This window comes from Amblyraja radiata, chromosome 7 (assembly GCF_010909765.2).
Source record: "Amblyraja radiata isolate CabotCenter1 chromosome 7, sAmbRad1.1.pri, whole genome shotgun sequence".
NCBI lineage: Eukaryota > Metazoa > Chordata > Chondrichthyes > Rajiformes > Rajidae > Amblyraja > Amblyraja radiata.
Window position 1 is genome coordinate 77,386,038 of NC_045962.1, and position 1,153,433 is coordinate 78,539,470.

The window sequence follows — 1,153,433 nt, forward strand, 5'->3', positions numbered from 1 at the left end:
GACCCTTCTTCAAAACACAGCATTCGATCATGTTCTAACATCTGCCACTGGCTGTATACTTTGAATCTTCATCACCAGTACAATAGATAGAGTAATGGACTTTTGAAGAGTGGATTAGAGTTGAATTTGATTATTTAACTCTTTGAGGTGCAAAGTCAACCCATTATCAATTTCTGAAACCGAGCAATTTAGTTTAGTTTATTTTCGGGATACAGCACAGGAACAGGCCCTTTGGCCCATCTGGTTCGTGCCGATCAGGAATCCCTGTACACTAGCGCTATTCTATGCACTCAGGGCAATTTACAAGTATTACCAAAGCCAATTAACCTACAAACCTGTACTACTTCGGAGTGTGGGAGGGAACCGAAGCTCCCAGGTAAAACCTATGTGGTCACTGGGAGAACATAGAAACTCCGTACCGACAACACCCATAGTCAGGATCAACCCCAGGTCCCTGGCACTGGGGGCGCTGCACTGGCAGCAGCCTGTCGGCAGTGTGTCCGTTTTTTTCCAACTTTTTAAATTTTTTTAGTATGTTTAAAAGTGTGTTTTTAATGTTTCTTTGTGTGTTAAGTGTGGGGGGGGGTGGGGGGGGGTAAGGGGGAAACCGTTTCGGCCGCCTCTTCCATGGAGAGGCGATTTTTTCAGGTCGCCTCCCCCGTGGCCTAACAGCAAGGATCGGCGCGGACTTTCCCGGAGACGCGCCCGGAGCTTCAGCGGCGGGCGCAGCGTGGACTCTCGGCGTGGAGCGGGTGAGACCTCGCTGGAGGGGAGCGCTCCGTTACGCTGGCCCGGCAGCCGGCAGCCTGAAGCCGCAGTCTGCAGAACTCCAGCTGGTGCGGCGTCTACAGCCCTGGATCCCTCGTGGAGGACCCGGGGGGAAGAAGAAGCTTCCACCGCCGGCCGGCGGCCGTCTTCGTGCGGCATGGACTTACCATCTCCCCTGGAGGGGAGCTTCGACCGCCGGCCCTGCGGTCTGCGGTGCTTCCGGCTGCGGCACGGCAGGTACTTTAAAACTTTGACCGCCGGCCTGCGGCCTACACCAGCCTGAAGCCGCGGTTTCTGGTTGGGAAGAGCCGATCCTGGACTCACCTTGACTTTGACTTTGTCCTTTACCATCTGGACGCCCGCAGCAACGGCTGTGGAGGGTGGTGGTCCCGACCACGGGGGAAAATGGAGGAGGACTGGCCAAGCTCTGTGCCTTCCACCACAGTGATGAATGCTGTGGTGGATGTTTGTGTAAAATTTTTATTGTGGTTGTGTTCTTTATTACTGTTCCGCTGCTGGCAACCCAAATACCACCGACCTTGGTTGTGTGGCAATTAAATTATATCTATCTATCTATCTATCTAAAGCAGCAACGCTACCACTGCGCAACCATGCCGGCCTGGATGGATTGGATCCGTAATGGATCCTTGTAGATTTATATTCCATATTGCGCCATTTTAAATGCTGAACATATTCTCTCTTGTCATGTCGGGTTTTACAATTTAAAGCAACAACTTATTATAATTTATTATCTTGAACAAAATCAACCAGATTGATCGCAATCTTTAAGGGCCTGTCCCACGAGCATGCGGCAAGCGCAACCTTTCGTGGTCGCTTGAGCCGTACAGCCTCGCGGGGCCGGTCCCAGTTCGATCGCCGGAGCCGTATGGAGTTGTGCGGAGCTGATCCTGACATCGCGCAGGGCTCCAAAAAACTGACCGTGTTCAAAAATTCCGTGCGGCAACGGCCTGCCGGCCCGCAGTCACCTCGCCACCGTATGCACCACCTCGACGCTGTACGCAGTCTTGACGCCATACGTCACGCGCGAACTTCCCGCGGACTTCGCTCGAACTTCACGTCACTCACTCGACCTCCGCGCGGTTTGGTCGCGCTTGCCGCATGCAGGTCGCATGCTCGTGGGACAGGCCTTTTAGCTTTAGCTTTCGAGACACAGCAAGGAAACAGGCCCTTCAGCCCACCGAGTCCACACCAACCATCAATCACCCATTCACACTAGTTCTATGTTATCCCACTTTCTCATCCACCCCACACGAGAGGCAATTTACAGAGGCCATTTAACCCACAAATCCGCAATCTCTGGGATGTAGGAAGAAATCATAGGCTCTGCACAGGCAGCACCCGAGGTCAGGATCGAACCCGGGTCTCTGGCGCTATGAGGCAGCAAATTTAGCAGCTGCACCACTGTGCCACCCACAATCTCTATCTGAATATATACCGTAAAAATAAATATTATTCATAGTTTTGGTTTTAGAGATACAGCGCGGAAACAGGCCTTTCGGTCCACCGAGTCCGCACTGACCAACTATCCCCGGTACACTAACACTACCCTACACACTTGTTACCGAAGCCAATAAACCTACAAACCTGTACGTCTTTTGAGTCTGGCAGGAAATCGGAGCACCCGAGGAAAACCCACGCGGTCACAGAGAACGTACAAACTCTGTACAGACAGCACCCATAGTCAGGATCAAACCCGAGCCTCTGGCGCAGCAAGGTAGCAACTCTACCTCTGCGCCACCGTGCCGCCCGTAAATGTTTCAATTGTTTCAGATATTTATTGTTTGCGACTTTATTCAAAGGTGCATTGGAGGCCTCGATCTGGCAAACTAGTGGGTGCAAGCTTAAGGAAAGAATTTCAAGGGGTGGTCGGATTGCTGCGCACCGCTGATGCTGTTTAGGGAATGCTGTGAAAGTGGGAAAGGAAGGTGGCAGGTGAACAGAGTGAAGGATTTTACAGCAGGAGGAAGACAGAAGCCAGAGCAGATGAAGCACAACTGAAAGGTAGAACAAACACAAGGCGGAATAAACAATTAACAGCGACAGCACCGAGCTGTGTCAGTGACAGGAAGAATGAAGAACAAGCACTGCATACCACAGCTATGGAGCCGTGACAAATAAAAACCAAGCTAAAGACAGCAATGTCACCCACTTGCTAGTTAATGTCAGCAACTCTGCACAGATGTGTCGCTGTTATGCACATCATGTCTACTTCTATCATTGTCAGCCACAGAAATATTTGTCTGTGTCAGTAATTAATAATAAATAAAGTGGCACAGCAAACGGTAATACAGTAATGTAATAATAGTTTTGATTTGAGGAGCGGAGCGCAAGACTTTATTCAACAAATATTAATTGCGAGCTTGACTGAGTTTCTATGCCTGAGTTTTACTTTGGCTCTATTATATAGATTTTCAAAGAAAAATACAGCTCGCCTTCATGTAGCAGCATTCATCAACCACAGGGCATCTCACGATGTTATCTGTGCTTTTGATATCTAACCATTGTAATATCAGAAGCAGAAGAACAACATTCACAACAGCAAGCTATCAAAGCAAAAGTGAGATAAAGATCGGGTATTTAATGTAGTAATGTAGATTGAGGGATAAATGTTCATATTACCAAAGCTCCTTAAGGGCCTGTCCCACTTACGCGTCCTACCCACTCGCAAATTACGTGACCTCGGGGTCGCTTGAGGCGTACGCGCACCATATGGCCGCGCGGGGCCGGTTCCACTTAGAAGCACGGAGGGGTATGGAGTTGTGTGGGGCCAGTCCCGACATCGCGCGGGGCTCTGAAATTCTTGCAGTGAACAAAATCTTTGCCGCCAACGGCCTGTCGCGGAACTGACGGCCAAAGTGGGACAGGCCCAAGACCCTGGCGCGATGCAACGTCTCACCTTTAACAGCAGCAGAAACGATCGGCCTGAGGCTCACGGCCGTTGCGGTCTGGATCCGCTCCCACTTCTACTCCCAGAGCGGGGCCAAGAAAATTGAAGATAGACACAAAATGCAGGAGTAACTCAGCGGGACCGGCAGCATCTCTGGAGAGAAGCAATGGGTGACGTTTCGGGTCAAGACCCTTCTTTTCAGACTGAAGAAGAGCCTCGACACGAAACGTCACCCATTCCTTCTCTCCAGAGATGCTGACAGTCCCGCTGAGTTACTCCAGGTTTGTGTCCATCTCCAAATGATGTCACGGGCTCCAGACGACTGTGCGTACGCATGTAATCGCGCCCGACCTTCGCTCAACCATCTCAGCTCAACGCGAACACGAGGTCGCATAATTTGCATGCCAAGGAGTAAGTGGGACAGGCCCTTTAGTACTCCAGCGAGCACAGGCCCAATGCCATCAAACGCTCATCATAAGTTGATAAATTCATAATATAAAGGAACCTTTCGGCCCATTAAGCCTATGCTGGCGCTCGGAGCAAGACTTTTCTCTATTCATTTTCCCTGTAACCCATTCTCCACACTTACCTATCAACTACCACCACACTACACCATTTCCCTACACATTAGAACCACTTGCATGGACAAATGACCGATCAAACAAATACATGTCAAAACACAAGTTTCTTTGGCAAAAACTTCAACTATCCGGTTGACATTGTCCCATATAAGTTGATAAGTTATAGGAGCAGAATTTAGGCCATTCGGCCCATCAATTCTACTCTGCCATTCAATCATGGCTGATCTATCTTTCCCTCTCAATCCTATTCTCATGCCTTCTTCCCATAACTCCTGACACCCGTACTTATCAAGAATCTGTCAATCTGCGCCTTAAAAATATCCATTGACCGCCTCCACAGCCTTCTGTGGCAATGAATTCCACAGATTTTCCACACTCTGACTAAAGAAATTCCTTCTCATTTCTTTCTAAAGGTACATCCTTTTATCCTGAAGCTATGGCCTCTGGCCCTAGACTCTCCCACTAGTGGAAACATCCTCTCCACATCCATTCTATCCAGGTAAGTTTCAATGAGGTCCCCCTTATCCTTTTAAACTCCAGCGAGTACAGGCTCAATGCCATTAAATGCTCATCATATGTTAACCCAATCATTCCTGGGGTCATTCTCGTAATTCTCCTTGGGACCCTATAAAAGGTGAGTCCTAAAAGTTAGAGCCCAATGGTAACCAAAACAAAATGGCAATTTGAATCCAAAGTTGGATTGGTAACAGGAGATGGAGGGCAATGGTAGAGGGTTAGATTGGAAGCCTATGACCAACGATGTACCTCCATGATTGATTGATACATAACTCTAGAGCAAGGAGGAACTCTGCAGGTCAGGCAGCATCTGGGGAGGCAATGGACAGGCAACATTTTAAGTTGGGTCCCTTCCTCAGACCGATTCTGATCAGACTGAAGAAGAGTCCCGACTGAAACATCTCCTGTCCATTCCCTTCCCAGATGCTGCCAGTCCTACTGAGTTCCCCCTAAACCTTACGTAGGTTTTGCTCAGGATCCCAGTATCTTGTGTTGGTATGTGATCCTGATTGTTTATCATATTCATTAATAAACTAAAAACTGAACTGAACTAATTTGGAAATGTATATAGGGGGTAGAAGCATTAAGTTTGCATTTGGCATGAACATTGGGGGTTTTGTTGATAGTAAGGAGGTCAGTCTTAAGTCACAGGAATGTATTGATCAGTTGGTAGACAACAATGGTGGGTTGCAATTAATCCCATTAAATGTAAGCTGATGCATTTTATAGAAAAGTTTAAAGTGGACCAAGGGAGGCATAATAAGGTGGACTGCACAGCATGAATGGTAGGGCCCAAAGGAGTGTTGAGGATCAGAGGGAAATTGGCGTATCAGTCTTTAGATCTCTAGAGGTAACAACCCAGACAGATAAGTTGGTTAAAAAAATCGTATGGGATGCTTGCCATCTGTATAGGGACATGACATATAAGAGCATAAAAGTCATGGTGATAAATAACTTTGGATAGTATCATAGTACTGACAAACTACTGGTGGGATGTGATTGTACAGGGAAGAGTGCAGATGAGATTTACCAGGGTGATGTCCAGAATGGACCATTTCAATTATGAGGAGAAACTGAAGATAGACACAAAAGGCTGGAGTAACTCAGCAGGACAGACAGCATCTCTGGAGAGACGGAATGGGTGATGTTTCGGGTGGAGACCCTTCTTCAGACTAGTCAGGGGAGTGGGACTCTCTTTCCCTCTTTACCCTTTCCCCTGACTAGTCTGAAGAAGGGTCTCCACCCAAAACATCACCCATTCCGTCTCTCCAGAGATGCTGTCTGTCCCGCTGAGTCACTCCAGCATTTTGCGTCTATCTTCGGTGTAAACCAGCATCTGCAGTTCCTTCCTACGCATGAGGAGAAAACACATAAGATGTACACAGAATGCTGCAGTAACAACGGATCAGGCAGCATCTCGGAGAAAATAGATAGGTGATGTTTCGGGTCGGGGTCCTTCTTCAGACTGAGTTCTGGGCGACTAGGGGAAAAAAAGCTGGAACAGGGAAGATGTTGCCTGACCTCAGGCAGAGGGCGTTTACCTGATAGGCAGATTGTTAGCTGTAAAGCTGTCAATTCCCGAGATGGCGGGACTGATATATGCGGATCTTATAGAAACGTATAAAATTATAAAAGGACTGGTCAAGCTAGATGCAGGAAAAATGTTTGCAATGTTGGGGGAGTCCAGAACCAAGGGCCACAGTCTAAGAATGAAGGGGAGGCCATTTAAAACTGAGATGAGAAAAAACTTTTTCACCCAGAGAGTTGTGAATTTGTGGAATTCTCTGCCACAGAAGGCAGTAGAGACCAATTCACTGGATGAATTTAAAAGAGAGTTAGATAGAGCTCTAGGGGCTAGCGGAATCAAAGGATATGGGGAGAAGGAAGGCACTGGTTACTGATTGTGGTGATCAGCCATGATCATAGAAACATAGAAACATAGAAAATAGGTGCAGGAGTAGGCCATTCGGCCCTTCGAGCCTGCACCGCCATTCGATATGATCATGGCTGATCATCCAACTCAGTATCCCATCCCTGCCTTCTCTCCATACCCCCTGATCCCTTTAGCCACAAGGGCCACATCTAACTCCCTCTTAAATATAGCCAATTAACTGGCCTCAACTACCTTCTGTGGCAGAGAATTCCACAGATTCACCACTCTCTGTGTAAGAAATGATTTTCTCATCTCGGTCCTAAAAGACTTCCCTCTTATCCTTAAACTGTGACCCCTAGTTCTGGACTTCCCCAACATCGGGAATAATCTTCCTGCATCTAGCCTGTCCAACCTCTTAAGAATTTTGTAAGTTTCTATAAGATCCCCCCTCAATCTTCTGAATTCTAGCGTGTACAAGCCGAGTCTATCCAGTCTTTCTTCATATGAAAGTCCTGACATCCCAGGAATCAGTCTGGTGAACCTTCTCTGTACTCCCTCTATGGCAAGAATGTCTTTCCTCAGATTAGGAGACCAAAACTGTACGCAATACTCCAGGCGTGGTCTCACCAAGACCCTGTACAACTGCAGTAGAACCTCCCTGCTCTTATACTCAAATCCTTTTGCTATGAATGCTAACATACCATTTGCTTTCTTCACTGCCTGCTGCACCTGCATTCCTACTTTCAATGACTGGTGTACCATGACACCCAGGTCTCGTTGCATCTCCCCTTTTCCTAATACAATCACAATGAATGGCGGTGCAGGCTCGAAGGGCCAAATGGCCTACTCCTGCACCTATATTCTATGTTTTCTATGCAAAGCTTATTGAATGATTTTTGGTGGAAGGGGTAGGGGGGCAAGGTCAGTCAGGTTTCAGGGGAAGGGAGTGATTGGAAAAAGTTAAATGGGGGGGGGGGATGCTGTGTAGGGGGGTTGCTGTGAAGGAGGGGGGGGGGGGAAGTGGGAGAGAAAGAGGAGAGGGAAGGCTGGTGTTTGTAGAGGTTGCCTAAAATTGGACAACTCAATGTTCATACCATTGGGTTGCGGACTACAAAACATTGTGAAAGGATATAGTTAAAGTGGATAGTGAGAAAGGTGTCCCCATAATGGAGATGTTTGAAGCCAGTAGTACTTACAAAGACATTTTTATTAACCTCAGCAGCATTCTGTGAAATCTCTCGGTTTGTTCTTTTGCAGGTAAAGAAGAATTATTCCCATCAGATGATGATCTATTTTACCATTCACCACTCCCTGTCCAAAGATATAGCGTCCAATCTTTTCACAAACAAACACAATTGCCTAGAGTGCCTTCCCAATATGTTACTGTCATTTTTCTTCTACTGTTAATGTCAGGTAAGTCCTTACAAACATGATTTACAAAAACCTGCACTTATACATACACTGAAAAAACAATTGTATCAGTACTTTAACAGGAAGAAATTCCATCACGAGCTATTAGTACTGAATGAAATGGTTACACCTAAGTAAGTTTAAAATCTTTGTTTTTTTTTAGTTAAGTGTAGCAGAAGATGTAGGCTTTTGCTAGGTTTAGAAAACATAGAACATAAAAACCAGAAGAATAGGCGCAGCAGTAGGCCATACGGCCCTTTGAGACAGCCCGCCATTCAATATGATCATGGCTGATCATCTAAAATCAGTAACCCATTCCTGTGTTTTCCCCCATATTGCTTAATTACTTTAACCCTGAGAGCTATACCTAACTCTCTCTTGAATACATTTTGTATCTATCTTTGGTGTAAACCAGCATCTGCAGTTCCCTCTTACACAATAATTAGGGCTAACGGAATCAAGGGATATGGGGAGAAAGCAGGAAGAGAGTATGATTCTGGATGATCAGCCATGATCATATTGAATGGCAGAGCTGGCTCGAAGGGCCAAAAGGCCTACTCCTGCACCTATTTTCTATATTTCTATGTTTCTAAAATGATGGAGATTCTAAGCAGAACAGGCAGCATCTCTGGATGATGTCGCATGTTCTGAGGTACAGTGAAAAGCTTTGTATTGCATGCTGTCCAACCAGATTAGATAATACTACACATAAAATGCAATCAAGTCAAACAATAGGTAAAGCTAAGGAGAAGATGCAGAGAGCAGAAAATAGTTCTCTGCATTGTAACACGTCAGTTCCTCAGACAAATTCCAAAGTTCGCAGTGGGGTAGAGGTGAATCGGACACATATACACGCTTTTAAAAGGATCAGTCTGAAGAAAGGTTTCGGCCCGAAATGTTGCCTATCTCCTTCGCTCCATAGATGCTGCTGCACCCGCTGAGTTTCTCCAGCATTTTTGTGTACCTTTTAAAAGGATCGTTCAGAAGCCTGATAACAGAGTGGGATTACTTTACATAGGGCTTTCACAATATATTATGCTACACTGGCCTCCAAGTGTTGACACCACAAACACTGTATGAGTTTAATATCGTGGAGAAGGTCAGATCAATGGTTTCGTTTAGTTTAGTATAGAGATACAGCAGGGAAACAGGCCCTTCGGCCCACCGGGTCCTCTCCGACCAATGATCTCCACACATTAACACTATCCTACACCTACTAGGGACAATTTTTACATTTACCAAGCCAAATAACCTACAAACCTGTACGTCTTTGGAGTGTGGGAGGAAACTGATGATCTCGGAGAAAACCCACGCAGGTCATGGGGAGAAAGTACAAACTCCGTACAGACAGCACCCGTAGTCAGGATCGAACCCGGGTCTCCGGAGCTGCATTCGCTGTTAGGCAGCAACTCTGCCGCAGCCTGACCACAGGTTGATTATTCTGTGGTCAATTATTCTGCTCCGATGTACCACTACAATTCATGGCAAACTGAGTTTGCAATTACATGGATTCTAACGCAAACTGTGTTCCAGTCATCCAATGAACCTGCACATCTTCGGAATGTGGGAGCACCCTGAGAAAAACCCATGCAGTCGCAGTGAGAACATACAAACTCCGTACAGACAGCAACCATAGTCAGGATCGAAGCCAGGTCTTTGGCGCTGTCAGACAGCATCTCTACTGCTGCAACACTGTGCTGCCCTTTTGTGGGACACCATGAGCATAACATTTTGTGGGGCTCCTCCTGCCTTACAGCGTGGGCAAAGGTGCCTGTGAAAGTGTTCGAGCAGAGATGTTATCAGACATTTAATGGCTTCAAGTGAAAATCTATCTGACTGGGCAATTTCTCCTCTGCTAGGCGATCGATGGATTTGCTCAGCCATATTTTGTAATAGCTTAATGACAAGATTCCCAAAGACCAGAAGGCTTTTTATGACATTGATGGGCACATTAGTGGCAGAAATTATCTGCAGTACAGCACGGAGAAATGTTGTAACAACCACACCATTACTTTGTCTAGTCTAGGGCAGCACGGTGGCGCAGCGGTAGAGTTGCTGCTTACAGCGCCAGAGACCAGGGTTCAATCCTGACAACGGGTGCTTGTCTTTACGGAGTTTGTACGTTCTCCCCATGACTACTATGTTCTGGGTGCTGAAGCAAAGCAACAATTTCATTGTCCTATCAGGGACACACGACAATAAACTCACTTGAACTTGAACTTGAACTTGACCTGCGTGTGTTTCCTCCAGGATCTGCGGTTTCCTCCCACACTCCAAAGACATTCAGGTTTGTCGGTTAATTAGCTTGATATAACTGTAAATTGTCCCTATTGTGTGTCGGATAGCGCAAATGTGTTGGTCGACGCAGACACATGGTGGGCCGAAGGGCCTCTTTCCACGCTGTATCTCTAAACTAAACTAAATTAAACTGAAGCATTTCACCCTAGGTAACATCCTGGTGAATCTCCTCCCCAGTGTAATTGTGTGTTTTTCACAGTACGGATCACAAATGCACACATTTTCATAAGTATACTTTTCAAATAATATTTTAAAAAGGTTTGATCAAGACTTGTGTTCTGTCCCCTTGCTAATGAAGGCCACAGGTCATCTTCACTCTGTCCACCTGCGTCCAACTTTGGGTGGCTTTGATTACTTGTTCATCGAGGGCCTTTTGTTTGTCACTACTCCCTCAGGTCCTATCATTCATGGTGTGCCTGACCTATGTTTAACTCTCCGTTTTTCACACCTCGTCATAGTCATAGAATGATACAGTGTGGAACCAGGCCCTTCGGCCCAACTTGCCCACTCCGACCAACATGTCCCAGCTGCACTAATTTTACCAGCCCGCATTTGGTCCATATCACTCCAAACCTGTCCTATCCATGTACCTGTCGAACTGTTTCTTAAATGTTGGGATAGTCCCTGCCTCAACTACCTCCTCTGGCATCTTGGTCCATACACCCACCACCCTTTACCCCTCGCTTGTCCGCATCTACTGATATCTCAGTTAATGCAGATATTGGAAACACTGTCACACTCTTTCCAGGGTTACGGCAGGAGCATGGCTAAAAAAACTAAGCACAAAATAAAGCCATATGTAGAGACCTGTGTTGTTAACAGCCTACTGTACAACCACAAGGCCAGGATTCAATACTTCACTCAAAAGAGGAGGCAGAATGCAGTGCCTGAGAAGCATTCTGGAACTCTGGAGTTCGAGAGAGTTCGAGAGAGTTCAAGAGAGTTCGAGAGAGTTCGAGAGAGTTCGAGAGAGTTCGAGAGTGAGAGACTGAGAGAGTGATTCCCATGTCCCAGATTTTGCGCAAATCTCTAAAGGAGTTAGTTGTTGACTTCAGGAAGCATGGTAGAGCACATGCCCTGATCAGTATCAATGATCAATGGTGCGAAAGTGGAAATGGTGGAGAGTTCCAAGTTCCTTGGAGTTAATATTACGAATGATCTGCCTTAGACCAACCACATTAATATGACGATAAACACAAAAACTGGAGTAACTCAGCGGGACAGGCAGCGTCTCTGGAGAGAAGGAACCACATTAATATGACTGCTAAGAAGCCTTTTCTTCCTTGAGGAAATTCGGTAGGTCTCCAGTGGCTCTTACAAACTTCTACAGATGCACCATGGACACCATAATGTCAGGTTGCATCACAGCCTGCTTTGGCAACAGGTCTGGCCGAGATGCAAGAAATTGAAGATAATTGTAGATCAGCCCAGTGCAGACTTCCCACCGTTAAACCCATCCACATTTCACACTCCTTTGGAAGAGCAGCCAACATAATCAAAGACTTGTTCCACCCTGGTCATTCCTTCTTCTCCTTGTTGCCATCTAGCAGATGGTACAGAAGCTTGAAAGCGTGCGCCACCACTCAGGAACAGCTTCTTTCCCTCTGTTCTGAACAGTCCTTCCATAAGCTAAGGTACTGTCCGATTCTGCTCCACACCATTACTGACATTGGACTTTGTCTATGGAACTGTTGCGTTACAATGCTGAGACCTATATTCTGCGCTCTATTTCTTTGCCTTTGCTCTACCTACTGAACATTGGCTTTACCTGATTGTATTTATGTATAGTATCACCTGATCTGGTTTGATAGCATGCAAAACTTTCCAATCTACCTTGGTACACATGACAATAATAAAACCCCAACCTACACCTAAACCTAATTCATGCATAGTATTTGTGCAACAGCGCATTTGACCCACCAGATAAGCAAAGGAAGAATTGTGGAGAACCAGTGTAAAGGAAAGGCCAACTGAATATTTCAAAGATACCTGTTATTATTATTATTATAACCTTTATTTAACCAGGAGAAGTCTCATTGAGATTAAAAATCTCTTTTACAAGAGAGTCCTGGCCAAGACAGGCAGCAGCACAGTTCCACAGTTACAGACAATAATTTAAAAAAACCCAACAGAGAACATATAAATAGAGTCACAGTCAGAACATCATCAAACAAAGCATGTACAGACAGAAGAGCCCGCTTCAACATCATTAAGAAGGGATTTAAATCTGTTTATAGAAACCAGCTCCTTAAGTTTCAGTTTATTCTGCAGCTGGTTCTATGCGAAGGGAGCAGCATAACTAAATGCCCTTTTCCCCAGTTCAGTACGGACTTTAGGCACAGTTGGTAAGAACAAGTCCTCAGAGCGGAGCTGATAAGTTCCTGTGCTTTTTCGAATTACATACTTCTGCAGGTATGAAGGAAGAACACCGAGGATAGTCTTATAAATAAGGATATGCCAATGATGGAGTCTGCGGGTGGACAGGGCAAACCATCCAACTTGAGCATACAAAGTGCAGTGGTGCGTGAGGGTTTTAAAATTTAAAATCCTGTAAGATGGACCTTAATCAATGGACATTGATGTAGACTTCTGAGGAGTAGCGACTCGAGATTGCCATCACTTGATTACCATAACTCCTCAAAGGCCTCCAAAAGAATGATGAGATGTAAACACGACATGTCGAGGTGAATAGATCCTGCAGCAAGATCTATTCACCTCGACATGGTGCATCTGTAGAAGTGCAGGAAGGACACAAGTACGACTAAGTCCACCATGAAGTCCACCAGATACATCTCCCCCTGAGAGCCTGATCAATCTGAAGAAAGGTCCCGATCGAAGACGTTGTCTGTCCATTCCCTGCACAGATGCTGCCTGACCCACTGACTTCCTCCAGTACTTTGTGTTTTGCCCAAGATTCCAGCATCGTCGATTCCCTATGTCTCCATACAGAATATACATCCAGTCTGAAGGAGTCTATAATAATAACTCATCATAAGTTCATGACATTGGAGCAGAATTAGGCCATTCGGCCCATGAAGCCTACCCCGCCACTCAATCATGGCTGATCTATCTTTCCCTCTCAACCACATTCCCCTGCCTTCTTCCCATGACCTTAGGTACACTTAATAATCAAGAACCTGTTCAGTTCCACTTTATAAATACCCAAAGGCGGCCTCCGCAGCCATCTGTGGCAATGAATTCCTCCGATTCCCCACCGTCTGACTAAAGAATTTCAACCTCATCTCCTTTATATATTGAATGTTGGAGCTGGCTTGATGGGCCGAATGGCCTACACCTGCACCTATTTTCTATGTTCCTACATCCTTATATTCTCATCCAAGCCCAAACTTCTGACTTCAGTAACAACACTAGCGGTTGTTTCTGGTTTTTCATCAATAGTTCTGGTTGTCTATTTATGTGCAGATGACATTTTTCCACAGCACCTCTTTGCAAAATATTTCTTCTTTGATCACCCATCCATCCAGAAGCAGGATGAAATTCTCAGGTGAAAGTCATGTGTCCACCTACAGTCCCAACGCTCTCCTGTCCTTCGCACAAAGCCTTTCTTCCGTCACCTCCAGGTATTTCCATTCCTGTTCATTCCTGCTGACTCTCTGGTGGGGCTGAGTTGAGTCTCCTTGTTCTCAGCCCAGTGACAAATCTCATCTGTTTTCCCTAAGGTTAGCTTTGTTTCCTTTCTCACACCCTCAGACTAGTTTCCGTCACGGAGTACATCTTCCCCAGTTGCATGAGACACACCAGTGTTGGCAAGTTTTTACAGCGCCGCCCTGTGCCAACCATGATTCACCAGCTGTCTGCCATCGCCTGTTGAAATGACACTTCTCAGAGCGAATGTTATTTCGCAGTTGGCAATGCTGACAGAATTCCCTAAGCACATACGGTACCTTTTATTTGTTCCCGCTGTTGATTGATTGAAATATACAGCAAGGAAACAGGCTCTTCCGTCCACCAAGGCCATGCTGACGATCGATCACCTGTTCACACTTGTTCAGCAGTCGCGTGGTTGTGGAGAGGATGGCTCCACTCGTGAGGGAGTCTAGGACCAGAGGCCATAGTGTCAGAATTAAAGGATGTACCTTTGGAAAGGAGATGAGGGTGGTGAATCTGTGGAATTATTTGCCCCAGACAGCTGTGGAGGCCAAGTCAATGAATATTTTTAAGGCGGAGATTGACAGATTCTTGATTAGAAAAGGGCCTGTCCCACTTAGGCGACTCTTTATGGGCCTGTCTCACTTAGGAGGCACTTTAGGCGACTGCCAGGGACTAGTTTTAATGGAATTCACCTACAACACCTGGCGGCAACCTACGACAGCACCTACGACAGCAAAATTTGTCGCCACTATCGCTGAAAAATGTTCAACATGTTGCAAATTTTGCGGCAGTCGCCTGTAGGACAGGCCCATAAGGGTGTCAGTGGTTCGGGGGAGAAGGCAGGAGAATGGAGTTGAGAGGGAAAGATAGGTCAGCCATAATTGAATGGTGGTGTAGATTTGATGGGCCAAATGGCCCAATTCTGCTCCAAGAACCTACATTCTCACTCTACACAAACCAATTCACATCCTAGCATAGTTCAGTTAAAATATATAAATACGCAGATGACACAACCATCATAGGTCTCATCTCGAACAATAATGAAACAGAATACCGCACTCAAACACACAAAGCAGTCACTTGGTGCACAGATAATAACCTCTTACTCAACACATCAAAAACACACAAACTCATCATTGATCTCAGACGTAAGGCACAACCCAAGACCCCCCTACTCATCTCAGGCGAACCCATATCCACCACTGACTCATTCAAATTTCTTGGCACTCACATAAGCAATAAACTCAAATGGAAAATCAATTCAAATCACATCTACATAAAAGCCAACCAAAGACTCTTCTTCCTCCGCCAGCTCAAGAAGTTTAGAGTAAGGAAACACCTCCTAATCCGATTCTACACAGCCATCATCCAAAGCATGCTCACTTCATCAATTACAGTCTGGTTCAGCAGTTTAGACACTCACTCCCGTAATAAATTACAGCGCATAGTTAACAAAGCATCCAAAATCATCAGCACTCACCTTCCATTAATAGAATCACTCCACCACAAACGGTCCGTGTCAAGGGTGAAGAAAATCATCTCTGATCCCTCCCACCCAACTCACCACATCTTCCACCTGCTGCCATCAGGAAGGCGCTACAGCTCACTGCCCGCCAAGACATCTCGATTTAAAAACAGTTCTTACCCACACGCAATCCGAATTCTGAATACACTATGACAACAGCACATATCCTCCCCTTGCATGTACTGTATATTGTATGATGTTGTGTTTTATGTTATGTTTGACGGGAATCCGCCTACCTTGTAACATCCTGTACTGAACCTGAATTCCACCAGCTTGACTGTGTGGTCATTAAATAATCTAATCTAATCTAATTCCATTTTCATATTCATTCCCTAAACACCAGGGACAATTAATACAGGAGAATTAATCAAAAGAACCCCGGATAGACACGAAAGTGCTGGAGTAACTCAGCGGGTCAGGCAGCATCTCAGTAAAAAAGGAATAGGTGACTTGTCGGGTTGAGGCACCTCTTCTGAAACAAACGCATCTTTGGGATGTAGGAGGAAACCAGAGCATCTGGATGAAACCCACATAGTCACAGAGAGAACGTGCAAACTCCGCATAGAGTTTCTGGCCTGCTTGTCCAAATGACATAAACTTCTGCTCCTGCCACGGTGAGGAGTGTTCCCACTGGACTTGTTCCCTCTCCTGCTCCAACTTCATTTGACTACAGTGTGCCAAGCTAACAACTTAGTCATAGAGTCATAGAGTGATTCGGCATGGAAACAGGCCCTTCAGACCAACGTGCCCACACCGGCCAACTACTATGTCCCAGCTACTATGTCCCATTGTCCCATCTGCCCGCATTTGGTCCATATCCCTCCAAACTTGTCCTATCCATGTACCTGTCTGTTTCTTAAATGTTGGGATAGACAATTACCTCTTTTGGCTGCATGTTCCATACCCCATCACCCTTTGTGTGAAAAAGTTACCCCTCAGATTCCTATTAAATCTTTTCCCTTTCACTTTAAACCTATGTCTTCCAGTCCTCGATTTCTTCCTTCTTCAACTTCTTCCTAATACAATGGCTCAACCAGTTTTCTTCAATGACAAAAAGTGCTGGAGTAACTCAATGGGTCAGGTAGCATTTCTGGAGGACATGGATAGACAAAGTTTTAGATCGGGATCCTTCTTGAGACTCCATGCCTTCCAGAGATGCTGCTGACCTGCTGAGTTACTCCAGCACTTTGTGTTCAATGCACAACTCCAGCATCTGCAGTTCCATGCATCGCTTCATAACATTTTCATTTGCAGTTCTGATCTCAACCTTCACGTAGAACAAATCGTCACATTGAAGAACTCCTTCACATTCACCCACTCTCTACAGATTGAAAAAGTAGCAATGGGAAGTTGCATTGCTCCCAGTTACCCTTGGCGTTTCATGGAATATGTGGAATAGATTTGCTTCAGTCATATTTGAAATGCTTCCGTAATTATTTTTTCAGTATATCGACGACTGGAATGGTGTTGCTTCCAGCATTCATGCGAGACTTAAAAGTTTAATTAATGTAATGGTGCCAATTTTCACCCTCCTCTCAACTTCACATGGGCACCATGGATGTGTTGGGTGAAGGGCCTGTTTCAGCGCTGTATAACTCTAGGTCTCTATGATTCATCACCGACCCCTCCCTTCCTTTTCTGGATCTTCTCGATTTCAGGGGAGAAGCTTGGCACAAACATCCATTACATGGAAATATTCCATGGTGTATCCATAGTAATATTCCAACAGCCATCTCAATGCTGCTTCCTTCATCCTTGCTTCTCATTGGGATTCTTTTCGTTCTTCTGCTTCCTCCATCAAATTTTCTCTGATGAAAAAACATTTCACACAGTTGCATCTGAGGTGTCTTCCTTGTCTTTCCCTCCACACTAGGTGACAATGCTCTTGACTGCTTCGATCACCTCCTTTTCTTTTCAAACCAAGACTGAGGTCCCCTACCGTTCCACCACACTAACTTTCACATTCAACAGGTCAGGACTCACAATTTGTTACCCCTTCAGCAAAATGTCGCTGCCAGATCTTACACTCCCCCTCACTTTGCAGTGTCACAGTGGGATTTCTCCCTGGTCCACACTCTTGTCCCCATTAATCAGTTTCTGTCCTGAGGCACTTTCCCATGCAAACACAGGAGATGCAACACCTCTCCTTTTAACTTTTCTCTGAACTCCATCCAAGGACTGAAACAGTCCTTCAACATTGGTTCACTTTCACCACTTCCAATCCAACAAACTGTGTTTGCCGTTCACAGTCTGGCCTCCTCTATATTCAAAAAATCAAACATTGATTGACTGAATTGATTGAGGGAAAGATCCCTTTTTGTTTCTCAGTCTGGCATAACCTTAAGGTGAGAGGGCAAAATCTAAAGGAGCTATGTGGGGTAAGTTTTTTATTCAGAGGGTAGAAGATAGTGGGAATGCTCTGCCAGGGGTGATGGTGGAGACAGAAACAATAGTGGCAATTAAGAAGCTTTTGGATGCATATTAGACCGTTTGATGGCACTGGGCCTCTGCTCGCTGGAGTTTAAATGGATGAGGAGGAACCTCATTGAAACTTTCCGAATAGTGAAAGGCCTGGATCGAGTGGATGTGTGTGGCGAGTATATTTCTACTAGCGGGAGAGTCCAGTACCAGGGGTCACAGCCTCAGAATAAAATGACTTTCCTTTAGGAATGTGAGATATATTGTTTGTGCTCACAATCACTACTCAGAGACTAAATCGTGGAAACAAGAAATGCTTTATTTGCGAGTCTGCAGAACCGGGTGCCTCTCCAAGTTGAGACACACCGAGCAAAGGAAAAACGTCTATTTTTATACAATTCAGTATACAGTCTTTATTGATCGGACGCCTCCCCTTCTGACCCCTTCCAATCAGGGTACCGAGGTTCACAATCTTCCAACCCTCCCCTCCGTGCGTCATCAATCATTCCCTCTCCTCCCACATCATACATCGTATGTACATTTAAATTAGGTTCTTTGTCATGAGGGGCGTAAAGTTAATATTCATTTAACTTATTAAGCATGCGCACTATCTGTTGGCCTACCCTACTTAATTGCCTTTGACCTAAAGAATAGCTTCTGTGTTGTCAGCTACATTCCTTACCTCATCTTGTTATTCTACAATGTTATCAACAGCTCTGAAGGTCTGACTGTTTGTTCGAATCACAAGGTTGGTGATTCCAACAGCTCGGCCCATCACAAGGTCGGTGACTATAATTATTCGGCCCCTCGCAATGATGGTGGTTTAATCATCTTATCCCTCACAGGAAGTAGATGAGGAGGAGCTTCTTTAGTCAGAGGGAATTCATTGCCACAGAAGGCCGTGGAGGCCAAGTCAATGGATATTTTTAAGGCAGAGGTAGATGATTTTTGATTAGTATGGATGTCAGGTGTTACGGGGAGAATGGGGTTGAGAGTCAGAGATTGATCATCCGTGATTGAGTGGCGGAGTAAACTTGATGGGCAGAATGGGCTAATTTTGTTGCTAGCACAAGTTCACAAGTTATAGGAGTAGAATTAGTTCATTCGCCAACGAGTCTACTCAATCACGGCTGATCTCTGCCTCCTAATCCTATTTTCCTGCCTTCTCCCCATAACCCTTGTCATCCGTTTTAATCAAGAATTTGTCTATCTCTGCCTTAAAAAATATCCACTGACTTGGCCTCCACAGCCCTCTGTGGCAATGAATTCCACAGATGAACTACCCTTTGACTAAAGAAGTTCCTCCTCACCTCCCTTCTAAAAGAGCGCCCTTTAATTCTGAAGCTATGACCTCTGGTCCTAGACTCTCCCACCAGTGGAAATATCCTTTCCACATCCACTCTATCTATCCCTTTATTCTGTAAGTTTCAATGAGGTCCCCCCTCAACCTTCTAAACTCCAGCGAGTAGAGGCCCAGTGCTGTCAGGCGCTCATCATATGCTATCACTTAGAAACATGAACTAAAATGGGGGAGAATGGAGGGATATGGATCATGCGTCGGCAGATGAGATCAGGATTTCTTGGCATCATGTTTGGCACAGGCATTGCAGGCTGAAGGGCCTGATTCTGTGCCTTGCTGTTTCCAGCAGCTTTTGCTTTGTTAGTTTTATGCTGCTGGTGCAGGAATTCTAAATGCCACCATGCGGGCAGTTAAGGGTTTTGTGCAGTTTTTATAACAATGGTTGGCTGTAAGATGTTCACCAAACTAAATTGGGAGTCGCTTTGAACGATTGCAATCCAATTCCTGCTGTTGCCTATTGATTCTTTTTAATCAAAAAACATAGAGCTGAGGTTTCGTTGCAAAGAGATTCAACTTTTATTTCAAGTTAAATGTTGTAACAACATCGTTAGAGCCGGCCGCTGGCAGAGTGAGAGAAGGATGTCGGTGAGAGCGGTGGACCATAGGTGAGCGGGCAGGGCTGTTGGTGAGAGCGGAGGGCCGTCAGAGAGCTGTCGCCTGCAAGTTCTGTTGATCGGCAGAGAATGTCCCACGTGAGTCTCGACGGTCGGTGAAGGAAGTGCTGCCTCCCCACCACACACCACCAAGTCCCACTTTGTTATCAACAGCCCACCCCCCCTACCCCCCTCACGCTGAAAGGAGGGACCCGGGGAGGGGGGGGGCAGTCGAGAACAAAGCGGGACTTGGTGGGGGAGAGAGGGATAATAATAATAATAATAATGCATTTTATTTGCTGGCGCCTTTCTGGACACCCAAGGACACCTTACAGGACATAAAATCACAATACATTTATCAATATTACAATCAAGTTGATTAAAAACAAAAAACAAAACAAAAAAAAATACACAAAACATTTTAAGTCATTAAAATAGTAAGATTATACGAGAACTTACCAGTTTGAAGTTTGATCTGTATTTTATGAGGAGTTACGATGAGGGATTACGTGAAGAACCCGTTCATCACGCATGCGCGGCATACTTCAAAGCAGCGGTGTGGAATCACAGATAGACACAGTTATTGAAGTAAACATAGTAAAGAGAAGGAGACATCAGTTTATGAATTTGACCCATATTATTGAGGGTGGGAGCGGAGGGCACGTAATCCCTCATTGTAACTCCTCATAAAATACAGATCAAACTTCAAACTGGTAAGTTCTCGTTTAATCTTACTATTTTACTTCGGAGTCACGTGAGTGATTCCGTGAAGATTTCAAAGCTCTGTGATTTCAAACCGTGTAACAGTTATTACTACATCACTGCCGAAGTCTTTGAGGGAGGAAGTGTGTTATCGTAATCAACCAATGAATCTGTTTGTAGAAAAACACAATGGTTTTTTTTAACAATAACAACAAAGAAATTAAATTGCTCCCCTGGGCTTAAATTAAATATTTGCAGTCTGTAAAATCTTTCCTGCAAATAAAACAGGTTTTGCCAACGGCTTATTATAAAATTTCTGAACGGTCTTTCCCCCCACCATCCTGCTGTAGCCAGGATGTGGTTTATAGGCACGTCCATTCTTTTAGCCGTCGACGTGGATGCTGCCCTGGTGGAATGAAATTTGTACATGTTAGATTTTATCCCAGCAGCTTTTAGCACCTGCTTGAGCCATCTCGAAATGGCTCGTCACCCGACCATAAGGTTTTTTATGACTGACCCACAAGGCTTTTCATCTCCCTCGAATATTTTGGTTGTGTCTATGTAGGATAATAGGGTCATGGCACATAACCGTGTTTCTGGCGGGTAAGCCCGGAATTCCACGACTGGATTAGGTGTTCCTGGTCTGCTCTGTTTGATCATTCCCTGGATAATGACAGAGAACTGGTCTGGAGCTGTGAGCATGGTGTCCAGTCGCAATAGGTGTAGTGACTGGACCCTCTGTGCAGCTACAAGTGCCATCAACATGAGTGTTTTGAGCATAGATGGCTCCAGGTTGAGGGATCTGGCTGGTGGCCATCCCCTGAGGTATGTCAGGACCACACTGACATCCCATATATGGGTGTACCTTGGTCTAGGGGGTTAGAGTTGTAAATACCCTTCATTAGTTTGACCACCAGCTGGTGGGACCCCATGGCCTGTTGTCCTGGAGCTGGCTTTAAATAGACAGGCAGGGCAATTCTAGCTGTGTTGATGGCTCTGTAGCTGAGTCCTTCATCGTGGTGAAGGTTCGCCAGGAATTCCAGTACGTTGGTAACTGTAGCGGTTGAGTAGGTGGTCCCTGTATCCAAGCAGTACTTCTCCCATTTTTTTGATGCTGGACAAGTGCTGTTTTTTAGTGGATGTTCGGAGGGATGCTGACATGGTGTCGACGGTTTGTTATGATAATCCCAGTCCCAGAAGTGGTTTGTGCAGAATCTGCAACCCAGTAGTTTGATTTTTTCATGGCACGGATGGCTTGTGCTCGACACTGGGTGTTAATAACTCTGGGTCACTGGGGAATACCATCGGAGTTTCAAAAACCATGTCATGGAGTATTGGGAACCATGGCTGTGTAGGCCAGTCGGGTACTATCAAAATACCTGAAGCAGAGTCCATTTGTACTGTGCGTAGTCCCCGACTGATGAGGCAGAAGGGAGGAAATGCATAGAAGAAGAATTTCCCCAATCCAGCGCGAACGCATCTACCGCTGCTGCCTCAGGGTCTGGTTCCCAAGCGACATACATAGGTACCTGGTGATTTAGCCTTGACGCAAATAAGTCGATATCTGGCGTGCTATATTGCTTGATAACTTTTGTGAAAAATATTTTTGGGGTTTTAACATCCATTCGATGTTGTCATTAAATTTACGTGACCTGGTGTCTGCCACTGTATTTAGCTTACCTGGCAGATAAGTTACTGATAGCCAAATATGTCTTTGGACACACCATTGCCAAATTGTGTTGACCAACTTGTCGCATGATACCGATTTTATGCCGCCCATATGGTTAATGTAGGCCACCACCGTAGTATTATCTATTTATAACCGTACATGCAAGTGATGCATATTTATGCATATGCTTTTAAACCATAAAAGTCACCCAACATCTCTAGATAATTAATGCCCAGTGTAAGTGGTAACGATGATTCTGGGTTAGTCCATCTACTACTTGTGCTGGATATAGAGTTAGTTGCTCCCCAGGCTTGAGCACTGGCATCTGTTTGGATAACTGACGTAGGGTTAGTGATGATAATAGGCTGAAACTATGTCAAACGTTTTTTGCCCACCACTGTAGTTCTGATATTACTTCAGTGGGTAACTTCATGACACGATCATAATGACCTGTATGTCGTTTTTGGTACAAAGGTCCGAATTATGTAGCCAGAAATGCTGCTACCATTTTCCCAATTACTCTGTTACTTGTCGAGTAGTTGGTAGTTTGTTGACCATTAAATTGTTGCATGATTGTGCCAATTCAACTATGTTGTCTTTTGGCAATGTTACAGTCACGTAGACTGAATTAATTGTGAAGCCCAAGTAGTCCATGATAGAGGATGGCTTCAACTTAGATTTATCTGGATGTAAGACAACCCCAGGGTTTCGAATAACTGTTTGGTAGCTGAACAGCTAACATAGTCAAATTCATGGTCTTGCCTACCATTTAGGATATCATCAAGATATGCCATGACAATATGTTTTTGTCTTCTGAATATTGCCAGAGCTGGTTTTAGTGTCTTGGTGACACTCTTGGGCTGATGTGAACCCATTGGGTAACGCTTTAAACTGCTATAGCTGCCCCATCCAGGTAAATTTCAGGTATCTGCGATGATCCTTGTGAATGGTACTAAATAATAAACATCTTTAAGATGAATGCTTGCCATGAAGTATCCTTTGGAATTTAGTTGTTTGGCAGTACCAACCGGTTCCATTTTGAAATGTACATACTTAACAAACATATTTAGTGAAGTTAAGTCAATGATGATGCGACATCCACCATCTTTTTTGGGTTTAGCGAATATATTTGATACGAATTGCAAGGGTTCAGGTTTTCCCATGATACCCTTTGTAATTATTCTCACCAGTTCAGCTTGTCCCTCTTGTTTCTTTAACGGAGAGGGGAAAAAATACCCTCTGGGGTGAATGTTGACCTGGTGGCAATTTTTCTAGTATGAATTGTATTTGTATTCACTAATGCCATTGAGTATATACTGATCTCTCGTGATAGACTCCCATGTGTTAGTATTACTCTATATACTGGTAGGAACCAGACCCACCTACCTCCATGGTTATGGATATTCTTCTGTTTCCTGCCGGTCCAACGAGTGTTGCACGTCGTCTGACGTGGCGGTGACGTTGGGGGGTGGCACATTTTCCATGGGGTCCGCTCTGGGCCCTGGTCTAAAGAATACTTTCGGTGATAGAATGCGGACCCCGAGCTTTCATCAGTCCGATATGGTAGACTGATGGACGCGATGGGGTGCTGCTGCGTAGGAATTACTGTTTTTGGTTTGCTCGTCCCGGCCCTGCCCTCATGAGCCGAAAGTTTTGTAAAACCTCTTGCATGTCCTTCATATGCTTTGTGAGGTTTTTGCCAAAGAGCAGTGGGTCTGGCTCAGTGGCTGGGGTATGCACAACCCCGCAATATAGGATTTTATGGCAGGTCTTATGACTTGTTTACGAAGGTTGTGGTCATCTCCGTATTTGTCCATGGAACGAGGAAAAAAACGATGTGATGGCTGTCGTCAGGCTTCCTGCACGTGGGGTTTCCACGTAGCTGTCCACCACACCTAGCATCTCTTCCTGTTCCTGCACCCCTTGCATACTCCCGAGATCTTCAGCCATTGCCCCTGTTCTTGACCAGCCCAGTCCTGGTCACCAAAGCTATCCTCTGGAAAGGAGGAAGCAATGGACAGTGCACAAGGCACTGTGGAGGGAGTGCCTGACCCCCCTCTGCGAGAGCGCCCCTCCTGGGGTGCACCTCGCTGGAGCTCCTGCTCCAAGAGCCGCTCCAAGCGGCTCAGGCGGCTGTCTCTCCCCCGCCTGGGTGGAGAGACGTCCCCGTCCGACAAGTCGGAGCCACCGGCCGGACGCCTCTTCCATGGCTTTACATCCAGCCCGCTGCTCAGGCGCTAGCGGGCTGGGCTCGGCGCGGTGTCGGGGTAGCGGACCACCCGGTAAGCGGGCCTACCGCCTTGTTGCTGCCCCCACGAGATGGAACGCTCCTCCATGGAGTCGAGCGGGGGGCAGGTCTGTTCAGGCGGCTGTCTTTCCCCCCGGGCGGGTGGAAAAACGTCCCGTCCGATAAGTCAGAGCCACCGGCCGGACGCCTCTTCCGTGGCGGTACTTCCAGCCCGCTGCTTAGGCGCTAGCGCGGCTGGGCTCGGCACGGTGACGTGATAGCGGAGCACCGGGTAAGCGGTCCTACCGCCTTGATGCTGCCCCCCCAGATGGAACGCTCCTCCGTGGAGTCGAGCGGGGGACAGGTTTGTTCTGTTGCTGCCCCCCCCCCAGATGGACGCTCCTCCGTGGAGTCGAGTGGGGGACAGATTTGTTGCAGAGCCTTTCTTCTCTGCCGGACAGCAGAAGGCTCCCTGTGAAAGAAAAAGCCGACGTCAGTTTACCTGACGGTCCGTTCTTTCACCTCCATAGCGGGAGCGCCTGACTCCCGCTGTGCCGCTGTTGCTCTGCTGGACGTAATGCCGCGCATGCGTGCTGAACGGGTTCTTCACGGAATCACTCACGTGACTCCGAAGTAAAATCAGGGTGAACATGGTGGAAGTTATGTCGGGTATGCTAATCTAAACAGGTGTGTTTTGAGTTGTGATTTGAATTGATCGATAGTGTCCAGGTGACGGATGGGAGGTGGGAGAGTGTTCCAGAGACGTGGGGCAGAGCAGCTGAAGGCTCTGGCACCCATGGTGCTGAGTCTAAATGTGGGGACAGTTAAAATTTCAGCTGAGGAGGAACGAAGTGACCGGGAAGGAGTGTATGGTAGCAGCAGGTCAGAGAGGTATTGGGGAGCAAGGTGGTGTAGGGCTTTGAAGGTCAGCAGTAAAATCTTGTAGTTAATCCGGTGGTGTACAGGGAGCCAGTGGAGCTGAGTGAGGATGGGTGTGATGTGGTCCGATGATCTGGTGCGGGTGATGATCCGGGCTGCAGAGTTCTGAATGCATTGGAGGCGATGAAGAAGTTTATTGGAGGTGCAAGTGAGGAGGGCGTTGCAGTAATCGATGCGGGATGTGACCAGAGCGTGGATGAGGACTTGGGAGGGTGGGGTGGGGTGGGGAGGGAGTGGGACAAGGAAGAGGGAGAGGGACCATATTGAATACTTTTGTAACTTTTTCGGCGCCCTTTAGTTTAGAGATACAGAGCAGAAACAGGCCCTTCGGACCATTGGGTCCACACCGATCCAGCGATCCCCGCATATTAACACTATCCGACACATACAAGGCTAATTTTACATTTACCAAGCCAATTAACCTACAAACCTGTACGTCTTTGGTGTGTGGGAGGAAACCGAAGATCTCGGAGAAAACCCACGCAGGTCACGGGGAGAACGTACAAACTCCGTGCAGACAGCACCCGTAGTCGGGATCGAACCTGGGTCTCCGGCGCTGCAAGCGTTGTAAGGCAGCAACTCTACCGCTATGCCATCATGCCACCGGTACCATGCTGCCTGACCTGCTGAGTTACTCCAGCACTTTGTGTCTTACCTCTGAATGCTTCTACATTAACACTCACCATTCAGAACAACAGGCAATGGTTTGATATACACGCATAAAAAGTGGCGCTCGCTCCTATGAAAAACAAACTAGAATGGTGGAAGCAAAGAGGTACAGAGAATCGTGGACATTAGGATCCTTTGATGCTGCAGTGTCCACACGCCTTTGTCAACTATGTGAAAGAAATTTGCATGCCCAGATTTGTCTAATCAGACAACTCTGAACACATTCCAGCATTACAGATCAGATGCCATGATTTTTCTTAAGAATGAGTGATAAACAAGGACAAGTAATAGTAAAACACACAAGAGGTTAGTTAGCTTACCTCCCCATAGGGCATAACCAAGAGCACTCTGAATCAATATAAATACCAAACCTGACCCTGAGACCTGGCTGAATATTGTCACGTTGTTTTGTCATTGATTGCTTACCATTCTTTACAAGGTCCTTTAGTTGCAGGCAGCTGGCATATTTGCCCTCGCCAATGCCTACAAATTACTGTATTCTCTCAGCCACCTCACATGCATGGGGAATGGGAACCTCACATGCATGAACATCACATAACAAGGTAGAAATTAAGATCAGGAGTAGGCCATTTGACTCCTTTCAACAAGATTACGGTTGACCTTCAGAACTTTCATGCCCTATTCCCAAAGCTCTTGAGAGCACCTATTGAAAATTCCAGTTAATCTGGCATTTTATGCATCTGGATTTTTCAAGCAAATGGCAAAAAAATCTAAGAATATTATGCAATCTCATAAAAATGCTTACGCGGTGAATTTTACAATCAAGCATCATGCAAAATACGTCTGAAAATACATTTTTAAAATACAAATTAAGTTTAGTTTAGTTTAGTTTAGTTTAGTTTGGAGACACAGCGCTGAAACAGGCCCTTCGGCCCACTGAATTCTGCTCAAGCCGACTGACTGCCCCTGTTCTGGGCTTACGTCCTTGACCAAGAACACACTGTGTCCACGGGCACCATGAGGAGTTCCGGGAGTTCTGGGACTGCTGGACACTGCAGGGATCAATAATACCCTAGATCAGGATGGTAATATAGGAATTTGATGTTTAGTAATAAGGAATACTTGGCAATTTTGTATTATGGTGGTGGGTGTATTGTTATAGTTTATGTAAATAGTTTAGTTTAGTTTAGTTTAGTTCAGAAATACAGCACAGAAACAGGCCCTTCGGCCCACCTAGTCCACACCGACCAGTGATGCCCGCACACTAACACTATCCTACACACACACTAGGGGCAATTTACAATTTTACCTAAACCAATTAGCCTACAAACCTGTACGTCTATGGAGTTGTAAATAATGACCATTGTAAATAACTGAATAAATATAATTTAGTTAAAAAATAAGTTGCATGTGAATTGTTCCAAACATAGGAAAAATGTTCCCAATGTTGGGCGAGTCCAGAACCAAGAGCCACAGTCTTAGAATAAAGGGGAGGCCATTTAAGACTGAGGTGAGAAAAAACGTATTCACCCAGAGAGCTGTGAATTTGTGGAATTCCCTGCCGCAGAGGGCAGTGGAGGTCAAATCATTGGATTTAAGAGAGAGTTAGATAGGGCTCTAGGGGCTAGTGGAATCAAGGGATATGGGGAGAAGGCAGGCACGGGTTATTGGGGACGATCAGCATTGATCACAATGAATGGCGGTGCTGGCTCGAAGGGCCGAATGGCCTCCCCCTGCACCTATTTTCTATGTTTCTATGTTTCTATACATTACAGCACCACTATTCTACACATAAACTTTTAAATAAATTGGAAAACTACCTGTCATTTCCTTACCCTTCAAAAAACAATGTTTTACACTGCAATTCTATAAGGCTAAACAGTATTAATGTAAAATACAACAGAAATAAATCAAACAAATGACCGCACTCACCCTCAAATGAAGTGCCAATCCTTCAAAGAGGCTGCTACTAATCAACCTACACTGCACTGCCCTTGTATAGAAATGTAAATAAAGTAAACATGTATTTTCAGACATATTTTGCATGACACTTGATTGTAAAATTCACCGTGTAAGCATTTTATGAAATTGCCATTTGTTTAAGAAATCCAGATGCATAAAACACCAGATTAACTAGAATTTTCAATAGTTGCTCTCAAGTGATATGGAGATAGGGCATGAAAGTTTATAAAGTCAACGATAATCTTGCTGAAAGGAGTCAAATGTCCTACTCCTGCTCTTATTTTCTTTGTTATTATGTTTTCAATTATAGTATTCCTCAATAACATTTACCATTAACACATTTATAGACAATAGACAATAGACAATAGGTGCAGGAGTAGGCCATTCGGCCCTTCGAGCCAGCACCGCCATTCAATGTGATCATGGCTGATCATCCACAATCAATAACCCGTTCCTGCCTTCTCCCCATATCCCCTGACTCCACTATCTTTAAGAGCCCTATCTAGCTCTCTCTTGAAAGTATCCAGAGAACCAGCATCCACCGACCTCAGAGGCAGAGAATTCCACAGACTCACAACTCTCTGTGTGAAAAAGTGTTTCCTCATCTCTGTTCTAAATGGCTTACCCCTTATTCCTAAACTGTGACCCCTAATTCTGGACTCCCCCAACATCGGAAACATGTTTCCTGCCTCTTCCGTGTCCAAACCCTTAATAATCTTATATGTTTCAATAAGATCCCCTCTCATTTTTCTAAATTCCAGCCGCTCCATTCTCTCAGCATATGACAGTCCCGCCATTCCGGGTATTAACCTTGTGAACCTATGCTGCACTCCCTCAATAGTAAGAATGTCCTTCCTCAAATTTGGAGACCAAAACTGCACACAATTCTCCAGGTGTGATCTCATTAGGGCCTTGGACAACTTCAGAGGACCTCTTTGCTCCTATACTCAATTCCTCTTGTTATGGAGGCCAACATGCCATTCGATTTCTTCACTGTCTGCTGTACCTGCATGCTTACTTTAATTGACTGATGAACAAGGACCCCCCAGATCCTGTTGTACTTCCCATTTTCCCAACTTGACACCATTTAGATAATAATTTGCCATCATGTTTTTGCTACCAAAGTGGATAACCTCACATTTATCCACATTAAACTACATCTGCCATGCAACTGCCCACTCACCCAGCCTGTCCAAGTCACCCTGCATTCTCATAGCATCCTCCTCAAAGATCACACTGCCACCCAGCTTTGTGTCATCTGCAAATTTGCTAATGTTACTTTGAATCCCTTCATCCAAATCATTGATGTATATTGTAAATAGCTGCGGTCCCAGCGCTGAGCCTGGTGGTACCCCACTAGCCATTGCCTGCCATTATGAAAGGGACCCGTTAATCCCTACTCTTTGATTCCTTTCTGCCAACCAATTTTCAATCCATGTCAGCACTCTACCCCCAATACCATGTACCCTAATTTTGCCCACTAATCTCCTATTTGGGACCTTATCAAATGCTTACTGAAAGTCCAGGTACACTACATCCACTGGCTCTCCCTTGTCCATTTTCCTAGTTACATCCACAAAAAATTCCAGAAGATTAGTCAAGCATGATTTCACCTTCGTAAATCCATGCTGATTCAAACCGATCCTGTTACTGCTATCCAAATGTGCTGCTATTTCATCTTTTATGATTGACTCCAGCAACTTCCCCACCACCAATGTCAGGCTAACTGGTCTATAATTCCCTGTTTTCACTCTCCCGCCTTTCTTAAAAAGTGGGATAACATTATCTACCCTCCAATCGACAGGTACCAATCCTGAATCTATAGAACATTAAAAAATGATCACCAATGCGTCCATGATTTCTCGAGCCACTTCCTAAAGTACCCTGGGATGCCGACCATCAGACCCCTGGGGATTTATCAGCCTACAGTCCCTTCAGTTTACCCAACACCATTTGCTGCCTAATGTGGATTTCCTTCAGTCCCTCCGTCACCCCAGATCCTCTGGCCACTAGTATATCAGGAAGATTGCTTGTGTCCTCCTTAGTGAAGACAGATCCAAAGTACCTGTTCAATTCAATCTGCCATTTCCTTGTTCCCCATAATAAATTCACCTTTTTTAGTCTTCAAGAGTCCAACTTTGATCTTAACTGATTTTTTCCGCTTCACATACCTAAAGCTTTTACTATATATTCCTGGCTAGCTTACCTTCGTACCTCATCTTTTCTCCCCTTTTAGTTATCTTCTGTTGCTCTTTAAACATTACCCAATCCTCTTGCTTCCCACTCATCTTTGCTATGTTGTACTTCTTCACTTTTATTTTTACACTATCCCTGACTTCCCTTGTCAGCCACGGTCACCCCTTACTCCCCTTGGAATCTTTCTTCCTCTTTGGAATGAACTGATCCTGCACCTTCTGTATTATTCCCAGAAATACCTGCCATCGTTGCTCCACTGTCATCCCTGCTAGGGTATCTTTCCACTCAACTTTGGCCAGCTCCTCCCTCATGGCTCCATAGTACCCTTTGTTCAACTGTAATGCTGACACCTCCGATTTACCCTTCTTGTTCTCAAATTGTAGATTAAAGCTTAACATATTATGGTCACTACCTCCTAATGGCTCCTGAACCTCAAGTTCCCTTATCAAATCCGGTTCATTACACAATACTAAATCCAGAATTGCCTTCTCCCTGGTTGGTCATTTTTATGTCAACATTTGGACAGTTACATGGATAGGAATGGTTTAGAGGGATTTGGGTAAAGGGTACGAGCTTTGATGGGCATCGTGGTTGGCATGGATGAGTTGGGCTGAAGGGCCTGTCTCCGTACAGCATCACTCGATGACGTTGGGCATCTCTGGCAGAATGCAGAAGAATGGGGTTTAGCGGGAAAAATAGATCATCCACGAGTGAATAGACAATAGACAATAGGTGCTGGAGTGGGCCATCCGGCCCTTCGAGCCTGGACCGCCATTCAATGTGATCATGGCTGATCATCCACAATCCGTACCCCACTCATGTAGACTCAATGGGTCAAATGGCCTAATTCTGCTCCGCTGTCTTATGGCCTTATGGTTATCCCAACTTCGCAACTATTAGGGGTAGTTTCACAGAGGCCAATTAACCTACAAACCCACACGTCTTTGGGGTATGGAAGGAAACCATCAGAATTTCTCACCAAAAAGTTTAATATGAGAAAGTATGTTGCAAAAGAAAACCATGGTGATCAAGCATTCCTCCCGATACTGTGTCAGCCAAAATGAGCACACATTACACAACCATTCTTCTTTTCTTATGTCAGTAGACCTTTCTGTGAAAGAATGTCTTCAATGTGGGACAGCATTTAGTGATAGTGTGATACTGTACAATAACAACAATAATGCACAAATTCTCGATGTTGTATGGCGTAGCTATGTTAGAATGCATTAAGGGCAAAGAACAGAAGATTTGAAAAGGAAAAGCATGAAAACAATTGTCCTAGCATGACCGTTGTCTAGAGAGCCTGCATTGAAGCTGTTGTAAACCTCAATCTCCCAGGTGAAAGAGACCTGGCAGATTTACCAAACGAGATTTCATTCAAGGTTGCAAGCATGCTTTTCAGTGAGATCTGTTCTGGCTGGCTGGATACAATTCAAAAACTGCAAAATGTGAAGAGCCACAAACAGTAAGAATGGAAGATGCATCATGAAATAATATGGGCTGGGTTGAAAAGGGGGGAGGAAATGCTAAAAGTTAAATCTTCTATGCCGCGATTCCGCTTCAGATGCACTATGGTGGAATGACGGTACCCCTGGTGGAATTTCCTGCCTCATCAAGCCAGACCTGGGTTCGATCCTGACTTCAGGGAGATTTCTGTGTTTATTTTGTACGTTCTCCCTGCGATCGTTTGTGTGTCCTCCATGCGCGCCAGTATCCTCCCACATCCCAATGACGTGCGAGTTTGCAGGTCAATTGGCCTCTGTAATATTGCTCCTAATTTGCAGGGAGTGCATGTGAAAGTGGGAGAGTATGGAATTAATGTCAAGGGCTGATTGATGTTTGATGTGGACTCGGTGGTCCAAAGGTCCTGTATCCATGTGTATCTCTCAAGTACTACCTTGGCTATTTCTTCTTCTAAGGCCCCTTAGATCGAGAATGACTTACGGCCACAACTGTTTTGTCAGTTCTCAAGTGGCTGGTGAGTCCGGGGTAGAATCCAGAGACTCTTCCATTCGTTTGGCAAAGGGTTAATAGGTTGAGATGGTGGTGCAGATGATGCTGTACTCCTTCTACTGCTTTCATTAAACCATATAAAGAAACAAGATTTTCCATGCCTTCTCCCATTTTAATTCATCACAAACCAGGGTTCCTCATGAATTTCTAGTCAGAAGCTGGTGAACCCGTGGAATTCTTTGCCACAGAAGGCTGTGGAATCCAAGTCAATTGATATTTTTAAGGTAGAGATTGATTGATTCTTGATTGGTACAGGTGTCAGGGGTTATGGGGAGAAGGCAGGAGAATGGGATTGAGAGGTAGAGATAGACCAGCAAGGATTGAATGGTGGATTAGACTTGATGGGCTGAATAGCCTAATTCTCCTCCTATAACATAACTTAACATAAACTTAAGAATCAGTGATAATGTGAGGTATTTTTCGAGGAGAGTTTGACATCAACATTGAACTATATTCTTGTTCTGGTAATCAGTCATGTAATAAGACTTGTAATGTTCGTGATATAGGCCTGGGAGAGGACACTACTTTGGTTCTCATCCTGTCGATAGATTTGGATCTCAAGAAACAGCAGATGCTGGAAACGTGAGCAAAGATCAGTGCTCAGAGGTTCTGGCAGCATCTGTGGAGGGAAAAAGAGAGATGACGCTTCAGGTTGGGACCCTTCTTCAGACCCACTGAATTTATCAATAGATTTGCAATAGATTTGGACTATTTGCAATGTGCAGGAAGGAATTGCAGATGCTGATTCAAACTGAAGATAAACACAAAAAGCTGAAGATAGACACAAAAAACCCAGCAGGAGAAAAAGAATAGGTGACATTTTGGGTCGAGACTGAAGAAGGGTCTCAACCCAAAATGTTACCTATTCCTTTTCTCCAGAGGGGAGTGGGGAGAAGAGGGAGTGACCAGGGTGAGACTCGTCCTTGATTACTTTGCTGGCCTTGCCGAGGTAGCATGAATTGTAAATAAAGTGAATGGAAGGGTGGTTGGTTGCATGAAGGTTTAGCTTATGGAAGGACAATTCAGAAGTCTGATGGCAGAGGGGAATAGAAGGGATAGCCATTCCTGAGTGAAACACAATGTGGGTTAGAATCAAATGGAACTTCAGAGCCTTGAGATTTCCTCTGGTGTGCAACAACACAGAGAATGTTTACATAAAATACACAAAATTAAAAGGGAATGTCGGCATCTTGTTTTGGTGGAAAATGACGGTCATTTGGTTTTCCGTCTCAACCAGTATAAGTTATATTGACTGAAATGAAATAAACCTGTGTTGTGTCATGATCCCTGTTCAATACCAAATGTGCCAAGTGAAGATATTGCTGTCATTGTAAATTGATTGGATGCCCAATCCAGTTTACATCCTGTGATCAATAGAAAGCAGCAGCGACTCTGTGAGAAAAGAGCCATGTCCTTTCCTGGCTTGAAAGGAGAGGAATATCACGTGGATATATATGTTTTATTTGCTCTTAGCTGCTGCAGAATACAACGATCAGAATCCGTCACTCTGAATTACGTGGAGACAAGTTCGCTAACGCAGTTTAATGCCGCAGTCTGACTGATATCCGTGAGACTTGGGCTGGAATTGGAAAGCGTCAACGGCATAAGGGATGACCGATCCAGTCACCTTCGTTGCCTGGGACAAGTTGGTTGTCACTAAGAATTCTCCCTCAAAATCAGCCTCTGAAGCGTGACAAAGGCTTGTTATTGTCTGTTTACAGAGATGGTGGTGCTGAAGAAATTGCCTGTCCGGAAAGCAACAGAATTGATGCACGTTTGACACCTTCAGTGAAATGAATGTGGAATGCTTCTATTTGCTGTGTCATCTACCTTATCCTCCAAGACATCTATTTGATACCTTCATCCGAGAGCTTCAGACTGAAGGATATGTGGCATTGCTGTGTTTGTACGATGAACCAGACAGTTGTAAACCAGCCACGTAATTTGTCTTCATTATATCAACTGAGAATTGCAGGATTAGGTGTCTATAGCTTGATATTTTGCAGTTTAGTAGTGAAGCCACAACACTCACCACTAACCTCAAACAAAACTGCTCACAAAAATCCCTGTATCTTAGGTTTCTTCCTTGTCTACGTTAGTTCTTGCCAAGCGTCAGAATCTGTGCACCAAGCCAGATGGCAGGAAACAAATGTAAGGCCAGCAAACAAGGAAAATGTTTCACAACTTTCAATGAACGATTTAAAATTTTCGGCACAACATGGGCACCATAGTGGCGCAGCAGTAGAATGGCTGCCTTACAGCGCTTGCAACGCCGGAGACCTAATGTTCTCCCCGTGATCTGCGTGGGTTTTCTCCGAGATCTTTGGTTTCCTCCCACACCAAAGACGTACAGGTTTGTAGGTTTATTGGCTTGGTGTATGTGTAAATTGTTTCTAGTAGGATAGTGTTAATGTGTGGGGATCACTGGTCGGTGCAGACTCGGTGGGCCGAAGGGTCTGTTTCCGTGCTGTATCTCTAAACGACAAAAAAAAGAATTGGGACATGCATGTACAATTGATATGGAATAACATACATACACCACTTTATGTTAAAATCTATGATTTAGTTTAGTTTAGTATTAGAGATACAGCGCGGAAACAAGCCCTTCGTCCCATCGAATCCACACCAACCAGCTATCCCCGCACACTAACACTATACTGCATACACCAGGGTCAATTTTGCATTTTACAATTATACCAAATCAATTAACCTACAAACCTGTACGTCTTTGGAGTGTGGGAGGAAACCAAAGATCTTGGAGAAAACCCACGCAGGTCACGAGGAGAATGTACAAACTCCATATAGTCAGGATCGAACTCGGGTCCCTGCCGCTGTAAGGCAGTAGCTCTACTTCTACATTACCGTGCCACTCTTTTTACAATTAAAAATAATTTAAAATATTTATCCAACAGAATTGCTGTATCCTCAAGTAAAATTGGTACTCAGCACAGATTGTGAAATAATCAATAAATTGTCATTGGTACACAGAATTGCTGGAGAAACTCAGCGGGTGCAGCAGCATCTATGGAGCGAAGGAAATAGGCGACGTTTCAGCCCGAAACGTCGCCTATTTCCTTCGCTCCATAGATGCTGCTGCACCCGCTGAGTTTCTCCAGCAATTCTGTGTACCTTCGATATTCCAGCATCTGCAGTTCCTTTTTGAACAATAAATTGTCATTAGTGTGTTTGCAGATGACACAAAAAATGGTGGAGATGCGGAATGTAAAGAAGACTTTCAAAGGATACAACAGGAAATAAAGATAGTAATTTAAATGGCAGATGGAGCTTAATGAGGGCAAGTGTGAGGCATTAATTTATGGAATAATGAGGCCTGGATAGAGTGGATGCGGAGAGGATGTTTCCACTAGTGGGAGAGTCAAAGACCACAGCCTCAGAATAAATGGACGTACCTGTAGAAAGGAAATGAGGAGGAATTTTGTTCATCAGAATGTGATGAATCTGTGGAATTAATTGCCACAGAAGGCTGTGGAGACCGTGTCATTGGGTTATTTTTAAATCTCAAATTGACAAATTCTTGATTATTAAGTGTCAAGGGTTATGGGGAGAAGTCTGAAGAATGGGGTTGAGAGGGAAAGATAGATCAGCCATGATTGAATGACGAAGTAGACTTGATGGGCTGAATGTCCAAGTTCTGCTCTTATGACCTATGAACATCTGAACTTATTGCAATGTCAGGGGTCAAAAACCTAAGGGAAAAGTATACAGTTAATGACAGGGCCCTTTACAGCATTGATGTGCAAAGTGATAGCAAGTCAATAGCTCGCTAAAAGTTTCAACACAAGTAGATAAAGTGGTAAAGAAGGCGAATGCTATGCTTGCCTTTGTTGGTTGGGGCATGGAACATTAGAGCCAGGAGACATGTTGCAGCTTTATAAAATGTTGGTTGAGCTGCATTAGGAGTATTGTGTGCAGTTCTGGTCACCCCATTACAGGAAGATGGTTTGGAGTAGTAAGAAGAGGTAAGTACTTGGAATTTGCATCAATTCAGCAGTGTTGCTGATAAGGAGAGGAATTGAAATAGGCTACAGAATATTAATTGTAGAAAAGAACTGCAGATCGAAAATAGTCACGAAAATGCTGGAGTTACTCAGCGGGACAGGCAGCATCTCTGGAGATAAGGAATGGGCAATCTGAAGAAGGGTCTTGAACCAAAACGTCACCCATTCCTTCTCTGCTCTACAGCATTTTACAGAATATGATAAATCAGTTAATCGGCCTTTAACCGCGGCGCGGCGGGGACTTAGATCTTCGACCGCAGGCCTGCGGCCTACACCATCTTGAAGCTGCGGTCTCTGGTAGGGAAGCACCGATTCGGGACTTACCTTGCCTGAACATCTGGCCGCCCACAGCGGCAACTGCGGAGGTTTGTGCTCCCGACCGCGGGGGAAATGGACGAGGACTGACTGAACTTTGTGCCTTCCACCACAGTGATGAATTCTATGGTGGATGTTTGTGTTAAATTTTATTGCGTGTTTTTTTTAATTCTACCGTTCATTTCACTGCACTTTATTGTGTATGTGACGAATAAATCTGACTATTGACTATTGACTATTGATAGGAAACTATCATTAGAAATGGTGCTATACTTACAGGTAGAAAAGAGATTTTAAAGAGTGGAGTGATTCATAAGCATGTGATAGGAGAAGAATTAGGCCATTTGGTCCATCAAGTCTACTCTGCCATTCAATCATGGCTGATCTATCTCTCCCTTCTAACCCCATTCTCCTGCCTTCTCCACTTTGTTTTGTATCGATTGTATCGTGTGACTGTAGATCCTTCTCTGGGACGGACACACAAAGAGTCGCCACTCTCCAGTATCATCTTGCAAGAGTATTGATCAACCAAGTGATCTTCCTGTACAAGTCTAGTGATCTCAGCAGGTGACAGCATAGGTAAATAAGGAAGTTATAAAGGGGATTTATGATACTTGCCCTCATTAGCCAGGGCATTAGATATAAGAACGAGGAGGATATGGTCCAACTGCATAAAACCATGGTAAAGCTACGCGTCCTTTGTATAGTATGCGGTTCGGTCACCACACTAGGTGTGACAGTAGTGTAGCTGATAGAGCTGTTGCCTCACAGCGCCAGAGACCCGGGTTCAATCCTGACCTCGGCCGTTGTCTATATGGGATCATCACCTTCTCCCTGTGACCGCATGGGTTTTCTCCAGGTTCTTCCCACATCGTGCGGGTTCATAGGCCAATTGGCCTCTGTAAAATTGCTCCTAATGTGTAGAAAGTAGATGAGAAAGCATGACAACATATAATGGTGTGAACTGGTGACTGACGGTCGATGTGGGCTTGGTGGGCTGAAGGGGTTGTATCCATGCTGTGTCTCTAACCGATTCGGTACTCAACTGTAGGAAGCGCATAGTTGCTCGAACAGTCCAGGGCAGATTCACCAGGATGCTGCCAAGAATGTTATGAGGAAGGACGAGATAGTCTGGGTGTGTCTCTATGGAGAAGAGAAGGCCGGGATAAGGAAAGAGGGAGAGGAAGAGGGAGAGGGAGAAGGGGGAGGGGGGGAAGGGTGACAGTGGAGGAGGAGTGGCAGTGGAGGAGGAGGTGCATTGATAAATTTTATTCCTTTGACTATCGGAAACTAAAGAGCATCAGCTTAGGGAAAGCTGTAAAATTTTACAGGAGATCAGATGAAAAGATCTTTCCCTCTGAGGGTGATGCATACTGTCAGAGTGGGTGGTGAGAGCACAGACTCACACAACGTTTAAATAATATTGAGCAAGCAAAGGAATTGCTTAGGCTGAGAAGGCTGCGGATCAAATGCTGGCAAAAAATGGATAAGTGCAGGTAGGGGCAATGTTTCAATGGTTCTTTATTGTCACGTAACGTAGCACAGCAAAATCCGTTTTGCACTACCCACAAATGCACAATTGCCATATTTTGGCGAAGATAGATACAAAAAGCTAGAGTAACTCAGCGGGTCAGTCAGTATCAGACAAAAAAGTCCAAAGTTAAAGTCCCACGCGCTGGAAGTAGTGGTGTGCCCCTGATCCAGGTAAGCCCAGGTAAGCCCCAGGCAGCTACAGGTGTGTGGCCCGCCATCCTTCTCCTCTGCCAACCACCTCTGTGACACAGGGGGCACCTCCTGCAGCCCACCTTGACAGTGCTGGAGGTATTATCCTGGTCCCTCTCCTACCGGCCCACTCCTCACGTCCGTCACCACCAGCGGCTCCCTCCTCCACTCTCCGGCTTCAGGGCTTCTGATCTGAATGTTCTGGGCGGTCTGAAAAGCCTGCTTTGGGACTGTATGACAAAGGCATACTGATTTCATTCAATTGCATAAACGAGCACGGTGGCGCAGCGGTCGAGTTGTCGCCTTCCAGCGCCAGAGACGATGGTTCAATCCTGATTACAGGTGCTTGTCTGTATGGAGTTTGTACATTCTCCCCGTGACCTGCGTAGGTTTTCGATCCACACTCCAAAGACATACAGGTTTGCAAGCGAATTGGCTTGTTAAAATTGTAAATTATCCCTAGCGTGTGTACGATATTGTTAGTGTGCGGTGATCGCTGGTAACGGTACACAGCTGGACTCGGTTGTCCGAAGGGCCTGTTTCTGCACTGTATCTTTAAACTAAACTAAAATTGAACATCACAATTCAGGAAAAAGGGTTGATATACTGACAGCACCTTCTTAAATTAAACCTCATTCAAAAAATCTCTTCGACAAATTACTTCCTGAATAAATTATGCATATGCCAGAACCCCATTAATGTTGCTGTTTTCACCAAAGTAGCAGGGTCACCACTTCATTACTCCTGCAAAATCCAAGTGAATTCTAAATCCAAATCCAAATGTAAAAATCATGTACAATTTTCTACATAGACTTACAGATATTAACATTCTATGTTGAAAATTGGTTTTCTATGTTGAAAGTTGGTACACAGACAATGGTAATGAAGAACATTTACGGACCTAATTTAATTTGTAGAACATATCCAAATATTCTACACATGGTAAGAGAGAACTGATGAGGGGGTCATTTACCTGAAACTCTTACTGTGTTTCTTGAGTGTAAAACAAAGTGCTGGAGGAACTCAGCTGGTCAGGTAGCATCTATGGAGGGAAATGGTCAGGACATTTCTTCCCCTTCCCCACAGAGTCTTGGAGTAAGTCCAAGATTTTGTATTTAATAATACACAAGATCTATTTGAGGTTGTAATGGAAAAGCTCCTACAGCTAGAGAAAATGTCCTGATTCACTGAATGTTATCAAAGGTAATTGTTCAGTAGGAGAGACGGAATTAATGTTTAACGGCACTGGGCCTCGTCTCACTGGTGTTTGGAAGGATGAGGGGCGATCTCATGGAAACTTACCGTACGGAAACAAGCCCTTCGGCCCACTGGGTCGGCACCAACCAATGATCCCCAGACACGTGCAGTATCTTACACACAAGGGACAATTTACAATTTTTACTGAAGCCAAGTAACCTACAACCTGAACGTCATTATAGTGTAGGGGGAAACCAGAGCACCCGGAGGAAAACCACACGGTCGCGGTGAGAATGTACAGGGAGCACCCATAGTCAGGATCGAACCCGGGACTCTGGCGCTATAAGGCAGAAACTCTACCGCTGTGCCACCGTGCTGCCCCCGTGCCACCGTGCTGCCCCTGCAACACTGTGCCGCCCATATTACTCCAGAACTATTTGATACCAATTCTACTGTGAAGATTTCAACCTTTCCAGCAGCAATAAAGCAGCCCTACTCGTATTAGTCTCCTCAATGGAATTCACTGGCAGTAAGTGAACTACCCATCGCCAAAGTAATTGAATTGTCAACAGCAGCGTCAAGCAGTGATGTATAACCTACAGACAAAATTCATAAAGAAAATCTTCAGCATTTTCCATTTAGTTACAGAACTAGGAGTTGCTCCTCAATTTGAATGAGAAGCAGGGACGATGTTTGCTTGTGTGGCAGATCAGCTAACTAGAAAATGTGAACTAAAAAAATGAAACCAGCTTTAGGCGTGCATGGGTGATCCAATGGAGGCTGGCCCTCCTCTTCAAATATCATCATGCTACTGCAAGGAGAAAAGTCTTAGAAATTCAGCTGTGAATGTATATACAGAATATACTCTGCCTTCAAATTATGGAGCCTAATTTCAGCACCTAGTAACACTTCCATGTGTGTTCTTTTTTTTTTTTTTTTTTTAATTGATTTTATTAGGGACAGTGCATATTAATAAACATTTACATGTAATACGCAAGATTGTAGCCAGTAGCTAATTTCCATCTTTAGTCCCACACAAGGTAAACACATCCCAAACAAGGTAAAAACAAAAGACAAAAACAAAAACAAAACAAACAATATGGTTTAGCCTGCAGTCATAACATAGAATAAATAACAAACACTCAACACAGTTTAAAGTCCCAAAGTCATTGTCTCTTCCCTCCTTGCTCTCCCTCTGCGCTGAGGCAATCCAAGCCTCCGATGTTGTGACCCCGCCGGGTGATGGTAGGTAAGTCCCGCAGGCTGAATCCGAGCTCCGCAAACGGGCCGGTTCAAACTCCGCGGCCCGGGGCGGTCGAAGCTGCCGAAGCTGCCGTCCTCCAGTCCAGAGGACGCAGCTGTAGTTGCGGGAGTCCGGAAAACAGAACTCGAGCTCCCGATGATGTCGTCCACTGGCCCACTGGCCCGCGGCCGAGCCTCCGAGGCTCCAAAGTCGGGTCGGAAGTTGTGCCGCACCGCAACCGCAGCCCCGAAGTCGGCCAGGCTCGCGTTGGTAAGTCCTGGCTCTGCTCCACAGCCTCCACAGCCTCGAGGTCGGTCGCAGTTGGAGGCCGCCAGCTCCGCGATAGGCCTCAGCGCAGACGGACACGGAGACGGGGATACGGCAGGAAAAGTCGCATCCCCCCGAAGGAAGAGCCAAAAAACACACCACACCCACCCCCACACACACACACAGCCAAACAAACCGAAACAAACCGCAAAAACAGGACAAAAGAAAACAAAAAACAGAAAAGACAAACGGACTGCAGGCGAGCCGCAGCTGCAAGGCAGCGCAGCCACTCCCTTCTTTTAGTGCAACTGACAGCAAATGGCTTTCTGCTCCATCAAGGCTTCTATCTTTCAGTCCAGATAGAGAGATGGAGTCATACAGCATGGAAACAAGCTATTTGGCTCAACTTGGCCATGCTGAATGCGGTACCCCATCTAAGCTAGTCCCACCGTCCCGTGTTTGGCCGATAAGGAAGGATGTGCTGGCTCTGGAGAGGGTCCAGAGGAGGTTTACAAGAATGATCCCAGGAATGAGTAGGCTAACCTATGATCAGCATTTGTCGGTAACTGGGCCTGTACTCGCTGTAGTTTAGAAGAATGCGGGGGACCTCATTGAAACATACAGAATAGTGAAAGGATTGGATGGAGTGGATGTGGAGAGGATGTTTCCACGAGTGGGAGAGTCTATGACTAGAGGTCAGCCTCAGATTTAAAGGAGGTTTTTCTAGGAAGGAGATGAGGATAAATTTATTTTGTCAGAGGGTGGTGAATCTGAGGAATTCTTTGCCATAGAAGTCTGCGGAGGCTAAGTTAGTGGATATATTTAAGGCAGAGATAGATAGATTCTTTATTAGTACAGGTGTCAGAGGTTATGGGGAGAAGGCAGGAGAATGGGTTTAGGAGGCAGAGCTAGATCAGCCATGGTTGATTGGCGGAGTAGACTTGATGGACCAAATGGCCTAATTCTACTCCTATCACTTATGACTTTATGACCTTATGATATCTCTCCAAACCTTTGCTATCAATGTACCTGTCCAAATGTCTTTGAAATGTTGTTATAGTACCTGACTCAACTACCTCTCAAGCTGCTCACTCCATATATCCAGATCTGCCACACAAGCAAAAGATATATCCATATATCTTTGATCGGACTTTACTGGACTTTATTTGGCACTAAAAGTCATTCAGGTTATTCCCTTGATCATGTATCTGTACACTGGTGTTGGTTTGATTGCAATCATGTATTGTCTTTCCTCTGACTGGTTACATAGAAACATAGAAACATAGAAAATAGGTGCAGGAGTAGGCCATTCGGCCCTTCGAGCCTGCACCGCCATTCAATATGATCATGGCTGATCATCCAACTCAGTATCCCGTACCTGCCTTCTCTCCATACCCCCTAATCCCTTTAGCCACAAGGGCCACATCTAACTCCCTCCTAAATATAGCCTATGAACTGGCCTCAACTACCTTCTGTGGCAGAGAGTTCCAGAGATTCACCACTCTCTGTGTGAAAATGCAAAGAAAGCTTTTCACTGCATTTCAGTATATAAGACAATAAACTAAACTCAAACTCAATTGTCCATTTTGGCCAGGACAAAATAAACATGTATTATATAAATGGTTAGAAAGAGCTGCTGTAGAGAGGAATTGGGTATCCTAGCACAATTCGTTCAATAATGGGAAAAATGTTCAGTGCAGGATAATGTCCAGTAAAAGTCTGATCAAATATAGTGACTGATCTCTAGTTGTTGGTAGAATGGTTCATTTGCCTGATAACAGCTGGGAAGAAACTGCCCCTAAATCTGGAGGTGTGTGTTTTCACACTTCTGTATCTCTTGCCTGAAGGGAGAGGGGAGAAGAGGGAGTGGCCAGCGTGCAATAAGTTACTTCATTCTGAAGAAGGGTTTCGGCCCGAAACGTCGCCTATTTCCTTCGCTCCATAGATGCTGCTGCACCCGCTGAGTTTCCCCAGCAATTTTGTGTACCTTCTTACTTCATTATGCGGCTGGCTTTGCTGAGGTGGCAGGAGGTAGAAGTGGGATCAGTGGAAGGGAAGTTGGTTTGTGTGCTGGTCAGGGCCGCAATCACAAGTCGCTGCAATTTCTCCAACATTATACTCCACTTGCCAAATTTTTGACCATTCCATTCACCTCTTCACATCACTTTGAAACCTACAGATATTCTGTTGACATTTTATTTTTCTACCTATTTTTGTATCATGAGTCAAATGAACAGGCATGCTTTTGATCCCTTCATTCAAATCATGTATTACATTTGTAAGCATGTTTGGCTGCAGCATTGATTTCTCTGGCACTCCATTTCTTTCATCTTGCCAACCAAAAAAAGATGCATTTTAGCCATCCAAGCCTTCATCCACCGCAATATGTTATTTCCTCCACTGTGATAGTCACTTTAACACAATGAACTTTGGTGCAACATGTCATCCAAAGCTTTCTGGCAATAAGTTCATGTGATATGAGCAGAATTAGGCCATTCAGCCCATCATGTCTACTCCGCTATTCAATCATGGCTGATCTATCTCTCCCTCCTCACCCCATACTCCTGCCTCCTCCCCCCCCCCCCCCCCACCCCTCCCCCCCATAAACCATGACACCCATACTAATCAACAATCTTAGTACATTCATGGACTTTATCCACAGCACCAGTTACTTTTGTTTATCTTAGAGAAACAGTGTAGAATCAGGCCCTTCAGTCCACCGTCCAGGCCGGCAATGGATCACCCTAGCACTGTTCTACACACTAGGAATTGAATTTACAATTGAATTTATTGAAGCCAATTGACCAATTGTATGTATTTGGAGTGTGGGAGGAAACTGGAGCACCTGGAGAAAACCCATGTGGTCATGGGGTGAACATACAAAGTTCGTTCAGACAGCACCTGCAGTCAGGATCATACCCAGGTCTCTGGCGCTGTAAGGCAGCAACTCTACCGCTGTGCCACAGTGCCACACCTTAATTGGACATTAAAATGCAATTGTTCACCTTACTTCTTCAAATAACTTCAATAACAAACATTATTTCTGTTTCAGAATAGTATGTTGAGTTGCCTTGATTTTTTTGAGTGACTTAGTTTAGTTTACCGATACACTGTGGAAACAGGCCCTTCGGCCCACCGAGTCTGTACCAACCAGCGATCCCCGCACATTAACACTATACTATCCCCTACATACTAGGGACAATTTATACATACACCAAGCCAATTAACCTACATACCTGTATGTCTTTGGAATGTTGGAGGAAACCGAAGATCTCTGAGAAAAACTTACACGGTCACAGGTAGAACGTGCAAACTCCATACAGACAGCACCCGTGGTCGGGATCGAACCCAGGTCTCCGGAACTGCAAGCACCTTAAGGCAACAATTCTACCGCTGCGCCACCGTGCCGCCCTTTCTTACTACAACTTGCTTAATAAAAGCTTCTTACATATTCCTAATAACAGATGTCAGGTTAACAGCCCAGTAGGTTTCTGCTTTCTGATTCCCTCCCTATTCCCCATAACAGTGCCTTTTTCCAAGATTATTTTTCCCAGGATGGAAATGTCAAAGACAATAGAGCATATTTTTAAGGTGAAAAGGGCAAAGGATTTGCGTGTCACGTTTTTTCACACAGGTGGTGGGTGCCTGGAACACATTGCCAATGGGGATGGTGAAGGCAGACACGGTGTTGGCATTTAAAAGGCTTTTTAAAAAGGCATATGGATATGCAGGGAATGGAGGGATATGGAGCATATGCAAGCAGATGAGATTAGTTCATCTTGGTATCATGTTCGGCAGAGATATCGTGGGCAAAAGGGCCTGTTCCTGTGCTGTCCTTTTTTTCATGTTCATTAGGGCGGCATGGTGGCATAGCGGTAGAATTGCTGTCTTACAGCGGCAGAGACCCGGGTTCGATCCTGACTATAGGTGCTGTCTGTATGGAGTCTGTACGTTTTCCCTGCGTCCTGCGTGGATTTTCTCCGGGTGCTCCGGTTTCCTCCCAAACTCCAAAGACGTAAAATTAACCTACAAACTCCAAAGACTTTAGTAGGTTAATTGGCTTGGTATCATTATATAATTGTCCTTAGTGTGTGTAGGATAGTGTAAGTGTGCAGGGATCGCTGATCGGCCCGGACTCAGTGGGCCGAAGGGCCTGTTTCTGCGCTGTACACTAAACTAAGTTGTGGTAAAAACTATAGGGCATAGGTTTAGGGTAAGCAAGAAAGAGGTTTAAAGAGAATCTAAGAAAGGAATTTTTCACCCAGAGGGTGATTGGGATCTGGAACATACTGCCTGGGTGTGAGGTGGGGTAAATACTTGTTTTGCCAAGAGCTGGTAAAAGGGTTTCATATGGATGGGCTCTTTATCTGTTATTTATTATCTTTTATCTTAGTTTATCGTCACATGTACCGAGGTACAGTAAGAAATGCTGTAAAGTAAGAAATGCTGCTGTTGGAGCAGAGGCTTAAAAGAATGGAGCGAATGTAATGAGTGAACGCAGATTCGCTTCATGCTTGTCGGAGGTCCTTCACCGAACATCAACATACAGTTAACAAGCATCAGGTAAAATGGCAAAAATAGGTTGCCTCACTTCATGATGGTCACCATAGACATGGGAGGTCGAAGTGCCTCAGGGGTTATGAGGAGAAGGCGGAAGAAACGTACAGAATAGTGAAAGGCTTGGATAGAGTGGAAGTGGAGAGGATGCTTCCACTTCAGGTCATAGCCTCAGAATTAAAGAACGTTCTTTTAGGGATGAGATGAGGAAGAATGTCTTTAGTCAGAGGGTGGTGAATATGTGGAATTCATTACCACAGTATGCAGTGGAGACAAAGTCAGTGGCTATATTTAAGGCAGAGATAGATAAATTCTTGATACGTACAGGTGTCAGAGGTTATGGGGAGAAGGCAGCAGAATGGGGTTAAGAGGGAAAGATAGATCAGTCATGACGGAATAGACTTGATGGGCCGAATGGTCTAATTCTGCCCATATCATGTATGAACTTACGAATTTATGAGCCTGTTTCTATGCTGTATTTCTCTTTGATTCTCTGGGAATCGTTATCTCAACATTCTTACATCTTTATCAAACACCTAGTAACTGAAGAACACAGACAACATCATCTTGGCCCTTGGAAACAAACAACCCTGTTGTCCCATTAAAGATTTGATTTTCACTGCCTCAACAACCATGACATTAACTTTCATCAACTCTGATTTATTTTGAAGTAGTGAGTCAGCGTGATTAGAATTTATTTTAGATGGAATCAGCTCCACATATCCAGCTTTGCGTCAAGGTTAATAATTTTGCATTTTTTCCAGTCATGGACCAACTTAAATATTGTACATTTAAAACTTAAAGCATGCAAACCTCAATCTCCTTTCTTCTCTTCATGCTTTAATATATGTCTGAATCAAACTTCCCCTGACAAGAAATTGGATTTCACTCTCTTTTGCTGCATTAAACCATCATCATCTTTGGTGGTGTGGCCGATCATGTTATCAGGCCAAAAGACAATTGAAATCATGTTAGAACATAAGAGGTAAAGGCAGGAGTAGGTTATGGAGTCATCAAGAGTCAGAATCATAGAGTGATACAGCTAGGGTTGCCAACTGTCCTGAATTAGCCGGGACATCCCTTATATTGGGCTAAATTGGTTTGTCCCATACCGCCCTTGTCCCGTATTTGACTGCTACTACTCGGGTCGAGGGGACTGTTGGGTCGGAGTGCCACATCTGGCCCTGCCTCACCGTTCCGACATAGTGCAGCCCATGGAATGCAGCAGCAGCACCTCGCCTGTGGCCCCGTCGGTTGGCAGCCCGGCCTGCTGTCCGACCTTCGGACCTTTGCTTACCGCCGACACCACCGCCACTACTTCTCATGGCCGATCATCCGAGTTGGATGGGATGCCGGACTTTGCGCGTGACGTTGCGCGTGGGTCAAACTCCTCAGCTGGCCAGCTGGCTGGGCTTTGTGTGCAGTCCAGCACACTGGCCAACTCATCATTCACCCAGCCACGGCCGAGTCGCTCGACAAATTGCCATTGGGAATTTGTCCCTTATTTTGCCCTTTTGTCCCTTATTTGGGAGTGAGAGAGTTGGCAACACTAGATACAGCATGGAAACAGGCCCTTTGGCTCAACTTGCCCACACCTGCCAATGATGTTATAGCAACGCATTCGGAAAGCAGTGACAGGATCGGTCAACGTCAGCATGGATTTATGATGGGGAAATCATGCTTGACTGATCTTCTGGAATTTTTTGAGGATGTAACAAGTAGAATGGATAAGGTAGAGCCAGTGGATGTGGTGAATCTGGATTTTCAAAAATCCTTTGACAAGGTCCCACACAAAAGATTAGTGTGCAAAATTAGAGCACACGGTATTGAGGGGAGGGTATGGACATGGATAGAGAACTGGTTGGCAGACAGGAAGCAAAGAGTAGGAATTAACGGGTCATTTTCAGAATGGCAGGCAGAGTTCAAACCCTCGAGTCCTGGCAACATCCTCGTAATTGAGTTTCTTTCAATTTCTTCACCTCAGAATATGATGCTGACTCTTTACTTCACAACCACTTCCCTCTTCTATCAGCCTATCTTATTGATTCATGTATTTTCCATTACTGATCTCTATCTTGAATGCCCACAGCAACTGAGCTCACTTGGGTATAAAACCTAAAGGACTCATGATCCTCCAGTGAACAAACTGCACTTACAAACTGCTACAGATGCACCACATTGAAATAGTCCACCTATTCCTTTTCTTCAGATATACTGCCTGACCCGCTGAGTTAGTCCAGCATCTTGTGCCTATCTTCCCTCTAAACCTGTATTAGGTCGGCTGTTACACAATTATTTCCAGGGTTCCATAGTTATGTTACTAAAGATAATTTTGATAACACATGATAGTCATCTACATCAAGGATGATGGAAATGAGATCTCTTATGACTATTCCAAGCCTCTCCTGTAAAAGTATGGTGAAGCATTCTAGTGAAATATGGGCTAATAGGTATCTTGGAGTACGACTTTAGATAATACAAACAACTTGCTTCATATAATGGCACCAATTGAAAGATATGAACTTCTTACAAACTGCTGTGTTGAACTTCTTACAAACAGCTGCTATTGACACATCTGTCTCCTCATCCAGATGTTGAATTGCTGCCAGCATCATGGCAAACATCTTGCAATAAGAAGTATTCTGCCATTAACCTCCACTTTGTGGCAGAGAATTCCACAGATTCACAACTTCCTGTGTGAAAATGTTTTTCCTCATCTCAATCCTAAATGGCCTACCCCTTATTCTTAAACTGTGACCCCTGGTTCTGGACTCCCCCAACATCGGGAACATTTTTCCTGCATCTCGCCTGCCCAATCCCTTAAGAACGTTATATGTTTCTATAAGATCACATCTCATTTAAATTCCAGTGAATACAAGCCCAGTCGACCCATTATTTCATCATATGTCAGAATCACCATCCCAGGAATTAATATTGTAGTGAAGTGTTAAATTACTGAACTTTAGTTTATTTTAGTTTAGTTTAGTTTAGAGATGCAGCAAGGAAACAGATCCTTTGGGCCACCAAGTCCGCTCTGACCAGCGATCCCTGCACATTAACACTACCCTACACACTCCAGGGACATTTTTACATTTATACCATGCCAAATAACCTACAAACCTGTACGTCCTTGGAGTGTGGGAGGAAACCAAAGATCTTGGAGAAAACCCACGCAGGTCACGGGGAGAACGAGTAAACACCGTACAGGCAGCACCCATAGCTAGAATAAAGGGGAGGTTCTTAGAATAAAGGGGAGGTCTTAGAATAAAGGGGAGGACATTTAAGATTGTGGTTAAAAAAAGCTTTTTCGCCCAGAGAGTTGTGAATTTATGGAATTCCCTGCCACAGAAGGCAGTGGAGGCCAAGTCACTGGATGGATTTAAGAGAGAGTTAGATAGAGCTCTAGGGGCTAGTGGAGTCAAGGGATACGGGGAGAAGGCAGGCACGGGTTATTGATAGGGGACGATTAGCCATGATCACAATGAGTGGCAGTGCTGGCTCGAAGGGCCGAATGGCCTCCTCTTGCACCTATGTTCTATGTTTCTATGTTTCTATGTTAATAGAACCCGGGTTTCTGGCGCTGTAAGACAGCAACTCTACTGCTGCGCCATCGTGCCGCTGTACAGGTTTGTAGGCTAATTGGCTTGGTTTAAATGTATGAATGTAAAATTGTCCCTTGTGTGTGTGAGATAGTGTAAGTGTGTGGGGATCGCTGATCGGTGCAGACTCGGTGGGGCCGAAGGGCCTGTTTCCATGCTGCTTCTCTAAACTCGACTAAACTTGCTATGTCCTAAATACCTCACAGTTTACCCACAGTCACAGAATTCCACTGTAAAATGTTCCCAAACTCGGACCACTTTTGTGCCAGCCAATATTCCAGCACCATTGGAAGATGTTTAAATGTAATAAGACGAACATTTCCTAAAATAAATACTTCTTTGCAATTTCTAATCCACACTATTCAGTCAACTATAAAATGTTCCCTATTTTATACAGAGCAACAAAACTTACTGCATACCAATCAGATGGATCTTGAAAGTGTTCCCATCAGATTATTACAACGTTTCTCATTCAAATGATACATACCGTCTTTTATTATTGACACAAATTGCTTTACCCAAGCAGTTTTGAAGCTATTTCATCTCTCCAGACCTCATGCCGACTTCATGATTGAAAATAGTTGATGGGTACACACATATATTTGGAAATGACGTCAATATTGTGAGAACAAAGAAGCTCTGGTATTGCAAATCATTTACTATCTGCGCACACATAAAACTCCACAACAGAGGAATAAAATCAAAACACACAGAAACATTCAGCAGCTAGGGCTATTTTAATGGAGAGAGAGCATTAACATTTCAGCTCGATGTTCTTTCATCAGAATTTCTTCATCAATATTCTTCAAGGGAATAATCTTGGAAAGTAATTATTTATGAAAACAAAATCTAATCAGGAGTAGGGCTGATGTAATTGATGGATCATAAGCCTGTGGTGTTTGATTGCAAGGTACAACCTTCTGATTAAATTGTCATTCCATAATAAATATGAACTGCTCATACATTAGCAATGATAAAGGTACATAATATACATTTTGCCGGTAAACCCCGTCTTGATCATAACCACGCAGACATGAGTGAGGTAGACAGGTACATGGATAGTACAGGTTTGGAGGGATTTGGGCCAAATGCAGGCAGGTAGGACTAGTGTCGCTGGGACATGTTGGCCAGTATGGGCAAACTGGGCCAAATGGTCTGTTTCCACACTGTATGATTCGATGACATGATGTGGATCTCTCGGACTTTGGTTGTGCCACATTTGGAGTAATGTACGCAGTTCTAGCCACCCCATTATTGGAAAGATTTGGAGGCTTTGGAAAGGGTGCAGAGGTGGTTCACCAGAATGTTGCCTGGATTGGAGGATTTCAGCACCAGGATGAGGTTGGAAAGACTTGGATTGTTTTCTCTGGAACGTCGAAGGTTGAAGGGAGACTTGATAGATGTATGTAAAATTATGAGAGGCATCGATAGGGTACACAGTCAGAACCGTTTTCCCCATGGTGGAAATGACCAACACTCGAGGGCATAGCTATAATGTGAGAGGGGGTAAGTTTAATGGAGATAGGTGGGGCACGATTTTTACACAGAGTGTATCATTATCCCACTAACATTGTACGTTCTCCCTGTGACCAAGTGAGATTTCTCCTGGTGCTTTGGTTTCCTCCCACACTCCAAAGAAATACAGGTTTGTTGGTTAATTGGCTTTGATAAAAATCGTAAACTGTCCTACACAATTGTGGGAGGAAACAGGAGCACCCGGAGATAACCCACTAGGTCACAGGGAGAAACGTACAAACTCCGTACAGACAGCACCCGTAGTCAGGATCAAAGTCGGGTCTCTGGCGCAGTAAGGCAGCAACTCTACCACTGCGGCACCGTTTCGCCCCGCGGCAGAGAGAAGAATTTCGTCTCACAGAGGCCCGCTCGCTGGTCCAAAGTGCCTGTTTCCGTGCTGCATCTCTAAAGTAAAAATCTCTATACTAAACTAAACTCAACCCAAAACATCATTAATTCCTTCTCTACAGAGATGCTACCAGTCCTGCTGAGTTACTCCAGCGTTTTGTGTCTATCTTTGGTGTAAATCAGCATCTGCAGTTCCTTCTTACACAAGTCCTGTGAGTGGCTTAGTTTAAGTCCCTTGCCTTGATCTTAGCTACTGGCAACATAAAAGTAACAGTAAAGTTACAAATATCTGTGTCGCTGTTCCCCAGATATTTGTTTTTCCTCCCCAATGCTAACGATGCACTGGAATGGTCAGTTCATCTGTAAATTACTCGTGAACAGTGAGGAGAGAATTAAGATGTGAGAAAAATGGAAATCGGAAGTGAGTTATGTGATTTTATAGAGGCGTACAAAATAATGAGAGGAATAGATCGGGGTAGGTGCACAGAGTCTCTTGCCCAGAGTAGATGAATCGACAACCAGAGGACATAGCTTTCAGGTAAGTGGGAAAGATTTAATAGGAACCTGAAGGTTAAATTTTTCACACAAAGAGTGGTGGGTGTATGGAACTAGATGCCAGAGGAGGTACTTGAGGCAGATACTATCGCAACATTTAAGAAACATTTAGACAGGTACATGGATAGGACGGGTTTAAAAGGATATGGGCCAAACGTAGACAGGTGGTCCAGTGTAGATGGGACATGTGGCTGGTGTGGGCAAGTTGGGCTGAAGGGCCTGTTTTCATGCTGTAAGGCTCTATGACACTAGAACTCCAAGTGGGGGAATGGGATTTACAGGATTGCTCTAAGAGCCGGCATAGACTTTTAAAATTTTTATTTAAAATTTTAATTTTTTTAAATTAGAAGTACGGTAAGTTACAATAATACACAAGAGCCAGCATAGACTTGATGGGCAGAATACCCTCTTTCTATGTGATGGGGAAAAATAAAAATATGGTAAATATTAGTTCTGAAAAAGCTTGCTTTGCAAATGCAGTTTCTGTGATTGTGTATGTTTTTGTGTGGGAGTGAATGAAAAAGGAGGCAAGAAATAAGAATTGCATCCTTGTAGCCCTCGGCTCTTGGAGAAGAAATGGTTTAATTATTTCTTACTCGTCTAATATTTTTCTAGGAAATATCACCTAGGACGTTCTCCCCAAAGGCACACAAACGACTGTAGATTCAGAATGCTACTGCAGTTTTTTGTGACAGTGGAGAAGTATTCTTGAGAAGGTATGCTGAAATAGCACAATCCTAGAATAGCTGCAACATAGTAGGAATCCAATTTACACATCCATTTCATGTTGGAACTGGGTACAGCAATTCTAACAGTTCCATATCCTAACACAAAGTTTCCACACTGTATTTCAGAAGTAACTCAGCGAGTCAAATACCATCTCTGGTGAACATGGTTAATCGATGATTTGGGTCGGGACCCTTCTTCAGAATTTAAGGACACAAAGTTCTGGAATAACTCAGTGAGTCAGGCAGTAACTGTGGAGAACATGGAAGGTGACGTTTCGGGTCAGGACCCTTTTTCAGGTTCCGGCATCTTTTTAGTTTAATTTAGAGATACAGTGTGGAACTAGGCCCTATGGCCCACCGAGTCTGTGCCAGCCGATGATCACCCATACACTAGTGTCATCCCATACACCAGGGACAATTTACAGGAGTCAATTAACCTACAAACCTTTGGGATATGGAAGGAAACAGAGCAACCGGAAAAACCCCACTCAATCCTGGGTAGAACGTGCAAACTCTGTACAGACAGCACCCATAGTCAGTATCGAACCTGGGTCTCTGTATGGGGCATTAATGGTCGGTGTGGACTCAGTTGGGCCGAAAGGGCCTGTTTTTACGCTGTATTTCTAAACTAAACTAAACTAAACTAAACTAAACCACACTAAATTCAACTAAAGTGGCGGCGCTGTTGAACGGCTGCGGCTCGCCTGCAGTCCGTCTGTTTTTACTTTTTTGTGTTGTTTTTTTTGTCTTGTTTAGTTAAATTTTTGGTTATTAGGTTGTGTTATGTGTGGGGGGGGGGGGGGCTGAAACAGGGATTACTGTCTCTCCCTTCGGGGGAATGCGACTTTTTCTTGTCGTATCCCCCTTCTCTGCCTCCGTCTGCGCTGAGGCCTAATGGCGGCCTCCAACCTGCGACCGATCTCGAGGCTCCGGAGGTAGAGCCAGCCAGGACTCACCAACGCGAGGCTGGCCGTCTTCGAGCTGTGGCGGCATTCGGGCAGCGGCATGACTCGGCGCTCCGGTGAGGGCGGCCCGGCGCGGGGCTGGGACGGTGCTGGCTGAGACGCTCCGATGGCAGCGGCATGACACGGCGCTCCGGTGAGGGTGGCCCGGCGCGGGGCTGGGACGGTGCTGGCTGAGACGCTCCGGTGGCAGCGGCACGACTCGGCACTCCGGTGAGGGCGGCCCGGCGTGGGGCTGAGACGCTCCGGTGGCAGCGGCATGACTCGAGGCTGGGGCGGCGCTCCCGTGAGGGCGGCCCGGCTCGGGGCTGGGACGGCGCTCTGGTGGTGGAGGCGGCCCGGCGCGGGGCTGAGGCGGTGCTCCGGTAGCTGAGGCGGCGTTCTGGCGGCGGCGACCTGAATCCGGGGCTCGGCCGCGGGCCAGTGGACGACATCGTCGGGAGCTCGCAGGTCACAGACTGGTGCCTGTTTTCCGGAGCTCCCGCGGCAACAGCTGCGTCCGCTGGACTGCAGGGCGGCAGCTTTGACCACCCCGGGCCGCGGAGCTTGAACCGGCCCGTTTGCGGAGCTCGGTGAACCGCGGGACTGACTTACCATCGCCCGGTGGGGTATCGCCTCAGCGCAGAGGGAGAAGAGGAGGGAAGAGACAATAACCCTAAGATTTTTGCCTCCATCACAGTGAGGAGGTGCCTGGTGAATTCACTGTGGTGGATGTTAATTTGTGTTTATTGTGTGTTTTGTTGTTTATTATTACATGTATGGCTGCAGGCAACGACATTTCGTTCAGACCGAAAGGTCTGAATGACAAATAAAGGATCTAAGTCTAAGTCTAAGTCTAAGTCTAAACTAAATTAAACTAAACTAAACTGAAATAAAGTAAAGTGCTCGGGTCCCACTGGGCAGAAGATGCTTGCCGCCCTACAATGTTTTTGGAATGTGGGTGGAAACCCACACGGTCACGGGGAGGACGTACAAACTATGTACAGACGGCACCCGCAGTCTGGATCAAACCCGGGTCTCTGGCGCCGTAATGCAGCAACTCTACCACTGCGCCACCATGCCGCCGCTTGTTGGTCGTGGCAATCGGTGGCAAATCATAGAAACATAGAAACATAGAAAATAGGTGCAGGAGTAGGCCATTTGGACCTTCGAGCCTGCACCGCCATTCAATATGATCATGGCTGATCATCCAACTCAGTATCCTGTACCTGCCTTCTCTCCATACCCCCTGATCCCTTTAGCCACAAGGGCCACATCTAACTCCCTCTTAAATATAGCCAACGAACTGGCCTCAACTACCTTCTATGGCAGAGAATTCCAGATATCCTCACCAGCAGCCAGGTCAGGGCTGTGAGTGGAGGTCATGCGTGTCTCCAAAACAGCCTGCAACCTGAGCGTTTCTTAGTGTTTGCTCTGCAAATCTGATCTTTGAGACAGCTAAATGGTAAATTCTTATTCATTTGTGTACCTTTGTGTGCAGAACTGTTCATCAAATGTTATTTTAATATCACTGTGTTTGGCACCATGATAAAGGCCACATGATGCTTCCTAGAATTGGTTGAAAATAACCCGCATGCCCTTTAATTTGCAATCTGAAAGGTTTGCTCTTCAGTGCCATCATTTATATTTCTACTTAATACCAGTCGTAATTAAATCTAAGGGTAATGAGTTATTTCGCCAGCTATCTGGAGCGGTGATGTGATGCCTTTAACCTTTCAAAATGTTGCCAAGGTGGGTGGTGATAACAATATGACAATTTCAGTAGCAAACCTGTCCTCTCCACTGAAGGCGAGGATTAAACGACTCAATGATATCTATAATTATGTCAATGCATTAGGATGGTCATCTGCTTGACAGCAATTTAGGGAAAATGCCTTAACACTGTTCACAATGGAACCTGACAGGGGGTGACTCATTAACTGACTAATAGAGTTTGAGGGTTTGGTTTGCCAAGTGGATTCCTAATATAGGAACCTACATCACGAGCTGAACAATCAAACTTTCCCAATGCCCTGGAGAACCTCAGCACAACACTGCTTCAATGGAATAAAAACAGTAAATGCTGGAAACACTCCGAAAAACTTTTCACTGCATAATTGAGTCAAAGAGTAATACAGTGTGGAAACAGGCCCATCGGCCCAACTCACCCACACCGGCCGACAATGTCCCATCTACCCTAGTCCCACTTGCCTACGCTTGGTCCATAACCCTCCACACCTGTCCTATCCATTTACATGTCCAACTGTTTCTTAACAGATGGGATAGTCCCAGCTTCAACTTCCTCCTCTGGCAGCTTGTTCCATACACCCACTACCATCTGTGTGAAAAAGTTACCGCTCGGATTCCTATTAAATCTTTACCCCTTCACCTTGAGCCTATGTCCTCTGTTCCTCGATTCCCCTACTGGTTAAAAGACTCTGTGCATCAACCCAATATATTCCTCTCATGATTTCATATACCTCTATAAGGTGTCCCTTCATCCTCCTACGCTCCATAGAATAAAGACCCAGCCTAATCAACCTCTCGCTATAGCTCACACCCTCTAGTCCTGGCAACATCCTTGTAAATCTATTGTATTGTACACGTGACAATAATTGTCAACTAAGTTCTAAGACTAAAACTAAGTTCACCCACGGAAAGAGAAAGCAGAGTTCGCATTTCTGGTTGGAGACCATCAGAATAAGTGTGAAAGTAGGCATCACCAGACTCAGGAACAGCTTCTTCCCCTCTGTTATTAAGCAACTGAACCATCCTAACAACAACTAGAACTACTATCTACCTCATTGGAGACAATCTGCCTTTAATCGGACATTATCTTGCAGTAAACGTTATTCCGTTTATCATGCACTTGTACACTATGGATGGCCCGATTGTAATCATGTATTGTCTTTCCACTGACTGGTTGGCACACAACAAAAGATTTTCACTGAACCTCGGTACACATGACCATAAACTAAACTAAAACAAAAACCTATCAGGCTTCTGTTTGGCCCTTCCATAATAGACAGTGGACAATAGAAAATAGGTGCAGGAGTAAGCAATTCAGCCCTTCGAGCCAGCACCGCCATTCACTGCGATCATGGCTGATCATCCACAATCAGTACCCCGTTCCGGTTTTGACTCCGGTATCTTTAAGAGCTCTATCTCTCTCTTGAAAGCATCCAGATAATCGACCTCCACTGACTTCTGAGGCAGAGAATTCCACAGATTCACAACTCTCCGGTTGAAAAAGTTTGTCCTCATCCACATTCTAAATGGCTTACCCCTTATTCTTAAACTGTGGCCCCTGGTTCTGGACTCCCCCAACATCGGGAGCATGTTTCCTGCCTCTAGCGTGTCCAATCCCTTAATAATCTTGTATGTTTCAATAAGATGCCCTCTCATCCTTCTAAATTCCAATGTATACAAGCCCAGTCGCTCCATTCTTTCAACATATGACAATCCCGCCATCCCAGGAATTAACCTCGTGAACCTACGCTGCACTTCCCCAATAGCAAGAATGTCCTTCCTCAAATTTGGAGACCAAAACTGCACACAAAACTCCAGGTGTGGTCTCACTAGGGCCCTGTACAACTGCAGAAGGAATCCTGTCTGATTTACCTCTACCCCAATGTGGACATTGAACTTTGTCCATGGAACAGGTGAACCACAATGCTGAGAACTATATTCTGAATTCTGGATCTTCCCATTTGCTCTAAGTATTGTACTTGAGATTAACTTCATTGTATCTGTGTGTAGTATTTGCTGATCTGATTGGATGGCATGCAAAACAAAGCTTTTACTGTACCTTGGTACACATGACAATAATAAAGCTAAACATAAAACCTCAATCGAAACCAAAACCCGATGCAAAGTCCCAAACCTGAAAAGTTAACTGTTCACCCCTCCACCGATGCTGCCTGACCTAATGAATGTTTCCTGCAGCTTTTGTTTTTATTTCACATTTTGAATATCTGTCGATATTTTTAATTTATGATTGTGAGGTGCTTCAGTGCAAATTCCACCCTGTTTAAAAGATATTTATGGTATCGTCAGTCTCCTTCTCATCAATTTCTCTGATAGTTTGGTGACTTTTTGGATATTTTTATTCACCAGGGACTACCCTCGGCCATATACTTAACTTTAGACTTTAGAGATGCAGCGTGAAAACAGGCCGTTCGGCCCACCGAATCCATGCCAACCAGTGATCACCCCGTCCACTAGCACAAACCTACGCACTAGGGGATAATTTACAATTTATGGAAGCCAATTAACTTAGAAACCTGTATGTCGTTGGAGTGTGGGAAGATACTGGAGCACCTGGAGGAAAACCACGCAGTCACAGGGAGAATGTACAAACTCTGAACAGACAGTAACATATAGGCAGGATTGAATCCGTGTCTCTGTCGCTGTGAGGCAGCAACTCTACCAGCTGCGTCAATGTGCGACATATTTACTGCTCATCTGCTTTCTGGATATCAAATGTCACGTTAAATCATTTGCATTTGATTTAATATTTTCAATTATTTTATTAATGTTCTAAGTGGCATATTATAATTTTTTAAATAATTTATATCACTTTAGTTTGGTTTAGAGTTACAGCAGGGAACAGACACTTCGGCCCACCGTCTGCTCTGACCGGCAATCCCCACACATTAACACTATCCTATATAAGGGTCATTTTACACATACACCAAGCCAATTTACCTACATACCTGTATGTCTATGGCGTGTGGGAGGAAACCGAAGATCTCGGAGAAAACCCACGCGGTCACAGGGAGAAAGTACAAACTCCGTACAGACAGCACCCGTAGTCGGGGATCGAACCCGGGTCTCCGGCGCTGCAAGCGCTGTAAGGCTGCAACTCTACTGCTGGGCCACCGTGTCATTGTTATTTTTTGTTAAAGTTTGTGCAAGGCAAGGCACTAAAATCAGACTTCCATGTTTGAAAAAGGTAATTCCAAGAACCAGGGAGCACAAATAGCAGGTTCCATCAGGAACAAAAAAACAAAAATGTGATGAGGGCGCTGAGCGGAAATGGCAACACCTGTGACAAGTGTCGCAGTATCATGCAGCATAGAAACAAGTCCTTTGTTCTACCTCATCCATGCTGATGGGAACATAGAGTTAATGTTTCAGGTCAGAGAGCCTTCATTGGTTTAACTGGAAAGCTAACTTTGATTCTCTTTCCACAGATGCAGTCTGACCTGCAGAGTGCTTCCAACATTTTCTAATTTTGCTTCACATTCCCAACATCTGTTCAGTTAAGTTTCGTTTGGAGATACAGCGCGGAAACATGCCCTGCGGCCCACCGAGCTCGCGCCGACTAGCGATCCCCGTACACTAGCACTATCCTGCAGACTAGGAGCAATTTATAATTTTCACCGAAGCCAATGAACCGGAGCACCCGGAGAAAAACCCACGCAGTCACAGGGAGAATGTACAAACTCCATACAGACAGCACCCATAGTCAGGATCGAACCCTGGATTTTGGTGCTGCAGCAACTTTACCACTGCGCCACCGTGCCGCCCATTGTTTCACATTCCCAGCATCTGGTGTTTTTTCTCTTTTAATTTGGACTCAGGGACATTTGGGCATAACCTGTGGGTTTTTTTGCTTTCTCCACACACGTACTGAACATTTTCACATTTTTCACCCCCCTCTTCCACCTCGCTACAATCGGTCTAAAGAAGAATCTAAAATGTCACCTATCCATCTCCTCCATAAATGCTGCCTGGCCCGCTGAGTTACTCTGGCACTTTGTGATTTGCTCGAGATTCCAGCATCTGCAGTTCCCTGTTTCTTTGTTCTTCTTCTTCTTCTTCATATTTTTCAGCCTTAAATTCACCATGTTTGGCTCTTGTAAATGCAAACCTCTCCAGTGTACTGGTAGGGTATGATTAAAAATCAGCATATTGGAAAAGAATGTTCTTTAAATGATATACAATCTCGAATGCAGGCACCGTTCTCTGTCAAGACACTTCACGGTAAAATGTTTCCACATCGTTAGGCTGATCTACACTTTTCAAAGAAGCACACATTCGCTTCCAGGGACAATTCTCCACATGTGCACTCAAATCGTAGTGCCCTACCTGCTGGGAACATGCATTTGGAAAATTAGTCCTAATGAGCTAAATGGTATCTGACGTTAATATGACAAGCTTCAGAATTAGACAGCTTTCTGGCAATAGTCAGAAGGAATAGCTGGGAAAGAGGAATTAGATATTGCCCTCATGGAATTTTAGTTTAGTTTATTAGCTCAGTCCCATCTACACTTGTTTCAGTTCAGTTTCAGTGTCAGTTTCGTTTGTTGTCATGTGTATCGAGGTACAGTGAAAAGATTTTGTTGCGAGCTAACCAGTCAGCAGAAAGACAATAAATAATTACAATCGATCCATTTGTAGTGTATAGATACATGATATGGGAATAACGTTTAGTGCAAGGTAAAGACAGCATAGTCCGATCAAGAATAGTCCGAGGGACATCAAAGAGGTAGATAGTAGTTCAGCGCTGCTCTCTGGTTGTTGTAGGATGATTCAGTTGCCTGATAACAGCTGGGGAGAAACTGTCCCTGAATCTGGCGGTGTGCGTTTTCACACTTCTATACCTTTTGCCAGATGGGAGAGGGGAGAAGAGGGAGTGACCAGGGTGCGACAAGTAAGCATGAAAACTTAGACCTATTAATTTACATTATTCAATTAATATGTAAACATTTTTTAGTTTAGTTTAATTTAGTTTTGTTTATTGCCACATGTACCGATGTACAGTGAAAAGCATTTGTTGCGTGCTAACCAGTCAGCAGAAAGACTATACATGGAAACATTTTTTTTATTATAACATTCAGATCATGTCAGAATTCTGACTAATTTCCAATTTAGGGTTATAGATGCAGCGCGGAAAAAATGCCCTTCAGCCCACCAAGTCTGCACCGACCAGCGATCTCCACACAATAACACTATCCTACACACACTAGGGACAATTTTTTACATTTATCCCAACCAATTAACCAACAAACCTGTAAGTCTTTGAAGTTTGAGAGGAAACTGAAGATGTTGAAGAAAACCCACGCAGGTTATGGGGAGAACGTACAAATAAGCACCTGTAGTCAGGATCAAACCTGGGTCTCTGGCATCGTAAGACAGTAGCTCTATGCCATCGGACCTCCGACTTATCTATATTACTAAAAGTCTGATCTTGACCACTTCCTGTTGTTCTGTGTATTGTTTTTAGAAAAAACACTGAAAATAACGGCAGTGATTTTTGGCCATGTTACTCAGAGTCCCCCTCCACTGTGCAGGACAAGTGGATTTTTCCGATCGATTAAAAATAAAAGAGTTATTAGTGTTTAAAAAATATTGAGATTCTCTCTCCTGAAGGCCACGCCCCTTCCGGAGGGACTATTTAACGCGGAGTGCCTCAGTCAGTCTCTGCGAGATGGGGGAGTGAGAGGGTCACGTCTCTCAGTCTGATCTGTGAATAACACTGAACATATGTCTACTAAACTGTGAGTGGTTTTACTGACCTGTCAGTGCCCTTAATGTGGTTTGAAAATAAAGTTTGGAAATGCTAAAGCTGTGTTGCCTTTGGTTTGGCAATGCTAAAGCTGTGTTGCCTTTGGTTTGGAAATGCTAAAGCTGTGTTGCCTTTGGTTTGGAAATGCTAAAGCTGTGTTGCCTTTGGTTTGGAAATGCTAAAGCTGTGTTGCCTAATTAAAGTTGCCTTGCTTAATTAAAGTTGCCTTGCCCATTTAAAGCCGCCTTGCCTAATTAGAAACATAGAAACATAGAAAATAGGTGCAGGAGTAGGCCATTCGGCCCATCGAGCCTGCATCGCCATTCAATATGATCATGGCTGATCATCCAACGCAGTTAAAGCTGCCTTGCCTAATTAAAGCTGCCTTGCCTAATTAAAGTTGCCTTACATAATTAAAGTTGCCTTGCCTAATTGAAAAGTTGACTTGAGAATGCTAAAGTTGCCTTGCCTAATTGAAAAGTTGGTTTGAGAATGCTTTGCCTAATAGAAAAGTTGATTTGAGAATGTTAAAGTTGCCTTGCCTAATTGAAAAGGTGGTTTGAGAATGCTAAAGTTGCCTTGCCTAATTGAAAAGTTGGTTTGATAATGCTTTGCCCAATTGAAAAGTTGATTTGAGAATGCCTTGCCTAATTGAAAGATTGGTTTGAGAATGGTAAGGTTGCCTTGCCTAATTGAAAAGTTTGTTTGAGAATGCTAAAGTTGCCTTGCCTAATTGAAAAGCTGGTTTGAGAATGCTAAAGTTGCATTGCCTAATTGAAAAGTTGGTTTGAGAATGCTAAAGTTGCCTGCTCTAGATGTCTGCTTATCTACATTGGTGAGACCAAGCTTAGGCTTGGCGATCGTTTCGCCAAACACATCCGCTCGGTCCGCAATAACCTACCTGATCTCCCGATGACTCAGCACTTCAACTCCCCCTCCCATTCCGAATCCGACCTTTCTGTACTAGGCCTCATCCAAGCCAAAGTGAGCACGATCGGAAATTGGAGGAGCAGCACCTCATATTTCGCTTGGGCAGTTTATACCCCAGCGGCATGAAAATTAACCTCCAATTTCCGGTAGCCCTTATTGTCTCCTCCCCTTCTCAGCTCTCCCTGTGCCCTCTGACTCCTCCTCTTCCTTTCTTCTACCCCTTCCCCTCATCAGTCTGAAGAAGGGTTTTGGCCCGAAACGTTGCCTATTTCCTTCGCTCCATAAATGCTGCCGCACCCGCAGAGTCTCACCAGCAGTTTTGTCTACCTTGTCTAATTGAAAAGTTGGTTTGAGAATGCTAAAGTTGCCTTGCCTAATTGAAAAGTTGGTTTGAGAATGCCAAAGTTGCCTTGCCTAATTGAAAAGTTGGTTTGAGAATGCCAAAGTTGCCTTGCCTAATTGAAAAGTTGGTTTGTGAATGCTAAAGTTGCCTTGCCTAATTGAGAAGTTGGTTTGAGAATGCTAAAGTTGCCTTGCCGTCTATATAATTAAAAGTCTAATCTTGACCACTTCCTGTTTGCGCTGTATATTGATTTTAGGAAATACGCTACTACCACGTATGGCTGTGATTTTTGGCCACCTTACTCAGAGTCCCCATCTGCTCATCAGGTGCCGAAGAATTTCCCATCGATGAAAAATAAAAGAGTTATTAGTGTTTAAAATATGTTGAGATTCTCTCTCCTGTCAATCACGCCATGAAAGTCACACCTCTTCTCGTGGGGGGGGGGGGAACTATAAAATCCAGACGTGTGGGCGTGGCTCAGTCTCTGTAAAATGGAGGAGGGAGAGGTCATGACTCGCTGTCTTTAGTCATGCTTGAAATGGTATGACACTGTACTTGAATATGGTGGCCTTGCACCCTGCTTGAAGTGGTAAGAAACTGCACTTGAATTAGGTGGACCTGCACCCTGCTTGAAATGAAATTTCAAGGAATAGCCATGAGTCAACTGCTAGCCCACCAGCCGTGAGTGAGTGAGCTGCCAGCACAACAGGTTTGAGTGCCTGAGCCGCCAGTCCAAAAATCCATTCGGCCCACAATGTCCATACTAGCCCTCTGGAAATGAGTCCCTTCAGCCCACAACACCATACTAGTGCTCCAGAACGCCCCCACCCCACTGGCCACCAATATTAGAATTGGTGGAAAGGTGGAATATTGCGTTGGGGTACCAGCCCTCCCGTGTGATGCTGGGACCCAACGGGTCCCACTTAATCCCACTTAATCTAGTATCTTATATTTAGATACTTCAAGCCTCACTCCGCAGATTCATAGGTGCAGCAGGGAAACAAATCCTTAGGCCCCATCTCATCTGCATTGACCATCAAACAACAATGTTTTAATTCCCATTGACTTTCTCATAGATTCTCCCACTCTCATCTCCACACTAGGGACAATTCACAGTGCTCAATTAACCCACTAACCTGCATTACGTTTGGATGTGGGAGGAATCAAGAGCACCTTGTGGCAATAAGTGAAATGCTTTGACTTACATTTGTGGATTTTGGGGTAAATTTTCTATTGTCCTAAAATTATCCCAAGGCCTTTCCTGGACTTTGACTCCGCAGTCAACAAATCCCAGCAAGTTATGATGAAATTGGAGGAACGGCATCTCATATTTCCCTTGGGCGGCTTATAGCCCAGTGGTATGAATATTGACTTCCCTAACTTCAAGTAACCCTAGCATTCCCTCTCTCTCCATCCCTCCCCCACCCAAGTCACACCAGCTTCTCATTTCCACCCAACAAACAGCAATGCCTGTTTCCTTTATCATCGTTTCTATTTTGCATATCTTTCATTCATTGTTCTTTACCTCTTGACATTATCGTCTATATCTCTCGTTTCTTTTTCCCTAGCTAGTCTGAAGAAGGGTCTCGACCCGAAACGCCAACCATTCCTTCTCTCCAGAGATGCTGCCTGTCCCGCTGAGTTACTCCAGCTTTTTGTATCTACCTTTGGTGTGACACCCACAAACGCACTGTCAAAACTCAAGCGTGTTATATTGCCATATGTCCCGAAGCAGCACAATGGAATTCTTACTTTCACTGGCTATGAACGCTGTCAATGAAACTGAACATCTGTGAACGAATTTGACACCAGAGAACTGTTTAAGATATTGAAACACAATTCAGACAATTTTAGCGAATTTTGCCAGTTTAAATGCTAGATCGTCTCTTGCCAGTTGTCTAGCAAAGTTATTTTCCTTTGCTTTACTCAACCAACTACAATAGTGTGTCTGGAATCACATCGGCAAGGTCGAGTAAGGACATCTTCCTCTCATTGCCATCAGTGATGCAGAATAATTCCACTGGAGTTCAATAACGTCATGGTCATTCTTTCTTTTCATTCCAAATTGATATTATGCAAATATATTTCAATGTAATATGCAGAGAAGTATTCACTGTGCAATTCACTGAAGGACATCAAAGTAACTCCCCCAATAAGTGTGCAGAGAGGAAGTGCAGATGCTGTTTTTTATATGGAAGATAGTCACAAACTGCTGGACTAACTCAGCGGGTCAGGCAGCATCACTGGAGAAAAAGGATAGTGAAGAATTCTTCTTCAGACTGAAAGTAGAGGGGAGGGAACTGGAGGTAGGAAAAGGCCAATAAGTGAATTGACTGAAGGGCTATAGCCGATTTGTTATTTTAGATTTTTATTTTTAGTTATAGAATTACAGTGTGGAAACAGGCCCTTCTGCCCTCCGAGCAGGCACGTGCCATGAGTAATTACTCAGGGTAGGCAGGCAGTCAGTCGGCTTTTAAAAAAAAATCTCAAACCACGCATGCGCAGATTGTTCTCCTCTCCGTTAAAATAAAGAATAAAAATAAACAAAGTAACAATTCAATTTTCCCAAGGCTTGAAATCTCCTTCATTCTGAATTACTGAATGGGTGGGGAACGGAGGGTGATGGCTGGTTGAGAGATGGTGGGGGAAAACGGGAGCACACCAGGACGTTGAATCAGATGTGATCTTATTGAATGACAATACCTGTTCACGGGACCAATTGTGGGGAGAGTTCCTTTCACAGCGCATGGTGAGTCTGGCCAGTGGTTAAGTTGCGGGGAGGGCAGGAGCATTGGGTTCCTCTCAACCCACCTTTCCTGCTTCTACCTGTAACCATTGACACCCTTACTAATCAAGTACGTATCAATCTCCGCTTTAAAAATACCTAAGGACTTGACCTCCACTCTTGTCTGTGGCAATGAATTCCACAGAATCACCCTCTAGCTGAAGACATTTCTCCTCATCTCTATTCTAAATTATGTTGTATTATTCTGAGGCTTTGTCCTCTGGCCCTCGACTTTCTCACTACTGGAAACATCCTCTCCACATCCACCCAATTCAGACCTTTCATTATTCAGTAGGTTTCACTGTATTCTCCACAATATCCTGGTATTGGAATTGTACTCAATTTATGGTCAGTTTTTGGTTCATCATAACTTGCTGTAATTTGTTGACTGTGTCCAGGAACAGTCTCGGTACAACTTTAGTTTGGTTTATTATTTAGTTTAGTTTATTGTCACATGTACTGATGTACAGTGAAAAGCTTTTGTTGCATGCTAACCAGTCAGTGGGAAGACTATACATGGTTACAATCAAGCCATCCACAGTGTCCAGATGCATGATAACATGATAATCCGGTAAAGTCTGATGAAAAAATCTGATAGTACCCCTGATAGATAGTAGCTCAGGACCGCTCTCTAGTTGGTGATAAGATGGTTCAGTTGCCTGATAACAGCTGGGAAGAGACTGTCCCTCAATCTGGAGGTGTGCGTTTTCACACTTCTGTACCACTTGCCTGATGGGAGAGAGGAGAAGAGGGAGTGATCAGGGTGGGACTCATTCTTGAATATGCTGCTGGCCTTGCCGAGGCAGCGTGAGGTATAAATGGAGTCAACGGAAGTTGGTTTGTGTGATGGTCTGGGCTGCTTCCACAATTTCCTGCAATTTCATGCGGTCTTGGATGGAGTTGTTCCCAAAGCAAATTGTTAATGTGTCCCAATAAAATGCTTCCTAAGGTATACATGGGAGCAACATAAAGTCTGGCAAGTTATAGGTGGATACATTTCGATTAGTGCGGGTGTCAGAGGTTATGGGGAGAAGGCAGGAGAATGGGGTTTGGAGGGAGAGTATGTGTGGAGTATATGACTAAGGTTAGAGATGAAAAGGAGACAAAAAGGTATCAGTTAAGGAGAGCAAAGAAGAGGAGTGATAAGATAAAGCCAGAGTATAGATTGAGTATAGGAGCAGGAAGGTTCTACTGCAGTTGTACATGGTCTTGGTGAGACCACACCTGGAGTATTGCGTACAGTTTTGGTCTCCAAATCTGAGGAAGGACATTATAGCCATAGAGGGAGTGCAGAGAAGGTTCACCAGACTGATTCCTGGGATGTCAGGACTTTCATATGAAGAAAGACTGGATAGACTTGGCTTATACTCGCTAGAATTTAAGAGATTGAGAGGGGATCTTATAGAAACGTACAAAATTCTTATGGGGTTGGACAGGCTAGATGCAGGAATATTGTTCCCGATGTTGGGGAAGTCCAGGACAAGGGGTCACAGCTTAAGGATAAGGGGGAAATCCTTTAGGACCGAGATGAGAAGAAACGTTTTCACACAGAGAGTGGTGAATCTCTGGAACTCTCTGCCACAGAGGGTAGTTGAGGCCAGTTCATTGGCTATATTTAAGAAGGAGTTAGATGTGGCCCTTGTGGCTAAAGGGATCAGGGGGTATGGAGAGAAGGCAGGTACGGGATACTGAGTTGGATGATCAGCCATGATCATATTGAATGGCGGTGCAGGCTCGAAGGGCCGAATGGCCTACTCCTGCACCTATTTTCTATGTATCTATGTATCTATGAAAGTAAGAGGTGGCAGAGACCACAGCATGTACGTCTGCTGTGTACTGTGGAGAAAACCCTGTCATAATCATGGAATTTGAAAAATACTGAGCAAAACGACCTGAGGCTGCCAAATGCTGGGATCTGCTCATCGATAAAACAGAGGGGACCCTTTGAGTCACCTCCTAGTCGATCCACTGTGGGGGTTTTATGATGCTTTTTGTCAGTTATAAACACAAGTCACAGGTATAAATTTCAAAAGTCGATTCCTGCTGGTAGATGTCAAAATTGCCGCTGCTCAGCAGATGATGCCATTTGATATGAGCCTGATGTTAGTGAAACCTCAGCTACATTGGAGTGCTGGGGCAAATTTTAATGGCCAGAAAAAGATGATATGAGTCAAGAGTGTTTTATATATATATTTCTGGCCATTGGGAAATTGGCCTTTTGACTTTTGAAATGTATAACGTGTGACTTGTGACATATATATATGTGTGTGTGTGTGTGTGTGAGTATGTGTGTGTATGTATATAACATGCATAGGGTGCCTGGAACTACCTGATCTCCCAGTTCACAAACACTTTAATTCCCCTTCCCTTGCAAACACTGACCTTTCTGTCCTGGGCCTCCTCCATTGTCAGAGTGAGGCCAAACGCAAATTGGAGGAACAGCATCTCATAAATCGCAGCTTACAACCAAGTGGTATAATTTTGATTTCTCTAACTTCAAGTAACCCCTGTATTCCCTCCCTCTCCATCCCTCCCCCACCAAAGTCGTGCCAGCTTCAAAGTCGTCTTGTTGAGGCTCATTGTCTGTAACTTGTTCTCACCTAACAAACAGCTAACAATGACCTGAGTATCATCGTTACTTTTTTGCATATCTTTCATTCATTTGTCTCTATCTCTCCACATCACCGTCTTTCTCTCTGATTGTAATTTCGTGGGTCAGGCAGCATCACTGGACGATGTCGATGGATGACGTTTTGGATTGGGACCTTTCTTCAATGAGGATATGTTTTTGAAGTGAACGACTTGATCATGTACAGTCTTTTCACTAACTGGATAGCATGCAGCAAAAACATTCTTTCACTGTTGAAACACACAAAGTGCTGGAGTAACTCAAAGGGTCAGGCAGCATCTCTGGAGAAAACAGTTAAGCCCCTGTCCCACTTAGGAAACCTGTACAGAAACCTCTGGAGACTTTGTGCCCCACCCAAGGTTTCCGTGCGGTTCCTGGAGGTTCCCGGGGGTTTTTGTCAGTCTCCCTACCCGCTTCCACTACCTGCAACCTCCGGCAACCACCTGCAACCTCTGGGAACCGCATGGAAACCTTGGGTGGGGCGCAAAGTCTCCAGAGGTCTCCGTTCAGGTTTCCTAAGTGGGACAGGAGCATTAGGTGACGTTTCAGGTGAGGACCCTTCTTCAGCTGAGTTACTGCAGCACTTTGTATCTATCTTTGGTATAAACCAGCATCTGCAGTTCTTTGTTTCTACATTTAAGCTTTTCATTGTATCTTGGTATGCGTGACAATAATAAACTAACTAAAATGTTCACACATCAAAAGCCTGGATCAATGAAAACAGAACGCATATGTCATTTGGTGTTACGGTGTTATAATCATCGAATGTTGAAAAAGTGTTGAGTTTGTGAATCTGAGGCTTATTTGTGGTATAATTAACACATGGCTAATTATTTTAAAAAAAAACATATTTTCTGCTGCTATGTGAAAAGAAATTCCATGTTAATAGAACAAAGTACTTTAATTTCCCATGAATGTCGACACTGAGAAATATATTGTTTGACAAAATGGCTTTAAATTGGAGTTAGCTCAGGAAGTAATCTATTCCACATGACTTTCTCAGATTGATTTAAATTAGGACTTTACATACCAATCTAAATGGAAATACAACTTAATTGAAATCCATTTACTATTGTAGACATGCGTTTTATAACATAAATACTACCTTCATTGTGTTTTACAAATTACAATTTGATGATTTTTCATTCGAGGCGTATATATAATTCTTTGTCAATTGCATAATTACTACCATTTCTATAATTATTTTATCCATTTGTTATATCATGCATCATTTTGTTTATTTATCTTTACAGTTCATAGCAATCTGACTAGTTTTCTAACAGCCATGTTAATTCTGTCAACGCTAATTTGTGTTCTTGAAAATTAGCATTAAACTCTATTGCACATAGTCTGAAGAAGGGTCCTGACATGAAATGTCACCGATCCATTTTCTGCAGAGATGCTGCCTGACCTGCAGCGTTACTCCAGCATTTTGTGTATATCTTTCGCACGTAGATTTATTCTCGTTTGGTGACAGATACACAAAATTTTCATATGATGCAAAAAGAATTAGACAACATAATGAAGTACAAAGTAAATAAATGAAAGGCTAAAGATTGGGATCAAGGAAGTTAAATTCTATGATTCAAACTACCATCATTGCTTTAAACCAGTTTGTTCAATATCAAAAATACTTTTGTACGTTTCTCAGATAATAAATTATTGAATCATTGGGCACAGAAACAATGAATCATACGTTCATAAGGAGCAGATTTAGGCCATACGGCCCATCGTCTACTCCGCCATTTAATCATGGCTGATCTATCTTCATCCCATTCTCCTGCCTTCTCCCATAGCCCCCTACAACCATAGAAACATAGAAAATAGGTGCAGGAGTAGGCCATTCGACCCTTCGAGCCTGGACCGTCATTCAATATGATCATGGCATATTTATCAATAATCTATCTATCTCTGCCTAAAGAATATCAATTGATTTGGCATCCTTTGCCTTCCTCTCCAGCTATCAAGCGCCCATTTACATTAATCTTATACCAGCTCCATTTTATTATTTCTCATCCACCTGTCATCAACTACCTCCAAATTCTACCAGAAATTTACATTTTAGGGATAATTTACAATGGCCAGTTTATCTACTAACCAGCACATCTTTGGCATGTGGGAAGACCAGGAACACCTATGGAAAGCCCCTCAGGGTCACTGGGAGAATATTCAAACTCCGCACAGACAACATTGGAAATCTGGGTTGGACTTCTAGACCATTGTTGCAGAATGGGATTGGGGTGATGGGAGGGTGAGGAGGGAGTGGATGTGGAACCAAATACAATAACTGCACATAGGGATGGATTATTATCAGTATCACCTATTAGCCACATACAACTTCTTGGCCAAGTGCCTCCGCACTTCACAAGGAATGGAGGTTTGTGGAGGGCTTGATCTTTGGTAGAATAATTGAGTGAATGAAGTTTGGAGACTCAGGTGGGAGTCGACCATGGAGTTACTGCTTTACAGTGCCGGGCACCTGCATTCCATCCTGACTATGGGTGCTGTCTGTACGGAGTTTGAACGTTCTCCCTGTGACCGTGTGGATTTTCTCTGGGTGCTCCAGTTTCCTCCCGCACTCCAAAGACGTACAGATTTGTAGGTTAATTGGCTTCTATAAATTGTCCCTAGTGTGTAGGATAGTGCTAGTGTGCGGGGTGATTGCTGGTAGGCATGGATTCGCCAATGGGCCTGTTTCCGCACTGTATCTATAAAGTCTAAAAGTCTAATTGGAGGGGAGGTGATGGCATGGGAAGGTTCAGTGACAGGAACAGCAACAATGATGGTCTATCATGAGATAATTGACCTCGTTTTCCAAAGAATGAATTCATTCTAAGTGCAGCTGGTGCATAAATGACAGCCAGCGTACAAGAGTGAATCTCACAGGAGATGCTTGGTTGAATTTATATAATGGTGAGAAATGACCAAGTATAGTCATTATCACATTTCCCTCTAGGCAAAGTCAATTTTCAACAGCGTTTCCCAGTAAAAATATAATGGACTCACCGCATCTCCTTAAGCAAGACCTGCAGAGAGCCTCAAACCTCAGGAATAACATAGTGGGAGTTACTAACATCACCTTAGCACCTAATATTTATACGTGTGGCTATTTCAGGAATACATTGCCACTATTTACTATTCAGCAATGCAAAATACCGGTCGGAGCTATATTCAACAAGAATAACTCATTCACTTGCTTTCCCATTAACAGCAATGGCAACTTCCAATTTAGCAAAGCCTTCACCCTGTTAAATCACCTACCGAGACTTATCAAACAAAAACCTGATGATTCACACAGGACCTGACTCACAGCTTGGCAAGTAGACTTTGGGGGGATCTGAAAAGAGGGGGAGGTAAAGATGTAAGAAAGCTGAGAATGGGAAATTCTAGCACTTAGAGCCTGGGAAATAAAGTCAGGGCAGATCATGGGATTTACAGCCATCAAGCCTGAGCACAATTTCAATGTTAAACAATAACCGCTCAGCAAAATACAATCAGCAAATGGAAGGTGTACTATAAAGAAGAATTGGAGGAGTAGAGATTTCTCAAAGAGGTAGAAACATAGACAATAGGTGCAGGAGTAGGCCATTCGGCCATTCAACGCCATTCAATATTATCATGGCTGATCATCCAAAATCAGTACCTTGTTCCAGCTTTTTCCCATATCCCTTGATTCCGCTAGCCCTAAGTGTTGGGCTGGGGTAGTTTACATTGCTTGGTCATGACAGGTTCATGGCAAAATGATGAGTTCTCTGAATGCTATCTCCCTTCTGCAGTCAGTCCCAATCCAGAGCAGGTACTATCACAACTTTTAGCAAGTACTACCATAATGTTTAAGAAACATTTATACAGGTACATGGAAAGGACATGTTTAGAGGGATGTGGGCCAAACATAGTCAGGTGGGACTAGTACAGATGGGGCATGTTGGTCGGCATGGGGAAGTTGGGCCGAAGGGCCTGCTTCCACACTGTATGACTCTATTAGTCTTGACTGGAAACATTGACCAACCCTTTGGCTCCTTGGATGCTGAGTTCCTCCAGTTGTTTGTTGTTCGTTCCAGTTTTGAAAGTGGAAGGAGAGATGTCAAAACAGCAATCTCATCTCTCAAGTCGATAAAAATTCAGCTAAAGGTTACAGTTGCTGAAACAGAAACCTGGGGTGGCAAAGTGATGCAGTGGTAGAGTTGCTATGTGACAGCGCCATAGACTCATGGACTGGAGCTGTCTGCTCGAACTTTGTACGTTCTCCCTGTGACCGCGTGGGCTTTCTCCGGCTGCTCTGGTTTCCTACTACACTCCAAAAGCGTACAGGTGTGCAGGTTAATTGACATCAATAACAATTATAAATTGTCCTCTGTGTGTACGATAGTGCTAGTGTACGGGGTGATCGCTGACTGGCGCGGGCTCGGTGGGCCGAAGGGGCAGTTTCCACGCCGTATCCCTACAGTAAAGAAAACTAAAGATGTGGAGATGGACAATATCACGGAGATGGAAGTCGGAACTTGATGGGTTCATAAGGGAAGCTCAATGTCAAATCAAAGTCAGAAAATTGTAGGCTTGCGTCCAACTCCAGAGACTTGAGTACATAATCTAAGGCAGTATTTCAGTGTACTGAGAGAGGTTAAGTATTTCATGTGAAGTGTGAAGCTGCATACCTGTCTGCTCTATTATAGCCATACAAGATTGCATTTTATTATTGCAAAGATCACTAGGGGATTTAACCTTGATGTTTTGGCCAGATTTTGGCCCCCTAAAAATCTTCAGACTTGCTGCTCACAATATTTTACACTTGATGGATAAAACTAGATGGGCAAGGTATCTTGTCAGTGGAGCAGAGTACATAACATTACCCCACTGAGGTGCTTAACAAGTTCACCGAATGGCATAATCTGCAGCATGCAGTTTACGGCTGATTCCTGATGCGTTGGGCAGCATTACATTCCACAAATGGCCAGCATTACAGTTGTCACTATACTTCAACCAAAAGTACTTCATTGGGTGTAAAGTGCTTTGGGAACTTCAGGATTGTACTTAGGTTATGACAGGTCCCTGGCACAATTCTGATTTATCTGAGAGCTAGGGATGTAATGCTGAGGCTCTATAAGGCGCTGGTCAGGCTGCATTTGGAATATCGTGAGCAATTTTGCACACCATATCAGAGGAAGGATGTGCTGGCTCTGGAGAGGGTCCAGAGAAGGTTTACGAGAATGATCCCAGGAATGAGGAGGTTAACCTATGATGAGCGTTTGTCGGCGCTGGGCCTGTACTCGCTGGAGTTTGGAAGAATGAGGGAGGACCGCATTGTAACATATTGAGTCGTGAAATCCTTGGATAGCGTGGATGTGGAGAGGATGTTTCCACTAGTGGGAGAGTCTAGGACTGGAGGTCATAGCCTCAGAATTAAAGGATGTTCTTTTGGGAAGGAGATGAGGAGAAATGTCTTCAGTCAGAGGGTAGTGAATCTGTGGAATTTTTTACCACAGAAGGCTGTGGAGGCCACGTCAGTGGGTATTTTTAAGGCAGAGAATGATAGATTCTTGATTAGTTCACGTGTCAGAGGTTATGGGGAGAAGGCAGTAGAATGGGGTTAGGAGGGAGAGATAGATCAGCCATAATTGAATGGCGGAGTAGACTTGATGGGCTGAATGGCCTAATTCTACTATCACTTATGATCTCTCTTCTACACTCACTCCCAATCCAGTAACATTAGGTATAGAAGTGTGAAGACGCACACCTCCAGATTCAAGAACAGTTTCTTCCCAGCTGTTATCAAGAACGGAATCATCCTAACACAACTAGAGAGCTGCCCTGACCTACTATCCACCTTATTGGTGACCCTCAGACTAAACGTTATTCCCCTAGCATGTATCTGTACACTGTGAATGGTTCGATTGTAATCATGTATTGTAAATTCCGCTGACTGGTTAGCACGCAACAAAAGCTTAACACAGTACCTCGATGCATGTGGTAATGAACTAATACTGCAACTGAAACTAAACTGAAACTATGGGACATGTTTGGCTGAATGGCCTGTTTCCATGCTGCCTGACTCTATGGCTGTTAGCATTTTAACCATACTTAGTTCTGGTCAGCAGCTCAGAGCATCCCCAAGATCGTGGCCCATCAGCAGCGCATTAATAAAAAATCAAACTTACTGCTCAGAATATCTCCCATCGTTAAAATTAATGGGCAAGGCATCTTGTTGGTAGTGCTGAGTCATAAATTTACCTCAGTGATGCGCTTAACAAGATCACCGAATAACATTATCAGCAGCATGTTTCTTATGGTTGGCTCCTGACATCCGTCTCCAGGGCCTTGTTTCTATTGTGATTTCAAGCTCAGATTCACTAAACTAAAACAGAAAACTGCTGTTAAAATACTTAGCTGTTCAGAAGAGCATCTGCAGAGTGAGAAATAGTGTTCTCGTTTCCGGTTAATGGACCATCCAGTCCAACAATGTCTTTCAGGATAGAAAATTGGTTGTCAGACAGGAAACAAAGAGTAGGGATCAACGGGTCCCTTTCAGAATGGCAGGCAGTGACTAGTGGGTACCGCAAGGCTCGGTGCTGGGACCGCAGCTATTTACAATATACATCAATGATTTAGATGAAGGGATTCAAAGTAACATTAGCAAATTTACAGATGACACAAAGCTGGGTGGCAGTGCGAACTGTGAGGAGGATGCTATGAGAATGCAGGGTGACTTGGACAGGTTAGGTGAGTGGGCAGATGCATGGCAGATGCAGTTTAATGTGGATACATGTGAGGTTATCCACTTTGGTAGCAAAAACAGGAAGGCAGATTACTATCTAAATGGTGTCAAGTTGGGGAAAAGGGGATCTGGGGGTCCTTGTTCATTAGTCAATGAAAGTAAGCATGCAGGTACAGCAGGCAGTGAAGAAAGCGAATGGCATGTTGGTCTTCATAACAAGAGGAGTTGAGTATAGGAGCAAAGAGGTCCTTCTGCAGTTGTATAGGGCCCTAGTGAGACCACATCTGGAGTATTGTGTGCAGTTTTGGTCCCCTAATTTGAGGAAGGACATTATTGCTATTGAGGGAGTGCAGCGTAGGTTTACAAGGTTAATCCCCGGGATAGCGGGACTGTCATATGCTGAGAGAATGGAGTGGCTGGGCTTGTATACTCTGGAGTTTAGAAGAATACAATACAATACAATATACAATACAATACACATTTATTGTCATTTGAGCCCCAGTGAAACTCAAACGAAATTTTGTTTCCACAGCCATACAAAACAAAAACAATGTCCTACAGACATACACACAATTAAGTTCACACAAACATCCATCACAGTGAACCCACTGTGATGGAAGGCAAAGTCTTTTCTCTCCCCTGCTCTCAATTTCTCTCCCGATGTCCAAGCTCCAGGCGGGTGATGATAAGTCCCACGGCCATTTTAGGCCGCGCGGGGCGATTTATGGCCCCGCTCCCGGTCTGAAAGTACAAGGTCGGAGCCTCAGCGTGCGATGGTGAGTCCCACGGCCATGAAGCCGCGCCAGATGATGTACGGCCCCGGTCCGGGTCGTTCCAACCCCGCGACACGGGCTGGAGAAGTCGCGTTGCGGGAGCTCCGGGAAGCGGTCTCTCTCCCCACCCGGACCCGTGAGCTCCCGATGTCCCAGTCCACCGGACCTGCGGCTGCGTTGCTGGAGCCTCCGAGCCCCAGGAGTCGAGTCGCAGCAGCAGCGAGTCACCACCGCTCCCCACGCTCCGAGGCCGGCCAGCCCCACGATGGTGAGTAGTCCGCAGCTCCGCAGTCTCCCGAGCCCCCGGGTCGTTCAGGTTGGAGGCCGCTCCACGGTGCTAGGCCCCAACGACAACGGAGACCCGACAGGGAAAAGGTCGCGTCTCCCGAACAGGGAAGAGATTTAAAACGGTTTCCCCCTCCCCCTCCCCCCACCCCCCACATATACACATTTAAAACCAAGCTTAAAAAAACACAAACACTACATTTAACTAGACAAAAATAAAAAAAAGACAGACAGGCTGTAGGAGCCGCTGCAACGAGTCGCGCCGCCACCAAGATGAGAGGGTATTCTTATTGAAACATATAATGGTTTGGATACGCTAGAGGCAGGAAACATGATCCCGATGTTGGGGGAGTCCAGAACCAGGGGCCACTGTTTAAGAAGAAGGGATAAGCCTGTTAGAATAGCGATGGGGAAACACTTTTTCACACAGAGAGTTGTGAGTGTGGAATTCTCTGCCTCAGAGGGCGGTGGAGGCCGGTTCTCTGGATACTTTCAAGAGATAGCTAGATAGGGCTCTTAAAGATAGAGGAATCAGGGGATATGGGGAGAAGGCAGGAACGGGATCGTGATTGAGGTGAATGGCGGTGTTGGCTCGAGGGGCTGAATGACCTACTCCGGCACTCATTGTCTATTGTCAAAAAATCTGCCATTCTTACCTGTCTGGTTCACAATTGACTTCAAACCCAATGCAGTTGACCCCAATCTGCCTTCTGAAATGGGCTGGCAAGCCAGTTTATGGGCCAAATGGCAATGGGCAATAATTGTTGGTTTTGCCAGGCTTGACCACTTCCTGTCAACAATTTAAAACAGTCTGAAATGTTGACCCTGCATCATTAATTGAGTTTATTAGAGTCACGCGTACCGAGGTACCGTGAAGAGATTTTTTGTCTTGTTCTATCCACTCAGTGAAATGATTACAATCAAACCATTCACAGTGTACAGATACAGGATAAAGCGTGTAACATTTAGTGCAAGATAAAGTACAGTGGGACAGGGAAGAAGTGGGAGTGACCGGGGTGAGACTGGACCTTCACTATACTGGTAGCCTTGCTGAGGCAGCGTGAGATGTAGATGGAGTCAATGGAATGGAGGTTGGTATGAGTGATGGTCTGGACTGCATCCACAACTCTCTACAATTTAGTGCGGTTTTCGCAAAGATGCTGCCTGATCTGTTCACAGAAACCAGTAATATTTGATTTTGAAATATGTTTTTAAATAGCAGAGATCCAGTTTTCATTCATTGAAAGATACAGCATGGAAACAGGCTCTTCAGCCCTCCGAGTCCACGCCGATCATCAATCTGAAGAAGGCCCGAAACGTTGCCTATCTCCTTCGCTCCATAGATGCTGCTGCACCCGCTGAGTTTCTACAGCTTTTTTGTGTACCTTCGATTTTCCAGCATCTGCAGTTCCTTCTTAAACAATCACCCATTCACACTCGTTCAATGATATCCCACTTTCACATCCACTCCCAACACATCATGGGTTACTTACAAGGGCCAATTAACCTGCAAACCTTCCCGTCTTTGGGATGCAGCAGGAAATCAGAGCACCCAGAGGAAACCCATGTGGTCACAGGGAGAACGTACAAAGTCCACACAGACAGCACCCTAGGCCAGGATCAAACCCGGGTCTCTGGCACTGTGATGCAGCAGCTCTACCAGCAGTACCACTGTGTTGCCTTCTTCTCTCTTATTACTTTCTAACATTTCTTTTTTGTAGATTCCTTGTTTCACACAGTGATAGATGATGTCATTGAATTATTTATATTGATTTTGAATACCTCATCTGGCAAGTCCATTGAAAAGAGGCAAATAATTATTTCTTAACATGCACATTGCATTTGATTGAAACATTAGCCCTGTTCTACTTTTGCATTTCCTTTTGTTTTAAGAGCTTTGCAAAATGGTTGCAACTTTTCAAATACTGCGTGACATTGATACTTCACCATTCATGCATTCAAGGTCTGCCTTTCACCCACTGGCCACTGTCTGATCCCTCCTCTCCCCTCTCCTCTTTGTACTGGCTACCTTCCCTCTCCACTCTCAATCACAGAGACATAGAATTATACAGCTTGCCCACACCGATCAACATGCCCCATTCACGCCAGTCCCACTTGCTGGCGTTTGGCCAATATCCCTCTAAACCTGTCCTATCCATGTTCCTGTCTAAATGTTTCTGAAATGTTGCGATATCTACTGCCTCCACTCCCTCCTCCGGCAGCTCGTTCCATACACCCGCCACCCTTTGTGTGAAAATGTTACGCCCTCAGGTTGCTATTAAACCTTCCCTCCCTCACCTTATACCCAGGTCCTATGTCCACTACCTTAAACCTATGTCCTCTAGTTCTCGAGTCCTGAGGGAGGATTTTGACCCAAACGTTTGGCAATTCGTTGCCCCCCACAGATGCTGCTAGACTCCTTGAGTTCTACCTGCAGTTTGTTTTTTACATCCCTTCTCTTATTCAATTTTATGCTGCATTCAACTGAAATTAATTACATCCACCATGAATTGATAATTTGTGTTTGACTGAAATTATACCATTTGCGTTATTTAGATTTGAACAATAGCAACTACTGTTTCCCATCATCATTTGTTATGAAATGTGTTGAAGGACAAGGTCTGTGAATTATCCATTAGCTGTTCCTAATTCTTTCTTAATAGGCTTCACACAAAGCCATTGATACATGAAAACAGGAAAACAATCCAATAAACATTTTATTTCTTTGAGCAGATGGTACCAGCTGCAAGAATCAAGTACGAAGAGTTTGCATTTCAATAACCATCTACCGAAGTAAAGATAATATGGCACAAACACTATTATTAATAGCCACTTCACTTCTGCACAATTGGGGCATTATATGGGTTGTCAGGAGAGACTTTCAATGCTTTCAGAGATGTCTGAAATGTTCAGTTTCAGAGAGATTGTGCCCTTGGACATTTAATTGTGGACAAATGTGAGGTTATCCATTTTGTTGGCAAAAACAGGAAAGCAGACTATTATCTAAATGGTGGCCGACTAGGAAAAGGGGAGATGCAGCGAGACCTGGGTGTCATGGTACACCAGTCATTGAAAGTAGGCATGCAGGTGCAGCAGGCAGTGAAGAAAGCAAATGGTATGTTAGCTTCCATAGCAAAAGGATTTGAGTATTGCGTACAGTTTTGGTCTCCAAATCTGAGGAAGGACATTATTGCCATAGAGGGAGTGCAGAGAAGGTTCACCAGACTGATTCCTGGGATGTCAGGACTGTCTTATGAAGAAAGACTGGATAGACTTGGTTTATACTCTAGAATTTAGGAGATTGAGAGGGGATCTTATAGAAACTTATAACATTCTTAAGGGGTTGGACAGGCTAGATGCAGGAAGATTGCTCCCGATGTTGGGGAAGCCCAGGACAAGGGGTCACAGCTTAAGAATAAGGGGGAAATCCTTTAAAACCGAGATGAGAAGAACTTTTTTCACACAGAGAGTGGTGAATCTCTGGAACTCTCTGCCACAGAGGGTAGTCGAGGCCAGTTCATTGGCTATATTTAAGAGGGAGTTAGATGTGGCCCTTGTGGCTAAGGGGATCAGAGGGTATGGAGAGAAGGCAGGTACGGGATACTGAGTTGGATGATCAGCCATGATCATATTGAATGGCGGTGCAGGCTCGAAGGGCCGAATGGCCTACTCCTGCACCTAATTTCTATGTTTCTATGTTAATGTTGATTTGCAATGATCAGGTCGAAAGTCTAAAGTCATCGCCATCCTCGATCCTAGGAAATCTGCTGAAGATCCAGCTAGTTACCGACCCATCTCCCTCTAGATTACATCCTACAAGCTGTTTGAGCACCTCCTGCTTGCCAGGATTTCTCCATTGGTAGAACCATTGGAAGAAAATCGAAGAGAAGATGAAAGCACAAGCGAAATATATCAGCAGTCTGAAAAAGAAGCTGCAAAAGGAATCGGAGCAATGCTATGAGCGACAACAGCGGATAGAAATCTTGGAGAACTATCATGCAGACCTACCCACCTTGGATTACTTCCAGATACAGAGCCGGAAGCAAATAAAACATGGCATCATTGTTGGCACACTTTCAGAGTTTAGTTAAACAACTGTTTAACACAAATGACCACTAAATGACTTTTAGCAAATGTAACAGACTTGATTAATACGGGTGTCAGAGGTTATGGGGAGAAGGCAGGAGAATGGGGTTCGGAGGAAGAGATAGATCAGCCATGATTGAATGGCAGAGTAGACTTGATGGGCCAAATGGCCTAATTTTACTACTATTCCTTATGACCAGGGGTCACAGTTTAAGGATAAAGGGGGAAATCTTTTAGGACTGAGATGAGAAAAACATTTTTTACACAGAGAGTGGTGAATCTCTGGAATTCTCAGCCACATAATGTAGTTGAGGCCAGTTCATTGGCTATATTTAAGAGGGAGTTAGATGTGGCCCTTGTGGCTAAAGGGATCAGGGGGTATGGAGAGAAGGCAGGTACAGGATACTGAGTTGGATGATCAGCCATGATCATATTGAATGTTGGTGCAAATGGCCTACTCCTGCACCTATTTTCTATGTATCTATGTCTATGATTCTCTGACGATATGACATTCTAACCTGTTCTAACCAGAGAGCAAGCTGGCTTTAGACCTGGTAGAAGTTGCGCAGAACAAGTCCTTGCCCTCACTACCAATATAAAGGCTGGCTTACAACGTGCCCTGAAAACTGGTGTTGCTCTCATCGAACTGTCATCAGCTTATGACACCATGTGGAGACATGGCCTGTTGCTGAAGGCTTCCAGAATCTTGAAGTGCCAAACCACCATGCGTGCCCTCTCATCCATCCTCAGCAACTGTAGATTTAGAGTCTCGCTTGGGAACCAGACCAGCTCTGTCAGGACCCTGTATGATGATCTCCCCCAGGGCTCTGTCCTAGCTCCCCTACTCTTCAACATTTATGTGAGTGACATGCCAACTACCTCGGATGGAGGAGTACTGCACCTTCTGGTGACTTCGCCCCAACTCATCTAAGGCAGCTGTCGCTGCCGTTCACCTCAGCAATCGGCTCGCCAATGCAAAGCCCCGAGTGTCCTTTTGTGGTAAGCCGGTGAAGAATGAAGAATTCTCCAAGTACCTCGGAGTCACCCTGGATCGCACCCTCACCTGATCAGGAAGGCCGGCTCAGTGGTCGGGGCTGAGCAACGAACGGTCCAGCAGGTGGCAGAGGCCAGAACTCCGAACAAACTGGGTTCAATAATGACCAACCCCACTCACCCACTCCATGCCCTGAAGGTGATCAAGAGCAGCATCTTCAGTCAGAGACTGATTGCACCAATGTGCAAAACTGAGAGACATAGGAAGTCCTGTTTACCAGCTGCTATAAGGTTATATAATGCGCATAAATAACTGCACTTTTTTTAATTAATTGTATTTTAACTTGTATTTTAACTTGTTAAGTATGGAAGCTATTTGAGGAAATGTGTGGTGTTATGTCTGTCTTGAAGCTGTCGTGGCACTGTAATTTCCTGTAAAGGATTATTAAAGGTATAATCAATCAATCAATCAATCGTGAACACCTGAAGAGGGTGGTTGATAAACTGAAAGCAAGGGTCAACATCATTAGGAAAGTTGCAGGCAACAGCTGGGGACCCTCCGTACCACAAGCTTAGCCCTAGTCTACTCAACAGCTGAGTTTTGCTCAACAGCTTGGACTAATAGCTGTCCTTAACTCTGTCCTTAACTCTGCAATGCGGGTGATCACAGGGACGCTAAGTCAACACCTTGCAGTAGCTCCCTGTCCTTTCTCATATCGCCCTTCCCAGCATACGCAGGAGAGGATGTTGAAAGATAGGTGCATCATCGAGGCTAAACCTGACCTTCCCATCCATGCTGACTTGAACAATCTGCCCAACTTGCGCATGAAGTCCCGCAAACCTTTCTGGTCTTCAGTCAAATCCCTGGAAGACTTTGACTCCAAGACCGAGTGGCGCAGAGCCTGGAAATATACCAACACCAACAACGGAGAGGGCATCACGGACCCCACAGTCAAACCACCGGGATTTGACCTCCATCGCAAGCAATGGCTAACCCTGAACAGAATCTGCATCCTCCATGCGAGTGGGGGATGGCAGACAGCCCTGCTTGCGACTGTGGACATCTAGACCAGACCATCCCACACCTCGTGGATGACTGCTCACTGAGGCTTTTCCCTGGTGGCATCAAAACCATCCATCCAGTAACTGATGCTGTTCTGACCTGGATGTCTACCCTTGATCTACAACTTTAAGCTGTGCACGCCATACGCAAGAAGAAGAATGATCAGGTTGATCAGGCCAAGTTTGCCTTTTACCCTATTCCTTATCGGACCTTTTATCACCCTGTTGATCCAAACAAGTCCAAAGATTTGTAGGAAGGAACTGTAGATGCTGGTTTCTACCAAAGATAGACACTAAATGCTGGAGTAACTCGCCGGGTATCTCAACATATCTGGAGAAAAGGAATAGGTGACATTTTGGGTCTGAACCCTTCTTCAGGGGAACGCTTATTCAGTTGGTTTGATGCTGGTCTAACCTAAAGGTAGACACAAAGTACTGGAGTAACTCAGTGGGTCAGGCAGCATCTCTGGAGAAAAAGGATGGGTGCCATTTGGGATTTGAACACTTCGGAACCCAATGGAGGTTCTTGAGGCAGGAACAATAACAACATCTAGAGGACACTTGGACAGGGGCATGGATAGGAAAGGTTTAGAGGGATATGGACTGAATGCAGACAAATGTGACTAGCTTAGTTGGGGCACCTTAGTGGGCGTGGACAAGTTGGGCCTGTTTCCGTACTAGATGATCCAATGACGATGATCCTATAATGCACCAGCAAGTAAATGCACTACAACCAGCGATCTCTCCTTCGCTCACTGCCGACCATCCAATTAGCATGGATTTGATCTGACCCATAGCAGCTTCTCTGATTTTACTGCTGATTTCCGGTACGTGCACTATTTTCCCTTTGAAAGATGATGTTGTTCAGAACCAAGTGACAGTCCTTAAATCACCACCAAGTGCCTAACCAGCAGAATTCTCCCCTATTTCATCACTTTTATTAATGGCTGATTTGAAGACATTTTATTGATATATAATGTGAGTGTTTCTGAAATGCAATGTTGTAATGATAAACAAGAAGCATATCCGTGTTGAGGGTGGATTTGATTAACTTGTATGCCAGTGCTATTTAAAATTCTAAACGTGCGACTGCAGCTGTTTATTTTTCCCTTTTGATTCTATTTTCATGTCACATCTTGCGATCTCGATATATTTCCAAATGCTTTCTTTCGACTTTCGACTTCAGAGATGCGGCGCGGAAACAGTGGCCTTCGTCCCACCGAGTCCGCGCCAATCAGCGATCACCCCGTACACTAGCACTAGCCTACACACTGGGGACAATTTACAATTTTACCGAAGCCAATTAACCTACAAACCTGCAGGTCTTTGGAGCGTGGGAGGAAACTGGAGCACAAGCGGAAAAGCCATGCAGGTCACGGGGAGAAAGTACAAACACCAGCTGTAGTCAGGATCGAACCTGGGTCTCTGGCGCTGTAAGGCAACAACTCTAGTGCTGCGCCACCGTGCCGCCCCTATCACTTCTATCTACTGATTTCCTATCATTTTTTTTCATTGTTCTTGTTTTTCTCTCTGTGGTATTTTAGTATTGCAATTGTGTAGCTTGCAGGCTTCGGCTGTGCTAGACTTGTTACCTACCCGGTGAACCAAACACTAGGGAGGCCTCTATGTCAGACGAGTTGCAGTAATCTAAAGTGAAGGCTATGCACAGAAAGGCTGCTCATGTCTATAACAATGTTTATTTAAAATGACTCATTGGTTCGCGGAAAAGTCACCCTGCCGGCATCACCTTTGCTGGTGATCCGAAGGATCCTGGTACAAGAACCAAAGTAGCAAATACTGTGAATTCAGAGCAACTGTGAGTAAAGAATTAACAATTCAGTTTCAAGTTGATTTGAAGCATTAATACTGTTTTTTATACTGATACTGATTTTTCCTCCCCAGATGCAAGTTGATCTGCTGAGTATCTCCAGCATTTGCTGTTTTTATTTCAGGTTTTCGGCATCTGCAGTCATCTTTTTGTATTTTGGGGCCAAGTTCAGTCCCGATTACGGAGAGATGAGAACAAGAGTGTGGACTTGAGTTGCTGTAATGTCAGAGGTGCCATTTAAATCGTCTGCTCTTGCATCTGTTCATAAAAAAATTCACCAAACATTTTGAAAGAAAGGCTGGTGATTTATCCATCGTGGCTTGATAGACTGATTGATACAGCATGGGAGCAGGCCCTTTGGCCCACCGAGTCCGTGCCGACCACTAATAACCCACACACTAATTCTATGTTATCCCACTTTCTCATCCACGTCCTATAGATTAGGGGCCATTTACAGAGGCCAATTAACCTACAATCGCGCACATCTTTGGGGTCTGGGGGAAAACAAGAGCACCAGGAAGAAACCCATACGGTCTCAGGGAAGAATTGCGAACTCCACATAGACAGCACCCAAGGTCAAGATCGGAGATAAAGAAGCTTGAAGCACATACAAGCGGACACAGGAACAGTTTCCTCCCCTCTGTTATCAGGCTTCTGAACGATCCTTCCAGGAGCCAGAGTACTGTCCGATTCACTTGTAACTCAATGTGGACATTGGACTTTGTGTCGGAGCTGTTACTCCTATAATGCTCAGAATTTCATATTCTGCACTCTGTATATTTTCCTTCGCTCCACCTATTAGACTTGCGTTTGACTTAATTGTGTTGATATATTGTATTATCTGATTTGATTGCATAGCATGCCAACAATGCTTTCCACTCTAACTTGGAACATGTAACAATAATAAACCTCAACTTAAACCGAGTGGAGATTCATACCGATCACCAAGCTGCCAACCTTCTAAACTCCCCGAATGCTGGTCCTTTACTTTGCCTTTTCTTCACTGTTGCGCTGTTGAGTGGCCTTCAATATTGATCCAGGCAGTATCGATATCTTATAGGGAGGCCTCTGATGAAGTGAGATCCTATGAGGGAATGGGGTCTGTGGCTTAGTCTGATTGGCTTGGTGGTGCAGTTAAAAGAGGTGGCATCTTGCAGTTCCTGTGAAATGTGTTCAAACCCGATCTCTGGTGAAGCTTGTGCACATGTGGATTTGACTTTGCATTGGACTTTAGAGGTACAGCGCGGAAACAGGCCCTTCAGCCCACCAAGTCCGTGCCGACCAGCCATCACCCCACCCTGTACAGTAACACTATCTTATACACACTAGGGAAAATTTACAATTTTACCAAAGCCGTCAATTTTACCAACGCTCTACAAAGCTGTACATCTTTAGAATGTGGGCAGAAACCGGAGAATCCAAAGAAAACAGCACAGGAAAAATGGATGAACTCTGTACGGATAGAGCCCATAGGCAAGATCAAACCTGGGTCTCTGGCGCTGTAAGCCAGCAGCTCTACTGCTGCGCCACTGTGATGCCTTCATTTGCTCCAGTTTTGTTCCCATATCCCAAACACATGCACATGCAATGGTAGACCTCTGGGGACTGTTGTAGAGCAGAGGGATCTAGGCGTGCAGGTGAATGGTTCCCTGAAGGTCGAGTCGCAGGTAGATAGGGTGGTCAAAAAGGCTTTTGGCACATTGGCCTTCATCAGTCAGAGTATTGAGTCTAGAAGTTGGGAGGTCATGTTTCAGATGTATAGGACGTTGGTGAGACTGTATTTAGAGTATTGTGTTCAGTTCTGGGCAACATGTTTAGGAAATATATTGTCAAGCTTGAAAGGGTTCAGAGAACATTTACAAGGATGTTGCTCTCCAAATCTGAGGAAGGACATTATTGCCATAGAGGGAGTGCAGAGAAGGTTCACCAGACTGATTCCTGGGATGTCAGGACTGTCTTATGAAGAAAGACTGGATAGACTTGGTTTATACTCTCTAGAATTTAGGAGATTGAGAGGGGATCTTATAGAAACTTATAAAATTCTTAAGGGGTTGGACAGGCTAGATGCAGGAAGATTGCTCCCGATGTTGGGGAAGTCCAGGACAAGGGGTCACAGCTTAAGGATAAGGGGGAAATCCTTTAAAACCGAAATGAGAAGAACTTTTTTCACACAGAGAGTGGTGAATCTCTGGAACTCTCTGCCACAGAGGGTAGTCGAGGCCAGTTCATTGGCTATATTTAAGAGGGAGTTAGATGTGGCCCTTGTGGCTAAGGGGATCAGAGGGTATGGAGAGAAGGAAGGTACGGGATACTGAGTTGGATGATCAGCCATGATCATATTGAATGGCGGTGCAGGCTCGAAGGGCCGAATGGCCTACTCCTGCACCTAATTTCTATGTTTCTATGTTTCTATGTTTCTATGTTGCAGGACTAGATGGTCTGAGCTGCAGGGAGAGGTTGAGTAGACTGGGTCTCTATTCCTTGGAGCGCAGAAGGATGAGGGGTGATCTTATAAAGGTGTATAAAATCATGAGAGGAATAGATCGGGTAGATGCACAGAGTCTCTTGCCCAGAGTAGGGGAATCGAGGACCAGAGGACATAGGTTCAAGGTGAAGGGGAAAAGATTTAATAGGAATCTGAGGGGTAACTTTTTCACACAAAGGGTAGTGGATGCATGGAACAAGCTGCCAGTGGAAGTGGTTGAGGCTGGGACTATCCCAACGTTTAAGAAACAGTTAGACAGGTACATGGATAGGACAAGTTTGGAAAGATATGGACCAAACACAGGCAGGTGGGACTAGTAGATGGGACATTTTGGTAGTGTGGGAATGTTTGGCTGAAGGGCCTGTTTCCACACTGTATCACTCTATGACATACAGGAATTTACATACAAGGAATTTAGCTTGAGGAGGTGGTTGAGGCTGGGATAAGTTTGAAGCTGGCGTTAGTATACCCAGCTGCCTGCAGTGCTGTCAATGCTACCTTACCAGGGCTGTTGTACGCAGCCATCAGAGGTAAAAAGAAGAGGATGAGATGATGAATCCTTGGAATGTGTGACTGTTATTCTACATCATTTAAATGCAATGCAAGAAACAGATTCTTCCGCCCAATATTCTTATCATGGGCGACAGGGAGGTGCAGCGGTCCAGTTTCTGCCTTAATGGCCTGTCCTACTTTCACGACCTAATTCACAACCTTTTTTACTCGTGGACATTTTTCATCAGGCTAGAAAAACGCCCCGACCTACTTGATGCCACGAGTACCTACGACTAGCATCACGATCTACTTACGACCTACCTACGACCTACCTACGACCTCCTACGACTTTGTGACGTCCATGCTGCGAGTATGAGTCAAGGGCAAACTCGGCAGAGGTCGTGAATTCGGTCGTGAAAGTGGGACAGGCCCTTTACTGTGTCAGAGACCCGGGTTCAATCCTGACTATGAGTGCTTGTCTGCATGGAGTTTGTACCTTCTCCCCCTGACTTGCGTCGGTTTTCCCCGGTTTCCTCCCACACTCCAAAGACGTACAGGTTTGTAGGTTAATTGGCTTTGGTAAAATTGGAAATTGTCCCTCGTGTGTGCAGGATGTTCAGGCGCCTGCCAGTGCCTGTCAAGATGCCGGCAGTCGCTTGAAATACCGCCAACAGGAACGGCGACTGTCAGAGTGGAACACACACACAAACACACCGCTTCCTTCATCAGCCCATTATGCAGGCGGGGGACAGGGTTAGCGGGGGAAGCGCTGTCTGAGTGAAATTCACACGGTGCAAAGCCAATGTGCTAGAAACACACACCGCGATGAACAGGAAGGTTGGCGCTGTAATTAAGAAGCTAAAAAGCACAGTGTATGATAAGTCCTTTAAAAGGGGGGGGGGAGGAGGGGGGAGGGGGGGAAGGGAGGAGTGGGGGAAGGGGGGAGGAGGGGGTGAAGGGGGGAGAAGGGGGAGAGAGAGCGGGAGAAGGGGGGAAAAGGAGTGGAGACAGCTTTTAAGAAGCCAGAGATACACGGCTGTGAAACTCGGCAGACATTAACATGGTTATCCTTGGTTCTGAAAACGACTGCTTAAGACTTTTTTTCCCCAATGAGCCAATGAAATTCACCGATCAGCACCGGCTACAACCTACGAGAACCTTCGACCTCCTGGCAACCCACCAGGGCCTCATGGCAACCCACCTACGGCATGGGGATTCTCGCTACTCTCCATGGCGACTTCATTCTAGGTGCCCATAATTTTTCAGCATGTTGAAAAATTTGCGGCGACCATAACGAGGCTGCGACTAGTTCTCCGAATGCGGGAAATCCTCACGACCATGCAGGCAACTACCCGGCAACCACCCGTGAACATGTGGCGACTGCGTAGTCTCCTGCAGTCACCTAAAAAGCCGCCTAAGTGGGGCAGGCCCATTAGTATGGCTGAAATTTCACTGTACCTTAATTGGAACGTGACAACATACTGACCTTGAAACATTGAAATTCACTCACCCTATTCACTCTAAGGTGATAAGGTCATAAATGAGAGAGGCAGAATTAGGCCATTCAGCCCATCAAGTCTACTCCACCATTCAATCATGGCTGATCTATCTCTCCCTCCTAACCCCATTCCCCTGCCTTCTCCCCATAACCACCTATACCAAAACTAGGAACGGCATGCACTTACAGCAGCAATTATAGTCCCTGTTGTCATTTACTTTGGAATTCTTCTGCCTAAATTTTACTTTGCATTAATGATGGATATGTTTGGATGCAATTGACCTTTTCACTGTGCCTCTGTACACATGACAATAATAAACCTAAATCTACTGTATCCATTGTTCAAGATGTGGACTCTTATACACTGGTGAGACCAAACGTAGACAGGGCGATCGTTTCGCTTAACACCTTCGCTCAGTCCGCCTGGTCCTACCTAATCTTACGGTTGCTAAACACTTTAATTTCCTATTCCCACATTGATCTTTCTGTCCAAGGCCTCCTCCATTGTCAGAGTGAAACTAAAGGCAAATTAGAGGAACAGCATCGTATATTTCGCTTGGGCAGCTTACAACCCAGTGGTATGAACATTGATTTCTCTAACTTCAAGTAACCCCTGCTTTCCCTCTCTCTCCATCCCTCCCCTACCGAAGTCGCACCAGCTTCTAATTCTCACCTAGCAATCAGCTAACAATGGCCTTTATCATCGTTACTTTTTTTCACATCTTTCATTCATTTGTTTTATCTCTCCACATCACCGTCTACATCTCCCGTTTCCTTTTCCCCTGAATCTCCAGTCTGAAAAAGGGTCACAACACGAAACGTCACCCATTCCTTCCCTCCAGAGATACTGCCTGTCCCGCTGAGTTACCCCAGAATTCTGTGTCCATTTTCTGCCTAAATCTTCAACCACCACAAGTCCTTTCACCGTTGTTTTGAAGAGGTCCCTTGTTGCTGGTCCTCTTTTTCAGCTTTACTGTACCAAAGACAACATTTCAAATAAATCCAATCACAAAACAATTGACCCAACCTCCCATCCTCTGTATTTAATTATTCACTGAAAATTATGTAATCAGTGTGACTTGACTTAAATTTTTGATAAATGGTTATTAATATGATGCATTAATGCCAATGAGTGTTTCCAACACTTTTAATGTTTATTACTTCAAACATAAAACATTATATAATAATTATCACATTGTTCCATAAAGAGGACCTGTTGTGCAGAAATTGGCTGCAGTGTTGCCTCTAATAGCAATTACTCTTCAAAACCACTTCCATTAGTAGTAAAACACTTTGCATTTTAAAAGCACATTAGAAAGTATATAAATGCAACTATTTTGATTTTCAACGATGTTAAACTAACTGTAATAACACTAGTAGTTTGAGGAGAGAAACAAAACAACAATGCAGCTGTACGTCTTTTAACTGGCACACGTAAACATGAGCACATTTCGCACATTTTAGCCTCACTCCACTGGTTGCCTATTCAGTTTAGGATCCATTTTAAAATTATTTTATTTGCTTTTAAATCCCTGAATGGTCTTGCCCCGCCCTACCTATCTGAGCTTCTACACCCTTATACACCCGCCCGCTCTCTCAGGTCAGATAATCAGCTGCTCCTGAGTGGGCCTAAAACTAAGCTGAAGCTCAGAGGGATACCGTGCCTTTGCTGTGTCGGCACCCAAATTATGGAACGATCTGCCTCTCCACATTAAACAGGCCTCTTCTCTGTCTGTTTTTAAATCACTTCTTAAAACCCATCTCTTCTCCGTGGCCTTTGATACCCAGTAAGATGTCGACTTTATTTACTTGATTTAATTTCTTATTTTGATTGCTTTTATTGCGTGGCTATTATTTTTACTCATGTTTTATGTCTTTTAATTTATTGTTGTATTTCATATGTAATTTTTGCGCCTCATGTGAGCTGTTTATGATGTCTTGTTTATTCTTCTGTACAGCACTTTGGTCAACATTGGTTGTTTTAAAGTGCTTAACAAATAAAGTTGGATTGGATTGGATTGAATATGCGAATTGTCATCTGTGAAAGTGAATTGGTGATAATACAGACATTAAAATTAATTTGCCAATATTATTACATTTCCAACTTTCAGGATGAAGGCACCATTGCACAAATGCAATTTGTGGTTTATGAAACTTGGTTTAAGATTATTTTCCTCTATATAAAATATTATGAAGCCACGTCTGAAGACGGTTTTGACACTAATCTTGCACTTGGCCTGAGGTGTATTTGATACTTGCAACATGAATATTATTTTGCCTTCTTACATTTATATCTTCAAAAATTTGATCAGGGGGAAAGTTAGATTAAAATCTATTTTTGATAGATTGTGTAGGTAGGCACGTGCTCAAGTAGGCTCGCAATACATGGAGCATTATTTTGGTGTAAAGGCAGGTTATAGAGCTTTTGAGTCATACGGCATGTAAACTTGCATGGCCCTTCAGCCCAATTAGCCCATGCCAACCAATAATGAATGAATAAATGAATGAATACTCTATTGTCACATGTGAGAAGTCATAATGAAATTCTTTGCTTGCTTTCCGAAGGTATGCAAATAGACGCCACGTAAAGGGCATTGACAAAGTTACAAAGTATCCGTGCCAGCTCCCCCTTTGTTCTTCCCCCTCCCCATTTGATCTGTTCCCCTCCCCCTACTCACGGCAGTCCCCCCACACCGGGTCCTCCATTCTTCTTCCTCCTCCCTCACAGCAGTCCCCCCCAACCCCGAACGTCGGGGTCTCCATTGTTACTTTGCTCGGCGGTGTGCGCGTGGTCCGTCCTCGTCCATCGGTCAGCAACCCCACTGCACCCGCAAATTTATTTGTCTTCTGTAAATTGCCCCCAGTGTGTGGGATGCATAATTGGGATAACTAGCATATGGGTGAACATTGGTCAGCGCGGAATCGGTAGGCCAAAGAGACGATTTCCACACGTAACTAAACTAAACTAATCTAAACTAAAAGACTGGTGAGCACCCAATATTTCAGGTAATTCATTAAACAGCAGAGAAAAATGAAAAAGAAAATACTGCAGATGCTGGAGATTTTCAATAAAAACTGAAAACATTTTTTAATTGTGCATTGGAGTAAATGACCTCATATTTGCCATAAAATATTCTATCCTGCTAAACCTGTCGAATGAAACATTGAAGTAGGTGCAGGCCATTCGGCCCTTCGAGCCAGCACTGCCATTTAACATGATCATGGCTGATCATCCAAAATCATTACCCCATTCCTGCTTTCTCCCCATATGCCTTGATTCCAATAGCACTAAAAGCTATATCTAATGGCCCTGTCCCACCTAGGCTATTTTTAGGCGACTGCCAGCGACTGTCATAAGCATAGCAGGTCACCGAAAAACCGACGACTGGACCCCCCTTCGACATAAAATTTGAAATATAATCATAATTTAACAACAACAAAAAAAACGAAGTCAGCACCGGCAAAAACCTACGTTATCCTGGCAACAACCTATGACAGCACCTATGTCAGAAGAAGTTAAGCTACGCTCATTGGCGTCAAGCCAACTGTTGCCGACTGTCGCTGAAAGGTTTTGAACATTTCAAATTCCAGCGGCGACCAGAAAAACGCCATGATTCTTTAGGCCATGGAGGCAACCACTCACGACCATACAGGCGACATCCGGCGACCATGTGGCGCCTAAAAAATCGCCTAAGTGGGACGGGATTAACTCTCTCTTGAAAACATGCAGTGAATTAGCCTCCACTACCGTCTGTGGCAGAGAATTCCACAGGTTCACTCAATTTTTCCTCATCGCAGTCCTAAATGGCCTACCCCTGGTTCCCCTGTGACCCCTGGTTCTAGACTGCCCCAACATACGGGAACATTTTTTCTTGCATCTAACCTGTCCAATCCCTTAAGAATTGTATATGTTTCTATAAGATACCCTCTCATCCTTCTAATTTCCAGTGAATATCAGCCCAGTCGATCCATTCTTTCTATCCACTTGAAACCTCTATTGACCCTCATCATACTCACCATCCTAATTTTGTATCATCCACAAACCTGAACACCTTGGTATTTGGTCTACTTGGACAAACCATTGCTGATTAGTTAGGGCCCAATAACTGATCCTGTGGTATCACATTGTTTAAGAATTAACTGCAGATGCTGGAAAATCGAAGGTAGACAAAAATGCTGGAGAAACTCAGCGGGTGATGCGCCATAGATGCTGCCTCACCTGCTGAGTTTCTCCAGCATTTTTGTCTACCGTGGTATCATATTGATCATGACATGCCAGCTTGAGAAAGACCCTTTCATTCCCATTCTTTGTTCTCTGAATGTTAACCAAATCTCCACCCATATCAATGTCGTACTCCCAATTCTGGGAGCGTAGGACTTTATCGAGAATCTTCCCAATTTCAAAATAATTGAAATTATTTCTGTCCCCCCCCCGCGCACTTTTTTAATTTAGTACAGGTACTCACGCCTTTAGAGAACTCCAATGACTCATTAGACCATCTACATACAAACAAGCTCCCAGGAATGTTAGTTAATTCAAATGACAATCATTGTTCAAAATAAACCTGCTTACTAAAGCCTCCATGTACTGTCAGGTCAAGGTGTGGCCTTGCAACTGGTACCATGTAGTCCAGTTCAACCTGTGGGACATGCTCATCCTTCATGGAAAGTCTGCTTTGGTGGACCAGGCGGAAGAGATCTTTATGAACCAACGGCTGGATAATTTTATATGCCGATTGTTTTATTCTGGTACATTTGCTTCTAATAAATAAAAATTAAAATAGACAATAGACAATAAACAATAGGTGCAGGAGTAGGCCATTTCATCCTTTGAGCCAGCACCGCCATTCACTGTGATCATGGCTGATCATCCACAATTAGTACCCCATTCCCGTCTTCCCCCCATATCCCTTGATTCCCCTGTCTTTAAGAGCTCAATCTAACTACACTAGTCCCACCACTAGTCACTTAAGGAAATTGCTTTGGAAACTGACAAGGCAATTGAGACTTGATGCTGTGTAATGGTATGCTATTAAACAATGCAACATCCACAGTACTTCAAGGCCATCAGAATGGGACATTAAGCATGGGACATCCTAATTCAATACCATTATAACCAGGCAGGGAAAGACAATATCTAAATGTTTGGTTCTTGACCTAAATCATCACTTATCCATGTTCTCCATGGTTTGCTGCCTGGCCTGCTGAATTATTCAAGCATTTTGCATTAACCAGCATCTGCAGTTCTTTGCCACTACATCTTAATTGCTTGGTGCTAGCTTTGTGATTGAAAAAGAATACAACCTCACTGTTCAGCAGAGTGTCAGGAAAGGCAAAAGAGGGAAGAGTAAAATAGATTCTCCAAAAGACATTCTTGTGCTGTATAAATACACCGGCTTCAGTCTCTAGAGGCTTATTTGCAGTCATAACGTCCTTCACTGCAATACTGTGAAGATATGGGAACGGTATTGATTGATTTTCAGTATTTTCTGACTTTTGGAGGAAATTTAATTGAACCACTTGTAAAAATTGAACCAGTTTGTTACCCAGGGAGGGCCTGTATTTTTCCAAATACCTACGTTATTCGGAGGTAATAGCTACGTTAATCTAGATCTAGATCTGTTAGTTTCTCAGATACAGTAGATTTCCACTTTCCTCCTTTCTTAAGCAGTGAAGTCACATTTGATACCTTCCAATCTGTAGGAACATTTTCAAAATCTGCTTATCTACTATCTGCATTGTTTTAGAACGTGGGCATTGGGCTCGGTGTGTGTCAACTTTGTGATCAATGGGCTTCTCTTGTAATTATTACATTTTGTTCACAAATACTAATTTACTTCTGTGATTACCAGCAGACCTTTGAGTGTCCAAGGTATTTTCTATCCTCAGCATCAAGATAGAATGAAAGCATTTATTTAATTTCTCTGTCATTTTCCGTACTCAACTTTATAAATTTTACTTTCTCTGCCAACCTACAGTTGTCCTTGCTAGTTCCTTTTACTAGCCCATGGGAGTACTTAGCATCTGTTTTTATATTCTCTCCCCTGCCACTTTGCTCTCGTGTTACTGCATACGGTATCTTCCCTTGATCAATGTCTTGGACCTTCTTTGCTACACCCGATCCTCAGATGTAATGCTATTCCTGGCAACAATATAAAGCTCCTCCTTTGCTTTAATACTGCCTTTATTTTCTTTTGTCAACCTTTTCTTGTATTTTTGTGCCTTTTTGGAATGACATATTTGTCGCAAATCATGGATTATTTATTTAATTATTCTGAATGATTTATTGAGTCATGGAGTCATACAGCGTGTAAATAGGCCCTTTGGCCCAAATTGCCCGCACCGACCAGCATGTCCCATCTACACTAGTCCCACTTGCCTGCGTTTGGCCCATATCCGTCCAAACCTGTCCTATCCATGTACCTGTCTAATTGCGTCTTAAATATTGCAATAGACCCTTCCTCAATTAGTTGGAATGGATTAAAAAAAATAATTTTAACCTGAAACTGTAGGTTTGTTTCTTTGTTGTTGGATGTTGAAAATCACCAGCATATTTTATTTCAGAATTACACTACCTGCAGTATTTTGCAGTCCAGATTGAATAATTGAATACATTGTTTTGTAAGTAATTAATTAAATATGGATTACATTGAGGAGGGCAATATTTATTGTCCATCTTCAATTGCTTCTGAGATAATGGTGAGCTGCGTACTTGGACACAACATTTTAAAGGGATTTGTTGAGTACATGTATAACTAGGATTTACCCTGGCGAGAGAAATAGAAACATAGCAAATACAGTAGGTGCAGGAGTAGGTCATTCGGACCTTCGAGCCAACACCGCCATACAATATGATCATGGCTGATCATCCAAAATCAGTACCCCGTTCCTGCCTTCTCCCCATATCCCTTGATTCCATTAGCCCTAAGACCTATATCTAACTCTCTTTTGAAAACATCCAGTGAATTTGTCTCCACTGCCTGTGCAAGAGAATTCCACAGATTCACAACTATGGGTGAAAGTTTTTCCTCATCTCAGTCCTAAATGGCCTACCTCTTATTCTTAAACAGTGACCCCTCGTTCTGTACTCCCCCAACATGGGGAACATTTATCCTGCATCCAGCCTGTCCAATCCCTTAAGCATTTTATATGAGATTGCCTCTCATCCTTCTAAATTCCAGTGAATCTAGAATAAGAAGGCATAATCATAAAATTAAACAAGATTATTGATTTAATGGTTCCATGGTGCTTCATTATCACATATGCAAAAGACAGTGCCATTCTTTTTTCGAGATGCCAGATTTTGCGCCATTTCCAAAGTCCAGTCTTCGCACTGGGTTTTATGGAGTTTGTGCCTTGGTTGCATTCTGTGTCCCCATGGTACAGACAAAAAAGTCTTATCTCTTCCCTTTGTTCTTCTCCCGTGGTTCAGCAGTCCAACTGCAGCGTCGAGGCGACTAGGGTTCCCGATGTTAAAGCCCCCGGCGGGCGATGGTAAGTCCTGTGGCCGTTTAAGCCGTGCGGGGCGATGTTAGGCCCAGCCCCGAGTCAATTAAACCCCGCGATTCCGGCAGGAGAAGTTGCCGTTGCGGGAGCTCCGAAAAGCGGTCTCCCACCAGGGACCTGCGAGCTCCCGATGTACCTGTCCAACGGGCCTGCGGCCGGAGCCTCCGAAGCTCCGAAGTCGGGTTGCAGCCGCGCTCCACCACAGCTCATCCCGTTCCGAAGTCGGCCAGCTCTGCGATGGCGAGTCTGCAGGCTCCACGACTGGACCCATCAGGTTGGTTCCAGTTGGAGGCCGCCGCCGGCTCCACGATGTTAGGCCCGACAGGGAAAAAGTCGGGTCCCCGTACAGGGAAGATATTAAACAGTTTACCCCCCCCCCCACCCCCCACAGCTAAAAAATAATAAAAACTAGAATCAAAAACATCCAAAAATTAAAAAAAGACACGGACTGCAGTTCGAGCCGCTGCCGTTAGGCGCAGCCACACTCCATACTCCAGCATTTTATGTCTATCCTATCAATATTTGGACAGTTAAAGAAAAAATAATTATACATGAAATCAGAAAGATGCCCCTTTTCAATGAAGTGGGAACCTGGAGCTCTTGCTTCAGAAAGACTCATGTTGCAACTCTGCATCAATTCACATTTTATAGACTGGGATCGGCAACATTTTTATTGGTAAAACAATTAAAGAACATGCAAATAGAAGTGAAGAGAAGATCGGCCATTATCTAAATGAATGACGGAATGGTCTGAGGAATAAAATGACCTTCGCCTGTCCCTGAGGGACCCATATCTCACAAGCAATGGAGTCACTTGGTAACTTCCAGTAAAAAGTCTATTGATATTGTAATTAAGTACCACAGAGGCTTTACTCTTGGTAGAAGTCCAAGATTTTAGAGTTTTCTATCACACTATTGTTACATTTTTTTAAAAACACATTACACAAACACTTGGTAGGTTAAGTAAAAATAATGGCTTAATTCTTTTATCTCTTTACATCAGGACCTTGGTCAGGCTACATGCTTTAAATCACTTGGAAATATGAAGCTTTCCGTTATCAAATATGTACCATCATTGTAGTCTTATTATTTTATTTGAGGAATTGCATGCATGTTATTTCGCAATTGCTTTTCCTATAACATAGGATATGGATGGGACAGGTTTGGAGGGATATGGACAAAGCGCATGCAAGGGGGACTAGTGTAGCTGGGAGATTGTTGGCCGGTTGTGGGCAAGTTGGGCCGAAGGGCTTGTTTCCACACTGTATCACTATATGACTATGTGACTCTATAGACTAATACAAATTATAAAATTATAAAAGGATTGGACAAGCTAGATGCAGGAAAAATGTTCCCAATGTTGGGCGAGTCCAGAACCAGGGGGCCACATTCTTAGAATAAAGGGGAGGTCATTTAAGACTGAGGTGAGGAAAACTTTTTCACCCAGAGAGTTGTGAATTTATGGAATTCCCTGCCACAGAGGGCAGTGGAGGCCAAGATTTAAGAGAGAGTTAGATAGAGCTCTAGGGGCTGGTGGAGTCAAGGGATATGGGGAGAAGGCAGGCATGGGTTATCGATAGGGGACGATCAGCCATGGTCACAATGAATGGCGGTGCTGGCTGCAAATGGCCTCCTCCTGCACCTATTTTCTATGTTTCTAATGTGGTATATTTGTTTAAGAAGGAATTGCAAATGCTGAAAAATCAAAGGTAGACAAAAATGCTGGAGAAACTCAGCGGGTGAGGCACCATCTATGGAGCGAAGGAAATAGGCGACGTTTTAGGTTAGAATAAAGGTGAGGTTCTTAGAATAAAGGGGAGGTCTTAGAATAAAGGGGAGGACATTTAAGATTGTGGTGAAAAAAAACTTTTTCACCCAGAGAGTTGTGAATTTATGGAATTCCCTGCCACAGAAAGCAGTGGAGGCCAAGTCACTGGATGGATTTAAGAGAGAGTTAGAAAGAGCTCTAGGGGCTAGTGGAGTCAAGGGATACGGGGAGAAAGCAGGCACGGGTTATTGATAGGGGATGATCAGCCATGATCACAATGAATGGCGGTGCTGGCTCGAAGGACCGAATGGCTTCCTCCTGCACCTATTTTCTATGTTTCTATGTTTCTAAATACATGCGGCATTAATGAGAAATAAGGTTCACAACTGAGAAAAATTTTGATTACGTGACATTTATGCATTTACCACGTTACCAATATCTAGCAATTATAGACCTATTAGTTTGACGTCAGTGGTGGGCAAATTAATGGAAAGAATACTTAGAGATAATATATATAAGCATCTGGATAAACAGGGTCTGATTAGGAACAGTCAACATGGATTTGTGCCTGGAAGGTCATGTTTAACTAATCTTCTTGAATTTTTTGAAGATGTTACTCGGGAAATTGATGAGGGTAAAGCAGTGGATGTTGTGTATATGGACTTCAGTAAGGCCTTTGACAAGGTTCCTCATGGAAGGTTGGTTAAGAAGGTTCAATGGTTGGGTATTAATGGTGGAGTAGCAAGATGGATTCAACAGTGGCTGAATGGGAGATGCCAGAGAGTAATGGTGGATGGTTGTTTGTCAGGTTGGAGGCCAGTGACGAGTGGGGTGCCACAGGGATCTGTGTTGGGTCCACTGTTGTTTGTCATGTACATCAATGATCTGGACGATGGTGTGGTAAATTGGATTAGTAAGTATGCAGATGATACTAAGATAGGTGGGGTTGCGGGTAATGAAGAAGAGTTTCAAAGTCTACAGAGAGATTTATGCCAGTTGGAAGAGTGGGCTGAAAGATGGCAGATGGAGTTTAATGCTGATAAGTGTGAGGTGCTACATCTTGGCAGGACAAATCAAAATAGGACGTACATGGTAAATGGTAGGGAATTGAAGAATGTAGGTGAACAGAGGGATCTGGGAATAACTGTGCACAGTTCCATGAAAGTGGAATCTCATGTAGATAGGGTGGTAAAGAAAGCTTTTGGTGTGCTGGCCTTTATAAATCAGAGCATTGAGTATAGAAGTTGGGATGTAATGTTAAAATTGTACAAGGCATTGGTGAGGCCAATTCTGGAGTATGGTGTACAATTTTGGTCGCCTAATTATAGGAAGGATGTCAACAAAATAGAGAGAGTACAGAGGAGATTTACTAGAATGTTGCCTGGGTTTCAGCAACTAAGTTACAGAGAAAGGTTGAACAAGTTAGGGCTTTATTCTTTGGAGCGCAGAAGGTTAAGGGGGGACTTGATAGAGGTTTTTAAAATGATGAGAGGGATAGACAGAGTTGACGTGGAAAAGCTTTTCCCACTGAGAGTAGGGAAGATTCAAACAAGGGGACATGACTTGAGAATTAAGGGACTGAAGTTTAGGGGTAACATGAGGGGGAACTTCTTTACTCAGAGAGTGGTAGCTGTGTGGAATGAGCTTCCAGTGAAGGTGGTGGAGGCAGGTTCGTTTTTATCATTTAAAAATAAATTGGATAGTTATATGGATGGGAAAGGAATGGAGGGTTATGGTCTGAGCGCAGGTATATGGGACTAGGGGAGACTATGTGTTCGGCACGGACTAGAGGGGTCGAGATGGCCTGTTTCCGTGCTGTAATTGTTATATGTTATATGTTATATGTTACTCTTCAGCATTTAACATTGGGTTCTGGCAACATCACTAATAATTGAATTGGGACAATCATCACAGGTAAATGGCATTGAATCTAAACTCATGGTTTTGTGAACTTGGGTCGAACGGAACCCATGGTCGTGGCCCACGTCAAATGGAGACTGGGTTGACGAAGCCCATGGATGGACGCTGTGTCAAACAGAGCCGGGAGTTGCGGCACCAGGAACAAAGGAGGTCCCGGGGAGGGGTGACAGCTGTGAGGGGTGGGGGGGAAGAACAAAGGAGGACCCCGGCATGGGAGAACTGCCATGAGGGGGCGGAACAAAGGACGACCCGGCGAGGGGGAACCACTGTTAGAGGTGGCGGGGGGAGAATAAAGGAGGACCCGCCATGGGGGGACTGCTGTGTGGGGGATGAACAAAGGAGGACCCCGGTTTGGGGGAATGGCCATGAGGGAGGGGGAGGGGGATGGGGAAGGGGTGGAGAACAATGGAGGACCTGGTGCGGGGTACTTTGTAACTTTGTAAGCGCCCTTTACGTGGCAACTATTTGCATACCTTAGGTTTGCAAGCAAAGAATTTCACTGTGATGGATCACATGTGACAATAAAATATTCATTCATTCATTCATTCATTCATTTTCATCTTGGTCAGTTCAACAAAGACAAACAATTGAGTTTCTTTGGATTGAATATGCCGCAGCTTACATAATTTCTCAACGTGATTTGTGTCGCAATTTTAAACAAACAAAGTGCTTGAGAGAGACATTTTAATACAATACGTTAAGTCACGAAACACTTCATGCAAAGCTTGGCAATAATTTACGGAATAAAAACAACCGCACTCCAAAATTATATTTGCAACATATTCCGGGCAATAAAAGGTGGGGTGTGCGGAAGGGGGATGTGGGGAGTGGGGGGGAGGGGAAGGGGGGGATGTGGGGGGGGGATGTGGGGAAGGGGGTTGTGGGGAAGGGGTGGTGGGGAAGGGGGGGTGGGGAGGGGGGTGTGGGGAAGGGGGGTTGTGGGGAAGAGGGGGGGTGGGGGAAGGGGTGGGGAAGGGGGTGAGGGAAGTGGGGTGGAGGTAGAGGGGTGGTGGATGGGGCGTGTGGGTGCAGGGGGATGTGAGGGTAGGGGGAAGGGGGTGGGGGAAGGGGGGGTGGTGTGTGTGGGGGAAAGGGGGATGGGGGAATGGAGGCATGGGGGAAGGGGGGTGTGGCTGAAGGTGGTGGGGGAAGGGGGATGTGGGCCGAGTGGGAGGGAGAAGGAGGGGTGTGGGGGGGAAGGGGGAAGAGGGGTGTGGGAAGGGGGGTGGTCGCAGCAGGCACAGCTCACACTCTGCTCACCCCATACCTTTAGCTTTCGGCCTCACGCAGTAGCTCCCGGTCCCACTCCGACATCACTCAGAGGCTTCCGGTTCAACTTAACAGCTCCCGGTTCATCATGCTGGTCACCGCAGAAGCAGCCCGCACTCTGCTCACTCTCGGCATGCTGCTTATTCTCCGCACGCTGCTCTCTGCCCGTACGGCTTGTTTACTCAATCAGCACGGCTCACGGACTCAGCCCCGCCTCCGGGGTTTTATTCTCCTCACCCCGGCGATTGACAGTGGGTGTCGGAAGGGGCGTTACCTTCATGGTGACTGACAGGTGAGAAGACCAATCTGCTGATCTCACAATTTTTTTCACTTTTACAACTTTTGTAATATTCCACCGATTGGAAGAAAGCTTGATGCACTTGGAGCAGAGGGGAACGGTGAGTAAGGTGGCCAAAAAATCCTCGCGACATAGGGTACCGTTTTTGTGCAAATTTAAAAACAACACAAGCTGGAAGCGGACAAGATGAGAGTATTGTTCGGCTTGTACTCGCTAGAATTTAGAAGATTGAGGGGGGATCTTATAGAAACTTACAAAATTCTTAAGGGGTTGGACAGGCTAGATGCAGAAAGATTATTCCCGATGTTGGGGAAGTCCCAAACAAGCGGTCACAGTTTAAGGATAAGAGGGAAGTCTTTTAGGACCGAGATGAGAAAATCATTTTTTACACAGAGAGTGGTGAGTCTGTGGAATTCTCTGCCACAGAAGGTAGTTGAGGCCAGTTAATTGGCTATATTTAAGACGGAGTTAGATGTGGCCCTTGTGGCTAAAGGGATCAGGGGGTATGGAGAGAAGGCAGGTACGGGATACTGAGTTGAATGATCAGCCATGATCATATTGAATGGCGGTGCAGGCTCGAAGGGCCGAATGGCCTACTCCTGCACCTATTTTCTATGTTTCTATGTTTTAGTAATAGTATAGATAGATATAGATGGAAGGAATACCATTCAAGAAACATTTTAAGCTGCTCGATATTTTCTCTTTAGTCAAACCCTTGGGATTGAGGATATAAGGAACTACAGATGCTAGTTTACAGAAAAAGACTCAGAGTGCTGGAATAACTCAGCTATTCAGGTAGCATTTCTGGAGAACATGGATAGGAGACTTTCTGGGCCGGGATCCAGGTGGTGTCGATTCAGCATGGAATAAAGTCAAGTTGAGGTCCATTTTCAGTTGTGGGTGAGTGAGGCCCAGAGCTGCGGGAGAGTCAGAGCGAGGACCTGCTGGTGCTGGCGTATGACGTCGAGTGCAGAATGCAACGCATCAATGTAGTACACTTGCGAGAAGCGGTTGATTGTGTGTAGACACCTGGTCTGAAGAAGGGTCGTGACCCGAAATGTCATCTCTCCGTGATCTCCAGAGATGTTGCCTGATCCGCTGAGTTACTCTAGCACTCTGTGTCCTTCCTTGAGATTGAGGATGTTTTGTGGGTCCTCAGAGTGGTGAAGAGGTAAATAAACATCAAACTGAACCATGTTTGGAGCAGGAGGTGAGTGGATGGGAAGTGAGACATTCCTTCTGTTTCTTATTGTATTTTTCAGGTGTGTTAAGTGCAGGCACTATCACAATATTTAAGGACAAATTGGACAGGTACACAGATATGATAGATTCGGAGGGATATGGGCCAAACACAGGCAGGTGGGACTAGTGTAGATGGGGCATATGGGTAGTTATGGGCACGTTTGGCCGAAGGGCCTGTTTCCATGATGTATGACTCCATGCCTCTATGCCTCTAAGTGCATGAATATGTGATTCTGTTCCATTCTGTTTGTAGTTTGTTTGTTTGTCTTTTTGCACAAAGTCCGCGAGCATTGCCACTTTTCATTTCACTGCACATCTCGTATGTGTATGTGACGAATAAACTTGACTTGAGTTGACTTGACTTGACTTGAACCAAAAGTTCTCAATACCATCCCAAATGTTCCTTTCCCATTCTCAGTGATCATGGCTCGAGATTCCCATAGGTCAGTAAGTACGCTGCATTTCTTGCAAGAGGCTTTTCAGGTGGCACTATAGTGCAGCTGGTGGAGCTGCTGCTTCACAGCGCCAGAGACCAGGGTTCAATCCTGATCGCGAATGCTGTTTGTGTGGAGTTTGCACGTTCTCCCTGTGACCAAAGTCAAAGTCAAAGTCAAAGTAGCCTTTATTGTCATTCAGGCCTTGCGGTCTGAACGAAATGTTGTTGCCTTGCAGTCCTACATATAGTAAAAATGACAAAAACACACAATAAAAACAAATTAACATCCACCACAGTGAGTTCACCAGGCACCTCCTCACTGTGATGGAAGGCAAAAGTCTTAAGTCTTTGTCTCTTCCCTTCTTATTCTCCCTCTGCGCCGAGGCGATCCAGGCTTCAGATGTTGTGACCCCGCCGGGCGATGGTAAGTAAAGTCAGTCCCGCGGCTGAATCCGAGCTCCGCGAACGGGCCGGTTCAACTCCACGGCCCGGGGTGGTCGAAGCTGCCGAAGCCATGAGGGTTTCCTACAAATGCTCCAGTTTCTTCCCACATCCCAAAGATGGGAATAGATATGAAAAATGGATACCCAGAACTAACATGAATGGATGATCAAAGATCGGCATGAACTCGGTGGGCTTAAGGGCCTATTTCTTGTATCCTTAAATCAATGAAAAGTACTGCATTGAATCTCCCTCTCTGTCAGCCTAGTAATCTCTTCCCATTACAGAGCTCAGAATAGTTGGTCTGTTTCATGAGTCTGACACCGGGCACGGCAACTATGTCGCTCGTCCAATGTGTCATGTGACTGTTTGTGGCACTGATGTTATTCTACTTTTTCTTTCAGTGAATTTCGAGGAGCTGGCAGAGCAGGTGCCTCCCGTAGGTAGTCCTTGTCTTAGAAACATATAAGAAAGCAAGGAGATGACTGTGAAGTAAAGATCATGACTTGTGTGAAACGTCTGAGATCTTTATCTCCAAATATCCTTTTTCTTCAATCGACCACAATTTCTAAATGCTCCCATCAATCTTGCCCCAGAACTCAACATCGTCCGATGGGCCGCAAGGAGATCAATAAAAAAGTTCTCATGAACACCACAAAGATAGCATCTCAAGCACAACACCTCGCAGGTGACTTGTTATATTCAAGTTTTCCAGGTCTCTAAAGTGTTCTTAACTAAAGAGGTGCCCTGAAGTCTACCGTAAGCAAACCCCAGAAAGAAACCACTGGTTCCTCTACCAAAAAAATACAGACCTGGTTTCAATAATATTGACAGAAGATCTAGGTTAATTGATAGAGACATAACGTGTCCCTCGATTGGAAACTCCGTATTTTCCAAATGGAAAAGAAACACCTCGACCATTGATTAGTACAGGTGTCAGGGGTTATGGGGAGAAGGCAGGAGAATGGGGTTGAGCGGAAAAGGTAGATTAGCCATGATTGAATGGCAGAGTAGACGATGGGCTGAATGGCCTTATTCTGCTCCTCGTGCTTATGAACCAAGAATCTGAAGGAGGTCCAGTAGAAAAGCTCAGTACTTTTAGGCAGTCCAATAGAAAAACTAAGCATGTTCCTTTAGGAAGGAGATGAAGAGGAATCTCTTGAGTCAGACGGTGGTTAATCTGTGGAATTGTTTGCCACAGAAGGCTGTGGAGGCCATCAAATAATATTTCTAAGGCGGAGATAGATTCTTGATTAGTACAGGTGTCAGAGGTTATGGGGAGCAGGCAAGAGAATGGGGTTAGAAGGTAGAGATAGACCAACCATGATTGAATGGCGGAGTAGACTTAATGGGCCAAAGGCCTCATTCTGCACCTGCCCCTTATGACCACCTAAAAGAAGATAGTGGATGGGGAGTCCTCAAGAGGCTCAACAATGCACCAACAGAAAGGCATGGTGGATTGTTCAGTGCCTTCAATGTTGGCAGAGGAGGGACAGGTGAAGGAGCGAGTGTGGGGATTGGCTGCAGAAGTTTAAGCCTTGGTGAGTTTTTCAAGAGCGGGTCATTTAAAAAATGGCAACTAAATTTGAAATTAGCTAATTAGTTAATTGAACAGCAAATAAAAGTAGGGGGTACACAAAAATGCTGGAGAAACTCAGCGGGTGCAGCAGCATCTATGGAGTGAAGGAAATAGGCACGTTTCGGGCCGAAACGTTGCCTATTTCCTTCGCCCCATAGATGCTGCTGCACCCGCTGAGTTTCTCCAGCATTTTTGTGTACCTTCGATTTTCCAGCACCGCAGTTCCTTCTTAAACAAATAAAAGTAGGGATTGCTCTAGGGGGAGCAGTCTTGTTGAGGTGAAGTGTCTTGGTGAGTAAAGTGTGAGTTTTTGGCTTCTTCTTCTTGCATATGGCGTGCACAGCCTAAAGTTGTAGGACACCTTATTCTATTTGATCTTATTTGATTGTGCACGCCATGTTGATTGCATTCGTCGGAACAGGGCGGATCACGTGAAGGATGCAATCTCCCACCCCAGATTTTGGATCAAGAGTTTGATGAGTAAAGTGAGAGTCTTTGGCTTGAGAATCTTTGGCGAGAAAGCTGAGGCATGGAGGTTACACTTGATTTGAAATTTGTGATTTTTTTTGTCCACTGAAGAAATGGCAGGCAAGTTGGTACAGTGTGTTTCCTGCAGGATGCGGGAAGTCAGGGACACTGCTGGTGCTTCTGACAACTACACCTCCAGAAATTGTGTCCAGGTGCGGCTCCTGAATGAATGTGTTGGGCAACTGGAGCAGCAGCTGGATGACCTCAGGGTCATCCTGGAAAACAAGGGATTCCTGGACTGGACCTGCAGTGAGGTTGCCACCAAGGGTACCGGAAGAGCGAAGGTGGGTGACTGTAAGAAAGAGGAGTAAATGTGGAGTGCAGGAGACCCTGGTGGCTGTACCTAATACAAACAGGTACACCCTCTTAGGAGCTGTCGGGGCAGACGACGCTTCCAGCCCAAGCGGTGGACAGGTCGGTGACTCCAATCCTAGCCATGAGACTCGACCGGCGGGACCAACGTCGGGCAGAGCCATAGTGGTGGGTGACTCCATTGTCTGAGGAGCAAACAGGAGATTATGTGGTGGCAGGCGAGACTCGAGGATGGTCTGTTGCCTCACTGGTGCCAGGGTTCAAGATGTCTTGGACTGACTTCAGAACATCCTCGAGAGGGAAGGTGAGCAGCCGGATATGGTTGTGCATGTGGCTGTGGGCAGCCGGGTGTGATTGTACAAATGACGTCGGGAAGAAGAGGAAGGAGGCTCTGTAACGTCAGTTTAGAGAGTTAGGAAGAAGGCTGAAAAGCATGACTTGTAGGGTGGTTATCTCTGGATTGCTTCCAGTACCTCGTGCTGGTGAGGGCAGGAAGAGGGAGATAGGGGATCTGAATGTGTGGCTGAGGGGCTGGTGCAGGGAGCAAGGATTTAGATTTATAGACCACTGGGATCTCTTCTGGGATAGGGATGACCTGTACAATAGGGATGGGTTACACCTTAACTTGAGGGGAACCAACATTCTAGCAGGCAGGTTTGCTAGGGCTACACGGGTGGATTTAAACTAAATAGCAGGGCGGGGAGGGGGGGAAGGGTTGACAAATTGAGAGTGGAAGGATGGAGTTAAAGGGGAAGAGAGCACAGCAAAAGTTAGGAAAGACACACAAATTAACGGATAGTTCAGAAGGGACAAGAGAGTAAGGTCAGGTGAAATAGGAACTGGTGTGAGAGGGGAGGTGAATACTGAATTAAAAGTGTAATATATGAATGTGTGAATAATAAAAAACAAAGTGGATAAGTGTGAGACTCAGATAGAAATTGGTAGGTATAATGTTGAGGAAATTACAGAGACATGACTGCAAGAGGCTCGGAGCTGGAAACTGAATATTCATGGGTAAACGTCCTATCGATAAGACAGGCAGGTGGGCAAAGGGGGTGGGTTGGCTCTGTTGGTGAGGAATGAAATTCAGTCCCTTGCGAGGGGTGACATAGAATCAGGATGTAGAGTTATTGTGGAAGAACTGAGAAATTGTAAGGGTGAAAAGATCCTAATGGGAGTTACTGTATCTACAGGTCCCCAAACAGTAGCCTGGAGATAGGGTGCAAGTTGCATCAGGAGTTAAAATTAGCATGTAACAAAGCAAATGCAATCTGAGTCTGAAGTCTGAAGAAGGGTTTCGGCCCGAAACGTCGCCTATTTCCTTCGCTCCATAGATGCTGCTGCACCCGCTGAGTTTCCCCAGCAATTTTGTGTAAAGCAAATGCAATGGTGGTTCTGGGAGATTTCAACATGCAGGGTAGACTGGGAAAATCAGGTTGGTACTGGACCCCAAGAAAGGGAGTTAGTAGAGTGCCTCTGAGATGGATTGTTGGAGCAGCTTGTACTGGAGCCCACCAGGGAGAAGGCAATTCTGGATTTAGTGTAGTGTAATGAACTGGCTTTAATAATGAAACTCAAGTTTAGGGAACCATTAGGAGGCAGTGACCATAATATGGTAAATTTAATCTGCAATTTGAGAGGGAGAAGGTAAAATAGGAAGTGTCAGTATTGCAGTTGAACAAAGGGGACTATGGAGGCAAAGTTGACTGGAAAGAGACCCTAGCAGGGATGACAGTGGAACAGCAATGGCAGGCATTTCTGGAAAATCCAGAAGATGCAGGATCGTTTCATTCCAAAGAGGAAGAAAGATTCTAAGGGGAGTAAGGGGTGTCCATGCCTGGCAAGGGAAGTCAAGGACAGTATAAAAATAAAAGAGAAGTGGTATAACATAGCAAAGATGAACGAGAAGCCAGAGGATTGGGAAACTTTTAAAGAACAACAGAAGGTAACTAAAAAGGCAATACAGGGAGAAAAGATGAAGTACGGAGGTTAGCTAGCCAAGAATATAAAGGAGGATAGTAAAAGCTTCTTTAGGTATGTGAAGAGGAAAAAAATAGTTAAGACAAATGTGGGTCCCTTGAAGACAGAAACGGGTGCATTTATTATGGGGGACAAAGGAAATGGCAAATTAGTTGACCAGGTACTTTGGTTTTGTCTTCACTAAGGAATACACAATCTCCAAGATGTACTAGGGGACAGAGGATCTAGGGTGATGGAGGAACTCAAGGAAATTCACAATAGTCAGGAAATGGTGTTGGGTGGACAGATGGGACTGAAGGCTGGTAAATCCCCAGGGCCTGATTGTTTGCATCCCAGGGTACTCAATGAGGTGGCTCTAGAGATAGATCAGCCATGATTGAATGGCGGAGTAGACTCGATGGGTCGAATGGTCTAATTCTACTCCTATCAATTATGGCATTATGACCTTTTTTATTTTGATCTTTGGCCTTTGTCCAACCATCTGACTATCAAAAAACTATCACCTGTATCCACCTATCACTTGCCAGGCTTTGTCCTGCCCTTCTTCTCTTCCAGCTTTCCTCCCCCCACCAAAATCTCATCAGTCTGGAGAAGGATCCTGACCTGAAATGTCATCTCTCCATGTTCTTCGGAGAGGTTGCATGACCGGCTGCGTTACTCCAGCACTTTGTGTGTTTTTTTGTAAACTAACATCTGCTGTTCCTTGCTTCTCCAAGGTTTTTAAAAAAATAATAAATTAGTAATTCCGTTGGAAATTCCATGTACAGCAGTGTAAACAGGACTGTGGATGTTAAGGCCCGCTGAAACAATGAGGTTTGCTGGGCAGTCTGTTCATTTTCTTTACAATTCGCCTAGAGAACCTGAGAAGTAAGTAAACTCATCAGAAAGGTGGTTATTTTCTTTGCAATGGCCTCAAGAAAATCATAGTTTAATGCAATCATACCCACTCTCTGGTGAGATGGAGCGTTAATTGTGTTTTTTTGTTGTTGTTTAAAGCAAATAAGTGGAACATGGAATGCACCAAGCCTTAAAGACATTTTAGCCGTAAATTGTTGATGCCAATTACTGTGGTAATTATTCTCTCTTTCTCCAAGAAGCCCTGCCTGGGGTTTCACTCGTGTACCAGGAACTAACTCTGTTGCCAGTTGAGAGAACGCCACTAGTGTGTTAGTGTCTGAAGAAGGGTCTCGACCAAAAAAGTCCAGTCTGAAGCAGGGTTTTGACCCGAAACTTCACCCATTCCTTCTCTCTCCGGAGATGCTGCCTGTCCCGCTGAGTTTCTCCTGCTTTTTGTGTCTATCTTTGGTTTAAACCAGCATCTTCAAGTTCAAGTTCAAGTTCAAGTTCAAGTTCAAGTTCAAGTGAGTTTATTGTCATGTGTCCCTGATAGGGCAATGAAATTCTTGCTTTGCTACAGCACACAGAACATAGTAGGCATTTACTACAAAACAGATCAATGTGTCCATATACTATTATATAAATATATACACATAAATAAATAAAATGATAAAGTGCAAATAACAGATAATTGGTTATTAATAATCCAATGTTTTGTCCGAGCCAGATTTAATAGCCTGATGGCTGTGGGGAAGTAGCTATTCCTGAACCTGGTCGTTGCAGTCTTCAGGCTCCTGTACCTTCTACCTGAAGGTAGCAGGGAGATGAGTGTGTGGCCAGGATGTTGTGGGTCTTTGATGGCATAAATCCCCTCGATGGAAGGAAGGTCCCAGGGTGAACATCAGGAACATCGAGGAAGATGACTGACTTTGGTGCATTCCCTCACGGTGGGAACCTTTGGATTCTGCTGTGTGGGGATGTTTTATGTTGGACTCTATTGTGTGTTGTGTTCTTTATTTTAATGTATGGCTGTATATGCAAAAACAAATTTCAGACCTTGGTCTGACAGGAAAGTGCCATCGTATCGTATCGTATCTGCGTTTCCTTCCCACACAACTGTGTTAGTGGGGAACAAGTGGTAGAAATGGGTCTTGGGATCAACCATATTCATGAAGCAATAAAGAGACAATACGTTGTTATAAAGAAGACAGGCACAAAAAGCTGGAGTAACTCAGCGGGTCAGGCAGCATCTCTGGAGAAAAGGAATGGGTGACGTTTTGGGTCGAGACCCTTCTTCAGACTGAGAGTCAGGGGAGAGGGGAACGAGAGCTGTAGACAAATGTACTTGGGACAAATTAATGAAATATGCAAAAAGCAACAATAATCAAGGGGAGGTGGAGCGTCACAATGGTCCATTGGTGGCCATGGGCTAGGTGGCAACTATTTATATAGACTGTGGAACTCAAAAGAATGACAGTAAAACTAGTAGAATGACTAGGGTGGGGGAGGGCTGGAGAGAGAGAGGGGAAACTAGAGAAATCTATATTCCTACTGTTGGGTTGTAAGCTACTCAAGCAAAATGTGAGGTGCTGCTCCTCCAATTTAAGTTTGGCCTCACTCTGATAGTATCAGGAGGTCCAGGCCAGAAAGGTCAGTGAGGGAATGGGAAGATCACATAAGCCAAGGCGGACTGAGTAGAGGTGTTCATCGAAACGATCGTCCAGGGAAGGTTATCCTACGCCAGGGGGCCACATGAGTGGCACGGGTAGGGGACAGACTTGAGAAATGTATAGACTGTATTGAACAATTTGTACAGCCTCCGAAAATGTCGGATGAATTTTTTCGCATGGTTCACGTATTGTATATATTTATTATTTGAATAAAGTCTATTTTGACATTTAAAAAAAAAGAAAAAAGAAAGGATCTCCAAGTCTGCACTTGGTCTAATGATATATAGGAACAGCGGATACAGTAGATGAGGTTGGAGAAGGTGCAAGTGAACCCCTGCCTCACCTGAAACTGCCGGGGTCCCTGGACAGAGTCGAGGAAGGAGGTATAGTAGGGGCAAGTGTTATCGGGGGTCACTGGACAGAACTCTTGCTGTTCTGCAAGGGAGGGGAGCACATGGGGTGAACGGGGCGAGATGTCACACGAGAAGGCTCGGGTGCACAAACGGTTAACTTGGTTTTGGTTGCGGTACGGGAAGGAATTAATGGCCACCACAACGCGCTACTCTGAATATTAATAGCTTTATTTTAGTGCCCACTTGAACAAACGATTACATTCTCGATTTAGGACAACATCGATGGATACCAATGCCGAGTTGCCAACAGTCTGTTGTGAGATTGATGAGCTGAGAGATAGAGAGATAGAGAGAGAGAGAGGGGAGAAAAAAGAGAATGAAACTCCGAACGTATTGAAAGAGCGTTTTGTTTTGGTACACAATCCTCAAGACGGAAGCCACCGCTGTTAACCCAGTCCACGTGAGATTTAACCCTTGCTAGACCCAAACAATGGCTGGCGTTAATCAATTTCTTCAAACAGATCAATAAATATGCAGGGATCCCCAATCTTTACCATATGGACCATAGAAGTTGTTTTTTTTCTAATCAAAACGTGTAAGAAATAACTAGCTTTCAAATAAAATGAAATTATTTTTGACAGTAATCCAATTTCAATTGGACAATATTCATGAAATATTTACTGTAAAAGCAATCTTCCTGAAACTTTTCGTGGTCTAAGTATGCAAGGTTTCTTCCCGATATTCAGTCTGGTGAATGTAATTGCAATGCTGTCTGCTGGATTAGCTCGGTAATGTTAAAGTTTTAAGGGTGCGTTTTTGAATGATGTTACTTAGAGGTAATTCCGGGGAAAAAAAACCCCCAGAGCAAATGCGCAGTGAACTATTAACTCCAGCAGAATTTGTAGTAAAATATTTTTAATCACAGTTCGAGGGATTTTGGAGAAACAATATTAAAAATTGAGATCTAGATTTTTTTTGCAGACGGGGTTTGGAAGTAAATCTTATTTTAAGGAGTCGCATTCAAACTAATTTTGACTTTCATGGGATCGTTTAGCAACGAAACTGAGTTCTAGAAGGTCACAGAGTGGACTTAGGACATCCACTCTCATCCACAATACGGTTGTGCGGGGCTATGAGATGGGCTGTAAATTCTCCCGTGATGTGTGTGTATATAAGGTGCAAATGCACGGTGCTAACTTACTCGTCAGTGGGGCGCCTCTTTGGAGCAGCTCTACGTGAAAAGTGTGAAGCGAAGGACTTTATTTATTTATTTTCCCTTCTCTTTAACTTCCCGATACCAAAGTGTTGGCGCAGGGAAACGTGTTGTCTGCAAGGCAGCGCGAGTGTAGGAAACAGCTGGTTGCAACAGTGGGAGGAGGAGGAGGAGAAGCACAGAGAGGGAGAGAGTGAGCACGGGAGCCACGCTCGGCAGAATGTGCCCTGACATGGTCAGGTGCGGAGTGGCGGAGCGCTAGCACTGAACCAGCCACACTTTCACATATTTATCTCGGGGGTCGAGGGGGGGAAGAGAGAGAGAGAGAAATGGACTCGTACACAGGCAGCTACCGCTTCCTCGCCCTTTCTCTCTCCGTTGTCAGTCTATGGAGCTTGTTGTCAACTGCCCATTCCCGTAAGTACACGGTTTTTGGGTTGTTATTGGGAACTGAGAAAGTGTATTACAACAAAAATCAGTAGAAAGATTGGCTCTTACTCTTTTTAAATAAAAACATCCTAAAAAGGACAGTTTGAGTTGAAATTTCTATAAATATTTTAGTCTTATTGCAGAATGATGTGGTTATTTTTTATATAGAGTAAAGTAATGTAACTGAAAGAGGTGCCTGCTTGAACACACAGTCCAGGCATCTTAGTGCACAATGGGCGTGTGGTGTTTGTGTTTATAATACGTTCTATCATCTAGCTGGAAAAATGTGTATATACGACGCTGCAAGTAATAACTTTAGACTCAGGAAGTTTTTTATTGAGTAAATCTTGCCATCTGCTATAACTGTTCAATTTGCCCCCTGATTTAATGTGCGCAGTGTGAATAATTCTTTCGGCGCTGTCTTCGGTCCTGAAAACTCTAGCTCTGCATATGAAATAGAGCGAGCATTTGGAGTACTTGTAGCAGCAGTCAATGCTCCATGTCGGAGTTGCTTCGGAGACTAAAGCTAGTTAGTTAACAGCCAATGTGTGGGTGTGGGTGTGGGTGGGGTTGGGGGGGGGAACGAAACACACAAAAAGCCTGACAGCTACTTTGAGTTCGATCCAACGCATCAAACACGGACTGGATAGCTGCAAATGAAGGTGTTTTGGGGTTAGTGGTTAAATGCTCTTTTAAAATATATCGGCTTCGCCTAACCTAGTTACTTATTCAGTTGGTAGCATGTCGCCAATATATACTGAGCAGTCACACTAGCATTTTTTAACTTGACTTAAATAATCTTCAAGAGGACATTGAAATCTCTGTCTTTATTTTTTAAAAAACGAACTTGGAAAATCTGAAGTGGTAAATTAACCTGAGCTCATGTTAAATTACTTGTACCTGCTGGTGCTTGGGGGGTTTGCGGAAAAAAGAGAGATGATAGAAATAATTGTACTACAAATTACTTTTTCTTTAGCCTGTTGCGACTATCCAGGGGAAAATCTCAAAACCTTTTCCTTTATTATTAAACCTCGGGGCCAATGCTGGATAACAATAACTTACTTCATTCAGCAAATGGTGACTGAAATATTATGTACTGTGGAGTACAAAGAAGTGTATGGTTGCGAACCAAATGTTTGAAATCACATCTAAGTATTACCATGTGATTCACTGAATAGAGTCAGATTGATATTATCTGTAGCTATCAACCTTTGACACATTGTACAGATTAATTTACTTCTGGATCATCACTTGTGGAACTTTGTGGCCAACTAACACCTTCAAATTAATTTTCCATCATGTCTTACTCGTATGCCTTAACAATGTTCTATGTGGCTTCATCTTTGCTGCCTGTAATGAGTGGGTTCATTCAAAGAACCCACAAAGTCCTGGAGTAACTCAGCGGGTCAGGCAGCATCTCTGGAGGACATGGATTGATGATGTTTCTGGTCACGATCCTTCTTCAGAACCGATCTGCAGAAGGGTCCCAGGTCCCAATCGGAAGCATCACCTATCCATGTAATCCAGAGATGCTGACTGACCAGCTAAGTTCCTCCAGTACTTTATGTTTATTTTTGTTATATATAGCCAGCATCTGCACTTCCTTGTGTGCCCATTGTCACTCATCATATGCATTCTGTTTCCCCAAATCCTGCTTCAATTTGTTGCACCCAAGCCCATTGGGATCCAGCTCTCTGTGTCTCTAATATTAACATGAAGGTTGCTGTTATACTGTCAAATTGTCAAATCCATTTCAATGACTCCTCCAGCTTAACGCAAGCACCACTGATGCTATCCTATTTAGTTTTGTCAATACTTCCATACCTTAATTCCATCGGCAACCAGTAGGCATTTTAAACTGGTTTGAAAGGCATGGGAGTGAAGCATATCGTTCAACATAAAATCAGCTGGCTCACCCAGATTCTGCTCATTGCACAGTGTCCACTCCATTCCCACCACTTTGTGAACTATTATTTTTGCTTCTTTAGCCATTTCGGGCTTCAGTACCATCTGTAGCTTCTCTGTCTCAACCTGCCATATGTGTTCATCTAAAATGGTAACGTTTAGATCAGATGTGTTTGATGTTGCATGCTCTCACCAAGTCTCATTCTGGTCCTTTTGCCCACTCCCATCCAGGTTCTGCCCTCGCCTATCCTAATTTGTCCCCCAATTCCGATTCATACGATACCAACTCTGAAGTCTCTAACTGTGTTGCATCCGAGTGCTCACGCCCAGTTCCTCTGAGTCTCCCTGCTCATCCTTCTTTATCCTCTTGTCCACTACTAGAGACAAGAGCGGATGTGGCCATGATGTTTCCAGTAGTGGGAGAGTCTAGGATCCAAATCCATAGCCTCAGAATAAAAGCTCGTACCTTTAGAGAGGAGACGAGGAGGAATTTCATTGGTGGCGAATCTGTGGTATTCAATGCCACAGACAACTGTGGAGGCCGAGTCAATGGATATCTGTAAGGCAGAGGTAGACAGATTCTTGATTGACGGATGTCAGTGGTTATGGGGAGAAGTCAGGAGAATGTGGTTGAGAGGGAAACGTAGATCAGCCATGAATGGTGGAGTAGACTTTTTGGGCCGAATGGCCTAATTCTGCTCATATAATCTATGAACAATAATGCCCCATCCTCTAGATATCTCTCTTCATAATCATCATTTCTGTTATCAATGATCTCTTCAGCCATTCTATCATGTTATCCTGCCATCTCCATTGATTCCTCTACTCTCTGCGCTCTTAGCTCACAGCATCCTTTTACTGACCTTATTGTAAATTACCCCATGATACCTTGTAAAATCCAATGTATTACATCTATTCATCTAGAAAATGTCATAGATTAATTTTAATGGAAACAAACAAACCATTATTGATGACAAACATCTTATTGTTGTATTAATGCATTTTAATGTCATTAAGCCACTTTTTTTTCTGGAATGCAATATTAAAAAATTATATTGCAGCAGTCATTCCTCGATATCAAAATGAGATACGTTAGGAGCTGACTCATGTGGACACCAAACACTAATATAACAACACAACATAGTCGAAGCAGGAATAAGCTATTTGACCCCTCATGCGTGATCCATCGTTCAATAATATCAGTAATTTTTCTTTCACCCTACTAAGCTCATTCTGGGTGATTCCTTTGCAAAAAATCTGTTGATCTCTGCCTTAAATACATTGCATGACTGAGATTTTACAGCCCTATTTGGTGGTGAATTCATCTCTGGACGTAAAAGGTGGGCACAGCGGTAGAATTGCTGCTTTACAGCGCCAGAGAACCGGGTTCTATCATGACCATGGGTGCTGTCTGTACGGAGTTTGTCCATTCTCCCTGTGACCACGTGAGTTTTCTCCGGGTGCTCTGGTTTCCTCCCACACTCCAAAGATGTACATGTTTGTAGGTTAACTGGCTTTTGTAAATTGTCTCTAATGCATAAGATAGTGCTGTATACGATAGTGCCACTGTACGGGGTGATCGCAGGCCGTTGCGGACTAGGTGGATCGAAGCAGGGGCGGAAAACCCGGGGGGACACGTCCCCTCCCTGTTTTGAGAGGTGGGGGACATCCCCCCCCCCCCCCCCCCCCCCAAGTTTTTGTAATCCGAGATATTGGGGGTGGGACTGATGATTGAGGGCGGCGATTGGAGGAGAGAGATGTCGGTCAGCAGGTAATGGGGGCGGGACATGATTCAGCGCGATGATTGAAGGAGGGAGGAGTGAAGGGTGGGGCTGAGGATAGAGCGTGGTGTTTGGAGGAGGGAGACATGGCACAGACCTGCGCTTCATCCGCAGCCAGGATGATCCCGGCCGGCTCTCCCCGCGGGTGGACAGAGAGGTCGGCAGCAAAGATCCTCCGCTATAGCATCTTTGGTCGGCAGTCAGACGGGCCAGCGCAGAGAAACAGCGCTAAACCCAGCTAACTCTGCCTGTCCCGCCAGGTGAGCTTACAACCCTCCCTGGACTTGCGGGAAATATGGCCAGCGTGGAGAAGCAGCGCTGGTGTCCTGTCAGTCCAGACAGGGCTGTAGTTAACCCGGTGAGACAGGCAGAGTTAAGATGCATTTAGCGCTGGATTGAGCCTCCGAAGCCTCGTGTGTGTGTGTGAGTGTGTGCATGCGCGCGTGGCCGCCAAGAAATTCTGTCCCCCCTGTCCCCTCCATGTTTTGACAGCGGTTTCCATCTCTGGACCGAAGGGCTTATTTCTGCGCTGTATCTCTAAAGATACTTTAATTTTTAATGCTGTTCTCAATGGCTGATGCCTTCGTTTCATTCCTGACACTGGATTCCCAACCGTGGGAAACAACAACTCTGTAACTAACCTGTGAAGCCCCTTAAAACTAGTGTACGTCGAGCATGAATGTGATGTGTTGGTTGAGACATGTTTGCGGTATATTTCTGGATCATACATGACATGAAACTGGTTCTACAACAGCAACCTGTTGCTGTTAGAAACAAGAAGGGTGAATAGTTCATTTACTTGGTTGGGTGAGCCCAAGAACTGTGAATGTCATTCACCCTCCAGTATCAGAGTATACGTGTAAGCTATAAAACAGTGCTGCACAGGAACATGTCCTTTGTTCATGATGTCTGCGTCAAACACGATGCCGAATTATATTAATCTCTTCTGCCTGTATGTGCTCCATATCCCTCCATGTCCATGTTCCCATCCAAAACCCTCTTAAACGCCACTATTGTATCTATTCCCATAACCAACCCCGGTAGCGAGTTCCAGCATCTACTGTTCAGTTCAGTTTAGTTTATTGCCACGTGTACCAAGGTACAGTGAAATGCTTTTGTTGCGTGCTAACCAGTCAGTAGAACGATAATACATGATTACAATGTATCCATTTACAGTGTATAGATATACAATAAGGGAATAACATTTAGTGCAAGGTAAAGCCAGCAGAGTCCAATCAAGGATAATCCGAGTCACCAAAAAGGTCAATAGTGGTTCAGCATTGCACTCTGGTCTCTTGTTTCTGGTTTGGATTTTTTTTTTAAACTTTCTTCACTCATTTCCTTTAAACTTTTACCCATCTGAACTTAAATGTTATGTCCTCTACTATTGCATATATCCACCCAGCAAGAAAAAACAAAACGTTTTGACTGTCGTACCTATATATACCTCTCATCGTTTTATTTAAATTTCCATTAGGTCTCAGCTTAATCTCAAGAGACAATAGACAATAGGTGCAGGAGTAGGCCATTTGGCCCTTCGAGCCAGCACCGCCATTCAATGTGATCATGGCTGATCATCCCCAATCAGTACCCCGTTCCTACCTTCTCCCCATATCCCCTGACTCCGCTATATTTAAGAGCATCTCCGATGCTCTAAAGAAACAATCAAAATTTGTCCATTCACTCCTTGGAGGTAAAAAATCCTATAATCCAAGCAGTTTCCTGGTAAACCTCAGGTTGCACCTTCGTGGGGTCCACATCCTTCCTGCAATGGTGCAACCTGAACTCCACAAAATACTCCAAGCTGCATTAAGTTGTACCGTGGAATCATATCTTTTGATAAATTTAAAAAAAGAGATGAGGAGGAATTTCTTTAGTTAGAGGGTGGTGAATCTGTGGAATTCATTGCCACAGATGGCTGCAGAGGCCAAGTCATTGGGTATTTTTAAGGCAGAGATTGACAGATTATTGATTAGTAAGGGGGTCAGGCGTTATGGGGAGAAGGCAGGAAAATGGGGTTGAGAGAAAGGCAGATTAGTCGTGATTGACTTGATGGGCTGAATTGCCTACTACTGCTCCTTGAACCGGAGCACGGTGGCGTCACAGTAGAGCTGCTGTTTTACAGCGTTGGAGACCCGGGTTCAATCCTGACTACGGGTGCTTGTCTGTGCAACGTTTGTACATTCTCCCCGTGACCTGCATGGGTTTTCTCCGGGATCTGTGGTTTTTCCTCCCACACTCCAAAGACGTACAGGCTTGTAGGTTAATTGGCATGGTATAATTGTAAATTGTCCTTAGTATGTGTAGGATAGTGTTAATGGGCAGTGGTCGCTGGTCAGCGTGGACTAGGTGGGCCGTATGGCCTGTTTCCATGCTGTATCTCTAAACCAAACTAAACTTATGAACATGAATATGTCACAGTAGAGATGTCTGCTCAGCCCTTTGTCACTGTGCTGCCAATGCAGCCTTTGAGAACAAGCTCATTTTCCAACTGAGTTAACAGCTTTTCAAGTCACGTTGTGTCACTGCTCAACCAAACACATCTAAATCTGATCAAGTTTCTGCTTTCACCACCCTGCAGGGCAGAGTATTGTTAGGTCTGTACTAGTCATACAGCAAGGAAACATGCCCTTCGGTCCAACTCATTCATGCCCATCCAAGCTAATCCCTTTTGCCTATGTTTGGCCATATCCCTCAAAACCTTCCCTATCCATGTACCTGTACAAGTGTCCTTTAAATGTTGTTACAGGACCTGTTATAATGCTGTTATAGTAATGTGATGTAGGGGATTGCAGCTGGAGTTGGAAACATCGACTTTCTGGCGAGTGGTGAAAATAGTTGTAAGCCTGGAGGATGTTATAGAGATGGAGAGGGCTGAAGCAATGAAGATATTTCAACGCAATTAGAATTTTAATCTTGACTTATTGGAGAATATAAAACCAATGAGATGAAGAAATGATTGAACAGGAGTTGGTGCAGAGAGGATTAAAGATAACAGAGTTTTGTAGGAGCTGAGGTACTTTGCATTATAGTCTACTTATTCAAAGCATACACTTACAGTCTAATAATTTGCACAATTACATAATGGTGTGACTTTTGATTATGAAACCAAAAATATTTTAATATGCAGCAGTTTTTTTTCAGTTGATATTTTCTAGATTAGTCGGATGATTCAGCAACAAAGGCAATGTATAATTGAAAAGAGGACCATTAAAATGCACAGAAAAAATAAATCGGCATGTATTGATCCGGTAATGATAAGCATTGAAACCATATATGGCAATATTATTTATAAAAAGAGACAAAACAGGTATTGGTTTAATGTCCTATCAGTAAGATGGCACCTCCAATAGTGCAGTTATTGATCACTACCAGACTTGAACCGTTCTACATTTCCTTGATAATCATCTGCTTTGATCTGTCATTTTCACACCTGACCCTTCCATATCTCGTCTCCCTCGCCCCTGACTCTCAGTCTGAAGCTCCACATTTTCTTGATCATCATTGCTGGCTTTGATTTGTCCCTTGGCACACCTTTGATTCATTTGTGTTGTGTACCTTTTCATATCTCTCGTTTCCCTCTCCCCTGACTCTGCCTGAAGAAGAGTCTCATCCCGAAATGTCACCCATTCCTTCACTCCAGAGATGCTGCCTGTCCCGCTGAGTTACTCCAGCATTTTGTGTCTATCTTTAAGATGGTCAACGTGGACTTGGTGCGCCAAAGACATAATATGTCTAATATTAGACTCTGATTAAGTCTGTAGATTGGGACTTGAATGAGGCACTTTCTACGGTTGGCGCTTTTAAGAATACACGTACACCATCGATTTTCTGGCACCCTTGGTTCCAGAGCCTTGCCGAATTATCCATCTTGCCGACCAACAGAGGTCATGTAATAATAAATCAACAATAAAGCCTCTCACTCACTAATTATACTCCTCCACATGTCTGTAAAGCACCATGGACTGCTAGAAACCTCAATAAAAAAAATAGCGATTAACAAAGAAGTAAATAATTAACTCTTTCAGGATGGAAGCACATGTCCCGAAAGAACATGCGCCACACGCCATGCTCTCGTAATTTTGACGGGATTAAAGGAGGTGCCGGACCATTAGTTGCTGGAAAATCGGTGGTGGACCTGTACTACAAACATATTGGGCCATCATTGTAACTTAATGTAAAAACGAGAAACACATAGACATATAATATACATAATTGCTTAGTTGTAATGTTGAGAAATATGTGTGAAAGCCACTTTAGTAACTTGTCAGTTTCTTTGTTGAACTAAATTAAGGCGCATGTTGCAATCAAAAGCGCTTGAACAATTGGTTGGGAAGAATGCCAAACTGTAGGAAAGAGGAATGCGCCTCCTTTTCAAGAGCAGCCAGCTCTTGCATGGTCGGTGCCAAAGCATCAACATGACCCTTAAACGTGCCACCTCCCGTTGCTCTTTTCTGTCCATAAACTACTTTACCATCAAATTCATCCACTGGAATGTTTAGGTCAGGCTCAACTTGAGAGATTATGACATTCAAGTACTCTTCAAGTTTTCAGCCATGCCAATTTCTTTGGTGCAGTCTTTAGAGCCTTGACTATCACAGAGGCTTGAGTTCGATCCTGACCTCGGGTGCTATCTATGAAGCTTGCATATTCTTGCTGTGACTGCATGGTGTTTCCTCCAGATGCCCTAGTTTCCTCCCACATCCCATAACTGAGTGGTTTGGTAGTTGATTGTCACTATAAATTGTGCCTAGTTAGTACACGTGTGAGAAGCTTGGCTAGGTTGGATGTGGAGATGATGTTTCCATTAGTGACAGCAGCAAGGCCCAGAGGCCACAGCCTCAGAATAAAAGGACATGCCTTTTAGAAAGGTGACGAGGAGGAATTTCTTTACTCGGAGGGTAGTGAATCTGTGGAATTCATTGCAGCAGACAGCTGTGCGGACCAAGACAATGGATATTTGTAAGGCGGGGATCGACAGATTCTTGATTAGAATGAGTGTCAGGGGTTATGGGGTGAAGGCAGGAGAATGTGGTTGAGAGGGAAAGATAGATCAGTCATTATTGAATGGCTGAGTAGATTTGATGGGCAGAATGGCCTAATTCTGCTCCTGTAACTTATGAATTTATGACCTTACTAGACTAAGTAGGACCCGTTGGGTCCCATGTTAACACGGGAAGGCTGGTCCCCCAATGCAATATTCCACCTCTCCACCATTTCCAATTTTGGTGGCCAGTGTGGGGGTGGGGGGGCTTTCTGGAGCGCTAGTATGGGTGTTGTGGGCCGAAGGGACTGATTTCCAGAGGGCTAGTATGGACATTGTGGGCCGAATGGATTATTGGGCTGGCAGCTCAGTCACTCAGAGCTGGTGGGCTGGCAGCTCACTCACTCAGGGCTGGTGGGCTGTTAGTTCAGTCACTCGGGGCTGGTGGGCTGGCAGTTGATTGACTCATAGCTGGTGGGCTGGCAATTGATTGACTCATGGCTGGTGGACTGGCAGTTGATTGACTCGCGGCTTGTGGGCTGGCAGTTGATTAACTCATGGCTGGTAGGCTGGCAGTGCACTCACGGCTATTCCTTGAAATTCCATTTCAAGCTGAGTGCAGGCCACCAAATTCAAATGCAATTTCATACCATTTCAAGCAGAGTGCAGGCCACCAAATTCAAATGCAATTTCATACCATTTCAAGCAGAGTGCAGGCCAGCAAATTCAAATTCAATTTCATACAATTTCAAGCAGAGTGCAGGCCACCAAATTCAAATGCAATTTCATACCATTTGAGCTTTTACTACTGGCCCACTGGAAGGGGCATTATCTTCATCATGGCGAACAGACCAATCAGCTGATCTCAAGATTTAAAAAATATTCATAACATTTTTATTTTTCATCGATCGGAAAATCCTTGGGGCTGCCTCAGCGGAGGAGGACTGAGTAAGATGGCCAAAAATCATAGCGATATATGGTAGCGTTTTTAAAAAAAATCAATGTACAGCGCAGACAGGAAGTGGTCAAGATGAGACTTTTAGTTATATAGATGTGTGAGGGAACCTGAGGGGATTTGAGAGGAATGCGAGTAGACGCGCAGGACCCCGCGACGGAACGTAGGACCCGGTGGACCTACAGTGTGGAAGCCACCAAGCCAGCTCCTGCTCGACCCCCCCACCCCCCCCCCCCCGAAGCCCAGAGACTGGGAGGATTGAGCCATTGACACGACGGGCAAGAAACAAGGCTAGTAGGAGAGGGAACCGGGGTCTGGCCCACCGCACCCTCAAGGTTGGCTGCGGGAGGCGTGCCCAGGCGGGGAGAGGGACGTTGTTCCATACATCCAAGGAAGGCGATGGCTGGAGGCCCGCAGCAGCCTAGGGCTTTCCTGGATTTGGCACCGCCCATAACACCTGGAGTGCGAGCTGGACTTTGAAAATAGCGCCAAAACGGTGCCTCTTATATGCGGGCTAAGTAGACTATTTCTAAAGGTAGACTTTGCTAATCGGGGATATGCTGGGACTGGACTGGACTAGTGTATGTAATAAAATAATTTCACTGTGCGTTTGTACAAATGACAATAAAACACTTTTGAACTTTTGAGAGTAAAAGATGATATAATGAAGGATTAGTGTAAATGGGTGGTTCATCGTCATCACGGACCTAGTGTGCCAAAGACATATGTTTAATATTAGCTATGGTTTCATAAATGTTTAATATTAGTTATGGTTTCATAAAGTCATAGAGTGATACAGCATGGAAAGAGGTCCTAGAAACATAGAAACATAGAAATTAGGTGCAGGAGTAGGCCATTCGGCCCTTCGAGCCTGCACCGCCATTCAATATGATCATGGCTGATCATCCAACTCAGTATCCCGTACCTGCCTTCTCTCCATACCCTCTGATCCCCTTAGCCACAAGGGCCACAACTAACTCCCTCTTAAATATAGCCAATGAAAGGTCCTCTGTACTACCTTCTCTTTCATCTACCCTCCTCCCGCTACCCCCTTGTCCCCCACTCCATGAACCCAACATCCCCACTGACCTTCAAGTACCTGACTTTACTTTCCATACTAATCTGTTTCAAGCACTCAGTGGGTTACATTCAGGGCTCTGGTGACTCAAGTCTTCATATAAATATTCTTGCTCAGACTTTACTGGCTTTATCTTGCACTAAGCATTATTCACGTTATTTCCTTTGTCATGTATAGTGAATGGCTCTATTGGGGTCAAGGAAAGAGCGTTCATGTCGCGGGCCTGTTTCCACAAATATTTCCACCACCGCTCACAAGAAGTTACAAGACAGACAACATTGTAGGCAGATGCTGAGATGTATGTTCAGCTCTGGCTGAACAACTTCTAATCTTGTGTGTGGACTCGATAAGAAGAAGAAAAATGGCGCTAATGTAATAGAAACATAGAAAATAGGCGCAGGAGTAGGCCATTTGGCCCTTCGAGCCAGCACCACCATTCAATATGATCATGGCTGATCATCCACAATCGGTACCCCGTTCCTGTTTTCTCCCCATATCTCTTGATTCCATTAGCCCTAAGAGCTCTCTCTTGAATACATCCAGTGAATTGGCCTCCACCAACTGTGGCAGAAAATTTCACAGTTTCACAGCTCTCTGGGTGAAAATGTTTTTCTTTATCTCAGTCCTAAATGGCCTTCCCCTTCTTCTTAAACTTTGACCCCTGGTTCTCGCTCCCCCAACATGGGGAACATTTTTCCTGCCTCTAGCCTGTCCAATCCCTTAATAATTTTATATGTTTCTCTAAGATCACCTCTCATCCTTCTAAATTCCAGTAAATCTAGAATAAGAAGGCATAGTCATACAATTAGACAAGATTCTCCTCATTCTCTAATGTGTTGTCTTTCCGCTGACTGATTACAAAAGCTTTTCACTGTACCTCGATAAATGTGACAATAAACTAAACTAAAATATTTCTTAGATGTTGTGAGAACATCTGCCTTCATCAGCCTTCGTGGACTGTGGTCCACTCTCTTGATAGAGTGGATCTGAAGAATTCTTCTCTCTCGTATTGTTTAGCTTGAGCTATACTTTCTGGTTGTATACATTTCTGGTTATCTTAATGGGGAAAACATCTCACTATCTATACTTTCCCCTCAAACAGGTCACACCACCCTTCCCTCTTCAGCTTTCTCCACTTCAAGTGTAACAAATCTAGCCTATATCCTCATAGCTGAAACACTCCATCCCAGATAATATTTCATGAATGTTCTCTGCACCCACTCCGGTGCAATTATGACCTTCCAGAATAAAATGAAGTTGTGGCCTAACTCATGTTTTATATAGAAGATAGACGCAAAAAGCTATAACTCAGTAACTGGAGTAACTCAGAGGATCAGGCAGCATCTCTGGAGAAAAGGAATCGGTGACGTTTCGGGTCGAGGCTCTTCTTCAGACAGAGTCGGGAAAGGGAAACGAGAGATATGAAAAGGTACATTGAACAAATGAGTCAAAGGTATGCAAAAGGACAATGATGATCAAGGAAAGGTGGAGCTTCTGACTGATATTCAGGGGTGAGGGTAAGGTGTGAAAATGACAGACCCAAGCAGACAATGATCAAAGAAATGCAGAATGGTTCAAGTCTGATAGAAACATACATAGAAACATAGAAAATAGGTGCAGGAGTAGGCCATTCGGCCCTTCGAGCCTGCGCCGCCATTCGATATGATCATGGCTGATCATCCAACTCGGTATCCCATCCCTGCCTTGTCTCCATACCCCCTGATCCCTTTAGCCACAAGGGCCACATCTAACTCCCTCTTAAATATAGCCAATGAACTGGCCTCAACTACCTTCTGTGGCAGAGAATTCCACAGATTCACCACTCTCTGTGTAAAAAATGATTTTCTCATCTCGGTCCTAAAAGACTTCCCTCTTATCCTTAAACTGTGACCCCTAGTTCTGGACTTCCCCAACATCGGGAATAATCTTCCTGCATCTAGCCTGTCCAACCCCTTAAGAATTTTGTAAGTTTCTATAAGATCCCCCCTCAATCTTCTGAATTCTAGCGTGTACAAGCCGAGTCTATCCAGTCTTTCTTCATATGAAAGTCCTGCCATCCCAGGAATTAGTCTGGTGAACCTTCTCTGTACTCCCTCTATGGCAAGAATGTCTTTCCTCAGATTAGGAGACCAAAACTGTATGCATCAAAACTGTTCTCACCAAGACCCTGTACAACTGCAGTAGAACCTACCTGCTCTTACACTCAAATCCTTTTGCTATGAATGCTAACATACCATTTGCTTTCTTCACTGACTGCTGCACCTGCATTCCTACTTTCAATGACTGGTGTACCATGACACCCAGGTCTCGTTGCATCTCCCCTTTTCCTAATCGGCCACCATTCAGATAATAGTCTACTTTCCTGTTTTTGCCACCAAAGTGGATAACCTCACATTTATCCACATTATACTGCATCTGCCATGCATTTGCCCACTCACCAAACCTATCCAAGTCACCTTGCAGCCTCCTAGCATCCTCCTCACAGCTAACACTGCCCCCCAGCGTTGTGTCATCTGCAAATCCCTCATCCAGATCATTAATATATATTGTAAATAGCTGGGGTCCCAGCACTGAGCCTTGCGGTACCCCACTAGTCACTGCCTGCCATTCTGAAAAGGACCCGTTTACTCCTACTCTTTGCTTCCTGTCTGCCAGCCAGTTCTCTATCCACATCAATACTGAACCCCCAATACCATGTGCTTTAAGTTTGTATACTAATCTCTTATGTGGGACCTTGTCGAAAGCCTTCTGAAAGTCCAGATATAACACATCCACTGGTTCTCCCTTATCCACTCTACTAGTTACATCCTCGAAAAATTCTATAAGATTCGTCAGACATGATTTACCGTTCATAAATCCATGCTGATTTTGTCCAATGAATTCACCACTTTCCAAATGCACTGCTATCCCATCTTTAATAACCGACTCCAGAATTTTCCCTACCACCGATGTTAGACTAACTGGTCTGTAATTCCCCGTTTTCTCTCTCCCTCCCTTTTTATAGTGATCAATAACTGCACTATTGGAGGTGCCATATTACTGATATGACATTAAGCCAATACCTATTTTCTCTTTCCTGTTGATAATGCCAAATGTAGTTTCAATGCTTATCATTACTGAATCAATACAAGGCGATATTTATTTTCAGTCATTTTTGCTGTGCATTTTAAAGGTCCTCATATACATTGTCTTCTTTGCCAGCAAAGCCCTCATAGCCAGCAACAATGATCAAGGAAAAGTGGAGTCTAAAATGGTCCATTGTTGGCTGTGGTGAAAGTGATAAAGAGTGATACCATCAGTGAAACTAGTACGACGAGGATGAGAGGATATCTTATTGAAACATGCAAGGTTATTAAGGGTTTGGACATGCTGGAGGCAGGAAACATGTTCCCGATGTTGGGGGAGTCCAGAACCAGGGGCCACAGTTTAAGAATAAGGGGTAAGCCATTTAGAATGGAGATGAGGAAATACTTTTTGACACAGAGGGTTGTGAGTCTGTGGAATTCTCTGCCACAGAGGTCAATTCTCTGGATGCTTTCAAGAGAGAGTTAGATAAAGCTCTTAAAGATAGCAGAATCATGGGGATATAGGGAGAAGGCAGGAATGGGGTACTGATTGTGGATGATCAGTCTTGATCACATTGAATGGCGGTGCTGGTTCATCGGGCCAAATGGCCTACTCCTGCATCTATTGTCTATTGACAAGGGTGTGGACAGAGGGTGGGTGTTATGGACCTGCACAGGAAGGTAGACGCTCCCACCCCCACGAGCCTTGGGTATATGGTGCTCATCAGCCTAGGAAGGAAGTCTATCTAGGAAAGCGAAAACTCAGATTTAAAACCTCCATTGCCTTGTGGCCATATCCAGTCATGGAAAAGGCTCCTGGAGTAAACCTCAAGAAAATCCTGAGTCCGAGACCCTAAGTCGTTGTCTACAACCTCGCTCTGGCAGCTCCTGCGATGTCGCTGGTGCCAAACTGTAATGGCCATGCTCTTCCTTTGGATCGATCAGCGATGTGGAGAGGGGGGACGTGCTGCATGGGCCACAGCCTGTCCTCCATATAACATCGCCCAGGCTTGCATCCGACCACACATCATCGTAAGCGACGCTGCTCCCGAGGTTTGGAGCAAGCAGCCAACAACTAGGACACATCCCCCATGATCAGTCATGACCGAATTGACACGGGTGTGAGGGGGATGGAAAGAGGGGATGCACGGGTTACTTGAAATTGGATAAAACACTATTCATACCGCTGGGTTGTAAGCTATAATTGTACCACAACATCCCAGCTCGTGTTCTATGTCCCAGTTAATGAAAACATTAATGAGACTGAAGATCTTCGAGAAAATCCGCGCAGGTCACGGGGAGAAAGTACAACCTCCGTACAGACAGCACCCGTTGTCAGGATCGAACCCGTGTCTCTGGAGACAGTAGCTCCACCACTGTGCCACCGTGCTGTCCTAGGATTAAGGGAAAGAGTTGGATTACTGTAAGCGAAACAGAGCTGGGGCGGGGAAAGTACTGAGGAAAGGGGAAATAGTGGGAGCTTTATAGGGTCAGTGAGCGTGGGAGAGAGGAGAAGGCTCAGGAATGTTCAGTCAAGTACCAGATTCTCAGCAGGGTAGGGGGAGGGAGGAATTATGTTTGTGGATGTTTAGTGAAATTGTAAAGGGGTGTTAGTGAGGAACATAAGTGGTAGCTTGTCACAGTACTTGGTGGGATTGCGTGATGTTGGGGAGAGTTGATGACTGTATTGGTGTAGTAAATGATCTGGATTATCAGATAGGGGGAGGAACAGGTCAGTGAGTGGAAAATAGACACAAAACTCAGCGGGTCAGAGAGCTTCTCTGGAGAAAAGGTTTAGGTGAACTCAGTTTGGAGAAGGGTCGTCACCCGAAACGTCACCTATTCCATTTTCTCCAGTGATGCCTTCTGACCCGATGAGTTACTCCAGCTTTTTCTGTGTTTATCTTTGGTTTACACCGGCATCTGTAGTTCCTTCCTACATATGTCAGTAAGTGGGATGAAACTTACTCAACTTCTTGGCTTGAACAGAATAGAAGTTTGCTGCTGAGGTGGTCTTATAATAATTTGAGTGAAATATTTTTAATTCAGCTTTTGGACGAAGGGTTTAGATTAGTTTAGTTTAGTTTCGATATACAGCACGGAAACAGGCTCTTCAGCCCACCGGGTCCACACCGACCAGCGATCCCTGAACATTAACACTACCCTACACCCACTAGGGCCAATTTTTACATTGACCAAGCCAATTAACCTAAGAACCTGTACGTCTTTGAAGTGTGGGAGGAAACCGAAAATCTCAGAGCAAATCCATGCGGGTACGGGGAGAACAAACAAACTCCGTACAGACAGCACCCGTAGTCGGGATCGAACCCAGGTCTCCGGCGCTGCATTCGCTGTAATGTAGCAACTCTACCGCTGTGCCAATGTTCATGGTATTTCTTGTTAGAATTAAGTTGGAAAAGTTTTACACACAAGAATATAGTAAAATAGAATTAGGAGTAAAATCATAATAACTTCATTAATCATGGGAGAAGAATTAGGCCATTTGGCCCATCAGGTGTATTCTGCCATTCAATTGTGGCTGATCTATCTTTCTTGTTCAACCCTGTTCTCTTGCCTTCTCCCCGTAACTTTTGACAACCAAAAGGCCTCCTCCTGCACCTATTTTCAATGTTCCTTACTAATCAAGAACCTGGCCACTTATCCAGCTGATCAAGATCCCACTATAATTGTTGACAACATTCTTCACTCTCTATGATCCACCTATTTTAGTGTCATCTCGAAACCTACTGACCGTGCCTTGTATATTCTCATTCAACTTATTTCCATAAATGATGAACAACATTGGGCCCAGCATCAATCTCTGTGGCACATCATTAGTCACAGGCCTCCAATTTGAAAAACAACCTTCTGTCATTCCCCCCCACCCCCACCCCCACCCCCACCCCCACCCCCACCCCCACCCCCCTGCTTCCTACCTTCAAGCCAATTATGTATCAATTAGCTAGTTCTCTTTGGATAGCAAATAAGCCAATCTTCTAGACCAGTATACCAGAACTTGTCAAAGGCCATGCGAAAGTCCATATACACAATGTTCACCATCCTGTCCTCATTAATCCAATAATCAAATGTTGAAAGGCCTGGATAGATAGAATGTGGAGAGGATGTTTCCACTCGTGGGAGAGTCTAGGACCAGGGGTAATAGCCTCAGAATAATAGAAAGGAAATGAGGAGGAATTTCTGTAATTAGAGGGTGGTGAATCTGTGCAATTCATTGCCACAGGTGGCTATGGAGGCCAGGTCAATGGATATTTTTAAGTTGGAGATGACATATTCTTGATTAATCAGGGTATCGTGGGTTATGGGGAGAAGACTGGAGAATGGGGTTGAGAGGGAAAGATAGATCAGCCATGATTGAATGGCAGAGTAGACTAGATGGGCCGAGTGACCTAATTCTGCTCCTAGAATTTATGAGCTTATCTATTAACAGTGGTCCTGAAATTTAATAAGTACCAGAAGTCATGGACAAATAGAAAAAACACTGATCTTAGCAGAATAATTGTGATTTTGTATACCTGTGCACAAAAATTACTTAGGAAAGAACTGCTGTGGTTCATCCTAGGAGAAGATGCGGCGCAGATGGAGGAATTGGGAGTAGGGGATAGAGTCCTTACAGGAAGCGGGGTGGGAAATAATGTAGTCCAGATAGCCATGGGAGTCAGTGGGTTTGTAGTAGATAATTACTTGCTAATTACTTGCTAATTATTGTTGAAGGATGCTGTAGAAATATTTCAGAGGTTCCACATTTACTTCGTAACTTTTACTTAATATATGTGTTAATGGCATAGCTTGCATTATTTGCCTATTGTTAATAAATAGGAATAGTGTAATCTAAACTTTAGATCGTCCTATTGTTTAGTGTTCCCTAAGTCAGCAAATACCTTATTCACCCCAGAGCAAAATCAAGGTCATTGTAGTGACATTGTGGACAAAGCTTCAGCTGAAGGAACACAAGATCAAAACTCCAATACTTCAAAGCTTTCTGCAATCTCAGCAAGACTTTCCTGCCTTTGTACTCTATCCCCATGAAATAAAAAGAAGCCTAACATTTGCCTCCCCTGACTATCAGTCTGAAGAAGAGGTCTCGACCTGAATCGTTACATATTCCTTGTCTCCAGAAATGCTGCCTGACCCGCTGAGTTACGCCAGCATTTTGTGTCTATCATCAGTGTAAACCAGCATCTGCAGTTCTCTCTACATAATTTGGCTTTGGTCAGTTTAACAGTGTATACATGCCTGTCACCTAGTTATCAAGGCGTTCATTGCACCAATCCTTTTAGAGAGCTGATTCATAGAATATACGTAGAACAGTACAGCACAAGAACAGGCCTTTCAGCCAACAATGTCCGTGCTGATCACGATGGCAAGACCATCTCTTATCTATCTGTGCACAATCCATAACCCTCCATTCCCTGTATATCCATAGGTCTATCCAGAAGACCTAAATGCCATGATTGTATCTGCCTCAACCACCAACACTGGCAGTGCATTCTCGACATACCGACCGTATTAGAATAAAGGGCCAAGTCTTAGAATAAAGGGGAGGTCATTTAAGACTGAGGTGAGAAAAAACGTTTTCACCCAGAGAGTTGTGCATTTATGGAATTCCCTGCCACAGAGGGCAGTGGAGGCCAAGTCACTGGATGGATTTAAGAGAGAGTTAGATAGAGCTCTAGGGGCTAGTGGGGTCAAGGGATATGGGGAGAAGGCAGGCACGGGTTATTGATAGGGGACGATCAGCCATGATCACAATGAATGGCAGTGCTGGCTCGAAGGGCCGACTGGCCTCCTCCTGCACCTATTTTCTATGTTTCTATGTATCTATGCCTCTCAGAATGTTATAGATTTCTAGTGGGTCTCCCTGTGACTTTTAGCATTCCAGAGAACTCAATCTTAAGTCTGTCCAACCTCTCCCTGTTGCTAATAAGCCCTAATCTTGGCAACATTCTGGTGAACCTCCAATGCACACTTTCCAAAGCCACATCTTGTAATGGGGCGACCAGAACTGCAGGCAATATTTCAAATGTTGCTGAACAAAATTGCTATTATGGTGCATCATTTCATCCTGATTCTTATACTCAATGCCCTGACCTATCAAACTAAGCATACCATATGTCTTCTTTATCACTCCAGCTACGTTCAGGGTACTATAGACTTGGACACCAAGATCCCTCCGCACATAAAATGCTGTTGAGGTGCATGCTAGAAATTGTATATATTTCCCCCTGCATTTATCCTCCAAATGTTAGCCTTCAGCCCAATTTGTACATTCACTTTAAAAAGAAATGGAAATCCATGTTGCAAAAGACTTGCAAAACTAAATATTTACAGAAGGTTGAACCTTGAAATAGTTTTTTTTAATCACGATTGGCTTATCAAAAGAGTTGCTTTAATCTGCATGTTTTTCATTCAGAACAGAAATACTCACAGATTCAATGCAGCATTGCATATATTAACATATTTTGTACATTATTTTGAAGAGTTCTCATTTCAAACATTTTGCTGCAGAGATAATGGACTCAACTCTGTGCTAAAAACTAGGATCTTTTACTTTAGCTCACAAATAGGCAAAAACAATGGATAATTTTGCTTTTCTTATAAATCGACTATCCCTGTTGTATTCTCACCACTTTATTGAACTTGATGCAGTTTAGTTTAGAGATATGGCATGGAAACTGTCCCTTCAGCCCAACGAATCCGCGCCGACCAGCGATCCCTGCACATTAACACTATCCTACACACTAGGGACAATTTTACATTTATATCAAGCCAATTAACCTACAAACCTGTAGGGGTGTAGAAGGAAACTGAAGATCTCGGAAAATACCCATGCAGGTCATGGGGAGAGCGTTAAAAACTCCATACAGACAGCACCCATAGTCAGGATCGAACCCGGGTCGAACAGGCTCTTCGGCCTTCCATGCCGACCAAGATGCCCCATCTAATCTGCTCCCATTTGCCAACATTTAGCCCATATCCCTCTAAACCTTTCCGATCTGTGTACCTGTCCAAATGTCTTTTAAAGGTTGCCACTGCCTCAACTACTTCTGTGAAATGTCTAAGATACCAAGTGGAAAGGTCAACATTTACATAAAACCTTTCACAATCGGTAGAGATACAAAAGTTAAAGTTTTTAAAGTACAAATCCAGTTTCATAGCATATTGCTTCTACAGCATGCATTACTCAAGATTTCGGTGAGAGGGTGATCAGAAACTAGTTTAGTATTGATCTGATATAGAGTCACACAGCTTCTGCCCAACTCAAGTCGGCATTTGGGAAAAAACAAAATATTAGGGTAGGGCAGTCACGGTGGCGCTGTGGTAGAGTTGATGCCTTACAGCAAATGCAGCGTCGGAGTCCTGGGTTCGATCCAGACTATGGGTGCTGTCTGTATGGAGTTTGTATGTTCAGCCCATGACCTGTGTGGGTTTTCTCCGAGATCTTCGGTTTCCTCCCACACTTCAAAGACTTTTCACACACAGAGTGGTGAATCTGTGGAATTCTCTGCCACATAAGGTGGTTGAGGCCAGTTCATTGGCTATATTTAAGAGGGAGTTAGATGTGGCCCTTGTGGCTAAAGGGATCAGGTGGTATGGAGAGAAGGCTGGTACAGGATACTGAGTTGGATGATCAGCCATGATCATATTGAATGGCGGTGCAGGCTCGAAGGGCCGAATGGCCTACTCTTGCACCTATTTTCTATGTTTCTATGTACAGGTATGAAGGTGAATTGGCTTGGTAAATGTAAAAATTGTCCCTAATGGGTATAGGATAATGTTAATGTGCGGGGATTGGTGGTCGGCGCTGACCTGGTGGGCCGATAGGGCCTGTTTCCACATTGTATCTCTAAACTAAACTAAACTAAACAGACTAACACGCCCCATCTACACAAGTTCCACCTTCCTGCATTTGGCCCATCTATCTATCTGTATATTACTAAAACTCTCATCTTGACCATTTCCTGTCTGCATTGTAATTCAATTTGCATAAAAAGGATCCCCGATAGCACTACGATTTTTCGCCACCTTACTCACCATTCTCCTCCGCTGCAAGTCAAATAGGTTTTGTTCTGATCGGTGAAATAGTACAAAAGTTATGAAGGTTTTGAAAGTGCCCCCCCCTCCCCCACAGTCCCCCTCCCCCACAACCACTCTCCCCCACCCCCACATCTCCTCCCCCCACCCCACATCCTCCTCCCCCACACCCCCCACACACCCCCGCCCCCACACCCCCTCCCCAGAGTAGTGGAACATTGCTTTGGGGGAACGGGTTGCATTGGGGGAACAGGTGAGTGGTGGAATATTGCGTTGGCGGATTGGTTGCGTTTGGGGGTACCAGGCCTTCCATGTGACTGGTACCCAATGGGTCCCACTTAGTCTAGTATCCCTCTAAAACTTTCCTATCCCCGTACCTGTCCAACTGTTTCTTAAACAGTGTGATAGTCCCTGCCTCAACTACCTCCTCCAGCAGCTTGTTCACCCACCACCCTTTGTGTGCAAAAAAAAGAAAGTTGCCCCTGAGATTCCTATTAAATTGTTCCCCTTTCACCTTGTATTATACTTCTCCAAGTTCTATAATTTTGGTAAGATGTATTTATTTATTGCATTTATTATGAAACTTTACTTTGACTTTAATTCATCCTTTCTTTCACGTTATTCGGAGAGCGTAGTGCCACAGCTCCTGCGGCCTAGGTTCAGGCCCGATATCCAGTCCTATCTGTGGAGTGTACACATTATTTGTACATCTTTGGAGAGTGGGAGAAAACCAAATGTCTTGGAGAAAACCCCATGCAGGTCGTGGGGAGACTCTGTAGAGACATCATCCGTGGTGAGGATTTGCACCTCTGACGCTGTATGGCAGCAACTCTCCCGCTGAGCCACTGTGTTGGCTTACTGATGTATGAAACGGGTGTTTTTATACATCTACACGTGGTGTGTGCCTGGAACGTGCTGCAAGGGGAGGTGCTGGACATCTGCTCTAGTCAGTACTGATGGGGAGAGTGTTCCACCATGGAGTACAGCCTGAACCAAACCCATGATACCATGGCAGCTGCACAGTACAGGGCTGCAAGGGAAAGATCAAAGGCCTTATAGATACAGGGGATTCGGCAGAACTAGCATGTTTTCTGTTTTAAGTTGATACCTCGGGAATAAATGAGTGATGGAATCCAGGGAAAATTATTTCCCTCTCTTTGAAGATCATGCTGAGGGGGCTTTCTATATCAGTTCAGTTTAGCTTATTATCATGTGTTTGCCGAGGTACAGTGAAATTTTTTGTTGCGTGCTAACCAGTCAGTGGAAAGACAATACATAATTACAATGGTGCCATTTACAGTGTAAGGTGAAGCCAATATCCTCCTAAACACTGGTCAACCTGAGGAGCACCTTCAGCAACAGACTGGTACCACCAAGATGCGGGGCAGAACACAACAGGAGATCCTTCTTCCCTGTGGCTATCAAAGTGTACAACTCCTTCCTCTTCTGTTGTGGGGTAGACTGAGACTGACCCCCCCCTCCCCCCTCTCCTCCTCAATCTTTGCACATCCCCAATCCTTTCCACTCGGCACTTTAATTTCATGTTTCATGTATTTCATGTTTCATGTTCATATGGTGCCAGCGCAATAACCTGGCCCTCAACAACAGCAAAACCAAGGAACTGATTGTGGACTTTGGAAGGAGTAGGAGGGGGACCCACAGCCCCATTTATATCAACGGGTCGATGGTTGAAAGGGTCAAGATTCCTGGGCGTGCACATTCCTGAAACTTCAAATTCCAGGGCGTGCACATCTCTGAAGATCTTTCCTGGTCCGAGAACACTAACACAATTATCGAAAAAGCTCATCAGCGCATCTACTTCCTGAGAAGATTATGGAGAGTCTGTTTGTCAAGGAAGACTCTCTCTAACTTCTACAGGTGCACAGTAGAGAGCATGCTGACCGGTTGCATCGTGGCTTGGTTCGGCAATTTAAGCGTCCTGGAGAGGAAAAGACTACAAAAAGTAGTAAACACTGCCCAGTCCATCATCGGCTCTGACCTTCCTTCCATCGAGGGGATTTATCGCAGTCGCTGCCTCAAAAAGGCTGGCAGTATCATCAGACCCACACCATCCTGGCCACACACTCATCTCCCTGCTACCTTCAGGTAGAAGGCACAGGAGCCTGAAGACTGCAACAACCAGGTTCAGGAATAGCTACTTCCCCACAGCCATCAGGCTATTAAACCTGGCTCGGACAAAACTCTGATTATTAATAACCACTTTCTGCTATTTGCACTTTATCAGTTTATTTATTCATGTGTGTATATATTTATATCATGGTATATGGACACATTTATCTGTTTTGTAGTAAATGCCTAATTTTTTCTGTGTGCTTAAGCAAAGCAAGAATTTCATTGTCCTATACAGGGACACATGACAATAAACTCACTTGACTTGACTTGACTTGACTTTTGTGTTTTTACAAGTTGGCAGATTAATTTCCCTCCTGGGATAAATAAAGTTCTATCGTATCATATCATAAAGTGACAGGCTGAGTCACAGGTTAATAACTTCAGCGCCTTTGATAATATGGCATTTAGAAACATAGAAACATAGAAAATAGGTGCAGGAGTAGGCCATTCGGCCCTTCGAGCCTGCACCGCCATTCAATATGATCATGGCTGATCATCCAACTCAGTATCCTGTACCTGCCTTCTCTCCATACTTCCTGATCCCTTTAGCCACAAGGGCCACATCTAACTCCCTCTTAAATATAGCCAATGAACTGGCCTCAACTACATTTCTCCAGTTCGAGTCTCTGGAGTGGGATGCGAACACACAACTCCTCCGTCAGTGGCAAAAGTACTGACACTGGAGTCAACGTTGTCGGGGATTAAGGATCCACTCGGATGAAGAGTTGGGAAAGAATACCGGATAGTGCAGTGCTAAAGAGGTTGGGTATGATATGTTCATTCCAAATGCTTTGCCACGCTGCAAAAGGCATTCAAACGGAATACAACTTTTGTAGGCAGAGGTTATTATTGTGAATAAAAGGAGGTTTTATCTGAAGCGTTAATACGTTGAGCACTGCAGGAGTACTTGAATGAGATCAGCAACCCCCGTGATGTTCATTCCTATTAGATGAATTATTGCCATGCAGATTACATAAGGGTGGAACAGGAGGTGGCATTTCACATAATGCTCTTAATGACTGAACCTAGACTTGTATTAATCCACAGAAAATGATATGATGTTTCCTCTGAAGTGCTGAGTGCCTGCTCACTCTTAGTTTCCTGTTAATACATTCGCTAAATCTGCTGAAAATTAGTATTGATTACCATGATAATCGTAGGGGCAAATCCAAGTACTTGCTGAAGGTGTTCGGAGAGCAAGTGCAGACTTTACACTGTAGAGACACAGCGAGAAAATAGGTACGTCGGCCCACTGAGTCCGTGCTGTCCTGCAATCACCTCAGACACTAGCACCACCCTTCACACTAGGATTAGTTTAGTTTAGAGATACAGCATAGAAACAGGCCCTTCATCCCACCGAGTCCTTTTCGACCAGATATCACCCGTACATTAGTTCTATCCTACACTCGAGGGACAATTTACAGAAGCCAATTAACCTACAAACCTGCAAGTCTTTAGACTGTGGGAGGAAACCGGAGCACCCTTGTGGTCACAGGGAGAACATACAAACTCCGTACAGAAAGCACCTGTGGGCAGGATCAAACCCGGGTCTCTGGCGCTGTGAGGCAGCAAATCTACCACTGTGCTGCTCCTATTCTTGCAGCAGATCAAGAAAGTTACAGGTAGCAATCTTGAATTTAGTCCAGTTCATTCTTGAAATTGAACTGGAATGAATGTGTGATGCAGACACCTATGATCAATAAATCAATACGTTTTTTGCTCAGTATTTCAGTGGTCCACCAGTCCAAAAATTAATGCCTGTTCAATGCTGAAGTTTAGTTTTAGTTATGATTGTCCAATTGTCCAACTAACTGCTATTTTAACTGGTTATAGAGTCATTGAGCCATAACATCATACTGCATAGAATCTTCAACCAACAGTCCATATTGACCACCATGTAACCATTTACAATGATACCACAATGAGCCAATTTTGTTTTTCCCATATTCCCATCAACTCCACTAGAATCTATTACACATGAAGAGCAACTCACAATGGTTGAATAACTTACCGTTCCACAAGTTTTTAATGTAATCTGATGTTGAGATTCAAATGAGTATATTGTCATATCCACGAAATCAGCTGGGTAGCAAGGTGGCACAATGGGAGAGTTGGGAAACATTTTTTCACCCAGGGAGTTGTGAATCTAGAATTCTCTGCCACAGAAGGCAGTGGAGGCCAATTCACTGGATGTTTTCAAGAGAGGGTTAGATATAGGTCTTGGGGCTAACTGAATCGAGGGATATGGGGGGAAAACGCAGAAACGAGTTACTGATTTTGGATGATCAGCCATGATCATATTGAATGGTGGTATTAGCTCGAAGAGCCAAATGGCCTACTGCTGCACCTATTTTTTTTATGTGTCTGTTTCTATGTACATCTCAGGAGTGTGGGAGAAAACTGGAGCACCTGTAGAAAACCCACGTGGTCACGGGGAGAATGTACAAAATCTGAAGAGACAACATTCGTAGTCAGGATCAAACCCGGGTCTCTGTCATTGTGAGGCAGCAACTCAACTGCTACACCACCGTGCCACCCTCTGTCATCACTCAGATGTAGCTGATGGAGCTTCTGCCTCACAGCAGCAGAGACCCGGGTTCGGTCCTGACCTCCAATGCTGGCTGTGTGGAGTTTGCACGTTTCCCCCAGTGACCATGTGGATTTCGTCAGGGCGCTCTGCTTTCCTTCCACCATCCCAAAGACATGTGGCTTTGTAGTTAGTTGGCCTCCGTCAATTGCCGCTAGTGTGTAAGGAGTGGATGAGAAAGTGAGATAACCCAGAACTAGGCTGAGCAGGTGACAGACGCTCAGCATAAACTCTGTGGATCAAAGCTCCTGTTTCCACACTGAATCCAATCAAAGATAAATGTGTCTTTTCCCTGTTACGAAACCTGAAATGTTGAGAAATTGAACTTGATGTGTTAACAGATTGATGTAATAATAATAATAATAATAATATATTTTATTGTTATTGCACATAAGCGCAACGAGATTTGGTATGCAGCTTCCATCTGATGTCATAACATAAATAACTAATAAAATTTAGATTTAGATATCCCGAGAACATGGATTGTAAAAAGAACAGTAAAACAGTCAAAACAGTTCAACAGACTAAAGTGCAGATGTGTCTGTGCGACGTGACCATCCGAGGGAGACAGTCCATGGGGGGTGGGGGGCACTCAGCAGGGCTGGTTCAGAGCCGCTATAGCTTTGGGAATGAAGCTGTTCCTGAGCCTGGAGGTTCGGGCGTAGAAGGTCTTGTAACGTCTGCTGGAGGGAAGTAGTTCGAACAGTACATGTAACATATACATGTACTGTAACTCATGCTGATAAATTAAAAATAGTTGCCTTCTGCTTTGTGTGATCCCTCATTCAGTAGCATGACTGGAATCTTCCCAAGAGAAGCAGCCTTGCTAGAGGTCCTTGTCAGAAGGATGAGGGAGGTCCTTGTTGAAACTTACCGAATAATGAAAAGCCTGGATAGAGTGAATGTTTCCACTAGTGGGAGAGTCTAGGACCAGAGGGCACAGCGTCAGAATAGAAGAACATACCATTAGAAAGGAGATGAGGAAAATTTTCTTTAGTCAGAGGGTGGTGAATCTGTGGAATTCATTGCCACAGACAGCTGTGGAGGCCAAATCGATGGATTTTTTTTTTTAGGCAGAGGTTGATAGATTCTTGATTAATAAGGGTGTCAGGGGTTATGTGGAGGAAGCTGGAGATTGGGGTTGAGAGGGAAAGATAGATCAGCCATGATTGCATGGCAGAGTAGACGATGGGCCGAATGGCCTAATTCTGCTCCTGGAACCTATGAACTTGTGAAGGCACAGACGTGTGCAACATTGGATGCCTAGTGCAATGGTTCATATCCTCTACTGCTGTTTCATTAACAGCATTGTCTCAAGATATCACGCTATTTTGTTCTGAAGTATTATTTATTGTAATATAAAAAGAAATTTCATTGGAACCTTATATAATTGCTTTTAACTTTCTGCTCACAGATGACTGCTTGTAATTTCTGTCTGTTGGTGGTGATCGACATAATAAATGTTTCAATATTCGCGTTGATGTTCCTGACCGTGGAAGTAATAGATTGGATTGGGAATTATATTTTTAAAGACTAAATGTATTACGATATTGCCTGTGCGATGTCGAGCAAAGTAATTGCCCATTTGGAAGTGCTATATAATGACAGACAAAACGATGATCTCTGCAGTGAACATATGTGATGATGGATGTACTATTGCAAGAGTGCGTGGAATCAGTGCTGTGAGTTTCTAATTATCCAGAGAGGATTAAGCGTTAATGTGTTGTGAATTGCCTCTTTTCAAGGACTTTGGATGTATTAGTATGATATTAAATGTATAGTCTGCATTGGTTATTTTTCCACTGGGTAAAGGGCCTGACCCACTTAGGCGGTTTTTTTTGGCGACTGTCACAGTCATAGCTTGTCGCCAAAAATGTGGCGACTGGACCCCCTACGACAATGTCTACGACAAACTATGACAACCTACCACCTAGTTGATGCCAAGCTACCGACAACCGGTGACCCATTAGGACATCCTCCTACGAACACGCCTATGACAACCTACGACCACCTACGACCTACGACAACCAAAGTCAACCTACGTCCACCCGCGACAAGCTATGACCTGTCGGCGACAACTGAAGACAATTCAGTCGCCGGTGCCTGTCGCCGGTTGACGTAGGTAGTCGCCAATGGAATTCACCTAAGTCAGCACCCGGCGACAACCAACGTCAGCACCTACGACAGGAGAAGCCAAGTTACGTCAAGCCCACAGTCGCCGAAAGGTTTTGAACATTTCAAAATACAGCGGAGACCAGAAAAACGTTATGACTCTTTAGGCAACTTGGGGAGTCTACTCACGACCATACAGGCGTCACCGCGGCGACCATGTGGCGACAGCCTAGTCGCCTGTAGTCACCGAAAAATCGTCTAAGTGGGACAGGGGCTTTATTCTTTCGGTCACGCCAGTGATGAACCTTTTTTGAACCTGACCTTACCATTTAATGTGGTTGATTTCTCCCCCTCATCGGTATAATCCAAATCTTTGTCCAAATTCCACCTTTTTGTTTAAGGTGTTTAGTTTAGAGATAAACAGGCCCTTCAGCCCTTCACACCGACCATCAATCTCCAGTTCAGAGAGACACAAATTGATGGAGTAAATACTTCAGAAGAAGGGTCTTGACCCGAAACGTCACCCATTCCTTCTCTCCAGAGATGCTGCCTGTCCCGTTGAGTTACTCCAGCAGTTTGTGCCTATGATTTAAACCAGCATCTGCAGTTCCTTCCTCCACAAATCTCCCTTTTGCACTCGTTCCATGCTATCCCACCTTCTCATCCGCTCCCTACACATTAGGGGCAATTTGCAGAGGCCAATTAGCCTATAGGTCTTTAGGATATGGGAGGAAACCCAGGTCTTTAGGATATGGGAGGAAACCCAGGTCTTTAGGATGTGGGAGGAAAGCAGAGGGAGGACATCAGTCATCGGGAGAATATGCAAATACCCCACAGAGGTACCCGAGGTCAGGATCGAATCCAGCGTTGGGCTTTATTCAATAATAGTAATGATCATACTGTCCCTTATGGGCCTGTCCCACTTAGGCAATTTTTTTCGGCGACTGTCATAGTCGTAGCAGGTCGCCGAAAACCCGTCGACTGGACCCCCTACAATAATGTCTACAACTACCTAGTCGACATCAAGCTATGGCAAGCTACCGACAACCGGCGACCATCAGGACGTCTACCTACGACCACATCTACGACACCCTACGTCCACCTGAGACAAGCAATGACAAGGTAAGACAATTCAGTCGCCGGTACCTGTCGCCAGGTGGTCACCAATGGAATCCACTGAAGCCAGCAACGGCGACAACCCACGTCATCCTGGCGACAATCTATGTTAACCTGGCGACAACCTACCATCGCACCTACGTCAAGATACGCTCATATGCGTCAAACCCACTGCCGCCGAAACATTTTCAACATGTTGAAAATTTTGCCATGACCAGAAAAAAGCTATGACTGCGCGACTGAGGAGACTGTGCACGATCATACAGGCAACACCTTGGCGACCACCAATGTAGCAACAGCCAAGATGCCTAAAAAATCGCATAAGTGGGACAGGCCCATTAACCTCGCCTCCATTTCCCTCTCCAGATGCAGCCTGTCCCGCTGAGTTCCTCCAGCAGTTTGCTTTAGACTTTACACTTTCTGAGAAGTTTCTCCACATGCAAGGATGAGTTAACCACACTATAATCTTAAGGGCATGAACAGAGGTGTTTTATATGACTTGTAAAGTCAATAGTTTGACAGGATGTTTACCCTTGCCCATAAATGCTCGCTCAGGAGTTTGTCTCCTGTGGATCTATGCTTTGGTAACCTTTTACTCTGCATTCCTTTTTTTTTTTAAATTTTATTTTTATTAGAAGTACGGTAAGTTACAATAATACACAGCACATATGTCTTAATACATTTTTTGTACCGCTTCATTTTTTGAGCTTTAAAAAAAAGATAGAAGTAAAGGAAGTAAGGAAAGTGCGCAAGAGTCGTGAAGGTGCAGGAGAGTGTTGAGTAAAGAAAGCCCCTTAGAAAAGAAGTTAGAGAAGGAAGTAAAGAAAGAAAGTAGACCCTAGAAAAGAAGGAAAAAGAAAGGAGAAACAAACGCTCTATTATAACATTAAACTCTGCAGAAAGGGGACTACCAACCAAGTCTGTTTTTGTTGGGGGGTTTTTTACCCCACGTTGCCAGATCCTGGTACCTTTTATTTATTTATTTAAAAAAAAAAAAATTTTAGATTACTATTGCACCTTATGCTTGTAATAGTTCCAAAAACGTAGACCACATCTTTTGGAAGTGGTCTGCTTTGCCTGCTAAGAGGAATCTCATCTCTTCCAAATGTAGTGTTTCAAACATATTTGATATCCACATTTTTATTGTTGGTGTAGGCGCATTTTTCCATTACTCTGCATTCCTACATGTACTTATTTTTTTGTTAGTTCTTGGTTCCTCTGGCATAGATAAATAGAAGCTCATATTTCGCTTGGGCAACTCACAAAGTAGCGGTATGAATAATGATTTCTCCAGCTTCAAGGCTCTCTCGCTCTCTCTCGCTCTCTCTCGCTCTCCGTCGCGCTCATTCACCCAAGTTGTTGTACGAGCTTCAAAGCCGTCTTGTTGAGTCTCATTGTCTGTAACTTGTTTTCACCGAGCCCTCAGCTAACAATTGGCCTGTTTCCTTTTTTTTTTCTTTTTTTTAATATTTTTTATTAGAAGTAGACATATTATAAAGTATAGTTGCATATTATAGTAAAAAAACTTTTCATATACATCAGTCATACATTATTAAAATTTTCAATTGTCAATTACTTCTACTTCTAGTGGGTTTTTTTATATAGAAAAAGAGAGAAAGAGAGGGAAAAGTTACAAATATCAAAAAAACAAAAAAGGTGGAATGGATTACTTATAATACGTCATTGGAGATAGGTTCGTAGATTATAAAGTATTACTTTTCATCTAATCCTGAGTTCAAGTTTCAGTTGGGTTTTCGTGCCGGGCCTATCTATCCCGTCAGATAATTAATGAATGGAGCCCATATTTTATCAAAAAGTTCTTGTTTGTCCATTAAGACAAGTCTAATTCTTTCTAGATATAGGGTCTCCGACATTTCCACAATCCACATTTTAATTGTGGGGGTCGTAGGGCCTTTCCAAAATTTTAATATTAATTTTTTCCCGGTTATTATACTGTAGTCGAGGAAATTTCTTTGGCTTGTTGTGAGTGTTAAACTTTGCTCTGATATTCCAAGTATTATTAATTTTGAGTTTGGATCCAGTTTTGTAAGAGGAATCTCATCTCTTCCAAATGTAGTGTTTCAAACATATTTGATATCCACATTTTTATTGTTGGTGTAGGCGCATTTTTCCATTACTCTGCATTCCTACATGTACTTATTGTTTTTGTTAGTTCTTGGTTCCTCTGGCATAGATAAATAGAAGCTCATATTTCGCTTGGGCAACTTACAAAGTAGCGGTATGAATAATGATTTCTCCAGCTTCAAGGCTCTCTCGCTCTCTCTCGCTCTCTCTCACTCTCTCTCGCTCTCTCTCGCGCTCACTCACCCAAGTCGTTGTACGAGCTTCAAAGCCGTCTTGTTGAGTCTCATTGTCTGTAACTTATTTTCACCGAGCCCTCAGCTAACAATGGCCTGTTTCCATGATCATCGTTACATTTTTGCATATCTTTCGTTCATTTGTTCTACGTATCTCACTCTATCACCATCTATATCTATCGTTTCCCTCTTCCCTGACTCTCAGTCTGAAGAAGGGTCTCGACCAGAAACGTCACCTGTTCCTTTTTTCCAGAGATGCTGTCTGACCTGCTGAGTTACTCCAGCTTTTTGTTCCTATCTTCAGAGAATTGTAATGGTAGGGGAGGCCACTTTGTTCAAAGTCTCCCTCTCCTTCTGCTGCCTATCTCCCATATAACCCCATCACTGAGCTTTGGGGTCCTAGGCTCCTGATCACCAGTAATAGTGTGGAAACGGGCCCATCAGCCCAACTTAACCACATTGACCAACATGTCCCATCTGCACTTGTCCCACCTGCCTGCCTTTGGCCCATATCCCTCTGAATATATCCCATCCATGCACCTATCTAAATGTTTCTTAAACGTTGCGATAGTACCTGCCTCAAATACCTCCTCCAGCAGATTGGTCCGTACAGCCATTATCCTTTATGTAAAATAAAAATGTTACCCCTCACATTCCTTTCAAATCTTTCCCCCTCATCTTAAACCTATGGCATCTGGTTCTCAATTTCCCCTACTCTAGGGAAGAGACTCTGTGTGTTAGCCCGATCTATTCCTCTCATGATTTTGTACACCTCTATAAGATCACCCCTCATCCTCCAGTGCTCCAAGGAGTAGAGTCCTAGCCTGCTCAACCTCTCCCTGTAGCTCAGACCCTCGGGTCCTGGCAACATCCTCGTAAATCTTCTCAGCACCCTTTCCAGCATGGCAACATCTTCCCTCTAACACGGTGCCCAAAACTGAACATGATACTCTAAATGCGGCCTTCCCAACGCCTTATATAGCTGCGACATGACCTCCCAATATCTATACCCAATATGTTTAAGAAGGAACTGCAGATGCTGGAAAATCGAAGGTACACAAAAATGCTGGAGAAACTCAGCGGGTGCAGCAGCATCTATGGAGCGAAGGAAATAGGTAACGTTTCGGGCCGAAACCCTTCTTCAGACCCTGAAGTCTTCTTCAGACATCTTCAGTCTGAAGAAGGGTTTCGGCCCGAAACGTTGCCTATTTCCTTCGCTCCATAGATGCTGCTGCACCCGCTGAGTTTCTCCAGCATTTTTGTGTACCTTCTATATCCAATACTCTGACTGATGAAGGCCATTGTGCCAAGTGCCTTTTTGACCACCTTATCTACTTGCGATGCCACTTTCAAGGAACAAGTGATGTATTGGAAAAAATGGTTTCTTCCTTATCTTTGCGTCCACATTGCAAATTGGGAAGCATATCTCCAGCCATAGGGAGAAGATGGATGAGGAGAATTGCGTTTATGACAATCCTTGCGACAGACAGGAGGGAGAGCCTTCAGTTCTCACTGCAACTAGACATCTTCATTCTTGATAAAGATCACAATTTCAGCAGCATTGAGGGGCTCTGATCTATCTTGCTCTTCCCAGAGCTGGATGATAAGATTTTAGTGACTGATGCTCTTCAATCTGAAGAAGGTTTCTGACTCGAAACGTTGTCTGTCCATTCCCTCCACTGCCTGACTCATTGAGTTCTCCCAGCACTTGGTGTTCACTCGAGATTCCAGCATTTGCAGTTCATCGTGTCTCTGAAGATCTTCACTGTGGATTCTCTGAGCCTAGAGACAAATGTAGAGTTGCTGCCTTACACTGCCAGAGACCCGGGTTTGGTCCTGACCACGGGTGCTTGTCTGCGCGGAGTTTGCACATTCTCCCTGTGACCTGCGTAGGTTTTCTCCGAGAACTCATGTTTTCTCCCACACTCCAAATATTCGTACAGGTTTGTAGATTCATTGGCTTGGTATAGTTGTAAATTGTCCCTAGTGTGTGTAGGAGAGCGTTAGTGTGTGGGGATCGCTGGTCGGCGCAGGCATAGTGGGCCGAAGGGTCTAGTTCCGTGCTGAATCACTATACTAATTTATGACTTGCCATTGTAACTTGCACATCATATGTAGGTAGATTGGGGAGGGATAGATGAGAATATGAGGAGTATAAAGTAGGTCCAGTTAGGATTAAAGTGGGGACTTGGTTGGCATGTGACTCTCTATAACTCTTGCCCTACCTGTGGATGTGTCTACTGTTCCCACATTGGCCTCATCATTTACTTTAGAATTCTCAACACTGGAGCTGAAACAAGTCGTCATCAAACCAGATGGATTGCGTGAAGCAGAGAGAAAAAGAGTATATGCAAATGTGTTTCATGTGCAGTAGGATGTTGGGGAGGCACAGTGGCGCAGAGGTAGATTTTCTGCCTTATGCCCCTTGTCCCACTTAGGGAACCTGTACGGAAACCTCTGGAGACTTTGCGCCCCATCCAAGGTTTCCGTCCGGTTCCCGGAGGTTCCCGGAGGTTTTTGTCGGTCTCCCTACCTGCTTCCACTACCTGCAACCTCCGGCAACCACCTGCAGCCTCCGGGAACCGCACGGAAACCTTGGGTGGGGCGCAAAGTCTCCAGAGTTTTCCGTTCAGGTTTCCTAAGTGGGAGAGGGGCATTACAGCGCCAAAGGCCCGGGTTCGATCCTGACTACGGGTGCTGTCTGTATGGAGTTTGTACGTTCTCCCCATCACCTGCATGGGTTTGTCTGAGGTCTTCGGTTTCGTCCCACACTCCAAGACTTGCAGGTTAATTGGCTTGGATTAAAATGTAAATTGTCCCTAGTGTGTGTAGGATAGTGTAAGTGTGCGGGGATCGCTGGTTGGTGCGGACCCGGTGGGCTGTACCTCTAAACTAAAGGATGAGAATCACGAGCTGCACTGTGTACTCGGGATGCAGGAAATTTCCAGCACAGTCTTCGATTAACTATTTTAATGATTTGCTTTAAATTGAGTGCATCCGTGTGGATAAGTGGTTTGCTGAATTCCTTGCGAATAACTTGGGCCAAGTCAATGGGTATTTTTAAGGCATAGATAAATAGATTCTTGATTAGTATGGTTGTCAGGGTTATGGGGAGAATGGGGTTAGGAGGGAAAAATAGATCAGCCATGATTGAATGGCGGAGTAGACTTTGGTTTAGTATTGAGATACAGTGTAGAAACAGGCCCTTTGGCCCATTGAGTCCACACTGACCAGCGATCCCCGCACATTAACGCTACCCTACACACACTAGGAACAATTTACACTTGCACTATGCCAATTGACCTACAAACCCATACGTCTTTGGAGACTGGGAGTAAACCGAAGATCTCGGAGAAAACCCACGCGGTCTCAGGGAGAACATACAAACTCCACACAGAGAGCACCTGTGGTCGGGATCGAACCTGGGTCTCCGGCGCCGCAAGCACTGTAAGGCAGCAATTCTACTGCTGTGCCACCCAATGGGCCACTTGATGGGTTGAATGGCCTAATTCTGCTTCTATCACTTGTGACCACACTGGCCTTTGTAGTAAGGTGCTCACGTTTATTCCCAATATCAAACAACAAAGATAAGAACAAGATGGTCCAGGTCCACACAGGGGCATAGACAAATACTTCCAAACTAATTTACTTCAGTTTCGAGATACAGCAGTGGAACAGAACCTTCGGCCCACCGTGTCCGCGCCGACCAGTGATCACCCCATACACACCAGGGTCAAATTACTGAAGCCAAAGCTACACATCTTTGGAGTGTGCAAGGACACCAGAGCACCCGGAGATAGTCCATGCAGGTCACAGGAAGAACGTACAAACTCCGTATAGGCAGCAGCCATAGTCAGGATTGAACCTGGGTCTCTCGCTTTGTAAGGCAACAATTCTACCGCTACGCCAACGTGCTGCCCAATGTGAGAAAAAAATACTAAACAGGATCATTTGTTTATTCAGTGGCATCAGCAACTTATGTATATCCACTGAGATGATTCAAAAATCAATAATACCTAAATGTTTCACCATCTTTGTATAGCCATAGACTTTCAATTATTAGCTCTATTTCCTAGCCTGCCATGGAGAAAATCTATATTGTCTTCGTCTTACTCAAACCATCTGTTTGGAGTCTGAACGAGTTATTTCATGGTTACATGTCACCAATCAATAATGATATTGACTATGTTGCAATTGAAGTCTTCAACCTTCTTTCTTCCACTCTGGGTCTTTGATGTTTACCTCTCTCTGATCAATAACTGGAGCGTCATGACATTGGAAAGTGGCACTTTGTGCTGTAAATAATGTTGGTTTACAGTTACATATCAGACCTTTTGCCTGATTAACAAGTGATTGCAACAAACAATTTTCAAGTGGCTCTTCTGCATCAGTAAAGTTTTGCAATGGACCAATTTTATTTTTAGTGTAAGTGCAGAGGCAAGGATGATGAAAGGAAGATTTTAAGACTTTGAAGGTTCAGTGAGAAAACAGGCCCTTCGGCCCACCGGGTCTGCGCAGACCAGCATCATCCAGTACACTAATACCATGCTACACACACTAGGGACAATTTATAATTTTACCAAAGCCAATTCACCAACATGCCTGGACGTCTTTGGAGTGTGGGAGGAAACCGCAGCACCCGGGGAAATCCCACACGGTCACAAGGAGAACTTACAAACTCCGTACAGCCAGCGCCCTTAGTCGGATTTGAAATCGGGTCCCTGGCACTGGAAAGCAGCAACTCTACCACTGTGCTGCCCAGAGTGTGGATAGTGAAGGAGGATAGGGAAATTAATGACCTTTACAGCACAGAAGTAAGTCTTTCGGCCCAATTTGACCATGCTGACCAAAATTGGCATGTTCTATGATTAGGCTGGAAGTGGGGAGAAGGCTTTTGTCATTGCATGGAAAAGAGAGATTGAGAATGGAAACAAAAGTAATTACCTTCACCTGCTGTTTGAGAAAATAGAGATGGTGGTTATGATTTGAACTTAAAGTTTATAGTTATAATTTGAGAGTGGTGAATCCGTGGAATTCATTGTCACAGATAGTTATGGAGGACGGCATTGGGTATCATTAAAACGGAGATTGACAGGTTCTTGATTAATAAGGACATCAAAGGTATCGGAGAGGAAAATGGGGTTGAGAGGGAAAAATAGATCAGCCGTGATTGAATGGTGGAGCAGACTCGATGGGCCGAATGGTCTAATTTCTGCTCCTATGTCTTATGGTCTTATGATATGTTCAGTCTTCCCTTAACTTCCATTGGGACAACAAAGGATTCCTAAGCCAGAATCTGTAAGAGACAATTTTCTGTAAAGTATCATTGAATTCTCCAGAGATGCCCTGCTCAGTTCCTCCAGCACTTTGTGTCCTTTTGTGTGCTAACCAGCATCTGCAGTTCTCTGTCCCTACATGGGAAGGTATGGGTGGTCGATTATCAACCTGGACTTGATGCATCTAAGGGCGTGCTTCTAAACGGTGGCCGTGAAACTAGGGTGATAACTCCTTTAAACTACCATGAAATAAAGTTGTGGGATCTTAGCAAAGCAGGGTCTTGTTTTAACATCTCATCCTAAATACAGCATCCCCAGCAGCACAGTCCCTTGGTACTGTACGGAAGACACGGCATGTGGGTTTTTGAATGATTTTATTGACATTGTGTTAACAGCAATGTGGGTAGTTAGTAAATTGATGCCAGAACTGAATTTCTCTGATACAGGAGTGAGCAATGCCAGTAATAGATTAGACGTGAATGTAATCCACTATGTATCAGCTATAACTCGTATTTTTAGAAAAAGCAAATGACTTACAAGAATATTAATCTTGCATTGTTGGTATTAATAACAAGCCAGCACTGTGCAGGGAAAGTTATTTGCAATTGTACTTTATGCCTGATTCTTTTTAGTGTTGTCATTGATTAAATCATCCTCATAGTGACCTCTTTTTAAAAAAAAAACTTTGTTTAAAAAGCACGGGTACAATCTGTGATTGTAAAAGATGCTTCTTACAATTTTTCTCTCTTCAATCACAAATTTATTCTCCATCTTCTTAAATGAGGAACCCATTATTTCTCATGATTTTTTGTGCCTGCTGTTCTGTTCCTGAATATTAGTGATGTTTCTGGTCGAGACCCTTCATCCTTAAATCAATTGCCTTTGCCTGTTAATGTCAGAATGCCTATGACCTCGTCCAAATCAGGGGGAAGTTAGATGTGGCCCTTGTGGCTAAAGGGATCAGGGGGTATGGAGAGAAGGCAGGTACGGGATACTGAGTTGGATGATCAGCCATGATCATATTGAATGGCGGTGCAGGCTCGAAGGGCCGAATGGCCTACTCCTGCACCTATTTTCTATGTTTCTATGAAAGGAGCACGTTTAATGGCTGTGACATGGAAGACTATAGTGCAAGCACAGCAGGCCCAAGGTTCCACACCCAAGTATCTACTATCTGGCTGAAGATGATAATGATTGTCAATAGCTTAGCCTAGTTTAGTTTAGTTTAGAGATCCAGCACGGAAACAAGCCCTTCAGCCCACCGAGTCCGCACCGACCAGCGATCTGTGTACATATACACTATCCTACACACACCAGGGACAATCTACACTTATACCAAGCCAATTAACCTGCAAACCTATACATCTTTGGAATGTGGGAGGAAACTGAAGATCTCGGCAAAATGGGTCACGGGGAGAACATACACACCCGGAGTCAGGATCAAACTTAGAGTGCTGCAAGCGCTGCAAGGCATCAACTCTACCACTGGGCCACCATGCCATCCAATAACTATCAATGTTGCATGGACCTCTGGGGTAAACACAAAATGCTGGAGAAGCTCAGCAGGTGAGGCAGCATCTATGGAGAGAAGGAATTGGCGATATTTCGGGTCGAGACGCTTCTTCAGACTGATGTCAGGGGAGGGGGGGGGGTTGGACAAAGAAAGAATGTAGGCGAAGACAGTGGGACTAGTAGGAGAACTGGGAAAGGGGGGGAGGGGGAATGAAGAGGGAGAGCAAGGGCTACATGAAGTTAGAGAAGTCAATGTTCATACCGCTGGGGTGTAAACGACCAAAGCAAAATATGAAGGTGGATAAAAATGCTGGAGAAACTCAGCGGGTGAGGCTGCATCTATGGAGTGAAGGAATAGGTGACGTTTCGGGTTGAGACCCTTCTTCAGGCTGCTTAAACAAACAAGATTTCTTAAACAAGCAAAATATGAGGTGCTGTTCCTCCAATTTGCGCTGGGCCTCACTCTGACAATGGAGGAGGCCCAGGACAGAAAGGTCAGATTGGGAATGGGAGGGGGAGTTGAAGTGCTGTGCCACCGGGAGATCAGCTTGGTTAAGACGGAGGTGTTCAGCGAAATGATCGCCGAGCCTGCGCTTGGTCTCGCCGATGTAGAGAAGTTGACACCTGGAACAGCGGATGCAGTAGATGAGAAGTCTGAAATAGAACGAAGAGAGAGACCCACTCGTCGCTTAATAAAATGTCTGTAAAAGAAATTAAGGGAAGTTTGTGTTTCAGAAAGTCAATTAGCAGCATCAATAACAAATGTTTTACAAGAGAGCATCAATAGAAAGGAGAGACTACCAAGGGAAATGTATGAATTAGGCTTTCTTTTCCCATCGGTCAAACATGTGTTTTGCTGTGCTGTCTATCGTGTGATACATTAATAATATATTTGCAAAGAGCTGGAATATAATTATGAATACCTGTCCATTTTCTGCAAGTTCTTAAAATAATAACATATGATTATGGTTGATGCTCTGGCATTTATTTTTATTTTTTGTTGCTTTGCTTTTTAATAGCTATCCAAAGATAGAGTTGCTCTTAAAATAGCTCTGGATGTTAATGTGCCATCAAACATAGAAACATAGAAAATAGGTGCAGGAGGAGGCCATTCGGCCCTTCGAGCCAGCACCGCCATCAATGTCATCATGGCCCATCGTCCTCAATCAATAACCCATGCCTGCCTTCTCCCCATATCCCTCATTCCACTAGCCCCTAGAGCTCTATCTAATTCTCTCTTAAATCCATCCAGTGACTTGGCCTCCACTGCCCTCTGTGGCAGGGAATTCCATAAATTCACAACTCTCTGGGTGAAAAAGTTTTTTCTCACCTCAGTCTTAAATGGCCTCCCCTTTATTCTAAGACTGTGGCCCCTGGTTCTGGACTCGCCCAACATTGGGAACATTTTTCCTGCATCTGGCTTGTCCAGTCCTTTTATAATTTTATATGTTTCTATAAGATACCCCCTCATCCTTCTAAACGCCAGTGAATACAAGCCTAGTCTTTTCAATCTTTCCTCATATGACAGTCCCGCCATCCCAGGGATCAATCTCGTGAACCTACGCTGCACTGCCTCAAGGATGCCCTTCCTCAAATTAGGAGACCAAAACAGACACAATACTCCAGATGTGGTCACACCAGAGCCCAATACAACTGCAGAAGAACCTCTTTACTCCTATACTGAAATCTTCTTGTTATGAAGGACAACATTCCATTAGCTTTCTTCACTGCCTGCTGCACCTGCACGCCAACTTTCAGGATGCCCAGGTCTCGCTGCACCACCCCATTACCTAACCTAACCTCATTGAGATCATAATCTGCCCCCTTGTGTTTGCCGCCAAAGTGGATAACCTCACATTTATCTATATTATACTGCATCTGCCACGCATCTGCCCACTCACTCAACCTATCCAGGTCACCCTGCAACATCCTAACATTCTCTTCACAGTTCACACTGCCACCCAGCTTTGTGTCATCCGCAAACTTGCTAGTGTTCCTACTAATTCCCTCTTTCAAATCATTAATATATATGGTAAACAGTTGCGGCCCCAACACCGAGCCTTGCGACACTCCACTCGCCACTGCCTGCCATTCTGAAAAGGACCCGTTCACTCCTACTCTTCGCTTCCTGTCTGCCAACCAATTTTCTATCCATGTCAACACCCTACCCCCAATACGATGTGCTCTAATTTTAGTCACCAGTCTCCCGTGCGAGACCTTATCAAAGGCTTTGTGAAATTCTAGATACACTAAATCCACTGGCACCCCTTCATCCATTTTACTTGTCACATCCTCAAAAAATTCCAGAGATTAGTCAAGCATGATTTCCCTTTCATAAATCCATGTTGACTTGGACTCATCATTTTACTGCTATCCAAATGCCACATTATTACCTCTTTAATAATTGACTCCAGCATCTCTCCCACCACCAAAGTCAGGCTAACTGGTCTGTAATTCCCTGTTTTCTCTCTCGCTCCTTTCTTTAAAAGTGGGATAACATGTCAAGTACTTCTGTGGTGGAATCCAAAAGCTCATTAAAATGGTGGTGAGAATGTTTTATTGTGAGTCTTTTTGCTTTAGATCCCTACGAAGCCTGCAAACAAAGGCTTTGTATTTCTGAAGCATCTTTCACAGGCTCGTGTTATTCTTTAGCCTTTTGTAGTTCAACAAGGAACTGTGGTCATGGTATTAGTATAGCAGGTATAGTAACAATCTCCTCATATCAATCTGCCTCATACAATATGACAATGTCTTATTCCAGGCGGCATGGTGGCGCAGTGGTAGAGTCACTGCCTTGCAGCAGTGGAGACCCGGGTTCAAACCCGACTATGGGTGCTTGTCTGTACGGAGTTTGTACAATCTCCCCGTCACCTGCGTGGGTTTTCTCCAAGATCTTCCGTTTCCTCCCACACTCCAAACACGTACAGATCTATACATGGTATAAGTGTAAATTGTCCCTTGTGTGTGTAGAATAGTGTAAATGTGCAGGGATCACTGGTCGGTGTGGACTCTGTGGCCGAAGGGCCTGTTTCCGCACTGTATCTCGAAACTAAATGACCAAATAATTTTTTTCTGATGTTGATAGTGATATGTTTTGAATTGTAAGATGAAGCATAGAAACGGACCCTCTTAATCCAATCAGCCCATTGATTTCCCGCTTTGTGTTATCCCTCTTTCTCATCCACTCCCTGCACATTGAGGCCCAACACCAATTGATTCAGCTCAGTGTTAATTGTACCAATTCACCATTATTAAATGCCTTGAGAAAGCCTTCACCAACTGATACCAAATCTAATTTTTGAGTCTATCTTTTCCCTTTTATCCTCTTTCTTTCATCTCCCCCATGTCCCTGTGTCCTTTCCACAAACACCCTTTCCTCCGGCTTTACATAGAAACATAGAAAATATGTGCATGAGGAGGCCATTTGGCCTTTGAGCCAGCACCACCATTCAATATGATCATGGCTGATCATCCAAAATCAGGACACTGTTCCTGCTTTTTCCCCCATATCCCTTGATTTGGTAACCATTAAAACCTAATCTAACTCTCATGAATACATCCAGTGAATTGGCCTCCACTGCCTTCTGTGGTAGAGAATTCCACCGATTCATAACTCTCGGGGTGAAAAGGTTCTTCCTCATCTCAGTCCTAAATGGCCTACCCCTTATTCTTCAACTGTGACCCCTGGTTCTGGACTCCCCCCAACATCGGGAACATTTTTCCTGCATCTATCCTGTTCAATCCTCTAAGAATTTTATATGTTTCTATAAGATGCCCTCTCATCCTTCTAAATTCCAGCGAATACAAGCCCAGTCGACCCATTCTTTCATCACATGTCAGTCCCGCCATCCCGGGAATTAACCTGGTAAACCTACGCTGCTCTCCCTCAATAGCAATAATGTCCTTCCCCAAATTAGGAGACCAAAATTGCACACAATACTCCAGGTGCAGTCTCTCCAGGGCCCTGTACAACTGCAGTAGGACCTCATTGCTCCTAAACTCAAATCCTCTCGCAATGAAGGCCAACATGCCATTGGCTTTCTTCACTGCCTGCTGTACCTGTATGCTTACTTTTAGTGACTGATGTACAAGCACACCCAGGTCTCGTTGCACCTCCCCTTCTCCTAATCTGACATCATTCAGATAATAATCTGCCTTCCTCTTTTTGGCACCAAAGTGGATAACTTCACATTTATCCACATTACACTGCATCTGCCCAATTGACCAATTTATCCAGTTTAGCATTGCCTTATCAGGCAACTGAATCATCCTACCACAACCAGAGAGCAGTGCTGAAGTACTATCTATCTCTTTGGTAACCCTTGGACTATCCATGATCAGACTTTACTGGCTTTACCTTGCAGTAAACGTTATTCTCATATCATATCATATATCTATTCACTGTTAATGGCTCGATTGTAATAATGTATTGCCTTTCTGCTGACTGGTTAGCACGCAACAAAAGCTTTTCACTGTACCTCTGTACGCGTGACACTTCACTGAATTAAACTAGCATTGATGTAGTGGGCTGAAGGGCCTATTTCTGTTTTGTTTGGTTCTATGACTCCTTGAAAACTATGTCAGGCATTTTACACTGAAGGACTTGCAATATAGAAAGGCAGCATTTGCACCATTATGATTCAGCTTAATCCATGCAAAAGACCCTCATTTTGTGTGTGACCCTGTATATTACCTGTTCTCATCTCTGCAGATGAATAGGATAAAAATTGTCCCTTGGGTCTCCAGCAGTGATAGGAACCAAAGTAAGGCTGTGTGTGAATCTGACTCCTGATGAGCGGTAATATAAAAATTTACATTTAGAAAGCAAGTTGCCCCATTGTGCTACACAAGATTTTTTATCAGTTCCAGTTTGATGCTGAGCAAACCCACGGAATTATTAAAACTCATCGATAAAGCACCAAGTTCGCCTTGGAACAAAACCAAAATTCAACAAGTCTGTCAGTATCAGAAGCCCGTCAGCATCTGCAAAGAGAACCAAGGAACTCTGTGTGGATAACTTCTTTGAAACAGGAAGATATGTGACCAGTATTTCTGGATACATGAAACAAAAGTGACTGGGCGTGAGAAAACTCTGTGACAGGTGACAGGAGTGAACATTTGTGCATAAATGAGATAATTGAATGATAGTGCATGATAATATCAGCTTTGCTGTAAAGGCATTGCTTTTGTTCCACTGAAGCGATTTACAATTGTGAAACAGCACGGAAACATGCTCTTTGATTAAAAACACAGAGAGAAAAGGTTTAGAGGATCTGGGTTAAATGTGGGTAAACTCAGATTGGAATTAATTGTTGGCATGGACAGAGGGTCTGTTTCTGTGCTGTATGACTCTATGATCCAGCTTGTACTAAGGTGTCCAGCTGAGCTAGTCCCCAGTTGCTTGCAAAACGTTGGAAACAAGGAGCTACAGATGCTAGATATAAACTGCAGGAGTAACTCAGCTGGATGCTGCCAATCCCGTTGAGTTGCTCCAGAAATTTGTGTCTATCTTTGGTATAAACCAGCATCTGTGGTTCTTTTATATTTTATCTGCAGTCACAAAAGGATACATAGTGCTGGAGTAACTCAACGGGTGAGGCAGCATCTCTGGAGAATGTAGATAGGTGACATCCCCTATCCATATTCTTCGGGGGTGGCACAGTGGCGCAGTGGTAGAGTTGGTGCTTTACAGCGCCAGAGACCTGGGTTCGAGCCTGACGACAGGTGCTTGTCTGTATGCAGTTTGTACGTTCTCCCCGTGACCTGCGTGGGTTTTCTCCGGGATCACCGGTTTCCTCCCACACTCTAGTGATGTACAGGTTTGTAGGTATAATTGTAAATTGTCCCTAATGCGTTTAGGATAGCATTAGTGCGGGGATTGCTGGTCAGCGCAGACTCGGTGGGCTGAAGGGGGGTGTTTCCGCGCTGTATCTCTGAAACCAAACTAAGAGATGCTGTCTGACCCGCTGAGATACTCCATCACCTTGTGGTCACTTGCTTGCATTTGATCCATATCTCTCTATGTCTTTCCTGAACATTGTAATTCCTCTTAAAGCTTTGTTTGGCAATCATTTCATATACCAACCACACTGTATTGAAAAAGTTGCTCCCCTTGTTATTTTTAAACCTTTCCCCTCTCATTTTAAATCCAATGCCCCCTGGTTACAGATTACTCTGTTTCTGTGTTAGTGAGATTTGCCTCCCCTTCCAATTTTGCTCAAATCTGTTAGGATTTTGAAATGACACCTAACACAACAATGACCCAAATTGTCATCTGTCCATGTTCCTCCATAGATGCTGCCTAGCCTGCTGAGTTTAGTTTATTACCGAGATACAATGAGGAAACAGACCCTTTGGTCCATGCCGACCAGTGATCCCCATACACTAACACAAAACTCTTTAGATTCTGGAGTAGTTCCTGAGGATTGGCGGGTAGCAAACGTAACCCCACTTTTTAAGAAGGGAGGGAGAGAGAAAACGGGGAATTACAGACCAGTTAGTCTAACATCGGTAGTGGGGAAACTGCTAGAGTCAGTTATTAAAGATGGGATAGCAGCACATTTGGAAAGTGGTGAAATCATTGGACAAAGTCAGCATGGATTTACAAAAGGTAAATCATGTCTGACGAATCTTATAGAATTTTTCGAGGATGTAACTAGTAGCGTGGATAGGGGAGAACCAGTGGATGTGGTGTATCTGGACTTCCAGAAGGCTTTCGACAAGGTCCCACATAAGAGATTAGTTTACAAACTTAAAGCACACGGTATTGGGGGTTCAGTATTGATGTGGATAGAGAACTGGCTGGCAAACAGGAAGCAAAGAGTAGGAGTAAACGGGTCCTTTTCACAATGGCAGGCAGTGACTAGTGGGGTACCGCAAGGCTCAGTGCTGGGACCCCAGCTATTTACAATATATATTAATGATCTGGATGAGGGAATTGAAGGCAATATCTCCAAGTTTGCGGATGACACTAAGCTGGGGGGCAGTGTTAGCTGTGAGGAGGATGCTAGGAGACTGCAAGGTGACTTGGATAGGCTGGGTGAGTGGGCAAATGTTTGGCAGATGCAGTATAATGTGGATAAATGTGAGGTTCTCCATTTTGGTGGCAAAAACAGGAAAGCAGACTATTATCTAAATGGTGGCCGACTAGGAAAAGGGGAGATGCAGCGAGACCTGGGTGTCATGGTACACCAGTCATTGAAAGTGGGCATGCAGGTGCAGCAGGCAGTGAAGAAAGCGAATGGTATGTTAGCTTTCATAGCAAAAGGATTTGAGTATAGGAGCAGGGAGGTTCTACTGCAGTTGTACAGGGTCTTGGTGAGACCACACCTGGAGTATTGCGTACAATTTTGGTCTCCAAATCTGAGGAAGGACATTATTGCCATAGAGGGAGTGCAGAGAAGGTTCACCAGACTGATTCCTGGGATGTCAGGACTGTCTTATGAAGAAAGACTGGATAGACTTGGTTTATACTCTCTAGAATTTAGGAGATTGAGAGGGGATCTTATAGAAACTTACAAAATTCTTAAGGGGTTGGACAGGCTAGATGCAGGAAGATTGCTCCCGATGTTGGGGAAGTCCAGGACAAGGGGTCACAGCTTAAGGATAAGGGGGAAATCCTTTAAAACCGAGATGAGAAGAACTTTTTTCACACAGAGAGTGGTGAATCTCTGGAACTTCCTGCCACAGAGGGTAGTCGATGCCAGTTCATTGGCTATATTTAAGAGGGAGTTAGATGTGGCCCTTGTGGCTAAGGGGATCAGAGGGTATGGAGAGAAGGCAGGTACGGGATACTGAGTTGGATGATCAGCCATGATCATATTGAATGGCGGTGCAGGCTCGAAGGGCCGAATGGCCTACTCCTGCACCTAATTTCTATGTTTCTATGTTTCTATGTTTCTATCCAACACACTAGGGATCATTTTTTTTTTTTTACAAAAGCCAATTAACCTTCAAATCTGTACATCTTTGGAGTGTGGGAGGAAACCGGAGCACCTGGGGGAAACCGATGCGGTCACGAATAGAACGTACAAACTCTGTACAGACAGCACCAGTAGCCAGGATTGAACCTGGGTCTCTGGTGCTGTAAGGCAGCAACTTCCAGCAGTTTTATTTTTATGCTCAAGATTCCAGCACCTGCAGTCTTTTGGGTCTCCACTAGTGAAATATTCTCCTCATTCATTTTTAGTGGCCAAACAAATTTGCTACATGGGTATCAAAGGGACTTTATTTAGGTAACACATTTCACCTGATCTTGTCGTAGTTAATTGCCAATTATATGCTCCTAAACCAACAGGCACTGTTGTAAGTGCAAAACATGCAAGCAGCAACTAGCTATTGATCAGCTTGTCCTGTTGATTCAACATTGACTCAGGCACCCTGCCCCAAAGTGCAATGAGCCAGAGCTGGCGGATGCAAGATTTTGTTGGAGTGATCTTTTTTCCTTCATCTGCAGGCTCGTCAAATGTGGCTTGGGTAGGTAATAGTTTTGTTGAAACTGAAATGAAAATGTGAGGAGAATATTGTTATGGTGTGGAACACTAAAGGAATAATGTTAAATCATTAATTCATTATTCAAATCAATTAATGGGAAGTGATTGTGGGATGAGGGGCAAGTGTGATAAAATTATGAGATTTAGCTGTGAGAACATGTTTATAAGTGATGGGAGCAGAATTAGGCCTTTTGGCCCCTCAAAATTACTCTCCCATTCATTTGTGGCTGATCTATCTTTCCCTCTCAACCCTATTCTCCTGCCTTCTCCCCATAAACCCTGACACATGTACTAATCAAGAGTCTATCTATCTCTGCCTTAAAAATATCAATTGAGATGGCCTCCACAGCCTTCTATGGCAATGTCAACATCTTTTTTTCAATAGACAATAGGTACAGGTGTAGGCCTTTCGGCCCAGCGAGCCAGCACCATCATTTAATGTGATAATAGACAATAGGTGCAGGAGTAGGCCATTTGGCCCTTTGAGCCAGCACTGCCATTCACTGTGATCATGGCTGATCATCCACAATCAGTACCCGGTTCCTGCCTTTTCTCCACATCCCTTGACACCCCTATCTTTAAAAGCTCTATCTAACTCTCTCTTGCAAGTGTCCAGAGAATCGGCCTCCACTGCCTTCTGAGGCAGAGAATTCCACAGATTCACAACTCTCGGGGTGAATTTTTTTTTCTTTCTCATCTCTGTTCAAAATGGCCTACCCCTTATTGACCTAACCTGACACCATTCAGTTAATAATCTGACTTCCCGTTCTTGCCACCAAAGTGGATAACCTCACATTTATCCACATTATACTGCATCTGCCCACTCACCGAACCTATCCAAGTCACCCTGCATCCTCATAGCATCCTCCTTGCACCTTACACTGCCACCCAACTTTGTGTCACCTGCAAATTTGCTAATGTTACTTTGAATTCCTTTATCTAAATCATTAATGCATATTGCAAATAGCTGCGGTCCCAGCACTGAGCCTTGCGGCACCCCTCCAGTCACTGCACTGTTATCAACACAGAACTTTTGGTCTATGTCAGCTTAGTTTGTGATCAACACTTTAAGGCAGCAGGTAATGGTTCTGCTATGGTATTCTGCTGCTGTAATAAATGGGACAAGGCCCTTTGGCCCACCTTGCCCACACTGGCCAACATGTCCCAGCTAAACTAGTCTCACCTGTCTGTGTTTGGTCCATATCCCACCAAACTTGTCCTGTCCAAATACCTGTCTGACTGTTTCTTAAACGTTGGGATAGCCCCAGCCTCAACTACCTCCTCTGACAGCTTGTCCCATATGTCCACCACCCTTTGTGTGAAAAAGATGATCTGTCTTTCTGTAGGAGTGAAGTACATTATGCTGTGCATCCCTGTGTGTGGTGTTTCTGTGGTGTTTGAAGAGCTGTAGTGTGTGTGTGTACGCTAGTGTGAGGTGTGGGCGGGAGGGTTGGAGTAGTTTTGTGAATTTTGTTGTGCAGACTCGTAGATGCATTACAATGGAGAATCATAAAACGTAAAATATTCTGACCATGTTGTCTACAAAGTAGGAGGAAAAAGCCAATCAGCCTAATAAAATCATATCTTGCTCCCACATGGAAAATGGCCCTTAAGCTCACTGAGAGATTAGTTTTGGATTTTGTAACGGGTACAGAGGTACGGTGAAAAGCTTTTGTTTGCGTGCTTTCCAGTCAAAGAAAAAACTATACATGATTACAATCAAGCTGTCCACAGAGTTCAGGTAAAGATAAAGGGTCCAACATTTAGTGTAAGATAAAATCAGATTAAATATAGATCAAAGATCTCCAATGAGGTAGATGAAAGGTTCGGACTAACTATCAACCACCCATTTATAATTTATATTTGACATACATCTTTTATGTCGAGATACATGTCAAATATGTTTTATAATTTATCATGTCTAGAAATAACTACAAAGGGGCTAGAGGGATATGGGCCAAATGCTGACAGCTGTAACTGGAGTAGATGGGGCATCTTTGTCAGCATGGGCAAGTTGGGCTGAAGGGCCTGTTTCCCTGATGTATGACTCTATGCCTATCCAAAAGCCCAGTTAATGCCACTCTCATGTCTGTCCTGGCAGTATGTTTCAGACGACTCTCAGTGTACAAAGAGCACTTGCCATGCACATCTCCATTAAAGTTCCCCCTCTCATCTAAAGCCAATGTAACTCCACTTTTTTAAGAAAGGAGGGAGAGAGAAAATGGGAGATTATAGAACAGTTAGCCTTGCATTGGTAGTGGGGAAGATGCTTGAGTCGATTATTAAAGATGTTATAGCAGCGCATTTGGAAAGCAGTCACAGGATCGGTCAAAGTCAGTATGGATTTATGATGGGGGAAATCATGCTTGACTAATCTTTTGGAATTTTTTGAGGATGTAACAAGTCGAATGGATAAGGGAGAGCCAGTGGATGTGGTGTATCTGGACTTTCAAAAAACCTTTGACAAGGTCCCACACAAGAGATTAGTGTGCAAAATTAGAGCACTTGTTATGGGGAGTATGGTATTGACGTGGATAGAGAACTGGTTGGCATGCAGGAAGCAAAGAGTAGGAATTAACGGGCCTGTTTCGGAATGGCAGGCAGTGACTAGTGGGGTGCTGCAAAGCTCGGTGTTAGGACCCCAGTTGTTTGCAATATGTATTAATGATTTAGACGAGGGAATTAAATGTATCCTCTCCAAGTTTGCGGATGACACAAAGCTGGGTGGCAGTGTGAGCTGCAAGGAGGATGCTATGAGGCTGCTGGATGACTTGGATAGATTGGGTGAGTGAACAGAAGCATGGCAGATGCAGTGTAATGTGGATAAATGTGAGGTTATCCACTTTGGTGGCAAGAACAGGACGGCAGATTATTATCTGATTGGTGTCCGATTAGGAGAAGGGGAGGTGCAATGATACCTGGGTGTGCTTGTACACCAGTCACTGAAAGTAAGTATTCAGGTACAGCAAACAGGTGAGACCGTCCCTGGAGTATTGATTGTGAATGATCAGCCATGATCATATTGAATGGCGGTGCTGGCTCGAAGGGCCGAATAGCCTACTACTGCACCTTTTTTTTAATGTTTCTAAATGCTATTAATGTATTCACTTCTGCCACTGTCCCCAGCAGTGCATTCTGGGCATTCACGTGTGTGTGTGTGTGTTCGTCCTGCTTAGTTACTCCAGCTTTTTGTGTCTACCTTGATGCTTTGCCCTTTTTCTCTCTCTTTGCTCCACATTCCCTTTATTCTTACCACACCTCCCCTCTTCTCTGCAACTTAAAACTTTTCCTAGTTCTGTTGAAAGATCAACACGAAACGTTAGTTCAGTCTCTCCATAGCAATGGCCTTGTCACCCGAGATTTCCTGCTTTTAAAACCTCTTCTTCGCATGAGGTTACCTGTCGGGGCCACAGCTGATGTCACATTATGCCCTGAACACTACTGACTTCAGCGAGCGTATCTGATTCGTGCTCTGTTTTTATCACGGGTAGCATTGAACATAATTACTGGGTCCACTGATTTGCAATGACTGACTGAGGCAAATTACACTTTTATTACACAGCGTTAACAGTTAGTAGGTTTTCCTGTACTGGTAAAATTGCCTCTGGATATAAGCTATTACGGAGGGAACATATTCATTCCAATCTTGCGTGGTCAATGGGAGACATCAGAGCAGTTTGGTGTCGGTGAATTCAGCTGAGAATTCCTTGATGTTATGCTGAACTCGCTCATGCAGTGTAAGTGCTGCCATTTTAACAATGTAGGCCAAGACATTCTGAAAGCAATGTCATTATATCAACTCGTAATATGTTTGTACTTTTACAACTTTTTAAATAATGGGTTTATCTCATTAAAGACAAAGTAATTTGGCACCGATATATAAATGTCTCATTATCAAATCCTCATGACAAGAAGGACAGTCAGTGGTGGGATAGGGGATAGCGTGGGCTTTAGGAATTATGCACAGTAAGGTTTAGGTCTGGGTTTAGTTTTATTATTGTCACGAGTGACGAAGTACAGTGGAAAGCATTGATGTGCTACCCAAACTGATCATATACACCATACATGAATAAAGTCAAGTCAAACTAGAGTACAATAGATAGAGCAAAGGGGAAGATATAGAGTGCAGCGTTGTAGTAAATCTTCTTCTTGCATATGGCGTGCACAGCCTAAAGTTGTAGGACAACTTGTTCTATTTGATTGTGCACGCCAGGTTGATTGCATTTGTTGAAACAGACCATGCAATCTTCCACCCCGTAGTACATCAGTTTCATAGACAAAGTCCGATGTCTGCAATGGGGCAGAGGTGAATTGGACAGTCCCTAACTTGTAAAAGGACCGTTTACAAGTCTGATAACAGAGAGGAAGAAGCTGTTCTAGATCTGGTGGTGCATCCTTTCAAGTTTCTGTACCTTCTGCTGGATATGAGCAGGGAGAAGAAGGAATGACCGAGGTAGGACGTCTTTGACTGTATTGGCTGCCTTTTCAAGGCAGCGTGTAGTGTAGATGGAGTCAATGGTGGAAAGTCTGCTCTGGGTGACGGATTGGGCTATATCAATAACTCTCTGCAATTTCTTGTGGTTGTGGGCTGAGTTCCAAAACCAAACTATATATAGATAAACAAACAATAATAGTGCAAAGTCAAAAATAAAGTTGCTGCTTCACAGCACTTACAGTGCCAGTGAACCGGGTTCGATCATGATTACGGGTGCTGTCTGCATGGAGTTTGCATGTTCTCCCTGTAAACTGTGTTGCTTTTCTCTGGGTGCTCCAGTTTCCTCCCACATTCTAAAGACTTGCACGTTTTTAGGTTAATTGGCTTCTGTAATTGGCTTCTCTCCTCGCGTGTAGGATAGAATTAGTGTATAGGTGATTGCCTATCGACACAGACTCAATGGACTGGAGGGCCCGTTTCCACACTATCTCTTAACTAAACTAAGATGCTGCCTGACCTATTGAATTTCTCTGGTAGTTTTATTTTTGCTCTGGATTCCAGCATTTGCAATCTCTTGTAACTCCATTAATCATTGCTAATTGTTGCTGAATAATTAAGAACCAAGCATTTTGAAGTTTGAAATTAACCAAACCAACTAACGAAGGCAGATTTTTAATTAGTGAGGGCATCAAAAGTTATAGGGAGAAGGCAGGGGAATGGGGTTGAGAGGGAAAATGGATCAGCCGGGATTGAATGGTGGAGTGGTCTCGATGGGTTGAATGGCCAAACTTTTCTCTTGTGTCTAATAGCCTTATTTCTTTCCCTGAAAGACATAAGTAAACTAGGTGGGGTTTAATGGCTATTTAGTCTCTTCATGATCATCAAATTCTGTATACCAGATTTGGTCATTGCCATCAATTCTCTTGATGGAATCTGAATTGTGTCTTGGGATGTCAGTGGCACACCGGTAGAGTTGCTACTTTAGTGTCAGTGACCCAGGTTCGATCCTGACCATGGGTGTCGTCTGTGCAGAGTTCATACTGTATGTTCTCCCTGTGACTGCGTGGACATTCTCTGGGTGATCTGGTTTCCCCTCGGGTTCCGAAGATCTGCAAGTTAGTAGATTAATTATCTTCTGTAAATTGTCCCTGGTGTGTTGGGTACAACCAGTGTACGGGTGATTGCTGGTCGGTGTGGGCTCGCTGGGCCGAAGGACCTGTTTCCACACTATCTCTAAACTATTCAACGAGTAAAACTGTGAGCTCAGGAACATTGCCATGATAACACATCACTTGCAGCGATGAAAGGCTAAAGACCATGGCAAATGGGACAAGTAAAGAAGCAAAATGTTCGATTTCGACAAAGTGCAAATGAAATTTGGTTTCATTATTGGAAACCATTGCACTGGAGTGCTTATTTCAGGAGACTGAAGTTGGGAGATTTTTTTGCAGTGATTCATTGTGAAAACCTAATAACATTTCCAGATCAGCATTTTTATTTTACCGGGATGAGGGCTGTTTTAAGTGTCAACCCCATATTTTGAAGGTTCATCACATTGAATTTAGTATGATGAGCATTCGGTGGCACTGGGCCTGTGTTTAGAAGAATGAGGAGGGGACCTCATTGAAATGTACAGAATAATGAAAGGCTTGTAGGGAGGGGATGTGGAGAGAATGTTTCCACTCATGGGAGAGTCTGGGATCAGAGGTCATAGCCTCAGAATTAAAGGATGTTCATTTAGGGAGGAGTTGAGGAGACATTTCTTCAGTCAGAGGGTGGTGAATCTGTGGAATTATTTGCCACAGAAGGCTGTGGAGGCCAAGTCAGTGGATATTTTTAAGGCAGGGATAGATAGATTCTTGATTAATACAGGTGTCAGAGTTTATGGGGAGAAGGCAGGAGAATGGGGTTAGGCGGGAGGGGTTAGGAGGGAGGAATAGATCAGCCATGGAGTAGACTTGATGGGCCAAATGGCCTAATTCTACTCCTATCACTAATTACCTTATGATTGCATCCATGGAAGGCAGAAACCCGAGATATGCTGGAGGTCAGCTGCTGTTCACCCGACTCTCTGCTCGCTATTGAGCCCAGGGGCTGAGTAGTGGCTCCTTGTAGTAAACAGCTGGGTGGTGTTCAAATTTGTCTTTCGGCTTAACACACGGGAGGTCTGGTCTATACACTGCAGTCCCATTCATTTCAATGGTATTTCCCATTCTCTGGAAATTGCTGATAAGTGCTTGCCAGATTTTAGTTAATTTTAATGATTCTATTGTTTTAAACCATTTCTAAGTGGCAAATGTATTCAAATTCATTAAAAAATAAAAAAAGACAGTTCAAAGATCTTTACCAAGGTGTGATCATAAAGGTCTTGAGTGATTGGAGTAGAATTAGGCCATTTGGCCCATCAAATCTACTCAATCATGGCTGACCTATCTCTCCCTCCTCACCCCATTCTCCTGCCTTCTCCCCAATGATCTCTGACACCTGTGCTGATCAAGGTTCTATTTATCTCTGCCTTAATATCCACTGACTTGGCCTCCACAGGCTTCTGTGGCAAAGAATGCCACAGATTCACCACCGTCTGACTAAAGAGTGTAAAAGGCCACCAGGAGTCCTTGGAGCCAGAATGAGGGCTCTCCGTTGTATTTCATGTCTCCTATAACAATGGCCAATTTTCCTTTTGTGCTTATATGTACACACCAAAGGAGTTGCAATGGAATTTTGTTGCACAGTTGTTTGTGCAATGACAATAAACGTATTCTATTCTATTCCATTACTTGTTATGCATGCATATTAACTAAGAGCTGGTGAATGAGTTATAAATCAAGGCACATTTCAGAAACCAACCAGCAAAACAAGATGAAGCAGGATTCTGAATGGTTGCAAGGCAGGCTTACTGCCTTTGTTTAAAATAAAATTGATGTTTGGCTGTTGATAAATTTCCGATGTAATGTAGAGATGGCGTGGATACCATCATACTTTATAGGCAAAATAATTTTTAACACAAAGGGTGGTGGGTGTATGGAACAAGCTGCAAGAGGAGGTAGTTGAGGCTGGGACTATCCCGACATGTAAGAAACAGTTAAAAAGGTACATGGATAGGACAAGTTTGTGGGGATATGGACCAAATGCAGGCAGGTGGGACTAGTGTAGCTGGGGCATGTTGGCCGGTGTGGGCATGTTGGGTCGAAGGGCCTGTTTTCACATTGTATCACTCTCTCTAAATTAACACAACCCAATAGAGAACTAAATGGTCTCTGTAAAATTTAGTTTCGAGATACAGTGCGGAAACAGGCCCTTTGCCCACCGAGTCCGCACCGTCTGGCGATCCTCGCGCTCTAACGCTATCCTACACACACTAGGGATAATTTATCATTTTACCAAGCCAATTAACCTACAAATCTTGGAGTGTGCGAGGAAACCGGAGCACCCAGAGAAAACCCACGTGGTCACAAGGAGAACGTGCAAACTCCATCCAGGCAGCAGCCATAATCAGGAACGAACCCGGGTCTCTGGCACTGTAAGGCAGCAACTCTTCCGCTGCACCACCGTGACGCCCTTCTGTAAAACCTTTGGAAAGTTTCCCTTCATTTTCTTTCATAATAGTGAATCAGGGATCCTGTTTTTTTCAATAGATTTCCCACCAAATTGTGTTTTAAATTTATTTCTAGCTATTTAAGTTGATGAAGAGGATCATTAACCCCTTTGATTTAAAAAAAAAAATATGTAGTTACCTCTTTATCTCGGCTATTTCCATTCCAAAACAAGCCTAACTTTCCATCTTCGATGCTATACATATTCCTTCCAACATCCGTTCTATTTGGATGATTTGGTGCAGCACAGAGGTAAAGTAGTTGCCTTGCAGCGTCAGAGACCTGGGTTCGATCCTGACTACGGATGCTGTCTGTAAGATGTTTGTACACATTCTCCCAGTGACCACCTCGTTTTTCTCTGGGTGCTTCTGGTTCCCCCCCACACTCCAAAGATTTGTAGGTTATTTGGCTTCTGTAAATTGCAACTTGTCCTTGGTGTGTAGGATAGTGCTCGTATAAGGAGTGATTGATAGTCAGCGTGGAGTCTGTGGGCCGAAGGGCCTGTTTGCACTATGTATCTCTAAAGTATCAAGAAAATGTATGGAAGGTTACTTAAACTAAAGCAAATTAAAAATGGGTGCAATAATATCTTGGCTGATTTAATTGTTGGGTTGAACTCCACTTTTACCTGTTCCCCATAAATTGTGATTTTGTAGCGGCGCCTGCTAGCGCATGCAGATATCAAACCCGGCGTTCGAAAGCCACGGTCACGTGACTCGCGAGGGGCTGTTGTTTTTGCGCGTTTTTTCCCTTGCGCGCGTTAGTTCAGCGCTGACCACCGATGTGGCCAGACGTGTCTGTTAAACCTGCATGCTGCAACTTGAACTTTCGAATAAAGTCTTTTTGAAAATTCCAGGAGTCGTTTATCGGACCACTAAAATTTATTCTTATCTGAAAATAAATTAATCATAATTTTTTTTTTTAAAGCGATCCTTCATCAGAACTGGGCGGCGCAGAGGTAGAGTTGATGCCAGTGAGTTTTCTTTGAATGCTCCAGTTTTCACCCACATTCCAAAGATGAGCAGGTTTGTAGCATTATTGGCCTCTCTAAATTGCCCCAGTGTATGTAGGGTAGTTCTAGTGTACAGGGATCGCTGGTCAGCGCAGACTCGGCGGGCTGAAGGGCCAGTTTCCGCGTCGCATCTCCAAACTAAACTAGGAAAGAGTTCAGGTTTGCAGGTTAATTGGCTTGATATAATGTAAAACTGTCCCCAGTATATGTTTAGGATAATGCTCGTGTGCCGGGATCTATCTCTCCTTCCTAACCCCATTCTCCTGCCTTCTCCCCATAACCTCTGAAGGTAGAGCTGCCGCCTTACAGCATCCGAAGCCTGGGTGCAATCCTGACTACGTGTGTTGTCTGTACGGAGTTTGTAGGTTCTCCTTGTGACCGACGTAGGTTTTCCCCGGGTGCTCTAATCCCCCCCCCCCCCCCGCATACCATAGATGGAACCTGTTTGTAGGTTAATTGCCTTCTGTAAATTGGCCTTGGTGCATAGGATAGAACGAGTGTACGGATGATCGCTGGTCACCACTGACTCGGTGGGCCAAAGGACCTGGTTCTGCTCTGTATCTCTAAACTTAAAAAACTAAACTGAGGGAAGAGAATGATGGATAGAACAGAGGGAATTTCTCCAGTGGTGTGAATCCAGGGTTGTCATGGTGATCTGTTGATGAAGTCCTCAACAGAACACAGTACTGCCCATTGTAGATTAGTATGTCTAGATACATAGATATAGAGACATAGACATATAGAAATAGAGACATATGTATGTGTGTGTGTGTGTATATGTATGTGTGTGTATATATACTGAGTTCTAACCTCTATGTGTGAGTCTGATCATTTCAACATGGTGTCAGAGATCACAGACCCCTTACTCGCCTAGTTGGTTTCAGTTTATTAAAAAAAAAAATGTGTTCAGTTTGTTATTTTACTATGGCTGGCATACTTCGTAAACCTGAACCTTTAGTGTTCGATGGTGACTTCGCCGAGCGTTGGTGCATCTTTGAAGAGGACTTTACTGTGCATATCTGTGCAGCTTCGTGCCTCCATTCTCCTTGATCTGGCCGGTACAGAAGCCACTTGACGTGCTCGCAGATTCCACTATGCCCCAGCTCGGGTGGACGCTGCGGGTGTTCAAATAGTCCTGGCAGAATCTATGGATGACCCCGTCTGCCTGCTGAACAAGTTTAGAAAGCTGTTGGAGCTACGCACTAACCTCGTAATGGAGCGCCACAGATTCTTTTCGCGCAGCCAAAGGCAAGGTGAGCCTGTTGAAGCCTATATCAGTTCTTTAAAGCATATCGCCAGCCGATGCTAGTTTGAAAATCTATTTGATAGTCTTATACGTGACAGACTGGTTTATGGTATTCCTAATGACAAGGTGCGTGATGAACTTGTATGCGATACAGATCTCACTGAAAGGGCTGAAATTCGCTGTTGTGTGCAGAGATGACTGAATCTCACACTAAATCTCTGGGGCTGGATGCCCACTCTGCCTATGATGCAAATGTTGCCAGCACGTTTTATCAGGCCCAGCGCCAGCCTTCACAATTGCCCGATAGATCCGGTGACTGATTCATTAATAATTGTGTGAACTGTGGAGATTCGCATGTAGGCATTTGTGAACAATGCCCGGCTTATGGAAAACGTTGCCACTACTGTAAACGCAGAAACCATTCTGGCTCACGTGGGAGTAGAGTGCAGACAAAGCAATCGGTGCACCTGCTACAGCAAGACCGCTTACAGCCAGAACCTTCCCACGTAACACCCACATCAACCTCTCTGACTAACGAGAACATGCTGCCTGCTAACGAGGGATGGAGTCTAAACATACATTCCTTGTCAGACTTGTCTCATAAACACCAAGATCCCATGGTCACTCTCCTTATTAATGGGACGAGTGTTACTGGACACTGGAGCTCATTGCAATGTTATGTCCTTATCTGAGCTCAACAGAATTCGAAAAAATGAGATTTTCAATAAAACATAGAAACATAAAAAATGATTGCAGGAGGAGGCCCTTCGAGCCAGCACCGCCATTCATTGTGATCATGGCTGATCATCCCCTATCAATAACCTGTGCCTGCCTTCTCCTCTGCCGCCACTTTACTTCCATTTGGAGGAGGTGCAGTGCTCCCTGTTGGAAGAGTCGAGTTACAGTGCCATCTGGAGTCGTGTGTCTACAATCTGAGCTTCTTTATTGTCCGAGAAAAAATGACTCCTCTGCTAGGCATTGACTCCTGTAACGACCTAGGTCTGGTCATCTTCGGTATGGTAGTTCATCAACTGTCTGCAACATGGCTTTACTCAACAGATCCTGGCATAATACGGAAATGTTTTTGACAACGAGCTGGGCAAACTTCCCATCAAGTGCACAATCATGACCGACCCCGAGGTCCCACCAGTTGTCTGTCCTGCAAACCGGATTCCCCAATGCTTTGGGACCTTGTATAAAATGTACTCGACAGAATGGTAACTCTGGGTGTGATTGCCCCTGTGTTGACCCATCGGATTGGGTCTCAACCACGGCAGTAGCGACCGCTCCTAAATTGTCCCCAAATCTATACTGCCATTGTATTCCATGTCTCAAGTCACATGCAAGAATACAACCACCAAAACAACATGAAGCAAGACTCTGAATGATTACAATGCAGGCTGCCAGCCTATGTTTGAATAAAACGACTATTTGGCTCTTAATAGATTACCAATACAACATTTAGTTTAGAGATACAGTGTGGAAACGGGTCCTTCGGCCCACCGAGTCTTCCCCGACCAGCGATCACCTGTACGCTAGTTCTATCCTATGCACCAAGGACAATTTACAGAAGAAAATTAACCTACAAACATGTTCCATCTACGGTATGTGGGAGGAAACTAGAGCACCTAGAGAAAACCTATGTGGTCATAAGGAGAACCCACAAACTCAGTACAGACAGTGCACGTAGTCAGGATCGAACCCAGACCTCTGATGCTGCTGGGCAGTTGCTCTACCACTACACCTCTAAGCTGCCCTTATAGATTTGCTCCACGCTGAGAGTCCAGTTTAGTTGTTGCTGTTTCACTGACTTCTGCCAGGGTTTCAGATTCGATAGTTTTGAATCTAGATCAATAGTACTCAAAATAGGGCAGCAATGCCTATTGAGCTTTATCTCAAGGAGGTGCTCAGTATTTCCATTCAGAGGTGCAGGATTTCAAGTTATTCTGTAAGTCGAATCGGTAGTAAAGAAAGCAAACTCAATGCTAGCATTTATTCAAGAGGGCAACAGGGATGTAATGTTGAGGCACTATAAGGCGCTGGTCAGGCCGTATTTGGAATATTGTGGGTACCCTATCTGAGGAAGAATGTGCTGGCTCTGCAGAGGGACCAGAGGCGGTTTACAAGAATGATCCCAGGAATGAGTAGGTTAACCTATAGAGAGGGAGAGATTTTTTTTTTTCTTATGAGGCCTCTCCGCATTTTGTCTTTGTGACACAGGGCAGCACAGCCGTGAGGCTGGGGCAGCACAATGGCATATCTGGCAGAGCTGTTGCCTCAGTGCTTGAGACGAGGGTTTGATCCTGACCTCGAGTGCTGCTTTTGTGGTGTTTGCGTGGTTGGGGGGAGAAAAGAGGGGGATTATGGGTGGGAAAAGACAAAGCGGAGGAGGATGAGTTACCCATCATTTGTTCTACAATAATGAATTTGTTGGCAAATTTGAAGATTGAATTGGAATAGTGGCTTGCCACATAGTCATGGGTATAGAGTGAGTTGGGCAGAGGACCAAGCACATAGCCTTGACCGTGCCCCTGTGTTCTTTGTTCTCGAGGGGGACGAATCATTGCCAATTGTACTGATTGTGTTCTGTTAATGAAGAAATTGCTGATTAATTTGCAAAATGGATGCGCAGAGACCCAGTTCCCTGAGCTAGGTACTGGGTTTGGAGGAGATGGTTGTGTTGAATGAGGAGCTGTAGTTGGTAAACAACAGATTGATGTATGTGTTTTCATTATCCAAGTTGTTAGCAAGATTGTATCTTCCATTGATCCATTGTGGCGGTAGGCAAATTGCAGTGCACCCAGATTCGCTGCTAAGATAGGAGTTGATATTCGATAGAACTTTATCCCAGGAGGGAAATTGGTCTCTCTGAGAGAGAGATTGGTGTCCCCCCTAGATTTTACAACAGTGTCAGACTCAGGGCAATTTATAGTGTTCAATTAATCACTATGTCGCACATCTTTGGGATCAGAGAGGAAACCAGAGTACCAAGGGGAAACGCATGCAACACACGGACAACGTGCAAACTCTACACGGGCAACATGGCTTTCTGTCTCTCCCTTCGGGGGAATGCAACTTTTTCTTGTCGTATCCCCCTTCTCTGCCTCCGTCTGCGCTGAGGCCTAATGGCGGAACTGGCGGCCTCCAACCTGCGACCGACCTCGAGACTCCGGAGGTAGAGCCAGCCAGGACTCACCAAAGCGAGGCTGGCCGCCTTCGAGCTGTGGCGGCGTTCGGGCGCTCCAGTGGCAGCGGCGGACTCGGCGCTTCGGTGAGGGCAGCCCGGTGCGGGGCTGAGACGATGCTCCAGTAGCTGAGACGGCGCTCCGGTGAGGGCGGCCTGGTGCGGGGCTGAGACGGTGCTCCAGTAGCTGAGACGGCGCTCCGGTGAGGGCGGCCTGGCGCGGGGCTGAGACGGTGCTCCAGTAGCTGAGACGGCGCTCCGGTGAAGGCGGCCTGGCGCGAGGCTGAGACGGTGCTCCAGTAGCTGAGATGGCGCTCCGGTGAAGGCGGCCCGGCGCGGGGCTGAGACGGTGCTCCAGTAGCTGAGATGGCGCTCCGGTGAGGGCGGCCCGACGCGGGGCTGAGACGGTGCTCCAGTAGCTGAGATGGTGCTTTGGTGAGGGCGGCCCGACGCGGGGCTGAGACGGTGCTCCAGTAGCTGAGATGGCGCTCCGGTGAAGGCGGCCCGGCGCGGGGCTGAGACGGTGCTCCGGTAGCTGAGACGGCGTTCTGGCGGCGGCGACCTGAATCCGGGGCTCGGCCGCGGGCCAGTGGACGACAACGTCGGGAGCTCGCAGGTCACAGGCTGGTGCCTGTTTTCCGGAGCTCCCGCGGCAACAGCTGCGTCCGCTGGACTGGAGGGCGGCAGCTTCGACCACCCCCGGGCCGCGGAGCTTGAACCGGCCCGTTCGCGGAGCTCGGTGAGCCGCGGGACTGACTTACCATCGCCCGGTGGGGTATCGCCTCAGCGCAGAGGGAGAAGAGGAGGGAAGAGACAGTAACCCTAAGATTTTTTCCTCCATCGCAGTGAGGAGGTGCCTGGTGAACTCACTGTGGTGGATGTTAATTTGTGTTTATTGTGTGTTTTGTTGTTTATTATTACATGTATGGCTGCAGGCAATGTCATTTAGTTCAGACCGAAAGGTCTGAATGACAAATAAAGGATCTATCTAAGTCTAAGTCTAAGTCTGTAAATACCAGAGGTCAGATTTGAACCTGGCTCACTCAAGCTTTGTGGCAGCAGCTGGCTACACCACGGAGTTTAAATGGAGTTATACAGCATGGAAACGGGCCCTTTTGCCCAACACTGGCCAACATATCCCAGCTACACTAGTTCCACCTGCCTGTATTTGGCCCATATCCCTCTAAACCTATCCTATCCATGTACCTGTCCAAATGTTTATTAAATATAGTGATAGTACCTGCCTTGGCTACCACCTCGGGCAGCTCCTTCCAAACACCCACCACCCTTTGTGTGTTTTTAAAAAAAAATGATAATTACCCCTTGGGTTCCATTAAATATTTTCCCCCTCACTTAAAACGTATGTCCTCGAGTTTTTGCTTCCTCTACTCAGGCCAAAAGACTTGTTCCATACACCCACCACGCCTTGTGCAACTAAAAAGGTTACCCCTCGGGTCCCTATTAAATCTTTCCCGCCTACATCCTCTAATTTAGAGTAGAATATATTTATATTTATGCTTTCTGCAATGCAAAGGTGCTATGGTGATAGTTATCATAGTTTTACAATATATATATTTCCTGTTTAGCATTGCAAGGTAAGATGAAATTCAACACTAATCTGTGCCAGCTTGTTCATTGTGTGCTACATAGCTCTTTCCCCATGTCCATACATTAATTCTCCTTCGAGCTTTTTGATTCAATTCCATCTTGCAGACCACAATTACATTTATTTTTACTATCTTGTCAGGGATTGCAGTACAAAACCAAATAATCCTTTGGGTAAAAGACTTTCTCTGAGTGTCTCCATTAGTATTTGTTTTCCAATCACCTTAAATCTGGGCTTTCATGCTATCATCCTATCAATAAATGAAAAACAATTTCCCTTTAATTACATGAACCATTCATGGTTTTAAACACTTTTAACAATATTCCTTTTAGCCGCCACCGCTGCAAGGGAAACATGCTCGACCTTATCTAGCACATCCATACAATGGTAATCCCCTATTCCTGGAAGCATGTTTGTAAATCTCCTTTGTACCCTCTCCAATCCTTCACGTATTTAATTCACATTAAATACTAAGCATGGTTCGGGGGGGCGGGGGGGGGGGGGGGGGGGGGGCGGTGGGCGGTGAAGCAAAACAAAAATCCACAGATGCTGGGAGTCTGACATAAAAGTAGGAAATACTGAGTAGAAATACTCAGCAAGTTTGAGGGCGGCAGGGTGGCGCAGTGGTAGAGTTGCTGCCTTACAGCGCCAGGTTTGACCCTGACTATGGGTGCTGTCTATACGGAGTTTATACGTTCTCCCCGTGATCTGTGTGGGTTTCCTTCCACGCTCCAAAGGCAAACATGTTTGTAGGATAATTGACTTGGTATAAATGTAAATTGTCCCTCGTGTGTGTGTGTGTGTGTGTGTGTGTGTAGGGTAGTGTTGGTGTGCGGGGATCGCTGGTTGGTGCGGGACTCGGTGGGCCCAAGGGCCTGTTTCTGCGCTGTATCTCTAAACTAAACTAAATACTTTTATTTTCAATTGCAGAGATGACTAGGTGAGGGGTGGAGAGAGACTGCGGACAAAACTGTGGGAGTTTCTGTTATCTGGCGGCAGTGACCCAGAGAACATTAATAACATACTGTAAATACTGTCGGTGATGTATGAGGGAAGGTTTATTAATCATCGGGTTTTTTTTTCTGCCTGGAGATGTAATTAGGTTGAGGTGAATGAAAACAGAAGAGGGAGGGGCAATAAAGGAAGAAAACGGAAGGTACAGGAAAAGGAAAATGTAGAAAAAAAACTAGACTAAGTGGGACCCATTGGGTCCCATGTTCACACAGGAGGGCTGGTCCCCCAATACAATATTCCACCTCTCCACCTCTCCACCAATTCCAATATTGCTGGCCAGTTGGGGGGGGGGGGGCTTTTTGGAGCTTTAGTATGGGTGTTGTCGGCTGAAGGGACTGGTTTCCAGAGGGCTAGTATGGACATTGTGGGCCGAATGGTTCTTGGGCTGGCAGCTCAGTCACTCAGGCCTGTTGGGCTGGCAGCTCAGAACCTCAGGCCTGGTGGGCTGGCAGCTCAGAAACTGCCAGAAATTTTGTCTCTCTGTGTGTGCGTGTGCGTGCGCGTGCGCGTGCGTGCGTGTGCGTGTGTGTGTGTGTGTGTGTGTGTAGAAATTTTTCATCTTTTTCTGCAGATCACAGCAATGAAGGAAGAAAGTCTATCGTGGCTTGGATCTCACAGGGAGCAAATGAAGGGAGGGAGAAAAATACTGGGTGAGGTTTAATACTTCACAGGGGGAATACTTACTGATGGGCCGAAGGGACTCCTGGGCTATTGCAGGCCTGATGGGCCAAAGGGGCTCTTTATTTATTTATTTATTTATAAGTGAAATCTCAGTGAGAGGCATTTTTTCTGTACTTTCCTGGCCTGGCACGGGCCTTTTGGGCCAAAATGCTTCTCTTGGGCTAATACAGGCATTTGGGGTAAAAGGGACTGGTTTCTCGGCTAATAGGGGCCTTGTGGGACGAAATTAGTGGTTTCAGGCAGGCCAAACAACTCATTTCATTTCCAATTGCATTGCAGGTTCAAGCACAGGGCAGGCCGAATAGCTCATTGCATTTTCATTTTACTTCCATTGCCATTGCAGTTTCAAGCACAGGGCAGGCCAAACAACTCATTTCATTTTCATTAAGGGCTAACAAATCATTTATTCAAGTACTCACAGTGTTCTGTGATTTCCCAGCTCAGACAGAGTTGTGAACTCTCCCTCGCCATCTTGCAGACAGAGCCACACCTACACTTCTGGGTTTTATAGTCCCTCCCCCTCCCACTGGAAGGGACGTGGCCTTCATGGTGGTGATTGACAGGAGAGAAAATCTCAAGATTTTTAAAATACTGATAAGTGTTATTTTTCATCGATGGGAAAAATCCTCAGGGCCTGCGCAGTGGATGAGGACTGAGTTAGATGGCCAAAGAATCACAGCCATATGTGGTAGCGTTTTTTCTAAAATCAAAGCGCAGTGCAAACAGGAAGTGATTAAGATGAGACTTTTAATTATATAGATAAACAAGAAAATGTAAATGACACAAGTGGTGGTAGTGTTGGCTGAGGGATGGAGTGATACACTGCGGTTACTGGCTCTTCGGTCCAACTTGCCCGCACCGGCCAGTATATCCCATCTATACTAGTCCTGCCTGCTTGCATTTAGCCCATATCCCTCTAAATCTGTCCTATCCATTTACCTGTCTAAAAGTTTATTAAAAGTTGAGATCGAACCTTCCTCTGGCAACTCGTTCTATACACCCACCAGCTATTGTGTGTAAAAGAAAGCAACCCTCCAGGTTCCTATCAAATATTTCTCCCCTCACTTAAACCCTATGTCCGCTGCTTTTTTTGATTCCCCTCTCGGCAAAAGAATGGTTATGTGAAATCATTGAATATAATGTTGAGTCCTGAGGATGATAAAATGGTGCACCATGGAATTCTATTTGGCTTCCTTGGTTGGAGGCTAAAGACAGGGAGGTCTATGTGATGGTGAAACGGAAATACAAAATGTTACGTAGACTCAGTAGGACACGTAGGGTCCATGGAGAGAAAAACATGTTTCGGGTCAATTGTACTGGGAAAGAAATGAGTCGAGTTAGTTTCAAGTCACAGGTTGGATGTGGAGGCTTGGAGAAGCAGCTGAAGAGGTTTACCAACATGCTGCATGGATTAGAGGGGTTTCCCTATGAGGAGAGGTCAGACAAACTTGGATTGCTTCCTCTGGAATGTCGGAGGTTGAAGGGAGACCTGGCAGACGTATATAATATCCTGAGACAGCACGGTGGCGCAGCGGTAGAGTTACTGCCTTACAGCGCCAGAGACGCGTGTTCAATCCTGAACAAGGGTGCTGTCTGTACGGAGTGTGTACATTCTCAAGTCAGAACCTTTTTCTCATGGGTGGAGATGTCACTTTGACTTTGTCAATGCCACTTTGACTTTGTCAATGTTCTTGTCTCCCCCCCCCCCCTCCTGCAATCAGTCAGAAGTGTCCTGACCAAAAATGTCACCTATCCATGCCCTCTAGAAATTGAAACATAGAAAATTTGAAAATGTACCTCATTCCTGCTTTTTTCCCCATGTCCCTTGAATCCTTTAGCCCTAAGAGCTAAATCTAGCGCTCTCTCGTGACTTATCCTCCACTGCCTTCAGAAAGATTCCCCACCGGCCCATTTGACTTGAGAATTAAGGGACTGAAGTTTAAGGGTAACATGAGGGGGAACTTCTTTACTCAGAGAGTGGTAGCTGTGTGGAATGAGCTTCCAGTGAAGGTGGTGGAGGCAGGTTCGTTTTTATCATTTAAAAATAAATTGGATAGTTATATGGATGGGAAAGGAATGGAGGGTTATGGTCTGAGCGCAGGTATATGGGACTAGGGGAGATTATGTGTTCGGCACGGACTAGAAGGGTCGAGATGGCCTGTTTCCGTGCTGTAATTGTTATATGGTTATATGGTACGACTTTTTGCGTGACTGAGGAGACTACTCCCAGTTACCACGGGCGAACATGTGACGACAAACTAGTTGCCCAAAAAAATCACCTAAGTGAGACAGGCCAGCAATGTCCACTGTAAGACCCTGTTGTGACTAGCACAATGAATACACGTCCGACATCTTGTAAGAAGAGTTTATTCTACAACTAACTGAAACTTCTAGAAGGTCACTTGACCTCCGTCATGAGGCACCGGCCCATTTGCCAGCTTCTGCTCTTGGCCTCAAGGGGCGCTGGCATTTACATTACATATACACTACAAGGCCCATTACAGCGCCAGATATTCGGATTTGATCCTGACTATGGGCGCTGTCCGTATGTAGTTTGTACATTCTCCCTTTGACCGTGTGCTTTTTCTCCAGGTGCACCAGTTTCTTCCCACCCCCCACTCCAAAGACATACAGGTTTGTCGGTTAATTGGTTGTGGTAAGATGTAAAATTGTCCCTGGTGTGTGTAGGTTAGTTGATGGTGTGATTGCTGGTTGCCGTGGACTCGGTGGGCTGAAGGGCCTGTTTCCACATTGTATCTCTGAAGTCTTATCTTGCTGTTTGCACCAGGATATTTAAGAATTTCTCCATTTCTCAACCACTATGTTGAAAGGCAGAGGATCTGGCAGATTAGTTAATGACGTTTTAATGACCAAAGGAAAGACTGCCATCACTGCATCCATATATTATCACTGAGAGGTTACCACAATTTTATTTTCAGCAGTTTCTGTTTTCCTTTCAGATTTTCAGCAAGCCATCTGCTTTGCTTTTGTTTTGGGCTTCAGTTTGTTTTGGGTGAGTGAGTCAGCCTAATTTATAAGAGCCTTTTGATACCCAGCCATGGATTTTTAGATATCTCATCATCCAATATGTTGTTTATTCTCCTCTCGTGAGGAATGGGACGTAACCAAACCTTTCCCAAATGATTAGCACTGTATATCATTGACATTTGACTTTGAGATGGATTACGTCCTTACACATTTCTATCACAAATATCATACTGAGTTACACAAACCCTCGCTCTATGTTACAAAGACAGCTGAGTTGGTAAAAATAATACCAAATCATTCGAAGACCAAGGGATAATAAATGTATCACTTCAAAAGATAGAATATTGGTTCTGACTTTGAAGAAATAAATACTTTCTCTGCAAGGCTTGGGTATTGATGGTGTATGCATTTTACTTGGTATCCTTTATTGCGCTAAGGGAAGGTTAATGTAACCCCCACTAGGTCGTGATGAAGTTTTATGCTGGCAAAAATGGATCAGGGCAACTTTTTTAACTTCCTGAAGGTCACAGACTTGTATGATTATTTTCAGTTGTTTACTTACTAAATTGTGAAATTCATTAGTTAAAATATGTGGATTTTGACATACTAATGCCCCTGTCCCACTTGATTGATTGATTGATAGAATTTATTGCCACACAACCAGGGTCGGTGGAATTTTGGGTTGTCAGCAGCGGTACAATAATAAAGAACACACAACCACAATAAAAAAAATAACACAAACATCCACCACAGCATTCATCACTGTGGTGGAAGGCACAGAACTTGGCCAGACCTCCTCCATTTTCCCCCGTGGTCGGGACCTCCACCCTCCGCAGCCGTTGCTGCGGGCGTCCAGATGGTAAGGGACAAAGTCAAAGGCAAGGTAAGTCCAGGATCGGCTCTTCCCCACCGGAGACCGCGGCTTCAGGCTGGTGTAGGCCGCAGGCCGCTGGTCGAAGATTTAAGGTTCCCGCCGCGCCGCAGCCAGAAGCACCGCAGACCGCAGGGCCGGTGGTCGAAGCTCCCCTCCAGGGGTGATGGTAAGTCCATGCCGGACCCGCGGTAGAAGTTGGCCGCGGGCCGGCTAGTGATGGCTTCTTCTTCCCCCGGGTCCCCCACGAGGGATACCGGGCTGTAGACGCAGCGCCAGTTGGAGCTGTGCAGACCGCGGCTTCAGGCTGCCGGCTGCCCCGGGCCAGCGAAACGGAGCGCTCCCCTCCAGCGAGCCCCAGCGAGGGCTCACGCGCTCCATGCCGAGAGTCCACGCTGCGCCCGCCGCTGAAGCCCCGGGCGTGTCTCCGGGAAAGGCCGCGCCGATCCTTGCTGTTAGGCCACGGTGGAGGCGACCTGGAAAAAGTCGCCTCTCCGTGGAGGAGGCGGCCAAAACGGTTTCCCCCTTACCCCCCACACCACCCCCCACACAAAACACACCGAGAAACATCAAAAACATACTTTAAAACATACTAAAAAAATTAAAAAAGCTGAAAAAACTAACGCGCTGCTGACAGGCTGCTGCCACTGCAGCGCCCCCTATCTGAAGGAAACCTGAACGAAAACCTCTGGAGACTTTGTGCCCCACCCAAGGTTTCCGTGCGGTTCCCAGAGGTTCCCGGAGGTTATTGTCAGTCTCCCTACCTGCTTCCACTACCTGCAACCACCTGCAACCTCCGGGACCCGCACGGAAACCTTGGGTGGGGCGCAAAGTCTCCAGAGGTTTCCGTTCAGGTTTCCTAAGTGGGACAGGGGCATTACACATTTGTTTAAAATAGACCCAAGGTGTTGGAGTAACTCAGTGGGTCAAGTAGCATCTCTGGAGAAGAGGCGTAGGTGATGTTTCGTGTTAAGACCCTTCGTGTTGTTAGTAAGGGAGTAGGAGGGAAGGGGGGGGGAGAAAACTGGAAGCAAGAAAATACATGGTGATGCAGCGGTAGAGTTGCTGCCATACAGCGCCAGAGATATGGGTTCGATCCTGACTACGGGTAATGTATGTACGGAATTTGTATATTCTCCCCCTTGACCTGCGTGGGTTTTCTCTGTGTACTCTGGTTTCCTCCGACACACAAGACCTACAGGTTTGTAGGTTAAGGGCCTGTCCCATTAACGCGACTTTTCAGCAACTGCCTTCAAGCTCGAGAGCACTCGCCTGAAAAACCTCGAGCTGGATCGACCGTCAGCGATGAAACCGCGAGCCAGATTGACCATCCACACAGGCACACACATCGCAAAGACGGGGGCCAGGGAAAGCGGGGGAGCGCTGTCTGAAATGCACATGCGCGATGATCAGGAAGGTAAATGTCCTGTCCCACTGCGGTGACCTAATTTGCGAGTTTAGAAGAGTTTAGAAGAGTTTGTGCTCGGCTCAAACTCGCAGCATGGTCGACACGTGGTCCTAGGAGGTGCTAGGAAGTCACTGGTACTCTCCTTCATGCTCAATGGAAGTTCTTACCTAAACACAGCCTCAGTTTGGTTGAGGAAAAATTTTCAGCATGTGGAAAGAATTTCCGCGAGCAAAAATTGGTCGGCATGGTTCTTTTGAACTAATTGTGCAGTGGAGTGAGATCGCTAGGCAGTCGAGGTAGAAGTAGGCAATCTCCTTTGCTGACTGGGCATTTTAATTGGTTCATTTGAGTTTTCAGAACCAAGGAAAACCGACCGGTAATGTTAAATGACTGCTAAACTTTATTATAAGTTGTCTGGCTCCACACCTTCTTCCCCTTCCCCAATTGCCCATCCCCAATTGCCCCTTCGGCAGGAGGGGGAGGCTGTCGTCTTGATACTCTGAATGTTTGCTGAGTATTTCCATTTTTTTCAATACAGTGTCTTTTTTTTAATGATTTCATTATCTGGTTTGTATACATAATTTTTTTCCTCTAATTAGTTTGATGTTCACTATTTAGCAGTTGAGACATTTAAATTCAGTTAATTAATTGAGCAAACCTAGATTAAAAGAGTGCTGGAAGTACAGGATTGTCATGAAAACCTATGTGGTTCAGTTAGGCAAAAAACAGAGCTGGAGGAACTCAGCAGGTCAGGCAGCATCTGTGGAGGGAATGTACAGATGATGTTTCAGGTCGGGTCTGAAGAAGAATCCCGACCTGAAATACCGTCTGTCCATTCCCTCCGCAGATGTTTCCTGAATTTCCTCCACAAAACAAAATTTGTTTGTTTTTTTGCTGGGATCTTGAGCTTGAATCTTGAATTTGTCTTTTTTGGTCAAGATTCCAGCATTTGCTGTCTCTTGTGCCTCTTTGGTTCATTAATGTTCCTTTGGGGAAGGCAATGCTGTGACCTCCTGTACTTGGTTTATTCTCAGTTCAACAGAAATGTAGTTGACCTTTCATGCATCGCTGGAATCATCAAGTTGGACTTCAGCTGTACAGAAGACTCCCAGGTCACTGCTGAAGTACCACTTAGACTGCAGTGGATCAGGCTGAGCCTAAGTGCAGTGCACTTAGACCCACTATCGCCTTCTCTGCAGCAATTATGGCTGAGTTATGACCACGGAACCTTAGTTGCTAGATTGCTGCCCACTGATATGTCAGCTTTATATTCTCCACATTCATGCTCCATTCTGCCACCTGTTTGCTTCTCAAAAACAATTCCCTTATAAGAAATCAAAAAAAGAAATCTTAATTGTATTCCTTGAGTGATTTGCTTCATCCCACCTGCTCATGTTGAACATATGCCTCCTTTCCTGATCAAAGCCCCAATGTCCCCATCAGTCAGTGTTCCCCTATCCTGGCAACATTGTCCTTCACTCTAACAGGAACATGCTGACCTTGAATATCCACGTTTTCACTTTCTCACCAACGTGAGAGCAGTCCCATCTACGTCATTGTAGACCTTCAAACTATTTTTAATCGGACTTTACTAGAATTTAGCTTGCACTGAACCTTCTAACCCACTGGTATGAATATTGATTTCACTTACTTCAAGTAACCCCTGCATTCCCTCTTTCTCCATCCCTTCCCCCACCCAAGTCGCACCAACTTCTCGTTCTCACCTAGCAAACAGCTAACATTGGCCTGTTTCCTTTATCATTGTTTCTTTTTTGCATATCTTTCATTCATTTGTTCTATATCTCGTTACATCACTTTGTACATCTCTCGTTTCCCTTTCCCCTGACTCTAGTCTGAAGAAGGGTCTCGACTCGATACGTCACCATTCCTTCTCTCCAGTGATGCTGCCTGGCCCGCTGAGTTACTCCAGCATTTTGTGTCTATCTTTGGTTTAAACTAGCATCTGCAGTTCCTTCCTACACTACCCATCATCCTATATCTGTACACTTGATTGAAATCACGCATATTTTTTTCGCTGACTGGACAGCATGTAACAAAAAGCTTTTTACTGTAATTAAACTAATCAAATGGGATAGTAGTGTGAAAACGCATATTCGTAGACAATTCCTTCCCAGCTGTTATCAGGTAGCTGAACAATCCTACCAACAACTAGAGAGCAGTTCTGAACTACTATCTACCTCATTGGAGACCCTCAGACTATCTTTGATTGGACTTTACTGGACTTTATCTTGCACTAAATGGTATTGCGTTATTACCTTTATCATGTATCAATACACTGTGGAAGGCTTGATTGTAATCGTATGTAGTCTTTATGCTGACTGGTTAGCTTGTAACAAAAGCTTTTCACTGTACCTCGGCACATGTGATACCAAACTAAACTATAACTAAATCGCCTCTCATTTGCCTGAAAATAGTAAGATTAAACGAGAACTTACCAGTTTGAAGTTTGATCTGTATTTTATGAGGAGGAACGTTGAGGGAATACGTGAAGAACCCCGCTTACGACGCATGCGTGTCATCCTTCAAAGCAGCGGTGTGAGGTCACAGAAACACTATAATGACCTAATATAGTAAGATTATCAAAGAGATACCAGTTTAAGATATGACCAATCGAGGGTGGGAGCGGAGGGCACATATTCCCTCAACGTTCCTCCTCATAAATACAGATCGTTTAATCTTACTATTTTACTTCGGAGTCACGTGAGTGACTACGTGAAGACTTCAAAGCTCTGTGACCTCATGCCGTGGAACGAGTCCATGCTTCACAACTGCCTTGGTTGTGGGGAGAATGATGTTAACATCATTAAACATAATACGATATTGAAACCCAACTGTAAAATATTAATTCCAATTATTGCCCCTATTTATGCGGTGAATTATATGCAAAACTTAAAATTGTTTCTGCAATTCTTCCAGGTTCAATAACTGGTTTGTTATAAAGTCGTTGGATAGTTTCCTCCGTTGACCATTCTACTGTCTTGAGGGTTTTGTCCATTGGTACGTCCAGCTTCATAGCTGCCAATGTAGCTGCAGCCCTGATGGAGTAAGATTTAATTTCTCCTTAGAGTCCACTCCAGCCTTTGTCAGGACTAGCTTAGCCATTTAGAGATGATCTGGACTGTCACTGTTTTGAGTGGCTATTAGTAGCTGATAAACGTGACATTTCTTCCCTCTGATGATCTAGCATACTTCATGTATGATAGTAAATGAGTTATAATACAGCAACGACCATCTGTCGTATAGGCTCTGTACTTTGTTTTTAGGCCTGCTGACCCCTGTCTGTTCGGTTTGACCTTTTGATTGATGTGACAGGTTTAATTCCCTGATGAAATCATCATGTTGTCCAGCCTTAGTTTCTGTAGTGACTGGACTCTTTGCGCCGTGACCAAGGCCATCAGCATGACTGTTTACATAGTCAGTTTCTGTAATGACAGAGCTGTAGCTGGAGACCAGTTTCTTAACTTGGTCAGTACAAAACTCACATCCCATATATGAATGTACCTAGTTCTTGGGGATTAATTTTAACATGCCCTTAATGAGTTTTGTTACCAGTGTGTGTGTCCCCACAGAATGTCGCTCTGTACCTTCGACAGGTATGTAGACAGAGCACTCCTGGCGCAATTGTGATACTATGACTAAGCCTCTCATCGTAATGGAGGCTTGCCAGGAATTCCAGAACAGATGGCTGTTTATAGATCTGTGGGTGATAATAGTTATGAACGTACTTCCTATTTCTAGAGAATACCAAGTACTGTTGAATGAGTGGACTGTCTGCGACCCGCTGAAAAGATTCCGCCTATGGTCCGTCAGTCCTAGGTGTACAGGAGGTGCTTTCAATTGTACAATAAATAGGTTAATATAGATAGTAACATGGGTAACTCTCCATGTTGCTAGAAAGAACCAGTAAGTTAGGTCTATGATGGATGGTGATGAATGGTTCTGCCTTCTACCACCGTTGTTTATAATATGTTGTTTATTCTTATATGGCTGCAGGCAATATCATTTCGTTCAGACCTAAATGTCTGAATAAAATAAGAATTCAATTCAATTTACAAATAGAGTTGGCCAGATAGTCACGTGGTGTCGGTAAGTTTCTACCCATAGTTGACATACTACTCCCGGTGTCCATAAAACTGGTCACTGTTAATGTTAGGTTATGACCATGCCTAACAAATGTACCCACATCTAGCGCCATAGTGGCGTCAGTCGGTTACTTCATTAGCCTAAGATGAAGTGGCAACCACCTCTGATTATGATAAGGATATTTAGTACACAAATTTCTGTGATTCTTATTGGATGTCTCCATAACATCTATAATGTGTGTACGTAGTTCAATAATGCTTCAATTTGTTGCTTCCTTGTCTGAATGACGTTCAGTTCAGTACATGCTGAACTAAGGAGCAAGTAATGAATACCTCCACATTCTATATCAGTGGTTTGGGAGGTTCCAGGTTTGCATACAAGGCCAGTGCATCCTGGTGAACTAGTGTCATGTTTATTTCTAATAGTGCGGCCGTTAATACCCCGCTGATAGGACTTTAGAACTTTCTTTCGGTTCAATACCTTGTCCTGTTATGTTTTTGGTTACTGCTAAGACTAAAAGATCCAGCAGTCCAATACAATTCCTGATAGATAGCATTCCCATCTCAGGATTACACAGTAATGTCTGTTCCAGTAATGTCTGTTTCAGGGGAACAAAAGCACACCTGTGAGTAAGGCTAACTGGTCAGATTTGAAGCCAGCATCCTGACCAACGTGTCTCCAAATACTTCAGTTAACACTGGCCACATTCAGAGCCCCACAATTTCCCGGAGGTAAATGTCTTGCCAACACCTCAGCAAAGGTATTGGCTTGCAGGTGATGTGTAGACATGTACTTTTATCCAACCGCTCCTGCCAACCTTCGTGCTCTCGGGCACTAGTCGCACGCGGTTTGTGCCGCATCCGGTCCCCATGCCTATGGTCACTGGTCGCTCCCGGCCGCCCCATATAATTGTGCCGTTGCTCGCAGTCCCGGTACTCCCCGGCACCTGTCGCTGACGGCCGAACATGCTGCAGCCACTCGTACCGGTTTCCCAACTCCGCGAAAGTGGCCGCTGCTGGCTGCGCTATATCCTGCAGCTGCTCATCCTTACTTCGGTATCGGTAAGTATTATCCGGAGGCTGTTTCTCCACATCACTTTCGCAGTGATGTACTTTGCGCTTTGCCTTCCCGCCCGGTCTAGGATTTGATTTTCCCGGCGCGGGGTTTAAATCCGGCACAGCTGATGTCTCCATACAAGTTGCCTGTGCCGGCGGCTGCTGCTGCAGGTCCCCGGCACCTTCGCCACTGACGTCCTGCAGCTTCTTTACAGCCTTTCTACGCGTTGCTCTGTCCATTTCCTACACAGGGTGAAATGCAGAGTCCACTTTCTCCCCTCCTTCAGGGTTATGTAAACCTGTGCCTTGGTCAGGGTCTGACCAAATTTGGTCCTGCCCACTCTCCTCCGAGGAGTAAGAGATATCTTGCGGCCCCACACGGGGTACCGCTGTGGGACTTACCTTTTGCCCACTGTGGCTAGCCTCCATATTTCTGGGACTGCCACCATGGAGGAGCTCCTCCACCCGTTTTGGTGTGATTTGCACTCACTCCCTTTTCGGAGATGGTGATGCTGATTCTTTCTTTCTTCCACCCGTTTTGGTGTGATTTGCACTCGCTCCCTTATTGGGAGATGGTGGTGCTGATTCTTTCTTTCTTCCACCCGTTTTGGTGTGATTTGCACTCGCTCCCTTATTGGGAGACTGTGCCTCTCGCTCCCTGCTGCTCTGTCCGCTCGTGGCTGCTCCTAAAACCCCTCCAACCGACTCCCAGTGCGCACGGGCGCTGGTCGCTCGCGGCTATTCAGAGTCGGACTCCTCGAAGTCAACGACTCTGATTATGCCTACGTCTCCCGACCAGCCGGGGCCGGCGCGGGAGCAAAGTTGGGAGCAAAAATCGGGAGGGAAAGTCGGGAGCAAAAGTCGGGCGCGAAAAAACGGGAGCAAAAGTCAGCGGGGGGGGGGGGGGGGGGGTAAGTCTGGCACAGCTATTCCCATTACGGGAGTTCAGCCTGTTGCTGCTGTCTGTTTCCCCCCCCCCCCCCGCACCCCGGCCTCCCTGCCTCTGCGGTGCTCCAGCGCGGTCCAGCGGGTCCAACGTGTACTCAGTGCCCTCGGGCACTGACCGCTCGCCGCTATTTTTAGACCTGCGGAACCCCTGTTAACGCGCCAGTTCCGCACCTTCCAGCCCCTCGGACCCACGAATTATTAAATCCACTAAACGACTTGTGGGGCTGTTTCCGGGTTGTCGGGAAAACTGCTCCAGCGACCGTTGTCCTAGCGCTAAAGTCGACTCCGTTCCTGGTTAAAAGCAATTAACGGGCCCCGGCCGCTGCTGGCTGCCTGCAAATCTGCAGACTCTCCCCAGCCAGCTTCATCAGCCTTCTAGATTAAAAAAAAGGGTAAGTAAAGAAAACGAAGTTCCCTTACGTTCCTGTTGCAGGTTCAACCCCTGCCGATTTGGAGGAACGTCCTTCCTCCAGCGATGACGAGTTCGAATGCGTGTAGCGATATGACACGCATGCGTCGTAAGCGGGGTTCTTCACGTAGTCACTCACGTGACTCCGAAGTAAAAGAGACTGGAGTAACCCAGCAGGACAGGCAGCATCTCTGGAGAGAAGGAATGGGTGACTCTTCGGGTCGAGACCCTTCTTCAGACTGATATAAACTTTATTTTGTTAGTTGCCTGATGTCATTTTACCTGCTGAAAGCCTTTCCCAATCAACTATTGCAAGTTCCTGGCAAACATTACCAAAATTAGCTTTGTCCAAGTTTACTTACTGTAAACTTACCCTATCTTATTCCGTAACTATTTAAACGTAATTGGATTATGGTCCCAAAGAGTTCCCACTTTGAGGAGGGAGAACACTTAATGATAGCTGATAGACACAAAATGCTGAAGTAACACAGCGGGACTGGCAGCATCTCTGGAGAAAAGGATTGTGTGAAGTTTTGGGTCGAGATCCTTCTTCAGACTGATGTCAGGGGAGTGGGTGGTACAGAGATAGAATGTAGTCGGAGACAGTAAGACTGGTGGGAGAACTGGGAAGGGGGAGGGGATGGAGAGAGAGGGAAGGGCTACTTGAAGTTTGAGAAGTCGATGTTGAGGAGTAAGCTGATCTGAATATTATGACTGGTGACAGGTGAAGCAAATTCACTTGAGCATGAGACACATTGATTTCATTTTGGAATCAATTTTCACTGCTATGCCGATGATACACAACTTTACCTCTCCACAAAACCAAACACCTCCCTTCCCCCAACTGCCCTCACCATCTGTCTTCAAGCTATCAGCAACTGGATGTCACTCAACCTGCTAAAACTCAATGGAAATAAAATAGAAATCATGCTAATTGGCTCAAAGTCCACACTATCCAAAATCCACCCGTTCACCATTTCAGTTGATGGCTCACCCATACCCACCTCCCATGTCAAAAGTCTCGGCGTCATTCTGGACAGTACACTTTCCCTTGGCCCCCACATCAGCAATATCACACGCTCTGCATACTTTCATCTCCGCAACATCTCCAGACTCCGCCCCTCCCTCTCCAAAGACAATACAAAAGTCCTCATCCACGCTCTGGTCACATCCCACATCGATTACTGCAACGCCCTCCTCACTTGCACCTCCAATAAACTTCTTCATTGCCTCCAATACATTCAGAACTCTGCAGCCCGGATCATCACCCGCACCAGATCATCGGACCACATCACACCCATCCTCACTCAGCTCCACTGGCTCCCTGTGCACCACCGGATGAACTACAAGATTTTACTGCTGACCTTCAAAGCCCTACACCACCTTGCTCCCCAATACCTCTCTGACCTGCTGCTACCATACACTCCTTTCCGGTCACTTCGTTCCTCCTCAGCTGCAATTTTAACTGTCCCCACATTTAGACTCAGCACCATGGGTGCCAGAGCCTTCAGCTGCTCTGCCCCACGTCTCTGGAACACTCTCCCACCTCCCATCCGTCACCTGGACACTATCGATCAATTCAAATCACAACTCAAAACACACCTGTTTAGATTAGCATACCCGACATAACTTCCACCATGTTCACCCTGATTTTAATGACTTAAAATGTTTTGTGTATTTTTTGGGGTTTTTTTGTTTTTTGTTTTTAATCAACTTGATTTTAATATTGATAAATGCATTGTGATATTATGTCCTGTAAGGTGTCTTTGGGTGTCCAGAAAGGCGCCAGCAAATAAAATGCATTATTATTATTGATGGTTATTTACACACTGATGATACACCTTCTCCAGATAAGATGGCAGAACATAGGTCTTATTTTAAATTTTTAAATAAAGTTTAACATTTATTTTGAACATAAAATAAATTTAATATCTTATAAATATATATAAAGGCATATAATAAAACTGTATAATATAGTTATATCTATAGTTATATAGTGTCCTTGTTATATCTATATTACTAAAAGTAAGATCTTGACCACTTTCTTTTTCTGTTTCATGATTTTTGAAAAAACGCTGCCACTTATGGCTGTGATTTTTTTTGCCATCTTACTCAGAGTCCACCTCCACTGCGCAGGACAAGAGGATTTTTCCCATCGATGAAAAATAAGAGTTATTAATGTTTAAAAAATGTTGACATTCTCTCTGCTGCCCCTGCTGGGGGGAGGGACTATAAAACCCGAAAGTGTTGTGCCTCACTCAGTGTCTGCAAGGTGGAGGAAGCAAGAGGGTCATGTCTCTCTGAGCTGTGAATAACACTGAACACATGTCTACTCAACTGTGAGTGCCCTTAATGTGGTTTGAAAATGAAAATGTGGTTGCTTTGAAATGCTGCACTGCAAATGGTTGTTGGTGGTGGTAACTGCTTTGAAATGCTGCACTGCAAAAATATATATATTTGGGTCCCAGCTTCACACGGGAGGGCTGGTCCCTCAACGCAATATTCCACCTTTCCACCAATTCCAATATACGCGCACGTGCACACACACAGACTCTCACACTCTCCACATATATATATATGACAGTAAACTTTCTTAAATCTACTCACAAGGCTGAACGTGGCCTCTCTACTGAGGGGCTTCCGCAGTCAGCGGAACTTCCGCAATCAGCGCGACCTCTGCACTCACTGCAAATTACGCAATTAGCGCGACCTGTCCACTAAATGGAAGCCACAAAATGAGCAGGACTTTTGAACTAAACACAGTCAGACCTAATAACGCATTTATTCCTTCCAAACACAATCGGACCCCAATCTAGCATTTATTCCTTTGAAAAACATTTGGATCTAATAAAGCATTTATTCCTTCCAAACACAGTCAGACCTAATAAAGCATTTATTCCTTCCAAACAAAGTCGGACCGAATAAAGCATTGCAGCTTCAAGCAGAGGCAGGGCAGCAGGCCAAACAACTCATGGCACTGTCAATAAGGGCTAACAAATCATTTATTGCAAGTACATTGCAGACTCACAGTTCAGTTGATTCACAACTTAGAATGACGGTCGTGGCCTCTCCCACGCGATCTTGCAGAGTGACTGTCTCGTGCCCAGGCATCTGGGGTTTTATAGTTCTGTCGTCGTCCCCCGGAAAGGACGTCACCTTCATTGCGGTGATTGACAGGCGGCGAGAGGACCAGTCAGCTGATCTCAAGTTTTTTTAAACTCTCATAACTTTGTTATTTTTCATCAATGGGAAAAATCCTCAGGGCTGCCTCAGCGGGGGAGGACTGAGTAAGACGGGAAGTGATCAAGATGAGAGTTTTAGTAATAGGATAGATAGATAGATAGATATTTTGTAGTGGGTGGTGCAGCTGGTAGAGCTGCTAACTCTCAATGCCTCACAATAGTACCTTCCCAAAGAAACCCGTGTTCAATCCTGTCGTTGTGGAGGTTCTGCATTCTCCCTGGGTTTCCCTCAGATGCTCTGGTTTCCTCCCACATCCTAAAGAGAAGCAGTTTCTAGGTTGATTAACCTCTGTAAATTGCCTCTAATGTGTGGTTAATCTCGAACTAGTGTGAACGAGTGATTGATGATCTGAGTAACTCAGGGGGTCAGGCAGCATGTCTGGAGAAAAAGGCTGGGTGACTTTTCCGGTCAGGCCACGTCGTCAGACTGATGGTTAGTGTGGACTGAGTGGGGCCCAATGGCCTGTTTCCATGCAATATCTTTCAATCAATAAATCAAAAGAAAGGGAGAGAGAAAACAGTAAAATGGCTTGGGTTCCTGCAACTGAAAACACAAATAGCAATTCTGGGAGTGATTGAAAACGCTTGAATCTGTGGAATTTGAACATCTGGAAAAAAGGTATTATGATGGGTGAGGAAGTACAAAGTGTCCCCATGAAAAGTGTATTCACTTTAGTTCATTGTCACGAGTACTGAGGTACAGTGAAAAGCTTCAGTCAGCAGAAATACAATACCTGATTGCAATCTAGCCATTTACAGTGTATAGATACATGATAAGAGAATAATGTTTCGTGCAAGCCAAAACGAGCAACATCCAATCAAAGATAGTCCGAGGGTCACCGATGAGGTAGATAATAGTTCAGGACTGCGCAAGGCATCAAATGTCCTCCCCTTATCCAAAGCGACAGCACCAATGTGTGGGATATCAGTCTTTCATTTGTTGGAAATCTTTGGATGGAATGTAAGCTGATATACATTTGGAGGTGAAATGCCAACAAATGTACACAATAGACAGTAGGTGCAGGAGGAGGCCATTTGGCCCTTCGAGCCAGCATCGCCATTCAATGTGATCATTGCTGATCATCCCCAATCAGTACCCCGTTCCTGCTTTCTACCCATATCCCCTGACTGCTATTTTTAAGAGCCCTATCTAGTTCTCTCTTGAAAGCATCCAGATAACCTGCCTCCACCGCCCTCTGAGGCAGAGAATTCCACAGACTCACCACTTTCTGTGAGAAAAAGTGTCTCCTCGTCTCCGTTCTAAATGGCTCTTAAACTCTGGCCCCTGGTTCTGGACTCCCCCAACATCAGGGAACATGTTTCATGCCTCTAGCGTGTCCAAACCCTTAACAATCTTATATGTTTCAATGAAATACCCTCTCATCCTTCTAAACTCCAGAGTGTACACGCCCAACTGCTCCATTCTCTCAGCATATGACAGTCCTGCCATCCCGGGAATTAACCTTGTAAACCTACGCTGCACTCCCTCAATAGCAAGAATGTCCTTCCTCAGATTAGGGGACCAAAACTGTACACAATACTCCAGGTGTGGTCTCACTAGGGCCCTATACAACTGCAGAAGGACCTCTTTCCTCCTATATTTGATTCCTTGCTATAAAGGCCAACATGCCATTCGCTTTCTTCACTGCCTGCTGTACTGCATGCTTACTTTCATAGACTGATGTACCCCCAGATCCCGTTGTACTCCCCTTTTCCCAACTTGACACCATTTAGATAGTACACCTACATAGACAGCCAAAATTTGTGACTATCCATATACACTTCAATGAAGGAGGTATTTGAAATTGACAAAGGACAGCTTTTATTTAGCGATATAGGTTAAAAAAAGGACAAAGCTATTTGGAAGGATTATCCTTTTTGGTAAAATTGCATATTGTATGTAAACCTTTAGACTTTCCTTTCCTTTAACCTCTAGACATACAGCAATTCGGCCTACTGAGACCACACCGGCCAGTGAACACTATCCTACACGCTCCAGACCATTTAGAATTTTGCTGGAGCCAAGTTACCTGCGAACCTGTATGTCTTTAGGATTTGTAAGGAAACTGGAGCACCTGGAGGAAACCCACACGATCACAAAGGAGAACGTACACAGTCTGTATAGGCAGCACCCATAGTCGGGATCGAAGCTGGGTTTCTGGCATTAAGACAGCAATTCTACTGCCGAACCACTTTGGCACCTTTCCATTATTGCCACTGTTGACTGTTCACATTTATTTATCATTTATTAATCTATAGATTTATTGAATTGGCTTCTCGGCTTGAACTACTGAATGGAAGGTAACTAAAACGTGAGGGTAAAAAAAACTGGCACAGTTTATGAGTTGGGATTGACATTTTACCACGTCTTCATTTTAATGTCAACAAGTGTGGTTCTGATGCAAATAAGATTAGCTTTGGGTTTCGTCAGAAGTAATAATGGAAGGAAGATAAGCCGTATTTATTGGGCGGACATAAGAAGAATTTATTTTCAGCACTGTTGTGGGATATGTTGTTTTATTGCTATTCTTTCTTATTTAATCGTCTCCTAATAGATGTGCCAAGTGTACTTTGTTGACTGAGAAATATTTATCGAGCAGAAAAAAAATACAAATGGGTTCAGTTTATTGTGGATGTAATTAATGTTCTTCTTTATTCTATGTTGGTGTAAGGGCCATAACCTGCTGGTACCTTTACAATAATCCTCTCTTTAAATTGTCATAAATGCCAAGGGCCAATTTGCAAATACAATAATGCATTTTTTCATTATACCCAACAATAATGGGCGGCATGCTGGCGTAGCGTAGAGTTTAGTTTAGAGATACAGCGCGGAAGCAGGCCCTTCGGCCCACCGAGTCCGCACTGAACAATGATCCACGCACAATAACACTATCCTACACACACCAGGGACAATTTACATGTATACCAAGCCAATTAACCCACAAACCTGTACGTCTTTGGAGTGTGGGAGGAAACCGAAGATCTCGGAGAAAACCCATGCGGTCACGGGGAGTACGTATAAATTCCGTGCAGACAGCACCCATAGTCAGGATCGAACCTGTGCCTCCGGTCCTGAAAGCAACTCTGCTGCTGCGCCACTGTGCTGCCTGGCACCGAGCTGCTGCCTTGCAGCACCAGCGACCCGGGTTCAATCCTGGCCACGGGTGCTGTCTGTGCGGAGTCTGTACGTTATCTCTGTGACCTCCGTGAGTTTTCTCCAAGATCTTCGATTTCCTCCCCCATTCCAAAGATGTACAGGTTTGTAGATTAATTGCCTTGGAATAAAAGTATAAATATTAAATTCTCCCAAGTGCGTGTCGGGTGGATTTACAGTGATGTGCGGAGATCGCTGGTCGGCTATATCTCTAAGCTAAACTAAAAAAAATGTGGGAACCTCTACAGCACAACGACTGCTATGGCTCAAGAAGGCAGCTCACATCCACTTTCCTGTAGAAAATATAGAAGAAAAATAAATGCTAGGCTTACCAATAATCACCTCGCATCTTGTTAATTAATTTTAAAACATCTAATATTCTCCTTTTAAGTTGCAATTTAATTCCATAGCCATGTTGAATAAGAAGCCCATTGAAGCTTGTCCCATTTGAATCACTAAACCTTTCTATATTCTGTACATGTCCAAATACTGGTATTTGACCTATCTCAACCACTTCCTTTGGCATCTTGTTCCATATACAGTATGCCCCACCCTCCGTGTGGAAAAGTTGCCCTTTTGGTTCCTATTAAAACTTTCTCTTCTCACCTTAAAGCTATAAAACTTAGCTATTCATTTTCCAACTCCAAAGAAGAACTCCAAATACTCTGGAGAACTGATGGAATCGGGGATATGGGAGAAAGCGGGAATGGGGTACTGATTTTGGATGATCAGCCATGATCATATTGAATGGTGGTGTTGGCTTGAAGGGCTAAATGGCCTACTCCTGCACCCATTTTCTATGTTTTCTAGGAAGGGTCTTGACCTGAAACGACACCCATTCCTTTTATCCAGAGATGCTGCCTGTCCCACTGAGTTATTCCATCATTTTGTGTCTATCTTTGGTGTAAACCAGCATCTGCAGTTCCTCCCTATCAAAACTAAAACCTGTTAATTTCCCCATATTTTTCATAGATCTTTTCTAGTTAAGTATTTAATGAAGAAAAACAGATAATTTCATATCAAGTAATATCTTAACATTGATCTTTAATTTACTGAACATAGCATGGTTCACTGCTGAGACAATATATTCTATTAATGTATTTAAAGTTGCTGAACTTGTCAAAATTATAAATTAACTATTGAAGAACCAGGTTTTTTAGTTTAGGGATGCGGCGCAGAAATGGACCACAGAGTCCGCACCGACCCGCGTTCCCCGCACATTAACACTATCCTACACATACCAGACACGTTTATACCAAGTCAATTAACTTACAAACCTGTATGTCTTTGGAGTGTGGGAGGAAACCGAAGATCTTGGAGAAAACCCACATGATCATGGGGAGAACCTACAAACTCCGCACAGACAGCACCCGTAGTCGGGATTGAACCCGGGTCTCTGGCGCTCTAAGGCAGCAACACTACCGCTGTGCCACCGTGCATTAACGTTGATTGAACTTTATTTCCATTTTTACCAGGTATAAGACAGTTGAACAGTGTACAGCAAGTCCTTTAGAGAAGGGGGAGAGAGAGGGGGGGGAGAGAGGGGGCGGGAGGGAAGGTGGGGGAGTGAAGGTGGGGGGGAAGAATCCTGACGAAACGCTGACGATCGATCCAGCTCGAGGCTTTTCAGGCGAGTGCCCTTGAGCTTGAAGGTCGAAGACAGTCGCTGAACAGTCGGGTCAGTTGGACAGGCCCTTAATTCTGCTCCTACAACTTATGAACTTAGGAATTTATGAAACTCCAGCCAGAATTACACCCTTCTACCGGAAGATTTTGTCTTTTTTGCTTAATCCAGTTTGAAAATGTATAGCTCCAGATTCAACTGTTATCAGGCAACTAAATCATCCTCTCACCAACTGGAGAGAGGTTTTGACCTCCCTTCTACCTCATTGGAAACCTGTGAATAATCTTTAATTGGACTTTATCTTGTACTAAGCATTGTACCTTTTATCCTGTTTCTGTAGACTATGGATGACTTGATTGTAATCATATATAGTCTTTTCACTGAATGGAATGCACACAACAAAACACTTTTCACTGAACCTCGGTACACATCACATGAATAAACTAAACAAAACAGTCATCTGGCGAGGTCTATTTTCCAATACAACATCCAGTATGGTCTCTCCTCTGGTTGGAATGTCCACACACTGTTTCAAAGGATCCCCTTGGATGCATCTAACAAATTTGTCCCCATCTTAGCCTCTTCGTTAGTAATAGTATCAGAATTAGGCCATTCGGACCATCACGTCAACGCTGCCATTCAATCATGGCTAACTCTCCCCTTCAACCTCATTCTCCCGCCTTCTCCCCATAACCCCCAACACCCACTCTAATCAAGAATCTATCTATCTTTGCCTTAAAAATATCCATTGACTTGCTCCCCACAGCCTTCTGTGGCAATGAATCCCGCAGATTCACCACCCTCTGACTAAAGAAGGGTCCTCTTGCACTGAGGGACGTCACAGACAATATTGGGGAAATTAAAATCCCCCACCATGACACTCTGTTGCTTTCATATCTTTCCATAATCTGTCTACATATTTGTGACCCTGTGTCATAGAGTCATAGAATTATACAGTGTGGGGAAAAAAGCCCTTTGGCCCAATTCACCCACACCGGCCAACATGTACCAGCTACCCTAGTCCCACTTGCCTGTGCTTGGTCCATATCCTCCAAATCTGTCCGATCCAAGTACCCGTCCGATTGTTTCTTAAACAATGGGATAGTCCCAGCCTCATCTACCTCCTCTGGCAGCTTGTTCCATACACCCACTACACTCTGTGTGAAAAAGTTACACCTCGGATTCCTATTAAATCTTTTACCCTTCACCTTGAAACTATGTCCTCTGGTCCTCGATTCCACCTCTCTGGGTAAAAGACGCTGTGCATCTACCCGATCTATTACTCTCATGATTTTGTATACCTCTATAAGATCTCCCCTTATCCTCCTGCGCTACATGGAATAAAGACCCAGCCTACTCAACCTCTCCCTATAGCTCACACCCCCGAGTCCTGGCAACATCCTTGTGATTATTTTCGGAACCCTTTCAAGCTTGACAATATCTTTCCTATAACACGGTGACCTGAACTGAACACAATAGTCTAAATGTGGTCTCACCAATGTCTTATACAACAGCAACATGACCTCCCAACTTCTATACAATACTCTGACTGATGAAGGCCACAGTGCCAAGAGTATTTTTGACCACCACATCTACCTGCGACTCGACCTTCAAGGAATCGTGCACTTGTACTCCTAGATCCCTCTGTCGACAACACTACCCAGAGGCCTACCATTTACTGTGCAGGTCCAGCCCTTGTCCGATGTGCCAAAATTCAACAGCTCACACTTCTCTATATTAAATGCCATCAACCATTCCTCCGCCCACCTGGCCAATCGATCCAGATCCCGCTGACTGTTGAGGGAGCTTGCTGTGTGCCAAGTGGTTGTGATATTTCTGACATTGCAACAGTGGATGTGTTTTAAAATGCTTTAATTGGCAGTGAAGTGTTGTTGGAAGCCGTGATGTGCTCCACATGAGTGAAATCCTTATTATTCTTTGAATCGATTATGTTGCACAACCACATGAATTGCTTTCTTGCTGTGATACTTCACATGGAACAAACACCGAGTAACAGCCACATAGCACCAATCCTTCAATTATATAAAGCTGTGATTTCTATAATTTTCAATTCTTTTCACAAACCACCTGTTCATCCCATTTTTTTATTCAACAATTCAGTTGATACTGTATCAGTCAAACTTAAATTCCACGTTTAGTTTAGAGATACAGCGTGGAAGCAGGCCCTTCGGCCCACAGAGTCCGTTACAGCCAGGAGGACACAGAATCAACAGATATGGGGGGAAAAAGCAGGAACGGGGTACTGATTTTGGATGATCAGCCATGATCAAATTGAATGGTGGTGCTGGCTTGAAGGGCCCACTCCTGCACCTATTTTCTATGTTTACACTAGCTCCATCCTGCACGCTTTGGATAATTTACAGAAGCCAAATTAGCTTACAAATCTGCACGTCTTTGGAGTGTGGGAGGGATTCGGAGCACTTGGTGAAAACCCACGCAGACACGTGGAGAACATAGAAACATAGAAAATAGGTGCAGGAGTAGGCCATTCAGCCCTTCGAGCCTGCATCGCCATTCAATATGATCATGGCTGATCATCCAACTCAGTATCCTGTACCTGCCTTCTCTCCATACCTTTAGCCACAAGGGCCACATCTAACTCCCTCTTAAATATAGCCAACGAACTGGCCTCAACTACCTTCTGAGGCAGAGAATTCCAGAGATTCACCACCCTGTGTGAAAAATGTTTTCCTCATCTCGGTCCTAAAAGATTTCCCCCTTATCCTTAAACTGTGACCCCTTGTTGTGGCCTTCCCCAACATCGGGAACAATCTTCCTGCATCTAGCCTGTCCAACCCCTTAAGAATTTTGTAAGTTTCTATAAGATCCCCCCTCAATCTTCTAAATTCTAGCGAGTACAAACCGAGTCTATCCAGTCTTTCTTCATATGAAAGTCCTGACATCCCAGGAATCAGTCTGGTGAACCTTCTCTGTACTCCCTCTATGGCAAGAATGTCTTTCCTCAGATTAGGAGACCAAAACTGTACGCAATACTCCAGGTGTGGTCTCACCAAGACCCTGTACAACTGCAGTAGAACCTCCCTGCTCCTATACTCAAATCCTTTTGCTATGAATGCTAACATACCATTCGCCTTCTTCACTGCCTGCTGCACCTGCATGCCTACTTTTAATGACTGGTGTACCATGACACCCAGGTCTCGTTGCATCTCCCCCTTTCCTAATCGGCCACCATTCAGATAATAGTCTACTTTCCTGTTTTTGCCACCAAAGTGGATAACCTCACATTTATCCACATTATACTGCATCTGCCATGCATTTGCCCACTCACCCAGCCTATCCAAGTCACCTTGCAGCCTCCTAGCATCCTCCTCACAGCTAACACTGCCCCCCAGCTTCGTGTCATCCGCAAACTTGGAGATGTTGCATTCAATTCCCTCGTCCAAATCATTAATATATATCGTAAATAGCTGGGGTCCCAGCACTGAGCCTTGCGGTACCCCACTAGTCACTGCCTGCCATTGTGAAAAGGACCCGTTTACTCCTACTCTTTGCTTCCTGTCTGCCAGCCAGTTCTCTATCCACATCAATACTGAACCCCCAATGCCGTGTGCTTTAAGTTTGTATACTAATCTCTTATGTGGGACCTTGTCGAAAGCCTTCTGAAAGTCCAGATATAACACATCCACTGGTTCTCCCTTATCCACTCTACTAGTTACATCCTCGAAAAATTCTATAAGATTCGTCAGACATGATTTACCTTTCATAAATCCATGCTGACTTTGTCCAATGATTTCACCACTTTCCAAATGTGCTGCTATCCCATCTTTAATAACTGATTCTAGCAGTTTCCCCACTACCGACGTTAGACTAACTGGTCTGTAATTCCCCGTTTTCTCTCTCCCTCCCTTTTTAAAAAGTGGGGTTACATTAGTTACCCTCCAATCCTCAGGAACTACTCCAGAATCTAAAGAGTTTTGAAAAATTATCTCTAATGCATCCACTATTTCTGGGGCTACTTCCTTAAGTAGTCTGGGATGCAGCCTATCTGGCCCTGAGGATTTATCGGCCTTTAATCCATTCAATTTACCTAACACCACTTCCCGGCTAACCTGGATTTCACTCAGTTCCTCCATCTCATTTGACCCCCGGTCCCCTGCTATTTCCGGCAAATTATTTATGTCTTCCTTAGTGACGACAGAACCAAAGTAGCTATTCAATTGGTCTGCTATGTCCTTGTTCCCCATGATCAATTCACCTGTTTCTGACTGCAACGGACCTACATTTGTTTTAACTAATCTTTTTCTCTTCACATATCTATAAAAGCTTTTGCAGTCAGTTTTTATGTTCCCTGCCAGTTTTCTTTCATAATCTATTTTCCCTTTCCTAATTAAGCCCTTTGTCCTCCTCTGCTGGACTGAATTTCTCCCAGTCCTCTGGTTGGCTGCTTTTTCTGGCTAATTTGTACGCTTCATCTTTTGTTTTGATACTATCCCTGATTTCCTTTGTTATCCACGGATGCACTACCTTCCCTGATTTATTTTTTTGCCAAACTGGGATGAACAATTGTTATAGTTCATCCATGCAGTCTTTAAATGCCTTCCATTGCATATCCACCGTCAACCCATTAAGAATCAATTGCCAGTCTATCTTGGCCAATTCACGTCTCATACCCTCAAAGTTACCTTTCTTTAAGTTCAGGACCCTTGTTTCTGACTTAACAATGTCACTCTCCATCCTAATGGAGAACTCAACCATATTATGGTCACTCTTGCCCAAGGGGCCACGCACAACAAGACTGCTAACTAACCCTTCCTCATTACTCAATACACAATCTAGAATAGCCTGCTCTCTCGTTGGTTCCTCTACATGTTGGTTTAGAAACCTATCCCGCATACATTCCAAGAAATCCTCTTCTTCAGCACCCTTGCAAATTTGATTCACCCAATCTATATGTAGATTGAAGTCACCCATTATAACTGTTTTACCTTTGTTACACTCATTTCTAATTTCCTGTTTGATGCCATCCCCAACTCCACTACTACTGTTAGGTGGCCTGTACACAACTCCCACTAGAGTTTTGTGCCCCTTAGTGTTTCGCACCTCTACCCATATCGATTCCACATCCTCCAAGCTAATGTCCTTCCTTTCTATTGCGTTAATCTGCTCTCTAACCAGCAACGCTACCCCACCACCTTTCCCTTTCTGTCTATCCCTCCTGAATATTGAATATCCCTGGATGTTCAGCTCCCAGTCTTGGTCACCCTGGAGCCATGTCTCCGTGATCCCAACTATATCATAGTCATTAATAGCTATCTGCACATTCAACTCATCCACCTTATTACGAATGCTCCTTGCATTGAGACACAAAGCCTTCAGGCTTGTTTTTACAACACTCTTACCCCTTATACTATTATGTTGAAAAGTGGCCTTTTTGATTTTTGCCCTGGATTTGTCTGCCTGCCACATTTCACCTTGCTACCTATTGCTTCTACCCTCATTTTACACCCCTCTGTCTCTACGCTCACACGTTTAAGAAACCCTTTCCCTTTAACTCCATCCTCAAACTATCCCATTCGACACCCCACCCCCCTTATTCAGTTTAAAACCACCCGTGTAGCAGTGGCAAACCTGCCTGCCAGAATGCTGGTCCCCCACCTGTTAAGATGCAATCCGTCCCTTTTGTACAGTTCCCCCTTACCCCAAAACAGATCCCAGTGATCTAAGAATCTAAATCCCTGCCCCATGCACCAGTTCCTCAGCCACACGTTCAGGTCCCGTATCTCCCTGTTCCTGCTCTCGCCAGCACGAGGAACTGGAAGCAAACCGGAGATAACAACCCTGGAGGTCCTGCTTTTCAGCATTTTTCCGAGCTCTCTAAAGTCACGCTGCAGAATATTCATCCCTTTCTTTCCGACATCGTTTGTGCCGACATGCACTACCACTTCCGGCTGTTCACCTTCGTCCTTGAGGATTTTCTGCACTCTGTCCGTGACATCCTGGATCCTGGCACCAGGAAGGCAGCACACCATCCTCGAATCCCGTCTGTTGCCGCAGAAACCCCTGTCCGTACCTCTCTCAATGGAGTTTCCCACTACAATGCGTTGCCTGACTTAGGCCTTTTTGGTTTTGGCTCAACAGCCCTATCCACATCGCAAGCCAGTCCGCCACTCAGCGTAAAAACGTCTTCTGTCCCGACAGCTTCTAAGTGGGTGAACCTGTTCACAAGAGGTACAACACCCGGGGACGTAGGCATTCCATGCTTCCCTCCCTTTCTCACTGTCTCCCACCTTCTCTCTTCCAGTACCTTAGGTGTAACAATCTTACTGTAGGACTTGTCGAGGAACGACTCAGTTTCTCGGACGAACCTGAGGTCATCCACTTGCTTCTCCAGTTCCCCAACACGGTCCTTCAGGAGCTCTACCTGGATGCACTTCTCGAATTTGTAGCAGCCAGAGGCACCAGCGGTGTCCTTGACCTCCCACATACTGCAAGCATCGCACTGAATCTGCTTGCCTGACATCTCCTTCTTTCGCTCCTCACTCATACAAACTCCGCTTCGAGAGCACCCGTAGTCAAGGTCAAACCCGGGTCTCTGGCGTCGTAAGGCAGCAACTCTACTGCTCTGCCAATGTGTAGTCCTCGCCCATCCACTTTATTACAGAATTAACCTTTCACTCCTTCATCCAGTAATTTTACATTCACCTTGTACTTTGGTGATCATGAGGAGGAATAACTTTAACCATAGGGTGGCGAATCTGTGGAATTTGTGGCCACAGGCTGCTGTGGAGGCCAAGATATTGGATACCTTTAAAGCAGGCACAGATAGGTTCTTGATTAGTAAGAAAGTCAAAGGGAGAAACAGGAGAATGGGGTTGTGAGGGAAAAATAGATCAGCCTCGATTAAATGGCGGAGTAGATCGATGGGCCGAATGGGCTTATTCTGCTGCTATCTCTTATGGTATTATAATCAAAATTTAAGCAAATTAAATATCTCAATTCAGCATTAAAGTTGTGTAGAGTAAACAGAATTGAATAGTAACAGATTGGATGTATACAATGAAGGATAGGAAAGGGTTAGAGAAACATGGGCCAGCACTGGGGAAGATAGGACTAGTTTGGATGGACCATCATGGTTAGCATGGATGAGTAGGAATGAAGTGCCTGTTTCTGTGCTGAATGACTCTATAACTCAATAACTCTGGCAGCATAGGAAATTGGCTGATGTTTCCTTGAAGCAGGTGTTGCCATTGATGGATCTTGAAATAACAGAGAAAGCAGAGTTGGATATTCTGAGTTGGGTGTTCCACAGATAGAATTGAGTTAGCTCTGCTACCATTGACGGAGTGCAACGATGAGGGGTGGGGTTGTGGTATTGCGGGAGTGGGGATCAAAGCACTGAACCCCATGCATGTGAAGTCCATGCTTGCAACAGCAACATTACAATAAAATTATTTTGATGTCCATTTCGAATTGTCTTCACTTGATTCCCAATTCCACTATAATGTCCCACCTGGGCGCACACACATCTCCCCCTTTCCTCTTGCCTTCTTCCACCTATATTCCGCCACATCTCACATCTCTTCTATCTGTATCTCACACCTTTTATCTTTTCATCTCTGGCCATCCCCTGTCAACTAAACCCCCCCCCCATCCTCATCTGTATCCACCCATCACTTGCCAGAAGATAAACGCAAACTGCTGGAGTAACTCAGCGGGACAGGCAGCGGTGTGATTTGTACATTCTCCTGGATTCTGTGATTAAAGTGTTATTATTATAAAAATTATTATTTTTCAGTCAATGAGCAAGGAACTGAAGAACCAACAGCAACTGTGCACACAACCTCTTTCTTATGTTGTGTAGGTTGCTATCCTTGCTTTATATCCATTCTGCACTAGCGACCTATAGTAAGAAATAAAATGACGCAATCTGTTGAAGTAATTTAATAGGTCAGGCTGCATCTCAGGAGAACAAGAATAGGCGACGTTTCAGGTCAAGACCCTTCATCAGACTGAGGGTCAGGGAGGGGGGCGCTAGAGGTATGGGAAGGTACAGAACAAACAGAGCCTGCATCACTTGCCAGACTTTGTCCCACCCCTATCTTTCTTCTCGGTGGCCGATTAAGAAAAGGGGGGGATGCAACGAGACCTGGGTGTCATGGTACACCAGTCATTGAAAGTAGGCATGCACGTGCAGCAGGCAATGAAGAAAGCGAATGGTATGTTAGCACTCATAGCAAAAGGATTTGAGTATAGGAGCAGGGAGGTTCTACTGCAGTTGTACAGGGTCTTGGTGAGACCACACCTGGAGTATTGCGTACAGTTTTGGTCTCTTAATCTGAGGAAAGACATTCTTGCCATAGAGGGAGTACAGAGAAGGTTCACCAGACTGATTCCTGGGATGTCAGGACTTTCATATGAAGAAAGACTGGATAGACTCGGTTTGTACTCGCTAGAATTTAGAAGATTGAGGAGGGATCTTATAGAAACTTACAAAATTCTGAAGGGGTTGGACAGGCTAGATGCAGGAAGATTGTTTCCGATGCTGGGGAAGGCCACAACAAGGGGTCACAGTTTAAGGATAAGGGGGAAATCTTTTAGGACCGAGATGAGGAAAACATTTTTCACACAGAGAGGTGAATCTCTGGAATTCTCTGCCACAGAAGGTAGTTGAGGCCAGTTCGTTGGCTATATTTAAGAGGGAGTTAGATGTGGCCCTTGTGGCTAAAGGTATGGAGAGAAGGCAGGTACAGGATACTGAGTTGGATGATCAGCCATGATCATATTGAATGGCGGTGCAGGCTCGAAGGGCCGAATGGCCTACTCCTGCACCTATTTTCTATGTTTCTATGTTTCTATGTTCTCCACGTGTCTGCGTGGGTTTTCACCAAGTGCTCCGATTCCCTCCCACACTCCAAAGACATGCAGATTTGTAAGCTAATTTGGCTTCTGTAAATTATCCAAAGCGTGCAGGATGGAGCTAGTGTTAACATAGAAAATAGGTGCAGGAGTGGGCCCTTCAAGCCAGCACCACCATTCAATTTGATCATGGCTGATCATCCAAAATCAGTACCCCGTTCCTGCTTTTTCCCCCCATATCTGTTGATTCTGTGTACCGGGACAGCTGGCTGTAACGGACTCTGTGGGCCGAAGGGCCTGCTTCCACGCTGTATCTCTAAACTAAACGTGGAATTTAAATTTGACTGATACAGTATCAACTGAATTGTTGAATTAAAAAATGGGATGAACAGGTGGTTTGTACAGGGTCTTGGTGAGACCACACCTGGAGTATTGCGTACAGTTTTGGTCTCTTAATCTGAGGAAAGACATTCTTGCCATAGAGGGAGTACAGAGAAGGTTCACCAGACTGATTCCTGGGATTTCAGGACTTTCATATGAAGAAAGACTGGGTAGACTCGGTTTGTACTCGCTAGAATTTAGAAGATTGAGGGGGGATCTTATAGAAACTTACAAAATTCTTAAGGGGTTGGACAGGCTAGATGCAGGAAGATTGTTCCCGATGTTGGGGAAGTCCAGAACAAGGGGTCATAGTTTAAGGATAAGGGGGAAGTCTTTTAGGACCGAGATGAGAAAAACATTTTTCACACAGAGAGTGGTGAATCTCTGGAATTCTCTGCCACAGAAGGTAGTTGAGGCCAGTTCATTGGCTATATTTAAGAGGGAGTTAGATGTGGCCCTTGTGGCGAAAGGGATCAGGGGGTATGGAAAGAAGGCAGGTACAGGATACTGAGTTGGATGATCAGCCATGATCATATTGAATGGCGGTGCAGGCTCGAAGGGCCGAATGGCCTACTCCTGCACCTATTTTTTATGTTTCTATGTTTCTAGTTTTCTCTCCCCGTCCAACAATCAGTCTGAAGAAGGGTCCCCACCTGAAAGGTCGCCTATCCATGTTCTCCTGACCCATTGAGTTACTTCAACACATTTTAATTCTTGCTATAGGTTGTTAGAAAGCAGTTGTGTGCACAGTTGCTGTTGGTTCTTTAGTTCCTTGCTCATTGACTGAAAAATAATATTTTTTACAACTCTTTCATCACAGAATCCAGGAGAATGTACAAGTCACACAAGAACCTGAGACCATAGCCTCAGAATAAAAGGACGTACCTTTAGAAAGGAGATGAGAAATGTCTTTATGTCAGAAGGTGGAGAATCTGTGGAATTCATTGCCACAGACGACTTTCTTCTCGGTGGCCGATTAGGAAAAGGGGGGGATGCAACGAGACCTGGGTGTCATGGTACACTAGTCATTGAAACTAGGCATGCAGGTGCAGCAGGCAATGAAGAAAGCGAATGGTATGTTAGCACTCATAGCAAAAGGGAGAAGGCAGGAGAATGGGGTTGAGAAGGAAAGATAGATCAGCCATGATTGAATGGCGGAGCAGACTAGATGGGCTGAATGGTCTAATTCTGCCCCGAGAACTTATGAACACTGTTTTGCAACATTAAAAAGGCCGTATGCATGCAAATGATGTTACTTATACACTGTGTGAGGATTTAACCAAACAAGTCATTTTCTGTGTGTGCGAATTTACATTCATGAGTTTTTCAACCGTGTCAGTAACAAGTAATTGTTAATGTGTTTCTTGTTTGTTTGAAAAAAAATGTGATCATTTAATTGGTGATTTGTGTTTAATTATCATGGGGTGCAAGGAAACAGGCAGGAAAATATATGGAGTCAACTTGCAGAGCGTAACCTACAGTTATGTAGGAACTTTGTGTGGAAAATATTAATCTGTCCAGAGGATTCCAGTCTAAACGGTACAGTAAAACATGAGATAGAACAGCTAGATTCAGAAAATGTTGAAGGTAAATGGAGCAATATATTCTTGCGAAGTAATTAGTCTGGGTAATAAGGTATCACAAGACAGCATTTGAACTGAATGAAGAGTTTCTTTTGTTGAAGCATCTATTAAAACCTCCGTCAAATGGTTAGCTATGTTAAAAGCTAAATAGGATGATGTGTTACATTACCAATGGATTGCAATATACATTGTAGAAATATTGCTGCATATTCAAGATGTATTCAAGAGAGAGTGAGATATAGCTCTTTGGGCTAACGGAATCAAGGGATGTGGGGAAAAAGTGGGAGCGGGGTGCTAATTCTGGACGATCAGCCATGACATTGAATGGCGGTGCTGGCTTGAAGGGCCAAATGGCCTACTTCTGCACCTGCTTTGTTTGTTTCTATAAGACTATGCACAATTTTCTGATTTTGAAACCTAAGCAAGTTGCTGTCAAGATGTTCAAAACTACATTTCTACCGCCTCCTGCAGCCGCCCTTGAGGGCGCAGATAGTAAGACCCCCTCCGGTTCTCCTTCGTGGGCCTTTTCCTTCCTCCTCCTCTCCGATTGCCAGTCTTCAGGAGCCAGACTCTCCGGGTGGATATCCTAGTTTTTTGAGGATTGGTGGACCTCTTTCTGGATCAAGACATTTAGAGTTGGTATAAGAACATGAGAAATAGAAGCCGGGTGAATAGTGTGTAGGCTAGTGTACGGGGATCACTAGGCGGTGCGGTCTAGGTGGGCCGAAAGGCCTGTTTGCACGCTGTATCTTTAACCTATACTGAACTGAACTAAACCACCAATGTAGATGAAAAGGCACGATCATTTTAAATGGCCGAGCAGCTTAAATATGGCCTACTCCTATTTTTAATTTCCGTGTTTCAATTCTTTTGCTGTAAAGTTAAACATGTTATTCACCTTCCTGTCACGTTCGTCACATATTGGCAATCAATGTACTGCAGAATTGTGCGATTGCCTGATCTGTTTCTTTCTGCTGTTACACACGCCACACTGTTAAATATAAAATACAACTTAATTTGCAATATCCTCTCAGACATAACATCAATTGGCGTGGATAATATCCCAGGCATCGTGTGTGCATTTAAAAAGCCAAGAATGAAACATCCAATTGGTATTTATTGAGGGGAAAAAACCCCAATTTATTTGAAGATGTGGATCTTTAAAGATCATTCATTTTGTACGTGGATTTTAGTGACCGACCCATAATTCAATATGAAGCTGATGGTTTATGCTGTGGTTCCAATAATTTGGTGGTTCCACAGTGTGATTTTTGGTATCAAACTTCTGAATATTAACTCGCAATGAAATAACACTGACCTGGGCTCCACAGATTCACCACCCCCTGACTAAAGACATTTCTCCTCATCTCCTTCCTAAAAGAACATCCTTTAATTCTGAGGCTATGACCTCCAGTCTTAGACACTCCCATGAGTGAAAATATTCTCCCTATTCAAGCCTTTCTTGATTAGTAAAGGTGTCCGAGGTTATGGGGAGAAGGCAGGAGAATGGGGTTAGGAGGGAGGGATAGATCAGCCATGATTGAATGGAGGAGTAGACTTGATGGGCCGAATGGCCTAATACTACTCTTATTCCTTTTCTCCTTATGACCTTATACATAGGGTACGTATTTAGCAGGAAATTATCTATGAGTGAATGGCAATCGCCGGTCATGTGTGGCACAGAGGCACAGCTGGTAGAGTTGCTGCCTCACAGCACCAGAGACCTGGGTTCAATACTGACCTTGGGTGCCCTCTACGTGGAATTTGAATGTTCTCCCTGTGATCTGCCAAGTGCTTTGTTTTCCTCCCACATCCCACAGATGTGCGAGTTTGTAGGTTAATTGGCCTCTGCAAAATTTGCCCTCTAGTGTGTAGGGCGTGGATGAGAAAATGGGATAACACAGAACTACTGTGAACGGGCGATCGATTGTCGGCATGGACTCGGCAGGCCGAGGGGCATGTTTTAATGCTGCATCTTTAAACTCTAATCATTCTAAACTCTAAATAAGAGATGGTCAATAACATTAAAGCATATTGGATACATATTACCAGAGGACATCAAATATGAGAGGGCAATAGCTTTATGAGCAGCAAATTTTAAAGGGGATGTGCTGGGCAACTTTTTTTTACACAGAGGGTGGTGAGTGCCTGGAACACGCCGTCAGGGGTGGTGGTTGAGGCAGATACAATAGCGGCATTCAAGAAACTTGTGGATGTGCAGGTAATGGAGAGATGTGGGTTATGTGCAGGTAGTTAAGAGATGGTCTTGAATCATAGGTACACAAAAATGCTGGAGAAACTCAGCGGGTGCAGCAACATCTATGGAGCGAAGGAAATAGGTAACGTTTCGAGCCAAAACCCTTCTTCAGACTGATAGGGGGTGGCGGGGAGAAGGAAGGAAAAAGGAGGAGGAGGAACCCGAGGGCTGGGGGACGGGAGGAGACAGCCCGAGGGCTGAGGAAGGGGAGGAGACATCATGTCTTGAATCATGTTGGGCACAAACATTGTGGGTCAAAGGTACTGTTCTTGTGCTGTATTACATGTCCACACCTAGATGTAGATTTACACCTGTACCTGCATCCAAGCACACTTGTATGGCATATTGTAGGACTCTGGTATTTAGTTTAGTTTAGTGATACAACAAGGAAACAGGCCCTTCAGCCTAACGAGTCCGTGCTGACCAACAATTATCTGTACACTAATTCTACCCTATGTTATCGGGATAATCTACAGAAACCATATTACAAACCTACAAATCTTTGGAATGTGGGTGGTCACCGGGAGAACGTGCAAACTCCGTACAGACAGTGCTAGTATCATTGGGATAATGTCATGAGACTCTAGCCTGAAGGCAGAATCAATAATCCAGAAACAAGAGTTTAAAGAGACGTCGAACAGCATAATAGACACAGAATTTAAACTCGGCTAATTAAATAAAAGACTTCATTCCATTCCAGTTGTCACAAACACTCATTTCCTTTTCTGATGCCCTAAAGGAAGGGAGATGTGCTGATTTGTACGTGAGCCAATTTGTGACAAGAACTTTAGGCTCATATCAGCTCCCTAGAATAGCAAGCAATGCAGTCAGTTTGGGACCAGTACAGAGTGGACAATGAATGGTGGATTTGCCTGCCAAGGAATCAAATCAAAACATGAAACTTGGAGCCCATTAAAACGTTGACATTTGGGTATTATGGCTTCAAAGTGCTATTCAAAGAATAAAACCCAAACAAAATAATAATAATAATAATAATAATAATAATATATCTTTTATTGTCATTGCACGTCAGTGCAACGAGATTTAGTGTGCAGCTCCACTGATGTACAAAATTGTATAATACAAAATTGTGTTACTCCCAGAATAATTTAGTGATGCAAAACATGATCTGAGTTTTGCAACATCACTTATCAAAGTGGGATGAGACAAATTTTCCATCGAGCCCTCTTAATCTATTTTAGTTGGAGGATGAGACAATTAGTTATCGTTTTGCATATGCATTAAATGAGCACAATTTGTTTTGAAACTGTTAGCCATTTTGAATGAGTGTGTTCACTGTAAGCCATCTGTCTTGACAGAAGCTGTGCCTGTGAATATTTATGATCTGCTAAACGTTAGAATCTTCAAGTACTGTAGCTGTTGAATTTCTCACCTGTATATTAGAGTCTTGGAAGTTTATGATTTTCCCCGTGTCCAGTTCAGGTTGCCCGAGTCATTCCAGGTACCCTGGAAGCTACCTGTGTGATTATTTCGTTCAGTTTAGTTTTTGTGTTTTATGTTTAGTGAAGCAGTGTGGAAGCAGGCCCTTCAGCATCCCGTGTTCACACTGACCCGTTCACACTAGTTCTATGTTCTCGCACTTTCTCATCCGCTCCCTGCACACCAGGAGGAATTTACAGTAGATCATTAATCGTACAATTTACAGTAGATAAACAAACCCACACATCTCTGCGATGTGGGAGGAAACCAGAGCACCCAGAGGAAACCCATGCGGTCACATGGAGAACGCAGTCACAAGAGATTAGCGGGTCCCTTTCAGAATGGCAGGATGTGACTAGTGGGGTACCGCAAGGCTCAGTGCTGGGACTGCAGCTTTTTACAATATACATTAATGATTTAGATGAAGGGATTAAAAGTAACATGAGCAAATTTGCAGATGACACAAAGCTGAGCGGCAGTGTGAACTGTGAGGAGGATGCTATGAGGATGCAGGATGACTTGGACAGGTTGGGTGAGTGGGCAGATGCATGGCAGATGCAGTTTAATGTGGATAAATGTGAGGTTATCCACTTTGGTGGCAAAAATAGGAAGGCAGATTATTATCTAAATGGTGTCAAGTTGGGATAAGGGGAAGTACAACGAGATCTTGGGGGTCCTTGTTCATCAGTCACTGAAAGAAAGCATGCAGGTGCAGCAGGCAGTGAAGAAATCAAATAGCATGTTGGCCTTCATGACAAGAGGAGTTGAGTATAGGAGCAAAGAGGTCCTTCTGCAGTTGTACAGGGCCCTAGTGAGACCACACCTGGGGTACTGGGTACAGTTTTGGTCTCCAAATTTGAGGAAGGACATTCTTGCTATTGTGTGAGTGCAGCATAGGTTTACAAGGTTAATTCCTGAGATGGTGAGACGGTCATATATTGACAGAATGGAGAAGCTGGGCTTGTATACTCTGGAATTTAGAAGGATGAGAGGGGTTCTTATTGAAACATGTAAGGTTCTTAAGGGTTTAGACATGCTAGAGGCAGGAAACGTGTTCCTGATATGGGGGGAGTCTAGAACCAGGGGCCACAGTTTAAGAATAAGGGGTAGGTCATTTAGAACGGAGATGAGGAAAAACGTTTTCACACAGAGGGTTGTGAATCTGGGGAATTCTCCGCCTCAGAAGGCAGTGGAGGCCAATACTCTGGATGCTTTCAAGAGAGAGTTATATAGAGCTCTTAAAGATAGCAGGGTCAAGGGATATGGGGAGAAGGCAGGAACGGGGAACTGATTGTGGATGATCAGCCATGATTACAGTGAATGACGGTGCTGGCTCGAAGGGCCGAATGGCCTACTCCTGCACCTATTGTCTATTGTCTATTGTTCTGCTTTACAAAACCTGAAGTGTTCCCAAGCGAAGATTGCCGAGAGTTTTAAGTCTCAGTAAAAATCACTGATAATTTATCCTGGTTAGGCAGCATCTCAGGAGAAAAGGAATAGGTGACGTTTTGGGTCAAGATCCTTTTAACTGTATATTGGTACATATGATGATGATAAACCAACACAAGTTCAATACCAAAACCTGTTTATCTAATATTTTTCCTGGTTCTGATAAAAGATTATCTGAATGAGGTCTGAGGAATCCAGGAGGAGGTGTAGATTTGAGGTGAGTTAAGATGTCTTGCCTCAGATGATGGCAAACCAGTGGCATTCTCTCCCACTTAAAGCAGTTGAAGCCAAATCATTAAATATATTTAAGGTGTGTAGGAAGGGATTTGCAGATGCTGTTTTACACTGAAGATAGACACAAAATGCTGGGGTAATTCAACGGGTCAGGCAACATCTCTGGAAACAAGGAATAGGTGATGTTTCAAGTCGAGACCCTTCAGACTGAGAGTCAGGGAAGAGGGAAACTAGAGATATGAATATATTCAAGATATTGTTGTGGGATAGGAATCGAGGGATACGAAAAGAAGGCTGGATCAGAAAACTGAACGAATGATTGCCCAAAACCATGTTCCAGACCTGTACTGCTGGTGGCCAAAATGGTATTGACTGGGAAGCAGGCCAGAAGGACAGAATGGCCTCCTACTGTGTCCATTTTCTGTTACAATGAAGTGGTAACTATTTCTATTCACTCAGCTACCTGGTGCGTTGAGTATTTCCAGCCTTTTATGCTTGTATTTCAATGTTGCAGCATATGGATTGCCCTAGATTGTTAAGGATTCTTTTATATGCTCTTAGTTCAACAAATTGCGTAGATTTGTGTTTGCAGAATGTCAGCGATTTCTGCTTGGTGATCTTCTTGGTCTCCAGAGACTTAATTAAAATTCTGTGCTGCACTTGTAAACAGCAGAAGCATATTGTGCAGTTAATTGATTTAAATGTAATGCTTTTCTTCATCTGGCAGATGACTGTGATGATCACTTGGTGTCTGATTTGCCTCAGTTGGTGTTCGATTCCGCCTCCGTGCTGTCAAGCAGTCACAGGCCTGGCTTTGCAAAGCTGAACAGGCGAGATGGTAAGATATGGATCAGCGATCAACGACTGTTCATGAAAATGCCGGCTGTCTTAAATAATTGTCTTTCCACTGACTGGATAGCCTGCAACAGGAGCTTTTCACTGTACCTCGGTACACGTGACGCTGAATGAAACTGAAACTGATCACAATGAGGGAATAAAAGACATATATTCAGTTTAATGATCTTACAGAGGTGTATAAAGTCATGATCGGGTCTCTTTCCCAGAGAAGGTGAGTCGAGGATCAGCGGAGATAGGTTTAAGGTGAAACATAGAAAAATAGAAAATAGGTGCTGGAGGAGGCCATTCGGCCCTTCGAGCCAGCACTGCCATTCATTGTGATCATGGCTGATCGTCCCCTATCAATAACCCATGCCTGCCTTCTCATTATATCCCTTGACTCCTCTAGCCCCAAGAGCTCTATCTAACTCTCTCTTAAATCCATCCGGTGACTTGACCGCCACTGCCCTCTGTGGCAGGGAATTCCATAAATCCACAACTCTTTGGGTGAAAACGTTTTTTCTCACCTCAGTCTTAAATGACCTCCCCTTTATTTTCCTTTGAAGGGGAAAAGATTTAATCTGAACCTGAGAGGTAACTTTAGCACTCAAAGGGTGGTGAATGTTTGGAACAACTGCCAGAGGAGGTGGTTAAGGTAGGGACTATCACAACATTTATGAAACAGATACATGGATAGGACAGGTTTGGAGGGATATGGGCCAAAGGCAGGCAGGTGGGACTAGTGTAGCTGGGACATGTTGGCAAGTTTGGACAAGTTGGGCCGAAGGGCCTGTTTTAACATTGTATGACTCCAAGTATAAAAGTTTCAGTGCTACGACCTTTCCTTCAAGCAATGCATAGAATGAAGTTAGACTTTTTGCCCCTTTCCTCTGTAGACCTTTTCTCCATATGACATTGGAGGTCATTGTCCATCATGTCTATGGCTGCTTACAGATTAATCCGCTATACCCATGCATTTGAGTACAGAGGTTGGGAGGTCATGTTATGGTTATAAGACGTTGGTGAGGCCACATTCAGTTTTGGACACTTTGTTACAGGAACAATGTTGTAAATCTTGGAAGAGTTCAGAGAAGATTTACCAGCACGCTGCCAGGACTTGAGGGACTGCGCTATAGCGGGAGGTTGAGCATGGGGGCTTTATTACTTGGAGCTCAGGAGGATGAGGGGTGATCTTACAGAGATGTGCAAAATCATGAGAGGAAGATCTCGGGTAAACACACAGAATCTTTTGCCCAGAGTAAGGGAGTCGAGAACCAGAGGGCATGAGTTTACGATGAATGGGGAAAGATTTAATGGGACCTGAAGCGTGACTTTTTTACACAGAAGCTGCCGGAGGAAGTATTCGATGTAGGTACTATCGCCATGTTTAAGATGCTGGGGACTAGTGAAGAGGGGGCATGTTGGTCGGCGTGGGGACGTTTGGCTGTTTCCACACTGTATCATTCTATGACTGTCTATGCATTGCTAATCATCCATTGTAATCGTGTATAGATGATTTACCTGGATAATAATTAAATCAAAGTTTTTCACTGCATCTTAGTGCGCATGACAATGAAAATCCAATAACCCAATTTTCCCTTTCATTTATAACCATATAACCATATAACCATATAACAATTACAGCACGGAAACAGGCCATCTCGGCCCTACAAGTCCGTGCCGAACAACTTTTTTCCCTTAGTCCCACCTGCCTGCACTCATACCATAACCCTCCATTCCCTTCTCATCCATATGCCTATCCAATTTATTCTCGTCATATTCACCCAGATACTCTACCGACATTTATAATGGCCAATGTATCTGTTAACTCACTTGACTTTGGTTAGGCTACATTACAGGGAGAAGGTGGTGGCTTTGGAGGGGGTCCAGAGGAGATTCAGCAGAATGATGCAGGTATTTGGGGGTATTAGGTATTACAGGGAGAGGTTGGACAGACTTGGTTTGTTTTCTCTGGACTAGACAAGGAGGAATGTAGGTTGAGGGAAGACCTAATAGAACCTTCCCAGAATGGAATAGTCAAATACTAGAGGGTTTAGTTTTAAGGTTTTAAGGAGATGTGAGGGGAAAGCATTTTGAACAGAGGGTGTGTAATAGGCAGGAATGCACTGCTGGGGTTGGAGATTCAGATGCGATAGTGGGATTTAAGATACTTTTGGAAAGGCATATAGATATGCAGGAAAAGGTCATCGGGGTAGGAGCAGAATTAGGACATTCGGCCCATCAAGTCTACTCCGCCATTCGATCATGGCTCATCTATTGCTCCCTCCTAACCGCATTCTCTTGCCTTCTCCCCATAACCCCTGAAACCCGTACTAATCAAGAATCTATCTATCTCTGCCTTAAAAATATCTATTGCCTTCTGTGGCTAAGAATTCCACAGATTCACCACACTCACACTAAAGAAATTCCTCCTCATCTCCTTCTGAAAGGAATGTCCATTAATTCTATGGCTAGGACCTCTAGTCCTAGACTCTACCACTAGTGAAAACACCCTCTCTGCATCTACTCTATCCAAGCCTTTCACTGTTCGGCAAGTTTCAATGAGGACCCCCTCATTCTTCTAAACTCCAGCGAGTACAGTCCCAGTGCCGACAAACGCTCAGCATATGTTAAGGGAGAGATATGGATTATGTGCAGGTAGATCAAAGAAGGCATCATGTTCAACGCAGACCTTGTGGGCCCAAGAGCCTGTTCTTGTGCTGTACTGTTCTATGTTCTGGTACAGCACAGGAAGTGGCCCATCTCCTACCGGGCGGCAAAGTGGCGCAGTGGTAGAGTTGCTGCGTTACAGCGCTTGCAGTGGCGAAGACCCGGGTTCGATCCCGACTACGGGTGCTGTCTGTATGCAGTATGTACGTTCTCCCCGTGACCTGCGCGGGTTTTCTCCGAGATCTTCGGTTTCCTCCCACGCTCTAAATACGTACAGGTTTGTAGTTAATTGGCTTGGCAAATGTAAAAATTGTCCCTAGTGTGTGTAGGATAGTGTTAATGTGCAGGGATCGCTGGTCAGCGCGGACCCCGTGGGCCCAAGGGCCTGTTCTCGTGCTGTATCTCTAAACTAAACAAAAACATCTCCCCCCTCCCCCCACTCTGTTATGATAAGGGTTTAGTTTTATCAAAGGTTCCCTGTCCTACTGTTTGTGTTACAGATATTTAAAACATTTTAATTGTGATTACTAATGACGCCTCTGAGGAAGAATTCGTGAGCTTAATGTCTTTTGGTTCATTAAAGAATATCCCCAGATACCCTAATCTCCTATCATAATATCAAACAGCTTTTTAAATCTGCCCAGCGTATTAGTGTGCACTAATCTATTTCAAGTCATTACCATTTCTCGAGTAAATACATGCTTCACAATATTTATTTGGAAGAGATTTAAAAACTTGATCTCACCTGCCAAATGGCTCTGAGGGATGTTAAAAGTGCACATTTGACTATAGAAATACCCATTGGGAATCTTCCTCATGACTTGGTCAATATTCCTCCCTTGGATTGTACTACAGACAGATGAATTGGCTATTCTTTATAAGAATTGTAAGAAAGGGCAGCACAGCAGTGGAGCTACTGCCTTATAGCGCCAGAGACCCGGGTTCGATCCTGACTATGGGTGTTGTCTGTACGGAGTTTGTACGCTCTTTTGTTTCCTCCCACACTCCAAAGACGTACAGGTATGTAGGCTAATTGACTTGGTACAAATGTATAAATGTAAAATTGTCCCTAGTGTGTGTGTAGGGTAGTGTGTGTAGGGTAGGGTAGTGCCACTTGGCGATTTTTTCCGGCGACTGCCGGCATCATTGACTGACGTATCAGGTCACCAAAAAATATGCGGCGTGATGGCGCATGTGATGGCGTATGACCCGCTGTGTTTTTTCAAGTGTCGCAAAAAAAATTTTTGTCGGCGCTGGGTTTTGAAATGTTCAAAATCTTTTGCCGACCCTGATATGACGCCGGCAGTCGCTGAAAAAAATTGGGACAGGCCCTTTAATGTGCGGGGATCGCTGGCCGGTGCAGAATGGGTGGGCCGATGGGCCTGCTTCCATGCTGTATCTCTAAACTAAGCTGAAACAAATTGCTGCAGCATTTATACTTATAATAACACATTACAGCAGGGACACAGGTACCGCAATATGCATCTCTGAAATTATTCTAGTAGGCTGTAATATTAGAACACAGAACATTAAACACAACAACAGACCATTCGGCCCACAATGTCTGTGCCAAAAATGATGCCGAGACCAACTCTGATCTACCAGCACATACAGCAATCCATTCCCCTCCATTCCCTGCATATCTATGTGCCTAACCAAAAGTCCCTTGAATGCCACTATTGTATCCGTCTTCACCAGCAACCCGGTGGTGAGTTCCAGGCACTCACCACCCTCTGTGTTTAAAAAAAGAACTTGCCCCGCGCATATCCTTTGAATTTTGCCCGTCTCACCTTAAAGCGGACATGAATGATACTGTATTATCACATGTGACATGTCACAGTGAAATTCTTTGTCTTGCATACCATGCACAAGATATGCAAAGAGTTGCCGAATAGAGAGCGATGACAAAGTTGCAAAGAGTTCAATGCAGTCCCAATGTTCCATCTTCGTCTCGGGCACCCTCCCACGGCGAGCCCCTCTTTGTTCTATGCAGCCCCCCCTCCCCACACCATGACCCTCTTTGTTCTCTTGATTCCTCCCTCGACAGACCTCCGGCACCCACTGCTAGCCCGCCCGACCTCCGACACCCACGCGACCCCTTTTTTTGTTCTGTTTTATGTTCTTCCCCTTTGATGCTCCAGCTATTGATTGCCCTTTGTGGCAGGTCGAACATTGCGATTCCAAGGGATAAATACAGGTATTTCCTTTCATTAGTATGAATGAACATCACCCGATCCTATAATGGCTGTGCAGAAAGATTCACACAAACAGGGCAAGGTTAACTAGACTAGGACAGTGTTCAAATCCCCAGGGTCCATCCGTTTCTCCTTAACTATCTGGTGTGTCATGAATATTAACAGATATTCACAGAAAACTTGCACCATAGAGGCATCCTGTCAGATCTGTGTTGGTATTCTAACCCTAAGAGACTTCTCAATGCCACGTTTAGTTTAAAGATACGACGAGGAAACAGGCCTTTCAGCCCACTGAGTCCACACTGACAAGCGATCATCCATACTGTTGTTCTACCCTACACACCAGGGACAATTTACAGCAACCGAATAACCTACAAACCTACACATCATTGGAATATGGGCCGGTACTGTTCTAGATTTATGTACACATTTTAAAATATAATTTACTCTTGCTAAATGATTGTTGCAAAATTAGGCCATTCGGCCCATCTAGTCTACCCCGCCATTCAATCGTGGCTGATCTAACTTTTCCCACTCAACCCCTTTCTCCATCCTTCCCCCCCCCATAACCTCTGACACCCAAACTAATCAATAATCTGACAATCTCTGCCTCAAGAATATCCATTGTCTTGGCCTCCACAGTTGAATTCCACAGTTTCACCACCCTCTGGCAGAAGAAATTCCTCCTCATCTTATTTCTAATGGTACGTCCTTTAATTCCGAGGCTGTGGCCTCTGGTCCTGTACACTCCCACGAGTGGAAACATCCTCTCCACATCCATTCTATATGAAAGGAAAAATAATCTTCAGCTCGTTCAAGTTTGGATCAGAGCTGTAATCTGACCTCAAACACTGGTAATTGAAATCACTTTTTCTCTTTCTCCCTGTGTCCACACTGATTTCCTCGCCAGCGGTTCCCTCTGGACCAGCCAGCAAAAAGTTAGCTTTTGCCCAATTAATTTGGCGACCTAGATTCAGTCATCCTGCACAGAAATATGCCCAGAAATATACAATCCCCTCTCCCAGCATTCTTCCCTCCCCGTCCACTATCAGTCTGAAGAAGGGTCTTGACCCGCAACATCACCTATCCATGGTCTTCAGAGGTGCTGCCTGACCCACTGAGATACTCCAGCACTTTGTGCCTTCTTTTGTGAACCAGCGTCTGTAGTTCCTTGTTTCTACAGAAATGTACCCCTTGGTCCCTATGTCCCAACTCATCTACACTAATCCAATTTACAGTGCTTAGTACGCATTTTGCTGTGCCTTGACAGTTGAAATAATTGTCTAGATGCAAATTCTGGTATCTAGACTTACCCCCTTAGTCTGGTTTAGTCAAACACTAAGTCAAACTCTGGTTCCAATACCTTACTTTATTGAAGAACAAACTGCAGGGACGGTTGCCGATCCACCCACGCAAGACAACAATGTCTCATGCAAACAGAACAGAAGTCACAATCAACCGTAAGACCCCAAAGAATTACACACCCTCTTATACCCCTCCAAACTACGGGCGTGACATTACTTGGGGGAGGCAACCCCAACAAACCAATCATACATATTAATTATAACAGTACATAATAGACAGTTCCCTAACCCAATAATACAGTGGCTAATACATTGTATTCAAACAGTGGTTCTCAAAGGAAACGAACATCACAACATGTGCCTTGATATGCAAGAAAACCAGACAAGGCTCAATGCTTAATCTAATCAGCATCCAGCAAAGTAAAGCTTTGCAACATTATTTACAATGTGTATGTCTGGTTTGCATTCATCCAATCCATTGTACGCATTTTGCACCTAATTGTCAGGGTATGCAGATGTTCCCATTCTCTTCCTGCAGCTCTGATCTAGGCTCTCGACAAACTGGTACCATTCTGCAGCTTGTCCCATTTCTACAGAAGGCACTTTTAAATTGACCAAATGGCCTAGCAGCTCAGAAGCCTTTACTCAATTTTGGGGTCCTAGCCTCTCCAATTTGGCCATGATTAACATGTTGTGAAGATACTGCCCCCACCAACCACCCCACTGTTTAGCTTTAGTTTGGAGACACAGTGTAGATACCTTTGGCCCACCAAATTCGCACAGACCAACGATCACTCGTAGGCTAGTTCGCTCCGACACAATAAGGACAGTTTACAGATGACAATTAATCTGACCATTAACCCACAAACCTGCACATCTTTGGAATGTGGGAGGAAACCGGAGCACCCAGAGAAAATCTACATGGTCACAGGGAGAACGCACAATCTCAGTACAGATAGCGCTTGAGGTCACGATCGAATCCAGGTCTCTGGCGCTGTTCTGGTTAGCTTTCATAGCAAAAGGATTTGAGTATAGGAGCAGGGAGGTTCTACTGCAGTTGTACAGGGTCTTGGTGAGACCATACCTGGAGTATTGCGTACAGTTTTGGTCTCCAAATCTGAGGAAGGACATTATTGCCATAGAGGGAGTGCAGAGAAGGTTCACCAGACTGATTCCTGGGATGTCAGGACTGTCTTATGAAGAAAGACTGGATAGACTTGGTTTATACTCTCTAGAATTTTGGAGATTGAGAGGGGATCTTATAGAAACTTACAAAATTCTTAAGGGGTTGGACAGGCTAGATGCAGGAAGATTGCTCCCGATGTTGAGGAAGTCCAGGACAAGGGGTCACAGCTTAAGGATAAGGGGGAAATCCTTTAAAACCGAGATGAGAAGAACTTTTTTCACACAGAGAGTGGTGAATCTCTGGAACGCCCTGCCACAGAGGGTAGTCGAGGCCAGTTCATTGGCTATATTTAAGAGGGAGTTAGATGTGGCCCTTGTGGCTAAGGGGATCAGAGGGTATGGAGAGAAGGCAGGTACGGGATACTGAGTTGGATGATCAGCCATGATCATATTGAATGGCGGTGCAGGCTCGAAGGGCCGAATGGCCTACTCCTGCACCTAATTTCTATGTTTCTATGTTTCTATGTAATCATTTATCCTTCTGCATTATCAATCTCATTTCCCCCTCATTTGTTTTCTTCCACAAATATCTTGCAATGGTATTTGAAATCGACCATTTCAGATTTCTTCTCTTTAAAACACCCTTTGTTGTCTCCTTTAAAAGTGAACTCCTTTAAACGCAGGAAGGTTCACATTGTCCACTTTTTCCATTATGCAGAACTCCACATAGTTTAAATATTTCCCTTAACATGATAAATACAATGCAGTGCTCATGAATTGCTACACAATGAGTTGGCGAGGGTGAGGAGGCAAGTTCCCAACAAGGCTCAATTACTCTGTGATTTAGTTTAGTTGGAACATTTGGCCCTTCTGCCCAACGATCCCATGCTAACCAGAGATCCCTGCACACTAACACTATCCTACACACAGTCGGGACAGTCTACAATTCTACCGAAGCCAATTAACCTACAAACCTCTATGTCTTTGGTGTGGGAGGAAACCGGAGCACCCGGAGAAACCCCATGCGGTGATGGGAAGAAAGTACAAACTCCGTTCGGACAGCCTCTGTAGTCGGGATCGAACCCGGGTCTCTGGTGCTGTAAGGCAGCAACTGTACCACTGCGCCACTGTGCCATTGTATGCTATACACTGTAATGTTTTGAAGACTGTGCAAATATTTATTCCTGCATTTTATTCCAAGAGGATTATATTGCATATAGTACCGGGGGGCTGCACAGTGATAGAGCCAGTGCATTAGCTGCTAGTGTGGAATTTACACTTTCTCCCTGTGTCCATACGGGTTTCCTCCTGCATCTGAATACTCTCAACTTGGCAGGTTAATTGGCCACTAGAAATTGTCCCTGGAGGGTTGGTGAGCTGTAGAATCTGGGATTTGGAGAGAATAAAATGGGAATGGATAGGACAGGTTGGGAGAGATGTGGCCCAAGGGCAGGCAGGTGGGACTAGTGTAGCTAGGACATGTTGGCCTGTGTGGGCAAGTTGGGCCAGAGGGCCTGTTTCCACACTGTATCACTGTGACTCTAATCAGACGCCACAGGCATTTGAAATCTGAAATTGAATTGATCACGGGGAACAAGGACATGGCAGACCAATTGAATAACTACTTTGGTTCTGTCTTCACTAAGGAAGACATAAATAATCTGCCGGAAATAGCAGGGGACAGGGGGTCAAATAAGATGGAGGAACTGAGTGAAATCCAGGTTAGCCGGGAAGTGGTGTTGGGTAAATTGAATGGATTAAAGGCCGATAAATCCCCAGGGCCGGATAGGCTGCATCCCAGAATACTTAAGGAAGTAGCACTAGAAATAGTGGATGCATTAGTGATAATTTTTCAAAACTCTTTAGATTCTGGAGTAGTTCCTGAGGATTGGAGGGTAGCTAACGTAACCCCACTTTTAAAAAAAGGAGGGAGAGAGAAAATGGGGAATTACAGACCAGTTAGTCTAACATCGGTAGTGGGGAAACCGCTAGAGTCAGTTATTAAAGATGGGATAGCAACACATTTGGAAAGTGGTGAACTCATTGGACAAAGTCAGCAGGGATTTACAAAAGATAAATCATGTCTGACGAATCTTATGGAATTTTTCGAGGGTGTAACTAGTAGAGTGGATAAGGGAGAACCAGTGGATGTGTTATATCTGGACTTTCAGAAGGCTTTCGACAAGGTCTCACATAAGAGATTAGTATACAAACTTAAAGCACACGGTATTGGGGGTTCAGTAATGAAGTGGATAGAGAACTGGCTGGCAGACAGGAAGCAAAGGGTAGGAGTAAACGGGTCCTTTTCAGAATGGCAGGCAGTGACTAGTGGGGTACCGTAAGGCTCAGTGCTGGGACCCCAGCTATTTACGATATATATTAATGATTTGGACGAGGGAATTGAATGCAACATTTCCAAGTTTGCGGATGACACGAAGCTGGGGGGCAGTGTTAGGTGTGAGGGGGATGCTAGGAGGCTGCAAGGTGACTTGGATAGGCTGGGTGAGTGGGCAAATGCAAGGCAGATGCAGTATAATGTGGATAAATGTGAGGTTATTCACTTTGGTGGCAAAAACAGAAGAGTAGACTATTATCTGAATGGTGGCCAATTAGGAAAGGGGGAGATGCAATGAGACCTGGGTGTCATGGTACACCAGTCATTGAAAGTAGGCATGCAGGTGCAGCAGGCAGTGAAGAAAGCGAATGGTATGTTAGCATTCATAGCAAAAGGATTTGAGTATAGGAGCAGGGAGGTTCTACTGCAGTTGTACAGGGTTTTGGTGCGACCACAACTGGAGTATTGCGTACAGTTTTGGTCTCCAAATCTGAGGAAAGACATAGAGGGAGTACAGAGAAGGTGCGGCCAGAAGGCCAAAATCTACGAATAGGAAAAAAAACTGATTAAAAACTGATGACAGGCATAAATAAAGTTACTGAAAGGTGAACAATTCAGTGTTGACGCCGGAAGCCTTCAATGACTCCAGATGAGAGATGAATTTTAAGGGCAGCACGGTGGTGCAGCGGTAGAGTTGCTGACGTACAGGTCCAGAGGCCTAGGTTCGATCCTGACCATGGGTGTTGTCTGTATGGAGTTTGTGCACTCTCCCCGTGACCTGCGTGGGTTTTCACCGGTTTCCTACCACACCACAAAGATGTCCAGGTTTGTAGAATAATTGGCTTGATATAATTGTAAAATGTCCCTAGTGTGTGTAGGATAGTGTTAGTGTGCGGGGATTGCTGGTCGGCGCAGACTCAGTGGGCCGAAGGGCCTGTTTCCGCGCTATATCTCTGAAGTAAACTAAACTAAATTGTATTGGGCCTTGTGATAAGATCAAAGGAGGCTACAGACAGAAAGGTCAGAACGGGAGAAGGATGGTGAATTAAAGTGATGGATATAGAGCAGGCCATTCTGTCCACAATGTCTATGCTGACCATGATGCCAAGACCATCTCCTTTCTGCCTTCACATAATCCACATCCTTGCATTCCCTGCAAATCCATATGTCTATCCTAATGTCTCTTAAATATGCCACAGTCATATAGGTCTTAACCTCCACCTATGGCCCTCTGTTCCAGGCACTCACCACTCTCTGTGGAAACAGCAGGCAGTGAAGAAAGTAAATGCCATGTTGGCCTTTATAACAAGAGGAATCAGATATAGGAGCAAAGAGGTCCTTCTGCAGTTGTACAGAGCCCTAGTGAGACCACACCTGGAGTATTGTGTGCAGTTTTGGTCCCCTAATTTGAGGAAGGACATTCTTGTTATTGAGGGAGTGCAGCGTAGGTTTACAAGGTTAATTCCCGGGATGGCGGGACTGTCATATGCTGAGAGTATGGAGCAGCTGGGCTTGTACACTCTGGTGTTTAGAAGGATGAGAGGGTTTCTCATTGAAACATATAAGATTGTTAAGGGCTTGGACACGCTAGAGGCAGGAAACATGTTCCCGATGTTGGGGGAGTCCAGAACTAGGGGCCACAGTTTAAGAATAAGGAGTAAGCCATTTAGAACGGAGATGAGGAAACACTTTTTCTCACAGAGAGTGGTTAGTCTGTGGAATACTCTGCCTCAGAGGGCAGTGGAAGCAGGTTCTCTGGATGCTTTCAAGAGAGAGCTAGATAGGGCTCTTAAAAATAGCGGAGTCAGGGGATATGGGGAGAAGGCAGGAACGGGGTATTGATTGGAGATGATCAGCCATGATCACATTGAATGGCGGGCTGGCTCGAAGGGCCAAATGGCCTACTCCTGCACCTAGTGTCTATTGTCTATTGAAACAGGCTTACGCCACTCATCTCCTTTAAACTTTACTCCTCTCGCCTTCAGGCTGCCCACTAGTATTTGATGTTCTCCATCCAGGGACAATGGGTCTGACTGACTACACTATCTATGCCTCTTATAATTTCATATTCTAATATCAGGTCAATCCGCAAACTCTGGTGTTTTGGAGAACACAGTCCACGTCTGTCCATCCTCCCCCTGTATCTAATGCTCCCTAATCCAGGCATCATGTTGGTAAACCATCTCTGCGCATTTTCCAAAGCCGCCACATCCTTCCTGGATTGGGGTGACTAGAACTGCACGCAATAATTAGGCAACTGAACCTTCCAATCTACAACAATGACCTATCAGGACGAGGAAAGTTACTTTGGGGACCCTCAGACTGTCTATAATTGAGCTTTACTGCACATTACCTTGCACTAAACTTTATTCCCATTATCGTGTATCTGTACACTGTGGACGGCTTGATTGTACTGATGTATAATCTACCGCTGACTGGTTAGACAATAGACAATAGGTGCAGGAGTAGGCCATTCAGCCCTTCGAGCCAGCACCGCCATTCACTGTGATCATGGCTGATCATCCACATTCAGTACCCCGTTCCTGCCTTCTCACCATATACCCTAGCTCCGCTATCTTTAAGGGCTCTATCTAACTCTCTCTCTTGAAAGCATCCTGAGAATTGGCCTCCACTGCCTTCTGTGGCAGAGAATTCCACAGATTCACAACTCTCTGGGTGAAAATGTTTTTCCTCATCTCCGTTCTAAATAGCCTACCCCTTATTCTTAAACCGTGGCCCCTGGTTCTGGACTCTCCCAACATTCTCTTCACTGTACCTCAGTACACGTGACAATAAACCAAACTAAACTATTCCAAATGTGTCCTCAAAAGTCCTATAAATCTGCAACACGTCTTCCTGACGAGTTCTAGTATCCAGCGTCTGCAGCAGTTGCTTTCGCTGAAATTGCAAAGGCAAGATAAACGCAGGAACTAACTATTTTTTTCTAACATCTATCGCTCCCTGTCAATTCAATCTCTCCATAATTGCTGAGGACAGCGGATGTTACAGATGACATTTATATTGCCAGTGTTATATTTAATCTGCAAAGGTTCCCAACATTTCTATGCTTGTCATCTGATCTCTTTGCAGGTCCCTTTAGGTTCAAACAAAATGTCCACCTCTTTCATTTTTTCGGTATCTGCAAATTTGACTGCTTTGCCCATCTGATTCAAAGGAACTTGTGCAAAATTTAAAAGCATCAGCTACCAAGATGAGTCAATGCACTTCAAACAGCAATTAATTGCATGAATCATTTTTGAGAGATTTTGATGTGAAAGGGACTGAATTAATAATAGTAAACTCATTCCACTCATTTTTATTTACTGTATGTTCAGAAGTTTTGTTTCATAACGATTTGACGTAATTTGTCTTCAATCTTGTCGTTATATTTTAAATATTGTATATTTTGTTTGGCACTCTGAATGACCAGATTTACAATCCACATTGCCCACCTATCCACAGCAACCACTCCACATACAGAGGGCCAATTTCGTTGAACGTAAATGCAAGGAGCACAGTGGTAGAGAGTTTAAGAAGGACTCTCGGCCTGAAGAAGGGTCTCGACCCGAAATGCCGCCTATTCCTTCTCCCTAGATGCTGCCTGATCCGCTGAGTCACTCCAGCATTTTGTGTTTAAGAAGGAACTGCAGATGCTGGAAAATCGAAGGTACACAAAAATGCTGGAGAAACTCAGCGGGTGCAGCAGCATCTATGGAGCAAAGGAAATAGGCAACGTTTCGGGCCGAAACCCTTCTTCAGACTGAGATGCTGCCTTACAGCACCAGGGATCCGGGTTCGATCCTGACTAAGGGTGTTGTCCGTACGGAGTTTGTACATTCGCCCCATGACCTGCATGGGTTTTCGCCGAGATCTTCGGTGTCCTCCCACACTCCAAAGACGTTCGGATTGTTTAGTTTGTTTGGCTTGATAAAACATGTAAATTGTCCCTATAGTGTTAGTGTGCAGGAATCGCTGGGCCATTTTCCTCGTTGCAGCTCTGAACTAAACGAAACAGTTTCAAGTCAAGGCATTTATAAGCAAATAGAGAAAAATAATTTAAAGAAAAGAACAATCACTCGAAGGTGCATGTTCATGATTGAAAATGTTGAAATATGCAAATGAACCATTTAGCTCTTCAAGTCTGAAGAAGGTTCTCGACCTGAAACGTCACCCATTCCTTCTCTCCAGAGATGCTGCCTGTCCCGCTGAGTTACTCCAGCTTTATGTGCCTCTCTTCAGCTCTTTAAGCAAGACCAATAAGCCTTTTCAAATGAATGGGCATCAGGATGTTTACACTGGTGGGAGAGTCTAGGACTTGAGGTCATTACCTCAGAATTAAAGGATGTCCGTTTAGTAAGGAGATGAGGAGGGATTTCGTCAGTCAGAGGGCGGTGAATCTGTGGAATTATTTTGCCACATATTGCTGTGGAGACAAAGTCAGTGGATAATTTAAGTAGAGATGGGTAGATTATTGATTAGTATGGGTGTCTGAGGTTATGGGGAAATCCATTAGGCTTGGGATCTGGCTATTCATACTTAATCAAAAACAAAAACAAATGTTATTGCATCTGGATTTATTAATGTCATTATATCTCAGGGGCAGGTGGATGGTCCCCGCTGGAATCTAATAAATACCAATGGCTGCAGATAGATCTTGGTGAGAGGACGGAAATCACAGGCATTGCAACTCAAGGTCGATATGGTAGTTCCGACTGGGTAATAAGCTACCTGCTCATGTTCAGTGATACTGGAAGGAACTGGAAGCAGTATCGTCAAGAAGACAGCATTTGGGTAAGTCTTTCTAAAATTCAATTTTTAAACTGCGTGTAGAATTAAATTGTCAACTTAAAAATGTAATTAACAAAAATGTTCAGATGAATTATTGTGCAAAATGATTGATGTATTGACAGATTCTTGATTAATATGGGTGTCAGGGTTTATGGGGAGAAGGCAGGAGATTGGGGTTTGGAGGGAGAGATAGATCATCCATGATAGAATGGTGGAGTGGACTTGATGGGCCGAATGGCTGACTTCTCCTACAACTTATGAAAATATGAAATAAATAATCCTACTTTACTCCATGATATTCAAAGATACAAGCATACTTGTTCATTTCCTTAAACAATGGATACCTTATCATGAGTTGTAAGGATTTGTAAATAATCTCTGACCATCAATTTATGTTTGATGCTGGAATTTCTTAAAATTCTTTCAGTTAGTTTCACAAACTTTCCCTTTTGTACTGAAGCCAACAAACTATGTGGATCTTTGTGTGTTACTGTGAACAATACCAGCCTAATCAGTACTGGGGTTCAGACAAAGTTATATACTGGAAGGATATCCTTCCATCGAGGGGATTTATCGCAGTCGCTGTCTCAAAAAGGCTGGCAGTATCATCAAAGACCCACACCATCCTGGCCACACACTCGTCTCCCTGCTACCTTCAGGTAGAAGGTACAGGAGCCTGAAGTCTGCAACAACCAGGTTCAGGAATAGCTACTTCCCCACAGCCATCAGGCTATTAAACCTGGCTCGGACAAAACTCTGATTATTAATAACCCATTTTCTGTTATTTGCACTTTATCAGTTTATTTATTCATGTGTGTATACATTCATATTATGGTATATGGACACACTTACCTGTTTTGTAGTAAATGCCTACTATGTTCTGTGTGCTGTAGCAAAGCAAGAATTTCATTGCCCTATACAGGGACACATGACAATAAATTCACTTGAACTTGAGAACCCTCTTTAGTCAGAGGGTGGTGGAATTCTTTGCCACAGAAGTCTGTGGAGGCCAAGTCAGAGGATATGTTTAAGTCAGAGATAGATAGATTCTTGATAAGTACAGGTGTCAGATGTTATGGGGAGAAGGCAGAAGTATGGGGTTAGGAGGGAGAGATAGATCAGCCATGATTGGATGGCAGAGTAGACTTGATGGGCCAAATGTCCTAATTCCACTCCTATTCCTGATGACCTTATAACATGTACAAAGAATGTTTTTAAAAATTAATATTCTTCACAAAAACATTCTTAAATTTGCCATGCTTGATCAATTTATTTTATCGACATTTATTAAATAAGAATTGAGTTTGTACTATATAATAAAAGCAGGAAGCAATGGAAAAGCTGACCGCATGTGCGGAAAGAGAAACAAGAGTTTTCGTTTCTGGGGCCTAAAGATAGGTTTTGGCCCGAAACGTCAACTATTCCTTTGCTCCGAAGATAATGCCTGACCCGCTGAGTTACACCTGCTTTTTGTGTCGACCTTACTTCAGGTTGAAAATAATTCATAACAATTGAAATATTATTTTTTTTCATTTTAGCGATTTAAGATTTCCTTGCAATTTATAACAAGCCTGCTTCTGGGTCTTGGTTTTATCATCTTAAATTGAATCAAATTTCAGAAGCCAAGAGCAAGCTGCTGCCATACAGTTCATTTTGCTCAAGTGACTGCAATTGAATCAGCTTCTCCCGGAAGAGTAGAATCCCCTTTTTTTCGACTTCAGCAAAATACAATGTAAAGTCTTATTGATACAAAATACACCAGCATGGCCTGTCTTTTATCTTGGTTCTGCTTTTCTTTGTGAGCCCTCTTTAAATATCTAAAGAAAATAATCTAAAAATCTATTATTCTTGAGGTTAGTTTCAGACCAGCCATTGAACCTGTCAGCAGAGGTTTGAAGAGAATTCTCTTGCCATTTCTCTCATAGCCTCCAAGCATTTTAAATAAACATTCTCACTGCAAATCGCCAAGTCCTAGTGAAAAGTCTCTGTTCCTCCTTTCACTGATGCTGCCTCTCCTGCTAAGCACTTTCAGCACTTTAGTTTTGGACAGCAGGCTTGTGGCTGATGCAGGGATCAGATGCAGGTCCAGTGCTGTTTGTGGTTCATAGAACCATTGAAAATAGGTGAAGGAGTAGGACATTCAGCCCTTCGAGCCAGCACCGCCGTTCAATATGATCATGGCTGATCATCCAAAATCAGTACCTCCATCCTGCTTTCTCCCCTCATCGCTTGATTCTGTTAGCCCTAAAAGCTATATCTAGATTAGATTAGATTAAACTTTATTAATCCCCTTATTCAGGGGAATTTCTGATGTCCTTGCAGCACACTAATAAAAATACAACATAGCATTCAAAGAGAAGTTCAACACAAAAACATCCCCCCACAGTGATTCCCACTGTGGGGGAAGGCACAAAGTCCAGTCCCCATCCTCTTGTCCACCCAAAGTCGGGCCTATTGAGGCCTCCACAGTCGCCGCCACGGCGCCCGATGTTCACGCCGGGTGATGGTGCTCCGGCGTCGGGAGAACCCCCAGCGGCTTGGGGTGCCAGGAACGGCCGCCTTCCCACCGGAGGCCGCGGCTTCCAAGCCAACAGACCGCGCCGGATGGAGCTCCGCACACTGGCGATCTCAGCAAGAGATCCCAGGCTCCGGGATGTAAAGTCCAGCGTCGCAGCTGGCCGCTCCACAGAACCGCGGCTCCACAATGTTCTTATCGGCGGTCCCGGCATACTGGAGTTCCAGCGCGGCGACCCAGGAAAGGCATCGCCCGCTCCGCAATAGCGCTCCAGCGCTGCGCCGCCGCCAAAGCCGATGTTCTGCGCCGCCGCCAAAGCCGATGTTCTGCGCCGCCGCCAAAGCCGATGTTCTGGCCAGGTCCCCTCAGGGAAACGTCGCTCCAGGACCCGCTGGTAGGCCGCAAGGACAGGTCGAAGTCGCTGCTCGGAGGAAGGCAACCCCTCCAACCAGGTAGGGACTCGAAAAGCAGTTTCCCCCTTCCCCCCCACCACCCCCCACACATAAAAAGATTAGGCCCCCTGACTACACACTCAACGTACTAAAAATAATAAAAAAGAAGGGAAAAAAAAACGGACAGCTGCAGGACAGGCAGCCGTTCAGGACAGCGCCTCCTCCGGATAACTCTCTTGAAAACATCCAGTGAATTGGCGTCCATTGCCTTCTGTGGCAGAGAATTCCACAGATTCACAACTCTGGGTGAAAACGTTTTTCCTCATCTCAGTCCTAAATGGCCTACCCCTTATTCTTAGAAACATAGAAACATAGAAATTAGGTGCAGGAGTAGGCCATTCGGCCCTTCGAGCCTGCACCGCCATTCAATATGATCATGGCTGATCATCCAACTCAGTATCCCGTGCCTGCCTTCTCTCCATACCCTCTGATCCCCTTAGCCACAAGGGCCACATCTAACTCCCTCTTAAATATAGCCAATGAACTGGCCTCGACTACCCTCTGTGGCAGAGAGTTCCAGAGATTCACCACTCTCTGTGTGAAAAAAGTTCTTCTCATCTCGGTTTTAAAGGATTCCCCCCTTATCCTTAAGCTGTGACCCCTTGTCCTGGACTTCCCCAACATCGGGAGCAATCTTCCTGCATCTAGCCTGTCCAACCCCTTAAGAATTTTGTAAGTTTCTATAAGATCCCCTCTCAATCTCCTAAATTCTAGAGAGTATAAACCAAGTCTATCCAGTCTTTCTTCATAAGACAGTCCTGACATCCCAGGAATCAGTCTGGTGAACTTTCTCTGCACTCCCTCTATGGCAATAATGTCCTTCCTCAGATTTGGAGACCAAAACTGTACGCAATACTCCAGGTGTGGTCTCACCAAGACCCTGTACAACTGCAGTAGAACCTCCCTGCTCCTATACTCAAATCCTTTTGCTATGAAAGCTAACATACCATTCGCTTTCTTCACTGCCTGCTGCACCTGCATGCCTACTTTCAATGACTGATGTACCATGACACCCAGGTCTCGCTGCATCTCCCCTTTTCCTAGTCGGCCACCATTTAGATAATAGTCTGCTTTCCTGTTTTTGCCACCAAAATAGATAACCTCACATTTATCCACATTATACTGCATCTGCCAAACATTTGCCCACTCACCCAGCCTATCCAAGTCACCTTGCAGTCTCCTAGCATCCTCCTCACAGCTAACACTGCCCCCCAGCTTAGTGTCATCCGCAAACTTGAAGATATTGCCTTCAATTCCCTCATCCAGATCATTAATATATATTGTAAATAGCTGGGGTCCCAGCACTGAGCCTTGCGGTACCCCACTAGTCACTGCCTGCCATTGTGAAAAGGACCCGTTTACTCCTACTCTTTGCTTCCTGTTTGCCAGCCAGTTCTCTATCCACATCAATACTGAACCCCCAATGCCGTGTGCTTTAAGTTTGTATACTAATCTCTTATGTGGGACCTTGTCGAAAGCCTTCTGGAAGTCCAGATACACCACATCCACTGGTTCTCCCCTATCCACGCTACTAGTTACATCCTCGAAAAATTCTATAAGATTCGTCAGACATGATTTACCTTTTGTAAATCCATGCTGACTTTGTCCAATGATTTCACCACTTTCCAAATGTGCTGCTATCCCATCTTTAATAACTGACTCTAGCAGTTTCCCCACTTAAACTGTGACCCCTGGTTCTGGACTCCCCCAACATGGGGAACATTTTTCCTGCATCAAGCCTGTCCAATCCCGTAAGAATTTTATGTTTCTATAAGATCACCTCTCATCTACTGAATATAAGCCCAGTCAATATCAATGATTTGGTTGAGAATGCACAAGGAATGATTAGTAAGTTTGCAGAGGACTCTGGGTGGCACAGTGGATCAGCGGTAGAGCTACAGGGGTTACAGTGCCAGAGACATGGGTTCGATCCTGACCACGGGTGCTTGTCTGTACGGAATTTGTACTTTCTCCACGTGACCTGCGTGGGTTTTCTCAGAGAACCTTAGTTTCCTCCCAAACTCCAAAGATGCACAGATTTGAAGGTTAATTGGCTTGGTATAAGTGGAAAATTGTTCCTAGTGTGCGTAGGGTAATGTTCGGGGATCGCTGGTTGGTGCTGACACGGTGAGCCGAAGGACCTGTTTCCACACTCTAAACTAACTAAACTAAACTAAATTATAGCACCAGCGACTCGGGTTTGACCCTGACTATGGGTGCTGTCTGTACGGAGTTTGTAGAGCAGAGGGATCTAGGAGTATAGGTATATAGTTCCTCAAAGGTGCCAGCATGGGTAGGTGGGGTGGTAAAGAAGGTGTATGAAAGAACTGCAGATGCTGGTTTAAATCGAAGGTAGACACAAAATGCTGGAGTAACTCAGCGGGTGAGGCAGCATCTCTGGATAGACGGAATGGGTGACATTTCAAGTCGAGACCCTTCTTCAGACTGATGTCAGGGGAGGGGACGGGACAAATATAGAATGTAGGCGGAGACAGTAAGACTGGTGGGAGAACTGGGAATGGGAAGGGGATGGATGGAGAAAGCAAGGGGTATCTAAAGCTAGAGAAGTCAATGTTCTTACTGCTGGGGTGTAAACTACCCAAACGAAATATGAGGTGCTGTTCCTCCAATTTGCGCTGGGCCTCACTCTGACAATGGAGGAGGTCCGGGACAGAAATGTCAGATTGGGAATGTTTTTGCTGCAATGGTCAAGGTATTGAGTACAGAAGTTGGAATGTTATGTTACAGTTCTACAACTGGTGGGGTCGCATTTGGGCAATTGTGTTCAGTTTGGTTATCCTGCTGTAGGAAATGTGTTATTAAGCTGGGAAGAGTGCAGAGAAGACTTACTAGGATTTTTCCAGGACTCGAGGGCCTGAGCTATAGGGAAAGGTTGCGCAGTCTAGGACTGTATTTCTTGGAGCGTGGGAGGCTGAGGGGTGACCTTTAGAGATGTAGGAAATTGTGTGGGGGAATAGACAGGGTGGGGGGAATCAAGGACCAGCAGACATAGGTTTAAGGTGAGAGGGGCAAGATTTAATAGGAACCTAATGGGCAGCATTTTCAATCAGAGGGTGCTGAGTATATGGAATGGTAGTTGAGGCAAGTAATATAACAGTGTTTAAAAGACACTTGGACAGGTACATGGATAGGAAAGGTTTAGAGGTATATGGGCCAAATGCAGCAAAACTGGAACAGCTTAGATGGGTCATCTTGGTTGCCATGCATGAAGGGGCAGTTACCGTGCTGTGTGACTCACAGTGGCAGAGACTCAAGATCGATCCTGACCTCGGGTGCTGTCTGTGTGGAGTTTGCATGTTCTCACTTACGTGCGAGTTTGTGGCCGTCCGTAAATAGCCCCTAGTATGTCAGTTGTGGACATGAAGGTGGGGTGACATGGAACCAGTGTGCACTGGTGATCAATGGTCAATGGGGATTCGGTGGGCTGAAGGCTCTATTTCCATGCTGTAACTAAAAAACAGACTTTATGACACGATTTCAGATTTCCAGCATCCGCAGTTCTTTTTTAAAAAAAACATTCTTTTGTAGAAGATAGACACAAAAAGCTGGAGTAAATCAGTGTGACAGGCAACATCTCTAGAGAGAACGAATGGGTGACGTTTCTGGTCAAGACCTTTCTTCAGACCTGTCTCGACCCAAAACATCACCCATTCCTTCTCTCCAGAGACGCTGCCTGTCTCTCTGAGTTACTCCAGCTTTTTGTGTCTATCTTCAGTTTAAATCAGCACCGGCAGTTCCTTCTTACACATTCTTTTCAAAAAACTGGTTATTCATTTTGCCTCGGGTGCTTGTTTGTGATCATATCAGGATGGTAGATTGCTATGAATTATATAGGATTGTAATTGACAATGAAGACCCCGAGAGTTACAATATGTAGTTAAAATTTGGAAGCAGTGCCTGTGTACTTTTATATAAATTCCAATTCTTATTCTGCTGCGCTATTTGCCAGAAAACACTTGAAGCTAGTTAGCAAAACGCATGTATACATAAACAGCTGCAGTTCTCTCTCTAACCATTTCTTAAAGAAGTGCGGGACAATGGTGCAGCGGTAGAGCTGCTGCCTCACAGTGCCAGAGATGCAGGTTCGATCCTGACTACAGGTGCTGTCTGTACGGAGTTTGTACGTTCTCCCTGTCGGTTCTCCGGGTACTCCGTTTTGGCCTCAGAATAAAAGGACATACCTTTGGAAAGGAGGTGAGGGGAGTTTCTTTAGTCAGAGGGTGGTGAATCTATGGAATCCATTGCCACAGACGGCAGTGAGGGCCAAGTCCATGGTTATTTTTAAGGCGGAGGTTGACAGATTCTTGATTAGTATGGGTGTCCGTGTTTATGGGGAGAAGGCAGGAGAATGTGGTTGAGAGGGAAAGATAGATCAGTCGTGATTGAATGGATGAGTAGTCTTGATGGGCTGAATGGCCTCATTCTGCTTGTAGAACCTATGGAGTTATGAAGTCATGTTGCAACTGTACAAAACTTTGGTTGGGCCACATTTGGAATCGACGTGCATTCACAGTCTCCAGGCTATGGGAACAACATGGAGGCTTTGCAGAAGAGGTTCACCGGGATATTGAATGCAATGGAGTGTACTATTTATAAGGAGAGTCGTTTCCACTGGAGTGTTGGATACCTGATAGAAGAAATATATAAAATTATGAGAGGCGTAGATCGGCAGTCTTTTACCCAGGTGGAAATATCAAATACTAAAGGGCAGAGATTTAGGAGGAGAGGGTGAAAGTTTAACAGAGATTTATGAGGAAGAATAGTAAGATTAAACGAGAACTTACCAGTTCGAAGTTTGATCGTTATTTTATGAGGAGTACGTTGAGGGAATACGTGAAGAACCCCGCCAGGACGCATGCGTGTCATTCTTCAAAGCAGCGGTGTGAAATCACAGATAACTGTAATGACTGAACATAGTAAGATTAGAGAAGAAAATACCAGTTGAGTATATGATCAAGGGTGGGAGCGGAGGGCACGTATTCCTTCAACGTACTCCTCATAAAATAACGATCAAACTTCAAACTGGTAAGTTCTCGTTTAATCTTACTATTTTATTTCGGACTCACGTGAGTGACTACGTGAAGATTTCAAAGCTCTGTGATTTCATGCCGTGGAAACGAGTCCATGCATCACATCTGCCTTAATTGACTGTGGGAGGAATTGTGTTAACATGTTTAGACATGAATCCAACATTGAAATCCATGATAAATTGTTAACAACAAATTATAGCCCCTATTTATGGGGTGAAATTATATTACAGAACTTAAAATTGGCTCTGCAAAGTTCCAGTTTAACTACTGGTTTGTGGTAGAATAGTTGGAACATTTTCCCCTGATCCATCCTGCTGTCTCGAGGATTTGGTTCATTGGTACATCCAACTCCATAGCTGCCGATGTAGTTGCAGCCCTGGTGGAATAAGATTTGAATATGTTAGTATCCACCCCAGCTGTTGTTAAAACCTGTTTCAGCCATCTGGAAATAGTTTGAACCGACACTTTTTTGTGGGTTTGTTTGTAGCTGATTAGTAGTGCCATCTCATAGCCTCAGATGTTTTTGGTGTTCTCCATATAGAACAATAATTGTCTTATTATACAGAGACGATATCTGTAGGGTAATCCCTAAATTCTATTTTGAGGCCTGATGATCCCGGTCTGTTCTGTTTGACTAATTCGTAATATGAAACGTTATATTCCTGTTGAAGAAGTCATATAGTCCAGCCTTAACTTATGTACAACTGTACCCTTAGTGCCGTGACCAAAGCCATCAGCATGACTGTTTTGTGCGTCAGTCTTTGCAGGGACAGAGCTGTTGCTGGAGACCAATTCCTTAGCAATGTTAGGGCAATACTCATATCCCATTTAGAGAGTACCTGGTTCTTGGGGGATAGATATTAAAAATTCCCCTCATAAGTTTGGTTACCAGGGGTGAGTCCCAACAGAATGACGCTCTGATCCTCGCCATAGATATGTTGATAGGGCACTTCTGGCGCAGTTAATGGCACTGTAACTGAGCCCCTCTTCATAATGGTGGCCTGCCAGGAATTCGAGAACAGACGTTATGTTCATCAAACTGTAGGTGATGTGTTTCTGTGACAATATATCTCCCATTTCCTGATGTATACCAGATATAGTTTTTGGTGGACTGTCTGCGGCCCGCTGAGATAATGTTCAATGTTCGGTCCGCCAGTCCCAGTTGCAGTAGAGGTTTCTTTAGACTCTACAAATTGATAGGTTTGTTGTTTTTGACATGGATGGGTTCCCCTGTTACGGGATGAACCAATAATCTGGTTGTTTCAGGATGGTGATGCATGGTTAAACCCCATGTTGAGTATCACAGGGAACCATGGTTAAGTAGGCCAATCGGCACTACCAATTAACAGACGCTGAGTCTTGTTGTATTTTTCGTAATACCCGACTGATGATGCAGAAAAGGAGAGAATGCATAGATAAACAATTGCCCCCTCAATGCAGTGAAAAGCATCTGTCCCTGCTGTCCCAGGGTCTGGTTCCCAAGAAACACAGTTTGGTAACTGGTGATTAAGTCTTATTTTATTGAATTTGCGTGACGTGATGTCTGTCACTGAATTTTGGGTTACCTGGTAGGTAAGTAGCTGATATTCCAATATTTCTTTGGTTACACCATTACCAAATTGTATTAGTCAGATTGTCACTCTGTAGTCTAACACGCTGGTGATTTATCCCAGAGCAGTATGACTTTAGGCCATAGAACGCACCCCACATTTCCAGGTAGTTTATGCCCAGTGTCTGTGACAATGATGCCTCCTGTGCCTTTCATCTACCTCCACAGATGGAGATGGAAATTGGTAGTACCCCAACCAAGCGCACTGGCATCAGTTTGTAGCACCACTAAGGGTTTGCTGATAACGATAGGGTTGGAACAATGCCGAATGTTATCCCTCCACCATTTTAATTCCATAAGCTTTGATTGGTGGCTTATTGGTCTGTCGAAATGACCAGTATTAACTTTGAGTGTTTGTATTTTGCCCTTTGTAGATTTTTGGTAATACAAAGGTCCAAATTGTGTGGCTGGAAAGGCAGACACTATATGCCAATTATACTTGCTACCAATCTGATAGACGGTTCACTGATGTCAGTGGGGTTGTTGCAGGCCTCAGTTAAGACTGTAGCCTTGTCCTTTGGTAAAGTCACCGACATGTGAGCTGTCAATAGTGAACCCCAAATAATCCATTATGTTGGTAGGCGTTAGTTTAGATTTAACTGGATGGATGATAACCCCAGTTTTCACCCAATTGTATGGTGGCTGTTACAGCTAGTTAGGCCAACTCCAAAGTTATGCCCACAATTAGTATGATCATATGATTATGTATTTGGTAGAGCTCTATACTGCCAGAGCTGCCCCATCCAGTTGAATTTTTTTTAAATAACATTTGTGATCAGTCCGTGTAGGCACTGAATAGTAAGCATCTTTTAGGTTGATGCTAGCCATGGAGTAGCCTTTGGAAATCAGTCCTTTAGCAGTTACCAGTTCCCATTGTGTACTGAATATATAGTACAATGTATTCCAGCCAATCGTGTTGGGTTTACCCATTACCCCTTTTGCACAATTCAATGGTATATCCCTGGATACTGCTTAGGATATAAGTGTTTGTAGTTAATATACACCATATCCAAAAGAGTGTAATCTCCCACCAATGTGTGTATTATCCACTCTTCCTATAATTTGTAAGGGACCAGACCCACCTACCTCCATTGTTACCAGTGGAAGTTTGCTTCTTCTGTGTGGACTTCGTGGAGGTTGAGGCGCCGGTGTCTGGGTTTGTTTTTGGGTTGGGGGTTTGCACATCTTCCAGAAAGGCCGGTCTGGGCTATGGTCTAAAAGACCGCTGTCATGTATGCCCGTCCTTTGAGCTTTCACCAGCTTCTCTTGTTCTGCTGGTGGGTGCATAAGGGTGCTGTCTTTGGCTGTAGGAGATCCTTAATGTTGTCGCCTTTATGAGCCCCAGGGCTTTCCTAGGTCCTGCTCCGACATGTTTCCAGATGCTATTTCCACAACTGGAACATTCAGGGATGCGCAGTTTCCTGGTCCCAAGTATTTTTGCAGTGGTGTCCATCGTGTATGTATTTGGACACCATGACCAGTAGATTTTGCCTTCCTGCACCACCTGCACACTTGTAGTTTTGTTTGTCAAAACCCCTCTTCAGGGTCCGCCCAGAATTGACCCCCAGTACTCCCCTCTGACGAGGGAGATGCACTGTGCAGCCCTTCAAGAGGTGCTGCTGTGGGTTTTACATAGTGCCCACAGTGACTAGACTCCATCTCCCGGAGCCTGTCATGTTGGAGCTCGGCTCCATAAGCCGCTCCAACTTTCTTTTCCATGTTGGAGCTCGGCTCCATAAGCCGCTCCAACCGGCTCCAGCACTCACGGTCGCTGGCCGCCCAAAGTCAGACTCATCAGTCAACGACTCTTTTGGTTTTCTTCTTGCCTTCCCGCCCAGACGCAGTGTTTAATCTGGCCGGTGCGGGGGCATAGTCGGGCACAGCTGTTCCCTTACGGGTGATTCCTGTGCCGCAGGCCGCTGCTGGCGTCCGCAACTCCGCGGTCTTCTCCCGCCAGCTTTGTCGCAGAGCCAATTTTAAGTTTTGTCGCAGTGCATGTTTCCCCCACTAGTAGAACAGTATGGAAACAATAAAGACCGCAGTATCACTTACCTGCAGGTCCAGGCTTAAAAACTTGCCGTTGTTTGCACAGCTCTCCATTTTTCCCCACCTGTGAAACAGTATGGGGAGAATAAAGACCGCAGTTTCACTTACCTGCAGGTCCAGGTTTAAACTGTCGCTACGGGGGAACGTCGTTCCACCCCGCCACCTGCCGTTTCGACTTGTCAAAGTCGACGGCCCCATTCTGAATAGTCTCCCGCCCGGCCGTGGTGTTCTGGCCGGCGCGGGACCAAAAGTCGGCACAGCTGATCCCACTTACGGGGCTTGTGCCTTCAGCTGCTGCTGACTCCCGCAACTTCGCGGTCCTCCCCGGCCAGCTTCACTCGCAGCACCTGTGGACACTATTTTGTCCAGCTTCCCCCCCCCTGTGTAAAAACAGCGCGGGGACAAACACTACCGCAGAGTAAATCACTTACCTGCAGGTCGCGGTTTCAAACTTACCGCTGCGGGGGAGCGTTCCACCCTGCCTGTCGTTTCGCAAGCGTGAAAGCGATATGACACGCATGCGTCCTGGCGGGGTTCTTCACGTAGTCACTCACGTGACTCCGAAGTAAAATTTGTTGGCAATGGTAGTTGCCTCAATCATGCTGCATGGGGAAGCAGCAGAAGTAGACATGGCTGAAATGTTTGAATAACTCAGCGGGGCAGGCAGCATCTCTGGAGAGAAGGAATGGGAGACGTTTCGGATTGAGACCCTTCTTCAGACTCGACCCGAAAAGTTACCCCTTCCTTCTCTCCAGAGATGCTGCCTGTCCCGCTGAGTTACTCCAGCATTTTGTTTCTATCTTCGATTTAAACCAGCATCTGCAATTCTTTCCTACACGGCAGAAATGTTTGGCAGATATTTATTCAAATGCATGAACAGGCAAGTAAATAGTGGGATATGAATGCTGTGCAGGAAGACGAGATTAATTTAGATTGGTATCATGATCAGTGCAGCATCAGTAGGCTTGTTTTTTATTTTTATTTTTTTTATTTTATTTTTTATTTGTTTATTTTATTAGAAGTTAATACAGTACAAAACAGTACAGTGGAACCTAATTTTAGGTGCCAACTATGTCATACCGTAATCCATTCTATGTACAACCTCTAGTTTTATGTTATGAGAAGGAAGTAAGCAAGACAAGAAAAAGAAAACAATAGAAAGGGGAAAAAGTGGATAAATAGATGGTAGAGAGTAGAAAAACGTGAAGTGTGTATATAAAAAATAAAAAATAAAAAAATAAAAAATAAAAAGTGGAAAGTAGAAATAGAAGAGAAGGCCCCTTAAAAGAGAATTTTTCAAATCTGTATTCGGAGATGTAGATCTATCCACGTCATGAACTGAAATCAGCAATCCTTATGGTACCGCTGCATCACATGATTCCAAAAAGTCGATGAAAGGAGACCAACTCCTTAAGAATTGGTCATATTTATCTATTAGTCGGAGTCTCATTTCTTCAAGGCGTGCTATGTCCATCATATTCCTAATCCACATTTTAACAGTTGGTATGGTTGTATTTTTCCAAAATTTAAGTATCAATTTCTTTCCAATTATTAACCCATAATTAAAAAAAACATTTTGGTCTTTATTTAAATTGGTATCTTCTCCTATTATTCCAAATATAATCCATTCCATTTTGGGTTCTATTCTTGACTTGAAGAGCTTTGTAAATATATCAAATATATCACTCCAAATTTATTCAACTTTGTACATCCTACAAATGAATGTGTTATATTAGCGTTTTGAAACAAACATTTATCGCATCTGGGAGAGACGTTTGGATAAAATTTATTCAACCTCGTTTTTGAATAATATAGTCTATGTAATAATTTGAATTGAATTAAATTATGTCTTGCATTAATAGAACAGTTATGTGTATTCATCAAATACTTTTCCCATCTATCCTTCGTGATCTTTATCATTAGCTCATGTTCCCAATCTTCCCTTAGTGCTTCTGTTGAGGGTGATTCTCTATTTAATATATTATTATAAAAGTATGATATTAATTTTTGTGAATCAGCCATAATATTCATTGCTTCTTCTAAAGGGTCTAAAAATATAGTTTGAAATCTATGTGTATATTTCTTCATAAAGTCACATACCTGTATATATTTAAAATATTGATTATCCTTCAATTTAAATTTTAATTTTAATTGTTGAAATGATAACAGTTTTCCCAATTCATACATATCCCCTACTTTCCTAATCCCCAGTCTATCCCATTGTTGATATGTGTTGTCGATGAGAGAAGGTTTGAATGCGGGGTTGTTCAATAGTGGGGTTAGTACTGATTAATTATTTAATTTCAAGGATACTTTTATTTGTTTCCAAATTCTTATTATATTGTGAATAATTGGGTTTTTCTTATATATTATACTATTCAATTTTATCGGTGAGAGCAGGATCGTTCCTATATCGTGCGGATAGCACTCCTCTTTCTCCATTCTTATCCACTCCAACTGCTGAGTGGAACTATCAGTAGGCTTGTTCTATGCTCCAAGATCTATTTCTGATGTTAAGCAAGGATATTTCTCAGTGTATATGCCACCTTAATTATTGAACATGCATGTCCCATATTACCAGCTTAGCTGTTCTGGTCGCCCCATAACAGGAAGGATGTGGTGGGTTTGGAAAGGGCGCAGAAAAGCTTTACTAGAATGCTGTCTGGGTTTTAATGTATAAATATAGGGAGAGATGCAGATGCTGGATAATCGGTGGTGGACCTGTGGTAGACAAGTAGTGAGCACACATGGTAATATGGGACGGAGGTAGTGACCACACTTCATTGAACATACAAGTTCCACTTCACCAGCTTAGCACTGCTGTTTACTTCCTGGAAGCATCCCATAGAAACATAGAAACATAGAAAATAGGTGCAGGAGTAGGCCATTCGGCCCTTCGAGCCTGCACCGCCATTCGATATGATCATGGCTGATCATCCAACTCAGTATCCCATCCCTGCCTTCTCTCCATACCCCATGATCCCTTTAGCCACAAGGGCCACATTTAACTCCCTCTTAAATATAGCCAATGAACTGGCCTCAACTACCTTCTGTGGCAGAGAATTCCACAGATTCACCACTCTCTGTGTAAAAAAATCCCACCACTGGGCCTTCCATCATGGTAAGATTCCCCAGTCTGTAAAGTGAGTAAAATTGCATCTCGGATTCTGGATCAGGTTAGACCTGACGAAGGACTTCAATGGGAATTATACAGAGAAAGATCCGTTTTCATTATTTCCAGTTTGCCTAAAGTTTTATTCAATTACTTGAGTATTTGATGTTTATTTTCTAGTTGATCTTTCAAATAATTTTCCATTTTCTATTATTTCTTATTGTTTGAATGGTTAAATATTTATTTTAAAAAACAATTAGGGTGGGGCTTGTTCTGTCCTTCCATCAACTCTGCGACACAGTGGCGCAGCGGTTGAGTTGCTGCCTCACAACGCCAGAGACCAGGTTCGACCCTGACTATGGGTGCTGTATGTATGGAGTTTGTACTTTCTCCCAGTGACTGCGAGTGTTTTCTCCAGGTGCTCTGGTTTCCTCCCGCACTCCGAAGTGGAATTCTCAGCCTCAGATGGCAGTGGAGGCCTATTCTCTGGATGCTTTCAAGAGAGAGTTAGATAGAGCTCTTAAAGATAGCTGAGTCAAGGGATATGGTGAGAAACCAGGAACGGGGTACTGATTGTGGATGATTAGCCATGACCACAGTGAATGGCGATGCGGGCTCGAAGGCCCGAATGGCCTACTCCTGCAACTATTGTCTATAGTCTAATTTCTATAAGGTATACAGGTTTGTAGGTTAATTGGCTTTGGTAATGTTTTAAATTGTTTTGGATCCTGCTAGTGTATGGGGTCATTGATGGTTGGCCTATTCCCTGCATATCCATGTGACTATTTAAAAGCCTCTTGAATGCCACACTGTCGTAACTGCCTCCACCACACTTTGCAGCACATTCCAGGCACACGCCACACTCAGTGTTAAAAAACCTGCACCACACATCTCCTTTAAACTTTCTCCAGTAATCTTAAAGCACTCGAAGCCCTCATATTTCCACCCTGATCAAAAGCTTCTGACAGTCTACCCTAAAAATACCTCTCATAATTTTATGTACTATTTTTGCATCTCCGCTAAGCCTCTGACATTCCAGGGAAAACTGTCCAAGATGGTCCAACCTTGGGTAGTTTACACCCCAGCGGTATGAACATTGACTTCTCTAACTTCAGATAGCCCTTGCTTTCTCTCTCCATCCCCTTCCCCTTCCCAGTTCTCTCACTAGTCTTACTCTCTCCGACTACATTCTATTTTCGTCCCGCCCCCTCCCCTGACATCAGCCTGAGGAAGGATCTCGACCCGAAACGCCACCGATTCCTTCTCTACAGAGATGCTGTCTGTCCCGCTGAGTTACTCCAGCTTTTTTTTGTCTCTCCCTACATTTATACAATCAAACCCAGACAGCATTCTAGTAAACCTCTTCTTCCCTCTTCTCCAAAGCCACCACATCCTTTCTGTAATGGGGCGATCAGAACTGCACGCAATACTTCAAACAGAGGTTAACCAATATTTTCTGAAGTAGAAATGAGGAACAGCAGATGTTAGTTTTCACACAAGGACACAAATTGCTGGAGTAACTCAGTGGATCAGGTAGCATCTCTGGGGAACATGGGTAAGTAATGTTTCGGGTCGGGACCCTTCTTCATCAGATACTGCATAAATAGTAGACAAGTGGTGACATCACATGGTGAGGCAGTAGAGCTGTTGCCGCAAAGCGCCAGAGACCCAGGTTCGATCCTGACTACAGGTGCTGCTTGGACGGAGTTTGTACATTCTCTATGTGACTACATGGGTTTTCTCTGGCTGCTCCGGTTTCCCCCCCCACACTCCACAGACATGCAGGTTTGTTTCTTAACCAGTTGGTCTCCATTTATTGACTTCTTGGATACATGTGGTGCAACAGAATCGTAAAAACCACCTGTGTCAGGTCTGGGTGAAAGATGGTCAAGAATACAAATACTCATCTCCTATCTCCTATTTGCTACTCTCTCTCTTGCTCTTTTTTCTTTTGTACTTTTCTTCCTCACTCTCTTTCTATTTTTACACACACTACACGTTTTTCTACTTTCTATTATCTCTCTCTCTCTCTCTCATTTCTTTAAAAAAAAAATAAAAAAATGAAGTTGTACATAGAATGTAACATGTCAACATATATGTGGCACCTGAAAAAAGGTGCCACTGTATTGTACTTCTAATAAATAAAATTTAAAAAAAAATAAAAAAAGACTTGCAGGATTGTAGATTAATTGGCTTCTGTAAATTGCCCCTAAATCACGTGTAGGAAGCGAAAGTGGGATAACATAGAACTCGTGTGAACGGGCGATCAATGGTCGGCATGGACTCAATGGGCCAAAGGGCCTGTTTTCATGCTGTATCTCTAAAAATTACAAAAAAAACGAAAAGCATAGGCGGTGGGTTGATGTGATAACATCTGAGCCAATGAATTAAATCCATGAGAATTAAACAATAAGCGTCAATGTTACCTCATCATAGCTGATAAATTGTTCAAAAAAATTTGACAATAAGCTTATTTATTTAGCATACTTAAGAAAGAACTGGAGATGCTGGAAAAATCGAAGATAGACAGAAATACTGGAGAAATCAGCGGGCTATTTACTTAGCACCTATCATAATCAATGGGTTTAACCCAAGAGCTTCACAATGAATGAAGCTCTCATAACGTTTATACGCTGCCTTAATGCGAGAAACACTGGCAGCAACATGATAATCAATATCACAAATGGACAAGGTAGTCATGAGGGATACATATTTTTGATAAGGACATATGGAAGTGCAATGGATTCTTTAATACCAATCAAGAGATCAAACTGCCCTGTTTTAGCATCTGTTTCAAACAGAAACATTGCTCGCAAGGCTTGAGTGAGTCACAGTCATACAGCATGAAAAACAGGCCTTTATCACAATTTGCCCGTGCTTACTAACGCGCCCCTTCTACACAGGTCCCACCTGCCTATGTTTGGCCCATATCCCTCTGAAACTATCCTATCCATGTACCTGCCTAAATGTTTCCTAAATGTTGTGAACATACCTGCCTTGACTAGCTCCTCCAGCAGCTTGTTCCATACAATAACTCCCTTTGTGTAAAAAGTTACCACTCAGGTTCCTATTAAATCCCCCTCCCCCTCACCTTAAACTTAAGTCCTCTGGTTCTCGATTCTCCTACCCTGGGCAAAAGACTATGCGTTTGCCCGATCTATTCTTCTCATGATTATGTACACCTCTACAAGATCAGCCCTCGTCCTCCTGTGTTCCAAGCAACAAATTCCAAGTCTGCTTAACTTCTCCCTATAGCTCAGCTCCTTGAGTCCCGGCAACATCATTGTAATTCTTCCCTGCACCCTTTCCAGTTAATGTAATAACAACAAACTGCAGATGCCGGTTTATACCAAAGAAAGGCACAAAAGGCTGGAGTAACTCAGCATTAAATTCTTGATTAGTATTGGTGTCAGGGGTTATGGGGAGAAGGCAGGAGAATGGGGGTTGGAGGGAGAGATAGATCAGCCATGATTGAATGGCAGAGTAGACTTGATGGGCCTCATGGCCTCATTCTGCTCCAATCAGATGACCTTCTCTGCATATCTACAGTATATGCCTTTCCAAAATTGTCTTGAATCCCACTATCGTATCTGACTTTTGAGGTTAGGCAACATCCCTGGAGAACATGTATAGGCGACTTTTCAGATCTGAATAAAGGTTCCCACACAAAATGTCGCCCATCCATATTCTCAAGAGATGCTGCCTGACCCGCTGAGTTACTCCAGCAATTTGTGTTTTTTCTTGGAGTGAGACTTGATCCATCAATGTTCTGATTTCAAGGTAAAAGTGTGATCCAATGATCCGTTGCGGACTCTATTGCGAAACATTGTGAAATGTGTTATCAAAGAGTACTATTCTAAGAAAATACTGATAATGAGGCTGGTTAAAGTAACACTGGTTAAAGTAAGACTCAAATTGCTGGAGTAACTCAGCGGGACAGGTAGCATCTCGAGAGGGAAGGAATGGGTGACGTTTTGTGCCGAAACCTTTCTTGAGTCGGGGGGGGAGATGCACCAGAGAAAGTCCAAACCATCACATCTTGGTTTGGGAACAGCTCCATCCAAGACCGCAAGAATTTGCAGCGAATTGTAGATGCAGGCCAGACCATCACACAAACCAACCTCCCTTCTTTTGGCTCCATTTATACCTCAGCAAGGCCAGCAACATGATCAAGTTTGAGCCGCACCCTGGCCATTCCCTCTTCTCCCCTCTCCCATCAGACAAAAGGTAAAGAAGTGTGAAAACACACACCTTCAAATTCAGGGACAGTTTCTTCCCAGCCATTATCAGACAACTGAATCATCCTACCACAACCAGAGAGCAGTGCTGAACTACTATCTACCTCTTTGATGACCCTCGGACTATCCTTGATCAGATTCTGCTGGCTTTACCTTGCACAAAACGTTATTCCATTGTCATGTAAATGACTCGATTGTAATCAAGAAATGTCTTTCTGCTCTCTGGTTAGCATGCAACAAAAGCTTTTCACTCTTCCTCGGTACACGTGACAATAAACTAAATTAAACTAAACTAAACTGAACTCAGAGGGCTCAGACCCTTCTCCCCCAACTCTCAGTTAGAAGAAGAGCCTCAACCCGATACATCACCCATTCCTTCTCTCCAAAGCTACTGCCTGTCCCACTGAGTTACTCCAGCATTTTGTGTCTATCTTCAGTGTAAATCAGCATCTGCAGTTCCTTCCTACACTGGTTAAAGTAGCTTATAATGTCAGAATGTTAGGGTTTTTTTCTGTTTCCCTACTCCAATGGTGAGTTGGTGTTTTGCAGTTGTCTTGTTAGGCATGCATCAGACGTCCACACACAGTATATGTAGAAACAAGGAGCTGCAGACATTGGTTTACCAAGGAAAAACTCAAAGTGCAGGAATAACTCAGCAGGTAGACACAAAATGCTGGAGTAACTTAGCGGGACAGCGTCCCCGGAGAGCATGGATTTCAACTCAAACGTTGCATATCCACATTCTCCACTGATGCTGCTGCCTCAGAGGGCAGGGGAGGCAGGTTCTCTGGATGCTTTCAAGAGAGAGCTAGATGGGGCTCTTAAAAATAGCGGAGTCAGGGGATATGGGGAGAAGGCAGGAACGGGGTACTGATTGGGGACGATCAACCATGATCACATTGAATGGAGGTGCTGGCTCGAAGGGCCAAATGGCCTACTCCTGCACCTATTGTCTATTGTCTATTGACCCGCTGAGTTACTCCAGCTTTTTGTGTCCGCCTCAATTAATGCAGTCTATTCAAGGACCCAGTGAATGTATTGGCCTCTTTGAGAACAGTACTGTGATAATCCCAAAGATAGACACAAAATGCTGGAGTAACTCAGCAAGTTACTCTGCGATTATCCCAGTTTACCTTCAGGATCATCTGAAGACAGCGTTGCTGTCATCATTTAGATTGTGATCACTTTGTAAACTAAACGTTGCATGTACATTATGATAGGATGACTGTTGAATAATAGGGTAGGTACAATCATCATAATAATCAGCATAATCATACATTATTAGCCAAGTATGTTTTGCAACATACGAGGTATTTGATTTGCCATACAGTCATACTAATAAAAAGCAACAGAACACACAAAATACATTTTAACATAAACATCCACCACAGTGACTCCTTCACATACCTCACTGTGATGGAAGGAGAAAAAAATTTCAATCTCTCCCTCTTTGTCCTCCAGCGATCGGGGGTCTCTAACCTTCCGTTGATGGGACAATCTTACTCCTGGAGCTGACGTCGTGCCTCCTTGTCAGGGCGTTCAAGCTCCTGCATATGTGGGGAATCTCGGTCCCCCCGCGCCGTGCAATCTACCCCGGGTCGGGGCTAATCGAACATCGTGCGGTTTTGGAGCTTCCCCACGTCGGTCTCTTACCCGAGACAGCGAGCTCCTTGATGTTAAAGTCCGCAGGCCGTGGTTGGAGCGTGGATCCCAGGCAAGGAATGGTCTCCGATGGAATGTCCACTCCCCGCAGTGGGGCTCAAAGTCAGTCCCGAGCAAGGCCTCCAGCTCCACGATGTTAGGCCACAGAGCGACCGGAGATACGATCCGGAAAACAATCGCATCTCCGGCAAGGTAAGAGATAGAAAATAAGTTTTCCCTGACCCCCCACATAAAACAAACTAGAGAACATTACCACAAACTTTTTAAACACATTAAAAATAACAACAAAAATGACGAAAAGGACAGACAGACTGTACGCGAGACTGCCATCATATATGCCACATATATATATATATATATGTGTATTATATATGTGTGTATATGTGAGTATGTGTATCTTTGCACACAGACCTCCTTCTCATTTATTATATTGTTTACAGAGTACTATGTTTATATACTCTGGCTGCTAGAAGTAAGAATTTCATTGTTCAATCTGGGACATATGACAATAAAACACTCTTGACTCTTGAACGAATGAACTTATGAAGTGGTTAACAGATATTTGACAACCTTCATTTCAGTATGCAGCACTGCTGTCTGTGTTTGATTATAATCACTGATGTTATTAGGATTTTAGTATGGATACAGAAGATGGAGGGGTGCCGTCATTCTGAACACCCTTTGGCAGACAGGTCTGAATTAATGTTTTTGTATCTGTGTGAAAAATGATGTACGCAGGTGTGTTTTATACCAGTGTGGATGGGAAAGGGCTCCGAGGCATATTCACTATGCAGGTTGGAGGCTGTCATGCAATTATTGAGGAATCGTAAGACTGAAGCAAATTTATTTGTGCAGCTAAATGTTGACATGATATTCCACAGAGCCACAAGGTTGTTCAAGCTCTCCTGAGCTGCAGCAGTCACAGGCGGCATGGTAGCACAGGAGTAGGGTTGCTGCCTAACAATGCCAGAGACCCGGGTTCGATCCTGACCATCGGTGCCATCTGTACATTCTCCCCGTGACCTGCATGGGTTTTGTTCGGGCGCTCTGGATTTCACCGACACTCCAAAGATGTACAGGTTTGTAGGTTAATTGGCTTTGGTAAATTTGAAAATTGTCCCTCGTGTGTGTAGGATAGAGTAGTGTACGGGGATCACTGGTTGGTGCGGACTCGGTGGGGAAAAGGGCCTGTTTCTGTGCTGTATCTTTAAACTAAATGCTCCTCAGACTGAGCAAAGAGCAGTAGAGGTACACCACCAATTTTCCGACAACTAATGATCCAGCACCTTTAATCCAGACAAAATTACGAGAGGATTTCCTGAGGCGCTGGTCTTTCGTGGCGTATGCCCACGTGCTGAAAGATTTAATTGCTTATTTTAGTTTAGTTTAGAGATACAGAGCGGAAACAGGCCCTTCGGCCCATCGAGTCCGCACCGACAAGCAATCATCGCACATTAACACTATCCTACACACACTAGGGACAATTTACACATACACCAAGCCAATTAACCTACATACCTGTACGTCTTCTGAGTGTGGGAGGAAACCGAAGATCTCAGAGAGAACCGACACGGTCATGTGGACAACATACAAACTCTGCACAGACAGCTCCTGTAGTCTGGATCGAACCCAGTCACCGGCGCTGTAAGGCAGCAACTCTACCACTGTCCACCGTGGCCTCTCTTTGTTAATTGTTAATTATTTATTTAAGTTTCAAGCAATCCCTGGTGCTTTAAAGATACGAGAGGGGTATAATCAGTGGGTCAGAGGTGTATCGTTGAATTATTTATACTTGATCTTTTTTTAATTAGTATAGATTAGATATACAATGTGGAAACAGGCCCTTCAGGCCCACCGGGTCAGCACCGACCAGTAATCCCCGCACATTAACACTATCCTGCACACACTAGGAACAATTTACATTTATACCAAGCCAAATAACTGACAAACATGTACATTTTTGGAGTGTGGGAGGAAACTGATCTTGGAGAAAACCCACGTAGGTCACGGGGAGAACGTACAAACTCTGTACAGACAGCACCCCGTAGTTGGGATCAAACCAGGGTCTCTTGTGCTGTAAAGCTCTACTGCAGCACCACCTTGCCACCCTGTTGGTCTGACAAAATTGATAATCCAGCAAGGCACAGGAACCAAAGGTGCCGGAAAATCATTGCTGTACCTGTAGAAGATTAATGCAATCTCTTGCATTCTTCAAACGGAAAAAAGAAAGTGGTAGGACATTTTGTAAAAGGAATCACAAGAAAATGAAGTATAAAGATATGCAAACAATTGACTGAACTGCTCTCATCTCATCTCTGCTGAAGGAGAAGTGACACAGTTTGAAATCCTTGCAAGGCCAGTTGTCTTAAATGTCACGGCGCTCATCAATCTACTCCACAGCATCCTTGCAAAGAGGTGGAGGCAGGTTTAAAGCCACAGCAGACAGATTAACTAGGAAGAGGTCATGGGCACTGACAAATGTGCAAACAACAGTTTTAAAATGTTAATATGCTGGGATGTACATACCAAGGTTGAAATTACTCATTTTGAGCTGGTTTATGTAGCGGATGTTTAAAATTGTCCGTAGGATAGTGTTAATGTGCGGGGATCGCTGGTCGGTGCGGACACGGTGGGTCGAAGCACTAAACTCAAAACTACCTGCCTGAACTATATTGTCTAGATTTGTCAGGAAAATAGGAAATTGTCAAAGGCATAAACTTCTGGTTAATGGTGATCCTCCAGGAGGTGGGCAGTGAGGAGTCATAGAGTCACACAGCATAGAAACAGGTCCTTTGGTCCAACTTGCCCATGCTGACCAAGAGCCCCCATCCACACTGACCACTCTGGCCTTCTCTATCATTTCGTCTGAAGAAAGGTTCCGACCCAAAATGTCACCTATTCCTTTTCTCCAAAGATGCTGCCTGGCCCGCTGAGTTACTCCAGCTTTTTGTGTCTATCTTCGGTACAAATCAGCATCCGCAGTTCCTTCCTGCACATCTTTCTTCTCAGTCTGTCAGTCGCTGAGATTCAGCTAATTTCCACAACGATCTTATTCCCTCATCAATAATTTCGAGCGCAGATGGATATTTTCAAACAACTTATCAACATCAGAGGCACTTTCAGGCTTGATTAATAGGTGGGATTTCAGTTGAACCAATCATGCGAGCTCTAATCTATCGAACTAATCAAGAGATAGACACAAATTGCTGGAGTAACTCAACAGGCCAGGCAGCATCTCTGGAGAAAACGAATAGGTGACATTTTGGGTCGGAACCCTTCTTCTAAACAGGACTCCTGCTTCTCCTTGGGTATTGGGGTTATCTGAACGCAACGTGGAGTCATGCTGAGTGTTATGGATGGAAATTTGCAGTTGTGCATTGGAGTGAGACAATCTTTAATTGCAAGCCTTATTTATATTGCTACCTTGTTGTGTTGTTGCATTTGATGTTCCTGTAAAGATGCAGCAGGTAAGAATTAAAGAGTGGCGGCACGGTGGCGCAGCGGTAGAGTGTTGCTGCTTGATAGCGCCAGAGTTCGATCCTGACTACGGAGTTTGTACTTTCTCCCCGTGACCTGCGTGAGTTTTTTTTCTGAGATCTTCGGTTTCCTCCAACACTCCAAGAACATACAGGTTTGTAGATTAATTGGCTTGGTATCAATGTAAATTGTTCCTAGTGTGTGTAGGATGGTGTTAATGTGTGCGGATCATTGGTCGGTGCGGACTCAATGGGCCAAATGGCCCGATTCCGCACTGTATCTCTTAATTTTTTTTTAAAGACTCTTAAAGGCTTTGATACTGTGACCGTCTTTTTAGTTTACAAATTTTAAAATACACTGATCTCACCCAGTTAGACTATTCCAAAGCCATATTCCAAGAGACAGGCTGTATGTTTCCATAAAGGTCACACCACCACCACCCTGATTTGGATGTTTATCATTATTCCATCACTATTAGTTTTAGCCATATTTTAGTTGTTCAAGATGCAGCATGGAAACAGGACCTTAGGCCTACCAAGTCCAAGCTAACCATCACAATCACAATAATATTTTATTAGCCAATTTTGTTTTACAACATACGAGGAATTTCATTCGCCAAGTCAGTCATACAAATAAAAAGGAACGGAAAACACAAAACACATTTTAACATAAACATCCATCACAGAGATTCCTCCACATTCCTCACTATGATGTAAGGTGGAAAAAAGTTCAATCTCTTCCCTTTGCTCTCCCGTGGTCGGGGGCTTTGAGCCCTCCTTTGATAGGATGATTTTGATTCCCGTAGCCGGCGGCGGGCCCTCCGCGACGAGTCTATCTGCTCCTGCATCGGGGGGATGTCAGCTCCCCCGCGCCGGACGATTGAACCCCGCGTCGGGGCTGGTCGAACCTGCCGCGACATTGGAGCTCCCGACATCCACGGCCTCTCCCAAGACTGCGAGCTCCCGACGTAAAGTCCTCAGGCCGCGGTTGGAGCGATCCCAGGCAAGGGATCGATTCCGATGCAGGTCCACGCCCCACGGTGGGCACAAGATCAGTCCGAGTTGGCCTCCAGCTCCATTGATGGCAGGCCGCAGAACGACCGGAGAATGCGATTTGAAAATTAATCACATCTCTGGCAAGGTAAATAACTGGGAAAAAAACAATTCCCCCTCCCCCTCTCCCTCTCCCCCTCTCCCCACATAAAACAAACCGGAGAACATTTACACAAACTTTTAACACATGCTAAAAAAAATTTAAAAAGAGTAAAAACAGACTGTTGGCGGGGCTGCCAATCGTGCGGCTCCCCTGGTGATCACCCATTCACGCTAGTTCTATGTTATCCCATCACTTTCTCATCCACTCCCTATAAACTAGGAGCAATTTACAGTGGCCAGTGAACTTACAAACCCTCACGTCTTTAGGATGTGGGAGGAAACTGGAGCATCCAGAGGGAAACTCATGCTGTCACAGGGAGAACTTGCAAACTGCACACAGACAGCACGCAAAGTCAGGATCGAACCCAAGTCTCTGGCTCTGTGACGCAGCAGCTCTGTCAACTGCACCACAGAGCCTCTCTTAAAATGGCCCTGCTGGTTCCTAAATCCAGGAAACGCTGTCCCCAGCAACGTCTTTACCTCTCCAAACAATGTTGTTCATTAGGAGGTTTTACTATCAGGGCGGCACGGTGGCCCAGAGGTAGAGCTACTGCCTTACAGCGCCAGAGACCCAGGTTCGATCCTGACTACGGGAGCTGTCTGCATGGAGTTTGTATTTTCTCCCTGAGACCTGCATAGGCTTTCTCCAGGATCTTTGGTTTCCTCCCACACTCCAAAGACGTACAGGCTTGTAAGTTAATTGACTCGGTATAAATGTAAATTGTCCCTCGTGTGCGTAAGATCGTGTAAATGTGCAGGGATCGTTGGTCGGTGCGGACTCGGTAGGCCGAAGGGCCTGTTTTCGTGCAGTGTCTCTAAACTAAACTATCTTGTAATATCTTGCGTTTAAAACAGTATGGATCAAAGGGCAGTAGATTTCTCGACCTCGACGAAGCAGGTTGAATCAGGGTGAGTGTGGATTGAAGTCAAGATGGAGGATAACTGGTGCAATGGATTTGGGTTTCCATATCGCCTTTTCTTGCTGCTATTTCCTCTGGGTCAGTTTGCTTTGTTCATATTTTTGCATCATTTTCATTGAAATTGTGCTTCTCATCTTGAAAGGAATTCTGATCAGATTTATGGTGCTTAAAAATGGTCTAAATCAGCCTGTTTTCTGAATGTTATAATGTCTGTCTTGGCAGACTGGACAAAATTGCCAGGGCTGCACAGTGGCGTGGTGGGAAAGTTGCTGCCTTACAGCGCCAAAGACCCAGGTTCCATCCCGACCACGGGTGCTGTCTGTACGGAGTTTGTACGCTCTCCCCATGACCACATGGGTTTTCTCCGAGATCTTCAGTTTCCTCTCACACTCCAAAGACATACAAGTTTATAGGCTAATTGGCTTGGTATAAATGTAGTATTGCCCACAGTATGTGTAGGGTAGTGTTAATGTGTCGGGATCGCTGTTCAGCGCGGACTCGGTGGGCTGAAGGGCCTGTTTCCCCATTGTATCTCTAACCTAAACTACAAAAAAAATTGCATTCTAAATACCATTTATGCTTCAGATGAATCGGAAAGAAGAAATGGCTTTTCGTGGACTTTTGATATACTCGGTGTTTGTACTATTGGGAAATATAAATGATATGTTATCATTTATTAATGTGATCCACTGACATTAATATAAAATAACAAGATATATGTCGATCAACCGGGGATATGACTTAAAAATGATGAAATTTATCTCTTTCATTGAAAATGAAACTTATCCCATGATTAATACCATATATTGTGTCAGTAAATCACATTGGTCTTGGTTAGGATTCTCTGTTGTCAAGGATACACATTAAAAACATTATACTCAATTATCACAATATTGTATAATTGTCTCACTCCACAGTTGTCCACTTATATCTACATTATATAACATCTAATTTCTTCCATCGTATTAATACGTACAAAAAAATGCTTCTCCTGCAGCCCTGTGGCTTGCGGGTCAACTCCTGGTTGACAGTCGAAGATACGGCATGGAAACGGGCCATTCGGCCCACCAAGTCAACACCAGCCATCGATCACCCATTCACATTAGTTCTACCACTTTCGAATCTAGCCCCTACTACATGAGGTGCAATTTACAAAGGCCAATTAACCGACAAACCTACATGTCTTCAGGATGTGGATGGAATCTGGTGCCCATGTGGTCAGAGGGGAGAACGTGCAAATGTAAATGTACAAAAATGAATTGGCGGCATGGTGGTGCATCGGTAGAGTTGCTGCCTTACAGCGCTTGCAGCGCCAGAGATCTGGGTTGGATCACGAGTATGGGTGCATGTCTGTACGGAGTCTGTACATTCTCCCCGTGACCTGCGTGGGTTTTCTCCAAAACCTTTGGTTTCTTCCCACACTCCAAAGACGTACAGGTTTTGTAGGCAAATTGGCTTGGTAATTGTAAAAAAATGTCCCTAGTGTGTGCAGGATAGTGTTAATGGGCAGGGTTGGAGTGGACCCAGTGGGCCAAAGGGTATGTTTCCGTGCTGTATCTCTAAACTAAACAAAACTAAAGAGAAACGTACATGTCCATACCAAAGTGATCTCTGTACTGAGTATCAGACATAGCATATTGCTGCTCCTGCCTTCTCCTCCCCAATCCCCTTCTTTTCAAATCCCTCTTTGCATTCATTAAGACCATGGGCTGACTGAATTCTAAAGAGATTCTGGCATTTCCACTTGAACCACATGAATTTAATCTAAATTGGTTCTTATTAGACATTCTTCATCAATAATATATATCCATGTCTTTTCAATAAGACTGCATGTAATTTGTCTGAGCTCCGGGCTCTGCCATCCATTTATATGAAGTGCAATGGAAAACACTTTATCTCTTTGAATGAAAATGTTATTAGCCTCATAGATGCTGTCAGCTTTGTTTATTTGGTGGAATCAAGCTCTGCAGGCAGAACGAAGGGAGGAGTACATGCACTGATGGCAGTGTTCACTTTAGTTGGGAATAGGAATACTTTATTGTCACATGTGACTAGGCACAGTGAGATTCTTAGCCTGTGTGCACAATGTATGCAAATAGTGACCACCTACGGTTCTGACAAAGTTACATAGCACGCATGCTCTTCCTTTTGTCCACCTCCCCCCTCAACAGTTCCCCATGCTGGATCCCCATTGTCCTTTGTCCCGTCCCCCCCTTATTGTCCATTGTTCTTTCCCTCCCCCTTCACGGCGGTCCCCTCCACGCTCTCATCAACCGCCGACCTTGGGTTGAGCCGCGAGGCATCGCCGCTCCCATGAGGCTTCACCGCCGCTGAGGCCCCACCGCTGTCGACGAGCCATTTCACGCCTCCGTGGTGCCGACCCGTAGTTTAGAGAGAAGCGCAGAAACAGGCCCTTCGGCCCACCGAGCCCTCGCCGACCTGCGATCCCCGCGCACTAACGCTACCCTAAGCACACTAGGGACAATTTACACTTACACCAAGCCAATTAACCTGCAAACCAAGTCAAGTCAAGTAAACGTTATTTGTCACATACATATACAAGATGTACTGAGAAATGAAAGTGGCAATGCTTGTGCGATTGTGCAAAATCACAGAACAGAACCAGTACATTAAAAAAAAGACAACAGTATTTACTCCCTGGTGAGATCACAGTTTACAGTCCTGATGGCCTGTGGGAAGAAACTCCGTCTCACCCTCTCTGTTTTCGCAGCGTGACAGCTGAGGTGTTTGCCTGACCGTAGCAGCTGGAACAGTCCGTTGCTGGGGTGGTAGGGGTCCCCCATAATGTTGCTGGCTCTGGATCTGCACCTCCTGGTGTATAGGTCCTGCAGGGTGGGGAGTGTAGTGTCCATGGTGCGTTCAGCCAAACGCACTACTCTCTGCAGAGCCTTCCTGTCCTGGGCAGAGCTGTTGCCAAACCAGATCCTGGGGGAGGCAAAAAAAACGGATAAAAACCCAGGTCCAATTCGGGAAAAAAATCCGGGAAATTCCTCTCCGACCCCAATCCAGGCGATCGACACTTGTCCAGGAGATCACTCAGGTCTTACTATACTAACCATACCTAGGTCCATATCCCTGCCCTCTCCCCGTAGCCCCTTATCCCCTTGGCAGCTAAAAAACCATCTATTTTAGTCTTAAATATATTTAAAGTTTCTGCTTCCACTGCTCCCTGGGGCAGTGAATTCCATAAATTAACCACCCTCTGGGTGAAGAAGTTCTTCCTCATCTCAGTTTTAAAAGAGCCCCCCCTTATTCTGCAACTATGTCCCCTAGTTCTAGTTTCCCCGATCATTGGGAACATCCTCGGTTCATCCACCCGATCAAGGCCCCTCACGATCTTATATGTTTCAATGAGATCGCCTCTCATTCTTCTAAACTCCAAAGAGTAGAGTTCCAGCCTACTTAACCTTTCTCGAGATGTTTCCAGACAGGATACTTTCTACAGCACCAGAGTAGAAGGATTGAAGGATCCTCAGAGAGACTCTGAATTTCCTCAGCTGCCTGAGGTGGTAAAGGCACTGCCTTGCCTTTCTCACCAGTGCTGCAGTGTGTGTTGTCCATGTCAGATCCTCTGTGATATAGGCTCCCAGGTATTTAAAGCTGCTCATCCTATCCACAGTAGTCCCATTTATCCCCAGTGGTGTGTACGTCCTCGGTTGTTGTGCCCTTCTAAAGTCCACAATCAGCTCCTTAGTTTTACGTACGTCTTTAACCTTGTACATCTTTTGAGTGTGGGAGGAAACTGAAGATCTCGGTGAAAACCCATGCGGTCACAGGGAGAACGTACAAACTCAGTACAGACAGCACCCAGGGTTGGGATCGAACCCGGGTCTCTGGTGCCGCAAGCGCTATAAGGCAGTAACTCTACCGCTGTGCAACCGTGCCCCCCTTAGTGGCAGAATGATATAACTTTTTCCACTGTAGTAACACTCGGTTATTAATTTATTCTATGAGAAACTCGTTTAGCCCATAATACCTTAATATAAACTCACTAGGCATTAAACAAGTGGAAGGGACATTTCAGATGGCAGACAGCTCATAAGTTCAAGGAGCAGAATTAGGCCATTCGGCCCATCAAGTCTACTCCGCCATTTAAACGTGACTGATCTATCTTTCCCACTCAACCTCATTCTCCCGTCTCCTCCGCATAACCCCGACACCCTTACTAATCAAGAATCTGTCAATTTCCACCTTAAAAACATCCATTGACTTGGCCTCCACGTCCTTTTATTCTGAGGCTATGGCCTCGGGTCCTAGACTCTCCCACTAGTGGAAACCTCCTCACTACATCCACTCTATCCAGGCCTATATAACCTCCTCCAGTGGCTACCATGGAAGCCAGTATGTTTAGGAAGCCAGCTTGAACATTTCAGCTGCACCAGACAGCCAACATACCCATTATTTTTTAAAAGCCACAAAGTGCTGGAGGAACTCAGCGGGTCAGGCAGCATCTCTGGAGAACATGAATAGCTGACGTTTCAGGTCGGGATCCTTCTTCAGATGGATTGTAATGGGCCTGTCCCACTTAGCCGGCTTTTTAGGCGACCTCAGGAGACTATGCGGTCACCACATGTTCGCGGGTAGTTGCCGGGGAGTCGCCTTCATGGTTGTGAGTAGTTCCCGCATTCTCGGAACTAGTCGCGGCTTCATTCTGGTTGCCGCTACTTTTTCAACATGTTGAAAAATTAGCGGCGACCAGAATTCTGACTCCATGGAGAGTAGCGAGAACTCTCGTGCCGTAGGTGCAGTGGTAGTGGGTCGCCAGGAGGTCGTAGGTTCTCGTAGGTTGTCACCAGCGCTGACTGGTGAATTTCATTGGCTCATTGGGAAAAAAAAAGGAAACAGTAGATTTTTGAGAACCAAGAATAGCCGACCGGTAATGTTAATGTCCGCCGAGCTTCACAGCCGTGTCTGTCTGACCTCTTCAAACTCATCTCCACTCCTTCTCTCCCCCCCTTCTCCCCCCCTTCTCCCCCCCTTCTTCCCCCCTTCTCCTCTCTTTTAAAGGACTTAAATGACCGTTCCCGTACACTGTGCTTTCACCGTCTTAATTAGAGCGCCAACCTTCCTGTTCATCGCGGTGTGTGTCTGTATCACATTGAATTTGCACCATGTGAATTTCACTCAGACAGCCCTCCCCCAGCTTACCCTGTCCCCCGCCTGCATCACTGGCTGGTGAAGGAAGCGATGTGTGTATGTGTGTGTGTGCGTATGTGTGTGTGTGTGTGTGTGTTGTGTGATTGTGTGTGTGTGTGTGTGTGTGTGTGATTGAGTGTGTGTATGTGTGCGTGTGTGTGTATGTGTGTGTGTTTGTGTGTTGAGTGTGTGTGTGTGTGTGCGCGCGCTCCACTCTCACAGTCGCCGTTCCAGTGGCCGGTTTTTTTGCGACCTGCTACGACTTAACAGTCGCCGGCAGTCGCCTGAAAAATTGCCTAAGTAGGACAGGCCCATGAAGAAGGGGTTGGGGTGGAACGAAAGCTGGAAGAGAGGAGGGGCAGGACAAAACGTGGCGTAAATCAGTCTGAAGAAGTGTCCCAACCCAAGACATCACCTACAGGTATCTGTGTTCTCCAGAGATGCTGCCTGGTTCGCTGAGTTACTCCAACACGTTGTATTTATTTTTTAAAGTAGCATCTGCACTTCTTTGTGTCAATTATCAATTAGGCATATCAATTAGGCAATAATCAATAAAGCACCGTTAAATTATTTTCCCTCCTTTCATCCTGCCCATAACAATGGCCCATGCTAGAGTTCACCTGCTAACAGTGAGAGAAAAGCTCATACACAGCCTGGCAAATGGTTTGCATTTAAACTGGGAATAGTTGAAAGAATAAGAAAAATCTCTCTGCTGCCAGTTGTCAGATATTACAATACAGATCTCTGTCACGTTATCTGAAGGTCATTCTGCATTCAATTCACCTACAGTAGGGCTGAGATGAATCAGGATAGATAGCGCGACATGGAATAGGATAGAGTCTGGGTTAAATCCTTGGAGGCTTGAATGCTCCCAAAGTTCAACAGCTTACATGCTATCAATCTGCATGCTGAACCAAGGACTAAAGCATGTGCATTTATTGCTCTTGCCCTGACTGCTCTATTTCAGCACAACATGATTCATTGCTGATGGATTTTTACTTTATTGTACTGAAGAGGTTGTGTTGAAAATGTTAATGTAGAAAGAAATATTCCTTCTGCAAATCTTGGAATCGGATGAATATAATCACATTAATATTTATAGATGGGGCTGCGTCTTATGAGCATTTGAAGAATAAGAAGGGATATCTCATAAAGTCGAATAAAATTTATGCAGGTGCTGTAGAATTTGAGAGGCTGATTCCACTGGGCGGAGAGCTCGCTACTGATTTTCTATACGTGTTTATGTTCAAAGTTGCTATGGAATCAAAAATATGATGTTAGCGAAGGACAATGTCTTATTGGATGACAGAGCAGGTTCAAGGCCCTTACGGCCAACAACACCAACTTCCGATGTTTTAATGAGCAAAAATGGATATTGATAAACCTACATTTTCAGTTCTTTGTTATCCCACTTTCACATCTAGTCCCTACACACTGGGGACAATTTACAGAGGCCAATTAGCCTACACGTTTTTGGGATGTGGTAGCAAAACCGGGTATCAGGGTGAAACTGGGCGAACATGCAAACTCCACACAGAAAACACACAAGGTCAGGATTGAACCTGGGTCTCTTGCGCTGTGATGAAGCAGCCCCCCCCCCCCCCCCCCCCCGCTAAACCACTGTTCCATACTCAAATTGGAGGAACAGCACCTCGTGTTTCGCTTGGGCAGCTTACAAACCAGCAGTTAGATTATTGATATCTCTAATTTCAGGTAACCCTTGCATTCCCTCTCTCTCCGTCCTTCCCCCACCCAAGTCGTCTTGCTAGTTTCACTGTTTGTATCTCTTCATTATCATGCCATTTTCATACCTCTAGTTTCATACCTCTGTCTCTCCCCCGACTCTCAGTCTGAAGAAGGGTCTCAACCCGAAACATCGCCTGTTCCTTTTCTACAGAGATTGTGCCTGGCCCGCTGAGTTACATCAGCATTTTGTGTCTATCCCCGGAAATTCAGACCCAAATTGGGTTGATTTAGTATATCGGTTGGAAAATCGGGATGAAGATTAATGGAGAGAAGAGGGGATTCTGGAGATAGGCAAAGATTAATCATGATCTAATTTACTGGCAAATCATCATGCCTAACACGCTAAACTGTCCATATCTTTTCTTGGGCATCCATTTATTGGTGACATGAGACTTTGTGGAAGCACTTTACACTCTTCTTGAAATTAAACAAGCACAAATCCCAAGCAATAGACATTTGATAATAGGTGCAGGAGTAGGCCATTCGGCCCCTCGAGCCAGCACCGTCATTCAATGTGATTATGGCCGATCATCCCCAATCAGTATCCCGTTCCTGCCTTCTCCCCATATCCCCCGACTCCGCTATTTTTAAGAGTCCTATCCAGCTCTCTCTTGAAAGCATCCAGAGAACCTGCCTCCACCGCCCTCTGAGGCAGAGAATTCCATAGACTCACCACTCACTGTGAGGAAAAAGTGGATCCTCGTCTCCGTTCTAAATGGCTTACTCCTTATTCTTAAACTGTGGCCCCTGGTTCTGGACGCCCCCAACATCAGGAACATGTTTCCTGCCTCTAGCGTGTCCAAACCCTTAACAATCATATATGTTTTAATGAGATTCCCTCTCATCATTCTAAACTCCAGAGTGTACAAACCCAGCTGCTCCATTCTCTCAGCATATGACAGTCCTGCCATCCCGGGAATTAATCTTGTAAACCTACGCTGCACTCCCTCAATAGCAAGAATATCCTTCCTCAAATTAGGGGACCAAAACTGCACACAATACTCCAGGTGCAGTCTCACTGGGGAAAATACTACAAAAAGTAGTAAACACTGCCCAGTCCATCATCGGCTCTGACCTCCCTTCCATCAAGGGGATCTATCGCAGTCACTGCCTCAAAAAGGCTGGTAGTGTCATCAAGGACCCACACCATCCTGGCCACACACTTACCTCCCTGCTACCTTCAGGTAGAAGGTACAGGAGCCTGAAGACTGCAACAACCAGGTTCAGGAATAGCTACTTCTCCACAGCCATCAGACTATTAAACTTGGTCCGGACAAAACTCTGACCATTAATAGCCCATTATCTGTTTTTTGCACTTAATCAGTTTATTTATTCATGTGTGTATATATTTATATAATGGTATATGGACACACTGAGAGGTTTTGTAGTCATGCCTACTATGTTCTGTTGTGCTGAAGCAAAGCAAGAATTTCATTGTCCTATCAGGGACACAAGACAATGAGCTCTCTTGAATCTTTGCTCCTCTAGGGGGGTGCACGTAAGGTCACTTGGTCATAGGGCTTGACGCACGGAGCCGCTCAATCCATCTGGAGGACATCTGTAACTTCTGGTATATGTTATTAATGCAAGAAACGCGTACTTTCCTACCTGTTAAAAACTGCCAAAATGTTGAATTTTTGCGCTGAAAATATTGTGGAAGTCGGGGTAAGTGTGAGAGACACGTACCCAACTTTAGAATTCCAAAAGTCAAGCGAAATGAAGGTAAAGAGAAGCGAGAGCTGAAGGGAGAACAGCAGCTAAAGTGCTTGGCGAACATATCGGAATTGAAAATATTGGGAATTATTTTTTCTTGATTCCTTTGGTATCTAAAAAGTCTCAGAAATGATAAATCTGGCTGTAAATTTTTCTTCAGATGCGTTTTCATTTTGTATGTAAAAACCCACTTGAGAACCATGGGCGATTAAAAAAATTTACAGCCAGATTTATCACTTCTGAAAATTTTTAGATGCCAAAGGAATCAAGAAAAAACACAAATAATGACTTAGTTGATGAAATGCAGTGAGCAAACGGCCAATGTTCACGAAGCACCGTGTCTGTTGTTGTCCCTTCAGCTCTCACTTCTATCTACCGTCATTTCCCCTCACTTTTGGAATTCTGAAGTAGGCTAAATGTCTCACACGCTTATCCCGATTTCCATAATTATTTACAGCGCAAAAATTGACAATTTCAGCGGGTTTTAACGGGCCCGCTACGCTGGAAACAATGGTAAGTGCCCACCTGCAGTTCAACTCATGCACTCCATTTAGAGTAGCGTAGCAACCGTTACGGGTCATGGGTCGTGACCCGACTGCCGTGAAACCTCCCTATATTCGATTCCTCTTGTTATAAAGGCCAACATGCCATTCGCTTTCTTCACTGTGTGCTGTACCTGCATGCTTACTTTCATAGACTGATGAACAAGGACCCCCAGATCCTGTTGTACTTCCCCTTTTCCCAACTTGACGCCATTTAGATAGTAATCTGCCTTCCTGTTTTTGCTACCAAAGTGGATAACCTCACATTTATTCGCATTAAACTTCATCTGCCGTGCATCTGTCCACTCTCCCAAACTGTCCAAGTCACCCTGCATTCCCATAGCATCCTCCTCACAGTTCACACTGCCACCCTGCTTTGTGTCATCTGCAAATTTGCTAATGTTACTTTGAATCCCTTCATCCAATTCATTGATGTATATTGTAAATAGCTGTCAAGCAATCACTGGTTAAATCATTGCTTCTCGGCCTTTTAGCTTAGATCAGGTGTAGTTTCTGTTCTTATCAGTTTAATATCTGATATGTATTTTGGGTGGCACAGTGGTGTCGCAGAAGAGGTGCTGTCTTACAATGGCAGAGACCCGAGTTTGATCTTGACTACGATTGCTATCTGTATAGAGTTGGTATCTTCTCCCTGTGACCACGTGGGTTTTTTTCTCCTAGTGCTCGGGTTTCCTCGCACATTGTAAAGACGTACAGATTTGTAGGTTAATTAGCTTTGGTTAAAATTGTAAATTGTCCAAGGGTGTAGGAAGTGCTAGTGTACGGGGATCGCTGGTCAGCGCGGGCTTGGTGGCGCCGAAGGGCTTGTTTCTATGTTGTATCACAAAATGTAAAAAAAATATAAAAATCTAAATACACCCTACTCTTCATGTGCATGTGGATCGTTCTGACAATGGGTTTGTACGTCAAGGTTAAAGCTCATTCCATTGGTAACAGATACTTGAGTAGCTTAACCAGTGACTGCTTGGGGTTTAATTGCAAGAAGGGAGTATAAAGTGCTTTCCACAATCTCAGGCAGTCTCAAATCACAAATAAATGGAGTAACAAAAGAAAATACATGGACAGTTTCGTCGCTTGAGTACGATCTGCCATTTAATTAGATCATGATTAATCTAAACCCAACTCCAGAAACCTCTCTTCTCTCCATTTATCTTCATATCGTTTTTCCAAACGATACACCAAGTTATCAACTGATCCAATATCAACTTCTAATATTGAGAGAGAGAGCATTGAATTCCATCATGTTGGCAAAAATAACCATTTCTGCAACGTTCCTGAAAGACCAATCTCTATCCTTCTCCCCCCAAGGCTTTAGAGTAGGAAGGAACTGCAGATGCTGATTTGTACCGAAGTTAGACACAAAATGCTGGAGTAGCTCAGCGGGTCCGGCAGCATCTCTGGAGAGAAGGAATAGGTGACGTTTCAGGTCGGAACCCTTCTTCAGTAGACTGTTCAATCAAATCACCGCCTAATTTTCGAAAATTCAGTGAGTGCAACCAATGATTTGTATGTTCTCTCCTGAGAAATGTATAGCTCAGAAATTGGCCCCTCAGCCCCACTGTCACATTTACACTTACATCAAACACACATTTACACTAACACTATAAAGATCCCGTTTTATTCTCCCCTTACCCCCGTCACTAACTCACACACAGTGGACAATTTACTGTGGCCAATCCACCTACCAACCTGTTGATCTTTAAAATATGTGAGGGAACTGAAACACATGAGAGAAACTCACGCAGTCACAAGGATAATGTGCAAACACTGCGGACAGTAGCATGGTAAGGACCAAACCCTTGTCGGTAGAGATGTGAGACAGCATCTCTGCATCCCAAAAATGTGCAGGTTCATTGGCTTCTGTAAATCCTCCTTGATGGAGGATGGAACGAGCATACGGGTGGGTGATTGTTGGTCAGCGCAGATTCGATGGGCGAAACCAAGCTAAAATTAATTATCTAAACTTATTGAATAGCGAAAGGCCCGGATGGTGGATGTGGAAACGTTTGCATTAGTGTGAGAGTCTAGTTCCAGAGGCCATAGCCTCAGAATAAAAGGACGGTCCTTTAGGAAGGAGATGAGGAGGAATTTCTTTAGTCAGCGGGTGGTGAATCTGTGGGAGTCATCGCCACAGAAGGCGAAGATAGATTATTGATTAGTGCGGGTGTGGGTGCCGGGGGTTATGGCGAGAAGGCAGGAGAATGGGATTAGGAGCGAAAGATAGATCAGTCATGATTGAATGGTGGAGTAGACTTGATGGGCTGAATGGCTTAATTCTGCTCCTAGAACTTACTAACTCACAGAAGAATCTAAGATGACACCTTGGTGCTGTAATGAAGGATTGCAGCATCTTATAGAGTAGACATTAAATTGCGACACCATCTCCTCTCATGTTTGCCAGTGCACAAAAAGATCGGATGGCACCCTTACAAAGAGGAGAAAGGGAGTTAATGCAAGTGTTCTAGACCATAGAACAGGAAAGCACAATAATATTCCCTTTGGCCCACAATGTCTGTGCCGAACACGATGCCACAACCATCACATATCTACCTGCACATAACCTATATCTCTGCATTCACTGCATTTCCAAGCACCTATCCAAAGGTCTTTTAAATGCCACTAACATATCCGCCTCAACCATGCACCTCCTGCAGCTCATTCCAGGCATTCGCCACCCTCTGTGTAAAAGAACCGCACACATCGCAGTTAAGGGTCTGTCCCACTTAGGCGACTTTTCAGCGGACTGCGTGCAACCTTCAAGCTCGAGGCACCCGCCTGAAAAACCACAAACTGGAACGGCGACCGTCAGAGCGGAACACACACACACACACACACACACACAGACACACACACACACACACACACACACACACACACACACACACACACACACACACACACACACACACACACACACACACACACACACACAAAAAGTCGGGGGCCAGGGAAAGTGGGGGAGCGCTGTCTAAAATCCACATGGTGCAAAGCCAAGGTGATAAAGACACACACAGTGATGAACAGGAGAGTTAAAGGCGGCTAGCACAGTGTACGGTAAGTCCTTTAAAAGAGCGGGGAGGGGGGAGAATACACTTTTAAGAAGCCAGACAACTTTTAATAAGCCAGAGATACACGGGCCAGCGGGCATTTAACATTACCGGTAGGTTTACCTTGATTCTAGAAATATGTGCTTATGTTTTTTTTCCCCAATGAGCCAATGAAAATGCCCGGTCAGCAAAGGAAATTAAATAAAACTACCTACGGCTACCTCGACTACCTATAACTACATGGCGACCCTCTACCACTGCACCTAAGAATACAAAAGCATCGATTTTCATCATGGAGACCAATTTCTGGTCACAGAAATTTTTCAACACGTTGAAAAATTTGCTGCGTCCATACTGAGGCCGCAACTAGTTCCCAGAATGCGGGAACTCCTCTCGTCCATGAAGGAGACACACCAGAGACCATCAGCGAACATGTGGCGACCATGTGGCGATCATGAGGCGAGCACAGAGTTGCCTAAAAACTCGCCTAAGTGGGACAGGCCCTTTAAACGTTTTTCCCTCTCACCTACAGTATTTGATTTTTCCATCTTTGGGAACAAAGCTTCTGACTGTCTACCCAATCTCTGCCTCTCATAATTTTAAATACTTGCCAGGCTTTGTGCTAACCCCAACTCTCAGCTTTCTCCCTATTATTAATCTGAAGAAGGGTCCCAGCCCAAAACGTCGCCTATCCATGTTCTCCAGAGATGCTGCCTGACTTGATGAGTTGTTCCAGCTCTTTGTGTTTTTTTTGTAAACCATTATCTGCAGTTCCTTACGTCTGACAGAAGCCAACGTCTGGACCATCTTGATGAATGGCTTCCTTCCATTGGTTGCTGAAAGACTCATCCATGCCTTCATCTCCTCCCGCTGGACTACTGCAACTCACTTCTCCTTGGCATCAGCTCCACCTACATCAACCGACTCCAACTGGTCCAGAACGCAGCCGCCCGACTCATCACCCACACCAAATCCTGGCATCACATCACTCCAGTCCTCAAACAACTTCACTGGCTTCCCATCTCCCACCGGATCACCTACAAAATCCTGGTCCTCACCTACAAAGCCCTCCACCATCTGGCCCCCCCATATCTCACTGACCTCCTCTCCCCCTACCAACCCTCACGGTCCCTCAGATCCACTTCAGCCGGTCTCCTCTCCATCCACAAGTCCAACCTCCGCAGTTTTGGGGACAGAGCCTTCTCCAGGGCAGCTCCCAGGCTCTGGAACTCCCTCCCCCAACTGATCCGCAATTCCGTGTCCTTCACCATCTTCCAGTCCCGCCTCAAGACCCATCTCTTCACCTCTGCCTATCCTTAGCCCCACGTCCCCCTCCCTTTTCATCTGTGCTTGAATTGCCTCATATTGTGTTTCGAATTGAATTCTGTCTTTAATTTGTGTACTAGTCATGTCTCTACCATTTATTTCATTCCCCTTACATGTTTTTCCTCTACTTGCTAAATGTTTGTAAGGTGTCCTTGAGACCCTTGAAAGGCGCCCATAAATAAAATGTATTATTATTATTATTTTGTGACATTAAAATTGGGTTAAATAACTACAAATATTATGTAAAAAATAACAAAATTAGAAGCTTGTGAATAATTAAAGACATGAAAAGAGAGCAAATCATTTTAATAACATCTTCCCCTTCACCTCCTGAATGGAAGCCTTAGAATTCCCACCAAACCAGTTAGGTGCAATGATAAGTTCATAGGTGATAGGAGCAGAATTTGGCCCATCAAGTCCACTCTGCCATTCAATCATGGCTGATCTATCTTTCCCTCTCAACCCCATTCTCCTGCATTCTCCCCATAACCCCTGACACCCATCCCTGCCTTAAAAATATCCATTAACTTGGCCTCCACAGCCTTCTGATGGTATGATGTCAGTAACTCTGGAAAGATCATGGCCAACAGTACAAGTATGGATGTCCCTCAGTTTGATAGGGTGATAATTCCACTTGAAACCATCTGCATTAGCCAGCAACGTCTGACCTTTTCCTTCTTTGGACTCTGTCCTCTGCACAACAAACCTTTGATATTGATGTTGTTTTCCTTGCACTAACACATGCTCCATCTGTTACCATAGACTTCCTCTGGGACGCTTATAAAGTCAGTGATGGGTAAAGTAAAACTGGTAGAAAAAAATTGCTACACAGAAAATGCACCAAGTCATGAGTAAAAACAGGGACATGAATGGGGCGGCACAGTGGCTCAGCGGTAGTGTTGCTGCTTCACAGCGCCAGAGACCCGGGCTCGATCCTGACTATGGGTGCTGTCTGTATGGGGATTTGTGCATTCTCCCCATGAACGCGTTTTTTTTCACAGAAAACGTGCTCCGGTTTCCTCCCACATTCCAAAGACGTACAAGTCTGTAGGTTAAGTGGCATCAGTAAAGATTGTAAATTATCCCTGTGGTATAGGACAGTGCTCGAGTACAGCGATCGCTGGTCGGCAAGGACTCGGTGGGCCGAAGGGCCTGTTTCCACGCTGTATCTCTAAACTAAACCATAAACTGTGCAGGGTGAATGCTACAGATATCGGGGAATAGTTCATGTTGCTTCAAGAACATGAGGAATTCGCAATCAAAATTTCAGTGATGAGAATCAATCACTATAATATGGTTGCGACAAACAGCTTTCAATTTCCTTACATTATATTCCCTCCACACCACTGGGCGTAAGCCATCTATTTCATAAGTGGGACTGCCTAGTGATCATATCCAAGGTCAAGTGTGGCGTTTTTGTTGGTAATTTCAAGGTTGATATTTACGTGTGTGCATTGGGATATTGATGTCTGAGCAATCAATAGTTTCCATGGGTGACGGAGAGCATTTTAATAATTACCTTCCTAGCAATCTGTTGCGTTATTGTTGATAGACACGAAATGCTGGAGTAACTCAGCGGGACAGGCAGCATCTCTGGAGAGATGGGATGGGTGACCCTTCTTCAGGCCAGTCAAGAATCTTGACACGAAACGTCACCCATTCCTTTTCTCCAGAGATGCTGCCTGTCCGCTGAGTGACTCCAGCATTTTGTGTCTATCTACGATTTAAACCAGCATCTGCATTTCTTTCCTACACGCGTTATTGTTGATGTTGTTTGATAGCAGAATCCAGTGTAGTTACTTGCACATTACAAATACAGTGACATTTGGATTCTGTTCTTTGTGTACCAGCACTTTCCCTGTCACTCGGATAGCAAGATACTGACTTTTATAATTCTGTGGGGTTTGAGATATTTTTGGTAGCATTGAATGATTTATTGCAGCCATTAAACGCAACCTAGTCTCAGTCAGGCTGGGCACTAAACTGCTAGATTATTATAAGAGCCCATCTGGTTCACTTATGTCCTATAGTGAAGGACATCTGCTATCCTTACCTCGTCTGATGTTTATGTAACTCCAGATTCATCGATGAATTTGACTCTTCAGGGACAATTAAGGATCGATTAAAAAGAAAGTTTAAAAATAAGCTGCACAAGTTGGGAATGTAAAATAAAGATATTATATGCTGGGGATTCTGCAGAGTTAGATCTGAGGTAAGACCATTCACCAGCAATATTAATTCAGTTAACCACGCTCCACAGACGCTATCTGTCCTGCAGGGTATTCCTGGCTTTTTTTTTCCTGTAACTGTGTGTTCTGCATCTCTAACCGAGCCTGTTTTAGATTATTTTTGTTCAGTTTAGAGATTCAGCACGGAAGCAGGCCATTCGGCCCAGCAAGTCCGCACCGACCAGTGATCCCTGCATATTAACAGTATCCTACACACAATAGGGACATTTTTAAAAACATTTTTATATCAATCAATTATATAGAAACATAGAAAATAGGTGCAGGAGTAGGCCATTCGGCCCTTCGAGCCTGCATCGCCATTCAATAGTATCATGGCTGATCATCCAACTCAGTATCCTGTACCTGCCTTCTCTCCATACCCCCTGATCCCTTTAGCCACAAGGGCCACATCTAACTCCCTCTTAAATATAGCCAATGAACTGGCCTCAACTACCTTCTGTGGCAGAGAATTAACCTACAAACCTGTACATCTTTGTAATGTGGGAGGAAACCGAAGATCACAAAGAAAACCCACGTGGTCTCGGGGAGAACGTACAAACGCGGTATAGACAGCGCCCATAATCAGGTTCGAATCAATGTCTCTGGCGCTGTAAGGCAGCAACTCTACCACTGCGCCACCGTGACACTCCTTTCTTTTTCTTTCCTCATTCTCTTTCCTCTTTCATTCATCATCCTCTCTTTACGCTTCTTTGGAGAAACATTCATTTCCCTTTCACAGACTGCACTGAAATAAATCGTGCCCTTGCAAAGCTGCCTTCTCCACCCCATCACAGAAATTCCTTCTGGTATTTTTCCCACCCCTCTCCCACCTTGAAAATTAAAATATGTTGAATAAATAATCAGTTAAAAAAAAATATCTGGCTGTAACTTGTTCTCCAAAATCAAGGAACAATTAAAGGGCCTGTCCCACTTACGCAATTTTTTTGCCGACTGCCAGTACCCGTTAGAGCCGTAGCAGGTTGCTGAAAAATTTCAACATGTTGAAAATCCAGCGGCGACCAGAAAAAGGTACGACTCTTTGGGCGACTACTCACGACCAAGTGATGACAGCCTAGTCGCCGAAAAAACACGTAAGTGGGACAGGCCCTTAAGGTCATCACAGTGGCGCAGCGGTACAGAAGCTGTCTTACAATGCCAGAAACCCGGGTTTGATCCTGACTAGCTCTGCCTAACTGCCCATTAATCCAACACAGGTCTGCTTGCAAGATGCAGGCTCAATCACACTGAACGACATTGTGTTATATTTCCAAGTTAGGTGATTGTAATAGCCCCATGTTCAGGCTCACCATCACATTCTAGCTGGTGGATGTCTTACATTTGGCAAGTACTGTTGAAGGAGATGTTTTATTACAATTCTTGTACACACTGTGTAATGACACATATTCACACTGCACCGTGTGTAGGAAGGAACTGCTGGCTTACACTGAAGGTAGACACAAAATGCAGCGGGTGTGAATGAGTAACTCAGCGGGTCAAGCAGCATCTCTGGAGAAAAAGAATAGGGGACGTTTCGGGTCGAGACCCTACTTCAGACTGATGGACTGACTCTCAGAATGAAGGTCACATGTGACAATAGCAGAGTTAGGCCATTCAGCCCATCAAGTCTACTCCGCCATTTAATCCTGGCTGATCTATATCTCCCTACTCACCACATTCTCCTGTCTTCTCCCGATAACCCCTGATACCCCTAGAAAGGTCTCAGCCCAAAACGTCACCTATTCCTTATCTCCAGAGATGCTTCCTGTCCCATTGAGTTACTCCAGCTTTTTGTGTCTACACACAACGCTGTGTGGGAACACTCCTGCATTCTCCCCATATCCTCTAACATATGTACTGATCAAGAATCTATCTATCTCTGCCTTAAAAATATCCACTGACTTGGCCTCCACAGTCTTCTGTGACAAAGAATTCCACAGATTCACCACCCTCTGATTAAAGAAATTTCTCCTCACCTCCTTCCTAAAAGAACATCCTTTAATTCTGAGGGTATGACCTCTCGTCCTAGACTTTCCCACCAGCGGAAACATTCACTAAAATGGTTAATACCTATTTAGACCTCAATACAGCCTGCTTAAAATTAATATCTCTGCAAATTTGTGTAGGAATGAACTGCTGATGCTGGTTTACACCGAAGACAAACACAAAATGCTGTCAGTCGGAAGAAGGGTCTCAACCTGAAACGCCACCTATTCATTTTCTCCAGAGATGCTGCATGACCCGCTGAGTTATTCCACTATTTTTGCATCTGTCCCAACAATTTAATAGTCATGTGTGTTTATTTATAAATAAGTCGTCAAGCATCCCTTCATTAAATCGGTACGTTTGTTTCACTCTTGAAAAAACATGGCAAATTCTCCAGTGCATCCTTCAGAGAAATGAAAAATAAAAATCATCAGATTCCGAAATTGTTTTCAGAAAAATAAAATTCACAGTTTGGAATTATACATAATTATGCACTGGGTAGAATACCCTTGTCAGCCACACTAACTTTGGTATTGGGGCGTTCAAAAGATTCAGATCGTGATCAGCTTAACAAGGTTTCAAAAACAATTGGCCAGGAAGCATGCCAATTGAATGTTCCATTGGGCATGATAATGTAAGATGAATATTTGATTTTTTTCGAGTCTTTTCATCCTTCTCAATGTTAATAAGTTTTAAGAGCAGAATTAAGCTATTCAAAGGAAGCTCTGGTTCAGGAAGCAAGGAGTCACTTCATCAATGCATATGTTGATAAGTGATAAGAGCCATTCGGCCCACCAAATCAATTGCATCATTCAATCATGGCTGATCTATCTTTCCCTCTTAGCCCCATTATAGAAACATAGAAAATAGGTGCAGGAGTAGGCCATTCGGCTCTTCGAGTCTGCACCGCCATTCAATATGATCATGGCTGATCATCCAACTCAGTATCCTGTACCTGCCTTCTCTCCATACCCCCTGATCCCTTTAGCCACAAGGGCCACATCTCACTCCCTCTTAAATATAACCAATGAACTGGCCTCTACTACCTTCTGTGGCAGAGAATTCCAGAGATTCACCCTTATCTTGCCTTCTCCCCATGATACCCTTAACAATCCTTTTATCACATCCTTTTACCCATAAAGAATGAAGTATTCAACTTTATACATTGGGATCTATGTGGCTTGATTGAGATTTAAGAAGTTTTAGTAGTTGCAAGTGAGAATTGAATTGTTCCGTTTCAGTCCATATGACAATTAAACACTCTTGACTCTTGCTGAAACAACAATAATTTGAACAAAGCTTCCCAAGTCTGATGCTTTTGGTTATTGAGAACTTAAAGGTTATGGAAGAACTTGAGCTGAGTTTAGTTTAGTTTATTGTCACGTGTACCGAGGTACAGTGAAAATATTTTGTTCTTCTTCTTGCATGTGGCGTGCACAGCTTAAAGTTGTAAGACAACTTGTTCTGTTTGATCTTCTGTTTGTGCATGCCAGGTTGCAATCTCACACCCCAAAGCTTTTGTTGCATGCCTGCCAGTCAGTGGAAAGACTATACATGATTACAATCGAGCCATCCACAGTGTACAGATAAAGGGAATAGCGTTTAGCGCAAGATAATGTCCAGTGAAGTCCGATCCAGTGAAGGTAGTCCGAAGGTCTTGAATGAGGTAGATAGCAACTCAGACCTGCTCTCTAGTTGTTGGTAGGATGGTTTAGTTGCCTTCCCATTCTCCAATTCCCATAATATCTCGCTAGAATACTCGCTAGAATTTAGAAGATTGAGGAGGGATCTTATAGAAACTTACAAAATTCTTAAGTGGTTGGAAAGGCTAGATGCAGGAAGATTGTTCCCGATGTTGGGGAAGTCCAGAACAAGGGGTCACAGTTTAAGGATTATGGGGAAGTCTTTTATGACCGAGATGAGAAAAACATTTTTCGCACAGAGAGTGGTGAATCTGTGGAATTCTCCGCCACAGAAGGTAGTTGAGGCCAGTTCATTGGCTATATTTAAAAGGGAGTTTGGAGGGGCCCTTGTGGCTAAAGGGATTGGGGGGTATGGAGAGAAGGCAGGTACAGGATACTGTGTTGGATGATCAGCCATGATCATATTGAATGGCGGAGCAGGCTCGAAGGGCCTTACAGCACCAAGGACCAGGGTTCGATCCTGACACCAGGTGCTGTTTGTACGGAGTTTGTACGTTCTCCCCATGACCTGCGTGGCTTTTCGCCGGGATCTTCAGTTTTTCTCCCACATTCCAAAGAAGTTTAGGTCTGTGGGTTAATTGGCTTGGTATAAAAGAGAGTTGTGAGTCTGTGGAATTCTCTGCTTCAGAAGGTGGTGGAGGCCGGTTCTCTGGATACGTTCAAGAGAGCACTAGATAGGGTCCTTAAAGATAGTGGAGTCAGGGGATATGGGGAAAAGGCAGAAACGGGGTACTGATTGGGGATGATCAGCCATGATCACATTGAATGGCGGTGCTGGCTCGAAGGGCCGAATGGCCTACTCCTGCACCTATTGTTTATTGTCTATTGTCTATAATCCCCAATGTGTGTAGCATAGTGTTAGTGTGCAGCGATAGCTGGTCGGCACGGACTCGGTGGGCCAAAGGACCTGTTTCTGAGCTGTATCTTTAAACTAAACTAAATCGAGTCCAGTGTGATATTCATTTATTGCTATGAACTAAAGTGAAGTGAAGCTCACACTCCCAAGGCCATATTATTGAATTTCAGAAAGTCCTGACTGATCCTGAATCAAATAAAATTATGGAAGCCATTAATAATTGAGGTCTCACTGCCCGAAACTGAATTTACTGCCACTGTACTGATTTTATGACGCTTGATTCTTTCACAATTTGCTTTACTTTAGTTTAGTTTAGTTTAGTTTAGTTTAGTTTAGTTTAGTTTAGTTTAGTTTAGAGACACAGCACTGAAAGAGGCCCTTCGGCCCACTGAGTCCACACCTCCCAGCGATCCCTGCACATTAACACCATCGGGACAATTTACACACTCGGGACAATTTACATTTATACCAAGCCAATGAACCTACAAACTTGTTCGTCTTTGGAGTGTGGGAGGAAACCGGAGCACCCGGAGATGGTCACGGGGAGAACGTACAAACTCCGTACAGACAGAACCCGTAGTCAGGATCAATCCGGGGACTCTGGCGCTGTGAGGCAGCAACTATACCGCTGCACCACCATTTTACACAATCTACTATTTTTAATGTCACGGTTTGAAAATCTGCCGTCTTGAAATAGAATGATTTTGAAGGCTTTTCAGAGCGGAATCTCAATTATATCAATTATACACTGTCATGAAACTAATGGCTGATATGCCCAACTCCCATAAAAATTATAGACTGCATTCAGCCACTGGCACTGTGCATAGATTTTACAATCCTTGTGCTTACTTCTTCAGTTAGTTAGATAATGAGTGATCAATAATCTTAACGTGGAGTTTTGCATGGAAAATAGATACAAAATGCTGGACTAACTCAGCGGGGCAGGCAGCATCTCCGGAAAAAAGGAATTGGTGATGTTTCCGGAGGAGACCCTTCTTCAGTCTGAGGGAAACTAAAGGTACAAAAAGGTTTCCTCCCACATGTCAAAGACATACAGGTTTGTAGTTTAATTGTAAATTGTCCCTAGTGTGTGTGTAGGATAGCGTGGGTGTGCGGGCATCACTGGTCGGCGTGGACTCTGTGGGCCAAATGTTAAAAGTTAATAATTACAACTACTAAGCAATAATATTTTAGACACACAATGCTGGAGTAACTCAGCGGGACAGGCAGTATCTCCGGAGAGAAGGAATGGGTGATGTTTCAGGTCAAGACCCTTCTTCAGTCTCGATCCGAAACATCCAGAGATGCTGCCTGTCCCGCTGAGCTACTCCAGCATTTTGTGTCTATCCTCAGGAACAAGAATGTGATGGTGTTCCTCTTACAAGAATATATCATGCATACCGGAATTGCAAAACCTGCATCTTCTGGCATAATCAGAGAGTCCCTCAGGTTTGACCATTAATAGACAATAGACAATAGGTGCAGGAGTAGGCCATTTTGCCCCTCGAGCCAGCACCGCCATTCACTGTGATCATGGGTGATCATCCACATTCAATACCCCGTTCCTGCCTTCTCACCATATCCCCTGACTCCGCTATCTTTAAAGCCCTGTCCCACGGTACGAGTTCATTCCAAGAGCTCTCCCGAGTATGCCCTGATTCGAACTCGGAGATTTACGTTAATGGCCACTCTTCAGTACTTGGGGCTCCCATGGACATTTTTCAACATGTCGAAAAATCATCACGTGTCTTCCCGTGTTTACCTGCCATTAGAGAGTCTTCCCGAGTACCTGCCGTTAGCATTACGAGCCGCTAAGAGACGTCCCCGCTACGTTCATTCTCCGTGCTTACCACGAGTTTGATTTTTTTTAAACTCGGGAGAGCTCTTGCAATGAACTCGTACCGTGGGACAGGGCTAATAAGGTAGGATTTTAATCATTGTAGCATGATCGCACTCTGGTAAATTCACATCAAAGGGAATCTAAGAGAAAGCAGTAGCTAGTCTCACCACCTATAAAAGAAGATGGTTGTGATGATCATAGAAACATAGAAACATAGAAAATAGGTGCAGGAGTAGGCCATTCGGCCCTTCGAGCCTGCACCGCCATTCAATATGATCATGGCTGATCATCCAACTCAGTATCCCGTACCTGCCTTCTCTCCATACCCCCTGATCCCTTTAGCCACAAGGGCCACATCTAACTCCCTCTTAAATATAGCCAATGAACTGGCCTCAACTACCTTCTGTGGCAGAGAGTTCCAGAGACTCACCACTCCCTGTGAGAAAAATGTTTTTCTCATCTCGGTCCTAAAGGATTTCCCCTCTATCCTTAAGCTGTGACCCTTTGTCCTGGACTTCCCCAACATCGGGAACAATCTTCCTGCATCTAGTCTGTCCAACCCCTTAAGAACTTTGTAAGTTTCTATACGATCCCCCCTCAATCTTCTAAATTCTAGTGAGTACAAGCCGAGTCCATCCAGTCTTTCTTCATATGAAAGTCCTGACATCCCAGGAATCAGTCTGGTGAATCTTCCCTGTACTCCCTTTATGGCAAGAATGTATTTCCTCAGATTTGGAGACCAAAACTGTACACAATACTCCAGGTGTGGTCTCACCAAGACCCTGTACAACTGCAGTAGAACCTCCCTGCTCCTATACTCAAATCCTTTTGCTATGAATGCTGACATACCATTCGCTTTCTTCATTGCCTGCTGCACCTGCATGCCTACTTTCAATGACTGGTGTACCATGACACCCATAGGCTGTGGGCCGAGCATCAAAAATGTGTCTAGAAATAGGATTTTGTGACCCGAGTCACCAAACTACATGAAATTTTCCACAGATTTGGATGAAATATAATTGAGAATGACGTCATAACTCGTCATTGCCGAAAGTTGCACATTCATTAATTAAACTAATTAGAAAATGAGATCGGGAAAATAAGCGCCATCCAGTGACCAATATCCGTATTACACCATGGGCAGCCTATTCCCGTGTTGCAGTCCATTTAAACTATATATTATTATACCAATATATATATATGTAACCTGTAAATATGAATGTAATCATATATAATTAAGTATAATTATATTATATAAAAATAATATGATGAATATAATTTTGAGTGTGTTTTTTTAATGACACTGTCGCAGAGGTCCTGCTCCTGAACCAGCCTAATTAATGGGTTAGGGCAGTTCCTGTGGGTTCCTTCCTTTACTGAACCCCACTGACTGCCAGTGTGCAGAGTGGGGGTGATGGCCATAGTGGGACTGGAGCAGTGCCAGGCAGACATGTTCCAGTCGCTTTAATAGGAAATTAAATGAGACTGCAGCAGATGTCCCAGGTATTAAGGGCTCATGAACCTGCCTAATTAAAGGGTCAGGACAAATCCTCTAGGTTTTCCCATTTACTGAACCCCGCTGCCTGCCAAAGTGGGGAGAGTGGGGGTAACGGCCATAGTGGGACTGGGGCAGTGCCAGACCTGTAAGAGACCTGTCTTATTTCTGATGTAAATGTCATATCCTGGCCAAGAATCGAATGCTCTGATGTTTACTTGATGAATATTCATTTTAAGCTACAATGAGCTTATATTTATGTTATAACCCCCCCCCCCCCGATGGTGCCTTTGCAAATGAGGGCTATTACCTTTAACCTAAAAGAACCCTAAAAGTGTTGCATTGTTTATCTCTAGTTTGTGTGTGTGTCTGTGTGTGCCTTTCAAACATGTATCTGTGGCTGTGTGTATGTACGTGTGGATGGATGTATGTGTGCATGTTTGTGTGGATGGATGTATGTGTGCATGTTTGTTTGAATGTGTACATGTATGTCTGTGTGTGAATGGATGTGTGGATGTGTTTGTGTGCGGATTTATGTGTGTGCGGATTTATGTGTGCATGTAAGTGTGTGTTTGCATGCATGGAAGTGTGCGTATGTATGTATGTATGTGTGGATCGGTGGGTGGCTTGTCGCAGTCATTCACCGGCACATCATTATCATAAGTAATTCACTCATTGTTTAAATAATTTGACCAAGTAAACAGTGAAACGATCCACATTAAAATAAAACTTTATATAATCATTTTTTTCCACAATTTATTTATTTTGTGTACTTTGAACATTTACAAATGATGCAATGCGCTGGTAGGACATGCCTGCGGTCAGTGTGCTCGACAGTTGCTGTTTGTTGACTATGACTTGTCATGGATTGAAGCAGTCTCTTTGGGGCCGGCTCATCTGCTTCACCATCAGGAACTGCCTCTTGAGGTGATTCACCTGCTTCAGGCTTTTCAGCGTCTTGAACTCAATTGAAAGAGGAAAAAGAAAACAGAAAAGGAATGAAAAGTAAAATAAATCAACATCCTCAAATATATCTTTTCATTTTTCAAAGTAACATCATATGACCATAAGTAAAAATATTTGTTGTTTGAGTCCTATCATTACCTTTCTTCCTTCTAGACTTTGCTATCGCTCGATTTATTGTTGTTATGTTGCAGAAGCACTCTGCATGATAGCCCGGGATACACTGCTGCCTCCTAATAATAGAAGATAATATGTGTCAGGGTGTATTTTACATCTTTTCATGGTTTATACTATGTAAGACAATATCGACATATCAATGAGGAAATTAAACATGTATGCATGTCCAGGTAGATGGGATGGCAAGTCTGCAAATGATCAAATTAGTGTTCATTAAAGCACAGTGAATGTCCACACAAAACACTTTTGTGTGGACAGGCTCTGAAGAGTGGAGGGGCAGAAGCTGCAGAAAAAAAAAAATCTCATATTACTTAGGTCTGCATGGACTTCGATTCATAAAATGTCAATCTCTTCTTAATGTCAATGAGTCTGACACTGTAATTTACAGCCATAGATAAGACTTCAAGTTCAAGTGCAGGAGCAGAGGGTGCAGAATAGCTAGAGAAAGAAACATCTCATAGTACTTGGGTCTGCATGGACTTCAATCATAAAGTGTCAACCTCTATTTAATGTCAATGAGACTTACACTGTAATTTACTACAATTGCTAAGTTATTTCAAGTTTCAGTAGAGGCTACAGAAAATAAAAATCTCATAGTCATTAAGTCTGCATGGACTTCAATTCATAACATTTAAACCTCTTCTTAATGTTAATGAGAATAACACTGTTACCATAGAAAAAACTAGTTCAAGTTCACATATTACCAATTCATTTCTACAGAAAAATCAACCATTTCTGACCATTTCTCACTGCAATGGAAGCCTATAAATAGCGATCGATATCCCTCCGTTTTTCTCCCGTTGTCCGGATCTGAAAACGGCCGCTACAGATGGCACTATGTACAGCCTTCCCCCCCCCCCCTCCCCCCGCCCACCCGCCCGCGGAGATGGTCCGCGGCTCCGCATTCGCGAATCGGCCGCTTCTTAATTGAGACCGCGGCTTCACTTTACCGCGAGTACCTAGGTCCCGCGATTGGAGCACTTTTTCCTGATAAGTTATCGCAGGCAGCTCCGAGATTAGCTGTTAAAGACTTATTACTCTACAACAAGCTGGCATTAGTGACAATGTTTAATTGACTGTGTTATGGAAACATATAGTTTAGGCCCTCAACTTCATGAATGAATGAGTGAATGAATAAGGAATGAATGAATGTATGAATGAATGAATGAATGAATGAATGAATGAATGAATGAATGAATTAATTGATTAATGAATTAATGAACTAATGAATTAATTATTGAATGAATGAAGTGAATGAATTAATTTATTCACATTATAAATGGGTGCAATTAAATTAATTAAACTCCATACAGATAGATTTTCATAAATTCAGACTTTAGATCTTACCTTTCAGTTAGAGTTGATTCCTGGCTGCCTTCTTTGTGTTCCAGCACCTCTGCAGTGACTTTGCTTTCAAGGCTTTCTTCTACTTCAATCCACTTAGCAGCATTTTCTTCAGCCTTCTTAATGCTTTTCTCACTAAATACAATTACCTTGCTGCAACTTTCCACGACATGTATTCCACAGAACAACACATCGGAATCTCCAGTAAAACAGGCATCTGTGAAGCCCCCTCAGCCATTTTGTGTGCTAGCCTGAAGCAAAGCGCGTGATTGGCCAACTGGCAGAAAAATCAATGTTAAACGTGCTTTGATTGGACTAAAAATTACCCGAAATTTTTCCGGTTATTCTCTAATTTAATAAAAATGTGCAAGTCTTCTTCAGGACGAGTTTCAGGGGTGATTTATATAATTTATTTTACACAATATGTGAAAATTTCATGTAGTTTGGTGACTTGGGTCACCAAACTGCAGAATAAAGCTCCTCGGCCCACAGCCTACCAGGTCTCGTTGCATCTCCCCTTTTCCTAATCGGCCACCATTTAGATAATAGTATGCCTTCCGGTTTTTGCCACCAAAGTGGATAACCTCACATTTATCCACATTATACTGCATCTGCCATGCATTTGCCCAGAAGTCCTCGGGCAATGACTGAGATCCAACTACTTCATCAACAGCACTCCTTTCATCAGAAGGTTAAACATGGGGATATTTGCTGGTGATTCCACAATGCTCTATTTCAGGGACAACTCTTCAACAATAGTTCAGTGCAGCACAGGAATAGGCACTTTGACCCATAATGTTTGTTCCGGCCATCATGTTATTTTAAAGTGCACGCCTGTCTTCCTTCGGTCTCTGTTCCTCCATTCCTTGCTGCACTTGCTCCTGTCTAAATGAGTCTTAAACATTGCTGTTGTATTTGCTTCCATTACTTTCCCTGGTATTGCGATCCAGGCACTCGGTGTAAAATAAATTGCCTTGTAATTCTACTTGTAAACATTCCCCCTCTCACCTTGAAGCCTTGCCATATAGTGCTTGACATTTTCACCCAGGAAAAATATTCTGTCTACTCTTTGACAGCTATTCCTGTCTTTTGTGTTTAAATCATGTTTACATGTAGCTGCTAAACACTCCACTCATTCAGAACTGATTCCAATATATTTACATTTATAAAATTAATGTTTTCGAAAACGGCAAATTAATCATTTTTAAAATTAATTTAAATGCTTTGAATCACTAAAAATTAAATTAAAACTGCAATGGAGAAAGATAAATAATGAAGAAAAATTAAGCTAAGGATCTGAGTCCACAGTGCATTTGCGTCAGTGCATAAGAACATAAGTAGAATCACAGTCATGGGTCATACAGCACAGAAACAGGCCATTTGGCCCAAATCGTCCATGATGCCCCATCTAAGCTTGTCCAATTTGCCCGTATATGGACGTTCCCTCTAAACCTTTCCTATCCATGTACCTCTCCAAGTGTCTTTTAAATGTTGTTACAGTACCTGCTTCAACTGTATCCCTGTGAAGCTTTTTCCATATATTCACCAACTTCTGAGTGAAAAAGTTGGTCCTCGGGTTCCTATTAAATCTTTTCCCTCTCACCTCATCCCTACGTCCTCTCGTTCATGATCCCCCTATCCTGGGTAAAAGACTGAGTATTCACCATATCTATTCCCCTCATGAATAGTACGAGTAGGACATTCGACCTCTTGACCCTGTTTCACCCTACATGGAAATCATAATTGCACTTTTACCTCAGCACTACATTCCCTTACTAAACCATTTGTGCTAGCAGAGTGGTGCAGTTGGTCAAGCTGTTGTTTCTCGGCGCCAGTGACCCAGGTTTGATTCTGACCTCGCGTGCTGTCTGTGTGGAGATCGCACATTCTCCCTTATTCCCCTGTCCCACTTAGGAAACCTGAACTGAAACGTCTGGAGAATTTGCGCCCCACCCAAGGTTTCCGTGCAGTTCCCGGAGGTTGCAGGTGGTTGCCGGAGGTTGCAGGTAGTGGAAGCAGGTAGGGAGACTGACAAAAACCTCCAGGAACTGCACGGAAACCTTGGGTGGGGCGTAAAGTCTCCAGAGATTTCCGTTCAGGTTTCCTAAGTGGGACAGGGGCATAAGGCCGTGTGGGTTACCTCCCACATCCCAAAAGACGTGCAGGTTTGTAAGTTATTCGGCCTCTATAGATTGCCTATGGTGTATTGGGAGTGGATGCAAAAGTGGGAGCACATTGAAGTGTGAAGGGGTGATCGATAGTTGGCGTAGGTTTGGTGGGCCTGTTTTTATGCTGTATCTCTAAAAACCAAACTTTAATTCCAATGAGATATCATTGCCTGACTTGACTATACTCAGCAAAAACTTTACCGAAATTCCCAAAAATTTCTTCTCATGTCTGGAAGCATCACAGCTTGGTTTGGGAACAGCTCCATCCAAGACCGCAAGAAATTGCAGCGAATTGTGGACGCAGCCCAGACCATCACACAAACCAACCTCCCTTCTTTTGACTCCATTTATACCTCACGCTGCCTCGGCAAGGCCAGCAGCATAATCAAGGATGAGTCGCACCCTGGCCACTCCCTCTTCTGCCCTCTCCCATCAGGCAGAAGTTATAGAAGTGTGAAAACGCACACCTCCAGATTCAGGGACAGTTTCTTTCCAGCTGTTATCAGGCAACTGAATCATCTCACCACAACCAGAGAGCAGTGCTGAACTACTATCTACCTCTTTGGTGACCCTCGGACTATCCTTGTCCGGACATTTTTGGCTTTATCTTGCACTAAACGTTATTCCCTCATCATGTGTATATATACACTGTAAATGGCTTGATTGTAATCATGTATTATCTTTCTACTGACTGGATAACACGCAACAAAAGCTGTTCACTGTACCTCGGTACACGTGACAATAAACTAAACTGAACTGAAGTGAAATGGCTGATCATGTCTTTTAACACAGTTTTAGAAACCCAGCCAAAGGATTAATCATTCTTACATCTACTTTGTCAAGCTCCACAGGATGTTATATTTCACTGAGATTACCTCATAACCCTGCCATCCACAGTAATCAATCTGGTGAATCTTTGATGCACTCTCTGCATTGCAAATGTACCTTCAGGTTTGCAGACCAGATCTGTACATAATATTCCATACACAGCCTCACCAGGACAGAGTACAATTTCATTAAAATGTCTTTATCCTTGTACCCTTGCAGTAAGATGCAACATACCAGTTGTTTTTCTAATACTTACTGTATCAGAATGTTAATTTTCAGTGATTCGTACATAATCCCTGACAAACATTAGAGACCCTTGGACATTCTTTAAATAATTGGAGACCCTCAGACTCTCTTTTGAATCATTGGAGACCCTCACTACGTTTAATCGGACTTTACTGGACTTTATCTTGCACTAAATCTTATTCTCTTAATCATGTGTCTGTACATTGTGCTTTGCTTGATTGTAATCATGTAATCATTGTAAATCGCTCTTTCCACTAATTGTGAGGTCATGTTGCAGATGCAGAAGACATTGGTGAGGCCACATTTAGTATTGTGTTCAGTTCTGGGCACCATGTTATAGGAAAGATGTTGTCAAGCTGGAAAGGGTATGGAGAGGATTTACAAGGATGTTGCCAGGATGAGAGGGTCTGAGCTATAGGCAGAGGTTGAGTAGTCTGGGACTATTCCTTGGAGTGCAGGAGGATGAGGGGAGATCATATTGTACTTCCGGTGGCGCTGGTGTCAGCTGCCTCCACCTACAGCCCGGTATCTTTTTGTTTTTTTGTTTTTGTTAAAGTGTGTTTTTGATGTTTTTTTTAATGCCTTTATGTGGGGGAAGCGGGCACGGTAAGGGGGATACCGTCCTTCAGTCGCTTCCTGGAGAGGACGCAACTATTATTCGAGTCGCGTCCTCGCCCCCCCCCCCCCCCAAGTGGCCTACCTACCTGGATTGGCGCGGCCTTTCCTGCCGGGATTGACCAGAGCTCCAGCAGCGGCGGGACAGCGCAGTAACATCGCGGGGCTGACGATGCCTTACCGGGGGTCGCCGTCTGGAGCCCGGAGTGCTGGACCTGCTGCACCGACATCATGGAGCTGCGGTTTGCGGGCTCCCAACGCGGGCGGCGCTGATCAACAACGCAGAGTCCTGCGACTCTGCCCGGCTCGGCCTGCGGACACGGGAGCTGCGGACTCGGGAGCTGCGGACTCGGGAGCTGCGGACTCGGGAGCTGCGGACTCAAGCTGCGGGAGGCGGCTGATCAGGAGGTCCGGGCCGCTGAGGAGGAGGATGTTCACCGTCGGGGTTCGGCGTCGGCGTTCCACCAGCCCGGCGTGAGGGCCTGGGCATCGGGCCACCCGGGGCGGCGACTACGGGTGCTCGGAAGGCCTCGACCACGAGTGAACAACTGGGAAGATTGGAGGGGAGGCTGGCTGGACTATGGTGCCTTCCTCACCTTGGTGCCACTGTGTTATGTTGTGTCGTGGACTTTCAGTGTTTGTGCTTTTTTTTAAATTCTATTTTATTTTTAATATGTTTTATTATTTATTATTATTTATTTATTTTTATGACACTGCCTGTAAGGGAAATTCATTTCGTTGTCTCTAACTGAGACAATGACAATAAATTTGAATACAATACAATACAATACAATATAGAGGAATACAAAATCATGAGAGGAATAGATGTTGGAAGTGTGAAATTGAAACGGAAAATGCTGGGGTTCCAACACACACATTACGCACACACATTTACTTAGTCTTTCTGTTTCCCCCAGTGCCTCTCTGCATTCTCCTCACATCTCATATTGGTACCCAACTCTGTATCAATATCAAGCTTTGATCTATCATACACGGTCCTCTCATCTTAGTCATTATAATAGATTATGAACAGTTCGATCCCCAACATTTTCTGTTTATATTTCACACTTCCAGTATCTAAAATTTACCAGATTTAAAATTATTTGTTTCCTACCTTCTTGCTTTGAGTATAATCAATTCATCCTCTCTAAAATGATGGCTATTTTAAGTTCTCACAATCTATGTCAAGATAATTGTACCCCTGATTATTGTGTTTCCTTTATAACATGTCATTGATGCTTGAAGACTCGATGGTGAATCAATAGACAATAGATCATAGACAATAGGTGCAGGAGTAGGCCATTCGGCCCTTCGAGCCAGCACCGCCATTCAATGTGATCATGGCTGATCATCCCCAGAATCCAGTGGCAGAATCAAACCTGCAGATCGGCTCTGCGTCCTGTCCCAATTACTGGTGCAGTGGTCCTGAGACACATTGAAGTGCAGCACCGTGGCGCAGCTCCTGACTGCAGGTGCTGCCTTTATGGAGTTTGCACGTTCTTCTTGTGACCATGCGGTTTTCTCCGGGTGCTCCGTTTTCCTCCCACACTCCAAAGATATACAGGTTTGCAGGTTAGTTGGCTTCGGTAAAAATTGTAAATTGTCCCTAGTGTGTAGGATAGTGTCATTTGTACAGGTGATCACTGGTCGGCATGGTCTCACTGGGCCGAAGGGCCTGCTTCCATGCTGTATCTCTAAAGTCTAAAGGGTCACGTTCGAACCCTGGTTGTTGGAGTTTTGAAGCTCTGAGTGCCATGCGTTCAACGAGCTGTGTCTTTGTGGTACCCTGTGCCATTTCCGTTTCATCTGTGGTGGGCATTTCAAGAGAGTGACTATACCAGTTTGAGCTCCCAGCAATAAAAAAAGGATTAAGCTAGCACTAGTAAATTGCCCCATGTACATAGGATGTGGATACGAAAGTGGGATAATATAGAACTAGTGTGAACGGGTGATCGATGGTCGGCGTGAATTCGGTTGACCATAGAGCCTTTTTCCATTCTGTATCTTTCCACCAATCAATAAGCAACAATTATTATCTAATAAACTATCTAACAAGGGAGATGTGCAGGGCAAGGGTTTTACGCAGAGGGTGGTGGTTGCCGGGAACGCATTAACAGGGGTGGTGGAGGTAGATACCATCGTGGCTTTCCAGAGGTTTTTAGATAGGCAAACTGGGCAAAAAGGCCTGTTTCCATGCTGTATGACTATGACTTGTGAGCAACATAGTGATGCAGTGGTAGAGTTGCTCCCTTACAGCACCAGAGACGTGGGTTCAATCCAGACTGCGGGTGCTGTCTGCACAAAGGTTGTACGTTCTCCCTGTGACTGCATGGACTTTCTTCGGATGCTCCTGTTTGGGTGTGTATGTTAATTGGCTTCTGTAAATTGATTGTCCCTCATGTATAGGGTAGAACTTGTGTGCAGGTCAAAATCCAGCGGCGACCAGAACTGGTCGGCACAGACTCGATGGGCAAAGGGCGTATTTCTGCACTACCTCTCAAAACTAAAATAAACTAATGGACCTATCCCACTGGGCGATGTTTTTAGGCGAATGCCAGCAACTCTCATAGTCGTAGCAGGTCGCCGAAAAACCAGCGACTGGACTAATGGGCCTGTCCCACTTAGGCGACTGCTGGTGAATACGACAATGGATTTCACCGAAGTCAACCTACGCCATCCTGGCGACAATCTACGACAGCACCTATGTCGGGAGAAGACAAGCTACGACATGCCCACGGTCGCCAAAAAATTGAGGTGACTACTCACGACCATACAGGCGGCACCCCTGTGACCGTGTGGCGACAGCCTAGTTGCCTGTTGTCGCCTAAAGAATCGCCTAAGTGGGACAAGACCTTAAGACTCTATGAGACTTTATTGAGAGTAGGGAAGATTCAAACAAGAAGGCATGACTTGAGAATTAAGGGACAGAAGTTTAGGGGTAACATGAGGGGGAACTTCTTTACTCAGAGAGTGTAGCTGTGTGGAATGAGCTTCCAGTGGAAGTGGTGGAGGCAGGTTCGATTTTATCATTTAAAAATAAATTGGATAGGTATATGGACGGGAAAGGAATGGAGGGTTATGGTCTGAGTGCAGGTAGATGGGACTAGGGGAAAATAAGTGTTCGGACTTGAAGGGCTGAGATGGCCTGTTTCCGTGCTGTAATATGGTTATATGGTTATATGGTTATATGGACACATGGATATTCAGGGAATGGAGGGATATGGATCCACATGGATCAAGCAGATGAGAGTAGTTTTTCTTGGGATCATGTTCGACAGACATGATAGGCTGAAGGGCCTGTGCCTGTGGTGAACTGTTCTATTATATCAATATAATATCAGTGCTGCACACCAGTGATATCCATGCTTAAATAAAGTGTTCTCAAAGAATTCAATATATGCAGTTACTGATTGCAATTAACAGCCACCTCATAGAGCTCATAAAATATTACACAACACATACAATATTAAGCTCTTAATCTGTTAATATAAGAAGCCAACAATTTGCCCAGGGACATCCCTCTATGTTACCACTCGATTCAAATGTTCTCATCATTTTCATTTACACTTTCAATTGCTCACATCTTTTGGTTCTTGCCTCTCTAAAAATGGACAGAGATATGGATAAGAAAGGTTTGCAGAGGGATATGGGCCATACATGGGCAGGTGGGGCTAGCAGAGTTGGGACATCCAGGTCGGCATGGACAAGTTTGGCTGAAGTCACCGTTACAGTGATGTATGACTCTACGATGTAAAAATTAGTATTATTGCATCTAACAATGCAAAGCAAGTTTCAATTTATTTAAGAAAGAACTGCAGATGCTGGCTTAAATCAAACGCAGACACAAACTGCTGGAGTAACTTTCAGCAGGACAGGCAGCATCTCTGGAGAGAAGGAACGGATGACGTTTCGTGTCATGACCCGTCTTCAGACTGGCCTGAAGAAGGGTCTCGACCCAAAACGTCACCCATTCCTTCTCTCCAGCAGTTTGCGTCTACCCAAGGTTTCAATTTAGTTCAATTTAGTTTAGTGATGCAGCGTGGAAACAGGCCCGTCGGGCCACCGAGTCCACGCACGACAAGTGATCCCCGCAAACTTGAGTATTATTGAGAATTAAGGGTCAGAAGTTTGGGGGTAACATGAGGGGGAACTTCTTTACTCAGAGAGTGGTAGCTGTGTGGAATGAGCTTCCAGTGGAAGTGGTGGAGGCAGGTTCGATTTTTTCATTTAAAAATAAATTGGATAGGTATATGGACGGGAAAGGAATGGAAGGTTATGGTCTGAGCGCAGGTAGATGGGACTAGGGGAAAATAAGTGTTCGGCACGGACTTGAAGGGCCGAGATGGCCTGTTTTCCGTGCTGTAATTGTTATATGGTTATATATTATATGGTTAAACTTACACTATTATACACACAAGGGACAATTTACAATTATACCAAGCCAATTAACCTACAAACCAGTGCAGGTCACGGGAAGAATGTACAAACTCCGTACAGACAGCACCTGTGGTCAGGATTGAACCCGGGTCTCTGGCGCTGTAAGGCAGCAATTTCACCAATCCGCCACCATGCCGCCCCTTTATTTTCCTGACCAAGTTTCTGGTCAGTTTGTAACTATTTGGTCAACTCTGGATAAGTTTCCAGTTGAGGTCAGAGTTTATCCCACAGGATCATCTTGATCTAATTGAATCGAATTGAAAACTACAGCATGGAAACAGACCCTTCGGACAACGAGTCCACGCCGATCATAGATTGAACCAGCTCACACTCGTTTCACGTTATCCAACTTCTTCCATCCACTTACTACACTCTGGGGGCAATTTACAGAAGCCAATTAACCTACAAGCCTGCACGACTTTAGGATGTGGGAAGAAGTCAGAGCACCCAGAGGAAACCCACTCGGTCACAGAGAGAACGTGTAAACTCAATACACATAGTACCCAAGGTTAGGATCGAACCCACCTCTCTGCCGCTTTGAACTGCCAGATGAAGAGTGAGGTTCAACTAATTCACTGTCCAACATGATGTTTTGGTAAAATGATAATGGAGTGGACTGCTCACTATAACAATCCATCTTCATTAATTAATCCTTATCAGACTCGGGGATGGTCGGTGATAGTGACCTTTATGAACCAAAAGTCATCTTCCACCACCAAACATCTTCCATTCAACATAAGTCGTGTCTCAAATTTTACTATGACCTCCTGTCATATCAACAAGGATAAATGAATAATTCCAGGAGATGCAAGGAACTGCAGATGCTGGAATCTTGAGCAAAACACAAAGTGCTGGAGGATCACAACAGGTCATAAGGTCACAGGTGATAGGAGCAGAATTAGGACATTCGGCCCATCAAGTCTACTCCGTCATCCAATCATGGCTGATCTATCTCTCCCTCCTAACCCCATTCTCCTGCCATAACCCTTGACACCATCTACCTATCTCTGCCTTAAAAATATCCATTGACTTGGCCTCCACAGCCTTTTGTGTCAAAGAATTCCACAGATTCACCACCCTCTGACTAAACAAAATTAGGTCATGCAGCACCTGTGGAGGGAATAGACAGGCAACATTTTGGGTTAGGACCCTTCTTCAGGCTGAATAAGTGGTCAGTTGCCATTCTCTCTACAGATGATGCTCTAACCCGCTGCGTTCCTCCGGCACTTTGTACACTGAATAACTCCAGGTCTCGTGTAAAATCATGGCTTTAAATAATTTCTGTTATAAATAATAATAAAAATGACAAGGGCATAACTGTAAAAATTATTTCTGTAGGCACAAAATGCTGGAGTGACTCAGCGAGTCAGGCGGTATCTCTGGAGAATATGGATAGGTGACGTTTCGGGTCGAGACGTTCTTCAGACTGTACGGACAGGAAATGTCACGTATATATGTTCCCCAAAGATGCTGCCTGATCACAGCTGAGTTATCCAATACTTTGTGCCCACATGTATAAACCAGCATACTTCCTAGTTTCTACAAACTAATTTTTATATCAATTATTGTGTTTTATTAATTTTGTTCCTCCTTGCTATATTTATTTAGCTTTGACGGGCCTAATTGTTACTATAACAATGCAGTGCTTAGTTTTAGTTTTGTTTAGAGATACAGCGTGCAAACAGGCCCTTCGTCCCACCGATACCACACCAATCAACCATCACCCCGTACACTAGCACTATCCTACACACACTTGGGACAATTTACAATTTTACCAAAGCCAGTTAACCTACAAACCCGTACGTCTTTAGATTGTGGGAGGAAACTGGAGCAGCTGGCAAAAACCCACATGGTCAGTGGAAGAACATACAAACTCCGTAGAGAGAGCACCCGTTATCAAGATCGAACCCGGATCTCTGGCGTCGTAAGGCAACAACTCCACAGCTGCGCCACCGTGCCGACTCGCTACTCCTGCGCTTTCTGCCCATTCGTGTAAACCGGCATCTGCAGTATCTTGTTTCCACAAAGTTATTTTTGTATCATTTACTATGTTTTATAGGTGGAAGTAAGTTGTGCTCCTTCTTGCTAAATTTCATGTGGGTTGTATGTGGGTTTGAAGGGTCAAATTGTTAATATAATGATGCAGTGTTTAATGATGTTGATAATTTGCCACTTACTTGTCTCCTGTATCAGTTGAACATCGACTCTTCATGGGAGAACATGAGTTGTGTTTGATATTCATATTCAATTGTTCGGAAATGTCAGTGATTTCACCTGTTTAGAAATAATTTCATTCTCGCAACGGTGTTGAGTGAAACGTGACGTTGCGGTGTTGAATGAAGCACGACATATCGATGGAGGGATATGGACCAAACACGAGCAGGTGGGATTAGTGTAACTGGGACATGTTGGCCGGTGTGGGCAAGTTGGGCCGAAGGGCCTGTTTCCACACTGCATCACTCTATAACTCTATGACTATGGAATGGTAAATGGCTGATTACAGTGGGAGGCTCCTGCAAAATACTCCTGATCCAGTGTGTGCATTTGTTCGTGACGTGCTGACAGCTGGCTGATTACTTTGCAGAGAGCTGCCAGGTTGCTGCAACAGTGCGAGCAGAGGTGTGCTCTTGCATTTCCATTTCGGTGCGCTGCGTGTCAGAAGTCGGGGTATGCTCCTGAGGTCAAATGGGCACATCTGTGACTTATCATGCGGCCCATGGACACACCAACGGCTGAACAAATGTTGTGTCAGTTGTTGTTTTGCAACCAATCCCTCAGCTTTACATCAGTCAGAGATGGCGTATCATTCATATGAATGACGTAGCAGACTATATTTAGGTCAGTTTGGATGAAAATTAAGGACACAGGAACATAATGTGGGAGAAGAAAAAGGCGATTTGGTCCCTTGAGCAATTGAGATGAGGAAAAACGTTTTCACCCAGAGAGTTGTGAATCTGTGGAATTCTCTGCCACAGAAGGCAGTGAAGGCCAATTCACTGGATGTTTTCAAGAGAGAGATATAGCTCTCAGGGCTAAAGGAATCAAGGGATATGGGAAGAAAGCAGGAAGGGGTACTGATTTTGGATGATCAATCATGATCATATTGAATGGCGGTGCTGGCTCGAAGGGCCTAATAGCCTACTCCTGCACCTATTGTCGATGTTTCTATGTTTCTATGAGCCTGTTAGTTTAGTTATTAGTTTATTTCTTAGTTTAGTTCTTAGTTTAATTCTTAGTTTTGATCTTAGTTGAGTTTAGTCTATTGTCATGTGTACCGAGGTATGCACAAAAGCTTATTTGTTGCATGCTATCCAGTCAGCGGAAAGATTTTTCATGATTACAATTAGTCTGTCCACAGTGTACAGATGCAGGATGAAAGGAATAATTTTTAGTGTGAGGTATAATCCAGTAAAGTCCAATTAAAGATAGTCCTGTCTAATCCTCTATCACATTATCATTTCCTTAATCAAATAGATTACTCTAATATCCAGAATCCAGTATTTTAAAAGATACCTGGACAAGTAAATGAATAGGAATGGTTTAGAGGGATGTGGGCCAAACATGAGCAAATGGGACTGGTTTAGATGGGTCATCTTAGTCGGTAAAGACATGTTGGGCCAAAGGGCCTGTTTCCATGCTGTGTGACTCTAATGCCCCTATCCCACTTAGGAAACCTGAATGGAAACCTCTGGAGACGTTGCGCCCCACCCAAGGTTTCCGTGTGGTTCCCGGAGGTTGCAGGTGGTTGCCGGAGGTTGCAGGTAGTGGAAGCAGGTAGGGAGACTGACAAAAACCTCCGGGAATCTCCGGGAACCGCACGGAAACCTTAGGTTGGGCGCAAAGTCTCCAGAGGTTTCCGTTCAGGTTTCCTAAGTGGGACAGGGGCATAAGACTCTAATCCAGGAATATATTAATCTCTGTTGTATATACAATCTATGACTGAGCCACAACAGACCTCTCAGGGTTAAGAATTCCAAAGATTCTCCATCCTTTGAATGAAGGAAAGTATCTTCATTTGAACCCTGAGTAATTTATTCCTTATTTTGTGACGGTCATTAATAGTTCTAATTTCCTGTGCTTTAGGAAACATTCTCACTTGAACTACCGAGCTGAGCCCTCTAACGATTTTGTAAATTTTAATTAGTTCTTCTCTCGTTCTTCTAAGCTCAAAGAACACAAGCTTAACCTACCTGCAGGTTAGTTGCTCTTTGTTGCATTCTCTCCACAGCAAGTACATTCATTTTTGACACAAATAAACTTCTGGAGAAACTCAGTAGGTTGAGTAGAATTTGTGGTGGGAGATCGTGGTGTAAGGAATTGCCGATGATCCGGGTAGTGACCCTGCATCAGGACTGAGAGTGGAGAGGGCAGTTAGACTTTACTCTAGACCTTAGAGATACAGCGGGGAAACAGGCCCATCCGCCCACCAAGTGCACGTGGACTGTAGAAACCATTTATGCTTAAGTCAGTATATTATAGCCATGTCTAATATCTCTAGTTCTTATGTGCGCTGGTAGAAACATAGACATAGAAACATAGAAAATAGGTGCAGGAGTAGGCCATTCGTCCCTTCGAGCCTGCACCGCCATTCAATATGATCATGGCTGATCATCCAACTCAGTATCCTGTACCTGCCTTCTCTCCACACACCCTGATCCCTTTAGCCACAAGGGCCACATCTAACTCCCTCTTAAATATAGCCAATTAACTGGCCTCAACTACCTTCTGTGGCAGAGAGTTCCAGAGATTCACCACTCTCTGTGTGAAAGTTCCAGAGATTCTCCACTCTATATGTGGGATTTGATATGTAGAGGGGTGTGTCTACATCTGGGGAGGTTAGTGCAGACTCAGAGATTTAGAGTTTAGTTTGTCTCGAGGGATGGTGAGGACAACAGTTTTTACCACGATCACGTTCACGTTCATGTTCACGACACGCCACACGGAAGAAACAGTTAGTACAGTGGCGGACTGGGTCTAAAAATATTGGTTGCCAGGAGACAAAGGGGCCCCACTACATCAGGGGCCCACTTGATATAGGGGGCCCACTTCATCAGGGGCCCACTTGCCATCGGGCAAGCTGACACCCTGGCCAGTCCGCCACTGAGTTAGTAAGGACAAAAAGTTATGAATTATTTCTTTGTTTTGTATTACTGATTCGATTTTGCTATCGACAAGTGTGTAAACTATTTCTCTACCACATCCCCGAGTAGTAATGGCTATCAAAGTTGGACATCGAGAATGTTAAAGAATCTGGCATTATATGGACCAAGGATCATCCTGTATACTAACACTGTGCTACCCACGAGGGACAATGTTACAATTCTTACCAAAGTCAATTAACATACAAGCCTGTACTTTCAACTTTGAACTTTGAATTTTGAACACCCAGAGAAAATCCAGGCGGCCACAGGGAGAATGTACAAATTCCATACAGACAGCATCGATAGTCAGGATCGAACTCGAGTCTCTGGCAATGTATGGCAACATCTCACCTGCTGCGCCACTGTGCCACCCTACTTTATACCAGTTAACTTGTAACAAGTCCTTTGGCCCACCATGTCCGCGCCAACTATCGATCGCCTATTCACACTGCTATTTTATTCCACTTTTGCATCCACTCCCTACACACTAGGGGCAATTTACAGAGGCCAATTTAACCTATAAACCCGCTCATCGTTGAAATGTGGGAGGAAACCGAGGCACCTGGAGGAAGTCCATGCGGTCACAGAGAGAAAGTGAAAACTCCACACAAACAGCACCGGAGGCCAGGAATGAACCCAAATCCCTGGGGCTATGAGGCAGCTACGCTACCAGCTGCACCACTGTACAGTTATCTTTTTGTTTGTTTGCAGATATTTGGTCAGAAGGCCATCAGAGTGGTTTACGAGCCGAACATTTCATCCAGCCCTCTGTGACCCATTCTACTATATTGAGAGCGGTGCGGCCACAAAGGTTTAGTGAAACTGCGAATAGCTCATTCTAAGCTTTCCCCCAGTCCAGTTTCAGTCAATAAAATACTGAGTCAAGCACTTGCGCATCTAAACTTTATTTTGGAAAAACACAATAACAGTTCCCCACTACTATACCTAACCACCGCGGGTTCGATCCTTGTATCTGCCTGGCCAAGACCTCCTAGCCTCGTGCAAGCAGAGACACTCCAGAAGGTCACGCAGTCCTAAGCTTTCTCCCAGAAGTTCGACACAGGACGTCGTGGAAGCTACCTTTTATAGGTCCCCGAGCCTTGAGGGGCCGAACCACATGGGGGTGGTCTCTATTCAGTCCGATAACAGATATTGATTAACACAGTACATGATAGACATTTCCCTAACCCAATAATACAGTGACTAATACAATGTATTCAAACGGAGCTTCTGGAAGGAAGCAAACGTAGCAACATTTGCCCAGATATTCAAGAAACCCAGACAAGGCTCAACATTTAACCCAATCAACATCTAGCAAAGTAAAGCTTTGCAACAATATTTACAATGTGTATGTCTGGTTTGCATTCACCCAATCTGTTCCATGCAATTTACACCTAATTGTAAGAATGTGCAGATGCCCCATTCTTTCCCTGCAACACTTATCTAGGCTCCAGACAAGCTGGCACCATTCTGCAGCTTGTCCCATTTCTGCAGACGGCACATTTAAATTGTCCAAATGGCCTAACAGCACAGAAGCCTTTACTCAATTTTGGTGTCCTGGCATCTCTAATTTGGCCAGAGTTAACAAAACCGCAAGACTAGTGACAGCAAGACATGGGCCAAGGTCAGCACAATCCAGCCCATTTTGTGACTTATTTGCTTGTATGCGTAATGCCTGATAGCCTTGAGAATGGTAATGCGACACTCTTAATGAGAATCACGAAGGTAAAAAATAGTAGACGCTGCAAATCTGTACTGCAGTAGAATCCCAGAAATAGTCAGAATAGTTTGCATTTAAAGGACACAAAATGCTGCAGTAACTCAACGGTTCGGGCAGCACCCCCGGAGAATGAAATAGGTGACCTTGTGTTAGTTCCCTTCTTCAGATGCTGACATGATACATCACCTCTCCATACTCAAGTTAGTTCTTCAGACCTGAAGAAGGGTCCCGATCTGAAACGTAACTTATCCATATGCTCCAGGGATGCTGCCTGACCTGCTGAGTTACTCCAGCATTTTTTTGTCTTTCCTTGGTAATCCAGCATCTGCAGTTCCTGTTTCTAATTTGCCTTTAACTTGCACTGAAATAGACCTCACTGGCAAGGGAGTGTTTAGTTTATTTTAGGTTTAGAGATACAGCATGGAAACAGGCCCTTCCAAGTCCACACTGCCAGCGATCTTTGCACACTTATATTATCCTACATTTCCAAGGGACAATTTACAATTTTATCAAGGCAATTAACCAACAAACCTGTACATCTTTGAAGTTCGGAAGGAAATTCAATTCAACTTTAATGTCATTGCACAAATACTGAGTATGGGTACAACGAAATGCAGTTTTGCGTCAGTCCGTAGTAGTGCAATATAGAAATTAAAAAAAAAAAAAAAAAAAGAGGATACAGAATAATAAAAAATACAGAATAATTAAACAATGGGGACGGAGGGACCGGAGGAATCTATCGGCGGGACTCCGAGTTCAGCAATGCGACGGTATGATTGTAGAAGCTGTTCCTCATCCTACTGGTACGAGACCTGAGGCTCCTGTACCGCCTCCCTGATGGGAGGAGGGCAAACAGTCCATGGTTGGGGTGGGAGGGGTCTTTAATGATCTTCCCAGCTCGTTTCAGACACCGTTTTCGGTGGAGGGCATCCATGGCAGGGAGCGGGGCACCGATGATGTGCTGCGCGGTTTTCACCACCCGTTGTAGTGCCTTCCTGTCCGCAACAGTGCAGCTGCTGTACCATACCGTGAAGCAGGCGGTCAGGATGCTCTCGATGGTACACCTGTAGAAGTTGGTCAGGATCTGGGGGGACAGGTGGGCTTTCTTGAGCCTCCTCAGGAAGTAAAGGCGCTGCTGTGCCTTTTTGATCAGCTTGGAGGTGTTGAGGGACCAGGACAAATCCTCCGAGATGTGTACCCCGAGGAATTTGTAGCTGGAGATGCGCTCCACCTCAGTCCCGTTTATGTGGATGGGGGTATGTCTGCCCCCTCTGACCTTCCTGAAGTCGACAATAAGTTCCTTCGTCTTCTTGGAGTTGAGGACGAGGTTATTATTGGCACACCAGGTTGTCAGGTGCTGGACCTCCTCTCGGTAGGCTGACTCATCGTTGTCACTGATCAGCTGATCAAACCGGAGCACCCGGAGAAAACCCACGTCAAAGGGAGAACGTGCAAATTCTGTACTAACAGCACCCATAGACAGGATCAAACCCAGGCCTCTGGCGTTGTAAGTCGGCAAATCTACCGCTGTTCCACTGTGCCCAGTGGGGGGGATATGAATTATGTGCAGGCTGATGAGATTAGTTCATCTTGGCATCATGTTCGGTGCAGACGTCATGTTAGCTGAAGTTCATGTTCCTGTTCCATTTTGTTCTCTGTTCTGTGTTCTATGTCAAAAGTCGATCTTTAGACTAAGAGACATAGAAAATAGGTGCAGGAGTAGGTCATTCGGCCCTTCGAGCCTGCACCGCCATTCAATATGATCATGGCTGATCATCCAACTCAGTATCCCGTACCTGCCTTCTCTCCATACCCCCTGATCCCTTTAGCCACAAGGGCCACATCTTAAATATAGCCAATGAACTGGCCTCAACTACCTTCTGTGGCAGTGAGAGTTTCACCACTCTCTGTGTGAAAAATGTTTTTCTCATCTTGGTCCTAAAAGATTTCCCCCTTATCCTTAAACTGTGACCCCTTGTTCTGTTACATTGGAGCCACAGCATGGAAATGGGCCCTTCGGCCCACCGAGTCCTCGCCAATCAGCGATCACCCCGCACACTAATACTATCCTACATACAAGGGACAATTTACAATTGTACCGAAGCCAATTAACCTACAAACCTGTACGTCTTCAGAGTGTGGGAAGAAACCGGAGCACACAGAGTAAACCAACGTGGTCAGAGGGAGAACGTACAAACTCCATACAGTGGTGAAGATCGAACCCGGGTCTCTGGCGCTGTAAAGCAGCAAATCTACCGCTATACCAATGTGCTGCCTTATCTCTGACTTACAAAATGCGTGATCCACATTGGAGCCTCCTTTACAGTGCGGATACAGGCCCTTCGGCCCACGGGGTCTGCGCCGACCAGCGATCCCCGCACAATAACACTATCCAACACACAGTAGGTACAACTTTACACATACACCAAGCCAATTTACCTACATACCTGTACGTCTTTGGAGCGTGGGAGGAAACCAAAGATCTTGGAGAAAACCCATGCGGTCATGAGGAGAACGTGCAAACTCCATACAGACAGCACCCGTAATCAGGATTGAAGCCGGTTATCCGGTGCTGTGAGCGCTGTAAGGCAGCAACTCTATCACTGCGCCACCGTGCCACCTTTATCCATGCAACAGTACAAATGCAGACACATCATCTGTTGATGCCCCTGAATACCACAGTCTACCCGCCTCATATTACATCCTCAATATTCAATGACATTTGCTATCTCACTGGAATTGGGTTGCACAACCAGCAAAATGTGGTGCACGAAATCCAATCATCTTTCTTGCATTCTCAATAGTCACCGTGATCTCTATCTCTTCTCATGTATCAGCTTCGTGTCACATCCATCCAGTTCGAAGTCAGAAATCTTAATCCACAAGTACATTCGCAGTAGCACATTGACGAAATATTGTGACAATTGAACTTGAGTTGGGATGGATCTGTGTACATACTTTACCCTGGTTTTGACTGCAGCAAAATAAAAGTGACACACCATAGAGTTCAGTTTGGGCTGAATTTAGTTTATTGACAAGCGTACTGAGATATAGTGAAAAGCTTTTGCTGCCTGCCAACCAGTCAGCGGAAAGACCACTATTACCACCGAGCCATCCACAGTGTACAGATACATGATAAAGGGAATAACATGAATAACGTTTAGTGCCAGATAAAGTCCATTAAAGTCCGATCAAAGATAGTCTGAGGGTCTCCAATAAGGTAGATAATAGCTCTGGACTGCTCTCTAGTTGTTGGTATTATGGTTCAGTTGCCTGATAAGAGTTGGGAAGAAACTGTCCCTGAATCTGGACATGTGCGTTTCACACTTCTGTACCTCTTGCCTGATGGGAGAGGGGAGAAGAGGGAGTGGCCAGGGTGCGACGTGTCCTTGATTATGCTGCTGGCCTTGCCGAGGCAGCATGAGTTATAAATGGAGTCAATGGAAGGGAGGTTGGTTTGCGTGATGATCTGTGCTGCGGCAACAATTCACTACAATTTCTTGTGGGCTTGGATGGAGCTGTTCCCAAACCAAGCTGTAATGCTTCCTGATACAATGCTTTCTATGGTGCATCTGTAAAAGTTGGTGTAGGGGACATGCCAAACTTCGGCAAAGTAAGTAATGGAAGTAGACAACTATACAGCAGTTCCTGCTCTGCCAATTAAACTTATAATATACACAGTGAAACACTTTGATTTAATTTTATTCCGTCATTACTGTCCCAAAAAAGAGCTATGGTCATTAGGTCAGCAACTTCACAAACAAATTGAATCTTGAAAATATTACCCGATTATTAACCAAACCAGCACGGACATTGTGAATCCCAGCTGCCATTACTGCCATTAATTGCATTCATACTCTGAATAAAAATTTGAAGAGTATTCTGAATTTGCATACAAATTTACTTAGAGCCTAACTCATTTTATTTTAACTTATCTGATATCCTGCGCTGACTGATCACTGTTCTGTTTAAACTGCAGCAATTCAGCCTGTGGAGGTGTAAATGTATTTGGATGATGTAACATGTGGCTAAGATCAACTTTACAATAACAATTAATTGCCAAATATTTTACTTTTTTAATAAAACTTATATGCATACTTCACTAGCCTATTTAACCATATAACCATATAACAATTACAGCACAGAAACAGGCTATCTCGACCCTTCTAGTCCGTGCCGAACACGTATTCTCCCCTAGTCCCATATACCTGCGCTCAGACCATAACCCTCCATTCCTTTCCCGTCCATATAACTATCCAATTTGGACGGGAAAGGAATGGATAAGAAAGGTATATTAGATAAGAAGGGCCATGGATAGGAAAGGGTTAGGTGGATATGGACTGAATGCAGGAAAATGGGACTAGTTTAGATGGAGCAAGATAGACACAAAATGCTGAAGTAACTCAATGGGTCAGGCAGCATAGAAACATAGAAAATAGTTGCAGGAGTAGGCCATTCGGCCCTTCGAGCCTGCACCGCCATTCAATATGATCATGGCTGATTATCCAACTCAGTATCCCGTACCTGCCTTCTCTCCATAACCCCTGATCCCTTTAGCCACAAGGGCCACATCTAACTCCCTCTTAAATATAGCCAATGAACTGGCCTCAACTACCTTCAGTGGCAGAGAGTTCCAGAGATTCACCACTCTGTGTGAAAAATGTTTTTCTAATCTCGGTCCTAAAGGATTTCCCCTCTATCCTTACGCTGTGACCCCTTGTCCTGGACTTCCCCAACATCGGGAACAATCTTCCTGCATCTAGCCTGTCCAATACCTTAAGAATTTTGTAAGTTTCTATAAGATCCCCCCTCAATCTCCTAAATTCAAGCGAGTACAAACCGAGTCTATCCAGCCTTTCCTCATATGAAAGTCCTGGCATCCCAGGAATCAGTCTGGTGAACCTTCTCTGCACTCCCTCTATGGCAATAATGTCCTTCCTCAGATTTGGAGACCAAAACTGTACGCAATACTCCAGGTGTGGTCTCACCAAGACCCTGTACAACTGCAGTAGAATGTCCTTTCTCCATCTCTGGAGAAAACGAATAGGTGACGTTTCAGGTCGGAACCCTTCTTCAATAGACCATTCAATCAACCACCTAATTTTCTAAATTCTAGACAGTACAACCAATGATTCATGTGTTTAGTTTAGTTTAGTTTAGAGATACAGCGCGGAAACAGGCCCTTCTGCCCACCGAGTCCACACCGACCATTGATCCCCCAGTGATCCCTGCACATTGACACTATCCTACAAACACTAGGAACAATTTACACATAGACCGAGCCAATTCACCTACATACATGTGTTTAAGAAGGAACTGCAGATGCTGGAAAATCGAAGGTAGACAAAAGTGCTGGTGACTGCTGCACCCGCTGAGTTTCTCCAGCACTTTTGTCAACCTACATACATGTAAGTCTTTAGAGTGTGGGAGGAAACCGAAGATCTCGGAGAAAACCCAAGCGGTCACGGGGAGAACGTACAAACTCCGTTGCAGACAGCAGTTCCCATAGTTGGGATTGAACCCAGGTCTCCGGTGCTGAAAGCGCTGTAAGGCAGGAACTCTACCACAGCACTGTTCTCCCCTAAGAAATTATATAGGATAGAAGTGGGCCCTTCAGCCCAACAAGTCTGTTTCAACCATTGAACACACATTCACACTAACCTTATAGATATTCCATCTTATTCTCTCCTCAACTCCATTTTGGGTTGGAACCCTTTTTCAGACCTGAAGTGCCACCTTTTTTTTAACTCCAGAGTTACTCCAGCATTTTGTGTCTATCTTTGGTATAAACCAGCATCTGCAGTTCCTTACTGAACGTAAGCATGCAGGTACAGCAGGCAGTGAAGAAAGCAAATGGCATTTTGGCCTTCATAGCGAGAGGATTTGAGTTTAGGAGGAAGGAGGTCCTACTGCAGTTATAATGGGCCCTGGTGAGACTGCACATGGAGTATTGTGTGCAGTTTTGGTCTCCTTGTTTGTGGAAGGACATTGTTGCCATTGAGGGAGTGCAGATTAATTCCCGGGATGACTGGACTGAAATATGATGAAAGAATTGATTGACTGGGTTTGTATTCACTGGAAGGATGAGAGGATATCTTATAGAAACATATAAATACTTAGAGGATTGGGCAGGCTTGATGGAGGAAAAATGTTCCCGACGTTGGGGGGAGTCCAGAACCAGGGGTCCCAGTTTACAAATAAAGGCCATTTAGGATCACCATCGTTGAAAATATGTTATCTTCATTAATGCTAACTTTCACGATTGGCATCCTAGCTCTCAGAAAGTGGCAACACAAATAAATAAGGTGATAAAGAAAGCATATTGTATATAAAATTCGGGACGTTTTTTGCAGCTACATTAAAACTTTAGCTAGACTTTAAGTTACAGATACAGCACGGAAACAGCTCCTTTGGCACAGTTATAATCCTATTCACTAGCACACTACGAACAATTTACAATTTTACTAAAGCTAACTAACCTACAAACCTGTACTTCTTTGGAGTGTGGGAGAAAACCGGAGCACCCGGAGAAAACCCACAAAGTCACAGGGAGAACGTACAAACTGCGTACAGACAGGACCCATAGTCAGGATCGAACCCGGGTCTCTGGCATTGTATGGCCGGAACTCTAATCCCCGCCACTGTGCCATCCCCGGTCAGGCCACATTTGGAGTATTGTGTGTACTTCTGGTCACCATATTACAGGAAATAGGTCATAAGATCATGATCATTAGTGATAGGAGCAGAATTAGGCCATTCAGCCCATCAAGTCCACTCTGCAATTCAATCATGGCTGATCTATCTCTTCCTCCTAACCCCATTCTCCTGCCTTCTCCCCATAATTAGAATTAGATCCTTTATTTGTCATTCAGACCTTATGGTCTGAACGAAATGTCGTTGCCTGCAGCCATACATACAATAATAAACAACAGAACAGACAGTAAACACAAATTAACATCCACCACAGTGAGTCCACCAAGCACCTCCTCACTGTGATGGAGGCAAAAATCTTAGGGCTGCTGTCTCTTCCCTTCTCTTCTCCCTCTGCGCTGAGGCGATACCCCACCGGGCGATGGTAAGTCAGTCCCGCGGCTCAACGAGCTCCGCGAACGGGCCGGTTCAAAATCCGCGGCCCGGGGGTGGTCGAAGCTGCCGCCCTCCAGTCCAGCGGACGCAGCTGTTGACGATGTCGTCCACTGGCCCGTGGCCGAACCCCGGACTCAGGCCGCCGCCGCCAGAATGCCGTCTCAGCCACCGGAGCACCGTTCCAGCCCCGAGCCGGGTCGCCCTCACGTGAGCGCCGTTCCACCCTCGAGCCAGGCCGCCCTCACGGCGCGTCTCAGCCCCACGCCAGGCCGCCCTCACGGGAGCGCCGTTACCCTCGAGCTGGGCCGCCCTCACGGGAGCGCCGTTCCCCTCGAGCCAGGCCACCCTCACGGGTGCGTCTCAGCCCCTCACGGGAGCGCCGTTACCCTCGAGCCAGGCCGCCCTCACGGGAGCGTCTCAGCCCCTCAGGGGAGCGCCGTTCCCCTCGAGCCAGGCCGCCCTCACGGGAGTGCCATTACCCTCAAGCCAGGCCGCCCTCACGGGAGCGTCTCAGCCCCTCAGGGGAGCGCCGTTCCCCTCGAGCCAGGCCGCCCTCACGGGAGTGCCGTTACCCTCGAGCCAGGCCGCCCTCACGGGAGCACCGTTACCCTCGAGCCGGGCCGCCCTCACGGGAGCGTCTCAGCCCCTCACGGGAGCGCCGTTCCAGCCTCGAGCCGGGCCGCCCTCACGGGAGCGAGCCCAGGGCGAGTCCTGACAGGCTCTGCCACCGGAGCCTCAAGGTCGCCAGCTCCGCCAACAGAAAGCTCTGTTTCAACCCCCCACCCCCCCCCCCCCCCCCCCCCCCCACACATATCACAAACCTAAAAACCAAAAACTTAACTAAACAAGACGAAAAAAACAACACAAAAAAGTGAAAACAAACGGACTGCAGGCGAGCCGCAGCCGTTTACCAGCGCCGCCACTTCCGGAACTGGAAGTAATCTCTGACACCTGTACTAATCAAGAATCTATCTATCTCTGCCTTAAAAATATCCACTGACTCTGCCTCCGCAGACTTCTGTGGCAAATAATTCCACAGGTTCATTACACTCTGACAAAAGAAATTCCTCCTCATCTCCTTCCCAAAAGAACATCCTTTAATTCTGAGTCATAGACTTTCCCACTAATGAAAACATAATTCTGTACATTTCCATGTGGTCCCCCCTCAATCGTCTAAGCTCTAGCGAGTACAGGCCCAGTGCAGTCAAACACTCATCTGATATGGTGCCCAAAATTGCTCATAATATTCTAAATGCAACCTGACCAGCGGCTTATAGAGCCTCAGCATTACATCCCTGGAGGCTTTGGAGGCTGTAAGCTACCTAAACAGAATAAGAGGTTGTGTTCCTCCAGTTTGCAAGTCGCCTCGCTCAGGCAATGGAGGAGGCCCGGGACTGATAGGTCACTATGGGAATAGCACGAGGTGTTAAAATGGTTTATAACTGATAGATCCAGCAGGCCTTGGCGGACAGAGCACAAGTATTTGGCGAAACGGCCAGTGAATCTACAGGAGCCCACTCAAGATGCAGTAGATGAGTGTTATTTCAGTGAATTAAATCGCAGAAAAACATTCCATGCATTATTTGTGTGCCTCTCATGTCAGTGATCTTTGCCAATAGATTTTTTCTCAGCAACTCATCCATGGTGGGGAGTGTTAAACTTACTATACAGTCCCACTAGCACCCCGATACTCTTACGCTGAGATGCATCCATTGATTTCAGCAAGGCTCTTGCTTGGTGTTGCTCGGCAGGGAGTTCAAAAGGCACTTGAAGATGATTATTTGTACAGTGTAGCTAGGTGTTGAATAAAGTTGGAGAAAACATTGGAAGGGCTGATGCAGCATAATGAGCTGAAAGACCTTGCTTGTGTGTTGCACAAATGCTTTGATTCTGTGGATCTATATGCAAAATCTGCATGATTGAGTAGGTTAGCATTTTTACTGTTTTAATCAAATTGCAACAAAGAGCGTTGATGCAGGAGAGATTTAGGAAAGCTTAGATTGTACTACGTCTGCCAATTAGTCCTTCCTTGCAGAAATAATGACCCTGTCAATACCACATATATTGTTGTGCGTGTTCCATTGCATTTTGGAAGGGAGATACACAGCTGGTGGCATTGTCGGAAACAAAAGCTCAATGTAGAAAGACCTGTCAACTGTGGCCATTTACTCTATGGTTATGAGGCTTCATAAATAAGTTTAACTTTCTTCAATGTTGTGTTTGCTATTTCAAGAGTAACTATTAGCTAAATGACACAAAGCTCCAGAATGCCATTATCTCTCTCGTCACTGGGCCTCATTGAATAAGGAGCCCTTAGCTGTCCACTGAATCAGTAGAAGAGGAATGGTGGCTATTGTGTATGAAATGAAGCTCCTTCATTCATTGTAGTCGCAATTATGGTGTGGTGGGTAACACATGCACTCCGAGTCAAGTGGCTGTGGATTTAAGAACTGTTGTAGGGAACCGGGCACAGTATCAGTCGAGCACGACGGAAGGATTGCGCCCTAGAAAAGTGGGATTTGTGAATTCTGGAGAATTTCTAGCACCTAAACTGCTGCAGCATGGGAGTACACTGTATAATTTAGTTTAGTTTAGTTTAGAGATACAGCGCAGAAACAGGCCCTTCAGCCAACTGAGTCCGCGCCGACCAGCGATCCCCGCACAATGACACGATCCTATATACATGAGGGACAATTTATAGTTATGCCAAGCCAATGAACCTACAAACCTGCACGTCTTTGGAGTGTAGGAGGAAACCGAAGATCTTGGAGAAAACCCATGTGGTCACGGGGAGAATGTAAAAACGCCGTACAGACGGCACCCGTAGTCAGGATTCAACTCAGGTCTCTGGCGCTGTAAGACAGTAGTTCTACCGCTATGCCGTCTTAAATAAATATGATGGCAAGTCCAGTAAAATGTGTACACTGTCCAAATATTCGCAAGTTCACAAGTTATAGGAGTAGAATTAGGCAAATCGGCCCATCGCGTCTACTCTGCCATGGCTGATTTAATCCCATTTTCCTGCCTTCTCCCCATAACCATTGACTCGCATTCTAATCGAGAATTTGTCTACCTCTGCCTTAAAAATATCCACTGACTTGGCCTCCATCGCCCTCCATGGCAATGAGTTCCGCAGATTAACTGCCCTCTGACGAAAGAAGTTCCTCCTCACCTCCTTTCTAAAAGAGCGCACTTTAATTCTGAGGCTATTAGAAACATAGAAACATAGAAACATAGAAATTAGGTGCAGGAGTAGGCCATTCGGCCCTTCGAGCCTGCACCGCCATTCAATATGATCAAGGCTGATCATCCAACTCAGTATCCCGTACCTGCCTTCTCTCCATACCCTCTGATTCCCTTAGCCACAAGGGCCACATCTAACTCCCTCTTAAATATTACCTCTGGTCCTAGACTCTACCACCAGTGGAAACATCCTTTCCACATACACTCTATCTATGCCTTTCATTGTCTGTAAGTTTCAATGAGGACCCCCGACTCAACCTTCTAAACTCCAGCGAGTAGAGACCCTGTGCAGTCAGGTGCTTATCACATGCTAACCCACTCATTCCTATTAAAGCATATTCAATATCACAAGGTGCATATGGTCAGTCCAATAATACAGTATAAATAATATGGCAGGTCCAGTTCTCAGTTTCTCAGATTCAGTTTACTTTATTGTCACATGTACCGAGGTACAGTGAAACACTTTCGTTACATGCTGACCAGTCGGCAGAAAGACAAAATAAGATTACAGTCAGTATCAGTATTCAGTATCAGTATTTACTTTAATGTCATTTTAACTGAGTACATACATACATAGATGAAACGAAAAATTGGTTCTCAATCAGTTCCCGTCAGTGCAATTAATAAAAACAGAATAAATAAATATAGCTTTAAAAATTTAAATTACCATATCTAAAATAGGCCTAATAATTGAAATAAAAATAGACATTCAGACCATACAGTGGCTTTGCTTTGACAGGTGTCTAGCTGTCAAAGTATGGGCGAGGTTAGATGTGTTGGTGTATGATATATGGGGAGGGGACACAGTCCGTTAACCAGTCTTATTGCCTGTGGGAAGAAATGCCTGTCGAGCCATTTATAGTGTGCAGATACATGAGAAGGGGAAGATTTAAGAGTATGGAGCAAATGTAATATGTGATTGCAGATCTGCTTCTGTGGCTGGCATGCAAATAATTGCCTGGGTTGGGTGCCATCTTGCACAGGGATGATGTCCAATATGACAGGGAACACTGTATAAGTATCATGACAAGTCCAGTAATATGGGATATAGAAATTCTGTAAGAATTAATTTTTATTTTGTAACTTTTGCCTTCCATCCCAGTGAGGAGGTGCCTGGTGAACTCACTGTGGTGGATGTTAAATTCGTGTTTATTGTGTGTTTTTGTTATTTTTATTATATGTATGACTGCAGGCACGAAATTTCATTCAGACCAAAAGGTCTGAATGAAAATAAAAGATACTTTGACTTGTGAGGAAGGAGGCATAGTGGCACAGAGGCATAGCGGTAAAGTTGCTGCCTAACAGCGCCAGAGACCCAGGTTCGACCTTGACCACGGGTGCTATTGTACGGAGTTTGCACGTTCTCCTTCTGACCACGTGGGATCTCTCTGGGATCTCCAGTTTCATCCCACACTCCATAGACGTACAGGTTTGTAGGTGAATTGTAAATTGGCCCTAGTGTGTCGGATAGTGCCAAGTGTACAAGGTGAACGCTGGTCAGCACGGACATAGTGGGCCGAATGGCCTGTTTCTGCGTCGTATCTCTAAAGTCTAAAGTAAAATTGTTTCCCTTAGGTTCAGGAAAGTTAGAGGAAATTGATTCAGATTGTGAAGAACATTTTGATTGAGTGAAACTGATCAGTGAGTCACAGCTATAAGATGGTTTTGCACAGTGATTTGTCATGACCTAGAGAATACTGCTTGAAAGCGTGTGAAAGTAGATTCAATCGTAACTTTCCAGAGGTTTTCAGATATCCTCACACCAAATTAAGTTATAGCACACTGTGAATGTTCTGGGGAAGTCAAATACATTCTGCTGAGGTTGCTTGTTTGTATGAGTTCAGACATTCCCTGGTTGCTGATTTAGTTCACACTTAAAACAGCATCTACTTGGTCTTCTCAGGTGTAGGTCTCATAGACACCTCATAACACCATGAACCACCTCTACCCTGTGGGATACTTTGATACAATGGACATCCATCGACTTTCTTCCCTTGATTTGAGAAGCCGCAGACTCAACCATTCCATTTGTAGATTGAGGCTAAACGTAAATTGGAGGAACAGCATTTCATAGTTCGCTTGGGCAGCTTACAACACAGTGGGATGAATATTGACTTATCTAACTTCAAGTAACCCCTGCATTCCCTCTTTCTCCATCCTTCCCTGCCCAGGTTGTACCAGCTTCTCGTTCTCACCTAACAAACAGTAAACACCGCCCTGTTTTCTTTATCATTGTGACTTTTTTTGCATATCTTTCATTAATTGTTCTATATCTCTTGACAACATCATCTATATCTCTCGTTTCCCTTTCCCATGACTTTAAGGGTCTTGACCCGAAACGTCACCCTTTCCTTCTCTCCAGAGATGCTGCCTGTCCCGCTGAGATACTCCAGCTTTTTGTGTCTATCTTCCATTTGTGGATCTGTTCAGCAGCTGTGGAGAAAAGAGGTGGCTGCTGCAACAGATCGTACTTGGCAGATCGTGTGATAACTTCCATGGTTTAGTTTTTAGTTTTAGTGCAGTTTAGTTTAGAGATACAGCAGGGAAACAGGCCCTTCGGCCCACCGAGTCCATTCCGACCAGTGATCCCCGCACACTAACGCTACCATACACAATTTTACATTTATACAATGTCAATTAACCTACAAACCCTTACATCTTTGGAGTGTGGGAGGAAAACGAACATCATGGAGAAATCCCATGCAGGTGATGGGGAGAACATACAAACACCATACAGACAGCACACATAGTCTGGATCGAACCTGCGTATCTGCCGCTGTTATGCCCCTGTCCCACTTAGGAAACATGAACGGAAACCTCTGGAGATGTTGCGCCCCACCCAAGGTTTCCGTGCAGTTCCCGGAGGTTTTTGTCAGTCTCCCTACCTGCTTCCACTACCTGCAACCTCCGGCAACCACCTGCAACCTCCGGGAACCGCACGGAAACCTTGGGTGGGGCGCAAAGTCCCCAGAGGTTTCCGTTCAGGTTTCCAAAGTGGGACAGGGGCATAAGGTAGTAGCTCTACTGCTATGCTACCTTGCCACCACGTTTAGTTTAGTTTATTTTATTATTGTCACATTTACTGAGGTACAGTGAAAAGCTTTTACTTTCATGCCAACCAGTCAAAGAAAAGACTATACACCAATACAATCAACCGAGCCATCCATAATGCACAGATAATGGATTGAGATACCGTATTTAGTGCAAGATATTGGTTATTCAGCAATCCCTATTAATGAGGCAGGTATTCCCATTATCTGTTACTTGTGTAGAGGTTGTTGAGGGCTCATGGCCCATAGTTTGCGTTGGATGTTTGATGACATTTTTCTTCTTTGTGATAAGTTCACAAGTTCTCAGAGCAAATGCAACTCTACCATTCAATCGTGGGTGATCTATCTTTCCCTCTCAACCCCATTCTCCTGCCTTCGCCCCACAACCATGGATGCCCGTACTAATCGAGAATCTGTCAAACTCCACCTTAAAACTATCCATTGGCTTGGCTTCCACAGCCGTCTGTGGCAATGAATTCCACAGATTCACCACCCTCTGACTGAAGAAATTCCTCCTCATCTCCTTTCTGACGGCATGTTGTTTTGTTCTGGGGCTATGACATCTGGTCCAAGACTCCCATTAGTGGAAACTTCCTATCCACATGCACTCTATCCAGGTCTTTCACTGCAATAGATACCAGTATATCTCAGAATTTGACTGCTCGTTCCATTTATGCACCGACCTCTGTGTGAAAAATTGGCCCCTGAGGTTCCTATAAAATCTTAGCCCTCTCACCTTAAGCATATGTTCGCTGGATCTTGATTCCTTAATTCTGGGGAAAAAACTATGTAGACTCACCATATATTTGCCCCGCATGATTTTATACATCACTAAATAGAAACATAGAAACATAGAAAATAGGTGCAGGAGTAGCCATTCGGCCCTTCGAGCCTGCACCGTCATTCAATATGATCATGGCTGATCATCCAACTCAGTATCCTGTACCTGCCTTCGCTCCATTCACCCTGATCCCTTTAGCCACAAGGGCCACATCTAACTCCCTCTTAAATATAGCCAATGAACTGGCCTCAACTACCTTCTGTGGCAGAGAATTCCAGAGATTCACCACTCTCTGTGTGAAAAATGTTTTTCTCGTCTCGGTCCTAAAAGATTTCCCCCTTGTCCTTAAACTGTGACCCCTTGTTCTGGCCTTCCCCAACATCGGGAACAATCTTCCTGCATCTAGCCTGTCCAACCCCTTAAGAATTTTGTAAGTTTCTATAAGATCCCCCCTCAATCTTCTAAATTCTAGCGAGTACAAGCCGAGTCTATCCAGTCTTTTTTCATATGAAAGTCCTGACATCCCAGGAATCAGTCTGGTGAACCTTCTCTGTACTCCCTCTACGGCAAGAATGTCATATGATCATCATGTCTGTAGTCTAAGATGATTCAGTGATTACTAAAGAATTGTTCAGTGAGGCTATATGGGTGTTTAGTTTAATTTGGAGATACAGTGTGGAAACAGGCCCTCCGGCCCACTGAGTTTGCGGCAACCAGAAATTGCCCTGTACACTTGCACTATCTCACACACAAGGGACAATACACAATTTACAGAAGACAATTATCCCACAGACCAGTACATCATTGGAGTGTAGGAGGAAACCGGAGTTCCCAGGGAAAACCCACGCAGGTCACGGAGAGAACGTACAAACTCCGTATAGACAGCACACGTAGTCAGGATCGAACCCCTGGGTCTCTGTCGCTGTAAGGCAGCAACTCTACAGCTGCGTCACCATGCTGGCCTTGAAATGAGAAATAATAAAAGGGGAAAATCACCTTGTCGGGATCGTACTACTGGTCCCCAAATAGACCACGGAAATTAGAGAAACAAACATGCCGGCTGATTGCTGTAGGAATAATATGGCTGTCTTGGTTGGAGATTATAACCTTCCCCAGAGAGACTGGGACTGCCATGGACCAAGGTTTTAGATGGGGTGGAATTTGTCAAGTGTGTTCAGGAAAGTTTCCTCAGGACCCTAAAAAGGGAGATGGCAAAGCATGACATACTCAAAAGACTATATTATTATTTGTTATTTGCACTATATTTGTTATTTATTGAACTTTTTCTTTTTTTTCTCTTCCCCCTTTATGTACTATGTTTACATATTCACATATTCTGTTGTGCTGCAGCAATTATTTATCTATTCTTTACAAACATATAACTGGCTTGCTTAGAATTTCCGTCACAATCTCATTCAATTGCAACAATCAGCCAAGATGTTTCTTTACACAAGATGCAAATTGACATTGATTCCCACTTTTATAAGTGATTTATCCTGCAAATACATGTGAATATACTCTATTCAAACATATGGATATTTTACTGAAAGAACAACACCATTAATACTTGCAGCAAAGACTGATCAATTGCTCAATCTCACCCAGTCTTTGGTTTTGAAAGGTTGTCGATGCATCTGCAAGGCATAAATGCAAGGTTAATTTTTTGTTTGCAAATTATTACATTTAAGACTGAACAAATATTGCCCTTGAAAATGACGGGCAGTTACTTGGAAAGGAGTCAGCTTCTTGATTTCATAAAGCATTCGTGAAGCGAACTGTCTGGAACCATTTATTGATCAATTGAAAGACAGACACAACATGCTGGAGTAGCTCAGCGGGTCAGGCAACATGTTGTTCAAGAAGGAACTGCAGATGCTGGAAAATCGAAGGTACACAAAAATGCTGGAGAAACTCAGCGGGTGCAGCAGCATCTATGGAGCGAAGGAAATAGGTAACGTTTCGGGCCAAAACCCTTCTTTCAGGCCGGATAGAGTGTGGCCTGATTAATCCATTCAATTGATTGAGTAATTCAAACTGCACTGCTCTCTAATGCACTTGCATATATTATTGGCAGGGAATGATCGCAGAATAAAGCTACTTCCCACTTTGTGCTGGTGTACTGGTTATGAAAATAGATCATGTTCTGCTCAGCATAATAACGTTGCATGTTATTCGACAGAGACAACTGCCTATTTGACTGCAGTATACAGATGTACTGAAATACAATAAAGCAAACGTTATTGTTTTATCACAAGAATGTCGCTAATTGAAAAATGGATGACAAGTTGCCACATTAAATTAGATTACAGTCCTTCCAGCTCTTGAAGATGAGTTTGAAACTGGCCTAATGTGATGTAGTGATAGTCTGCTTTCTTTATTAGCTGGCTGCACAAAGCATAAATGAAATATATTTGTGTTGGTTTGCAGAGCACAGAAATGCCAACTATCCATTAATATTTGCATCTGTGACTCGTTTTAGATAATAACTTATATGGTGCTCTGTGATTATACCAAGAGACATAAAGATTTCAGTCAGAGTGTGGTGGGGAAAATGGAACGAGAGGGGGTCGTTGAGGCAGATACCCCAACAACATATCACAATCAATCACAATCACAATAATGTTTTATTGGCCAAGTATGTTTTGCAACATACAACGGATTTCATTTGCCAAGTCAGTCATACAAATAAAAGGCAACAGAACACACAAAACACATTTTAACATAAATATCCACCACAGAGACTCCACATTTCTCACTGTGATGGAAGACGAAGAAAGGTTCAATCTCTTCACAATAGTTCTCCCGCGGCCTGGGGCCTCGAGCCCTCTGTTGACGGGACGACCTTGACTCCCGTAGCCGGCGGCGTTTTTGGGCCCTCCACATCGGGGCGATCCAGCTCCTGCATCGGGGGATGTCAGCTCCCCTGCACCAGACGATCGAACCCCACGTCTGGGCTGGTCGAGCCTCTGCGTTCGTCGGAGCCTCTCCCGAGACTGCGAGCCCTTGATGGTAAGTCCACGAGCCATAGTTGGAGCGATCCCAGGGAAAGGATCGGCTCCGATATTAAGTCTGCGCCCCACGGTGGGGCCCAAGATTAGTCCGAGAAGGCCGAGAAGCTTTTCTCTATTTATGGTACTAACTTGAAAACATTGTACGATAAAAGTAATGGTGATCATAAACCAGCGAAATAATGTAAGAGGGGGGACCTGAAACATTACCTATCCATGTTCTCCAGAAATGCTGCCTGACTCGTTGAGTTTAGTTTAGTTTGGTTTGGAGATACAGAGCGGAAACAGGCCCTTCAGCAAACCAAGTTCGCATTGACCAGTAATCCCTGGACATTAACTCTAACCTACACACACTCGGGTCAATTTTACATTCATACCAAACCAATTAACCTACAAACCTTCACATCTTTGGAGTGTGTGAGGAAGCCGAAGATCTCAGAGAAAACCCACGCGGGTCACGGGGAGAACATACAAACTCCATACAAACAGTAGCCATATTCAGAATCGAATCCGGGACCCGGGTCTCCAGCGCCGTAAGGCAGCAACACAACCACTGTGTCAGTGTGCCGTTAATCCAGGACTTGTGCCTTTTATTGTTGTAAGAACCCATTTGATTGAGCAATGTCCTTCTGAGAAGAAAATCTTCGATCTCTATCCCCCTCGAAGCCTACATATGATTCCAAGCTCACTACAATGCAGTTGACCCGAAATGGCCCTCTGAAGTGGGGCAAGAGGAATGTACAATAAATGTTGGTCTTGTAAGCTAACAAAGAAAATTGATCTCCTGGTGAAATGCAAGGCAAGAAAATCAATGTTATAGCACAAATATCGTCAATATTTTATGCATGCAATGGGTGTTCACAAAACTGAACCATAGAGGCAGTGTTATTCCTGAGTGAGTTTTTCGTATGCAAGGATTGAAATAAATTAGAGATCCAACTTCAAACGCCATTGTGACATCTTTGGAATTTAAATTTTAGTTTAGTTTAGTGTAGTGTAGAGATACAGCGTGGAAACAGGCCCTTGAGCATAACCGCGTCCGCGCCGACCAGCGACCTCCGCACGTGAACACTATCCGACACGCACGAGGGACAATTTTTACATTTACCATGCCAATTAACCTAGAAACCTGTACCATATAACCATATGACCATATAACAATTACAGCACGGAAACAGGCCATCTCGGCCCTACAAGTCCGCGCCGAACGTCTTTGGAGTGTGGGAGGAAACCAAAGATCTCGAAGAAAACCCACGCAGATCACGGGGAGAAGGTACAAACTCCGTACAGCACCTGTAGTCAGGATCGAACCCGGGTCTCCGGCGCTGCATTCGCTGTAAGGCAGCAACTCTACCGCTGTGCCACCGTGACCATTAATTAAACATAGAACATAGAACAGCACATCAGAGGAATAAGCTTTTTAGCCACAATGTCTGTGCCAAACATGATGCTAAGACCAATTTTTATTTGCGTGCACATAATCCATATCCGTCTATTCCCTGCCTATCTATGTGCCCATGCAAAAGACTTTTAAACACCACCACCATCGTATCTTCCTACATTACCACCCCCTGCAGCCTGTTCTAGGCAAAAAAGTCCCGCCCACCTTTGAACTTTACCCCATCTCACTTTAAAACTATGCCCTCTGATATTTGCTATTTCTATTCTGGGAAAAAAGATTCTGGCTACCCAAGCCATGCCCCTCATATTTTTTTACGCACTTGTTTCAGGTCTCCCCACAACCTCTCCTTGTAGCTAATGCACTCTAATTCAGATATAATTTTGGTAAATAGGCACAAAATGCTGGAGTAACTCAACGGGACAGGCAGCATCTTGGGAGAAAAGGAATGGGTGATCCATCTTCAGGCCATTCTTCAGATCATTTTGGTAAACCTCCTCTGCAGTCTTTCCAAAGCATCCACATTTTCCTGAGATGGATCGACCAGAGTGTTTTTTAAAAAAAAAGTCGCAGATCCTAGTTTCAGCTTCAGGACAGAAGCATTGAAGCCCGTGTAAATTTAGGAATCAGGAGCAGGAGTAGGCCACCTGACCCTTAGAACATGCTTTACCCTTCAACAAGATCATGGCTGATGAGCATTTACAGAGTCATGAAGTCATTCAGCACGAAACTGCTAACCAAGATGCCCCACCTAAATTCTAGCGAGTATAAGATAGACTTGGCTTATACTCGCTAGAATTTAGGAGATTGAGAGGGGATCTTATAGAAACGTACAAAATTCTTATGGGGTTGGACAGGCTAGATGCAGGAAGATTGTTCCCGATGTTGGGGAAGTCCAGGACAAGAGGTCACAGCTTAAGGATAAGGGGGAAATCCTTTAGGACCGAGATGCGAAGAAACTTTTTCACACAGAGAGTGGTGAATCTCTGGAACTCTCTGCCACAGAGGGTAGTTGAGGCCAGTTCATTGGCTATATTTAAGAGGGAGTTAGATGTGGCCCTTGTGGCTAAAGGGATCAGGGGGTATGGAGAGAAGGCAGGTACGGGATACTGAGTTGGATGATCAGCCATGATCATATTGAATGGCGGTGCAGGCTCGAAGGGCCGAATGGCCTACTCCTGCACCTATTTTCTATGTATCTATGTATCTAAGCTAACTCCACTTGCCTGCTTTTGGCCCATATATCACTCTAAACCTTTCCAATCCAGATAAATGTCCTAGTTTTTAACTTATTTGGTTTAGTTTAGTTCAGAGATACAGCGCAAAAACAGGCCCTTAGGCCCACCGAGTCTGCCGATCAGCGACCCCCGCACATTAACACTGTCCTACACATACTGAGGCAAATTTGTTTTTTACACGATTATACCAACCCAATTAGCCTACATCTTTGGAGTGTGGGAGGAAACCGTAGATCTCGGAGAAAACACACGTGGAGCTCGCAGTTTCTGGTTGACTTCAGGAACTCCAAGCTGCAGGAGCTTCAGAATAGAATAGAATAGAATAGAATAGTTTCTTTATTGTCATTGCAACATGAACCATGTACAACGAAATTGTAAAATGTCAGCCAGTCAGTGCACCATTCAAACATTTCTAAAAGCTAACGATACATACAAGGTAAAATATTTAAAAAGATAAACAACTAAAATAAATATCATAAAAATAGCACGCATAAACACCCAGCCCTACATCCTTCTGTCGATTTCACATTCTCTTAGTATGTATCGCCCCTGCGTTCCTTGGCGGCTACATTTAGTGCCTTTATAGCAGTGGGGTAAAAACTGTTTTTAAGTCTGTTTGTCCTTGTCCTTGTAGATCTGTACCGTCTGCCTGACGGTAACAGTTCAAACAGGGAGTGTCCGGGGTGGGAAATGTCCTTTATAATACTCTGGGATTTTTTGATGCAGCGGGAACTGTGTAAGTCCTCCAAGGTAAGGAGAGGGCAGCCGACAATCCTCTGGGCGTTGTCAATGGCCCTCTGGAGCGCTTTCCTCTGAGCCTCTGTGCAGCTGGTGTACCATACGCATACACAATATGTTAGGAGGCTCTCAATGGAGCACCGATAAAAGGACAGCAGCAGTCTCTGAGTGATGTTATTCTTCCTGAGCACCCTCAGGAAGTGCAGTCTCTGCTGGACCTTTTTCAGCAGCGCAGAGGTGTTCACGCTCCACGTCAGGTCCTCCTCAATATGGATTCCCAGGAAGCGGAAATCCGCCACCCTCTCCACACAGTCCCCTCTGATAATTAATGGTACCATGTCCGTTTTATTCTTCCTGAAGTCTATTATTATCTCCTTGGTCTTTAAGGTGTTGAGGAGCAGGTTATTTTCTCCACACCACACTGTCAGCTGCTCCACCTCATCCCGGTAGGCGTACTCGTCCCCCCCGGAGATGAGTCCCACCACCGTAGTGTCATCCGCAAATTTGACAATGGTGTTGCTGTGGTGGGCGGGGGTGCAGTCATGTGTGTAGATGGTGTAGAGCAGGGGGCTCAGCACGCAGCCCTGTGGAGAGCCGGTACTGAGGCTGAGGGCCGTGGATGTGTGATGGCCCACTCTGACTCTCTGGCTGCGACCCGACAGGAAGCTATTTATCCACATGCAGGTGGAGTGTGGAAGTCCCAAGTCCCCCAGTTTGTCCACCAGAGCGGGCTCTGTGATGTTAAGCCCACTGGCACTCGCGGTGCAGCTCACGAAGTCAGTCTCCAGCAAAGGCCGCCAACTCCTCGATGTTAGGCCGCAGTGCAGAAAGAGATAAGATACGGAGAAAAATTGCATCTCTGTCGAGGTAAGAGATTAGAAAAAGTTTTCCCCCACCCACATAAAACAAGCTAAATAACACTAAAAGCATACATTTAACACATACATACAAACAACAAAAGAAGGAAGGGACAGGCAGATTGTTGGCAAGGCAGCCATTGCTGGCACCACCTGGTGGAAGTTGTACATCATATCTGAGGGAGGATGTGCTGTCTCTGTAGAGGGTCCAGATGAGGTTTACAAGAATGATCCCAGGAATGAGTAGGTTAATCCATGATGAGCGTTTGTCGGCACTGGGCCTGTGCTCGCTGGAATTTAGAAGGATGAGGGGGTGCCCCATTGAAACATAAAGAATAGTGAAATAGAATAGTGAAAGGCTTGGATAGAGTGAATGTGGAGAGGATGTTTCCACTAGTGGGAGAGTCTAATATTAGAGGCCAGAGTCCCAGAATTAACGGAGGTAGACGAAAATGCTGGAGAAACTCGACGGGTGAAGCAGCATCTATGGAGCGAAGGAAATAGGTGACATTTCGGGTCGAGACCCTTCTTCAGACTGGTGGGGTGGAGGGGGAAGAAGAAAGGAAGAGGCAGAGACAGTGGGATGTGGGAGAGCTGGGAAGGGGAGGGGAAAGAAGGAGGAAGCAGGGACTACCTGAAATTGGAGGTCAATGTTCATAGCGCTGGAGTGTAAACTACCCAAGTGAAATATGAGGTGCTGCTCCTCCAATTTATCATGGGCCTCACTCTGGCCATGGAGGAGGCCCAGGACAGAATGGTCCGATTTGGAATGGGAGGGGGAGTTGAAGTGCTGAGCCACCGGGAGATCAGGTTGGCTATTGCAAACAGAGCAGAGGTGTTGGGCAAAACGATCGCCAAGCCTACGCTCGGTCTCACCGATGTAGGGCAGCTGACACCTAGAGCAGCGGATGCAATAGATGAGGTTGGAGGAGGTGCAGGTGAACCTCTGCCACACCTGGAAAGACTGTGTGGGTCCTTGTATGGAGTCAAGTGGGGAGGTAAAGTGACAAGTGTAGCATTTCCTGTGGTTGCAAGGGAAAGTGCCAGGAGAGGGGGTGGTTTGGGTGGGAAGGGACGATTTGACCAGGGAGCGGTTTCTGTGGAAATCCGAAAGGGGAGCAGATGGAAGATGTAGCCAGTGGTGGGATCCCATTGGAGGTGGCAGAAATGAGGGAGGATTATTTGTTGTATGTGATGGCTGGTAGGGTGGAAGGTGAGGACAAGGGGGACTCTGCCCTTGTTCGAGTGGGGGGATGGGGAGTGAGAGCAGAGTTACGGGGTATAGAAGAGACCCTGGTGAGAGCCTCATCTATAGTAGAAGAGGGGAACCCCCATTCCCTGGTTTGGAATTAAAGAATGTTCTTCTAGGAAGGAGATGCAGATAAATTTATTTTGTCAGTGGGTAGTGAATCTGTGGAATTCTTTACCACAAAAGGCTGTGGAGGCCAAGTCAGTGGATATTTTTAACGCAGAGATAGAAAGATTCTAGATTCGTACAGGTGCCAGAGGTTATGGGGGAAAGGCAGGAAAATTGGGTTGGGAGGGAGAGAGACCAGCCATGATTGTATGGCGGAGTAGACTTGATGGACTGAATGGCCTAATTTTACTCCTATACCTTAGGACCTTATGACCATCTATCATCTCAAGCCTGGCAAAAATGTATTTTCAAATTGCAATGAGGTCACTTCTCGATAGAAACAGAAACATAGAAAATAGGTGCAGGAGGAGGCCACTCGGCCATTCGAGCCAGCCCCGCCATTCATTGTGATCATGGCTGATCGTCCCCAATCAATAACCCATGCCTGCCTTTCCCCCATATCCCTTGATTCCATTAGCCCCTAGAGCTCTATCTAACTCTCTTAAATCCATCCAGTGATTTGGCCTCCACTGCGCTCTGTGGCAGGGAATTCCACAAATTCACAACTCTCTGGGTGAAAAGGTTTTTCCTCACCTCAGTCTTAAATGGCCTCCCCTTTATTCTAAGACTGTGGCCCCTGGTTCTGGATTCGCCCAACATTGGGAACATTTTTCCTGCATCTAGCTTGTCCAGTCCTTTTATAATTTTATATGTTTCTATAAGATACCGCCTCATCCTTCTAAACTCCAGTGAATGCAAGCCTAGTCTTTTCAATCTCTCCTCATATGGCAGTCCCGCCATCCCAGGGATCAATCTCGTGAACCTACGCTGCACTGCCTCAATCTTGTAAATGCTCGAGAAAAGCAAACTTGCTCTACTCAATTTCCCCTATCATGGCAAGCTGCCATCTCAGAAACCAATCTAGTTTCATTGTTGCCATAAATTGTTACCTGTGATGAAGCATACAGAAATCCAGCCAATTTAGATCATACAATGTTATTTTGTAATCCATATTGTGATGTTTTAGTTGGATATTGAGTTGTAAAATAACAATCTCCCTTATGGTGCAACAATAATGTAACTAGGACTCAAATTATTCTCCAGACTCATGAGTTATACTTTTACTTTTCTCTTTACAAGCGTCGGGGAATGTACGTTACATTGAAAGTACAGATGTAATGGCATATCATCTTTTTAAGTCATGGATCTTCATCGAGTGAAAGTGCCAAGTAGACAATAAGATTGAATCATTGCATTATTGAACATGGTATTTGCAAATACATGATTTTTTTTCTATTGTAAATCAATGGGAAATACTTTATTCTAAATCAAAGTGATGTGCCAGACTATAAGTGTCTAACTTGTATTAAATATTTTGCGAATACAGTGCCCTCCATAAAGTTTGGGACAAATACCTATTATTTATTTATTTGCTCACTCCACAATTCGAGATTTGTAATAGAAAAAAATCAACATGTGGTTAAAGTGCACATTGTCAGATTTTAATAAAAGCCATTTCTATACATTTTGGCTTCACCATGTAGAAATTACAGAAATTCCATTTCCCCAAAAAATTATGGAGGGCGCTGTACCTTCATATCCCATAGAGTAATTCAGGATGAAACAAGCCCTTTAGTCTGACTCACCGATGCTGACCAAGATTCCCTATTTATCCGTCAAAAGTGTTTTATTTTCATATGTCCCAGATAGAACAATGAAATTCTTACTTGCAGCAGCACAACAGAATATGTAAACATAGTACACATGTAAACCATATAATAAATGAGAAAAAAGGTCAGTGTGTGTATACTCTCACTTGCGTACACAGAATAAAATAAACAAGTTCAAGTCCAAGTGAGTTTATTGTCATGTGTCCCTGATAGGACAATGACATTCTTGCTTTGCTTCAGCACACAGAACATAGTAGGCATTTACTACAAAACAGATCAGTGTGTCCATATACCATTATATAAATATGTACACACATGAATAAATAAACTGATAAAGTGCAAATAACAGATAATGGGTTATTAATGATCAGAGTTTTGTCCGAGCCAGGTTTAATAGCTTGATGGCTGTGGGGAAGTAGTTATTCCTGAACCTGGGCGTTGCAGTCTTCAGGCTCCTGTACCTTCTACCTGAAGGTAGCAGGGAGATGAGTGTGTGGCCAGGATGGTGTGGGTCTTTGATGATACTGCCAGCCTTTTTGAGGCAGCGACTACGATAAATCCCCTCAATGGAAGGAAGGTCAGAGCCGATGATGGACTGGGCAGTGTTTACTACTTTTTGTAGTCTTTTCCTCTCCAGGGCGCTCAAGGTGCCGAACCAAGCCATGATGGAACCGGTCAGCATGCTCTCTACTGTGCACCTGTAGAAGTTAGAGAGAGTCCTCCTTGACAAACCGACTCTCCGTAATCTTCTCAGGAAGTAGAGGAGCTGATGTGCTTTCCTGATAATTGCATTAGTGTTCTCGGACCAGGAAAGATCTTCAGAGATGTGCACTCCCAGGAATTTGAAGCTCTTGACCATTTCAACCATCGACCCGTTGATATAAATGGGACTGTGGGTCCCCATCCAACAAACAATAATAGTACAATAGTAACAATGATAGTCTATGTAGGTCAGAGCTTATTTGAGGTGGTAGTGTTTAATAGCCTAATGGCTGAAGGGGGTGTCCCATTTGCCTGCACTGGGTCCATATCCTTCTAAACCTATACTATCCATGTACCTACCCGAGTGTCTTTTAAATGTTGTACCTGTCTAAACCATCTTCTCTAGCAGCTTGGTCCATATACCTCAAGTCCCTCAGAGTGAAAAAGTTGCCCCTCAGGTTCCTATTAAATCTTTCCCCTTTTTGCCTTAAACCTATGTCCTCTGGTTCTCGATTCCCCTCTGTTCAATCCCCCTATCAATTCTCCTCATGATTTTATGCAACTCTACTTTCCATTGCATGCCAGAACAGAAATCTTTCCCCAAATTTATGAAGCAATATCTGGCGTATTCTTTTACTTTAATCAATTTTCATATTAATGTGAAACATGAGGGAGAGTAAATTGTAAAATCTGTCATTTTCAAAGCAGCAAAGTACACTGTGTTATCTTTAGGTTTGGAAGCACATCATTAGGCTCATCGTAAGTTGCTGGTGAAATTCTATCAATAAGCATGAGAACTCTTTGCAATTGCAAATAAACATCACCGGGTGATTTGATGATCCATTGCTTTACCTCCCCGAAGATAATGCAGAAAGCAACAGCAGAGAAGAGAGTAAACAACAGGCTTGAGGGAAAAAAATGAGCAGAATGCAGTCGGCTATTTCAAATGAAAAATTGTCACCACAGAAATAGGGCCGTTAGATTCATATTTTGCTCATCATCACAGAGTATAATGTAGCTGAATTATTAAAGTTGTATTTTTCACTTTAGGTTTTACGATGGATAAAGAACTAAAATAATGGTTCTTGCACTGGCAGCAACTCTGGAGATTAGTTTAGTTTAGTTCAGAGATACACCGCGGAAACAGGCCCGTTGGCCCACTGAGTCCACGCCGACCAGCCATCTCCACACGCCAACACTATCCTACACACACTACGGAAATTGACAAGCCAATTAACCTACAAACTTTCAGGTGTTTGGAGTGTGGGAGGAAACCGGAGCACCCGAAGAGAACCCACGCAACAGACAAGGGAGAATATGCAAACTGTACACTCAGCACCCGTAGTCAAGATCGTACCTGGGTCTCTGGTGCTAAGGCAGCAGCTCTACCGCTGTGCAGGGATAAAACATGTAGGGATTAATACAGGTCCACCACTGATTTTCCAGCACCCTTTGTTCCAGAGCCTTGCCGTATTTGTCCATTTCGCTGGACCAAAAGAGGTCCTGACCTTGAGGTGCCAAGATACAATCTCGTAAAGTTGGCCTCGAAAATCGGCTATGGGAATTTCCAGAGTTCCGGCCACAGGCGGAAAATTCGACCCGCCGATCAGCGGTGGAAGTTGGCTATGAGAATGGATATGCCGGCTCCAGACCGGCCAGAGTTCCAGCGCACTGGCTACAGGGGGCAAATTCGACCCGCCGATCTGCCATGGAAGCCCCATCTCACCTCGCCTTTGTGCCACATTTTCAGGGGGGGGGACTTCTGGAGGGATTTCAAGTGAACTCTTCTAATTTTATCGGGATTAAAGGAGACGCCAGATCACCAGTTGCCGGAAAATCAGTGTCGGACCTGTATAGGCAGAAAATGGTTAGAGGTGGAACTCAGACATATTTCAGGTCTTGATGGTTTATACCTAACTTTAACACATTCATTAGCAATGTGTTTTATGGCATTGCCTTAAAGCACATTATAACCAATTAATCACTTCCTTCTAAGTGTAACAATATAGTTTAGTTTAGTTTAGCTTCGCGAAAACAGGCCCTTCGACCCACCGAGTCTGTGCTGACCACCGAACCCCGCACATTAACACTGTCCTACACACTAGGAAAATGTTGAAGCCAATTAACCTACAAACTTCTACGTCTCTGGGGTGTGGGAGGAAAACAGAGCACCCGGAGAAAACCCACGCAGGTCATGGGGAGAACAAACCCTGTACAGACAGCACCCATAGTCAGGATCGAACCCGTGTCTCTGCTGTTGTAAGGCAGCAACTCTACAGCTCTGCCACTGCGCCAAATCCTAATCCGCCAAATCCTAGTTTATTTTTGAGTTACAGCACGGTAACAGGCCCTCTGGGCAACCGAGTCCCCGCCAATCATCGATCAACCGTTCACACTGTTTCTATGTTAACACACATTCGCACCCACTCACTACCGACTAGGGGCAATTTACAGTGGTCAATTAACTCACAAATCCACATTTGTCACTGTCACTTATCTTTGTCATTGAAATTCTTCACCCCAGCAAACATCCTACCAAGAAACTTCTCCACAGTCGCTCTTAGAGTCTTTCCGTTGGCTGGATGGCACGCAACATAAAACCTTTTCGCTGTACCATGGGATATGTGACAATCAACAAAACTAAACTAAACTAAACTCAACTTAACTAAACACATCCTTCGTAAAGAGACTACCGACGGGATTTGGGCATAATTCACTACAGTTGTAAACTAACAAGTGTTTTGTATTGGTTCAATGTAACTTCATTCCTTTTGTACTCAATGCTTCTACTTGTGAATTCCATGATCCACTATGCTTTTGCTAGCTAAAGTCATTATGTCTAATGCCTGTGTAACCTTATGGAATGAATACAAATTGAAAGGAATGAACAAGAGCACTGAAGCTAATCCGTTTACTAACTTGTTAAATAACCTACTTGCAAACATAGTTGTAGCCCCCCTTGTCCTAATAGTTTGCTCAAGGAATCTGAAACTTTGAAATGAAGCTCCAGCCCGTAAATTAAGTCAGCTACTAAACAGAATATGAATATTGTCATAAATAAATGAACATTATTTCAGCTGAATTTTTACTCCATTTTTACAAACCAAGATGCTATCAGTTGGTTAATTGTACTTTGGTTTAGTTTAGTTCAGGGATACAGCACAGGAACAAGCCTTTCACTCTACCGAGTCCACATCGACCAACGATCCCCACACATTAACACTATCCTACACACACTAGGGATAATTGTACAATCATACCAAGCCAATTAACCTACAAACCTGTACGTCTTTGGAGAGTGGGAGGAAAATGAAGATCTCGGAGAAAAGCCACGCAGGTCGCAGGGAGAATGTACAAACTCCGTACAGGCAGCACCCGTAATCGGGATTGATCCAGGTCCCTGGCGATGTAAGGGAGTCATTCTACCGCTACGCCATCTTGCCGCCGTAATTCTCTACAATTAGATTATTCACCCCATTTGCCTTTTCTTACATTTGCAGAAATCTAAGATATACAAGAAACATTGCTTAAAAGGACACAAAATTCTGGAGTAACTCAGCGGATCAGGCAGCATCTCTGGAGAACACGGATAGGTGGCATTTTAGGTCGGAACCTTTCTTCAGACGAAAAGATAGAGAAGGCCAGAATGGTCAGTGTAGATGGGGTCTCTTGGTCAGCATGGGCAAGTTGGACCAAAGGGCCTGTTTCTATGCTGTGTGACTATGACTCCTCACTGCCCACTTCCTGGAGGATCACCATTGCCCAGAAGTTTATGCCTTTGACAATTTCCTATTTTCCTGACATATCTAGACCATATAGTTCAGGCAGGTAGTTTTTAGTTTTTAGTTTTAGAGATACAGCACGGAATCAGGCCCTTTGGCCCACCATGTCCACACCGACCAGCGATTCCCGCACAATAACACTATCCTACACACACTAGGGAACAATTTTAAACATCTGCAACATAAACCAGCTGAAAATGAGTAATTTCAACCTTGGTATGTACATCCCAGCGTATTAACATTTTAAAACTGCTGTTTGCACATTTGTCAGTGCCCATGACCTCTTCCTAGTTATCTATCTCTGCTCTGGCATCAAACCTGCCTCCACATGTTTACAAAGATGTTGTGGAGTAAATTGATGAGCATTGTAGCGTGCCATGTCATTTAAGACAACTGGCCTTGCAAAGATTTCAAACTGTGTCACTTCCCCTTCAGCAGAGATGAGAGGAGAGCAGTTCAGTCAACTGTTTGCATATCCGTCCGATACACGCGAGGGACAATATTACTTTTATACCAAGCCAATTTGTCTAAAAAACAGGGAGAATTTACAAACACCATAAAGAATTCTCCTGTAGTCAATATCCAACCTGGGAGAACATGGACAGGTGATGATTTGAGTAAATTTTACATTTATACCAAGCCAATTCATCTAAAAACAGGGAGTACATACAAACTCCGTACATAATTCACCCATAGTCAGGATCCAACCCGGTAGAACATGGGCAGGTGACGTCTTGGGTCAAGACCCTTCTTCAGACTGATTGGGGGAGGGGGCGGGGGTGAAGGGGTGGGGGGTGGAGGTGTGGGGGGGAACTGGAAAAGGGGAGAGGCAGGTCAAATCATGGCAGGTAATGGATGGACGTAGCTGAGCGGGGAGGGAGGATTTTTATAGGCAGATGGTTAAAGGGCACGGTTAAACAAACAAACTCCATACAGACAGCACCCGTAAACAGGATGGAACCCAGGTCTCAGGCACTGCAAGCGCTGTAAAACAGCAACTCTACCGCTGCGCCACCATGCCACCCACTTCCATGCAGCATTAAATTGCCATAGACAAGTTTGGCCATGAGATTTTTTTTGTGCTCTTATTCTGTGCTAATTCTATGTTTGTGATCATAGTTTGCCTTATGCATCTTCTGTTGGCAAAGAGTTCAATGGCACACTGAATGGCAGGATTAAGGGAATATTGTGGGACCTTGATGAACAAGTTCAAGGATCTCAGAAGTCAGTAACATGGATAGATGAAGTGGCTTAAGAGAGTGTACCTTCATGCATGTCTTCATTACGCCGTTTTCTTTTGATGACACATTGGCATAGCGGTAGAGTTGCTGCCTTAAGGGCCTGTCCCACGAGCATGCGACCTGCATGCGGCAAGCACGACCAAATCGGAAGCGGGGGCCGCGCGAAGGTCGAGTGATCCCCGTACAGGGCCGGTCCCACGAGCATGTGACCTGCATGCAGCAAGTGCGACCAAACCAGAAGCAGCGGCCGCGCGGAGGTCGAGTGAGTGACGTGAAGTTCGAGCGAAGTCCGTGGGAAGTTCGCACGTGACGTACGGCGTCAAGACGTGCATACGGCGTCGAGCCGGCTGCGGGCCGGCAGGCCGTTGCCGCGCAGAATTTTTGACCACGATCAATATTTCGGAGCCCCGCGCAATGTCGGTACCAGTTCCGCACAACTCCATAGGGCTCTGGCGATCGAAGTGGGACTGGCCCCGCGAGGCCGTATGGCTCAAGCGACCACGTTAGGACGCGCTTGCCGCCTGGAGTCGCATGCTCGTGGGACAGCAGAGACCCTGACTGCGTGTGCTGTCTGTACGGAGTTTGTAACAAATTCAGACGGTCATGCAGCATTTGTGAAAGGAATTAGGCAAATGTCATTTCGAGTTTGGATTCTTCGGCTTGCAATGGTGTATTTTATTTATAAGCGATTAGACTGATTTTCTTTTCCTTTGAGTGGAGAAAGTTGGGAGAAGTCCTGATACACCCATACAAAACTAGTGTGTCCAAATATAGGGTTGATGGTAGGAAACGTGATTTTGCCATAGGCAAGGGTGTCTAAAACCCAGAGAGGTGTGAATATGTGGAATTCTCTGCCACAGAAGGCAATGGAGGCCAATACATTGGATGATTTCAAGAGAGAGTTCTATATAGCTCTTAGGCTAGAGGGTATAGGTTTGGGGTGACGGGTAAGAGGTTTAGAGGGCGTCTGAGGAAGATTTTTTTCACCCAGAGGGTGAACACATTGCCTGCATTGGTGGTGAGGCCAGGTACTCTCCCAGCATTCAACAAGCAGCTAGATAAGCACTTGAATCTGGTAATTGGGATTAGGATAAACATAAAAACATAGAAAATAGGTGCAGGAGTAGGCCATTCGGCCCTCCTAGCCAGCACCGCCATTCAATATGATCATGCCTGATCATCCAAAATCAGTAGCCCGTTCCTGCTTTCTCCCCATATCCATTGATTCTGTTAGCCATAAGAGCTACATCTAACTCACTACTGAATACATCCAGTGAATTGGCTTCCACTGCCTTCTGTGGCAGAGATTTCCACAGATTCACAACTCTCTGGGTGAAAATGTTTTTTCTCATCTCAATCCTAAATGGCCTACCGCATATTTTTAAACTGTGACCCAGGTTCTGGATTCTGCAACTGTGACCCCCGGTTCTGGATAGGTAGGTGCTTAATGGTTGGCATGGACATGATGGGATGAAAGGCCTGTTCTTGTGCTGAATAACTCTTGTGACTAAATACACAAAAGGTCAGTCTGTTTTTCGCCACAGATTCTACACCTGTGGAGAAACTATGGATGGTCAAACTTGGATTGTTTTCTCTAGAACACCAGAAATTAAGGAGAGAACCGATAGAAGTTTACAGAATTATTAGAAGCATAGATAGGGTCGACAATCTGAACCTTATACCCAGGATGGAAATGTCAAAAACAAGAATTTTCTGCCACAGAAGATAGTTGAGGCCAGTTCATTGGCTATATTTAAGAGGGAGTTAGATGTGGCCCTTGTGGCTAAAGGGATCAGGGGGTATGGAGAGAAGACAGGTACAGGATACTGAGTTGGATGATCAGGCATGATCACATTGAATGGCGGTGCAGGCCCGAAGGTATGTTAGCTTTCATAGCAAATGGTATGTTAGCGAATGGTATGTTAGCTTTCATAGCAAAAGGATTTGAGTATAGGAGCAGGGAGGTTCTACTGCAATTGTACAGGATCTTGGTGAGACCACACCTGGAGTATTGCATACAGTTTTGGTCTCCAAATCTGAGGAAGGACATTATTGCCATAGAGGGAGTGCAGAGAAAGGTTCACCAGACTGATTCCTGGGATGTCAGGACTGTCTTATGAAGAAAGACTGGATAGACTTGGTTTATACTCTCTAGAATTTAGGAGATTGAGAGGGGATCTTATAGAAACTTACAAAATTCTTAAGGGGTTGGACAGGCTAGATGCAGGAAGATTGCTCCCGATGTTGGGGAAGTCCAGGACAAGGGGTCACAGCTTAAGGATAAGGGGGAAATCCTTTAAAACCGAGATGAGAAGAAATTTTTTCACACAGAGAGTGGTGAATCTCTGGAACTCTCTGCCACAGAGGGTAGTCGAGGCCAGTTCATTGGCTATATTTAAGAGGGAGTTAGATGTGGCCCTTGTGGCTAAGGGGATCAGAGGGTATGGAGAGAAGGCAGGTACGGGATACTGAGTTGGATGATCAGCAATGATCATATTGAATGGCGGTGCAGGCTCGAAGGGCCGAATGGCCTACTCCTGCACCTAATTTCTATGTTTCTATGTTTCTATGAAGGGCCGAATGTCCTACTCCTGCACCTATGTTCTATGTTTCTATGTTTCTAAGAGTACATGGCTTTGAGGTAAGAAAGACAAAGTTTAAAGGAGATGTGCATGGCAAATTTGTTACGCAAAGGGTGATGCTTGCCTGGGGGGATGGTGGAGGCAAATTCAATAGTGGTGTTTAAGAGGTTTTAAGAGGCACACAAATGTGCAGGAAATTGAGGAATATGGATCACATGCAGACAGATGGGATCGTTAATCGATGCATTATGTTCAACACAGACATTGTGGGCTGAAGTGCCTGTTCCTCTGCTGTACTTTTTAATGTTTTAGTTTTAGGTTTTAGATGAAAACAGGCCCTTTGGCCCACCGAGTCCATGCTAACCGTCGTATGTTCTAGATAGAAAACATGTATTAATGAGGTAAACTCGTCTTGCTATTAAACGTCCACGGAGCCTCTGCTTTCTGCCATTCTTATCTATCGTACTGCATTGAAAATGTTATATGGGCTTGTTTTTCCATTAAAAAAAATGATAGAAAGATCATTGATAATAAAGCTTGAATGTAATGTTCTGAATCTGAATCCTGTAAATCCAAGGGTAAAAAAACTGTAGACGTTGGAAAATAAAAGCAGAAAATGCAAGAAATATTTAATCATTTTGTAAACTGAAACCGAGCAAATGATCCAGGTTTGATGACCTTTCAACAAAATGGAAAAGAAAGTTAGATATGTAATGGCTTTTCGGATATTCGCTAGAGAGAAAAGAGCAAAATGGAAGGGAAGTGATTGTCTGAGAAACAAGATGGATTAACTGAGATAATGAAAGTGGCGCAGCGGTAGAGTTGCTGCCTTACAGCACCAGAGATCCAGGTTCGATCCTGACTACAGGTGCAGAGTTTGACATTCTCCCCGTGACCTGCGTGGGTTTTCTCTGAGATCTTTGGTCTCCTCCCACACTCCAAAGACGTATAGGTTTTTAGGCTAACTGGCTTGGTGTATACATAAAATTGTTCCTAGTGCGTGTAGGGGAGTGTTAGCCTGCGGAGATCTCTGGTAGGTGCGGACTCGGTGGGACGGAAGGCCTGTTTCCGTGCTGTATCTCTAAACTAAAACTTGGTGAAGGAGATGTACAGGGAAAGCCTTTTTTTTTTTACACACACAGAGGGTTGTGAGTGCCTGGAAACTAAATTAAACTAAGAAGATGAGAGTGCAATTGAAAAGGTGCACAACAAAACCATTAATAAAGAAACCAAAAATGAACTACAGCACAGAACATTGACAGTAGCTGGGCAGTGAACCATAGAATGAGGGAAATGAATGGCTTGGAAGAAGCCCTTTGACCCATCATGTCCTTACTGGATACAAATTTAACTTAGATTAATTTTATTTCACAATTATTTGCAGCTGGCCCCTATAACTCATTGAGCAATATATTTGTTGTTTAAGAAAGAACTGCAGATGCTGGAAAAATCAAAGGTAGACAAAAATGCTGGAGAAACCCAGCGGGTGAGGCAGCATCTTTGGAGCGAAGGAATAGGCAAGTTTCGGGTCGAAACACTTCTTCAGACTTCCAATATATAGTACATATATATTTTCTTCTCACTTTGTTTAAGAAGGAACTGCAGATGCTGGAAAATCGAAGGTACACAAAAATGCTGGAGAAACTCAGCGGGTGCAGCAGCATCTATGGAGCGAAGGAGATAGGCAACGTTTCGGCCCGAAATGTTGCCTATCTCCTTCGCTCCATAGATGCTGCTGCACCCGTTGAGTTTCTCCAGCATTTTTGTATACCCTCTTCTCCCTTTCCCTTCTCCAGATAAATTGAGATTTATCTCATTGCTACTGAATTCTTAGCTAAGCTAGTTTTCCTATTCTGGGCCTTCCATCATTTTATACACCTCATTACCATCTCTTATTCGCCTTTTTTCCCCCCAAAGTATGCAAGCTAGCCAAGCCAATCTTCCTTCATAAATATAATTCTTCATCATGCATCATCTTTATTGCTACACATTCTTGTGATCCAATCTACTCAAAAGATGATGAGTTGTATTTCAAAATTCTATTCACCTGCATTGCAAGTGTGGGAATCTGAGACTGCAGAAATAGAAACATAGAAACATAGAAAATAGGTGCATGAGTAGGCCATTCGGCTCTTCGAGCCTGCACCGCCATTCAATATGATCATGGCTGATCATGATCTGATTGGGAATCGAATAAAGAATTACAATGATTTCCTGACGAGAAACCTCACCCATCCTTTATCTCCAGAGATGCTGCTTGACCCGCTGAGTTGCACTGGCACTCAGTGCCTATCCTTGAATCTTTCTCTTTCTACATCTGGTAACCACTTCTCCGAAGAGAATCACAGAGTTTTACAGTATGCAAGCAGGCCCTTCAGCCCAACCTGCCTACACTGGCCAAAATGTCCCAGCTATACTAGTCCTACCTGCTTACGTATCCCTCCAAACCTGTCCTATCCATGTATCTGTCTAACTGTTTCCTAAACGTTGGGTATAGTCCCAGCCTCAGCCACCTCCTCTGGCAGCTTGTTCCGTACACCCACCACTCTTTGTGTGAAAAATGTACCCCTCAGATTCCTATTAAATCTTTTCCCCTTCACTTTAAACATATGCCCTCTGGTCCTCGAATTTCAGATCATTTCCAAATAGGGGTTTTGATTGAGGAGAAAGGAAGATATCTCAGAGGCATTGGACGATAAAGTCACATCACCAGAAATGAAACAGGAATAGAGGGGTGGAACAGGAGTCAAGGGGCTTCCTATAGGTATCAAGATAATAGACAATAGGTGCAGGAGTAGGCCTTTCGGCCCTTCGAGCCAGCACCGCCATTCAATGTGATCATGGCTGATCATCAATATCTGGCATCAAACCTGGTCTTCACTCACTCGCTTGCTTAATGTCATACAATTTCACTAAGTATACAACACAAACCTAATTTTTGGCAAGATGGCATCTCCCTACTTGACTAAACAACAAGTCTGTTGCCAAGTTGCAATCAGCAATGGTCAATACTTATTTTGACTGCAGCAGAAGTTGGATTTGAGATTACTCCATCTAAAGAAATTTATTGAGGTGTTTCAGGAAAACTTTTAAATCAAATTTTTTTTTTTTTAACGGGCGGCAATGTGGCGCAGTGGTAAAGCTGCTGTCTTACAGTGCCAGAGACCCAGACTCAATCCTCACGACTGGTGTTGTCTGTATGGAGTTTGCACATTCTCCTTGTGACCTGCGTGGGTTTTCTCCGGGTTCTCCAGTTTCCTCCCACACTCCAAAGATGTAGGGGTTTGTAGATTAATTGGCTTAATACAATTGTAAATTGTCCCTGGCGTGTGCAGGATAGTGTTAGTGTGCGGGGATCGCTGGTCGACGCGGACTCTGTGCGCCAAAGGGCCTGTATCCGCGTTTTATCTGTGACCTAAACTAAAAAATAACTGCAGGCAAAGGCTCTTCAACCTGAAATGTTAGCTCTCTTTCTCTTGCCACTGATGTGACCTGACATGTTGAATATTTCCAACTTTTTTTGCTTGTATCCCAGTTTTGATGTACTTACCGCAGTTTGTTTGTGCTTTCAAAATTAGACAGAATTTAAATACTTGAAATTCTTCACAGATTTCTACCCTCTGCCGATCAGACTGTGATGGAATTAGGCATAAAACATGAACTGTTCTTACGATATTTCCCAGATGATTTAAGCTGTTCATGGAGACAGCTCAGCATCTAATGATGAATGCAAAAATTCCTGTAATGTCCACAATCAAACAAACAAAAGCAAAAAAATCTGAATCATGCATGAATATGAAAAAGAACATAAACAAACGTTAGCATATTTAAGAACATCCCAGGCATGTTAAACCATTTGAACTATATGATCACTAATATAATTTTTTTAAAGTTTAGTTTAGAGATACAGCATGGAATCATGCCTTCGGTCCACCGACTCCGTGCCAACTGGCGATCCCCACACATTAACGCTATCCTACACACACTAGGGACAATTTACAATGATACCATGCCAATTAACCTACAAACCTGTATGTCTTTGAAATGTGGAAGGAAACCGGAGATCCCGGAGGAAACCTACGCAGATCATGATCATGGAGTACAAACTCCATACAGACAGCAGCCTTAGTCTGGACCAAACCCTGGTCTCTGGCGCTGTAAGATAGCAACTCTTCCGCTGCGCCACCATGCATAATGCATAATGTATGAAATGCTTCAACCATTTTATATCCAGCAAGCTCACATGAACCTCAACATGGCAATGACCCGGTAAACATCTCCCATCAGCCAAGAGGTACAGAAGTATGAATGGGAAGGCACAGTGGCGCAGAGGTAAAGTTTGGTGCCTTACAGCGCCAGAGACCCAGGTTCGATTCTGACTACCGATGCTATCTGTACAGAGTTTGTATGTTCTCCCTCTGACCGCATGGGTTTGCTCTAAATGCTCCGATTTCTTCCTTCACTCCAAAGACATATATGTTTATAGGTTTAAGAAGGAACTGCAGATGCTGGAAAATCGAAGTTACACAAAAAAGCTGGAGAAACTCAGCAGATGCAGCAGCATCTATGGAGCAAAGGAAGTAGGCAATGTTTCGGGCCGAAAAATGGTTTTGCCTATTTCCTTCGCTCCATAGATGGTGCTGCACCTGCTGAGTTTCTCCAGCTTTTTTGTGTACCTTAGGTTTATAGGTTAATTGGCTTTGGTGAAAATTGTAAATTGCCGTTAGCTTGATGGATAATAAGTGATAGGAGTAGAATTAGGCCATTCTGCTCATCAAGTCTACTCCTTCCTCACCCCCATTCTCCTGCCTTCTCCCCTTAACCTCTGACATCCCAGTGTGCAGGGTGATCATTGGCGGTCGCGGACTCAGTGGGCAGAAGGGCCTTCTTCCACTCTGTATCTCCAAATTCTAAAATGCATACCACCAAATTTATCCCAACTGTATCAGGCTGAACTGAACTGTTCCACGTCAGCCAGAGAGCGATCCTGGCCTTCCATCTACCTCATCGAAGATCTTCGAAATAACTTTTATTGGACTTCATCGGACATCAGTGTGGTATCTTTGCACTAAATGTTGTGTCCTACATCTGTGCTTAATTGCATTCTCGTATAGTCTTTTCTTCGACAAGATAACATGCAAACAAGAGCTTTTCACTGTGCCTCGGTACACGCGACAATAATAAACAAAACTATAATCTAGAAGTCTATTTTCTGGTAATATTGAAGCGTGGTGGGGGAAGGTGGGACAATAAATAATACCCTGGGAAATCTATGACTCGATGACTCGATGACTCTTAAGGGCCTGTTCCACTGTACGAGGTAACTCAAGAGTTCTCCCGAGTTTTCCCCGGATTCGAACTCGGAGAATATCCGTAGCGGGTCCGTAGGAGTTCGTGGATGTCTCGTAGCGGCTCGTACGAGTAAAAAGTAACAATTGTTTTCATCACAAGTATTTTTTTACTAGTGGACATTTTTCACAGTGTTGAAAAATCGTCACGAATTTACCGGATTTCCCGAGTACCTACCGTTAACGTTACGAACCGCTGCGAGACATCCACGAACTCCTACGGACCGGTTACGGACATTCTCCGAGTTCGAATCAGGGGAAAACTCGGGAGAACTCTTGAATTACCTCGTACAATGGGACAGGCACTTAACTCTCTATAAGTGCCCCATGCAAGATTTATCTGTGTTTCTTACTGTCATCAAATATTTGCTTTGGGGTTATTCATCAGCCATATCACACCAGCAAAACCAAGGAACTGATTGTGGACTTTGGAAGGAGTAGGAGGGGGACCCACAGCCCCATTTATATCAATGGGTCGATGGTTGAAAGGGTCAAGAACTTCAAATTCCTGGGGGTGCACATCTCTGAAGATCTTTCCTGGTCCGACAACACGAACGCAATTATCAAAAAAGCTCATCAGCGCCTCTACTTCCTGAGAAGATTACGGAGAGTCGGATTGTCAAGGAAGACTCTCTCTAACTTCTACAGGTGCACAGTCGAGAGCACGCTGACCGGTTGCATCGTGGCTTGGTTCGGAAATTTGAGCGCCCTGGAGAGGAAAAGACTACAAAAAGTAGTAAACACTGCCCAGTCCATCATCGGCTCTGACCTTCCTTCCATCGAGGGGATTTATCGCAGTTGCTGCCTCAAAAAGGCTGGCAGTATCATCAAAGACCCACACCATCCTGGCCACACACTGATCTCCCTGCTACCTTCAGGTAGAAGGTACAGGAGCCTGAAGACTGCAACAACCAGGTTCAGGAATAGCTACTTCCCCTCAGCCATCAGGCTATTAAACCTGGCTCGGACAAAACTCTGATTATTAGCAACCACTTTCTGTTATTTGCACTACCAGTTTATTTATTCATGTGTGTATATATTTATATCATGGTATATGGACACATTTATCTGTTTTGTAGTAAATGCCTACTATTTTCTGTGTGCTTAAGCAAAGCAAGAATTTCATTGTCCTATACAGGGACACATGACAATAAACTCACTTGAACTTGAACTTGAAATTGAAAGTCCCTCAGTTTTACCCTTTGCCAACCCTGGCTTCGCGGTATTGTATACATGCTTCTGGATGACCATGCATCTTCAGCGAACCTGGTGCAGAATTTGTACAGCAGATCAAAGACATTTGGCTGCAAGTTAAGGTTTTAAAATACCATTTAACATAAGGTCATAAGGAATAGGAGTAGAATTGGGTCAATTGGCCCATCATGTCTACCATTCAATCATGTAGTGGGAACGTCTCAGACCAGAGGGCACAGTCTCAGAATAAAAGGACGTACCTTTAGAAAGGAGAAGTGGATGAATTTCTTTGGACAGAGGGTAGTGAATCTGTGGAATTTGTTGCCACAAACCGCTGTGGAGGCTAGGTCATAGGGTATTATTAAAATTGGAGATTGACACCTTTTTGATTAGTAAGGGTGTCAGGGGTTACAGGAAGAAGGCAGGAGAATGGGGTTGAGAGGGAAAGATAGACCAGCCATGATTAAATGGTGACATTATTCCAGCATGTGGAATTACTCCAGCATCTATGGGAAATTCCTTACTCTTTCCACTCCCAAGTTGACTCAAATGGAATCCAGTGTTGGAGTACAGTTAGTGATATCCTCCAAATGCACTTCACAGTAGGAGATCTGCCTTCCTTACTGTCTGGACCTGTGTAACTTGTTAACTTGTTTGACTTTTAACTTGTTCCTCAATTCAAAGGCCAGTCAAGGATGAACAAAATTGCTGGTCACATTCACAATCATGTCCCTCATGAAAAGGGTGGCATAGCAGAAGATCTATTGCCTGACAGAGCCAGAGACCCGGGTTCCATCGTGACTACAGGTGCTGTCTGTATAGAGTTTGTGCGTTCTCCCCGTGACCTGTGTGGATTTTTCTCTGAGATCTTTGGTTTCCTTCCACGCTCGAAAGACGCACGGGTTTGTAGGTTAATTGGCTTGGTATAAAATGTAAAATTGTCCCTAGTGTGTGTAGGGTAGTGTTAATGTGCGGGGATCACTGATCAGTGCGGACTCGGTGAGCCGGAGGGCCTGTTTCCGCGTTGTATCTCTAAACTAAGCTAAACTAAATGGAAAGGTCTGACGAAATGTGAATCCCTCATGCCTAAGAAATTAAAAAAGCTGAAACGATTAGTCTTTGCCATTTTGTTAACAATTCCCTTTAAACGCTCCGATATGCCAGTCACCGACTAATCAGCCTGTTGTGATATAGGTTTTGTCCTATGTTTCTCAACTTAGCAAGTTTAACATTTGCATTACACAAATCAACCCAAGCCAAGTGTCTATTACTCAGAGGCATTGAGAGAAACGCAGGGTGCAATGCAGGATGCACTTGAATTAAAATGAATATTTTGTTTCAAGTTATCGATTGAATGGATCTGCAGCTCCACCTGACAGAGAATCAACGCTACCCAAGTACAGTCCAATCTGCTTCTGATTGTGTTATCAGCTGGGAGCAGATGACCAAGCACTTAATTCCTTCCTCTATTTAACAAAGCATTAGCAATAGGAATAGGAATACTTTAGCCCAGTAAAGTTCTTTGCTTGCATACACTATGTACACATATAGCAGTCACCTACAGTGCTGACAAAGTTACATAGCATGCCCGCTCCCCCTTTTGTCTCCCCCATCACCCCTCCCCCCCCCCCCCCTCCCCCCCACCACAACAACAGTTCCCCATTGTCCTTTGTCCCCCCTCCATTGTCCATTGTTCTTCCCCTCTCCCCTCACGGCGGTCACCCCCCCCCCCGCCCGGGTCCTCCATTGTTCTTCCCCTCCACCCTCACGGTGGTTCTCCATGCTCTCATCGACCATCGACCGTGGGTCGACCCGCCAGGCATCGCCGCCGCCGCCGCCGCGAGGCTTTATAAATGACTGATACCAAATTTGTGTTGATGTTGAGTGAAATGTTCAGAGTTTAGAGATACAGCGCGGAAACAGGCCCTTTGGATCACCGCTTCCACCCTGACCAGCGAGCCCCACACTATCCCAAACACAACAGGGACTATTTACATTTATACCAACTGCTGCACCACCATTCCGCCTTTGTTGTTCCAGCACTATTCAAGCAGTTGCTCAATGTCTCCTATATGCTGAGTCATCACCACCATTACTCATAGAGTCATGGAGACATACAGCATGGAAATAAGGTCATAAGTGATAGGAGTAAAATTAGGCCATTCGGCCCTTTAAGCCCACTCTACCATTCAATCATGGCTGATCTATTTCTCCCTCCTAACCCCATTCTCCTTCCTTCTCCCCATAACCTCTGACACCTGTACTAATAAAAAAAATATCTATCTCTGCCGTAAAACCTATCCACTGACTTGGCCTCTACAGCCTTTTGTGGCAAAGAATTCCACAGATTCACCACCCTCTGACTAAATAAAATGTTCCTCATCTCCTTCCTAAAAGAACGTCTTTTAATTCCAAGGTTATGACCTCTAGTCCTAGACTCTCCCAATAGAGGAAACATCCTCTCCATATCCGCTCTATCTAATGCCCCTGTCCCACTTCGGAAACCTGAACGGAAACCTCTGGAGGCTTTGCGCCCCACCCAAGGTTTCCGTGTGGTTCCCGGAGGTTCCCGGAGGTTTTTGTCAGTCTCCCTAATGCTAGTTGAAGGTGGTTGCTGGAGGTTGCAGGTGGAAGATAAGACCTCCCTGATGGAATAAAACTGGGTGAAAAAAAGGTCTTACCTTCCACTACCTGCAACCTCCGACAACCGCCTTCAACTAGCATCGCAACCGGCTTCGACTAAAAAATTACCGATTTTTAAAACGGCAACCTATTTCTAGTCGCGGCAGGTTTTGAATTTTTGAAATAATCGCCGGAACATAGAAGAAGCGGAAACCACTTTCGACCATTAGGGAAACTGACAAAAACCTCCGGGAACCTCTGGGAACCTCATGGAAACCTTGGGTGGGGCGCAAAGTCTCCAGATGTTTCCGTTCAGGTTTCCTAAGTGGGACAGGGGCATAAGCCTTTCATTATTCGGTATGTTTCAATGAGGTCCATCCTCTTTCTTCTAAACTCCAGCAAGTACAGGCCCAATGCCGTCAAATGCTCCCCATAGGTTAACCTACCTACGGAAATAGACCTGTCTAGCCCACCTCTTGCATTACCATGGACTTGATTTACAAATGTGTTCCTTGAATTTCTTTTCTTTTTCACTGTCTGGCATAATTTGATTGTAACTTATACTTTGTGTGTTTGTTTGTGTCTAATGAGCCAATGATGATGCTGCTGCAAGCAAGATTCTCATTCTACCTGTTTCTCCCCATGTGGGTGCATTTGACAATAAACTCGTCTTGAGTTTAATTTTTTAATAATGCTAAGACATTGTTCTTGATGCAGTCAATGATTTGATCATTTTGCAATAATTTTGGCCCAGATTCTGTGGTGAAATGTCAGTGAAGCAGTCAATATGTTCGAACTTAGCTGCCAGCGATGTTGGAATTTTCACACATGCAGAGTTCAGAGTTCCAGAGGATCATATTAGTTGGTTTATAGTCACATATTGGCCAGACTGAGTGAAAGCAGCTGATTTTCTTCGCTGAAGGGCATTAATAAACTAGGTCAGACACAAATGGCTGTGGAGTGCTTTTAAAGCGGAGACTGACAGGTTCTTGATTAGTAAGGTGTCAAAGGTTGCGGGGAGAAGGCAGGAGAATGTGGTTGAGAGGGGAAGATAGATCAGCCATAATAGTAAGATTAAACGAGAACTTACCAGTTTGAAGTTTGATCTGTATTTTATGAGGAGTTACGATGAGGGATTACGTGAAGAACCCGCTCAGTGCGCAGGCGCGGCATACTTCCAAGCAGCGGTGTGGAATCACAGATAGACACAGTTATTTGAAGTAAACATAGTAAAGCTAAGGAGACATCAATTTATTAGTTTGATCCATATAATGAGGGTGGGAGCGGAGGGCACATAATCCCTCATCGTAACTCCTCATAAAATACAGATCAAACTTCAAACTGGTAAGTTCTCGTTTAATCTTACTATTTTACTTCGGAGTCACGTGAGTGACTACGTGAAGATTTCAAAGCTCTGTGATTTCAAACCGTGTAACAGTTTCATTTCACTCACTGCCGAAGTTCTTGAGGGAGGAAGTGTTATCGTAATCAACCAATGAGTCTATTTGTAGAAAAACACAATGGTATTTTTTAAAACAATAACAACAAAGAATTAAGTTGCTCCCCTGGGCTTAAATTAAATATTTGCAGTTCGTAAATCTTTACTGCAAATAAACCAGGTTTTGCCAACGGCTTATTATAAAATTTCTGAACGGTCTTTTCCCCCCCACCATCCTGCTGTAGCCAGGATGTGGTCTATAGACATGTCCATTCTTTAGCCGTCGACATGGATGCTGTCCTGGTGGAATAAAATTTGTACATGTTAGTGTTTATCCCAGCAGTTTCTAGCACCTGCTTGAGCCATCTCGCAATGGTTTGGCTCGTCACCCGACCATAAGGTTTTTGTGATTGACCCACAAGGCTTTTCATCTCCCTCGTATATTTTGGTTGTGTGTATGTAGGATAGTAGGTGAGTCATGGCACATAACCGTGGTTCTGGTGGGTAAGCCACGACTGAATTAGGTGTTCCCGGTCTGCTCTGTTTGATCAGTCGCTGGATAACGACAGATCTGGTCTGGAGCTGTGATCATGTTGTCCAGTCGCAATAGGTGTAGTGACTGGACCCTCTGAGCGGATACAAGTGCCATCAACATGAGCGTCTTTAGTGTAGCTTGCTCGAGGCCGGGGGATCTGGCTGGTGGCCATTCCCTGAGATATGTCAGGACCACACTGATATCCCAAATATGGGTATACCTGGGCTTAGGGCTTGATATTGTAAATGCCCTTCATCAGTTTTACCACCAGTGGATGGGATCCCATCGCCTGTTGTCCTGACGCTGGTTGTTGATGGCACTGTAGCTGATCCCTACATCGTGGTGTAGATAGGCCAGGAACTCCAGTATGTTGGTGGCTGTAGCTGTTGCGTATGTCGTCCCTGTTTCCTGGCAGTACTTCTCCCTTTTTTGATGCTGGTTAAGTACTGCCTCTGGTGGATGTTCGAAGGGATGCCGACATGGTGATGGTTTGTTTGGACAATCCCAGTTCCAGGTAAGGTCTGTTCAAACTTGCAACCCAGGCGTTTAATTTTCTCATGGCATGGGTGTTTAGCTTACCTGGTAGGTAAGTAGCTGATAGCCAAATATGTCTTTCGACACACCATTGCCAAATCATGTTGACCAATTTGTCGCATGACAATGATTTTATGCCACCCATATGGTTAATATAAGCCATCACCGTAGTATTTATCAATTTGTAACCGAACATGCAAGTGCTGCATATTAGATACATATGCTTTTAAACCATAAAAGGCGCCCAACATCTCTAGATAGTTAATGCCCAGTGTAAGTAGTAATGATGACTCTAGGTTAGTCCATCTACCACCTGTGCTGGATATGGAGTTAGTCGCTCCCCAGCCTTGAGCACTGGCATCTGTTTTAGTAACTAAAGTAGGGTTAGTGATAAAGATAGGGCTGAAACTATGCTAAACGTTTTCTGCCCACCACTGTAGCTCTGATATTGCTTCAGTGGGTAAGTTCATGACACGATCATAGTGACCTGTATGTCGTTTTATTGCCTGTACCTTTGCTCTCTGTAAATTTTTTGATAGTGCAAAGGTCCGAATTGAGTAGCCGGAAATGCTGCTACCATTTTCCCAATTACTCTTGCTACTTGTCGAATATCCTTTGGAATTCAGTTGTTTGGCAGTAACATATGTCTCCATTTTGAAATGTATATACTTAACAAATTTGTTTAGTGATGTTAAGTCAATGATGATGCGACAGCCACCATCTTTTTTGGTTTTAGTGAATATATTCGATACAAATTCCAAAGGTTCATGTTTGGTCTTTTCGATGACCCCCTTTGTGATAAGTCTCACCAGTTCAGCTTGTCCCTCACGTTTCTCTTTGACGGAGGGAGAAATACCCTTTGGGGCCATTGTTGAACTGGCGGCGTTTTTTCTGACATGAATTGTATTTTATATCCACTATGCTTCAAACCGGTGCAATCTACCTCCTGTTATTATTAAGCCTCCACCTCCCAAAAGGTGATAGGAACCAGACCCACCTACCTCCATGGTTACGGGTATTTCCTCTGATTCCCTTTGGTCGGCTTGCGAGGTGTCTGATGTGGCGTGTTTGTTGGGGGTTGGCGCATTTTCCATGGGGTCCGCTCTGGGCCCTGGTCTAAAAAAGACTTACGGTGAAAGTAAGCGGACCCCGAGCTTTCACCAGTGTTGAATGGTGGATGTTTACTGGTGGATGCGGCGGGGTGCTGCCACTTGGTGGTGTGTGTTTTCAGTTTGCTCGTTTTATACCCTGCCTTCCCGAAGAGCAGCCTGTCTGGCTTATCGGCTGGTGTTTTACACAGCCCGGCAAATCGAGGACTGATGGCAGGTTTGTGGATTTCTTTCCGCAGATTATTAATTTCAAATTGCGTGTTACACAACAACGCGAGTGTATCCTGTTGATTGGTGGTCATCTCGGTGTTGTTTATAGAACGAGCAAACGAAGTGATGCCTGCAGTCAATAGTCGGAGTATCCGCTGCAGCTTTAGCTCGTGGTGCCGGATGGTTGCCCCAATGTGACCCCAGATTTGGCTGTTCACCGCTGGTACTTTTTAGAGGTTCACAGTTCTCCGGCGCCGTATAGTATCTAAAGCTTCATTAATCACCTGCCCCTGCAGAGCTCTGTTGGAAAGGTGATTGATACTTGCCGCTAGTTTGGCCTCTAGCGGTTCCCCTGCACGGGGTTTTGACACGTAGCGGCCCACTGCACCAAGCAGCTGTTCCTGCTCCTGCACCCCCTGCATACTCCCGAAATCTTCAGCCATAACCCCTTGTTCTGGACCAGCCCAGTCCTGGTCCCCAAAGCTATCCTCTGGAAAGGAGGATGCAATGGACAGTGCAGGAGGCACTGTAGAGGGAGTGCCTGACCTCCCTCTGCAAGAGCTCCCCTCCCGGGGTGCACCTTGCTGGAGCACCTGCTCCAAGAGCCGCTCCATGCGGCTCAGGCGGCTGTCCCTCCCCCTCCTGGGTGGAGAGACGTCCCCGTCCGACGAGTCGGATGCCACCGGCCGGTTGCTCTTCCGTTTGGCTTTGCCTCCAGCCCGCTGTTCAGACATTAGCGGAGCTGGACTCGGCTCGGTGTCGGGGATAGCGGAACGCCCGGATAGCGCTCCTACCGCCTGTTGCTTCCCCCCCTTCTCCTCTTGCGGAGTTGGACGGGGGCAGATTTCGAAAGTCTTGTTTTTTCTTTTCGCGAGAGCGCTCTTTCTGCGCATCTCGCTGGAGCTGCTCCAATAGCTGTTGGATGCAGCTCAGGCGGCTGTCTCTCCTCCATTTTAGGTAGAGACATGTCCCCGTCCGACGAATCGGACGCCACCGGCCGGATGCCTGTTCGGATGGCTAGATATCCAGCCCGCAGTTCAGGCACTAGCGGGACTGGGCTCGGCGCGGTGATGGGGATAGCGGAGCGCCCGGTTCCTACCGCCTTCTTCTGGAGCTTTTGCCTTGTAGATGCGAGAGCGCCCCTCAAGCAGCGCGTCTCGCAGGCACCTGCTCCGTGAGCCGCTCCAGCGGCTCAGGCGGCTCTCTCTCCCCCCGTGCGGGTGGAGAGACGTCCCGTCCCAATCGGGAACACCTGCCGGATGCCTCTCGAGTGGCTATGCATCCAGCCCGCTGCTCAGCTACTAGCGGGCTGGCCTCGGCACGGTGTCGGGGAATTACGGAACACCGGGTCGCTCCTACCGCCTGTTGCTGCCCCCCTTCCCCCCGACGGGAAACCGTTCCTCTTTGAACGGGGGACAGTTTTGTTCCAGAGCCTAACTCCCGTTGCGGCCGCTGTTGCACTGCTGGCGTAATGCCGCGCCTGCGCACTGAGCGGGTTCTTCACGTAGTCACTCACGTGACTCCGAAGTAAAATTGAATGGCAGAGTAGACTTGATGGGCCAAATGGCCTAATTCTGCTGATATGACCTATGATCTTAAGAGCTTATGAAATTATGAACTGGGCGGCACAGTGCTGCAGTGGTAAAGTTGCTCTTTACAGCACCAGACACCCGGGTTCGATCCTGACTACAGGTACTGTTCTGTGTGGTTTTTGTACGCTTGCCCCATGACCAGCGTGGGTTTTCCCCAGGAGCTCCAGTTTCCTCCCATAGTCCAAAGACGTACAGGTTTGTAAACAAACTAATTTAAGATCATAAGTGATGTCATAAGTGATGGGAGTAGATTAGGCCATTTAGCCCACAAAGTCTACTCCACCATTCCATCATGGCTGATCTATCTCTCCCTCCTAATCCCATTCTCCTGCCTTCTCCCATAACCTCTGACACGTGTACTAATCAAAGAATTCCACAGATTCACCACCTTTTGACTAAAGACATTTCTCCCCATCTCATTCCCAAAAGGACTCCTGAGCGTTTTACCAGAGCAGTGATCACTGCTTCTGGATGTCAAGGGAAGCATATCGTTGGGGTTTGGAGAAGCATATCTGTGTTTGTATAAGCACGTTCTTCAGAATTACCTCTCCGATCATCTGCCTGTGGGGTTATCATTCCACATCATTTTAATGGGAATGTACAGACTGTCAGAACACTTTACAGATTGTTCCACTTGCCACAAATAATATCAGAATGAAGTATGTAGGAAGGAACTGGAAATGCTGGTTTAAACTGAAGATAGACACAAAAATCTGGAGTAACTGAACGGGACAGGCAGCATCTCTGGAGAGAAGGATGGGTGACGTTTCGGGTTGAGACTCGATTCTTCAGACCGAAACGTTGCCCATTCCTTCTCACCAGAGACGCTGCCTGTCCCGCTGAGTTTCTCCAGCTTTTTGTGTCTAATATTGTGTCTGAGGCCAGTTCATTGGCTATATTTAAGAGGGAGTTAGATGTGGCCCTTGTGGCTAAAGGGATCAGGAGGTGTAGAGAGAAGGCAGGTACAGGATACTGAGTTGGATGATCAGCCATGATCATATTGAATGGCGGTGCAGGCTCGAAGGGCCGAATGACCTACTCCTGCACCTATTTTCTATGTTTCTATATCAGAATGAAGCTACCTTCTTGAACTGTGATATCAACACAGCGGTGAAAGGAAGCGGTGGATTGAGAGTTATTTCAAGGTTGCAATCTCAAGTCTGGCATTCAGGTGACAGTTAACAAGTAAGCAACCCTCAGGCTCTCTTGTTTGGATATTTCATGTATTCAAAGTATTCAAAGGTTTTTATTAGTCACATTCACATACACCGAGGTGTAATGAAGTGAAATGCTTTTTGCCATTTTGCAGCACACAAAAGAATACAGACATAACACCAATGAGAGTCTTAAACACAAAGAACATCCCCCCACAATGGCTCCCACCATGAGGGAAGGCACAAAGTCCAGTCCCCAACCCCAGTTCACCCATAGTCAGGCCTAATGAGGCCTCCACAGTTGCCTCTACGGAGGCCCGATATTCCTGGCCATTCTCGCCGGGCGGTGGTGCTCCGGCGTCGGGAGAGTCCTCACAGCAGCCTGGGAACCCTGGAACGGCCGCCTCCGTACTGGAGGCCGCGGCTTCCGAAGCTGACAAGGCCGCGCCGGATGGAGCTCCACAACTGGCGATCTCGTTGCGAGATCCCAGGCTCCCGGTGTAAAGTTCGGCGCTGCCACCCGCAGCTGGCCGCTCCACAGTCCCGCAGCTCCGCGATGTTGTTCCCGGCGGTCTCAGCTCACCGGAGCTCCAGCGCGGCGACCCAGGCAAGGCATCGCCCGCTCCACGATAGCGCTCCAGTGCTGTGCCGCTGCCGAAGCTGAGGTTCTGGCGGTCCGCGACAGGAAACGCCGCTAAAGGCCCGCTGGTAGGCCGCGAGGACGGGTCGAAGCTGCAGCCCGGAGAAAAGCTGCCTCCGACCAGGTAGGAACCCTGAAAGGCAGTTTCCCCCTTTCCCTCCATGTGTGGCAAGAGATGAGATTATTGCCATTCATTCCAATCTGATGGGAAAGTGGTCTTTAATCAGACTTTGCTGGCTTTACCTTGCACTAAAAGTTATTCCCTTACCATGTATCTATACATTGCAATGGGTCGATTGTAATCATGTGTTGTCTTTCTACTGATTAGATAGAACGCAACAAAAGCTTTTCACTGTACCTCGGTACACGTGACAATAAACCAAACTTAAATCAGTCTTTACTCTTTACCAAGGAGGGTCGATGCATCAATATTTATTCAGGGTTATTAAGTTACATGGTCATGGAGTAATAGAGTCTTAAACAGTCCCTTCGGCCCAACTTGCCCACACCGGCCATCACGTCCCAGCTACACTAGTCCCACCTGCCTGCGTTTGACCCATATTCCTTCAAACCTGTCCCATACCTGTGTCTGTCAAACTGTTTCTTAAACATTGTGATAATCCCTGCCTCAACTACCACCTCTGGCAGGTCGTTCCATACACCCACCACCCTTTGTGTGAAAAGGTTATCCCTCTGATTCCTATTAAATCTTTTCCTCGTTACCATGAACCTATGTCCTCTGGTTCTTGATTCCCCTACGCTGGGCAAGAGACTCTGTGCATCTACTCGATCTATTCCTCTCGTGATTTTATACATCTCTATAAGAACACCCCTCATCCTTCCGTGCTCCAAGGAATAGAGTCCCAGCCTGCTCCACCTCTCTCTATAGCTCAGACCCTCGAGTCCTGGCAACATCCTCATAGTCCTGCAAAATCCGATGAATGATTGCAAATGGAAGTGAAATTATTTAGTGATTCCAGTGACAAATGTTCCAGGCAGACTCAATGAACTGCAGATGCTGATGTGCAAAGAAAAGACACTAAGTACTGGAGTAACTCAACAGGCCATGCATTGTCTCTGGAGAATGTGCACTACAGTCGGAATGGTTGCATGTGGATACAAAGAACAGCAGATGCTGATTTACAAAAAATTGATACCAAGTGCTGGAGTAACTCAGTGGGTCAGGCAACTTCTCCGGACAACGTACGCAGGTGATGTTTGTGAACGATGAATCCAACCCGAAAAGTCACCTATCCAATTTCTCCAAAGATGCTGCCTGATCCATTTGATGTCAATTGAGTGTTTGATGGTACTGGGCATGTACTCACAGGAGTTTAGAAGTATGAGGGGAGACCTCATTGAAACTTACCGAATAGTGAACGGCCTTGATGCAGAGAGGATGCTTCCACTAGTGGGAGAGTTTAGGACTAGAGGGCGAAGCCTCGGAATAAAAGGACGGAGATGAGGAGGAATTTCTTTAGTCAAAGGGTTGTGAAATCTGTGGAATTCAGTGCCACTGAAGGCTGTGGAGGCCAAGTCATTGTGAATTTTTAAGGCAGAGATTGACAGCTTCTTAATTAGTAAAGTGTTACGGTTTATGGGGAGAAGGCAGGAGAATGGGGTTGAGAGGGAAAGATAGACCAGCCTTAATTAAATGGTGGAGTAGATTTGATGGGCCGAATGGCCTACTTCTGTTCCTATAATTTATGAACGGCAGCAGTTTGTGTTTTTGCAAATGTTGCATGTTTGGTTCCAATTCTACAATACCCCTTTCCCATTTAAATCAGAATGAACGTCTAAAATCTGTTTCCACAATAACAGTACATTGGATTTACTAGTACAAGATGCGTAATGAGGGGAGTTTCAATAAGTTGTGATGTATCATATAAATGCATAGATAAGCTGAATAACAATATCTAATTATAATATCAGTGATAAATTTTGGCAAACTTAATTTTTTGTTTAGTTTAGAGATACAGCGCGGAAACAGGCCGTTCGGCCCACCGGGTCCACGCCGACCAGTGATCCCCGCACACTAACACTATCCGACACACACTAGGGACAATTATTACATTTACCAAGCCAATTAACCGACAAACCTGTGCGTCTTTGGAGAGTGGGAAGAAACCGACGATCTCGGAGAAAGCCCACACAGGTCACGGGGAGAACGTACAAACTCCGTACAGACAGCACCCGTAGTAGGGATTAAACCCGGGCCTCCGGTGCTGCATTCGCCGGAAGGCTGCAACTCTACCGCTGCGCCACCATAACCGCCCTAATGATTAACTTTGGTTGTTAACTCGATGTGGATTCCAAATAAAAGCAGCAAAACATTAAGCAATTAAGCAACGTTAAACATTTGCAACATTAAGTTGCTAAGTATTAAAATAAAGTAACAGGGCGGCCCGGTGGCGCAGCGGTAGAGTTGCTGCCTTACAGCGCCAGAGACCCGGATTCAATCCTGACTATGGGTGCTGTCTGTACGGAGTTTGTACGTTCTCCCCTGCGTGGGTTTTCTCTGGGAGCTCTGGTTTCCTCCCACACTCCTAAGACATACATGTTTGTAGGTTAATTGGCTTCTGTAAATTGCCCGTAGTGTGCCGGATAGGGTTAGAGTGCGGGGATCGCTGGTCGGCGCGGACCCGGTGGGCCAAAGGGCCTGTTTCCGCACTGTATCCCTAAATTAAAAAAATTAAACTAAATTGCTATTGTAATGTAGTTTTATAATCTGATCTAACACCAGAAATTACGTTTCGAGCAACACCAGTTCTGTTATGTAAAGTGTAGACTAAACTCTTCAATGTGTAGACAAAACCGGGATTAACACCAACATGAACTGCATGGATTAAATTGAACAACGGACTGCCATGGATAATCCTATCAACCTATCACTCACTCAGCCAAGAAACCCAGCACATTTATCATTCACATGCTTAAAATAGCATTTTCCACAGATTCTAAAAGCAGATAAGAGAGAATCTACACAAATCCCTTCGAGCTGTACGTGATGTTAATCTTGGGGGCATTATATATGTTGCAATTTAATATCAAGGTTTGATTAAAAAAACGTGTACCTGTGGGATTGCAAATTATTTACTTCATCTCAAATTTAATGTGAGTGGGCAATTATTTATATCAACTTATTCGGTTTCAGCCTTGATCCTGTGGTGCAGAATGTAGGCGGGCGCAGAATACTTTCTATTTTACCCTGTGATTAATAGGTTTACTTTCCAGTGGAGAGTAAATCAAAATAATTACCGATGCATTTTTGATCGATTCACAATTCCGAAACTTGCATATTCTCTCTCTTCCCTCTCCACCTATCCAGTTGTCTGCCTATGTATCTCACCCTGAAACACGTCCAATATTTATTCTTGCAGCAATTAAAGTTTGCGTTAAGAAGTTCTTCGGTTTTGAAGGCAGGATGGGCAGGAACACCAGACCTAAGAAGCTAAAAATAAATTAATGGCAGGCAAATGCAGGTCTGCATACAGAGGTCTTTATCTGTTTGAATACTGTCTTCTATACAACGATCTGGAGACGAGCTATGGATATCGATTTGGTTTCATGAATTTAAATGTCCTCACACTGTCAGGCGATTTACATTTAAGTACCTAAGTAAATCTGAACTAAAAAGTGAATGTTGCTTATATTGACTGTGAAACTGCTGGATTGTCATAATCATCATTCAGTGGCCCCCTCGTCTCCTTCCCCACCATCGTATTTAGTTTAGCTTAGTTTAGTTTAGAGATGCAGCGTGGAAACAGGCCCTTCGGCCCACCGAGTCCGCACCAACCAGCGATGCCCGCAGATTAACACATGCCATACCTAAACCCACGCGGTCACGGGGAGAACGTACAAACTCCGTACCGACAAGCACGCGTAGCCAGGATCAAACCCGGGTCTCTGGTGTTGTAAGCGCTATGAGGCAGCAATTCTACTGCTGTGTCACTGCCACCCAAGAAACAGGCCCTTCAGCCCACCGATTCCGCACCGACCAACGATCCCCATTACACTAGCGCACACTACACACCAGGGACAATCTACAATTTTTACCAAAGACGATTAACCTGCCAACCTGTACGTCTTTGGAGTGTCGCAGGAAACCAGAACACCTGGCCAAAACCCACGCGGTCACGTGGATAACGTACAAACTCTGCGTAGACAACACCCGTATTCAGGATCGAACCCAGGGCTCAGGCGCTGTAAAGCAGCAACTCTACCGCTGCTCCACCGTGCTGCCCTGGCTACCAGCTAATTTAGTTCATTGATTTCAAATAGGGAAATAAATCTACTATCCAGCCTATATGTGATCCCAGACCCTCAGAAAAAGTCACATAGTGTTGTGGAGTCATATAGCGTGGAAACAGGCCCTTCGGCCCAACTGGCCCATGCCTGCCAACATGTTCCAGCTACACTAGTCCCACCTGCCTGCGTTTAGCCCATTTCCCTCCAAACCTGTCCGATTCATAGACCTGTCTAACTGTTTCTTAAATGTTGTGATACTCCCTGCCAAAACCACCTCCTCTGGCAGCTTGTTCCATACACCCAACACCCTTGGTGTGAAAAAGTTACTGCACAAATTCCTATTATAATCTTTTCCCCTTCACCTTAAACCTATGTCCTCTGGTCCTCAATTCCCCTACTCTGGGCAAGAGACTCTGTGCATCCTCCCGATCTATACCTCTCATGATTTTATGGATGACTGGAGTAACTCAGCGGGTCAGGCAGCATCTCTGGCTATCATGAACAGGTATCGTTTTGGGTCAGGACTCGAAACATTGCTATATCGTCCAACGTGCGTACGAAGTTACTGTTTGCTTTTTCTTGGACAAATACATTTTCATGTGCTATTTATCTGAAGTCATTATAATTTCCAAACCCTGCAATGGTGAAAGAAATTTCAGCCACAGAATTACAATCCCATTATCGACATTATAACATCTCATAACTCTGCAGCTTAAGCAGCTTACTACGAGAGAGATAATGTGACAGATACGTACTGCAAATACTCAGACGTGTCAAGAGAAATACGAGATAACATTTCCTTTGCAACCTTTCATTAGCACTGGATTTATTGGGAGGTCACAGGTGAACGGTGAACCTCCGTATCTTTTTATTTCAGATGCATCGCCAGTCCTTTTGTCCCCTTATCTCTTTCCCCTGCTTTATATGTAACAGAGATTTGTTTTGTTTCTCTTCCACTCCATCAAATGGAAGTTTGTAAATTGCTGAGCTGATGATCAATGACATTGAGTGGTTCTTAAATTTAACAGGTTAAAATTGAACATCTTTAAACAGACAGTGGTATAAGACGTTGGTGAGACTGCATTTAGAATTTTGTGTTCAGTTCTGGGCACCATGTTATAGGAAAGATGTTGTCAAGCTTGAAAGGGTTCAGAAAAGGTTTACGAGGATGTTGCCAGGACTAGAGGGTGTGAGCTATCGGTAAAGGTTGAGTAGGCTGGGTCTATATTCCATGGAGCGTAGGAGGATGAGGGGAGATCTTATAGAGGTATACAAAATCATGAGAGGAATAGATCGGGTAGATGCACAGAGTCTTTTACCCAGAGTAGGGGAATCGAGGGCCAGAGGACATAGGTTCAAGTTGAAGGGGAAAAGATTTAATAGGAATCCGAGGGGTAACTTTTTCCACACAGAGAGTGTTGGGTGTATGGAACAAGCTGCCAGAGGAGGTAGTTGAGGCTGGGACTATCCCATTGTTTAAGAAACAGTTGGACAGGTGTATGGATAGGACAGGTTTGGAGGGTTATGGACCAAGTGCAGGAAAGTGGGACTAGGGTAGCTGGGACATTGTTGGCCAGTGTGGGCGATTTGGGCTCAAGGGCTTGTTTCCACACTGTATCACTCTATGACGTGAGGTCAATTTCAAAGGTATTGCTGGGATTTTTCATCAATTCACTTACATTTAAAATGCCGGTAGAGTTTCTTTAAATAAAGCATAAAATTACAGATTTTGAAGAAATAAAAAGCACTGACATTACCTGGTAGAAACTGTTGGTGCCTTTTATTCAAAAATAAAAATACATTATTGAAGTCATAGAGCCATACAGCGTGGAAACAGGCACCATCGGCCCAACTTGCCCACAACAACCAACATGTCCCATCTACACTCTTCTCACCTGCCTGCATTGGGCCTATATCCCTTTAAACCTGTCCTACCCATGTACCTGTCTAAATGTTGCGATACTACCTGCCTCATCTACCTCCTCTTCCATATACCTACAACCCTTTATGTAAAGATGTTATCCTTCAGGTTCCTATTAAATCTTTCCTCCTTCACATTAAATCTATTCACTCACTTGTGATTTTTATTTTTATTTAGAGATACAGAGCAGAAATAGGTCTTTCGTCCACCAAGTCCACACCGACCCATACACTGACACTATCCTACACATACTAGGGACAATTAACCTACAAAACATCAGTCTGAAGAATGGTCTCGACCCGAATCGTCAACCATTCCTTCTCTCCAGAGATGTTGCCTGACCCTCTGGAATTCTGCCTGCCAAATCTCTGGAATTCTCTGGCACAGAAGATAGTTGAGGCCAGTTAATTGGCTATATTTAAGAGGGAGTTAGATGTGGCCCTTGTGGCTAAGGGGATCAGGGGGTATGGAGAGAAGGCAGGTACGGGATACTGAGTTGGATGATCAGCCATGATCATATTGAATGGCGGTGCAGGCTCGAAGGGCCGAATGGTCTACTCCTGCACCTGTTTTCTATGTTTCTATGTTTCTATGACCCGCTGAGTTACTCCAGCATTTTGTGTCAGCCTACAAACCTGTACGTCTTTGGGGTGTGGGAGGAAACCGAAGATCCCGGAGAAAACCCACGCGGTCACGGGGAGAACGTGCAAACTCCCTATAGACGGCACCCATAGTCGGGATCGAATCCGGGTTTCCGACCCTGCAAGCGCTGTAAGGCACCACCGTACCACCATGATGAAAAGGTGTAATATTAAAAACCTCCATATATCATGACTAAACTGATTGAACATCGCTAATGCTTTATTATTAATTGAACGCAATTTTGATTTTAGCTTGCAAATACTTTCTTGATTACAGTTGCACATCACCATAATTGATGCAGCATACCATCATTTGATGTAATATTAAGGTACTCAAAGTGGAAGCTTTTGCACAATATTCCAGTTTAGTTATATTTTCGGCAGTGTAGCAGCCCCTTGTAGATGCCATGTCATTTTCCTTACATCAGCATGAAAAGTTTGAAATTAAATACAGCCTCATTGTTCAATATGAACATGAAAAGACAAAGTGAAACAAATCTAAAGGAGAAAACCGTGGAAGCTAGAATTCTGCAGTTAGGGTATAAAGAACTGGAACATTTTAGCAGGTCACTTCTGAGAGAAACAGAGGTTGATAATCTGTTATCTTGTAGAATCTTATGCCCCTGTCCCACTTAGGAAACCTGAACGGAAACCTCTGGAGACTTTGCTTCCCACCCAAGGTTTCTGTGAGGGTCCCGGAGGTTGCAGGTGTTTGCAGGTGGTTGCAGGTGGTTGCAGGTGGTTGCAGGTAGAGGAAGCAGGTAGGGAGACTGGCAAAAACCTCCGGGAACCGCACGGAAACCTTGGGTGGGGAGCAAAGTCTCCAGAGGTTTCCGTTCAGGTTTCCTAAGTGGGACAGGGGCATTAGAGTCATACGGCATGGAAATAGACCCTTCAGTCCAACTTGCACTCGCCGACCAACATGCCCCATCTGCATTAGTCCCACTTGCCTGCATTTACCCCATATCCTATCCTATCCATGAACCTGTCCAAATGCCTCAACTTGGCAGCATGGTGGCACAGCGGTAGAGTTGCAGCCTTTCAACGCCAAGCATCCGGGTTCGATCCTGACTATGGGTCCCTGTCTATACGGAATTTGTATGTTGTCCCCGTGACCTCATGCGTTTTCTCCGGGATCTCCGGTTTCGTCCCACACTCCGAAGTTTGTAGGTTATTTGGCTTCTGTAAATTATAAATTGTCCCTCGTGTGCAGATTATTGCTAGTGTATGGGGGTGATCGCTTGTCGGCACAGACGCGGTGGGTCGAAGGGCCTGTTTCCAGGCTGAATCTCTGAACTGAACTAAACTAACTCCTCCAGTAGCTCGTTCTATATAACTCTCAGCCTTTGTGTAAAAACAATTGCCCCTCAGGTTCCTACTAATCACCTTTAACCTATTGTGCATTCAGAAAGTATTCAGACCCCTTCACTTTTTGTTACGTTACAGTCTTAACAAGTGTTTAGAATTCAAAACAAATAACTGAAATATCAAATCAGAAAGTATTCAGACCCTTTACTCAGTACTTTGTTGAGACACCTTTGGCAGCGGTTACAGCCTCAAGTCCTCTTGGGTATGATGCTACAAGCTTGGCACATCTGTATTTGGGTAATTTTTCCCAGTCTTCTCTGCTGATCCTCTCAAGCTCTGTCAGGTTGGATGGGGAGCATCGATGCACAGCTATTTTCAGGTCCCTCCAGAGATATTCGATCGGGTTCAAGTCCAGGCTCTGGCTGGGCCACTCAAGGACATTCACAGACTTGCACGAAGCCACTCCTGCATTGTCTTGGCTGTGCATTTAGGGTAAATTGTCCTGTTGGAAGGTGAACCTCTGCCCCAGTCTGAGGTCCTGAACGCTCTGGAGCAGGTTTTCATCAAGGATCTCTCTGTACTTTGCTCCATTCATCTTTCCCTCGATCCTGACTAGTCTCCCAGTTCCTGCCGCTGAAAAACATCCCCAAAGCATAATGTTGCCACCACCATGCTTCACCGTAGACATAGTATTGGCCATGACGCTTGGCATTCAGGCCAAAGAGTTAAATCTTGGTTTCATCAGACCAGAGAATCTTGTTTAGGTGCCTTTTGGCAAATTCCAAGCGGGCTGTCATGTGCCTTTTACTTAGGAGTGGCTTCCGTCTGGCCACTCTACCATAAAGGCCTGATTGATGGAGTGCTGCAGATATAGTTGTCCTTCTGGAAGGTTCTCCCATCTCCATAGAGGAACTCTGGAGCTCTGTCAGAGTGGCCATTGGGTTCTTGGTCACCTCCCTGACCAAGGCCCTTCTCCTCCGATTGTTCAGTTTGGCCAGACGGCCGGCTCTATGAAGATTTCTGATTGTTCCAAAGTACTTCCCTTTAAGAATGACAGAGGCCACTGTGCAATGCTGCAGAAATCGTTTTATACCCTTCCCCAGATTTACTAGAATGTTGCCTAGGTTTCAGCAACTAAGTTACAGAGAAAGGTTGAACAAGTTAGGGCTTTATTCTTTGGAGCGCAAAAGGTTAAGGGGGGACTTGATAGAGGTTTTTAAAATGATGAGAGGGATAGACAGAGTTGACGTGGAAAAGCTTTTCCCACTGAGAGTAGGGAAGATTCAAACAAGGGGACATGACTTGAGAATTAAGGGTCTGAAGTTTAGGGATAACATGAGGGGGAACTTCTTTACTCAGAGAGTGGTGGCTGTGTGGAATGAGCTTCCAGTGAAGGTGGTGGAGGCAGGTTCGTTTTTATCATTTAAAAATAAATTGGATAGTTATATGGATGGTAAAGAATGGAGGGTTATGGTCTGAGCGCAGGTATATGGGACTAGGGGAGATTATGTGTTCGGCACGGACTAGAAGGGTCGAGATGGCCTGTTTCTGTGCTGTAATTGTTATATGGTTATATGGTTATGTCTCGGCACAATCCTGTCTCGGAGGACTACTGACAATTCTTTTGTTTTCATGGCTTGGTTTTTGCTCTGACATGCACTGTCAACAGCGGGACCTTATCTGGACAGGTGTGTGCCTTTCAAAATCATGTACAATCAATTTAATTGACCACTGGTGGATTCCAATCAAGTTGTTGAAACATCTTAAGGATAATCAATGGAAACAGGATGCACCAAAGCTCAATTTTGAGTTAGCAAAGGGTCTGAATACTTATGTAAATGTGATATTTCAGTTATTTATTTTTAATTACTTGGCAAAAATTTCGAAACACCTGTTTTCGCTTTTATATTATGAGGTATTGTGTGTAGATTGGATAAAAAAATAATAATTTAATCCATTTTAGAATATGACTAACGTAACAAAATGTTAAAAAAGTGAAGGTGTCTGAATACTTTCTGAATACAATGCATGTCCTCTGGTCCAATGTCCTCTTATCTGACCTGGAGAACATCACAGATAAAATAGGTTTTAATATGCAGAGGAATTTAAAAACACAAAAATGAAAGTATGTGATAGAATGGAAACATAGAAACATAGAAAATAGGTGCAGGAGTAGGCCATTTAGCCCTTTGAGCCAGCACCGCCATTCAATATGATCATGGGTGATCAACCAAAATCAGTACCCTGCTTTTTCCCCATATCCCTTAATTCCTTTAGCCCAAGTGCTAAATCTAACTCCCTCTTGAAAACATCTAGTGAATTGGCCTTCACTGCCTTCTGTGGCAGAGAATCCCACAGATTCAGATGGGAAGACAAGAGATACAAATTGATAGTATCCTGTGAGGGCGGCCCAGCTCGGGGCTGGAACTGCGCTCTCGTGAGGACGGCCTGGCGAGGGGCTGAGACTCTCCCGTGAGGGGCTGTGGCACTCCCGTTGGAGTGGCCCAGCCCGAGGGAGGAACGGCACTCCCGTTGGAGTGGCCCAGCCCGAGGGAGGAACGGCACTCCCGTCGGAGTGGCCCAGCCCGAGGGAGGAACGGCACTCCCGTCGGAGTGGCCCAGCCGAGGGAGGAATGGTACTCACGTGAGAGCGATCCGGCTCGGGGCTGGAACGGTGCTCCGGTGGCTGGGACGGCGTTCTGGCGGCGGTGACCGGAGTCCGGGGTTCAGCCGCGGGCCAGCGGCTGCGTATGCTGGACTGGAGGGCGGCAGCTTCGACCATCCCGGGCCGCGGTGTCTGAGCCGGCCCGTTCGCGGGGTTCGGTGAGCCGCGGGACTGTTTGCGCCATCGCCCGGTGGGGTATCGCCTCAGCGCAGAGGGAGAAGAGGAGGGAAGAGACAGTAACCCTAAGATTTTTGCCTCCACCACAGTGAGGAGGTGCTTGGAGGATACACTGTGGTGGATGTTAATTTGTGTTTATTGTTGTTTTTTATGTATGATTGTATGTATGACTGCAGGCATGAAATTTCGTTCAGACCGTAAGGTCTGAATGACAATAAAGGTATTCAATCAATTCAATAGAAGGGATGAGAACAGACAACAAAGCGGGTTAGTAAATGGCATATTTAGAAGCGTTAGTGTTTAGATAAACATGAAAATTGGCATCAATAAATGGAAATCAATATAAGCCGTCCAGCCTCAAAGAAAACTCTGAAATCGTACCGACTGTGGCAGGTGGAGTTTTAATCTGTGCTCATCTGTGGAATTCACTGCCAACAGAATCAAGTGATATGGGGAGAAAGCAGGAACAGTGTACTGATTTTAGATGATCAGCCATGATCATATTGAATGGCTCGAAGGGCTGAACGGACTACTCCTGCACCTATTTTCTATGTTTCCTATGTTAAACCATCAAACAATTGTTCATGCACATTAAGCAAATAAGGTTGAGGAAACACAAGAACTACTTGCCTAGAAAATCATATCCACTTGACTGCACCCGGGAGAGAAGGAGAACTAATAGTAATAACATTAAAATAAATTATTAACATCCGCTAGAGATTGTGTTTACTCGCCAGAAATCGTTTCCTGATGCGTTCAGCACTTTTTATTAAATGCTTAGTTTTGATCGAATAGTCACAGATGCACTGTTTACATCTGCATTTCTATTGTAATACAAATAAATTGGATGTTCTCATCATCTTACATGCGCTCTACGAGACCGGAAAATTATTCTGCCTGCAGATAATTCAATCTTGATCCACCTGTGAGCTTTAAATGCAAGAGTACAAAAGTAATCCTGAGCTGTTAAATATTTTTATCAAAAGGGAAAGGATTGTGGTTGCAAAATGGTTGTGTTAATAGACGAACAGTATAATGCATGGATTATTGATTCAGGGACATAAATGCAAATCCCGTTGTGACAGCTGGGATTAACTATTTGGATTGCCCTGCTTTTTATCATTGATAGTCATATACAATACAATACGATATGATACGATAGAACTTTAATTATCCCAGGAGGGAAATTAATCTGCCAACAATCATAAAAACACAAAATGCATGAAACATGAAATTAAAGTGAAGAGTGGAAAGGATTGGCGATGTGCAAAGATTGGATGGGGGGGGGGGGGGGGGAGTCAGTCTCAGTCTACCCCGCGACTGAAGGGGGAGGAGTTGTACTGTTTGATAGCCACAGGGAAGAAGGATCTCCTGTGGTGTTCTGTCCTGCATCTTGTTGGAGCCAAGCTGTCGCTGAAAGTGCTCCTCAGGTTGACCAATGTGTCATGGAGGGGGTGAGCTGTACTGTCCAGGATGCTCCAAGCCCACCTCACATGAATCCAACTCTGCCCCCAGGATGGAGCCAGCCTTCCTGATGAGCTTGTTGATCCTATTGGTGTCCGCGGCCTTTGCCCTGTTGCCCCAGCACACGGCAGCGAAGAAGATGGCACTGGCTACCACCGTCGTCATAATCATCAAGCACAGAAACATGCCTTTCGGCCCAACACGTCCATGCTGACCGAGATGCTATCTAAGCCAGACCCATTTGGCCAATATCCCTCTAACCCTTTCCCATCCATGTACGCATCCTAGTATGCTTCCAAATATTGCTATTGTACCTGCTTCTACTACCTCATCTGGTAGCTCGTTCCATATCTCCACCATGCTCTGAGTGAAAAAGTTGCCCCACAGGCTAATTTTCCCTCTCACCTTAAACCTACATCTTCTAATGTCTGATTCTCCTATCCTGGGTCAAAGACTGTGCATGCACCCTATCAATTCCCCTCATGATATGATACACCTCAAGAAGATCACCCCTTAGCCTCCTGTGCTCAGACGAATTAAGTCCTCTTCTGCTCAACCTCTCCCTATAGCTCAGAGCCTCAATAGACAATAGACAAGAGAAGGGAGAAGAATGGAGAGCAGGGGAGAGACAAGACTTTGCCTTCCATCACAGTGAGGAGGAGATTCACTGTGATGGATGTTTGTGTAAATTGTGTTGGAGTGTGTCTTGGTTCTTTTCTTGTATGGCTGCAGAAACCAAATTTCGTTTGAACCTCATGTGAGGTTCAAATGACAAATAAATGGTATTGTATTGTACAATAGGTGCAGCAGTAGGCCATTCAGCCCTTCGAGCCAGCACCGCCATTCACTGTGATCATGGCTGATCATCCACAATCAGTATCCCGTTCCTACCTTCTCACCATATCCCCTGACTCCACTATCTTTAAGAGTTCTATCTTACTCTCTCTTGAAAGCATCCAGAGTATTGGCCTCCACTGCCTTCTGAGGCAGAGAATTCCACATATTCCACAGAGGTCCTGACAACATCCTGGCCATAGCCTCAGAATAAAAGGGTTCACCTTTAGAAAGGAGATGAGGAGGAATTTGTTTAGTCAAAGCGTGGTGAATCTGTGAAATTAATTACCACAGACAGCAGTGCAGACCAAGTCAATGGATAATTTTAAGGCGTAGATTGACAAGTTCTTAATTAATACGGGTGTCGGGTTATGTGGAGAAGGCAGGAGAATGGGGTTGAGAGGAAAAGATTGATCAGCCATGATTGAATGGCGGAGTAGTCTTGATGGGCCGAATGGCCTAATTCTGCTCCTTGAACTTATGAACATCCTTGTAAATCTTCTCTGCACTCTTTACAACTTTAACACCACCCTTCCCATCGGCGGGTGAGCAAAACTGAACACAATACTCCAAATGCGGCCTCACATACGTCATGTTAAAACTGTAACTCAATGGTGGCCATGATACCTCCAGAATATGATTAAAATTGAAACTTCTCTGCCTTCTTCACCCATCTGCCTTCATTTTGCCAAGATCCAGCCTGACCTGATAAACAAATCCAGCATTTTCTGTTTTAATTTGGATTTTCAGCATCTGCAATTTTTTTTTATCCTTTTCGATTTTCTCTCTTCACCGAGACTGGCCTCGATGTGACCCCGGATACCCATTGGACTGCAATTGATTATAAATGTTCTGGAGAATTAGGGATAAACTTGCCAGTGAAAACGTATACAAAAACAATGTTGTCTTCCCATCGGCAGTGATTACTGTCAAATAACAAGTAAATTAAGCTTTAAAGAAAATGAATCAAATGCAAAAGGGTTTGAGACAAATAATTTGCCTGAGGTATTGTATATGATGTAAATTCTTGCTCAAATTAACCTCGTATTTTTAGTCTCAATCCTTTCCTCTCTTTTGTCGCTAGCATTCAATAGGTGGTGACACAAAGAAACTATAGATATTGGAATATTGAGATAAACACAATGTGTTGGAGGTACTCAGCAGGTCAGGCAGCATCTGGGTGGCATGGTGGTGCTGCGGTAGAGTTGCTGCCTTATAGCGCCAGAGACCCGGGCTCGATCCTGACTATGGGTGCTGTCTCTGTGGAGTTTGTACGTTCTCCTTGTGACTGCATTGGTTTTCTCTTGGTGCTCCGGCTTCCCCCCACAGACTATCCGAAGAAGAGTTCCAACCAGAAATATCACCTTTTCCTTTTCTCCAGAGATGCTAGCCTGGCCCGCTGAGTTACTCTAGCACTTTGTGTTTTGCTCAATATCTTCGGCAAAATATAGACCTGTATTTTGAAGGGGCATAAACACAAAAAGCTGGAGTAACTCAGCGGGACAGGCAGCATCTCTGTAGAGAAGGAATGGGTGACATTTCGGGTCGAGGCTATGGTGGTATTATAATTTTATTTCATGTAACTTTCAACGGCTGGTGTGTTCCATCATGCGTACAGAAAAGTGTTAATCCCACTGTTCTGGGCAGTAGTTCATTGCTGTTTACTGACTGCGATCTGACACCTGTATTTCAGCATGGGACTGCAATGCTGAATACATTCTCCACTGTCTACTGCAAAAATCTATACAAACATCCTGTGGCAAAATTATCTCTCTGAGAATGCTTCTTATTCACTTCAGTGGAGGGGCTATGCTCCGAGGGACTCTGTCAGGCATTAGTAAATTTAGATTTGTTAAATGTTAGTGGTGGCACGGTGGCACAGCTGCCTAAGAGCGCTAAAGACGATATTGATCCTGACTACGGGTGCAAGAATGAACTGCAGATGCTGCTTTAAATCAAAGGTAGACACACAATGCTGGAGTAACTCAGCGAGTGAGGCACTCTCCAAAGATATACAGATTTGTAGGTTAATTGGCTTCGGTAAAGATTATAAACTGTTCATAGTGTGTAGGATAATGCTAGGATTGCTGGTCGGTGTGGAATTGGTGCTTCTAAAACTGAAACAAAAACCAAAAAACTGAAAGTAAATTGATTGTTTTTATGTGTTTAGGATTATTGGTTTAATGTTAATTTTTGAACAGATTTTATATTATTTAATTGTCTTAAAGTGACAGAAACATCCTGAACACAACTAAAACTAAAGAGATGGTGGTTAACTTTGGCAGGTCCAAGCTCCCCCTTCAGCCGGTCAACGCTGCAGGGGCTGACATTGAGGTGGTGCAGACATATACATACCTTGGAGTGCACCTTGATAACAAACTGGACTGGTCTGTCAACTCTGACTCCCTCTACAAAAAAGGCCAGAGCAGACTCTTTTTCCTCAGAAGGCTCAAATACTTCAATGTGTGTAAGGATATGCTGCACATGTTTTACAACACTGTGGTTGCAAGTGTTATTTTCTACGCTGTTGTCTGCTGGGGCAACAGCATTAGTGCAAAAAACAACAAGAAGCTGGTCAAACTGGTTAAATGAGCTAGCTCAGTGCTGGAGGGGAGAGTAGACTCTGGGATGGATGTGCTTGAGAGGCGTATGAGGCACAAGGTGCAGGCCATCCTGAAAAACCCCGGGCATCCCCTCCATTTAATTCTGGAGAGCCAAAAGAGCACTCGGAACAACAACCGGCTCCTCTCCCTGCCCTGTAGAACGGAGCGGTTCAGGAGATCCTTCACCCCTGCAGCCATTAGATTTTATAATTCGGACCGCTAGGGAGTAGGGGGATGCATTTTGCAATTTTTAATTATTAATTGTTAATTATTGGTCTTTTTAAGTATTTATTGCTCTCAGGTAGTGTCCACATTGTATCCTATGTATTTTCTGTCTGCGTTCGTTTTGAATCTGTGGGTTTGTTGGTTGGGGGCTTCTGGACATCTGAATTTCCCTGAGGGGATCAATAAAGTATTTATTATTATTATTATTATTATTTTTTTTTATTTAGAAACTCTCATATTTTACAACGTTAATCTAAAAATAAAAAAAAACTGCAGATGCCGGAAATCTGAAGTAAATGTCAGAAATGGTGAACTAGCCGAGGATGAGAGTTAGCAACTTCCATCAGAACAGTGGCACAGCTGGCAGAGCTGCTATCTCACAGAGCCAGAGACCCAGGTTCGATCCTGACCGCAGATGCTATCTTTGTGGAGTTAGCACGTTCTTCCTGTGACTGTGAGCATTTATCTGGGTGCTCCACTGTCTTTGAACTTTAGACTTTAGAGATGCAGCACGGAATCAGCCCACCAAGTCCGTGTCGATCAGCGATCACCCCGTGCACAACCACAGTCCTACACACCAGGCGATAATTTACAATTTTACCAACGCCAATTAACCTACAAACTTGTCCGTCTTTGGAGGAAACTGGAGCACCCAGAGAAAACCCACATGGTCACAGGGCGAACATGCAAACTCCATACGGACAGCACCCGTAGTTGAACCCGGGTCTCTGGCTTTGTACGGCAGCAAATCTACCGCTGCGCCACTGTGCTGCCCTCACCTCCTACATCCTAAAGACGTGCGAGGTTGTTGGTTATATGGCTTCTGTAAATTGTCCCGCTGAGTTACTCCAGCTTTTTGTGTTTATGCCCCTTCAGAATACATGTAGTGAGTGGATGTGAAAGTGGGATAACATAAAACTTGAGTATTTGTGGGTCGAAGGGCTTGTTTCCATGCTGTATCTTTCATTCAATTAATTCAGTCATGCAGTCATATAGCTTAGAAACAAGCCCCTTGGCCCAATTTTCCCATGTTGACCAAGATGCCCCATCTACACTGTTCCCACCTGCCTGCGTTTGGCCCACTTGCCCATTTCCTATGTATCTGTCCAAATTATTTTTAAATTTTGTGATGGTGTCTATCTCAAATACCTCCTCTGACAACTCATTCCAGAAATCCACCACTCTCTGTTTGAAAACATTGCCCCTCAAGTCCAGATCAAATTATTTCCCTCTCAATCAATTCTAATCAATAGTTCTGATGAATGGTCTTCGATCTGAAATGTTAGGGTTTAGTGTTTAGAGACACAGTGTGGAAACAAGCCCTTCAGCCCACCGAGTCCATGCCGACCAGCGATCCCCGCGCACCCACACTATCCTACTACACACATTTATACCAAGCCAATTAACCTATAAACCTGTACGTCTTTGGAGTGTGGGAGGAAACCGAAGATCTCAGAGGAAACCCACACAGGTCATGGGAGAATGTTTAAATTCCGTACAGACAAGCACCCGTAGTCAGGATCGAACCCGGGGTCTCTGGCACTGCAAACAGCAACTCTACTGCTACGCCACCATGCTGCCCTCTGGTTATCTGGTTATCTCCACAATTCCTGCTCATTTTCATAATTGCCCCAAAGGAAATTTGCTGCTTACCAGAGAGGACATTTGAGACCAAGCTTCAATGGAAGGAATGCATCCTATTTCAACAACATGTAGCTGTATCGTGCTGAAAATCATATGTTTGCTTGTGTCTGAGGTCCTGACAACATCCTGGCCATAGCCTCAGAATAAAAGGGTTCACCTTTAGAAAGGAGATGAGGAGGAATTTGTTTTAGTCAAAGCGTGGTGAATCTGTGAAATTAATTACCACAGACAGCAGTGCAGACCAAGTCAATGGATAATTTTAAGGCGTAGATTGACAAGTTCTTAATTAATATGGGTGTCGGGTTATGTGGAGAAGGCAGGAGAATGGGGTTGAGAGGAAAAGATTGATCAGCCATGATTGAATGGCGGAGTAGTCTTGATGGGCCGAATGGCCTAATTCTGCTCCTTGAACTTATGAACATCCTTGTAAATCTTCTCTGCACTCTTTACAACTTTAACACCACCCTTCCCATCGGCGGGTGAGCAAAACTGAACACAATACTCCAAATGCGGCCTCACATACGTCATGTTAAAACTGTAACTCAATGGTGGCCATGATACCTCCAGAATATGATTAAAATTGAAACTTCTCTGCCTTCTTCACCCATCTGCCTTCATTTTGCCAAGATCCAGCCTGACCTGATAAACAAATCCAGCATTTTCTGTTTTAATTTGGATTTTCAGCATCTGCAATTTTTTTTTATCCTTTTCGATTTTCTCTCTTCACCGAGACTGGCCTCGATGTGACCCCGGATACCCATTGGACTGCAATTGATTATAAATGTTCTGGAGAATTAGGGATAAACTTGCCAGTGAAAACGTATACAAAAACAATGTTGTCTTCCCATCGGCAGTGATTACTGTCAAATAACAAGTAAATTAAGCTTTAAAGAAAATGAATCAAATGCAAAAGGGTTTGAGACAAATAATTTGCCTGAGGTATTGTATATGATGTAAATTCTTGCTCAAATTAACCTCGTATTTTTAGTCTCAATCCTTTCCTCTCTTTTGTCGCTAGCATTCAATAGGTGGTGACACAAAGAAACTATAGATATTGGAATATTGAGATAAACACAATGTGTTGGAGGTACTCAGCAGGTCAGGCAGCATCTGGGTGGCATGGTGGTGCTGCGGTAGAGTTGCTGCCTTATAGCGCCAGAGACCCGGGCTCGATCCTGACTATGGGTGCTGTCTCTGTGGAGTTTGTACGTTCTCCTTGTGACTGCATTGGTTTTCTCTTGGTGCTCCGGCTTCCCCCCACAGACTATCCGAAGAAGAGTTCCAACCAGAAATATCACCTTTTCCTTTTCTCCAGAGATGCTGCCTGGCCCGCTGAGTTACTCTAGCACTTTGTATTTTGCTCAATATCTTCGGCAAAATATAGACCTGTATTTTGAAGGGGCATAAACACAAAAAGCTGGAGTAACTCAGCGGGACAGGCAGCATCTCTGTAGAGAAGGAATGGGTGACATTTCGGGTCGAGGCTATGGTGGTATTATAATTTTATTTCATGTAACTTTCAACGGCTGGTGTGTTCCATCATGCGTACAGAAAAGTGTAAATCCCACTGTTCTGGGCAGCAGTTCATTGCTGTTTACTGACTGTGATCTGACACCGGTATTTCAGCATGGGTCTGCAATGCTGAATACATTCTCCACTGTCTACTGCAAAAATCCATACAAACATCCTGTGGCAAAATTATCTCTCTGAGAATGCTTCTTATTCACTTCAGTGGAGGGGCTATGCTCCGAGGGACTCTGTCAGGCATTAGTAAATTTAGATTTGTTAAATGTTAGTGGTGGCACGGTGGTACAGCTGCCTAAGAGCGCTAAAGACGATATTGATCCTGACTACGGGTGCAAGAATGAACTGCAGATGCTGCTTTAAATCAAAGGTAGACACACAATGCTGGAGTAACTCAGCGAGTGAGGCACTCTCCAAAGATATACAGATTTGTAGGTTAATTGGCTTCGGTAAAGATTATAAACTGTTCATAGTGTGTAGGATAATGCTAGGATTGCTGGTCGGTGTGGAATTGGTGCTTCTAAAACTGAAACAAAATCAAAAAAACTGAAAGTAAATTGATTGTTTTTATGTGTTTAGGATTATTGGTTCAATGTTAATTTTTGAACAGATTTTATATTAATTAATTGTCTTAAAGTGACAGAAACATCCTGAACACAACTAAAACTAAAGAGATGGTGGTTAACTTTGGCAGGTCCAAGCTCCCCCTTCAGCCGGTCAACGCTGCAGGGGCTGACATTGAGGTGGTGCAGACATATAAATACCTTGGAGTGCACCTTGATAACAAACTGGACTGGTCTGTCAACTCTGACTCCCTCTACAAAAAAGGCCAGAGCAGACACTTTTTCCTCAGAAGGCTCAAATCCTTCAATGTGTGTAATGATATGCTGCACATGTTTTACAACACTGTGGTTGCAAGTGTTATTTTCTACGCTGTTGTCTGCTGGGGCAACAGCATTAGTGCAAAAAACAACAAGAAGCTGGTCAAACTGGTTAAACGAGCTAGCTCAGTGCTGGAGGGGAGAGTAGACTCTGGGATGGATGTGCTTGAGAGGCGTATGAGGCACAAGGTGCAGGCCATCCTGAAAAACCCCGGGCATCCCCTCCATGTAATTCTGGAGAGTCAAAAGAGCACTCGGAACAACAACCGGCTCCTCTCCCTGCCCTGTAGAACGGAGCGGTTCAGGAGATCCTTCACCCCTGCAGCCATTAGATTTTATAATTCGGTGTAGGCTGTAGGGGGATGCATTTTGCAATTTTTAATTATTAATTGTTAATTATTGGTCTTTTTAAGTATTTATTGCTCTCAGGTAGTGTCCACATTGTATTCTATGTATTTTCTGTCTGCGTTCGTTTTGAATCTGTGGGTTTGTTGGTTGGGGGCTTCTGGACATCTGAATTTCCCTGAGGGGATCAATAAAGTATTTATTATTATTATTATTATTATTATTATTATTATTATTATTATTATTTTTTTTAATTTAGAAACTCTCATATTTTACAACGTTAATCTAAAAATTAAAAAAAACTGCAGATGCTGGAAATCTGAAGTAAATGTCAGAAATGGTGAACTAGCCGAGGATGAGAGTTAGCAACTTCCATCAGAACAGTGGCACAGCTGGCAGAGCTGCTATCTCACAGAGCCAGAGACCCAAGTTCGATCCTGACCTCAGATGCTATCTTTGTGGAGTTAGCACGTTCTTCCTGTGACTGTGAGCATTTATCTGGGTGCTCCACTGTCTTTGAACTTTAGACTTTAGAGATGCAGCACGGAATCAGCCCACCAGGTCCGTGTCGATCAGCGATCACCCCGTGCACAAGCACAGTCCTACACACCAGGCGATGATTTACAATTTTACCAACGCCAATTAACCTACAAACTTGTCCGTCTTTGGAGGAAACTGGAGCACCCAGAGAAAACCCACATGGTCACAGGGCGAACATACAAACTCCATATGGACAGCACCCGTAGTTGAACCCGGGTCTCTGGCTTTGTACGGCAGCAAATCTACCGCTGCGCCACTGTGCTGCCCTCACCTCCCACATCCTAAAGACGTGCGAGGTTGTTGGTTATATGGCTTCTGTAAATTGTCCCGCTGAGTTACTCCAGCTTTTTGTGTTTATGCCCCTTCAGAATACATGTAGTGAGTGGATGTGAAAGTGGGATAACATAAAACTTGAGTATTTGTGGGTCGAAGGGCTTGTTTCCATGCTGTATCTTTCATTCAATTAATTCAGTCTTGCAGTCATATAGCTTAGAAACAAGCCCCTTGGCCCAATTTTCCCATGTTGACCAAGATGCCCCATCTACACTGTTCCCACCTGCCTGCGTTTGGTCCACTTGCCCATTTCCTATGTATCTGTCCAAATTATTTTTAAATTTTGTGATGGTGCCTATCTCAAATACCTCCTCTGACAGCTCATTCCAGAAATCCACCACCTTCTGTTTGAAAACATTGCCCCTCAAGTCCAGATCAAATTATTTCCCTCTCAATCAATTCTAATCAATAGTTCTGATGAATGGTCTTCGATCTGAAATGTTAGGGTTTAGTGTTTAGAGACACAGTGTGGAAACAAGCCCTTCAGCCCACCGAGTCCATGCCGACCAGCGATCCCCGTGCACCCACACTATCCTACTACACACATTTATACCAAGCCAATTAACCTATAAACCTGTACGTCTTTGGAGTGTGGGAGGAAACTGAAGATCTCAGAGGAAACCCACACAGGTCATGGGAGAATGTTTAAATTCCATACAGACAAGCACCTGTAGTCAGGATCGAACCCGGGGTCTCTGGCACTGCAAACAGCAACTCTACTGCTACGCCACCATGCTGCCCTCTGGTTATCTGGTTATCTCCACAATTCCTGCTCATTTTCATAATTGCCCCAAAGGAAATTTGCTGCTTAAATGGAAGGAATGCATCCTATTTCAACAACATGTAGCTGTATCGTGCTGAAAATCATATGTTTGCTTGTGTCTGTGGAGTTGGTCAGAGAGTTATACAGCATGGAAACTGTGCCTTTGGGCCAACTTGCCCAAGTCATGTCCATAAGTTTTAAAGTGATAAAAGCACAATTAGGACATTTGGCCCATCAAGTCTACTCCGCCATTCAATCGTGGTTGATCTATCTCTCCCTCCAACATACAGGTAGTCCCACCTGCCCGTATTTGGCCCATTTCCCTCTAAAGCAATCCCATCTGTGTACATGTCCAAATGTTTCTTAAACATTGGACCTGAAAAGAGAAGGCTGAACTCGCATTGATGCATAATTTTTCACTAAAACTTCATAATAACTGTCGTATTTATTTAACCACATAGCTGAAATAGGGTCTCGACCCAAAACGTCACCTATTCCTTCGCACCACAGATGCTGCCTCACCCGCTGAGTTTCTACAGCATTTTTGTCTACCTTAGCTTTCAACGACTCAGGTATTCCATCATGTGTATGGAAAAGCATAAATCCCAATATAGGCCACAAAAAGCTGGAGTAACTCAGCGGGTCTGGCAGCATCTTTGGGGAAAAGGAATAGGTTATGGTTCGGGTCGAAACTCTTCTTCAGACTCCCAATATTCCAGGCAGCATTCATAACGTCAATACGTTGCAGAGTACTTCACAATCTGATAAAATGCTCTTGAAGTGAAGCCACTGATGATATGCAAGACAAAGCTACAGGCAATTTGACACAACTAGCTCCTACAAAGAACACTGTGATAATTAGTGCATAATCCGTTTTTTAATAGGATCCACAACCCCTTGACTCAGAGATGGAAGTGCCGCTCAATGGGCCATTGCTGGCTATAGATCCAGTTTAAATAGAAATGGGCGCAGCAGTATAATTGCTGCCTTACAGCGCCGGAGACCTGGGTTTGATCCTGACTACAGGCGCTGTCTGTACGGAGTTTAGAAACATAGAAACATAGAAAATAGGTGCAGGAGGAGGCCATTCGGGCCTTCGAGCCAACACCGCCATTCATTGTGATCATGGCTGATCGTCCCCAATCAATAACCCGTGCCTGCCTTCTCCCCAAATCCCTTGATTCCACTAGCCCCTAGAGCTCTATCTAACTCTCTCTTAAATCCATCCAGTGACTTGGCCTCTAGTGCCCTCTGTGGCAGGGAATTCCACAAATTCACAACTCTCTGTGTGAAGAAGTTTTTTTCTCACCTCAGTCTTAAATGGCTTCAACTTTATTCTAAGAATGCGGCCCCTGGTTCTGGACTCGCCCAACATTGGGAACATTTTTCCTGCATCTAGCATGTTCAGTCCTTTTATAATTTTATATGTTTCTATAAGAACCCCCTCATCCTTCTAAACTCCAGTGAATACAAGCCTAGTCATTTCAATCTTTCCTCATATGACAGTCCCGCCATTCCAGGGATCAATCTCGTGAACCTACACTGCACTGCCTCAATCACAAGGATGTCCTTCCTCAAATTCGGAGACCAAAACTGGACACAATATTCCAGATGTGGTCTCACCAGATTCTATACAACTGCAGAAGAACCTCTTCACTCCTATACTGAAATCCTCTTGTTATGAAGGCCAACTTTCCATTAGCTTTCTTCACTGCCTGCTGTACCTGCACGCCAACTTTCAGTGTCTGGTGTACAAGGACGCCCATGTCTCACTGCACCTCCCCCTTACCTAACCTAACCCCATTGAGATGATAATCTGCCCCCTTGTTTTTGCCGCCAAAGTGTATAACCTCACATTTATCTACATTATGCTGCATCTGCCACGCATCTGCCCACTCACTTAACTTGTCCAGGTCACCCAGAAACCTCCTAACATCCTTGTATGTTCTTCCCGTGACCTGCATGGGTTTTCTCCGAGATCTTCGGTTTCCTCCCTCACTCCAAAGACGTACAAGTTTGTAGGTTAATTGGCTTGGTATAAAATGTAAAATTGTCTCTAGTGGGTGTAGGATCGTGTTAATGCGCGGTGATCGCTGGTCGGCGTGGACTTGAAGGGGGCGAAGGGCCTGTTTCTGCACTGCACCTCTAAACTAAACTACAAATCTGGTCTCTCTTCAGTTAGTTGCTGGGCATTGACGCTGCCAGTCTGATTTCTTTTCTCTTTTTCTCTCCTTCAATAGGCTTTTGTTGGAAACTCCAACGCTGACGGCGTTGTGCGGCACAAATTGGAGCATTCTATTAAAGCCAGACTCCTGCGTTTCGTTCCCCTTGAATGGAATCCGCACGGAAGAATAGGAATGAGAGTTGAAGTTTACGGATGTTCATATAGTAAGTACCAGTCACCAAGGTAAAGGTCTTTATTTTTTAAATTGTCCTTTCAGGGCGGTGCAGCGGTAGATTTGCTGCCTTCGAGTGTCAGAGACCCGGGTTCGATCCTGTCCACGGGTGCTGTCTGTATGGAGTTTGTACGTTCTCCCTGTGAATTGCGCAGGTTTTCTCCAGGATCTCCGGTTTCCTTCCAGACTCCAAAGACGTACGGGTTTGTAGGTTAATTCAGATTCAGATTTCAGATTCAAACTTTATTGTCAGTGTGTAGTGTACAGTACAGAGACAACGAAATGCAGTTAGCATCTCCCTAGAAGAGCGACATAGAATATGAGCAATAAATAAATATATTTATGTGCATACAGTCATGGTAGTGCTCTTCTTTATTTTCCTGGTGGAAGGAGTGTCCAGGGGGGGGGGGGGGGGGTTTGGGAGTCACCGAGGTACAGTGTTGAGTAATGTAACAGCCGCAGGGAAGAAGCTGTTCCTGGACCTGCTGGTCCGGCTACGGAGAGACCTGTAGCGCCTCCCGGATGGTAGGAGGGTAAACAGTCTGTGGTTGGGGTGAGAGCAGTCCTTGACGATGCTGAGCGTCCTTCGCAGACAACGCTTGCTTTGGACAGACTCAATGGAGGGGAGCGAGGAACCGGTGATGCGTTGGGCAATTTTCACCACCCTCTGCAGTGCTTTCCGGTCGGAGACAGAGCAGTTGCCATACCATACTGTGATACAGTTGGTAAGGATGCTCTCGATGGTGCAGCGGTAGAAGTTCACCAGAATCTGAGGAGACAGATGGACCTTCTTTAGTCTCCTCAGGAAGAAGAGACGCTGGTGAGCCTTCTTGACCAGAGTTGAGGTATTGTGGGTCCAAGAGAGGTCATCGGAGATGTTGACCCCCAGGAACCTGAAGCTGGAAACACGTTTCACCTCCGTCCCGTTAATGTGGATGGGGGGGTGCGTGCTGCCCCTAGACTTTCTGAAGTCTACAATGAGCTCCTTGGTCTTCTTGGAGTTAAGGGTCAGGTTGTTGTCAGTGCACCATGCTGCTAGGACCTGAACCTCCTCCCTATAGGCCGACTCATTGTTGTTGCTGATGAGGCCAATAACCGTTGTATCATCTGCATACTTGGTGATGGCGTTAGTACCATGTACAGGTGTGCAGTCATGGGTGAAGAGGGAGTAGAGGAGGGGGCTCAGCACACAGCCCTGTGGAACGTCGGTGTTCAGGGTGAGGGTTGAAGAGGTGTGCTTGTCTAACCTAACAGACTGGGGTCTGTTGGTTAGAAAGTCCAATATCCAGTTGCAGAGGGAGCGTTCGATGCCCAGGTCGCTGAGTTTGGTGATCAGTTTAGAGGGTTAATTGGCTTGGTATAATTGTAAATTGTCCCTAATGTGTGTACGATAGTGTTTATGTGCGGGGATCGCTGGATGGTGCAGACTAGGTGGGCCGAAGGGCCTGTTACAGTGCTGTATCACTAAACTGAAGTATGGGCATCATATGACACACAAGAGTTACTACAAAAATGAGAAGTTATATTTTTGCGCTAACTGCTGCACTCTTTATCCTTCACCTCTGCATTGTGTATGGCTTGAGTGCATTTATATATATATTTATTTTTGACTGGATAGCATGCAAACTAACGCATTTTCACTGTATCTTGGGTCACGTGACAATATTAACCTAAACTAAACCAAATGCTTAAGCATAACAGCTCACTATTGCAAAGATTTTGATATAGAGTCCTGGTGACAATTTTATAGTATTTTCAATGAATGACTGAGTGCAATGCAATTTGCCAGTGAAAATTAAGCACAAATCTTTATCAGCATTCGTTATAAAACCCAATTTATGTGAATTCACCCTGAAAGCAATTTGTTAATGAAATAACTAATAATTCAAAACCTTACTGATTTGCAGCTGCAACAACTGAAAGGAATTTGCATCCAATTACAAATTATTTCACAAAAAGAAGCATTCTGACCTATTCTGTAAGGTTTGTTGTTGCGAACAAGTCAATTCCAGGAGGATAAAGTGTGTGTGGCATCATCAGTTTAGTTTAGTTTAGAGGTACAGCATGGAAACAGGCCCTTCGGCTCACCGAGTCTGCGCTAAACAGCGATCCCCGTACAATAGCACTGCCCTACACACTGGGAACAATTTACTATCTTTACTGAAGCCAATTAAGCTAAAAACCTGCACGTCTTTGGAGTGTGGGATGAAATCGGAGCACCCGGAGAAAATCCATGCGGTCACGGGGAGAATGTACAAGCTCCTCACAGACAGCACCCCCAATAGTCGGTATCGAACCCGGGTCTCAGGCGCTGTAAGGCAGCAACTCTACCGCTGCGCCACTGTGCCACCTATCAGTGTCAGATCATTTACCTCCACCCAGCTGATTTCCAGAAATGGACAAAAACGATCTTTAGTTTTTGAGATAGGGCTTGGAATGTTTGGCCCACCGAGTCCACACCAACCATCGATCATCCTTTCACACAAGTTCTAAGTTACCCCACTTTCTCACTACACACTCGGCACAATTATACAGCAGCCAATTAAACTACCAAACTGCACATCTTTGGGATGTGGGAAGATATTGGGATCACCCAAAGGAAAGCCATGCAGTCGCAGGGAGATGTGCAAATTCCACACCGCAGGATCCATGGTCAGGATTGAATCCAATCTCTGGCACTGTGAGACAGCAGCTCTACCAGCTATACATTAGTGCCGCCCGTATCCATGGGCATGTTGAAGCTGTGCTTTGGGGGTATGGTTTAGTGATGTCTTGATTAGTACAGGTGTTGGGGAATGGGGAGAGATAGAACAGCCATGATTGAGTGGCGGAGTGGACTTGATGGCCTGAATGGCCTAATTCTGCCCCTATCACTGTTTGAAAACTGTTTTATGAATTAATCCGGGCCCGAACGGCTCGCCCGCATATGGGACACAGTTGGGTGGGTGCTGCAGTAGAAGTTGAAGTGGCTCGAGCCATGCGCGCGGCACGTCTCCTCTGAGCTTCTAGGTGCGCTTCTTCTCAGCTGCACGCGCACTTGTGGTGTTCTTGTTTCACCCAGTCGGGCGGTACGGGTCCTGAAGTCATGACTTGCGCTTGACTTGGAATAAAGTGAGGGATAATTGCACAAATTGTCAGCCTCACTCTCTCGTCCCGGCCTATCTGGATCCAGTGGCAAGACACAGTCAAGATGGCTGGCGATAGGTCAGGATGCAGTGGATGGCCACCAGTCTTCTACGTGAACATTGTGCCATAATTACGCTCCACGACGCTTTGCTGGGTCCACCTTCCTACACGTTGGACCGCCAAATGGTGGTCTCCTCCGCGTAGTCCGCCGGATCCAGTCTTCACCTTTCCTGAATAAGGTAATAGCCACAAGGCAGTGGAGGTTTGCATTTGGTGTTTTCCTTCACCCCTCCAGGGTGCCGTATGGAGGACACCTGTGGGTGACTTTGTTTAACGTGGGGAGACTGGTGCACAGGCAGCCACCCCGTGGTCCTTGACAGATCTAGGCCAGGATCCAGTGGCATGGAGTCCAAGACGACCAGAGACCCTTTTCCGCTGCAGCCTTCATCCGCCTTCCCATCCGTTGTGACGCTCCACTACAGTCAGCCATCGTCCTCCGCCTGTTCCACCATTGAGGTCTTAGTTGGAATGCTCTTTGTCAGAGACCTCCCCCTCGAACTTACCACCATAAATGGCCCTACCAGGAGCATAGCTCCAGACAGCATCGCTCTCAGGATCTCAGGTCCACACAAGCTTCTCCACCACAATAAGGTGACAATCCACGGAGATGAGCGTTTGACAGCACTGGGCCTCTACTCGCTGGAGTTTAGAAGATTGAGGGGAGATCTGATTGAAACTTACAGAAAAATGAAAGGCATGGATAAAGTGCATGTAGAAAGGATGTTTCCACTGGCGGGAGAGTCTAGGACCAGAGGTCATAGCATCAGAATTAAAGGGCGCTCTTTTAGAAAGGAGGTGAGAAGTCACAGGGTAGTTAATCTGTGGAACTAATTGTCACAGAGGGCTGTGGAGGCTGTCATTTGATATTTTTAAGGCAGAGATAGACAAATACTTGATTAGAACTGGTGTCAAGGGTTATGGCGAGAAGTCAGGAAAATTGGAGTAGGAGGCAGATATCAACCATGCAATTGCGGAGTAGCATCAATTGGTTGAATGGCCTAATTCTACTCCGAAAACTTGTGAACGTGAAGTTTATAGGTTTATTGGTTTCAGTAAAAACTGTAAAGTCCCTAGTGCGTCGGATAGAACTGGAGTACAGGGTGATTGCTGGTCGGCGCAACTCAATGGGGCAAAGGGCCTATTTTCATGCTGTATCTCTCTAACATCTCAAAACTCTCTCTCTAATGAAATAAAAAGACAAAAAAAAAATGATTGATCAGTAATAAATCCAGTTGAGTTTCTGGTCAAAGCTGAAGCCTCAGATGTTGAGACAGGGGACATACTGAAGGCTATGCCATTGAAGACCAAAGTGTAGATAGTAAGGTTTTCCATTGTTGGAGAATGTCATTATCTGGCCCTTTCACAGTGTGAATGTTACTTGGCACTTATGAACTAATGCCTGAATTTTGATGAGGTATGTCTGCATCACCTGCAGAGGAGTTTCAATTAGAATTGGTCATTGTCTGACCAGCAGTAAAAGTCCCAACTACTTGTCTTATGCCTGCATGAAGATCATTCCTTATCAGAAACCCTAATGTCATCTAGCCTTTGACAGTTGCTCCAGGCATCTTCCAATCTAACCTCCCTCACCTATATCCACCCGGAGACCCGGGTGCTGTCTGTACGGAGTTTGTACATTCTCCCCGTGGGTTTTCTCCGAGATGTGGCCCTTGTGGCTAAGGGGATCAGAGGGTATGGAGAGAAGGCAGGTACGGGATACTGAGTTGGATGATCAGCCATGATCATATTGAATGGCGGTGCAAGCTCGAAGGGCCGAATGGCCTACTCCTGCACCTAATTTCTATGTTTCTATGTTTCTATCATCAGTTTCCTCCCAGACTCCAAAGACGTACAGGTTTGTAGGACAATTGGCTTGGTATAATTGCAAATTGTCCCTAGTGTGTGGAGGGTAGTGTTAATGTGCGGCAATCGCTGGACGTGTGGACTGGGTGGGCCATAGACATAGGCATAGACATAGAAAATAGATTCAGTCGCAGGCCATTTGGCCCTTCGAGCCTGCACCGCCATTCATTGTGATCATGGTTGATCATCCACATAAGGATGTAACCGTGCTGTATCACTAAACTAAACTAAAGTAAAGTATGGGCATCATACGAGACACGAGAGTTACTGCAAAAAATGTGAAGTTATATCTTTGCACTAACTGCTGCACTCTTTATCCTTTACCTCTGCACTGTGTATGGTCTGATTGCATTCATGTAGAGTCTTTATTTTTGACTGGATAGCATGCGAACATGCATAGCATGTGAAAGCTTTTCAATGTATCTTGATTCACGTGACAATATTAACCAAAACTAAACCAAATGCTTAAGTGTAATAGCTCACTATTGCAAAGATTTCGATGTAGAGTCCTGGTGACAATTTTATAGTATTTTAAATGAATGACTGAGTGCAATGCAATTTGCCAGTGAAAATTAAGCACAAATCTTTATCCAGCATTAGTTATAAAACCCAATTTATGTGAATTCACCCTGAAAGCAAATTGTTAATGAAATAACTAATAATTCAAAACCTTACTGATTTGCAGCTGCAACAACTGAAAGGAATTTACATCTAATTACAAATTATTTTACAAAAAGAAGCATTCTGGAGGATAAAGTGTGTGTGGCATCATCAGTTTAGTTTAGTTTAGAGGCACAGCGTGGAAACAGGCCCTTCGGCTCACCGAGTCTGCGCTAAACAGCACTATCCTACACACTTCACACAACATCGGGAACATGTTTACTGCCTCTAGAGTGTCCAAACCCTTAATAATCTTATATGTTTCAATAAGATATCCTCTCATCCTTCTAAATTCCAGAGTATACAAGCTCAGCCGCTCCATTCTCTCAGCATATGACAGTCCCGCCATCCCGGGATTAACCTTGTAAACCTACACTGCACTCCCTCAACAGCAAGAATGTCCTTCCGCAGGTTTGGAGGCAAAAATTGCACACAATGCTCCAGGTGTGGTCTCATTAGGGCCATGTACAACTACAGAACTCTTTGCTCCTATACTCAACTCCTCTTGTTATGAAGGCCAACATGCCATTCGCTTTCTTCACTGCCTGCTGTACCTGCATGCTTACCTTCATTGACTGATGAACAAGGATGCCCTTATCTCGTTGTACTTCCCCTTTTCCCAACTTGATACAATTTAGATAATAATCTTCCTTCCTGGTTTTGCTACCAAATGGATAACCTCACATTTATCCATATTAAACTGCATCTGCCATGCATCTGCCCACTCACCCAACCTGTCCAAGTCACCCTGCATTCTCCTAGCATTCTCCTCCCAGTTCACACTGCCACACAGCTTTGTGTCATCTTCAAATTTGCTAATGTTATTTGTAATCCCTTCATCTAAATCATTAATATATAGTGTAAGTAGCTGCAGTCCCATCACCGAGCCTTGCAGTACCCCACTAGTCACCTTCCATTCTGAAAGGGACCCATTAATCCCTACTCTTTGTTTCTTGTCTGACAACCAATTTTCTATCCATGTTAGCACTCTACCCCCAATACCATGTGCCCTAATTTTGCACACTAATCTCTTGTGTGGAACCTTGTCAAAGGCTTTTTGAAAGTCCAGATACACCACGTCCACTGGCTCTCCCTTATCCATTCTACTTGTTACATCCTCAAGAAATTTCAAAAGATTAGTCAAGCATGATTTCCCCTTCATAAATCAATGCTTACTTTGACTGATCATGTCACTGTTTTACAAATGCACTGCTGTAACATCTTTAATAATCGACTCCAGCACCGTCCCCACTACCTATGTAAGGCTAACTGGTCTATAATTCCCCGCTTTCATATAACCATATAACAATTACAGCACGGAAACAGGCCATCTCGGCCCTACAAGTCCGTGCCGAACACTTATTTTCCCCTAGTCCCATCTACCTGAACTCAGACCATAACCCTCCATTCTTTTCCCATCCATATACCTATCCAATTTATTTTTAAATGATAAAATCGATCCTGCCTCCACCACTTCCACTAGCAGCTCATTCCACACCGCTACCACTCTCTGAGTAAAGAAGTTCCCCTTCATGTTACCCCTAAACTTCTCTCCCTTAATTCTGAAGTCATGTCCTCTTGTTTGAATCTTCCCTATTCTCAGTGGGAAAAGCTTATCCACGTCAACTCTGTCTTTCCCTCTCATCATTTTAAAGACCTCTATCAAGTCCCCCCTTAACCTTCTGCGCTCCAAAGAATAAAGACCTAACTTATTCAACCTTTCTCTGTAACTTAGTTGCTGAAACCCAGGCAACATTCTAGTAAATCTCCTCTGTACTCTCTCTATTTTGTTGACATCCTTCCTATAATTGGGCGACCAAAATTGTACACCATACTCCAGAATTGGTCTCACCAATGCCTTGTACAATTTTAACATTACATCTCAACTTCTATACGCAATGCTCTGATTTATAAAGACTAGCACACCAAAAGCTTTCTTTACCACCCTATTCTTTCTCCCTCCTTTCTTAAAAACTGCATTGGCTGCCATCCGGTCCACAGGAACTGATCCAGTGTCGAGAGAACATTGGAAAATGATCACCAATCTTCACAATAATAAACTAAACTATCCTAAAAGGATCGAAAGTAAAGAATATCTGAAAAGAGCAGAAGCTTTTTTTTAATTTAAATTTCACTGAACCGCTAATAATGAGGAAGAAAATTCCTGAATCATGCTTAGTTCTGCCAGGTATTAACTCTAATACTTTGATAGCATTAAAGGCTTATATTCTCTGGGAATTTAGAATGACAGGTGACTAGATTGAATCAAAATACACAGTTAAGCTTTGACAGGGTATATATTATGAGATAGTCACAAAATGCTGGAGTAACTCAGCGGGACTGAGTATAGGAGCAAAGAGGTCCTTCTGCAGTTGTACAGGGCCCTAGTGAGACCACACTTGGTGTATTGTGTGCAGTTTTGGTCCCCTAATTTGAGGAACGACATTCTTGCTATTGAGGGAGTGATCCGTATGCTGAGAGAATGGAGCGGCTGGGCTTGTATACTCTGGAGTTTAGAAGGATGAGAGGTGATCTTAGTGAAACATATAAGATTATTGAGGGTTTGGACACGCTAGAGGCAAGAAACATGCTCCTGATATTGGGGATATTGAGTCCAGAACCAGGGGCCACAGTTTAAGAATAAGGGGTAAGCCATTTAGAACTGAGATGAGGAAACACTTTTTCACACAGAGAGTTGTGAGTGTGGAATTCTCTGCCTCAGAGGGCGGTGGAGGCCGGTTCTCTGGATATTGTCAAGAGAGAGCTACAGGGTTACAGGGTTTCCTTTATTGTCATTCAGACCGAAGTCTGAACGAAATTTCGTGCCTGCAGTCATACATACATACAATACAATAAAAAAACAACAATAAACACATATTAACATCCACCACAGTGAGTCCACATAGCACCTTCTCACTGTGATGGAGGCAAAAGTCTTAGGGCTGCAGCTAGATAGGGCTCTTAAAGATAGCGGAGTGAGGGGATATGGGGAGAAGGCAGGAACGGGGTACTGATTAGGGATGATCAGCTATGATCACATTGAATGGCGGTGCTGGCTCGAAGGGCCGAATGGCCTACTCCTGCACCTATTGTCTATTGTCTATTGTCTATTGACAAACAGCATATCTGGAGATAAGGGATGGGTGACGTTTCGGTCTGAAGAAAGGTCTCAACCTGAAACGCCACCTATTCCTTCTCTCCAGAGATGCTGCCTCTCCCGCTGAGTTACTCCAGCATTTTGTGCTCAGCTTTGGTGTAATTGAGCGTCTGCAGTTCCTTCCTACACATATATGCTATGAGAATGATTTCCATGGGGGCATCTAAAACTAAGATTAATGGTCAGCCACTCAGAAAAGAAAAACAATAAGTTCTCTCCATCCCCTCCCCTTTCCTGTTCTCCCACCAGTCTTACTGTCTCCGACTACATTCTATTTCTGTCCCATCCACTCCCCTGACATCAGTCTTTGAAGTTCGCCTCCTCTCTCCGACAAGACTTCAGCAACATCTTCTCTCACTGCTCTCCCTCTGTGATTCCTCCTTCCCTCTGAAAATATCTTCAAATAGCCCTTGCTTTTCCCCCTCTTCATCCCCTCCCCTTTCCCAATTCTCCCACCAGTCTTACTTTCTTTCACTACATTCTATCTCTGTACCGCCCACTCCCCTGACATCAGTCTGAAGAAGGGTCTCGACCAGAAATGTCACCCATTCCTTCTCTCCAGAGATGCTGCCTGTCCCGCTGAGTTACTCCAGGATTTTGTGTCTGCCTTCCAGTTCTTCACTCACTGTTTTGGATCTTGTGAATATTCTGGTGCAGAAAGATTGTGGAGACTGAGTCATTGAATGTCAGTGGTATTTGTGGGAGCGATCAGGCATGCAGAATGGTGGGCAGCTAATTACATTATCTCTCGCCATGGCCATCGTCAGTGCTTTCGGGTGTTAAAGTTTTATCTTGTATGAGAATGAAGCGCACACATTTAATTAAAAGTTGTCAGGCAGACTTCAGAGGGAAAGTGATTTGGGAAGACAGACACAAAATGGTGGAGTAACTCAGTGGGTCAGGCGGTATGGCTGGAGAATAAGGAATAGCTTAATTGAGTCATTATGGACTTAGAGCGTGAAAATAATATATTCCCATGACCAGCAACATAATGACCGCGTACTTTGTTTTAATAAAAGCAAAAAATACTGGTGATACTCAGCTGATGAGGTTGCTGTAGAGACTCATACAGTGCAGAAACAGACCGTTCGCCCCAACTTGCCCATTCCTCTTCACCTTTAACTCCACGTGGGGGAACATTTAGTCCTTCATGTCATTTAGTTTAGGATAGCTCAGTTTAGATACAGCGCAGAAACAGGCCCTTCGGCCCACCAAATCTGCACTGGCCGGCGATCACCCATATCTATCCTACACACCAGCAGGAGGGTCTAGGGCCAGAGGGCACAGCCACCGAATTGAAGGACCAGCGATCTCCACTCATTAACACTTCCCTACACACACTGGGGACAATTTTACATTTTTACCAAAGCCAATTAACAGACAAACGTGTACGTCTTTGGAGTGTGGAAGGAAACCGGAGAAAACACGCAGGTCACGGGGAGAACGCACCAGTAGTCAGGATCAAACCCGGGTCTCTGGCGCCGTAAGGCAGCATCTCTACAGCTGCGCCACATGGCTGCCCTATTGTTGAAAAACAGCACCAGGGACAGCTGTGCTGGGAGATATCTAAGACTTTTGCAATGAGTCTAATTTGAACCTGCAGTCTATTGATTTTGGGTTGAGATCACAGTTCACTGAAGCTAAAACTGACACCCAACATCCCTTGGGTAAAGAAGTACCTTCTCCATAGTGTTTTTTCTCAACATACATTAGTTCTCTCATATTCTCTCTCCTACCATTCAGCTCGTTTTGCAAACAAAGAATCACATATATTATTGAAATACTGATTGAAAATGAGACCGTTTATATATTTCATAATGAAATAAAGATATAGAGTTTATCTTTATTGTATCTTCGCTGTAACCTCAGACAGGAATTCAATTCTGAGAGAAGATATTGAAGTACTGCAATTGCTTCCTTCCTTTGAAATCTAAGCAACTTTGACGCTCGACAATTGCAAGCTAAAAGCTATTTCATTTTCACACTAACAATCCGACAGTGAAATTCTATTTGTGTACATGGACAAAAGAGTCCCGATTCCCCTTGCTTTGTGGCCACAATAACCTTTAAGTTGAATGGTAAGTTTTGTGAATATGAGAAAGAGTTTATTTCCTTTTATTGGATTTTATTTTTACATATGTATCTGAAACCTCTCAATATTTATCAGGCATTTCAATAGGCATGTGGATATTCAGGGAATGGAGGGTTATGCATTATGTGCAGGCAAGTAAGAGTTGGTCTTGGTAACATGTTCAGTACAGATTATATGACTCGAAGGGCTTATTCTTGTGCTGTACAGTACAGGTTTATGTTCTATAATTTTTCTTTTAAAATTCAAACTATTGTCGTATTTTACAAAGGAGGATATATTGGACCTTTCTGCTGGACCCTGTTGGTGGTTCTGTGGGTAGCACGGTGGCGCAGCGGTAGATTTGCGTCCTTACTCGTTCCGATACTCGAGATACTAGAGACTCGGTTTCGATACTCACTACGGGTGCTGTCTGTACGGAGTTTGTGTGTTCTTCCCGTGACCCGCGTGGGTTTTCTCCGAGATCTTTGGTTTCCTCCCTACACGAAGGCTTGTAGGTTAATTAGCTTCAGTAAAATTGTAAATTGTCCCTTGATTGGGTGTAGGATAGTGCTAGTGTGCGGGGTTCGCTGGTCGAGGCTGACTTGATGGGCTGAATAGCCTGTTCTGCATTGTATCTCCAAACAAAACTAAACTAAACTAAACTAAACTAAACTAAACTAAACGGAACCATGGGTTTTATTTCCGATGCCAAACTCGACAGAATTTACGATAAAATCTTGTTCGTTGTTTGTTCTCAGTAGCAGTAGCTGAGAGAGAGGGTAAATCATGAGTATTGATCACTGGCCAGTGAACATTCTGCCAAATGAGAAAATGATTGAACTATGTTGAGATGCCGCTCTGAGTAATTTAAAGAACTGACAGAGGTGAGTATGATCAACATTTAAAAATGATGTGGAATGAGAAGCGATGAGTATCTGTGGAGCTGAACTCCAGCAGTGGGATAAATCTCGTACAGTCAGAGCGACAATGAGAACATTCAAAAACAATTGCTTCAGCAAACAAATTACTGGGTATCAAAGACTGGAATATTCTTGATGTTCATTTAAAACTAAGAAGCATTTTTTTTTTTGGCACTTAATTATATAAAGAAATAGTAAGGTAGTGGCCGAAACCTGGGTAAAATAAGTACATTTAAAACGAACCTTAAAGGAGTGAAGGTAGACAAAAAATGCTGGAGAAACTCAGCGGGTGAGGCAGCATCTATGGAGCGAAGGAATAGGCGACATTTCAGGTCGAGACCCTTCTCCACAATGAAGATATGTGTTTAATTGGGAAGGGGTGAAGAAAATTTGTTGAGGAAGTTCCGCTGCTATAATTGCAAACCTCTGCAAGTTCATAAGTGATAGGAGCAGAATTAGGCCATTTGGCCCATCAAGTATACTCCGCCATTCAATTATGGCTGATCTATCTCTCCCTCTCAACCCCATTCTCCTGCCTTCTTCCCATAACCCCTGATATCTGTACTAATCAAGAATCTATCAATCTTTGCCATAATAATATCAATTGACTTGGCCTCCACAGCCTTCTGTGGCAATAATTTCCACAGATTCACCATCCTCTAACTAAAGGAATTCCTCCTTATCTCCTTCCCAAAGTTATGTCCTTTTATTCTGAGGCTATGCCTCTGGTCCTAGACTTTCCCACTAGTGGAAACATCCTCTCCACATCCACACTATCCAAGCCTTTCACTATTCGGTAAGGTTCAATGAAGCCCCCCCCTGCACCATGACGCTTTAGAATTGTAAGTGAAAAGTTGTATTGTTGTGGAACTGTAATGTTGTCTTACTTTCCTCAACTATTAAAACATCCAAAATGTTACATTGACTAAGCCCAAAACATTTCTCTGATCTGTTATCCCTGTATTTTCTTGTCAGTGTTGAAACCTTTGATTTCTTACACTCTGCACATCTGGAGATAATCTTGATGTACATTTCGTTCTGCTGACACTTCCTTAATTTTAGAAGTCTGCAGATGTAGTCAAAAACCGGAATGGAAAAAGGCCGTAAATCAGAATTGATTTTACATAGAAACATAGAAAATAGGTGCAGGAGTAGGCCATTCGGCCCTTCGAGCCTGCACCACCATTCAATATGATCATGGCTGATCATCCAACTCGGTATTCTGTACCTGCATTCTCTTCATACCCCCTGATCCCTTTAGCTACATGAGCCACATCTAACTCCCTCTTAAATATAGCCAATGAACTGGACTCAACTACCTACTGTGGCAGAGAATTCCAGAGATTCACCGCTCTCTGTGTGAAAAATGTTTATCTCATCTCGGTCCTAAAAGATTTCCCCCTTATCCTTTTGATTTGTGTGTAATCTATGTGGGGATCGCTGGTCGGAGAGGACTCGGTAGGCGAAGGGCCTGTTTCCACGCTGTACCTGTAAACTAAACTAAACTAAACCTTCCTTCTCCCCACCACCTCCTATCAGTCTGAAGAAGGGTTTTGGCCCGAAACGCTGCCTATTTCCTTCGCTCCATAGATGCTGCTGCACCCGCTGAGTTTCTCCAGCATTTTTGTGTACCTTCGATTTTCCAGCATTTGCAGTTCCTTCTTGAACTAAATCAAGACTTTGTGTCAATTATTTTTCTTCAGAACTAGGAGAAGTTGGAGCGTTGCAGTAAAGGGGAAGGGGGTAGAGATCAAAAGGTAGTGGCATCTGCCAGTTGCGACAGGGCCTATTTAATGGCCCTGATTTGCCTGGGGCAGATTTACAGTAGATAGAAGGTGTTGGGTGATGAACAAGGAAAGAAAACAAAGCTTTGGAACTGTGAGATACAAAGCATGACAGATGCTGGAAATATGAAGTAAACAACGATGCTTGTAATACCCAGTAAGTCGGACGAAAATCAGTGGGCATAGAAAATTTGTGTTTAGTTTAGTTTAGAGAAGCAAACCATTCAGCCCACCGAGTCCGCACTGACCAGTGATGCTCGCAAATTAACACTGCCCTACACATACTAGGGACAACTTTACATTCATACCAAGCCAATTAACCTACAAACCTGTACATTGTTGGACGTTGGGAGGAAAACCAAAATCCACACAGGTCACGGGGAAAACGTACAAACTCCGTACAGACAAGCACCCGTAGTCGGGATTGTAGCCGGGTCTCTGGAGCCGTAAGGCAGTAGCTCTACCGTGCCGCCCTTAAGTCAGGCTAGTCAGACAAAACTCAGTGGGAAGAAAAAATGTATATTAATTTTATGGATTGACGAACCTTCATCAGAATTGTTCCGTCTCTTTACAAACTAGAAAGACGTGTTTCTAGAGGTTGTTGACTTCAGTTTTGAATGTCAAGTGTTGGGACCAGTCTTGTCTTCTTCGACAGGTGACAACCTGAAACGTCACCTATTCTTTTCCTCTGCTGGCCCGCTGAGCTACTCCAGCTTTTTTGTGTCTATTTTCGTGGTCAATGTCGGAGTGGCAGGGAGAATTTAAGCGACAGACAATGGGAAATTCAAATGTTAGCCTTGCAGGTTAAATGGATCGGTTTTAGAACGTGTGGGAAGGAACTGCAGATGCTGGTTTCAACCGAAGATAGACACAAAAAGCTGGAGTAACTCCGCGGGACAGGCAGCATCTCAGGAGAGAAAGAATGGGAGACTGAGGAAGGGTCTCGAACCCGAAACGTCACCCGTTTTCCTTCTCTCCAGAGATGCTGCCTATCCCGCTGAGTTACTCCAGCTTTTTGTGTCTATCTTTTGCTTTACAATGCGTGTTTGGACTCTTCAGAAGAACACATTGTTATGAGTTGTATGCAGTACACTAAATTGAAAGAAGTACATGTGAATGTCTGCTTCATCTGGAAACTGCCCACATTAAACCCTCTTTGGTTCCATCAAGCTGTCATGCAGGAATTATGTATCTTGACTCAGTGTTGGCTGCATCCGAATAAATTCTGAGTTGTCATGTTAGGTTAAATTTAGCAAAGAGTGGTTCAGGTGGTGATGATAGTAAATCACGACCTTTAGCGTAACATGCGGGAATGCATGTTTATCCTAAGTGCTGAGTATAGGTGGATGTTTTCTGCTTTAAAATGCAGTAGCAGCAGTTGGCTGGTTATGATTTATGGCTGTCTTTAATGATTGCATCTCTCGAGAACAGCCTTTGAAAACCCATGCACGCATTTCTGTCCATTTCCTCTCTGTTACAATGTTGAAATTTAAGATTTTCCTTTAACCTTAAATACAATTCTGCTAAATCAGCAAAAGTCATTCAACTCCCCTTACAAAATGAACACAATGGGAAAAAAATAACAGTGGAAGAAAGGGTTTCTTACACAAACGCCTTTCACTGAATTAAACTGTATTTCCAAATAACTATTTGTGGTTTAATTCACTTGATATGAAATCACTGATTGCCCACGCACACCATTAGACAAGATGCTGAACAGAATAATGTTTTTACCTTCGATGGATACAAAAAGGTGGAGTCGTTTTGGAGTTGGGGTCTCGACCCGAAATGTCACGCATTCCTTCTCTCCAGATGCTGCCTGTCCCGCCGAGCTCCTCCAGCTTTTTGTGTCTGACTTCGGTTTAAACCAACATCTGCAGTTCCTTTCTACACAAATGCGTTACCTTACCTGGAAGAAGGGTCCCAACCCTTCTCTCCACAGATGCAGCCTAATCCATGGAGATCCTCCAGCACCTTGTGCCTTGCTCAAGATTCCAGCATCTGCAGGTTCTTGAGTCTCCATGGATGATGAGATTATACTTCTGGATAATGCGACTCGACTTCTTCAAAATGCAAACTTTAGAATGGGAGTGGGGATGGACGGACGGACAGACCAAACAAAAAAACAATGTACAAAATGTAATCAAATAGACTTGCATGAGGGCGGTTAGATTTTCAAAAGCAAGCATGTAATATTGCATCCGCTGCTCTCGATGTCAGCTGATCTATATCGGTGAGACCAAGCGTAGGCTTGGCGATCGTTTCGCCGAACACCTCCGCTCGGTCCGCATTAACCAACCTGACCTCCCGGTGGCTCAGCACTTCAACTCCCCCTCCCATTCTGTATCCGACCTCTCTGTCCTGGGCCTCCTCCATGGCCAGAGTGAGCACCACCGGAAATTGGAGGAACAGCAACTCATATTCCGCTTGGGCAGTCTGCACCCAAGTGGTATAAACATTGAATTCTCCCAATTCCTTGCTGTCTCCTCCCCTTCCTAACTCTCCCACAGCCCTCGGGCTCTTCCTCCTTTATCCTTTCTTCTCCCCCCCCCCCCCCCCCCCCCCCCCCCCCCCTCCATCAGTCTGAAGAAGGGTTTTGGCCCGAAACATTGCCTATTTCCTTTGCTCCATAGATGCTGCTGCACCCGCTGAGTTTCTCCAGCATTTTTGTCTACCTTCGATTTTACAGCATCTGCAGTTCCTTCTTAAACGACATGTAATAGTTTACATGGGTAACGTAATGTTTAGGCGTATTTTATACTGTTCCATAAGAATGATATATTGGCCCAGAAAGGATCACAATTTAAAGTTTTCACTCAAGATGAATGAATCTGTGAAAGTTTGTTGCTTAAATTAGCTTATTCTTCTGTTAAAGATAATTGGCCTGGAAATAGAATTTGGGTTGGTATTGCTGAACATGCTTTGTGGTAGGGACTGTGTTGCCATGTGTGGTTGTTGGACGATGCTGGAATTGTTTTTTGCCTCCCCTTTGCCACAACATGAAGACCTTGCTCTGTGAAGCCTTTGTAGTAATTCATGTACAGAAATGTTCCCAGCATGGAAACAGGATTGTTGAGGCATGAATTCAACTGTTTGTTAAAGAGAATGCAATTACAAGACCTTCTCATCCTTTAGCCAGAGGGTGGTGAATCTGTGGTATTCTTCGCGACAGAAGGCTGTGGGGACCAAGTCTGGATATTTTTAAGGCAGAGATTGATAGATTATTGATTAGTATGGATGTCAGGGGCTATGGGGAGAAGGCAGAAGAATGGGTTTAGGAGGGAGAGATAGATCAACTGTAAGAAGTCTGAAGAAGGGTTTCGGCCTGAAACGTTACCTATTTCCTTCGCTCCATAGATGCTGCTGCACCCGCTGAGTTTCTCCAGCATTTTTGTGTACCTTCGATTTTCCAGCATCTGCAGTTCCTTCTTAAACACGATCAACTGTAATTGATTGGTGGAGTATTGATTGATGGGCTGAATGGCCTAATTCTGCTCCTATTCCTAATGACCTTATCCCCTAAGTACACCTACCAAATTAGAATGGCTTAGATGAGGGATTGGAGAATCAGCAACTGCACTCTTTCAGTTGACTGCTTATGTGAGGGTGTCTGAGTAAAAGCAAGGAAACAATGCTTTGCATGGGCAATGTGTTGGTTAAATGTTCTCTCTACCGTTTGAAGTCTCATATGCATAATATATAGGATAGGAGAGAAAATACTACTTAATAGTCCATTTGAAGTTTGCTACATTTATGCAAAAACAAGTGAATACATAACCTGTGTAGGAAGGAACTGCAGATGCTGGTTTATCCCGAAGGTAGATACAAAATGTTGGAGTAACTCAACGGGTCAGGCAGCAACTCTGGAGAAGAAGGATGGGTGACGTTTTGGGTCGGTACCCTTCTTCAGATTCATACCCCATTGGACTATTTTTCAGGAAACTTCCAGCTGAAACCATGAGCTTAGTCAAGAGTGTTTTATTGCCATATGTCCCAGACAGAACGATGAAATTCTTTCTTGCAGCAGAACAACAGAATATTTAAACATGATAGAAAGATAGAAACATAGAAAATAGGTGCAGGCGTAGGCCATTCAGCCCTTCACGCCAGCACCGCCATACAATATGATCTTGGTTGATCAGCCAAAATCAGTAGCCCGTTCCTGTTTTCTCCCCATATCCATTGATTCCGTAGAGCTAAATCTAACAGTCTTTTGAAAACATCCAGTGAATTGGCCTCCGCTGCCTTCCATGCCAGAGAATTCCACAGATTCGCAACTCTCTGGGTCAAAAGGATTTTCCTCATCTCATTCCAAAATGGCCTACCCTTATTCTTAAACTGTGACCCCTGGTTCTGGACTCCCCCAACATGTGGAACATTTGTTTCTGCGTCTAGCCTGTCCAATCCCTGAAGAATTGCATATGTTCCTGTAAGATCGCCTCTCATCCTTCTATATTCCAGTGAATATAAGCTCAGGTGACTCATTCTTTCATCATAGGTCAGCCCTGCCATCCCAGGAATTAACCTGGTGAACCTTGTGATGCCACAGGTGAAAGGTGTTCAGCTGAGCCGAGCTATGAAGCTTGACTTTTAGTAATTTTCAGCACTTCAGCAGAAAATTGCAATGTCACTGTTGCCTCTGTCAATATTTTTCATTTAGTTGAAAATCAATGGCTTCTGTAAACTTTTGATAAAACTGCATTTTATTGCAGAAATCGATGAATACATTTCTGCCTTCCAAAGTAAATGATCTTGCTACAACAACTTAAGACTTCAAATATGTGAACGATGCAAGCTGAATATTTGTCAACAAATGATAATGTTTGTGTGAAGCGTGTTTTGCCAATGAAAATAAATCCGAATAGCAAAGATTAAATTGCCTGGAGGCAGATAGTAATTAATGACAGGATCATTCAACAGAAAGTAGCCTGTTTGAAAGTCACAAGATTAATAACCCTTCCTATTTGTACATGGTTTAGTTAAGTTTAACATAGAGCATAGTACAGTACAGATTGGAATAGGCCCATCAACCCACAATATCTGTGCCAAACATGATGCTAAGACCATAGAAACATAGAAACATAAAAAATAGGTGCAGGAGTAGGCCATTCGGCCCTTCGAGCCTGCACCGCCATTCAATATGATCATGGCTGATCATCCAACTCAGTATCCCGTACCTGCTTTCTCTCCATATCCCCTGATCCCTTTAGCCACAAGGGCCACATCTAACTCCCTCTTAAATATAGCCAATGAACTGGCCTCAACTACATTCAGTGGCAGAGAATTCCAGAGATTCACCACTCTCTGTGTAAAAAATGTTTTTTCTCATCTCAGTCCTAAAAGATTTCCCATTTATCCTTAAACTGTGACCCCTTGTTCTGGACTTCCCCAACATCGGGCACAATCTTCCTGCATCTAGCCTGTCCAACCACTTAAGAATTTTGTAAGTTACTATAAGATCCCCCCTCAATCTTCTAAATTCTAGCGAGTACAAGCCGAGTCTATCCAGTCTTTCTTCATATGAAAGTCCTGACATCCCAGGCATCAGTCTGGTGAACCTTCTCTGTACTCCCTCTATAGCAAGAATGTCCTTCCTCAGATTAGGAGACCAAAACTGTACGCAATACTCCAAGTGTGGTCTCACCAAGACCCTGTACAACTGCAGTAGAACCTCCCTGCTCCTATACTCAAACCGTGATTCCATCCGTTTGACGGCATTGGGCCTGACACTCGCTGGAGTTTAGAAGGATGATGGGCCGACCTCAGTGAAACATACAGTTTAGTGAAAGGCTTGGATAGTGTTTATGTGGAGAGGATGTTTCCACTAGTGGGAGTGTCTAGGACCAGAGGTCATATCCTCAGAATTAAAGAACGTCCCTTCAGGATCGAGATGAAGAGGATTTTTTTTTTTAGTCAGAGGGTGGTGAATCATCAGGACCTGGCATTGGGAGATAAAACAACAAAAACAGACTTGGTTGGTAGTCTTTCTGCGGAGTTTAATGTTATAATAGAGCGATTGTCCTTACTTTCTTTTTCTTTCTTTTCTAGGGTCTACTTTCTTACTTTACTTCCTTCTCTAACTTCTTTTCTAAGGGGCTTTCTTTTCCCAACACTCTCCTGCACTTCACAACTCTTGCGCACCTTCTTTACTTTCCTTACTTCTATCTTTTTCTTAAAGCTTTAAAAAAAAAAAAAAAATGAAGCGGTACAAAAAATGTATTAAGATATATGTGTTGTGTGTTATTGTAATTTACCGTACTTCTAATAAAAAAAAATAAATAAAAAAAAAAAAAAAGAGGGTGGTGAATCTATGGAAGTCTTTGCCACAGACATCTGTGGAGGCCAAGTCAACTGATATTTTAAAGTCAAAGATAGATAGATTCTTGATTAGTACAGTGGTCAAGGGTTATGTGGAGAACGCAGCAGAATGGGCTTCGGAGTGAGAGATAGATCAACCATGATTGAATCGCAGAATAGACTTGATGGGCCGAATGGCCTAATTCTGCTCCTATCACTTATGACCATCTCTTATCTACCTGTGCTTAATCCTTATTATTCCATTCCCTGCACATCCAGATGCCCATCCAAAAGCCTCTTAAGTAACAATGTCATATTTACCAAAAGCACCAATCTGGCAGTATGTTCCAGGCATTTATCACCCTCTGTCTATTGAAGGTTGGGCCACACATTTCTTTTCAAACTTTGCCCGTCTCACCTTAAAGCTACGGCCTCCGATTTTTGGGGGTTCTGACTGTCTACCCTATCTATCCCTCTCGTAATTTAATTTTTTAATTTATTCTTGACACCTGTACCAGGAGTGAATTCCAGAGAGGGCTTTGGCGGTAAAATGCACAGCCAGCAATGATGGGGTAAATAAGACGATCAATAGTTCAGGAGATCGCAGAAGGTTTCGATATAAGAGTGGATCACAGATGTGGGGAGAGGCGAGGCTATGGAGAGAATTGTAAACCATCCTGGGGTTGTGGGTTGCAACGCAGCCACCATTGCCCAAGAATAACCCAGTCACATGGAATTCATTGCCACAGACGGCTGTGGAGGCCGTTATTGGGTATTTTTAAGGCGCAGATTGACAGATTTATGATTAGTACGGGTGTCAGGGGTTATGGGGAGAAGGCAGGAGAATGGACTAGAGAGGGAAAGATAGATTAGCCAGGGTTGAATGTAGGAGTAGACTTGATGGGCCAAATGGCCTAATTCTGCTCCTATCACCAGTTGCACTATCACTAAGAATAAGGGGTAAGCTTAAGAATAAGGGGTAAGCCATTTAGAACTGAGACGAGGAAACACTTTTTCTCACAGAGAGTTGTGAGTCTGTGGAATTCTTTGCCTCAGAGGACGGTGGAGGCCGGGTCTCCAGATATTTTCAAGAGAGAGCTAGATAGGGGTCTTGAAGATAGCGGAATCAGGGGATATGGGGCGAAGGCAGCAACGGGGTACTGATTGGGGATGATCAGCCATGATCACATTGAATGGCAGTGCTGGCTTGAAGGGCCGAATGGCCTACTCCTGCACCTGCAGCTACTCCTGCACCTATTGTCTATTGTCCACTTATGGCCTTATGACCTGTTGTGATCCTCCAGCACTTTGTGTTTTGCTCATGTTTCCAGCAGCTGCAGTTCCTGGAATTACCTGGAATTATTCATTTCTCCTTGTTGATATGACAGGAGGTCATAGTGAGATTAGAGACACGACTTATGTTGGATGGAAGATGTTTAGTGGTGGAAGATGACTTTTGGTTCATAAAGGTCACTATCACTGATCGGGGTATGGGGAGGAGAATGGGGTAGAGAGGGAAAGGTGAATGGTGGTGTATACTCGATGGGTCGAATGACCAATCTCTGCTCCTATAACTTCTGAACCTCTGAACATGCTGAGCTCTGGTGGTCCATGAAGATCACAGTTCAACAGTCAATGGTTTCTTTATTGTCACGTGTAGCAGGTACAGTGAAATACATTTTTTGGATACAGATCTGCAAGACTATCCCTGTGCATAAACTCAATTGCCCCAGTTAGTGTAGTATGCACAGAGCAGCCCAGCAAGTCCATACGCAAGAGGTGCCATTTTGGAGTAAATTTTACAGTCTCAGTTGCAGCTGACCACGTAGGTCCTTTGCAGCCGTCTCTTCCTCCATTTCGGCCATCCAGCGAACCATCGTTCACCAGTTCACAAGTTATAGGAGTAGAATTAGGCCATTTGGCCCATCGAGTCTACACCACCATTCAACCATGGCTGATCTCTGCCTCCTAATCCCATTTTCCTGCCTTCTCCCCATAAACCCTTGACACCCATTCTAATCAAGAACTTGTCTATCTCTGCTTTGAAAATGTCCACTGACTTGGCCTCCACGGGCCTCTGTGGCAATGTTCCACAGATTAACTGCCTTCTGACTAAGGAAGTTCCTCCTCACCTCCTTCCTGAAAGAGCGCCCTTTAATTCAGAGGCTATGACCTCGGGTCCTAGACTCTCCCACCAGCGGACACATCCTTTCCACTTCCACTCTATCTATGCCTTTCATTATTCAGTAAGTTTCAATGAGATCCCCCCTCAACCATCTAAACTCCAGCGAGTAGAGGCCCAATGCTGTCAAACACTCAGCATATGCTAACCCACTCATTCCTGGAATCATTCTTGTAAACCTCCTCTCCACGGGGAACATTGCTCCTTATTGATCCATTGACGTAACTGTTTGCAGCACAAAGCTAAATATCGTGTCTTCGAGTCATAGAGTGATACAGTATAGACAGAGGCCCTTCGGCCCAACTCGCCCATACAGGCCAACAATGTCCCAGCTACACTAGTCCCACTTGCCCGCACTTGGTTCATATCCCTCCAAACCTGTGCTATCCTTGTATCCAAGTTTAACTGTTCCTTAAACTTTGCAGTCATCTGCAAAACCAATTAGGGCAGATTTGGGAAAATTACTACACTTTGTGGGAAAGACGACAGTTTTCAGTTGACTACTGTTCCTATTTAGCACAGAGCATTGAAGTAAAGCACTCTAAAAATAGGCAGTGTGGAGTGCAGATTCCCTGGTTTGTGATGCTGGTTTAATTGTTCAAAGCATCGCAAGTTTCAAGGAGACTTAATCACGATTCATCCACGGCAGGGCAAGTTTCCACGATCTTTTGCACAGTTTTTTGAAGACTCCTTTGGAAGTGGGTGTGATGTAAAAATGTCTGAATTTACAGTGCAATTATTCACCATAGCAACCCTTTGTCCTTTTGTAGGTGTTTGAAGAGATTCTTAGAATTAAGGGCAGTTTCAGTTCTAGGATATTCTAAGGCATTTATTTTAAAGCTTGTAAATATTAATGATATGTTTAATATGCTGAGCAACTAACATTAGTGAAGGTAGTAATTTGTTCCATTTGTTTTGAATGTTGTATTTGGGGTTACATTTTACTGGAAAAGGGCATGTAGCAGATGAGATTTTCACACATAACATACATAGAAACATAGAAACATAGAAAATAGGTGCAGGAGTAGGCCATTCGGCCCTTCGAGCCTGCACCTCCATTCAATATGATCATGGCTGATATCCAACTCAGTATCCTGTACCTGCCTTCTCTCCATACCCCCTGATACCTTTAGCCACAAGAGCCACATCTAACACCCTCGTAAATATAGCCAATGAACTGGCCTCAACTACCTTCTGTGGCAGAGAATTCCACAGATTCACCACTCTCTGTATGAAAAATGTTTTTCTCATCTCGGTCCTAAAAGATTTCCCCCTTATCCTTAAACTGTGACCCCTTGTTCTGGACTTCCCCAACATCGGGAACAATCTTCCTGCATCTAGCCTGTCCAACCCCTTCAGAATTTTGTAAGTTTCTATAAGATCCCCCCTCAATCTTCTAAATTCTAGCGAGTACAAGCCGAGTCTATCCAGTCTTTCTTCATATGAAAGTCCTGACATCCCAGGAATCAGTCTGGTGAACCTTCTCTGTACTCCCTCTATGGCAAGAATGTCTTTCCTCAGATTAGGAGACCAAAACTGTACGCAATACTCCAGGTGTGGTCTCACCAAGACATTGTACAACTGCAGTAGAACCTCCCTGCTCCTATACCAATTTGAGGCAACTACATGAACATTGAACCCATCAATATTTGATAATCTCGACAAAATACCACCCCCCCTCCCTTTCTTCCTCAAACTCCTCTCCCTCTTTCTACCTCTGCCCCCCCCACCCCCAACCCCCCTCCGCCCCGGCTCACCTTTCTCTCCCCTTCCCCTCCTCCTCTGCCCAAACAATCTGCAACACATCAATCCTCCAGCTTTGCAATTCACAGCTCTCTAATCCTTTTGTCTCACACCTTGTGTGTATTCATCTCAGGCCGTTGCCCAACTATTTGCCTATCAAAACCCCTGTGTTCACCTATGACCTGTGGTGCATTGTCCTGACCTTCCACCCCCAAGCATTTTACCCCCCCCCCCCCCCCCCCATCCCAGCAGTCGGTCTGAAGAATGGTCCCGACTTGAAATGTCACCTATCCATGTTCTGCCTGACCCGCTGAGTTACTCTGACTGTGTGTGCCTTTCCATGGTAAACCAGCATCTGCAGTTCCTTGCTTCTACTTCATAAGGTCATAAGTCATGGGAGCAGAAGTAAGCCCATCAAGTCTATTCTGCCATTCAATCATGGTTGATCAATATTTCCCTTTCAAACTCCAGGCTCTCTGCTTTTATTTAACTTCCTGAACCTCTCCTTGTCTGGAATTCACGACATATTTTAATAGAAGATTGATATATTTCAGGGAATGGAGTCAAAGAGCGTGGAAACAGACCCTGCTGTAAACTTGCCCAGGCAGACCAACATGTTGCAACTACATTAGTCCCACCTTCCTGCGTTTGGCTTATGTCCCTCTAAACTTATCCTATCCATGTACCTGCCCAAATGATTTTTAAATGTTGCGATAGTACATGTCTCAACGACATCCTCCAGCAGCTTGTTCCACGTACCTACCTTTGTGTAAACATAGAAACATAGAAAATAGGGTCAGGAGTAGGCCATTTGGCCCTTCCAGCCTGCACCGCCATTCAATATGATCATGGCTGATCATCCAACTCAGTATCCTGTACCTGCCTTCTCTCCATACCCCACTCCAAAAAAAGTTGTTCCACAGGTTCCTAATGAATCTTCCCCCCCCCCCTCACTTTAAAACTATGTCCTCTGGTTTTTGATTCCTCTGCTTTGGGTAAAAGACTTTGTGCCTTTACCTGTCTATTCCCCTCATGATCTTTAAACCACCTTATCTTGATCTTAAGATCACCCCTGATCCTCCTGTGCTCCAAGGAATAAAGTCTTCGCCTGCTCAATCTCTCCCGAGAGCTCAGGCCCTCGAGTCCTGGAAGATGACTGTCACTCTAAGATAACGTATCTAGTATATCCAAGAAAATACTTTTGGTTGAATTTCACTTTGCTGGTAAAATCTTTGTCTGTAATTGCTTCCAGTAATATTTTAAAAAATGATTACTTCATAGAGATTTCTGGAGGACTTTTGATGTCCAGAACTGTATAAAAGATGGAAATCGTCATTCATCCCAATTATTAAACTTCTTTGTTTATTTAATTCAGGAGACCATTTATTTATGAATAAATTACCGCACCATTTCATAGCAAACAATTTCAGGGCAGTAAGGGTTGGCCATTTTTGCCAATGTTCAATTTTCAATCCCTTGCAAAATCATTCTTTATCGATACAGTCTAGGTTTCCCATTCTCTCTTTAAATGAAGGCACATTTCTATTTTCCAACTAGGTAAATGTTCCCTTCTTGAAAGCTTGAAACCGCAACTCCTATTAATTTATCATTTCTATTTCAGAAACATGAAATGCACATTAACAGTGGTTTCATTGGAGGCAAAACTGCCTACAATTTGTTTGAAGGTAACTTCAGGGAATTTTTGTAACTCTCCTTTTCAATCACCCTGTCTCAGAAGATTGACAAACAACTAGCAATGTGTGAAGGGCATTCCTTGCAAAGGCAGAATAGAAACTAAGTTTGCGGATATTTGCTGAGGGCTAACAAAAACATATATTTCTTAAAACTGCTTGGTTCCTTTCAATTTCGTTGTTAATTCGCCAAAAATTAATCGGTAGTTTTGCACATTTCGTATAAAATTACTTGTCTTTATTTTATGTCTGGAAATAAAATTCATAATTTCTTTAAATCATATGTAGAATTTCATGGTGGCCACAAATGGATGTGGACTTTGAACAATTTGAAAAGGTATTTAACCTCTCTAATCAAAATGGCACATGCATATCCGTGAGATCATCGAGTAACGTGGCAGGGTAACAGGCCCTTCGGCCAAACTCATTCATACTGACGAAGATACCTCATGTAAGCTAGTCCCATTTACCTTTGTTTGGCCATTATCCTTCAAAACCATCCCTATCCATGTACCTAAACCAGTGTCTTTTAAATGTTATTATTGTATGTCCCATACTGCCTCATGGTGGCGTGGCAGTACCATTGCTGCCTTAAGGGCCTGTCCCACTTACGTGTCCTTGGCACGCAAATTATGCGACCTTGTGGTCGCGTTGAGGCGTACGAGCATCGTATGGCCACACGGGGCCGGCCCCACTGAGAAGCGTGGAGGGGTATGTAGTTGTGCGCGACATCGCGCGGGGCTCAGAAATGTTTGTAGCGAACAAAATCTTTGCGCGCCAACGGCCTGTCGTGGAACTGACGGCCAAAGTGGGACAGGCCCAAGACCCTGGCGCGACGCAACCTCTCACCTCTAACAGCAGCAGAAGCAGGCAAACGATCGCCGCTTGGCCTGGGGCTCACGGCCGTTGCGGTCCGGATCCGCCCCCACTTCTACTCTCAGTGCAGGGCCAAGAAAATTAAAGATAGACACAAGTAACTCAGCGGGACCAGCAGCAGCTTTGGAGAGAAGGAATGGTTGACGTTTCGGGTCAAGACCCTTCTTTCAGACTGAAGATGGGTCTCGACCCAAAACATCACCCATTGCTTCTCTCCAGAGATGCTGCCGGTCCCGCTGAGATACTCCGGCATTTTGCGTCCATCTTCAAATGACGTCACGCGCTCCAGACGGCTGTGCGGTCGAATGAAGTCGCCATCGCGGCTCAACGCGACCACGAGGACGCGTAATTTGCGTGCCAAGGACACGTAAGTGGGACAGGTCCTTTACAGTGCCAGAGACCTGGGTTCGATCCTAACTGTATGTATGGGTGCTGTCTGTGGTGCGTTCTCCCCGTGACCGCGTAGGTTTTCCCCTGGTGTTCCGGATTCCTCCCACACTCCAAAGAAGTACAAGTTTGTAGGTTAAAATTGGCTTCGGTAAAAATTGTAAATTGTTCCTTGTCTTTCGGATAATGGTAGTGAAGGGGGATCGCTGGTCGGCACAGTCTCACTGGGCTAAAGGTCCTGTTTCCACGCTGTATCTCTAAACTAAACTAACCAAAACACCTCCTCTGGCAGCTCATTCAATACACCCATCACCCTCTTAGTGATAAAAACATTTTACCTATTATTTTCCTTTGTTGCTTTTTCAATTCACTCTAGATTTCGAAGGAGATAAATTATGTTTCAGCAAAATCTTTAACAATGTTTCAGAAATGAATGAAGAAAATAGCAAAGCTTCAAACAACTTGAGCATGATGTTCCTATATCATCTTTTGATTGAAAGTAAAGGAAGGCCTTTAAATTTTGATTGTGCAAAAGGGCCTTTTACCCTTTTTATTCTCTCATAAATTAGTTTTGTGCTCTTTCAATCCCATAGCTCATTAAAAAAAAATACATGTGTTCTGAGATTCTATTTCTCGGCCATAGTTTTGAAAATTTCCAATGATCTTGAACCATTTTATGAGGCAGAGACTTCCATTATCCTTTTTGAAGCCAGAACATTTTGAATAATAGGATTCTGTCTCTGGAAAGGGAAATTATTTTGATAAATTTAATACAACCAGTGAAGGAATGAGAAACTAAAAAGTTATTAAGGATGGAGAAAATCAATTATGAGAGAAAATTGGTGAGTAGCTTCTCAACAAACGGCAAATTATTCTATACATATATGGAAAGTGAATGTGTAGCGTGGGACTCTTAGAGGACTTCAGTTCACAGATACTGCGCAAAAACAGGTCCTTCGGTCCATTGAGTCCACATCGACCAGCGATCACCCTGTATACTAACACTATTTACACATTATAGACAATTTTACAGTTTTACCAAAGTAAATTAACCTACAAACATGTCCATCTGTGGAGTGTGGGAGGAAACCGGAGCACCTGGTGAAAACCCATGCAGTCATGGGACAATGTACAAACTCCATAAAGACAGCACCCATGGTCAGGATCGAACCCTGGTCTCTGGTGTTGTAAGGCAGCGATGCTTCCTCGGCAACACCATGCTGCCACTGTTCGACCTTTCTGTGATCAGACTATAACCATATAACCATATAACATATAACAATTACAGCACGGAAACAGGCCATCTCGGCCCTACAAGTCCGTGCCGAACAACTTTTTTCCCTTAGTCCCACCTGCCTGCACTCATACCATAACCCTCCATTCCCTTCTCATCCATATGCCTATCCAATTTATTTTTAAATTATACCAACTAACCTGCCGCCACCACTTCCACTGGAAGCTCATTCCACACCGCTACCACTCTCTGAGTAAAGAAGTTCCCCCTCATGTTACCCCTAAACTTCTGTCCCTTAATTCTGAAGTCATGTCCTCTTGTTTGAATCTTCCCTATTCTCAAAGGGAAAAGCTTGATCACATCAACTCTGTCTATCCCTCTCATCATTTTAAAGACCTCTATCAAGTCCCCCCTTAACCTTCTGCGCTCCAGAGAATAAAGATCTAACTTATTCAACCTATCTCTGTAACTTAGTTGTTGAAACCCAGGCAACATTCTAGTAAATCTCCTCTGTACTCTCTCTATTTTGTTGACATCCTTCCTATAATTGGGCGACCAAAATTGTACACCATACTCCAGATTTGTCTCACCAATGCCTTGTACAATTTTAACATTACATCCCAGCTTATAAAGGCTAGCATACCAAAAGCTTTCTTTACCACCCTATCTATATGAGATTCCACCTTCAAGGAACTATGCACGGTTATTCCCAGATCCCTCTGTTCAACTGTATTCTTCAATTCCCTACCATTTATCATGTACTGTTGTAGGAACTATTGAATGTTCCTCCCATAAGTCAGCGTGTAGACCTTATCTCCAATCGACCACATTGTGGACATTTAATATTTTATCTAAAGCTGTAGCACTACAATGCTGCAAAATTATTTTCTGCATTCTGATATTTTTCTCTTTGCTCTACCTATTGTACGTGTATGACCTGATTGTATTTATGCTTGGTATATCAACAAAACAAAGAATCGCGGATGCTGGTTTATACCAAAGATAGACACAAAGTGCTGGAGTAACTCGACGGTTCAGACAGCATCTCTGGAGAAAAAGGATGGGTGACGTTTCGTGTCCTGATCCGAAACATTACCCATCCTTATTCTCCAGAACAGGTGTCAGAGGTTATGGGGAGAAGGCAGGAGAATGGGGTTAGGAGGGAGAAATAGACCAGCCATGATTGAATGGCGGAGTTGACTTGATGGGCTGATTAGCCTAATTATACTCCTATTCCTTATGAGAAATGCTGCCTAACCGGCTGAGCTGTTCACTGAGATTTGTCCCATGGCTCAAAAGTCAAGAGTCAACTGTGTTTAATTGTCATATGTACCGAAAACAGAACAAAGAAATTCTTACTTACAGCAACATAGCAGCAGTTTTCTCTATCACACCCTCTAGGAAAATATATTATTGTTATTGGCAATGGGAGAGGGGAGAGGGGAGAAGAGGGAGTGACCAGGGTGCGACTCATCCTTGATTATGCTGGTGTCTTTGCAACGTGAGGTTTAATTAAAGTCAATGGAAGGGAGGTTGGTTTGTGGGATAGTCTTTAAGGAAGATATTTTGGCATTTAAGCCTTGATCATTTAGGGTGGTCAAGGTGGCGCAGCGGTAGAGTTGCTGCCTTACATGCGAATGCAGTGCCAGAGACCCTGGTTTAATCCTGACTACAGGTGCTCCCTGTACGGAGTTTGTTCGTTCCCCCCGTGATTTGAGTGGGTTTTTTCCGTGATCTTCGGTTTCCTCCCACACTTCAAAGACGTACAGGTTTGTAGGTAAATTGGCTTAGTACGAATGTAAAATTGTCCCTAGTGTGTGTAGGATGGTGTTATGCCCCTGTCCCACTTGGGAAACCTGAACGGAAACCTCTGGTGACCTTGCACCCCACCCAAGGTTTCCATGAGTTGCCAGAGGTTTTGGTCACTTGCCTGGAAAGCCTCGACCGAAGCGTGAGCTGCATCTACTGGCCAAAGATCCTACAGGATCTTTGCTACCAACCGCACACAAAAACACAAACACATTGCAAAGGTGGGGGCCAGGGACAGCGGAGGAGCGCTGTCTGCGCGATGAAGAGGAAGGTAAACGGCTGCCACAGAGCACGGTAAGTCCTTTAGAGAGCGCGGGAGGGAGGGAGAGAAGGACAGAGAAGGGGAGAGAGAAGGGGGAGAATGGGAGAGAGAAGGAGAAAGAAGGAGGGAGAAGGGGAGAGAAGGTGCGAGGGGGGGGGGGGGAGAAGCAGTGGAGACAGTTTTAAGAAGTTTAATAAAGTTAGTGGGCATTTTACCTTCCGGCGGCTCTTCTAGGTCCTGAAAACCAAAGATCCTACAGGATCTTTGCTGAAAACTCCAATGAGCCAATCAAAATGGGCGGTCAGCGAAGGAGATTGCCTTCGACTGCCGGTAAGTAAATAGCAACCCCACTCCACTGGCTTCGACCAAACGGTAACCTATTTTTAGTCGAGGCCGGTTTTGGTTTTATTGAAATAATCGCAGGAACATAGAAGAAGCCTCTACTAGGCGGAAACCACTTTCCACCATTTGGGAGAGGGACCAAAAACCTCCGGGAACCTCACGGAAACCTTGGGTGGGGCGCAAGGTCTCCAGAGGTTTCCGTTCAGGTTTCCTAAGTGGGACAGGGGGCTTTAGTGTGCGGGGATCGCCGGTTGGCGAGGACTCGGTGGGCCGAAGTGCCTGTTTCCGTGTTGTATCCCTAAAACTAAAGTACCTTCCAAAAGAAATTGGAAGCACTATACAAGTCTACTTCACTTCATCAAAAATTGTGTTTAACAGAATAAATTTACGGGCAAAAAACTACGGGAAAAAATTGTAATCGGTATTAAAATCTTTCATGTGCTACCACAAGTCTGACATCGGGGGGGGGAGAGTGCAGTGGAGAGATAAGTTTTTTTGGCCTTCCATCACAGCAATGTGATGGATGTTTATGTAAATTATGTTGTGTCTTGGGTCTATTTATTTGTAATGTATGGCTGCAGAAACGTCATTTCGTTTGGACCTCAAGGGGTCCAAATGACAAATAAATTGTATCGTATCGTATCGTATCGTAAGTAATCATACAGAAGGAAGGCAAAAAGTATAATGAGCTTCATACAAGTAGCTATGTTTATGTAAGTGCAGTAGAAAGTGCCTATTGATTACTTTGAGGGTGAAAAAAAAACACATTATTTTTTGGTGAGCTATCTTTACATTTTCTTTGAGTCGCCAACCCTGGAATAATTGCTTATTTGTCTTGTTAGTGTCGTGGCATCACCAGAAATTTTTTTTGAATTATCAGTACGTTACGCGACTTCAGCAGACGGCATAGCACCACGTCAGATTTTGTCTTTTGTCTGTTGCTGGCTCCTGTCTGCGTTGTCACACGTCAAACCATTAGCTCTCTGAAGAGCTGAGACTTGGTGATTAGGCGGGCAGAAGGTCATCGCAGACTTGGATATGATTCACAGAATCGCCCGTTTATTTCCCTTTTGAATCTTAGCAGCTGTCAGCAGAAGGAGACATTCATCCCCTCTTTTCAAATGGACTTAAATCCGAGATTCAAACGTGAAGGGCAGCCACGGAGTTCAGGATCTGAGCCGGGTAATTTACAATTTAAACCATCTGTGCAGTGGAAGCAGTTTTAATGAAGAAAGTAGGCTTGCAGGTAGACACAAACAGCTGGAGTAACTCAGCGGGACAGGCAGCATCTCTAGAGAGAAGGAATGGGTGACATTTCGGGTCGAGACACTTCTTGAGACATGTCAGGGAAAAGGGAAATGAGAGATATGGACGATGATGGAGAGAGGCAAAGAACATTGAATGAAAGATATGCAAAAAAGTAACGCTGATGCAGGAAACAGGCCATTGTTGGCTGTTTGTTTTGTGAAAACGAGAAGCTGGTATGACTTGGGTGGGGGAGGGATGGAGAGAGAGGGAATGCCGGGGTTGCTTGAAGATAGAGAAATCAATATTCATACCACTGGGCTGTAAGCTGCCCAAGCGAAATATGAGATGCGGTTCCTCTAATTTAGATTTAGCCTCACTCTGACAATGGAGGAGGCCTAGGACAGAAAGGTCAGTGTGGGAATAGGAAGGAGAATTAAAGTGTTTAGCAACCGGGAGATCAGGTAGGTTCAGGCGAACTGAGCGCTGATGTTCAACGAAATATTCACCCAGTCTACGTTTGATCTCGCTGGTGCATAAGAGTCCACATCTTGAACAACCGATACAGTAGATGATGTTGGAGGAGGTGCGAATGAATCTCTGCTTAACCTGAAAGGACTGTCGGGGCAACCAATGAAAGCAGTTTTAATGAAGGAAGTAAGCTTGCATTTATATTGATCCTCTCTTGGCTTCATGATGTGTTGAAATAATTCACAACTCTAAGGTATAGTCATGAAATAATCATAAGGAAACAATACATCTATTTGCATGCATTAAAGCATTACAAGCTGCCAGGAGTTCTGTTGCTGCTGTCAGTGGAGGTACAATAATACAGTGATTAGGTTCTGAACTAAGATCGGTGGCGCAGCATTAGTGTTGCTGCCTTACAGCCCTTGCAGCGTCTGAGACCCGGGTTCGATCTCGACTATAGATGCTGTCTGTACGGAGGTTGTATGTTGTATTTTCCCCGAGATCTTCAGTTTCCTCCACGCTCCAAAGATGTACAGGTTTTGTAGGTTGATAGGCTTGGTATATGTAAATTGTCTCCAGTATGTGTAGGCTATTGTGTGTTAATGTGCTGGGATCGCTGGTCGGCACAGACTCGGTGGGCCGAAGGGCCTGTTTTTCCGCGCTGTACCTCTAAACTAAACTAATGTACAGAGCTGCTGACTATTGATGAGTGGGCACAAGGTTGAATCCCATACCGCAGTGATGGGATTTTAGAGTCGTACAGCGTGAAAACAACCCACTAGGCTCAACTTGCGCATGCCGACCAACATGCCCCATCTACACTTGTCCCACCAGCCTGCTTTTTGGCCCATATGCCTTTAAACCTATCCGTTCCATGTACCCGTCTAAATGTTTCTAAAGCATTGCGATAGTACATGCCTCTACTACCTCCTTCCGCAGCTCGGAGGGTTATGGTGACCAGATCATGGTGAATGTTTAAAGAGAAGGTAGATAAGTATTTGAAAGATTGAGGAGTTGAGACCGAGGGAAGATCAGCCAGAAAACTATTAAAGAGCGGGGCAGGCTGCCGCTTGCTGGACCAGGTCATTTATTCCTGATCTTATTTTCTTGTGTTTTTCAAAAGTCAAGTGTTTTATTGTCATATTTCCCAGATAGAACAATGACATTCTTACTTGCAGCAGCACAACAGAATATGTAAACATAGTGCACTGTAACCAATATAATAAACGAGAGAAAAAAAAGGTCAGTGTGTGTATATATACACATACTCACAAATACATATATATATACAGACCCATGCTCGCACACATACATACACATAAAAAAGCAAACAATAATAGTGCAATAATAGTCCATGTAGTTTAGAGCTTATTTGAGATTGTAGTGTTTAATAGCCGGATGGCTGTAGGGAAGACACTGTTCCTGAACCTGGATGTTACAGTTTTCAGGCTCCTGTACCTTCCCGATGGCAGGGGTGAAATGAGCATGTGGCCAGGGTGGTGATGGTCCCTGATGATGCTGGCTGCCTTTTTGAGGCAGCGATTCCGGTAAATCCCTTCGATGGTGGGGAGGTCAGAGTCGGTGCTGGACGGGCAGCGTTCACAACTTTTTGCTGTCTTCTTCGCTCCTGGGCATTCAAGTTGCCGAACCAGGCCACGATGCAACCTGTCAATGTGCTCCCGACTCCGCACCTGTAGACGTTCATGAGAATCCTCTCTGACGTTTATGACTTTTGTCAAGTATTATGTTTAAAGTTGCAAGTGGAGGGAGGCAAGTTTGAAAAAGAAGGGTAAACCATAAAAATAAGACTAATCACAAGGGAATGTATTCATGGGATTTTCTATCCTATCTATCCGATCTTATAGAAACTTACAAAATTCTTAAGGGGTTGGACAGGCTAGATGCAGGAAGATTGTTCCCGATGTTGGGGAAGTCCAGAACAAGGGGTCACAGTTTAAGGATCAGGGGGAAATCTTTTAGGACCGAGATGAGAAAAACATTTTTCACACAGAAAGTGGTGAATCTGTGGAATTCTCTGCCACAGAAGGTAGTTGAGGCCAGTTCATTGGCTATATTTAAGAGGGAGTTAGATGTGGCCCTTGTGGCTAAAGGGATCAGGGGGTATGGAGAGAAGGCAGGTACAGGATACTGAGTTGGATGATCAGCCATGATCATATTGAATGGCGGTGCAGGCTCGAAGGGCCGAATGGCCTACTCCTGCAACTAATTTCTATGTTTCTATGTTTCTATCATATAACATCACATATCTTTTTTCTTTCATGGCCCCTGGTGTTTAGTAATCAGCACCATTTTTAAAGTTGAGTAAAACACAAAGTTTTGTGTAGGAACTCATTAGGTCAGGCAGCATCTGTGGGAGAGTTGTATAGGTGACATTTTAGGTGTCCATTTCCTAGGTGCTGCCTGACCTGATAGGTTCCTCCAGAAATCGTTGTGTTTCGCTCAAGATTGCAGCATCTGCAGTTTGTTGTGTCTCCATCTTTAAAGTTCTTCAGGCATTGAACTTTGTCCAACAGTGGCACAGCGGTAGGGTTGCTGCCTTACAGCGCCAGAGACCCGGGTTCGATCCTGACTACAGATGCGGTTAGTACGTTCTCCCCGTGATCGCGTGGGTTTCGTCCCGCACTCCAAAGACGTAGTATACATGTTTGTAGGTTAATTGGTTTCGGTAAAGGATGTAAATTGTGCGTCGGATTGTGCTAGCGTACGTGAATTGCTGGTCGGCGCAGACTCGGTGGGCCGAAAGGTCTGTTTCCACATTGTATCTCGAAAGTAAACTAAACTAATCTTGTATGCCCACAACAAATATAAACCAGAGTAGAAACAATGCTCATTTGATGCTGGATAGTGTAATGTAGAATCAGTCCTTCAATAAATGTCATGTACAGTGAAAAAAACATTTGCAATCAGATCATATTACATTCCTGGTTTTTTTATGTTTCTGAAAGTGTGAAAAGATCAAGAAATAACAGTGAAAGGTTAATGCTATTTAAAGTGATGCAGCTTGTATAAAACATAATGCAGTTTCACTAGGAAGAAAATAATTGCTCCTGCATTTTCTTGGGACTAGGTATTTCCAAGTGGTTTGGTCTTTTGCAGAAGTGTGGTTGCCATGGAGATTTTCATCATCTGGTGCATAATTTTCCCCACAATGTAAATAAAGGAGTTCATTGTTTGGACATATTCAATTTGTGTATTGAATCCATGTCATAAATGTCAGATTATGAGAAGCATTTTGCTGTTTTCTGTCTTATATTTTGGTGACCTTTGCGTTGTTAGCAATAACATTATGGTAAATATTTATTTGCAATCTGAAAGACAGAGGGAGATTTGCAAGGGGCAATTATGAAATATAAACCAAGTTTTTGTTGTAAATGAGGACAGTCTGAGCTGACAGTTGAACTGGTCCACAAAGTGATTAGAATATTTTCCCCTTGTTGTCCAAACTCCGATCTATAATATTCTCCACCTCTATATACCTCTGGGTGGAGTTGGATACACTGGAGATGGTCTTGGAGGGGAGAATGCTCCTCAAACTGCGGAGCATCTTGGACAATACAGATCACCCGCTCCATGACACACTAGTCAACCTGAGGAGCACCTTCAGCAACAGGCTGGTCCCACCAAGATGCAGCACAGAACGCCACAGGAGATCCTTTTTCCCTGTGGCTATCAAACTGTATAACTCCTCCCCATTTCTGACATGGGGTAGACTGACACCACCCCTCCCGGATCTATGCACATCCCAAATCCTGGACTTTACGCTCATTACTTTAATTTCATGTTTCACGTATCCTGGCTTTCGTAAATTGTCCCCAGTTTACAGGGAGTGGATGAGAAAGGGAGATAATACTAGAACTAGTGTGAGCAGTTGCTTAATGGTTGATGTGGACTCAGTGGGCCAAAGAGCCTGTTTCCATGTTGTACCCCTGTGAACTAAACTAGTGCAAAAGAAACAAAACGTCCATGGTAGTGTTAGAGGCTGATTTTGGCTGCAAAAGCAATCCTCAAAGACTAGTAATCCAAGAGAGCACTGAACACTTTCAGAAGGTTTATCAGGTAAGATTTATTTTCATCGTTTAAGGCACCTGTGTTAGCAAGGAGGCTGGTTGCAATGATTAGGGATTACATCTATGTGAGCAGACTGGAGAAACTGGGCTTGTTCTCAATGGAGCGGAGAAGGCTAATGGAAGATTTGAAAGAGCTGTCTTGAACTTGTGAAAGGCTCAGATAGAGCAAATGAAGAGGAACTGTTTCTAGTGACTAAAGGATCAATAAACAGGGAAGAGAATTAAGGTGATTGCTAAGTGAAATGAACATTATGAACATTTTTTCCGTGTGGCTTGGGTCTTGAATGCATTGCCTGATGTGGTAACGGACACAGAATCAATAAACATCTTCTAAAAAAGAATTGCGTCAGTACTCAAAGGTGAAAGGAATAATAAAAGGAGACAAAGGAAGAGCAGGAGTGTGCTCTCTTTAAACTGGACTCCCCATATGAGCTGGCATGGGTTTTACAGACTAAATATACACTTCTATGCAGTACTGCTCATGATAAAGATTCGTCTGTTATAATGGGATGTTGACCAAGTTGAACAAATAAGAATGACAAAAAAGATGAAAGAACCTTCTCCACATCACCATACCTGTGCACAAGGGCAGCACAATAGCGCAACAGGTGGACCTGCTGCCTCACAATGCCAGATGCCTGGGTTCGATCCTGAGCTGGGGTGCTGTCTGCGTGGAGTTTGCATGTTCTCCCTGTGAGGGTTTGAGTTTCTCCCAGATACTTTGGTTTCCTCTCATGATGACATGTGGGTTTGTAGGTTAATTGGCCTCAGTAAAATACTGTCCCTAATGTGAAGGGAATAGATGAGAAAGTTGGATAATATAGAAGGGTGGTTGATGGTCAGCATGAACTAAACTTGGTGGGCCAAAGGCCTTGTTTCCATGCTGGATCAATAAAACTAAAACTATAATGGTTTTAGTTTGTCAAAAAAACATATGTAATGTTGTAATGTTAAAATTGTACAAGGCATTGGTGAGACCAAATCTGGAGTATGGTGTACAATTTTGGTCGCCCAATTATAGGAAGGATGTCAACAAAATAGAGAGAGTACAGAGGAGATTTACTAGAATGTTGCCTGGGTTTCAACAACTAAGTTACAGAGATAGGTTGAATAAGTTAGGTCTTTATTCTCTGGAGCGCAGAAGGTTAAGGGGGGACTTGATAGAGGTCTTTAAAATGATGAGAGGGATAGACAGAGTTGACGTGATCAAGCTTTTCTCTTTGAGAATAGGGAAGATTCAAACAAGAGGACATGACTTCAGAATTAAGGGACAGAAGTTTAGGGGTAACATGAGGGGGAACTTCTTTACTCAGAGAGTGGTAGCGGTGTGGAATGAGCTTCCAGTGGAAGTGGTGGCGGCAGGTTCGTTGGTATCATTTAAAATAAATTGGATAGGCATATGGATGAGAAGGGAATGGAGGGTTATGGTATGAGTGCAGGCAGGTGGGACTAAGGGAAAATAGTTGTTCGGCACGGACTTGTAGGGCCGAGATGGCCTGTTTCCGTGCCGTAATTGTTATATGGTTATATGGTTATATAAAAATAATTCCTGAAATCAATTGTTTTGCAAAGAGAGTCTCATTCTCCCAGTTATCATTTGGATTTCATCAATGTTTTTGTTCCATAACGCTGGAAATTATTTAGGACCCAGTCACACAAACTCATGGATCAATGAGGGAAAATAGTTTATTTTGCAAATTAAAATAAAATGAAAAAACATTGGTTTCCACTGCATAAATTCATTTATAGTGATTGTATTTAGATATATAATCTATAGAAAGTAGGGCAGTGAATATTGTCTACATTGATTTTGGTAAGACATTTGACAAGGTTGCTCATGGTAGGCTGAATTGGAAAGTTGAGACGCATACGATGCACAACTGCATAATTTGGAAGGTACACAAAAAAGCTGGAGAAACTCAGCGGGTGCAGCAGCATCTATGGAGCGAAGGAAAAAGGCAACGTTTCGGGCCGAAACCCTTCTTCAGACGTCATCTTGATCCTAGATGCTGCTGCACCCGCTGAGTTTCTCCAGCTTTTTTGTGTACCTTTGATTTTCCAGCATCTGCAGTTCCTTCTTAAACACTGCATAATTTGGAATCTGGATTCAGAAGTCTTACAAATAGAAACATAGAAACATAGGAAATAGGTGCAGGAGTAGGCCATTCGGCCCTTTGAGCCAGCACCCCCATTCAATATGATCAAGGCTGATCATCCACAATCAGTACCCCATTCCTGCTTTATCCCCATAATCCCTTAACTCCGTTACCCCCAAGAGCTAAATCTCTCTTGAAAATATCCAGTGAATTGGCCTCCACTGCCTTCTGTGGCAGATAATTCCACAGATTCACAACTCTCTAAGTGAAAATGTTTTTCCTCATCTCAGTACTAAATGGCCTACCCCTTATTCTTAAACTGTGACCCCTGGTTCTGGACTCCCCCAACATGGGGAACATTTTTCCTGCATCTAGCCTGTCCAATCCCTTAAAAATTATATATGTTTCTATAAGATCCCTTCTCATCCTTCTAAATTCCAGTGAATACAAGCCCAGTCGACCCATTCTTTCATCATATGTCAGTCCCCATGTTACTAGAAGACTGATGAGAGTGGTGGAAGGTATATAGGCCTCTCTATCTGGGGGGGGGGGGGGGTTTATATATATATATCTGTGCTGCTCTGCTCTATATTCTGTGTTCTGAAAGAGGGGAGAGGGACACCAAATACATACTGTTTATTCGAAGCCTTCCATTCTATACATGATCTAAGATTTGTCAAATTTAATTTTCATTTCTCTGACAATAAAGTCAGCACCTGTTGGAGGCTATTAGTACTTTCCTTTATGTCTGTTGCCACATTCAATCAGAACTTCGCTGATCTAATGCTACAAACCCATCTTTTCCCTTAAATCCCTTAATCCCTTTAGTAACAACATTTGGTCAATCTCGGAAAAAGCATTAAGAACACAGAATATAACATAAGAAATAAATGCAGGAGTAGGTGGTAAGGTCATTCAAGCCTGCTCTGTCACTCCTCAAGATCAAGGCCAATCTCCTACCTCAAATTTGAGATGGCACGGTGGTGCAACAGAAGATTTGATGCTTTCCACCACCAGAGATACGGGTTCGATCCAGACTATGGGTGTTGCCTGCAAGGCGTCTGTACGTTCTCCCCGTGACCTGCGTTGGTTTCTCTGGGTGCTCCAGTTTCCTCTCAAACTCCAAAGACATACAGGTGTGAAGGTTAATGGGCTTCGATAAAATTGTAAATTGTCCCTAGTGTGTGTAGGATAGTGTTAGTGTGCGGGAGCATGCTGGTTGGCGTGGACTCAGTGAGCCGAACCGCCTGTTTCCGTGCTGTATCTCTAAACTAAACTAAACTTGTCATGAATTAACACAACCACTGAGTCCCGTCTACCACCATCCAGGAGAGAGAATTCAAAACACTCACTTCCCTCTGAATGAAGACATTTCATGTTTTAGTCCTTAATGCCTACCACTTATTCTCAAGCCATGACCTTCTCATCCTTGGCTCTCAAGTCATAGAAAACATCTTCTATCCATTAAGCCTGTCAAGCCCTTTTCAGAAGTTTTGTTTAAGTTTCAATAAGTTCACTCATTCTACTAAATTCTGAAGAATACAGAACTCGTCCACATTACCTTTCCTTGCACAGCAAGCCTGCCATCACTGACACCAGTCTAGTGAATATTCTCGATAGTCTCTTTATCGTCAGTGCATCAATTGTAGAACCCCAATCATTGTACGCACTCTGTAATCATCTCAACTATGGCCCCTTACTTTCCTAACCAACCTTGCACAGTCGTTACAGACTTCATAAAGAAATGTGTGGAGGACTGCATCCCTACAAAAACCTTCCGAGTGTTTCCCAATCAGAAACCTTGGATGAACTTTGATATCCGCACTCTCCTGAAGACCAGACACAGGGCATTCACTTCCAACGATACAGTGGCCTACATGAAGACCAGATACGACCTTGGTAAGGCCATCAAAAAGGCCAAAAGGGACTTCTGCTCCAAACTGGAGGACGAGACAGATGTTCGGCAGCTGTGGCAGGGTCTGAATGCAATCACCTCCTACAAGGCAAAACCAGGAGGCAGCTCGAATGCCGGTGTAACATCACTCCTTGACGAGCTCAATGCGTCTTACGCACGCTTTGACAGGGAGAATACTGATGTGCCTTCCCGATCCCCCATTCGCTGTGATGGCATTTCAGTCTCAGTCACAGAGGCCGATGTCAGGAAATCCTTCAGAGGGGTGAACCCCCGAAAAGCACCTGGACCTGATGGTATACCCGGCCGTGTTCTAAAAACCTGTGCGGACCAACTGGCGGGAGTTTTTACGGACATTTTCAACCTCTCACTTCTGAGGTCTGAGGTCCCCACCTGCTTTAAAAGGGCATCAATTATACCGGTGCCCAAGAAGAGTAAGGTGACCTGCCTCAATGACTATCGACCAGTGGCACTAACGCCGGTGGTGATGAAGTGCTTTGAGAGGTTGATCATGGAGCAAATCAACTCCTACATCGACAAAAACCTGGATCCACTGCAGTTCGCATACCGCCACAACAGATCAACGGTGGATGCGATCTCGCTGGCCCTCCACTCCGCACTGGACCACTTGGACAACAAAAACTCATATGTCAGGCTGTTATTCATTGATTACAGCTCGGCATTTAACACAATCATCCCCTCCAAACTGGTTACCAAACTCGCAGAACTGGGTCTCTGCGCATCCCTCTGCAACTGGATCCTCGACTTCCTCGTCCACAGACCACAGTCTGTTCGTATTGGTGGAAATGTGTCAGCCTCAATAACAATCAGCATGGGAGCGCCTCAAGGCTGCGTGCTCAGCCCCCTGCTGTACTCACTCTATACCCATGACTGCGTAGCGAACCACAGTGCGAACTCCATCATCAAGTTCGCTGACGATACCACTATTGTGGGGCGTATCACTGATGGGGATGAGTCAGAGTACAGAAGAGAGATCGAGCAACTGTCCATATGGTGCCAGCGCAATAACCTGGCCCTGAACACCAGCAAAACCAAGGAACTGATTGTGGACTTTGGAAGGAGTAGGAGGGGGACCCACAGCTCCATTTATATCAACGGGTCGATGGTTGAAAGGGTCAAGAACTTCAAATTCCTGGGGGTGCACATCTCTGAAGATCTTTCCTGGTCTGAGAACACTAACGCAATTATCAAAAAAGCTCATCAGCGCCTCTACTTCCTGAGAAGATTACGGAGAGTCGGATTGTCAAGGAAGACTCTCTCTAACTTCTACAGGTGCACAGTCGAGAGCATGCTGACCGGTTGCATCGTGGCTTGGTTTGGAAATTTGAGCGCCCTGGAGAGGAAAACACTACAAAAAGTAGTAAACACTGCCCAGTCCATCATCGGCTCTGACCTTCCTTCCATCGAGGGGATTTATCGCAGTCACTGCCTCAAAAAGGCTGGCAGTATCATCAAAGACCCACACCATCCTGGCCACACACTCATCTCCCTGCTACCTTCAGGTAGAAGGTACAGGAGCCTGAAGACTGCAACAACCAGGTTCAGGAATACCTACTTCCCCTAAGCCATCAGGCTATTAAACCTGGCTCGGACAAAACTCTGATTATTAGCAACCACTTTCTGTTATTTGCACTACCAGTTTATTTATTCATGTGTGTATATATTTATATCATGGTATATGGACACATTTATCTGTTTTGTAGTAAATGCCTACTATTTTCTGTGTGCTTAAGCAAAGCAAGAATTTCATTGTCCTATACAGGGACACATGACAATAAACTCACTTGACTTGACTTGAACCTCACAATGCAAGTGTTGTTCTTCTTCCCTGAGCATTGTCCTACCCTCTTTAGGAATTCCCCTTATTATGAATCCCACACGGAAGGTCGAACTCACCCCTTGTGTGATTGTAAACTGCAAACTCATTTTTAACCACTATTGCAAATGTTCTTAACATGATTCTTGATCCTAATCTTACCTGTGTTTCTTTTCTCCTATCACTCTATTTCTGTGTTTTAGTTTAGTTTAGAGATACAGTGCGGAAACAGGCCACCGAGTCTGCACCAACCAGCGATCCCAGCACATGAACACACTCGGGACAATTTGGCATTTATACCAAGCCAATTAACCTACAAACCTGTACTTCTCTGGAGTGTAGGAGGAAACATGAGGTCTTGGAGGAAACCCATGCAGGTCACGGGGAGAACGTACAAACTCTGTACAGACAAGCAGCCGTAGTCACGATCGAACCCGGGCCATTGGCGCTGTGAGGTGGTTACTCTACTGCTGAACCACCGTGCCACCCTCTCATGATGAGCATCAAATGGCTGACTTTATCTTGTGCTAAATGTTACTCACGTTATTCCCTTTATCTGTGGATGGCTTGATTGCAATCATGTATTGTCTTTCCACTGACTGATTAGCATGCAACAAAAGCTTTTTACTGTACTTCGATACACATGACAATAAACTAAACTAACTAAATGTGAGCTCATTCCATAATTTTATCATAGAAACATAGAAACATAGAAAATTGGTGCAGGAGTAGGCCATTCGGCCCTTCGAGCCTGCACCGCCATTCAATATGATCATGGCTGATCATCCAACTCAGTATCCCATACCTGCCTTCTCTCCATACCCCCTGATCCCTTTAGCCACAAGGGCCACATCTAACTCCCTCTTAAATGTAGCCAATGAAGTGGCCTCAACTACCTTCTGTGGCAGAGAAGGGTAATTGCCATGTTATTACTTAATTATTACATGTTATCCTTCTATGTTGCACATTATTTCCAAGGATAATTCTTTATTGTTATTGTCAACCATGTTATCATTCAACAATACTGTTCAATATATCAGGAGAGCTTTCTAGATCAGTTGTGTGATCTTTAATTCCCAAAATCAATAGGCAAATGGTTTAGCTTTTCACCAAAGGCTCACCACCTTGCACTTTATGAGTTTACTCCACTTGCGTTGAACTTTAAATCAAGATGGCAAAGTACTAGGTTCAAACCCAAAATAGTCTTTTAAATTTAAATAAAGCTAAATCAAGAAGACATGTGCTGCAGCTTGGCAGTAGTAGATTGGGAAATTATTATATAAAAAGGTATGGAAGTAGAAAAGCAACTTGTGAATCAGTACATAGTTCACAACTAGGGTCTAGTCTTTCAAGGCATAAAAACACTTAACAGGAGAAATGGTTCAGCAGTGGGTAATAAAATAACGTAAGGTGGAATTAATGGATCAGGCAGCATCTGTGGAGGGAATGAACAGATGAAGTTTTGGGTTGGGAACCTTCTTTGGACTTGAGTGTGCCTCAAATTACATTGTATCTCTGTTTGCTTCGTTGTCAACTTCTCCTAGCAAACAATGGTCTATTCTACATGATAGACAAAAGTGCTGGAGAAACTCAGCGGGTGCAGCAGCATCTATGGAGCGAAGGAAATAGGCAACGTTTCGGGCCGAAACCCTTCTTCAGACAGATGGGGGGTGGGGGGGGGGGGGGGGGGGGGGGACGGGGAGAAGAAAGGAAAAAGGAGGAGGAGGAGCCCGAGGGCCAAGGGAGAGTTAAGAAGGGGAGGAGACGGCAAAGGCTAACGGAATTGGGAGAATTCAATGTTTATGCCACTAGGATGCAGACTACCCAAGTGGAATATGAGGTGCTGTTCCTCCAATTTCCGGTGTTGCTCACTCTGGCCATGGAGGAGGCCCAGGACAGAGAGGTCGGATATGGAATGGGAGGGGGAGTTGAAGTGCTGAGTCACCGGGAGGTCAGGTTGGTTAATGCGGACCTCCATAGATGCTGCTGCACCCGCTGAGTTTCTCCAGCACTTTTGTCTACCTTCGATTTTCCAGCATCTGCAGTTCCTTCTTAAACACTTGGTCTATTCTACATTTTCCTTGAGCATCTCTTTTGATCTCTTACACTTCCTTATCTATCCCCTGACGCTCAGTCTGAAGAAGGGTCTTGGCCAGAAACGTCACCCGTCCTTCTATCCAGAGATGCTGCATGTCTCAGATGCTGAGTTACTCCAGCATTTTGTGTCTATTCCCTCCTCAGATTCCCTCCTCAGGACTTTACTGGCTTTATCTTGCACGAAACGTTATTCCCTTGTCATGTATCAGTACACTGTGAATGGCTCGATTGTAATCATGTATTGTCTTTCTGCTGACTGGTTAGCACGCAACAAAAGGCATTTCACTGTACCTCGGTACACATGGCAATAAACTAAACTAAACTAAACTAAACAGATGCTGCCTGACCTGCTGAGTTATGTCGGCCTTTTGTTTTTTTTTACTGGAGTTCAACAGTTCAGAATGGAATGAATAACTGAACAAAAGTTATTTTGTTAATAATTAAACAATAACTTTGGAGGAACTAATGGGACTTGAAGCTGATCAATTTGCAGTAACTGGAACGTGACAAATGTAATTCCATCACTTAGGAATGCAGGGACAGAGAAAACTGTGAACCGTGGAACAATTAGCCTGGCACCAGTAGCAAAAGAAAATGCTCAAAACTACAATTAAGTAATAACATGGCAATTAGAAAGTATGATTGGTTATATACCGTTAATATAAATTTAAGAAGCTATCATTCATTTAAGAAAAGGAAATCAACTTTGACAAATCTGTTATGATTTTTTTCGGAACCAGTGTAATGTGGTATTAATGAAAATCAAAATAACATGAAACAAAAAATGAAAGTGGCAGAAAAACTCAGTAAGGCAGGCAGCATCCGTGGAAAAAGAAAAACACACCGTTTCAGGTCTGTGACCCTTTGTCTGAAATGTTTCATATTGTGTCGTAACTTCTTTGTGACGCTTTGTCAGAGATGTTGTATTTCTTTTCATCTCAATCCTGAATGGCCAACCTCGTATTTTGTGACCGTTCTCCAACATCTAACTCATTGGAAACCCTCAGACTTTACTGGGCTTCATCTTGCACTAAATGTTCTCCCCTTCATCACGTCAATGAACTCAATGACCTCCTGGGATGCCAAGTAGAGAACTGGGGTGATCTCGCCTTGACCTGCCTGTTGTCCTAAATCTGCAGATCAGACCCTACTTCAATAACATGAAGAGAGTGGAATTAAGTTTGCACTTTGTGGTGAGTGAGATAGATTCAGTTGAAGATTCTCCTATCACAAGAGAGAGTGAGATTTAGCACTTGGGGCTAACGGAATCAAGGAATATGGGAACAGGGGTACTGATTTTGGATGATCAGCCATGATCATATTGAATGGCGGTGCTGGCATAAAGGGCAGAATGGCCTACTCCTGCACCTATTTTCTATGTTTAAGGTTAAAGTGCAAGATGTTTAGCATTTCTGATGGATTACTCTTGAGTCTCCACAGATCTTCAGCTGAAGATCACAGTGACCAGGTACATTGAAAGTTCAACCCCGATGGTCCACCGTTGTCATGAGGCACATAAAACACCCGAACTTCACAGGTTTTTATTTTATTCCCCCCCATCTGTAGAATCTGACGTGGCTGACTTTGATGGCAGAAGCACCCTGCTTTACAGATTCAATCAAAAGAGCATGAGCACGATCAAAGACATTGTCTCTTTGAAGTTCAAGACGATGCAGGGTGATGGCGTGATGCTGCACGGAGAGGGGCTGCGTGGAGACTACATCACACTGGAGCTGAAGAAAGGCAAGCTCTTGCTGCACATCAACCTAGGCAAGTACTGAAAAGCCTGACTCGACTTCAACAATTCCCTGTAAACCACTGTGACGTTCCGGGCCACTTTTGCCAAACGTTCAATGGCTCAATGGAGCGTTATTTGTCACACATGCAACTGCACGGTAGAATTATTTTTGCATATATTTACACATGCTGGCGCCACCATTTTGGGCGTCATTATTCAAAGTCCAAAGTCCGATCTACCCGCATGTTCAGAGTACTGGAACAGTTTGCGCGAACCAGGGTGGTCATGGTGGCAGAGCAGTAGAGTTGCTGCCTTACAGCGAATGCAGCGCCGGAGACCCAGGTTCGATCCCGACTATGGGTGCTGTCTGTACAGAGTTGGTACGTTCTCCCCATGACCTGCGTGAGTTTTCTCTGAGATCTTCAGTTTCCTCCCACACTCCAAAGACGCACAGGTTTGAAGGTTAATTGGCTTGGTAAATGTAAAACAATTTCCCTAGTGGGTGTAGGATAGTGTTAATGTGCGAGGATCGTTGGTCGGCGTGGACCCCGTGGGCCGAAGGGCCTGTTTCCGCGCTGTTACCTCTAAACTCTAAACCAACCTCCCTCTCCTTTCCATCGCCCGGCCATCTTTGTGTCCCGGGGGTGCCTTCGATGTACCTCCAGCACCCACCGTATTACCCCGATTCCTCGCACCTTGCCCCTCGTGTCTGACGTCCACGGTTAACACCGGTTATGTCGTCCAACAAGCCTTCGGGCGGGTTCCTGCTAACAGCGACCAACGAGCCTTTGTGTGGTTTTCCGGCCTCGCCGACTGACAAGACTTTGCTTTGGTCGTAAAGCAGCAGAGGAGGGTGAGGGAAGACCTTGGAGAGATCCTTGAAGAATGGTGGGTGGGCAAGACAACCACTAATAAAATGCTCCAGATCAGGTGGATTAAAGCAGAACCAAAAATAGGTCACATCTTTTTTTTAATCAAAAAATGTTAATTCAACAATTAATTCAACAATTAACAATACAATAAAACAAACCAGAACTCACCACCATAATACAAGACAAATAAATATACCAAATAAACTACTATACAACTATGTTACAATCTTTGTCCATGATGCATTCAACCCCCCGCGGTGCCCAGCAGTCCCGGAAATCCCCCATGGTGCCCATGGACAGCGCGTAGTCCATCTAACGCCACCCAGGCGCGGACGTAAACCCCAGAAAAGGGGCGGGCAGCTGACGCGGGGAAACTCCTCTTCCGCCTGGCGCCATGACTCGCGGATGGCCAGCTTGGCCAGGCCCAGGAGCAACCCAACCAGTACATCTTCGGCCCTACCCTCTCCCCTACGCACAGGGTGTCCAGAGATGAGGATGGTGGGTGAGAAATGCAGCCAGAAGGCAAGGAGCAGCCCTTTTAGATAGTGAAACAGGGGCTGCAGCCTCACACACTCCATATACACGAGGCACACAGACTCTTCCAGCCCGCAATGGTGGCAGGAGACTGGCGCGTCTGTGAACCACGAGAGAAACAGGTTGCAGGGGACTCCTCCGTGCAGTACCCTCCACCCCAGGTCCCCGATAAAAATAGGTCACATCAGTGAGTTGACATGAATGACGAGAGGATGATTAACAATACCAAATAATCCTGATTATGATAGAATGCACCAATGATATACTTTAAGAGGATTGTACTTAATAATGTCTTCAGTAAATTTAGTGCCATTAGTAAAGCATAATCAGAGACATTTGACCTCATAGTTTATTTTACTTTTGATTCATTTAAGGGATGTGGGCATTATAATTTCAATGACAAGACATTCATTCATTGAAGTTGCTTTGAGAAGTGCTTTTTAAGGCAATGCAGTTCTATTGAAGGTATTCGGACAGAGCTGCTAGGGAGGATTTAGGGATTTAAATACAATTCTGATGAGGGAACAGAAAATTATTTTGAAGTAAGGATGGTGTGTGATTTGGAAAAAAATCCTTGTGCTCCGGAAGCTCCTTCTAGGTGGTGGAGTTGTGGGTTGGAAGGTTGCAGTTGGAGTATCCTAGGCGAGTAAATGCAACGCATCCTTGAAATGGTAAAGACTGTAGTAATTGACACTTTATCTGGAGAGAATAACAATTTGGGAAAGTGAATTGAAGGAAGAGTAGGCATGTCAAGTGACAAAATATTCAACAATCTTAGATAGGTGATGGCTAGGACTCGAGGGTGTGAGCTATAGGGAGATGTTGAACAGGCTGGGACTCTATTGCTTGGAGCACAGAAGGATATAGAGGATATAGAGGTGTATAAAATCATGAGAGGAATAGATCGGGTAGAAGCATAGAGTCTCTTGCGCAGAGTAGGGGAATCGAGGAACAGAGGACTTAATCTTAAGGTGAAGGGGAAAAGATTTAATAGGAATCTGTGGGGTGACTTTTTCACACAAAGGGTGGTGGGTGTATGGAAACATAGAAACATAGAAACATAGAAAATAGATGCAGGAGTAGGCCATTCAGCCCTTCGAGCCTGCACTGCCATTCAATATGATCATGGCTGATCATCCAACTCAGTATCCTGCACCTGCCTTCTCTCCATACCCACTGATACCTTTAGCCACAAGGGCCACATCTAACTTAAATATAGCCAATGAACTGGCCTCAACTACCTTCTGTGGCAGAGAATTCCAGAGATTCACCACTCTCTGTGTGAAAGAAGAAGCTGCCAGAGGTGGAAGTTGAGGCAGGGACTATTGCAATGTTTAAGAAACAAGTACAAGGTACTTGGATAGGACAGGAGTAGAAGGATATGGGCCAAACGCAGGCATGTGGGACTGCAGTAGCTGGGACATATTGGCAGGTGTGAGCAAGTTGGGCTGAAGGTCCTGTTTCCATGCTGGATGACTTTATGCCTCTATGAGTTTATGATAGTGTTTTCAAAGATCTAAAGGAACAAGTGTGGAATTTTATTGGGGAAGACCACACTATCCATGAACAAAAATGCTCAAACTTGTACCTTTTGCACCAGAGAAAGCAGGCATGAGCACCATGTTGTGGGAAATTACTGTAACGCATGTGGCTCATGTAATATTAGATCTCTTTTAAGAATTGCAGCATGTTACTATATTTATGGGATCCTGGGAGGGTTCAAAGATTTCTGAGAGTTTTTGATCATGCAAATAAAGAGACATTTTGTACTGGGAATGCTTTCCATTGCCAGATGACTGACTTGAGATAAACAGCAAAATGACATACAGCAGAGAGAAAAGGTAGAGGTGCTTTTTTAATGTAGTGGGTCACCATGATCTGGAATGCTATGCCTCAAAGGGCGATACAAGCCTAATCAATAATAAATACAAAAGGGAATTGAATATAAACATGAAAAGTCATCAGTAGTAAGTCTATGGGGAAAGCGCAGATCAATCAAACTAAATAAAATGCTCTTCAAAGGTCTACAGAGACAGAATGATCCAGTTGGCATCTCATGTGTTACAAGACTTGTTGATTTTGCTCAGTTACTGCTGTCAAATTCAATGTTTCGTGGGGATAACCCACCATCTGAATTTTTTTTTCATTTTAGTTTTCTCAATTGATTTCACAATTGCAGTTTTCCAATTTTTTTTGGATTGCATTGCTCAGCTGGTTATCTATTACTTAGGCCATGACTTTCATGAAAAATTCCTTTCAAAGGAACAGATGGACAGACTCACTTGCCCAGAGTAGGTTAATCAGGGACCAGAGGACATAGAAACATAGAAAATAGGTGCAGGAGTAGGCCATCCGGCCCTTCGAGCCAGCACCGCCATTCAATGTGATCATCCACATTCTGATCATCCAGAATCAGTACCCTGTTCCTGCTTTCTCCCCATATCCCTTGATTCCATTAGACCTAAGAGCTATATCTAACTCTCTCTGGAAAACATCCAGTGAATTGGCCTCCACTGCCTTCTGTGGCAGAGAATTCCACAGATTCACAACTCACTGGCTGAAAAAGGTTTTCCCCATCTCAGTCCTAAATTCCCTACCCCTTATTCTTAAACTGTGACCCCTGGTTCTGGACTCCCAAAACAACGGGACATTTTTTCCTGCATCTAGCCTGTCTAATCCTTTAAGAATTTTATATGTTTCTATAAGATGCCCTTTCATCCTTTCTAAATTCCAATGAATTTAAGCCCAGTCGATCCATTCTTTTGGTTTAATGTGAAGGGGATAAGATTGAATAGGAATCTGAGGAGTAACTTTTTCACACAAAGGGTGGTGGGTGTATGGAACAAGCAGCCAGAGGAGGTAGTTGAGGCAGGGACTATCCCAACATTTTAGAAGCAGTTAGACAGGTATATGGATAGGACAGGTTTGGAGGGATATGGGCCAAACGCGGGGCAGATGGGACTAGTATAATTTGGACGTGTTGGCCAGTGTGGGCAAGTTGGGACGATGGGCCTGTTTCCACACTGTACCACTCTATGACTCGATGTAATGGTTGTTTGAGTGTTTCATCGAGACAGTGCAGCTTTAAAGTGAACCTTGTGTGTTTCAGGAGAGACCAAGTTACACTCTGTCAATGGCCATACATCGGTCACCCTGGGGAGCTTGTTGGACGACCAGCACTGGCACTCCATCACCATCGAACGGTACAACAAGCAGGTGAACTTCACCGTGGATAAGCACACGCAGCACTTCCGAACCAAGGGAGAGTTCGACTACCTGGACATCGATTATGAGGTGAGACTTGTGAGGAAGAATGCAAATGCAAAACTGCACAGGCTGAAAATCTGAAAAAAAAACAAAAGCAGAACTGTCGGAACAATTCACACGAGGCACAAATGACTATCAAAGTGTAATTACTTTATTTGCAATAAGCAAACAATACTCGTCAGACGAGGACAGCAGTCAATCAAGAATTTTTGATGGCATAAAAGCAAGGTCAGTCATGCGAACTTCATAAGTGCTTAAATTCTCAGAGATGAATGAGGCCATTCAGCCCAGCAAGTCTACAAAACATATTTTCACCCAGAAAGATGTGAATCTGTGGAATTCTCTGGATGTTTTCAAGAGAGAGTTTGATATTGCTCTTAGAGCTAACAAAATCAAGGGATATGGGGAGACAGCAGGAACGGGGTACCGATTTAGAATGATCAGCCAATATTATATTGAATGGCGGTGCTGGCTTGAAGGGCCGAATTGCTTGCACCTGCCCCTATTTTCTATGTTTCTACGTTGACTGTTTTGCAGAGCCTAAGCCTCAGGTGGGGACCTTTCAGGCCTTGACATTTTCTCCTGTGACTGAATGATAAAGGACTGGGTAAAAGAAGAATACACAGTGAATTCAGCCATGAGCCAGGACTTGGAAAGATTCTTTTAAGATATTACCTAAGATATCATGCCAAAAATGCCTTCTGGGCACATTCTTAGGTAGTAATTCTTTGACTAAAGACAGAGTACCACATGACATTGGTTGTGGAGATCATCGGACATAACCTGAATTCCATTCCTGGAAGATATACAAACAATATACCATGCAGCAATGATGGTTATAGTGAAGAAGTGGTTATTGGACCAACTGCAGCTTTAAAACCAATAGGCGGACTAAAATGCACAGTTTATAATTTACATTATTTTACTGTTCATGTTCACAAGTTATAGTACTATTAGGCCATTTGGCCCATTGAATCAACTCCACAGCCCTCTGCATTCCACAGATTAACTACCTTCTGACTAAAGAAGTTCCTCCTCACCTCCTTTCTAAAATGGCGGCTTTTAATTCTGAGGCTATGACCTCTGCTCCTAGACTCTCCCACCTTTCCACATCCACTCTATCCATGCATTTCACTATTCTGTAAGTTTCAATGAGGTCCCCCTTCAACCTTCTAAACTCCAGCGAGTAGAGGCCCAATGCTGTCAAATGCACATCATATGCTAACCCACTCATTCCTGGAATCATTCTTGTAAACCTCCTCTGGATTTGGGTGGGATTAAACATCCTGTGAGAACTTCATTCCGTGGGCTAAATAACATAGTTGGGTATCACTTCCAACTGCGTTATCAGATGAACACAAATACTCTTGACCTTATGATAATATGATAGAAATAAGTACTGAATTAAATTGCTTTTCATAAATTCATGTGATAGAAGCAGAATTAGGCCATTCGGCCCATCAAGTGTATTCCACCCTTCAGTCCTGGCTGATCTATCTTTCCCTCCTAACCCCATTCTCCTGCCTTCTCCCCATAACCCCTGACACTTTTTAGCAGTCAGACGGAAATGTGTCTCAGCTACCTCGATACAATTGAAAAAATGATGCATTTGCGATCACAAAGAAGTTGCTCAAACTAATTCACATTATTATGGGTGTTCTTTGGCATTTTAGTTGATGAAGAAATACCATTATAATCATTCTCCATTCATTTCTCCTTTTCTATCAAAGCTCAGTTTTGGAGGGATTCCAGTTCCAGGAAAATCAGTGACTTATCAGATGAAAAACTTCCATGGCTGCATTGAAAACCTTTATTACAATGGAGTAAATATCATCGATCTGGCCAAGAGACGCAAACCGCAGATACACATTATGGTAAGTTTTTCAAAAGATTGAGGTTACCAATAATATGTCTATGTGATTAAGAAAACCTATAATGGAGTCTATAGTTTCAGAAATAGAAAAAAAAACAAATATTCTGAAAGACTTGAAACTCAATGCAGGCAGAAATTTGTTGGAATGTATTATCATGGAATCTAACATCAATTAGTTTAGATTAGACATACAGGGCCCACCGGTTCCGCCCGGACCAGCAATCCCCGCATATTAACACTATCCTACACCCACTAGGGACAATTTTTACATTTACCAAGCCAATTAACCTACAAACCGGTTCATCTTTGGAGTGTGGGAGGAATCCGAAGATCTCGGACAAAATCCACGCATGTCATGGGGTGAATGTACAAACTTCGTACAGACAGCACCCGTAGTTGGGATCGAACCCGGGTCTCCAGCGCTGCATTTGCTGTAAGGTAGCAGCTTTACCGCTGCACCACCGTGACCGCCCTAATCAATATTATTAAAAGTCTGATCTTGACCACTTCCTGTTGTTCTGTATATATATTGATTTTAGAAAAAATGCTGCCACTTACGACTGTGATTTTTGAACATCTTACTCAGAGTCCCTCTCAGCTGCGCAGGACAAGAGGATTTTTCCCATCAATGAAAAAATAAAAGAGTTATTAGTGTTTAAAAAATGTTGAGATTCTCTCTCCTGAAGGCCACGCTGCTTCCCGAGGGAATACAAAACCCGGAGGTGTTGAGTGCCTCAGTCAGTCTCTGCAAGATGGGGGAGCGAGAGGGTCACGTCTCTCAGTCTGAGCAGTGAATAACACTGAACACATGTCTACTAAACTGTGAGTGGTTTTACTGACCTGTCAGTGCCCTTAATGTGGTTTGAAAATATAGTTTGGAAATGCTAAAGCTGTGTTGCCTTTGGTTTAGAAATGGTAAAGCTGTGTTGCCTTTGCTGGGACCCAACGGGTCCCATTTAGTCTAGTATTTTATGGGGGTTTTTCCAAATACCAACTTTACTTTAGTTTAGTTCAGAGATACAGCGTGGAAACATGAGCTTAGGTCCACTGTGTCTGCGGCGACCAGCAATCCCCATACAGTAACACGTTCTTTGGAGCGTGGAAGGAAACCAGAGATCTCAGACAAAAACCCACGCTAAATATTGTGTTAACTACAACTTATTGAAGATTAAATCAAGGAAAGCAAATCTGCAGATCATCTGGAGAAACATTACAACTTTCAATGCAAAAAAAAAACCAAGGAGATATTACAGGAATGGAGGGAGACAGGGATTGGAGGGAAATGGATGATGTGCAAGCAGAGGAGATTAGTTCAATTTTGCATAATTTCTGGCGTGGATAGTGAGAGTCGAAGAGCTTTTTCCTGTGCTGTACTGTTCTATGTTCATTGTTCTATGTAACTTAATAACAAAAAAGTTAAAGAAATAATGGAAGGCAGCGGGAATGAAATGGCAACATAGGGCTAGAGTTGAATGGTTCCAGAAAAGACTCATTTGTGGCAACTCATTAACCATTCCATTTCTGATTCCACTGTAAAATTAAGTCACTCACAAGGTCTACGATATCATGTTTTAAGATTATGCTGCTGAGGCGGCCCAATAAGATGAGACGGAGCAAGATTGATCCCAAAGGTGATAATGGCATAAATTGGAAATGCAGGAAGAGTAGGGGACTGAGCACACAGCCTTGAGGTGCTGATGGTTATTTAGGAGGAAGTGGTATTGCCAATTTGTACAGATCATGTTCTGTTGATGAGGAAGTCACGGATCCAGTTGCAAAGGGATGCACAGAGACCCAGTTCCCTGAGCTTGGTAACACGTTTGGAGTGGAGGCTGGTGTTGAATGCAGAGCTGTAGACTATGAACCACAGCCCAAGTATGTGTTTTTATTGTCCAAGTGGTCCAGTGCAGAGTGGAGAGCCAATGAGATCACATCCCCATTAATCTATTGTGGTGGTAGAGGGTCCAGGTTCTTGCTGAGGTAGGAATTGATATGCGCCATATCCAACCTCTCAAAGTACTTGTGTAGGAAAGAACTGCAGATGCTGTTTTAAATCGAAGATAGATACAAAATATTGGAGTAACTCAGCGGGACAGGCGAGAAAGAATGGGTGATGTTTCGGGTGGAGACCCTTCTTCAGACTCGGTCTCGACCCGAAGTGTCGCCCATTCCTTCTCTCCAGAGATGCTGTCTATCCCGCTGAGTTACTCCAGCATTTTGTGTCTATCTTCTCTCAAAGCACTTTATCAGTAGAGGGAAGCTGAAATAAGTTAGGAAATAACCACAGACGTTTGGAAAAACTTATGTATATGAAACTTCTGGCAGCAAATAGATTAGTCATTGTCATGTGTACCAAGGTACATTGAAAAGCTTTTGTTGCATGCTATCCTGTCAACAGAAAGACAGTACATGATTACAATCAAGCAATCTACAGTTTATAGATACAGGATAAGGGAATAACATTTAGTGTGAGGTAAAGCCAGCAAAGTCCGATTAAGAATAGTTCGAGGGTCACCAAAGAGGTAGATAATAGTTCAGCACTGGCAGTATTTCTGACATTGTACAGTGTACAGGAGCTTCAGGAGAGACAGGGGTGAGGGAAAAAGAGGGGGGTTGCATTGTTGGTTAAGGAAGATGTCACAGCAGTGGTCAGAGGTGACATTACGGACGGTTCGTCTAGTAAGGCTATATGGGTGGACCTGAGGAACAAGACAGGGATGATCACCTTGTTGGGGGTGTACTACAGAGGGCTAGTATGGACATTGTGGGCTGAATGGATTCTTTGGCTGGCAGCTCAGTCACTCAAGCCTGATGTGCTGGCAGTTCACTCACGGTTATTGACAGGAGAGAGAATCCCAACATTTTTGAAACACTAATAACTCTTTTATTTTTCATCGATGGGAAAAATCCTCTTGTCCTGCCTAGCGGAGGGGAACTCCGAGTAAGATGGCCAAAAATACAGCCGTAAGTGGTAGAGGTTTTTTCTAAAATCAATATACAGTGCAAACAGGAAATGGTCAAGATGAGACTTTTAATTATATAGATAAGGAGGAAAAGGGTAACTAGAGAGAGAGTGGGACCTCTCAGGAATCAAAGCGGTCACCTCTGTGTGGAGCCACAGGTATTGGGCAAAGTCCTTAATAAGTATTTCTCCTCTGTATTTACTGTGGAGAAAGAGAGCAGGAGTGATCTTATAGAGGTGTACAAAATCATGAGAGGAATAGATCAGGTAGATGCACAGTATATTGCCCAGAGAATGGGAATCGAGGACCAGAGGACATAGGCGCAAAGTGAAGGGGAAAAGATTTAGTCGGAATCATACGGGTAAAGGGCCTGTCCCACGAGTATGCAACTGCATGAAGCAAACACGACCTAATGTGGTCGCTTGAGCCGTACGGCCTCATGGGGCCGGTTCCACTTCGATCACCGGAGCCGTATGGAGTTGTGCGGAGCTGGTCCCGACATCGCACGGGGCTCCGAAAAAATGACACTGTTCAAAAATTCCGCTCGGCAACGGCCTGCCGGCCCGCAGCCGCATTGAGGCCGTACGCACCGCCTCGACGGGGGTACGCACCGTCCTCAACGGGGGTATGCACCGTCCTTGACGCCTTACGAACCGTCTCGACGACGTACGCAGCGTCTTGATGGCTTATGCCTAGCGCGAACTTTGCTCAAACTTCACGTCAACTCGTACGGGATCATTCGACCTCCGCGCGGCCCCCGCGCGGCCCTGCTTCCGGTTTGGTCGCGCTTGCCGCATGCAGTCGCATGCCCGTGGGACAGGCCCTTAACTTTTTCACACAGAGGGTAGTGGGTGGATGGAAAAAGTTGCCAGAGGAGGTAGTTGAGGCAAGGACTATCCCATCACTTAAGAAACAGTTAGACAAGTACATGAATAGGACAGGTTTGGAAGGATATGGACCAAGCGCAGACAAGTGGGACTAGTGCAGCTGGGACATTGCTGGCCAATGTGGGCAAGTTGGGCCGAAGGGCCTGTTTCCACACTGTATCACTCTATGACTCTATGACCTGTAGGATATCTGCCTAATTTAATTCAATTCTATTTAATCTATTTAATAGATTTCACCGATTTAATTTAATTAATGAAAGGCTTGCCCTGTATTCTATGAATGCCAATTCATGATGCTCAATGATGGTTGGTCTCTGTTCTTATCAAGTGCTAAAATAAATTGATAATATCTTCAAGTATAACAAATTCCTCTTACAAGAGCAAACTTATGAGCATTCACTGTACTATTGAAAAGCCATTTTTTTAAATTAGCCACTACTAAAACCAAGTGGTATGAATTATTTTTTAATAATCTAACAATAAAGTAATGTCACAATAGCATTAGAGCACTTAAGAAATATAAAATGGAGACATCTGTCTGATGAATAAAATCATTCTTGCTTTGATTTCCAGTCTATTGAACTGTGGTGCAGTTCAGATGTTTCAGATCTGTTCGTAAAAAACAAATACGTCTCAGTTTCCCGAAAACTCAAATTAATTATAGTGTTGCTCAGGAAGCACTGACATTAAATTGCCGGTAAAATATGGCACCATAGAAACTAAGTAAAAAAGAGTTCTGTTAATTAGATCATATTGTCTGACAATTGCATTAATGTCAAAAGCACTTCATATTTCACTTGAGCATTTTACAACCTAATGGCATGAATATTGATTTCTATTACTTTAAGTAATCCTTGTATTCCCTCTCTCTACATCCATTCCCCACCCTAGTCCTCTTGCTAATTTAATCATTTGTATCCCTCCTTATCACCTCATCCCCAGCCAACAATGGACCATCGTGGGCTCCGCCTTTCCTGAGTCGTCGAAGCCAGCTCTGTTTTATTCGGCACCTCTTAATACCTTTAGTTTCCCTATCCCGGATTCTCAGTTTGATGGTCTTGACCTGAAACGTCACCTATTCCTGTTCTCCAGAGATACTGCCTGACCTGCTGAGTTACTCAAGCATTTTGTGTCTATCTACAGGCAAATATACCTCTGTGTTTGATGTATTCAATCTCTATCACAACAGTGTGAAATAAAATCATGAGAGGAATAGATTGGAAATAATGTGGTAATCAGAACTGCATGGGGTAGTCCAAATGCAGCCTAGCCAAAGTTTTCTAAAGTTGCAGGTACACAAAAATGCTGGAGAAACTCAGCGGGTGCAGCAGCATCTATGGAGCGAAGGAAATAGGCAACGTTTCGGGACGAAACCCTCTGTAACAAGACTTCCTGACTCTTACACTCAATGGCCCGATCGGCGAAGGTAAGCATAACCTTGCTGAAAGGTTGCTTATCAAAACTGTCAAAGTCATATCGTTTGGGTAGAGTTGAGAAGGTGCTTATAGGTCTAATCTTTGTCCAATTGGACTGAAATGGGAAGATTTCATTGACTTCACTAGCTGACAAAGTCATTAAAGGATCAACTAATGCTATTCCATGTTCTTGAGGCATCGTCCATTTCTAAATCCACTTTCTTATTCTCTACCATTCCACTGTCCCTGGAAGAGCTTCACCACTACAAATCAAAAGGATTAATAAAGCATCTTCTGAAGTGGAGTAGGAATTATGCCTTGTTAATTGTGTTGAACAAAAGAATGTAAATATCATGACTATAGCTTTAGAGTGCTCAGGATATTAATCTGCAGGATTCATTTGATAGGCATTTTATGTGAACGGATAATATCTGAATGAATGAATAATGAATGAATAAATAAGTTTATTGGCCAAGTATTCACATACAAGGAATTTGCCTTGGTGCTCCACCCACAAGTGACAACATGACACACAGTGACAGTTAGGAATGACACATAAAACATTAAACATTAACAATAAAACATTATTGATTAAACATGTGAATTAAATAAAATACCAGAGCTAAAGGAGGCAACAGATTTTTGGTTATTGAGTAGAGCTACAACTCGTGGAAAAAAGCTGTTTTTATGTCTGGCTGTGGCAGCTTTGACAGTCTGTTGTCGCCTTCCAGAGGAATGTGATTCAAAGAGTTTGTGGCCAGGGTGAGAGGGGTCAGAGATTATCTTACCCGCTCACTTCCTGGCCCTTGCAGTGTACAGTTCGTCAATGGAGGGAAGGTTACAGCCAATAACCTTCTCAGCTGATTGGACGATTTGCTGCAGCCTCCGGATGTCGTGCTTGGTGGCTGAGCCAAACCAGACCATGATGGAGAAGGTGAGGACAGAGTCTACGATGGCCGTATAGAATTGGACCATCATTGCCTGTGGCAGATTGTGCTTCCTCAGCTGCCACAGGAAGTACATCCTCTGTTGTGCTTTTATGACTGTGGAGTCGATGGAAGCCCCCCACTTAAGGTATTTGGAGATGATGCTTCCCAGGAACTTAAAAGACTACACAGATGTGACTGTGGCGTTGTTGATGGAGAGTGGGGTGAGAGGAGGGGTGCTCTCCTAAAGTCTACTGTCAATTCCACTATCTTAAGAGCATTGATGTCCAGGTTGTTGCGATGGCACCAGGACATCAGCTTTGCCACTTCCTGTCTGTAGGCAGATTCTTCCCCATCCTGGATCAGCCCAATCAGGGTTGTGTCGTCCGCAAACTTGAGAAGCTTGACAGAGGAGTCAGTGGAGGTGCAGAGGGGAGAGTAAAAAAAGGTCAAAGGTCAAAGGTCAAAAACTTTATTTGCCATTTGTGCTTACACACATAGGAACTCTTGTGCGGTTGTTCAGAGAGTCAAGTCAAGTCAAATTAAAAAGACACACAAAAAGACACATAATCTATAAAAACATATACTTCTCTAAAAATAAAAAAGAAAGTGCCTAAAACCCTATATAAAGGGGAAAGTGAGAACATTGTAAATTACACAAACCCTATATAAAAGTGTTGATTGCATTGTAAATTGCACAGGCCCAGGAGACAATATAATATGATATAATATGATATGCTATGAGGTAGGTCAGGACATCAGTTCATTTTGTTTTGGCCAAGAGTCTCACTGTGGCAGGGAAGAAGCTCTTAAAAAAGCATGTTCTGTTTGTGGCGATGCTGTCCGCTTGTCTGTGCCTGAGGTTGTATGTGCAGTTTTTGTGTTTGAGCAGGGAGTGAGCTGGATGTAGTGTGTCTCTGATGATTCTCTCTGCCCTTTTTTGACAGCGCTGTGTGTAGATTGTGTCCATGGAGGGGAGTTCCGTTCTGATAATCCTCTCTGCAGTCTTTATGACTCTTTGCAGAGCCTTCCTCTCTGTCTGTGTGGTGTTTCCATACCACACCGTGATGCCTGTGGTGAGGATGCTCTCTATCAGTCCTTTGTAGACCTGGGTGAGAGGGCAACAGTGCAGACCAGCTTTTCTGAGCAGCTTGATGAAGTACAGTCTCTGCTGGGCTTTTTTCACTGTGGCTGCAGTGTTCAAAGTCCAGTTCAGATCTGATGTTACTTGTAATCCCAGGTATCTGTAACTGTCAGCCCTCTCCACCACAGTCCCCTTGATGATAAGGGGCTGCAGGGGGGGTGGATTTTTTCTGAAGTCCATTATTATTTCTCTTGTCTTGTCTGTGTTGAGGCTTAGGTCGTTCACCTCACCATAGGCAAGAATGTCGTTCACCAGACTCCTGTAGCCCGACTCGTCCCCCCCCCTGATGAGGCCCAGGATGGTGGTATCATCCGCATACTTAATAATGATGGTATTTTCCTGGGTGGAGACACAGTCGTGTGTGTACAGGGTGAAAAGTTTGGGACTGAGACAGCAGCCTTGTGGTGATCCTGTGCTGACGGTGAGCTCTGCAGACACCCTCCTCCCCATCCTCACCACCTGTGGCCTTTCAGTCAGGAAATCCAAGATCCAGTTGCAGGTGGGAGTCGGGACGCCGAGGTCTGTCAGCTTCTCAGTCAGCCTGCCCGGGCGAATGGTGTTAAAAGCCGAGCTGTAATCCAGGAACAGCGTTCTGACGTATGTTCCTCTGCTGTCCAGGTGTTGCAGGATGTGGTGTAGAGCAATGGCCACTGCGTCGTCCACTGAGCGGTTGGGGCGGTAGGCGAGCTGGAGGGGGTCGATCGTGCCCGGGACCATGTGATTGATGTGTGTGAGAACCAGTTTTTCTAGACACTTCATGGCAACTGGCGTGAGTGCCACTGGCCTGAAGTCATTCAGGGTGGATGTGTTTGTTTTTTTGGAACTGGTACAATGGTGGAAAATTTAAAAATACGGGGGACCACTGCTTGGTTTAAAGACAGATTGAAGATGTCTACATACACTCCAGTGAGTTGTTCTGCACAGGCCTTCAGAACTTTAGGAGGGACGCCATCTGGTCCCACAGCCTTGTGGGGGTTCACCTGCCTCAGAGCTTTCAGGACCTGTATGGGTGTCACCTGAAAGACAGTGTCCGTGGGGTTGCAGGGGGCTTTTGAGGGGGTGTCTGTGTTCAGTCTGTCAAACCTGGTGTAGAAGGCATTAAGGCTGTCTGGGAGGGTGACATCCTGGGGGTCTGTGGTTGGTACTGTTTTCTTGTAGTTTGTGACTGCTTGGATTCCCTGCCACATACTGCGTGTGTTGTTACTTAGGTAAAAGCTTTCAAGTTTTTGGGAATAAGCCCTCTTTGCAGCTCTGATGGACCTGTAGCTCGTACCAGGCTTTCTTGTACTCCCTTTGATCTCCTGACTTAAAAGCTTCCTGCCTTTTCCTGATCTTCTGTTTTATGTTTCCATTGAACCAAGGTTTCTGGTTTGGAAACACACGCACAGTTCTGGGAGGGGCACATATAGATGTGCACCAGCTGATGTAGTCACTCACAGCCTCTGTGTATTCATGAATGTCATCTGTGGCCACCTTAAAGATGTTCCAGTCTGTTGCCTCTAAACATCCCTGCAGGCTAGCCTGTGCACTGTCCGTCCAGGTGTTAACAGTTCTGACTGTGACTGGCTGTGCCTTAAGCCTCTTGGTGTAGGTGGGCTTGAGCCGAATTGCCAAGTGGTCAGACTTGCCGAAGTGGGGTATTGGTTCAGCTATAGAAGCATTTCTGATATTACTGTAGCAGTGGTCCAGTATCTTATTTCCTCTATTGTATTGTATTGTATTCAAATTTATTGTCATTGTCTCAGTTAGAGACAACAAAATGAATTTCCCTTACAGGCAGTATCATAAAAATAAAAATAAATAAATAATAATAAATAATAAAACATATTAAAAATAAAATAGAATAAAAAAAAAAGCTACAAACACTGAAAGTCCACGACACAACATAACACAGTGACACCAAGGTGAGGAAGGCACCATAGTCCAGCCAGCCTCCCCTCCGTTCTTCCCAGATGTTCACTCGTGGTCGAGGCCTTCCTAGCACCCGCAGTCGCCGCCCCGGGTGGCCCGATGTTCAGGCCCTCACGCCGGGCTGGTGAAACTCCGACGCCGAACCCCGACGTTGAACATCCTCCTCCTCAGCGGCCCGGACCTCCTGATCAGCCGCCTCCCGCAGCTCCCGAGTCCGCAGCTCCCGAGTCCCGAGTCCGCAGCTCCCGAGTCCGCAGCTGGGGGGGGGGGGGGGCGAGGACGCGACTCGAATAATAGTCGCGTCTTCACCAGGAAGCGGCTGAAGGACGGTATCCCCCGCACCGTACCCTCTTCCCCCACATCAAAACACAAAAAAAACACACTTTTACATAACTAAATAAACAAAAAAACAAAAAGATACCGGGCTGTAGGTGGAGGCTGCTGGCACCAGCGCAGCGGAAGTTGGGAAAGTCACAAACTGATACAGTTTTGGTATGTTTTTCTTGAGGTTGCAATGATTAAAGTCTCCCAGAATAATAAAAGCAGCATCAGGATATTTGTTTTCATGCTCATTGATCATGTCGTGTAGCTCCCTGAGTGCAGCCTCTTCTTTGGCGGAAGGGGGAATATACACGACACTCACAATAATACATTGCAGTTCTCTGGGTAGATAAAACGGCCGTAGCTTCACAGTTAGATACTCCACATTCTCAGAGCAAGATTTAGAAATAAGCTTACAGTCGGTACACCAGGTTTGTTTGACGAGGACGGCCGTTCCTCCGCCGCGGGTCTTGCCGCTGTCCGCTGCGCTCCGGTCCTCCCTGAAGGCCGTGTAGCCGTCTGGTGTTATCGCCTCGTCGGGTGTCCTTTCCCCCAGCCATGTTTCACAGAAGCACAGCATGGAGCAGTCCTGTAAGTCCCTCTGCGTGGAGATCCGAGCATGGAGCTCATCCATCTTATTTACCAGAGACTGGACGTTAGCAAACAGTATGACCGGGAGGGCTAACCTTCCACTGCTAACCAAGCGCCGGAGTCGTCGTTCGGCCCCTCCCCATCTGCCGCGTCTCCGCCTGGGCCTGTCGTTGTCTGGGTGTCGGCCTAGCGTCGAGTCGCCGTAGCGTATTAGCTCAGGGTAGGGGTTAGACGTGCTCGGGTCTAAATGTCCAAAAGGACTGCACTCTCTCAGCCGTAGTAGGGTCGCCGTTTGCTGACCATGCTGTTACCGTAGTTTGGCACAAAATAACAAGAGACAGACAAAAAAGCAGGTTGACTCTGAGAGCTCCGCAACGTCGCCCTCTCAGGAGCGCCATCTTTGTTGGCAGCCTTGTACGCAGCCTTGTGGTGCTCCTAGGCTGAGGGTTTGCGGGTCCAAGATGTGCTTTCCGAGCCTCGCATGCTGCTTCCTGTCTGTCAGCTTCTTCTGTCGTTAGCTTCTTCAAAGGTGCGGTCCAAATTTAATTCTGCTTTCAAGTTTTAATCCAATACAGTAAACCTTCGAGTTATAATAGAGCAAATGGAGGCGGGGGGGGGGGGGAGGGGGGGGAGAAGCTCTCTGTTTAAAGTGAATCATGGAAATAACAGAGAGATACAGCACAGAAACAGGACCTTTGGCCCATCAAGTCCATGCTGACCATCAACCACCCATTTTTCTAATCCTACATTCATTTGATTTTTTTTTAAATTCCCCCCCATATTCTCATCAACTCCCCCCTGGAATCTACCGCACATATTCGCACAGGATATGCGAATATGTGCGGTGCGAATATGAGCGGTGGATGTTGATGAGAACATGGGGGGAACTAATCTGGCCAATTAATCTGTTGACGGGCACATCTTTGGGAAGTTGGAGGAGCCTGGAGGAAGTCCACATGGTCACAGGGAGAAGGTGCAAACCCCACAGAGATAGCACCCGAGGTCAGGATCGAACCCATCCCCTGACACACTGAGGCAGTGACTCTTCCAGCTGAGCCACCATGGCGCAGCGGTAGAGTGGCTGCCTTACAGCGCTTGCAGCGGCGAAGACGCGGGTTCGATCCCGACTACAGGTGCTGTCTGTGTGGAGTTTGTACGTTCTCCCCGTGACTGCGTGGGTTTTCTCTGAGATCTTTGGTTTCCTCCCACACTCCAAAGATGTACAGGTATGTAGGTTAATTGGCTTGGTGTAGGTGTAAATTGTTTCTTAAACATTGCAATAGTCCCTGCCTCAACTACGTCCTCTGGCAGCTCATTCCATACACCCACCACCCTTTGTATGAAAAAGTTACACCTCAGATTCCTATTAAATGTTTCCACTTCACCTTAAACCGATGCTCTCTTGTTTTAGCTTCCCCTATTCTGGGCAAGGGACTGAGCATCTACTCGATCTATTCCTCTCCTGGTTTTATACATCTCTATAAGATCATCCGTTATCCTTCTGCACTCCTAGGAATAGAGTCCCAGCCTGGTCAACCTCCCCCAATAACTCAGATCCTCATGTCCTGGCACCATCCTTGTAAATCTTCTCTGTACCCTTTCCAACTTGGCTGAATAGAGTGGATGTGGAGAGGATGTTGCCACTAGTTGGAGGGTCTACTACCAGAGGGCATAGCCGCTGAATCCAAGGACATACCTTTAGGAAGGAGATGAGGAGGCATGTCTTTAGTCAGAGGGTGGTGAATCTCAATCAATCAATCAATCAGTTTTTTTCATCACATGCACAATAAAGTGCAGTGAAATGAACTTGCCAGCAGCGGTACATTCAAAATAGAACACACATACACAGTGAACTTTCACAAACATCCACCACAGCATTCTTCACTGTGGTAGAAGGCACAAAGTACAGTCGGTCCTCCTCCATTGTTCCCCCGTGTTCGGGGCCATGAACCTCCGCAGTCGCCGCCGCGGGCGGCTGGATGTACAGGCTGCCCACAGCGTGTCTGTGGAATTCACTGTCACAGACAGCTTTGAAGGCCGTCAATGAATATTTTTAAGGCAGGGAGAGATTATCGATTGGTAGAGGTTGCAATGGGGAGAAGGCAGGAGAATGGGGTTGAGAGGGCAAGGCAGATTAGCCATGATTGAATGGCATAGTAGACTTGATGGGCCGAATGGCCTAATTCTGCTCCTATCACTTATGAACTTATGAATGTCTTTCCTGTAACACGGTGCGCAGAACTGAACACAATACTCTAAATGCGGCCTCACCAATGTCTTTTATAACTTCACTGGTCTTCATTGCTAATTGTGTGTTGTGACAGATTAGTTTATGAACTAAATTTACATTCCCCAGTTATCTTGATAGAATTTTTATGTATCAATGGATCAGTGGGCCTGCCTCTGGATTATTCACTCACTCATATAATCGCTATAATATTCTTGTTAATGCCAGCAGTCATTAACCTGGAAGATCTAATTGTTAGAACGTATAAAAGGCCACAAAAATAGCCATGTAGACCCCAGTTACAAAGGTTCTCTCTACATTTATTGGCACCAAGGGAAGTCCTATTGACATACGTCTAGAACCAGTGCTGTTTGATAATTTGCTTTGTAATTGTAGCCCAAATATCTTTTCTGGAGTCTGACAGCTGTATCGATTAACAATAGGTGTCCGGGGCTGTTTGCAAATTAGGGAAATGCGTTTTCTCTGAAATAAAATAGCCAATATTTCTATTTTGTGGTGACTAATTGATTGGATTCAGTGGGAAATTATTTTCCCATTTATGGTACACATTGTTAACAGACCTGATGTTTACTCCCCATCTTTAATTGCCTGTAAGTGGGTCATGATTAAGCTGCGATTTTATGGCACCAATGGGCTGGGAAGGCTGTCCATCAGAAAGGCAATTACCATGGGGCTACCAGTGTTGACATTGCGAAAGAATTAAGCACATATTCTTTTGGCAATGTCAATAAACATTTCGCAAAAATGTTTTGTTCAATTCATTAATGGGATGTAAGTATTAGAATAGAATAGAATAGAATAGAATGCCTTTTATTGTCATTCAAACAGACATGGTTTGAACAATATTTCATTCCTGCAGTCATGACATTACAAAAAAAACCCAGGACACACACTTAACACAATTTACAGGCAACATCAGGGTATATGGCACCGTCTCTTGCCCAGAGTTGGTGAATCGAGGACCAGAGGACATAGGTTTAAGGTGAAGGGGAAAAGATTTAATAGGAATCTGAAGGGGTAACATTTTCACACAGTGGATAGTGGGTGTATGGAACAAACTGCCAGAGGAGGTAGTTGAGGCAGGGACTATCCCAATTTTTAAGGAACAGTTGGACAGGTACATGGATAGGGCAGGTTAGGAGGGATATGGACCAAACGTGGGCAGGTGAGACTAGTGTAGCTGAGACATGTTGGCCAATGCGGGCAAGTTGGGCTGAAGGGCCTGTTTATTGAGATATTTATTGAGGATAAGTGCCGGATAACTCAGTGGGTAAGGAGAAAAAAGGTGGGTGATGTTTTGGGTGGGGTCCCTTCTTCAGACTGAAAGTATAGGTAAGGGAACTGGAGGTTAGAAAAGGCCAGAACAAACCAGGGCTGGCATCAGATGACCTCACGAAGGGTGGAGCCATAATGGCCCATTGTTGGCTGGGGAAGAGTTGATAACTAAGTGCCCTGTCCCACTGTATGAGTTAATTCAAGTGATCTCCCGAGTTAAAAAAAAAAATCAAACTAGTGGTAAGCACGTAGAATGAATGTAGCGGGTACGTCGGAGCTCGGGGACGTTTCTTAGCGGCTCGTAAGATTTACTCGTGAAGATTTTTCAACATGGCAGCAACAACGAGAGTCCCGAGTACTTACGAGCGGCCATTACCGTAAATCTCCAAGTTCGAATCAGGGCAAACTCTGGGAGAACTCTGGAGTGAACTCGTACAGTGGGACAGGGTTTTTAAGGATACAAGGATGCAAGCAGTGGAACTAGTAGAATGTTGAGGGTGGGGGACGGGGAACTTGGGGGGGGGGGAGGAAGGAATGCAAGGGTTACTTGAAATTAAATCATAAGATCATAAGTGATAGGTGCAGAAATGGTTAGCAGCAACCCACGCAGGTCACGGGGAGGGTGTACAAACTCCGTACAGACAGCACCCATGGTCAGGATCGAACCCAGGTCTCTAGCGCCATACGTGCCGCATAATTTATACGTGATGCTTCTTTTTTTTACTTCTTGTTCCTTCAGGGCAACGTTAGCTTCTCATGCTCAGAGGCACACATCATCCCAGTCACATTCATGGGTCCAAGAAGCTACTTGCTGCTGCCCAGCCCAGCACAAATGGAAGGATTCACTGTTGGTTTCCAGTTCCGCACCTGGAACACAGACGGGCTGCTACTGTACAATGAATTGCACGGAGCACTCACAGCACTGCACATTCACCTCGCTGATGGAAGGCTGAAAATAACCATTCTGAAGATGTCAAGGACCCAAACTGGCTTTGCCACAGGTAATTGCAGCAGTTGATTACTTCAATTTCAGTTGAGAGCAGAAGTATTAAAACTGAAAGCCAGACAAATCTCTTCGGTTTTTCGGAAGGATTTCTGCCAGTCAATTTATTTTGCTTCCTCGGGACTGAGAAAAATGTCAGTGGGTTCATGTTAATTCTTCGATACCTCAAAGAAAAATGAGTTTTGTGAAGGTTTGAGATCTATTTATCACCATTGCTCCAATATCGAGAGTCTGCAATGTCAATTTGAGAGGCTTAGACTGTCAATCTCAGACTCTGTGCAATGACTGTGCGTACTGCTAATTGCCATATGGGGTTAACTGAGAGGACAGCTGTGAGCAATGAATGAATCAATAAGTTTATTGGCCAAGGTTATGGTATGAGTGCAGGCAGGTGGGACTAAGGGAAAATAATTGTTCGGCACGGACTTGTAGGGCCGAGATGGCCTGTTTCCGTGCTGTAATTGTTATATGTTATATGGTTATATGGTTTAAGTATTCACATACAAGGAATTTGCCTTGGTGCTCTGCCCGCAAGTGACAACATGACATACAGTAACAGTTAAGAATGATACATAAAACATTAAACATTAATAATAAAACATTATTGATTAAAAACATTAATAATAAAACATTATTGCTTAATGCTGCCGAATTCACCTGCAGAGACCAAAGCCAGTTTAACTGATTTGGCACATGGAAAATATCCATTTGAGAAGTAATAGAAAAAGAAATAAAAAGCATACATTTCATATAGGAACTCTCTGATTTTGATCAGATTTTGACTCTCTTCTGATCTTCTTCAAGTATATAAACTCACGAGAGGAATAGATCGGGTAGATGCACAGTCTCATGCCCAGAGTAGGTGAATCGAGGACCAGAGGGCATAGATTTAAGGTGAAGGGGAAAAGATTTAATAGGAATCTGAGGGGTAACCTTTTGCACACAAAAGGTGGTGGGTGTATGGAACAAGCTGCCAGAAGAGATAGTTGAGGCAGGGACTGTCCCAACATTTATGAAACAGTTATACAGGTACATGGATAGGACAGATTTGATATGGACCAAACAAGAGCAGGTGGGACTAGTGTAGCTGGGACATGTTGGCCGGTGTGGGCGAGTTGGGCCGAGGGACCTGTTTCCACACTGTCTATGACTCTGGACGGTGTAACATTGGACTGGTGCCACTTTCAGAAGTGCTCTACTCTTTGTATTCACCACCGTAAAGTGTAAGAATAATGCAATATAATGTCTGATCATACACTTTAGTGGCAAAAACTGGAAGGTAGGTTAGTATACTTGAATGGTGAGATGTTTGGAAAGGGGGAGATGCAAAGAGAATGGATGTCCTCGTGCACCAGCTGCTGAAAGTAAGCTTGCAAGTTCAGAATGCGGTTCAGAAGGTGAAGAAGAGTCTCGGCCTGAAACGTCATCGATTCCTTTTCTCCAGAGCTGTTGCCGGATGGGAGAGGGGAGAAGAGGGGGTGTCCAGGGTGAGACTCATCCTTGATTATGCTGGTGGTCTTGCTGAGGCAGCCCGAAGTGTAAATGGAGTCAATGGAAGGGAGGTTGGTTTGTGTGATGGGCTGGGCTGCATCCACTATTCTCTGCAATTACTTGCGGTCTTGGAGGGAGCTGTTCCAAAACCAACGCTGTGATGAACTCGATTTGCTTACTCTGATTTGCTTACACTAACGTTCCACAATCAACAAAGGAGACACTCCACCAGTTAATTAGCTTTGAGTTGACGATGAATGTTGGCCAGGATATCTGATGAACATTGGGTCCTTTTACCAGTTGCCCCATGACGTCTTTTGCATTCGTCTGCTCAGCTGGCTCTGGGTTTGCCATCTCTGCTGAGTGCTTAGTTTAGAGATACAACGTGGAAACAGGCCCTTCGGCCCATCGAGTCCATGCCAACCAGCGATCCCCACACACTAACACAATCCTGCACACACTTGGACCAATTTTACAATCATACCAAGCCGATTAACCTGTAATCCAGTATGTCTTTGAAGTGTGGGACGAAACCGGAGTTCCCGGAGTAAACCCACACAGGTCATGGGGAGTACATCCAAACTCCGTACAGACGGTACCCGTAGTCAGGATTACGGGTGGCTGCCTTACAGCGCCAGAGACCCAGGACAGAACCCAGGTCTCTGGCCCTGTACTAGAGCAGCTCTACCGCTGCACCAACTTGTCACTCTAAATATTTGCATTCACACAATGTCTTACACATATCAAAGTAATTTTCCAAAGAGTAATTACTGTATTATTATAAAAGAAAATGTGGCAGGCAATTTACATGCAACAAACTCCGTCAAAGAACAATGATAATGGTCATATGATAATAATCAATATGATTTTATATTGTTAAGTGAGGGGTAAATTTTGTTTAACGTAACAGAATGATTTGGCATTCCATATCAGCACCCTCACTGTATTGGAAGGAAATACAGATGCTGTTTTAAGCCGAAGATAGACAAAATGTTCTATAGATTCAGGCTCAGTTCCTGTGGATTGGAGGGTAGCTAATGTTATCCCACTTTTTAAGAAAGGCGGGAGTGAAAACAGGGAATTACAGACCAGTTAGCCTGACATCGGTGGTGGGGAAAATGCTGGAGTCAATTATAAAAGATGAGATAGCCGCACATTTGGATAGCAGTAACAGGATCGGTCCGAGTCAGCATGGATTTACGAAGGGGAAATTATGCTTGACTAATCTTTTGTAATTTTTTGAGGATGTAAATAGGAAAATGGACAAGGGAGAGCCAGTGGATGTAGTGTACCTGTACTTTCAGAAAGCATTCGATAAGATCCCACATAGGAGATTAGTGGGCAAAATTAGGGCACATGGTATTAGGGTAGAGTGCTGACATGGATGGTTGTCAGACAGGAAACAAAGAGTTTGGATTAACGGGTCCCTTTCAGAACGGCAGGCAGTGACTAGTGGGGTACCGCAAGGTTCGGTGCTGGGTCTGCAGCTATTTACAATATATATATTAATGATTTAGATGAAGGGATTTGAAGTAACATTAGCAAATTTGCAGATGACGCAAAGCTGGGTGGCAGTGTGAACTGTGAGGAGGATGCTATGGGAATGCAGGGTGACTTGGACAGGTTGGGGGAGTGGGCAGATCCATGGCAGATGAAGTTTAATGTGGATAAATGTGAGGTTTCCACTTTGCTAGCAAAAACAGAAAGGCAGATTATTGTCTAAATGGTGTCAAGTTGGGGAAAAGGGGAAGTACAACGGGATCTGGGGGTCCTTGTTCATCAGTCAATGAAAGTAAGCATGCAGGTACAGCAGGCAGTGAAGAAAGCGAATGGCATGTTGGCCTTCATAACAAGAGGAGTTGAATATAGGAGCACAGAGGTCTTTCTGCAGTTGTACAGGGCCCTAATGAGTATTGGCTGCAGTTTTGGTCTCAAAAATTTGCGGGACATTTTTGCTATTGAGGGAGTGCAGCATAGGTTCACAAGGTTAATTCCCGGGATGGCAGGACTGTCATAGGCTGTGAGAATGGAGTGGCTGGGTTGTATACTCTGGAATTTAGAAGGATGAGATGGGATCTTATTGAAACATATAAGATTATTAACGCTCGAGGCAGGAAACATGTCCCCGATGTTGGGGGAGTCCAGAACCAGGAGCCACAGTTTAAGAATAAGGGGAAAGCCATTTAGAACGGAGATGAAGAAACACTTTTTTACACAGAGAGTTGTGAGGCTGTGGAATTCTCTGCCTATTGTCTATAAAACGCTGGAGTAACTCAGCTGGTCAGACAGCATCTCCGGAGAAAAGAAATAGGTGATATTTCGGGTCGAGACCCTTTCTTCCGACTGAGACTCGGGAATGGGGTGGTAGATTGCAACCTTCACGTTGTCTGCCCTGTTTCGACGAATGCAAGCAACCCGGCGTGCACAATTAAATAAGATCAAATAAAACAAGCTGTCGTACAACTTTAGGCTGTGCACGCCATACGCAAGAAGAGAAGACTCGGGAAAGGGAAAGGAGGGATATAGACTGTGATATGGAGAGACATGAATGAGATATGCACAAAAATAACTATGATTAAGGAAGCAGGCCATTTGTAGCTGTGGGGCTAGGTGAAAACGAGTTACCGACAACCAGGTGTCAACTCCTGTACATCGGCGAGACTAAGAGCAGGCCTGGTGATCGTTTCGCTGAACACCTCCGCTCAGTCTGCCTTAACCTAACTGACCTCCCAGTTGCTCAGCACTTTATCTTCCCCTCCTATTCCCAATCTGGCCTTTCTGTCCTGGGCCTCCTCCATTGTCAGAGTGAGGCCCAGCGCAAATTGGAGGAACAGCACCTCATATTTCGCTTGGGTAGCTAACACCCCAGCGGTATCAGCATTGGCTTCTCTAACTTCAAATAGCCTTTGCTTTCCCTCTCTCTCCATCTCCTCCCCCTTCATAGATCTCCCACCAGTCTTACTGTGTCTGACTACATTCTATCTCTGTCCTGCCCACTCCCTTGACATCAGTCTGAAGAAGGGTCTCGATCCAAAATGTTGCCCATTCCTTTTTTTTAAATTTGTAATTTATTTATTTAGGGACAGTGCATATTAATAAACATTTACATGTAATACGCAAGATTGTAGCCAGTAGCTAATTTCCATCTTTAGTCCCTCTGGTAAACAAGGTAAACACATCACAACACAATCAATCAATAAGAAAAGAGACAAAACAAAAGACAAAAACAAAAACAAAATAAACAATAAAGTAAAAAAGTAACAATAAAAAGAATACCATAGGATAATTTTAAGGTAGATTATGATTGCAGTTTTGATTTTGCAGTAACCATGTTTTTAGATGTTTGGTAAATGAGGTAAGGGTTGGCAGATCCCGTATGACGCATGGTATCGCGTTCCACGTCTGCGAAGCTCGATATGAAAATACTGACTGCCCAAAGACACTTTTCCTAAACGGGACTATACAATCACCCCTGGAGGCTGCTCTTGTCTCTTCTCTCCAGTGATGCTGCCTGTCCCGCTGAGTTACTCCAACATTTTGTGTCTCCCATAAGATTCAACAGGACGACTTTGGAGTTAGTACGACAGGTGGGGCAGGAATGGAAGGGGGGATGGGGGGTGGGGGGGGGGGGGGGGGGGGGGTGGTGATGCATGGGTTACTTGAAGTTAGATATATCAATATGCTCTATTGATTGTGATTTTCTTGATTAAATATTAGCAATCAAATACCTATTTCTTTTTAATGAAGTTCTTAATATTCAAATAGAGTCTAGATTCATGGATTGGATGGCCACGTTTTGCAAACCGATTGCCAGTTTGGAAATCGTATTGATTAGTGCTCAACTGATGCTTGAAAGCATATTTAAATGAGGTGGACTGTTCATGTGGAAAGTATTCCCTTGTCTCTTTTGAAAGAAAAGTAACACAAAATATCTCATTCTGTTCGAGAACCGGGGGACATAGGCTTAAGGTGAGGGGGGAAAGATTTAATAGGAACTTGAGGGGTAACTTTTTCACGCAAAGGGTGGTGGGTATATGGAACGAGCTGCCGGAGGAGGTATTTAAGAAGGAACTGCAGATGCTGGAAAATCGAAGGTACACAAAAATGCTGGAGAAACTCAGCGGGTGCAGCAGCATCTATGGAGCGAAGGAAATAGGCAACGTTTCGGGAGGTAGTTGAGGCAGGTACTATATCAACGTTAAAGAAACATTTAGCCAGGCACATGGATAGGGCAGGTTTAGAGGGATACAGGCAAAATGCAGGCAGGTGGGACTAGTGTGGATGAGACATGTTGGCCGGTGTGGGCAGGTTGTGGCTAAGAGCCTGTTTCCACACTGTAAGACTCAATGACTCAGTGATTCTGTTGGGACGTGTGCTATTTGTACGCAGAGAATTCTGGTGTACCCTTTCTGGCTATCTACTATAAGGCTTCACTCCTATATTATCAGCAGTAGCATATATATGGGCAATAAAATCATAAAAAAACATAACAAAAAATTGGGAAGTCATCTCCCGTAGAATAGTGATTAGGTTTAAGGTCCAAGGTAGACAACAATGCTGGAGAAACTCAGCGGGTGAGGCAGCATCTATGGAGCGAAGGAAATAGGCAACGTTTCGGGTCGAGACCCTTCTTCAGACTGATGTGAGGGTGGGGGGTGCGGGAAGTAGAGAGGATGAGGCGGAGACAGTGGGCTGAGGGAGAGCTGAGAAGGGGAGGAGAAAGCAGGGTCTACCTGAAATTAGAGAAGTCAATGTTCACACTGCTGGGGCATAAACTGCCCAAGCGAAATATGAGGTGCTGCTCCTCCAATTTACGGTGGTCCTCACTCTGGCCATGGAGGAGGCCCAGGACAGAAAGGTCGGATTCGGAATGGGAGGGGGAGTTGAAGTGTTGAGATCACCGGGAGATCAGGTAGGTTAATGCGAACCGAGCGTTAATGCGAACAACAAAAATCCTCCGACATTTTCGCCACCTCCAATGGGATCCCACCACTGGCCACATCTTCCCACCTCCTCCGCTGTCTGCTTTCCGCAGAGACCACTCCCTCCGTAACTCCCTGGCCAATTCATCCCTTCCCACCCAAACCACCCCCTCTCCTGACACTTTCCCTTGCAACCGCAGGAAATGCTACACTTGTCGCTTTACCTCCCCCCTTGACTCCATCCAAGGACCCAAGCAGTCTTTCCAGGTGCGGCAGAGGTTCACCTGCATCTCCTCCAACCTCATCTGTTGCATCCGCTGCTCTAGGTGTCAGCTGCTCTACTTTGGTGAGACCAAGCGTAGGCTTGGCGATCGCTTCGCCCAACACCTCCACTCAGTTCGCATAAACCTACCAGATCTACCGGTGGCTCAGCACTTCAACTCCCCCTCCCATTCCAAATCCGACCTTTCTGTCCTGGGCATCCTCCATGGCCAGAGTGAGGACCACTGTAAATTGCAGGAGCAGCACCTCATATTTCGCTTGGGCAGTTTCCACCCCAGCGGTATGAACATTGACTCTCCTATAGATCAGATTCAGATTCAGATTCAACTTTAATTGTCATTGTCAGTGTACAATACAGAGACAACGAAATGCAGTTAGCATCTCCCTGGAAGAGCGACATAGAATATGATTTCAATAAATAAATCTGTTTACATGCATACAGTCATAGACTTCTTTTTTCCTGTGGGAGGAGTGTCCGGGGGGGGGGGGGGGTGATTGGCAGTCACCGAGGTACATTGTTGAGTAGTGTGACAGCCGCAGGGAAGAAGCTGTTCCTGGACCTGCTGGTCCGGCAACGGAGAGACCTGTAGCGCCTCCCGGATGGTAGGAGGGTAAACAGTCCATGGTTGGGGTGAGAGCAGTCCTTGGCGATGCTGAGCGCCCTCCGCAGACAACGCTTGCTTTGGACAGACTCAATGGAGGGGAGCGAGGAACCGGTGATGCGTTGGGTAATTTTCACCACCCTCTGCAGTGCTTTCCGGTCGGAGACAGCAGTTGCCATACCATACTGTGATACAGTTGGTAAGGATGCTCTCGATGGTGCAGCGGTAGAAGTTCACCAGGATCTGAGGAGACAGATGGACCTTCTTCAGTCTCCTCAGGGAGAAGAGACGCTGGTGAGCCTTCTTGACCAGAGTTGAGGTATTGTGGGTCCAAGAGAGGTCATCGGAGATGTTGACCCCCAGGAACCTGAAGCTGGAAACACGTTCCACCTCCGTCCCGTTGATGTGGATGGGGGGGGGGGGGGGGGTGCGTGCTGCCCCTAGACTTCCTGAAGTCTACAATGAGTTCCTTGGTCTTCTTGGAGTTAAGGGCCAGGTTGTTGTCAGCGCACCATGCTGCTATATTCAGGTAGTCCCTGCTTTCTCCTCACCTTCTCAGCTCTCCCTCAGCCCATCTCCGCCTCTTCCTCTTCGTCCCGCCCCCCCCCCCCTCCCCCATCCTCACATCAGTCTGATAAAGGGTATCTACCCGAAACGTTCGCTCCATAGATGCTGCCTCACCCGCTGAGTTTCTCCAGCATGTTTGTCTACCTTCGATTTTCCAGCATCTGCAGTTCCTTCTTAAACAAAGGTTTAAGGTCCAAGTGACATCCAGACAGCAGTGCTTTGTCAGATTGGATTGGGGAACTGTGAGCACTCAGCTTAGATCTTCAATACATCAACAGAGTTAAGACTTTTTTTTCCTTTATACTGTAAAATAAATATTTGCATTCAAACAAAGCTATAGACATATCAAAGACATTTTTCAAAGAGTAATTATTGTACTAATGCACAAGAAAGTGTGGCAGGCAATAGACTTGCAACAAACTCTCTCAAAGAACGATATGATAGTGACCAGATAAGTTAAATTTATATTGTGAAGTGAGGGGTATAGTTTGGTTAACGTAGGAATTCCCTGCCACAGAGGGCGGTGGAGGCCAAATCACTGGATGGATTTATGAGAGTTATATAGAGCTCTAGGGGCTAGTGGAGTCAAGGGAGATGGGGAGAAGGCAGGCACGGGTTATTGATTGGGGACGATCAGCCATGATCACAATGAATGGTGGTGCTGGCTCGAAGGGCCGAATGGCCTCCTGCACCTATTTCCTATGTTTCTATGTTTCTATAACAGAAACAGATCACCTGTTATCAGGGTTATGGGGAGAAGGCAGGAGAATGGGGTTAAGAGGGAAAGATAGATCAGCCATATTGAATGGTGGAGTACTTGATAGGCTGAATGGCCTAATTCTGCTTCTATAACATGAACTGAACCATCCTATGCTGTTATCAGGCAACAGAACCAACCTATCACAACTAGAGAGCAGTTCTGAGCTGCTATCTACCTCATCTGTGACACTCGGACTATCTTTGATGGGTCTTTATTGGTTTGCACTAAGCGTTATTCCTTTATCGTGGATCTGTACACTATGAATGGCTCGATTGTACTCATGTATTGTTTTTTCCGCTGACTGGTTAGTAGGCAACAAAACCTTCTCACTGTACCTCAGTACACGTGACAATAAACTAAACTAAACTACAGGTGCAATCATATCTTACTGCATTTGTAAAGAGCATAGGTGAGATCGCATCTTGAGTGTACTGTTATTTTGAGTAATACACCCCTCATCCTTTTTCTCCTTCCTGTGCACCAATCTCCCCACCGTGGTGTGCCCTCATTTCTCCCATTGTCCTCCCCCTCTCCACCCCCACCCTCCTTGTGGCTTTACATTTCATTTATCTCATCTAACACCCTTTTGCCACTGTTTCACCTATAGCGTTTGCCACTTACACCACCCACCTGACAATCACCAACCCCTCCCCTCCCCACATTTTGGAATGGGACCTCTGAACAAAGGTCCCAATCTGAAATGTCTGTAATGAGTGCAGCGTAGGTTCTCCAGGTTCACTCCCGGGATGGCGGGACTGACATATGATGAAAGGATAGGTCGACTGCGCTTACATTCACTGGAATTTAGGATGAGAGGGCACCTTATAGAAACATATATAATTCTTAAGGAATTGGACAGACTAGATGCAGGAAAAATGTTCCTGTTGTTGGGGGAGTCCAGAATCAGGGGTCACAGTGTAAGAATAAGGGGTAGGCCATTTAGGACTGAGGTGAGGAAAGACTTTTTCAACCAGAGATTTGTGAATCTGTTGAATTTTCTGCCATGAAAGGCAGTGGAGGTCAATTCACTCGATGTGTTCAAGAGAGAGTTAGATATAACTCTTGGGGCTAACGGAATCAAAGGATATGGGGAGAAAGCATGAATGGGGTACTGATTTTGGATCAGCCATGATCGTATTGAATGGCAGTGCTGACTCAAAGGTCCGAATGGGCTACCCCTGCACCTATTTTCTTTGTTTCGATCCATTTTATCCAGAGATGTGGCATGACCTACTGAGTTACTCCAGCACTTTGTGTCTTCTTTTGTAAACCAGTATCTGTAGTTTCCTAGTTTCTACCAAATTTGGATGATCATCCATGATCATATTGAATGGCGGAGAGGATTGGGGCCAAATGGCCTCTTTTTTCTCCAATTATCTATGTTCGACGTATAGATGGTATAATAAACATATGGTATTGAAGAAAATGAATTCAAATTGATTCTGCAACTAGGCTATCTATTGCATTCAGAGGCAAAAATCTCAATAGTTAGCGTAATCAAGGATGAGTCTCACCCCGGTCATTTGCCCTTCTCCCCGCTCCTATCAGACAAGATGTACAGAAATGTGAAAACGCACATCTCCAGATTCAAGGAGTTTCTTTCCAGCTGTTATCTCGCATCTGAACCATTCTATCGGTAAATAGAGAGTGGTCTTGAACTATTGTCTACCTCATTGGAGACCCTCGGACTATCTCTAATTGGACTTTATCTTGCACTAAATATTATTCCCTTTATCGTACACCTGTACACTGTGGATGGCACGGTTGTAATCATGTATCATCTTTCCGCTGATTGGTTAGCACATGACAAAAGCTTTTCACTGTACCTCGGTACACGAGACTATAAACTAAACTGAACTGAATATTTTATCAATAATTCACAAATAACATGCAAATAATAGCAACACATAAATGTCACCTCTCGTGCTGATGATGAAGTTTTGTAATTCTCTAACCCAGTGTCTGTGGAGGCTCATCGAAAATATGTTTGAAAGGTATTTGGATGTTGAAGGGATTAGGGAAATAGAGCAGAGAAATGGCGGTGAAGTCACAAATCAGCCATTTTGTGGAGGAGACGTGAAGGACTTACACACATACTCCTCTTTATTATTGTTTTACTTTTTTATTTGTTAGACTAGACTAAGTGGGACCCGTTGGGTCCCATGTTCACACGGGAGGGCTGGTCCCCCGACGCAATATTCCACCTCTCCACCAATTCCAATAATGGTGGCCGGTGGGGGGGGGGGGGGGGCTTTTTGGAGTGCTGGTATGGGTTATTGGGGTGACAGCTCAGTCCCTCAAGCCTTATCTGCTGGCAGCTCATTCACGGCTGGTGGGCTGGCAGTTGACTCATGACTATTCCTTGAAATTCCATTTCAAGCAGGGTGCAAGGCCACCAAATTCAAGTGCAGTTTCTTACCACTATGAGCAGGGTGTAAGGCCACCGAATTCAAGAGCAGTTTCCTACCACTTCAAGCAGGGTGCAAGGCCACTGAAGTTTCCTACCACTTCAAGCAGGGTGCAAGGCCACCAAATTCAAGTGCAGTTTCATTCCATTTCAAGCATGGTGCAAGGCCACCAAATTCAAATGCAGCTTCATACCAGTTCATGCAGGGTGAAACCACCATAACACCACACAAAACACCAAACTCACAGTTCAGTAGACATTCAGTGTTCAGTTGATTCACTGCTCAGACAGAGTCGTGACCTCTCCCCTCCCCCATCATGCAGCGACTGAGCCACACCCACACTTCCGGGTTTTATAACCCCTCCTCTCCCACCAGAAAAGGTGTGGCCTTCATGGCGTGATTGACAGGCGAGAGATTCTCAACATTTTTAACCCTAATGACACTTTTATTTTTCATTGATGGGAAGAATTCTCTGCACCTGCTCAGCGGAGGGGGACTGAGTAAGATGGCCAAAAATCACAGCCGTAAGTGGTAGTGATTTATCTAAAATCAATATACAGTGCAAACAGGAAGTAAGTGCATTTGCAGTAGTGCCTTTTAACTTCAAGCCAAAGCACCCAAGCCGCCTTTTGCAGAAAGTAGTGCCTTTCAACTTCAAGACAAAGCACCCAAGCCACCATTTGCAGTAAGTCGTGCCTTTCAACATTAAACCAAAGCTCCCAAGCCACCATTTGCAGTAAGTAGTGCCTTTCAACCTTCAAGCCAAAGCACCCAAGCCACCATTTGCAGTAAGTAGTGCCTTTCAATTTCAAGCCAAAGCACCCAAGCCACCATTTGCAGTAAGTAGTGCCTTTCAACTTCAAGCCAAAGCACTCAAACCACCATTTGCAGTAAGTCGTGCCTTTCAACTTTAAACCAAAGCTCCCAAGCCACCATTTGCAGTAAGTAGTGCCTTTCAACTTCAAGCCAAAGCACCCAAGCCACCATTTGCAGTAAGTAGTGCCTTTCAACTTCAAGCCAAAGCACCCAAACAACCATTTGCAGGCAGTGCCTTTTTACTTCAAACAAACCATATTTTCATTTTCAAACCACATTAAGGGGACTCACAGTTGTGTAGACATTTGTTCAGTGTTATTCAGAGCTCAGAGAGACGTGACCCTTGGCTTCATCCATCTTGCAGAGACTGAGTGAGGCACACCACTTTCTGGTTTTATAGTCCCTCCCCCTCCCTCCAGCAGGGGCAGCAGAGAGAATGGTGAATTTAAAAAAAACATTAATACCTCTCTGATTTGTTATCGATGGGAAAAATCCTACGCACCCGTAAGGCGGAGGGGGGCTCTGAGCGAGGTGGCCAAAAATGACGGCCGTAGGTGGCGGTGTTCTGTCGGAAATCGCAGCACAGTGGGCCAAAAGCGGTCAAGATCAGAGTTTTAGTAATATAGAAGTCTAAACAGTCGCAGGATTTCTGCAATAGGATGCAAACATACCGACATCCACAACCTTCCTTCGTGTTTCTGGTAGAACTTATCCTATTTGGAGCAAGAATTCAATCCATTATTACTATATGTGAATGATAGACACAAACAGCTGGAGTAACTCAGCAGGTATCTATCTTCAGTTTAAACCAGCATCTGCAGTTCCTTCCTGCACATCACTATATGTATATGTGTATTTAGCTGGTAGCATAGAACACAATTTTCATTTTACATTTACATCTATCAAGCAAAGTATCAAGAAAAATATCTGCCTATTTGGTTTTGTGAAAATTGCCATACGAAAGCTCTGTGTGATTTTCTGATTGAACAGAGATTTCAAAGTGCTGGAGAATTGCAATGCATTGCTGTAACTACTGATAATTTATCAGCACACAAGAACAGAGAGTGACTGTCTGATAGCTCAGGAAATCATTCAATTTATTGTACTTTATCCATGCCCCTGATATATGATTCATAAGCTGCCTCGGATAACTGAGTAACTTTTGCTACTGAAAAGCTGACCGAACCGACACGTCTTCTTTATCTCCAGTCTTTGTGGTTAGTCGAGTCACAAGTACAATAGACACTGTTGTCCTCAACTAATAAGGTGAAAGGAATAAGGCTACCCGGTGATGATTGTTATTAAATGCTTCTTATACCATGTGCCGTTAGGTGAGGATAGACACCACAATGCTGAAGTAACGGTGGGACAGTCAGCATCTGTACCTTTAGAAAGGAGCTGAGGAGAAATTTCTGTAGTCAGAGAGTGGTGAATCGGTGGAATTCTTTGCAACAGAAGGCTGTGGAGCCACGTCAGTGGATATTTTTAAGGCAGAGATAGATCGATCCTTGATTAGTTCGGGTGTCAGGGGTTATGGGAAGAAGGCAGGAGAATTGGGTGAGGAGGGAGAGATAGATCAGCCATGATTGAATGGCGGAGGAGACATAATGGGCCGAATGGCCTAATTCTGCTCCTATCACATGACCTTATATTCTTTGGAGAGAAGGAATGGGTGACGTTTCAGGTCTCTACCCCAAACATCACCCATTCCTTCTCTCCAGAGACGCTGCCTGTCCCGCTGAGTTACTCCAGCATTTTGGTGTAAACCAGCATCGGTGGTTCATTCCTACACACGGCGTAGGTAAGGGCTGTTTCACAGGCAGATTCACTGAGATTCCCATCACCCAAATCACAATCGGATGGTTCATGATTCGAAAGGACATCTGTCATTGTAGTTTTCAGCCACAATGCAATGCTGCAGGAAATCACTGCTGTCTCGTACTCTCTTTGAAACAGGATGTTATTCCTTTCAAGTGGACCTAAACGACCCCACAAAGCTAGCTGCATAAAACTGATGCACACTGGACTTCAGTGCATGGTTCTTAGAGTGTGCATTATCGTGAGACAGGAATGATGATGAATGGAAGTTAGTAGGATTGTTTGTGGAACCTCAGGCTTCCACTTGTTTATAAGTGATAGGAGCAGGATTAGGCCGTTCGGCCCATCAAGTCTACTCTGTCATTCAATCTGTGAAATTCTCTGCCTCAGAGGGCGGTGGAGGCGGGTCCTTTTGATGCTTTCAATAGAGAGCTAGATAGGGTTCTTAAAAATAGCAGAATCAGGGGATATGGGGAGAAGGCAGGAACGGGGTACTGATTGGGGGTGATCAGCCATGATCACATTGAATGGCGGTGCTGGCTCGAAGGGCCGAATGGCCTACTCCTGCACCTATTGTCTATTGTCTAATAATTGCTGATCTTTCTTTCTCTCTTAACCCTATTCTCCTGCCTTCTCCCCATAACCCCTGACATGCTTCTGAGGTCAACAATCAGCTGCTTGGTCTTACTGGCGTTGAGAGCAAGGTTGTTGTTCAGGCACCATTCAATCAGTCGATCATTGTCCCTTCTGTACTTTGACTCATCATTACCTATAATTTGCCGAACAAAGGTGGTGTTGTTGGTGAGTTTAAAGATGGAGTTACATGTGTGACCAGGTGTGCCCAGCTCCGTCATCGCCAGAGACGTTAGTGCCACAGGTCGGTAGTCATTGGGGCATGTCACCTTGCATTAATTTTATTGATGCCCCTTTAAAGCAGGTGGGAACCTCAGACCTCAGTAATGACCACTGCAAAAACACCAGCCAGTTGCTCCATGCAGGTTTTGAGAACACGACCAGGTACACATTCTGTCACTATTTGGTAAGTTTCAATGAGGCACCCGCTCATCCTTCTCAACTCCAGCGAGTACAGGCCCAGTGCCGTCAAACGCTCATCATATGTTAACGCAATAATTCTTGGGATCATTCTTGTCATGGTGATGGAGGTGAATTCTCTCGGGATGTAGATGGGACAACACTCCAGGTGTGGAAAGCAGGACTCATCAAGACTCCAGCGAATTTAACCCAGCCATCTGAACACTTGCTTCCCAAAGTAAAGACTTTGTATGAAGCAGAGTTTCTGACTAAACAACCTTTGTGTACCTGTTCATGGTAGCAATGAACTAATTATTTTCATCTGGTAGTGAATAAAGCATAATACTAATGTATCCCTTTCTTTGTGAAGATGAAATTTTGCATTCAAACTATTTTAACGCTGCAGAATTATCCTTAAATCCAACCTTGGAACAGAGATTTGGAAGCATTAATTTGCCGTGGGGGAGCTGAGATCTTTGCTTTCTTGTACGACACGAGTTGCTGTGACTTTAATTTGCACTTTATTTCCAATATTACAGAGATAAAAACATTCCAGCAGATTGGGAGAAGTGAATTCTAAATGAATTTTGACTGACAATCGACATAAGAATTATCTTGGCCTTTTCTTGTATTAGTATTCATTTCTTTTTATGACAATCACTTGATAGATACGTTTATTTGGCTGGAAAACTTGAAATAAATCAAATTTGGCAGATGCGATAACTAAAAACATTTATAAAATTGGATTCCGTCTTGTATTGCAATGCAAAACATTGCAACATACACTAAAAGACATAACATCAGCTCAGTATTTCCCAGTGCTGTCATATTCAAGCTCATAAATCTCTTGATGTCTGGGAAATCCAAGGAGATTGCTCTCTATAGTCAGAAAACATCCATCAAGTGCCAAGTATCATGTAAGTCTGACCCAGAAAATTTGTCTCATCCCCAGTCTCAGAATAGAATATTAAATGCACAGCCTCTTGCCCAGAGTAGGTGCATCGAGGACCAGAGGACATAGGTTTAAGGTTAAGATTTAATAGGAAAATGAGGGATAACTTTTTCACGCAAAGGGTGGTGGGTGTATGGAACGAGCTGCCAGAGGAGGTAGTTGAGGCTGGGACAAGCGCAACGCTTAAGAAACAGTTTGACAGGTACATGGATAGGACGGGTTTGGAGGGATATGGACCAAACGCGGGCTAGTGGGACGAGTGTAGCTGGGACATGATGGCTGGAGTGGGCAAGTTAGGCCCAAGGGTCTGTTTTCATGCTGCATCACTCTGTGACGCGATTACTCTAAACGCCAAGTGACCAGTCCCATATCAACTTTCCATCAGATGTGATCTCCCTGAGTAAGACTGAATGGATAATGCCAATTATTCTAAAATTCCAGACAAATAAACATGATTGATTGGAGAATGGGCACAGAAAAGTCCACACTTCAATTCTGAGTGGCTCTGTATCTGAACAAAGTGGGGCAGCACGGTGGCGCAGCAGTAGAGTTGCTGCCTTACAATGCCAGAGACCCAAGTTCGATCCTGACTACAGGTGCTGTCTGTATGGAGTTTGTATGTTCTCCCCACTACAGTGTGGGTTCTCTCCCACATCCAAATTTGGGAGGTTTATAGATTAATTGGTTTCGGTAAAAATTGTAAATTGTCTCCAGCGTGTAGGATAATGCTAGTGTGCGGGTGATCGCTGGTCTGTGCAGACTCGGTGGGCCGAAGGGCCTATTTCAGCGCTGTATTTCTAAACTAAACTGAACAACAATCGAAAACAGCAGATTATCCAGCACACAAGATTATTCCTGATGTTGGGGAAGTCCAGAACAAGGGGTCACAGTTTAAGGATAAGGGGGAAGTCGTTTAGGATCGAGATGAGAAATAAAAATGTCACCACAGACAGTGGTGAACCTGTGGAATTCTCTGCCACAGAAGGTAGTTGAGGCCAGTTCATTGGCTATATTTAAGAGGGTTAGATGTGGCTCTTGTGGCTAAAGGGATCAGGGGGTATGCAGAGATGGCAGGTACAGGATACTGAGTTGGATGATCAGCCATGATCATATTGAATGGCGGTGCAGGCTTGAAGGGCCGAATGGCCTACTCCTGCACCTATTTTCTCTGTTGCTATGTTTCTATGCCTTGGTTTCTTCCGTTGCTATCAGGCAACTGAACCATCCTATCACCAACGAGAGATTGGTCCTGACCTACCATATACTTCATTGGAGACCCCAAGACTATCTTAAATCTGACTTTACTGGACTTTGAAATCTGATTGAATTACGTAGAATTAGTAATCAGGTCATAACAATTTTTGTTAATGTTACATAAATAACATGGGTGAGATCATGAAAAAGTCCCGGAAAAGAAAAGCAGAATTTGTGGGTCACTGAAAAATGGCGAGTTGGTGAGAAATTAAAAGAGGGATAATTTTAAGCATATCTGTTTAACAGTCTGAATTTTAGCAGTCTGAAGAAGGGTTCAGACCAGAAACGTCACCTATTCTTTTTCTCCAGAGATGCTGCCTGACCCGTGAGGTTACATTAACATTTTGTGTCTATCTTAGGCATGTACAGAGTTATTTTTGTTATGCAGTGGATGTCACTGTATGATGTGTTATCATTATTAAATCATTTGCAGTTTTTGCTCTCAGCCCAAAATATTTCCCAAGCGGCAAATGCATGTTATAATGAGGATGTAAAACTGGTGATTTCTGAATAAGAAATTGTGTTAAGAGCTATTGTGAATGGTGATGACACAATGGGCGGCATGGTGGCGTAGCGGTAGAACTACTCTCAGCGCCAGAGACCCGGGTTCGATCCTGACTACGGGTGCTTGTCTGTACTGAGTTTGTACCTTCTCCCTGTGACCTGCGTGGGTTTTCTCCGAGATCTTCGGTTTCCTCCCACACTCCAAAGACATACTGGATTGTGGGTTGATTGGCTTGGTGTGAATATAAAATTGTCCCTAGTGTGTGTAGGGAGTGTTGATGTGCGGGGATCGCTGGTCGGTGCGGACTTGGTGGGCCGAAGGGCCTGTTTCTGCGCTAAACTAAAATAAACATTTGATGCACTCAATGGGGCAGGCATCATCTCTGGATAGAGGAATGGGTGACGTTCCGGATCGCGACCCGAAGCGTCTCTCCAGAGATGCTGCCTGCCCCGCTGAGTTACTCCAGCATTCTTCGGTTTAAACCTGCACCTGCAGTTCGTATCCATGCAATCCTGCTTATACACTCATTGCAAGATGCTCTCCCCCATCCATCACGGTTATTTCATCTTGCTTTTAACAGCAGAATCTTACATTTTATGATGATCTAATTTGTACTTTGCAGGTTCAGGGCTGAATGATGGGCAATGGCATTCTGTTCATTTCAGTTCAAGAAGAAATCTAGTCAGCATCACCCTCGACAATGAGCCTGCCTCCACTGTTCGTTTGGATGCACAGATTAATCCAGGAAACAGTTATTATTTTGGTGGTAAGACAGATGACTTGCTCTCCATCTATAAATTATGTTGATTAATTGTTTTCTTTAACACAGTGCCATTTTATATCCATATCCAATTGAAGCCATCTATAATGTTCACATTAACAAAAGTCTTTCACTTTCCACTGACTATAGCAAAATGTACTTACTGTCTCAAGGGAATGTTCTTAGAACAGTTGCTCAACTCAGGGTGTCGTCTGACTCTTACAGCACTGAAATTGTTCTTTATCTCTCCACACCATCGTCTATATCTCTCATTTCCCTTTTCCCTAACTAGTCTGCAGAAGGGTCTCAACCCCAAACGTCACCCATTCCTTCCTTCCAGAGATGCTGCATATCCCGTTGAGTTACTCGAGCTTTATGTGCCTATCTTTGGTTTAAACTAGCATCTGCAATTCCTTCATATACTGATTATCACCTTCCATCACTTAATTATGCAGTGAAACAAGCAAAGGGTGGTGGCTGTATGGAATGAGCTGCCGGAGGAGGTCATTGAGGTGGGGACTATCGCAATGTTTGAGAAGCAATTGGACAGGTACATGAATAGGACAGGTTTAGAGGGATGTGGGCCAAATGCAGGCAGGTGGGACCGGTGTAGACAGGACATATTGGGTGGTGTGGGCAAGTTGGGCCTGTTTCCAGGCAGTATGACTATGACTGAGTATTTTTTTTTTAAGATCTAAAAGATTCAGCAGGGGCAGCATGGAGGGAGATGGATGTGCTTATAATTTATAAGTCCTGGAATGTGGGACTGTATTGGAATAGGTCATAAAGTCACGTGATAGGAGCAGAATTAGGCCATTCGGCACATCAAGTCTACTCTGCCATTCAATCATGGCTGATCCATATCTCCCTCTTAACCCCATTCTTCTGCTTTTTCCCCATAATCCCTGACACCTGTACTAATCAAGATTTCAAATGGACTTTCCATGAACTAGGACTGATTGATGGGCAGAACGGCCCCAGTCTATGTAAATATACTCTTCTAAGCTTCCCCCAGTCCAGTTAATAAAGCACTGAGTCAAGCACTGGAACAACTAAACTTCATTTTTAGATTGAACAGCAAATTCCCCTATACCATACCTAACCACCGCAGGTTTGATCCTTGTATCTGCCTGGCCAAGCCCTTCAACCTCGTGCAAGCAGAGACACTACAAAAGGTCACGCAGTCCCTAGCGCTCTTCCTGAAGATCGACCAAGGACCTCATGGGGGCTGCCTTTTATAGGTCCCCAAACCTTGAGGGGCCAAACTACGGAGGGGTGGTCTCTTTACAATCCAATCAAATATATTAGTTACAACAATACATTATTGACAGTTACCCAGGCCAATAACAGAATCCCTCCCATACATTATTTCAGGAGAAGCTTCTAGAGGAAGCTAACTTATCTTCAATAATGCAACTTTTACCGTGGAATTCAAAACAACTCTGCCAGGGCTTAACACTTTGGCCAATCAACAAACAGCAGGATAACTGTCTGGCAACGTTATTTATGGCTTTTGCAGTAATCCAATCATATCAATGCATTTAAGTTTGTTTGCAGAGTTTCTATACATTTGATCAATTAAGGGGAAATGAGGAGAACACCTGGATCCTTCACCATCCTGCATATCATTCTGAGGCTCAGACGAATCGGCACCATCCAAAGCCTGTAATTTTCCACTGACGAAGGTTAAGCAATTCTGACAAATGCAGGGATCCTCCATTTTATGGTGTCTTTAATTTGGTCAATATTAACATCTATGGTATAAGATTCAATACAGCAGTGACTCTGGTATTAAAATCTCTGCAGTTTAAACTTCCATTATTCAAACAGTATAATAACTATCAATTGACTCTAATATATTTGTGAATGCTTATCCCCTCTGATATTCCTAGACAAATATTTGACCAGTTTTTATTCTGATAAAGAAAACATAACTTAGGCAGTATTAGCTGCCTTGTCTGAGATCAGGATCACACATTCAATCTGCATATTGTGGTGGAATGGAAGGAGAATTGTCTACTAACAAAAAATGTAGATAACATTTATAAAATTCAGGCTATTTCTACAGAGAGAATAAGATTCTTATTTTGATTTATTGTTATCATTTCTAACCTGCTCACATCTGAAGGCACTCAATCCACATCATGATGAACAATGCAGCACTAGAGACAATTCAGCCCATTGTACCTTTGTGTAGGAAGGAACTGCAGATGCTGGTTTACACTGAAGATAGACACAAAATGCTGGAGTAACTCAGCGGGTCAGGCAGCATCTCTGGAGAGTAGGAATGGGTGACAGTAACCTAGCTCACGGAAGGACGATACCAGAAGCCTGATAACATTGGGGAAGAAGCTGTTCCTTTTTGAAAACAGCGACCATGAAATCTTTGGATTGCTGTTTAAAAAAAAAACTTCTTGTTAACTAGAGGAAGGAAATCAGCCACTTAAGCTCAGTCTGTCTCGAAAGTAATTCCAGATTCACCAATGTAGTGAATTCTTAATGGCCTCCTCGGTTCAGAGACAATTAGAGATGAATAAAAATGTGTGCCCTACACCTACGCTTAAACTTTGAAGTGTCATCTCGATTTTTGATTCTTTCAAAGGCAGAATTTTAACAAAGACGCCGAATGAAAAAGGATGTTTTAACGGATATTTGTCCTCGGTTGTATGTGCGGAATGAATAATGGAATAACATATGAGGCTGCATCGTGAAATTAATTTCCCATGACTTAAACCAAACTGATTTTCAGGAGTGGTGTTCTACCTGTATTTGTTAATGTATCATGGTTAATGCGTGTTCAGTTTTTAGTTTAGTTCATAGATACAGGGAGGAAACTGGATCTTTGGCCCACCAAGTCCGCACCGACCAGCGATCATTAGACTCTCATCAGGTATTTGATAAATACATCCGCTCCCTATCAGACAGTACATTCCAGATGCCCATTACACTCTTGGTTTAAAAATTCTCAATTCTCCTTAAATTATTTCAATTTTTTACCTTAAAATTGTTTCCCAATTATTTCCCAGGGTGATGGGTTCTTCAATTAATTTTCCTCCTTTTTAGTTAGCCTCTAATCCCTTCAAATGCATCTGCAGTCGAAGATGGGTTTGATCATAGAAACATAGAAACATAGAAATTAGGTGCAGGAGTAGGCCATTCGGCCATCCAAAAACCAGAACCAACAAAAATCATGCAGAAACAAAGAACTGCAGATGTGATGTAATCATAGATTGTCCTGGAGATAATGACACGGTGCTCATCTGCTGGGTCATGGTCAAGGGGTAGTTAAGAGGCCCCCAAGACCTGGCCTCTGGCCACAGCACGGTAGAAGTCAGCCTACCAGACTACAACTTATAGAGGTGTATAAAATCATGAGGTTGGGAGATCAAGTTGCAGTTATATAAGACGTTGGTGAAGCCACATTCATAGTGTTGTGTTCAGTTAGACAATAGACAATAGGTGCAGGGGTAGGCTATTCGGCCCTTCAAGGCAGCACTACCATTCAATGTGATCATGGCTAATCATCCACAATCCGTACCCCGTTTCTGCCTTCTCCCCATATCCCTTGTCTCCACTATCTTTAAGAGCTCTATCTAACTTTCTCTTCAAAGCATCCAGAGAACCGACCTCCACCATCCTCTGAGGCAGAGAATTCCACAGACTCACAAATCTCTGTGTGAAGAAGTATTTCCTCATATCCTTTCTAAATGGCTTACACCTTATTATTGTGGCCCCTGGTTCTGGACCATGTAAAAGGAAAGATCTTGTCAAGCTGGAAAGGGAACCGAGGAAATTTACAAGGAAGCTGCCAGGACTCGAGGGTTTGAACTATAGAGAGAGGTTGAATAGGCTGAGACTCTATTCCTTGGAACGCAGGAGGATGAGGGGTAATCTTATCGAGGTATATAAAATCATGAGGGGAATAGATTGGGTAAATGCACACAGTCTATTGCCAGACTGGGGAAATCAAAGACCCACAGGCTTAAGGTGAAGGGGAAAAGATTGAATCGGAGTAGGGGGGTGGGGTTGTGTGGGGGGTGTGGGGTGGTGTGAGGGGGTGGGGTGGTGGGGTTGTGTGGGGGGTGTGGGGTGGTGTGAGGGGAAGGGGGGAGGAACAGGGGAGGGATAAAGGGGGGTGTGTGGGTGTGTGGGGGGGAGGAGTGGTGTGTGAGGAGGAGGGGGAAGGGGGGAGGGGGAAGGGAGGATGTGTGGATGAAGGGGGGGAGGGGAAATGGGGAAGGGTGGGTGTGGTGGGGAGGGGGGTGTGGAGGGACTCCTCTCAGCGGCCACCGGCCGCGGCACCACACAACACCTCCCAACTCCACGGCGGCTTACCCAACTCCACACAGCACCTCCCGACCCCACGCAGCGGCTTTCCTGACTCCACACAGCATCTTTCCCGACTCCACTTTTGCGGACTCAATCAGGACTGATTTGCGGGGCCGCCTCCGGGGCTTTATTCACCAGCAGGTGCTGAAAGGGGCATTACCTTCATGGTGACTGACAGGCGAGAAGACCAATGGACTGATGTCACGATTTTTTAAACCTTCCTAACTTTTATATAATTCCAATGATTGGAACAAACTTTAGTGGGTTGGAGTAGAGGAGAATGGTGAGTCAGGTGACAAAAAAAATCGATAAAGGGTACCGTTTTTGGCAATTAAAAAAAAAAAAGCATGAGAGTTTTAGTAATAGTATAGATAGGCAGGTGGGACTAGGCAGGTGGGACTAGTGTAACACAAATCATGCATTATTACAAGTCTACAAAAATGCGAATCCTCCGCAGCTTTAGAACGAGAATCTCCTGAGGTTCTTCATTGGAGTACGAAATCCAAAAACAAAATAATAAGCATTTTAAAAAAGACACAAAGTGTTGGAGTAACGCAGCGGGTCAGGCAGCATCTCTGGAGAACACGAATAGGTAGAGTTCTGGGTGGGAACCTTTCTTCAGACTGTGAAATGTCACTTATTCATGTTCTCCAGGTTACGTTCGCCTGACGTGCTGAGTTACTCCAACACTTTGTGTGTTTTTTCTGTAAACCAACATCTGCAGAACCTTGTGTCTCCAATAACTTATTAATTAAAACAAATAAAGTAATGCCTGCATTGTTTGCACAAGTGTGTCCTTAGCAGGTGTGTTATTAGATGCCTTAAACCTCGTAAAACCAAATGTGGACAATGTGCAGCTCGAAAAAAGAAGATTAAATGCTTGTAACAATTTACTTTGTACAATTGGCCCTACTGCCAACTATATAATACACTCTAATTATGGTTCTTCAACTTCCATTAAATATCTTAATCGGGGCAATATTGCCACAATGAGGTTGTCTTTTATGGTCTTTTAAATACTTTGGATTGATATAATTACAAAAATAACACACACTGAAGATAGTTTCTTGACAACTTTTATTGTTAATTGCAAATGGCCCAGTGATATTTTACTATGATTGCACATTGTGTATTGCTTAGGGTTTGTTTATTAAGTCCTTAACTAATTTTCTGCATATAAAGACACAAAGTGCTGGAGTAACTCAGCAGGTCAGGCAGCTTCTTTAAGTTTAGTGATACAGCACGGAAACAGGCCCTTTGGCCCACCAAGTCCGCGCCGACCAGCGATTCCCTGCACACTGACACTATTCTGCACACTCTAGGGACAATTTACAATTATACCAAGCCAATTAGCCTGCAAACCTGTACATCTCTGGAGGCATGAATTCAGCTCGAGACCCATCTTCAGACTCCGAAGTCTCTTCAGGCTCTGGAGTCTAAAGAAGGGTCTCAACCCGAAACATCACCTATCCACGTCTCCAGAGATGCTGCCTGTCCTGCTGAGTTACTCCACCACTTTGTGTCTTTCTGTGTATTAACCAGCGTCTGCAGTTCATTGTTTCTGATTTTGTGCATTTGTTGTGTTCTTAAGGCTGCCCTGAAACCATCAAGCAGACTGGGTGTTCCAATCCCTTTGGCGCTTTTCATGGCTGCATGAGACTCATCTTCATTGATAATCGACCAGCAGACCTCATCTTGGTACAACAAGGATTACAAGGAAACTTCAGTGATCTGCAAGTAGATGTGTGTGGAATTGTAGACAGGTAACTAAACTATACTTCCTCTTATCTAACAAGTAAATAGCTTTCCCTTTGGGGTGACCCTCGGACTACCCTTGATCAGACTTTGCTGGCTTTACCTTGCACTAAACATTATTGCCTTATCATGTATCTATACACTGTAAATGGCTCAATTGTACCATACGATACGATATTACTTTATTGTCAGAACAAAGTCTGAAATGTTTTTGCATCGCAGCAGCTCCATTTACAGCATCACATAAAAGATAAAAGAGACTTGAAAAGTCATGCATTAAGACATCAAGACAGGACCCAAAAATACATACATTCAACACAACATTACAATAACAGAAGACAACATTTGAGGCCCATCAGCGTGCATTTGATCTGGGATTAAGCACCGTAGTTAGTTCGAGGATTGGCTGGTGCACAAAAGAGTGCTTCAGTCTAACCTTATTAAATTTTGGAACCCTATATCTCCGGTTTGATGGCAACAAAATTGTACCCACTGTTGTAATCATGTGTTGTATGTCTGCTGACTGGATAGCACGCGACAAAAGCTTTTAACTGTACCTCGGTACACATGACAATAAACTAAACTGAACTGAACGTTCTAAAGTGCAAAAGAACCTGACAAATCCAGAAGACCTGTTTGCTATTTAGCCTACATTGCTACTTACAATTATTTTTTGCATCTTAATCTTCCCTGTCCTATTTCTTTCTGTAGGAAAAGTTAAGGACGGATTTGGCAAAGTTATTGCAAATCCTCCACATTTTACTTAAGGTAAATAAATAGAAGTCAATCCTAATGGCGGAAAGGTCTATTACAGAAGGTTACAAATTTAGGGAATTGCTTTAGGATTTTTGGAGCTCCATTTACTATTAGACAATAGACAATAGACAATAGGTGCAGGAGTAGGCCATTTGGCCCTTCGAGCCAGCACCGCCATTCAATGTGATCATGGCTGATCATCCCCAATCAGTGCCCCGTTCCTGCCTTCTCCCCATATCCCCTGACTCCGCTATTTTTAAGAGCCCTATCTATCTTTCTCTTGAAAGCACCCAGAGAACCTACCTCCACCGCCCTCTGAGGCAGAAAATTCCACAGACTCACCACTCTCTGTGAGAAAAAATATTTCCTCGTCTCCGTTCTAAATGGCTTACTCCTTATTCTGTGGCCCCTGGTTCTGGACTCTCCCAACATCGGGAACATGTTTCCTGCCTCTAGCGTGTCCAAGCCCTTAACAATCTTATAAGTTTCAATGAGATCCTTCTAAACTCCAGAGTGTACAAGCCCAGCTGCTCCATTCTCTCAGCATATGACAGTCCCGCCATCCCGGGAATTAACCTTGGAAACCTACGCTGCACTCCCTCAATAGCAAGAATGCCCTTCCTCAAATTAGGGGACCAAAATTGCACACAATACTCCAGGTGTGGTCTCACTCGGGCTCTGTACAACTGCAGAAGGGCCTCTTTGCTCCTATATTCGATTCCTCTTGTTATAAAGGCCAACATACCATTTGCTTTCTTCACTGCCTGCTGTACCTGCATGCTTACTTTCATAAACTGATGTACAAGGACCCCCAGATCCCATTGTACTTCCCCTTTTCCCACGGCATTTAGATAGTAATCTGCCTTCCTGTTTTTGCTACCAAAGTGGATAACCTCACATTTATCCGCATTAAACTTCATCTGCCATGCATCTGCCCACTCCCCCGACCTTTCCAAGTCACCCTGTATTCTCATAGCAATGTCATAGCAATTATCTTTGTCCGAACTTTCTGCAGCAGCTTCAGACAGTTCAGTAACATTATTGCCATTATCTTCCCTTCTGAAATCTGCCTTGACTACACTCCTCTGTATAGCATGTCAAGGAAGCTTTTGAATAAAGACATCTTTCCTTCCATTAGCATTAAGCTAACAGGTCTGCCGCTCTCCGGATTTATTCAGTTTCCTTTATAAGTATCGGAATTGCATTGGTTATCCATCGATGTCTGGTACTAATCTCTTTCCCAATGTGTATATACATCATGGCATCTTTCCTGTCTCTACTATTTTCAACACATGAATGCACAGCAGTGCCGTGATATGAAGAGGAAGCATTCCTTGAAACCGCAGTTAAATCAAATTCTGACACCGAGAGGAATTATAAAATAGTCGATATTTTGGGATGTGTTGCAGCAGACAAAATGGAAAAGATGGTTCCAGGACTGATATCACTACTGATTTTTTTTTTGTTGTACAGAGTCATAGACTCATAAAGTGTGGAAATAGGCCATTTGGCCCAACTTGCCCACACCGGCCATCATGCCCCAGCTACGCTAGTCTCACCTGCCTGTGTTTGACCCATATCCCTCCAAACCCGTCCTATCCAGGTACCTGTCCAACCGTTTCTTAAATGTTGCGATAGACCCTGCCTAAACTACCTCCTCGTGTTCCATACACCCAACACCCTTTGCGTGAAAGAATTAGCCCTCAGATTCCTACCAAATCTTTTCCGCTTCACCTTAAACTGATGTCCTCTGGTCCTCGATTCCCCTACTGTGGGCAAGATGCTCTGTGCATCCACCTGATCTATTTTGCTCACGATTTTATACACAGTGGGAATAACGTATGTCTGTCTGAGCAGCACAAGACCAATCTATCAATAAACGTGCTTGTCCGCTGTCATGGTAACAGTTAATTAACGGTGTCAGTGTCGTCTAGATCTAGATGAATGTCAGCAGGTCAAGTGGGACTGGAAATGGAGACAATCCATTACATTTAAGAGGAGCCTGTGCATTTTGATCACAGATTCAGCACAGTTTCAGTTTAGTTTATTGTCACATGTACCAAGGTACAGTGAAAAGCTTTTGTTGCGTGCTAACCAATCAGCAGAAAGACAATACATGATTTCAATCGATCCATTTACAATATAATTGCATCGTCAAGTCAAGCCAAGTCAAGTTTATTCGTCACATACACATACGAGATGTGCAGTGAAATGAAAAGTGGCAATGCTTGCGGATTTTGTGCAAAAAGACAAACAAACAAACAACCAAACAAACTACAAACAGAATGGAACAGAATCACATATTCTTTTACATATTAAATATTGTGGGCGGAAGGAAAATGGGGAAAAAAACAGCAATTTTTTAAAAAGCAGTCGAATGGTACGGTAAAGTTAGTCCCTGGTGAGATAGGAGTTTGCAGTCCTAATGGCCTCTGGGAAGAAACTCCTTCTCAACCTCTCCGTTCTCACAGCATGGCAACGGAGGCGTTTGCCTGAACGTAGCAGCTGCAACAGTCCGTTGCAGGGGTGGAAGGGGTCTCCCATGATCTTATTGGCTCTGGAGTTGCACCTCCTGGTCTCCATGATCAGGGAATAACGTTTAGTGCAAGGTAATGCCAGCAAAGTCCAATCAAGGATAGTCCGAGGGTCACCAAAGAGGTAGATAGTAGTTCAGCACTGCTCTCTGGTTGTGGCGGGATAATTCAGTTGCCTGATAACAGCTGTAAAGAAATTGTCCCTGAACCTGGATGTGTGCGTTTTCACACTTCTATACCTTTTGCCTGATGGGAGAGGGGAGAAGAGGGAGAGGTCAGGGTGCGACTCGTCCTTGATTATGATGTTGACCTTACCGAGGCAGCGTGAGGTATAAATTGAGTCAATAGAAGGGAGGTTGGTTTGTGTGATGGTCTGGGCTGCGTCCACAATTCACTGCAATTCCTTGCAGTCGTGAATGGAGCTGTTCCCAAACCAGGCTGTGATGCATCCTGATACTCCTCATACATGCTTACATCCTGATTGTATAAAGTGTTAATATTTATCAAAATGTATCTACATTTCCAGTCTTAAAACATGGGCAAGTGGATTATTTAGTTTGTGGATCAGGGGGGATCATTTTATGGTATGTTCGTGAACAAACTCTGGAAGGATAACTCACATTCAACAAATGGGAAATGAAACCGCGTTGAAGAATTATTTTTTAATTGTGATGTCACGGTGGTGCAGTGGTGGAGTTGCTGCCTTACAGAGCCAGAGATCCAGGTTTGATCCTGACTATGGGTGCTGGCCCGTACGGAATTTGTACATTCTCCCCGTGTCCTGCTTGGGTATTCTCCAGGATCTCCAGTTTCCTCCCACACTCCAGAGATCAAATTCAAATTCAAATTCACATTTATTGTCACATGCACCAATTAAGGGAGAGTGATATTTGAGTTGCCATGCAGCCATACAACTAAAAGAAACACAGTGCAATTAGAACTTAACGCGATAGAACTTAACATAAACATCCACCACAGTGATCACTATGATGGAAGGCAATAAACTTCAGTCAGTCTTCCTCCTTTTGTCACCCATGGTCAGGGCCTTGACCCTCCGTAGTCGCTACTATGGACCCGATGTACAAGCCCTCTCGTCGGGATGATCGAAGCTCCGACGTCGGGACGGATGGAACACACACCGCAGCTTGGAGTGCCCGAATCGGCCACTTTCTTATAGATATACACAGAGACATAGAAAATAGGTGCAGCAGTAGGCCATTCGGCCCTTCGACCCAGCACCACCATTCAATGTGGTCATGGCTGATAATCCACAATCAGTACCCTGTTCCTGCCTTCTCCCCATATCCCTTGGTTCCGCCAGCCATAAGAGCTCTATCTAAATCTCTCTTGAAAGTATCCAGAGAACCGGCCACCACTGCCCTCTGAGGCAGAGAATTCCACAAACTCACAACTCTCTGTGTGAAAAAGTTTTTCCTTATATCAGTTCTAATGGCCTATCTCTTATTCTTAAATTTTGGCCCCTGGTTCTGGACTCCTCCAACATCGGGAACATGTTTCCTACATCTAGTGAGTCGAATCCATTAAAATTTTTACGTTTCTATGAGATCCTCTCTCATCCTTCTAAACTCCAGAGTATACAAACCCAGCCGCTCCATTCTCTCAGCATATGACAGTCCCGCACTCCCAGGAATTAACTTTTTGAACCTGCGCTGCACTCCCTCAATAGCATGAATGTCCTTCCTCAAATTTGGAGACCAAATCTGCACATAATACTCCAGGTGTGGTATCACGATACAACTGCAGGAGGACTTCTTTGCTCCTATACTCAACTCCTCTCATTATGCAGGCCAACATGCCATTTGCTTTATACGGTTTGTATGTTACAAGTTTGTAGGTTATTTGGCTTGGTGTAAATGTAAATTGTCCTTAGTGTGTGATGGATAGTGTTAATGTGCGGGGATCGCTGGTCGGCGCGGACTCAGTGGGCTGAAGGATCTGTTTCTTCATTGTATCTTTAAACTTAAGATGGTGCATTTGTGGTTGTGCAAAATAATGTCATTGTGCTGTTCACATATAACACTAGAGAACTTTTGAACCAATGAAACCATTGAGAATGTGGTTTTTAGTCACTGATGGTGAGCTTAGTGAGAGTATCACCTCCTCATTATTTTTACCTCCTGCCTATTCTGTTCCTTCAATACTTGTTTATGCATTTAGGGACTTGCAGCTGTAGACACATCTCTCCCTTATTATTCTGAAAGTTGTCCATGGATGAAGGATTCTGTCAACGCAGTTACACTGGGGAAGGTTGGCTTCACCAGATTAGAGCAAAGAAGGCTGAGAGGAAACCTACTAGAGACGTACTTGATAATGATCAGTTTAGACAGCATGAGTACAGGAAAGATGTTCCCAGTGGCGAGTGTTTAACATTTTGGGAAAAAGATGATAGGGAATTGTGATGAGGAGCATTTTTATGCAGAGAATATGTATGATCTGGAACATGCCATGTGTAGGCTGGTCAAAAGAGAATGGATGAATTTTTTTGAGAGGCAATTATTAAGGAACTTGAGGGGACTAATTTGTAACACTGCGGGGAAACAGAGTGAAGGATTGTTCCACCAAAAGCTGGTTCTGTCGCAATGGGAAAACTGGTCTGTTCCACTCTGTGATTATACTGTGACAAAGCTTCATAGAGCATGTAAACAGTCCCTTCAGCCCATGCAGTTCATGCTAACCAAATTCACATTGCGCTCATGTTTGACCCATATCACTCGAAACCTTTCCTTATTCCTGTCCAAATTCTGAAGAAGGGTCTCGACCCGAAATGCCACCCATTCCTTCTCCCCAGAGATGTTGCCTGTCCCGCTGAGTTACTCCAGTTTTTTGTGTTTATCTTCAAATTCTTTAAAATGTGGGGACAAGGAACTGCAGATGCTGGCTTACAAGATTAAAGATCCAAAGTGCTGGAGTAACTCAGTGGGTCAGGCATCTGGAGAACCTTGATAGGGACATTTTGGATCGGGACCCTTCTTCAGATCCCAAACGCCACCTATCCATGTTCTCCAGAGATGCTGTGTCCTGCAGAGTTACTTTGTGTCTTCTTTTCAATGTGGTTACAATACCTGCCACTCCCGATAGCAGCTCATTCCAGATGCATTCCATCCTCTATGCCAGGGGTCTCCAAACAATGACCCACGGGCCACATCCGGCCCACCACGAGATTTTATCCGGCCCGCAGCAAGCTCTTAACACATTCCATGCGGTAGGCTATTTAGCAGATTCGGTGGTAGCACGGAAATTACACTTCTGTTTACCGTAGACTATCAAGTTGAGGGTTTGTATGCAACTGCTGACAGGTTACCGTTAGTTGTATGTGACTAATACCCAGAGGTGCAGTGCTGCTGGAGCTCACCAGAGCGCCACTCCGGCAACTCTGTAAAAAAAAGCCTAAATAAACAGCGGGGAATTATAACTAGCGGGTGTGTGGTTGGGGTAACCTGGTTAAAAGAGGGGGAAGGGGAAGACCCATCACTACTGAGGGTCCCTGTAGTAGGGGAGAAGCACGGACCCAGCAGAGTGAGACCACGTGCTGTCTGCATCGTGGCGGTTGTGGGCCTGGTGCTGACTCTGGAACTCTGGTGAGGTGACGGCTCTGGCTCGCTGGTGGCCGGTGGAGAGGCGAGGGTTGGCTGAGTCACTGGTGGAGGCCCATCGGGGGCTGGAGTAGAGATGAGGGTCGGCGGCAGCAGCATCGGTGGCCCCGGGAAGACAGTGAAGGTCAGCGACAGTGACCTGTGAGTGGGTGGGTGGGTGAGTTAGTGAGTGGGTGGGGGAGTAAGTGAGTGGGTGCATGAGTGGGTGAGTGAACGAGTGGGTGGGTGCGTGGATGTGTGGGTGAGTGAGCGAGTGAGTGGGTGGGTAAGTGGGTGCATGAGTGGGTGGGTGGGTGAGTGGGTGAGTGGGTGAGTGGGGTGGGAGTTTGCAACCTTCACATGGTCCACCCTGTTTCAACTAATGCAATCAACCTGGCGTGCACAATCAAATAAGATCAAATAGAACAAGTTGTCCAACAGATTTAGGCTGTGCAAGCTATACGCAAGAAGAAGTGGGTAGGTGGGTGAGTGAGTGAGTGGATGATTGGGTGGGTGGGTAGGTGGATGGGTGGGTGAGTGGGTGAGTGGCTACAAGTTTTGTTTTGCATTTCTTCCATTTGTTTTACTTTGTTCTTTTTTTGGATTCATTACATTTATAAAACTGACATTTTTTTATTTTTTCCTTAATGGCCCGCAAAATTGTGCCAAATATATAATGGGCACTCATGCTGAAAAGTTTGGAGGTTCCTGCTCTGTGCCAAAAAGGTTCCCCTCCGGTTCCTGTTAAAATTTTCCCATCTCGCGCGTTAAAACCCATGCTCTCTGGTTCTTGATTCCCCATCCTTGGGAAAAAGACTGTTCATCCGTCCTAACAATGCTTCCTGTGATGTTATACATCTTTATATGGTTACCCCTCAGCCTCCGACACCCATTCTGTTCAACTTGACCGCAGACAGTCTTCTGATATTATTATCTTTATATTTAAAGATTGGAGACTTTTCAATTTTATTTACTTTAGATTGGAGATACAGCGCAGAGCAGGCCCTTCAGTCCACTCCGACCAGCGAACCCCGCACACTAACACTATCCTACACATCCTCAAGGGACAATTTACAATTTTACTGAAGCCATTTTAACCTACGAAACCTGTACGTCTTTGGAGTGTGGGAGATCCTGGAGAAAACCCACGCAGGTCACGTGGAGAACGTACAAACTCCATACAGACAGCACCTGTGGTCAAGATCGAACCCTGGTCTCTAGATCTGTAAACTGCGCCACCAGGCTGTCCTCCATTTTTTTGTTGTTTCAGATTTCTATGTAAAACAAGAATGCTGTTTAATACGAAATGTGTATATGAACACAATTAACCTCAGCGCTCATATTGCCCAGGAGAAATAAGCAGGGCCTGTTTGACTTGACTGCAATGCTGTTTGTCTTTGGTTGCGTTTCTGGTGAAATTTGTTTGAGTTCAGCCTTTGGGGAAAGATGAACGTGAACTCTCACTGAGTTTAGGGTCAGTGGTGAATTGAATTTTGCTCAATTCTCTGGTGAGTCAGTTCCGCTCCATGTAACTGCACTTATTTTGGCACCTAATTAATCAGCAGCAGCCTTGGGATGTCTAGGAATAATTGGGGGAGAAGAACAGTAAATCTACTGCACGGATCAGGGATGTTCGAAGAAGAGTTGACGTGGATTCCTGGAACAACCCTAGTTTTCAAAGAGTTGGATTTAGCTCTGAGGGCTAAAGGACTCATGGGATATGGGGAGAAAACAGAAACGGGGGTACTGATGCTGGATGATCAGCCATGAACATGTTGAATCCTAATGGTCTCCTAATCTGAGGAAGGACATTCTTGCCATAGAGGGAGTACAGAGAAGGTTCACCAGACTGATTCCTGGGATGTCAGGACTTTCATATGAAGAAAGACTGGATAGACTCGGCTTGTACTCGCTAGAATTTAGAAGATTGAGGGGGGATCTTATAGAAACTTACAAAATTCTTAAGGGGTTGGACAGGCTAGATGTAGGAAGATTGTTCCCGATGTTGGGGAAGTCCAGAACAAGGGGTTACAGTTTAAGGATAAGGGGGAAATGTTTTAGGACCGAGATGAGAAAAACATTTTTCACACAGAGAGTGGTGAATCTCTGGAATTCTCTGCCACAGAAGGTAGTTGAGGCTTGTTCATTGGCTATATTTAAGAGGGTTAGATGTGGCCCATGTGGCTAAAGGTGTCAGGAGGTATGGAGAGAAGGCAGACACAGGATACTGAGTTGGATGATCAGCCATGATCATATTGAATGGCGGTGCATGCTCGAAGGGCCGAATGGCCTACTCCTGCACCTATTTTCTATGTTTCTATGTAACAACTTTTGACAAATGCACAACTGAAATTTGTAGAAACAATGGTTCAATAGTGGTTTTATTTGTCACAAATGCGATTGCACAGTGAAAGTCTTTTTGCATATTTACACACATAGCACTTTGGTGCCATTTCCAAAGTCAGCCCACGCGCTAAGCAGGAGCAGCTTAGTTTAGTTTTTCAGTTTAGTTTGGAGGTACCTATCGGAAACAGGCCTACAATTGGAGAATTCAATGTTCATAGCATTGGGTTGAAGGTACCCAAATGTAATAAGAGGTTAGACACAAAATGCTGGAGTAGCTCAGTGGGACAGGCAGCATCACTGGAGAGAAGGAAGGGGTGACGTTTCGGGTCGAGACCCTTCTTCAGTCTCAGTTACTCCAGCATTTTGTGTCTTTCTTCGGGTTTAAACCAGCATCTGCAGTTCCTTCCGTCACATTTCGTCTGGAATACAGGTGTTGTTCCTCCAGTTTGCATGTGGTCTCTCTCTGGCAATGGTGGAGGTCCAGGATAGAAAGGCCAGTACAGTATGGGAATGGGAAGAGGAGTTAAAATGGTTAGCTATCGGAAGATCCAGCAGGACGTGACAGACCGAGCGCAAGCGTTCAGCAAAATGGTCGCCGAGTCCACGCTTGGTCTCGCCAATATATAGTAGGCAAAATTGGGACACTGGATGCAGTCGTTGAGGATAGAGGAGATGTACGTGGACCTTCTGGAAAGATTGCTGGGGTCCCTGGATGGAGATTAGTGAAGAGGTATGGGGACAGGTGTTAAATCTCCTGGGGTTGCATGGGAAAGTTGAATTTTCTTTTCTAAATCTTAATATCTTTAGTTGTTTTCAGTTTAGTTTATTGTCTTGTGTCTTGTGAAAAGCTTTTGTGGAAATACAATACATGATTACAATCGAGCCATTTACAGTGTATAGATACATGATGAGGTAATGGCGTTTCATACAAGGTAAAGCCAGCAAAGACCAAACAAGGGTCACCAATGAGGAAGATAGTAGTTCAGCACTGCTCTCTAGTTGTGGTGGGATGATTCAGTTGCCTGATAACAGCTGGGAAGGAACTGTCCCTGAATCTGGAGGTGTGCGTTTTCATGATCTTTCATGTCAAGATGGCGGATGTGCGGGAGTGGGCGCCGTCTGTGTATGGCAGCCTGCCCGCAGTCCGTCTCTTCACCTTTTTTTAATTTTAAGTCCTGTCCAAAATGTTAGTGGAGGTCGTTTATGCGGTGGGTGGGGGGGGGGAAGGGGGAAACTTTAATTCTTAGTCCCCTACCTGGTCGGAGAGGCAGCATCCCTCTAAGCTGCTTCTTCGCCCTGTCCTCGCGGCCTACCATCGAGAATGGGGCGGCGTTTCCTGTCGGGACCGGCCGGGACTACAGCTTCAGCGGCGGCGCAGCGCAAGGACATCATCACGGAGCGGAGCCACGGAGCGGGCGATGCCTTGCCGGGTCGCCGTGCGGTAAGCTCCGGAGCGCTGTGGCCGTCGATCCAAACATCGCGGAGCTGTGGCTGCGGGCGGCGCTGGATTTGGAGCACCGCGGAGCCAGGGATTGAGTTCGCCGGGTTCGGAGCTCCAACCGGCGCGGCCTGAGGTCTACGAGTGCCCCGGTCTCCGGTCTCCGGGGAGGAGGCAGCCGCTCCAGACTTTCCAAGCCGCTTGAGGAATTGTTTCACCCGACGCCAGTGTTCCATCTTCACGGCAAGAGGGCCCTGAAAACATCGGACTGCCTGCAAGGCCACAAATGGGCCCCGACCTCGGGTGTTTCAGAGGAAGAGGACTTAACTTTCTGCTGCCTTTCCCCACAGTGGACATTTTTGATTCTGTTGTGGGGGGACGTTTGTGTTGAACTCTATAATGTGTTGTGTCCATTTTCTTTCTTTCTTTATTTTTAACCTTTTTCTATGGTTTGTATGTACATTTATTATTTAATTTATGTAAAGCACTTTGGTGTCAATGCAAGTTGACTTAAAATGTGCTATATAAATAAAGCAATAATAATAATAATAATGCTTCTATACCTTTAGCCCAATGGGAGAGGGGAGAAGAGGGAGTGGCCAGGGTGCAACCTTTCCTTGATTATGCTGGTGGCCTTGCCGAGGTAGCGTGAGGTATAAATAGAGTCAATGGAAGGGAGGTTGGTCTGTGTGATGGTCTGGGTTGCGCCCACAATTCGCTGCAATTTCTAGCAGTCCTGGATGGAGCTGTTCCCAAACCAAGCTGTGATGCTTTCTGATCTTATTTTATCTTAAATTGTACTTTGTTAGTAATGTTGTAAGGAATTAATATTTATTCTTGGCTTTGTTCTGGAACAAAAAAAAAAACATTATTAGAATATTAATGAGTCTACAAGAGCTGCATAAGTTCCCCTTTTCTGACAAGACACCAATTTCTGCATTCATATGGGAATTTAATTATTTAACATGCCTCAGTCTCAAGCTTTTGATTTCCAATCCTTACACATTGAAGCAACAGCCAAGATGGCACACCAATGCCTTTAATTCCTTGAGAGATGAGGGAATTCGGCAAGTCTCCAATGACTCGTACAAACATTTGCTGATCCGCCACAGAAAGCATATTGTCATGGAAACATAGAAAAATAGGTGCAGGAGTAGGCCATTCGGCCCATCGAGCCAGCACGCCATTCAATATGATCGTGGCTGATCATCTAAAATCAGTTCTTGATTTATCCCCATATCCTTGATCCCTTTAACTCTAAGAGCTAAATCTAACTCCCTCTTAAAACATCCAGTGAATCGGCCTCCACTGCTTTCTGTGGCAGAGATCCACAAACTCTCTAGGTGAAAATGTTTTTCCTCGTCTCAGTCCCAAATGGCCTACCACAAATTCTTAAACTGTGACCCCTGGTTCTGGACACGCCCAACATGGGGAACATTTTTCCTGCATCTGTCCAATCCCTTCTTCTCCCTGGTCCTGTCGGGCGGAAGATACGGAAGCTCGAAAGAGCGCACCATCAGACTCAGGAACAGCTTCTTACCCTCTGTTATCAGGCTGCTGAATGTTCATTCCTCAAACTACAGTACTGGCCACTTCACTTCTACTCCATTGTGGACATTGGACTTTGTGGAAACCGGAGCACTCGGGGAAATCACATGCTCCGAAATACAAACTCCATACAGACAGCACCCGTAATCAGGATCGGACCCGGGCCTCTGGTGCTGTAAGGCAGCAACTCTACCGCTGCACCACCGTGGTGCCTATGCAATGTGTTCATGCAATTATAATGTCATGGTGGCGCAGCAGTAGATTTGCTGCCTTACAGTGAATGTAGCTCCGGAGTCCTGGGTTACGGGTGCTGCCTGTACGGAGTTTGTACGTTCCCCTATGACCTGTGTGGGTTTTCTACGAGATCTTCGGTTACCTCCCACGATCCAAAGACGTACAGGTTAATTGGCTTGGTAAATGTAAACGTTTTCTCCAGTGGGTGTAGGATAGTGTTAATGTGCGGGGATCGCTGGTCGGCACGGACCTGGTGGGCTGAAGGGCCTGTTTCTGTGCTGTATCTCTAAACTAAAAACTAAACTAAACTTCATTTTGAGTATCTTTCACCTAAACTTCTAATCACTTTTCTTTCAACAGCTTGTTTTGGCCATTAACATTTACGATATATCCAGCTTGCCACCTATCATCTGCTTCTTACAATTACTAAGGTTAACTTCTTATCCGCACAGAAATTTACAGGACTTTTTTTATCTTCCTTTCCTTGTGTTCACGTCTGCACCTCAGATTTGCTGCACAGATGTAAGATTCAGAGGTTACAAGCTATGCTATTGGGATAAACCTGATCTCCCCATCTATACCATTGCAGCCATTGCACTTTTTATTTATCTGCACTTTTTCTGTAGCTGAACACCATCATGCTGTAGCACCATATTCTGCACTCTGCTGCTTTTCTCCTTATATTATATTCTGCACTTTACTAATTTTGTTCGGGGACGATTTGTCTCCAATCTTCACCGATTGTGATCTGTTGCTTCGGAAGTTGAGGATCCAGTTGTAGAGGTGAGTGCTGACTCCGTTCCACGAGTTTGGTGATGAGCTTGGATGGGATAATGGTGTTCAAAGCTGAGCTGTAGTCTACGAATGTAGTCTCTCTGATCCAAGTGTTCCAGGGATGAATGTAGGGCCAGGGAGATGGCATCAGCCATGGACCTGTTGTGGCAGTAGGCGAACTGCAGTAGGTCAAAGCTGCTTGGTAGTTTGGATTTAATGCACTAGAAAACTAGCCTCTCAAAGGACTTCATGATGGTGAATGTCAAGGCCACTGGATGGTAGTCACTAAAGGCATGAGATCTTACAAAGAGAATGTGTTAACATAACATTATATTACTTGCATCTACAACATAAGATCCATACCTCCATTCCTTCCATTTTGCCCAATAATGTCAGAAAGACCCTGATATTTTATAGCACGTTTTGTGTTTTTAATACATGGGTGATGGCCATAAGTTTAGTTTTAGTTTAATTTAGAGATACGGCATGGAAACAGGCCCTTGGCCCACCGAGTCCGCACCGACCAGCGATCCCCGCACACTAACACTATCCTACACACACTAGGGACAATTTTACATTTATACAACTAACCTACAAACCTGTACGTCTTTGGAGTGAGGGAGGAATCCGAAGGTTCTGGAGAAAACCATGCAGTCACGGGGAGAACGTACAAACTCCGCACAGACAGCGCTCATAGTCAGGATCGAACCCGGGTCTCTGACGCTGTAAGCACTGTAAGGCAGCAACTCAACCTCTGTACCACCGTGCTGCCTTTAAGCAACCCTTACAACCATAAGCAAGGGTTCCTCAGGGAGGGACTACATACTTTGACTGAGTGGTTCCATGACAGTTTATCTCTAGGTGTGACACTAGCCTCAACACAAGCTCACGTTATCTAAGGCAGTGATTCCCAACCTGGGGCCAAAGGGGCCATGGCAAATTTCAGGGGGGCCACAGAGAAATTTGGGGATTTAGGGGGTCACAGGTTCAATGAAGGGGGCCACTTTTTTCCCGCTAATAATGTCAGGGGGGGTCACAGAAAAATTAAAGAGCCCAAGGGGGCCATGAACTAAAAAAGGTGAGGAATCACTGATCTAAGGCATTAAACTCCGGTAAGAGGGAAGTGGCAGAAAGATGCACAGTCCAGTTGCTCTGAGACCCTTTGTTCTCTTCTTTTCAGTCTGATTTTACTTTGATTTCAGTAGCGTGCAGCAAACCCTCTGAGAAAACTCAGGGGACATTGCAGTGTGGAAGATTAAAATCCTGTTCCTTGACCTCAAATGATTTGCTTATTCTGCTACTCGCACAAATTATGTGCAAAATCAATTCCAGCTGTTTCAGCCCAATTCTACTGAAAACAAGCCAACAGCATACTCTCCCTAATTCATCACCAGTCTCCTTCAAGCCGTCAATCTTGCTTCGGGTAGGATGGCGCGGGATATGGATTTGTGCACAGAATAGCTGAACGCAGCTTTTGACATTAGTTGTTTCATTCATCGCCAACATCATTCTCATCTTCATGAATAAATAAAGAAACAATGTTGTGATTTGAAAACTGACAGTCAATTTAAAAATATATATATATATAAGTATATAATTTCACTTTCTGTTAGTTCAAAACGTAATCTTGTTTTCAAAACGAAAGCATGAGGTTCGTACAGGAAAATGGTGACTGGATAAAGAAGACTATTGACTTCTGTCCTTTTATTGATCATATAATTACAGTCATCATTTTATTTCAGTTAGTCACGGAATAACTCAATCATGCTGAGTAATTAAAAAAACTACTACAAAATACATGAATAGCTTAAAAGAGAACAAATGCATTTCTAATAGTTTTATCACCCATTTAGATGGTCTCGATCCGAAACGTCACCATGTAACCATATAACAATTTGGTTATATGGTTATATGGTGACGTTTCGGATCGTCACCTATTCCATTTCTCCAGCCTGTCCCGCTGAGTTACTCCAGCATGTTATGTCTATGTTGGGTGTAAACCAGCATCTGCAGTTCCTTCCTACACACTACCAAAATACATTACTTTTATATATGTGGGGAGCCTTTCCAAAGTGGTTTGCAGGAGAATTATCATTGTCAAGAAAAAATTACTCAAAGCTAATATCAAATAGTTATGAAGATGGCCAAAATAATGCATTTAATTTATTGGAAACACTAGGAACTGCAATTGCTAGGTTCTTGAGTAAAACGTTACTGGAGTAACTTAGCTGTGGAGGGAATGGGCTGGTGGCCCTTTGGGTCAGGACCCTTTCCTCACAATCTGAAGAATGGTCGCGACCTGAAACATCGCAAAGTTGTTGTTTCAGTTTAGTCTATTGTCACGTATACCGAGGTACAGGGAAAAGCTTTTGGTGCGTGCTATCCAGTCAGCAGAAAGATAATACATGATTACAATCATTTACGCCATTTACAGTGCATAGATGCATTTTAAGGGAATAACGTTTATTGCAAGGTAAAGCCAGCAAAGTCCGATCCAGGATAGTACGAGGGTCATCAAAGAGGTAGATAGTAGATCAGCACTGCTCTCTGGTTGTGGTTGTGGACGTTATTGCCTGACCCACTGTGTTTATCCTGCACATTATGTTTCATTGATTCATTTCTTTGGAATCTAGGCCATGCTAGCAAGACTTGCATTTATTGCCCATTTTCAGTTATTCCTTGTGAGATTGGTGGTGACAACTAAGTATCTTGCTGGGCCCATTGCAGGGGCATTTTTTGTTGAAAGATTCAATCATATTGGCAGGTTTAGGTTAGTTTAGAGATACAGCGTGGAAATGTAAATAATGTTGGTTTACACCGAAGAGGGACACAAAATGTTGGGGAGTAACTCAGCGGGTCAGGCAGAATCTCTGGAGCATAGGAATAGGTGACATTTCAGGTCGAGACCCTTCTTCAGACTGAGGGTCAGGTTCGAGGGAAACTAGGGTATGAAAATCTACAGAACAGATCAGAGTCGGCACCAATGACAAGAAAGGTGAAGCCCACAATGATCCATTGTTGGCCGTGGAAGAGGTGATAACAAAGGGATACAAACAGTGAAACTAGCAAGACGAGTAGTGGGGGGGGGGGGGGTTCTTAAATAGTTTTTCTTAAAATAATGCCAATGGTTCAAAAGTACTTTTGAAGACCCGAAACGTCACCTATTCCTATGCTCCAGATATTCTGCGTGACCCGCTGAGTTACTCCCCAACATTTTGTGTCCCTCTTCGGTGTAAACCAGCATCTGCAGTTCCTTCCTACACCTCAGATAATTTAGTCTAGTTTAGGGATACAGTATAGAAAAAGGCCCTTTTAAGGCTGCTCTCATTAATCAGTTTTTTGGAGAAAAAAAGATTAATAATTAATCACCCATGATTAATCATGATTAATCGATTACATTTCTAAACTCTCTCTCTTCTCTAAAGCTACTACTAGGCTAGGTTGGTATAAGGATTCCTTGTTTTGGAAATAAATGTTTTGTTACTTTTCAGCCAGTTTATCCAGTAAAGCTAAGCAAAAACGTAAACCTAATCAATCAGTTAAATGCATTCAGAAAATTTTGAACAGCAAAATATTGAATAACTGTATTGATTTTAAAGGCAAGAAGGCGGATGTTTGGCCAAGATTTCTTGTGAATTTCAAAATGATAGGAATTTAGTGAAGTGCAAGCATTGTGTCATAGAGTCAGTCATAGAGTGATACAGTGCGGAAACAGACCCTTCGGTCCAACTTGCACACACCGTCCAACATCTCCCAGCTACACTAGTCCAACCTGCCCGCTTTTCATCCATATTCCTCCAAACCTGTCCTATCCATGTGCCTGTCCAACTGTTTCTTTAATGTTGGGGAAATCCCTGCCTCAACTACATCCTTTGTTAGCTTCTTCCATACACCCACCACCCTTTGTGTGAATCAACTTTAAAATATAATCCATCCCCATTGTCATTCACATATCGTGGAACATAAACATGCCTTCAAATTTGACCCAGTATCTTAACACAAGTCAGTTGGCATTCCATCCTGCACACATCAAGGAACAATTCTTTCGCATTTCAAGAAGAAATCAACAGAAATATCTGAGTTTGTTATTGCATGTTTGACAGCTTTAGACAGAATGCCATTTTCAAATTTGGCCAAAGATGCCGACATCAAAAATGGCTGGAAAGCTCAATGTCTAAAAATCCCAAGTGCAGGAGAGATAATTCACGATATGGTCATGGTTTGGAACAAAAAATCTGGAAGAAATGAAGCAGGAATTGAAGGAATTATTGGAATCTGAGGACCGGTTTTCACTCACTTTAGGCAGGTGGACCTCAAGGAGAAATCGCCGCTACCTATGTCTCGATTTACATCACACTGCCGAGCTCTTTGGCCTCGAGACGATATGAATTCACTGCCTGCCGAAATGGAGTAAAACTGATCGTTGACAAACTTGAAACTTTTTGCATTAATTTGAAGAAATATGTAGTTGGGATGGCCACTGATGGAGCCAGCATCATGAAGAAGCTCGCTCCAAAATCTGGCATTTCCTAGCAATGTCTGATCCACATCCACTTAGCCCTGGAGCCTGTTTCCACGCTGTATTTTAGTTTAGTTTAGTGATACAGTGCGGAAACAGGCCCTTCGGCCTGACCAGTGGACTGCAGGAGTGGGGCGCCGTTGTGTATGGCTGCTCTGCCTGCAGTCCTTCCTTTCACCCTTTTTTATTTTTATTTTTAGTCCTGTTAAAAAACAAATGTTAGTTGGAGGTCTTTTATGTGGTGGGTGGGGAGAGGGGAAGGGTGAAACTTTAATTCCTAGTCCCTAGCTGGTCGGAGAGGCGGCTTCCCTCCGAGCTGCGACTTTGCCCCTTCCTCGCGGCCTACCATCGAGACTGGAGCGGCGTCTCCTCCCAGACTGGCCAGAATCCCAGCTTCGGCGGTGGCGCAGCACTGAAACACCATCACGGAGCGGGTGATGGCTTACCGGGTCGCCGTGCGGTAAGCTCCGGAGTGCTGTGGCCGCCGACTCCAACATCAAGCAGTTGCGGTCTGCGGAGCATCCAGCCGCGGGCAGCGCTGGATTTCAAACCCCGCGGAGCCTGGGATCTCTCGCCGAGATCGCCAGAGTCGGAGCTCCGACCAGCGCGGACTGAGGGTTTCGGAGCCGCGGTCTCCTGGGAGGAAGCGGCCGGTCCAGACACTCCAAGCCGCTGAGGAGTGTTTCTCCCGACGCCGGAGTAACATCATCCAGCAAGAGGGCCTGAAAACATCGGGCTGCCGTTGCGCTGACTGGCTGTGGAGGCCTCAAATAGGTCCCGACCTCGGGTGATCACAGAGGAAGAGGACTGAACTTTCTAGTGCCTTTCCCCACAATGAAAATTTATGATTCTGAAGTGGGAGGACGTTCATGTTGAATTCTATAATGTGTTGTGTAACTTTTCTTTAAAAAAAAAATGTCTATGGATTTACGGAAACCTAATTATTTCTTCTATGTAAAGCACTTCGGTTTCAACGCGAGTTGATTTAAACGTGCTATATAAATAACATTTACTTACTTACTTACTTACTTACTTACTTACTTACTTACTTACTTACTTACTTACTTACTTACTTACTTACTTACTTACTTACTTACTTACTTACTTACTTACTTACTTACTTACTTACTAGCGATCCTCACATATTAACACTATCCTGTACACACTAAGGACAATTTTCACGCTTACCAAACCAATTTACCTACATACCTGCACGGCTTTGGATTGTGGGAGGAAACCGAAGATCTTGGAGAAAACCCACGCGGTCACGGGGAGAACGTAGAGACAGCACACATAGTCAGGATCGTATACGGGCCTCCGGCGCTGCAAGCGCTGTAAGGCAAACAAAAAAAACTAAACTAAACAAAAAAAAACAGGCATTTCAGGACTTCTCGGGTACTTGGATGGTCCAGTGGTTTATGACTCTGCTTTGAACGGCAGATGTGCGTTCCCACCAACAAATATGCGAGAGACATTTACCTGTGTATTTTCCTCAAAACCAAGACAATTAATTTTTAGAAACACATGTTAAAACCTTTATAGTGGTACATGGATAGGGTAGGTGTTGAACAAATCTCCAAAATTGCTGTTTTTCTGCAAATCACCCGTGAGAAATGATTTACTGCAAAATCTAGTCAAACGTGACAAAAGGAAATGATATGGCATTGATCCGTGACTGCAAAACACGTTGGGATTCAACACTGGCTATGCTGAAGAGGATTTTGGAACTGAAAGTTGTCATACCAGCAGTGCTTAGTGACCCGCCATCTTTTCCCATTTGGAATTAAATGTCAGCTGACATCCCAGTTGGCTGAAAGTTTGGATTTGAATGAAACGAGTGTCCTCACCCTTGGACGACGTGAATGCAACTTAGTCAAAGCCGACAATTTGTTTTTAATTTCATGTTGACCATTCTGCAGAAGCAAACTGGTGATATCAGCAGAAAATTGTATGAAGCAGATCATTCTAGGATTGAGCAGCGAAAATGATGGCATGGTGGCGCAGGGGTAGAGCTGCTGCCTTACAGCGCCAGGAACCTCGGTTCGATCCTGAATACACGTGCTGTCTGTATGGACTTTGCACATTCTCCCTGTGACCGCGTGGGTTTCCTCCGGGTGCCCCGGTTTCCTCTCACACACTCTTCAAAGACATGGGGGTTTGTAGGTTAATTGGCTTCTGTAAATTGTCTCTAGTGTGTAGGATGGAACTAGTTGTTTTCTTGTTGATCGGCGCAGACCCCGTGGGCCGAAGGGCCTGCTTCCACACTGTGTCTCTAAACTAAACTAAGAAACCCAGGCATCTCAGGACTCCTCAAGTATTGGATGTTCGAATGGATTGTGACTCTGCCTGGAACTCACGTTCTCACCAACAAACGATCTTGCCAAAATTGCCAGAGACATTTACACATGGCAGTTCTCAAATAGATGATGGATTTTTAGAAACATCAACAGAAACATTTCCATTGGTACATGGATAGGATAAGTTTAGAGGGATTTGGGCCAAACGTCAGTAGGTTTAGAGGGATTTGGGCCAAACTTGTGTAGATGGGACACTTTGGTCGCTGTGGGCATGTTGAGCCAAAGGGCCTGTTTCCAACCTCTATGGCATATGGGAGCAGGGAGGTTCTACTGCAGTTGTACAGGGTCTTGGTGAGACCACACCTGGAGTATTGCTACAGTTTTGGTCTCCAAATCTGAGGAAGGACATTATTGCCATAGAGGGAGTGCAGAGAAGGTTCACCAGACTGATTCCTGGGATGTCAGGACTTTCATATGAAGAAAGACTGGATAGACTTGGCTTGTACTCGCTAGAATTTAGGAGATTGAGGGGGGATCTCATAGAAACTTACAAAATTCTTAAAGGGGTTGGACAGGCTAGATGCAGGAAGATTGTTCTCGATGTTGGGGAAGTCCAGGACAAGGGGTCACAGCTTAAGGATAGAGGGGAAATCCTTTAGGACCGAGATGAGAAAAACATTTTTCACACAGAGAGTGGTGAATCTCTGGAACTCTCTGCCACAGAAGGTAGTTGAGGCCACTTCATTGGCTATATTTAAGAGGGAGTTAGATGTGGCCCTTGTGTCTAAAGGGATCAGGCAGGTACAGGATACTGAGTTGGATGATCAGCCATGATCATATTGAATGGCGATGCAGGCTCGAAGGGCCGAATGGCCTACTCATGCACCTATTTTCTATGTTTCTATGTTTCTATGGCTCTATGAATTATTTGATGATGATGGTAAAGAAGATAAGGATCAAGCTAAGACCACTGTAAAGCAAAGTAAATCAGACGAGTTTGATCCCATTCCCTCCAGAAATAATGTCAAGAAGCCAAAGCCAATGGAGTCATATTGAAACCGCAAAATATTTTGAAGATATTGTAGCGAGAAATGTCTCGCTGAACTCATCTCATCTGCCTACAAGTAATCCATATCCCTCCATTCCCTGCAAATCCATGTGCCTATCTAATATCTGCTTAAAGGACACAAACATATTTGCCTCCACTATCACCCCAGCCAATGCGTTCCTGGACCCCACCGCCCTCTTGTGTAACAAACTTGCCTTATACATCTCCATTATATTTCCCCCCTCTCACCTTATACCGGTGCCCTCTAGTGTTGGATATTTCCACCCTGGGAAAAATGTTCTGACTGCCTATCCTATCCATGCACCCATAATTTTATATAATTCCATCCAGTCTCCACTCAACTTCTGACGTTCCATGGGTCCAATTTTAAGTACCATTGGAACATCTTCTCCACTTAAGAACTCAAATGGGACCTTGGGTTAACATTCCTTGCAAAGTGAAATCTTCCTCAGTAATATATTGGAAAAGAGACCAGATTGTGTGCTCAAATTTCTGGAAAACTGAATCTGAGTCTAAAGAAGGGTCTTGAAACGAAACTCCACCTATTCCTTTTCTTCAGAGATGCTGTCTGACCCGCTGAGTTACTCCAGCATTTTGTGTCTATCTTCGGTGTAGACCAGCATCTGCAGTTCCTCCTTACATTTCCTGGAGTACTTATTACTTTTTATAAAAATGTCCATTTTAAATCTATTTCTATATGTTTTATATGCCTTAAAAGTAAATGACTTCCATTCAAGCAAAGACACTGACACAGCTTCCAACATTACAAACCAATTTTCCCCGCTGGCTTCAAATTAAATACCTAAGCAGTAGAATAAAGTCTGCAATTGGTTTTATGTTGCAGTAAACATGCAACTCCCTTCTCCTATAAAACTCCTCTACCAATCTTTCGTACTAAGTAATGATGTGTAGGGCAGCAGTAGAGACAGAGTACTAGTATGTGCATTAGCCGATATTTTGATGTAGTTTAGTTTAGTTTACATTATCGTCACGTATACCGAGGCACACTGAAAAGCTTTTGTTGCATGCAGCAGAAAGATAGATCGCGACCCGAAATGTCACCCAGTCTTTCTCTCCAGAGATGCTGCCTGCCCCGTTGCGTTACTCCAACAATTTGTGTCGATCAGCGGAAAGAAAATATGTGATGGCAATCGAGCCGTCCACAGCGTACAGATAGATACATGGTAAAGGAAATAACATGAATGACGTTTAGTGCAAGATAAAGTCCAGTAAAGTCCAATCAAAGATAGTCGGAGGGTCTGCAAAGAGGTAGATAGTGGCTCAGGGCTGCTCTCTGGTTTGTTGGTAGGATGATTCAGTTGCCTGATAACAGCTGGGAAGAAACTGTCCCTGAATCTGGACGAGTACGTATTACTCGATGGAGCGTTATTTATAATCAGATTCAGATTTAGATCTAGATTAAGATGAATTTATTGTCATGTACACCATGGTGCTTGCTGTTTAGCTCAGAGATACAATTTGGAAGCAGCTCATTCACTGAGTCCACTCTGACCATCGAAAACCTGTTCACACTAGTTCTATGGTAATCCACTTTCTCATCCTCTTCCTACTAACCCGGGACAATTCACAGAGGCCAATTAACCTACAAACCTGCACGCCTTTGGGATGTGGGATGAAACTGGAGCACCCACAGGAAACCCACGTGGTCACAGGAAAATTGTGAAAACTCCACACTAGTTGGGCCGAAGGGCCTGTTTCCATGCTGTAAAGTTCTCTGACTCCCCACAGGCAGCACCCTAGGTCAGGATTGAACACGGGTCTCTCGCACCGTGAGGCTGCAGCTCTATAAGCTGTGCCATTATGCCGCCTTATGAAAATGGGACCAGCTTCAGCCTCGGACCACATGCGCAATTGGAGCCAAAACCTAAAGGTTGACGCATAAATTGTCTGTTATCTTTAAGAAAATGCTACTTTGTTGGCTGACTCAACATGGGGAGGTATCAACTGGCATGAACTTGTTAAATTGGCCTGGTAGATATGCAACTAGTGTGAAGGGGTGATCGATGGTTGGCGTGCACTCAGTGGAACAAAGGACCAGTTTCCAAGCTGTATCTTTCAGTCGACCAATCAATATGAATTGTGTTGACTGTCAAAAGTTAAATTATTTTATTAAGTGTTGGTGTTAATTTTACTTCGCAGTCACGTGAGTGACTACGTGAAGAACCCGCTCAGTGCGCAGGCGCGGCATTACGCCAGCAGTGCAACAGCGGCTTGCAACGGGAGCTAGGCACTCTCGTTACAGAATGAACCGGACCGTCAGGTGAGTATCCTGAGGTCGGGTTTTCTTTTACAGGTGAGCCTTTTTCTGCTTGTGTTTTTACAGGCAGAGAAAAAGGCTCTGGAACAAAACTGTCCCCCGTTTTCCCGTTGGGGAGGGGGGCAGCAACGGCGGTAGGAGCGACCCGGTGTTCCGTAATTCCCCGACACCGTGCCGAGGCCAGCCCGCTAGTACCTGAAGCAGCGGGCTGGACGCATAGCCACTCGAGAGGCATCCGGCAGGTGTTCCCGATGTCGGACGGGACGTCTCTCCTCCCGCACGGGGGGAGAGAGAGCCGCCTGAGCCGCTGGAGCGGCTCACGGAGCAGTGCCTGCGAGACGCGCTGCTTGAGGGGCGCTCTCGCTACTACAAGGCAAAAGCTCCAGAAGAACCTGTCCCCCGCTCGACTCCAGCGGAGGAGCGTTCCATTGCAGGGGGGGCAGCAACAGGCGGTAGGAACAATAACCGGTCGCCCCGCTATCCCCATCACCGCGCCGAGCCCAGTCCCGCTAGTGCCTGAACTGCGGGCTGGATGTCTAGCCATCCGAACAGGCATCCGGCCGGTGGCGTCCGATTCGTCGGACGGGGACATGTCTCAACCTAAATGGAGGAGAGACAGCCGCCTGAGCTGCATCCAGCAGCAATTGGAGCAGCTCCAGCGAGATGCGCAGAAAGAGCGCTCTCGCGGAGGGAGGTCAGGCACCCCCTCCACAGTGCCTCATGCACTGCCCTTTGCTCCCTCATTACTGGAGGCTAGCATTGGTGACCAGGGCTGGGCTGGTCTGGAACAGGGGCAGGCGGACGAATTCGGGAGTATGCCAGGGGTGCAGGAACATGAAGAGCTGTTGGGTGTGATGGACCGCTTGTAGCAACCCCACGGGCTGGAGCACCGCTGGAACCAAGAATGGCGGCCAGCATCAACCATTACTGGAAAAGGTGCTCGCTGAGGTGCTGAAACAACACAGCACCAGAAAACGGTGAGGCCCTCAAAGTAAAAAGTGTCAACAGCCAAATCTGGGGGCATGTGGGTCACACATCCAGACCCAAGAACTCAAGCTACAGCGGATCCTAAGGCTCCTGACGTCAGCCATCACAGCCTTTGCTCGTTCCGTGGAGACCACGGAGATGGATACCTGCCAGCAGGATGTGCTGGCATTAATGTGTACCACACAATTTGAGATCAACAATCGCCGGAGGGAAACATAAGACCTGCCCTCAATCCCAAATTTGCTGGCTTGTGTAAAGCCCCAGCTGCGGAGACGGACGCGCTGCCATTTGGGAAAGATTTCAATAACAACTGAAGGAGATGCAGGAAGCATCAAAAACCTTCGGCCTAATGAGGGCAGGCCCCGGGACGAGCAAACCAAGACCTCCGATACCCAAGTGGCAGCACCCCACGGCATCCACCAGTCGACGTCCGCAATATGGGACTGGTGAACGCTTGGGGTCCGCACATTATCCCCAAAGATCTTTCAGATCAGGGCCCGCAGCGGACCCTCTGGAAAATGCGCCTCCCCCCAACATCGCCAGCACGTCAGAACAGAATCTTCAGGAAAATGAAGAAACAGAATCGCCAATAACCATGGAGGTAGGTGGGTCTGGTCCCTACCAGCATATAGAGAATAAGGGTGCTTTATTAACAGGGGGGAGATTACACTTGTTTAAAGAAGCATGGGGTATGGTCACGAGTGACAAGTATATACTCAACAACATTACAGGATATAAAATACAATTCATGTCAGAAAAAACGCCGCCAGTTCAACAATGGCCCCAAAGGGTATTTCTCCCTCCGTCAAAGAGAAACGTGAGGGACAAGCTGAACTGGTGAGACTTATCACAAAGGGGGTCATCAAAAAGACCAAACATGAACCTTTGGAAATTGTATCGAATATATTCACTAAAACCAAAAAAGATGGTGTCTGTCGCATCATCATTGACTTAACATCACTAAACAAATTTGTTAAGTATATACATTTCAAAATGGAGACATATGTTACTGCCAAACAACTGAATTCCAAAGGACACTTCATGGCAAGCATTTATCTTAAAGATGCTTACTATCTAGTACCCATATACAAGGATCATCGCAGATACCTAAAATTTATCTGGATGGTACAAAGCATTGCTCTATGGGCGAACTTCAGCCCAAGATTATTCACTAAGAAAACAAAAACATATTGTCATGGCATATCTGGAGGATATTCTCATAGTAGGGAAAACGATGGAATTGGCTGTGGCAGCAGTATCAGCTACAAAACAGCTCCTCGAAACTCGGGTTCGTCCTACATCCAGATAAATCTAAGTTGAAGCCATCCACTATCATGGACTACCTGGGCTTCACAATTAACTCAGTCCATATGACTGTTACCTTGCCAAAGGCAAAAATGGTTGAATTAGCACAATCATGCAACAAATTAATGGTCAACGAGCATTTCCGGCTACACAATTCGGACCTTTGCACTATCAAAAAATTTTACAGAGAGCAAAGGTACGGGCAATAAAACGACATACAGGTCACTATGATCGTGTCATGAACTTACCCACTGAAGCAATATCAGAGCTACAGCGGTGGGCAGAAAACGTTTGGCATAGTTTCAGCCCTATCTTTATCACTAACCCTACTTTAGTTATTCAAACAGATGCCAGTGCTCAAGGCTGGGGAGCGACTAACTCCATATCCAGCACAAATGGTAGATGGACTAAACTAGAGTCATCATTACTACTTACACTGGGCATTAACTATCTAGAGATGTTGGGCGCCTTTTATGGTTTAAAAGCATATGTATCTAATATGCAGCACTTGCATGTTCGGTTACAAATTGATAAATACTACGGTGATGGCTTATATTAACCATATGGGTGGCATAAAATCATTATCATGCGACAAATTGGTCAACATGATTTGGCAATGGTATGTCGAAAGACATATTTGGCTATCAGCTACTTACCTACCAGGTAAGCTAAACACCCATGCCATGAGAAAATTAAACGTCAGGGTTGCAAGTTTGAACAGACCTTACCTGGAACTGGGATTGTCCAAACAAACCATCACCACCATGTCGGCATCCCTTCGAACATCCACCAAGAGGCAGTACTTAACCAGCATCAAAAAAGGGAGAAGTACTGCCAGGAAACATGGACAACATACGCAACAGCTACAGCCACCAACATACTGGAGTTCCTGGCCATCTACACCACGATGTAGGGATCAGCTACAGTGCCATCAACACAGCGCAGAGTGCTCTTTCTGCTTATCTCAAACCAGCGGCAGGACAACAGGCGATGGGATCCCATCCACTGGTGGTAAAACTGATGAAGGGCATTTACAATATCAAGCCCTAAGCCCAGGTATACCCATATTTGGGATATCAGTGTGGTCCTGACATATCTCAGGGAATGGCCACCAGCCAGATCCCCCGGCCTCGAGCAAGCTACACTAAAGACGCTTAGGTTGATGGCACTTGTATCCGCTCAGAGGGTCCAGTCACTACACCTAATGCGACTGGACAACATGATCACAGCTCCAGACCAGATCTGTCGTTATCCAGCGACTGGTCAAACAGAGCAGACCAGGAACACCACGGTTATGTGCCATGACCTACCTACTATCCTACATAGACACAACCAGAATATTCGAGGGAGATGAAAAGCCTTGTGGGTCAGTCACAAAAACCTTATGGTGGGGTACGAGCCAAACCATTGCGAGATGGCTCAAGCAGGTGCTAGAAACTGCTGGGATAAACACTAACATGTACAAATTTTATTCCACCAGGGCAGCATCCATGTCGACGGCTAAAGAATGGACATGCCTATACACCACATCCTGGCTACAGCAGGATGGTGGGAAGGGAAAAGACCGTTCAGAAATTTTATAATAAGCCGTTGGCAAAACCTGGTTTATTTGCAGTAAAGATTTACGAACTGCAAATATTTAATTTAAGCCCAGGGGAGCAACTTAATTCTTTGTTGTTATTGTTTAAAAAATACCATTGTGTTTTTCTACAAATAGACTCATTGGTTCATTACGATAACACTTCCTCCCTCAAGAACTTCGGCAGTGAGTGAAATTAAACTGTTACACGGTTTGAAATCACAGAGCTTTGAAATCTTCACGTAGTCACTCACGTGACTCCGAAGTAAAATAGTAAGATTAAACGAGAACTTACCAGTTTGAAGTTTGATCTGTATTTTATGAGGAGTTACGATGAGGGATTACGTGCCCTCCGCTCCCACCCTCATTATATGGATCAAACTAATAAATTGATGTCTCCTTATCTTTACTATGTTTACTTCAAAATAACTGTGTCTATCTGTGATTCCACACCGCTGCTTGGAAGTATGCCGCGCCTGCGCACTGAGCGGGTTCTTCACGTAATCCCTCATCGTAACTCCTCATAAAATACAGATCAAACTTCAAACTGGTAAGTTCTCGTTTAATCTTACTATTATTAATCACTCCCAAAAAACTTCTCTGACATCAAAATCCAGTACAATGCGCTACAGACATTTACGTTTATACGTTTTCATTATTTTTTTATCTTACCACTCTTGTGTCCCCTCTTTTTTTATTTATCTCTGTTCCTGGCTGGACATTAAAATGACCGATTTTCAATTCACGGTCCTTCTCGTATCTTGGGGTATTTGTGAAACCAAATTTCTTGGTTAAAAGAGTAATAACAAGGAACTAGGAACTGCAGGTGCTGGTTTATACCAAAGAAGACACAAAATGCTGGAGAAACATATACAATTCTTAAGGGTTTCGGCCCGAAACGTTGCCTATTTCCTTCGCTCCATAGATGCTGCTGCACCCGCTGAGTTTCTCCAGCATTTTTGTGTACCTACAATTCTTAAGAGATTGGACAGATTAGATGCAGGAAAAAAGTTCTTGATGTTGGGGGAATCCAGAACCAGGGGTCACAGTTTAAGAATAAGGGATAGGCCTACTCCTGCACCTATTTTCTATGTTTCCATGTTTCTACGTTATTCCAACTTTGTTTTTGCTCAAGATCTAAATGGCATTGGGATAGTATGAGTTGACACAGATGCAGTGGATTCTGATAGCCCTGCAACATGTTACTGTTCTGTGCTGATATCATTCCCCTTTGGTGGCTGTTATTGAAGCTGCTCCCCCATCTTTAAGCAATGTGTTGCTCCATCTCGCTGAATGAAAGCGAATGTGTGTTTATCTTGACTCTAATCCTTGTGCGGTGTTTGCAAAAATCTCTGAGATAACTAATTCTAACGGCAGCTCAGATCCACAAGAGTCGATGTGGTGAAAGTAAAAGCAAGAAAGAGAAGCCTGTTGTTGTGTGACCTTGAAATAGAAAGTATCTACTCCGTAGATTCTGCAAGCGGGGAGAAGTTTATTCCCCAGAGATGCTTGGAAGCAGCAGCAGTCTGAGTCTCCTGGGACTCGGGGTGATCAGATTGCAACCAGCAAAGGCAGTAAAATTAGTCATGTGTCGCCTCAAAGAAACAAAGTTCTGAGTAATGTCCCTGTCCCACTTAGGAAACCTGAACGGAAACCTCTGGAGACTTTGAGCACCACCCAAGGTTTCCGTGCGGTTCCCGGTGATTGCTGGTGGTTGCCGGAGGTTGCAGGTAGTGGAAGCAGGTAGGGAGACTGACAAAAACCTCCGGGAACCGCACGGAAACCTTGGGTGGTGTATTAGGCTATTTGGCCCATCAAGAATTAGGCTATTTGGCCCATCAAGTCTACTCCACCATTCAATCATGGCTGATCTATCTCTTCCTCCCAACCCCATTCTCCAGCCTTCCCCCATAACCTCTGACACCTGTACTAATCAAGAATCTATCTATCTCTGCCTTAAATATATCTGCATTTTTTTGTGTCTCCAAGCATTGCCCTGAACTGAGGATCCTGATCAACAAGATGCAGGAAAAAATGTTCCCAATGTTGGGCGAGTCCAGAACCAGAGGCCACAGTCTTAGAATAAAGGGGAAGCCATTTAAGACTGAGGTGGGAAAAGAACGATTTCACCCAGAGAGTTGTGAATTTGTGGAATTCCCTGCCACAGAGGGCAGTGGAGGCCAAGTCACTGGATGGATTTAAGAGAGAGTTAGATAGAGCTCTAGGGGCAAGTAGAATCAAGGGATATAGGGAGAAGGCAGGCACGGGTTATTGATTGGGGTCGATCAGCCATGATCACAATGGGTGGTGGTGTTGGCTCGAAGGGCCGAATGGCCTCCTCCTGCACCTATTTTCTTTGTTTCTATGTTTCTAACAGACTGAAGTAGCTCTGTTGCTTGGTGAACCAGGAAGATAAAGTCCAAGTCCAAGTCCAAGTGAGTTTATTGTCATGTGTCCCAGATAGGACAATGAAATTCTTGCTTTGCTTCAGCACACAGAACATAGTAGGCATTTACTACAAAACAGATAAGTGTGTCCATATACCATGATATAAATATATACACACATGAATAAATCAACTGATAAAGTGCAAAATAACAGAAATGGGTTATTAATAATCAGAGTTTTGTTCGAGCCAGGTTCAATAGCCTGATGGCTGTGGGGAAGTAGCTATTCCTGAACCTGGTTGTTGCAGTCTTCAGGCTCCTGCACCTTCTACATGAAGGTAGCAGGGAGATGAGTGTGTGGCCAGGATGGTGTGGGTCTTTGATAATACTGCCAGCCTTTTTGAGGCAGCGACTGCGATAAATCCCCTCGATGGAAGGAAGGTCAGAGCCGATGATGGACTGGGCAGTGTTTACTACTTTTTGTAGTCTTTTCCTCTCCAGGGCGCTCAAATTGCCGAACCAAGCCACGATGCAACCGGTCAGCATGCTCTCTACTGTGCACCTGTAGAAGTTAGAGAGAGTCTTCCTTGACAAACCGACTCTCCGTAATCTTCTCAGGAAGTAGAGGCGCTGATGAACTTTCTTGATAATTGCATTAGTGTTCTCGGACCAGGAAAGATCTTCAGAGATGTGCACGCCCAGATAAAGAACTCTGCATCCATATACAAATACTGTATGTGCAGGCAGGGACCACTGCCGATGATTCGAGATAACGAGCTGGTCCCCGAAACCCATCTCAAACCACAGTTCAAGGTTTATAGTGTAGATGCAATCAAAATTTTGGTGCACTACCATTTGTTAATTTTAACATGCCAGCCAACTAATGGTCAATCTCTGTGAACAAATGCTGATTCTGAATGACTTATTCGCTGCCAAAGTATTAAATAGCACAACTGCAACAATATAAATGCAAATGTAGAACACTGGCAAAAAAAAAAAAAAATCTGAACTCTATTAAAAGGTTACTGATAAGACAGGGGAAAAATTAAGTGTTCATTACTTTGGTCAGTCAGAGCACAAGTTATATCCATGGCTGATTTATGAGATTGTCCATCTACATGCAGTATCTCTTCACTTGCCACAATCTCTTTCCTTACTTTTCATGATTATATTTGTCCTTTTGACTCTGAATATGCTGGAGCAGGACTTTCAAATTGATTGCTTTTTGTCAGATTTCCTCCTGCATGTTTTTTGGCGTTTCTGCGTGACAATGTGAGTTATAATGTAGTGAGAGCAAGCCTGCTATTCCAGGACCTCAGTGAATAGGTCAGTCAGCCACGATGCCTGTACCCAATGATAGGCAACGTTTCGGGTGCAAACTTTCTTCCAATTGCAAACATTGCCTATCTCGCGGTCTGGGTTTTCTCCAGGCACTCCGGTTTCCTCCCACACTCCAACGACGTACAGGTTTGTACGTTAATTGGCTTTGGTAAAGATCACAAAACCATTATTTTACTTTGCTCCTTATCAACTTTGAAGCTTGCTGTATAGTTATTGACATCCGTGTTCCCACTTTACAAGAATGAGCATTGACATTGTGAATCGGCACGGTGGCGCAGTGGTAGAGTCGCTGCATTACAGCACCAGCGACCCAGGTTCGATCCTGACTACAGGTGCTGTCCATACGGAGTTTGTACGTTCTCCCCGTGACCCTATGTGGGTTTTCTCCAGCTGCTTTAGTTTCCTCCCGCACTCCAAAGACGTACAGGTTTGTGGATTAATTGGCTTTGGTAAAGGTTGTAAATTGTCCCTGGTGTGTAGGACTCTGCTAATGTATGGGGATCGCTGGTTGGTTTGGACTCAGCGGGCCAAAAGGACTGTTTCCATATTGTATCTCAAAACGAAATCCATGTTCTCCCGGAATGTTGCCTGGCCCATTGAGTTAGAAACATAGGAAATATGTGCAGAGGTAGGCCATTCGGCCATTCGAGCCAGCAACGTCATTCAATATGTTCATGGCTGATCATCTAAAATCAGTACCGTCATTCAATATGTTCATGGCTGATCATCCAAAATCAGTACCCCGTTCCTGCTTTCTGCCCATACCCCTTGATTCCGTTAGCACTAAGAGCTATATCTAACTCTCTCTTGAAAACAACAAACATCAACTCAGCAAGTCAGGCAGCATCTACGGAGGGAATGGACAGATGACGTTTTAGGTTGGGACCGTTCTTCAGACCCCGTTTTGTTCTTCCCACTCACCCATAGACTAGAGGCAGTTCAAAATGACTAACTAAAAGCCCTGTCCCACTGTACAAGTTCATTCAAGAGTTCTCCCCGAGTTTGCCCTGATTCGAACTCTGAGATTTACGGTAATGGCCGCTCGTAAGTACTCGGGGCTCTCGTGGACATTTTTCAACATGTTGCAAAATCTTCACGAGTCATCCCGAGCTTACCAGCCATTAGCTAGTCTTCCCGAGTACCTGCCATTAGCGTTACAAGCCGCTAAGAGACATCTCCGTGCTCCGACGTACCCGCTACATTCATTCTACGTGCTTACCACGAGTTTGATTTTTTTTTTTAACTCGGGAGAGCACTTGAATGAACTCGAACAGTGGGACAGGGCCATAACTTGCCAACAGGCACATCTTTGTTATGTGGGAGGGAGCTGGAGAATATAGAGGAGATCCATGCATTTCCAGGAGGAACATGGAAACTCAACACAGTGGAGAGTTGTTTGAAAGAGATGGCAACTGGATGTCAAGAGTCGAGAGAGTCAAGAGTGTTTTAGTGTTGTATGTAAAGAAAGGTAAGAATAACATTTCTATTGCAGCAGCAACAACAGGTTTGTCAACACAGTACTCAATAGATACCAGTCACGAGTCAAGTGTTTTATTGTCATATGTCCTGATATGGAACAATGACATTCTTACTTGCAGCAGTACAACAGATATGAAAACATTGTACTCTGGGCGCCTTCTGGAAGTGCCGCTGCGGCAGATGCCTTCCGGAGGTGCCGCTGAGTAGCCGAGGCCGGAGTCGGAGGTGGATGCTCGTGGGACAGAACCCGGACCTCGTGAGTGGGAGGTGGAGCCTCGTGGACTAGCGGTGGTGGCTCACGAGTCGAAGGTGGAGCCTCGCGGGTGGACGAAGCCCGCGACCATTGGTGCCTGGGTCTGCGGAGCCCGCGGCTGTGGCCCTGGTCGGCGTCCGGAGAGGACCCGGCGCGATAGTGGAGAGGTCGGCGCGATGATCAATGATGGTGCCGATCGACGGACCTGGCATGGGGGGAAATGCCGTGAGGAGGGGGGGGGGACATTTGTTACTTTGTAAGCGCTCTTTATGCGCTTCATGAAATAATTTCACTGTGACTTGTCACATGTGACAATAAAGTGTTCAATTCAATCAATTCACTTCAATACATCATAGGAGCAGAATTAGGCTATGCAGCCCATCATATCTATGCCACCATTCAATCGTGGCTAATCTATCTTTCCCTCTCAACCCCATTCTCCCGCCTTCCCACCACAATCTTTGACAACATTTCTAATCAAGAATCCGTCAATCTCCGCTTTAAAACTACCCAATGACATGGCCTACAAAAACATCTGTGGCAATGAATTCCACAGATTCATCATCCTCTGACTATAGAAATTCCTCCTCATCCCATTTCTAAAGGTATGTCCTTTTATTCTAAGGCTGTGCTCTCTGGTCCTAGACTCTCCTAGGAAGGCAAATTCAATGCTAGCATTTATATCAAGAGGACTGGAATACAAATGCTGTAATGCTGAGGCTCTATAAGGCACTGGTCATGCTGCATGGTCACTGACCACTCGTCAGTACTGTGAGCAAATTTGGTCCCCATATCCGAGGAAGGATGTGCTGGCTCTGCAGAGGGTCCAGAGGAGGTTTACAAGAATGATTCCAGGAATGAGTGGGTTAACATATGATGAGCATTTGACAGCACTGGGCCTCTACTCGCTGGAGTTTAGAAGGTTGAGGGGAGACCTCATTGAAATTCATAGAATAATGAAAGCCATAGATAGTGGATGTGGAAAGGATGTTTCCACTGGTGGGAGAGTCTGGGACCAAAGGTCAGAGCCTCAGAATTAAAGGGCGCCCTTTTAGAAAGGAAGTGAGGAGGAACTTCTTTAGTCAGAGGGTAGTTAAGCTGTGGAACACATTGTCACAGAGGGCTGTGGAGGCCAAGTCAGTGGATATTTTTAAGGCAGGGATAGACAAATTGTTGATTAGAACGGGTGTCAGGGGTTATGGGGAGAAGGCAGGAAAATGGGATTAGGTAGAGATCAGCCATGATTGAATGGCAGATGTCGACTCGATGGGCCGAATGGCCTGATTCTACTCCTATAACATGTAAACTCTCCCATTAGTGGAAACATCCACTGGATAGCACAAAACAAAAAAACTTTTCACCGTACCTCAGTACACGTGTCAATAGAATAAACTAAACTATAAAATCTGTAGGAATGAACTGCTGATGTTGGTTTAAACTGAAGACAGACACAAAAAGCTCGAGTAACTCTGCAGATCAGGCAGCATCTCTGGCGAAAAGGAGTCAGATGATGTTTTTCAGTAAATTTCAATAAGATCCTCCCTCATCTTAACTCCAGCGAGGAGTGACCCAGAGCAGTCAAACCCTCATCATACATTTGGAGGTTGTATTGTTTACTTGCCTGCCGGTTATAGGGAAGAAGCTGTTCCTGAACCTGGACTTTAGTTATCAGCCTCCTGCACCTTCTTCCCGATGGCAGTAGTGAAATGAGAGTGTGCCCAGTGTGGTGTGGGTCTCTGATGATGTTGGCTGCTGAAAATAAATAGCCGAGCATATCAAACGAAATGAAAGTGCTGAGAGACTGCAAACGGGGAAGGTTAAATGGGAGACTCTCATTGAGTATAAACACTATTTATTGATTGATTGATTCTTTTAATGACCACACAGCCAGGCTGGTGGAATTTGTTATGCCAATGCAGCACATAAAAAAGGAATACAAACATGACAATACTAAAGAACTTTAACATGAAAACATCCCCCACAATGGTTCCCATTATGAGGGAAGGCACAAAGACCAGTCCCCAACCCCAGTTCCCCCATAGTCGGGCCTATTGAGGCCTCCACAGTTGCCTCTTCGGAGGCCCGATATTCCAGGCCGTTCTTGCCGGGTGATGTTGTTCCGGCGTCGGGAGAGTCCTCTCAGCGGCATGGGAACCCTGGAAACGGCCGCCTCCTTACTCGAGACCGTGGCTTCCGGAGCCGACAAGGCCGCGCCGAATGGAGCTCAACTGGCAATCTCATCGAGAGATCCCAGGCTCCCGATGGAAAGTTCAGCGCCGCCGCCCGCAGCCGCTCCACAGACCCGCAGCTCCGCAACGGACCCAGCTCACCGGAGTTCCAGCTCAGCGACCCAGGCAAGGCACCGCCCGCCCCGCAATGGCGCTCCAGCGCTGCACCGCCGTCCTCAGACCTGCAGCTCCGCCGATGCCGGTGCCGCCGATGCCGATGCCGATGCCGATGCCGAGGTTCTGGGCGGTCCCCTCAGGAAACGCCGCTCCAGGCCCGCTGTTAGGCCGCGAGGACGGGTCGAGAGTGCAGCTGCATCTCCGACCAGGTAGGGACCCTGAAAATTAGTTTCCCCCTTCCCCCCCCTCCCCCACACATAAAAAAGCTAGAACTCCTAAAACAAAACACTAAACTAACTAAAAATAAGAAAAAAAAGATGAAAGGACAGGACAGCTGCTGGCTGGGCAACCGTGCACAGGACAGCGCCCCCTAATATCACATGCTATTTGAGTTTAGAACCCAGTCTTTGTGTACTGTAATGCAAACAAAATTAAGACCAAAGCAAAAACCATAAGGAATATCAATAATAATATTTTAAATTATTAGGAAGCAATTGTTATTAGGAAAGTTCATGCATTTTCTTTCCTCCCATAGTTAATTAGTTAATTTAGTTTATCGTCACTTGTACCGAAGTACAGTGAAAATATTTAGTTGCGTGCTAACCGGTCAGTGGAAAGACAATACATGATTACAGTCGAGCCATCCACTGTGTACAGACACATGCTAAAGGGAATATCATGAATAATATTTAGTGCAAGATAAAGCCTGTAAAGCCCGATCAAAGATAGTCTGATGGTCAAGAGTCAGGAGAGTTTTATTGTCATGTGTTCCAGACAGGACAATGAAATTCTTGCTTGCTGCAGCACAACAGAATCTGTAAACATAATACAGAACTGGAGATAAAAGTTGAGTGTCTATGTACCATAAACCATATATATACAAATTAAATAAACAGATTAAGTGCAATAGTAATAATAAACTGTTATTGTTCAGAGCTTGTTTGATGTCGTGTTTAATAGCCTGATGGCTGTGGGGAAGTAGCTGTTCCTGAACCTGGATGTTACAGATTTCAATGGCAACGGAGAGATGAGTGTGTGGCTAAGATGGTGTTGGCCTTTGATGATGCTGGCAGCCTTTTTGAGGCAGTGACTGCGATAGATCCATTCGATGGTGGGGAGTTCGATGATGGTCTGGGCAGTGGTCACAACTTTCTACATTCTTTTCCGCTCCTGGATGTTCAAGTTGCCGAACCAAGCCACGATGCAACCAGTCAGTATGCTCTCTATTATGCACCTGTAGAAGTTCGAGAGAGTCCTCCTTGACATACCGACTCTCCCAATCTTCTCAGGAAGTAGAGGCGCTGATGTGCCTTCTTTATAATTTGCATCAGTGTGCTGGGGCCAGGAAAGATCTTCGGAAATATGCACGCCCAGGAATCTGAAGTTTTTGACTCTTTCCACTATCGTCCCGTTGATATAAACTTGATTGTGGGTCCCTATCCTACCCCTTCCAAAGTCCACAATCAGTTCTTTGGTTTTGCTGATGTTGAGAGCCAGGTTGTTGTGCTGGCACCATTTGGTTATTTGGTCGATCTCACTTCTAGAATCTGACTTGTCACCATCAGTGATTCGTCCAACAACAGTGGTGTCATCGGCGAACTTGATGATGGAGTTCGTACTATGGCCGGCTACACAGTCATGAGTATAGAGTGAGTACAGCAGGGGGATGAGCACCAAGCCTTGAGGTGCTCCCGTGCTGATTGTTATCGTGGATGACACATTTCCACCAATACGGGCAGACTGTGGCCTGTGGATGAGGAAGTCGAGAATCCAATTGCAGAGGGATGCGCAGAGACCCAGATCCGTGAGCTTGGTAACCAGCTTGTAGGGGATGATGGTATTAAATGCCAAGCTGTAGTCTATGAACAGCAGCCTGACATACGAGTTTTTGTTGTCCAAGTGGTCCAGAGTGGAGTGGAGAGCCAGTGAGATTGCATCCACCGTTGACCCATTGTGGCGGTAAGCGAACTGCAGTGGGTCAAGGTTCTCGTCGAGGTAGGAATTGATATGCGCCATAATCAACCTCTCAAAGCACTTCATCACCACAGACGTTAGTGCCACTGGTCGATAGTCATTGAGGTACGTCACCTTGCTCTTCTTGGGCATTGATGCCCTTTTAAAGCAGTTGGGAACCTCAGAAGTGAGAGGTTGAAGAGAGGTCTCCAATGAGGTAGATAGTAGCTCAGGACTGCTCTCTAGTTGTTAGTAAGATGGTTCCTAATAACAGCTGGGAAAAAACTACCCCTGAATCTGGAGCTGTGCACACCTTTTGCCTGATGAGAGAGGGGAGAAGAGGGAGTGGCCAGGCTGCGACTCATCCGTGATTATGCTGCTGGCCTTGCCGAGACCGAGTAAGGTGTAAATGGAGTCAATGGAAGGGAGGTTGGTTTGTTGTGATGGTCTGGGCTGCGTCCACAATTCTCTGCAATTTCTTGCGGTCTTGGATGGAGCTGGTACAAAGGGAGATAGTTGTGGCTATACAACCTCCAGCTCTTTCAATACCTCAGTAATTAATCCTTGTAAACTAAACTTTCGAGCATGGATGAGTATTCTTGCATTGAAAAACATCAATTGGAATCTGATATTGTTCTTGCCTAAATTCCATACTTTGTAGTAAGTAGAAGATTAAAGCATTAATCTGAAGCCTTTTGAATTTCAAACTGAGAGCACATTTTGCAGCCCAACTTATTTTTTTGTATAGTTTAGTTTATTGTCACATGTACCGAGATATAGTGAAAATCTTTTTGTTGTGTGCTAACCCCACAACGATAAAGGGCCTGTCCCACTTGGCGATTTATTCGGCAACTGCCAGCGTCATATCAGTGTCGCCAAAAGATTTTGAACATTTCAAAATCCATGGAGGACAAAAAAAACGTGGCGATACTTGAAAAAACACAGCGCGTCAAATGTCATCACGCCACGTCACCGCCACATCACGCTGCGTCACGCCACATCACGCCACGTCACGCCGCCTCACGCCGTGTCACGCCGCCTCACGCCGTGTCACGCCACATCACCGCCGCATCACGCTGCGTCACGCCGCCTCACGCCGTGTCACGCCGTGTCACCGGAGCATCACGCTGCGTCACGCCGCAAATATTTCGGTAACCTGATACGTCAGGCAATGAAGCCGGCAGTCGCCGAAAAAATTGCCAAGTGGGACAGGCCCTTAAGACTATACATGATCACAACCAAGCTGTCCACAATGTGCAGATACGTACATGATAGAGGGAAATAAGGTTTAATGCAAGATGAAGTCCACTAAAGTCCGATTAAAGATAGTCCGAGGGTCTTCAATGGGGTTTGATAGTAGCTCAGGGCCGCTCTCTGGTTGGTCGCTCTCCAGCAGTTTGCGTCTATTTTCGCTGGAAACCCGCACCTGCAGTTCCTACAGGCTCATATTATTTGAATGTCGTCTTCCAATTTAGATACTTGCTTTTGATTGCCTTTGGATCATTTTTCTCTCTACTTCAGGCTTTTATAGTCACTTGGGGTCTTTCTAATAATTAACATTCTTTTCATTATCCTTTCGTAATTCCCTTCTATTCACAAAAGAGTAATTTAATCATGTTTCATTCAACAAGCTTCCATTTGTGGGTCTCAGTATAAATTGTCACTAAAACAGCAACATCTTATGGCGTTTTATTCTCACGAGCCATGCAAACTGAATCCATTGTCCTGCCATGCTGTGGACATTCCCTCACATAAATGGCGGCAATCTCAGTATTGACAGGTGAATATCGAAGTCTGTAGCATATAAGCTGAGCTCCGTACACAACCTCTTTGTTCTGCCTCAGCAGGAGATTGTTGATACAGCCCTAAGGTGGGATAGAATCCCTTTGGTATCTCCCAGCTTTTAAAGATTAAATCTAAGGCACAGTGGTGCGACGGAAGAGTTGCTGCCTTACAGCGCCAGAGACCCTTCTCTCTTGTGCCTTACGATCTCTGGGGCAACCCCTCCAAATACTGTTCCTGAAAGATTCTTCTTTATTGAGCTGGATACTAAAGCCACAGATGGATGTTCTGAAAATCCCCCGGCGTTATATCATAAGATCATAAGTCATAGGAGTAGAATTAGGCCATTCAGCCCATCAAGTCTACTCCACCATTCAATCATGGCTGATCAATCTTTCCCCCCTAACCCCATTGTCCTGCCTTCTCCACAATAACCTCTGACACCCTTTCTAATCAAGAATCTATCTATCTTTGCCTTCTGAATTCCGCAGACACACTGCCCAATTCAACACCACACTGATTCAATGAGAATATATTCTCCTTGGCTACACCCAGTTCCCGCACTCCCTGCCCTCCTCCTCCTCCTCCTCCTCCTCCAATATCCACGATGCTCTCTGGCGTAGGTTATGCCTGCAGAATAATGCCAATAACGATCTTTTCCACAAGGCTGATTGTTAGGCCTACCTTCTCAACAGGGCAGTGTGGTGACGGAGTGGTAGAGTTGCTGCCTTACAGCGACAGAGATCCGGGTTCGATCCTCACTACAGGCGCTGTCTGTACAGGCCCCGTGACCTGCATGGGTTTTCTCTGGGAGCTCCGGTTTAGTTTAGTTTAGTTTAGATTTACGGCGCGGAAACAGGCCCTTCAGCCCACCAGGTCCATGCCGACCAGCGATCCCCGCACATCAATACTATCCTACACTCACTAGGAACAATTTTTACATTTATACCAAGCCATATAACCTACAAACCTGTACGTCTTTGGAGTATGGGAGGAAATCGAAGATCTCGGAGAAAACCCACGCAGATCACGAGGAGAACGTACAAACTCTGTACAGACAGCACCCATAAGTCAGGATCAAACCCAGGTCTCTGGCGCTGCATTCGCTGTAAGGCAGCAACTCTACCACTGAATTACTGTGACTACCGACACAGTTATCTCCCACACTCCAAAGACCTACAGGTTTGTAGGTTAATTGGCTTTGGTAAAGATTGTAAATTGTCCCCAGTGTGTGTAAGATAGTGCTAGTATATGGTGATCACTGATTGGCGCAGACTTTGTGGGCTGAAGGGCCTGTTGCTGCACTATATAGCTCTGTGATTCCAAATGCGCGTACACGAGAAGTGCTCCTCGCTATTTAATAGTTTCTTGAGGAGAATTCTATTACCTGCCAATGAAGTTTTAAACTCATTGAGTGATACGATATAAAAACGTGCCACTTGGCCGAATTTGTCCATGCTGGCCAATGTGTACTATCCCATTTCCCAGCATTTGGTATGTTGGTTTCTACGCCCAAGCAATCCAAGTGCTCATCTAGACCTATAATATAATTTAAGAGACATTGGGACAGAGAAAAACATTTTTCACACAGAGAATGGTGAATCTCTGGAACTCTCTGCCACAGAGCTATATTTAAGAGGGAGTTAGATGTGGCCCTTGTGGCTAAAGGGACCAGGGGGTATGGAGAGAAGGCAGGTACAGGATACTGAGTTGGATGATCAGCCATGATCATACTGAATGGCGGTGCAGGCTCGAAGGGCCGAATGGCCTACTCCTGCACCTATTTTCTATGTTTCTATGTTTCTACACGGAGAGGAATTGTTTAGAGGTATATGGACCAAATGCAGGCCCGGGGGGTTAGTGTAGATTGGTTGGCATGGGTTAGTTGGGTCGAAGGGCCTGTTTTCTTGCTGTGTGACTCTTTGATGCTATGAATCTAGACCTTTCTTAACTACTACCAGTGACTCTTCTTAACTACTACAGAGCCTTCCTAACTAGACCTTCTTAACTACCACAGAGGAGGTGGCAGTGTGAACTGTGAGGAGGAGGATGATAGGAGGATGCAGGGTGACATGAACAGGTTGGGTGAGTGGGCAGATACATGGCAGATGCAGTTTAATGTGGATAAATGTGAGGGTATCCACTTTGGTGGCAAAAACATTAAGGCAGATTATTATGTGAATGGTGTCAAGTTGGGAAAAGGGGAAGTTCAACGAGATCTGGAGGTCCCTGTTCATCAGTCACTGAAAGTAAGCATGCAGGTACAGCAGACAGTGAAGAAAGCTAATGGCATGTTGGCCTTCATAACAAGATGGGTTGCGTAGAGGAGCAAAGGTGTCCTTCTGCATTTGTGCAGGGGCCTGATGAGACCACACCAAGAGAATTGTATGCAGTTTTGGTCTCCAAATTTGAGGAAGGACATTCTAGCTATTAAGAGAGTGCAGCGTAGATTTACAAGGTTAATTCCCAGGATGGGGGGACTGAAAAATGTTGAAAGAATGGAGTGGCTGGGCTTGTGTACTTTGGAATTTAGAAGGACGACAGGGAAACATATTGAAACATATAAGATTATTAAGGGATTGGACATGCTAGAGGCAGGAAACATGTTTCCAATGTTGGGGGAGTCCAGAACTAGGGGCCACAGTTTAAGAATAAGGGGAGGGCCATTTATAATGGAGATGTGGAAAAAAAATTTTACCCAGAGAGTTGTGAATCTGTGGAATTCTCTGCCTCAGAAGGCAGTGGATGCCAATTCTCTGGATGCTTTCAAGAGAGAGTTCGATAGAGCTATTAAAGATAGTGGAGTGCAAGGGATATGGGGAGAAGGCAGGAACAGGGTACTGATTGTGGATGATCAGCCATGATCACAGTGAATGGCGGTGCTGGCTCAAAGGGCCGAATGGCCTCCTCCTGCACCTATTGTCTATTGTCTAAGCAGTATATTCCAGGCACTTACCACTCTCTCTCTGAAGAAAGGGTGCTGATATGTTCTGTGACAAGGATTATTAAGGGCCCTGTACATTCTGAGGCATGAAATTTTCCATGCCAAGAAAAAAAGAAAATGATTGGATCAGAATATACTTCAAGGAGTCATAACATTAGACAAGGGATGCGAGTGAAAGGAAATTACTATTTTGTGAATAGAAGGGAATTATGAAAGGATAATGAAACGAATATTAATTATTAGAAAGGCCCCAAGTGACTATAAAAGTCTGGCTTGAAGTTGAGAGAAAAATGATCCAAAGGCAATTAAAATCAGTTATTTAAAAAATGTATCTAAATTGGATGACGACATTCAAATAATATGAGTAAGAAGGGTTTGCAAATGCTGGTTTACACTGAAGATAGACACAAAATACTGGAGTATTTTGGAGCGCGACAGGCAGCATCTCTGGAGAAAAGGAATAGGTGATGGTTCATGTCAAGATCCCTCTTCAGACTCCAGAGCCTGAAGAGACATCAGAGTCTGAAGAAGGGTCTCGACCTGAAACGTCACTTATCCCAGTCTCCAGAGACGCTACCTGACCTGCTGAGTTACTCCAGTACTTTGTGTCTTTGCATGCATAAACATCAACCATTCCATTTCTCCTGAGATTCTGCCTGATCCACAGTTACTCCAGCATTTGGTGTCCATCCTGGCATTCAAATAATAGTTCTGTGAAGATCGACACAAAATGCTGGAGTGACTCAGTGGGACAGGCAGTATCTGTGGAGAGAAGGAATGGGTTAAGTTTTGGGTCAACACCCTTCTTCAGACTAGAGTCAGGGGAAACAGAAATGAGAGATATAGACTGATGTGGAAACTCCCCCATTGTTAGCTCTATAGCTATTTGCTAGGTGAGAACGAGAAGCTGGTGAGACTTGGGTGGGCGAGGGATAGAGAGAGATGGAATGCAGGGGTTACTTGAAGTTAGAGAGATTAATATTCATATCCCTGGGGTTGTAAACTGCTCAAGCCAAATATGAAATGCTGTTGCTCCAATTTGCATTTAGCCTCACTGACCATGGTGGAGGCCTAGGACAGAAAGGTCAGCATGGGAATGGGAAGGGGAATTATAGTGGCAACCGGGAGATCAGGTAGGTTCAGGCTGATTGAGCACTCATTGTAATTTGGGCAGGAGTACAGAAGACAGGATGAAATGTTCCCGATGCAGGAAAAAAATTCCTGATGTTGGTGGAGTCCACAACCAGGGGTCACAGTTTAAGAACAAGGGGTTGGCCATTTAGGACTGAGATGAGCAAAAGTTTTATCACCCAGAGAGATGTGAATCTGTGGAATTCTCTGCAACAGAAGGCAGTTGGACGCCAAATCACTGGATGTTTTCAAGAGAGTTAGATTTAGCTCTTAGGGCTAACAGAACCAAGGGATATGGGGAGAGATTTTGGGTACTGATTTTGGATGATCAGCCGTGATCATATTGAATGGAGGTGCAGGCTCAAAAGGCCGAATGGCCTACTCCTGCACCTATTTTCTATGTTTCTATGAAATGTTGATCTGGATCTTCCTAAATATTGCTGGCCACCTGATTGTTCAGGTGATGGATCTGCACTGGGTCCCAGACTGATCCACATCATTGGGAATCTGGGAATTTACTGTCAGATTTAGAAATCCGGCAGATCAATGATCAGAATCCGTGTTGGGTCAAAGCCTGCCAAAGACTCTCCAGAGATGCTGCCTGTCCCACCTGAGTTCTTTGGTGTAAATCAGCATCTGCAGTTCCTCCCTACACATTTTGTCTGCTCCACTGCCAAATCTCCTCAAGGCATGCCTATTCTGAAGAGGTTCCCCACCTATCTCCGAAGAGACGTCTGCCACATACTTTCTTGACTAAATCTGAAGAAGGGTCTCGACCCGAAACATCGCCCAATCCCTCTCTCCAGCGATGCAGCCTGTCCCGCTGAGTTACTCTAGCATTTTGTGTCTATCTTAATCTCTACCGCTTGCAATAAGGCTAAAGCTTTAAGTTGCTAAGGGAATGTAAATTAATAATTTTTTAATTATCACGGCTTACTTTAATGCTCTTCGTTAATCATGTTTCTTGGGTTTTTATAAATTAAAAAAAATCATTAGACAAGTTCAATATATGTAATCTGATGACTATGACAGATATTTTTAAAGTCACTAACAGCTTTGACAGTGGCAAAGCCTTGCTCCCAGATTTTGACTAATCTCCAAGGGATTTTGTAGGGGGAGTTCCTATCACTACATTGCTTAAGGTCTTCAGACTTTTGCCTTTAGAGATACAGCGCGAAAACAGACCCTTCGGTCCACCGAGCCCACGTCGACCAGCGATCACCCGATGCACTATCACTATCCTACACACTGTTGAGACCCTTCTTCAGAACTGAAACGTCGACCCGAAATGCCACCTATTTGCTTCGCTCCATAGATGCTGTCTCACCCGCTGAGTTTCTCCAGCATTTTTGTCTACCTTCGATTTTCCAGCATCTGCAGTTCCTTCTTAAACATCCCGCACACTAGGGTCAGTTTACAATTTTTACCAAAGCCAATTAACCTACAAACCTTTGGACGTCTTTCGAATGTGGGAGGAAACCGGAGAACCCGGAAAATACATGCGTGCTCACGGGGAGAACGCACAAATTCTCAAGCACCCATCGTCAGGATCAAACCTGGGTCTCTGGAGCTGTAAGGCAGCAACTGCAATATGTGCCACTGTGTCACCCATAAAGGCTCAAAACTGCTGAGGCTACTGACTATGTGCTAGATAGAGGGTCCAGTAAGTCTAGCGATCCACCTCAGAGTATGCAAGTGCTGGGATGGAGGGGAAACCTTGTATGATCCTGCAGTATGGAACTGCAGATGCTGGTTTAAACTGAAGATAGATACAAAAAGTTGGAGTAACTCAGCCGGACAGGCAGCATCTCTGGAGAGAATGAATGGGTGACGTTTCGAGTCGAGACCCTTCTTCAGACTGATTGGGGAAAAGGGAAACGAGAGATATAGGCAATGATGTAGGGAGATAAAGAACAAAGAATGAAAGATATGCAAAAAAAGGAACGATGATAAATGAAACAGGCCATTGTCAGCTGTTTGTTGGGTTAAAACGAGAAGCTGGTGCGACTTTTATGGGGGGGGGGGGGATAGAGAGAGAAGGAATGCCGGGGCTACTTGAAGTTATAACCATATAACCATATAACAATTACAGCACGGAAACAGGCCATCTCGACCCTTCTAGTCCGTGCCGAACACGTATTCTCCCCTAGTCCCATATACCTGCGCTCAGACCATAACCCTCCATTCCTTTCCCGTCCATATAACTATCCAATTTATTTTTAAATGATAAAAGCGAACCTGCCTCCACCACCTTCACTGGAAGCTCATTCCACACAGCCACCACTCTCTGAGTAAAGAAGTTCCCCCTCATGTTACCCCTAAACTTCTGTCCCTTAATTCTCAAGTCATGTCCCCTTGTTTGAATCTTCCCTACTCTCAGTGGGAAAAGCTTATCCACGTCAACTCTGTCTATCCCTCTCATTATTTTAAAGACCTCTATCAAGTCCCCCTTAACCTCTGCGCTCCAAAGAATAAAGCCCTAACTTGTTCAACCTTTCTCTGTAACTTAGTTGCTGAAACCCAGGCAACATTCTAGTAAATCTCCTCTGTACTCTCTCTATTTTGTTGACATCCTTCCTATAATTAGGCGACCAAAATTGTACCCCATACTCCAGAATTGGCCTCACCAATGCCTTGTACAATTTTAACATTACATCCCAACTTCTATACTCAATGCTCTGATTTATAAAGGCCAGCACACCAAAAGCTTTCTTTACCACCCTATCTACATGAGATTCCACTTTCAGGGAACTGTGCACAGTTATTCCCAGATCCCTCTGTTCACCTGCATTCTTCAATTCCCTACCATTTACCATGTACGTCCTATTTTGATTTGTCCTGCCAAGATGTAGCACCTCACACTTATCAGCATTAAACTCCATCTACCATCTTTCAGCCCACTCTTCCAACTGGCATAAATCTCTCTGTAGACTTTGAAAATCTACTTAATTATCCACAACCCCACCTATCTTAGTATCATCTGCATACTTACTAATCCAATTTACCACACCATCATCCAGATCATTGATGTACATGACAAACAACAGTGGACCCAACACAGATCCCTGTGGCACCCCACTAGTCACTGGCTTTCAACCTGACAAACAACCATCCACCATTACTCTGTGGCATCTCCCATTCAGCCACTGTTGAATCCATCTTGCTACTCCACCATTAATACCCAACAATTGAACCTTCTTAACCAACCTTCCGTGAGGAACCTTGTCAAAGGCCTTACTGAAGTCCATATATACAACATCCACTGCTTTACCCTCATCAATTTCCCGAGTAACCTCTTCAGAAAATTCAAGAAGATTAGTCAAACATGACCTTCCAGGCACAAATCCATGTTGACTATTCCTAATCAGACCCTGTTTATCCAGATGCTTATATATATTATCTCTAAGTATCCTTTCCATTAATTTGCTCACCACTGACGTCAAACTAACAGGTCTATAATTGTTAGGTTTACTCTTAGACCCCTTTTTAAACAATGGAACAACATGCGCAGTACGCCAATCCTCCGGCACTATTCCCGTTTCTAATGACATTTGAAATATTTCTGTCATAGCCCCTGCTATTTCTACACTAACTTCCCTCAATGTCCTAGGGAATATCCTGTCCGGACCTGGAGACTTATCCATTTTTATATTTCTCAAAAGTGTCAGTACTTCCTCTTCTTTGAATCTCATAGTTTCCATAGCTACTCTACTTGTTTCCCTTACCTCACATAATTCAATATCCTTCTCCTTGGTGAATACCGAAGAAAATAAATTGTTCAATATCTCCCCCATCTCTTTTGGCTCTGCGGATAGCTGTCCACTCTGACTCTCTAATGGACCAATTTTATCCCTCGTTATCCTTTTGCTATTAAAATAGCTGTAGAAACCCTTTGGATTTACTTTCACCTTACTTGCCAAAGCAACCTCATATCTTCTTTTAGCTTTTCTAATTTCTTTCTTAAGATTCTTTTTACATTCTTTATACTCCTCAAGCACCTCATTTACTCCATGCTGCCTATAATTATTATAGATCTCTCTCTTTTTCCGAACCAAGTGTCCAATTTCCCTTGAAAACCATGGCTCTTTCCAATTTTTACTATTTCCTTTCAACCGAACAGGGACATAAAGATTCTGTACTCTTAAAATTTCACCTTTAAATGTACTCCATTTCTCTTCCACATCTTTCCCATCAAACAAACTGTCCCAATTTACTCCTTTTAAATCCTTTCACGCTCCTCAAAGTTAGCCTTTCTCCAATCAAAAATCTCAACCCTAGGTCCAGTTCTGACCCTCTCCATAATTATATTGAAACTAATGGTATTGAAATCACTGGTCCCGAACTGTTTCCCAACGCATACCTCTGCCACCTGACCCGTCTCATTTCCTAACAGGTCCAGCACCGCCCCTTCTCTAGTAGGTACTTCTATGTATTGCTGCAAAAAACTATCCTGCACACATTTTACAAACTCCAACCCATCCAGCCCATTTACAGAATGTGTTTCCCAGTCTATGTGTGGAAAATTGAAATCTCCCACAATCACTACCTTGTGCTTACTACTAATATCTGCAATCTCCTTACATATTTGCTCTTCCAATTCTCGCTCCCCATTTGGCGGTCTATAATACACCCCTATAAGTGTTGCTACCCCTTTCCCATTTCTCAGTTCCACCCAAATAGCCTCCCTAGACGAGCCCTCTAATCTATCCTGCCAAAGCACTGCTGTAATATCTTCCCTATTAAGCAATGCAACACCTCCACCTCTTGCCCCTCCAATTCTATCACACCTGAAGCAACGAAATCCTGGAATATTTAGTTTCCAATCACAGCCCTCCTGCAACCATGTTTCACTGATCGCCACAACATCATACTTCCAGGTGTCAATCCAGACTCTAAGTTCATCCACCTTTCTTACAATGCTCCTAGCATTAAAATATACACATTTAAGAAACCCACCCTCTCTTATTCTCTGTTTATTGTCTTTTTCTTCTCTCTCCCCTACATTTTGGGTCAGAGTGCTACCATTCTCTGCCTCCTGCCTCACACACTGACTGCTAGCTTTCCCAATTCGAGTCCCTCCCCCCAACCATACTAGTTTAAAGTCTCCCCAGTAGCCTTTGCAAATCTCCCCGCCAGGATATTGATCCCCCTCGAGTTCAAGTGCAACCCGTCCGTTCTGTACAGGTCGCACCTTCCCCAAAAGAGGTCCCAATGATCCTCTTAGATTAGAGAAATCAATATGATTTCATGATCCTGGACAGGGCCCAGGCGAGAAGTATCTGGTCCAATGACTGAGTGTTTGGAAGCACAGCAGAGTTAAACAAAGGGCCTAGAAATGATTGGTGCAAAATGGTGAGCACAAATATAGCTCATGGGCTATCTGCTGGTAAGTTCCAAAGCTCAGGAAAGACGAGTTAAGAAATTGAACTTGCATGAGGACAGGACTTATGACTTATTGTGACATGACTTTCCTTCACATTATTGCAATAGTAATAGAATGAACAAAGGGAATTAGGCATTTCTGAAGCCTGAGTTAGGATCCCAGGTTTAGAGATGCAGTATGGAAACAGGCCCTTCAGCCCACTGTGCATGCTGACACTCAGTCACCCGTTCATACGGTTCAATGTTGTCCCACTTTCACATCCACATCTACAATAAATGTAACTAAACTAAACGAAACTGGGCTAAACTAAACCAAACGAAACTCTACACTAGGAGCAATTTACAAAGGCCATTCAACCTACAAACACATACTTCGTTGGGAAGTGGGAGGAAACCGGAACACCCAGAGGAAACTCACACGGTCACAGGGAGAACACACAAACCCCGCACAATCAGTACCCCACACAATCAGGATTGAACCCGGGTCTCCACCAGCTGCGCCACTGTGCGTCCTAGAGCCCAGGCGGTGGGAGGGGGAAGAGGTATGAGATGCGAGGAGAGTGTTAAATTTCAGGGTCAGTCATGGTGTAGGGGCGGGAATGTCAATGGAGGGAGATGTAGAATTGGTGGATACAGAGGTGAGGGCTGGATCAGTAGATGGAGGCAGTAGTTGTGCAACCAAGTGGAGCCATCAGTGATCAGGGGATGTGAATGAAGCTTTGGGAGTGAGGGGGGGGGGGGGGTCCGGGCAGAGACTCAGTGCCCACAGGTAAAGTGTTGGATTGGATGGCATCTACAGATTGATGGATGAAAGGGGATGGAGAGGGCCTGGTAAAGATTGTGAGTTTTAACTTTTTTTTAAAAACGTAATGGAGCAATAAGGTACACAAATGGAAAGTTCATAAGTTCTAGGAGCAGAATTAAGTCATTTGGCCCATCAAATCTACTCCGCCATTCAATCATGTATGATATTTCTTTCCCTCTAACCATATAACCATATAACAATTACAGCACGGAAACAGGCCATCTCGGCCCTACAAGTCCGTGCCGAACAACTTTTTTCCCTTAATCCCACCTGCCTGCACTCATACCATAACCCTCCATTCCCTTCTCATCCATATGCCTATCCAATTTATTTTTAAATGATACCAACGAACCTGCCGCCACCACTTCCACTGGAAGCTCATTCCACACCGCTACCACTCTCTGAGTAAAGAAGTTCCCCCTCATGTTACCCCTAAACTTCTGTCCCTTAATTCTGAAGTCATGTCCTCTTGTTTGAATCTTCCCTATTCTCAAAGGGAAAAGCTTGATCACATCAACTCTATCTATCCCTCTCATCATTTTAAAGACCTCTATCAAGTCCCCCCTTAACCTTCTGCGCTCCAGAGAATAAAGACCTAACTTATTCAACCTATCTCTGTAACTTAGTTGTTGAAACCCAGGCAACATTCTAGTAAAACTCTCAACCCCAGTCTTTGTAGTGTGGAGCTTACTTGTAAGTTCATGCGTAAGAGTAGCAGAATTAGGCCATTCGACCCATCGAGTCTATTCCACCATTCAATCATGGCTCATCTATCTTTCCCTCTCCACCCCATTCTCCTGCCTTCTCCTCATAACCCCTGACACCCGTACTAATCAAGAATCTGTCACTGCTTCAAAAATACTCAAGTATTTGGCCTCCACAGCCTTCTGGGGCAATGAATTCCACAGATTCACCACCCTCTGACTAAAGAAACTGCTCCTTCAGATGCCTGTTCCTTTGCTTCTGATGGGAGATGTTGGTGAGTTGGATTTAATTACCCTCCAAATTAAATTTTCAATGAAGTTGTTAGAAGTTAATTAATGAGCATTTAAAATACATTAAAGGAGGGCTTTGCATTTCCATATTCAGATATGTTATTATAAAGACTCCAAGCTTAGTATCCCAGTGTAAAGATGAACTTATGAACATATGAAGATATTTAGTGTGGCAGATATTTAGGGCAGCACGGTGGCGCAGTGGAAGAGTTGGTGCCTTACAGCGCTTGAGACCCGGGTTCGATCCTGACCACGGGTGCTCTCTGTAAGGAGTTTGTACAATCTCCACGTGACCATGTGCGTTTTCTCCAAGATCCCTGGTTTCCTCCCACACTCCAAAGACTACAGGTTTGTAGGTTAATTGACTTGGGCTTGTATACTTGATATTTGTAAATTATCCCTGGCGTGTATAGGCTTGTGTTAATGTGCGGGGATCGCTGGTCATGCCGAATCGGTGGCCCAAAGGGCCTGTTACCGCGCTGTATCTCTAAACTAGTAATTCACCATTTAATGCACGGAATGATGTCCCAAAATGCCACCACCTACTGGACGGCTGATTGTGTTACACTTCCCATTTATGCATTTTGTGATCAGAAATTAATAGATTAGCGGTATTTATTTTGCAAGTGCATCATATTGCTGGAGTTTGGCTGAATGAGAAAGGGAACTGCATGTTTTATATTCACAGAGTCGTAGTGTCAATGACCCGTCCAGGGCTCCACCAGTACATAATCCAAGATGACACTTCAGTGCAGTCACTGAAAAGGCACACTGTTAGACACAGTGTACTTGAAATACCATCTGAAGGGACTGCTCCTCAAGTTTTGGTTGCATTTTAGAACCACGATTCTGGTATTTGGGCACAAGACAGGGAATGGGGAGGGTCGATCGGGAGGGCAGTATCTCCCTGTCAGTCTGCTCCTGGGCCTGGCCAAGATGGCCATGGTCCAGGCAGCGGGTAGTCGATGGTCACACCAGCCTCTGGTCCTCGACTCTTCCACTAGTGGAAACATCCTCTCCACATCCACTCTATCCAGGCCTTTCTCCATTTGATAAGTTTCAATGAGGACATCTGATGAAGGTATCCTCATAGAGCATGGATGGGAAGCTCCTGGATTTGAGCTCAATGGTGGTGTAGTTCTGAGTGAGGATGGTCTTGCATAGTGCAGGTGGTGATGCATTGGTTTTAGTGTATTTATGATCGAACTCATGCCGAGGTAGAGTGGAAAGCTTTTGTTTGCGTGCTATCCCATAACATCATATAATACTATACATGACTGCAATCAAACCATACAACATTGTGAGCAGTTTTGGGCCCCTTATCCGAGGAAGGATGTGCTAGTGTTGGAATGGCCTAATTCTGCTACTCTTATGCATGAGTTAACACTGGAGGAGCGTTTGATGGCTGTGGGCCTATACTCACTGAAGTTTCCAAGTATGAGGGAGGATGTCATTGAAACCTACTAAATAATGAAAAGCCTAGATCAAGTGGATGTGGAGAGGGTGGTTCTAGTAGTGGGAGAGTCTAGGACCAGAGGGCACAGCCACCATTGACATTGTAGTTCCAGAGATAAGTTGGAAGATTGGGACTACACCCTAGTGATGGAGGACTGTTCTGAAGTCTGAAAACAGAGGGTTCCTGTAGTACGTGCTTTCAAGCTTTTGTACATTTTGTCTCAATGGAAATGGGTGAAGATGAATGACTGGGGTGAAGATCTACCCAGTTCCACAGTTCACCACAATGTACCCTCCCCCCTCCTCACCCCCCCCACTTGAGATCACACCTTTCTATACCAACAATGGGCCTACAAGTGCATCACCCTGCCTGAGATCATTTTTTGTCAACCCTAATTGGTCCTGTTCTTTTCTCGCCTCCAGCTCTTCACCTCTTTCAGCCACCCCCTCTACTTTCAATCTGAAGAAAGGTCCCGACCTGAAACGTCACCTATCCTTTTCCCTCGAGAGATTCTGCCTCTCATGCTAAGTTACTCCAGCACTTTGAGTCTATCTTTGGTACAAATCAGAATCTGAAGTTCTTTGTTTATACAAGGTCTATATTGGCTGATTTTCAGAGACAGATGGAGTCAATGGTGGACGTGCGCTTGACTGGACTACATCCACAACTCTGCAATTTCTTGCCATCTTGAGAAGAGCAGTTCCTAAACCAAGCTGTGAGGCAACGTGATAGTGTACTGCAGATGGTAGTTTGCACTGAAGATAGACACAAAATGCTGGAGAAACTCAGCAATTCAGGCAGCTTCTCTGGAGGAAAGGAATAGGTGCCGTTCTGGGTCGAGATCCATCATCAGTCTGATGAATTGTCTCAATCCGAAACATCACCCATTCCTTTTCTCCTAAGATGCTGCCGGACCCGCTGAATTACTCCAGCATTTTGTGTCTATGCAACCTGATGTGCTTTCTGCAATGCACCCTATCCACAGTGCCACTATGCTTCTTGGTGGAATAGCATATGACTCCAGTTTCATCTTTGTTCAAGCTTGTTAGCAGGTCCTATTTTAATTAAATTACCTTTTGTATTCAAAAAGCAATCCACCTTTAACGTTTTCTTCTTGTATATTATATCCATGATTGCATTGTTTTGCTCTTTTGTCCAAAATAACAAAGCGCTCAGCAAGATAGGCAGCATCTGTCGAAAGAAAAACATAGTTAACATTTCAGGTAGAAGATCATTTGCCAAAACTGGGAAGGAAACGTACAGGGTTTGATCTACGCTGGCATTTAAAAAATATATTATAATAATTTACCTTGTATTTTCTTTCTTTCTTTCTGTGAAATGGGACAGATATAGTATAGAAAGATGAGAAGAGTGTGGTTGGGTGAGTGAGGGACCAGTTGTAAACTGTCTCTTATCCCACAGCTGGGCGGCACGGTGGCATGGTGGCATAGAGGTAGAGTTGCTGCCTTTCAGCACCAGATACCCCGGGTTCTCCCTGTGACCTGCGTGGTATTTCTCCGGGACCCCCGGTTTCCTCCTACATTCGAAAGACGTACAGGTTTGTAGGCAAATTGGCTTGGTAATATTGTAAATTGTCCCTAGTGTGTTGGATAATGTCAATGAGCAGGGATCGCTGGTCGGCGCGTGCTTGGAGGTGCTGAAGGGCCTGTTTCTGCACTCAATCTCTCAACTAAACTAAGCTGGGCTTACATGCAGTATAGACCTGGAAGAACTCAGATTCATGTGCACTGAGAGATCTGCTCTCAGGAGAGGAAAACATTAGATGATACCATCGTCCACATTGTGCCTGAAATACAGAGAGGATAATTGCCTGGAATTCCCTCACTCTGTGAACAAGATACATCATATGTGTTACCTCTGCAGCTGTTTTGCAGTAACTTTTAATGCAGGGACTGCTTTGCTACCCACTGCTGCGACCTAATCCGCGAGTTAAGAAGAGTGTCTTCAACCTTCAAGCTCGAGGGCACTCGCCTGGAAAAGCTCGAGTTGGATTGACCGTCCACGTTGAAACCGCGAGCTGGATCAACCGACCGCGCGCGCACGCACGCACGCACGCGCACACGCACACGCACACACACACACACACACACACACACACACACACACACACACACACACACACACACACACACACACACACACACACACACACACACACACACACACACACACACACACACACACACACACCCCCCGCAATGCTGGGGGCCAGGGAAAGCGGGGGAGCGCTGTCTGAAATTTACACCCGCGATGAAAAGGAAGGTAAAAGACAGCTGCACAGTGTACGGTGAGTCCTTTAGAGAGCGTGGAGGAGGGAGAGAAGGGGAGAGGGGTGCAGAGAGGGGGAGAGAGTGGGAGAGAAGGGGAGAGAAGGGGAGAGAAGGGGAGAGAAGGAGTGGAGACACTTTTAATAAGTATAATAAAGTTTAGCGGGCATTTTACCTACCGGTCGGTTTCCCTTGGTCCTGAAAACTCCAATGAGCCAATCAAAATGCCCAGACAGTGAAGGAGATCGCCTACGGCTGCCCTTGACTGCCTGTAACTAAATAGCGACCCCACTCCACTGCACTACGAGTTAAAAAGAACCATGCCATCTAAATGTTACTCGCGAAAAATTTTTCAACATGCTGAAAATGTTTCCGCGACCTAGCTTTGGCCACGAGTATGCGTGAACTTCCATCGAGCATGAAGGAAAGTTCCAGTGACCTCATAGGACCTACTAGCATCACGTGTCGACCATGCTGCGAGTTTGAGTCGAGGGCAAAGTCTTCTGAACTCGCGGATTAGGTTGCCGCAGTGGGACAGCCCCTTAACTCTTTGAAGGTGAAAGAGCAGCAGGTGGAAGTTTAGCATCTTGAGCAATTCTGTGTTATTTGTCATTTAATTCATGCCCAAACTTGGCAAGTGCTTCATTTAAATTGGTGTGTACACTTTTGGCCCAGTATCAGAGCAGTCTAACTATTGTTTTTTAAAGCATTCCTGACAGTCTCTCCAAAAAATCATGGAAGGGTTTCCAATGAGGTAGACAGTAGCTCACAACTAGAGAGTGGTCCAGAGCTACCATCCACCTCTTTGGAGATGCTTGGACTGTCTTTTTGGAGTGACTGATACACGATAAAAGGATTAAGGTTTAGTGCAAGGTGCAATCTGTTTAAAGAGAGACTGAGGGTCTCCAATGAGATAGATAGTACCTCAAAACTAGATAGCAGTCCTGGGCTACTATCTACCTCATTAGAGACCCTCAGACTATCTCAGATGTGTCTATCTTAGACTATCATTAATTGGACTTTACTGGACTTTATCTTGCATTAAACCTTATTCCCTTAATCATGTATCTGTACACTCTGGATGGCTTGATTGTAATCATGTATAGTCTTTCCAATGACTCATGGGAGAGGGACGTTCAGAAGTTGGTGTCACCCTTAGTGTACCTTATCTATGTCGGAGGTGATTAGCCCCACTCTCTGCTGAAAACTCGTGTTGTTTTGTTTAGTTTAGTTTTGAGACGCTGCGTGGAAACAGGCCCAACCAAGTCCGCGCCGACCAACGATCCCCATACATTAAAACTATCCAACACGCTATGGACAATTTAACATTTTTACCAAAGCCAAAATACTTGGCATTTTGGGACATCTTTCCATGCATTAAATGGTGAATGACTAGTTTAGTTTAGAGAAACAGCGCGGAAACAGGCCCTTCAGCCCACCAAGTCCGCGCCGACCAGCGATCCCTGCACATTAGCACAAGCCTACACACACTAAGGACAATTTACACTTATACCAAGTACACAAAATCAAGCCAAGCAACTTACAAACCCGTACGTCTTTGGAGTGCGGGAGGAGACCAGAGCATCCGGAGAATACCCATGTGGTCACGGGGAGAACGTACAAACTCTGAACAGACAGCACCCGTAGTCAGGATCAAACCCAGGTCTCTGGCGCTGTAAGGCAGCTACTCCACCGCTGCATCACTGTGCCTCCCGCTTTCTTTCATCATTTAGTGAATTCCTTACTTTCTCTTCTATTTCAGGTGCTTGCCAAATTACTGTGAGCATGGAGGAGAATGTTCACAGTCTTGGAGTACATTTCACTGTGACTGCGTGAGAACGGACTATACTGGAGCCACCTGCCATAACTGTGAGTGGATTTGTGAGCCACCTCTTTGTTATAATCTGTTATAATTTTTACTACTGTGCCAAGTCAAAATATGTTATTCAGATAATTACTGATTTGTTCTGAACTTCAACTTAGATTTCCATGTACCTGCTTGCATAAGATTGTAGATCATAAGGTCATGTGATAAGATCAGAATTAGGCCATTCAGCCCATCAAGTCTACTCCGCCATTCAATCATGGTTGATCTTTCTCTCCCTCTCAACCCCATTCTCCTGCCTTCTCCCCATAACGCCTGACACCCATACTAATCAAGAATCTATCTATCTATGCCTTAAAAATATCCATTGACTTGGCCTCCACAGTTTTTGTGGCGTAGAATTCCACAGAATTCCACAGTGGGGCGTGTCGCTGTTTGGGGCACTAACATGTACAAGGCTCGAAGCAAGGGGAAGCACTCCTCACCATCGAAGGGATCTATAGGAAGAAGGCAGCCATAATCAAGGGCCCACACCATCCTAGCCTTGCTCTTGTTTCACTCCTGCCATGGGGAGTGGGAGGAGGGCCATCGAGAGCGACGAGGGGTGTCAGAGAGTGAAGAGGAGCCGTCAGAGAGGGAGGAAGACCATCAGAGTGAGGGAGCCCGTTGAGAGCGAGGAGGGCCTTCCGAGAGTTGGAGAGCTGGGAGCTGCAACAAACGATGGGGGGGGGGGGTTGGGTGGGGGGCAGAAGGGGGTCCCAATGGAGGGTTGGGAGGGGGGAGGGTGGTGAACTGCTGCCACATGCGGCGGCAGGCAAAAGATAGGACTGTTCAGTGAACTTCTATAACTTTTTCGGCACCAAAAACGTAGGTTTTGACAAACCTCACACTGCTTAGGTGAGGTTTGCTATTTGATTTTACTGGGTTGTTTGCATAACAAAGTGTTTAACTATACCTAGACATACAGGTTTGTAGGCTAATTGGCTTGGTATAAAGTATCATTGAATTGAATCATTGAGAAGAAGGTATCGGAGAATGAAAACAGTGATGTCCAGGTTCAGGAACAGTGTCTTCCCAATAAAAATCAGGCAAACGAACACTACAACACCAACTAAATTTTGAACTACAATCTGTCTTGGGTGCACTGGGGACTTTTGTTTTGTATTGCACTAATATTGTTTATCTCATTTATTGGACCTTTTTTGTGTTTATTATTTCATCTATTGAACACTGTTTACAGACCTGTTCTGCTGCTTAGATTAGTTTAGAGATTAAGTGCGGAAATAGGCCATTTGGCCCACCGAGTCCATGCCGACCGGTGATCCTCGCACACTCACACTATCCTACACCCACTAGGGGCAATTTACATTTATACCAAGCCAATTAGTGTACAAACCTGAACGTCTGGAGTGCGGGAGGTCATATTGATTAGTAGGACTGGATGTTACAATCCCTAAGGTTCTTCACCACAACCGACATCCGGTATTCTTGGGGGTGACCACTAGGTGATTTTGCTACTGACCATACAAGGGGTGGTGGGTGTATGGAACAAGCAGCCAGAGGAGGTAGTTGAGGCTGGGACTATCCCAATGTTTAAGAAACAGTTAGACAGGTACATGGATAGGACAAGTTTGGAGGGATATGGACCATGCGTGGGCAGGTGGGACTAGTGTAGCTGGGACATGTTGGCCGGTGTGGGCAAGTTGGGCCGAAGGGCCTGTTTCCACACTGTATGACTCTATGACCAACGATCACCCCGTACACTCTCCTAGTTTTGCATCCTACACGCTAGGGGCAATTTGCAGAAGCCAATTAATCTACAAACCTGCAGGCCTTTGGGATGTGGGAGGAAACCGGAGCACCCAGAGGAAACCCACACAGTCACCCAGAGAAGGTGTAAACTCCACTCAGACAGTGCTTGTGGTCAGGATCGAACCCAGATCTCTGGTTCTGTGAGGCAGTAGCTCTACCAGCTGTGCCACTGTGCCGTCTTGTGGAATAATTTATTTATTACTTCTTTCATTATATATAATTACAGGGAGTTTATCTCAGAACTGTATTCAGATCGTAGCTTGAATACTGTGTGTAGTTCAGGCCACCACATGACAGCAATGTTTGTACGGCTGAGGGTGGAGAGGAGATTTAGGAGATTGTTGCCATGATTGGGAAATATTTAACCTAGTTTGGTTTTATTTTTGTGTATAAAATAATGAGACGAATAGATCGGGTAGATGCACAGAGTCTCTTGCCCAGAGTAGGGGAATCGAGAACCAGAGGACATAGGTTTAAGGTGAAGGGGAAAATATTTGTTAGGAGTCTGAGGGGTAACTTTTTCACACAAAGGGTAGTGGGTGTATGGAATAAGCTGCCAGAGGAGGTAGTTGTGGCTGGGACTATCCCGACACTTAAGGGGCTGTCCCACTTGGGCGACCTAATCTGCGAGTTCTGGCGAGTTTGCCATCGACTCATACTCGCAGCATGGTTGACACGAGGTCATAGGAGGTCTTTGTAACTCTCCTTCATGCTCGAGAGTGGCCCCCGCGTACTCGAGGCCTCAGCTAGGTCGTGGCGTATTTATTCAACATGTTGAAAAATGCTCGCGAGTAAAAAAAGGTCGTCATGGAAAAAATCAATACTTTTTTTACTTGTAGGTTTAGTCATAATAGGTCGTTGTAGGTCGTAGTAGGTCGGCATGTTAGTCGTAGTTAATCAAGGGTAGTCAAAGGTAGTCGAAGGTAGTCATAGATAGTCTTCTTCATAGTCGAAAGGAGGTCGAAGGAGATCGAAGGAGGTCGTCTTCACTCTCCACTATTCGGTGTCCAATTTTCCCGAAATTCGTCATAGCTAGTCGTAGTTAGTCGAAGTTAGTCTTCAACATTGACGAAGGAGGTATTTCTTACAGTTTGGCTTTCTTCCCAACCAATTGTTCAAGCGCTTTTGATTGCAACATGCGCCTTAATTTAGTTCAACTAAGAAACTGACAAGTTACTAAAGAACTAAAGAAAGAGGTCTTCAACATGACATTTTTTCAAACTCTTCTAAACTCGCCAATTAGGTCGCCCAAGTGGGATAGCCCCTTTAAGAAACAGTTAGACAGGTACATGGATAGGACAGGTTTGGAGGGATACGGACCAAACGTGGGCAGCTGTGACTAATGTAGCTGTGATATGTTGGCTGGTGTGGGCAAGTTAGGCCGAAGGGTCTGTTTCCACATTGTATCACTCGATGACTCTATGTATCAACTGAGAAGGCTGGCGGGGAAACATCACTGAGGTTTATGGTATTATGAGAGGACAAGATGGAGTAAATAAGCAGAAGTTTTATAGGACTTTAGTTCGCCCACATTTTGGAGTATCATGTGCAGTTCTGGTCGCCCCATTACAGCAAGGGTGTGGAGGAGTTTTTACCAGAATGCCTGCCTGAATTAGAGGGTGCTAGCTATAATGCGAGGTTGGACAAGCTTGCATTGTTATCTCAGGAGCATTGGAAGCTGAGGGGGCGACCTAGTGGAAGTATATATAATTGTGCGTGGCATGGATAGGATAACCAGATTGTTTTTCGTAGGATGGAAATGTCAAAGACTGGAGGGCATGGCTTTAAGGTGAGAGGCTTACAGTGACTTTAAGGTTTAAGGCTTACAGTGCTAGAGACCCAGACCCAATGCCTGTACGGAGATTGTACTTTCTCCCCGTGGCCTCGTAGGTTTTCTCCACTGCTCCGGTTTCCTCGCACACTCCAAAGATGCACAGGTTTGTGCGTTAATTGGCTTCGGTAAAGATTGTAAATTGACCCTGGTGTGCAGGATAGTGCTAATGCGTGGGAATCGCTGGTTGGTTCCCACACTCTGGTTTCCACCCACACTCCGAAGACGTTCTGGTTTGTACGCTAATTGGTTTGGTATAAATGCAAATTGTCCCTAGTGTGTGTAGGTTAGTGTCATGTGCGGAGATCGCTGGCCGAACGGCCTGTTTCCTTGCCGTATCACTAAACTAAACTAAACACAGAGTGTTGCTTGCCTCAAACACGCAACCAGGAGTGGTGTAGAGAGAAACTGCAGATGGACACACATGGATGTGGCAGGGAATGGGGGGGAAAAGATCACTAGCAGGCAGAGGAGATTAGTCAACGGCATAATAGTCAGCAGGGGCATTGTGGGCCAAAGGGCCTGTTCCTGCAAAGTACTGTTCTATCTTCTCAGCTATTTACCTTTGCAGAAGCATCTAACACCAGAGAGAAAACTTTTAAAATAATTGCTAGAAATATTGAAGGAGAAATTAGGAAAACAGTTCTTTCACTCAGAGGTTGTGAGGGATCACAAACCAACTCTCTGGAAGGGCATTGGAAGCAGAAATCAAAACCATAATCAAAAAATACTTGGAGATGTATTTGAAGGGCTATGCCCTCAGGGCTACTGATCACGTGCTGATTAGAGGGAATAAGATGTGTTATACATTTTCTATTATTTTCAAACAAAAGGTGCAATTGTCTCAGTTGCATATTCTTTCAATGAACCTCCATTCTTTGCTTAGTCTGAAGAAGGCTCCCGATCTGAAACATCACCCATCCTTTTTCTCCAGAGATGTTGCCTGACCCACTGAGTCACTCCAGCACTTTGTGTTTATCTTGGGTGTAAACCTGCATCTGCAGTTCCTTGCTTCTACTCTCCTCCATTCTTTCCTGATCAGAGCAAAGTCAACGTCAGCCTTAAGACTAAATGAAAGGCTCCTGGAAGCAAAAGAAGACGCGAACCATGGATATTATGTTGAAACAATAAATTACTGGTTCGGCCACACCTGCATTATTTTGGCCCTAAATTTCAAAAAGCACACAGACAGGAAACAAAGAGTAGGGATTAACAGGTCCCTTTCAGAATGTCAGGCAGTGACTAGTGGGGTACCGCAAGGCTCGGTGCTGGGACCACAGCTATTTACAATATACATCAATGATTTGGATGAAGGCATTCAAAGTAACATTAGCAAATTTGCAGATGACACAAAGCTGCGAGGCAGTGTGAACTGTGAGGAGGATGCTATGAAAAGGCAGGGTGACTTGGAGAGCTGGGTGAGTGGGCAGATGAAGTTTAATGTGGATAAATGTGAGATCCAATTTGGTATCAAAAACAGGAAGGCAGATTACTATCTAAATGGCGTCAAGTTGGGAAAAGGGGAAGTGCAGCGGGATCTGGGGGTCCTTGTTCATCAGTCTATGAAAGTAAGCATGCAGGTACAGCAGGCAGTGAAGAAAGCGAATAGCATGTTGGCCTTTATAACAAGAGGTGTCAAGTATAGGAGCAAAGAGCTCCTTCTGCAATTGTACAGGGCCCTAGTGAGACCACACCTGGAGTATTGTGTGCAGTTTTGGTCCCCTAATTTGAGGAAGAACATTCTTGCTATTGAGGGAGTGCAGCGTAGGTTTGCAAGGTTAATTCCCGGGATGGCGGGACAGTCATATGCTGAGAGAATGGAGCGGCTGGGCTTGTACACACTGGAGTTTAGAAGGATGAGAGGGATTCTTATTGAAACATATAAGATTGTTAAGGGTTTGTATACACTAGAGGCAAGAAACATGTTCCCGATGTTGGGGGAGTCCAGAACCAGGGGCCACAGTTTAACAATAAGGGGTAAGCCATTTAGAACGGAGACGAGGAAACACTTTTTCTCACAGAAAGTTCCACAGAGTGTGGAATTCTTTGCCTCAGAGGGCAGTTCTCTGGATACTTTCAAGAGAGAGCTAGATAGGGGTCTTAATGATAGCGGAGTCAGGGGATATGCGTAGAAGGCAGGAATGGGGTACTGGTTGGGGATGATCAGCCATGATCACATTGAATGGCGGTGCTGGCTCAAAGGGCCGAATGGCCTACTCCTGCACCTATTGTCTATTGTCTATTGGAACAGTTACAAATCTATAAGCAGTTTTTCATACAAAAGAAAAATCAGTCTCCGCTGTTTGTGATGGCTCTTTCCTTTGACAATCAATGTTAGTTCATGGTCATCAGCACTCTTTCTGGTTTATATCTTCAGTGGGCTTCAAATATTTATTTAGGAGAGAATGGTCTCAGTCATTCAATGTGCCAGCGCATTCCTTCTTCGAGTGTCTCGATGCATAAATGACGTTGCCCTACACTTTGTTATTAATCATTTTAAATCCTCTCCACTGACTCGTAAACCAGAGCTTATTGATAATCTTCTCAATCAATAAAACTTGACCTAAATCTCACTTTCAAGGTTTGAGTTTTCTTTAGAAAAATATATAATTTATTTATTGGCGTCTACTTTTGATCGAGAGTGAGTGTAAACACTTAACACTCGGTGCTTTGCAGAATGATGTCCAACTTAACTTGAATAATTTGTTTGTTTAAATCGCTTTGTCAATGGGATTAAGCTGCACGTATTCTGTATATTTTGTTCCCTCTCTGCAGCGGTACATGAGCAGTCATGTGAAGCTTACAAACATAAAGGGAACACCTCAGGTTTCTTCTCCATTGATCCCGATGGCAGTGGTATTGTAGGACCTCTCCTTGTCTACTGTAACATGACAGGTGAGCCACTTTTCGCATTTATTTCGAGAGGACTAGAATACAAAACCAGGGATGTAAAGCTGAGGCTGTATGAGGCACTGGTCAGGTCGCATTTGGAGTATTGTGAGCAATTCTGGTCCCCACATCTGAGGAAGGGTGTGTAGGAAGGAACTGTAGATGCTGGTCTAAACCGAAGATCGACACAAAATGCTGGAGTAACTCAGCGTGACAGGCAGCATCTCTGGAGTGAAGGAATGAGTGACGTTTCGGGTCAATACTCGTCTTCACCCGAAACCACCTATTCCTTCTCCCCAGAGATGCTGAGTTACTCCAGCATTTTGTGTCTATCTGTGGAAGGACATGCTGGTGCTGGAGAGAGTCCAGAGGAGGATTACACGAATGATCCCAGGAACGAGTGGGTTAACATATGATGAGCGTTTGACAACACTTGGCCTCTGTTCGTTGGAGTTTAGAAGGATGAGGGGGAACCTCATTGAAACTTACCGAATAGTGAAAGGCCTGGAATAAGTAGATGTAGAGAGGATGTTTCCACTAGTTGAAGAGTCTAGCACCTGAGGCCATAGCCTCAGAATTAAAGGACGTACATTTAGGAAGGAGATCAGGAGAAATGTCTTTAGTCAGAGGGTGGTGAATCTATGGAATTCATTGGAGGCCCTCAATGGATATTTTTTAAGGCAAAGATAGATAGATTCTTGATTAGTACAGGTGTCAGGGGTTATGGGAAGAAGGCAGGAGAATGGGGTTAGAGAGGGAAAGATAGATCAGCCATGATTGAATGGTGGAGTATATTTCATGAGCCGAATGGCCTAATTCTGCTCCTATCACATGAACTTTCCATTGCACTTGCTACAGAGAGGCAATATACCAGGTTCTTTGGAAAATCCCGAATAAAAGAACTTGGTACATATAACATCCAGAGAATTGTTTTATCTTTTTCTTTGTTCTAGTTTCTTGTTGACTGTTCATGGAAGAAGACTATAAAGTGTAAAGTAAAACATACTAGTTAATTATCATTTGAAGAAGAAAGATAGTTAGGTCCTGGACCTGCCAATGATAGAATCTCCACCCAGTCCGTATTATAATTTCTAGTGGGGATCGATGCTACCAAAACTGTTCCCAAACGATGCTACTGTTGGTCAAAATGCCACACGTGTACAAAATCACGCGAGGAATAGATCAGGTAGATGCACAGAGTCTCTTGCCCAGAGTCGGGGAATCGAGAATGAGAGGACATAGGTTTATGTTGAGGAGTGAAAGATTTAATAGGAACCTGAGGGGTAACATGTTCACGCAAAGGGTAGTGGATATATGGAACGAGCTGCCGGAGGAGGTAGTTCAGGCAGGTACTATCGCAACGTTTAAGAAACATTTAGGCAGATACCTAGATAGGACAAGTTTGGAGGTATATGGGCCAAATGCAGGCGGGTGGAATTAGTGTAGATGTGACGTTGGTGGGTAGGGAAAGTTGGACTGAAGGGCCTGCTTCACACTGTAGGTTTTGTGAGTGCCCTATCTATACTCAATCCTTGGGATTACGGAATTAGTCTCCAATTAACCTTTCTCGTTATTTCAGTCTCTAAGTGATATACTGTGTATTTCTTTTTAGTTTAGTTTGGAGATACAGCATGGAAATACATTCTTCGGCCCACTGAGTCCACACCAACCATCAATCTCTTGTTTGCCCTTGTTCTATGTAGTCCCACTTTTGCGTCCACTTCATACACAATGGGGACAGTTTGACAGAGGCCAATGAACCTACAAATCTGCATGTCTTTGAGATGTGGGAGGAAACTGGACGAGCCATGCGGTCACAGAATGAACGTGCAAACTCCACACTGACAGCGCTCAAAGGTCAGGATTGATCCTGGGTCTCTGACGCTCTGAGGAGACAGCTCTACCAGCATCACCACTGTGCTGCTTCTTCCTACAACTTTCCGATTGACTTTTCATTATCCTGCTTTCTCCAAAAAAAATTTTTTATCTCTGAAGAAGTGGCCTATACACATGCCCCATACTTTGTGCATTCATCTTGGTATAAATAATGAGAACAGAAAGGTTTAGCTCCTCTGACTAATCTGGATTGCGGTCATTTTGTTTTGCAGATTAAATCTGATTGGAAAATGTACTGAGTGGAAATATTAATTTTCCCACATTATTCTTGTGACAAAGTCAAACAGGTTGCAATAAATGATCAGATAACTAGTCTACTCTTTTTAAAGAAAAATGCATGTGAAGACAGAGGAGACAGACACAAAATGCTGGAGTAACACAGCGGGTCAGGCAGCATCTCTGAGAAAAGGAATAGGTGACATTTCGGATCGAGACCCAAATCATCACCTATTTCTTCTCTCCAGAGATGCTGCCTGACCCGCTGAGTCACACCAGCGTTTTGTGTCTGTCTTCGGTTTAAACCAGCATCTGCAGTTCCTCCCTACATATTTTGTCTGCAGACAGACGAGATTCATTTAAGTTTGCATCATGTTTGGCATGGACATTGTGTGCCAGAGGGCCTCGTTCCTGTGCTATACTGTTCTGTGTTCTATGTACACAAAGGACAGCTTAAGTGACACATCTGTCCGTAGAGTCATAGAGTGATACAGTGTGGAAACAGGCCCTTCGGCCCAACTTGCCCACACCGGCCAACATGTCCCAGCTACACTAGTCCCACCTGCCCGCGTTTGGTCCGTATCCCTCCAAACCTGCCTTATCCATGTACCTGTCTAACTGTTTCTTAAATCTTGGGATGGTCCCTGCATCAACTACCTCCACTGCCACCTTGTTGTCCATGCTGACATAAGATGGGACATTGTGGACGGCATGGACCAGTTGGGCCGAAGAGCCTGTTTCCGTGTTGTGTGACTCAATGAATGTGAGAGACTTGGTTCAAATGGCATTATCAATTGATCACACTGGTGATCACAGTGTTAGGGTTTAAAAAAAATAAATAATCATGTTTTTATTTCTTAATTAAAAAAATAGAAGATAAAACATGGACCGTGATCCAGCATAACAACACTGAGCTCACCGCTGTGCAAGGCTCCACTGCCGAAAGACCTCACCTCGCCAACTTTAATTACACTGCCAGCATGGAGCAGCTTCAAGCTATGATCAAGAGCATGGACTATTGCGAGCAGCAAATGGCCTACCACTGCAAGAAGTCACGTCTTCTAAATACGCCTGGTAAGTGCAAGAGCCACGTCTTATCAATCTACTAATGTCGGAGCGTTACAGTTCTTGCACCACTGTGCCACTTTAGTTTAGTTTTGAGATACAGAGCCGAAACAGGCCCTTCGGCCCACAGGGTCCGCACCGACCAGTGATCCCCGCACATTAAAACACACTAGGGACAATTTTACCCTTATACCACGTCAATTAACCTACAAACTTGTGCGTCTTCGGCGTGTGGGAGGAAACCGAAGATCTCGGAGCAAACCCACGCGGTCAGGGGGAGAACGTACAAACTCCGTACACCCGTGGCCAGAGGCCATTAAGACTGTAAACTCCTATCTCACCAGGGACTAACTTTTACTGGACCACTCTACTGCTTTTTTTTAAATTGCAGTTTTTCCCCTTTTTCCTTCCACCCACAATATTTAATATGTAAAATAATATGTGATTCTGTTCCATTCTGTTGTAGTCTGTTTGGTTGTTTGTTTGTTTGTCTTTTTGCACAAAGTCCGCGAGCATTGCCACTTTTCATTTCACTGCACATCTCGTATGTGTATGTGACAAATCAACTTGACTTGACTTGACTTAACCTGGGTCTCTGTAAACGCTGTAAAACAGCAACTCTACCGCTGCGCCACTGTGCCGCCCTTCATAGAAACATAGAAACATAGAGAATAGGTGCAGGAGAGGCCATTCGGCCCTTCGAGCCTGCACCGCCATTCAATATGATCATGGCTGATCATCCAACTCAGTATCCTGTACCTGCCTTCTCTCCATACCCCCTGATCCCTTTCGCCACAAAGGCCACATCTAACTCCCTCTTAAATATAGCCAATGAACTGACCTCAACTACCTTCTGTGACAGAGAATTCCTTCTAATTCTTTCTCCAACTTTCCGATTGGCCTTTCATTATCCTGCTCTCTACAAAAAAAACTTTTATATATAAAGAAGTTGTCTATGCACATGCCCCATGTTCTGTGCATTCATCGTAGGTATGTAGAATGCAAACAGAAAGGTTCAGCTCCTCTGACTAGCCTGGACTGCAAACATTTTGTTTTGCAGAATGCATCTCAGAATGCCTCATCTTTTCTTGTTGGCACAGGGAAAGGATCTACTCTGACCTCAATCACAACGCATTACATCTGTTTAAAGCTGTAATGTTGTATTCTTGCTTTGCTATCCCAGGAAGAAGAGGCCCTTTACAATTTATCTATAATGATCATGCTAAATTAGATCGTGCCAACTGAACACTGAGTTGAGGAATGTAAAGCTGATTTGAAAGTCAGGGAAATATTCATTGTGCCGAAGCAAATATTTGAAATCATTTTCATAAGTTCTTGGAGCAGAATTAGGCCATTCGGCCCATGAAGTCCACTCCGCATTCCACTCATGGCTGATCTATCTTTTTTCCTCACAAACCCATATTTCTATGGGTAGACTTCTCCCCATAACCCGACACACTTGCTATTGAAGAATCTGTCATTCTGCACCTTAAAAATATCCATTGACTTGGCCTCCACTGCCATCTGTGGGAATAAATTCCACAGATTCACCACTCTTTGGCTCATATGAATGATAATTGTAATGCAATGAATGTATTGAGTATGTTTTGAATCTGTTTTACTGGATAGCCAGCACCCTTTCATGGCTCTGCGGTATTCTCTATCCCTGGGAGGCACAGAGTATACCTAGGGTACAATAATGAACAAGGCATGTCAGCATCGGGGACAGTGGCATGAAGCGGACATTGAAATATTCTGCTGCTTTAGCTGAATTTTCAGTTGTGTAGAATTTGGACTTTATTTTTGCTTAGTTAACACATTGTTCCATCGAGCATTGGAGCCAAACTGAGATCCCTGCAAAATCTGACAAATTGGCTGCCATCAATTGTGCAAAGGCATTGGCATAATGTCCTTCCAAAAAAGAAAATGATGCATTATGTTCCCATGCTCCCAGGCACTTTTAAAAACAAAACAAAAATAGATTTATTCAAGTATTTACAAGACTATTTACAATACTAAATAATTCAAAACAGAACCCACCACCATAGTACAAGTAAAACAAATATTCTTGAATGTTTAAGAAGGAACTGGAAAATCGAAGGTACACGAAAATGCTGGAGAAACTCAGCGGGTGCAGCAGCATCTATGGAGCGAAGGAAATAGGCAACGTTTCGGGCTGAAACCTTTCTACGGACTTATTCTTGAATAACTTGTTCACAATCCTTATTAAGGATGTATTCCCCCCCCCCCCCCACACGGTTCCCAGTGGTCACGAAATCCCCCAGGGTGCCCGTGGACAGCGTGTCTTCTTTCTCTAATACCATCCGGGCGCAGACTTAACTCCGGAAAAATGGTCAGGCAGCCGGCTCGGGCAGAGCCCTCTTCCGGTTGGCGGCGCGACTCACGGTAGCCTGATGGGAGAACTCGGAATGCAACACACCCGCGTCACATTGCTGGGCAGCATCCAGGTCTTGAATGCACACTTCCAGTGGTGAACGCACACTCACTCACTCACTCTCGCACTCACTTGCTGCCACACACACTCGCTCTCACTCACTCACACACTCATATACTCTCACACGCATTCACTCATACACTCACTCAATCACGCACACGCGTGCGCTTTCAATCACGCACAAACTCACTGACACACACTCACTGACACACTCTTTCACACATTGATACACGCTGACTCACTCATTCACTGACACACTCACTCACTGACATACACACTTACTGACACACTCACCCACTCACTCACACACTGACACACACACGCACACACTCGCTCACTGACACACGCACTCACTCACACACTCACTCCAATACTCACTCACTCACTGACACACACATTGACCGACACACTCATGACACTCTGACACACTCATTCACTCACTCACTGACATGCACACTCACTAAGACACATTCACTCACTAACTCAGTCACTCACTGACACACACACTGACTCACTCACTGACACACTCGTTCACTGACACACTCGCTCACACACACGCACTCACTCACGTGTCACTTACTCACACAACATATGAACATTCACTCACTAACTCAATCACTCACTGACACACACACACTCACTCAAACGATTAATTATAGGCACGCTCACTCGATCACTTCTACACTCACTCGCAGAGACACTCAAACACACACCCTCATTCACAGGCACACTCACACACACTCACTCACACACTCACTACACTCACACACTGACTCACTCACAGGCACACTCATTCGCACACTCACTCTCAGATGCACTCACTCATTCACAGACCGTCACACTCTCACACATTCACACACCCACAGACACTCACACACTTACTTACTCACTCTCAGACACACTCACTCTCCCAGCCACCCTCACTCACTCACTGGCACACTCAGTGACACACACACTCACTCACACACTCGCGCATTCACAGACATACTCACTCTCATTGACACGCCCACTCACACAGAGACATTCATTCGCTTCCTCACAGATACACACACTCACTCACTCGCTCACTCACACACACTGACACTCACAGGCACACTCACTCACTCTCAGATGCACTCACTCACAGACATACTCACGCTCACTCACTGACACACTCACTCATTGACAGGTGCACTCACACATTTGCACACTCACAGACAAACTCACACTCATTTACTCACTCACAAGCACTGTCACAGATGCATTCACTCACTGACACACACACTCACCCTCTGATGGACACACTCACACATTCACTCACAGAACACACCCCCTCTCACAGACACGCTCACTCACTCAGACACACTCATTCACTTCCTCAGCCACACACTCACTCACTGACACACACTCACAGACACGTACACTTGCTCACCTACTCACTGACACACTCACACTCACTGACACTCTCACTCTCACTCACTGGCATACTCACTCTCCCTCTCACTTACTGACATGCTCACTCTCTCACTCACGGACACACTCACTCACATTCATTTTCAGGTGACATTGATTTCATGCGTAGAGCAGGAAAGGGTTGATTGATAACGCTGTCGATGCATCTGGAAATTCTTTCTGGGTCACTCAGTAAATGGGCATTCAGACTCTGCTGAGAGGCCTGTTTCAGTGTCTGACCCCTGTGATTCTCTGACATTTGCATCGCATGTGATAGGGTCACTGTCAGCTCTGTTGAAATCTGAGCAGCCAAGTTTCAAAAGCGGATTTCAAAATGCAAAATCTATTATATCGCACGTTTAGCAGAGGATTAAGGTCAAATTTCTACCTAAAATCAATTTGGAGTTTGTTCGGCTCACAGGACTGTGTTGGAAACAGGATTTAAGCAAAACAGCAGTTACATCTCCCGATAAAGGCAGGTATAATTTTCCAGTAAAATGCATTAATGGATGATAATTACACGAGTGAAATTATGTACCTGACCCTGCAACACTGCCGTGATTGATGGCAAAATTGCTCACTTATCTCCATTCTGGCCAGAGCTGGATTGTTATGAAGTGCAGCAGCTAATAATCTAGCTCACTACACCACCAAGTGGTTGAATATATTATGTATTACCTTACATAGTCTTTGCAAGTGTATCCAAGATTCAAGATTCAAGAGAGTTGATTGTCATGGGTCCCAGATAGGACAATGACATTCTTGCTTTGCTTCAGCACAACAGAATATTGCAGGCATAAATAAATACAGAACAGATTAGTGTGTCCATATACCATTGAATATATATATATACACATATAAATAACCAGATAAAGTGCAATAGGCTATTAAAGTTCAGATTTTTGTTTGTTAATAGTCTGATGGCTGTGGGGAAGTAGCTATTCCTGAACCTGGATGTTGCAGATTTCAGGCTCCTGTACCTTCTACCTGAAGGCAGCGGAGAGATGAGTGTGTGGCCAGGATGGTGTGGGTCCTAGATGATGCTGCCAGCTTTTTTGAGGCAGCGACTGCGATAGATCCCCTCGATGGTAGGGAGGTCAGAGCCGATGATGGACTGGGCAGTGTTTACAACTTTTTGCAGTCTTTTCCTCTCCTGGGCGCTCAAGTTGCCGAACCAAGCCACGATGCAACCGGTCAGCATGCTCTCTACTGTGTACCTGTAGAAGTTCCAGAGAGTCCTCCTTGACATACCGACTCTCTGTAATCTTCTCGGGAAGTAGAGGCGCTGATGTGCTTTCTTTATAATTGCATCAGTGTTCGGGGACCAGGAGAGATCTTCAGAGATGTGCACGCCCAAGAATTTGAAGCTCTTGACCCTTTCCACCATCGGCCCGTTCATACTGCGCCCATTCAGGACTGCGGGTCCCCATCCTACTCCTTCCAAAGTCCACAATCAGTTCCTTGGTTTTGATGGTGTTGATAGCCAGGTTATTGTGCTGGCAACATTTGGTCAATCGGTCAATCTCACTTCTATACTCTGACTCGTCTCCATCAGCTAGGACAAATGGAAGATAGGATGCAGGTTTAGTTTAGTTTTTTTCAGAGATACAGTGCAGACCAGCGATCCCTGCATATTAACACTGTCCTACACACACACTAGTGACAATGTTTACATTTACCAAGCCAATTTACCTACAAACATGTCAGTCCTTGGAGTGTGGGAGGAAACCAAAGATCTCGGAGAAAACCCACTCACGTTAAGTGGAGAACCTACACACTCCGTAGAGACAGCATCCGTAGTCGGGATCGAACCCGGGTCTCTGACGCTGCATTTGCTGTAAGGCAGCAACTCTACCGCTGCACCACCGTGCCGCCCCACTTGTTTGAGTGAACTGCAGCTTCCTTTATTTAGTAAATACTGGCAGCATGGGTGGTGTGAGCAGGTATTGAGGGAACTTAGTTCTGGGACCCCAGCACCAACTGTTGAGCCTTCCTGAGGTGTCGTGGGTCTAACACAATAAAGCACCAGTGAAGGGAGGTGCCCACTTGATAACTGCAATTATATACTTGTATCTATATGATTACAGTTAGATATAGCTCAGGGCTAACAGTATCAGAGGATATGGGGAAAAAGCAGGAATGGGGTACTGATTGTGGATGATCATCCATGATATTGAATGGAGGTGCTGGCTCGAAGGGCCGAATGGCCTACTCTTGCACCTATTTTCTCTGTATCTATGTTCTCTGTTTCGATCTATATAATTAGTATTTTTAAGTGCTAGTTAACATGTAGGTAGCTGTTTTTGCATGCAGAGTTATTTTTTGTCCTTAGAATAAGTTGGCATATTCAGTTAGATAGTTAGATAATACTTTGGCTTTGGGCTTTGTTTTCTTAGTTAAACGCTTATCCTGGAGTCATTACACAAGTACTTTGTGTTTTAATTGTAATTTGCAACTAATAAAAACTCTCCCAACTCAGCAACACATGCTCTGTGGGAAGACACAGAATGCTGGAGTAACTCAGCGGGACAGGCAGCAACTCTGGAGAGAAGGAATGGGTGACGTTTCGGGTGGAGACCCTAGACCCGAAATGTCACCCATTCCTTTTCTCCAGAGATGCTGCCTGTCCTGTTGAGTTACTCCAGCATTCTGTGTCTATCTTCGCTGTGAACCAGCATCTGCTGTTCCTTCCTACACACAACACATGCTCTGCGTCAGCAGTTAATCTGGCTGTAACGCTGCACAGTGCAAATCTCACACAAACGGTGCATTAGCAGCGAGTTATTGACGAAACTTGCACTGACAGATTATGTCAAAGGCTTGCATCGCCAGTGAAAGTGGATTCCACTGCAGTTTATTTTCCTGTTTCGGCTTGGTTTCCTTCAATGTTTTTAGTTTTAGTTTTAGAGGTGCAGCACAGAAACATGCCCTTCAGCTCAATGGTTCCATGCCGACCGGCAAATTAATACTATCCTACACACACACTAGGGGCAATTTAATTTTATTTTACCTATGCCAATTAACCTACAAACCCTTATGTCTTTGGAGTGTGGGAGGAAAACGGAGCACCCAGAGAAAATCCACACAGGTCACAGGGAGAACGTACAAATTCCGTAGAGACAGCACCCGTGGTCAGGATCTGCAGTTCCTTGAGTCTCAAAGGCATTGCTGATAATGTGTTCAAGAAGGAACTGCAGATGCTGGAAAATCGAAGATCGACAAAAAGGCTAGAGAAACTCAGAAACGTTTCTGAAGAAGGGTTTTGGCCTGAAACGCTGCCTATTTCCTTCGCTCCATAGATGCTGCCGCACCCGCTGAGTTTCTCCAGCATTTTTGTTTCCCTATTGTTGATAATGTGCTCTTCTTACTAATCTGGTACACTTAAAGGTCCAAAATCCAACAGGATTTCATATAAATCATTTTTTTATCATTCAATAAAACTTGCCAAAATGTCTAAAATCAGTATTGCAATATCTATATTACTAAAAGTCTCAACTTGACCACTTCCTGTTGCACTGTATATTGATTTTAGAAAAAACGCTGCCACTTACGGCTGTGATTTTTGGCCATCTTACTCAGAGTCCCCCTCCGCTGCGCAGGACAAGAGGATTTTTCCCATCGATGAAAAATAAAAGAGTTATTAGTGTTTAAAAAATGTTGAGATTCTCTCTCCTGAAGGCCACGCCCCTTCCGGAGGGACTATAAAACCCAGAAGTGTGGAGGTGCCTCAGTTCTCTGCAAGATGGGGGAGCGAGAGGTTGCAATTCTCAGTCTGAGCTGTGAATAACACTGAACACATGTTCACTAAATAGTGAGTAGTTTTACTGACCTGTCAGTGCCCTTAATATGGTTTGAAAATGTATTTTGAAAATGCATAAGTGTGTTTTGGTTTGAAAGTGCTAAAGCTGTGTTGCCTTTGGTTTGAAAGTGCTAAAGCTGTGTTGCCTTTGGTTTGAAAGTGCTAATGCTTGGTTGCCTTTGGTTTGAAAGTGCTAATGCTTGGATGCCTTTGGTTTGAAAGTGCTAAAGCGTTGTTGTCTTTGGTTTGAAAGTGCTAAATCTGTGTTGCCTTTGGTTTGAAAGTGCTAAAGCTTTGTTGCCTTTGGTTTAAAAGTGCTAAAGGTGTGTTGCCTCTGGTTTAAAAGTGCTAAAGGTGCGTTGCCTTTGGTTTGAAAGTGCTAAAGCTGCCTTGCCTTTGGTTTGAAAGTGCTAAAGCTGCCTTGCCTTTGGTTTGAAAGTGCTAAAGCTGCCTTGCCTAATTAAAGCTGCCCTGCCTAATTAAAGCTACCATGCCTTCTATATAATTAAAAGTCTAATCTTGACCACTTCCTGTTTGCGCTTTATATTGATTTTAGAAAAATGCATCTTGCTTGAAATGGTATGAAACTGCACGTGAATTTGTTGGCCTTGCACCCTGCTTGAAGTGGTCTGAAAATGCACTTGAATTTGGTGGCCTTGCACCCTGCTTGAAATGGAATTTCAAGGATTAGCTGTGAGTCAACTGCGAGCCCATCAGCCGTGAGTGAGTGAGCTGCCAGCCCAACAGGCTTGAGTGACTGAGCCGCCAGCCCAATAATCCATTCAGCCCACAATACCCCTACTAGCCCTCAGGAAATCAGTCCCTTCAGTGTGCACAACACCCATACTAGCGCTCCAGAAAGCCCTTACTGAACACAATATTGGAATTGGTGGAGAGTTGGAATATTGTGTTGGGGGACCAGCCCTCTTGTGTGATGCTGGGACTCAACGGGTCCCACTTAGTCTAGTGTCAAATAAATTCTGAAGAAGGGTCTCGACCCGAAACGTCACCCTTTCCTTCTCTCCAGAGATGCGGCCTGTCCCGCTAAGTTACTCCAGGTTTTTGTGTCTATCTTTGGTTTAAACCAGCATCTGCTGTCCCTTCTTACACAAATAAATGAATCTCTGGTCTGATAGTTCTTAATATGTCAGCCTATAGTACTCAGTCTCAAATTCATTCCATTTGAATTTAACGTTTGGACTCAATATTACGATATCCAGCCAGAACCCACATTCATAGTTGACAAGTATTTTAACCCCATCCATACACCTAAATCATTTTATGTCTTTGCCTAACAAATACCTATCAGTCACACATTTTAATGATTATTGTGTCATCCAGTGTTTATGTTTGTGTGTACAAGTGGGAGAGAGTGAGAGAGAAGAAGAGAGAGAGATGGTGGAGAGAGGGTAAGGTTAAGGGTGAGAGGAGAGAGAGGGAGGGGGATGGGGAGGAGGGAGGGGAAGAAGGAGGGGGAGGGGGAACTGCTCGAGTACACCAAGTGACTAGTGACTCGTGGGGTACCGCAAGGCTCGGTGCTGGGACCACAGCTATTTACAATATACATCAATGATTTAGATGAAGAGATTCAAAGTAACATTAGCAAATTTGCAGATGACACAAAGCTGGCTGGCAGTGTGAACTGTGAGGAGGATGCTATGAGAATGCAGGGTGACTCAGACAAGTTGGGTGAGTGGGCAGATGCATGGCAGATGCAATTTAATGTGGATAAATGTGTTGTTATCCACTTTGGTAGCAAAAACAGGAATGCAGATTACTATCTAAATGGTGTCAAGTTGGGTAAAGGGGAAGTACAACGGGATCTGTGGGTTCTTGTTCATCAGTCAATGAAAGTAAGCATGCAGGTACAGCAGACAGTGAAGAAAGCGAATGGCATGTTGGCCTTTATAACAAGAGGAGTTGAGTATAGGAGCAAAGAGGTCCTTGTATAGGGCCCTAGTGAGAGCACATCTGGAGTATTGTGTGCAGTTTTGGTCCCCTAATTTGAGGGACATTCTTGCTATTGAGGGAGTGCAGTGTAGGTTTACAAGGTTAATTCCGGGATGGTTGGACTTGTATATGTTGAGAGAATGGAGTGGCTGGGTTTGTATTTAGAAGGATGAGAGGGAATCTTATTGAAACATATAAGATTATTAAGGGTTTGGACACGCTAGAGGCAGGAAACATGTTCCTGATGGGGGAGTCCAGAATCAGGGGCCACAGTTTAAAAATAAGGGATAAGCCATTTAGAACGGAGACGAGGAAACACTTTTTCTCACAGACAGTTGTGAGTCTGTGGAATTCTCTGCCTCAGAGGGTGATGGAGGCCAGTTCTCTGGATACTTTCAAGAGAGAGCTGGATAGGGATCATAAAGATAGCAAAGTCAGGGGATAAGGGGAGAAGGCAGGAACGGGGTACTGATTGGGGATGATCAGCCATGATCACAGTGAATGGCGTTGCTGGCTCGAAGGGCCGAATGGCTATTCCGGCACCTGGTGTCTATTGTCTTTTGTCTATAAATAAAGCACCATTGAACCACAGTACATGCATGTGAGAAAGGCTATACTGAGCTTGGGGGCTGTACAATATAAGTGCACCTGAATATCCCCTGGGCTCTAAAGTCAGATTACAAGAGACATTGATTATTTTTAGGTTTATTGTTGTCACATGTACCGAGGTACGGGGAAAGCTTTGTTTTGCATGGCATCCAAATAAATCAGATATACCTTACAAAGATACAATCAGTTCAGTCTATACTGCAAAGCAGGGCCGGATTTAGATGAAGAGAGGCTTTTAGCTATTTCACTTGTGAGGCTCCCCCTTCCAAATCCCCCACCCCCACGACTAGAGGACCATGACTACCCGACAATGACAGTGTGACACTTTTAGATCCTACTGTATGTTGTCATTAAAATACATATTGGATTCACCGCGGAGCGGGCGATGCCTTACCTGGATCGCCGTTTGATGCTCTGGAGTGTTGGGCCTGCTGCTTTAACATCATGGAGCTGTGGTTTGCGGAGCTCCCAGCCTCGGGGCCATGCTGATTTCAATATCGCGGAGCCCTGGGATCTGTTTGCCGAGGGCCGCCAGCGTGAATATCTGCCCAGCTCAGCCTGTGGACTTCGGGAGCCGTGGTCTCCGGTAGGAAGTGGCCGATTCGGAAGTCCAAGCCACTGAGAATGTTCTCCCGTTCCGACCTCGGGTGTTGACCCCCAAATTTCATTGTACCAATGGCCATGAGCACCACCGAAGGAAGGGTTTGTAACAACGGCGCTATGTCAAATGTTTTATACACCTTGGTGGAGCGGGCTGAGGCCCCCCTAGATCTCGAGGACCTAAACTTAAGCTTGTCTAGCTTATACATACGTAAATCCGGCCCTGCTGCAAAGTGCATTGATACAGCATGCAGAATATAGTTCTCAGCAGGGTAACACATCAGTTGCACAAAGTTCATTGTTCTCAATGGGGTGGAGGTGTATCAGACAGTACCATACCTCATGGAAGGACCGTTCAGAGGCCTGACGATACAGGAAATAAGCCACCACCCTCTGTTTGAAAAAGTTGCCCCTTAGGTTACCAATAAATCTTCCTCCTCTCACCTCATGTCCTCTGGTTCTTGATTCCCGCACTCTGGGTAAAAATTGTGTGCAGTTGTACAGGGTCTTGGTGAGACCACACCTGGAGTATTGCGTACAGTTTTGGTCTCCAAATCTGAGGAAGGACATTATTGCCATAGAGGGAGTGCAGAGAAGGTTCACCAGACTGATTCCTGGGATGTCAGGACTGTCTTATGAAGAAAGACTGGATAGACTTGGTTTATACTCTCTAGAATTTAGGAGATTGAGAGGGGATCTTATAGAAACTTACAAAATTCTTAAGGGGTTGGACAGGCTAGATGCAGGAAGATTGCTCCCGATGTTGGGGAAGTCCAGGACAAGGGGTCACAGCTTAAGGATAAGGGGGAAATCCTTTAAAACCGAGATGAGAAGAATCTTTTTCACACAGAGAGTGGTGAATCTCTGGAACTCTCTGCCACAGAGGGTAGTCGAGGCCAGTTCATTGGCTATATTTAAGAGGGAGTTAGATGTGGCCCTTGTGGCTAAGGGGATCAGAGGGTATGGAGAGAAGGCAGGTACGGGATACTGAGTTGGATGATCAGCCATGATCATATTGAATGGCGGTGCAGGCTCGAAGGGCCGAATGGCCTACTCCTGCACCTAATTTCTATGTTTCTATGTTTCTATTCTATTCCCCTCGTGATTCACTACACCCCAATAAGATCGCTTTACATTTGAATTCCATGTTCGACTTAGTGTGACCGATGCCTTCTTGTACATTTCCCTGCCAACATCAACACTCTTCGGCTCGGAACTCCCTGGTGTTGAAGAGAAATTTTTTTCAAGTCGTTTTTGAGGATCTCCTAGAAGCATTTTGCTCTGTTCTCCTGGGAACCGATTGTTAAGTGGAGTCTGAAATAGAGTAATTGTTTCAAAAGAATATAACTGGCCCTTTGAGCTTGCTCCACTATTCATCAAATTCACGGCAGACCTTCCACTTCACTGCATTCTCCAGCACAATGCCCCGTAACCCCGGGTTCACTTAACGTTTTAGTTTAGTTGAGAAATACAGCGCTGAAACAGGCCCTTCGGCCCACCGAGTCTGCACCGACCAGCAATCCCAGCACCTTAACACTGCCCTACACACTCCAGGGACAATTTTGCATTTAAAACCAAGCCAGTTAACCTACAAACCTGTACATCTTTGGAGTGTGGGAGGAAACTGAAAATCTCGGAGAAAACCCACACAGGTCACGGGGAGAACGAACAAACTCCTTACAGACAGCACCTAATATCGTCAGAATCTAACCCAAGTCTCTGATGCTGTCAGGCAGTAGCTCTACCGCTGTTGCCACTGTGTTGCCACCATAATGCCCAGAATCTATCCCAGTTTTGATGAAACATAAAGATTGAGCTGTCATGGTCTTCCGCAGTAGAAGATTCTAAAGATTCACCGTCCTCTGCACGAATAAATTTAACCTCATCTCCGAGACACCACAGTAAAGGTACATTTCTGTTCAGTTTAGTTTAGTTTATTGTCACGTGTACCGAGGTACAGTGAAAGGTTTTTGTTGCATGCTATCCAGTCAGCAGAAAGACAATACACGATTACAATCGAGTCATTACAGTGTACAGATACATGATAAGGGAATAACGTTTAGTACAAGGTTAAGCCTGCAAAATCCGATCAAAGAGAGTCTAAGGGTCACCATTGAGATAGATAGTAGTTCAGGACTGTTCTCTGGATGTGGTGGGATGATTCAGTTGCCTGATAACAGCTGGGCATAAACTATTCCTGTATTCAATTCAATTCAATTCAACTTTATTGTCATTGCACAGATACAAGTATAGGTACAACGAAATGCAGTTTAGCGTCTGGTCATAGTCATAGTGCAAGATAGTAGAAGTAGAAAATAAAAATACAGAATAAGCATACAATAGAGTGAAAGAGTACTGGTTAACAATGTGTGGAATGTGGATGGATTAGAAAAAAATAACTGGTACATAGGCAAATATTGTATACAAATGGGAGAGACTAAAGATATCTAGCGACGGGACTCCGAGTTCAGCAGTGTAATAGTGTTATTGAAAAAGCTGTTCCTCATCCTGCTTGTGCGAGACCTGAGGCTCCTGTACCGCCTCCCTGATGGGAGGAGGGCAAACAGTCCATGGTTAGGGTGGGAGGGGTCCTTGATGATTTTCCCGGCCCGTCTCAGACACCGTTTTCGGTGGAGGGCATCCATGGCAGGGAGCGGGGCACCGATGATGTGCTGAGTGGTTTTCACCACCCGTTGTAGTGCCTTCCTGTCAGCTGCGGTGCAACTGCTGTACCATACCGTGAAGCAGGTGGTCAGGATGCTTTTGATGGTACAGCGGTAAAAGTTGGTCAGGATCTGTGGGGAGGTGAGCTTTCTTGAGCCTCCTCAGGAAGTAAAGGCGCTGCTGGTATTGAGGGATGTGGACAGATCCTCCGAGATGTGTACCCCGAGGAATTTGTAGTTGGAGACCCGCTCCACCTCAGACCCGTTCATATGGATGGGGGTATGTCTGCCCCCTCTGATCTTCCTGAAGTCAACAATAATTTCCTTCGTCTTCTTGGATCTGGAGGTGTGTGTGTTTTCACACTGCTGTACCTTTTGCCTGTTGGGAGAGGGGAAGCATCGTCTCTGAATTTAACCAGTTCATCTTCGCATTAAGACTAATATTAGATTTGCACACATTGTGGCTGACCCATTGGAGCAGTATCTCGGAGAAAACCCACGCGGCCATGGGGAAAACATACAAACTCCATGCAGACTGAACCCGGGTTTTTGAGGCTGCAAGCTGTGCCATCATGCCGTTAATGGTCTTACTATTAACTGTGCTTCTCCCTCCAGAAATGCTGCCTGACCTGCTGAGTAATTCCACTATTGTTTATTTTATTTCAGTTCTATGCTGCCTGTATTTTTCCCCTTCCAACTGAGACGGTGTGTGTTCACCCTGCTCCAGTGGGTCAGGCACAAAGCGCACATTATATTCAGAGAGGAGGATATACACAGTATCTCCCAACTAAACTAATGACCTTTCATCAGGCCCAGAAAAAGGTTGGAACGTGTTTTGAGGGAGAGGGTCGGCGAGAACATAGGGAAAATCTACATGACTTCATGACTTGGGCGGCACAGTGGCACGGTTGGTGGAGCTGCGGCCTCAGAGTGCAGGAGCCCGGGTTCGGTCCTGACCTCGGGTGTTGTCTGTGTGGAGGTTGCATGTTCTCTCTGTGACCGCATGGGTTTCTTCTGGGTGCTCCTATTTCTTCCCACAGTCCAAAGACATATGTAGGTCAATTGGCCTCAGTGACATTGGCCCGACCGTGTAGAGAGTGGATAAGAAAGTGGGATAACTGTAGGAGCAAATGGAAAGGCCATGCGGAGTTGGTGTTCAAAGTAATGGCTGATTTATTAAAGGAGACCACTCAAAGCTGAAACTTCCTCAGCGTGACTTTGGCACAGCTTTTATATTCACAGCTGAGAAGACTACACAGAAACAGATGATTAACAGTGAAACAGAATGGAGGTTACAGAAAGACTTAATTAGGCAACAGACTAGGTCTTGATTCCGGAATAAAATTATTATCCACAAGTCTAACTTCTACACAGTAGAAATGTGTAGGAAGGAACTGCAGATGCTGGTTTACACCAGAGGTAGACACAAAATGCTGGAGTAACTCCAGAGATGCAGGACAGGCAGCATCTCTGGAGAGAAGAAATGGGTGATGTTTTGGGTCGAGACCCTTCTTCAGATTGACCTAGGGGAGAGGGAGACACAGAGATTCTAATCTCTGTGTCTCCCTCTCCCCTGACTGAGAAGGGTTTTGATGTGAAAAGTCACCATTCCTTCTATCCAGAGATGCTACCTGCTCCCGCTGAGTTTCTCCAGCATTTTGTGTCAACCTTAAATGACATGTAGATCCAACTAGCACCTGCAGTTCTTTCCTGCACATAAGGTCATAGGTTGATGACCTTTCATCAGAACAGGGTCAAACATGAGCAACTAGGACAAGCATTAATGGACATCTTGGTTAGCATTGGCGAGAAGGACCTGTTTCCATGTTGTACAACTCTAAAGAAGCTGTGAAGGCTAGTTACCTGGGTTTGTTCAACTCAACGTTCAATTGTTTCTTCCGCCACAAACTACTGGCCTCTACCATCCTCAGGATAGAGAATTCCATAGGTTCATTATGCACTGACAGCAGACATTTCTACACGCCTCGATTTATAATGAAACAATCCTTTGATTTGTGGCAATATGCTATTGTCCGTGAATGTCCCATTAGTGAAAATGCCTCAATGTCTCCTACATATCGGCGAGGCCAAGCGCAGACCACGCGATCAGTTTCTGTATACCTTTGCTCAGTCTGCCTGGACCTATGCAATTTCCCGATCTCCCTCTCCTATTCCCACACTTCCTGGGCTTCTTCCACTGTCAGAGTGAGGCTCAAATTGGAGGAACAGCACCTCATATTTCGCTTGGGCAGTTTCCAACCCAGCGGCATGAATAATGATTTCTCTAACTTCAAGTAATCCTTGCTTTCTCTCTCCCTCCGTCTCTCCCCCACCCTAGTTCTCCGACCAGTTTCACTGTCCTCCTGATTAATGTTACTCTTTATATGCCTCGTTGTCACCTTCCACAGCTAACAATGAACTATTCTACCTTTCCTTGATCGTCGTCTGCTTTGATCTGCCCTTTTCACACTTTACACTCTCTTTGTACCCTTCCATATCTCTACTTTCTCTCTCAAAGAGAGACACAAAAATCTGGAGTAACTCAGCGGGACAGGCAGCATCTCTGGAGAGAAGGAATGGGTGAAGTTTTGGGTCGACACCCTTCTTCAGTCTCAGCCTCTCCCGTGACTCTCAGTCTGAAGAAGGGTCTCGACCCGAAATGTCAACCATTCCTTCTCTCCAGTGATGCTGCCTGTCCCGCTGAGTTACTCCAGCATTTGGTGTCTGTCAACATTTAGCCGAAACCATCCTCCATTCTTCTAAATGCCAAGGAAGGCAGACCAAAACTATCCAACCGCTCTGTGTGTGTTATAACTAGATGTCTGAGGTCAAAGTGCACTTGCAGAAATAGAAATGACAAAGACTGCACAGTTTCCTGCCTGTTCTGTAAAATATCTCTGCTCAAGCAGGCATCTTGTAGGAACAGAGGTGAAGTATTGCAGAAAGCAAGAGTTTGACAATAATTGATGTATTGACACAGTCTTCCTTGACCTCGGTGTTCACTGCCTCTGATTCGGCAGCATGCCTAGTGACTTATTCACTGTAATTGATAATTGTGTGCTCTCTCTTCTCTCACCTTGCAGCTAGTCGAGTAATTCTTCATGGTACTACAGAGGTATCCTGCTTCCAAATGTGAGGGCAGAGGCAGAGAAAGGATAACTTGTTAATCCCTAGCTCATTGCCACCAAGCATTGCGATGCCAACCTATTTTTAACCCAGTGTCTGCATTTAAAAATGATATCCTACAATTAAAATGAAGAATTTTGAGTGGCAAAGTGACACAGCTGACAGAGCTGCTGCCTCACGGTGCCAGGGACCAGCGCTTGATCCTGACCTCGGGTGGTGTCTGTGTGGAGTTTGCACGTTCTCCCTGTGACCACGTGGATTTCCTCCGGCTGCTCTCGTTTCCTTCAACATCCCAATGACGTGGGGGTGTGTAGGTTAATTCCCCCTCTGTAAATTGCCCCAAGTGTGTGGGGAATGGATGAGAAAGTGGGATAACTCGTGTGAACGGGATATTAATGGTCGGCATGGACTCAGTGGGCCGAAGGGCCGGTTTCCATGTTGTATCTCTAAACTAAACTGAACTAAATTAAACTAAATTAAATTAAATTAAATTAAGAAAGCAGTAACTTTTGGTAACATTTGAATAGGGGCTGGTGATTTCTCATTAGGCAGATTCCTGCTCTAAAGATCATTATTGGTCGACATGGGTGCAGAATGAGGGTTCTAACTCACATCACAGCAAAAATAAATTAATGTCAATTTCAGAAGATATAAATATGGCCTTTAAAACAAGAAAACATTTGAACATAGTAAATGTGTTCACAATTTAACCTCCCTATGCACATTTAAAATTAATAATGTACATATAATAAGTAAATATAATTCACATCATTTACAATTATAGGTTTAAGGTGAGGGAGGAAAAGATTTAATTGGATCCTGAGCAGTAATTCATTACACAAAGGGTGGTAGGTACATGGAATGAGCTGCCGAAGGTGATAGTTGAGGCAGGTACTATGACAACATTTAAGAAATATTTGGACAGGTACATGGATAGGAAAGCTTTAGAGGGATATGCGATTATGTAGGCAGGTGGGACTAGTGGAGATAGGGCAAGTTGGGCTTGTTTCCATGCTGTATGACTATGACTTTAATGCTTTCACTTGTCTTTTAAGTAAAGCTTGATGGGCCCATTCCGATGTGTAGGCCATGCAAAATATGAGGGGCCAGATGTGAAGTGCATCTGCCACTCTGCTTAGTACATTACAGATCCATTCTAGTCTTGCTTCTGAGTCCAGGGGTGGAACAAGACATGCATCTGTCTCCTCGTGCTTCACACATTTTTATGTTACAGTGCACAAGCACAGGTATCCAATACATGTTTAATAAAATACAGATAATATACATTTAGTTTAATTAATATCCATTTAGTTTAGATAATATTATCATTTAGTTTGGAGATACAGTGCGGGGACCAGCCCTTCGGCCCAAGTAGTCCACTCCGACCAGCGATTCCAGTAAACTGACGCCAGGGCCGTCGTAACGCATGGGCACGCTGGGCAGTTGCCCAGGCCCCATGAGCATAGGGGCCCCATGCTAATCTATATACGTTGTGACTTGTTGTCAATAAATAAATACTATACTTAACCAAAAACATTTGTTATTGGAAAATGCATATTTAACATGTGTTTTACTAAAGATAATGAACAATATTAATGTTAATTTTTATGATAACAAGTGGACATTGGCATTCGCCTCTGACTTAGTATCACAGTCACCTCTGCAATCACACGTGCATGTATTTGTATATATCTCATGCTCCACACAACGTAAAAGCTTATATGTTAACGTCACTGCAACTCACTTGACAATTAATAGCAATGATATTGGTTATATTTATATGCCATTGGCTATTAGAGATTGAATCTGAAATTCATTAAGAACACTTGTCGAGTAAGCATGTAGTAGTCATTCAAGATTATGAATTTATGATGCAGTACTAGTAACCAGGTATTGATAGTTTGTGATATGTGAATGGACAAGCTGTTTATATAAGATGTGTACAGTGTATTTTTTAATGTTTAAACACTGATTTTGTTGGAAGTACCAATAAATATATGTTTGATTTTATCGACCATTTACATTTTTATTCCTGTGAGTGGTTGTGTAGGTAGGGGCCCCAGTGCACTGCTTTGCCCGGGGGTCTATAATTCTGTTAAGACGGCCCTGACTGACGCTATCCTACACGCACACTAGGAACAATTTACAATTTTACCGATTTACAATTTAAAGTACAATCCCGTACGTCTTTGGAGTGTGGGAGGAAACCGGAGATCCCGGAGAAAATCCATGCAGGTCACAGGGAGAACTTACAGACTCCGTTTAGACAAGCACCCATAGTCAGGATCGAGCCCGGGTCTCTGGCGCCGTAAGGCAGCAACGCTACCGCTGCACCACCGTGCCGCATGTTAACAAGCCTGCAGTAGTGGGCCAGGGGTTCCCAAAGGAATTGTTAATAGTCTCTCGATTAAACGTTTATTAACAACTGTACAGCAACATCTGCTTCTGCATCTTAATTTGGGAATAAATAATGACACTGTCATAAACAATGTTTTCACATCTTAATAATATAGAAACACTGCGTGGGCTTTTAAATGAAACCATGAGTAACTTATATTAAATTTGAACTTCATACTTTTGAAGTTATCCTGCAGGAGTAATTCCAGAATTTCATCTCATTAGACCGATTGCATCTTTTCACACATTAGCGAAATTAAGTTAGAATTCACAATATGACATGCTTATCACAATCTGTAGCAGTGAATTAATTTGTTGAATTATGAGGTTTTGATTCATTCAATTCTCAAATGCGTTCTCACGCTTACAAGTAACACTCCAAGATAATAGTGTTCTTTTACTTCTGACAGATTGCGCATTTCTGCAATTAGTCAGTTCAAAGTTCCTCGCCATACTTTAGCTCAAAGCCCCTAAACTCTGGAATCCCCAGCCTCAATTTCCCTGCCTCTTTCCTCCTTCAAAATCCCCCTTCAGAATCTACTTATTTGACCAAGCTTTCCGCCTTCTATTCTAGTACCTAGAATACCTTTGGGCCAGCGGTAGAGTTGCAGCCTCACCGGCTTCAATCCTGACCATGGGTGCTGTTTGTACCGAGTTTGTACGTTCTCCCCGTGACCAGTGTGGGTTTTCTCCGGGTGCTCCGGTTTCCTCCCACACTCCAAAGATGTACAGGTTTGTAGGTTACTTGGTTTCAGTAAAATTATAAGTTGTCCCTAGTGTGTGTAGGATAGTATAAGTGTGTGGGAATCGCAGGTTGGCGAGGACTTGGTGGGCCGATGGGGCTGTTTTTGCGCTGTAACACTCAACTAAACTAAAATACCCAGTCCAGAGAGCATAGCTATAAGATGAGGGGGTGGGGGGAGAGTGTAATGGAGGTGTGTGGGGCAAGTTCTTTACACAGAGAGTGTTAGGGGCCAGATTAGTTTAACTTGGCATCATGTTGAACACAAACATTGTGGGATAATGGGCCCATTCCAGTGCTGTACTGTTTTATGTTCTTGTTCTATCTACCTCTGTCAGTGTTCACATCAATGTTCTTGTTAACACCCTTGCAAGCATTTTGGATGGCTCGATTGTAATCATGTATTGTCATTCCGCTGACTGGTTAGCACACAACAAAAGCTTTTTACTGCACCTCGGTACAGGTGACAATAAACTAAACTCAAACTTTTAATTTGTATTTTTATTAGAAGCAGTGTACAGTAGTATAAACCGTGACATAAGATGTAATACATTTCATGTACAACTTCTATTTTAAATTTAGCAAGAGAAAAGTAAGACAAGAAAGAGAAAGCGAGAAAAGGAAAGAGTGAAGGAAATGGTGATGTGTAAACCCCTGGAGTACCACTCCCGGGGTTAACAAGTGATAGCCTGTAGAAAGATAAAGAGAAAAACCCACAATTATTTTAAAAAAAGGAAGGAAGGACAAAAAAAGAGAAAAAAAGAGAAAAGAAACAGAAAAGGGATAGGCCTACTTCATATCTCACCACACCCATCACCCAGTTCAGAAATGGTTAATTTTCAGAGTTGAGTTGCACCATACTATACTTGTAATAAATCAATGAAAGGAGACCATATCGTTAGGAATTGCTCTGATTTTCCTGCTAAGACGAGTCTCATATCTTCAAGATGTAGCGTCTCAGACATACTTGTGATCCACATTTTAAGCATTGGGGTAAACTTAAAGTTAAAAGTTAAACTTAAAGTTAAAAATTACAATAATGTGAATAATGTAATTCTGAGAGGGGAGCAGAATTCCACATTTGGAGATAAATGCAAAGTTCACTTCATCTATCGCGTGCAATCTCCACAAAACTAGGTACATCTTCCACAGGATTTGGCCATTACTGTCCATACACAATTACCACTGTACTGAAGGACAGTTAAAAGCCAACACTACTTCATCCATGTTTATATGTACGTCAGTACAGGTAAGGATTACTTACCTGTAAGTTTAGCTTAGTTTAGTTTAGTTTGGTTTGATTTAGTTTTGATTAGTTTGGTTTGGTTTAGTTTAGTTTAGTTTTATTTATTTTATTTTCATGTGTACTGAGGTATAGTTAAAATCTTTCATTGCATGCTAACCAGTCAGTGGACAGACTATACAATTGATTACAATTGAGCCGTCCACAGTGTACAGATACATGACAAAGGGAATAGCGTTTAGTGCAAAATAATAACGTTTAGTGCAAGGGTATAACATTTAGTGCGATAAATTCCAGTTAAAGATAGTCCAAAGCATTTTGGTACCATTGCAGACACCTGTTCTTTAAGGAAATTCCAGAATGAATGAAATCTTTAAATCCGTTTTAGTTTAGTTAAGAGATACAGCATGGAAACAGGCCCTTTGGCCCACCGGGTCCCCACCGACCAGCACATTAGTACACTATCCAACATACACTAGGTACAATTTTTACATTTACCAAGTCAATTTACCTAGTCACCTCTATGTCTTTGAAGTGTGGGAGGAAACCGAAGATCTTGGGGAAAACCCATGCAGGTCAAGGGGAGAACGTGCAAATTCCGTATAGACAGCACCCGTAGTCATGATCGAACATAAGTTCATAAGTTTATAAGTGATAGGAGCAGAATTAGACCACTCGGTCCATCAAGTCTACTCCTCCATTCAATCATGGCTGATCTATTCTCTCACCTAACCCCATTCTCTTGCATTCTCCCCTAACACTCGTACTAAGAAAGATCTATCTATCTCCACCTTAAGAATATCCATTGACATGGCCTCCACAGCCTTCTGTGGCAAAGAATTCCACTGATTCATCACCCTTGCACACAGATTTGTTATAAGAAAAACAGTCCCCTGTTTAATTTTCTCTCTCCCTCCGCTTCTAATAGTGTTGGCGTGACACCTTGGAACAAAACTGGGCTCCAAGCGTACAAAGCGATTTACTAATTAATGAAAGACTATCATAGCAGAAACAATGGCACTCTGTAGATTTTTAATAGTAATAAACCTTGCTCGGAAGATTAAGTGAAAATTAATGATAAATATTAAGAGTTTTGTGCCGATACATAAAGAAAGTCGGATCGGGCACCAGTTCATTGAACATCAATTTTTTTATGATTGTCTATTGCTGAATATATAGAGCCTCCAGTGGCTCCAAACATCTTATCCAATTAAAGCGTAATAGATTTAGACATGTTCAAGGCTTAAAGAAATTTAAATCTCTTTCTTGTGTCTCAAGAGAGAACATTAATCAAAAGAACACTGTACCATCTCAATATCTCAATTGCACATAACTTAGACTGCTCACCGAGAACCTGGCCAAACATAACAGTGAATTGGATGAACGGTGCTCTGAGAAGGAGCAGCTCCAATGAATAGCATGCTTATGTAAAAACAGATTTCTGCCTGATGTTCATTTTTAGTTCAGTTCAGAGATACAGCACAGAAACAGGCCCTTTGGCCCACAGAGTCTGTGACACTAGCACTATGCTACACTCTAGGGACAATTTACGGTCTTTACCAAATCCAATTAACCTACAAATCTGTACGTCTTTGAAGTGCGGGCGGGAACCGAGCACCCGGGGAAAACCCACACGGTTATGGGGAGAGCGTACAAACTCCGTACAGACAGCACCCGTAGTCAGCATCTGGCAGGAACTCTACCGCTGTGCCACCCCTTTTGTTAATTGAAATAGACAATAGACAATAGGTGCAGGAGTAGGCCATTCGGCCCTTTGTGTCAGCACCGCCATTCAATGTAATCATGGCTGATCATCCACAATCAGGACACCGTTCCTGCCTTCTGCACATATCCACTGACTCCACTATCTTTAAGAGCCCTATCTAGCCCTATCTAGCTCTCCCTTGAAAGTATCCAGAGAACCAGCCTCCGCCGCACTCTTAGGCAGAGAATTCCACAGACTCACAACTCTCTGTGTGAAAAAGTGTTTCCTCATCTCCGTTCTAAATGGCTTACCCCTTATTCTTAAACTGTGGCCCCTGGTTCTGGACTCCCACAACATCGCCAACATGTTTCCTGCCTCTAGCGTGTCCAAACCCTTAATAATCTTATATGTTTCAATAAGATTACCTCTCATCCTTCTAAATTCCAAAGTATACAAGCCCAGCCGCTCCATTCTCTCAGCATATGACAGTCCCGCCATCCTGGGGATTAACCTTGTAAACCTACGCTGCACTCCCTCAATAACAAGAATGTTCTTCCTCAAATTAGTGGTGGTCTCACTAGGGCCCTGTACAACTGCAGAAGGACCACTTTGCTCCTATACTCAACTTCCCTTGTTATAAAGGCCAACATGCCATTAGCTTTCTTCACTGCCTGCTGTACCTGCATGCTTAATTTCATAGACTGATGAACAAGGACCCCCAGATCACGTTGTGCAACTTGACACCATTTAGATAGTAATCTGCTTTCCTGTTTTTGCTACCAAAGTGGATAACCTCACAAATATCCACATTAAACTGCATTTGCCATGCATCTGCCGACTCACCCAACCTGTCCAAGTCACCCTGCATTCTCATAGTATCCTCCTCAGAGTTCACACTGCTACCCATCTTTGTGTCATCTGTAAATTTGCTAATGTTACTTTGAATCCCTTCATTTAAATCTTTGATGTATATTGTAAATAGCTGCCGTCCCAGCACCGAGCCTTGCGGTACCCCACTAGTCACTGCCTGCCATTCTGAAAGGGACCCTTTAATCCCTAGTCTTTGCTTCCTGTCTGCCAACCAATTCTCTATCCATGTCAGCACTCTACCCCCAATACCATGTGCCATAATTTTGCCCACTAATCTCCTATGTGGGACCTTATCAGATGCATTCTGAAAGTCCAGATACACTACATCCACTGGCTTTCCCTTGTCCATTTTCCTAGTTACATCCTCAAGAAATTCCAGAAGATTAGTCAAGCATGATTTGCCCTTTGTAAACCCATGCTGACTCGGACCGATCCTGTTACTGCTATCCAAATGTGCCGCTATTTCATCTTTTATGATTGACTCCAGCATCTTCCCCACCACCGATATCAGGCTAACTGGTCTATAATTCCCTGTTTTCTCTCTCCCGCATTTCTTAAAAAGTGGGATAACATTATCTACCCTCCAATCCACAAGAACTTATCCTGAATCTATTGAACACTGGAAAATGATCACCAATGTGTCCACGACATTGGTTTATCTTCCATTCTTCCCAAGTAAATTATGACAGTTCTCTGCATCAGAATGTGTACAAAGGCAAGCTCAATGTAGAGGAATATCACAGAAGGCTGGCCCATTTTCAACACAGCATAAAAGACCCATGATATGTCAAAGAATCAGAAAATGTTCATCTATTCATCTGCGTTCCCATCACTTCAAGAGTTTTATATTCTCGCAACAACTAATTAACCTGTGGTTATGTGTTGGGATTGAAGTTTTTTTCCAATATAATAAAGGATATTAAAACTGAAGACCTCAGCTCCAAAGACCAAACCAGAATTTTTTTTCTACAAGTCATACGGTTATACAGCATGGAAACAAGCCCTTTGGCACAACTTGTCCATGCTGGCCAAGATGCCAGATCTACATTATGTGGGAAGGAACTGCAGATGCTGGTTTACACCAAAGATGGACACATAGAAACATAGAAAATAGGTGCAGGAGCAGGCCATTCTGCCCTTCGAGCCTGCACCGCCATTCAATATGATCATGGCTGATCATCCAACTCAGTATCCTGTATCTGCCTTCTCTCCATACCCCCTGATCCCTTTAGCCACAAGGGCCACATCTAACTCTCTCTTAAATATATCCAATGAACTGGCCTCAACTACTTTCTGTGGCAGAGAATTCCACAGATTCACCATTCTCTGTGTGAATTTTTTTTTCTCATCTCGGTCCTAAAAGACTTCTCCCTTATCCTTAAGCTGTGAACCCTTGTCTGGACTTCCCCAACATCGGGTCCAATCTTCCTGCATCTAGCCTGTCCAACCCCTTCAGAATTTTGTATGTTTCTGTAAGATCCCCCCTCAATCTTCTAAAATTCTAGCGAGTACAAGCCGAGTCTATCCAGTCTTTCTTCATATCAAAGTCCTGCCATCCCAGGAATCAGTCTGGTGAACCTTCTCTGTACTCCCTCTATGGCAAGAATGTCTTTCCTCAGATTAGGAGACCAAAACTGTACGCAATACTCCAGGTGTGGTCTCACCGAGGCCCTGTACAACTGCAGTAGAACCTCCCTGCTCCTATACTCAAATGCTGGAGTACCTCAGCGGGACAGGCAGCATCTCTGGAGAGAAGGAATGGGTTACTCAGGTCAGGCTTGGGTCGGCTCTGCTGTAGCGGCTTGGTCCGCTGCAATACCGCTGCACAGCGCTCACCGGGAGATGAGAGGCAATGTTGATAACATAAAGTGAGAGGCAATATTGAGAACATAAAATTGTACAGAACACATTACTATGCCACACGTGCGCACAAGTCACAGTTAATGCAGTGATTAAAGGATGATAACATGAGAGAGGTCCCATGGAACGGAATAAAATGAAAGATTAGATGAGCTCTAAATGGAATGGAATGAAATGAATGAGATTGAGGTCAATGCCCTAAAAGCATACTGAAATGTGAATAAATGTACAGCAATTAACATTTAAAGGGCTGGTTAATAATGAGATGAAGCAGGTAATCCATAACCTAATGCAATAGGAAATTATTGCAGGTGCTGGAAATTCTCACTTATTTAGTTAATACTATGCAGAAAGAGGCCATTGAACCTTTAATTAAAACACCTGAAATCTTCAAATACCAAGCTAAGCAGGCGCAGGTCACTTCCTGAGGCTCTCCCATCATCAGCGAAGGCAGCTGTTTTACCCAAGTTCGTCAGCATCTGGGGAGAACACCAGGGGTGGCACGGTGTCGCTGAGGTAGGATTGCTGCCTTACGGTGTCTGGGACCCGAGTTCGATTCTGACTACGGGTGCTTGTCTGTGCAGAGTTTGTACATTCTCCCCATGACTGGATGGGAGAATGTACAAACGGGTGCTCCAGTTTCCTCCCACACTCATCGACATTCAAGACATACAGATTTGTAGGTTAATTGGCTTTGGTAAAACATTGTCAATTGTCCCTAGTGTACTTTGTCCCTAAAATACATTAGTGTGTGCTAGTGTAATGGGGATCGCTGGTCGGTGCAGACACGGTGGGCCGAAAAGCCTGTTTCCGCACTGTATCTCTAAACTAAACTAAAGCTAAACACAGATAGGCGATGTTTCAGGTTTGTACCCTTCTTCAGATTGTATCTGTACCACCAATCACTTCAGCCTCTTCATTAATTCTTCTCCACGGAATCATACATGAATGCTTTAATTAATTTGGTTGATTATTTCAACAGCAGCAAAAAAAAACCCCACTAAAAATGTACTGTTGTCAACACAACTGTCAGGTAGTTTTTGTAAATTTCTAAAGACTCAAAGTGGCATGAGTCTTTAGTGCTATCAAGCTGTACACACAATCAAAGACTTACCATTTATGATCCATGACCTTTACTCAACTGTGGAATAGTAATTAATTCAGATCTATTTTTCATATTACAGCCTGGACATTAACATGACAGTAATATTGCGCAGTCCAATTTTACCATGACAGCAAATTAGCGCTCTTCAAATTGTGTCAGATTCAAACCTATTAAACATTTTTCACACTTAACTAATGAAACACCAAAACAAAATACCGATTAGCCCATTCTGTCTGCATCGCCTTTCTACGCATACATCTCATAAAGTCATACGGAATAGGAGTAGAATTTGGCCATTCCGCCATCAAGCCTACTCCGTGACAATCATAGCTGAACTAACTATCCCTCCTAACCCCATTCTCCTGCCTCCTCCATAACCTCTGACACCTGTTCTAATCAAGAACCTATCTCTCTGCCTTAAAAATATCCACCGACGGCCTCCACAGCCTTCTGTGGCAAAGAATTCCACAGATTCATCATCCTCTGACTAAAGAAACTTCTCCTCATCTCCTTTCTAAAAGAAAAGTTGTTTCATTCTATGAGGGTGCTGTATGTACAGAGTTTGAATGAATGAATAAGTTTATTGGCTACGTATGTACACATTCAAGGAATTTGCCTTGGTGCTCCGCTCACAAGTAACAACATGACATAGTAAACAATTAAGAATACAACATAAAACATTAAAACATTAAGAATAAAACATTATAATTTAAACATGTGAATGAAATAAAATACTAGAGCAAAATGAGGCTACAGACATTTGGTTATTGAATAGCGCTACTACTCGTGGGAAAAAGCTGTTTTTATGTCTGGCTGTGGCGGCTTTGACAGTCCAAAGTCGCCTTCCAGAGGGAAGTGCTTCAATGAGTTTGTGGCCAGGTTGAGAGGGGTCAGATATGATCTTACCCGCTCGCTTCCTGGCCCTTGCAGTGTACAGTTCGTCAATGGAGGGAGGGTTGCAGCCAATAACCTTCTCAGCTGATTGAACGATTCGCTGCAGCCTCCGGGTGTCGTGCTTGGTGGTATCAGTAAATTTCAGTATCAGTTTAGTTTAATGTCACATGTACAGAGGTACAATGAAAAGCTTTTGTTGCGTGTTAACCAGTGAGCAGAAAGAAAATACATGATTACAAAGATTTTTTTTTTTTTTTTAATATTTTATTTTATTAGAAGTAAGTACAGTCATATGGCACCAAAGTGCCTAATATATATTTTCATAATACATTTTATGTACAACTTCTTTTTTTTTTTTTTTTGTTACACTGAAAAAAGATTAGAATAAGAAAAAGAAGTTAGATAGTAAAGGATAGAAAGATGTGAAATATATAGTGTGTGAAAAAAGAAAACGAGTAAATGAAGAAAGTTGAGAGAGAGAATAGAGAGAAGAAAAGAAAAAAAGAGGAGATCATTATTTATAGTCTTGACCAACCCTCGTCCAGTCCTGAAACAGTTATTTTTTACAATTGTGTTGCACCATATGATTCCAAAAAAACGACGAATGGAGACCAACTCGTTATGAATTGGTCTGATTTATCCATTAGGAGGAATCGCATTTCCTCAAGATGAGCGGTGTCCAACATACTTGCAATCCACATTTTAAGCGTTGGTATTGATGTACCCTTCCAAAATTTAAGAATTAATTTTTTTGCTATTATTAAACCATAGTTAAGGAATAGATTTTGAGATGTGTTCAATTTATTCCCATCTTCCATTACGCCAAATATAATCATTTCAGTATTAGGTTCCATTCTTGTCTTGAATAATTTTGTAAATATTTCAAAAATATCATTCCAAAATCTATAAAGTTTTATGCAGGAGACTAAGGAGTGTGTTATAGTTGCCTTTTGGGCTAGACATTTATCACAAGTGGCGGATATATTTGGATAAAATTTGTTCAATCTTGTTTTTGAGTAATATGATCTATGTACAATTTTAAATTGAATTAAATTATGTCTTACATTAATTGAGCATTTGTGAATATATATCAGGTATTTTTCCCATTTAACCTTCGTAATTTTTATCATTAGTTCCCGTTCCCACTCTTCTCTAAGTACCTCTGTCGATGGTAGGTCTATATTTAGAATACTATTATATAAATATGATATTAATTTTTGTGAGTCAGCTTCAATATTCATTGCCTCTTCCAATAAGTCAGGAGTTACTTTTTGATATCCTTGTATATATTTTTTCACGAAATCGCAAATCTGAAGATATTTAAAATATTGGTTGTTTTTCAATTTAAATTTTAATTGTAATTGTTGGAATGATAGTAAGTTTCCCATTTCATACATATCCCCGATCCTTCTAATTCCGAGACTTTCCCATTGGTTATATGTCTTATCAATAAGAGATGGTTTAAATAAAGGGTTATTCGCTATTGGCATTAACAGTGATAGATTTCTTAATTTTAAAGATTTACAGTGTGTAGATACATGATAAAGAAATAAGGTTTAGTGCAAGGTAAAGCGGCAAAGTCCAAGGACATGCTGCTGTAGGAGTAGAGATTTAGGAGTGTGGAGCGATTGTAATATGTGATTGTAGCTTCTGTGGCTAGCACGCAAATAGTCGCCTGGGTTGGCCGCAGTCTTGGAAGCAAAAACATGTCTCCCTGTGATCGCGTGGGTTTTCTCTGGTGCTCTGGTTTCCTCCCACACTCCAAAGATTTGCAGGTTAAATGGCTTTGGTAAAATTATAGTTTGTCCCTAGTGTGTGGGTTAGTGCCAGTGTATGGGGTATATTCCTTAGCCACAGAAGTCTGGTAAATGTATCCACAGGGGGAATTCAGGAAACTATAGGGTGATGAGGCTTACAACAATGGTAGTAAATAGTAGTAAATTATTGGACAAAATCCTTATGGACTGGATTTACTGGACATGCATGGACATTAGGGGTAGCTGGCAAGCCTTTGTGTAGGAGTCCAGGAATGAGTGGGATAACATATGATGAGTATTTGACGGTGCTGGGTCTGTGCTCGCTGGAGTTTAGAAGAATGAGGGGGGGGGGGGGGGGACCAAATTGAAACTTACAGAATAGTGAAAGGCTTGGATAGAGTGGATGTGGAGAGCATGTTTCCACAAGTGGGAGAGTCTAGCGTGGCCTCAGAATTAAAGAATGTTCCTTTTGGAAGGAGATGATGCCTCAGAGGGCGGTGGAGGCAGGTTCTCTGGATGCTTTCAAGAGAGAGCGAGATAGGACTTAAAAATAGCGGAGTCAGGGGATATGGGGAGAAGGCAGGAACGGGGGGGGGGGGCGGGGGGGTTACTGATTGGGGATGATCAGCCATGATCATATTGAATGGCGGTGCTGGCTCGAAGGGCCGAATGGCCTACTCCTGCACTATTGTCTATTGTCTATTGTCTATTGTTTCATGTTTTGCTTTCATCCTTGACTCTTCCTCCTCCTCGCAGAATGGATAAAATTATACCTCACTGCCGCGGCAACAAAAAGATTACAGATTTATGCGGTTATAAAGGGATTGAGTAACAGCGAGGAATTTTGTGTGATAATATATTTCTCATTGAGTGATGTAAAATAGGTTGCCATCCATGTAATACTATCACACGAGGTCACAAATAAGTCTATCAGAGATTTGCCTCATTAAAGATTAGCTATGCTTCAACTTAGTTATAATCCATTGCTGTCATCCTGACATTTAATTATATTACTGTCCGAACACAAACTCTGGTAGAATTTCAATGTGCACAGCGGTTCCAGAGCACGAGGATAATTACTGTGGAAAAGACAATTTTCCATATTGAGCAATTGCCATTATTAGTCTTTATCCTTTAGAGATACAGCGCGGAAACAGGCCCTTCGGCCCACCGAGTCCACGTCAACCAGCGATCACCGCACACTAACACTCTTACACACACTAGGGATTACTGAAGCCAATTAACCTGTAGACCTTTGTAGTGTGGGAGGAAACTGTAGCACCCTGAGAAAACCCACCTGGTCACAGGGAGAACGTACAAACTCCATACAGACAGCAACCATAGTCAGGATCGAACCTGGGTCTCCGATGCCATAAGCCGCAGTTCTACCGCTACGCCACTGAGCTGCCTGCCGTTAGACTTGAACTAATTCCTTCACATTTATTGTCCAGGCTTCTGGATAATAAATCGGTATCTTAACCACTTTGCCATGATTAGTTCAAACTAAAATGATTTTCTGTTATCATTTTAGAGTTTTATAGTCTTAGAATCATACAGGCTGGAAACAGGCCCTTCAGCCCAATACATCCATGCCAACTAAGATGCCTCATCTCAGATAGTCCTATTCACCCACATTCCCTATGTATCCCTCTAAACCTTTCCTTTTCGTGTTCTTGTCCAAGTGTCTTTTGAATATTATACATGCCTTAACTGCGTCCTCTGCTAACATTTAAAATGTGAAAATCTGCTGAAAGTCAATCAAAAATCTGCAATAAAGCAATTTAGAATCAGTAGGAGCCAATATGACAGCGATTTTACTGCACCTGTTTGTAAGCACGTCCTTGATCACTCATTAGCTAAAAGGTTATTTCAGCATTCAGTGGAATATATGACTTCATATATTCACGGTGATGCATATGGTAGAGCTGCTGTCCCACAGTGCCAGAGAGCCAAGTTCGATCCTGACATTGGGTGCTGTCTGCACAGAGTTTATATGTTCTCCCAGTGACCGCCTGTGTTTTCTCCGGGTGCTCTGGTTTTGTCGCAAAATTCAAAGACAAACAAGTTGGTAGGTTAATTGGCCTCAGTAAAGATTGTAAATTGTCCCTAGTGTGTAAAATAATGCTAGTGTACGGGGATCATTGGTCGGCATTATTTCCATGCTGTATCTCTAAACCTAGATCTCTAAAGATGCGGCCCATAGCGGCATGCACCCTGGTTCGATCCTGACCCCGGATCCTACCTGTGCGGAGTTTGCAAGTCCTCCCCGTAGTTTCGTCCAGTGCTTCAGATTCCCCCATCTCAAAGACGTGTAGTTTTGTAGGTTAATTGGCCACTCTAAACAAAAAATTGCCCTAATGGGATGGGAGTGGATGAGAAAATGGGATAGAAACATAGTAACATAGAAAATAGGTGCAGAAGTAGGTCATTTAGCCCTTCGAGCCATCATCTCGAATCAGTACCCTGTTTCTGCTTTCTCCCCATATCCCTTGATTTATTTAGTCCTGAGAGCTACATCTAACTCTCTCTTGAATACATCCAGTGTATCGGCCTCCACTGCCTTCTGTGGCAGACAATTCCACAGATTCACAACTCTCTGGGTGAACGTTTTTCCTCATCTCAGTCCAAAATTGCCTGCCCTTTATTCTTAACATAGAACTAGTGTGAACAGGTGATCAATGGTGGATCAGGAGAGCCAAGAACCTGTTCCCATGCTGTATTTCCAAACAGCTGTGAATGCTCAGACTTGGAGATTATTCAAAGCCAAGAATGATAGATTTTTTTTTTGGATGGTAAAGAAGTCAAAGATGAGGAGCAAGCCAACTTGAGCCATTTTTGCTGGAATGATCACACATTTTGAATTTTCTTTACCTATCAGCTGATATTGACTATGTAGCAAGAAGAAAGAAAACAAACTTCGTGCCTTTACAGAATGTGTGTGTATCTTTGTGCTTCATAAGAGCCGTCACCAAAACAACAATAGCAACTTGCGTTTAAATAATTTCTGTAATATGGCAAAAGGGATGATCTTATAGAGGTGTATAAAATCTTGAGAGGAATAGATTGGGTAGAGGCACAGAATCTCTGGTCCAGAGTAAGCGAATCGAGGACCAGAGGATATAGGTTTACGGTGAAGGGGGAAAGATTTAATAGGCATCTGAGGGGTAACTTTTTCATACAAAGGTGGGTGTGTCTAACGAGCTGCCAGAGGAGGTAGTTGAGGCAGGAACTATTGTAATGCTTAAGAAACAGTTAGACAGGTACATGATAGGACAGATTTGGAGGGATATGGGCCAAACGCAGGGAAGTGGAACTAGTGTCGATGGAACATGTTGCCGGTGTGGGCAAGTTGAGCCAAGGGGCCTGGCTCCACGCTGTATGACTCTATGATGCTAAAATGTCCCATGGAATTCACAGATAATATGTGTATTATCTGAATGAAATGTTGGGATAGATGATTGGTATGTACTTGTCAACAACATGGTTCCAGCTACGTTTGGGAACAGCTCCATCCAAGACCGCAATAAATTGCAGCGTATTGTGGATGCAGCCCAGACCATCACAGAAACCTTCTATTGGCTCCATTTATTCCTCATGTTGCCTCATAATCAATGATGAGCCCTGGCCATTCCATCGTCCTCCCTCTCCCATCAAGCAAAACGTCATGCTAATAACACGATTACTTTAATGTATCTAAGTACAAAATAGCACAGAGGTTGGGTATCTGAAATAAATCTGACCGACTTGCTGATACTCAGAGAGAGGAAAAACAGAGAATGCAGTTTATCAGGATGCATCACAGCTTGGTTTGCGAATAGCTCCATCAAGACTGCAAAAAATTGCAGCAAATTGTTGGAGCAGCCCAGACCAGCACACAAACCAACCTCCCTTCCATTAACACCATTTATACCTCACGTGCCTAGGTAAGGCCAGCAGCATAATCAAAGACTAGTCACTACATCTTCTCCCCTCTCCCATCAGGCAAAAGTTATAGAAGTGTGAAAACGCACTCCACCAGATTCGGGGATAGTTGCTTCCCAGCTGTTATCAGGCAACTGAATCATCCTACCACAACCAGAGAGCAGTGCTGAACTACTATCTACCTCTTTGATGATGGTTAGACTATCCTTGATCAGACTTTGCTGGCTTTACCTTGCACTAAACATTATTCCCTTATCATGTATCTGTACACTGTATATGGATCGATTGTAATCATGTATTGTCTTTCTGCTGACTGGTTAGCATGCAAAAAATGTTTTTCACTGTACCTCGGTACACGAGACAATAAACTAAACTGAACTAACTGAACATTCTATTTGCATCTGCACCTTTAACATAGTAACAAGAATGGTCCCAACCTGAAATGTCAACTGTCCATTTCTCTCCCTAGATGTTGCCTGAGCCACTGAGTTCCTCCAGCAGTTTGTGTTTCGCTCCAGATTCCAACCCCTGCAGTCTTTTGTGTGGACATTTTCTCTTCTTCCTGCACATCCCATGCTTTAATCTTTTAAATTAATAACTGTGCTAAATCTATGCAGGGTAAACATTATCAACACTCATAGTTTTGAAAGTTTTATGAATACTGCACAAGTTTTAATTTGGGTTTTCTTGCGAGATCAAAGGTAGATTTGTTTCTCTTTGTTTTTGCTTTGCCATGAATCCCACACTTTAAAATCCCACACTAAGAACAAGCCAATGGATATTTCCAGTGTATACTAGCAGAGTGGATATTTCCAGTAGAGGGGGAGTCTAGCGCCAGATGGCATAGCCTCAGGATTAAAGGACACACTTTTAGAAAGGAGATGAGGAGAAATACCTTTACTTAGAGAGCGGTGAATCTGTGGAATTCATTGCCACAGATGGTTGTGGAGGTCATCAATGGATATTTTTACATAGGTGGAGATTGACAGATTCTTGATTAGTAAGTGTGTCAAGGGTTAATGTGGAGAAGACAGGAGAATGGGGATGAGAGGAAAAGAAAGATCAGCCATGATTGAATGGCGGGGTGGACTAGATGGGCGGAATTTCCTAATTCTGCTCCTATGGCTGATGAACTTATGAAAGCGTAGGTTTAAGGTGACAGTGTAAAGGTTTAGTAGGAACCTGACAGAAACCTTTTCCACACAAAAAGTGGTGGGTTAACACAGTAGAGTGAGCTGCCAGAGGAGGTAGTTGAGGCAGGCGCTATAACAATATTTGAAAGACATTTGAACAGGTACATGGATAGGAAAGATTTAGAGGGATATGTCCCAAATGCGGGCAGGTTGGTAGCGTAGATAGGGCATCTTGGTCACTGTGACAATTAGGCTGAAGCGCAGTATGACTCCATGACAGTCCATGACTCTGCTATGACATTGTGTATCTATCACATATGACTGGGGATACATTTCTAGCCACTGCGCCGTCTTAACTAGCTTCATAAATTGGATCAAACAATCTCTTGGCAAAGAATTTTAGAATTGACGCTCCAGTTTAAATAACACTAATGATAATGCATTTGAACAAAGGTTGTTTGACACTTGTCATTTATTTAATCCCCAAAGACATCACAAAGTTCCATGAAAGATTATGTAAATCCTAGCATTGTCCTTGTAGTCATTTTCCAAAGACAAAATCTTTAAGAATTCAGACAGCTGAGAAATCCAGTTAATTAATGGTTATAACCTATCTTTCAACATGAGGTCAGCTGACGCGATCACAAATTGTGTTTTGAAGCTGGATTCATTCCAAATACTTTAATTTTTGCGAAGATAGACACAAAATGCTGGAGTAACTCAGCGGGACAGGCAGCATCTCTGGAGAGAAGGAATGGGTGACATATTGGGTCGAAACCTTTCTTCAGTCTGAAGAAGTGTCTCGAACCGAAACGTCACCCATTCCTTCTCTCCAGACATGCTGCCTGTCCTGCTTAGTTACTCCAGCATTTTGTATCTATCTTTGATTTAAACCAGCATCTGCAGTTCCTTCCTACACTTTAATTATTGCGCTATTAATATTCTGTATCATCAAACATTATTTATAAATCAGAACATATGGATAAAGTTGATATGAGGTCAACTGTCTCATATCAGCAGTTCTCCAGTAAACTTCTAGGCACCATCTGTACGTATGAAAGATGGGTCATTAGGATCAGTATTCAAGTGGTCATCATTTTGCTGTTTATCAACAGTGATTCATGTCCCAATGAATTGTGTAATCACATCTTTTTTTAATTGGCATTTTTGTGAAATGGGAAATAATGAGAGGTGAACGTTGACGTCAAACTTTTATGACAGGCTGGTGTTCTATGTAGAACTCAGACAGAAAGATCATGTTAAGGAATTGCTAATGTGGCACAGATATTATTTTTCATAGCTGTTCTGATTGCCTGGCTGTGGGAAGATGTCATTAAGCTGGAAAGGGTGCAGGAAGGTTCACAAGGATGTCACTGGGGTGGGAGGGCTTGGGTTATAAGAAGATTGGATAGATTGGGTGTGTAGGAAGGAACTGCTGATGCTGGTTTAAGCCGAAGATAGACACAAAAAGATGGAGTAACTCAGGGGGACAGGCAGCATCCCTGTAGAGAAGGAATGGGTGACATTTTGGGTGGAGACCCTTCTAGACTGGGGCTTTCTTTTTTTAAGCATAAGAGGCAGAGGCAGGGTGGGGGTGGCCATATAGAGGTTTATTACATCGTGCGGGACATAGACAAGGTGAAGGGTCTCGACCCGAAGCATAACCTATTCCTTCGCTCCATAGATGCTGCCTCACTCGCTGAGTTTCTCCAGCATTTTTGTCTACCTTAGATAAGGTGAATGGTCACAGTCCCAGGGTAGGAGAGTCTAACACCAGAAGGCATTGGTGAAAGGGGAAAGATTTAAAAGAGATCTGAGGGGCATTTTTTTCACGCACAGAGTTGTGGGTGTGTGGAACATGCCCTGATATCCATGTTTATTTTTACAGATTAACTTTTTCACTGCCTAGTTTTTTTTCACTATTGGTCATGACCCCGAGTCTACTCGCAGGTGGCACTGAACAGGTTAAAAACAATAACAGTGATAGTGCAAAGACAAAAACAGGGCCTCCAGATCGATGTAGTTCGGAGCTTATTTGTAGTGTTTAATAGCCTGATGGTTGTTGGGAAGAAGCTGCTCCTGAACCTGGATGTAACAGTTTTTGGCTCCTATACCTCCTTCGATGGTGGAAGCTCGCCCTGTGATAAGTAAAGTATATCAAATAATACTAAATAAATATTTTTTCAGGGAAAAGACTGGTGAATTGAATTAAATTGACTTGAACAAAACTAGCCATAGATTGCCAACCTCTTGAGAGTCATTGCATTGGCATCTTCTTATTGCTGGAGCTATTCAGAACTAATTCCATTGCTTCAGCCTTCTCCCAGATCTCTTTATATTCAGACTCATAACCTCACAATGGACCACATTACCTCTCCAGCTGCATAATTCTGCATTTCCTCCCTCACACAGGTAAGTATTTGGCTATTAAAGCATAATCTTTATCCATTAATCACACAACTTGTTTTCAAACACCTTAAATGCTGGATGAGTCGAAACGCTTTCTATCATTGGTTTATTTCATTTACTTGCTCCGTGGAGCGAGAAGTATGTGCAATGGGGCATTTAATCCATTTAGTCTTATAGTCACAGGCGCTTTTGCAACCAACTTCTATTGATCTGTGTGTGTTTTTTTCCTCTCTCAAATCAGTATTTGAACATCAATATTGATTTAAAATTGAAAATGAAACCAACATTTATTTTCAGTCCATTGCAATGTGCATTAACTTTTGATTCATTTTAATAGACTGTAGTAGATACACAATTGTTAGTTCTGCAAAGTGAGTCTTGTGGCTTGACAAAGAGAGGAATATGGAGATAAGGGCAATAGTTTGTAAGTATGGGAAAGGTGCAAAGATTGATAGCTTTTCATGCAGAAAGGTGCTTTTAGACTTTAGACTTTAGCAATACAGCACAGAAACAGGAGCTGGAGAAAGTCAGCGGGTGCAGCAGCATCTATGGAGCGAAGGAAATAGGCAACGTTTCGGGCCGAAACCCTTCTTCAGACAACGTTGCCTATTTCCTTCACTTCATAGATGCTGCTGCAACCGCTAACTTTCTCCAGCATTTTTGTGTACCTTCGATTTTCCAGCATCTGCAGTTCCTTCTTAAACAGCACAGAAACAGGCCCTTCGGCCCTCTGAGTCCACACCAACCAGCGATCACCCCGTACACTAACACTATCCAACACTCTAGGGACAATCTACAATCTTTTTACTGAAGTCAATTAACCAGCCTTTGGAGTCTGTGAGGAAACCGGAGCACCTGGAGAAAACCCACGTGGTCACAGGGAGAAATTACAAACTCCATACGGTCAGCACCCGAAGTCAAGATCGAACTCGAGCCTCTGACACTGTAAGGCAGCAACTCTACTGCTAAGCCACTGTGCCACCCAACATTTGCAGGAGAAGGGGCGAATTCTTCTCATAGATCATCCCTTGGGATTAAGCAGGACTGTAGTTCTCTGGATTTGTTGGATTCTGAGAAGGCCATTCAATAGATTCTGCGGTGTGGGACTTCAATAGATTCAATAGATTAGTGGTGTGGGACTTGCTTCATGGGATGGGAGCTGGGAATAATTATCTGATAAGCACAGCCTGTGTCTATCCTTTAGCATTGCCCAGAGCACCCAGGCATTGAACGGACCACTTTGCTGAGAGCCCGGAAATGAGGAGAACTGGCACGCGAGAGAGAGAGAGAGCGATTTCAGGGAAATTAGTGGAGGAATGGAACTGATAGGAATACTCTGACAGCTGACATAGGTTTCATGGGTCAGATAATCTTCCTGTGCTGTAAGAAAATATGGACATTGGTATTTTTTAAAATTATTGTCATGCGTACCGAGAGACCAAGCTATCTCAGTAAAACATCAATAAATTAATAAATCAAACCATGCAGAATTGCCACCCTGCCACCGTCAACCATAAATGCCAGCAAACAAGGTTGTGCTGTGGGAACCCACCTATGGAAGACGTGACCCAGGACGGACAATCAAGACAATGCTGAAGACGCATGTGTAGAGATAAAAGAGGAGCTTGCCAGCTGCATGGAGGACAGAGATGTGTGGCGCGTCCGTCACCGATGCCCATCGGAAACCAGCACCACTGCGTCGCTAATGTTTGCAACGATAGTATTAATAATAGAATTTAGTTTTACAACTACAGAGAAAGTGCAGATAAAAAGAAAGAGTACATGAGATGCAACAGGGTGGATTGGGAATACATTGTTTGCTTATAGCAGATCTGTTGAAGAATCTGCTAACAGTGAGGAGAAACTGTCCTTGAGTCTAGTGGTGTGCAACTTTTGTACCTTCTGTCAAACAGGAAAGGGGAGAAGAGGGAATGGCCAGGGTGGGAGTGGTCCGTGATTATATTGGCTGCTTTCCAAGGGCACTGTGAAGTGCACATAGCGTCAATGGGAGGGAGGCTGGTTTATGTGGGGGAAGGAACTACAGATGCTGGTTTAAACCGAAGATAGACACAAAAACCTGAAGTAACTTAGCGGGACAGGCAGCATCTCTGGAGACAAGATGCTGGTTTAAACCGAAGATAGACACAAAAAGCTGGTGTTAAACTGAAGATCGATAAAAAAAGGCTGGAGTTGAACCGAAGATAGGCACAAAAAGCTGGAGACTGATGACCCGAAAGGTCACCCATTCCTTCTCTCCAGAGATGCTGCCTGTCTCGCTGAGTTACTCCAGCTTTTTGTGTCTCGGCTGGCTTACGTGATGTACGGAGCTGCATTCACAACTTTTTGAAATTTCTTGCAATCTCCCAAAGCATTTTTAAAAGGGAGAGGATAACCAGGGAGAAGGTAGGACCGCCTAAGGATAACGGAGGGAATTTATGCTTGGAGCCTGATGATGTAGTCGAGGAACTAGACATGTGTTTCCATCTGTTTACACCAGAGAAAGACATGGCGGACAGTGAGATCAGTGCAGAGAATAATAACATGCAATGGCAGTTTGAGATTAAGGAGGAGGAGGTGTTAAGCCTCTTCAAGAGCATTAAGGTGGATAAATCCTCAGGATCTGATGCAAATTATCCCAGGTTATTGAGGGAAGCAAGAGCGGAGATTGCAGAGGCTTAAACAATGATCAAACTCAGGTCTCTGGTGCTGTAAGGCAGTACCTCTCCCGCTGCGCCACCGTGCCGCCCTTTCTAATGTTATGTTTGCAAAACCTTGCAGTGTTGTGCGTTGTATTCAAGATCGTGGGAAACCTGATGTAGACTTCCCACCTCTCCAAATCATATGGATTTGATAAATTAATCTCTTTAGTCGTCTGATTGATTTTATGTCTTAACTAAACAAAGGCTCCACACATCATACTATGAGCTATCATTAGTATAAACCAGCATATGCTGTTCATTATCTCTGCTTTAAAAATACCCAGTGACTTGGCCTCCACAATCATCTGTGGCAATGAAATTTGCAGATCACCACCCTTTGGCTAAAGAAATTCCACCTCATCTCCATTCTAAAAGGTACATAGAAACATAGAAACATAGAAAATAGGTGCAGGGGGAGGCCATTCAGCCCTTCGAGCCAGCACCGCCATTCATTGTGATCATGGCTGATCGTCCCCTATCAATAACCCGTGCCTGCCTTCTCCCCATATCCCTTGATTCCACTAGCCCCTAGAGCTCTATCTAACTCCCTCTTAAATCCATCCAGTGGTTTGGCCTCCATTGCCCTCTGTGGCAGGGAATTCCAAAAATTCACAACTCTCTGGGTGAAAAAGTTTTTTCTCACCTCAGTCTTAAATGACCTTCCCTTTATTCTAAGACTGTGCCCCCTGGTTGTGGACTCGCCCATCATTGGGAACATTTTTCCTGTATCTAGCTTGTCCAGTACTTTTATAATTTTATATGTTTCTATAAGATATCCCCTCATCCTTCTAAACTCCAGTGAATACATCTTCTTATTCTGAGGCTGTGCCCTCTGGTCCAAGACTGTCCCACCACTGGAAATATTAGCCTTAGAAATAAATTGAGAGGAGAACACAAATGGAAGAACAAAGTGAAAGCTTAGTTTAAGTTTATTCTGAGTTTATTTTGTTGTTGTTTATTATATACTACCTGTGGGCATTGCATTTACAGGCCTGTATGCTGCTGCATGTAAGGATTTCATTGATCCACTGACAGTACATACGACCATGAAACACTTTTTTGACCACTCGGTGGCACAGTGGTAGAGTTCGAAGACCCAGGTTCGTTCTTGATGACGGGTGCTGTCTGTACGGAGTTTGTACGTTCCCCCTGTGACTGCATGGGTTTTCTCCGGGTGCTCCAGTTTCCTCCCACACTCCAAAGACGTTCAGGTTTGTAGGTTGATTGGCTTCCGAAAATTGTCCCTCGTGTGTAGGATAGAACTAGTGTACGAGGGGATCGATGGTTGGTGCGGACTCCGTGGGCCAAAGGGCCTGTTTCCATGCTGTGTCTCTAACCTAAAGAAAACTAAACTCTGGACTCTCTTGACTGCATCTGTTGGCTGCTAAAAATACCATCAGAATTGAAACAGCGTGGAGAGTACTGTTTTCATTTCTGAGCATCACGCTGTTAGATGATGTATTGTACTTGAAGGATGTGCAGCACAGTTTTTGCAGAATGTTACCAAGCAAAAAATGTCTACAATTAGATCGGTGGTTGAATAGATTACTTTGAGAATAGAACATTAAGGGCTGAGCAAAACGGACTGTTTAAGCTATTGTCAATGCCACACAGCTGGAATATGTGGCAGGTTAAAATGATATTTTTTGGGCTTGTTCAGATGGAGCTGGGGGAGGGGTTGTTGGGGGTGGTGGATAAGCAAAAGGTGATCACAGGGCAAGCAGGGAAATTATAAAGTTTGATCGCTTCGCCCAACACCTCTGCTCAGTTCGCAATAACCAACCTGATCGCCCCCGGTGGCTCAGCATTTCAACTCCCCCTCCCGTTCCGAACCCGACCTTTCTGTCCTGGGCCTCCTCCTTGGCCAGAGTGAGTCCCACCACAAATTGGCCGAAAAGCACCTTGGCATATTTCGCTTGGTTAGTTTACACCCCAGCGGTATGAACATTGACTTCACCAATTTCAGGTAGTCCTTGCTTTCTCCCTCCTTCCCCTCCCCTTCCCAGCTCACCCACAGCCTACTGTCTCTGCCTCTTCCTTTCTTTTTCCCACCCCGACATCAATCTGAAGAAGGATCTCGATCCGAAAAGTCACCTATTCCGCTCCAGAGATGCTGCCTCACCCGCTGAGTTTCTCCAGCTTTTTTGTCTACCTTTGGTAGTTTTTTAATGTCAGCATAGTATTTTGCTTTATTTTTTAACTGGTCTCTATGTACATACCTCAGAGTGTACCTGGACAGTAAACTGAACTGGTCCAGGAACGCTGAGACCCTGTACAAGAAGGGACAGAGCCAGCTGTGCTTTTTGTGAAGGCTCCCCTCTTTCAACATCTGCAGTAAGATGCTGCAGATGTCCAACCAATCGGTGGTAGCCAGTGCCATCTTCTTCACTGTCATGTGCTGGGGCAGCAGTGAGAAAAGCCACACACGCCAACAGGATTAACAAGCTCATTAGGATGGCCGGCTCCATCCTGGGGGCAGAGTTGGATTCATGGGAGGTGGTCTTGGAGGGGAGGATACTCCTCAAAATGCAGAGCATCTTGGACAATACAGCTTACCCCCTCCATGACACACTGGTCAACCTGAGGAGCACCTTCAGCAACAAGATGCAGTACAGAACGCCACAGGAGATCTTTTTTTTCCCAGCGGCAAACAAACTGTACAACTCCTCCCTCTTCTGTCGTGTGGTGGACTGGTAGACACTGGTGGACACTTTTAAAGCATTCCAAATTGGCATTGTTACATTTTTGTTTGGCAAGGGGTATGGAATCAAGCTAGATAATGAAATATATTTTACAGATTCCCCATGATATTATTGAGTAACAGCTCAAGGTAAGCGGTAAACACCGCAATACTTTTTGCCTAAATCAATAGTTAGAATAGACAATAGACAATAGGTGTAGGAGTAGGCCATTCGGTCCTTCGAGCCAGCACCACCATTCACCTTGATCATGGCTGATCATCCACAATCAGTACCCCGTTCCTGCCTTCTCCCCATATCCCCTGACTCCGCTATCTTTAAGAGCCCTATCTAACTCTCTCTTGAAGACATCCAGCGAATTGACTTCCACTGCCTTCTGAGGTAGTGAATTCCACAGATTCACAACCCTCTGGGTGTAAAGGTTTTTCCTTAACCTCGTCTAAATGGCTTACCCCTTATTCTTAAACTGTGGCCCCTGGTTCTGGACTCCCCCAACATGTTTCCTGCGTGTCCAATCCCCTAATAATCTTACATGTTTCAATAAGATCTCCTCTTATCCTTCTAAATTCCAGAGTATACAATCCCAGCCGCTCCATTCTATCAACATATGGCAGTCCCGCCATCCCGGGAATTAACCTTGTGAACCTATGCTGCACTCCCTCAACAGCAAGAATTCATAGAATTATCCTAAAGTGATAAGTCTATAAATTAAGCAAATGACCTTAAGGTATTTATGGCCATAACATTGTTTGTCCATAGCTCAAAAATTTCGAACTCGTAAAGAGTAAAGATATTCAGCCCTTGGTGCATCAGCTTACTCAATTTTTTCCAATTACCGATTTTTAAATATTTTATTAATGGCGCTCGAATTATAATCATATTTTACTCTATTCACCCTTTCAAAGCATGAGGTTTTTAACCTTTGAACACCTCAGTGTTTCAATGCACTTTTTATTGACAGACACAAAATGCTCCAGTAATTCAGCGGGTCAGGCAGCATCTCTGGGGAAAATGAATAGGTGGCGTTTTGGGCCAAGACCCTTCTTTAGACAGAGAGTCGGGGAGAGGGAAGCTAGAGGTATGACAAGGCACAGACCAAATTGGAGGTGGCACCAACGGCCAAAAAATCCCACAAAGGTCCATTGGTGGCTGTGGATAAGATGTTAACGAGGGGATACTAACAGTAAAACTAGGAGGACGACTAGAGTGGGGGAGGGACAGAGAGAGAGGGCAGTGTGTGTTCTTTGGCCATTGGTGCCGGCTCTGATTTGTTCTGTGCCTTTTCACACCTCTAGTTTCCCTCTCCCCTAACTCTCAGTCCGAAGAAGGGACTATTCCTTTTCTCCAGAGATGCTGCCTGACCCGTTGAGTTACTCCAGCATTCTGTGTCTATCTTTGGTGCAAAACGGCATCTGCCGTCTCCTCCTGCACATTTTGTATAGCTGATTTAAATCGAAGATGGACACAAAATGTTGGAGTAACCCAGCGGGACAGGCAGCATCTTTGGAGAGAAGCAATGGGTAACGTTCCGGTTCGGATCAGTCTGAAGAAGGGTCTCAACCCGAAACATCACCCATTCATTCTCTCCAGAGATGCTGCCTGTCCCGCTGAGTTACTCCAGCATTTTGTGTCTATCTTATGTTTTTGTGAAAATTGAGTTTGTTTTGCAGTATTTCAGTAAAGTTAGTACTGAATGCTTTCTTCGTGTCTCTTGCAGATTTAACCCATCACTTGCCTTTCCGCAATTTGTAACGTATATCAAATATGTTCACCAGAGCATTATTTGCAAGAAACCGAAGGAATTACTAAAGTGTGTATTGAATCAATAAAATATTTAAAGTTTCTTCGTGTTAGGAATAGAACTAATCACTGATCTGTGAAATTATCTTTTGACGTCACATTAATATAAATAATGATGAACATGGATCTTTGATGTGAAGTTCCTTGATCTTTTTATCCCTTTATCTATTTATTTTCAGACAAACCAGATGGGCCCCTATTTTGAGTGGAGTGTCACAATTCTACGCTGCCTTGTACAGCTGCTTTCTATGCAGGGAAGCTATCCCTTGACTAAATCAAATGGTCACAAGGAAATGCTTGAACACTGTTTAATGTGCAAGCAAAAACAAATGGAAAATATTCCTTAAGGAAAGAATGATTAAATTGAAAAAGAAAGATCAGTAGAACTAAATAGTAAGATTAAACGAGAACTTACCAGTTAGAAGTTTCATCATTATTTTATGAGGAGTACGTTGAGGGAATACGTGAAGAACCCCACCAGGACGCATGCATGTCATTCTTCAAAGCAGCGGTGTGAAATCACAGATAACTGACTTAAACATAGTAAGATTAGAGAAAGAAATACCAGTTGAGTATATGATCATGGGTGGGAGCGGAGGGCACTTATTCCCTCAACGTACTCCTCATAAAATAATGATCAAACTTCGAACTGGTAAGTTCTCGTTTAATCTTACTATTTTACTTCGGAGTCACGTGAGTGACCACGTGAAGATTTCAAAGCTCTGTGATTTCATGCCGTGGAAACTAGTCCATGCATCACATCTGCCTTAATGACTGTAGGAGGAATTGTGTCAACATATTTTAGACATGAATCCGACATTGAAATCCATGAATTGATTAACACAAATTATAGCCCCTATTTATGGGGTAATTAAATTACAGAACTTAAATTGTTTCTGCAAATGTTCCAGGTTTAATGACTGGTTTATGATAAAATAGTTGGAATGTTTTTTCTCCTGACCATCCTGCTGCCTTGAGGATTTGGTCCATTGGTACATCCAACTGCATAGCTGCCGATGTAGCTGCAGCCCTGGTGGATGCGATTTAAAATATTAGTATCCACCCCAGCCTGTGTTAGAACCTGTTTCAGCCATCTTGAGATGGTCTGGACCGACACTTTTTTGTGTGGTTGCTTATGGCTGACTAAAAGTGCCATTCTCATTGCCTCTGATGATTTTCAGTTTTCTCCATATATAACGACAAATGTTTTACTATACAGAGACGATCATCTGTTAGGTAAGACCTAAATTCGATATTGAGGCCCGCTGATCCCTGTCTGTTCTGTTTCACTAATTCATAAATATGAAACGTAATATTTCCAGATGAAGAAGTCATGTTGTCCAGTCTTAATTTATGTAATGACTGTACCCTTTGTGCTGTGACCAATGCCATTAGCATGACTGTTTTTAATGTCAGTCCTATGTAGGGACAGAGCTGTTGCTGGAGACCAATTCCTGAGCATCTTCAGGACAATACTCACATCTCATATTTGGGAGTACCTGGTTCTTGGGGGATTGGTATTAAAAATTCCCTTCATAGGTTTTGTTACCAGTGGGTGAGATCCAACAGAGTGACGCTCTGTTCCTTGCCATAGATAAGTCGATAAGGCACTTCTGGCGCAGTTGATGGCACTATAACTGAGCCCCTCATCATAATGGAGGCCTGCCAGGTATTCCAGAACAGACGGGATGTTCATATCTCTGTAGGTGATGCTGTTTTTGTTACAATACATCTCCCACTTCCTGATATAGACCAGATACTGTTTTTTGGTGGACTGTCTTTGGGCCGCCGAAATCATGTTCACTGTTCGGTCCGTCAGTCCCAGCTGTAGTAGAGGTATTTTTAAAATCTACAAATTAATAAATTCAAATAGTTATGGCATGGGTGGCTATCCCTTGTTACGGGATGAACCAACAAGTCTGGTCCATTCGGGATGGTGATACATGGTTCTAATACCATGTTCATTATCACTGGGAACCATGGTTGAGTAGGCCAATCGGGTACTACCAAAATACCAGACGCAGAGTCCTGCTGTATTTTCCTTAATACCCGACTGATGAGGCAGAAAGGAGGGAATGCATAAATAAACAATTACCCCCCAATGCAGCGAAAATGCATCTGTCGCCGCTGCCCCAGGGTCTGGTTCCCATGAAACATAATTTGATAACTGGTGATTAAGCCTGGATGCAAATAGATCGATATCTGGTGTTCCATATCGTGCTGTAATATCAGCAAATACTTTTTATTCAACATCCATTCGGTGTTTTCATTAAATTTGTGTGACCTGGTGTCTGCCACTAAATTTAGTTTACCTGGTAGGTAAGTAGCTGATATCCAAATATCTCTCTGGATACACCACTGCCAAATTGTATTAGCCAGATTGTCACATGATGTCGATTTGTTTCCACCCATGTGGTTGATATATGCTACCACGGTGGTATTGTCAATCTGTAGTCTAACATGCTGGTGATATGACCCAGTACAATATGACTTTAGGCCATAGAATGCACCCAACATTTCCAGGTAGTTTATGCCCAGTGTTAGTAATAATGATGCCCCCTGAGCAGTCCATCTACCTCCACAGCTGGAGATGGAATTGGTGGCATCCCAACCAAGTGCACTGGCATGAGTTTGTAGCACCATAGAAGGGTTGCTGATAATGATTGGATTGAAACAAAGCCAAATGTTATCTATCCACCATTTTAGTTCCATTATAGCTTTGATTGGTAGCTTCATTGGTCTGTCAAAATGACCAGCATTGATTTTGAGTGCTTGTATTTTTGCTCTCTGTAAATTTTGGTAATGTAAAGGTCCAAATTGTGTGGCTGGAAAAGCAGCCACCATTTTGCCAATTACTTTTGCTACCAATCTGATGGACGGTTACTGATGTCAATGAGGTTATTGCAAGCCTCTATTAAGTCTATAGCCTTTCCCTTTGGCAAAGTCACCGACATGTGAACTGAGTCAATGGTGAACCTCAAATAGTCCATAGTAGTGGGACGACAGATGGCACAATGGGCTAAGTGTTCAGCTGGCAACCGGAAGGTAGCTGGTTCGAATCCCGCTTGGAGTGCATACTGTCGTTGTGTCCTTGGGCAAGACACTTCACCCACCTTTGCCTGTGTGTGTCCTTGGGCAAGACACTTCACCCACCTTTGCCTGTGTGTGTGGATGTAATTATGTGAAGCACTTTGGGGTCAATGCAAGTTGACTAAAAATGTGCTATATAAATTTAAAAAAAAAAAAAAAAGAAAAAAAAAAAAAAAAGGCGTTAATTTAGATTTAACTGGATGGATAATAAACCCCAGTTTTTCAAATAACTGTTTTTTTTTTTTTTTAATATATTTTTTTATTAAAGGTAATCAATTACAATGCTTCAAACAACTTTATATCAAATTAATTCAATTTGCATTAAGTAAAACACTAGTAATACTTATCTACTATTTTTTTAGAAATAATGATAGAGAAAGAATAGAACAGTTATAAATCATTAAGAGAGTGATTAAATAATAATTTGATTATATATAAGAAAGAAAAGAGAAACGAAAAACCACAATATGTATTATTAATAACACTACTACAAGTGATAGTATCAATAAAGACATATATGTAATTCCAATATAAAAATGAATTATTCTCACCAAATCCCGCAGGGTGCACGTCGAGCTGTGTTGCCAAGAACAGCTACTTCTCTAAATACTGTATATATGGAGACCATATCTGTTCAAAAGAATTATACTTGTCCAATAGGACAAATCTAATTCTTTCCAGATGTAACGTCTCCATCATCTCTGTTGCCCACATTTTGGTTGTGGGGGATAATGTTCCCTTCCAAAATTTCAATATGATTTTTTTTCCAATTATTAAACAGTAATCAAAGAAATTTCTTTGATTTACTGTAAGTGATAGATGTAAATCCGGAATTCCAAATATTATTAGCTTTGGGTTAGGGTCCAATTTAACTTTGATGACTTCAGAAATAACTTTAAAGATTTCTGTCCAGTCATAATTCAATTTAGGACATGTAACGAAACTATGTATTAAATTTGCCTCTGCTTTCTTGCACTTATCACAAATAGCGGAGAGATTCGGAAAAATACTATTTAATTTAGTTTTCGAATAATGTAACCTATATAATACTTTAAATTGTATCAGTATATGTCTGGCGTTTAATGAACACCGGTGTATTCGTTGTAGACTTTCTTCCCAGTTTTCTTTTGTTATAGCCAATCCCATTTCATTTTCCCATGCTTGACGATATACTTCCGTTATTGGATTCTCCTTATCCAAAATGATGTTATATATATAGGCTATTAATTTTTCTGTATTTGGATATAAATTAAACAGTTCATCTAACAATCCTGCTTCTTTATTTTTATAATCTTGTGTATTGGATTTAATATAATCTCTAATTTGTAAATACCTAAACAAATGTTGTGGAGACAATCCATAAATATCTTGTAACTCCTGGAATAAAAGAAATTTTCCTTTTCTATACAGGTGTTCTATCCTTGTAATTCCTAAATCATCCCATTGTTTAAACCCCCCATCTAATATAGCAGGTTTAAACGATGGATTATTCATAATTGGTAATCTAAATGAGAGATTATCCAAGTGTAGAGTCTTAACTATTTGTTTCCAAATACGTCTATTATTATATATTATTAGGTTGTCTTTATAATATTTTTTTTGTACTTCCGTTGGTGCAAAAATTATCGAACCTACATTGAAAGGTAGACAGTCCTCCTTTTCTATATTTAACCATGTCGGTTCATGATCCATATTTACCCACCAGAAATTCATATTCTTAATCTGAACAGCCCAAAAATAATATAAAAAGTTTGGAAGTGCTAATCCTCCATTTATCTTAGCTTTGCATAGATGTTTTTTATTTATTCTGTGATTTTTATAATCCCAAATAAAGCTATTGACAATATTATCAATTTTTAAAAAAAAAGTTTTCGGAAGAAAAAAAGGAATAGCCTGAAACAAATATAACAACTGCGGTAGAAATACCATCTTTATGGCACTTATTCTACCAATCATGGATATAGGCAGTGTTTTCCAATATAAAATATTTTTTCTAAGTTTATCTAATAGTTGAGGATAGTTGGATTTTATTAATGAGTTATGAGTTTTAGTTACGTTAATCCCTAAATATTTAAGTTTGTCTGTAACTACTTTTAATGGGTATTGTTGTAATGTATTAAGATTTATTCCTGTTATTGGCATAATCTCGCTTTTATCCCAATTAATCCTATACCCAGAAAATGCACCAAACTTAGTTATAATGTTTAGCAGGTTGGGAATACTAATTTCCGGTTTTGTAATATAAATCAAAACATCATCTGCATATAAAGAAATTTTATTAATTGTTGTATCAGTATTATAGCCATATATTTCAGGTTCAGATCTAATTTTTTCCGCCAATGGTTCTATCACCAATGCGAACAATAAGGGTGATAACGGACATCCCTGTCTGCATCCCCTAGAGAGTTTGAATTTGGCTGATAAAATTTGGTTAGTCAAAATTCTTGCCATAGGATTCGAGTATAAAATTCTTACCCATTTACAAAATCTATCCCCCAATTGAAACTTTTCCATTATATTAAATAAATACATCCATTCCACCTGATCAAACGCTTTTTCTGCATCTAGTGATATAACCGCTAGTTCCGTATCTCGTATTCTTTTTGAATATATAATATTAAACAAACGTCTGAGATTATGGGATGAGTAACGTTTTGGGATAAAACCTGTTTGATCATAATGTATTAATTTAGAGATCACTAAACTTAATCTCCTAGATAAGACCTTAGTTAATATTTTTTGGTCTGTATTTAAAAGGGCAATCGCTCTATATGATCCAGGATCTTCCAAATCCTTATCTACTTTAGGGATGAGTGTAATTGTGGATTCATTTAAAGATTCTGGTAATTTTCCTTGGTCATATGCATATCTATACATTATTTGTAATCTTGGGGAAATCAGATCTTGAAATTTTTTATAAAATTCTGCACTCAGGCCATCTGGGCCCGCTGCTTTTCCGTTCTTTAGCGAACTAATTGATTCTATAATATCTTTTACTGTTATTTCAGCATTTAACAATTCTCTACCTTCCTGATCTAAGCTATTGATTTGACATTCTTGTAAAAATATTTCCATACTATCTGTTTGTCCTGTTAGTTTTGACGAATAAAGATTTTTATAATATTGTAAAAATCTATCATTAATATCTTTTGGAGTAATTAATATATTTCCATACTCAGATCTAATTCCGTGTATCATCTTCTCATCTTCTAATTTTCTAAGCTGTTACAGTTTGTTTGGTCAATTCCAAAGTTTTGCCCACAATAAGTATGTCATCTAGATATGCCATGACCATGTGTTTTCGTTTACGTAGAAACGCTAGGGCTGGTTTCAAACTTTTAGTGAACAGCCTGGGGGCTGATGTTAACCCATTTGGCAGCGCTCTATATTGTCAGTGCTGTCCCATCCAGTTGAATTTTAAGTAACATCTGTGGTCACCTCGTATAGGCACTGAATAGTAAGCATTTTTTAATCGATGCTAGCCATGAAGTAACCTTTGGAAATCAATTGTTTAGCAGTAACAAAGGTTTCCATTTTAAAATGAATATATTGTACAAATGTATTCAATTTGGTCAGATCTATGATGATGCGACAACCACCATCTTTTTTGATTTTGGTAAAGATATTGGACACGAATTCTAGCGGTTCGTGTTGGGATTTTTCAATTACCCCTTTTGCGTAAGGCCGCTCCAGTTCAGCCTGCGCTTCTGATTTTTCTTTACCGGAAAGTACGAACATTCGGTTCGGTATATGTTGAACTGGAGGGCTGTACTTGTGTATAATTCTATTGTATATCCCTGGATACTGCTTAAATATAAGTATCGGTAGTTAACATACTCCATGCATCCAGAAAGGAGAGTAATCTCCCCCCCCCCAACCTCCATGCCCCCACCTACCTCCATAGTTACCAGTGGCAGATTTACTTCTTTTTGTAAATCCTTCGTTGATGTTGAGACGTCGGTGTCTGGGTTTGTGGTTTGGTTGATGTTGGAGGTTTGTGTATCTTCCAAGAAGGCCGGTCTGGGCCATGGCCTAAGAAAGACTCATGTTTGGTGTACCGGACCTTCGAGCTTTCACCAGTCAGTCTTGTTCTACTGGTGGGTGCGTAAGGGTGCTGTCTATGGCCGTGTGTTGCAAAGCAGTGCCTGTGCATCCTGTTGGTCCTGCGACATGTCCTTGTCATCCACTGTGCGGGTGAAAGCTGTTATCCCCGCTGTTTAGGAGTTTCCATATACAATTATTTACTACAGGAAACATTCCGGGATATACAGTTACCCGGTGTCAGGTGTCCTCCAGGTTTTGGCCAGTCTGGTCTGGCTGTATGAGGTTGGACACCATGTCCAGTAGATTTTCACGTTCCTGCACCCCCTGCACACTTGATTTCTGTTCTGCAAACCCCTCTTCAGGATCAGCCCAGAACTGACCCCCAGTACTCCACTCTGATGAGGGAGAAGCACTGTGCAGCCCTACAAGAGGTGCTGCTGTGGGTTTTACATAGAGCCCACAGTGACTCGACTCCATCTCCCGGAGCCTGTCACGTTGGAGCAAATGTTCCACACACCGCTCCATCTGGCTCCAGCGCTCACGGTCGCTGGCCGCCCGCGGCTGCTCAAAGTCGGACTCCTCTGAGTCCACGACTTTGATGGTTTTTTGTCTTGCCTTACCGCCCGGCCGTGGAGTGGATCTGGCCAGTGCGGAGGCGACATCGGGCACAGCTGATCCCATTATAGGCGATTCAAGTGCCGCTGGCCGCTGCTAGCCCACCAGCTTTGTCGCAGCCCGTTGGTTTCTCCACCTGTAATCAGCATGGGAAAACACAAAAAGACCGCAGCTCTTACCTGCAGGTCCTGGTTTAAACTGTCGCTACGGGGGAACGTCGTTCCACCCCGCCTCCTGCCGTTTTCGACTTGTCAAAAGTCGACGGCCCCATTCTGAATAGTCCTCCCGCCCGGCCGTGGTGTTCTGGCTAGCGCGGGACCAAAAGTCGGCACAGCTGATCCCTTACGGGGCTTGTGCCTTCAGCTGCTGCTGGCTCCCGCAACTTCGCGGTCCTCCCCAGCCAGCTTCACTCGCAGCACTTGTGGACACTATTTTATCCAGCTTCCCCCCCTGTGTAAAAACAGCGCGGGGACAAAAACTACCGCAGAGTAAATCACTTACCTGCAGGTCGCGGTTTCAAACTTACCGCTGCGGGGGAACGCTCCACCCCGCCTGTCGTTTCGCAAGCGTGAAAGCGATATGACACGCATGCGTCCTGGTGGGGTTCTTCACGTAGTCACTCACGTGACTCCGAAGTAAAATCAAAGGGTTTTGTTTTCAAGTGGACATTATTCAGAAATAAACAGCATTATGGATGTGGTGAAAATTGCTGTCTCATAGGAAGGCAAGGAAGCTTGCATTAAAATTGGGCTGGATCTTGTTGAATATTGAGTGATATTCTCAACGTCCCCTCTGCACTGTGAGGAAGCTGTGAGGCCCCATCTCCAGGTCTCCCCTCTCTTGCAACTTCGAGGCTGTCTTCTCGTTCAGCTCCCTATGCTTTCTGGTCATGTTCTATGAGTAGAATTAGGCCATCAAGTCTACTCCACCATTCAATCATGGCTGATCTATCTTTCCCTCCTAACCCTATTCTCCTGCCTTCTCCCCATAACCCCTGGCACCCGTACCATTCAAGAATCTATAAATCTCCAACTTAAAAATATCCATTGAATTGGTCTCCACCACCGTCTGTGGCAATGAATTCCACAGATCCACAGATCAGTATTCCACCATAAAATGAAATTATGGCTGGATCTGTTAGCTCGGGAAGGCACAAAGGTCACAAACTCAACGGGTCCAGCAGCATCTTTGGTGAAAAAGGATGGGTGATTTTTCGGGTTGGCACCCTTCTTCAGTCCCACTCAGCTGAGCACCACGCTCTTTGATTGATCCCCCACTACATTATCCCATCAATAAAATAAATAAAAACAACAATTTAATATATTTATCTTCTACCCCGAAGATAGACACAAAATGCTGGAATAACGTTATGGTTCAAAACACTTCTTCAGACCGAAGAAGGGTCTCGACACAATTGTCACCCATTCCTTCTTTCTGGAGATCCTGCCTGTCCCAATACGTTACTCCAGTATTTTGTATCTATATTTGGTGTAAACTAGCATCAGCAGTTCCTTCCTACACATATCTTCTACCCTAACATTGAGAATAGGAGCAAATAACTCCTCCTGCAGTTGTACAGGGCCTTAGTGAGACCACACCTTGAATATTGTGTGCAATCTTGGTCTCCAAACTTAAGGAAGGACATTCTTGCTATTGTGGGAGTGCAGCACAGGTTCACTAGGTTAATTCTAGGGATGGCGGGACTGTCATATGTTGATAGATTGGAGCGGTTGGGCTTGTATACTTTGGAATTTAGAAGGATGAGAAGGGATCTTATTAAAACATGTAAGATTATTAAGGGTTTGGACACGCTAGAGGCAGGAAACACGTTCCCAATTTTGAGGGAGTCCAGAACCAGGGGCTATAGTTTAAGAATAAGTGGTAAGCCATTTAGAACGGAGATGAGGAAAAACTTTTTCACACAGAGAGTTGTGAGTGTGTGGAATTCTCTGCCTCAGAGGGTGGTGGTGGCTGGTTCTCTGGATGCTTCCAAGAGAGAGTTAGACAGAGCTCTTAGGGATGGCAGAGTTAAGGGATATGGAGAGAAGGCAGGATCGGGGTATTGATTGTGGATGATCAGCCATGATCATATTGAATGGCAGTGCTGGCTCGAAGGGCCAAATGCCCTTCTGCTGCACCTATTGTCTATTGTGTATTGTCTAATACAGATTCTCTATTTCTGTGACTTGAAAACTGGTTTGTATAAAGCTCTTCAGAATAGTTTGCCCTTTAAAATTAATGATGTGCCAACATTGCCCAAATGCAGGCCTAGCTTTATTGTAGCTGTTATGTTGAGCTGTTAAGTACTTATTGTAGTTAATAATTTCACGTGGTAGGAGCAGAATTAGGCCATTCGACCCATCAAGTCTACTCTGCTATTCATGCACGGATGATCTATCTCTCCTAACCACATTTTCATGGCTTCTCCACATAACTCCTGAAACTCGTACTAATCAACAATCCATCTCTGCCTTAAAAATATCCATTGACTTGGCCTCTACAGCATTCTCTGGCAATGAATTCCACAGATTCACCGCCCTCTGACTATAGAAATTCCTCCTCATTGTCAAGTAACTCACACATACTCACAAACATAGTACAACAGTATTTATTGGAAAGTACATATAACACACTATAGCATGTTCCTTCTACTGTACAGCAGCATGGACTGACTACACACATCGGGTTGCGATAATATGAACAGTGTGGTAGTAGGCGCGACTTCTGATAATAAAGCACTACATTGGTTAGTAAGTAAAGTAACCAATCGACACTCATCTCTTTCCTATAGAAACGTCCTTTAATTCTGAGGTTACTACCTCTATTCCAAGACTGGATATGTTACTGAAGTTTGCTGTTTTTTTTACCTTCCCCAGATGGAATACCATTTACATGGTGGAATGGGAGAACGAATGAAAAACAAGTTTACTGGGGTGGTTCATCAATCGGAGTCCAAAGATGTACATGTGGATTGGATGGGAACTGCCTAGATACAAGTTATTACTGTAACTGTGATGCCGACAGTGATAAATGGTAAACCTGGCTTTGTCTTGGATTTTAAACTGTATCTTGTCATATAGTGCAAGAATGACAAAACAATATAGTTAAAGGTGCTTAAATAATTAGTTTTAAATTTAGAAATTTGTGCAGGTATAAACACTCAATTTTCAGATGGGTAACATAACTTGTCAAGCTGTCATAATTAATGAACTATTACCTATTCTAACTGTAGAATTATATTTATCTCACTAACTACCACCTTATTTATCTTTTAAGCAGTGCTTTTGTTTCTGGCCAACTGTATTTGAAAGCAGAATCTAATATTGTGGCACAGCTTATAACCCTTAGTGAAGGCTTTAATAGAGTGGATGTGGGAGAGTCTAGGACTAGAGCCCATAGTCTCAGAATTAAAGGACATTCCTATAGGAAGTGGGGATGGAGGGGTTTTGGGATTGGTGTGTGAGTAGGTGGGTCAATGAGAGCCTCTATGTATGTTATGTCTTGTGCTGTATGTTCTATGTTGGACCCCCTCGAAAACGAGATGACTGTCCATCTCAAGGGGTTATCCATGAATAAACTTGTTGTTTGTTTCAAGGGGATGAGGAGGAATTTATTGGTGGTGAATCTGTTGAATTCTTTGCCACAGGAGGCTGTGGAGGGCAATGGATATTTTTAAGGCAGAGATAGATAGATTCTTGATTAATATGGGTGTCCGGGGTTATGAGGAGAAGGCAGGAGAATGGGGTTAGGAGAGAGAGATAGATCAGCCATGATTGAATGGCAGAGTAGACTTGATGGGCCTAATGGCCTAATTCTTCTCCAATCACTTATAACCTTAAAATCTGGACTCGACGTTGAGTTTACAGTTTAGAGTTTTACAGTTTAGTCTATTGTCACGTGTACTGAGGTACAGTGAAAAACATTTGTTGCATGCTACCCAGTCAGCAGAAAGACAATACATGATTACAATCGAGCCATTTGCAGTGTATAGATACATGACAAAGGAATAACTTTTAATGCCAGGTAAAGCCAGTAAAGTCCGATCAAGGATAGTCCGATCAAGTTATAGCAAACTTTCTGCATATCCCACTTATCCTATTCCAGCTTAGACTAAAGGCAGCTCTATTCTTTTGAATGAAGAAACTCTGGTACTCAAATTAATCAATGCCTTTGTGAACTTTATGTTTTAGTTATTTAAAATTATTTTTTTGATGCTGATGAGGACATGTCACTCATCAAATAGTGAAGCTACATATGTTGCTATTTATTTCACTCTATTTTCATAAATCATAATTTCATAAATTCGAGGAGCAGAATTAGGCCATTTGGCCCATCAAGTCACTCCGGCATTCAAACATGGCTGATCTATCTTTCCCTCTCAACCACATTCTCCTGCCTTCTATTCATAACCACTGACTCCGGTACTAATCAAGAATCTGTCAATGAATTCCACAGATTCACCACCATCTGACTGAAGAAATTCCTCCTTGTCTCCTTTCAAAAGGTACATCCTTTTATTCTGAGGCCATGGCCTCTAGTCCTAAACTCTCCCACGAGTGGAAACATCCTCTCCACATCCACTTTGTTGAGTCCTTTCATTTTGAATTCATATACTAAATGATGAACAGCAAAACCAATGGCAATGAAGAGTATTGAAACTTTTTTGAGGTATTATTTGAGGAATTGCGAGATGCATCAATTAGGTCCTACAACTAAGTCACTGGAAGCATACAGAATAATGGACAGTTTCTATTACAAATGTGGACATAAACATTCATAATGTGGAAATCTGCAATCGATGAGAGGGTTTATAGCCAGGAATTACATGGAAATATATTATTTTAAATGTACCATTGTAAAAGTAGTTGAACAAAATTCAATTAATGCAGTTGTGACGGTTAAATAGGGGAAACAAATGCAAGGATGTGTAAATTAGTGGGCTGAATTCAAATGGGGGAAGTTTTATGTTATTGTATAATACCAATATTTTACTAAATTGGAGCTTAATTATCATTTGTATATAGGCAAATGAGGTAGATGATGATTTTAGCATTTAATGTCACAGTGAATTTTAGTAAGTGGTTATTTTAGTGTTTTAATGAATTTAATATGACAAGTAATGTTCTTAACATTTTACTAACTTGCATTTGATTAGTAATCAAGTCAAACTACATGAGTGACAATATAAATGTTCACTAATTAAAAAGATGATTACCTTCACGTGGAGAAAAATAATGTCTGCGTCAGTTGTAGTTCAGAGGCAGCTCTCTTGCTTCTGAGTTGGAAGATTGTTGGTCCCCGGAGTGAGATTTGAGTATAAAACACTTTTGGTGCTACTCCACTGCCTCTTCCTTCCTGCGACTTGTAGAAACTTTTTCAAATTAATATCTATTTAAGGTAACAAATAATCTAAAGGTTGAGGGGCACCCTTTCATCTCCTGGCAAAAGAACAGATAAAAGTACTGCTAAATATATGCTGGATGACCACAGACACCGACTGGTATTAGCCTTGTGGAAGGAGCTGCAGGTGTTAGTTTACACTGCAGATAGACACTAAATACTGGAGTTACTCAGCGGGACAGGCAGCATCTCTGGATAGAAGGAATGGGTGATGTTTTGGGTCAAGACCCTGCTTCAGGCTTGATCTTCATTTGAAGCATATTTGGTCATATCTCCTACGTTAAGTCCCGATTCGATTCTTTCTGGACCAATGTTTCCACCATGAGTTAAAACCTTATGCTTACTGTATCGAATCAACAAAAGAGTGTGTGTTTTTACTAGGCAACATGTTTCACCAAGTCCATCAGACCATAAGACCAAGGAGCAGAATTTGTCCATGCGGCCCATCGCATCTGCTCTGTCATTCGATCATGGCTGATCTATTTTTCCGCTCAATACCATTTTCTAGCCTTCTCCCCAAAACCGTCCATCGTTGTGTCTCAAAGGTCAAAGAGTCTTGACCTTGTTCCGCATATGCAAGATTTTAGTCTAGCTTTCAGGTAGTGCCGTGAATCATAATGCAGAATTTCCCTCTAGTTTCTCTCTTCCCCGACTCTCATTCTGAAGAAGGGTCTTGACCCGAAACGTCACCCATTCCTTCTCTCCAGAGATGCTGCCTGTCCTGCTGAGTTACTCCGGCATTTTGTGTCTATCTTCGATGTAATCCAGCATCTGCAGTTCCTTCCTACACAGTATTGTTTGTTGACCTGGTTAGGGAAACTGAAGGGATTATCCAAAATGTTTAATCAATTTAATAGACAGTCAGCAAGGTTCATTGGCTTGTCCATGGCATTATGTGGATTGTATTGTTGGATAAAGGTGAGAAAGGTTGCCGTTTTTACAATGAGCCCACACTGGCACACAATGTACAATTATATTGATTTTTCTATTTTATCTATTTCACACTAAGTTATTTGACTAACATTTCTTTTATTCACAATATACAAATGCAAGGATCATCAATTGCATTTCTAATGCCAAGATTTTAATACTCAATTAGTTCCTTTCTTTCATGCTAATAACACGATTACTTTAATGTATCCAAGTACAAAATAGCACAGATGTTGGGTATCTGAAATAAATCTGCCTGATTTGCTGATACTCAGAGAGAGAAAAAACAGAGATGCATCACAGCTTGGTTTGGGAACAACTCCATCCAAGACCGCAATAAATTGCAGCGAAATGTTGGAGCAGCCCAGACCATCACACAAACCAACCTCCCTTCCATCAGCTCCATTTATACCTCACGCTGCCTCGGAAAGGCCAGTAGGCATAATCAAGGTGAAATCGAGTGCACCCTGGCCACTCCCTCTTCTCCCCTCTCCCATCATGCAAAAGTTAAAGAAGTGTGAAAACGCAGACCTCCAGATTCAGGAACAGTTTCTTCCCAGATGTTATCAGGCAACTGAATCATTCTACCACAACCAGAGTGCAGTGCTGAACTACTATCTACCTCATAGGTGTTCCTCGGATTATCCTTGATTGGACTTTGCTGGCTTTACCTTGCACTGAACAGCATTCCCTTATCATGTATCCAGACTCTGATGAAGGGTTCTGACGCAAAATATCACCTATCCATTTTCTCCAGAGATGATGCCTGACCCGCTGTGTTACTCCAGCATTTTGTGTCCCTTTTGTCTATAAATTTGTGCCTGCTGATCGCTAGACTTTCTGGTAGTGACCAATTTTTCTCCTCATCTATTCCAACCTAACCATAAATTAGCTTGAACAACTCATATCAAAGCTCCTCTTCATTTATTGTCCTTACAGGGGACTGATCCCATTATTTCCAGTTGTTATGACTTGGAAGATGGTGAATGAATAATTAAAAGCAATTGTGTATATATTTAAGAAGAGTTTTTTATAATTCACAATTTTATTGAGGTATGGAAATTAAAAGTTCATCAAGAAATTAATTTGTTTATATGTCGACATCAAGTGATGTGCAAGAAAATTAGTAATGAATAAGAAAGATATGAAGGAAGAAATTATCTTGTCAGATACATAGCAGGTCAAACATCAGCTGTAAATAATTTAAGAAATCCTTGTATTTATATGTATTAAAATTTAAGCCAAAGTGCTTTACAGCTGATTTTAGGTATTATTGGTTGTGTAAATATAAAAAAATATATGTTTATTTATCTTGTCATCTTTTAAACATTTAGCAACACTAAACCTGCCCTTGTAACTTTCTTCCTGCTATTACAATCAGTCTGAAGAAAGGGTGCCGACCCATAACATCACATATTGATGTTCTCCAGAGATGCTGCCTGACCCGCTGAGTTACTCCAGCACGTTGTGTCTTTTTTTGTAAACCAGCATCTGCAGTTCCTCTACTAAACCTATCATTCTGAGTCTGCCATATTTTGTTCATGTGTTGCGTAGTAACACTTTTATGCATTGTAATATGACCAGATATCTCCTCGATTTATGATTAAAAGAGAGACATGATATAAAATGTTGCTTGTCACAAAGTACTTGCTTGCTTTTAATATCAGGTTCTTTAATTCAGTTTAGGGATACCAGGCAGAAACAGACTCTTCGGACCAACGAGTCCATGCCAACCATCGATCACCCATTCACACTAGTTCTATGTTATCTCACTTTTGCATCCACTCCCTACACACTAGGGACAATATTACAGTGGTTAATTATCCTCCAGACCCACACGTCTTTGGGATGTGGGAGGAAACTGGAATACCTGGAGTAAACACATCCGTCACAGGGAGTACATCAAACTCCACACAGACAGATATTGAGATCGGGATTGAACCCGGATCTCTGGCGCTATGAGGCCGCAATACTACCAGCTGCACCACACTGCTGCCCTCTTTGATCATTCTGAATTGGTTCTCTTCGATAATTTTGAATTCGTTAATTTGATAACACAGTCCAGATTCTTAAAAGTCTCAAATGCCTGTAATGTATGGAGAATATTAACATAGCCATTACATTCCCAGGCAAGTGTTTAGATTGTCTGTATTCCAGGGTGTGGCAAAGTTGAGGGGGGAGGGAGCATAAATTCACCTTGTGTGATGTTAAACCAGTGTTCCCAGGAGAAATTGGGCAGTTTTAATTCCCAATCAGTGACAAGATGTTGCAGTATTCTAACAGGCAGCCAATTCACACTATTTTTGTTCATGAAACGGCTACCCCAATTTTATGACGCTCATTTCCACTAGAGGGAGAGTCAAGAATCAGAGGCCATGGCCACAGAACGTACATTTAGAAAGGAGACAACAAGAAATGTCTTTATGGTGAATGGTGAATCTGCTGAATTCATTGCCACAGATGGCTATGGTGGCCAAATTAATGGATATTTTTAAGGCGGAGATTGGCAGATTCTTGATTGGTAATGGTGTCAGGGGTTATGGGGAGCAAGCAGGAGAATGGGTTCGAGAGTGAAAAATAGATTAGCCATGATTGAATGGTGGAGTAGACTTGATGGGTCAAATGGCCTCATTCTGTTCCTCTTGGTTCTTGGTTTCTTGATCCTCCAAAATATTCCAAATGGAATTTAAACTGGAGGTGGTGAAGGGAGGGCTTAGGCCAGAAAGGGTTATTGGGAAGAAAGAGCTCAAACATATGAACGTGTCCAAATTATGGATATTATGGATATTGAATATGGATATGGATATGGATATTGAAGCAGATTTATTTGTTTTTATCCTTATTATTATCATTATTATTATTATTATTATTATTATTATTATTATTATTATTATTATTATTATTATTATTATTATTATTATTATGTTCTATTTATTGGCAGGACTAACGATACAGGAGTTCTTTCACACAAAGACCATTTACCTGTAACTCAGATTATTATTGGGGACACAAACAGAACAAACTCAAAAGCAGCCTACAAACTTGGACCACTACGTTGTCACGGTGACAGTAAGTGCCAAATTCTATTTCAGGATCGGACCTGTAAGAGTCTAGCAGCAGTCTACAGGTGAAGGCAATTTCTCCCATTTATTTCCAGCTCACTGAACCAACAGAAAGTGAAATCATTCCGATATTTTAAGATGCGCGCTGCCATTCTCGGCTCCACTGTTGCTGGGTAACGTCGTCCCATCTTTTCTCACTCGCCACGCAATAAATGATCGTAGTGCTGCTTATGGGAGGTGCCGCATTTAAATCATCTCCCAAACGTTCTGCACTGCAGCAGAGAATACACTTCAAATACCAATTTCCACCTTCTTTCAGATGTTCTGAGCTTGTGAGAAGAGTATTTTAGTTAGATTCCTAGAGCTGTAGAGCACGGAAACTTGAACCTTTTGTCCCAACTTGCCCATGCTGACCAAATTACCTACCTAAGTTCATCCCAATTTTTATTGTTTTAGTCAATTTCATGCTTAATTTTTTCTAACTCTGTACCTATACAATTGTCTTTAAGATAATGTAATGATTAGACTTTTGACATAGGGCAGAATTTGGACATTTGGCCAATCGAGTCTGCTTCACCATTCGACCATGGCTGATCTATTTTTTCTCTCAACCCCATTCTCCTGTCTTCTCCCCATAACCTTGGTCACTCATGAGGTAAACTTTCCCCTCCCACCTTAAATCTTTGGTTTAGACTCCACTGAGAAAAGGACTGTGACCTTTCACTTTTTCTATGCCCATCATTATATCATATACTTCTACAGTGCATAAGATTTTGCACCCTGTTTATTTTCTCTTTTGCTCTACCTGATGTACCCATGCATGGTATGATTTGCCTTAATAACATGCAAAGTTTTCACTGTGTCTTGGTGCACATAAATCAACCAATACCATTCCTCAGCATTCTACGTTCAAATGAAAAAAGCCCAAACCTCCAGTCGCTCCCTATAACGCAAGCCCAACAGTCCCTGTATCAACCTCATGAATATCTTCAGCACCTTTTCCAACTTAAGGAGGGAAGACAGGACATGAAACCAAGGCTGAGCAAAAAATTTCCAAATAGGATTTTAGTATTTTGTTAAATTTACGAGAGTTGAGATGAGTTGAGATGAGTTGAGATGAGTTGAGACGAGTTGAGTTGAGTTGAGTTGAGTTGAGTTAAGTATCCTTTAGTTTGGAGATACAACAAGGAAACACGCCCTTCAGCTTACCGAATCTGCGCCAAGCAGTGATCTACGCAGACTAACACTATTCTACACACACTGGAGACAACTTACAATTTTACAAATTCAATTAGCCTACAAACCTGTACGTCCTTGGAGTGTGGGAGGAAACCGGAGCACCTGGAGCAAACCCACGCAGGTCACAGGGAGAACATACAAACTCCATACAGACAGCACCTGTAGTCAGGATCGAACCCAGATAACTGCCACTGTAAGGCAGCAACTGTACCGCAGCGCCACCGTGCCGCCCATTAGTTCAGAGGTAGAGCAAGGAAACAGGTCCCACCGAGACCATGGTGACCATTGATCCCCTGTTCACAATAGTTCTTGTTACTCCATTTTCTCATCCATTCTGGAACATTAGGGGCAATTTTGACAGAGGGCCAATTAAATTACCAGCCCGCACATCTGGTAACCGGAGCCAGAGGAAGTCCATGCGTACACGTGCAAACTCCACACAGGCAGCACCCAAGGTCAGATCGGATCATGGTCTCTGGCGCTATGCCACTGGACAACTAATCATCAGTTCAAACTTCTTTCTCCATCCAGGCAATTATTGGAATGCGGCGTCGTTTAACACTGAGAGTTCATATCTCCATTTCCCAACTTTCCATGGAGAGCTGAGTGCGGACATTTCATTTTTCTTCAAAACAACTGCTTCCTCAGGAGTTTTCCTGGAGAATCTGGGAATCAAGGATTTCATCAGGATCGAGCTGAACTGTAAGTAGGACACCAATAAAAACTACAATCAGGAACCAATCCTAACCTGTTTAAATACATAAGGTCATAAGTGATATTATGAGTAGAATTAGGCCATTCAGCCCATCAAGTTTACCCCGCCATTCAATCATGGCTAATCTATCTCTCCCTCCTAACCAATTCTCCTGACTTCTCCCCACAAATTCTGACACCTGTACTAATCACAAATCTATCTGTCTCTGCCTTAAATATATCCACTGACTTGGGCACTACAGCCTTCTGTGGCAAATAATTCCACAGATTCACCACCCTCTGGCTAAATAAATTTCTCCTCATCTCCTTCCTAAAAGAACGTCCTTTAATTCTGTGGCTATGACCTCTGGTCCTAGACTCTCCCAGTAGTGGAAACATCCTCTCCACGTCCACTCGATCCAAGCCTTTTTCACTATTCTGCATGTTTCATCAAGGTCTCCCCTTGTTCTTCTAAACTTGAGATAGTACAGGCCCAGAGCTGACAAATGTTCATCATAGGTTAACCTTCTAATTCCTGGGATCATTCCTGTAAACCTTCCATCTTAATTCCATACCTTAAAAGGTTATGAGTTTGTGATACTTGGAATGTTTTCAGGATAGGCAGAATTTACACATGACATTCAATCTATAGTGGGTGATAAATTCCTCATTAACAGGTCGAAAATAATTATTAAATATATGTTTAAAGCTGAGCTATTTTTTTAATCTTTACTCCTCCAGAATCTCAAACACCTTTTACAAAATATCCTAGCTGTTTTCACAAGTTCATCTTCCACCTAGGGATGAGGACAATTTGCTTTGGTAATTGTGGCAGAATGCTAAGTTGTAGAACCTTCAACATAGAAAACTGCAGGAAAGAACTGCAGATGCTGGTTTAAATCGAACGTGGACATAAAATGCTGGAGTGGGATCCCCACTCCCCTGACATCAGTCTGAAGAAGGGTCTCGACCCGAAACGTCACCCATTCCTTCTTTCCAGAGATGCTGCCTGTCCCACTGAGTTACTCCAGCATTTTGTGTCCACCATAGAAAACTGCAGATCAGGAATAGGCCCTTTGGACCACAATATCTGTGCTGGAGTATCTGATGCCTTGTTAAATTAATCTCATCTGTCTGTACATGATCCATATCCCTCCATTCCCTGCAGATCCATGTGCCTATCCAAAAGCCTATTAAACACCACTGTCACATCCACCTCCAGCCTCAAACCTGCTTTTGTGATCCAATGCTAATCTATTCTGGCATGGGGTTGGAATTAGCATGCACTTTTCCAGAGATTGCTGTCAGAGAGCCAGAAAGAGATGCAGTGTGGAAACATGCCCTTCGGCTCACCAAAGCCACACAGAATATAAAACTCTCTCATCCCACGGATGAGGAAGTAGAAACATTTAGGCAATTATTTTGCAAACATTCATTTATTCACTCTCTATATTTGTCTATTTGTCTGTCTCTGTCTGTCTGTCTGTCTGTCTGTCTGTCTGTCTGTCTGTCTGTCTGTCTGTCTGTCTGTCTGTCTGTCTGTCTGTCTGTCTGTCTGTCTGTCTGTCTGTCTGTGTCTGTCTGTCTGTCTGTCTATCTTGCTGTATCTCTAAGGCACAAAACTAAAAAAACTCAAAATCCCCCTTATTTTTCTCTTGCTAAGTAATTTTAGCCGTGTGTTTGAATGACACTTTCTACACCAAAATCACATTTGGTGCGTAATTAGTCAGTTTCCACAGTATTAGGCAACATCCACATTCTTAAAGCAATATACAAGGTTCACAAATTCATAAGGTATAGAATTAGGCCATTCGGTCCATCGAGTCCACTCCGCCATTGAATCATGGCTGACCTCTGCCTCCTAATCCCATTTTCCTGCCTCCTCCCCATATCCATTGATCCTGTCAAATCAAGAATTTGTCTATCTCTGCCTTAAAAATATCTACTGACCTGGGCTCCACAACCATCTGTGGCAATGAGTTCCACAGATTAACCACCCTCTGACTAAAGAAGTTCCTCCTCACCTTCTTTCTAAAAGAGCGCCCTTTAATTCTGAGGCTATGACATCTGGTCCTAGACTCTCCCACCAGTGGAAACATTCTTTTCCACATCCACTCTATCTATGCCTTTCATAATTCTGTACGTTTCAATGAGGTTCCCCCTCAACCTTCTAAACTCCAGCGAGTAGAGGCCCAGTGTTGTCAAACACTGATCATAACCAAACCCACTCATTCCTGGAAAGGTAGATGTTATAAAATATATTGCCGACACAGAGCTTTATTAATGTAAACCAACAGCAAAATGTCCTTAGTTTATTGTTTCATTTGAACTTTCATTCATTTTGCATTTAATCCCCTCCCAAAATGTAAGCCATTTGTACAGGTTACCTGTTGCCTCTTTATTGGCTGTCGAGTGCAGTTATTTTCTCGAAACTTTCTGCAACACTGTGCAGTTTAAAAAAAACTAACTAAATTTTGTTGTCGTCTCACTGGAGACTTAATAACATGATTCTATTAATATTCTGAGTGGGAATGAAAGTACCTTTGCGGTAAATGATGCATGCTATTTATCTAATTATGTTGTCATCTTCAGAGAGGAGCTGGATAACTGTATGCATTAGTGGCAACTTTGACTGCGTAAGGTTTCGACCGATGTGGAATTTTCATCCTGGGGTTGTAATTCATAATACATCTGTATGATATTCTCTGTAATAACAGAGAGAAGATCAAAGGTGCATATTTTAAAATGGCTTTGAAGCCAAGGTAGTAATTTCTAGATATTCACACCGAGGTGCCGTGATTTGCTATCATGCTCTCTGAAGTCTTCTGCAAATTATGACTATCTAAAATCGTAACAGTATCACATGGCATCAAAGCGATTTAAAATAATCTTTTATTCATCATTGTGAAGTAAACATATCAGTCTACTTTCAATGAATATCTGATTTCTTGGCAATGTGGTTTAATCGAGGAGTCCAAGTTTTGCAGAATCAGATGAATAATAACATGGAACAGGACATAACAATGCTAATACAACAATATAAATTTAATTTACAGGAGGAAGTGAAAATCTGGAATATTTTTATTTTTGTCACCATTCAAATTGCAAAATCCTCCTCGAGTTGAGTCAGCTTGTGTTTGTTTTAGATCCTTGTACCAAAGGGCAGGTTTACTTTCCAGGAATCAAATCCATTCCTCCTTGGTAATCATAAAATATGGTGCTCGTTCACACTGACTTGGCAAGTCATTCAGTTATATCCTGCTGTTTCCAGTTCATGGATGTGGAGTAGACATTGGCTTTGCCCATGGTATCTACATCTATATAATTAATATAGTGAATGAATAACTTTATTGGCCAAATATTCACATACAAGGAATTTGCTTTGGTGCTCTGCCCGCAAGTGACAACATGACATACAGTGACTGTTCGGAATGACACATAAAACATTAAATATTAATAATAAAACATTATCGATTAATATCATTCATGTTTAAGTGTGAATAAAATATAGTTTGTTCTTTTAGTAGCTGAATACTAGGAGAAGTAATTAAATAAAAATTAACAGTTTGCGCGGCAGTGGGCGGCACTGTGGCGCAGCAGTAGAATTGCTGCCTTACAGCGCCAGAGACCCTGATTCGATCCTGACTACGGGCGCTGTCTGTACAGAGTTTGTTCAGGGGGTTTCTCCGGGTGCTCCAGTTTGTCGGTTATTGATTTCGGTAAAGATCGTAAATTGTCACTAGTGTATAGGATTGTGCTAGTGTACAGGGATCGCTGGTCGGCGCGTACTCGGTGGGCCGAAGGGCCAGTTTCCGCGCTGTATCTCTAAACTAAACTAAAGTAAACTAAATTAAAGTTCAATCAAATTTAATCAAACATCAATCTAGTGGCAGCTGTGGCTCAGTGGATAATATTCCTGCCTTTGAGTGAACACCTTTGCTTTTAAGTCCCATCCAGAGTTTTGAGTGCAATAGTCGAGGCTAAGACTCAGTGGCCTGTCCAACCTAGGCAATTTTTTGAGCGACTACAGGCGACTGCTGCAAAATTTTCAACATGTTGACAGATTTTCCGCGACAGTGGCGACAATTTTTGCTGTCGAAGGTTGTCGTAGGTTGACGTAGGTGCTGTCGTAGGTTATCGCCAGGTGTCCCTGGCAGTCTCCTAAACAGCCGCCTAAGTGGAACACCCCTTTAGTGTAGTATTGAGAGGAATGCCACATTGTCAGCAGGGCAATCTTTTAAATGAAGTGTCATCAAATCAGTGTCTGATGTCTTGCTGGGTGAATCTAGTCCCATGAGAAAAGGCAGTGGAATTAATGCCAGTATTTAATACAATAATCAGTTCATCCAATATTTATCTCTTAATCAAGAATACTAAAGTAGGTTTGAGAAGGAACTGCAGATTCTGGAAAATCGAAGGTAGACAAAAATGCTGGAGAAACTCAGCGGGTGCAGCAGCATCTACAGTATGGAGCGAAGGAAATAGGCAATGTTTTGGGTCGAAACACTTCTTCAGATTGATGTGAGGATGGGTGGGGGGCGGGGGGGGGGGGGAGGAAGAAGAAAGGAAGAGGTGGAGCTAGTGGACTGAGGGAGAGCTGAGAAGGGGAGGAGAACATGAAATTAGAGAAGTCAGTGTTCAAACAGCTGGGGTGCAAACTGCCCAAGCGAAAGTTATTCAAAAGACCTACTACATGAGATTTCCTTTGTGCAAATTTACAGGTAACTGTTGTATTTTTGACAACTTTAATTGGCCTTAGATATATTTATTTAGCTTTTAACCACTGGGGCATTATGAGGGCATGAATGACATTAAAACAATGTTTTTTCAAATGTTATGGTGTAAAGCTACTTCCCCACAGCCTTCAGGCTATTAAACCTGGCTCGGACAAAACTCTGATTATTAATAACCACTTTCTGTTATTTGCACTTTATCAGTTTATTTATTCATGTGTGTATATATTTATATCATGGTATATGGACACACTTATCTGTTTTGTAGTAAATGCCTACTATGTTCTGTGTGCTGAAGCAAAGCAAGAATTTCATTGTCCTATACAGGGACACATGACAATAAACTCACTTGAACTTGAACTTGAACTTGAAATTCTTGCTTTACTTCAGCACAACAGAATATAGTAGGCATAAATACAGATCAGTGTGTCCATATACCATTGAATAAATATATACACACACAAATAAATAAACAGATAAAGTGCATTGGGCTATCAATCTTCAGAGTTTTGTATGAGTTGAGTTTAGTAGCCTGATGGCTGTGGGAAGCAGCTATTCCTGAACATGGATGTTGTAGATTTCAGGCTCCTGTACCTTCTACCTGAGGGTAGTGGGGAGATAAGTGAGTGGCCAGGATGGTGTGAGTCCTTGATGATGCTGGCAGCATTTTTGAGGCAGCGGCTGCAGTAGATTCCCTCGATGGTAGGGAGGTCAGAGCCGATGATGGGCTAGGCAGTGTTTACTACTTTTTGTAGTCTTTTCCGCCCCTGGGCGCACAAGTTGCCGAACCAAGCCACGATGCAACCGGTCAGCATGCTCCCTATTGTGCAGCTGTAGAAGTTTGAGAGAAGCTCAGTATACGTGACAATAATAAACTAAACTAGACTAAACTAAGCTAAACTGAAATCTAAGCCTTCAGCAATATTAAGTTTGGACTAATAGAACAAAGTCTTTATTCTAAGCTTGGCACTGTTAGTGAAAACTGTTCCTCACCTTAATGACAATCACTTCTGGTTGTATACTCTTTGTGTAACTTTCAGCTCCAATGGAAGTGGTTTTCTCATTCGATGTGGGTAATGGACCATTGGAAGCTACTGTGAAATCACCCATCCATTTGAACGACAATCAATGGCATTACGTTGAAGCAGAACGGAATGTCAAGGAGGCATCTCTTCAAGTGGATCACCTCCCAAGAAGGTCCCAAGGGGCCCCTGCTGATGGGCACATCCAGCTACAGCTCAGCAGTCAACTGTTTGTAGGTAAGAGACCCATGTTTACTAATCACCTGTCACTTTTCATGACACCGACATAGAACTGTAACATACAATACAATTCAGAGAATCGCGTTCCATTTTTTATTGCAGTGTTTAAGATATACAGTATCACAAATGAACGAATGAATGAATGAATAAGTTTATTGGCCTACGAGTTTATTCACATACAAGGAATTTGCCTTGGTGCTCCGCTCCAAAGTGACAACGTGACATACAGTGACAGTTAGGAACGACACATAAAACATGAAACATTAAAAATAAAACATTATCGATTAATAAAACATTATCGATTACCCATTGGTAACATGTGTTCAAAAATCGAATCCATTGCTGTTAGTGAAATTCAATAGAAAAAGTCAATCACATATCTGACCTAAAATAATATGTTTTATTTTATGTGGCAAAGTTAAAATCCATTGATTTCCTCCTGTAAATACTTCAAATATATTCCCAATTCAAATATTATGCACCCTGAAAATTATGGGCATTTGAAATCCTTCTATTGATATTTTGTATAACTTCTGATCATCAAATCTGAAATGACTTCTAAAGGGCCTGTCCCACTTAGGCTATTTTTTAGGCGACTAGGCTGTCGCCACATGGTCGCCGGGGTGTCGCCTGTATGGTCGTGAGTAGTCTCCTCAGCCGCCTAAAGAGTCGTAGCGTCTTTCTGGTCACCGCTGGATTTTCAACATGTTGAAACATTTTCGGAGACAGTCGGCAACAGTGAAATTGACGCCAATGTGCGTAGCTTGACTTTTCTTGACGTAGGTGCTGTCGTAGTTGTCGCCAGGTGAACGTAGGTTGTCGCCAGGTGACGTAGGTTGTCGCCAGGTGAACGTAGGTTGTCGCCAGGTGACGTAGGTTGTCGCCGGTGCTGACTTTGGTGATTTGTTGTTGTTAAAGTAATGATTCTATTTCAAATTTTATGTCAAAGGGGGGTCCAGTCGCCGGCTTTTCGGCGACCTGCTACGACTATGACAGTCGCCTAAAAATAGCCTAAGTGGGACAGGCCCTTAAGGCTTATCTATATTATGAAGAGACATTACGAAGAGACTCTAGGGATTTTCAAAGTTTACATGGTACAACAAGGAAACATAGACAAGGATGTCAATGTTGTGTTTGAACCTGTAATTACCAAGTTACCAAGTGGTTTTTTTTGCTTCAGAGTTCAGCTGTTTAGTTTAATTTAGTTTATTTTAGTTTAGTGCTACAGTGCGGAAACAGGCCCTTGGGCCCACCATGACCGCACCAACCAGCGATCAGGAACGGGGTACTGATTTTAGATGATCTGCCATGATCATATTGAATGGCGGTGCTGACTCGATGGGCTGAATGGCCTACTCCTGCACCTATTTTTCTATGTTCCTATGTTTCTATCTTACATACACTAGGGACAATTTACATTTATGCCAAGCCAATTAGCCTGCAAACCTGTACGTCTTTGGACTGTGGGTGGAAATCCAGAGAAAACCCACGCAGGTCACGGGGAGAATGTACAAACTCCATACAAACAAGCACCCATAGTCAGGATCGAACCCACATCTCTGGTGCTGTAAGGCAGCAACTCTACTGCTGCAACACCAGGCCGCCCTGCTGTCCTCTTGCTGATTTGAATATAAAGATAAATGTATCAAGAAAATAAAAATTCCAGCCCCGGATTACATTAATCACTAGATCGCAATATGGCAATACTGATAGTTGATGGGTTAAAAATCCAATTACTCCATTTTGCGAGTTTCAAAACCATAATGGAACAGTTTCCTCCCTCGTGTTATCAGACTACTGAATGGACCTCTTAAAAGCCTCCCATCTTCCAACCTTCCCCATTGTAGCCGTTGCACTTCTTTTAATGTGCACTTTCTCTGCAGCTGTAACACTATATTCTGCACTCTGGTTATTTTTCTCTTCGCTTTACCTCTGATGCTTCTATGTGGTATGATTGTGCCTGTGTGTGGTATGATATAATTGGATAGCAAATAAAAATACATTGTCACTGTATCTTGATACCTATGACAATCATAGACCAATACCAACTCCAGTACCACAAGCTGATCTTGGGAACTACACCTAAAAGAGATAGACACAAAGTGCTGGAGTAACTCAGTGGATCAGGCAACATCTTTGGAGAAAAGGAATGGGTGACATTTCAGGTTGGGACCCTTCTTCAGACTGAAAGTAGGGGGTTGGGGGCAGGGGTGAGGGGGGGGGGGTTGGGGGGGGGGGGATGAAGAGCTGGAGGCAAGAAAAAACTGGGACAAATCAGGGCCAGCCACAAATGACTTCAGGCAGAGCATTGCCTGGTAGGTTCATTGTTGGCCAGAGAAGGTATGATCTCAAGAGAAACAATGTGAGGTCAGACTCCTGCACTCCAAGGAAAGAAGACTTAGCCTGCCCAAACTCTCCCTGTTCACTGTTCAACCAGATACCCAGGAGCAAAATGGGATGAATGCCTGATCTGGAACATAACACTATTGAATAGAAATGTGTGCAGATGTCATAATGTGAGGGCAGTGCAGTGGCAGGGTAGAGCTGCTGCATCACAGCGCCAGAGCCCCGGGTTCGATCCTGCCCTTGGGTGCTATCTGTGTGGAGTTTGCACGTTCTCCCTATGACTACGTGGGTTTCCTCTGGGTGCACTGTTTCCTCCCACATCCCAAATACAAGTTCAGGATTGGAGGTTAATTGGCCTCAGTAAATTGTGGATGGGAACGTGGAATAACATTGTTCTGTGTTAACGGGTAATTGATGGTGTGAATGGTCACCATGGGCTGAGTTGTTTCCATGCTGTATCTCTAAACTAAATATTAAAACAGGAAATGCCTGGAATAATGATCAAATCAAACAGTGACCTGGAGGGCAAAATCAAAGATAATGTTTCAAGTAATGATATAAACGGAAGTCCATAATGGGGTGGAATTTATTCAATAATGGAAAGCTTTGTACATTCTTATATTCTCCCCATGGCCTGCGTGGGTTTTCTCCGGGATCTCCGGTTTCCTCCCACACTCCAAAGACGTACAGGTTTGTAGGTTAATTGGCTTGGTGTAATTGTAAATTTTCCCTTGTGTGTGTGTGATAGTGTAAGTGGATCGCTGGTCGGCGTGGACTCGGTGGGATGAATGGGCCTGTTTCCATGCCGTATCTCTAAACTAAACTAGCATTTTGTCTTGCTGCTGAACTCAGTTAATTAGGCAACATTTGCAAAGGAATGGACAGACAACATTTCATGTCAGGAGCCTTCTCCATGAGGTGTGATAGAACATTTCTTAAAGTAACTCAATGAAGATTGTAATTTTTTTTTTAAAGATTATGTGCCGAAATGTTGATCAATTATTAACAAACAATGGGAACAACCACTTTTGGTTTCTGGTTATAGATTTTTTTTTTTCAATTTCTGTTCCTAATTGGTATTGGTTACTGGCGATCAAACAAGATTCTTGACTGTAATAATAGAACAATCTAATGTAGACCTGCCTTTGTTGCATGGATCAAACGCCAAGCAATACAAACATTTCCTCAGATGGACTAAATTAACAGTCTTGATTCACCATTTCTTTTCTTCAAAGGTCATTATTTGTAATGTTCCTATTGTCTGCAATGCAAGCAAATACATTTATATTGTAGGCGGTATTGAATGCTGTAACTTGTGTACTAATAAGGTTTGAATCAGAAGATGAATAGAATTGAATCCATGTTAGATACAAAATACTGGAGTAACTCAGCGGGACAACTGGAGAGTTGGAATGGGTGATGTTTCGGGTCGAGACCCTTCTTCAGACTAGAGTCAGGGGAAAGGGAAACAAGAGATATAGATGGTGATGTGAATTGAGATATGGAACAAATGAATGAAAGATATGCAAAAAAAGTAGCAATGATTAAGGAAACAGGTGCTTGTTAGCTGTTTGCTAGGTGCAAAGGAGAAGCTGGTGTGACTTGGGTGGGGAGGAATGGAGAGAGAGGGGTTACTTGAAGTTAGAGGACAATGTTCATACTACTGGGTTGTAAGCTGCCCAAGTTCTCACCTGTCATGCTGAGTTTCATCTCCACCAGGGTGCAATGAAATTCCTTGGTTGTCAGAACTTCTCAGAGTAAACAGTATACATATTAAGTGACCTTAAACTCTACATCTGCTATGCTGAGATTTGAATTCAGTTCTCTTACATGTTTTCCAAGGTCTCTGTGTTACAAGTCCAATAATTTAACCACTTCACCCGCCTCTGTACCCTTGAGCTTTGATTTTTGCATTGACATTTTAAGGGAAATGAAGATATTCATTCATATAACATATTTCACAACCTTGGGGCTTAGCAAAGTGCTTTCCAATCATATCGTACTTTTTAAATGTAGTCCCTTTTGTAATATAGGAATTTTTAAAAACTTTCCACAAAAAGCAATGCAATAGAAACAAGAATGTTAGATAAATACAAAATGCTGGAGTAACTCAGCGGGACAGGCAGCATCTCTGGGGAGAAGAAATGGGTGACTTTTCAGGTCAAGACCCTTCTTCAGACAGGTCTCGACCCGAAACGTCACCCATTCCTTCTCTCCAGAGATGGTGCCTGTCTCGCTGAGTTACTCCAGCATTTTGTGTCTATCTTTTGTTTAATCCAGCATCCGCAGTTCCTTCCTACACATTGAATCCATGTTGTTTAGCAGCAAGTGCCTGCTTTTGCAATGCATCTCTAAAGACAAAAGGTGGGATCCTGCTACAAAGTCAATGTGTTGTTTTTGGAAACTACGCTACTTCCAGTTATATTAAAATATAAATTCACCCTATTCTTTATCCAAGCAACAAGATGTATTCACATTACATGCTATTCTTGCATCCTAAGGCATTTGGTAACTGGATTGGATTTGTCCTACTCTTTGTGAAAGGGACATACCTCCGCAATTTCCCTTATCGTTGGGTAGCTGACGGTATCATAAGTATGTAGGAAAGAACTGCAAATGTTGATTTATACCGGCTGGGCAGGCAGCATCTCTGGAGAAAAGGAATGGGTGATGTTTCAGGTCAAGACCCTTCTTCAGACTGAGAGTTGAATTGAATTGAATCCTTTATTTGTCATTCAGACCTTTCGGTCTGAACGAAATGTTGTTGCCTGCAGCCATACATGTAATAATAACAACACACAATAAACACAAATTAACATCCACCACAGTGAGTTCACCAAGCACCTCCTCACTGTGATGGAGGCAAAAGTCTTAGAGGTACTGTCTCTTCCCTCCTCTTCTCCCTCTGCGCTGAGGCGATACCCCACCGGGCGATGGTAAGTCAGTCCCGTGGTTCAAGCTCCGCGGCCCGGGGGTGGTCGAAGCTGCCGCCCTCCAGTCCAGCGGACGCAGCTGTTGCCACGGGAGCTCCGGGAAAACAGGCACCAGCCTGTGACCCGCGAGCTCCCGACGATGTCGTCCACTGGCCCGCGGCCGGCCCCGGATTCAGGTCGCCGCCGCCAGAACGCCGCCTCAGTCACTGGAGCACCGTCTCCGCCCCGCACCGGGCCGCCCACACGAGAGCGTCTCAGCCCCACACCGGGCCGCCCCCACGGGAACGCATTCCAGCCGGGACCCAGGCCGCCCACACGGGAGCGCCTTCCAGCCGGTAGCCGGGCCGCCCACACAGAGTCAAGTGAGAGGGAGTCTAGAGATATGGAAGGATAAGGTGCTAAAATGACGAATCAAAGCAGATGATGATAAGGAAATGTAGAATGGTTCATTGTTGGCTGAGGGGAAAAAGTGACAACGTTGCATACTATCAGTAAAATTAATCAGGAAGACAGTGAAACTGTTCGGAGAAGTAGGGTGGGGGAGGAACAGTGAGAGATGGGGACTGGGCATTGTGCCTTCCCCCACAGTGGTAACCATTGTGGGGGGATGATTTTTGTATGTAAGTGAATATTTAAGTTTGTGTCCAAGATGGCTGTCAGAAGGGAGAGTGTACGCTGGCGCGGTTTGGCTGCCGCTGCTCTCTCTTCACATTGTGTTTTTGATTTTTTGTCTTTGGATCGAATTCTGTCTTTAATTTGTGTATTGGTGATGTCTTTATTATTTATTTTATTCCGATTATATGTTTTTTTTACTCTTGTTAATTTCTGTAAGGTGTCCTTGAGACTCTTGAAAGGCGCCCTCAAATAAAATGTATTATTATTATTATTAGAGAGGGAAAGCAAGGGTTACTTGGTCCAATCCTTCTGCAGTATCATATATCATCTTGCCTTCCATCACAGTGATCACTGTATTGGATGTTTATGTTAACTTCTATCGTGCATTGTGTTCTTTTAATTGTATGGCCGCATGGTGACTCAAATATCACTGTACCTTAATTGGTGCATGCGACAAAAAATGTGAACTTGATCATCATCATCATATATTATCACAGTGGAGTAGTGGTAGAGTTGCTGCCTTACAGTGCTTGCAGCACCAGAGACCCGGGTTCGACCCCAACCATGGGTGCCGTGTGTATGGAGTTTGTACGTTCTCCCCGTGACTGCATGGGTATCTCCAAGATCTTCGATTTCCTCCCACACTCCAAAGACATCCAGGTTAATTGGCTTGGTCTATATATCATCCCTATTGTGTGGAGGATAATGTTAGTGTATGGGGATCGCTGGTCAGTGCGGACTCGGTGGGCCGAAGGGTCTGTTTCTGCGCTGTATCTCCAAACTAAACGAAACCAAACTCAACTAAGTGTACTGTAACTACTTCGCCGGAGGTGTGGAATGTTGTGGAATGCAAACCCTCACTGTTGCTGCTTGAAAGTTGACCAGTCCTGATGAAAGTTTAAGTCCCATTCCAGAAAAGCTGCCATGTCTACAGCTACAATATGAGAATGCCACATTGATGGAGGGCGCGTCTTTGAGATGTAACATAAAAATATGACTACATTTGTTCTCTCGTGGATGTAAAATATCCCTGGGCACCTCTTTTTGACGTGGATTGCCGGTGGCCTGGCCAATACTTGACTGCCATTCACCTGTGCTGAAACATGTTGCTTAATATCAGATTTGAGGTAGCTTAGAGGGAAGATTAGCTGTCATGTTTGCTACACTGTAACAGAGTCAGTAGTCCAGAAGAAATTAATAATAATAATAATGGATGGGATTTATATAGCGCCTTTCTAATACTCAAGGCGCTTTACATCGCATTATTCATTCACTCCTCAGTCACACTCGGTGGTGGTAAGCTACTTCTGTAGCCACAGCTGCCTTGGGGCAGACTGACGGAAGCGTGGCTGCCATTCTGCGCCTACGGCCCCTCCGACCACCACCAATCACTCACACACATTCACACACAGGCAAAGGTGGGTGAAGTGTCTTGCCCAAGGACACAACGACAGTATGCACTCCAAGCGGGATTCGAACCGGCAACCTGCCGGTCGCCAGCCGAACACTTAGCCCATTGTGCCATCTGTCGTCCCGAAATTGATCGGTTGTCAAATTCATTGGATTTTCCACAGGTGGTGAAAGGAGCTATATTTATGTGAGATCCTGTTTCTCTTTTATAGTCTTTACTAAGGCGACACAGTGGTGCAGAGGGTGAAACAGTGGTGCAACAGTAGAGTTTAGTTTAGTTGACTTTCGAGGTACAGAGCGAGTACATGCCCATCAGCCCACCGAGACCGACAATTTATGATTTAAAAAAAAAAATATTTTACTAGAAGCAATTGTACAAGAGTAAAGCAATCGGCATGAGTTATACAATTTTCGTACAGCTTCATTTTTAACATTTTATAAATTGATACATAAATAAAAAAAATAAAAAAGGAAATATTGAAGAAAAAGAAGGAGAATGCAAAAGAGAGAGAAGAAAAGACCCCTGAACTACCAAAGCAGTACGAGAAGAAGAAAGAGAAAGGAACGAAAAAGAAAAAAAACTGGAGATATGCCCCACTGTCCTTCCCCTCCCCGCTCAACCGTCGCAAGCATCGGTTTAAAATTTGTGTTCAACCATTCTGTTGTTGAAGAAATTCAGTGAAAGGAGACCATGTTTTGGAGAATTGGTCTACTTTATCAGCCAAAACAAGCCTAATATGTTCTAAATGTAATGTCTCGGACATGTCAGTAATCCACATCTTCACAGTTTATAATTTTACCAGGCCTACAAACCTGTACCTCTTTGGAGTGTGAGAGGAAACCGGAGCTCCCAGGGAAAACCCGCACAGGACACAGGGAGAAGGTACAAACTCCGTACATACAAGCACCCATAGTCAGGATCAAACCCGCGTCTCTAGCGCTGTAACGCAGCAACTCTACCGCTGTGCCACCGTCCTGCCCTAGAGCTTACAGCGCCAGAGACCCGAGTTTGATCTGGACCTTGGGTGCTGTCTGTACGGAGTTCGTACGTTCTCCGTGTGACCGCATGGGTTTTCTCCGGGTGCTCTGGTGTCCTCCCACATTCCAAAGACGCGCGGGTTTGCAGTTTACTTGGCTTCTGTAAATTTGTGCATCTGTACAATCGGTACATCTATCCATGTTGTCCAGGGATATTGCCTGACCCGCTGAGACACTTCAGCACTTTGTGTCTTTTTTGTTATGGAGAATGAGGATTGACATAGGTCAAAGTGGTCAAAGAACTGAATAAGGCTGGCGTCACAGAAGTCCGACATGCCAGTCTGATGAAGGGTATCGACCAGAAATGTCAGCTATCCCTTTTCTTCAGAGATGCTACCTGACCCGCTGAGTTGCCCCAGTATTCTGTGTCTATCTTCGGTGTAAACCAGCATCTGCAGTTCTCTTTCTAGACGTAACGGAAGTGCTACCTGATTAATGTACACAGTACCAGAGGCCATGGATTGCATCCTTCTGGATTTTATTCAATAAACTCCAACCCAGTCATCAGGGAGTTAATATTGAAGATGAACACAGGGCACCCTGGTGACTGATAACAATAGCCTCACCATAATCACTGAGGGGCATGTGTTCCTGTTACACTTCATGGTTTTGTCTCCTGAAGATGCTTGGAGGCATAGATGTTTGCAATCTTCTCTCGCCGAGCTATCGGAAAAATAATCAACTATTTTCTTTTAAACGTGGCTGGCGGGTCTTGGGAAAGCTGATATTTTGAGCTACTCTTGGATTTGTTATCTGTTGTCAGTGGATGCATTTAAAAATAGAGTTCAACTCTCCAATGGCACAGTCGGCTTACAATGTTGGGTTTCTTTTGCTCAACAGATCAAACTGGTTCAGTGCTTTAAATTAATTTACATTGACTCTCTAATGTGGGGCAAGTTGTTTGCCCCGCAGAATAATATTGAGCCAGCGATACAGAATAATTGCATGTCTGAGACGTTCATCACAGTTTCTGTGATATTTGTTTTTTTTCCCTTGTCAATTCGAAATGTTGATTGATGTATTGTTAAGGAAAAGACAAGATGCTGGAGGAACTCAGTGGGTCGGGCAGCATATGTGAAAGGAATGCACAGGTGACATTTTTGGGATGGGAGCCAAAATGTTGTCTGTCTATTCCCTCCATGGATGTTGCCTGACACACAGAGTTTCCACGGCACTTTGTTATTTGATCAGGATTCCGGCATCTGCAGTTTCTTGTGAATCCATTGAAGTATTGTTAAATTTGTTAGTATCTGAGTTGAAAGAACAAGACCAATTTCAGACGGTTTCTTGAATTAAAGGGTGCAACATTTAGTATTACAAGGTATAACATAGAGTATTACAGAGGGGAAACAGACCCTTCAGCCCAACCTACCCACGCCGACCAAGATGCCCCTTCTACAATAATCTCACCTGCCTGCATTTGACAGACATCCCGGTAAATCCTTCCTATCCATGTACCTGTCCAAATATATTTTAAATGTTGTTATACTACCTGCCTCAACTACATCCTCTGGTAGCTCATTCCATATACTCACTGTGTGGAAAGATTGTCCCCCAGGTACTCATTAATTTTTTTCTACTCTCCCCTTAAAGCCATGCCTCCTGGTTCTTGATTTCCCTAATTTGGGTAATAGACTGTGTATCTACCGTATTTATACCCCTCGTGATCTTATACACCTCTATAAGAGCACCCCTCATCCCCCTGTGCTCCAAGGACTAAAGTCTGAGCCTGCCCAATCTTTCCCTGTAGCTCAGATCCTCAAATCCTAGAAACATCCTTGTAAATCATTTAGGTCGGCACGGTGGCGCAGTGGTAGAGTTGCTGCCTTACTGAGCTTGCAGCGCCAGTCTATGAGTGATATCTGTACATAATTTGTGCGTTCTCCCCGTGACCTGCGCGGGTTTTCTCAGTGATCTCCGGTTTCCTCCCACACTCCAAAGACACACAGGTTTGTAGATTAATTGCCTTGGTAAAAGTGTATATTGTTTCTAGTGTGTGTAGGATAGTGTTAATGTGCGGGGATCGCTGGTCGGTGCGGACTCGGTGGGCTGTTTCCGCGATGTTTCTCTAAACTAAATCTTCTGTGCATTGATCATACTGCCGCCTGGAAACGAGCTACGTAGAGGAATGCCATGAGGTAAATGAATGCATCAAGGCTGCATATTGTTCTTGGAGGCTGTTCACAACGTGAGTGCTTCTGAAGTGTTATGCCTGACACATAAGTGAGATTAAATTAGTTTCAACATGGTAAGAAGACGAGACTTTATTGCAGCATAAGTCCAATGAATCAATTTGTTTTCCTTTACAAAGTGATTAAAGTCACAAAGAATTAGATTTTGACCATGTTCATGTTTAGAGCAGGCAGATAATGTAATTTAGGCTCTTTGCTGTTTGATTGCACATCAGATGCTCAACAAATCCTTCACAGACCACATTGATGAAAATGCAGAAGATAGTTTATAGATGGCTATATTTGTTGGGAGAGGAACACAGTGAATGTTTCAGGTCGATGATCTTTCACTATTTTAATTTGGATTTCCAGCATCTGCAGTTTTTAAAATATTCTCAATTGTGGTGCTTATCAGTTTATTGTAACATGTACCGAGGTACAGTGAAAAGCTTTTGTTGTGTGCTATCCAGTCAGCAGAAAGACAATACATTATTACAATCGATCCATTCACACTGTATAGATGCATGGTAAGGGAATAATGATTAGTGCAAGGTAAAGCCAGCAAAGTCCGATCGAGGATAGTCCGAGGGTCATCAAAGAGTAGATAGTATTTCAACACTTCTCTCTGGTTCTGATAGGATGATTCAGTTACCTGGTAAATGCTGGGAAGAAACTGTCCCCGAATCTGGTGGTGTGCGTTTTCACACTTCTATAACCTTTTGCCTGATGGGAGAGGGGAGAAGAGGGAGTGGCCAGGGTGCAACTCGTCCTTGATTATGCGGCTGGCCTTGCCGAGGCAGCGTGAGGTATGCCTCTAGCTGCATGTTATCCGCAGATGAAAAGCACGTACTGTATACTTCACCTCCCTCCCCTCCAACAAAATCAGCACCTCACATTTTGCCTGGGCAGCTTACAGCCCAGCAATATAAAGTTGATTTCTCTAACTTCAAGTAACCCATGCTTTTCCTCTCTCTCTGTCCCACCCCATCCTAGTTCTCTGACTAGTTTCACTGTCCTCCTGATTAATTTAAAATTTTATATGCCTCGCTGTCAACTTGTCCTCAGCCAACAATGAACCATTCTACATTTCCTTGTTTAAGAAGGAACTGCAGATGCTGGAAAATCGAAGGTAGACAAAAATGCTAGAGAAACTCAGTGGGTGAGGCAGCATCTATGGAGCAAAGGAAATAGGCGACGTTTCGGGTCGAGCCCCTGAAGGTCTCAACCCGAAACATCGCCTATATCCTTTGCTCCGTAGATGCTGCCTCATCCGCTGAGTTTCTACAGCATTTTTGTCTACATTCTATATTTCCTTGATCATTGTCTCTTTGACCTTTTGTTTTCACACCTTACGCTTCCTCATCACTAGTTTCCCTCTCCCCTGACTGTCAGTCTGAAGAAGGGTCTCGGCTCGAAATGCCACCCACTCCTAGCAAACAGCTAACAATGCCTTCTTTCCTTTAGCATAATCACTTTTTTGCATATCTTTCAGTCATTTGTTCTACAATATATCTCTCTACATCATCATCTGTAGCTCTCATTTCCCTTTCCCCTGACTCTAGTCTGAAGAAGGGTCTCGACCCGAAACGTCACACCTTCCTTCTCTCCAGAGATGCCACCTGTGCCGTTGAGTTACTCCAGCATTTTGTGTCTATCTTCGTTGTAAACCAGCACCTGCAGTTCCTTCCTGCACAAAGCCACTGCTGGGATTGCTGAACAAAGAGCACCTACTGTGAAAGCTCTTGTGTGTCACAGAAGTCACCGGCTTGTCTGCTGCTGCAGTTCATAGAAACATAGAAACATAGAAACATAGAAATTAGGTGCAGGAGTAGGCCATTCGGCCCTTCGAGCCTGCACCGCCATTCAATATGATCATGGCTGATCATCCAACTCAGTATCCCGTACCTGCCTTCTCTCCATACCCTCTGATCCCCTTAGCCACAAGGGCCACATCTAACTCCCTCTTAAATATAGCCAATGAACTGGCCTCGACTACCCTCTGTGGCAGAGAGCTCCAGAGATTCACCACTCTCTGTGTGAAAAAAGTTCTTCTCATCTCGGTTTTAAAGGATTTCCCCCTTATCCTTAAGCTGTGACCCCTTGTCCTGGACTTCCCCAACATCGGGAGCAATCTTCCTGCATCTAGCCTGTCCAACCCCTTAAGAATTTTATAAGTTTCTATAAGATCCCCTCTCAATCTCCTAAATTCTAGAGAGTATAAACCAAGTCTATCCAGTCTTTCTTCATAAGACAGTCCTGACACCCCAGGAATCAGTCTGGTGAACCTTCTCTGCACTCCCTCTATGGCAATAATGTCCTTCCTCAGATTTGGAGACCAAAACTGTACGCAATACTCCAGGTGTGGTCTCACCAAGACCCTGTACAACTGCAGTAGAACCTCCCTGCTCCTATACTCAAATCCTTTTGCTATGAAAGCTAACATACCATTGGCTTTCTTCACTGCCTGCTGCACCTGCAGTTCAATCTATCTGCCCTCTATTGTCACATTATATAACATGGGACTTCTCATCACAGGCTGCAAGATGAGTTGGCTTGTTAATCAAGAGCCACATGCTGGATGGTGCTGGCTGCTGTTTGCCTCTTACTGTTATCTAATTTTAATGATATAATAATCTAGAAATGGGTCCTTTGCCAATAGTCCGTACAGAGATGTGAAGCAAATCAAAAAGAAAATAAATCTGCATTTGTTGCACTAAAGGCTCCTAGAATTTAACTGCTTTAACATCAACAAAAATAATGAAAAAAATGCAGCACAAACCTATTCATCTATTAAGAGGGTCAAAAGAGGACTTACTTTTACTGTTTCTATTTAACTTGTTTTTCCTTTATTCTTTGCCTCATTAGATTCAATATATCTGAGTGTTAGTGTATGTGTGTGAATATATGAGTACACTTTAGTATTCAGTTTTAGTTTTATAGATACAGCGTGGAAACAGGCCCCTTCGGCCCACAGAATCCACGCCCACCCACGATCCCCGCACATTGACATTGTCCTACACATACGAGGGAAAATTTACAATTGTACCAGGCCAATTAACCGACCAATCTGTATGTGTTTGGAGTGTGGGAAGAAACGGGAGATCCCGGAGAAAACCCACGCAGGTCACGAGCAGAACGTACAAACTCCGTGCAGACAAGCACCCGTAGTCAGGATTGAACCCGGGTCTCTGGCGCTGCAAGGCAGCAAGTCTACCGCTGCGCCACTATGTCACCCGAACCTACAAATTTAGACAAGTACACGGGTAGGATAGGTTTAGAGGGATATGGGCCAAATACAGGCAGGTGGGACTAGTGTACATGGGGCATGTTGGTCGGCATGGGGAAGTTGGGCCAAAGGGCCTGCTTCATGATTTTTGACTCTATGACTCTTGACCTTAAATGCAATGTCAATGCGCAATACATATTGCATAAATTCCATAGATCTCCCATAGAAATAACACTCATTCAATCCAGTAGAAGAGCTTTCGGAACGATGTTTATAGTTATATTAACCATGATATAAATGCCTAATATTTTCTGTGTGCTTAAGCAAAGCAAGAATTTCATTGTCCTATACAGGGACACATGACAATAAACTCACTTGAACACTTGAACTTGATATGAACTATCAGTAATATAATTTGAATATAGTCTGAAAAAGGGTCCTGACCTAAAATATTGCCTATGCATGCCCTCCAGAGACGCTGGCTGACCTGCTAAATTAATCCAGTAATTTGTGTTCTAGGCAAGATTTCAAGATTGCAAGATCTGCATTTCCTTGTGGCTAATAATTACATTTTACTGTTTGATGCTTGTAAAGGTAAATAAGGCACTGATACAGGTGCAACTCCGAGAAGACAGCGAAGGCTCCGGGAAGCTTCAAAGGTTCATGGGTTTTAGAAACAGCCATTTGGCCCATCAGGTCTACTCCGCCATTCAATCATGGCTGACGTATCTTTCCCTCTCAACCCCTTTATTGTGCCTTCTCCCTTGTACTCAAAGTCCATGGCATTATTCTTCAGAAATACAGGCCCTGAACCGAGGCCACCCACTAGGTCGACACGGTGGCACAGCTGGGAGAGCTGCTGCATCACAGCGCCAGAGACCCAGGTTCGATCCTGACCTCGGGTGCTCTCTGTGTGAAGGTTGCACATACTCCCTGCGACCTCGTGGGTTTACTCTGGCTGCACAGGTTTCCTCCCACATCCCAAATGTAAGCGGTTTTGTAGGTTAATTGGCTTCTGTCAATTGCCCCTCGCATGTAGACCAACTTTGTGTACGGTGATTGATGGCCGGCGTGGACACAATGGGCCTAAAGGCCTGTTTCCATGCTGTATCTCTAAACTGAACACATCTGATTAGTTTAGTTTAGTTTAGTTCAGAGATACAGCATGGAAACAGGCCCTTCAGCCCATCGAGTCCACACTGACCAGCGATGACCCATACACTAGTTCTATCCTACACGCATACAGAAGCCAATTAACCTACAAACCTGCACGTTCTCTGGAATATTGGAGGAAACCGGGATACCATGAGAAAACCCACGTGGTGACAGGGAGAAAGTACAAACTCTGTACATGTGAATCCTGGCCAAAATGGAGCAGGAAGAGAACCAAAATTTAGCAGAGGATTCATGCATCGCAAGGCCATTTTGGTCAAGTCTGTGTTTCTGTGTATAAAAGCCACAAGCTGCTGACTGGTGCCAGGAAGTCCAGGTCCCAGATCAATGTTGCAGATAAGAAATGTATCTTTTCAATTGCAGAGGACCTCCAAAGTATTGTGAATGCATTAGTTTGATTGGATTGCTGCAAAAGAATTGTAAATAATGTAAATAATGTTGCAAGGCAGTTACCCTGTTGTTTGCTGCTTGGTCAAAGTGTTAAGCCCTGGCAGGATTGTTTTGAGTTCCAGGGTAAATGTTGCATTATTCAGTTAGTTGGCTTTCTTCCAGAAGCTTCTCCAAGAAACAATGTATGGGAGACTCTGTAATTGGTTTGGGGAACTGTCAATAATGCACAGATGTACTTAATATGTTTGATTGAACTGTAGTTCGGCCCCTCAAGGTTCGCGGACCTATAAAAGGTGGCTCCATCTTAGATCGAGGTCGATCTTCTGGAGGAGCGCTTGGGACTGCGTGACCTTTTGGAGTGTGTCTGCTTGCACGAGGCTGAAGGGCTTGGCCAGGCAGTGACAAGGATCGACCCCGTGGTGGTTTAGGTATCGTATAGGGGAATTTGCAGTTCAATCTAAAAATAAAGTTTAGTCGGTCCAGTGCTTGACGCAGTGTTTTTGACTGAACTAGACTATGGGGGTAAGCTTGAGAAGAGTGTATTTACATAGAAACAGCGCCCACAGTCGGGATCGAACCTGGGTATCTGGCGCTGTTATGCAGCAACTCTCCCGCTGCGCCACTGTGCCGCAATTCTTCCTGTGGTGAATTCTTTACTGAGGTCTTCCTCTTTCCACAGAGGCATTGCTCTCTCCGTTTCTCCCACTTGCAAGTTTTCATTTCAAATAAACGGGAGTCTCTTTTTCCAATTTTACTTTCCCGTGGACATGAATGTAGTAGATAGATAGATGACTGAATCAGTCCCCGATGAGTTTCCAGATGAACTTTAGTTTAGATTAGTTTAGTTTAGAGATACTGAACCTGTCTGGAGTGGATTTCTTAATTAACCTACAAACTTGCACGTTTTTGGAACATGGGAAGAAACTGGGGCACCCAGAGAAAACCCACACGGCCACAGAGAGAACATACAAACTCCATACAGACAGCACCCATAGTCAGGGTAGAATTCGGGGTCTCTGTCGCTGCAAGACAGCAACTCTACCGCTGCACCACTGCCGCATGGTGGTGGATGTGCAGAACAAGATGCCAGAGGAGGTAGTTGAGGCAGGAACTATCCCAACATTAAAGAAACAGACAGGTACATGGATAGGACAGGTTTGGAGGAGTATGGACCAAATGCAGGCAGGTGAGGCTAGTGCAGCTGGGGCATGTTGGCCGGTGTGGGCAGGTTGTGCCGTAGGGCCTGTTTCCACATTGTATCACTCTACGACTATGAATCTATAATTCCAGATTCAATATAGAAATGGGAATAATTTTCAAATGTAGGGATGTTTTTCTTCATGAATCATGCTTTTAATTATCAGGCATTACCCCACTGAAAGAATCCAACACTTATTTACATGCCCAAGGTTATTAATTCCACAAGAAAAATAAATGCATTAAAGCAGAAAATGCATTTAGTGTAAATTGAGTTTCACACTCAGAGCAATGAAGCAGATCAATTTTCTATGCTACAGTGATAGGGCAGAATGCTTAACCTTGAATAAAGAATGCTAATGGCTTTCAGACAAGTGACATATGCCAAGGGTCTTCCAAGTTCATGATTCAAGACTATGATTACACTGTATTTTACATGATATTAGCAGAACACTAATGAATTCAAATTGGGAATCCATGCTGCTTAAAGACAGAGTTAGTGCATGGAACAACGAACGTAGAAAAGAACGGATAGACACGAAATGCTGGAGTAACTCAGTGGGACAGGCAGCACCTTTGGAGAGAAGGAATGGGTGACGTTTTGGGTCGAGACCCTTCTTCAGACCCTGAAAAGTCACCCATTCCTTCTCTCCAGAGATGCTGCCTGTCCCGCTGAGTTACTCCAGGATTTTGTGTCTATCTTCGGTTGAAACCGGCATCTGCAGTTCCTTCCTACCTAGAAAAGTACAGCACAGGAACAGTCTCTCTGACCACACTGTCTCTGTTGAACATGATGCCAAGCCAAACTGATCTCATCTGCCTGCACACGACCCAAACCCCTCCATTCCCAACACACGCCTGTCTAAAAGCTTGTTAAACGCAACTGTTATACCTGTTTCGACCACCAACCTCGACAGTACATTCCAAGCCCCTCAGAACCCATTGTGCAATAAAACTTGCCCGCACATCTCCTTTAAACTTTGCCCCTTTCATCTTCCAGCTATGCCCTCTCATCTTCCAGCTATTCCCTCTAGTCTTTGATATTACCACCCTGGGAAAAAAAATGTTCTTATAATCTGCCCTCTCTATACCTCTCACCAGTTTAAATACTTCTATCGGGTCTCCCCTCATCTTCCGATGATCTGAAGAAGGGTTTTGGCCTGAAACGTTGCCTATTTCCCTCGCTCCATTGATGCTGTTGCACGCACTGAGTTTCTCCAGCTTTTTTGTGTACCTTCGATTTTCCAGCATCTGCAGTTCCTTCTTAAACACAATCTCATAAGCCCTATTGCCAGCTTTGTATTTCAATGAGCAAGCAAACTTAAATAGAAAAAACAGCACAAGGAAGTAAAAGTAACGATAGTGAACATATTAACAATAACAATTTGAATCCATCATTTCCTGCCAACTATCTATCCATTGCTGTCCCAAAAACATCCATTATTGGGACAAAATTTAACAACATTCTTGACTTCAAAATATCTGCTCCTGGTGTCAGTGAATGAATATCTTATAAGTTTTGATGATGTTCCTCTCCATCTCATTTAATTGTTATCTTTCTGTGCATAGAATTGTCCTGAAAAGTACGAGTAGTTTAAAAGGATGAGGGGGGGACCTCATTGAAACCTACCGAATAGAGGCCTGGATAAGGGCCTGTCCCACTTAGGGCATTTTGTAGGCGACTTCAGGCGACTATGGTCGCCGGATGTCGCCTGTATGGTCGTGAGTATTCTACTCAGTCGCCCAAAGAGTCGTAGCTTCTTTCTGGTCGCCTCTGGATTTTTAACATGTTGAAAATTTTTTGGAAACAGTCAGTGACAGTGGGCTTGACGCCAATGAGTGTAGCTTGACTTCTCCTGATGTAGGTGCTGTCGTAGTTGTCACCAGGTGACGTAGGTTGTTGCCGGTGCTGACTTCGGTTATTTTTTGTTGTTTTCAAATTTTATGTCTAAGGGGGGTACCAGTCCCCGTTTTTTCGGCGACCTGCTATGACTATGACAGTCGCCGGCAGTCGCCTAAAAATAGCCTAAGTGGGACAGGCCCTTCAGAGTGAATGTGGAGAGGATGTTTCCACTAGTGGGAGTTTCTAGGATCAGAGGCCAAAGCCTCAGAATTAAAGGACGTACCTTCAGAAAGAAGATGAGGAGGAATGTCTTTAGTCAGAGGGTGGTGAATCTGTAAAATTAATCACCATTGATGGCTGTGGAGGCCAAGTCAGTGGATATTTTTAAGGCAGAGATTGACAGATTCTTGATTAATATGGGTGACAGAGGGAGAAGGCAGGAGAATGGGGTTGAGAGAGAAAGTTAGATCAGCCATGATTGAATGGCGGAGTCGATTTTATGAGCTGAATGGCCTAATTCTGTTTCTAGTAATTATGAACTTACAAACTGATGTCTTAAAAAAACTGCAATTGCATTTCCAGTTGTCTTTTTTTTAATCATTTATAAAGATGTATTTTTACAACAGGATTTCAGTAATCTGAAGTGCAGGTATCTTGCAGATAAACCTGTGCATTTAATATTCTACAATATGAAATCTAAGATGAGACACAATAAAATAGAAATTTGAAACATCCATTTTTACTACTGAAATATAGCAATGAACAGAGATGACCTTGGTTGATCATGTTTTATGTATAGTGCTTTGCACCAAACATTCCAAGATTTAACTGTGACTTAGAATAAAATAAACTGGTATACTATTGAAGGGTATAGAAGTCATTTTGTGCATTTGTAGTTTTGGTTTAGCTTTTGACTGGAAATAATGACCAACCATCTAAAACTGCCACACAATGAGCTAAATGTAGAAAGAAGGAACTGCTGGTTTACCAAGGAAAGACACAAAATGCTGGAGTAACTCAATGGGTCAGGCAGCAACCCCGGAGAATATGGATAGGTGGCGTTTCAGATCTTCAGAATGAAGTAGGAACCCGACCTGAAATGTCATCTCTCCACGTTCTCCAGGGATTCTGGAACGTTCTCCAGGAACGTTCTCCAGGGATTCTGCCTGACCCGCTGAGGTACTCCGGAATTTTGTGTCTTATTTATGAGCAGAAGATGTTTTTGTACATTTTGCTTGGGGTAGTTTGCTCACAGAATATAGGGTACAAAGAATATGTTACGTATTTTACTTATAACGCAACAGGCTGCACGGTGGCACAGCGGTAGAGTTGCTGCCTTGCAGCGCCAAAGACCCAGGTTCAATCCTGACAATGGGTGCTGTCTGTATGGAGTTTGTACGTTCTCCCCGTGACCGGCATGGGTTTTCTCCATGAGTTCTGGTTTCCTCCCACACTCCAAAGGCTAATTGGCTTGGTAAATTTAAAAAAATTGTCTCAAGTATGTGTAGGATAGTGTTAATGTGCGGGGATCACTGGTCGGTGTGGAGTCAGAGGGCTGCAGGGCCTGTTTCCACGCTGTATATCTAAATGAAACTGAATTAAACTAAACTAAGACAAGGTGGTTTAATGGTAGTTGTTAGGACAATGTAATGCATTGATAATGGTCAGATTGTGGGATCTAACAGGCAGAACAGACTTGTCCATGTAAGATTAAAAAAGCGAGGATTGCTGGTCGGTGAGGGCCTGTTTCCGCAATGTATCTGTAAATTAAACTAAACTTTTAAAAAATCTAAGATAGACAAAAAATGCTGGTGTAACTCAGCAGGACAGACTGGAAAGAAGGAATGCGTGACTTTTCGGGTCGAGACCCGTCTTCAGAATGATGTCAATGGAGAGGGATACAGAGATAAGGAAGTGTAAGGTGTGAAAACAGGACAAAGGGAATGAGAATCAAGGGAGATGTAGAATAGATCAGTGATTCCCAACCTGGGGCCATATGGTTCAGGGGGGCTACAGAAAACAATTGGGATTTAGGGGGCCACAGGTTCAATGAAGGGGGCCACAGAGCTACAACCCTGTTGCCTCCTAAATTTCAGTTCTAATAAATTTAAATCTATGTAGTTGAAATATTTTTGATGTTTGTGGAATAGAATAAAAGAGAATATATGTGCAATTAATAGACACTGATATTTTTATGGAAGGTATTATAATATTGAAGTACTTTTTTTCCGCTAATAATGTCAGGAGGGGGGGGCACATAAAAATTAAAAGATCCCAAGGGGGCCAAGAGCTAAAATAGGTTGGGAACCACTGGAATAGATGATTGTTAGCTGGGAGAAAGTAAAAACAAAGCAAACAGATAAAATGTAGTCGGAGACAGTAAGACTGGTCGGAGAACTGGGAAGGGAGAGGGATTGAGAGAGAGGGAAAGCAAGTGTTACTTGAAGTTAGAGAAATCAATATTCACTCCAGTGGGTTGTAAGCTGCCCAAGCGAAATATGAGGTGCTGTTCCTCCAATTTGTGTTGGGCCTCACTCTGACAGCGGAGGAGGCCCTGGACAGAAGGATCAGTGTGGGAATGGGAGGGGTAGTTAAAGTGTTTAGCAGCCTGGAGATCGGGTAGATTTAGACGGAGGTGTTCAGCAAAACGATCGCCGAGCCTGCGCAAAAAAAAAATAATTCTGCTGGTCTATCTCACTTCTTGGTCATTTGGTGCACTACTGTGACATTAGCTTACTGTTCATTAATCTCCCTGCAGGTGGGACAGCATCAAGACAGAAGGGTTTCCTTGGATGTATTCGTTCTTTACGGTTGAATGGGATCACCCTGGATCTTGAAGAAAGAGCTAAAGTCACACCTGGGGTGAAGCCAGGTTGCCTTGGACATTGTAGCAGTTATGGTAACCTGTGCCACAATGGAGGGAGGTGCATTGAGAAGTACAATGGCTATTGGTGCAACTGTAGTCACTCTGCTTATGATGGACCATTCTGTAAAAAAGGTAAGAACCCAGATTCCAAATAAGTAAGTGGGTAGTTGAGAAAAAAAGAACTGCAGATTTTAGTTTAGTTTAGTTTGGTTTAGAGATACAGCGCGGAAACAGGCCCTTCGTCTGCACTGATAAGCGATCGCCGCACCTTGACACTATCCTACACTAGGGACAATTATTACATTTATACCAAGCCAACTAACCAACAAACCTGTACGTCTTCGGAATGCAGGAGAAAACCAAAATTCTCAGAGAAAACGCACGCAGGACACGGGGAGAACGTACAAATTCCGTACAGACACGCACCCATAGCCGGATCGAATCCAGGTCTCTGCCATTGTAAGCGCTGTAAGGCAGCAACTCTACCACTGTGCCACCTTAATGGTTTACAAAAAAAGGCACAGAATGCTAGAGTAACTCAGAGGGTCAGGCAGCATCCCGAGAGTGCATGGATAGATGACGTTTTGGGTCGGGCACAATCAAGCCCACTGACAAGGGAGGTGACATTTAAGTCTAGCAGGCTCACCTCTACCATGCTGAGATCAGGCGCCAATTCTCGGACACCTTCTCATACCTACCCCTTGACCATGGCTCTACCTATGAACCCCAGGACATCATCCCCCAGGCTGTTTCTGATCTCATCACCCCTGGTGATCTCTCCTATGCAGTCACCAACCTGGGAGAAAGTTCAAACTCTTTTCAGACAGCACCTGTAGTCATGATCGAACCCGGGGCTCTGGCGGTGTTAGGCAGCAACTTCACCGCTGCGCCACTATGCTGCCCGTGTACAGCAAACCAATTGGAAGGCAAATGATTGATTAATCTTTTAAGGCAAGGAGAATGGAATGCAAAACATGCTGCCGAAATTGTAGAAAATTGCAGAACTGAACCAGATTCCTTTATGCAGGGGATGGTAAATCTTTCAAAATTCCTTCCTCATCGTTCTTAGAAGGCTGGGTGATAGAATTAGGATGGCACGGTGGCGCAGAGGTAGAGTTGCTGCTCTACAGCGCCAGAAGTACAGGTTCGATCCTAGCTACCGGTGCTGTCTCTACGGAGTTTGTGCGTTCTCCCCGTGACCTGCGCGGGTTTTCTCCGAGATCTTCGGTTTCATCCCACACTCCAAAGTAGTACAGGTTTGTAGGTTAATTGGCTTGGTATAGATGTAAAATTGTCCTTTATATATGCAGGATAGTGGTAGTGTCCAGGGATCGCTGGTCAGCATGGACATAGCGGGCCAAGGGGCCTGTTTCCACGCAGAATCATTAAATGAAACTAAACTAACATATTCAAGGTTGTGGTCAATGGGGGATCATGGTGTGCTATGTGGGGATTGATATGGAAAGTGGACAAACAAAACAATTCCCAATATTTCTTTTGAATGGTGGCGCAGGCTGGAGAACCTATTTGTCGTATTTCTATTTTATATAAAGAATAGGCCATACTGGGGATATAGTTAGAATGTAGTTAGAGAATATACTTCTTCCGCAGAGCCTTTACTATTTTCCCTTCAAATGTATTTAGAATTCCTTTTCTTGAAAGATATATTTCTTATTTCTCTTCCACCACCCTTTCATATAGTGAATTTCATATCAAAGTAACTTGCAGTGAATAAAAAATGTCTGATGTAAAATACATGTGGGATATTAGCATAATTTTAGATTGTCACCCGCCTAACATTCGAACATTCTAAACTATTGTGCGTCACTTTTAATAATCCTCAATTTTGTGAACTGCACCATTTACTTTCATCTTCTTCATCTCTTGAAGTAATATTTATTCAGTCACCAAAACTTATCCCCATATCTGAGGAAGGATGTTCTGGCTCTGGAGAGGGTCCAGAGGAGGTTTACAAGAAAGATTCCAGGAATGAGTGAGTTAGCATATGATGAGTGCTTGACGGCACTGGGCCTGTATTCGCTGGAGTTTAGAAGGTAGAGGGGGGACCTCATTGAATCTTACAGAATAATGAAAGGCATAGATAGTGTGGATATGGAAAGGATGTTTCCACTTGTGGGAGAGTCTAGGACCAGAGGTCATAGCCTCAGAATTGAAGGGCGCTCTTTTAGAAAGGAGGTGAGGAGGAACTTCTTTAGTCAGAGGGTAGTTAATCTGTGGAACTCATTGCCACAGAGGGCTGTGGAGGCCAAGTCTTTTAAGGCAGAGATAGACAAATTCTTGATTAGAACAGATGTGAAGGTTGATGGGGAGAAGGCAAGAAAATGGGATTAGGAGGCAGAGATCAGCCGTGATTGAATTGCGGAATAGACTCGATGGGCAGAATGACCTCATTCTACTCTTATAACTTGTGAACTTGTGAACTTATCATTCAGATGTTTCAGAGTTAACAGCATCTTCTATATTACTAAAAGTCTGATCTTGACCACTTCCTGTTGTTCTGTATATTGATTTTAGAAAAAACGCTGCCACTTACGGCTGTGATTTTTGGCCATTTTACTCCCCCTCCACTGCGCAGGACAAGAGGATATTTCCCATCGATGAAAAGTAAAAGAGTTATTAGTGTTTAAAAAATGTTGAGATTCTCTCTCCACGCCCCTTCTGGAGGGACTATAAAACCCAGAGGTGTTGAGTGCCTCAGTCATTCTCTGCAAGATGGGGGAGCGAGAGGCTCACGTCTCGCAGCCTGAGCTGTGAATAACACTGAACACATGTCTACTAAACTGTGAGTGTGGTTTTACAGACCTTGAGTGCCCTTAATGTGGTTTGAAAATGAAAAGGTGGTTAGTTTGAAATAAAGCAAATGGTTGGTGGTGGTTGGTTTGAAAAAAAGCACAGCAAATGGTTGGTGATGGTTGGTTTGAAATCAAGCACAGCAAATGGTTGGTGATGGTTGGTTTGAAATAAAGCACAGCAAATGGTTGGTGGTGGTTGGTTTGAAATAAAGCACAGCAAATGGTTAGTGGTGGTTGGTTTGAAATGGCAAATGATTAAAAGTCTAAACTTGACAACTTCCTGTTTGTACTATTTATTGATTGTAGATAAAACGGCTTACGGCTGTGATTTTTGGCCATCTTACTCAGTCCCCCTCCGCTCATCAGGTGCAGAGGATTCTTCCCATGAATGAAAAATAGAAGTGTTATTAGTGTTTAAATTTTGAGAATCTCTCTCCTGTCTATCACACCATGAAGGCCATGCCCCTTCCGGTGGGAGGGGGAGGGATTATAAAACCCGGAAGTGTGGGTGTGGCTCAGTCTGCAAGATGAGGGAGGGAGCGGTCATGACTGTCTGAGCTGTGAATCAACTGAACACACTGAACGTCTATGTGGTATTTTGTGGAGTTTTGTGTGGTTTTATGGTGGTTTTATAGTGTTCACCCTACTTGAAATGTTATGAAACTGCATTTGAATGTGGTGGCCTTGCACTCTGCATGAAATGGTATGAAACTGCACTTGAATTTGGTGGCCTTGCACCCTGCTTGAAGTGGTAAGAAACTGCATTTGAATTTGGTGGCCTTGCACGCTGCTTGAAATGGAATTTCAAGGAATAGCCATGTCAACTGCTAGCCCACCAGCCGTGAGTGAGCTGCCAGCACATCAGGCTTGAGTGATTGAGATGCAACCCCAAGAATCCATTTGGTCCACAATGTCCATATTAGCCCTCTGGAAACCAGTGCCTTCAGCCCATAACACCCATACTAGCGCTCCATACTAGCCCCCCCCCCCCCCCCACTGGCCCACTGGCCACCAATTTTGGAATTGGTGGAGAGGTGGAATATTGCGTTGGGGGACCAGCCCGTGTCCCAACGGAACCCATTTCTTCTGGTATCTAATATATTTTACATATAGAACAGCATAGATAATGGCAACACATTCAGTCAATAACATGGTAAATATTACTGATATCAGTGAATTATTCCAGATTTATTTAGTTGCTTGAATATATATTCTCCAGTTGTCATTGTGTTGTCTGCAATTGCTCCCGAGGTTGGAGGTCTAAGTCACTGCCAACTTGTCCAATAAACTAACAACACTGCCTCTACAATCCTCCTTACGCTACCTGTATCTGGAATTGACTACTACAGAGCACTTGTTAACCCTTGATATCAGCTTTGATTCTTCAATGTCTGTTTTATTCCTCTTCCCCATGTTTGCTGCTTTAAAGGTTGCATTAGCTGGCAACAGTTTTAAGCGGCCTGTTTTTCTTTAATTTGTAAGATTTTCCAATGTTTTTGCATTTTTAAGTAGGATGTTGCCTGGAATGAAATGCTTTAGCTACAAGACAGATGAGCATTGAAAGGCGCATGAAATATTCTAGTTATTGAAATATTCTAGTTATTACAATAACAGGATTGTGGGATAGGCAGGACTGGAGATCAATGTTCTGGTGTACAGATGCCACAAGGGCCACATTGGTGCAGTGGTAGAGTTGCTGCCTTACAGCGCCAGAGTTCTGGGTTCGATCCTGACTAAGGGTGCTTGCCTGTATGCAGTTTGTACATTCTCCCCGTGACATGCGTGAGTTTTCCACGGGGGCTCTGGATTCCTCCCACACTACAAAGACATAAAGAGTTGTAAGTATATTGGCTTGGTATAATTGAAAATTGTCCCCAGTGTATGTGGGAAGTGGCTAGATGCAGGAAGATTGTTCCCGATGTTGGGGAAGTCCAGCACAAGGGGTCACAGTTTAAGGATAAGGGGGAAATCCTTTAGGACCGAGATGAGGAAAACATTTTTCACACAGAGAGTGGTGAGTCTCTGGAACTCTCTGCCACAGATGGTAGTTGAGGCCAGTTCATTGGCTATATTTAAGAGGGTTAGATGTGGCCCTTGTGGCTAAAGGGATCAGGGGGTATGGAGAGAAGGCAGGTACAGGATACTGAGTTGGATGATCAGCCATGATCATATTGAATGGCGGTGCTGAATGGCCTACTCCTGCACCTATTTTCTATGTTTCTAAGTCTGCGGCGATCGCAGATCAGCATGGACCTGGTGGGCCAAAGGACTTATTTCTGCGCTGTCGTATTTTGATCCAGGAGAATCTCACGGCAGTACTTAGACAGCATATTCCTGAAGGAACGTCCAGTGGGTTTGAATGGGTAGAACTTGGGAATAAGGAGGGTGTGATCATTTTGATGGGATTGTTTTATTCTGGAACTAGTTGAATAGGGATACAGTGGGATGGATCTTGGTGAGCTGTTAAATGAGATTAGTTTAGTTTAGTTTAGTGACACAGCCCTTTGGCCCACTAAGCCCACGTTCCCCATACAGTAACACTAACCTATACATGTTATGGACAATTTATTAATTTTCTAAGCCAATTAGCCTACAAACCTGGCAGTCTTTGCTGGGAGGAAACCGGAGATAGCCGGAAAAAAAACCCCGCGGTCATGGGGAGAATGTACAAATTCCGTACAGGCAGTAGTCAGGATCGAACCTGGATTTCGGGCGTAAAAGGCAGCAGCTCTACTGCTGTGTTACCGTGCCATCTCGTACCTACAAAGGAAATAGACAATAGACAATAGCCAATCGATTTGCAAGGTAAAGTAAATTTGCAGGTACAGCAAAGAAATAGCAAAGGCAAGTGATTGATTAATCTTTAAGGCAAGGAAACTGGAATGCAAAACAAGTCAGTCTTGCTCAAATTGCAGAGAACTTTTGTGAGAACTCCCTTGGTTGCAGTTTTAGACTCGAACAGCAAGGAAGGGTGAACCTAACGTGGATAAACTTATCGATGAGATTGTTTTTATCAGCGCCACAAGAGAGCTCTATGACTGTAACCCATCTATGTCCATCTGCCCCTGGTAGTTACTACTCAGGCCAATTTTCAAGTCAGTCTCTCACCTGCATATTAACTGGAAAATAAGGAGTAAAAACACTTTATATTTGCGCTGCCATCAGCATATGGATATAATTAAATTCACACCCTTGTGTTTTTCATCAATGTATTCCCGGGTAGAAGTTCATGTCGTGTTAATGGTTAGTTTAATATTACAAAAGCTACAATAATCATCAATTAGCAATAACATGAATAATTTACCGCTGCTGAGCTGATAGTGCCCTGATGCTGTGAAGTATGGAGATGATTTCTGAGCGGTTTCCTATCACGGAACCTTCATTTGCCGCGTCTGAAATGTAAAGTAACACGATCCATTTAAATTGCATACATCTTTTATCATCAATTATAATTTTGCGCAGATTGGAAAGAAAGTCACAATGCCTTAAGGTAGCTTCGGGCATTTTCCTTCACAAAACCTCTCTGTATTCATTAAGTCACGATCCATTCGCACAACGGCGGCAACATCTGAGGAAATGCATTTAAAATGCCCTGTCTTATGAAGGAAATTGGATGGACAATTTCTGAAATGATGCACACTTATTTAAATTATTTATTTAAACTACTTTTACTTCCTCTCAACTTTCAATATGCCTACCCATAATATGGGCACATGATGTATAATTGCAGGCATGAAGTTTGTTGTAAGTGTAAGACTCTCAAACTCCCTGTGTAATACAGAAACTAAAATTCAAATGTGAAATGATTGAACCCATAACTTTCTGAAATGGAGAGAGAGGGGGAGCCCTACTATAATATTTTAAGAATGAAAATGAGGACACAAATTTTGTGTTGGAAAGAACTGCAGATGCTGGTTTAAATCGAAGATCTAATATCTTCTATACAAATGTTGTGGTGTAATATGCAATGTCTGTGTTAGTACAGTTAGAGCAACATTGTAATGTTTACAGCACACCATACATGTACACAAAATCATTTATCATGTTCTTCTAGGTTAAAGAGGAAAAGTCTTGACGTTATTTCTGGTACAAATGGGTTTGGGTTTAGCTGCACAAAGTAGGCAAAGTAGGGTCTCGACCAGAAACGTCACCTTTCCGTTTCTCCAAAAATGCTGTCTGACTTGCTGAATTACTCCAGCATTTTGTGTCTGTCTAAGGCACAAGCAATGATCATTCATGGGGTGAAAATAGTTTTCATTTTTAACAAGAGGGCATCCATGTAAATGGCTTAATAAAGTTAAGCCAGCCCCAAGCAGATAGTCACTGTGTAGTCTCCATTGAGTGAACTTTGACCATGACTGTTCAATCAATTTTACTCCTCAGTTCAGTTCAGTCTCAGTTTAGTTTATTGTCACATGTTCAAGGCCTTCTACGTCTGCTCCAGGCACACTGCAGGATGGGCCTGATAAGGATGCCATGCTTCTCATTGTCTCATTCCACTACCAGGAATGAGTAGGTTAACTTATGATGAGCGTTTGCCGGCACTGGGCCTGTACTCGCTGGAGTTTAGAAGAATGAAGGGGGAACCTCATTGAAACATACAGATTAGTGACAGCCTTGGATAGAGTGGATGTGGAGAGGATGTTTCCACTTGTGGGAGAATCCAGGACTAGAGGTTAGAGCCTCAGAATTAAAGGACATTCTTTTAGGAAGGAGATGAGGAGAAATTTATTTTGTCAGAGTAGTGATGAATCTTGGGTGTGGAATTCTTTGCCACAAAAGGCTGTGGGGGCCAAGTCAGTGGATATTTTTAAGGCAGAGATAGGTAGATTTTTGATTAGTACGGGTGTCAGGGGTTATAGGGAGAAGGCAGTGGAATGGGGTTAGGAGGGAGAGATAGATCAGCCATGATTGAATGGTGGGGTAGACTTGATGGGCCGAATGGCCCATTTCTACTCCTGTCACTTATGGCTTTATTACCTTCCCCTGATTTTGACCAAAGGTTTGCAATTGCCGACAACTTCTTGATTTGGTCTTTCACTAGTTCATTTGTTAAATGAGCAGAAGTTCACAAAGCACTGCATTTTGAAATGGTCAGTTTTGTCCAGCAAGTTAATGTCTCTATTAAAATGGTAATCATAGAGTCACACAGCATGGAAACAGGCCTTTGACCTAACTTGTCCATGCTGACCAACGTCGCTCAATCTACACTAGTCCCACCGACCTGTGCTTGGCCCATATCCCTCCTATGCAAACGTCAATAGTGCTTAACACATTATACACAGTCTAGATTGTGTTAAAGTGTGCTTTTCTTCAATTATTTTGGCACACATGAAAATGCTGGGTGCGGCACTTCACCAACAAAACAAACATTGAGATTGATGGTAGTTCAACAAAAAAACGTTGGGTTAGAAATCTCTCTGGTGTTGAGTTAGTTTTTCCAATGCACTCAGTAAACGTTCAGTTGATGAACTGTAAGAAAATGCAATGTCCCATTGATTCCTCTTACAGAATCTGCAACATTTAAAGCTTTACATTGTCCACTTAAATTATTAAAACCCATTCCAGCTTTCTATCAGTTTACTACACTGAAATACAGGTAGAACAATAGAATGCAAGAGAGTTATAAATTTCAGGTTGGGATGACATTTGCCTGGGGTGATATCGCCAGTCAATTTCACAATCCGAATACATTTCTCTTCCACTTAGCTCAATGGAAAGCAGCATCATGCAAGAACTGTTTCGTTGAACACTTACGCTCGGTCCACCAGCCTACGAGATCTCCCGATTGCCAACAATTTCAACTCTCCATCCCATTCCCATGTGTCTGAAGAAGGGTCTCGACCCAAAACATCACCCATTCCTTCTATCCAGAGATGCTGCTGCCTGTCCTGCTGAGTTACTCCAGCATTTTGGTGTAAACCAGCATCTGCAGTTCCTTCCTACCCATACTAACCTTTCTACTCTGGGCCCCCTAGATTGCCAGAGTAAGGCCACATGTAAATTGGAGGAACAGATGGCAAGGTGGTGCGGTAGTTGATTTGCTGCCTTACAGCACCAGAGACCTGGGTTTGATCCTGACCGTGGGTGCTGTCTGTACAGAGTTCGTACGTTCTCACTGTGACTACGTGGGTTTTCTCAGGGTGCTCCAGTTTTATCTCACATTCCAGAGACGTGCAGGTTTGTAGGTTAATTGGCTTCTGTAAATTGTCCCCAGTGTGTAGGATAGAACTAGTGTCATCACTGGTCGGCGGGGACTCAATGGGCCGAAGGGCCTGTTTCCACATTATATCTCTGATACTAAAGGTAGAAGACCAAATAATTAAACCATTAAAAGAATATAGGCTAGAATTGAACAAACCTGACTAGTTATGTTATTTTTTAATCTACATCTGATTTTAAGTCGGATAAATTAAACTTGGGTTATCTAATAAATAACCTTACTAATTTTTATTCTGTGTTTTGTTTTATTGCTCAGAGATTTCTGCTACTTTTGAGTCTGGAACATCATTGTTATACACACTACAGGAGCCTGTCACCGTTGTCAAGAATCTAAGCGATCTTTCATCTGCTGCGTCTTCAGAGCTCACCTATTTGAGGGAAAATATTGCATTCAGTTTTCGAACTATGCACACCCCATGTATACTGCTTTATGTCAGTTCTTTCAATGAGGAATATATGGCTGTAACTCTCTCCAAAAATGGTAAGTTTGTCAAACCTACCTATTTCTAGACATTTGCCGTATGATTTTTAAAATAAGATGGTGCAGGTCCACCAGCGATTTTCTGGCTCAAGAACCTTGCAAAAATTATCCATTTTGCTGGACAAGCAGAGGTCACAGCCAGGGGGGGCTGAGATGCCGGCCAGCCGATCGTCCATGAAAGTCAGCTATGGGAACAGATCCGTCTGTTCCGGCTGGGCCAGAGTTCCAGAGGGGACAAATTTGACCCGTCGATCAGCCGCGATGAGATTGATTAGCCCACTTCTCCTGGCCTAGGCGCCATATTTTCGGGGCAACTTCTGAGGGGGGCGGATTTCAAGTGCGCTCTTGGAATTTTATTCGGAATAAAGGAGGTGCCAGACCACCTGTTGCTGGAAAATTGGTGGTGAGTCGGTGCTAAAAAAAAATATCATTCATGGTTTTGCATTCACAGCTCTCTGAGGATACAATTTGCAAAGATTCACAATCTTTGAGGTAATAAGTTCCTCATCGTAGTTTTAAATGAATAGCCTCTTATTCTGAAACCCTCGTACCAGGTTCCTCCACCCAAGGGAAACATCCTGTGGCATTTATCCTGAGCAGCCCTTCAGAATGTTATGTTTCAATATGATCATTGCTTTTAAGACCTGAACATATGTACAATTTATTGTACAATCATAAGGTGATATCTCATTCCACAAATTTATCTTCTGAACCTTTGCTGAACTGTTTCCATTGCATTTTATTCTTCTTTAATGTCAATGCTGCATTCCAGGTTCTTTAGATAAGTAATATCATAAGATCATAAGAGATAGGAGTAGAATTAGGCCACTCTGGCCATCTACTCCGCCATTCAATCATGTTTGGTATTGGTGAGACCACTCCTGGAGTATTGCGTACAGTGTTGGTCTCCAAATCTGAGGAAAGACATTCTTGCCTTAGAGGGAGTACAGAGAAGGTTCACCAGACTGATTCCTGGGATGTCAGGACTTTCATATGAAGAAAGACTGGATAGACTTGGCTTGTACTCGCTAGAATTTAGAAGATTGAGGGGGGATCTTATAGAAACTTACAAAATTCTTAAGGGGTTGGACAGGCTAGATGCAGGAAGATTGTTCCCGATGTTGTGGAAGTCCAGGACAAGGGGTCACAGTTTAAGGATAAAGGGGAAATCCTTTAGGACCGAGATGAGAAAAACATTTTTCACACAGAGAGTGGTGAGTCTCTGGAACTCTCTGCCACAGATGGTAGTTGAGGCCAGTTCATTGGCTATATTTAAGAGGGAGTTAGATGTGGCCCTTGTAGCTAAAGGGATCAGGGGGTATGGAGAGAAGGCAGGTACAGGATACTGAGTTGGATGATCAGCCATGATCATATTGAATGGCGGTGCAGGCTCGAAGGGCTGAATGGCCTACTCCTTTTCTATGTTTCTATGTTTCTTTGTTTGATCTATCACTCCCTCCAAACCCCATTATTCCTGCCTTCTCCCCAAAACGTCTGACACCCATACTAATCAAGAATCCATCTATCTCTGCCTAAATATATCCACTGACTTTGCGTCCACAGCCTTCTGTTGCAAATAATTCAACGGATTCACCACCCTCTGAATAAAGAAATTCCTCCTCATCTCCTTCCTAAAAGAACATCCTTTAATTCTTAGGCTAATTTCTATATTCAGATGGTGGTGAATCTGGGAAATTCATTGTCTCAGAAGACTGTGGAGGCAAAGTTAGTGGATTTATTTAAGGCAGAGATAGATTGATTCTTGAATAGTACAGGTGTCAGAGGTTACGGGGAGAAGGCAGGAGAATGGGATTTGGAGGGGGAGATAGATCAGCCATGATTGAATGGCGATGTAGACTTGATGGGCTGAATGGCCTACTTCTACCCCCATCACTTATGATCATGATATTTCAGAAGGGACATAAAAGAATAAAGATATAAGAGGGGTAAAAGATATATTTTTGATTTAAAAAAAAACTCTTGGCTAACGTACGGCAATCCAAGAGTATAAATATTAAATGGTAAGAATTGGATTGAACAGATGGGGCCAATTATGAACTAAGAGATCAAATGCAGAAAGAGACAGATGATGTGGCTAAGGTTGCAAATGAATATTTTATCAAGGGAGAAGACTTTGCTGAGTCACAGCTTGGAAGATGTGGATGAAATATTGGATGTTAAAGGATGGAAAACAAGGAGTTATTAGCTATTATGTTCCAAACACAGGGAAAGTAAATAGTGAGGATGAGGTTCAGGGGAAGAGTCACAGTCATAGAGTTGTAGAATCATATTGTGATACAGCGTGGAAATGTGGGCCCTTTGGGTCAACCTGCCCACACCGGCCAACATGTCCCAGCTTCACTAGTCCCACCTGTCCACGCTAGGTCCATATCCCTCCAAACCTGTCCTATCCATGTACCCGTCTAACTGTTCCTTAAACATTGGGATAATCCCAGCCTCAACTACCTCCTCTGGCAGCTTGTTCCATGCACCCGCCACCCTTTATGTGAAAACATCAAGGGTTCACAATCAAGGGATCGTTCTGTGGATTGAAAATTTGCAAATTTTACCACCCTCCTTCGCCAAGGTGTTTACAGAGGCATGGAGCATAAGAGCAAGAGTAAGAGCACGGAAACAGGACCTTCGCCCTGCGAGTCCGCACATACAAGTGATCCCCGCGCATTTACACGATCCTACAATGGGGACAAATTTAAATTTATACCAAACCAGTTAACCTACAAAGCTGTATGTCTTTGGAGTGTGGGAGGAAACCGTAGATCGCGGAGAAAACCCACGCAGGTCATGAGGAGAAAGTACAAGTCCGTAGTCCGGATCGAACCAGGGTCTCTGGCGCTGTAAGACAGCAACTCTACCGCTGTGTCACCGGGTAGTTGTGGTGCTCAAAGACAACCGGGATATATATTTGAAAGGGAAAGGAAATGCATGACTAAGGAAGAGGCTTTGTGGGACTGGCTGGATTGCTCTTGCAGAGGGCTGGTATGGACTCGGTGGGCCAAATGGCCACCCTTCCTTACAGTGACCATGCTGCGATTCCATGAAATTGTGATTTCACACATCAAGTGTTCCTCGTTAATTTAGTCGAGATTAAGCTCCTATATTTTTGCCACAGTTTAAACAATATTTTGCTTGCAACCTGAAGATTTTTCATTGAGAGATGTTTTCTCCAAGGCCTCTGGGGAATATAACAGACAACACTGCAATCTGTAGTTCCCTTCTTCAATGATCTTCATTGACTCTCTGTGGAGCCTGGGGCATTCAAAGTTTATACTTCTGCTGGAAACCATCTGTCAGATGTATCTACAGCGCAATAAACCTTGTCAATACTTTTGACACTGGTTTGAGGTAGTTTTAGCCTTCTTTTGATATTGACATTCTCGACCTGACTCCATCTCTAGTTATTTTGCTGCCGCTCGTCCTCTTGTCTATGATTGACTACATTCTCAGCTCCCAGCTGCCTTAAGGGGATGTCCCACTGTACAACGTAATTCAAGAGTTCTCCCGAGTTTCCCCTGATTCGAACTCGGAGAATTACGGTAACAGCCGCTCGTAGGTACTCTGGGCTCTCGTGGACATTTTTCAACATGTTGAAAAATCTTCACGAGTCTTCACGAGCTTACCGCGTTTCCCGAGTTCCTGCCGTTAGCGTTAAGAGTTGCTAAGAGACGTCCCGAGCTCCGACGTACCCGTGACGTACATTCAGATTCAGATTCAGATTCAGATTCAATTGTCATTGTCATTGTCATTGTACAGTACAGAGACAACGAAATGCATTTAGCATCTCCCTGGAAGAGCGACATAGCAAATGATTTGAATAAATAATAATAATAATAATAATAATAATAATAATAAGTGTCCGCGGGGGGGGGGGGGGGGTGATTGGCAGTCACCGAGGTACGTTGTTGAGTAGAGTGACAGCTGCCGGGAAGAAGCTGTTCCTGGACCTGCTGGTTCGGCAACGGAGAGACCTGTAGCGCCTCCCGGATGGTAGGAGGGTAAACAGTCCATGGTTGGGGTGAGAGCAGTCCTTGGCGATGCTGAGCGCCCTCCGCAGACAACGCTTGCTTTGGACAGACTCAATGGAGGGGAGCGAGGAACCGGTGATGCGTTGGGCAATTTTCACCACCCTCTGCAATGCCTTCCGGTCGGAGACAGAGCAGTTGCCATACCATACTGTGATACAGTTGGTAAGGATGCTATCGATGGTGCAGCGGTAGAAGTTCACCAGGAATCTGAGGAGACAGATGGACCTTCTTCAGTCTCCTCAGGAAGAAGAGACGCTGGTGAGCCTTCTTGATCAGAGTTGAGGTATTGTGGGTCCAAGAGAGGTCATCGGAGATGTTGACTCCCAGGAACCTGAAGCTAGAAACACGTTCCACCTCCATCCCTGTTAATGTGGATGGGGGTGTGCGTGCCAGCCCCTGGACTTCCTGAAGTCTACAATGAGCTCCTTGGTCTTCTTGGAGTTAAGGGCCAGGTTGTTGTCAGCGCACCATGCTGCTAAGTGCTGGACCTCCTCCCTGTAGGCCGACTCATCGTTATTGCTGATGAGGACAATCACCATTGTATCATATGCATACTTGATGATGGTGTTAGTACCATGTACAGGTGTGCAGTCATAGGTGAAGAGGGAGTAGAGGAGGGGGCTCAGCACACAGCCCTGTGGAACGCCGGTGTTCAGGGTGAGGGTTGAAGAGGTGTGCTTGTCTAACCTAACAGACTGGGGTCTGTTGGTTAGAAAGTCCAGTATCCAGTTGCAGAGGGAGGGGTCGATGCCCAGGTTACCGAGTTTGGTGATCAGTTTTGATGGTATAATGGTGTTGAATGCTGAGCTGTAATCGATGAACAGCATTCTTACGTAAGTGTCTCTGTTGTCGAGGTGGGAGAGGGCGGAGTGAAGTGCCGTTGAGATGGCATCCTCTGTACTCCTGTTCTTGCGGTAGGCAAACTGATAGGGATCCAGTGTGGGGGGTAGGCAGCTTTTGAGGTGTGCCAGGACCAGCCTCTCGAAGCACTTGGTGATGATGGGGGTAAGTGCAACTGGGCGGAAGTCGTTGAGGCTTGCCGCAGTGGAGTGTTTTGGCACTGGCACGATGGAGGTGCTTTTAAGGCACGTGGGGACAACTGCTTGGGCAAGTGACAGGTCGAAGATGTCAGTCCAGGCATCTGTCAGCTGCGCAGCACAGGCCCTGAGCATGCGCCCGGGGATGCCGTCAGGGCCAGCAGCTTTACGTGCATTAGTCCTACTCAGTGCCACGTATACGTCATAGGGGGTGAGTGTGAGGGGTTGGTGATCAGCAGGTAGCACAGCCTTGATGGCTGTCTCTAGATTGTCCCTGTCGAAGCGGCCATAGAAGTGATTAAGCTCCTCAAGGAAGGAGGCGTCGCTGTATGTGGGGGTGGTGTTGGAGGGTCTGTAGTCCGTGATGGCCTGGATGCCTTGCCACATGCGTCGGGGGTCGGAGTTGTTGTTGAAGTGCTCCTCAATCCTGAGCTTATGGCAGTGCTTGGCCTTCTTGATGCCCCTTTTCAGGTTAGCCCTGGCTGAACTGTAGGCTCGAGCATCGCCTGACCTGAAAGCGGTGTCCCGTGCTTTCAGCAGTAGCCTGACCTCGCTGTTCATCCATGGCTTCTGATTCGGGAATATGGTCACCTGTGCTTCTACGTGCTTACCACGGGTCTGATTTTTTTTAAAGCGGGAGAGTTCTTGAATTACCTCGTACAGTGGGACAGGCCCTTAAGGGTGATTGAATACAAGTTTAGCTTAGTTTTGAGATACAGCGCGGAAACGGGCCGTTCGGCCCAACATCTGTGCCATCCAGTGATCACTCTTACACTAATTCTATCCGACACACTAGGGACAATTTACAGAAGCCAATTAACCTACAAACCTGCACCTGGAGAAAACCCACATGGTCACAGGGAGATCAATAGTCAATAGCACCCTCTGAGTTAATAGAACCCTCTGAGTTCCTCCGTTCATTTGATTTTTGCTATTTTTTAAATTTTGATTTGTAATCTGACTCGCCCGAGTATAATTGGTTTTGTAAAGTGAGGGTTTGGGACGTGCTTTCTAGAAGCATAGTATGAGCAGATATCCTTACCACATTTCATGAAGGGTTTAAAAGTTACATTAGCAAATTTTCAGATCACATAAAGCTGGGTGGCAGTGAAAGCTGTGAGGAGGATGCTATGAGAATGCAGGGTGACTTAGACAGGTTGAGTGAGTGGGCAGATGCATGGCAGATGCAGTTTAATGTGGATAAATGTGGTTATCCAATTTGGTGGCAAAAACAGGAAGGCAGATTATTAACTGAATTGTGTCAAGTTGGGAAAAGGGGAAGTCCAACGAGATCTGGGGTCCTTGTTCATCAGTCACAGAAATTAAGCATGCAGGTAAAGAAGGCAGTGAAGAAAGCAAATGACATGTTGGCCTTCATAACAAGAGGAGTTGAGTATAGGAGCAAACGGGTCCTTCTGCAGTTGTACAGGGCCCTAGTGAGACCACACCTGGAGTATTGTGTGCAGTTTTGGTCTCCAAAATTGCCGATGACACCACGGTGGTAGGACTGATCAGCGACAACAACGAATCAGCCTATAGGGAGGAGGTCCAGAACCTGGCAGCCTGGTGTGCCAATAATAACCTCGTCCTCAACTCTAAGAAGACGAAATAAATAATTGTTGACTTCAGGAAGAACAGAGGGGCAGACATACCCCCATCCACATAAACGGGACTGAGGTGGAGCGCGTCTCCAACTACAAACTCCTCGCGGTACACATCTCGGAGGATCTGTCCTGGTCCCTCAATACCACCAAATTGATCAAAAAGGCGCAGCAGCGCCTTTACTTTCTGAGGAGGCTCAAGAAAGTTCACCTGTCCCCACAGATCCTGTCCAACTTTTACCGCTGTACCATCGAAAGCATCCTGACCACCTGCTTCACGGTATGGTACAGCAGCTGCACCACAGCTGACAGGAAGGCACTGCAATGGGTGGTGAAAACCGCTCAGCACATCATCGGTGCCCCGCTCCCTGCCATGGATGCCCTCCACCGAAAACAGTGTCTGAGACGGGCCGGGAAAATCATCAAGGACCCCTCTCACCCTAACCATGGACTATCTGCCCTCCTCCCATCAGGGAGGCGGTACAGGAGCCTCAGGTCTCGCACAAGCAGGATGAGGAACAGCTTTTTCAACAACACCATTAGACTGCTGAACTCGGTCCCGCCGCTAGCCATCCTTAGACTCGCCCACTTGTATACAGTTATCTGCCTATGTATCAGTTTTAATTCATCCACAATCCACACATTGTTAACCAGTATTTTTTTTAAACTTTTATTGTATGCTTATTCTGTATTTTTATTTTTACTTCTACTATCTTGCACTATGACTATGACCAGACTAGCGCTAAACTGCATTTCGTTGTACCTATACTTGTATTTGTGCAATGACAATAAAGTTGAATTGAATTGAATTAAATTTGAGGAAGGCCATTCTTGCCATTGAGGGAATGCAGCATAGGTTGGGGGAGTCCAGAACCAGGGGCCACGGTTTAAGAATAAGGGGTAAGTCATTCAGAACAGAGATGAGGAACACCTTTTTCACACAGATGGTTGTGAATCTGTGGAATTCTCTGCCTCAGAAGGCAGTGGTGGCCAATTCTCTGGATATTTTCAAGAGAGAGTTAGATAGAGCTCTTAAAGATAGCGGAGTCAGGGAATATGGCGAGAAGGCAGAAACGGGGTACTGATTGTGGGTGATCAGCCATGATCATATTAAATGGCGGCGCTGGTTCGAACGGCTGAATGGCCTACTCCTGCACCTATTGTCTATTGTGTATTGTCTATTTACTGAATAGTTTGCAAAGCCAGTTTTGCCATCTCAGCAGACCCTAATAGAAATGATGGAGATGAACAGCCTTGTTTTACCGAAGATAGACACAAAATGCTGGAGCAACTCAGCGGGCCTGGCAACATCTCTGAGAAAAAGGATATGGGTGTCATTTCGGATCAGAGTCCTTCTTGAGACTAAATGAAGGCTCACGACCCGAAATGTTATCCATCCTTTTGCTCCTGGGATGTTCCCTTACCCGCTGATTTACTCCAGCATTGTTTATCCATCATTGGTATATTCCAGCGTATCCAGTTCATTTCTGCACAGACTTCTTTTACCTCTGGACTCTTTCTATTAAAAGTACTTCCACAGTACGGTTGAGTAGAGAATTCAAGGATTGTGATCCATCTTTGATGAAGGAACCTAAAAGTCTGCATCATGTCATCTTGTTCGTATTCCCATGTGTCTGCTGTCCTTGTCATTCTTTGTGATAAAGGTCATGGCATGGGATGTGTGTCAGAGTGCCCTAGGCTAGTAAGGTTCTTGGATGGTACACACTGCAACTACTGTGTTTAGAGTTTACTGTTTAGAGATACGGTGCAGAAACTGGCCCTTTGGCCCACGTCCACACTGACCAGAGATCCCCGCATGCTCCCACTATCCTACACACACTAGGGACAATTTACACTTATACCGAGCCAATTAACCTACCAACCTGTACGTCTTTGGAGTGTGGGAGGAAACCGATGCTCTGAGAAAAAACCCACCCGGTCATGGGGAGAACGTACAAACTCTGTACAGACAGACCCGTAGTCACAACCGAACCCGGGTCTCTGGCGCTGTAAGCCAGCAACTCTACTGCTGCGCCACCGTGCCGCCCTGTGTCTGGGTAGTGGATGAGGTACCATGCATGTGGGCTGTTTAAACCTGGATGTAATTAAGATCCTCGGGTGTTGTTGGGACCACTTTAATCTAGGCAAATGGAAAGTATCCTGATGGACTCCTGATGTGCTTTGTAGGTGGTATAAAAGGCTGGGGATGTCATTCAGTAAGTCATTCAACATGAGGATCCCAGCCTCTGACCAGGCCTGAACAAGGTGAACCAATAGATATAATTCCATCACGTGTCATTAGAGTTTAGTTTAGTTTACAGATACAGCATGGAAACAGGCCCTTCAGCCCACCAAGACCGCGCTGACCAGCGATCCACTATCCTACACACACTATGGACAATTCACAATTTTACCAAAGCCAATGAACCTATAAACCTGTGCGTCTTAGAAGTGTGGGAGCAAACCGGAGCACCCGGAGAAAACCCCACGCAAGTCGCGGAGAGAACGTACAAACTCCATACAGACAGCACCCGTAGTCAGGATCGAACCCGGGTCTCTGGCGCTGTTAGCCTGCAACTCTACCGCTGCGCCACCCCATGCCACCCCGACATTAGTGTTGTGAGCTGAGAGTTGCTCAAGTACTGTTCGCTGCTGAAATATTAGCGGGATTTGAGACACTTTAAAATAAACTAATTATAAATGATCTTTAAGCTCAAGCATAGATTTCAACTCTTGGTGACAGAAGAGAGACATTAATAAGAGGCACTCGTACAACCCGTGAATAGACTCAAGTTGTAGACGGGCATAAGTAATGAACTCTGGTGAAAACTGTCATGAGCATAGTTTCTCAAGTTAATATTCACTGTCCGTGTATAAAGGCAGAATTGGTTCACTTATAGTGTCATAGAGACATAGAGTGATACAGTGTGGAAACAGACCCTTCGGCCCAACTTGCCCACACAGGCCAACAATGTCCTAGCTACACTAGTCCCACCTGCCTGCTCTTGGTCCATATCCCTCCAAACCTGTCCTATCCATGTACCCGTCTAACTGTTTTGTAAACATTGGGATAGTCCCTGCCTCAACCACCTCATCTGGCAGCTTGTTCCATACACCCACCACCCTTTGTGCACAAAAGTTACCCCTCAGATTCCTATTATATCTTCTCCCCTTCACCTTGAGCTTATGTCCTCTGATCCTCGAATCGCCTACTTTGGGCAAGAGACTCTGTGCAAGTCTGAAGAAGGGTTTCGGCCCGAAACGTTGCCTATTTCCTTCGCTCCATAGATGCTGCTGCACACGCGGAGTTTCTCCAGCTTTTTTGTGTACCTGTGCAATTACAGACTGTTTTCCAGTTGCATGCTTTATATATCAATACTCCGCTGAAAGAGACTTTCAGTGACATAGTAGAAAGAGCCAGAGGCATAAAAGTCAGGTGCGATGGCCTCTAGTGCTGCCGCCAGCTTTGTCTGAATATCAAGTTGCTGCGCATAATGTAGCCTCTTGTGATTCACAGCCTTAGTTCAGAATTAGCGCCATCTCTTCTGAGAGGCAAGTGTTGAATGTGATCTGGTACAAAGTTAAACTGCCTAACAGCACGACTTCCACACAAATGGGGATGAGTAAATGAGTGATGCCCCACATTGCAGGTAAGTCTGTGTGGAGAACGTGCTAACTACATTCAGGTAAGCACCCGTGGTCAGGGTGGAACCCGGGTCTCTCGCGCTGTAAGGCAGTAGCTCTACCGCTACATAACCATGCCACCCTTGCCATATGTACTGGTAATAGAACAAATAGATTCTTATCTGCTGCACCTTTACACAAAAACACATCAATAAATATACATTTATTGGTAATACAATAAATTAATAATCAGTCAGTATCCTTCTTTTGCATAGTCGCATTGAGCACTTTGTAGGATATGATAGGAACACTTGCCGTTCTACATAGGCTGCACTAGGGAACAGCTTCAGAACTATTTAGGCAGTAAGATATCTTCTTTAGTTTAGGTTAGTTTATTATGGTCACATGTACCGAGGTACAGGGAACATCTTTTTTGTTGCATGCTATCCAGTCATCAACAAGTCTATACATGAATACAATCAAGGCCTCCACAATGTACAGATAGAGGGTAAAGGGGATAACATCTGAGGCAAGATAAACTCCAGTAAAGTCCGATTAAAGATAATTTGGGGATCTCCAATGAGATAGGTGGCGGATCAGGACTGCTCTCTAGTTGTTGATAGGATGGTTCGGTTGCCTGATAACAACTGGGAAGAGACTGTCCCCGAATCTGGAGGTGTATTCTTTCAAATCTCTGTACTTCTTGCCCGATGGGAGAGGGGAGAAGAGGGAGTGACCAGGATTGAAGTAAAGCTCATCTAAGAACTAAACTGAACTGTGACTTACTTTTCAATAGCAGTAAACCATTTGTAATTCGTTAGGAAATTCACAAATGAGAAGTTTCAGGACTTGTGAGAGATTGCTGTACCATTGTTCAAAAATCATCTAGAATTATGTAACATTAGGACTTTTGGATGATTGATGAATGATGAAATATGAAAACAAAAACTAATATTTTCTATATTTTACATATACTAAAGCATCAGTTGCATTATTTCAAGGCAATATTTCAGCAAAATCTAATTTAGCCTACACTTTCTATGAGTGAAAATGTATTTGTTTAATTGAAGTCAATATATTGCAAGTGGTTTATTGTCAATTGTCAACAATGTGAAATCTTTCATAAGATTTTGCTTATTATTTTGTACATTTCACACGAGAGCGCAGTTCCAGCAGCAAACAATATTTATTGAAGACTGATAAAATAAGTTGAATTATTTGACAGCGCACATCAAACAATTATCTAATTGAATTGAATTGAATACCTTTATTGTCATTCAGACCTTATGGTCTGAACGAAATTTCGTGCCTGCAGTCATACATACAATCATACAATAATAAACAACAATAAACACAAATTAACATCCACCACAGTGTATCCTCCAAGCACCTCCTCACTGTGGTGGAGGCAAAAATCTTAGGGTTACTGTCTCTTCCCTCCTCTTCTCCCTCTGCGCTGAGGCGATTCCCCACCGGGCGATGGTACAAACAGTCCCGCGGCTCACCGAACCCCGCAAACGGGCCGGTTCAAACACCGCGGCCCGGGGGTGGTCGAAGCTGCCGCCCTCCAGTTCAGCACATGCAGCCGCTGGCCCGCGGCTGAACCCAGGAGTCAGGTCACCACTGCCAGAACGCCGTCCCAGCCACCGGAGCACCGTTCCAGCCCCGAGCCGGATCGCCCTCACGTGAGTACCGTTCTCCCTCGGGCTGGGCCACTCCGACGGGAGTGCCGTTCTCCCTCGGGCTGGGCCACTCCGACGGGAGCGCCGTTCCTCCCTCGGGCTGGGCCACTCCGACGGGCCACAGCCCCTCACGGGAGAGTCTCTCAGCCCCTCGCCAGGCCGCTCTCACGAGAGCGCAGTTCCAGCCCCGGGCTGGGCCACCCTCACGGGAGCGAGCCCAGGGCGAGTCCTGTCAGCTGCCTCCAGAGTCCCGAGGTCGCCGGCTCTGCCATTAGACCTCAGCGTAGACGGAGGCAGAGAAGGGGGATACGACAAAAAGGTCGTATTCCCCCGAAGGGAGAGACAGCAAGCCCTGTTTCACCCCCCCCCCACCCCCCCCCCCCCCACATAAACACAACCTAAAAACCAAAAACGTAACTAGACAAAACGAAAAAAAACAACACAAAAAAGTAAAAGACAAACGGACTGCAGGCGAGCCGCAGCCGTTCCCAGCGCCGCCACTTCCGGACATAAGACTCTACTTTTAAATTTGTGACATACAAACATTAATAATATCTCAGGAGAAGTCCTTGATCGGACTTTGCTGGCTTTACCTTGCACTTAAAGTTATTCCCTTATCCTGTATCTATGCACTGGGCACTTGGATCGATTGTAATCTGCTTTCTGATGAATGGTTAGCATGCAACAAAAGCTTTTCCCTGTACCTCGGTACACATGACGATAATCTAAGCTAAACAGAGACGTCACCTCTCCATGTTCCCCAGAGATGCTGCCTGGCCCGCTGAGTTACTCCAGCACTTTGCCACCATTGTATTGGAAGTGGGTACCGTTTATACCAAATGGAAAAGTTTGCAGAAAACAAGGTCTAATGTTTAGAATTTAACTCAATATTGGAAAATGGAAAATATGGGCTAATGTTCACTGGAATTTAGATGGATGTGGGGGGATCTTATGGAAACATATACAATTCTTGTGGGATTGGATAGGCTAGTTGCAGGAAAAATGTTCCCGATGTTGGGGGAGTCCAGAACCAGGGACTGGTTTAATAATAAGCAGTAGGCCATTTAGGACTGAGATGAGGAAAAACCTTTTCACCCAGAGAGTTGTGAATCTGTGGAATTCTCTGCCACAGAAGGTAGTGGAGGCCATTTCAAATGGATGTATTCAAGAAAGAGATATAAGCTCTTAGGGCTAACGTAAGCTTGGTTTTGGAACAGCTCCATCCAGGACTAAAAGGAATTACAGAGAATTGTGGATGCAGCCCAGACCATCACACAAACCGTCTTCCCTTCCATTCCATTGACTCCATTTATATCTTGCATTGCCTCGGCAAGGCCATCAGCATAATCAAGGATGAGTCACACCTGGCCACTCCCTCTTCTCCTCTCCCCATCGGGCACAAGGCATAGAAGTGTGAAACGCACACCTCCAGATTCAGGGACAATTTCTTCCCAGCTGTTATCAGGCAACTAGACCATCTTACCAACAACTAGAGAGCGGTCCTGAACTACTATCTATGTCTTTGGCGACCCTCGGACTTTCTTTGATAGGGCAAGTCTGAAGAACGGTTCCGAAGTGACACGTCACCTGTTCCTTATCTCCAGAGATGCTGCCTGACCCGTTGAGTTACTCCAGCACTTCATGTCTACTTCAGTATAAACCAGCATCTACAGTTCCTTCATATACAGCATAAAGACAATATTCCCTTTATTTTATTTCATTGTTGATCAAAGCACCTTTTATAATGTGTTTTCTAGTGTCTTAACATTTCTAAAGAATTTACATAATTTTATTCACGATAATATTTAATTTACAATAGTTTGTGAAACGTTTGCATGTAAATGTCAGACAGTTGGAAAGATGATGTAAAGATTTATATAATTCTTGGGGTGGAATTTGCCAGATATAATCAGAGGAACTTTGTGCTGCGTCAGAGCCCATTTATCATAGAAATATAGAAAATAAATACAGGAGTATCCGATTTGGCCCTTCGAGCCAGCACCGCCATTCTATATGATACTTTCAAAATCTGATAAACTGATTCCTAATCTGATTTTCCTAATCTAATTCCTAATCCTAATCATGGCATATCATCCAAAATCAGGGCCCCCTGCTTTTTCCCATATCACTTGATTCCATTAGCCCTAAGAGCTATATCTAACTCTCTCTTGAAAATATCCGGTGAATTGACCTCCACTGCCCTCTATGGCAGAAAATTCCACAGATTCACAACTCTAGGGTCTGAAGAAGGGTTTCGGCCCGAAACGTCGCCTATTTCCTTCGCTCCATAGATGCTGCTGCACCCGCTGAGTTTCCCCAGCAATTTTGTGTACCTACAGATTCACAACTCCCTGGGTGAAAAGGGTTTTTGCTCATCTCAGTCCTAAATGACCTACCCCTTATTCTTAAACTGTGACCCCTGGTTCTGGACTCCCTCAACATCGGGACATTTTCCCTGCATCTAGCCTGTTCAATCCCTTAAGAATTTTATATATTTCTATAAGATCCCGGCTCATCCTTCTAAATTCCAGTGAATACAAGCCCAGTCGATCCATTCTTACATCATATGTCAGTCCCGCCATCGCGGGAGTTAACCTGGTGAATCCACGCTGCACTCCTTCAATAACTGGGAGCTAAGGTATGTGCTGGAAGATTCATTGTAGACGTGTGGGCTCACAGAGTAGGTGAACAGTGAAGATGGACACAAAATGCTGGAGTAACTATGAGACTGGACACTGGATATCAGACTCTGATTTTAAAAATTCAATCATTGGGAAATATATAGGATATATGCACAGATCCTTTATCCAGGGTAGGGAAATCAAAAACAAGAGGGCATGTATTTATGAACACAAAATGCTGCAGTAACTCAGCGAATCAGACAGCACCTCTGGAGAAAAAGAATAGGTGACGTTTCGGGTCGAGACCTTCTTCCTGTCACCTATTCCTTTTCTCCAGGGATGCTGCCTGACCCACTTAGTTACTCCAGCATTTTGTGTCTATCATCGGTTTAAACCAACATCAATAGTTTCTTCCCACACAGGACATGCATTTAGTTTAAATTTTGTTTAGTTTTGTTTAGTTTACTTTAGTGACAAATGTACTGAAGTTCAGTGAAAAGTTTTTATGTTGCATACTATCTAGTCAGCTGAAGGAGATTTTATATTAAGGGCGTCGCATGATGGCAGCCTCTTCCTACAGTCTGTCTGATTTTCTATCATTTTTGTAAATTTTTAGTCTGGTTAGTCGTTTTTTTAAAGTATTTTTATGTGGGGGAGGTGGGTAGGGTAAGGGGGAAACTGTTTTCCAGTCACTTCCTGGTGAGGATGCGACTATTCCCTGAGTCGCGTTCTCACCTCCCCCCCCCCCCCCCTCCCTCGTGGCCTACCATGTGGATTGGCGCGGCCTTTCTTGCCGGAGACCGGCCAGAGCTTCAGCAGCGGCGCTGCATTGATTTACCATCGTGGAGCAGGCAATGCCTTACCGGAGATCACCGTTTGAAGCTCCGGAGTGTTGGGCCTGCTGCTTCAACATCGTGGAGCTGTGGTTTGCGGAGCTGAGCCGCGGGCGGCGCTGACTTCAACGTCGCGGAATCCTGGGATCACTTTGCCGAGGGCCGCTAGTGTGAATCTCTACCCAGCACGGCCTGTGGACTTCGGGAGCCGTGGTCTCTGGTAAGAAGTGGCCGATTCGGAAGTCCAAGCCCAAGGTCCAAGGGAATGTTCTTCCATTCCGACATCGGAGTTCCATCATCACGGCGAGAGGGCCTGAACATCGGGCCGCCCTTAGCGGCGACTGTGGGGAGGGGGGGGCTTGGGAGGCCCCGACCACGGGTGAAGAACAAAGAGGAGGATGACTGAACTTTAGTGCCTTCTCTCACAGTGGGAAACTTTGATTCCGCTGTGTGGGGATGTTTATGTTAAAGTCTATCGTGTGCTGTATTCTTTTTTATTTGTATGACTGTATGGTGACAACAAATTTCACTGTACCAATTGGTGCATGTGACAATAAATGTCTCTTGAATCTCTTGAATCTTAACACAAACCCGAGGGGCAACGTTTATATCGTCGGTATATGGAATGAGCTGTCAGAGGAGGTAGATGCTGCAACAGCATCTGAAAGACACTTAAATAGGTACATGGATAGAAAAGGTTCAGAGGAACATGCCTTTCTTTCAAGTATTTCAACATTCCCTGTAAATCACCAGTCACCTCACTAATCTATGAGGTTGCAGGTACGACATTCTAACCACTCCATGGAAATAAAGTGAATGAATTTCTTGTTAGAATTTATAGATCTAGTGAGCAACTAAATATAGGTTTCATGCTTCTCCCTTGATGGCAATTTATGTCATATGATGCTCTGAATGCCTAATAGAATGAAATCCCTCCTGACCAACTCGCTGGTCGGTGTGGACTCGATGGGCCGAAGGGCATGTTTCCGTGCTGTTTCTCCAAAGCCTAAAGTCTAGAAGATTATCTTGACATGTTACCAAAGTACATGAATCACCTTGGCTCCTCAAACATGATTGTTTTTCTTGACTGACATCCACTCGGTTTCCTGTCACCTGTCCAAGCCAGTTGTCATTGTTCCAAGTAAATTGCCAATAATTAATTGAAAGATGAAAAAGCGAAAAGCATTGTTGGCATCCAACATTTGTTACATCGACAATTCCTTCCCCCTCAACAGATGCTGCTCAGCCCACTATGTTTCTCCAGCAGTTTTTCTGCTCCAGATTCCAACATCTGCAGTCTTGTATATCTCTAAGTAAAATGTACTGTTCCAGATAAAAGGCAAAATTCATACCTTTTCGTTTCTAAGTCCCGAGGTGTGAATAATTCTCCTGATTCTAGTGGAAGATTTGACACTCTGAGAATGTTTTAATTGGAAGATATAACAAAGCATATCGTGACAGTCTTGTGGAAGTGGAAGCTGCTTTTTATTAAACATTTTCATTAAGCCCTTTAAAATAGGCTTGTCTTGTTTTCCCTGGAGTATAGGTCAAGTGATGATAGGGCAAGTTATTTTCTAAATGAGGAGGAGCTGCGTTGTAATGCAACGCAAAGGGATCTAGGGGTATTAGTACATGAATCACTAAAAGTTAGTATGCAGGTGCAGCAAGCAATCAGGAAGGCCAATGGAGTTTTGGCCTTTATTGCTAGGGGGATTGAGTATAAAAACACGGAGGTCTTGCTGCAGCTGTACACAGTATTAGTGAGACCACATTTGGAATACTGTGTACAGTTCTGGGGTCCATACTTAAGAAAGGATGTACTAGCCCTGGAGGCAGTGCAGCGAAGGTTTACAAGATTAATTCCTGCAATGAGGGGATTGACATATGAGGAAAGGTTAAGTAGGCTGGAACTCTACTCTTTGGAGTTTAGAAGAATGAGAGGCGATCTCATTGAAACATATAAGATCGTGAGGGGCCTTGATCGGGTGGATGCACCGAGGATGTTCCCAATGATCAGGGAAACTAGAACTAGGGGACATAGTTGCAGAATAAGGGGGGGCTCTTTTAAAACTGAGATGAGGAAGAACTTCTTCACCCAGAGGGTGGTTAATTTATGGAATTCACTGCCCCAGGGAGCAGTGGAAGCAGAAACGTTAAATATATTTAAGTCTAAAATAGATGGTTTTTAGCTGCCAAGGGGATAAGGGGCTACGGGGAGAGGGCAGGGATATGGACCTAGGTATGGTTAGTATAGTAAGACCTGAGTGATCTCCTGGACAAGTGTCGATCGCCTGGATTGGGGTCGGAGAGGAATTTCCCGGATTTTTTTCCCGAATTGGACCTGGGTTTTTATCCGTTTTTTTGCCTCCCCCAGGAGATCACGAGGTTCTTGGGGTGGAGAGGGGTGATAGCGGTATAAAGGGGAGGGTAGTGTCTTGTGTTCTGTGTCTTGTGTCTACTGTTTGTGGGTAAGTGTGTCTGTTTAGTGTTCAGCCATGAGCGAATGGCGGTGCGGGCTCGACGGACCTGGTGGTCTACTCTCGCACCTACTTTCTATGTTTCTATGTTTCTATAGGTCATAAAGTCATTTGTGATAGGTATAGAATTAGGCCATTCAGCTCATCAAGTCTGCCATTCATTCATGGCTGATTTATCTCTCCCTCTTAACCCCATTCTCCTCTCCCCATAGCTTCTGACACCCGTACTAAAGGGCCTGTCCCACGATGCGAGTTTACCCAAGAGCTCTCCCGAGTTTAAAAAAAAAATCAAACTCGTGGTACTTCATCACGAGTATTTTTTTACTCTAGGAATTTTTCACAGTGTTGAAAAAACTTCACGAGTTTCACGAGCTTACCGCGTTTCCCAAGTACCTGCCGTTAGCATTACAAGCAGCTACGAAATGTCCATGAGCTCCAACGTACCCGCTACGTACATTCTACATACTTACCACGAGTTTGATTTTTTTTTAAACGCGGGAGAGGTCTTGGGTAAACTCGCATCGTGGGACCTGACCTTAATCAAAAATCTATCTCTGCCTTAAAAATATCCACTGGGGCTGAGGGGTGACCAAATTGAGACATAAAATTATGAGGCATAGATAGAGGCATTGAAAAGTCAAAAAGTATTTCTATGGTAGGGATATCTAAGCCAAAAGGGGCGTAGATTCAAGGTTTGTTTTAAAGAGGATTCGAGGGGAAATTTCTCCCTGCACAGAGTGGTTGATATCAGTAACATGCTGCCAGAGGAGGCAGTGGAGTCTAATGAATTCACAATGTTTAACAGACATTTAAATAGCTCTAACCCTTCAATAGCACTTAAAAACACAGGGCATAGAAGGATACGGTCCAAATGTGGGTAAGGGCGGCATGGTGGCGCAGCGGTAGAGTTGCTGCCGTTCAAAGCTTACAGCGTCCATAGATATATCGTAGCGGCTCGTTATGCAAGCCGTAGGTACTCGGGGCATCAGGTAAGTCGGGACTTTTCCAGCCTGAAAAAATGTCCATGAGTAAAAAAATAGTCGGGAGGATGCCCCGAGTACCTACTGCTGGTTTACGATATATCCACGGACTCCTACGGCCTCCTACGGATCCGTTACGAACATTTTGCGAGTTTGAATCAGGGGGAAATCTCAGGAGAATTCGTGAATAACTCGGGAGAATTTGTGAATTACCTCGTAAAGTGGGACAGGCCCTTTAATGGTTTTTAAAAATGGTACTTTAACAATGCCAACAATCTTCACAAATTTTTAATAGGCCTTTGCTAATGAATTTTAGATTATTACTAGCAAGTCAAAACCACCATCTGTTTTCTCAATAATACAAATAATGAAATATTAACTGAATATTTTATTTTAGCCTACAGCAAACGTGCTGAATACCATTACTGGCAACACTCGGCAAGTGTTATTCCTTGTCTACAGGGCTGGTTTACGGAGAGAGCAGAATTCTTTACAGCCTCCTTGTTGAGAAAAAACAATTTACCTTCTCGTAAACGTTAGACAATACTGCAAATTGCAGTAGATGCTATACTGGAGACAGGAGCGAGCTTTACTGATAAGTGTTTGATGGCACTGGGCCCCTATTTGCTGGAGTTTAGAAGGATGAGGGGTGCCTCATTGAAACTTACCGAATAGTGAAAGGCCTGGATAGACTGGATGTGGTGAGGATGCTTCCACTAGTGGGAGAGTCTAGGACCAGAGGTCACAGCCTTACAATAAATGGACATTCCTTTTGGAAGGAGATGAGGATCATTTCTTTAGTCAGAGGGTGGTGAATCCATGGAATTCTTTGCCACAGACGGCTGTGGAGGCTGTTAATGGATGTTTCTAAAGAGGCTGTCCCACTGCGGCAACCTAATCTGCGAGTTTAGAAGAGTTTGCCCTCGACTCAAACACGTGGCATGGTCGACACGAGGCACTAGGAGGTCCTATGAGGTCACTGGAACTTTCCTTCATGCTCGAGGGAAGTTTCCGAATACTAGGTCACGGAAAAATTTTCAGCATGCTGCTTCCGATGTGCCATTCAAAGTTAGAGTGAATTATAACATGTACTTTAAAACTTTCTCATAGTTGTGTAAAAAAATTCATCAAGCATTTTGCTGTTCACTTCTAATACAGAACGTGACTGTTAATGGCAGGTTGATACATTTCCTCCTCATAGCCAATGTCATGGGGAAAAAAACACTACACCTAGAAAGTGAAATTCACCCAGTTCAGATTCTTTGAGTCATAGAATCTCGCAGCATGTAAATAGGCCATTCGGCCCAGTTCATTCATGCTGACCAGTGAGCATAATCCTTTTTTGCAGGATTTGGTTTTCAAGGCTTCAAAGTTCAAATGCTCAAGTTAGGATGATCGTAATTCTTAAACATTTTTTTAATGACTTGGCTTCCACTTCGTTCTGCAGCAGAGAAATTTACAAGTCCACCACCCTCACTGTAAATTCGTAGGCTGTGACCTTCACAGTGATCCCGTTGGATTCAACGTTTCAATGGTTTTGTTGCTGTCCGGTGCACATAGGTTCAGTGAATTGCTTGTTCTGCATTTTATCCATCAAATCATTCCACGCATGAGCACATTAGATCTCCTTCTGGAATAGCGCACAGAGCTATTCCAATACCATCGTTCCAATACCATCTTGTCATAATGCCAATATTAATTCAGGGTGTCAGGGGTTATGAGGAGAAGGTAGGAGAGTGGGGTTGAGAAGGAAAGATAGATCAGCCATGATGGAATGGCGGAGTAGACTTGATGCGTAGCCCAATTCTGTTTCTATGACTTATGTCCTTTATTTGTGTTGGATAAAGTCCACAGGCTCTCAAACAGGAAAAATTGTCCTTTTGGCTACTTGTGCTGAATCCCTAGAAGTCTATCAGCCACAGATTGCCCTCCTTTTCCGTTCATTTCCAAATGCCCTAATTCTGCTCCAATAACTTATGAACTATTGAGCAATGAAACTTCATGTTTAGACTTGACTTTAGATTTGGGACACAGCTGAAAATAGGTCCTTAGACCCACAAGTCCGTACCAACTAGCGATCCCCGTACATTAGCACTAACCTACTTCTTCTAAGGCCCCCTGGCTGACCATGGGTGTCTCCTGGGTTGGAGGACACCTGTGCGTGACTTTGTTTAACATGGGGAGACTGGTGCACAAACAGCCACCTCATGGTCCTGGACAGATCTGGGTCAGGATCCAGTGGCATGGAATCCAAGACAACCGGAGACCCTTTTCTGCTGCAGCCATTCCCAGTCGTTTCTTCCCAGCCGCTGTGACGCTCCACTAAGGTCAGCCACCGCCTGTTCCACTGTTGAGGTCTTGGTTGGATTGCTCTTTGACAGAGTCCTCCCCCTTGACCTTACCACCATGAGTGGCCCTACCAGGAGCATAGCTCCAGACGGCATCGCTCTCAGGATCTCAGGACAACTCTAGCTTCACCACAATAAGGTGACAATCCACAGAGAAAACAACGGGGACAATCCACGGTGCACTAACCTACACCCCGGGGACAATTTTTACTGAAGCCAATTATCCTACAAACCTGCGCATCTTTGGAGCGTGGGAGGAAACCAGAGCAGCCGGAGAAAACCCACGTGGTCACAGGGAGAACGTGCAAACTCCGTACAGATAGCACCCGCATTCAGGATCAAACCCAGGTCTCTAGCGCTGTAAGGCAGCAATTCTACCGCTGCACCACCTTCCCGCCCTTGTTCTATCTGTTCCCTCCAGTGCTCCCCCTGTGCTAACGTGATGGTTTTGCATCAACTAATAATCTTCTCCACACAATGTAATGCCTTATTCCCGTGGCCATCTTAACCAAACCAGGCCGTCCCTTCATTGCAAGCCTGCTGAACCTTCGATCAGCTACTATAAGAATCCGTCTGAGTGACAGGAATGCGTTCTAATCTAAAGCCAGTCTGAACAAGTGAATTTTGATCATTGTGGATACTCTTGGCTAGACGAAACGGGACCATCTGCTGGAATCCAATTACATTAGCAGTGAAGCCATGTAAAAGTGTTTCTTTCTCTGGAGGAGTAGAAGAAAGATTGGTGAAAGCTCAAGGGAGTCAGTTCAACTGACGTAACCTTTCTCCTCTCGTCTGACCTGCAAGAATGTGAGGAAAGCTCAGCCCCTGAAATCAAAGTCATTTACCGAGGCACTTTAACTGCAGGTGTCAGTGCCAGAAATACATTCCCCTGCGAGTGTCAGTAAAACTATTGTTCAGATTAACCTTATGATGAATAATGAATAATTATACATCAATATATCCACTTCATAATCTTTTTCATGCACGCTACTCAATGGAAATTTCACTGTAGGTGTGCAGATATTTTTACATAGTTGTCTTCTACCTGGTTACTTGGCAATGTTTTTATGCATCAATAGTGGCTCAGTTGGTTGGTGACACAAGGGACTGCAGATGCTGAATTGTTGAGCAAAGCATAAGGTGCTGGAGGAACTCAGTAGGTCAGGCAACATCAATGGAGGGAATGGATAAATAGAGTCATAGAGTGATACAGCGTGGAAACAGGCCCTTAAGTTCAGCCTAACTTGCCTACACCGGCCAACGTATCCCAGCTACACTAGTCCCACCTGCCTGCGCTTGGTCCATATCCCCCCCAAGCCTGTCCTATCCATGGAGCTGTCTAACTGTTTCTTAAACGTTGGGATGGTCCCAAACTCTGGGTCCTAATCTCTGGAATTCTCTGCCACAGAAGGTAGTTGAGGCCAGTTCATTGGCTATATTTAAGAGGGAGTTAGATGTGGCCCTTGTGGCTAAAGGGATCAGGGGGTATGGAGAGAAGGCAGGTACAGGATACTGAGTTGGATGATCAGCCATGATCATATTGAATGGCGGTGCAGGCTCGAAAGGCCGAATGGCCTACTCCTGCACCTATTTTCTATGTTTCTATGTCTATGTTTCTATAACTCAACTACATCCTCTGGCAGCTTGTTCTATACACCCATCACCTTTTGTGTGAAAAACACATGATGTTTCGGGTTGGGACCCTTTTTCAGACTGATTAATGAGAGCTTTGCCTGCCAAAGGTGTAACCGAAGTTCCCATTCTGTTAAAATCACCTGTACACTGATAGACCACTTATACCTCAGAGTTGGCCATGTCAATTTCAAAGCCATAGTAAATATTGTGATACCACGAGGTGTGCACATTTTTAAAAGTAATTGTCTTCTAGCGGGTGATGTTACTTGACAATGCGTTAATGCATCAATAGTGGCTCAGTTGGTTGGAGACACAAGGGACAGCAGATGCTGGACTCTTGAGCAAAACACAAGGAGCTGGGGATATGAGGTCAGGGAGCATGTATGGAGGGGATAGAGAGTCTGAAGAAGAGTCCCAACCTGATACATCACCCGTCTGTTTACTCCACTAATGCTCCTAGACAAGTTCACAAGTTATAGGAGTAGAATTAGGCCATTTGGCCCATCGAGTCAATTCCGCCATTCAATTCTCTGCATCCAAATCCCATTTTCCTGCCTCCTCCCCGTAACTCTTGACACCGATTCTAAGCAAGAACGTGTCTATCTCTGCCTTAAAAATATCCACAGCTGAGTCCCCCCAGCATTTGGTGTTTTGGCTCAGATAGTAACATCTTTGTGTTCAAATCTTGCTCCAGTAGATGAGCAGAAAGCTGACATAGTATTGTGGGAGTGCAGCAGTGTTGGAGGTGCTCTTTCAGTTTAGCTTAGTCTGGTTAAATTTAGTGTAGCATAGAGATGTAGTGTGGAAACAGGCCCTTCAGCCCACCTAGTCTGTGCCGACCAGCGATCCCCGCACATTAACACTATCCTACACACACTAGGGACAATTTACATTTATACCAAGCCAATTAACCTACAAACCTGTACAGTACGTCTTTGGAGTGTGGGAGAAAACCCCAGATCTCGGAGAAAACCCAGGCAGGTCACGGGGAGAACGTATAAACTCCGTACAGACAAGCATCCTTAATCAGGGTTGTACCCGTCCCTGGCCTTGGAAGGCAGAAACTCTACCGCTGAGCCACCGTGCTGCCCCTAGGTGAGGTTGTAATCTCAGCCCCTGCTCACACTTGCAGGTAGACATAGAATAAGATTGCGCAGAAAGAAACTGCAGATGCTAGTTTATACCAAAGATAGACACAAGCCGCCGGAGTAACTCAGGCAGCATCACTGGAGAGAAAGGATGGTTGACGTTTCGGGTTGGGATGTCTGAAGAAGGGTCACCCATCCTTTTACTCCTTATGTCTAACATAAGATTGCATGAGCACTACTGATGTTCTGGCAAATACTTATCGCTCCCGAAGTAAATAACCCTGATGATGTTATTTTATTGTTTGTCACAGTTTGCTGTGTTCAAATTAGCAACCATTGTTCCTACATTTAATTGGCTGCAAAGTGCTCCATCCTTTCTCTCCAGAGGTGATGTCTGACCCCCTAAGTTACGTCTAATATTAGACGCATGTTGCGTCTAATATCGGTGTAAACCAGCATCTGCAGTTCCTTGTGCAGGAAGAAGCTGCAGATGCTGGTTTAAATTGAAGATAGACACAAAATGCTGGAGTAACTCAACGGGGTAGGCAGCATCTCCAGAGAGAAGGAATGGGTCACCCATTCCTTCTCTCCAGAGATGCTGCCTGTCCCGCTGAGTTACTCCATCATTTTGTGATAATCTGCAGTTCCTTCCTACACATTATGAATATTCAATGTGCTTCATAAATGCAACCCTTTCTTTTGCTTTGAATCAATAATTATTATTGTTTCCAATTTTGACGGAAAATATAAAGGTTGAGCCGACAATTCCCTTATGTATCTAACAATAGAAAATCATTCACACCATGCATGGATATTTAACATATGACACTGTTCACAGCTAGCTCAATGTGAAATTATTTCACATAGATTTTCGGTTCAATTGTACGTTTCAATAAATTTATGCCTGGAAATTGGTTTTGATTTTTTTTTAAGTCACTGCAGGCTGGCTCCAAGCATTCTGTTATAAACTATGTGGAAGCATTTTAATAGATCAATGGCTGATATTGAGGCAAAAGGTGAACCATGCACGGTCCCATAGTTTCTCATTGAATTGCGAACAGACCTTCATAACTAAAATATAAAATTGGAGTCATCAGGATTAAAAAAGTTTTGAAATGTAAAGAGCCCATTTATATTCCTGTTGAGATCATAAACAAAATGGAGGTCCGTGCTCACTGTTTGAAAGCAAAATGTTTAGTTTCCTTTGTATCACCGTTGTTATTTACCAAACAGATTCCGTCTATCTGCCATCAACATATACCAACATCCCAAAAATAACATTGGGATTATGAGGGATTTTACCATTAATCCCAATGAGGAACAAGGGGGAGTCCAGAACCAGGGACCACACTTTAAGAATAAGGGGTAGGCCATTTAGAACGGAGATGAGGAATAACCTTTTCACCCAGAGTTGTCAATCTGTGAAATTCTCTGCCTCAGAAGGCAGTGGAGGCCAATTCTCTGGATGCCTTCAAGAGAGAGTTAGCTATTAAAGATAACGGAGTCAGGGGATATGGGGAGAAGGCAGGAATGGGGGGGAGGTACTGAATGTGGATGGTCAGCCATGATCACAGTGAATGGCGGTGCTGGCTCGAATAGGTGTACTTCTGCACCTATTGTCTATTGTCTGGAGTTTATTAACTCACTGATATTAAATGTTAATTTTACTTCGGAGTCACGTGGTGACTACGTGAAGAAGGGCCGTCCGTCTGCGTGCGCGTCATTACGTCTGAACGCAACACGCACAACGGACTGGAGAGGCAATGTGTCCTCCCAGCCGTCGGGATTAAAAAAAGGCGGCAGGTAAGGAAAGTTGAACTACTTATCTGCGTTTTCTGTTCGTGCTTGAAATTCTTGTGTTTCAGAGCCCAGATGTCGAAGAGACGGTCCGCGGGGGAATCGGCTGCCGAAGACCGCAGCATTCCCAGTAGCGGGCGACGGTCGTTTTCACCGACATTACCGCCGGCAGCAGAACCGGCAGCAGCAGACTTGGTGCGGGAGGACAGCACCGTGGTGGTCCCGGCGGGGCGTAAAGCCACCCATAAGTCTGTAAGACCCGTAGACTCGGATGAGTCCGGGGAAGAGGGATGCCCTCCCTCAACGGGAAGCGTCCGAGGACGACTCTCCCATATGGAGCAACTTGTGGAGAAGTTTCTCCACAACTATCTGCTCCGAAGGAGGGAGCAGTATCAGCACGGGTCTCCACAGCAGACCGTGCCAGGAGCCTCGCACATGGGGCAGTCCAATGTCTTCCCCACTGGAGGAGGAAGTACATATGGAGGAAACCACTCTGAATCAGAGTACGGAAGCACAAGGGGGGAACATTCCCAGGAAAGAGCAGTAGAAGTACCTCTGCAATCATCCAGGTTTGCTATCACAACACCTCTGGGTGCTTCCCTGGATGAAGACCTGGCGAGTAAAATCAATTACGTAGCATCCCACCAACTCAAAGACCTGGCCATGGAAGAAACCATGAACAGGTACTCCCCACCAGCTAACTGTGCTTCCCTGAAGGTCTAAGTAGTGATCCATGTCATCTGGGGACAAATTGGGCCTATCAACCGGAACCAAGAATTAAAATTCCAGAAGGTACTAAACCTACTGGGGTCTGGTATTGCATCATTTGCAGGAGGAGTGGAAGGACGACTCCTCACTGAACGGGAACAGGACACTATGGCACTATTGTGCAATGCCCGATTCGAGATAAATTGTATTCGGAAGAATGCAATTAAACCAACGATCAACTCGAAGTTCGCAGCCCTTTGTAAAGCCAGCAATATCCAGCCCGCAAACTACCTGTTCGGGGAAGACCTGCCGAGACAGGTACGGGATCTGGATGATGAGGCAAAGACCATGCGCCTCATAACCAAAGGTCAGGTTACCCCAAAGGGTCCATCGACAAGATTGCATCCTTATAGCTCTCTGCGTTTCACGCCTAGAGGGCCAGGCACTGGAGGAAGACCCACACCAGAGTCAAGGTCTTTTTTAAGGGCAGGCCCCAGCCGGCCGACAGCGAAGATGAGGAGACAGCAACCACCAGCTCAACCTCCCAAACCTCGCGAACGAAAACCAGCGCCATACCGCCAGTAACAGCAGAGGTAAGTCAAATCAGTTCCTTAGGGAACACTCCATACAAACCTCACATACAGGTGGGAGGAAGGTTAAAATATTTCTTGAGAGAATGGTGTTGGGTTATTACGGATCCGTTTGTACTGCACAGTTTAGAAGGGTTCAAAATTGAGTTCATTTTGAATTCATCACCACCCACAACACATTCTAATATTCGCACATAGGTTTTCTCCCAACAAGAAACAATGGATATACAGGAAGAAATTGAAACTTTATCAGACAAAAATGTAATTGAGAGGTCGCATACAGAACCTTACCAATTCATATCTAATATATTCTCAAATATATTTTTCTGTAGGGGGCGCTGCTCTGGCAGCAGCCATGTCATGCAGCTCGTCAGTTTTTCAACCTTTTTTTATTTTTTTAGTATGTTTTAAAGTCTGTATTTAATGTTTCTTTGTGTGTTTTATGTGGGGGGTGGTGTGGGGGGGGTGAGGGGGAAACCGCTTTGGTCGCCTCCTCCACGGAAAGGCGAGTTTTTCCAGGTCGCCTCCCCCGTGGCCTAACATCAAGGATCGACGCGGCCTTTCCCGGAGACGCGCCCGGGGCTTCAGCGGCGGGCGCAGCGTGGACTCTCGGCGTGGAGCGGGCGACCCTCGCTGGGGCTCGCTGGAGGGGAGCGCTCCGTTTCGCTGACCCAGGGCAGCCGGCAACCTGAAGTCGCAGCCTGAAGCCGCGGTCTGCAGAGCTCCAGCTGGTGCGGCGTCTACAGCCAGGGATCTCACGTTGGGGACCCGGGGGAAGAAGAAGCCATCACTGCCGGCCCGCGGCCGACTTCTACCGCGGGTCCGGCATGGACTTACCATCACCCTTGGAGGGGAGCTTCGACCGCCGGCCCTGCAGTCTACGGTGCTTCTGGCTGCGGCGGGGACTTTAAATCTTGACCGCCGTCCTGCGGCCTACAACAACTTAAAGCCGCGGTCTCCGGTGAGGAAGAGCCGATCCTGGACTGACTCTGGACTATGGTCCTGACCACGGGGGGGAAATGGAGGAGGACTGGCCAAATTTTGTGCCTTCCACCACAGTGATGAATGCTGGGGTGGATGTTTGTGTTACAGTTTTATTGTGGTTGTGTGTTCTTTATTATTGTATCGCTGCAGACAACCCAAATTTCCACCAGCCTGGCTGTGTGGCAATAAATTATATCTAATCTAATCTAATCTAAAAGAGAAAAAAGATGCAGGGGTCCGCATCATTCTGGATCTTACGGAACTCAATACATATGTGAAATATAAACATTTCAAAATGGACAATTTTGGAACAGCAACTCAGTTGGTTTGCAAAAATGGTTATATGGCATGCATCGACCTCAAAGATGCATACTATTCGGTGTCTATTCACAAAGAGTACAGGAGATATTTGAAGTTTAACTGGATGGGTCAATCATGGCAATACAAGGCTCTGCCAAATGAATTGACATCAGCTCCTAGACTGTTTACTAAATTACTGAAACCAATTCTGGGTCTACTAAGGTCTCAGAACCACATAGTCATGGCATATTTGGGTGAAATTTTCATCTTTGGAGTCACCAAAGATTTGGCAGAAACATCAGTCAAAGCAACCAAAACCCTGTTTGACAGACTTGGTTTCCTCATTCATCCAGTTAAATCAAAATTGACACCTACCAGGGTAATTGATTACCTAGGATTTACAATCAACACAGTAAATATGTTGGTGACTTTGCCTGGGGGCAAACAACAAGATTTGAGGAAAGCCTGCAATGACCTGATAGTTAAATACAAACCATCTATCAGGCAAACAGCGAGTGTAATTGGCAAATTGGTAGCTGCCTTTCGAGCAGTATATTACGGGCCTTTGCATTACCAGAATTTACAGCGAGCAAAGGAACGAGCACTCAGATCACATGCAGGCCAATTTGGCAAACCTATGCGATTGCCAGCTGAGGCCATTGTTGGATTACAATGGTGGATGGCGAACGTCAGACTCAGCTCAAGAGAAATCTTGCTCGAAAGCCCATCAGTGGTTCTTCAAACCGACGCAAGCAGATTAGGATGGGGAGCTACTAACACAGTCAAGAGCTGTGGAGGCCGATGGAATGAGCAGGAGTCTGCGATTCTCCAACAATATGGAATCAATTACCTGGAATTGTTGGGGGCACAATATGGGCTCCAGGCTTTCTGTAGCAACATGCAACATGTACATGTTCAAATTCAGGTTGATAACACAACAGTGGTGGCATATATCAATCACATGGGTGGTGTAAAATCTGTATATTGTGACAGATTATCAAACCTCATTTGGCACTGGCGTATCGAGAGGGATATTTAGGTTACGGCGGTATATCTACCAGGTAGATATAACACGGTGGCAGATGCTAGGTCACGAATGTTTAATGATAACACAGAATGGATGTTGAATCGTGCAGTATTTAAGGAAATAACTACACAATTTGGCATTCCAGAGATGGATCTGTTTGCATCTAGATGAAACCATCAGTTACCCAGATATGTGTCCTGGGAGCGGGATCCAGGAGCAGAGGCAGTGGATGCTTTCTCCCTAAACTGGGGAGGAATGTCTATGTATGCTTTTCTGCCATTTTGCCTCATAAACCGATGCTTGACTAAAATCAAGCAAGACAAAGCCACAGGCATTTTGGTAGTACCAGATTGGCCTACACAAGCCTGGTTCCCAAACATTTTGGGAATTATAGTTCAGCCATTAATGGTTGTACCCAAGAGCAGGGACCTCCTAGTAAACCCAGTTACAGGGAGCAATCATCCACTATTTGACCGTATTAATTTGTTGGTTTGCAGATTCTGATGAGGCCATTTCAAGGTATTGGACTGTCCAAACGAACTGTGGATGTCATCACAAAGGCATGGAGGGACAGTACTAAAAAGCAGTACGCCACTAATATTAAGAAGTGGGAAACGTTCTGCAATGCCAATAATATAACATACAACACAGTTCGGATAACGGATGTCTTGGATTCCTATCAGCCCTATACTATGACTACAAACTAAGTTATAGCTCAATCAATAGTGCCAGAAGTGCACTCTCCTCCTATCTGATGTTGGAGGCAGGGCACGGGTCGATAGGAATGCACCCCTTTGTAACAAAATTTATGAAGGGAATTTACAATACAATACCTCCAAGGCCAAGGTACACGGACACATGGGATGTGAGCGTGGTACTAACCCTACTTCGTCAGTGGGGACCGCCAATGGCCTTATCATTGTCCAAACTAACCCTGAAGGTGGTTATGCTGATGGCACTAGTAACAGCCCAAAGAGTCCAGACACTACAAAAGCTACGACTGGACTACATGACCACCAATATGAACAATATAACATTCGTTATCAGGGACCTGATCAAACTGAGCTGGCCAGAAATGCCAGGGATGAAGATCCTGTTCTTGGCATATCCAGAGGACCAACGGTTATGTGTGGTGACATACTTGCACCACTCTCTGAGAGTTACGGAGAACCTCAGAGGCTCAGAACAATCGGTCCTCATCAGCCACAAAAAACCACACCAGAAGGTGTCAACTCAAACAATCTCCAGATGGTTAATGGAGGTAATGGCGGTAGCGGGAGTGAACACTCATATCTTTAAATCTCACTTCACCAGGGCTGCATCTACGTCGGCAGCAAGAACAATGGACGTACCCCTTGATGACATCCTAGCGGCTGCAGGACGAATGAAAAGAACGTTCCACCGGTTTTATAACAAACCCATAACCGGACCAGGGCTGTTTGCTCGTACCATTTTAAGTTATGTTACCTAGTTTTCCCCCAGGTTGGGAGGGGAAACTATTAAAAAAAAATTATTTTGTTTAAAGCATCAGTGTCTTTACTTAACTACGTTATGTCTGAATGCTTTAATAATAACTCTCATCCATGGTCAATCCATTCAGTGTGTGACGCCTGGATTCGTAACCGGCGTGAAATCACAGAGCTTTGAAATCTTCACGTAGTCACTCACGTGACTCCGACGTAAAATAGTAAGATTAAACGAGAACTTACCAGTTTGAAGTTTGATCTTGATTTTATGAGGGGTTACGATGAGCGATTACGTGCCCACCGCTCCCACCCTCATACTATCAAGGTCATCTGGAAGTTCTAGTTTCTTCACAATCTTACTATTCTCAGGTCTTCTTTTTTATCTGTGATTTAACACCGCTGCTTTGAAGATTGACGCGCACGCAGACGGACGGCCCTTCTTCAAATTAATCGCTCATCGTAACTCCTCATAAAATCAAGATCAAACTTTAAACTGGTAAGTTCTCATTTAATCTTACTATTAAATTGCATTAGGATCAGTCTGAACACACATCAGAAAGCTAAAGAACTGAAATAAGAACAGAAAATGCACGTGATACTTAACAAGTCAGAGTGTATTTGTGGAGAGAAATGTGTAGGATGGAACTGCAGATGCTGGTTTAAACCGAAGATAGAAACGAAAAGCTGGAGTAACTCAGTGGGTCAGACATCATCTCTGGAAATAAGGAATAGATGATGTTTTGTGTCTGAATAAGGGTCTCAACCCGAAACATCACCTATTCCTTTTCTCCAGAGATGCTGTGTGACCATTTGAGTTACTCCAGTTTTCCCGGAGTTGGGGAATCGGTAACCAGAGGACAATAGTTTATGATGAGGGGGGGAAGGATTTAATAGAAACCTGAGGATTTAAGAGAAAGCTTTTCACACAAAGGGTGGTGGGTGTATGGAACGAGCTGCTGGCAGAGGTAGTTGAGGCAGGTACTATTGCAACTGGTGTAGATGGGGCATGTTGGTCGGCATGGGCAAGTTGGGCTGAAGGGCCTGTTTCCACGCTGAATTTCTCTATGAATCCATGACTTGAAGTGCTGCAGACATAGCACCCAACACCTCCTTCTCATTTAGTTCCCGTATCCCTCGGTGATGGAGTCTATGAATAAAATGAAGCAGTTGAAATAGAAAAACAAACCTTTTATTTCAGCACCATCTTTCTCAATCCTTTTAGCATGTCCAAAACCCTTTAAATCACTGTTGTAACCGATGAAAATTGCCTAAGTAAAACCCAGCACGCTCTTGCAAGCAGATTGCCCAGATAATTTGGATTTTTTGATGAATGTTGATAGGATAAATATTGTACTCTTCACAGCAGTGCCTTGGGATCTTTGATATCCACTTCAGAGAGCAGATAAAGCCTTAATCTAATGTCTCATCTCACAGAGGCAGCATCTTCAACAGGGCGATGCAATTCCAATCCAGCATAAAAGTGACTGGTTAGATAGCTTGGCTCAATATTCATCAATGCGAATTGAATTCAGAACGTTTGGTTAAACAATTATATTCTCAAAACCATAATTTTACGTTCACAACTTTCTGACTTTCATAATTAACTATCATTTACAGGCATCAGAAAAAGCCTCCTCTTTCTAACCAGGGCAGAAATGGACAGTGCAGTGTTTGTGATTACTCTGCCATTCAGTAAGATTGTGATCCCTGCATCAGTTTTTCACCTTAGCCGCATTTATTTTGAATCCCAGCAGTCAGAGTCTTGAAAATAGTCGATGACAGTCACAGAGCTCTTAGAGTCAGAGAGTCACAGAGTGATACTGTGGAAACAGGACCTTCGGCCCAACTTTCCACACCAGCCAACATGTCCCTGCTACACTGGTCCCAACTGCACGCGTTCGGTCCATATCCCTCCAAACATGTCCTATCCATGTTGAGCTGAGAAGATTTATTTTCATTTTTATTCTGCATCATCAACCTCTTATTTTGAGACTGTGATCCCCATTTATTGATATCCCAGCCAGTTGAATGATTAGTCTCACATCTACATTATCAAGTCTTGTAAGAATGTTGTCTATCACACCTTATTTTTCACGTTCACGTTCACAAATTACGCCATTCATGTTCCGCTCTGACAGTCCTCTGAAAAATCGCCTGTGGGACAGGCTCATAACTCTCTCATGATAGTTAATTATGAAAGTCAGAAAGTTGTGAACGTAAAATTATGGGTTTGAGAATATAATTGTTTAACCAAACGTTCTGAATTCAATTCGCATTGAAAGCATCCAGTGAATTGGCCTCCACTGCCTTCTGTGGCAGAGAATTCCACAGATTCACAACTCTCTAGGTGAAAACATTGCTCCTCATCTCAGTCCTGAATGGCCTATCCCTTAATCTTAAACTGTGTCCCCAGGTTCTGGATTCCCGCAACATGGGGAACATTTTCCTGCATCAAGCCTGCGCAATCCCTTAAGAATTGTATATGTTTCTATAAGATATCATCTCATCCTTCTAAATTCCAGTGAATTTCACTGTATCTTGGTACACGTCACAATAACTAAAGCAATACTGCGATCTATACTCCGCACTTTTTAACCCCTTCCTTTGCTCTACCTGTCTTTGGCTGGTTTGTGTTAATCTCTGGTATTTTCTGATCTGAAGGGATAGCGTGCAAAACAAATCTTTACACTAATAAACCTAAAGTTTTTTTTTAAGTTTTTTTTAAATTTCAAAATATACTTTATTCAAGAAATAAATATATACAATACATGATCTTTACAAAAATCCGCCATTCTCGGAGGCTACACATACATTCAATACTGCTTACACAAATTACACCATTTATTTTCGCTCCGCAGGGATGTCAACAAAGTCCGCTAAACTTGAACCTATAGTAATGTTTACTCAAAAATATGTCTTAATTTTCTTTTCAAACTAACTGAGTGGAATGTCAAAACTGGCTTCAGGGAGAGGGTGCTCTTTGCATACTTTTTCTGGGAGCGTGATCTTCAGAATAGTGGAATAAACACTGTTTATATTCCTTCCTGGAACAATTCAAATGCAATCCCAAGCAAAGGTTTTACGCAACAAGTCAAGAGGTTAGTTTATCTCAATAACAATTCCGATAACAATTAGCATCTTTCACTGTTTCCTGGAGGTGGCTTTTCAGCATTCATTAGATCTTTTACATTTCAATTACATAACACTGTTTGCATTAACTTAGACTCCAATTTAGCGACACAAAGCTAACCGATCAATAGATGTTAATGGCAATCACCAACACTGCAGTGTCATTTCTGGTGACTTAATAGATTTGATAGCAGAGTAAATTTATATTATGTTTAAGAAGGAACTGCAGATGCTGGAAAATCGAAGGTAGACAAAAATGCTGGAGAAACTCGGCAGGTGCAGCAGCATCTATGGAGCGAAGGAAATAGGCAACGTTTTGGGCCGAAACCCTTCTTCAGTTATAAATTTATGTTATAACGGGATTAGAAACATAGAAACATAAAAAATAGGTGCAGAATTAGGCCATTTGGCCCTTCGAGCCAGCACCACCATTCAATATCATGGCTGATCATTCAAAATCAGTACCCCGTTCCTCCTTTCTCCGCATATCTCATGATTATGATAGCCCTAAGAGCTACATCTAACTCTCTCTTGAAAACATCCAGTGAATTGTATTGTACTGTATTGTTTGTATTGTATATATTTATTGTTATTTTCCTGAGTACTCACATACCCAGAGGAAACAAAAAAACGTTACTCAAACCAGTGTCCAAACCAAACCAGTATAGGAATTGGCTTCCTATACTGAAATCCTCTCACAGGATTAGTTAAAAGTTGTTACTATCATCAGTTGGTAGAGCACTAAGGACCCAGATTAAAAGTTGTAGATGAGAATGTCAGTGAGAATTTAACACAACTAGTACAATTACCTAAAATCCACTGCCTCTGAGAATGGTAGAGTTTCAAATTGACAGTGTCAAGCAGAAAGTGGGCAGGCACAGTTGGGGTGTAAGCTTACAGGCAGTGGCAGACTGGGTCTAAAAATATTGGTTGCCAGGAGACAAAGGGGGCCCACTTCATCAGGGGCCCACTTGATATAGGGGTTCCACTTCATCAGGGGCCCACTTGCCATCGGGCAAGCTGACACCCTGGCCAGTCCGCCACGGCTTACAGGGTTATATGGATGGTGCAAGTAGATGGGGGAAATGGAAAGACCACACAGAGTTGGTGTTTGAAGTAATGGGTGATTTATTAAAATGGGTGTGCACCAGGAGACCATCGCCTTGGCCACGCTCTCATCCCTCTGCTATCATGAGTCATAAGGGATAGGAGTCGAATTAGGCCAATGGGCCAATCAAGTCTACTCCAACGTTCAATCATGGCAGATCTATCTCTCCCTCTTCACCCCATTCTCCCCATAACCTCAGACACTTATCATCAGGAGCCTTAGAATCATTATCTCCAGGTTCAAGGACAGCTTCTTTCCTTCTTAAACCACACTGCAATGTGGTTTTTGCACTGCCATGGTCTGGTTTACTTGGAATAACAGATAATTTATTGTATATTTATTTACTGTCCTGTTGCTGTTACATCTGTAAAGCCACAGCAAGTAAGAATTTATTTGTTTCTGCTCATATCCAGTCTATTTGACAAATGCACACACTTGAATCTCATGAGTCAGTTCCATCATAGCTTGATGCTGATTTGTGTGTGGAGGGATTCGTCAGCACTTCACAGTGATGATGAGAATATTATGTTTTCTTTTAAAGACTTAACTATATTTACATAGAGACCAGGAGGTCTATAGTCAATGTGTATTTTGACACTGGTCTCATATTAGGTTATACCTGCTATTAATGTAATCCTGATCCCTATGTATCAATATCATTGTTATGTTTATCATTATTCTTTTTGCTCTGTTTTTTATGTTTTGTTTTTGTTTTTTGGAAAAAAAACAATAAAAAGACTTTAAAAGAAAGAAAGAAAGAAAGAATATTGAGAAAGGTCTCCAGTCATGTTGGCTTTGTTCCAACTGCAAGTGATCTGCAGTAAATGTACAACTAATAATTGCTCCAAAGCAAGTTTACTGTTGTATTGTAAGATATGTGACAGCTAATTCGCACGTAGAGTGCTCTCGCTACCAGTAACATGATGGTTACCAGATGATCTGATTTAGTGCTGGTGAGTGAGATATATATTTTGGCAAGGACAGCGGGAGAGGTTGCTTGCACTTCATCACAATAGCTCCATGACAACGGTTGCATCCATCTCCCTGACAGATCAGAGAAGACCTGTCTAAAAGTTCCTTCAGAAGACATTATCCTTGACACTGCAACACTCTCTCAGATCTGCACCAGAGTATCAACCCAGACTTTGATGCATACTTCTGAAGTGACTCTTGATCCCACACCCGTAAAGAAGGTTCTCTGCTCATTGATGTTCTCCAGAGAAGGTGATGTGACAAAGTCTGACGAAGGGTCTCAACCCGAAACGTCATCTATTCTTTTTCTACAGAGATGCTGCCTGACCCGTTGAGGCACATTCCAGGTTTTTGTAGTCCATCTTAGGTATAAACGAGCATCTGCAGTTCCTTCCTACACATAAAACATCGTTTTTGCTGCCATTAGCTGTTGTTGAATCTGACCTATTATTTACTTTAGACTTCAGAGATAAAGTGCGGAAACAGGCTCTTTGGCCCAATGAGTCCCTGTCGACCAGCGATCCCCGTGCACACTAGTGCCATCCTACACACTGGGGACAATTTTACAATTTTTGGAGTGTGGGAGGAAACCGGTGCACCAGGAGAGAACCCACGCAGTCTCAGGAAGAATGTACAAACTCAGTACAGAAAGTACTAGTGGTCAGGATTGAACCTGGGTCCCTGGTGCTGTGAGGCAGCAACTCTACTGCTGCGCCACTGTGCCACCCCTTCTTTTCAGAAGGAGAAGAAAATGAGATGAGAGCAAAATTTGACCCTGTTATTCCTGTTTGTTAAGTTAGTCAAACAGCTAATGGTGGCCAATTTCACAGTTGTATCCTTAATATACCTTGCAAAGGTATATCTTACCCCAAAATGAGTCAGACAATTATTCATACACAGGAGATACACTCTCAGACCTGACATTTTAACTCTGCTTCTGCTTGTAGTCTTCTTTTCATGCTCTTTACCCTCTGTAAACTTGACACGGCTTTGTACATCTCTGTTAAATGACCAATTCTGGATGGCTTTGGTTCTCAATATTATACAGCCATTCCCAATCAATCCTTTGCATTTTAAGTCTGTAACTCTAGTCCCAGCCTCAACCACCTCTTGTGGCAGATCGTTCCATAGACCCACCACCCTGAAAAGGTTAACCCTCAGATTCCTATAAAATATTTTCCCCTTCACCTTAAACCTATGTCCTCTGGCCCTCGATTCACCTACTCTGGACAAGAGACTGTGCATCTACCCAAGCTCACAACACTGATGTCCTTATGCTTTACTGTGTGTGTTCATCCAATTGATTTCACTTCTGATGCATTGCATAAGGGATGAAGAATCCCGGGCTTCCGAACTTGAGGAAAATAACCTTGAAATTTATGTTTATTCATCGAAACCTTTAATGGCAATTTACCGAAGACAGAAATGAAATTCAAGTTTAAATTGTTCCCTTTCATGGACAAAGAGTGTAATTAACAATGTATTAGCAATTACCATGGTATTAAAATGCTACTTACATCATTAATTATGAGCCCTACCTTCTTGCAGCAAGTTTAATAGGCAATTAATATGCAAATCCAACAAAGACAACAGTATGGGGAGACACTATTTGTGAAATGCAAACAGCAGACCGCTATTTTTGACCAGCAAATTCTGATGATTTCAAATACATGGAATATCTCTTCATCTCTTGAAATTGCAGCCTGGTTCCTGCTTAGTAACAACATGATTTATTGGAATCGTTGAACCATAGAATTGAGGCATCACAGATAAAAAAGTTATTCAGTCCCATGAAGTCGAGACTGGTGCCTGGTCGAAATAAGCAACGGTTTCACTCCCTGTGTAGGAAGCAACTGCAGGTGCAGGTTTATACCGAAGACAGATGCAAACTGCCAGAGTAACTCAACTGGTCAGGCAGCATCTCTGGAGAAAATAGACTATAGGTGCAGGAGTAGGCCATTTGGCCCTTCGAGCCAGCACCGCCATTCAATGTGATCGTGGCTGATCATCCACAATCAGTACCCCGTTCCTGCCTTCTCGCCATATCCCCATAACTCCACTAAAACGCTACTACATACGGCTGTGATTTTTGGCCATCTTACCGAGTCCCCCTCCGCTCATCAGGTGCAGAGGATTCTTCCCATCAATGAAAAATAAAAGTGTTATTAGTTTTTTTTTTAAACGTTGAGAATCTCTCTCCTGTCAATCACACCATGGAGGCCACGCCCCAGTGGGAAGGGGGAGGGATTATAAAACCCAAAAGTGTGGGTGTGGCTCAGTCTCTTCAGGATGGGGAAGGAAGAGGTCGCAACTCTGCTTGAGCTGTGAATCAACTGAAAACACTGAATATCTACTAAACTGTGAGTGTGGTGTTTATGTGGTGTTTTGTGTGGTTTGATGGAGGTTTTATGGTGGTTTCACCCTGCTTGAAATGGTATGAAACTGCATTTGAATTTGGTGGCCTTGCACCCAGCTTGAAGTGGTAGGAAACTGCACTTGAGTTTGGTGGCCTTGCACCCTGCTTGAAATGGAATTTCAAGGAATAGCCGTGAGTCAACTGCCAGCCCACCAACCGTGATTGAGCTGCCAGCACATCAGGCTTGAGTGACTGAGCTGCCACACCAAGAATCCATTTGGCCCACAATCATATAATCTCTCTGGAAACCAGTCCCTTCAGCCCACAACACCCATACTAGAGCTCCAGAAAGCCCCCCCCCCCCCCCCCACTGGCCACCAATATTGGATTTGGTGGAGAGGTGGAATATTGCGTTGAGGGACCAGCCCTCCCGTGTGAACATGGGACCCAACGGGTCCCACTTAGTCTAGTAATCTTATATGTTTCAATAAGATCCCCTCTCATGCTTCTAAATTCCAGAGTGTGTAAGCCCAGCTGCTCCATTTTATCAACCTCTGACAGTCAAAAGGAATAGGCGACATTTCGAGTCAGAACCCTTCGTCAGACTGAAAGATAGAGGAGGCCAGAACAACACAGGGCCGGCGACTGATGACCTCAGGAAGGGTGGAGTCCACAATGACCCATTGTTTATTGAGTTTCATTCCCTTCCTTTTCTTCTGTGATCCTGCAATTTATTCCCTCCTGAAATTCCTAATTCATTCTCTTTCATAAGTTCTAGGAGCAGAATTAGGCTGTACGGCTCATTGTCTACTCTTCCATTCAACCACGGCTGATCTATCTCTCCCTCCTAACGCCACGCTCCTGCCATCTCCCAATAACCCCTGACATCCTTACTAATCAAGAACCTGTCATCCAAGCCTTAACAATCCCATTGACGGCCTCCACAGCCGCCTGTGTTAATGAATTCCACAGATTCCACCACCCTCTGGCTAAAGAAATTCTTCCTCATCTCCTTTCTCAAGGGGTGTCCTTTAATTATGAGGCTGTGGCCTCTGGTCCTAAACTTTACCACTAGTGGAAACATCCTCTCCACATCCACTCTATCCAGGCCTTGTCCCAAGAGGCAGGGAGCATCCTGTTCCTTAGCAACGAGAAAAAGTTTATAATTTATATTTAAACTAATCTAAACCTAATTAAACTACCATCAGTAAGTTCTCAATCCAAAGTCTCTCTACATAAGACAATGTCTTCTCTCTCTTCCCTTGTGTTATTTTCTGGCCGAATTGTAAATTTGTGTTATCTCGGCACTGATTTATCGTTCGTGGGAACAACTTCTCCCTCTTTATGTGGACACAAGGAACTGCAGATGCTGGTTAACAAAAACAACCCACAGTGCTGGTGTAACTCAGCGGGTCAGGCAGCATCTCTGGAGAATAGGATAGGATAGGACCTGGATAGGACAGGTTTGGAGGGATATGGACCAAACGCAGGCAGGCGGGACGAGTGTAGCTGGGACATGTTGGGCCCAAGGGCCTGTCTCCACACTGTATCACTGTGTGACTTTAATATGGATAGGCAATGTTTCAGGTCAGGACCCTTCTGCAGACTGAAGTGGGTCCTGACCTGAAACGTCACCTATCCATGTTCTCCAGAGATGCTGTCTGTCCCGCTGAATTACTCCAACATTTTGTGTCTTCTTTTCGCTCTCTTTATCCTCTCTATACTTGACACGCCTTTGAACATCTCTGTCAAATGACCAATAGTGGATGGCGTTGGTTCTCAATATTATGCAGCCATTCCCTAATCAATCGTTTGCATTTTAGCATTTTGACTGAGAACAAAACTTGGAAGTACATTTTATCTTGAAATATTCCCCCCACCCCCGATCATGCTTTCACTTTCTGGAGGCATATTAAATAGTTATAAGGGCCTTCCTTATCTTTTGCAAGTTATACTTTCAGTCAGTTTTACAATACTATCCATGTAGTCATAAATGTGCTGAAGCGGTCATAGAGTGATACAACGTGGAAACAGGCCCTTCGGCTCAACTTGCCCACACCGGCCAACATGTCCCACCTGCCTGCGTTTGGCCCATATCCCTCCAAAACTGTCCTATCCATCTGTACCTGTCTAACTGTTTCTTAAATGTCGCGATAGTCCCAGCTTCAACTACCTCCCATACACTCACCACCCATTGTGTGGAAAAAGTTACCCCTCAAATTCCTATTAAATCTTTTTGCCTTCACCTAAAACCTATGTCCTCTAGTCCTCGATTCCCCTACTTTGGGCAAGAAACTCTGTGCATCTACCCGATTTATTCCTCTCGTCATTTTATACACCTCGATAAGATTACCCCTCATCTTCCTGCGCTCCAAGGAATAGAGTCCCAGCCTACTCAACCTCTCCCTATAGCTCCGAAGCTTGAGCCCTGGCAACATCCACGTAGCTCTTCTCTGTACCCTTTCCAGCTTGTATGTTTTACTTTCAAAAATATTAATATTGAGTGGCCAGTTATTTGCGTGAGATATGATTTATATGGAAACTAAGAGCACAAGAAGATGCCAAATGAAAACATACAGCAAATAGAAAAGAAAGTGACCTTGCAGTATTAAACATGACAGTCCATTTTATAATGCCAACTAAGTTGAATACATAAATGTCACTCATCATTTTTTGTATTAGTTGTATCTGTTACATGATTATCTGGGTTGTTTCATTTATTAATTATCTGAGTATTTTCAAAAAGAAATACAGATGCGACGAATGAATTTTGACTTAAGTTTATTCCATAAATCAGTTTGTGTCTGTTCAATTGAAACTAATTAACGTTTTTTTTCTTTCAGGGAGTTTTCAGATTAGATACAAACTGGATGGTGATAGAGATCCTGTTTTTATCGGCATCGATACTAGAAACTGGGCAAATGGCCAGCTTCACAGCATCAAAATTGATCGGGAAGAGATGGATGTCTACATTCAGGTAATTCATAATACTTGTTCTGAGGTATAACTTGAAAATGCTGGAGGAACTCAGGAGGTCAGGCAGCAGGAAGAAACCCCAATGTTTTGGACTTAGTTTAGAGAAACAGCATGGAAACAGGCCCTTCGTCCCACCGAGTCCACGTGGACTAGCAACCCTCATACATTACCACTACCCTACACACATTAGGGATAGTTTAAATTCCAGTTGGAATATTTTGGAGGACCCAAGAACCAAGAACCAAGAGACAATTTACATTTACTCCAAGCCAATTAACCAACAAACCTGTACATCTTTGGAGTGTGGGAGGAAACCAAAGATCTCAGAGAAAACCCACACTGTCACTTTCACAAACTCCGTACAGACAGCACCTGTAGTCGGGATCGAACCCAGGTCTCTTGCGCTGTAAGGCTGCAACTCTACTGCTGCTCCACTGTGCTGCCCTGTTTACCATGTCCTGTTCATCAGAACTGAGAAGGAGAAATAAGTGTGTCTCCTTTTCTATGACCTACATTAACTTGTTTCTCACTTGTAGTTAAGAGTGCAAACAAAAAGTTAACTGTTTCTCCCTTATTGAAACAAAGTGCTGGTGGAGCTCAGAGGGTCAAGCAGCATATGTAGAGGGATTGGACAGGTTTCCTGTGTCACACTCCCAGCCTGGTGTGCACACATTTAGTCTAGATTAGAGATACATTGTGGAAACAGGCCTTTCGGCCCACAGAGTCCACACACCGACCAGCGATCCCCGCACACTAACATTATCCTGCACACATCAGGGACAATTTACACTTATACCAAGCCAATTAACCTACAAACCTGTATGTCTTTGGAGAGTGGGAGGAAACCGAAGATCTCGGAGAAAACCCACGCGGTCACGGGGAGAACGTACAAACTCCGTAGAGACAGCACCCGTAGTCAGGATTAAACCTGGGTCTCTGGCGCTGCAAGCACTGTAAGGCAGCAACTCTTCCGCTGCGCCACTGTGCATTGTCTCTCATTCCACTGCCCCTTTCCCCTCAGCTTTATGTCTCATCCCCAATTCCCTTTTACAAACCCTCTCTCCCCTCCCCCTCATGGCCGCTTCCACCTACATCTCTCCATCTGGTTTAACTTTTCACTCGTCGCTCCAAATTTTGACACTGCACGCAACAAAAAGCTTTTCACTGTATCTCAATGCACGTCAGTTAGTTAGTTGGTTTAGTTAGTTTTGCTTATTGTCACCTGCACCGAGGTACAGTGAAAAGCTCTTGTTACGTGCTAACCAGTCAGCAGAAAGACAAAACATGATTGCAATCAAGCCATTTACAATGTATAATTACATGATGAGGGAATAACATTTAGTGCAAGTTAAAGCCAGCAAAGCCTGATCAAGGATAGTACGAGGTGGATAGTAGTTCAGGACCGCTCAATAGTTGAGGTAGGATGATTTAGTTGCCTGCATGGGCGAAATTCCTGGGGAGGATGAGGAGCCATGCCCCCCCCCCCCATGTTTTGAGAGTTGGGGGACACGTCATCTCTTCACTGCTTCTTCTCCCACGGTCAGGCAGTCAAACTGCTGCGTCGAGGCGATCGAGACTCTCGATGTTACAAATTTCTTAAGGGGTTGGACAGGCTAGATGCAGGAAGATTGTTCCCGATGTTGGGGAAGTCCAGAACAAGGGGTCACAGTTTAAGGATAGAGGGGAAATCTTTTAGGACCGAAATGAGAAAAACATTTCTAACACAGAGAGTGGTGAATCTGTGGAATTCTCTGCCACAGAAGGTAGTTGAGGCCAGTTCATTGGCAATATTTAAGAGGGAGTTAGTTGTGGCCCTTGTGGCTAAAAGTGATCAGGGGGTATGGAGAGAAGGCAGGTACAGGATACCGAGTTGGATGATCAGCCATGATCATATTGAATGGCGGTGCAGGCTCGAAGGCCTACTCCTGCACCTCTTTTCTATGTTCTATAAGGAGGGGGGGGGGGGGGGGGGGCGCATTGAATAGTGAAAGGCCTGGATAGAGTGGATGTGGTGAAGTTGTTCCCAAGAACGATGATTCAGTGCCTAGATAACACCAATTTACATTTGGCGAGAAAAAAAACAAAGGGGAAGAGAGGGAAGACGTTTTCTTATGTAGAGAAACTTTGGATTGAGAACGTACTGATGGTAGTTGAGATTAGTTTAGTTTATATATAATTCTAAATGTTTTCTCATTGCCAAGTAACAGGATGCTCACTGCATCTTGGCACAAGGCCTGAATAGAGTGGATGGGGAAATGACGTTTCCACTAGTGGGAGAGTCTCAGACCAGAGATCATAGCCTCAGAATTAAAGGATGCTCCTTTAGGAAGGAAATGAGGAGGCTGAATTTCTTTAGTCAGAAGGTGGTGAATCTGTGGAATTCATTGCCACAGAAGGCTGTGGAGGCCAAGTCAATGGATATTTTGAAACCAGAGATAGTTAGATTCTTGATAAGTACGGGTGTCAGGGGTTATGGGGAGAAGGCAGGATATTGGGGATAAGTGGGAAAGTTAGATCAGCCATGATTGAATGGCGGACAAACTTAATGGGGCCGAATAGTCTAATTCTGCTACTATCACTTATGAACTTATGAATCCAGCATACAAACTTATAGTTCAAGAGAGAAAATTGATTTGGCTTGATGCTGGTGTAATGCAAAATCTAATAATTTCATTTCATTAAGTCAATAAAAATATGGTGTGGGCATCTTGTACTCGGAAAACAGCTTAAAGAGTAGCATGAATTATTAAATGAAAATACTATACAGTAGGTCTTAACCATTTTAAATGAGATTTTAATTTTGTTACAATAAGCAAAAAAACAATACTAGTGATGTTTTAATAAATCAATGTTCAATCCAAGGACTCCTTAATTCAAAATGGATCTGGTAGGACATCACATGTGGCATTGTATTGATCATAATATTTCAAACTTTTTTGATGTGTTAACGTGCTGTTTCTCTTGTGAAAATAATTTGAACAATATAAGATTGTCTTTCTCTCTCAGCATCCAAATCTGTCTTTGAGAAAACACATTTACAGGGCCTCTTCCACCCAGAAACATTTACAGTATATTAAATGTTTACATATTAAATGTAAATGTTTACAACGTTTACTTTAGTTTAGGTTAGAGATACAGTGTGGAAACAGGCTCTTCAGCCCACCAAGTCCACGCTGACCAGCGACCGTCCATACACTAGTTCTATCCTATACACTATTGACAATTTACAGAAGCCGACAAACCTGCACGTCTTTGGAGTATGGGAGGAAACCGGAGCACCCAGAGAAAACCCACATGGTCACAGGGAAAACTCCATACCCCATGGATCAAACCCGGGTCTCTCGTACTGTAAGGCAGCAACTCTACCACGGTGTACTGTGCTGTACATGATTATGCATTTACAATACATTGGTTTCAGATGACAGGATCTGATTGCTGATTCTCAACGCTTGGAATTATAAGATCCGATGTGCCATACTTTTATTGAGGATGATATTGAAACAAAAGTCTGGACACTTTTGAAAGAAATGAAGAAAAAAATAAGGAGTTCAGATAAAAGGTCTTCAAATGGAAATTTATCTCTCCACAGATACTGCCCAATCTGCTGAGTATTTCTAGTAGATAAACAAAATGCTGGAGTAATTCAGCGGGACAGGCAGCATCATCTGGAGAGAAGGAATGGGTGGCGTTTCGGGTCGAGACCCTCTTTCAGACTCTGTCACCCATTCCTTCTCTTCAGAGATGTTGCCTGTCCTGCTGAGTTACTCCAGCATCTTGTGTCTATCTTCGGTGATAACCAGCATTGGCAGTTCCTTCCTACGCATGAGTATTTCTAGATATTTTATTTTTAACTTCAGATTTCCAGCATCCACAGTATGTTTGCTTTTGGACACAGAGAGCCCAGTACCTCATTAGTTCATAAGTTGTAGGAGCAGAATTAAGCCATTCGGCTCATCAAGTTTACTCCACCACTGAATTATGTCTGATCTATCTTTCCCTCTAAACCCCATTCTCCTCCCTTCTCCCCGTAACCCCTGACACCCATATGCCCCTGTCTCACTTAGGAAACCTGAACGGAAACCTCTGGAGACTTTGCGCCCCACCCAAGGTTTCCGTGCGGTTCCCGGAGGTTGCAGGTTGTTGCCGGAGGTTGCAGGTAGTGGAAGAAGGTAGGGAGACTGACAAAAACTCCCGGGAACCACACGGAAACCTTGGGTGGGGCGCAATGTCTCCAGAGGTTTCCGTTCAGGTTTCCTAAGTGGGACAGGGGCATTACTAATCAAGAATCTATTTATCTCCACCTTAAAAAATGTCCATTGACTTGGCCTCCACTGCCTTCCATGGCAATGGATTCCACTGATTCACTACCCTCTGACTATACATCTGTTTCATGGCAGACAGTAGCAAGAAACAGAAAGAAAATAGCCAACATTATTACAGCTTTTAAGTGGTTGGAACCATAACCTTTGGAATTATCGCCCTGTCACACAGATATCTAAAATGGAAAGTGGAATTATTTGATTTCAGAATTAATGTTAATATATTCAGGCCTCTGTGGCATTATGCAACCCATGGCACGATGCAAAGAATATATATGAAATCTTTCAGGATGTTGTGGAGTGCGAAGATAATGGTGATTCAAGCAATCTTGTATATCTTGACATCTGAAAAGCTTTTAATGAAGGCTCGTACAAGAAATCAAAAGAGAGCTCTTGAGATTAAGAATCAGGAGACAAATGTCAGAACGTTTTAGAGAGATACAACACAAAAACAAAAGCCTCAGCACTGACCCCATGCCAACCATCAACCAACCATTGACACGTATATAGAAATGGAAGGGGATTCAAGGGGACTCTATTCCTTGGAGCGCAGGAGGATGAGGGGCGAACTTGTAGAGGTCTATAAAATCATAAGAGGAATAGATCAGGTAGATGCACAGTGTATGAAGGTACTGCAGATGCTGGTTTAAACCGTAGATAGATACAAAATGTTGGAGTAAATCAGCGAGACAGGCAGCATCTCTGGAGAGAAGGAATGGATGACGTTTTGGGTCGAGACCCTTCTTCAGTCTCTTTCCCAGAGTAGGCTAATCGAGAGCCAGAGGGCATAAGTTTAAGGTGAAGGGGAAACAATTTAATTGGAATCTGAAGGGTACCTTTTTCGCAGAAAGGGTGATGGGTGCATGGAACAAGCTGCCAGATGAGGTAGTTGAGGCTGGGACCATCTCACCACTTAAGAAACAGTTAGACAGGTACATGGATAGAACAGGTTTGGAGGGATATGGACCAAAGGTGGGCAAGTGGGACTAGTGTAGCTGGGGCATGTTGGCCGGATGTGGGCAAGTTGTGCCGTAGGACCTGTTTCCGCGCTGTATCACTCTGACTATGACAAGGGTCCAAGTCTCTTTACTTATCATTTGTGCCAAGATTGGATCAATTAATTTCTTACTTATTGCTGCTTTAAAGGCATAGTAAATGCAACAATTAAATATACAAAAAGATTATCATATATACTTGATAAACTAGACTGATCAATGACAAAGTACGTAGTGCAACCCAAATAGTGCAAAGACCATTTAGTTTAGACCATTAGTTTAATGTCACGTGCGCCAAGGTATAGTGCAAGGCTTTTGCTGCATGCTTGCCCCCTTCTTCCTTCAGAATCGTTTTACCAGTTCCACAGTTTTCCACCTTGTTTCTCCCTGGAGATCACACCTTCCCTAGCCAACAGTGGACCCACCAGGTAGTGTATCTGCCTGAGGTCATTTGTGGATGGCCCTCATTGCTCCTGGTCTTTTCTCGCCTCCAGCTCGTCACCTCCCCCCCATCCCCCAACCTCCACCCCCTACTTCCAGTCTGAAGAAGACTCCCGACCCAAAATGTCACCCATCCGTTTTCTCCACAGATGCCACCTGACCCACTGAGTTGCTACAGCACTTTGTGTTTAAAGCTGAATAATAGTTTACTAGGTAGACAACACGAACCCACAAACACCTCTCTACAGCGGTTGTGTTTTATTTATCGTTTCACGTGAGATAGGCTGACATTGATTGCCTATCCTCAGATGCTCTTGGACGAAGTGGCTTTCTGGCCAGTTAAGATGTTGTCACAATTCAACCACATTGCTATGGGTCTGTATTTACCTACGGGCCACAACAGGTAAAAATGGGATTCCTGCCCTCAGGTGGATGAGTGCACCAGTTGGATTTTTCCATCAATCTGATCATTTTCATTGTCACCATTCCTTAAAATGGTTTTATTTTTAATACCAGATTTTAAAAATTGTTAATGAATTTAATTTCCTGAATTGCTGGTGGGATTTGAACTCACGAGTTTTTGATCATTAACAGAAACCTCTTTGCAGCAGTGATCAGCAGAAACTTCTGTAGATTAGGTCATTCTCATTACTGTATTTATTAATAATCATGACAAGGGCATGGAAATTTTATTTTATTTGGTTTTGAGATACAGCACGGAAACAGGCCCTTCGGCCCACCAAGTCCACGCCGGCCAGCGATCCCCGCACATTAACACTACCCTACACACACACTCGAGACAATTTACAATTTACCAATTAGCCTACAAACTTGTATGTCTTTGGAGTGTGGGAGTAAACCCGGAGCACCCGGAGAAAACCCACGCAGGTCGCGGGGAGAACGCACAAACTCTGAGCAGACAGCACCTATGGTCAGGATCGAATCCGGATCTCTGGCGCTGTAAGGCAGCAACTCTACCGCTGCACCACCGTGCTGCCATGTCTACTAGCTAATACCAAATAATTTGCATTCATTTCACTTAATTTCCTACAGCATACGGCCCAACCTGCCCACACCGACCAACATGCCCATCTAGACTAGTCCCGACTGTTCTTGCTGCTTATTTTGTGATTTATGATACCTCAAGTTCTCATCCACGTACCTTTTAAATAAATTATAGCTTAAAAGCAAGACTCATTTTTATTTTATTACAATTGGCCTATAAGGAACACTCTGTCTGATGTCATCTGTGGCCAGCCCTGATTTGTCCTGGTCTTTTTTATGTCCTGGTTCATTTTTATTACCCCTTATTAATTTCTTAGTGCTCTCCAGAACAAGTTATTGTGTTACATTTTTTGGTACAGCCAATTGTTTCATTATTTTCTGCCGTAGTTTGTGAGCAATTTTAATTCAATGTTAACTATCCCTCTTAATGGAAATGTTCACACCATCTGTTTGCATCCGTTCCTAAGCAGATCACCTGGAAGGAATCTGATTTCTTCAGTCATGTAAGCTCATGTGGTACCTATAGTTCATATCAGTCACTGACCAATACTTTATTGGGCATTTTCTGAACTGAAAATCATAAAAACCTAAAATCAGTCATATTTTCATAATCATGGACTCTCTTTTGTCAACTGTGCATGAAGATGATAGTAGTGACCTGTCCCACTTATGGGTCCCTGAACTTTGCTATCAAAGTATCAAAGTGCCTTGAGTATTAGAAAGGCGCTATATAAATCCCATCCATTATTATTATCAAAGTATACATATAGCATGAGTTTCCGCACGCTATCAGAGATGCCATGCGCAAACAGGCCCTTCATCCCATTGAGTCCACGCAAGCCAGCCATCAGCCCGTACACTAACACAATCCTACACACTAGGGACAATTTACAATTTCACCAAAGCCAATTAACCCTCAAACCTACACGCCTTTGGAGTGTGGGAGGAAACCAGAGCACCCAGAGAAAACCCACGCGGTCACAGGAAAAACGTACAAATTCCACACAGACAGCACCTGTCGTCAGGATCAAACCCGGGTCTCTAGTGCAGTATGGCAGCAGCTCTACTGCTGCGCAACTGTGCCCCCACTTAAGCTCCAAATGATTGACTACATTTTTATTTATTATTTTGAACAGCGCTGGAAAGTCCAATATTTATTGTCCATCCCTAATTACCCCGAGCAAAATGGCTTACGAGCCCATTTCGGGTTCAGATTAGTTTATTGTCATCTCCACCAGGGTGCAATGAAATTCTATGGTTGTCAGAACTTCTCAGAGTAAACAGTATACATATTAAGTGATGTTAAACTCTACATCTGCTATGCTGAGATTTGAATTCAGTTCTCTTGCATGTTTTCCAAGGCCTCTGTGTTACAAGTCCAACAATTTAACCACTTCACCCGCCTCTATACCCTTGAGCTTTGATTTTTGCATTGACATTTTAAGGGAAATGAAGATATTCATTCATATAACATCTTTCACAACTTTGGGGCTTAGCAAAGTGCTTTCCAATCATAACGTACTATTTAAATGTAGTCCCTTTTGTAATATAGGAATTTAAAAAACCTTTCCACAAAAAGCAATGCAATAGAAACAAGAATGTTAGATAAATACAAAATGCTGGAGTAACTCAGAATGACAGGCAACATATCTGAGAAGAACATGGGTGACGTTTCAGGTCAAGACCCTTCTTCAGACAAGTCTCGACCCGAAACGTCACCCATTCCTTCTCTCCAAAGATGCTGTGTGTCTCGCTGAGTTACTCCAGCATTTTGTGTCTATCTTCAGTTTAAACCAGCATCTGCAGTTCCTTCTTACACATGTTAGATGAATGGTGGCTAGAGGAGATAATGAACTGATACAAACTGGTCTTGTATACCAGCAACTAAGGCAATCAGTAGAACTGGTTTGGGTCAGATTAGTTTAGTTTAGAGATACAGCACGGAAACAGGACAGGCCCACCAAGTCCGCACCGACCAGTAAACCCTGCATTCAAAAGAGAGTTAGATAGAGCTCTTAGGGCTAGCAGAATCAAGGGGTATGGGAAGAAGGCAGGAACGGGGTACTGATTGTGGATGATCAGCCATGATCACATTGAATGGCGGTGCTGGCTCGAAGGGCCGAATGGCCTGCTCCTGCACCTATTGTCTATGTATCCATGTATCTATGTAACACTATGGTATACACACTAGGGACTATTTATAATTTTACCTTCTTTGGAGTGAGGGACGAAACCGGAGTATCCGGAGAAAATACACGCAGGTCACCGGGAGAATGTGCAAACTCCGTACAGACAGTACTTGTGGTCAGGATCGAACCTGGGTCTCTGGTGTGCAAGGCAGCAATTCTACCGCTGCGTCCCACCGTGCCGCCCCTAGGTTACTTTCACTCTCATTGCTACTTTTCTAGTGTCATGTAATCCTCAATGTCAGCCTGAAAGGTAGGCAGCACTTCAATTCAAAATCCAGTTCAAAGTCAGCACCTCCAGTAGCATAGCACTCCCACACAATTCCACTATCCTGATTTAGACTCTGCACTTGACTCTTTGGACGGGTTCCTGAACCCATGGCCTTCTGAATCAGGTGAAAGTGCCAGCATGTTGCCTCTCCTGTGCCCATATGTTCCCACCTGAACGTCTGAAAACAGTTTGGTCACATTTATGTTATTAGTCTGTCTAGATGGTATTTAGAAACTTAGAAACATAGAAAATTTAAAATTGGGGCAGGAGTAGGCCATTTGGCCCTTCAAGCCAGCACCGCCATTCAATATGATCATGGCTGATCAGCCAGAATCAGTACCCCGTTCCTGCTTTCTCCCCATTTCCCTTGATTCCATTAGCCCTAATAGCTACATCTAACTCTCTCTTGAATACATCCAGTGAATTGGCCTCCACTGCCCTCTGTGACAGAGAATTCCACAGTTTAGAAGAGGCAACACTTTTTTCTGACAGAGAGTTGTGAGTCTGTGGAATTCTCTGCCTCAGAGGGCAGTGGAGGATGGTTCTCTGGATACTTTCAAGAGAGAGCTAGATAGGGCTCTTAAAGATAGTGGAGTCAGGGGATATGGGGAGAAGGCAGGAACGGGGTACTGATTGGGGATGATCAGCCATGATCACATTGAATGGTGGTGCTGGCTCGAAGGGCCAAATGGCCTACTCCTGCACCTATTGTCCAGTGTCTATTGTCTATAGATTCACAACTCTCTGGCTGTAAAAGTTTTTTCTCATCTCAGTTCTAAACGGCCTACCCCTTATTCTTGAACTGTGTCCCCTTGTTCCAGAATCCCCCAACATGGGGAACATTACAGCTCCGAAGGCATTTGACAGCATTAATGTATCACATAAAAAGAGTTAAAATTGATTTCCATCTCTCTCCATCTCCGACCTATTTCCAACTACATTATTTCTCTGTACCACCCACTCCCCTGACATCACTGAAGAAGGGTCTCAACCCGAAACATCACCCATCCCTTCTCTCCTGAGATGCTGCCTGTCCTGCTGAGTTACTCCAGCATTTTGTGTGTCTCTCCCTTTAGCTCAGACCTTCAAGTCCTGACAACATCCTCGTCAAAACAAATCCTCGGGATTTTAATACATTATTGACAAATAATAATAATAATAATAATAATAATGGATGGGATTTATATAGCGCCTTTCTAATACTCAAGGCGCTTTACATCGCATTATTCATTTACTCCTCAGTCACACTCGGTGGTGGTAAGCTACTTCTGTAGCCACAGCTGCCCTGGGGCAGACTGACGGAAGCGTGGCTGCCATTCTGCGCCTACGGCCCCTCCGACCACCACCAATCACTCACACACATTCACACACAGGCAAAGGTGGGTGAAGTGTCTTGCCCAAGGACACAACGACAGTATGCACTCCAAGCGGGATTCGAGCCGGCTACCTTCCGGTCGACAGCCGAACACTTAGCCCATTGTGCCATCTGTCGTAAAGTTTAGTTATTTAATAGTCTGCATTCACCCTTTCTATTCCCCACATGATTGTGTACACCTCTATCACCCAACATCCTCCTGTATTGCTACCCTTTCAATTAGTTTCACAGTAAGCAGGAATTGTACCACTTGCCATGTTACAGGGCATGTTGTCTTTCATCTCTGTTTTTAGTATGCTGGAGTAATGCAATGGCATCTCATGCGGTCCAGGAAACATTAAGGCCAGGTCAACATTTTTTTCTTTGCAGATTGCTAGTTCGCCTTGCCTTTCTGCATCTCTCTTTCTCGCGTGCAGAGATCAGAAGGAGTAAATGTACCGCTGCCCCTAGAGTCAGTTGTTAGCACATTCCTGCAGATGTTAGGTTACGGATATGGTTAAACAATCAATACACCGCTGGAAACAATTCAGGATTTCATTTCTCATCATAAATTTTGGGAGCAAAATCAGGCCATTCGGCCCATCAAGTCTACACCACAGATAGCCACAAAAAGCAGGAGTAACTCAACGGGACAGGCAGCATCTTTGGAGAAAAGGAATGGGTGACGTTTCGAGTCGAAACCTTCTTCAGGCTGAGAGTCAGTGGAGAGGGAACGAAGAGATATAGACGGGTTGGAGGTGGCGAAAATGTCGGAGGATTATGTGTTGCATGCGACGGCTGATGGGGTGAAAGGTAAGGACTGGGGGACTCTGTCCCTGGTGGGACCAGGGGGTCGGAGGTGGTGAGAGGAGTCTACTCCGCCCTTCCATCAAGGCTGATCTATCTTTCCCTCTCAACCCAATGGAAATGTTCACATCGTACTGTTGGAGTTCTCTCCTAAGCAGATCACCTGGAAGGAATCTGATTTCTTCATGTAAGCCCTCGCAATGCCTATATTTCATCAGAAACTGACATACTTTATTGACCACTTTATCAACTGAAACGTAGAGAAACCTAAAATCAGTCATAATCATGGACTTTCTTTTGTCAACTGTGCATGAAGATAAAAGTATTGAACCGTCCTACTTCTAAAAGTCCCAGAACTTCACTATACTTTGGAGATCCAGTGCGGAAACAAGAGTGAGTTGGAGGATACCAGAGCACCTTGAGAAAACGCACGCAGGTCACGGTGAGAAAGCACAAACTCCATACAGCAGCAACCGTAGTCAGGATCAAACCCGGGACTCTGGCAATGTAACGCTCCTGCCCCACTTAGGCGATATTTTAGGTGAATAGGCTGTCACCACATGGTCGCCAGAGTGTCGCCTGTATGGTCGTGAGTAGCCTCCTCAGTCTCACAAAGAATCGTAGTGTTTTTCTGGTCGCCGCTGGATTTTGAAATGTTCGGCGACAGTTGGCTTGTCGTAGGTTGTCGCTGGTGCTGACTTCAGTGAATTCATTGGCAACTACCTACGTCAACCGGCGACAGGTACCGGCGACTGAATTGTCTTCAGTTGTCGCCGACAGGGTCGTACCTTGTCATAGCTTGTTGCGGGTGGACGTAGGTTGTCATAGGTGTGGTCGTAGGTGGACGTCCTAATGGGTCGCCGGTTGTAGTAGCTTGCCGTAGCTTGACGTCGACTAGGTGGCAAGTTGTTGCAGACATTGTCGTAGAGGGGTCCAGTCGCCAGTTATTCAACAACCTGCTACGACTATGACAGTCGCCGAAAAAATCGCCTAAGTGGGACAGGCCTTTAAGGCAGCAACTCCACTGCTCCGCCAACATGCCGCCCTTGCTTAGAACACAGCTGGGGGGGAATTCTTGGCCACTGCATCTTAGGAAGTATATTCACACTTCAGAATGAACACAGTGCAGATTAACATGGACATTACTGAGCAATAATGTTAAAACATTAAAACATTTTTGGATTTACTTTCCGATTTCCAGCAACTGCTGTTTTTAAGCTTGTGTTTCCTGAAACGAAGAACAATACTTCAGTTCAGTTTAGTTTATTGTCATGTGTTTTTAGACCAAAGCAATTTAACCTACTAACCAGTGGGAGGAAATCGGAGCAATTCCACACGGTCACAGGGAGAATGTACAAACTCCGTACAGGCAGCATCCGTAGTCAGGATTGAGCAAATTTGGGCCCCATATCTGTGGAAGGATGTACTGAATCTGGAGAGGGTCCATAGCGGGTCTACAAGAATAATTCCAGGAATAAGTGAGTTAGCATATGATGAGCGTTTGACGGTACTAGGCCTGTACTTGCTGGAGTTTAGAAGGTTGAGGGGTAACCTAATTGAAACTTACAGAATAATGAAAGGCATAGATAGAGTGGATGTGGAAAGGATGTTTCCACTGATGGGGGAGAGTCTAGGACCAGAGGTCATAGCCTCAGAATGAAAGGGCACTTTTTATAAAAAAGAGGTGAGGAGGAACTTCTTTAGTCAGAAGGCACTCATTGCCACAGAGGGCTGTGGAGGCTAAGTCAGTGGATATTTTTAAGGCAGAGATAGACAAGTTCTTGATTAGAACGGGTGTCAAGGGTTACGGGGCGAATACAGGTAAATGTGATTAGGTGGCAGAGATCAGCCATGATTGAATGGCAGAGTGGATTTGATGGGCCGAATGGCCTAATTGTACTCCTATAACTTGTGAACTTGAAACTGGGTCTCTGACGCTGAGCCACCGTGTTACGATTATGAAAGAACACTTGGTCTTTTAACTCAGTCTCTATAGATGCCGCCTGCTGTTTCAGGTATTCCTAGCATTTCCCACTCAGGTTAGGTTTTCCTAGCATTTTCCATATTGTTTGCAACTTTTGCAGCATTTTGCTTTTAGCAGCAGTTCAAATTAAGTGAGATACTAATACAGGAAACAAGCTTTTCCGCTTACCAAATCGATACTGACCATCAAATCTTTCTGCTTAATCCTACCTCCTGTCCTACCAGCTTTTGGGAGCTGAGATGTCGGCCATAGCCTGCTAATAATAACTAACTGATCCACAGAGCTATGCACCACCCCGCCTGTATTTCAGGATACGTTCATGCAGTAACAGCCTCCAACACTAGATGGAGGTGGATTCCTTTGCAAGTGGCTTGGCCACCAAGCATGTGAAGAACCACTCCAGAAAAGGATGCCTTTTCCGACATTCGTAGCAGGGTCCATAAAAATGGTCCATAAGATGATGGATTGTTCAGTAATAAGGCAGTGGAAAGATAGAGGTGGGCAGATACAAGTAACTGCAAATGCTGACTTACAACAACAAAAAAAGACACAAAGTGCTGGAGTAACTCAGCGGGTCAGGCAGCATCCCTGGAGAAGGGTCCCGATGCGAAACATCCCCTATTCCTTCTCCCTAGAGATGCTGTCTGACCGACTGAGTTACTGCAGCTTTTTGTGTCCATCTTCGGTTTAAACCAGCACCTGCAGTTCCTCCCTACACATTGCTGGGGGAAAAACATGGATAGGTAACGTTTTGGGTCGGGACTCTTGTTCAGACTCCTAGGTGACATTTCAGGTCGGGATACTGTGCATTTGTTAATTTGCATTGGTGGCAGCTTGAATATCAGATGATGATGATGATGATGATGTTGGGTGCCTTTTTGAGGCAGAACCTCCTGTAGATCTCTTTGATGAAGGGGAGGTCACAACCTATGATGGACCGGATCAGTGTTCACTTTCTGTAATCTCCATCGTGCCTGGGTGTAAGAGTCGCCAAATCAGGCAGTGATGCAACCAGTCAATATGCTCACTTCCAAATATCTGTAGAAGTTCAAGACTCCCACCCCCCCCCTGCAGGACCTATACACCAGTAGGTGCAGATCCAGACCCAGCAAGATCATGAAGGATCCCTACCACCCCAGCAACGGACGGTTCCAGCTGCTGCGGTCAGGCAAGCGCCTCCGCTGTCACGCAACAAAAACAGAAAGGATTAGACGGAGTTTCTTCCCACAGGCCATGAGGATTGTAAACTCTGATCTCACCAGGGCATAAATACTGTTGCGTCTTCTTTTTTTAATGTAAATACTGGTCAGGGCCGGATTTAGATGAAGAGAGGCCCTAAGCTGTTCCACTTGTGAGGCCCCCTCCGCGTTGGTTTTCAGCGCTGGTGGTGAGGCAGCGACCGGACAGCCATGGCGGCCAAATCTCCCACAATTCAAAGCGAGGGAGAAAGTGCCCAGCGCCGACCAGTTGCCGTTGCAGTGCGCATGCGCAGGGCGGCCGATGATGTGCTGGCCGTGGTTGTGCGCATGTGCAGGGGGGGGGGACGTGCAGGCCGCAGCAATGCGCATGTGCAAGGCGGCCTGCCGTGCCGGCGGATGAGGAGCGAGCGGAGCCCGGATACGGATGGCGGGGGGAGATGGAGAGAGAGAGATAGAGAGGGGGGCCCGCCCAGAGTTGAACAGTAGGTGTCCTGCCTTGGCCAGAGGCCCCCTAGACCTCGAGGCCCTAAGCTTAAGCTTGTCTAGTTTATAGGTAAATCCGGCCCTGATACTGGTTCTGTTCTGTTGTTTTCACAATCCCGCGAGCATTGCCACTTTCATTTCACTGCGCATCTTGTATGTGTATGTGACAAATAAAGTTGACTTGACTTGACTTGTCAATGCAATATGTATCATCCCCAGATACAGTTTGGCAGGACTCCATCATCTCACAAACGTACATCTCCTAACATCTGAAAGGATTAATAATAATAATGGATGGGTTTATATAGCGCCTTTCTAATACTCAAGGCGCTTTACATCGCATTATTCATTCACTCCTCAGTCACACTCAGTGGTGGTAAGCTACTTCTGTAGCCACAGTTGCCCTGGGGCAGACTGACGGAAGCGTGGCTGCCATTCTACGCCTACGGCCCCTCCGACCACCACCAATCACTCACACACATTCACACACAGGCAAAGGTGGGTGAAGTGTCTTGCCCAAGGACACAACGACAGTATGCACTCCAAGCGGGATTCGAACCGGCCACCTTCCGGTCGCCAGCCGAACACTTAGCCCATTGTGCCATCTGTCGTCCCAATTAGGACCTGCTGATGCTCTGACCATCTGCAAATTCCCTTCCGAGTCTCAAATCTCCTTTGCTTGGCAATGTGTTGTCATTTCTTCATCATCACTGAGGCAACATCCTGGAGAGCTCGACCCACCAGCATGGCAGGAGGTCCCACTATCTGGGGACTTTAGCAGTTTGAGAAGGTGGCTCAGTAGTATCTTCTCAAAGGGTTATAATTTGCTGGAGTAATGATGGGACAGGTTTACTATGTTGATGGGAGAGGTTAAGTACTTGGATAGGACAGGTTTAGAGGGACATGAACCCAATGCAGGCAGGTGGGACTCATTATCATCATCATCGGCGGTCACTCGAAATGAGTATGACTGTCCTCTCCTCTCCATAGGGTCATCTACTTGTGGGTCTGCAGATGTCTGTAGAGGCTGATCTGCGATCCACACACCTTGGTGCAACGTTGGCAGTGGAGACTGGCAGTGGTTGGTAGTCGTGGAGCCCCTTTCTCTGTCTCCTTACAGTGCTGTTGGTTTGTCTCTGTGACACGGCGTGGCTCCGTTTCATGACGTGCAGATCCTTCCTGCACTGATTTCCTCCAGGAGCGCCTGTCCAGTGCAATTTGTTCCCAGATGCTCGATGTGATGTGGAATTTCTTCAACTATTATAGATGGGACATGTTGGCCGGTGTGGGCAAGTTGGGCCGAAGGGCCTGCTTCCACGCTGTCAGACTCTATGACTCTAACTCAGTGGGTCAATAGACAATAGGTGCAGGAGTAGGCCATTTGGCCCTTCGAGCCAGTACTGCCATTCAATGTGATCATGGCTGATCATCCCCAATCAGTACCCCGTTCCTGCCTTCTCCCCATATCCCCTGGCTCCACTATTTTTAAGAGCCCTATCTAGCTCTCTCTTGAAAGCATCCAGAGAACCTGCCTCCACCGCCCTCTGAGGCAGAGAATTCCACAGACTCGCCACTCTCTGTAAGAAAAAAGTGTTTCCTCGTCTCCGTTCTAAATGGCTTACTCCTTATTCTTAAGGTTCCGGACTCCCCCAACATCGGGAACATGTTTCCTGCCTCTAGCGTGTCCAAGCCCTTAACAATCTTTTACCTTTTATACAGGGGGTATGGAGAGAAGGCAGGTAAAGGATACTGAGTTGGATGATCAGCCATGATCATATTGAATGGCGGTGCAGGCTCGAAGGGCCGAATGGCCTACTCCTGCACCTATTTTCTATGTTTCTATGTTTATGTTTCAATGATGGGTCAAGTATGTCTGGAGAACATTGTTAGGTGACATTTCAGTTCCGGACCCTTCTTGAGAAGATGCCGTCTGAAGAAGGGTCCCGACCAGAAACGTCAACTATCCATGTTCTCCAGAGATGTTGCCGAACCCACTGAGTTAACAACTAGACTTTGTGTCCTTTGGTGCAAACCAGCATCTGCAGTACCTCATTTCTAATATCTTCTCACCTTTTATAAGGGAAGGGCAACAAATACTTTCCTTGTCAGCAGTGGCTGGTGAGCTTAATATCTGTAGTTGGTAAGTTACTGGAGAGTATTCCGAGGGATAGGGTGTACAGGCATTTGGATGGGCAAGGGATAGTAGCATGATTTTGCACATGAGAGGTCGTGATTGATTTTTTTGAAGACGTGACCAAAACGTTTGACGAGGGCAGAGCTATAGATGTTGTGTACAAGGACTTCAGTAAGGCATTTGACAAGGTTCGACATGGTAGGCTGTTCTGGAAGTTTAGATCGCATGGGGTCCAAGGAGAGATAGCTGAATGGATAGCAAATTGGCTCCATGGAAGGAAACAGAGAGTAATGGTGGAAGGTTCCTTCTCAGACTGGATGCCTGTGACTAGTGGTGTGCCTTAGGGTTCAGTGCTGGGCCCATTACTGTTTGCCATCTACATCAATGGTTTGAATGCGAACATACAGGGCAAGATTAGCAAGTTTGCTGATGATACAAAAGTTAGTGGTTTTGCAGATAGTGAAGGTGGTTGTGAACGATTGCAGCAGGATCTGGATCGAATGGCCAGGTGGGTGGAGGAATGGTTGATGGAATGTAATACAGAGAAGTGTGAGGTGTTGCATTTTGTGATGTCAACCAAGGGCACAGTAAATGGTAGACCTCTGGATAGTGTTGTAGAGCAGAGGGATCTAGGAGTACAGGTGTATGATTTCTTGAAGGTTGAATCACAGGTAGAAAAGGTGGTCAAAAAGGCTTTTGGCACTTTGGCCTTCATCAGTCAGAGTATTGAGTATAGAAGTTGGGAGGTCATGTTGCAGTTGCATAAGACGTTGGTGAGACCGCATTTAGAATATTGTATTCTGTTCTGGGCACCGTGTTATAGGAAAGATATTGTCAAGCCTGAAAGGGTTCAGAAAAGATTTAAGAGGATGTTGCCAGGACTAGAGGGGTGAGCTAAAGGGAGAGGTTGAGTAGGCTGGGTCTCTATTCCATGGAGCGCAGGAGGATGAGGGGAGATCTTATCGAGGTATACAAAATCATGAGAGGATTAGATCGGATAGATGCACTTTTGCCCAGAATTGGGGAATCGAGGACCAGAGGACATGGATTCAAAGTGAAGGGGAAAAGATTGAATAGGAATCCGAGGGGTAACTTTTTCACACAAATAGTGGTGGGTGTATGGAACAAGCTGCCAGAGGAGGTAGTTGAGGCTGGGACTCTCCCATCATTTAAGAAACAGTTAGACAGGTACATGGATAGGACAGGTTTGGAGGGATATGGACCAATCATAGGAAACTGGGACTTGTGTAGCTGGGACATTGTTGGCTGGTGTGGGCGAGATGTGCCAAAGGGCCTGTTTCCACACTGTATCACTCTATGACCATGACTCTATGACAGTACAGTAGACTTGAGAATAAAATAATACAATTGGTGGGATTCTACTTTTGTCATTCTTGATGCATGTGCACTCTGGGACTATTGTTAGTAAAAGATGATGAAAAGCCCAGTCTAAAATGGGGGAAGATGTTTAAATGGGATAATAGTGAAGCGAAGATGTTGCAGTACTCTTTGATATCTGTCTGCAAGGGAGACCCAGAATCATTAAACAGGGAGAGGTAGAATTAAATCAATTCCTCATTCTTCTTTAGAGAACATGGACTAATTTACATTGTGGAATAATTAAACATTGCATACTGGCAGCTTCTGACCTTTTACAGCGGCTAAGTTTTATATAAGGATTTGCACGTCAAAGTTATGTATGGATTTTCAAAGTACTGAGATAATTTTCAGTCTGCCGGCTGCTTTATTGGAAGCTGTCAGCCTGATGTTGAGACCTGCATTAAATAACTCTGTCTTTTAATGGAATTGCATCGGAGATAAAGCAAGCATGCTGTAGAGCAACATATTAAAAGCAATGTCACTGATCTATTCCTGTAGGTAATGTTACACACTCAGAAGAAGGAGGTAGCCAGGAAAAAGAGCTGGCAACCCCTGTCTGTTTTACAACCTTCAGGTGCTTCGTCCTGATTTGGTGGACTGAGTTGGATTCCCGACAACTCCTGAACCCCTGCACCCTTTGAAATGGATCCGAAAGGCTTCCGGGAAGCTGTTGGCTAAAAGCTTCCTGCCGACTTTGGCAGGCATAATGTTTAAATAATGAGAACAGTGACTCCAGTTTAATTGGTGTAGGTACCGGTGTCTTTCGATTTGACTTGCCGTACCCTGAGGCCAACTGAGCTAATGAAACTTCCTCCAATGTTCAATCCACCCCCCCCCCCCCCCCCACCACGTCCTCCAGTTCTATAATTCATTGTGTGAGCACCTGATTCCTATATCCCCTGTCCCCGTGTTGAAATCTCAGCGGCCTAGATCTCTGAAGTTGTTTGGTTAGCTGATATCGTGTGCTGGCAACCTTATCAAAAGTGGGGCGTTTGTTTTTCCGGGGCTTGTTGCAGTGAGAACAGAGGACTATGCTCCAGTTCTTTCACGGAGGCACAGCAGCAGAGTTGCTGCATTACAACGCCAGTTTGTACGTTCTCCCTGTGACCGCGTGGGTTTTCTCCGGGTGCTCTGGTTTCCTCCCACACTCCAAGGATGTACAGTTCTGTAGGTTAAATGGCTTGAGTAGCCCTAGTGTGTAGGATAGTGCTAGTGTATGGGGATTGCTGGTCGGCATGGACTTGGTGGGCCAAAGGGCCTGTTTTCGCGCTGTGTCTCCGAACCAAACCAAACATAACTAAACTAAACTAAACTAATGCATAGAGCCAGGATTTTCCCATAAATGGCATGTGCCTTTTCATGCCTTTTTTGATGATTTCACCAGGATAATGCCTTTTTCATGATCGAGTGCCTAAATCAGCCTTTTTTTAGCCGTTTTGCTAAAAGGTCGTGCTATTTTCTCTAGTTGTACCGTGATTACAATGACATTTTCTACGTTAACACTTTAATATTAATGTTATTATTAACGTGTTAACATCGTATAACTTACAAGAAAACTTCCACCACCGGGGCAAAACCGGGGGCGCCACCAATGGCCATTCATTCGTTCATGCCGCTGCCGCTGGTTCAGTCTACTCCAAGATCCATTTAAGAAAGAACTGTAGATGCTGGAAAAATCGAAGGTAGACAAAAAATGCTGGAGAAACTCAGCGGTTGAGGCAGCATTTATGGAGAAAAGGAATAGGTGACGTTTTGGGTCGAGACCCTTCTTCAGACTGATGTGGGGGGGGGCGGGAAAAAGAAAGGAAGAGGCAGAGACAGTAGGACTAGGAGGAGAGCTGAGAAGGGGGAGGAGGGAGCAGACAAGGGCTATCTAAAATTAGAGAAGTCAATGTTGATACTACTGAGGTGTGGACTACCCAAGCAAAATACCCAAGCTTGTCTCCTCACTCCATTTACTGCTGGCTCCAGTCGCAAATCTGAGTTTGAGTGATCTGTGCAAGGCTTTCATTGATGCAGTAATTCCACTGTGGAAATTGGAAAACAAATCTCTCAGAGGTTTTTTAGAGAAATACACAGAAGAACATATACCAAGCAAGTCATCATTGCGGAAGAATTATATTGACAGCAACTTCAACATTGTTGTGCAGAAAATTAGAGATGAAGTTGCATGCAACAAAATATGGATCTCAATAGACGAGACGACTGATGCTGTGGGGAGATATGTTGCCAATGTGGTCATCGGTACACTGGAGGCAGGTCAACCATCAAAGGAGTATTTGCTTACATCGGATGTATTGGAGAAGTCAAACAGCTCAACTATTGCTCAGTTGTTTACATCTTCACTTGCTGTACTTTGACCAGAAGGTATAAAACACGAGAATGTTCTTCTGTTTGTGACTTAAAGTTTTATTCCCCAAAAGTTGCATTTGACTTCTTCTTCTGGCGTATGCCGTGCACAGCCTAAATTTGTAGGACTACTTGTTCTATTTGATCTTATTTGATTGTGCACGCCGGGTTGATTGCATTAGTCAAAACAGGGCGGACCACGTGAAGGTTGCATTTGACATGCTTAGCTCATGGACTTCATAGAATTGCCAAGCACATATGTAGCTTGTTTCCAAATGCCGATCGCCTAGTTTCCAACGTCAAGTAAATCTTCCTCAAAGTGTGCAGTTGTTCAAGGAAGTGGCACCTGAGATTCCGCTCCTTCCTCAGCCTGTTTTGACTAGGTGGGGTACATGGCTCACTGTTGTACTCTACTATTAGCTGTGAATTTTGAAAAGATAAAATAAATCATCCACTGTTTTGAAGAAGAAGAATCTGCTGCAGTCAGGATCATCAGTGAAATCATGCAGAAAAAAGTCCCTCCATCGCGATCTTGTGTTTATTGCTTCCAATTTTGCAAACTTCCCACAAGCTGTCACTTCCCTTGAGGAACATGGCAAAACATTAGTGAATAACTAGCAGGTTTTCAACAAAGTATCTGACGATATTCGTAAAGTTCCTGGTGATGTAGGTAAAGACATACAAGGAAAATGTGAGAGAGTGATTTTATCTAACAAAGATCTTGAAGAAATACCAAACATAGCTAAAGTTCTCAAAGGTAGTTGTAATGCACAAGATATCAACATGAATATAGAGTCTGTATCTTCTTTTGGGAATGCACTAGTGACCTCAGCTGAGGTAGACAGAGGTTTTTCACAACTGAAGCATATTCTGTCTGACAGATGGCATAGTTTAACACCAGATAATTTGAAAAAAATGCTAGTAATTTTGTGTAACCAGGCAACTTTGGTAATATAATGTAGTATACCTTTATATTATCATTTTAACCATATTTTGGTGGTGGAAATTAATTTTTTAATGCCTTTTTTGTCAATAAATGCTTTGTTCGTGCCTTTTTTGTAATTTTATTATTCCTTTTTGCCTGCCTATTTCAGAGTTTTTTAATGCCTAAACATCCTGGCTCTACTAATGGCAAGAGCATTAGCAAGAGCAAACTGCAGCAAAAGCTAAATAACACTAAATAGTACTGTTATTCCAGAAGCATCAACAAACACCAATTAGACGAGTTGGAAGCAGTCAATGCAGTTTTATAGGTGCAAGGAATGCTGAAGAAATTTCAGTCACTGACAGGTTTGCTTGTCAAGCAAATTACAGCAGGTTTTTCCAGAACCCATGCTGACACCACACTGCAGAGCTTAGTGAGGGGTGCTTTGCTGGAGGTGCCTTTGATCAGCTGAAACATAATACCAAACCTTTGTATGCTTTCTCTGTAAAGATCCCATGGCGCTGTTTTGAACACGGGAATAGGAGCTATCTTCAGATTCCTGACCAATACATATTTTCCAAGCAATGGCACTAAAATAAAACAGATGAGAACTTTGGTGCATTTGAAAGATTGTGCACATGGTTTCTGTGGCATTTCTTCCATGTTGATCATTACTTTACATCAGAACGTTTTTTCTAACGTTAGCACACATTTCACAAAATGCTACGGTCAAGAAAGGCAGCACATAAATGCAGGAAGGAACTGCAGATGCTGGTTTAAACCAAAGACAGACACAAAAAGCCGGCGTATCTCAGCGGGACAGGCAGCATCTATGGAGAGAAGGAATGGGCAACGTTTTGGGTCGAGACCCGTCTTCAGACTCGATTTTTCGGGTCAAGACCCGTACATTTTTCTTCTGACCTCTTCCTTAAGCCAAACTCAAGGAAATGCGGAGCCCACAATGGGTAGGTGATAACGAATTATGCCGACAATGAAATTCAACGGGACGACAGTGAAACTAGTATGACTTAGTATGACTAGTATGACTATGAACTTACAAAATTACAAAATTCTTAAGGGATTGGACAGGCTAGATGCAGGAAGATTGCTCCCGATGTTGGGGAAGTCCAGGACAAGGGGTCACAGCTTAAGGATAAGGGGGAAATCCTTTAAAACCGAGATGAGAAGAACTTTTTTCACACAGAGAGTGGTGAATCTCTGGAACTCCCTGCCACAGAGGGTAGTCGAGGCCAGTTCATTGGCTATATTTAAGAGGGAGTTAGATGTGGCCCTTGTGGCTAAGGGGATCAGAGGGTATGGAGAGAAGGCAGGTACGGGATACTGAGTTGGATGATCAGCCATGATCATATTGAATGGCGGTGCAGGCTCGAAGGGCCGAATGGCCTACTCCTGCACCTAATTTCTATGTTTCTATGTTTCTATGATGATGACTATGGTGGGGGAGGGTTGGAGTGAGAGGGGGGATGCAAGGGCTACTTTTAAAGTTAGAGAAATCAATATTCATACCACTGGGTTGTAAGCTGCTTGGACAAAATATGAGGAGCTGTTTCTCCAATTTGCACTTCTGCAGTTCCTTCCTGCACATTTTGTTTGTTCCTGTGCTTGTTCTGTGTCCACATACGATATGATATGCTATGATATGATAAACTTTATTCATCCCCGGAGGGAAATTGGTCTGCCAACAGTCATAATACATGACAAGGTACACAAAAACTAGAAATTAAAATTGAATTCACATGTAATATATCCAATTTTCCTGATGATACAAAGGTAGGTGGCAGTATAAAAAAACAAAGAACTGCAGATGCTGGTTTACACAAAAGAACATTTTCTCTCGAAGAGAATTAAAAACCGGCAGTCAGATTACACAAAGTGCTGGAGTAACTCTGCAGGTCAGGCAGCATCTCCGGAGAAATGGATAGGTGACATTTCAGGTCTGGACCCTTATGAAGATTCCGTTCAGATGATAATATATTGGGAGCGTGGGGAAGGCGCGGAGAAGAATCACTGATGTAGAGACACACTAAATGAATGGCAAGGACATTGCTAGCAGAATATAATGGGGAAAATTATGAGGTCTTTCGATATGGTAGAAATTTTTTTTGAAGCAACAGTGATCTTGGTGTTCTTGCCAATGACGCACTGAAAGTTAACACAAGGTCAACAAGCAATTAGGAAAGCAAGCAATATGTTTGATGAAATTCACCAAAGAGCAAAAAAAATGTTGAATATTTTTCCATTGGCCAGGCATTATGTGTGCAAAGAGAAATATAAGTCGCATCAACAGAATAGGAAAAGAGAGGAAACAAGTTTAAGAAACCACAAGGCTGGAGGGATATAAATGAAACAAAGGGAATATTTGTTATGGATTAGAGACAGGATTACCAGAGTGTGAACCATCAGGTTCATAGATTACTGTGGGAAGTTAGAGAGAGTTCAAACAAGTAAAGGGACGTGTAAAAGGTGTGAAGTGCTGATAAAAGCTGTGGGGTAAAATCATTAGGTTTCAGCGGAGAGGGATAACCCGAGGAAATATTAAAGATAGATGAGCAAAATGCAAAGTGCGACATCAAGTCACACCAGCAAGAGTAAGTCAGAGGCGGCACGATGGTAGAGTTGCTGCCTTACAGCGCTTTCAGCACCAGAGACCCGGATTCAATAGCGACTATGGGTGCTGTCCGGACAGAGTTTGTACATTCTTCCCGTGACCACGTGGGTTTTCTCCGAGATCTTCGGTTTCCTCCCACACTCCAAAGACGTACAGATGTGTAGGTTAATTGGCTTGGTATAAATGTAAATGGTCCCCAGTGTGTCTAGGATGGTGTTAATGTGCGTAGATCGCTGGTCGGTGTGGACTCGGTGGGCCAAAAGGCCTGTTTCTGTGCTGTATCTCTAAGGTAAACTAAACTAAAGTCAATGGGTCAGGTAGCACCTGTGAAGGGAATGGACTGACAATGATGCAGGTGGGGGCCCTTTAGACAGATAGGCGACCTACCCTTGCAGATAGTTGACCTACAGCAGAAGCAGACAGTTTCAAAACGAACAGAGAAAGTGAGTTGTAGACAGAGGAAACTACAGATGTTGGTTCATCAAAAAAACACATAAAATGCTGGAGTAACTTAACGGGTCAGGCAGCATCTTTGGAAGAAATGGATAAGTGACTCAACGGGTCAGGACCCTTCTGCTGAGAAAGCTGGAAGAGAGTTGGGGAGGGAGGGGGGGCAAAACTTGGCAAATGATAGGTGGAGGAAGGAACTGCAGACGCTGATTTACACCAAAGATAGACACAAAATGCTGCAGTAACTCAGCGGGAAAGGCAGCATCTCTGTTGAAAAGGAACAGGTGACGTTTCGGGTCGAAGCCCTTCTTGAGTCTGAAGAAGGGTCTCGGCCTGAAACGTTCCCTATTCCTTTTCTCCAGAGATACTGCCTGTCCCAAGTGATAGGTGGGGGTGGGGGGGAGGGGGGATTGATTGGCAGATGATTGGACAAAGGCCAGAAAAAAACAAAAGGCTCTGAGATAGGTGAAAGTGAGTTGACTAAATTTGATGAATTGGATACTGGTCCAAAATGAACAATGTGTGCAGATTACAGATGAGGTGCTGTTCCTCAGGCTTATTGTGGGCTTTATTGTAAAGGGTCTGATTGTATTGAGCCTAGTAAGAACAGATCTGGTACTGAAAGTAAGCATGCAGGTACAGGAGGCAGTTAAGAAAGCTAATGGCATGTTGGCGAGAGGAGTTGAGTATAGAAGCAAATAAGTCCTTCTGCAGTGGTGCAGGGCCCTAGTGAGACCACACCTGGAGTATTGTGTACAGTTTTGGTCTCCTCATTTGAGGAAGGACATTTTTGCTGTTGAGGGAGTGCAGCATAGGCTCACAAGGTTTATTCCCGGGATGGCGGGACTGTCATATGATGAAAGAATGGAGCAACAGGGCTTGTCTTCACTGGAATTTAGAAGTATGAGAGGGGATCTTATAGAAACATATAAAATTATTAAGGAATTGGACATGCTAGATGCAGGATACATGGTCCCGATATTGGGGGAGTCCAGAACCAGGGGTCACAGTTTGAGAATAAGGGGTAGGCCATTTAGAACTGAGATGAGGATAAATCTTTCCATACAGAGAGTTGTGAAATTGTGGAATTATCTGCCTCAGAAGGCAGTGGAGGTCGGTTCACTGGATGCTTTCAAAAGAGTTAGTTAGAGCTCTTAGGGCTAGCAGAATCAAGGGATACGGGGAGAATGCAGGAAGGGGATACTGATTGTGGATGTTCAGCCATGATCACATTGAATATCTGTGTATCTATGTATCTATGTTGCGTTTCCAGAACTAGTCTCCATACCTGAGAATACACTTGGATTAGAGGAACTACAGCGGAAATTTACCACGTTCATTGCCATGATAATAGATTTATTGTAAGAGGAGCATTGAGTACGTCGCGACCCAGTTTCAACTAACTTTCCACCAACACGCACAAGAAGCACAAGAAGCAAAAAGACAGATACCATTGCACGCAGATGCTGAGATGTATGTTCAGCCCTGGCTGAACAACTTCTAATCTTGTGTGTGGACTCGATAAGAAGAAGATGTCTTGTAGCTAGGCCTACATCTTTCAGTTCAAAACAAAAGGTGTTTCTCAATGGTGTTGAGAACTAAGGGTCACTGTCTCAAACTAAATCAGCCATTCAGACCCAGATGGGGAGATATTGTTTCACCCAGAAGCTGATGAATCTCTATGAATTCTCTACCAAAGTGGACCGTGGAGTTTAGTTTAGTTTACTGTCACGTGTACTGAGGTACAGTGAAAAGCTTTTGTTGCGTGTTAACCAGCCAGTGGAAAGACAATCCATGATCCATTACAATCGAGCCATCCACAGTGTACAGATACATGATAAAGAGAATAACATTTAGTGCAAGATAAAGTCTAGTAAATGTTGATTAAAGGTAGTCCAAGGGTCTACAATGAGGTAGATAGTAGCTCAGGCCCGCACTCTGTTCCAGTTGTCTGATAACAGCTGGGATGAAACTGTCCCTGAATCTAGAGGTGTGCGTTTTCACACTTCTATACCTCTTGCCTGATGGGAGAGGGGAGAAGAGGGAGTGACTGGGGTGAAACACGTCCTTGATTATGCTGCTGGCCTTGTCGAGGTAGCGTGAGGCATAAATGGAGTCAATAGAATGGAGGTTGGTTTGTGTGACGGTGTGGGCTGTGCCTCTTCTTCAGACTGGTTAGGGATTAGGGAAATGAGAGATATAGATGATGATGTTGATCATCTTTTAGATACAGTATATGAAAAGGAAAAGGAAAAATAGCGATGAGGTAGATGATGTGTCATTATCTTATTGAAAGACAGAGCAAGCACTAGTGTCTGAATAACATATTCCTATTTCTTTTTGATGTGTCCTTAGAATGACAGATTTCCAATGACAATTGATTGAATTAAGCTAGATCAGTGTCGAGATGTTGAGAACGCTCTTTGATAATGTTCAGGGCGGCACGGTGGTGCAGCGGTAGGGTTGATGCCTTACAGCACCAGGGACCCGTGTTGGATCCTGACTGCAGGTGCTGTCTGTACAGAGTTCGTACCTTCTCCCCGTGACGGCGTGGGTTTCCTCCCTACGCACCGGTTTCCTCCCGCGCTCCAAAGACGTACAGTTTAGAGGTTTATTGTGTTGGTAAAATTGTAGATAGGCCCATGTGTGATGTTGGATAGTGCCAGTGTACGGGAACCTGTTGAAGCGGAAATGGTAGACATAATTTACACAACGTACAGTATGTCTTCAAATTTTTTTTTCATGTGGTGACATAAGGAGCTAAATATTTTATGGGTTTGTCAGAGTTGTTTTATTGAACGGTATGATTTGATTCATCCCATAGTGAAAGAGCAGCCCGATGCATATCTCTGATGATATGAATAACACGGCCAGTGAAGACTGCACAACGAGGGATATAACGAGGGAAACAAAAAATATAGTTTTCTAATTAGAAGCAGCTATTTTTATTTGTTGCAACTCCTACCTGCAAATACAACTCTTACCTGCTTGATAATGTTTTCTCTCAGCACCAGTGTATTTGTAGTTCTTACCCAGTTGGTGATTTGAACTCTGACCCCAGTTGAATAGATACCTGTTGTAGCTCAGTGAGTGTGGCACGGTGGTGCAGCGGTAGAGTTGCTGCCTTAAGGGCCTGTCCCACTTAGGCAAATTTTTAGGCAATAGTCATAGCAGGTCGCCGAAACACCGGCGACTGGACGCCCCTACGACAATGTCTACGACAATGTCTATGACAATGTCTACGACAAGCTACAACAACCTACCACCTAGTCGAGGTCAAGCTACTGCAAGCTACCGACAACCGGCGACCCATTAGGACGTCCACCTACGACATCCAAAGTCAACCTATGTCCACCCGAGACAAGCTACGACCCTGTCGGCGACAACTGAAGACAATTCAGTCGCTGGTGCCTGTCATCAGTTGACGTTGTTTGACGTAGGTAGTCGCCAAAGGAATTCACCGAAGTCAGCACCAGCAACAACCTACGTCACCTGGCGACAACCCACGACAACAACTACTTGAGGAGAAGTCAAAGTACGCTCATTGGCATCAACCTACTGTCGCCGAAAATTTTTGAACATGTTGAAAATCCAGCGGCGACCAGAAAGATGCTACGACGCTACGACTCTTTGGGCGACTGAGGAGACTATTCACGTCCATACGGGCAACACCCCAGCGACCATGTGGTGACAGCCTAGTTGCCTGTAGTCGCCCCAAAAAATAGCCTAAGTGGGACAGGCCCTTTACTGCGACAGAGACCCGAGTTCGATCCTGACTACGAGTTTTTTTTGTACGAAGTTCGTTAGTTCTCCCCGTGACCTGCAGGTTGCTCCGGTATCCGCCCACACTCCAAAGATGTACAGCTTTGGAGGTTAATTGGCTTGATAAAAATTGTAAATTGTCCCTAGTGTGGTGTAGGATAGTGCTGGTAGGATAGCTGGTCGGCGCAAACCCGGTGGGCCGAAGGGCCTGTTTATGCTCTGTGTCTCTAAACTGAACTCTCTCCTCTGGCATGTAATGTTCCAGTCAACTGCAGATACTTTCGGTGGGAGAGTTTAGCTGCTGCCGCAAAGCTCCCGTGACCCAGTTTCAACCCTGGCATCCAAGACTAACTATGAGTAGTTTCAATGTTTTCCTTGTACCTACATGGCACCTGTATTTCGGAGTGCTCTGTCATCATCCCAAAACACAAAGATATGTAGGTCAATTAGGCACTGTAAATTGCCCTATAGCACAGTGCATGGTACAGGCGCTATGGCCCACAATGTCCATGCTGATCATAATGCCAATATAAACTAATCTCATCTGTCTGCACATGATCCATATCCCTGCATTCCCTGCATATTTGTGTGCCTGAAAGAAACTCTAAAAGACCAATATCGTATCTGCCTGCACCACCAACACTATCAGCATGTTCCAGGCACCCACTGTGTAAAAAAACATGCCTCACTTCCAAGTCCTTTAAATTTTGTCCCTCAGAGGACATAGGTTCAAGGTGAAGGGGAAAAGATTTAACAGGAATCTGAGTGGTAACCTTTTCACAAAAAGGGTGGTGGGTGTATGGAACAAGCTGCCAGAGGAGATAGTTGAGGCATGGACTATCCCAACATTTAAGAAACAGACAGGCACATGGATAGGAGAGGTTTAGAAGGATATGGACCAAACACGGGCAGGTGGGACAAGTGTAGACATGTTGACCTGCGTGGGGAAGTTGGGCTGAAGGGCCTGTTTCCACACTGTATCACTCAATTGTAACGCTGCATGGTAAATTACATTTCACTGCACCTTATGGGGCATCTGACAAATAAATTTGAACTTGAACTTAAACTTGACTGCTGCTCTGACCAAAAAGGGCCTAGCCCACCAGCATGCGTCTAGCGCGACCAAACGTGGTGGCTTGAGGTTTACGGCCTCGCAGGGCCGGTCCCACTTCCAACCGTGGAGCCGTCTGGAGTTGTGCGGGGCTGGTCCCGACATCATACTCACCAATCAGCTGGGCAGGAGGCGAGCCGACTGAATTTGGACGTCGCACGGCGTCGGGCGGTTATGTCATCGCGCAACGGCACGCCGGGCGGTGACGTCATCGCGCAAAGCCACGCGCTAGGCGTACGCCGTCAAGACGCTGCGTACGCCCGTAGACGCGCTGCGTACAGCCTCAATGCGGCTGCGGGCCGACAGGCCATTGTTGCGCGGAATCTTTGGACAATGTCAGTTTTTCGGAGCCCCGCACAACTCCATATGGCTCCGGCGATCGAAGTGGGACCGGCCCCGCGAGGCCGTACGGCTCAAGCGACCACGTTAGTTCACGCTCGCCGCATGGAGTCGCATGCTGGTGGGACAGGCCCTTAAAGGTATGGCCACTTGTCTATTTCCACCCTGGGAAAAAGGTTCTGACAATTTACCCTAACGATGCACACTCAGAAATTTATATATAGATGTGTGTTAGAATCTGGAGTTAAGTAGTATATGAGAAGAATACAATTGGATCAGTGTAATTAGTTAATTTAGTTTATTGTCAGGTGCACCGAGGTACAGTGAAAAGCTTTTATTGTGTGCTATCCAGTCAGCGGAAAGACAATACATGATTACAATTGAGCCATCCACAGTGTATCAATACATGATAAAGGGAATAACGCGAATAACCTTTAATGCAAGTTTCTATGCTGGATGACTTTAAGAGTCAATGATATGAGGACTAATGTCCGAGATATGTCTGTGACGAGCTGAGGGAATGTTGTACTGTCAGAGATGACATTTCTTGAAGGGGTAGTTGGTGCCTTGCAATCATCCGCCAACATTGGTGTTGGTGTCTATGTTGACTCTTAAGGGCCTGTCCCACTTAAGTGATTTTTTCGGCAACTGCTGGCGACTGTCACAGTCATAGCAGGTTGCCGTAAACCCGGCGACTGGACCCCTCCCATGACAATGTCTATGACAAGCTACGACAACCTACCACCTAGTCGATGTCAAGCTACCGACAACCGGCGACCCATTAGGACGTCCACCTACGACCACACCTACGACAACTTACCACCACACAGGCGACAACCAAAGTCAACTTACGTTCATCTGCGCCAAATTACGACAAGCAACGACCGTGTCGGCGACAACTGAAGACAATTCAATCGCCGGTACCTGTCGCCGGTTGACGTAGGTTGACGTATGTAGTCGCCAATAGAAATCACCAAAGTTAGCACCCAGCGACAACCAACAACAACTGGCGACAATCTGCCTCATCCTGGCGACAACCGATGACAGCACCTACCACAGGAGAAGACAAGCTGCGACAAGCCCACAGTCGCCGAAACATTTTGAACATTTCAAAATCCAGCACTTTAGGCGACTAGAGGAGACTACACGCGACCATACAAGCGACACCTCGGCGACCATGTGGCGACAGCCTAATCGCCTGTGGGACAGGGGCTTTATGCTTCCTGGATTACAATAGTGATCACACTTCAAAAGATGGCAAAAGTTGCTATCTAAAGAAATTGTTCTTTCCTGAAGAAATGCTAGGTATTTTGGACGGTTATCAAGTGCACAGGCTGAATGCAAGGCAGAACATATATACATGTAGGAAGGAACTGCAGATGCTGGTTTAAACCAAAGATAGACACAAAAAGTTGGAGTAACTCAGCGGGTCGGGCAGTATCTCTGGAGAGAATGAATGGGTGGCTTTTCAAGTCGAGACCCTTCTTCAGACAGAAGAAAGGTCTCGACTCGAAACGCCACCCATTCCTTCTCTCCAGAGATGCTGCCTGTTCAGCTGAGTTACTCCAGAACATATATGTGTGTGATACAACAACATTTGTTGAGCTAGTTTTAACCCAGCTCAGCCGGAAGGAAATGACACATTCTGATCTGTTACACACCTCACCCAATAGAGTGCCGGAGTTACGTGGGCGGCATATCTGATTTTATCTGTTTTCCACTCATTGAGTTAAGTACAACGCTTGACATAAAGAGATACAAAGTGCTGGAGTAACTCAGCAGGTCAGGTAGTATCTCCGCAGAACATTGATAGGTGACGTTTTGGGTTGGGACCCTTCTTCAGACTCTCGCTGGGTAAGTAGTTGATGGGGATTTTCAGTCTTGAGAGAGATTCATTACCACATCTTCACCAATGATTTTTTCGCAAGGTTTCTCAGTACACGTGACAATAATAAGCCAATACCAATATGAAATCCTGTGTTATGTGAATACATTTGGACCTTTCACTCTCACCAAAGGGTAGGTGCTTGGTTTGAAAGTCTATTCAAAAAGATGGCATTACTGACAATGTTGTTTTACCTCCAAACACAGGTAGGTGGAACTAGTGTAGATGGAACATGTTGGCCGATGTGGGCAAGTTGGGCCCAAGGGCTGTTTTCACGCTGTATGACTCTATGACTCTATTGCGGGGAAGAGTTTTTTATCTGGCTTGTTATTTCAATAATCAACAATGGTATTAAAACTCAAGAGCCACCCTTATTTCAATCTAAACTCTTTTCCAGTTAATATCACTTTTCCCTAAATGAACACAAGTTAGACTTGAATATCTCAGTTGTGTATATATCAACCAATGTTATTCCTATTCATTATAGATTGCTTGGTGCATTGAATAATTTTGTCTTTGCACACTTCTGAATCTCAGATAGAGATGAATACATGGAAGTAAAACAAAAAGGTGCTCTGCAAAACATTGCTAAAAGTAATATTCAGATATTATTTAACACACACATTGATCATGATACAGAATAATGAAGAATATACCATAGAAACACAATTGACATTTGTATTTCTGCTCTCCGTTTACAGATTGACCAATTTGCTACCATGAAGTACAGGCTCCCTTCGGATACAAACTTGGAGTTTAATGCTGTTAAATCTCTCATTCTTGGCAAGATTGTGGGTGAGTTATTGAATTTTTCATTTGATTTGGTAATAGCATTGCGGTTTTTTTTAATTGTATTCAAGGGAACTTAATGTTGCTTCTATCCCTTGTTGTTGCAAGAAACATAAAAACATAGACAATAGGTACAGGAATAGGCCATTCAGCCCTTTGAGCCAGCACCTGCATTCAATATGATCAAGGCTGATCATCCAAAATGTGTACCCCGTTCCAGCTTTTCCCCCATATTCCTTGATTCCCTTAGCCCTAAGAGCTAAACCTAACTCTCTCTTCACCTGCCTTCAGTTCAGTTTAGTTTATTGTACATTTACCAAGGTGCAGTCCTGGTGCAAGATCTCGACCTGAAACGTTAACTCACACATTTTGCTTCCGCAGATGCTGCTTGGCTTTCCAGAATTCTATTTACGCTCCATATTCCAGCATTTGCTGTTTCTTTAATAAACATCCAAAATCGGATTCTAACATGATCTAAAAATGATAGACTTTTATATAAAATAGATGTGATGCTTTGCTTTTCCAGTCTGGACACTTCCTCAGTTCCAGTCCTAGCCTGAAATGTAACGTATCCATAGTCAGAGGGTGGCGAATCTGTGGAATTCCTTAGCACTGAAGGCTGTGGAGGCCAAGTCAGTGGATATTTTAAAGGTAGAGATAGATGGATTCTAGATTAGTACCCGTGTCCGACGTTATGGGGAGAAGGCAAGAGAATGGGGTTAGGAGGGAGAGATAGATCAGCCATGAATGAATGGCGGAGTAAACTTGATGGGCCGAATGGCTATTCACTTATGACTATCACTTATGACTTATGACCTTATGAATCAAGAAAGTCAAGAGTCGAGTGTGTTTTATTGTCACGTCCCAGAAAGAACAATGAAATTCTTACTTGCAGCAGCAAAACAGAATATGTAAATATAGTACATTGTAAACAATATAATTAAAAAAAATATATATATATATACACACACACACTCACATATACACACATATGTACACATAAAAAACAAACAAACAATAAAAGTGCAATAATACCAATAATTGTCTATGTAGTTCAGGGCTTATTCGGAGGTTGCAGTGTTTAATAGCCAGATGGGCTGTATGGAAGAAACTGTTCCTGAACCTGGACGTTACAATTCACAGGCTCCTTCTTCTTCTTCCCGATGCCAGGGGTGAAATGAGTGTGTGGCCAGGAGTTTAACTTTAAAACTAACTAGTTCTATTTGTTTCATCTGAGAGAGACTGGTCACGTCCTCCATCTGTTTTTAATTGCATAAATGGAATGCACAGCTTGAAAGCACTCGGGGAAACAGTAACTAGATGAATACTGAAAGGGGGGAGAAAATTACAAAGGTCCACAGAAAGAACTAGACTAATTGGATCATTCCTTATCAAAGGTCCAGCACAAGTCTAATGAAACGAATCCCAACGTTTTATCCCATTTAGTTTTGCCACTCCAATCCACATTGCACCTGAACCAGGAATGAAGTCAGATGCTAGACACAAAAAGCCGGAGTAACTCATCGGGATGGGCAGCATTTCTGGAAAGAAGGTGTTGGTATCTCCAGAGATGCTCCCTGTCCCGCTGAGTCAATCTTCGGTTTGTGTCAATCTTCGGTTTAAACCAGCATCTGCAGTTCCTTCTTACACATGAAGACAGATGCTTCAGTTTGTTCTGGCAGCAGTCATTTTAGCCTGGGAGAATTCTGCACTGAAAGTACAAGGACATCTGCTCCCTTAGTGCATGAGATGGCTGAACAAACAGCAGCAATGCCAATACCTCGGGTGCTGTACTACTGTATATCTGGGAAGTCGCATCAGCGATATAGTGCAGAAATCACACTTGCAGCAGGACGGTTGCCTAGAATTTCAATTACACAGCACTGTTTGCCTTCAACGTGAAGATTATTATTTTATTTTCCTGTCTGTAATGAGATAGAATACGAGCTGTGTTCATGTCCGTGTGCCATTGCACTTCTTATCAGTTTTATTGAGGAGATCATAGAATGGCCCTTCCCTGTTACCATATCATATTTAGGCCACACTGTGTAACCAGAAGTTATCTTCAGCTATGCTCTCACCATAGAAACATAGAAAATAGGTGCAGGAGTAGGCCATTCGGCCCTTCGAGCCAGCACCGCCATTCAAAATGATCATGGCTGATCATCCAAAATCAGTACCCCCGTTCCTGCTTTCTCCACATAGCCCAAGTGTCAATTACATGATAGACGATTTTCACAGTTCTTCTTTGTTATCTCGGTCCCATCATTTTTCTCTGTCTCTCTCTAACTAGCAGTATCCTCCCAAAGCCTATTGTAGATTCATAAGTTCATAGGTGACTGGAGCAGAATTATGCCATTCAGCCCATCAAGTCTACTCTGCCATTCAATCATGACTGATCTACCTCTCCCTCCTAACCCCATTCTCCTGCCTTCTCCCCATGACCCCTGACACCCGTATTAATCAAGAATATGTCAATCTCTGCCTTTAAAATATCTATAGACGTGGCCTCCACAGCCTTCTGTGGCAATGAATTTCACAGGTTCACCACCTCTGACTAAAGAAATTCCTCCTCATCTCCGTCCTAAAGATACGTCCTTTTATTCTGAGGCTATGGCCTCTGGTCCTAGTCTCTCCCACTTGTGGAAACATCCAGTCCACATCCACAAACTATCCAGACCAATTGAACGTGAAGATTATTATTTTATTTTCCTATAATGAGATACAGTAAGAACTATTTTCATGTCTGGGTGACATTGCCTGTGCATGGTTGTTTTTAAGCATTGCCTGAAAAGCTGGGCCTAGTTGTCCAAGTATGGCCTACCCACTGAGCACTCCCAGAACAACACCAAACTAGACCTTCATTGGTCTTGCATCTCCCCTTAATCTTAAAACCACAAATCAATGTACCAATCCCTCATATCCATGCCGTCATCTGATGGTCAAATCCAAGTCTCCAACCTCTTGATCTTCACTAAATATACTGGTGCACTTCTGAGGTCCCATTCTAATCCATTAGTTTAGTTTAGTTTATTATTGTCACGTGTACCGAGTGAAAAGCTTAGTTGTTGCGTGTTATTGGTCTTGGTTTTTTATTATTTTTAGTACGTTGAGTGTGTAGTCAGGGGGCCTAATCTTTTTATGTGTGGGGGGTGGTGGGGGGGAAGGGGGAAACTGCTTTTCGAGTCCCTACCTGGTCGGAGGGGTTGCCTTCCTCCGAGCAGCGACTTCGACCTGTCCTTGCGGCCTACCAGCGGGTCCTGGAGCGACGTTTCCCTGAGGGGACCTGGCCAGAACATCGGCTTTGGCGGCGGCGCAGAACATCGGCTTTGGCGGCGGCGCAGCGCTGGAGCGCTATTGCGGAGCGGGCGATGCCTTTCCTGGGTCGCCGCGTTGGGACTCCAGTATGCTGGGACCGCCGATGAGAACATCGTGGAGCCGCGGTTCTGTGGAGCGGCCAGCTGCGACGCTGAACGTTACATCCCGGAGCCTGGGATCTCTTGCTGAGATCGCCAGTGTGCGGAGCTCCGTCCGGCGCGGTCTGTTGGCTTGGAAGCCGCAGTCTCCGGTGGGAAGGCGGCCGTTCCTAGCACCCCAAGCCACTGGGGGTTCTCTCGACGCCGAAGCACCATCACCCGGCGAGAACATCGGGCGCCGTGGCGGCGACTGTGGAGGCCTCAATAGGCCCGACTTTGGGTGGACAAGAGGATGGGGACTGGACTTTGTGCCTTCCCCCACAGTGGGAATCACTGTGGGGGGATGTTTTTGTGTTGAACTTCTTTTTGAATCTATGTTGTATTTTTATTAGTGTGCTGCAAGGACATCAGAATTTCCCCTGAATAAGGGGATTAATAAAGTTTAATCTAATCTTATCCGGTCAACGAGAAGACGGTGCATGATTACATTCAAGCCGTCCACAGTGTATAGTTACAGGGTAAAAAGGCATGTTATTTAGTGCAAGGTAAAGTCTGATTAAAGATTGTTCAAAGGTCTCCAATGAGTAGATGGGAGGTTAGGACCACACTTTAACTGATGAGAGAATGGCTCAACTTTCCCATGCCCATGCCGACCTATCTAAACTAGTCCCACCTGCCCACATTTGGCTCACATTGCTCTAAACTTTTCCTATCCATATATGTTGATCGATTGGCCAGGTGGGCTGAAAAATAGTTGATGGAATACAGCGAAATGTGAGGTGTTGCATTTTGGGAGGTCTAACATGGGCAGGACTTACACAGTGAATGGTTGGCCTCTGGGGAGTGTTGTAGAGCAGAAGGATCTAGGAGTGCAGGTACATGGTTCCATGAAGGACGAGTCGCAGGTAGATAAGGTGGTCAAAAAGACTTTTGACACATTGGCCTTCATCAAAATTTGGGAGGTCATGTTGCAGTTGTATAAGTTGGTGAGACCGCATTTAGAGTATTATGTTCAGTTCTGGGCACCATGTTATTGGAATGATATTGTCAAGCTTGAAAGGGTTCAGAGAAGATTTACGAGGATGTTGCCAGGACTAGAGGGTGTGAGCTATAGGGAGAGGTTGAGTAGACTGGATCTCTATTCGTTGGAGAGCCGGAGGATAATGGTCATCTTATAGAGGTGTATAAAATCATGTAAGGAATACATCAGATAGATGCACAGAATCTCTTGCCCAGAGTGGGGGAATCAAGGACCAGAGGAAGGTGAAGGGGAAAAGATTTAATAGGAATCTGAGGGGTAACATTTTCACACAAAGGGTGGTGGGTGTATGGAACAAGCTGCCAGTGGAGGTAGTTGAAGTTGGGACTACCCCCAACATTTAGGAAACATTTAATTTGCGGCAGGTACTATCATTTGGACAGGTACATGGATAGGACAAGTTTGGAGGGATATGGACCAAGCGTGGGCAGGTGGGACTAGTGTAGCTGTGATGGTACACAAAATTGCTGGAGGAACTCAGCGGGTGCAGCAGCATCTATGGAGCAAAGGAAATAGGCGACGTTTCGGGCCGAAACCCTTCTTCAGACTGATGGGGGGGGGGGAAAGAAAGAAGGAAAAAGGGAGGAGGAGGAGCCCGAGGGCGGGCGGATGGGAGGGTGGGAGGAGACAGCTAGAGGGTGAAGGAAGGGGAGGGGACAGCACAGGCTAGCCAAATTGGGGGAATTCAATGTTGATGCCATAAGGGCGCAAGGACCCCAGACGGAATATGAGGTGCTGTTCCTCCAATTTCCGCTGTTGCTCACTCTGGCAATGGAGGAGACCCAGGACAGAGAGGTCGGATTGGGAATGGGAGGGGGAGTTGAAGTGCTGAGCCACCGGGAGGTCATGTAGGTTAAGGCGGACTGAGCGGAGGTGTTCGGCGAAACGGTCGCCCAACCTACGCTTGGTCTCACCGATGTAAATTAGCTGACATCTAGAGCAGCGGATGCAGTAGATGAGGTTGGAGGAGATACAGGTGAACCTTTGTCGCACCTGGAACGACTGCTTGGGACCTTGAATGGAGTCGAGGGGGGAGGTGAAGGGACAGGTGTTGCATTTCTTGCGGTTGCAACGGAAAGTGCCCGGGGAGGGGGTGGTGCGGGAGGGAAGGGAAGAATTGACGAGGGAGTTGCGGAGGGAGCGGTCTTTGCGGAAGGCAGACATAGGGGGAGATGGGAAGATGTGGCGAGTGGTGGGGTCACGTTGGAGGTGGCGGAAATGGCGGAGGATTATGTGTTGAATTAACTGATTAACTTCTCAATTATGTTGGCCGGTGTGGGCGAGTTGGGCCGAAGGGCCTGTTTCCACACTGTTTCATTCTATGACTCTATTTGCCATCAATCTCCTGGGACAACTACTAACCAGCTAAATAATTGAGAAGTTAATCAGTTAATTCAACCTTATGGCTTGTTCATTGAGGAAAAATGAGTTTAAACCTGTTTTTTAACAATAGAGTTATTTGCACTTCATGCAATACACAGAGAAAGAACAATCAACATTTGTATGGATTGTATTGTATTGTACTGCATTTCGTTGTCTCTGTACTGTACACTGACAATGACAATTAAAGTTGAATCTGAATCTGAATCTGAGTCAGAAGAAGGGTCTCGACCTGAAACGTCACCCATTCCTTCACTCCATAGATGCTGCCTCACCCGCTGAGTTTCTCCAGCACTTTTGTCCACCTAGCATTTGTATGGAAGCTTTCAGATCTCTTTTGAAGACAACTCAAACATTTTTTAGAAATGCATAACTTTGATCTGCAATTACTGTTGTGAGGTGGGAAATATGCAGCTAATCTATGCGGAGCGAACGCCCACCAGCCACAAAGTGGTAATAACTAGAAAACATTTTCAGCGATATTGTTTGAAGAACATTAGCCGCTACACAACGAGTAATTCCATTCCCCTTGTGCAAGATAACATTAAGGGATCTTTTATTTCCACCTAAGAAAATCTCAGTTGAACACTGCACCTCTGATTACATAATGCGCCAGAGAATCAACCCAGATTTTTATGCTCAATGGTCTGGAAGGGATCTTGAATCTCATAGAGTAATTGAGCACAGAAACATGCCCTTCGTCTCAACTTGCCCATGCTGACCAAGATGCCCTATCTAAACTATTCCCACCTGCCCACGTTTGACCCATATCCCTCTAAACCTTTCCTATCCTCATACCAGTCCAAATGTCTTTTAAATGGTGTTATAATAACTGCTTCAATTACCACCTCTGGCAGCTTGTTCCATATACCAACCACCTTCTGTGGGAAAAAGTTGCCCTTCAGTTTCCTATTAAATCTTTCCCCTCTCAACTTAAGGTCATAAGATCATAAATAGCTGCAGAATTAGGCAATTCGGCCCATCACATCTACTCTGCCTTTCAATCATGGCTGATCTATCTCTTCCTCCTTACCCCATTTTCCTGCCTTCTCCAAATAACCCCTAACACCCATTCAAATCAAGAATCTATCTATATCTGCCTTACATTATCCATTAATGACGTCCACAGCCTTCTGTGGTAAAGAATTCCACGGATTCACCACCCTTATACCTATTTCCTCTGGTTCGTGATTCCCCTACTCTGGGTAAAAGACACTGCATGGAGTCATAAAGTCATACAGCATGGACACAGGCCCTTCAGCCCAACTTGCCCACACCAACCAACATGTTCCACCAGCCCCTGCTAGTCCCACCTGCCTGCATTTGGCCCATATCCCTCTAAACCAATGATATCCCTGTACCTGTCTAAATGTTTCCTGAACGCTGAGATTGTATCTGCATTTACTGATGTCATTTACCCTATCTATACCCTTCAATATCTTATATACCTATCTACAAGATCACCCCTCATTATCCTGTCCTCCAATGAATAAAGTCCTAGCCTGTCCAACCTCTCCCTGTCTGCACACTTTCCAGCTTAACTACATCTTTCTAATTGCAGGGTGACCAAAACTGAACCCAATACTCCAAAGATAGATGCAAAAGGCTGGGGTACATCAGCAGGACAGGCAGCATCTCTGGAGCATCTCTGGAGAGAAGGAATGGGTGATGTTTCGGGTCAAAGTCAAAGTCAATTTTTAAAGTCAAAGTCAACTTTATGTGTCACATGCACCCAAAGGTGCAGTGAAATGAATTTGCCAGCAGCGATACACTTAAAAAGAACACACAATACACAATAAGATTTAACACAAACATCCACCACAGCATTCTTCATTGTGGTGGAAGGGAACTTCTTCTTCTTGCATATGGCGTGTACAGCTAAAGTTGTAGGACAACTTGTTCTATTTGATCTTATTTGATTGTGCATACCAGGTTGATTGCATTTGTCGAAACAGGACCGACCATGCGAAGGTTGCAATCTCCCACCCCGTGGAAGGCAACAAAGTTCAGCCAGTCCTCCTCCCTTTTTCCACCCATGGTGGGGGCCATGATTCCCTCCGTAGTCGCTGCTACGGACGGCCCGATGTACAGGCCCTCTCGTCGGGATGATCCAAACTCCGACGTCGGGACAGTCGAACACACTTCGCGGCTTGGAGTGCCTGAATCGGCACTTTCTTACCAGAGACCGCGGCTTCAGGATGCCATAGGCCGCAGGCTAGCGGTCGGAGCACTTCTCCGGCGATCCCTGAAGAGGGATCCCAGACTCCGCGATGGAATGTCCTCGCCACACCCGCGGCTAGAAGCTCCGCAGACCGCGGCTTCAGGATATCTCAGGGGTCGGAGCTCTTCTCTGGCAATCCTCGGCAAGGGACCCCAGGCTCCGGATGATAAGTCCACACCACGCTCGCAGCTAGAAGCTCCGCAGACCACAGCCCCATGATATAAACGTCACCAGGCCAGCGATCGGAGCACTCCTCTCTGGCAGTCCCCGGCAAGGGTTTGCACGCTCCGCGATGGAGAATGTCCACGCTGCGCCCGCTGCTGAAGCTCTTGGGCCCGACGCCGGGAAAGGCTGCTCCAATCCATGCTGTTAGGCCGCGAGGGAGACGACATGGAAAAAGTCGCCTCTCCATCGAGGAGGAGACCAAAAGTGGTTCCCCCCCTTTCTCCCCCTCACCACCCCCCACATAAAACATACCGAGAGACACTAAAACAAACATTTGGACGCACCAAAAAAAGTAAAAATAACGAGCACGCTGCTGGCAGGGCAGCCGACTCGCAGCACCCCCACCGACTCGTGAGTCTGAAGAAGAGTCTCGACCCAAAACATCTCCCATTCCTTTTTTCCAGAGATGCTGCCTGACCCGCTGAGTTACTAAACTAAACTAAACTAAACTTAGGGAAGAACTAAATTTGGAAATGTAGGCAGCAAGATATTCATAGGATACCATTAGTTAGTTTAGTAAACAGTGCCAGGAGATCCCTAAAGACGTATGGATACTCTAACCCTACTCCCTTGGACAATCTCACAAGATGAACACGTCGTACTGCTGAAGATAGACACAAAAAGCGGGAATAATTCACAGTCTGAAGAAGGGTCTCGACCAGAAACGGCACCCATACCTTGTCTCCAGAGATGCTGTCTGTCCAACTAAGTTACTCCAGCATTTTATGTCTATCTTCAGTGTGAACCAGCATCTGCAGTTCCTTCCTACACAATACTCCAAATGTGGCCTCACTAATGCCTTGCACAAAATCTGTATTCTCCTGACTTTTAGAGGCGATGGCATAATCAAGCGAGTCACGTTCAAATTTGAATGTGGTCAGGGGGATCATCAGTGTTTACCCACGATGATTCTGTCAGTGTGTTGTTGAGCAGGTTTGATGGAGTGGATAGTCTTTCTCTGCCTGTCATTTCTGTATGTTCCCCTGAATGAAATTAACCTGCAGCTAAATGACAAGTAAACAAGCGTGTACGTATACATCTGGATCACCTGCAAGATCTTGCCCTGCGGTGTTTTATTCAACAGAGTAGAACTGACAATGCAGTGGCATTTCCCCATCACTATTTTGAATCTGTCAGGAATACTTTTAATCAAATCTCTCTGTTATCAATGAATGGTCATTACAGTCTTTCATGATGGCGTTAAGCCTATTCACGAATCACTGTGATTGCCTAAATGACAGCACTGTTAATGCAAGCTGCAGGGAAGGTGAAACCATACAGTTTTCAAAGAATGCATTGAATTTAGTTTTAGTTTAGAGATATGGCATGGAAACAGGCAATTATTCCTATTGAGTTAACACAGATCATCATACATATTGCATGTTATCATACTTTCCGCCCATTCCCAAAATATTAGGGACAATTTTTACAGTGGTCAATTAACCTACAAACCTGCACATCTGTGTGATGTGTTCATAATACGTTCAAGGTCTAGGAGCAGATTTAGGCCATTTGCCCCTTGAAAGTCTACTCCATCATTCAACCATGGCTGATCATGAATTGTTTTATGGGCTTGTCCCACTTACGTAACTTTTTAAGCGACTGCAGGAGACTTGGCAGTCGCCACATGTTCGCCACATGTTTGCGGGTGGTTGCCGGGGAGCCGCCTTCATGGTCGTGAGGAGTTCCCACATTTTGGGAACTAGTCGTGGCCTCATTATGGTCGCCGAGAATTTTTCAACATGTTGAAAAATTAGCGGCGACTAGAATGAAGTCGCCATGGAGAGTAGCGCGAATTCTAGAGCCGTAGGTGGGTCGCCAGGAGGTCCTAGTGGGTTGCCAGGAGGTCGGAGGTTCCCGTAGGTTGGAGCCGGTGCTGACCGGTGAATTTCATTGGCTCATTGGGGGAAAAAAAGGTAAGCAGTAGTTTTCAGAACCAAGGAACCGACCGGTAATGTTAAATGTTCGCCGAACTTCACAGCCGTTTATCTCTGGCTTCTTAAAAGTTGTCTCCAATCCTTCTACCCCCTTCTCCCTCCTTCTCTCCCCTCTTTTAAAGGACTTACCGTACACTGTGCTGGCCGTCTTAGTTACAGCGCCAACCTTCCTGGTCATCGTGGTGTGTGTCTGTATCACCTTGGCTTTGCACCATGGGAATTTTTTAGAAAGCGCTCCCCCGCTTGCCCTGTCCCCCGTCTTTGCGATGTGTTTGTGTGTATGTGTGTGTTCCACTCTGACTGTCGCCGTTCCAGGTCCCGGTTTTCCAGGACAGGCCCATTACTGCTGCCAGGATAGCACGCAACAAAAGCTTTTCACTGTACCTCTCTACACATGACAATAAACTCAACTGAAACTGATCTATCCTTTCCTCTCATCCCCATTCTCATGACTTCTCCCCATAACCTCTGACACCCGTACTAATCAAGAATCTATCAATCTCCATCTTAAAAATATCCATTAACTTGAACTCCACAGCATTATGTGGTAATGAATTTCACTGATTTACAACCCTCTGACTAAAGAACTAATGTGGGTGGAACCTGGAGGAAGTCCACAGGGTCTCGGGGGGAATGTGCAACTTCCATACCGACAGCACAAAGTCAGGATCAATCCTGGGTTTCTGGCACTACGAAGCAGCAGCTCTACCCGCTGCGCCACTGTGCCACCCCTAAATGTAGAAACAAATGACCTTCTTTAAGTTTGCAATTTGTGGATTTAACACCTCTACTTGCTGTAGTATAGAAAGATGAGGGGGGGACCTCATTGAAACTTATCGAATAGTGAAAGTTTTTACGATATCAATCTCTACCTTAAAAATACCCATTGACTTGGCCTCCACGACCTTCTGTGGCAAAGAATTTCATAGATTCACCACCCTCGGACTAAAGAAATTACTCCTCATCTCCTTCCTAACAGAACGTCCTTGTATTCTGTGGTTGTGCCCTCTGGTCCTAAATTCTCCCACTAGTGGATACGTGCAAAGAAATGTTTTTGTGCAAAGATTAATTTTGTTTATTAGCGACTCATGCTAATAGACCTGTTGATTTAATAAACAAAAAAAAACATGAATCACGGCTACCTGTCAACGCCTCCCTTATAAATATGAGCGTTTGTTTGGTAAATACATGAGAATCTTTGAGTCGTGGAACAGGAACAATTATTCAACAGACACCAGCTGTTTGCATATTTTATTTCACCTTTTTGACAGAAAGAATTATAAAATTGAATCTGAATTTTTTCTCACATTTTCCTGTCCAACAGGAGATAATAAAATTTGTCTGCCTTCCGCAAAGACCGCTCCCTCCGCAACTCCCTCGTCAATTCTTCCCTTCCCTCCCGCACCACCCCCTCCCCGGGCACTTTCCGTTGCAACCGCAAGAAATGCAACACCTGTCCCTTCACCTCCCCCCTCGACTCCATTCAAGGTCCCAAGCAGTCGTTCCAGGTGCGACAAAGGTTCACCTGTATCTCCTCCAACCGTATCTACTGCATCCGCTGCTCTAGATGTCAGCTGATTTACATCGGTGAGACCAAGCGTAGGTTGGGCGATCGTTTCGCCGAACACCTCCGCTCAGTCCGCAATAACCTACCTGACCTCCCGGTGGCTCAGCACTTCAACTCCCCCTCCCATTCCCAATCCGACCTCTCTGTCCTGGGTCTCCTCCATTGCCAGAGTGAGCAACAGCGGAAATTGGAGGAACAGCACCCCATATTCCGTCTGGGCACCTTGCGTCCTTATGGCATTAACATTGAATTCTCCCAATTTGGCTAGCCCTTGCTGTCCCTCCCCTTCCTTAACCCTCTAGCTGTCTCCTCCCACCCTCCCATCCGCCCGCCCTCGGGCTCCTCCTCCTCCTCCCCTTTTCCTTCTTTCTTTTCCCCACCCCCCATCAGTCTGAAGAAGGGTTTCGGCCCGAAACGTCGCCTATTTCCTTCGCTCCATAGATGCTGCTGCACCCGCTGAGTTTCCCCAGCAATTTTGTGTACCTAGGAGATAATAAAATGTGTTTTTTGTGTTCATAAGTGATAGGAGCAGAATTAGGACATTCAGCCCATCAAGTCTACTCCACCATTCAATCATGGCTGATCTATTTCTCCCTCCTAACCCCATTCTCCTGCTTTCTCCCCATAACTGCCACCCATATTCATCGACAACCTATCCATCTCTCCCTTAAAAATATCTATTGACTTGGCCCCCACACTCTTCTGTGGCAATGAATTCCACAGATTCGCCATTCTCTCACTAAATAAATTCCTCCTCATCTCCTTCCTGAAGTAACGTTCTTTAATTCTGAGGCTATGACCTCTGGTCCTAGACTCTCCCACCATTCTGTCCTCATCCACATACTATCCAGGCCATTTCAACATGAAGATTATTTATTTTCCTGTAATGAGATACAGTAAGAGTTATTTTCATGTCTGGGCGACATTGCCTGTGCAAGCTTGTTTTTAAGCATTGCCTGAGAGGTTGTGCAAGGTTGGCCAAGCATGGCCTACCCATTGAGCACTCCCAGAGCAACATCAAACTAGACCTTCATTGGTATATGTCTTGCATCTCCCCTTAGCCTTAAAACCACAAAGCAATGTACCAACACCCCTCATCTCCTTGCCTTCATCTGATGGCCAAATCCCAGGCTCCAACCTCCTGCTCATCCTTAAACATTTGTGAGTAAGTGGCCAAAAGAAAAACACACTTCATGATTCTAATTTAGTTTCATTTATTGTCACGTGTACAGAGGTCCAATGAAAAGCATTTGTTGTGTGCTATGCAGTCGGCAGGAAGAAAATACATGGTTACAATCGAATCATTCGCAGTTTACAGATACAAGATATGGGAATAATGTTTAGTGCAGGGTAAAGCCAGTGGGTGATTGAAGTTCTTTAGTAACTTGTCAGTTTCTTTGTTGAACTAAATTAAGGCGCATGTTGCAATCAAAAGCGCTTGAACAATTGGTTGGGAAGAAAGCCAAACTGTAAGAAAGACGACTGCGTATCTCTACCCTGTATCTCTAAAGTAAACTAATCAAAACTAATTTAAACTAAAATAAACTAACTAAACTCAACTAAACCTTTTTTTCATCTACAACTTTTGGACAACCAACAAGTATGCTAGCATAAATTCCTGTCTGTGGTATACTGCCACTATTTTAATCATGTTATATTAGGCAATGGTGGTGATGGGGGCAGATAGGGCAGTGGTGTATAAAATGGTTTTAAATAGGCATATGAACATGCAGGAAATGGGGGGATTATGAATCATGTGAAGGCAGAAGAAATTAGTTAGAAGGAATTGGTGGGTTGAAGGGCATGTTTCCATGATGCATCTTTAAACTAAACTAAAATACACCCACTAGCCAGTTACCCTAGAAGTTTGTTAATCATAGAGTCATAGAGCGATACAGTGTGGAAACAGGCCCTTTGGCCCAACTTGCCCACACCGGCCAACACGTCCCAGCAACACTAGTCCCACTTGCCCATGTTTGGCCCATATCCCTCCAGACCTGTCCTATCCATGCACCTGTCTAACTGTTTCTTAAATGTTGGGATAGTCCCTGCCTCAACTGCAGTACCTCCTCTGGCAGCTTGTTCCATACACCCACCACCCTTTGTGTGAAGAGGTTACCCCTCACATTCCTATTAATTTTTTTCCCCTTCACCTTAAACCTTCATCACATCAACCCTAAAAGATTCCCAGAGTCAAAGAGGATTGTTCCTGGAAAATTAAATGCGTGTTGTGCTAAATATGTACATTACACTCTGTAGAAGCAGCCCAGGATATACTGTTTCATTTCCTGCTCTATTGTTCTGAGTCACTACCTCAACACCACCTGACTAAACCCCTCTCATTCCTCCTTTGCCCCCACTCCAAAATGCACACCTCCAGATTCAGGGACAGTTTCTTCCCAGCTATAATCAGGCAACCAAATCATCCTACCACTACCAGAGAGCAGTCCTGAACTACTATCTACCTCATTGGTCACCCTCGGATGATCCTTGACCCGACTTTGCTGACTGTACCTTGCACTAAACGTTATTCCTTTATCATGTATCTATACACTGTAAATGGCTCGATTGTAATCATGCATTGTCTTTCTGCTGACTGGTTAGCACGCAACAAAAACTTTTCACTGTACCTCGGTACACATGACAATAAACTAAATTGAACTGAACTGAACACGAGTTCTATGATATTCAGCATTCTCATTCACTCCCTACACACTCAGGGGCAATTTGCAGATGTCAATTTGTAGTTACAGACTCCAAATCACTGCAGTAATCTGCATTCCCAGTAGACTTACTGTATTTTGACAACTTAAATATGCGCTACTAGTTGTAGAGTGATTGAAACATAGAAAAATAGGTGCAAGCGTAGGCCATTCGGCCCTTCGAGCCAGTACCACCATTCAATATGATCATGGCTGATCATCTAAAATCAGTACCCCATTCCTGCTTTTTCCCCCATACCCCTTGATTCCGTTAGCCCTAAGAGTTATATTGATTTTGAGGAAGGACATTCTTGCTATTGAGGGAGTGCAGTGTAGGTTCACAAGGTTAATTCCCGGGATGGCGAGACTGTCATGCGTTGATAGAATGGAGCAGCTGGGCTTGCATACTCTGAAATTTAGAAGGATGAGAGGGTATCTTATTGAAACATATAAGATTATTAAGGGATTGGACACGCTAGAGGCAGGAAACATGTTCCCAATGTTGGGGGAATCCAGAACCAGGGACCATAGTTTAAGAATTAGGGGTAGACCATTTAGAACGGAGATGAGGAAAAACCTTTCCACCCAGAGTGTTGTGAATCTGCGGAATTCCCTGCCTCAGAAGGCAGTGGAGGCCAATTCTCTGTATGCTTTCATGAGAGAGTTAGATAGAGTTCTTAAAGATAGCGGAGCCATGGGGATATGGCGAGAATGCGGGAACGGGGTATTGATTGTGGATGATCAGCCATGATGGTATTGAATGGCGTTGCTGGCTCGACGGTCCGAATGGCCTACTCCTGCACCTATTGTCCATAGTCTATTGTCTTTTGTCTATTGTCTATTTCATGCACTTTCAGTGCCATTTAATTAGAAATGTTGGTTTCATAGACTTCCAGTGCCATTTTAATCCAAATGCACTCCTTTTGCAGAAATGTCAGCATTACAATAATTAGAATCATGGAAAATGTCCTTCTGTTTCCATCCAAATCCAATTACTCCAACACTGGTGGCCAAACCTTCAATTTCCAAGGCCCTGCACATTGAAAATTCATCCCTAAACATATCCACCTTTGAGACTCTCTCCTCCTTTACGTTTCTTCTTAAAAACCTCCTTGACCAAGATTTTGGTCGTTTGACCCAACACCTCCTACTTTAGCTTATTGCCAAATTCTGCTGAATTAACATATTCTTAGAAAGTAGAAACAAGGAACTGCAGATGCTATTTTACACAAAAGGACACAAGGTTTAAGGACACATAACTCAGTGGGTCAGGCAGCATCTCTGGAGAACATGGATGGGGAACGTTTTGGATCGTGACCCTTCTTCAGACTTTTAGGAAGCTTTGCATGAGGTGCCAAATAAATGCAAAACATTGCTCCAGTTATAGTTTTGGACAAATGATTAATTTATTTGGTTGATAGATGGCCTTGAAGACGTTACATGTACGAGGAGGCTGTCTGAGAAATTGAAATGATGTATATTAATGAACCCTCTTGCTAAAAGAAGACCTGAGGTGTTATGAACATCTTTATCTGTGGAGATACAGGTAGCTACAAATCAGTTCCAATTTCAACAGGAAGGATTGGTTTACAACCAGAAGTATCTTTGAACTGATGCCAAGGCACTCATTTCAATCAGTTTCAACTCTACAGCAGGGCCAAGTATATTTCTCCATTTGGACATGCAATTATTATTTAATTCGCTTCTTTTAAAAGTAAAGCCAGGTAATATTTGCGTAATCAATTGTCAGTTATTACTATAAATATGGAGGAATGACATTAAAAATACATTAATATCCTTTTATTATCCACTGTCCAGATTATTAGTCACTGTAACTGCTCGTGATGGTATAAAAATTACATTGAGTAGATTGAATCTTAACAGCAGCATCTACTCACGTCCTGTCTTTAACATTGTTAGATATCCCCAGGCGGTTCACAGGGAAAATGGATTCTTCACAAGAGAGAGGGTGAGAGAGAGAAAGTGGGTGAAATCAGACTGATGCTAAATTTTAAAGGGAGTTCTTAAAGGGACGGCATGTTGGCAGCAGCGGTAGGGTTGCTGCCTGGCAGCGCCAGACGCCCGTGGTCAATCCTAACTACGGGTGCTGTCTGTGCAGAGTTTGTACGTTCTCCCCGTGACCTGCGTGGGTTTTCTCCGGGACCTCCGGTTTCCTCCCACACTCCAAAGACGTACAGGTTTGCAGATTAAACAGCTTGGTAAAATCATTAATTGTCCCTGGTACGTGTTGGATAGTGTCAGTGTGCGGGGATCACCGGTGGGTGCGGACTCGGTGGGCTGAAGTGCCAGTTTCCACGTGGTATCTCTAACCTAAACTAAACTAAACTTAATGCACCAATCACTTTGGTCAACGAGAGTTGTTTTTAAATGTGCCATAGAAATAAAATTGACTTGACTTAAAGGGAAGATAGACACAAAATGCTGGGGTATCTCAGCTGGACAGGGAGCATCTCTGGAGAGAGAGAATGGGTGATGTTTCAGGTTGAGACCCTTTCAGTCTGAAGAAGGGTCCCGATCCAAAACGTCACCCATTCCTTCTCTCCAGAGATGCTGCCTGTCCCGCTGAGTTAGTCCAGCATTTTGTGTCTATCTTCGGTTTAAACCAGCATCTGCAGTTCCTTCCTAAACTTACAGTTTACAGTTCTGGACATTCTAAAACCTATCACGAATAAAAGTGTGGGAATAAGAGAGAAGAGGTCAAAGCATGCTTACTGCAATATGCTTAGTCCCATTAGAAGGCCATATGGCATTCCGACCACAATAAGCAAGTACCTTCACTTCTTCACAAGGTGAAAGTAATCAACCCTATTAATGAGCTTTGCTAACAGTTCCCTGACGCCCTCAACAACCAAAGCACCACTCAGTTAAATGAACCGGTGGCCCTGCCATTACGCCATTTAATGTTCTCACAGAAGTTTAAGAGTGGATTCATCTTTACCTCTAACAAGCTTGGGTGACTTCCCTCACTTGAAGCCGAGTGATGCTGAAAATCGCAAGTATGCTTAACGAGCAGCAAAGCTGTTAGGAGGTTTGCGCTAAATATCAAAAAAACGGGATTGCAGTCTCCCTCACGGTGATGCTGCCTCTTTAGAAAACCTCTTGCGCTCTTACACTATCTCAGTGCAATTTAAAACTATATTTTATTATTCATGCACAAGACATGGTTTTCAATGGTAAGGTCAGCGTTTCATTCCCATCACTAATTGCCCGTAGACCAAGTGGTTTGTTGGAATAATTCGGAGGATGGAGTCAATGGTTTTTCTGTGTGGAGTCATATATGGGTCAGACGGAAAACAGAAACGCATTAATGAACCAAATGCTTTTTTTAACATCAATCCAGGAATGTCACCAATTATGAGGCCAGTTTGCTATATTTAACTGAATTTGGTTAATTAACTGAGCTGAAATTCCCCGGCTGCCAACATCAGATATGAACTTAGGAACATCAGTTCAACACATTAGATTCCCGATAACAGTAGCTTAACCGGTGCAAGACATACTGTACACAGCAGTGTCTGTGGTTACATGGGCTTTGAAAAGTTTGGGGTGGCACGGCATCGCAACGGTAGAGTTGCTGCCTTATAACGCCAGAAATCCGGGTTTGATCCTGACTACGGGTGCTGCCTGTACAGAGTTTGAACGTTCTCCCTGTAACCGCATTGGTTTTCTCCGGTTTCCTCCCACTATTCACAGAAGTGCAGGTTTGTAAGTTAATTGGCTTCTGTAAATTGTCTCCTAAATTGTCCCCTACTCTATGGGATAGTGCAAGTGTACGGGGTGATCGCTGGTCAGCATGGACTTAGTGTGCCAAGGAGCCTGTTTCCACGCTGTATCTCTAAAGTCTAAATCTGTGTTCATTGTAAATATTCTTCAATTATCTCTTGCCCAGAGAAGGTGAATCGAGGACAAGAGGACATAGGTTTAAGGTGAAGGAGAAAAGATTTAATAGGAATCTGAGGGGTAACATTTTCACACAAACGGTGGTGGGGTACGGAACAAGTTGCCAGAGAAGGTAGTTGAGGCAGGGACTACCCCAACGTTTACGAAAAATGTAAATGGGATAGGGCAGGTTTGAAGTGATATGGGCCAAATGTGGGCAGGTGGGACTAGTGTAGCTGGGACATGTTGGCCAGTGTGGACAAGTAGGGCCGAAGGTCCTATTTCCACGCTGTATCACTCTATGACTCTATCGACATTGGCATCCCACTTTCTCTGGGTTAATTTTATCCCAGTTCACTTGAGTCTTTAGTTCTAAATAATAAAAAAAAAACAATCTGCTGATGAAGGCATTATAACTAGATTTAACGTGTAGAAATCAATATGGACAACAACGATGTTAGTCATTATCCTTTGTTACTTCAGTGGATTTATTATTTCGGAAGAATGAATTAGGAGGTATGACATGAATCAACACCAAGGTAAATAGGCCAAAGCTTTGCATCAGCTTGATACACCTACAATTTAACCTTGAAGAACCTCAATATGTTCTAAATAAGGTCGCACAAGCAGCACATCCACATGAATTTCCTCCAAGTTGAAATTGCCATCAATTAAAGAAGGTTTTGTGGAGGAGAAAGGAATTCTTAATTAAATTCAATCCATCCATGCATCTGAGACTGATTTAAAACATTCATGTCACATAAATACTGCAGCAATCTCTGCCATGCAACGTGTAATTTATTCTAGGGAAATGTTCACAAGTGATAGGAGCTGAATTAGGCCATTTGGTCCATCAAGTCTATTCCACCATTCAATCATGGCTGATCTATCCCTCCTTCTCAACCCCATTCTACTTCCAACTCTCCATAAACCCTAATGCCTGTACTTAGCAAGAATCTATTAATCTCTGCTTACAAATATCCATTGACTTGGCCTTCACAGCCGTCTGTGGCAATGAATTCCTTAGATTCTCCACCAATTCCTCCCCGTCTCCTTCCTGAAGAAATTCCTCCTCGTCTCCTTCCTAAAGGAACATCCTTTAATTCTGAGGTTATAGCCTCTGGTCCTAGACTCTCCCACTAGTGGAAAGATCCTCTCCACATCCTTCTATCCAAGCCTTTTACTATTCAGTAAGTTTCAATCAGGCCCCCCCTCATCTTTCAAAACTCCAGCGAGTACAGGACCAGCGCCGTCAAACGATCATCATATGTTAACCCACTCATTCCTGGGATAATTCTCGTTATCCTCCTCTGGACCCTCTCCAGGTCCAGTACATCCTTCCTCACATATGGAGCCCAAAATTGCTCACAATACTCCAAATGCGGTCTGACCAGCGCCTTATAAAGCCGCAACATTACATCCCTGTTTTTGCATTCTACTCGTCTCGAAATAAACAATGTTCTCCATTGTAGTTTTCACCACTTCCCTAATGATTTGCTGGCTCATGTAGCTGCATCTCTTCACCCACCTTAATGATTATTCCACAGATGTATCAAAACAGACTTTAAATCTGAACATTAGGGAGGTTGAACCCAACCCAAGTCTCACCCACCATGTGCACTCTCCAAAAGGTTTAATCGCATCACAAAGTGAAGTGACACCCCTTGACAATTTTACTCCTCTTTGCGAGAACAATACAATCAGACTGCTTCCAGCAATGTCACGTACTATCCTGTTAGCCCAAGATCAGTTTGTTCAGTAAGCAGAGCAATTGCACTGAAAATCACTCAGATTCAGAAGTTTCTGCTTTTAGTCCAAAGCTGCAGCATTGAGGTCTATGTTTCATTTGTTCTTGCTGTGGGGTAAAGAATCAAGAGGGCTAATAATTAGTCAATTGGGATTTGGATTGTGCTCAATTGGTCTGGGGTGAGGCCCCAATTTGCTGCAATTTCTTGCGGTCTTGGATGGAGCTGTTTCCAAACCAAGCTGTGATGCATTCTAATAAATATGCTATCTATGGAGCATCTGTACAAGTTGGTGAGAGTTGTAGGGGACATGCCAAACTTCCCAAGTCTTCTAAGGAAGTAGAGGCGTCGGTGTGCTTTCTTGGTCATTGCTTCAATATGGGTGGTCAGGGGAGAAGTTGCTGGTGAATATTGACTCCAAGGAAGTTGAAGTTTTCAACCATCTCTGTTTCGGCATCGTCAATGCAAACTGGGGTATGTGTACCGCTTCACTTCCTGATGTTGATCACCATCTCCTTTGTCTTGCTGACATTGAGGGAAAGGTTGTTGTCTCGACACTAGGACATGAGGACCTCAATCTCCTTCCTGTATTCCGTCCCATCATTATTTGATACTGGGCCCACAATGGTGGTGCCGGCTGCATATTTTATTAGTACATGGCTACGCAGTCGTGGGTGTACATGGAGTGGAGAAAGGGGCTGGGAACGCATTCTTGCGGGAGCACTGGTGTTGAGGATTATCGCGGAGGATGATTTGTCCACAACCTCACTGATTGGGCTCTGTTGGTCAGGAAATCGAGGATCCAGTTGCAGAGACGAGTGCTGAAATTGCAGAGATGAGTGTTTGAGTGAATTGATTGAATTAAAAGGAGAGAATTTTAGCAGATTGGCTGTATATGCAGGGGCGGAAATCACTATCAAAACATGGGAGGGACACTATTTGGGGGGGACATAATTTCTTGGTGGCCGCTCGCACATGCATGCGTGCACACACACACAAACACACGCAAGGCTTTGGAGGCTTCAGCCGTGGGCCCTGTGGACAGTAACATCGGGAGCTGACATGGTTGGTGACCGAATCCGAGCTCCAGCAACAACAGCTTAGTCCGCCCCAAATTGTGGGGCTTGAATCGGCTCGTTCGCGGGTCCTTTCATTGCCCAGCGCGGCTTAAAATCGGCCGGCGGGGGCTTCAACATCGGGAGACTTGATCGCCTTGACACAGCAGTTGATTTCATTCAAGCTGGGCGATGAAAGGCCCCGCGACGGCTCGATTCAGCCCTTAGAAAGCGTCTGATACCTGCTTGAATCTTTCAAATGCTACAATGTGATAAATAACACTTAAACAAATAAAACTGAAACAAATAAAGGCAAACAGAAGAACCAACCTTGGAGGGGGGAGAGAGAGATGGGGAAAAAAGTACTAAATAACGTGAATGACGTGAATGAGGGGCTTACCTGCAAGTCAGCCAGGAAACCTGTTCGACTGGAACCCTTAATGACCTGACTCATTTAAATCCAATACTCGTTTAAATTTTTCCCATCCACCAATACATCCAATTAGTTCAAACAGTAATTGTACCCACATCAAACAGCTTTAAGAAATTCTCTGTGATACTTGAAGGTCAAACCACAATTGGTGACACATTGTGTTAATATGATGTTAATAGAGACATTTAACAAGCGCTTAACAGTGACACCCCCACTGTCTCGCAGAAAGCGGAGATTTTAATAGATTTCTTTTCACCGAATTTTGAAATCCTGACTACAAAACATGGGGTGGGGGGGGGGGATTGTCCCCCACCTCTCAAAACATGGGAGGGACAGTATATGCTCTGCAGTTTAGACTGAAACTTTCAAAATTCGAAAGAAGCTTGACAGAGTTGGTGCAGGAGGTCAGTTTATAATGGACAAATTCTGTATTAGCGCACTCAAGAAAAAAACAAGTGAATTGTCACTCCTTTATGACCAGCTACTGTCATACTGTCATTTTGAAGGACTTTTTCCCATAACAGTTGGGCAGGCAATTGCTTGGCCCTGGAATTATTACAATTCCGGCAGATCTAATATAAATTTTATTTAAGTTCTCTTTGATTTCTGGTTCCTCTGCATCCTATGTCCCTGAGCATATTATGCATTTGAGCTACTGTAGCTGTGCAGTGTGTTACTCAGTTGCAGGCATCTTAAAGGCTTGCTGTAAATAACTTGCATCCAAAGCTCTAAGAGGATTTGATCTGTGCACTTTTATTGAGAAATAAACATTAAAGCCATGGACTTGTTGCAAGCGGCCAAGAACTAACTCGCAGCGAAAGATGAACATTTCAGTGGACTGAGCATTACACATTCAAATTCAAAGCAGGATCTATTTTAAAATAAGGTGTCATCCCCATAAGACAGGGATGAGGTGAAATACAGGCTTGCTAAGCTCCACGACTCTCTGGAAATCTTCCCCTGAAAGGGCTGTGAAAACAGAGTATGTTTTTAAAGCAGGGATAGATAGATTGCTGATGAGCAAGGGGGTGAAAGGTTTAGAAATCTGAAGAAGGGACCTGACCCCAAACATCACCCATCCATATTACCCAGAGATTCTGCCTGACCCATAGAAATGGAGAAACATAGAAAATAGGTGCAGGAATAGGCCATTTGGCCCTTCCAAGCCTGCACTGTTATTCAATATGATCACGGCTGATCACCCAGAATCAGTACCCTGTTCGTGCTTTCTCCCCATATCCCTTGATTCCGTTAGCCCTAAGAGTTATATCTACTGTAACTCTCTCGTGAATACATCTGAGATGCTATTCTTCCAATTTGCAGTTACTCTCCGTCGGTACGGTGGTATAACAGTAGATCTACTGCCTTACAGCACCAGAGACCCAGGTTCGATCCTGACTATCAATGCTGTCTGTACAGTTTCTATGTTCTCCACGTGCGTGGGTTTTCTCTGGGATTTTCGGTTTCCTCCCACCAAAATTTTCCCTAGTGTGTGTAGGATAGTGTAAGTGTGCAGGGATCGCTGGTCGGCGCGGACTCGGTGGGCCGAAGGGCCTGTTTCCACGCTGTATCTCTAAACTAAACTAAACTAAACTCAGGCCCTTGAATCCTGACAACATCCTCATACATTTCCAGGCCACTCAAGTGAAGTGAAATCTTTTAATCCCCCCACATATCCAACTGTCCTGTCCATTCTATCAGATTGTTACAATTCCCCATTCCCATCTCCCCTTCAATAGAACATCATCCTAGCCCAGCCCTAAATTATATTTACTGCTGATAAGATAAAAATGTCCGACACTATTTATTATTCCCCTTCCCATTCCCACACTGACCTTTCTGTCCTGGGCCTCCTCCATTGTCAGAGTGAGGACAAACACAAATTGGAGGAACAGCACCTCATACAGCTTACAATATTGATTTCTCTAACTTTGTGACCATTGCATCCCTTCTCTCTTTGACTAGCTTCAAAGTTGTCTTGTTTAGTCTCATTATCTGTTACTCGTTGTCGTCTAGCCCACAGCTTACAATGGTCTGCTTCCTTTATCATTTTTCCTTTTTTTCATATCTTTCATTCATTTGTTCTATATCTCTCTATATCACCGTCTATATCTCTTATTTCCCTTTCCCCTGACTCTCAGTCTGAAGAAGGGTCTCGACCCAAAACGTCACCTATTCCTTTTCTCCAGAGGTACTGTCTGACCCACTGAGTTACTCTGGTACTTTGTGTCTATAGAAACATAGAAACATAGATAATATGTGCAGGAGTAGGCCATTCAGTCCTTTGAGCCAGCATCGCCATTCAATTTGATCATGGTTGCTCATCCAAAATCAGTACCCCGTTCCCTTTTTCCCCATATCTTGATTCCTTTAGCCCAAAGAGCTAAATCTAGTGCGTTCGGCCGAACACACTACTCTCTGCAGAGCCTTCTTGTCCTGGGCAGAACAATTCCAAAACCAGATGGTAATATTTCCGGACAAAATGCTTTCCACAACCGCTGAGTAGAAGCATTCGAGGATCCTCGGAGACACTCTGAATTTCCTCAATTGCCTGAGGTGGTAAATGCGCTGCCTTGCCTTACTCACGAGTGCTGCGGTGTGTGATGTCCATGTCATATCCGCAGAAATGTGGACTCCCAGATATTTAAAACAGCTCACCCTATTCACAGTATCCCCATTTATCCTCAATGGTGTGTACGTCCTCGGATGATGTGCCCTCCTAAAGTCCACGATCAGCTCCTTAGATTTTTTGATGTTCAAGAGGAGGCTGTTGTCCTGACACCAGAGTGCCAGATCAGCCACCTCCTGCCGGTAGTCCTTCTCATCGTTGTCTGAGATCAGGCCCACCACCACAGTGTCATCAGCCAACTTGATTATTGAGTTGGAGCTGAACCTGAACCAGTGAATTGGCCTCCACCTCCTTCTGTGACAGAGAATTCCACAGATTCACAACTCTCTGGGTGAAAAAGTTGTTCCTCATCTCAGTCCTACCCCTTATTATTAAACTGTGACCCCTGGTTCTGGAATCCCCCAACATCCGTAACATTTTTCCGGTATCTAGCTTGTCCAATCCCTTAAAAATAACTTTATATGTTTCTATAAGATCCCCTCTCATCATTCTAAATTCAAGTAAATACAAGCTCAGTCGACCATTTCTTTCAACATATGTCAGTCCTGCCATCCCGGGAATGCACTCCCTCAATAGCAATAATGTCCTTCCTCAAATTAGTAGACCAAAACTGTACACAGTACACCAAATGCGGTCTCACCAGGACCCTGTACAACTGCAGTAGGACATCCTTGCTCCGAAACTCAAATCCTCTCGCAATGAAGGCCAACATGCTTTCTTCACTGCCTGCTGTACCGGCATGCTTACTTTCAGCGACTGATGTACAAGGACACCCAGGTCTTGTTGCACCTCCCCTTTTCCTAATCTGACACCATTCAGATAATAATCTGCCTTCCTGTTCTTGCCACCAAAGTGGATAATCTCACATTTATCCGCATTAAACTGCATCAGCCATGCATCTGCCCACTCACCCAACCTATCCAAGTCACCCTGAAGCCTCATAGCATCCTCCTCTGCTTTGTGTCATCCACAAACCTGGAGATGTTACCTTTTAATTCCCTCGTCTAAATCGTTAATACATATTGTAAATAACTGGGGTCCCAGCACTGAGCCTTACGGCACTCCACTAGTCACTTCTGAAAAGGACACGTTATTTCCGACTGTTGCTTCCTGTCTGCCAACCAATTCTCAATCCATGTCAATACCCTACCCCCAATACCATGTGCTCTAATTCATTGTAAACCAGCATCTGCAGTTCATTTCTACACTATTAATTGTATGTAGACACAAAATGCTGGAGTAACTCAGCAGGTGAGGCAGCATCTCTGGAGAGAAGGAATGGGCGACGTTTCTAGTCGAGACCCTTCTTCAGAATTAATTCTATTAATTGCATGTTGATTCTTGTTCAGAAGCAGTTCAGTTTGGTTGATTTTTATCATTTTGGCTGGGTGGGCGTTGCAACAATTTAGTTTCCCAAAGCCATGTTTTGGTTAAGTATTCCATTTTAAAATGGGAGTACAGTAATTTTTTTTCCTCTGTAATATGTATCAGATTTCTCTCCAACATCGCTGCGGTCAAATCAGAGCATAATGCCACTTCAAATCAAATCAAATCACCTGATTCAGTTCTGATGAGATCGGGCACCTTCTCCTCGCTGTAACTGGAAAGAGAAGAAAATTGCACCACCCACAAAACCCATTATAGTGTATAATAAAACAGATTGAAATGCACTCCATGGATGTGACATATCTCAAGGTTGATAAACTGTGACCAAAATATTGGCAATAGATTCCATATTCAGTTTTTTTTTTTTCGGTTTGCAGAATTTGCTGTCTTTCTTTTGATGAACTGTTAAAGCTTCCTTCAATTGGTTTCCCTAATAACTTAATCCCATCAAGGCATTATTACCTTGATACACAATTCAGCTGCAGAATTACTCAATGTGTGTGGACTCACAATTACCCATTCATTTTTGACACGTTATGTTATGGGATTTTTTGATTAGTTTGACAACACTCCTGTCAGTTTATTGCATGGTGTAAAAGGCAGAAGTATTCCAACTTACACTCTCGAACAACAACTCACATTTACATTGTGCTTTCAATACATGAACAATACAAGAAGTAGGAGCCAGACTAGTTGTACAAGATACGAGTCATTATTAGGCCCATTCATAGTCACGTGTGTGAACAAAATATGAAAAATTGTGGAATACATATCTTCTAATTCTGAAAGCTTTACAGGTATATTGTTTTGTACTGTATATGATTCTTTTTTTTTTAAATTTATCAAGTGAAATATTTATGTTCTGCTGACAATGTTTAGGGTCAGACGTCAAATATGTCTGGTCGTACGGAAGCATTTTTTCATAACTCAGTTTTATCTTACAAACTTGTGAATTTTCAAAAGCTAGAATGTTCATATCTTTAGCAGACATGCATTATAGTTCTGTAGGTAGGAAAATAGCAATGAATAAGATTAATCTCTTACAAGCATTTTTTAATGCATTATTTGATGTGATGACATCTGGTCACGTGTGTGATATTTTGGTTCACTTTCCAAAGAATGGCCCTTTACTGCAAAAGTTGCACTAAACATTGGTCCCTTATCATGTATCTGCACACTGTAAATAGGTTGCTTGTAATGATGTATTGTCTTCCCGCTGATTGGTTAGCACGCAACAAAAGCTTTTCACTGTACCTCGGTACGTGTGACAATAAACCAAACTGAACTGGTGCAAGAGGTCGGTTGTAGTGTTCCATTGTCAAGGTAGGATCCGGGTTGTGACGTCAGTTGAAGAACCTGATAGTTGTATGAAAATCAGCTGTTCTTGAACCTGCTGGTGTGGGAATTCAGGATTCTGTACCTCCTGCCCGATGGTAGCAGTGAGAAGAAGGCGTGACTGAGTTAGTGGGGATCTTTGATGATAGATGCCTCCTTCGTGAGGCAGCTCTTCATGTGGATGCTTTCGGTGGAGGAGAGGGCCCTGGGCATGATCGACCAGGCTGAGCCCATCTCTCCCTCTGTTTCTGCCTCTTTGGTTTCTGCGTGTTGGAATTTGCCATGACAGGCCACGATGCTTTGCTTAGTACATCAGTAAAGGTTTGTTATTGACAAACACACCAAATCTCTTTAAACATCTCTACCATAGGCATGGTGGCACAACGGTAGAGTTGCAGCCATACAGCGCTTACAGTGCCGGAGACCCGGGTTCAATCCTGACCGCGGGTGCTGTCTGTACGGAGTTTGTACGCTCTCCGGTGACCTGCGTGGGTTTTCTCTGCGATCTTCAGTTTCCTCCCACACTCCAAAGACGTGCAGGTTTGTAGGTTAATTGGCTTGGTTTAAATGTAAAATTGTCGCTAGCGTGTGTAGGGTAGTGTTAATGTGCGGGGATCGCTGGTTGGTGCAGACTCGGTCGGCTGAAGGTCCTGATCCTGCGCTGTATCTCCAAACTAAACTAAAAATCTAAGAAACGTGAGACCCTGGCATGCCTTCTGCATTATTGCATCTATGTGGTGGGCCAGGACAAGTTACCCATTAAATGTTCACAGCCAGGAATATGAAGCTGCTAACTCTCTCCAACACCGATCATTAGCTTGATGTAATCCAGTCACAGGGCTTCATCTTGTTGGCACATCAATTTTAGCTATGCCTGATTCTGTTTCCAGCAAGTCCTTGCAGAAATATTGTTTTTATTTAATTTATTTTATCTATTTTATTCTGCTTCTTTATTATATGATCTGTTGAGTACTCTGTTTACAGACCTGTTGTGCTACTACAAGTAAGAATTTCATTGTTCCTTTTCAGTAAATATGACAATTAAACACTTAATGCTGGATAATTCAGCTGGGTGCATCCCCTCTCTCTCCGTTCCTCCCCCACCCTAGTCATTGTATTAGTTTCGCTGTCGTGCTGGTGAGTTTCATTGTCTGTGTAACTCGTTTTCACCTAGCACACAGCTAACAATGGACTACTTTCTTGATCATCGTTGCTTTTTTGCACATCTTTCATTTCTTTGTTCTATATCTCTCCATATTGCCATCTACATCTCTCGTTGCTCTTTCCCCTGACTCTCAGTCTGAAGAAAGGGCTCAACCTGAAGAATCACCCATTCCTTCATTCCGGTGATGCTACCTGACCCGCTGAGTTACTCCAGCATTTTGTGTCTCTCTTCAGCGTAAAACAGCATCTGCAGCGAGTTTATTTTAATTTAGCCGAGACATACAGCTCGGAAACAGGCCCTACTGCCAACGGAGACCACGCCGACCAGCGATCCCCACACATTAAGACTATCCTACATACACTGAGGCCAATTTTACATTCATACCAAGCTAATTAACCGACAAACCTGTATGTCTTTGGAGTGTGGGAGGAAACTGAAAATCTCGGAGAAAACCCACGCAGGTCATGGGGAGAACGTACAAACTCTGTACAGACAGCACCTGTAGTCAGGAACGAACCCGGGTCTCTGGCGCAGTATGGCAGTAGCATCACCGCTACGCCACCGTGTCACGTTTCTTCCCTACACAATTAAACACTCGTTACTCTTGACTCTTGACATCTGCAATCCTTATTGAACGAAGATCAATCTCATGCTTGATTGTAATGGCAGAGTGATGGAGACTGCATATCAGGCCATGACATTACAATAGACAATAGTTCTCAGCCGAGCATGGATTCCCAGCATTGAGTTGTCAGAGCTGTTGTAAGTCTACTCCATTTACAATGATTGTGGCACCACAAAAACACAGTACAGGATTTGATCATTGTAATGACCTCGTGGGGCAAACTGTTTTTCCGTAAGTGTTCTTTGCACTGAAATGGTAAAAGTTTATTTGATTGAAAATCTGATTGAAAGATAAGGCATGGAAAAAGGTCCTTCCGCCCACCATGTCCACGCCAACTGTCAATCGCCCGTTCACATTTACTCTATCCATTCTCACTTTTTCATCCGCTCCCTGCACACTCAGGGCAACTTAACGTTGGCCAGTTAACCTACAAACCTGCACGTCTTTGGGATGTGGGAGGAAACCGGAGCACCCGGAGTAAAACCCATGTGGTCACAGGGAGGACGTGCAAACTCCACACGGATAGCACCTGAGGTCAGGATCGAACCAGGGTGTCGTGAGGCAGTAGCTCTACCAGATGTACCATTGTGCTGCATTGCTTTCTAACCGTATCTGTCTTTGCCACATTGGGAGAATCAACCAGAGATGTTATTTCTAAATTCGTCTTGCCATCCTATTTACTCCCATGTTTAAAGTAATGACAAATTCTAAATTTACTAACAAGTTGGTAAACTTACAATACTGGGAGACACTGAATCATCCAGCTTCTTCAGTTACTCAGTGGGAGCGTTAGTATTTGCGGATAATGAAGGATGCACTGTGCAAATAAGAAAATCGTATATTCCGTCACTTTATACTGTATTCCTTCTGACATTTCCTACTGTATTTGACGACTTTTCTCAAGTAACAACTATTCCTGAGACAGGCCAATTAGCGTCAAAGACTACAGCAAGTAAAACTGCATGCTAGCGCACTGAAAGTGAATAAATATGGAAGAGTACGCAAAGTTGGCAGACAGCCGGGGTCAGTTGACATAACGCTGGTGAATCTGTGGCCCACGTCATCCTCAAACAGTACTCCACAGGCAGAATTTGTCTGAGCATTTGCGAAGGATTATGAGGCGGCTTGTTTTTAAGGATAGATAACAAAATGCCGGAGTAACTCAGCGGGACAGGCAGCATCCCATAATAGAAGGTAGACACAAAATGCCAGAGTAACTCAGCGGGACAGGCAGCATCTCTGGAGAGAAGGTAGACACAAAATGCTGGAGTAACTCAGCGGGACAGGCAGCATCTCTGGAGAGAAGGTAGACACAAAATGCTGGAATAACTCAGCGGGACAGGCAGCATCTCTGGAGAGAAGGAATGGGTGATGTTATGGGACGAGACCCTTCTTCAGGCCAGTCAGGGAAAAGGGAAATGGGAGATATAGATGATGATGTTGTAGAGAGATGAAGAACAATGAATGAAAGATATGCAAAAAAGTAACGATGATAAAGGAACCAGGCCATTGTTAGCTGGAATAAGTGACGTTTCGTGTCGAGACCCATCTTCCGACTGAGAGTCAGGGGAGAGGGAGACAGAGAAATAAGGAAATGTCAGGTGTGAAAATGACACAAAAGGGATGGAGATCAAGGAAAATGTAGAATAGATCATTGTTAGCTGGGAGAAGGTAATAACAAAGCAAACAGAGATAAAATGTAGTCGGAGACAGTCAGACTGGTCGGAGACCAGGAAGGGGGAGGGATGGAGAAAGACGGAAAGCAAGGGTACTTGAAGTTAGGGGTCAATATTCATACCGCTGGGGTGTAAGCTGACATACGCAAAATATGAGGTACTCTTCCTCCAATTTGGACTGGGCCTCACTCTGACAATGGAGAAGGCCCAGGACAGAAAGGGAATGTGAGGGGGAGTTAAAGTGTTTAGCAACCGGGAGATCAGGTAGCTTTAGGCGGACCGAGCGGAGGTGTTCAGGTGTTCACTTTTTAAGGATGTCAGTGTTTTGTGGCTTATCCAAATGAACGCTCTCTGAATCTTGCCAGACCTGGATTTGCATTCAAGTTATGCTTTGTTTTTCACAACAATCTCTGTCTCAGTTGATTCAGTAATGAGGCTGTGGTTTTCAAGCATCAGCTACTATAACCAATTTCACCTCCAAAGAGATCAGGCCATTGAATTCTATTGTTCTACAGTGCCTGTCCTTTTAATTAGCTTTAAAAACAAGACAAGTAATATAATATTGTTTTTTTCTCTTTTTTCTCTGTGCAGAATGGGTTTAAGCAAATCAACAGCCTTAGTTACCATTTCCTTGAATTCTGTGGGAACCTACCAACTTCTTGATTAGTACGGGTGTCAGAGGTTATCGGGAGAAAGCAGGAGAATGGGTTTAGGAGGGAGAGATAGATCAGCCATGAATGAATGGTGGAGTAGACTCGATGGGCCGAATGGCCTAATTATACTATTCCTTATGACCTTATGAACTTAGATCATAGAACTTGGAATAAAGAATGCTACAGCACAGCAACAGGCTCTGTCACCCATCATATTTACTTTGATCAGGATGGTAATCTAAATTAATCCCATCTGCCTGCACATGGTCCAGATCATTCTATCCCATGCCTGTCCAAATGCCTCTCAAATGTTGCCATTATATATCTACTGCCACTTCTGCCGGCGTCTTTGGAGTGTGTGAGGAAACCGAAGCAGCCGAGGAAAACCCACATGGTCACGGGGAGAACGTCCAAACTCCGACAGCAACCTCAGTGAGGATCGAACCCGGGTCTCTGGCGCTGTAAGGCAGCAACTCTTCCGCTGCGCCACCACGCCGCCCCAACAGTCAGGTCTTTGTGTACAGGTGTCGCATATCGAAGACTATAAATGTGAGGTTATCCATTATAAATGTGAGGTTATCCATTTTGGTGGCAAAAACAGGAAAGCAGACTATTATCTAAATGGTGGCCGACTAGGAAAAGGGGAGATGCAGCGAGACCTGGGTGTCATGGTACACCAGTCATTGAAAGTGGGCATGCAGGTGCAGCAGGCAGTGAAGAAAGCGAATGGTATGTTAGCTTTCATAGCAAAAGGATTTGAGTAAAGGAGCAGGGAGGTTCTACTGCAGTTGTACAGGGTCTTGGTGAGACCACACCTGGAGTATTGCGTACAGTTTTGGTCTCCAAATCTGAGGAAGGACATTATTGCCATAGAGGGAGTGCAGAGAAGGTTCACCAGACTGATTCCTGGGATGTCAGGACGGTCTTATGAAGAAAGACTGGATAGACTTGGTTTATACTCTCTAGAATTTAGGAGATTGAGAGGGGATCTTATAGAAACTTACAAAATTCTTAAGGGGTTGGACAGGCTAGATGCAGGAAGATTGCTCCCGATGTTGAGGAAGTCCAGGGCAAGGGGTCACAGCTTAAGGATAAGGGGGAAATCCTTTAAAACCGAGATGAGAAGAACTTTTTTCACACAGAGAGTGGTGAATCTCTGGAACTCCCTGCCACAGAGGGTAGTCGAGGCCAGTTCATTGGCTATATTTAAGAGGGAGTTAGATGTGGCCCTTGTGGCTAAGGGGATCTGAGGGTATGGAGAGAAGGCAGGTACGGGATACTGAGTTGGATGATCAGCCATGATCATATTGAATGGCGGTGCAGGCTCGAAGGGCCGAATGGCCTACTCCTGCACCTAATTTCTATGTTTCTATGTTTCTATGTTATAGGCCATAGCTTTAAGACAAAATTTAAAGGAGATATGTGGGGCGAGCTTTGTTTATGTGGGAGGGTGATGGTGCCTGGAACACACCACCAGGGCTGGTGGCGGAGATGGATACAATAATGGCATTTACGAGGCTTTTAGATAGGCACATGAATATGCAGGGAATAGAGAAACATGGAACATACTCCGGCAGATGAGATTAGTTAATCTTAGCATCATGTTCGGCACAGACATAATGGCCCAAAGGGCCTGTTGCTGTGCTGTGTTTTTCTAGCTTACAGCCAGTGGTATGAATATTGACTTCTCTAACTTCAAGTAACTCCAGCATCTGTATTCCCTCTCTCTCCATCCCTCCCCCACACAAGTCGGACCAGCTTCTCATTTTCACCCATCAAACAGCTAACAATGGCCTGTTCCCTTTATCATCATACTTTTATGCATATCTTTCAATCATTGTTCTTTATCTCTCCACATCATCTTCTATATCTCTTGTTTCCCTTTCCTGTGACTTTCAGTCTGAAAGAAGGGTCTCGACCCGAAACGTCTGTAGTGGCAGATTTTCATAAATTTCAGGTAATTAGCACCCTAGCCGCTATTTGGATGAGAATGGTTGAAGGGGGTGTCTTCTAAACACATGTAAGCTCACTCACTGAGACCTTCAGAACTTCTTCTCAGATACGACTTCAAAACACAGTCTTTTGATGAATGAACGCTTTATTGTTGATAGAAAACAGTAAGATACATCCAAGTTTCTTCCGACTCGTTACTGCAATCTTCTTCGAACTCCAGCTTATTACTTTAGACATTAATAAAATCCTCGTGTCTCCGTAACACTGGCAAGATCTGGCATGATCTCCTTTAGATCTCCCATGGACCCCGCATGGCCTGCATGATCTCACATGATCCTACATGTTCTTACATGGTAGAAGGGTTAACCCATGGTCTCTGCAAACTAATCTAAAAACTAAACTTCTGCGCAAGCATCTAAGCTCCAAACACGCCCCGAAACACGTCATAAATCCCACCCACAATATAATGGCCAGTCTAAAATTTAAAGGCACATGTCATCCTCAATGACATGCAAAATAGGCCAAATGGCCACTATAAACGTCACCTATTCCTTCTCTCCTGAGATGCTGCCTGTCCCACTGAGTTACGCCAGTTTTTTGCAACTGTATTTTTCTATGTCCTGTGTTCTACTTCCTGTGTAGCCAAACTTGTAATTGTAATCACACTAGATACGCTCCAATAAGACCCAGTAAAGAACAGGACAAAATCTATTTAAGACATCGGAAAAATGGGAGTGTTAGAAATTGCTGACAGTTAAAGAGCAATGTGCGATTCCGGCAGACTTATGATTCTCAGGACCGATCTCCTGGAGAGAGACGCAAAGTGCTGGAGTAACTCAGCGGGACAGGCAGCATCTCTGGAGAGAAGGAATGGGTGACGTTTCAGGTCGAGACCCTTCATCTGACTAGTCAGGGAAGGGGAAATGAGAGATACCAACGATGATATAGAGAGATATAGAACAAATTATTGAAAAATATGCAAAAGTAATTTGCTTATCTTTCATTAATTTGATCTCTAGCTCTCTATATCACCGTCTATATCTCTTGTTCCCCTTTCCCCTGACTCTAGTCTGAAGAAGGGTTTTGACCCGAAACATCACCTATTCCTCCTCTCAAGAGATGCTGCCTGTCCAGCTGAGTTACTCCAACATTTTGTGTCTACCTTCGGTTTAAACCAGCATCCGCAGTTCCTGCCTACACACTGATCTCTGGACTTGTACTTGGTAATAAATGCTCTGGCAATAGTAATGAGTTTCATCAGCTGGTAGTGCGGGAAGCTCACTGAGAAAGTGAAGCTGACACATTGGTAAGTTTGATTAAAATGCTGATGAATTTACAATTAAGTGACTTCAGCCTGTGAAAAATTGACTTCAACCTTTTCTCTTCTCCCTTAAGCCTAATTAACAATCAATTTCTGCCTGCTCTGAACACAGAGTGTGAAGTGAATCAATGGAACCGATGACAATGTACATGAATAATTTAGAAAATTAATTAAAATCTGACTATTAAGACTGTATTTGTTTAAAATGTCATAATGTCTAGTTTCATTGTACATGCGGGGGGTTGCGTTATCATATGGTTTCATTAAGAAGAAGTTGTTTTGATGAAGAATATGATAGGTTCACTGCGAGTAATGTTCTGGCAGTAAAACTCATTAACTTGTGCTAAATTAGCTTGCTGTCATCTTTTATCATGTCCTGCCGCTGCCCCGGACTAATGCCACATGATGTTTAAATCACATTTCAGACCACGATAATCTGCATGAAGAGGTATTGAGGGAAAACGCTGAAGGCTTCATTGGCTGCCTCTCCGCCGTCCAGTTTAATGGGATTGCTCCGCTGAAAGTTGCCTTGCATCATCCAGGCTCTCCTGGGGTCTCCGTAAAAGGATACTTGGTGGAATCGAACTGTGGGTCTTCAGCCCGGAGCGAATCTAAAGCATTCACCACCTCGTACTCTTTAACAGGTAATATCTTACCTATATTGGGAATAGCCTGTTTGGAAACACAGCGGGGAAACAGACCCTTCTGCCCACCGAGTCCGTGCCGACCAGCGATCCCCGCATGTCAACGCTATCCTTCAGCTGAGACAATTTTTCATTTACACCAAGCCAATTGGCCTCCAAACCTGTACGTCCTTGGAGTGCGGGAGGAAACCGAAGATCTCGGAGAAAACCCACGCAGGTCACGGGGAGAAGGTACAAACTCCGTACTGACAGTACCCATAGCCAGGATCGAACCCGGGTCCCTGGCGCTGTAAGGCAGCAACTCTACTGTTGTGCCACCGTGTCGCCCAGATGTTTGATGATAAGGGAGGCACAGTGGCGTAGCGGTATGGTAGAGTTGCTGCCTTACAGCACTGGAGACCCGGGTTTGATCCTGACTACGGGTGTTGTCTGTACGTAGTATGTATGTTCTCTCTCATGACTCACGTGGGTTTTCCCATGGGTGAACCAGTTTCTTCCCACACTCCAAAGACCTAGAGGTTTGTCGGCTATTTGGCTTTGGTAAAAATTGTAATTTGTCCCAGTGTGTAATGTGCGCTAGTGTAACAGGGATTGCTGGTCAGCCCGGACTCAGTGGTCCGAAGGGTTTGTTTCCACGCTGTATCTCTAAACAGAACTGAACTAATAATGGGAATAAAAATATCTTTCCACTGAATGCTGGCAAGGGTGCAGTGAAGATTTATGAGGGTGTGGCCATGACTTGAGGGCCTGAGCTACATGATTAGGTTGAGCAGGCTAAAACTTTATATCTTGGAGCGCAGGAGGATTAACCACACATACGTATACATAGAAACAAACAATAATAGTGCAAAACGACAAAACCAATGCCTCCAAGTCAACATAGTTCCAAACTTATTTGGAGGTTGTAGCGTTTAATAGCCTGATGGCTGTAGGGGAGATGCTGCTCCTGAACATAGACGTTACAGTTTTCAGGCTCCTATATCTTCCCGGGGTGAAATGAGTTTGTGGCCAGGGTGGTGTTGGTCTCTGATGATGCAGGCTGCCTTTGTTAGACAGTTCCTGTAAATCACTTTGATGGTATGGAAGTCAGAACCCATGATATATACTTGACTTTTTTTTTGTTTGTTATATTGTTTACAGAGTAGATGACATATTCTGTGTAGGAAAGAACTGCAGATACTGGTTTAAATTGAAGGTAGACACAAAATGCTGGAGTAACTCAGCGGGTCAGGCTGCATCTATGGAGAGAAGGAATGGGTGACGTTTCGGGTCGAGACCCTTCTTCAGACTGATGTCAGGGGAAGGGGTGGGACAAAGATAGAAAATAGGCAGAGACAGTAAGACTAGTGGGAGAACTGGGAAGGGAGGGATTGCAAGGGCTATCTGAAGTTAGAGAAGTCATTGTTCATACCGCTGGGGTGTGAGCTACCCAAGCAAAATATTCTGTTGTGCAGCTGCAAGTGAATTGAATCCTTTATTTGTCATTCAGACCTTTCGGTCTGAACGAAATGTTGTTGCCTGCAGCCATACATGTAATAATAACAACACACAATAAACACAAATTAACATCCACCACAGTGAGTTCACCAAGCACCTCCTCACTGTGATGGAGGCAAAAGTCTTAGAGTTACTGTCTCTTCCCTCCTCTTCTCCCTCTGCGCTGAGGCGATACCCCACCGGGCGATGGTAAGTCAGTCCCGCGGTTCAAGCTCCGCGGCCCGGGGGTGGTCGAAGCTGCCGCCCTCCAGTCCAGCGGACGCAGCTGTTGCCACGGGAGCTCCGGAAAACAGGCACCAGCCTGTGACCTGCGAGCTCCCGACGATGTCGTCCACTGGCCCGCGGCCGGCCCCGGATTCAGGTCGCCGCCGCCATAACGCCGCCTCAGCCACTGGAGCACCGTCTCCGTCCCGCACCGGGCCGCCCACACGGCAGCGTCTCAGCCCCGCACCGGGCTGCCCCCACGGGAGCGCATTCCAGCCGAGAGCCGGGCCACCCACACGGGAGCACCTTCCAGCCGGGACACCGGCCGCCCACACGGGAGCGCCTTCCAGCCGGTAGCCGGGCCGCCCACACAGGAGTGTCTCAGCCCCGCGCCGTCCGTCCTCACCGGAGCGCCGAGTCGTGCCGCTGCCCGAACGTTGCCGCAGCTCGAAGAAGGCCAGCCTCGCGTTGGTAAGTCCTGGCTGGCTCTACCTCCGGAGCCTCGAGGTCGGTGGCAGGTTGGAGGCCGCCAGCTCCGCCATTAGGCCTCAGCTCAGGCGGGGGAAGAGAAGGGGGATACGACAAAAAAGTCGCATTCCCCCGAAGGGAGAGACAGAAAACCCTGTTTCAGCCCCCCCCCCACACACATAACACCACCCAATAACCAAAAGTTTAACTGAACTAGACAAAAAAAACAACACAAAAAAGTAAAAACAGACAGACTGCAGGCGAGCCGCAGCCGTTTCACAGCACCGCCACTTCCGAAGTAAGAATTTCATTGTTCTGTCTGTTGATTCTTGACATGCTCGATGTATAAGAACAGAAGGATAGTGCAGATGATAGTAGCTGGGAGGTCTTTTGGTTCCTGAGGCATCAAGGATTAGTTTCTGGGGAAGGTGGAATTAGCACAAGGCAGACTGACTGCATCTGGATGGGGCTGGGATGAGTATTTTCACAAAAAAGTTTGTATAGTCTGTGAGGTTTAAACTAATTAGACAGGTGAAGGAGAGTCAGCCGTGTATAATTAAAATGGATAAACAAAATGATTTGTAAGAGACAGACAGCATGAACGTAAGAAATGGAGCACAGTTGCATGGGAGCAGATTATACAGGGATACAGAGGCATTAAGGGGAGCTTTATGGTGTGTAAGGCAAGGCAAGGCAAGGCAACTTTATTTATATAGCACATTTCATACACGAGGCAGACTCAAAGTGCTTCACATAAAAACATGTCATACAATAAATGAAATAATAAAATGAAATAAAATAGAAGAACTAAAAGAAAAGAAAAGCAAAATTAAAAATGCATTATAAAAAGTGCAAAAGTTAAAAGTGCAATGTAGTTAAGATTTAGCTGAAAGCTAAAGTAAACATAAAAGTTTTCAGTCTTGTTTTAAAAGTGGTCAAAGTTGAGGCAAGTCTTAAATCTTCAGGAAGTTTATTCCAGCTATTTGATGCATAGTAACTAAATCCTGCTTTCCCATGTTTTGTAAGTGTAACTGTACAAAATATGGTGAGCTTTGGATGCTACTAAGCAAGGGGATTGAGATATAGTAGTGATAAGGACCTTGTGATAAAGTCCATGGAAATAAAGAGCTCGTTCTAAGCAGGATGTATTGGATACTACACAATAAATATTAGAGGTAGTCTGTCGATCCCTTTGTTAATTTTCCTGGGCTTCTGCATGACTAAATCAAAGCGATTTGCTGTGCCATCCCAATGACCTCTTCTCCATTTTGAGCAGTCATGAGTCTGTCAAGATGGTTCCTTTTTATTTTCAAAGGAAGAGTTAAGGGGGTGTCCCACTTGGGCGACCTAATTGGCAAGTTTAGAAGAGTTTGAAAAAATGACATGTTGAAGACCTCCTTCACCTATGTAGAAGACCTCCTTCGACTATGTTGAAGACCAGCTTCGGCTAGCTACAACTAGCTACGACGAACTTTGGGAAAATTGGACACCGAAAAGTGGAGTGTGGAGACGACCTCCTTCGATCTCCTTCGACCTCCCTTCGACTATGATGAAGACTATCTACAACTACCTTCGACTACCCGCGATTACCTACGACTAACATGCCGACCTACTACGATCTACTATGACTAAACCTACGAGTAAAAAAAGTATCGATTTTTCCATGGTGACCTTTTTTTACTCGCGAGCATTTTTTAACATATTGCAAAAAAACGCTGCGACCTAGCTGAGACCTCGAGTACGCGGAGACCACTCTCGAGCATGAAGGAGAGTTACGAAGACCTCCTACGCCCTTGTGTTGTGTCGAGGGCAAACTCGCCTGAACTCGCAGATTAGGTTGCCCAAGTGGGACAGGCCCCTTTAGGAAACCTTGTATCGTTTTCTCCAACCTCTGGTAATCTCTTTTTGTAATGGGGCTTGGAGTAGTGTTGACGGTTTGATTGCATTTGTCGAAACAGGGTGGACCACGTGAAGGTTGCAATCTCCCACCCCAATGCTGGAGTAACTCAGTGGGACAGGCAGCATCACTGGAGAGAAGGAATTGGTGACATTTCGGGTCAAAACCCTTATTCGCACTGATGTCAGGGAAGTGGGTGGGACAGAGAGAGAATGTAGTCAGAGGCAGTAAGACTGATGGATGAACTAGGAAGGGGGAGGGGGTGGAGAGAGAGGGAAATCAAGGCCTATTGGAAGTTAGAGAAGTCAATGTTCATACTGCTGGGGTGTAATCTGCCCAAGCAAAATATGAGTCATCCCTAGACACAGAAGTGGAACGAGAAGATTGGAAACTTGAAGGTGTTAAACCATATTCTAGATAAAGTTAACAAACATTTGAATGAGTATGGATTAAATGATGAAAACCACCAGGGATTGTTTTTAAAGAGGTTGAATTTAATTACATTTTTTATAAAACCTTGAAACAGACAATTTTTGAAGGAAAATTTGTTGATGTTGTACATGACGATTTCAGAAAGATATTGTAGAAAGTACAATGTAAGTGCCTTGACAGAAAGCTGGAAGTTCATGGAATTTAATGATTGACACATGGTTTAGGGACATGAAACAGAACCATTTCCTTTTGAACTGGAGGATTTTAAGCAATTGAGTTTCCAGGGTTTCTGGTAGTAACACTATTTTTAGTGATATGTATTTAGATCTTTCGTCGGTTGCACATTGGTATAACATTGGATTTGGTGGCCTGCACTTTGCTTGAAATGGAATTTCAAGGAATAGCCGTGAGTGAACTGCCAGCACACCAGCCCTGAGTGACTGAGCTGCCAGCCCACCAGGCCTGAGTGACTGAGCTGCCAGCCCACCAGGCCTGAGTGACTGAGCTGCCAGCCCACCAGGCCTGAGTGACTGAGCTGCCAGCCTACCAGGCCTGAATGACTGAGTGTCAGCCCACTAAGCCTGAGTGACTGAGATGCCAGCCCAATAATCCATTTGGCCCACAATGTCAATACTAGCCCTCTGGAAAACTGTCCCACAACACCCATACTAGCCCTCAAGAAAGCCCCCCCCCCCCCCCCCCCACCCCCACTGGCCACCAATATTGGAATTCGAGGAGAGGTGGAATATTGCATTGTGGGAACCAGTCCTCCCGTGTGAACATGGGACCCAATGGGTCCCACTTAGTCTAGAAGATAATAAAGAGGAGGATATAGGTAAATGTCAAGAGGCCATTAATAAAGGGTGGCACAGGGGCAGCACAGTGGTGCAGTGGTAGTGTTCGTGCCTTGCAGCGCGGTTCGATCCTGGGTACGGGTGCTGTCTGTATGGAGTTTGCATGTTCTCCCTGTGACCGCGTGGGTTTCCTGCAATGCACCAGTTTCTTCCCCCATTCCAAAAGATGTGCAGGTTTGATGGTTAGTTGGCTTCTGTAAATTGTTCCTGGTGTGTAGGATGTCGAAAGAGGGATAATATAGAACTAGTGAATGGGTGATCAATGGTTGGCGAGGACTCGGTGGGCCGAAGGGCCTGTTTCCACACTATATCTCTCAACTAAACAAATGATATTTTTTGCCTTGCAAGGGGATAATCGTATAATTTGCAGAGAATTCAAAACCTGCATATATAATGGACATTGAGGAGGATATAGATAAATGTACAGAGGCCACAGATGAACTGGTGGAATAGACAGGTGGCAACCAGGATTTAGTGCAGAAAAATACAGAGAGAGAGAACTTGGTCGGAAAAATAAGGAGAAATATTACAATGTAAAGTGTGTCATTCTAAATACGTGCGTAGGAAGGAACTGCCGATGCTGGTTCGCACCAAAGATTGACACAAAAAGCTGGAGTAACTCAGGGGGTCAGGCAGCATCTCTGGAGAGAAGAAATAGGTGACGTTTCGGGTCGAGACCCTTCTTCAGACCAGGGGTCAGTCTAAATAAGTTGCAGGAATGGACAGGTATGAGAAAAATCAGCATGTAATCTTTGAACTAGGCTGATCGAGTTGTGCAAGGAACCTTACCCTGACTGTGACGGCAATATCCGTTTTCATAGATTCAGATGCAGTATACAGAATCCTCGACTTCATAAAGAGAAACATAAATAACATAAGCAAGGAAGTTATGAAGAATCTATTATTAAAGACAGGTTCAGCCACAGCTGTCGTATCGTTTCTATTCCTGGTCACTACACTTTAGAAAACTTGCAAATGCCTTGGAGGAGATATACAGAGAAAATTTACTGAGATGACTCCTGAGTCCTGGGTCTCATAAATTGAGACACAGAGGAGTTATGTTGTGCCTGCACAAAACAATAACTTATTGTGAACCAATAAATGGAATATTGCATCCACTTCTGATTGCCACAGTTTGAGAAAAATGTGAAGGTTATGAGAAGGGACGCAGAAAATATTTATTTGAATGATTTCAGAGATGAGGTGCTGCGGCCATAAGTTTCGAGTGGAAACCTGCAGCAAAGAAGCGTGACAGAGAATTTGCTAGAGATGTTGCCGATCATGACTGGTTTAAATTAGGTAGGTCAAGGGAGGATATTGCCATGAGTGGCTGGTGCAATGACTAGGGGGGAAATTGTGAAGAAAGATACAAGGATGGCAGGATAAAAAGCTTTTACTTACTACTAATTATATGGATCTGGAAATAAGTTTCAAGTTCAAGTGAGTTTATTGTCATGTGTCCCTGATAGGACAATGAAATACTTGCTTTGTTTCAGCACACAGAACATGGCAGGCATTTACTACAAAACAGATCAGTGTGTCCATATACCATTATATAAATATATACACACATGAATAAATAAACTAATAAAGTGCAAATAACAGATAATGGGTTATTAATGATCAGAGTTTTGTCCGAGCCAGGTTTAATGGCTGAGGGGAAGTAGCTATTCCTGAACCTGGTTGTTGCATTCTTCAGGCTCCTGTACCTTCTACCTGAAGGTAGCGGGGAGATGAGTGTGTGGCCAGGATGGTGTGGGTCTTTGATGATACTGCCAGCCTTTTTGAGGCAGCGACTGCGATAAACCCCTCGATGGAAGGAAGGTCAGAGCTGATGATGGACTGGGCAGTGTTTACTACTTTTTGTAGTCTTTTCCTCTCCAGGGCGCTCAAGTTGCCGAACCAAGCCACGATGCAACCAGTCAGCATGCTCTCTACTGTGCACCTGTAGAAGTTAGAGAGAGTCCTCCTTGACAAACCGACTCTCCGTAATCTTCTCAGGAAGTAGAGGCACTGATGTGCTTTCTTGATAATTGCATTAGTGTTCTCGGACCAGAAATAGACACAAAACGCTCAGCGGGACAGGCAGCATCTCTGGATAGAAGGAATGAGTGACGTTTTGGGTCGAGACCCTTCTTCAGACGGAGAGTCAGGGGAGAGGGAGACACAGAGGTAAGGAACGATAAGGTTTGAAAATGGGGACATCAAAGGGGAGACCATAGACAGAGTACATAATGATAAACTGTTTCTATTGCCCAAGTTGTGAAGAACCAGGCACATAGAATTAAGTGGATTGACAAAAGAACCCAAGAAGACATGAGGATTTTTATGTGAAAAGTGAGTAGTTGAGGTCTACAATGCACTATCCACTATAGTAATAAGTAGCTAAAAGGAATTAATTTTTTAGGACTACTGGAAGAGTGCAGGGTAGTGGAAATAACGGTATCTATCTTCTATTGAGTCTGTACAGACTCAAGGGGCAGAATGGCCTATACAGAATGGCTGTATATTTTCTGTAATTCTGTGGTTTACTATCGCATCTTGCCTTTTGTTTTCTCCTCCACCAGACCTTTTTGTCTGCATCTTCAAACCTATTTCTTTCTAACTACTTCCTTTTCGGAACATCTGAATGGCACAGAGGTGCGTCGGTAGAGTTGCTGCCTTACTGCTCCTGAGACTCGGGTTCCTGACTGCTGGTGCTGTCTGTACGGAGTTTGTGCATCCCCCCGTGATCCCCGTGGGTTCCCTCAGGGTGCTCCGGTTTCCTCCCACACTCCAAAGACGTGTAGGTTTGTAGGTTGATTGGCTTTGTTAAAATCGTAAATCGTCCCTAGTGTGTAGGATAGTGTTTGTGTACAGGGTGATCGCCGGTCGCCGTGGATCCAGTGGGCTGAAGGCCCTGTTTCCGTGCTATCTCTAAAGTATAAATTAAAGACTAAAATCAGATTGAAACATTAACGCCATTTCTTCCTCCACAGATACTGCTTAGTCTCAGATGTATTTCCAGAGTTTTATGCTTTTTATAGATTCCAGTGACTGTAATATTCTAGTTTAATATCAGTCGACATATGAAAAAGCCTGAGGAACGTATTAGAGCGCTCCCATTGCTAAAGTTTTATGAGGTTTTTAAATTGCCGTAGATTCTCTGAAATGTTTATGAGGCAAATACTACTACCACATAGATTCATTACTAACAATATTCCATTAGCAGCTTCATTAATTCTTGCAATAAAAGGCAGAAAACAATGTAAAACGCTCATCATCAGATTGAGGAGCATCTTGGGAGAGACACATGCAATCTTGACCTTCCTTGACGTCTGCAGATACTACAAAACAAGCTGAGTGTTTTCAGCACTTCCTTCTGATTATTTCAGATTTACACAATGTTGCATTTTCATCATTTCTTGAAACCGATACAAAATAAGTGGGGACCATCAGGTTGAGTAAGTTTCATCAATGTGTGTGCCAGTCGGCAGGTGTTTGCATGCTGTTAAACGTTTTTAATGAATCAACACCATTGTCAGTCCTGCAAGGATAGACACATTCTTCTGAAGATAGACACAAAATGCTGGAGTAACTCAGCGAGATAGACACAAAATGCTGGAGTATCTCTGGAAAGAAGGAATGGTTGACGTTTCGGGTCGAGACCATTCCTCAGACTTCTCCATTCTTCTGAAACCTTTCCTCAACCTCGGCGTGACCTCTTGTCAACACCAATATACAATGAAACACTGATAAGGGGAGTCACGGTGGCGCAGCTGTGGAGTTTTTGCCAGAGACCCCTGGTTCGATCCTGACTATGGATTTCTCACCACAACCGCATGGGTTTTCTCCGGCATCTCCGGTTTCTTCCAAGGCCGTACAGGTTTGTAGATTAATTTGCTTCAAGTAGGATAGCGCTAGTGTACGGGGATCGCTGATTGGCGCGGACTCAGTGGGCAGAACGGCCTGTTTCTTTGTTGCATCTCCAAACTAAACTAAACTAAAGGCATGAACTGATTATTCAGAAATTCTGAAACTTAGAAACATAGAAACATAGAAAATAGGTGCAGGAGTAGGCCATTCGGCCCTTCGAGCCTGCAGCGCCATTCAATATGATCATGGCTGATCATCCAACTCAGTATCCTGTACCTGCCTTCTCTCCATATCCCCTGAAACCATTAGCCACAAGGGCCACATCTAACTCCCTCTTAAATACAGTCAATGAACTGGCCTCAACTACATTCTGTGGCAGAGAATTCCAGAGATTCACCACTCTCTGTGTAAAAAATGTTTTTCTCATCTCAGTCCTAAAAGATTTCCCCTTTATCTTTTGTTTTGGCATCTGGCTCACTGTGTGATATTTCTCTCACGGTTCCCATACACAAACACTATCCTACACTAGGGACAATTTTTTACATTTATACCAAGGCAATTAACCTACAAGCCTGTATGTCTTTGGAGTGTGGGAGACAATAGACAATAGGTGCAGGAGTAGGCCATTCGGCCCTTCGAGCCAGCACCGCCATTCAATGTGATCATGGCTGATCATCCACAATCCATCAGTACCCCATTCCTGCCTTCTCCCCATATCCCCTGACTCCGCTATCTTCAAGAGCCCTTTCTAGCTCTCTCTTGAAAGTATCCAGAGAACCTGCCTCCACCGCATTCTGAGGCAGAGAATTCCACAGTCTCTGTGTGAAACAGTGTTTCATCATCTCCGTTCTAAATGGCTACCCCTTATTCTTGAACTGTGGCCCCTAGTTCTGGACTCCACCAACATCGGGAACATGTTTCCTGCCTTGAGTCTTAATAATCCTATATGTTTCAATAAGAACACCCCTCATCCTTCTAAATTCCAGAGTATTCAAGCCCAGCTGCTCCATTCTCTCAGCATATGACAGTCCCGCCATCCCGGGAATTAACCTTGTGACCCTACGCTGCACTCCCTCAATAGCAAGAATGTCCTTCCTCAAATTTGGAAACCGAAGTTCTCAGAGAAAACCCACGAAGGTCACGGGGAGAACGTACAAACCTCGTACATACAGCACCCGTAGTCGGGATCGAACCAGGGTCTCTGCCGCTGTGAGCGCTGTAAGGCAGCAACTCTACCGTTGTGCCACCATGCCACCCTATTCTGCACCATCTAACAATGTGAATTAGAAATATCTTTGAATTTCTTTCTTAAACGTTGCCAACTTGAATTGGACACAATACTGCAGTTTTAGCTGAACCCGTGTTGTATAACTATTCATCCTGTTTTTTTTCTCTTATTCTCGACCTCTATTTTTTAGGCCCAGACTGCTATATGCATTCAAACAACTATTTGCTCAGCCTACTCTGCCACTTTCAATTCTCCATGCAAATGTTCCATATCTCGATATTTTTGTACGCCCTTTCAATTTTGCCCTCTGGTTTATATTGCTTCATCTTATTCTTCCTGCCAACTCACTAATTGGCATCTGACACCTATCTGCCAATTCCTCCAGCTTGTCTGGAGCTTTTTGAAGTCGATATCTTTCCATTTTTTATGCATGTCCAAATTTAGAAATTGTACTGTAAACACAAATCATTATTCCGCATTAAGACAATTGTTCATCTGGGGAACTCTACATCATCTGGCCCTTCAGTCCAAAAACAACCAATTTTCACCATTCTTTTTTCTATTGACAGAACATTTGAATATTTTATTTCACTTATTCCGGAGGGTCAGAGGTGCAGAGGTAGAATGGCTGCCTTACAGCGCCAGAGACCCGGGCTCAATCCTGACTACGGGTGGTGTCTGTACAGAGTTTGTGCATTGTCCCCGTGACCTCGTGTGTTTTCTTTGGGTGCTCTGGTTTTCTCCCACACTCCAATGGCATGCAGTTTTGTAGGTTAAATGGCTTCGGTAAAAATTGTAAAATTGTCCCCAGTGTGTAGAAGTCAAGTCAAGTCAAGTTTATTCGTCACATACACATACGAGATGTGCAGTGAAATGAAAACTGGCAATGCTCGCGGACTTTGTGCAAAAAGACAAACAAACAAACAACCAAACCAACTAAACAAAAGAATAATGTTACTGTATGGGGATTGGTGGTCAACGCGGACTCGAAGCGCTAAGGAGCCTGTTTCCGCGCTGTATCACTCATCTCAACTCAACTCAACTCAACTCAACTCAACTCAACATAGAACAGCATTCAGTCCCTTCTGTTTCATGCCGACTTATTTGCAACTTCTTCTAAATGCCTTAATTGTCTTCTCTGTTACTTTATCAAAGAAAACTTGAAGTATGACACAGTGCACATCATGTCGAACTGTTGCCTCTAGTTATTAGGTTCAATTTTGACCTCCTTTACTGTCAGTGCAGAGTTTGCATGTGAATAGATGAGCGTTCTCCAGGTGTGATTACCTGCCAAATCCTACGGACAAGCAGACTGGTAGTTGAAGTGGCCTTTGTAAATTAAGGAAAGAACTTTACCATAAACATGACAGCATATCCATCTTCATATAGTTAGATGCAGTATATAGGATCCTGGAATTCATAAAGAGACACATACAGTGAACAGTAGGGCTCTGGGGAGTGTTGTAGAGCAGAGGGATATAGGAGTGCAGGTACATAGTTCCTTGAAAGGTAGATAGTGTGGTCAAAAATATTTTCGGTAGATTGGTCTTCATCAGTCAGAGTATTGAGTATAGAAGTTGGAGGTCATGTTGCAGTTGTATAAGACGTTGGTGAGACAGCATTTAGAGTATTGTGTTCAGTTTTGGGCACCATGTTATAGGAAAGATGTTGTCAAGCTGGAAAGCTTGCAGTGTAGATTTACGAGGATGTTGCCAGGACTCGAGGGCCTGAGCTATAGGGAGAGGTTGAGCTGGCTAGGACTTTATTCTTTCGAGCGCAGGAAGATGATGGGGTTCAAAATCATAGCCCAGGTTTGGAGAATCTCGAACCAGAGGATGTGGGTTTAAGGAGAGAGGGGAAAAGATTTAATAGGAACCTAATATATTGTGTGTGGATGAGTGGTAGAATATGGGGGAAGTCAAACGGGAAGTGACGTTCATAAAATGGAATTAGTACTGGATTAATATGAATGGGTGTTTGATATTCAGCATGGACAGTGGGCCAAACGGCCTGTTTCCACAAAGTATGATATTATGACTCAAAACTAATTAGACAGAATTTGCTTTTAACAAATCCAAGCTGGCTCTCCTCATCAATACAAACTTGTCCAAGTGATTGCAAATTCTGCCACTGATATTTTTTCCCTTAATGATCCCTTCACTGAGAACAAACTGATTGATCTGTACGATAGTGCTGCGGCATCCTTGAGAAGGATTCTTCCCAGTATAAAGGCAGCACAGCGGTCGAGTTGCTGCCTTGCAGTGCAGGTGCAGACCCAGGTTCGCCGCTGACCACGGGTGCTGCATGTACGTAGTTTGTACGTTCTCCTTGTAACCACATGGGTTTTCTCCAGGTGCTCCGGTTTTCTCCCGCACTCCAAAGGCATCCAGGTATGTAGGTTAATTGTTTTTGGTAAAATTGTAAATTGTCTCTAGTGTGTGTAGATGGTGCTAGTGTATGGGGTGATCGCTGGACGATGCTGTCAGAGTGAGCCAAAGGGCCTGTTTCCGTGTCATATCCCTAAAGTAAGTAGTAAGTAAGTAAGTAAGTTTTATTTATATAGCACGTTTTAAGTCAACTCGCATTGACACCAAAGTGTTTTACATAAAATAGATAATGTTTTCAAACAAACCAGAGAAAAAGGTTAAAAAAATAAAGAAAATGGACACAACACATTATAGAGTTCAACACAAACGTCCCCCCACAGCAGAATCAACATTTCCATTGTGGGGAAAGGCACCAGAAAGTTAAGTCCTCTTCCTCTGTGAAACACCCGAGGTCGGGGCCCATTTGTGGCCTTGCAGCCAGTCCGATGATTTTCAGGGCCCTCTTGCCGCGAAGATGGAACACCGGCGTCGGGTGAAACATTCCACAGTGGCTTGGAAAGTCTGGAGCGGCTGCCTCCTCCCCGGAGACCGGGGCACTCGTAGACCTCAGGCCGCGCCGGTTGGCGCTCCGACCCCGGCGAACTTGATCCCAGGCTCCGCGGCGCTCCAAATCCAGCGCCGCCTGCGGTCGGACGCCTGGACAGCCCCAGCACCGCGATGTTGGTAGTCGGCGGCCACAGCGCTCCGGAGCTTACCGCACGACGACCCAGTAAGGCATCGCCCGCTCCATGTTGGTATCCCAGCGCTGCGCCGCCGCCAAAGCTGTAGTCCCGGCCGGTCCCGACAGGAAACGCCGCTCCATTCTCGATGGTAGGCCGCGAAGACGGGGCGAAGAAGCAGGAGGGATGCTGCCTCCGACCAGGTAGGGGACTAAGAAATAAAGTATAGAGTCAATCCATTTTGCACCTCTTTCTTCCTTGCAGTACTATCTTCCTGTACCAGACCCCTTGCTAAATTAGTATAAACCTTCCATCACAGAAATCCCCACCACAAGACATTGGACCCCAATCTGTTGAGCAGCAACCTATCGAGTCTATGCAGATCCCACCTTTCAATACTAAACCTCATACCACGCATGTCTAAAGATAGACACAAAATGTTGGACGAAACTCAGCGGGATAGGCAGCATCCCTGGAGAGAAGGAATGGGTGACGTTTCGGGTCGAGACCCTTCTTTAGACTGAAAGTCACGGGAAAGGAGAACGAGAGATATAGACAATGATGCAGAGAGATACAGAACAAACGAATGAAAGATGTGCAAAAAAGTGACTGATAAAGGAAACAGGTCATTGTTAGATGTAGCTAGGTCAGAATGAAAGACGTATGTGCAGAGGGGTGGAGAGACAGGGAATGCAGGGGTTACTTGAAGTTAGATAAATCAGTATCCATACCTCTAGGCTGTAAGCTGCTCAGTCTGAAGAAGGGTTTCGGCCCGAAACGTCACCTATTTCCTTCGCTCCATAGATGCTGCTGCACCCGCTGAGTTTCTCCAGCATTTTTGTGTACCAAGCGAACTATGAGATGTTATTCCTCCAATATCTATCTCTCTCGTTTCCCTTTCCCCTACCTCTCTGTCTGAAGAAAGGTCTCAACCTTAAACATCACCCATTCCTTCTCTCAAGGAATGCTACCTGTCTCACTGAGTTATTCCAGCTTTTCGTGTCCATCTTCAGTTTAAACCAGCGTCTGCAGTTCCTTCCTACACACCAAGCATTCTAAATTTCTCCTTCCTGAACCTAGCTGTCCAAGTGCGGTCAAGTCCAGTTTAGTGTCAAATGCTTGAACACGGAGAAGTCAAAGTCAAAGTCAATTTTATTTGTCACATGCACCCGAAGGTGCAGTGAAATGAATTTTCCAGCGGCGATACAGTTAAAAAGAACACACGATACACAATAGGATTTAACACAAACATCCACCACAGCATTCTTCACTGTGTTGGAAGGCACAAAGTTCAGTCAGTCCCCCTCCTTTGTTCATCCGTGGTCGGGGCCATGAACCCTGCGTAGTCGCCACCACGGACAGCCCGCTGTACAGGCCCTCTCGTCGGGATGATTGAAACTCAGACATCGGGATGGATGGACACTCCGCGGCCTGGAGTGCCCAAATCAGCACTTTCCTACCGGAGATGGCTGCTTCAGGATGTTAAACTGCGCAGACCGCAGCTTCAGGATGTTATAGGCCGCCGGCGGTCAGAGCTCATCTCCGACGATCCCCGGCGAGGGGCCCAGGCTCCGGATGGTGAGTCCATGCCGCGCCAAGGGCTAGAAGCTCCGCAGACCCGCTTCAGGATGTAACAGTCCGCTTCAGGATGTAACAGTCCGTGGGCCAGCGATCGGAGCTCTCCTCTCTGCCTTCCCCGGCAATGGTTCGCCCGCTCTGCGATGAAAATTCCACGCTGCGCCCGCTGCTGTAGCTCTGGTCCCGGCTCCGGGAAAGGCCACTCCAATCCATGGCGTTAGGCCACGAGGAGGCGACCAAAAGCGGTTCCCCTCCTTTCCCCCCCCTTCACCACCCCTACACAAGACACACCGAGAGAAACTGAAACAGACATTTGGACCCATTTAAAAAAAATTAAGAAAAGTCGAAATAACGAACACGCTGCTGGCAGGGCAGCCATTTTGCAGCGCCCCCACCGACCTGAGGTATAGGCACAATAAAAAATGTTGCTTGCTGCAGTATCACAGGTGCAGGAACTACAGATGCTTGTTTACACTAAAGGGCACAAAGTGGTGGAGGAACTCAACGGGTCAGACAGCATCTTGGAAAACATGGACTGGTGACATTTCGAGTCCAGATCCTTCTTCAGCCTGAAATTCAGCAGGAACCTGGGGGGAAACCTTTTGGCACAGTAGGTCTCTGGAGTGAGCTGCTAGAGGAAATGGTTGAGGCAGGTATCGTAATCACATTTAAAAGAAAACACCAAAGTGCTGGAGTAACTCAGCGGGCTGGGCAGCATCTCTGGAGAACGCGGATAGATGTCGTATCGGATCTGAAGAAGTGTCCCAACCCAAAACATCACCTATGCATGTACTCCACTGATGCTGCCTGATCCGCTGAGTTACTCCAGCACTTTGTGCAACTTCCTTCCTCACAGCTTAATATCTCCCACCGGACCTCATCACTTATTTTATGTTATTAGAACGGTTATGGGCCATGTACTCTTGCTGTTCACCCTCCTCTTTAGAATTTTCTGCAACTGTGCAGTGATACTCTTGACTCTGACTTCAGAGAGGAACATACTAACCAGGAGCCACATCCACTGCAACATAAATGGCAGTCTACTATAGATTTTCTGATAAGTATTGTACTCTTGGCATTTAGTTTTCTCCTGGTCCATGTGAGCGTCCCTTTGTTCCGGCCAGGCTTCTTCAAGAACTCACATTGATCGAGAGTAAAATGCTAGGAGTAGCTGATCTACCTGCCTGCTGCTTTTTATCAGTCTGTCAGTCGCCTATTCCCTCTCGCTCACCATTCTCTTGTAGTGAGTGTTGGAGGGAATTTTTTTATTCGACCCGTACCTTGAATCTTGCCTTCACATCGAGCCCAGTTGCCCTCTTAATTACAGCTCAGACAGAAACAGACACAAGGAATATCTCGTATAGCAGTGAGTTTCTCAAACAGGTCGGTTTGTTCAAGACCTTAATGGGATGCACTGGGGAAAAAACGGGGAGAACACAAAGTGTCTCAAAGATTCACAGCACCCATTGCATTTTTCCGTTCTGATTACACAAAGTGCTTGAGTAACTCAGCAGGTCAGGCAGCATCCTCTTTTCCCATTATATTTCCCCAGTACGTAAACCCTTGGATTAAACCCTCATTACAAACTACAGATCTTCCTTATAATTTTCAGAATTTCCTACATCAGTGAGCATCTCCTGAAATATGTTACCCTTGAAACACTCAGCCTCACAGGCATAATGCAGTGGTATGATTAACTCTTTTATCTTAACCATTCATTAACCAACCATTCATTCCTACCATATCAAGTCATGTTGCAGTTATACAGATGTTGATGAGGCTGCATTTACAGTATTGTGTTCAGTTCAGGGCACCATGTTATAGGAAAGATATTGTCAAGCTGGTAAAGGGCCTGTCCCACCTGGACGACCTAATCCACGAGTTTAGAAGGCCCTAGACGAGTTGAAAAAAATGTCAGGGTTGTGTTGACTCGCCAAAGTAAAAGACCTACGACCTCCTACGACTATGTCTACGACCCCCCTCGACCTCAGTCTTCCACACCTAAGACCAACTACGACTAGCTACGAGTGGAAAATGATCACATGATAAAATGATGTCATGTTTGCATTTTGTTCTCGGGACAGTTACCGACCTATGACTACCATCATGACCTACTACGACATACCTACAAGTAAACAGTATCAATTTTTTCCATGCCGACCTATTTTTACTCGTGGGCATTTTTTGTCAGGCTGGAAAAAACGCCGCAACCTAATTGAGGTCACAAGTACACAGAGACCACTCACGAGCATGAGGAAGAGTTACGAAGGCCTCCTACGACCTGATGGCGACCATGCTGCGAGTACGAGTCAAGGGCAAACACGGCAGAGGTCGTGAGAGTGGGTCAGGGGCTTAAAGGTGCAGAAGATTTATGAGTATGTTGCCAGGAGTCGAGGGCCTGAACAATAGGGAGGGGTGGTGGTGGAGGCAGATAAGATAATGGCATTAAAGTGGCTTTTAGGTAGGCATTTGGAAGTTCAGGGAATGGAGGGATATGGATCATGTGTAGGCAGACGAGATCAGTTCAGCTGAGCATCAGGTTTGGCACAAACATTATCGGCTAAAGAGCCCGTTCCTATGTGTACTGTTCTATGTTTCGTTTTAGAGTTACAGCACGGAAACAGGCTCCCTCGGCCCACCGGATCCGGCCGGTGATCCCCCCACATTAACACTATCCTATACCCACTAGGGACAATTTTTACTTTTACCAAGCCAATTAACCTACAAACCTGTACGTCTTTGGAGTGTGGGAGGAAACAGAAGATCTCAGAGAAAACCCACGCAGGTCACGGGGAGAACGTATAAACTGCGTACAGACAGCACCCGTAGTCAGGATCGAACCCGGGTCGACGGGGCTGCATTCACTGTAAGGCAGCAACTCTACCGCTGCGCCACCGTGCCGCCGTTAATATATGTTCTATACATGTGGTGGTATTTATCTTTCTCTGGGAAGACCAACATTTGTTCTGACAGTTCCATCCCCCCTACTTTCAGTCAGGATAAACCAGCATCTGCAGTTCCTCTCCAGATCATTTTTTAATCCTTTTAATTCTCTATGGATCTCCATACTCCATAGTGTTTCCACAATTAAAGAAATCCAATTCTATCCATATTTGGTCCAAAAGATTAAACTCACATTTAAATGCAAAGCCATTTACCTTAAATATTTTCCACCCATTTAATATGTCTCTTTTAATGTTGTGCTTTTGGCTTCAGCACTTGTCATCATTTTTAGTTTTAGTTTTAGAGATGCAGCGCGGAAACAGGCCCTTCGTCCCACCGAGTCTGCACCGACCAGCGATCCCCGCACACCAACACTATCCTACACACACTAGAGACAATTTACATTTATACCGAGCCAATCAACCTGTACATCTTTGGAGTGTGAGAACAAACCGAAGATCTCGGAGAAAACCCGCGCAGGTAACGGGGAAAAACGTACAAACTCTGTACAGACAAGCACCCATAGTCAGGATCAAACCCGGGTCTCTGGCGCTGCAAGGCAGCAACTCTACCGCTGCACCACCGTGCCACCTATTTCTTGTTGCCACAAGCTCAGGTGGCAAAACAAAACCCAAGTCAAACCTCAGTCCTGTAGGCAGGTGATTGTCAACCAGAACAAATGTTGGGACGTGACATAATGAGCGGTCTATTATACCCGTCTTCTTTTCTCCTGCCACTCTTCCAAAAATCATGTCAACACATAATTGTAGCAATGTTACAAAATTTTGAGATTTTAAAAATCAAGTCTGTAATTTATCCCATCAGATAAAGCATAAAAATAAGTTTAATTTGACACCTAATTCACTTTCATATCTCAAGTATTTAAAAAGTTATGGCCATTTTCATACTGGGAAATGAGCATCTTGTTCCCTATTGATTTTCTATGGACATAACAAAAAAGCTGTGATCGTGAACAGTCAAAAGCCCATAACTTTCTTAAAAATTAAGAGAACTGAATGAAATTTTCAGTTATCATAGATTGAAGCATTCTGAAACAAATATAAAATAATCTTACTTGGATGACCTGAAATTAAAGCATATAATTAGTTAGTTACCTAATTGTAGCTAATTTCAGACTTCAATTACTAGATCTAAACATCTATCCATTTCTTAATAAATGATTAACATTTTTAAATAGCCTAAATATCCAAATAATATTCACAAATAATTCACAATAAAACATGATTTTTAAATCTCATTTACATTAATTTATAGGCCAAATGGAAGGAATTTAGTGTTCAATTGCTGCAAATTAAAGTCCATTTTAAATCAGCTTTCCAGTGGGTTCCTGTGGAACGCGCTGGTTTAGAACGTTCACATTGCGGTAGATTTGTGCCCCAAATGCCGAGAAAAATACTGCGGGATATAATGGACCCAAATTGAGCTACTCGCAATATTAAACTTTGTATAAAGGGTTCTTTAAAAGCCCTTTTTAATGTAAAAATATACAACCTAACTTCTGCTATTTGCTTTATGAGACCCTGCGGTTGCTGGCTGTCGCGGGTTTAAAGATTGATTTTTAAACTACTATAACTATTATTCAAGGCCTTTAAACCTAATAATAGCTTTTGCGACGGGGTCTTCCAGCGATTTTTCGTTAATAATTAACTAGGCTGAACATTTTCGATTGGAACAGCTTAGAGAAAATCGCGTTTTAAACCCGCCCCCTCTAAACGGCGCCAAAATCGCGCACACCCACAACGGCAGATTTTCAACGACGCTTCAGGTAGGCTTTGCAACATACCTAATAATTGTGTAAACAAACGATAGCTGTGGCATTGCTGGCCTATCTGCCCAGTCTGCTTCTAAAACAAAATAAATTGTATTGACGCTTGCCTTGAAATAACAAGACACATCCTGGGACTGTGTCCGTATTCTTCCATGGACTTGTAAATGAAAAGGTATTTGGAATCAGGCCTGACAGACTGTTGTGCAAGTGTCTTCCTCTGCCTTCACAATGGGTGGCCGACGTGACTGGTCTTGCATTGCTCAGAAGCAACAGCAATGCCTTGGTGGATGAGATATTCATGAGATATTCTTATAATTGAAGGTCCTATGGTTCAGTTCAATTCAGTAAATTGGCTTCTGTAAATTGTCCCTCGTCTGACAATAAACAATAGACAATAGGTGCAGGAGTAGGCCATTCGCCCTTCGAACCAGCACCGCCATACACTGTGTTCATGACTGAACATCCACAATCAGTACCCCATTCCTGCCTTCTCCCCGTATCCCTTGACTCCACTATCTTTAAGAGCTCTATCTAAATCTCTCTTGAAAGCATCCAGAGAATTGGCCTCCACTGCCTTCTGAGGCAGAGAATTCCACAGATTCACAACTCTCTGGGTGAGAAAGTTTTTCCTCATCTCCGTTCTAAATGGCCTACCCCTTATTCTTAAACTGTGACCCTGGTTCTGGAATCCCCCAACATCGGGAACACGTTTCCCGCCTCTAGCGTGTCCAATCCCTTAATAGTCTTATATGTTTCAATAAAATATCCTCTCATCCTTCTAAATTCAAGTGTATACAAGCCCAGCCGCTCCATTCTATCAACATATGACAGTCCAGCCATCCCGGGAATTAACCTCGTGAACCTACGCTGCACTCCCTCAATAGCAAGAATGTCCTGAATAAGAATAAAACTCACAGCAAACGCGTGCAATGTTCACTGCACTGCCATGGGCAGTGTGTGGGATATAACTAGTGCATGGGTGATTGTTGGTCTCGGTGGGCCTAAAGGCCATTTTCCATGCTGTATCTCTAAGCTAAACTAAATCAAGACATTTCACCTAAAAAAGTCTAGGCTGATGTTCCAGTGTAGTATTTGGGGAGGGCTGCCTTATCTAGTCTAGGTTTAGATTTATTATTGTCACATGTACCGAGGTACAGTGGAAGCCTTAGTGTTACATGCTACCCAATCAAATCATGTAATACTATACTTGAATAAAATGAAGTCAATCTCAACAGCAATAGGTAGGGCAAAGAGAGAGATACAAAGTGCAGAGTATAGTTAATCATTGAGTCACACAGCATGGAAACATGCTGTTTCCAACTTGCCCACATCGGCTGATCATTTCCATCCACCCTAATCCCATCTGCCTGTGTTTGGCCCATAACCCTCCAAACCAGTCCTGTCCATGTACCTGTCCAGTTGTTTCTTAAATGTTGCAATAGTCCCTGCCTCATCCACTTCCTCCGGCAGCTCGTTCCGTATACCCACCACCCATTGTATGAAAACGTCACCCCTCAGGTCCCTATGAAATCTTTCCCACTAGTTCTCAGTAAAATAGCATAGAGTTACGGAAAAAAACACGGTGTCCACAATGACAAAGGTTGGAGAATCGGAACTGTCCCTTTCATTATGGAAGGTCCATTCAGAAGTCTGATAACTGAGGGGAAGAAGCTGTTCTTACATAGAAACATAGAAAATAGGTGCAGGAGTAGGCCATTCGGCCCTTCGAGCCTGCACCGCCACTCAATATGATCATGGCTGATCATCCAACTCAGTATCCCGTACCTGCCTTCTCTCCATACCCCCTGATCACTTTAGCCACAAGGGCCACATCTAACTCCCTCTTAAATATAGCCAATTAACTAACCTCAACTACCTTCTGTGGCAGAGAGTTCCAGAGATTCACCACTCTCTCTGTGAAAAAAAGTTTTTCTCATCTCGGTCCTAAAGGATTTCCCCTCTATCCTTAAGCTGTGACCCTTTGTCCTGGACTTCCGCAACATCGGGAACAATCTTCCTGCATCTAGCCTGTCCAACCCCTTAAGAATTTTGTAAGTTTCTATAAGATCCCCCCTCAATCTCCTAAATTCTAGCGAGTACAACTGACTGCAAAGGTTTTTATAGATATGTGAAGAGAAAGAGATTAGTTAAAACAAATGTAGTTCCCTTGCAGTCAGAAACAGGTGAATTGATCATGGGGAACAAGGACATGGCAGACCAATTGAATAACTACTTTGGTTCCGTCTTCACTAAGGAATGCATAAATAATCTGCCGGAAATAGCAGGGGACCGCGGGTCATAGGAGATGGAGGAACTGAGTGAAATCCAGGTTAGCCGGGAAGTGGTGTTAGGTAAATTGAATGGATTAAAGGCCGATAAATCCCCAGGGCCAGACAGGCTGCATCCCAGAGTACTTAAGGAAGTAGCTCCAGAAATAGTGGATGCATTAGTGATAATTTTTCAAAACTCTTTAGATTCTGGAGTATTCCTGAGGATTGGAGGGGAGCTAATGTAACCCCACTTTTTAAAAAGGGAGGGAGAGAGAAAACAGGGAATTACAGACCAGTTAGTCTAACATCGGTAGTGGGGAAACTGCTAGAGTCAGTTATTAAAGATGGGATAGCAGCACATTTGAAAAGTGGTGAAATCATTGGACAAAGTCAGCATGGATTTACGAAAGGTAAATCATGTCTGACGAATCTTATAGAATTTTTCGAGGATGTAACTAGTAGAGTGGATAGGGGAGAACCAGTGGATGTGTTATATCTGGACTTTCAGAAGGCTTTCGACAAGGTCCCACATAAGAGATTAGTATACAAACTTAAAGCACACGGTATTGGGGGTTCAGTATTGATGTGGATAGAGAACAGGCTGGCAGACAGGAAGCAAAGAGTAGGAGTAAACGGGTCCTTTTCACAATGGCAGGCAGTGACTAGTGGGGTACCGCAAGGCTCAGTGCTGGGACCCCAGCTATTTACAATATATATTAATGATTTGGACGAGGGAATTGAATCCAGCATCTCCAAGTTTGCGGATGACACTAAGCTGGGGGGCAGTGTTAGCTGTGAGGAGGAAGCTAGGAGGCTGCAATGTGACTTGGATAGGCTGGGTGAGTGGGCAAATGCATGGCAGATGCAGTATAATGTGGATAAATGTGAGGTTATCCACTTTGGTGGCAAAAACCAGAAAGCAGGCTTTTACCTAAATGGTGGCCGAAAAGGGGAGATGCAACGAGACCTGGGTGTCATGGTACACCAGTCATTGAAAGTAGGCATGCAGGTGCAGCAGGCAGTGAAGAAAGCGAATGGTATGTTAGCATTCATAGCAAAAGGATTTGAGTATAGGAGCAGGGAGGTTCTACTGCAGTTGTACAGGGTCTTGGTGAGACCACACCTGGAGTATTGTGTAAAGTTTGGGTCTCCTAATCTGAGGAAAGACATTCTTGCCATAGAGGGAGTATAGAGAAGGCTCACCAGACTGATTCCTGGGATGTCAGGACTTTCATATGAAGAAAAACTGGATAGACTTGGCTTGTACTCGCTAGAATTTAGAAGATTGAGGGGGAATCTTATAGAAACTTACAAAATTCTTAAGGGGTTGGACAGGCTAGATGCAGGAAGATTGTTCCCCATGTTGGGGAAGTCCAGAACAAGGGGTCACAGTTTAAGGATAAGGGGAAAATCTTTTAGGACCGAGATGAGGAAAACATTTTTCACACAGAGTGGTGAATCTCTGGAATTCTCTGCCACAGAAGGTAGTTGAGGCCAGTTCATTGGCTATATTTAAGAGGGAGTTAGATGTGGCCCTTGTGTCTAAAGGGATCAGGGGGTATGGAGAGAAGGCAGGTACAGGATACTGAGTTGGATGATCAGCCATGATCATATTGAATGGCGGTGCAGGCTCGAAGGGCCGAATGGCCTACTCCCGCACCTATTTTCTATGTTTCTATGTTTCTATGAATGACTGGCGTGGGAGAAGTTAGTGGTGTGCTGTTTTACAGATGAAATGCTAAATCTCACAGGTGGACTGAAAGATTTTATAAAATGGCTTTGAAGGACGGCAGCATGTTTTGTTGTGTCTGGACCATTGCTGAACCCTCCCTCACTCACTCAACATCACTTAAGCACATTATCCGGCTATTATCACCCTGTAGTTGATGGTGTAGTGGTGCTGCCACCACCATGCTTCACCGTAGGTATGGTATTGGCCAGGTGATGAGCGAGGCCTGGTTTCCTCCAGACGTGACACTTGGCATTCAGGCCAAAGAGTTCAATTTGTGTTTCATCAGACCGTGAATCTTGTTTTGGTGCATTTTGGCAAACTCCAAGCGGGCTGTCATGTGCCTTTTACTGAAGAGTGGCTTCCGTCTGGTTACTCTACCATAAAGGCCAGATTGTTGGAGTGCTGCAGATATAGTTGTCCTTCTGGAATGTTCTCCCATCTCCATAGAGGAACTCTGGAGCTCTGTCAGAGTGACCATCAGGTCTTGGTCACCTCTCTGACCGATTGCTCAGTTTGGCCAGGCGGCCAGTTCTATGAAGAGTCCTGATGGTTTCAAAGTTCTTCCATTTAAGAATGACGGAGGCCACTGTGCTCTTAGGGACCTGCAATGCTGCAGAAATTGTTTTATACCCTTCCCCACATCTGTGTCTCGACACAATCCTGTCTCGGAGGTCTACTGACAATTCTTTCGTCCTCGTGGCTTGGTTTTTGCTCTGACATGCACTGTCATCCTGCGGTGTCAGGATGCACCGAAGCTCAATTTTGAGTGTCATAGCAAATGGTCTGAATACTTGTGTAAATGTGATATTTCAGTTATTTCTTTTTAATTACTTTACAAAATTTTCTAAACACCTGTTTTCCCTTTTTTATTATGAGGTATTGTGTGTAGATTGATGATAAAAAAATGGATTTAATCAATTTTAGAATAAGGCTGTAACGTAACAAAATGTGGAAAAAGTGAAAGGGTCGGAATACTTTCTGAATGCACTGTATCTCTAAACTAAACTAAACTTGATGTGCACAAATTTGCTGCTTCCGATCCAACATTACAACTGCAATAATGGTTACATTCCAAAAACTAATTCATTAGTAGTAAAATCAGTTTGGGAAATCCAAAATGAATGTGAGTTGTATACTTAAGTTAAGCGCAGAGTCAGGCCCTTCGGCCCACCAAGTCCGCGATCCCAAACACAAATACTATCCTGCACACACTAGGAACAATTTTCAATTTTACCAACGCCTGCACGTCTTTGGAATGTGGGAGGAAACCCGAGCACCCGGAGAAAGCCCACGCAGGTCACGGGGACAATGTACAAACTCCATTCAGACTGCACCCGTAGTCAGGATCTAACCCAGGTCTCTGGCGCTGTAAGGCAGCAGCATTACCACCGCATCACCCCAATATAATTGCAAGCATGTCTATTAGATATTACGTTTATTTCTCTGCGCTCGCTTGTCCAGTTGCTACTGATTCTCATAACAATTATGGTACACCTTAATTCTTTTAAACAATAATTTTTCTCTTGCAATAATGATAAATGCATTCTCTTTGAAAAAATCTCAATAATTTAATTGTGTATGTTTTCTTTTCAAAAACGTCTTCTTTATAAATGCTATTATTATTATTATTATTATTTAAAAACACCATCTCTACATTATGCATTTTCATTTTGGTTCTCTTCGTATTATTAACAAAATGCCAAAGCAACAAAACGAGCTCAAGAAGAGAAGAAATTATTCTTATATAATTGGCATCTATCAGGTTGTACTTCCAACCAATGCCAGTGTAAACACATCACATATTATAGATCATGGGGGAAAGTGATTGAATTAACATTGCATTAAGACATCCAGAAACTGATATAAAGCAACATAATGTAATAATTTTGCTGCAAGTGCACAGCTAGGAATATTGCAGAGGTGTACGGCATTGCAGCACAGAAGATCAAATTAGATGTATTCAGAATCCACTGCTACACATTTACAGAACAAATTATATGTGGAATGTTATACGTGGAATGTTATACATCTTCAGAATGAAACTTAGTAATATTGAACAGATTACAGAGATTCAGATATTCCTTGCGATTACTTCCCTGTCTATTTACTTTTGGAACTCCCACCTTTTGGGAACAGGATGTATTAATTCTGTGTCTGGTCCATCTCTAGACCGTAACATTGGCCAAAGCAATTGCCTTGATACAAATCAGGTGCATTTAACAAACGCACCGAGAAAGAGAATTGTGTTAAGAAAATGTCGAGGCCTTCCTTTGGACAGCTTTGCTGAGATCGGGTAGCAGACTGTCCAGTTTAGTGCGGATTTTTCGTCTGGTTCTATAGTCCATGGACTTCCAGTGTCCACTTCCAGTTGTACCTCCCTGCCATTCACTATCACAGTGGCCGTATACGGTTCAGAGTTCGACAACTTGTTAATTGATTCATCGTCCAAATGGCTCATACGATCCTCTGATGAATCCGAATCAGTCTCCTCCAAGCGGTCTGCATTTTTCCGTAATCGTCTCCTCCTCTGCAGGTAAGCTCTAACAGCATCACACTGGCTTTTGGTGTGACCCGTTCCCGAGCACCTGAAGCACCTACCATCTCGGAATTTACACATCGCCCGCTCATGGCTGCCGCCACATCACCTCTTGGAGTTGTGAATCTTGTCTCTGTATGCCCTTGGTGGAATCCATGTCTTCCTCAGTCCCAGGTCCTTGTCTCTGGATGCCCTTGGAGGACTCCTTGTCTCCTTTAGTCCAGGCTTCTTCCTTTCAATCTGATGGACGGGGTTTAAATCATCCTGAGACCTTCCAATCTTCCTGATCTGCTCTACGTCCTGTTTAGCAACCTCCATTGCCGTCGCAATATTGACTGCGTTCTCGAAGGTCAGTCTCGGTGTACCCAACAGTTTCCACTGGATGTTAATATCTGCACATCCTACCACCAACCTATCCCTTAGCATATTCTCTAGTTCCTTAAAATTACACCCCTCACTTAACTGGCGAAGCTTTGCTAGGAATTGAGGGATAGTTTCACTTGCTTGCGTGCAGGTATAAAACCGATATCTTTGCACGATTTATGTTGGTTTAGGTTCATACACAACATTTACCAAAGCCAATGAACCTACAAACCTGTACGTCTATGGAGTGTCGGAGGAAACCGGAGTACCCGGGGGAAACCCACGCGGTTACGGGGAGAACGTACAAACTCCATACAGACAGCCAGGCTCTCTCATAGATGAACTGAGGCCCAGGCCAGTTTCAATTTTAGAGGTCCCCAAACCAAGACCAACCAGAGGCCCCTCAATTTTAGAGGCCCCTAAATCAAAATCCCTTTGAAGCAGACAGACATGAGGTCCATGCCAAATGCACTCTGGCGATGTAAAGGGCCTTTTCCCACGAGCATGAGACTGCATGCGGCAAGCACGACCAAACCGTAAGCGGGGGCTGCGCGGAGGTCGAGTGATCCCCATACAGGGCCTGTCCCACAAGCATGCGGCTGCATGCGGCGAGCGCGACCAAACCGGAAGCGGCGTCAAGACGCTGCGGACGGCGTCGAGATGCTGCGTACGGCGTTGAGACGCTGCGCACGCCCATCGAGGCGGTGCGTACGGCCTCAATGCGGCTGCGGGCCGGCAGGCCGTTGCCGCTCCGCACAACTCCATACGGCTCCGGCGATCGTAGTGGGACCGGCCCCGCGAGACCGTACGGCTCAAGCGACCACGTTAGGTCGTACTTGCCGCATGCAGTCGCATGCTCGTGGGACAGGCCCTTAAGGCAGTAATTCTCCAGCATGCGCCACCGTGCTGCCCCAAGTGTATTGTATAGCAGATGAAAATCATGTAGTTCAATATGCTGCATCAATTTATAACCGAAGAATGAAAATGATGGTGTTTTCTTGCATAGAAATTGTTTTGTTTCACTTGGAGAAGCAATCAGTAATTTTTAAGGTTGGTCAGATTCCGCGATAAATCGAACCTTATAATGCCTGGAAATTCTGGAATTACTCAGTTGGCCAGGCAGTAACTGTGAAAAGAGAAAATAAAGTCATGTTAAAGGCGATGACCTTTCTTCAGAAGGAGATGAGGTTCAAATGCAACCATCTCTTGTGTCTCTACACAAGTAAAGTCCCTCAAGGCAAATGTCAATCCCACATATTTATTTTGTACGTACTCTGATTGATACATTCATAACAGCTCAATGTTGCCATGAGCTAAAATATCCACTGCTTGTTTTCAGCGTAACCTTTGGCCCGTTTCCGTGATGTGGCAACCCGATCGCTCATCATATTTTATTTCTTTATATCAAGTGACATGTGTGTTTTTTATTGCATCTGTAATCTGTAAAACAGAAATATGCGGTTCGGAAATAGCCAAATTTAATTCACTGTCCAGAAAATGACAGCCATTTGTTACAGGCAAATGGAAAACCTACGAAATGGACCGCTTTATTGACAGCATATGACGAATGGTTTCATAACGAATCAGATTTTGTTCCTCAATCAGTTGGGCGCTGTATTATCAACCCGGGGGGGAATCAAATATCATGAGAGGTAATTGATTTGATATATTTCCTTCCTAAAAGAAGTCATATCTGAAAATGGGCCTGGCTATCACTGTTCTATAATTAACTAGGTTTTTCTTTGTTGAGGAAAGATTTATTGAGATCTGACCCAACCTGCAACCAGAGATAGTGAGCAAATCACACATTGCTGGAGTCCCTCTGCACGTCAGGCGGCCATTGTGGAAAGGATGGATGGACAGCGTTTCAGGTTGGAACCCTTCTTCACACTCCGGAGTCCAAAGAAGGGTCCCAACCAGAAACGTCCTCTGTCCATTCTCTCCACAGATGCTGCCTGACGTTCTGAGTTACGCCAGCCCCCTTTATTTCCAGAAAGATTCCAACATTTTCATAAGATCATAAGGTCATAAGTGATAGGTGTAGAAGTAGGCCATTCGGCCCATCAAGGCTACTACGCCATTGAATCATGGCTGATCCATCTCTCTCTCTTGTGACTAATGGGCGGTGCATCAAAATCTAACTTTTTGAGACCATATTTTGCTTTTCTTCATTAAAAGCCAAGATGGCGCCCAACGCAAGGTTCAAGGTTCAAGTTTATTTGTCACATGCACCAATTAAGATACAGGCGACTTTTTATGTGTGCTAGTAACTGAATTGCAATCACGCATTTCAATCGCTCCACTCTAAAATCTCTTCTCCGACAACAACGTTTATCTTGCACTAAATGTTATTCACACTATTCCCTTTATTATGTATCTGTGCACTGTGGATGGCTCGATTGTAAACATGTATTGTCATTCTGCTAATTCAATCAAATAAGATCAAATAGAACAAGTTGTCCTACAACTTTAGACTGTGCACGCCATACGCAAGAAGAAGAAGTCATTCTGCTGACTGGTTTGCACGCTGTACCTCGCCACACGTGACAATAAACAGAACTAAACTAACACTAATCACCTTCTGTTGGAGAAGCCCAGTTCAATGCCTGAGTATGTCTCAATGATATACATTTGAAGTGTAGTCATGGGAAAAGGCCAGCTAGTTTGGGCATTGCTATGGATCAGTGAGCAGCAAATTGGTTACGCACTCCGGATAAACCTCCTGTATTTTGCTTGAAACTGGGTCATAGAATCCTTTACATCCATTCTTCTTGTGTATGGTGTGCACAGCCTAAAGTTGTAGGTCAACTTGTTCTATTTGATCTATTTGTTCGTGCACGTCGGGTTGATTTTATTGTCGAAGGTTGTAATCTCCCACCCCATCCATTTGAGATGAAGAATTAATTTTGGTTCCTTCTTTTAAAAGTAGATACAAATAAAAGTTAAATATATTTTAAAGAGAGCATTGTATAAATTCATAGCCCACTGATCCCAACTGGTACACTCCACTAACCTCTGAAATTACATTATCTTCCTTCATCACTGTAACCTTCTGCCTTGCTCCTCTCCTAAGTACGTAATCATCTCCTTGCTCCTAACTTCTTATATTTTAATTCCACATAAGTGTTACATTCCCTCAACTCTCTGAGTGAAGCTGGCTCTCTTGATTTCATTCTTGGACTCATTAGTAAATTGTTGTAAGTTATTTCTCCCATACTTCCATACAATATAAAATAAGGTTATTTTGCCTCTTAGCTCATTGAACAGTTACAACACTCCTATGGCCCAGTAGTGCAGTGATAGAGCTACTTGCCTTACAGCGCCAGAGACCCGGGTTCGATCCTAACCATGGATGCTGTCAGTATGGAGTATGTACATTCTCCCTGTGACCTGCGTGGGTTTTCCCCTGGAGCTCCGGTTTGTAGGTTAATTAATTTCTGAAAATTGCCCCTAGTGCACAGGATAACGCCATAACTCCATCGAGGGAATTTATCGCAGTCGCTGCCTCAAAAAGGCTGGCAATATCATCAAAGACCCACACCATCCTGGCCACACACTCATCTCCCTGCTTCCTTCAGGTAGAAGGTACAGGAGCCTGAAGACTGCAACAACCAGGTCCAGGAATAGCTACTTCCCCTCAGCCATCAGGCTATTAAACCTGGCTCGGACAAAACTCTGATTATTAGCAACCACTTTCTGTTATTTGCACTTTACCAGTTTATTTATTCATGTGTGTATATATTTATATCATGGTATACGGACACATTTATCTGTTTTGTAGTAAATGCCTACTATTTTCTGTGTGCTTAAGCAAAGCAAGAATTTCATTGTCCTATACAGGGACACATGACAATAAACTCACTTGAACTTGAACTTGAACTAATGTATGGGTGATTGCTGGTCGGCGTAGACTTGTTGGGCTAAAGGGTCTGTTTCCACGCTATACCTCTAAACTGAACTACTATTATCCTCTACTTTCTACAAATAGAGTCGTATAGCATGGAAACTGGCCAGCTCAATTCAAAGCACATACCCATCAACATCCCCCAGATCCTACAAACCACCAACAATAGGGACGTTTTTATTTCAGGTGACCAACTAAGCTATCAAATTCCTACCAGGGCTCTACCCTGCTTTTCTTCTGAAGCAGGGTCCCGACCTGAAATGCTACCTCTCCTTTTTCTCCAGGGATGCTGCCTGACCAGCGTGTGCAGTTCGTTGTTTCTACATCTAAGTTATTAATCTACATCTCTATGGGATATGCAAGGAAATGGAGGACCTGGAAGAAACTTATGTAGCAACATGATGAGCTTGTTATTTCTACACTCACATTCATGAGAAGTAATTGTTTTACAAATTCAGAAGTGGAAGCACTCCTAAATTATCAAGCCCTTACATAATTTCTATTAGGTTCTTTTGTATTAGATAAAAGTAGAAGGATACTGCGGGTTAAATTATAGATTGTGCTAGTATAGTTTAGTTTTGTTTAGAGATCCAGCATGGAAACAGGCCCTTCGGCCCACCGAGTCCATGCCAACCAACGATCCCCGCACATTAGTAGCATCCTGAACACATAGGGACATATTTTTTATTTTCTGTTCTGTATTTTTGCTTACAATATTCTGTTGTGCTGCAGCAAGCAAGAATTTTGTTGTCCTATCTGGGAGACATGACAGTAAACTCTCTTGACTTGACTTGACTTGACTTGCAATTAACCTACAGATCCGGATAGACGGAATGGGTGACGTTTCGGGTCGAGATCCTTCTTCACATTGAAGAAGGGTCTCGACCAAGAATGTTACCCATTCCTTCTCTCCAGAAATGCTGCCTGTCCCGCTGAGTTACTCCAGCATTATGTGTCTATCTTCATTTTAAACCAGTATCTGCAGTTCCTTCCTGCACACAGTCTACAAACCTTTACGTCTTTGGAGTGTGGGAGGAAACAGGAAATCCCGGAGAAAACCCACAGAGAGAACGTACAAACTCCATACAGACAAATACCCATAGTCAGGATCGAACCCGTGACTCCGGTGCTGTAAGGCAGCAAATCTACCACTGCGCCACCGTGCTGCTGAGACTGTGTTGGCACAGTGGTGATGTTACTGGATTTGTAATCAAGAGTGTTTGGGTAAATAATCCAGCAAGACGAATTCAGATGGCAAATAAGAAGACACATTCAGTAAATTAAATACACATCTCATTGTTCTATTATTCGGCAGAGAAGAAAATCAGGAGTCCTTTGCCTAGGAACCCACAGCAATGTGATTGATGATAGACACAAAATGCTGGAGTAACCTGGGTAGAAGGAATGGGTGACGTTTCGGATTGAGACCCTTCGTCTGAAGAAGGGTCTTGATCCGAAATGTCACCCATTCCTTCTCTTCAGAGACACTGGCTGCCCAGCTGAGTTACTCCAGCTTTATGTGTCTATACAGTTTAAACCAGCGTCCGCAGTTCCTTCCTTCCCAATGTGATTGATTCTTAATTGCCCTCTCAAATGGCCTAACAAGTACTCAGTTCAAGAACAATGAGGGATTGGCAATAAATTCTGGGAACACCAACATCCCAAGAATAAAAAAAATAGTTGTACCACTGCCAGACCTTTTACCTTGTAAGTGATTGGTGTGCTACAGAGCAATTGTAGCTACTCCTGCAACATAGAAAATAGGAGGTAGAAGGGTTTCGGCCCGAAACGTTGCCTATTTCCTTCGCTCCAAAGATGCTGCCGCACCTGCTGAGGTTCTCCAGAACTTTTGTCTACCTTCAATTTTCCAGCATCTGCAGTTCCATCTTAAACACATAGAAAATAGGTGAGGGGGTTGGCCATTCAGTCCTTCGAGCCAGTACCGCCATTCAATATGATCATGGCTGATCATCCAAAATCAGTACCCCTTTCCTGCTTTCTCCCCATATCACGACACCTTTTGCCTTTAGAGTTATATCTAACTCTCTCTTAAGAAAGCTTATTGACCTTATCAATATTTAGCCCGGTATTATTTGACAGGGCTACCTGGTATTTGTTGCAAGGATGCTGTCTTGGGAGCCGCTGTTTATCAGAGGTAGTCAGAGGGATGTCATTGCATTTCATTGTGGCGATTTTGTGTCACAGCTCTTATACGATTAACTCTGTTCCAAGGATTTCATTAACTTTTATCTCCTGAACCTTATGCGCTGGATGCTACATATATAGTAACAGCAGCATATGCCTATTGATTCCACTGACCTTACAAATCCATGCGTTTAATGCTATCAGCTGGAGAAGAATATCTAGCAACAAATATCTGAGGAATGGTTGATGGAATTTAATACAGAGAAATGCGAGGCGTTACATTTTGGGAAGTCCAACATAGGCAGGACCTAGAGTAAATGGTAGGGCTCTGGGAGAGTTGTAGAGCAGAGGGATCGAGAAGGAATCGCAGGTAGATAAGGTGGTCAAAAAGGTTTTTGACACATTGACCTACATTAGTCAGAGTATTGAGTATAGAAGTTGGGAGGTTATGTTGCAGTTATATAAAACGGTGGTGAGACTGCGTTTGGAGTATTGTCTTCAGTTCTGGGCACCATATTGTAGGAAAGATGTTCTTATTCTTGCGTATGGCGTGCACAGCCTAAAGTTGTAGGACAACTTGTTCTATTTGATCTTATTTGATTGTGCACGTCGGGTTGATTGGATTCGTCGAAACAGGGCGGACCACGTGGAAGTTGCAATCTTCCACCCCAAGGAAAGATAATAATAATAATGGATGGGATTTATATAGCGCCTTTCTAATACTCAAGGCGCTTTACATTGCATTATTCATTCACTCCTCAGTCACACTCGGTGGTGGTAAGCTACTTCTGTAGCCACAGCTGCCCTGGGGCAGACTGACGGAAGCGTGGCTGCCAATCTGCGCCTACGGCCCCTCCGACCACCACCAATCACTCACACACTCACACTCACACACATTCACACACATTCACACACAGGCAAAGGTGGATGAAGTGTCTTGCCCAAGGACACAACGACAGTATGCACTCCAAGCGGGATTCGAACCGGCTACCTTCCGGTTGCCAGCCGAACACTTAGCCCATTGTGCCATCTGTCGACCCAATAGAAAGATGTTGTCAAGTTCGAAAGGGTACGGAGAAGATTTATGAGGATATTGCCAAAACTCGAGGGTCTGGGCTATCGGGAGAGTTTGAGTAGGCTGGGTCTCTATTCCCTGGAGCGCAGCGCTTTGAGGGGTGATCTTATAGAGGCCTATAAAATTATGAGAGGAATAGATCGTGTAGACACACAGTCTTTTGACTAGAGTAGGGGAATCGAAGACCATAGAAAATAGGTTTAAGGAGAAGGAGAAAATATTTAATAGGAATGTGAGGTGTAACCTTTTCACACAAAGGGTGATGGGTGGATGGAACAAGCTGCCAGAGGAGGTATTTGAGGAAAGGACTATTGCAATGTTTAAGAAACAATTGGACGGGTACATGGATAGGACAGGTTTAGAGGGATATGGGTCAAATTCAGGTAGGTGGGACTAGCATAGCTGGAACATGGTGGCCGGTGTGGGCAAGTTGGGCTGAAGGGCCTGTTTCCATGCTGTATCACACTATGACTCTATTACTCTTTCTTTTTTTATCTTCTTTATATAAACAGAAAAAAATGACTGCTCACTATACAATAATATATGCAACTAAACATAACATGAGAACATAAGAAAATGGAAGCAGGAGTAGGTCACTGCCCATCAATCCTACCATTCAATATGATCAGAGCTAATTTACCCCAGGCCTCAATTCCCTCCTTTGTGCAAGATCGCCATAATAATTGTGATCTTGCACAACTTTCAACTTTAAAAAATGTCCACATCCTCTTTAAATACCTCCATTGATCTAATCTCCACTCCTCTGGGGGATGGAGAATTCCAGAGATTCAACATCCTTTATGAGAAGTTCTCAGACACTCCAGTTTGAAATGACCAACCCTTATATTGTGAACATGTTATTTCGCTCAAGATTCCCAAGTCAAGATTCGCTCAAGTTAATGGAACCAATTCACCTCAACCTTACCAATGCCCCTTCAAGATCACAGAAGTTGCAAACAGATCACCCTTCATTCTTTCATCTCCAATGAATATGGATCTAGTTTCTTCATGATAGAACATCTCAAAAAATAGACTTTTGGATTGCTTCCAATAATCTCCTTGTTATGTGAACCACACTCTGCGCAATGCCTTGGGTTTGGTCTCACCACTGAAAGATGAATAATATTTCCCTATTTCTAACTGCAATCTGCTTGCAATAAATACCAATGTGCCATTTTCCTTCCTGACCACTTAATGCACTTGTAATAGGAAGGAACTGCAGATGCTGGTTCATACCAAAGATAGACACAAAGTGCCGGAGTAGCTCAGCGGGTCAGGCAGCATCTCTGGAGAAAAAGGATAGGTCTAAAGAATAGAATAGAGTAAATGATAAGGTATTTGGAAGAGAGAGTTAGATATAGCTCTTAGGGCTAATGGAATCAAGGGATATAGGAAAAAAAAGCAGGGATGGCTACTGATTTACGATGATAAAAATGTCGTAGAAACCCTTAGGGTGAGGCAGCATCTATGGAGCGAAGGAATAGGTGACGTTTCGGTTCCTGGCTGAAGAAGGGTCTCGACCTGAAACGTCACCTATTCCTTCGCTCCAGAGATGCTGCCTCACCCGCTGAGTTTCTCCAGCATTTTTATCTACCTTCGATTTTTCCAGCATCTGCAGTTCCTTCTTAAACATACTGATTTAGGATGATCAACCATGGCGGTGCTGGCTCTTAGGGCCGAACGGCCTACTCCTGCATCTATTTTCTGTGTTTATTTGTTTCTATGAATCAGGCCTGACCGACTGTGGTGCAAGTGTCTTCCTCTGTCTTCACACTGAGTGGGTGATGTGACTGGTATTTCATTGCACAGAAGCAACAACAATGCCTCGGTGGATTTTTCAATTAGATGTTATTATAATTGTATTTCTTATGGTTCGGTTCAGTTCAGTATAGTTTATTGTCACGTGTACCGAGGTACAGTGAAAAGCTTTCGCTGCGTGCTGACCAGCCTGCGGAAAGACAATACAATGATTACAGTCGAGTAGTCCACAGTGAGCAGATACACGATAACGGGAATAACCCGACCTGAAATGTCATCTATTCCTTTTTCTCCAGAGAGGCTTCTTGACCTGCTGAGTTACTCCAGCACTTTGTGTCTATCATCTGATACACTTGTTTGCTGACTTCTTGTGATTTGTGTAAAGGGTCTCGCCCCGAAACGTCACACATCCCTTCTATCCAGAGATGCTGCCTGTTCCGCTAAATTACTCCAGCACTTTGTGTCTATCTTTGGTATATTTCAGCAACTTTGGTGTACACCAGCATCTGCAGTTCCTTCCTACACTTGTATATCAGTCACCTGCTATCTGGATCCATTTAGCTAACACCTTCCCTTTAGATCCCTGTTACTGAATTGCATGGTCTCACATTTTCCCACATTATCTCCACTTAGCTCGTTTTTGCCCCGATTTCTAACTGATCTGATATTACATGCAGAAATATAAATTTGAAGTAGAGAGAAGCTATTCATCCTCTTGAACCTGCATTTCCATTCAATCAGACCATTGCTAATCAGATTGTAACCTCAATTTTGCATTCTCACGTACCACAGTCAAATCTAATTTCCTTGCTCAATGCTTTTTTTTGTGTGCATCTAACAGTTAATGTGACACTCTTGGCTGCTGTACATCAATCTGTTTTTGTTAATACTTTTAGAGGTGCTGTTACACCATAGCGGCCACAACAAAAGCACTGGCCATGCTCATCAAAGATTTATTTCTGCGATAAAGATATTCATGGAATTTTTTTTCTCTGCCCTTCAAGGGACAGAGTTGGAGATGGAGGGGTAGGCGCAGTGGTAGAGTTGCTTCCTCACAACACCAGAGACACAGGTTCAATCCTGACTACGGGAGCTACCTGTACGGAGTTTGTACGTTCTCCCTGTGACCGCGTGGGTTTTCTTCGAGTACTTCGGTTTGCTCCCACACTCCAAATACGTACAGGTTTGTAGGTTACTTGGCTTGGTATAAGTGTAAATTGTCCCTAGTGTGTGTAGGATAGTGTTGGTGTGTGGGGATCGCTGGTCGGTGGGGACTCGGTGGGCCGAAGGGCCTGCACATTAATACTATCCTACACACACTAGGGACAATTTACATTTTATACCCAGCCAATTAGCCTACAAACCTGTACGCCTTTGGAGTGTGGGAGGAAAATGAAGATCTCGGAGAAAGCCTTGCGGTGCTCCGATAAGTACATCTTCGGTGTAAACCAGAATCCGCAGTTCCTTCCTCACGGCGGTCCCTCCACGCCGGGTCCCAAGAAAAGTTCCCACACTGATTCCTGGAAAGTGAGAATTGTCCTATTAATTTAGTTTAGAGATACAGCGCGGAATCAGATCCTTCGGCTCACAGGATCAGCGCCGACCAGCAATCCCCGCACACTAACCCGATCCTACACACACTAGGGACAAATTGCAATTATACCAAGCCAATTTGTCTACACACCTGTAATCTTTTGAGCGTGGGAGGAAACCAGAGTCGCACAAACTCCATACAGATAAGCACCTGTAGTCAGGATCGAACCCGTGTCTCTGCCGCTGTAACCGCCCAGATCCTCCAGCACTTTTTATTTTGCTTAAAATTCCAGCATCCACAGTGTCTCGTGTCTCCATAAATTCTCCTGTCTCTGTCTGTGAACAACCTGCCGCTGCACCTTCCGATCTTTCCCTTTCTTTCAACGTCTAGACACTTCAGCAATCTGTTTATACACCTCTTGCCAGTTTATTTTTACATTCTATTGTCCCTCTCATCGATCGCTGAAGTATCCTCCCACACTGAAGCAATTTGCCAGATATGTTACCATTAGAAGTCCATGAGGTAGGAAGCATGAAAATGGCAAACAGTTATATTTGGTTTTCGAGATGCAGCACGGCAGACCCACCGAGTCTGCGCCCAACAGCCATCCACGCTCACGAACACTATCCTACACACTGGGGACAATGTACACTTATACCAAGCCAATTAACCTCGCACCAGACACCGTGGATGCTGGAATCATAAGCAAAATTTAAAAAGTGCTGGAGGAACTCGAGGAAGTCAGGCAGCATCTGTGGAGGGAATGGACAGCCGACATTTCAAGTTGGGACTGTTCCTCAGACCTAATTTATAATGGGGGAATGTAGAGAATTTATTGAGGGGAATAGGAAATTACCAGATTAATTAAACAAATACTTTGCCTCTTCATAAAAGGAATTAAACAAATACAGATACTGGCGGACACCTAAACAGTCACTGATATAATGTGTGAATTAACCTACAAACCTGTACGTCTTCAGACTGTGGGATGAAACCAATGATATTGGAGAAAACCCATGGGGAGAACGTACAAACTCCACACACCATGCTTTAACTTCCATTTCTCATTCATTATACATTTTTCTTATGGCCGTGGATTATTTCCATTTTAGTAATGGTGCCTTTGAATTAAATTATGGTTTTGTGGAAGGCATTCATTAGCTCATTTTTAATAGATCCATGTATTCGCTTGGGAAAATGTTCTTAAGAATAATGAACAGATTAATTGCATTACAGAACATTAACACGCCTTTTACTAATAACACACAGTATGATGTCAATCTTTTTCATTTAATAATAACGTTCATAATATTTAATTATTTGGGGAATGAAAGCAGTTTTTCCTGCAACATGATAGATATATATTGGTCAGTTACGGCTATTTGGAGTTCTGGCGCTTCATTTAATTCTAAATTTGCCATGAAATAAATGATTTGAGAGCTGTTTTAAGATAATTTAGGGTGCAGAAAGAGACATGGCCCATTCAGTGTTTATTGGTGATGAAGGAGCTACCCAGATTAATTCCACCTTCCAGAATTTGGTCCGTGATCAAGTTTAGTTTAGAGATACAGTGCGGCAACAAGCCCTTTGGCCCACCGAGTCTGCACCGATCAGCGATCCCCTCACACTAACACTATCCTGCACACACCAGGGACAATTTACAATTATACCAAGCCAATTACCCCACAAACCTGTACGTCTTTGGAGTGTGGGTAGAAAATGAAGATCTCTGAGAAACCCCACGCAGGTCACGGGAAGAACGTACAAACTTTGTAAATACAGCACCCGTAGTCAGGATCGAACCCCTGGACCCTGCCGCTGTAAGGCAGTAACTCTACCGCTACACCACCGTGCCGCCCAAAATATGTTGGGTTTTTCAAGTACATGTGTAAATACATTTCAGGGAGTTCCAGAGCTTCAAATTCCTTCTTGGTGTAACAAAACGTTCTAATTTCACTTCCAATCCATCTACAACTTCTTTTTAGTCTATTTCCCCTTGTTAGTGCACTGAAAGCTGGTTCCGCATCATTTGTAGTTCAGTAATCACTCAGCTAAGGCATTTTGTGCCTTCAACCACAGTGATGAATGCTGTGGTGGATGTTTGTGTTAAATTTTTATTTTTTATTGTGTGTTCTTTCTCATTGTACCGCTGCTGGCAAATTCATTTCACTTGCACTTTATGTGCAATGTGACGAATACAACCATATTGTATTGTATTGTATTGTAAATGGTTGATTTTCCTCCCTCCCTTTTGCGAGGATGTTGCCAGGACTTGAGGATCTCAGCTAATGGGAGATGAGGAGCAGGCTAGGACTTTATTCCTTGGAACGTAGGAGGATAAGGGGTGATCTTATAGAGGTATATAAGAGGAATAGGTAGAGTAGATGCACAGAATCATTTACCAAGAGTACGGGAATCAAGTACCAGAGGACATACAGTATTTTTATATATCACAATGAAGGGCCGAATGGCCTCCTCCTGCACCTATTTTCTATGTTTCATACACATACACACATACTCAATAGACAAACAAACACGAAACAAACAAACAAATGCTGAAGCAACTCAGCGGGACAGGCAGCATCTCTGGAGACAAGGAATGGGTGACGTTTCGGGTCGTGACCCTCCTTTGATATTGAGTAGCACTAATAGACCACAACCAGAAATGCTGCCTGTATGGAGTTTGTACATTTTCTCCGTGACCTGCATGGGTTTTTTTCCGAGATCTTCGGTTTCCTCCCACACTCCAAAGGCGTGCAGGTTTGTAGGTTAATTGGCCAGGTGTGAATGTAAATTGTCCCTAGTGTGTGTAGGTTAGTGTTAGTATGTGGGGATCACTGGTCGATGCAGACTCGGTGGGCTGAAGGGCCTAGTTCCATGCTGTATCTCTGAACTAAAAAATCATGAAAATGGAAAGAGTCATCCAATCTTTGATCGTAGCCCAAGGGTAGTCTGGACAGGATATTCCCTAGGACATTGAGGGAAGTTAGTGTAGAAATAGCAGGGGCTATGACAGAAATATTTCAAATGTCATTAGAAACGGGAATAGTGCCGGAGGATTGGCGTACTGCGCATGTTGTTCCATTGTTTAAAAAGGGGTCTAAGAGTAAACCTAGCAATTATAGACCTGTTAGTTTGACATCAGTGGTGGGCAAATTAATGGAAAGGATACTTAGAGATAATATATATAAGCATCTGGATAAACAGGGTCTGATTAGGAACAGTCAACATGGATTTGTGCCTGGAAGTTCATGTTTGACTAACCTTCTTGAATTTTTTGAAGAGGTTACTCGGGAAATTGATGAGGGTAAAGCAGTGGATGTTGTATATATGGACTTCAGTAAGGCCTTTGACAAGGTTCCTCGTGGAAGGTTGGTTAAGAAGGTTCAATGGTTGGGTATTAATGGTGGAGTAGCAAGATGGATTCAACAGTGGCTGAATGGGAGATGCGAGAGAGTAATGGTGGATGGTTGTTTGTTAGGTTGGAGGCCAGTGACTAGGGGGGTGCCACAGGGATCTGTGTTAGATCCACTGTTGTTTGTCATGTACATCAATGATCTGGATGATGGTGTGGTAAATTGGATTAGTAAGTATGCAGATGATAGGCGGTGCAGGCTCGAAGGGCCGAATGGCCTACTCCTGCACCTAATTTCTATGATACTAAGATAGGTGGGGTTGTGGATAATGAAGTAGATTTTCAAAGTCTACAGAGAGATTTATGCCAGTTGGAAGAGTGGGCTGAAAGATGGCAGATGGAGTTTAATGCTGATAAGTGTGAGGTGCTACATCTTGGCAGGACAAATCAAAATAGGACGTACATGGTAAATGGTAGGGAATTGAAGAATGCAGGTGAACAGAGGGATCTGGGAATAACTGTGCACAGTTCCCTGAAAGTGGAATCTCATGTAGATAGGGTGGTAAAGAAAGCTTTTGGTGTGCTGGCCTTTATAAATCAAAGCATTGAGTATAGAAGGTACACAAAATTGCTGGGGAAACTCAGCGGGTGCAGCAGCATCTATGGAGCGAAGGAAATAGGCGACGTTTCGGGCCGAAACCCTTCTTCAGACTGAGTATACGGAGGTCACGGAGAAAATGTACAAACTCCATACAGGCAGCATACATTGAGTATAGAAGTTGGGATGTAATGTTAAAATTGTACAAGGCATTGGTGAGGCCAATTCTGGAGTATGGGGTACAATTTTGGTCGCCTAATTATAGGAAGGATGTCAACAAAATAGAGAGAGTACAGAGGAGATTTACTAGAATGTTACCTGGGTTTCAGCAACTAAGTTACAGAGAGAGGTTGAACTAGTTAGGGCTTTATTCTTTGGAGTGCAGAAGGTTAAGGGGGGACTTGATAGAGGTCTTTAAAATGATGAGAGGGATAGACAGAGTTGACGTGGATAAGCTTTTCCCACTGAGAGTAGGGAAGATTCAAACAAGGGGACATGACTTGAGAATTAAGGGACAGAAGTTTAGGGGTAACATGGGGGGAACTTCTTTACTCAGAGAGTGGTAGCTGTGTGGAATGAGCTTCCAGTGAAGGTGGTGGAGGCAGGTTCGTTTTTATCATTTAAAAATAAATTGGATAGTTATATGGACGGGAAAGGAATGGAGGGTTATGGTCTGAGCGCAGGTATATGGGACTAGGGGAGAATACGTGTTCGGCACGGACTAGAAGGGTCGAGATGGCCTGTTTCCGTGCTGTAATTGTTATATGGTTATATGGTTATATGGTTACACAATTGCTGCTGTGAATAATCTCTCTGGTGTCAGTTTTAATTAACAGTGATGATCTAATGCAATGTAAGATGTAAGGGCATTTATATAGCTTCATCATTTTGTTCATTAGTACGTCAGAAAAGAAAGCCTATTTTAGTCACTGCAAAAAAGAGGGAGGGAAGGCAATAAATTATACAGTCACCACTATTGTCCCTGTCCCCAAAAAGGCAAGGATTACTGGTCTTAATGACTACAGGCTTGTCACACTGACCTCTGTAATCATGAAGACCCTTGAAAGACGTGCTGACCCACCTGAAAAATATTACAAACCCCTTGTTAGACCCACTGCAGTTTGCATATCGGGCCAATAGATCAGTGGATGGCGCAGTCAACCTCGGCCTGCACTTCATCCTCCAGCACCTGGACCGCCATGGGACCTATGCAAGGATTTTGTTTGTTGATTTTAGCTCTGCATTCAACACCATTGTTCCAGAGCAACTACACTTCAAACTGTCCGAGTTGACTGTGCCTGAACCCCTCTGTCAGTGGATCACAAACTTCTTGGATAGATAGGAAGCAGCATGTGAGGCTGAGAAAGCACATCTCGGACCCGCAGACCCTCAGCGGAGGAGCACCACAAGGCTGCATACCCTCTCCTCTCCTTTACTTTCTCTGCACCAATGACAGGATGGGGTGGAATATGCCTACAGACAGAAAGTGACACAGCTGGGGTCCTGGTGCCATCGCAACAGCCAGGAGCTCAATGCTCTTAAGACGGTGGAATTGATTGGAGACATTAGGAGAGCTCCCCCTCCCCTCCCCCCACTCATCATCAACAGCACCACAGTCACATCCGTGGAGTCTGTTAAGCTCCTTGGAACCATCATCTCAAAGGACCTGAAATGGGAGGCCACCATCGACCCCACAATCAAAAAGGCCCAACAGAGTTTGTACTTCCTGCAGCAGCTGAGGAAACACAATCTGCCACAGGCAATGATGGTCCAATTCTACACGGCCATCGTAGAGTCTGTCCTCACCTTCTCCATCATGGTCTGGTTTGGCTCAGCCACCAAGCACGACATCCGGAGGTGGAGAAAATCGTCCGATCAGCCGAGAAGGTTGTTGGCTGCATTCTTCGCTCATTGACGAACTGAACACTGCAAGGGCCAGGAAACGAGTGGGTAAGATCAACTCTGACCCCTCTCACCCTGGCCACAAACTCTTTGAATCACTTCCCTCTGCAAGGCGACTCTGGACTGTCAAAGCCGCCACAACCAGACATAAAAACAGCTTTTTTTCCACGAGTGGTAGCTCTACTCAACAGCCAAAAGTCTGTAGCCTCCTTTTGTTCTGGTATTTTATTTCATTCACATGTTTAAACTACAATGTTTTATTATTAATGTTTAATGTTTTATGTGTCATTCTTACTTGTTACTGTATGTCTTGTTGTTACTTGCGAGCAGAGCACCAAGGCAAATTCCTTGTATGCGTACATACTTGGCCGATAAACGTATTCATTCATTCATTCATTCATTCATTTTTGTCAGTCTACCACATGCCTCCAGCATTAATCTTTACAAGACCACCAACCAAGAGCATTACAGTATCATCATAAACGTTCAGAGTTGATACAGAGTCCAGCTGAGAAATAGTTAATTGGAATCTTTACCTTTGAAGATGTAACTGCATCCATTACATGCAGCCAGACCGATTTCAAGCCTGCTGGGGTAAATAAGATACAGTAGCAAGCAGAAGTAATCGATCTATTTGCATGGCTGACATCCTTGCTTTTCTGGGCTTGTCTCTCCATAGCATCAGAGTTTAAATCCTTTCACTGACTCTTCTTTTCTAAGAACAAAAATCTCCTTTACATTTGGAGTAATTAGGTGCAATTTTGGTCACCTGCTGCAGGAAAGGTGTTGTTAAGCTGGAATGGAGTGCAGTGGAAATTTATGAGGATGTTGCCAGGACTTCAGGGCCAATGCTATTGGGCAGGCTAGGACTTCATTCCTTGGAGTGCAGGAGGATGAGTTCAAGTTCAAATTTATTTGTCACACGCACCATAAGGTGCAGTGAATTGAATTTACCATGCAGCGTTACAATTAGAAAAAGGACACAATTCACAACATAATTCAACACAGACACCCACCACAGCATACCTCACTCTGGTGGAAGGCATTACAGTTCAGACAGTCTTCCTCCTCCTCCTCCCTTGTTCACCCGTGCTTGGGGCCCTGACCCTTCCTAGTTGCCACTACGGATGGCCCGATGTTCAAGCCCTCTGGTCGGAATGGTCGGAACGCCGACGTCGGGACAGGTCGATCGCACCCCGCGGCCCAGAGCTCCCAAATTGGGCACCTCCTTACCAGAGACCGCGGCTTCCAGATGTTGCAGGCCGCAAGTCGGATGAGTGGGTAATCTTCTACAGGTGTATAAGATCATGAGGGGAATAGATAAGGTGAATGGACAGAGTACTTTACCCAAAGTAAGGGACTCAGGAACCAGAGAACATAGTTTCAAGATGAGTGGGGAAAAATGTAATAGGAACCTGAGGGACAACTTCTTCACGCAGAAGGTGATGGGTATATGGAAAGAGCTGCCAGAGGAGGTAGTTAAGGCAGGTACTACAACAACATTTAATAGACATTTGAACTGGTACATGGATAGGAATGGTTTACAGGGATATGGGCCAAATGCAGACAGGTGAGACGTATAGATGGGGCATCCTGATCAGCATGGATAAGTTAGTCCGAAGAGCCTGTTTCCATGATATATGGCTATATGACTATCTATGCCGTTGCCGAGGAAAGTTTTATGACACCCTATACAAAGGGATCCCTGCACCTTGCTTGAAGGTTAATTGGCTTCAATAAATTGTCCACATGGTGTAGGATGGAACTAGTGTATGGGTGGTCGCTAGTCGGCGCGGACTCGGTGGGCCGAAGGGCTTGTTTCCGTGCTGCCTGATCGCATGTGATTCTCTCTTGTTATTTTCTGCCTGAAGCGGAATAATCGGTTAAAAACATTTAGTTCTTCCCACTCACTCAGTTGCTTTGTTCCTTAAAAAGAAGAATGTTGTTTCAAAACCGCATCATCCAGTAATTGGACATATCTGTGCTTTCCCACGAGGCAATATCGTGCTGTCTGATACAGAACCTTTCTTTTGCTAGTTGTTTGATAACAGCTGGTTACTGCACCTACTCGAGAGAAGAGAAATATGCACCATTCTAACAAGCCGTTCAAAGCATACGATTTTCCAATTTTAAATTAAAAATTCCTGTTAAACATTACACAATTTTTTTTTTTTAAAACAGCTATTCAGTAGAGATGTGAAATATATTCTGTTTGGAAGAACTGGAGAACACACGTCTTTTTTTTAAATGTCAGGGGAATTTTTTTGTGACTTTCATGTCCTAAAGAAAATCGTGGCGAATGCAGTACATCTAAATGTGGAAACAAAGAACTGCAAATGCTGGCATGTTGGCCTTTATAACAAGATGAATCGAATATAGGAGCAAAGAGGTCCTTCTGCAGTTGTACAGAGCCCTAGTGAGACCACACCTGGAGTATTGTGTGCAGTTTTGGTCCCCTAATTTGAGGAAGGACATTCTTGCTATTGAAGGAGTGCAGCGTAGGTTTACAAGGTTAATTTCCGGGATGGCGGGACTGTCATATACTGAGAGAATGGAGCAGCTGGTGCTGGAGTAACTCAACAATCAGGCAACATCTCTGGAGAAAAATGACAGGTGGCGTTTCAGGGCTGAAACACCATCGTTGTACCTGTCACTACCACCACCCCTGACAGTGTGATCCAGGTATCTACCACCCTCTGTGTAAAATAAAACTTGCCCACCCTATCTCTTTTAAACTTTGGTGCTTCTCATATTAAAGTAATGCCCTCTAGTCCTTGACATTTCCAAAAAGAACCCACTGAGTTTCTCCAGTTTTGTTCCATCCTGAAACATTATTTCCGATTCCCTCCGATTCTGCCTAACCTGCTGTGTCCCATAAAAATCCTATTTTATTTCAGATTTTCAGCAGTTGCAGCTTATTGATTTTCAATGGCTCCTTTGTCAGGTCTTTTGAGATTTCAGATTTCTTCAGACTTTATGCAAAATCTTCCTTTCTATAATTTCCAAGTTTTTTTTTAGGGGTTCAGGAATATTGAAGGGAAAACTAGCTACTTTAGAACATGGATAAGCGACATTTGTGGATGGAACTCTCCGTCAGACTGCCGTCTGAAGAAGGGAGGCGATCTGAAATGTCGCCTATCCATGTTCTCCAGAGATGCCACCTGACCCTTTGAATATCTCCAGCACTTTGTGTCTTATTTTTTGTAAACCAGCATCTGCAGTTCCTTGTGCCTGCAGCACAAGAGGTCAAGTATGTAAAGGGAATGAAGTTAGAACTCTACCGATATCCAGCAATAAATGGTTATAATTGATACATGCAGAGTGGCGCTGCCTTACAGTGCCAGGGACCCGGGTTCAATCCTGACTATGGGTGCTGTCTGTCCACAGTTTGTATGTTCTCCCTGTGATCACATGGGTTTTTACTGGGTGCTCCGATTTCCTCCCACATTCCAAAGACATGCAGGTCTATAGGTTAATTGGCTGCTATAAAATACCCCTATTGTGTATAATGAGAACCTGAGATAACTTGGAACTAGTGCTTGGTTGATCATTGGTCGGCACGGACTCGGTGGGCTGAAGGACCTGTTTCCCTGCTTCGTATGCCAAGACGATACTAAGTTAAACAACTTCTCTAAACTCTAAACTAAACTAAAACTAAACTAAACTAAACAACTATAAACTAAACTAAATTAAGTCGCAGGTACAACTGTATGAATTTTGTTGTTGTCAAAATGTCCCTTTTATTGTCTAAAATTGCTGTCATAGTCACAGCAATTGCTATGAGAACTTGTTTAATTTAGTATTGTCTTGGCATACAAAGGGGGAGACACAAAATGCTGGAGGAACTCAGTAGGTCGGATTACCTCACCCGCCAAGTTCGGCCACCACTTTGTGTTTTGCACTAGAATCCAGCATCTGCAATCTCTTGTGCCTCTGTAGAAAGAGGGTGTCTTGTGAAGAGTCTGTTGACCTTTCCTCGAATCAGGATCTGGAAATGTGCCAGGAACAGAGTACCTCAGATGAAGTGTCTTTCAGTGGAGTTCCTGACCGGCAGAAATGCATGAGGGTCATTGCCACAATCTGCCTCTCATATCGGTGTACGAATGATAAACAGAGGCTCACATGGTCTCCTTCTCTGAGCAGCCAGTTGAGTTAACCCTTGATTCAGTTGCATGGATGGTGGGCAAATGAGACTGTGGACAAAAGTGATGACCTATGAGGAAGTTACCAAGGGGACCTAGGCAACCAAGCGTGGACCTAGGGTGCGGAACAAAATCAAAAAGGGAAAGATAAAACATAGGGTCATAGGGTGATGCAGCGTAGAAACAGGCCCTTCGGGCCCAACTTGCCCACAATGGCCAACATGTCCCAGCTACGCTAGTCCCACCTGCCCACGTTTAGGCCAAATCCCTCTAAACCTGTCCTATCCATGTACTTGTCTAACTGTTTCTTAAATGTTGGGATAGTCCCTTCCTCTACCTCCTCTGGCAACTACCTCCTCTGGCAGCTCGTTCCATACACCCACCACGAAGATTTTTCACACGAAGATCTCGGATAAAACTAGGCGGTGATTTGAGGTGGTTGAGGGTTGGGGAAAATGTGGCGATGATATCCACAGAACAGATGTAAGTTAAACCGACTCTCAATTAATCATTTTAGGTGGAGCTTTTGCCAAGCTTAAAGGTCAACGGAGCTTTATTGCTGATAGTTATACCGTTATATCGCTGATAGCAGAATGTTTTGATGAAATTTCAGTTTAAATTTGGACTATGTGTGGCTGCACGGAGAATACTATAAATATACTAACCTACCTCAGCAGTGTTTCCCCTGTGCAATATGTTGAACGATTTTTGAATGGGTGGGTAGGGATAGGCATTAATTAACTTTTCATTGTAGTTTGTAATCTTTGGGCATAGCTCAATATAGCCTTGGGCTGAACCCTCGTGAACTAATTGGTACACAAAACTAAACCATTGCCTATCATCCTCCTGAGAGACAATTTCGGATCGAGGAGAGGGAAGAAAGATCAAAACAATTAATCATGAATGATTTTTTTTTTTTACAAGATTTACAAGCGAGATAACCCCTGGGTCTACCGCAATGGTCCCATTGCTCAGTTACAGGAGCATGGCATTTATTTAATAAATTAAAGAAACCCTGGAAATATAACAATAACAAAGACAAATTCTAATATGGTCACTTGCAACATTAAAACAAACGGCATGCATCTTCCTGGTATTTTTCGTGATGAAAGAGTGTTTAATAGGGGCAGCACAGTGGCACAGCAGGTAGAGCTGTTGCCTCACAAAGCCAGAGACCCAGGTTCGATCTTGACCTCAGGTGCTGGCTGTGTGGAGTGTGCACGTTCTCCCTGTGAGCTTGTGGGTTTCCTTCGGTAGCACCTTTTTCCTCCCACATTCCCATGGGGTGCTCGCCGAAGTTTAGAAGGATGAGGAGGGGATCTCATTAAAGCCTACCGGATAATGAAAGGCCTAGATACATAGAAAATAGGTGCAGGAGTAGGCCATTCGGCCCTTCGAGCCTGCACCGCCATAGAGTGGACGTGGAAGTGATGTTTCCAGGAATTGGGAGAGTTTAGAATCAGAGGGCACAGATTCAGAATAAAAGGATGTACCTTTAGATTGGAGATGAAGAGGAATTTCTTTAGCCAGTGGGCGGTGAATCTGTGGAATTCATTGCCACATACAGCTGTGGAGGCCAGGTCATTTGGATATTTTTAAAGTGGAGGATGATAGTAAGATTAAACGAGAACTTACCAGTTTGAAGTTTGATCTGTATTTTATGAGGAGTTACGATGAGGGATTACGTGAAGAACCCGCTCAGCACGCATGCGCGGCATACTTCAAAGCAGCGGTGTGGAATCACAGATAGACACAGTTATTGAAGTAAACATAGTAAAGACAAGGAGACATCAGTTTATGAATTTGACCCATATTATTGAGGGTGGGAGCGGAGGGCACGTAATCCCTCATCGTATCTCCTCATAAAATATAGATCAAACTTCAAACTGGTAAGTTCTCGTTTAATCTTACTATTTTACTTCGGAGTCACGTGAGTGATTCCGTGAAGATTTCAAAGCTCTGTGATTTCAAACCGTGTAACAGTTATTACTACATCACTGCCGAAGTCTTTGAGGGAGGAAGTGTGTTATCGTAATCAACCAATGAATCTGTTTGTAGAAAAACACAATGGTATTTTTTAACAATAACAACAAAGAAATTAAATTGCTCCCCTGGGCTTAAATTAAATATTTGCAGTCTGTAAAATCTTTCCTGCAACTAAAACAGGTTTTGCCAACGGCTTATTATAAATTTTTCTGAACGGTCTTTCCCCCCACCATCCTGCTGTAGCCAGGATGTGGTCTATAGGCACGTCCATTCTTTTAGCCGTCGACGTGGATGCTGCCCTGGTGGAATGAAATTTGTACATGTTAGTTTTTATCCCAGCAGCTTTTAGCACCTGCTTGAGCCATCTCGAAATGGTTTGGCTCGTCACCCGACCATAAGATTTTTTATGACTGACCCACAAGGCTTTTCATCTCCCTCGAATATTTTGTTTGTGTCTATGTAGGATAGTAGGGTCATGGCACATAACCGTGTTTCTGGTGGGTAAGCCCGGAATTCCACGACTGGATTAGGTGTTCATGGTCTGCTCTGTTTGATCATTCCCTGGATAACGACAGAGATCTGGTCTGGAGCTGTGAGCATGCTGTCCAGTCGCAATAGGTGTAGTGACTGGACCCTCTGTGCAGATACAAGTGCCATCAACATGAGTGTTTTGAGCATAGATTGTTCCAGGTTGAGGGATCTGGCTGGTGGCCATCCCCTGAGGTATGTCAGGACCACACTGACATCCCATGTATGGGTGTACCTTGGTCTAGGGGGTTAGAGTTGTAAATACCCTTCATTAGTTTGACCACCAACGAGTGGGACCCCATGGCCTGTTGTCCTGGAGCTGGTTTTAAATAGACAGGCAGGGCACTTCTAGCTGTGTTGATGGCTCTGTAGCTGAGTCCTTCATCATGGTGAAGGTTCGCCAGGAATTCCAGTACGTTGGTAACTGTAGCGGTTGAGTAGGTGGTCCCTGTATCCAAGCAGTACTTCTCCCATTTTTTGATGCTGGACAAGTGCTGTTTTTTAGTGGATGTTCGGAGGGATGCTGACATGGTGTCGACGGTTTGTTCTGATAATCCCAGTCCCAGAAGTGGTCTGTTCAGAATCTGCAACCCAGGAGTTTGATTTTTTCATGGCACGGGTGGCTTGTGCCCGACACTGGGTGTTAATAACTCTGGGTCACTGGGGAATACCATCGGAGTTTCAACAACCATGTCATGGAGTATTGGGAACCATGGCTGCGTAGGCCAGTCGGGTACTATCAAAATACCTGAAGCAGAGTCCATTTGTATTGTGCGTAGTCCCCGACTGATGAGGCAGAAGGGAGGAAATGCATAGAAGAAGAATTTCCCCAATCCAGCGCGAACGCATCTACCGCTGCTGCCTCAGGTCTGGTTCCCAAGCGACATACATAGGTACCTGGTGATTTAGCCTGGATGCAAATAAATCGATATCTGGCGTGCCATATTGCTTGATAACTTTTGCGAATTTTTTTTTTTTTTTGGGGGGTTTTATCATACATTCGATGTTGTCATTAAATTTACGTGGCCTGGTGTCTGCCACTGCATTTAGCTTACCTGGCAGGTAAGTTGCTGATAGCCAACTTGTGTTGACCAACTTGTCGCATGATACCGATTTTATGCCGCCCATATGGTTAATGTAGGCCACCACCGTAGTATTTATCTATTTGTAACCGTACATGCAAGTGATGCATATTTGTGCATATGCTTTAAACCATAAAAGTCACCCATCTCTAGATAATTAATTCCCAGTGTAAGTGGTAATGATGACTCCGGGTTAGTCCATCTATTACCTGTGCTAGATATAGAGTTAGTTGCTCCCCAGCCTTGAGCACTGGCATCTGTTTTAATAACTAACATAGGGTTAGTGATGATAATAGGGCTGTAAACTATGCCAAACGTTTTTTGCCCACCACTGTAGTTCTGATATTGCTTCAGTGGGTAACTTCATGACACGATCATAATGACCTGTATGTTGTTTTTGGTGCAAAGGTCCGAATTATGTAGCCGGAAAATGCTGCTACCATTTTTCCAATTACTCTGTTACTTGTTGAGTAATTGGTAGTTTGTTGACCATTAAAGTGTTGCATGATTGTGCCAATTCAACTATTTTGTCTCTTGGCAATGTTACAGTCATATAGACTGAATTAATTGTGAAGCCCAAGTAGTCCATGATTGTGGATGCTTAAACTTAGATTTATCTGGATGTAAGACAATCCCAGGGTTTCGAATAACTGTTTTGTAGCTGACACAGCTAACATAGTCAATTCCATGGTCTTGCCTACCATTTAAGACATCGCTTTAAACTGCTATAGCTGCCCCATCCAGGTAAATTTCAGGTATCTGCGATGATCCTTGTGAATGGTACTAAATAGTAAACATCTTTAAGATCAATGCTTGCCATGAAGTATCCTTTGGAATGTAGTTGTTTGGCAGTAACAACTGTTTCCATTTTGAAATGTATATACTTAACAAACATATTTAGTGAAGTTAAGTCAATGATGATGCGACATCCACCATCTTGTTTGGGTTTAGTGAATATATTGCAAGGGTTCAGGGTTTCCCATGATACCCTTTGTAATTAGTCTCACCAGTTCAGCTTGTCCCTCTCGTTTCTTTAACGGAGAGGGGAAAATACCCTCTGGGGTGAATGTTGACCTGGTGGCAATTTTTCTAGTATGAATTGTATTTGTATCCACTAATGCCATTGAGTATATACTGATCACTCGTGATAGACTCCCATGTGTTAGTATTACTCTATATGCTGGTAGGAACCAGACCCACCTACCTCCATGGTTATGGGTATTCTTCTGTTTCCTGCCGGTCCAACGAGTGTTGCACGTCGTCTGACGTGGCGGTGACGTTGGGGGGTGGCACATTTTCCATGGGGTCCGCTCTGGGCCCTGGTCTAAAGAAGACTTTCGGTGATAGAATGCGGACCCCGAGCTTTCATCAGTCCCATATGGTAGACGTCGACTGATGGACGCGATGTGGTGCTGCTGCTTATTGTTTTTGGTTTTGCTCGTCTCGGGACCTGCCCTCATGAGACCGAAAGCTTGTTAAGGCCTCTCCATATCCTTCATATGCTTTGTGAGGTTTTTGCCAGAGAGCAGTGGGTCTGGCTCAGTGGCTGGGGTTTTGCACAACCCCGCAAATTTAGGATTTTATGGCAGATCTTATGATTTGATAACGAAGGTTGTGGTCATCTCCATATTGGTCCACGGAACGAGCAGACGATGTGATGGCTGACGTCAGGAGCCTGAGAACCGCTGCAGTTTTAGCTCCTGGTTCCGAATGTTTGCCCCAACGTGCCCCCACTTTTGGCTGTTTACAGCCGGCGCTTTAAGGGACTCACAGTTCTCTGGAGCTGTATACCTCATTGACCACCTCTCCTGTAGGGCCTTGAATGGCCTCCTGCACGTGGGGTTGCCACGTAGCTGTCCACCACACCTAGCAGCTCTTCTTGTTCCTGCACCCCTTGCATACTCCAGAGATCTTCAGCCATCGTCCCCTCTTCTTTACCAGCCCAGTCCTGGTCACCAAAGCTACCCTCGGGTAAGAAGGAAGCAATGGACAGTGCAGAAGGCACTGTGAAGGGAGTGCCTGAACTCCCCCCTGTGAGAGCGCCTCTCACGAAGCGCGTCTCACTGGAGCTCCTGCTCCAGGAGCCGCTCCAGCGGCTCAGGCGGCTGTCTCTCCCCCGGGCGGGTGGAGAGACGTCCCCGTCCGACAAGTCGGAAGCCACCGGCCGGACGCCTCTTCCGTGGCTTTACTTCCAGCCCGCTGCTCAGGCGCTAGCGGGCTGGGCTCGGACGCGGTGTCGGGGAATAGCGGAGGCCGGGTAAGCGGTCATACCGCCTTGTTGCTGCCCCCCCTCCCCCCACTCTTCCGTGGCTTGGGGAACAGGTTTGTTCTAGAGCCTTTCTTCTCTGCCTGAAAGCAGAAGGCTCCTCCTGTGAAAGAAAAACCCGACCTCAGAGCTTATCTGACGGTCCGTTTCTTTCACCCCGTAGCGGGAGCGCCTGACTCCCCCGGAGTCCAAGGGGGGGCCGCTTGCATCTGGACTGGCACCGGCGCAGCACCCTGTCTGTGGACCGCAGCGTGTGCGGTCCTGGTGGCGTCTCTCCCCCTTCCGTGAATGGAACGCTCCTTGCCCGGAGTCCAACGGGGGCCGCTTGCGTCTGCTGCTTTGCTCCACCTGGAGCAACAAACAGACGCAAGTCGCTGGTTAAACTGAAGGTAAGTACTTACCTAAAGCTTCCTCTTTCAGGCTTGTAGCGGGAGCGCCTGACTCCCGCCTGCCGCTGTTGCCTGCTGAAACGTAATGCCGCGCATGCGTGCTGAGCGGGTTCTTCATGGAATCACTCACGTGACTCCGGAGTAAAATAGGTATAAGGGTGTCAAAGGTTACGGGGAGAAGGCGGGAGAATGGGGTTGAGAGGGAAATATAGATCAGCCATGATTGAATGGCAGAGTAGACTTGATGGGCCGAATGCCCTAATTACAGTCCTATGTCTTATGGTCCTAATTGGCCTGTGCAAATGGCCTTGGTGTGTAGGAAATGGACATGAAAGAGTGGTAGCATAGAACAAGGTGATCAATGGTTGGTCTGAACTCGGTGGCCAGAAGGCCCTGTTTCCAATCTGTATCTTACAATCAATTCAATTTAAAAAATGGAGGCATAAGGAACTGCAGATGCTGCAAACTTGAGCAAAACACAAAATGCTGGAGGAACTCAGCAGGTCAGACGAGACATCACCTTTCCTTACCTGCCTGGCGCTTTTATTTAGTTTAGTGTTGCCATGTGTATCGAGGTACAGTAAAAAGCTTTTGTTTGTGTTCTATGCAGTCAAAGAAAAAACGATATCTGATTATAATCAAGCAGTTCACTGTGTTAGCAGACCACCAGACAGATATGGTGAATATGTTTAACTCCATGGCATGGGTGCCCTTTCCACACTTAATCCTAAGGGGGAAGGATGTAGATTGATGATGCATGTGAACCAATCACACATAAGCCAGCATCACTAACTCCACGCCACTATAACACTTATACTAACACTCGTTCCCGGCACTGCCAGTTTGAGCAGCTAGGATGCACTGACAACGCTGTTAAGTTTTAGTGCTCATTAAAGATGTGTTTAAATCATACACGGTCTCTGGTGCATGTTTACACCGATAAAGGATGAGAAGCACTAATATAAGATGAAAGGTACAGATTAAGGAAACAGGCTCCAAAATGTAATGCAAGATAAAGTATGCTGAAGTCCGATTAAAGATAGTTCAAAGGTCTCCAAAGAGATAGATAGAAGGCCAGGACCGCACTCTGGCTGGTGAGAAGTTGCCTGATTACAGCTGGGAAGAAAGTCCCTGAAACTGAAGGTATGCGTTTTCAAACTGCTGTAACTTTTGCCGAGAGGGAGAGGGGAGAAGAGGGAATGACCGTGTGCAACTTAAGAGCCTGTCCCAATTGGTGATTTTTTTGGCGACTGCCATCGTCATATCAGTGACGCTAAAAGATTTTGAACATTATGAAATCCAGCGGCTACAAAAAAAATGTTGCGACATTTGAAACAACACCGTGCGTCGTACGACATCACGCCGCATCACCGCCGCATCTCGCCGCAAAATTTTCGGTGACCTGATACGTCGGTCAATGATGCCGGCAGTCTCCGAAAAATTCGGCAAGTGGAACAGGCCCTTGATCCTTTATTATATTCTGGTGGCCTTGCTGAGGCAGCATGAAGTGTGGACCGTGGATTCAGTGGAAGGGAGGTTGGTTTGCGTAAATGGTCTGGGCTACATCCATAATTTTCTGCAATTTCTTGTGGTCTTCGATGGAACTGTACCAAACTATGCTGTGATGCATCCCGATAAAATGCTCTCTACAGCGCAAGTGTAGAGGTTGGTGAGAGGTGTTGGGGACATGCCGAACTCCCTAAGCCTTCTGAGGAAGTAGAAGCATTGGTGTGCTTTCTTGACCATGGCTTTGATGTGGCTGGTGCAACTTAAAAGCATTGGTGTGTGTAGGAAGGAACTGCAGATGCTGGTTTACACTGAAGATAGACACAAAATGCTGGAGTAACTCAGCGGGCCAGGCAGCATCTCTGGATAGAAGGAATGGGTGACGTTTCGGGTCGAGGCCCATCCTTCAGACTTGTATTTATACTATTGTGATGCAAGAACATCAGCCAACTTGTGCAAATTCCTCGAGGAAGCCATGAGATAATGATCAGATAATCTTTTAATAGATCTGACGGTTGAGAGATAAGCATCAGCCAGGTCTCACAGTAATAACTCTCCACAGCTTCTTTTTTTGAAATAAGGAAAATACACCTTTTGCATTCAGGGATTTACTTGGGCATTTCTTTAGTTTAGGTTAGAGATGAGGCACGGAAGCAAGCCTTTCAACCCACCAGATCCAAGCCGACCGGGATCACTTGCACGCTATATACCAAGTACAAATTACAGAAGCCAATTAACCTATAAACCTGCACGTACTGCATCTGGAATATGGAAGGAAACCCGAGCACCCGGAGAAAACCCACATGGTCACAAACTCCATAGAGGCAGCACCCATGGTAGGGATCGAACCTGGTTCTCTGGCGTTTTCAGGCAGCAACTCTACCGCTGCGCCAACGCCTTCCCCCTCCTTCAGGCCCTCGTCTGCCTTCCCCGAGTCCCCAATTTATTTTTTATCCCTCCCCTCTATATCCTCTCCACACTGCCCTCTTCCACCCAAATCCCTCCCTCCAGTTTAATATTTCACCTTTCCACTCCTTATCTGACACCCATTTGTCTCCTTTTCACTTCTAACCTTTGTCACCAACTGAGCCTATATCCCGATCAAACCACTCCCACTCCACCCCCCCCCCCCCCTATCTGTAACCACCTATCACTTGCCAGTCTTTGTCCCATCCCCACCCCTCTTTTCCACTTTCCTCACCCCCCACCCCCACTCCTGTTGGACTGAAGAAGGAAAACATCACCTGTCCATCCCCAATCCAGAGGGTACCAGACTCAGTCTGAAGAAGGGTCCCGGCAGACGGCTGGGGCGTTATGGTGGTGCAGCGGTAGATTTGCTGCCTTACAGCCCTTGCAGCACCAGAGACCCGGGTTCGATCCCAGACAATGGGTGCTGTCTGTACGTTCTCCCCGTGACCGCGTGGGTTTTCTCCAAGATCTTCGGTTCCCTCTCACATGTCAAATACGTACAGGTCTGTAGGTAAACTGACTTGGTATAAGTGTAGACTGTCCCGTGTGTGTGCAGAATAGTGTTATTGTGCGTGGATCGCTGGTCGGTGTGAGCTCGGTGGGCCAAAGGGCACGTTTCTGAGCTGTATCTCTAAAGTAAAATAAAGCTAAAGATCCAAAACGTCCACCTATCCTTTTTCTCCAGAGATGCTGCCAGACCCGCTGAGTTACTCCACCATTTTGGGTCTATCTGCTGAGTTCCTCCATCACTTTGTGTTCTGACTGGAGCAGATGATTTGCTCGTGTCTTGAATGAAAATATTTCACACGTTTTATCAACAAGTACAGTATTAAACATTTCGCAACATAGATAACCCCGAAGAAACTGGAGAAGTAAATATTTCAGAATGTGAAGACCTGTTTTGAAGAGACTATAAAAGATGCTGCACTTACACCTGTACAAATACGAACAGCTCCTATGATGTGTGATGATAAGAAATGATACATTTATCAGCGGCAGCATTTGCAGGACCCGTCTCCCCACAGCAATAACAGTGACAATTTGAGTCGGCAAAACTAACAAGACTATTTGTTTGGAATTTACAATGAGGGAAACTGCATTCATGAGCACAGTATCATTCAACTAGTCCTCAAGCTAACAAATTGAAACATCCATTCCTACCTGTTTCATTGCAGACTTATAGAAATAGAATCATAAAAAAAATATTACTGTTTAGGCCTTTCAACCAATTGTGTCCATGCCAGTCCACTTTCCAAGCTCCAGCACGCTGCATAGCCTTACATGCAACAGCATTTCAAATACATTTGCAATTACTATATGAATATGATAAAAGGGGTTATGTCTTCTCCAGCAAGAATAAGTCCTCATTTCCTCTCTAATCCTTAAACCAGTTACTTCCAATTTATCCTTTCTGGTTTTTGATCCTTCCGCTACGAGAAGCAGATCCTTCCTAGTTACATGATATGGGCACGTCATAGTTTTGTACTCACAACAGGCCCCTTCCTTTCCACAGAAAACAATCATTCAATCTGTCTTGCACAGCCGCTATTTGTCATTTCTGCCAACGTCCCCTGTACCTGTTTTATTGAGGCACGGTGGCCCAGCGGTAGAGTTGCTGCTTTGCAGTGCCAGCGGCCTGGGTTCGATCCTGAGTATGGCTGCCGCCTGTATAGAGTTTGTATGTTCTCATGGGTTTTCTCCGGGTTCTCCGGTTTCCTCCCACACTCCAAAGACGCACAGGTAATTGGCTTCTGTAAATTGTGAACTGTAGCTGAGCTGCTTTTTCCACCAACTCGGACTCCACAGCCTTCTGTGGCAAATATTTCCACAGATTCACCACCCTACACATGTGGGTTAGTAGGTTAATTGGCCTCTGTAAACTGCCCCCAGTGTTGAGGGAGTGGTTGGCAAAGTGGGATAACTTATAACTAGAGTGAATGCGTGATCGATGGTCAGCGTGGACTTGGTGAGTCAAAGGATCTTAAATACCATACAACACTAACTATGAAGCATGAATTGTCTTTGGTTGCAATGAGGATTTGAATGAATGAATAAGTATTCACATACAAGGAATTTGCCTTGGTGCTCCGCCCGCAACTGACAACATGACATACAGTGACAGTTAGGAATGACACATAAAATAGTAAACATTAATAATAAAACATTATTGATTAAACATGTGAATTACATAAAATACCAGAGCTAACGGAGGCTGCAGATTTTTGATTATTGAGTTGGGGCTTTTTTGCATTAATGCTGGGATCTGCACATGGTTTAGAAAGGTTTTTTTTTTACTTCATGGACACAATTGGTTGAAAGACCTCCTACACTGTAATTAATTTATTGAATTTATTTGTTATCTATGGATATTGAGTTTACAGACCTGTTATGCTGCAGCAAAGGGCCTGTCCCACAGGCAATTGTTTAGGCGACTACAGGTGACTAGGCTGCCGCCACATGGTCACCTGGGTGTCGCCTGTATGGTCGTGAGTGGACTCCTCAGTCGCCCAAAGAGTCGTAGCGTTTTTCTGGTCGCCGCTGGATTTTGAAATGAATATTTTCGATAACAGTCGGCGACACTGGGCTTCACTTGTGCGTAGCTTGACTTCTCCTGACGTAGGTGCTGTCGTAGTTTGTCACCAAGATGACATAGATTGTTGCCAGGTGACGTTGGTTGTCGCTGGTGCTGACTTCGTTGAATTCCAATGTCAACCTACGTTAACCGGTGACAGGTACCGGCAACTGAATTGTCTCTTAAGTTGCCTTCAGTTGTCGCCGACCGGGTCGTAGCTCGTCGTAGGTTGTGGTAGGTGTGGTCGTAGGTGGATGTCCTAATGGGTCGCCAGTTGTCGGTAGCTTGCCTTCGAATAGGTGGTACGTTGTTGTAGCTTGTCGTAGACATTGTCGCAGGGGGATCCAGTCGCCGGTTTTTCGGAGACCTGCTATGACTCAGAGATCTTCGGTTTCCTCCCAAGCTCCAAAGACGCGCAGGTTTGTAAATGAATTGGTTTGGTGTAAATGTTTAATTGTCCCTAGCTTAGTTCAGAGATACAGCGCTGAAACAGGCCCTTTGGCCTACCAAGTCCGCGCCGACCAGCGATCCCCGCACATTAACACTATCCTACACACACTAGGGACAATTTACACTTACACCAAGCCAATTAACCTGCAAACCCGTACGTCTTTGGAGTGTGGGAGGAAACCGAAGATCTTGGAGAAAACCCACGCGGTCACGTACAGCCCACGTGGAACGTACAAACTCCATACAGACAGCACCCTTAGTCAGGATCGAACCCAGGTCTCTGGTGCTGCAAGCGCTGTAAGGCAGCAACTCTACCGTTGTGCCGCCCAGTGTGTGTAGGGTATTGTTGGTGTGCAGGGATGACTGGTCTGTGGGTCGAAGGGCCTGTTTTTGCACCGTATCTCTAAACTAAACTAAGAAACAATCAATTTCAACTGAAAAAAAAAGACTTCCAAAGATAGGGCTATTTCAGCAAGCATCGCTGGATAAATGGTCACCATTGCCCTGGATCAGATCCAAATCTAATAATCTGAGAAATTACAAAATCTATCTTGGAGAATGCGACTTTGCAAACAAAATCTTCCTTGTTCAACATTTATCCTTTGAGGTTGACCTGAGGAATAGCGGGGCACTGCATCTGAAGCCGTGAATCCTCCAGTAATTGTAAAGAAATGAAAAGGGTCAGATAATATTTATGTTACGGCTATTTTCTTTACACACCAGGCATCCCCCATCTAAGAGATTTATCTTTTATTCTTAAAGGATTTACAAAAATAAATCCAAGGTTACAAGACACTTACTTGCTCTCTCTCTCGAGAGAGCGAGGAGGAGGAGGAGAGAGAGAGAGAGGAGAGAGAGAGAGCAGAGAGAGAGAGAGAGAGAGAGAGAGAGAGAGAGAAGAGGAGAGAGAGAGGAGAGAGAGGCAAGAAAAGAGCGAGAAGAGAGAAGAGAGAGAGAAGTAGAGGACGGAGAGCGATGGGAAGAACTCCGATACGGAGAGAGACACGAGGCGCTCGCGAGCTATCTCTCTTAGCTCTCTCTATATCACTCTCTCTCTCTCTCTCTCTCTCTCTCTCTCTCTCTCTCTCTCTCTCTCTCTCTCTCTCTCTCACTCTCTCTCTCAATCTTTTAGTGAAACTGTGCTGGCCAAATGCTATTGTTTATCTGTGAAATGGTCAGGCTGCAGACATGGACAATTGTGTGTGGCTCACATGGACACCAGCATGCTGGAGGGTTTCAGCAAGAAAGGGAGCAGTAAACTGATTGTGGATATAATGGGACTGCTCTACGAGGAGATGGAGACTGGCCAGGTTTCCATTCACTAGTAAACAAGCAAAGTATCGAAGGAACGCAGCGGGTCAGGCAGCAGCTGTGGAGTGAATGGATAAATTACGTTTTAGGTTGGGATCCTTCTTCTGACTGATGGAGCAGGGGATGGGGGGGGGGGGGGGGGGGGGGAGAAAGCGGGAAAAGGTGGGGTGTGGCAAAGCTTGGCATGTTGCTTTTTAGTTTAGAGATACAGCGCAGAAACAGGCCCTTCAGCCCACTGAGTCTGTGCTGACCAACGATTACTCATACACTAGTTCTAGTTTAGAGGTGCAGCCTGACCCGCTGAGGTAATTTTGCACTTTGTGTCTATCTTCGGTATAAACCAGCATCTGCAGTTCCTTCCTGCTACAAGCCTTTATTGTTCATCTTCTCTGTGTGTTCCTTCAAATGGATGGCTTGTTGGGTTCTTTCGGAAAGTCGTTTTGGATCAATCACCATGCAATGGATCTGGTTCACAATCGGCCAGATTATGATAGCATCGATGATAGACACAAAATGCTGGAGTAGCTCAGCGAGACAGGCAGCATTGCTGAAGAGAAGAATTGGTGATATTTCAGGTCGAGACGTTTCCTCAGACATTATTTGCTTTTCCTAAGACTAGAATGGAAACGAAGGGTTTTAAATCAATCCCGTGATGCACGTTCATCGTTATCATGGTAAACTTCTCGAAAATCATCTTTATTTAATTACTCAACTTTCATTCAAACATGTCCCCTAATAACTTGCACAAGTCCCTGGAGTACCAGTCCTGTGGCGTGGCTATTATGTTATTAAACCTATTTCCTTTATGTGCAAGGGCAAGCTATTATATACAGTGGATAGAGACGATTTGCCTTCGGCAACAGTCACAACTCATTTCTTCTGTGCCAGTACTCTGCCCTCTTCATTGTACAAAGGTTGCCAAGTTATAGGATTGTTACTTGTCACAGAGTCATAGAGACATACAGACATCGAGATTGAAACAGCTCCTTCAGACCAACTCATCCATGCCGACCAAAAGTGGGGGAGGTGAGGAGGGGGGAATAGAGGGAGAGAAGGGCTGTGGGGGAGGTGAGGACTGAGAGTGCGGGGAGGATAGGGGGAGGTGAGGAGTGGCGGAGGTGGGGATAGAGGGATAGGAGGGGTAGGGAGGGAGTACTGAATGTGGATGATCAGCCATGATCACAGTGAATGGCGGTGCTGGCTCGAAGGGCCGAATGGCCTACTCCTGCCCCTATTGTCTATTGTCTATTGTTTAACTTCTCAAAATGTAACACTGCAACTTACCTGAATGAAAGTCCGTTAGCCATTCCTCTGCATATTTTCCCAGCTGACCTGGCCCTACTATAATTCTTGGTAACCTATTTCTCTGTCTATGATACCATCTATTTTAGTGTCATCTGCAAACTTACTAAACATGGAGACACAAAAAAATGCAAATGCTAGAATCTTGAGCAAAACACAAAGCACTGACGGAACTCAACGAGTCAGACAACATCCATGAAGGGAATGGACAAATGATGTTCAGTTCCCAAAATGACATCTATCCAATACCTCCACAGATGCTGTCTAACCCATTGAGTTCCTCCAGCAATTTGTGTTTTGCTCAACTCACCGATTATGCCATGTACATCCTCGAATCGAGCTCTGTACAATTCATGGTCTACTAAAAAAAATATTTCTGACTGGACATAACACATGAATCCAGCCAGGAGACAGTTATAGGACAAGTCTGCCCAAAGCCTTTCTACCAATGTTGCCAATGTGGTCATTGGTCATCCAGTGGGTAGTGATAGCAACTATATAGTGATAGCAAGAAGGGAAGAGTGATGGTCAGAGTTCAAGGCTACTTAAGTTCTACGATACGATACAATACGATAGAACTTTATTTACCCCAGTAGGTAAATTGATCTGCCAACAGTCATGAAACACAAAAACACAAAAACACAAAATACATGAAACATTTTCAACATCAACCTAACTAAAATGTGTTCAGTTTAATCGTCCTTAGCATTCCTCACCCACCACGCTTAGTCCTAAAGGGCCTGTCACACGAGCATGCGACCGCATGTGGCGAGCACAACCAAACCGGAAGCGGGGGCCGCGCGGAGGTTGAGTGATCCCGTACGAGTTGACGTGAAGTTCGAGCGAAGTCCGCGCGAAGTTCGCGCTAGGCGTACGCCGTCAAGACGCAGCATACGGCTTCAAGACACAGCGCACGCCCGTCGAGGCAGTGCGTACGGCCTCAAAGTGGCTGCGGGCCGGCAGGCCGTTGCCGCGCAGAATTTTTGGACAGTGTCAGTTTTTCGGAGCCCTGCGTGATGTCGGGACCAGCTCCGCACAACCCCATACGGCTCCGGCGATCGTAGTGGGACCGGCCCCGCGAGGCCGTACGGCTCAAGCGATCACGTTAGGTTGCGCTTGCCGCATGCAGTCGCATGCTCGTGGGACAGGCCCTTTACCCATTTGTCTTCCTATAATCCAAGCTTACTTGTGGCAGAGGTACAGTGGCGCAGCAGTCGAGTTGCTGCCCTACAGCACCAGAGACCCGGCCTCGATCCTGACTACGGGTACTGTCTGTACAGAGTTTGTACATTCTCCCCGTGACCTGCGTGGGTTTTCTCCAGGAGCTCCGATTTCCCCCCACACTCCAAAGACGTACAGATTTGTACGCTAATTGGCTCTGGTAACATTTCAAATTGTCCCAAGTTTGTAGGATCGTGTTAGTAGGGTGCAGAGATCGCTGGTCGGCACAGACTCGGTGGGCAGAAGGGCCTGTTTCCGCACTGTATCTCTAAACTAAACTAAACTAAACCTCAATCTCATGTAGGAAAGAACTGCAGATGCTGGTTTAAATCAAAGGTAGACACAAAATGCTGGAGTAACTCAGCGGGACAGGCAGCATCTCTGGAGAGAAGGAATGGGTGACGTTTCGGGTCGAGACCCTTCTTCAGACTGATGTCAGGGGAGTGGGCGGGACAGGGCTAGAATATAGTCAGAGACAGTAAGACTGGTGGGAGAACTGGGAAGTGGGAGGGGATGGCGAGAGAGAGGGAAAGGAAGGGCTATTTGAAGTTAGAGATGCCCCATCAGCCGTCGCATACAGCTTATAATCCTCCAACATTTTCGCCACCTCCAACGGGATCCCACGACTGGCCACATCTTCCCATCCCCATCCCTTTCTGCGTTCCGCGGAGACCGTTCCCTCCGAAACTCCCTGGTCAACTCGTCCCTTCCCACCTAAACCACCCCCTCCCCGGTTACTTTCCCCTGCAACCGCAGGAGAAGCAACACCTGTCCCTTCCGCCCTCGACTCCAAACAGTCCTTCTAGGTGAGGCGGGGGTTCACATGCACCTCCTCCAACCCCATCTACTGTATCCGCTGTTCCAGGTGTCAACTTCTCTACATCGGCGAGACCAAGCGCAGGCTCGACGATCGTTTCGCTGAACACTTTCGCTCAGTCCATCCCAACCTATCTGATCTCTCGGTGGCACAGCACTTCAACTCCCCCTCCCATTCCCAATCTGACCTTCCTGTCCTGGGCCTCCTCCATTGTCAGAGTGAGGCCCAGTGTAAATTGGAGGAACAGCACCTCATATTTCGCTTGGGTAGTTTACACCCCAGCAGTATGAACATTGACTTCTCTAACTTCAGATAGCCCTTGCTTTCCCTCTCCATCCCCTCCCCCTTCCCAGTTACTGTCTCCTACTACATTCTATCTCTGTCCCGCCCCCACCCCTGATATCAGTCTGAAGAAGGGTCTCGACCCGAAACGTCGCCCATTCCTTCTCTCCAGAGATGCTGCCTGTCCCGCTTACTCCAGCATTTTGTGTCTACCTTCAATGTTCATACCGCTGGGGTGGAAGCAACCCAGGCAAAATATGACTTGCTGTTCCCCCAATTTGCACTGGGCGTCACTCTGACAATGGAGGAGGCCCAGGACAGAAAGGTCAGATTGGGAATGTGAGGTGAGCTGAGCAACCGGGAGATCAGGTAGGTTAAGGCGGACTGTAAACCTCCATCTCAATGCTTTTGGCAAACCCATAGCAAAAATAAGTATGGAGTATGGTATTAGCTATTTTATTTGGCATTTCCTCCAGCCTGAAGATCCAGAAAGTTTATTGCCTCTTCCCCTCCCTTCCCCCCAAAAAGTTATTTTACATTCCAGGCATCAAATATAGCCTGCGCGGAAATAAAACGCCTTTTTATATTGGTAGACGTTAGAGGCAATGAAAAAAGGTAATTATTTCCAGCTCTCAGTGCGTTTGTGTAGGCACAGGTCATGCTGTCCTCTCCCTATGTGTTCAAGGAGGCCACAAAGGGCCTTGTCTATCGGTAATGAAACAGAAAGAGAAGAGAATATAAATAACAACTGAAGCTAAAAGCCTTTTCGCTAAAGTAGGACTGTTCGCTAAAGTAGATCTGCTGTCTAAATTCTTAATCGAAAAATAATTGGCTGCATAAAAATTGTTTATTAATTAATCCCTCTAATTGAAGTTAGCTTCGCGTGTATGAAAGTCCTCCCACACTCTCTGACTCCTATCATAATGCACCACAAGTGGTGACCACTTTATACAAATGAGAAACTGATAGATTTCTAATTGCTCCTTCCATTCATTAGCGAGTGCAATCCAGAAAAGAAAGTTAACTTCTTTGGTCAGTGGGACTGCACAATAAAACAACAATGGGAGAAGTCATAAGGTCATAAGTGATAGGAACAGAATAAGGCTATTCGGCCCATTAAGCTGCTACACCATTCAATCATGGCTGATCTATCTCTCCCTCATTCTCCTGCCTTCTCCCCATAACCCCTGACACCTGTACGAATCAAGAATCTATCTATTTCTGTGTAGGAAAGAACTGCAGATGCTGGTTTAAACCGAAGATAAACATAAAAAGCTGGAGTAACTTAACGGGTCAGACAGCATCACTGGAGAAAAGGAATAGGTGACATTTCGGGTCGCCAGAAGAAGGGTCTCGACCCGAAACGTCACCTATTCCTTTTCACCAGTGATGCTGCCTGACCCGCTGAGTTACTCCAGCTATTTGTGTCTGTCTAATTCTGCCTTGAAAGTAACCACAGATTCACCACCCTCTGACAAAAGAAATTCCTCCTCATCTCCTTCCGAAAGGAACGTCCTTTAATTCTGAGGCTACGGCCTCTAGGTCTAGACTCTTTCCACTGGCGGAAACATTCCCTCCACATCCAAGCCCTTTAGTATTCGGTAAGTATAGTGAAGGGCATAGTGAATGAATGTGGCAATGGACTTAGTTATTGCTTGCAGCTGGCACTGAAAAAGAGACAATCCATTTTGTCCATGATATTAGGGACAGTTGATGTGTGGCAATGTATTGTATGTGCGGTTTTCTCTCCGAACTGGGTCATTGTTTCTCACCACTCGTGCGGGGAAGGAAGGCTGGAAATAAAACGTTATTTCACGGTTGAACAGCATGCATGATAATAACCCAAGAAGAGGTTCTTTTGTTGAAGTTTTCCTTTGTCCGCGAGGCTAATAAAGTGTATTAAACTCCGCCATTAGAAATGTCTTGACATTCCTCAAATCCCCATGCACGACGCTTACCAGATACCGCTTCTGTTTGCACTTAGACAGAGAAAGTAATCTTGCGGTGTCTAACTAAACAGTTTCCTCCTACCACATTGTACACCGTGCTAAATTAAGACCTTCTCGAGATCCCACCCACTGTGGGAGATTTTTACCCCCCGTTAAACCCTCACTGTTTAAATGCTCATATTACTACAAATGATGCATATAGATCTGAGACACTAGGAAAAGAACAGTGGCGCAGCGGTGGAGTTGCTGCCATACCATGCCAGAGACTCGGGTTCGATCCTAACTATGAGTGCTTACTTAGCGGAGTTTGTACGTTCTCCCTGTGACCGCATGGGTTTGCTCTGGTTTCCTCCCACATTCCAAAGACGTGCAGGTTTGTTGGTTGATTAGCTTCTGTTAACTGTTCCTAATGTGTAGGTTAGAACTAGTTTCTGGGGATCACCAGTCAGTGTGGACCCAATGGGCCGAAGGACCTGTTTCCAGACTGTATAACTAAAGTGAAAAAAAACTAAACTCTAAACTGGACCAGTTGGACCAGACAAGGCTGGACTCCTGAGTAGATTGCAAAGTGCTGAAATCACTGAGTGGGTCTGGCAGCATCTCTGGAGAAGATGACTAGGTGACATTTCAGGTCAGGATCCATCTTCACTCTACCTATACTTGTCCTCCAGAGATGCTACCTGACCCGCTGAGTTACTTCAGCACTTTGTGTTCTGCTCATGTGTGTAGACTCAGTAAATGTGAACTGAGCCTTGACAAGTAATCTTACCCACGCAATCCCATATGCACAATCCTGATGTGCAGGAAGGAACTGCAGATGGTGAACTTCTACCGCTGCACCATCGAGAGCATCCTTACCAACTGTATCACAGTGTGGTATGGCAACTGCTCTGTCTCCGACCAGAAAGCACTGCAGAGGGTGGTGAAAATTGCCCAACGCATCACCGGTTCCTCGCTCCCCTCCATTGAGTCTGTCCAAAGCAAGCGTTGTCTGCGGAGGGCGCTCAGCATCACCAAGGACTGCTCTCATCCCAACCATGGACTGTTTACCCTCCTACCATCCGGGAGGCGCTACAGGCCTCTCCGTTGCTGGACCAGTAGGTCCAGGAACAGCTTCTTCCCTGCGGCTGTCACACTACTCAACAATGTACCTCGGTGACTGCCAATCGCCCCCCCCCCCCCCCCCCCCCCCCCCCCCCCCGGACACTCCTCCCACAGGAAAAACACTATGTCTGTATACATGTAAATAGATTTATTTATTGAAATCATATTCTATGTCGCTCTTCCAGGGAGATGCTAACTGCATTTCGTTGTCTCTGTACTGTACACTGACAATGACAACTAAAGTTGAATCTGAATCTGAATCAGATGTTGGTTTACACTGAAGATAGACACAAAATGTTGGAGTAACTCAGCGGAACTGGCAACATCTCTGGAGAGAAGGTACGGGTGACTTTTCAGGTCGAGACCCTTCTTCAGACTTCTTCAGAGCTGCTGCCTGTCCCTCTGAGGTGCTACAGCATTTTGTGTCTATGCACAGATCTGATTTTGTGTTTACACACTGTGACAATCAAATTTCCAGATCTGTTGCAGCTGCGGACGGCTCACATTTATAACGTGAGTGACTATGTACAAGAAGAAATGAGAAATCATCAACGATTTGCAGCGAGAAAAAGCTTACCCAGAAAAATTTGCCAATTGAATTTTGTCTTAACAACTTCTGATGATGTGTCTATGTTTCATGGCAAATGTTCCATCCTTGGCTATAACCCTGTACAACATAGGATGCCAAGTTTCTCTTTTGAAATTCTGCCCTTGCTGTCCATGGGTATAGACAGCGCGGGGTCCTGCGACTCTGCCCGGCTCGGCCTGCGGACACGGGAGCTGCGGACTACGGTTGCGGGAGGCGGCTGATCGGGAGGTCCGGGCCGCTGAGGAGGATGTTCACCGTCAGGGTTCGGCGTCGGCGTTCCACCAGCCCGGCGTGAGGGCCTGAACATCGGGCCACCCGGGGCAGCGACTGCGGGTGCTAGGAAGGCCTCGACCACGAGTGAACATCTGGGAAGAACGGAGGGGAGGCTGGCTGGACTATGGTGCCTTCCTTACCTTGGTGCCACTGTGTTATGTTGTGTCGTGGACTTTCACTGTTTGTGCTTTTTTTTAAATTCAATTTTATTTTTAATATGTTTTATTATTTATTATTATTTATTTATTTATTTTTATGACACTGCCTGTAAGGGAAATTCATTTTGTTGTCTCTAACTGAGACAATGACAATAAATATGAATACAATACAATACAATACAATACAATACAATACAATACAATACGACAGAGCAAAATCATTTCTATCAATTTAACTCTTACTCAGTCTATACCAGACCCCACCAAACCATTACAATTTAATTTATTTCGTCAGAGCATGTAGTGGGGATGTTAGATCACCCATACTCTTATTTCTTAGAAGTAATTTAATAAAATATTGGACATGCTTATCAAAAATGTACATGCCCTTTTCCATCTTTGTTAAAATGTTAGTATAATTTTGAGATACAGAGCAGAAACAGGCCCTACAGCCGACCGAGTGTGCACCGACCAGCGATCCCCGCACAATAACATTATCCTTCATACACGAGGGACAATTTGCATTTACACCAAGCCGATTAACCTACAAATCTGTATGTCTTTGAAGAATGGGAGGAAAGCGGAGATTCCGGAGAAAAGCCATGCAGGTCACGGGCAGAACGTACAAACTCCACATGGACAGCAACCGTAGTCTGGATTACGAGTTGTTGCCTTGCAGCGCCGACTCAGTGGGCCAAAGGGCTTGTTTCTTCACCTCTCAATCCTATTCTCCTGCCTTCTCCTGCCTTCTCCCCATAACTCCTGACACCCGTACCAATCAAGAACCTATCTATCTCTGCCTTAAAAATATCCATCGACTTGGCCTCCACAGACTTCAACGGCAATGAATTCCACAGATTCTCCACCCACAAGGAATTCCTCCTTCCTAAAGGAACGTCCTTTAATTCTGAGACTACGACCTCCCACCAGTGGAAACATCCTCTCCACATCCACTCTACCTAGGCCTCGCTTTGTTTCTCTTAGAAACATAGAAAATAGGTGCAGGAGGAGGCAATTCGGCCCTTCGAGCCAGCACCGCCATTCATTGTGATCATGGCTGATCGTCCCGTATCAATAACCCGTGCCTGCCTTCTCCCCATATCCCTTGACTCCACTAGCCTCTAGAGCTCTATCTAACTCTCTTAAATCCATCCAGTGATTTGGCCTCCACTGCCCTCTGTGGCAGGGAATTCCATAAATTCACAACTCCCTGGGTGAAAACGTTTTCTCTCACCTCAGTCTTAGAAACATAGAAAATAGGTGCAGGAGTAGGCCATTCGGCCCTTCGAGCCTGCACCGCCATTCAATATGATCATGGCTGATCATCCAAATGACCTCCACTTTATTCTAAGACTGTGGCCCCTGGTTCTGGACTCGCCCAACATTGGGAACATTATTCCTGCAATTAGCTTGTCCAGTCCTTTTATAATTTTATATGTTTCTATAAGATACCCCCTCATCCTTCTAAACTCCAGTGAATGCAAGCCTAGTTTTTTCAATTGTTCCTCATATGACAGTCCCGCCATCCCAGGGATCAATCTCGTGAACCTACGCTGCACTTCCTCAGTCACAAGGATGTCCTTCTTCAAATTAGGAGACCAAAACTGTACACAATACCCCAGATGTGGTCTCACAAGAGCAGAAGAACCTCTTTACTCCTAAAGAACCTCTTTACTCATTGTAATATTCATAGTTATTGCTTCGTTTGCTACTATTTTCGTTTTCATAAAACTGATCCACATTTCTAGAAAGGTTGAAGTGTTTGATTAGGCTTTCTTTGAATCCGCATCTTTGTAATTCTTTGGGGCTGAAAGTCTTACCACAGGGCTCTCAATAATGATCGTTGCAGATTTGGTTTTCGAATAAATCTGAAGCAGCTAAATTGACTTTGTAATAATTATGGCATCATTTGCAGCTTTTCTATTCATTTATAAATGTCTCGAGGAGAAGTGTGAAGATTACCTTTCATTCAGAAGGCATGGAAAAGGCATCTGCCTGTAAACACAGTATCATTTGATGTGTTTCTTGCTTTAATAGGATAAACAGCTTTGTTAAAGTCTGCAGCTGTCTGGAATGGATAACGATCTCAGTTTAAAACTAACTTAGCAGGCTAAGTATAATATCTTGCTATACAACATCCTAATCTGTTCTCGTAAAGGGCTCTGGAAGCCAATTCCAGAGCTACAAATGGTAAATGCTCTTTGTGGCAAGCGACAACAACAAAAAAGTCTTTAAAAATCAATGGCCTAATATCCCTTGCATAAGTGTTGTTATCTGCCCATCAAGATCCCTTGGCTTTAGTCCAGCAGCAGTTTCCAGAGTCGGGAAGGATTACTTCGGTTTTAATAGAGTGAACTGTGCCGCCAGCCATGGCTGCTGAGGTCAAGTCAAACCGAGTCCAATTTATTGCCCCTGTATAAGTATGGTGCAAATCGACACAGAAAGCTGGAGTAACTTAGCGGATTAGGCAGCATCCCTGGAGAAAAGGAACCGGTGACGTTTGGGGTCTCGACCCTCCAACAGACTTGACCCGAAATGTCACCTATTCCTTTTTTCCGGAGATGCTGCCTGGCCCACTGAGTTACTCTAGCTTTTTGTGTCTATGTTAATATGATATGATATGATATGAATATGTTTGAATAAGTTTATTGGCCAAGTATGTACACATACCAGGAATTTGCCTTGGTGCTCCGCTCGCAAGTAACAATATGACATACAGTAAACTATTAAGAATAAAACATAAAACATTAAAATATTAAGAATAAAACATTATAATTTAAACAAGTGAATGAGATAAAACAGCAGAGCAAATGGAGGCTACAGACTTTTGGCTGTTGAGTAGAGTTACTGCTCGTGGGGAAAAAAGCTGTTTTGATGTCTGGCTGTGACAGTCCGGAGTCGCCTTCCAGAGGGAAGTGATTCAAAGAGTTTGTGGCCAGGGTGAGAAGGGTCAGACATGATTTTACCCGCTTGCTTCCTGGCCCTTGCAGTGTACAGTTCATCAATGGGAGGAAGGTTGCCGCCAGAAACCTTCTCAGCTGATCGGACGATTTGCTGCAGCCTCCAGATGTCGTGCTTGGTGGCTGAGCCAAATCAAACCATGATGGAGAAGGTGAGGACAGACTCTACAATGGCAGGATAGAATTGTACCATCATTGCCTGTGGCAGATTGTGCTTCCTCAGCTGCCGCAGGAAGTACATCCTCTGTTGGGCCTTATTGACTGTGGAGTCGATGGTGGCCCCCATTTAAGGTCCTTGGAGATGATGGTTCCCAGGAACTTAAATGACTCCACAGACGTGACTGTGGTGTTGATGGTTAGTGGGGTGAGGGGAGGGCCAGCTCTCCTAAAGTCTACTATCAATTCCACTGTCTTAAGAGCATTGAGCTCCAGTTGTTGTGATGGCATCAGGATGCTAGCTGTCTGTGACACTTCCTGTCTGTCGGCAGATTCCTCCCCATCCTGGATCAGTCCAATCAGGGTTGTGTCGTCCGCAAACTTGAGAAGCATGACAGAGGAGTCAGTGGAGGTGCAGTCGTTTGGATAAAGAAAGTAACGGAGAGGGGAGAATATGCAGCCTTGCGGTGCTCCTATAAGTACATCTTTGGGTGTAAATCAGCATCCGTAGTTCCTTCCTCACGGCGGTCCCTCCACGCCGGGTCCCAAGAAGAGTTACTACACTAATTCCTGGAAAGCGAGAAATGTTCTATTAGTTTAGTTTAGAGATACAGCGCAGAATCAGACCCTTCGGCCCACCGGGTCATCCCCGCCCAGCGATCCCCGCACACTAACACGATCCTACACACACTTGGGACAATTTGTCTAAAAACCTGTATTCTTTTGAGTGTGGGAGGAAACCAGAGTTCCCAGAGAAAACCCAGGCAGTACCAGCTAGTCGTCGTCCAGCAACGGCAAGCTACTGACAACCCATTAAGACGTCCACCCACGACCACACCTACGACAACCTACGTCCACCCGTGACAAGCTACGACAAGGTAAGACAATTTAGTCGCCGGTACCTGTCGTCGGTTGACGTAGGTTGACGTAGGTAAATGCCGATGGAATTCACTGAATTCAGCACCGGCGACATCCTACGTCATCCTGGCGACAAACTACGACAGCACCTACGTCAGGAGAAGTCAAGCTACGCTCATTGGCGTCAAGCCAACTGTCGCCAACTGTCAGCGAAAAGTATAAGCATTTCAAAATCAAGTGGCGACCAGAAAAACTTTACGATTCTTTGGACAACTGAGGAGACTACTCACGGCCATACATGCAACACTCCGGAGACCATGTGGCGACAGCCTAGTCCTGTAGCTGCCTACAAAATCGCCTAAGTGGGCAGGGGTATAAATGTAATGCTTTTGCCAGTATGTATCTCAAATGAAAGGTCATAATTAGAATAGATGTGCCAGACACTTAAAATTGAAAATGCAAATCTATTTCATCTCACAGAAGGTTTCAAATGGATTGACAAATCTCTTGATTACTCCACCACATGAGTCTACATTAACAGAAATATTTAAATTACAGGCAGATGTATATTTTAAAAAAATCAGGTAATCAAGGCCCATGGGGAACTAGCACAAAAGCTCTTCCCGTGTAACATATTACATACTTAGCTTCACCAACTGGGAATGGATTTCCAGGACACTGCTTCATGAACTTGTTTTGAACAGAATCAAACGCAAACAGGTGGCACAGCGGTAGAACTACTGCCTTGCAACACTAGAGACCCGGGTTCGGTCCTGACTCGGGGTGCTGTCTGTATGGAGTTTGCACGTTCTCCCCGTGACCTGCGTGGGTTTTCTCTGAGATCTTCGGGTTTCCTCCCACACTCCAACAACGTACAGGTTTGTAGGTTCTTTGGCTTGGTGTAAATGTTCAAAAAAAAATGTCTCTGGTGCATGTAGGGTAGTGTTAATGTGCGGGGATCGCTGGTCGGCGCGGACTCGGTGGGCCTAAGGGCCTGTTTCCGCGCTGTATGTCCACGCTAAAACTAAACTAAGTATCACTGAAGGGGGATTAGGTCAGAAAAGGGATAGACTAGAGCTCTAAATTAGCAAGCAACTGAACATTAAAGGGCCTGTCCCACTTGACCGTCATTTCCGCCTCATTTACGCGTCATATGTGAAATAGGTCAACGCGTCGTTACGCGTGATGTCGCGCGCAAATCACGCGTCATCTGGTGCGCGTGACGTTAGAATACCCTGTTACGCACAGTGACACGCGATACACGTGAGAAGTCGGGACGCCAGCGTGCGACGCCAATGCGTCTGCGTGTGTACCCAATGCGTCAGCGTGCATACGTGTTATACGTCATGCAAGTGGCGTGCGAGGATTTCATGCACCACGAAATCTGGGAGCGCCGCGCGATACCGCGCACAACTCCACACTCCTCCACGCCTCTCCATGCGCCCGTCCTACGCTACCCACACGCTACCCGTGCGTCACAACACGACGAACACATTTTTTTAGGTCGCGTAAATGGCGCGCAAATGACGGCCAAGTGGGACAGGCCCTTTAGTCAAGTTTGCAGATTGAATTGTGGTCTTTGCCATAGGCGTCAACCAGTCTGCACTTATCATCCTCAGGGCAGCAACATCCTGTTGTCTGCATTGTTAATTAAAAGCAGTAAAGCTTTGTTTTGGGTTTTTGTTTTTTTGCTGAACAATTGCATGCAGTCAAATAAAATGTGAGTATCTGCTTGTTAGTTTTGTGACATATATTGATCAGGTTGCTGCTCCTGATTTTTTTAGAAGGTTAAAATTAGTCTCAAATGAGAAAGTAGACTACGCATGGAAAACTGGATGTGGATGCTTAACAAAGTACCTTTACATTTAACGTTGTTCAGAGGATGAACAAATAAACTTGTCATTTAAATTTGCAATGAGGTCATCTCTAATTTTGATTTTTTTTTTTGTTCAAATGCAGATCATTCAGGGACAATAGATGTGGGGGAACCTTTAAAAAATGCAGTCAGAAGTGACTCAGCTGTCATTGGAGGTAAGACTGTTCACTATCTTTGAGACTATTTAGCTGAAACATAACATTTTCATCTAGGTCCCAAACCTCCTTCATGGCTACCTCTTTCCAGCCTTATGTCATAGAGTCATGGACTTAAACAGCATGGAAGCAGGCCCTATGGCCCAACCAACGAACAAGTCACACCAATGAACAAGTCCCTTCTGCACTAGTCCCACCTGCCTGCGTTTGGCCCATATCCCTGTAAACTTGTCCTATACGTCAGCACCTACGTCACTTAATCCCCTTGAAATCCTCCACAAAATCTCTGTGACCATCTAATTCTGTGCATCTGGCACATTCCTGAATTTAATCACATTGTCATAGGCTAATGGTAGCTTGGTAGCTTGGTAGTCATGCTAACTTGGTTAATTTAAGGGCCTGTCTCACTTGGGCGTCATATGCTCATCATTTACGCGACATCCTAAAAATTGGATGGCGCGTCGTGATGCGCGCATGGCGTGTGGTGAGCCATGGTGGCGTATGCAGTGACACGCGCAACCTGCGCAACATATCCCTTGCGCACGCTGACGTTCTGACGGCGTTCGTGTAGCACGTGATGACGCATGGTTACGCAGGGTGACACACAAACTTTGCCTATGCTAATTTATTATGCGTCACCGTGCGTCAACGTCCATAACCATGCGCCGCTCGTATGCCGTCGGTGCGCCATTGGGGCGGCATTTGAGCGCCACACCACGTGACCACCAGGGTATAAAGCGCACGTAGTTTTTAAAATTTTTCACTGGGAAAATCCTTGCCACGGAGATCGGACTAAGTACGAACGACACGCAAATGGCTCCCAAAAGCCAGAGTCATAGAGTTAGACAGCATGGAAACAGGCTCTTCGGTGCGCCGAGTCCACGCTGACCATCGATCACCCGTTCACACTGGTTCCTTGTTATCCCACTTTCCCATCCATTCCCTACACACTCGGGGGCAACTTGCAAAGGCCAATTGGAGTCATACAGTCATGCAGTGTGGAAACAGGCCCTTCGGCCCATGCTCCTTCTTACTCTTGTCCAAAGCCTCCATTTCCTGCACCACCCATGCTTCCACATGTTTCAGTTGAGTTGGAGTTCAGTTCAGTTTATTGTCACGTATACCGAGGTACAGCGAAAAGCTTTTGTTGCGTGCTAACCAGTCAGCTTTAAAGACAATATGTGATTCCTATTGAGCCATCCAAAGTGTACAGATGCATGGTAAAGGGAATAAGGTGAATAACGTTTAGTGCGAGATAAAGCCAGTGAAACCCAATCAAAGATAGTCTGCGGGTCTCCAATGAGGAAGATAGTGTAGATCAAACAGTATTGCTGATTTGATCTGTATCTGGTTTTGCTGCTGATGACCTGTTCCATAATCCATGTCAGGTTTCCACACCACCACTACCTAGTGGCATGCAGGCAGCCATGTTGGTTAGGCAGTTCAACTTACGAATTCGAGCCTACAGTACTCTTTTAGATGGTCTCTGTATGTATTCTAATTAAAGTCCTTGTTATGATACATAATGACTCTGTATCAATAGTACTTTGCACAGATAATAGTTTGGGACTAGTATGGTTCAGTTGCCTGATAATAGCTGGGATGAAACTCTCCCTGAATCTGGACAGTTTGCTTGTCACACTCCCCAGGCACCTGCTACATATTGCAAAGCCAGTAGTGGCCATTTTCATTATTTTGATACAATTCTTACGGTTTCCATTGAGATTAAGAGCTATTTTTAATCAGAGGGCATGACATTAACCATCGACTCATTGCCACTCAGTACAATGGAAACCACCATGCCGCCTCTTCACTGCATGCATTTCATTGTACAGTCTTACAATGACACACCATATTCACAAAGAAATATACACAATGTTCTCAAAGTCAATATAATAACAAAGCAACAGCAATAACACAACCACACAACGATAATTATGCTTGGAAATATAAAAAGCTGATTTAGCATAAAGATAGATGCATAGAGTCAACAACACTAAGTACTCCATATATTTTCCCCAGTGTGCTGTGTTCTGTCTCGGATGGTAATTCCATTGAAACACTGAAATGAATTTCGGAGACAGTACACAATGCACAGGTCCAACTTAATGGAGTGTTTAGTGCTACTAGTGTGTTCAGAAGCAGACTGGGCAACAGAGCTCATTCAGCTCTATAATGCCCGTTATAGACACAAAACGCTGGGGTAACTCAGCAGGACAGGCAGCATCTCAGGAGAGAAGGAATGGGTGATGTTTCGGGTCGAGAACCTTCTTCAGACTGAAGCATCTGCAGTTCCTTCCTATCCATAATGCCCCTTTGTTTGGACACGTCTCAATTGCCTTAACAAAGACTTTCAGGAGTAATATACATCCTGAGGGGTAGGCTGGTGCAATCAACACACTAAACTGTGTAACCCCTGCTAAAGGAGTAACTTACCCATGGGCAGAGTATGTACAGCCTGGATGTGTAGGAAGGAACCAGTAGATACTGGTATACACTGAAGATAGACACAAAATGCTGAAATAACTCAGCAGGTCAGGCAGCATCTTTGGAGAAAAGGAATAGGTGACATTTCGGTTTGAGACGTCTGAAGCTAATTAACCTACAATCCTGCTCATCTTTGGAAAGTGGGATGAGGGGTGGCCTCATTGAAACTTACCGAAGATTGGAAGACCTGGATAGAGTGGATGTGGAGAAGATGTTTCCACTAGTGGGAGAGTCTAGGACCAGAGGTCATAGCCTCAGAGTAAAAGGATGTACCTTTACAAAGTACATGAGGAGGGATTTCTTTAGTCTGAGGGTGATGAATCTGTGAAAATCATTGCCACAGAATCATATGCCAATGCATATTGTTTTAAGGTGGAGATTGCTAGGTTCTTGATTAATAAGGGTGTCAAGGGTTATGGGGTGAAAGCAGGAGAATGGGGTTGAGAGGGAAAGATAGATCAGCCAGGATTGAATGGGCCAAATGGCCTAATTCTGCTGCTACAACATGAAGTTATAAAGTTATGAACTTATGTCCTTACTTGGGGGCCAGTAACATTTTGGAATTCCCTTTCTCTGAGAGCTGTTGGCTCTAATTACGACTATATTCAAAGCTGAGGCGGACAGATTTTTGGACACGCGAAACAAGTCTCAGAGGAATCGACAAGGAAACCAGTCAAGGCAATGAATCAGCTACAATATTTATAAAGACATCGTCTGATTCAACGTCTGGCTGTTTTCCTGGTCGATTCAGCCTGAGATGTTTAACTACCATTTCTTATGATTCCCATTTAATTGGGTATAAAAAACAGTTACAGTTTTTTGGCCAGCATTGAGCAAGTTTAATTCTCAAGTTTTAGTTATTGCTGACTCCTACAGTCTTTCCTGTTCACGAAAGCATTGCCATTGAAATGACACTATGCACTCCAGGGATTCCAGAGCTCCATTAAACCTGTCATTCCTTTCCAACCGATAATTATTTTTCATTGCAATAATGACAATGTTGCCTTTTGCTATTAGTTGTCTGATAAATTGGGTGCATTGGTAATCTTTCTAATTTGTAAGGATTTGCTAGCCTGAATATAAAACTGTGATCCTCGATGCCCATGGATAAATTGCTTCTGAAATAACGTCTCCCGTACTGTTTCTTGAACTTATATCTCTATATATTCTTCTCTTCTACATATGTAAGAAAAGAGGTAACAAAGAAAGTTTAGTTTAGTTTAGAGGTACAGCGCGGAAGCAGGCCCTTCAGCCCACTAGGTCCGCGCCGACCAGCGATCCCCGCACCTTAACACTATCCTACACACACTAGGGACAATTTTTACATTTACCAAGTCAATTTACCTACATACCACCTGTGTGTCTTTGAAGTGTGGGAGGAAACCGAAAATTTCTGAGAAAACCCATGTGGTCACCGGGAGAACGTACAAACTCCGTACAGACAGCACCCGTAGTCGGGAAAGAACCCGGGTCTCCGGCGCTGCAAGTGCTGTGAGGCCGCAACTCTACCGTTGCGCCGCCGTGCCAACTCAACAAGTTTTTGCAAACAGCGTGGCAGATGTGGTGCACATGTGACATTCATGGAGCTCAGCGAGCCTTTTGACAGTGACCCATATGATCCAGAAGGTGAAGGCTCAAGAGACCTCAGGCACGTTGGCAAACTGGATCCAAAATTGGCTTGGTGACGGCAGGCAGATGGTACTGGTGGAAGGATGTTCTTCCAACTGGAAACCTGTGACAAGTGGATCTACTGCAGGGATCAGTGCTGAGACCCTTGTTCATTGTAGTGTATATTAATATCTTGGATGAACGGGAATGTAGATGGTTTGAGTTGTAAGTTTACAGACAATATGAAAATGATGTGGAAAGGATGTTTCCAAGAATATGAGAGTCTGGAACCAGAGGACAGAAGGGGTATGGATCGTTTTTGGTGCTATATTAGTCTATGATATGTTTCAGGATTACAGAAAACCCTAAAGGGCCTGTCCCACATAGGCGATTATTTCGGCGACTGCCGGCGACTGGACCCCATCCCCCCCCATGACAATGTCTACGACAAGCTACCGACAACCGGCGACCCATTAGGACGTCCACCTACGACCACAACTACGACAACCACCGCACAGGCGACAATCAAAGTCAACCTACGTCCACCCGTGACAAGCTATGACAAACAACGGCCCTGTCGGCGACAACTGAAGGCAACTGAAGACAATTCAGTCATCGGTACCTGTTGCCGGTTGTCGTAGGTTGACGTATGTAGTCGCCAATGGAATTCGCCAAAGTTAGCGCCTGGCGACAACTAACAACAAATGGCGACAACCTGCCTCAACCTGGCGACAACCGGCGACAGCACCTACGACAAGAGAAGACAAGCTGCGACAAGCCCACAGTCGCCAAAAAGTTTTGAACATTTCAAAATCCAGCAGCACCAGAAAAACGTTACGACTCTTTAGGCAACTTGAAGAGACTACTCACGACCATACAGGCGACCTCGTGGCGACAGCCTAATCGCCTGTAGTGGCGATTATTCCTGAGGATATTTCAGCATGAAACCCGTAAAATCATAGACAATTCCTAACATAAAAGGTGGCCATTGAGCCCATCATGTTTATTCCATTCAAAAATGTTAGTTACCAAGCTCAGGGGGCAGCACAAGGGTGTAGAGTTGCTGCCTTACAGCCCCAGAGACCCGGATTTGATCCTGACTGTGGGTGCTTGTCTGTACGGAGTTTGTACGACCTCCCTGTGAGCTGTGTGGGATTTCTCCGGGTGCTCTGGTTTGTAGGATAAATGGCTTTGGTAAAATGATCCCTGGTGTGTAGGATAGTGCTAGTGTGTATGGAGTGACCGTTGGTCAGAGCGGACTCGGTGGACAAATGGGTCTGTGTCCGTACTGTATCTCTAAAGTCTAAAGTTTAATGATTATTTTTGCAAGACCCTGCCATTTATATCCAGTTCTGAAACCCTGGAAGCAAATGTTAGTCATTAGAAGGTGAAAATTGAAAAATTGTGAATGCTAGAAATATGAAATAGAAATAGAAAATGTTGGAAACTATTTCCAAGTCAGTATCTGATGATAATGTGTTAACATTTCAGGAGGATGAGTTTCCTTTTAGTCAGTTCTGATGAAGTGTCTTTGAACTGAAACATTAGTTCTGTTTCTCTTTCCACTGATACTGCCGAACCCACTGTATGTGTCCAGCACTATCGGCCATCATTTTTATACTTAGAAAGGTTTCACGTGATCTGTCGGCATTCTGATGCTCCTGACCTCTTGAATACCATTTGAACTGGAGTCACTTATAACCATATAACCATATAACAATTACAGCACGGAAACAGGCCATCTCGACCCTTCTAGTCCGTGCCGAACACGTATTCTCCCCTTTCCCATATACCTGCGCTCAGACCATAACCCTCCATTCCTTTCCCGTCCATATAACTATCCAATTTATTTTTAAATGATAAAAACGAACCTGCCTCCACCACCTTCACTGGAAGCTCATTCCACACAGCCACCACTCTCTGAGTAAAGAAGTTCCCCCTCATGTTACCCCTAAACTTCTGTCCCTTAATTCTCAAATCATGTCCCCTTGTTTGAATCTTCCCTACTCTCAGTGGGAAAAGCTTATCCACGTCAACTCTGTCTATCCCTCTCATCATTTTAAAGACCTCTATCAAGTCCCCCCTTAACCTTCTGCGCTCCAAAGAATAAAGCCCTAACTTGTTCAACCTTTCTCTGTAACTTAGTTGCTGAAACCCAGGCAACATTCTAGTAAATCTCCTCTGTACTCTCTCTATTTTGTTGACATCCTTCCTATAATTAGGCGACCAAAATTGTACCCCATACTCCAGAATTGGCCTCACCAATGCCTTGTACAATTTTAACATTACATCCCAACTTCTATACTCAATGCTCTGATTTATAAAGGCCAGCACACCAAAAGCTTTCTTTACCACCCTATCTATATGAGATTCCACTTTCAGGGAACTGTGCACAGTTATTCCCAGATCCCTCTGTTCACCTGCATTCTTCAATTCCCTACCATTTACCATGTACGTCCTATTTTGATTTGTCCTGCCAAGATGTAGCACCTCACACTTATCAGCATTAAACTCCATCTGCCATCTTTCAGTCCACTCTTCCAACTGGCATAAATCTCTCTGTAGACTTTGAAAATCTACTTCATTATCCACAACCCCACCTATCTTAGTATCATCTGCATACTTACTAATCCAATTTACCACACCATCATCCAGATCATTGATGTACATGACAAACAACAGTGGACCCAACACAGATCCCTGTGGCACCCCACTAGTCACTGGCCTCCAACCTGACAAACAACCATCCACCATTACTCTCTGGCATCTCCCATTCAGCCACTGTTGAATCCATCTTGCTACTCCACCATTAATACCCAACCATTGAACCTTCTTAACCAACCTTCCATGAGGAACCTTGTCAAAGGCCTTACTGAAGTCCATATATACAACATCCACTGCTTTACCCTCATCAATTTCCCGAGTAACCTCTTCAAAAAATTCAAGAAGATTAGTCAAACATGATCTTCCAGGCACAAATCCATGTTGACTGTTCCTAATCAGACCCTGTTTATCCAGATGCTTATATATATTATCTCTAAGTATCCTTTCCATTAATTTGCCCACCACTGACGTCAAACTAACAGGTCTATAATTGCTAGGTTTACTCTTAGACCCCTTTTTAAACAATGGAACAACATGCGCAGTACGCCAATCCTCCGGCACTATTCCCGTTTCTAATGACATTTGAAATATTTCCGTCATAGCCCCTGCTATTTCTACACTAACTTCCCTCAATGTCCTAGGGAATATCCTGTCCGGACCTGGAGACTTACCCACTTTTATATTTCTCAAAAGTGTCAGTACTTCCTCTTCTTTGAATCTCATAGTTTCCATAGCTACTCTACTTGTTTCCCTTACCTCACATAATTCAATATCCTTCTCCTTGGTGAATACCGAAGAAAGAAATTGTTCAATATCTCCCCCATCTCTTTTGGCTCTTAATCTTAATCTTAATCTGAAAAAAATTGCAGCTCCGAAAGTATAGACGTTGCTGAGAATTTCACCAGAATGTTTCCAGAGCATGTTACCAGTAGTTGAAGAGTACTGGACCAGAGGGCATGGACTCAGAAGGGCATTCCTTTTGAATGGAGACGAGGAGGAACTACTTTGGCCAGAGGGAGGTGAATCTGTGGAATTCATTGCCACAGATGGCTGTGGAGAATTAATCATTGGGTATTTTTAAAGCAGATGTAGATAAGTTCTCGATTAGTAAGGGCATCATAGGTTATGGGGAGAAGGCAGGTGAATGGGGGTGAGAGGGGAAAATAGTCATGATTGAATGGTGGAGCAAACTCAATGGCCTAATTCTGCTCCTATGTCTTATAATCTTTTGGAATGTCAGCTTGAAGCTTTTCACGCAAGGTGTTTGGAACGGGCCATGCACACAAATGGGTGGCCTCTACCTTGTGACGGTATTGTGAATATTATAGTCCACACAAGTTATAGGAGTGGAATTAGTCCACTCAGCCCATCGACTCTACCATTCAATCATGGCTGATCTTTGCCTCCTTACCCCATTCTCCTGCCTTCTCCCCATAACCCTCGACACCTGTTCTAATCAAGAATTTGTCTATCTCTGCCTTAAAAATATCCACTGCCTCCAGTGGTTTTGGCCTCCACAGCCCTCTGTGACAATGAGGTCCACAGATTAACTACCCTCTGACTGAAGAAATTCCTCCTCACCTCCTTTCTAAAAGAGCGCCCTTTAATTCTGAGTTGGGTCCGAGACCAGTGAAAACATCCTCTCCACATTCACTCTATCTAGTTATTTCACTATCCAGTCCTTTCACTCTATCACGGCCTTTCATATTCAAAGTGTTGTGCCTATTGTTCACTATTGCATTACTTGAATGTTTGTCTAATCAGACTGTCTTGTCTGTTATTATACCTGCTCCTAACTTGCCTCTCGCTTGGGAAGCTTACAAACCAGTGGTATGAATATTGACTTCTCTAACTTCACGTAACCCTTGCTTTCTGTCTCTCTCCATTCTTAGCTCTCCGACTAGTGATTTTCCTCCTGATTAAATTTCACAGTATGCCTCGTTGTCAACTTCCCCTAGCCATTCATTCGACATTTCCCTTGACCTTAATAACCTTTGAACACTCGTTTTCACACCTTACCCATCCATATCTCTAGTTTCCCTCCACCCCTGACTCTCAGTCTGAAGAAGGTTCTCTACCAGAAGTGTCATCCACGCCTTCCATCCAGAGATGCTGCCTGTTCCGCTCTGAGTTACTCCAGCATTCTTTGTCTATCCATCTTCGTTGACTTTGTACGTTCTCGCCCACAGGTGTGATCGCGGTGGTGATCTTCGTCACACTCTGCGTCACGGCCGTTATGGGGCGCTTGTTGTACAAGCACAAGGGCACGTATCGCACCAACGAGACCAAGGGGGTGGACTACGCCGAGACCGCAGATGCCACATTGAAGAACAGCGCCAACGTGCAGGACTCTGTTAGTGAGAGCAAGAAGGAATACTTCATCTGACAGCGACAGGGGCCCCTTCTCATTTCCACGGCAACAACGGAATAACAGCAACCGCAGAATACGACCGATAGCCAGCACTCGCTGCCGCCTACCTGATAACTACAAACTCTTCAGATTAAGTGGCCAAACTTTAGCTGAAAGAACCAGTATGCTCCATATAACCAGTGTACATTGTGGGATGAGGCAGAACTTACTTTTTCTTGTTAACGGTGGGTGAGCTCAGGGGAATTAAATTTCAGAATTTAACAAGGATATAGGAGCAACTTTTGAATGTTGAACCCTTCAGCTTTAATTGGTCCAAAACCAATAATCCTATTTATTTCCATAGCATTATTTTATACATTGACTGCTACAGTTGTGTAGTTTACAAAAAGAAATCTGCTGGAGCCACATCAAACTGTTGGAATAATATGACTTTAGGAATTTTGATGTGGCTTCAATAGTCGGAACTTTGATAGGAAGAACTATTTTATTCAGTGATCTTCTGCAATTGATTCAAGTGACAATGTTCAATTGTTCCCCCCCCCCCCCCCTGCAATCAAGTTAGCATTTCAATAACATACTTCCTTCCAATCTGTGTTTGGCTGTAATTGGACAGAAATATTCCACCAAAAGTTGAAATTCGTTCAGTGCAGTCGATAGAAAGGCAGTCAGATTTTATTTCATAAGGTCATAAGGTGTCGGAGCATAATTAGGCCATTCGTCCCATCAAGTCTACTCTGCCATTCCATCATGGCTGATCTATCTCTCCCTCCTAACCCCATTCTCCTGCCTTCTCCCCATAACTTAGAACATTTCTTTGAACCCATTTCTTAGAACATAGAACAGTAAAGCACAGGTTCGGGCTCGTCGACCCACAATGTTTGTGCCGAACATGATGCCAGTTTAAATTTATCTCATCCGTCTATATGTAATCCATATTCCTCTATTCCATGCACTTCTATGTGCCTATCCAAAAGCCTCTTAACTGCCTCCATCACCAACCTGGCAATGCGTTTCTGGCCCCCACTACTCCTGCCCCACGCATCTACATTAAACGTTCCACCACTCACCTTATATCTATGCCCTTATATCAAGTGATATACATTTTGACCCTGGGGAAAAAAGGTTCTGACTGTCAAAGATTTCCCAAAGTATTAGAACCACTGGATCAAAACAAAAGCATCTTAGTTTAGCTTGGAGATACAGCATGGAAACAGGCCCTTCGGCCCACCATATCAACTCCAACTACCAATCCCCGCACACGAACACTATCCTACACACTCCAGGGAGATGGACCCTGTCGTCAATCTTATAACCTATCTAGGGTGCCATTAGGCAAGTTGCAGACTCACTTTGATTATGCTTGTTTTTCCTGCATCAGCACAATTACCTGTATTAACATCTTACAACGTTAACCATGGAAAAACATTTTGTTGAAATATATTAAACATGTCTAGGTCATTTCAACCTTGAGAGAACGAATAAGGGGTTGAACGGAGATGAGGAAAAACGTTTTCACACAGAGGGTTGTGAATTTGTGGAATTCTCTGCCTCAGAAGGCAGTGGAGGCCAATTCTCTGGATGCTTTCAAGAGAGAGTTAGACAGAGCTCTTAAAGATAGCGGAGTCAGGGGATATGGGGAGAAGGCAGGAACGGGGTACTGATTGTGGATGATCAGCCATGATCACAGTGAACGGTAGTGATGTCTCAAAGGGCCGAATGTCCTACTCCTGCACCTATTCTCTATTGTCCATTGTCTATTGCTTCCATATTAGTATATCGCTTCAATCCAAATTTGATGTGAATTGGCACTATGGAGAAGCTTTAATTTAGAGAGGCCACAGCATAAATGGCACAGAAATGTAAAAAGTGCAGGGATTATGCACTTCATGCGTGACAGTTGCGTACTGGAGTAAACTTGATCAAAGATCTAGCAATCCTATACTTAAATCAAGACCATTGCTGGGTAGATTAAGTTTAGTTTACTTTGGTTTAAAGATACAGTGTGGAAACAGGCCCTTCGGCCCACCGAGTTTGCGACGACCACTTATCACCCGTCCGCTACTACTATTCTATACACTGGGGGCCATTTAAAAAATCCAATTAACCTATAGACCTGCATGTATTTGGAATGTGGGAGGAAACCGGAGCACCAGGAGAAAGCCCATGAGGTCACAGGGATAACGTGCAAACTCTGTATAGACAGTACCTATGGTCAGGATCGAACACGGGTCTCTGGCGCTGTAAGGCAACAACTCTACTGCTGCGCCACTGTTCTGCCCAAGTGCAAAAGAAATTAAGATGTAATAAAACGTGTCTGTATAAAACCCATTGTAATGTATGGCGCAGGAAGAGGCCATCCCGCCCATTGAATCCTTGTTGTTCCTGGGCTCTATACTCAAGGACTCGACAAGAGCTCACCCAGCGACTGTTTAAATGTGGTGAGAGTTTCTGCCTCCACCACTCTCTCAGTCAGTGAGTTTATAGAATCTCAGCATCCATTGAGAGAAATAATATTTTCTCAACGCCTCTCAAATCCTTTAATCCTCAAATGCCCTCCCTAGTTACTGACCACTCTGCTAAGGTAACAGATCATTTCTGTTTAACTTGTCTTGGTTCACCACAGTTTTATACAGGTCTCTTAAGGTTCCTTTCAGAGTCCTACACTCCAATGAAAACAATCCCGGCATGGCCAAACTTTACACATAAGTATAATTCTCTAACCTTGGTAAAATCTCCTTATGAATTTCCTCTCTATGTTCTCTATTGCTCTCACTCCTCTGTTGTGCTGTAGTGACAAGAAATGTACAACGTACTCTAGCTGTGGCCTAACTAATTAATTAATTGTAATTATTAATAATGTCAGGACTTACAAGTGTAATAGTCCGCTGTGAGTAGATAGTTTTCTATTTTAAATGCTCCAATTACAAAGATAACTTGCCCTGTATGATACCGTTGGTCTTTATCTGGTAAGTATTAACAATGACATTTAAGCCAACAATTGACAAATTTGTAAGAATCAAAACCTTTTTCATTTCTAGAACGTGACTACGATACTGGATTTAAAATGACTGCTGCAGCCTTACCTTTATTTATAACAGTGCTCTGTAAGGTCTTGTTATGTGTTCTGAATTCTTGAAGTACCTCCTTGTACCAGGTTTCACAGCTCTTTTGTAAAAATAAAAGATTATGCTCAGTTGTGTTAATACTAATAATGGATTCCAATTTAATTTTTGCCGAATGGTTGCTCCCATCCTTGGACTTTACATCCACTAGAAACCTTGCACAGGTGCAATTAAACCAATATAAAGGAAACTCACTATATGACATCCATAACATTTTCAATTATGGAGTCCTTTATGAGGCTTGTCCAGCAGTCAAGGCAAGCACAGAGTGACAGAATTTTGAGTTTAGTTTAGATTTTCTTTCCAATTCAATTTATTGATTTTGAATTCTTCAATTGTTTTTGATTTTCAATTGATTTAGAATTCTTCATCCCCCAACAATGGTTTTTGAGGCCAATCAGTGTAGCAATGGTCTCACTAAATTGTCCCTTTGTGACCTTTGAAATAACTGAATCAGGTGAATGTCAAAGGGATTTATTTCATAGAGTTATGAAGAGTCATGGAGTCATGATTCCATCCGTGGAAACAGGCCCTTCGACCCAACGAGTCCGCGCCGACCAGTTATCCCCGCACACTTAATGCCCCTGTCCCACTTAGGAAACCTGAACGGAAACCTCTGGAGACTTTGCGCCCCACACAAGGTTTCCGTGCAGTTTCCGGAGGTTGCAGGTGGTTGCCAGAGGTTGCAGGTAGTGGAAGCAGGTAGGGAGACTGACAAAAACCTCCAGGAACCTCCGGGAACTGGACGGATACCTTGGGTGGGGCGCAAAGTCTCCAGAGGTTTCCGTTCATGTTTCGTAAGTGGGACAGGGGCATAACACTATCCTATAAACACTAGGGACAATTATTTTTAACCAAACCCTTCGGAGTGTGGGAGGAAACCGGAGCTCCTGGAGAAAACCCACTCAGGTCACGGGGAGAACGTACAAATTCTGTGCAGACAGCACCCTTACTCGGGATCGAACCCGGGTCTCTGGTGCTGTAAGGCAGCAACTTTACCGCCGCGACACCATGCCGCCCTATTTGTTCAGTTGTTTAATTAGATAACTTACTTGAAAATAAATCCCATTGCAGAGGATTGTGACAGTTTTAAATGGAGAAGTGGTTTAGTGACACTGTGGCTAGTGAAGGCCGGTGCAGATTGGATTTGAAGTCATGGCAACCAATATCTATCTGAAACATGGTGTTTGGAAGATGGAGTCTGCTCAGCTGGATACATCAAATGCCTTCTAGTTGTCCAAATAATGCCATCTATTTACATAGATACATAGAAAATAGGTGCAGGAGTAGGCCATTCGGCCCTTCGAGCCTGCACCGCCATTCAATATGATCATGGCTGATCATCCAACCTCCAGTTTAAATTCCATTTGGAATATTTTGGAGGACCAAGAAACCAAGAACCAAGTATCCCGTACCTGCCTTCTCTCCATACCCCCTGATCCCTTTAGCCACAAGGGCCACATCTAACTCCCTCTTAAATATAGCCAATGAACTGGCCTCAACTACCCTCTGTGGCAGAGAGTTCCAGAGATTCACCACTCTCTGTGTGAAAAATGTTTTTCTCATCTCGGTCTTAAAGGAGTTCCCCCTTATCCTTAAGCTGTGACCCCTCGTCCTGGACTTCCCCAACATCGGGAACAATCTTCCTGCATCTAGCCTGTCCAACCCCTTAAGAATTTTGTAAGTTTCTATAAGATCCCCCCTCAATCTCCTAAATTCTAGCGAGATTTGCCGTGGAAGATCAAGAAGGTATACTGTACATGATACATGAACAAAATGATTCATGTGGAGAGGATGTTTCCACTGCTTGGAAAGTCTAGCACTAGAGGTCATAGCCTCAGAATTAAAAGACGTTCTTTTAGGAAGAAGATGAGGAGACATTTCTGTAGTCAGCGGGTGATGAACCTGTGGAATTCTTTGCCACAGAAAGCTGTAAAGGCCAAATCAGTGGATATCTTTAAGGCAGAGATAGATAGATTCTTGATTAGTATGGGTGCCAGGGGTTATGGGGAGAAGGAAGGAGAATGGGTTTAAGAGGGAGAGATAGATCAGCAATGATTGAATGACGGAGTAGACTTGATGGGCCGAATGGTCTGATTCTGCTCCTATCACACATATACATGAATGTATGAACTATCATTCTCCACTTTATCTACAATGACTTGGCCACCACCACCACCACCTGTGGCAATGGATTACACGCATTCGCCACCCTCCGGCTAAAGAAATTCCTCCTGCATTAATAGGGTAAATAATCTAATTAAATTTACACTTCCAGTATCTTGATTTCACCCAGAGAGTTGTGAATCTGTGGAATTCTCTGCCACAGAAGGCAATGGAGGCCAATTCACTGGATGTTTTCAAGAGAGAGTTAGATATAGCTCTTAGGGCTAACGGAATCAAGGGATATGGGGAGAAAGCAGGAACGGGGTACTGGTTTTGGATGATCAGCCATGATCATATTGAATGGCGGTGATGACTCGAGGGCTTGAATGGCCTACTCCTGCACCTATTTTCTACGTTTCAATGTTAATTCTCACCAGAAATAAATATTTGGGCAAGATTACTTGAAGATGTACAGAGGAGGACCAATAGAAAAAAAAAAGGTTTCTGAAATAAAGTGGAAAGGGTATCAATTAAGTGCATAGCTCTGTGCTTTGCTACAGGGGGTTGGTAGACTGGTTGATCGGAGAGAGGAGTGGCATAGCTCACATCAACATTCATAAAATGTTCATTAGAGTCATAGAGTCACAGTGATACAGTGTAGAAACAGGCCAATTGGCCCAACTTGCCCACACCGGCCAACATGTCCCAGCTACACTAGTCCCACCTGCCTGCGCTTGGTCCATATCCCTCCATACCTGTCCTACCCATGTACCTGTTTATCTGTTTCTTAAACATTGGGATAGTCCCAGCCTCAACTTCATTGTTGGTTCAAAGGTACTTTCTCATTAACTGTGTCGGATGTTAACTCATACTGTTGGCAGAGACAATGTGCATGCCATATTATATGCACGGCAGCATCCGCTTATATTAAATGTGACAGATGATTTAGTGGCAAGGTGCAAAGTCAAGTACATCTACTAATTGTAATTTTATCTCCCTTACAATGCAATTGCGAGCACATATATTTTAAAGATTTAGGAAAGTAAACAGGCCACAAAGTGCATAACGCAAGATTGGAAAATTAATATAAGGGCTTCAAGAAATATGAAAAAAATGAAACTTGCTTCTGTGTATCCTCTCCACCAGTCCTCAGCAGGTCATGTAGTATATCGCAATGTCTTTTCTCTGAGTCATAGCTATCGTTATTTTGTCAGAAAATGTGAACGACCAATTTGTGCGCGGCTAAAACAGGAAGCAAATAGATGGCCAATTAATTTCCTCATGTGACATTGTTTGTAGATAAAGGGTTAATCTCAAATTGGAACACTTTCATTCACATGGGTCAATGGAGCTTTGTTGTCACATGTGCAAACACACAGTGAAACTATTTTCTTACGTGCAGGTCAGTCAAATATTGCCATACCTAAGCACAGTCCCCAATTGGCAAAGCGTACAGAAATAGACCGGATGCAAGGTTTTGGAGCCATTTTTAAAGTCCAGTCAGCGCTCTAGTTCTTGTGAGCACAGAATTCCTCCAGCAATTTGCGTTTTGGACGATATATCCTCGACATTGATAAACAACTCCAGAAACATTAATAAATATATCAGGCTGCAACTGACAATCGTCTCTTTGGTGAGATATGAAAAATGTGAAATTTGCGGGTGGAACGGTGGTGCAGCGGTAGAGTTCCTGCCTCACAGCGCCAGAGACCCGGGTTCGATCCTGACTACGGGTGCTTCCTGTGCAGAGTTTGCACGTTTAGTTCAGTTTATAGTTTAGTTTAGAGAGATACAGCGCGGAAACAGGCCCACCGGGTCCGGGCCGACCATCGACCCCCCCCCCCCCCGCTCATTAAGACTATCCGACACAAAGGACAATTTTTACATTTACCAAGCCAATTTACCTGCATACCTGTACATCTTTGGAGTGTGGGAGGAAACCGAAGATCTTGAAGAAAACCCACGCAGGTCACGGAGAACATACAAACTCCGTACAGACAGCACCCGTAGTTGGGATCGAACCCGGGTCTCCGGCGCTGCAAGCGCTGTAAGGCAGACAATTTACAACTTTTACCAAAGCCACTTAACCTGTACTTCATTGGAGTGCGCGTTCTCCCTGTGACTGCGTGGGTTGTCTCCAGGTGCTCTGGTTTCCTCCCAAAGATTTGTAGGTCAATTGGCTTCGGCAAAGATTGTAAATTGTCCCCAGCATATAGGATGTTGCTAGTGGGTCGAAGGGCCCGTTTCCACGCTGTATCTCTGAGCTGAGGAAACAAACATATATTGCAGTAAAAAAAAAAACAGGAGAGAGGTCAAAGAGAACAATGTTCCATAGATAAAAGTCCTTTTTTTTAAATTTCCTGAAAGATGCAATATGACACTAGCTGAAAATAACGTGCAAAACTAAACCACCAACAGTCAATGAAGTAATCACTCCAGCAATTACAATGCAATTTCTTTTAAACAGCAGCATCTGTATGATATATATAGGTAGATAATATACCCACAATAATCTGTCAAGATGAAACGCAATAATAAAAATATACAGAAATCGAGTTCTTGGCTAGCAATCTTTCGGGGCTGTAACTGAGTTAGACAGCAGAGATAATGTGGTAAATAAATCTTGACTACTAGAAAGCATTGGACAGACAAAAAGTTCTCATCGAAGCAAGAATGAGGGCACTGGGTTCAGGGAAGGAGTTACAAGTTGGAAAAAAATTGCCTTGTCATGGAATAAACAGAGGCTGCTTATAAATTGTCATTGTCCGAGCTCGGCACGAATGCCGAGTAGAATCTCAACGAGATCAGTTTCAAACTCTTTGCTCTTCACCACATGTATTAAATACCTCATTAACAGATCAGAGGGTTGAATACTGTTACGTGCTTACAACTTGATTCTCTAATTGTGCTGAACGTACACCTACATACACGTAGCACAAACCGAATGGTACATATATTGAATTCTCCAATTTCAAGTAATATCCCCTTCTTGTGATCTCTTCTCTCCCCCCTTCCCTCTGGCCACCCACCCCACCTCCTTACACTTGTCTCATATAAATCCCATCTCAGAAACCCCATTTCCATTTAATCGCTGCTCTTTCCCACTTGCTGCTGTCCTCTTTCACCCAGATCTCTCTCTTCCGCCTTACATATATTTGTTCATGACATTGGAGAAGGCCATGTGGGCCAGTACGCTGATAGCTTGAAAGATGAAGCACGGAAACAGGCCCTTTGGCCATCCGAGTTCATACCAGCCATCGTAGATCCATTTGCGCTGGTTCTGCATCATCACACATTTTGCAGCCACTCCCTTTGCATTAGGGACAATTTAGAGAGGCCAACATCTTTGGGATGTGGGAGGAAAGCGGAGCACCCGGAGAAAGTTCACACCGTTACTGGAGGAACGTGCAAACTCCACACAGACAGCACCCGAGTTCAGGATTGAACCTGGGTCATAAGATCATAAGTTATTAGGCCATTCGGCCCATCTAGTCTATGCCTTTAATCATGGCTGATCCATCTCTCCCTCCAACCCCATTTTCCTGCCTTCTCCCCATAACCTCTGATGCCCGTACCAATCAAGAATCTATCAATCTCTGCCTTAAAAATATCCATTGACTTGGCCTCCACAGCCTTCTGTGGCAAATAATTCCACAGATTCACCACCCTCTGACTAAAGAAATTCCTCCTCATCTTCTTCCTAAAGGAGCGTCCTTCAATTCTGTGGCTAAGACCTCTTGTCCTAGACTCTCCCACTAGTGGAAACATCCTCTCCACATCCACTCTATCCAAGCCTTTCACTATTCGGTAAGTTTCAATGAGGTCCCCTCACTAAACTCCAGTGAGTACAGGCTCAGTGCCATCGAACGTCCCCAGTGCTCTGAGGCAACAGGTCTATCAGCTGCGCCACTGTGCTGCCCCAATGCCCCATGCCAATTGAAGAGCAATCCTGTTGGCTCGGAAACCGATTTCCACAAACTACCCCCAGAATTTACAACTCACTGTCACACTTGGGGCAAGGTATAGTGGTCAATTAATCACTAACTCGCACATCTTTGGGGTCGGAGAGAAAACCAGAGTATTCAAGAGGAAACCCATGCGATCACAGGGAGAATGTGCAAACTCCACAGGGGCAATACCAGAGGTAAGGAGGCAGAGATAGAAAAGTTCTTGATTAGAACAGGTGTCAAGGGTTATGGGGAGAAGGCAAGAAAATGGGATTAGGTGGCAGAAATCAGCCATGATTGAATAACGGAGTAGACTCGATGGGCCGAATGGCCTAATTCTACTCCTATAACGTGAAATTGCGAAGAATTGAACCTGGATCCCTCAAACTTTGAGCAGCTGGCAACACCACTGAGCTTAAATAGTCATAGTCATTCAGCGTGGAAACAGGCCCTTCGGCCCAACTTGCCAACACAGGCCAACATATCCCAGCTACTCTGTTCCCACCTGTCTGCATTTGGCCCAAATACCTCTAAGCCTGCCCTATCCATGTACCTAATTATTTCTTAAATGTTGGAATAGCCCCAGCCACAACTACCTCCTCTGGAAGCTCGTTCCATACAACCACCACGCTTTGTGTGAAAAAGGTTCCCATCCACTCCTTTCCCTTTCACCTTCAACCGATTTCCTCTGGTCCTCAATTCCCCTGCTCTGGGCAAGAGACTCTGTGCATCTACCCGATCTATTCCTCTGATGATTTTATACACCTCCTCCTGCACTCCATGAATAGAGACGCAGCCTGCTCAACCTTTCCCTGCAGCTCAGGCCCTCGAATCCTGGCAACATCCTCGTCAAGTCCTGGGAACATCTTTCTGTCAATGCAATTGAGATGGAACAGCTGCATTCTGGTACAAGCCGTCAGGCCCTTGATTCCCCTAATACTTCAGAAGTGTTTCATTGTTGGATACAAGTTTAGAACTTTCTGAAGTCAACGTAAGCGTTATATAAATGCAACTTTTCTTTAATAGAAGTGGGAGAGAGGATTGCAAATTGCACAATGAAGACCTGATGAAAATCCAACTCTCACAAAGTTCATGTTGGTAGGATATTTTGTTTAGCCCACATTTCATTGAATTTTACCTTGAAATGTCACCGATAATCACATTGAAGGGACAATCTGTCATTTTTAATACCTCCAAGTTACACAAATGTGGAAGTAAGCACAATTTCTGCTTGGTGTGTTTATGATTTGGAGAGGTGTGTAAGTGATTAGATTTCGATTCCGTTTGAAAAAGCAATCTGTTAACCTTTCTCTTCTACCTCATCTTTGAACAAGCCATTCCTCATACCCACAGACTGCGATAGAAATCACAGCCGGTAATGTTTACTTTATAGTTTAGTTTCTAGATACAGAGCGGAAACAGGCCCTTCGGCCCACCGAGTCCGCACCGACCAGCGATCGCCGCACATGAACACTTTCCTACACTGTCATCATCGGCGGTCACTCGAAACAAATATGACAGTCCTCTCATGCAGGACGCCTGTACGTGACTTTGTTTGACGTGGGGAGACTGGTGCACAGACAGCCACCACATGCTCCTTGACAGATCTGGGTCAGAATCCAGTGGCATGGAGTCCAAGACGACCGGAGACCCTTTCTGCAGCAGCCTTCATCCGCCTTCCCAGCCGTTAGTCTAACGTCGGTAGTGGGGAAACTGCTAGAATCAGTTATTGAAGATGGGATAGCAGCACATTTGGAAAGTGGTGAAATCATTGGACAAAGTCAGCATGGATTTATGAAGGGTAAATCATGTCTGACGAATCTTATAGAATTTTTCGAGGATGTGACTAGTAGAGTGGATAAGGTGGAACCAGTGGATGTGTTATATCTGGACTTACAGAAGGCTTTCGACAAGGTCCCACATAAGAGATTAGTATACAAACTTAAAGCACACGGTATTGGGGGTTCAGTATTGATGTGGATAGAGAACTGGCTGGCAGACAGGAAGCAAAGAGTAGGAGTAAACGGGTCCTTTTCACAATGGCAGGCAGTGACTAGTGGGGTACCGCAAGGCTCAGTGCTGGGACCCCAGCTATTTACGACATATATTAATGATTTGGACGAGGGAATTGAATGCAACATCTCCAAGTTTGCAGATGACACGAAGCTGGGGGGCAGTGTTAGCTGTGAGGAGGATGCTCGGAGGCTGCAAGGTGACTTGGATAGGCTGGGTGAGTGGGCAAATGCATGGCAGATGCAGTATAATGTGGATAAATGTGAGGTTATCCACTTCGGTGGCAAAAACAGGAAAGTAGACTTTATCTGAATGGTGGCCGATTAGGAAAAGGGGAGATGCAACGAGACCTGGGTGTCATGGTACACCAGTCATTAAAAGTAGGCATGCAGGTGCAGCAGGCAGTGAATATGGCGAATGGTATGTTAGCATTCATAGCAAAAGGATTTGAGTATAGGAGCAGGGAGGTTCTACTGCAGTTGTACAGGGTCTTGGTGAGACCACACCTGGAGTATTGCGTACAGTTTTGGTCTCCTAATCTGAGAAAAGACATTCTTGCCATAGAGGGAGTACAGAGAAGGTTCACCAGACTAATTTCTGGGATGTCAGGACTTTCATATGAAGAAAGACTGGATAGACTCGGTTTGTACTCGCAAGAATTTAGAAGATCTTATAGAAACGTACAAAATTCTTAAGGGGTTGGACAGGCTAGATGCAGGAAGATTGTTCCCGATGTTGGGGAAGTCCAGAACAAGGGGTCACAGTTTAAGGATAAGGGGGAAATCTTTTAGGACCAAGATGAGGAAAACATTTTTCACACAGAGAGTGGTGAATCTCTGGAATTCTCTGCCACAGAAGGTAGTTGAGGCCAGTTCATTGGCTATATTTAAGAGGGAGTTAGATGTGGCCCTTATGGCTAAAGGGATCAGGGGGTATGGAGAGAAAGCAGGTACAGGATACCGAGTTGGATGATCAGCCATGATCATATTGAATGGCGGTGCAAGCTCGAAGGGCCGAATGGCCTACTCCTGCACCTATTTTCTATGTTTCTATGTGACGCTCCACTAAAGTCAGTCATCGTCCTCCGCCTGTTCCACTGTTGAGGTCTTGGTTGGATCGCTGTTTGTCAGAGACCTCCCCCTCGCCATGGGTGGTCCTACTAGGAGCATAGCTCCAGACGGCATCGCTCTCAGGATCTCAGGACCACTATGACAAGGTGACAATCCATGGAGATGTTCCACAGGTGCTGCTTAACCTGTTTAGCGTTGCCAGAGGTTTGTTTACATTCTAGTTTTCCTTCCTTTGCATTTAAAAATATATATATATTTACTGCAATTATTGTTCCATCTACACCAGCCTGTATATGACCTTGTATAGATTCCTCCAGTCTCCTGTCATTATTATTAGAGACATGAAGGCTATCTGTGTAGGGAGGAACTGCAGATGCTGGTTTACACCGAAGGTAGACACCAAATGCTGGAATAACAACGGGTCAAGCAGCATCTCTGGAGAGAAGGAATAGATGACGTTTCCGGTCGAGACCCTTCTTCCCCTCTCAGAGATGCTGCCTGATCCGCAGAGTTACTCCAGCATTTAGTGTCTATCCCCCTAAACCTTTCTCGTCCATGTACTTGTCCAAATATCTTTTGAATGTTGTTGTAGTATGAGCCTCACTGCCTCTTTGGACAGCTAATTCCATATACCCACCACCCTCTGTATGAAAAAAGTTGTCTCTCAGCCCCTCAACAGTGAGTCCGACCAAATGTTTACCAAATCATTTTCAAAAGGTTGACGAGGGAAATGAGGGCACATAATTAGGTCTGAATTTCCAAATCAGAGCACATATCTGGGGTATGTGATCAAATATGGGAGTAACATATTGGCATGGATAAAGGATTAGCTGACTAGCGGAAGGCAGGGGTGGCACGGTGATTCAGTAGGTAGTGTTGCTGCCTTACAGTGCCAGAGGCCCGGGTTGAATCCTGACTGCCGGTGCTGTCTGTACGGAGTTCCTACGCTCTCCCCGTGACCTGCATGGGTTTTCTCCGGGATCTCCAGCATAGAAACATAGAAAATAGGTGCAGGAGTAGGCCATTCGGCCCTTCGAGCCTGCACCGCCATTCGATATGATCATGGCTGATCATCCAACTCAGTATCCCATCCCTGCCTTCTCTCCATACCCCCTGATTCCTTTAGCCACAAGGGCCACATCTAACTCCCTCTTAAATATAGCCAATGAACGGGCCTCAACTACCTTCTGTGGCAGAGAATTCCAGAGATTCACCACTCTCTGTGTAAAAAATGATTTTCTCATCTCGGTCCTAAAAGACTTCCCTCTTATCCTTAAACTGTGACCCCTAGTTCTGGACTTCCCCAACATTGGGAATAATCTTCCTGTATCTAGCCTTTCCAACCCCTTAAGAATGTTGTAAGTTTCTATAAGATCCCCCCTCAATCTTCTGAATTCTAGTGTGTAAAAGCCGAGTCTATCCAGTCTTTCTCCAGGATCTCCAGTTTCCTCCCACACTTCAAAGACGTACAGGTTTGTAGGTTAATTGGCTTCGGTAAAATAGTAAATTGCCCCTAGTGTGTAGGAGACTGTTAGTGTACGGGGATCACTGGGTGATTTGGACGGTGGGCCGAATGGCCTGTTTCCATGCTGTATCTCTAAACTAAGCTAAACTAAACTAAACTAAAATGAGAATCAGCCTTTTCAGAATGGCAATTAATAAATTGGGGAACATCTCAGGGATCACCGCTTGGCCGCACAGATGTATAACCTACATTAAAGACTTGGATGAAGGCACTGCAAGGAAATTTGCCGATTGCAAAAGCATTAGCAAACTGTGAGGATACAAAGAATATAGATTAAATGGGAGGGTGATCTATTGGTCTAGATGTAGGAAAACATGAAGTAATCCACTTTAGGATGAAGAATTTAAGGCAAATCATTAATTAAATGGATTGTGACCACAACATGTTATGGTGCAAAGGGATCTTGGGATCCTGATACATGAATTGCAAAATATTAGCATGCAGGTATTGCAAATAATTAGGAAGACTAATGGTGTGTTGGTCTCTATTGCAAGGTATAGGGAGTTGTAAAAGCAAGGAAGTTTTATTGCAAAGTTGCGGTCGTTGTGGAGACTGCATGTGGAGTTTTGCACACATTTGGTCTCTAGATTGAAGGAAGGCCCTATTTCATTTGGAAACATTGCAGCGCAAGTCAACTGTGGAGGCCAAGTCAATGGATATTTTTAAGGCGGAGATAGATACAGTCTTGATTTGTACGGGTGCCAAGGGTTGTGGGGAGAAGGCAGTAGAATGGGGTTAGGACGGAGAGATTGATCAGCCATGGTTGAATGCCGCAGTAGACCTGATGGGCTGAATGGCCTAATTCGGCTCCTATAACTTATGACCTGATGACCTCATGACCCAAGTTCCATCCTGACCTCCTTAGTTCAGTAAAGATTGACAATTCTCCTCCGACACATATCACCTTATGAACTGGGTTGACTCCATAGATGAAAGGGTTGGGGTATGAAGATGGGTTCCACCAGTTGACCATATACTTATTGGAGGTAAGCCTGTTAGAACATTGGGTGGTGTAGTTTACTTTAGATGTACAGCGCGGAAACAGGCCCTCCAGCCCACCGAGTTCACGCCAACCAGCGATCCCAGCACACTAACCCTATCCTACACACACTAGGGACAATTTACAACTTTACCAAGCCAATTAACCTACAAACCTGTACACCTTTAGAGTGTGGGAGGAAACCAGAGATCTCAGAAGAAAACCCACGCAGGTCACAGGGAGAAGGTATAAACTTCGTCCAGACGAACAGCCGTATTCGGGGTCGAACCCGGGACTCTGACGCTGTAAGGCAGTAACGCTACCCCTGCGCCCCGACCGTTCTATCTTTAACCATATAACCATATAACAATTACAGCACGGAAACAGGCCATCTCGGCCCTACAAGTCCGCGCCGAACAATTTTTTTCCCTTAGTCCCACCTGCCTGCACTCAGACCATAACCCTCCATTCCCTTCTCATCCATATGCCTATCCAATTTATTCTTAAATGATACCAACGAACCTGCCGCCACCACTTCCACTGGAAGCTCATTCCACACCGCTACCACTCTCTGAGTAAAGAAATTCCCCCTCATGTTACCCCTAAACATCTGTCCCTTAATTCTGAAGTTATGTCCTCTTGTTTGAATCTTCCCTATTCTCAAAGGGAAAAGCTTGATCACATCAACTCTGTCTATCCCTCTCATCATTTTAAAGACCTCTATCAGGTCCCCCCTTAACCTTCTGCGTTCCAGAGAATAAAGACCTAACTTATTCAACCTATCTCTGTAACTTAGTTGTTGAAACCCAGGCAACATTCTAGTAAATCTCCTCTGTACTCTCTCTATTTTGTTGACATCCTTCCTATAATTGGGCGACCAAAATTGTACACCATACTCCAGATTTGGTCTCACCAATGCCTTGTACAATTTTAACATTACATCCCAGCTTCTATACTCAATCTTTCTATGAAATGTTGTGGTATCTGAGACCTAGAATCAATCTGTATCCTGATGGATACTTAAAGCACATACTGTTCAGTATTATGCCAATGATATCATGCAGCATGGTTCTATTTTTTTTTCTTTTTGTTTCAGTTCAGAATGACACCATTTACAGTGCTCACAGCTTCTTACATAAAGTGAACGAACATCTGTTCAGCTGTGCACCTGTACCTTCCAATAAATCACATACCAGCTTTAAGTAGGGTGCTGATCTAAATCTCACATCAAAGGAGCTAATGGCTCTGAAATCATCTCGGAAATCTTGCTTACATTATTAACACTTTTAAAAATAAATGTTAATGCTTCTGTTAATTTGGTTGGCAGGGAACCAAGATGCAAATGTGTTTATTCCCAAAGGTTACCCAAGTCGATTTTTATTTTGCAGAAATGTTTTCTTTTCTCCTTAAGCCCAGCAAGCACATTAACAAAACGCAAAGTGCAGGAGGATAGACACAAAAATGCTGAAGTAAGTCAGCGGTTCAGGCAGAAAAGGAATAGGTGTGGTGTTTTGTGTCAAGTCCCTTCTTCAGACTAAGAGACAGGTGAGAGGGAAACTAGAGATATACTGTAGACGGTGATAGAGAGAGGTATAGAACAAATGAATGAAAGATATGCATAAAAGCACTGATGATCAAGGAAAGGTGGAGCCCACAATGGTCCATTGTTGACTGTGAGGAAGGTGGTAACGAGTTATACGGACAGTGAAACTCAACAGGACGACAGCGAAACTAGTACGATTACTAGGGTGGGGGAGGTCATAAGTCATAAGGTCATAAGTGATAGGAGTAGAATTAGACCATTCGGCCTATTAAGTCTACTCCACCATTCTATCATGGCTGATTTATCTATCCCTCCTAACCCCATTCTCCTGCTTTCTCCCCATAACCTCTGACACCCATACTAATCAAGAAGGGTTGGAGGGATGGAGAGAGAGGGGATGCAAAGGTTACTTGACGTTAGAGGACCCACACCTTCCTGGCCACACACTCATCGCCCTGCTACCTTCAGGTAGAAGGTACAGGAGCCTGAAGACTGCAACAACCAGGTTCAGGAATAGCTACTTCCCCACAGCCATCAGGCTATTAAACTTGGCTCGGACAAAGCTCTGAACATTCAAAGCTCATTATCTGTTATTTGCATTTCATCAGTTTATTTATTCATGTGTGTATATATTTGTATAATGGAATATGGACACACTGATCTGTTCTGTAGTCACGCCTACTATGTTCTGTTGTGCTGAAGCAAAGCAAGAATTTTATTGTCCTATCAGGGACACATGACAATAAATTATCTTGATCAGTATTCATACCACTGGGTTGTAAACTACCGAAGCGAGATATAAGGTGCTGTCCCTCCAATTTGCATTTGGCCTCACCCTGACAAAGGAGCAGGCCCAGGACATAAAGGTCAGTGTGGGAATAGGAAGGGCAGTTAAAGTGTTTGGCTAAGGGGAGATTGCGAAGGCCAAGGGGGATTGAGTGAAGGTATTCAGCGGGACAGGCAGCATCTGTTCAACTAATGGATAGGTGTCGTTTCGGATTGGGACCCTTCTTCAGATAACTTTAATAAGCCTGACATTGCACTGGCGTAGTAGGTATAATTCTGGTGCATGTGATGGACACATAGCATTAAATAGGGAAATGATTTTTAGCAGGTATATATCCTGTGGAGATATCCAGGAAATACCTGTAATCTCAGGTAGTTAGTGGTTAGTAGTATTGCTGAACATTCTCACAACAAACTATCCTCCCCTCCCCCATCCAGCCCTCCCACTTCATTGCATCAAGCAAGGAAATTCTGCTCATCAAATTAATGTACCTCTGGCAATACTCAAACTTGTGATACCTTGGTAAAAAATGGTGCAGAGGAAAAATATGTTGGAGAGAATCAATTACTCTGAAAGATTGGCTCAATACCTTGTTTGATTAGTACGGCTTTCAAGGGTTATGGGGATAAGGCAGGAGAATGGGGTTGAGAGGGAAAGATAGATCAGCCATGATTGAATGGCGGAGTAGACTTGATGGACCTAGGACTTATGAACATATGAACTTAGAAGCTAAAATAGTAAGATTAAACGAGAACTTACCAGTTTGAAGTTTGATCGGTATTTTATGAGGAGTTACGATGAGGGATTACGTGAAGAACCCCGCTTCCAACGCATGCGTGTCATTATTCAAAGCAGCGGTGTGAGGTCACAGAAACCTATAATGACCTAACATAGTAAGATTATTAAAGAGATACCAGTTTTTGATATGATCATAGGAGGGTGGGAGCGGAGGGCACGTAATCCCTCATCGTAACTCCTCATAAAATACCGATCAAACTTCAAACTGGTAAGTTCTCGTTTAATCTTACTATTTTACTTCGGAGTCACGTCAGTGACTACGTGAAGATTTCAAAGCTCTGTGACCTCATGCCGTGGAACGAGTCCATGCTTCACAACTGCCTTGAGTATTGGGAGAAGGTATCGTTAGCAATTTTTGAACACACCAATACAAAAAACGTGTGATATAACGAAAAATAAATTTATTAAGTTGAAATCATAGCCCTGTAACTTTCCGGGCAAATTATATTATTGAACGTAATATGCTTTCAGAAAATGATGATGGATCCAAAACTGGTTTGTTATAAAACCTTTGGAAAGTCTTTTCCGATGACCATCCTGCCATTCTGAGGATTTGGTCTGTGGGCACCTCCAGAATTTTTGCTGCGGACGTCGCTGCAGCCCTGGTGGAATGAGATATAAAAACATTAGTGTCTATTCCTGCCATCTTTAGGACATATTTCAGCCACCTTGAGATAGTTTGGGTCGTGACCCTTTTATGCGGTTTCTTGTAAGAAATTAACAGAGCCATTTCCTGACCTCGAATGATCTTGGTATTTTCCATGTATAATAGGATATGTTTGGCTATACACAGGCTTTCGTCATTTGGATATGCCATAAATTCGATCACTTGCCCCGATGAACCTGGTCTGTTTTGTTTTATTAAATCATGTATGACAAATACCAGTTTCTCGGGTGAGATCATCAAGCAGTCCAGCCTCAGTTTGTTTAATGACTGGACTTGTTGTGCGGTAACTAACGCCATGAGCATAACCATCTTCATAGTCAGTTTCCGAAGTGATAATGACATTATGGGCGACCAACTTCTCAGCATGGTCAAAACGACACCCACATCCCAGATTCTGTAGTACCTGGTGTTTGGGGGTTTTGCATTAAATATGCCCCTCATAAGTTTTGTTACCAGGGGGTGCGTTCCCACCGTGTGCCGCTCCGTTCCTTGCGATAGGTAATTGGAGAGTGCACTTCTGGCACTTTTAATGGCACGGTAGCCCAATCGTTTATCACAATGGAGGCTTGTTAGAAATTCCAATACGGCCGGAATGTTCTTGGCTCTTTGGTCTAGGCAAAGCAGTATTTGCCCCATTTCTTGATATGTCCGAGGTACTGCTTTTGTGTTGACAGTCTTTGTGCTGATGTGATGAGATTCATAGTTCTGTCTGACAGCCCCATGCCGTGTAGTGGGTCTTTCAGACTCTACAAATCAACAAATCCATATTCTTATGGCATGGGTGACTGTCCTCAGTCACTGGATGAATTAGTAAATTTTGGCTATGTCCAATAATGGAACATGGTTCTAACACCATCCCCTGTATGACCGAATACCACGGTTGAGTAGGCCAATCGGGTACTATGAGAATCCCAGATGCCGAATCTTGTTGAATTTTTCTTAGTACCCGATTGATGAGGCAGAACTGAGGAAATGCATAACAAAACCATTTCCCCTAATGCAGTGAGAAAGCATCTGTAGCTTCTGCCCCAGGGTCTGGTTCCCAGGACACATACCTTGGTAGTTGGTGATTCAACCTGGATGCAAAAAGATCAATATCTGGCGTACCATATTTTGCTGTAATTTCAGCAAATACTTTTTTATTTAACATCCATTCCGTGTTTTCGTTAAATTTGCGTGACCTGGTGTCTGCCACTGAATTTAGCTTCCCTGGTAGGTATGTTGCCGATATCCAAATGTTTCTTTGGATACACCATTGCCAAATTAAATTTGCCAATTGATCACAAGATGTCGATATATTTCCACCCATATAATTAATATATGCCACCGCGGTGGTATTATCAATTTGTAACCTTACATGCTGGTGCTTAATTGCTGAGCAATATGACTTAAGGCCATAAAATGCCCCTAACATCTCTAGGTAATTTATACCACGTGTGTTAAGTAATACTGCCTCCTCTGTCTTCCACCTCCCTCCACAACTAGAAACAGAATTAGTGGCTCCCCAACCAATGGCGCTGGCATCTGTTTGTAATACCATAGACGGGTTGTCAATGATGATTGGGTTGGAGCAATACCTAATGTTATGTTCCCACCACTGTAGTTCAATTATAGCTTCTGTAGGTAGCTCCATAGGCCTATCAAAATGATCCTTGTTAAATTTGAGTGCTCTAATTTTTGCTCTTTGCAAATTCTGATAATGTAATGGCCCAAATTGTGTGGCCGGGAATGTAGCCACAATCTTCCCAATTATCTGGGCTACCCGTCTAATGGAGGGTCTGTTGGTGTTAAGAAGCTTGCTGCAATCCTCCTGTAGGGCTGCGGCTTTATCTATTGGTAAAGTTACTAACATATTGACCGTGTTAATGGTGAATCCTAAATAATCCATATTAGTTGATGGTATCAATTTAGACTTAACTGGATGGATGATAAACCCTAGTTGTTCGAACAATTGTTTTGTGGCAAGTACTGTTTGATGTGCCAATTCATAAGTTGTGGCAACAATAAAAATGTCGTCTAAATATGCCATCACCCTATGGCTTTGTTGACGTAACAATGCCAAAGCTGGTTTCAGAATTTTGGTGAATAATCTGGGGCCTGATGTTAGCCCATTTGGTAAGGCTCTATATTGCCAAAGTTCCCCTCATCCAGTTAAATTTCAAATACCGTCTGTGTTCCCCTCTGATGGGTACTGTATAGTATGCATCTTTTAGGTCAATGCTTGCCATATGGAACCCCGCTGACACTAATTCTTTAGCAGTAATAAAGGTATCCATCTTAAAATGAATATATTGAACAAATGTGTTTAGGGTTGACCGGTCAATGATAATCCGGCAACCCCCATCTTTTTTATTTTTAATAAATATGTTTGATACAAATTCTAATGGTTCATGTATAGTATGCTCAATTACACCTTTTGTATACAATCGTTGCAGCTCTATGTGAGCTTTAGATTGTTCGGTTTTTCTAAGGACGAAATGCCTTTCTGGTGTATGTTGTACTGGGGGGTTATTGAAATGAATAAATTCTATCAGATAACCCCGAATACTGCTTAGAATATACGAATCTGTAGTGATTTTACACCATTCGTTACTGTAGTATTGCAGCCTCCCCCCCACTGTCGTGCCCCCCTTGTTTTTACAAAAGAACAAGACCCACCTACCTCCATGGTTACTGGTGGTTGTTTTATCATTTTCTTTGTTTTTTGAAAAAAGGGGGTTCTATTTTTACTGATCGAGTTCGTGGTTGTGCTGGAGGTTGAGGCTTCCGCATCTTCCAGGGTGGCCGTCCCTGGCCATACCCTAAAAAAGGCTGCTGCGGGTTATATTGGGATCTCGCACTGCTACTGCTATTAGGCATACTTTTGGGTCTTCCATGCGGTTGGTACCGTTGTCCAAAATAAGCCTTTGCACTGGCTTTGATGAGCCCCAGTGTCTTGGATTCTTTGTCAAGTTTTGACCTGTTTACACAAGTCTTGCCCAAACAAAAGGGTTGGGGTTTTTACGGCTTTTTGTTTGCAAATAACTGCATATTTTGGATCCAGTGCGGGCTTAATAGCAGCCTTCCGCATGCTGTTTAGCTCATATTGAACATTACAAAACAGGGCTAGTGCGTCTTGGTGATCTTTTGTTAGCTCTATTTTGTCCAGGGTGCGGGTGTAAGCTGTAATTCCTGCCATAAGCCCTTTTAAGGCTTTCTGGATGTTAAGATCATGGTTTCTGATGTCCTTCCCCATATGCTTCCATATGCATTAATTAACACTGGGTACTTGTAAGGCATCACAGTTTCCAGGTGGCAGATGTCTGGCCAGTGTCTCCGTGAAAATTTGCTGTTGTAATTGATGGCCAGACATGTAATTGATACTGCCTGCCACCCTGGAATCCAAGTCTGCCCCAGTTTGACTTGGTTTGAAAAATTCAGCCACCATATCCAGCAGTTTATCCTTTTCTCCAGATTCCGGATCATGTAATCCTGTATGATCAGGGTCTGGCCCATCAGGGTCCTGCCCACTCTCCTCTGAAGAGTTTGAGATATCTGGGGGTCCCTCACGGGGTACCCATGTGGGGCTTGCCTGTCCACTGTGGCTAGTCTCCACATTCATGGGACTGCCACTATGAAGGAGCTCCTCTAGCAGCTCCCTTAAACGGTCTTTATGTTCAGCAGCACTTGCCGTTTTTTGCTGCTCCCATACCTGCAGCCTTTCAGCAGACTGCTGCTCTTTCCTGTTTCCCTGTTGTTCCCGTCCCTGATACTCACGGGCACTGGTTTGCGGGCTTTCCTCGTCCCGCCGCTGGCCATACCGGTCCTGTCTGTAGGTCCACCATTGTTCCCGGTCAGCTGTTGGTCCGGGCTGCTCCTCCGTACGCAGGCACTCATAGCGGGTTTGTTCTGTGTCTCGCACCCGCTCCGTCCTGCTGCGCTCCAAGTCGGGCGTCTCTTCCAGATGGTGAGTCTTCTGCTGAGCTTTACCTTCCGGCCGCGAAGTAACTTTCGTCGGTGCCGGAACGATTTCTGGCACAGCTGATTCCTCCACTGAGGTGTCTAGTGCCGACGGCTGCTGTCTCTGCCCCACATTCATGCATTCACCGCGTTCCGTGGGCAGCTTCCTTGCAGACCGCTTTCGTTTAGCTCTGTCCATTTATCCTGTGGGATAGCAAACCCCACAGAGTCCGTTACCTGCCTTTTGCTGGCCCTTTTTTCTTCTCCCGTTAATGGGGGACGTCCTCCCCCCTCATGTTGACTCGTGCAATGCGTGTAGCGATATGACACGCATGCGTTGGAAGCGGGGTTCTTCACGTAGTCACTCACGTGACTCCGAAGTAAAATCTCAGTGTGTCAGGCAGCAGCTCGGGTCAGGACCTTTCTTCAGAACCTGTTGCAATGTTCGTGTTCCGAGCCTTTGGCTGACTGTAAGCATGGCAGAATTTCGACCTTCTGCAGTGGATACAGATCAAATATCTGGAAGTGCAGAGTGAATCTACTCAATACATTTGGAAATGTAATTTTAGATAAAAGCCTGCAAGCACAAATAAGCAATATGCCACAAAAATAAGAATTTTCTAACAGGTTCTAGCTCGAGTCTTGTGGTCATTATGAGATCAGTGAAATAACACAGTTTTGTGATTTTAACCAGTCTATGGCTCCTTGGAGAATATTGCACTATCAATCGCAAGAAAAAAATGATATTTAATGAGAATAGATGTTAAAATCAATCTAAGGATTTGCGCTCCTTCAGGAAAGGAGGAAGAGACTGGGGCTCTTTGTCTCCCAAGTAATGAACAGACTGGACGGCTGAAAATGTATGCTGCATTCCCTAAATATGGAGCAAGCTTTTATCACAATCTAGTCCGATCATCGTAATTTAAGACATAAAGCTATGAGTGGCAGCGCATATATTAGACAATGGACAATAGACAATTTAATTTGCTTTGATGTGTTAGAGGTCTTCAGAATTACAAGGTAGTTCGAAAGGGTAGATGAAGATGTTTTCCCTTGCGTAGATTCCAAACTGGAACTCATAAATATATGGCCACTAACAAATCCAAGTGGGAATTGAAAGAACTTTCAGGTCTCGAAGAGTGGTTACAATATGGAGTTTGCTGCTGTAAACAGCCATTGAGGAAAATATGGAAAAAAGAAGCATTACGTGGAAGTGGCTTAAGTGCTTGAGGGACATAGGGATGGAAATATATTGCATAACTAGGGTAAAGAGGGAAGTGGCTTGTGCGATGCATAATCCCCAGAAGAAGTCAGTTTCCATTATTAGTGACGCTGACTTCAAGCATTTTTGTTCCCCTCGGCAACTGTTTATTAGCATTGCTGAATTTAAGTTCCTAATACTAAACAAGGGAGAGTAGAAGTAGCATTTAAGTTACGCGGTCATTAACTGAGTGGAGCAACCATGGGATCTGACTGAACATAATGGGGAGGTTTGGAGGTCAATGGTACTGAAATAGCCCATGAGGAAGACATGTCCTGAACACCAACTCAGTAAATAATTGCACATCATTAGAAAAATGATTTTTTAAATGTTTTTGCTTAATCATTGCACACATGGGATGGATTGAAATTATTTCTGTAAGACATTAAGATTGTAAATTGTCCCCAGTGTGTTGGATGATGCTAGTGGACAGGGTGATTGCTGGTCGGCGCGGACCTGGTGGGCCAAAGGGCCCAACTCCACGCTGCATCTCTAAACTAAGCTAAAATTACTTTTTAAATGTATGCCGCATTCTTTAAATATGTAGCAAGCTTTTATCACAATCTAGTCCGATCATTGTAATTTAAGACATAAATCTATGAGATGGCAGCGCACATATTAGACAATAGACAGTTTAATTTGCGTTGTTATCGGCCAGGGTTAAAATATAAACAAAGTATAGAATAATATTTCATATTTCCTCACTCTCCGAACGAGGCCATTTTTACCTATTAAGACTATGCCAACTCACAAACCTAACCCATTCCCACGTTAATTTAACGGGCAGCACGATGGCTTGGCGGTAGAGTTGCTGCCTTACAGTATCAGAGATCGGGGTTCGAACATGACTACGGGTGCTGTCTGCAAGGAGTTTGTATGTTCTCCCCGTGACATGCCTGCGTTTTCCCCAGGATCTCCGGCTTTCCACCCACACTCCAAAAACGCACAGGTTTGTAGGCTAATTGTCTTGGTAAAATTGTAAATTGTCCCAGGTGTGGTAATCGGTGCAGTCACAGTGAGAACGTGAAAACTCCAGAGAGACAGCACCCACATTTGGGTATTGTACCCAGGTATTTGGTGCCGTGAGACAACAGCTGGGTGCTTGATGGTCTTTATATTCTGAGGCTGTGCCCTCTGGTCCTAGACTCTCCCACGACTGGAAACATTCAGTCTCCGTATCCACTCTGTCCAAACCTATGTTATCTCCTGAAAGAGCCTCCCCCACAGTGCTATCGGTTAGGCCGTTCCAGGATTTACACCCTACCATTCACAAGTGAATGTGGTATGACTGCAGAACGACGAACTGATTCATTGTAGGATTATATCTTAGCCTTTTTCAGCAACCATGTCACTCCATTAGATTTTCAGTTATCGGAACTATAGGACAATATAATTGGTTCATGGATTAGCATCACTAATGCTGGATTTTAATATTACTATTGTTCATTTTTTAAAAACTTTTAACTCATTCAGATTCATACACTGATTCCGAAATACTGAACCAGTGTTATATCCATAAAAATACGCTACTTTGTGCTACAGGTTTATTTTAAGACCTGTTGCCAGGACACAAGGGTCTGAGCTGCAGGGAGAGGTTGAGTAGGCTGGGTCTCTAGTCCTTGGAGCACAAGAGGATGAGAGATGCACTTATGAAGGTGTACAAAATCATCAGAGGAAAAGATCGGGTAGATGCACAGAGTCTCTTGCCCAGAAAAGGGGAATCGAGGAGCAGAGGACATGGGCTTAAGGTGAAGGGGGAAAGATTTAATAGGATTTTGAGGGGTAACATTTTCGCACAAAGGTTGGTGGGTGTACGGAATGAGCTGCCAGAGGAGGTAGTTGAGCCTGGGACTATCGCAACGTTTAAGAAACTGTTTGACATGTACATGGAGAGTAGCGGTAGAGTTTGCCACGGGTTCAATCCTGAATATGGATGCCGTCTGTACGGAGTTTATAGGTTCTCCCCATGACCTGCATGTTTTTTCTCTGGGAGCTCGAGTTCCTCCTACACACCAAAGACATACAGGTTTGTAGGTTAATTGGCTTGTCAACATTGTACATTTTTCTTAGTGTGTGTAGGATAGTGCTAGTGTACGGGGATCACTGGTCGACGCGGACTCGGTGGGCTGAAGGGCTTGTTTCCGTGCTGTATCTCTGAACTAAACTGAACTAAACTAAACTCTTGGGTACTGAACTTGAGCTCTTAAAGATAGCGGAGTCAGGGGATATGGTGAGAAGGCAGGAATGGGGTACTGAGTGTGGATGATCAGCCATGATCACAGTGAATGTCGGTGCTGGCTCGAAGGGCAGAATTGGCCTACTCCTGCACCTTTTGTCTATTGTCTAAATCATGACTGTCCCCTGTGGCGGAGCAGCCGTGGAGAACTTCAACGGCATCGCCAGGCCAGGCCGATCTCCGCAACTCCGAGCCAGTGCCGCTGCCAGGACAACAGGCCTCGATGGCTGTTAAGAATCTAGATTTGTAACAACGTTAGACTTGAATCATTCAAAATGGCATTGGAAACGTGGCAACGCAAAGGAGCTGTCCGCCTTTCAGGGGCAGCACGGTGGTTCAGCGGTAGAGTTACTGGCTCACAGCACCAGAGACCACGGGTTCAATCCTGACTATGGGTGCTTGTCCGGACGGAGTTTGTACATTCCCCCTGTGATCACGTGGGTTTTCTCCAGGTGTTCCGGTTTCCTTTCACACTCCAAAGACATACAGGTTTGTAGGTTAATTGTCTTGGTAAAATTGTAAATTGTCCCTAGTCTGTAGTGTTAAGGGCCTGTCATTTGCACGCCATTTACGCAACCTGCTAATGTGTGGGTAGCAAGTGGGTAGCGCGTGGGTAGCTCGTGGGTAGCGCGGGACGGGCGCATGGAGTGGTGTGGAGGAGTGTGGAGTGGCGTCTAGGGGTGTGGACTTCGTCCTGCACAAAATCTTCGCGCGCCACCGGCCTGTAGCGTAGCTAACGGTCAAAGTGGGACAAGCCCAAGACCCTGGCGCGGCGCAATGTCTCACCTCCAACAGCAGCAGAAGCAGGAGAGCGATCGGCGAGCTCGGCCTGGGGCTCACGGCCGTTGCGGATCCGGATCCGCCCTCACTCCTACTCCCAGAGCGGGGCCAAGACAATTGGAGATAGACACAAAATGCTGGAGTAACTCAGCGGGACCGGCAGCAACTCTGGAGAGAAGCAGTGGGTGACGTTTCTGGTTGAGACCCTTCTTCAGACTGAAGAAGAGTCTCAACCCGAAATGTCAACCATTCCCCCCAGAGATGCTGCCCGTCCCGCTGAGTTATTCCTGCATTTTGTGTCTATCTTCAAATGACATCACGCGCTCCAGACGGCTATGCGGACGCATGATGACTCGCCCGACCGTCACGTGTCAGTCACTACCGGCCTGTCGCGTAAATGATGGCCAAGTGGGACAGGCCCTTTAGTGTGCTGGGGTTGCTGGTTGGCGCAGACTCGGTGGGCCGAAGAGCCTGCTTTCGGCGCTGTATTTCTAAACTAAACTGAATTAAACTAAACTCTTGGGTACTGCCTCCGTTTAATCTACTATCCTTACACTCTTATACTTAATACGATTGTGCATATATATATAGTAAGATGTGTATACCTTCGAGCCATTGTAAATAAAATAAATAAAAAATAAAATAAAAAATGAAAATAAATTTATTATTGTAGGCAGAGGTCATGTCTAGGTTCTAACATAAACCTGACAACCAAGTTGATTTAGAAACATGGAAACATAGAAAGTAGATGCAGCAGTAGGCTATTCGGCCCTTTGAGCCAGCACCGCCATTTAATATAATCATGGCTGATCATCCAAAATCAGTATCCCATTTCTGCTTTTTCCCCATATCCCTTGATTCTCTTAGCTCTAAGAGCAAAATCTAACTCTCTCTTGTAAACATCCAGTGAATTGGCCTCCACTGCCTTCCGCGGCAGAGAATTCCACAGATTCACAACTCTCTGGGTGAAAACCTTTTTCTTCATCTCAGTCCTACATAACCTACCCCTTATCTGGACTCCCCCAACATCGGGAACATTTTCCATGCATCTAGCCTGTCCAATCACTTATAATTTGATAAGTTTCTATACGATCCCCTCTTATCCTAAATTCCAGTGAATACTGGAATATGGATATTCCAGTCTACTCATTCTTTCACCATATGTCAGTCTCGCCATCCCGGGAATTAGCCTGGTGAACCTACGCTGCACTCCCTTAATATCAAGAATGTCCTTCCTCAAATTAAGAGATCGAAACTGCACACAATACTCCAGGTATGGTCTCACCAGGGCTCTGTACAACCTTGCTCCTATACGCAAATCCTCTCGTCAACATGCCGTTCATTGGGTTTCTTCCCTTCTCCTAATCTGACACCATTCACTTGAAGCACAGGACAACAATATTCAGTTTTCAGTGTTCATCTTTTCAACTCTTTCAATTCCCTAAAATGGAAATTTCTATTCATTTTGCTATGGTGATGTCATCCACTTCAGCCCTCACACAAAAAACAAACACAGATGTTGTTGATTCACCCCCTTTCTCTCACCCTCATTGCAAATTTAGGAGAACGTACAATATTTGTATAATTTTCTGCTCATTGGAAAATTAAGATCATTTGTTAATAGGATGGCCGGGATAATGATGGGTGATGATTTTTTTCAGCTGGTATGCAAATACAATCAATTTGGAAACTGCGCTGATCGCAGCACAACTTTTAGCAAATGAAATCCAATAATTTTTAGTTTAAATTTGTTTGCAGTTACAGCGTTGAAACAGGCCCTTCAGCCCGCCGAAACTACGCCGACCAACGATCACCCGTATTCTAGCACTATCCAACACACAAGGGACAATTTACAGAGGCCAAATAACCTACAAACCTGTGCATCTTTGGAATGTGAGAGAAAACCGGAGCACCCAGAGGAAACCCCTCGTGGTCACAGGGAGAACGTGCAAACTCCGTACAGACAAGGACCCGTAGTCAGAATCGAACTCGGGTCCCGTTGAACTCGCTGTAATGCAGCAACCCTACTACTGCGCCATTGTACCGCTCTCTCAATCACCTCACTAATCTCTTAACGTTTTCCATTTGTCATTCCTTAAAATTTGTATGCCATTTTGAACTGTTTCTCGCTTGGTATCTTGCAGCGATTCCCTGTAAAGTCAAGATAAAAGCCGGCTGAAAATGACATTAATTAAATAATAAATAATTCAACACGCAGAAGTGCACTTAAGTGCCACAAAACAAAATGGGATTTTAGCACCAAGCTTCGAGCTCAATTTAAATACGGCAAATAAAATTGCTGTCTTTATATTCTCTCTGAATAGGATTAGTCAGACAGCACTTGAATTGTTCATTCTGGCCACATGCGTATGTTGATTGCAGCCCTTTTCTCCTGCCACAGATGTTAGCTAATCGGCGGAATATATATTTTGAAAAGAACCGCATTTGAAGTGCGCCTTCCTTTACAACCGCCAATTAGGTAATTTTGAAATGGGGTCACATAGGAAAAGTAAGTGCCAAGTTGCATCGGGCAAGATCCCACAAACAGCACAGGGCGGCGTGGTGGCGCTGCGTTAGAACTACTGCCTTACAGCGCCAGAGACCCGGGTTTCATCCTGACTACGGATGCTTGTCGGCACAAAGTTTGTACGTTCTCCCCGTGACATGCGTGGGATTTCTGCGAGATCTTCGGTTTCCCCCCCACTCCAAAGATCAAGCTTTCAAGGTCAGTTTATTGTCACATGTACCAATCAAGGTGCAGCGAAATCTGAGTAACCGTGCAGCCATACTAAGCGAAAAGCAACAAGACACACAACCACATAAAAGTTAACATAAACATCCATCTAAGTGGATTTCACATTCCTCACTGTGATGGAAGGCAATAAAGTTCGAACTTCTTCCTCTTGTTCAGGTTTGTAGGTTAATTGGCATGGTATAATTGTATGAGTGTAAAATTGTTCATAGCATGAGGTGGGTAGTGTAAATGTGTGGGGATCGCTGGTCGGTGCGGGCTCGGGGGGGACAAATAGCCCGCCTCCGCGCTACATATCTAAAACTAAAACTCAAGCAATGATTATTGGGGTGTCAACTGATGGATACATTTTGACAGGCATAAGGAGTTTAGAAGGGTGACCTCATTGAAACTTACTGAAAATTGAAAAGCCTGGATATAGTGGATGTGGAAAGGATGTTTCCACTCGTGGGAGAGTCTGGGTCCAGAGGCCATAGCCTCAGAATAACCTTTAGAAAGGAGATGAAGAGGAATGCCTTTATAGTCAGAGGGTTGGTGAATCTGTGAAATTTGTTGCCACAGAAGGCTGCGGAGGCCAAGTCAATGGATATTTTAAGGTGGAGATTGACAGCTTCTTGATTAGTAAGGGTGTCAGGGGTTATGGGGAGAAGGCAGGAGAATAGGGTTGAGAAGAAAAGTTAGATTAGCCATGATTGAATGGTAGAATGGTAGACTTGATGGGTCAAATGTCCTAATTCTGCTCCAAGCATTTATGAACTTAGAACTTCTTCTTCCAAGTAGTATGTCAGATTATCCAATGCACAGGAGCCCGAGTGGTGATCTTACAGTTGTGTTTGACATTGTGAAGGATTATAGATAGGGTCTTTTTCCCAGAGTTGGGGAATCAAGTATTTGAAGGCAGCGTGTTTAAAGTGAGAAGAGATAGATTTAATAGGAACCCAAGGGGCATCTTTTTCACACAAAGAGTGGAACATATATGATACGAGCTGTCAGCGGAAGTAGTTGAGGTAGGCACAGGAACATTTAAAAGACAGTTGGACAGATACATGGATAGGAAATGTTTAGAGGCATGTGGGAAAAATGGAGGCAGATGGACTGACTAAGATGGAGCTTCTTGGTCGGTCAACAAGTTGAGCAATTAGGGCTGGTTTCTGTGCTTTATGCCTTTATGAGTTTTCACCTTATGAGGAGTTTTTACCTTAGATCAGCCATGATTGAATGACGGAGTAGAATTGATGGGCCGAATGACCTAATTCTGCTCCTAGAACTTATGAACCTCCACCTGGGACAACAGAAGAACAGCCGTATTCGTTTTGCAACTGAAAACTGACACCTTTGACAATGTAGCCCACCCCCTCAGAAATACAGTGAGTGCCTCCTGAAGATTTATAGATCCTGAAGAATCTGAAGCCAGAGGTTTTTGACACTTTAAGTGAGCTGACATATGAGGTACTGCTGACACATTCATAATTGATTATTGTTTTGGATTAAGTAATTATGAGTACAGTAGAGTAATCGAGTCGTACAGCATGGAAACAGGCCCCTCGGCCCAACCCGTTCATGCCAACCAAGATGCACCCTACCTGATCCACCTCAATTGCCTGCATATAGACACAAAATGCTGGAGTAACTCAGCGGGTTGGGCAGCATCTCTGGAGAAAAGGAATGGATGACGTTTCAGGTCGAGACCCTTCTTCAGACTGAAAGTAAAGGGAGAGGGAAACGAGAGATACAGAAGGTACTTGGAACAAATGAATAAAAAGTATGCTAACGGTAATGCTGATCAAGGAAAGGTGGAGCCCACAATGGTCCATTGTTGGTTGTGGAAAAGGTGTTAACAAGTGGTAACAAACAATGAAACTAAGCAGAATGATGGTGAAACTAGTCGAACAACTAGGATGGGGAAGGGACTTAGAGAAAGGGGGGGATGCAAGGGTTACTTGAAATTAGAGAAATCAACCTGCTGGGTTGTAAAGTGTAAAATATGAGCAAAATCTGCAGTGTCTTCCTATACCATTTGCATGCATCTAGTCCATATCCCTCTAAACCCTCCCTTTCCTGTATTTTAAATGCTATGAGTTAATGTTTAGTTCAGTTCATTCTAGTTTAGTTTATTGTCATGTGTACTCAGGTTCAGTGAAAAGTTTTTGTTGCTTGCTAACCAGCCAGAGGAAAGGCAATTCATGATTACAATCGAGCCATTCGCAGTGTACAGATACATGGTTAGGGAATAGCGTTTACTGCAACATAAGGCCTGTAAAGTCTAATCATAGATAATCCGAGGTTCCCCAGTGAGGTAGATAGTAGTTCAGGCCTGCTCTCTGGTTGTGCTAGGATGATTCAGTTGTCTGATAACAGCTGGGAAGAAACTGTGCCTGAATCTGGAGGTGTGCGTTTTCACACATATAACTTTTGCCCGATGGGAGAGGAAAGAAGAGGCAGTGGCCAGGGTGCGGCACATCCTTGATTATGCCGCTGGCCTTGCCAAAGCATTCCTCAGCAGCCAAGAGGGAAATTTAATATTTTCCGCAGTTTGGATTCCCAGCACAGTAATATAACTTCTACAGATGCGTTAAGGGGTTGGACAGGCTAGATGCAGGTAGAATGTTCCCGATGTTGGAAATGTCCAGAACAAGGGGGTCACAGTTTAAGGATAAGGGGGAAATCTTTTAGGACCGAGATGAGAAAAACATTTTTCACACAGAGAGTGGTGAATCTCTGGAATTCTCTGCCACAAAAGGTAGTTGAGGCCAGTTCAGTGGCTATATTTAAGTTAGATGTGGCTAAAGGGATCAGGGGGTATGGAGAGAAGGCAGATACAGGATACCGAGTTGGATGATCAGCCATGATCATATTGAATGGTGGTGCAGGCTCGAAGGGCCGAATGGCCTACTCCTGCACCTATTTTCTATGTTTCTATGTTTCTATGTCATGGAAAGCATTTTATCGGGATGCATCACAGAGTGGTTTGGGAACTGCTCCATCCAAGAGCGCAAGAAATTGCAGCGAATTGTGGATGCAGCCCACACCATCCCACAAACCAACCTCCCTTTCATTGACTCCATTTAAAGCAGTTTGAGGTATAACGAACCTGGGTCTCTGCCGTTGTGAAGGCAGCAACTCTACTGCTCTTTGACCATGGAACCACATGCTCCAGATCTTGTTGCAGCCTTATAGCCCTGTCCCACGGTGCGAGTTCATTCCAAGAGCTCTCCCGAGTTTAAAAAAAATCAAAGTTAATCATCGATAATCAAAATCAAACAGTAAGCACGGAGAATGAACGTAGCGGGTACGTCGGAGCTCGGGGACGTCTCTTCGCGGCTCGTAACGCTAACGGCAGGAACTCGGGAAGACTTGCTAACGGTAAGTTAGCATGGTAAGACTCGTGAAGATTTTTCAACAGGTTGAAAAATGTCCACGAGAGCCCCGAGTACCGACGAGTGGCCATTACCGTAAATCTCCGAGTTCGAATCAGGGCAAACTCGGGAGAGCTCTTGGAATGAACTCGTACCGTGGGACAGGGCTATTATTCCAATCGTGGAGCAAAAAGCCAGATTCTGGAGTTGAGTAAATAAAGCTCCTTCGTAAACCAATCTCTTTTAACAGTAAGGTATCAGAGATTGATCTTGAAAACTGTAGAGCTCGCACCTCGTAAAATTAATGTGCAAAGTTGTTCCAATCAGATTGATTTGACTTCAGAATCAGAGTTATTAAAGCAGAGAAGAAATGCAGTTACTTCATTATTTTCCTTTGCTAGAAATCTTTCTCCCACGGCCCGGCTCTCTCTCTCCCCACTGTTTCACATCTTCTTTGTTTTCAATTATTCTTAGGTAAGTGATCTCTCACTGTTATTCATGCTTCAGCGTCTTCTGCTTCAATAAATGCTCCTTCTTGCTCCTCGCCCTCTTTTCAAATTGATAAGCGCTCGGCCTCGCGGTTGTTGGAACTAATCATCCCTTTCTTCCCACCTTGTGACTTACAAAAACCGCACGCCGTTTTATTACAACGACTGCTACATATCTATCATTTGCTCCTGAGCGATACAAGCTAATTGTAAGTTTAAACAAAATGTGCTCAAAATGCTCAGCAGGTCAGGCACACGCCACGGGGAGCATAGCTGTGTTAATCACTCAAATTGGTGATCTTTCATCAGATTGTCAGGAATAAAATGTTAACTGTTTTCTATTCTGTTCTCTGAACCTGCCTTGGATTTTTCTTTTTGACTTTGAGATACAGTGTGGAAACAGGCCCTTCGGCCCAACGATTCCGAACCGACCAGCGATCCCCGCACACCACCCGTGTAGCACTGGGGACTATTGGTTGCATTTACACCAAGCCAATTGACCTACAAACCTGTACGTCTTTGGAGTGTGGGAGGAAACCGGAGATCTCGGAGAAAACCCACGCAGGAGAATGTATAATCTCCGTACAGACAGCGCCCGTAGTCAGGATCGAACCCGGGTCTCTGGCGCAGTAAGGCAGCGACTCACCCGCTAAACCACCGTGCTTTTCCAAAATATTCTGCTCTCATTTCCAACATGTTTTGTTATAAATTGACAATGGATATAGTTCAAGGTATAACAGAATGGTCTATAAACAACAGCATATCTGGCCAACATGATAAAGTATTGCATTCAAAAGCAGCAATTCAATATTTAAACATATTTAATTGAATATTTAATACTCAAAATTCAATTTAAAAAAGACACAAAGTGTTGGAGTAACTCAGTAGGGTCAGACAGCATCTCTGGAGAACATAGATAGGTGACATTTCGAGTCGGCAGTGATGAGGGGTCTCAACCCGGAACGTCATCTATTCATGTTTTCCAACCATGCTGCCTGACCCGCTGAGTTACTCCAGCATTTTGTTATTTTCTTACCGTAAACCAGGTCAGGTCGGGGGGAGATCCCACGGCCACGAGTACCATGTAGTCCCGTGCTACCTGCTCCATGGTCGGATAGTTGGCGACCAAACCGTCTCCCCCACCTGGTTAGCCAGGTGAGGAAGTGACTGTGGACCCCCAGCAGGACCAAAAACAAGACCTGTCAAAGGGCGGATGAGCTCCTAGCGAGCCAATAAATTGTATTGTATTGTATTGTATTGTAACAGCCATCCACACTTCACACTTCAGTAGAAGTTGCGATCACTGTCGTACATAGCGTTGTAAGGCACCATGCCCGTTGATGTTTTCAACAATGATGATGATGATGTTGATTTCTGTAAAGCAGCATCTGCAGTTCCGTGCATCTACATTTTATTCAATCTTCTTTGTGCCTCAAACGATAAGGTTCCATGAAAGAACCTCAAAGTTGCCAATAGGAGGAGATGCTGCTTCAAAATATCAAGCTTCTTTTTGCTTCAGTTCTTCATCGTGTCTCCTTGCGTTGAATCCTTCCATGTTTCCCATCGGGTATCATACGCTGGGACATTCTGAGCTCCTTAACTTGATTGTCTAAGACATCTGCATTGCCTTTTCACCATTTGAAAACAGGCTTTATGTTCGATTTGAAGTTATCCTCAGCTGGGAAAACTTGGCAGACATTCCCAAGGCAAAATTGCCAATGGAAAACTTGGCAGACTTACCCTAGCGGTATGAATACTGACTTCTCTAACTTCAAGTAACCCTTGCTCCCCCTCTCTCTCCATCCCTCCCTCTACCCAGTTCTCCGACCAGCCTGACTGTCCCCTGATTACACTGTATCTGTGTTTGCTTTGTTGTCACCTTCTCCTGGCTAACAATGGTCTGTTCTACATTTTCCTTGAACTTCATAGAAACATAGAAAATAGGTGCAGGAGTAGGCCATTCGGCCCTTCGAGCCTGCACCGCCATTCAATATAATCATGGCTGATCATCCAACTCAGTATCCCGTACCTGCCTTCTCTCCATACCCCCTGATCCCTTTTGCCACAAGGGCCACATCTAACTCCCTCTTAAATATAGCCAATGAACTGGCCTCAACTACCTTCTGTGGCAGAGAATTCCAGACATTCACCACTCTCTGTGTGAAAAATGTTTTCCTCATCTCTTTTGATCTCTTATCGCCCTGTCCCACTTAGGCAATTTTTTTGGCGTCTGCCGGCTGCTGTCATAGTCGTAGCAGGTCGCCGAAAAACCGGCGACTGGACACCCCTACGACAATGTCCATGACAAGCTACAACAACTTCCCACCTAGTCGACGGCAAGCTACGGCAAGCTACCGACAACCTGCGACCCATTAGGACGTCCACCTACGACCACACCAACGACAAGCTGCGACAAGCTAAGACCCTGTCGGCGACAACTGAAGACAACAAGACAATTCAGTCGCTAGTACCTGTAACCGGTTGACGTAGGTTGACGTAGGCAGTCGCCAATGGAATTCACCGAAGCCAGCACCAGCGACAACCTACCTCATCCTGGCGATAACCTACGACAGCACCTACGTCAGGAGAAGTCAAGCTACTCTCATTGGCGTGAAGCCCACTGTCGCCGACTGCCCCCAAAAAGTTTTGAACATTTCGAAATCCACCGGCAACCAGAAAAACGCTACGACTCTTTGGGTTTAACAAGGAACTGCAGATGCTGGAAAATCGAAGGTACACAAAAATGCTGGAGAAACTCAGCGGGTGCAGCAGCATCAATGGAGCGAAGGAAATAGGCAACGTTTCGTCCCGAAACGTTGCCTATTTCCTTCGCTCCATAGATGCTGCTGCACCCACTGAGTTTCTCCAGCATTTTTGTGTACCTACGACTCTTTGGGAGACTGAGGAGACCACTCACGACCATACAGGCGGCCATGTGGCGACAGCCTAGTTGCCTGTAATTGCTTAAAAAATCGACTGAGTGGGACAGGCCCATAACACTTCCTTATCTCTGTAGCTCCCTCTCCCCTGATGCTCAGACTGAAGAAGAGTCCCGACCCAAAACATCACCCATTCATTCTATCCAGGGATGCTGCCTGCCCCGCTGAGTATTCTCATCATACAACAATGCTATTGTAGGTATAACTTTATTTCTATGTCTTATTATCTAACTTTTTTTAGATTTATGAGAAACAGCATGGAAACAGGCCCTTTGGCCCACTGAGTCCATGCCACCAGCGATCACTCCGTTCGCTAACCTTCATACAATAGAGACAATTGTTTTTACAACTTGTCAAAGCCATTTAACCTAAAACGTCCAAGTCTGTGGAGTGTGGGAGGAAACCGGAGCACCCAGAGAAAGCCCACGTGGTCACAGGGAGAACATACAAACTCTGCAGTCAGGATCGAACCGGGGTCTCTGGTGCTGTGAGGCAGCATCTCTACCATTCTGCCACTTTTCCGTTTACATCAGGTTTACATCTGTGAGTTTACAATCGAGTCCAGGACAGATTTCCTTGTTCCCTCCCCAACCCACTAAAACCACATTGATACAACATCCCTGGAAGTTAACAATCGAAGCACTGGAGGAACTCAGCGGGTCAGGCAGCATCTGCGGAGGGAATGGACAGACAACATTTTGTGTTGTGACCCTCCTTCAGACTGATGGAGTAGTGGGGAGAGAAAGCTGGAAAAGTGAGGTGGGTCGAGCCTGGCAAGTGACAGGTGATGTGGGGAAAATGGGGGACTTGGAATGAGTATGCGGAAGAGGAGAAAGGATCAAGGTGACTGGGATGGAGGGAGAAATGTGTGCACACTGGGGGAGCTGGACGGGGATGTGGGAAAGGGGTGGTGGAAGGTATCTGTTAAAATTGGGGATTTACTACTCATACCAGTGGGCCATACCATTAGGCTGCCCAAGCGGCATATGAGATGCAAGTGGCCTCACTCCGGCAGTGGAGGAGGCCAAGGACAGAAGGTTTGGGATGGGACAAGGATGTTGTCAGGACTCAAGGGTCTGAGCTACAGGGAGAGGTTGAGTAGGTTAGGACTATTTCTTGGAGAGGAAGAAGATGAGGGGTGATCTTATAGAGCTTAATAAAATCAAGAGAGGAATAGATCGGGTAGATGCACAGTCTCTTACCCAGAGTAGGGGAATCGAGGACCAGAGGACATAGGTTGTAGGTGAAGGGGAGAAAGATTTAATAGGAATCTGAGGGGTAACTTTTTCACACAAAGGGTGGTGGGTAAATGGAATGAGCTACCAGAGGAGGTAGTTGAGGCTGGGACTATTGCAATGTTTAATAAACATTCAGACAGGTACATGGATAGGACAGGTTTAGAAGGATATGGGCCAAATGCAGGCTGGTGGAACTAGCGTAGGTTGGCCGATGAGGGCAAGTTGGACCGATCTATCCACTCCACCAATCAATCATGGCTGATCTATCTCTCCCTCCAAACCCAATTCTCCTGTCTTCTCCCCATAACCTCTGACACCCGTACTAATCGAGAATCTATCTCACTCGGCCTTAACAAAATCTGTCAATATGGCCTCACAGCCTTCTGCAGCAAATAATTCCGCACATTTTCTCGTACTGCGTAGCAGAAGGACTGATTAGATTTATTTTATTAAGAAAATCTATCAACTATTTACTTGAGTACCAGCCTGCGGTGCAAAAGCTCAAGATACATGTCCATCACATGCATCTATACTCATGACAAAACGACCAAATAAAACTGCACTGTTGTAATATAATTGTCGCACTGCAAGAGGCTTCAGAACAGATTAGAAAGTAGAACAGACAAAAGTGCAGCACAGGAATAGGTCCTTCAGCCCACAATGTCTGTTCTGAGCGTGATGCCAATATAAACCGATCTCACCTGTGTGCACATGATCCATATCCCTCCATTCCCTGCATGTCTACATGCTGACTACGCCTGGCATTATCACACCTTTTGATAGAATATTCATAATATATCCAGCAAGCATTGTGGCACAGTGGCACAGTGGCACAGCTGTAGCTTTGCTGCCTTAAGGGCCTGTCCCACTTGGGCGTCATTTGCGCGTCATGACGCAACATCACTTACACGTCACGACACGTGACGCGCATGGTGCGTGGTGACGTAGGCAGTGACGCCCCCTGTCGTGCGCGGCGCCCCAGGATTTTGGGATGTACAAAATCTTTGCGCGCCATCTGCATGACACGCAAATGACGCCGGCCTCGAGCGAGACCCGGGCTCGATGGCGACTACGGGTGCTGTCTGTACGGAGACATTCTTCACGTGACCACGTGGGTTTTCCTCCGAGAGATTTCCTCACACACTCCAAAGACGTACACATTTATAAGATAATTGGCTTGGTATAAATGTAACAATTGTCCCTCGTGTGTGTAGGTTAACGTTAATGTGCGGAGATCGCTGATTGGTACCGGCTCGGTGGGCCGAAGGGCCTGTATTTCTAAACTAAATTCTAAACATTGGTTTTTAATAGGATGATTATTGTCTATGAGGAGCTAATTAGCTGGAATTAAACATTTTTGATTTTTCTTTTTAAACATACGCTTGTAACAGTGTTATGATACTTAAATTAGGCTTTGAAGTACATTTCTCCAGTTAAAATTCAAGAATTTGTGCTTCAATTAACTTAATTTGAACTTGGCTATAACAATATCTTCAGGATATAAAAGACGTCTTCCTTCAAACTCAAAAGCAGTTAAGGGACCTATTGATGCTCTAAAGGAGATGAGGCAACATTGTAAAGTGAATATCAGAGCCTCTCTGATGTTTATATATTTTGACCTGTGTCAGGAATTAGACCAAAGTGATTGTCCATGTTTTAATGACAGTTATCTGCTCCCTGCTACAGTAGTTGATACTGTGGTTTCATTTAACAGCACTTTTCTCATCTTGTGAGTGGCTTAAGCATTACAGTAGTACCTGTCTCAACTACCTCCTCCGACAGCTCGTTCCATGCACCCACCACCCTTTGTGTGAAAACGTAACCCCTGCAGGGAAGGGAGGGAGGGGAGAGGGGGGAGGAGGCAGGGAAGGGTGTAGGGAGGGGGGGTGGGGAGGGAAGAGGGGGAGAGAAGGAGGGAGTGAGGAGGGAGGGAGAGGAAGGGGGGGAAAAAGGGGGGAGGGAGGGGGAGAGAGAGGGTAGGAGCAGGGGAGGAGGGGGATAGAGGTGAGAGGGAAGGGGAGAGAGGGGTGGGGGAGGGAGTGGAAGAGGAGTGTGGGGGGTGGGGTGAAAGAAAAAATTGTATTCAGTGTTGGTACCAGGCGTACGGAAGAAGGTAAAGAGCAGGCTGACCGGGTTGGTAGGAGATGACTTCATTAGTTGTAGGAGCAGAATTAGACCATTCAGCCCTTCATGTCTATTCTGCCATTCTATCGTGGCAGATCTATCTTTCCCTCTTAACCCCATTCCACTGCCTTCTCCCCATAACCCTTCACACCCTTGCTAATCAAGAACGTACCAATCTCCACCTTAAAACTGTCCATTGACTGCCTCCATGCCCCCCTGCGGCAACAAATTCCACAGATGCATCACTCTCTGACAAAAGAAATTCCTCCTCATCTCCCTTCTGAAGGTACGTACTTTTGTTCTGAGGCTGTGGCCTCTGGTCCCAGACTCTCCCACGGGTGAAAACATCCTCCACATCTACTCTATCCAGGCCATGAAGGTATGAAATTATGAGGGGTAAATAAATGTGTGTGTACTAGGATGGTGCTAGTGAAAGAGAAGTTTGGTATTCTTGGAAAACAGTTTGAGATGATATGTGAATTATAATATCTTGGTTTGGTTTTATTTTTCATTCTGCGCGCTGCCTCATTAAAGTTGAGACTGATAGAAACATAGAAACTAGGTGCAGGAGGAGGCCATTTGGCCCTTCGAGCCTGCACTGCCATTCATTGTGATCGTGGCTGATCATCCACAATCAGTAATCCGTGCCTGCCTCTTCCCCATATCCCTTGATTCCGCTAGAGGTCTATCTAAAGGGCCTGTCCCACTATGGCGATCTTATTGGCGGGTTTAGGAGAGTCTGCGCTCGCCACAAGCACGAAGCATGGTCGACACATGGTCGTAGGTGGTCACTGGTAAGTCTCCTTCATGGTCGAGAGGAGTTCCCACTCGCGGCCTCAGTTTGGTCGCGGAAAATGTTTCAACATGTTGAAAATTTTTCTGCGAGTAAAAATTGGTCGGCATGGAGAAAATCGATACTTTTGAAGTCGTAGTGTAGTTGTAGGCAGTCGAGGTAGCCATAGGTAATCTCCTTTGCTGACCGGGCATTTAAATTGGCTCATTGGGGAAAAATACTGAAGCACGAGTTTTCAGAACCAAGGAAAACCGACTGGTAATATTAAATGCCCGCTAAACTTCACAGCTGTGTATCTCTGGCTTATTAAAAGTTGTCTGGCTTCTTAAAAGTGTCTCCATTTCTTTCCCCCCCTTCTGCCCCCCCCCTTCTCCTCCCCCCCTCTTCTCCCCCCCCCCTCTTCTCCCGCCCCCTCTTCTCCCCCCACTCTTCTTCTCCCGCCCCCCTTCTTCTCCCGCCCCCCTTCTTCTCCCGTCCCCCTTCTTCTCCCGTCCCCCTTCTTCTCCCGTCCCCCTTTATCTCCCCCCTTCTCTCCCCCCCTTCTCCCCCCCTTCTCTCCCCCCCTTCTCTCCCCCCCTTCTCTCCCCCCCTTCTCTCCCCCCCTTTATCCTTCTAAACTCCAGTGAATGTACCAACACTTCCAAATGTTTGTACTCCAATCCCTTTATATTAAAGAGCAACATTCTATTTTCCTTCTGAATTACATGTTATCACTTCATACTGATTAAACTCCATAATCTCTCTTCAGCATACACCTCCACAAATGTTCACGAGCTCCAATCCTCTGGCAGAGCAGTAATTAAAAAATCACTTCTGTATGCGTTTTTTATCAGCATGATGAGACTAGCATTTATTAATAATTTCTAATTACCTTGAGAAGTTGCTGGTGTGCCGTCTACTTGAACCATCTTCTTATCAGTTTAACAGCTTACTGGCAAAGTGCTAGAGTCAATAATCAAAGAGAAAATAGCTAATCATTTCGAAGAGCTGAATATAATTAAACCCAGTCAATATGGTTTTACGAAAGGTAAATAATGTTTGACAAATTTGCTCAAATTCTTTGAGGCTATAACAGGGAGCGTCAATCGAGGGCAACATATAGATGTAGTGTATTTAATTCTCTAAAAGGCGTTTGACAAGGTGCCACTTTATCCTTTATCTGTCCCCTTTACCTGTGCACTGTGGATGACTTGATATTCATGTATCTACACACTGTAAATGGCTCTATTGTATTCATCCGACAGGATAGCAAGCAAAAAAAGCTTTTCACTGTACCTCGGTTAACATCAATAACGTAAATTAAACTGAACATACTAGCACGCAAACAAAAGCTTTTCACTACACCTCAGTACACGTGACAATAATAAACAAAACTAAACTCAACATCAGAGGCTATGGTATTAGAGGTATGGTATTAGATGTGTGTTAGAATAGATTGAAAACTGCTTATCTCATAGAAAACAGAGTTGGAATTAACGGGTACTTTTCACTAGTGGACTACTTGTTCATTCTCCCTGTGACCACTTGGATTTTCTCCGGGTGCTCTAGTTTCCTTCCACATTCCAAAGGCGTGCGGGTTTGTAGGTTAATTGGCTTTTGTAAATTGCCCCTAGTGTGTAGGACAGAACTAGCGTATGGGTGATCGCTGGTCAGCATGAACTTGGTGGTCGAAGGGGCCTGTTTCCACATTGTGGCTCTAAGCTAAACTCAATCTAAAGGGCCTGTCCCACTTAGGCGATTTTTCTGCGGACTGCCGGCGAGTGTTAAGTTTGCGGCACTCGCCTGAAAAACCGGGAACTGGAACGCGACTGTCAGAGTGCAGCACACACAAACATATAGCAAAGGCGGGGGCCAGGGAATGCGGGGGGAGCGCTGTCTGAAATTCACACGGTCCAAAGCCAAGGTGATACAGACACACACTGCGATGAACAGGAAGGTTAAGTCGGCAAGCACAGTGTACGGTAAGTCCTTTAAAAGAGGGGGGAGGGGAGAAGGGGGGGGGGGGAGGGGGGAGAAGGGGGGGGGGGAGGGGGGAGAAGGGGGGGGGGAGAAGGAGTGGAGACACTTTTAAGAAGCCAGAAATATTTTAATAAACCAGAGATAGACACAGCTGTGAAGTTTGGTGGGCATGTAACATTACCATGCGGTTCTCCTTGGTTCTGAAAACTTGTGCTTACTTTTTTTCCCCCAATGAGCCAATGAAAGTGCCCGGTCAGCAAAGGCGATTAACTAAAACTACCTACGACTAGCTCGACTACCTATAACTACATGGCAACTCATTGGCATAGAGTCTCCTGCACTCGCCTAAAAAGTCGCCAAAGTGGGACAGGCCCTTAACTCTCCGTTAAAAGGCTCCTTGGTAAAACTCTTCACCTTGACATCAGCTATTTCCATGGTTTCACCCATTCCTATTCCTAGAACTTCTCTCAACACTGCTGCTCTCCAGGGGAGACACAAAAGGCTGGAATAACAAAGCGGGTCAGACAGCATCTCTGGATAAAAAAGGAATATGATACAATAAGATACGATAAAACTTTATGTATCCCAGGAGGGAAATTGATCTGCCAACACAAAAACACAAAATACATGAAACATGAAGTTAAAGTGACGAGTGGAAAGGTTTGGGGGGGTGTGCAAATATTGGGTAGGAGGAGTCAGTCTCAGTCTACCACATGTCAGAAGTGGGAGGAGTTGTAAAGTTTGGTAGCCACAGGGAAGAAGGATCTCCTGTGGCGTTCTGTCCTGCATCTTGGAGGAACTAGTCTGTTGCTGAAGGTGCTCCTCAGGTTGACCAGTGTGTCATGGAGGGGACGAGCTGTATTGTCCAAGATGCTCCACAGTTTGAAGAGCATCCTCCCCTCCAAGACCACCTCCCATGAATCCAACTCTGCCCCCAGGACAGAGCCAGCCTTCCTGACGAGTTTGTTCTTCCTATTGGAGTCTGTGGCCTTCGTCCTGTTGCCCCAGCACACGCCAGCAAGGAAGATGGCACTGGCTACCATCGATTGGTAGAACATCTGCAGCTTCTTTCTGCAGATGTTGAAGGAGAGGAGCCTTTTCAAAAAGTACAGCCGGCTTTGTCCCTTCTTGTACAGGGCCTCAAGGTTCCTGGATCAGTCCAGTTTACTGTCCAGGTACACTCCAAGGTATTTGTACTAGGTGATGTTTCAGGCCGAGACCCTTCGTCAGACGGAGAGTTAGGGGAAAAGGGAAACTAAAGATATGGATGGTAAGGTAGAGAGATATAGAACAAGTGAATTAAAGATTTGCAAACAAATTACGATGATAAAAGGAACAGCGCATTGCAGCTATGTGTTATATGAGAACGAGTTATTGGGTGACGTTTCAGTTTGAGACCCTTCTTCAGACTGAAGAAGTCTGAAGAAGAGTCTCGACCCAGAGGTGCTGCCTGTCCCATTGAGTTACTCCAGTATTTTGTGTCTATCTTTTATGTCTATCTTTGGTTTCAACCAGCTTCTGCAATTCCTTCCTACACAGCTCTCCAAGATGTCCGTGGTGCTCTGGTTCAAGGCTTCTTGATTTTAACTGCTCTATTATGATAAGCAGCCCCTCTGTTTCCAAGTCTCAAGATCTTATAGACACATATAAAATTCCGAAGGAATTGGAGAGGCTGGATGCAGGAAAAATGATCCCCATATTGGGGGAGTCCAGAACCAGGGGGTCACAGTTTAAGAATACGAGGTAGGCCATTTAGGACTGAGATGAGGAAAAACCTTTTCGCCCAGAGAGTTGTGAATTTGTGGAATTCTCTGCCACAGAAGGCGGTGGAGGCCAATTCACTGGATGCTTTCAAGAGAGTTAGACATAGCTCTTGGGGCTAATGGAATCAAGGGATATGGGGAGAATGCAGGAATGCAGTACTGATTTTGGATGTAAGCCACGATCAAATTCAATGGTGGTGCTGGCTCGAAGGGCTAAATTGGCCTATTCCTGCAACTATTTTCTATGTTTCTATGTCCTTAAAATCAGGAGACTTCTCCCCAAGCCACTGAATCGTAGAAGGGTTTCGGCCCGAAACGTCGCCTATTTCCTTCGCTCCATAGATGCTGCTGCACCCGCTGAGTTTCCCCAGCAATTTTGTGTACCACTGAATCCCTTTCCTCCTTTAAGATATAGTTTAGTTTAGTTTAGAAATACAGTGTGGAAACAGGCCCTTCGGTCAACGCCAACCACTGATCCCTGTGCACTAACACTATCCTACAAACACTAGAGACAATTTACAATGTTACCAAGCCAATTAACCTGCAAACCTGTATATCTTTTGTGTGTAGGAGGAAACCGGAGATCCTGGAGAAAACCCTTTGCAGGTCATGGGGAGAACGTACAAGCTCCGAACAGACAACACCCATAGTCAGGATCGAACCAGGGCCTCTGACGTTATAAGGCAGCAACTCTACCACTTGCCACTTGAGCAGAACTCTTGGTCATCCAACTTAATATATGTTCATGTATTGAGGGTTGAGGTCCTGACCACGGGGGAAAATGGAGGAGGACTGGCCAAATTTTGTGCCTTCCATCACAGTGATGAATGCTATTTTGTAAAATTTTTCTTGTGTTTATGTGTGTTCTTTTTCATTGTACCGCTGCTGGCAAATTCATTTCATTTGCACTTTAGGTGCAAGTGATGAATAAAACTGATTGTATGGTATTGCTTGTATATTGTATGTAGTCAGGAGTGACATTTTGATTGGTAGAAATATAGAAACATAGAAAAATAGGTGTAGGAGTAGGCCATTCGGCCCTTCGATCCAGCACTGCCATTCAATATGATCATGGCTGATCATCTAAAACCATTACCCCATTCCTGCTTTTTCCCCATATCCCTTGATTCCTTGAGCCCTTAGAGCTAAATCTAATTCTCTTTTGAAAAGCTCCAATGGGGTGTTCTATTGTATTCAAGGCACTATTGCAATGTAAATATTATTTTTGTTGGGATTAGCGAAGAGAGCATGAATAGGCCCAGCAATGCCACCTCAGATAATCGCCCACTACCCTCAGATATTTACTCTAGCTTCAGAATAAGTAAATATTCATAAAGCTTTCAACTAAGTAACTGGAACAACTGAATTTCAATTGATAAATGGATTCTGAAGTCCTTTCAGCCAGAACTGATGTGAATTTCTTTCGCCCATCAGCGGGACTAAATTCATTGTTAGCCTTGCACAAGCTGAAGGTAGTCAGCATGGAGACGTGTCAGGCTAATGCCGCAGAAAGCAGTTTGTTTGTAATATTTGACAGACTTCAGCTCCACTTTACCTCTGTGGGTTTAACGTTCCCCCATCATAAGGAAAGTCAGATCAAATAAATTCTATCCACTTTATCGTACTACTCCAATTTAGTTTAGAGATACAGCGCGGAAGCAGGCACTTCGGTCCACCGGGTCCGCGCAGACCAGCGATCCCCACACATTAACACTATCCTACCCATACCAGGGGTATTTTTTTTCACATTTGCCAAGCCAATTTACCTCTATATCTGTACGTCTTTGGAGTGTGGGAGGAAATCGAAGATCTTGGAGAAATCCCACACGGTCACAGGGAGAACGTACAAACTCCATACAGACAGCACCCATAGTCAGGATCGAACCCGGGACTCTGGCGCAAATCTACCGCTGCGCCACCGTGGCGCCCTATAATGATTATAACGATAACTTTTACTCGTACAATCCCATTCCTGCAGGAGTGTGTCACGGGTGGTCTGGTTCATACAAAATAGAGCACAGGTCCTACAGTATATATGGTCTCACAAAACCCAATGCATTTCTGTTCATGGAAGTGATTCCACCACCAAAACAGCTAGACCAAGATTCTCATGACAAGTATAAAATCATGGGAGGAATAGATCAGGTAGATGCACAGAATCTCTTGTCCAGAGTAGGTGAATCAAGGACCATAAGACATATGTTTAAGGTGAAGGGGAAAAGATTTAATAGGAATCTGAGGGGTAACATTTTCGTACAAAAGGTGGTTGGTGTATGGAACAATCTGCCGGAGGAGGAAGTTGAGGCTGGGACTGTCCCAATGTTTAAGAAACAGTTAGACAGGTACATGGAGAGGACAGGTTTGGAGGGATATGGGCCAAATGCGTGCATGTGGGATTAGCGTTGCTGGGACATGTTGGCTGGTGTCGGCAAGTTGGGCCGAAGGGCCTGTTTCCACGCTGTATCACTCTGTGACTCTATGACACTGACATGGAATTAATATAAGATTAGCGTTAATGGGTGTGTTATGGTTGGCACAGAGATCACATATTGTCTGGTCTGAATATGGAACCCGACCTAAAACATCACCCATCCTTTTTCTCCAGAGATGCTGCCTGACCCGCTGAATAACTCCAGCACTTTGTGTCCATCTTTGTTATAAACCAGCATCTGCAGTTCATTGCTTCTGCATTTACCACATATTTTCTCCTCTTCTCCAATGGGAAACAATGTGTAATACTACAATTCAACAAAAAGGAGGAAAAATATAAAGATACAGCCATCGACTTGATGTCAGATATCCTTCAGGAATATGCAGCTAGATAGAGAGAGAGAGAGACAGAGAAAAATGCTGGAACCGGGAAAACAAAGAAACACTGTGAAAACGATCACCTGATTGAGATCATAGCTGAAGGTAACTTCATGGCTATGTTTAGATTAGTTTAGATTAGTTTAGAGATACAGCGCGGAAACAGGCCCTTTGGCTCCCCGAGTCTGCACCGGCCAGCGATCCCCGCACACATACACTATCCTACACACACTGGGGACAATTTTACATTTTATATCAAACCAATTATCCTGCAGACCTGTACGTCTTTGGAGTGTTGGAGGAAAACGAAGATCTCGGAGGAAACCCACACAGGTCACATAAAAAACTCTGTAGAGCCAGCACCCTAAGTCAGGATCGAACCCGGGCCTCTGGCGCTGTAAGGCAGTAGCTCTACTGTTATGCCACGGTCCTGCCCTGTAGTGTGGCCTTTAGAAGATAAGGTGTCTGGAACGGCCCTTTTGCAAAGGGACTGCATGATGAGGATGAAAATATGAACAGGAAACATATTTAAGAACTCTCCCACCTGATAGGGAATGAGATGCATTTTGTTCATTTAACCCTTGCAGGAGTGCCAACTTGAAATGACTGACTGCAGAATTGTGAGAGCCTTGGGTTAGAACAAAGGCTTCCTTCAGACAATTATAAGGAAAAAATAGTATAAAGAAGGTCAGTCAGATTCACAGGCAGCGACAACCCGGAAACAACCTTTGCAAGAAGGAGGGACCTGAGTTTGAAGCTCAGAGAAGACTACCCCGCACCAACAGAGTGAATCTGGCCAATTCAATAATACGGGTAATATCTGAGTCCATGTCATGGGTTTTGTGATTTAGTTAAAGAAGAGATAAGCTTGAATAGTATAGCAAATTGAAAGTGATTAGAATTCATAAGGTCATAAGGTCATAAGGAATAGGAGTAGAATTAGGCCATCCGGCCCATGAATCTACTCCACCATTCAATCATGGCTGATCTATCTCTCTCTCTTAACCCCATTCTCATGCCTTCTCATGTCCCGTTCTTTGCTACTGATTCCTTTCATCAAAATCATTGATGTATATTGCAAATAGCTGCAGTCCCAGCATCGAGCCATGTGGTACCCCACTGGTCACTGCCTGCCGTTCTGAAAGGGCCCCTTTAATCCCTACTCTTTGTTTCCTGTCTGCCAACCACTTCTCGATCCATGTCTGCACTCTACCCCCAATACCCCAAATGCCCTAATTTTGCCCACTAATCTCCTATGTGGGACCTTATCAAATGCTTTCTGAAAGTCCAGGTACACTACATCCACCGACTCTCCCTTGTCCATTTTCCTAGTTACATCCTCAAAAAATTCCAGAAGATTAGTCAAGCATGATTTCCCCTTCGTAAATCCATGCTGGCGTGGACCGATCCTGTTACTGCTATCCAAATGTGTCTCTATTTCATCTTTTATGATTGACTCCAGCATCTTCCCCACCACCAATGTCAGGCTAATTGGTCTATAATTCCCTGTTTTCTCTCTCCCGCCTTTCTTAAAAAGTGGGATAACATTAGCATCCCCAGTTGGTCTGCATCCCAGGGCACTCAAAGAGGAAGCTTGAGAAATATGAATGTTATTTACATCCAGTAAGTGTTTTAAAAAGAAATCTGTTAACTTGTAATTACGTTTAAGTGATTTACCACAGATCAGGGAGGTAGTTTGTTTCAGGGGGAGATCTTGGATGCAGAGTTGGGGTTTCCATGTGTAAAGCTGCTCTGGAATTGCCCATTTAAACTCCCCGGGACTGGGAGAAGTTGGGAGAAGTTGGACGGACTCGGATTGTTTTCTCTGGAACGACGGAGGTGAGGGAGACCTGATGGAAGTACATAAAATTATGAGAGGCAAAGTAAGTTAAGTCCCATAAGGTCATAAATTATAGGAGTAGAATTAGGCCATTCGGCCCATCTAGTCTACTCCATCATTCAATCATGGCTAATCTATCTCTCCCTCCTAACCCATTTCTCCTGCCTTCTCCACATAACCTCTGACACCTGTACTAAGCAAAAATCTATCCAGCTCTACCTGGCCACTGACTTGACCTCTGTGACAAAGAATTCCACAGATTCACCACCCTCTGACTAAAGACATTTCTCCTCATCTCCTTCCTAAATGAACATCCTTTAATTTTGATGCTATGACCTCTAGTCCTAGACTCTCCCACTAGTGGAAACATCATCTCCACATCCACTCTATCCAAGCCTTTCACTATTCCGCAATATTTCAATGAGGTCCTCTCTCATTCTTCTAAACTCTCATTATAGGTTAAATACTCAGAAGCTATTTACAATGTATGTTAATGATTTAGATGAAGGGATGAAAAGCAACATTAGCAAATTTGCAGATGACACAAAGCTGGGTGGCAGTGTGACCTGTGAGGAGAATGCTATGAGAATACAGGGTGACTTGGACAGGTTGGGTAAGTGGGCAAATGCATGGTAGATGCAGTTTAATGTGGATAAAAGTGAGGTTATCCACTTTGGTGACAAAAACAGGAAGGCAGTTTATTATCTCAATGGCGTCAAGTAGGGAAAAGGGGAAGTACAGCGGGATCTGGGGGTCCTTGTTCATCAGTCAATGAAAGTAAGCATGCAGGTACAGTAGGCAGTGAAGAAAGCGAATGGCATGTTGGCCTTCATAACAAGAGGAGTTGAGTATAGGAACAAATACGTCCTTCTGCAGTTGTGCAGGACCCTAGTGAGACCACACCTGGAGTATTGTGTGCAGTTTTGATCTCCAAATTTGAGGAAGGACATTATTGCTATTGAGGGAGTGCAGCGTAGGTTCACAAGTTTGATTCCCGGGATGGCAAGGCTGCCATATGATGAGAGAATGGAGCGGCTGGGCTTGTATAATCTAGAATTTAGATGAATGAGAGGGGATCGTATTGAAACGAGTAAGATTATTAAGGGTTTGGATATGCTAGAGGCAGGAAACATGTTCCCGATGTTGAGTGAATCCAGACCCAGGGGCCACAGTTTAAGAATAAAGGGTAAGCCGTTTTGAACAGAGATGAGGAAATACTTTTTCACACAGAGCGTTGTAAGTCTGTGGAATTCTCTGCCTCAGGGCGGTGGAGGTTGGTTCTCTGAATGCTTTCAAGAGAGGATTTGATAGAGCTCTTAAAGATAGTGGAGTCAAGGGATATGGGGAGAAGGCAGGAATGGGGTACTGATTGTGGACGATCTGCCATAATGATATTGAATGGCGGTACTGGCTCAAAGGACGGAATGGCCTACTCCTGCACCTATTGTCTATTGTCTATTGTCTATCGTCTATCATTCTCGTAAACCTTCTCTGGACCTTCTCCAGAGCCAACACCTCCTTCCTCAGATATGGTGCCCAAAATTGCTCACAATAATCCAAATGCGGCCTTCCTAGCGCCTTTATGTCGTGAGTGAGCATTGGATGTAAAGTCAAGCACACTGCTATAGGACCGGGGTGTCATAGCGACCATGAAGGTAGTCAGTGAAACAAATATTTATTTATATATCACAACCTTGTAGTTTCATGGTCAGCATTATTTATTCTCTTTAGCAATTCTCCGCCCATGGCAGGATTTAAATTCTTTTTTTGGGATCAATTATCCAGGCCCCCGGGTACTAATCCAGTAACGTGGTCATTTCACTACCCACCCACACAATGTGACTGCATTGTAACTGGGCAGATTAATACTGGATAAAACATAACAAACAGAACTGTAATTTAACACATATATTGGAATGAAGGAGACTTAAAAACAAAAGTTTAAAAGCTGAGGTGCGAAAAGATTTAGGAGTACAGCTGAATAAGTCTTCATAAAGTATAAGGTAATAAAGCTGTTTAATATAAGATTGGATAGGTTCCTAGATTATTCTATGCTACTCCAGTACAAAGACTGTGGTTAAAATATTTGGGGCGATTTTGCCTTTTAGCAGTGTTAGACTGTCAGCGTGTAATATACTCCTCTCAATTTCCATTTCATTGACTTTAAAGAAAGTCAGGTTGTTTAATGGATGATCGTTCAACTACTGCCCATTACTTATTAAATTAAATTAAATTTCTTTATTTATATAGCACATTTTTAGTCAACTTGCATTGACCCCAAAGTGCTTCACATAATTACATCCACACACACAGGCAAAGGTGGGTGAAGTGTCTTGCCCAAGGACACACACAGGCAAAGGTGGGTGAAGTGTCTTGCCCAAGGACACAACGACAGTATGCACTCCAAGCGGGATTCGAACCAGCTACCTTCCGGTTGCCAGCCGAACACTTAGCCCATTGTGCCATCTGTCGTCCAGTGGTCATTGCCTGAAGGTCAAATCATTCTCATTCGGATCACTTTGGGCATCGTGCTTTTGAAATGCATGCCGAGACCACGGAGAAAGCCCTTCCCCAGATATTTATTTCTGCCGAGAAATAAGTAACAGGACATAAGATGCAGGTGCAGTGGTAGAGCTACTGCCTTACAGCGCCAGCGACCCGGGAAAGATTCGATAGGAACCTGAGTGGTAACTATTTCACGCAAAGAGTGGTGGGTATATGGAACGAGCGGCCAGAGGAGGTAGTTGAGGCAGGGACCCCATATCCCTTGATTCCTTTAGCCCTAAGAGCTAAATCTAACTCTCTCTTGAATACATCCAGTGAATTGGCCTCCACTGCCTTCTGTGGCAGAGAATTCCACAGATTCACAACTCTCTGGGTGAAAACATTTTTCCTCATCTCAGTCCTAAATGGCCTAACCCTTATTCTTAAACTGTGACCCCTGGTTCTGGACTCCCCCAACATCGAGACAATTTTTTCTGCATCTAGCCTGTTCAATCCTTTAGAATTTTATATGTTTCTATAAGATCCCCTATCTTCCTTCTAAACTCCAGTAAATATAAGCCCAGTCGATCCATTCTTTCATCATACCGTGAATTCAAAAATAATTCAGACCCCCTCACTTTTTCTTAAAGTAGGCGGCGCGACTCTCGTCAGCAGCGGCCTCTGCAGTCCGTCTGCGTTTTTATTATTTTATGTCTATGTTTCTATGTAGTTTTTGTTATTTTTTGTTGGGGTATGTGTGTGGGGGGGTGGGGGTGGTGTGGGGGGGGAGGGGGTAACTTTTAAATCTCTCCCTGCACGGGAGACCCGACCTTTTCTTTGTCGGGTCTCCGTTGTCGTTGGGGCTGCAACGAGGAGCGGCCTCCAACAGGAAGACCGGGGGCTGTGGTGCCGACTACTTACCTCACCGTCGCGGAGCTGGCCGAGTCCAGAGCGGGTGGAGCTGTGGTTGACGCTGCTGCGACCCGACCCCCGGAGATTCGGTGGCTGCAACTGCGGGTTTGGCGGGCGGCACCGGGAGCCCGCGGGTCCCTGGAGGGAGACCGCTTTTCCGGGCTCCCGCAACGGCGACTTCTCCCGCCCGAGTTGCGGGGTTGAAGAGCTCCTGGAGCGGGGCCTTACACCATCGCCCCGCGCGGCTTGGAATGGCTGCGGGACTCTGCGAGCGCGCGCCGGGGGCTCTAACACCAAGACCCGGTGTGCGGCCTTGCATCACCCGGCGTGGCTTTAATGGCCACGGGACAATTCGCCATCGCCCGCCGGGGGCTTTGACTTTGACTCTGACATCGGGGGGGGGGGGGGGGAGTGCAGTGGAGAGAAAAGTTTTTTTGGCCTTCCATCACAGCAATGTGATGGATGTTTATGTAAATTATGTTGTGTCTTGGGTCTATTTGTTTGTAATGTATGGCTGCAGAAACGGCATTTCGTTTGGACCTCAAGGGGTCCAAATGACAATAAATTGAATTGTATTTCCACATTTTGTTACGTTACAGCCTTATTTTTAAATTGATTAAATTCATTTTTTTTATCATCAATCTACACACAATACCCCAAAATGAAAAAGCGAAAACAGTTGTTTAGAAATTTTTCCAAAGTAATTGAAAATAAATAACTGAATCACATTTACATAAGTATTCAGACCCTTTGCTATGACACTCAAAATTGAGCTTATTTTGTTTCCTGTTTCCATTGATTACCTTGAGATGTTTCTACAACTTGATTGCAGTCCATCAGTGGTAAATTAAATTGATTACACATGATTTGGAAAGGCACACACCTGTCTATATAAGGTCCCACAGTTGACAGAGCAAAAACCAACCCATGAAGACGAAGGAATTATCTGTCGATCTCCAAGAGATAGGATTGCGATGAGACATAGATCTGGGGTAGGGTATAAAACAATTTCTGCAGCATTGCAGGTCCCGAAGAGCACATGTCATTCTTAAATGGAAGAACTTTGGAACCACCAGGACGCTTCATAGAGCTGGCAGCTCGGCCAAACTGAGCAATCAGTGGTAAAGGGCCTTGGTCAGGGAGGTGACCAAGAACCCGATGGTCACTCTGACAGAGCTCCAGCGTTCCTATGTGGAGATGGGAGAACCTTCCAGAAGGACAACTATATCTGCAGCACTCCACCAATCAGGCCTTTATGGTAGAGTGTAGGAAGCCAGGCACCGCTCATAACCCGGCCAATACTATGCCTACAGTGAAGCATCATGCTGTGGGGATGTTTTTCAGTGGCAGGAACTGGGAGACTAGTCAAGTTCGAGGGAAAGATGAACGGAGCAAAGTACAGAGAGATCCTTGATGAATACCTGCTCTAGAGCATTCTGGACCTCAGACTGGGGCGGAGGTTCACCTTCAAACAGGACAACGACCCTAAGCACACAGCCAAGACAATGCAGGAGTGGCTTCATGACAAGTCTGTGAATGTCCTTGAATGGCCCAGCCAGAGCCCGGACTTGAACCCAATTGAACATCTCTGGAGAGACCTGAAAATAGCTGTGCATCGACGCTCCCCATCCAACCTGACAAAGCATGAGAGGATCAGTTGAGAAGAATGGGAGAAATTACTCAAATACAGGTGTGCCAAGCTTGTAGCATCATACCCAAAAATACATGAGGCCGTAATCGCTGCCAAAGGTGCCTCAACAAATTACTGAGTAAAGGGTCTGAATCCTTATGTAAATGTGATATTTCAGTTATTTCTTTTTAATTACTCTAAACACCTGTTTTTGCTGTTTTATTATGGGGTATTATGTGTAGATGGATGATAAAAAAAAAAGAATTTAATCCATTTTAGAATAAGGCTGTAACGTGACAAAATGTGGAAAAAGTGAAGGGGTCTGAATACACCTTATGTCAGTCCCGCCATCCTGGGAATGAACCTGTTGAACCTACGCTGCACTCCCTCAATAGCAAGCATGGCCTTTCTCAAATTAGGGGACCAAAACCGCACACAATACTCCAGGAGCGGTCTCACCAGGGTCCTGTACAACTGCAGTAGGACCTCCTTGCTCCTCTAATTCTCAGTCTGAAGAAGGGTCTCGACCCAAAACGTCACCCTCCACTCCAGAGATGCTGCCGGTGCCACTGAGTTACTCCAGCATTTGGGTCTATGCCACTAACAGCGGTGGTCGGTGCAACAATGTGTCAAAAGGTCACGCCATGTTTTACTCACACAGTTCTACAAGGAACACCTTCAACTCTATGTATTACTGTGCATCCTTTTAAACCGAGAAACAGCCAATTATCTTCTTATGTTAATCATTACAACAATTAAATCAGTGTGTGAAATTATATAACTAATTATGTACAGAAGTACATTTAATCAAACAGAACATTTCCATACCCAGAGTCTTCTCAACCACAAACACTATTCAAAAAGCGAAGCTTTTATATTTCAATTGCGTTCATTCCAGTTGTTGAAAATTCCCATGAATTTTCTGTCTAAATAAAGTGTCTGCAAAATGGATCTCACATCCCAAACTCCGGCACCGTGGTGCAGCAGTAAGTTGCAGCCTCACAGCGCTTGCAGCGCCAGAAATTCAGGTTCGATCCCAACTACGGGTGCTGTCTGTACAGAGTTTGTATGCTCTTCCTGTGACTGCATCGGTATTCTCCAAGATCTTCTGTTTCCTCCCACACTCCAAAGACATACAGGTTTGTAGGTTAATTGGCTTGGTATAAGTGTAAATTGTCCCTACTGTGTGTAGGATAGCGTTAATGTGCGGGGATCGCTGGTCGGTGGGGACTTAGTGGGCCGAAGGGCCTGTTTCCGCGCTGGTAGACAAAAGTGCTGGAGAAACTCAGCGGGTGCAGCAACATCTATGGAGCGAAGGAAATAGGCAACGTTTCGGGCCGAAACCCTTCTTAAGTCTGAAGGGCCGAATGGCCTAATTCTGCTCCTACCTCTTTTGAACTTATGAATGTTAATGACATATGAAGCTCCTTCAGTTGAACACCTTTCTCTTGTTCCACCAAAAAATATGCTGTTAGGTTAATTTTCTAATGTAGGTATTTCTTACAGCAGGTAAGTGGCAAAAAATTAGAGTTGGTGGGCATATGAGAGAGATAAGTTGCAGCACAAGAGGAAACTATGGAGGGGAAATGATATTGATAAAATTGTGAGATACAAGAAACTGCAAATGCTGGTTTACAAAAAAAGTCACAAAGTGCTGGAGTAACTCTGCTGCTCTGGAAAACACAGATGGTGATGTTTTGGGTCGGGAACTTTCATTAGACTGGTTATGGTGGAGGTGGAAAAAACTGGAAGGCCAAAGCCTGGCGAGTGATAGGTGGAAACATGTGATTGGGGATTTTGATAGGCCGAAGATTGGACAATTGCCAGAGGCAAAAAGACAATAAGTGTGAGATTAGTTACATTTAGTTTAGTTTATTGTCACGTGATTCGAGGTACAGTGAAAAGCTTTTGTTGCGTGTTAACCAGTCAGCGGAAAGACAATACATGATTACAAACAAGCCATCCACAGTGTACAGATACATAATAAAGGGAATAATGTTCAGTGCAAGGTAAAGTCTGATTAAAGATAGTCCAAGGGTCCCCAATGAGATAGATAGTAGGGCAGGACTGCTCTCTAATTTTGAAAAAGATGGCCTGTTGCCTGATACCAGCTTGGAAGAAACTGTCCTTGAATCTGGAGATTTTCACACTTCTGTAACATTTGCCTGATGGGAGAGGGGAGAAGAGGGAGTGGCCGGGGTAAGACACCGTTGATTATACAGGTGGCCTTGCCGAAGCAGCGTGGGGAGTAAATGTAGTCAATGGAAGGGAGGTTGGTTTGTGTGATGGCCTGGGCTTTGTCCACCACAATCTGCAATTTCTTATGGTATTGGATGGAGCTGTTCCCAAACCATGCTGTGACGCACCCCGATAAAATATTTTCCACTTAGAGTTGGAGATCTGAGAATTGTGAAGCCTAGAGGAAGGAACGAAGATGGAGGGGGAGGGGAGAATGGGATGCAAGTCCAGGTAGGGCTCAGGGAAGAGGGGAGCGTTAGTCACCTAACCCACAAATAATAGTTTGGTTTTGTGAGGGTGTTTTACGAGGATGTTGCCAGGACTAGAGGGTCTGAACTACAAGGAGAGTTTGAGTAGGCTGGGACTCTATTCCTTGCAGCACTGGAGGATGAGGGGTTATCTTATAGAGGTGTATAAAATCATAAGAGGGATAGATCGTGTAGATGCACAGAGTCTCTTGCCCAGAGTTGGTGAATCGAGGACCAGCGGACATAAGTTTAAGTTGAAGGGGAAAAGATTTAATAGGAATCTGAGGGGTAACTTTTTCACACAAAGGGTGGTGGTGCATGGAACAAGCTGCCAAAGGAGGTGGTTGAGTCAGGGACTATCCCAACATTTAAGAAACAATTAGACCGGTACATGGATAGGACAGGTTTGGAGGGATATGGACTAAATGCAGGCAGGTGGGACTAGTGTAGCTGGGACATGTTGGCCAGTGTGGGCAGGTTGGGCCTGAAGGGCCTGTTTCCACACTGTATGACTCTATAACTTCTATGACTGGAAGCCAGTTGCAATAAACGAGTAATTAGTGGCTTGTTTCCACTCCCATAGCTGATTGTTATTTGAAGGTATTCCGAGATGTGGGATAAATGTGAATACGTGAAATAGGATCTCAGATGTGATTTTCTTGAAGGACAGAAGAAGCTGGAGGAACAATTGCCTCTTCCTTCACTCGCACATCTACGTTCTGCTATTGGGGGTGTGAGAATTTCAATACGGCTCTCTCAAATTCGGCAAACGACAGATGGCACAATGGGCTAAGTGTTCGGCTGGAAACCAGAAGGCAGCTGGTTCGAATCCCGCTTGGAGTGCATACTGTCGTTGTGTCCTTGGGCAAGACACTTCAGCCACCTTTGCCTGTGTGTGTCCTTGGGCAAGACACTTCACCCACCTTTGCCTGTGTGTGTGGATGTAATTATGTGAAGCACTTTGGGGTCAATGCAAGTTGACTAAAAATGTGCTATATAAATAAAGAAAAAAAAAAAAAAAAAAAAAAAAAAAAAAAACGACCATCAAAAAAAAAAACTGGTTTAGTGCCCGGTATCTTGTCGTAAATATCCATCTGGTTGTACAATTATTCTTTGAGACAGAAAAAACACTGCCTAATGTTTTTGTTGTTGTTGTTATTCAGCTATTCGTGATTCCAATTCTGTGGTTGAATCTTAATTGGCCCGGAAGCAGCCAAGCAAGATTCACACAGTTACAGAAGAACACCCACCAACAGGTTCTTAATTGAACCAGGACCAGGCAATAAATTGCAGCTACAAGCTATGGCAACATCTCATACCTTTGACAAAGACAAATGAAAGCCATAAAATCCGCAGCTGTGATGGAAATCTCCTTCTGTACACATCCACCTGGGGGCACTAGTCAACTTACTTTGAAAAACTGCTGTCGTGTGGTAGTAATCTGTTCAATTCTCCTATATGTGTTTACTTATTAACATTGTTGTGTGATATTGCATCAAATAATGATTAACAAGCAGCTGTTGAAAAATGCTTTCCATCAATTTCTCCGAGAATACATTTGAACCACAAGAACCACAAGAAGATCTGGCCGATTCGCTCTGAAATTCAGTGCTTTGACATAAGTAAATGGGACACATTTTTTTTTGCCGATGAGATTCAAATTAAGAAATCGAAGAGACAAAATGAGTTATTAGCGGTATGTTTTCAGCAGAAATATTAAGGAAGGATGCAAGCTTGCATGTGAGAAAGTGATAGACATGTGCAAATAGACAAAGGGTGCAGGAGTAGGCCATTCGGCCCTACGAGCCAGCACCGCCATTCAATGTGATCATGGCCGATCATCCCCAATCCCCAATCAGTACCCCGTTCCTGCCTTCTCCCCATATCCCCTGACTCCGCTATCTTTAAGAGCCCTATCTAGCTCTCTCTTGAAAGTATCTAGAGAACCGGCCTCCACCGCCCTCTGAGGCAGAGAATTCCACATCAGAATAAAAAGAGGTTTCATAGATGAGGCGTTTCAGATGGAAGGTGAGAATGAAGAAAGAGAAAAACAAACTGCTGGAGGAACTCATCAGGTCAGGCAGCATCTGTGGGTGGAAGTGGACAGACATTGTTTCCAGCTGGGACCCTTCTCCAGTCTGAAGATGGTGGCCAATGCAAAACATCTCTCTCTCTCCCTCCTCTCTCTCTCTCTCTGCCCCCTCTCCTCCCCCCCCTTTCTCTCGCCCACCTCTCTCTCCCTGCTCTCACTCTCCTCGCTCTCTCCGTGCTCTCTCCCACGCCTGCTCTCTCTCACCCCTCTCCTCCTCTCTCCTTCCCTTCCCCCCTCCATTCCCTCCACAGATGCTACCTGACCCACTGAGTTCCTCCAGCAATTTTTTTTCATTCAGGATTCCAGCATCTGCAGTCCCTTGTGTCTCTAGGCTAGTTCCCTTTGAAGCGAAGAGAGGACAGGAGATTTGATAGATGTGTAAAATATGACAATGTTCTTAATTAGGGAGAAGTTAATTCCAGTAGTGTGATACTCGTAGCGTGGTTCATCTCCCTTGGGCTCGGACTGGAGATGAAAGGCATAAGGTCAGATAGGATCAGAATTGGGCCATTCGGCCCATGAAGTCTACTCCACCATTCAATCGTGGCTGATCTAACTCTCCCTCCTAACCTCATTCTCCTCCCCATAACCCTTGACACCAGTACTAATCAAGAATCTATCTATCTCTTCCTCAAAAATATCAATTGACTTGGCTTCCACAGCCTTCTGTGGCAAATAATTCCAAAGTTTCGTCACCATCTGACTAAAGAAATTCCTCCTCATCTCCTTGCTTTAATTCTGAGGCTATGACCTCTGGTCCTAGACTCTCCCACTAGTGGAAACATTCTCACCACATCCACTCTATCCCAGCATTTCACTGTATGGTAAGTTTCAACAAGGTCCCCCCATCATCTTTCTAAACTCCAGCGAGTACAAGCCCAGTATCATCAAACATCTCCAGTGCTCTGAGGAAACAGGTCTATCAGCTGCACCACTGTGCTGCCCCAATGCCCTATGCCGATTGAAGAACAATCCCATTGGCTCTGAAACTGATTTCCATAGGTCCAGTGCCATCAAATGCTCATCATATGCTAACCCATTCACTCCTGGGATCATTCTTGTAAACTTCATCTGGACACTCTCAAGAGCCAGCACATCCTTCCTCAGGTATGGTGCCCAGAATTGCTCACGATACTCCAAATGCAGCCTGACCAGCATCTTATAGAGTCTCGGCGTTTCATCCTGGAGGTAAGTGATGCAGCAGGTAGCTTTGATGCCTTGTAGCTCCAGTGACCTGGATTCAATCCTGATGCCTGATCCTCCGCTGCTATGCACAGTGCTGCACAGATAGCATAGTCAACAGTTTAAATACGATATGCAGACTGGGCTCCAGGTTAAGTCCTGCATCTTCTACAGGATAACCCTGGAAATGTGTGAGCTGGGTCAGTGTAAAACATGTAAATGTGGCACAATGATGAGGAGCAAGGATATTATGTTTAAATTTAGGCAGAACAATCTACATATTGCTGCCTTATGCCCCTGTCCCACTTAGGAAACCTGAACTTTGCGCCCCACCCAAGGTTTCCGTGCGATTCTCCGGAGGTTCCCGGAGGTTTTTGTCAGTCTCCCTACCTGCTTCCACTACCTGCAACCTCCGGCAACCACCTGCAACCTCTGGGAACCGCACGGAAATCTTGGGTGGGGTGCAAAGTCTCCAGAGATTTCCATTCAGGTTTCCTAAGTGGGACAGGGGCATAAGAAATATATGTACCTTGATAACTGTTGCTGGAACATTTCATTTCAGTCAGTACAATTTGCTGATGGGTACAGACACAGGGCAGATAAACTAGTGAGGCATTGGTTAAAGCTGATAACATAGAGATAGGAGTAATACTATAGGGAACACAAACCTTTAAGGAAATGAATTAAACATTTTGAGGAGGTGATATTCCAATGACGTTCTTCAGAGAACCTTAAAAGTGTCATCTTTAATAATTAGATTTAGTTCACATCTTCAGTGATTTCTTACCATCTCTCACATAATCAGCACATAATCATCCACATTCCTGCTTTAAAGAAATTATAACATGTGCATTGGTGTCACGGTAACTGTCCCAGATTTCGGATATTGAAAAGGGAAAAATTAAAATGTCATGGTTTTGTGTGTGCGCGTTGCCTGGCATGTGAGTGTGTGAGAGAGTGAGTGAGTGATTGTGTGTGTGTGTAAAGGGCCTGTCCCCCTATACGACATTACCCAAGAGCTCTCCCGAGTTAAAAAAAAATTTGTGGTATGTACGTAGAATGTACGTAGCGGGTACGTCGGAGCTCGGGACGTCTCTTAGTGGCTCGTAACGCTAATGGCAGGTACACGGGAAACGCGGTAAGCTCGTGAAGTTTTTTCAACATGTTGAAAAATGTCCACGAAAGCCCCGAGTACCTACGAGCGGCTATTATCGTAATTCTCCGAGTTCGAATCAGGGGAAACTCGGGAGAACTCTTGAATTACCTCGTACAATGGGACAGGCCCTTAAGTGTGAGATACAGTGGGAAAGGGAGAGACTGTGTCTGATTATATGGGAGGGAGGGGGAGGAAGAGTGAGACTGTGACTGTGTGGGATTTTGTGTGTGAGAGAGAGAGAGAGAGAGAGGGAGACTGTGTGGTATTAAGAGAGAGAGAGAGAGAGAGAGAGAGAGAGAGAGAGATTGCATGGGATTGAGAGAGTGAAAGTGAGAGACTGTGGGATTAAGAGATGAGAGAGAGAGAGAGAGGGAGAGAAGGTGGAAAAGAGACAGTGAGAGTGAGTGTGAATGAGGAGGTGAGAAACTGTGGAATTCTGTGTGTGCGAGAGAGAGAGAGAAAGAGGAGGGTTACCGAGAGTGACTGCGTGTGTCTATGTGAGAAAATGATAGAGTGTATATGTATGTGAAAGGGAGAGACTGTGCGAGAGCACATTGAGTGAGATGGAGGAGAGATAGAGAGAATAGTTACATCAATAACATAATTTAATTAAAAGGTAATCCAATATGCTTGTTAATGAAATACATACCAGTGGACAAAGATTGAGTGATTGGGAAAATAGACAGAAATAAGGAAGAATAGATTATGCAGTACACCATGCATTTCAATCTATTAAATTGGGGGAAAGGAGATTCAATCTTAATTTTCGTACGGAAATTTGACCACTATATATAGAAGAAAGGCTTTTCAGGTAAGAATAGGGGAGTGACATTAAGTGAATATCATTACTAGCAGTGGGTGCAGATTCAATGGACTAAATTTACTTTTTTGAGTTACTTATTTTATGGTTCAATGGGTAATTCACAGACTCTTGAATATTAGCCTTTTACCCAGAATAAGGGGAATCGAGAACCAGAGGACATAGGTTTAAGGTGAGAGGGAAAATATTTAATAGGAACCTGAGGGGCAACGTTTTCACATGGGCATATGGAATGAGCTGCCAGTGGCGGTAGTTGAGGCAGGTATTATAACAACATTTAAAAGGTACATGGATAGGAAAGGTTTAGAGAGATATGGGCCAAATGCAGGCAGGTAGGACAAGTGTAGATGGGATATCTTGATCAGCATGGGCAAGTTGGGCTGAAGGGCCTGTTTCAATGGTGTATGACTCTATGACTATTAGTATTTAAATCATCCACCTCAGTTGGAGCTACAAAAATCAAGTTATTGATATTCTGCTTCCTCACCCACAGGCTTCTCAAAGGCTCATTACCCATAAGGATGGTCTCGGCTTTCAGTGAAGTTCCAGCTGCGATGATACAAGATTCTGTATCAAGGAGGCAGCTGTGTGATCAATCCTCTTCTTCCAGCTCCATTAGAACAGGTACCACTCGCACTAACTTTCCAGAGTGCGACAATTTGGAAGCAGGAACTGGCTGAGACCAACAGAGCAAGAAGGGTCTCGACCCGAAATGTCACCTATTCCTTCTCTCCAGAGATGCTGTCGGTCCCTTGGAGTTACTCCAGCATTTAGTGCCTACCATCGGTGTAAACCAGCATCTGCAGTTCCTTCCTACAAGGAGCATTTTAAAAGCAACCTCAAGATAGGAAAATCTATAGGGAGGAACCGCAGATGCTGGTTCATAACCGAAGATGGACACAAAATGATAGATCAACTCAGTGGGTCAGGCAGCATCTCTGGAGAAATGGAATTGGTCATGTGTTGGCTCAGAACTCTTCTTCAGACTGCCTATTCCTATGGGAAGGAGTCCTCTCCACCCAGTGATGACCCCTATCTCCCATTTCCAATGGATCCTCCTCCTTTTGGCCGTCTACCCTCCCTAGACCTTCATTTCACTGCACATCTCGTATGTGTATGTGACGAATAAACTTGACGACTTGACTTGGCCTTTTCATTTCGAACTACCGGCGGGACATCAACTGCCTCAACATTTTGCTTTCCCTGACCTACTCTAACCTCACCCCCTTCTGAACGCACTGTCCTCCACTCAATCTGCATCAATCCCGACATTATCACTATATCTTAAGGCATGAACGTGCGTGTGTGTTAATTGGGCAGAGAGAATGCATAGCATTCAAGGTCATCAGGGGAGTAGGTATTTAGTTTCTGTGTCCCAATGGGATAGATATCTCCATTTTACTTCGGAGTCACGTGAGTGACAACGTGAAGAAGGGCCGTCCGTCTGCGTGCGCGTCATTACGTCTGAACGCAACGCGCACAACGGACTGGCAGGCACTGTGTCCTCCCAGCCGTCGGGATGGGCAGGTGAGCAAAGTTCAAAGGTTCAAAGGTTCAAAGGTTATTTATTGGTCACATACACCTAGGTGTAGTGAAATGCTTCTTGCCAATGCAGCACATAAAGAAAGAATACAGACATAACATTAATAAGAGATTTAAACATAAAGAACATCCCCCCACAATGGCTCCCACCATGAGGGAAGGCACAAAGTCCAGTCCCCAACCCCAGTTCACCCATAGTCGAGCCAATTGAGGCCTCCACAGTTGCCTCTACGGAGGCCCGATGTTCCTGGCCGTTCTCGCCGGGTGATGGTGCTCCGGCGTCGGGAGAATCCTCGCAGCGGCTTGGGACACCTGGAACGGCCGCTTCCGTACTGGAGGCCGCGGCTTCCAAAGCCAACAAGGCCGCGCCGGTTGGAGCTCCACAACTGGTGATCTCATCTAGAGATCCCAGGCTCCCGATGTACAGTTCGGCGCCGCCGCCCGCAGCTGGCCGCTCCTCAGTCCCGCAGCTCGCGATGTTGTTCCCGGCGGTCTTCAGCTCACCGGAGCTCCAGCGCGGCGACCCAGGCAAGGCATCGCCTGCTCCACGATAGCGCTCCAGCGCTGTGCCGCTGCCGAAGCCGTGGTTCTGGGCGGTCCCCGTCAGGAAACACCGCTCCAGGCCCGCTGGTAGGCCGCGAGGACGGGTCGAAACTGCAGCCCGGAGGAAAGCTGCCTCTCCGACCAGGTAAGGACCCTGAAAGGTAGTTTCCCCCTTCCCCACATAAAAAAGTCTAGAACTCAAGAAACAAAAACACTTTAACTAACTAAAAATAAAAAAAAAGATGAAAAGACAGACAGCTGCTGGCTGGGCAGCCGCGCACAGGACAGCGCCCCCTGTTGAATTACTTACCTGCGTTCTTTCGGGCTTGAAGCTTTTTTGTAGTTTCAGAGCCCAGATGTCGAGGAGACGGCCCGCGGGGATGTCGGCTGCCGAAGACCGCAGCATTCCAAGTAGCGGGTGACGGTCTTGTTCCCGACATTAGCGCCGACAGCAGAACCGGCAGGCGACTTTGTGCGGGAGCAGGAGCTCCATGGTTGTCCTGCGGGACGTAATGCCACCCGCAAGTCTAACAAACCCGTTGACTAAGATGAGTCCGGGGAAGAGGGATACCCTCCCTCAATGGAGAGCGTCTGAGGACGACTTCTCCCACATGGAGCAACTTATGGAGAAGTTGCTCCAACAATGATCTGCTCCGAAGGAGGGAGCAGTATCAGCCCGGGCCTACAGCAGTGCCGGTGCCGGGAGCCTCGCACATGGGGCAGCCCAATGTCTTCCCCATTGGAGGGGGAACTACATGTGGAAGAAACCACTCTGAATCAGAGTACAAAAGAAGAGGGGGGGAAACCTTCCCAGGGACAAGCAGAAGAAAGGAAGTAAGTAAGTAAGTTTACTTATATTGCACTGTTTAAGTCAAACACCAAAATGCTTTACATAAAAGGAATAATAAGCTTCCATACAAACAACAGAAAATAAGTACTTCTGCAATCATCCAGGTTCCACTGGGTGCTTCCCTGGATAGAATCTAGCTATTGACAGCCCGGGTATTATGGAGAACCCGCAGGCAGCAGCACCTGTTTTCAGGGCTGCACAAATGTCTCCTGCTCTGAGGAGAGGAGCATTCATGGTCTGTTTCAGTCTGACCCAAAGCTAGAACCTCATTTAGGTCCACTGGAAGGGCCATGTCAGCACAGGTATCCTCAGGGGCCTGCGGCAGCACCTGTTTTCAGGGCTGCCTACGAATCTCACTCTCAGTGGAGGGGAGTGTGAGTGATCAGTAGGTAACTGATCTCGAATTTAAAGTATGAACATACTGAAGCACATGCATATGGCCTCAAGAGCCAGCAGTTGGCAGAATATCCGCACGCTACAATGCCGGCAAGGGAGCGCTATCAGCCGCCGAATCCTCTCTTCAGGTAAGACCAGAAGAAGGAAGCAAAAACTGTCGGGCCAATCAAGGTACCAACGACAAGCAAATCATCAGTAGGCGACAACACACCCCACACCTCCATAGGGGGTAAGCGGTTCACTGAATCCGGTGGTAGCTTGAAAGCTGGGCACGGAAATATGATCAGAGTCGTCTTTCAAGGCAGACTCAAAATAATGACCAGAATTGTCCTACAAGGCAGGCTCAGTATGATGAGGTTTTCAGACCAAGACCCAAGCAGAGGTCAGGAGAAACATGGAATCCACACTCCCTACCAGTCCTATTCCCAATCAAGGAGAGAAAAGGAATCTGCATCAGGGGCCTTTGGGCTTACCACAAGACCACCGGTAGCCATGGAGGTAGGTGGGTCTGGGTTTACTGAAACAAGGGATTGTGGACCAGTTACATGTTGGTAATTTACTCTTGTGTTCTTGTTCAAAATAACAATAACATGAATTTTCAGAACTGGTTTTAAAACAGATAATAACATGTGATTATTTTTACTGCACAACATACATAGGTTCCAAGCAGACTTGGAACTTGGACTGGAATTGTCTTCGAGGCAGGCCCAGTATTTTTGGGCAGGATTGCCATTCAGGACATGTGACAGATGGAGGATGTCACTTCATCCAGGTTTAACTCATTTGTGCAGTACAGACTTTTAGAAACAGTAAATTTTGTTACGGTCTAACTACTGTTTTATAGGAGCTTCCTATAAAATGGTCACATGGCATGCATCGACCTCAAAGATGCATACTATTCGGTGTCTATTCACTAAGAACAGGAGATATTTGAAGTTTAACTGGATGGCATAGATCTGCCAAATGCGTTGACATCAGCTCCTAGACTATTGACAAAACTACGGAAACCAATTCTGGGTCTACAAAGGTCTCAGAACCACATAGTAATGGCATATTTGGACAATTTCATTTTGGAGTCACCAAGAATTGGCAGAAGCATCAGTCAAAGCAAACCAAAACCCTGTTTGATAGAATTGGTTACCTTATCCATCCAGTTAAATCAAAATTGACACCTACAAGGGTAATTGATTATCTAGAATTTACTATCAAAAACAGTAAATATGTTGGTGACTTTGCCTAGGGGCAAACGACTATATTAATTAAGCCTGCTATGACCTGATAGTCAAATACTAGCCATCTATCAGGCAAACAGCGAGTGTAATTGGCAAATAGCAGCTGCATTTCCAGCTGTACGTACGGGCCTTTGCATTACCAGAATTTACAGCGAGCAAAGGAACGAACACTCAGATTCCATGTAGGCCAAATTGGCAAAACTATGGATTACCAGCAGAGGCCATTGTTGAATAACTATGGTGGATAACGAACGTGAGAAAACTCAAAGTAAATTTTGCTTGAAAGCCATCGAGGGTTCTTCAGACCTATGCTAGCGGCTAAGGATGAGGAGCCACTAACACAGTCTAGAGCTGTGGGGGCAGATGGAATGAGCAGGAGTCTGTAATTCCCCAACACATGGAGTCAATTACCCAGAATTGTTGGGGGCACAATTTGGACTCAAGGGTTTCTGTAGCAATATGCAACCGGTGCTTGTTCAAATTCAGATTGATAACACCACTGCGATGGCACATATCCATTAACAAGGGTGGTGTAAAATCTGTATCTTACGACAGATTGTCGAACCTCACTTGGCACTGGTGTATCAAGAGGATTATTTGGGAAATCTACGAGGTAGATATAACACGGTGACAGATGCTGGATCACGAATGTTTAATAACAACACAGAATGGTTGTTGAATCAGGTAGTATTTAACGAAATAACTACACGATTTGGCATACCAGATATTGATCTGTTTGGATCTAGACTAAACCATCAGTTACCCAGATATGTGTCCTGCAAGCAGGATCCAGGAGCAAAGGCAGTGGATGCTTTCTCCCTCAATTGGGGAGGATTGTTTATGTATGCTTTCCGCAAATTTGTCTCACAAACCGATGCTTGACCAAAATCAAGCAAGACTAAGCCACAGGCATATTGGTAGTGCCAGATTGGCCTACTTTAGCCTGGTTCCCAAAACATTTGGGAACTATAGTCCAGCCAGTTATGGCTGTACCCAAGAGCAGGGACCTCCTAGTGAACCCAGTTACAGGGAGTAATCATCCACTACACGAACGTAATAACTTGTTGGTCTGCAGACTCTGAGGAGGCCATTTCAAGGCATAGGACTGTCCGAACAAATACAACACAGTTCGGATAACGGATGTCTTGGAGTTCCTATCAACTCTGTACTATAACTATAAAGAAAGTTATAGTGCAATCTATAGTGCCAGAGGCGCACTCTCCTCCTATCTGATGTTGGAAGCAGGGCACGGGTCGATAGGAACGCACCTCTTTACAACAAAATTCATGAAGGGAATTTACAATTTAATACCTCTAAGACCAAGGTACACGGACACATGGGATGTGAGCGTGGTACTAACCCTACTTTGACAGTGGGGACCGCCTATAACTAACCCTGAAGGTGGTATGCTGACAAAGAGTCCAGACACTGCAAAAGCTACGGTTGGACCATATGACCACCAATATGAACAACATAACATTCGTAATCAGGAACCTGATAAAACAGAGCAGGCCAGGAATGCCAAGGATGGAGATCCAGTTCTTGGCATATCCAGAGGACCTACGGTTGTGTGTGTGGTAACATACTAACACCACTATCTGAGAGTTACGGAGAACCTCAGAGGCTCAGAACAATCGGTCCTCATCAGCCATATAAAAAAATTTAAAATTTAAAATTAAAAAAAACAAAACACATCAGAAGGTGTCAACTCAAACCATCTCCAGATGGTCAAAGGGGGTAATGGCGGTAACAGAGCTACGTCGGCAGCAAGAGCAATGGACGTGCCTCTTGACGACATCCTAGTGGCTGCAGGATGGACGAATGAAATAACAGTCCACCGGTTTTATAACAAACCTATAACCGGACTGGGCGTGTTTGCACGTACCATTTTAAGTTCTGTCCCTTAGTTTACCCCAAGGTTGGGAGGGGAAACTAGTTTTTAAAAACTTTTCTTTCATTTAAAGCATCAGTGTCTTTACTTAACTACGTAATGTCTGAATGCTTTAATGATTACACGCATCCATGGTTAATCCATTCAGTGTGTGACGCCTGGATTCGTAACCGGCGTAAAATCACAGAGCTTTGAAATCTTCACGTAGCCACTCACGTGACTCCGAAGTCTGCGTTTTTATTATTTTATGTCTATGTTTTAATGTAGTTTTTGTTATTTTTGTTGGGGTATGTGTGTGGGGGGGTGGGGGTGGTGTGGGGGGGTTGGGGGTAACTTTTAAATCTCTCCCTGCACGGGAGACCCGACCTTTTCTTTGTCGGGTCTCCGTTGTCGTTGGGGCTGCAACGAGGAGCGGCCTCCAACAGGAAAACCGGGGGCTGTGGTGCCGACTACTCACCTCACCGTCGCGGAGCTGGCCGAGTCCAGAGCGGGTGGAGCTGTGGTGGACGCTGCTGCGACCCGACCCCCGGAGTTTCGGTGGCTGCAACTGCGGGTTGGCGGACGGTAACACCGGGAGCCCGCGGGTCCCTGGAGGGAGAACGCTTTTCAGGGCTTCCGCAACGGCGACTTCTCCCGCCCGAGTTGCGGGGTTGAAGAGCTCCTGGAGCGGGGCCTTACATCACCGCCCCGCGCGGCTTGGAATGGCCGCGGGAGTTTGCGAGCGCACGCCGGGGGCTCTAACATCAAGACCCGGTGCGCGACCTTGCATCACCCGGCGTGGCTTAAATGGCCACGGGACAATTCGCCATCGCCCGCCGGGGGCTTTGACTTTGACTCTGACATGGGGGGGGAGAGTGCAGTGGAGAGAAAAGTTTTTTTGGCCTTCCATCACAGCAATGTGATGGATGTTTATGTAAAATATGTTGTGTCTTGGGTCTATTTGTTTGTAATGTATGGCTGCAGAAACGGCATTTCGTTTGGACCTCAAGGGGTCCAAATGACAATAAATTGAATTGTATTGTATTGTATGTATTGTAAAATAGTAAGATTAAACGAGAACTTACCAGTTTGAAGTTTGATCTTGATTTTATGAGAAGTTACGATGAGCGATTACGTGCCCACCGCTCCCACCCTCATACTATCAAGGTCACATGGAAGTTCTAGTTTCTTCAATCTTACTATTCTCAGGTCTTCTTTTTATCTGTGATTTAACACCGCTGCTTTGAAGATTGACGCGCACGCAGACGGACGGCCCTTCTTCACGTAATCGCTCATCGTAACTCCTCATAAAATCAAGATCAAACTTCAAACTGGTAAGTTCTCGTTTAATCTTACTATTATTTTTGCAAATGCTTTTAGAAGAACACTCTTCGTACAATGGCTGGGACACTAAGCTGTTGATGGAGATTGTGAAACAATAATCAGGGCTTGGATAAAATTGACTGAGCCTGCTGAAAGCCTGTGACATTGTTGCACAGAGATAAGAACAGACTTATTAACAAAGGAGGAATAGAAATGTCAAATAATCCCTGAGCTGGCAAAGTAAAACAATTATTTTTCTAAAAAAGAATTATTATATAATTTTGCAAGAGATATTAGAAACAATTTATTGGAATTAAAGGTCTGCAGAGAATGTAGAATATTGATGGCCTTGACATTGCAGATGTATGTTGAGGGAAAAAGATTGAACCAGAAGACCATAAAAGTGTGCAAAAATGACTCCATGGAGCTTAATTTGTAGTTGAATGAAGAGTGAAAAGAGTTGAAGTAATAATGCAGGAGAGAAAGAATTTGGTTGAATATAGTAATAACAAATGAACTAATTCATTAAAAGCAGCAATATGCCACAGAAAAAAATGTTTGCTTTTATAAGTGGCAGCAGACAGTCATTTAGATAAACAGATAGGTCGTGACTAACTTGGATTAAGAAGAACTATTCAAGATTATTCAATATTGGAAAGAATATCCAAGTACAAGAGCCGCAATCAGGGTATTCTAACACAATCGCCATGTATCATTAGAATGGTTACCATGAGTGTTGCAGAACCATCAAGGTCAACCCATAGAGATACAAGAACTGCAGATACTGGATTTTTTTTTTTTTGGGGAAGGCACTAACCACAAAAGTGCTGAGGGATTCAGAGGGTAGGCACAATCGTGGAGGACATGGACAAGACGAACCAAAGTTTGGGTGTGTCCGTCTTCAGAATTGATAATACTAATAAGGTGGCCAGAGAAAGAAAACAGGAAAAATTTTTTTTTTGGGGGGGGGGGGGGAGAGTGGAGGAGAAGGACAAAGTACGAACACCGTGATGGGTGGATGCAGAGAGGAGGGGGGGGGAGTGGATTGGCAGATGGGTGGAGCATTTGATGATGGTTAGAGCTGAAAATGAGACAAAGGGTGTTCGATATGGAGAGAAGAGTGAAATGTAAAGCCAGAGGAAGGTGGAAGGGGAAGGGGACAGGGGAAAGATGGGGGAATGAGGGAAATGAGGAACTCGGGGATGAGAGATGAGAATATGAAGAAGCAAAATAAACTAATGAGTATATACACAGCATCTTAGAAACCAAAAATTAGAGTCTGAAGTTCATGTTTGATTAGATTCCCAAACTATAATGTGCTGGTCACAATTGTGTAGTTAAAATTGTTTTCATAATTAAAGTAAAAAATACCAATTTTAAAATGCTTGAAATGTCATAAGACAAATCACAGGGGATATAAGAGGAAACACTGGGAGGATTAAATCATCGGCAGAAAGTAATGAAAGTCATTAAGCAACACAGTAAGGTTATAAAACGGCAGCATTTACCATTGAGCTAAAAAGAAAATTATATTAAGACCAAAATTATAATCATTGAATAAAATGGCCAATAATAACCTTGGGGCGAGGAAAATTCATTTAAGAAGAAACGAGAAATCTTAAAGTAATTAGGGGTGTGACATGAAAATCATTTGAGGATTGGTGGAATGAATCTGATGATAATTGGAAGTTCTATTGGCAACAGTCACCAAACTTCTTTGCAGGGAGAGATTGAAGGGAACGGAATCTTACGGATTCTGTCAGGTCACTTGAGGGGCAAAGTAGAACAGAAGCATCGCTCTGGATCAACAACTTGCAGGTCTGTTCAATGAATTATTCATGGTGGATTTTTCTTTTTTCTTTTTTGGAAAGTGAAGGCGAAGGACAAACTCCAAATCTAGTCAGATCAGCTTGGGAATCGCTAATGTATGCAAAGGTCAGTCGCCTTCTCTGTCGAAATGCAAAAAAAAAAAAAAGTAGGCTTGGAAACGTGGGAGACTTCAGATGCTGGCGTTTCTGGGTGGGAACACGATCACGTAGAGCATGGTGAGACATAGAGGGCGAGGGGGGCGAGGGGTGAGGTGGGGGGCACCTAAAGCAAGGAGGGCAACCCATGATTGGTGATTGGGTTAACATATCATGAGCGTCTGATGGCACTGGGCCTGTACTCGCTGGAGGTTAGAAGGTTGAGGAGGGGACCTCATTGAAACTTACCGAATAGTGAAAGGCCTGGATAGAGTGAACATGGAGAGGATGTTTCCACAAGTGGGAGAGTCTAGGACCAGAGGCCATAGCCTCGGAATAAAAGGACACACCATTAGAAAGATGAGTTGGAATTTCTTTAGTCAGAGGGTGGTGAATCTGTGGAATTCATTGTCATAGAAGGCTGTGAAGGCCAAGTCAATGGATATTTTTAAGGCAGAGATAGATAGATTCTTGATTAGTGCAGGTGTCAGAGGTTAAGATATGAAGAGAGAGTTAGACATAGCTCTTCTGGCTAACGGAATCAAGGGATATGGGGAGAAAGCAAGAACGGGGAATAGATTTTGGTATCAGCCATGATCATATTGAATATGATCAGCCATGACCATATTGAATGGTGGTGCTGGCTCGAAGGGCCAAATGGCCTACTCCTGCACCTATTTTCTATGATTCATTGTTCTATGTTATGGGGAGAAGGCAGGAGAATGGGGTTAGGAGGAAGAGATAGATCAGTCTGAGTTGCCTAATTCTACTCCTATTACTTATGACCTTATGACCTTATGCATGGTACATTGGCAATTTAGTCCTTTGGGTTTTTACATTGGTTTTCTGCTCCCCCCAATTACATCCACATTCTCACCTTCAAATTTCTTCACAGCCATCACCATTGATCCTCGTCTCCTCTTTGGACCCAACTTAACTCAGCTCCATTACAAAAGTTTATCTTCTAATCTTCAATCTCCCAGCTTGTTCTCAACAATTGATTCACAGATTCAGCAAACAAAACTAAAAATTGTTCAACAAAAATTAAAAAGACATTAATCCCAACCTTTCCAATTCTAGACAACTCTGTATACTGCCTCAGTGTACTACTGCTACAACACTTGTGCTGTATCCCAGATGCTTATCTAGGATAATCACAAAATCCTGGAGCAGCTCAGCCGATCAGGCAGCATCTCTGGAGAGAAGGGATGAGTGATGTTTCAGGTTAAGACCCTTCTTCAGACTGATGTCAGGGGATGGGGGCAGGACAAAAATAGAATGTACTCGGAGACAGTAAGAATAGTGGGAGAACTGGGAAGGGGAAGGGGATAGAGAGGGAAAGTAATGCCCCTGTCCCACTTAGGAAACCTGAACGGAAACCTCTGGAGACTGTGCACCCCACCCAAGGTTTCTGTGCGGTTCCCAAAGGTTTTTGTCAGTCTCCCTACCTGCTTCCACTACCTGCAACCTCCGGCAACCACCTGCAACCTCCGGGAACCGCACGGAAACCTTGGGTGGGGCGCAAAGTCTCCAGAGGTTTTCGTTCAGGTTTCCTAAGTGGGACAGGGGCATAAGGGCCATCTGAAGTTAGAGAATGTTCATACCATTGCTAGTCAATGTTCATACCACTGGGGTGTAAACTGCCCAAGCAAATTATGAAGTGCTGTTCCTCCAATTTGCGCTGGGCCTCACTCACTCTGACAATGGAGGAGGCCCAGGACAGAAGAGTCAGATTGGGAATGGGAGGGGGAGTTGAATTGCTGAGCCACTGGGAGATCAGGTAGGTTAAGACAAACTGGGCGGAGGCGTTCAGCGAAGCGATCGCCGAGCCTGCGCTTGTTCTTGCCGATGTAGAGAAGTTGACACCTGGAACAGCGGATACAGTAGATGAGGTTGGACGAGGAGCAAATGAATCTCTGCCTCACCTGGAAAGACTGTTTGGGCCCTTGGATGGAGTCGAGGGGGGAGGTAAAGGGACAGGTGTTGCATCTCCTGCGGTTACACGGGAATGTACCTGGGGAGGTGGTGGTTTGGGTGTGAAGGGACGAATTGATCAGGTAGTTTCAGATGGAACGGTCTCTGCGAAAAGCAGAAAGGGGTGGAGATGGGAAGATGTGGCCAGTAGTGGGATCCTGTTGGAGGTGGCGAAAGTGTTGGAGGACTATATGCTGTAGGCGACGGCCGATGGGGTGGAAGGTGAGGACAAAGGGGACTCTACCCTTGTTATGAATGGTGGGAGAGGGAGCAAGAGTGGAGCTGCGGAATATCGAGGACAGACAGGTGAGAGCCTCATCTATAATGGAAGAGGGGAACCCCCGTTTCTAAAAGAATGAGTACATGCCCTGGTATGGAACACCTCACCTGGGCTCAGATGCGCCGTAGGCAGAGGAATTGGGAGTAGGGGATAGAGTCTTTACAGAAAGCAGTGTGGGAAGAAGTGTAGTCAAGATAGCTATGGCAGTCAGTAGGTTTGTCGTAGATGTCGGTCAATGGTCCATTTCCTGTGATGGAGACGGTGAGATCTAGAAATGGTGGGGAGATGTCGAAGATGGCCCAAGTGAACTAGTGGGAGAGTCTAGGACCAGAGGGCATGCCTCAGAATAAAAAGTCGTCCCTCTATAAAGGAGGTGGGGAGGAATTTCCTAAGTCAGAGGGTGGTGAATCTGTGGAATTTATTGCCATGGAAGGCTGTGGAAGCCAAGTCAATGAATAATTTTAAAGTGGAGATTGACAGGTTAGTACAGGTGTCGGGGGTTATGGGGAGAAGGCAGGAGAATAGGATTGAGAGGGGAAGATAGATCAGCCATATTTGAATGGCGGTGTAAATGATGGCTGAATGGCCTAATTCTGCAAGAATTTATGAATGCATGAATTGTATCTCTAAACTAAACACACTTTAATTCTTCTTCCCATTCCTCCACAGGACCTTTCTGTCCTAGGTCTCCTCCATTGTCAGAGTGAGGATAAACCCAAATTGGAGGAACAGCATCTCATATTTCACTTGGGCAGCTTACAGCCCAGTGGTATGAGCATTGATTTCTCTCACTTCAGGTAGCCCCGGCATTCCCTCTCTCTATCCCTCTCCCACCCAAGTCGCACTAGGTTCTCATTTTCACCGAACCAACAGCAAACAATGGCTTGCTTCCTTTATCATCGTCACTATTTTGCATATCTTTCATTCATTGTTCTTTATCTCTCCACATCACTGTCTATATCTCTCGTTTCCCTTATCCCTAACCAGTCTGAAGAAGGCTCTGGACCCGAAACGTCACCCATTCCTTCTCTCCAGAGATGTTGCCTGTTCCGTTGAGTTACTCCAGCTTTTTGTGTCTATCTTCCGTTTTCCACGTCCACTTCCACCTGTTTAGTGAGAACATGTCGGGAATTGTCTCTGCGTTTGAAATTAATTATGGAATATAATTTCAGAAAATATTTTTTCCTCGTCCTCTGAATATCATGATGCACTTCACAATGAAATAATTACTTCTGAAATGCAGTCATTGTTATCTTATTTTCTCTGGACACACTTGTTAGAAAATCTATTCAGATCCCACAGATGGCAATGAGATTAATAACTGTGACTTGCGGTTTTGCCCAGAGCATAAATAATGGGGACATTTTTGGATGAATGATTAATTATCCAAGATATCTTAATTCTAACTTTTTTTTTGCCTCAAGCAATGGGTGTGCCTTATATGAGGATTGGATGTACAGAGGATAGAAAATAACTATTTTGCTTTGGGAAGAGGCGGCATGGTAGCGCAGCGGTAGAGTTGCAGCCCTACCTACTATGTCCCTGTCCCACTTAGGAAACCTGAACGGAAACCTCTGGAGACTTTGCACCCCACCCAAGGTTTCCGTGTGGTTCCCGGAGGTAGCAGGTGGTTGCCGGAGGTTGCAGGTAGTGGAAGCAGGTAGGGAGACTGACAAAAACCTCCGGGAACCGCACGGAAACCTTGTGTGGGGCGCAAAGTCTCCAGAGGTTTCCATTCAGGTTTCCTAAGTGGGACAGGGGTATTTTTTACAGTGCCAGAGAGCCAGGTTTGATCCTGACTACAGGTGCTGTCTGTGACCTGCGTGGGTTTAACTCGGGTACTCCGGTTTCCTCTCACACTCCAAAGACGTACAGGTTAGTAGGTTAATTGGGCTTTGGTAAAAATTGTAAATTGACCCGAGCGTGTATAGGATAGTGCTGGTGCACAGGGATCGCTAGTTAGTGCGAACTACGTGAGCCGAAAGGCCTGTTTCTGCTCAGTATCTCTAATTAAAAAATTATTAAAGTCCACAGTTTGGGCACATGTAATTAAAGTAGGGTTGAGTGTGGAAGATAACTTTTTTTAACGTTGTGTGCTGTACACAGCATCGCAAATGTGATGTTGACCATTTGGCCCATTCAGATCATAAGACCATGGACATAGGAGCAGATTTGGCTAATCGGTTCAGTCATTTGCTCATGGCTGGTCTATTTACCCCTCCAGCTTGGTACTTATGTTATATTTGAGGCCTTCTTCCCCTCTACTCATCTGAATTTATCCTTTTTTTTCTCCACTTACCAAATAAACCTTTACATTTGTTTTAGTTTAGTTTAGAGATACAGTGTGGAAACAGGCCCGACAGCCCACCGGGTCCTCGCCGACCAGCGATCCCCGCACATTAACACTATCCTACATACACTAGCGACAATTTTACATTTACTAAGCCATTTAATCTACCAACTTGTAAGTCTTTGGAGTGTGAGAGGAAACTGAAGATCTTGGAGAAAATCCACACAGGTCACGGGGAGAACGTACAAACTCCGCACAGACAAGCGCCCTTAGTCAGCATCGAACCCGGCTCTCCAGCGCTGTATGGCAGCAACTCTACCGCTGAGGCACCGTGGCTGCCCTAGTTTTAGTCACTGCCTGTAGCTACAAGTTTCATATACTCCCCACTCTTTGAGTGAAGAATGAATTCTCCATTGGATTGCTTAGTGACAGTCTGATGCTGATGGCCTCCAGTTATCCTCTTTTGCATAAGTGGAAACATTCCCCTCGCACGCACTCTATAAAAACACTTCATAATTTCAAGGTCTCCATCAGTTCATTCCTTAGCCTCCTCTCCTCAAGGGAAAAGCGACTCAGTATATTCCACCTTTCCTGATATACGCACCTTTGAATTCCTAAGGAATTCCTAGGGAATCTTTGTAAATCTTCTCTGCACCCTCCAATGCCTCAAACATCTGTCCACGACATGTTGACCAGATACGAACCATGGTTTACCTTGGTTTAGTTTAGTTTTTGTTTAGAGATAGAGATACAGAGCCTGCGCCAACAAGCGATCCCCGCACACTGACACTACCCTACACATACCAGGGACAATTTACAATGTTTCCAAGCCAGTTAACGCACAGATGTCTTTGGAGTAGGGGGGGAAACTAGAGCACCCGGCGAAAACTCATGCAGGTCACGGGAAGAACGTACAAACTCCATACAGAGAGCGCCTGTAGTCAAGGCCGAACCCTGGTCCGTGGCACTGTAAGGCAGCAACCCTACCGCTGTGCTACTGTGCCGCACTTTTGATTTGATAAAGATTTATAAACTCAGTCAGAATGTGTGGAAGAAGTAGTTAACACCAACATGTTGACAAGGTTCTTGGATATACACTTGATCTCAGCAATTAGATCATAGATCGAGGGATGTGAATTCAGCCCATTCCATTTGGGCGGCATGGTGGCATAGATGTTGCTGCCTTACAATGCCAGAGACCCAGGTTCGATCCCGACTACTGGTGCTGTCTGTACAGAGTTTGTACAATCTTCCCATGACCTGCATGAGTTTTCTCTTTGATCATCAGTTTCCTCCCACACTCCAAAGACGTACAGGTTTGTAAATTAATTGGCTTGGTGTAAAATGTAAAAATTATCTAGCGTAGTGTTAACATGCGGGGATAAGCATAAGGGGTAAGCCATTTAGAATGGAGATGAGGAAAGACTTTTTCACACAGAGGGCTGGGAATCTGTGGAATTCTCTGCCTCAGAAGGCAGTGGAGGCCAATTCTCTGGATGCTTTCAAGAGAGAGTTAGATAGAGCTCTGAAAGATAGCAGAGTCAGGGGATATGGGGAGAAGGCAGGAACGGGGGGGGGTACTGATTGTGGATGATCAGCCATGATGATCACTGTGAGTGGCAGTGCTGGCTCGAAGGGCTGAACTGGCTTACTCCCGCACCTATTGTCTATTGTCTTTCTCTGGTCAGTGCGGACTTGGTGAGCTGAAGGGCCTGTTTCCGTGCTGTATCTCTAAACTAAATCATTAAAGCCCAAATAGCATAAAAAGAAAATAGGAGCAGGAACATTGGACCACTCAACCTCTCAAGACTTCCCTACTATTTTAATAAGATCATAATTGATCACGATAGACTATTCTTCCTCTGTTCCAGAGCTGCATTGCCCTCTATCCCCCAATCTTTCAAAAAATACATCAATCTCCATTTTAAATGCATGGTCTGAGCGACATCTTTCTGTGCAACTGTTTTTATCCTTCATATCCAAACATCTTTTAACAAATGATATTTTACATTTGCTGAGCATTTCTATCAGATTAGTTTAGTCTAGAGATACAGGATGGAAATATGGCCTTCGGCCACCGAGTCCAAGCCGACCATCGATCGCCTGTTCACACTAGTTCTGTGTTATCCACCTTCCTCATCCACTCACTGGGGGCAGTTTGTACAGGCCTAAAACTAACCTAAAACGCAGTCATAGAAAAAAATTATTCATGTGAGATCAGGAAGAAAACATGTTAGTTGTTCCTTGGGACAAATGTTTTATTGAAAATGGCGCCAAAACTGGCCACAGTAAACTGTCTCGGCGATCTACTGCTATACACATGTGTAAACATAGAAACATAGAAACATAGAAATTAGGTGCAGGAGTAGGCCATTCGGCCCTTCGAGCCTGCACCGCCATTCAATATGATCATGGCTGATCATCCAACTCAGTATCCCGTACCTGCCTTCTCTCCATACCCTCTGATCCCCTTAGCCACAAGGGCCACATCTAACTCCCTCTTAAATATAGCCAATGAACTGGCCTCGACTACCCTCTGTGGCAGGGAGTTCCAGAGATTCACCACTCTCTGTGTTTAAAGGATTTCCCCCTTATCCTTAAGCTGTGACCCCTTGTCCTGGACTTCCCCAACATCGGGAGCAATCTTCCTGCATCTAGCCTGTCCAACCCCTTAAGAATTTTGTAAGTTTCTATAAGATCCCCTCTCAATCTCCTAAATTCTAGAGAGTATAAACCAAGTCTATCCAGTCTTTCTTCATAAGACAGTCCTGACATCCCAGGAATCAGTCTGGTGAACCTTCTCTGCACTCCCTCTATGGCAATAATGTCCTTCCTCAGATTTGGAGACCAAAACTGTACGCAATACTCCAGGTGTGGTCTCACCAAGACCCTGTACAACTGCAGTAGAACCTCCCTGCTCCTATACTCAAATCCTTTTGCTATGAAAGCTAACATACCATTCGCTTTCTTCACTGCCTGCTGCACCTGCATGCCCACTTTCAATGACTGGTGTACCATGGCACCCAGGTCTCGCTGCATCTCCCCTTTTCTTAGTCGGCCACCATTTAGATAATAGTCTGCTTTCCTGTTTTTGCCACCAAAATGGAAGGAAGGAATTGCAGATGCTGGTTTAAACCGAAGATGGACACTAAAATCTGGAGTAACTCAGTGGGTCAGACAGCTTCTCGGTAGAAAAGGGATAGGTGACATTTTGGGTTGAGACCCTTCTTCAGACTGAAGAAGGGTCTCAACCCAAAACGTCACCTATCCCTTTTCTACAGAGATGAGGATGGCCCATTGAGTTGCTCCTGGTTTTTGTGTCTATCTTTGCTATACACATGTACTGTGACTAAGGTGCCCATCTAAGATGGATGTAAGTGATTATGTGGAGTGGTACTTGTATTGATCTGTATACAAAAATGAATTTTACCGTACCAAAGTACATGAGCTAAATAAAGCACCATTGTAATCTTCAAAATGCAGCAGAATGCAATAATCAAATTCTATGAAACATTCATTAAAATGAAAAGTTCCTGAATTTTACGGTTGCCTTTTTGGGATCCTTCAAGATATCACTCATAGAACTTTGCATAACACTGATGTGTGGGAAGGAACTAATTATGCTGATTTAAACAGAAGATAGATACAAAATGCTGGTGCAACTCAGCGGGACATGCAGCATCTCTGGAATGGGTGATGTTTCTGGTCAAGACCCTTCTTCAGACTAAAGGGCCTGTCCCATTTGGGCGTCATTTGTCCTCTAGCAGTACGACAGTCGCGTGCCAAGTGTTCTTGAGGACCCTGCTACTTTTGGGAGCCATTTGCGATGTTGTTCCTACTTAGTCTGATCTCCATGGTAAGGATTTTCCCTGTGAAAATCATAGATACTATTGTGAAAAATTTTCAAAACTACGCGCACTTTATACCCGGGTGGTCACATAGTGCGGCGTCGATGACACGCAAATTGCGCGCCGATGGCATACGAGTGGCGCATGGTTACGGTCGTTGACGCATAATAAATTATCATAGGCAACGTTCGTGAGTCACCGTGCGTAACCATGTTTCACTACGCGCTACACGTACGCTCTCAGTATATCAGCGTACGCCATCAGTAAGTCAGCATGCGCAAGGGATACGTCATGCAGGTGGCGCGCGAGGATTTTGAGCCTCACGCAATTCTGGGGCACCGTGCGTTACCGCACGTCACTGCATACGCCACCATGCCTCACCACGCGCCATGCGCGCGTCACCAATTTTTAGGGTGTCGCCTAAATGACACGCAAATGACACCCAAGTGGGACAGGCCCTTTACTTCTTACTCTGACTCCTGTGAGCATTGACGGATTGATGACCATTAAGTTCGCATGCAGGCAGCGATGACCCAACCTTCTGAAGCGAGGGCCGAAATCAAGAGTGCAGCAAATTACTTTGACTCTTTGGCATTGTTACGCATTGATGGTGGAGCTAATGCCTTGAGCCTGTTGCTTTGTTACAGTTGATGATCACATCCTGGTATAGTCAGCCTCTCCTCCCCATCTCTTAGGGATGTGATTCTTTAGTTAGGTTCACTTTAGTTTATTGTCATCTGTACATGAGGTACAGTGGAAAGCTTTTGTTGTTGCTATCCAGTCAGCAGAAAGAAAATACATGATTACAATTGAGCCATTTGCAGTGTATAGATACATGATAAGGGAATAACAGAAACATAGAAACATAGAAAAAAGGTGCAGGAGTAGGCTATTCGCCCCATCGAGCCACCACCGCCATTCAATATGATCATGGCTGATCATCCAAAATCGGTACCCCGTTCCTGCTTTCTCCCCATATCCCTTGATTCAGTCAAAGTCAATTTATTCGTCACATGCACCCGAAGGTGCAGTGAAATGAATTTGTCAGCAGCGATACACTTAAAAAGAACACACAATACACACCAGAATTTAACGTAAACATCCACCACAGCATTCTTCACTGTGGTGGAAGGCAACAAAGTTCAGTCAGTCCTCCTCCTTTGTTCATCCGTGGTCAGGGCCGTAAACCCTCCGTAGTCGCCACTATGGACGGCCAGATGTACAGGCCCTCTCGTTGGGATGATCAAACACACTCCGCGGCTTGGAGTGCCCGAATCGGCACTTCTTTACCAGTGATCGCAGCTTCAGGATGCCATAGGCCACAGGCCGGTGGTCGCAACTCTTCTCCAGTGATCCCAGGCAAGGGATCCCAGACTCCGCATGGCACGTCCACTAGCTCTAAGAGCTATATCTAACTCTCTCTTGCATACATTCAATGAATTGGCCTCCACTGCCTTCCGTGGCAGAGAATTCCACAGATTCACAACTCTCTGGGTGAAAAAGTTTTTCCTCATCTCAGTCCTAAATGGCCTACCCCTTATTCTTAAACTGTGACCCCTGGTATTTTATATGTTTCTATAAGATCCCCTCTCATCGTAACAATTCTTTGTGAGTCATCTAAAGTTGCTCAGAAATTATGTTCCCCAACCTTTATATTCTCTGTTTCAGTCTGACGGGATACAGGCAATGTGAACACAAGAGGGTGTGTTAACAACATTGATTTGTTATTTAACCATAATTAACTGCTCCATTGAATGTGACAATGTTCAGTTTTGGTTTCCATGATTAAGGAGGCAGTGTAAAAATAGGTTCGCTAGATTATTTCCTGAGGTGAAAGGGTGAAAAAAGATTGAGGTGGGTCTATTATACTTTATAGGGATTAAAATAAAATGAGAAATTTATCTTCAAGCATCGGATGGCTCTATAAGGCGCTGGTCAGGCCGCATTTGGACTATTGTGAGCAATTTTGTGCCCTATATCTGAGGAAGAATGTGCTGGTGCTGGAGAGGGTCCAGCGGAGGTTTACAAGAATGATCCCAGGAAGAAGTGGGTTAACATTGACGGCACTGGGCCTGCACTCACTCGAGTTTAGAAAGACGATGGAGGACCTCATTGAACCTTACCGAATTGAGAAAGGCCTGGAGAGGATTTTTTCCACTAGAGGGAGAATAATCTAGGACAAGGGAGAATAAAAGAATGTTCCATAAATGTAAATAAATGTAAAATTGTCACTAGTGTGTGTAGGATAGTGTTAATGTGCGGGGATCACTGGTCGGCGAGAACCCATTGGGCTGTCGGGCCTGTTTCCACACTGTATCTCTCAACTAAACTAAAACAAATGTAAAGGTTTATTTGGTAAGTGGAGAAAAAAAAAGATAAATTCAGATGAGTAAAGGGGAAGAAGGCCTCAAATATACCATAAGTACCAAGCTGGAGGGATAAGTAGATCCCGATGTTTACGCCGGGCCACAAACATCAAACAGGACTCATCCCACCCTGCCAACTACCTTTTCACTCTGCTGCCCTCTAGGAGGCGATACAGGTCACTGAAGGCCCGCACTTGTAGACTAATTAGCAGTTTTTACCCACGTGCCATAAAAGAAAAAAACTCAAATAGACAACACTGCGGGCAACACAACACTATTCGTGGTGCAATATAATGCGTAATATTTTTTATATTTCTATTATCTATTTATTAATTTCATTTACTGATCTTGCCGGTATATGAGAGTCAATGGTTGTTTGTGTTTTTGTTCTTTTAATCTTTTATTTCGTGCCTTCTATGTATACCGAGATGCAATGAAATGTTGTTGTACAGTTGTTGTGCAATGACAATAAACGTATTTGATTTGATTGATTTGATTTGATTAAATGACTGAGCCGATTAGCCAAATCTGCTCCTATGTCCATAGTCTTATGATCTGAATGGGCCAAATGGTCAACATCACATTTGCGATGCTGTGTACAGCACACAACGTTATAAAAAGTTATCTTCCACACTCAACCCTACTTTAAGTACATGTTCCCAACTGTGGACTTTATTTTTTTTTTAATGCAGAGATAGATAGATTACAATACAATACAATTCAATTTATTGTCATTTGGACCCCTTGAGGTACAAACGAAATGTCGTTTCTGCAGCCATACATTACAAACAAATAGACCCAAGACACAACATAATTTACATAAACATCCATCACATTGCTGTGATGGAAGGCCAAAAAAACTTATCTCTCCACTGCACTCCCCCCCCCATGTCAGTCAAAGTCAAAGCCCCCGGCTGGCGATGGCGAATTGTCCCGCGGCCATTAAAACCACGCCGGGTGATGCAAGGTCGCGCACCGGGTTCTAGATGTTAGAGCCCCCGGCGTGCGCTCGCAGTCCCGCGGCCATTCCAAGCCGCGCGGGGCGGTGCTGTAAGGCCCCGCTCCAGGAGCTCTTCAACCCCGCAACTCGGGCGGGAGAAGTCGCCGCTGCGGAAGCCCCGAAAAGTGGACTCCCTCTAGGGACCCGCTGGCTCCCGGTGCCGCCGTCCGCCAGACCCGCAGTTGCAGCCACCGAATCTCCGGGGGTCGGGCCGCAGCAGCGTCCACCACAGCTCCACCCGCTCTGGACTCGGCCAGCTCCGCGACGGTGAGGTGAGTAGTCGGCACCACAGCCCCCGGTCTTCCTGTTGGAGGCCGCTCCTCGTTGCAGCCCCAACGACAACGGAGACCCGACAAAGAAAAGGTCGGGTCTCCCGTGCAGGGAGAGATTTAAAAGTTACCCCCTCCCCCCCCACACCACCCCCCCCCCCCCCCACACACATACCCCAACAAAAAATAACAAAAACTACATAAAAACATAGACATAAAATAATAAAAACGCAGACGGACTGCAGAGGCCGCTGCTGACGAAAGTCGCGCCGCCCACCGATTCTTGATTAGTACGGGTGTCAGAGGTTATGGAGAGGAGGCTGGAGAATGGGGTTAGGAGGGAGGGATAAATCAGCCATAATTGAATGGCGGAGTCGACTTGAGGGGCCAAATGGCCTAATTCTGCTCCTATCACTTATGAACTTATGAAACTGAGCAAAATATATTTTTTCTCTAAAGGACAACATGGGTCTGGGGTTAATCGCCTGGAAATGTTGTACAGGCAGAGATGAACATCGCATTTGTAAAGTACATGGATGTGTATTTGCAGAGCCATGCCCTCAAGGCTGCTCTCTCAGTGCTGGAGAAAGGGACAGCTTACTTTATTCTATTTTTAGCCAGTGTGAACACAATGGGCCAAATGCCTTCCTTCAGTGACACAGATTTCTATTATACATTGATCTATGATCTCCCTGAGGGAGCGTCTCCCCTTGGACCTCATCTGTGTCAAGCTTGAGATATATTTGTCCCTTGGAACGGTATCATCAGGAACCAGAATTGCCATCTACCTCATTGGAGATCCTCGGACTATCCTTGACTGGACTTTACTGGCTTTATCTTGCATTAAACGTTAATCACGTTATCCATCCCCTTTATCATGTATCTGTACACTGTGAATGGCCCGATTGTAATCATGTATTGCCTTTCCACTGACAAAACAATAGCCTTTCACCGTACCTCGGTACACGGTACACGTGACAATAAAGTAAACTAAGCAGATTTATCTCATTTAATTCCCCCACAGCTCGCAAACAAAGAAATATTTATTCTTGTGTAAGAAGAAACGGCAGATGCTGGTTTATACAATAGGCACAAAAAACTCCGAGTCTGAAGAAAGGTCTCGACCCAAAATGTCACCTATTCCTTTTCTCCAGAGATGCTGTCTGACCCGCTGAGTTACTCCAACTATTTATTCTTGTAAAGATGGCCTAGATTGGAAGCTGTGTGTAAACTGAAACTGTGCTTCTGAATGTCATAATGTTATAGTTTTAAGGTGAGGGGGGGAAAGATTTAATAGGAACCTGAGGGGTAACTTTTTTTTGCACAAAAGTGTGATGAGTGAATGGAACGAGCTGCCGGAGGTGGTGGTTGAGGCAGGTACTATTGCAGCGTTTAAGAAACATTTAGGCAGGTACATGTATAGGAAAGGTTTAGGGGAATATGGGCCAAACGTAGGCAATTGGGACTTGTGTAGATGGGGCATGTTGGTCGGTGTGGGCAAGTTAGGCCAAATGGCCTGTTTCTATGCTTTATGACACTATGTGATGATATAACATTAATGATAAGGTCAATGAATTTTTATAATTTATAAAATTGTACTGTGCATAGTTCCCTGAAGGTGGAATCTCATGTAGATAGGGTGGTAAAGAAAGCTTATGGTGTGCTGGCCTGTATAAATCAGTGCATTGAGTATAGAAGTTGGGATATAATGTTAAAATTGTACAAGGCATTGGTGAGGCCAATTCTGGAGTATGGTGTACAATTTTGGTCGCCTAATAATAGGAAGGATGTCAACAAAATAGAGAGAGTACGGAGGAGATTTAATAGAATGTTGCCCGGAATTCAGCAACTATGTTACAGAGAAAGGTTGAACGTTAGGTCTTTATTCTTTGGAGCGCAGAAGGTTAAGGGGGGACTTGATAGAGGTCTTTAAAATGATGAGAGGGGTAGACAGAGTTGATGTGGATAAGCTTTTCCCATTGAGAGTAGGGAAGATTCAAACAAGAGGACATGACTTGAAAATTAAGGGACAGACGTTTAGGGGTAACATGAGGGGAATTTCTTTACTCAGAGAGTGGTAGCTGTGTGGAATGAGCTTCCAGTGGAAGTGGTGGAGGCAGGTTCGATTTTATCATTTAAAAATAAATTGGATAGGTATATGGACGGGAAAGGAATGGAGGGTTATGGTCTGAGTGCAGGTAGATGGGACTAGGGAGAAGAAAAAAAAAGTGTTTGGCACTTGAAGGGCCGAGATGGCCTGTTTCCGTGCTGTAATTGTTATATGGTTATATGGTTTATATGGTTATAATCTCAGATGGTGATGAGTCAGAGTATAAAAGTGAGATCGACTGATTGACCAAATGGGAAAACCAAGAAACTGATTGTGGACTTTGGTAGGGGAAGGATGAGGACTCACAATCCTGTTTACATCAATGGGACGATGGTGGAGAGGGTCAAAAACTTCACATTCCTGGGCGTGCATATTTCAGAAGATCTTTCCTGGACCCAGCACACTGATGCAATTATAAAGAAGGCACATCAGCGACTCTACTTCCTGAGAAGATTATGGAGATTTGGCATGTCAAAGAGGATTCTCCTGAACTTCTACAGGTGCACAGTAGAGAGCATTGTGACTGGTTGCATCGTGGCCTGGTTCGGCAACTTGAACGTCCAGGAGCAGAAAAGACTGCAAAAAGTTGTGACCGCTGCCCAGTCCATCACCGGCTTTGACCTCCCCACCATCGAAGGCATCTATTGAAGTCGCTGCCTCAAAAAGGCAGCCAGCATAATCAGAGACCCACACCACCCAGGCCACACACTTGCCATTTTTGAAGAAGGTACAGAAGCCTGAAAACTGTATCGTCCAGGTTCAGGAACAGCTTCTTCCCTACAAACACCCTAATCAGGCTATTAAACATGTTAACGAATAAGCTCTGAACTGCAACAGACTATTATTATTGCAATATATTTAGTTATTTATTGGATATGTGTGCACGTGTATACACACACTGAACTTTTTTTCTTCTCCCGTTATGTACTATGTTCACATGTTGTGTTGTGCTGCAGCAAGTAAGAATTTCATAGTCCTATCTGGGACATATGACAATAAAACACTCTTGACTAGATAAGGAATAGTATGCAATATTAGATTACTGCCGAGTGGAATCATTCCGGGCAATAGGATAACTCAATGGATAGAAGATAAAACATCGATTTTGGATTGCCATTCTAGGTTATAGCGTTCTGTAAATAACTTGGAAACAGCTAATATGCTAACTCATACTTGTGCTTCACCTTTAACAACACAATAGGGATCACAAATATTCTTGACATTTATACTAATGCAAATATCAAATCCAAAACTGCAAGGGCAGATTTAATAATTCCCTTTAATTTATGGATTATATTAACGCACAAGGAATATCATTCATAAGTTTATGTGATAGGAGCAGAATTAGGCCATTCAGCCCATCAAGTCTACTATCATTCATTCATGGCTGATCTATCTCTCCCTCCTAACCCCTTCTCCCCGTAATCCCTGACACCCGTACCAATCAATAAACTACCTATCTCTACGATTAAAAAAATCCATTGACTTGGCCTCCACAGCCTTCTGTAGCAAAGAATTCCACAGATTCACCACCCTCTGACTAAAGAAATTCCTCCTCATCTCCTTCCTAATTGAACATCCTTTAATTCTGAGGCTATGACCTCTAGTCCTAGACTCTCGCACTTGTGGAAACATTCTCTCCACATTCACTCTATCCAAGCCTTTCATTATTCAGTAAGTTCAGCTTTGTATGATCTCCTCTTTATTCAGCTTTCTGTGTTTAGAGCTGCACGAGATGTCATTTCAGATGTGGAGATGTATCTTTACAGGCAAGCGATTATGATAAATATCCATTGAAGAGAAGCAGACCATATCATGCTGAATGAGTTCTGGTCAACCTTGAGTAGAATCATTTTTCACATCTCATTACTGATCACAGCACATTCTCTTTTCAGATTGCATCCAAAAGGTTTGATGATATAAACAGGACAGATGATCTCATTTTTTCCAGCCCCACGGAAGCAAAAGGAATCCATTCAGTTAGCGGAGACTGGATCGTCATTCATTTTGACCACGGTTGTTTGGTATCTCTCATTCGTTTACGAAAGTGTTCCATATTCCTTTGTATCCCTCTGCACCACCTATACTGTTTTCAGGGATATATTCACGTATTCATGTATGTTCATGTATATTCAAGCACAGCACTCTGAGAAGAACCGGGGGGAGGGGAGAGGGGGGAGGGGGGAGGGTGGGGGTTCTCTTACCTTCCACACCCTCGACGATGGCTGCCAAAGGCATCTCCTTGGGAAACGAGGGCTGAAGAGGGCCGTGAGAGGAGAGGGACATCGGATCGTGGGACTTTTCTTTGTCGGGTCTCCGTTGTCGTTGGGGCCGCAACGAGGAGCGGCCTCCAACAGGAAGACCGGGGGCTGTGGTGCCGACTACTCACCTCACCGTCGCGGAGCTGGCCGAGTCCAAAGCGGGTGGAGCGGTGGTGGACGCTGCTGCGGCCCGACCCCCGGAGATTCGGAGGCTGCAACTGCGGGTCTGGCGGGCGGCACCGGGAGCCCGCGGGTCCCTGGGGGGAGACCGCTTTTCGGGGCTTCCGCAACGGCGACTTCTCCTGCCCGAGTTGCGGGGTTGAAGAGCTCCTGGAGCGGGGCCTTACAGCACCGCCCCGCGCGGCTTGGAATGGCTGCGGGACTGCGAGCGCGCGCCGGGGGCTCTAACATCAAGACCCGGTGTGCGACCTTGCATCACCCGGCGTGGCTTTAATGGCCACGGGACAATCGCCATCGCCCGCCGGGGGCTTTGACTTTGACTCTGACATCGGGGGGGAGAGTGCAGTGAAGAGATAAGTTTTTTTGGCCTTCCATCACAGCAATGTGATGGATGTTTATGTAAATTATGTTGTGTCTTGGGTCTATTTGTTTGTAATGTATGGCTGCAGAAACGGCATTTCGTTTGGACCTCAAGGGGTCCAAATGACAATAAATTGAATTGTATTGTATTGACCGGAATGGAGGCGACGGCTGCAATAGGCCTTTGCAGGGACTGCAGCAGGGACTGTAAAATGGCACCAAAATGGCCCCTCTTGCATGTGGACTCAGTGGGCTGTTCTGTGCATACAGTACTAACCGGGGTGAGTGTGCTTATGTACGGGGTTAATTTTGGTGATCCACATTATTTTAGTAAAAATAGTATTTTACCCCACAAGTTCACGTTCACAAGTTGTAGGAGTAGAATTAGACCATTCGGCTCATCGAGTCTACTCTGACATTCAAACATGGCTGATCTCTGCCTCCTAATCCAATTTTCCTGCCTTCGCCCCATAACCCTTGACACCTGTTCAAATCAAGAATTTGTCAATCACTGCTTTAAAAATATCCACTGGCTTAGATGTATCCTCTGTGGCAGACAAAAATGCTGGAGAAACTCAGCGGGTGCGGCAGCATCTAAGGAGCGAAGGAAATAGGCAACGTTTCGGGTCGAACCCCTACATCAGACCCCTCTGTGGCAATGAATTCCACAGATTAACTACCCTCTGACTAAAGAAGTTCATCCTCACCTCCTTTCTAAAAGAGAGCCCTTTAATTCTGAGGCTATGACCTCTGGTACGGTGGTGCAGCTGCCTTAAGGGCCTGTCCCACATGGGCGTAATTTGCACGTTATTTACGTGACAACCTAAAAATAGGTTGGCGCGTCGTGACGCACGCATGACACGTGGTGAGGCGTGGTGACATATGCAGTGACGCGCGGTAACGGGCGGTGCCCCAGGATTTTGGAATGCTCAAAATCCTCACGCGCCACCTGCGTGACGTATCCGTTGCGCACGCTGACGTACTGATGGGGTACGCTGATGTACTGACACCGTACGCGTAGCACGTGGTGACGCATGGTTACTATCGGTGATGCACGAACATTGCCCATGCTAATTTATTATGTGTCACCGTGCATCAACGTCCGTAACCATGCGCCGCCCGTACGCCATCGGCGCGCCATTTGCGCATCATTTGAGCGCCGCCCCACGTGACCACCCGGGTATAAAGTGCGCGTAGTTTTGAAATTTTTTCACTGGGAAAATCCTTGCAACGGAGATCGGACTAAGTACGAACGACATCGCTAATGGCTCCCAAAAGATGCAGGGCCCTCAAGAGCACTTGGCGCACGACTGTCGAACTGCTACACGATTTTCGCGCGACTGTCACTACTGGCCCGTCGCATAAATGACTCCCAAGTGGGACAGGCCCTTTACAATACTTTAGAGTTGCTGCCTTACAATACTTACAGCACCAGAGACCCGGGTATGATCCCGACCACAGGTGCTCTCTGTACCGAGTTTGTACGTTCTCCCCGTGACCTGCATGGGTTTTCTCCGAGATCTTTGGTTTCCTCCCACACTCCAAAGACATACAGGTTTGTAGGTTAATGGGCTTGGTAAATGTAAATTGTCCCCTAGTGTGTGTCGCATAGTGTTAGTGTGTGGGAATCGCTAGTCAGTGCCGACACGGTGGGTCGAAGGACCTGTTTCCGCACTGTATCTCTAAAACTAAAAATTCAAACGTCAGGGTAGAGATTGTGGGTTTAGTGAATGCAATTGACAAGCTGCTGGGCCGAAGCTAGTAGATTGTACACATGGCAGCCGTGCTGTGAAAGAGTAAGATATAACGTGAACAAATGTCAGTATATTTGGTTTAGCAACAAATAATTGCCAATCTGTAACACTAGCCAGAATGTTCCACTTTTCCCTGATGCCCCATATACACATCTACCTTTACAGTGATACCAGAAACTAGTGATTAAAGTTGCCCTTGGGGTCTCTAACATTGCAGATGGCTGTCCCCAAATTTCTAAAGAGGGTAGTGACCCAGAATGGAGCTTTAGAATGGCCCATGCTTGCCTTGAAACTCCCATGAATTTAAATGCATAAAGCGAGCAACATGTTTATTGGCTTCTGTTCATTTCACTATTTTCAGTTCTTTTTTTAAATTATTTTGTTTTCGCAGCCTTTGAGCGGATTTTTATTGTTATTTTCCTGCCATTAATCAGCTGTGTATCTGGAAAACGGCAAGGCAAATGTGTTACTCAGTCAATTAGATTTGTTTAGTTTTTTTTACGAAGAGTCATTTCTTTACGTGCTCCTGGCACGTTTGGTGCATAAATAGGAGTAATCAAATGTGTGTTTGTCGGATAGCCTCTCACTCACTGCTTGCCTTCTGTGCCTCTACAGAGCCAGATGGTCTTCAGTTCAAATCTCCAAACAGCAGGCCTTTTTGAACTAACCCACGGCTTTGTGTGGAAAGGAACCTCCTGATGCAGATTTGGCGCATTCCATTTCAGAGGGAAAGTGAAAAGAAATCCCAGAAAAGTGAGAAAAAGTAAGATACATTCATATACCGACTTTTGTAACTTTAAGATCCCGGTTAATACTTTAAAACCATGGCTTTGTGCATCTGCCAACTAGCTACCACTGTTTTCTACTACTTTTTACCAAGCACGATTCCACAAAACAGCAATCAAATAAATGAGTAATAGTTCCTTTGAAATCAAAACACAAAGAACGGCTCGGTGGCACAGCGGTAGAGTCGCTGCCTTACAGTGTCGGTGACCTGGGTTCGATCCTGACTACGGGTGCAGTCTGTATGGAGTTTTTTTGTTCTCCCTGTGACCACGTGGGTTTTCCCCAGATGCTCCTGTTTCCATCCACACTGCAAAGACGTACGGGTTTGTAGGTGAATTGGCTTTGGTTAAAATTGAATATTATCCTTAGTGTGTACTCTACGCTAGTGTAATGGGGATCACTGGCCGGCCCCGACTCGGTGGGCCGAAGGGCCTGTTTCCGTGCTGTATCTCCAAACGAAACCACAAAGAAGGGTCTCGACCAGAAACGTATCCCATTTCTTCTCTCCAGAGGTGCTGCCTGTCCCGTTGAGTTACTCCAGCATTTTGTGTCTATCTTTTTTCTCAGCTAAACTAAACGCAGAATACAGCATTGTCTTGCTCCAGTTCCAAGGGATTGTTTAAGGGATAAATTCCAGCTGGCAAATTGGAGACCTTCCCTATTCTTATCCTTTTAAGTCTACCTTGGAGGACAGTTTGATGTCACTATAAGATGACAAGTCCAGTTCTTTTAGTAGATTATACGTCAGTGTTCTGACTTGAACTCACACTTTCTATATCGAGGTGAAGTTACACAACCCATGTGTGTGTGTCAAGTCTTGACAGCATAATGCAGGTCAAAACCCAGCATTTGCTTGCTACACCAAGCTACCTATTATAAATCTGTTACAGCGACAGAATTGATTGTTTGTAGAGTGAACTATACTTCCTTCTGCCCTCCAGGCTCGCAGAGTAAAACAAAACCAAAAGCAAAAGTATCAATGCAAAGGAATGAAGTTCCTTTGCACTGATACACAAAATGCTGGAGCAGCTCAGCGGGTCAGGCAGCGTCTCTGGAGAAAAGGGATAGAAGCCGTTTCAGGTCGAGACCCTTCTTCAGGCTGAGAGTCAGGGGAAAGGCAAAAGAGAGCTATAGACGGTGATGTAGGGAGATATAGAACAAATGAATGAAAGGTATGCGAAAAAGTAGCGATGATCAAGGAGAGGTGGAACCCACAATGGTCCATTGTTGGCTGTGGGTTAAGTGATAACGGGTTATGCAGACAGTGAAACTCAACCGGATGACAGTGAAACTAGTACGACGACTAGGGTGGGGGAAGGGCGGAGAATGAGGGGACGCCAGGGTTACTTGAAGTTAGAGAAATCAATATTCATACCATTGGGTTGTAGGCTGCCCAAGCGAAATATCAGATGCTGTTCCTCCAATTTGCATTGGGCCTCACTCTGAAGGGGAAGAGAAGTTAAAGTGTTTGGCATCGGGAGCTCACGTAGACCGAGGCAGACTTAGTGAAGGTGTTTGACGTAACGATCTCTGAGTCTGTGTTCGACACACAAAAATAGATGTAGTGAGTGGTTTGCAAAAGTCACTGATTTTTTTAAGGCAACACTGGCTATCAATATCAGCTCGTATGGTTAACCATAATCTTAGCACAACTTGTGCGACAAGCTAAAAACAAAGATGCTGGTTAATTATAAGATGCCCAGACCAATTAGGAAGTAGGCTCAGTGTTGTTTTATACACAAATGTGAAGGTAAGAAAAATGGAGCGGTACAACTTGGAATCTGATCAGTGAGTAGCAAACCCACCTCTGCTCTGCTGTGTACAGAAAGCAATAAGGTAGCACACTGTGAATTTAAAAATAGCACCACACCAACAGTGCTATGCGTCAAAACACAGTTCAGGCTTTATTGCTACCAACCCACTGGAATCAGTTTGTTCTGATTTATTTCCATCTGACAGGGTTTACTATTTAAAATATGCGCATTGTACACTATGCCGCCGCTTAGCTTTGCCAAGTTTTTGTCTTTGCTTCGGCACTGAATGTTGACAACCTCTCTTTTCCGTCACTTTTTAAAGTGGATGTACAGTCGTGATCGGATACTTGGAAGCCGGTGAACGCACATCTGAAATGTTAGCTTGGATTAACCAGCCTGATTCTTGCTTGCAAGTTGTGAGCTGAAACTCCAGTCTGCGTATAAGGTTATATCTCTCTATCTCTCATCATCTATATCTCTCATCATCTATATATCTCGTTTCACCTTATCGCTAACCTGTCTGACGAAGAGTCTCAAACCCAAACGTCACCCACTCCTTCTCTCCAGAGATGCTGCCTGTCCCGCTGAGTTACTCCAGCTTTTTGTGTCTATCTTCCGGGTATAAGGTTATACAGTATCTGCACAGAATTACATAAAATATACCGACTATTCATCCCAACTACCCTATTCTAGCTCTTGTACTCCGTTCAAGTTTCCTCGCATCCTTCCTCATCCATAACCTCATCTTCTCCCTCATTTGTGGTGAATCTGTGGAATAATTTTCCACAGAAGGCTGTGGATCCTAAGTCAATAGATATTTTTAAGTCACAGGTAGATAGATTCTTGATTAGTACGGGTGCTAGGGGTTATGGGGAGAAGGCAGGAGAATGGGGTTAGGAGGGAGAGATAGATCAGGCATGATTGAATGGCGGAGTAGACCTGATGGGCTGAATGGCCTAATCTATTCCTATCACTTATGACCTTAGGAATGAGTATTCCTGGTGTGTCAATACAATCCACAAATTAAAGGGAAGAATGAAATCTGCCCTTGGAGTTCTGGATTTGATATTTGCATTACTATAAATGTCAAGAATATTTGTGGTACCTATTGTGTTGTTATAGGTGAAGAACAAGTGTGAGTTAGCATACATATGCTGTTTCTAAGTTGTTTACCTGGCACGATAACCTGGAATGGCAATTCAAAATCAACGTACTATCTTCTGTTCATTGAGTTATCCTGTTACCAGGAATGATTCCACCGGGCAGTAATCTAACATGATGAATATTCATGGGCATTATATCATGAGATAGAGTCATTAAGTTATATGGCATTGAAACAGGCCAGTCGGCCCAATTTGCCAATACTGACCAACATGTCCCATCTACACTAGCCCCTCTAAGCTTGCGCCTGGCCCATACCGCTCTAAATCTGTCCTATCCATGTACCTGTCTAAATGTACTTGCCTTAAATACCTCTAGGGCAGCTTGTTCCATACATGTTCATGCTGACCATTAGAATTCCAGTCTAGTAACACTTGCTGCTCTATCCATACCCTTGAATATGTGATGAATCTTGAATTCAATCAATGGATATTCATGATTTCAATTGCAAAACTCTAGAATTCCCTCCTAAAGCTTAGCTGCCTATTTGTTACTCATTCATCCTTTATTTAGCTCAGTTTAGAGATACAGCATGGAGTAATTGAGTCCATGCTGACTATCGATCACCCGTTCACACTAGTTCTATGTTAACTCACCTTCTCATCCACCTTCTACACACTAGGAGCAATTTACAGAGGGCCAATTAATCTAGAAACCCACACGTCTTGGGGAAGTGGAGGAAATCCATGGAGCACCCAAAGGAAATCCACGTGGTCACAGGAAGATCGTGCAAACTCCACACAGATAGATCCAATGTCGGGATCAAACCCGGGTGTCTGCCGCTGTGAGGCAACAGCTCTAACACACTGTGCCACTGTTTTGTCCTTTATAATGTTTTTAAGAAGGGTTTCGGCCCGAAACTTTGCCTATTTCCTTCGCTCCATAGATGCTGCTGCACCCGCTGAGTTTCTCCAACACTTTTGTCTACCTTGCCCTTTATAATGCTCCTTGAAACCTATTGTTTTAACCAAGATTTAAACCATATTCCTCTGTATGTATCTTGGTGTCGATTTTAAGTTTAGTATGGACTCTCATGAAGCATTGGAAGATTTCCGTCATTTCAAAGGTGTTACATAAATGTTGGTGCCCACAAGAATGTTGATAGCATCTCGACTTCAGTGCAGTGATAATAATAAACCTAATAAAAATGTAATCAGTGTATTTATAAAGTAATGTGTTTATTTGATCTTCCATCACATAAAATGTCCCAAGGTGCTTCAACCGAGTTTATCAGATGAAATTTGACATTGAGGCTCACGAAGAGATATTTCCAGAGCTGATCAAAGTCATTAAAAGTTAGTTTTTAGGGAAGCTGAGGGGATTAAGAAGAAAACTATGGTTTCTAAAGGCAAGGAGGGGATTGGGGGAAAAATAAAAGAATGTTTCGTCCAAATGTGTGTTGAAACATATATTTACAAATTGACTATATATATATAATTTACACAAATCATATATAGATGACGGTGACGACTCGGGGCTGAGACGGTGCTCCGGTGGCGGTGGCACGACTCGGGGCTGAGGCAGTGCTCCGGTGGCTGAGGCGGCGTTCCGGCGGCGGCGACCTGAAACCGGGGCTCGGCCAGGGGCCAGTGGACAACAACGTCGGGAGCTCGCAGGTCACAGGCTGCTGACCTGTTTTCCGGAGCTCCCGCGGCAGCAGCTGCGTCCGCTGGACTGGAGGGCGGCAGCTTCGACCACCCCGGGCCGCGGAGCTTGAACCGGCCCGTTCACGGAGCTCGGTTGAGCCGCGGGACTGACTACCATCGCCCGGTGGGGTAACAATATATCGCCTCAGAGCAGAGGGAGAACAAGGAGGGAAGAGACAGTGACTTTAAGACTTTTGCCTCCATCACAGTGAGGAGGTGCCTGGTGAACTCACTGTGGTGGATGTTAATTTGTGTTTATTGTGTGTTTGTTATTTATTATTATATGTTTGGCTGCAGGCAACGAAATTTTGTTTTCAGACCGAAATGTCTGAATGACAAATAAAGGAATCTAATCTAATCTAATCTAATCTAATCTAATCTAATGACATATCTGGTGGCGGCATGATGATGCAGCAGTAGAGTTGCTGCCTTACAGTACTTACAGTGCCAGAGACCCAGGTTCGATCCTGACTACGGGTACTGTCCGTATGGAGTTTGTACGTTCCCCCCGTGAGCTGCGTGGGTTTTCCCTAAGATCTTCGGTTTCCTCTCACATTCCAAAGACGTACACGTTTGTCAGTTAATTGGCGGGGTGTAATCGTAAGAATATCCCTAGTGTGTGTAGGGCATTGTTAATGTACAGGGATCGCTGGTCCGTGCGGACTTGGTGGGCCGAAGGGCCTGTTTCCGCGCTGTATCTCTAAACTAAAACAAACTTTATAATATTATATATAGATTATAGATATAGAGAGAAAGAGAGTGGGAGAGAGGAGGCAAGGGGGAGAGGGAGATTTGAGTTCAGACTGATTAGTCATAGATCATAGTGTCATACAACATGAAAAAATGCCTTTGGGTCCACTAAGTAGCAATGTTATAAAATATTGAGATTTTAAAAATCAAGTCTGCAATTTATCCCATCAGATAAAGCATAAAACGTAGTTTAATTTGACACCTAATTCACTTTCATATCTTCAGTATTAAAAAGGTTATGGCCATTTTCATACTCGGAAATTAGCATCTTGTTCCTTATTGCTTTTCCATTGACTGAACACAAAAGCTGTGATCGAGGACAGTCCATATCTTTCTTAAAAATTAAGAGAACTGAAATAAATTTTCAGTTATTTTAGATTGAAGCATTCTGAAACAAATATGAAACAATCTTTGTTCAAGAAGGAACTGCAGATGCTGGAAAATCGAAGTTACACAAAAATGCTGGAGAAACTCAGCGGGTGCAGCAGCATCTATGGAGGGAAGGAAATAGGTAACGTTTCGGGCCGAAACCCTTCTTCAGACTGAAACAATCTTACTTGGATGACCTGAAATTAAAGCATATAATTAGTTAGTTACCTAATTGTAGCTAATTACAAAATTCAATTACTAGATCTAAACATCATTACTTAAGAAAAGATTAACATTTTTAAATAGCCTATGTCTCCAAATAGCATTCACACTAGAATTCACAATATAGCATGATTTTAAAATCTCATTGTCATGAATTTATAGGCTAAATGGAAGGAATTTAGTGTTTAATTCCCGTAAATTAATGGCCATTTTAATCATCTTGTGAGTGGGATTTTGTGGAACGCGATCGATTGGAACGTTGCATTTGTGATGAATTTAAACCCCATATTGGCAGGGAAAACACTGTCGGTTCGTATGGGGCCTAAATCACCTTTTCGCAATGTAAAATTTGGATTAAGGTAATCCTAAGAAGCACGTTTATATGTAAAATAAACGGCTTACCTTTATTTGTCCCGTACGTGAAATCCGTCCCCGTTGTCGGCGTTGACGGCATTAGAAGCTGATTTTTATTTTACTCCAGCGCTGAAATTGTCCCGCGGTTTAAAAAAAATTCACAGAACGGCAGTTGGAACAATTCTTCCGCATAAGCTAGCAGCCCGAGAAAATAAAACTCCGGCAGGCAGGAGAAAACCGCATTTTAACCCCCACCCCCCCCCTCAAAGGCGCCAAAGTCGCGCACACGGCCAGTGAACAGAACTGCAGCGCCGCTGAAGGTAAGTTTTGTAACATACCTACACTAAGTCCAAGCTGATCATTAAGTGTCATTTATACAAATCATACAACAATCATATTATGTTAATGCTTTCCCCACACTCTTCTCCCTCCTTTTGCATACTTTGGATAAGGGGATTGAAATTTGCAGATGCTGCTGAGATAGGTGGAGGGGCAAGCAGTGCAGAGGAAGCAAGGTGACAATTGTAGGAAGGAGCTGCAGATGCTGGTTTAAACCAAAAATAGACACAAAATGCTGGAGTAATTCAGTGGGACAGGCAGTATCTCTGGAGAGAAGGAATGGGTGATGTTTCGAGTTGAGTTTTGTGTGCATAGAGGAAGCAGGGACTCTGCAGACTCTGCAGAAGGACTTGGACAGGTTAGGAGAGTGGCCAGAGAAGTGGCAATTAAGTGTAGCAAAGTGCGGAGTCATGCATTTTGGTGATGTATAAAAGCGTAGATTTTTTTCTAAATGGAGAGAGAATCCAGAAATCGGAGATGCAAAGGGACTTGGGAGTGCTGGTGCAGGGCTCCCAAAAAGTTAATTTGTAAGTCGAATCGGTAGTACGGAAGGCAAATTCAATGCTAGCATATCAAGAGTATTGGAATACAAAAACGGATGTAATGCTGAGGCTCTATAAGGCGCTGGTCATGCCGCATTTGGAGTAATGTGAGCAAATTATGGGACCCATATCTGAGGAAGGATGTGCTGGCTCAGGAGAGGGTCCAGAGGAAGTTTACAAGAATGATTCCAGGAGTGAGTGGGTTAGCATATGATGAACATTTTGCAGCACTGGGCCTCTACTTGCTGGAGTTTAGAAGGTTGAGGGAACACATCATTAAAACTTACAGAATAATGAAAGGCATGGATAGAGTGGATGTGGAAAGGATGTTTCCACTGGTGGGAGAGTCTAGGACCAGATGTAATAGCCTCAGAATTAAAGGGTGCTCTTTTAGAAAGGTAAGGAGGAACTTCTTTAGTCAGTGGGTAGTTAATCTGTGGAACTCATTGCCACAGAGGGCTGTGGAGTTCAAGCCAGTGGATAATTTTAAGGCAGAGATAGACAAATTCTTGATTAGAACGAGTGTAAAGGGTTATGGGGAGAAGGCAGGAAAATTGAGTTTGGAGGCTGAGATCAGCCATGGTTGAATGGCGGAGTTGACTCGATGGACCTATAACTTGTGAACTTTGTGCATGATATGGAAAATAAAGTATTTCACCGTGACATGTCACATGTTATGACAATGTATCGATCAATCAGCCAATCGATCAAATCCATGTGATCGAAGGGAGAACGTGCAAACTCCACATACTTGAAATTCCTCAATATTGAATGGAGCTCCCTTAATGCCACAAGCTTAGATGGGACCTAATTTGTAAGATGCATTCAGGATAATTTCCTTGCACCACATGTAGATAGTTCAATAGTCAATCCAGGGAAGGGGCGATTATTGACATTGTCTTGGGAAATAAACCTAGATATGTAATTAATGGGAGAGCATTTTGGGTCTTGTGAACATAACGCCATATGTTTTCAGACAGTTATGCATACGTATAAGACTGATATACTATGACAGCTAAATGTAATCAAAAACAAAAAAGGAAGTATAACCAAAAAGTAGTTTCCTGAAGCTGAAATCAGATATGCTCCTTCAGGAATATAGAAAAAAAGGAAAGAATTAAACAGGGAATCCGGATAAGTGTAGAAAGGAACTACAGATGCTGGTTTCAACCAAAGACAGGCAAAAAATGCTGGAGTAACTCAGCGGGTCAGGCGGCATCACTGGAGGAAAAAAATAGGTGACCTTTCGGGTCGAGACCCTTCTTCAGACTGTGAGCCAGGGGAAAGATAAAAGGGAAATAGATGGTAAAAGAGAGAGATAGAACAGCTTTAAGTTTCTGGGCACTCACATTTCAGAAGACCTCACATGGTCCACAAACACCGCCGCGCTGGTCAAGAAGGCACAGCAACGACTGTTCTTCCTGAGGACATTAAAAAAGACTGGTCTGCCCCAACAGCTGCTGACAACGTTCTACCGCTGCACCACAGAGAGCATACTAACGTATGGCATCTCTATGTGGTATCTCAGCTGCACGGAGGCGGAGAGGAGAGCTCTTCAGCGCGTCGTCAACAGAGCGCAGCGGATCATCGGGACAGAGCTACCAGCCTTGGAGGGCATCTACCACACGCGGTGCCTCAGGAAGGCCCTCAGCATCCATAAGGACTCATCACACCCCTGCCACGGTCTGTTTCAACTACTTCCCTCCGGCAGACATTACAAGGCCTTCTACGCCCGAACCTCCAGACTCAGGAACAGTTTTATCCCAAGAGCTATAGCGGCTCTGAACCGGCCCTAATGAGTGCCCCCCCACCCACACCCTTTGGACAGTCTCCCTCAGATGGTCACGTCAATCAATTCAGCTTGCTTATTTATGTATTGTATTTATTTACCTTTCTTGTACATCAGTGGAGCTGCACACTAAATCTCGTTGCACTGACGTGCAATGACAATAAAAGATATTATTATTATTATTATTATTATTAAATGAATGAAAGATATGCAGAAAGCAATGAAAGGTAGAGCCCACCATCAGGATAGTTAGTTAGTTAGTTGGTTGAGTTTATTGTCACGTGTACAGAAGGATAAAAGGAGCCATAAATGTCCTTGGTGAGTTTGATCGTGGGAAATCCCAAGGCATTTTATACATACATTAAGAACAAGAAGGAAACAAGGGAGAAGGTAAGACATCCCAAGGACAAAGGAAGGAATTTATGCCTGGAATCAGAGGAAGTAAGTATAGTGTCAGTATTCAAAAGGGAGAAGGAATTGAAGAATATTGAGGTCATAGGCATAGTGTCATAGAGTGATACAGCATTGAAACAGGCCCTTCGGCCCAACTTTCCCACACCGGCCAACATGCCCCTGCTACACTCGTCCCACCTGCCTGCGCTCAGTCCATATTCCTCCAAACCTGTGTAGACAAATGGCCTAATTCTGCTACTATCACTTATGACCTTATGAAGATCTGTAGCTGCTCACAATTTCTGCAGACAGTTAGCAAGGTCAACTGACCACTCCCTGATCTCCCACATCGTACAGAAAGAATATGCCCTCCACGAACCACCATTATTGCCTTTTTTAACAATCAGTGGACAAAAGAAAAGGAAAGATCTTACCTCTCCTTGTGTAAATTCAATTCAAATCAATTACTCCTTGTTGTCCTCACCAAACCCCACACTTTGACCTCAGGGTTGCCCTTTGACCTCAACACAAATGGCCACTCCAAAATGGCCCCTCTGCTAGACCATGCCTCCCTTTTATTGACTGCTAGGTCTCACGACACGAAAACAAACACTGTGATCACCGTGTCTCAACCAGAAGTGAAGGTACATCATCGCCGAACAAGAAATTCTGACCTCTTATCATTTTATAAAATTGCTGGTTCAGGATTCCTGCTTAATTGGAGATGGTTAAATCGCCAACCGTTGAAAATGAAAGTTGGTGGAAGGGGGGTGGGGGGTGAAGCAGGAACGCATCCTACACAAATAGCAGAAGAGTGCTGAGCAATTTGTGTGCCTTTATACGTGGGCAATATGTCAGCCTCTGATAACCTTGAGCATCTATCATTTTAAGAGTTGGTGGGAGTCCTCACCATGACTAACTTTTTGATAGCAATGAAAAACATTCTAAATTATACTAACTGCATCTCACATTATGATTAATAGCAACCAGGAGGTAACCCATTAAATTCTATTGGATTAAAATCCTCCACTGTTCATTTTTAATATGATCTTAATAGAATAAATAAGTAGTCGGTTCATCCCTCAATCCCATACACACAACAGGGAGTTCTGCATTAATGAGGCAGTTTCGAGATAGCGAAATGTCCAGATCCTATGACTCAAACCCCTCTTGTGCACGGATCATTGAGTTTAATGGTTATGATTCCTTTCATCTGATGTCTAAAACTGAAATCAGCAATATCCTTGGGCGACTTGGCCCATGAAACATCTTGGCCTGTTCCAGGCAGAAACAAAGGATAGAACGTGGAACAGAATATCGAACAGTACAGAATATGTAGGGAAGAAACTGCAGATGCTGGTAGAGACCGATGTCAGGAAGCTCCAAACGACCAGTCCCAACCCGGGGTCAGTTCGCCCGGCGCAGGGGAGCTGAGATTCCCCCGACGTGGAGGGCCCAAACGCCGCCGGCTAGGGGAGCCAAGATCGCCCCATCAATGAAAAGCTCGAGGCCCCCGATCTGCGGGTAAACAGAGAAGGGATTTAACTTTTTTTGCCTTCCCATTCACAGTGAGGAATGTGGAGGAGTCACTGTGGTGGATGTTTATGTTAAAAATTATTTTGTGTGTTATGTTACTTTTTATTGGTATGACTGTATGGCAAATTAAATTCCTCGCATGTTAGCTAATAAACCATTATTATGATTATGATTATGATTAAACCGAAGATGGGCGCAAAAGAGCTGGAGTAACTCAGCGGGTCAGGCAGCATCTCTGGAGAAAAAGGATGGGTGAGGTTTCAGGTCGGAACCCTTCTTCAGACTGAACGTTGACGGGGGAGGGAACTGGAGGTCGGAAAAAAACAAACAGAATTCAGTATTCAGGCATAGAGGCATGGAGTTTCTGCTAGGGCTACCATCTGGAAAATCCACTTGCATCATACTAGGATTCTGTAGTCTTGGCCGAGATGTAGTCTGTTTGCAACCCGCAGTTCTTAAGGCTACCCAGGAAGAAGAACTTGCTGGATAATAGCTTCTTGGTTATGATTGTTCAAGTCGGCATGGGCATGTTGGGCCGAAGGGTCTGATTCCGTGTTGCATGACTCTATGACTATGACTCTAGGTGTGCAATTGAATTGATCACATGAGTAAACCAGCATAAAAGTGCCGAGAAGATATTTGGCAAACGGGCCTGAAGAAGGGTCTCGACCTAAAAAGTCACCTATTCCTTTTCTCCAGAGACGCTGCCTGACCCGTTGAGTTACTCCAGCATTTTGTGTCTATCTTTGGTGTAAACCGGTTCCTTCTTACGCAGCAAATCCACAACTCAGCTTTATCATCTTTTAAACCTGTCAACGTTTTCAAGATTTCTGAATGGGCCTGATGCTCAGAGATATTCAGAATCAACCAAACAGGAAAATGTCCTATTTCCCAGGGTGGCACTGTGGCACAGCGGTAGAGTTGCCGTCTCACCAGAGACATAGGTTTGATCCTGACTATGGGTGCTGTCTGTACGGTTTGTACATTCCCCCTGTGGCCCCGTGGGTTTTCTCCACGTGCTCCGGTTTCCTCTCACACTCCAAAGACGCGCAGGTAAAAATTGAAAAATTGTCCCTGGTGCATAGGGTAGTGTTAGCGTACAGAGTGATCGCTGGTTTGCGTGGGCTCGGTTAACACACTATATCACTTTAGTAAAGTAAAGTACCAAAGGAAAAAAATGTTTTACAAAAAATCATTGCAGCGAAAGCAAATAATCTAAAAATGTGCAGCTTATGTTATTCCAAACCTTTCTTCTGGCATCTGTAAAATTGTCACTGCAACAAAGGGCCTAATGATCATTTGCAAGGTTAGACCTGCTGAAGGATTCATAAGCAGGTTCCCCACACGTGTAAGGGAATGCCATCAATGTTCTTTAACAGCTAGACTCCATGTGAAGGCAACTGGTGGAGTATGAAGACAGATTTGCTAGTGGGAATTTATCAGCGTGTTTGTGTCTTCCATATTTGGCCTTGCACAAACCAAAGATAAATTCCAAAATTTTACTTCGGAGTCACGTGAGTGACTACGTGAAGAACCCGTCCAGCATGCATGCGCGTCTTGAGCGTTCACGCAGTGCAACAGCGACGAGCGGGAGTACAGGCGCTCCCGCTAGAAGTTTAAAAAGACGGATCGTCAGGTAACAAACTTACTCTGAGGTCATAAATTCCCAAACCTTGTTCTGTTTTGTGCACTCCAGAAAAAAAAAGAAGAAAAAAAAAAAAAAAAGAACAAGGCAAAACAGGCAAAGAAGGTCGGTCCCCGTTCGACTCCAACAGAACAGGAGCGTTCCATCAGTGGGGGGTGATCGGCGGCACCTGGACCGCACACGCTGTGGTCCACAATTACTGATTCCGAGCCGACCCCAGTACCGCTAGCACAGCCTGACCAACAGCAGTGGACTGGAGGCAAGGCGAAAAGGAAATCGGACCGGCCGGTAATCTCCGATGACTCCGACGAGGAAGACTCGCCGCTCGAGAGCGGCAGAGGCAGCCGCCTGAGCCGCATGGAAAGACTCATGGAGCAAATGCTCCAGCGAGACTTGTTTCGGGACCTGGAGCAGTCTCGCCAAGGGAGTTCAGGCACTCCCGCACCAGTAATGCACTGGCCATCGCTTCTCCCTCAGCCGAGGGCAGCATTGGCGACCAGGGCTGGGCTGGTCAGGAACAGGGGTCACTGGCCGAAGATGTCGGGAGTATGCAAGAGATACAGGATCAGGAAGAGCTGCTGGGTGTGGTAAACCGCTACGTGGCTACACCACGAGCCGTTGCAGCCAAAGCTAGCGGCCAGCATTGATTACCTGTCCTTCAAACCCCTACAAGAACAGGTAGTCAATGAGGCATTGGAACTCTACTCACCTCCGGAGAACTGCATTTCACTCAACGTACCCACTGTCAACAGCCAAATCTGGGGGTACGTGGGGCAGGGTATCCGAACCCAGGAACTGAAATTGCAGCGCATACTAAAGCTCCTGACGTCAGCTATCACATCCTATGCTCGTTCCGTGGACGAGGTGGACATGGCCACCAACCAACAAGACACCCTGGCTCTGCTGTGTAATACTCAATACGAGATCAATAACCTCTGCAAAGAGGCAATAAGACCTGCCCTCAACCCCAAATTTGCAGGACTGTGCAAAACACTGGCCTCAGAGCCACAGATCCTGTTATTTGGAAAGGACTTCAAGTTCAAGTTAGTTTATTGTCATGTGTCCCTGTATAGGACAATGAAATTCTTGCTTTGCTTAAGCACACAGAAAATAGTAGGCATTTACTACAAAACAGATAAATGTGTCCATATACCATGATATAAATATATACACACATGAATAAATAAACTGATAGTGCAAATAACAGAAAGTGGTTGGTAATAATCAGAGTTTTGTCCGAGCCAGGTTTAATAGCCTGATGGCTGAGGGGAAGTAACTATTCCTGAACCTGGTTGTTGCAGTCTTCAGGCTCCTGTACCTTCTACCTGAAGGTAGCAGGGAGATGAGTGTGTGGCCAGGATGGTGTGGGTCTTTCATGATACTGCCAGCCTTTTTGAGGCAGCGACTGCGATAGATCCCCTCGATGGAAGGAAGGTCAGAGCCGATGATGGACTGGGCAGTGTTTACTACTTTTTGTAGTCTTTTCCTTTCCAGGGCGCTCAAATTGCCGAACCAAGCCACGATGCAACCGGTCAGCATGCTCTCGACTGTGCACCTGTAGAAGTTAGAGAGAGTCTTCCTTGACAATCCGACTCTCCGTAATCTTCTCAGGAAGTAGAGGCGCTGATGTGCTTTTTTTATGATTGCATTAGTGTTCTCGGACCAGGAAAGATCTTCAGAGATGTGCACGCCCAGGAATTTGAAGCTCTTGACCCTTTCAACCATCGACCCGTTGATATAAATGGGGCTGTGGGTCCCCCTCCTACTCCTTCCAAAGTCCACAATCAGTTCCTTGGTTTTGCTGGTGTTGTGGGCCAGGTTATTGCGCTGGCACCATATGGACAGTTGCTCGATCTCTCTTCTGTACTCTGACTCATCCCCATCAGTGATACGCCCCACAATAGTGGTGTCGTCAGCGAACTTGATGATGGAGTTCGCACTGTGGTTCGCTACGCAGTCATGGGTATAGAGTGAGTACAGCAGGGGGCTGAGCACGCAGCCTTGAGGTGCTCCCGTGCTGATTGTTATTGAGGCTGACACATTTCCACCAATACGAACAGACTGTGGTCTGTGGACGAGGAAGTCGAGGATCCAGTTGCAGAGGGATGCGCAGAGACCCAGTTCTGCGAGTTTGGTAACCAGTTTGGAGGGGATGATTGTGTTAAATGCCGAGCTGTAATCAATGAATAACAGCCTGACATATGAGTTTTTGTTGTCCAAGTGGTCCAGTGCGGAGTGGAGGGCCAGCGAGATCGCATCCACCGTTGATCTGTTGTGGCGGTACGCGAACTGCAGTGGGTCCAGGTTTTTGTCGATGTAGGAGTTGATTTGCTCCATGATCAACCTCTCAAAGCACTTCATCACCACCGGCGTTAGTGCCACTGGTCGATAGTCATTGAGGCATGTCACCTTACTCTTCTTGGGCACCGGTATAATTGATGCCCTTTTAAAGCAGGTGGGGACCTCAGACCTCAGAAGTGAGAGATTGAAAATGTCCGTAAAAACTCCCCCCAGTTGGTCCGCACAGGTTTTTAGAACACGGCCGGGTATACCATCAGGACCAGGTGCTTTTCGGGGGTTCACCCCTCTGAAGGATTTCCTGACATCGGCCTCTGTGACTGAGACTGAAATGCCATCGCAGCGAATGGGTGATCGGGAAGGCACATCAGTATTCTCCCTGTCAAAGCGTGCGTAAAATGCATTGAGCTCGTCAGGGAGTGATGTTACACCGGCATTCGAGCTGCCTCCTGGTTTTGCCTTGTAGGAGGTGATTGCATTCAGACCCTGCCACAGCTGCCGAACATCTGTCTCGTCCTCCAGTTTGGAGCAGAAGTCCCTTTTGGCCTTTCTGATGGCCTTACCAAGGTCGTATCTGGTCTTCATGTAGGCCACTGTATCATCGGAGGTGAATGCCCTGTGTCTGGACTTCAGGAGAGTGCGGATCTCAAAGTTCATCCAAGGTTTCTGATTGGGAAACACTCGGAAGGTTTTTGTAGGGATGCAGTCCTCCACACATTTCTTTATGAAGTCTGTAACGACTGTGGCGTATTCGTTCAAGTCCGTTGACGAGTCCTTGAACATTGCCCAGTCTACAGACTCCAAACAGTCCTGGAGTTGTTCTTCTGCCCCCCCCGACCAGCTCTGTGCTGTCCTCACTTCTGGGGGTGCGCTCTTTAATTGCTGCTTGTAGGCAGGAAGAAGCAGCACCGTGGTATGGTCGGATTTACCGAAGTGAGGGCGAGGGATAGAACGATAGGCATTCTTGATGGTGGTGTAGCAGTGGTCGAGGGTGTTTGGTCCTCTGGTGCAGCAGGAGACATGTTGGTGGAAGTTGGGGAGTGATTTCTTGAGGTTCGCCTTATTGAAGTCCCCAGCAATGGTGGTAAATGCCTCGGGGTAAGACGTCTGGTGTTTGTTGACCACGGCCTGCAGCTCCTCCAGTGCCAGACGGACGTCTGCCTGGGGTGGGATGTAGACCGCGGTCAGGATAACGGAGGTGAATTCTCTCGGGAGGTAGAAGGGACGGCACTTCACCGCCAGATGTTCGAGGTGTGGAGAGCATGAGTTGGACAGGACTGCCACGTCGGAACACCACGCAGAGTTGACCATGAGGCAGACGCCCCCTCCTCTCCCTTTCCCAGATGCCAGGGTACGGTCCATGCGGTGGATGGAGAACCCTTCAGGCTGGACCGCTGAGTCTGGGGAGCTGGGGGTGAGCCATGTCTCTGTGAAACAGAACACAGAGCATTCCCTCAGCTCCCTTTGATAAAGCAGTCTTGCCCTTAAGTCCTCCACTTTGTTTTCAAGGGACTGTACATTAGCCAGTAGGATAGTAGGGAGAGGGGGCCGGAGGCAATAAGACCTGCCCTCAACCCCAAATTTGCAGGACTGTGCAAAACACTGGCCTCAGAGCCACAGATCCTGTTATTTGGAAAGGACTTGTTCAAACAAGTCAAAGATCTTGAGGAAGAGTCAAAAGCATTTGGCCTCATGAGGGCAGGCCCCAGAACGAGCAGACCCACAAAACCCAGACGGTAGTACCTCACAGCGTCCACCAGTCGACGTCAACCTCATGGGACTGGTGAAAGCTCGGGGTCCGCATACCGTCCCCGAAAGCCTTTTTTAGGCCAGGGCCCAGAGCGGACCCCATGGAAAATGCGCCACCCCCAACCAGCACCACTCCGACAGATGAAGAAACCGAAGAAAGGAACACACCCATAACTATGGAGGTAGGTGGGTCTGGTTCCTACCAGCATATAAAAAGTGGGGGAACTGTACTAACAGGGGGAGATTACACCTGTTCATGGAAGCATGGAGGACTATCACAAATGATAGTTATATACTTAACAGTATTCGTGGATATAAAATAGAATTCATTCAAGAAAATATGCCACCAGTTCAGCATGCACCCCAAAGGGTCTTTACCCTCTCAGTTAAAGAAAAACTAGAGGGTCAAGCAGAACATGGTGAGGTTACTTACAAAGGGTATCATTGAGAAATCTAAACATGAACCTTTGGAATATGTCTCAAATATATTTACCAAAAACAAAAAAGATGGTGGATGTCGCATCATCATTGACTTAACTACACTAAATACCTTTGTTAAGTATATACATTTCAAAATGGAAACATTTGTAACTGCCAAACAACTGATTTCCAAAGGATACTTTATGGCAAGCATCGATTTAAAAGATGCCCACTATTCAGTACCCATTCAAAAGGATCATCGTAGATACCTGAAATTTACCTGGATGGGGCAACAATGGCAGTTTAAAGCGTTGCCTTATGAGTTAACATCAGCCCCAAGACTATTTACCAAGATATTAAAACCAGCCTTGGCAATATTAAGAAAACAAAAACATATTGTCATGGCTTATCTTGATGATATCTTAATAGTAGGCAAAAACCATGGAATTGGCTAAATCAGCTGTGTTAGCTACCAAACAATTGTTTGAAACCTTGGGATTTGTCTTACATCCAGATAAATCTAAGTTGACGCCATCCACAACTATGGACTATCTGGGATTCACAATTAACTCAGTCCACATGTCTGTAACATTGCCAAAAGATAAATCAGCAGAATTGGCACAGACGTGTAACAATTTAATGGTTAGCAATCGACCAACCATCCGCCAAGTGGCAAGAGTAATTGGCAAAATAGTAGCTGCATTTCCAGCTACACAATTTGGACCTTTGCACTATCAAAACTTACAAAGAGGAAAAGTGCAGGCGTTAAAACGACATGCAGGTCACCTTGACCGAACCATGAAATTACGCATTGAAACAATATCAGAGTTACAATGGTGGATAGAGAACATTTGGCATAGTTCCAGTCCTATCATCATCAATAACCCAATGTTAACTATACAAACAGATGCCAGTGCTCAAGGCAGGGGAGCAACTAATACCAAATCCAGCACAGGTGGTAGATGGACTAACCTAGAATCATCTTTACTACAGACACTGGGCATAAATTATTTGGAAATGTTGGGTGCGTTTTATGGTTTAAAAGCATATTCTACAAATATGCACCACTTGCATGTTCGTTTACAGATTGATAATACCACGGTGGTAGCCTATATTAACCATATGGGCGGGATAAAATCGATATCATGTGACAATCTGGTCAACATAATCTGGCAATGGTGTGTCGATAGACATATTTGGCTAACAGCAACTTACCTACCAGGTAAGCTAAATACAGTGGCAGACACCAGGTCACGCAAGTTCAATGATAACACCGAATGGATGTTAAATCCTAAAGTATTTGCTGAAATTACAAAGCAATATGGCACACCAGATATCGATCACTTTGCATCCCGACTAAATCACCAGGTACCAATGTATGTCGCTTGAGAACCAGACCCTGAGGCAGCAGCGATAGATGCATTTGCGCTGGACTGGGGGAACTATTTATTTTATGCTTTTCCCCCCTTCTGCCTCATCAGTCGGATACTACGCAAAATACAGATGGACTCTGCTTCAGGTATTTTGATAGTACCCGACTGGCCTACACAGCCATGGTTCCCAGTGGTCCTCGACATGGTCATTGAAACTCCAATGACCATTCCCAGTAGCCCAGACCTATTGACTCACCCGGTGTCAGGCATAAGTCATCCATGCCATGACAGAATTAACTTACTGGGTTGCAGATTCTGAAAAGACCACTGCTGGGCCTGGGATTATCTGACAGGACCATCAACACGATGACAGCGTCCCACCGTATATCCACCAGGAAACAATACCTATCGAGCATAAGGAAGTGGGAAACATACTGCTCGAAAACAGGGACAACATATTCATCAACAACCGTAACTAATGTACTGGAGTTCCTGGCCGGCCTTCACCATAATGAAGGACTGAGCTACAGCGCCATCAATAGCGCCAGAAGTGCTCTGTCAGCCTACATAAAACAGGCACCAGGACAACAGGCCATAGGGTCTCACCCGCTGGTGATCAAACTAATGAGAGGGGAAACCAATTCCAACCCCCCAAGACTTAGGTACACCAAAATCTGTGATGTCAGTGTTGTCCTGACATACCTAAGGGGATGGTCACCAGCCAGATCTCTCACCCTGGAACAGCTAACCCTGAAAACAGTCATGCTGATGGCGCTAGTCTCAGCACAAAGGGTCCAGTCCCTCCACTTACTTCGACTGGAGGGAGAGAAAAAGCCCTATGGGTCAGCCACAAAAAACCTCATGGTCGGGTGTCGAACCAAACCATCTCCAGATGGCTCAAGCAGGTACTGGGAGCTGCTGGAGTAGATACTGACGTTTATACATCCCACTCCACCAGGGCAGCATCCACATCGGTGGCTAAAAGGATGGATGTGCCATTGGACCACATCCTGGCTACAGCGGGGTCGTGCATGGAGAAAACATTCCAAATGTTCTACGATAAGCCGTTAGCAGAACCTGTTTTATTTGCAGAAAAAGTTTTAGAATCTGCAAATATATAATTTAAGCCCGGGGGAGCATTATTTTCTTTTTGTTATTGTTAAATAAATACCATTATTGTTTTACCAACAGATTCATGGTTGATTACGATAACATACTTCCTCCCTTGGATGACTTCGGCAGCGAGTGAAGTATGAACTGTTACACGGTTTGAAATCACAGAGCTTTAAAATCTTCACGTAGTCACTCACGTTCAAGTAAAATAGTAAGATTAAACGAGAACTTCCCAGTTTTAAGTTTGATCTGTATTTTATGAGGAGTTACGATGAGGGATTACGTGCCCTCCGCTCTCAATTATAGAGATCAACTGGTAACTTAGTTCTCCTTGTCTTTACTATGTTTATTTCAATTATTGTGTTTCTGTGATTCCACACCGCTGCTTTGAAGTATGTCGCGCATGCGTGCTGGACGGGTTCTTCACGTAATCCCTCATCGTAACTCCTCATAAAATAAAGATCAAACTTCAAACTGGTAAGTTCTCGTTTAATCTTACTATTTTACCACAGAGCAGCTGGCAAAACCCAACCACATCTGATCCAGATTCCTCCAAAATCCTTCAGTTTTCCTTCGGTACTGTCAGCACGATCCTGGGTGCATGAGAAGTCCTTTCAAAAGATGTTGACAGTCAATTACAGTCCTAGTCATAGAGTTATACAACATGGAAACAGGCCCATCTGCCCAACTTGCCCATTTTATCAACATGCCACATCTACTCTAGTCCCACCTGCCTGCGTTTTGGCCCTTATCCCTCTAAACATTTCCTGTCCAAATTTGTTTTCGGTGCTGTTATACCAGCTGCCTATATTTGCCCTATGCCTCCTTCTCATTCTCATTCTTGACCAGAGCCTCAATTTTATTTATTATCCAAGCAGGGGGAGTACAGAACCAGGGTTCAAAGTTTAAGAATAAGGGGTAGGCCATTTAGGACTGAGATGAGGAAACACTTCTTCCCCCAAAGAGTTGTGAATCTGTGAAATTCTCTGCCACAGAAGGCAGTAGAGGTCAATTCACTGGATGTTTTCAAGAATTATACAGCTTTTGCTCTTACAGGCTAAAGGAATCAAGGGATATGGGGAAAAAAACAGGAACGGGGTATTGATTTTAGATGATCAGCCATGATCATATTGAATGGTTGTGCTGGATCAAAGGGCCAAATGGCCTACTCCTGCACCTATTTTTCTATGTTTTATATTTCACCCTTACACTCACCTGATTTGCCCTTCACTTGAACCAGAATATGCGGGCCCTGGACTCTCGTCAGAGAATGTTTCCTCTAGTGGGAGCGTCTTGGACCAGAGGCCATAGAATAAAAGGCCGAACATTTAGAAAGGAGATGAGGAGGAGGGTGATGTATCCGTGGAATTCATTGCCACAGAAGGCTGTGGAGGCCAGGTCAATGGATAGTTTTGAGGTGGAGATTGACAAATTCTTGATTAGTACAGGTGTCAGAGGTTATGGGGAGAAAGGCAGGAGAATGTTGAGAGGGGAAGATAAATCGGCCATGATTGAATGGTGGAATAGACTTGATGGGCCGAATGGCCTAATCCTGCTCCGACATAGTAATAGAGTTCATAAGCTCATGAACTCATGAACATCATTCTCCAGGCTGGTGTAGAATATTGACTTTCTCACTGATAATGTCATGTAATGTGCCGAACCTCTGAAACACACATCATGTTTATTGCACACATGATGGACCAGGAGACTGTGCATTAGGCCCTGTTGACAGCCACTGACCTTGAAGGAGGCTGAAGATTGTGTTCCGAGATATTTGTTTCTCAAGCATGAAGCCAAAAATACCTGAGAAGGTGGAAATTACAAATTGTGTTATTCTTCAGTAGAGAAGCATTAATTTAAATCCGTAGGGATGACTTATGGCTCGAGCTAAAGAAACACCATTAGTGACTACCTAAGGGACAAGGTCAGAAGATGATTGAGTCGACAGCTGAATAAGTACACGGTTTGTCAACGGCAAGCAGATTATTACAGGGGAAAACCCAACACAGATTTATAATTCAAGCACTTATTGCTTTCCCTTTGATTCATGGCTCTGACGATGCTCGCAAAGAACAAAAGCAAAAGACAAAGGAAATATTATTTATTACATAAACAAAAAATAATTAAAATAAATGCCAGGAAATGGACAATAATGCAGAGTTGAGAAAAGAGCAGTTCTGCTCCAGCCTGAGTCATGGGTGAAGATTTTAACTGTCCGTTTGCCAGAAGATGGTTTCAACTATCTAAAACCATGTGGCCACTCCATTGTCATATATCATAGAAACATAGAAACATATAAAATTAGGTGTAGGAGTAGGCCATTCGGCCCTTCGAGCCTGCACCGACATTCAATATGATCATGGCTGATCATCCAACTCAGTATCCCGTAACTGCCTTCTCTCCATACCCCCTGATTCCCTTAGCCACAAGGCCACATCTAACTCCCTCTTAAATATAGCCAATGAACTGGCCTCAACTACCTTCTTTGGCAGAGAATTCCAGAGATCCATGGCCTTTGTGTAGTTTAGTTTAGTTTAATTACAAGATGCAGCACAGAAACTGGTTCTTCGGCCCACCAAGTCCGCACCGACCAGCGATGCCCATAAATTAATACTACCTACACAAACAAGGGACAATTTTACATTTAGAACCAAGCCAATTATCCTACAAGCCTGTGCGCCTTTGGAGTGTGGGAGGAAACCGAAGATCGCGGAGAAAATCCACAAAGGTCATGGGAAGAACGTACAAACTCCCTACAGACAAGCACTCGTAGTCAGGATTGACCCCGGGTCTCTGACGCTGTAAGGTTGCAGCTGTACTGCTATGCCACCGTGCCATTTTTATTTAGTTTAGTTTATTATTGGTGTGAGTACCGTGGTGCAGTGAAAAGCATTTGTTTGCATGCTATCGAGCCAAGGAAAAGACTATACATGAATACAAATCAAGCTATCCACAGATAAAGGATAAAGGGTAGAGTATTTAGTGCAAGATATAACATTGTAGTCTCAGGATCAAACCCAGGTCTCTGGCGCTGTAGTTTAGTTTAGTTTAGTTGAGATACAGCTTGGAAACACAGGGAGAACATACAAACTCAGTACAGACAGCACCCATAGTCAGGCTCGAACCCTGGTCTCTGGCACTGTGAGGCAGCAACTCTACCGCTGCTCCACTGTGTCGCTCAAATGTTTGAAAGGGCTGTTGTGGAAATGTTAGAAAGTTGTGTGGGGTGATACTTCCCCAGGTTCTTCTTATCTCCATCTATATATTACTAAAACTCTCATCTTGTTTGTTTGTTTGAATGCGTGCGTGTGCATGAGATCCCAAATCCCAAAACAGTACACGATAGCACTAGAATCTTTTGCCCACCTTACTCACCATTGTCCTGCGATGTAAATGAAACAAGTTTCGTTCCGATTGATGGTGTATTTTACAAGTTATTCACATTTTAAACTTTACAAAAATCACTTTTACAAAAATCACTTTTCCACTTGCCCTGCCCGTCGTCACAATTAAATCACAATGGGATGCTGAATTTTATGATTTTTCTTTTCCATGTACTTGCCTGGTCTTACAACGGGGACCGAATGGCTCCACAGGTAAGTTTCCATCTACGTTACAAGCACCTCCATGGGTCCTCTATTCACTTTATTAACTTTAACTTAATTTCAGCCGACAATGGCACAACTTTGAACGCGGCAGCCGCGCATGCGCAGTTTGGAGGGATATTACGTTGGGGCAGCGGGCCCAACGGGTTCGCACTTGGTCTAGTGATTGCAAAACCAGTGCCCACCACCAGTGCTACTTACATCAGCAATATTCTTCTGAAATAAAGACAGAAATGCTGGGAAAAAATGTAAGGCAACAACTGTGGTGAGCAACATGTAGAAACAAAGAACTGCAGATGCTGGTTTATGCCAAAAATAGACCAGAGTCTGAAGAAGGGTCCCGACCTGCAACGTTTTCTATCCTTTTTCCCCCCGAGATGCTGCCTGACCTGCTGAGTTACTCCAACACTTTGTGTCTATCGTTGGAGTGTATAGCAGTTTATTTAAAAAAATTCACTGTACCTTGGTACACATGATAATAAAAAAAACATTGAACCATTGAGTTTCAGGCTGAAGACACCTCACATATATATTTTCATCAGTATCCATCTTTCCTGGATCGGTCACTGTTTGGGATTCCCTTCTGGAAATGGCAATTATTACTTGGACACCCAACTGACTGATTGATATTAATGGGACAGTATCTGCTAGAATAATATCAAAACCAAGTGCTCAGTTTAGTTTAGTTTAGAGATACAGTGCAGAAACTGGTTCTTTGGCCCACTAAGTCCGTGCCGACCAGTGATTCCCATACATTAACACCATCCTACGCACCAGGGACAATTTACAATTTTACCAAAGTTAATTAGCCGTACAAACCTGTACTTCTTTGGACTGTGGGAGGAAACCGGAGTTCCTGGATAAAACCCACAGAGGTCACATTGGATATTTTTAAGGCTGAGATAGACAGATTCTTGAGTAGTACAGGTGTCCCAATGGAGGTTATGGGGAGAAGGCAGGAGAATGGGGTTAGGAGCGAGAGATAAATCAGCCATAAATGAATGGCAGAGTAGACTTGATGGGCCAAATGGTCTAATTCTACTCCTATCTCATGACCTTATGACCTTATGGCCTTATGGAGGAATCGGGTATTTAGTTTAGTTTAGAGATACAAAGTGGAAACAGACCCTTAGACCCACCGATTCCGCACCGACTAGCGATCCTTGCACATTTACACTATCCTACAAACAATTTACAGTTATAAAGACAATTAATCTACAAACCTGTACATCTTTGGAGTGTGCACACCAAAGATCTGGTAGAAAGCCCACACAGGTCATGGGGAGAACGCACAAACTCCATACAGACAGCTCCCGTAGTCGGGATGGAACCCGGGTCTCTGGCGCTGTAATAATAATAATAATAATGGATGGGATTTATATAGCGCCTTTCTAATACTCAAGGTGCTTTACATCGCATTATTCATTCACTCCTCAGTCATACTCGGTGGTGGTAAGCTACTTCTGTAGCCACAGCTGCCCTGGGGCAGACTGACGGATGCGTGGCTGCCATTCTGCGCGTATGGCCCCTCCGACCACCACCAATCACTCACACACATTCACACACAGGCAAAGGTGGGTGAAGTGTCTTGCCCAAGGACACAACGACAGTATGCACTCCAAGCGGGATTCGAACCGGCCACCTTCCGGTCGCCAGCCGAACACTTAGTCCATTGCGCCATCTGTCGTCCCGAAGGCAGCAACACTACCGCTGCGCCACCGTGCTGACCAGGTGGAAGGGCCTGTTTCCATGCATTACAACCCCATGACTCAGAGACAGTAGGCTGGGGTTTTCCAACTGACCCATTCAGTCTCTCAAAAACATCTCCAGATACCTTGTCATCCTTGGATGGCTTCGAAATGCTGGACTTTTTGTTAATGCAAGCATGGGCAAACGTTTCTCATTAAACAGACGTTTGCTGGGGAGTCTTGAGAAGATTGAGAGCAAGATGGAGTGCAAGCGTGTCCGTCACGGGAGGAAAGCCGTGAGCAGTTTGTCACGTTGGCACGTTCGAGTGGCAAGTCAGAAGTGAAAGATAAAGATGGATTTGCGTTTGGCCAGCACCTGTCACAAGCTGACTACATCTTATCGCACTTCACCAACAATGAAATACATCTCCCATGGCATAGCAGTGTATTTATGTCAGGGAACATGGCTCAAGAAAAAGACCTCAACAGTGAAATAGGCAGAGGATGGAGGAACTGGATCTGGATGCGGATGTAGTACTAGATAGAGCATCACTCAGCACTGGACAATTGTTACATGTTTACAAGCCAACTAATCAAGCCAATTAACCTACAAACCTGTACGTCGTTGGATTGCGGGAGGAAACCGAAGATCACGGAGAAAACCCACGCAGATCACGGGGAGAGCGTACAAACTCCATACAGACAGCACCCATAGTCGGGATCGAACCCGGGTCTCTGGCGCTGCATTTTGCTGTAAGGCAACTCTACCGCTGCGCCACCGTGACCAGCAGATGAAGCATCACAGCAGCAGAGAAAGTGGAAGGAGGCTGCAGCAGGGAGTAACGCCTAACAGTTGTAGAGTCCATGTTGTGTGAACTGGGCAGCACGGTGGTGCAGCAGTAGAGTTGCTAACTTACAACGCCAGGAACCCGCGTTTGATCCTAACTATAGACGCTGTCTGTACGGAGTTTGTACGTTCTCCTCATGACCCTCGTGGGTTTTCTTCGGGTGCTCCAGTTTCCTCCCACATTCCAATGACATACAGGTTTGTAGGTTAACTGGCTTTGGTGAAATTGTAAGTTGTCCTGAGTGTGTAGGATAGTGCTAGTGTGCGGGGATCGCTGGTAGGTGGGGACTCAGTGGGGCCCGAAGAGGCTGGTTCTGCACTGTATCTTTGAATGGAACTAAACTAAACTAAACTAAACTAAACTAAACTAAACTAAACTAAACTAAACTAAACAACTAAAATAAACTAAACTTAATTAAATTACATATGCTCATTTATACCAAAGATAGACACAAAATGCTGGAGTAACTCAGCGGGTCAGGCAGCATCTCTGAAGAAAAGGAATGTGTGACGTTTTGGGTCGGAACCCTTCTTCGGAGTCCATGCCTCTGTGTAAACATAGAAACAGAAACATAGGAAATAGGTGCAGGAATAGGCCATTCAGCCCTTCGATCCAGTACCGCCAATCAATATGATCATGGCTGATTATCCTCTTTTTTCCCCATATCCCTTGATTCCATTAGCCGCAAGAGCTATCTACATCTAACTCTTGTGAAAAAATCCAGTGAATTGGCCTCCACTGCCTTCTGCGGCAGAGAATTCCACAGATTCACAACTCTCTGGGTGAAAATGTATTTCCTCATCTCAGCCCTAAATGGCCTAGCGTAGTGTGAGATGATGTTGAATCATCGGTAAAGATGCTTGTGCGTAGACACTGCAGTCACTGAACGAACTGCCTGCGCCCCCAACTGCCAATGATAAGGGGCATGAGTCAGCAATACATTGTACTCCACGTGCAAAAGACTGAGTGAACAACAGTTGCCAACTCTTGGCCCATGGAAGGAGATGTGGCGCGGCCTGATCGGACGAGAAATGCCATTAAGGACCATGCCTGATGCCTTTCCAGTAGGGAGAGGCCAGCAGCATAATCAAGGACAAGTCGCATCCTGGCCACTTCTCTGTATTAAATTCCATCAACCATTCCTCGGCCCACTTGGCCAATCGATACTGATCCTGCTGCAATCGTTCACAACCATCTTCACTATCTGCAAAACCACTAACTTTTGTATTCACTTGCCTTTCTTGTAGTTTAAGGTATTAAAAGTGCAGTGCACCCACTCCATTATGCAGGGCTTGCGTCTCTTGAACACCGCTTTAGACTTTAGGTTTTATAATTGTAGATGCAGCCCCGACCATCACACAAACCAACCTCGCTTCCTTTGACTCCATCTACACTGCGTGGATGTCCTTAGGAGCTGGAGGACAGAGATGTGTGGTGCGTCCGTCACCATTCCCGCCGGAAGCCAGCACCACTGCGTCGCTAATGTTTTCGACGATGATGAATGAATGAATAACCTACAAAACCTGTACGTCTTTGCAAAGTGGGAGGAAACCGAAGATCTCGGAGAAAACCCACGCGGTCACGGGAAAAAGGTACAAACTCTGTACAGACAACCCCCGTTGTCGGGATTGAACCCGTGTCTATTGGCACTGTAAGGCTGCACTTCTGCCGCTGCTCCACCGTGCCACCGTGCCTCCCTACCAGTCACATGTGCAGCCATCTGACATGTTATGGTTTGGTACGTTATTTGTTACATTTACTGAGGTGCAGTGAAATTCATGTTTATATACAGTTCAGTACGTATCACTATACACAAACACTTAGATACATCTTAGATAAACATCTCGTATACAGTACAAGCTTGTAGCAGTGGTTGAGCCAGACAGCGTGCAGAGTCGGCAGTTTGGAGCCATCTTCAAGTCCCAGTTGTTGTAAGTGTAGGGATCTTGACCTGACCATGAAGGCCCGTGGTCTTGGCGACATTGCAGGGTCTGACGGGCCAAGCCTAGCCGTGGTGTCCTCCGCCGCTGCTCCTTCACTATAGGCCGCGTGTGTTCCACGTGCTCGGCCTCTTGGAGCGGCGCCCAATCCAGCTGAGCCCCAGGCCTCCAGCAGCCCATTCCACCATCAAGGCAGTGCACTTCCTCCCGCAGCCAGTCTGCTTACCGGCCCACAGTCCGACTTCAGCCACTCTGGGCGGGAGAGTCGGGCCTTCCGGGTGGGTTCCAGGTCCGCGGTGGTGTGGGTCCTTCCACGGACGATGAATCTCAGGCCTGCGGCTAAATGTGACGATGAAGTATCATTGTATCATTGAACTCACTCTGATTTAATTTCCGCCGCAGAATAAGAATCAGGCCATGATTGGGCAAGCAAGTCTAGGCATGACACAAAGACAAGGAAGGAGCAAATAATGCCTCTAATGTCTCAGATGAATGACAGTACCGTTGGCCGTGGTGTAAAATCAGCCAAGGACTAGTGTAAATTGTTAATTGATGGCCAGCAGAGACGTGATGGGCCAAAATGCCTGTTTCTGTGCTGAATCCTCCTGTGGCTATGAGTGCATTTACATTTGCCTTGAAGTCGGTCGGTCGGTCAGTCAGTCAACTTTATTGTCATGTGTACTGAGGTACAGTGAACAGCTTTTGTTTTGTGCTATCCAGTAAGCGGAAAGACAATTCAAGTTCAAGTTCAAGTGAGTTTATTGTCATGTGTCCCTGTATAGGACAATGAAATTCTTGCTTTGCTTAAGCACACAGAAAATAGTAGGCATTTACTACAAAACAGATAAATGTGTCCATATACCATGATATAAATATATACACACATGAATAAATAAACTGATAGTGCAAATAACAGAAAGTGGTTGGTAATAATCAGAGTTTTGTCCGAGCCAGGTTTAATAGCCTGATGGCTGAGGGGAAGTAGCTATTCCTGAACCTGGGTGTTGCAGTCTTCAGGCTCCTGTACCTTCTACCTGCAGGTAGCAGGGAGATGAGTGTGTGGCCAGGATGGTGTGGGTCTTTGATGATACTGTCAGCCTTTTTGAGGCAGCGACTGCGATAAATCCCCTCGATGGAAGGAAGGTCAGAGCCGATGATGGACTGGGCAGTGTTTACTACTTTTTGTAGTCTTTTCCTCTCCAGGGCGCTCAAATTGCCGAACCAAGCCACGATGCAACCGGTCAGCATGCTCTCGACTGTGCACCTGTAGAAGTTAGAGAGATTCTTCCTTGACAATCCGACTCTCCGTAAACTTCTCAGAAAGTAGAGGCGCTGATGTGCTTTTTTGATGATTGCATCAGTGTTCTCGGACCAGGAAAGATCTTCAGAGATGTGCACGCCCAGGAATTTGAAGCTCTTGACCCTTTCAACTATCGACCCGTTGATATAAATGGGGCTGTGGGTCCCCCTCCTACTCCTTCCAAAGTCCACAATCAGTTCCTTGGTTTTGCTGGTGTTGAGGGCCAGGTTATTGCGCTGGCACCATATGGACAGTTGCTCGATCTCTCTTCTGTACTCTGACTCATCCCCATCAGTGATACGCCCCACAATAGTGGTGTCGTCAGCGAACTTGATGATGGAGTTCGCACTGTGGTTCGCTACGCAGTCATGGGTATAGAGTGAGTACAGCAGGGGGCTGAGCACGCAGCCTTGAGGTGCTCCCGTGCTGATTGTTATTGAGGCTGACACATTTCCACCAATACGAACAGACTGTGGTCTGTGGACGAGGAAGTCAAGGATCCAGTTGCAGAGGGATGCGCAGAGACCCAGTTCTGCGAGTTTGGTAACCAGTTTGGAGGGGATGATTGTGTTAAATGCCGAGCTGTAATCAATGAATAACAGCCTGACATATGAGTTTTTGTTGTCCAAGTGGTCCAGTGCGGAGTGGAGGGCCAGCGAGATCGCATCCACCGTTGATCTGTTGTGGCGGTACGCGAACTGCAGTGGGTCCAGGTTTTTGTCGATGTAGGAGTTGATTTGCTCCATGATCAACCTCTCAAAGCACTTCATCACCACCGGCGTTAGTGCCACTGGTCGATAGTCATTGAGGCACGTCACCTTACTCTTCTTGGGCACCAGTATAATTGATGCCCTTTTAAAGCAGGTGGGGACCTCAGACCTCAGAAGTGAGAGGTTGAAAATGTCCGTAAAAACTCCCGCCAGTTGGTCCGCACAGGTTTTTAGAACACGACCGGGTATACCATCAGGACCAGGTGCTTTTCGGGGGTTCACCCCCCTGAAGGATTTCCTGACATCGGCCTCTGTGACTGAGACTGAAATGCCATCGCAGCGAATGGGTGATCGGGAAGGCACATCAGTATTTTCCCTGTCAAAGCGTGCGTAAAACGCATTGAGCTCGTCAGGGAGTGATGTTACACCGGCATTCGAGCTGCCTCCTGGTTTTGCCTTGTAGGAGGTGATTGCATTCAGACCCTGCCACAGCTGCCGAACATCTGTCTCGTCCTCCAGTTTGGAGCAGAAGTCCCTTTTGGCCTTTTTGATGGCCTTACCAAGGTCGTATCTGGTCTTCATGTAGGCCACTGTATCATCGGAGGTGAATGCCCTGTGTCTGGACTTCAGGAGAGTGCGGATCTCAAAGTACATCCAAGGTTTCTGATTGGGAAGCACTCGGAAGGTTTTTGTAGGGATGCAGTCCTCCACACATTTCTTTATGAAGTCTGTAACGACTGTGGCATATTCGTTGATACATGATTACAACCGAGCCATCCACAGTGTACATGATAAAGGGAATTATATTTAGTGCAAGATAAAGTCCAGTATAGAGTCTAATTAAAGAGGGTGTCCCATGAGGTAGAGAGTTGCTCAGGACCGCTCTCTATTTGTTGATTGAATGGTTCAGTTGCCTGATAACAGCTGGGCTGTAAAACAGAAACTGTTCCTAAATCTGGAGGTGTGTGTTTTCACACTACTATAATCCACAGTCGGTTGTGTAATATATGCAATACAGTAGCAGCAGCATATTTCACTGTGCATGTGAAATAATTCCATCCCATGCAATTGCAGAGGCCGAGCACAATGTACTGGGATTAATCTGTGATGCGTCTACTAATCATGAGTGGGTTTCTGGGCCAAAGTGTGTAATTTCTCTTCGGATATGCAAGAATGCTGATTAAACTGCGCAGACCAGCAAAAGGAAAATGCAACAGAGCAGCAGATTTGCTATCTTAGTTACGCAAAATCAAATAAGCGGATCCTTGTAATGTACTTTATTATAGCCTGCATTACCATACTCTCGCTACCAAATGGAGGTGTGATAGCAGCTATTTGTGGGAAAGTAACACCAGCCATGGGGGCTAGTGTTTGGATAAACCCACAATATTAACAGTCTGTGAAGGGAGGATCAAACGTCAGAAGTGCCTGCAAGTTCTTGGATCCAATATAATCCCCGCTGATATCGTGGTGGCAAAGCTGTGAGCAGTGGCCATCTGTAGGGTTTAACCTTGGCCACGTCGCGATGATCCCATCTGTAATCCCAGCGTAATCAAGAAACCCTTTCACACACAGCCCAGCCTCTCCATGTGGTCGGCAAGAAGCAGATGATAACTCCCCAAGCCCCGTGTCATGTGGTCTGTGGCTGAGGCTAAATTCATGGGCATTGAAAATTTCATATTAATACGACAGGTCGGCAGTAAAAATTGCTCAGGTGATCTCTGTTTCTCGATACAATGGCAGCAAATGGCAGAATAACCAAAGGCATAGACAGACTGGATGTGGAAAGGACGTTTCCACTGGTGGGAGAGTCTGGGACCAGAGGTCATAGCCTCAGAAATAAAGGGCGCTCTTTTAGAAAGGAAGTGAGGCGGAACTTCTTTAGTCAGAGGGTAGTTATTCTGTGGAACTCATGGCCACAGAGGGCTGTGGAGGCCTAGTCAGTGGATAGACAAGGCGGAGATAGACAAGTTCTTAATTAGAACGGGTTTCAAGGGTTATGGGGAGAAGGCTAGAAAATGGGATTAGGAGGCAGAGATCAGCCATGATTGATCGGTGGGGTAGACTCAATAGGCCGAATGGCCTAATTCTACTCCTACAACTTGTGATACAGTCGCCCGAGCATTAAACGATTTGTGGGAGACTTTGGTTTATTTATAACTCAGTAGCAGCGCCTCCATAAATATTAAAACCAACATATTGACGATGTTGACAGGTGAGTTAGAATCACCTTAATTAAATCACATTTATATCGGTTTATGCGGATTCAAAAGAAAGTAATTGCAAAATGGAAATAAGAATAAGACAATAACAACAAAAAAACAGGCCCTTCAGCGTTTTTCAAATGGAGATTAAATTAGCATTCTTGATGCCAATAAATCACCGGTCTTCTTTCCAAAGGATTTATTTGAATGTATAAAGCCATCATTCCCTTTATGGACAGAGAGTTGCACAGTTCCAACTTTTGTTCTGGTTTTGCACTTCTGTTTAATACATCTGTCAATTTTGCAGGGGGCATGCGACAATAATTCTGAAGTAGTAAAGAGGCAAGAATCATTGAACCTAAGGCCCGAGCCTAACAACGTTCAATTCATTTGGTGCCATTGTAAGTCCTTTCCATCAAATTCATTGTCCAAAACGCACAGAATCACTTCAGTGAAAACATCGATATATGTCAAGAACAACAAAACTTGCATTCATTGAATTACTTGTAAAATACTAACTGTTTAACCCCCTGTGCAGATGTGGCCGGCCCGAAAACATGTTTTGAAAAATTGTTTTGTTTTTATTTTGCCTGTAAAGAATATCATGTATGTGGCAATGTGTCTCAGAGTATCATGGAGTCAAAGTGTACAGCGTGGAAACAGGCCCTTCGGCCCAACTTGCCCACGCTGTCCAACATGCCGCCAACCACTAGTCCCGCCTGTCCACGCGCTTGGCCCATAACGCTCTAAACATATCTAATTCATGAACTTGCCCAAGTGCCACGAAGCAAAAAACTGCATTTATGTGATCTATTCCTCTCAGGATCTTGGGGGCTATTTGGACAAACCCGAAAGTTTGTTTGGAACAAACCTATCCAATCTCGTGCAATGTGAAGGCTTAATACTTACAACTTTACTTACTGTTTTATATGTTGGACTTCTGCTGCTTTAAAAAAAAATTTCATGTAGGTATTAGTTATCTCCATGATAGAAATAATTCAGTCTACCTGAAATTAAGTTTGACATAACAGTTCCAAACATGGGTGGCACGGTGGTGCAGTGGTAGAGTTGCTGTCTTACAGCACCAGAGACCCGTGTTCGATCCCGACCACAGGTGCTTGTCAGAATGGGGTTGTACGTTCTCCTCTTGACCTGTGTGGGATTTCTCCAGGATCTCCGGTCACATACTAGGTACAATTTACACTTATACCAAGTATTCAAACACAAGCCAATTAACTTACAAACCTGTACGTCTTTGGAGTGTGGGAGGAAACTGAAGATCTCGGAGAAAACCCGAGCAGTCACGGGGAGAACGTACTTGGCTTGGTAAAATTGTACATTTTCCTGAGTGTGCGTACGATAGTGTTAGCGTGCGGGGATCACTGTTCGGCGTGGACTCGGTGGGCTAAAGGGCCTGTTCCATGCTGTATCTCCAAACTAAACATGATGCATGCAACTTCAACCTCGGTGCAATTATTCAAAATAAAAACTTGACATGAACATTCTCAACTTTTAGCGTGGACTTTCGGTATAAATCTGGCAGATAGAATGTCTTTTTGTCGGATCATTAGCCAACATGCTGTAGGTGTAATCAATGCACTTGGGAAACTAACCTTGGAATGACAAGAAGATTTGTAGGGAACAGCGCTGATAGTGGTCGTGCAATCGAGATGCTCTGCGTGCACATCCTACCTTTGTGAGTTATGGCAACTGACAATAAATACAGACACTCAATGCTGGAGTAACTTAGCGGGTTAGGCAGCATCTCAAGGGAGCATGGGTAGGTGATATTTTGGGTCGGGACTCTTAAGACTGATTTCATTGGGAGGGTTGGGGGGGGGGGGGGGAGAAGACTGGATCAGAGGGGGGGGCGGAACAAAGACTGGCAAACGTCACCTATCCAAGTTCTCCAGAGATGCTGCCTGACCTGGTTGAGTTACTCCAGTACCTTGTGTCTTTTTTTGCGCACTGGTACCTGCAGTTCATCGTGTGTCTGCCTTAATAAATCTGTTCATTTGTAGGCCAATGGCACAAAACCACAAAACATACAACTAAACATCAATGGACTGTTGTTTCAAGTGTAATGGAATAACTAGGAATATTCAAGAAACAAAACCTATTACTCTACTTGACATGGTCAAAAAATCTCCAGTCTTATGACATTTATACCAAAGAAGGAGAAACATTGTCTGTACCTCATCTGGTTCACATGTGGTTCCAGACCCAGAGCAATGTGGTTGGTACTTAGAAACAAGGACATGCAGATGCTGGTTTACTCAGAAGGACACAAAGTGCTGGAATAACTCAGGCAGCCTCGGAAGGCAGTCATCTCTGGAGAACAGGGAAAGGTGACGTTTCCGATCGAGACCCGTCTTCAGACTGACGTTCCAGGTTGAGATCCTTCTTCAGTCCGAAGAAGGGTGTTGACCTGAAACATCTCCTATCCATGTCCTCCTAAGATGTTGAGTTACTCCAGCGCTTAGTGTCCTTTCGGCTGATATTTAACTGCCCTCTGAAATTTGGAAACAGCCCTCAAATGATACTGTCTTGAAGTCTCAGAATGATATTATTATTGGTTTACTATTGTCATGTTTACTGCGATGTGTCATGTTTACTGTGAAAACCATTGTTTTACATAGGACATAGAACTCAAGATTCCGGCATCTGCAGTTCATTGTGTCTCCATTTTAAAAGTTGTAGCATACTTGTCATGCTCTTATACTCTACTCCCCAGCTAATGAGGGCCAGTAACCCACACAGGAGAGTCCCGAACCACGACATAGTCTGTTGATGCCCCTTCACTGATGCTGCCTGACCTACTGAGTTCCTCCAGGCTTTGCTCTTGTACCACCTTAACAACCATATCGTTCCAATGGATGAAATAATGAGTGAATATGCATTTCTTCAGATTTCTCTGTTAGATTCTCTCAGCCTGTAATCTACTCCAGGTATACCAGCTCATCTTGCACTGCCGTGTTGCAATTTCTATTCCCTCGCCAACATCTCTCCATAATTGTGACTATCTGTGAACATAAAGAGCTCCCAGGCCAATCCAAAAGATCTTGGCCACACCCCTCGCAATGAACAACAATTGAGGCTGATACAGACACAGACTGGAGACTGAAGGGCTGATGAAAGGCCTTGTGATGAAGTGATGCGGCGAGGATGTTTAAGGGCACAGCCTCAGAATAAAAGGACGTACCTTTTGAATGGAAATGAGAAGGAATCTCTTCAGCCAGAGGGTGGTGAATCTGTGGAATTCATTGCCACAGAAGGCCGTGGAGGCCAAGTCATTGGGGGAAGTGACCTAATTCTGCTCCAATGTCTTATGAACTTATGACATTTCTGACAAGAGCTAAAGTACTAGGGCAGTTATACTGGGAGATTTCAATTACCCTGATACTAACCTGAATGTGGTTGGTGAAATAAAGGTGCAGAAAGCACAGAGCTTCTAAACTGCATTTAGTAGGATGTTTTTAGCCAGTGTGTAACAAGCCCAGCAAGAGACAGATTTTGTTACTCCATCTGGTTCTTCAAAACCTATTGAAACAGGTCAAAGCTTACATGTAATTAGTTTTTCACTGAGCTTGATATGAACATTATGATGTGTGGTATCTATGCTGGTCTCTTTCGACATTTCTGCATACTTTCCCACTAGTGTCCCTTGAAATATTCTTGAAGCTTCCATGCTAACTCCTCATGATCTAGTTCAATTTTCTGACCCAATATTTTCCCAACAAGAGACACTTAATTAGTTAATACAATACAATACAATTAGTTAACTAATACAATTAGTTAGAATCGTTGGTAATTGCACTTGTGGTCATTGGAACTCACTAAACATTTAATCACTTTTAAAATGTGTTTTTAGGTCTATTAGAATGCTGTCTGGATCAGAGCCTGTTAGCTTTTTTAGCGATTTTTACCTGGTTGGCGGCGCGACTCACCCGTTGCAGCGGCCCCTACAGCCTGTCTGTCTTTTTTTTATTTTTTGTCTAGTTAAATGTAGTGTTGGTGTTTTTTAATACTGGTTTTAAATGTGTATATGTGGGGTGCGGGGGGGGGGGGGGGGGGGGGGGGAGGGGGGGGGGGGGGGAAACTGTTTAAAATCTCTTCCCTGTCTGGGAGACCCGACCTTTTCCCTGTCGGGTCTCCGTTGTCGTTGGGGCCTAGCACCGTGGAGCGGCCTCCAGCCTGAACGACCCGGGGGCTCGGGAGACTGCGGAGCTGCGGACTACTCACCATCGTGGGGCTGGCCGGCCTCGGAGCGTGGGGAGCGGTGGTGACTCGCTGCTGCGACTCGACTCCTGGGGCTCGGAGGCTCCAGCAATGCAGCCGCAGGTCCAGTGGACTGGGACATCGGGAGCTCGCGGGTCCGGGGGGAGAGAGAGACCGCTTCCCGGAGCTCCCGCAACGCGACTTCTCCAGCCCGTGTCGCGGGGTTGGAACGACCTGGAACGGGGTCATACATCGCCCGGCACGGCTTCATGGCCATGGGACATTCCAGCGCCCGCCGGGGACTCCAACTTTGTGACTTCTAGACCGGGAGCGGGGCCGTAAATCGCCCGGCGCGGCCTAAAATGGCCGTGGAACTTATCATCGCCCGCCTAAGGCTTCGACATCGGGAGAGTCATGGAGAACAGGGGAGAGAAAAGACTCTGCCTTCCATCACAGTGGGTTCACTGTGATGGATGTTTGTGTGAACTAAATTGTGTGTATGTCTAGGAATTGTCTTTGTTTGTATGGCTGTGGAAACAGAATTTTGTTTGAGCCTCACTGAGGCTCAAATGACAATAAATTGTATTGTATTGTATTGTAGCTACAGGGACAAACTTGGATTGTTTTCTCTGAAAAGTCAAGAGGCAGAGGGAAGACCGGATAGAAGTAAATACAACTATGAAAGACAGTCAACACCTTTTTCCAAGGGTGGAAATGACAAAGACTAGAGAGCATAGCTTTAAGATGAGAGTTTAAATCAGTTGTGCGGGACATTTTTACCTGGATTGTGCCTGGATTGCTCTGAAAGGGATTGTTTAGTTTAGTTTAGATTGTTTAGCAGATACAGTGTGAAAACAGGCCCTTCGGCCCACCGAGACCGCACCGAGGAGCGATCCCCGCACATTGAGCATAGCTTTAAGATCAGTCTGAAGAAGGGTCTCGACCCGAAACGTTACCCATTCCTTCACTCCATAGATGCAGCCTCACCTGCTGAGTTTCTCCAGCTTTTTGTCTACCCGCACATTGACACTACACATACTAGGGACAATTTTACATTCATGCCAAGCCAATTAACCTACAAATCTGTACGCCCAAGGGGTCTGGGACGAAACTGAAGATCTCAGGGAAAACCCATGCAGGTCACGGGGAGAATCTACAAACTCCGTACAGACAGCACCTGTAGTCAGGATCGCATCCAGGTCTCTGGCACGGTGAGACAGTAGATTCACCGCTACGCCGTTGTGTTGTGTTGGAGGCAGATTGTGAACGATAGTGGATCGTGTGCACGCAGACGTGTCTGAAGAAGGGTCTCGACCTGAAACAGCAACTATTCCTTTTCTCCAGAGATGCTGCCTGACCCGTTGAGTTACTCCATCTTTTTTTGTTTATCGTTTGAGGTTAGTCGGCTTGGCTGTTGTGGGCCGAAGGACCTGTTGTTATATTGTACTTTTCTATAAATCTGAGACTTCAATATCTCACCTATGTTCAAGTTGATTGTAGACTTTCCTCATGGCAATTGGTTGAACGCACAATATTGTTGCCCTTAAATAAGCAACTTATTGCTATGTTTATCTACACTCATAATACACATGGCCTTTCTGCTATCGACACTACCATTTGTTTGAGTGGGATAGAAGCCCAAGTCCCTGGTTTTCATATTGTTTGCTATACTGTGTAGACTTCTCCTGTGGCTCCTTGATGTGAAAATTCCTCTCCTTTGAAGAAAATATTCAACATCTTTACTTTGGACCCGCAAGTGGAGAATAAACGCTCTTTTATCTTACAGTTAAAACATCATGTCAACTTAAATTGACACATATCCAGTTTGCATTACAACCATAAGAGAAATTTCCCCCGGTCTCACGTACAGACTTTGGATTGGAGCTGTAACCATGGCTACTCCTGTGCGGCTGTAATCCACCATTATATTTATACCTAGCATAGGATGCAGGTCTTCAGCATTCCTTGATTCCATCTCCATAGATACCATAGGCCTCCTACGCTCCAGGGAATACAAGCCCTGCTTATCCCTGCAACTGACAACTTTCCAGTTACTAAACACTTTAACTGCCCCTCCCATTCCCACACTGACCGTTCTGTCCTGGGCTTCCTCCATTGTCAGAATGAGGCCCAGCGCAAATTGGAGGAACAACATCTCATATTTAGCTTGGGCAGCTTACACACCAGCAGTATGAACATTGACTTCTCTAACTATAGTATAGTATAGTATATCTTTATTGTCATTTTCCTGAGTACTCACATACCCAGAGGAAACAAAAAAACATTGCTCAACCAGTGTCCATTCAGTGTGCAGTAAAAAATAAATAGAAATAAAAACACATATATCATGAACAAATTAAACACTCTACTCTCTACTAAACATCAACAGGCGTTCCGATCGGCAGCGGCACGACAGTGGCTCTGCTGCAGTGTGTCCAGGTTGGTGGTTGGTGCGCGATACTTTGGCAGGGGGCAAAGTCCGTTTATCAGTCTTATAGCCTGCGGGAAGAAGCTGAGGAGCATCCTGCTGGTTTTGCAGCTAATGCTCCTGTACCTCTTCCCAGATGGCAGGATGGAGAATATGTGATGCGATGGGTGGTAGGGGTCTTTGATGATGGAGATGGCTCTGCTGATACATCTCTTCCTGTATATGTCCAGCAGGAAAGGGAGTGGAGCACCAATAATCCTGCTGGCGGTCTTCACAATCCTGTCTAGTTGGTGCCGTTCGTACGCCTTGCAGCTCCCGAACCAGGAAGTGATGCCGTAGGTTAATGTGCTCTCGATTGTCCCCCTATAAAAGGTTCGTAGGTGTGTAGTGGGGAGACCTGCTTTCCGTAGTCTTCGGAGGGGGTGTAGTCGCTGCTGGGCTCTCTTGGCCAGTGCTGTGGTGTTGGTCGTGGACGTCAGCTCATCTGACAGGTGGAGTCCTAGGAACTTCACGCTGCTGACCCTTTCCACATCAGCTCCATCGATGTGCAGAGGTGTATGGTGTTGTTTTCCCGCCCTCCTGAAGTCAACCACCATCTCCTTAGTTTTTCCCACGTTGAGAATGAGGTTGTGGGATTTGCACCATCCCACCTCCATCCTGTACGCCGACTCATCATTGTCACTGATGAGACCCACCACTGTTGTGTCATCAGCGAACTTGTTGATGAAGTTGTTGTTGAGTCTAACAGTACAGTCGTGTGTAAGCAAACTAAACAGCAGGGGGCTTAGGACACAGCCTTGGGGCGAGCCAGTGCTCACGGCTATGGTTTTTGATGTCCTACTGCCCACCCTGACTGTCTGCTGCCATTGCGATAGAAAGTTCAGGACCCAGTTACATGTCCCAGCATCAACGCCCAATAGCTCCAACTTCTCCACCAGCTGCTGCGGAATGATTGTGCTAAAAGCAGAGCTGAAGTCTATGAAGGATCCTGGCATAAGTATTTTTCCGATCAAGGTGTGACAGTACGAGGTTCAGTGTTGTTGAGACTGCGTCCTCTGTGGATCGGTTGGCTCTGTAGGCGAACTGCAGTGGGTCTAGGTCGGCAGGTAGACTATTTTTGATATGCTGCATAACCAGTCGCTCAAAACACTTCATTACTATGGGTGTTAGAGCCACTGGTCGAAAGTCATTATGGCAGGCTGGGTTTGGTTTCTTCGGGACAGGGACGATGGTGGCACTCTTAAGACAGTTGGGCATTTCTGCCTGGCTGAGTGAGATGTTAAAAATGTCTGTGAAGACATCTTTCAGTTGCTCGGCGCAGTCTCTTAAAACGCATCAAGGAATGTTGTCCGGCCCTGCAGCTTTGCGTGGATTGATGCTGGCAAAGACCTTTTTAACTCCGGCTGCGGACAGCCTGAGCGACTGGTCACTGGGAGATGGCAGTAGTGCACGTGTCTGGGTGCTGTTTTTAACCTCAAACCGTGCGTAGAACTCGTTCAGAACTTAAAGTACCCCATGCTTCCCCTCTCTCTCCATCCCTCCCCCTTACTAGTTCTCTGACCAGTCTTACTTTCTCCGACTACATTTTATCTCTCTTTGCTTTGTTGTTACCTTCTCCCAGCTAACAATGATCTATTCTACATTTTCCTTGATCTCCATTCCCTTTGCCCTATTTTCACACCCCACTTCCTTAACTATGTATCTCCCTCTCCCCTGACATCGGTCTGAAGGGTCTCGACCCAAAATGTCACCCATTCCTTCTCTCCAGAGATGTTGCCTGTCCTGTTGAGTTACTCCAGCATTTTGTATTGATCTTTAAAACAGCACCTGCAGTTCCTTCCTACCAACTGAGGTCCTCCCATCCGAGCAACATCCAGTTGAGCCGGTCCCTGTTCATCCTCCGATGACCAGAAACTGGGAGGATGGAGCTTGCGATGACGATGGACACGACTGGCAAGGATCAAGGCAGGCAGGAGAAGAGAAGGATCTGTGGTCTGGCCTAGGTCTGCCCTACCATGTCTTTGAGGTCGGCCGAGGGAGGTGCCCTCGGGGAACAAAGCTGGACGGGCGAGAAGAGGACATGGTCGATCCACACGTCCAAGAGAAGGCGATGATGACTGTAGGCCCTGCAGCAGCCTGGGGCTCGCCTGGAATGGGCACCACTCATAAGAACTACAGCACGGACTAGACTTGCAAGCGGAATCAGTGGACTATTTCTGTATAATTTGCCAATCTGTGATGTGCTTGAGGATGGCAATACTCTACCAGACCTTTTGCAACAGTGTGCATTTGCACTTATCGGTCATGGTGGCGCTGTGTAATGGTTGCTACCTTACAGCGAATGCAGCGCCAGAGACCCGGGTTCGATCCCGACGATGGGTGCTGCCTGTACGGAGTTTGTACGTTCTCCCCATGGTCGCGTGGGGTTTCTCCGAGATCTTCGGTTTCCTCCCACACTCCAAATATGTATAGGTTTGTAGGTTAATTGGCTTGGTAAATGTAAAAATTGTCCCTAGTGAGTGTAGGATAGTATTAATGTGCGGGGATCGCTGGTCGGCATGGACCCAGTAGGCCGAAGGGCCTGTTTCTGTGCTGTATCTCTAAACTAAACTAAATCACATGTGACAATATAAGCAGCGTTGAACCGTTGAGTATCCTCTGCACTCTACAACAGAATAGCATCCATCCTATGGTATAGTTGTCAGAACTGCACACATACTCTACGCACAGTCTAGCCAGTACCTTGTAAATTTATAACGTAATGTCACAACTTTCATATTTGATGCTCCAATCTTGTGCCTTTTTCACCAACCTATCCATCTGTATTGTGAAGTACAGGAAATTGTGGACATGAAGCCTTTGGTTCCTCTGTTCATCAAGTCATCCAGCATGGAAACAGGCCCTTCGGCCCAACTTGCCCACACTGACCAACATGTCCCATCTACACTAGTCCCACCTGCCTGTGTTTGGCCCATATCCCTCTAAACCTGTCCTATCCATGTAGCTGTCTAAATGCTTCTTAAAAATTGTAATAGTACCTTCTTCAATGACCTTCTCCGGCAGCTCATTCCTTGCACTCACCGCCCTTTGTGTGGAAAAAGTTACCCTTCAGGTTCTTATTAAATCTTTCCCTCTTCACCTTAAAGCTACAATGCATCCAGAAAGTATTCAGAACCCTTCACTTTTTCCACATTTTGTTACATTACAGCCTTATTCTAAAATTGATTAAATTCATTTTTTTCAATCCTCAATCTACACACAATACTCCATAAGAAAAAAGCAAAAACAGGCGTTTAGAAATTTTTGCAAAGTGCCAGGCTGTCAGGTTGGATGGGAAGCATCAATGCACAGTTATTTTCAGGTCCTTCCTGAGATGTTCGATCGGGTTCAAGTCCGAGCTCTGGCTGGGCCACTCAAGGACATTCACAGACTTGTCACAAAGCCACTCCTGTGTTGTCTTGGCTGTGTTCTTAGGGTCATTGTCCTGTTGGAAGGTGAACCTCTGCCCCAGTCTGAGGTCCTGAACGCACTGGAGCAGGTTGTCATCAAGGATCTCTCTGTATTTTGCTACATTCATCTTTCTCTCGATCCTGACTAGTCTCCCAGTTTCTGCCGCTGAAAAACATCCCCACAACCTGATGTTGCCATCATCATGCTTCACCTTAGTTATGGTATTGGCCAGGTGATGAAAGGTGCCTGGTTTCCTCCAGACGTGACGATTGCCATTCAGGCCAAAGAGTTCAATCTTGATTTCATCAGACCATGGAATCTTGTTTCTCATGGTATGAGAGTCCTTTAGGTGCCTTTTGGCAAACTCCAAGTTGGCTGTCATGCGCCTTTTACTGAGGAGTGGCTTCCGTCTGTCCACTCTCCCATAAAGGCCTGATTGGTGGAGTGCTGCAAATATAGTTGTCCTTCTGGAAGGTTCTCCCATCTCCACAGAGGAACTCTGGAGCTCTGTCAGAGTGACCATCAGGTTCTTGGTCACCTCCCTGACCAAGGCCCTTCTCCCCCAATTGCTCAGTTTGGCTGGGCGGCCAGCTCTATGAAGAGTCCTGGTGGTTCCAAAGTTCTTCCAATTAAGAATGACGGAGGCCACAGTGCTCTTCAGGACCTGCAATGCTGCAGAAATTGTTTGATACCCTTCCCCAGATCTGTGTCTCAACACAATCCTGTCTCGGAGGTCAACAGACAATTCCTTCGTCTGACATGCATTGTCAACTGTGGGACCTTATATAGACAGGTGTGTGCCTTTCCAAATCATGTCCAATCAATGTAATTTACCACTGGTGGACTCCAATCAATTTGTAGAAACATCTCAAGGATAATCAGTGGAAACAGGATGAACCGAAGCTCAATTTTGAGTGTCATAGCAAAGGGTCTGAATACTTATGTAAATGCAATATTTCAGTTTCTTCTTTTAAATTATTTTGCAAAAATTTCTAAACACCTGTTTTCGTTTCTTTATTCTGGGGTATTGTGTGTAGATTGATGATAAAAAAAAGAATTTAATCCATTTTAAAATAAGGCTGTAATGTAACACAATGTGGAAAAAGTGAAGGGGTCTGAATACTTTCTGAATGTACTGTATGTCCTCTGGTTCTCAATTCCCCTACTCTGGGGAGAGACTCTATGCATCTACCCGATCTATTCCTCTAATGATTTTGTACACCTCTATAAAATCACCGCATCCTCCTGCGCTTCCAGGAATAGAGTCCTAGCCTAACCTGACTTCAATCTTCAACTTTCCACCTGATCTGGGGTCCTTAAATGACTCTTTGACCCATTTCTGGTTATCTGCCTTAACAGTGCCTAGTTTCTCAGCAGTTGTTAATTCTCTTGTGAAGTGTCTTGTGAAAATTTGCTTATTAACAGTGGTTTAAAAATGTAAATAGTTGCTGTTTTAATCCAGACTAGTTTCAACAGTTGCACTAAAAGAACAAAAATTAACACAAAATGTAAAATCTGGAAGTTCCATCTAAGAGCTAATGAGAAATTTGACAGATGTTATTTTCCTCTCTTCTGGAAATGAATTGGGATATCATTCAATTAACGACACACTTGTAAGTGAAATTTAATCTCATTATGTAAAAACAATGTAGCCTTCTCCCTCATAAGTAAGCTGTTGCCATTTTACAATAATGATCATCACATTGATTAATCCATTATGATAATACTTAAGTGAACATCCGGCATTATTCACTTTCTGTCTAGTCTATGTGTGCACATTAAAAAAAAACTTTTCCTTCCTTTTAAGAAGTGAGTAGAAGACTGCGATGTGCCTTTGGGGCATTTCTCAATGTTTGAACCACAACATGTTACATTTGCAAAGAAATTGGGCCTCGCAACAAATGTAAGAGCAGAATAATTATCTGAGACAAATTTCTCAACATGGTGAAGGAGCAGATCATTTAGTTTCAAGTCTGTTCTGCTGTTGAATAAGATGAAGGCTGATTGTGACTCTATGTAGCGTGTAGCTATGTAGATACTTTTACCTGACATTCCTACTTCTAGTTGATAAAAATCTATTATGATTTAAAATGAAGGGCGCAGCAGTAGAGTTGCTCCCTTTCAGCGCCAGATATCACGGTTCAATCCTGACTACAGATGCTGTCTGTACGGAGTTTGTCTCCCTGTGGCCTGCGTGGGTTTTCTCCGGGTGCTCCGTTTTCCTCCCACACTCCAAAGACGTACAGGTTTGTAGGCGAATTGGATTTGGTAAAATTGTTAATGGAGGTATGGAAAGAAAGCAGGTACAGGATACTGAGTTGGATGACCAGCCATGATCATATTGAATGGCGGTGCAGGCTCAAAGGGCCGAATGGCCTACTCCTGCACCTATTTTCTATATTTCTATGTTTCTAATTGTCCCCAGTGTGTGCAAGATAGTGTAAGTGTGCGGGTATTTCTGGTCGGCACGGGCTTGGTGGGCCGAAAGGCCTCTTTCCACGACATGTCTCTCAACTGAACTAAATTAACCGCTGGCTAAGCAGTAGCCAATAAATACAATTACTGCTGATGTTGGAAGCCTGAATGGAATTTTTGGAATTCTCAGCAGGCTAGGCAGGCTCACCTGGCTCAATAATAGCCTTCAGAGAAGCAAGCAATGTATCCCATCTGGCTGATATGTGATTACATTCCCATCAATGGGTTTGGGTGTTTTGGTACCTTCTCAGTCTTGGAACAAATGCCCCTGATGTACGCATTTCTTGAATGGAGAAAGAAAAGTTCAATTTGGTAACATTCTGCCGAACATAACTCATGGAAAGTAGTTGATCGGAAACACTCACTCTTTTCGTTTTGTTTTGTTTAGAGATACAACATGGAAACAGGCCCTTTGGCCCAATTAGCCCACGCCGACCATCGATCACTTGTTCACACGAGTTTTATGTTATCCCACTTTCTCATCAATTCCCTACACACTTGAGGGGGGGGGGGGTTTGCAGAGGCTGATTAACCTACAGTCCCCTCACATCTTTGGCATACTTTGCACAAATTAAAAGTGTTATATAAATGTAAATGGTTGCACTTTCGTCCATACGAAGGAGGAGCCATCTTGGTGAACGGCTGCTAGCCAGCAGCCGTCCGTTTTAAATCCGTTTTTTTTAATAGTTTTTAGTGAGTCCTGTTTTTTGTTTGTAGGGGATATGGTCTTTATAATGTGGGGGGTAGGTATTAACTTAATTTCTAGGTCCCTACCTGGTCGGTGTGGCAGCCTTTTCTCCGGGCTGCCCGTTGACCCGTCCTCGTGGCCTACCTGCGGGCTTGGAGCGCCGTTTCCTGGCGGGAACCGCCCAGCACCTCGGCCTCGGCGGCGGCACAGCATTGGAGCGCTGGAGCGGAGCGGGCGATCCCTTGCCTGGGTCGCCGCGCTGGAGCGACGCGCTGGAGCTCTGGCGAGCTGGACCGCCGAGAGCAACAACTCCGGGCTGCGGGTCTGCGGAGCGGAGAGGCGGCGCCAACTTTACCAACGGGAGCCTGGGCGCTCCAAACCGGCGCGGCCTTGTCGGCTTCGGCAGCCGCGGGCTCCAACCAGGAAGCGGCCGTTCCAAGTGGCCCAGCCGCCAAAAGGACTCTCCCGACGCCGGGGCAAGACCACCCGGTGAGAACGGCCAGGGACATCGGGCCTCCGTAGAGGCAATTGCGGTGGCCTCAATAGGCCTGACTTTGGGGTGAACATGGGGTGGGGACTGGACATTGTGCCTTCCTCCACAGTGCTATCCACTGTGGGGGGATGATTTTTTTTTGTCTAACTGTAGTCCTGTAGGTCTATGTCCAAGATGGCTGCCGTGAAGGGAGAGTGGACGCTGGCACGAATTGGTTGCCGCTGCTCTCTCTTCACACTGTGTTTTTGATTTTCTGTTTTTGGATTGAATTCTGTTTTTAATTTGTGTCATTGTGATGTCTTTAATTACTTGTTTTACTCCGATTATATGTTTTTATTCCGATTACTATGTAAGGTGTCCTTGAGATTTTGTATGAAAGGCGCCCATTAAATATAAAATTTATTATTATTATTATACTGGCTACAACAGTGGCACTTAAATGGGAAATGTTAGAAGGTCTTGGTTTGTATCTGTTAGAGCTTCGATAACTGAAAGTGTGTGTGTGGGGGGGGGTTAACCGCAGGATTTAAGACCATGAGAGATGTTAACAGGATGTATATGGAATGCATGTTTCCCCTTGTAGGAGAATCTATGCCCAGAGGTCACTGCTTGTAAATGAAGGGTAATCGACTTAACATGGAGATGAGATAAAATCCTTAGACTCAGCGAATTGTGAACCCTTCCTCACAGGAGAGTGAAAGCTGAATGTTTGGATATTTTTAAGATATAGTTTGATAGATTCTTGGAAAGGAAGGGGTAAAAGGTTATCACATGCGTGCGGGTGAAGCGAGCTGTGGAAATGGCGCCAAGCCATGCGTGTGTAAATACGCAAAGAGAATCTCCCTGTGCAGTTGCATAAATAAAGCACCATTGACCCACTGAACTTGTAGGTAGGAGCATAGACTTAAGGTTATAATCATACCAGCCAAAATCTTACTCGATGTTGTAGTAGGTTTGAGTGCCTGAAGAGCTTACACTTACTCCGAATGTAAATGCATGTTGGGTTATAGGCAACAGATGCCTTTAATAAAATACGCATTGCATCTCAGTTCATCTGAATATCATCCCAAACGTCTGCTGAATTAGAGTTGCTGGGCAGAGTACATTTTGGACATTATGCTGGAAATCACAATGAAACACAAGACACTGTAAGCACAATTAATTTAGTTATACAGCATGGAAACAGGCCCTCCGAATCCATGCCGACCAGCGATCCCTGCACACCAACACCACCCTACACACACTGGGGACAATTTACAATTTTACCACACCAATTAACCTACAAACCCGCTTGTCTTTGGTGTGCGGGAGAAAACTGGAGAACCCGGAGAAAACCCACCCAGGTCATGGGGAGAACATATAAACTCCAAATAGACAGCACCCGTGGTGAGGATCAAACCCAGGTCTCTGGTATTGTAAGGTAGCAACTCTCCCGCTGCACCATCTTTAAGAAGTACCATCGGTTCATGCAGCTATCAGCCTTCATCTAATCTGCACTGCAGGACACAGAACATTTAGCGAACAGTACAACTCAGGAACAAGTCATTCTGCCTACAATATCTGTGTCAAACATGATGCCAAATTAATCTAATCTCCTCTGCCCGCACATGCTCTATGTCGCCCCATTCTGTGCATATCCGTGTGCCTATCCAAAAGCCTCTTAAACGCCACTATTGTATTTGCCTCCACTAGCACCGCAGCCAGTGTATTCAAGGAAATAGCCTGCCTCGCTGTTCAATACTGTCCATATGATATAAGAATTAGGACATTCCGCCCATACTCCACCATTCGATCCTGGTTGATCTACTTTTCCTCCCAACCCCATTCTCCTGTCTTCCCCCTGTAACCTTTGATGCCCTTACTAACCAAGAACCTATCCATTTCCACTATAAAAAAATGAATTCCACAGATTCATCACCCTCTGGATAAAGAAATTCTTCCTTACAACCCTCCCTCCCTCACTCCTTCCTTCCTTCCTACCTTGCACCCATCAGTCTCTGTATAAAACAAAATCCATCCCACATCTCCTGCAAACTGCCCCCCTCTCAACTTAAAGCTATGTCCTTGTGTCCATGACAGTTCCACCCTGGGGAAAGGTTATGACCAACCTCTCCTTATTGCTAATAAGGTCAGCAAGTTAGTACACTCAAAATGCCTGCCGTTTCCGACTGTTGTACACACCTTTACAGATGTGTCGCCGGTCAAGTCTCATTGAAAAGCAATGCTATCCACGGATATTTGGAGCAATCTCAGGTTTTAATGAAATATCCTCTGAAGGCATTGCAGGTCCAGTGTGCACTGCTTAACATTTCTCAAGACCTTGCTGCGGTCTTGTCTACAATTCGAGCTCATGGGCGACCTCGAAGGAAGCAGACTTCAATTCCCGTGGCTGTTTGCCAGCAATTCAACGCTCCCCGCTGATCAACAAGCGCGTGTTTGCTAAGTTGGCTGAGAGTTCAATCACATTTAAAAATAGATATCCTTAAAGGCAGCATTCCAAGAAGTTAAAAAAAAGCACAGTTTTCAATCAAACTTTGCGAACTTTATCCAGAGTGCGGAATAAAGACTGAATCATGCCCAGATGATCAAGAGCACGGTCTAAAACATCGTAAATAATCATTTTTAAAGTACACGATGAAATATTTGAAATTACCATCTGTTCCTGTGCTCTTGTTCAATTGCTGTGGGGAAGGCTGCATACAGAGGCAACTGTGGCGGAGATGCTGTGATAAACTACATCAGAAAATCCCCCAGTCCCTGCCAGTTTCACTGAGTAATGACAGCAAACAGCAGTCGTAACTTCTGCAAAATCTCGCTGACACAAGAGACTGCAGATGTTGGATTCTGGAGAAAAATAAATAGTTTTTGCAAAACCTGGCCTCTGTTCTGCCCAAAAATATATACATTTTTAGCTGTTGTGTTTCATGAAAAGCCTTTTTAATATAGTTTGCCTTTGAAGATAAGAGACACAAAATGCTGGAGTAACTCAGTGGGTCAGACAGCATCTCTGCACAATAGACAACAGACAATAGACAATCGACAATAGACAATAGGTGCAGGAGTAGGCCATTCGGCCTTCGAGACAGCACCGTCATTCAATGTGATCATGGCTGATAATCCACAATCAGTACCGCATTCCTGTCTCCTCCCCATATCCCTTGACTCTGCTACCTTTAAGAGCTCTGTCTAGCTCTCTCTTGAAAGCATCCAGAGAACCTGCTCCCACCGCCCTCTGAGGCAGAGATTTCCACACTCACAACTCTCTGATGAGAAAAGTGTACCTCATCTCCGTTCTAAATGGCTTACCCCTTATTCTTAAACTGTGGCCCCTGGTTCTGGACCCCCAACATCGGGAGCATGTTTCCTGCCTCTAGCTTGTCCAAACCCTTAATAATCTTATATGTTTCAATAGGATATCCTCTCATCATTCTAAATTCCACTACCGCACCTATTGTCTATTGTCTATAACAGCTGGAGGGATATATTTTCTCTTGGAAAAAGGGATAGGAAAGACTCCACTTAAATTCTGCGATACAAAATGTACTTAGATCACGGAAAAGTAAATCAAATGCCTTATCTATTTTAGTCAAAATCCAAAAAAATATTACAGACCAAAACGTTAGTTTGTGAAGGATTTCAAAAGGAGTCATAGTCTCACCGAGGCCCAATGTAATTGATAATAAACATTGTTTCAATATTGGGGCAGCACGGTGGTGCAGCGGTTGAGTTGCTGCCTTACAGCGCTTGCAGCGCCGGAGACCCAGGTTCGATCCCTGACTACCGGTGCCTGTCTGTATGGAGTTTGTACATTCTCTCCGTGACCGCGTGGGTTTTCTCTGAGAACTTTGGTTTCCTCCCACACTCCAAAGGCGTACATGTTTGTAGGTTAATTGGCTAATGTCCCTAGTGTGCGTAGGATAGTGTTAATGTGCCGGGATTGCTGGTCGGTGGATTCGATGCGCCAAAACGTCTGTTTCCGTGCTCTATCTCTAAACTAAACTATTCAAATTCTCTTACAATAATGGAAAATGCACATTTTTATTTCAGTGACCTAGATCACTTTGAACATTATTTCCCATTCCCTCACTTTTCCAAACACGATGCCCACATTGTTGGAAACTCATGCTTACTCTGAAGAACAGTTCAGCAGGTCAGGCATCGGCTGTGATGGAAGAAACAAGAGTTTGTGTTTCAAGTTGAAGCAAAGGACACAAAGTGCTGGAGTAACTCAGCAGGACTGAAGAAGGGCCCCGACCCAAAACCTCACCTATCCATGTTCTCCAGAGATGCTGCCTGACCCGCTGAGTTACTCCAGCACTTTGTGTCCTTTTGTATATTAATCAGCATCTGCAGTTCTTTGTTTCTACCCTCCTTCAGAAAAAAACCTCTGTTTCAGTTCACAAACATATTATGCTTTTTCAGTATTACATCCCTCATTATATAACCCACCGTCCCTTCCACTGATCTTGAGCTCACATATTGGTGGTTCACCATGTTTTATGTCCCTCCTTTCTCAAATAGTAAGTCTCATCTGATATCCTTTGATCTGCAGAAACCATTCCAGAATCCATATAATTCTGCAAGCTAATAACTAATGATATCACTATCTCAATAACTCCCCTTTAAAAATCTGGGATATAGATCATCATGTCTTTGAGATTTATTAGTTATTAGCCCTGCTAACTTTTTTTGGACTGATATTTATTTACTTCAGCTCCTCATTCTCACTACACTATCGCTTCTGCAGCATCTCTAGCAAGTTTGGTCTCTTTCTCCACGAAGACAAAGTATTTGTGTAAGAAGTGTGTAGGGTGGTGTAAATGCTCAGAGACTGCTGGTCAGCGCGGACTTGGTGGGCTGAAGGACCTGTTTTGACGCTGTGTCTTTAAACTAAATTAAACTAAATATAGAACACCGACAAAGTTTCAAAAGTATTAATTTCAGTTCCTCGTTGTTCTATCCGCCTCCCCCACCGGGTCCTTCTTTGTTCTCTTGATGGCCCCGTCTCCCCATGTTGGGTTCCTCCTTGTTCTCTTGAAGGTCCCGCCACGCTGGGTCCCTCAATACCCTACCTTCCTTTATCAATTTCTTGGTCTTTCCGAGTTGACTTCCGAAATGTTTGCAATTCTCAGGCTTACTGCTCTTTCTAACACCGTTATCAGTCTCTTCCTTGGATGTTAACACCATCATTTTATTTCTCTGCTGGCCTCTGGTAGACTGTTCCTTGAAATAATAGATCTTCTTTGGAAATATCATTCATAACTCCCCTTAGTCCAAATCATATCTTTTAATACAGCTTCTCAGTCAACCACAATCAATTCACCCTTCAAATCCTGATATCTTGTTTAGATTTATGACCCTACTTCAGTTTGGACTATATCACTTTCACACTCCTTGTAAAAATTCTACCATGTTATGGTCACTTTTCACCAAAGGTCCCTTTGCCGTAAGATTGTTAATCGACCCCTTCACTTTGCTCAACAAGAGACCACGATCACTCATTGTTTCCTCAATACATTGATGTAGAAAACCATCTCACACACATTGTCCCTCCATCTCATTATCACTAATTTGACTCTATATGTAGAAGTGCACCATGATGACTATTAAAGACCCCCATGATGACTATATCGCCATTATCTTCCACACCTCTAGTCTCCTGATTGATGCCATGCCCTACATATCACTACTCTTTGGTGGCCTATAAATCCACATGTGGTACAGCTGGCATCAAGAAGCTGGAAGTCATAATTATTAAATGGAGTTCTGCAAATGCATCACCTAACATAAATGTGGTCTCCATATTGTGGAGAAGACAATATTGTGAGCAGTAAATGCTGTGTACAAAAATAAAAGCAATGCAGTAAATCACTGAATTTTCCACAAAAAAAAGGATTCTTGGAAAGTGGGTAGGGAGGAAGTAAGTACTCCTGCAGCTGAAGGGAACTGTATCAGGTGACATCCAAGAATTCAATGGCTTCCATTATCGTTAAAGCCTACTGTTTGAATCTTTGATGATATTCTGGGAAAACATGACAATTTTCTCTAACATAATTGTTAATCTTGTTCAGGGTGGCACGGTGGCGCAGTGGTAGAGTTGCTGACTTACAGCACTTTCAGCGCCGGGGACCCGGGTTCGATTCCGACTACGGGTGCTGTCTGTACGGAGTTGTAACGTTCTTCCCGTGACCTCCATGGGTTTTCTCCGAGATCTTCAGTTTCCTCCCACACTCCAGAGACGTACCCGTATAGGTTTGTAGTTTAATTGGCTTGGTATATGTGTAAATTGTCCAAAGGATAATGTTAATGTGCGGGGATTGTTGGTCGGCGTGGACTCGGTGGGCCGAAGGGCCTGTTTCCGCACTGTTTTGCGAAACAAAAATCTGCCATTTAAAATATTGATTAATAGTTTGTAATGCAATTAAAGTTTGTTTTATTTTTGGTGTCTATTAACTTCATTATTTGCTGGTTTTAAATATAGAAATTATATATTCCCAAACACAGTCCAGTTAACAGCATAATTAATAAATCAAATTAAATTACCATGCAGTGGACCTGAAATTGATTTCTTTGTCATTATTAAAAATGACTTCAATAATTAGGACTCCAGGCACTTTGATGCATTTATTATAAATATACCAGGCACTAGCTCGGAAATGAGTCCAAATTTATATTGGATTTAAAAAAATACATATGTGTAATGTAAGTTTCATTCATTTAAAGGTGTACATCATTTGACTTAATTGATCCAGTGAATAATATGAGAAAGCAAAGAATGGTAAGAGGCATAAAAATCCAGAGTATGTGCCCTAATTGAGGGTGGGTGCTTTCATTTTATCTCATGTAACTTTTCCAAAAGTATTTCAATTTCTTCAAAGTACAATTAACGTTTCTAAGGAATATTACTTTCTACTCCTGCACCAGTCATCTTGTGCATAACATTAGATTACAACCAGAAATCTGTGAAACAGAAAGTGAGTAGACGGTCACAAATTGTATATATCTTTATTACTACTGATTTCTATCCAGCTGTGTAATTAAAATATTCCATTATTTCTCTTGTAATTGCTTTTTATGCCACATGGATTTATTAATTTTACACCCATAATCCTAAATAATATTGTTACGGTTTAAATCAAATAATGTTTCTGTTTTCATATCTGCATCTCTTATTTCCCTTTGAAAGATCTCGCGAACCAATAGGATAAAGGGCGTCACGGTGGCGCAGCAGGTTCAATCCTGACCTGGGGTGCTGTCTCCTTTTAAATATACTGAGTAATGAAAGGCCTTGGTAGAGTGGATGTGGAGAATATGTTTCCAGTAATGGGAGAGGCTCGGATCAGAGGGCACAGTCTCAGATTAAAAAGAGATGAGGAGGAATTTCTTTTGCCAGAGGGTGGTGAATCTGTGGAATTCCATCGGCGGCATGGTGGCACAGTGGTAGAGTTGCTGCCTTACAGTGAATGCAGCGTCAAAGATCAGGGTTCAATCCTGACTACAGGTGATGTCTGTATGAAGGTTTTATGCCCCTGTCCCACTTAGGAAACCTGAACGGAAATCTCTGGAGACTTTGCGCCCCACCCACGTTTTCCGTGCGGTTCCCGGAGGTTGCAGGTGGTTGCCGGAGGTTGCAGGTAGTGGAAGCAGGTAGGGAGACTGACAAAAACCTCCAGGAACCTCCGGGAACCGCACGGAAACCTTGGGTGGGGCGCAAAGTCTCCAGAGGTTTCCGTTCAGGTTTCCTAAGTGGGACAGGGGCATTATGTTCTCCCAGTGATCTGGGTGGGTTTTCTCCGAGATCTTCAGTTTCCTCCCACACTCCAAAGACGTATAGGTGTGTAGGTTAATTGGCTCGGTAAAAATTGTCCCAAGTGTGTGTAGGATAGTGTTAATATGCGGGGATCGCTGGTCGGCGTGGACCCGGTGGGCCGCAGGCACTGTTTCCGCGCTGTATCTCTAAACTAAACTAAACTAGACGGCTGTGGAGGGCAAGTCATTGGGTATTTTTAAAGCGGAGATTGATTGGTTCTAGATTTGTTAGGATATAGAAGGTTACCAGGAAAAGGCAGGAGAATGGAATTAGGAAAGAAAGATAGATCAGGCATGATCGAATGGTGGAGCAGACTCGCAGAGTTAAAGTAGAGTTGGAGCAGATTAAGGCTGAATGGCCTAACTCTGCTCTTATGTCTTATAGAACATTTCACTCTTCATTTACTTCCAAATCTAGAGGTACCGCTATCATTATTCGTAAAGGAATTCCATTTAAATCAAAGAATATTATTTCAGATAAGGAAGGGAGATACCTTATAGTAGCAGGAGAGATCAATAATACGCCAATTACGTTGGTAAACATATATGCGCCCAATTTTGATAATCCTCAATTTTTTAATAAAATTCTGAATATAATTGCAGAATGTACTTATCAAAATGTCATAATTGGAGGAGACTTTAACTGTGTTTTAGACCCTTATCTAGATAAATCGATGCAAAAACAAAAAGGTAATAGGAAATCTAAAACCAGTGAACTTTTACATACATATATGGAAAACACAAATATAGTAGATGTGTGGAGGATTGCAAACCCGACGGGAAGGGATTATTCGTTTTATTCAACGGTGCATAAAACATACTCACGGATAGACTATTTTCTTGTGGATACAAAATTAATTCCGCACACTATGAACCCTAAATACCACACTAATGCGATCTCAGACCACTCCCCGCTAACTTTTGTTTTAAAACTAGAAGGAATGTCTATGAATAAATCGTTCTGGAGGTTTAACTCGCAAATTTTAAAAGACCCACAAGGGAGTATATATCTAAAAAAACAGATGGACCTATTTTTTGAGATAAATGATACACCAGATATATCCCCCACGCTATTATGGGAATCCTTCAAAGCATTTATTAGAGGAGTCATTATTTCATTTCAAGCTTATCAAAATAAAAAGAATAAGAATGAACAAAGACATTTAGAAGAACAAATAAAACAATTAGATACAGATAATGCTAAAGATCCAACTATGGATAAACATAATAAAATCCTATTATTGAAATTCAAGCTAAATAAATTACTGTCAGAGAAAGTTATAACATTATTTCAAATTACAAAACAAGAACACTTCGAATTCGGGGATAAACCCCACAAACTTTTAGCACGCCAACTGAAAAAACGGGAAAAAGAGAATGCAATATTAAAGATTAAATCAGATAGAGGGGAATTATTAACATTACCCAAGGATATCAATAAAAGATTTGCTCAATTTTACCAGAATCTATACACATCTAAAACGTTAATAGACAATAATAAAATTTCAGAATTTCTAGATAACTGTAACCTACCACAATTAGAACTGAGGGAACAAGAGGAACTGGGAGCACAAATTACTTCTAAGGAGAGCCCACACCAACAATAAAAATGTGGATATCAAATATGTTTGAAACATTACATCTGGAAGAGATGAGATTCCTCTTAGCAGATAAAGCAAACCAATTCCAAAAGACGTGGTCTACGTTTATGGACCTATTACAAGCATGAGGTGCAATAGTAATTTTAAATAAATAAATAAATAAATAAATGGTATCAGGACCTGGCATTGGGAGATAAAACAACAAAAACAGACTTGGTTGGTAGTCTTTCTGCGGAGTTTAATGTTATAATAGAGCGATTGTCCTTACTTTCTTTTTCTTTCTTTTCTAGGGTCTACTTTCTTACTTACTTCCTTCTCTAACTTCTTTTCTAAGGGGCTTTCTTTTCCCAACACTCTTCTGCACTTCACAACTCTTGCGCACCTTCTTTACTTTCCTTACTTCTATCTTTTTCTTAAAGCTTTAAAAAAAAAAAAAAAAATGAAGCGGTACAAAAAATGTATTAAGATATATGTGTTGTGTGTTATTGTAATTTACCGTACTTCTAATAAAAAAAAAAAAAAAAAAAAAAAAAAAAAAAAAAAAAAAAAAAGAGTTATGATCTTAATGGGGTTTCTGGAAAATTAAGGGAATCAAGGGAAATGGGGACAGTGCAGGAAAATAGTGCTATGGAAGTGGAAATTTGGAACATAACAGGCGCGAGTGGTGGAAGCGAAATCTTTCACAATATCTAAGAAAATAGGGAGACACAGTGGTACAGCTGAAGAGTTGCTGCCTGACAGCGCCGGGGTCTCGGGTTTGATCCCGACTACAGGTGCTGTCTGTACAGAGTATGTACGTTCTCCCCGTGTCCACGTGGGTTTTCTCTGAGATCTTTCCTCCCGCACTCCAAAGACATACAGATTTGCAGGTTAATTGGCTTTGTATGAGTGTAAATTGTCCCTAATGTGCGTTAATGTGCAGGGATCGCTAGTCGGTGCAGAAGGGCCGAAGGGCCTGTTTCCGTGCTGCATCTTTCAACTAAACTAAGCTAAAAATATGGACATGGATTGCCTTGGAATAGAAGGTTATGCATTGTGCTGGAAAATGGAATTAGTTACGATAGAAACCGAATGGCCAGCATCACCATTGTAGGCTGTAGGGGCTGTTTCTATGCTCTATTATTTTCTGACTCTATCAGCCATGATCTTAATGAGCTGCAGAACTGGCTTGGAGGCCTGTATGACCTTCTCCTGCGACCATTTCATACATTCTTAAGTTTATATGTTAAGTATTATACCTCATCTCAGATTTTTACTGGGCAATTCTTTAAACTCAAACTCTACCTGGCTGGTGTGTGCCACTGAAATCACCAGGTTGCCTGTTCATAATGGAGTAAGATTAAAAGAGATATGCGGGTGAATTTTTTTCACACGTGTATGCCGCTCCATTGTGAAGGGAGGCAAGTGGGCATGGGAAGTGTGGACAATTAAATCTCTAGTCTAGCTCGGTCCATGAGGAGAAGGGGTGAGAGCAAAACTGTGCATAATAGATGAGATGCGTTCAAGGACTCTGTTGACCATGGTGGAAGGAAGCTACGGTTCAGAAAGCAAGGAGTCACCTCATAAAATCGTCATTAGTTCGTGGAGCAGAATTAGGCCATTTGGCCCATCAAGTCTACTGCGCCATTCAATCATGGCTGATCTATCTTTCCCTCTCAACTCCATTCTCCTGCCTTCTCCCCATAATCCCTGACACCCATACTAATCAAGAATCTGTCTATCTCCACCTTAAAAATATCCAATGATGTATCCTCCACAGCCATCTGTAGCAATGAATTCCACAGATTCATCACACTCTGATTATAGAAGTTCCTCCTCATCTCCTTCCTAAAGGCATGTTGTTTAATTAGGAGGCTATGGCCTCTGGTCATAGACTCTCCCACTAGTGGAAACATCGTCTCCACATTCAAGTCTCTACCTTTACCTCTCCACCTTCCCAGTTCTCTGAACAGTCTGAATATCTCTACTGACATTTTATCTCTGTTTGCTTTGTGGGTACCCTCTCCCAGGTAACAACAATCTATTCTACATTTTCCTTGATCTCCATTCCCTTTGCCCTGTTTTCACACCTTCACACTTCCTTATCAATCTATCTCCCCCCCCCCCCCCCCCCCCCCCCCCCCCCCCCCACCCCCGACATCAGTATGAAGCAGGGTATCGACCCGAAACGTCACCCATTCCTTATCTCCAGAGATGCTGCCTGTCCCGCTGAGTTACTCCGGCTTTTTGTGTCTATCTTTGGTTTAAACCAGCATCTGCAGTTCCTTCATATACTCTCCGCGTTCGATCTGTCCAGGACTTTCACTATTCGGTAAGTTTCAATGAGGTCCACTCACATCTTTCTAACCTCCAGCAAGTACAGGCCCAGTGCCATCAAACACTTATCATATGTTAACCCAATCACTCCTGGGATCATTTGTTAACCCAAATCGTTTCCTGATTTCCTCAGGACAAGTATGTTGAGAGTCTCGTCAACAGAGCAAAGAAAACAGAGTCGGAGGAACTGGGACCATGGAATGGACCCTTTGTAGAGCTAGCTCTTTTGTTCATCTTCATATACGAACAATTCTTCACAACAACCTGTGAGGGGAGATGGGACTAAGGTTTAATTTGCAAAAGGAAAATCCATTATGATAAATATTTAAAACCCCACAGGTTCGGAAGCTTGACCTTCAGTACACCTAACGCTTCAATTTTGATTATTAATATTCAACTATAAACAGTTTTAATAACTTTGAACCTCTTCCAAGTACCTGCAAGCATGTTATTAATATTTATTTAGACAACCTTCAATGCAGTTGATATACAACTGTGAAAAGTGAACAAGAAAAGATTTAGCCGCCTGTCAACTATTTGATCTATAACATTAGAGAAAACGTTTATTAAACAAAAGCATATTCTGCAGGGTTATTGATGATCGAAGTGAAAAGAAAAATATACTATTTTGTTTGAAATCAGAATATATTTGGGTACACGTTACACATAAATTACTTAATCTGAAATGAAGTGCTGAATTAGTAAAGGGCCTGTCCCACTTACGCGATACTTTTGGCAACTTGTCGGCACCCGTCATAGTCGCAGCAGGTCACCTAAAATTCTCAAAATGTTGAAAACCAGAAAAAGGTACGACTGTTTGGGCGACTACTCACGACCATACAGGCGACATGTCGCGGGGTGACGCCTGTTTGCTCGTGAGTAATCACCCACCTTTTTCTGGTTGCCGCTGGATTTTCAACATTTTGACATTTTTCGGCGACCTGCTTGCGACTAATGACCGGTGCCGGCAAGTCGCCGAAAATATCGCGTAAGTGGGACAGGCCCTTTAGTGTGTTTACCAGTTTAATCAGTTAATTGTACCTGTACCTTACTAGACTTGTGCATATGACAAAAATTCGACTTGCCTTAACTAATTAGTTAACTAAGGGTGGCACGGTGGCGCAGCGGTAGAGTTGCTGCCTCACAGCGCCAGAGACCCGGGTTCAATCCTGACTACAGGTTTCTGTATGTACGGAGTTTGTAAGTTCTCCCTGTGACCACTTGGGTTTCTCTGGCTGCTCCAGTTTCCTCCCACATTCCAAAGGCGTACAAGTTTGTAGGTTAATTTGGCATTGGTAAAAATTGTAAATTGTCGCTAGTGTGTAGGATAGTACTAGTGTACGGGGATTGTTGGTTGGCTGGACTCGGAGGGCCGTAGGGGCAGTTTCAATGCTGTATCTCTAAAACTAAACCTAAAAATCTGAAGCATTCCATACGGTTTTAATAAAGAGAATAAAATGCTTAGTTAAACTGTTTTTGAATTGTATGCACAATTCTCAGATGTGTCTGTTAATGGAGATCTAATATATGTTGCACTATTCCTACCTATTGGTATTTATTAGGACTTTATATGATGAAAATAGAAAACATAGAAAACATAGAAAATAGGTGCAGGAGGAGACCATTCGGCCCTTCAAGCCAGCACCGCCATTCATTGTGATCATGGCTGATCGTTCCCTATCAATAACCCGTGCCTGGCTTCTCCCCATATCCCTTGATTCCACTAGCCCCTAGAGCTCTATCTAACTCTCTCTTAAATCCATCCAGTGATTTGGCCTCCACTGCCCTCTGTGGCAGGGAATTCCACAAATTCACAACTCTCTGGGTGAAAAGATTTTTCCTCACCTCAGTCTTAAATGGCCTCCCCTTTATTCTAAGACTGTGGCCCCTGGTTCTGGATTCGCCCAACATTGGGAACATTTTTCCTGCATCTAGCTTGTCCAGTCCTTTTATAATTTTATATGTTTCTATAAGATACCCCCTCATCCTTCTAAACTCCAGTGAATACAAGCCTAGTCTTTTCAATCTTTCCTCATATGACAGTCTGAATGATCTGAAACAATGGAGAGGCCAATAGTTTTTCATTTTTTTCTGACTCTTACAGACATGGATATTGTCTTCTATGGGTTCTCTGCATACTTTGATAAGTTCATGTGATAGGAGCAGAATTAGGCCATTTGGGCCATCAAGTTTACTATACCATTCAATCATAGTTGATCTATCTCTCCCTCCTAACCCCATTCTCCCGCCTTCTCCCCATAACCCCAGACACTCATACTAATCAATAATCTTTCTATATCTGCCTTAAAAATATCCATTGACGTGGCCTCCACAGACTTCTGATGTTGCACTAAGATAGTCTGGTTTACGTAGGATAACTGATAATTGATTCGATATTAGACAAAAATGCTGGAGAAACTCAACGGGTGAGGCAGCATCTATGGAGCAAAGGAAATAGGCAACATTTCGGGTCGAGACCCTTCTTCAGACTGTTGTGAGGGTGGGGGGGGTTCGGGAAGAAGAAAGGAAGAGGTGGAGACAGTGGGTTTAGGGAGAGCTGGGAAGGGGAGGAGAAAGCCGTGACTACCTGAAATTTGAGAAGTCAATGTTCATACTGCTGGGGTGTGAACTGCCCAAGCGAAATATGAGGTGCTGCTCCTCCAATTCACGTAATGCTGGTTTAAACCGAAGATGGACACAAAATGCTGGAGTAACTCAGCGGGTCAGGCAGCTTCTCTGGGGAGAAGGAATGGGTGACGTTTTGGGTTGAGACCCTTCTTCAGACTTGACCCAAAGTGTCGACCCGAATATATTACTACATGGTCATGTTACCCATTCCTTCTCTGGGGGATGCTGCCTGTCCCGCTGAGTTACTCCAGCATTTCTGGTCTATCTTCCATTGGCTGTGGGTTTTGTTACTCTCAAAAATGATGTTGAATAGATGAAATAATCTCAGCATATCTCACACAGTTTTTTCACTGATTTCAGAAGATTATTAAATATACCTGAAAACTTGCGGATTTTCCCTCAGCATACCCCACAACAACCCCATACTCTCACCAACCACCACATAGTATGTCCCAATGTGTGTTTTTAATGTTTCTCGTGTGTCTTGTGTGGGGGGGGGGATGTAAGGGGGAAACCACTTTGGTCGCCTCCTCCACGGAGAGGCAACTTTTTCCATGTCGCCTCCCTCGCGGCCTAACACAAAGGATCGGTGCGGCCTTTCCCGGAGATGCGCCCAGGGCTCCAGCAGCGGGCGCAGCGTGGACTTTTTCATTGTGGAGCGGAGGAGCCCTCGCCGGGGTTCGCCGGAAGGGAGCGCTCCATTCACTGGCCCGCGGCAGCCTGAATGCAGGATGACTTGGACAGGTTGGGGGAGTGGGCAGATGCATGGCAGATGAAGTTTTAGGTGGATAAATGTGAGGTTATCCACTTTGGTAGCAAAAACAGGAAGGCAGATTATTATCTAAATGGCGTCAAGTTGGGAAAAGGGGAAGTACAACGGGATCTGGGGGTCCTTGTTCATCAGTCTATAAAAGTAAGTATGCAGGTACAGCAGGCAGTGAAGAAAGCGAATGGCATGTTGGCCTTTATAACAAGAGGAGTCGAATATAGGAGCAAAGAGGTCCTCTGCAGTTGTACAGACCCCTAGTGAGACCACACCTGGAGTATTGTGTGCAGTTTTGGTCCCCTAATTTGAGGAAGGACATCCTTGCTATTGAGGGAGTGCAGCATAGGTTTACAAGGTTAATTCCCGGGAAGGCGGGGCTGTCATATGCTGAGAGAATGGAGCGGCTAGGCTTGTACGCTATGGAGTTTAGAAGGATGAGAGGATATCTCATTGAAACATATAAAATTGTTAAGGGTTTGGACACGCTAGAGGCAGGAAACATGTTCCCGATATTGGGGGAGCCCAGAACCAGGGGCCACAGTTTAAGAATAAGGGGTAAGCCATTTAGAACGGAGACGAGGAAACACTTTTTCTCACAGAGAGTTGTGAGTCTGTGGAATTCTCTGCCTCAGAGGGTGGTGGAGGCGGGTTCTCTGGATGCTTTCAAGAGAGAGCTAGATTGGGCTCTTAATAATAGCGGAGCCAGGTGATATGGGGAGAAGGCAGGAACGGGGTACTGATTGTGGATGATCAGCCATGATCACATTAAATGGCGGTGCTGGCTCGAAGGGCCGAATGGCCTACTCCTGCACCTATTGTTTATTGTCTATTGAAGCCGCGGTCTGCGGAGCTCCAGCTGGCGTGGCGTCCGGAGCCTGGGAATACTCGTTGGGGACCCCGGAGGAGAAGAGCTCCGACCGCAGGCCCGCAGACTACTTCCAACCACGGGCGCGACGGGGACTTACCATCCAGAGCGGAATCCCTCGCCGGGGATCCCTGGAGAAGAGCTCCGGCCACCGGCCCTGCGGTCTGCGGTGCTTCTAATTGCGGCGCGGCGGGGACTTTAGATCTTCGACCGCCGGCCTGCGGCCTACAGCATCTTGAAGCCGCTCTCTCCGGTAGGGAAGCACCGATTCAGGACTTACCTTGTCTGCACTTCTGGTCACCCGCAGCGGCGACTGCGGAAGGTTGTGGTCCCGACCACGAGGGAAAATGAAGGAGGACTGACTGAACTTTGTGCCTATCACCACAGTGATGAATGCTGTGGTGGATGTTTGTGTTAAATTTTTTATTGTGTCTATGTGTTCTTTGTGTTTTTTATTGTACCGCTGCTGGCAAGTTCATTTCACTGCACTTTATTATGCACATGACGAATAAATCTGACCTGACTGACTTTACTTGACTTGGCTTGATAGGTGTCAGTTGTTGGCAATCTCTTTCTTGTTAAATTCAGTCACCCTGAGCTGACCAAATAGAGCTTGAACCATCCCTCAGATAGACACAAAATGCTGGAGTAACTCAGCGGGTCAGGATGCGAAAGGATGGGTGACGTTTCAGTCAGTCCCGACCCGAAACGTCATGCATCCTTATTCATACATTCACAGGTGCTAGGAGTAGAATTAGGCCATTCGGCCCATCAAGTCTACTCCTTCATTCAAACATGATTGATTTATCTTTCCCTCTTAACCTCATTCTCCTGCCTTCTCCCCATAACCCCTGACACCTGGATTAATCAAGAATTGATCGATCTCTGCCTTGATTACATCCATTGACTTGGTCCCCACAACCTTCTTGGCAATGTATTCCATAGATTCACCAACTTCCAGAGAAGCTGCCTGACCCGCTGAGTCACTCCAGTTCTTTGTGTCTACCTTTGGTGTAAATCATCATATGCAGTTCTTTGTTTTCAACATTGAACCATCTCTCTTTGGATCTCCTCTTAAAATGCCAATTTGCTTGTCAAAGCATCCTTGCCTTGCAAGAAGATATTGCAGATAATTTCATCTTGACCATGTAGTAATATATTGACCATTCAAGTAGGTTCAGTACGATTGGTATTGGGGTTATTGAATTTGACACTAATGCAAAACATTGTACCACATCTGATTGGGACTTGATACTGCCAATCAATGGTAAAAAAAAGGGTATTTTGGCTTCACATCTCACTGCCAGGGTCATGTGGGAATACAGAACTAATATTTGAACCCAATCTTATTACACAGTGGAACAACTTCAAGAAATTCGGTGGCCTACTCTTGCTCCTAATTCACGTTCACATGTGTGGTATAAAGTTGCAAGGAATGTTCATATTATGACCAAATGGATCCATTAATTAATCCATGATAATTAATATTATCTAAATGGTGGCCGACTAGGAAAAGGGGAGATGCAGCGAGACCTGGGTGTCATGGTACACCAGTCAATGAAAGTGGGCATGCAGGTGCAGCAGGCAGTGAAGAAAGCGAATGGTATGTTAGCTTTCATAGCAAAAGGATTTGAGTATAGGAGCAGGGAGGTTCTACTGCAGTTGTACAGGGTCTTGGTGAGACCACACCTGGAGTATTGCGTACAGTTTTGGTCTCCAAATCTGAGGAAGGACATTATTGCCATAGAGGGAGTGCAGAGAAGGTTCACCAGACTGATTCCTGGGATGTCAGGACTGTCTTATGAAGAAAGACTGGATAGACTTGGTTTATACTCTCTAGAATTTAGGAGATTGAGAGGGGATCTTATAGAAATGTACAAAATTCTTAAGGGGTTGGACAGGCTAGATGCAGGAAGATTGCTCCCGATGTTGGGGAAGTCCAGGACAAGGGGTCACAGCTTAAGGATAAGGGGGAAATCCTTTAAAACCGAGATGAGAATAACTTTTTTCACACAGAGAGTGGTGAATCTCTGGAACTCCCTGCCACAGAGGGTAGTCGAGGTCAGTTCATTGGCTATATTTAAGAGGGAGTTAGATGTGGCCCTTGTGGCTAAGGGGATCAGAGGGTATGGAGAGAAGGCAGGTACGGGATACTGAGTTGGATGATCAGCCATGATCATATTGAATGGCGGTGCAGGCTCGAAGGGCCGAATGGCCTACTCCTGCACCTAATTTCTATGTTTCTATGTCTATGAATATTTCTGCTACTTTATGGTCTTCTGCAATATAATGTCTGAAGATTACATGAACCAGTATATGGAAGTATTTAATAAGAAGAACATGACTAATCACTGATTTCAATGTATTCAATTTATCTTTGATGGCAGCAACAGGAGATGAACTGCTGAATATTTATATACATTTTGCTGCAAAATTAATTTGCTGACTGCCCGTATTGAGTGTCATTAATATTCCAAAAACAAAAAGGTAATAACATCCTTTTAAATCATAAACATGAATGTATTACAAATAATAGTTAATGATAAAGATATAGCAATATCAACATTCTGTCACCATTTAAGGAATGATAGCACAAATATATTATTTATCGTTATTAATAATTTATCTGTACTGCTATTAAGCCAATGATATTTTGCGTTATATTTCAAAGCTTTGATTTCAGCCACAATGCCCAATGACATCAGCACTAATAATAAAATGAAATATTTCATGTAGCTTAATTGAATTTGGTTTGAAATTCAATGTTCACTCAGCCGGCAATACTTATGCTTGTTATTTTACCTTGTAGCATCCTCTGCAGACCAGAAATGTGCTGAAGTATCAACATAGACGACATAATATGATGAGGGACATCACTGGACACTAGGGAGAGAGGCAAAAAAGGATTTATAGAAGTGGAGCATGTGATAAAAGTAAAGAAGAGATCAGAGAAATCTCAGGTAGTAAGGAAGACAAACGCAATAGACAATAGACAATAGACAATAGACAATAGACAATAAGTGAAGGAGTAGGCCATTCGGCCCTTCGAGCCAGCAACGTCATTCAATGTGATCATGGCTGATCATCCACAAATCAGTACCCCGTTCCTGCCTTTTCCAAATATATCCCCTGACTCCGCTAACTTTAAGAGCCCTATCCAGCTCTCTTGAAAGCATCCAAAGAATCTGCCTCCACCGCCCTCTGAGGCAGAGAATTCCACACACTCACAACTCTCTGTGAGAAAAAGTGTTTCCTTGTCTCCATTCTAAATGGCTTACCCCTTATTCTTAAATATAGCAATGCTAGAGGACATTTATTTCTAGAGGGCTAGAATACAAAAACAGGGATGTAATGCTGAGGCTCTATAAGATGCTGGTCAGGATACATTTGGAGTATTGTGAGCAATTTTGGGCACCATTTCTGATGAAGGATGTTCTGGCTCTGGAGAGGGTCCAGAGAATGGTTTACAAGAATGACCCCAAGAATGAGTGGGTTAACTTATGATGAGTGTTTGATGACACTGGGCCTGTATTCGCTGGAGTTTAGAAGGATGAGGGGAGGCCTCATTGAAACATGCCGAATAGTGAAAGGCTTGAATGGAGTGGATGTGGAGAGGATGTTTCCACTAGTCGGAGAGTCTTGGACCAGAGGCCATAGCTTCGGAATTAAAGGACGTTCCTATGGGAAGGAGTTGAGGAGAAATTTCTTTAGTCAGACGGTGGTGAATCTGTGTAATTTTTATTTTTAAGACAAAGATAGATAGACTCTTGATTAGTACGGGTGTCAAGGGTAATGGGGAGAAGGCAGGAGAATGGGGTTAGGAGGGAGAGATAGATAAGCCATGATCGAATGGTGGTGCAATTTGATGGGCCGAATGGCCTAATTATGCGCCTATCTCTTCTGACCTTATTGTTCAGGTTTGTTTTTACTTCAAGTAGTAAAATTTTTATTTCGCCAGGCGGGTGTGGACCGTCACTCTTACAGTATGTAAAATACAGACAATACAGAGTCACTCTATCCCCACACAAAGAGGTAATGTTCAATCAGATATATTTATACCCCAATAATCAGCGATTCAGCAATACTTAATCTTTCAGAGCATTGTACAGCCTCTTGCCTGTTAAGATTGACAGGTTCTTGTGAGAGAGGAAAGGTTAGCCCATATTCGGTCATGCTGAAGAAGCTATTTTTCTGCAGATCAAGCATTTGTTTCTTTTTACCTAGTTGATGCACATTATAATCTTATAGAGTACAACAAGGGTCTGAACATTCTCCTGATGCTGATATCATATTTGGAAAACACTCATGGAGTTGTGCTGTTATCTCGCTAGTGTTATGGATGAATGGCAAAAACATCTTTGTTGGCCTTGCTAGTTTAATAGGAGAAAGGTGAAAGCATTCAGTTACTGCTTCTAAATCTACAGCTGAATCCATTTTGTAACTTTTAAATCTTTAAACTTTCTCATTATGACCTTAAATCAAATCTTAAATAACAAAAGTGTGGATAACAAAGTTGAATTGAATTTGTTGAAATATGTCATTAGCCATTTTTTCCTTTTAAATATTTCCATAAACTGGTTCTTGTAACCTTTGGGTATTATTTTAGAGAAGACCATAAAGCAGTAGAAATATTCATGGATTAATTAATTGCTCTGATTGGTCATGGTGTGAACATTTCTTCCAACTTTATACCGCTCACATGAACTTATGAAATAGGAGCAAGATAGGCCGCCCAAGATCTTGAACCTATTCTGCTGCTTAATAAAGTCTGATTGTAATATTAGTTCAGCAAGAGTTATCCCTCACTGAACAATTAGTGCCTCGGAGATTGGGTTTTCAACAAGGCGTGAATCTCAACTGTAAGTTGAACACAGTATTTAGATTTTTTTAATGTAATGATAGAAGAAATAGCCCGAATCTGGGGAAGGAGAGTAAAGGGCCTGTCCTACTTGCCGATTTATTTGGTGACTGCCGGCATCATTGACTGATGTATCAGGTCACCGAAAACGTTGCGGCGTGATTTGGCGTGAAGCGGCGTGATGACGTATTGACGCGCGGTGTTTCCTCAGGAGTCGCAACATTTTTTTTGTCGCCACTGGATTATGAACATTTCAAAATCCAGCGGAGACTGCCAGCAGTCGCCGAAAAAATCGGCAACCCCTCATCCTCCTGCACTCCAAGGAATAGAGACCCAGCCTACTCAACCTCTCCCTATAGCTCACACCCTCTAGTCCTGGCAACATCCGCGTAAATCCTCTTTGAAACTTATGAAGCTTGACAATATCTTTCATATAACATGGTGTCCAGAACTGAACACATTATGATAAGTGCAGTCTCACCAACGTCTTATACAACTACATCCTCCCAACTTCTATACTATAGTCATAAAACAAGGAAACGGGCTCTTTGGGTCAACCATGCTGATCAAGATACCCCATCTAAGCTTGTCCCGATTTCCTGCATTTGTCCCATATCCTTCTAAACCTTAGATAGACACAAAAAGCTGGAGTAACTCAATGTGTCAACACAGCATCTCTGGAGAAAAGGAATAGGTGACGTTTCGGGTCGAGACCAATCTGGAGTTGCTCCAGCACTTTGTGTCTTTTCTTTTGGTAAACCAGTATCTGCAGTTCCTTATTTCAACATACATATATGGTTTGGTTCAAGGGGAGTGATGAAGAAACAGAGCAAGGTGTTGTTGATAACAATCTTTGAAGTTAGCTTACTTACTGCTTACTTACAGTATCATCAAAGAGGAACCTCGCAAATGGACTGAAACCTTGGGAATGAGAACAAAGTTTAATATTCAATGGGAAATTTCCGCGGAGGGATTAACACCTGGGCAGTGGAAACTAAAATGTTATTTTTTCAGCTTAGTTGAGAAGGAATTTGATAAATCAATGAATTATTTTCATTTAGTTTAGAGATACAGAGGGGAAACAGTCCCCTTCGGCCCACTGAGCCCGCACTGACTAGCGATCCCTGCACATTAACACTGCCCTACACGCACGAGGGATCAATTTAGATTTATACCAAGCTAATTAACCTACAAACCTGTACGTCTTTGGAGTGTGGAAGGAAACCGAAGATCTCGGAGAAAATCCACGCAGGTCACGGGGAGAACGTACAAACTCCATACAGACAAGCACCCGCTGTCAGGTTCGAAACCACGTCACTGGCGCTGTAAGGCAGCAACTCTACCGCCTGCACCACCGTGCCACCCTTTTCTTCCACATTTATCTATTATTTTGTATTGGAGGAGTCTAATGCCCCTGTCCCACTTAGGAAACCTGAACGGAAACCTCTGGAGACTTTGCGCCCCACCCAAGGTTTCCGTGCGGTTCCCGGAGGTTTTTGTCAGTCTCCCTACCTGCTTCCACTACCTGCAACCTCCGGCAACCACCTGCAACCTCTGGGAACCGCACGGAAACCTTGGGTGGGGCACAAAGTCTCCAGAGGTTTCCGTTCAGGTTTCCTAAGTGGGACAGGGGCATAGTGTAGTCCAGGTCCTGAATTTGGGGGGCGATCTCCTCAGTCCTACCCATTGCCACTCAGTCACTCGACCGTGACATTTCAAGTGATTGAAGTGACAAAATCCGATACATGCAGGGTTTAACACCTTTGAGATCCCACCTAATAAACTCCGACACAATGGGAAGAAAATGCACTAATATCTTCTCGCTATCAGGTAACTCTTACCCTTATCGTTTTAGACACTCTCGTGCATCTAGCTGTTCAATGGCTGGGCAGTATGAATTATAACTGGTCTCTATACCAGCTGTGTGCTGCTAGGTCAGCTCTTATCAAAACATGTAGCATTCATAACAGTACAATTGCTTTTCAGATGGAACTAACAGACAAGAGATATGCATACAAGCACGGAGCAAAAAGAATCCCAAGCAAGCTGTATACTATACTGGTTTCAGATTGTCACTGTTAAATGTTAACCTTAAAGTTTAAATGTCATCAAGATTAATTGCTTGTTCTTTATCACCCCTGCAGTCTCAGAGGCAATGCTTTGTCTACTTTCTTAGACTACAGCCAATAGGCATTTTGCAGCCATGGATATGAATTTACTTCTTTTTTTTTTTCTTTTTTTATTTTAATCAAAAATATTTATTCAATTATTAAAAATAATATTTACACTACAATAAAACAAGCCAGAACCCACCACCATAATACAATACAAACATGTAATAAACTACTATACAACTATGATACAATCCTTATTGAGGATACATTCAACACCCTGCGGAGCCCAGCGGTCCCGGAACTCCCTCAGGGTGCCCGCAGACAGGGCGTATTCCCTTTCTAATCCCACCCGGGCATGGACGTAAACCCGGAAAAGGGGCAGGCAGCTGGCTCGGGTAGAGCCCTCCACCATGAATTTACTTCTTGGTAAGACTGAGAAAGAGGATTAACAACCTACGGTTTGCTGTGCATTGATATCCCACACTAAAACTGAACGTAGAAGTATCAATCAAGCAAGTCTCCTAAGATGTAGTGCTTGAGGAAAGAAAATTACTATATTATAAAATTTTCACAGACTTCCATCTGTTCTGAAGAAAGGCCGATAACCTGAAATCTCTTTCCAAATCTGAAGATGTGAAGTCTGAAGAAGGATTCCAACGCGGTATGTCACCTGTCCTTTTTCTCCAAAGATGCTGCCTGACCCGCTGACTCCAGCACATTGTGGCTCTCTTTACAAATGTTGCCTGATGTGGTGAGTATCTCCAACATTTTCTTTTTTTTCTAATAATATCATATTTCTAGCAAACACTGTTTTTTTATGCTTCTATATTTTGCTTGTGGTTTATTCTTGATCTGGATAAAATGCTTCCATTTTAATTGCATCCCATTTCAACATTTATATTTTGAATTTTTTTTAAACTTATGTGTTATGGGAGTCATTGATCAGGTCAGCATTTGTGTTTGCTCCAAGATAACCCTGAAGTAAGGGCAGTGAGCAGTCATAACGTCATAGAATCATATAATCATGCAGCATGGAAACAGGCCCTTCAGCCCAACTTGCCCATGCCGACTGACATGCCCCATCTATACTAGTCCCACCTACCTATGTTTGGCCCATATCCCTCTAAACCTATCCTATCTATGTACTTGTCCTTAATTATTATTTTAACTTTGCGATAGTACCTGCTTCAACTATTTCCTTTGGCAGCTCGTTCCATACATCTAACACCCTTTGCCCCTCAGGTTCCTAGCAAATCTTTCCCCCCTCACCTTAAACCTATTTCCTCTGGTTCTTGATTTCTCTTGATCCAGTCAACCTTTGTAATGACGAAAATTCCAGGAAGTTTAATCCAGAAGACCAGCCAAAATATATGAAGGATAACTTGAAAATGATGCCAATTGTTCTTATTACCAGCAGATTTGAGTACAAGAGGAAATATGTCTTATTACAGCTTCCTAGGGCTTTAGTGAGACTTTAACTGAAGTGCTGTGAACATTGGACTTGTTAATCCTAGCTAAATTGTCCAGCTAGGACTTCAAAATGGGGTTAAGTTTCAGGGTTGCTGGGAGATTTGGTCAAATATGGAATTACTCTCTGCAGAGCTGGACAGGCTGTGAAGAGGTGCCAGAGTGTCCCAATAACCCTTTCTGGCTTAATCCCTCTCTTCACCACCTCCAGTTTAAATTCCAGTTGGAATATTTTGGAGGACCAAGTAACCGAGAACCAAGAACCAAGAACTTAGATACAATTTGCAAGTAAAGAATGGGAAGCTCTGCAAACCCTGTCAATCTGGTGCAAAGTGCATAGAATGGATTGGATGGCTGCAAACCAGACATACACCTGTAAATAATGTTGCAGAGTTTGACTTTGCCAGGTGAGGTGTTGAACTTTGTCTGGGTTTTCTGTTAATCAGGGTAAATGTTTCCAAGTTGACTTCATCTCGAAGTCCGTTGTGCGTATCATGTATTGAACTGTTGTATCATTGTGTTAGGGAAATGCCTGTTATGTATGGGGTTAGTCGATATCTGTAATTGGGATATTGAGAGACCACCCCCATGTAGTTCGGCCCCCATATAAAAGTCCGCGATCACGAGGCTCAGCATCGATCTTCTGGAAGAGCGCTCAGGAATGCATAAACTTCTGGAGTGCCTCTGTCTGAGCAAGGTCTAGAGGGCATGAACAGGCAGACGCGAGGATCGAATCCGCGGTGGGATAGGTACAGTGTGTGATCTGTGTCGCGCTTTTGGTAAAATAAAATATAGTTGTTTCAAGTGCTTGATTCAGGGTTTTTACTGAAACTAGACTGGGGGGAAGCTTAGAAACGAGTAATTATCAGACTCCATAACCCAAAAAGATCCAACGCTTATAGAGGGATCACACAAAGCTTCAACAAAGTTTTCCGACATGTTGGCACAGCAGTAGACTTGCTGTCTTACAGTCCCAGAGACCCTTATTCGATACTGACTAAGGGTGCTGTCTGTACGGAGTTTGTATGTTCTCCCTGTGGCTGCATTGGTTTTCACCAGATGCTCTGGCATCCTCCCACACTCCAAAGACGTACATGTTCGTAGGTTAGGCTAGGTAGGTCTGAAGAACGGTCTTGACCCGAAACTTCGCCAATTTCTTCTCTCCATAGATGCTGCCTCGCCCGCTGAGTTTCTCCTGCATTTTTTGGTCTACCTTCAATTTTTCCAGCATCTGCAGTTCTTTCACAAACAAATGTTCATAGGTTAATTGGCTTTGGTAAAAATTGTAAATTGTCTCTAGTGTGTAGGATAATGTTAGTGTACGGAGATTGCTGGCCAACATGGACTCGATTGGCTGAAAGGCCTGTTTCCGAATTATATATTAAACTAAACCAAACTAAACTAAACATGTTCCAGGGGAAGAGGGTTTGCCAAATATAAGAGCATGGATTTTATAGAATTTGTTGTAGCAACGTAATTGAAACATGCAAAATATGAGAAATGTTTAACAGAATCGCAGAGTGGAAGGCACAATGGGACAGCTGGTAGAGCTGCTGTCTTATAGTGCCAGAGACCCAGGTTCAATCCTAATCTGGCCTGCTGTCTTTGTGGAGTTTGCATGTTCTCCCTCTGACCATCTGTGTTTCCACCAGGTGCTCGTGTTTCCTCCCACATCCCAAAGACATACAGGTTTATAGGTTGTCAGTGTTCAAAAGGGAACTGCAGATGCTGGAATATCGAAGGTACACAAAATTGCTGGGGAAACTCAGCGGGTGCAGCAGCATCTATGGAGCGAAGGATCTATGGATCCTTCGCTCCATAGATGCTGCTGCACCCGCTGAGTTTCCCCAGCAATTTTGTGTACCTTCAGGTTTATAGGTTGATTGGCCTCTGTAATTTGTCCCTAAATTGTCTCTAATGTGTAGGGAGTGAATGAGAAAGTGGGATAGCAGAATTAATGTGAATGGGTGATCGATCACTGGTGCAGGCTCAGTGGGCTGAAGGGCCACTTTCCATGCTGCATCTTCCAGTCAATAAAAAGGACACACAGAGGATATTTCCTCCAGCTGATTTTCTCTTTCATAATTAGTACAGGTGTTAGAAGTTATGGGGAGAAGGCATGAGAGTGGGTTTACAAGGAAGAGATCGATCAGCCATGATTGAATGGCAGAGTAGACTTGATGGGCCGAATTGGCCTAATTCTACTCCTATCCCTTATGACATGACCTTATGTTGGAACTTGGGAGTCACTGTCTCAAAACAAGAAATAGACCAACTGGGAGAAATGTCTTCAATCAAAGGGCTGTGAAAGTTTACATATCAATTTAATTCAGAGCAAGAATGAGAGAATTTTAGATATTATAATGGATGGGATTTATATAGCGCCTTTCTAATACTCAAGGCGCTTTACATCGCATTATTCATTCACTCCTCAGTCACACTCGGTGGTGGTAAGCTACTTCTGTAGCCACAGCTGCCCTGGGGCAGACTGACGGAAGCGTGGCTGCCATTCTGCGCATACGGCCCCTCCGACCACCACCAATCACTCACACACATTCACACACAGGCAAAGGTGGGTGAAGTGTCTTGCCCAAGGACACAACGACAGTATGCACTCCAAGCGGGATTCGAACCGGCTACCTTCCGGTCGCCAGCCGAACACTTAGCCCATTGTGCCATCTGTCGCCCAAAGTAAGTGGGTCCCGACAGATGGCGCAATATTAGAAAGTTAGAAAGATATTAGAAAGTTCAGCTCTCTAACCTAGTAACAACCACATGTCAACTTAGTAAGGGTGTCAGGGGAAATGGGGAGAAGGCAGGTTAATTGGGTTGAGAGGGAAAGATAGATCATTTATGATTGAATGGCGGAGTAGACTTGATGGGTTAAATGGCCTAATTCTGCTCCTACAGCATGAACTCCTGGAGGAACACCATTTTCACACAGTCTATGGACTGAGCTGTTAGAGGAGATAGTTGAGGTAGGTATTATAATGGCACTTAACAAACACTTGGGCAATTACATGGATCGGAAAGATTTGGAGGGATATGGGTTATGTGCAGGCAAATGAGACTAGCTTCCAAAGGCACACTTTGGTCGGCACGGACAAGTTGGGCCGAAGGGCCTGTTCCCATGCTGTATGACTGTAGGCCGGCATGATAGCGCAGTGGTAGAGTTGCTGCCTTACAGCATATGCAGCGCCCGAGACCCGGGTTCCATCCCGACTACGGGTGCTGTCTGTACGGAGTTTAGAACGTTCTCCCCGTGACCTGCATGGGTTTTCTCTGAGATCTTCGGTTTCCTCACACACACTCCAAAGATGTGCAGGTTTGTACGTTCCTTAACTTGGTAAATGTAAAAATTGTCCCTAGTGGGTTTAGGATAGTGTTAATGTGGGGGGATCGCTGGTCGGCGCGGACCTGGTGGGCCGAAAGGGCATGTTTCCTCGCGGAACCTGTATCTCTAAAATGACTCTATGACTCTATCAGGGGATGTGAGGACAGGGCCGAGAACTGGTGTAGCAGCTCAGCCAAGATCCTATTGAATCATGAAGCAGGCCTGTGGGACACAATGGCCCTCGCTGCTCCTGTTTCACGCGACCTTATGATCCCAAGCACCTTCTATACTTATCCTTCCAGATGGGACACAAGTTGTGTGCTTGTCAGGTGCCATTGCCAATGCGCCAGAGTGTTTTTTTTTCACATGGCTGCTGCTCACTGCAGCTATGGTATACCTGTGGAGAAGGGACTGACTATTTGGGGGTGATAAACAAATTGCGAATCAAAAGGGCCATTTTGTCCTGGCTGGAGCTGAATAGCACTGGTGCTGGAGGTGCAATCATTAAGACAAATGTGTGGCCCACGAGGGTAGTATTTATATAGTTTGTTCCAACTCTCATCCCAAGCCTGACACAATTTACATTATTAATACCAAATAGTCTAAAAAAAAAAATCACGATGCTGCATGTATTTCATTATATAAGTAGAATACTTCAAAGATTTATAAATTGAATGCTGGAGTGCACAGAATGATTGCTCCCATTATGTGACACAACAGGGAACATATACTTTCCCCAGAAAAATAATCAGAGTGATGTGATTCTGGTCCTGAGAGAGAGGCTGCTTCAGCACAGTGAAGTAAGAAAGAAGCCGAAGATGTTCAAAGAATATATTTCAATTCTACAAGGAGGATACAAAATGCTGGGGTAACTCAGTGGGGCAGGCCGCATCTCTGGATAGAAGGAATGGGTAACGTTTCGGGTCGAGACACTTCTTCAGACTGGAGTCAGGGGAGAGGGAGACACAGAGATAAGGAAGTGGATGGTGTGCAAATGGGAGAAAAGGGGATGGAGATCAAGGAAAATGGAGAATTGATCATTGTTGGCTGGGCAAGAAATATAGAGTCATGTTAAAAGAGTTCTACAGTGTGGAAACAGGCCCTTCAGCCCAACTTGCCCACACCGACCAACGTGTCCCATCTACACTGGTCCCACCTGCCTGCGTTCATATGTTGAAAGAATGGAGCGACTGGGCTTGTCTACACTGGAATTTAGAAGGATGAGAGTGGATCTTATTGAAACATATAAAATTATTAAGGGATTGGACACACTAGAGGCAGGAAACATGTTCCCGATGTTGGCGGAGTCCAGAACAAGGGGCTACAGTTTAAGAATAAGGGGTAGGCCATATAGGACGGAGATGAGGAAAAACTTTTTCACCCAGAGAGCTGTGAATCTGTGGAATTCTCTGCCTCAGGAGGCAGTGGAGGCCGATTCTCTGGATGCTTTCAAGAGAAAGTTAGATAGAGCACTTAAAGATAGCGGAGTCCAGGGATATGGGGAGAAGGCAAGAACAGGGTACTGATTGTGAATGATCAGCAATGATCACAGTGAATGGCGGACGTGGCTCAAAGGGCCGAATGGCCTACTCCTGCACCCACTGTCTATTTTCTATTGTTTGGGCCATATTCCTCCAAACCTGTCCTATCCATGTGCTTGTTGAAATGTTTCTTAAACATTGCGACCTCAACTACCTCCTCCGACAGGACCCACCACCCTTTGTGTTTGTCCTTTCCACCTCAGCTTAAATCTTTCCCCTCTCATCTTAAAATCTGCCATAAAGAATCGCCTGCTCTTCTTCAATGCATTGATCCAACATCATTCATATTATTTTATTAGGCAAATGGTATATCGCACAGGTAAGTAGACTCACAAGGTGATAGCGGATAGAAGAAGTAAAAACACAAAGTACTGGAATAACTCATTGGTCAGGCAACAAATGATCTACTGAGTAACTCCAGCACTTTGTGTATTTCTTTGTAATCCAGCATCCGCTGTTCCTAGCGCCCGGATGTTGATAGCAATTGGAACTGCCAGGCAGCTGATTCAAATACTTCTGTCACTTTCGGCATTGGTGGCGGCATGGTGGCACAGCGGTAGAGATGCTGCCTTGCAGCGTAAGAGACCCAGGTTTGAGCCTGACTACGGATGCTTGTCGGTACGAAGTTTGTACGTTCTCCCCGTGATCTGCAGGGGTTTCTCCCGAGTTCTCCAGTTGCCTCCCAAACTCCAAAGACGTTCAGGTTTGGAGGTTAATTGGCTTGGTATAATTGTAAATTGTCCCTAGTGTGTGTAGGATAATGTTAATGTTCGGGGATCGCTGGTCAGTGTGGACTCGGTGAGCCAAAGGGCATGTTTCCGAGCTGTATCTCTAAATTAAAGTGATGTGGGCTATAGGGCCTGCCTTGTGCTGTCGTGTTCCATGCTCTATGTTTATTGTTTTCCAAATGTCCTGAACCATCTTTCCATAGTCCAGACATGAATAATAATAGACATAGGTGGAAATCCTGGGAGGGGAGGATGGGGGACACACGTTCCTCCCATGTTTTGAGAGGTGGGGGACAATCCCCCTCAAGTTTTGTAATTCGGATTTTGAAATTCGGTGAAAAAAAACCTAATAAAATCTCTGCTTTCTGCGAGACAGTGGGCGTGTTAAATGTCTCTATTAACATCATATTAACACGATGTGTCACCAATTGTGTTTTGACCTTCAAGTCTTGAAGGTATTCACGGAGGATTTCTTAAAACTGTCTGATACGGGTACAATTACCATTTGAACTAATTGGATGTATTGATGGATGGGAAAGATTTAAACGGGTATCGGATTTAAATGGGTCAGGTCATTAAGGGCTCCAGTCGAACGGGTTTCGTGGCTGGCTTGCAGGTAAGTCCCTCATTCACGGTCACACGTTACTTAGTACTATTTTTTTCTCTCTCTCTCTCTCTCTCTCTCTCTCTCTCTCTCTCTCTCTCTCTCTCTTCTACATCCTCGTCTCTTCTCTCCTCCTCTCGCTCTCGCTCTCGCTCATCGCTCCTTCCTCTCCTCTCTCTCCTCTCTCTCCTCTCTCTCCTCGCTCTCTCTCCTCTCATCTCTCTCCTCCTGCCCTCTCTCGCTCTACTCTCTCTCTCTTCATCTCTCGTTCTCTCTCTCTCTCGACATCTCTCTCTCTCTCGCCCTCTCTCTCTCTCTCTAGTCGTCTCTCTGCTCTCTCTCCTCAATCTGCCTCCTCTCTCTCTCATCTCTCTCTCGTCTCCTCTCCGTCACCTCTCTCTCTCCTCTCTCTCTCTCTCTTCTCCTCTCCTCTCGTCCTCTTCCTCTCTCTCTCTTCCCTCCTCTCTCCCCCTCTCTCCCCCTCTCTCCCCCCTCTCTCCCCCTCTCTCCCTCTTTCTCTCTCTCTCCAAGGTTGGGTCTTCTGTTTGTCTTTATTTGCTTCAGTTTTATTTGTTTAAGTGATATTTATCACATTGTAGCTTTTGAAAGATTCAAGTGGGTATCAGACGCTCTCTAAGGGCTGAATTGGCCCCTTCGTAGGGCCTTTCACCGCCTGGCGTGGCTTAAAATCAAGGCTCGCTTAAAATAAAATGCGTCCCGATTTTAAGCCGGGCCGGGCGATGAAAGGCCCCACAAATGGGCCAATTTAAGCCCGACGATTCGGGGCGGACGAAGCTGCTGTTGCTGGACTTTGGAGTCGGTCACCAACCAGGTCAGCTCCCGATGTTACAGTCACAGTGCCCATGGCTGAAGCCTTGTGTGTGTGTGTGTGTGTGTGTGAGAGCAGCCACCGAGAAATTGTGTCCCCCCCCCCCCCATGTTTTGACAGTGTTTTCCGGCCCTGCTAATAGAATACTCCAACAAACAGGAATGATTTCCTTTACCAATGGACACAGTAAATGTTCTGAATATTTGCTCATTTGAAAGCAGTTATAAATCTGAAATATGCATTTAGCCTAGTATTTTGCAATTAATCGGGCTATATCTCGATTATAAAGTCTACTGTGGCAACATTTGGTAATGGCCAGACATTGTCTCAACCATCTGCCAATCCTGTGAGCTATTATTTTTAGACCAGCAATTAACAATAGGATCTAGTAATAATGAATTGCTTTTTGTGGATGTTCAACACAGCCATTAACACATGCGGAGAGCCCATAAACTCATGTGTATGGATTTTCAATGCCATCATTACCAGGTTCAGATTAAGTAGCTTTAAAACTGCAGAAGGTACTGCAGGCAGTAATTTTCCTGAACAAGTTCATTAACTGCATGGCGGCACTGAGGTAGAGTTCCTGCCTTAGAGCGTTTGCAGCGCCGGAGATCCTGGTTCGATCCCGACTATGGGTACTGGCTAGACAGTTTGTAGGTTCTACCTGTGACCGCATGGGTTTTCTCCGAGATCATCGGTTTCCGCCCACATTCCAAAGTCATGGAATCATAGAATCATAGAAAATAGGTGCAGGAGTAGGCCATTCGGCCATTCGAGCCTGCACCGCCATTCAATATGATCATGGCTGATCATCCAACTCAGTATCCTGTACCTGTCCTCTCTCCATACCCCCTGATCCCTTTAGCCACAAGGGCCACATCTAACTCCCTCTTAACGGGAATCTCTGGAACTCCCTGCCACAGAGGGTAGTCGAGGCCAGTTCATTGGCTATATTTAAGAGGGAGTTAGATGTGGCCCTTGTGGCTAAGGGGATCAGAGGGTATGGAGAGAAGGCAGGTACGGGATACTGAGTTGGATGATCAGCCATGATCATATTGAATGGCGGTGCAGGCTCGAAGGGCCCAATGGCCTACTCCTGCACCTAATTTCTATGTTTCTATGTTTCTATGTTAAATATAGACAATGAACTGGCCTCAACTACCTTCTGTGGCAGAGAATTCCAGAGATTCACCTCTCTGTGTGAAAAATGCTTTTCTCATCTCAGTCCCAAAGGATTTCCCCTTTATCCTTAAACTGTGACCCCTTGTCCTGGACTTCCCCAACATCGGGAACAATCTTCCTGCATCTAGTCTGGGTACGTACAGGGTTGCCCGTTAATTGGCTTGGTATAATTGTAAATTGTCCCTAGTGTGTGTAGGAAGGTGTTAACGTGCGTGGATCGTTGGTCTGCGCGGAGTCGGTGGGCCAAAGGGCCTATTTCCGTGCTGTATCTCTAAACCTAAACTGTGTTATCATCAGCACGTCAGAGATAGTAAGCAGTTTACTACTGAACAGTGATAGGTTTGGACAATATAACATAGTGATGGAAAAACACTCTCCTAACCCAGTCTCTCAAGTTCACACAGGACAAGGTCCGAGGTGCCATCTTCAGCAAATCCATTCCAAGTCACTCACTTGGAAAAACATCAGTGACCTTGAAATTTAATCACATGGACCCAAATTGATTTTTCACAGATTCAGATGTGATAGCAAACATTTCTAGGTCATTCTGTGCAATAGAAATTCTCCTGGACACTTCCCAATTTAAAACCTGCTTCCCAAGGCCAAACATGCATCTATTGATATCATTCCAGATGTAAATCTTTTTTTTACTTCAATTAGATTAAACTCAGTGGTGTTTTCCAAAGTTCACTTGTCATTGGCATCTTGCTGTCCACCATTCAGTGCATGCAAAGTTAACGAGTTCATAAGTTCATAGGAGCAGAATTAGGCCATTCGGCCCATCAAGTCTACTCCGCCATTCAATCATGACTGGTCTATCTTTCCCTCTCAAACCCACTCTCCTGCCTTCTCTCCATAACCCCTGACACCCGTGCTATGTTCATAATTTAATGAGTTCTTAGTGCAGACACAAGAGACGGCAGATGCTGGAAAGACAAAGTGATAGAGGAATTCAATGGGCTAGTCAACATCTGTGGAAGGAAATGGATAGACAATGTTTCGGGGCAGGAACCTTCTTCAGGTGATGGAGTGTTGAGGGGAAGGGAGAAGAAAGCTGGAAATGAGAAGAAGGGGTAGGGCATAGCCTGGTAAGTGATACGTAGGAAGGAACTGCAGATGCTGGTTTAAACTGAAGATAGACACAAAAAGCTGGAGTAACTCAGTGGGACAGGCAGCATCTCTGGAGAGACGTTTCGGGTCTGAAGAAGGGTCTCGACCCAAAATGTCACCCATTCCTTCTCTCCAGAGGTGCTGCCTGTCCCGCTGAGTTACTCCAGCGTTTTGTGTCTATCCTGGCAAGTGGTAGGTAAATACAGGCTCAAAGGGTTTAACTTGACAGAGTGGCAGAAGCTAGAGGTGAAAAGGAGACAAAAAACGGTGTCAGATAAGGAAAGATGAAGAATGGTGAAATGGAAAGCCAGAGGGAGGGATATGGGTAGAAAGGGAACAGAGGGAGAGGAGAAAGTGGGGCGGATAATGGGGGATGGGGGACCCTGAGGTTTAAATGATGAGAGCAGAGTGTAAGAAGAAGGAGAAAGGAACAGGGTAATGGGGCTGGTGGGGAAAATGTGTGCACACCAGGTCCAGAAGAGGTTTGGAGGGAAAGAAGGGAGACCTCCACTAACTTCATCTACTGCATTTGGTGCTCCTGATGCGGCCTTTAGACTTCAGAGATACAGCATGGAAACAGGCTCATGCTCCCAACGTGTACGCGCCGACCAGCAATCACCTGTGCACTAGCATTATCCTACACTCAGTGTTTGTACGTTCTCCCCGTGACCTGCATGGGTTTTCTCTGGGATCTTCGGTTTCCGCCCACAGACGTACAGGTTTGTAGATTAATTGGCTTTGGTCAAATTGTAAATTGTCCCTAGTGTGTGTAAGATAGTGTTATTGTGTGGGGATCACTGGACTCAGTGGGCCAAAGGGGCCTGTTTCCGAGCTGTATCTCTAAACTAAACTAAACTAAACTAAACTAAACTAAACTAAACTAAACTAAACTAAACTAAACCAAACTAAACTAAACTAAACTAAACTAAACTAAACTAAACTAAACTAAACTAAACTAAACTAAACTAAACTAAACTAAATCAAACTAAACTAGTGACAATTAACAATTCATAAAATCCAATTCACCTACAAACTGTACGTTATTGGAATGTGGGAGGAAACCAGAAACACAAGGGAAAAAAAACCACGCGGCCACAGGGGAAACGTACAATCTCCGTACAAACAGCAACCGTGGCCAGGATCGAACCCACGTTTCTGCCGCTGTAAGGCAGCAACTCTACTGCTGCACCACTGAGAAGAGTTACATCGAGGAGACCAAGCATAGACTCAACAACCATTTTGTTGAACACTCGTGCTCGGTCCGCAAAGGCCTGCTAGATGTTACGTTTCCTAACCATTTTAACTCCCCTTCCCATTCCCACACAGACCTTTCTGTTCTGGGCCTCCTCCATTGCCTGAGTGAAGCCACATGCAAACTGCAGGAACAGCTTTCTCATATTCCGCTTGAATAGTTTACAACTAGTTTCCCTGTAGTCCCGTTGAGTTTCACTGCCTGTATAACTCGCTAGCACCTCGCCCACAGCCAACAGTGGACCATTGTGGGCTCCACCTTTCCTGATCGTCATTACTTTTTGCATATCTTTATTTAATTTGTTCATCATCTCCCTATATCGCAGTCTAAATCTCTCGTTCCACTTTCCCCTGACTCTCAGTCTGAAGAAGGGTTTCTTCCCGAAACGTCGCCTGTTCTTTTCCGCCAGAGATGCTGCATGACCCCTTGAGTTACTCCAGCTTTTTGTGTCGATCCACAGTTTCTCCATTGTTTCGCTCGAGATCACATCTTCCCTAGCCAACAATGGAATTACCAGGCACTGCCCTCCTGCCTGAGGTTATTTGTGGCTGGCCCTGCTTGGTCCTGGTATTTTCTCGCCTCCAGCTCTTCTCCTCCCCCCCCCCCCCCCCACCATCCCTTTTCCCCTGACTCTGAAGAATGGTCACGACCCGATACCCCACCCTTGTACCAACATCTCCTTTTTATTCCTTTCTCTAATGAATGGTCGGCACGGTGGCATAGCAGTTGAGGAACTGCCTTAGACTCGGGTTCACCCTGACTATGGGTGCTTGTCTGGATGGAGTTTGTACGTTCCCCCCGTGATCTGCGTGGGTTCTCTCTGAGATTCTCGGTTTCTTCCCACACTCCAAAGACGTACAGGTTGGTAGGTTAATTGTCTTGGTATAAAATGTAAAATTGTCCCCATTGTAGGATCGTGTTAATGTGCGGGGATAATAATAATAATGGATGGGATTTATATAGCGCCTTTCTAATACTCAAGGCGCTTTACATCGCATTATTCATTCACTCCTCAGTCACACTCGGTGGTGGTAAGCTAATTCTGTAGCCACAGCTGCCCTGGGGCAGACTGACGGAAGCGTGGCTGCCAATCTGCGCCTACGGCCCCTCCGACCACCACCAATCACTCACACACACACACATTCACACACAGGCAAAGGTGGGTGAAGTGTCTTTCCCAAGGACACAACGACAATACACACTCCAAGCAGGATTCGAACCGGCCACCTTCAGGTTGCCAGCCGAACACTTAGCCCATTGTGCCATCTGTCGTCCCCGGGGATCGCTGGTCGGTGTGGACTGGGTGGGCCAAAGCCACAGAGGGCTGAGGGGGCCAAGGCAGTGGATATTTTTTTAAGGCAGAGATAGACAAATTCATGATTAGAATGGGTGTCAAGGGTTATGGGGAGAAGGCAGGAAAATGGAATTGGGAGGCAGTGATCAGCCATGGTTGAATGGCGGAGTAGACTCGATGGGCTGAATGGCCTAATTCCACTCCTATAACTTGTGAACATGAATCCTTCCCTCCCTCCTGACCCCATTCTCCTGCTTTCTCCCCATAACCCCATCATTCGTAGAACACTACCAAAGAGCTGGCAGTAGCATCGAGGGTAAACGGCCTTCTTTCGCGCTGCCAAATTGTGAGACTTAAATACCACAATCTGAGGACGGTGCAAGTCCCTTCCCTGCTCTTTTTTATTTTATACCAACCAGAAATGTCTTGTTATCTCTCAGTTTCTCTGATGAATTGGAAATCCTCTCAAATAGCATATCTGCATCTTACTCTTCAGCACGAAATGGGGATGAGCATTTGGATTAATTTGGCTGGTGTAATTGGAAAATGAATTTCAATATAGATAAGAGCGATGCTGCACGTTTTCGGGCAGAAGATATAAAGGCAGCACCTCACTTGGGAAAAAAATAGCGTTAAATGGCTCAGAGGAGTGGGAATGCAGACAAAGATGAATAAAGATTGTAACACGGAACAGCAGGTCTATAAAATGTTAACAGAGGACTAGGATTCCTTTGTAGAAAAAATGAAACAAAATGCAGGAAAAATGTTAAAACTAACTGCCTACATATTACCTTTGATCACAATTGGAGCACTAATCACACTTCCAGCCTCTATTTCATCGAAAATATATAAAGACACTGGAAAAAAGTATATATATATATATAGTATTAGATAAAGAAGTTAAGCAGGCTGGGTCTCTATTCCTTGGAGCGCAGGAGGATGAGGGGATGAACTTATAGAGGTGTGTAAAATCATGAGATGAATAGATCGGGTAGATGCACAGAATCACTTGCCCATAGTAGTGGAACCGAAGGTTCAAGGTGTAGGGGAAATGATTTAATAGGAATCTGAGGGGTGACTTTTTCCACACAAAGGGTGGTGGGTGTATGGAACAAGCTGCCAGACGAAGTAGTTGGGGCTGGGACTATCCCAACGTTTAAGAAACAGTTAGACAGGTACACAGATAGGACAAGTTTGGAGGGATATGGACCAAGCGCAGGCAGGTGGGACTAATGTAGCTGGGACATGTTGGCTGGTGCGGGCAAGTTGGGCCAAAGGGCCTGTTCACTCACTGTATCACTCTATGAATCTGTGACTCTATGACAAAGTGCTGGAGTAACTCAGGGGGTCGGGCAGCATCTCTGGAGAACATGGATAGGCGACATGTCGTGTTGGGATGCTTCTTCACTCTGAAGAAGGGTCCCAACACGATACACCGCCCATCCATGTTCCCCAGAGCTGCGGCACGACCCACTGAGTTACTCAAGCACATTGTGTCATTTTTTTTCATAAATCCTTCGTAGTTCCTTGTGTCTGGATGAAATTATAACCGGGTAAGTTACCATTATCAGGAAGCAGAGCGGCACGGTGGCGCAGTGGTAGAGTTTCTGCCTTACAGCGCTTGCAGCGCCGGAGACGCGGTGTTCGACCCTGACTACGGGTGCTGTCTGTACATAGTTTATACGTTCTCCCGGTGACCACGCGGGTTTTCTCCGAAATCGTCGGTTTCCTCCCACACTCCAAAGACGTACAGGTGGTATGTAGGTAAATTGGCTTGGTAAATGTAAAAATTATCCCTAGTGTGTGTAGGATAGTGTTAACGTGCGGGATAGCCGGTCTGCGTGACCCGGTGGGCCGAAGGGCCTGTTTCCTCGATGTACCTCTAAAGTAAAACTAAACTAAACTAAACTCTGAACAGTCCAGGTTTAAAGGTACAAAACGTACTGCCTCGTAATGAACAGATTTAGCAAGGAAACTGGAGAGCTAAGAATTAGACAGCTCCAGACAGAAAGATAATCGATCACATATAACATGCGGCCACAGGATGCCAATGTGAGCAAGGCAATTGCACTCTTTAACTGAATTGAATTAAAAGCAAATTACCTCAGGCGTATATTTCTTAATAATTTTACAGGTTTCAGCTACACAACTTTCATTAATTAAGTTCTGTCTTTATTAAGGAATATATTAGCAGAGATGAATTGTCGTATTTCTGCTGCTGCGCTGTGGAATTGTGCACTATTCATCAGATGTGACCACAACGAAACGTTAAATACACTTCTTCCCTTTCTCCACAATTTATCCAATAAATTGAGAACAGTTTATTCCGTATGACTGAAGCACAATGCAAGTGAAACTCTGGGGCTGACCTTCTTTTGCATAAGGATCTTTATGTATCCCTGGTAGGAATAAGCATATTGTAGCACATTTAATCCATTATCTTCTCCTTTGCTGCCATTGTGAAACTTTGACGGCTATATCCCCGAGGATCTAGAAATAATAACATCCATTCATTACCCAATTAATCGGAGTTCTTATTCAGACAGAGCCTTCACTATTGCTTGTAATGAATGTTCCTGAGTCTCCATTCATAACTTCACTGGACCTGACAATGTTATGGGGGTAAATGACAATGCTATGGTATTGCAATTGGGATAAAGTCGAGCTTCCTAGGACCCATGGACCTCCTCATGGGTCTGCTCATTTGTTTGGCCAACAAGACACATTGTCCGATCCAGTGGATGTGTAGGAAGGAACTGCAGATGCTGGTTTACACCGAAGATAGACACAAAATTGCAGCATAATGCCCCTGTCCCACTTAGGAAACCTGAACGGAAACCTCTGGAGACTTTGCGCTCCACCCAGTGTTTCCTTGCGGTTCCCGGGGGTTTTTGTCAGTCTCCCTACCTGCTTCCACTACCTGCAACCTCCGGCAACCACCTGCAACCTCCGGGAACCGCACGGAAACCTTGGGTGGGGCGCAAAGTCTCCAGAAGTTTCCGTTCAGGTTTCCTAAGTGGGACAGGGGCATAACTCAGCGGGTCAGGCAGCATCGCTGGAGATAAAGGAGTAGACGACGTTTCGGGTCGAGACCCTTCTTCAGACTGAAAGCAGAGGTGGGAGGTGGGGGGGGAAATAAACTAGAGGTGAGAAAAAAGCCAGAACAAATAAGGGGCAACAACAGATGATCTTGATTGACCGAATGGCACCTACTCTTTGTCTCCAGAGATGCTGCTTGACCTGCTGAGTATCCAAGACCAACCCTTATCTGCCTGCACATAATTGATTTCCCTCCATTCCCTGCATTTCCATGCTTATCCAAAAATGTCTAAAATGCCACTATCGTATACACTACAATACAATACAATACAATTCAATTTATTGTCATTTGGACCCCTTGAGGTCCAAACGAAATGTCGTTTCTGCAGCCATACATTACAAACAAATAGACCCAAGACACAACATAATTTACATAAACATCCATCACATTGCTGTGATGGAAGGCCAAAAAAACTTATCTCTCCACTGCACTCCCCCCCCCCCGATGTCAGAGTCAAAGTCAAAGCCCCCGGCGGGCGATGGCGATTGTCCCGTGGCCATTAAAGCCACGCCGGGTGATGCAAGGTCGCGCACCGGGTCTTGGTGTTAGAGCCCCCGGCGGGCGCTCGCAGCCCCGCGGCCATTCCAAGCCGCGCGGGGCGGTGCTGTAAGGCCCCGCTCCAGGAGCTCTTCAACCCCGCAACTCGGGCGGGAGAAGTCGCCGCTGCGGAAGCCCCGAAAAGCGGTCTCCCTCCAGGGACCCGCGGGCTCCCGGTGTTACCGTCCGCCAAACCCGCAGTTGCAGCCACCGAATCTCCGGGGGTCGGGTCGCAGCAGCGTCCACCACAGCTCCACCCGCTGAGGACTCGGCCAGCTCCGCGTCGGTGAGGTGAGTAGTCGGCACCACAGCCCCGGTCTTCCTGTTGGAGGCCGCTCCTCGTTGCAGCCCCAACGACAACGGAGACCCGACAAAGAAAAGGTTGGGTCTCCCGTGCAGGGAGAGATTTAAAAGTTACCCCCCACACCACCCCCACCCCCCCCACACACATACCCCAACAAAAAATAACAAAAACTACATAAAAACATAGACATAAAATAATAAAAACGCAGACGGACTGCAGAGGCCGCTGCTGACGAGAGTCGCGCCGCCCACCGAATATGCTTCCAACATCAACACCAGGGAGGTTGGGGTTTTTAAGGGGAGGGTAGTTAGATAAATATGCATAGAGTTGTAGAGTGATACAGCGTGGAATCAGGCCCTTCTGCCCAGCTTGCCCACACCGGCCAACATGTCCCAGCTACACTGCCCATATCCCTCCAAATCTGCCTGTCCATGTACCTGTTTATCTGATTCATAAATGTTGGGATAGTCGCTGCCTCAAATGCCTACTCTGGCAGCTTGTTCCACACACCCATCACCCGTTGTGTGAAAAAGGTACCCTTCAGACTTCTGTTGAATTTTTTCCCCTTCACCAAAAACCTATGTCCCCTTGTCCTCGATTCACCTGCTCGGAGCAAGAGACTCCTAAAGAGGCACTTGAGGGAAACCAATTTACATCGCTAAGTGGAAAAAGAGAAAGGGGGTGAGTCTGTGAGGATGGGACTACAAATGACATCTTTACGTGCTCTAACAATTCAATTACTCTATAATTAAACGGAGTTCGCAATAGAAATTTGCCATCGGTATCCAGTGACGACTGTTATTCTGAATAACTTGTGTTGTCTGAAGAAGGGTCCAAAACGTTGCCTGTCCATTCCCTCCACAGATGGTGGCTGATCAGCTGCCTTCTCCTGAACTTTGTGTTTAGTTTAGAGAGATACAGCATGGAAACAGACCCTTCGGCCTATCGAGTCTATGCCGACCAACAATTGCCCGTACCTCCGCTCAGTTCACTCTAACCGACCTGATCTCCAGGTGGCTCAGCACTTCAACTCCCCCTCTCATTCCGAATCTGACCTTTCTGTCCTGGGCCTCCTCTATTGCCAGAGTGAGGCCCAGTGCAAATTGGAGGAACAGCACCTCATATTTTGCTTAGGTAGTTTACACCCCAGCGGTATGAACATTGACTTCTCTAATTTCAAATAGTCCTTGCTCTCTCCCTCCATCCTTTCCCCCTTCCCAGCTCTCCCACAAGCCTGTCTCCACTTCCTTTCTTTTTCCTGCTCCCCCCCCCCCCCCCCCCCGACTTCAGTCTGAAGAAGGGTCTTGAGCCGAAACGTCGCCTATTCCTTCTCTCCATTGATGCTGCCTCACCCGCTGAGTTTCTCCGGCATTTTTGTCCACACCTGTACACTAGTTCTATGTTATCCCACTTTTGCATCCAACATACCCAAGGCAATTTCACAGAAGCCAATTGACCTACAAACCTGCACGTCTTTGGAACGGGTTATTGATTGGGGACGATCAGCCATGATCACAATGAATGGCGGTGCTGGCTCGAAGGGCCGAAGGAGGTGCCTCCTCCTGCACCTATTTTCTAATGTGGGAGGAGACCGGAGCGCCCGGAAGAAAACCCACACGGTCACAGGGGAGACTCCTGTGCAAACTCCGCACAGACATTGTATTGTATTGTATTGTATTCAAATTTATTGTCATTGTCTCAATTAGAGACAACAAAATGAATTTCCCTTTACAGTCAGTATCATAAAAATAAATAAATAATAAATAATAAAACATATTAAAAATAAAATAGAATTAAAAAATTAAAAAAAAAAAAAAAAGCACAAACACAGAAAGTCCACGACACAACATAACACAATGGCACCAAGGTGAGGAAGGCACCATAGTCCAGCCAGCCTCCCCTCCGATCTTCCCAGATGTTCACCCGTAGTCGGGGCCTTCCAAGCACCTGCAGTCGCCGCACCGGGCGGCCCGATGCTCAGACCCTCTCGCCGGGCTGATGGAACGCCGACGCCGAACCCCGACAGTGAAAATCCTCCTCAGCGGCCCGGACCTCCCGATCAGCTGCCTCCCACCGGAGTCCGCAGCTCCCGAGTCTGCAGGCCGAGCCGGGCAGAGTCGCAGGACCCCACGATGTTTGTCAGCGCCGCCCGCGTTGCGAGCTCCGCGAACCACAGCTCCAGGATGTCGGTACAGCAGGCCCAGCACTCCGGGCTCCAGACGGCGATCCCCGGTAAGGCATCTCCAGCCCCGCGATGTATCAGCGCTGTCCCGCCGCTGCTGGAGCTCTGGTCGGTCCAGACAGGAAAGGCCGCGCCAATCCAGTAGGTAGGCCGCTAGGGGGGGGTGGGGGCGAGGACGCGACTCGAATAATAGTCGCGTCCTCTCCAGGAAGCGACTGAAGGACGGTATCCCCCGCACCGTACCCGCTTCCCCCACATTAAAACATTAAAAAAACATAAAAAACACACTTCAACATAACAAAAAAAAAAACAAAAAAAAAAAGATACCGGGCTGAAGGTGGAGGTAGCTGGCACAAGCGCCACCGGAAATACAAGTACAAGACAGCACCCGTAGTCATGATGGAACCCGGATAACAGGGATGCTGTGAGGCAGCAGTTCTACCGCTGAGCAACTGTGCCACCACTGTGCAATACACCTTTCACATTACTCTCCCAACATCTAGATCCATTTGCCACTCCTGTGCCTGGCAAAAAGAACAGAAATATACATTCCTTCCCCCATACATCATATTTCTTCTGACACATTCTGCCTCAAAATACCCCAGCTGATGATAGAATGGCAACAGTAACACTCTCACTCGTGAAAAAAAATTGATCTATTTTTTCGTTTTCTCTCATATTTCATGACTTAGAATTGTTTTATATCAGTGGTACTCAAAAATCTCACATACCTGCTCCCTGCCCCTTGTTCCCTTTATATTTTTGAAAGTGTATTTGAAAGTTGCACTCTTATATTCCTTTATTTATAACTCATAGTCAGCTATTCCAGATCGTCTGTGGCAGCTTGGAATGAGCCTTGTCTTCTTGTTAAGCTAACAATCCATCATTCCAAACCTTGGAAGACCTTTGTGGGTTGGCAACGTCAAATAGATTATTTTCAAAACATTTCCTCATGGCTTAATCTAATGTTTAATAGATCTTTTTTCAGGAATCATTGTCATGTCTATCGTGGTTCCTTGGTAGGCTGGATATTATTGGGGAAGTGCATACTTACGACTGGCTGGCAGTTCCGTAGAGAACAGCCAGAAACACCCTTTTAGTTTAGTTTAGTTTTTGAGATACGTTGCGGAAACAGGCCCTTCGGCCCACCAAGAGTCCTTGCCGGCCAGCGATCTCCGCACATCAACACGATCCTACACACACTAGGGACAATTTACACATACACCAAGCCAATTAACCGACAATCGTGTATGTCTTTGGAGTGTGGGAGGAAACCAAAGGTCTTGGAGAAAACCCACGCAGTCACGGGGAGAACATACAAACTCCATACAGACATCGCCCGTAGTCGGGATCGAACCTGGCTCTCCGGTGCTGCAAGCACTGTAAGGCAGCAGCTCTAAAGCTGCATCACCATGGCCACCCTTCTCGTAGATCTGTTCCTCCCTGGTATATTGGAAGATAAACCTCCCTGTCTTTGTGCTCAGCGATTAGATTAGCAGTCAACACAAATGTCCCAAGCATGGAACAAATATACAGGTCCTTCGGCCCAACTTGCCCAACCACCGGCCAACATGCCCCAGCTACACTAGTACCACTGCGTTTGGCCCACAACCCTCCAAAACCTGTGAAAAAAATGACCCCTCAGATTCCTATTAAATCTTTTCCCCTTCACCTTAAAACTATGCCCTCTGGTCCTTGATTCCCCTACTCTGTGCATCTACCAAATCTATTCCTCTCACGATTTTATACACCTCTATAAGATCACGCCTCATCCTCCTGCGCTCCAAGGAATAGAGTCTCAGTCTATTCAACCTCTCCCTATAGCTCGGACCCTCGAGTCCTGGCGACACCCTCGTCAGTAGTTGAGGCAGGTCCAATGAATCCATTTAAAAGACATTTGGACCGGTACAAGATTAGTAAAGGTTTATAGGGAAATGAGACAGATATGGACAAATGAGACTAGCTTGGATGAGACTTTTAGGTAAGTCTGAATGAGTTGGGCTGAAGGGCCTGATTGCATGCTCTATGACTCTGTAATTGCATTAGGAAGGATATCAGTGCTTTGAAGATAGTGCACATTCACCAGAATATGATTGAGGATGAAGGGTTTCAGACTTTTGCAGAGAGCAGAGATTGTTCTCCAGTAAATTGATTTACGAGAGGTGTTCAAATTTCTGAGGGTGCTCTGAAGGGAGTAGAGAGCAAGAAAGTTTCTACTGACAGGAAATTTGATAACAAGAGAAGGTAAGTTAAAGATAAATGGCAAAAGAGTTTGAGAAGAAGATGGGTATTTTTTGTGCATCAAATGTCCATGCTCTCGAATGGCAGAGGAAAGGAATGTGGCAATGGGTCTAGGTCTGAAGAAGGGCCTCGACCAGAAACGTCACCCATTCCTTCTCTCCAGAGATGCTGCATGTCCCGCTGAGTAACTCCAGCTTTTTGTGTCTATCTTGAGTCTAATAGACAGCTCTTTCAAAGCCCCAGATCAGACAAGGTGGCCTCATTTTCGCCTCATTTTCGACCTGCCCCCCCCCCATGTTTTGAGAGGTGGGGGACAATCTCCCCCCATGATTTGTGAAACTTGTTGCAGCAAAACCGAAGCCTCCACAGTCGAGTCGCAGCCGCAACCCCACCACAGCCTCCGAAGTCAGCCAGCTCCGTAAGTAGTAAGTGATAGTAATAATAATAATAATGGATGGGATTTATATAGCGCCTTTCTAATACTCAAGGCGCTTTACATCGCATTATTCATTCACTCCTCAGTCACACTCAGTGGTGGTGAGCTACTTCTGTAGCCACAGCTGCCCTGGGGCAGACTGACGGAAGCGTGGCTGCCAATCTGCGCCTACGGCCCCTCCGACCACCACCAATCACTCACACACATTCACACACATTCACACACAGGCAAAGGTGGGTGAAGTGCCTTGCCCAAGGACACAACGACAGTATGCACTCCAAGCGGGATTCGAACCGGCTACCTTCCGGTTGCCAGCCGAACACTTAGCCCATTGTGCCATCTGTCGCCCAAAGTAAGTCCACAGTAAGTCCACAGGCTCTGTGACCGGGGCCCTCAAGGTCAATTCCAGTCGGAGGCTGCCAGCTCCTAGAATCTAGCAGCCTCTACTAGCTGCAGTTCCCAGGTCGGCTCGCCTGCCCCGGGACTGGCTGCAGTTCCCAGGTCGCGAAAACTAATTGAAAAATATATGCCTGCGGGCTGGATGATTTTGGGTTACGGGCTGGATCAGGCCCGTGGTCCGTAGGTTGCCGATCCCTGTCCTAGATGTTGGGCCTCATTGTGTCCCCCCACCATGTTTGAAAAGCGATTTCTGCTCCTGCCGCAATCGGTATAATATAATTCAGTCTAACCCTTACTTTGTTTGTCATGTTTCTTTCTGCTCCGTTGAATGGAAGCGAATTTAGTGTGATCGCAAAGTATTATAAAGTTTTGCTGAAGTGAAATGAAAGGTAACAGCTTCCGAACTAACAGAGTCTCGGTTGTGTGTGAGTTTTGATCCCTGGAGTATCATTACAACCCGTTAAGTGAGTGGAAATTAGGTAAATAGAGCATAATGTTTCTCCAAACATCCCAGGGGAGAAATTTGTCTTTAGTCTCGTGGCAAACACCGTTACTCATATCCCCAGTGTGCATTTGGTTGCATTTTTAAAGCAATAGGCATGGTGGGTATAATGTTCTCACATGCTTAGAGTGCAGCTTTAGTTTAGTTTAGTTTAGAGATATGGAGCAGAAACAGGCCCTTTGGCCCACCAGGTCCGCACCGACCAGCGATCCCCGCAAAGTAATGCTAGTCCTACACACGCCTGGGACAATTTTACACTCATACCAAGCCAATTGGTAACCACACATTTCATGGTGGCCACACATTTCACTGTACCGATTGGTACATGTGACAAATAAATGTACCTTGTATCTTGTAATTAACCTACAAACCTGTATGTCTTTGGAGTATAGGAGGAAACCAAAGATCTTGGATAAAAACCCACGTGGTCACGGGGAGAACGTACAAACTCCATACAGACGGCACCAGTAGTTGGGAACGAACCCGGATCTCTGGCGCTGTAAGTGCTGTTAGGCAGCAACTATACCGCTGCACCACCGTGCCGCGCTAACGATTGATTCAGGTAAATAATTGCAAATTCCACCTCTCCAATACAAATGTCACTGTCAATGTTTTCAAATGTCTTCAGGAAAGGATAGCAGCTTCTGCCCTGGTGCTTCTGCAAAGCAAATGATATAATTGAACGTATGGGTCTACCAGTTCAGATATAATATGGTAGGTTTCATTTCTTCCAGATTACACTATGCAGTTCACATTGTGTGGGGGAAGGAACTGCAGATACTGGTTTAAACCGAAGATAAACCGAGACCCATCTTCAGACTGAAGGGTCTCGACCCGAAACATCACCCATTCCTTCTCTCCAGCGATGCTGCCTGTCCTGCTCAGTTACTCGAGCATTATGTGTCTATCTTCACATTGTGTGAAGACGACTTCTATTGTGAAAATAAGAATCCAAATTACTAAGCAAAACTACTGAGGTTACTTAAAGATTCATCCAGCTTTTTATATATTGTTTATTGTTTATTTTAGATGGTTTTTTTATTAGAAGGGTCCCATCCCACAACATGTCCTGTCCATTCCCTCCACAGATGCTGCCCGACCTGCTGTGTTCACCAGCGCCTTTTTGTTTTAACTAGTCGTGAAAGAATGAATGAATGAATAAGTTTATTGGCCAAGTATTCACATACAAGGAATTTTCCTTGGTGCTCCGCCCGCAAGTGACAACATGACATACAGTGACAGTTAGGAATGACACATAAAACATTAAACATTAATAATAAAACATTATTGATTAAACATGTGAATTAAATAAAATACCAGAGCAAAAGGAGGCCACAGATTTTTGGTTATTGAGTAGAGCTACTACTCGTGGAAAAAAAGCTGTTTTTATGTCTGGCTGTGGCAGCTTTGACAGTCCAAAGTTGCCTTCCAGAGGGAAGTGATTCATAGAGTTTGTGTCCAGGGTGAGAGGGGTCGGAGATGATCTTACCCACTCGCTTCCTGGCCCTTGCAGTGTACAGTTCCTCAATGCAGCCATTAACCTTCTCAGCTGATCGGACGATTCGCTGCAGCCTCCGGATGTCGTGCTTGGTGGCTGAGCCAAACCAGACCATGATGGAGAAGATGATGACAGACTCCACGATGGCCGTATAGAATTGGACCATCATTGCCTGTGGCAGATTGTGCTTCCTCAGCTGCCGCAGGAAGTACATCCTCTGTTGGGCATTTTTGACTGTGCAGTCGATTGTCCCCCCCCCCCCCAAGGTCCTTGGAGATGATGGTTCCCAGGAACTTAAAATACTCCACAGATGTGACTGTGGTGTTGTTGATGGTGAGTGGGGTGAGGGGAGGGGGAGCTCTCCAAAAGTCTACTATCAATTCCACTGTCTTAAGAGCATTGAGCTCCAGGTTGTTGTGATGGCACCAGGACGCCAGCTGTGTCACTTCCTGTCTGCAGGCAGATTCCTCCCAATCCTGGATCAGTCCAATCAGGGTTGTGTCTTCCTCAAACTTGAGAAGTTTGACAGAGGAATCAGTGGAGGTGCAGTCCACTGCACTGTAGAACTGTACCTATAATCCTGAAGGGTATGGGCATGGTGGAGTTGCTGCCTTACAGCACCAGAGGCCTGGGTTCGATCCTGACTACAGGTACTGTTTGTACGGAGTTGAACGTCCTTCCCGTGACCTGCATGGGTTGTCTCCAGAATTTTTGGTTTCTTCCCACACTCCAAAGACGTACAGGTTCGTAGGTTAATTGTTTTGGGGGTATAATTGTAGATTGCCCCTAGTGTCTGTAGGATAGTGTTAGTGCGCGGGGATCGCTGGTCAGCGCAGACTCTGTGGGCTGAAGGTCCTGTTTCCACGCTGTATCTCTAAACTAAACTAAACTGAACTGAAACGCTGGTCAGAGGATGGTGAATCTGTGGAATCCTTTGCCACAGAAGGCTGTGGAGGCCAGGTCGCTGGATTTTTTAAGGTGGAGATAGAAAGATTCTTGATTAGTACGAGTGTCAGGGGTTAGGAGGAAAAGGCAGCAGACTGGGGTTAGGAGGGAGAGATAGATCAGCCATGATTGAATGGCGGAGTAGACTTCTTGGGCCAAATGGCCTAAATCTCCTCCTATCGCTTATGATCTTATGAAAACTAAAGTTACATCAAAGCTGGTTATGAATGTGGAAAAATAGAAAAGGAATTTAGATGCATTGATAACTACATACCAACCTTAGGACATGTCAGTTTTTAAATCAATGAGTTGTGGGACTTATACCTGCTCAGTGGAATTACGGTCTAGATGTGACACACAGACAAAAATTTGTCTTTCCAAAGACAGTTTGAGGCTTATTATTTCTCTGTTTGACAATGTTAATAAAAAACTTTCAGATTTAAAAAAAAGATGCAGCTATATAGATGGAAAAATTGTCAATAGAATTCCCTGGAGCGAGATATAGAAACGTCATCTCACAGAAGGGGTCAATGCAGAAGAAGTTCATTTGCCCCCTATTACCCTTTTCCAAACAAATCTAATTAATACCACGTCTCTCTGCTTTCACGGGACTGCCATGAGGGGGGTGGGGGAAGTCCAAAGGAGGACACGGCGTGGAGGGAACTGCCGGGTCAGAGGGGAATGAGGAGGGGGGGGGGGGGAGAACAAATGAAGGCCTGGCGTGGGATACTTTGTCACTTTGTCGTCGGCCTTTATGTGGCCACTCTTTGCATACCTTGGGTGAAGAACCCCGCCAGGACGCATGTGTGCCATTCTTCAAAGCAGCGGTGTGAAATCACAGATAACTGTAATGACTAAACAGTAAGATTAGAGAAGAGATACCAGTTGAGTATATGATCAAGGGTGGGAGCGGAGGGCACGTAATCCCTCAACGTTACTCCTCATAAAATAACGATCAAGCTTCAAACTGGTAAGCTTTCGTTTAATCTTACTATTTTACTTCGGAGTCACGTGAGTGACTACGTGAAGATTTTAAAGCTCTGTGATTTCATGCCGTGGAAACGAATCCATGCATCACATCTGCCTTGATTATGGGGAGAATAGTGTTAACATCATTAGACGTCAATACGATATTGAAAAACCAACGATAAATATATTAACACCAAATTATAGCCCCTATTTATGGGGTAAAATTATATTACAGAATTTAAAATTGTTTCTGCAAATGTTCCAGGTTCAATGACTGGTTTGTTATAAAATCGTTGGAAAGTTTTCTCCGTTGACCATCCTGCTGTCTTGAGGATTTGGTCCATAGGAACATCCAACTTCATAGCTGCCGATGTAGCTGCAGCCCTGGTGGAGTGAGATTTAAAAATGCTAGTGTCTACTCCAGCCTTTATTAGGACCTGTTTTAGCCATCTCGAGATGGTCTGGACTTTCACTTTTTTGTGTGGCTGTTTGTAGCTGATTAAAAGTGACATTTCTTTGCCTCTGATGATCTTAGTATACTCCATATATAATAGTAAGTGTGTTACAATACAGAGACGATCATCTGTCGGGTAGGCCCTGAATTCTGTTTTTAGGCCTGCTGACCACTGTCTGTTCTGTTTGACTAATTCATTGATGTGAAAAGTTAAATTTCCAGATGAAATAGTCATGTAGTCCAGCCATAGTTTCTGTAGCGACTGGACCCTTTGTGCCGTGTCCAAGGCCATCAGCATGACTGTTTTCATAGTCAGTTTCTGTAGGGACAGAGCTGTAGCTGGAGACCAGTTTTTTAACATGGTCAGTACAATGCTCACATCCCATATTTGGGAGTACCTGGTTCTTGGGGGATTAACATTAAAAATGCCCCTCATAAGTTTGGTTACCAGGGGGTGTGTCCCAACAGAATGCCGCACTGTTCCTTGCCACAGGTATGTTGACAGAGCACTTCTGGCGCAGTTGATGGCACTATAACTGAGCCCCTCATCATAATGGAGGCTTGCCAGGAATTCCAGAACAGACAGGATGTTCATAGATCTGTGGGTGATGTTATTGTTGTGACAGTACATTTCCCATTTCTTGATGTACACCAAGTACTGATTTTTGGTGGACTGTCTGTGGGCCGCTGAAATAATATGCACCGTTCGGTCCGTCAGTCCCAGGTGTAGTAGAGGTGCTTTCAAACTCTACAAATTAATAGGTTTATATAATTATGACATGGGTAACTTTCCCTTGTTGCGGGATGAACCAGTAAATTAGGTCTATGATGGATGGTGATGCATGGTTCTAATACCATGTCGAGTATCACCGGGAACCATGGTTGAGTAGGCCAATCGGGTACTATCAAAATACCAGACGCGGAGTCTTGCTGTATTTTCCTTAATACCCGACTGATGAGGCAGAAAGGAGGGAATGCATAAATAAACAATATCCCCCAATGCAGCGAAAATGCATCTGTTGCCGCTGCCCCAGGGTCTGGTTCCCATGAAACATAATTCGATAACTGGTGATTGAGCCTGGATGCGAATAGGTCGATATCTGGTGTTCCATACCATGCTGTAATTTCAGCAAATACATTTTTATCCAACATCCATTCAGTGTTTTCATTGAATTTGCGTGACCTGGTGTCTGCCACTAAATTTAGTTCACCTGGTAAATAGGTAGCTGATATCCAAATATCTCTCTGGATATACTATTGCCAAATTGTGTTGGCCAGATTGTCACATGATGTCGATTTGTTTCCACCCATATGGTTGATATATGCTACCACGGTGGTGTTGTCTAACATGCTGGTGATATAACCCAGAACAATATGACTTAAGGCCATGGAATGCACTTAACATTTCCAGGTAGTTTATGCCCAGTGTTTGTAATAATGATGCCTCCTGTGCATTCCATCTCCCCCACAGCTGTAGATGGAATTGGTAGCACCCCAACCAAGTGCACTGGCATCAGTTTGTAGTACCATAGACGGGTTGCTGATAATGATTGGATTGGAACAATGCCTAATGTTATCTTTCCACCATTTTAGTTCCATTATGGCCTCTGTTGGTAGCTTCATTGGTCTGTCAAAATGACCACCATAAATGTTTGAGTGCTCGTATTTTAGCCCTCTGTAAATTTCGATAATGTAAAGGTCCGAATTGTGTGGCTAGAAACGCAGCCACTATTTTGCCAATTATTCTTGCTACCAGTCTGATGGATGGTTTAGTGATGTCAATGATTTTGCTGCAAGCCTCTATTAAGGCTGTAACCTTTTCTTTCGGCAAAGTCACTGACAAATGATCTGAGTTAAGGGTGAACCCCAGATGATCCATTGTGTTAAATAACATCTGTTGTCACCTCTTATGGGTACTGTATAGTAAGCATCTTTTAAATTGATGCTTGCCATGTAGTAACCTTTGGAAATCAATTGCTTAGCAGTAACAAAGGTTTCCATCTTGAAATGAATATATTGTACGAAAGTATTCAAATTAGTCAAATCTATGATGATGCGGCAACCACCATCTTTCTTGTTTATGATAAAGATTTTGGACACGAATTCCTGTGATTCGTGTTGGGTTTTCTCAATTACTCCTTTTTTATAAAGCCACTGTAGTTCAACATGCGCTTTTGATTTTTCTTTGCCTGTAAGCACGAACATTCGGTTCGGTACATGCTGAACTGGAGGGTTATGTTTTTGTATAAATTCTATGGTATAACCCTATACTGCTTAAAATATGTGTCGGTAGTTAACTTATTCCATGCATCCAGATAGAATTGTAATCTCCCACCAACCTCCATGCTCCCTTTAATTCGTAAGGAACCAGACCCACCTACCTCCATGGTTATTAGTGGTAGGTTTGTTACTTTTTCGGCATCCTCCGTGGACGTTGAGGCGCCGGTGTCTGGATCTGTAGTTGGGTCGGTGTTGAGGGTTAGCGCATTTTCCAGGAAGGCCGGTCTGGGCCATGGCCTAAAAAAAAGACCGATGTTGAGTGTTCCTGGCCTTCGAGCTTTCACCAGTTTGTCTTGGCCGACTGGTGGTGTGTAGGGGTGCTGTTTCTGGCCGAAGTAGTTTTTAGACGTTGCTTTAATGAGCCCCAGGGTTTTACCCTCTTTGTCAAGTTCTTTTACCTGTTTGGATAACTCACCTCCAAATAGTAATATTGGTGGTTTGGAGGTTCCAGGTTTGCACAAGCCTGCAAATTTGAGGTCTAAAGCCGGTTGGATGGCACTCTTCCTACTGCTATTTAACTCGTATTGGGAGTTGCAAAATAAAGCCAGTGCATCCTGGTGATCTTGTGTCATGTCTTTTTCGTTTATTGTGCGGGCGAAAGCCGTAATTCTCGCTGTTAGGACTTTCAGAACTTTCTGTAGTTTCAAGTCCCTGGCTCTGATTGAGGCTCCGACATGTTTCCAAATACACTGGTTGACATCGGGAACATTCAGTGATTTGCAGTTCCCTGGTGGTAAGTGTCTTGCTGTGGTGTCCAATAATGCCTGTCCTTATAGCTGGTTGAATGACAAGTAGTCGATACTTGCAGCTATTTTAGGTTCCAGGTTATGGCCAGTTTGGTCGGGTTGAATAAACTGGGACACCATATCCAATAGGTTTTCTTGCACCCCATGCACACTAGGGGTATGTTCTGCACACCCCTCTTCAGGGTCAGCCCAAAATTGACCCCCCCGTACTCCCCTCTGATGAGGGAGAAACACTGTGCAGCCCTACAAGAGGTACTGCTGTAGGACTTACTAGCTGCCCACTGTGACTAGTCTCCATCTCCCGGAGCCTGCCACTTTGGAGTATTTGCTCCAACAGCCGCTCCAACTGGCTCCAATGCTCTCGGGCACTGGCCGTCGCGGCTGCTCCTGAAGCCGCTCCAACCGGCCCCAATGCTCACGGGCACTGGCCGCTCGCGGCTGCTCCTGCCCCTCAAGCCGCTCCAACCGGCTCCAATGCTCACGGGCACTGGCCGTCGCGGCTGCTCTTGTTCCCCGCTCCCAGCCGCTCCAACCGGCTCCAATGCTCACGGGCACTGGCCGCTCGCGGCTGCTCCTGAAGCCGCTCCAACCGGCCCCAATGCTCATGGGCACTGGCCGCTCGCGACTGTTCAAAGTCGGACTCATCGGAGTCAACGACTCTGTTAGTTTTTTGCTTCGCTTTACCGCACGGCTGTGGCCGGTGCGGGAGCGAAGTCGGGCACAGCTGTTCCCATTACGGGAGATTGACGTGCCGTTGGCTGCTGCTGCTGGCTGCCCGCAACTCCGTGGTTCTCCCCCGCCAGCTTTTTCGCAGCCTTTGTGGATCTGTCTATGCCTCCACCTGTGAAGTAAGTGGAAAGAACGCAGAGTCTCCTTACCTGCTGTTCCCGGCTTTCAAATTCTGCCGCTAAGGCTATGCCTGCTGTGACTCGTTGCAATGCGTGTAGCGATATGCCACGCATGCGTCCTGCCGGGGTTCTTCACGTAGTCACTCACGTGACTCCAAAGTAAAATTCATGCATTCATTCATTCATTCATTCATTAGAATCTACAAATGGCTTTGAAAATCCCTATTTATTATTTTTAACTATCCTCGTCTAAAAGCTTTATGTTGTTGGAAAGATGTTGTCAAGCAGGAAAGGGTGCAGAGATGATTTACAAGGATGTTCCCAAAACTCGAGGGCCTGAGCTACAAGGAGAGGTATGAGCAGGCTGGGACTCTATTCCTTGGAGCGCTGGAGGATGAGGAGTATCTTATAGAGGTGTACAAAATCATGAGAGGAATAGATCGGGTAGATGTACAAAGTCTCTTGTGGAAGAGTTGGGGCATCGTAAACCAGAGGACATAGGTTTAAGGTGACGGGGGAAAGATTTGATAAGCACCTGAGGGGTAATGTTTTCATGCAAAGTTTGGTAGTTGGTCGAGGTAGGTACTATCACAATGTTTGTGAAACATTTCGACTGGTACATGGATAGGATAGATTTAGAAGGAAATCAGCCAAATGCAGGCAGGTGCAACTAGTGTAGAGGGACATGTTGGCCGGTGTGGGCACGTTGGGCCGAAGAGCCTGTTTCCACGCTGTAAGACTCTATGACTCTAAGTTAGACACCTATGATCTTACCTTAACATATACACACACAAACCCATGTTTGCCTGAGGTTTTTTTCTCTGAGCTTGTTTCTCGAAGATGCACAAATTGGCAGATGTGCAGTCGACAGCTTTATCTTTTTCTTGAGCGTGTATGCAAACATCTGCAATTCCCTGTATAGTGAGCATTAGAATCCCACAGTGTGCTCTGTTAATTGACGAGCATGTGTATGCATGAGTTTAAAAGTATTTCCACATACTTGTCGGATGTGTGAGCTGATATCAGTGCGATGTGCAAAATAATGCACCTGTGATCCTTGCAACACAGGGTATTTACTAACAAGACTTGATAAGATGAACAGAGCGAGGACAATAGGGCTGAATCCATTGGGATAAGACGCCAAGAGAAATATAAGCAATGGAAAAAAAAAAAAAAATTCAGGGAGAGAGCGAGAGAGACGAGAAAATACAAATTGTAAAATGTCATAATTTCCTAAAATAATTCACAGCTTCAGGAAGTGGTAGATTTGCTGCCAGAGATCTGGGTTTGACCCTGATGGGTTCTTGGCTGTACGGAGTTTGTATGTTCTCCCCGTGACCTGCGTGGGTTTTTTCCGGGGGCTCCGGTTTCCTCCCACACTGAAAAGAAGTACAGGTTTGCAGGTCAATTGGCTTCGGTAAAATTGCAAATTGTCCCCAGTGTGTGCAGGATGGTGTTGGGGTGCGGGGATCGCTGGTCGGCGCGGACTCGGTGGCTGAAGGGTCTATGTCTGCGCTGTATCTCTAAACTCTAACCTAAACTAAAATGGTGGAAACTGTATGGTGAAAATCGGAAATAAATGCAGATATTGGAAAGCTGAAATTAAAAAAAAACGAAATGTGTAGGAATCACTCAGTTGGCCAGAGGTGGAGAGAGAAACTGCACGGCAGGCTGAAGGGTGGGCCGAAGGGCCTGTTTCCGCGCTGTACCTCCGAACTAAACAAAAGTTAAACTCTGCTCTTAGAATAGTTCACATACTGCACCAGAGAGGTTGATCATTGAGCATTATCATGCACAATTCTGCGTTTATCATAATTGTGCCATTAAAATGTTGCTTGCACTATGAGTCGCCAGATGTGACTTTTTGTTGGTGGGTTTAATGGGCAAGTAATGCACGAGTGAAGCACCCTGATGGAAATTGTGGTTTGGTTCTGCACAAGGTGTTGCTTTCAAGAAGTGGGCCACAGCACAATGCCAATTAGCTAACAACTTGCACTGGTTTGACGCTAATGGGGCATCCATTCCTTACCACATTTTTTTCTGGGCCAATTTGCACATTATTAGCAAGACAGAGTTTCAACAAAATGTGGGCCATAGGAATTTTTGAAGTTGACTGCTGTTTCAGGTATTGGATCTGATTTATGCAAATATAGGGAAACTGTAAGCACATCTTGGAAGAAACTAGTCGACTGCCTTGGATAATTGAAACATGAATAATTCTTGGGAATAGTTTGAAAAGTTCTGCCCAAGTCACTCTGTTGCCTCAGTAGAAAACCGCTTGCTGATTTCTACACAAGACGTTGAAAACACACTGCATTTTCACCCGAGGCCTCACAGCGCCAGACACCTGGGTTCGATCCTGACCTCGGGTGCTGTCTTGCGTAAAGTTTACGCATTCTCCCTGTGACTGAGTGGGTTTGTTCCAGGTTCTCCGGCTTCCTCCCACATCCCAAAGAGGTGCGGGTTTATAGTTTAATTGGCCTCTGAGGATTATCCCATATGTGAAAGGAGTGGGTGTGAAAGTGGGATATCATAGAACTGGTGTGAATGGGTGATTGATGGTTGGTGTGGACTCAGTGGGCTGAATGGCTGTGTATTCCATTCAATAAATCAATCAATCAACCTGTAGGTGATGTTTGTTACCAGTGATATAATCAACTGGAATTTCACTGGAACTTCAGATTATATCACTGAAAGCAATATCACTAGATCACCATAATCACTGAATGCTTTATGATCTATGCACTATAATTACTGAATGATTATATCACTAAAAGCATGGTGGCGCAGCGGTAGAGTTGCTGCCTGACAGTGTTTGCAACGCCGGAGTCCAGGGTTCGATCCCGACTACGGGTGCTGTCTGTACGGAGTTTGTACGTTCTCCCTGTGACCACGTGGGTTTTCTATGAGATCTTCGGCTTCCTCCCACACCACAAAGACGTACAGGTATGTAGGTTAATTGGCTTGGTGGGGTATGTGTAAATTGTCCCTAGTGTGTGCAGGATAGTGTTAATGTGCGGGGATCACTGGTGGGCATGGACTCGGTGGGCCGAAGGGCCTGTTTCCGCGTTGTATCTCTAAACTTTAGGAGACAGTTTTGAAGAAAGAGAAGAGACAGACTGAGTAAGTGAGGTCATTATTCCCTGCTCCAAGTGCTGAAACTAAGTCATGATTCTACTAAGCCTTCTATGTGTGGTGTTTGGGACAAGCAACCCGACCAAGAGGCTCATTCTAATCCAGAACTACTTGTGCATGAAGTGCAGAATTTAAGAGGATTACAAATTCAAAAGCAATTTTGGTGGCAAGCTACCAATAAGCTTTCCAATTAAATCTTCAAGTAGAGAAAAAAAAAGAATGACCTTTGTTGCATGGACTAAATGAGTCCCAGCTTAAATGCTCACAATTGGGGGCAGGTTTCATTTAGATAGACACACAATGCTGGAGTAACTCAGCGGGCCAGGCAGCCTCTCAGGAGACTCAGTCTGAAGAAGGGTCTTGACCCGAAACGTCACCTATTCCTTTTCTGCAGAGATGCTGCCTGACCCGCTGAGTTACTCCAGCGTTTTGCATCTATCTTCAATGTAAACCAGCATCTGCAGTACCACTGTGCAGGTTTAGTTTAGTTTGGTTTAGTTTAGAGATTCAGCGAGGAAATAGGCCCATCAGCCAACCAAGCCCACGTGTCCACCAATCACCCTTACACTAATTCCATCCTACATGCTCGGGACAATTTACAGAAGCCAATCAACCTCGAAACCTGCAAATCTTTGGAATGCGGGAAGAAACCGGAGCACCCGGATAAAACCAACACGGTCGCAGGGAGAACCTCAAACTCCATACAGAGAGCACCCTTAGTCAGGATTGAAGCTAGGTCTCTGGTGTTGTAAGGCAGCAACCCAACTGCTGCGCCACTGTGCCACCCATTGAATTCACTTGAAACACAGAATGGAAGTTTATAAGGGTGGTCAAGAAGGCTTTTTGGTATGTTGACCTTCATCAGTCATAGTATTAAATATAGAAGTCATGTTGTTATGTTACAGTTGTACAACATGTTGGTGAGGCAGCATTTGGAGTAGGATCCTTCTTTGTCTGAAGAAGGGTCTCGACCCGAAGCATCACCAATTTATTTTATCCAGAGATGCTGCCTGACCTGCTGAGTTACTCCAGCTTGTTGTGTCTATCTTCGGTTTAAACCAGCATCTGCAGTTTCTTCCTGCACATTTGGACTACTGTGTTCAGTTGTGGTCAGCTTGCTGTAGGAAGGATGCCATTAAGCTGGAACAAGGGCAGAGTAGATTTATGAGGATGTTGACAGGAGTTGAGTGCCTGAGCAGTCAGGAGAGGTTGGGCAAGAGAGGGAATGTTCGATTGTTATATGTACCGATAAAACAAACAATGAAATTCTTACTTGCAGCAGCATAATAGGCTTGTAAACACAGTGCTCAATAGATAATATAATAAACAAAAAATATATAGTTCAATAAATAGAAAACCCCAATATCGTGCGAAAACAAACAAAAGCCAAAAGTCTCGAGTGCAACCAAAATACTTTGAATTTTACCTGGAGTTGGTATTTGTGGTGTTCAATAGCCTGATGGTTGTTAGAAACATAGAAACATACACAATAGGTGCAGGAGTAGGCCATTCAGCCATTCGAGCCAGCACCACCATTCAATACGATCATGGCTGATCATCCACAATCAGTACCCCATTCTTGCCTTCTCCATATCCCTTGATTCTATTAGCTCTAAGAGCTATATCTAATTCTCCATTGAAAATATCCAGTGTTACGAGGAAGCTGTTCTTGAACCTGGAGGTCATGGTTTTCAGGCTCTTATACCTTCTTCCCAATGACAGAAATGAAATGAGAGTGTGGCAAGGTGGTGTGGGATTTGTATTGCTTAGAACGCAGGAGGCTGAGGGTTGATCTCAAAGAGGTGTATAAATTCATGAGGAGAATAGACAGGGTGAATGCACAGAAATTTTTACCCAGAGTAGTGGAATCAAAACCCAGCGGACATAGGTTAATGTGGGAGGGAAAAGATTTAATGTAAACCATGGGGGCAACATTTTCATACAGAGGGTGGTGGCAATGAGGTGCCAGAGAAGGTAGACACTAAATGCTGGTTTAACTCAGCGGGACAGGCAGCATCTCTGGAGAGAAGGAATGGGTGATGGTTCGGGTCGAGACCCTTCTTCAGACAGAGTTTCTCCAGCATTTTGTGTCTATCTTAGATTTAAACCAGCATCTGCAGTTCTTTCCTACACATTTTGTCAGGGGAGGTAGTTCAGGCAGATACTATAAGAACATTTAAAAGACTCTTGGACAAGTTTGTGGATAAGAGAGGTTTAGAGGGTTATGGCCAAACGCAGGCAGGTTGGACTAATGTCGATGGGGCATCTTGGTCGGCATGGACAAGTTGGGCAGAAGGGCCTTGTTTCTGTGCTGTATGACTCTATGACTGTATGAGGAAGCTGTTATAATGGATGGAGGCAAACAAGGAAATCAGAAATAGAAAGAGATGAATGATGGTAGTACTCACACTTGCGGAGACAGAAACAGAGTTAGCGTTTCAGGCCATAATCCTTTCAATAGAAATCTGGTTGGCTTCCCTTTCCCATTTATTACAGAATGACCGCTGGTAAAGCATAATACAACATGTATGTTAAGTAAGGTCATGACCATACTCAACACACTTCACAGATGAGCAACCTATTAATCTTGCCTAAATAATGAAGAATGGCTATTTGAGGAAAAGTACTAAACTGTTGAGAGGCAGCACCCTCGGGACAAGATTGGTGAAATTTTAAAATGAAATGAAATACTCTTATGATGGCAATGACTTTACGATCATTGATGGCCTCAATTTTCAAATTATGCTGTGAGTATTTCGCATCCGGCTAAATGAACCACTTGAATTTCTGAGCAAATTTAGCAACATACATCAAAATCTTTTCATTAAAATCGAGATTCGATTTGAAGTGGCAGTAAGCTACTGTTAAAACATATAATATGAATATACAGTCTACATATTTTTCGAAAATATAATGACTTGCATTAAAGATAGCCATAAAAAGCTGGAGTAACTCAGCGGGACAGGCAGCATCTCTGCAGCAAAGGAATGGGTGACTTTTCGGGTCGAGAACCTTCTTCAGACCCGAAACGTCACAAATTCCTTCTATTCAAAGATGCTGCCTGTCCCGACTGAGTTACTCCAGCATTTTGCATCTATCTTCGGTATAAACCAGCATCTGCAGTTCCTTCCTACACTGACTTGCAATAAAGTTACACCTTCCATGTCATATTATCTTATGATCTAAAATGAGGTAATTTGGCCCATCTAATCAATGCCATTGCCCTACTTCAGTTTAGTTTAGAGATACAGCAGGGAAACAGGCGCTTCAACCTATTTGAGTCCACGTTGACCATCGATCACCCGTCCACGAGTTCAATGTTATCTTACTTCCACATCCTACACACTAGGGGCATTTTACAGAAGCCAATTAATCTACAAACCTACACGCCTTTGGAATATGAAAGTTTGTGGGATTCCAGCCTTCAACTGAGCAGCTTTTTGTGAATCCCTTAATTTTGTACTGTTGGATCTGTTGGACTTTGGAGCAGGGAACTAGTCATACAATCATCTAACTCAGAGGTACAGTACACCATCCACTGATCTACTGCTGACATCACCATCAGTTGAACCATGTTTTTGGGCATAAAACGTCAATTTGAAGAGTTCCTACCCCTTCTTCCTGCGTATGGCATGCACAGCCTAAAGTTGTAGACACCAAAACATCACATCTATTTGTTTGTGCACGTTGGGTTAATTGCATTAGTTGAAACAGGGTGGACCACTTGAAGGTTGCAATCTCCTACCCCATTTCCTACCCGAATCATTGTTCATTCCCTCCACAGATGCTGCCTGACCCGTTGAGTTCCTTCAGCACTTATGCTCAAAGATCCTGCAGTCTGTTTTGACTTTAGGGAAACAGTTATGATTGATGGCAGTCCATTCATATCATCATTCCCCCCCCCCCCCGCCACCCTCCCCCCTCTTCCTGCTTTGTAGATGCATGGAACTGTAGGTTCAGAAATAAAGACACAAAGTGCTGGATTAATTCTGAAATCTGAAATGGGGTCCTGACCTGAATCGTCACCTATCCATGTTCATAAGCTCATAAGGTCATAAGCGATAGGAGCAGAATTAGGCCATTCGTCCCATCAAGTCTACTCCACCTTTCAATTATGGGTGATCTATCTCTCCCTCCTAACCCCATTCTCATGCCTTCTTCCACATAACCCTGACACCCGTACTAATCAAATGTTCTCCAGAGATGCTGCCTGACCCTCTGAGTTACTCCAGCACTTTGTCTCTCTTCTTGTTTTCTGAGTGTAAGAATAAGAATGCATTGTTTCTAAAGGAAAGAATAATTAATTATGTTATGTAATCTGCACAATTTTCTTTATCCCCAGAATGATCATGTGCTGTATGTACTATCCTATTGATGCAGTTGGCAGATCTTGTCGGAACTATAGATAGACATAAAAAGCTGAAGTAACTCAACGGGTGAGATAGCATCTCTGGCGAAAAGGAATAGGTGACGTTTCGACTTGAATATGTAATGTTTCGGGTCAACGTTTCGGGCAAAGTAGGAACGATGTTCTCTGTTCAAAGTTCTCCTTGCTTAGTTTCAACCATCCTAATATATAATACAATTTTACTGATTGTATGCATCATAGTCATCCTGCCTTCAGCTAACTTTGATCTATTCTACATTTTCCTTGATCTTAAGAACAGTACGGTGGCGCAGCAGGTAGAGTTGTTGCCATTCAGCGCTTGCAGCGCCAGAGACTGGGTTCAATCCCGACTACGGGTGCTGCCTGTACGGAGTTCGTACATCCTCCCTGTGACCTGTGTGGGTTTTCTCCAAGATCTTTAGTTTCCTCACACCCTCCAAAGACGTACAGGTATAGTATGTAGGTTAATTGGCTTGGTGTATCTGTAAATTGTCCCTAGTGTGTGTAGGATAGTATTAATGTGCGGGGATTGCTGGTCGGTGTAGACTCGGTGGCCCGTGGGGCCTGTTTCCATGCTGTATCTCTAAATTAAAACTAAACTAATCTAGTCCCCTTTGATGTCTCTTTGTCACACCTTATCCTTCCATATCTTTGTGTCTCCCTCTGCCCTGTCTCAGTCTGAAGAAGGGTCTCGACCCGAAACGTCACCCATCACTTGTATCCAGAGATGCTGCCTGTCCCGCTGAGTTACTCCTGCATTTTGCGACTATCCTAATGCTAATGTTCAGATTTCAGGGATCACCCAACTTCATCGTGCTGGGTTGAAATTCTGTATTTCCCCATGACGTGAAAGAGATTACAGAGCTGATTATTCTTGGATTCTGGACCAAGAGTAAATCCTTGGGCGATTCTGGCACACAATACATTTGCAGTGCGGAGAACCATGACTCACACTTCCACATCACTGGCCCTATGAGGAGTGCTTAGGCAGATCAGGTTTTTACTCTCGAGTGTTCAGAATAAGTGATGCTCTCAATTAAATGAATAACATTCAAAAGAGGCTTGACATGGTGGATTGTGACTGGGGGTTTAGAACGGAGTGTCACCATTTCAAAATAAGAGGTTGCACCCTGCAGGCCATGATGACTTGGTAATACAGCTTGGCAAGTCATCTTTCTGGAGGACTCTGGAGGTTCAGTTGCATCAATAGATTTTCACGCCATTCAGAGGAATGAAAGGATATGCAGTCAGTGAGAGAAAGTGACACTGAAAGAGTAGTCGTGATCTTATTGAATGGCGGAATAAAGACTAGGAGCTGGAGTAGCCTCCAACTATGCTTCTCCTGTTTTTATATTGCTTTCTTTTGACAAAGTGAGAGGAGAGAAAGAAAATAATGTGCATTTTATTTCTCCCTCCCTTGAAACCTGGCTGATTTTGCATCGACCCCCCCCCTTCCCCCCAGGATAGAGTCTTTGCAACACTTCACCAGTCTCATGAAATCACGCAGCTCAAAAACAAGGTCCTCCAGCACAGTTCATCTATGCGCAGCTGGCTTAATAGCAGAACGAATCCCATGTTCCTACATTTGGCCCGCATCGCTCTAAACCTTTCCTATCCATGTACCTGGTCAGGCTGCATTGCGCTGGTCGGGCCGTATTTGGAATTTTGTGAGCACATTTGGGCACTATATCTGAGGAAGGATGTGCTGGCTCTGGAGAGGGTCCAGAGGAGGTTTACAAGATCCCAGGAATGAGTAGGTTAACATATGATGAGCATTTGACAGGCACTGGGCCTCTACTCACTGGAGTTTAGAAGAATGGGGGGGGGGGGGAGGGGGCTCATTGAAACGTACAGAACAGTGAAAGACTTGGATAGAGTGGTTGCGGAGAGGAAGTTTCCACTAGTTGGAGAGTCCAGGACTAGAGGTCATAGTCACAGAATTAAAGGATGTTCTTTTAGGAAGGAGATGAGGTGGAATTTCTTTAGTCAGCGGGTGATGAATCTGTGCCAAGTCAGCGGATATATTTTTAAGGCAGAGATAGATAGATTCTTCATTAGTACAGGTGTCAGAGGTTCTGGGGAGAAGGCAGGAGAATGGGGTTAGGAGGGAGAGATAGATGAGCCATGGTTGAATGGTGAAGTCGACTTCATTGGCCGAATAGCCTAATTCAGCTCCTATCACATGATCTTATGATCTTGTGATCTACCTGTCCAAGTATCTTTAAAATGTTACAATTGTACCCTGGTGCAACCATGCCTGTTTGTATTTCAGAGTTTGGTTGGAGTTCGTAGTGCTTAATAGCCTGATTTGACTTGACTTGACTTGATGTCTGTTAGGAAGAAGCTGTTTCTAAACCTGGATGTCACAGATTTCAAACTCTGATAAGTTCTTCCCGATGGCAGGAGTGAAATGAGTGTGTGGACAGGGCTGTGTGGGTCTCTGACGATGCTGGCTGCCTTTTTGAGGTAGTGCCTCCTGTAGATCCCTTTAATGGTGAGAATGTAATTATGCTCCTAGAGCTAACCCCCCTTAGTCTAGTTCAGTAAAACACTTAGACAAGCACTGGACCACTACACTTTATTTTATGAAACAAAAAAAACCTCCCTATACATTACCTAACCGCCGTGGGTCCGATCCTTGTCTCTGCTTGTCCAAGCCCTTCAGCCTCGTGCAAGCAGACACCTCCAAAAGGTTACGCAGTCCCAAGCGCCCTTCCAGAAGATCGACAACGATCCCAGTGGGGGATCATCTTTTATAGGTCATCGGACCCTGTGGGGCAGAACTACATGGCGGTGGCAGCCCCTACAAACCAATCACAAATATCAATTACATTGCAGTGTTATTGACAGTTCCTCAACCCAACCATTACAATGTTTCTACAGAATCTTCTAGAAAGAAGTCAGTTAATCAAGTTATGCAACATTCTCCCAGGGAGTATAAACAATTCAAACAAGGCTTCACACTTCAGCCAATCATCAAACAGTAACACAAACACCTTGCAACAATATTAACAGTATTTACAACCCATCTGCAGCAGACCAATCCTGATAATGCATTTGCAACACCTTTGAGTTCTTCTGCAAAGTCCTCATACATTTTAACAATGGATAGGACATCTGGACCTTTCCCAATCCTGCATATCAATCTAGGGTTCAGACTAGCTGGCGCCAACTCACAGCCTGTAGCTTTTCACGGACAGAGGCCAAGCAGGCCTTGCAAATGCAATGATCCTCCATTTTATAACAACTCTAATTTAGTCAATATTAACAGGAATGCTGGGTGGTGTCCACCATTTTTTGTAATCCCCTTTGTTCCTGGGCATTCAAGTCGAAACCAGTTAATATGCACTCTGAGACTTTGGAAGGATTTATACAAGTTGATGCTGGTAAAATTTGCAGCGTAAAAAAAAAATTGTTTTGGTTCCTTTCCATTGCATACGACAAATAAACACATTTGCACAAATATAATTTTAATACAATTTAATTTTAACTGTTGATAGGAAAAACAGCAACGACTTCAGTCATGCTCATTTTTAAATCATCTCAGCATTTCTTCAACTTTATTAATACCTTAGTAAATTCTATTACGGTTGATTCTCCATCTTCATTCAAAATTTAACAACTTCCTACTTCTTACATTTCTTTTTTTCAATTCATCTTTCACAGACTCACATCTTTCAATGACTGATACCTAAATTATTTCCCCAGAATGAAAAGGTGTTCCCAATCTAATCCAGCAACTCCCCTTTGACATTTGGAACATTGCAAAGAGGTCATAACTTGACCCTCTCATCTTCGGTTGCGAGTCCAGAACCAGGGGCCAAATTTTAAGAAAAAGGGGTAAGCCACTTAGATGAGGAGAGAGTTGTGAATCTGTGGAATTCTCTGCCTCAGGGAATTCTGGTTGGAGGCTGGTTCTCTGGATGCTTTCAAGAGAGAGCTAGACAGAGCTCTTAAAGATAGCGGAGTCAAGGGATATGGGGGGAAGGAAATAACGTGGTATTGATTGTGGATGATCAGCCATGACCACATTGAATGGTGAATGGCCTACTCTTGCATCTATTGTCTGTTGTCTATTGTCCGTTGTCTATTGTCTAAGGTGATAATCTAGTGTAACCTATATTGCACTGTAAAACTGACTACAAGCCACGGAGCCCTTGAAGAAGTACACAAACCCAGGGGAGCAGATGCAGCAGTCAATGATTCCCTGCCCTTCCACAGGGTGTTCTTGCTGATGAAAACCTTTTTATAATCACTGAATTCACAATTGAGGTCAGCACAGTGGCACAGCGGTAGAGTTGCTGCCTTACAGCGCCAGAGACCCAGGTTCGATCCTGACCACAAGCGCTGGCTATACGGAGTTTGGACGTTCTCCCCGTGCCCACGTGGGATTCCTCTGGGTATTACATGCGGCATGGTGGAGCAACGGTCGAGTTGCTGCCTTATGGGCCTGTCCCACTTGGCGATTTTTTTAGGCAACTGCCGGCGACTGTCATAGTCGTAACAGGTCGCCGTAAAACCGGCGACAACCTACATCATCCTGGCGACAATCTAAGACAGCACCTACGTCAGGAGAAGTCAAGCTCATTGTCAAACCCACTGTCGGTGAAAAATGTTCAACATGTTGAAAATTTAGCAGCGACCAGAAAGATGCTACAACTTTTTGCACGACTGAGGAGAATACTCCCGGCGACCACCGGCGAACATGTGGCGACAAACAAGTTGCCTGCAGTTGCCTAAAAAATCGCCTAAGTGGGACAGGCCCATAATACAGCGCCAGAGACCCGGGTTTGATTCTGACTGTATGGAGTTTGTACGTTCTCCCCGTGACCACGTGGGTTTCCCCCGCGTGCACCAGTTTCCACCCACACTCCAAAGTCGTACAGGTTTGTAGGTTAATTAGCTTCTGTAAATTGTAAAAAAAATAGTCCATAGTGTTTAGGATAGTGCAAGTACTAGTGTACAGGGTGATCGCAGGTCAGGGTGGATTTGGTGGGCCGAAGCGCCTGTTTTCACGCTGTATCTCTCTAAAGTCTGAAGTCTAAAGAAAATAATTTTGAAGTCCTATGCCAAAGCTCATTCTTAAGAATAATTGAAATATTTAGTCAAGTCAAGAGAGTTTATTGTCATGTGGCCCAGATAGGACAATGAAATTCTTGCTTGCTGCAGCATAACAGAATATTTTAGGCATAAATACAGATCAGATCAGAGTGTGACCATATACCATAGAATATATATATATATATATATATATACACACATAAATACACAGATAAAGTGCAATAGGCTGTTATAGTTCATAGTTTATTGCTGTTCCTGAACCTGGATGTTGCAGATTTCAGGCTCCTGTACCTTCTACCTGATGACAGTGGAGAGATGAGTGTGTGGCCTGGATGGTATTTAGTCTCGTTCAATGGTGTTTAATGGAAATTGACCAGGGTACTAAGTAACGATTATTGTTAAAAAATCTCTCTGGCTCTGAAAAAAAATATGTATATCCCAGGAAAGTAATATTTTATGCATAAAAATATTGTGCATTTTACATTTGCCGACAGAGGAGTTTGTTTCCGACTTCATTTTCTCGGTTAATGCCATTTTGTTTCTCAATCTTTATATTGCTTTCTAGGAATTTATAGCAAAGGGAAGATAAGCATCCTTTTTATTCAGTAGCTTGCTGATTGGGAATGGTTTTCTTTGCAGTGCGATTGACTCGTCGCTCACCACGGAAGGACGGACGACGGAGGAACTACTGGTAGGACTGGTAGGCCCTGTTCATACTCCGCGGACTCCAAACAGGCCCGAGCCCCCGCCGTTGTTGAGATCCACGGCGTCAAGACCGAGGGGCGGACGTGGAACATCGAGATTGGAGTCGCTGGGAGCGGAGGTGGACGGGCCACGTCGCGGAGAAACATAGAAACATAGAAAATAGGTGCAGGAGTAGGCCATTCGGCCCTTCGAGCCTGCACCGCCATTTTAATATGATCATGGCTGATCATCCAACTCAGTATCCTGTACCTGCTTTCTCTCCATACCCCCTGATCCCTTTAGCCACAAGGGCCACATCTAAATCCCTCTTAAATATAGCCAATGAACTGGCCTCAACTACCTTCTGTGGCAGAGAATTCCAGAGATTCACCACTCTCTGTGTAAAAGATGTTTTTCTCATCTGTCCTAAAAGATTTCCCCTTTATCCTTAAACTGTGACCCCTTGTTCTGGACTTCCCCAACATCGGGAACAATCCTGTATCTAGCCTGTCCAAACCCTTAAGAATTGTGTAAGTTTCTATAAGATCCCCCCTATAAGAACTAAGGGGACCAGGCGTGAGGAGGGGCCGCTGAGAACAAAGGGGGGACCAGGTGTTGGGCCAATAATTCAGGCAGCATGCAGGTATAGCAGGCCGTGAAGAAAGCGAATGGCATGTTGACCTTCATAACAAGAGGCCATGAGTATAGGAGTTGTTGTACAGGACCTTAGTGAGACCACACCTGGACTATTGTGTGCAGTTGTGAGTATTCTGTCATATGCTGAGAGAATGGAGCGGCTTGGCTTGTATACTCAGGAGTTTAGAAGGATGAGAGGGTATCTTATTGTAACATATAAGATTATTAAGGGTTTGGACACGCTAGAGGCAGGAAACATGTTCCCGATGGTGGGGGGAGTCCAGAACCAGGGGCCACAGTTTAAGAATAAGGGGTAAGCCATTTACAACGGAGATGAGGAAACACTTTTTCACACAGTTGTGAGTCTGTGGAATAACTGCCTCAGAGGGCGGTGGAGGCGGTTCTCTGGATACTTTCAGGAAAGAGCTAGATAGGGCTCTTAAAGATAGTGGAGTCAGGGAATATGGGGAGAAGGCAGGAATGGGGTACTGATTGGGGATGATCAGCCATGATCACATTGAATGGTGGTGCTGGCTCGAAGGGCCGAATGGCCTCCCCCTGCACCTATTGTCTATTGTCTATTGAGAACAAAGGGGGACCCAGCGTGGGGGAACTGCTGAGAACAAGAGGGGAGGTGGGATGGAAGTGGGTGGGGGGAAATGAAGAATGCAACAACAATATTTAAGGGTGCTTTATAACTTTGCCAGCACCATGCGGCGCCTCTTTGAGGTACTTTGTATACAAAAAAAACAAAGATTTTGACTGTACTTTCATGGTACACATGGCAATAAAGTATCTATCTATCCATCTATCAGCTGTAATGGCAGTACAGCTGGATAAGCAATATCTTCATGTTAACAATACCAGAATTAGATTATTAGAAGACAAAGGAAATCAACTTGATGGAGTGTTGGGTCTTTGTGGGAAGCTTTCTTCAAGGTCAGCAATAAGCACCAATACTTCACTATTGGGGATAGTTATGACTCTGTACAACATTAAACCTATTTTGTGTTGCATTGGGTCTACTCTGGTTTGCAAGTGTCAGTCCCGTTAGTCCCATTCTCTAACTCATTATCCTGTGACTCTGCAAGTAATTCCCTCGCACATCCCCATCAACCTCCTTTGATTCTTTTGCTACCTGCTTGCACTTTGGGATAAGAAACCCCCCAGCACGTCCTTGCAATGTAGGACTAAACAATATGCCCAGGTGAAATGCACAGTCGCTCGTCACAAAATGTCGGCAAGTGTGGGCGTCGCGGTGGTGCAGTGGCTGAGTTGCTGCCTTACAGCGCCAGAGACCCGGGTTCGACCCTGACTACGGGTGCTGTCTGTACAGAGTTTGTACGTTCTCCCCGTGGCCGCGTGGGTTTTCTCCGGGTGCTCCGGTTTCCTCCCACACTACAAAGATGTCCAGGTTTGTAGGTTGATTGTCTTTGGTTAAAAAAATGTAAATTGTGCCAAGTGCCTGTAGGATAGCGCAGGTGAATGGGGGTGATCGCAGGTCGGCACGGACTGTTTCTGCGCGGTTTCTCTCTAATCCTTCACCCCCACCAGATGCTCCTCAACCCATTCAGTTCCTCCAGAAGTCTGATGAAGGGTCTCGACCCGAAACGTCACCCATTCCTTCTCTACAGAGATGCCGCCTGTCCCGCTGAGTTACTCCAGCTTTTTGTGTCGATCCTCCAGAAGATTGTTTGCTGCTCCAGATTCCAGCTTCTGCAGTCTCTGTTATCTCCACTACCGTGCTTGCAATGAAGGGAGAATACAGCAAAGATTAAGAGTGATTTAACGGACGGAGAACAAAGCTCAGGGAAAGGCAGATTATTCTCAGGTGGTTTATGTCCAGTGGCATATTGCAAGGATCCATGCCTGGCCCTCAGTCATTTACAACTTATGAGAAGCATGAAACATGTAAGAAAGCACTCTCCATCAAGTTGGTTTCCTGCGTCTTCTTATAATTTCATACTGCTGTTTCTAACGTGAAGATATTGCTTATCCAGCTATACTGACATTACTGATGATAGATGCATAGACAGATATTTTATAGTCACATGAAGGTCAGGTGAATTTCCTTGTTTTTAGCACGTTATACCAAAGATGGACAGAAAATGCTGGAGTAACTCAGCGGGTCAGGTTTTGATTTTTTTGAAATAATCGCTGACTGAAGGGTCGAGTCCCTTCTTCAGACTGAAGCAGGGTCGGTCGCAACCCAAAACGTCGCCCATTCCATATCTCCAGAGATGCTGCCTGTCCAGCTAAGTTACTCCAGCATTTTGTGTCTACCTTCGCTTTTAACCAGCATCTACAGTTCTTTCCTATACATTTTACCTTCTCCCCATGACCTGCGTGGGTTTTCTCCGGGATCTCCGGTTTCCTTCCACCCTCCAAAGACGCACAGGTTTGTAGGTTAATTGGCTTCGTATAATTGTAAATTGTCCCTCTTGTGTCGGATAGTGTTAGTGTGCGGGGACTGCTGGCCGGCGCGTTCTCGGTGGGCTGAGGGTCCTGTTTCCACGCTGTATCTCTTAAAAAACAAGCTCTTGAGTTAGCGGATGCATTGGCTGCAATATTCCAAGATCCCTCTGAAAATTGGATAACTGCCAAGATGATATCACATACAAGAAGCATGAAGCTGTATCTCTAAACTGCATTAAACCTGTATCAGGACTGAGTAAGGGACGGGAAGGTAGTGGTAAGAACCGGAGAGGGGGAGGGGTATTATTCGCAATTCGCTTATTCTCATATTCGCTCCGTTATTCCCTTATCCTTAAACTCTTTAGGGCTTTACCTTACACTAAAAGTTATTCCCTCACCATGTATATGTACACTGTAAATGGCTAGATTGTAATCATGTACTACTTGCACTAAAACTCCTTTATCTGTACACTGTCTACAGCCCCATTGTAATCATGTATTGTCTTTCCACTGTCTGGATAGCACGCAACAACATTATTTTCACTGTACCTCTGTACACACGACAATAAACTGAACTGAAATGATTCAGGAGCAGGTAGGTTACAGCTGGACCGAGGAGTAGTGAAATATGATGGGCAGAAGGAGCTAAGTGAGGGAGAGGGTGGGTGGAATTTAGATTTTTTAGACTTTAGAAATACAGCGCGGAAACAGGCCCTTCAACCCACTGAGTCCATGTTGACCCGTGATCACCACATACACTAGCGCTATCCTACACACAATTTTACCAGTCAATTAATCTACAAACCTGTACGTCCCATGTTCGATCCTGACTGCAGGTGCTGTCTGTACGCAGTTTGTACGTTCTCCCCGTGACCGCATGTTTTTTTCCGGTTGTTTAGTTTAGTTTAATTTAGTTTGGAGATACAGCGTGGAAACAGGCCCTTCGGCCCACCGAGTCAGCACCGACCAGTAATCCCCGCATATTAACACATTTACACATACACCAAGCCAATTTACCTACATACCTGTACGTCTTTGGAGTGTTGGAGGAAACCGAAGATCTCGGGGAAAACCCACATAGTCACGGGGAGAACGTACAAACTCCGTACAGACAGCACCCATAGTCAGGTTCGAACCCGGGTCCCCGGCGCTGCATTCGCTGTAACTGCGCCAACATGTGCTCCGGTTTACTCCCTCACTCCAACGACGTGCAGGTTTGTAAGTTAATCGGCTTCTGTAAATTGTCACTAGCGTGTGAATGATGGAACTAGCGTATGGGTGATCGTTGGTCGGCATGGACTCGGAGGGCCGAAAGGACTGTTTCCACACTGTATCTTTAAACTAAACTAAACTAAACTTACACTTTTAACCGAGGGGGTGCGAATTGTCAGCTGAACATCTCAGCCACATATAACACTTCCCTCAGGGCTGCAATAGAGTGTGTCAGTCTGTGTTCTCTATTCAAGTCTCTGGAGAGGATGCACTCGCTGCGATGTCAAACCGTGCCACGATTACTCACCCATCCACCTCATGGAATTTATTTAAAGCCAAACCCTGGATATGCATCAGCGGTTTAATATTGTGATGCTGCAAAAATTGTTTACCGTCCTAACGGAACCTATTTTAACTATATGCTTGGTTTTATGGTTATCAAGTAAAAGGATCTAAATGAAATGGAGTCATAGAATCAAATAATTATTGGGTGTTACAAAGTGGAAACAGGCCCTTCGGCCCAACCTGCCAACATGTCCCATCTACACTCATCCCACTTGCTTGCATTTGGCCCATCTACTGTATATAACTAAAAGTCTTATCTTGACCACTTCCTGTCTGGGCTATTTATTAATTTTAGAAACAATGCTACCAGATATCCCTATGATTTTTGGCCATCTTACTCACAGTACTCCGCCGCTGAGGCAGTCCCGAGGATTTTTCTGATCGATTAAAAATAAAAAAGTTATGAGTGTTTAAAAAATCATGAGATCAGCCTATCACCTGTCAATCACCACGATGCCGGGGCGCCAGGACTATAAAACCCCAGATGCCTGGACATGAGTCAGTCACTCTGGAAGATCGTGAGGGAGAGTCCACAACTGTGATTCTAAGCTGTGAATCAACTGAAATGTGAGTCTGCAATGTACTTGCAATAAATGATTTGTTGGCCCTTAATGACAATGCAATGAGTTGTTTGGCAATTTGCTGGCCTGCACTCTGCTTGAAATGCTGTTAAATTGAGTTTGGTGGCCTGCAATTTTCCGGAAATGCTGTGAAATTGAGTCTGGTGGCCTGCACTCTGCTTGAAATGAAATTTCAAGGAATATCCATGCTTGAACTGCCAGCGCACCAGCCCTGATTGACTGAGCTGCCTGCACACCAGCCCTGAGTGACTGTGCTGCCAACCCACCAGCCATGAGTGACTGAACTGCCAGCCCACCAGCCCTGAGTGACTGAGCTGCCAGCCCACCAGGCTTGAGTGACTGAGCTGCCAGCCCACCAGGCCTGAGTGACTGAGCAGCCAGCCTACCAGGCCTGAGTGACTGAGCTGCCAGCCCTCCAGGCCTAAGTGACTGAACTGCCAGCCCAAGAATCCATTCCACCCACAATGTCCATACTAGCCCTCTGGAAATGTCCCTTTGGCCCACCACACCCATACTAGCGCTCCAGGGAAGCCCCCCCCCCCCCCCCCTCTCCACTGGCCACCAATATTGGAATTGGTGGAGAGGTGGAATATTGCATTGGGGGGCCAGCCCTCACGTGTGAACATGGGACCCAACTGGTCCCACTTAGTCTAGTATGCTTCTAAAACTGTCCTACCAATTGTTCAAGCGCTTTTGATTGCAACATGCGCCTTAATTTAGTTCAACAAAGAAACTGACAAGTTACTAAAGAACCTGTCTAAATGTTTCTTAAACATTGTGATAGCACCTGCCTCAACTACCTTCTCTGGCAGCTCGTTCCATACACCCACCACCATCTGCATGAAAAAGTTAGCCCTCAGATTCCTATTCAATCTTTCCCTCCTCACGTTAAATCTATGTCCTCTGGTTCTCGATTGCCCAACCCTGGGCAAGGGACTCAGTGCATCCAGCTGATCTATTCCTCTCATGATTTTATACCTGAGAAAGTCTTAGTGTAATCCCTTGTGATTTCAAGTCTGGAGCACCGATCTCTGCTTCTGCACGTTTGAACGTAAATCCATCATCTTTTCTCAAAGGATAGTGAAAATGTTGCGTTCAGAATTGTAATGTCAGACAGGAGTAGTTATTGGAAGTGCGCAAAATCAATAAGTGGAAAACTTTGCTGATAAAATGTTGCATCTCGTTCAACTTTTTCTTAGGCAATGGGTCACTTATGAATCACAAGCTCGTATCAATGTGCACATCAGTATTTCTACTTTCAATCTTTAAGAAAAAACTGCAGATGCTGGAAAAAATCGAAGGTAGACAAAATGCTGGAGAAACTCAGCGGGTGAGGCAGCATCTATGGAGAGAAGGAATGGTTAACGTTTCAGGTCGAGACCCTTTTTCAGACTGATGTGGGGGTGGGTGAGGGGAAGAAGAGGCAGAGACAGTAGGCTGTGGGAGAGCTGGGAAGGGGAGGGGAAGGAGGGAGAAAGCAAGGACTACCTGAAATTGGTGAAGTCAACGTTCATACCGCTGAGGTGTAAACTACCCAAGCGAAGTATGAGGTGCTGCTCCTCCAATTTGCGGTGGGACTCTCTCTGGCCATGGAGGAGGCCCAGGACAGAAAAGTCGAATTCGGAATGGGAGGGGGAGTTGAAGTGCTGAACCACCGGGAGGTCAGGTTGGTTAATGAGAACTGAGCGGAGGTGTTGGGCGAAGCGATTGCCAAGCCTCACCGATGTAGAGCAGTTGACACCTAGAACAGCGGATGCAATAGATGAGTTTGGAGGAGGTGCAGGTGAACCTCTGCTTCACCTGGAAAGACTGCTTGGGTCCTTGGATGGAGTCAAGGGGGAGGTAAAGCGACAAGTGTAGCATTTGCTGAGGTTACAAGGGGAAGTACCAGGTGTGGGGGTGGTTTGGGTGGGAAGGGATGAATTGACCAGGGAGTTACGGAGGGAGCGGTCTCTATGGAAAGCCGAAAGGGGAGGAGACAGGAAGATGTGGCCAGTGGTGGGGTCCCATTGGAGGTGGCAAAAATGTCGGAGGATTATCTGTTGTATGTGACGGCTGGTAGAGTGGAAGGTGAGGATAAGGAGGGCACTGTTCTTGTTACGAGTGGGGGGGATGGGGAGAGAGAGCGGAGCTACGGGATGGAGAGGAGGCCCTGGTGAGAGCCTCATCTATAGTCGAAGAGGGGAACCCCCGTTCCCTGTTTACTTACACTAGCATAAATACATGGAGAATGCCAGAGGTTTAATTACTCTAGCATAGATATATGGAGAATACCAGAGGTGAGGTTCCACCACCGACTTCTAAGCTGAGACTGAACATGGTTCATATCTGATCCTTGTCTGGAGCCGAAACGCCACCCATTCCTTCTCTCCAGAGATGCTGCCTTGTCCCGCTGAGTTATTCTAGCATTTTCAGTCTATCTTCGGTGTAAACCAGCATCTGCAGTTCCTTCCTACTTATATCTGATCCATCAGATTTACACCATGTATGTTCATTTGAATGGAGTCACCAAATTTTATAAAGAAGGCAAGTTTTTGATCTATATTTCTTAATTTATCTCATATATTACTGAAACATAGAACATGACATTTCTAGTCACCGAAACGTCACCCATTCTATTTTTCTCCAGAGATGCTGCCTGACCAGCTGAGTTGCTCCAGAATTTTGTGTCTATAACCAGTACTGTGGTTCGGACAATGTGGGCTGAAGGGCCTGTGCAGTAACGTTCTATGTTTTTGCCTTACCTTGGAAACATTTAATTCCCTGGCCTAGCAAGAATTTTTCCAACTTGGCCTCTCGGTATAGACTCATAAGGTCAAAATGAATAGGAGTAGAATTAGGCCATTCAGCCCATCAAGTTCAATCACGGCTGATCTATCTCTCCCTCCTAACTCCATTCTCCTGCCTTCTCCCCATAACCCCTGACACCCGTACTGATCAAACACGTATCTATCTCTGTAAATAAGCTATTTGTAAACTTCCCCCCAGTCTAGGTCAGTCAATAAAACAGTGATTCAAACACTGGAACACTTAAACTTTATTTTAGAGAACACAACAAATCACCCTATACGATATTCTAAGCCACTGCAGGTTCGATCCGTATCTACCTTGCCAAGCCTTTAAGCTCCGTGCAAGCAGAGACACTGCAAAAGGTCACGCAGCCCCAAGCGCTCTTCCATAAGATCGACAACAGATCTCATGGGGGCTGCCTTTCATAGGTCCCCGAACCTTGAGGGGCCGAACTACAGAGGGGTGATATATTTACAATCCAATCAAGTATAACAAATTACAATAATACATTACTGACAGGTAAACCGACCAATTACAGAAACTTCTCACATTGTTGCAGGTGAAGCTTCTAGAAGAGGCTAACAGAACCTTGAATATGCAACATTTACCCTGGGATTCAAACAAACCAGACAGGGGTTAACATTTCAACACTTAACAGGGTAACTCTCTCGCAACATTATTTACAATTATTTACAAGGCTCTTGCAGAGAACCAATTAACCTCATGCATTTTACATTTCCTATGATGTTCTTTGCAGAAATCTCATTTATCTGTCAACTGACTATGCAACACTGATCTGGGCCACAGACTTGCTGGCACCATCAGAAGCTTGTCCCATTTCTACAGCGAACACCAGACTTGACCAAAATGGCCTAGCAATCCATAAGTCCTTATTAAAGTGTGGGTACTATGGCTGCTCGATTTCAGCCAGGATTAACATCTCTGCCTTAAAACTATCCACTGGCTTGGCCTCCACATCCTTCTGTGGCAAAGAATTTCACAGATTCACCACCCTCTGACATGATGGGCCGAATGGCCTACTGCTCCTATAACGTATGAAGTTATGAAATGAATTAGTGAGGCACTTTTCACAATCTCAGGGCACTCCATGACTATATTACAATTGTGGCCCTCGACAGAAAATTCTGAGCTGTTTTAATACATTTACCTGACATGCATTCACAGTTCTCCATCCCTTGTAATGAGATACAGTTTAGAGTCTGATACTGCATAGTTTCTGTAAACTATGCAAAAGAGAAACTTCACTTGTTAAAGGGACAATTTTAAGTTTTAAGGTGTAGGTATGTAATTTTATTTGCATTGGTATTCTGACTGTCCTCTACCTCCCATCTGGCCTATTCCAGCTCTTTGACCTCAGAGCATTGGAATAATCCAATCCTTCATTAAAATTTCAAAGGAAGAGAGGGTCCAGGTTCATAATAGTGTGTTCATTGACATGTTCCAAGGAAGCGTAGTCCCATGAGATCTATAGTGCTCGAGGAAGATTTGCCTGGTTGCAGCTTTTTAAAGGACTGGGACTGTATCATCACATAGTTGTATACAAATTGTTAGTGCAACAAAATCTGTTTGGCATATGGGACAATGTCAAGTAGACATGGTTATTTTTAGAAACATTTCTGTGTGTTGTGGAATAGCTCCAAGATATTGTCCCATTTCAATTAACACTGAAGGTATTTACGGCTCTGCTGGAGAGATATGAGATGATTATACAGAAGGGTAGACACAAAATGCTGGAGTAACTCAGCGGGATATGCAGCATCTCTGGATAGAAAGAATGGGTGACGTTTCCAGTCGAGACCCTTCTTCAGACTGGATCAGGGGAGAGGAAGACACAGAGAAAAGGACAGGTGAGGTGTGAAAATAAGGCAAAGGCGATGAAGTTCAAGGATAATCATAGAATAGATCATTGATAGCGAGGAGAAGGTAACAACAAAGCAAACAGATAAAATGTAAACAAGGACAGTCAAACTAGTCGGAGAACTGGGACGGGGAGAGGGATGGAGAGAGTGGGAAGACAAAGGATACCTGAAGTTATTGAAGTCTATATTCATACCGCTGGGGTGTAAGCTGACTAAGCAAAATATGAGGTGTTGTTCCTCCAAATTGCCCTGGGCCTCACTCTGACAATGGAGGAGGCCCAGGACAGAAAGGTAAGTGTGGAATGGGAGGAGGAGTTAAAGTGTTTAGCAACTGGGATATCAAGTAGGTATAGTCAGACTGAGCGGAGGTGTTCAGCGAAACAATCGCCGAGTCTGCACTTGGTCCCGCCAATATATAGGAGTCCATACCTGGAACTGGTTAGTTTTGTTTAGTTTGTTGTTACGTGTACCGAGGTACAGTGAAAAGCTTTGTTGCGAGCCAACCAGTCAGCAGAAAGACAATACATGATTACAATTGAGCCATTCAGAGCCATAACGTGGAAATATTTTACTTATGTACGTTTGAAAGTATGTACATTTGTACGTAAATTTTGAAAGTATCTGCATACAAGGCCCAACTAGTTTAAGATTAGATGAAATCATAATTCTACCAACTGGAGAATTATTTAGAGTGATAGATTCATTCAGTGTAGAAACAGGCTATTCAGCCCAACTTGCCCACACTGACCAACATGTCCCATCGGCACTAGTCCCACCTGCCTGCATTTGACCCATATCCCTCTAAACATGTCCTAGCCATGTACCTGTCTGAAAGTTTCTTAAATGTTGCGAAAGGACCTGCCTCATCTACCTCCTCCGGCTGCTCATTCCATACACCCACTGCCCTTTGTGTGAAATTGTTAGGAATCGTTAGCTGAAATTGGAAACTATCCAGGTCTTTCACTATTCAGTAACTTTCAATGACATGCCCCCCTCATCTTTCTAAATTGTTGTTTCTCGTTCCACAGATGATGCCTGACCTGGTGAGCACTTCCACTTTTTTTTGCTTTTATTTCAGATTTCCAGCATTTGCACTATATTGGTGACTTTTATTTCCTGATATTTACCAGTCATACCTCAATGCATGTCTGTGCAATGAGAGTAAGACCCGAGGCAGAACCAATGGTCTGCCAGGACAATCCTGTGTGTAGTGGGGCAGGATCAGGCAGAATTAATGAATAACCCAACAGTATGAAGATTTAATTCTCCAATTTTAGGGGGAGCCACATAACTTCCCCCTTCCTTCTCTCATATACCTCCATTTCCACCTCTACCTCCATTTCCACCTCTTCCACCATTCCCTACCTGGTCTTCTACCTATTTAATCCCTCAAGAGTCAAGAGAGTTTTATTGTCATGTGTCCCAGATAGGACAATGAAATTCTTGCTTGCTGCAGCACAACAGAATATGTAAACATAATACAGAACAGGAGATAAAAGTTCAGTGTGTCTATATACCATAGATCATATATATACACAATAAATAAACAGATTAAGTGCAATAGTAAAAATAGACTGTTATTGTTCAGAGCTTGTTTGATGTTGTGTTTAATCGCCTGATGGCTGTGGGGAAGCAGCTGTTTCTGAACCTGGATGTTCCAGATTTGAAGCTCCTGTACCTTCTTCCCGATGGCAACGGAGAGATGAGCATGTGGCCAGGATGGTGTGGGAGTTCGAGAGAGTCCTCCTTGACATATCGACTCTCCGTAATCTTCTCAGGAAGTAGGGGTGCTGATGTGCCTTCTTTATAATTGCACCAGTGTGCTGGGACCAGGAAAGATCTTCGGATATATGCACTCCACTTCCCCTTCCACCTACATTCTTTCTTCTAGCTTCACAAATCACAACTTTTCAATCTTTTTGTCTCACACCTTCAGTCTTTTCATTTCCACCCTTTGTCCAATCATCTGCCTATAAAAAAGTACTCTTCTCGCCTTTAGACTTCAGAATTTAGACTTTAGTGATGCAGCACGGAAACAGGCCCTCGGGATGCTGACCAGCGATCACCCCGTACACACTAACCCTATCCTAACACTAGGGACAATTTACAATTTTAACAAAGCCAGTTAACCTACAAACCTGTACATCTTTGGAGTGTGGGAGGAAACCAGAGCACAGAGAGAATTCCCATCTGGTCACAAGAAAAAATGTACAAACTAAGTACAGACAGCACCGATTGCCATGATCGAACCCGGGTGTTTGACGCTGTAAGGCAGAAACTCCACCTACCCCTGTATCAACTATTACCTGCCAGGCTTTGTCTTGCCCCTCCACTCTCCCAGCTCTCGTCCCCCCACCACAATCAGATTGAAGAAGGGTTCCGACCCAAAACATCACTATAGAAACATAGAAACATAGTAGGCCATACGGCCCTTCGAGCCTGCACCGCCATTCAATATGATCATGGCTGATCATCCAACTCAATATCCTGTACCTGCCTTCTCTCCATACCCCCTGATCCCTTTAGCCACAAGGGCCACATCTAACTCCCTCTTAAATATAGCCAATGAACTGGCCTCAACTACCTTCTGTGGCAGAGAATTCCAGAGATTCACCACTCTCTGTGTGAAAAATGTTTATCCTTAAACTGTGACCCCTTGTCCTGGACTTCCCCAACATCAGGAACATTCTTCCTGCATCTAGCCTGTCCAACCCCTTAAGAATTTTGTAAGTTTCTAGAAGATCCCCCCTCAATCTTCTAAATTCTAGCGAGTACAAGCCGAGTCTATCCAGTCTTTCTTCATATGAAAGTCCTGACATCCCAGGAATTAGTTTGGTGAACCTTCTCTATACTCCCTCTATGGCAAGAATGTCTTGCTATCCATGTTCTCCAGAAATGTTGAGCTACTCCAGCACTTTCTGTGTTTTTTTTCGAGAAGAGTTTCTTCTCTAAAGCTTCAGCAAAACAATCCTGCTTTGTATTCTTTGCCTTTTAATGGTAGAGCTCAGAATATGTTTGGTGCGTCTGATTTATACTGACTGAGTTTCACAAAGATCTCCCATGTCTCCTGTTCGAGTCTTTGTATGCGGCTTCAGAGATCTTGACCTCCCTTTTCCTCAGGGAAAGAAAAGGTTACTTATTAAAAGCTTCTCAAGACCTCATGATCCATGGAGTGTTTCATACCCTATGACATGCTGTCTCTGTTACACAAATCTAAGGACGTGTGGCACTTACTTACAGACAGCATGCTCCGGCAAAGAATAAGAAACAGGCAATGTGATTATAATTGAGATCATACGCTTCCATTTTTGTTTTAGTTTTAGAGATACAGTGTGGAAACAGGCCATTCGGCCACGCTGACCAGTGATCCTCGCACACTGACACTATCCTACACACACTAGGGACAATTTACAATTATGCCAAAGGCAATTAAGATACAAAACCTGTATGTCTTTGGAGCGTGGGGAGAAACCGGAGCGCCCGAAGAAAACCCACACAGATCACGGGGAGAACGTACTAACTCCATACAGACAGCACCTATTGTCAGGATCGAACCCTGGCCCCTAGCGCTGTAAAGCAGCAACTCTACCACTGTGCCACTGTGACGCCCGACAGACATACAGATATTTTACAGACATTAATTAATGCAGAACAGGGAGACACGGTGGGTTTCTGGCGATGTAAGGCAGCGAATCTATCGCTGTGCCACTGTGCCCCTTATGTGCAGGCAGATGAGAGTCATTTATCTTAGCATTTTTGCGGAGATCAGGAAATAAAAGTCACCAAAATAATGCAGTCGTTGTTAATGTGTTTCACATGTGGCACCAAGTCATTCATTTCATTGCCATTACATTCTACTGATGAAATTAATGATTATTTAGAATCTTTACAGCAACCTATGTGCACGGCTCAGTTTTCCACATATCTTAGTTTATTAATACTTTTCCCCCCAGTCAATTATTCCCAGACATACAATCACTGTTATTTCAAGTGATGGCATTTCAGAACACGGATTTTCTTCCAGTACTCTGATACAATTTTTGTTGCCGCTGTATCACTCTGATCAAGGTTGACTTTAAGGTTTTTATTTTAGCAGACATGGGAAGACTTCAAGGTTCTGTCATATAAGTAGGTGACTGACTGATCCGTAGAACAATCAAACGAACACATCACCGAGTCTGGGTGGCTGTTTTATATCTGGAATGAATATGATAATTATATCCCCTTTACAAGTCAGAGAGACTTTGAGGATAAAAATGATAATACCTCTTTGGCAGGGCACTATGACACACATAGTAATGTTGGCAGTGTTAACTGTTTTCAAAACATTCCATGTAAGTAAGTGGAAGGTAGACAAAAATTGCTGGAGAAACTCAGCGGGTGAGGCAGCAAATATGGAGAGAAGAAATAGGCGACGTTTCAGGTCAAAACCCTTCTAAGTGATGGCATGTTGGCGCAGCAGTGGAGGTGCTGCCTCACAATGCAAGAGACTCGGGTTCGATCCTGACTACAGGTGCTGTCTCTGCAGAGTTTGTACATGACGGCTCCGTGCCCGTGGAGGGTTTTTGTCCGGTTTCCTCCCACACTCCAAAGACGTACGGGTTTGTAGGTTAATTGACCTAGTAAAATGCTAATTTGTCCCTAGTGCGTGTAGGATAATGTTGATGTGCGGGGATCGCTAATCGGCGCGGACTCGGTTGCCGAAAGGCCTATATCCACGCTGTATCTCTAAATTCTAATCTAAACTAAAATGGTGTAAACTGTATGGTGATAATGGAAATAAAAATATCCAGATAATGGAAAGCTGAAATTAAAAAAACAAAATGTGTCAGAATCACTCAGTTGGCCAGACAGCAGCCATGGAGAGAGAAACTGACCATTCATCGTAACCCTGAAATATTGTCCACCTTCCCTTCTGATCTTCATCTCTGATCACAAATGATAAGGAAAACATTAACAAACCTTGAAGTGAATCTATTGTTCACAAGATAGGTATGATGGCAATCAGTTTGCACACAGAAAGCCCTCGCAACCAGAAAGGTGGTAATAAAGTTGGTTAAAGAATATGTGCTGGCAGATATTTGTGGCTCTTCGAGTTGGCATCTGGTTGTTTTTTCCGATGAAAGGTCTGAAGAAGGGTTTTGACCTGAGACGTCACCTATCCACGTTCTCCAGGGATGCTGCCCGATGCACTGAGTTACTCCGGCATTATGTGGCCTTCCTTGGTAAACAAGCATCTGCAATTCCTTGTTTCCAATTCCCAGCTTTTATAATCAGTTGAGAGGGTGGATTGGACCCTGCTTTAACATGTCATCAGATGTCAAACCCTATTGAAATATTTGCCTCAATACTTGAGGCGGCACAATGCACATGGTGGGGCAGCGGTAGAGTTGCTGCCTTACAGCGCCAGAGACCCCGGTTTGGTCCTGTGCTGTCCGTACGGAGTTTGTACGTTCTACCCTACGACTACGTTGTGTGTCACAGCTGGCGCCCTGGTGCCGTGGCAACAACCTAAAGCTCAATGCTTTTAAGACAGTGGATTTGATTGTAGACTTTAGGAGAGCTCCCCCTCCCCTCACCCCACTCACCATCAACAACACCACAGTCACATCTGTGGAGTCTTTTAAGTTCCTGGGAACCATCATCTCCAAGGACCTTAAGTGGGGGGCTACCATCGACTCCGCAGTCAAAAAGGTACAACAGAGAATGGTTTGAGGCGTTTTATTATGATTAATGTTTAGTGTTTTCTGAGTCATTCGTAACTGTCACTGTATGTCATGTTGTTACTTGTGGGCGGAGCACCAAGGCAAATTCCTTGTATGTGAATACTTGGCCAATAAACTTAGTTTACTTACTTACTTACCCATGACCTACGTGGGTTTACTTCAGGACCTGAAGTTCCCTCCCACACTCCAAATGCATACAGGTTTGTAGGTTAGTTGGCTGGGTATGATTATAAATTGTCTCTAGTGTGTGTAGATTAGTGTTAATGTGCGGGGATCACTGGTCAGTGTGGACTCGATGGGCCGAAGGGCCTGTTTCCGCGCTGTATCTCTAAACTAAGCTGAACTAAACTTGTTGTCTGATAGAACAATGGAACATAGAACATAGAACTTTACCCAGACCAGGGGCTCTCCATCATGTCCAACTTTGTAAATGGCAGCCAAATATGGCGACTGCGCATTTGTGGGTGATGCAAAATAATTTCATTGTGCTGTGTATATGTGACAATGAAGAACCATTGAGAATAACATAGGAACAGGACTTTCAATCCACTATGTCTGCACCCAGCATAATGCTAAGATAAACCACTGTCATCTGCCAGCACGTGATCCATACTGCCTGCATATCCATGTGCCTTCTTAAACACCAGTATCACCACTGTCTCTGCCTCCACCCCTGGCTGCACGTTCCACCACCCTCTGTGTAAAAAAACTTGCCCCGCACATCTCTCTGCACCGACGAGCAATGCCTGCACAGTAAAACTATCCTACACACACTAGTGTCAATTTTACATTTGTACCAAGCCAATTAACCTACAACCCTTCGGAGTCTTTGGAGTAAGGGAGGAAACCGAAGAACTCAGAGAAAACCCACACAGGTCACGGGGAGAACGTATAAGCTCCATACAGACAGAATCCGTAGTCGGGATCAAAGCGGGTCTCTGATGCTGTAAGTGCTGTTATGCCCCTGTCCCACTTGGGAAACCTGAACGGAAACCTCTGGAGACTTTGCGCCCCACCCAAGGTTTCCGTGCGGTTCCCGGAGGTTGCAGGTGGTTGCCGGAGGTTGCAGGTAGTGGAAGCAGGTAGGGAGACTGACAAAAAACCTCCGGGAACCGCACGGAAACCTTGGGTGGGGCACAAAGCCTCCAGAGGTTTCCGTTCAGGTTTCCTAAGTGGGACAGGGGCATAAGGCAGCAACTCTACCGTTGTGTCACCGTGCTGCCCGATTCTCAGTAATGAAACTCCATTACACTTTGTCCCTCTCACCCTCTGTTGATATTGGAGCCGGAGATGAGAATATTACCTCCTGAACAACAGTTAACTGGTAAACAGACATTTGGTGGTTGATGAGCACTTTAGTTTCATATTGATCAGTGTTAACAAATATACAAAGTCCTTCATATAGTGATGGCATTCCCAAGAATGTTGCTCATATAGACATTTATATAAACAACAATTGATAGTTCCTTCACAAAAAAGTGTATCCATAGTTACGAAAGTTGGTATTTGAGCGATTCAAATGTGTGTTCGCTTTATGAACAACATGTTTCAATTCATGTTTTATGATTCAACTTATTTGGTTCAAGTGCAGGTTGAGTAAAACAAAAAAATTTTTATTCATTTATTTTTTTGTGATCTGAGCATCAATGAAAAAGCAAATCTGTCAAGGCCGTTTTGTTACCCCAAAATGGCCTTGACGGATTTGTGTTAAAAAAAACCCTGCGATTTGTGTAGGAAGGAACTGTAGATGCTAGTTTACACCAAAGATAGACACAAAATGCTGGAGTAACTTAGCGGGTCAAGCAGCATCTCTGTAAAAAATGAATAGGTGATGTTTCGGGTCGGAAACCCTTCTTCAGACCCCATATATTACATGCATACCAGTCATACATACACTGTTAAAAGCCGCATAATGCTGGATTAACTCTGCGGGTCAGGCAGCATCCCTGGAGAACATGGATAGTTGACATTTATGGATCAGAACCTTTCTTCAGACTCATTGTTTATTTGGGGAGAAGGTAAAAGCGGGCTGTGTGGGGCTGGGGAGTGATAGGTTGGAGGCTGTGGTGGGCAAACAGCTGGATGTGATAAGGGATACGTTTGAGGCATAATGGCCTGGTGCTGATCTGTGGGCTTAGGGTCCAAGGATAAGTATGAGGAGGTGTCTGAGAGCTGGTGCCTTGCCTCAGCCCGGCAACAGCTCAGCAAACACTGTAATTTTTCTGGTGAAGATTCTTCGACTACGGTTAGATAGAAGTTTGAGGGTTTATACATGGTGGCAATGAAGGAACAGCAATACATTTCTAACTCAGGATAGGCCTGTAACTTGGAGGGGAAGCTGCAGATAGATGGTGGTGTTCACATGCACTTGAACCCTCCATCCCCCTTTTGTGGTAAAGATCGCGAATCGGCAGGCAATGTCATCGTGCATTAGAGTCATAGAGTCAAAGAGTGATACAGCATGGAAACAGGCCCTTTGGCCCAATTTGCCCACACCAGCCAACATATCCCGGTTACACTAGTTACTGCAGATGCTGGCTTCCCAAGGAAAGGCACGAAATGCTGAAGTAACGCCGCAAGTCAGGCAGCATCCCTGGAGAACATGGATAGTTGACAGTTTGCATTCCGACCCGAAACTTCTCCCATCCATATTCTCCAGGGATTTTTTCTGGCCCGTTGAGTTACTTCGGCCGAATGTTGAGGTAGAGTTCCTTCTGAGTTACTTCTGGATAATGATGACCTCCAGTCCTTGCAATATAATTGACTGTCACTGGTAGGAGTTCAGACTCTCTTGTTGGTGATGGTCATTGTTTGACAATCTCTTGTTTCCTTGTATTTTTGTTTCCCTGAGATAAAGCATGTTATCACTGTATTGATTTTTTCCCTTCAACATATAGCCATAAGCATTTGTTATCCTATTATGCATCATCTGGAGTGTCTGTCAAAATCTTCTGGCCCATCTCTCATTTTGCCTTGATGTTCCCAGCACATCGATGCTCAGTATTGACCATCTCCACTGAAATAGCACCATTCCTTTGGGTGCTTTCAGATGTAGCCGGGGGACCTGCAATACAGCTCATGGTTTCTGGTTCAACTTAAATAATGGATGAAGTACTGATTGAAATCTAACTGGTTTGGAGGGAGTTTCACTTCATGCACAAGTGACAACGGCTAATCATTTCTCAATGCAACTTCAAAAAAAAAATGTTTTCTTTAATTAAGTAGAATTTTTGCAGTTCAGGACACCAATGTGACTTAGGACAAGTAATAAACAAAATAAACTTCATAAAATATTAAAAAATGGACAATTTATGTAATTTTAGTTTGGTTTCTAAAACTGTAAAGATTGCTGAAAGAACAGACTCACAAAGGCAAAATGATAAGCTCTTGTTTCATTTATTTTCTTTTTATCTTGGAGATAGATTTTGGAAGGATTAAAGCAACATAAATCATTTCAAGGATATACAAGGAACTCCAAATGTGGCCTAAGCAAGGTCTTGTCGTGCTTTAAAATTACTTATTGACTTTTATACTGAAAGGTCTTATAAGGCAAGGTTGAACAAGTTGAGCCTTTGCTTACAGGAGAGTTCAAATAAATAAGAGGTAATCATAGTCATAGAGTCATACTGCATGGAAACATGCCTTTTGGCCCATACCGACCAACATGTCCCATCTACACGAGCCACTTGCCTGAATTTGGCCCATATTCCTCTAAACCTATCCGATCTAAGTACCTGTCTAATTGATTCTTAAACATTGCAATAATCCTTGCCTCAACTACCTCCTCTGGATCACTGAAGAAGGGTCTCGACCCGAAACGTTGCCTATTCCTTCTCTCCATAGATGCTGCCTCACCTGCTGAGTTTCTCCAGCACTTTTTTGTCTACCTCCTCTGGCAGCTCGTTCCATATACCCACCACCCTTTGTGTGAAATCCTAATAAATCTATCCCCCTTCACCTTAAACCTATGTCCTCTGGTCCTCGATTCCCCTACTCCGGGCTAGAGAAACTGTGCGACCCGGATCTATTCCTCTCATGATTTTGTACACCTCTATAAGATCACCCCTCATGCTCCTGTGCTCTAAGGAAGAGTCCCAGCCTACTCAACCTCTCCCTATTGCTCAGACCCTCGAGTCCAGGCAACATCCTCGTAAATCTTCTCTGTCCTTTTTAAACTTACTCAAACAGATAAGATATTTAGGGGACGACAGCCACCGCTTTAACATTAACAGCTCACTACACAGGTCTTGTAGCTCATGTGCTGATAATTATCCCAATTAAAGGGCCTGTCCCACTGTACGAGGTAATTCAAGAGTTCTCCCGAGTTTCCCCTGATTCAAACTCGGAGAATTACGGTAATAGCCGCTCGTAGGTTCTCGGGGCTCTCGTGGACATTTTTCAACATGTTGAAAAATCTTCACGAGCTTACCGCGTTTCCCGAGTACCTGCCATTAGCGTTACGAGCCGCTAAGAGATATCCCGAGCTCCAACGTACCCGCTCCATACATTCTACGTACTTACAACGAGTTTGATTTTTTTTTTTAAACTTGGGAGAGCTCTTGAATTACCTCTTACAGTGGGACAGGCCCTTAAGCATTTGATAAGGTCGTACATAGGAGATTAGTCGGCAAAATTAGGGCACATGGTATTGGGGGTAGAGTGCTGACATGGATAGAAAATTAGTTGGAAGACAGGAAACAAAGAGTAGGGATTAACAGGTCCCTTTCAGAATGCAGGCAGTGACTATTGGGGTCATGTTGGGATCGCAGCTATTTACAATATACATCAATGATTTAGATGAAGGGATTAAAAGTAACATTAACAAATTAGCAGATGACACAAAGCTGGGTGGCAGTGTGAACTGTGAGGAGGATGCTATGAGAATGCAGAGTGACTTGGACAGGTTGGGTGAGTGGGCAGATGCTTGGCAGATGCAGTTTAATGTGCATAAATGTGAGGTTGTCCACTTTGGTGGCAAGAACAGGAAGGCAGATTATTATCTGAATGGTGTCAAGTTAGGAAAAAGCGAAGTACAACGAGATCTGGGGGTCCTTGTTCATCAGTCACTGAAAGTAAGCATGCAGGTACAGCAGGCAGTGAAGAAAGCTAATGGCATGTTGGCCTTCATAACAACATGAGTTGAGTACAAGGTCCTTCTGCAGTTGTGTAGGGGCCTAGTGAGACCACATCTGGATTATTGTGTGCAGTTTTGGTTTCCTAATTTGAGGAAGGGCATTCTTGCTATTGAGGGAGTGCAGCGTAGGTTCATTCATGAGGTTCATTCCCGGGATGGCGGGACTGTCATATGTTGAAAGAATGGAGCGACTGGGCTTGTATATACTGGAATTTAGGAGGATGAGAGGGGTCTTATTGAAACATATAAGATTATTAAGGGATTGGACACGCTAGAGGCAGGTAACATGTACCCGATGTTGGGTGAGTCCAGAATCAGGGGCCACATTTAAGAATAAGGGGTAGGCCATTTAGAACAGAGATGAGGAAAAACCTTTTCACCGGGAGAGTTGTGAATCTGTGGAATTCTCTGCCTCAGAAGGCAGTGGAGGCCGATCCGCAGGATGCTTTCAAGAGAGAGTTATATAGAGCTCTTAACGATAGTGCAGTCAAGGGATATGGGGAGAAGGCAGGAACGGGGTACTGATTGTGGATGATCAACAATGATTGCAGTGAATGGCGGTGCTGGCTCGAAGGTCCGAAGGACCGACACCTGCACCTATGGTCTATTGTCTGTTGTCTATTGGAGACACAAGGAACTGCAGTTTCTGGCTTACAAAATAAGACACAAACTGCTGGAGTAACTCAGTGGGTCAGGCATTATCTCTGGAGAACATGGAAAGGCAACATTTTGGGTCAGGAACCTTCATCAAACTTTCTAAGCTGTTAGTCTATCAGGCTACAGGCATTATACATGATAATCAAATTGTCACAGAATTCATCAAGTGAAATACAAAGCCCTTACCATGCAAGGTGCTGTCCTTTATTTTTGACCTTCTGCCCAATTATGGTGTTTGAACCAGGAAACAAAGACAACCCACTGGCGTTCCTAAATGGGAATTTCTAACAAGAGCTTCAATACGTTCGACGGCACTGTGGCGCAGCGGTAGAGTTGCTGTCTTACAACGCTTTCAGCGGCAGAGACCCGGGTTCGATCCTGACCACGGATGCTGTCCGTATGGAGTTTGTACGTTCTCCCCGTGACATGCGTGGGTTTTCCCCAAAAACTTTGGTTTCCTCCCACACTCCAAAGACGTGCAGGTTTGTAGGTTAAATGGCTTTCTATAAATATAAATTGTCCCGGGTGTGTGTAGAATGGTGTTAATGTGTGGGGATCACTGGTCGGCGTGGACCCGGTGGGCCGAAGGGCCTGTTTCCATTCTGCATCTCTAAACTACACTAAACTAAACTAAGCCCTAAAGGACATGATTCCACAAGGAAAATATGTCTAATGCCTGCCACAATATTGCAGTGCTGAGATAGGGAAGATGTTCCACAAATTCATCACAGGAAACATTTTGTGACAGGTACACTCTGAGTATAAAATAACATTCCTATATGTCAGTCTTTTCTTCTCTCTCCCTCTCTTCTTGAGATAAACCATAGCATTTCTATAATAATATATTCTTTTTCAACATGTATCTGTCACCATCCATTATCCTATTATCAATGTTCGCAGGCACCTGTTCGAAGTTTCCATCTTATCTCTATCAGTCAGTAGCTGTTTGGGCATTTTGACCTGCAGTATTGCCAATTGCACTGTAATATTCTATTCAAGAGCTTGAAAACCAGCAATCTTCTAGATAAAACCCAACACCTTAATTGGTGGTCCCTCCATGGGTGATCCCTGACCTGTTGAATGTTTCCAGCACTTCATTCTGAAAACTTAATACAATCTGTAAGGTTTAAATATCTTTCTGGATGTGGGTAACCAGCATACTTCAATAGAAAGCAAAGCACCATCGAGTTAAAGTCATACAGCATGGAAAAATGGTCACCGCCCCAACTTATCTGTGCTGCCCAACATATCACATCTAAGCTAGTCCTATGTTCCCACATTTTAGTTTAGTTTAGTTCAGTTTAATGTCACATTGTACCGAGGATCAGTTTGTTGCGTGCTAACCAGTCAGTGGAAAGACTTGTCCATGCTAACCATGGTGCCCCCATCTAAGCAAGACACATTTGCCTGCATTTGGCCCATTTCCCTCTAAACCTTTCCTATCTATGCACCTGTCTAAGTGTCTTTTAAATGCTATGATTTTAGTTTTGTTTCAGTTTAGTTTGGTTTGGTTTAGTTTATTATTGCCATGTATACCAAAGTACAGTCCAAAGCTTTTTTGTTGCGTGCTATCCAGTCATGAAAAGACTATACATGTTTAGTGCAAGATAAATTGCAGTAATGTCCAATGAAATATAGTCCAAGGGTCTTTAATGAGGTAGATCGTAGGTCAGGACTGCTCTCCAGTTGCTGGTAGGATGGTTCAGTTTCCTGATAGCAGCTAGGAAGAAACTGCCTCTGAATCTGGAGGTGTGCGTTTTCACACTTCTGTACCTCTTGCCTGATGCGAGAGGGGAGAAGAAGGAGTGACCAGGGTGAAACTCATCCTTGATTACGCTGGTGGCGTTGCTGTGTGTAAATGGAGTCAATGGAAGGAATGTTGGTTTATGTGATGGTGTGGGCTGCGTCCACATTTCTCTGCAATTTCTTGCGGTCTTGAATGGAATTGATCCCAAACCAAACTGCGGTGCATCCAGATAAAATATATTCTACAGCGCATCTGTAGAAGTTGGTGAGAGTTGTTAGGGATACGCTGAACTTCCAAACCCTTCTAAGGAAATACTGGCATTGATGTGCTCTCTAGGCCCTTGCTTTGATATGGCTAGCCCGGGCCAAGTTGCTGGTAATACTCATTTGTCCAAACCATTTATATAAAACGCTCTTGCAAACAATTTCAGTGCAGAGATCCTTAGTTAAGGAATGAACCTGGGTTTTGCGAGGAAGTTGACTGTTAAAGAGCAACATTCCCTTTTAAAGTTTCGATAGAAACCTAATTAGAAATGTCATAGTATTATTAGATTAGGCCGCGTTTACAAATGATGAAGTGCCTTTGTCAGTAGCAAGCTTTACTTCATGCAGTACAACTGCTTACTTTATTAAACTGACAAAATAAGCAATTTCGTAAATTAGTGGGAACCACTTTGTTTTCAAAGAGCTTTTTTTTATCTTTTATTTTATTTCATGCCTTTGAACATATTACACTTGTAATAGATTTCTGGTTCATTATATTCCGGTAGATTTTTCATAAGGAACGGCACAATTAGACTAGGAACAAAGCAGGAGGAGTTTATCTGTTGAAGACAAGGAATAATGGGCATTAAATAATCTGACTAGCAATCATTGGATGCACATGCTTTAATATGTGTTGAGTTTGCAGAGTCTGGTAGTGGTAGAAAGACATGCTCACCCAGAACAAATGTTTCATATATAATTAAAACTAATCAAATTTATATTCAGGCTGTGGTAATATAGATACAAGCTACTTGGTGTCAGGATCTGGGAGCTTCAGGACTTTAAAGGTGAAATCGCAAGGTAGATGCACAGAATCTCTTGCCCAGAATAGGTGATTCGAGGACCAGAGGACATAGGTTTAAGGTGAAGGGGAAAATAGTTAATAGGAATCTGAGGGGTAACTTTTTCCCACAAAGGGTGTGTGTATGGAACTAGCTGTCAGAGGAGGTAGTTGAGGCAGGGACTATCCCGACATTTAAATAATAGTTAGACAGATACATGGATAGGAGGGAGGGATATGGACCAAACAAGGGCAGTTGGGACTAGTGTAGCTGGGACATGTTGGGCATTGTGGGCAAGTTGGGCAAAGGGCTTGTTTCCACACTGTATCACTCTATGACTCTATGAACCGCAGATGCTGTCCTGTTGGGAAAAAAAACTAAAGCCATGGAGTAACTCACTTCCACAAGAGAGGCAAGGATGTTTTGGCACGGTGGCGCAGCGGTAGAGTTGCTGCCTTACAGTGCCAGAAAGCCTTGTAAGACCTTGACTATGGGTGCTGTCTGTATATTCTCCCTGTGAAAATGTGGGTTTTCTCCGGGTGCCTCGATTTTTTCCCCAAACTCCAAAGACGTAGTGTAGATTTGTGGGTTAATTGGCTTCGATAAAAATTGTGAAATTGTCCCTGGCGTGTAGGATAGCGCAAGAGTACGGGGATCGCTGTACTCTTGGCACGGACTCGGTGGGCAGGAGGTCCTGGTTCTGTGCTTTATCTCTAAAGTATAAAGTCTAAAGAAGCTTCTTCCAAAATCTGTTGCCTTCATTTGTTGTGGTACTCTGTATTGCTGCCCTGTGCTTGCCTTATCCCCAACATTCTATTCAGTTGCTTGTTAAATTTTACCTGATACTTCCAGTCAACTACTTTCCTTCATAACAAACACTAAGGCAACATTCATTTTACCAATTCTTTCCTCCATCTGCCTGCTAGCATCCATCTCCATCAAGGACACTTTTACCCAGAATAGGGGAACCAAGAACCAGAAGGCATAGGTTTCAGGGGAGAGGGGAACAATTTAACAGGAACCTGAGGGGCAACTTTTTCCACACAAAGGGTGGTGGGTACATTGGAATGAGCTGCCATAGAAGGTGGTTGAGGCAGGTACTATAATAATGTAAATTGCTCGAAAAATCACTGAATCAAGCACTTGATCAACTAATCTTTATTTTAACAAAACACAATTACAGTTCCCACCACTGTACGTAACCACCGCGGGTTCGATCCTCGTATCTGCCTGTTCAAGCACTCGCTCAAACAGAGACACTCCAGAAGGTCACAGTCCTAAGCGCTCTCCCAGAAGATCGATGAGGGATCTCGTGGCAACGGACTTTTATAGATCCCCGGACCTTGAGGGGCTGAACCACATGGGGGTGGTCTCTTTACAATCCAATTACAAGCAAAGTAGAACTCTGCAACATTATCTACAATTATTTACAAGGTGTATGTCTAGTTTGCAGTCACCCAATCCATTCTATGCATTTTGCACCTAAATGACAGGGTCTGCAGATGTTCTTATTCTTTTCCTGCAGCTTGGATCTAGACTCTAGACAAACTGGCACCACTCTGTAGCTTGCCCCAGTTCTGCAGAGAGCACTTCCAAATTGACCAAATCTCCCAGCAGCACTGAAGCTTTTACCCCATTTTAAAGTCCTGGCCTCTCCAATCTGCCCAGGATTAACAATAACATTGCAAAGAAAATAGGAACATGGATAGGAAAGTTTTAGAAGGATATGGGCCAAATTAGGGTCGGTGGGACTTGCATAGATGGGGCATCTTGGTTGGCAAGGACAAATTAGACCAAAGGGCATGCTTTGTGTTATGTATGACTCTATGACACTCTGAGTGTCAACAATTCTTAATCTCTCATCATTTCAGGTAAGATTCTGCTTTTCCATTTTGTTCTACTAAAGTGAATAAGTATTCATTGAGGAGGAAGTTGTTTTCCAGTGAAAAATCTTAGAGTAAAGGCATTAGACAAAGTTCTCAGCAGTGACTACTTTTGATGTATCTGACCATAAAGGATGTACCTGGACAACAGTGATAACTACTTGGATGTACCTTAATGGATGTACCGTAATGATTCAGCTCATTCCATATACTCACCTCCCTTTGTGTGAAAAAGTTACCCCTCAGGTTCCCATGAAATCTTTCCCCTCTCCCCTTAAACCTACGTCTTCTGGTGCTTGATTCCCCTATTCTTGGTAAAAGAGTCCTAGATGATTCTCATTCAAAAAATACAGTAAGTTAGCAGGTAAATGGAGGAAACAGTAGGTAAATGGAATGTTGCCTTAGTGGGTCGAATTAATGGATCTTGGCCTTTGATCCAACTCATCCCTGCCCACCAAGATACACTCCCTATTCACGTGAGCTCAATTTTCCCTTGTTTGACCCACATCTTATCTAAACAGTTCTGAACCAATCCTGATGCTGTTGTTGCCGGTGAACCTGGCCTGGAAAGGGGAGCCCGCCGAGCTGAGCCATGCTCACAACCGAGAGGATTGAGTTGGTGATGACGATGGATGCAACAGGCGAGGATTGAGGCCTGCAGGAGAGGAGAAGGTCTGGTCTACCGCTCCCTTGAGGTTGGCTGTGGGAGGCTTCCCCGGTGTACAAAGGTGGATGGGCGAGGAGAGGGAAGCCAGATCACAGATCGACCCGCACATCCAAGGAAGGTGATGGCTGGAGGCTCTCAGCAGCCTGGGGCTCGCCTGGATCTGGCACTGCTCATTACACAGAGCATGAAGGATGTGCTGGGTGTGCAGCGTCCAGAAGAGGTTTACAAGAATGATCCCAGGGATCAGTAGGTGAACCTATGATGAACGTTTGACGGCACTGGGCTTGTATTCGCTGGAGTTTGGAAGAATGAGGGGGGACCTCATTGAAACTTAGGGAATAGAGAAAAGCTTGGATAGAGTGGATGTGGAGAGGATGTTTTCATTTTTGGGAGAGTCTGGCACTAGAGGTCATAGATTCAGAATTAAAGGACGTTCTTTTAGGAAAGAGATGAGGAGAAATGTATTTAGTCCGAGGGTGGTGAATCTGTGGAATTCTTTACCACAGTAGGCTGTGGAGGCCAAGACAGTGGATATGTTTAAGGCAGAGATAGATAGAATCTTGATTAGTACAGGTGTCCAAGGTTATGGGGAGAAGGCAGGAGAATGGGATGAGAAGGGAGAGATAGATCAGCCATGATTCCATGGCAGAGTAGACTTGATGGGCCGAATGGTCTAATTCTACTCCTATTCCATATGATCTTATGACCTCATGACTATTTCTGTACAATTTACTAATCTGGGACGTGCTTGCGTCTGGCAATATCCAACTGGACTGTTTGTAAGAAAATAATTTCACTGTACGTTTGCACTTCGTACATGAACCATTGGATAAATTTACAAAATTGTTACAAGCATTGTAGTAACAAAATAGTCCTCAAACGTAGTGATGTTTGTACTTGAAGTACATTGGAGTCCTTGTGTGGAACATTCTGAGGTGTAAATATTCCTTTCAGGTCCCCAGCATGAAAAAGGAATCATGACAAAACAAAATCAATATAGCTGAACAGCAAAGCTGCGAGGCAAACTACAGTAAATCACTATATAATGTGAATAAATACCATGAAGATGATATTGGAGTTATATCGGATTTAGTTGAATGGACCAAAATCAGTGTAATCAACGAAGCAATTCAGCTACAAAGAGTGCAGAGAGACTTATGATAATCATGTGGCATGCCGATTATGGGTGGCACGGAGATGTAGCGGTAGATTTGCTGCCTTACAATGCTGTAGTGGCAGATTATTATATCGTACAAGGAATTTTTTCCTCTAGCCACTATGGTTGAAGACAGGGGTAAGGAGATAGTTTATTTACGTATCCACGAGCTCGCCACAAGACATTCAATGCAGTCAAAAGATAAATCTTCACAACATAGTCTATTGATTAATAGTTTCATTATTAGACTAAGTGGGACCTGTTGGGTCCCATATTCACACGGGAGGGCCCGTCCCCCAACGCAATATTCCACCTCTGCACCAATTCCAATATTGGTGGCCAATGGGGGGGGGGGGGGGGGGATTTCTGGAGAGCTAGTGTGGATATTGTGGGCTGAAGGGACTGGCTTCCAGAGGGCTAGTATGGACATTGTGGGCCAAATGGATTCTTGGGGTGACTGCTCAGTCACTCAAGCCTGATGTCCTGGCAGCTCACTCACGGCTGGTGGGCGAGCAGTTGACTCACGGCTATTCTTCGGAATTCCATTTCAAGCAGAGTGCAAGGCCACCGAATTCAAGTGCAGTTTTTTACCACTTCAAGCAGCGTGCAGGGCCACCGAATTCAAGTGCAGTTTCCTACCACTTCAAGCAGGGTGCAAGGCCACCAAATTCAAGCGCAGTTTCTGACCACTTCAAGTAGGGTGCAAGGTCACTGAATTCAAGTGCCATTTCCTACCACTTCAAGCAGGGTGCAAGGCCACCAAACCCAAGTGCAGTTTCATGCCACTTCAAGCAGGGTGCAAGGCCACTAAATGCTAGTGCTGTTTAATGCCATTTCAAGCAAGGTGCAAGGTCACGAAATTCAAGTGCAGTTTCATACCACTTCAAGCAGGGTGCAAGACAACCAAATTGAAGTGCAGTTTCAAAACATTTCAAGCAAGGTGCAAGGTCACGAAATTCAAGTGCAGTTTCATACCATTTCATGCAAGGTACAAAGCCACCAAATTCAAATGCAGTTTCATTCCATTTCATGCAGGGTGCAAGGCCACCACATTCAAATGCAAGGAGAAATCACCATAAAATCACCATAAAACCACACGAAACAACACGTAAACACCACACTCACCATTCAGTAGACATCCAGTGTGTTCAGTTGATTCACAGCTCAGACAGAGTCGTGACCTCTCCCTCCACCATCTTGCAGAGACTGAGCCACCACCACACTTCCGGATTTTATAATACCTCCCCCCTCCCACCAGAAGGGGCGTGGCCGTCATGGCGTGATTGACAGGAGAGAGATTCTCAACATTTTTTTAAACACTAATAACACTTTTATTTTTCATTGATAGGAAGAATCCTCTGCACCTGGTGAGTGGAGGGGGACTGAGTAAGATGGCCAAAAATCACAGCCATAAGTGGTAGTGTTTCATCTAAAATCAATATCGCGTGCAAACAGGAAGTTGTCAAGTTTAGACCAACAGCCATTTGCAAGTGCAACATTTCAAAGTAGTTACCACCACCAACAGCCATTTGCAAGTGCAGCATTTCAAAGCAGTTACCACCACCAACAGACATTTGCAAGTGCAGCATTTCACAGCAGTTACCACCTCCAACAGCCATTTGCAAGTGTAGCATTTCAAAGCAGTTACCACCACCAACAGCCATTTGCAGTGCTACATTTCAAAGCAACCATTACCAACCTCCATCTTGCAGAGAGCTGAGTTAGCCGCAACACTTCCGGGTTTTATAGTCCCTCCCGCCTCATACCAGCAGGAGCAGCAGAGAGAATGTCAACATTTTTAAAAACATTAATAACTCTTTTATTTTTAATCGATGGGAAACATCCTCTTGTCCTGCACAGCGGAGGGGGACTCTGAGTAAGATGGCCAAAAATCATAGCCGTACATGGCAGCGTTTTATCAGAAATCATGAAACAGAAAAACAGGAAGTGGTCGAGATCTTGCTTTTAGTAATATAGATTGTAGTAGTAAAAACAGTGAGATATTCGTCCAAAACATCTACTTGTTTAAGTACATTATGATCTTACTCATAGTCAAACTCGTGCATGGATGAACTCCATAGGTCAACTCCAGGGATAGTCAAAAGCTGTGCCTTCTTCCCCATGCTTCCTCCAAGTAACTAAAAACTACTAGCGTGTATGCGTGAAAATCCCAGCCACAAACACGCCTCTAACTACGTAATAAATCCCACCCACATAATTACAGGCAGACTGAAATGTTAAAGTTCAAATTGCTGATGGGCTGACAGACTAGAGGAATCTCCGGCACCATCTACCACCATTTATCTCAGACACCAGTTTACAACATTCAACCAAAAGTTAACGCTTCAACATAGGATGATTTGTGGCTCTTTACAAATGATGTTTTGCTTATAGAAGACTGTTGAGAAGTGAATGAAATGTTTTTGAGTGCTGGCATGGGCAAGGTGGCCTTCTTCTATCTAAATCTAAATTCTATTAGTTATTTAAGTTATGACATCGGATGGAAGCTGCATACCAAATCTCGTTGCGCTTATGTGCAATGACAATTAAAAAACAAATTAAGAAAAAGATATTACATTATATTATATTATATATATTATATTCTGCACCATGATTCTATTACTGAATGAGCATGCAACCTTCTTAGTCATTATGAGTTTGCTGGAGTTTAGCACAGTGGTGCAGCGGTAGAGTTGCTGCCTCACACAGCGCCAGAGTCCCGGGTTCAATCCTGACTATGGGTGCCATCTGTACAGAGTTTGTACATTCTCCTTGTGACCGCGTGGGTTTTCTCCAGGTGCTCCAGTTTCCTCCCATAGTCCAAAGACTTACAGGTTTGAAGGTTTATTGCACTTTGTAAATTGTAAATTGTCCCTCGTGTGTAGGATAGTGCTAGTGTATGTGGTGATCATGGACTCAGTGGTCCGAAGCGCTATCTCAAAAGTCTAAAGTAAACTCATTGTAACTATGAGATCTGCAGTTAATCTGCAATGGCAGTGGTATAAATAGGCACAGTGATTTGCTGTATTGTAAAGCATGTCCCTATATTAACTTCACACTTTTATTAATCATTTGGATGTTTGTGTGTCATTGGAACACTAAATAGAAATGGTCACAGTATTATTCAATTTTTTTTTGTTAAATAGTGTGTTTTATTTTAGATGGGATTTTCAATTCTCTGTGTGATTATTTAGTCTCGGTTTTAGATAGCTGGCATGAATCTTCTGTGGTTTTTTCCCATTTGTTTGAATTACGGACCCTCCACGTTCTTTGGTAATTCAAAACAAGGCCATAAAATAGTCATATTTGTTTCCACACAAATGCCAGGAGGCCCACATTTAATCTTTAATTAAGTGAGCGCTCCATCTCTATAGCTCCTGTCTGATACGGGTCCACTTTAATAGGTTTATTCTATGAATATAAATGGTAAGGAATGCACACTGCTGAAGGTAGAAAATTGCAAGCTTGTAACTTCATTGTACCATGTTCCCATCCAGTCACTCCCATGACATATAAATCCAGATGTACTTAAATGCACAGTATTGATCTTTGCTTAAGACCCTAGCATAAGAAAAAGGAGCAGGAGAATGGTAACAAACACCTTGAGCTTGCTCCCAGCTATCAGTGAGATCAGACAGAAGGTACACAAAATTGCTGGGGAAACTCAGCGGGTGCAGCAGCATCTATGGAGCGAAGGAAATAGGCGACGTTTCGGGCCGAAACCCTTCTTCAGACTGATGGGGGGTGGGGAAAGAAAGAAGGAAAAGGGGAGGAGGAGGAGGAGCCCGAGGGCGGGCGGATGGGAGGGTGGGAGGAGACAGCTAGAGGGGAAGGGGATCCACAGTGAGATCAGACCAATCCTTTGAGTTTAGTTTAGTTTATTTTGGTGTAGAGATACAGCGTAGAAACAGACCCTTCAGTCCACCGAGCCCGCGCCGACCAGCAATCCCCGCACACTAACACTATCCTACACACACTAGGGACAATTTACATGTACACCAAGCCTTAGATTCAAAGATAGACACAAAATGCTGGAGCAACTCTGCGGGTCAGGCAGCATCTCTGTAGAAAAGGAACTGGTGCCGTTTCGTATTGAGACCCTTCTTCAGACCGAGAGTCAGGGAGGGGGGCACTGGAGGCACCAGCATCTGATGTTTCTTCTTATTAAAGAAGGGTCTCAACCCGAAACGTCATCAATTCCTTTTCTCCAGAGATGCTGCCTGACCTGCTGCTCCAGCATTTTGTGTCTATCTTCAGTGTAAACCAGCATCTGCAGTTCCTTAGTCTCCCTTCTCCACCGGTCCCCCTTGTCTTGCTCCCCTAGACAGCCTTCTACCTTCATTAGACCTCTTCATTTCTAACTGCCGGCTTGACATCAACCACCATAACTTTTTGACTTCCCTACTCTAACCTCACCCCCTCTGAATGTACCGCCCTTCAATAAGGGTGTCGAAACAAAACGTCACCTATTCATTTTCTCCAGAGATGCTGCCTGACGCGTTGAGTTACTCCAGCATTTTGTGTCCATCTTCGGTGTAAACCAGCATCTGCAGTTCCTTCCTACACATATCCTTAGATTCAATTTTACTCAAAAACTCAAGCGACTTCAGCCTTTAGTGTATTAAATGACTAATCATCCACAGATCTTGGGAACAAAGATTTACAAACATTCGCATTTCTCAGAATGGAATAGGTTTTCTTGACTAATGGTTGCCTTCTTGTGCAAAAAAAAGACACAAAGTGCTGCAGTGACTAAGTGGACCAGGCAGCATCACTGGAGAACATGGATAGGTGATGAGGATTTGGGTTGGGCATCTTGTTCCTGACAAAGGGAGTCAGATCCTTTCCATTTATTCTGTTGAGCTCCCTCGCATCTTGTAAGATTCAACCAGATTGTTTCTTTCTCCGACATGGATTTCTGTGTGGGTTTTCTCTAGTTTAGTTTAGTTTATTGTTACGTGTATTGAGTTAGAGTGTGGCATGCTATCCAGTCGGCGGAAAGACTATACATAATTACAATCAAGCCGTCCACAGAGTACAGATAAAGTCTAAAATGAATGATGAATAGTGCAAGATAAAGTCCAGTAAAATCCGATTAAAGATAGCCCGAGCATCTCCAATGAGGTCATAGAGACTGCTCCGCAGAGACCATTCCCTCCATAACTCCCTGGTCAATTCTTCCCTTCCCTCCCAAACCACCCCCTCTCCTGGTAATTTCCCTTGCAACTGCAGGAAATGCTACACTTGTCGCTTTACCTCCCACCTTGACTCCATCCAAGGACCCAAGCAGTCTTTCCAGGTGAGGCAGGGGTTCACCTGCACCTCCTCCAACCTCATCTATTGCATCCACTGCTCTAGGTGTCAGCTGCTCTACATCGGTGAGACCAAGCGTCGGCTTGGCGATCGCTTCGCCCAACATCTTCGCTCGGTTCGCACTAATCAACCTGATCTCCCAGTCGCCCAGCACTTCAACTCCCCCTCCCATTCCGAATCCGACCTTTCTGTCCTGGGCCTCCTCCATGGCCAGAGTGAGTCCCACCGCAAATTGGAGGAGCAGCACCTCATATTACGCTTGGGCAGTTTACACCCCAGCGGTATGAACATCGACTTCTCCAATTTCAGGTAATCCTTGCTTTCTCCCTCCTTCCCCTCCTTCTCAACTCTCCCACAGCCTACTTTCTCCGCATCTTCCTTTCTTCTTCCTGCCCCCCAACCTCCACATCAGTCTGAAGAAGGGTCTCGACCCGAAACGTCACCTATTCCTTCGCTCCATAGATGCTGCCTCACCGGCGGAGTTTCTCCAGCATTTTTGTCTATCTCCAATGAGGTAGATGTTTGGTCAGGATGTTTGGTTGGTGATAGGATGGTTCAGTTACCCGTTAACAGATGGGAAGAAACTGTCAATGATCCTGGAGATATTCATTTTCAAACTCCCGATACCTCTTTCGTGATGGGAGAGGGGAGAAAGGGTGTGACTGGGGTGAGACTGGTCATTGACTATGCTAGTGGCCTTGCCAAGGCGGCGTAAAGTGCAGATGGAGTCAATGGAAGGGTTTGCGTGACGGTCTGGGCTGCATCCACAATTCTCTGCAATTTCTTGCAGCCTTGGATGTGTGTTCTAGCTTTCTCTCACGTCACCAAGATCTGGGTCACTTGCTGACTGAAAATTGCTCCTGGAAGAGTTGGGTGTGAAGAGAATCAGTGCGGAGCTGATGGTCGTGTACGGGAGAGCATATTGCAGCAAAATAAATGGAGTGTTTGAGATTTAAGGAGCTACTCTGAGAATTACCATAGACACAAAGGGCTAATCACCCTCCTATGTTGTCAGGAACCAGCTGGCTCTGCTTATCCTCAAAGCACAAACCCTCATGTCAACAATAGACCTGGTGAATTTATGCTTCATCACCACGAAGGCAATAAAACCTTTCCTTGGGCAAAGAGATTGGAAGTGCGTAGATGGGTTGTTTTGCCTAAGCTTTATAAAATGGTAGCTAAATTTCCTCATAGTCAAACTACACCCCTTCAACCACCACCACCCCCACTCCCATCTTGAATTAAGAATCGTTGTACTGTGGGTGAAGGGAAGAGGAACATTTTATTTACCATCATAGAAGGAAAAATTCATAGATGATCCAGTCCTGAAACCCTTATAGTTAAGCCAGGGAGATGTCAACATGGTGTAAAGGGGACAGCACAGTGGCACAATGGTAGAGTTGCTGCCTCACAGCACCAGTGACCCAGGTTCGATCCTAACCACGGATGTTGTCTGTACGGAGTTTGTACGTTCTCCTCGTGACCTGCGTGGGTTTTCTTTGACATCTTCGGTTTCCTCCCACACTCCAATGACGTACATGTTTGTAGGTTAATTGGCTTTGGTATATTGTAAATTGTCCCTAGTGTGTATGATAGTGCTGGTGTGCACGGGGTGATCACAGTGCGACACAGATTCGGTGGGCCGAAGGGCCTGTTTCCACACTGTATCTCTAAAGTTTAAAGGATAGACAATTACTTTTGATTTAGATGTCAACATGGTACTAGAGCCCTTTTTGATTGTCACCTCAATAAATCAACTTCTTAAGGGGTTGGACAGGCTAGATGCAGGAAGATTGTTCCCGATGTTGGAGAAGTCCAGAACAAGGGGTCACAGTTTAAGGATAAGGGGGAAGTCTTTTAGGACCGAGATGAGGGAAAAAAAATTCACACAGAGAGTGGTGAATCTCTGAAATTCTCTGCCACAGAAGGTAGGTGAGGCCAGTTCATTGGCTATATTTAAGAGGGAGTTAGATATGGCCCTTGTGGCTAAGGGGATCAGGGGGTATGGAGAGAAGGCAGGTACGGGATACTGAGTTGGATGATCAGCCATGATCATATTGACTGGCGGTGCAGGCTCGAAGGGCCGAATGGCCTACTCCTGCACCTAATTTCTATGTTTCTATGAATAGTTAAAGACAGTAATCATTTGATGGAATACAACAAAATTGATGGGCAGTGCAATGTTTCAGCACAAAACTTACTGGTTACTTCAATATTCACACTTAAGTTTGGACTGCGATTGAATTTTAGAAGAAAGTTGTGTGATGTGCTTACTTCTGAACAATGTAACAGTTTCACAGACGTTGGACCTGCAGCAAGTCTTAAATACTGCATAAGGAATTGCTTTATGTGCTCAGCCTACTCCATCTCTTCGCTGCATCTCATGGGGGGGGAAACAACCTGATAATTTTCCACCACAAACCATTATAGCGAACTAAAACATCTAACGCCCACTGTTATCTCCCTGAATTCTAACCCCTCCAATTAGAGTAATCGTGTCGTACAGCGTGGGAACAGGCCCTTCGGCCCAACTTGCCAACACCGGCCAACAAGTCCATCTGTACTATTCCCACCACCTGCATTTGGCCCATATCCCCTCTAAGCCTGTACTTATACATGTACTTGTCTAAATGTTTCTTAAATGTTGCGATAGTACCTGCCTCAACTACCTCTTTCGGCAGCTCGTTCCATACACCGACCACCCTTAGCTGCCCATCATTGTTCCTATTAAATCTTTCCCCCCTCACCATAAACCTATGTTCTCAGGACTATGTCCTATGTTCTCTATTTCCTTTGCTTTATCATACATTGAAGGGCGATGGTAGCCAGATTAGCTGCTATATACTACCATTAACTGGTAGCTAATTAGTCAGATTAGTGAGATTAGCCTCTGGTTTATTTTTGTTATTTTTGAACCCAGCACATTTATTTAAGGTGAGGGGGCGGGGGGGGAATTTAATAGGAACCTGAGGGGCAACATCTTTATGCAAAGGGTGGCCAGTATATTGATTGCTGCTGGAGGAGGTACTTCAGGCAGGTACTATCACAACAATAGACAATAGACAATAAACAATAGACAATAGGTGCAGGAGTTGGCCATTCGGCCCTTCGAGCCAGCACCGCCATTCAATGTGATCATGGCTGATCATCCCCAATCAGTACCCCTTCCTGCCTTCTCCCCATATCCCCTGACTCCGCTATTTTTAAGAGCCCTATCTATCTCTCTCTTGAAAGCATCCAGAGAACCTGCCTCCACCAGCCCTCTGAGCATTTGGACAGGTACATGGAGAGAAAAGATAGACACAAAGTGCTGGATTTACTCATCGGGTCAGGCAGTATCTCTAGTTTTGGAGGGATATGGGCCAAATGCAGGTACTGTAGGTGGGACAGGTGTAGATGGGGCATAATAATAATAATAATAAATTTTATTTATGGGCGCCTTTCAAGAGTCTCAAGGACACCTTACAAAAATTGAGCAGGTAGAGGAAAAACATGTAAGGGGAATGAAATAAATAGTAGAGACATGACTAGTACACAAAGTAAAGACAGAATTCAATACAAAACACAGTATGAGGCAATTAATGCACAGATGAAAAGGGACGGGGACGTGGGGCTAAGGATAGGCAGAGGTGAAGAGATGGGTCTTGAGGCGGGACTGGAAGATGGTGAGGGACACGGAATTGCGGATCAGTTGGGGGAGGGAGTTCCAGAGCCTGGGAGCTGCACTGGAGAAGGCTCTGTCCCCAAAACTGCGGAGGTTGGACTTGAGGATGGAGAGGAGACCGGCTGATGTGGATCTGAGGGACCGTGAGGGTTGGTAGGGGGAGAGGAGGTCAATGAGATATGGGGGGGCCAGATGGTGGAGGGCTTTGTAGGTGAGGATCAGGATTTTGTAGGTGATCCGGTGGGAAATGGGAAGCCAGTGAAGTTGTTTGAGGACTGGAGTGATGTGATGCCAGGATTTGGTGTGGGTGATGAGTCGGGCGGCTGCGTTCTGGACCAGTTGGAGTCGGTTGATGTAGGTGGAGCTGATGCCAAGGAGAAGTGAGTTGCAATAGTCCAGTCGGGAGGAGATGAAGGCATGGATGAGTCTTTCAGCAGCGGGCGGTGTGAGAGAGGGTCTGAGTTTGGCGATGTTGCGGAGATGAAAGAAGGAGGTTTTAATGACATGGCGGATGTGAGGCTCAAGGGAGAGGGTGGAATCAAAGATCACGCCAAGGTTGCGGGCCTGGGGAGATGGGGAGACAGTGGTGCCGTCGATGGTGAGAGTGGGGTTATTGATTTTGCTGAGTGTGGCTTTGGAGCCTATGAGGAGGAATTCTGTCTTATCGCTGTTGAGTTTGAGGAAATTATGTTGCATCCAGGTTTTTATAGCTGACAAACAGGAGTTGATATGGGAGAGGGGGGGGGGGGGGGGGGGGGGGGGTGTGGGGGGATTTGGTGCCAAGGTAGATCTGGGTGTCATCAGTTTAACAGTGGAAGTCCAGATTGAAGTGGCGGAGTATCTGACCAAGGGGGAGGATGTAGATGATAAAGAGGAGGGGGCCGAGTACGGAGCCTTGGGGAACGCCTTGAGTGACTGTGGCTGTAGCAGAGGTGTGGTTGTGGAGAGAGATGAAGTGGGATCTGTTGGAAAGGTAGGAACGGAGCCAGCTGAGTGCAGAGCCTTCAATGCCGAGGTCTTTGAGTCTGGTGAGCAGGATGTTATGGTATGTGGTCGGCATGGGCAAGTTGGGCTGAAGGGCCTGTTTCCACACTGTATGACTTTATGACAAAAATATTGACTGGCGACACCATTATTTTAGAAAGCTGATCAATTTTTGGAAACAGTATTTTTGGAATATTATGCTTTTTTTTGGAACATTATGGAATATTAAACGATGCTTTTTCTAGGTAATTTACCTGGCATTTGCATTTCTGCTTATTTGTTTAAATTGGCACTGAAACAAAGATTCTAAATAGGCTCTACTTATCCCCTCTCCACTCCAAGAAATTAATCCATTGCAAATGTTTATAGGTTAATTGGCTTCTGTAAATTGTCCCTCTTGTGCAGGATAGAACTAGTGTACGGTGATTGCTGGTCAAACACTGTTTCCACTCTGTATCTCTAAACTAAACTGAACACATCCCAAAGACAAAATAAATCTTCATATGCCAATCATAGTTTAATTCAAATACCTCTCTCTAGTTTAGCTTAGTTCAGTTTAGTTTAGATTGTTTAGTTTAGTTTAGAGATACAGCACGGAAACAGGCTCTTTGGCCCACCGAGTCAGCGCTGACCACCGATCCCCGCACACCAGCACTATTCTACACACACTCGGGACATTTACAATTATACCAAGCCAATTAACCTACAAACCTGACCGTCTTTGGAGTGTGGGAGGAAACCGGAGAGCTCGGAGAAAACCCACGCAGGTCACGGGGAGAACGTACAGCCAAGCACCCATAGTCAGGATTGAACCTGAGTCTCTGGCGCTGTAAGGTAGCAACTCTACCACTGCGCCACCCTGCCAATTGCCAAGTTCTCTTCATGCACAGAGTTTGAACATGAGTGGAATAACTTCAGCTGCAACATTACTTCACCTCTCAACCACTTGTTTATTGTGACAATATTTAAAGGAGAAAGAACATGTTAACCTGGGACAAAAATACACATAATCATTGTCCCTATATATTTTATTTATTTATAAATGATTAGACATGGCTTTTATTGATCAGATAGTTATTGTGCTTCATGTTGTTGATAAAATACGCTGGGAATTCACGCCTTTTGTTGCACCCAATCAGCATGGACTGTTCTCATGTAAGGAGCTTGCCAACTGCTTCTGAAATACATTACCAAAACTTCAGAAGATATACTGTACCACAGTAGTGCAGCGGTAGAGCTGCTGCCTCACAGCGCCAGAGAACCTGCTTCGATCCTGACCACGGGTGCTCTCTGTGTGGTTTGTACGTTCTCCCCGGGACCCCGTGGGTTTTCTCCGGGTGCTCCAGGTTCCTCCCACAGGCGTACAGTTTAGTAGGTTAATTGGCCCTAGCATGTGGGACATATAACTAGTGCACGGGTGATCGATGGTCAGTGGGCCGAAGGGCCTGTTTCCACCCTGTATCACGAGACGAAACTAAACTCAACTGAATCTAAGCTATTGTAGCGGCGCCTGCTAGCGCACGCAGATATCGAACCCGGCGTTCGGAAGCCGCGGTCACGTGACTCGGGAGGGGCTGCTTGTTTCGCCCGGTTTTTCACTTGCGCTCGTTAGTTCAGCGTTGACCACCGTTGTGAGCAGACGTGTCTGTAGAACCTATATACTGGATATCGAACTTTTGAATAAAGATCTGTTGAAAACTCCAGTAGTCGTTTCTCAGACCACTAAACTAAACTAAACTAAACTAATTAAACCAATCTGGCATTTTTACCTGCTCTCACAGTGGAACTCTATCTTTATTCAATACATATTGAAATATTCTTTCCGCAAAGGATAAAGAGCAGAAAGCAGCATCCGGATTGTGGAGGAAGAATGGAAAGCGTTATACATTTGCATCAATTATTTGTACGCATTTCCCATTAAATCAATGGTGTCATGGGGATGACCAGGCATTTGATAGCAATCTGATTGGGAAAAGAGGCAGAATGAGAGATACTGTAGCAGTGATCGCCATTCATCACAGAGGGAGCCCTCTGGCCATTTGAGTACAAATGTGCTACAGTATATTGAAATATGCCGCTGATATTCTCATCTACATTCGACGCACATTGTGACTTTTTTTGGCTGCTTTTAACTTTTTTTTTCAAGTCATTAAATATCTGAAAAGCCTATTTGTTATTTATGATGCTTCAGAATCTAACATGCAAATTATGAAGAGAGGCTGACATTCCTTCGCTGAATAGCGATGCCGTATAATAAATGTTCCTCCCTGTTTTGCCCAAGTCAGTGAGATGTGGGTTTGCTGATGTACATCGGCTCCCTGTGAGGTGATGCCTAGATTTTAAAACCCTCATCTTTATTTTCAAATTTATTCAGTGGCCTCATGACTCCTTGTCTCTGCAACTTCCTCCAGTACGAAAACCTCCTTGACCTACATCTCTCCAATTCTGGACTACAGTGCTCCCTCATTTCATTCCCTCCAACACCGATGACTTTTACTAAACCAGTCCAGCAGCCTCATCTCACATTCCCTTAAAGTGTTCTTCCTTGCTACATTGTTTTCTCCTTTAAAACACTTAAGGGCCTGTCCCACTTAGGCAATTTTTTCGGCGACAGCCAGTGACTGTAAAAGTTGTAGCAGGTCGCCCAAAAGCAGCAACTGGACCCCCCCCTACAACAATATCCACGACAGGTTACGACAACCTACCACCTAGTCGACGTCATGCTATCGACCCATTAGGGCGTACACCTATGACCACACCTATGACCACACCCATGACCACACAGGCGACAACCAAACTCAACCTATGTAAATCCACGACTAGAAACGACCCTGTCGACGACAACTGAAAACAACTTAAGGGCCTGTCCCACTTGCAAGCGATTGCTTGCGTTTGGCGCGACCAAATGGAAGCGGAATTCACGGGAAGTTCGCGCTAAGTATGCGGTAAGTACGCGCTAAATATGCGCTGAGTTCGCGCGTGACGTCATTTGCGTCATACTCCCCAATCAGCTGGGCAGGAGGCGGGCCGACTGAATTTGGGCATCGCAAGTCGTCGGACGGTTACGTCATCACGCAACGCCACGCCAGACGGTGATGTCATCACACAACACCACACGCTAGGCGTACGCCATCAAGACATTGCGTACGCCGTCAAGACGCTGCGTACGACTGCAATGCACCTGCGTGCCGACAAGCCGTTGGTGCGCAATATTTTCAGACATGCAAGATTTACGGAGCCCTGCGCGATGTCAGGACCAGCCCCGCACAACGCCATACGCCTCCGCGATTCTAAGTGGGACTGGCCCCGCGTGGCCATACGCCTCAAGCGACCACGTTTGGTCGCGCCAGACGCATGCAATCGCATGCAAGTGGGACAGACCCTTTAAGACAATTCAGTTGCCGTTACTGTCGCCAGTTGATGGAGGTAGTCGCTAATGGAATTCACCAAAGTCTGCACCCAGCGACGACCAACGTCACCTGGCGACAACCTACGTCATCCTGGCGACAACCTACGACAGCAGCTACAACAGGAGAAGACAAGCTGCAACAAGCCCACAGTCGCCGAAAGGTTTTGAACATTTCAAAATCCAGCGGCGACGAGAAAAACGTTACGACTCTTTAGGCGACTTGAGTAAATTGCTCACGACCATACAGGCATCACCCCGCCACAATGTGGCAACAGCCTAATTACCTGTAGTTGCCAAAAAATTGCCTAAGTGGGTCAGGGGCTTTACCAAAACAAACCTTTGACCAGGCTGTTATAGAGTTATACAGTGTCGAAACAGGCCTTTCGGCCCAACTTCCCCACTATCATGTCCCATCTACACGAGTCCCACTTGTCTGTGTTTGGCCCATATCCCTCTTAACCTGCCCTTTCCATGTACCTATCCGATTGCTTCTATGTTGCGATCGTCCCTGCCTCAACTATCTCCTCTGGCAGCTTGTTCCATTCACCCACTGCCCTTTGTGTGAAAAAGATACTCCTCAGATCCCTATAATTTTTTCCCCCCTTCACCTTAAACCTATGCCCTCTGGTTCTTGATTCCCCTACTCTGGGCAAGAGATTCTGTGCATCTGGCCTGTCTGGTCCTCACACTTATGCAGAACCTTGACTAAAACTCGCAGGTGTATCGAGCAAAACACCAAGTGTGTGAGTAACTCAATGGATCAAGCAGAATCTTTGGAGGAGTGGTTAGGTGCCGTTTCCAGTCGGGACCTCAGTCTGAAGAAGGGATCTGAAACATCACCTCCAAAGATGGTGCCTGACCTGCTGAATAACTCCAGCTCTTTATGCATTCCCCAAAATTCCACATCTGCAGTTCCCTGTTTCTCTCTTTCTTCTCCCTCTCACAGATACATATTTTGATTGAAAGAAACTGGTCCTTTGTCCCACCGAGTCCACGCCGACCAGCAATTTCCTGTTCACATTAGTACTATGTTATCCCACTTTCTCATCCATTCCCTACACATTAGGGGCAATATACAATGGCTAATTAACACACATCTTTGTGATGTGGGAGGAAACCGGATCACCCTGAAGGAACTCACGCGGCCAGGGTAAACTCCACACGGACAGCACCCAAGATCAGGATCGAACCCGGGTCACCGGCGCTGTGAGGCAGGTTTTGCCACGGTTTCGATTTCATTCTTGAAACCTCTGAACTTTGATCAGTCACACACAACACCGATCACAGACAGACCTTGGGTGATTCATTCTCCACAAGTTCAAAAGCCTATGACCACACTGCCATCTTGAATGAGCAACTGAGCTTGCACCCATCCATGGTTTTTCTCCTTTGTCAAAGAGTCATAGAATCATACAGCGTGGAAACAGACTCTTCCGCCCAACTCATCCACGCCAACCAAGGTGCTCCATGTAAGCTAATCCCATAAGATCACCGCTCATTCTTCTAAACACCACTGCCTTTCCTCAGGGAGTTGTAGCCCAGTCCATCATACTGACCAGACTCCATCTACACTTCACGCTGACATGGGAAAGCTCCCAACATCGTCAAAGTCTTGTCCCACCCCGGTCATTCCTTCTTCTCCCCACTTCCACCGGGAAGAAGATACAGAAGCTTGAAATCACGCACCACCAGACTCAAGAACAGTTTCGTCCCTTTTGTTATAAGGATATATATATATATTATAAGGATATATGGTCCTTCCATAAGCTCCCAATCTTCAAACCTATGTTTCTGCAGATAATGGGGTGGAAGATTGCAGCCTCCACGTGGTCCACCCTGTTTCGACTAATGCGATCAACCCAACATGCGCAAACAAATAGATCAAATAGAAGAAGTTGACCTACAACTTTAGGCTGTGCACGCCATATGCAAGAAGAAGATAAATAATGCATTTCTCCTCTAGAACTGTAATGCTACACAAAAAAACAAATAGTATTGTACACTCTTGTAGCTTCTTCTTTGTTCTACCTGTCGCACTTGTGTTTGGCTCGATTGTTCTCATGGATGGTAGTATCTGATCAGAACGGATAGCAGGCAGAACAAAGCTTTCACTGTACCTCGTTACATGTAATAAACTACCACAGTACCAATACCAATCGCAAGCAGTAATCTTGTTTCTTTGTACTGAACTGAGTTCAAGGCAGGCCGACAGTTCCTGAAACGTCCAAAGGTGTTTGGGCAGAGTGGGTTGGCACACAATGTTTGTTGCTGAGTCACATAAATGAGGGAACGTGCATTTTATTTGCAGCTTTGCTAATTCTAAAAACTAAAGGAACATTGTTGAACAGGATAGGAAAATACAGAAGGCACCAGAAATCTGAAACCAGAAATATGAAGCAAGAAAAATCAGTTTCTTTAACATCGTTACTTTTTTTGCATATCTTACATTCATTTGTTCAAAATCTCTCTACATCATTGTCGATATCTCTCGTTTTCCTTTCCCATGACTTTCAGTCTGAAGAAGGGTCTCGACCAGAAACGTCACCCATCCTTTCTCTCCAGAGAAGCTGCCTGTCTCGCTGAGGTACTCCAGTGTTTTGCATCTCAAATCAGCACATCTGTCTCGAGAGCCTTCAAAACGCCAGTTAGTCAAGCAGACTATCATTTGTTGTCTGAACCCTTCGTCACATTCTTTCCACTGTCTGACTGGACAGAATTAATCAACCTTAACAGTCTTTGTGTCCTCCTTTCCTTTGCTTTAGTGGCATGCACTTCTTGACTATTCATCCTCTGAGGCATGGCCGTAGGGCTAGTTGCTCATGGGGGTTGGTTCAAAGTTCAGCGGAGTCACTTCATTGTACATGTCATTGAGGTCTCGTTCCTCGACGTGATGCCAACTATCTCGCTCACTCCATAGCAACCCAAGATTTATCCTTGGTTACCAGCCAGCGCTGCCTGACAACACTTGTTAATGTATTGACTTCACACTTTAACTGAAGAAAGCAAACTCAATGGCAGCATTTGTTTCAAGAGGGCTTGTATACAAAAACAGGGATGTAATGCTGAGGCTCTATAAGGCGCTGGTCAGGCCGCGTTTGGAACATTGTGAGCAATTTTGGGCAACATATCTGAGGAATGATGAACTGGCTCTGGAGAGGGTCCGGAGGAGGGCTACAAGAATGATCCCAGGAATGATTAGCTGAACCTATGATGAGCATATGACGGCACTGGGCCTGTATTCGCTGGAGTTTAGAAGAATGAGGCGGGACCTCATTGAAACGTACTGAATAATGAAAGGCTTGGATAGAGTGGATGTGGAGAGGATGTTTCCTCTAGTGGGAGAGTCTAGAACTAGAGGTCATAGCCTCAGAATTAAAGGATGTTATTTTAGGAAGGAGATGAGGAGAAATTTCTTTAGTCAAGTTCTTTTGGTTGTTAGCAAAGCCTCAAACAAAACTTTCCTTGCCTCATTTATGTGATTTGGCAACAAATAATGTTTGCTAACCGACTTTGCAAAGCACCTCTGGACATCTCAAGACTATAGGCCTGTCTTGAACTCAATCCTGTACAAATTTGAGTAATAGTCATATAGCACAGAAGCAAGACTTTGGCCCTACTTGTCCAAGCCGACCAACCTATTAAACCTGTTAAAGTGGACCCGAATCAGACAGCAACTATTGGGATGGGGCGCTCACTTAATTAAAGATTAAATGTGGGCCTCCTGACATTTGTGTGGAAACAAATATAACTATTGTATGAGTTTCGGCCCGAAACGTCGCCTATTTCCTTCGCTCCATAGATGCTGCTGCACCCGCTGAGTTTCCCCAGCAATTTTGTGTACCTTTAACTATTGTATGGCCTTGTTTTGAATTACCAAAGAACATGGAGGGTCTGAAATTCAAACAAATGGGGAAAAACACACAAGATTCATGCCAGCTATCTAAAACCAAGACTAAATAATCATCCAGAGAATTGAAAAGGATATCCAAACTAAAACACACTATTTAACAAAATGATGCTCAATTTAAGGTACTGATTTACCTGTGTATGGCCCATATCACTAAATCTTTCCTTTCCATGTTCCCATCCAAGTGTCTTTTAAATGCTTTTATAGTACCTGTCTCAACTATCTCCTCTGGCAGTGCATTCCATGTACTCACCACCATCTGAATGATCCATCTTTGTTTTTGACTAAGCTGACTGGTATCAAAGGAAAGTTTAGTTTAGTTGAGTTTTAGAGATACAGCGCGGAAACAGCCCCTTTGGTCCGCGCTGACCAGCGATTCCCGCACATTAACACTATCCTACATACACACTAGGGACAATTTACAATTACACCACGCCAAACCTGCATGTCTTTGGAATGTGGGAGGAAATCGAAGATCATGGAGAAAACCCACACTGTCACGGGGAGAACGTGCAAACTCCATACAGACAGCACCCGTAGTCGGGATCGAACCTCTGTCTCGGGTGTTGTAAGCGCTATAAAGCAGCAACTCTACCGCTGCGCCATCGTGCCGCCCACAAGGTGCAGGGGAATGATGCTAAAGTCTTTGGGGACCAACTATCAGGTAAGTCAAGTCAAGTCAAGTGTATTCGTCACATACACATACGAGATGTGCAGTGAAATGAAAAGTAGCAATGCTCGCGGACTTTGTGCAAAAAGACAAACAAACAAACAACCAAACAAACTACAAACAGAATGGAACAGAATCACACATTCGTTTACATATTAAATATTGTGGGCGGAAGGAAAAAGGGGAAAAAACAGCGATTAAAAAAAAAAAAAAAGCAGTAGAGTGGTACAGTAAAAGTTAGTTCCAGGTGAGATAGGAGTTTACAGTCCTAATGGCCTCTGGGAAGAAACTCCTTCTCAACCTCTCCGTTCTCGCAGCATGGCAACGGAGGCGTTTGCCTGACCGTAGCAGCTGGAACAGTCCGTTGCAAGGGTGGAAGGGGTCTCCCATGATTCTATTGGCTCTGGAGTTGCACCTCCTGATGCATAGTTCCTGCAGGGGGGCGAGTGAAGTTCCCATAGTGCGTTCGGCCGAACGCACTACTCTCTGCAGAGCCTTCTTGTCCTGGGCAGAGCAATTCCCAAACCAGATGGTAATATTTCCAGACATTGATAGTTGATAAGAACATCTTCTAACTGATCAACTGTTAGACAGGGCAAACAAATAGGGGCTTGTATCTGTTTCCTTCAACTTTTGATTTTCACAGTGGTCAGTCTATTGCCCTTTTGCCCCCAGCTCCCCAAGTAATAGAGGATGTAATGGCAGCTAAATATGCTTCTGCCAAGATAGTTAATGAGATTCTCTGCCTACTCATGGCCTCTAATTGCTTGTAATGCAGTATGTTCACATAATGTGACGGACTGAGTAGCAAGGTTGAGCTGGGCTTCCAGAGTTTACATTGTTCACTTGTTCACCGTTACTTTCTTTTAATGTTCTTTACTTCACACTATATATGCTAACACAGGCAGCATCCAGAAATTTCACCCAGCAAAAAACAATAATGTCCCCTGCTCCAATGTCGGAGCACAGAAATTGCAGTTAATAAGAAGTGTGCTGTTAATTTAATTACTGCATTAAAAGGTTCACAATTAAATGCTCAGGTAGTTAATCAGCCGTAAAATCAGCTTCTCTACTTTAGAATTCCACTGTTGTTTTTAGCTAGATGAAGGAAGCTGAAAGATTTCTTGCCTCAGTGCAAACATAACAAATCCCGCCTCAACCAGGTGAATATATGAGAGCTCATTGGGTTAAAGAAATATATCATAGTCATAGAGCATGGGAACAGGTGCTTTTAGCCCAACTAGCCCACCCCGACCAACATGCCCCATCTACCCTAGTCCCAACTGCCTGTGTTTGGCCCATATCCCTCGAAGCCTGTCCTATCCATGTACCTGTCGAAATGTGTTTTAAACCGTGTGATAGTACCTGCCTCAACTACTTCCTCTGGCAACTATACTTACCACCCTTTGTGTGAAACCCTGTGCCAATGTTCTGCCCCCTAATGCCCATGTCCCACTTAGGAAACCTGAACGGAAACGTCTGGAGACTTTGCGCCCCACCCAAGGTTTCCGTCCGGTTCCCGGAGTTTGCAGGTGGTTGCCGGAGGTTGCAGGTAGTGGAAGCAGGTAGGGAGACTGACAAAAAACCTCCGGGAACCTCCGAGAACCGCACGGAAACCTTGGGTGGGGCGCAAAGTCTCCAGAGGTTTCCGTTCAGGTTTCCTAAGTGGGACAGGGGCATTAGACTGATATTCATCGTGAACGGCTGAGCCTTGTTGTAGCTCAACAACATCAACAGGTCCCAGGGAACCACATAGCTGCCAACATTTTATTTGGTCACAAAGCTAACCTGAATTGGAACTACAAACAATAAAGTAAAAACGACTTTTCACGCACTGTACACCACTAGACACAGGCCTTCTACCATCACCCTCTGCTTCCTTCCATGAAGCCAATTTGGCTTTGATTTGTCCTTTTGCACACCTTTCATTCATCTTTTCTATCCTCCTTTTCATATCCCTTGTTTCCTTCTCTGCTGACTTTCAGTCTGAAGAAGGGTTTTGACCCGAAACCCGAAACATTGCCTATTCCTTTTCTCCAGAGATGCTGCCTGACCTGCTGAGTTACTCCAGGTACTTGAGTCTACCTTTGGTGTAAACCAGCATCTGCAGTTCCTTCCTATGCATTTTGTTTGCTAATCAGTCAACTGGCTCTCTTTGGATCCCGTACAATCTAACCTTCCAAAGCAGCCTACCATGCTGTACCTTATCAAAATCACCACCAGGTGATGGCCGCCTCGCCAGCAGTCTGTCTTGTCCCTTCTCTGTTTTTATTATTTTAAGTATGTCTTGAATGTTTGTTTTAATGTCTCTTGGTATTTTTTATGTGGGTGGTGCGAGGGGGTGGGGGGGGATGGGGGGAAAACTTTTATAGTCATTTACCTCGATGGAGATGCGAATTTACTCCGCGTCGCATCTTCGTCTGCCCCTGCGGCCTACAACGTGGAGTGGTGCGGCCTTTCCTGGAGACCGGCCCGGAGCTTCGAGACTTACCATCGCGGAGCCTGGGATCTTTTGCCGAGGATCGCCAGGGTTGGAACTCCGACCGCGGGGCCTGTGGACTTTAACACCGTGAAGCAGCGGTCTCCGGTATGAAGCGGCCGACTCGGGAGCTCCATGCCGCGGAGTGTTCCGATCCATCCCGACGCCGGAGTTTCGATCATCCCGACGAGAGGGCTTGAACAGCGGACCGTCGGCCCCGACCCCGTTCAAAGGCCCCGACCACGGGTGAACAGAGGAAGATGACTGAACTTTATTGCCTTCCATCACAGTGAGGAACGTTGATTCCACTGTGGCGGATGTTTATGTTAAACTTTATTTTATGTGCTGTGTGCTTTTTTGCTTTTTTACTAGGTATGGCTGTATGGTGACTCATATTTCACTGCACCTTAATTGGTACATGTGACAATTAAATTGAATCCTGAATCTTGCCTTGCTAAAGCCCATAGAGACAATGTCTACGACTTTGCCCTCATGTTTGGTAATTTCCTCAAAATACTCAATCAGTTTCACGAGACATGATCTCCCATGTAAAAAAATGCATGCAGACTATCCCTAATCAGCCTATGTCTGTCCAAATGCATATACATCTTATCCCGCAGATTCCTAATGAGTAATGTGCCTACCACAGATGTGAGGCTCACTGGTCTATAGTTCCCATCTTTTTCCTTGCAGCCCTTCTTAAATAGAGGCACAACATTAGCCACCCTCCATCTCACCCGTGTCAAGGTTTTGTTGGAGCCAGGTAGGAACAGCAAACCATTATACAGTGTGTCACATTCGTTGAAGGGCTCATAATATATAATTCCATTTCAACGGCATCGTTTTACATCTAAACACAGCTGCATACCTAACAACCTATCAGGCAGTAATCATAGCACTTCAAAATAATTCCTTGTGTGAAGTGCCTTTTGATTTTTTTGGGAAGATGTCATTAGGCAAAACGTAAATGCAGGCCTCCTGTATTTGAAATGATATTATGACATTTGCAGTAGCTGCAAAGAGTATTAATAGCTGTTTCAGATAGTTATATTATTGCATTACAAAAAGTTCCAGTTAATTATATAGACCATGCTGCTTCAACTGACCTATTAAAGAATTCATCAGTGAAGCTATTTACTTGATGGAGGGAGTTGCTGAGATTTATACTAAATGACTCATGGATATAATTGCTTTGCCACTAAATGAATGAAATACAGTTTAGAAGCTTAACCAGAATACCCAAAATCCGAGAACTTGGTTTATATAAGCGGAAGACTGATTACTGCAATAGAAATTGCCATAACAACATAATCCTTTTCAACATCTTAAGAATATGCCTTTCTTGGAAGATTGCTGAAACCTGTTGTACCGTGCTAATCCTGATGTTCACTTCTCTGCAGACAGTACACCTGTACGATGTGGAGTACATGTCTAAGATTGATCTCTCTGTCCCCAGCAGTGGAGAACCCAGCTCAGTTACTTCAAACTGAGGCAGCACGGTGGCGCAGCAGCAGAGTTGCTGCCTCACCGCGCCAGGGACCCGGGTTTGATCCTGACTACGGGTGCTGTCAGTACGTTCACCCCGAGACTTGCGTGGGTTTTCTTCAATATCTTTGATTTCCTCCAACACTCCAAAGATGTACAGATTTGTAGGTTAAATACAGGTTTGTCGGCTTGGTATAAATGTAAATTGTCCCTAGTGTGTGTAGGATCGTTTTAATGTGTGGGGATCGCTGGTCGGCGCAGACACGTTGGGCCGAAGGGCCTGTTTCTGTGTTGAATCTCTAAAACTAAAACTAAACAGGTAAATTACCCCTTTAAGGGACCGAAGGAATTTCAGGACAGTAGCACTGGTTAGGAATTTGCTGGCCAAAGGGAAGATGAAGAAACAGGAGAATGTGAGGAAAATCTATTTATTATTGAGAGTACTGATGATCACTGCCTGTATTGGGAATGGAGTCAATTGGGAGGGAATTGGGAGGAAGAGGCATTTGAAATAAACCAATCTGAAACAATCTTTTCCTTTTCCTGTCCTGCAGAATTGATGTGTAATCTATGTACAATATTTTTATTGTGTGTTGACTGGATCTAGGTGTCTAATAAATATAAGATTTTCAGTGTACGCATACTTCACTGTACCTATGAATATGGCAATAACCTCGGTTTGGCTTGACTTCTTTTGAACTTTTTTGAGCAAATTTCAAACACCTATTATTCAAAATCCACGTACCCAGAGAATGTGTCTTCATGGCAAAATGATTCTGGAAGCAAGTCGTGATATACCCAATAAAGTAACGAGTGATTGAATTGTAGTTTAGTTTAGTTTTGTTTAATTTAGTTTAGTTTAGTTTAGTTCAGAGATACAGCATTGAAATATGTCCTTCGGCCCACCGAGTCTGCACTGACCAGCGATCACCCCGTAAACCAGCGCTATCCTACACACTAGGGACAATTTACAGAAGCCAAGTAACCTGCAAACCTGTAAAATCTTTGGAATGTGGGAGGAAACTGGAGCAGCCGGAGAAAGCCACGCAGTCACAGGGAAAACATACAAGCTCCATACAATAGACAATAGACAATTCCTCGAGCCAGCACCGTCATTCAATGTGATCATGGCAAGCACCCTTGGTCAGGATTGCACCCGGGTCTCTGGCGCTGTAAACTACCGCACTCTTGATAGAAATGGAACTAAGTCTACAGGATACTAGGTTGGATGATCAGCCATGATCATATTGAATGGCGGTGCAGGCTCGAAGGGCCGAATGGCCTACTCCTGCACCTAATTTCTATGTTTCTATGTTTCTACAGGATCCTTTAGTGAAGGGAAGCATGTCATCCTAAGACCTGCGATTGGACTCCCACTCCTCTGTTGCGAACTACTGGTTGCCCTCTGAAGTGTCTACATAAATACTCAGTTCAATGCACAGGGAATGGGACAGTGAATGTCAACATATATTCATACAATTAATGCAGCACTGATGAAGGCTATAAAGCCCATTGCCCTACACTGGTTCAGAAGGTCATGAGGTCATAAGTGATAGAAGCAGAATTAGGCCATCCGGCCCATCAACTCTACTCCGCCATTCAATCATGGCTGATCTATCTCTCCCTCCAAACCCCATTCGCTTGCCTCCCCCCCATCACCCCTGGCACTGTACTAATCAATAATCTATCTATCTGCCTTAAAAATAGACCTGAAATGTAACCTTTTCTTCTCTCCAAAGATGCTGCCTGACCCGCTGAGTTACTCCAGCATTTTGTATCTATCCCTGATGTTGCCCCATGGGGGAAGGGGGGGGGGGGGGGGGGGAGGTGGAGGGAGTGGAGTCTGAGCCGAAGTTACTTAAAACTGGAGAATTCAACGCTTATACCGCTGGGTTGTAAGCTACCCAAGCAAAATATTACAATTGTTCCCTTCAGCTAAGTCATCAATCTAGATATTAAATAGATCAGACCGCACCAGAATGAGAATGAAGGAACTGCAGATGCTGGTTTAAACCAAACATAGACACAAAATGCTGGAGTAGCTCAGCGGGACAGACAGCATCTCTGGAGAGAAGGAATGGTGATGTTTCAGGTCAAGACCCTTCTGGGAGTTAGGGGAGAGGGAGATAGATAGATAGATAGATAGATAGATAGATAGATAGATAGATAGATAAGGAAGTGTGAAGGTGTGAAAACAGGGCAAGGGAAATGGACATCAAGGAAAAGGTAGAATAGATTGTTGTTAGTTGGGAGAAGGCAACAACAAAGCAAATAGAGATAAAATGTGGTCGGAGACAGTATAAGACTGGTCAAAGCACTGGGAAGGGGGAGGGATGGAGAGAGAGGGAAAGAAAGGATTACTTGAAGTTAGAGAAATCAATGCTCATACTGCTGCGATGTACCACCAGAATGAACTTGCTTATCTGAAAGTAACCTATTTATCCCTACTTTTTGTTTTCAAATCCAATTATCACTGATATGTTATGAGGATGTTGTCAGGATTCGAGAGTCTGAACTATAGTGGGAGGTTGAGCAGGCTAGGACTTTATTCCTTGGAGCGCAGGAGGATGAGGGGTGATCTTATAGAAGTGTATAAAAACACGAGAGGAATAGGTTGGGTTTAATACACAGAGTCTTTTACTCAGAGTAGGGGAATTACAAACCAGAGGACATAGGTTTAAGGTAAGGGGGGGGAAAGATTTAATAGTAAACTGAGGGACAACGTTTTTATACAAAGGGTGGTAGGTATAGTTCCCAGAGAAGATAGTCGAGGCAGGTACTATCATAAGGTTTAAGAAACATTTAGACAGGCACATGGATTTCGAAGGGTATGTGCAAAACATGCACGAATGACCCCAGGAATGAGTAAGTTAACCTTTGATGAGCGTGTGTCGGCGCTGGGCCTGTACTTGCTGGAATTTAGAAGAATGAGGGGGAATCTCATTGAAACATACAGAATAGTGAAATGCTTGGATAGAGTGGATTTGGAGAGGTTGTTTTCACTCGCGGAAGAGTCGAGGACTGCAGGCCATAGCCTCATAATTGAAGGAAGTTCCTTTAGGAAGGAGATGAGGAGAAATGTCTTTATTCAGAGTGTGGTGAATCTGTGGAATTCTTTGCCACGGAAGGCTGTTGAGGCCAAGTCAGTGGGTATTTTTAAGACAGAGATAGATAGATTCTTGATTAGTACCGGTGTCAGAGATTATGGGGAGAAGGCAGGAGAATGGGGTTAGGAGGGAGAGATAGATCAGCCATGATCGAATGGCGGAGTAGTCTTAATGGGCCGAATGGCCTAATTCTACTTCTATCACACAACCTTATGACCTAAAACATAGGCATTTGGTCTGAAGAAGGGTTCCGACCTGAAACGTCACCCATCCTTTTTTTCCAGAGATGCCTCCTGCCGTATTGAGTTACTCCACCACTTTGTGTCTATTTTCAGTTCCTTCCTGCACAGGCATACGGGACTAATTTAGATGTGGCAAATTGGCCGGTGTGGGTGAATTGGGCTGAAGGGCCTGTTTCTGTGCTGTATGACTATATAACACTATGACACGAGCTGGTGCATTTCCGTATAGTTTGATTGTATTTTGCATTGTATGATTTGATTTGATAGCATCCAAATAAAGGCTTTCATTGTATCTTGCTGCAGATAACAATGATAAACCAAAGGAGTGGATACATTAGATGTCAATTAGTTTAGTTTAGTTTAGAGATACAGCGCGGAAACAGGTCCTTCGGCCCACCAGGTACCACTCACCAACAATCCCCGCACATTAACACTATCTTACACACACTGGGGACAATTTTACATCTTTGTACCAAACCAATTAACCAACAAACCTGTAGGGTTGGAGTGTGGGATGAAACCGAAGATCTCGGAGAAAACCCACGCAGATCACGGCGAGAACGTGCAAACTCTGTACAGACAAGCACCCGTAGACAAGGTCAAACCCGGGTCTCTGACACTGTAAGGTAGTAGCTCTACCACTACACCAAATGTAGTGGTAGATCTACTACCAGGATACGCCCTTATTGTGTGGGCAAATCCTGTAGTCGTTCAGTGCAAGTTTATTTTTCTTTGATGAAGTTTTTTTTTTGCCTTTGTTTACCTGTCCAGCTTCTAACATTTAAATGTCAGGCAAATCAGCATAAAACTGATACTGTAGCTGGATAGATTCCTTACTGATGCATAAACTGCATACTGAGAAGACAAACAGAAAACGATACCACAAATCAAACCCATGGGAGCTTAAATTAAATTGGAAGATGCTGAAAACACTTAGCTGGTCAGGCAGCATCTGTGGACCCAAAGGCAACAATTTTGACCCAGGGTAGGGTGGTAGCTGGATGGAACGAGCTGCCGGAGGAAGTAGTTATGGGAGGTACTATAGGAACGCGTAAGAAACATTTAAACAGGTATATGGATAGGACAGGTATAGAGAGAAATGGGTCAAATGCAGGCAGGTGGGACTAGTGTAGATGGAACATGTAGTCCCTTGTGGGCAAGTTGGGCCAAATGGCCTATTTCTACACTGTAGGATCTATGACTTGATGACTTGAGTTGTAGAATCCTAAAAAAATGTCGGCCTGGTGGCGCAGCGGTAGTGTTGCTAGCCTTACAGCGCCAGAGGTTGTGATCCTGACTACGGGTGCTGTTACAGATCCTGACCACGGGTGCTATTGTGTACAGTTTTGGTCTCCTACTTTGAGGAAGGACATCCTGGTGATTGAGGCAGTGCAGCGTAGGTTCACGAGATTGATCCCTGGGATGGCGGGACTGTCATATGAGGAAAGATTGAAAAGACTAGACTTGTATTCAAGACTGGAGTTTAGAAGTATGAGGGGGGATCTTATAGAAACATATAAAATTATAAAAGGACTGGACAAGCTAGATGCGGGAAAAATGGTCCCAATGTTGGGCGAGTCCAGAACCAGGGGCCACAGTCTTAGAATAAAGGGGAGGTCATTTAAGACTGAGGTGAGAAAAAAAACATTCACCCAGAGAGTTGTGAATTTATGGAATTCCCTGCCACAGAGCGCAGTGGAGACCAAGTCACTGGATGCATTTAAGAGAGAGTTAGATAGAGCTCTAGGGGTTAGTGGAGTCAAGGGAGATGGGGAGAAGGCACGGGTTATTGATAGGGGACGCCATGATCACAATGAATGGCGGCGCTGTCTCGAAGGGCCAGATGGCCTCCTCCTGCACCTATTTTCTATGTTTTTATGTTTCTATGTTTCTATGCTGTGTGTATGGAGTTTGTACGTTCTCTCCGTGACCAGCGTGGGTTTTCTCCCAGATCTTCGGTTTCCTCCCACACTCCAAAGACGTACAGGTTTGTTGGTTAATAGGCTTGGTATAAATGTAATGTCGCTGCATCTCTTTAAAAAAAAGTAGCTGTCAAGATAGTGGTTGCAATCTTCCAAAAATCCTTATACATATCAGAAATTTGGAGAACAGCCAAGATGTTACCACATGCAAAAAAACAGGATGCTGTAGCTTGATTAACCTAACATCTATTGTTGGAAACATGTTAGAATTAATTATAAAGGCACAACTGAGGTTAACAGAGCCATCTGCTACAGGCATCAGTGTTCTTCAGTTTAAAGTGAGCTCGCTGCAGCGCTGGTCCCACTTATCAAACTGCTCCACACTCGATTGACGTTGCTGGATTCTTGTGATGGTGTCGAGAGTCAATAAAACAGCTGCGTACGCTGGAAATCTGAACTCAAAACAACCTGGAAATTTTCAGCATGTCAGGCATCACCTGTGGAAAGAGAAGCAGGTAACGTTTTGGGTCGAACACTCTTCATTATAACCTCGGGAGAAAGAAACGTAGAAACATAAAAACATAGAAACATAGAAAATAGGTGCAGGAATAGGCCATTCGACCCTTCGAGCCAGCACCGCCATTCAATATTATCATGGCTAATCATCCAGACTCAGTACCTTGTCCCTGCTTTTTCCCCATATCCCTTGATTTTGTTAGCCCTAAGGGCTATATCTAATTCTCTCGTGAATACGTCCAGTGAACTGGCCTCAACTACCTACTGTGGCAGAGAATTCCACAGATTCACAACTCTCTGGGTGAAAAAGTTTTTCTCATATCAGTCCTAAATGGCCTACCCTTTATTCTTAAAATGTGATCCATGGTTCTAGACTCCCCCAACATGGGGAACATTTTTCCTGCATCCAGCCTGTCCAATCCCTTAAAAATGTTATATGTTTCTATAAGATCACCTCTCATCCGCAGAAAATTAATGATGAACAGCATGAACGGCAGTACGGTGACCCAGAGGTAGAGTTGTTGCATCATGGCCACCAGAGATCCAGGTTCGATCCTGATCTTGGGTGCTGTCTACACAGAGTTTGTTCTCACTACGACCGCATGGGTTTTCTCCGTGTTCTCCGGCTTCCTCTCACGCTCCAAAGATGTACAGGTTTGTAGATTAATTGCCTTCAGTAAAATTGTAAATAGTCCCTCTTGTGTAAGATAGAGCTAGTGTATGGGGATCGCTGGTCGGCGTGGACTCGGTGGGCCGAATGGCCTGTTTCCATGCCGCATCTCTGGAGTACTAAAGTCTAACGTAGCAGAGAAGGACGAGGGCAATGGTTGGGATGAAGGGAATGTCTATAAAAGGTTGGAATGATTTAGCACCACCAATACAGAGCTGGAGTCACTCAGCGTTTAATGCAGCTTCTGTGCAGGAAATGGATAGGCAACATTTTGTATCTGGTCTCTTCTTCAGATGTTTTATTTTATTCAAGATTCCAGCATCTGCAACCCTTTGTGTCATCGAATGGTCAGTTGATATCTTGTGCCTATGATGCCAGTGATGTGAAGCCTGTATTTGTAACCCCTGCATTCCCTCTCTCCCCATCCCTCCCCCACCCAAGTCGTACCAGCCTCAAAGTTGTCTTGTTGAGTCTCATTGTAACTCGTCCTCAACAAGGCCACAGCTAACAGTGGCCTGTTTCCTTTTTCATCATTAATTTTTTGCATATCTCTCATTCATTTGTTCTATCTCTCTCTACATCATCCTCTATATCTCTCGTTTCTCTTTCTCCTGACTAACAATCTGACGAAGGGTCTCGACACGAAATGTCATATTTTGCTTCTCTCCAGAGATGCAGCCTGTCCCGTTGAGTCACTCCAGCTTTTTGTGTCTGTCTTTGGTTTAAACCAGCATCTGCCATTCCCTCCCACACATAGTGTTCTTACTGTCTGGCGAACAGGCTAGAAAACACAAACGAAAGATAATTAAAAGGAAAAGGGATGGCAAGTAGCTAGACTGATGGAAATGTTTCTATAAACTTGGAATGTTTTCTCTGGACTGTCGGAGCTTGAATGGAGATTTGGTGGAAGTATATAACATTTTGAAAGGTATAGATAGGATAGACAGTCAGAACCTTTTTTCCCAAATGTCCAACAATAAGACAGGCTTGGAGGGATATGGACCAAATGCGGGCAGGTGGGAGGGGTGTAGCTGGGACATGTTGGTCGGTGTGGGCAAGTTGGGCCGAAGGGCCTGTTTCCACACTGTGTCACTCTATGTCTCCACGACTCTATGATAGAGGTGGGGGCCTGGATCGCAATGCCTGAGGTGGTGGTGGAGGCAGATACGATAGTGGTGTTGAAGAGGCTTTTAGATAGCCACATGGCAGTGCAGGGAATAGAGGGTTATGGATCAGGTGCAGGCTGATAAGATTAATTTAACTGGGCATCATGTTCAGCACAAACATTGTGGGCCGATGGGGCCTGCTCCTGTGCTGTAATGTTCTATGTTCTAAGGAAGAAGGAGCCAAAAAAGAGAGTACCAAGAATACCAAGATCAAATACCAGGTGTTTTCAAATCACATACGTACTAGGAGCAGAACAATGAAATTCTTACTTGTTGCAGCAAGTAATGTTGAGAAGTAGTTCAATGATTAAATGGCATTTTATTTGTCACATCGCTAGAATTTAGAAGATCTTATAGAAACTTACAAAATTCTTAAGGGGTTGGACAGGCTAGATGCAGGAAGATTGTTCCCGATGTTGGGGATGTCCAGAACAAGGGGTCACAGTTTAAGGATAAGAGGGAAATCTTTTAGGACCGAGATGAGAAAAACATTTTTCACACAGAGAGTGGTGAATCTCTGGAATTCTCTGCCACAGAAGGTAGTTGAGGCCAGTTCATTGGCTATATTTAAGAGGGAGTTAGATGTGGCCCTTGTGGCTAAAGGTATCAGGGGGTATGGAGAGAAGGCAGGTACAGGATACTGAGTTGGATGATCAGCCATGATCATATTGAATGGCGGTGCAGGCTCGAAGGGCCGAATGTCCTACTCCTGCACCTATGTTCTATATTTCTATGTTTCTATCTACTGAGGTACTGTGAAATTCATTTTTCTATATGGTTCAGTACAAGTATCCATATAGACACAAAAAGCTGGAGCAACTCTACCCAAATCATCACCTATTCCTTTTCCCTGAGATGCTGCCTGACCTACTGAGTTACGCCAACTTTTTTTGTCTATATTCGGTGTAAACCAGCATCTGCAGTTCCTTCCTACACTATACACACTTAGATACGTTAGATAAGCATTTCTGATACAGTACAAGTGTATAGTAGTAATATACTGGTAACCTTACTTCTAGGTCCCTACCTGGTCCGTGAGGCAGCTTTTTCTCTGGGCTGCCCGTCGACCCGTCCTCGTGGCCTACCAGCGGGCTAGGAGCGCCGTTTCCTGGTGGGGACCGCCCAGCACCTCGGCTTCGGTGGCGGCACAGCGCTGGAGCGCCATCGCGGAGCGGAGCGGGCGATGCCTTGCCTGGGTCGCCGCGCTGGATCGACGCGCTGGAGCTCCGGTGAGCTGTGACCGCCGAGAGCAACACCTCCGGGCTGCGGGTCTGCGGAGCGGAGCGGGCGGCGCCGACATTAACATTCGGAGCCTGGGAGCTCCAACACGGTGCGTCCTTGTCGGCTTCGGAAGCCGACAATCCCCTGCTAGGAAGCGGCCGTTCCAGGTGGCCCAGCCGCTGTGAGGACTCTCCCGACGCTGGGGCAAGACCACCCGGCTAGAACGGCCAGGAACATCGGGCCTCCGTTGAGGCAACAGCGGTGGCCTTAATAGGCCTGACTTTTGGGAGAACTGGGGTTGGGGACTGGACTTTTGTGCCTTCCCCCACAGTGGTAACCACTGTGGGGGGATGATTTTTCTGTGTGTAAGGTACTTGTTAGTCTGTGTCCAAGATGGCTGTCGGAAGGGAGAGTGGACGCTGGCGCGCTTTAGCTGCCGCTGCTCTCTCTTCACATTGTGTTTTTTTGATTTTTTGATTTTGTGTCTTTGGAGCGATTTCCATCTTTAATTTGTGTATTGATTATGTCCTTATTATATATTTTTCTCCGACTATATGTTTTTTTTCTCTTCTGTTTAATCTCTGTAAGGTGACCTTGAGATTTGAAAGGCGCCCGAAAATAAAATGTATTATTATTATTATTATTATTATTATACTGAGACAGTATACAGAACGGCCAGATTTGATGCCATTGTCAAGTCCCAGTTGTTATCGGTGTAGAGTATTTCAATAGAGAAATACAGTCTGACATAATGAAAATGGATCTGAAGAAACATAGAAACATAGAAACATAGAAATTAGGTGCAGGAGTAGGCCATTCGGCCCTTCGAGCCTGCACCGCCATTCAATATGATCATGGCTGATCATCCAACTCAGTATCCCGTACCTGCCTTCTCTCCATACCCTCTGATCCCCCTAGCCACAAGGTCCACATCTAACTCCCTCTTAAATATAGCCAATGAACTGGCCTCGACTACCCTCTGTGGCAGGGAGTTCCAGAGATTCACCACTCTCTGTGTGAAAAAAGTTCTTCTCATCTCGGTTTTATAGGATTTCCCCCTTATCCTTAAGCTGTGACCCCTTGTCCTGGACTTCCCCAACATCGGGAGCAATCTTCCTGCATCTAGCCTGTCCAACCCCTTAAGAATTTTGTAAGTTGCTATAAGATCCCCTCTCAATCTCCTAAACTCTAGAGAGTATAAACCAAGTCTATCCAGTCTTTCTTCATAAGACAGTCCTGACATCCCAGGAATCAGTCTGGTGAACCTTCTCTGCACTCCCTCTATGGCAATAATGTCCTTCCTCAGATTTGGAGACCAAAACTGTATGCAATACTCCAGGTGTGGTCTCACCAAGACCCTGTACAACTGCAGTAGAACCTCCCTGCTCCTATACTCAAATCCTTTTGCTATGAAAGCTAACATACCATTCGCTTTCTTCACTGCCTGCTGCACCTGCATGCCCACTTTCAATGACTGGTGTACCATGACACCCAGGTCTCGCTGCATCTCCCCTTTTCCTAGTCGGCCACTATTTAGATAATAGTCTGCTTTCCTGTTTTTGCCACCAAAATGGATAACCTCACATTTATCCACATTATACTGCATCTGCCAAACATTTGCCCACTCACCCAGCCTATCCAAGTCACCTTGCAGTCTCCTAGCATCCTCCTCACAGCTAACACTGCCCCCCAGCTTAGTGTCATCCGCAAACTTGGAGATATTGCCTTCAATTCCCTCATCCAGATCATTAATATATATTGTAAATAGCTGGGGTCCCAGCACTGAGCCTTGCGGTACCCCACTAGTCACTGCCTGCCATTGTGAAAAGGACCCGTTTACTCCTACTCTTTGCTTCCTGTTTGCCAGCCAGTTCTCTATCCACATCAATACTGAACCCCCAATGCCGTGTGCTTTAAGTTTGTAAACTAATCTCTTATGTGGGACCTTGTCGAAAGCCTTCTGGAAGTCCAGATACACCACATCCACTGGTTCTCCCCTATCCACGCTACTAGTTACATCCTCGAAAAATTCTATAAGATTCGTCAGACATGATTTACCTTTTGTAAAATCCATGCTGACTTTGTCCAATGATTTCACCACTTTCCAAATGTGCTGCTATCCCATCTTTAATAACTGACTCTAGCAGTTTCCCCACTACCGATGTTAGACTAACTGGTCTGTAATTCCCCGTTTTCTCTCTCCCTCCCTTCTTAAAAAGTGGGGTTACGTTTGCTACCTGCCAATCCTCAGGAACTACTCCAGAATCTAAAGAGTTTTGAAAGATTATTACTAATGCGTCCACTATTTCTGGAGCTACTTCCTTAAGTACTCTGGGATAAAGAAGGGACTTGACCAGAAATGTCACCTATTCCTTTTCTCTAGCATCTTGTGATATCTTCGGTGTAAACCAGCATCTGCAGTGCCTTCCAATACATAAATAAAACAGGACTAAATTTTGACTTGGTTACATTTACCCCACACTGGAAACACTGCAATCAGCAATCAGAATTAGATTGTGCGTGGAACCACTGAGAGCTACAACAGTCCCAATTGACTATTTCTTTTCAATCATTTCATTCAGAGGATTCAAAACCCAGTCCTGATCATTGACCCAAAACTTTATTTTATCAGGATGCATCACAACTTGGTTTGGGAACACAAAATTGCTGGAGGAACTCAGCGGGTGCAGCAGCATCTATGGAGCGAAGGAAATAGGCGACGTTTCGGGCCGAAACCCTTCTTCAGACTGATGGGGGGTGGGGAAAGAAAGAAGGAAAAAGGGAGGAGGAGGAGCCCGAGGGCGGGCGGATGGGAGGGTGGGAGGAGACAGCTAGAGGGTGAAGGAAGGGGAGGGGACAGCACAGGCTAGCCAAATTGGGGGAAATCAATGTTGATGCCATAAGGGCGCAAGGACCCCAGACGGAATATGAGGTGCTGTTAGTTTGTTGGTTTGGGAACAGCTCCATCCAAGACCGCAAGAAATTGCAGTGAATTGGGGACGCAGCCCAGACCATCACACAAACCAACCTCTCTTCCATTGACAACATTTATACCTCACGCTGCCTCGGCAAGGCCAGCAACATAATCAAGGACACGTCGCACCCTGGCCACTCCCTCTTCTCCCCTCTCCCATCAGGCTATATGTATAGAAGTGTGAAAACGTACACTTCCAGTTTCTTCCCAGCTGTTATCAGGCAATTGAATCATCCTTCCACAACCAGAGAGCAATCCTGAACTACTATCAACCTCTTTGGTGACCATCGGACTATCCTTGATCGAACTTTGCTGGCTTGCAATAAACGTTATTCCCTTATCATGTTGTGTGGAATGTATCATCATAAACGTTATTCCCTTATCATGTTGTGTGGAATGAGCTTCCAGTGGAAGTGGTGGAGGCAGGTTCGATTTTATAATTTACAAATATATTGGATAGGTATATGGACAGGAAAGGAATGGAGGGCTATGGTCGGACTAGATGGCCTGTTTATGTGCTGTAATTGTTATATGGTTATATGGTTTATATGTATCTCCGCACTGTAAATGGATCAATTGTAATCATGTATTGTCTTTCCGCTGACTGGATAGGACGCAACAAAAGCTTTTCACTGTACCTCGGTACACGTGACAATAAACTAAACTAAATGCTTGGGGAAGGTGGGTAGGGTTAGGGGTGGGTGGGTAGGGGTGGGGATAGGTGGGTAGGGGTGGGGATAGGTGGGTAGGGGTGGGGATAGGTGGGTAGGGGTGGGCAGGGAAGGAGGCACCATTATGTTTGATGGCATTCCTTCTCACAAAAGCATGTAAGCACAACAATCAAATCCATGATCTGCTATCAAATGCTATTTTCTCTGGAAGAATTACATGCAAAATATGTTTTTAGCTCATCTAAAATACATTGGATTCCACTGGGATTCAAAGACCACAATGAGTATTAGGAAATGGTCATGTCCGTTTTCAGAAAAATCAATGTACTCATATTGAAAGGGATTCTTTGGCAACACTTGCAGTTGGGTTTCCAGATGTCTTGATCCACATTTCTGACAGATGGTGAATTGATTCACATGGGTCTTAAGCCAAAAACCTGACCAGAGTACAAATCTGTGAGCTAGTGTAGTCATCGCTCCTGTGAACGTGTGTTCCATATGTAACTCAATAGCTTCTCCCTTAAAATAGAAGGTTTTTCGACATACTTGGCCAATCTCCAATGCTCTCGATCACTTTAGTTTTTTTTTAGTTTAGTTTAGAGATGAAAACAGCATGAAAACAGGCCCTTCGGCCCATCGAGTCCGCGCCGACCAGCGATCTCCGCACAGTAACACTGTCCTCCACAAATGAGGGACAATTTACACATACTCCAAGCCAATTAACGTACGTACATGTGCGTCACTTGATGACCTATTTGGGTGAAAGAAGAATGGCCCTTAGTTTTAGACAGACTACAAAACGCTAGAGTAGCTCAGCAGGTCAGGGAGCATCTCGGATGAAAAGGAATAGGTGACATTTCGGGTCGGAACCCTCCTTCGGACTGAAAGATAGAGGCGGCCAGAACAAAACAGGGCCAGCAACAGATCACCTCAGGAAAGGTGGAGTCCATAATGGTCCATTGTTGGCTGGGGAAGAAGTGCTAATGATAGGGATATTCACTAGGGTGGGGAGGGAGGGGGGAGAGAGTGGGAGCAAGGAATGTAGGAGTTACTTGAAATTAGAGAAACCAATATTCATACTGCTGGGGTGTAAGCTGCCCAAGCGAAATATGCGATGCTGTTCCTCCAATTTGCGTGTGGCCTCACTGACAGTGGAGGAGGCTGAGGACAGAATGGTCAGTCTGGGAATAGAGACATAGACATAGAGAATAGGTGCAGGAGTAGGCCATTCGGCCCTTCGAGCCTGCACCGCCATTCAATATGATCTTGGCTGATCATCCAACTCAGTATCCTGTACTTGCCTTCTCTCCATACTCCCTGATCCCTTTAGCCACAAGGGCCACATCTAACTCCCTCTTAAATATAGCCAATGAACTGGCCTCAACTACCTTCTGTGGCAGAGAATTCCAGAGATTCACCACTCTGTGTGAAAAATGTTTTCCTCATCTCGGTCCTAAAAGATTTCCCCCTTATCCTTAAACTGTGACCCCTTGTTCTGGACTTCCCCAACATCGGGAACAATCTTCCTGCATCTAGCCTGTCCAACCCCTTAAGAATTTTGTAAGTTTCTATAAGATCCCCCCTCAATCTTCTAAATTCTAGCGAGTACAAACCGAGTCTATCCAGTCTTTCTTCATATGAAAGTCCTGACATCCTAGGAATCAGTCTGGTGAACCTTCTCTGTACTCCCTCTATGGCAAGAATGTATTTCCTCAGATTAGGAGACCAAAACTGTACGCAATACTCCAGGTGTGGTCTCAGCAAGACCCTGTACAACTGCAGTAGAACCTCCCTGCTCCTATACTCAAATCCTTTTGCTATGAATGCTAACATACCATTCGCCTTCTTCACTGCATGTTGCACCTGCATGCCTACTTTTAATGACTGGTGTACCATGACACCCAGGTCTCGTTGCATCTCCCCCTTTCCTAATCGGCCACCATTCAGATAATAGTCTACTTTCCTGTTTTTGCCACCAAAGTGGATAACCTCACATTTATCCACATTATACTGCATCTGCCATGCATTTGCCCACTCACCTAGCCTATCCGTCACCTTGCAGCCTCCTAGCATCCTCCACACAGCTAACACTGCCCCCCAGCTTCATGTCATCCGCAAACTTGGAGATGTTGCATTCAATTCCCTCGTCCAAATCATTAATATATATCGTAAATAGCTGGGGTCCCAGCACTGAGCCTTGCGGTACCCCACTAGTCACTGCCTGCCATTGTGAAAAGGACCTGTTTACTCCTACTCTTTGCTTCCTGTCTGCCAGCCAGTTCTCTATCCACATCAATACTGAACCCCCAATACTGTGTGTATACTAATCTCTTATGTGAGACATTGTTGAAAGCCTTCTGAAAGTCCAGATATAACACATCCACTGGTTCTCCCTTATCCACTCTACTAGTTACATCCTCGAAAAATTCTATAAGATTCGTCAGACATGATTTACCTTTCATAAATCCATGCTGACTTTGTCCAATGATTTCACCACTTTCCAAATGTGCTGCTATCCCATCTTTAATAACTGATTCTTGCAGTTTCCCCACTACCGACGTTAGACTAACTTTTCTGTAATTCCCCATTTTCTCTCTCCCTCCCTTTTTGAAAAGTGGGGTTACATTAGCTACCCTCCAATCCTCAGGAACTACTCCAGAATCTAAAGAGATTTGAAAAATTATCACTAATGCATTCACTATTTCTGACTTATCAGGACCTATCTGGCCCTGGGGATTTATCGGCCTGTAATCCATTCAATTTACCTAACACCACTTCCCGGCTAACCTGGATTTCACTCAGTTCTTCCATCTCATTTGACCCCCGATCCCCTGCTATTTCCGGCAGATTATTTATGTCTTCCTTAGTGAAGACAGAACCAAAGTAGTTATTCAATTGGTCTGCCATGTCCTTGTTCCCCATAATCAATTCACCTGTTTCTGACTGCAAGTGACCCACATTTGTTTTAACTAATCTTTTTCTCTTCACATATCTATAAAAGCTTTTGCAATCAGTTTTTATGTTCCCTGCCAGTTTTCTTTCATAATCTATTTTCCCTTTCCTAATTAAGTACTTTGTCCTCCTCTGCTGGACTCTGAATTTCTCCCAGTCCTCTGGTAGGCTGCTTTTTCTGGCTAATTTGTACGCTTCATCTTTTGTTTTGATACTATCCCTGATTTCCCTTGTTATCTACGGATGCACTACCTTCCCTGATATATTTTTTTGCCAAACTGGGATGAACAATTGTTGTAGTTCATCCATGCACTTTTTAAATTCCTTCCATTGCATATCCACCGTCAACCCATTAAGAATCAATTGCCAGTCTATCTTGGCCAATTCACGAGGAACTGGAAGCAAACTGGAGATAACAACCCTGGAGGTCCTGCTTTTCAGCATTTTTCCGAGCTCTCTAATGTCACGCTGCAGATTAAACCCCTGTCCGTACCTCTCACAATGGAGTCTCCCACTACAATGGCGTTACCTGACTTTGGCCTTTTTGGTTTTGGCTCAACAGCCCTATTCGCATCGCAAGGCAGTCCGCCGCTCAGTGTAAAACCGTCTTCTGTCCCGACAGCTTCTAAGTGGGTGAACCTGTTCACAAGAGGTACAACACCCGGGAATGTTTGCATTCCATGCTTCCCTCCCTTTCTCACTGTCTCCCACCTTCTCTCTTCCAGTACCTTAGGTGTAACAATCTTACTGTAGGACTTGTCGAGGAACGACTCAGTTTCTCGGACGAACCTGAGGTCATCCACTTGCTTCTCCAGTTCCCCAACACGGTCCTTCAGGAGCTCTACCTGGATGCACTTGTCACATTTGTAGCAGCCAGAGGCACCAGAAGTGTCCTTGACTTCCCACATACTGCAAGCATCACACTGAACCAGCTTGCCTGACATCTCCTTCTTTCGTCTCTCCCTTGCGTAGCCTCCTCTCCTCAGCCTCCTCGCCGAAGACTCTCGAGCCAAAGACTCGCACTTTTCTCACACAAGCCAAAGACTCGCACTTCCCTTACAAGGCCGCTCCCTCACTGCCGCTCGCTAAGAGCAGTCTTGCTTATATTGACTGATAAATTGCCTAATTTACTAATTTACAATCCAAATTCCTCAGTTTTCAACTGTTTCCCCCGCTTTGTCTCACTTCTCTCCTCCCACTTGGGCTAGAGCCAATCAGTGTTTTCTCTTGCTTATCTTCTCCTGCTGTTGCTTCCACATCTACAGCAGCTCTGAGTAAAGTCTGCCTGTGCTTTGCCTCTCCTTTTCAACTGTGAAAAAGGAAATGGAAAAAGGAGTTACGCTCAGTCCGCGTAGGCTAAGGCAAACTGAGCATAAGTGCCCACTTTGAAGATAGTCTTAGTTCAGTTCTGTTTAGAGATACAGTGTGGAAACAGGCCCATCGGCTCACCTAGTCCGTGCCGACCAGCGATCACCTACACGTTAGTTCAATCCTCCATTCTGGGGACAATTTACAGAAGCCAATTAACCTACAAACCTGCAAGTCTTTGGGATGTGGGAGGAAACCAGAGCAGTAGGAGGAAACTCACGTGGTCACAGGGAGAACGTACAAACCCAGCACCCATACTCAGGATTGAACTCGGGTCTATGGTGCTGCATGGCAGCAACTCTACCGCTGCGAGTGCCTCACTGTCTGATCTACACGTGACTGTTGCCTTGGAATATCTGTCAGGAGTCTGCAATGTATGTTTTAGTGTACTTTTAGTTTTGTATTATGGGGGGGGGGGGGGAAATTTTTTTATCTCTTTCCTCGACAGATATACGACTTTTTACCTTGTTGTGTCTCCGTCCGCACTGCGGCCTAACATCGTGGAGCTGCCGGTCTCTCACTGGGGACCGACTTTGGGATCTCTAACCGCGGTAGTCTGCGGACTTACCATCGTGGAGCTTCCAATCCCTTTGTCAGGGATAGATTTTGGGAGCTCCAACCGCGGGAGCCTGCGGATTTTAACATCGTGGAGCTCACGGTCCCTTGGGCAGGGACCGACTTCGGGAGCTTCAAGCCGCAAGTGCTTCGATCGCCGGCTGCGGGAGGTTCGACTGCCCCGACCGCGGGAGAAAAAGGAGGAAGGAAGATAAGACTTTATTGCCTTACATCACAATGAGGAATGTGGAGGAACCGCTGTGGTGGATGTTTATGTCAAATTTTATAATAATAATAATAATAAATTTTATTTATGGGCGCCTTTCAAGAGTCTCAAGGACACCTTACAAAAATTGAGCATGTAGAGGAAAAACATGTAAGGGGAATGAAATAAATAGTAGAGACATGACTAGTACACAAAGTAAAGACAGAATTCAATACAAAACACAGTATGAGGCAATTAATGCACAGATGAAAAGGGACGGGGACGTGGGGCTAAGGATAGGCAGAGGTGAAGAGATGGGTCTTGAGGCGGGACTGGATGATGGTGAGGGACACGGAATTGCCGATCAGTTGGGGGAGGGAGTTCCAGAGCCTGGGAGCTGCCCTGGAGAAGGCTCTGTCCCCAAAACTGCGGAGGTTGGACTTGTGGATGGAGAGGAGACCGGCTGATGTGGATCTGAGGGACCGTGAGGGTTGGTAGGGGGAGAGGAGGTCAGTGAGATATGGGGGGGCCAGATGGTGGAGGGCTTTGTAGGTGAGGACCAGGATTTTGTAGGTGATCCGGTGGGAGATGGGAAGCCAGTGAAGTTTTTTGAGGACTGGAGTGATGTGATGCCAGGATTTGGTGTGGGTGATGAGTCGGGCGGCTGCGTTCTGGACCAGTTGGAGTCGGTTGATGTAGGTGGAGCTGATGCCAAGGAGAAGTGAGTTGCAATAGTCCAGTCGGGAGGAGATGAAGGCATGGATGAGTCTTTCAGTCTTTCTTTATGAAGTAGTGTGTCTTGTTGCTTTTTTGGTATGACTGTATGGCTAATCAAATTCCTCGTATGTTGCAAAACATACTTGGCTAATAAATTACGATTATGATTATGATTATGATTATGATGAAATGGTTTTACTACAATTGACAATGGCTGACTCAGGCTGGTGCTAGCGCCCACTCTGTGTAATGCTCGCTGTAGAGGGTGCTTTCAGGTAAATTCTACTTTCATTCACATTGATATATCTGCAGTTTTTCTTTTTCTTTTGGATGAATAATCAGGAATTTTGAATAATCATAGTCATAATGGTAATTTATTAGCCAAGTATGTTTTGCAAGTATGTGTCTTTCTTTCGTGTAAACCGGCATCTGCAGTTTCTACACAGTAGTTGATCTATTGTTTCGAAGGAATGACTGCTTCACATTTCCCTGAAAAACTACACATAAAGCAAAGGAGCACAGTATCAATATCAATCGTCTCCGTTGCTTAGTAACTGGCAAGGACTTCTTGCCCGTCCCGATTTTATTTGAAGGACTGTCACGATCGATTTGAGGAAATAACAGTCAAGTCACCAGGGTAGGCAGTGAATGCAAAACCAAAATAAACGATGCTGTACAAAAGTGTTTTTTTTAATAGGTGAGTATGTATTTGTAAGTTTATGATCTATATGATTAAGGGATGGAAAAGAGGGATGTGTATAAAATCTATGAATATTGTTGTCAACTGCTGTGCAAGGTTTTAACATGTATCCAGTGTCCTTTAGCATGTGTTTGCAACACAGTTAGCCAATATTACAAGGTCCCGCAGAGTCCTCCTCCCTGTCTTTGCTGATCTGTCTTGGCTGCTAAGTTAAGATACTCTTGGCGTGTTTTCATGACCTCACCTGTACTTCCAATGGACAATAGGCAATAGGTGCAGGAGTGGGCCATTCGGCCCTTTGACCCAGCACCGCCATTCACTGTGATCATGGCTGATCATTCCCAATCAGTACCCCGTTCCTGCCTTCTCCCCATATCCCTTGACTCCGCTATCTTTCAGACCTCTTTCTAATAACTCTCTTGAAAGCATCCAGAGAATTGGCCGCCACTACCTTCTGAGGCAGAGAATTCCACAGATTCACAACTCTCTGGGTGAAAATGTTTTTCCTCATCTCTGTTCTAAATGGCCTACCCCTTATTCTTAAACTGTTGCCCCTGGTTCTGGACTCCCCCGGGAACATGTTTCCTGCCTCTGGCGTGTCCAATCCCTTAATAATCTTATATGTTTCAGTAAGATGCCCTCTCATCCTTCTAAATTCCAGTGTATACAAGCCCAGTCGCTCCATTCTTTGACATATGACAGTCCCGCCATCCCGGGAATTAATCTCTTCCAGTTTTAAAACCCTCAGAAGATATCCATACCTTCTTGATGCTAATCCTTGACCTCGCTCAAATTTAGGCCCATCATTTGTGTCTTCAGCTAACAATGTCCCCTGGGGCTCTCTCCTTGAATCTCTCCATCACCCGATCCTTCCTTCATCCCTCCAGACGCTCCCTGAATCCCAGCTCACTGATCAAGCTATCATTCATCTACCTGCCAGTATCGCCTCAGCTACTGATAGTGAGGCAGCATGTGCTGTTTGTTTAAAAGGATCTTGAGGGATGACTTTTTCCCACACAGAAGGTGATGCATATAAGGAACAAGCTGCTAGAGGTAGAGGCAGATGCAATTACAGTAAAAAATACACTTGAACAGGTACAAGTGCTTTTACAAATATTGCCTTGTTGCCCCCGATCCCAGTATTCACCATATGTTGTGTTCCTTCCTACACATTTTGTCTGCTCCACTGTGAAATCTCCTTAGGGCATGCCTGCTTTTGAAGAAGTTCTCCTCTCTCTGACGGGAGTTCTGAAACATCCTCTCTCACTGCTCATTCATTTGCTCCATATCTCTCCATAATCACTGTCTATATCGCTTGTTTCTCCTTTCCACAGACTCTCATTTTCACACCTTACCCTTCCATATCTCTGTGTCTCCCTCTCCCCGACTCTCTGAATGAAGAAAGGTCTTGACCCGAAAGGTCACCCATTCCTTCTCTCCAGAGATGCTACCTGTCCCGCTGAGTTACTCCAGCATTTTATAACCATATAACCATATAACAATTACAGCACGGAAACAGGCCATCTCGACCCTTCTAGTCCGTGCCGAACACGTATTCTCCCCTAGTCCCATATACCTGCGCTCAGACCATAACCCTCCATTCCTTTCCCGTCCATATAACTATCCAATTTATTTTTAAATGATAAAAACGAACCTGCCTCCACCACCTTCACTGGAAGCTCATTCCACACAGCCACCACTCTCTGAGTAAAGAAGTTCCCCCTCATGTTACCCCTAAACTTCTGTCCCTTAATTCTCAAGTCATGTCCCCTTGTTTGAATCTTCCCTACTCTCAGTGGGAAAAGCTTATCCACGTCAACTCTGTCTATCCCTCTCATCATTTTAAAGACCTCTATCAAGTCCCCCCTTAACCTTCTGCGCTCCAAAGAATAAAGCCCTAACTTGTTCAACCTTTCTCTGTAACTTAGTTGCTGAAACCCAAGCAACATTCTAGTAAATCTCCTCTGTACTCTCTCTATTTTGTTGACATCCTTCCTATAATTAGGCGACCAAAATTGTACACCATACTCCAGAATTGGCCTCACCAATGCCTTGTACAATTTTAACATTACACCCCAACTTCTATACTCAATGCTCTGATTTATAAAGGCCAGCACACCAAACGCTTTCTTTACCACCCTATCTACATGAGATTCCACTTTCAGGGAACTGTGCACAGTTATTCCCAGATCCCTTTGTTCACCTGCATTTTTCAATTCCCTACCATTTACCATGTACGTCCTATTTTGATTTGTCCTGCCAAGACGTAGCACCTCACACTTATCAGCATTAAACTCCATCTGCTATCTTTCAGCCCACTCTTCCAACTGGCATAAATCTCTTTGTAGACTTTGAAAATCTACTTCATTATCCACAACCCCACCTATCTTAGTATAATCTGCATACTTACTAATCCAATTTACCACACCATCATCCAGATCATTGATGTACATGACAAACAACAGTGGACCCAACACAGATCCCTGTGGCACCCCACTAGTCACTGGCCTCCAACCTGACAAACAACCATCCACCATTGCTCTCAGGCATCTCCCATTCAGCCACTGTTGAATCCATCTTGCTACTCCACCATTAATACCCAACCATTGAGCCTTCTTAACCAACCTTCCATGAGGAACCTTGTCAAAGGCCTTACTGAAGTCCATATATACAACATCCACTGCTTTACCCTCATCAATTTCCCAAGTAACCTCTTCAAAAAATTCAAGAAGATTAGTCAAACATGACCTTCCAGGCACAAATCCATGTTGACTGTTCCTAATCAGACCCTGTTTATCCAGATGCTTATATATATTATCTCTAAGTATCCTTTCCATTAATTTGCCCGCCACTGACGTCAAACTAACAGGTCTATAATTGCTAGGTTTACTCTTAGACCCCTTTTTAAACAATGGAACAACATGCTCAGTACACCAATCCTCTGGTACTATTCCCGTTTCTAATGACATTTGAAATATTTCTGTCATAGCCCCTGCTATTTCTACACTAACTTCCCCCAATGTCCTAGGGAATATCCGGTCCGGACCTGGAGACTTATCCACTTTTATATTTCTCAAAAGTGTCAGTACTTCCTCTTCTTTGAATCTCATAGTTTCCATAGCTACTCTACTTGTTTCCCTTACCTCACATAATTCAATATCCTTCTCCTTGGTGAATACCGAAGAAAATAAATTGTTCAATATCTCCCCCATCTCTTTTGGCTCTGCAGATAGCTGTCCACTCTGACTCTCTAATAGACCAATTTTATCCCTCGTTATCCTTTTGCTATTAATATAGCTGTAGAAACCCTTTGGATTTACTTTCACCTTACTTGCCAAAGCAACCTCATATCTTCTTTTAGCTTTTCTAATTTCTTTCTTAAGATTCTTTTTACATTCTTTATACTCCTCAAGCACCTCATTTACTCCATGCTGCCTATAATTATTGTAGATCTCTCTCTTTTTCCGAACCAAGTGTGCAATTTCCCTTGAAAACCATGGCTCTTTCCAATTTTTATTATTTCCTTTCAACCGAACAGGGACATAAAGATTCTGTACTCTTAAAATTTCACCTTTAAATGTAACCATATAATAACCATATAACAATTACAGCACGGAAACAGGCCATCTCGACCCCTCTAGTCCGTGCCGAACACATATTCTCCCCTAGTCCCATATACCTGCGCTCAGACCATAACCCTCCATTCCTTTCCCATCCATATAACTATCCAATTTATTTTTAAATGATAAAAACGAACCTGCCTCCACCACCTTCACTGGAAGCTCATTCCACACAGCTACCACTCTCTGAGTAAAGAAGTTCCCCCTCATGTTACCCCTAAACTTCAGTCCCTTAATTCTCAAGTCATGTCCCCTTGTTTGAATCTTCCCTACTCTCAGTGGGAAAAGCTTTTCCACGTCAACTCTGTCTATCCCTCTCATCATTTAAAAAACCTCTATCAAGTCCCCCCTTAACCTTCTGCGCTCCAAAGAATAAAGCCCTAACTTGTTCAACCTTTCTCTGTACTCCATTTCTCTTCCACATCTTTCCCATAAAACAAACTGTCCCAATTTACTCCTTTTAAATCCTTTCGCATCTCCTCAAAGTTAGCCTTTCTCCAATCAAAAATCTCAACCCTAGGTCCAGTTCTGACCCTCTCCATAATTATATTGAAACTAATGGTATTGTGATCACTGGTCCCGAACTGTTCCCCAACGCATACCTCTGCCACCTGACCCATCTCATTTCCTAACAGGAGGTCCAGCACCGCCCCTTCTCTAGTAGGTACTTCTATGTATTGCTGCAAAAAACTATCCTGCACACATTTTACAAACTCCAACCCATCCAGCCCATTTACAGAATGTGTTTCCCAGTCTATGTGTGGAAAATTGAAATCTCCCACAATCACTACCTTGTGCTTTCTACTAATATCTGCAATCTCCTTACATATTTGCTCTTCCAATTCTCGCTCCCCATTTGGCGGTCTATAATACACCCCTATAAGTGTTGCTACCCCTTTCCCATTTCTCAGTTCCACCCAAATAGCCTTGCTAGACGAGCCCTCTAATCTATCCTGCCAAAGCACTGCTGTAATATCTTCCCTGATAAGCAATGCAACACCTCCACCTCTTGCCCCTCCAATTCTATCACACCTGAAGCAACGAAATCCTGGAATATTTAGTTTCCAATCACAGCCCTCCTGCAACCATGTTTCACTGATCGCCACAACATCATACTTCCAGGTGTCAATCCAGGCTCTAAATTCATCCACCTTTCTTACAATGCTCCTAGCATTAAAATGTACACATTTAAGAAACCCACCCTCTCTTATTCTCTGTTTATTGTCTTTTTCTTATCTCTCCCCTACATTTTGGGTCAGAGTGCTACCATTCTCTGCCTCCTGCCTCACACACTGACTGCTAGCTTTCCCAATTTGAGTCCCTCCCCCCAACCATACTAGTTTAAAGTCTCCCCAGTAGCCTTTGCAAATCTCTCTGCCAGGATATTGGTCCCCCTCGAGTTCCAGTGCAACCCGTCCTTTCTGTACAGGTCGCACCTTCCCCAAAAGAGGTCCCAATGATCCAGAAACTTGAATCCATACCCACTGCACCAGTCCCTCATCCACTCATTTATCCTTCACCTCGCTCCATTCCTACTCTCACTGTCGCGTTGCACAGGCAGTAATCCTGAGATTGTTACCTTTGCAGTCCTTCTCCTTAACTGTCTACCTAACTCCCTAAATTCTTCTTTCAGGACCTCTTCTCTTTTTTTACCTATGTCGTTGGTACCTATATGTACCACAACCTCAGGCTCCTCTCCCTCCCATTTCAGGATTTCTTGGGCACGTTCAGACACATCCCTGACCCTGGCACCAGGGAGGCAAACTACCATCCGGGTCTCCTGTCTCCGTCCACAGAATCGCCTATCCGACCCCCTGACTATAGTGTCCCCTATTACAATTGCCCTCCTCTTCTTTTCCTTACCCTTCTGAGCAACAGGACCGGTCTTTGTGCCAGAGGCACGGCCGCTGTCGCTGCCCCCAGGTAGGCTGTCTCCCCCACCCTTACTCAAACATGAGTACTTATTTTCAAGGTGTACAGCCACCGGGGTACTCACCAGTCCCTGCCTCTGCCCGTTGCCCTTCCTAACTGTGACCCAGTTTTCTGTCTCCCGTGGTCTTGGAGTGACCACCTCCCTGTAACTCCTTTCTATGACCTCCTCGCTCTCCCTGAGCAGACAGAGGTCATCGAGTTGCTGCTCCAGGTTCCTAACACGGTCCCTTAGGAGCCCCATCTCGACGCACCTGGCGCAGATGTGGACGTCTGGAGGGCACTCAGACTCCATGACCTCCCACATCTGACATCCAGAACACTAAACTGCCCTGGCCCTCATTCTCCCCCTTATCCCAATACAATAAAGCCTTACCCGGGATACAAGCCAATCAGAGGCTTCCACCAGCCCCCTTAATATGAAGTGTGATCTGCGAATGGAACGTTGCAGATTTTGGCTCCTCCTCCTTCTGTAACGGCTCCTGGGCCTCTGTTGAAACAAGCCCCGCGATGGGTTTTACACTCACCGCACGGAGGTCGCTCCTCCCTCACCAACGGCTCCTGGGCCTCTGATTTTGTGTCTGTCTTCAGTGTAAACCAGTGCCTGCAGTTCCTTCCTGACATTTAAGCATTTTTTCTGTGTGGTACAACTCCATAAGTCTATAACTTTATGCTCGTATAAGTCTCTGGTGTAAAATAACCTAAGGTACATCTTGAGTAAAGCCCCTGTCCCAATTTCACGACCTAATTGGCAACCTCTGCCGAGTTTGCCCTTGAATCATACTCGCAGCATGTTTGCCACGAGGTCGTAGGAGGTCTTCGTAACTCTTCCTCATGCTCGTGAGTGGTCTCCGCGTACTCGTGGCCGGGTAGGTCGTGGCGTTTTTTCCAGCCTGATAAAAAATGTCCACGAGTAAAAAAAAGGTTGGCATGGAAAAAATGGATACTTTTTACTCGTAGGTAGGTCGTAGGTAGGTCGTAGTAGGTCGTGATGGCAGTCGTAGGTAGTCGTAGGTCGGTAACTGGCCCGAGAAAAAAATGCAAACATGACATCATTTTATCATGTGATCATTTTCCACTTGTAGCTGGTCGTAGTTGGTCTTAGGTGTGGAAGACTGAGGTCAAGGGGGGTCATAGGAGGTCATAGACATAGTCATAGGAGGTCTTAGGAGACCGTAGGCATAGTCGTAGGAGGACGTAGACATAGTCGTATGAGGTATTTTACTTCGGCTAGTCAACACGACCATGACATTTTTCTCAACTCGTCTAAGGTCTTTTAAACTCGTGGATTAGGTCGTCCAAGTGGGACAGGCCCTTAATGCTGGATTGTTGATTTAACCTACAACGATAATTGTTGACACAAGAGAATGCAGATGCTGGAATCTTGATCAATAAAAATTAAAACTGCGGAAGGATCTCAATGGGTCAAGGAATATCAATGGAGGGAAATGGACAGACGACATATCTGGTCGAGACCCTTCTTCGGATTGAATTCAATAACAATTATAAGAGTGAGAGCTTCAAACAAGGGTATTTATTCTAATAGCAATGGACCCTTTCCACGGGGCGGCAAGGTGGTGCTGGTCAGCACAGTAGCATTGCAGTAGAGTTGCTGCCTTACAGTGCCAAGGACCAGGGGTCGATCCTGACTACGGGTGCTGACTGTATGGAGTTTGTCCTTTCTACCTGTGACCTGTGTGGGTTTTCGCTGGGTGCTCTGGTTTCCTCCCACACTCCAAAGACATACAGGTTTGTAGGTTAATTGGCTTCAGTAAAAATTGTAAATTGTTCCTAGTGTGTCGGATAGTGCTAGTGTGCGGGGGTCGCTGGTCGGCGCGGACTCGGTGGGCCGAAGGGCCTGTTTTCACACTATATCTCTAAACTAAACAAAACTAATCTAAACTAAACTTGCTGAATTATCTAAATAAACACTTGAAAAGACATAACCTATCAGACTCTGGGCCATGGCCTAAGAAGTGATTTTCTAAATGGTTCCATTTTTTGCTAGCACTGACAGTAATGGACTTATTCTGTGCTATGTTTTTTTTTGTTAACATCCCACACAATGACTCCCATCCAAAAGTACTTCACTAACCAACTAGCACACACACAGGTCATGAAAATTGCTGATTTGCTCGAAGACCTTTCCAGTGAAATAATTTCCAAGGTTCTGTGCGAAGTATCGCAGTTTATTGCCACGGAGAAATGTTGTTTACACAGCACTTTATTGAAAGTAAAACAATTATTTATATACCCCATTGCAAGGGTCCTTACAACTGCATTAGTTAACGTCTCCATAGTATTTCTGTTGTGAATATATAATAGTGTGGTGCAGAGCATATACATATTAGCATTGCAATATACATATTAGCATTGCAAAGTAAAATAACAAATCCAACAGATTGAATTATGTAGACCAGTGACTTGATATTGTAATCAGAAACACTAGTTATGAGAATACATTTATCACTATACCCAAACGCTTTCCAAAACTCAATTTCACCCTCATCAAGAACCATTGAGGTTTTCACAATAGTTTGATAACATGCTGCAAAGATTTAATACTTTGACATATAATTGGATTCTTCAGATTCAATCATTTTTCACTAGATGGTTGGATTTCCATGTATTAAATGTTTTACGAATTGGAATTAGACTTTCCTTGACATAAGATACTGATCCACAGGTCGAGGAAATAAATTCATTCCCAGGTGTCATGGGTTATGGGGAGAAGGCATGGAGTTAGGAGGAAGAGATAGATCAGCCATGATTGAGTGTCAGAGTAGACTTGATGGGCCGAATGGCCTAATTCTGCTCCTGTCACTTGCAAAGATTGTACAGTAGAGTCACACTCAATCAAGTCTGTTAATGTAAGAGTTCCATGTAAAAGAATACATTTGCAGTCTAATAACTGCATGATTGAGCAGAAATGTGGGCGTCCCAAAAAACAGATGCAGCATTCTGCTACAGTTTAGTTTATTACAGTTATAGTTTAGTTTATTGTCACGTGTACCGTGGGTACAATGAAAAGCTTTTGTTGAGTGCTATCCAGTCAGCGGAAAGACTACACATCATTACTATCCTTTAGTGCAAGGTAAAGCCAGCAAAATCCGATCGACAAAAAGTCCCCAGTTCAGCTGCATTATACTGATACCCCCCATAGCACAGTGCGAACTTCCATGGAATTCCTAGTTGGGAAATCTTTCTGCCGAGCATGTGGCAGGTAAAATGAGGCACATGTACAATGAACCTAATTAACTGGAGGGAAATGAAGAGCAGGTAGGGCTAGTTGGGCACGTTTGGGCAGATTGGGCCAAAGGGCCAAAGGGTCCATGATTTATGACTCTTAATGTATGATGCTATGACATTTAAAAGACATTTGGGCACGTAGTTTGATAGGAAAGGTTTAGAGGGATATATAGGTTAAACACAGGCAGTCGGGACAAGTGTAGATGAAGTGTAGAAAGTGTAGAAAGTAAGCATGCAGGTGCAGGCAGTGAAGAAAGCAAATGGAATGTTGGCTTTATTAACATGAGGAGTTGAGTATAGGAGCAAAGAGATCCTACTGCAGCTGTACAGGGCCCTGGTGAGACCACACCTGAAATATTGTGTGCAGTTTTGGTCTCCAAATTTGAGGTAGGACATTCTTGCTATTGAGAGAGTGCAACGTAGGTTCACAAGGTTAATTTCCCGGATGGCGGGACTGTCATATGCTGAGAGAATGGAGCAGCTGGGCTTGTATACTCTGGAATTTAGAAGGATGAGAGGGTATCTTATTGAACCATATAAGATTATTAAGGGTTTGGACATGCTAGAGGCACGAAACATGTTCCCGATGTTGGGGAGTCCAGAACCAGGGGCCACAGTTTAAGAATAAGGGGTAAGCCATTTAGAACGATGAGGAAACACTTTTTCAAACAGAGAGTTGTGAGTCTGTGGAATTCTCTGCCTCAGAGGGCGGTGGAGGCCGGTTCTCCGGATACTTTCAAGAGAGAGCTAGATAGGGCTCTTGAAGATAGTGGAGTCATGGGGATATGGGGAGAAGGCAGGAAAGGGGTACTAATTGTGGATGATCAGCCATGATCATATCGAAGGGCCGAATGACCTACACTTGCTCTTATTGTCTAATGTCTATTGTCTATAGATGGGTTTATATACACTACTTATATAAAGTCCTATTGATTATTTAAATACACATTTATATAAAGTCCCATTGAATACCAGTAAATACCATTGAATAGTGTAATTGAATGGCTTCCAAGCTGGCACCCAACCCAGGTGACTATTTGCGTGCTAGCCACAGAAGCAGATCTGCAATCATGTATTACATTCGCTCCACATTGAATCTCTATTCCTACAGGTCTATGCACTGTAAATGGTTTGCTTGTAATCATGTATTGTCTTTCTGCTGACTGGATAGTACGCAACAAAAACTTTTCACTGTACACGTGACAATAAACGAAACTGAACTGAACTAGTATAGATGGGGCATCTTAGTCGGCATGGGCAAGTTGGGCCGATGGGCCTGTTTCCGTGCTGCATGTCTCTATGACTCTAGGTAGGAATTTTCTTTGATTTGTGATTTTGAGGTTCAAATTATTTAATTAGAGTTTTAGAGAGAAACAACACAGATACAGGCCCTTTAGTGCAGCAAGTCAATGTTGACCAAATGGACTCATCCTGCACATCCTAATTCATTTTTATCTTCTCCACATTTCCCATTACTTTTTTCCATTTTCTATTTTTACCCATTCACTATTGTAAACTTTTACACTTTTGCATTTTCTGCCTAAGAGGAGAGGAGAGACGGGATAAAATTCATTATCCTCACTGTTTGAAACACAGCCTTTGTTTCCATTCCTTGTGCTGGGTAGAAAGTTATAGATTGAAGGTTTCTCCCACTACCACCAAGCAAGCATTGTAGTCACGTGTAAGGAAACTGTCTCTGATAGAGTCATAGAGTCAAACAGCATGGGAACAGGCCCTTCAGCCCAACTTGCCCACACCAGCCAGTATCTAGTCATAGTGGAACGGTACAGAGATAAACCCTTTGGCCCACCACAATGATTATTGGACCTATCTATGGACTTACATTTAACCCACATTAGATTTATAATTTGTGTAAGAAGGAACTGCAGATGCTTGATTTACACCGAAGATAGACACATAAAGTTGGATTAACTCAGCGGGACAGGCAGCATCTCTGGAGAGGAGGAACAGGTGATGTTTCGGGTCGAGACCCTTCCTCAGACTAGTTAGGGAAAAGGGAAGCAAGATATACAGACGAAGATGTGGAGAGATAAAGAACAATGAATGAAAGATATGCAAAAAAGTTACGATGATAAAGGAAACTGGCCATTGTCAGCCGTTTGTTGGGTGAAGATGAGAAGCTGGTGCGACCTGGATGGGGGAGAGATGGAGAGAGAGCGAATGCCAGGGTTACTCAAAGTTAGAGAATTCAATATTCATACCATTGGGCTGTAAGCTGCCCAAACAAAATATGAGATGCTACACAAAAATGCTGGAGAAACTCAGCAGGTGCAGCAGCATCTATGGAGCGAAGGAAATAGGCAACGTTTCGGGCCAAAACCCTTCTTCAGACTGATGGGGGGTGGCGGGGAGAAGAAAGGAAAAAGGAGGAGGAGGAGCCCGAGGGCTTAGGGATGGGAGGAGACAGCCCGAGGGCTGAGGGATGGGAGGAGACAGCAAGGGCTAACAAAATTGGGAGAATTCAATGTTCATGCCCGCAGGATGCAGACTCCCCAAGCGGAATATGAGGTGCTGTTCCTCCAATTTCCGGTGTTGCTCACTCTGGCCATGGAGGAGACCCAGGACAGAGAGGTCGGACGGGGAATGGGAGGGGGAGTTGAAGTGCTGAGCCAGGGAGGTCAGGTAGGTTCTTGCGGACCGAGCAACACCGGAAATTGGAGGAACAGCACCTCATATTCCGCTTGGGGAGTCTTCATCCTGCGGGCATGAACATTGAATTCTCCCAATTGTGTTAGCCCTTGCTGTCTCCTCCCATCCCTCAGCCCTCGGGCTCCTCCTCCTCCTTTTTTCCTTTCTTCTCCCTGCCACCCCCCCATCAGTCTGAAGAAGGGTTTCGGCCCGAAACGTTGCCAATTTCCTTCGCACCATAGATGTTGCTGCACCCGCTGAGTTTCTCCAGCATTTTTGTGTACCTTCGATTTTCCAGCATCTGCAGTTCCTTCTTAAACAAAATATGAGATGCTGTTCCTCAAATTTGCATTTAGCCTCACTCTGACAATGGAGGAGACCTAGGGCAGAAAGATTGGTGTGGGAATGGGAAGGAAAATTAAAGTGTTTAGCCACTGGGAGATCAGGTATGTTCAGGTGGACTGAGCGTAGGTGTCTACTCTACATCTGCACCCAAGATGAGGTGTTCCGTACCAGCACATCCGAGATGTCCTCATTCTTCAGGGAAAAGGGGTTCCCTTCTCCCATCATAGATGAGGCCCTCACTCGTGTCTCATCGGTACCCCGCACCTCTGCCCTTTCTCCCCCTCCCCCTAGTAGCAACAGAGACAAGGTCCCCTAGTCCTTACCTTCCACCCCATCATCCGTCACATACAATACATAATCCTCCGAAATTTCCGCCATCTCCAACGGGATCCCAACACTGGCCACATCTTCCCATCTCCACCACTTTCTGCCTTCCCCAGACACCGTGCTAACTCATCCCTTCCCACCCAACCCACCCCTACCCCAGGTACCTTCCCTTGCAGGAGATGCACCACGTTCTCCCTCGACTTTGTACAGGGACCCCTACAGTCCTTTCCGGTTAGGCAGAGGTTCACTTGCACCTCCTCCAACCTCATCTATTGTATCCGTTGTTCAAGATGTGAACTCTTATACATCGGTGAGACCAAGTGTAGACTGGGCGATCGTTTCGCTGATCACCGTCGCTCAGTCCGCCTGAACCTACCTGATCTCCCGGTTGCTAAACACTTTAATTCTCCTTCCCATTCCCACACTGCCTTTTCTGTCCTAGTCTCCTCCATTGTCAGAGTGAGGCTGAACATAAAATAGAGGGACAGCGTTTCACATTTTGCTTGGGCAGCTTACAACCCAGTGGTGTGAATTTGATTTCTCTAACTTCAAGTAACTCCTGCATTCCTTCTCTCTCCATCCCTCCCCCACCCAAGTCACACCAGCTTCTTGTTATCACCCAACAAACAGCCAACAATGGCCTGTTTCCTTTATCGTCGTTACTTTTTTGCATATTCTTCATTCATTGTTCATTATCTCTCCACACCACCGTCTATATCTCTCCTTTCCCTTCTCCCTAACTAGTCTGAAGAAGGGTATCGACCCGAAACGTCACCTATTCCTTTGCTCCAGTGATGCTGCCTGTCCCGCTGAGTTACTGTTAGATCTATACTTTTCATGTCGTGCTTATTCAAGTACCTGTCAAAATGTCTCTGAATCATAATGATTTTATCTGATTCCACCATCTCTCCCAGCAGTGTGTTCCAAACATCAAGCACTCACATTGTCAAAAAAATTTCATCAGCTCCCCTTTAAAATCCCCTCCTTTCTCCTTAAGCGTTTGCCCTTTCGTTCTTTGTGTATGTATATGCCCTGCCTTTGGAAAACGATTCTGCCTATCCATGGCTTTCATAGTTTTCTACGCTTCCCACCAGTTCATCCTCTGCCTCCTTCGCCCCAGGGAATCGGATTTCATTAGCGGAGCTTAATGCATTCATTGCAACTCAGAGCACCGAGAAAGATACGAATGAAAATGAATTCCTATCACTTTTCTAAGGAATCAAAGACCACTGAAGAATCGCAGAGAAGATTGAAGGTGCTGAAGGACAGAAGATTTTTTGCACCAGGCAAAATGATGTAGGCTGATGCTGTTTCCTTTGACGCAGGTGATGTAGAGAGATGATTGGATCAGGGTGGATAAGATTATGAGAAGTTTTAGTTTTAGTTTCGGGATAAAGTGCCGAAACAGGCCCTTCGCCCACCAGGTATGTAACGACCAGCGATCGCCGCACATTAACACTATCCCACCACAATTGTACATTTACACCCAGCCAACTAACCTACAAACCAGTACGTCGTTGGTGTGTGGGAGGAAACCGAAGATCTCGGCGAAAGCCCACGCAGGTCACGGGGAGAACATACAAACTCCGCACAGGCAGCACCCGCAGTCAGGATCGAACCCGGGTCTCTGGCGCTGTGAGGCAGTAGCTCTACCGCTGCGCCACCGTGCCACCGCAAAGGATAGAAACAACTTCTTTCCCTTGAGAGAGAAATTAAGATACGAATCCTGCCAAGATCAGGAAAAGTTAAAGATTTTTAAAAACTCAATGGGTAATGGTGGGTTGAAACTCACGTTCACACCAAGAGCGGTGAGTATATGGATGAGCAGCCAGAGGAGGCACTTGAGGCATGTGTGATAACAAAATTTAAAAGACATTTGGACAGGTACGTCGATAAGAAAGGTTTAGAGTGATGTAGGTCAAACGCAGGCAGGTGTAGATGGGGCATCTTGCATGAGCAAGTCGGGCTGAAGGGCCTGTTACCATGCTGTATAACTATGGTTCAATGGTTCTTTATTATCTCATGCACAGCCATACAAGGAAATTCTTTTTTTGCATACAGCTCAGTAAAGCATTACCATACCTGAGCACAATCCTCGATTAGGATAAAATGTTTAGCAATAGTCCACTGAGACCGCATGCAAGTGCCGCGAGATTTTGGCATAATGTTCAAAGTCCTGTCCCATCCGCACGCTGGGTCTCCTGGAGTGATGCCCGATCCAGGTGAGCCCCAGGCAGCTGCAGGGGGCTCCAGCCGTCGCCTCCATCCGGATCGTCCAGCAAACCGCCATCCCTCTCCTCTCCTCGCTCACCCCGGCCACCTTCAGCCCTCATGCCCCAAGGGCACCTCCCACAGCCAGCCTGCAGGGTGTGGAAGATAAGCCTCTCTTACCTGTCCTTGCTCTTGTGACTACGATCGATGGCTCCCACCATCCTCCTCTCAGGTTCTTCGGTCCTTGGCAGACGGCTTGGTTTGGGAACGGCTCCATCCAAGACCGCAAGAAATTGCAGCGAATTGTGGACGCAGCCAGACCATCACATAAACCAACCCCCCTTCCATTGACTCCCATTTATATGTCAGGTTGCCGCGGCAAGGCCAGCAGCATAATGCAAACATTATGCAAACAAATAATTTCACTGTATGGCTGTGCATGAGGTAATACAGAACCATTGAACCATAGAGGGAGTACAGAGAAGGTTCACCAGTCTGATTCCTGGGATGTCAGGACTTTCATATGAAGAAAGACTGGATAGACTCGGCTTGTACTCGCTAGAATTTAGAAGATTGAGGGGGGATCTTATAGAAACTTCCAATATTCTTAAGGGGTTGGACAGGCTAGATGCAGGAAGATTGTTCCCGATGTTGGGGAAGTCCAGAACAAGGGGTCACAGTTTAAGGATAAAGGGGAAATCTTTTAGGACTGAGATGAGAAAAACATTTTTTACACAGAGAGTAGTGAATCGCTGGAATTCTTTGCCACACAATGTAGTTGAGGCTAGTTCATTGGCTATATTTAAGAGGGAGTTAGATGTGACCCTTGTGGCTAAAGGGATCAGGGGGTATGGAGAGAAAGCAGGTACAGGATACTGAGTTGGACGATATTGAATGGCGGTGCAGGCTCGAAGGGCCAAATGGCCTACTCCTGCACCTATTTTCTATGTTTCTATGTTTCTATAATCAAGGACAGATCACACCCTGGCCACTCCCTCTTCCATCGGGCAAAAGGTATAGAAGTTGGAAAATGCACACCTCCAGATTCAGGGATAGTTTCTTCCCAGGCAACTGAATCATCCAAACAAATCCAGAGAGCAGTCCTGAACTACTATCTAGCTTCAAGGTTCAAGGTTCACATTTATTTGTCACATGCACCAATTAAGGTACAGTGAGATGAGTTACCATGCAGCCATACAATTAAAAAGAACACAATACACAATAGAATTGAACATAAACATCCACCACAGCATTCTTCACTGTGATGGAAGAAAATAAAGTTCAGTCAGTCTTCCTCCTTTGTTCACCCATGGTCAGGGGCCTTGACCCTCCGTAGTCGCCGCTACTGTGAAATCTGCTGTGGTGGATGTTTATGTTAACTTTTAAATAGTTGTGTGTCATCTTGCTTTTTTCAGTATGGCTGTATGGTAAATCGACTTTCACTGTACCTTAATTGGTACACGTCACAATAAACAGACCCTTGAAACCTTTGAAAGGTCGTAAGGTCATAAGTGATAGGAGTAGAATTAGGCCGTTCAACTCATCGTCTACTCTACCATTCAATCATTGCTGATCTATCGTTCCCTCCTAACCCCATCCTCCTGCCTTCTCCCAATAACCTCTGACGCCTGTACCATTCAAAAATCTATCTATCTCTGCCTTATTCACAGATTCACCATCCTCTGACTAAAGACATTTCTCCTCATCTCCGCCCTTTAATTCTGAGGCTATGACCTCTAGTTCTAGATTCTCCAACTAGTGAAAATGTCCTCTCCACATCCTCTCTATCCAAGCCTTTCACTATTGTGTACTTTCAATGAGGCCCCCCCCCTCATGCTTCTAAACTCCAGTGAGTACAGGCCCAGTGCTGACAAATGCTCATCATAGGTTAACCTACTCATTCCTGGGATCATTCTTGTAAACTGTACTGCCTTTACCTTGCACCAAATGTTATTTGCTCATCATGTATCTATACACTCTAATGGGTCGATTGTAATGATGTATTGTCTTTCAGCTGGAATCAAAAGCTTTTCACTGTACCTCTGTACATGACAATAAACTAAACTGAAAGTGAGCTGAAATTAACTGAACTGGAGCAGGGGCCAGGCTTGGCAGTTTCCCTTTACAGGCCCTGCGGCCCTCTGGTCCTTCCGTCTAGCCGCACGGCCCTCTGGACCTTCCTATGCCTCACTATCTGAAGGATTTTTTTCTCACCTGCATCCGCTGTAAAATTAATTTTACTACCATCTCTTGAAGTTCTGTCAAGATTTACATTACAGAAGGAGGCCATTCGCCCATCACAGCCATGTCAGAAATGGACACCTCAACTAAGCCCAGATAGACATCACCTTTAAAAAATCCTTGGTTATCCACTTGCTATACAATAACCTTAAAAATATTATGGAGCAATGACTAGGAAATGGGCAGCATGGTGGCACAACAGTAGAGCTACAGCCTTACAGCGCGATAGACCCGGGTTCGATCCTGACTACGGGTGCTTGTCTGTACTGAGTTTGTACATTCTGCCCGTTTTCTCCGATATCTTCAGTTTCCTCACATACTCCAAAGACCTACAGGTTTGTCAATTAATTGGCTTGGTATAAATATTTAAAAAATTGTCCCTGGGGTAGGATTGTGTTAATATACGGGATTGCTGGTCAGTGTGGACTCGGTGGGCCGAAGGTCCTGTTTCCGCACTGTATCTCTAAACTAAACTAAACTAATCTAACTGGGCTTAGTTAAGGTGTCTATTTCTGGCATGGCTGTGATGGGCAAATGGCCTCCTTCTGTGCTGTAAATCTTGACAGAACTTCAAGATATTGTAGTAAAATTAAGTTTACAGTGGATGCAATGTAGGTGATAGTATTACTGTTATTGTGGCCTGGGTTCAATCCTGTCCTCAGGTGCTATCTATGTGGAGTTTGCACCTTCTTCCATGATTTGAAGGTTTCTCCAGGGTTCCACCCACATCCAAAGGCTATGCTGGCTGGTCGGTTAACTAGGGACTGTAAAATAGGTTGGTGGGAGGGGAATGAAGGAGGTGTTGAGATAAAGTAAGAAGGAATGGTTGAGTTGAATTGAGTTGAGTTTAGAGATACAGCATGAAACAGGCCCTTCGGCCTACGCTATCCACGTCAACCATACTTCGGCCTTCGGCCTACAGTATCCACGTCGACCTACTGTATCCACGCCTACTGTATCCACGTTCCCATCAGTTCTCTGTTATCTCACTTTCTTGTCCACTTCTGACACATCAGGTAGACAAAAATGCTGGAGAAACTCAGCGGGTGAGGCAGCACCTATGGAGCAAAGGGATAGGTGACGTTTCGGGTTGAGACCCTTCTTCAGACTGATGTGGTGGTGGGAAGGGCGGGAAGAAGAAAGGAAGGTGCGGAGACAGTAGGCTGTGGGAGAGCTGGGAAGGGGAGGGGAAGGATGGAGAAAGCATGGACTACCTGAAATTGGAGAAGTCAATGTTCATACCGCTGGGGTGTAAACTACCCAAGCTAAATATGAGGAGCTGCCTCACCCGCTGAGTTTCTCCAGCATTTTTGTCTACCTTCGATTTTTCTAGCATCTGCAGTTCTTCCTTAACCATTTTGTCTTACACATTAGGGACAAATTCACAGAGGCCAATTGACCTACAATACAAACCCACACAGCATTGGGATGTGGGAGGAAACCGGAGCACCATGAGGTACCCCATTAGCAGAACATGAAGACTCCACAGAGAAAGCACCCGATGTCAGGATCAAACCCAGGTCTCTGGCGCTGTGAGGCAGCAGCTCTACCACTAAATAGGAAAGGTGAAACAAAAGCGGGGAAGTGGGACAGACGTTCTGAATGCATGCAGAGATTCAATAAGCCACAAAGGCTCCTTCCATATCATAAAAATAGAGCAATAAGTCGTCAATTTTCCCTGCACCTTCTCAAAAGATCGGATTGATTATACTTATTCCACATGCATATTGGTGTGGAGAAATTAAATATCAAAAGGGCAAAACTTCTAAGTGATTTAAAACAGAACAAATTACAAAACCTGAAGTTGTTCCCAGCTTTAAGTGTCAGGTGAGTTTAAAATTATGGGGTGGGGGGGGGGGGGGGGGGGGAGGATAGCATTTATATATGTAGGCTTCTTGTTTCATTGCCATTGTCAATGAGAGCTGTAAAATGTGATGCTGTTTTCACATTACGGTGTAAGATCACTCCTTTTAAGTTGGCAGTGTAGCAATTGTTATGGAAGGAACAGAGCAATTTCTTTATGTGTCGCCGCACAGTTGCAAGGTTTAAGTGCGCGACAAAATGTAACACCCCCACTGTGAAAATGAAGTGGAAAGTTTTAACAGTATTTACGGAGCTGATATTTTATTCCATTTTGATTCGGAGCTATTGTTCCCATGGCCGTAAGATGCAAGAAAGCTGGAGCTGAAAATTAGTTGCTGTGTGAATGCAGGATGCAATGGACCATGGAAATTCTTGGATCCATTCCTGATCCACGTAAAGGTGGCCAATGTGCAGCGGACTGCAGTGGAAAGATTACGATGGATGGCAGGTTCAGGTCGGGCACAGTTCAGAAGTTCCTTGTGATTAGTTTAGAGATGCCCCGCGAAAACAGGATCATCGGCCCACAGAGTTTGCACCGACCACGAATCCCCACACATTAGCACGATCCTACACACACTGGGGTCAGTTTCACATTTATACCAAGCCAATTAACCTACAAACCTGGAAGTCTTTGGGGTGTAGGAGGAATCCGAAGATCTAGGAGAAAACCCATGTGGTCGCGGGAGAACGTACAAACTTTCAACCCTCTCATCCTTCTACATTCTACTGAATACAAGCCCAGTCGACCCATTCTTTCATCATATATCTGTCCCTCCATCCCAGGTATTAATCTGGTGAACCTATGCTGCACTCCCTCAATAGCAAGAGTGGCCTTCTCCTGCATCTATTTTCTATGTTTTTAAGCCAAACTCGTGCAATAGATAAAGTGAAGGGAAAGATAGGGTGCAGAATATAGTTCTCAGCATTGTAGCATGTTTTCAGAGAAGAGGTCATTTGTGCACGATGAGCAAGGTTGAATGGTTAGGACTGTACCCCAGCTTATCAGAAGCCTGATAACAGAGGGGGAGAGGCTATTTCTGAGTCTGGTGGTGTGCGCTTTGAAGCCTCTGTGCCTTTTGCCTGATAAGATCAGGAAGAAGAAGGAATGACTGGGGTGAGAAAGTCTTTGATCATGTTGGCTGCCTTTCCAAGGCAGCGTGAAGTGTAGATGGTGTCAATGATGGGGACCCAGAAACATCACCTATTCCTTTTATGCAGAAAGGCTGCCTGACCCGCTGAGTTCCTCCAGCTGTTCTTGCCTATCTTCAGTGGTGGGGAGTCTGTTCTGCGCGATGGACTGGGCTACATCCACAACTCTCTGCAATTTCTTGCGCCCTCGGGCAAAGCTGTTCGAAAACCTGTTGGGAGGAGTGTTGCAGGATTTAGAACCAACAATAATGTCAAAATTGTGATATGTGTCCAGGTTCTGCATCAAGTATGAATAGAAGGCGAATCTGCCGATGTTCTTCTTCCTATCGAGTGCGCCCACAAGATTAGAAGTTGTTCTGCCTGAGCTGAACACAATTCTCGGCATCTGCATACAATGGAGTCTGTCTTGCACTTCTTGTGCTTCTTGTGCGTGGTGGTGGAAAGATTGGTGAAAACAGGGCCACGATGTGAACGCTCTTTCCTTGACCCCTGCCGATGTTGATAGAGTAGTAGAGGCCCTTCGGCCTAACTTCCCCATGCCAGCCAACATGCCGCAACTTAACTAGTCCCACCTGCCTGCTTTTGGCCCATGTCCCCCTAAACCTACCCGAACTGGTGCTCGCATGTGTCCTTGACCACTGTGGCAGAGACCATCTAGAAGCATTGGGAAGAGTTATTAGAGGGTCTCTTCACCATCTACTAATCTGTCCTCATCGACATTTTTGGTCACGTCTTCAAAAAACAATATATGACCATCAAACAATCTTGACTCTTGATATGGGGCCAAAATCTCTTCAAAAAAGGTGTATGCAATTTAACCATTTCCTTGTCTTCAGGAACATTTTGTAAACTTTTGTCTAGGTTTCTAATCAACATTTGCCGGAAGATTGATGCAGCAGTAGATTTGCTGCTTTACAGCGCCTATTTTTAATTTTTCTATGGATGTACGGAAACTTAATTATTTCTTTCATGTAAAGCACTTTGGTTGCAACGCAAGTTGATTTAAACGTGCTATATAAATAAAATGTACTTACTTACTTACTTACAGTGAACCGGGTTCATTCCTGACTACGGGTGCTGTCTGTACGTTCTCCCTGTGAACTGCGTGGGTTTTCTTCACGTCCTCCGGTTTCCTCCCACATTCCAAAGACTTGAAGGTTTGCCGATTAATTGGCTTCTGTAAATTGCCGCTAGTGTGTAGGAAAGAACTAGGAACTAGGATAGAACCCTTCATGAGGAACTTCCGATGGTGATTTTATGTCACAAATATGAAATATGGCTCTACAGCTGGTTTGATTTGCTGAGATTCTATTATTCTCATTCAAGTATGCCGTGTATGCACACACACCGTCAACTCACCGAGCAATTTCATTTCATTCTCTTAAACATGTCATGCTTAATGTGAATAAATGACGACTTGTTGGCTCCAAAATTTCATTTTCATAAAGTGGAGAGAACATAAAGAACAAACTTGCGTAGGAAGGAACTTCAGATGCTGGTTTACACTGAAGATCAACACAAAATGCTGGAGTAGCTCAGCGGGTCAGGCAGCATCTCTGGAGAAAAGGAATAGGTGGTGTTTCGGGTCGAGGCCTTTCTTCAGACTGAGAGTCAGGGGAGAGGGGAACGAGAGGTATGAAGAGGTGCAGAACAGATCGGAGCCGGCACCGACGACCCAGGAGAGGTGGAGCCCACAATGGTCCATTGTTGGCTATGGAAGAGGTGATAACGAAGGGATACGAACAGTGAAGCTAGCAGGACAAACGCTGCCACTTCCTGACTTTCCTTAATCTTATCTGTTTTTACTGACTTTGGCATTTTTAAATTTTTTTGTTTAGGTTGGAGAAACAGCATGCACACAGCCTCTTCGGCTCACCAAGTCCGTGCCATCTAACGATCACGCATACACTAGTTCCATCCTATGCACGAGGAACAATTTACAGAAGCCAATTAATCTACAAACCTGCACATCTATGGAATGTGGGAGGAAACCGGAGGATCTGGAGAAAACCCACGCAGTCACGGGGAGAACGTACAGACAGCACCCGTAGTCAGGATCGAGCCCGTGTCTCTGCCGCTTTAAGGCAGCAACTCTACCGCTGCAACAATCTCCCAGCAAATGTTGATTATATTCTAAGACAAAAGTTTACAAAAAGTTCCTGAGAACTAAAAAAGTTTTAAATTGTTTACACGTTGGATTGAAAAGATTTTGGCCGCATATCAAGAGTCAAATGTCATATGTTGTCAAATCTGATAGAGGTTTTTCAAGACGTGACCAAAAAGATCGAAGAGGGTAGAGCTGTACATGTTGTGTATATGGTCTTCAGTAAAGCATTTGACAAAGTTCCTCATGGTAGGCTGCTCTGGAAGGTTAGATCACACGGGATCAAAGGGGAGATAGCTGAATGGATAGAAAATTATCTTCATGGAAGGAAGCAGAGGGTGATGGTGGAAGGTTGCTTCACGGTCTGGAGGCTTATGGGCTAGTGGACTAGTGGTGTGCTTCAGGGTTCGGTGCTGGGCCCGTTACTGTTTGTCATCAATATCAATGATTTGGATGTGAACATACACAGCAAGATTAGCAAGTTTTCAGATGGTTTGGCAGGTAGTGAAGATGGTTGCGAAAAATTGCAGCAGGATCTTGATCGATTGGCCAAGTAGGCTGAGGAATGGTTGATGGAATTTAATGCTGAAAAATGTGAGGTGTTGCAATAGACAATAGACAATAGGTGCAGGAGGAGGCCATTTGGCCCTTGAGCCAGCACCGCCATTCAATGTGATCATGGCTGATTATCCCCAATCAGTGCCCCGTTCCTGCCCTCCCCATATCCACTGACTCCGCTATTTTTAAGAGCCCTATCTAGCTCTCTATTGAAAGCATCCAAAGAACCTGCCTCCACCGCCCTCTGAGGCAGAGAATTCCACAGATTCACCACTCTCTGTGAGAGAAAGTATTTCCTCGTCTCTGTTCTAAATGGCTTACTCCTATTCTTAAACTGTGGGCCCTGGTTCTGGACTCCCCCAACATCGGGAACATGTTTCCTGCCTCTAGAATGTCCAAGCCCTTAACAATCTTATATGTTTCAATGAGATACCCTCTCATCCTTCTAAACTCCAGAGTGTACAAGCCCAGCTGCTCCATTCTCTCAGCATGTGACAGTCCCGCCATCCTGGACATGGGCAGGACCTACAGTGAATGGCAGGGCTCTGGGTAGTGTTGTAGAGCAGAGGGATCTAGAAGTGCAGGTGCAAAGTTCCCTGAACTGGTTGCTGGTAGATTGGCCTTCATCAGTCAGCATATTGAGTATAGAAGTTGGGAGGTCATGTTGCAGTTGTATTAGATATTGGTGGGCCACATTTAGAGTATTGCGATCAGTTCTGGGCACCGTGTTATAGGAAAGATATTGTCAAGCTAAAAAGGGTTCAGAAAATATTCATGAGGATGTTGCCAGGACTCGGGGTTGTGAGCTATAGGGAATGGTTGAGTAGGCTGGGTCTCTATTCCATGGAGCACAAAAGGATGATGGGAGATCTTACAGAGGTATACAAAATCATGAGAGGATTAAATCGAGTAGATGCACACTTTTGTCCAGAGTAGGGAAATCGAGGACCAGAGGACATAGGTTTAAGGGGAAAAGATTTAATAGGAATCTGAGGAATAACTTTTTTACATAAAGGGTGGTGGGTGTATGGAACAAGCTGCCAGAGGTGGTCGTTGAGGCTGGGACTACCGCAACATTTAAGAAACAGTTAGACAGGTACATGGATAAGACAGGTTTGGAGGGATATGGACCAAGCGTGGGCAGGTGGGAATAATGTAGATGGGACATGTTGGCCAGTGTGCGCAAGTTGGGCCAAAGGGCCTGTTTCCACACTGTATCACTCTATGACACCATGTCCTGAAACGGATCAATTATATTCTTATTTGCAGCAGCACTGAAGAAGGATTTCGGCCCGAAACGTCGCCTATTTCCTTCGCTCCATAGATGCTGCTGCACCCGCTGAGTTTCCCCAGCAATTTTGTGTACCTTCGATATTCCAGCATCTGTAGTTCCCTTTTGAACAGGTATGTAAACATATTACTCTGTAAAACCCATAATAAATGACAAAATAAATCAGTATATATTTTTTTTAAAACAGACAAATAAATAGATAATAGGAGTACAAAGTCAAAATTAATTACCCCAAGTCTATATCGTTCTGAGACTATTTGGAGGTTGTAGTGTTTAACATCCTGATGGTTGTAGGGAAGAAGCTGCTCCTGAACCTGGACGTTACAGTTTTTAGGCTCCTGTACCTTCTTCCCAATGGCAAGTGTGAAATGAGAGCGGGGCCAGGGTGGTGTGGGTTTATGATGACGCTGGCTGCCTTTTTGAGGCAGCGACTCTTCTAGATCCCTTCGAAGATGGGGAGGTCAGTATCCATGATAGACTAGGCAGTGTTCATTATTTTGTACATATCTGCAGTGATGATGAATTATTACCCCTTAGATGGTGATATTTCTTAAAAGTTAATATTTTGGAATGATTGTAAATCCATACAGAATTTCACAAACACTATTTTCCTATTTGATATTAATACTATTTTGGTATTTTGTTATGTAGTTAATATTTTCATTGAAGCATTCATGGTGCTGAATTAATCAATGCCAGGTTATTTTGTGAAAATCTGTAATTGATTACTTATTATATAAAATCTGGTATTCCTATTAATGATGAGAGATGACAGCAAGAATCAATAAGTACAAAGGGAATGATTACTGGGGACATAAAAGAGTGATTTATTTTGTGCTGCAGGTTCACTCTCTATCTGGTTAACAGACATACTCATTTCCTGCACAGTTAACGCTGGTGTCATGATGTGTAGCATCTCAAGTTTCCCTGCACCATTCACTAGAGATTCAATTGTGAGCCAAGATAGTTGGAAACAAGTGTTCAAGTGTTCAAGTGAGTTTATTGTCATGTGTCCCTGTATAGGACAATGACATTCTTGCTTTACTTAAGCACACAGAAAATAGTAGGCATTTACTACAAAACAGATAAATGTGTCCATATACCATGATATAAATATATACACACATGAATAAATAAACTGGTAGTGCAAATAGCAGAAAGTGGTTGGTAATAATCAGAGTTTTGTCCGAGCCAGGTTTAATAGCCTGATGGCTGAGGGGAAGTAACTATTCCTGAACCTGGTTGTTGCAGTCTTCAGGCTCCTGTACCTTCTACCTGAAGGTAGCAGGGAGATGAGTGTGTGGCCAGGATGGTGTGGGTCTTTGATGATACTGCCAGCCTTTTTGTGGCAGCGACTGCGATAAATCCCCTCGATGGAAGGAAGGTCAGAGCCGATGATGGACTGGGTAGTGTTTACTACTTTTTGTAGTCTTTTCCTCTCCAGGGAGCTCAAATTGCCGAACCAAGCCACGATGCAACCGGTCAGCATGCTCTCGACTGTGCACCTGTAGAAGTTAGAGAGAGTCTTCCTTGACAATCCGACTCTCCGTAATCTTCTCAGAAAGTAGAGGCGCTGATGTGCTTTTTTGATGATTGCATTAGTGTTCTCGGACCAGGAAAGATCTTCAGAGATGTGCACGCCCAGGAATTTGAAGCTCTTGACCCTTTCAACCATCGACCCGTTGATATAAATGGGGCTGTGGGTCCCCCTCCTACTCCTTCCAAAGTCCACAATCAGTTCCTTGGTTTTGCTGGTGTTGAGGGCCAGGTTATTGCGCTGGCACCATATGGACAGTTGCTCGATCTCTCTTCTGTACTCTGACTCATCCCCATCAGTGATACGCCCCACAATAGTGGTGTCGTCAGCGAACTTGATGATGGAGTTCGCACTGTGGTTCGCTACGCAGTCATGGGTATAGAGTGAGTACAGCAGGGGGCTGAGCACGCAGCCTTGAGGTGCTCCCGTGCTGATTGTTATTGTGGCTGACACATTTCCACCAATACGAACAGACTGTGGTCTGTGGACGAGGAAGTCAAGGATCCAGTTGCAGAGGGATGCGCAGAGACCCAGTTCTGCGAGTTTGGTAACACTGGCTATTTAGCAAAGAGAGCATCTTACCCAAGCTCAACCCGACAAGTGTTAACAGTAAGCTTCACAAAGGTCTCTGCTTAGTTTAGTTTTAGTTTAGAGATCCAGCGCGGAAACAGGCCCTTCGGCCCACCGAGTCTGCACTGACCAGCGATCCCCGCACACACTAAAATAATGCCCCTGTCCCACTTAGGCAACCTGAACGGAAACATCTGGAGACTTTGCGCCTCACCCAAGGTTTCCGTGCGGTTCCCGGAGGTTGCAGGTGGTTGCCGGAGGTTGCAGGTAGTGGAAGCAGGTAGGGAGACTGACACAAACCTCCGGGAACCGCACGGAAACCTTGGGTGGGGCGCAAAGTCTCCAGAGGTTTCCATTCAGGTTTCGTAACTGGGACAGGGGCATAACATTATCCTAAACACACTAGGGACAATTTAACCAAGCCAATTAACCTAAAAAACCTGAACATCTAGTTAAGTGACAAGTTATCCTACAACTTTAGGCTGTGCACACCGTACGCAAGAAGATAAAGAAGATCTAGTTTAGTTTAGCTTAGTTTAGTTTAATTTAGATTAGAGATACAGTGTGGAAACAGGCCCTTCGGCCCACCAATTTGATGCCGACCAGCCATCCCCATGAATTAACACTATCCTAAACAAACTAGGGACAGTTTATAATTTTACCAAGCAAAACCTGTACACCTTTGGAGTTTTGGAACTCCCAGAGAAAACCCACACAGGTTACGGGGGGAACGTACAAACTCCGTACAGGATTGAACCTGTGTCTCCAGCATTTTCGTGTAGTTTAGGTTATTGTCACGTGTACCAAAGTACAGTGAAAAGCTTTTGTTGTGTGTTAACTGCACTGTTCGGGAGCAACTTGCTCAGAGGTCAAACTGTGCTTCTACCTCTTCTTTGAGATTGATAAACCCAACCCAGCATCAATTGGACTTCAAATATTCCTGATTTCTGCCATGCAACCCGTCAAGGGCAGTATTCACATTAAGTGGGCTACCAAGCAACTCCTTGAGATCATAACACCTGCTCCCTGCTTCTGCCTGGCACATTCCTACTGGTAAACTATGGATATGAAAATCATTTGCTATATCACTTTGTTCCCCACAATTAACCCTGCAGTTCGCCATAGGCCCCCCTCGGTCATGACTGACCATGGGTGATGCATCCTAGTTGTTGGCTGCTTGCTGCAAACCTCGGCTGGATCAGCGTCGCTTGTGGCTGAAGAGAACTATGCGGGAAGGACAGTCTCTGTGGCAACGGTCACATTTGTGTGTGGTCTCTGGTTTGTTGAAGTTGCTGCGCTCCTTTCTGCGTGCCCGCTTCTCTGCCGCTGCCTTCAACAGTTCCTCTTCCCCCGTTTTGAGATGTTGGTTCAGGGTACCTCTCCACCTCGTGCGGTCAGCTGCAAGGCTCTCCGAGGACTCCACATCGATGTCGAGCTTCTTCATATCACTCTTGCAGACATCCTTGTAATGTTAGCCGGGGGAGGCTGATGGTTCTCCTCCCAGATGTCAGCTCTCCATAGAGGATGTCTTTTGGAATACGGCCATCCTCCATGCGGTGGGCATGGCCCAGCCACCGCAGTCTGCGCTGCCTGAGTGGAGTGTACATACTGGGAAGGCCAGCGCGAGACAGGATCTCGGCGTTGGACACTCTGTCTTGCCAGGATATGCCCAGGATATGGCGGATGCTTCTCAGGTGGAAGCTGTTGAGTCTTCTCACCTGCCTGGCATATGTAGTCCATGTCTCACTGCTGTATAGGAGCGTGCTGTTGACACAGGCGTTGTAGACTGCTATCTTTGTGTTCACTGTCAGCTTTGGGTTGGTCCACACTCGAGTTGTGAGGTGAGCGAGAGTTGTTGCTGCCTTCCCGATCCTCTTATCAATCTCTGTGTCCAAGGAGAGGTTGTCAGTGATGGTGGAGCCGAGGTACGTGAACTGATGGACGGCATCGAGTTCGTAGTTGTCGATGGTGATGACAGGCGGCGGCTCTGTATCCTGCCCCAAGACGATCGTCTTCTTCAGGCTGATGGTCAGCCCGATAGAACCGGTCCATCAGCGACAATAGACAATAGACAATAGGTGCTGGGGTAGGCCATTCGGCCCTTCGAGCCAGCACCGGCATTCAATGTGATCATGGCTGATCATCCCCAATCAGTACCCAGTTCCTGCCTTTTCCCCATATCCCCTGACTCCGCTTTCTTTAAGAGCCCTATCCAGCTCTCTCTTGAAAGCATCCAGAGAACCGGCCTCCACCACCCTCTGAGGCAGAGAATTCCACACACTCACAACTCTCTGTGAGAAAAAGTGTTTCCTCGTCTCCATTCTAAATGGCTTACCCCTTATTCTTAAACTGTGGCCCCCTGGTTCTGGACTCCCCCAACATCGGGAACATGTTTCCTGTCTCCAGCGAGTCCAAACCCTTAACAATCTTATATGTTTCAATGAGATATCCTCTCATCCTTCTAAACTCCAGAGTGTACAAGCCCAGCTGCTCCATTCTCTCTGCATAAGACAGTCCGGCCATCCCGGGAATTAACCTTGTAAACCTACGCTGCACTCCCTCAATAGCAAGAATGTCCTTCCTGAAATTAGGGGACCATAAGTGCACACAATACTCCAAGTGTGATCTCACTAGGACTCTGTACAACTGCAGAAGGACCTCTTTGCTCCTATACTCGACTCCTCTTGTTATAAAGGCCAACATGCCATTCGCTTTCTTCACTGCCTGCTGTCCCTGCATGCTTACTTTCATAGACTGATGAACAAGGACCCCCAGATCCCGTTGTACTTCCGTTTTCGCAATGTGACTGTAGTTCCTGCTGGGTGTGCGATACAACTGTGGTGTCATCGGCAAACAACATGTTTCTGATGAGAGCTTCACGTACTTTCGTCTTTGCTCTGAGGCGGGTGAGGTTGAAGAGCCTGCCATCTGATCTAGTACGCAGGTAGATCCCATCTGTTGCAGTGCGGAAGGCATGTTTCAGGAGCAGAGCGAATAAAATCCCAAAGAGTGTGGGAGCGAGGAAGCAGCCTTGTTGACGCCACTGCGGATGTCGAAGGGCTCAGAGAAGCTGCCATTGAACTGCACTGTCCCCTTTGTGTTGATGTGGAAGGATTCTAGTTTTGGTGGGCAGCTGATCTTTGGCAGTGCCTTAAATAGGCCATCTCTGCCGATGAGGTCGAACGCCTTGGTGAGGTCAATGAAAGCAACATACAGGGGCATCCACTGTTCTCTGCATTTCTCCTGGATCTGGCGATGGGAGAAGACCATGTCTACTGTTGACCTTCCAGCACTGTGACTCTGGCTAGACACGTTCTGCCAGCTTCTGCAGGCGGATCAAGATGAGCCGAGCAAAGACCTTGCCGACGATGTTGAGGAGGGAGATGCCTCTGTAGTTGTTGCAGTCGTTCCTCTCGCCCTTGTTCTTGTAGAGGTTAGCTGTGCGGTGCATTCAATTCAATTCAATTCAATTCAATTTATTGTCATTTGGACCCCCTGAGGTCCAAACGAAATGTCGTTTCTGCAGCCATACATTACAAACAAATAGACCCAAGACACAACATAATTTACATAAACATCCATCACATTGCTGTGATGGAAGGCCAAAAAAACTTATCGCTCCACTGCACTCTCCCCCCCGATGTCAGAGTCAAAGTCAAAGCCCCCGGCGGGCGATGGCGATTGTCCCGCGGCCATTAAAGCCACGCCGGGTGATGCAAGGTCGCGCACCGGGTCTTGGTGTTAGAGCCCCCGGCGTGCGCTCGCAGTCCCGCGGCCATTCCAAGCCGCGCGGGGCGATGTTGTAAGGCCCCGCTCCAGGAGCTCTTCAACCCCGCAACTCGGGCGGGAGAAGTCGCCGTTGCGGAAGCCCCGAAAAGCGGTCTCCCTCCAGGGACCCGCGGGCTCCCGGTGTCACTGTCCGCCAAACCCGCAGTTGCAGCCACCGAATCTCCGGAGGTCGGGCCGCAGCAGCGTCCACCACAGCTCCACCCGCTCTGGACTCGGCCAGCTCCGCGACGGTGAGGTGAGTAGTCGGCACCACAGCCCCCGGTCTTCCTGTTGGAGGCCGCTCCTCGTTGCAGCCCCAACGACAACGGAGACCCGACAAAGAAAAGGTCGGGTCTCCCGTGCAGGGAGAGATTTAAAAGTTACCCCCTCCCCCCCACACCACCCCCACCCCCCCACACACATACCCCAACAAAAAATAACAAAAACTACATAAAAACATAGACATAAAATAATAAAAACGCAGACGGACTGCAGAGGCCGCTGCTGACGAAAGTCGCGCCGCCCACCGCATGGTGTCCCGCAGAATTTCCCACTTTTCTGTTGCAGAGTCTCCAGGACATGAGGTGCCGAGTTCTCTCTCAAAAGCCTCTGCAAACTGTTGCACGAGGTCTGGATGGGGCATCTAGCTGACATCGTTGCGGGGGTTCCCCTGCTTCTTGGTACGGTAAAACCTCATTGGGTGCAGCCTGATCTTGCAACACACCAAGGAGTGGTCTGTGTCACAGTCCACACTGCTGTAGGAGCGTGTGTGGAGAACATACTTGATGGCGGCACGTCTGACTAGGATCAGATCCAGTTGGTGCCAATGCTTTGAGCGTGGGTGTCTCCAGGAAACCTTGTGCTGGGGCTTTGGCTGGAAGTACGAGTTGGCGATGCACAGGTCATGGTAAGTGCACAGATCGAACAGTCGCTGTCCGTTCTCATTCATTTAGCCCACATTAAACTGCCCAAGGCAGGAAGACCACGATTCGTGGCCTGCGCCCACTCTGGCGTTGAAGTCGCCCAGGAGAACAAGTTCTTCCTTGCTGTGGATGCTGCTGATGATGGATGCGAGGTTCTCATAGAACTCGTCCTTTGTGTCTGATGTGGAGGACAGTGTCGGAGCATACACGCTGACAAGAGTGACTGGGCCTGCGCTGGTGTTGAGGCAGAGAGTCAGGAGTCGCTCTGAGCCATTACTGCCTGGTTCCACCGTGTTCAGCAGGCTGTTCCTTGAGGGCCTGTCCCACGAGCATGCAACTCCATGCGGCAAGCGCGACCTAAAGCCCGCAGCCGCCTTGACGCCGTACGCACGGAGTGACGTGAAGTTCGAGCGAAGTCCGATGGGCGTACGGCGTCGAGGCGGCTGCAGACCGGCAGGCCGTTAGCGCTCGGAATTTTTTAACCCGGTCAGTTTTTCGGAGTCCCGCGCGTTGTCAGGACCAGCTCTGCACAACTCCATACGGTTCCGGCGATCGAAGTGGGACCGGCACCGCGAGGCCGTACGGCACAAGCGACCACGTTAGGTCGCGCTTGCCGCATGCAGGTGCATGCTGGTGGGACCGGCCCTTTAGGTCGCGCTTGCCGCATGGAGTCGCATGCTTGTGGGACAGGCCCTTTACTGCGAAGCCTACTCCATGCACTCTGGGCTTGTCAGAGCCCTTCCCCTGCCAGTAAAACATGACTCCTTCTCCTTCAGCGTGCCCGAGTCTGCCAGCCTTGTTTCCTGAAGGCTGGCGATGTCTATGTTGAGCCTCTTGAGCTGGTTGTTTATGACAGCTGTTTTCCTGCAATCGCTGATGTCCTGTAGGTTTTCATAGAGGCCGGTCATCATTGTCCGGACATTCCAAGTTCCCAGTTTTAGAGCTGGTCCCTTGATGTGTTCTTTTGTTGGTAGGTGCGAAGGATGCGATCTGCTGTTCCTAATCCCCGTGCCCCCAGTGAGGATAGCAGACCGTAGCGGGACAGCACCTTATTGGCTGGGGGCTGCCCAGCTTGAGGCGGGCAGTAGCTGTCCAGTGAGATCCGAAAATCCCTCCCACCGTCGGGAGCAACCCCTGGCGCCTCGCTTTACGCCAATCTAGCGATGACATATAACCGGTAACTGTTGCTCCCCGTGTTGTGTCGATGCCGCAGGCAGCTGGAGTGTCCTCTCCAAGTTGTAGGTGTAGGATTTGCAGGTGATGTGTAGTCGGTGCAAGCCATATGGAGGACAGGCTGTTGCCCATTCAGCACGTCCCCCCTCTCCACATCGCTGATCGATCCAAAGGAACAGCAGGGCCATTACAGTTTGGCGCCATTGCAGGAGGTGCCAGAGCGAGGTTGTAGACAACGACGAGCTGCCTTAGGGGCTCCGACTCCGGACTTTCTTGAGGTTTACTCCTGGAGCCTTTTCCATGACTGGATCTGGCCAGTTTTTAAGTTGGTTTTAAATCAGGGTTTACCCTCTCCTAGATGGACTGCTTCCCCAGGCTGACGAGCCCCATCTGCCCGAGACTCGTGGGGGCGGGAGCGTCTGCCTTCCCGTGCAGGTCTATAGCACCTGCCCACTGCCCGCAGTTGATGCAGCAGAAAAATGCTATGTGTCTCAGTTTGGGCAGAAAGCTTCCTTAAGCAAATCTCCTTTTTCAGGTCAATGTAAAAGATCCCATGATCGAGAAAAGCAGGGGAGTTGTCCTTAATCCTGGCCATCATTTATCGCCCTTTGAAATCCCGGTAACCAGTGGCGGCATGGTGGCGCAGCGGTAGAGTCACAGCCTTACAGCGCCAGAGACCCAGGTTCGATCCTGGCTATGGGTACTGTCTGTACGGAGTTTGTACGTTATCCCCGTGACCTGCGTGGGTTTTTCTCCAGGTCTTCCAGTTTCCTCCCCACGCTGCCAAGAAGTACTGGTTTGTAGGTTAATTGGCTTCAGTAAAAATTGTAAATTGCCCCTGAAGCGTGTAGAACGGTGTTGGTGTGTGGGATTCGCTGGTCGGCGCAGACTCGGTGGGCCGAAGGGCCTGTTTCTGTGCTGTATCTCCAAGCTAAAGTAACCTAAGACAAACACCCGAGCAATAAGCTAGCTGTGCATAAAGTGACAGTCACATTTCCCATAATTAAAACACTAGAGTTTGTAAAAAAAAAAACTTTGCTTTTAAGAGCTATGGCATGTTCTAAGTTTGTGAAAGACTTTATATAAGAAAAGATTTTTTAACAGGTGGATGGAGATGTGGATAAACCGCCATTTCTTGATAATCTAATGTTATTAGCATATTCCTCCCATCCATATCAAAGTCCCATTAAAAATGCATCCATGCACTTCGCCTCTGTGCATTACGGGGATGCACAATCACGGCAATCGCTGGTAAAAAAAAAAAATGATTCTCTTGAATTTCCCATTGGATTTATTAATGACTATTTTATATTTATGGTCTCTCACAAATAGAAGCATCTCCTCTCCTTCCACTTTATCAAACTCTTCCACAATACGTTGGAATGGAGAGATATGTGCAGCGGACTCTACCAGGTTTAACAGGCAAGGGAGCTCGCGATGTCCCTGCCTGCCTTTCTGACAGAATGATAGGGGACAAAATAAATGAAAATGTAAAACAAAATCAGCTGCAATAAAACCATTGCCTTTCGCTGTCAATTGATGAATTGGGTATATATGTGGGAGGAATTGAAAAAAATAAGAATGAATATGCTTCTACTCTATAGAGAGGCGGCCTGTAATGGCTGCCTCGCCAGCAGTCTGTCTCGTCTGTTTTTATTATTTTAAATATATTTTGAATGTTTGCTTTACTGCGGAGGGTTCACCGTGACCATGGGTGAACAAAGGACTGAAAATGTATTCCCTTCCATCACAGTGAGGAGTGTTGATTCCACTGTGGTGGGTGTTTATGTTAAACTTTATGTTATGTTCTGTATGTATTTTTGCTTTTTTGCTTAGTATGGCTCTATGGTAACTCAAATTTCACTGTACCTTAATTGGTACATGTGACAATTAAATTGAATCTTGAATCTTGAATCTTGAGGGGTAAAGCTTAAAGGAGATTTGCAGAATGTGTTTTGTACACAGCGGGTGGTTGGGTGTCCAGAACATGCTGCCAGGGGTGGTGGTGGACGCAGATATGATAGTGTTGTTTAAGAGACTTCTAGATAAGCACATGGGTATGCAGGTAATGGAGGGATATGGATCATATTAACATGGGTGTCAGGGGTTATGGGGAGAAGGCAGGAGAATGGAGTCAGGAGTGAGAGATAGATCGGCCATGATTGAATGGCGAAGCAGACTTGATGGGCCGAATGGCCTAATTCTGCTCCTATCACTTATGGCCTTATGCGCAGGCAGATGTGATAAGTTTATCTTGGCATCATGTTCAGCACGGACATTATGGGCCAAAGGGCCTGTCCTTGTGCTATCGTGTGCGTAACAAATCAGGCTCAACATGAGTGGGTGTATCCTATTTGTCATATATTTTTATCTACAATTTATTGATTTCTTTATCCTCGATGGCATGAGAGGATATTGAGGCCGATCAACTTACCGGATGAGTATTTGACTGAGAAAGCAAATCCTGTTATTGCCTGAAAGATTGCATTCCTAGAATGGTTATTCATCGCAATGACAAATCAAGCTCATATTAGAACAAGTCAGTCCTGATACAGGGTCTTGATCTAAAACATCAACTCTTCCTTTGTTTCCACAGATGCTGCCTGTCCAACTGGGTTCTTGCAGAAGATTATTTTTTGCTACAATTCCAGCAGCTGACATCTCTTCTGTCTTCTATTTGATCAATCCCATTAGTCCCATTCTTTGTGACGAAAGGAACTGCAGATACTGGCTTATACCGAAGATAGACACAAACTGCTTGAGTAACTCAGCGGGACAGGCAGCATCTCTGGAGAGGTGGAATGGGTGATGTTTCGGGTTGAGACCCTTCTTCAGAACTTGTTCTTTCCCCATTCATTGTTAGGCCCGACAAATTATTCTCTTTCAAGCAAATATTCAATTCGATTTTCAGGGGCTTGGACAATTCTATTTTGTCTATTCTTTGAGTTAAAAAAAAGTATTGTCAAGCTGGAAATGGTGCAGAGTAGATTTATGAGGATATTGCTGGGATTCGCGGGCCTAAAAGCCACAGGTAGAGGTTAAGCAGGTTAGGACAGGAGAATGAGAGGAGATCTTATAGAGGTTTACAAAATCATGAGAGGAATAGATCGGGTAGACGCATAGAGTCTCTTTCGCAGAGTAGGGGAATCATGAACCAAAGGGCATATGTTTAAGGTGAAGGGGGAAAGATTGAATGGGCACCCGAAGGGTATCTTTTTCACACAGAGAATGGCAGGTGTATGGAACGAGCTGCCGGAGGAGGTAATTGAGGCAGGGTAGCATTGCAACGTTTAAGAAACATTTGGACAGATACATGGATAGGACACGTTTGGCAGGATATGGGCCAAACAGATGCGGGTGGGACTAGTGTAGATGGGACATGCTGGTCGGTTTGGGCAAGTTGGGCTGAAGGGCCAGTTTCCACGCTGTATCACTCCATGACTCTCTGACTCTTTTTAGGTTTAGCTTTTATCACACTGAGTAAGGCTGGTGAAATCTGAGGCGTAACTCCACCTTAGAAAACAGACGCAGGAGCTGAAAAACTGCGACATGTCTATCTGCTTTGAGAAAAGTATCAGTGGACTATTCCGTATTTGACCAGGCATGCCATTGCTTAGCAGGCAGTCTCACACTCAATTTGCAACAATGAAGAAACCATGTCTGGTCTTACTGGACAGCTAATCTTCTGCTACATGCTTCAGTGCCAGACTAGACAGAAAGATTATGACAGTGTCAAATGCAAGGGGAATTCACTGGTTTCGGAGTCTGCATCTTGCCTTCATATGGATCTACACGATGTCCATTCTCTTTTGCTTATTTAAAATTTGCATTGTTTTAAGACCATACCGCTTTATACCAAAGATAGACACTAGGTGCTGGAGTAACTCAGCAGGTCACTCAGCAGGTCAGGCTTACCTTCCACTACCTGCAACCTCCGGCAACCACTTGCAACCTCCGGCAACCACCTTCAACTAGCATTGCAACTGGCTTCGATTAAAAAATTACCGATTTTTAAAACGGCGACCCATTTTTAGTCGCGGCCGGTTTTGAATTTTTTGAACTATTCGCCGGAACACAGAAGAAGCGGAAACCACTTTCGACCATTAGGGAGACTGACAAAAACCTCCGGGAACCTCCAGGAACCTCCGGGAACCGCACGGTAACCTTGCGTGGGGCGCAAAGTCTCCATAGGTTTCCGTTCAGGTTTCCTAATGCCCCCGTCCCACTTAGGAAACCCGAACGGAAACCTCTGGAGACTTTGTGCCCCACCCAAGGTTTCTGTGCGGTTCCCGGAGGTTGCAGGTGGTTGCCGGAGGTTGCAGGCAGTGGAAGCAGGTAGGGAGACTGACAAAAACCTCCGAGAACCTCCGGGAACCGCACGGAAACCTTGGGTGGGGCGCAAAGTCTCCAGAGGTTTCCGTTCAGGTTTCCTAAGTGGGACAGGTGCATTAGTGGGACAGGGGCATAACACTATCCTACACACATTAGAGATATTTAAGAATTTTACCAAAGCCAATTTATCTACAAACCTGTACGTCTTTGGAGAGCGGGAGAAAACCGGAGCACCCGGAGAAAACCCACGCAGGTCACAGTGAGAGCATACAAACTCCACATAGACAACACCCGTTGTCAGGCTCGAACCCAGACGCTGTAAGGCAACAACTCTACCGCTGCGCCTTCATTAACTGTGAACAGGGGCCAAAAGCAAACTGTATTTTCCAATATTTGTATGATTCCTGCTCCTCCTCTTAAATATTGGAGCGTAATTGTTCTGCCTGCTGTTTCATTATTGGGTAGTTTATGGGTAGTATATCGAAATTTTATGCATGAGTTCTAAACATTAGACTTTAGATACAGCATGAAAACAGGTCCATTGGCCCACTGAGTCCGCGCCGACCAGTGATCACCCCGTACCCTAACACTGTCCTACACACTGGGGACAATTTACATTTCTTACCGAAGCCAATTAACCTACAATCCCGTACGACTTGAGTGTGGGAGGAAACCGGAGCACCCAGTGAAAAGTCCATGCGGTCACAGGGAGAACGTACAAACTCCGCACAGACAGCATCCGTGGTCAGGATCTAACCCGGATCCCTGGGTTCTGTTAACAGAAGGAGAAATAGTCCCTCTTCTGATTTTTTTTCTAAGTATTTATTTACTAAAATTCAGCAGCATTTAGAGTTAATGGCCAGTTATTTGTTAAAGGCATGAAAACAACTAGAGGATGTCCATGTAATACCCAGTGTGTATTTTGTTTGTGAAAATAGGCAAACAAATGAGAATTCACATTTATCAATGTCACTAGATTACAAGACATTCCTTATCCATGTCTGCCAGTGCAGATACACCTGCAAAGCTGCTTATTCGATGCAGCACAATAAGGTAATCCAACTAAACTATAGCACTAATTCTTTATTTAATGAAAATCTTTTATCTTCTGAAGCACTCCCAATTATGTTCAGCCAGAAGTGCTGAGCTGGTAATCCATCTCAAGTTGCTCCTGAGATCCCCCCCCATCCCTCCGTTACAGAAGTCAGATTTCAGCCAATTTGATACACAATGCATGATGTGAAGTAACAGCCAAGAGCACAGGATAGGGCAAAGGTCACAGGACCAGACATCATCACAGTTTCATACTGATGATCTGAAGTCCAATGCCTTCAACTAAGCTGTTCCTATAATGTAACTGCAGCATCTTCTCAAAATGGGGAATTTAAAAAAAATCCACATTGCGTTGTGGTAGAGCTGCTGCGGTGCAGTACAAGAGACCTGGGTTCAATCCTGACTACGGGTGCAATCTGTACGGAGTTTATACGTTCACCCTGTGACTGTGTGGGTTTTCTCTGGGTGCTCCGGTTTCCTCCTACACTCCAAAGACATACAGGTTTGTAGGTTGACACAAAATGCTGGAGTAACTCAGCGGGTGGGGCTGCATCTCTGGAGAGAGGGAATGGGCGACGTTTCGGGTCGAGATCCTTCTTCAGACTACCTTCGATTTTACCAGCATCTGCACTTTTTTTCTTACTGCAGGTTTGTAGGTTAATTGGCTTCGGTAAAAAATGGTAAATTATCGCGAGTGTGTAATAATAATAATAATGGATGGGATTTATATAGCGCCTTTCTAATACTCAAGGCGCTTTACATCGCATTATTCATTCACTCCTCAGTCACATTCGGTGGTGGTAAGCTACTTCTGTAGCCACAGCTGCCCTGGGGCAGACTGACAGAAGCGTGGCTGCCAATCTGCGCCTACAGCCCCTCCGACCACCACCAATCACTCACACACATTCACACACATTCACACACAGGCAAAGGTGGGTGAAGTGTCTTGCCCAAGGACACAACGACAGTATGCACTCCAAGCGGGATTCGAACCGGCTACCTTCCGGTTGCCAGCCGAACACTTAGCCCATTGTGCCATCTGTCATCCCAATGTAGGATAGTGTTAGTGTAGGATAGTGTTAGTGCACGGGATGATCACCGGTCGGCGTGGACTCGGTGAACCGAAGGAGCTGTTTTGCACTGTATCTCTAAAGTTTAAATATGATCTGGCTAACCACAGCAAACTCAGGGTGTTATCAAACAATACTCATTCATCAATAATATGCTCACCAATTCCCAGTTTTACAAGATTATTGTGTGTTTCATTGAGATTGCTTTCCAAATTCCAGAAAGTATAAGCCCAATCTTTTCATTCTTTTCTCAACGGACAATTCCGGAATCAATCTGTGCCCACCGGTTACATGTGCGATCTGTCTATCTCTGCCTTAAAAAATATCAATTGACTTGGCCTCCACAGTCTTCTGTGGCAATGACTTCCACAGATTCACCATCCTCTGAATGAAGAAATTCCCCCTCATCTCCTTTCTAATTAGAAACATAGACACATAGAAAATAGGTGCAGGTGCAGGTGTAGGCCATTCGGCCCTTCAAGCCAGCATCGCCATTCAATATGATTATGGCTGATCATCCAGAATCAGTATCCCGTTCCTGTTTTCTCCCCATATCCCTTGATTCCATTAACCCCAAGAGCTATATCTAACTCTGATTCTGTCAGCCCTAGGAGCTATATCAAACTCTGATTCTGTTAGCCCTAACAGCTTTATCCAAGACTAATCCAATTCTATAGTTTAGCCCCCAGAGTGGGCTAAAGGGCCTGTTCCTGTGTTGTGTTGTTCTCTATATTCACAAGGAACTGCAGATGCTGCTTTGCAATAAAAAACACAAAGTGCTAGAATAAGTCGGTGGGTCAGGTGGCATCTCATTTTAGGAACCAGATTGAAGAAGGGTCCGGAACCGAAACGTCACCTGCCCACGTTCTCTAGATCTGCAGCCTGACCTGCTGAGTTACTCCAGCACTTTGTATTGGTATTGTTCTATGTTTAAATGCAACTCTCTGCTTTTCCAAAATAGAGGGAGACAGAATGTAGAAAATACGAGCCAGTTAGGTAGACACCTGTCAAAGGAATAATGTTTGAAGCTATTGTAACAGATGGCACAGAAGTGCACTCGGACAAAGTCAAGGTGATCAGGCAGAATCAATATGGTTTTGTGAAAGGGAGATCATGTTTGACCAATTTTGCTGCCATTCTTTGCAGAGGATGAAGAAGAGTAAATGCATAATCTATACTTAGATTTCCAGAAGGCATTTGATAAGATGCAGCATTTAAAGTCGTTGTGGAAAATAAAAGTGCAGTGTGTAGGAGGTAACACATTGGCATTGACAGAAGATTGGCTGTCTTGCAAGATAACAGAGAGTTGGAATAAGTCAACCTTTTTCTGCTGGAAAGATGTGTTGCGGACTGTGTCACTGCAATAAATGCTGGAAGCTCAGCTTTCGACAAATTACATACTGTGACTTGGACAGAGACAACATGCATATTGATGTTAAATTTGCTGATGACACAAATTAGGTGAGTAAGTTATGGTGAGGACTTAAGTAGTCTATGTTTCGTTTAGTTTAGCTTGTTGTCACGTGTGAAAAGCCTTTGTTGCGCGCAAACCAGTTGGCGGAAAGACATGGAGGGATTCAAACAGGTTAACTGAATGGACAAATATCCAGCAAAAGTGGTTTGGTTTAGTTTAGGGTGTTTTGTTTAGTTTAGTTTAGGGACGACAGATGGCACAATGGGCTAAGTGTTCAGCTGACAACTGGAAGGTAGCCGGTTCGAATCCCGCTTGGAGTGCATACTCCCGTTGTGTCCTTGGGCAAGACAATTCACCCACCTTTGCCTGTGTGTGAATGTGTGTGAGTGATTGGTGGTGGTCGGAGGGGCCGTAGGCGCAGATTGGCAGCCACGCTTCCGTCAGTCTGCCCCAGGGCAGCTGTGGCTACAGAAGTAGCTTACCACCACCGAGTGTGACTGAGGAGTGAATGAATAATGCAATGTAAAGCGCCTTGAGTATTAGAAAGGCGCTATATAAATCCCATCCATTATTATTATTTTATTATACAACATGGAAACAGGCACTTCACCCCATGGAGTCCGTGCCGACCAGCGACCAACCCATACACTAGTTCTATCCTACACACTAGGGACAATTTACAGAAGCCAATTAACCTACAAACCTGCACGTTTTTGGAATGTCGGAGAAAATTCCAATATGGATCGGACAGGTTTGGGGGGATACAAACCAAATGCGGGCAGGTGGGACGTGTAGCTGAGACATGTTGGTCGGAGTGGTCAATTTGGGCCGAAAGGCCTGTTTCCACGCTGTATCACTCTACGCCTCTATAAAACCAACGCAGTCACAGGGAAACGTAGGAAACGTCTAATGATAAAGAAGGCTGAATGTAGTATAAAGGTTGTTTGAGTGAGAATGATGATTATTCCATCAGGAATAGATGGGTTAAACTCGCAAGGATAATAACAGGACTGAGTGCATGCACATCAGCAGATCTGTCCATTCAGTACATTCACCAAAACAGCAATTATAAACAATGTCTGCATAAACAACAATAAAAGTGTCCTACCGGATAATCCAATATTAAATGCAATGAAATAAAGTAATCTACCAACCTGAAATCTAAAAATTATGGCTGTGTTTCCAAGCAACCAGCACAACTGAATACGCAGCTAATGTTTTCAAGTAATTTTGGAGATGACACTTGACAAAAGAGATTGATAGTTATTGCTACATAGAAGAATATCTCTTTACAATGATCGAAATATTTTTTCTGTAAAAAAAAAATGCAGTACTGCAATTATTAATTTTATCTCAAATACAATTAATCAACTAACAAACCACAAAATAATCAATTAAAGATAAAATAACTTAACACAGCAAACACCTGCATGCACACAATCTATCCCTGTCTAAAACATTCTATAATTCTTTACATTAATATATTCAGATTGCTACAAAATGCGTGTCATGATAAAATACTGGTTTATGGAGGCTGCATATTGAAAACCTCCAGTGTTTAAAAGGCAAGCAGGTTTGCACAAAAGTGTAGAATAAACAACAAGTGTTTTGAGAATTACACATTCAATCAACTTCAATCCCATGCAATCTCATAATCTCGGAAACCCAGGGAACGATTAGAAACATAGAAACATAGAAAATAGGTGCAGGAGTAGGCCATTCGGCCCTTCGAGCCTGCACCGCCATTCAATATGATCATGGCTGATCATCCAACTCAGTATCCCGTACCTGCCTTCTCTCCAATACATAACAAGTAAATTAACTATTTCCTCTCAATCAAAATGTTTTAATTTAGTTTAGGTAAGAGATACAGAGCAGAACCAGGACCTTCGGCCCACCGATTCCGCACCAACCGCCAAACACACGCATGTCACGGGGGTAAAGTAAAAACTCCGTACAGACAGCACCCGTAGACAGGATCGATCCCGGGTCTCTGGCGCTATAAGGCAGCAACTCTACCGCTGTACCACCGTGCCATGCCTCACGCAGCAGCTTCTGAAATAATTCTATCCCCTTTGTGAATGTCACTATATATATCCATTCCCCTCTCAGTTACTCCTCAAACCCATTATTCTTTGGGCTTTCTCCCAATACAAAATATATTTTTTGAATGATTAATTGAAAGACATAACATGAATTCAGGCCCTTTGGCCCACTGAGTCCATGCCAACTATCGATCGCTCATTCACACTACTTCCATGTTATCCCGCTTTCATATCCATGCCCTACAAATTAGGAATAATTTACAAAGGCCAATTAACCCACAGGTCTTTGGGATGTGGTAGGAAACTGGCACACCTGGAGGAAACCCACACAGTCACAGGGAGAACGCGCAAACTCATTACAGATAGCATCCGTGGTCAGAATCGAACCCGGGTCTCTGGTGCTGTGTTTGGCACCATGCCACAGGGCCGCCCCAAACTTGTGAAACCAAGTATGGGTTTCTTCCCTCAACCCCCTCCCACCCCCCCCCCCCCCCCCCCCCCCCCCCCGCCCACATACAGCAATGTATGATGAAGGTATTCAACCCAAAACATTGCCTATCCATGCTCAAAGATAGACACATAAAGCTGGAATAACTCAGCGGGACAGACAGCATCTCTGGAGAGAAGGAATGTGTGATGTTGTGGATTGAGACCCTTCTTCAGACTGATTAAGGATAAGGGAAATGAGAGATATAGATAATGATGTAGAGAGATAAAGAACAATGAATGAAAGATTAGCAAAAAAGTAACCACGATAAAAGAAACAGGCCATTGTTAGCTGTTTGATGGGTGAAAACGACCAGTTAGTGCGACTTGGGTGGGGGAGGAGTAGAGAGAGAGGGAATGCCGGGGTTACCTGAAGTTAGAAAAATCAATAGGTACACAAAAATGCTGGAGAAACTCAGCGGGTGCAGCAGCATCTATGGAGCGAAGGAAATGGGCAACATTTCGGGACGAAACCCTTCTTCACAAAATCAATATTCACACCACTGGACTCCCCCACCAGCTTCTCGTTTTCACCCAACAAACAGCTAACAATGGCCTGTTTCCTTTATCATCGTAACTTTTTTGCATCTTTTATTAATTGATCTTTATCTCTCAACATCATCGTCTATATCTCATGTTTCCCTTATCCCTCACCAGTCTGAAGAAGGGACTCGACCGGAAACGTCGCCCATTCCTTCCCTTCAGAGATGCTGCCTGTCCCGCTGGGTTACTCCAGCTTTCAGTGTCTATCTTCGTTTTAAACCAGCATCTGCGGTTCCTTCCTGCGCCTATCCATGCTCGCTAGAGATGCTGCCTGGCCCGCTGAGTTCCTCCAGCGCTTTGTGTCCCATGATATCACATGTTGCTCTTTCTCTACGAGCTGGAAATCATGTATTTTTAATTCATTTTTCAATGTAACTGTGCCAAGGACAACATTTATCGATCGTCTCAAGTCATCCAGAGAAAGCTTTTCATACCGAATGGACTGGATGGTGAAACATACATTTTATCAGTTTTCTTTCCCTAAGGCACATTAGTAATAATCTAACAGTGTGATGCTCACTTTTATAGACACCAATTTCTTTTTTTATTGAATTCATTTCATAAAGTGATATGGTAGGATTTGAACTCCTGCAAAAACAAATCTTACATTATAACTTCTATCACATGGTAAGTCTGCTCCTATGCACTTCAAGGAGACATGAACAGAAAGTTGAACTATATTTTCATAAGTTCGTAATTGATAGGAGCACAATTAGGCCATACGGCCCATCAAGTCTACTCCGCCATTCAATCATGGCTAATCTACCTTTCCCTCTTAACCCCATTCTCCTGCCTTCTCCCCATAACCTCCGACACCCGTACTAATCAAGAATGTATCAATCTCTGCCTTAAAAATATCCACTTACTTGGCCTCCACACCATTCTATGGCAAAGCATTTCACAGATTCACCACCCTCTGACTCAATAAATTCCTTCTCATCTCCTTCCGAAAGATATGTCCTTTTCTTTTGAGGCTATGACCTCATGGTCCAAGACTCTCCCACTAGTGGAGACATCCTCTCCATATCTACTCTTTCCAGGCCTTTCACTATTCGGGATGTCTCAATGCAGTCCTCCCGCTCATCCTTCTAAACTCCAGCGTGTGCAAACCCACTGCCATCAAATGATCATCAAATGTTAACACAATCATACAAAATGATATGATGCCTCGCCAACAGTGGTTGCCTCGCCAACAGTCTGTCTTGTTATTTTCTTCTTTGTTGTTTTTAGTATGTGTTAAATGTGTTTTAGTGTTCTTTAGCTTGGTTTTATGTAGAGGGCTGGGGGGGGGGGGGGGGGGGCGGGGGTGGTGGTTGGGGGAAACTTTTTAAAATCTCATCCCTCGAAGGAGATCCGTTTTGTATCTCCGTCCGCACTGCGGCCTAACATCGAGGAGCTGGCGGCCTCTTGCTGGGGATTGTTAATGAGTTAATAAGATATTATATATACCAAAAACCTTAAAGGACCAGATGGGATGAGGTTCAGGAGTAATCACAAGTATTCCAATACGTATGCCCTTCATTCTCGGGCGACAGGGTGGCGCAGCGGTAGAGTTGCTGCTTTACAGCGCTTGCAGCACCAGAGACCCGGGTTTGATCCCGACTGCGGGTGCTGTCTGTACGGAGTTTGTATGTTCTCCCTGCGACCGCGTGGGTTTTCTCTGAGGTCTTCGGTTTCCTCCCACACTCCAAAGACATAGACGTTTGTAGGTTAATTGGCTTGGTATAAATGTAAATTGTCCCTGGTGTGTGTAGGATCGTGTCAGTGTGCTGGGATCGCTAGTCGGCGTGGACTCGGTGGGCCGAAGAGCCTGTTTCCGTGCTTTATCTGCTTCTCTAAACATAGGGAGAGGAGATTTTAAATTATTTTTACGTTAGGTTTAATTTATTTCAAAGGTAGGAAGGCCAATATTGAAAAATTTAGTGCAGCTTGAGGGTTAAATAAGAAGGAGCTGAATCAGATTAATGGACTGATAATTTCAACTGATGATTATGGGTGGCAAAGCCAGACGGAGGTAGTAGATATTATGTGTGGGAAGGAACTGCAGATGCCGGCGCAGCAGATGCTGTACAAGAAGGGTCTCGACCCGAAATGTTACCCATTCCTTCTCTCCAGAGATGCTGCCTGTCCCCACTGAGTTACTCCAGCATTTTGTGTCCACGGGGGTAGATATTAACTCTCAATAGACTTTTGGTAGAACTGATTGCAATCCACCTGATCAACTCGCAAATGGTCTTGAGTTGTTGAACAGTTTAGAACACAATGGCCAGAGGAAGCTCCATGCAAACTGGAAGAACAGTGCCCGGTTGCCAAACACTTTAACTCCTCTTCCCATTCCTATACTGACCTTTCTATCCTGGGCCTCTTCCACTGTCAGAGCGAGGTCAAATGCAAATTGGAGGAACAACACCTCATATTTCGCCTGGGCAGCTAATACCCAGCGGTATGAATATTGATCTCTCTAACTTCATAACCCTTGCATCTCCTCTCTATCCGTCCCTCCCCCACCCTAGTCATTGTACTAGTTTCACTGTCGTCCCGGTGAGTTTCATAATCTGTATAATAATAATAATGGATGGGATTTATATAGCGCCTTTCTAATACTCAAGGCGCTTTACATCGCATTATTCATTCACTCCTCAGTCACACTCGGTGGTGGTGAGCTACTTCTGTAGCCACAGCTGCCCTGGGGCAGACTGACGGAAGCGTGGCTGCCAATCTGCGCCTACGGCCCCTCCGACCACTACCAATCACTCACACACATTCACACACATTCACACACAGGCAAAGGTGGGTGAAGTGCCTTGCCCAAGGACACAACGACAGTATGCACTCCAAGCGGGATTCGAACCGGCTACCTTCCGATCGCCAGCCGAACACTTAGCCCATTGTGCCATCTGTCGTATAACTCGTTAACACTTTAAACAACATGTTTAACTCATTAACGCGTTAAACAACGTCGTAAACAGGTTCAGAAAGAACTTCGCAAAGATGAACAACTCCACTTGTCGACCACCATCTTTGACTCCCTTGAAACCAATGGTAAGACATTTTGGTCATTCATCAAGCAAAAGAGATGTGATTCGACTGGAATTGCTGCCCTTAAATTTAAAGGCAAATTAGTCAGCACCCCCAAAGAAAAAGCAGAGGCACTTAGTAAACAATACCAGCCTACTTTCATCAAAGAAGACATCACTAAAGGGCTGTCCCACTTGGGCGACCTAATTGGCGAGTTTAGAAAAGTTTAGGAGAGTTTGAAAAAATGTCAAGTTGAAGATCTCCTTCGACTATGTGGAAGACCTCTTTCGACCTCCTTCGAGTATGTTGAAGACTAGCTTCAACTAACTACAACTAACTTCAGGAAAATTGGACACCGAATAGTGGAGAGTGAAGACGACCTCCTTCGATCTCCGTCATCCTCCCTTCGACTATGATGAAGACTATCTACGACTACCTTCGACTACCTTCAAATACTTTGGTGTAGAGGGCTCACTTCACTCCTGGATAACTAGCTTTTTAACTGATAAGGAACAGTCGGGTGTAGTCCAAGGAACATCTTCAAAACCAGCCTATGTCGACTCTGGCGTACCAAGTCAAGTCAAGAGTCAAGAGACTTTATTGTCATGTGTCCCAGATAGGACAATGAAATTCTTGCTTGCTGCAGCACAACAGAGTATTGTAAGCATAAATACAGAACAGTTCAGTGTGTTTATATAGCATAGACCATATATATATACACATAAATAAACAAATAAAGTGCAATAGGCTGTTATAGTTTGTTTGATGGTGAGTTTAATAGCCTGATGGCTGTGGGAAAGCAGCTGTTCCTGAACCTGGATGTACCAGATTTCAGGACCCTGTACCTTCTACCTGATGGCAGTGGAGAGATGTGTGTGTGGCCTGGATGGTGAGGGTCCTTGATGATGTTGGCAGCCTTTTTGAGGCAGCGACTGCGATAGATCCCTTCGATGGTTGGGAGGTCAGAGCCGATGATGGACTGGGCAGTGGTCACAACTTTCTGCATTCTTTTCCGTTCCAGGATGCTCAAGTTCCCGAACCAAGCCACGATACAACCGGTCAGCATGCTCTCTACTGTGCACCTGTAGAAGTTCGAGAGAGTCCTCTTTGACATACCGACTCTCCGTAATCTTCTCAAGAAATAGAGGCGCTGATGTGCTTTCTTTATAATTGCATCAGTGTGCTGGGACCAGGAAAGATCTTCAGAAATATGCACGCCCAGGAATTTGAAGCTCTTGACCCTTTCCACCATTGTCCCGTAGATACAAACGGAATTGTGGGTCCCTATCCTACCCCTTCCATAGTCCATAATCAGTTCCTTGGTTTTGCTGGTGTTGAGAGCCAGATTATTGTGCTGGCACCATTTGGTCAACCGGTCGATCTCACTTCTATACTCTGACTCGTCACCATCAGTGATTCGTCCCACAACAGTGGTGTCATTGGAGAACTTGATGATGAAGTTTGCATTATATCCAGCTACACAGTCAAGAGTATAGAGTAAGTACAGCAGGGGGTGTGAGCACGCAGCCTTGAGGTGCTCCCATACTGATTGTTATCGAGGATGACACATTTCCACCAATACGGACAGACTGTGGTCTGTGGATGAGGAAGTCGAGGATACAATTACAGAGGGATGCGCAGAGACCCAGGTCTACCACAGGGACCGCTACTGTTTTCAGTCTACATTAACAATCTCCCAGATAACATCACATTTAAGGTCTGCCTTCTCACCGACAATTGTGTGGTTTATCGACCGATCAAGTCTCATGATGATTGCCTGATGCTTCAAAAAAAATCTGCGCTCATTGGCGAGACTGGAGAAGAAATGGCAAATGATGTTCAAACCAGAAAAATGTAATGTCATGCGTTTTACTAGGAAACCTAAACCAATCCATCATTCCTATGCACTCTCTGGACATCAGCTAAAGGCAGTTTCTAGTCATAAATACTTAGGAGTTACTTTGTCTGAAAACATGAAATGAAACAAGCATGCGGAAGGGGCAACAGACAAAGCCAGCAGTGTCATCGGCTTTCTACGTCACAACCTGCAAAATGCAGCCAAAGAAGTTAAGATCCAAGCATCTAACAGCCTTGTATATCCACATGTTGAATATTGCTGCTCCGTGTGGGATCCTTTCAATCAAGGGAACATCAATAAGATCCAGACAGCACAAAACAGAGCAGCAAGATTCATATCTAACAACTCCAAGTGGCAGAGCTCAGTCTCCAGCATGATAAAGGACCTTAAACTTCATCCACCTACTACCTGTCGGAAGTTCATCAGACTGACAACATTCCACACGATCAAGAATACCACTATGGATTTAATATGGAGGACCACATCCAGTTAACCCAAGCACCCATAGGCATGTCAACCAGATGCTACCAACATGGAAATTATTTCATTCCGCACGACACTTCGTTAGCACGTTCTAATTTGTTTTTCTTCAAGACAGCAAGGGATTGGAATACCCTATCAGCCAGCATCAGAGACCTCCAAAACGTCGACACGTACAAAGATGCAACTCCAAAAGCATCTCCGTCTCGACCAGCATGTCCACCACCATCATAATGCTGAGTGATGCTTTAACTGGAGCTTCTCAGCGAGCTACATCCAGATCCAGATCCAGATCCAGACCTAGCCCACAGCCAACAATGGACCCTTTCCTTGATCATTGTTATTTTTCCGCCTGTCTTTCATTGTTGTTCTACATCTCTATCACCATCTAGATCACTTGTTTCCATTACCCCTAACTCTCAGTCTGAAGAAGTCACCTGAAATATCACCTATTCCTTTTCTCCACAGATGCTGCCTGGCCTGCTGAGTGTGGGCTCAGATGGATGGATGGATGGAAGGTGGATGAATGGATGGATGGATGGAAGGTGGGGAGAGGGGGAGGGGAGATAGGGGGGAGTGGGGGAGAGGGGGAGAGGGGGCGGGGGGAGAGGGAGAGGGGGGGGAAAGAGAGAGAGAGATAGAGAGAGAGAGATAGAGAGAGATAGAGAGAGAGAGCATGCGGAATTTTGTCGGAATTTTGTCAGAACATCCTCCGTATCCAAAGGAAAACACCAACAAACTCATGTAGGGTGGAATTAGGCAGATACCCACTGATAATAAATATCCAGAAAAGAGCACTAAATTTTTGGAATCACCTTAAATAGCCCCCTAGACACTATCCAGTTTAAAGCCCTTCAAACATAAGAGGGGGACCCAGAAAAGAGTTCCCTGTGTCAGTTGGTACTGAGACTAACTACCCCTATTCAGTTAAACCCTATCCAGTTAAACCCTGACTGGCCTCAGATCAATACTGACCCCCAATCACCAGTTAGAGTGAACCAAATTATCAAACAATGTAAAGAAACGTATTTGGAACATTGGGATAAAGAAACCAAAAGCCAAAGCAGATTAGAATGTTACTGCGCCCTAAAAAGAGATTATAAATTGGCAGACTATCTCTCAACTGTTAGAGACATAAAGCAGAGACAGACCCTCACCAAATACAGGTTAAGTGACCACTATTTAGCAGTTGAAAAAGGAAGACAGAAGAGATTCTGGCAACCAAGAGAAAACAGAATATGCGGCCACTGTTTGACAGATGAGGTTGAAACAGAGGTGCACTTCCTCCTAAAATGCAAAAAAATTGACAAAACATGGAAAGCATACTTTGACAAACTCAGTGTGGCAACCCCTGATTATAAAGAACTAGATGATACATCAAAACTAAGAATAATCCTTGACGAAGGAAATACGGCACATCTTGGTGCACAATACGTAACAGCATGCCATAACCTGAGAAACGGTGAATGACCAACATGCACATATGTACGCACACACTAATTGACATTAACTAACACTAAGAAATTAATATTGATTTGCTAAACTTGCTATTGTGTTGTACTGCTTACAGCTGCAAGAACGTGTAGCAATCAATAAAGGGCTATAGGCCTATTGCGAGTTTATGTACAGGGACATATCTATCCATGCACTGTATACTTGTATTTATACCTATGCATTTCAAATATGTATGTCATGTTCTATACTTTGGCAATATAACAATGTTTTTTTAATCATGCCAATAAAGTTTTTTAATTGAAAAAAAAATTTGAATTGAGAGAGAGTGAGTGAGAGTGAGTGAGTGAGTGAGAGAGTGAGTGAGTGAGAGAGTGAGAGAGTGAGAGAGTGAGAGAGTGAGAGAGTGAGAGAGTGAGAGAGTGAGAGTGAGAGTGAGAGTGAGAGTGAGAGTGAGAGTGAGAGTGAGAGTGAGAGTGAGAGTGAGAGTGAGAGTGAGAGTGAGTGAGAGTGAGAGTGAGTGAGAGTGAGAGTGAGGGTGAGAGTGAGAGTGAGGGTGAGAGTGAGTGTGAGTGTGAGTGTGAGTGTGAGTGTGAGTGTGAGTGTGAGTGTGAGTGTGAGTGTGAGTGTGAGTGTGAGTGTGAGTGTGAGAGTGAGAGTGAGTGTGAGTGTGAGTGTGAGTGTGAGTGTGAGAGTGAGAGAGAGAGAGAGAGAGAGAGAGAGAGAGGAGAGAGAGAGAGAGAGAGAGAGAGAGAGAGAGAGAGAGAGAGAGAGAGAGATAGAGAGATAGAGAGATGGAGAGATGGATGAGCAAGAAGAGATGGAGAGATGGAGAGATAGATAGAGAGATAGAGATGTAGAAAGATAGATAGATAGAATAGATTGGAATAGAATGGAATAGATAGAATAGAATAGATAGAATATAATAGAATTAGATAGATAGAAGATAGAATATAGAAAGTCTGGGATAAAATGTAATTTAAATAGTAAGATTAAACGAGAACTTACCAGTTCGAAGTTTGATCTGTATTTTATGAGGAGTAACGTTGAGGGAATACATGAAGAACCCGCCACTACGCACGTGTGTCATTCTTCAAAGCAGCGGAGTGAATCACAGATACCTGTAATGACTTAAGCATAGTAAGATTAGAGAAAAGATACCAGTTGTGTTTATGATCAAGGGTGGGAGCGGAGGGCATGTATTCCCTCAACGTTACTCCTAATAAAATACAGATCAAACTTCGAACTGGTAAGTTCTCGTTTAATCTTACTATTTTACTTCGGAGTCACGTGAGTGACTACATGACGATTTCAAAGCTCTGTGATTCAAGCCGTGGAACGAGTCCATCATCACGTCTGCCTTGGTTTTGGGGAGAATAGTGATAATATATTGAACATCAATATGATATATATAAATAACCATAAAGTTAATAATAATTGATAGCCCCTGTTTTTTGGGGTAAATTATGGTACAGAAACTTAACAATGTTTCTGAAAAATTCCAGTTTCCATTACTGGTTAGTTATAATCTTTAGAATGTTCTTTCCGATGGCCATCCTGCAGTCATGAGGATTTTATCCATAGGAACCTCCAATTTAAATGCTGCCGACGTTGCTGCAGCCTGGTGGAGTGAGATTTTAACCCAGTGTTTACACCAACGTCTGTCAATACTATGTTAGCCATTTAGCTGGCCTGGCCTGTTATTCTTTAATGAGGCTGTCTGTCGTTGATGAGAAGTTCCTCTTCTGTGCCACTGATGGTTTGGGTTTGTTCCATGTATATTTGTAGATGTCTCACAACACAGTCAATCATCTGTAGGGTAGGCTCTAAAACAAATGTTATTTTAAGGCCTGCTGACCCCTGTCTGTTTAGTTCCCTAATTCCTGAATATAGAAGTGTAAGTTGCCAGGTGAACTGGTCAAGGTATCCAGCCTTAATTTGGTAGGGGCTGAGTCCTTAGTGCCGTGACCTAAGCCATCAGCATGACAGTTTTGTAAAATGTCAAAAACTGTAATGACAGCGCTGTGGCTGGAGCCCAGTTCTTTAACAACGTTAAGACGATGCTGATGTCCCATATTTGGGAATACCTGGTCTTTGGGGAATTCTCATAAAAAGTGTCCCTCATAAGCTGTTGTTCCGTTCTCTTGCCATAGGTAAGTAGATGGGCCACTTCTGGCACAGTTGATGTCACTAATACTAAGCCCCTGTAGGTTAACAAAGCTTCCTAACAGGCTGGATGATGTATTATGGTTGCAACACATCTCCCATTAGTTTATGTATTTTAGACATTGTCTTTAGGTTGATTGTCTGTGGCCCGCTGTGATCATGTCCATTGCTCTGGCCGTCTGTTTTGGATGGTGCTGCATGGTTCTAATCTCATTCCCATTACCACCTAGAACCATGGTTGGGTAGGTCAGTCGGGTACTATTAAAACACCAGACGCAGAGTCTCGTAGTATTTCCCTTAGTACCCCCCCCCCCCCTGATGAGGTTGCCAAATTGTGTTGGCCAGATTGTTACATGATGTAGATTCCCTTTCACCCATGTGGTTGATATGTGCTACCACAGTAGTGTTGTTAATTTATAATCTAATAACCTGTTTAATATATTCCAGAGCAACAATACTTTAGGCCATGAAAAAACACCCAACATTTCCAGGTAGTTATGCCCAGTGTTAGTAATAATGATGCTTGCTGTGTATTCCATCTTCCTCCACAGCTGGAGATGGAATTGGTAACACACCATCCTAGTGCATAGTATCCATATGTAGGACCATAGACTGGTTGCTGACAATGATAGGATTGGAGCAATGCCCAATGTTATCTTTCCACCATTTAGTTCCAATATGGCTTCTGTATGGCTTCATCATTCTATCGAAATGATCACCATTAATTTTAAGAGCTCATATTTTGGCCCTCTGTAAATCTTTATAATGTAAGGGTCTGAATTATGTGGCTGAAAACCATATGTTGCCAATATTCTTGCTACCAGTCTGATGGATGGTTTATCCTCATGTCACCACAGAGTTGACGTGGAAAAGCTTTTCCCACTGAGAGTAGGGAAGATTCAAACAAGGGGACATGACTTGAGAATTAAGGGACTGAAGTTTAGGGGTAACATGAGGGGGAACTTCTTTACTCAGAGAGTGGTAGCTGTGTGGAATGAGCTTCCAGTGAAGGTGGTGGAGGCAGGTTCGTTTTTATCATTTAAAAATAAATTGGATAGTTATATGGATGGGAAAGGAATGGAGGGTTATGGTCTGAGCGCAGGTATATGGGACTAGGGGAGATTATGTGTTCGGCACGGACTAGAGGGGTCGAGATGGCCTGTTTCCGTGCTGTAATTGTTATATGGTTATATGGTTATATGTCAATGATTTTGCTGTATGCCTCTATTAATAATAATAATAATAATAAATTTTATATTTAATGGGCGCCTTTCATACAAAATCTCAAGGACACCTTACATAGTAGATCGGAATAGAAACATATAATCGGAGTAAAACAAGTAATTAAAGACATCACAATGACACAAATTAAAAACAGAATTCAATCCAAAAACAGAAAATCAAAAACACAGTGTGAAGAGAGAGCAGCGGCAACCAATTCGTGCCAATATTAAGGTTGTAACCTCTGTTGGCAAAGTTACTGACATGAGGAACTGAGTTAATGGTGAACCCCAAATAATCCCTTTAGTTTGAAGGCTTTAATTTTGATTTAATTGGATGGATAATGATCCTAGTTTCCAAATAATTGTTAAGTGGCTGTTACCGTTTGTTCAGCCCGTCCTAAGTTTCCACACAATTAGTATGCCATCCAAAGAAGCCATTACCATTGTGTGGCTGGTTGTCATATTTTGTAAATAACCTAGGTGCTAATGTAAACACATTAGGTAGTGCTCTATACTGCTAGAGCTGAGCCATCCAATTAGATAAAAATAACGTCCGTGGTCACCTGTTATGGGTACTGAAATTGTAAGCATCATTTGAATCAATGCTTGCCATTTCCGTTCTTAAAACGAATATACTTAACAATAGAAAAGGTTTCTGTTCTTAAAACGAATATATCGTTACATCTTTTTATTTATTTATTTTATAATATATGGTCCCTAGATAAGGGACATATCAGACATTTAAACTGATAAGAACAGATATTATACTTGATCTTAGCCAAAAAGCCGAGATCTGATCTATGATTGATGCGTCAAGTGCCATATCCTATTTTGTTAGGAAGGGAATGCGTAGATAATAATTATTCCCTTGCAATGCAGCTAAAACCCCATCTGTTGCTGATGTCCAGTGTCTGTATCCCATATGACATATTTGGTCATTGGTGATTATGTCTGGATACGAGTAGATCGGCATCTGGTGTTCCATATCGTGCAGAAACATCAGCAAATACTATAGCCCAATATCCATTTGGTGTTCTCCTCCAAATTCCTCTCTCGATATATCAGCTGGACTAGAAGATTATGTGTTGTAAAATTCTATTGTGTATCCCCGGATACTGTTTAAGATATGAGTGTCAAAAAGTTATTTATTCGATGTCTTCTCGCACCAACCTCCTTGCTTCCTTCTGGTTTTACTGTTTTCTTCTGGATCCCCGAGGCCGTGTGTTGTGGGTGTATACACTTCAGGGGCGATACCTTTGAGGATGATGTTTGGACGTTTAGATGAGCTCCAGTTTGGCTTCATTGTCCAACTTCTTGACCTTCTAGATAGGTTACCTCCAAATAAAAAGATTTTGCTAGGAGGTTTCGGGTTTACACAGGCCCGCGTCAATCCCGGTTGGATGTAACCAGATGCATAAATTGATTAGTTTAGTACATTCAGGGATTTACAATCCCCGGTGGCAAGTGACAGCTATGGTGTCAGCTAATGTTTGCCCCTGCAGTAGATAGAAAACATATGGTCTATGCTGGCTTCTAACCTGGTTTGTAGATCTTTCCCAGTTGGCTTTACTCACAGCTGTACTGTTGTTCCCCCTGAAACATAGACAGACATTCCCGTGTGACTTCCCAGATGGGAATGGAATTCGTCAGTAAAGCTTTGGACTGCTAAATCCTTCAGTCACAACATAAGTATTCCTGTATTTCTATCAGGAAAGGACCAATAATGCACTCTATGTACTTTGTGACTTAGAAAAGGCATCACCTCATTGTTACAGCTCTTACATCAGTTTACCTGTCCAGGGTTTGCCCTAGACTTGACCCCAGCACTCCTCTGACAGAAGAGTCTACTGGGGAGAGAGAAGCATGATTATAGCCCTATAGAAAAGGTGCTGCTTCCTTCTCCCTGAGTCTGTGTTTTTCTCAACCACTTCCCTGAATAGTAGAAGTGAAATACAGCCATGTATAAGGTGCTGCTATGGGACTTACCCACTGGAGGATTTCTTCTTGGACCTGCATCGCTGCAAAACGGTATGTTCTCGCAGGTGCAGTCCCCGCAGTGCCAATGCGGAGCAATGTACACGGCCACTGTGCCGCCTGTATCCCCGTTGGCCTGCGGTGCTCCAAAGTGCGGTGCAGTGCTCACAGCACTGAGCCGCCCGTACTGCCGTTAGCCTGCGGTGCTCCAATGCGGTGCAGTCCCTCCGGGAGCTGGCCGCTCGCAAACCGCAGGTATGGCAGTTTTAACGCGGTGCAGTGCTTCCCGCACTGTGCCGCTCCTTCTCTACTTGGGTCTGCGGTGCTCCAACGCGGTGCAGTCCTCTCGGGGAGCTGGCCGCTCGCAGCCGCAGGTCTGGTAGTTGTAAAAAACGCGGTGCAGTGCTTCCCGCACTGTGCCGCTCCTTCTCCACTTGGGCCTGGGGTGCTCCAACGCGGTCCAGTCCTCTCGGGGAACTGGCCGCTCGCGACCCAGGCCCAGCGGCTCCAACGCGTACTCAGTGCTCTCGGGCACTGACCGCTTGCCGCTATTTTTAGTGCTGTCGAAAACGAGCACCTTCCAGCCCCTCGGACCCATGTAGTATAGGTCCGTGGGTCTGTTGTCCGAGCCGTCGGAATGACGGCTCCAGAATGCTCCACCGCTGTCGGCGTCCTGCTGGAGCTGAGGTCGGCTCCGGCTCCCGTTTAAGGGAGATAGTGGTGCCCCCGGCCGTTGCTGGCTGCCTGCAGTTCTGCAGACTCTCCCCAGCCAGTTTTCATCAGCCTGCCTGTAAAAAAGGTAAGTCAAGAAACTAAGTTCTCCTACCTTACTTGTTGCAGGTTCAACCCTGCCGTTTGGGAGGAACGTCCTCCCCTCGTAATGACTTGTTCACAATGCGTGTAGCGATAATGACACACGTGCGTAGTGGCGGGTTCTTCATGTAGTCACTCACGTGACTCCGAAGTAAAATCTGGATTAAGCTTTGATAAAGCCATCACAAGTATCTGAGCTGCAGCAGATTAACCACAGAAAATAATAGAATGCATTCTGCAAGGAGACAACAACTGTGTATCGTATTTATGCTCCATTATAAATAGAGAGTGACATAGAAACATCAAAGCTGATATCAGCCTGAAACAATCTAGGATGATGATGGAAGAATTAATGGTTCAAAATCAACTCCTTTTCAAGAGCATTTTCACTTACGCTTCTTGCAAGAGTAGGCTCTGACATGTTGGACAGTATAAAGCTAGAATGTCAAAAGATCCAAAATCTGCAAAGCTGAACAAAGCATGCGTGGTGGGCAGAACTGAACCAGCTGTTTGATCGAATCATCAAGAACAGCCTAGGGTACACAGAGGGAAGAGAGTGAAGATGGCTGACTATCTGATGTTTGAGCCATCAAAGTAAATAAGACTTATTCTGATTGTTACACATTGGTTTGCTATATATTCTCATTGCGGGCTACTTCCTACATTGGACAGAAACTGCAGTTAATTTAAACTGCATTACTCACAGCACACAAGCAGTAAAACTGGCAGTCTGGGGATATTAGCAGTGGCGCAGCGGTAGAGTTGCTGCCTTACAGCACCAGAGACCTGGGTTCGATTCCGACCACAGGGGCTATCTGTACGCAGCTTGTACGTTCTCCCTAGGACTGCGTGATGTTTTTTATCGAGAGGGGTTATGGGAAGAAGGCAGGAGAATGGGGCTGAGAGGGAAAGATAGATCAGTCATGATTGAATGGTGGAGTAGACTTGATGGGCCGAAGTGCTTAATTCAGCTCCTAAAATATGTGAACTTATGAACTATGAACCGGATGCCAAACTAAATTAGTTAAGACAAATGTGGGTCCCTTGAAGACAGAAACAGGTGAATTTATTATGGGGAACAAGGAAATGGCAGACAAATTGAACAGGCACTTTGGATCTGTCTTCACTAAGGAAGGCACAAACAATTTCCCAGATGTACTAGTGGCCAGACTACCTAGGGTGACGGAGGAACTGAAGGAAATTCACATTAGGCAGGGAATGGTGTTGGGTAGACTGATGGGACAGAAGGCTGATAAATCCCCTGGGCCTGATGGTCTGCATCCCAGGGTACTTAAGGATGTGGCTCTAGAAATCTTGGACGCATTGGTGATCATTTGTTCCATAGATTCAGGATCAGTTCCTGTGGATTGGAGGGTAGCTAATGTTATCCCACTTTTTAAAGAAAGGAGGGAGAGAGAAAATAAATAATTATAGACCAGTTAGCCTGACATCAGTGGTCACGGAAGACACTGAAGTCAATTATAAAAAATGAAATAGCGGCACATTTGGATAGCAGTAACAGGTTGGTCCGGGTCAGCATGGATTTACGAAGGGGAAATCATGCTTGACTCATCTTCTGGAAATTTTTGGGGATGTAACTGGGAAAATGGACAAGGGAGAGCCAGTGGATGTAGTGTACCTGGACTTTCAGAAAACCTTTGATAAGGTCCCACATAGGAGATTAGTGTGCAAAATTAGAGCAGGGTAGGGTACTGACATGGATAGAAAATTGGTTGGCAGACAGGAAACAAAAAGAAGGGTTTAACGAGTCCCTTTCAGAATGGCAGGCAGCGACTAGTGGGGTACCGCAAGGCTCGGTGCTGGGACTGCAGCTATTTCAAATATACATTAATGATTTAGATGAATGATGCTGGGTGTCTTGGACAGGTTGGGTGAGTGGGCAGATGCATGGCTAATGCAGTTTAATGTGGATAAATGTGAAGTTATCCACTTTGGTGGCAAGAACAAGAAGGCAGATTATTATCTGAATGGTGTCAAGTTAGGAAAAGAGGAAGTACAACGAGATCTGGGTGTCCTTGTACATTAGTCACTGAAAGTAAGCATGCAGGTACAGCAGGCAGTGAAGAAATCTAATGGCATGTTGGCCTTCATAACAAGAGTATAGGAGTAAAGAGGTCCTTCTTCAGTTACACAGGGCCCTGGTGAGACCACACCTGGAGTATTGTGTGCAGTTTTGGTCTCCAAATTTGAGGAAGAACATTCTTGCTATTGAGGAAGGGCAGCGTAGGTTCACAAGGTTAATTCCCGGGATGGCGGGACTGTCATATGTTGAAGGAATGGAGTGACTGGGCTTGTATACACTGGAATTTAGAAGGATGGGATCTTATTGAAACATATTAGATTATTAAGGGATTGGACATGCTAAATGCAGGAAACATGTTCCCGATGTTGGGGGAGTCCAGAACCAGGGGCCACAGTTTAAGAATAAGGGGTGGGCCATTTAGCACGGAGATGAGGAAAAACTTTTTAACCCAGAGAGTTGTGATTCTGTGGAATACTCTGCCTTAGAAGGCAGTGGAGGCCAATTCTCTGGATGCTTTCAAGAGAGAGTTAGATAGAGCTCTTAAAGATAGCGGAGTCAAGGGGTGTGGGGAGAAGGCAGGAATGGGGTACTGATTGCCGATGATCAGCCATGATCACAGTGAATGGTGGTGCTGGCTCGAAGGGCCGAATGACCTACTCCTGTGCCTATTGTCTATTGTCTAATCAACTAATTTCATTCAAACTAATCTCATAACTCAGAACATTTGTTATCCTGCACTGCCTTAAGTCATAAGGTCATATGGTCATAAGGTCATAAGTAATAGCAGCGGAATTTGGCCATTTGGCCCATCAAGTCTACTCCACCATTAAATCATGGCTGATCTATCTCTCCCTCCTAACCCCATTCTACTGTCTTCTCCCCATAACCCCTGACACTCATACTAATCAAGAATCTATCTATCCCTGCTTTAAAAATATCCATGACCCCCACAGCCTCTGTGGCAAAGAATTCCACAGATTCACCACCCTCTGACTAAATAAATTCCTCCTCATCTCCTTCCGAAAGGAATGTACTTTAATTCTGGGGCTATGCCCTTCTAGTTCTAGACTCTCCCACTACTGGAAGCATCCTCTCCACATCCACTCTATCGAAGCCTTTCACTATACAAAGTCCTTTACTTGGATTCAAAATCTGTATCTTTCAGGCTACAATTTAAGCCAGACTATTAGTTTAGTTTAGTTTAGTTTAGTTTAATTTAGTCCAGTTTAGTTTAGAGATACAGTATGGAAACAGGTGCTACAGCCCACCGAGTCTGTTCCGACCAGCGATCCATGCACACTACACTCTCCCGAACTTTTCTAAACTCGCCAATTAGGTTGCCCAAGTGGGACAGCCCCTTAACACTATCCTACACATATTATCTTACTTTCCCTGTATGTCATCAGATTACCAACTGTCATAGCAGTTTCAGTCTTTTTTCAGTTTTGAACATACCCTTTAAATTTTACTTTCATCTTGGCAGTATGAAAAATCCATTTGCCCTAGTCTTTCCAGGGAATTGAATGCCCTTCCCTTTTCCACAATCCATTCATCCCTGGTGTTATCCAATGTTCTACCGCTGCACCACAGAGAGCATATTAACGTATGGCATCTCTGTGTGGTATCTCAGCTGCACGGAGGCGGAGAGGAGAGCTCTTCAGCGCGTCGTCCACAGAGCGCAGAGGATCATTGGGACACAGCTACCAGCCTTGGAGGGCATCTACCACACACGGTGCCTCAGGAAGGCCGTCAGCATCCATAAAGACTCCTCACACCCTTGTAACGGACTGTTCGAACTACTTCTCTCCGGCAGACGTTACAAGGCCTTCTACGCCCGAACCTCCAGACTCAGAAACAGCTTTATTCCCAGAGCTATAGCGGCTCTGAACCGGCTCTGCTGAGTGCCCCCCCCCCCCCCAGGACGGTCTCCCTCGGATGGTCACGTCACACAGCTATTTATTTATTTTACTCTTCTTTTACATCGGTTGGAAGCTGCATACTAAATCTCATTGCACTGACGTGCAATGACAATAAAATATATTATTATTATTATTATTATTATTATTATTATTATTATTATTATTATTATTATTATTATTATTATTATTATTGTTGTAAATAATAACTTCTGAGTGTATAATGACAAAATGAAAAAAATAGTAAATTCTATTTGAAGTTATTTCATGGGATTCATTGCATTTTTTAGACAGTGTATTTAAGGCTCGGACTCTGTTCCTTGGAGTGCAGGAGGATGAGGGGTGATCTTATCGAGGTGCACAAAATCATGAGAGGAATAGATTGGGTAAATGCACAGAGTTTCTTGCCCAGAGTAGTGGAAATCGGGAACCAGAGGACATAGGTTTAAGGTGAGGGAGGAAAGATTTTAATAGGAACCTGAGGGGTAACATTTTTGCAGAGAGAGTGATGGCTGTATGTAACGAGCTGTCGCAGGAGGTAGTTGAGGTATAATCACAAAGTTTAAGAGTCATTGGGCAGGTACATGGATAAGATAGGTTTAGAGGGATATAGGCCAAACTCAGGCAGGTGGGATTAGTGTAAATAGGACATGTCGGTCAGTGTGGGGAATTTGGGCCGAATGGCCTGTTTCCATATTGTATGACTCTATGATGCATGTACAGTATGACACACAATCTCTCTTTCTCTCTCGTTCACGTTCTTTCTCTTTCTCTCTCTCTCGCTCTCTCTCTCTCTCTCTCTCTCTCTCTCTCTATTAGATTCAGATTCAGATTCAATTTTAATTGTCATTGTCAGTGTACAGTACAGAGACAACGAAATGCATTAGACAACGAAATGCATTACACACGCACACTCACACACATACACACACACACTCAGGAATGCACACATGCACACACTCAAACACACAAATACTTGCACACATAGGCACACACATACACACACACTCACACACATACACGCACACATGCGGGTGCACACACACACACTCACACACCTACAGAGTTGTTTGATTTGAGTAAATTCACAGAGGAAATCCACACTATCACATTGAATGGCGGTGCTGGCTCGAAGGGCTGAATGGCCTACTCCTGCACCTATTGTCTATTGTCTATTGTCTAAATAATAACCCAATCACTCAATAATCATCTTCGTAGTGCTAAGCCAAATGAGAACATATGTTCAGAAAGCTTTTGTACCAAGATTAATGTTATAATTATTACTTTTGCATAGTTTCCCATGATTGTTAGAAAATGTAATTTACTGCATATTGTGTGGGAATCTGGCCTTTAAATGCAGGCACAACATAAGAACATGAGAGCTGATCACACATCTCATTATGGACTTGAAAATCCACAATGCAAAAATCACTATACGTTGGCAGTTCCATTGTTTGCTGCCTTTTGTTAGACCAGTTTACCTCATAGAGACTGTCCTTCCCTCAAAGATCCACTCGTACATCTGGGAGATTGTTTGTGTCTTCGTTAGTGTCTTCGTTAGTGTCTTCCTTCCCATGGTTGAGCCACATTCCCCATTTTTTTTGCCAGACAGGGATGAACAATATCTTTTATTACGGTCTTTAACTCACTAGCTGTGTGGGTTTGTAGGTTAATTGACTCCACACTTAGCCCCTAGTGTGTAGGATGGAGCTAATGTGCTGGCTGACTCAGACTGAATGGGCCAAAGGGCCTGTTTCCACGCTGTATCTCTAGAATACACATTGGATTGGATTGGATTGGATTCAATTTATTGTCATTGTCTCATAAGAGACAACAAAATGGATTTTCTTTACAGTCATAATTTTTTTTACAAAGCACAATCACAGAAGTCCACGACACAACTCTAAAAATAAAACTCTAAAACTAACTACTTTTACTGCAGGTAAAAATAAACAAAAGTCACAGTATGTAAATATGGTAGCATCATATGTCCATCCCTAACTACTCCTGAAGAGAGGAAACAGTAACGAATCACGTGCATCGGTGGGTGTTTTTGAACCAAATGTTTTTATGACCATTGGTGGTGTTTTATTACTAAAACAAGCATTTAAAACATATACCTATTTACTTTTAGTTAGTTTAATTTAGTTTAGTTTCGAGATACAGCACGGAAACAGGCCATTTGGGCCACCGAGCGCGCACTGGCCAGCGATCCCCGCACACTAACACTATCCTACACACACCAGGGACAATTTTCAATTTTACTGAAGCCAATTAACCCACAGACCTTTGGAAAATGTCTTTGGAGTGTGGGAGGAAACCGGAGCGCCAGAAGAAACCCCATGCAGGTCACGGGGAGAACGTATAAACTCTGTACAAACAGCACCCATAGTCAGGATCGAACCCGGGTCTCCGGCGCTTTAAGGCAGCAACTCATCCGCTGCGCCACCATGCCGCCCAAATACTTGAGTGTAACATTGAGTGTAACACTTGAGTGTGAGATGTGGCCCTTGTGGCTAAAGGGATCAGGGGGTATGGAGAGAAGGCAGATACAGGATACTGAGTTGGATGATCAGCCATGATCATATTGAATAGCGGTGCAGGCTCGAAGGGCCGAATGGCCTACTCCTGCATCTATTTTCTATGTTTCTATGTTTCTATTCCCAGTGGCCATGTGAGGTTTAAAATCTCTAAATTAATGGTTCACTTCATTGCCATGCCTCCATGTTCTTTTCTTTGCTTCTATTCTACTGCATTCCTCTCCAAACGTGCATTGAATGTGTTCATCCCTTCAACGTTAATGGTGCTTTAGTATAATCTAGCACCAAACATTTTCTGGCTGTCCTTCTGCCCTCTTAGATTTGTTAAATTAGCCCCATTATCCTGGCTTCTCCCAGCTTGAACTACATATCCCCAATTTGCCTGAAAAGATTGTAGATTCTGCTTCAACCATTCTTTCAAGCAAGGCATTTCCTATAGCGCCAATTCACTGCCTAAAAAAGTAATCTCTTCATCTCACCTCTTGCCTGCAAGAAGAACTCTCCAATATCAATTCTAAACTTGATTTTTATTAGTTTGAACCTGTGGCCCCCTTTAATGTCATCTGCCACCAACAAAATAAATGAGTTACTGTCAGCGTTAAAAGGAAGTCATACAGTTTAACTGCTCTAATATTTTTACCGAGCGTGTGGAAGAATTGCAGTAATGCATGAAATGCATAATTGACACCAAACTACCTCCTACAGTACATCTGTTTATTTTCTTTGCTAAAGGCCTGTTGCACGATTCCTTTTATTTTATGTCTTTAGTTTTCATCACTGCCAAGTGACTGAAAAACAAATTGAATACAGAAAGACTGAGCATTTATATTGCCCTACTATTACCAGTACTTGATATGGAGAAGATGGAAATTTGATCTCTGTGCAATGGGCTGCATTATCTATCTATATGACTAAAATGCTGATCTTGACCACTTCCTGTTGTTCTGTATGTTGATTTTAGAAAAAACGCTGCCACTTACGGCTGTGATTTTTGGCCATCTTACTCAGAATCCCCCTCCGCTGCGCAGGACAAGAGGATTTTTCCCATCGATTAAAAATAAAAGAGTTATTAGTGTTTAAATAATGTTGAGATTTTCTCTCCTGAAGGCCACACCCAGAGGGACTATAAAACCCGGAAGTGTGGAGGTGCCTCAGTTCTCTGCAAGATGGGGGAGTGAGAGACTGGAATTCTCAGTCTGAGCTGTGAATAACACCGAACACATGTCTACTAAACGGTGCGTGGTTTTACTGACCTGTCAGTGCCCTTAATGTGGTTTGAAAATGTAGTTTGAAAGTGCTAAAGCTGTGTTGCCTTTGCTATGAAAGTGCTAAAGCTGTGTTGCCTTTGCTTTGAAAGTGCTAAAGCTAAGCTGTGTTGCCTTTGCTTTGAAAGTGCTAAAGCTGTGTTGCCTTTGCTTTGAAAGTGTTAAAGCTGTGTTGCCTTTGCTTTGAAAGTGCTAAAGCTTTGTTGCCTTTGCTTTGAAAGTGCTAAAGCTGTGTTGCCTTTGCCTTGAAAATGCTAAAGCTGTGTTGCCTTTGCCTTGAAAATGCTAAAGCTGCATTGACTTTGCTTTGAAAGTGCTAAAGCTGCCTTGCCTTTGCTTTGAAAGTGCTAAAGCTGCCTTTCCTATAAGTTTGATCTCCCAGTCACCACTTTAGAGTTTAGCCTTCATAGATACAGCATGGAAAAAAGTACTTCGGCCCAACAAGTCCGAAAAAAAAGTATTTCGGCCCAACACGCCTTTGGAGTGTGGGAGGAAACGGAGCACCCGGAGCAAACCCACGCTGGTTACAGGGAGAGATATGTCATAGAGTCATGGAGTGATACAGAGTGGAAATAGGCCCTTCGGCACAACTTGCCCACACCGGCCAACATGTCCCAGCTATACTAGTCCCACCTGCCCGTATTTGGTCCATATCCCTCCTGTCTATGTACCTGTCTAACTGTTTCTTAAACATTTGTATACTCCCTGTCTCAACTACCTCCTCTGGAAGCTTGTTCCATGCACCCAAGACGCCATTTGTGTGCTTGCAATAGAATCACACAAGGAATCGAATATAGGAGCAAAGAGGTCCTTCTGCAGTTGTACAGAGCCCTAGCGGAGTCAGGGGATATGGGGAGAAGGCAGGAACAGGGTACTGATTGGGGATGATCAGCCATGATCACATTGAATGGCGGTGCTGGCTTGACAGGCCGAATGGTCTACTCCTGCACCTATTGTCTATTGTCTATTGTCTATAATCTAAAATCTCAAAGTTATTCCTAATTGCTTGTAATAACTGAATGTGTATGTTTTGTGAGGCAGAATCTATGGAATTCTTTGCACCCCAACCACTTCATTGAAACAATAATCTATTTCCGTTGTCATCCTGTGTTTTAAAGTGTATAAGCTCTCGTTATCCCACATTAAGCCACATCTGCAACGCTCGTGAGCTTTTTATATCTCTTTGTGCCCTCTTCACAACCTTTAGTGCATATGTTCATGTTGTAAGAGCAGAATTAGTCCATTCGGCCCATCAAGTATACTTGCCACTAAATCATGGCTGATCTATCTCTCAACCCCATTCTCCTGCTTTCTCCCCATAATCCCTGAAACCCATACTCATCAAGATTCTATCCATCTCTGCCTTAAAAATATTCATTGAATTGGCCTCATCAGCATTCTGTGGCAATGAATTCCACAGATTCAACACCCTCTGACTAAATAAATACTTGCCTAGCTCCCCCAAAACAGTTTTCTGCTGCGTGTAGTGTGTTTTCCCCAGGTGCTCCAGTTTCCTCCCACACTCCAAAGATGTACAGGTTTTTAGGTTAATTGGCTTTGGTAAAGACTGTAAATTGTCCGTTATGTGTCGGATAGTGCTAGTGTTTGGGGTCACTGGTTGTTGAAGGGCCTGTTTCTTTGCTGTCTCTCCAAACCAAACTAATCAAAATTAGTGTTAGATATTCTTTCCATGATGCATATTTAATTTAATTTATTTTAGAGATATATTGTGGAAACAGACCTTTCGGCCCAAAAGAGTTCACTATCCTGCACACTAGGAACAATCTTTACCAAAGCCAATTAACCTATGTGGGAGGAAACTGATCACCCGGAATAAACTCACGTGGGCACGGGGAGAACGTACAAACTCCTTACAGACAGCGCCCATAGTCAGGATTAAACCCGGGTCTCTGGCTCTGTAAAAGGCCTGTCCCACGAGCATGCGACCGCATGCGGCAAGCGCGACCTAACGTGGTCGCTTGAGCCGTACGGCCTCGCGGGGCCAGTCCCACTTCGATCGCCGGAGCCGTATGGAGTTGTGCGGAGCTGGTCCCGACATCGCGCGGGGCTCCGAAAAACTGACACTGTCCAAAGATTCAGCGCGGCAACGGCCTGCCGGCCCGCAGCCGCATTGAGTAGCAATGTTACAAAATTTTGAGATTTTAAAAATCAAGTCTGTAATTTATCCCATCAGATAAAGCATAAAAATAAGTTTAATTTGACACCTAATTCACTTTCATATCTCAAGTATTTAAAAAGTTATGGCCATTTTCATACTGGGAAATGAGCATCTTGTTCCCTATTGATTTTCTATGGACATAACAAAAAAGCTGTGATCGTGAACAGTCAAAAGCCCATAACTTTCTTAAAAATTAAGAGAACTGAATGAAATTTTCAGTTATCATAGATTGAAGCATTCTGAAACAAATATAAAATAATCTTACTTGGATGACCTGAAATTAAAGCATATAATTAGTTAGTTACCTAATTGTAGCTAATTTCAGACTTCAATTACTAGATCTAAACATCTATCCATTTCTTAATAAATGATTAACATTTTTAAATAGCCTAAATGTCCAAATAATATTCACAAATAATTCACAATAAAACATGATTTTTAAATCTCATTTACATTAATTTATAGGCCAAATGGAAGGAATTTAGTGTTTAATTGCTGTAAATAA

At 44.5% G+C, this 1,153,433-nt stretch overlaps 1 protein-coding gene, 1 long non-coding RNA gene and 2 pseudogenes across 2 annotated transcripts; 2 read left to right on the plus strand and 2 right to left on the minus strand.

The window, feature by feature from the left end:
* Nucleotides 1-51,684: 51,684 nt before the first annotated feature.
* LOC116974872 lies at nucleotides 51,685-70,473 on the minus strand. The gene is made up of 3 exons (XR_004412482.1): nucleotides 70,463-70,473; nucleotides 67,651-67,656; nucleotides 51,685-51,791 (listed from the first exon to the last, which is right to left on the minus strand). It is a non-coding gene; the product is annotated as an uncharacterized LOC116974872 (long non-coding RNA).
* Nucleotides 70,474-111,161: 40,688 nt separating this feature from the next.
* Nucleotides 111,162-816,164, plus strand: LOC116975560 (contactin-associated protein-like 5). Its single transcript, XM_033024847.1, has 24 exons — nucleotides 111,162-111,389; nucleotides 211,252-211,362; nucleotides 225,588-225,781; nucleotides 366,777-366,924; nucleotides 412,709-412,912; nucleotides 417,396-417,580; nucleotides 419,284-419,427; nucleotides 433,847-434,108; nucleotides 452,142-452,285; nucleotides 458,200-458,371; nucleotides 513,924-514,030; nucleotides 520,405-520,524; nucleotides 523,504-523,704; nucleotides 578,188-578,344; nucleotides 584,583-584,710; nucleotides 586,474-586,644; nucleotides 592,409-592,627; nucleotides 613,731-613,970; nucleotides 623,130-623,354; nucleotides 664,604-664,737; nucleotides 697,446-697,539; nucleotides 732,322-732,540; nucleotides 806,333-806,404; nucleotides 815,293-816,164. The coding sequence occupies exons 1-24, from the start codon at nucleotides 111,302-111,304 to the stop codon at nucleotides 815,487-815,489; spliced, it is 3,936 nt and encodes a 1,311-aa protein (XP_032880738.1). The 5' UTR covers nucleotides 111,162-111,301; the 3' UTR covers nucleotides 815,490-816,164.
* Nucleotides 261,647-261,776, plus strand: LOC116975694 (annotated as a pseudogene).
* Nucleotides 816,165-1,140,887: 324,723 nt separating the features above from the next.
* LOC116975688 lies at nucleotides 1,140,888-1,140,995 on the minus strand (annotated as a pseudogene).
* Nucleotides 1,140,996-1,153,433: the final 12,438 nt, after the last annotated feature.

Excerpts from the sequence above, each read along its gene's own strand:
- LOC116975560 (XM_033024847.1), top strand. The coding sequence starts at position 111,302 with ATGGACTCGTACACAGGCAGCTACCGCTTCCTCGCCCTTTCTCTCTCC. Across the intron at positions 514,031-520,404 it reads TGGAGCCACCTGCCATAACT|CGGTACATGAGCAGTCATGT; the intron begins GTGAGTGGATTT and ends CCCTCTCTGCAG. Across the intron at positions 697,540-732,321 it reads CATTCTTGGCAAGATTGTGG|ACCACGATAATCTGCATGAA; the intron begins GTGAGTTATTGA and ends ATCACATTTCAG.